The sequence below is a fragment of the Sus scrofa genome, chromosome 3 (assembly GCF_054392235.1).
Source record: "Sus scrofa isolate SSC_HxYL_T2T_F1_AM1 chromosome 3, Sscrofa_HxYL_maternal_Yorkshire_Landrace_v2.0, whole genome shotgun sequence".
Taxonomy (NCBI): Eukaryota; Metazoa; Chordata; class Mammalia; order Artiodactyla; family Suidae; genus Sus; species Sus scrofa.
This window is the reverse complement of record NC_139385.1, coordinates 15,316,157-16,390,409: the sequence shown is the minus strand read 5'-3', so window position 1 is coordinate 16,390,409 and position 1,074,253 is coordinate 15,316,157. Positions and strand designations below refer to the sequence as shown.

General features: G+C 44.6%; 8 protein-coding genes, 1 long non-coding RNA gene and 1 other non-coding gene across 41 annotated transcripts; 6 read left to right on the top strand and 4 right to left on the bottom strand.

Moving 5' to 3' along the window:
• Window positions 1-4,192: 4,192 nt before the first annotated feature.
• TPST1 (tyrosylprotein sulfotransferase 1) lies at window positions 4,193-114,731 on the top strand. 3 transcript variants are annotated; one of them, XM_005662003.4, is made up of 6 exons: window positions 4,193-4,391; window positions 35,080-36,025; window positions 68,646-68,844; window positions 109,145-109,195; window positions 111,975-112,022; window positions 114,173-114,731. In XM_005662003.4, the coding sequence occupies exons 2-5, from the start codon at window positions 35,181-35,183 to the stop codon at window positions 111,990-111,992; spliced, it is 1,113 nt and encodes a 370-aa protein (XP_005662060.1). In that variant the 5' UTR covers window positions 4,193-4,391; window positions 35,080-35,180; the 3' UTR covers window positions 111,993-112,022; window positions 114,173-114,731.
• On the bottom strand, window positions 90,080-90,208 carry LOC146404426 (small nucleolar RNA SNORA19). Its single transcript, XR_014842647.1, has one exon. It is a non-coding gene; the product is annotated as a small nucleolar RNA SNORA19 (small nucleolar RNA).
• A 14,048-nt stretch (window positions 114,732-128,779) lies between the features above and the next one.
• KCTD7 (potassium channel tetramerization domain containing 7) lies at window positions 128,780-140,309 on the top strand. Of its 3 annotated transcripts, none has more exons than XM_085016967.1 (4): window positions 128,780-129,159; window positions 131,598-131,767; window positions 135,309-135,487; window positions 136,263-140,309. In XM_085016967.1, exons 1-4 carry the CDS (start codon window positions 129,016-129,018, stop codon window positions 136,397-136,399), a joined length of 630 nt encoding a protein of 209 aa, XP_084873093.1. In that variant the 5' UTR covers window positions 128,780-129,015; the 3' UTR covers window positions 136,400-140,309. The 3 variants fall into 3 exon arrangements, with proteins under 3 accessions (XP_084873093.1, XP_003354565.2, XP_084873092.1); XM_003354517.5 differs by having other exon boundaries at window positions 136,174-140,309; XM_085016966.1 differs by having other exon boundaries at window positions 131,565-131,767; window positions 136,174-140,309.
• Window positions 140,310-146,093: 5,784 nt separating this feature from the next.
• RABGEF1 (RAB guanine nucleotide exchange factor 1) lies at window positions 146,094-213,230 on the top strand. Of its 9 annotated transcripts, none has more exons than XM_085016919.1 (9): window positions 146,094-146,166; window positions 177,460-177,645; window positions 180,489-180,655; window positions 193,697-193,863; window positions 199,906-199,987; window positions 201,182-201,314; window positions 202,752-202,843; window positions 207,336-207,592; window positions 210,761-213,230. In XM_085016919.1, the coding sequence occupies exons 2-9, from the start codon at window positions 177,467-177,469 to the stop codon at window positions 211,157-211,159; spliced, it is 1,476 nt and encodes a 491-aa protein (XP_084873045.1). In that variant the 5' UTR covers window positions 146,094-146,166; window positions 177,460-177,466; the 3' UTR covers window positions 211,160-213,230. The 9 variants fall into 9 exon arrangements, 6 of the variants coding, with proteins under 6 accessions (XP_084873045.1, XP_005662069.1, XP_003124486.2 ...); XM_005662012.4 differs by having other exon boundaries at window positions 193,694-193,863; XM_003124438.7 differs by having other exon boundaries at window positions 177,457-177,645.
• LOC146404425 (uncharacterized) lies at window positions 153,656-336,507 on the bottom strand. Its single transcript, XR_014840373.1, has 3 exons — window positions 336,454-336,507; window positions 155,707-158,638; window positions 153,656-155,431 (listed from the first exon to the last, which is right to left on the bottom strand). It is a non-coding gene; the product is annotated as an uncharacterized LOC146404425 (long non-coding RNA).
• TMEM248 (transmembrane protein 248) lies at window positions 224,913-268,682 on the top strand. 8 transcript variants are annotated; one of them, XM_085016949.1, is made up of 8 exons: window positions 224,913-224,999; window positions 226,096-226,192; window positions 257,499-257,675; window positions 260,745-261,030; window positions 262,824-262,974; window positions 264,006-264,189; window positions 265,315-265,458; window positions 265,955-268,682. In XM_085016949.1, the coding sequence occupies exons 3-8, from the start codon at window positions 257,508-257,510 to the stop codon at window positions 265,973-265,975; spliced, it is 954 nt and encodes a 317-aa protein (XP_084873075.1). In that variant the 5' UTR covers window positions 224,913-224,999; window positions 226,096-226,192; window positions 257,499-257,507; the 3' UTR covers window positions 265,976-268,682. The 8 variants fall into 8 exon arrangements, with proteins under 8 accessions (XP_084873075.1, XP_084873074.1, XP_084873071.1 ...); XM_085016948.1 differs by having other exon boundaries at window positions 226,086-226,192; XM_085016945.1 differs by having other exon boundaries at window positions 224,913-225,141; window positions 226,086-226,192.
• LOC146404424 (uncharacterized) lies at window positions 260,719-339,892 on the bottom strand. 2 transcript variants are annotated; one of them, XM_085016975.1, is made up of 6 exons: window positions 339,735-339,892; window positions 270,777-270,903; window positions 270,435-270,618; window positions 265,646-270,139; window positions 263,025-263,146; window positions 260,719-261,077 (listed from the first exon to the last, which is right to left on the bottom strand). In XM_085016975.1, exons 4-6 carry the CDS (start codon window positions 265,741-265,743, stop codon window positions 260,983-260,985), a joined length of 315 nt encoding a protein of 104 aa, XP_084873101.1. In that variant the 5' UTR covers window positions 265,744-270,139; window positions 270,435-270,618; window positions 270,777-270,903; window positions 339,735-339,892; the 3' UTR covers window positions 260,719-260,982. The 2 variants fall into 2 exon arrangements, with proteins under 2 accessions (XP_084873101.1, XP_084873103.1); XM_085016977.1 differs by lacking the exon at window positions 270,777-270,903.
• A 12,286-nt stretch (window positions 339,893-352,178) lies between these two features.
• Window positions 352,179-360,110, bottom strand: SBDS (SBDS ribosome maturation factor). 3 transcript variants are annotated; one of them, XM_085015619.1, is made up of 5 exons: window positions 359,755-360,049; window positions 358,562-359,113; window positions 357,456-357,902; window positions 354,985-355,149; window positions 352,179-354,030 (listed from the first exon to the last, which is right to left on the bottom strand). In XM_085015619.1, the coding sequence occupies exons 3-5, from the start codon at window positions 357,594-357,596 to the stop codon at window positions 353,902-353,904; spliced, it is 435 nt and encodes a 144-aa protein (XP_084871745.1). In that variant the 5' UTR covers window positions 357,597-357,902; window positions 358,562-359,113; window positions 359,755-360,049; the 3' UTR covers window positions 352,179-353,901. The 3 variants fall into 3 exon arrangements, with proteins under 3 accessions (XP_084871745.1, XP_084871747.1, NP_001231322.1); NM_001244393.1 differs by having other exon boundaries at window positions 353,016-354,030; window positions 357,456-357,656; window positions 358,984-359,113; window positions 359,755-360,110; XM_085015621.1 differs by lacking the exon at window positions 359,755-360,049 and having other exon boundaries at window positions 357,456-357,831; window positions 358,617-359,113.
• Window positions 360,111-360,999: 889 nt separating this feature from the next.
• TYW1 (tRNA-yW synthesizing protein 1 homolog (S. cerevisiae)) lies at window positions 361,000-615,779 on the top strand. 6 transcript variants are annotated; one of them, XR_014840300.1, is made up of 17 exons: window positions 361,000-361,182; window positions 362,263-362,390; window positions 363,445-363,582; window positions 367,967-368,068; window positions 369,018-369,212; window positions 371,833-372,120; window positions 375,860-375,982; window positions 386,532-386,649; window positions 391,845-391,897; window positions 407,629-407,747; window positions 415,592-415,701; window positions 433,582-433,759; window positions 442,979-443,114; window positions 474,200-474,310; window positions 482,596-482,763; window positions 518,129-518,300; window positions 613,111-615,779. XR_014840300.1 is itself a non-coding variant. In XM_003481010.5 (16 exons), the coding sequence occupies exons 1-16, from the start codon at window positions 361,179-361,181 to the stop codon at window positions 500,558-500,560; spliced, it is 2,193 nt and encodes a 730-aa protein (XP_003481058.2). In that variant the 5' UTR covers window positions 361,000-361,178; the 3' UTR covers window positions 500,561-501,532. The 6 variants fall into 6 exon arrangements, 2 of the variants coding, with proteins under 2 accessions (XP_003481058.2, XP_084873030.1); XR_014840299.1 differs by lacking the exon at window positions 613,111-615,779 and adding an exon at window positions 562,540-562,616; XR_014840298.1 differs by lacking the exon at window positions 613,111-615,779 and adding an exon at window positions 552,380-554,928.
• CALN1 (calneuron 1) lies at window positions 562,540-1,038,948 on the top strand. 5 transcript variants are annotated; one of them, XM_085016961.1, is made up of 7 exons: window positions 568,227-568,419; window positions 613,111-613,303; window positions 703,564-703,688; window positions 830,209-830,352; window positions 881,243-881,355; window positions 1,023,640-1,023,796; window positions 1,037,580-1,038,948. In XM_085016961.1, exons 2-7 carry the CDS (start codon window positions 613,185-613,187, stop codon window positions 1,037,705-1,037,707), a joined length of 786 nt encoding a protein of 261 aa, XP_084873087.1. In that variant the 5' UTR covers window positions 568,227-568,419; window positions 613,111-613,184; the 3' UTR covers window positions 1,037,708-1,038,948. The 5 variants fall into 5 exon arrangements, with proteins under 5 accessions (XP_084873089.1, XP_084873087.1, XP_084873088.1 ...); XM_085016962.1 differs by lacking the exon at window positions 568,227-568,419 and adding an exon at window positions 579,350-579,472; XM_021086352.2 differs by lacking the exons at window positions 568,227-568,419; window positions 613,111-613,303 and adding an exon at window positions 579,350-579,472.
• The last annotated feature ends 35,305 nt before the right edge of the window (window positions 1,038,949-1,074,253 follow it).

Here is a 1,074,253-nt window from a genome sequence, read left to right as displayed (position 1 = left end):
CATGCAGGAAATGGAATGGGATACACTTCTTACTTAATGCTAAAAGACTGGTTAAGGGGTTCCTGCTGAGGTGCAGTGGGTTAAGGATCCAGCTTTGCCGAAGCTGTGTAGGTGGCTGCTGTGGCTTGGATGCAGTCCTTGGCCTGAGAACTTCCACATGCCGCAGGTGCAGCCAAAAAAACAAAAACAAAACCAAAAACAAACCAGTTAAATGACTGCGTGCAGCCCTCTGGTGCTAGAATCAGCCAGTGGAATGCTGTCTCCTTTCCCTTTCCTCTTGCTTTCTCCCTCCTGATGTTGCTCATTTTTTTTTCTTTTTTAAAATGATTTTTATTTTTTCCATTATACTTGGTTTACAGTGTTCTGTGGATTTTCTACTGTACAGCAAGGTGACCCAGTCACACATACATATATACATTCGTTTTCTCACATTATCAGGCTCCATCATAAGTGACTAGAGATAGGTCCCAGTGCTATACAGCAGGATCTTATTGCTTATCCATTCCAAAGGCAATAGTTTGCATCTATTTACCCCAAGCTCCCTCTCCCTCCCCCTCCCCCTCGGCAACCACAAGTCTGTTCTCCATGTCCATGATTTTCTTTTCTATGGAAAGGTTCACTTGTGCCGTCTATTAGATGCCAGATATAAGTGATATCATATAGTATTTGTCTTTCTCTTTCTGACTTACTTCACTTAGTATGAGAATCTCTAGTTCCATCCATGTTGCTGCAAATGGCATTATTTTGTTCTTTTTTATGCCTGAGTAGTATTCCATTGTGTATATATACCACATCTTCTTAATCCATTCATCTGTTGATGGACATTTAGGTTGTTTCCATGTCTTGGCGATTGTGAATAGTGCTACAATGAACATACGGGTGATGTGTCTTTTTCAAGGAAAGTTTTGTCTGGATATATGCCCAAGAGTGGGATTGCTGGGTCATATGGTAGTTCTATATTTAGTTTTCTAAGTTACCTCCATACTGATCTCCATAGTGGTTGTACCAGCTTACATTCCCAGCAACAGTGCAGGAGGGTTCCCTTTTCACCACACCCCCTCTAGCATTTGTTATTGTGGACTTATAATGATGTGTGAGGTGTGAGGTGGTATCTCATGGTAGTTTTGATTTGCATTTCTCTAATAATCAGTGATGTTGAGCATTTTTTCATGTGCTTTTTGGCCATCTGAATGTCTTCCTTGGAGAAATATGTCTATTCAGGTCTTTTGCCCATTTTTCCCTCAGGTTGTTGGCTTTTTTGCTGTTGAGTTGTAGAAGTCGTTTGTATATTTTAGAGATTAAGCCCTTGTCAGTTGCATCATTTGAAACTATTTTCTCCCATTCTGTAAATTGTCTTTTTGTTTTCCTTTGCTGTGCAAAAGTTTGTCAGTTTGATTAGGTCCCATTGGTCTCTTTTTGCTTTTATTTCTGTTGCTCTGGGAGACTGACCTGAGAAAGCATTTTTAAGGTTGATGTCAGAGATGTTTTGCCCATGGTCTCTTCTAGAAGTTTGATGGCGTCTTGTCTTACGTTTAAGTCTTTAAGCCACTTTGAATTTATTTTTGTGCATGGTGTGGGGGTGTGTTACAGTTTCGTTGATTTGCATGGGGCTGTCAGGTTTACCCAGCACCACTTCCTGATGTTGCTCATTTTCTTTTGATGAGGTTTATAATCCTAGTGGTCCATTTCTGTTGCTCCCGAGCAGCTTGGGTCAAATCAGATCATCTTCTTCATTTGATTTAAATGTTCCAAAGGAAAATCTCATGGTGGATATTTCTTTAAATTTCCTCAGATCAAATTGCTTTTAAGGTTTTGCCAAACCAATAAAGAGAAAACGGATATACTGAGTCTATGTCCTTAGAGCAGCACCATAGCCCAGGGCTTTCAGAGTTTTGTTAACTTATTTGCTCTTTTTTTTAAAATAGCAGCTTTATTAAGATAAAATTTACATGCCATACAATTCACCTGCTTTTTTTTTTTTTTTTTCAATGCTGTACCTGCAGCATGTGGAAGCTCCCAGGCTAGGGGTCAAATCGCAGCTACAGCTGCTGGCTTGTGTCACAGCCACAGCAATACCAGATCTGAGCTGCATCTGTGACCTACGCTGCAGCTTGCGGCAAGGTCGGATCTTTAACCCACTAAGGCCAGGGATCAAACCCGCATCCTCATGGATACTAGTTGGGTTCTAACCCACTGAGCCACGAGGGGAACTTCTGCAATTCACCTACTTTAAGCACAGACGTCAATGATTTTTTTTTTTTTTTCCTTCTGGATATTCACAGAATGTGCAACTACCACCAGTCAATTTTAGAATATTTTCATCAATCGCTCCCCCTCAAAAAAAAAAAAAATCCCACAGCCATTAGCAATCACTTTGCATTTCCCCCCAACCCTCTCAGCACAAGGCATCCACTAATGTACTTGCTTTTTCTATGGATTTGCCTACTTTGGGCATTTCAAACAAATGTACTCATATCATATGTAGTCTTTTGTGACTGACTTCTTTCACTTAGCATGATATTTTCAAGACACATTCCCATTATAGCATATATCAGAACTTCATTCCTTTTTATGGCCGAAGAGTATTCCACTGAATGGATATGCCATATGTACTTATCCTTTAATCAATTGTTGGACACCTGGGTTGTTTTTACTTTATTGGCTACTATGAATTACTATGCACCACAGCTCAGGGCAATGCTGGATCCTTAACCCACTGAACAAGGTCAGGGATCGAACCCACAACCTCATGGTTCCTAGTCGGATTTGTTAACCACTGAGCCATGACGGGAGCTTCGACCTCACTTGCTCTTTATAGCAACTCTCCGAGATACGTATTCTACCGAACTTATCCTATAGAATACAAAACTCATTTTAAGATGGTGGACAGGAATTTTGAACATAGCTGTTACATTCCTGAGCCCATGCTTTTTCAAATCTACATTCATAGAGCTGAATTAATAGCTGAGAGATCCCAGTGTGGATATACCTGTAGGAATGAATTGTGAACATGAACAGTGGGTTTTTTTGTTTTTTGCTTTTTTAGAGCTGCATGGGGCATAAGGAGGTTCCCAGGCTAGGGATCTAATTAAAGCTACAGCTGCCAGCCACAGTCACAGCAACAGCCAGATCCCAGCCAGGTCTGCCACCTACACCACAGCTCACTGCAAAGCTGGATCCTTAACCCACTGAGCCAGACCAGGGATCTAACCGGCAACCTCATGCTTCCTAGTCAGATTCCTTTCCACTGAGCCAAGATGGGAACTCCAACAGTTATTTTTAATTGTAATTTTATTTTTTTTGATCTTTTTTGTCTTTTTAGGGCTTCATCTGCGGCATATGGAGGTTATCTAATATGGAGGGGTCTAATCGGAGCTGCAGCCACCGGCCTATGCCAGAGCCACAGCAATGTGGGATCTGAGCCGCATCTGCGACCTACACCACAGTTCACCGAAACACGGGATCCTTAACTCACTGAGCGAGACTAGGGAGAGAACCAGCAACCTCATGGTTCCTAGTCAGGATTCGTTAACCACTGCGCCACAACGGGGAACTCCCTAACAGTTATTTTTCAGTTGTGAAATTTCAGCCCTCTCCCAATTCCCTGCTCTTTGCCCTTTTCTCCTTTACTAGTTTTCACTTTTTTCAAGTATCAGTTTCTCGCTCCTGTGATGGAGACAGAATCTACAATCACTCATTTACACTTTGGTGTGGAATGTAATGTGCGAATTTGATTCGAATCAGGGACAAACAATGGGGGTGGTTCTTGGAAAAACCCGTTCTCTTGTCTGGTTTCAGGGTTTCAAGAATGAGGGCCACCCACGTTGGGGGGGGTGGGGATGCGTGGATCGCCACCTGTCCGCTGCTCCCCTCCGTCTAGGTCGCGCGCACCGTTGCTCGGTAACAACCGGCTCAGGCAGGTGGCGGCCCCGGAACCCCACGGGGAGCGCGCACACGCAGGGACGCACGGCCGCTCCAGCCGCCCCCACGTCAGACCCACCCTGCCCTTCAGCGCCTGCTGGACCTGGCGCAAGGCCGAGCCCCGCCCCCCTCGAAGGGCAGCCGGAGGAACCCACGAATCAGAGAGGCCGACACATCGCCGGGGCCGGGCGCCCGTCAGCCAATCGCCGCACGCGTGTGATCCCGCGCCCGCCTGGGGGGCTGGAGGCAGGCACTGAAGCGGCGATAGCGGGAGTCGCTGCTGAGGCGGCCGCGGGCGCGGGTCGCGTCGGCGCTGCTCCGCGGGGCCGGGCCGGGCTGGCAGCCGCTGGCTCCTGGCGGTGAGGGCAGGCTCCCGAGGTGGGCGGAATGGCCCCCACCTAGGCCGGTGGGAGAAGCGGCTGAGCCCAGGATGCTGGGGAGGCGGCGTGGCGGCTCCTCACTCATCCCAGGTAAGGGGGACGCCGCGCTCGCTGCGGCTCCGCTCGGAGCGCCGTCCCGGCCCCGCTGTCCTCCCGCCGCCGTCACCCACCTGGCTCCTTGTCCCGGTCGCTTCTGTCCTGGCGTCCCTCGGCCCTCGTCGTTCCGGCCCGCACATCTCCCCTCCGCTCCCGGGCAGTTGTCCAGCCCCCCCGCCCCCAACCTCCCAACGCGGAGTCCCGCGTCCCAGCCGGGCCGGGCGCCTGCTCCCGCACGCCTGCCCCCTACGCCGGCCTTTTCGGGTCTTGGGCTTCCCCGTCGCCTAGCTTGCCCCCGCCGTGGTCGGCCTCGCGCCCTCTCCCGCCCCCTCCCTGCTTCTCCTCCCTTTCCCAGGGCCGGCAGGGGTTCCCAGCCCCCGCAGTCCGTCGGGGCGCCTTCCGAGGATGAGATGCCCAGGCCCCTCCGGATCGACCTCTGCCCTCACCTCTGCCCGGGCTTCCCTTGCTCAGACTCACCCTGTCCTTGCCCCCTACACCGCGTCCTCTCTACATTTCACTCGCGCCCTCCCACCCCCACCAGCACGCCGTGTGTCCCTGGGTTTTGCCCTTTTGCTCCCAGATGCCTTCCTTTCCCAACTCGCCTCTTCTCCCTTCACTTTCTCGTTAACCACCGTCGCTAACATTTCTTTTTCCTTTACATTTAAACCTTCAGATGCTCCTACTCTCCTTAATGCCGATCTGTGGCTGTTAACATCTTAATTCGTCTTTAAAATGAACTGCACCCCTAGGATGTAAAGTGTCTTGCCCAGAGTCTGGCACACAGTAGGGCTGGTACATGGTAGGTGCTCACGCGGGTTACCCTCGTCCTCTTTCCAGGCCTTGGTACTCTCCAGATGGTGGTTCAGTATTCAAATGGGATTGATGCATCTACCTACCTTAAGAGTGGTGCAGGAGATGGCAGGACGAATTAGTGAACTCCAAGTGTGATGAAGAGATTAAATTATCAGTTATTTACACACTGCATTCATCCCGAAGAACTGAATTCTATATTTGTGTCATGTATAATATTAACTGGCTTTGTAAAAGATTCTTAACGGGTTTTGCAGTGTAACTGCTCTCTTAATCCCCGCTCCCCATCTACAGTGTTTCCTGAACTTTTACTTTTAGGGAAGAAAGAGCCCCTGCCTCCTAATTGAAGCAGTATTGGTTGTAAGCAGTGTTTCAGGTCTTTATTTCCAGCTGGAAAGTTAAGGGCTGCAGTGAATTTTCATCCTTTAAGAGCCTGGGGGAATCAGGCTTAGATTTCTTGGAATCAACTGTTGAAGGGATCTAGAATGTTTAGGCATGGATGTTCTGACAGGTTCTTTAAGAGGGAAAAAGGAATTGGCCACACACCCTCCTCCTCCTTTTTGGCTATTAGAGGAAATAGCTATAGCCAGTTTTTAAAAAGAGTAAAATAAGTTTGACTTTTTAAATTTATAAAAGCACTATTACCGGTTTCAAGCCACTCTTGCCACATTTGCTCTGATGGTTTCCAAGCCTGGATGAATCAAACAGTTTGGCTTTTTCTGCTCCTGGAATCTCCATGGCAGGCTGGAGGAAGTCATGTAACTGAGCTTCTGGTGCTGCTCTAAAGTTCCGATCCTGACTTTACTCGCACTGCCTGGAGATGCTTTGACTTACCCTCTGGGTTCCTTTTATGTACCCAAACCTAAATGGCTGTCTGTGGATTTTGACCATTCTCCTTCCTCTCTCTGTCCTACTCCTGACTTCTCTGCATGGCTTATTTTGCCTCCTACTTCACAGAAGAAATTGCTGGGCATCAGTCCTGATTTCTTAAGAGTCTGTCATTTTCCTGTGTACTTATACCTATTTGATTTCTGAGCTGCTTTCATCAGAGAAGGAGGGTCCTTCTTTCTAAGGCTAACATCTTTCATATTCTATATTCTCATGTTTGTCGCAGCCAGCACACATGCTCAGTTTGCAGCATCCAAAACAAATAAAAAACGTTCCCTTGATGTGCTTCCCCTCAGATTAATGTGGTCTTCCTTAGGGTTTCGATTTCTGTTCTTTTTCTCTGTCTTCTGATTTCCTTGTGTGTTTACACTTCTCTTCATCACTTCAGGTAGCACCTGTGTTTTTATGGTTTTCAAAGATGTATATTCAGTCCCCATTTTTCTTGAACTTCAGGTGTTTCTAGTTTTTGTCTCTCTGTAGGATAACTCTACTTGGGTGCTCAGTACTTCACACTTGGTTATTTTTTCTTTTCTCTTCCCTCTGCTTGCTCATAGCTGCCTCAAACACATCCATAAACACTCTTCCTATTTTAAGGTCTTCACCCTAGAAACCTTAGAATCCTCTTCTTCTCTCCTAGCGTTACGTCTATCATGGATCCTTTTGTTCCTATTGAAATCGTTTTCTTTCTCCCCTCATTGCCAAAAGATTGGTTGAGGCCTGGGTTATGTTTTTCTTGAACAGAGTCAGTCATTTTTAACCCAGGTACTACTTTAAAACCACTTGGGGAACTTTTATTAAAGTTTAGGATGGAGGGGATCAGGACCTAGCAGAGATTCTAATTCTGTTGGTCTGGTGTGGGGCCAGACGTTTTCATTTAAAAAGTGCTTCTCATATGGCAGTAATATACAGCTGGGGCTGAGAACTGGGCTGAGAGCTTCAAGAGGGAATGAGAGCCCCGAGGAACTGTAAATGGCATTTAGCTCATCCTTTAAAAATCAGCATAAATGTCACTTTCATTGGCATGGTTAGTGGCTTACTTTCCTGAAATTTTGTACATGTACCTACCAAAGTACTTATCACATTTTATCTAAGTTATTTCTCATGAGCCCATTTTTCTCATGACTAGGACTTCCTTGAGATTTCGGGATTATGTCTAAAGGTAAACTGCTGTTTCTTACGCTACTCACATTTCTGCTGACGCCAAATATATAGTGTTTCCCCTTACGTTAAGCAGTTCTTCAACTCTCTGGACCATTCAACTTTATTATTACTACCCGGACTTGCTACAGACCCTCCAGATTAAGGGCTCAGTCTCGCAAGACTCCCCCCAACTTCAGACACCAGGCACTAGTCCCAGGTTGTAACCAGCACTTCTGACCAACCGACTATAAGTTGAGGCCTCCACAGCTCCTTCCTCAGGCCAGTAATTTGGTAGAATAGTTCTCCAAAGCTCTTTGTTTACCATTACCCATTTATTATAAAGGCTCCAACTCAGGAACAGCCAAAGGAAAAAGATGCATAGGGCAAGGGGTGTGGGACGGGTATGGAGCATCCATGCCTTCTCTGGGCTCACTATCCTCCCAGCACCTCAGTGTATTCACCACCCTGAAAGCCCTCTCAACCCGTTTATTTAGAGTTTTTATGGGGGCTTCATTAAATCCTTAGCCACTGGTGATGAGCTCAATCTGTAGCTTGATTAAATCCTTAGCCACTGGTGATGAGCTCAGTCTAGCTTTTTTCCCCTTTCCAGAGGTCGGGCATTGGTTCCTCTGGCAGCCAGCCCCCATCTTCCCAGATATGGTTGAAAGGGCCTTATTATGGGTAACAAAAGATACTCTTCTCACCCCATCAAGAAATTCCAAGGGTTTTAGGGATTCTATGTTGGGAACCAAGGATGAAGACCTAGTATATGCTACTCTATAATACTTCTAATATTATCATAATGCCTTATTTATCTTTTCATCACTGCCTTGCATAGTACATGGTATATTTTAGAAACTTGATAAAAATTGATGGAATAGGGAGTTCCCCTGTGGTGCAGTAGATTAAGGATCTGGCATTGTCACTGCCATGGTTCTGGTTATTGCAGTGGTGCATGTTTGATGCCTGGCTGGGGAATTTCCACATGCCGCTGGTGCAGTCAAGAAAAAGAATTGGTTGAATGAATCCGTTGGTAAATAATATAAAACATCTCTTGAATTCACAGTTTTGCAGGCTGACCAGCTATTTCCTTTTTGGGTGTTTAACAGGTCACTAGTCATACTTGCACAGTCATTCTTGTTTTAAACGCACACACACTTGGAGTTCCTGCTGTGGTGCAGTGGAAACGAATCCGACTAGGAACCACGAGGTTTCAGGTTCGATCCCTGGCCTCGCTCAGTGGGTTAAGGAGCCAGCGTTGCCCTAAGCTGTGGTGTAGGTCGCAGATGTGGCTTGGATCCCACATTACTGTGACTGTGGAATAGGCTGGCAGCTGTAGCTCTGATTAGACCCCTAGCCTGGGAACCTCTCTATGCTGTGGGTGCGGCCCTAAAAGGACAAAAGACAAAATAAAATAAAATCACACACACTCTTTATAAATCAGATTGGATTCAGAGAAATCCATTTGCTCTTATGCTTTGGCTTTTAAGATGGTTAAGCTATGACGGTATTATAGAAGTGCATTTAGCCTTCCTCTTTAGCAGATATTGTTTAAAATAGGTTTTATTTCATATGGTTGAGGCATGTTATCAAATGAATCAGGTCCTGCTGCTCACTACTTACAAAATCAGTACTCAGATTGATCAGTGCTCTAGATGATGATAGAAAAGTTGCCTTTAATTAGAATACCAGCAATCTGGGGAGATGGTGGACTCAACATCCCCCACAGACTCACCTCTGAAGATTCTGCTTGGCCATGAAAGGTTTTAAAGGGAAACAGGGAATTGAGCTCACTTAATCATTGAGATGGGGGCCATTTGTGTGCAGACTTGTGTGCAGGCTTGTCAACCCCTTGGCAACTTCCTTTAGATGTTGTCTTGTTCACACAGTTTAGTTGTACAGTTTGGGAGATACTGAAGGGGAAGCCGAGAAGAGATCTGATCATCTGTTAATTACTTATTCTTCGTTTCTATTTCTTTGATCTATGGAAAGAACTGACAAGTTAGGCAAGGTATTATGTGATTAAAAGATTTGAAAGTTGGGAGTTCCTGCTGTGGTACAACAGAATCAGTGGCACCTTGTGGGCACAGGGATTCAGATTCTATCCCCAGCACAGCACAGTGGGTTGGGGATTCAGTGTTGCTGCAGCTGTGGCTTAGACTAAGGTCGCAACTACGGCTCTGATCTGATCTCTAGACCAGGAGGAACTCCATATGCTGCTGGGTGGCCAAAAATGAAAAAAAAAAAAAAAAAAAAAAATTTGAAAGTTGTGCCTGGGTGGTAGATGTGTAGAGCATGGGGTGCCTGGTTTAAAAGTTACAATTCAGGAGTTCCTGTCGTGGCACAGTGGTTAACGAATCTGACTAGGAACCATGAGGTTGCGGGTTCGATCCCTGGCTTTGCTCAGTGGGTTGAGGATCCGGCGTTGCCGTGAGCTATGGTGTAGGTTGCAGATGCGGCTTGGATCCCAGCATTGCTGTGGCTCTGGCGTAGGCCGCCGGCTACAGCTCCGATTCGACCTCTAGCCTGGGAATCTCCATGTGCCGAGGGAGCGGCCCTAGAAAAGGCAAAAAAAAAAAAAATAAATAAATAAATAAAGTAAAATAAAATAAATAAAAGTTACAGTACAGCTTTGCTAAAGTGACAAGAAGAGGGACTTCCTGCTGAGGGTGATTTCCTGCAAAGAGCTGCTTACAAATCCCTACTTGTCAGGACATCATCCTATTTCTATGGACTTGAGGGCAAAGGTGTGACTTCTGTAACTTCTTCATGCTGACATAGGGTGCCCTATTCTCAGGGTGGGAGATATCAACATGGGTCTGTAGCATCTCTTTGCTGACTATTTTAGTTGCCAGCTTACATATAAGGGCAAAGCAAGCTACAATTCTTTTGAATCCCACAAAGATATACATTATTTTGAGCAGTAATGTTAATCCTATTCTCTTGAGGCCGGTTCTTAGAATCGTAGTAGCCATAGATTTAGTAGTGCTCAGGTTGGAACAGCTTATGTCATGGCAATAGACTGGTCATCATGCAGTTAGCTTTTCCCCTCCGGTGGCAGTTATGGTATCTGTAAAACAACTCAGGATTGTGCATCAGACACCAAATTGGTGACTTCATTGCCCTAATCATTAGCTGCTCCGTTTTGTACTTGGCAGTGGTGGTGGTGGGGGTAGTGGCTGCAGGGTTCTGTTCTAGGTGCATGTATCTTTTTTAAACAAATAGCTCTCATTTTAACTAGAATTTTGGAATTTTTAACTAGAACAAAAAGTGTCAAATTGATAAACGATCTGGAACAGTGGCAGAACTATTACTTTTTTTTTTTTAATGGCCTCACCCGAGGCATATGGAACGTCCTGGGCTAGGGCCAGGGATTGAATCTGAGCTGCAGCTGCCACCTTTGCTACAACTGTGGCAGCATTGGATCCTTTCACCCACCTGGCCAGTATGGGGATCAAACCTGCACCTCTGCAGAGACCTGAGCTACTTCAGTTGGATTCTTAACCCACTGCCCCACAGCAGGAACTCTAGAACTATTGCTTTTTAATTTAGAGAAGTAAAGGAAGTAGGGAATATGCAATAAAGTTATCTACCTTTGTGAATTATATTGGTGAGGGCGAGGGGAAAATTTTGTAATAGGAAAAACTTGTAGTTGCTCATATATTGATGTCATGTTTTATAATTCCTCAGAACTAAGACATAAAATGTAGAGTTATTTGCTTTTTTCTCTCTCCCTCCCTCTCCTTCTTTCTTTCTTTTCTTTCTTCTTTTATTTTTGGGGATGGCGGCGGGCTGCCCTGCCACATATGGATTCCTGGGCCAGGGATCCGAGTGGTAGTTGTGATCTACACCAGAGCTGTGGCAACACCAGATCCTTTAGCCCACTGTGCTGGGCCAGGGATCGAATCTGTGTCCTAATGCTACAGAGACGCTGCTGATCCTGTTGTACCACAGTGGGAATTCCTGTTTGGTTTTTTTGTTTGTTTTTTTAGTTTTCTTAGGATTTTGTCAGCTCTTAGTAGAATTTGTGGGTGACTGGTCTTTACTTTCAGCATTTGAAAAATATGATTTCAGATGAGAAATCTTCTGTTATTGGGTTCGTGTTCCCCTATAGCAAATGTATCCTTTCTCTCTTGCTGCATTAAAGGCTTCTTCTTTGCTTTCAGTTTTCAGTTTAATTATGGTGCCTCAGCATGAATTTCTTTGGGTGTATCCTTCTCTTGCTTCCTAAAACATAGGTTAATGTCATTTGCCAAATTTGGGATGTTTTCAGCTATTTCTTAGAGTAATTTTTTAGCCCCACTCTTTCTTTCTGTGACTGATGATACAAATGGTAGATCTTTTGGAGTTCCCATTGTGGTCCATTGGGTTAAGGACCTGACATCTCTGTGAGGATATGGGTTTGATCTCTAGCCTTGATCAGTGGTTTAAGGATCTATTGTGGCTGTGACTGTGAGGTAGGCCCCAGCTCCAGCTCTGATTTGACCCCTGGCCCAGGAACTACCATATGTTGTAGCTGCGGCCTTAAAAAAAGAGAAAACCGGGAGTTCCCATTGTGGCTCAGTGGTTAACCAATCTGACTAGGAACCATGAGGTTGTGGGTTCGATCCCTGGCCTTGCTCAGTGGGTTAAGGATCCGGCGTTGCTGTGAGCTATGGTGTAGGTTGTAGATGCAGCTTGGATCTGGCGTCGCTGTGGCTATGGTGTAGGCCAGCGGCTATAGCTCTGATTAGACCCCTAGCCTGGGAACCTCCATATGCCGAGGGAGCAGCCCTAGAGAAGGCAAAAAGACAAAAAAAAGAAAACAAAACAAAAAAAATACCAAACAAAAAGGCAGGTCCTTTGTTATTGTCCTCCATGGCAGGAGGCCTTCTTCCTCTTCTTCTCATTTCTCTTCCTTCTCCTTTTTTTTTTGCTTTTTAGGGCTGTACTCTTGGTGTATGGAGGGTCACAGTCTAGGGGTCGAATCAGAGCTGCAGCTGACTTGCACCACAGCCACAGCAACGCAAGATCCAAGCCGCATCTGTGACCTACAGCACAGCTCATGACAATGCCAGATCCTTAACCCACTGAGCAAGGCCAAGGATCAAACCCAAGTCCTTATGGATAGTTAGTTGGGTTGGTTACTGCTGAGCCCCGACGGGAACTCCATTCCTCCTCTTCTTCCTTTTTTCTTTTGAACTATTTTTTTCTCTGTTGTTCAGGTTGGGCAATTCCTATTGCAATTCAAGTTGCAATAGGAAGAATATGAATTCTGTCATATTCTTTTTATTTTCCTTTTTTAAAATTATGGTTGATTTACAGTGTTTCTTCAATTTCTGTCATTCTGCTGTTGAGCCCATCCAGTGAGCTTTTGTTTTTCTATTGTATTTTTCAGTTCTCTAACTTCTATCTTTTTTTTCCTGTATCTTCTTTTTCTTTGGTAAGGTTTGCTATTTTGTCATTTGTTTCAGGAGTATATCTTACTGCTCATTAAAGCATGATGGCTGCTTTAAAATTCTTGTCAGATAATTCCAACATCTGATTCATCTTGGTGTTAATCGTCTTTATTTATTCAAGTTGTGATTTTCCTGGTTCTTGGTATGGTGAATGACTTTTGATTGTATCCTGCACATTTTTGATGCTTTGTTAGGAGATCCTGGATCCTATTTAGGTCTTTTATTTTGTAGGGGGAGATGAGGAGTTACAAACTTCCAGTTATAAAATCAATCATGTAGGTATAATGTACAGCATAGGAAATAATAGTATTTTAATAACTTTGTATGGTGATAGCTGATAACTTATGGTAGTGATCATTTTGTAATGTATAAAAATATTAAATCACTGCGTTGTACACCTAAAATTAATATCACGTTGTAGGGAGTTCCCGTTGTGGCGCAGTGAGTGGTTAACGAATCCAACTAGGAACCATGGGGTTGCGGGTTCGGTCCCTGCCCTTGCTCAGTGGGTTAACGATCCGGTGTTGCCGAGAGCTGTGGTGTAGGTTGCAGACGCGGCTCGGATCCCGAGTTGCTGTGGCTCTGGCGTAGGCAGGCAGCTACAGCTCCGATTTGACCCCTAGCCTGGGAACCTCCATATGCCGCGGGAGCGGCCCAAAGGAACAGCAAAAAGACAAAAAAAAAAAAAAAAAAAATCACGTTGTAAGTCAAGTACACTTCAACTTAAAAAAGCCTTCTATTTTAGTAGGCAATTGCCCTAAAAAGTTTAGTGTGTAGGTCCCAGACTACATTTTTTTTCTTTCTTTTTTTTTTTTTTTTGGTAGCAGCTTTATTAAGCTGTAATTCACATACTATATATTTATTCATTTAACATGTAAAATTTTTTTAGCATATTTAGAGTTGTGCAACCCTTATTACTATAATCAGTTTAAGAACATTTTCAAGAACCTGCACACTCCTTACCCATCACTCCCAACTTTCCCACTTGTCCTTTTCTCCAATCCTAGGCAACTGCTAATCTGTTTTTCCTCTCTATATAGATTTCTCTCTTGGACATTTCATGTAAACATAATCAGATACTATGTAGTTCTTTGTTATTGGTTTCTTTCAGTTAGCATGTTTTTTAAATTTATTTTATTTTTTAGGGTTGCACCTATGGCATATGGAAGTTCCCAGGATAGGGGCTGAGTCAGCTGCAGCTGCCAGCCTACACCACAGCCACAGCAATGCCAGATTGGAGCTGCTTCTGTGACATACACCACAGCTCACAGCAACACCAGATCCTTAACCCACTGAGCGAGGCCAGGGATCTAACCCACGTCCTCATGGATACTAGTTGGGTTCATTTCTGCTGAGCCATAATGGGAACTCCTAATTGAATTCTTTATGTTAGTCTTGTATCTTAAAGCCATATGGAACTCTTTTAATAGTTCTGATAGTTTTTTAGTGATTTATTAGGGTATTATTTATACGTGATATGTCATCTCTGAAGAGAGATAATCTTACTTCTTCCTTCTAATTGTGATGCTTTTTTCATTTTTCTTGCCTAATTGCCCTGAGTAGAATCTCCTGTATGATACTGAGTAGGAATGGCGAGAGCGGATGGTTTGTCTTTTTCCTGATCTTAGAGGGAATTGTTAAATGTGACGCTAGTTGTGGGTTTTCTTAGATGTCCTTTTTCAGGTTGAGAATGTTCTCTTCTATTTTTAGTTTATTCATAGTATTTATCATGAAAGAGTGTTGGATTTTGTCAGATGCTTTTTCAGTGCCTATTGAGATTATTATGTGGTTTTTGGCCTTTTGTTCTATTAATATGGTTTTTGACATTAATCGATTTTCATATGTTGAAATCACTTTGCATGCCTGGGATACATCTCACTTGGTCATGGTGTGTGATCCTTTGTATATGTTGTTGGATTTGGCTTGTTGGTATTTTGTTGAAGATTTTTGCTCTTAGGTAGTAAACATTTGTTTGTAGTTTTATTGTATTGTCTTTGTCTGGTTTTAGAATCAGGGAAAACTGGCTTCCTAGAATGAGTTGGGAAGTGTTCCAATCTCCTGTGTATTTTGGAAGATTTTGTTAAGGGTTGGTATTCATTCTTAATGTTTTGTAGAATTCAGTAGTGAAGCCATCTGGTCCTGGGCCTTTTTTTGTTGGAAGTTTTTGACTACTAATTCAGTTTCTTTACTTGTTATAGCTCTATGCAAATTACTTCTTCTTCCTTTTTTGCTTTTTAAGGCCGAACAGGTGGCTTATGGAAGTTTCCATGTTGGGGTCAAATTGCTGCTGCAGCTGCCAACCTGCATCACAGCTCACGGCAACGCCAGATCCTTAGCCCAGTGAGTGAGGCCAGGGATTGAACCTGCATCCTCATGGGTATTAGTCAGGTTCATTACCACTGAGTCATGATGGGGACTCTTGCAAATTACTTCTTTGTGAGTTGATTTTGGTACTTTGTGTATCCCAGGAATTTGTCCATTTCATTTAGGTTTTGTAATTTTTTAGGTGATAATTGTTAATAGTATTCCCTATAATCCTTTATATTCATTTTTATTTATGTAAAGTTGGTTGTAATTATTGATTTTAGTAACTTGAGTGTTTTCTCTTTCATTCTTGTTCAGTCTAGTTAAATGACTGTCAATTCTGTTGGTCTTTTCAAAGAATCAACTTTTTGTTTTGTTGATTTTCTCTATTATTTTCTATTGTATTTATTTAACTATAGTCTAATTATTTCCTTCTGCCTGCAGGCTTTGGGTTCAGTTTGTTTTTCTAGTTTCTTAAAGTGGACAGTTAAGTTGTTGATTTTGTTCATAAAAATTCAGATACAGTTGATGTATAACCTGATGTGTGTATAACATGTTGAGATTTTTTTTTAAATTTCTTTTTAAATTTTATTTATTTATTTATTTTTAGAGCTGCATTCGAGGCCTCTGGAAGATCCAGCTAGGGGTCAAATTGGAGTTGCAGCTGCCACAGCCACAGCAACGCTTGAATCTAAGCTGCATTTGTAACCTACACTGCAGTTTGCAGCGCCAGATCCTTAACCCACTGAGTGAGGCCAGGGATCAAACCAAGACCTCATGGATACTAGTTGGGTTCTTTACCACTGAGCCACAATGGGAACTCTGTTTAATTTCTTTTTTGGCCATTCCTTGATATATTAAGTTCCCAGACCAGGGGTCAGATCTGAACTGCAGTTATGGCCTACACTGCACCTGTGGCAACACTGGATCTTTTAACTCACTCTGCCAGGATGAACCTGTGTCCTGGCACTGAGGAAATGCTGCTGATCCTGTCATGTCACAGTGGGAATTACAAGAGATTTTTTTTTTTTTTTTTTTTTTTGCTTTTTAGGGCCACACCCGTGGCATATGGAAGGAAGTTCCCAGGCTAGGGGTCAAATCAGAGCCAAAGCTGCCCGTTTACGCCACAGACACAGGAACCTGGGATCTGAGTCATATCTGCGATCTACACCACAGCTCATGGCAACACTGGATTTTTAATCCACTGAGTGAGGCCAGGGATTGAACCTGTATCCTCAAGGATCCTAGTTGGGTTTGTTACCTCTGAGCCATGATGGGAACTAGGAAATTAAAAAAAAACAAAAAAAACAAAAAACAGATGTTTACAGCTGTAAATTTTCCACATAGCATGGCTTTTGCTGCTTTTGTTGCATCCCATAAGTTTTGTGTTTTTAATCTCAAAAGTATTTTCTAACTTTCCTTATGATTTTTTTCTTTGACTCATTGGTTATTTAGAGGAATGGTGTTTATTTTCATATCTTTGTGAATTTCCCAAGCTTTTTTTTTTTTTCCTGTCATTGTTTTCTAATTTCATTCCATTGTTGTTGGAGAATATACTTTGTATGACTTTGATCCTTTAAATTTTCTGAGACTTCTCCTTCTTTTCTTTTTAATTATAATGGCTGAACCTGTGGCATATAGAAGTTCCCAGGCCAGGGATTGAATCCGAGCTGTAGCTGTAACCTACACCACAGCTGCATCAATTCTGGATCCTTTTAACCCATCGCTCTGGGCTGGGGATCAAACCTGCACCACCACAGAGACAACACCGGATCCTTAACCTGCTATGCCACAAAGGAGACTCTTTATCCAGACTTCTTTTACTACCTATTTTAGAGAATGTTACATGTGCACTTGAAAACAATATAGGGGTTCCTGTCATGGCTCGACTAGCACCCATGAGGACGTCTCTGGCTCAGTGGGTTAAGGATCCGGTGTTGCTGTGAGCTGCGGTGTAGGCCAGCGGCTATAGCTCCAATTCAACCCCTAGCCTGGGAACCTCCATATGCTGTGGGTGGGGCCCTAAAAAGACAGAAAATGAAAAAGTAAACAATATGTATTCTACTATTGTTGCTTAGACTGTTTTATAGATGATTCCCAGATCTAGTTTTAGCATTATTCAAGCCTTCTGTTTCCTTGCTCATCTTTTGAATGGTTGTTTTAGATAAAAACAACTTATTAATTAAAAGTAGAGTACTGAAGTCTCCAACTATTATTGTTCAGTTGTCTATTTTTCCTTTCAGTTCTGTCAGTTGTTCCTTGTTATGTTTGGGGGACCTGTTATTAGGGGGATGTGTTTATAATTGTTAAATCTTCTTGACAGATTTTCCCTCTTGAAATTATAAAATGTTCCTTGTCTCTAGTAGCGGTTTTTATTTTATATCACATAGTATCTGAGTCTTTTGGTTACTGTTTGTGTGGGATAGATTTTTTTCCTCCTTTTGCTTTCCCTTTAGTCTTTGAATCTAAAGTATGTTTTGTAGAAAGCATATTTTGGTTGATGTTTGTTTTTTATTTTTGTTTTGGTCCATCCCGTTAGTTCTCACCTCTTGAGTGTTTAATCCATTTATATTTACTGTGATTACTGGTATATTAGGTTTTGTGTTGAAGATTGAAAAATTTCACTATTTGTTTACTTTTTTCTTTTTAGAGACATATTTGCGGCATATGGAAGTTCCTGGACTAGGGGTTGAATTGGAGCTGCAGCTGCCAACACGCCACAGCCACAGCAAGGTCAGATCCAAGCTGCATCTGCAACCTATACCACAGCTTGCAGCAACACCTGATCCTTAACCCACTGAGCAAGGCCAAGGATGGAACCTGCACCCTGATGGATACTAGTCTGGTTCTTAACCCGCTGAGCCACAATGGGAACTCCTGCTATTTGTTTTCTCTATGTCTTTTGTCTTTTTGGTTTCTCTGTTCCTCCATTACTGCCTTCTTTTGTATTAAATATTTTCCAGTATGTATTTTGTTTTTAATTTTGTTGTTGTTATTATTATTCGCCCACACCCACCGCATGTAGAAGTTCCCAGACCAGGGACTGAACTCATGCCACAGAGGCAACCCAAACCACAGCAGTGACAGTGCTGGATCCTTAACCCACTGAGCCAGCAGGGAACTCATTCTTATTTTATAGTGAAGCATAGTTGATTTACAATGTTGTGTTAGTTTCAGGTATACAACAAAGTGATTCGGTTGTGTGTGTGTGTGTGTGTATCCATTCTTTTTCAGATTCTTATCCCAAATAGGTTATTACAGAATATGGAGTTCTCTGTGCTCTGCAGTAGGTCCTTGTCCAGTGTGTATTGTAATTAGCTTGTTATTTCTTTTATTATAACTTTCTTTATTTTCCTGGTGATTACTGTTAATATCTTAGTGCAGTCTACTTTGGACTAATAGACCAACTTAATTTCAATACTATGAAAAACCTTTGTTTTAATAGAGTTCTTTTCATTTCTCCCTTCTTTGTGTTCTTACTGTCATTCAAACTGAATATTTTACATTAAAATCCCATCAACAGTTTTATAATTACTGCTTTCTGCAGTTTTCTTTTAATTCAGACAGGAGAAGAGTTAGAAACAAAAATATGTTTCTACTCCCTTTTGTATTTATCTGTATAGTTATCGTTATTGGTACCGTTTATTTCTTCAGATGGATTTGGGTTACTGTCTAATGTCTTTTCATTTCAGCATTAAGGACTCCTTTTATTCCTTGTACAGCAGCCCTTCCAGTGGTAGATTCTTTCGGTTTTATTTACTAGGGCTGTCTTAATCTCTCCTTCATTTTTTGAAGAATAGTTTTATTGGATATGGAATTCCTGGTTGATTGTCTTTTTCCTTTAGCACTGTGACTATGTCATCTGCCTGTCTCTGGGCTCTGTGCTTTTGATGAAAAGCCAGCTCTTTATCTTACTGAGGGTTTTGTATGTGATGAGTTTCTTTTTTCTTGGTGCCCTCAAGATTCTCTGTCCGTGGTTTCTGACAGCTTGAGTATAATGTGGCCAGCTGTAACTCACTTTGATTTTATCCTACTTGGTGTTTATCTAGTTCCTTGGTTGTTTAGATTAGTGTCTTTCATTTAATTTAGGGTGTTTCCAGGCATTTATTTATATTAATCTGATTTTTTCCTCTTTCTCGCCATCTGGGATTGCTATACTGCATATTTTGGTGTGCTTGATGATATCCCACATATCCGAGGCTGGATTCATTTTTGTTCATTCTTTTTCCTTTCTCTTCTTCAGACTGGAAAATCAGTTTACCCTTAAGTTTACAGATACTTCTGCTAGCTTAAGTCTACTGCTGAGCTCCTCTAGTGAACTTTTCATTTGAATCATTGTACTTTTCAACTCTATAATTTCTATATAGATTTTTTTTTCACGCTTTTTAGGGTCACACCCATGGCATGTGTAAGTTCCCATTGAATTGGAGCTACAGCTGCTGGCCTATGCAACAGCCCCAGCAACTCAGCATCTGAGCCATGTCTGTGACCTGCACCATAGCTTATAGCCAGATCAAATCATACTTTCTTGTTTCTTTGTGTGTCTCTTAGTTTTTGCTAAAAAGCAGACATTTTAAATGATATAATGTAGCTACTCTGGAAATCACCATATCTCCAGGGTTTGTTGTTGCTGTTTGTTTTGTTCTTTCTTTGGAATAATTCTGTAGTCTGTACTCTTTGTCCTGTGTAACCACTGAAATCTCAGCATAATTTGCTTCTTGGTTAGCTAATGATTAGATGGATTTCCTTAAATGTCTTGAACCCATAAGTCTCCCAGCCTTGTTGAGGGGCTCTGTGTGTGTGTGTGTGTGTGTGTGTGTGTTTATATGTGTTGTGGCTCCCTTCATGCACCAGCAGTTTACACCGTGGCTTCACCTTTACTTCTTTGTATAGAACTTTAAGGTAAGCCAGAGATGATAGAATAGAGCCTTCCTAGGTCTTCCCTGGGCATTTGCATGGATTCCTAAAAATATGTTGGAGCTCTTCTAAACCCTCTATGTACATCTTATTCCTTAGTTTTCCTTTTAAGACCTTGGATCAATTTATTGCTTGCTCTAGTTGTTATTGCCACTGTGGACGGCTGTGGTATTAAAAAGTTGCCTCATTATTTTGACAAACACCCTGGGTATAAGAACTGATCACACTGAGCGTGCTCAGATTCAGGCCCAATAAAGATAAGCCTTGAGAATGGAGCTTTTCTAGTGAGCTGCTAGATGGGTTAAATAGTGACAATTCTTTGGAAAACTGGTGATTTTGGAAGGAGCTCCTAACCTCTTTTGCTCCCTTAAGTGGCTACTGGGATGCTGTTATTCACAGCTGTCATGTTTGCAGATCGTTGGGAAGAGGGAAATAGGGCAAGAAGAAATGCCATAAGCTTGCTGTGCTTACTGAAAGTTGGCTGTTTTTCATGAATAAATGGTTCTTGGATTGTTGCAAGCTTTTTTAAATTTTCACATTTCTGATTTTGACCATTTTTGCCAGTGTATTTGTTAATTTCATGGAAGATCAGACTTTTAGAGGCTCTACTCTGTCTTGGTAGATGTGTTTCCTCCAGCCTTTTCTTATATTTATGTAGCAGAAGAGTTTCATGCGTTAGATTTTAGCACATCTTTTTTAGGTTACTTACGTTTTGAGATTATTCATTTCTGTTTTTCTGGTTTCCTTTACTGTTGTTCCCCTGCGTTTTGGTTAAGCTGATTGCTTAATATTCTCTGAATACATGCTGTCCTTTTCCCCTTTGAGACTTCTTCTTATTTTCTCTGCTCAAAACATTCTTTCTTGGAGTTCCCGTTGTGGCTCAGCGGTTCATGAACTCGACTAGCACCCATGAGGACGTCTCTGGCTCAGTGGGTTAAGGATCCGACATTGCTGTGAGCTGCAGTGTAGGTCACAGATGAGGCTCGGATCCTGTGTTGCTGTGGCTCTGGTGTAGGCCAGTGGCTACAGCTCCGATTCTACCCCTAGCCTGGGAATCTCCATATGCTGTGGGAGCGGCCCTCAAAAGGTAAAAAGACCAAAAAAAAAAAACCACCACTCTTTCTTTCCTCAGTCTCACAATAGGAGTCCTACTTATATTCTAAGATTCTTTATAGTATTATTTTCTGCATATATCCTGTTATAAGCCCATGAATGCAATCCTTTCTAGAAAAACTTGTATTCTTTTTCATACCTTTTTATGATCTTCTTTTAATTTCATCACGTAGTACATGTAATTTCTTGTCTTTCCCCCCCCCTAAGTTGCTAGTTCTTTGACAGCAAATGATAAATCATACTCATTTATATGCTCAGTAAACATCTATTTAATTAAAATGTTAGAATAAGATTTGATAGCAAGAATGCTCCACATTTTAGGTATTGTTACTGGGAACTACATTTTATTAATTTATTATTGGACTGGAAGGAAAATGTCTTCTCTGGAAAAATAGCAGTACAGTTCTCTACATATAGTATAGTGGCTGTACACACTATGCTATATAGTCCTTGGTAAGTACAGGAAAATGAGACTTTAAAGGCAAAATTCAATTTTTTCCATAGAGATTGTTATAATAGTAATTTTTGTTTTTGTTTTTTTATTTTATTATTATTATTTTTTGTCTTTTGTCCTTTTAGGGCCGCACCCACGGTATATGGAGGTTCCCAGGCTAGGGGTTGAATCAGGGCTGTAGCTGCTGGACTACGCCACAGCACACATTGGGATCCGAGCGGTGTCTGTGACCTACACCACAGCTCACAGCAGTGCCAGATCCTTAACCCACTGAATGAGGTCAGGGATCGAACCTGCGTCCTCATGGATGCTAGTCAGATTTGTTTCCACTGAACCATGATGGGAACTCCAATAGTAGTTTCTGATCAAAGGTTTGATACTCATCTTTTTATAGAGAAGATCACAAAATTTCAGCTCTGAGTAACTTTGAGCCAGGTATAATTTCTCTTGACAGAAGTGGGAACTTATTTACATGTGAGAGTGACTGTGCTAAAGCAAAACTAAACCAGCAAAAAACAGAGGAAAGGGAGTTCCTATCATGGCTCAGCAGTAATGAACCTGACTAGTATCTGTGAGGACCCTGGACATGCTCAGTGGGTTAAGGATCCAGTGTTGCTGTGAGCTGTGGTGTAGGTCACAGACGTGGCTTAGATCTCATGTGCTGTGGCTGTGATGTAGGCTGGCAGCTGTACTGATTCAGCCCCTAGCCTGGAAACTTCCACATGCCACGGGTGTGGCCCTAAAAAGACAAACAAACAAACAAACAAACATAGGAGAAGTAGAGCTGCTTGATATGCTAGTTTTCAGCTTCCAGGTATGTCTATAATCTCTTAGGACCAGATCTAGCTCTCCATTCATTTTCTTTTTTCTTGCCACATGAGCCACCAGGGAACTCCTAGCTTTCCATTTTAAATCCCATCTAGATGAAATCATCAGGAGCTTGCAGAAAGTGCAAAAATGCATGCTGTTCATTTATGCAAATAAAGCAAAATATATGCATAGATTTAGAGTTTTATCATTTTTTTTTTTTTTGTCATTTTTTTGGGGCTGCACCTGCGGGACATGGAGGTTCCCAGGCTAGGGGTCTAATCAGAGCTGTAGCCGTCGGCCTGTGCCACAGCCACAGCCACACCAGATCTGAGCCGCGTCTGCGATCCCCACCTCAGCTCACAGCAACGCTGGATCCTCGACCCACTGAGTGAGGCCAGGGATGGAACCTGCAACCTCATGGTTCCTAGTTGGGTTCATTAACTACTGAGCCACAACGGGAGCTCCCTCTTTGATCATTCTAATTAGGTCTGAGATGATAGAAATATTTTAATTCAAAAGTTGTGTACTTTTTTTTTCTTTTTGCTTGGCAGCCCCACAACATATGGAGTTCCCAGGCCAGGGATCAGATCTGAGCCGCACTTGCAACCTATGCTGCAGCTGTGGCACTGCTGGATCCTTAACCCACTGAGGCAGGCCAGGGATCAAACCTGTGACCCAATGACCCAACGCTTCACAGACACCGCTCATCCTATTGTGCCACAGTGGGAAATCCTAGGTACATTTTTAAAACCATATCCTAATAAAAGTCTTATAATAATATCAGATAGTCTTAAAGTCACTTCATTTGTGCCATACTTATTGTATACATAGCTTTATGTTTATGCCAAGTCCAGTATCTGGGAAGCTCCATGGAATAGCCATCATAATTTTAGAGTCAGGAGTTCCCATCGTGGCTCAGGTTAACGAATCCAACTAGGAAGCATGAGGTTTCGGGTTCGATCCCTGGCCTCGTTCAGTGGGTTAAGGATCCGGCATTGCCGTGAGCTGTGGTGTAGGTTGCAGACGTGGCTCAGATCCTGAGTTGCTGTGGCTGTGGTATAGGCCAGCGGCTACAGCTCCAATTAGACCCCTAGCCTGGGAACCTCCATATGCCACAAGAGTGGCCCTAGAAAAGGAAAAAGACAAAAAAAAAAAAAAAATTTAGAGTCAGACCTAGGTTCCAACTTGGTCAACAACTTGCCAAGAATTGATGCCTTAAGTGAGTTGTTTATTTTTTCTGAGCATCAGTTTCCTCATAAGTGAAATATTTCTGGGACAGAAATGTTACTTTACCTTTTGATTTGTTGCAGTGAGTCTAAGGTAGTACAAAAAAATATGATTCAGATTTATTCATCAGTGAGTGTGAAATGATAGAGGCAGATGAAATAGACTGATCAATGAAGAAGGTGGATTCGAAGGGCAAGGATTAGATGAGGGAAAAACAAGAGGTGAACTTTGTGCTTCAGTCTTTCTGAATATAGTCAAATCATATTTTAACAGAAACCATACTTTCATCAAGAGGAAAGATCAGTATTCTAATTATTGTAATATGTCAGCTGTCTGGGGTTTTAGTGAGAAAGTTTAATGGGGCCACTTAGTGCTTACTTAGGTATGGAGAAGTTAAGGAAGATACTACATAAAGGCTCCCAGATTTTTAGCTTGTGCATTGGCAGGAGGTGGTTCATTTACCAGTAGAAGAAACTGAAGAATTTTGATTTAAAAAAAATTTTTTTTTAACTGTGATTTTATGGCTACCCCACAGCATATGCAGTTGCAGCAACTCTGGATCCACTGTGTCAGGCCAGCAATCGAACCTGCACCTCTGCAGCAACCCGAGCTGCTGCAGTCAGATTTTTAACCCACTGTGCCACAGCAAGAGCTCCTGAAGAGGATTAATTTACTAGGGAAGATATATCTCATTTGGTATTATTTGAACTTGACATGCCCAATGGAACTTGGCTTTTGAATAGTCAGGTCTTGAGATTTGGCATAGAAGTTTTGGTTGCAAGTAGAGTTGTAGGGCATCTGAATATAAATAGGCCATAGAGGAAGCAGGGTGAGTGCAGGAATGTGGATGAAGGAACCCAGTACCATAAATTAAATAATATTGCATGACTGTTCTGTGATGTTTGGTTTTGTTTTTGAAACATACTGTATTTGTATGCATAGTTGAGGCTATTTGGGGGGGGGGGCTTTCTGTTTTGTTCCATTGATTACTTTTAGTATCATAACAGTTAAATATTTTTGGTTAATATCTTAGTGTCTGTATGACTCTTTTCAGAGACTTGGAAAAGTTATCTTTCCCATCTGCTATGAATTTTGTAGATTCAATTTTAAAAATCCTGTTGGAATAATGGTTGTTATTGCAAAATTTTTTCATGGCCTCAAGATTACATTGTTTTTGTTTTTGAAGTTCCTTGTTTCATTTTTGACATGATCTGTTGATCATTTGCTTTGTTTCAGATAATTCTGTGAATATTTTAAGGTGATTTGAGAGAGCATATTTCATTAGCTGCTTATTTATATGTAAATTCCTGGCTTTTTATTTTATCTGATAACAATGCACCCCACTGCATGGATGGTGAATGGGTTTGAGTTTGTGCTTTAAAGGAGCTTATAGTTTAGTGGGGTAAATTAACCACAATATAGTGCATGAGCATGAAGACCGATGTGCTTTTACAAATGCTTGAGGTTGCAGAGGGGAGAATTGATTTTGGGGGTGAGGGAGCTGGGAAAAGAGCACTGAAGAGACATGTATAAAAGAGAAAGGGATGCAGGAGGCAGCAGCAGGGGCAGAGGCCAGGTGTGCGGGTGCCTGGTGTGGATGCGGGTGGTCCTAAAGGGGCAGGCTTCACGGGAGGAATGCTAAGGGGTGAACCGGAGGTGGGGCAGAAGCCAGTGTATGCAGGGCTCCGCAAGCCTATGTTCTTTAGAAGTCCTTTCCCAAATTATCCACTTGATGGTCACAACAGCACTGTGAAAGAGAAGAGAACGTGCAGGTGTTCCTCTATCTTTGCCATTTTTTCTCCAGTCTTACTTCTGGTAACTTCTACTCCAATTACAAGTGGGAAAGAAACAACAACAACAACAAAGCATGGCTGTGACTGGTGTAGGCTGGCAGCTGTAGCTCCAATTCAACCCCCAGCCTGGGAATTTCCATGTGCCGCAAGTGTGGCCCTAAAAAAGCAAAAAAAAAAAAACAAGAAAAAACAACCAGATTTCACACTAAAGCCACGGTCTTCTGACTAATACTAGGCTGCCTTTGCATTATCTCAATGCCATCTTTTCTTCTCCCTTTCCTATTCTGGTAACTGTTAATTCTGAAAGTTAAGGGGTTAGTGGAAAAATTGCATAATTGAATTTCTTAATGAGAGTATATAATTTGAGCAGATTTGTTTTTTCTTTTTCTTTCTGTGTTTGTCTTTTTAGGACCACACCTGTGGCGTATGGAGGTTCCCAGGCTAGGGGTTGAATCAGAGCTGTAGCCACCGGCCTTCGCCACAGCCACAGCAACACAGGATTTGAGCCATGTCTTCAACCTACACCACAGCAGCTCATAGCAATGCTGGATCCTTAACCCTCTGAGTGAGGCCGGGGATCAAACCTACATTCTTATGGATATTAGTTGGGTTTGTTATCACTGAGCCACCACAGGAACTCCCAGATTTTTTTTCCTTTGTGTTCCCTCTCATGGATGATTTAAACAGACAAGTGAAGAATCTAGAGTACAACAGCCCTCTGATTTATAGATCTAAGAAGGTTAGAACTTGGTAATTTAAACTTTTTATTTTATTTTATTTTATTCTTTATTATGAAGATTTTCAAACATATGCGGAAATAGAAAATTATATTGAGCCTTCAGGTAACTATCGTTTAGCTTCAGCAGTTATTAACTCATAGTCATCTAATTTCATATCTAATCCCTCTCCCTGCCCACACCTGTCTAAAGATATTTTTAAAGCACTTCCCAGACATCATTTCATTTAATTTGAACTTTTAAAAATGTTATGCTTGAGTTGAACTTGTGTTCTTGTCTCTATTTGTGTCTGAGGCATTAAGTCCAGTTCTTAGTATTTGACCAGCTCTTTTCCCCCCTGACCGTGGGGTTTATGGAAAACAAAATTCTTGTACCCTGCCCTTTTATGAAGATGAGTCCCAGCAGACTCCCAGAGGTCATTGTATGTACCATAGTCTTCTTACCATTTATCGTCAGCAGTTTTAGCACCAGCCCCCAGTGTGTGGCTAGAAAAAAATGTTTCCATGTTGGTACTCTGACCATGAGCTGAAATAAAGGATTGATTTCACAACAGTGGGTTTATTTGAAATTTCTGTTGAATGGCAAAGCTGTCATTCAAACTAAACCCTGGGCACTTATTAATTGGCAGGTTCAAGCACATGATACAATTATTTTTTTCTTATGTTAAAAAGCTCAAAGTGAGGAGTTCCCGTCATGGCTGAGCAGAAACAAATCTGACTAGTATTCATAAGGACACAGGTTCGATCCCTGGCCTTGCTCAGTGGGTTAAGGATCTGGCGTTGCCATGAGCTGTGGTGTAGGTCATAGATGTGGCTCGGATCCCTTGTTACTGGGGGCTGTGGCATAGGCTGGCAGTTATAGCTCCAATTCAACCCCTAGCCTGGGAACCTCCTTATGCCTCCGGTGCAGCCCCAAAAAGACAAAGAAAAAATAAAAAATTGAAGGCTAAAAGTGAACAAAGAAGCCAGCTATAGATTGGACTTTAGACAGAAGGTAAATTGGCTTTGGCTATAGCTCTTTGCTGCACTGGTTGACCTGAATAAGCATGGGAAGCAAAGAGCTAATGATTAATAAAGGAAAGAAAGTTTTTAGGGGCTTATTGAAATTATTCCTATAATTTTGCTGGGAAATTTATCCTGCATCTCTGTGGACGTAGAAAATGGCTCCTTTCCTGGTTGTAAAAGAAGTGCTCATGAGTGCATGTGCCTGGGACTGTGTGTGTACAAGTAGACTTGGGCACAGCCTGCTGACTATCAACCTCTGTACCCATACTTTTGTTGACTGGCACTGGTTTTGATTAGAAACCTTTATAAAATTTGTGAAGATCTAGGTATGAAAGTATAATGTCAGAATGCTCTTCTTTTCTAGAGCCTTATTTCTGGGAGTCTTTCATTTGGCTTGCTGGGGAAAAACAGTCATTAATAGTAATTTTTCAGTTATGTTTGTTGCAGTGTTTTCAATACTTTTCCTTTCTCCTGGAGATAAAAATGAGACTGAACTTTCTAGAGTTCCTTTCTAGCTCAGCCTCAGCCCTGTAAATGCCCCAGTTGATAAAATATTGATACTACTTGTCTGAAAATACCGTGATTTGGACTTTAAGGTAGTGGAGAGAGAGGCCTGTGTGTGTGCACATGCATGTGCACAGTGGTCAGATATATATAAGGGCAGTGGTTAGAGAAGCTTTTGCTGTTCTTTCTTCTTAAATTACAGGGCTACTTTTCAAGAATTGGAGAAAAATCAATTTCGAGGTACGAGTAGGGACCTCAAGCTCTACAGCATCTTTCTTCTGTAGACATATTCTTTCCAGTTTGGTTAGTTTAACTGATGCTTTTCGAAGGGTCAGTATATATTGTGACCTGGTGTTTTGTTCAGCATGCCGTGGTGGGGGACAGGACAGAGACAAGGTCTTTGAGCTTCAGGAGCTTAAAATCTTTTGGAGCAAGTAAAACATACGCAATAAAATGAAGAGTGACCTTTGAAGAAGAGGTACAAATTAGAGAGGTAGTGAGGAGAGTGTGCTCCCTGGGCCTCAGTTTCTACGTCTGTACAGTGAGAGCCTTGGACCAGTGACCTGAAGGCCCCTTTAGCACTCATACCCGATGGTTCTGTGGCTCTCCACGTTAGGAAACATCGAAAGATGTAAAACGAGGCTTCGCAAATTTAGTGAAAAGTAATGAGAATGTTGCCGGGGAAGCCAAATCCTCTTCTTTTCCTTGTTAGTATTCCTCACAAGTCTTTGACCACTCTCACTTGCTTTCAGACGTCTTGAAGGGGAGATAGAACATACTGTTTACCCTAAGAGTCTTGGGGTAAAACACAGTGTAATTGAAAATACAACAGAAATATGTGCTTGAAATAAACTGTGTAAATTGACACAACTGTCAAGTGTGCTGGGATACATGGCAGGGTTTTCTTTTCTCCTGAACTGTCCCTTAATAAAGAGGCAGTTGCTTTCATTTGAGTCCTTATTAAACCTCTAATGTGAGGTGGTACAATTTCAGTTATTTCACTTTGAACAACAAGCTGCTATTTTGGGATGATGATATATTATTAGTTTGGCCTCAGTCAGTGCCACTTCTGGTGCCTATAGAGATTTCTTGACAGAATCAGGAGAAAAAGAGAAATTTAACACGAGCTTTAGTGTTGGATGTCTTAAAATAAAGCTTTTCAAGCCCATTTTGAAAAATAATACCAGGCTTTGAGCAGAGGAATGACATGTTCTGACTTTAGGTTTTAAAAAGATCCCTTTGGCTGTTGAGTTGAGAATAGACTCTAGGGGGCAGGAGAAAAGGTAGATACCTTTCAGTAAACCTGGGGAGAGCATCCAGCAGTGGGGGTGTTGAGAAGTGGTTGGATTCTGACTATATTTTGAAGGTAGAGCTGATAGAATTTTTTTCAGATTTGGAGGTAGGGCACAAGAAAGAGAGAAATCAAATATGTGTTAAATGCTTTAAAATCAAGTACATCCCACACCCTTTGACCTAGCAATTCTTACTTTAAAAATTCAGTGTAAGAAAGTAATTATGTGTGCCAAAATATTTGTACATACAGGAATACTTATCACTGTTGTTTATAGTCATGAAATATTTGAAACAAGTAAGTAATAATACAGAATTGGCCAAATAAACATGTAGATCCTTTCAGTAAAGTATTATGCAGTCATTAAATGGTTTACAAGTATGTTTCTGCACAAAGAAATACACTTAGTAATTTATTTCTGGTTTTTGTCTTTTATGTATTTCACTGGGAATTTGAAGTATTTCAATGGAAAGTTAATAGATATTGTTGGTTGCTGCTATAGTAACTTAAAGGTCTGTTGGTGAATTCTGTTGGCTTTTTTTGCTTGTTTTTTTTGTCTTTTCTAGGGCTGCACCCTGCAGCATGTGGAGGTTCCCAGGCTAGGGGTCAAATTGGAGCTATAGCTGCCAGCCTAGGCCACAGCCACAGCAACGCCAGATCCGAGCCACGTCTGTGACAGCTCACGCAATGCCTGATCCTTAACCCACGCACAAGGCCAGGGATCGAACCAGCATCCTCATGGATATTAGTCAGGTTCGTTACTGCTGAGCCACAGCAGGCACTCCATGAATTCTGTTTTGTATCTGATACATGCTTAGGGAGGTTTTCAGAGAAGTAATTATCTTGTTTTTGTACAATTGAATTCTGAATTGTTGCACAAGTAATTTTTGAAAGAAGTTGAGTCACTTGTCATCTCTTGGATTCTGACATATATCACAAGTTAAATGTAAAGTATAGAGTTCCCTGGTGGCCTAGCTGTTAAGGATCCAGCATGGTCACTGCTGTGGCATGAGTTTGATCCCTGGCTTGGGAAATCTGTGTGCTATGGGCACAGCCAAAAAAATAAATAAAATAAATGTAAAGTATATACAGTACTAAATTTTATTAAAAAGCTTCGCAATTTCATGGTGATTTCTTAGTGGTCACTGCTCTTCTCATGCAGTATGCATTATGCAGCCACCTGAACAAATGAATGTACTAGAGGAATCATTCCTCTATAACTATCTAAAATGAAACCAGCCATTACTGAAGTTAATTATGTCCCTAAGAGCACTCTTTGCTTCACTAGGTGAATTTGCTTTGCTTTGTTTATATTTAAATGTTCATAAAATGCAAAATATGGGAGATCATTTTTCTAAGATCATTTCTCTATTTTTTTTGGTAAAACCCATTATTTACCTAATGTATTCCTATCACCACTGAATCTGTCACCACTAAATAATGTTAACCAGGAACATTAATGGGGGGGGGTTCCAATTGTGGCTCAGTGGTAATGAACCCGACTAGTATCCATGAGAATGTGGGTTTGCTCTCTGACCTCACTCAGTGGGTTAAGGATCTGGTGTTGTTGTGTAGGTCACAAACATGGCTTGGATCCTGCGTTGCTGTGGCTGTGGCATGGGCTGGCAGCTGCAGCTCTGATTCAACCCCTGGCCTTGTAACTTCCATATGCTGCAGGTTCGGCCCTAGAAGTTAAAAAAAAAAAAAAAAAAAAAAAAGAATAATAAAAAAAGAATCTACCAAACTCTTTTCCAGAGTGGATGTACCATTGTGCATCCCCAACAATGTGTGAGAGCCAGCTATCCTCATCCTTGGATAGGATGTTTTCTGTTAGCATTTTTCATTGTAGCCATCCTAATAAGTGTGTAGTAGTTTTTTTAAAAACTGGTGTTATTGAGGAGTTCGCTTGTGACATAGCAGATTAGGGGTCCAGCATTGTCACTGCAGCAGCTCAGATCACTGCTGTGGCGAGGGTTCAATCCCTTGCCTGGGAACTTGCACATGCCATGGGTGTGACAAAAAAACAGAAAACAAAACAGTATTGTTGGGATGTAATCCACAAACCATAAAATTTCCCACAACCTGAGTTTAGAACATTTTGATCACGGAGTTCCTGTCGTGGCACAGCGGAAATGAATCCCACTAGGAACCATGAGGTTGCGGGTTTGATCCCTGGCCTTGCTCAGTGGGTTAAGAATCTGGCGTTGCCATGAGCTGTGGTGTAGGTCACAGACGTGGCTTGAATCTGGTGTTGCTGTGGCTGTGGCACAGGCTGACAGCTACAGTTCCAATTAGACCCCTAGCCTGGGAACCTCCATATGCCACATGTGTGGCCAAAAAAAACCCAAAAAAAGACAAAAAAAAAATTTTTTTTCATCACAAATAGAAATACATGGTTGTTGCTTCCATCTTCCTTTTCCCCTTAGCCCTAGCCAACTGCTAATTTTTCTTTCTCTACAGATTTGCCTTTTCCATTTATTGTAAATGGAAATGTACAATATGTAATCTGAGTTGCATATTTCAGCATAATTAGCATAAATTTTTCAAGGTTCAGCCCAATTGCAACATGTATCAGTACTCCTCTCTCTTTTTTTTTTTTTTTTCTTTTTTTTTCCTTTTTGCTGCTGCCTCTGTGGAGAAGTTCCCGGACTAGTAGGTTGAATCTGAGCTGCAGCTGCTGGCCTATACCACTGTCACAGTGCTGGATCCAAGCCATATCTGTGACCTATGCTGCAGCTTGCAGCAATGCTGGATTGTTAACCCACAGCATTACTGTGGCTGTGTTGTAGGCTGGCTGCTGCACCTCCTCTTCGACCCCTAGCCTGGGAACTCCCATGTGCTCAGGTGCAACCCTAAAAAGACCAAAAACATAAAAAATTAAAAAAAACCCCAAACTCCTCAGGGCAGCAGGCTGGAAACTCAGGCAGGGCTTCAGTGTTGCAGTCTCAAGGAGAATCCCTTTTTCTTCAAGAAACCTGTCTTTTCTGTTAATGACTTCAGTTGTTGCATGAGGCTCATCTATGTTTTGGAGGATAATCTGCTTTACTCAAAGTGTGTTGATTTAATTGTTTTTTTTTTTTTTTTTTTTTTGTCTTTTGTCTTTTGTTGTTGTTGCTATTTCTTGGGCCGCTCCCGCGGCATATGGAGGTTCCCAGGCTAGGGGTTGAATCGGATCTGCAGCCACCGGCCTACGCCAGGGCCACAGCAACGCGGGATCCAAGCCGCGTCTGCAACCTACACCACAGCTCACGGCAACGCCAGATTGTTAACCCACTGAGCAAGGGCAGGGACCGAACCCGCAACCTCATGGTTCCTAGTCGGATTCGTTAACCACTGCGCCACGACGGGAACTCCTGTTGATTTAATTGTTAATCACTTCTTAAAAAATACCTTCACAGCAACATTTAGACTGGTGTTTGACCAAACAAGGCACCATAGCCTTGCCAGGTTGACAGAAAAAATTCAGCATCACACTTGCCCTCTGAAGATTCAGGGTAAATTTACGTATACATAGTATGTATGTTTTATATATGTGCCCCTGCCCCTGCTTTTATACGTCTGTGTCTCTGGTCATAGTGTACCTTCAGTTTAGAATGCTCTGTTCAAATTTTTTTTTTTTTTTTAGTAAAGCAAAAAAGATTTATTAAGGCATCAGAGGGGGATGGGCTGAGCTCAGTGGTGCCAGCTCTGACTGTGAGGAGGCGCTAGGCTTATAAAGGATCTGTGGCAGGAATCTGTGGCTGGATGGAGTTCATGGCGGGAACTTGTGGCAGGAACGATGAAGGAAGGGAAAGAAAGGGTAGGTAGGGGGGCGAGTCCTGCGACAGAGGGCCTTAACCCTTGTAGGAGCTTAATCTATCCTGGCGGTTGTTTTCTGCACGCCGTTGTTACTCGCTGCCGGACTTGAGCATCCACATTTTGGGAGAGGTTGTCAACAGCAGGTCTTCAGGGTGAACAGCCACGTTTGGGGGTTGGGGGTCTGTCTCCATCCTCCTGGGAACCTATCATTCCAGCTTTTTGTTTTATGGGATGGGGCGACCGTCTGCTCTTTTGTAGCTACTTCCTGCTGGCTAAGGACGACGACGATGACGAGTACTGGGTGGCTGGGCATGGTAGGTTCCTACTATAGAAAACAGGAAGAAAAGAACAGTAGTATTAAACAGAGGTTTGGGATTATAGGTTGATACTGGTACTGTTGAAGGAGGAGTGTAGTTTATCTAAGTAGGTTTTAACATTTGATGTGGTATTAACACATAATTAACATGAGCTGTTGGTCATTATACATGTTGTGTCCTTTGTGTTGTTATAAGAGGAAACCTTGGAAACCTTGGGTTGAGTTGCCAGCTGATGCTCTTTTGTTTGTTTGTTTGTTTGTTTGTTGCTCTTTAGGGCCGTACCCACGGCATATGGAGGTTCCAGGCTAGGGATCTAATCAGAGTCACAGCTGCCGGCCACAGCCACTGAAATGCAGGATCTCAGCCACATCTGCAGCCTACACCACAGCCACAGCAACGCCAGATCCTTAACCCACTGAGTGAGGCCAGGGATTGAACTTGCAACCTCATGGATTCATTTCTGCTGTGCCACAAGGGGAACTCCCAGCTGATGCTTCTTTGAGGACAGCTGGTGGCATCAAGTCTGACAGGGTGCATAAACCTTAAGTTCTTAGCAATAGGAAGACTTGTTTAAAATTACTACCATAATATTTCCTAGTATTACCTTGGATGTCTGACCCGCAGGTACTCCATTCTGCCTTGTCTCTCTAATGGCCAGTGCAGATGCCACTGCTAATGATTTTTGTTTTTCTAGATGTGAGAAGATGTAATAATTTGGGCCCATAGAAATCCTTACATGAAATCTTAACTATCTGAAGGCCTGTTCTGTCAGTTTTCCTATAGCACAGAGTGCCTCACTGCTGGCTTCCACCCTGAATCTGTTCCTATGAAGGCTAGATCATAGAGACAGTTTTCTTTGTACCCTATACAACTGCTCTCCTGAACTACTTCTTGTCACCTAATTATGCTGTGTTCTGCCATGCCATTGTGCTTTTGCACACCAGTTTCTGTTGCTTAGAATACTCCTCCTTATCTTCTGTAAGGCTTTTATAGCTTCCTAAGATAGACTCTGTGCCTTTTCATTATACTCCCATTGTCTCCTTTGCTTATTTCTGCAAAGGCACAAAGCACCTTTTATTGTTTATATAACTTTCTGCCCATGAGACTTTGTTTCCTGAGAGCAGGGGTCACTGTATTGCTGTCCTTTTCAAAGTTTATCCTTAGCCAAGCCCAAGTATCTGGACTGTAGTACCTAAATAAATAATTTACTGGATAAATAAACTGAATCTGTGTTAAACATTTGGAGGTTGTATATTTCTTCTGTAACTTCTCTTTATAGGAGAATGTGGAGATAGTAACTTTTTGAAGATAGAAAACTCTGAATACTAGGGACGAATCTTTGGTTAGGTTCCAAACATTCTTGAGCATATTAAATATTTGCTTGACTCACTATAGAAATAATTTTGTTTTTCCATTCTGTGCAAGATATATAGCTTCAGAATTGTTACATTAAGAAAAGCTGTCTCTGGAGTTCCTTTAGAGGCTCAGCGGTAACGACCCCAAGTAGTATCCATGAGGATGTGGTTTTAATAACCCTGGCCTCGCTCAGTGGGTTAAGGATCCTGCGTTGCTGTGGCTGTGGTGTAGGCTGGCAGCTGTAGCGCCGATTTAGCCCCTAGCCTGGGAACGTCCATATGCCATGGGTATGACCCTAAAAAAACAAAACAAAACAAAAACAAAAAAAACTGTTTCTTTTTTTTTTTTTTTTTTGTCTTTTGTTGTTGTTGCTATTTCTTGGGCCGCTCCCACGGCATATGGAAGTTCCCAGGCTAGGGGTTGAATCAGAGCTGCAGCCACCGGCCTACGCCAGAGCCACAGCAACGCGGGATCTGAGCCGCGTCTGCAACCTACACCACAGCTCACGGCAATGCCGGATCGTTAACCCACTGAGCAAGGGCAGGGACCGAACCCACAACCTCATGGTTCCTAGTCGGATTCGTTAACCACTGCACCACGACGGGAACTCCCTGTTTCTGATTAGAAATGTTGGTTTATTTTTGCTTGCATTTATGTACACTTATATTCTAAGCATATCAGTGCATCTAAGACTGCTTCAGCTTCTTTCCAGCTAAAATGTAAATTAATTTGTAAATAATCTTAACGTGATGATACAATAACTTTTTCCTTTTCCTGTCAGATGTTGATCGTCTTTATGAAGTAGAATCTCCATGGCCTGAACATTTTCTGAAAATCCTTTGGAGCAAAATATCTGTTTAGTAGCAAGATTACCAAATCAAGATGGTTGGAAAACTGAAGCAGAACTTACTATTGGCATGTCTGGTGATTAGTTCTGTGACTGTATTTTACTTGGGCCAACACGCCATGGAATGTCATCACCGAATAGAGGAACGCAGCCAGCCCCTCAGATTGGAGAGCGCAAAGACCACTGTGCCAACTGTCCTGGACATAAAAGCCAATAAAACCTTTGCCTATCACAAAGATATGCCTTTAATATTTATTGGAGGTGTGCCTCGGAGTGGAACCACACTCATGAGGGCCATGCTAGATGCACACCCTGATATTCGCTGCGGAGAGGAAACCAGGGTCATTCCTCGAATCCTGGCTCTGAAGCAGATGTGGTCACGGTCGAGTAAAGAGAAAATACGCTTGGATGAGGCTGGTGTCACCGATGAAGTGCTGGATTCTGCCATGCAGGCCTTCTTACTCGAAATCATTGTTAAGCATGGGGAGCCAGCCCCTTATTTATGTAATAAAGATCCCTTTGCCCTGAAATCCTTAACTTACCTTGCTAGGTTGTTCCCCAATGCCAAATTTCTCCTCATGGTCCGAGATGGCCGGGCGTCAGTACATTCAATGATTTCTCGAAAAGTTACTATAGCTGGGTTTGACCTGAACAGCTATAGGGACTGTTTGACCAAGTGGAATCGTGCCATAGAGACCATGTATAACCAGTGTATGGAGGTTGGCTATAAAAAATGCATGTTAGTTCACTATGAACAACTTGTCTTACATCCTGAACGGTGGATGAGAACACTCTTAAAGTTCCTCCAGATTCCTTGGAACCACTCAGTATTACACCATGAAGAGATGATTGGGAAAGCTGGGGGAGTATCTCTGTCAAAGTGAGTAGATATTTTGTTTTTCACTTGACCCTGTATTCAGCTGATAAAGATGTGTGTGGAGTTCCCTGGTGGCTCAGTGGGTTAAGGATCCAGTGTTCTCACTGCTGTGGCTCAAGTCACTGCTGTGGTGCGGGTTTGATGCCTGGCCCAGGAACTTCTGCATGCTGCAGGCACAGAATGTATGTGTGTGTGTGTGTGTGTGTATAGGTATTGTATATAAGCATATGAAAACTGTATATCTTTTCTGCAATAGATGTAGCTTCATCAGTGAGGTGTGTTGTTTTTTTTTTTTTTTTTTTTTTTTAATTCTCTAGCCAGTTCATTACAGACCCTTTCATTTATTTAATTCATTTTAAACTTTATGAATTGTCCTTTTTTTTTGTTTTTGTTTTTTGTCTTTTTTTGTTTGTTTGTTTTTTGTTTTTTTTCTTCTATTTCTTGGGCCGCTCCCACGGCATATGGAAGTTCCCAGGCTAGGGGTTGAATCAGAGCTGCAGCCACCGGCCTACGCCAGAGCCACAGCAACGCTGGATCCGAGCCGCGTCTGCAACCTACACCACAGCTCACGGCAATGCCGGATCGTTAACCCACTGAGCAAGGGCAGGGACCGAACCCGCAACCTCATGGTTCCCAGGCAGATTCGTTAACCACTGCGCCACGACGGGAACTCCTGAATTGTCCTTTTTATTTGATTGAGGCAAACCCAGTTTAGAGCAGTGAAGGGCCTTTTTCATGGACCTCAGGCTTTCATGTTCATCATTAAATTTTAGTGACTTCTAATATCTAATTCTGTATATTTTTGTTAATAAGAGTAGTTGGCTTTTGTGATTAAGGTCAGTATGAGGAAAAGCATCTACTGTATTGGTGAGTATGTAGTGAATTCCAAGCATTTAGGAGATTTTATTGAAGGAGAAAAGTAAAGGTTAAATTTATCTAACTCAATCCCTTCATTTTGCAAGTAGGAAGACTGAGGCAGAAAGATCAAAATTATTTACTCAGATTTAGATGGCAAGGCCATCCGTGCTTTGGCCTAAATGAGCTAGGCTTTTTTCCATGGCATTTTATTACATGTGGTGCTTCTTTTGTCATCTGATTGATACATTTTCTCTTGATTTTTGTAAAAGGTTAGAAAATCTCCAGAATTTGAAAGCTTAATCCATGTGAGTACTATGGATTCAAATACTTATAAAACCATTGCATTTTTCTTCCTTTCTCATGAAGTGATGGCTAGGGTGGCCTATTTGATCTAACAACCTGACTTGATGATTTATATCTAGAATAAGGATATAAAAATGGAAACTACTGTGAAATTCAGGTAGCATCTCCTCACGAAGAAAAGTTGGCTATGACTTTATTTTCTATCTTTTCATTTATAAAAATAATATATATCCTCTGTAAAAAAGGAAAATACAATGTATTTTGTATGTATGCTCTGTTTGCCCCATCAACAAATGTTTTCTTGATTTTTTTCAAAGTATAGAACTTAAACAGTAAATATTGATTCCTTGCATAAATAATTGAAAGGAACAGCTGTTTTTCTGCAGCTAGGTTTCAGTTATTATAAATTATCAGATATTATCACTTCTATCTCTCTGGCTGATTTTTATTGATTCAAAGAGAATTACAGCTTTAGCTCCTGTCATCACAGTTTATTGTTCTTTCCAAGTAATAGACCATAAGTAGTTTCTAGTCACCTGTATTCCTAGGTAAGCATTTTACCCTATATGATTGTATGTTGGCCCAGAAGTGCTGATGCTCGTTCCATCTATTAAGATAACTAAGCCTATTAGCATCCCCCCGCCCCTGATTTCTCCAAGTAAGGATTAGAGATATGCTTAAGTATATTTCTGTGGAAATTGGGAAAAGGTAATTTTGCAAACATGAAGACCAAGGAAATTCCTAGAAATTTCAAATCAGTGAATTTTAGAAGAGAAAGAGACCTTACTTAGCATGTAGTATACGGAATGGAGACCCATTGAGGTTCTGTGCTTTGTCAAGAATCACATATGGCATAACTACAACTAGAAGTTCCAATGCTTATTCCAAGACTCTTGCCACTATATGAGTTGTAAAAAATTAAGGTATAACACATATAGTAAATGCTCAAATATTCAGTGCACAATTTGATGAATGTTTACATCTCCTTACATTTATGTACTCAGCATCTATATAAAGATATAAAAAATTACCAGCACTCAGGAGGTTCCTTTATGTTCTTTCTCAGTCAATAGCCTCCTTAACCCAAAAGTAACCAGCAGATATGAAGTTGCATATGAAGTTCAAAAACATTGTCTTGGGAGTTCCCATTGTGGCTTAGCAGGTTAGGGACCTGATGTTCTCTCTGTGAGGATGCGGGTTTGATCCCTGGCTTTGTTCAGTGGGTTAAGGATCTCTTGTTGCCACAGGTGTGCAGGTTGTAGATGCGACTTGGATCTGTTATTGCTGTGGTCTTGGCTTAGGCCGCAGCTGCAGCTCCAGTTCGACCTCTGGCCCACGGATGTCCATATGCTGCAGGTGTGGCTGTAAAAAGAAAAAAACAAACAAAAACAATGGCTTGCTTGTTTTTGAGCTTCATATAAATGCAATCATGTATGTTTACTATCTTGTGCCTGGATTTTTTTCATTTAACATTTAGATTCACCCATAACATTATATATAACAATAGTTCATTCTTTTAAATTACTATGTAATATCCTAACATGTAACTATAACACTATTGATCCGTTCTTTCATTGATTGACATTTGGTGTTTCCAGCTTTGGGGTATTATGGGTAAAGCTGCTAAGAGCATTCTCATACATTACCTTTGGTGGACATAAGCTTTCATTTCTCTTGAGTATATATCAGTGAGTAGAACTTATGAATTATAAGGTGTCTCTTTATGTATTTCTAAATATTTTTAGCAAATACGTCCAGCTTTCCAGGATGTTTATACCATTCATGTATGGCTGTACCTCTCACATATGACTGCTCTATAAATGAATTGTTCCAGTTGCTTCACATCTTTGTCAGCACTTCATATTGTCAGTTCTTTTAATTTTAATGGGGCACAAGTATTTTTTAAATTTAAAAACAAAATAATATTTAAACTCCTTTTTGAAACAAAGTCATACCTAGAATTCCAGTGGAGGAGTGGCACCGTGGTAACGAAACCCAACTAGTGTCCATGGGGACATGGGTTCAGTCCCTGGCCTCACTCAGTGGGTTGGGGATCTGGCATTGCTGTGACCTGATATAGGTCGCAGACGTGGCTTGAATCTGCTGTGGCTGTGGCTGTGGCTGTGGTGGGCAGCTACAGCTCCAATTTGACCCCTAGCCTGGAAACTTACATATGCCATGAGTCCACCCCCTCCCCCCAAAAAAACCCAGAATTCCAGTACAAAATGAATAAGAGCAGAGCTACTTTGGTTGAGGCAAGTCTAATCTAGACTATACTGCTTTTTTTAGGACTGAGTTCTGCTCTTAAAAAGAGCTAATTGGGGAGGGGGGGGGGCGGTTCCTGCTGTGGCCCAGTGGGATCAGCGGCATCCCTGCAGCACCAGGATGCAGGTTTGATCCCTGGCCTGGCACAGTGGGTTAAAGGATCCAGTGTTGCTTTAGCTGTGGCATAGGTCACAACTGTGGTTTGGATCTGATCCCTGGCCCAGAAACTTCCATATGTTGCAGGACGGCCTGAAAAGAAAAAAAAAAAATGTAATTGGGGGATAAGGTAGAAACGTGCAAACTTATTCCATTACTAAGTACCAAGCTGTAAATATTACATGTTGGTTAACAATCATTACCACAGGAATTCGTAGCCCAATCATCCCGTGTGCTTTTGCCTTCCTATAAACATTTTTATTTGGGGAAAATTGTTTAAAATAGGTACTTTAGTACTTATTTTAGTATTATTTAGTACAAAAATACTGAAAATGTTTAGGTAGCCTCGAAGGCTTGAAGCTATCATCAGATGGCTTGGGATGCAGAAGTTGTTGACAGTAGCACTAAGAAAGGCCCTCACAGTTCTGCCTGCCTTATCATTTTAACTTTGACGGTTAAGCTTTCCTTTGCTTTGCTTAGCTTAGGAATTTCCACTTATTTTCAGTTCAACTCTTGCTTCCCTGGTCAGTTCCAGTTACAGAAGAGTAGGAGGTGCAGGGTAACCACCTGCTAACCTATGTAAGGGTTCTTCTATCAAAGAATTTGTTAGAAGAAAGCATACTTTCATTCTGGGATAGTCCAGGGAGTCTTCATTGGAGACTAGTATTTATAAGCTAAACCTAAAAGATAATTGAAAATAAAAACACAATATTTAATGAGTAGAGAAGGGATGAAAACAGATTGCTCTGATTGGCTGATAGTTTAGCTTTAGTTCTGCATTTAGGTACAGCTATAGGCTTTTAGGTATAATAGTCATCCTTGACATTTTTAGGTAGTCATTCAAGTCCAGTAATGTGCCAGTTTCCCCAGTGACTGACATTATAATGTTTATGTTTTGAGTGCTTAGGTTCAGTTTTAGTAATTCAACCATATTACTCAACTCCGTACTAAGCCAAATCATAGTCTTGAATATGATGGCTCCAAAAAAGAATATGGGGGTTCCTGTCGTGGTTTAGCAGAAATGAATCTGACTAGCATTCATGAGGACACGGGTTCGATCCCTGGCCTTGCTCAGTGGGTTAAGGATCCGGCATTGCCCTGAGCTGTGGTGTAGGTCGCAGACGCGGCTCGGATCTAGCATTGCTGTGGCTCTGGCGTAGGCTGGCAGCTACAGCTCCAATTAGACCCCTAGCCTGGGAGACTTCATATGCCACGGGAGCGGCTCAAGAAATGGCAAAAAGACAAAAAAAAAAAAAAAAAAGATAACCCTGGATTAATAATTAAGTTTAGTGGTCAAAAGAACAAAACCAAATAACCAAAACAGTTATATAATAGTAACCCTTAAACAGAACAAGTGCAAGGTAACAATTATAAATCAGATAAAAATTATCTACTCCTTGAGCAGAAAAAGGATATACAACTATTATACACAAATAGGCTAGAATTAAAAATATAGTAGCAGTGGTTAAGTATAAGAGGACAAATTAGAACATGGTAGATGACACTCTGAATATTCTAGTAAGTGTAAATCAGAGGAAAAAACCTAGAAGTCAGATCCAGAGCAAACAAAGATTTAAGAAAATTGGTGAAAATAATGCAAAAAAATTTTTGGAGATGGAGTTTTTTCTTTTTTCTTTTTTTTTTTTTTTTTAGGGCCTCACCCGAGGCATATGGAAGTTCCCAGACTAGGAGTCCTATTGGAGATGTAGCTGCTAGCCTATACCACAGCCATAGCAACATGGGATCCGAGGCACGTCTCTGACCTTCACCACAGCTCATGGCAATGCCGGATCCCCGACCCGCTGAGCGAAGCCAGCATCAAACCTGCATCCTCATGGATAATAGTTGGATTCATTTCCACTGTGCCCACACAGGAACTCCAGAGATGGAGATACTTTTGAGGGAGTAGAATAGTTATTTATTAAATTTAGAATTTTTTTTTCAGTTTCCAAAGTGGAATTTAGTTTGGAAATTTAAAAATTTTATACCTTACGGGATTACCAGAGAAAGATAACAAAATGTCTACGTGAAAGATTTTTGAAATGAAAGGATAACAAGAATATGATGAGCAAGTTAAAAGAAAGACAGGCTATATTTATGCAAATTTGGATCACTTCTACAGTTTGTAAAATTAATAGCATGCAAATTTCACAGAGCTCAGGTTAAAATATCCCAAAAGGTTTTTATAAATATTACGTTTTTCTACCTAAAATTATCATAGAGCAATTGGATTACTGATCTTTTATGAAAACAGTAAATGTATCTGTATATTTAGTTATTAATCAGATATTATCTAAGAGAAATGCTTTTGAATTTATTGAAATTGCTATGCAGCTTTAACAAGTAAAATGGAAAAGATAAATAGCTGAGAACCCTTAGCTGGAGAAGGGTAATTGAATAAACAAGGGATACAACTGACAGCAAATTAGGTTGTAAAAGTAAAACAGTAGAGGAAAATTGTATTTCAGAGTGTTTCAGTGAAAAATAAGAAGCGGAACAAGAATATAAATTAATATAAAGTACAGCTCGCACTTTTCTTGAAGAACATAGCAATTGATGGCAAAAAGAAGTTGAGTATTAGCTCATTTATTGATTTAGATTACGTGTCTTTGCAAAAGATAGAGATCCAAGGTAACAGTGCTTTTAAACAAAATAGTGGCTGTTACATAAAAGAAGGCAGACCAAGGCACATCATCCCCCTGGGCCAAGCTAGAGTTCCAGATATATCATTTGTGTCCTGAGCAGCCGGGTAGGCATATAAGCAAGGGCATTTAGTGTTTTTTTAAGGACATTTGCTAGAAGTTTCCAGGTAGCCCTTCTTGTGTTGCACTGGCTGTAATTTAGTCTTAGGGCCATAAATAAAAGGCTGAGGGATGTAGTGACCGTGTGTCCACCTGAGAGTTAATGTTTGTTTTAGGGAAAGGAACAGATATTAGGATAGGCAGATAGCAGCCTCTGCTACTTTACTGAGCACCTACTATGTGCCAGGCAAAGTCCAAAAGTCTCTCCCCTAAAGGTATCCATGATCTAACAAAGACATAAATTGCTATATGATACAGTGCTAACTAAGTACTATGGGAAGCTAAGAAGAGGTGCCTAACCCAGTCTGGGCTGTTCAGGAAGGCCTTCCTGGATACTGTAGTGTCGAACTGAGAAATAAAGCGACATTCTCAACTTTGGCAGTATTGACATTCTGGGCGAGGTAATTCTTTGTTGGACGGGGGTGGGGGGGATGGTGCCCTGTTCATTGTGGGATGTTTAGCAGCATCCCTGGCCTCTACTCAGTAGATACCAGTAGCAACCATATGCTCTCCTACCAAGTAGTGGCAACCAAAAATGTTTCCAGGCATTGCTAAATCCTGCCTGTGGACCATGCTCCCAGATAAAAGGAAGAGCATTCTATTTTGACTCATAGGATATTGTGCTCCTTGGAGGACTCATAGTTGGAGTGTTGTGGTTCTTCCATGACTATCTAGAATGTCTTTTCCTTCCTTAGCCAAATGAGCCATTAAGAGATAATACTAGGAGTAACTGTAGCAGAGTAATGTCTAACTCCACTCCTACAGTGTCCAAAGAGAAGTGGAATAGAAATGAGAGCTTCTTGTGGTGTGACTTCTGGCCCAACCTAGGGGCACAGAAGGACCTAGGGAACTGCTGGGACCTAATATGCCTGAATTGAAAGGCCTTCCCTCCTGCTATATAATGGAAGTCATCCAAGCTCAGTCCCACCTGAGCCCAAAATGTAGCCTTTGTTTCATAGCTAATATCTTTTTCCCCCCCTCTTTTAGGGCTGCACCCGTGGCATATGGAAGTTCCCAGGCTAGGCGTCAGATTGGAGCTGCAGCTGCCAGCCTACATGACAGCCACAGCAATGCCAGATCCGAGCCGTGTCTGCAATCTACACCACAGCTTATGGCAATGCTAGATCCTCAACCCACTGAACAGGGCCAGGGTTCAAGTGCGCATCCTCACGGATGCTAGTTGGATTCATTACCACTGAGCCACAACAGGAACTCCCTAATAGCACTTTTTAAACATGAAGTAAAATAAAACCAGGCAGGGAGTTCCCATTGTGGCTCAGTGGAAACGAATTCGGTCAGTGGGTTAAGGATCTGGTGTTGCCATGAGCTGTGGTGTAGGTCGTAGATGTGGCTTGGATCCTGTGTGGCTGTGGGAAAATGCTGAATCCTTAACCACTAGGCCACCAAGGAACTCCTAGAAATGATACATTTTTAAGAGGTTAGCCCTATAATAGTTCCAAAGATACTTAGTTTTAGTAGGTATAAGTTTGACCTTTCAGGGTATAAAAGTTAGAAGATTCTTCTGATGCAAAAAAAATTTTTTAAGATTTCAAATGTAAGCCTGTTTGCGAATGTTCTTCTAAGATGAAGCATAGGGCAGATTTGATCTGTAAGTAGGATAACCTGTAAAATTAACTGCTATTGAAGAAAAGTTAAGCACATTGTAGGTATTATAGCTAGTTCCTATCCAGGTATTATGGTCCTCTCCCTTTTCTGAATTACCTGACTGATGAAGGATGATTTCATTATTTTTGAAAAACACCATTGTGTTCCATCATTGCTCAAAATCATCTTCTCAAACATCAGTCATACATTAGAGTCACCTAAAGGACTTTTTAAAAGACCCAGAGTTTCTGATTCAGATCTGGTGTAGGCCCAATAATTTGCATTTGTGGCAGCTTCCTAGGTGGTGCTATGTTCCTTGTCTGGAGATTTGACTTTAGGAACCACTGTTCAAAATCATGCTGCTTATGTTTGCTTCACTTGCAGACTCTAAATTTTTGTTTCTCACTCTCTGGGATGTGTTGCGTATTGCTCCCCCTGTCTGCAGTGTTTTCCTCACTTTTTTTTTTTTTTTTTTTTTTTTTTTTGGCTGTACCTGTAGCATTTGGAAGTTCCTAGGCCGCAGCCCCAACGCAAGCCACTGCAGTGAAATCACTTTATCTTTAAACCACTGTGCCACAAGAGAACTCCATTTTTCACTTCTTCATCTGATCAGCTCACGCTGTATTTCAGCATTCAGCTTGAGTCTCCCTTCCGTAAGGAAGATCTCCCTCTGTCCAGGTTGTGCTTCCTGCACCTTTTTAAGATGTCTTCGCAAATGGAAAAGAGTTCAGACATTAAAGCTGGTTAGACCTGTGTTTAAAATTCTTTCACTGACACTAACTGGTTTTGTAATAGTGGATAAACTACTGTCCCCCTCTTTGTCTCCATTTTTTTCAATCAGTAAAATGGAGAAGATGGTGATAATGACTATGGTAATATCATCCAGTATTTAATCAGTATTTGTTGTGTGCCAGGCACTGTGTTAAGTTCTTTGCATGCCTTATCTCATTTAATTTTCATAGCCACCCTTTCACACTTACCCATAGGTACTTTGAGAAAAACTCCATTTTAGGGGTTCCCATTGTGGCCCGGTGGGTTAAAAACCCAACTGAGTATCCATGAGGATGCAGGTTCAATCCCTGGCCTCACTTACTGGGTTAAGGGTCTGGCGTTACTGCAAGCCGCGGTGTAGGTTGCAGATATGGCTTGGATCTGGTGTTGCCGTGGCTGTGGCATAGGCCAGCAGTTTCAGCTCTGATTCGGACCCCTGGTCTGGAACTTCCATGTGCCACAGGTGCAGCCATAAAACAAAACAAAAAAAAGCCTCTGTTTTATATTACAGAGGAGCTTATACTCATTTCACAATTGAAACATAATAGAGCGAGGTTATGGGTTCACATCTTTCAGAATCTGTGCTCTTAACTCCTATATTATATTTTCTTTACAGGGCTTATGAATGTTAAATAAAATGAGTATGAAAGTGGCTTAATACAGGCAGACAGACAAGAGTCAGACAAAGATTCACATCCTAACTCTATCCTTTATTATTATTACTTATTATGACCTTGAGTTACTAGATTTTGCTTCTTGTTATTTACCTCATCCTCCCCCTTAGTTTTCTTATCCTGGAATTGGCAATGGAAATACTATCCATGAGGGATGATACCTACTTTATGGGTTTGTCCTGAGGATTGAAATAGATTGATTATAAAGCTTTAGCCTGGTGTCTGACATTAGTAAGGGGTCAAAAATGTTACCTCCTAGCTTTATTGTTATTAGCAGGGTGATAATATTAGTACCCATTGGGATGGTAGTAATAGTATTTACTTCAAAATTGCAAGGATTAAATTCACATTACTCTAAAGCCTTTAGCACAGCACCTGGCATAAATGGTACTTACAGTATGTTATTATTTTTAATTATTAAATGCTTATGCTCTGTCTAAAAGGAAAAACATGCAGTGAGTGTAAAACACCTAGCACAGTACCAAGTGCTTCATAGGCTTTTATCACACATTCATTCTCCATAAGCTTGTTTAGGGTAGAGATAGTCATGAATTTTTGCTTAATTAGTGAAGCAAAATGGGCACCTGCTTTGAACAACTCTGATGGGGAAACAGACACGGCAAGTTGGGAATTTTAGACCTACAATAGCAATATTTGAAACTATTTGATAGTGATTCCTGATCTTTTGTGATTGTCATGTTTTTTGTTTGTTTAGTTTACCTGTTTGTGACCTTTACATAAATGGGATCATAGTCTGTATCTTCTGTCCATTTTTGGGTTTTTGTTTGTTTTTGTTTTGCTTAATGTTATCTTGAGATTTATCTGAGTTGTATACCTGTTTTCAATTTGCTTTTATTGCCACAGTGCTATTCTGTGATATAATAATAATACATATAATTATTTATACATTTATAATATTGATGAACATTTGGGTTTTTTGTACTTTTTTTTTTTTTTTTTTTGCCTTTTCTAGGGCCGCTTCCTCGGCATATGGAGGTTCCCAGGCTAGGGGTCGAATCGGAGCTGTAGCCCCCGGCCTACGCCACAGCCACAGCAACACGGGATCCGAGCCGCGTCTGCAACCTATACCACAGCTCACGGCAACGCCGGATCGTTAACCCACTGAGCAAGGGCAGTGACCGAACCCGCAACCTCATGGTTCCTAATCGGATTCCTTAACCACTGAGCAAGGGCAGTAACCAAACCCGCAACCTCATGGTTCCTAGTTGGATTCGTTAACCACTGCGCCACGACGGGAACTCCGGTTTTTTTGTACATTTTAAGGTGTCTTCTTTTTTTAAGACTTTTATTTTTTCGGAGTTCCTGTTGTGGCTCAGTGGTTAACCAATCCAACTAGGAACCGTGAGGTTGGGGGTTCCGTCCCTGGCCTCGCTCAGTGGGTTAAGGATCCGGCATTGCCGTGAGCTGTGGTGTAGGTCGCGGATGTGGCTTGGATCCCGCGTTGCTGTGGCTGTGGCGTAGGCCAGCAGCTGTAGCTCCGATTGGACCCCTAGCCTGGGAATCTTCATGTGCCATGCGGGTGCGGCCCTAGAAAAGGCAAAAAGACAGAAAAAAAAAAAAGATTTTTATTTTTTCTGTTATAGTTGATTTATAATGTCCTATCAATTTCTGTTGTATAGCAAAGTGACCCAGTCATACATATATATATATACATTTTTTCTCTCATTATCCCCCATCATGTTCCAGCGCAAGTGACTAGATCTAGTTCTCTGCCATGTACAGCAGGATCTCATTTCTTATCCACTCAAAATGCAATAGTTTGTAACTACTAACCCCAAACTCCCAGTTTAAGGTGTCTTCTTGAAGAGTTTCTCTAAGATATACCCTTAGGCATAGGATTGCTGGGTCATGGTATTCATCTTCACTAGGTTATAACAAATTGTTTTCCAAAGAGTAGTTTACACTGCTACTGTCAGTGTAAAAATCCTCAGGAATCCATATCCTCAGCAGCCTGGCTTTTTTTTTTTTTTTCCTGTTAATATTTTATGTTTATTTTCATTCATGTTTGTGTGTATGCATTTTTAAGCCTACATGTACATCAAAATATCTAGATAATAAAATTGGGATCATTTAGTGTGTAGCACTGCAGTGCATTTTACACCTTCTTATTTAACTATATAATGCAGCCTGACTTTTTAATTTTTCCACTTGGGTAAGAGTAAGTGGTACCTCATTGCAATTTCAATTTATAATTTTCTGATTAATGAATTTGAGCACCTTATATTTTCATTGGTCGTTTGTAGTTCTCTTCTGTGAAATGTCTGTTCATGACTTTTGCCCTTTTTTCTGAGGGGTAAGGTTTGTCTTTTTCCTTTATATCCTTCATTTTATTTTTTTATTTTTTTATTTATTTTTTTATTTTCCCACTGTACAGCAAGGGGGTCAGGTTATCCTTACATGTATACATTACAATTACAGTTTTTCCCCCACCCTTTCTTCTGTTGCAACATGAGTATCTAGACATAGTTCTCAATGCTATTCAGCAGGATCTCCTTGTAAATCTATTCTAAGTTGTGTCTGATAAGCCCAAGCTCCGATCCCTCCCACTCTTAAAACAAAATAAAATTAAAAAGAAAAAAATAAAAAAGAGTCATCAAAACCATAAAATGTGGGCAAGGGATGTTAGGAAGTAAATAACCCTTTTTGTTTGTTTGTACGTCTCTCTTCTTAATTTTAATATATCCTTCATTTTAATATATGTGTTACAAATTACTTTTTCAGTAGCTTGTCCTTTAACTTGCTTTGTCATCTTTTGATGACTGTAGATTTTAAAGTTACTGCATTTATCAATTTTTCCTTTATGGTTTGAACTTTTTGTATTTTGTAAAGAAATTCTTCTTTACCGTAACTCAGGTCATAAAAATAGTCTCCCATATTTTTTTTTCTAAAACTTAAAATTTTTCTTTTCATGGTAATTAATATGGAATTTATTGATCAACATGGAATTTGTTTGTTTGTTTGTTTGTTTTTTGTCTTTTTGCCATTCCTTGGGCTGCTCCCATGGCATATGGAGGTTTCCAGACTGGGGGTCTAATCGGAGCTATAGCCGCTGGTCTACACCACAGCCTCAGCAACGCGGGATCCGAGCTGCGTCTGTGACCTATACCACAGCTCACGGCAACGCCAGATCCTTAACCCACTGAGCGAGGCCAGGGATGGAACCTGCAACCTCATGGTTCCTAGTTGGATTCGTTAACCACTGAGCCATGACGGGAACTCCCTGAATTTGTTTTTTGTGTGAGGGTGAGGTACAGATCCATCTTTAATTTTTTCCATGTAGATGACCTGTTCCCTAAAGCCATTTATGGAGTGATCTCTTTCCCTAGCATGTGCAATACAACCTAGGTTGAATATTAAGTTTCCATATATGCATTATTGTTAGTGAGATCTCTGTCTTCAGTTCTACTCTATTTTAATTACTGTAGTTTTACAAAACATCTTAGTTATCTAGTAGGGCAAAGCCCCTTGCTTAATTCTTTACTAGGACTGTCTTAGCTATTTTTGGCTCTTTATTCCTCCCTATAAATCATGCTTAAATTTACATTGAATTTGTAGATAATTTTGATTTTTTGTTTTGTTTTTTGTCTTTTTAGGGCCGCACCTGCGGCACATGGAGTTTCCCAGGCTAGGGGTCGAATCAGAGCTGTCTGCGACCTACCCCACAGCTCACAGCAATATCAGACCCTTAACCCACTGAGCGAGGCCAGGATTAGAACCCGAGTCCTTGTGGATACTCGTTGGGGTTGTTAACCACTGAGCCACGATGGGAACTCCCTGTAGATAATTTTGAGAAGGATAGCTATCATTATATTAAGCCTTCCTACCCATAACACAGTATGCTTCACAATTTATTTAGGCCTTGAATGCCTTTTGATTGTATTTTATACTGTTCTTCATAAAAGTCTTATACTTTTTTTAAGTGTTAAGTTCCTTTTCGTAATGTAAATAATATGTGTGATGTTTTAAAATTTTCTGTTAGTTGTTCTTGTATAGAAATGCAAATGACTTTTGTATATTTATTCCCTGAAGCTTTCCTGATGTCTTGTTGTTTTGTCTAGACTAGGAATTCTAATAGTAACAAGTAACCTTGTTTTCAAGCAGTGGCCAATTTGCTCTCCTGGGGGACGTTTGGCAATGTCTGGAGATAGTACTTTAGTTGTCACAGTGGTGGGGTGGTGGCACTACTGACATTTAGTGGGTATTGACCAGGGTTGTTGCTCTATATCCTGCAGTGCATTGGTCAACCCTGCACAACAAGGAATTTATCCAGCTAAAAATGTAAGTAGTGCCAAGGCTGAGAAACCTTAAGATAAGCTTTTTGTTTATTATGAAAATGTTCACATACAAAAACAGGATGGTTTACAGAAGTCTCATGTATGACTACCAACAGTTATCAGTACAGGCCAACAGTTAACTCTCTTCCTTCCCCCACTTCTGAATTATAATAAAGCAAATCCAAGCTATCATATCATTCCTTTTTTTTTTTTCTTCTCCTTTTTAGGGATGCACCTGCGACATCTGGAAGTTCCCAGGCTAGGGATCAAATTGCAGCTATAGCTGCCAGCCTGCGCCACAGCCATAGCAACACGGGAGCCAAGCTGTGTCTACACCCTACACCACAGCTCGTGGCAACACCAGGTCTTTAACCCACTGAGTGAAGCAAGGGATCGAACCTGAATCCTCACAGATACCAGTTGGGTTCATAACCTGCTGGGCCACAATGGGAACTCCCATCTTTTGAAAAAATGGTTAAATGAATCATTTATTTCATTAAAAGTAGACATTAACAGTTTTCAATGAGGCATTTACTAAAAAACCAGTCTGATTGGGATCTGCATTAAATTTTTTCTCTAATACTTACTTGATGTTATTAGCTCCTGCTCATAATGAAGATACTTTCATTGAGTAAAATGGTTAAGATTGTGGTTTCTTAGTGAGGTAGTTCTGGGTTCGAATCCCAGCACTGCCACATATAAGCAGTATGAGTCTAGATAAATCATCTTATTGCTTTGTGTCTTGACTTATTTAAAAGGTTGCACTTAAGAAAATCTGGAGCCATTCTTAGAAAGGCTGTAGATTAAAAAAGTACATAGGTTGAGATCTGGAAGGGTCCCAAGGACAGGAGCTTCTGGCCCCATGAAACAGGGGTGCTTCATCCTCCCACCATGTGGATGCTTCTCAAAATGTAGACTTTAGAGTTTGCTTAAAACAACAAACATGTTTTTGTTTTTGTCTTTTTGCCTTTTCTAGGGCCGCTCCCGCGGCATATGGAGGTTCCCAGGCTAGGGGTCCAATCAGAGCTGTAGCCGCCGGCCTATGCCAGAGCCACAGCAATGTGGGATCCGAGCTGCATCTGCGACCTACACCACAGCTCACGGCAATGCCGGATCCTTAACCCACTGAGCAAGGCCAGGGATTGAACCCACAACCTCATGGTTCCTAGTTGGATTTGTTAACAACTTAGCTACGACGGGAACTCCGCAAACACGTATTCTATCATAGTTTCTATGGATCAGAAATATGAGCATGTCTTAGAGTCTCCTAGCCCAGAATCTCTTACAGAATCTCTTCAATCAAGGCTTAACTGCTAAGAGATTGTTTCCCAGCTAATGTGGTTTTGGGCAGAATTCAGTCGCTTGTGGGTGTTGAATGGAGGACTTCACTTCCCTGCCATGAAGCTTTCTCTGTACGGCTATTCACAACATGGCAGCTGACCTTGTCAGAACAAGCACATGAGAAGAGCCAGAGAAAGTGAGCAAGAAAGAATTCACATCTTATTTAACCTAATCTTGCAAGTGACATCCTGTCACTTTTGCCACTTTTTCATTAGGAGTTTTTTGAGTCCACAGGTCCAGTCACAGTCAAGCAGAAGGGTTACAGAAAGGAATACCAGGAGTTGGGAATCATTTGGTACCATTTTAGAAGCAACTGACCAGTCTGCCCTCTGGCTGCCAATGAGTCATTTCCCTTGCATATGTAAAATACATTTTCCTCCTCCCCAGGTCTCCAAAGTTTCATCCCATTATAAGCTCAAAGTCTAGCATCTTGGTCTCTAAATCAAGTCTAGTTGTCGATGGGGCTCCTGGGTGTCATTCCTTAAATATAGGTCCTTGAATACAATTGCTCTCAATCTGAAGATCTCTAACACTAAAAATATAAGTTATGTCTCCACCCCAACCCCAACGCCAGTATATGGTGGAACAGCCATAGGATAACAGACATTCTTATTTAAAATGAGGGAAAATAGGAAGCACAAAAGTGTCACTGGTTCATTTCAATTCTGAAATCCATCTGGAAGAATGTTACATTCTTTGATTCAGTCTCAGTCAAATATAAATAATTCTAGGAGTTTTTTTCCAAGTCTCTCAGTCTGCCCTCTGGGCTCTTGAGTGATCCTTCCTTTTCCATTGAAGATGGCACATATTTTTGTAGCTATGTGGTTTTATCAGTCTATTTCCTGCCCCCCAGATTTTGAGTATCCAGTGTGTCTTTTCATTTTGTACTGTTTCTGTCTCTTTCAGTCCAAGTTGGCAATGTTCCTGCCCATAAACTTTTCAGAAACCCTGTGAGTCCTCTGTAAATATCACTGGAGTTCATTCCATTCGGATAATAGTTATACCCATACGTCTCCGAGATAAAGTCTTTCTTGGGCTCCCACTGAGACGGCTAAGGGACGAGTGCTTAAGCTTCCTAGAGGCCTTATTGTTAAATTGATAGGACCCGTGAGGCACACCCTTAATTTGTTGAAAGGACTCTGTGTGACTGAATCATTGGGAGCCATTTAGAAGCAGCCCACCACAGAGGTTAATTTATCTAATCAAAGTTAATATAATATGACTTTTTTTCTTCCTCCTTTACACTAATGTAAGTTACGTGAATAGATTTTGTAATGTTGATTTAACCTTGAATTTCTCAAAAAACTCCAATTTAGTGCTGGATTTGACATGCTAACTTTTGGTTTAAGATTTTTGTATCTATTTCATGAGTGATACTGACCTGTAATTCTTATTTTTCTTACACTCTGTGTCTGGTTTTGTTATATAGTTATGGTAGCCTTACAGATTACTTAGAGAGTATTCTCTCCTATTCTGTGCATCTTTTGATTGTCTTTTCCCTTAATAGTAGATCACATTTTCTTGATTCTCTGTATCTGAATAATTTGTGCATTTGTGTTTTGAGTTTCTGAGTCCTGTTAGAATCCTCTGGAGAAGATGGGTTTTTGTTTTGGTAGATGATTGAGCTGGTTAGGTTCTGAACCACAAATTTGCCTCCCCTTCTGTGATCAGTATTCCAATTTAGTTTTCAGACTTTGTTATGCTGCTTTGGATTTTTCTCATTCACATATCATTTATGAGTTTGGAGCCTTGAGGACAGATTATTTCATAATTTAATTTTCAAAGCCTTTGCTGTACTTCTCCCAGGCTCTCCCAGGGATGAATTGTAAGTGGTGCTGATTTATACGTAAAATTCTGGGAAACTTTCTTTGGCTCTCTCTTTCCCTTGATTTACTCCCCTCCCCAACACGCCCTGGCACCCAGAGACCACTTTTCTTGTTATTTTGGTCAGAAGTATGGCTTTCTCTCAGAGCTTTAGCTGCCTGCACCATCACTATGCATTTCTGCAAGCTGGGTGCCACCGTTAGAGCAAAGGGGTGAGAGAATGGTTGTCAAAAATAATGATGTTTCCTATAGTCTTTAGTAGTCCCTTTTCCCAGTTATTTTTTGTCTGAAAGATGGGGTTTTGTTCAGATTTTGCTGCTTACATTTGTATATAGTATGGACTTAAAAGATTTTTATCTTATTCTAAAGATTTTAATGTTTCTAAGTTTCACTTGAAAAAGTAATTTTTGGAAGATTATTTTTTGTTCCGCTCAGTCTGAGTTGGCAGTAATTTTCTTAGTGCTATGAAGATATTTCACTGTTCACTAATTGCAGTTGTTGCTCTTGAGAAATCTGCTGTCAGTGTAATTGTAAGTTGTTGTTGGTTTTTTTTTTTTGTTTTTTTTTTTTTAGGTCTGCATCTGTGGTATATGGAAATTCTCAAGCTAGGGGTCGAGCCACTGAGCCACAATGGGAACTCCTGGCCAGTCCTTTCTTTATATGCCATTTTCCTGACCATTTTGAGATTTCTTCATCTTTTGTATTGTGTGTTTTACTAATATATTTTGTGAATAGGTGTGGATTTCAATTTTTCTAAAACATAAAAGGCTATTTAAATTATTTTTTCTTGAGTGTGCTTTGTGTCTTCAAGGAATTTGTCCATTTGTTCTACTGTTAAATCTATAGGCATAAAATTATTTATAATGGTCCCTTACTGACATTTTCATATCTGTAGAATCTAGTGATCTGTAGAACCTTGTTATTCCTGAAATTGCTAATTTCTACTTGGAATCTGTTGAGCTTTTTGAATTTGTGGGGGTTTTTTTTTGCTTTTTTTAGAGCCGCATCTGTAGCATATGGAAGTTCCCAGGCTAGGGGTCAAATCAGAGCTACAGCTGCTGGCCTATGCCACAGCCACAGCAACAGCAGTGCAGGATCCGAGTTGCGTCTGTGATCTACACCACAGCTCAGGGCAACGCTGCATCCTTAACCCACTGAGCAGGGCCAGGGTTTGAACCCGTATCCTCATGGTTATTAGTCAGATTCATTTCCATTGAGCCACAACGGGAACTTCTGGATCTGTGGTTTTTATTGTTTCTATAAAAGGTGGAAAAACTTGTTCAAATGTATTTTTTTCTAATTTGGAGACTCCAATGACAAATACATGAGACCATTTGCAATTGTTGCAGAGCTCACTGATGCTCTTTTTATTTTAAAAAATAGTCTTTTTTAGAGCAGTTTGAGGTTCACAGTAAAGTACTTTGAGCAGGAAGTACAGGGATTTCCTTTGTCTTCTTAGCCCCTACACATGCACAGGCTCTTCCACTATCAAAATCCCAAACCAGACTGGTGCATTTGCTACAGTTGATAAACCAGCACTGATACATCACTATCACCCAAAGTCCACATTTTACATTAGGGTTCACTCTTGGTATTGTTCATTCTCCAGGTGCCCTAAACATCCTCTGCGCTTTGCCTCTTTGTCCCTCCCCTCCCCCTGGTGGCTGGCAACCACTGATATTTTTACTGTCTCCGTAGTTTTGCCTTTTCCAGAATGTCATTTTGTTGGAGTCATACAGCATGTAGCCTTTTCATACTACTTCTTTCATTAATACGCTTTTAAAATTTCTCCCTGTCTTTGATTGATAGCTCATTTCTTTTTTGTACTAAATAGAACATTTTATTGATTTTTCCAAAAAAGCAGCCTTTGACTTTGTTGATTTTTTATATTGATTTCCAGTTTTCAATTTTATTGAATTCTGTTCTAATTGTTATTTCTTTTCTTCTGCTACTTTTCTTATATATATAGTCAATGATGTAAATTTTCTTTCTAAGCACTGCTTTCACTGCATTCCACATAATTTTGATAAGTTGTATTTTCATTTGCATTTATTTTAAAATATTTTAAGTTTTTTCTTGAGATTTCATTTTTGAGCCATGTATTATTTAGAGATATGTTTAATCTCCAAGTATTTTGAGATTTTTTTCCAGGTGTGTTTTTTTTTTTTTTATTGATTTCCAGTTTAATTCCATTGTGGTCTATGAGACTACCTTGTATGACTTTTATTCTTTGTTAAGTTGTTTTTTATGGCCCTGATGTGATCTATCTTGTTCTGTGTTTCATTTGAGTTTAAGATGTGTGTGTATTCTGCTGTTGAGTGAAGTAGTTTATAAACATTAATTATATACAGTTGAGTGAAGTAGTTTATAAACGTTAATTATATACAGTTGATTGATGATGCTGTTCAGTTATATCCTTGCTGATTTTCTTCCTGTAGGCTCTGTCCATTTTGGATAGAGATATGTTAAAGTCTCTAACTATAAAAGAGGATTCATCTTGGAGTTCCTGCTGTGGTGCAATGGGTTAAAGATCCAGTGTTGCTGAAGCTGTGGTATAGGTTGCAGCTAAGGTTCAGATTTGATCCTCAGACTGGGAGCTTCCATATGCCTTGGGTGAAAAACAAAACAAAACAAAAAAGTGGATTTAGCTGTTTCTCCCTGCATTTCTATTCTTTTTTTTTTTTTTTTTTTTTTTTTTGCCTCGTATCTTTTCACCCTTTGTTTTTAGGCACCTACACTTTAAGAATTGCTATGTCTTCTTGAAGAATTGAACCTTTTATCATGAATGTGGCTTCTCTAGCTTTTTTTTTTTTTTTTTTTTTTTTTTTGATCAGTGTTTACATGGTGTATCTGTCTCCCTCTGTTTACTTTTTTTTTTTTTTTGTCTTTTTGCCATTTCTTGGCCCGCTCCCGTGGCATATGGAGGTTCCCAGGCCAGGGGTCGAGTTGGAGTTGTAGCCACCAGCCTACGCCAGAGCCACAGCAACGCGGGATCCCAGCTGCCTCCATGACCTACACCACAGCTCACTGCAACGCCAGATCCTTAACCCACTGAGCAAGGCCAGGGATTGAACCCGCAACCTCATGGTTCCTAGTCAGATTCATTAACCACTGAGCCATGACGGGAACTCCCCTCTGTTTACTTTTAATATATATGTGTTTGTGTTTAAAGTGGGTTTCTTGCAGAGAACATATAGTTGGGTCTTGTTTTTTGATCTACTCTCACAATCATTTTCTTTTTTCTTTTTTATAACAATCATTTTCTTTTAATTGGTAAGTTTAGGCCTTTAAAAGATCACTTGCTTCTCAGAAGCCACACTTCTCTCTACTTTTCAGGAGTCCTGCCCCACCTTCCTTCATTTTGTATGTAATTGTTGAATAGATAATTGAGGTGAGATCTTTTCAGTGTTCTAAATCTATTTGAATAAATAAATAAGGGAGTAGGGTATTATTAGTTGGCTAATATTATTAGCCAATAGGAATTACAAATTAAAACCATAGTGAGAGGAGTTCCCATTGTGGCTTAGTGGTTACAAACCCGACTCCTATCCATAAGGACTCGGGTTTAATCCCTGGCCCCTTCTCAGTAGGTTAAAGATCTGCCTTTGCCGTGAGCTGTGGTGTAGGTCACAGATGCAGCTTGGACCTGGCTTTGCTGTGGCTGTGGGGTAGGCCAGTAGCTGCAGCTCCGATTCGACCCCTAGCCTGGGAACCTTTTATGTGCTGTGGGTGTGGCCCTAAAAAATAAAAGAGCCAATAAAATAAAATAAAACCATGGTGAGATACCCTTACCTTTCCACCAGAATAATTCTTATTAAATGGATGGACAATACAATGGTGGCAAGGATATGAAGCAGCTGGAACTCTTAATGTTGATGAGAGTGTAAGCAAGTATAGTCACTTGGGAAAACTGTTTGTTGCAGCTACTTAGAAAAATATATGCCTGCCTTATGACCCATCACATCCACACCTGGGGGTATATATATGCAACAGAAAGAAGTTATATACTTAAGAAAATCACACCAGAAGACTGTGAAAATGTTTGTAGTAGCACTGTTTGTAATAATAACCCAAAGGTGGAAATAAATCCAAATGCTCATCAACTGGGGAACAGAGAGATAATCAAAAGGAACAGACTGCAGAAACAGCGTGGTTGAATCTCACAAATATTGGGTCTGGTGTAAAAAATCCAGACACAAATGAGTCTGTGATGTGAGTTTCCATTTACATGAAGTTCAAAAATAGGTAAAATTGATTTATGTAGTAGTTAGAATAGTGGTTATCTTAGGAGATTATCTATCTGCCTATGATGTGCAGTACAAAGGGGCCAGTTTGGAGCCTGGGAACGTTCTTTATCTTGTTCTGGGTGCTGGTTATATGGGTGTATACATAAAAATTTGAGTTACCCACTTCAGAAAAGTTGCTGTTCTTGAAGTTCTGTTTGTACTATGAAAGATGTTTAAGATCTTGAAGAAATACGTATCTTTATTGTTCTGTCAGTGTTACTTAAATAAGGGAAAAATAATCCTATGCAATTCAGTCATTGTGGAAGAAAATTTAACTACAGTTTCATTACTTCTAACTGCTAAAAGTCTTATTATTAAAGTATAACATGTTGAAGCAATTTCCCATTAGGAGATAAAAACATAAGCCTAATTCTAATGATGAATCCACCTATTACCCTATTTGATTTTAGGTGATAGCTAAATATTTGTTCAAGTATTTTATTCTTGAAGTCCAGAGTGGGCTACAGGAAGTTAGGTGCAGCATTTAACCAGCTTGGGTCTGTTACTTTATGCTGAAGGAGCAAGTGAAGGAACTTTTGAGAAATGAAGTGCCAGTGTTTTTACAACGACTTGTTCGCCATTAAAAAAGAAAGAAAGAAAAGAAAAGAAACCTATTCCTTTTAAAGAATGCAAGTCTGGCCAAACATCAGGATGTTGCTACATTGAGAAAACAATCAGAGACAAAGCCACAACAAAGTTTCTTTGATCCCAGAATGTCAAGGAACTGAATGAGAATAAGGCCTGAGACATGACCAGGCACAGGGGAGAGGAAGCATCATCAGAGAAGAAGAAAGTTTTTTGTTTTTCGTTTTTTTTTTTTTTAATTTCTTGAGCTTGTGCTAATAAGCTATACCTAGAAATGCTGATTTTATCAGAAGGTTTGGAAACAAATTTATTCAGTGAATGTTTATTGAGCCCTTATTATGTACCCAGTTCAATTGTAGGCATTTGAGATAACAGCACCAAACAGAAGAGACAAAACGTATTGCCCTTATAGAACATATATTCTGAAGGGAGGGTTGTGAACAGGAATTCATACACATGTTATCATGTTGCAGGTTGCTATGTTTCTTATTTGGCCATGTATTAACTAAATATATGTTCTGGAACTTCTGGGTTAATGCTACTGCCAAAGCCCCATTTCCCTCTAATGAGATCCTCCTCAGTACTTTAATAATAAAGTCTTATGTATGAATCAAGTTTGATCTGTCTTGATAAGAGGTAGAGAATAGAATAAGAAATAGATCCAAGTCATATGGGTACTTAGGACAGTGGTATATCTTACAGAAAGGAGTAATGGTATTGGATCCTAAAGTCAGTGTAGATGAGAGATGAAATTAGTAAGTAGAGAAAAATAGTAGAAAGAATAAAAACCAGAGTTCCCGTTGTGGCTCAGTGGTAATGAACCTGACTAATATCCATGACGATGTGGGTTCGATCCCTGGCCTCACTCAGTGGGGTTAAGGATCTGGCGTTGCCATGAGCTGTGGTGTAGGTTGCAGACATGGCTCAGATCCAGCATTGCTGTGGCTTTGGTTGCAGAGCTGTGGTTGCAGCTCTAAGTTGACCCTTTGCCTGGGAACTTCCATATGCCTCATGTAAGGCCCTAAAAAGACAACAAAAAAAGAAAGGAAGGAATAAGGAAGGAAGGATAAAAACCAAAATTGGTATTTGAGATAATATAAAGGTTAAAGTAAACCCTTTGCAATATTGATGAAGATATAAGAGCAAATAAATATCACGTAAAGGATGAGAAAGAAAAAATAATCACAGGTATAAAAGATTTAAAAAATTGTGAGAAACTATATGAAAGTATGTTTGTAATAAATTTAAAACCTAGAGATAATAGCTGATTTTCCAAGATAGATGGAGAATTTAAATAGGTCGATTAGCCTCAAAGAGATTAAAAATGTCTCTAAGAGATACCATTTAAAAAGTCGTGGATAATTTAGAACTGAATTATTTCTAACCTTTAGACAACAGATGAGTCCAAGACTGCTTAAACTAGTTTAGGTCATAGAGAAAAAATGAAAAACTCACCAGTTCATTTTATGAAACTGTGATATAGTGACGGAACCCAATAGAAATTACAGAGAATAAAACCTCACATCAATTTTCTTATGCACATAGAGGCCAAAATCATAAATAAAATATTAGTAAGCAGAATTCAGCAATGTATCAAAGATGGATAAGCTGTTATGACCAAACAGTTCTCATTTCAAAAATGAAAGAATCTGGTACCAAAATAGACACACAGAAGTTCCCATCGTGGCGCAGCAGAAACAAATCCAACTAGGAACCATGAGATTGTGGGTTTGATCCCCAGCCTTGCTCAGTGGGTTAAAGATCCGGCGTTGCCCTGAGCTGTGGTGTAGGTTGCAGACGTGGCTCTGATCTGGCGTTGCTGTGGCTGTGGTGTAGGCTGGCAGCAGCAGCTCTGATTAGACCTGGGAATCTCCGTCTGCCACAGGTGTGGCCCTAAAAAGACAAAAACAAAACAAAACAAAACAAAAAACCCCAAAACAAACAAAACAGACATGCAGACCAGTGGAACAGAATAGAGAACCCAGAAGTAAACCCAGACACCTATGGTCAATTAATCTTTGACAAAGGAGGCAAGAACATAAAATGGGAAAAAGACAGTACTTTCAGCAAGTATTGCTGGGAAACCTGGACAGCTGCACGCAAATCAATGAAACTAAAACACCCCCTCACACCATGCACAAAAATAAACTCAAAATGGCTTAAAGACTTAAATATAAGACAAGATACCATCAAACTCCTGGAAGAGACCATAGGCAACACATTCTCTGACATCAACGTTACAAATGTTTTTCTCAGGTCATTCTCCCAGAGCAACAGAAATAAAAGCAAAAAGAAACCAATGGGACCTAATCAAACTGACAAGCTTTTACACAGCAAAGGAAACCAAAAAGAAAACAAAAGACATCTTACAGAATGGGAGAAAATAGTTTCAAATGATGCAGCTGACAAGGGCTTAATATCTAAAATATACAAACAACTTCTACAACTCAACAGCAAAAAAGCCAACAACCCAATGGAAAAATGGACAAAAGTCCTGAATAGACATATTTCTTCAAGGAAGATATACAGATGGCCAACAAGCACATGAAAAAATGCTCAACATCACTGATTATTAGAGAAATGCAAATCAAACCTACCACAAGATACCACCTCACACCAGTTAGAATGGCCATCATTAAGAAGTCCATAAATAACAAGTGCTGGAGTGGGTGTGGAGAAAAGGGAACCCTCCTGCACTGTTGGTGGGAATGTAAGCTGGTACAACCATTATGGAGATCAGTATGGAGATACCTTAGAAAACTATACTTAGAAGTACTGATGACCCAGCAATCCCACTCTTGGGCATATATCCAGACAAAACTTTCCTTGAAAAAGACACATGCACCTGCATGTTCATTGCAGCACTATTCACAATAGCCAAGACATGGAAACAACCCAAGTGTCCATCGACAGATGATTGGATTCGGAAGATGTGGTGTGTATACACAATGGAATACTACTTAGCCATAAAAACAACAAATTATCGCCATTTGCAGCAATATGGATGGAACTAGAGAGTCTCATGCTGAGTGAAGTAAGTCAGAAAGAGAAAGACAAATACCATATGATATCACTTATATTTGGAATCTAATATACGGCACAAATGAACCTTTCCCCAGAAAAGAAAATCATGGACTTGGAGAAGAGACTTGTGGTTGTCAAGGGGGAGGGGGAGGGAGTGGGATGGATTGGGAGTTTGGGGTTAACATGCAGACTATTGCTTTTGGAATGGATTAGCAGTGAGATCCTGCTGTGTGGCACTGAAAACTATGTCTAGTCACTTATGATGGATCAGGATAATGTGAGAAAAAAGAATGTATACATGTATGTATAATTGGGTCACCATGCTGTGTAGTAGAAAATTGACAGAACACTGTAAACCAGCTATTATGGAAAAAAAATAAGAATCACTATATTAAAAAAAATGAAAGAATGGTTTGTGTCAGAAAATCTATTAACATAACTCACTACAAGTTAAAGAGAACAGTGGAATTCCCATTGTGGCTCAGTGGAAGTGAACCCAGCTAGTGTCCACGAGGATGCAGATGGAATCCCTGGCCCCACTCAGTGGGTTAAAGATCCGGCGTTGCCGTGAACTGTGGTATAGCGATCATATCACTCTCATTGTTAACATTCTGCTGTGACTCTGTGCATTTATATAACATTTATATAACATTTTCCACAGCATTGTGTTTGTTGTGTATATATTTTAAAATCCACCTTCACAAGACATAACCTGAACATTTCCTAAGAGTAAAATATAGTCTTTGAAAACATGACTTTTAATAGTATTTCATCTTCTGTTTTACTATAATTAGTGTAGCCACATGGATTATGTACTCTTTTACCCATTCCTTTTTGCATGTCCGTACCAGCCCTGATACTTAAGTCCAGAGGATTTGGTTTCCTGTAGCAGTTGCTGTATATAATAATTCAGACCTGTGGTTTGGCAGCCGCCTGGCTATAGTGTTTAACTAAGGCTCGTGAAAGATCCATGCTTTTAGAATGAGTGTCTTGGAGGATTATATTCACTTCAGTCATTCAGAACTGTGGCATTGTCCCCATTCCCAGAGGAGAGGTGCCTTCCACTACGAATGCTACAGAGGGAAGGAAGCCTGGACGCTTACGACTCGGGGAGAGCCTGCAGATTCACAGATACCTTGTCTTGCAGTGTTGTGCCTGGGCTGTGGCTGTGGAACTATCCCAGTCTGCCAGACACTGTTTTATGGTCCCAGTGAGACTAGAGGGTACTGGAATGGTAACTAGCTTGTACTCTAGCACACTGCAGGCCTAAGTGTTGGTTGATTTCTGGAAGGACTGAATGAGTAAAGGAGATGAGGTGAGCCCCATCCAGTCTGCGGGTTGCTGTCTAGAGAAGAAAATCAGGCTCTCTGGACAAGGCTTGTTTCTCTCTAATAATCTGTATCCTTTTGAACAGAGGATATATGTATGTATTTGGCTTTATAAGCCTTGTAATTTCTGTTGCAACTGTTCGGCTCTGACATCAAGCAAAAGCAGCCATGGACAGAATAGAAACAGTGGATATGATTATGTTCCAGTAAACTTCTTATTTACAGAACAGGGGACAGGCCAGATCTGGGCCATAGTTTGCTAGTATCTTGCCTTTTTTTTTTTTTTTCTTTTGGTCTTTTTAGGACTGCATCCACGACATATGGAGATTCCCAGGCTAGGGGGTGAATTGGAGCTGCAGCTGTCAACCTGTGCCAGGGCCACAGCAACATGGGATCCGAGCTGCATCTGCGACCTATGCTACAGCTCATGGCAACACTGCATCCTTAACCCACTGAGCGAGGCCAGGGATTGAACCCAAGTCCTCATGGATGTTAGCTGGAGTCTCTAACCACTGAGCCATGACGGAAACTCCTGCTAGTCTCTTGCTTTTGAATAGTGTTTTGGAAACCTGTGTCTCTGTTGGTGGTCATTATTTGTGAGGATCTGAGTTTTCTTAGATCACAGAGCTAGATGACACAGGTCCAGTTTCCAGGTCTGCATTCCTACCTCTGCACCTTGTTGTCTCTTTGAAAAAGGCAGACTAAGTACTAGAACTTCCTTCTCTTGGGAAGAGAGGAGAGACCAGCCCATAGAGCTGATTTAGAATGAAGAAGCAACTCTTAAGAGTTTAAGTAGGAAAGGTTCGTGTGGCTTACCAACCAGACTGACCTCCTAGAGGACTGAGACCATACCTCTTCTTGGTTTTTTGTTTTTTTTTTTTACTTATTTTCTATTTTATCTTATCCTATCCATCATGTAACAAATGTCTTTCTTGAATCTAAGTGCAAGGTAAATACTATGTTTCTTTTACCCCCCTCACCCTCTCCACCCAAGCAGCTCCAAATACATCCTTAGCTGTCCTCATGCGCTGGTCTCTAAATGTACCAAGTTCTCCCTCTCTCCCCCTTCCCCTTCTTCTTCTTCTTCTTCTTTTTGCCATTTTTTGGGCCGCTCCTGCGGCATATGGAGGTTCCCAGGCTAGGGGTAGAATCGGAGCTGTAGCCGCTGGCCTACGCCACACCCACAGCCACGCAGGATCTGAGCCGCATCTGCAGCCTACACCACAGCTCACGGCAACGCCGGATCCTCAACTCACTGATCAAGGCCAGGGATCGAACCCTCAACCTCACGGTTCCTAGTCGGATTCAGATTCATTCGTTAACCACTGAGCCACTCCTCCCCCTTCCCCTTCTTTCTCTCCCACTCCCTCTCCCCCTCCCTACCTCCCTGTCTCTCCCTCTGTGTGTGTGTGTGTCTCTCTCTCTCTATCATATATACTCTCTCTCGTTTGTATAGGCTGATGTGGTCCTTCCGTGAGGAAGGTTATCACCTGAGACACACCCCGACTCCCCCCCACCACAGACCCTGCATGCCCTTAGATTTTAGATTGGCGTTGACAAATTTTTTTCTGTAAAGGTTCTGGGAACCGTATGGTCTTTATCTCAGCAACTCAACTCCCTGCCATTACAGCGCAAGAACAGCCACAGACAGTATGTAAACAATGAGGGTGTCTGTGTTCTGATAAAACTTCACGACACTGAAATTTGAATTTCCTATGATTTTCATGTGTTATAAAATATTATTCTTTTGACTAATAAAAACATTTAAAAATATAAAAGTCGTTCTTAGCTTGAAGCCCAGACAAAAGCAGGCAGTAGGACTGGATTTGACCTGTGATCCAAACACAGTTAGATTACTAACTTTAGCTGCTTGGTAATTTATGCCAGCTCATGTCCCACCGCAGAAGAATGGGAATCATCTGCATTCCCATAATGTGGTTTCTAACCTCTGTGGTCATGTTTATCTTGCTGCGCATTAATCATGTGTATGTTTCTCTTTTACTGGACTCTGAACTTCTTGAGAGGAGGACCATGACCTAGTCATGTCATCTTTGCATCCTTAGTATGTAACACTACCTGACACATAGTGGGTATTCAAAAATATTTAATTTGAATTTTATGCTCAATCAATATAAAATGCCATTACTACTATCTTTTTAATGTTTTAAAGTTTATTTAAAGATTTTTTTCTTGGCTGTGCCTGTTGTATGTGGTAGTTCCTAGGCCAGGAATCAAACCTGAGCTACTGCAGTGACAGTGCCGGATCCTTAACCTGCTGCACCACAAGGAAACTCCACTCCTGTCTTAAAGAGAAACGCTGATCAATATGCAGTAGGCCTTCCCCAGTTCTTCCCTGGGAAGAGTCCATAGCAACTGCGTTTGCTGCTAGTGGATCTTGTGACTCGGTGGTTACATAGCAAAAGCCTTTTCATTTTAGAATTCTGTCTCTTTCAGACAAGAGATGGTTGGACTTTAAATCATTTATTTGATCATAATGATAAATAATGGCTTTCCTTTTCTTCTGAACCAGTGCTGTAATCTGGATGCAAAAATAATAGTAGCTGTTGTTTACTGAACACATACTGCATTTCAGTCTCCTGGTCAATTCTAATTTTCCTTTGGACCTTTGGTAACTTACTGATCCCAGTCAATTTACCTCTTTTTCTTTGTTCCCTACACCTGAAACAAAACTAAACAACAACACATATGCTTTTCCTCCATGCTGTCTATTTCAATGAACAATAGCACTGCCCATTCAGTCCTTCAAGTCAAATCTAAATTCACCTAGACACCTTTTTTTCTTTCTCCCCATGTCTAACTGGACATTAAGTCTTAGCAATTAAAACATAACCATAGATTTTTTTTTGAAGACAATTTTAATTGCTGCATTTTATTTTTTTATTTATTTTTTATTTTTTTATTACTCAAATGAATTTATCACATCTGTAGTTGTATAATGATCATAACAATCTGATTTCATAGGATTTCCATCCCACAGCCCCGGCACATCCCCCCACCCCGCAAACTGTCTCCTCCGGAGACCATAAGTTTTTCAGTGTCTGTGAGTCAGCATCTGTTCTGCAAAGAAGTTCAGTCTGTCCTGTTTTCAGATTCCACATGTCAGGGAAAGCATTTGATGTTGGTGTCTCATTGTATAACTGACTTCACTGGAATTTTTTTTTCTTTTCAGCTCTATGTCATTTGCTCTAGTTGAAGCTTTAATCATTTCTTAGTTCCTTCAGAATATTGTTGAACATCTTTACTGGTTTTTCTGACCCCCATTATCCCATCCTTCAATTTACTCTTCCCATAGTTATCAGCATGGAATGCAGATAAGAATAATCTGGTCTTGTCAGTCCTGTGATTAAAACTCTTCTGTCATTCTGTCATTTTCAAGATAAAGCCAACTTCCCCGACACAAAGAGACCCTATGTGTGACTTCAGTGTTTAATACCAATGTGTTTCAGAATGCAGACGTTTCTGGATTCTAGAAAGTTCATATAGTGTGCATAATACTTATAACATTCTGCTTGAATGTGCTTCTGGGTCAGCACTCTGTAATCAAATCAGTATTTCTGCATCGAAGAGTATGATTGTTTATGCCAAATAGAATAAAGACTATAAATGGTCTATCAGTTCAGGTTGTGTTTTGCTGCTAGACGAGTTATGGGAAAAGGTTTGGGGGAGGTTTTTGTATTTCAGCATTTGGGAGAAGCGATTGTAGTCCTATAGATAACCAGCTGGTCTGCCGGAGCTGGATTGCCACAGCTCTAGAGGGTCCATTTTTGTGCATCTCTTCTCAACTCTGCAGCTGATGATGTCATGTTGGTAGCTTGAAATCAGCCATGGTGGGAGTATTTACAGCATTGGTCATCAGGAAATGCCACAAATCATGGCCTTTCCCTTCTTGGAGATCAGGTTTAAACATCACCAGCACAGCACAGTGTATACCTATTACATGTACAATGTGTTTTATCATTGTGGCAAAACAACCTTGTCTTTGCAGTGTAGAACAAGAGACCAAAACGTTCAGGGAAGCATAGAATGTAAAAATTAAGATGATCAATAGAACAGCAGTAAGAGAAACTGGTTTTAAAATAGGAGCTTTGGAGTCAGACAGAGGTTCAAATCCTAACTCCATTATTTCCAGACTGTGGGATGCTGGATTAATCACTTATGGGTCTCAATGGACACATTTGAAAAATGGGGACTGATAATTTTTTCTTAGAGTTGTTTCAGGGTTTAAATTACATATCATATGCAAAGCACCTGACATGGAATGAACAGAAATAGTTATTTTTTCTTTACTGTAAGCATTTTTTTTCTCAAGACATTTATCTCTGAAGAATAACTCCCATTCTTTCACACTCCTAGTGCACTTGCAGTCTTGCAGTTTAGCACCTAGATGCTCTCTAGTTACTTCATCTGTGTCAGTTGATTTCCTTATAAAGATATGATCCTTGACTTCTCTTGACCATGTTTGTAAAACTAAATTTGTAGGGGTTTCCCACCCACGAAGAGTTTTTACTCTCTATATTTACTGAACATCTATTGTATGTTAATGTGTGCTGGATGTTGGTGGTTATGAAGTTAATAAAACATAGACCCTCCTTATAGTCTGGTGGAATGATATAGTTGGTCAAGGAAGCCAAATATTTAAATGCAGGGAAATTAAGAGACTTTTGTGGGTGGAAAATGACGGTGACATGAACAAAGGTCAGTGGCAGTAGGAATGGAGGTGATATTATCCTGCTCAAAGATAGAGCCTCTGGAGCTAGATAACTTGGGCATGAAGTTGCTTTCTCCCTGTCCTGTCTGAGATCTCTGATTTTGCCTTGTGGGTAGGAAGTGGTGCTATTTATCAAGACAAGATGTACATGAAGAGGAGTAGATTTTGAGCAGAAGATGATGGGTCCAGGTTTGGACAATTTTAGTTTTGGGGTGTGTAGGATAAATGGGTAGAGTAACCATACAAATCTGAATATATATGGATGTGAGTGAGATGTGCTATTCATAATTAAGCTGGGGGCAATAAGTATAAACTGGACCTGTCCTGAACCAAGCAGGACGTTCTTTACACAGGTAGGAAGTGTCAAGATCATTAGAGATGAGACCATACATAGTAAACGTAATAACGTGAAGAGAGCAGTGGGTTAAGTGGAGTCCTGGAGAAATTCTTAAGGGGGGAACGAAGAATGTGGCCATCAAGGCAGGGGGGAAACCTGGAGCTGGTGGCTTCACAGAATCCTGGGGAAGAATCATTTTCTTTTGTGTATTTTGTAAGGAGTGCCTTTGAGGGATTCTTCATCAGATAATGATCATCTGCAGTGAGAGGTTGTATACTTAAAAGTGGTGAGGTTTTTTTTGTCTTTTTGCCTTTTCTAGGGCCGCTGCTGAGGCATATGGACGTCCCCAGGCTAGGGGTCTAATTGGAAATGTAGCCGCCAGCCTACGTCACAGCCACAGCAACTCGGGATCCAAGCCGCGTCTGCAACCTACACCACAGCCCACGGCAACACCGGATCCTTAACTCACTGAGCAAGGCCAGGGACCGAACCCACAACCTCATGGTTCCTAGTCAATTTGTTAACCAATGAGCCACAATGGGAACTCCTTAAAAGTGTTTTACCTTTTATTAGAATACTATGTGTGAATGACTTTGAATGTGTTATGATGTAAAACTCTCTTAGGCACTTTTGGTTTATAGTCATTTGACCAAAATCTGCTGATTCAGACCCAATTTAAGTCTAGATGTCTTTTTAATATTACATTTTACCTTAAGATTATGAGTTATGTAGTCAAATATAGTATCACTTATAAGCTTAAAGCAAATTTCTGCGTCAGAGGTAGGACACTTTTATTTTTTAATATTGAAAGTCATAATCAGCACTTTTTCTTCCCTAGGAAGTAGGGTTCTTTAGGAAATCAACAGAAAAATAGGACAAATGAATATTTTGCATTCTTAGTGGATTGTGGTTAGCTGTTTCCCCCCCAGTATTTTATTATGAAAAATCTCAAACGTACAAAGAACTGAAAGAGTTATACCCACTAGCTACTATTAGCATTTTGCCATATTTACTTTATCACATAATCTGTCCATCTCTCTGTCCCTTTAGGTCATCATTCATCAGTCCATCTTATTCATTTATGTTTTTTGAGGCACATCAAGTAAATTGACTGGCTGTTTTTCTAAACAGTCTTATCTTTGTTATTTTTTCCTCAATGTTGTCATTAAAGTGTCAACACATTTTGTGCAGATGTTTTCAACTAATCCTTTTTCCTGTTTCTAGAAATCTGAGGTCAATAATTGCTGTCAAATGGAGAACATTTTTTTTTAAAGTCTGGTAAATAGTGCTAAGCCTGAATAATGCCCTCTTTCTCAAAGGGAATTATTATAATACAGAGACTTAATGATTTTTGAAGTTGTCAAAATTAATTTCCAATAATCTTTTAACACTGTTTTTAGGTATTCTGAGTAAATATTTATTCATATTATATTGTTTTCAGAGTGGAGAGATCTACAGATCAAGTCATCAAGCCGGTCAATGTGGGAGCTCTATCAAAATGGGTTGGGAAGATACCTCCAGATGTTTTACAAGACATGGCAGTGATTGCACCTATGCTTGCCAAGCTTGGATATGACCCATATGCCAACCCACCTAACTATGGAAAACCTGATCCCAAAATCCTTGAAAACACTAGAAGGGTAAGTGAGATTTTGAAAGTGAATTGAGAAAACTGGATATGGAATTCGGGTCCTAAAAAGTTTTTTCTTATTTTTGTTTCTTGCTTTTTTATAATCAGAAAATTGTTTTAAATGAGGAAAAATCCTTTCTGTAGAATGCTTTGTCATCAGAAATTTTCCACTGCATTTTAAAGGTAACCGTGGCTCTTCCCAGGAACTGGGGACAAGTTTATGATCTGTTTTTCTCAATTTCTAGGAATGGTGCTTACTCTTTGATTAATTCTAATAGCAGATCTATCACAAATATGTGTGAGTGCCAGAATTATTAGTGACCTCACTTCTAGTTTCTTTTTATTTTGAATCTAATGGCTACTTTACTTTTTAACCTTTGTTGAGATGAGGCATGATTTCTTGATACTTGAAAATTAAACATTGGGTATATGAGAAGAGTTATTAAACAGGTACAATAAACTACCCTCTGATTGAGAGAAAGTTTCTATTGAAGTGTAATTAACCTATTCTTCTTCTTCTTCTTCTTTTTTTTTTTTTTGGTCTTTTTAGGGCCGCATGCACAATATATGGAGGTTCCCAGGCTAGGGGTCCAATCAGGCTGTAGCCACCAGCCTACGCCACAGCCACAGCAACTCGAAATGCAAGCCGCCTCTGCGACCTACGCCACAGCTCACGACAATACTGGATCCTTAACCCACTGAGCAAGGCCAGGGATCAAACCTTCGTCCTCATGGCCCTGAAAAGACAAAAAGATAAAAAAAAAAAAAAAGATTGAAAATCTGTGCCTTTCACTGGTACTCTCCTGTTTTTTCAGTGTCCTCCCCTCCCCACAACCTTATAATGTATCATCTCTTTGTTCTGTCCTTCTATTGATACCTTTAATTGAAAATCAAACTTATATTTCATGAGACTAATTTCCATGTGGATTTTTTATTTTTTGGTATTACTCTCATTTTCCTTTTTCAATTCATTAATGGGTACGTAGGAAGAGCTATTTTCTTATAATCCATCATATATAGAGGCAAGTGTTTATTGGGGGGTTTTTTTGTTTGTTTTTTTTTTTGCTCTTTGGGGCTGCACCTGCAGCATATGGAAGTTTCCAGGCTAGCAGTCCAATCTGAGCTGCAGCTGGCAGCCTTTGCCACAGCTCACAGCAACATGGGATCCTTAACCTACTGAGTGAGGCCAGGGGTTGAACCTGCATCCTCATGGATACTAGTCAGATTTGTAGCCTGATGGATCTGCATGGAGGCAGATTATTTATTTTTGTATTTATGTATTTATTTATTTATTTTATACATGACTTTTACTTTTTGAAATTTTATTATTATGAAAGTATAGTCGATTTACAATGTTTCATCAAGTTCTATTGTACAACAAAGTGACCCAATCACACAGTTCCCTGCGCTGTACAGTAGGATCCCATTGCCCATACATTCCAAATATAACAGTTTGCATCCCCCAAACTCCCCAAATGCCCACCCCTCCCACTCCCTCCTCTCCCCCACCCCTGAACCCCAAGTCTGCTCTTCTTGGCCATGATCTGTTTCTGTTTTTTGTTTTGTTTGTTATTTTTAGATAGGATCATCTGTTCCATATTTTAGATTCTACAAATAAGATGTGGAATGTGGTATTTGTCTTTTTCTTTCTGGCTTACTTCACTTAGTTTGAGAGTCTCTAGATCCATCCATGTTTCTGCAAATGGCATTAATTTGTCTTTTTTATGGCTGAGTAATTTTGCATTGTACATATGTACACATCTTTTGTGTGTGTGTGTGTGTGTGTGTGTGTGTGTGTGTGTGTGTGTGTGTTTTGTCCTTTTAGGGCTGCACCCATGGCATATGGAGGTTCCCAGGCTAGGGGTCTAATTGGAGCTGTTGCTGCTGGCCTACACCACAGCCACAGCAACACCAGATCTGAGCCACGTCTGCAACCTACCCCACAGCCCACGGCAACACTGGATCCTTAACCCACTGAGCAAGGCCAGGGATCAAACCCACAACCTCATGGTTCCTAGTTGGATTCATTCCTGCTGCACCACGACGGGAACTCCTATACACATCTTAATCCATTCTTCTGTCAATGGGCATTTGATTGTTTCCATGTCTTGGCTATTGTAAATAGTGCTGCTATAATCATAGGGGTGCATGTGTCTTTTTTCAATGAAAGGTTTGTCTGGATATAGCTCCATATTTAGTTTCCTGAGGTACCTCCATACTGTTTTCCACAGTGGTTGTACCAGTTTACATTCCCACCAACAGTGGAGGAGAGTACCTTTTTCTCCACATCCTCTCCAGCATTTGTTATTTGTTGACTTGTTAATGATGGCCGTTCTAACTGGTGTGAGGTGGTACATCATTGTAGTTTTGATTTGCATTTCTCTAATAATTAGTTGTATTAAGCATTTTTTTCATATGCCTGTTGGCCATCCATATGTCTTCTTTGGAGAAATGTCTGTGTAGGTCTTCTGCCCATTTTTCAGTTGGGTTGTTTGTTTTTTGTTGTTGAGTTGCATGAGTTGTTTGCAGTTCTGTCTGTTGCATCGTTGGCAAAGATTTTCTCCCATTCTCTGGGTTATCTTTTCATATTTTTAATGGTTTCCTTTGCTGTGCAAAAGCTTTTGAGTTTGATTAGGTCCCATTGGTTTATTTGTGTCTTTATTGTCATTATTCTAGGAGGTGGATCAAACAATATATTGCTGTGATTTATGTCAAAGAGCGTTCTATGTTTTCCTCTAGGAGTTTTGTAGTGTCTGGTCTTATTTGTAGGTTTTTAATCCATTTTGAGTTTATTTTTGTGTATGGTGTTAGATAGTGTTCTACTTTCATTATTTTGCATGTAACTTTGCAGTTTTCCCAGCACCATTTATTGAAGAGGCTATCTTTCTTCCACAGTGTGTTCTGTCCTCCTTTGTCATAGATTAGTTGCCCATAGGTACTTGGATTTATATCTGGGCTTTCTGTCCTGTTCCATTGATCTGTATTTCTGTTTTTGTGCCAGTACCATGTTGTTTTGATGATTATAGCTTTGTAGTATTGTCTAAAGTCAGGAAGCTTGATTCCTCCATTTTCATTTTTCTTTTTCAATATTGCTTTGGCTATTTGGGGTCTCTTGTGTTTCCGTACAAATTTTAAAATATTCTGTTCTAGTTCTCTGAAGAATGTCTTGGGTAATTTGATGGGGATTGCATTGAGTCTGTAGAGTGCTTGGGTAGCATCGTCATTTTGACAGTATTGATTCTTCCGATCCAAGAGCATGATATATCTTTCCATCTGTTGTATCATCTTTGATTTCTTTCATCAACATTTTATAGTTTTCAGAGTATAGGTCTTTTGTCTGTTTAGGTAGGTTTATTCCTAGGTATTTTATTTGTTTTGATGTGATTGTAAATGGGATGGTTTCTCTGATTTCTCTTTCTTATCTTTCATTATTAGTATAAAGAAATGCAATTGATTTCTGTGTAATTAATTTTGTAGCCTGAAACTTTGCCAAATTCACTGATGAGTTCTAACAGTTTTCTGGTGCTGTCTTTAGGATTTTCTAAGTATTGTATCATGTCATCTGCAAACAGTGATAGTTTTACTTCTTCTTTTCCAATTTAGATTACTTTTATTTCTTTTCCTTCTCTGATTGATGTGGCTAGAACTTCCAAAACTATGTTGAATAATAGTGATGAAAATGGACATCCTTGTCTTGTTCCTGATCTTAGTGGGAATGTTTTCAGTTTTTCACCATTGAGAATGACATTAGCTGTGTGTTTTTCATATATTTTTTAATTACGTTGAGGTATGTTCCCTGTATCCCCACTATCTGGAGAGTTTTTATCAGAAACGGGTGTTGAATTTTGTCAAAAGCCTTTTCTGAATCTATTAAGATGATCATATGGTTCTTATTAGATTTTTTAAAAAATATTTTATATTTTATTATCTTTTACACATACACATATATGCTTATTTCCTCTTAATATTCATGATCATTTTCCCATTGTACACATGCTTTTTAAACATAATTTTTTGTAGTTGTATAAATAAATCATCATATAAACCACCTTAAATCCTTTCTGAAACATAGTAGTAAGTGAGTGAATGAACAAATAAACTATATTTCCCTACTGTATGTTCTATAATTCATTTTGCCATTTTTCTTTTGTTGTTTATAATGTTCTCTTTGACAAACAGCGCTACAATGAAAATCCTTGCAATGCTACATTTCAGCGAGTTTGTGTTTTTTTTTTTTTTTTTAGATTAGTCTAATTAAAGTGGAATTAAATCAGGTCAGAGTACTGAAATTTCTTAAGGTACATGATATATGTTGATAAATTTTTTTAATCTTTTGATCTACCAGCTTAATATAGGTAATTTTATTTTAGATTTTGGCTAATTTTAATAGGTTTTATTGATTAATATAATTGAATAGTTACCAGTTATTAGTATATATATATATTATGAAACATTTCTTAAGTTTTAAAAATGTTTTATATGTGTTAAAGTTTTATGAATTACATTCTGCTAATGACGAAGTATGCATCAGTCTAGCATCTATTATCATAGTCCTTTTTAACTCTTGGTAATTGGTAATTCATGGCTTTCTTCTTTGTACAATACTGAAATGGTTTATGTAAACCAGGGTACATGTCTAAGTGATACTTAGAGGTTTCCCAAGCAGTAGACATTATAGTTTCCCTACGTGCGAGTTGGCTGGCTAGATTCTTCTTGGCCTGAAGAAGAAGTGGTTCAGTTGGGAAGAATGCTGTGGTTTGAATCCTTGTGACTAGAGAATTTGTTTCATACACATTTGTGGTTTTTGAAAGGGTTTCAAAATGCATACTGGAAGAAACCTCCCCCTTGCCAAGTCTGTCTGTCTCTAAAGTGACAAGTAATTTTGAGGGAAAAAAGATAAAGTGTGAATTATAATTTCATTTTTGAAGACTTAGTGATAAGCCATACAAGCTGACATTTTTGTTTTGTGGGATTCAGTTTCATAGATCCTCTTGTAATCCACAGACTAAGTATGTTCAAAGCTTTTTGCCTGTAAAAACTCAGATGCTAATATATGCAACATTGGTGATCATGAAGTTTCATAAAGTAATGCTTAAAAGCTGATCCCTGATTGTCAGCTATGACATGAGATGGGCTCCAGAGAAAGGAGGTGGCTGGAAAGATTATTCCTTTTATTTGCGAGATGGGAATGGGGAAAAATTCACATTTTTGACTGGAAATATAGATAGAATCCAAAGCTCCAAGCCTAAAAGCTCTGGTTTTCATACAATTTCAGGCAGTCTAGAAATATTGGTGTCTGAGTCAGCATATTTTGGGGACATGTTGCCCAATTTTGAATAGAAAATCATGTGCTTCATGGTTGCTGTGACTCAGATGGTGAATTGGAAATGAAATGCTAACATATTCCAAGCCCTTTCCCACCGTGGTCTCTAATCCCAAAATTGTAGTGCATTTCAGTACATGGTGCCCTTTAGGTTACAATCTAGCTTTCCCCCTCCCCCACAGTTTTTCATCTTTAGATTTACAAACCTATTTGATAATCTGATGAAATGTATGGCTCCCTATCTGAAAAATACAGACACATACAGAGATTTACCCACAATTTCAGTGGATTGATAGATGCTTCTGAAGCCCATCGGATTAAGACCTTCTGTTTTATAATCTTGGTCAAGCTCATCCACTCATGTGACTTTGATTGAAACCATCATAAATCTGTGTCTCCCAGTGAGTCTCTTTCCTGAACCCCAGGCTCATTTTTTCCACCTGCTTTCTGTATCTCTCCACCTGGATGTTCACAGGGACCTCTCAAACTCCATGTCCAAAATAAATTTATTGTCCCAACTGTTCCTTGATAGAAGCGCAGATGGATTATTCATTAAACTGAGTAATAATTTAGAATAGAGGTGGTAGGAGACTGTATTTATCTATATTTGCAGTGTCTGTGAGCTGGTGAACACATATGAGGAACAGAGCACATATGGTTCTCAGAGTCCAGAGAGCACAGGATACATGGATCAAGTCAAAAAACAGTGTAACAACCTGGTTACTAAGCCCAAGAGTAAATTGAAAAGCACATCCAAGTACGGATGGGATATCCAGTTGAAAACTAGACTAGACAGGACTAAGGAAGAGCAAATAGTCAAATGGAAAAGCATGTGGCGGTGCGTGGAATCCACAGAGCAAACAAGAAGGAACTTGCGTATTAATTGGGTTGGGTGAGGGAGTTGGATTATATCCCTGAACCAAACTGTAAGGAGCTGCCACAGTTGGAATTGATGTTTGGGCACTTCGAGCCTGTAATGCACCTTATTTTCTAGTTCTTATACCCAGCAGAAACTGTTTCTCCCTTTTTTTCCCCCATCTCCATACATAGCATTTCTATTTTTTTTTATTTTTGAAAGTTTTTATTAAAGTATAGTAGATTTACAATGTTCTGTTAATTTTTGCTGTACAACAAAGTGACCCAGTCATACATATATATATATATACATTCTTTTTCTCATACTTCCTTCCATCATGTTCTATCACAAGTGATTGGATGTAGTTCCCTGTGCCAGACAGCAGGCCCTCATTGCTTACCCATTCTAAATGTAATAGTTTGCATCTACTAATTTCAGACTCCCAGTCCATCCTACTCCCTCCCCTCCCCCTGGGTGACCACAGGTCTGTTCTCCCTGTCTGTGAGTCTGTTTCTGTTCTGTAGATAGGTTCATCTGTGCCAAATTATAGATTCCACATATAAATGATGTCATATGGTATTTGTCGTTCTCTTTCTGACTTCTTTTGATAGGAGACTCTCTAGATGCATCCATGTTGCTGCAAATGGCATTCTTTTGTTCTTTTTTATGGCTGCATAGCTTTCATTGTGTATATGTACTACATCCTAATCCATTCATCTGTCGATGGACATTTAGGTTGTTTCCATGTCTTGGCTATTGTGAATAGTGCTGCTATGAACATAAGGGTGCATGTATTTTTCTGAATTGCAGTTTCGTCCAGATATATGCCCACGAGTAGGATTGCTGGATCACATGGTAGTTCTATATTTAGTTTTCTGAAGAACCTCCATACTGTTTTCCATAGTGATTGTACCAATTTACATTCCCACTATTAGTTTGGGAGGGTTCCCTTTCTCCATACCCTCTCCAGCATTTGTTATTTGTTGACTTATTAATGATGGCCATTCAGACCAGGTACCTCAATGTAGTTTTGATTTGCATTTCTCACCATTTCTATTTATCTAGTCATCAGAGTTAGTTAGGATTACCTGACTTCGCACATCACTTGTAATTAATTAGTCACCAAGTCCCCTTGACTCTACTTTTGAAAATACTTGATTCAGTCCTGTTTTTCACATGAATTGTGGTAATTCTTCTCCTTGTCTATGCAACTGTGTTCAATCATTCTTCTGTTACATTTTAAAATATTCAATGAAAGTTATTTATTTATTTATTTATTTTTGGACTGTACCTGTAGCATGTGGAGGTTCCCAGGCTAGGAGTCTAATCGGAACTCAGCTGCCAGCCTATGCCACAGCCACAGCAACGCGGGATCCGAGCCATGTCTGCGACCTACACCACAGCTCACGGCAACGCTGGATCCTTAACCCACTGCGAGAGGCCAGGGATCGAACCTGCAGCCTCATGATTCCTAGTCAGATTCGTTAACCACTGAGCCACAACGGAAACTCCAAAAGTTATTTTTTAAAAGCTCAAGTCTGAATGCATCATTCCCTTACACAAACCTTGAATAGCTCCACTGTTCCTACAGGAAAAAGCTCAAACTTCTTAGAATGGCATTTACTTTTCAAATATTTGGTTTGGAGATTTTCTGGTGATCTTTTTATTGTTGGTTTCTAAGTTAATTACATTATGGTTAGAGAACACACTCAGTGTGGTTTCAGTCCTTTGAAATATAATGAAACTTGCTTTATGGCCAGCATATGTTCTCACATGTCACTTGAAGGAATGTGTATTCTGCAGCTGTTGCAGAATTCTACAAATATCAATTAGGTCCTGTTGTTTTACAGTGTTGCTCAAGTCTTAATTTTCATTGATGGGGGAGGAATCTAATTTTATTAATTTCAGAGAAAGGTAAATTTGTCTATTTCTTCTTTTGTTTCTTTCAATTTTGCTTCATAATTTTTGAATCTCTTGTAAGGATCGTACCCTTTTACATCTTCTTGAGGAATTAACTTTTATCATTATGAAATGTCTCCCATCATCTTGGATGTTTCTGTCTAGAAGTTTGCTTTGTCTGATATAAACATAGCCACTTCATTGTTCTTAATCATCCCATGAACATGGTATATTTTTTTCTATCCTGTTATTTTTTGGGTTTTTTTTTTTCTTCAAATGCTTTTTAGGGCTACACCCACGACATGTGGAAGTTCCTGGGCTAGGAGTCAAATCAGAGCCTTGTCTGTGACCTATACCACAGCTCACAGGAACGGTTGATTCTTTTTTTTTTTTTTTCTTTTTTTTTAATAATTTCACATGACATTTAAATGGAATCATTTTCATTTCACTCGTTTTATTTATTTATTTATTTATTTATTTTCCACTGTACAGCATGGGGACCAGGTTATGCATACATGTGTACAGCCACTATGGAGAACAGTATAGAAGTACCTTAGAAATCTATACATAGAACTACTATGTGACCCAGCAATCCCACTCTTGGGCATATATCCGGACAAAACTTTCTTTAAAAAAGACACGTGCACCTGCATGTTCATTGCAGCACTATTCACAATAGCCAAGAGCTGGAAACAACCCACATGTCCATTGATAGATGATTGGATTAGGAAGATGTGGTATATATACACAATGGACTACTACTCAGCCATAAAAAGAATGACATAATGGCATTTGCAGCAACATGGATGGAACTAGAGACTCTCATACTGAGTGAAGTAAGTCAGAAAGAGAAAGATAAGTACCATATGATATCACTTATAACTGGAATCTAATATACAGCACAAATGAACCTCTCCACAGAAAAGGAACACTTGATTCTTAACCCACTGAGCGAGGCCAAGCATCAGACCCGAGTCCTCATGGATACTAGTTAGGTTTGTAACGTGCTGAGCCACAATGGGGAATTCCTCTGTCTTATTAATCTTAATCTATGTCTATATTTAAAATATATTGTTTAGGAATTCGCGCTGTGGCGCAACATGATCAGTGGCGTCTCTGGAGTGCTAGAGCGCAGGTTCAATCCCCGGCCCAGCACAGTGAGTTCAGGATCTGATGTTACCTTAGCTGCAGAATAGGTTGCAACTGTGGCTCACATCTGATCCTTATCCCAGGAACTCCATATGCCATGGGCTGGCAAAAACAAACAAATAAAAAAAAAATTAAAAGCTTCAGGGGAATTTATCCACTCTCATGGGATAGACCATGATGGAAGACAATATAAGGGAATATGTATATATGACTGGGTCACTCTGCTATACAGCAGAAATTGGCACAACATTGTAAATTAACTACACTTTAATAAAAACTGAAGAAAAATTAAAAATTAAAGTATGTTCTTATTAGCAGATATAACTGGGCTTTTTTGTTAATCTTATTTTATAATCTTTGGTTTTAAATGGACTATTTAATCTACTTACATTTAATGGATTAAACTCACCTGGTTGGGTTTAAATCTGCCATCTTGGTGTTTGTTTTCTGTTTGGAAACCTGTCTTTATCCTTTTTTTTTTTCCTTTTTCCTGCCTTCTTTTACGTCCACATAGTATGGTTTCGTATTTCATTTTATATCTTTTATTGGCTTTTACCTCCCCTTGTTGGCTATACCTCTTTTTTATTTGTTTGTTTGTAGTAGTTGTCCTCTGACAAGAGCTGCGAACTTTTTCTTTAAAAAGCCAGATAGTATTATATGTTTTGTGGGCCACAGATGGTCTCTTTCATCTTTTCTGAAGAAGCAGATTTTCTGGCATCATTTCTCTTCATCCTGATGAATACGTATTTTTTTGTATTCCTCGTAGTAAGGGTATGCTGGGAAGTTCCCAGGTGGTGCAGTGGGTTAAGGATCCAGCATTTCCACAGCTGTTGCACAGGTTGCATCTGTGGTGCATGTTCAATCCCTGGCCTGGGAACTTCCATGTGCCACGAGTACAGTCAGAAAAGAAGGGTATGATGCTGACACTAATTCTCTCAGCTTTTCTTTATCTGAAAAAAGTCATTTTTTTTTCTCCATTATATAAGAATATTTCACTGGATATAGTTCTTGGTTGACAGGGTTTATTTAGGGTTTTGTTTTACTTAAAAGATGTTGTTTTATTAGCTTTCATTATTTTATGGAAAGTCAGCTAAAATTCTTGTGTTATAGTTTGTTTGTTTGATTGATTGCTATAAGATTTTCTCTTTATATTTTTTTTCAGCAGTTTAACTAAAATGTGCCAGATTCACTCACACTCTCTTTTACCACGTCCAGTCTGGGCCTCAGCTTTGATTTGTTTTTAATTAACCTCTTTGAACATATTCATCCTTTATTCTTCTGTGTCCAGTCTGCCATTAATTCCATTCGATGAATTCTTCATTTCAGAGTATTTATTTCTCAGTTCTAGAATTTCTATTTCTCTGCTAAAATCCTCCATCTCTTCACCTGTTCTGTTCATCATTTCCTCTGAATTCATTTTTTTTTTGCAGCCAAATCTGCAGTATATGGAAATTCCCAGGCCAAGGGCTGAATCGGAGCTGCATCTGCAACCTATGCTGCAGCTTGCAGCAGTGCCAGATCCTTAATCTACTAAGCGAGGCCAGGGATTGAACCCACATCCTCAGAGACAACATCTGGTTCTTAGCCTGCTGAGCCACAATGGGAACTCCTCCTCTAAATTCTTTCAAAGTATTTGTTATAGTTATTTTGAACTTCTTATCCACAGATCTCTCTTGGGCTTTTTTCTTAATTATGAGTTATACTGATTTGTTTCTTCACATGTTTTAAAAGTGTTGGTTTCATACTGAACCTTCTGAGGAAAAGAATAGAGAATATACTGGATAATGTTTTTGTTTTATTTTTCTCAGAGAGGGTATATTCTTTCCTCTGTTAGGCAGCTAGGGTAACTGCCTAATTATTCAGATTTCAGTGAGTCAGGCTGAGCTGGAACTGAACAGCAGTTTAAATTAGTTTACTTTTAACTTTAGGTGAGATTATGGAGATTTAGCCTTTAGCCCAACCCACAGTTTCCTGTGTGCTGTAGATACAGGGTTGATTTCTTTGACTTTTTTCAAGTTAGCAGCTGGCAGGCAGTTGGATCACAACATAAATTAATTTATTTCACCTCTGGCTTGGAGCTGCAGTAGCACCTTGGCACTTAATTCCCAAACAAGATTGAGAGAACCCTCTCTCTGCTCTCTAGCTCTGCTCCCACTGTTACTTACTCAGCAGAATTCCCCTGGGGTACAATTGTCAGACCTGAGAGATTTGTTTTTATACTTAGGGCTCTTCTGCATTCAAATCCATCATACCAGTCTACACTGTCAGTAAAAGTTCAGCTTCTTTTGTCTCATCAGCAAAATCTTTTCACCTCCAATAGGCCTGCTTTCCTGTCCACCTATACCCAGACTCGGCAGTTGATTTAATATGGAAAGAGGCTTTTTACTCACCTCTGAAGAACTCATCCTTTTCTGAAATTTGATTCATTTAGACTTCTTTGCATCCACTGGTCTTCTTTGGCTCTAGAGAAAAGTATGAAGTTTAGTTTATCTGGTGTTTTCTTGTTGTTTTGATGGGACCAGTGGTCTTTTGAGACCTTCTGCTTTCTAACCATAAAGGGACTTCTTAGAATAGTGTTAAGATTCTTTGCCTTCTGCTTTCAACCTTCCTTTGTGATTTTATCTTTTTTTTACACTTCTAGCCACAGCACCCTACCTGCCTTTCGTTCTCTCTCTCTCTTTCTCTCTCTCTTTTTTTTTTTTTTTTTTTTGTCTTTTTGTCTTTTTAGGGCCACACCCACAGCATATTGTGGTTCCGAGTCTAGGGGTCTAATTGGAGCTGTAGCCTCTGGCCTACGCAAGAGCCACAGCAATGCCAGATCCGAGCCAAGTCTGCAAACCTACACCACAGCTCATGGCAATGCTGGATCCTCAACCCACTGAGCGAGGCCAGGGATTGAACCCGCATCCTCATGGTTCCTAGTCGGATTAGTTAACTACTGAGCCACGATGGAAACTCCTTTCATTCTCTAAGCATATTTTTTATACCCCATTCCTTTGCAATTGCTTTTCCTTCTGGCTTGATTATCCTGCCTCTCTTCTTTCTTTAAGACTTTTAAATGAACCTTTTCTTTTTTATTTTATTTTATTTATTTATTTTTTTGGAAACGGAAGGTACATTTTTTATTTGAAGATCACCAGTATTTACACATCTGCCTGACTATAGTGAGGCCAATCAACAGAGAAGAGTCTTTTATCAAGTGGTCTTAATTATAATTAGTTGTTATTTCCCCAGTACCTTTTTTTTTCCTACTGTGCAGCATGGTGACCCAGTTATACATACATGCATACATTCTTTTTTTCTTACATTATCATGATCCATCATAAGTGACTTGACAAAGTTCCCAGTGCTACACAGCAGGATCTCATTGCTCATCCATTCCAGAGGCAATAGCCTGCATCTATTAACCCCAAGCTCCCCATCCATCCCACTCCCTCCCCCTCCTCCTTGACAAACGCAAGCCTGTTCTCCAAGTCCATGATTTTCTTTTCTGTGGAAAGGTCCATTTGTGCTGTATATTAGATTCCAGATGTAAATGGTACCATATTAAGAAGAGGGGTGTGTGTGTGTGTGTGTGTGTATGTGTATGTATGTGTGTGTATATATATATATATATATATATATATATATATATATATATGATGGAATACTACTCATCCATAAGAAAGAACAAAATAATGCCATTTGCAGCAACATGGATGGAACTAGAGACTCTCATACTGAGTGAATTCAGTCAGAAAGAGAAATGACACCTTTTCTGTGTCACAGGTCCTTCTACTATACTTTTTTTTTTTTTTTTTTTTTGTCTTTTTGCTATTTCTTGGGCCGCTCCTGCGGCATATGGAGGTTCCCAGGCTAGGGGTTGAATCGGAGCCATAGCCACCGGCCTATGCCAGAGCCACAGCAACTCGGGATCCGAGCCGCGTCTGCAACCTACACCACAGCTCACGGCAACGCCGGATCGTTAACCCACTGAGCAAGGCCAGGGATCGAACCCGCAACCTTATGGTTCCTAGTCGGATTCGTTAACCACTTCGCCACGACGGGAACTCCTCCTTCTACTATACTTTATTCTTGCCTTTATTCTTGCAGTTGCCACACTATATTATGGTTGTTTATATTATGTGCTACTGCTTTTACACTTAGCACTTTTCAAGTGTAAGAACCACATATGCATTTTTTAAAAATTATAGTTGATTTGAAATGCTCTGTCAATTTCTGCTCTGCTACATATGCATTTTGTATCCTGGGCATCAAACTTAATACTTGAGAATTAGTAGGTCTTCAATAAAATGATTATTATTGGCAAAATAGACATTAGACATAAGAAGAATATTTCTTAGAAGGAGATACTAGATGTAGCAACTTGTTCTTGGGAAAGATATCTCAATAAATCCTTGATTGCCGGATCCCTAGAAATATTACTGAAATGACAGGCCAATGACTTTTTTCAGGGTCTGTTTTTCACCGTCTGATACATGTTCTCTCTTTCCTCTTTAACTAGGTCCAACCAACATGTCATCAGTGTATTGGACCATTATTGTATCTTGTGCAATGATAAGATGGTCAAGGTCCCTGTGCATTATGACAGAGTGCTGAAGCATTGATACAGCCCTTGATAAGAGAGTACCACTGTGATCTTTACTAACAAATACAGAGAAAGTAGTCTTTGCTCAGTCAATAGCTACATTCTAGATCCTAGGATCTGTGTTGATAGCTCCAGTAAAGTTGACACATTTGAAATAGCAAGTGTGATGGGAGTCACTGCTTCATCAAGGATCACCCTGTATCTTTCAAGGTTCGTTGGTGGCATTAATCTCTGCATTTACTCTAGGAATGCAGTGTTGTTTTTGGCTTAATATTTTGACAGGGCAAGGCAGCTCTAGTGTAACCTTTAAAGTATGGCTTCAGCAGGCTAATCACCTATTTTAGTCCTAAAGACACCATAATCAGCTACCTCTAGGATCTCTACAGGTCACACCCTTCTGTTTTTGTGCTCTACCTCTGCACACGATTATAAGGTATATCTTAAAAGCTACTTGTATCTATGATTATGTGCCACTCCTTGGCCCCTGCCACTCTGAGATCTTTTTTCCCTGCTGAATTCAGGGAATCTATTTCATTGGTACCTTTTTTCACTGTTATTTCTAGCCTGCAGAAATGAAGTACTAACGTGCTTTTTCAGGGAGGCTGTTGCACCCTTTGCTGATGTATTTCTCAAAGGCTTTGTGAAAGAGCCAAGCCTTTGAAAGTATAGTTGGAGCCTCTGGGAAGTATAGTTAGAGGGTAAGAGAGCAGGTTAATCAGACGTATTAATTGCACCCAGTGTACCTTATTTTCTATGTTTTTGGACAGCTTTTCTTTACAGTATATCAAGGAAGTTCTGGCATCTGAACTTCATTTAATGTAGACCATTGTTGGCTCCAGGATTTAGTCAACCGACTGAAGAGATCGTTAGTCATTCCCAGGTACTCAAGCTTAACACATTGCATCCAAAATCTTGTTAATGTACCCGTAGTGATAAATCTGGATTGATCCAACATTACATTCCTTCTGCTCTAGTCTCCCCCTCCCCCCCCTTTTTTTGTCTTTTTAGGGCCACACCTGCGGCATGTGAAAGTTCCAAAACTAGGGGTTGAATGGGAGCTGCAGCTGCTGGACCATGCCACAGCCGCAGCAATGTGGGATCTGAGCCACATCTGTGACCTACACCACAGCTTATGGCAATGCTGTAACCTTAACCCACTGAGTGAGGCCAGGGATTGAACCTGCGTCCTCATGGACACTAGTCGGGTTCATTACCGCTGAGCCACAGTGGGCACTCCTTGTGCTCTGGTCTAACAGTCTTAGGATTCCTACACTTTACCTAGGTTTTGCAGATGCAAAAGGGTGAATTCTTGCAATCCTTGTGGTATGTACAGAACCTCTTCTTGGGTTCGACTTTGTGTTTCATCTCTCTGGGGCCTCCTGGGATTTAGGTCTAGTTCTAAGTTTAGAAGCAGTGAGAGGTGGTGGGAGGGTCAGTATTCTCCTGCCAGGTGGCCACCTCAGGAGAGATCATGAACGGTTCTTTTGGCAAGAGAATGCCACCTTTTTCAGACGGAGAGAAAAGACTGCCTCCATTGGCAAGGAAGGTGGGATGACCAACTATCTTGGTTTTCCCAGGACTGAGGGGTTTCTGGGATGTGGGACTTTCAGTGTTAAAACTGGGATGGTCTTGGGAAAACTGGGAAGGTTAGTAGTCACCTAGTAGGTATGTTGGATTGTTTTGTTGTCAACTTGGTTAACTCTGGGAACTACCCTTCCCAGAATTCTCTTCCTTGTGTGGTTCTAGGAGAGAATTGGTCCACAGAAGCAATTGTGTGATATTTGGGAGGTAGAAGTAAAACAATGACCATTTCTTCCTAGAGGTTTTGCAGGCAGATGCAGTGATAGAGAGGGTGCCTGGTGTTGCCATGCTTGTCCTTGCCCTTCTTCGTCCCACACCCAACTCTTCCACACGAGTGCTGGCCCTGCCAACCAACAGGGGCTCCAGGCCCCCACCACACCCTTGGCAGCTGACCCACAGAGGTGGTAGCGACACAGAGGCAGCTCCCTATGGACGTAACTACAAGCTCTCTTAATAATCATAGTGGCTTTGATTCCATGACTATATCCTAACCTACATAAGGCTCAGTAAAATTTGAGAATTCGAGATTTTCACCAACATCTTCCCAACTATCTTCATCTTAATTTTCAGGGTTGGTGCCTTAACGTTAATATGTACAATACTTTACATGGCTGTGAACTCATTGTTGTTATCCCAAAAGATGACACTTTGGGCTTGGTTCTCAGAACTATTAATCCAGGGGCTGTAAATGATAAGGGCATTCAGGGCATCCATAGAAGCTTTCTGGTTTTAGGATTTGAGACAGGAATTTAAATACTTCAGTTTATCACTTCTTTTTTCCAAGTTCCCCAGCACTCTAGAAGTAACTCCACAGTCTTGTATTCTTTTATATTCTTTTTCCACTGATACCTTCTTTTTTAAAAAAATTTCTTTCTGGTGATACCTTCTCTTGTAGCAATTATTTGTTTGCCCAAAGCTTTGTATTTTATGGGCATATGACTAAGGTGATTAAGTAACTTTTGCCTCATTTACTATGGGCTGCTGTTGTCCCATTGACCACCTTTGAATCTAATCAAATCAGAGAACCCCTTTTAGCTAAAGATGCCACTATGTTTGCCCTAACCTGCCAAGAATAATGATTTAATTTCTTTCAAGTTTCATATGAATTCCTCTCGTTAGCAATCTCTATCCTGGAACCATGTAGGGAAGGGGATTCTGGGAAACATAATTCCTAGCCTTTGACAGGAGTGGTGATGGTATTGAGCTGACAACAGTCTAGCACGATAACCCCTCTGAAGGTCATAGCACTTTGGTTCAGGAGTGGGAACCTGACTCAACCCATGCAAATAGGATCTTTCCTTGGAATTTTTGAATTGGTACTGAGGAAAGCTGAGTGGTCCCTCTCTGGAGGTGAGGGCCATAGGATATGAGGCATAGAAACTGTTGGTGGAACTGTTAGACACGGTTGATTGCCTGTTCCATCCTCCCTGTTGCTAGGAACCTCTCTTTAAAAATAAGCTAAAAATTCCTGATGCTGAATTTACAAGGCTCCCTTATAAGTAGGATAGCTATGTGGCTAGTTTTTTCTAGACTGTGCTAGGTAAGGAGATGTCTGCTGGGGGTTTTCTGGGAGATATTTAACTTTCTGAGAAAATAAAGAATTGTATGAAGAGAGCTTACCCCTTCCTTCGTGCTTTCGAACATTGCTATGGACGCACATTAGGCTTGGCTCTGCTGTAGCCTCCTCGAGACCATAGAAGTTATCACTGACACTCTGAGGATGACAGAAGACAAGAAAGAAAGAGGCTGAGACCCCCTAATTTCTGAGCTACTAAGTCTAGCTCAGGACTCACCATCCGCCTCATCTATGGAATTCATATGTGTTTGAGCTGCTTTGACCAGTTATTCTGTTACTCGTGTCTTAACTACTAATGGGGCTCCATTCCTCAGTGTGTGGAAAGAATGAAGCCAACCCATTGAGGGAAGCAGGGCCAAGAGGCCACGAGAGTGACATCATCGAAGTCCTGGTTCTAGTTGTCCGTGAAGATCGTCTGCAGCTCTGCCCTTGCCACAGCCATGGGAGACATCCTAGTTCACTTTCAGGACAAACTCCGCTTTTTGATGACGTTACTGGGCCTCTAGCTATAGGAGGAATATTCCAACTAATACTATCCTGGGTGAATTTGAAGTATGATGCATCTTTAGCTGTTCCTTATTGCCTTAATTTCTTGTACTCAAATTTTAGCTATTTTAGTTAAAGGAATACTTAGCCCATTTGCCTAAGATTTTCACAGGCCCTCAAAGCAACACAGTAGAATTAAATTCAGTTCCTTACCTTGGTGTTTTTTTTAACTATCTTGCCTTGATCTTATATGTAGACAGAATTGTTTCCTTCAGGCATTCTATAAAAAACACATAAGGAGGTTCAGAGTAGTGCATTTTACCATCACTCAGAATAACTCAGTCTGTGTTTGGAGGTATCCTTTAAAGGCTTTGATTATTAAACAAGTAATTACTAAATAATTCATCTGGGGTAACACCTTCTGGTCGCTTCAAGAGTTGCAAAGACCTAGTTTTTATCCAGAGGGAAGATACAGGTGGTTGGAGAGAAAAGATGACATAGAAAAAAACGAGGTAATGATAAGATGACAGAAATTTTCCTACTGCGTTTTAAAGGGATAAAAACTGATTTTAGAAACAAAAGAGTTTGTCTACAGGAAGGGTGAAGTGTCTGAGAGTGCCCCAAGGGAATAATCACAGTAAGATTGTGTCCTTTGACTCATCCTTTAGAATCAAATCTTTCTCATCTTCTCTGTCACCACTTTGGCACTGTCATTCAAAAGTGTATCCCAGTAATTTGTGTTTTCTGCCAGAAATCCTTTTGAGAGCAAGGGGTTTTATGCACTCATATTTGCTTTATAAAACAGGCCTTCTTTTGTCTTCTGTTTACCTAGATCAATGTCAGAGGAGCCCCTTTGTGCTGAGTTCCCTGGTGGCTCAGCAAGCTAAGTACCAGGTATTGTCACTGCTGTGGCTTGGGTCACTACTGTGGTGTGGGTTTGATGCCTGGCCTGGTAACTTCTGCATGCTGCCAGCTCAGCCAAAAGAAAAAGAAAAGAAAAACAAGGAGCCCCTTTGTTATGTGTTCAAGCACATGTTCTGTACTGTGCTGTTCATGATTTAATACATTTTAACTGTCTTCTTTAGCAACTGTGTAATCCCCTCTGAAGGCCTGTGGGGAATCCACTCTCTTAAAGTAGCAGGTTGCAGGGGTCCTCTCATCTGCCTTCATTAGTTAGACTGCCTTTTGAAAGAGAGAAGATACTTGCAGCTTAGAGTTTGGGTTGGGAAGCTATTGACAGTTTCCTTTGGAATTTTAAAGAAAGAATCACTTCTCTTTATGTCAGTAAATACCTAGTCCGAACATTCATAAATAGTTGTACTAAACAGTAGTACCTAACTCCTAGAAAACCCAGTAGCTATCAGTGGGAATATAGTAAATCAGAATAATTTGAAGTAATGTTTTACCCTATGCTGTTATTCATGGAAAATAAGGGAAAAGACACTTAGGTTAATTTGGTGTCAGATTACCAGTGCCTGAAATAGCTTCTTCCAATTGCCTTCCCAAAAAATTCCATAAAGATACCCCGATAAAAAGGAACCTCGCTGTAAAATAAAGATATGAAAAAAAACTATGGGAAAATTTCCCAGTAAGTTCATCATTGATTGTACTGAAGACCACATGTATATCAGTTCCTTAAACCCCAGATTACTGATGGCCACAGAGAAGCCAGAATAGGGCTTTGACCCACCTTTGCTTCTCATTCCTAATTCCAAATTGGAGGGTCTCCCTGACTAGAAAATCAGGAAGTAAGAGTTGTTAGCGGATCTGCTAAAAATGCTAGCCCTGTCATCGTCCCTCTTTGATATCCTCTCATAAGCCATAGCTCCAAGTAAACAAGGTGTCTGGGGTGGAAGAAGCACGTGATAAGAGGGCAGAATTGGCGCTACCGAGGGAGTCGAATGACACAGAGAACGTGCTTGAGATGCACGTCGAGAGTGCACTGTGAGAGGTCAGAGGTGAGAATGATAGTTAAGAGAAAAGAGCACATTGAAGAAAGAAAATTGAGGTTTCACCAATGAATAATAGAAATCTCCAAAGGAGAAACCAGAAGAAAGGGAACAGAAGCATTAATCAAATGTGTCATTGTAGAAAGTGTCCAAGGCTGAAAATGACCTGAAGAATAAAAGGGTTCATTGTATTTTAAAATTAAAGAACATTGTGAAAAAATGTCTATACCAGTTCCCGTCGTGGCGCAGTGGTTAACGAATCCGACTAGGAACCATGAGGTTGCGGGTTCAGTCCCTGCCCCTGCTCAGTGGGTTAACGATCCGGCGTTGCCGTGAGCTGTGGTGTAGGTCGCAGACGCGGCTCGGATCCCGCGTTGCTGTGGCTCTGGCGTAGGCCAGTGGCTACAGCTCCGATTCGACCCCTAGCCTGGGAACCTCCATATGCCTCGGAAGCGGCCCAAAGAAATAGCAAAAAGAAAAATGTCTATACCTACACATATTTTGGTGCTATTTTTAAACCTCAAGGACCCTGAAAAAAAGCCTGCATATGTTGAGGTAGAAAAAAATAGGTTACCTACAAAGGAACAAAACCTATACTGGCTGGCGGCGGAATTCTCTTTTGTAGTTCTAAATGTTGGAACATTATGGAGCAGTGATTCTTAACCTGCATGTACTCCTTGGTGTCTTCGAACCCCCTGCAGTAATATGCAAACTTATATGTGTTGATGATGCAAGTTGATATTCCTGGAAATAGAATCCATATCTTTCATCATATTTTCAAGCGAAGGAAAGAATGGTAATGGAGCAATATCCATAGTGCTTTTTTCTTTTGAAATAATTTAATACTGACAGAAAAGTTGGAAGAGTAATGCAGATTCACTAATTTTTAACATTTGCCCATAATTCTGTCCTCCCTGTATCCTACCTTCCTCCTCCTCTCTTCCTCTCTCTTTCCCTCTCTCTCTGTATATATGTGTATGTGATATATTTACCAGATAAAGTTTTATGTTATCATTTTTTAAACTTACAAACACACACACTATATTGTATTTTATTTATGTATAATTTGAGTATTGCTTGCGTTTATCATGCCCCTTTGCTTTTAATATTTCCTAAGAATAAGAATATTTTCTTACATGACTGTAATACAGTTATCAAGTCACAAAGTGTTCATGTTGACACAATGCTTTTATGTACTTTATCTAATTTATAGCCTATATTTCATTGCCCAATAACGTATTTCCTAACTTTTCTCACTTACCAGTGTACATTTTATTTTATTTTATTTTTATTTTTATTTTTTTTGGTCTTTTTGCTATTTCTTTGGGCCGCTCCCGCGGCATATGGAGGTTCCCAGGCTAGGGGTCGAATCCGAGCTGTAGCCACTGGCCTACGCCAGAGCCACAGCAACGTGGGATCCAAGCCGCGTCTGCAACCTACACCACAGCTCACAGCAATCCTGGATCGTTAACCCACTGAGCGAGGCCAGGGATCGAACCTGCAACCTCATGGTTCCTAGTCGGATTCGTTAACCACTGCGCCACGACGGGAACTCCACCAGTGTACATTTTATTCTAAGGTTACATATTGTATTTAATTTCTTGTTGTTTTAGTTTCCTTGAATCTGTAACAGTTCCTCATAGATTCTCAGTTTTTCACAACACAGTTTTTGAAGAACTTGGGCAGCAGAGTTTGAGAGGATTGACCCCCAGTTTTGAAGTTCTGTGACAAAATGCTTTCAAACAATATTGCATGCTATAGACAAACCATTCATGAAAGGGAGAGTCAGTCATTGCAGCAGACTTCATCATTGTTTTATTCTGGTGTGTGTTTGTTTTTCTTGTTTGAAGGTGACTGATAGCAATGGCTGAGTTAGTCATGCTGCTAATTGACCTCCAAAGGTTTATTTAGCATATCAGAAATATCTTTTCTCTTGACATAAAGAAAAAAGACAATAAAATGTGCACCATTGTCTTATTCTTAAAAATGGCTGCAGTCACCCCAGCCTTCCGAAACCACCACCCTGATCAGTCAGCAGCCATTAATATCAAGACAAGACCTTCTACCAGCAAAAAGATTATGAGTCACTGAAGGCTCAGATAATGGTTAGTATCTTTTAGCAATAAAGCATTTTAAAATTAAGGCATGTACATTATCTTTAGACATAATACCATTGCACACTTAATTGACCACAGTATAGTGTAACCATAACTTTTATATGCATTGGGAAAGCAAAAAACTGGTGAGACTTTCTTTATTGTGCTATTTGCTTTATTGCGGTGGTCTAGAACAAACCCGCAGCACCTCCAAGGTATGCTTGTATTCTTTTATTGTTGTTGTTGAAGCAAAATAGAAGACGTTGATAGCAGTTCAGCATTGCTTTGTTCAAATATTCATTTGGGAGTTGAAATCTTAAGTAAGCATCAGTGGACTTCATGTGAGTTCTTCATACATTTTTCACTTAATATATTTTACTTTTCAACAAGCTGCACATTCTCCTACATAATGATTTGACAGGCAGGAGAGCGTACAAAGACCTCATCTTAGAGTGAAAGTCTATTGGTCATGTTTTATAATGAATGAAAAGTGTACAGACTTTGCCAGTTCCTTTCTATTTTTCCACCATTTTTCAACCCGGAGATACTTCTTCTTCTTTCCAAGGAAGTGGTAACTACCACTAGAAGTCCCTTGCCTACCCTTCTAGATTATTTCCTCCTCCAATTTCCTTCTTTCCACAGATAACTTCTGTCCTGAATTCTCCAATCATAGATTTAATTTTGCTTGTTTTTAAACTTCATAGAGATGGAATCGTGCAATATATTTTGAGGAAAGAAAAAAAAGCAATCTCTGACATCTAGGAACTAATCGGATGTAACCTCTAGGCCATGGTTTATTAGAAACTGGCTTGATACTCATTACTAAGCCATGTTGGTCTCCTATTGGAGGCACAGAACACCAACACAAGAAAGACTACTCTTTAACCATGATGAACCGAGAAAAGACAAGACCGTTTCATAATGTTGTTTGAGCACAAAGAAAATCCAGGTCACTGTGCAAACCACAAAATACCAAATACTCACTTGCCTAATACGAGTGAACAAAAAATAGCTTTCGTTTCCCTTCTGGTCTGCCTTCCTTCTAGATAAAATGTATTAAGATGTGCAGTCATAGAATTATCCCTGCTTGCTGCCAGCATCCAGTCCAGAGCAAACCCCTGCTTCCTTGGACTCTTCCCAAAATCACCAAACCAAAACCTGGATCATGAAAGTCCTTTCTAACTCTTGAGTGAGACACCCCACATTCCCCATGATTGTGTCTCGCTTTGTCTAAATGAGTAATGAACTCAGTGTGTTCAGCTACAGCTATATTCCTGCTAGTCTTTAGGTGGAAGGTATTCTTTTAATGTCTTGTTTCTTTAACATTTGTGAGATTCAGTTTGTTGCATTTCACAGTAACTCATTTTTGTTATTTAATGTTCTAGTATAATTACACAACTATTGGGATATTTGAGTTGTTTATAGTTTTAGAGATGTTTTAACTTTGATATACACCATCCTCATACATGTCTTTTGATGAAAATAAGTATGCATTTTTGTTGAGAATATGCCTAAGAGTTACGTTAAGAGTTCCCAAGACCACTCACAGTTCTTCAACATTCACAATTGCAGTTAATGACAGCAGGAGGATATAAAGTAAAATCTTCAAAGGGAAAAAGTGCATGGGGGAAACTCTGGGTGTAGTCTTTTATATGTCCCTTACAGTGCAGTCATACAGGATTTGCTTCATTCACCCAGTGACATGTGACAACCCATGTGTGTTGTTGCCAGCCAGGGAGCTCACCAGAGCTTTTGAATCCAGGGGTTTTTTGGGGGCGGTCAATCATGGAGGCATGTAGTGAGTGCCTGCATGACTGACCTCAGTTACATTCCAGACACCCCCCCCCCAGAGGAAAAACAGATGTTCACTATAAATTAATTACTAAAATAAACTATCTACTCAAACTGGTACAGCCTGGCCCAAGGCCTCAGACATGCAAATATATTCTTATAGATAGAACATTCCAAGCTCAGATAGTGGGAGCCAGCCAAGAGCCAGTCCTGAAAATAGGCCTTTCTCGGGAATGTGCAACATTTGAGCAAGCTAGGCCTCCTGAGTTAAATCCTTCCCTTCACAGAATGAAGTGTGGGTCAGAGAGCACTCGCACATGAAAATTTAGGAGATGATGTTAAGGTGTTTCCCAACTCTTTGGGAAACAGAGATTACACTCTGTCACTAGCAGGTGTGTGAGAATTTCAGTTGTTCTACTGTTTGTTAGTCTCCTAAAATTTTAGTCTTTCTCATAAGAGCGTTTCATTTTGATTAAAATTTCTATTTCTTCATATCCCATAAGAGGAAACACTTTTTTATGTTATTTGCCACTAGAATATATTATAAAATTCTTTTACCTAATTTTCTACTGAATCATTTGCAGAAATTCTCTATATATTTTGATGTGTGGAGTCCATTTGTATTTCACTTAATCTTCTCCCACTTATCTATTTGCCTTTTCTCTCTGTTAACGGTGCCTTTCAGAAATAGAAGTTCCTAATTTTAATGCCTAATTTAGTACCTTTTCCTTTATGTTTAGTGTTTTTGTTATACCATTTAATAAACCTTTTTAATACTCAAGGCCACGAAGATATTCTCCTGTTAATCTGTAAAGGTTGATTGCTTTACTTTTCTCATTTAGATCTTCAGCCTACATGGAATTGATTTTTTTTATTGTGGTAAAAAATGCATAATGTAAAGTGTACAGTCTTAAACATTTTTAACTGTTCACTTCAGTAATATTACAGTTACACCATTGTGAAACAGTTATCCAAAACTTTTTCATCTTGCAAAACATACTCTCTACCCATTAAACAATTCCCCATTCCTCCCATCCTTCTAGCCCCTGAGAGCCACCATGCCACTTTCTATCTCTGAATTTGACTCTAGGTACCTAATAGAAGTTGGAATCTTACAGTATTTGCCTCTCTATGACTGGTTTATTTCATTTAGCATATTGTCCTCAAGGTTCCTTCATATTGTCGCAGATAATAGGATTTTCTATCTTTTTAAAACTGAATGATGCTCCCTTAGATTTATATACCTCACATGGTTTATTCATTCATCCATTGATGGGCATCCTGGTTGCTTCCACCTTGTGAATAGTGTTGCTGTGAACATAGGTGTGCAAGCGTTTCTTCAAGACCCTGCTTTCACTTCTTTAGGAAACATACCCAGAAGTGAGATTGCTGGGTTATTTGGTAATCTTATTTTTATTTTTTATTTAATTAATTTATTTATTTGCTTTTTAGGGCTGCCCCTGCCGCAAATGGAAGTTCCCAGGCTAGGAGTCGAATTGGAGCTGCAGCTGCTGGCCTACGCCACAGCTCATGGCAACACCAGATCCTTAACCCACTGAGTGAGGCCAGGAATCAAACCTGCAACCTCATGGATACTAGTTAGGTTCATAACCCACTGAGCCGCAACGGGAACTCCCTAATTTTTTGACAAACTACCATACTGTTTTCCAAAGCAGTTGTACCATTTTACAGCTGTAACAACAGTGCAGTTTTTTTTAAACTCAATAAATTTTATTATAATTGTGCAGCAATCATCAAAAGGGATTCCAGTTTTTGTACATCCTTGCCAACACTCATTTTCTGTTTTTGTTTTTTTTAAATAGTCCTAATGGGATTACTAGTGGGTATGAGTAACATCTCATTGTGATTTTGATTTGTGTTTCTCTGATCATTAGTGATGTTGAGCATCTTTCCAGATGTTTGTTGGCCATTGACTTGTCTTTGGAGAAATGTCTGTTAAGTCCTTTGCCTATTTTTTAGTCAAGTTACTTGATTTTTTTATTATTGAGTTCTAGAATTTAATTATATATTCTGCATATTAACTCCTTTTCAGATATATGATTTGCACATATCTGCATTTCTTTAGAGTTGGTTTCTGGTTTCTGGAGTGTTTTGGTGGGGGGAGGCGTATATCTCCTTTCTTTGTATGCCCTGTGGTTTTTTTGGTGAGTTTTGGGTATGTGACACAATAGTCACTTCTCCCATTCTTTAGGGACTGGCTTCACGCATGGGAAAGATTTTCACCATCAGATGAGCTATGTAGGCTCTGACTTCTCAGACCTTTTCTGAATTGCCAAGTCACAATGCAAGTGGCCTGGATACAGGGAAAGGAAAACTAAGGCTTCTTTTATGGTCTACAGCAGGGATGATTTCAAATTATAGATGATTTTTTCTGTAATAAATAAGTAATATCTGTGTTTCCCCTTATGTCAGTTTTTTGTGTCCAAGAGCTTGTCCATTTCTTATATTTCAAATTCATTGGCAAAAAAATTTATAGCAAGCCCCTAAACTTTTAAAATACTGGGCAATTCACATAACAGTTAATATTTTTGAAGTGTACAGTTGTACAGATCTGGCATTCAGTTCACTCACAATGTTAAGCAATAACCAACTCTTTCTAGTTTCACTACTTGTGTATCACCTCAGAGAATAACCTTTGAGTAATCATTCCCATTCCTCCTTCCCCTCACCCTGTGGGAACCACTTATCTGCCTTCTGTCTCTATGGACTTACCTAGTCTAGATATTTCACAGAAAAGGAACTGTGCAATATACGTCTTTTGCGTCTGACTTATCTCATTTGGAGTGTTTTGTGTTTCATGGATTTTTTTTTTTTTTCCCCCTGTACCTGTGGCATACGGAAGTTCCTGGGCTAGGTATCGAATCCAAGCCATAGCTTCAGCCTACAACACTGCTGTGGCAACGCCGGATCCTTAACCTACTGCACCACATTGGGAACTGCTCGTGTATCATTTTTCAGGCTTAGTAATATTCCATTGTATGCATGTGCCATATTGTGCTTATTCATTTGCCCATTGGTGGACATTTGATTGTTTCCTCCTTTTGGCTGTTATGATCAGTCATGTACATGTTTTCATTTCTCTTGAATGAATACCTAGGGTGGAATTGCTGGGTCATGTGATAATTTTATGTTTAACTTCTTGAGAAACTGCCAAACTGTTTTCCACAGTGATTGTGCCATTTCCTACTCTCTTTAAATTCATTCCTGGGTGTTTATTCTTCTTTTAGATGCTATTGTAAATGAAATTGGTTTCTTTTTTCTTTTCTTTTCTTTTTTTTTTTTCTTTTTAGGGCTACACCTTGGCATATGGAGTTTCCCAGGCTAGGGGTCGAATTGGAGCTATAGCTGCTGGCCTACGCCACAGCCACAGTAATGTGGGATCTGAGCTGTGTCTGTGACCTACACCACAGCTCACGACAATGCCAGATCCTTAAGCCACTGAGCAAGGCCAGAGATTGAACCTATGCCCTCGTGGATGCTAGTCATCGTTTCCACTGAGCCACGAGGAGAACTCCGGAAATGGTTTCTTAATTTCCTTCTTGATTATTCACTGCTGGTGCATTTAAACATGGCTCATTTTTTGTAGGTTGCTTTTTTATCTTGCAACTTTGCTGAATTCATTTACTAGTTTAGTTACTCTTTTATGTATGTGTAGATTCTTTGGGGTTTTCTACATATAGAATCATGTCATTTGCAAATAGAGGTATTTTTACTTTTTCCTTTGCAAATTGGATGCCTTTTATTTCTTTTTCTTACACAGTTGCTCTAGCTAAGACTTAACAGGTGGTGCACAGTTCCAGTTTGTCCCAATGCTAATGATAATCAATTTGATTATTTATGGTAATTTGATTGCCAGACTTATTCACTGTGGTTACTCTTTTTTTTTTTTTTTCATTAATCAATTAGTATTTTTTTGAGGAGATTCTTTGAGACTATGTAAATATCCTTTTCTTCAACAAACTTTCAATTTATTCATTTATATGACTATGAACTCATGGTGTCCTATTTTAGGCAAAGAGTTAATATCATTATTCATTTTGATGCTCAAGTTGTCCAAAATCTGTTTGGTGGGAGCCCTTTCACATTGGCCTTTGGGCCCTTTAGACATGACTCCATCTGTCTTTAAACACTTTCTTACTTTCTGGCACCACCAGATGTTCTGAGCTTATTTTGTAGTTTTCTTTTAGCCCTGGTTCTGTTGACTGGAGAATGGTATTATGAAACCAAGATCAGGGTGTTAGCTGTGCTCATTGCAAGTGGGGTATTGCCAATCCTAGACTCTCTTGCTGGGCAGAGCTGGAGAGTACAGACATACACCCCTATTTTACATCCGTATTTGTTTTTAGATGTCAATTCTAACCAATTGATTGATGATATCATTGAGTTCAGCTATGTCCTTACTAAATTTCTACCTGCTGGATCTGTCCATTTCAAACAGAGGGATGTGAAGTCTCCAACCCTGATAGCGGATTCATTTGCTTCTCCTTGCATTTCTATCAGTTTTTGCCCCATGTAGTTGAATGTTCTGTTGTTAGGCACATGCAGATTAAGGATTGCTATGTCTTCTTAGAGAATGAACTCCATTTTCATTAAGTATTACTATTTTTTTATCGCTAATAACTTCATTTGCTTTGAAGGCTATCTGTCTTAAATTGATATAGCTACTCTAGCTTTCTTTTGATTAGTATTAGCATAATATATTTTTCTCCATCCATTACTTTCATCTATATGTGCCTTTACTGGGGAAGAGAGATACTTTATGACTAGGCGGAGGCACAAGGGAAGCTGCTGGGTCTGTCTCTCAATCTGTGTTCATTCCATAAAACTTCATTGAACAGCTCAGCCATAATTTGCACATTTTCCTTTATATATTATACTTTATTTCTACTCAAAATCAGGAGGGGAAAAGACATCTGAATTTCAGTTTTTAAACGCTGGAGTAAAGACAGCTGTTTTCTTCTCATCTTGGAAATCATGTAAAACTATAACCATGGCAAGAAATAAAAACATAAATTCTGTGTTTGACACTTGGAGAAATCCACAGCCCCAGCAACAAGACAGAAGCAGACAAATGCAGTGATGATAAAACAAAATATAAGAGGAACCCGTTGAGAGAAGACATTAAGGAATGATCAACAAGTGCAGGGAAGGTCATTGAAAGGTGAAAGGGACACCCAGTGTAGACACTTTTAGATAAGAACATAGGTTTCTAGAATCAGCAAACACCAAGGGCAGTTGTAGAGAAGTAAACGTAAAAATCCCAATTCTCACATGTAATCTGTGTCATAAAGAGAATACTCACTAACCCAGAATGTAGTCCTGGCCCGTGCCCAACATGAAAGTCTTGTAAATATTTGACATGTGAACAGCTCTTCTCTTTCAGAAATGAATAATAAAGCAAAATGGAATCAGCACCAGGTGAAAATTTGACCAAGCGTATAGCCCTGGAGTTTTCAGAAAATTAATGAAAAATAATCACTTTGTAAACATTATTGTTATTATTAATTATGTAGAAGGAGATTCAAAGCAAAGCCATGTATGTTATCTTATCTTCGGCCTTGATACAGGAGGCAAGGTTTGTCTCCCATCAAGACTCATGGGACGAGGCATTTCCCAAATGTAGGAAGGGGATTCAAATCTTAGCCAGTCAAAAAGAGTAAAAATACCACCACGTGGAGCTGTATGGGGGGAAATGCATGTACACACATAGGACTTGGTGTCCTTTCCACTGAACTCAACAGTTATCCGTCTCTGTTTCAGTAAATCAGGCTTTATTTTCTGCTTTATGGAAACTTGGAACATTATCTTTCTGCCCCATTACTGATTTTGAATTCTTCAACCTAGTTTAACTGAACATCTTAACAGAAGAGAAGCTGTGGCATACTTCCTTGTTCTTAGCCTCCCCTTTTCTTTATTGGCCTTCTTCTTTTCTACATGAAATATGAATGTCCTAGCCCTGCTTTCCTTTTCATTGCGCCCACTTTTAAGAAGAAAAAAAAGGAAAAATAAGGCAAAGTACTTGTATCTGTAGCATGATTTTTCTAGAATGGTCTTCCAGGCAAGAGAAAAGGATCATGATTAGAGCTCTCTGAAAGTGAGCTATATTCTTTCTCTTATTGAAGGTTTACTAATGTTAGGGCCAGGGAGGATTTATTAGATGGTCCACCTTTTGGCGGGGAGGGGCTACCTGGCACCAGTTATCATGAACATTTCAAGGTGCAGTTAAGCAGAAGGGATCCCTTTATTTAAGATATATAATTTATTACCAAAAAATAATTTAAAAGTTCCTGGTGTGGATACCCAACTAGTATCCATGAGGACATGGGTTTGATCCCTGGCCTCACTCAGTGGGTTAAGGATCTGGCATTGCCATGAGCTGTGGTGTAGGTCGCAGATGCGGCTCGGATCCTATGTTGCTGTGGCAGTGGTGTAGACTGGCAGGTACAGCTCCGATTTGATCCCTAGCCTGGAACTTCCATATGCTGCAGGTTTGGCCCTAAAAAGACAAAAACAAACAAAAAAAATCATTTAAAAGTCTTGAATTCTTTTATTCCCAAGAATAGGATTGAACCGAATGAATAACAATATTCTATAAAGTAATGCCATTTGTAGCCCTGAAGGTTCAGCAGATTCAAATTAGGAAGGTCCCAGTGGAGTTGCTTCTTCTGCTTCTCTGTGCTTAGTCTATATTATAAATTGGCCTCAGAAACTATTCTCAGTCCATAATTTGTAAAAAATGGAGACCACTATGAGAGGGTCTCTGCGTTTCTTTCTTTCTTTTTTTTTTTTTTTAAATCGAACTAACCGTTCATCCCTGAATCCAGGACATAAGGGTGATTAAGAGTCTACTCCTCTCCTTCAAAAGTATAATGAAGATAGATTTGTAATTAACTGTCATTCAGCATGATAAGTGCCATAAAAGTAAGGGCATTCAGGATGCCACAAGGACACAGAAATGGCGCTACTGGATTCTCATGTTTAAACGATAAGTACAAGTTCCCCAATTGGAGAAAAGAAAGAAAAAGCACCTCAGTGAAAGGAAATTGTTAAAATTATTATTGAATGTACTTGTATGTATTAGCTATCTTTCGGTGTTTGTGAAAACTCAGTGAAGTACATTTACCTGTGAATAGAAATGACCTAGCATTCTTGCCTGATAAGTATCTTGAAGTAAAATGATATGATTTCTTAATCATTCTACATGATTTTATCTTCAAGAAATCAAAGTCCTAATGATAAATTTGCTGTATTTATACTGATTCCTTTTTTTTTTTTTGTCTTTCCTAGGGCCAAACCTGCGGCATGTGGAGGTTCCCAGGCTAGGGGTCTAATTGGAGCTGTAGCCACCGGCCTACACCACAGCCACAGCAATGCTGGGATCCGAGCCACATCTGCGACCTACACCACAGCTCTTGGCAACGCCAGATCCTTAACCCACTGAGCGAGGCCGGGATCGAACCCGCGACCTCATGGTTCCTAGTCGGATTCGTTAACCACTGAGCCATGACGGGAGCTCCAGTATACTGATTTCTATAATAGAAAGAGGTTCCTATTTCACAGTTACTAAATATTCCCAATTCAATTCACATTACAATCTGTCTTGTCCAATTTCACCCAAAAGTCAGTACAATGAAACATTTCTTTTTCTTAAAAACAGCATTGGAAGGAGCAAATCATGCTTCTGAGCTGATTAATATTTTTTCTTCTGATATAGGAAATATAATTAGTAACATTTTTCAGTTGTTTCTAGCACAAGACTATTGAACTCTCCAGGAACCCAGTCTGAGATTTGCAAAGCTGCCAAAATATTTTAAGACAAATGAAAATATGTAAACATACATGTTATCAGCTGTTCCATATTTGTGTTGTAGAGATAATGAATCTCTGTTGGGCCACAAGAGCCCAGTGGGATTAAAGACATAAATTTCAAAATCTAGATTCCTTCCTGTATTATCATATCTGGCTGCAGTTGTGTTTTCTTTGCTTGTGAAACTATCAAATCATTGTTTCTCAAGGGGGAATGCTTTTTATATTATTAAAAATAGTGAATTGTATAACAAAATAAATAACAGCAGGCCAAGCATGGACCAATGATGAAATTTTGTCATGAACCTAAGGATTATGATGAATCCAATTCTGTGCACTTGAGCATACTTGGAAAGAGGATGGAAAGGAGGAAGGGAGGGAGGAAGGAAGGATTAATTATAGAGTTTACAGTGTGTGCACAGGAAGGAGGAATAAATTCGATTTGAGCTTAGAGTGAAATTTGAATTCACAACCAGGGATTATAAGGTTGTAAGACTAATCTTTTAACCCTTGGAATGCATGTGTATGTGTACACATATGTATATGTATATGTTTACACTTTAAACAAAACAATATATACATATACACATAGATTTTGAAGAAAACAGTGAGCAAAAGCAAAACCTTAAAGTCTTCAGTGCTCATGACATGGTATTAGTACATGTACTATTTCCAGAGATTGTTTAAAATTCTCTCATTTTGAAAGAATGTTTTGAGTTAAATCAGCAATTGGCACTTGACAGCCTACAGGCCAAATCTGACCTACCAGTTGTTTTGGTAATAAAGTTTTATTAGAATACCCTACACTCATTTTTTTTTTTTTTTTTTTTTGTCTTTTCTAGGGCCGCTCCCGCGGCATATGGAGATTCCCAGGCTAGGGGTCCAATCGGAGCTGTAGCCACCGGCCTACGCCAGAGCCACAGCAACACAGGATCCGAGCTGCGTCTGCAACCTACACCACAGCTCACGGCAACGCCGGATCCTCAACCCACTGAGCAAGGCCAGGGATCGAACCCACAACCTCATGGTTCCTAGTCGGATTCGCTAACCACTGCGCCACGACGGGAACTCCTCATTTGTTTACATGTTGTCTATGTCTGCTTTCACACTACAACAGCAGAGTAGAATAGTCAGGAAAGTGTGTACATGTGAATAGTATGTGCAACTTTCAAATAATTGAACTTCTTAATTGTCATTTCTATAGCATTGTGTTCAAATGTGCGTCCTCATTTATAAATGATAATTCCGAGTATAGTAATTCTAAGTATAATGGTTATACTTGTCTATTGCATATAGCCTGAATAACACCCACCCCCCAAAAGGTTCCCATGTCCTCATCCCCCGAAGTTGTAAATACATTACCTCAGGTGGCAAAAGGGACTTTGTAGATGTAATTAAGGGATTTTTAAATGAGGAGATTATCCTGATTATCTGGGTGGGCCCCTTGTAACCACAAGGGTCCTTGTAAGAGGGGAGCAAGATAAAGACAGAGACAGTGATGTGACATTGGAAGCAGAACCAGCGATTCTGCTATGCTGCTAGCACTGAAGATGGAGAAGCTAAGAATTTTCAAACCCGCTTGCAAAACCAGTAACTCCTGGCTCCTTTTTGTAAAAAACAGTTTTCCCCTGCATTTCTCTCTTCGCTTGCATTTTACTGTAATCATCAAGAGGAAACCTGGTGATACTTTCAAAGCTTTGCTGGAAAATTTCCTTAGCTGGACCATCCAGTTCATTTGGTGTATTTTCTACTTTCTGTATAACTGTAAGCGACAGTATTGTTAAGCTCTCTGTTACAATTTTATTTATTTATTTATTTATTTGTCTTTTTGCCATTTCTTGGGCCGCTCCTGCGGCATATGGAGGTTCCCAGGCTAGGGGTCAAATCGGAGCTGTAGTCGCTGGCCTACACCAGAGCCACAGCAACGCAGGATCCAAGCCGTGTCTGCGACCTACACCACAGCTCATGGCAACGCCAGATCATTAACCCACTGAGCAAGGCCAGGGACAGAACCCGCAACATCATGGTTCCTAGTCGGATTCGTTAACCACTGCGCCATGACGGAAACTCCTCTGTTACAATTTTATAATGATCCTCCTGCTTCTAGCTTCTAATCGTTTTCTAAAACCTGCATGGGTAGTCTCCTCAAAGTCCAGAATCTATTCTCAGTTCATGTCGATTTAGACTTTTACTGCCTTCTCCTTAAAGTTTCTCCAACTACCTCCTACTGCCCAGTTCCAATCCTCCTGCCACATTTTACATATTTGTTACAATATAACCCCATCGTGACACCAAAATCTGTATTAGTTATCTACTTAGCCTTAACACATTACCCTAAAATTTAGGGTAGTTAGCTTAAAATGGCAAACGTATTATCTCAGTTTCTGTTGATTAGGAATCCAGGTACAGTTTTATCTAGAATGAGCCAAGTCTTTCATGAGATTGTGGTCAAACCATGAGCCAGGACTACAGTCATCTCAGGGCTCAAGTGGGAGAAGATCCCTTCCCAGACTCACTCCTGTGAGTGCTGGCAGACACTTGCTGACCATTGGCTGGAGGTATTTGTTCTTTTGCGGCAAGTCTCTCTGTGAGGCAGTTCATGACCTACAGCTGGCTGCCCTCTAATGGAATAGGCAAGAAAGAGTACCCAAGACAGAAGAGACTCTTTGTGACCCAGTCTCAGAAGTAACATCCCACCACTTTTGTCATATTCTAGTTATTAGATGCAAGTCACTAGATCCAGCTCACACTTAAAGGAAGGGGATTACACAAAGTTGTGAATACCTGAGGCAGGGATCATGGGGGCCCAATTGCAGGGGATGTGGCCACAAACACTTTTAGCATGGAAATAATTTAGAAAAAGTTTAATTTTCTCCATAAGATAAGCCAGATTCAGAATTTGGCCTCTTAGCATGTCTCACACTTTCTCCTATAACTTAACAGAAGCTTGACTATATGAAACCGTTAGGAAACTTGTCTTTCTAGAGAGTCAGGTTTCTGGACAGATTTGCTCCACTTAGAACCAAATCTTAATGTTTTGGTATAAAATTCTTCTGCATTTGACGACACATTTCTTTACCTTCTTAAATGACTTATTGATCATACTTTGAAATTTAATTCCAAAGAAAATTATTGTATGTGTTATAAAGAGAAAATGCCTATCTTCTCTTAATTAAAAACTATAGAACTATCGGTCCCTTTCTTAAAGAACTCCAGGCTTCCTGTCTGCCTTCTATAATGTCTCTGTCACCTTGTGCTTCACTTGTCACAGTTATCAGTACTTGTCCATTGCTTGTCTGTTTGCTGTATCTATAATTGCTACAGGCTGAAACCAAATAACTGATGATGGTTAAACCTGTGTGTCAAGGAGAAGGAACCTTTAGAGGATGGATGTTAACGACATCCATTTTAGCTGCTTGGAGACTTTTCTTTACATCCTTATTGTAAATTGTTACTATGGGTGAGGCTGTGGTAGCAGTGAAGCAGTATTGGGCGTAGTTGGTCAGTTTCTAATTAGTCTTATAAGAAACCCTAAAGGAGCCTGAAGACAAATAACAAGAATGATGCATTGCTTGCTTCCGCCAACCTTTAGAAGCTCTTCTCTCTTGGATGTGTGAAACTTCACAGGCAGCTTAGACAAACTCTCCTCCCTTCTCTAGCTCTGTATTCTAGGTAGCGCCATAACTGAAGGCTTTGCTTATAATGGAGTTAATTAACCTTATTCCAGACATTTGAATCTGAGTTTCATCTACAAACCCAAAGCAGCAGATACAGTTTCCTTTTCTATTTGAATTACTTCTTTAGAAATGGTATCGGTTACCAGACAAAGCCCCTGAAATGGAAGCATACCGTCACTACCACAAGTAAAAACTATAAAGCAGTGTTAAATATGTGGAGCTCACATTTTCACATGCATTTCTTTTAGATCTTATTTAGTGCTTTGCTTTGTGAGAGGCTCAAGAGCAGTGCAGCAACCTTTATAAACTGTTAGACACAGACCAGGAGGCCTGCTAGAGAAGGCAAAGGTGGAGCTGAGAAAGTAATCCTTGTGGTATTCGGGCTTTGAGAAACTTCCTTCAAAATCACAAAACATTAGAGCTTGGAGGGGAGTGGTTGAAAAACCCCTCAGTCCTTTCCCCTCAGCTCCAGTCTTTTGCAAATAATGAACAGTACAGCTAAAGACAGTGGAAAGTACACGTCTCTCCTGCTTATCCTGCTCCTCTGCATGATGTAGAATTTCTTTTTCAGTAGTAATGCGTTCCTCTATTTAGCGGTCTCATAAATAGTAGTTCCCAGCCTCTGTAAAGCTTCCAGGTTATTCACATGGACTTCAGACAATATGCATGCCGAGTTACACCCGCACCACATGTTACCTTAAAACTAAGTATCATTGGGTCCCTTAGTTTTAGCATCCCTTCTCCTTTTCTATCTCCAGCCTTGTAGAGACCACCCGACTAGAGCCCCCAAACCCATTTGTCACCACTGAAACCTAATATATGAAGATGGAAACCTGTGGTAGGAATAGTAGATGACTCAGCAGAGTGGAAGATAGCTGAGTTCATATACCTGGAAGAAAAAAAAAAAAGCAGGGGGAAACACAAGCAAGCAAAGGGAAAAGAAACAAGCCAGCTCACCCTGAACCCCACAAAAGTTCAGGAATTGTGGTCATACCATGTATTACGAATAGGGGAGCACTGAGGTCTGATACTAAAAACAGGGATATTGAAAGCGACGTAGAGCGGTTAGACTTCCAGATCCCCACCCTTCCCCACACCGTGCTGTGCCGAGTGGCTTCCTCTCAGTCTTTGTGCTGGTCCTTCCTCTCCTCCCTGACTTCTTAATGTTAGGATGTCCCCATAGCTCAGTCTTCCGTCCTCTGCTCTTCTCTCTCTACCTGAGCATCTGGTTTAATCTCATCCGGTATCATGTTTTAAATACCATCTATAAGTTGATGATTCTCAAATTTCTGTATTTGAGAATACAGACCTCTTCCATGAAGTCTAGGGTTGTATATTTAACTGGCTACTTGACACTTTCACTTACTGTCTAATAGACATCTCGAGCTTGACATTTCTAAAATTAAACTACTGCACTTCCCCTGAAAATCTGCTGTATCCAGAACCTTTCCCCACAGAGTTGATGGCATCTTCATCTTTCCAATTGGACATATCCTTGGAGTCATCCTTGACTCCCTTCTGCTCTCTCACAGCCCGCCTCCAGTCTGTTAGTAATTAGGAAATAATCCACAAGCCTCCCACTTCTCACCGCCTCCACTGCTACCTCCTCCTCTCTTGCCTGGATCACTGCTGTTGCCACCACACCTCTGTCCTTGGCCCTCTACAGTCCAAACAGAGCAGTTAGGATGACCCTTTTAAAATGGAAGTTCGATCACGGTACAGCTAAAATTATGGGAAGTACAAATTGGTAGCTTCCCATCTCACTGCACTGGATGGATTACTTAATTTCTCTGTGCCTCAGTTGCTTCATCTGTAAAAAGAGAAGACCTTCCTCAGGGGATGGTGGGACTTCATAAGTACGCATATGAAACCCGCACTCAGCACTAACCTGAGGCATAGAAAATGATTACGTACAGCGGCTGCTCTTATGGTTTTGATTTCCAGTGCACCCTCCAAATCGGAAGCCTACTTTTGTTTCCTTCTTGTTCCTTCAGTGCTTGAGTTGGGAGGGTTCCGTAGGACGTTTGTGAATACCTCGCCCATTTCTGTCAAGCAAAATCCTCAGTTCATTAGAACCAGAGACTAGTATGTCCAGAAATACTGTTCCTTTAACCAGAGGAAATTCCATTCCTAAGTTTGCTGTTTTTATAAGTGAGGCCATCCTTGGTTTCCTGCACTAAGTAGAAATTGTTTTGTCAGTAGAATTTTTGTCAGTACCATAGTTTCTAACTTTTGAAGCATTTGTTCCCTAAAGGATAATGAAAGGAAACAGCTTCCCACTTATTTTTTGAATGTGCCTTTTGTCTCATGTCTTATCCTGACCCCTTTTTGTTTTTTTATTAAATTTGTGACATTACACATTTAAGGTTTTTTTTCCCCCTTCATATAAGCCTTACCTTTCTGGAACTGTCAATACCTCAAAGACACTTAAAATAGTTAATCTTCCCACTTAGAGTTTCTTTATGCCTTGTTGGTTTTTACAACAAGCCAAAAAGAGATCGGAAAATTTAGCCATAAGATTTGCTAACAGTAATGAAGTGCAAAGAGCATGGTATAACGGGAGAGCCTGAGCCCCACTCTGCCACTAAGTGACTGTGTGACCCCCTGGGCTTACGTTGAACCTTCTGCTTGAATTCCAGCAGAAGAGGCTAGCTAAGAGAGAGGAGGTGCAGTTTCTGAGAGGAAGTGAGGAATGTAAGAAAAACTGCTCAGGGACCAAACCCACCAACAAGGGAAGAGGTACTGGGGCAAACAAACTCGTACTGGTTCAGTGGAAAAGCCAGGGCCCAGGACCCGAGGCCTGAGCATCTTATGCCCCAGGGGCTTGAAGGGTGGGAATTGGGACTCAGCTCTCAGAATAGAGGAAGGAAGAAGACAGTTGAGAATAAGGTTAAAAAGAAAAAAAGATGTTCCACTGGCCTGAGCTCTTGCTTGGGATAAAGTGTCTTCTGGCTTCACACATAGTACAGACAGGAAGTGAGGGTTAACATGGTATCCAGACACTTCATACGTCCCCAAGCCGGACCCATAATACAACGTTACGTGTCAATTATATTTCAGTAGAAATTGGGGAAGCTGGAATGATTTCTAGACTGTGGTGGTGGTAAAACAAACAGGAGTCTTACATGCAGTTTCTTCAGGGGACAGCAAGGCCAGCCCTACAGTGACCTGGGACTATTTGAGGGTAGGAAGGAGATGGTGGCAGCTTTGGAGACACTCTTAGCAGCTGCATTGTTGTTACCCTGCACCCACTTCAGCTTCCAGTGTGATGCATCTCTAAAGAACTATCCTATCCTCAAGTCTGCTATCTCTGCTTTAATTCAGGCTACAATCTTAGCACAGACCCCAGAAAATAGACCAGGTTAAAAGAAATGGCAGAGAAAGAAACAGGAAAAAAGGACATTCATTCTCTGAATCTCAGAAGGAATATTGCTATCTTTAGAAGTGGATCAGTCATCTTATAACCAAGTAAAACTCTTTTAGGTTTGTAGGTTTAGTGTTCACAAGATAGAACATTTCTTTGGGCTCTGAGGGGCTACCCAGTGACTCTCTTCCCAATAACAATCCATAGTTTCTTACTGCAGTTCCTTTTTTTCCGCCTTTTTTAGGGTCACACCCTCGGCACATGGAAGTTCCCAGGCTAGGGGTCAAATCAGAGCTGCAGCTGCCAGCCTACACCACAGCCACAGCAACTTGGGATCCGAGCCACGTCTGCCACCTACACCACAGCTCATGGCAACACCAGGCCCTTAACCCACGGAACGAGGCCGGGGATTGAACCCTCATGGATACTAGTTACCCCTGAGCCGCAATGGGAACTTCCTTAACGCAGTTTCTGAGCCCAGCAGTTATCAAACTGTTACTGATGGAGGCTTTCTTTGCTCTTGATTGACACGAATATTCCCAGCTTTTTTTTTACTGTTGTAGACAGCGTTGAAACAAACATCTTTGTACTTAAAGTGTGTGTGTGTGAGTGAAAGAGAGAGTGAGAGCAAGAGAGAGTAAGCCCAGTAAATTCTTAAGCTACTGGCTTCATTTGTTCAATTTTGTTATTGAAGTATAACATACATACAGAAAAGCATACAAATCATAGCTCAATAAATAATTACAAATGAACACACCTTTGACACCCATATCAAGACAGAAAATTACCAGCATCCTGGAAGCTTCTCTCATCCCCTTTCCCAATCACTGCCACCCCTTCCTCCCCAGAATGAACAGTGTCCTGATTTCTAACATCGTAGAGTTGTTTTGCCTATTTTTGAGCTTTGTAATCTTTAAATGGAGACATGTTATACATTGCTATTGGAGATCTTGCTTTCCCCCCCATGTCATTGTGTGTTGGGATTCACCTTTGTTGTTGGTATAGTAGTAGTTCACTTTTTAAATTACAGTATGGTATATCATTATAAACATAAACCACACTCACGTACTCTGATGGCACTGCCCTGTGTGCCACTGTCATCATAAAACTATCATCTGTGAATGAGGGTCTGTTTCTGGACTCCTCATTTTGTTTCATTGTCATGTTTGTCTATCCTTGCACCAAAACCTTACTGTCTTGATTATAGCTGCATTTTTATATGTATAGCTATATAATGTAACTTAATTATAGCTGAATAATATTAAGTCAATATCTGATAGAATAAGTCTTTCTAATTTCTCTGTCTTTTTAAGATTACATTGATTATTCTTGGCCCGAAGCATTTCCGTATAACTTTTGCGGTCAATTTGAAAATACCCCTCCCCTTTCCCCAAAAAAGCATGCTAGAATTTTTATGGAAACCCTTTGAGGAGATGGACATCTTTACTATATTGGATGTTACAGTCCTTGACAGTGGTATATCTCTCTATTTAATTGGTCTTTAATTTCTCTCAATAATATTTTATAGTTTTCTATATAAAAATCTTACACATCTTTTTAAAAACTATTTCCTAATTATTGCTGCTATTAGAAACGTAATTTTATGTATTGAAAAGAGTAATAAGTTTTTAATCACAGGATTTTGAGGCTAAAAGTATATATCATTTGAGGACCATCTGATATTCAAATTATTAGGGGAACATTGGGTACATGAGGAAACGTAAAGCTGGATTAAACCCAGAGTTGTAAGGTTGGAGGTTTCAGGAGGAAATCAGGAGGAGCCTGTTCCTTAACTGGATACATTCTGTGTTAGTTGCTTCGGAGGGATGGCCTAGGGCTTACTTTCTCTCTCAGCTAAAATGACTGGAACTTAGACCCTTAGGATGCTTTTCTTCTTCAGATAGGCTAAGCCCTCTCCCAGCCAGCCCACATTTGGGAGCACCCAGGCAAGCGTAGAGCAGGCGGGATCAGAGTCAGGAGGGGGTTCACTCAGTCCTTACACTCTGGTTGCTGTTTCACTACAGGCTTCCCTCCCATTCTCAGACTCACCAAGAATGCAGTGAACTGTCCACCGTCAGGCGTGACGGGCGCCCGAAGTGATGATAACAATACGTTTCCTTACACTCACACTTGGCTTTGTTTTTCCAGGTCTATAAAGGAGAATTTCAGCTACCTGAATTTCTTAAAGAAAAACCTCAGGTACTGTATCTGCTTCCTCCTCTTGATTTATAATAGTAGAGGGGCTCTTCCACTGAAGTAATCTTTTTGAAAGAGTTAATGATATGTGCTGGTGGTAGAAAGATTGGCTTCTGGTAAATATTGGTTTTAACAATCATTTAATGCAGTCTTAATTTCAGAGGGCTCAGTGTCTTCCAAAACTAGGGAAATATTTTACTGATAACTAAACTCTGATTGCTCGAGGTCACTCACAAGCCACACAGTATTCCCCATATAAGGAGCCTCCCTTGGTGAATCTCCTCCAGCCTTCTGATATCTAACTTGAAATAAAAATGTACAGCCACTCTTTGTTCTTATTACATGTATATCCATGGCCTTATAAGTTTTCTGACTTGGAGCCTAGCAGACTTGTGAATGCATTATATACACAGCCATTGGCCCTCTGCTGCTAAGCCTCCCAAGCTGGGAATGGATGGTATGAGTTTGAAGCTTATTACTTTTACTTTGAAAAAAATTAATTAAATCAGATACAGAGTTATCCTTGTACTGTCACTTACTTGGCTTCCAGTATTGTTTCTTGAACTGAAGAGAAATAGGTGGCGTGGGAGTTCCTGTCGTGGCTCAGTGGAAACGAATCCAACTAGTATCCATGAGGATGCAGATTTGATCCCTGGCCTCGCTCAGTGGGTTAAGGATCCAGCGTTGCCATGAGCTGTGGTGTAGGTCACAGACATGGCTCGGATCCCATGTTGCTGTGGTTTTGGTGTAGGCCAGCGGCTACGGCTCCTAATCAACCCCTAGCCTGGGAACCTCCATATGCCACAGGTGTGGCCCAAAAAGACAAAAAAAAAAAAAAAAAAAAAAAAAAAGGTGGTATAGCCGACATGCCTAGAGTAGCCCAGGATGTCCTGCGTGAGCACCACCTGCCATTCCTTTGCAGTAGCGGGGAGAAAATCAGCGACTACTGCTGGAGCCCAGCATACTTCCTGTCCAGCATGGTGACAAGACACGTTGCCTCCAGGCTGCTGCTATCAATGATTAGGTTCTTAACAGGAAACAAAGACTCAGCACTGAACTCAGGTTCTGAAAATGTTCCAGATGTGGATTTTAAGGGAACCTCACAGACTCCCTGTGAAGTCATCGTAACAGGCTTCTAAGAGCAGCCGTGTCTCACACTTGGGTTGAAGGTTCTGTCTTCTCAGATCCTTGTCTGATAATAGCCATCAATAACTGATACATATTTTAAACTACTTTCATGGTATATGCTTAATAACATATATTTAATTTTTGTCTATCCATTCATTTCATTTATTCAACACATGTCTACTGAATTTCTTTTATGTATGAGAAATTGGGAAGTCCTTAAGAGTCAGAGGAAAAAAAATAAAAGATCTTCTCAAGGGACTGCTGATCTATCCAAAAGACTCTGATCACCTTTTGCAGACAAGAGGGCACAGGAGCTCTGAGCCTTGCTGGGGTGTGCCAGATGTGCCAGAAACCTGGACGGATTCATGAACAGGTTGTCACTCATAGGCCAGGGCAGCTGGAGCCAGAGAAAAATCCAAAAGACAGGGTCTTGAAGAAATGTCAAATCCAAAAGCTTTTTTCCATAGTAAGTCTGAAGGAGTCAACAGGGGAATTTGAGACTAAAACCAAAGGGACCCCACTGCTTCACAGCATACATAAAAATCATTTCCAGGTAGATTATAGACCTAAATGTGAAAGGCAAAATAATATAGTTTTAGGAGACAATAGAGAATATCTTCCTGACTTTAAGAGGGAAGGATTTCTTCAACAAGTTGTAAAAAATACTAATCATTATTTTTAAAATGGCTAAGTTGGATTACATTAAAATCGAGACTGTTAACTTACTAGAAGGCATCGTAAAGACAGTAAAAAAGTACACCTCAAGTGGGGCAAAATTTCAAAACAAAGGATTCATTGGCATAATATAGAGAATTCCTACAAATAAAATAATATAACATGAGCAAAAGGTTTATTAATAGGCATTTAAACCCCTTGTTCTCATTAATTTCATTTAATGCATCACACACATGGAAAGGGCCTGTAACGACTTTTCTTTAACTTGTAATAAGTGAGAAAACCAAAGCCCACAGAACCCTCAGGATTGATATTTAACTGGAATTGCTCACAGGACTCAAGAAAAATGCTGTGCTTAAGAGTATAGCTCTGTCATAAAGGATACAATTCAAGACCAACTAAATGTCCACATAGGACAAGGTCTGGGAGGGTCTCAGACACAGAGCTTCTGTGCCCCTTCCCCATGGAACGAGGGGAATCCTTCCCCACGGCATATCAGAGTTCACCAATCGGGATGCTGCACTGAACTTTGGCATCTAGTTTTTATTGAAGTTTAATGACATGGGCATGATTGATTGACTTGTTGGCCACATGATTGAACTCAGTCCCCAGTCACCGCCTCCTGTGCAGAAGCTGGGCTGGCTCCGAACCTCTGCCCTCTAATCCCAGGGTTGGTCTTTCTGGTGACCAGCCCCCATCCCAAGTTGTCTCATCTTTTAGCATAAACTCAGGTATGATCTAAGGGGCTCATGAGTAAGAGAGATGCTTCTCTTCCCTGGGAAATTCCAAAGACTTAGAGTCTCCGTTTCAGAAACCAGAGCCCAAAGCCAATCGTCTTCCCTGTTATACAGCGAGCAGTAGCAGACTGAATTCTTCAGAAAGTCTCTGATCAGAGCCTCAAGCTACACCTGATATTCCGACGAGAGAGTAGTCACGTCATGTTGACCCACTTTAACACATCTTTTGCTTCCTTCCACAGACTGAGCAAGTGGAGTAGCAGAGCCAGGAACCTCTTCACATACGTGAGGTGAGGTTGGGGGACATAGCTGAGTCTTGGGGTTTCCCTGTTTAGGCTCTTGTAAGAGTGGGGTGCAGAGCACAGCTCTAGAGTCAGTTTGCCTGGGTTGGAATCTTGGCTATGTGTGGCATTGAGCCGATTATTTAACTTCTCTGTGTCTTGGTTTCCTCGTCTGTAAGATGAGGACTGTATGAGGAAGAGAGAGGGAGTGAGAGTTCACCGTAGTAACGTCTGCCAGGAGCTTGGCTCTCCGTAGGAAGCCCTTAGACAGTGTTGTGATTTTCAATATGAGGAGGGGCCTAAAATGTGCAATATTTTACCTCTTCTTTCACTGCCCTGTGCTGTTTCCTCTGTATGCTGGATGTGCAAATGTCTTTGCTCTAATATCTTCAAGGGTTGGTTGGTTGGTTTTTCACATCTACCCTTGCTAATATTAATGTGTTACAATGTCTTATGTTTGTAACCTATGGTGTCTCCTTGTACTTAAGGGCTACAGTGTGAGACAGGCCTTACAAGCTCCTTCTATATCTGAGTAATTAATCATCAGGTGCATGTTCAGGGGTACCAGCCAATTAATGGCAAAGCTGGTTTCTGAACCTCGACCTCCTCATATGGCTGCTCAGACCTCACACCCCCCTCCCATACTTTCTTAAGACTCTGTTTTGCTCTGAATGATGAAGTTATGCCTTAGGTCATTTAAAACTTGAAAAACTTGCTTGCTTGCTTGCTTTTTTTTTTTTCTTTTTTCTGGCTGCACCTGAGGCATATGTAAGTTCCCAGACCATGGGTTGAATTGTAGCTACAGCTGCTGGCCTGCACCACAGCCACAGCAACACCAGATCTGAGCTGCATCTGCTACCTACTCTGCAGCTTATGGCAATGCCCTATCCTTAACCCGCTGAGCAAGGTTAGGGATCACACCCATATCCTCACAGACACTATGTCAAGTTCTTAACCCACTAAGCTACAGTGGGAACTCCCATTTTTAAAATCTAATTTTTCTCTTATGGTTTTGTTTGCTGTTTTATTTTTATTTTATATAATAACCATGTATTGAGTGCGTACTCTATAACAGGCATGATATATGTATAATATATAAATGATACATGATATCTACAATAACACCTATAATAAGTGTATATTGGTCATATATATACATGTATGAATTATTTCATTCAAGTTTCAAACCATTGTGGCAAGTAATTGGTATTATTCCTATTCTACTGATGAGAAAACTGAGATTAGATAATTTGATTTGAATAAGAGATGTTGATGACTTACTGTGCATTGGTGGATTATAGATAGAAAAAGCACATGAACACTGCTATACCTTGTCAAAATCATGGCTGGCAGTGAGCTCATAATATTCAGAGGTTTCAAGATTTATGATTGCCTTTTTGCTAAGGAGCAAAAGCTAAGTGTAAACTTATACTCTGTGGGCACACATGTATGCAGCAGTTATCAGGCCTGGGATAGTTTTGTTTATCCAGAATACTTTCCAAACAATAGATAATTCCCTCCTCAAAACGTTTATAGAGGGATTCATCCCTGAGCAGCTGTTGTACAAGACGCACTGCAGTTGTCAGCTGACTCCAGCCTTGAGGTCCCTGCACAGCAGCATTTCATCCTTGTTTGCTTGTCAAGTCCTATAGGTGCCCACTTGCAATGAGAAAAGAGTCAGAAGAAGCAAGGAAGACATCAGAGAATCTCAAGACAAATACTAGTCTTTCTTTTTGTCTTATGGATCCCTTTGACCTAGGGACGACAGTCCCTGTATTTTCTAAAGCTTCCTTTAAAGAACCTTACTATCCACTTTTTCATATTGAGAGTCAGCGTGTTGGACCCCTGGGCCTTTGATGTCCAGTCAGAGCCCCTGCGGTAGCTTCAATTGCAGAGACGGCTGCAGTCATCCCTAAACGGGCAGGAGCAGCCCTTGCTTTGGCTGCCGTCCTTTTGTTTTGCCTACTGAAGCCACGGCAGGTGCCTAAAAGCACCCGAGTCTGAGGAAGGGTGTGCCTCTCCAGTTCCTTCTGAGGCGGCTCGACTCATACCTGTCCGTCCCCCTGGCTGTGCCGGGGCCACAGCCTGGAAGGAGGCACGTGCAGGGCAGAGCCCGCTGTGACCACACACCTGTAACACACTCTGTTTGTTTGCCCCAGGGAAGGCTGCTGCCTTTTCAACGGCAGAGAAATTTCTAGGGCTGGCTGCCCCTGCTGAGGTCAGCGGAGCAGAGGTCTGTGCCGTGACCCGCATCTCCTGTTCATTCTCCAGTCTCCTCCCGCTCAGCCGGCGGGAGGTCAGCACACCTCTGGACCATCCCAAGTGACCTGCTTCCCGAGTGCAGCGCTCTTGATCCTGACCCATGCCCAGCCCCGAGGGTCAGAAGCCCAGGGCGACGTGTGCTTTCTGTTAACACTGCTCTGGTTCTCATCGTTTCTTCCCAGATTCCAAGCTTCGTTTTCAAGGGGAGGGTTTTAAAATGGGTTTCTGTAAGCAAAATTGGGCAGTTTCGTCTTGGAATAGGTTGTCTGTACATGTTCTAATGTTTTGTAGAACACTTGTACCTGTTTAAATGTATTGATGTGGGTAATATTAAATCTTAATTATTTAAATAATTCATTGTATTATTTCCGAGAAGTTGAGGGATTATCTCATACATTTACAACTTGATGACTTTTGTATTTTATTTTTCAAAATAAAAGCTTTAAATGTGAAGCACTCTGGTAGTTTGCCTTGTTGTTTTTTGTTGTTGTTGTTGTTGTTTTTTTTTGAAGATAACGTTTTTTTATTTTTCAAGACCAAATATTTGCCTTTCTACTGGAGTCCGAAGTCTGAGTGTTCTTAAGCTGAATTAAGTCTCGCTTCCCAAGTAATTTGTTTCAGACAAAACTTCCTCATTCCAAAAAAGATCTGTTTTTTAATCAATACTTACAAGTGTCATATTACGGATGTGATTCTTTTGTAAGGAATTATGAATATGGAAATAGCAAATATTTTTGGAAACTAAAGGGAACACAAAGGAGAAAACATAGCTGACGACAAATAATTAGTGGAACACCAACCATGGCCAGACAATAAAATGAGAGTGAAGGATACAAGCAAGTAGAACACAGTCCCTGCCCTCGTGAAGCTTATGATCAATTTGGCTACATTATTCTTCTCACATCGAAAGAGCTGTCCATATCGCCGTCAAACCACCAATGCAAGACACACAAGTTTGCATGTTTTCATTCCTGTGATTTCAGAGAAGTAATAAAACCTTGTCAGATGATGATCTAATAAGCCAAAGTTTCTTCAGTTGCTGTATTTAAATATTCCTGTCCATACATCAAAACTGCTTAGTGAGGTTTTTGCTGTGATTTGTTTCAGAGAAACCTGCTACCATCCTTTTGTCTCAGAATCCCGCTCTTCTGTTTCATGCTTTCGTACTATATTCAAAGACAAAGAAGTGACTGTTTTCTGGAAGCCATTGTTACAGAATACAAAATGACCAGATAATAATAGTAATTTCCTTTTACTGAGTGTCTTCTACGTACCAGGCTCTGAATGAGATATTTTATGTGTTGTCACATCCCTGGCTCGAAAACCGCACCTCCTCCCATCTCATCCATCTCAGTAATTATAATATTTTCTACCCTGTCTCTCAGGCCAGAAACATACAAATCATTCTTGATTTCTCTCTTTTTCTCCCTCTTTTCATTTATAAGATACTTGATTTTACCTTCAAAATATTTCTTGAACCCATCCCCTTCCCCTCAGCTCCATGGCCTCCACCCTAATCAAAAACATCACTGTCTGTCACCTAGACTGTCGCATTTCCTGGACCACGCCAGGCTTTTCCTGCCTCTGCACGTATTATTTCTCTCCTTGGAATGTTTTTCCTTTGCGCTTTGTCTGACAGCCTCCTTCTCAGTGCTCTTGTCTCAATAAATTCTACTTCCTCAGAGAGACTTTCCCTGACCCCTTGAACTAAAAAAGTGGATGCCCCTCCTGCCTAGCTTTATTTCCAAATGTCATTTTATCACACTTTGCCCTTTTTAATGTTTCTTGACCTTTCTATTGTCTGTCTCTTATACTAGACGGTAATTTTCTGGAAGATAGAGACTGTGTCCTTACTTGTCCACTTTTGTACCCCTGACAGCTAGCAGAGTGTCTGGCACATTGTGGGAACCTAATAAAATATTCAGTAAATGATCACTCCTCCCAGAAACCTCGAACATAGCACTTTCAGATGAGGAGGCAGAGGCTCAGCCAGGTCAAGTCCCTTACCCAAGGCCCCTCAATGAGCGCCACAGTGGTGACCTGGTATTGGACCCCAAAATTATTCATTCCTCCCTTCTCCCCTAAGCACTGCTGAAACTGCATACTGCTGCCAGATCAGTCACTGCATCTTAAGTCACTCCTTTGTTCAAAAATCTTCTTTGAGGGAGTTCCCGTTGTGGCACAGTGGAAACGAATCTGACTATATCCATGAAGACTTGGTACAGTTCCTGGCAGTGGGTTAAGGATCTGGCATTGCTGTGAGCAGTGGTGTAGGTTAGAGACACGGCTCAGGTCCTGCGTTGCTTTGGCTGTGGTGTAGGCAGCAGCTACACCTCCAATTCGACCCCTAGCCTGGGAACATCCATGTGCCATGGGTGTAGCCCTAAAAAGAAAAAAAAAATCTTTGATTCTTTAATGCATCGCGTCTAAACTCTTCTGCCTCCACAACCTGGCCCCACCTCTCCCTGTGAACAGCACATTCCCCCCCCCCCCGCCCCCCCGTCTCCTCACACCCTCCTTACTTTCTGCTTCTTCCAAAGGCCCTAAAACCCAGCCAGTCCCTCTCCCCTCTACCTGGGAAATCCCAGCCCCACAAAGGGCCCAGCTCTCATAAGTCCCATTTCTTGTTACTGCCCCAACGTCCAGGTAGCAATAAAATCACATCACAATTTTGTTTTTGTTTGCTTATTTCTGTGTTAGTCTTATGTTACCAACACTGAACAGAGCAGTTCACGTGCCCCACATAAAACCTATCCGAACGGGAGGGGAGGACATTTTTTAACACTAACCGAACCTGGCTCCAGTACTTGGCCCTAGGTGACCATAAGGATTTGTATTCTCTTCATCTGCCCACCCCTGGCGACCCCACTGTCGGGAGTGGGAGGGCACTGGAATAGGAAAGGGCGGAGAGCCACCGCACAGAACGGCCGACTCGGGGGTGAAGCACCGCACAGCTGGCCTGGAGAAGCAGATGCAGTGGTTGGCGTTCCTTCTTTCAGAGCCTTATTTCTTCTGGTCTGAGCATATTTCTGTGGAGCCCTGTGAAGCAAAGCATTTCTGGTCCATATGACATCTTAGAACACCTCAAGAAGATGACTTTGAAAAAAAGAGGGGGGGGGGAGTTCCCATCGTGGCTCAGTGGTTATGAATCCGACTAGGAACCATGAGGTTGCGGGTTCGATCCCAGGCCTCGCTCAGTGGGTTGGGGATCCGGCGTTGCCGTGAGCTGTGGTGCAGGTCGCAATTGCAGCTCAGATCTGGCGTTGCTGTGGCTGTGGCGTAGGCTGTAGCTCTGATTCGACCCCTAGCCTGGGAACCTCCATATGCCGCAGATACGGCTCCAGAGAAGACCAAAAAAATAAATAAATTTTAAAAAGAAGATGATTATATCTGTGAAATGTTGTGACTTAATGGAATGAAATGGAACTCCTTTGGAACAAATGAAAGATGGCTGGGGTAAAATTTCTGAAGAATTAGCTGGATAAGGGACCAGGGAAACATGTTGCCTGTGACTGTCAGAGAACGGCGGGGGCAGCATAGCCAAGGCTACAGCCAGTGGGTGAATCTGTGGAGCCAGGGAGAGGCTGGGCATCCTCAGTGGCTACAGGAGGAGCTTGGAGAAAGCGTCATCCATGGAGAATCGTAGCACTTAAAAATGAGAGGAAGTTCCATCGTCGCTCAGTTCAGTAGTAATGAACCTGACTCGTATTCATGAGGACGTGGGTTCAACCCCTGGCCACGCTCAGTGGGTTAAGGATCTGGCATTGCCGTGAGCTGTGGTGTAGGGTGCAGTTGCAGCTCGGATCCAGTGTGGCTGTGGCTGTGGTGTAGGCTGGCAGCTGTAGCTCCAATTAGACCCCTAACCCGGGAACCTCCATATGCTGCGGGTGCGGCCCTAAAAAGACAAATAAATAAATAAATAAAATTTTTTAAAAATGAGAGAAGAAAATCTTAGTAATCACCTAGTCCACTAATCATTCTAGTAACATTTATCAAGAGCTTCTCATGGACCAGATCCTGTGCCTGAGCCTCCACGTTTAAACTCATTTAAGTCTCAAAATCACCATCCGGCATAGGTATTATTACTACCTCCTTTTGTGGACCTTGGCTTGGGTCCAAGACCAGCTAGTAAGTGACGGAGTCGTGATGCAAACACAGGCAACGTGGCTCCAGTGTCTGCACCGTTAACCCCCACTCTCTTCTACCTCATCATCTTTATACTGGACTAGAAACTTGTCATTAGCATTGAGTGACAACTGTCTAAATACCTCCCTTATCCTTAGTAATCTGCTGGGTATAATTGTCGTTCCAAGAAGTACAGGCAGATCACTGCCCTTTGGAATGTATAGTTTTTGTGAAAATCAAGAAAAACATACGTAAGACAATTATTTCAAGCTCCATCTAACAAAACCTGTAGTCTTACCTACCGCAGCCTGGCTGGTAGATGATGGGTAAGTGACAGTCTAGGCAAGACCCCCTTCAGTGGTCCCCCCACATTTTTTTTTCTAGGGACCTCCAGATCCTGAAGGCCGGCCTGGGCTTTTCTCTGGCAAGGTCAGTATTTTCAGCTTTGCATTCCCTTTCCTGCTTGTTTGTCACTACCCAAGACTGTCTCCTGTAGGGACTTTAGGTCTTTGTGTAAAACAGATTCCTCCTTTAGTTGTTCTGAATTGAGCGAAAGAGATAATTTTGATTCATTTGGGCTTTGAGTCCTAACAAAGCAGTTCATTGTTGGAGGGGGAGCAGGGGGGAGGTATGGTTCTGGTTAGACATAAAAATAAGCGACTTTGATTCTCCCTTTGGAGTTTATTCATTATTCCTGAAGATCTAAGTTTGAAGCACTTTCACAATAAGACCACTGTTTTTGTTGTTATATACCACAGCAGTGGCTTTACAGCCTTGCCCTGAGGAGGCAAGCCTAAAATGCCCTCTGTTGGTCATCCATGGAATCACTGCTGAATGTATGAAAAAGTTTTAACGTTGAAATATGGAAATATATCACAAATGTGTGCAAAGTTTTCTCTACTAAGATGTTCATTGCAGTGAAATTTATAGAAATAAAAATAAAAAACACAGAGAAAACCCTAACAAATCTGGTGTTGCTGTGAGCTGTGCTGTGGGTCGCAGGCATGGCTCGGATCTGGCGTTGCTGTGGCTGTGGTGTAGGCTGGCAGCTGCAACTCGGATTAGACCCCTAGCCTGGGAACCTCCATATGCTGCAGGTGCAGCCCTTAAAAAAAAAAAAACAAAACCTAACAAAAGGAGTTAGTTAAATAAATGATGGTACATTCATGTTAATAGAATACTCTTCAGCTAACATGATATTGCAGAGAAACGTTTCATAACACAAAAAAATGTTCATGTTATGTTAAGTGAAAATTTGTAATCGCAGAGCTATTTAGTGTGCTCCCACTTTTATCATTTAAAAGAGAGACAGAGGAGTTCCTTAGTGGGCTCAGTAGAACAAGTAAGATTGTTTGTTACTACCGTGACTCTGGTTATTTCTGCAGCGCAGTTTCCATCCCTGATCCAGGAACTTCTGCATATGGCAGGTGTGGCCAAAAAAAAGGGAGAGCTAGAAAACTAAATAGACTTGCTAAATTGATAGACAACAGAAAGGGCATATACTAAGATGTCAGCAGTATTATCTCTTCGTGGTTGAGTTTGATGTTTTCTTGTTTTCTTTGTGCTTAACTATGTTTTCTTTCTTTTTTTTTTTTTTTTTTTTGGTCTTTTTGCTATTTCTTGGGCCGCTCCTGCGGCATATGGAGGTTCCCAGGCTAGGGGTTGAATCGGAGCTGTAGCCACCGGCCTACACCAGAGCCACAGCAACGGGATCCGAGCCGCGTCTGCAACCTACACCACAGCTCATGGCAACGCCGGGTCCTTAACCCACTGAGCAAGCGCAGGGACCGAACCCGAAACCTCATGGTTCCTAGTCGGATTCGTTAACCACTGCGCCACGACGGGAACTCCAACTATGTTTTCTAAATGTGCTAAATCAATGTGGATTACTTTCTGTAAAATAGTCTTTTTAAAAAATGAAGTTTTTTTTTTAAGAAAGAAATTAAGAGATTGAATTCCCTAATCCTAGAGATAAAATCTGGAATCTAGGAGTTCGAGTCATGGCTCAATGGTTAACGAACCCAACTAGTATCCATGAGGACTCGGGTTCGATCCCTGGCCTCGCTCAGTGGGTTACGGATCCAGTGTTGCCATGAGCTGTGGTGTAGTTCACAGATGTGCCTTGAATCTGGAGTTGCTGAGGCTGTGGTGTAGGCCGGTAGCTACAGCTCTGATTGGACCCCTAGCCTGGGAACCTCCACGTGCAGTGGGTGTGGCCCTAAAAAGACCAAAAAAAAAAAAAAAGAAAGAAAGAAAAATCTCGGATCTAGAGTAGTGCTGTGATTTACCCAAATTGGGGGGCAACACTGAAAGTCTATCCGTCTAGTTAGACTTAACATTGACTTTCTGTTCATTTTTTTTTCCTTTTTTTCCTGAGGTATAGTTGATTTGCAGTGTTGTACCAATTTCTGCCATACAGCAAAGTCACTCATTCATACATAAATATATTCTTTTTTGATGTATCATTTTCTATCATGGTCTATCCCAGGAGATTGGATATAGTTCCTGTGCTATACAGTAGGATCTTATTGTCTATCCATGATGGTACATTCATGTAATAGAATACTCTCCAGCTAATATGATATCATAAAAATATAATACATTGCATTTGCTAACCCCAAATGCCCAGTCCGACCCACTTTCTCCCCCCACCCAGTTCATTTATTATAAGTCTCATTATCTAGACAAGTCTTTTGAAAGAAAATTAATAATATTAATAATCTGAAAACTTGGCTATTGGTTGTTCTTCACAAATCAGTGGCTGAGACTTGAACTAGAAGTGAAGCCAGGTAAGAGCTAATAGGCCATTGATTGATTGATTGATTGATTTTCTTTTTATGGCCACACCTGCAGCATATGGAATTTTCTGGGCTAGGGGGTTCAATCAGAGCTGCAGCTGCCACCCTACACCACAGCCAAGGCAATGCAGGATCCTTTAGCAAGGCCAGGGATCAGACCCGCATTGTCACGGACGCTATGTTGGGCTTTCAACCCACTGAGACACAACAGGAACTCCCTAATAACGCCTTTAGATGGAGCGTGTTTGAAAAGATCACAATGCAGTTACGATTGATCTATTTCTCTCATGCAAGAGTTGGTAAGCTACATCCATTGACTAAATCTGGCCACACTGTGTCTTATGATGTAATTTATGACCTAACCTACGGCATCACTGACGATCTGTGCATGGCTGCTTTCCCTCCACAGCCGCACAGTTGAGTAGACATAAACTGTGTAGCCTGCTAAGCTGAAAATATTTACTCTTTGGCCCTTCACAGAAAAAGTTTTCAGGCCCCTACTCTTATCGATTATTTTAATCCTGTATTGTCTCAGGATATTTTCGCGTTTCACCGAAGGACTCTTAGCTGGCAGTTCCAGACAAGTGTCAGAACAAATATCAGAGCTAGAAAGCTTCCAAATGGCAAGTTCTTTTTTGCTGATACCCTTTTATTGCCTCAGAGAAACAGGCCACCCTCAGCCTCAAATCCAAGGCAGTTTCTGAATGGGCGGGGACGCCTCGGGGGAGAAAGACTGTGAAATGGTGGAGAAGCCCCAAGAGATGGGGGACACTCGGAGACTGGGGCATTTTATCAGGGATCAGGGGATTTTATTTCCAGCTAAATGTTTCAACTTGATGGAATCATATAGAATAATAGATTATCTTTTTCTTTTTAGGGCCATACCCGTGGCATATGGAAGTTCCCAAGCTAGACGTTGAATTGGAGCTGCAGCTGTCAGCCTACACCACAGCCACAGTAACGCCTGATCTTTAACCCACTGAGTGAGGCCAGGTTTCGAACCCACATCCTCAAGGATACTGGTAGGATTCTTTACTTGCTGAGCCACAACAGGAATGACCAAATAATAAATATTTAAACTGTGACGTGCTTAAACCTAAACTGATAGGCCAGTGGAAATGCCACCCAAACAGGGCACAGGGTGAGAGGGAGAACTGGGGATGTGGCTTCAAGATGCTCACCCACCCACCAGCGGGATTGGACCATGATGCTTCCAGAGGCGACTAGAACCAGAGCTCACTCAGAGACATAGGGGATGAGGAAGCGCTACGCAGTAGTCGAAAGGACAGCTGTAGACTTGCAAGCCATGTTAATCAGGCACTCTCTTCGGTGAATTCTGGATGTGGTTTATTTTTGTATCTATATTTTGTGTTCCTTCTGCTTTATTATAATTAATCAATGAAAATAGAAAACAACATCTGTCTAAGCAATGAGGTCCTGCTGTACAGCATAGGGAATTATATCCAGGCTCTTGGGATAGACTGTGATGGAAGATAATATAAGAAAGGGAGAGGATATATATGCATGACTAGGTGACTTTGCTGTACAGCAGAAATTGGCGCATCACTCTAAATCAAGTATACTCTAATATAAAATTTTTTTAAAATCCATCCAAAGCCTACCTGTAAAGAGCTCAGATTAAAAGCACTTCAGGACCCATGTCTTTTTTTTTTTCTTTTCTTTTTTGGCCCCCCCTCAGCATGTGGAGTTCCCAGGCCAGGGATCAGATCTGAGCCGCAGCAGCAATCCACACACAGCTACAGCAATGGCAACCCTGGATCCTTAACCCACTGTGCCGGGCCAGGCATTGAACCCGCATCCCAGCGCTCCAGAGATGCCACTGATCCCATTGCACCACAGCAGGAACTCCAGGACTCATGTCATCTTGCACAGTGAAGATATCTCTTCAGTTTGTGTGCACCCCAAACCAAAGAGCACCCCTCCCTTGATGTTCTGCTCTGGATAAGCACCCCTAGGACCTCTCACAATTTGAAAGGAGTCCCTCCTCATCAGCCCAGTAGGATGCCATCCTGGATTTCACCTTCCTCTATGATTTTTACTATGCGTGGCCTTATCTACCAATAAGACTAATAAAATACAATGTGAAAAATACCTATGGAGAGAGGTAATTATTTGACTGTGATCACAGCACAAATTTCCTTCATGTATTCATCTCCTGGGTTCCTGCTCTATGCCAGGCACTGTACAGGACCTTGGAGGTTGATTACAAGAGAGCAACAAGACAGCCAAATGGACCCTGCACCCTGCTTTTTACCATCCAGGAAGGTAAAGACCTCTGCTGCAGCCACAGCAGAGGGAAAGGTTTCAGCACTTCCACGTCCAAGTTTGTCTGCCAAAAGAGCAAGAGGCATGGCCTCCAACTCAGTGTTCACTTCCCCCTCTGAATCTCCAGTGCAGGGATCTGTTTGGTGAAAGTTAGGTCACCTGTGGAACCCAGGATACAAGGTACTATGGGAAAAGTAGCTTTTAGATTTCAGGCGTCTAGCATTCGGTGAGGCAAATTTAAGGGAGAGAAGTCAGAAAAGAGGTGAGGGAGTTCCCGTGTGGCTCAGCAGTAACGAACCCAACTAGGATCCATGAGGATGCAGGTTTGATCCCTGGCCCTGCTCAGTGGGTTAAGGATCACATTGTTGCCCTGAGCTGTGGTGTAGGTTGCAAACTCGTTGCTATGGCTGGGGTGTGGGCCAACAGCTTCAGCTCTGATATGACCCCTAGCCCGGGAACCTCCATATGCTGCGGGTGCACCCTAAAAATGACCCCCCCCAAAAAAAAAAGAGGTGAGAGAGCCCATCTGAGCACTGGCATCTTTTACCAAGTGAGCAGTGGGAAGAGACGTCCAGGCTAAGGAAGAGCAGTGGCTAGTGAATGCGGGTACATCAAAGGATGGGGGAGTTGAGCTGGGTTGAGAGCCAAGTGGGTTCTTAGCCAAGCTTTTGTGCCTTGGGAAGCTGCTGGCAAGCAACTTCTTCCTCAAGCCTGGGAGGTCAAGGGAAAGTCATTCCTCCACCTCCACCCTCTCAATCGTATTTCCCACATCCCGCCCCATAGATGAGAAACAAAGAATTGAGGGCATTGGGGGAAATAAAAGATGATGAAAACATTTGATGGGAAGACAGTGAGATAGGTTTAGGACATGTTAAGTTTGAGGTGTCCTTGGGGACATCTTGATAGAGATGTCAAGTACTCAGTTTTATTAGGATAAGGATTTGAAGTTCAGGCAAAAAGGCAAATTGAAAATTTTAAATTTGGGAGTTCCCATCATGGCTCAGTAGAAACAAATCTGACTAGCATCCATGAGGACGCAGGTTCAATCCCTGGCCTCGCTCAGTGGGTTAAGGATCTGGCGTTGCTGTGGCTGTGGCGTAGGCCAGCGGCTACAGCTCTGATTTGACCCCTAGTCTGGGAACTTCCATGTGCTGTGGGTGCCACCCTAAAAAAAAAAAATTAAATTTAGCAGTCTTTGATATGTGGATAGTGATTGAAGCCATGAGCGTAGATGGAATCACTGCAAGCATATGTAGACTAGAACAAAAGCAAACCAAGGACTAATTCTGGGATCCAATACCATTGAAGAAATGAGAGGAGCCGTGGGGCCTGCAAAGGAGATGAAAAAGAGATGGAGAGAAGAGGAGTCAGAAGATGATCAGGGAATTCAAAGGAGCAAGGGATTTTAAGGGAGCGCCACTGGTCAACAGCAGCATGCTTCAAAGAGTTCTAGAGGGACACATCGCTGGATTTGGCAATTAAGGGGCCACTCTGACTTGAAAGAACAGTTTTAGCAAAGTGCTGGGTCAGAAGGCCAACTTGCAATGGGGATCAGCAAGAAAAGTCCACACTTGCCTAGAAGAGTAGACTTTTCTTATGAAGATATTGACAACAAAGGATCAGAGAGAAGTTGGGGAAAAAATGGCACATAAAATGAGCCGCAGCAAAGAAAACAATGTAGAGGAAGAGACGGAAAATTCAGGGGAGAAAGGTTCATGGATGGGGGATGTCCAGTCCTGCAAAAGCAAGAGCTGTGTTGGAAGAAAAACCCTCCAATCCCGAGAAGAGTATTTCTCCTCCAAAGCAGGAGCGAAGGAGAGATTTCGCAGACAGAATTAACTTGTTGGTGGTAGGAAGTTGAAGGAGTTCTCCACACCTGAGAGCCTCCTTTTCTCTGTGCAATAGCCAAACTGCCATTTGCTGGAAGGAGTGGGGGTTTCCTGGAATGAGGAGGGGGTCTTGAAAGGACTGGTAAGATTGGAAATAGGAAAGAGAGCTGACTTGGAAGTTGACTAGATTTCTTGTGGTGATAATTTGGCAGTGTAAGAAAATATCAAATCATGTTATACACTTGAAACTAAGGTTATCCATCAATTGTATCTCAGGATCTTTAAAAGGAAAAAAAAGGAAGAGAGCTAACTTGAAGAAACATAAAGATGGATGCCCCCATGGCACTGTGAGTTAAGGATGTGTTTATAGGAATTTCCGTCGTGGCTCAGTGGAGGCAGGTTCAATCCCTCGCTTCGCTCAGAGGGTTAAGGTTCTGGCATTGCCATGAGCTGTGGTGTAGGTTGCAGACGAGGCTCAGATCTGGCATTGCTGTGGCTGTGGCCTAGGCCAGCACTGCAGCTCTGATTGGACAGAGCGTCACAAGATATAGAGTTCATAGCAGCACCGTTTGTCATCGTACAACATTGGGACATAATTAAATACTCATCAGCAGTGACATGGAAAAGATTCCATTCGCTTTAAGTCCAAAACCCAGCTAACATTAAACTGCACAGCTTAGAGTTAGTTATATTCATGGGTGGGTAGCTGGGCAAACAAAGAAATGATGGTCAGAAAAGTGAGGACAGGAATTCCCATCGTGGCGCAGTGGTTAACGAATCTGACTAGGAACCATGAGGTTGCAGGTTTGGTCCCTGCCCTTGCTCAGTGGGTTAACGATCCGGCGTTGCTGTGAGCTGTGGTATAGGTCACAGATGCGGCTCGGATCCTGTGTTGCTGTGGCTCTGGCGTAGGCTGAGCTACAGCTCGGATTAGACCCCTAGCCTGGGAACCTCCATATGCCTCGGGAGCGGCCCAAGAAATGGCAAAAAGACAAAAAGACAAAAAAAAAAAAAAAAAAGAAAGAAAGAAAAGTGAGGACAGAGGTGACCTTTGGAGGAATGGAGTTTGTCATGGAGGAGCCTTTGGAGAGAATGGGAGCTGGCAGCGTTCTGTTTTTTGACTGAGTGGTGGTTACAGGGCTCTCTTTCTCTTTTATAATTATTCTTCAAGCTGTACAGATATGATTTTGCATTTTTCTGTACCATATATCCCAACTAAAAAGAAAACATGAATGAAATGATACATATATTTTGGAGGGAGGGGAATGAGATTAGGGAGGTATGTGCAGGTACAACTGTGTTTGTCATATTGTATTTCATGAGCTGGGAAGTGAGTACATGGGTTGTAATTGTTATGGTCTATAACTGTTTATATGTCTAAAGGTTCAAATCAAAATTAAAACCGAAAGAAGGTAATGGGGAAAAGAAGATGGAAGCTTTCGTTCCTGTTTTTCATTTCTTTTATTGTTTTAAATTATTCAATCCACATGCTGAATCAGCACTTTGGAAATCTGTTGCCATTCCGAAGTTCTCTTTTTTGGTGAGATGTGGAGAATAGAATCCATTTGGCTAATCTCAGGACTCAGTGCCTGTAGGAGTATTTTGTTGACTCGTGGAGGAAGAGTAATCCCAGCTGTAAGTACCAGTGTTCTGAGAGCAGCCCCCACCTCTGCATGGGCACGAGCTACCCATTCCTCTCTCCAAGGTTCACTGACCCTGCTCTGCAGCCCTCCTGTGAACTGGCCTGGAAGTCAGTTCACTGCGGGGTGGGAATCGCTGCTGCCAGCCAAATGCCCTGCTTTCCCAGAAAGCCTGCTGCAACCCCTTCCTGCTCTCTCAGCAAGTCTTCATTGCAGGCTGCTGCCCTTGGACTTCCCGCCCCCTTAATACACACCATATAAACAGAACCAACTGGGCAACTATATTCCTGAAGGAAATCCTCAGCCAAAATGGAAGATGAAAACTCCAACACATTCAGTAATGTAACACTGATTGTACCTGATTTCCCTACCTCTTGAGCCTCTGGGGCTCCCGTTCCATTCTCTTTGGACAGCCTCGATTTAAACTGTCATCCTGATAAGCCTTTAGTTCTCTAGTTTCCTCATATGAATTTTTAAAGGAGGAGAGTCCCCCTGGCAGAGTGGACAAATGGAAGAGAACTGGTCCAGGTAACTCCTTATTGCATTACTTAATGGACCAATCCAGGAGCTGTTCAGACTTCCTGTTATAGAAGATAATCAAATTTTCCTATGATATAATCCACCTTTGATTGCAGTTTCTATTACAGCTGGAATCCTAATGATTCTAAGGATGGAAAGAAGAAACTTTGTTATGGATGTTGAGAAAGGCTGGAGCAGGTAGTTACAGATAAGAGATGGCCTCAGGCAGCCTTCTTTAGAGCAGCCCTGCTCAAAACGTGGTTCAAGGACCTGCAGCACCCAGGGTTACCTGGGGAGTTCGTTAGGAATGCAAGTTCAAGGGCTTCACCCCAGATGGACCAAGTCAGATTCTCTGGAGTCGGACTGGGAATCTGCATTTTAGCAAGTTCCCCCACCAGTGATTTTGATGCAACCAAGTTTGGAGAAAACACTCATGGAGGACACTCCTACAGTGGTTTTAATCCTCTAGGTCTCAGCTTCCTTTTCTGTCACAATGTGAGATGCAAATGAAGAACTGGGTGTAAAAATGGTTTGAAAGGGCTCAAACCTTGATTCCTAGGAGAGTCCCTGAGCTGATCCAACTATACCAGGGGTCACAGCATCCAAGGCTGTTGATAGACGTTGGATCAGGCTGGACTCTGCCTCAGCAGCCTGGGAGCGTCTCAAGAGAGGGCCTGTTTCCGTCTGTGTCTCCAGGTGCCAGTGGAAGAACTGACACATTGAGGGTGAGAGTCACTGTCATTCTCAATTGCCTCTAACTTGAGTTTTCTTTTTGGGTCAATCAGGAAAGACTGGAAACTCAGGTTTTGCCCTTGTGGCTAGAGAAGGGCCAGTCCCTGTTGCAGCGCTACCCTTCCTCTCCTACAACCTCAGTGACCTAAGTCGTGCCTCCTCCGTATCCTCCGGGAAAGGATGCCTACGCTCTCCATTGCGGCGACCTGGTCCTCCCGGATTTGCCTGGCCTTTGACGCCCAAGGATGCACATCACGCGCTGCCCTGGAGACGTAGGAACGACTAAGTCGTGAGCCCTCTCTCCTCGCAAGTTTCTAGGTGTCGACCCCGATGCAGGAGCCACCCTCGGACCCAAGAAGGCCCGGCTTAGAGACGGTGGCCGCGTGCGCGCGCCCCACGCGCCGAGCGAGTGTTCGCGGGTGGGGAGGGCGCGCCCACTGTCCAGAGGGCCAATCAGAACGGGGCAGGCCAGCCAGCCCGGCTCCCAGTGGCCATTCAGGCACGGAGCGAAAGCTCTACTTGCTCTGAGATTGGGCGAGCTTCACGCCAATCAGGGGCGGAACTAGCGGCAGCTCGGCCAATAGCGGGAGGCGGCCGGGTCAGGCCGGTGGCCCTGCGGTCCGCCGGGTGGTCAGCGAGCCCGTTGGCGCTGAGGGAGCGGCCGCCCTCCAGCCCCACCGCGCTGAGCTCTCAGCCCCTCCGGCCCCGCCCACCGGCGCGCCGCGTCATGCCAGGCGCTGCTGGGTGCTAGTGCCCGGGCCACCACCCTCCCGCCCGCCCGAAGCCGCGCCCACTGCCCAGAGCCAGAGGGATGGTGGTAGTCACGGGGCGGGAGCCAGACAACCGTCGTCCGGACGGTGCCATGTCCAGCTCCGACGCCGAAGACGACTTTCTGGAGCCGGCCACCCCTACGGCCACGCAGGCTGGGCACGCACTGCCCCTGCTCCCGCAGGAGGTACCTGGAGGGGGTGGGGGCGCGAGAAGGGGTGCAGAGACAGGAGCCGGTGCCAGACAGAGCTGACCTTGGGATGTGAACAGCGCTGAGGCTGGGGAGGGGGTCAGGCCGAGGGCGGTGCCAGAAGCTGTGCTCCCCTGCCCATCCCACTCCCACCACCCACCGATCCCCCCCTCCCCACGCACCCTCTGTAAAACACGCCAGGTGTGTCTTCCTTGCTCTAGGCAGCACCTGGCCCTCCCATCTCCCTCCTTCCAGGATTCACTCCTTGCAAGCTTGGTACTCCCATCCCTATGGCCCACCCTTACCAACTGGAGGAGGGAAGGAAGGCCATGGGAAGGAGCCCTTGGAACCCCAAGGGATGATAGTGTCTTCCAGAGAATCCAAGAAGAGGCCTTAGTCATTGCCCAAAGCCAGTCTCCAGCTGCCCAGAGAGTGGGCTAAGGGGCAGTGTGCAGATAAGAAGCAGGCCAGTTCATAGCTGTGGCCACACTCACCTGACAACTCCATGGCTTCCCCTCCTAGCTGCTGTGCTGTGATGCATGGTGGCTTCCACTGGTCTTAATGCATGTGACATGATCATATGAACACCTGAAATGACCCTCAAGAGACGAGAAAAGAGGAGGGAAGGTGGGGCCCTGCTGGGCACTGAAGACAGAGACTGGGAGGTAGGGGTTAAGGTAGTGCCAGACATGGGAGCATGTGACGTGGGGAGTCCTGGGCAGATGGCCTGAGCCCCAGAGGGGCTGGGTGGGGCTGGGTGAGGCTCTTGGAAAACTGTAGTGTCCTCTTGGGGTTAGATACTCAAAGCATCATGGGACACTTGTGAAAATGGGCAAAACTCCAGAAGGACTGTTTGTAATTGAAAAAAAAAAAAAAAAGCCATTGGGGACACAGGGTCCAATGTTTCTGTGCATTGTCATTGGTGAAACAGTGTGATTTAAGGGAAGAAAGCTCAGGACCCAGAGACTATAGGCCACACTCCAGTGCTCGCTCTTTTACAGAGTTCATTGCTCCATGTGAGTAATAGAAGTATTATTACCCCCCCAATAATATTTGAGTCCTTGGTATGCACACAGAATAGTCTTAGAGGAGCTAGCTATAGAATAAGCAGAAGGCATTTCCAGTCCTCTGGGTGTGGAAGAGTAACGGTACCTACATTCAGAGAACTGTAAACGCCTGTCTGTTTCATTCATTCATTCACTGATCTAGTGCAAACTGGGGGGTTTTACTGTGAGCCAGGCACTGATCGAGGCCCCGGGGTAACTTTGATGTAGCGTTATTTTTATCCTTCTTTATTTCACAAAGGATTTGAAAGTTAGGAAGAAGGACTGTCTAGACAAATACACAGAGACTTTCATAGAGCCTGGGAGTTGTTGTACTATTGAAAAGTATGCACTGGGATAACATTGTAGTTAATGTGGAGGAGTTTTGGGGGGAAAATTAGAGAGAACCGGCCTCATTTCTTTCAAAACCACAAGCAGTGAAAGAAATTTTAAAAACTAAAAAAAAGTCCTGAGCCTTTTAGGGAGAACGGAGAGCTTCTCCGGGCAAATGCATACCATCGCTCCCTGCCCTTCACCCTCCCCTTGCCTCCTGACCCTTGGCTGGGCTGGGGACAGTTCTCACTCCGCAGATGAAGGAGGGAAGTGGAGAGGGGCAGAGGGCGAGGAGTGGATGGCTGGACTTATTCAGCAAACATCTATGAGCCCTGCTGCGGGTGGCTTCAGGGTCGGCGAACAAGATGCTACCCCTGCCCTTGGGGAGCTTGGGCAGTAATAACCGCCTGGAGCACAAAGTGCCTGTTGTTCTAGGCACTGTTAGGAAGGAGAATGTGGAGACAGGGAAGGCACAATGGCGGGAGTGTTTACTCTGTCTTGGGGCCAGCGAGGGACAATAGAGCAGACATGCTCACAGTGAAGGGGACCTTGAACAGAAGCTCTTAGAACGACCTGTATGGTGCCTTGGTGTGAATTAGCAGAAGGGCACCCAGCTGCGTAGCAGATCCCTCTCATCCACGTGCCCTTGTGCAGTGAACACCACACACCACCGTATGGGGCGATTGCATTTGCTCAATGGACAGAGGGACAGTGGCAAGAGCGTTTGGGACAGAGAAGACGGAGTGAGCAAGGGCACAGCAATGGTAGGTTCAGGAAGTGGAAGGAGGACCAGGAAAGCTTTGAACGCGAGAGCAGAGATAGTAGGATTGGGGTGGAGAGACCTGACTGAAGAGCTGTGGGGAGGGGAGGGGGAGGACTTGGTCACTGATGAGTGTGGAGAAAGGGAGGAGAGAGAAGCGTCCAGAAAGACCCCTGGGTTGTGGCTTGGGGGGCCAAGTGAACAGCATGGCCCCGCTCAGACCCAAGAAGGCCATGGCCAGAGCAGCGCAGGCTCTCCTCCCCCAGGCCTGACCGACTCTGCCGGTGGCTCCTTCCCAGTTCCCCGAGGTCGTCCCCCTCAACATCGGAGGGGCGCACTTCACCACACGCCTGTCCACCCTGCGGCGCTACGAGGACACCATGCTGGCGGCGATGTTCAGCGGGCGGCACTACATCCCCACCGACGCCGAGGGCCGCTACTTCATCGACCGGGACGGCGCACACTTCGGGTATGTGTCTCCCTCTGCCACCCTGCTGCCTCGTCTTAGTGAGGGAGCGGCCGGGCTTGGCTGTGAGGCTTTGATAGCTTCCCCAACAGCTGGAGGAGGAGATAACCTGCTGGAGGGATGAATACATGTGCATATTGATAAGAGTTCCCTGGTGGCTCAGTGGCTTTGGGGCCTGGCATTGTCGTTGCTGTGGCTTGTGTTGCATCCTTGGCTGGGGAGCTGCTGCGTGCTGCAGGTGCAACCAAAAAAAATATGCATATTGAATTGCATCAGAACTTAGTTTCTTTCCCCGAGGAGACAAGAATAGCCAGAGATACCCCAGGCCTGGCACATTGGCTGGATGGGATGAAACTGCTTCTCTCCTAGGGCAAATCAGACTGGGAAATCGTCATCCCTGTGGAATAGGTGTGACCCCGCCTAGAGGCAGGGAAGCTCCAACACAGCTTCTGGGAGAAGACCCCCAAAGCCAGATCTGGGGCTTGGCATCAGGGTTAGCCAGGAACATGGTGTGTGGCAGTGGTTCCTAGACTTCTTTCTGTAGTTCAAAACAGAACAAAAAAGGTGAGGGAAGGGCCAACATAGGGTTGCCATCCCGAAGTCATGCCAAGAAGAGTCTTAAAAAAAAAAAAATTCCATCTTCTGTTGTTACTGTCATTTTTAGCAGTAAAACATGGAAAGACACAATCTCAAAAAAAAGATCGCTCTTCCCACAAAAGGACTTCAGACAAGCTTACACGTGGACAACTTAAAGCCTTTGTATTTCGGTTTCCTTGTTTGTGAAGTGAGAAATAATTACAGCTGCCTGTCGTGTGGATTAAATAAAGAGCCTTGGTGAGAGCCCTGCCGGGTCCTTTCAGAGTTTGTGGCTGAAGCTCTTGGCCCCATCCGTCTAACTTTGGAGATGACTGGAGAACTCACATGGTCCTTGACCTTGAACGGAGGGAAGCTCTCCAACCACTGCGCCTCCGTGCCGGCCTCCACGTAGGACTGGCCACATGGGGAGAAGGGTCATTTTCATCCTCAGAAAGGAGCCTCTGGTCAAATCGTTTGCTTTGAAGCATCTGGGTTTCCCCATTGGGCTGTCAGCTGCCTCCAATGCTGAGAAAACAAAGTGTCACATCGCTCTGCAGAGCTATAAAAAGATTTTTGTTTGCAGGCTGTTTGGGGGAGGAAAGTGCTGGTCCCAGCTGGCAGCTCCCGCAGCCCTCTTAGCTGGGCCTTGCCCCGGGGTTATGTTTTTCAGAGCTCACCAAGGTTTGCTTATGATCCTAGAGGACTAATTTTGGAAGGGGTGATGAGGAGGGGGAACAAGGTTTGGCTCTAAGCTGATGTGCCCATGCCCAGGTGGCCACAGCTAGAGCATGGCAGAGCCAGGCACAGGCGTGGCAGAAAGCAGGATGTTGTGGCATTTATCCTCAGACTACTGGACTCCAGTGGCCTATGATTCATCAGCAGCATATGAAGTTGTTGGAAGATTCAGATAACATAAACTAGAGGTTTGGGGCATTTCTCAGTGGGGGAGCTCGCATACCCCCAGTGCCCACCATGGAGGCGGCCTGGGCCTCTACCTTGGGTGGCTTCCTGTTGTGATCGGTGCACAGTGCTTTGGACTGAAGCCTGGACCACTGCAGGTGTGGGCTTGGATCTGTCTGCAACTGGCCTCTGGCTAGCTGTTGGCTCCTTTAGCAAGGGTGTTCCTTAAGCTCTCTGAGCCCCACTTTTGCCTCGTTTATAAACGAGATGTAAGAGAGCATTTACGTCGTCATTGACAGGATTAAACGGGAAGCAGGGAATAGTGGCTGACACAGATTAACACTTAGCGAATGTTAGCTGGTGTTGCATCGTGGTCGTAGACTCTTGGGCTAACAGCTTGATCTTGGGGTTTGCTCAGATGTCCTCACAGACGCCCTTCCCACACCTGCTGGTGATGGGTCTGATTACTCGTGGCCCTAAAGAATCTGAAGAGAGAACTGAAAGACCTGAATTGTGATTTGGAGATGTAATATGTGATATTATTCACTCCTGAAGCCAGCCTGTCCGGGTATCAGGGTTAGGCAGGTGTCTTCTCCGTAAGCTACAGAATAATCCTGATGAGATAAGGATTTGTGGGGAGGTGCACAGCTCTTCCACATCGCTGGCGGGGACGGAAAATGCTGCAGCCACTTTGTCAAACATGCACTGACCCATGCACTGACTGAAACATTCTACTCCTGCTCTTTACCCAAGAGAAATTGGTGCCCAAATCCACAAGAAGTTTACAGGGACTGTTTATCACAGAGTTCCCCCCATGAGAGCCCCAAGCTGGAAACAGCTCAAGTGTGTATCAGCCGGAGAATGGGTAAGTCACTGATAGGGTTTTCCTATGGTGGTATTATACTTGGCAATAAAAGGGAAGAAACTGCCACCGCACATGATGTAGAGACTCAGTCTCAAAAACTCTAGGTGGAGGGAAAGAAGCCAGGCACGAAAGAAACCATGCCGTGTGATTCCACATGTACGAATATCCAGAGAGGCAGAACCCATCTTTGTTGAGAGGCGTAGAAGTCCGAGCAGTTGCCTCTGTAGCGAGGGATGGAGAAGAAGCACAAGGCGATGGGAATGTTCTAATCCTGACATAGGCGGTGGCTGTAGGGCTGTGTTCATACCTGAAGTAACTGAGGCTGCAGCTGGAGATCACCATCCAGAGTCTTACAGGGTCTTGCTGTTACAGCACACGGAACAGTAGCCACTCTCCTGGGAGAGACCATGATGGGAAAGAATGTCAAAAAAGAATGTATATGCATGTGTGACTGAGTTACTTTGCTGTATAGCAGAAATTGGCACAACATTGTAAATCAACTATACTTTAATTAAAAAAATCCTGTGATAAACCATAAAAAAGTAGTGGAACTCTACAGTTAAAACTTGTGGAGTTCCCCTTGTGGCTCAGCTGGTTAAGAACCTGACTAGTGTCCGTGAGGATGCAGTTTTGATCCCTGGCCTCGCTCAGTTGGTTAAGGATCCGGTGTTGCAAGCTGTGGCATAGGTTGCACTTGTGGCTCAGATCCTGGGTTGCTGTGGCTGTGGTGGAGGCCGGCGGCTACAGCTCCGATTTGACCCCTAGCCTGGGAACTTCCATATGCCACAGGTGTGGCCCATAAAAAAAAAAAAAAAAGAAAAAAATCGTATATTTATTGAATGTTAACTATACTTCAATTTAAACATATACACATATATATATTTCCTATATATACTTAATGATCATTATAGCAGTAATGATGTTGATAGTAACTACTAACACTTATTGAGGCCTTGTTCTGTGCCAGGTATTTTCTAAGCACTTTTTGTATTAACTTATAATCCTCTCATCACATTACAGGGTGGTTTTCTGGTTTTCCCCCATGTTACAGATGAGAAAATCAAGGCACAGGGAGGTTAAGTTCGTTTACCCAGGGTTACCCAGCTGTGGCCGCCTGGTTCCAGACGCTGTGCTCTAACCACTATGAGCCTGTGTCCGGGTCCATCAGCTCCTTCTCACCAACCCTCTTTCCTTCCTGCTCAGAGATGTGCTGAATTTCCTGCGCTCGGGGGACCTGCCGCCCCGGGAGCGCGTGCGGGCCGTGTACAAGGAGGCCCAGTACTATGCCATCGGGCCCCTCCTGGAGCAGCTGGAGAACATGCAGCCGCTGAAGGGGGAGAAGGTGCGCCAGGCGTTTCTGGGGCTCATGCCCTATTACAAAGGTGAGGGCTTAACTGCCTGGCACAGCTGGGGTGTGAGGAAGGAGGGCTGCCAGGCATCCATCAGCGCCGAGGTCTCCCCCAGAAGAGGTGTGCCTGGGGTTCATCTAGATACCTGCCACCCTCCCACTCACACGGGGAGATTTGGTGATCCGGGGCCCACCTTGCCTGCAGTGTCATCAAATCGCATTTCAAAAGGGCGTACTCAGGAGTTCCCATCATGGTTCAGTGGTTAACAAACCTGACTAGCATCCATGAGGTTGCGGGTTTGATCCCTGGCCTCGCTCAGTGAGTTAAGGATCTGGTGTTGCCATGAGCTGTGGTGTAGGTCTCAGACGCAGCTCGGATCCTGCGTTGTGGCTGTGGTGTAGGTTGGTGGCTACAGCTCCGATTGGACCCCTATCCTGAGAACCTCCATATGCCACGGGTGTGGCCCTAAAAACCAAAAAAAAAAGGGGGGGTGTGTGGAGTACTCATCCCATCCCCTTGGTTTCCTTTTGCCGGGTAGAACCACGATCGCTGTTTCAGTGTGTGTCCTTCATAAGCCCACAGAGTCTCTTCCCCAGGGCTCTCTCTTCCCTCTTGGACCCCTGCCCCCATGTCACTGGGCTGTCTGTTCCCCCCAGCTGCCTCGCCCCCTACCACTGCCCCCCCCCGTCCCAGCAATGAGTGCTGTGTTCACCCCACAGACCATTTGGAGCGGATCGTGGAGATTGCCCGGCTGCGCGCCGTCCAGCGCAAGGCCCGCTTTGCCAAGCTCAAGGTCTGTGTCTTCAAGGAGGAGATGCCCATCACCCCCTACGAGTGTCCGCTCCTCAACTCCCTGCGCTTCGAGCGGAGCGAGAGCGACGGGCAGCTCTTCGAGCACCACTGCGAAGTGGATGTGTCCTTCGGGCCCTGGGAGGCGGTGGCTGACGTTTATGACCTGCTGCACTGCCTGGTCACGGACCTTTCGGCCCAGGGCCTCACCGTGGACCACCAGTGCATCGGGGTGTGCGACAAGCACCTCATCAACCACTACTACTGCAAGCGCCCCATCTATGAGTTCAAGATCACGTGGTGGTGAGTAGCCCCGGGAGGGAACAGAGTCCCGTCAGGGAGGGTGTCCGTTCCCCTTGGGGGCTCTGGGAGCGAGGCCCCTGGAAGGGCGGCTGGCTCCCCAGAACCTGCTGAGCTGCGGACCAGGCCCTGAGCTCTGAGCACAAGCACATGGAGCTGCGGCCCCAGTCCCCCCGGCTGTACCTCGGGGCCAGGCTCAGGGCTGGTGGCCCGTGGGGACCCGGGGCCTGCACTCACCTGGCCTCTCCTCGAGGCACGGCAGTCTCTGCCTGAGGCCGATGGGGTCCGGCCTGCTGGGGCTGGACCGAGAAGCCCGGAGAGGTTTTGTCACTTTCTTGACCTTGCAGGAGAGTTTCTGCCCTGTTTAGAGCCACGTTCCCGGACTGACATAGACATCATCCCTCGCCCTCCGCACCCCCTCCCCGGTCCAGGTGTCCCCCTTGTGCTCGGTATAGGCGTGTGAACTAGAAATGATGGGGGACCGACGCAAGGAGCCCCCGCAGCCCCTGGCCGAGGAAGGAGCGCCTTCTCTCCCTCTTCCCCCAGTGAGAACCCCACGCTTTGTCTCAGGATGTGCGGAGACTCTTTTCCTCCCCAGACGTTGTCTTCACCACCGTTTGGAGATGTAACCATAGTTGCCAAAGCCACGCACCACGTTGGCCTTAGAAAAGCACAATGTTTACAGCCCTGCCTCGGGGCCTGGGCTTCTCCTACCTTCCACCAACCTTCCTTGCGTGAAGGGTTATCTTCTCATGGGGCTGGAATACACATTTCAGGGGCTCTTTTCAAAGATTTCCCCAAAGTCAAGCAGGCAGGATGCCTGGATCTTCTGTTACCTTTGGGATGTAGCATCCTTTCTCGAGGCTCAGAATACCTTTGTGGCGGCCCTTCCATGTGTTCGGATCCAGTTTCTGGTGAACCTTCTTGGATAGAAACCCCTGTTGTTTTTCCTGCTAGTCTCCTTCTAGGAGATGATCTATTTGGGGAAAGGAGAGTCAGGGCTTGGAGTGCGGGGCGGAGGGGTTGCAGCTGTCCCAGGGGCTGGAGGGAGACAGCTGCAAACCACCATTTCGTTTTGCCTCCCCACACTTCAGAGGCAAAGGGCCACTAGGTTCTGCTCCCGCTGCATTTCCTTCTTGCGCTGTCTGCAGCCTGGTCAGCCGGTCAGGGCGCGGGCCTGCATCCTCTCAAGGAAGTGCTGTGCAGCGCCAGTCATCAGACCGGGACCCTCCTGTGTGGTGTTCAGGGCTTCTCCGCATAATCGTGATGGAACTTGACTGCTCCTGGGTGTTGTTGTAGGGAGATTTCTTTTTTAGAGGAGCCTCACTGCTCTCAGTCTTACAAGACCAGACAGGTGAGGAGGGCAAGGCGGAGCTGCAGATGTGTGCCTCCTTCCGAGGAAGAGAAGGCCAAGCCCTGGGACCCTGGCTGAATTCCTTCCCAGGGCAGTGACCTCTGGGCCCCAGGATGGGAAGATTCCAAGGCATGGCCTTGGGCTCTTCTAACATTGTATCTTGTATGCGTGGAGCAGGCGCCAGGATAAGGGGACCATGCAGTCGGCGGTTCAGGTTCCGAGATACCGTGTTCTCTCATTGCTCTCATCCACAAGTGGATTGTCACTTTGCTGGAGCTGATGTCCCCACGTGGACCTTACCCCAGCGGCACAGCTCTTGCCTCCTTCTAACAGAAGAGTCTTTCATTGAAGTTGCTCTGATTGGTGTTACTGCCTTCCAAGTTCGTGTTTGCCCGACGCCAAGGCAGGCTGTGCAGCGGGGAGCCGGTGCCAGGAGAGAGCAGATAATTAAGCCCCGAGCTTTCGGGAATCTGATCCCCGCCCCTTCTCTTTCCCTCCTCAACCCAGAGCATCCAGGCACTTGGTTATTTAGAGTCCTTACGCATAAGCCAGGGCAGGCCTGGGTCACTCAAATGCAGGTTTCCTTAAAATTGTGCCCCGAAGATTTGCTTGGGGCTCCAGGGACGCTGGGTAAGGATGCTAATGGTCCTTGCACCTCTTGCTGGAGACACCCCTGTTTCTCTGTCCCCCGTGTGCTCACGGTGACGTGCTCTGTGCCATGGCGGGGAGACAAGGCTCTTAAGCCAGTAGACCAAGCAGAGCAGGGACACTGGCAGTCAGTTAGAGCTCTTCCTAAATGGAGGAAAGGAATTCGGTGGCCCGGTTTGGCCGTCCTCTGATGAGAAGCCAAGGCCGGGCTGAAAGGTGCTCATGAATGAGGTGGTTTGTAGTGATGGCCCCCAAACACAGGTCGTCTCAGAGGAAGTGCCCTCTCCCAGTTATCCCTTTTCAACTGTAAATGGCCAGGCCCTGAGCATGAGAAGCGTTGGGTCAAGAAGGAGGGCTCTGAAGATGGATGCTTCTTCTGGGTTGAAAGGAAGTCTGTTTTCTTTCTTTTTTTTCAGTATTTTTAGGGCCACACCCACGGCATATGGAAGTTCCCAGGCTAGGATTCGAATCAGAGCTATAGCTGCCAGCCTACACCACAGCCACAGCAATGCAGAGTCCAAGCCACGCCTGCAGCCTATACTACAGCTCATGCAACGCTAGATCCTTAACCCACTGAGTGAGGCCAGGGATCGAACCCGCATCCTCATGGATACTAGTCGTCTTCGTTACCGCTGAGCCATGATGGGAACCCCGGAAGCTTGTTTTCATTGGATGCTTGGGCGCATTGTCAGTGAGTCACACCAGAGCGCCTGCCTCTGGAGCTTCCCTTATGTTTGACTGCGGGTACCTTTTCTCCCAGGCGCTCTGCTCACTGGTTGGGAAGGTGAAAGTTTAGGCCATAGGACCACATGGTGCGATGCTAGCCGATATTCAGTAAGCATGAAAAACACAACGGCAGCAAAAAAGACGGAAACAAAACCAAAGTGAAACACATCACACCATCCCAGGTGGGGGATTTCTTGGGGTAATACTCTAAACTGAAGAAATAGAGGAACTGTCACCATCCTTATTCTACCTGTGGTGAATTCACCAGGCTGTCCAGTGCTTACCACGTGGAGAGCAGTCAACCGTGCTCTGAAAGTTTCTGTTCTTTCTCCCCGGGGTCGGGGATGTTCTGGCAGCTGTGGGAGCCCTGTGCCTCAGGCTGGTCAGGTGATACAGTCTTCCTGTTCTGGGTCGCTCATTGGAGGACTAGGAAATTGATATCTGCAGGCCTCAAAGTGGGGTGAGCCTGAGTGTGTGATCTTGGTCTGAGCTGGGTCCTGAAATGGCTGAGACAACTAACGCCAGCAGCAAAACAAAAACGACTCACACAGCGCGTCTTGATCCCAGCTGGAATTTCAGATGTCATCCTTCCGCGTACCTCTGTCCATATTTGATTCTGCTATGAGTGATGAAGCTTCCTTGGGTACCATTTTGCTGGGGCTCTTTCACAAAGGTGGCGCCTGCCTTGTGACCCTTGAAAGAGGGAAGCTTTATTTATCAAAAGCCAGAGTGTTGGGAACCAGGGCGGGAAAGGCACTTTTTGGAATTCTGGAAAAAACATACACGTATACACATGTTCACGGGGGGTGGGGTGGGGAGGGGGCTGGCAGAGGGTTGGAGGAGGGGGGCCAGAGCCGGGTGGAGGAGCAGGCAGTTGCCTCTGGAGTGGGCGGTCACGGGGTCCATGGTCTTCCTTCTGTACAGCGTGGGATGTGTGTACACAGATTAGTGCTGCCTGTGTTAGTTCACTTCCTGTCTGTGAGCTTTGGTGCATGGAGCCTCGGTACCCTCACGTGGCATTAAAGTCAAGAATTAGAAGCTGGCTGACGTGCCTTTCTTGTTGAGAGACTTACTCTTGTCCCTCCTCTGCCCTCCGTGCTGCCCGCAAGTATGAGTCGATTTCTGCTTAAAACGTGGGATGGTTGGGGCTGCCATACTAAGTAAAACAGACTCTTCCCTGAGTCCAGCAGCTGAACTTCCACCCTAACTGAAGTTAAAGGGGGACAGGCCCCTGGCGGTCCTTCTGCAGTTACCCTCACCTGGTCTCTGTTTCTGGTAGGCAGGTGCCCACCCAACCCAGGCAGACAGCTCTGCCCTCTCCAGCTAAGATGCCTCTGGGGGAAGGAGGCTCACAGCCATGTCAGGTGGTTCTGAAAGAAATCCTTCCTGTCGGAGTTCCCGGTATGGCTTAGTGGTAATGAACTTGACTAGTATCCATCAGGATGTGGGTTCAATTCCTGGCCCTGCTCAGCGGGTTAAGGATCTGGCATCGCTGTGGCTGCGGCGTAGGCTGGCAGCAGCAACTCCAATTTGACCCCTAGCCTGGGAACTTCCATATACCGTGGGTGTGGCCCTGAAAAGACAAAAGGGAAAAAGAAAAAAAAAAAACGAATCCCTCCTGTCCTGATACCACCTCTTTCTAAGGGCGGGTAAGTGACTCTAAGCTTACATGAGCCTCAGTGGTTAAGACCCTCCCTTGAGGAAAATGGCCATAAGTTGCCCTTTCCTCTGGAAGCAGAGTTTGACACCATCCTGGCTGAGTGTCCTCATCAGGGTGCCTCTTGGGGTCAGTCACTTCATGGGGGAAAAGCCAGAAAGGGGAGCTCTGAAGTGCTGGGGAGCTACACCACCCACCCACTGCTTCCCTCTCACCCCCCGATTATTCTGACTTTTAGGCAAAAGCACTGCAGTATCTGTGCCACGTCTTCCCTGCCCTGCTTACTGGGCACACAATCCCATAACACTATGCCAATGATACCTCACTAGTTGGAAACTGCAGCTCGTAGGGAGGTAACCTCCCCTAGGGCACATGGCTGCCAAGTGGCAGAGCCAGGATTCCCACCCAGAGCCCTCTCCCGGAATCCTCAGAGGTGGGCGGACCACAGCAGAGCCCGCCCTCCTCTGAGGCTCGGGGCTTCACGCTGCCTAACTGAAGACTCTAGGAGGAATACTCGAGGAAGAGTGTTACAAAGACTTCTTTAGACGTGTACATCTTCAGTAGCCCCTGAGCATTAAGGAGGCACAATGGGGTCCCCAGTTGACGGCCCTTCTTAGTGAGGGACCCAAGTCTACTAGGTGCAGAGGGGCCCTGCTTGGGGGACAGTGAGTGGAAGATGACATAGCAGGTGGCTCCCTGGCTGGGCCCAGGCTGTGGCGGGTGGGATGATCCAGGACAGCTCTGTCAATCAGACTCCTGCAGCCTACGGTCTAACCACACGGAGGCGCTGTGCAGCCCGGCCACAGGGGGTATGTGCCTAGGTCTGCAGCCCTCCTCCTGGGGCCCCTAGTAACAAGAGGCTAATCAAATAGGAGGCTTTTTTTTTTTTTTTTTTCCAGCTCAAGGGACATTGTGTGCCTGGCTTGGGGCTCATGGCCCTTGGGTTTCTACCCTGCCTGCATGTCCCTTTGCCATCATTTTGAAAATGACCTCTTAGCTGGCTTCACTCACTTTCCATTTCATTTGGTTAACTTACAGCATGTTCCTTTAGCTTGTATTTGCACACTTTCAATTCTCTATCCTTTGATGCCTTACCATTCTGGTTTTCCTATCATGTACTTTAGCTTTCTCTATTTTTTGAACTGATTTAGAGAGGTTTTAGAGATTTAGAGTGATTTTGAACTGACTTAGAGAGATTTTAAACTCTATTTCTAACAACTTTTGAAAAATAAAGCACATGCATGAAGAGAAAGCCAATGAAGGTATTTTTTGTTCTGAGCAAGGATAATGATGTGCTTTTTCCTTCTTCTCCAGTCATTTCTACAGTGATCTTATTAGCTGTGAACATTATGATTTAGATTCTAAAATCTAACTACAAGGAAAAACTGACAGGGTCATTATAAATCAGAGATCTGGGTTATCTGCTAGACCCAATGGCCAAACCTTTATCTCCTCCTCCAAATGCACCCCCACCCCCGCCACGTACACAAAATCACTTTAGGAACAAAGCATTTCCACTTCCTCACACACCCATTCTTCCTGAGGAGTGACATGGTCTAGCGATCCTGGGGTGCCACCTGTTCAGCCACCTGACATCAAGTGAAAACAGGACTATTGTGCACCAGGGGAAAAAAAAAATCCAGCAAAACTCCGGGAAAGGTTACGAATCGCACCACCTCTTGAACCATCCCGAAGCACTCCATAGAAGGGGGCCGTCATCAGATTATGACGGACCTTTTCCAGCCTCCTGTGAGCTCAGCAGCACTCCGAGTCATTCTTCCCCAAACCATGACTTTCAGAGGCTTCCCTAATGCATTAGAGACCCTGATTCCCCCCTATATCAGGCGATCTCGGCAGATGGCCCAGCTCCAGTAGATCTTGGGTTAGATGTATTCATGCTTCTCTCAGTTATTATCAAAATCAAGAAACAGAGCCCCAGGAAGTTCCCGTGTAGCACAGTGGGTTAAAGATCTGGCATTGCTGCAGCCGCAGCTAGGGTTCAGTCCCTGGCCCAGGAACTTCTACATGCCATGGCTGTTGCCAACCCCCCCCCCCAAAAAAAAAAACCACACACACACAACCCCAAAGCACCACAAAACTTGAAGCCTGACCTCCATGAAAAGAAACTTGCAAGTAGAGAGTCGAGTCGAAGAGGTGGTTATACCTTTGTTATCTTTGAAAAGGGAGTGGGATGGTATCACAGTAGGCTTCAGCGCACGCTGCCGCCCCCCCCGCCCCCCCGCCTTTTTGGCTGAACTTGCTTCCCAGGTCGGGGACTGAACCCACACCACTACAGTGACCCAAACTGCTGGAGTGACAATGATGGATCCTTAACCCACACAAGAACTCCGTCTTTGGTCCATTTGAGTTAATTTTTGTACATGGTATTAGGTAAGGGTCCAATTTCATTCTTCTGCATTTAAATTTTATGTATACTTTACAATAAAAAATAAAATTAAGTTTAAAAATTTGATGATAAGAACATAGTAAACTAGGAATAGCAAGGACTTTCCGCAACATGATAAAGGCCATTTTTGAAAAGCCCACTGGTAACATCAGAACATAGTGACAGACGGAAAGTTTTTTCACTAAGATTGGGAACAAGACAAGGATGTCTGCTTTCAGCACTTCTATTAACATGTTTTCACTTCTTTTGGAGAACCATCTGACCTCACCTTTCTGCAGAATTGGACTCTTCTGATCAATCCCTTGGCTTTCTCTCTCTCCTCTTTGCCTCCGTATTACTCCTTTTTTCTAGTTTTCCTCTTCTTCCCCCCGCCCCCCTTCTTTGCTAGCTCTTTTGACTCACTCCCTGATCTATTCTTAACCCGCTTTTATCTTCACTTTTTCCAATGGGACTGCTTTTTCTTTTAAATTTTTTCTTTTCAGGGCTGCACCTGCGACATGGAAGTTCCCAGGCCAGGGGTCGAATCAGAGCTGCAGCTGCCCGCCTACGCCACAGCCACAGCCACACCAGATCCGAGCCAAGTCTGGGACCCACTCCGAAGCTTGTGGCAGCACCAGCTCCTTAGCCCGCTGGGTGAGGCCAGGGATCGAACCTGCATCCTCATGGATACCAGTCGGGGTCTTACCCCCCTGAGCCACAATGGGAATTCCCAGTGGGACTGCTTTTTATAAGTTGGTTCACATAAAAAAAAAAAAAAAAAAAAAAAAAACCACATAAATTGAACTAAAGAATAATACAGTGAATATCCACATATCTATCATCCATCTCAAGAAAACATGGCCTCCTCAGTTAACTATACCTTTGGTGCCCCTTCTCAGTACCCTACCACCACCACCCCTTCTCTCAGAGGCAAGTGTGGTAGTTTTGTGGTAGTTTGTTCCCTTAATGGCCCCAGTGAGTCAGACCTTCCTATGTCCTCACTTTGGCTAGTCCCTTCCCCATGGCCCATTACCTTTTGACCTCCTCTCCTACCTCCCCTCCATTCACTGCTACACAGGCTGGTGATGTCCAGAGGGCCTCTGCACTTGCTGTTCCCTGCACCTAGAACACTTTTGCCCAAATAGTTGCATAGTCACCTCCTTAGCCAGGGCTTTGCTGTCCACCCAAAAACCTCAGTCTTCCTGGTTGACTGGCTGGCCTTCCTTGCATGATTTTTCTTCAAAGCAATCACTGCTGTCTCATGTACTATTGTACATAATGTATTTATTATTTACTTATTCCCCCCCCCCACCACCTCTTCCCTAGAATGTAAGCTTCTCAGCATAGGTACTCCCCCACCCCCCCACCACTTTTTAACAGTCTGGTATCCTTGGCCTAGCACACACATTAGGTGCTGTAGGGGAGGGGAAATCATTTTCCCTCTGCTCTTCTAAGTTATAATAAAAGAGTAATAAGCAAAAAAACAAACTGAAAATTATTACCATGTATACCTCACACATACAAAGGAGATACCCTGAGAAAAGGCTTAGAATGCCCACTTAAATACCATTTTCCAATAAAGAAAAAACAGGAAAGGTGTTTGTGTGTGTGTGTGTGTGTGTGTGTAGGGGAGACCAGTTATGGGAGGTGACCAGGGGAATAAAAATAAGCTTAAGGTTTGTCATGCAGCTCTAAGTCAGTGTCTTATCCATAGTTGAGCTTCTAGTGACCTAAGAGTCATCCTTCTCTCCCAGGTACAGAGGGAGACCCCTTACTAACGTGATCTCCTTCATTAGCTTCATTTCCTGTACAAAAGGTTAACTTCTGGTTTGTTTTCAGGGCTTCTCTGCTTTCTCAGAGGCATATTTTTGGGTGGCATATTCTGCTTCCCTACAGAATTTAGGAATAATCTGAGGAATGAATCAATCTCCATTTGGCAAATAATGAGCAAAGACTGAGAAATTAGACAACCTGTCCAAGATCAGAGGCAGCATTTAGCAAACCTGGTATTCCAACTTAGGTCTCCCTCCAGACACTGTACTCTAGTATTTTCTTTTCTTTTTTCTTTTTTTTTCTCCCAGTCGTGGCTGCACTTTGTGCCATAGATACCATCCAGAATACAGAGGCAGCCGCTGTCTCCAACATTCCTGAAATGGGAATCACGGAGAACTGGATTCCATTTATGACTCGATCATTAATACTGTGTGACACTGGGTAACTTATTAACCTCTGGAATTCAGTTATGCTCAGCTATAAAACCTGCTTCTAGGTCAGTCACTCTCTTTAAGGTCCTTTAAACTCAAACCACGTTCAAAATCCTAAGATCCGTGTGAAGCTATGAGATTCATTACTTTCTCAGGCAGCCTCATTCCCCACAGACTGGAACTGTCCACTGGCCCAAAGACTTCTCTCCCGCAGCCTTTCCAGTGCCTCCCATTTCGAGCTAAGGATGAGCAGCGTCTCTCTCAGTGGGATTCCCAAATACAGTGGGTGAGGAAAAGACAGGGAAACGCCGGCTTCTCCGTCGGCTTCTGAACGCTCCAGGTCAGGGACCCAGCACTAGGGCTGAGGGCGCCTCCTTCCTCATGCCCGACGGCTTTGTCGCCACTGTCATCCACGCCAGCCTCGCCCTCGCGCCACCCAGGGCAGATGCCGATGGGCACCTACACCCTCCCTGCGAGCGCCGAGCCCCGGAAGTGACGTCATGCGTGCGTGGCGTGCGCTCGCGGCGCCGGGGGCGGGGCGTGCGAGAGGGAGGGCCGGCGTGAGGGCGGGTTGTGGACTGGCGCCGGGACCTACTCGAGCGACGCGGAGAGAGCTGCGGTCCCGACGCGGGTGGAGCAGCCGGCGAGGTACGGGGCGGACGGACGGGACCCGAGCGGGGCGCGGTTCGCGACTCGCGGTGGCGGTGCCGTCCCGACAGGGGCTGCTGGGTCATTGGTCTAGGCTGTCCACCCGGCCGGGGCCATCTCGCTCCGGTCCCTCTTGCCGTCCTTCGTCCCAGCCCAGGGCCCGGTGGCGGGGCCCTGGCCGGTCCCAGGCCGTCGCCGGCCCCCTTCATCCTCTGCGCGTTCGGCCTGCCGTTTTAGGGCGCTTGTCGCCAAGTTGTCCGCGGCCCGGCCCAACTCCGACGGACAGACGCGTCTCGTTTCCTGGCCGCCTCCTGCCGCCTGTCCAGCTCTCGCGGGATGGCTTCCCTCCGACTGGCTCACTCAGTCCAGTCGGCAGAGTACCAAGGGACACCTGTGGTGGTGACCGGCCGGGTCGTGCCTTGGGCTCCTTGGGGACCCGTCGCAGCCCGGCCTGGGCAGGGCCGCCGGGACCTCGGGAACCCGCGTCGGTCTCAGAGAGGGAAGGGTCCGGGAGCTGGGAGGATGCTGTCTTTCGCGGCGTGGGAGCTGGAAGACTGGTCCTAACTTTCGCCCTATGATTGAGGACAAAGTTGTGGGCCTGAGGTTAGGAGCACAAGTCCCTGCTTCCGAACCGTCTTGGAGGAGAGCAGAGGTGATGCTCATCACGGAAGTTTAGTCGACAGGGAGGAGGGACCCAGCCGCTTCAGGGAGTAGATCAGAGTCTGCTGGTGGTGTCTCAACGCTGATAGCCAAGCCCTGTGATTGGGAAATGTGTCCGTGGGCTATGGGGGCTCGCTTTGCTCATGAGCTTAGATGTGAAAATTGGTCAGGATGAGTTTACAGCATCACCTGGGGAGTCGTTTTTTGGATCTGAAGAGTTGTGGCTTTTGTTTTGTTTTTGAGATTAACTCATTGTTGTACCTTTTTCTGTAAACCTAAGGCTGCAAAAGTACACTTACCCCCCCCCCCCCAAGTCTATTAAGGTTACTAATAAGTAACTTAAGCAGTACCAAGGAAGCTTCCCAGAGGTGCAAGATTTGATTTTTATTTGATCCATTTCATGACAGATAACGTTAGTTTTAAGAGTTACTGATTCTCAGGTGGAAAATTAAGAAGTGTTGAAGGATTTGAATTTTGGGGACCTTCCAAGCCATCATTTTCTTCTCCAGAAAGTAGGCACTTTAAGGGAGAAGGACAGCAGAGATCCTTGCCATAAATGTGAGCAGTGTGAGCTAAGAGAGGTCACTGAGGGGGGACACCCCAAGTGTCTGGAGGGACCGCAGGGAGTGAAATGTATCTGAAAGTGTCCTGAAGAATGAGTAACATTCAGACTAGCAAGATGGGGTGGGAATTTTAGGGGTAGTGGGAATGTGGGCGTGGGGCAACTAAAGGAGAAGAGGGCAGTAACTCCCGGGAGGTGGTTTTTGAAAAGTGAAAAAGTGCAGGGCAGAGCTGTGGTGGCTGATAGGGGAAAAGATGCAGGAGATTCTTGGGGGGCTTTTATCTGGTGATGGCAGGACCAGGGAAGGGTTTTAAGGAGGGTTATTTGCCTGGTTAAAATGGAATTTTATATAAGGCTTACACATAGGCTGCTGTGTGTTGACTGATGAGGGTTGTTCCCAGCATAGTGCTTGATTATGTGCTATTTGTATTTTAATCTTTTCTGCTCCTTAAATGAATTGAATTCTCTTCTCATTTAGTCATTGTGGGAGAGTGTCTGACCCTGCTTACTTGTAAGCTTCTATAAACAGGAATTCTGCCTGTATCTCTTTGCTTCTTAATCCAAGTTGGGCTTTCAGAAATGTTCCATGAGGACTTGAGAAATCATTGATTTCCTTTTCTTTCTTTTTTCTTTTTTTTTCTTTTTGTCTTTTGTCATTTTGTCTTTTGAGGGCCAAACCCAGGGCATATGGAGGTTCCCAGGCTAGAGGTACAATTGGAGCTGTGGCTGCCAGCCTGCACCACAGCACCAGATCCGAGCAGCATCTGTGACCTACACCACAGCTCACAGCAACACCGGACCCTTAACCCACTGAGCAAGGCCAGGGATCGAACTCACAACCTCATTGTTCCTAGTCGGATTCATTTCTGCTGCACCACGACGGGAACTCCTCTTTTTCTTTTTTTTCTCTCTCTCTCTCTTTTTTCTGTTTTTGAGCCGCTCTTGTGACACAAGGAAGTTCCCAGGCTAGGGGTTGAATTGGAGCTATAGCTGCTAAAGGACTATGCCACAGCATAGTAGGTCCTAAACCTACTCAGCGAGGCCAGGGATCAGACCTGCATCCTCATGGATGCCAGCTGGGGTGGTTACCACTGAGCCACAATGGGAACTCCAAGGAATCATTGATTTCTGATTTTCAGTGGTTGGTTTTCAGAAAAAACATTTTTAATCAGTACTTATTATCTACATATAGAAGAACTAAGATATTGTTTCATTTACTCTTGTCAGTGTTTGACTAGAGAAGTAGAATTTTTGTGTTGACCATGTGAGTTTAATTGTTGGCACATGTGTTTCTATTGGCTGCAAAGTAAACATCTCTAGCAGGTTGACCCATCCCTAAAATGTAGGTGATACCTGTGTAGCATAACATACCTGTCTGCTCTGTGACTCAGAATGGAAATGCTATTAAGTGGCTTCTTAACCCAGCAATAAACTTGTCACCCTAAAAAAAAAAAAAAAAGGAGTTTTACAATAGAGGCCAAACATTTTGAAAGGCTTATTAAATGTTCAGTTCTGTCATAAAGCATTGTAGAAACATTATATGTGTTATTTCATATGACTAAAATGCCTTGAAATAATCTAGACTATTGTTGAGTCAACACTTGGAGAAACAACAACAGTCGACATATCTTTTTATCCCATGCACTATTGTGTAGCTCTTATTTTATCTGTTTGTTTGGATAAAGCTCCAAAAATTCTTTAGGAAAAGGCTGTACTTTGTGGTGCTGCTTTCAAGTGAGATTCCTGTTGCTGATGAAATTGCCGTCGGTGGGGTAGGAAGTGTAATTTTTATTGTGTAGTAGAACATCTTTGCATGTCTCTGGTAGCATAGCTCACTTGCTTATGGTCACTAGGAGGGTGAAGGATTGTAATTACAATCAGTTCATTAGATAAAAATGTACTTAAAAGTTAGTTATGATCAGAACGTTAAGTGTGAGTTCATAGTAGGGCAAAATTTTCCCCACTGAGAGAGTCTTAAGCTTTTTATTTTCCTCAAATGTTAGCAAGAAGATTAGTGAAATCCCCAAAGCAGGATTGTAGCAAGAGCTTTGGGGGCTCTAACTTCTGTGCTGTCTTAGGTTAAGGCAGCATCCCTGGTGCTAGGCACAGGGCAGTTCAGAAGAAGCTGTACAAAAACTGTTTAAGTTTCTTTGATGCTGGTTCATTCAGTTCTTGTTCAGAATTAATACCCAGATGCAACTGCACTTGTGGTGATTTCGTTTGTATTTTAAAAATAAAAATGACTTTAGGGGGATTTTTACATATTTACAATTTTCTTTATGCTCCAGAGTTAAATATATGTAATGAAAGTGTCTAATTTTGGTAGTTCCTCTGTTGTTAACGTTTCCTAATTTTAAACATATTATTTGCTACCACGCTTTTTTTCTTGGGCACACAGGAAAGATAATGCCTCTAGAAACTGAACTCATAAAACGCTTATTAATGGAAGAAAATATCTTCTTATTGTGCTATGCTGTTTGTTTGTTTTTGTCTTTTCTAGGGCCACACCCATGGAATATGGACGTTCCCAGGCTAGGGGTCGAATCGGAGCTGTAGCCACAGGCCTACGCCAGAGCCACAGCAACGCTGGGATCCAAGCCGCATCTGCAACCTACACCACAGCTCTTGGCAACGTTGGATCCTCAACCTACTGAGCAAGGCCAGGGATCGAACCTGCAACCTCATGGTTCCTAGTCAGATTCGTTAAGCACTGAGCCACAATGGGAACTCCCTATGCTGTTTTTGTTTGTTTGTTTTTGTTCTTTTATCACATCTTGCTCCCTAAAAGAATCATAATGACTTAACAAAGATATATGCAATATAATATGACTATTCTTGGTAATAGACAGAAATAAAGGGGAGAGGAATTCAGAACTGTCGGAGAAAAATGAGACGGAAAGAGGAATGAGATCTGTTTACAAAGTACTTGGATGAGGTCTTAAGTATTTGTTCGAGGGCCACAAATTCAACTCAGCTTTTTGGTAGCCAGTTCGGAGAGAAATTTAATCAGTTCCATGGTTCAGTGACCATAAAATAAAAGGCCAGTTTCTCCTTTGGATTCCTTGTATTGAGAAACTCCTCAACTACATCCTTAAGTAAATACAGCATGCATTTCAGAGGGCCGGGTTGTGTTTTACTTTGTTTTTTAGTAAAAATTCCTCATTGCCTCATTGTGTAGGTTGATGACACAAGATCAAAACATAATTCAATAAAAACAGTTCTGGTGCTGGCAAAATAATGTGGTCAAAACACTTAGATCTGGGACTGATTTAATTTAAGGATCTGTTTTACATTATCAAGTTAAATAGAGGGGATTGCACGTTTTTCAGGTTCGCTTTCATTTTGTTTCTCAGTGAACTGTTGTTACAAATTTATCAGCACTGGAGTCTGAATTTGTGCTTCCTGACAAGTTCCTTGAGTACATCTATTTTTTATGTTGTTGGTTAATCACGGAGCCTTATTTTTAGCAGGCGTACTTTATTGTGGGGGCTCTAACATGAAAATGGAGCAGACAGACAAGGACAAGTATTTCTTCACATGCAGATGAGCTGAGGGAACACCAGTGAATACCAAGATTCATTTCTGGAAGTGGGTTTGAGGTGTTAGCTCCAGCACAGAGAGCAGTGGCTTGAAAAGTCCAGGCATATAATTTATTTTTATGCCTTTTTTTTTTTTTTTTTTTTTTTTTTGTGGCTGCATTCATGGCCTAGGAAAGTTCCCCTGCCGGGAATTGAATCTGAGCTGCAGCTACAACCTACACCACAGCTGCAGTAACACCAGATCCTTTAACCCACTGTGCTCAGCCAGGGATCGAACCTGCACCCTTTCCACAGCGACCTGAGCCACTGCAGTCAGATTCTTAACCCACTGTACCACAGCAGGAACTCCTAATTTATTTTTAAGAAGGAAACAGATCCACTCATCTTAGATGTAATGTCTGGGAAATTGATATAGGTTGGCTCAAGCCAAAAAGCTAACCTTTTAAGTAATAGTAGTTTAAACTTATCGAGGGCTGGCATGGGCCAGGTGTGTGCTGATAATAAACTCTGTATATTCACTCTGTATATTCATTGCCTCAATATTGTCTTCTCCCCTTATTTCTTTCCTTAAAAGAAAAATGTGGTTCAGAGCAGTAACTTGTCCCAGGTCGTACAAGAGGTGATGGAGATTGGAGCTCAGGTAGTCTGGCAGACTCAGTGGCCTGCACCTGAGACGTTTTACTGCTTGAGGTTGACTAGCCTGGGCCCACAAGACAGGGCTGGACCTATACAGATAACAGACCTAAACACATTGTTATCTCTTATACAGATAACAGACTAAACACTTAAACACTTGAGAACCTGCCCCTGCCAAAGGACCTTGAAACAGTTCTCTATCTTCCCATCCAGAAATGAGCTAAGAGCTACAAGTTTAGGGCCTTTGGTCATAGTTTCCACAGCTGGAGAAAAATACATCTTCTAGGCATCCGTCAGGTTAGAGAAGTGAGAGAATATTGTTTTATGTGTGTGTCTGTGTCTGAAATGCGTATTTTTTTCTTTCTGTTTTGTATTAATTTGTCTCAGGAGATCAGGAAAACCACAATTATAGTTATCAAGATAGTGTAAAAAAAATATAAAAGGGTTCCCATCGTGGCACAGCGGAAACGAATCTGACTAGGAGCCATGAGGTTGCGAGTTCGATCCCTGGCCTCACTCAGTGGGTTAGGGATCCTGCGTTGCTGTGGCAGTGGCGTAGGCCCGGCAGATACAGCTCGATTAGACCCCTAGCCTGGGAAGCTCCATATGCCGAGGGTGTGGCCCTAAAAAGACAAAAAAGAAAAGATAGTGTGGCTTTCTGGAACTAGAGGTCTATATTTATATTTTAGAGTAAAACTTTAGGTGGTGATCTCACTGCTATGATTTAGGAAGAATTTAGGTTATACTTTTGTAGTAACTCTGCTAGGTGTATGTGTTGTTAATCTCATTCTGTGTTTATTAGAAATCGTATTGCATTAGAGCTGTACACATAAGTAAACCATTATTTATTGTGAGTGTTCATAGGAAGCTATTCCAAATAATTCCTCAGATCCTTTTATTTAAAAGTATTGTAACATAGCTCCTACAATATATTGTAAATTGTGACCTAGCCTCCGGCACTAAAGAGAAGAGAACATCCTTTTCATCCTTAAGGAGTAGTAAACAATGGGGGGAACCGTCCTTGCCTAAATATAGTAATGCAACACACTGGTTCCTTAATTGCATTTCCATAAAGCTTTTGTCATTGTTAAACAGGTTCCTAAAAAAGTGGGTTGGGCTAGTAACCTAAGTTTTGAATAGGCTATTATAAGAAGATTACAAATTAAATCAAATTAAATGTGAAAACAAAGAAGACTGATGAAACAGAATGTCTCTGTCTCAGGAAGTAATACGCTTGGCTTTTGGATCTATTAGCAAATAGGCTTATATTTTTATTTGTATGAATTAATTAGCCTTTGCAGTTAGGATTGTAGTGTGATAAGTGTGTAGATTTCACTGGTCTAAGTTTTCAGATGTTGTGTAATTATGCATGGACATAGCTTAAACATCATCTATAAGAAATAATAGATGGCACAGTATTTTCATACCCATATGTTAGCTCTACTGATGCCCTTACAAAATAGTGTATGATGTTACCTGCCCCAGGAAATAGAATGTCTGGTAAAAGATAATATTGAAATTAAGTATTTATTTATTTATTTATTTATTTATTTATTTTTTGTCTTTTTGCCATTTCTTGGGCCGCTCCCGAGGCATATGGAGGTTCCCAGGCTAGGGGTCGAATCGGAGCCATAGCCACTGGCCTACGCCAGAGCCACAGCAACTCAGGATCCGAGCCATATCTATCTGCAACCTACACCACAGCTCACGGCAACGCCGAATCCTTAACCCACTGAGCAAGGGCAGGGACCGAACCCACAACCTCATGGTTCCTAGTCGGATTCGTTAACCACTGCGCCACGACAGGAACTCCTGAAGTTAAGTATTTAAATCCTTTAAATATTCACTGTATGCAGTAGACACCACTTTCTCCCAAGAGCCTCCTTTTATCCTTGTGTGTATTTGAGAACAAATTGCAGGCAGGTTTTTTTTAAACCCATAAGAAGTTGTAGGCTGTTTCCTTAAGGGAGAATTTTTGTCTTTTCAGTACTTTGGTCTAGTAACTGAACACACACACATGCACAACTATTTGTATATAATCTCAACTTTTATTTATATATAAATCAAATAGTACTTGAGAAATAAGTTGAGCTTTTTTTTTTTTTTTTTAATGTTTAAAGTGCTTAGATTCTGACAAAACTGATCAGTAGGTTGGACTTTAGCCCAAGCAGTTACAGCTCCAGACACAACCAATAATGGTTATATTGGTCAGTCTGCCATTTAGGCAAGTGTAATGCAAAGATTTCAGTTTCATCCTTCAGTGAACACTTTAACTGTGTTTGGAGAGGAACAATCTGAGTACTAAAAAGTACTGTAAAATGTTTCTTTTTCTGAGGGTTAATTTCAGGAAGTGTAGTTTATGTAACTATGAATTTTGGTGGCTTTATCAAAAGTACCCAGTGTAGTAAACACTCCATCACCCCAGAATATCTTCTGATCTTTATTAAAGAATATGTCTTTGTTGTCTAAATCTGTTATTTTGTGATTTTTAAGTTTTAATATTATGTGTAAGTTTTTCTTTTTCTTTCTTTTTTTTTTTTTTTTTTTTTTTTTTTTTTTGTCTTTTGTCTTTCTAGGGCCGTACCCACAGCATATGGAGGTTCCCAGGCTAGAGGTCTAATCAGAGCTGTAGCCTCTGGCCTATGCCACAGCCACAGCAATGCCAGATAATGAGCCATGTCTTCGACCTACACCGCAGCTCATGGCAACGCCAGGTCCTTAACCCACTGAGTAAGGCCAGGGATCGAACCCGCAACCTCATGGTTCCCGCTGCACCACAATGGAAGTCCGTGTGTGAGCTTTTCAAAACTCATTGTAAGGTGCATGTGTTTGAGTTTTATTGTATGAAGAGAAGTCTGGTATTTCAGCTGTCTGTTACTGTGTAGATGACCATTCTTTGAGCTGCCCTAGATTTCCTAAACAGAACTGGTTACAGCCACTCTATTCTTCTTAGCGTCCAATGATGACTAACTTCTAACCACTTGACTCACATTAGAATTTTCTTGGTGGGTTAACACTGTTATCCTTAAATCTCTAGTAGTGCTTTTTGCCTCACAGTCTACTTTGTGTAATATTGCTATAGCTTTACTTGCTTTCTTTTGGTAAATGTTGCATGCTGTTTTCTTTTTTCCATTCTTATACATTCAAACTTTCTTTGTCCTAGAAAGCATCATGAAGTTAGATTTAGTTTTTTTCTTTAGTTCTGACAATTTTAGTCTTTAAATTAGAATCATTAGTCCATTTCCATTTAATTGTTATTATATTTGCTATTATATCTATTTATTCCATTTAATAGTTATATATATTTGCTATAATTTTCATTTTGACTATAATTTTCATTTTGACTCACCTGTTTTGTTCCTTTTTTCTTTTCTTAACCTTTTTTTTTTGGTTATTTGTTATCCAGTTATTATTTAATATTTCTTCACTGATAACTTATACATTCTTTTCTTCTTCTGTGATTACGCTAGAGATTATAGCATATACCCTTGATTTATTATGGTCTAATATGGATTATAACTTTATCTAAAGTTCTTCAGTAATGCTAGAACTTGAGATTCTAACTCCATTTGTCTTGTTCCTGCCTTGATGCGTTACTATTTTAGGTAAAAAAATTTTTTTTTTTTCTTTTTAGGGTCACATCCGTGGCATATGGGAGTTCCCAGGCCAGGGATTGACTCAGAGCTGCAGCCACCAGCCTCCGTCACAGCTACAGCAACACAAGATCTGAGCCACATCTATGACCTACACCACAGCTCACAGAAACACTGGATTCGTAACCCCCTGAGTGAAGCTAGGGATCAAACCTGCATCCTCATGGTTACTAGGCAAGTTCATTACCACTGAGCCACGATGGGAACTACTTTACCTGTTTTTGTTGTTGTTGTTGTTGTTGCTATTTCTTGGGCCGCTCCCGCGGCATATGGAGGTTCCCAGGCTAGGGGTTGAGTCGGAGCTATAGCCACCGGCCTACGCCAGAGCCACAGCAACGCAGGATCCGAGCCGAGTTTGCAACCTACACCACAGCTCACGGCAATGCCGGATCGTTAACCCACTGAGCAAGGGCAGGGACCGAACCCGCAACCTCATGGTTCCTAGTCGGATTCATTAACCACCGCGCCACGACGGGAACTCCTACTTTACCTGTTTTAATTCTACATGTATTTTAAGACAGAAGAAATTGCTGTTTTTTCTATCAGTATTCATGTATGTTTAGTTACGTATTTACTCTTTCCATTGCTCTTCATCCCTTCCTGTGTTTTGTTTCTATTTGGGGTAGGATAATTTTCCTTTCCATCTGAAGGGTTCCCTCTGATATTTCTTCTAATGCAAGTCTGCCCATAATGAATCCTTTCATTTTTTTCTTTGTCTTGAAAAATATCTCTATTTTCCCTTCATTTTTAAAGGAAATAATCACTGAGCACCCCATTCTAGGCAGGAATTTATTTTCTTTCAGTGCTTTCAAGGTGTCATACCATTGTCTTTTATCTTTTCCTAAATTTCTTTCGAGAATTTAGCAGTTAGTTTTATTGTTGCTCCGAAGAAAGTAGTATCTCCTTTTTTCCACTGGTTACTTGTAAGAGTTTCTCTTTTGTTTTGATGATTGACAGTTTAATTATGTTATGTCTTTGTGTGGTTTTCTTTGTCTTTATTTTTTTTCTACTTGGGATTCATGGAGTTTCTTAAATTCGTGGGTTGTCTTTAAATTGGAAATTTTCATTCTTTCCCCTTAATACTTCTGCTGTATTTACTCCCTCTTCTTCTTTGGGGACTCCAGCTACACACCCGGTAGATGTTTTACAGTGTCTCTCATTCCCTTTACATCCCTCGCCCTGTATTTTCTCTTTGCTTCAGTATGGGTGCTTTTTATTGACTTGGGTTCTAGTTACTAATCCTCTCTTCTGCTGTGTTTTGTCTGCTGATAAATCTCCCCTTCGTTTTTTTTTTTTTTTTTTTTTTTGGCCACGTCCATGGCATGTGGAAGTTCCCAGGCCAGGGATCAAACCTGTGCCATGACCTGGGCCGCTGCAGTGACGCCACCTTAACCTGCTGCGCCTCAAGGAAACTGCAGAATTCTTATGTTCACAAGTCTTTCTGTTAACTTCAGTGTCTGGATTATCCGAACATCTGCTTCTGTTGTTTGTGTTTTCCTTTTGGCTTTCAGTTGTATGAATGCTAAGCCTTATGAGTAAAATGAAACTCCAGATGATGCTGTTCTACTTCAGAAGGAAATCCCCGCTCCCTTTCGCCCGCCAGCCAGAGTAGGGGCTCATCACCTCATCGTATTAGGAACTGAGGTGACGGTCGAGATTGTGTTGCCAGTTTGGTCGGAGAGTGTTTCCCTCTAGTTTGCCTTTAGTGCTGGCAAGTAGCCATCCATGCTGGGCTTCCAACTCATAGGCCACTGAGTTAACAGGGGTCCCTTCCCCGTAGCTTCTTTGTCTCCTGAGAAGAGTGAGATTGTTGAAATTTCTACTCCTGATTTTCAGAGACTTCTAGTTTTGTTTTGTGCATCTGTAGAATTTGTGCATCTGTAGAATTTAGTAAATGCCTTCAGGGGAAAACCAGCTTTTTCTTAGGCCTCGTTATTTGACTCTCCTCTTTCACTGGGATCTTGACTCCTTGAGTCTTGCTTTTCATCTCTTCCAAGGGCTCTCTTGGTTCTTCTGCTGAAGCAAAGTCTGGATTCTCAGGTTTTTGCCTCAGAATCCGCAAATGTAGGAAAGGAAAAACTGACTGCAAAATGTCATTTTATTTCTCTTTTTCCAGAATCTAGACCCTTCTGGTCTTGGTTGCTTCAGCTGCTTTCTGATGCCTTTGAACATTGGTTTTTGAAAATGTTTCTGGCTTTCTAATTTTCAGCAGGAGTATTGGTTTGCCACAAGTACTCCTTCATATTCAAAAAAGAGAGTTTCCCACTAGAGATGAAGTTAGGCGAAGAAGTTAATTATGGTGCTTACTTTATAGCAGTGGTTCTCAAAGAGTAGCTGCTAGCCCCATCACCTGGGAGCTTGTTAGAAATGCAAATTCTCAGGCTCTACCTACCACAGACCTGAGTCAGAAACTCTGGGTTGGGGCCCAGTAATATGTGTTTTAACAAGTCCTTCGAGTCATACGTATGCATGCTAAAATTTGAGAACCACTGCTTTATAAGTCAGTTATTTTGCTGTTTAAACTCTGTCCACCTACCTGCATTGGGCCCTGGACAGTGTTTAAGAGTGTAAAAAACCAAAATTTAACAGAGTAAACTTGAAGCTCTAATTGGCTTTATTAAATGATTCCATGAATCGGGCGGCATCTTATCTGGCAAACAGAGCTACTCTGAGGGGTTACGCAACACCGAGGGCTTTTGTATGTCAGGCAAGGGGCCAAGGAAAGGAAGTCGTCAGCAAGGAAAACATGACGGTTCTCGGGAGGAAAGTAAAAGTTCAGAGCTTGTTGCTGGGAGAGAAGGAAGTCTTTCTCTTGCTGAGGTAGTGAGGTAGTTGCACTTCCTGTTTGGGGGTGCAAGGTGCGTCTCTTCCTGTTAGTCAGTAACTGATGTCTTGCTGTTGTCGTAAGAGATGTCTTCCTGTTTGGGATAATTGAGGAGGAGGGGGGTGAGTGTGGTGGGAGGGTGCGAGGGCTCCCTTTTCAGGCCTTCCTGCCACCAATCCTAGGTGAGGTTTTCTTTTTCTTAATTTTCGCAGGGGACAGAAGTGAAGGAAAACTGTCTGTGCAGGTACTTTCTTAGTCTTCTGAATACATCACTTAATAAATTTAGAAAATACTGTTGATACTCTTTCTGTTCCTGGCACTCTGCTGTCTGTGACCATGGAGTGGACAAGAAAGCAAATAATTGTATTAGAACGTGAATATTATACTAACTGTATTAATACAATGCTATAGAAACCAGAGAGATAGAATTATTCTGTCAGTGGGCAAATGGGAGTCAGACATTATTTGAAAAGAGTGGGGTTTGAAGGCAAACAAATAGAAGGGTCTTATAGGCTTATTCATAAATAAGATGACCATTTATTGTCAAAAACAGGTCACTTTTGGGGTTCTCATTGTGGCTCAGCAATAACGAACTTGGCTAGTATCCATGAGGATGCAGGTTCGATCCCTGGCCTCACTCAGTGGGATAAGGATCCGACGTTGCTATGAGCTGTGGTGTAGGTCAAAGAAGCGGCTCAAATCTGGCATTGTTGTGGTTGTGGTGTGGGCCAGTGGCTACAGCTCCAATTCAACCCCCTAGCCTGGGACCTTCCTTGTGCTGTGGGTGTGGCCCTCAAAAGACAAAAAAAAAAAAAAAAAAGGTCATTTTTAAGAACCAAAGCAATGCTTTTATGCCAAGACAACAGGTGTATACCAGGACTGTTCTTATGAACTAGGACATGTGATTCCCCCTGTTTGTAAAGAGCAAGTGATGCTGTGAATCCACAGTTCTGTGTTGACTGGTGGAAAACTCTTTTCTTTCATTTATTTATAGAATTTACAGCAATTCTTATTGGATGGTTTATTGGTTTCCTAGAACTGCTGTAACAAATTACCATAAACGAGGAGGCTTAAAACGGCAGAAATGAATTATTTCGGAGTTCTGGAGGCTAGAAGTCTGAAATCAAGGTGGGAGCAGAGCCATGCTCGCTGTGAAGGCTGTAGGAAGGATGAGTGCAGGCGGTCCTCGGAGTTCCTTGGTTCGTAGCCGCGTCCTTCCAATCTCTGGCTCTGTGGCCACATGGCCTCTGCGTGTCTCTGTGTCTTTCAGGGCCTTCTTATGAGGACACTAGTCATTGGATTTAGGGCCCACCTTAATCCAGGATGGCTTCATTTTAACAAATTATATATGCAAAGACCTTATTTCCTTATCAGGTCACATTCACAGTATTGGGGTCCAGCCTCTCTTTTGGAGGGATGCAATTCAACCCACAACAGGTGGGATGGTTAATTTAGCAGCTTTTGAAAGTTCCTGCAGTTTGATTTTTTGTTGTACACAAGGCACTTCTCAAAAGCTTAAAATGTAGTACAGATATATGTTTTGAGTCTTCTAACAAGTCTGAATAAATACATTTCAATCCAGGCTTGCTGTTTGTACTTTTTGTCTTGTAGATATGTGTATGTCTATCTCTTGGCCCAGCTATAGCAACTGGCTAAGGATGAAATGGCTGCAGCAAAGCTAAAACCAAGGTATAACTTTGAAAGAACAAACCCCAAAAACCTCTGATCCTTCAAGCCACCTTATATATTGCATTTTACTGTTTAAGTTTAGACATAACTTTTGGTCCATTATTGTTGACTAAATGACCAGTTGAGGAATTGGCTGCTTCTGTGAAGGAGCGGATAGAGGATGGTGGAAGTAGACTCCAGCCGCCAGGTGGTTTTGCGTGTAATTTTGAGTTCTTTCTTTGCCTGGGGAATGGCATGCTCAGATTGGAGTCGTAACTTCACTTCACTGAAGAGGGTGTGTGACATATTACAATAGAAGATTGTTGTCTAGAACTCATTCCTTAAGATTGCTGCTCTGGTGAGTCTGCTCGTTCTAGCAACATAAACTCTGCATTATATTCCCTGGGTTTGATTATCATTCGGAGTTATTCGGGCAGGCTGGTGTTTGGATATTTTGGTATATTTAACATTGGAACTCTGCCACTGAATCTCTGTGTGACACTCAGATTCATTTTGGAGGTAACATATTTAATGATAAGATGAAACTTGGATTTGGATTTTAAACACTGTCTTTGATGAAAGCTATTGTATCTTCATAAAATATAAAAAGATCAACTTTAAAAAGAAAGATGTCATAGAAAAATGAGCAAAGAACAGGAACTGTTTAATTCTTCAAAGACAACATGCTGATGATCAATAAATACCTATAAAGATGGTAAGGAAATACATTATTAAAACAAGAAATGCTTCTCTTTGCCCTAAAGATTGGCAAAATTAAAGATTAATGATGCAGTTTTTATGAGTTTGTGGGAAAGTAGATTCACTGTAGGCTGGGATGTAAATGGGTACAACCTTTTTTTGTGAGGCCAGCTTGGTGGTGTAAATCAGTTTACAACACACACACACCCTTTGACATTCCGTGTCTGTTCCTAGGAAGCTCTTTCCATTTTGCCAATGGTCTGCTCTTAGCCTGCATATCAGAGGTTTACAAATCTTATTAGTATATTTCTAAATGTGATAAAATGCTCCCTTCTCCTGTTTACTTAAAATAGTCATCCTAGTCTTTTATTTGCCTTTCCATTTTGATTCTAAGTGGGACCTTTTTTGTTTTTGGGGGGGTTTTGTTTGTTTTTGTGTGCTTTTTAGGGCCACACCTGCAGCATATGGAGATTCCCAGGCTAGGGGTCGAATCAGAGCTGTAGTTGTCAGCCTACACCACAGCCACAGCCACAGCAAATCGGGATCCCAGCTGCGTCTGTGACCTACACCATAGCTCAAGGCAACGCCGGATCCCCAATCCGCTGAGTGAGGCCAGAGACCCAACCCGAGTCCTCATGGATCCTAATTGGGTTTGCCAACCACTGAGCCACGATGGGAACTCCCTAAGTGGGACCTCTTAAAAAATAGGTATAATTTTCAATTTACATATTCAAATGTTTCCTTTCTAATTTCTCCTGCAGCTTATAAGCTTAGATAGCTCTCACTTCTTTAGAAGTTTTATAAATACTTAATTTTAGTTCTTTCTGTTTTGTCATTTGTATTTAAAAAACTTTAAGTCTTTAAGATACCTGTAATTAGGAGTTCCTGTTGTGGCTCAGTGGTTAACGGATCTGACTAGGAACCATGAGATTGTGGGTTTGATCCCTGGCCTCTCTTAGTGGGTTAGGGATCCGGCGTTGCGGTGAGCTATGGTGTAGGTTGCAGATGCAGCTGGGATCCCTCGTTGCTGTGGCTGTGGTGTAGGCCGGCGGCTACAGCTCTGATTGGACCCCTAGCCTGGGAACCTCCGTATGCCACGGTTGCAGCCCTAGGAGAAAAAAAGGATACCTGTAATTAATTTGGGGAGTACCAGATTGCTGACCAGTTATTCCAGCATTGTTTGTTAAAAATTCTTCCCTTCTCCTCCTTCCTGTAATAATATATTATTTTATGTATTAGCATTCATTTTTGAGTTAGTCTAGTCTGCGGTGATTTGCCAGTTCTGTTGCTAAGTTCACACTATTTTGACTAGTTTGCAGAAAATTAAAGTTCAGTAAATTAAATTAATTTAGAATATTAAAAAAATTCTTGCCTGTTTATTATTGCTGATGAAATATGGACTAATTTTATCAAGTTCAAAAAAGTCTTTCGGAATTCTCTTGTCATTTATAGTAAACCTAAAAATTTGGAAACATTTGCCACTTATAGAACATTTAATTTTTTCATACTGTACCCTGGTATGTCTTGCCAACTATTTAAGCCTTCTTTATATCTCAGTATTTCATGTAGATGACATAAATTTCTTATTAAAATAGTTCCTAGATGTTTTTAGATTTTGATATTATTGGGAATGAGATCTCCTGTGTTTCCTCACTTTTTGCTGGGCTGTTGTTATAACAGACTTGCATAGATTTCACATGCACATATTTAGCTTGTTTCATACAAACGAATTTTTTAATGAAATTTAGTGATTTTTAAATGCCTCAGTGTACATAGTGTTTTAATTTCTTTTTTCAGGCCTTCTAGATATAAAAGTTATATCTTCCTTACTAGACAGTAAGTGCTTTGAGGACTGAAACTTTATTTTAACTTACATTTGTGTCATAAGTGCCTGTCATATAGTGTGAATCAGCATATAAATATTTGTTGAGTAAATGAAATGAGATCATGATGAGTAGGAAAAGTACTACAGGGATATAGTGGCTGTTTCTGGGTGATGTTTTCTTTATTTTCTACTTTCTATATCTCAGGTTTTTTATAGTAACCATCTTATACTTCTTAAACTGGCAGGAAAGCAAATTTAAGGCGAAAAGCTTAACTTTGAATTCTATTTCTTAACTGAGGTTCAAGGATAGTTTATCATTTTAATCGAGTTGATTGGATGTTTTCTATAAATCCCAGGTGAGTTGCCCAGAGGACTGATCTAGGAGGACATGACATTGAACCTAAAAATAGAAAGCAGGACTTGCACAAGGAAGATAGTGGAAAGCTACTTAAATCTACAAAGAATTTTTTTGTTTTGATCTTAGGAAATGAACCTGATTTTCAGGCAGAACCTTAAGGAAGAACATGCGCAACTCTGGGCTTTGGGCTCCTCTGGCCCTTTTTTTAGCCCTCAACCCAAATTAAATCCTATCTCTGGGGCAGAATTCCAGGAATTTCAACTGTCTCAGCAGTGGAGATCGTTTTTACTCTGTCCTCTCTACTGTGAATGGGCCAATTGAATTATGCATTCTTTCTGCCCACTTATTGGAGCACAGAGTGCAAAAGGGAGCTGTGTAACCCCTCTGAGCTCCCTTCCTGGGTGCAGTGGTAATGGTAGCTTGCCTCTGGATTGTGGCCTGTCTGTCTAGAGATGGGTCTTTCTGCCCGGGGGAGACAGAATTGATCCTCCGTGTTTGTCCCTAATGGCAGCTCTGATGGCTAACCTAGGCATGCTGACTGGACCTGCTTTGCCCCAACTGCAACAGCTGTTATCACCCCTACAACGCCTCTCAAATCATGGCAGGCACTTTTATTTCGGTGGCTCATTTGCTTGCTTCATTTTTCGGACTTAGGAACAGCAGCAATCCGAGTGGTTATGTTCAGCTCTCTGATGTCCAATTGGTCCAATTGGGTGTTTTTATTTAATAAGTTTTTTTAGGGCCGCACCTGCGGCATATGGAAGTTCCCAGGCTAGGGGTTGAATCAGAGCTACAGCTGCCGGCCTACACCACAGCAACACAGGATCTGAGCCTTGTCTGCGATCTACACCACAGCTCATGGCAACACAGGATTCCCAACCGGTGAGCAAGGCCAGGATCAAACATGTATCCTCACGGATCCTAATCGGGTTCCTTAACCGCTGAACCACAAAAGGAACTCCCTTAATAAGTTTTAAGTGGAATTTTTTTTAAAAAGCTTTTTTTTTTTTTTTTTAATGGCCGCACCTACAGCATGTGGCAGTTCCTGAGCTAGGGGTCAAATCGGAGCTGCAGCTGCCGGTCTCTGCCACGGCCTCGGCAATGCCAGATCCGAGCTGCATCTGTGACCTGCACTGCAGCTCATGGCAACCCAGGATGCTTTAACCCACTGAGTGAGGCCAGGGATCGAACCCGCATCCTCATGGATACTAGTTGGGTTCTTAACCCGCTGAGCCACAATGGGAACTCCCTTTAGAAAAACTTTTAATTTGAAATTACAGATTATCAGGAAGTTGCAAAGGTAATACAGAGAGGTCCTGTGTACTCTTCACCCAATTTTCCCCAATGGTTATGTATTGCATGATGTCGAAACCAATAAATGGACATCTCTACAATGTGTATATATAGTTCTGTACCATTTTATCACATATGTAGATTCCCGTAACCACCACCGTAGTCAAGATACAGAACCTAAGATAGGTCTCCCTTTTGCCACCCCTTTATAATCACACCCTGTACCGGTAGTCCCCAGGACTCTCCAGGGTTTAGTAATTCATTAGAAGGACTTGCAGGACTCATGTACTCCTGGCTGTTTTATTACAGTGAAAGGATGCTAATCAGGGATCAATAAAGGAGAATGGTACATTGAGCAGAATTTGGAGGATTCCAGGCATCAACTTCTCAGACTCTTCTCCCAGTGGAGTTGACAGGGTGCATTTAGTCCCTCAGCAACAAACTGTAGCACTGTGTGTGTGACAGGCTTTCTGTTGGGGAAGTTCACTTAAGCCTAAGGGTCCAGGGTTTTTATTGGAGGCTGCTCACATAGGCATAAGCACCTTCATGGTTGACCCTCAGAAGGAAAGCAGTATTCACTATATATACATCACACAGTTGGCACAGACTGTCTAAGGTAAGTTGGTACAGTGTGGATCAAGACTCCAAGCATACAAAACACTCTTATCGGTTAGTACAGGAGGCACCCTCCAAGACCTCAGTTCCCAGGAGCTGGCAAAAGAGTCTGCCACACAAGCGGGCCCTTCCAGGAATGAGAATGTGCATGATTTGAGCAACTCAGGCCTGCTTAGTTAACTCTTCCTGCATACACTTCCTTACCCTCACTAGTTAGAAGAGGATAGGAGATGGAGAAACAGTTCTGGGCCCCGGGTGGAGGTGAGGGTTGGGAAGGTTGGGGTGGGTAGATAGAGTGGCTAGGGAAGGCCTTTCTGAAAGTGTGACATGAAAGCTGAGACCTAAATGATGAGAGAGAAATCCCCACATGAACAGCAAGGGTCACAGCATCTAGACATTGGAACACATGTTCAAAGGCTCCCAGAAAGAGAGAAATTGAAAGGAGGCCTGTATTCGTTTTCTGTTGTTGCCATAACAAGTTATCACAAACTTAGCACCTTAAAATAACACCCCTTGATTATCTCATAGCTTTGTATGTCAGAACTCCTGGCCTCCTCAGCTGGGTACTCTGTTAAGTCAAAATTAAGATGTCATCTGCTCTGGGCTCCAGTCTAGAGGCTGTGGGGAGAATCTGCTACCAGACTCACGCAAATGCGCAGCATAATTGAGTTCAGTGAAGCTGAATGCCTGAAGCCTTCATTTCTTTGCTGGCTGTTAGCCAGGGTCATTGCTTCTAGAAGCCACCCGGATTCCTTACATTTCTCCACCTTCAAAGCCAACAGGGTTCTTTGACTCTCTCTGACTTCCCACTCTGCCCTCTTCTGTTTTATATTTTAAAAGCAATTTTATTGAGATAGGATTCTCCCATTTAAAGGGCACAGTACCAAGCAACCATCATCATAGCCAACTTTAGAACATTTTCATCCCCTCAAAAAAACCCCATAGCCTTTAGCTACCCCCTCATTTTGTCCTGTCTCCCTTTGTCCTAAGCAATCACTCCTCTACTTTCTGTCTCTCTAGATTTCCTTGTTCTGGACATTCATGTGAATGGGGTCATGTAGAGTGTGGTCTTGTTATGGTTGGCTTCTTTGACTTAGCGTCATGTTTTCAAGGTTGGTCCACGTGTGTTGTGACATGTGTCCGTACTTAATTCCTCTTTATGACTGAATAATATTTCATTGTATGAATGTATTGCATTTTGTTTGCCTGTTTATTGGTTGGTGGACATTTGGGTTGATTCCCACCTTTTGACCATTATGGATAATGCTGATATAAACATTCATGTGCAAGTTTGTATGTGGATATATGTTTTCATTTCTCTTGGGCATATACCCTGGAGTGGGATTGCTAGGCAAAATCATTTCGGGAACTGTCAGATGGTTTCCAAAAGCAGCTGTACTATTTTACCTTCCTGCCAGCAGCGTATGAGGTTTCAGTGTCTTCACATCTTTGTCAACACTTACTATTATCTGAATTTTTAATCCCAGACGTCCCAACTGAGTGTGAAGTGGTGTCTCCTTAGGGTTTTGATTTTTATTTCCCTAATGATTAGTGATGTAAAAATTGTTTACTATGCTTATTGACCATTTGTATATCTTCCTTGGAGAAATATCTGTTCAGATTTTTTACCCATTAAAAAATTGGGCTATTTATCTTTTAAAATAATTGCATTGTAATAGTTCCTTATACATTCTAGATTCAAGTTTTTTTTTTATCAGATATATGATTTAAAAATATTATCCCCCTTTCTGTGGGTTGTCTTTTTCTTGATGGGGTCCTTAGCAGCACAGAAGTTTTTAATTCTGATGAAGTACAATTTATCTATCTTTTCTTTTGTTGTTTATGCTTTTGGTGCCATATCTAAGAAGCCTTTGCCAAATCCAAGATTATGGAATTCTACCTGTGGTTGTTTATTTTTTTTATTTTATGGTTTTAGCTTTTGCATTTAGGTCTTTAACCCATTTTTAGTTAATTTTTGTATATGATGAGAGGCAGGGATCTGACCTCATTCTTTGGCATGTGGCTATCCAATTGTCCCAGCACAATTTGTTGAAAAGACTTCCATTTGATAGTTGTGACCGTAGATGTGTGGGTTTATTTCTGGATTCACAGTTCTATTCCATTGATCCACATCTGTCCTTGTGCCAGTTTCACATTTATTTTGATTATCATGGTTTTGTAGTAAGTCTTGAAATTGGGAACCATAAGCCTTCCTACATTCTTTTTCAAGATTGTTTTGGCTCTTCTGGGTTCCTGTTCTCTTCTGCACATAGGGCTTATGTATTTTACTTCCACCTGGAAAATCAGGATAATCGCTCTATTTTAAGGTCAGCTGATTAGTAATCTTAATTATCTGGAAAGTCCTTTTTTGGCCATGTAAGATAACAAACAATTACAGGTGTAAAAGCAGAGTGAAGGTCATGGAGGCCTGTGAGGCTTAGATTTGTGAAAAGGTAGAGAATGATAAGAGCAGAAGGTAGATAGGGGGGTACTGAATGGAAACTTCGGAAGTATTCATTTGTCCAAAGTCACATTGCAGAGCTGAGATTTGAATACAGACTTGACCGACCTCCATATCTTCATTTCTACGTCAAATTGGTCTTCATGGACTCCTAGCTCTTATTTTGCTCTCATCTTTACCTGTATAACTCCTACTACATGCTTAGTGGTCCTCACAGCAATTCTGTTAGGTTTTTCTAGCTCTAGCATAGAACCTGAAAAATCCTTGAGTGCAGGTAATAGGCTCTCCTGGAGCTGGCATAAAAAAAAAAAAAAATCAGTCAAGCATCAAGGGGTGCGTTTCAGAATCTGAGGGTAGGCAGGCAGCTACACCTTAGCAAAGGATTGGAATTGAGAAATGGAAGCCCCTCAGGACCTAGAGAGTATTTTTCTTCTGCCGCTTTTCTCTGCCTCTTGGTACGTGTCTGTTTCACTCTGCGGATTGGTTATCCTGTTTCAGGCCACTTGCTGGAAGATGGTCATGCCACAGCCTCTCCATCATTCAAAGAGAACAGCCCAGTCCCATTTTAAAACTTCATTTTGGGTCAGGTATCTACCTCTGGTTCAATTACCTGTGGCCCTGAAATGGTGGGGGAGAGGGCATTGCACCTTATATGAAGATGGATTAGGGAATAGTTCCCTGGGAAAGGGAAAGTTGCTGGCACATGTGCTAGGTAGGCTCCCTAAAATGTATTTATTTTATTTCTTTATTTCTTGCTTTTTAGGGCTGAACCTGTGGCATATGGAAGTTCCCAGGCTAGGGGGTCGAATCGGAGCTACAGCTGCTGGCCTACACCACAGCCACAGCAGTGCTGGATCTGAGCCACATCTGCGACTATGCCACAGCTTGAAGCCACACCAGATCCTTAACCCACTGAGTGAAACCAAGGATCAAACTCCTCTCCTTATGGATATTAGTCGGGTTCATTATGGCTGAGCCACAATGGGAACTCCCAAAATGTGTTTCTTTTAGTAACATACCTGTGCTATAGTATTTGTGGTATAAATTTTTTTATCTTACTAAACTGATATAAGGAAAAAAAATTGGGTATTTCTTTTTGCCCACTCCTCTTGGAATTGAACAAAGGGACCACTGGGTGATAATGGTGAGATTATTTCAGACTCTCAAAATAGTTTGATAGATCTTAGGATCTAGTACAAGTGTCGGCTCTTGTGATGTCCCTGCCACTTACTAAATTTTTGATGAAACAAATCATAACTTCTCAGTCTCAGCATCTTTATTGTAATAGGAGAAAGTAGATAGTCTTTACAATTTATCAATTTAGCATTCCAGACTCTGGCTAGGTTCCGTTACTCTTCCTTTCTACTTCAGCCTCCTTTACTAAAGGACACGGGTAATGGATCTAAGTCCTGTCCTTGGAGGGCTTTCATCTTCCATTACAGAGGAGGTGAAGACGAGTGTTTGTAAACATGCAAGTCTCCCTGCCGTCTCATTAGTTGACTCTTACAGATCCTGCTGCCAAGGTGTATTACCACCCCTCCTCTTTCCATTCCCACTGTATTACCTCTATTGTTATTAACCTCTTATTGTAATTGTCTCTTGATCATTATCCCTGTCTCCTATTCTGCACTTTCCCCCAGTCCACACTGGAAATTGCCTTCTCAAAGTTTCGGGGCTTTTTTTTGACTGTACCTGTTGCATGCAAAAGTTCCCAGGCCAGGGATCAAACCCACACCACAGCAGTGACAACACCGGATCCCTTACCACTAGGCCATCAAGGAACTCTAGCCTCTCAAGGAACTCTAGCCTCTCTTTATCATACAGTAAAGTTGAATTTGGAGGCGTGTACAGTTTATGAATTTTAAAACATGTATAAGATTTATGTAAACACCTCCATAAGCAGGATACAGAACAGTTCTGTCACCTCTGGAAAACTTTCTTTTGTAGACACCCTCCCTCCAACCCTAATTCCTAACAAATACTGGTTTTATAGTATGTAGACTTTCAAAACTGGCTTCATTCACTCAGTGTAAGTGAGAATTCATCCAAGTTATTGGGTATATCAGCCCTTTTTTCTTTTTGCTAAGTAGCATTCCATTGCGCTGATGTACCACAGTTTGTTTATTCATTCATCTATTGAAGGATATTTTGGTTGTTTCCGTTTTTTACTGATCATCAATAATGTTACTAGAAACATTTTTAAGTAGATTTTTGAGTAAACATCAGCTTCATTTCTCTGGAGGAAATAACCAGGAATAGGATTGCTGGGTGGTATAGTAAGTGTATTTAACTTTTTACGAAACCACTGAATTGTTTTACGTGGTGGTTGTACTACTTGCGTTCCACTAGAAGGGTTCCAGTTGCTGTGCATCCTTGCTACCACTTGATAGTCTTAATTTTAGCTATTCTAGTAGATGTGTAGTGACACCTCATGGTGATTTTAATTTGTATTTCTCTGATGGATGCTGCTGCTGAACAACCTTCCATGTATTTAATTACCACTATGTAGTCAAGAACTGTGACTGACGTGAGTTTTTACCCTCTTACAAGTAACAAGTTAGCCTGCCAGTTTCATGAATGTTGGCAGAAGTTGTGAGATTCTGGAGTTAAAGACAAAGGACTTTATTAGTCAACAGAACAAGTTTCATCTCACATGGGCTACCCTTGCCCCCAGGTCCCTTAGGGCTGATGGCAGATGAGGAGCCCAAGCTTAAGGAGCAGCAAACAAACCCACCTGACTTTTGAACCAGAGGAAAATATTACATCTCTTTTACTTGACAGTAAATAACCTTGCCTTCTGCCCTAGAGGGAGATAGTGATGTGTTCCTTCTGAGAATGTTAGATATGCAAACACCCTTGAAGAGATGGTCTGTTGTAAAGGCCTTGTGTACAGAAATGTGAGACTCCTGTGGAGAATTGTCTCCCAGTGTGTATGTCTTCTTTGGATAAGTCCGTTCACGTCTTTTGCTCATTTTTAATATTGAGTGGTTTTCCTTTCTATTGAGTTATGAGAATTCTTTCTATATTCTAGATGCAAGTCTTTGTCACATCAATGATTTGCAAGTATTTTCTCCCAGTCGTAATTTGTCTTTTCATTTTCCTGGCGATGTCATTCGCAGAGCAAGAGTTTTTAGTTTTGCTGCCAAGTTCAGGTTGCAGGTTTCAACCCATCTTCTGTGGGCCGTAGTTCTGATGCCAGTTTATTTTTATTTATTTATTTTTTCATTACTCAAATGAATTTATCACATCTGTAGTTGTATAATGATCATAACAATCCAGTTTCACAGGATTTCTATCCCACAGCCCAAGGACATCCCCCCACCCCCCAAACTGTCTCCTCCAGAGACCATAAGTTTTTCAGTGTCTGTGAGTCGGCATCTGTTCTGCAAAGTTCAATCTGTCCGTTTTTCAGATTCCACATGTCAGTGAAAGCATTTGATGTTGGTGTCTCTCACTGTATGGCTGACTTCACTTAGCATGATAATTTCTAGGTCCATCCATGTTGCTAAAAATGCTGGTATTTCCTTCCTTTTAATAGCTGAGTCATATTCCATTGTGTAGATGTACCACATTTTCTTGATCCACTCCTCTGTCGATGGGCATTTAGGTTGTTTCCATGTCTTGGCTATTGCAAATAGTGCTGCAATGAACACTGGGAGTCCATGTGTCTTTGCGAGTCGTGGTTTTCTCTGGATAGATGCCCAGGAGCGGGATTGCTGGATCAAATGGTAGTTCTATGTTTAGTTTTCTGAGGAATCTCCATATTGTTTTCCACAGTGGTTGCACCAATTTACAATCCCACCGACAGTGCACTAGGGTTCCTTTTTCTCCACACCCTCTCCAGCACTTCTTGTTTGTAGACTTTTGGATGATGGCCATTCTGGCTGGTGTAAGGTGGTACCTCATGGTGGTTTTGATTTGCATTTCTCTAATAATGAGTGATGTTGAACATCTTTTCATGTGTTTTTTGGCCAACTGTATGTCTTCTTTGGAGAACTGTCTGTTTAGATCTTCTGCCCATTTTTGGATGGGGTTGTTTGTTTTTTTTTGTATGGAACTGCAGAAGGTGTTTATAAATTTTGGAGATGAATCCCTGTCCATTGATTCACTTGCAAAGATTTTCTCCCATTGTGTGGGTTGTCTTTTCATTTTGTTTAGGGTTTCCTTTGCTGTGCAGAAGCTTTTAAGTTTGATTAGGTCCCATTTGTTTATTTTTGTTTTTATTGTCAGTACTCTAAGAGGTGGCTCTGAGAAGATGTTGCTGTGGTTTATGTCAGAGAGTGTTTGGCCTATGTTTTCCTCTAAGAGTTTGATAGTGCCTGGTCTTCTATCTAGGTCTTTAATCCATTTGGAGTTTATTTTTGTGTATGGTGTTAGGGAGTGTTCTCATTTCATTCTTTTCCATGTGGCTGTCCAGTTATCTCAGCACCACTTATTGAACAAGCTGTCCCTTCTCCATTGTATATTCTTGCCTCCTTTGTCATAGATGAGTTGGCTGTAGGTGCGTGGGCTTAATACTGGGCTTTCTATCCTGTCCCACTGATCAATATTTCTGTCTTTGTGCCAGTACCATGCAGTTTTGACGACTGTTGCTTTGTAGTATAGTCTGAAGTCCAGGAGCCTGATTCCTCCAGCTCCATTTTTCTTTTTCAGGATGTCTTTGGCTAGTCTGGGTCTTTTGTGCTTCCAAACAAACTTTAAAATATTTTGTTCGAGTTCTGTGAAAAATGTCCTTGGTAATTGGGTAGGGATTGCATTGAATCTGTAGACTGCCTTAGGTAGTATAGTCATTTTGATAATATTAACTCTTCCAGTCCACGAGCATGGTATATCTTTCCATCTATTTGTGTCCTCTTTGATTTCTTTCATCAGTGGCTTATAGTTTTCAGAGTAGAGGTCTTTTGTCTCTTTAGGTAGGTTTACTCCTAGGTATTTTATTCTTTTGGATGCGATGGTAAACAGGATTGCTTCCCTAATTTCTTTTTCTGCTCTTTCATTGTTAGTGTATAGAAATGCCGTTGATTTCTGTGTATTAGTTTTGTATCCTGCGACTTTGCCAAATTCATGGATGAGCTCTACCAGTTTTCTGGTAGAGTCTTTAGGATTGTCTAGGTATAGTATCATGTCATCTGCAAACAGTGATAGTTTTACTTCTTCCTTTCCAATTTGGATTCCTTTCACTTCTTTTACTTCTCTGATTGCTGTGGCTAGGACTTCCAAACCTGTGTTGAAGAGTAGTGGCAAGAGCGGACATCCTTCTCTTGTTCCTGATCTCAGTGGGAATTCTTTCAGCTTTTCACCATTGAGAATAATATTCACTGTGGGTTTGTCATATATGGGCTTTATTATGTTGAGGTAGGTTCCCGCTATGCCCACTTCCTGAAGGGTTTTTATCAGAAATGGGTGTTGGATTTTGTCAAAGGCTTTTTCCGCATCTATTGAGAGGATCATATGGTTTTTATTCTTCACTTCGTTGATGCCAGTTAATCTTTCAGAGCCTTTGCAGTGCTGTTTTGATCTGTTTCCTGCTTGTTCCAGCCTGACACCTGTGCAGTGGTCTCTGTTAGAATGCATTTTAGTCTTTGGTCCTGAATAGCATCAAATTCACGCATGCACAGCCTACAGGTGAGTCCGCACGTTCACAGACAGCCTTTTCAGCTTGCTTTCTTGAGTTCTCAGTGATGTCTCCTGTACTTTTTAACCTCCCCAGGGGCTCCTCTTCTCTCCTCTGGGTGGAAAACTGTGGAGTTAATTACCCTGCTCTGTGCTGTACTTCCATCAATACTGCTCACTTGAGGCCAAGAAATAGGCACCTAGAAAGTGAGAAAGATGGATATTTACCCCCTGCTCAGAGTTGAGCTCCTGCTGTCTATCATTCTAGCTGTTTCTGTGGACACTGTGTGATTGCTTTTGACTTAGGAGGAGGAGGAGGAAAAGATAAGAAAATGAAGGGATTTTCATATTTCTTAGTGTTAAGAGTGCCCGTTTTCATTCTTTGAGCCAGAACTAGAGGAGCTCTCTCTGTGCCCTGGTGTCCATTTCTAGGTTGGCTTCGTGACACTGGAGGGGGGAAATGGTAAACTCCCTGAGAGTTCGGTGATGCATGGAATTCTGGTCTCCTTCCCCGGTTCTCCTCCTCTAAAGTGGTGCTTAGCACATGCCATCTAGGTTTTATAGCTGGACTGCCCCTGTGAAGTCTCTCCCACACTGGGTGGGCCGCTCATGTCTGTCCTCATTTCTTTTCTTGTTTTAATTTTTACCCTGAACTTCCTTCTAGGGGTCGCCTGTGTGCCTGCATACTTCAATGTTCAGACACAGAGGGGATTTGTGCACAGCTGTCTCCCGCCAGTGTCCGGCCCCCGGAGCCTATGCACACGCACAGGAGACCTGAGAGAGCCCAGCCGGGGGAGCTGGTGGCTGGATATTCAGATGCATTCCTGGGCTCCCTCTCTGACCCAGGAGCAGAGAGGAAGTTGTGTCTTCCTGTACATTTTTGTGGATTTTAGGGCAGAGGATTTATTATCTTCCTCACTTCATCTTACTAGAAGACAGAACTCCACCTCTCAAGTTTTACGGCTCCAAATAGATGTCACTGTTTCCCCTTTTCATTGAAAGGGAATACTCTTATTTAGACTTTGTAGCCTGGAGTTTAAAAAAAGCCCTCATAGGGAGTTCCCATTGTGGCTCAGCAGGTTAAGAACCCAACTAGTATCCACGAGGACGCGGGTTTGACCCCTGGCCTGGATCAGTGGGTTAAGGATCCGGCATTGCCGTGAACGGTGGTGTAGGCTGAAGATGTGGCTTGGATCCTGTGTTGCTGTGGCCCTGGCGTAGGCCGGCAGCTGTAGCTCTGATTTGATCCCTAGCCCGGAAGCTTCCATATGCCTAGGATGTGGCCCTAAAAGAGCCCCACGCCCCAAAAGCCCTCAAAATTGAACTTTATACCTACCTTCTTCCTTTCACCGCCTCTGTTTACTGCATCCTTCATGTTCTACACCTGCTGTCCTATCTCTGAGCTTTTTGTGGAAGGTGTTCTTCTGTCTGGAATATCTTCCCTCTTTTGTGTTGTCTCTCCAAGACCCTCTAAGCTTCAGCTCAAGGCTCCTGAAGGTCTGCAGCCTCACCCCCACCCCCTGGCCTTAGTGGTCTCCCCACACCCTCTAAGTCAGAATTGCCTCCTTCTCCTCCCCCACTATTTCATAGCACCTTTCTCTCTCTCTGCATTGTTCAGTCAGCCTGTGATCTTGGTGATGAGTTTTCCTATCTAATAAAATGGAGATAGTATCTGCCTTGGTTTTTGTGAGAAATAATTACGTTAAGTAATTGTCAATATGTTAGGCATATAGGGAGTGGCAGCAAATGGTAGACTCATGTAAATTTTTCCAGTTTTGCTGAGGGCCTTGAATGCTTTTTCATGGAGTTAGGTTCTGTTCTGATGCCTTAATTACATTCATTTTCTTGGTGAATATTTAAATTATTTCATTTGAGACAAAGAATTCTTTTTTGTTTTTTTCTTTGTATGGCTTTGCACATGGAAGTCCCAGGCTAGGGATTGAATTGGAGCTGCAGCTGCTGGCCTACACCACAGCACCACCAGGTCCAAGCCATGTCTGTGACTTAACACCACAACTTGCTGCAATGGCAGATCATTAACTCACTGAGTAAGGCCAGGGATCAAACCTGCATCTTTACAGATACTGTGTTGATTCTTAACCCAATGAGCCGAAATGGGAACTTGATTTTTGGTTTGTTTGTTTTGTTTTTTGCTTTTTAGGGCCGTACCTGTGGTATATGGAAGTTGAATTGGAGCTGCAGCTGCTAGCCTACACCACAGCAATGCAGGATCCGAGCTGAGTCTGTGACCTGTACCACAGCTCGCGGCAACTTCAGATCCTTAACCCACTGAGCAAGACCAGGGATTGAACCCTCATCCTCATGGATACTAGTCACATTCATTTCCACTGAACCACAGTGGGAACTCCCTCCATTATTTTTTATATCATCGAAATGAAATTGTCTTTTTGAGCCAAGTAACATAATGTACTAAGAACACAGAGTATTTCAAGAGGATTGTATTTGTCTCTAAAGTTCAAAATGTAGAACTTAAGAGACTTCACCATCTTAACCATTTTTAGAGTGTACATTATAGTACAGTAGTGCCAACTGTAGGCAACTTGTACAGTAGATCTCTAGAACTTTTTTGTCTGGCAAAACTGAAATTCTAGACCCATCGAATAGCAACTGGTCTTTGCCTCTCTCCTCCCAGCCCCTGGCAACCGTCATTGTACTTTCTGGTTCTGAGAGTTTGACTACTTCAGGTACCTCATGTAGGTGGAATCATACAGTTATTTGTCTTTTTGTGACTGGCTCATTCTTCTTGATGTCATGTCCTCGAAGTTCATCCATATGGTAGCATGTAATAGGATTTCCTTCTTGTCTAAAAGACTGAAAAATATTCCGTTGTATGTACCACATTTTCTTTATCCATGCATCCTATATTTATCCATTCATCCTTTGTTAGGTACTTAGGTTGCTTCCAACTCTTGGTTATTGTGATTAATGCTCAGTGAACATGAGTGTGCAAATTTTTCTTCAAGATCCTGTTTTCAGTTCTTTTGAGTATATACTCAGAAGTGGGATTGCCGGATCATATGATGATTCTGTTTTTAATTTTTTGAGGAACTGCCATTCTGTTTTCTAGAGTGGCTGTGCCATTTTGCATTCCCACAAACTATGCACAAGGGTTCCAATTTCTTCACATCTTCACCAACACTTGTTATTTCTTGTCTTTTCGATGATAACCATTCTGACAGTTATGTGGTGCTATCTCATTGTGGTTTTGATTTGCATTTCCTTGATGATTAGTGACATTGAGCATTTTTCACACATTAGTTGGCATTTGTACAGCCTCTTTGGAGCATTGTCTATTAATTAGATTATTTGTTTTTGTTGTTGAGTTGTAGGAGTTCTTTACATGTTCTGGATATTAACCTTTTATCAGATATATGGTTTGCATATATTTTCTTCCATTCAATAGGTTGCCTTCTCACTCTCTTGATTCCTTTTCTATGCAGAAGTTTTTAAGTTTGACATAGTCTTGTTTGTTTGTTGTTCCTCTTGTTGCTCATGCTTTTGGTGTCATGTCCAAGAAGTTATCACCAAATCCAATCTCATGAAGTTTTACCTCTGTCTACTTTTAGGAGTTTTATAGGTTTATATCTTATGTTTAGGTCTTTAACCCACAGTTAAGGAGTTCCTGTTGTGGTGCGGCGGAGATGAACCCCACCAGTATCCATGGGGTTGAGGGTTTGAACCCTGGCCCCACTCAGTGGGTTAAGGATCCAGTGTTGCCATGAGCATTGGTGTAGGTTGTAGATGCAGCTCGGATCTGGCGTTGCTGTGGCTGTGGTGTGGGCCGGCAGCTGTAGCTCCGATTTGACCCGTAGCCTTGGAACTTCCTTGTGCCATGGGTGTGACCCTAAAAGAAAAGGAAAAAAAAAATCCACAGTTGATACTTCCTTTAAAAATATAAAGTGTTTTGTTTTGTTTTTTTTTTTAGGGCCGCACCCACGACATATGGAGGTTCCCAGGCTAGGGGTCCAGTCAGAGCTGCAGCTGCAGGCCTACACCACAGCCACAGCAACACCAGATCCTTTAACCCACTGAGTAAGGAGGCCAGGGATCAAACCCACATCCTCATGGATACTAGTTGGCTTTGTTACCGATGAGCCACAATGGGAACTCCCTAAAGTGTTCTTTATATTTTGGGGCAGGAATAAAAAGTTTGTTCTTTAGTATGACAGGAATTTTGCCATATTTAAACTTTGTTTTTCCTTTCCTCCTTCCTTCCTCCTTCTCTTCCTTTGCTTATAGCTAGAAGATGATAGACTCATTCTTTTTTTTTTGGTCTTTTCTAGGGCCATCCCACGGCGTATGGAGTTTCCCAGGCTAGGGTTCGAATTGGAGCTGTAGCCACCAGCCTATGGCAGAGCCATAGCAACGTGGGATCCAATCCGCGTCTGCAACCCACACCACAGCTCACAGCAACGCTGGATCCTTAACCCAGTGAGTGAGACCAGGGATCGAACCTGAAACCTCATGGTTCCTAGTCGGATTCGTTAACCACTGCGCCACGACGGGAACTCCTTTTTTGTTTGTTTTTAATTCCTTCACTGTAAGTAGAATGATAGTGAATTCATTTTCTTTTTTTTTCCTTTTTTACGGTCACACCTATGGCGTATGGAAGTTCTTAGGCTAGGGGTTGAATTGGAGCTGCAGCACCATAGCTGAAGCAACATCGAATCTGCGACCCACAGCGCCAGTGGTGGTGGCACCCGGCTTCTTAACCTACTGATCAAGGCCAGGGATCAAACCTGCATCCTCATGGAGCTACACTGGGTTCTTAACCTGCCAGGCCACAATAAGAACTCCTTTTCTTTTCTTCTGTTTTAGCGAAATTCATTTTCAACAACACTTTCTTGTTTCTTTTTTGATTAGCAGGGAGAAGATGAGCCTTAAGTCTGAACGCCGAGGAATTCATGTGGATCAGTCAGAGCTCCTATGCAAGAAAGGATGTGGTTACTACGGCAACCCTGCTTGGCAGGGTTTCTGCTCCAAGTGCTGGAGGGAGGAGTACCACAAAGCCAGGCAGAAGCAGATTCAGGAGGATTGGGAACTGGCAGAGCGGTAAAAGGATTTAACTAGGGGTGGTTTGACAGTGATGTAAGTGGATGCGTAGCTCTGTCATGGTCAGAATACGTTTTTCTCCTCTGTTTGAGTCTCCGCCAGTCAGTCTAATACCAGGATAAATGAAGTTTTTCCCCCCTCAGTCTGCATTTAATGAAGGTTTTCAGTGATTGCTTCAGTTTGTCTTAACTTTTGCTTATTTTGTGTTTGGGATGCATTCGTGTCAACACTCTAATGGAGACAGTAAGCTCCTTGGAGTAGAATGGAAATAAACGTACTTCATGGTGCAGATTAAATGAGGTGATCAGATAGAATGTACAGAGCGCAGGGCTTGGCCCGTGACTCCCGTTACGCAGTGTTTTCCCCCTTCTTTTAATCTGTCCAGCAGGGCAGCCGACACAGTGGTGAACACATAGTTGTAGCGACCTGTTGATGTGTATACATAGTTGTCACATTGTGGAAATTTTTTTTTAAACATTTAATAAGATCTTTTATTCGTAAATCCATAAATAATGTCTTCTATACCTAAAAATTTAGACAATGAGGAGCATGTTAGTAGATGAAGGTAATATTTATGGCCTGAATATACACTGTCACATTATGGAAATTTAATTTTTCCTTTAAAAATGGGGTTTGTTATTCAAAAGTAGTTTGTATTATCCAGAAGTGTGGCTATGATAAAAATTAAAGCATAGACTGTCTGGTGAGCATGGGAACTAATAAGAGGCCACGAGTAATGTTCATCCTTTGCTAGAGCATCCTAGGAACTGTAAAGGGAAGTCAGACTGAACTCTGACAGCGTTGGCTGGTTCGTTTTTTTATATCTAATCAGGTATTTGTTGAGTGATCACTTTGCCACCATCTGTGATGAACTCAGTATTAGAAAGGCCGCTCACCGCCGTCAGTGACTCCACAATCGATCAAAGAGAGAAAATACAGGCATAGAACAGGAACTGCTTCCTCAGGTTTCCCATTGCACTCCTGGTGTTCTCAGTAGCTGACCCTATTCAGAAAGAAAGCAGAGGCCACTAGGCAGGAATTCCCTTAGCTTTCTCCCCTCTTCACATCAACGTGTACTAATAGTATCTTTATTTTTCCTTCTGTTTCGTCTCAGAGAAAGATATGTCCCTCTCTCCTTCTCGAACACCTCTACCCGTATTCTGTTGCTGTCTCTTACTGCTTCCAGTTGCGACCCTGCTCGAGATTCCCTATAGCACTGCTTTTCAAATTTGAACGGGCCTGAGAATCTCCTGGAAGCCTGTGAAATGATGGTCGCTGATCCTCACCCTCAGCGTCTCCCAACTTTTGCAACAAGGGAGCAAGGCCTGAGAATTTGCATTTTTAGCACGTTCCCAGATGACGCTGATGCTGCTGTCTGGGGAGTCGCACTTTGAGAGCCATTGTTCTATAGATAGCCTTTGAGATTGGTTATGACCACTTCACGTTCAGCTGGTCCAAGGCCAGATTTATTGCTTTGTATTTCTTTTAATTCTTACTCCCATTATGTCCTCCTCATCCTCCTCGCATATCTGTTAATGACCTCACTGTTTATTCAGTTGGCTAAAAACCATTAAACATTAGTCATTCTTTATTTCTCCTTCACCTCCCAAACTCTTTATCACTAATTAAGCAAGTTGTGCTCAGAGAAGTCTTTTGAATTTCATCGTCTCCTATTGCCTAGTTTCTTATTTCTCTCACTTAAATCTTTTATTTATTTATTTATTTTCCTTTTTTGGCCATTCCCAGGGCATGCAGAAGTTTCTGGGCCAGGAATTGAACCTGAGCCCTGCAGTGGCCAAATCCTTAACTGCTAGGCCACCAGGGAACTCCCATATAATCTTAATTGTTGTTTCTACCCCTAACCTCTCTGCCCCTTAAGTTGTCACACAGCTGCCTGCGTTGTCTTTCTAAAGCCCAGATCAGATAAGGATAACTTACTGGGTTATAGTCTTTCTTGGTTCCCCAGCACATGATGAAATGCAGGATTAGAGCAGGCTTGGTTGTCAAGGTTTCTTACCACCTGGTGCCTCCCCGTACATCCAGCAGCGCAGTCCGTCGCACCGTCAGTGGTCTGACCTCACGAACTTGGTCCACAACAGAAACCGCATCCTTCCCGTGTGTAGTACCTTCTTCCTGGAATGCCTGTTTCCCTTGGTGGAATCCTCTTCATCCTTTTAAGGATGGCCTAAATGTTACTATAAAACCTTCTTGGACTCCTCCAGCATTTAGTTTCTCTTTCTTGTGTTCTCCTAGCACTTGGGTTTTGTTTACTTATCTCTCTCTCCCATGCTTGAGGTTGTCAGGAAAAAAAAGAACTAGACTTTATTTCTTTTTTTGTCTTTTTGCCATTTCTTGGGCCACTCCTGCGGCACATGGAGGTTCCCAGGCTAGGGGTCAAATAATCGGAGCTGTAGCCGCAGGCCTACGCCAGAGCCACAGCAACGCGGGATCCGCGGGATCTGAGCCACGTCTGCAACCTACACCACAGCTCATGGCAACGCCGGATCCTTAACCCACTGAGCAGGGCCAGGGATCAAACCCGCAACCCCATGGTTCCTAGTCAGATTCATTAACCACTGCGCCACGACGGGAATTCCTAGACTTTATTACTTTTATATAACCTGAATACAGTGACTTAATGAACATGGTCCATGGAGAAGGCCCTTTTGAAGTTGGTAGTAGCCTGTAGGATAGTTTCCTATCAGAGACCTCAGACCTATTTGGTGTATTTAGCCTCTAGTTTTAAAATTTCCAGGTCCTCAGTTTTTTGAGTTACCACCTTTAGATAACAAGGAATATTTGGAGACTATCAGGCTTATTCTTAATCCTTTCTTGAATTACAGACTACAGCGGGAGGAGGAAGAGGCCTTTGCCAGCAGTCAGAGCAGCCAAGGAGCCCAGTCCCTCACATTTTCCAAGTTTGAGGAAAAGAAGACCAATGAGAAGACCCGCAAAGTTACCACAGTGAAGAAATTCTTCAGCGCTTCTTCCAGGGTTGGATCAAAGAAGGGTAATTTTGAGATTCTGTTTTTCCCTTCTGTGCCCTGTGAGATACAGAGTAGATGCACAGTGCACATGGGCTCAGCCTTTTCCTTCCTGTAAGCGTGCAGAAGATAGTGCAGATTTGAGACACCGTGTTTGAGGCTCAAATGATCCACAAAATATCTTTGGCTGGAGGACATTTGTGCTTTAGGGAACTTGTCTCTTTTGGAGGAATAAAGGTAATTGAAATATGCAGTTTTGTGTATAAAATTCATTCCCATCCCATTTGTTTGGATGGGGTTTTTTGTGTGCCTTTAATTTTGGGGTCTTTATTTATTCTCCTTTGTTTAACATCCTCAATGTCCATACCTTATCAGAAATGACCGTTTCTAGCTTTAAAAAGTTGCCTTAAAAAAGAAGTTTTCTGAGAGCTTATTTGAGAGACAGCTATGTCTTGAGGAAATACTAGACAGAGGACATGTAGGAAAAGACTCACTTTGTATGTACTTGACCTTGTTCGTCTTTCTTTTAAAAATTCCGTTTTCACAAGGATTCTCATCACAGTCCCTGTGTTCTACCAGTGAGCAGAGAAGGTGGCGGAAGTGGCCTGGCAGGAAGCAACAAAGAATGTCTGTTGTTAGGGCTCCGTCTCTTAGCCTCTTTATGTTAGTAACCAGAGCTAGGCAGGAAATTTGAAATGACAAGGGGTACCGGCACCCAACACTGATGCTGTCGGAAGAGCTGTTCTCTTGGATGCTCCCTCCTGCCTCCCCACCTGCCAGCCTGGGGTAATTGGCATGAGGTTTTTGGTCTGCCTAAAAGGAGAGGAAATGAATAGTAATAGCATACCTGAAGATCTTCGCTGATGTTTTGGATTTAATGACTTTTTTTTGTTTTATTAAAAGGAGTGGTTGCTTATAACCCCAAACACAGCACTTTAATAAGCCTTTAAATTGTCTTTTTATTCATATGATTGATTTGGCGTTGTTCATGGTTGGCTATTAGTCGGCAGTTTCCCCTGTAGCAGTAAGAAGGGGCATGATCAGTACCTGCTAGAGAGTAAATGTATTTGATAAGAACATATCTGCCTCATGATTTATCTATTAGGAGATAGTATAGAAGGGTGGTTAAAAGCATAAGCCTTGGAGTCACCGGTTTTTTGGGGGAGCGGGGGTTGGCTGCACCCATGGCATGTGGTAGTTTCCAGGCCAGGGATCAAACCCGAGCCATGGCAGCGACCTGGGTTGCTGCAGTGACAACACCAGATCCTTAACCTACTGCACCACAAGGGAACTCCCAGGTCACCCCAGTTTGAGTCTCAGCTTTGCAGTTTGCTAGCTATGTGATCTTAGGCAAGATAATCTCATTAAGCCTTGTCTGTTCTAAGGGACAGTAATATCTGTCCTAGGCATGTCTTGAGGATTAAATGAACTGCTTGTGTGTACAGAGTTTAGCACAGTACCTGACACACATAGTCTCCAGTAAGCGTTAGCTATTTTCAAACGCGTATTGTTTTTCTGATAGAATAATCTCTGCTGATGAGGCGCTCAAAGGCCTTGATCAAAACCATTCATTCCTGTCTAGCTTAAATTCTGTTTCCTACTTTCGGAAAGACTCATCAACCTTATGAATTTATAGATATACGGTGAAATAATATATATGACAACAGGTGGAACAGTAAAGAATTTATAGAACCATCAGGTCTGACTGCCACATTTTACAGATGACAGCATGAAAGTCCATCAAGGTTAATTAATTTACAAGGTCACATGAGTTGATGTGTTAGACCTCAGCTCTCTTAACTCCTTGTTAAGCTTTTTTTTACCATTATATCCCTTGACCTCAAATATGTCTGTGTGTTTATCTGTATCTATGTCTCTGTCTATGTAGACAGATATATGGTGAAGTTTCCATCACTGAAGTGCATGATAGTCACACACATTCATTGACTGTACCTGGCTGGCAGTTTTAAAAAATCGTGTCCTTAGAGTTTCTATATAGTATGCATTATATTATGGAAGAAGATTTGTACTTTAAAAGAGACAATTCCAGGTAATTTTTATCTTAAAAATTCTTATGTGAAATAGCTCTTACCTCTTTTCTTTTGAATGATATATTTTTACTTGTTTTTTGGCTGCGGCATATAGCAGCTTGATGCGGGGTCTCAGTTCCCAGACCAGGGATTAAACCCAGGCCACGACAGCGAAAGCGCCGAGTACTAAGCACTAGACCACCAGGGAACTGTCTTTATTTTAGTTTTTTGATCTTTAGTTGTTTTATGTCTGTAGAAAGCATGTGGGGATAAAGACCTCAAAAGTGTTGGGAAATTGGTGTGAGTGTGTTAGAAAAGAGGATGCCATTGGATCTGTGGCTCCCAGACCGCTTCTGTAACTTGGCCAGGGGAACTTTGCACTTCAGGCTGACTATTTGTTTGGCCTTTGCATGTGGATAAAGTTAGCCTGTACTAAATGCAGTTCTAATTTATTGGGTCTAGACTACAATAGACCTTTTGCGTTCTGTGTTCTTTGTTTCACTTTGTTAATACAAGATGTCCTTGCTCTTGATATTGTACTTGCTTCTGTTGTAAGCTAGGGCAGCTTGATAGTAAATAGAACACAAATAATCTTCTAAGGGAATTGGAAAACAAATTTTTTTTTTGATCTTTTTAGGGCCGCGCCTGTGGCGTATGGAGGTTCCCAGGCTAGGGGTCGAATCAGAGCTACAGCTGCCAGCCTACGCCACAGCCACGGCAACGCCAGATCTGAGCCTTGTCTGCAACCTACACCACAGCTCATGGCAATGCCAGATTCTTAACCCACTGAGTGAGGCCAGGGATTGAACCCATATCCTCATGGATAATAGTCGGGGTTGTTAACTCTGAGCCACGATGGGAACTCCTGAAAAATATTTTTAACTTCCTGTTAGAGTTGAGTCTTCCTTCAGAGAAGGTAAATGGAACAGATTGACTGTAAAGACCCACAGAATTTACTTATAGTTTTTTGTGGGGGGGTTTTGCTTTTTTTTTTTTTTTTTTAGGGCCACACCCGTGGCATATGGTAGTTCCCAGGCTACGGGTCTAATCGGAGCTACAGCTGCTGGCCTACCCCACAGCCACAGCCACGCCAGATCCCAACCATGTCTGCAACCTACATCACAGCTCACGGCAACCCAGATCCTTAACCCACTGAGCGAGGCCAGGGATCGAACCCACAACCTAAGGGTTCCTGGTTGGATTTGTTTCTACTGCTCCACGACAGGAACTCCCAACAGTTTTTTTGTGTGTGTGTGTGTGTGTGTGTGTGTGTGTGTGTGTGTGTGTGTGTGTGTGTGTGTGTGTGTGTGTTTGAGGAAATTAATACACTTTATTTTTTCTTTTTTTTTTTTTTTTTTTTAATTTTATTTTCCCACTGTACAGCAAGGGGGTCAGGTTATCCTTACATGTATACATTACAATTACAGTTTTTCCCCCACCATTTCTTCTGTTGCAACATGAGTATCTAGACATAGTTCTCAATGCTATTCAGCGGGATCTCCTTGTAAATCTATTCTAGGTTGTGACTGATAAGCCCAAGCTCCCGATCCCTCCCACTCCCTCCCCCTCCCATCAGGCAACCACAAGTCTCTTCTCCAAGTCCATGCTTTTCTTTTCTGAGGAGATGTTCATTTGTGCTGGATATTAGATTCCAGTTATAAGTGATATCATATGGTATTTGTCTTTGTCTTTCTGGCTCATTTCACTCAGTATGAGATTCTCTAGTTCCATCCATGTTGCTGCAAATGGCATGATGTCATCCTTTTTTTATGGCTGAGTAGTATTCCATCGTGTATATATACCACATCTTCCGAATCCAATCCTCTGTCGATGGACATTTGGATTGTTTCCATGTCCTGGCTATTGTGAATAGTGCTGCAATGAACATGCGGGTGCATGTGTCTCTTTTAAGTAGAGCTTTGTCCGGATAGATGCCCAAGAGTGGGATTGCAGGGTCATATGGAAGGTCTATGTATAGATTTCTAAGGTATCTCCAAACTGTTCTCCATAGTGGCTGTACCAGTTTACATTCCCACCAACAGTGCAGGAGGGTTCCCTTTTCTCCACATCCCCTCCAGCACTTGTTATTTGTGGATTTATTAATGATGGCCATTCTGACTGGTGTGAGGTGGTATCTCATGGTAGTTTTGATTTGCATTTCTCTTATAATCAGCGATGTTGAGCATTTTTTCATGTGTTTGTTGGCCATCTGTATATCTTCTTTGGAGAAATGTCTATTCAGGTCTTTTGCCCATTTTTCCATTGATTGATTGGTTTTTTTGCTGTTGAGTTGTATAAGTTGCTTATATATTCTAGAGATTAAGCCCTTGTCGGTTGCATCAGCAAAGGAAACCAAAAAGAAAACAAAAAAAAAAAAGAAAACAAAAAGACAACTTACAGAATGGGAGAAAATAGTTTCAAATGATGCAACCAACAGTTTTTTAATCTCCAAATTTGAGTGAACTATGGAGTAAATCACAGTGGGTTACCCAACTTAAAGTACTTGCTCATACATTCCAAAAGCCCCTTTTTTTGCGAGTTCAAATAGATATTGTCACTCTGAGTAGAATCTTGTGTACATCTTTTACAAATTAACCTAAAAGCAGTGCTCCTAGGAGGAATATCTTTTCTTTTTTTTTTTTTTTTTAGAATTAAAATACCAGTGTTTCTTCTCAGATCTTAGCTTCTAAATACTATTCTTCACTGAAGCGAACTAGGCTTCCTTGAAGAGATGACTGGTTCTAGACTGGAGCTGGGAAAGAAGGGCCTCTCCAAAGTATCGCTTGATATGTCAGACCCAGAAGTCAGTTTCAGTGGGTTCCCACTGGCCAGATTTAGGTATCCAAATAAATAAGGACAGTAAATGGAATATAACTGATTGAATCAAACAATAATCCATTAGTTCATCCAACTGCTAAAATCAATAAATAATTTAAAAAGAAGGGAAAACTCTTCCTTATCGTAGAATGTTGGCTGATAAGTACGGGAGTGATGGAGATAGAAGTCACCGTTTTATCATCATCATAGTAAGAATTGATTCAGGCAGGTTTCTTCAGTGGATGCTAAATCTAGGGTGAGAGGAGGGAGTTTCCTGAGAAGCAAGTTATGAACATGATCTCGACTTACCTCCCACAACTTATTGATTTCAAATAAAGAAATGATAGGTGTTCCTATCCTGGCGCAGCAGAAACGAATCCGACTAGGAACCTGAGATTAGGGATTCAATCCCTGGTCTTCAGTGGGTTAAGGATCCAGCGTTGCCATGAGCCATGGTGTAGGTTGCAGACGCGGCTCGGATCCCGCATTGCTGTGGCTCTGGCCTAGGCCTGCAGCTATAGCTCCGATTCGACCCCTAGCCTGGGAACCTCCATGTGCCTTGGGTGTGGCCCTCAAAAGAAAAAAAAAAATTAAAAAATTAAAAAAAAAGAAATGATAGATATAGAATGATGGGGGAAATGGACAGTATGTGCTTCTAGATATGAAACTTTGGGAAGGACACAACATGAATTGTGTAATATTTAAGCTGAAAATTTATAACCTGAATCCAGTCATGAGAAAATAGTAGAGAAACCCAAATTGAGGAACATTCAATAAAATAACTGGCCTGTAGTCTTCAGAACTACCAGTGTCATGAAAAACAAAGGAAACACTGGGGAATAATTTCCAGATAAGAGGAGACTACGGATACATGACGCACCGAATGAACATGTGACCCTCAGCTGGAAAAAAAAAAAAGAAAAAAAAAACTTTTCAATAACTATAGTACTGAAGTTATTTAAAAGAATATCTTTGTTACTAAGACGTATACTAAGGGGTAAAGAGCATAATCTATACAACCGATTCTGAAAAACTTAGGAAAAAAAAATATACACAGACATGTAGCAAAATGTTAACATTTTGTGAATCTGGATAAAGGGTATAAAGGAATTCTTTGTTAACAGTCTTACAGCTTATCTGTAAATTTGAAGTTATTTCAAAATAAGATTTAAAAAACAAAACCGTAATCCTCTTGCGTTTTTATGTTGTCCCAAGACCTGAGTTTCAGATGTTAAGTAGGAGCATGGTGTTAATTACATCACTGGAAGGATAACTGATGCATTGCCGCTTTAATCGCTTGGGCCTCTTTGGTATGTAGATGACACTGAGGTAACTTTCCCAAGCTGAATTTGGAACCGAGTTCACAATCACGCCTGTTTCACAGTCACTGCTCGGGTACACTCTGCTTCGTTGCCTTTTCTTGTTTACCCCAAGACCTTGTTATCTTGTAACATCATCTTTTATAATGTTTTGAATTTAGTATATCTGGAACATGATCAGTTTCTTGACTTCATGGATAAGGACAATGAGAAATTTTTTTCTCCCGAACTAAATACATGGTTTCCTTTATTCTCCAACGCCAACTGGATGTCCAACAGGTCAGTCCTGTTCTGACAGTACCCAGAGTCAGCACAGAGCCCATAGGTGAAGGGTGCAGTCCCACAAGACTGCCCCACCTCAGATGCCAGTTGCAGTGAGAACACCCATACCTCTGATCAACCAGCTATAGATCACAGGTTCCCACAGCCCTCTCTTTGGGTTTGAAAATTTGTCCAAACAACTCATAGGACTCAAGAAAACAGTTTATCGATTTATTGAAGACCTAACTCAGGAACAGCCAAGTGGAAGAGATACGTAGGGCAAGGTAGGGGAGGGAGCACCAGGCTTGCATGCCTGCTCTGGGCGTGTGCTCCCAGCATCCTGATAGACTCATCACTCTGGAGGCTCCCCAAACCTCATTACAAGGTTTTTCTGGGAGTTTTGTTGTGTAGGCATAACTGATTGATTCAGTCATTGGTCACTGATGATCAAAAATAGCCATTCCTAGGGCAAAGACCAAATATGTATTTTTATACTACAGTCTTTCTGCTCTTTAGTCTGTGTTACATAACTGTAGTCAAAACCGCTGAAAAGTTCAGAAGAACCATAATATTCTGCTCAACTGACCTTATTTTAGTTGGATAATCTGAGAAACACGGGATTTTCAGTAAATTTTTAAACATCAAGATAGAGAATGTGTTTTTAGTACTAGAATGATGTTAATCATCTTTATTACATGATCTTGTTCTTTTTTTTTTTTTTTTGGTCTTTTTAAGGCCCCTCCTGCGGCATGTGGAGGTTCCCAGGCTAGGGGTCCAATCGGAGCTGTAGCCACCGGCCTACACCACAGCCACAGCAACGCCAAATCCGAGCCTCGTCTGTGACCTACACCACAGCTCATGGCAACGCCAGATCCTTAACCTACTGAGCAAGGCCAGCGATCGAACCCGCCACGTCATGGATGCTAGTCAGGTTTGTTAACCACTGAGCCACGACAGGAACTCCGTCTTGTTCTGTTTTGACATTGACATGTTCAGGTTGTCTTTACTCTTTCACAGCTGTTCTTCAAATAGACTTTTTGGTGAAGATTTTGCTTTTGTTGGTTGGAGATTTAATTTGATGTAATATGTCATCTGGCTTGCAGACAGCCTTACATAGTAAGTGCTTAACTCATACTCATTGACTTATTTAAACAAGAATAAATCTGCTGTAATCGTAGGAGGGACATTGTGGTATGACTTTGAAGAACCTAGTCTTCAGAACCAAAGAGATCTGGATTCAAATCCCAGCTTTCCCTCAATCTCCTCTGTAACTTGTGGCACATAAATGACTTAACCTCTAACCTCCGTGTATTCATGTATGAGGCAATACTACTACCTGCCTAGCAAAAAAGATTTGATTTGTGTGAATGTTTATTGTTCTCTATGGTTTTAGAAATCTAACAAAATTTTTAAGGATTAATGAGAATGTGTAGTAAAGCAGCACAGGGTCTGCCGTGTAGAAAATTGTCGTTGAATGATGGCTGTAAATACCGTCATAAAAATTCAAGAGTATATTTTGTTCCACTGACAGGACTTTTATTTATTTATTTATTTATTTTGTCTTTTTGCCATTTCTTGGGCCACTCCCGCGGCATATGGAGGTTCCCAGGCTAGGGGTCGAATCGGAGCTGTAGCTGCCAGCCTACGCCAGAGCCACAGCAACTCGGGATCCGTGCCACGTCTGCAACCTACACCACAGCTCACGGCAACACCAGATCGTTAACCCACTGAGCAAGGGCAGGGACCGAACCCGCAACCTCATGGTTCCTAGTCGGATCCGTTAACTACTGCGCCACGACGGGACCTCCCTGACAGGACCGAGTGTTTAGATTGGGGAATGGAAAGCTTGATAATCATAACAGACCAGCTATATTTAAAATACAAGCTTTGTTTCTGTATTAAAAACTCAAGATTTTGAGTTGAAGAGCAATCCATTGTCCTTTTTTTAGGTCCCAGCCAAAATGTAACACAAGTGAAATTGTTCTTTTCCAGCTCCCCTTCGGAACTGTTTTGAACTAGCTGTTCAAAACCACCTCACTGTCTTCCTGAGTGCCAAACCCTGCATTTCTGTGGCTTTCCACTCTCTAAACCAAACTTAAGCTCTCTTACTAGGGATTGATTTTTCAGGGAGGTCAGAAAGAAACAACCAAGTGTTGATTTTAGTAGTTTGTACTAATCCATAGTTGGTGTATCAATCCATCTCAATTTCCTTTTTTTTTAATCTGACACTTGATCACTTTTTTCTTTGTTTTTGTTTGTTTGTTTTTTAGGGCTGTACCCACAGCACATGGAGTTTCCCAGGCTAGGGGTCTAATCGGAACTGCAGCCGCCCGCCTGCCCCACAGCCACAGCCATGCAGGAGTTTAGGGAGTTCCCGTCGTGGCGCAGTGGTTAACGGATCTGACTAGGAACCATGAGGTTGCGGGTTCGGTCCCTGCCCTTGCTCAGTGGGTTAACGATCCGGCGTTGCCGTGAGCTGTGGTGTAGGTGGCAGACGCGGCTCGGATCCCGAGTTGCTGTGGCTCTGGCGTAGGCCGGTGGCTGCAGCTCCGATTGGACCCCTAGCCTGGGAACCTCCATATGCCGCAGGAGCGTCCCAAGAAATAGCAAAAAAAAAAGCCAGTCTGTAGTTTAGGCTAGGGTTCGTTCTTGGTGGTGTACATTTGGTGGATTGGGACAAATGCGTAATGACGTGTATCTTCCATCATAGTATCCTACGAATGATCTTCACTTTCATTTTATTGTCATTTACATTTTGGAAGAGGATTTTTTTCAAAATCAAAATCATGTGTCTTTGGAGAAAAGTATTTCTTGAGGGGAGAGAGTGTAAAGCACTAAAGGAGATGCTTAGCGTCTCCCTACCCTTGACTGGCTTACGATCTGCAGAGTCGCAGGGATTGGGGTTCCTTTGAAGAGAGCTCAGTCCTCTCTGACAAGTGAGGCAGCTGCTGCAGAGTAAAGAGCTCAGGCTGCAGAGGTAAGGGACACAGACCTGGGGTCAAATTCCAGCCTTTACCGCCTAAATAACTGCAGCACCATACAAGTCACTTAATTGTCTTTAAGCCTTAACATTGTCATTTGTTTTTTGTTGGGGTTTTTTTGTCTTTTGTCTTTTTAGGCCACACCTGCGGCATATGGAAGTTCCCAGGCTAGGGGTCTGACTGGAGCTACAGCTGCCAGCCTACACCACAGCCACAGCCACAGCCACGCCAGATCCAAGCCGCGTCTGTGACCTACACCACAGCTCACAGCTACGCTGAATCCTTAACCCACCGAGCGAGGCCAGGGATCGAACCTGCAACCTCATGGTTCCTAGTCAGATTTGTTTCCACTGCGCCACAACAGGAACTTACTTTTTTTTTTTTTCCCCCTGATCTTAGTCATTTGTTAATATCATAAACTTACTACCACAGAGTAGTGAGGATTATATAAGAGAGCAGTGTGTAAGTACTTAGCATATAATAAACACTTGCCGTATGTAAAATGTTACCATTATTGTGTATTCTGTTTTTGTTGGGTGAAGTGTTCTGTAAATATCACTTCAAGTTCTTTGTTGGCGTTAAGTATTCTGTCCTTACTGCCTTTTTTATTATCCATAGTATCAGTTGCCAAGAAAGGAACATTAAAAATCTCTGACTAAAAGTATAAATTTTTTATCTCTCCTCTTCCATTTATGCTTCGTGTGTTTTAAAGCTGTGTTATTAGGTGCACACACATTTAGGATTCCTATATCTTCTTAAAGAATTAATCCCTTTTTCATTATTGATCGAAACAGAATATTTTGTGTTCTGATATTTACTTTGATGTTGGTGTAGTCACTTCAGCTCTTTTTTTTTTTTTGCCGTACCTGTGGCATATGGAACTTTTCAGGCCAGGGATCAGACCTGTGCCACAGCAGTGACCCAAACTGCTGCAGTGACAACACTGGATCCTTAACCCACTGCACCACAAGGGAACTCCACTTCAGCTCTTTTTGATTGTTTAGGTGATATATATTTCCATCTATCTAGTTTTTAACATATCTGTAGCTTTATATTTAAAGTGGATTTCTAGAGGGAATTTGTTTTTAATCTGTTCTGATGATCTCTGATTTTTAATTGGGCTATTTAGACTACTTGTATTTAATGAAATTTTTTATAAAATGGGGCTTTAAACCTACTATTCTGCTCTGTTTTCTCTTTATGCCATCTGGATTTAATTCTTTTTCTCCTCTTTTCTTGTCTTCTTTGATTATTTTTTATGATTATAACCTATGCTGCAGATACGGCAATGCTGGATCCTTTAACCCACCTCACTGGGCTGGGGATAGAACTGGAGCCTCTGCAGTGACCTGAGCCATTGCAGTTGGATTCTTAACCCACTGTGCCACAATGAGAACTCCTATACCTCTTTTTTTGTTACATTTTAATTATGATTTATTTTGGGGGGTGGTTTGGGGGTGTTCAGGCTATGTTTTTAACTGCTTTACCTTCGCAGGGTATTATTATACCACTTTACATGTAAGAACCTTGCCAACAGTTTTACGTGTCTGCCTCCTACCTTTTCTGCTGTTCTGGACCTACGTTTTCCTTCCACGTGTGACGTAAATCTCACAGTCCATTATTACGACCTTAGCTGTAAACAGTTAATTATCTTTTAGGGAAATTTTATCATGGGAAAGTGTCTTTCACCTCCTTGGTCAGGTTTATTCCTAAGAGGGTGGTTTTTTGTTTTTGTTTTTGTTTTTTGTATGTGATTTGTTCTTTTACCTTTCCTTTATGATATTTCATTGTTAGCGTAAAGAAATGCAATGGATTTCTGTATGTTATTCTTGTGTCCTGCTACCTCACTGAATTTGTTTATCAGTTCTAGTAGTTTTTGTATAGGTTTCCTATATCTAGTAAAATATCATCTGCATATAATGACAGTGTTACCTCTTCTCTTCCAATTTGGGTACCTTTTATTTGTTTTTTTGGTCTGAGTCCTATGGCTAGGATTTCCAGTATTGTGTTGAATAGAAGCCCTGAGAGTGGACATCCTTGTCTTGTTCCACATTTTAGCAGGGAGGCTTTCAGCTTTTCACCATTGATAATTATATTGACTGTGAGTTTGTCATAAATGGCTTTATTATGTTGAGAAACGTTCCCTCTATACTCACTTTGCTAAGAGTTTTTATCATGAAAATAAATGTTGAATTTTATCAGATGCCTTTTCTGCATCTATTGAGATGATCGTGGGATTTTTATCTTTCGTTGATATGGTTTATCACTTTGATTTGCATATATTGGGAAAAGGGTTTTTTAAAATAAGAGGTGGAATCATTAGTTTGCCATATGTAGTTAATGGTATATTGTTAGGTAATCTTATGTGTTTGTCTCACTTGAATAAACCAGTCACTCTAATAGGAATAATGCTTTTACCATCTTAAAACTTTATTGCAACTTCATCACTAAAATGTAAATCAGGTACTAAAGTTAAAAAAATAATGTTATAAGAAATTATTCTGAAACAGACTCACAGACATAGAAGACAAATTTATGGTTACCAAAGGGGAAAGGGGATGGGGAATAAATTAAGAGTTTGGGGTTAGCAGATACAAACTACTATGTATAAGAAAGATAAACAACATGATCCTACCGTATAGCCCAGGGAGCTGTATTCAGTATCCTTTAATAAATCGTGGTGAAAATAATTTGAAAAATAAATATATGTATAACCGAATCACTTTGCTATATACCAGCAACTAACACAACATTGTCCATCAACTATACTTCAGTTTAAAAAAAAGAAATTACTCCGAGGAAGCATGTAATAAGTTGATTTTCTTCTTAATTACCTTTCTTTTTGTGTATGGAAGGGAATCCTGGGCATATGAGATACTTAATTCCGTATACGTATTGAATTAGAGGCTTAGAATGGGGTCAGAGGCCACATGATAGTTCTTGTTTTCCGAGAGCACTTACTCCTTTCCAACACCCTTATCTCTGTTCCGTAAAGGTCCTGTTTTCCTTTCAGTGCATTTATTTGAAGAGGGGAAAGAGTTGTGTGGCCAACTAACCGCACAGTGTTTTATGTGCTGCTTTTGCCTCTTTGCTTTGTCATGGTCATTGTGCTACTTTGGAAGCATGCTTTTGCTTTGAACAGTGTGGCTTGGAAATTGAATGGTGCTTCAATAAGAGTCTCCATATAAATAGATTAGCCTTTGCCTTTTTAGCAGATAGAATGGATTTGGAAAGGTTGTTTCTGACATAAGTCATCTAATATTTTTGTGCTTCTACAGATTATTAGTTTACTTGTTGACTGGTTTTATAAACTCATGCAATCTTTGAGAAAGTCGTTCAAGATAGAAGTGCCGTTTCAGTATTAATGATTAAATATACAGATCAAAGCAGGATATATTTTGGCTAAGAAGTGACCAATAGAGCTCCTTTTATTTGAATAGAAATATTGTTTAGATATGTAGTTTTTATCTGATTGTACTGCCTACTCATAAAATAGATTTAAGCTTACTTTAAGGACAGTCCAATATTGAAACAGAAAATAATTTCAAGTTTAACTTTGATTGAGCATCATTTACATAATCTTAAGTTAGATACTTAAAGTAATCCCATGCATGGATCTTCTATGTAATGAAACTTACTATGTTTAATTTTCCCAGCAGAAATTCAGGAAGCAAAAGCTCCCAGTCCTTCCATAAACCGGCAAACCAGCATTGAAACGGACAGAGTGTCTAAAGAATTCATAGAGTTTCTCAAGACCTTCCACAAGACAGGCCAAGAAATCTATAAGCAGACCAAGATGTTTTTGGAATCAATGCATTACAAAAGGGTAGGTTGAGAACCACTTAGAGTTTTGGTTTTAGGAAAGGTCTTAGAGATAATCTAGTGCAACGTTGTCATTTTACAACTGAAAAAAAAATAAAGACCCAGAAATGTGAAGTTACTTACTGAAAAATGTCACCAAATCAAATTAAAAACTACTTCCAGGCTAGTACTTTTCCACCGCAACTCACTGATGTCTGGATCATCCTCACGTGGAAAGTTTGGCATCGAAGCCACTAGTGTTGTATACTTTTGTCATCAGCCTTCCTAACTTGTCACCTTGTAAACGGTATGAACTGCCAAGGAGACTGTGAGCTTTAATCATTAGACCCATAACAGTCATTTCAGGGTTTGGGCGGGGTGCCGGTTTTGTACTGTGGTTTTTTAACTTTTCCTCTCCTTGCTCTGATAGAGAAGGGAAAGCTAAAATGTACACATTGACAGGGACCTTAGCAACTCTGGGGCTTAAGTCCCTTTATTTTACGGATGGGAAAGTTGAGAGCCAGAGAGGGAAGTGACTTGACTGGGGTCACGTGGACAACAGCTTGTGTCTTCAACACACGTGTCTTTAACATGTCATTTCTAACCCATAACTTCAGCAACGAACCGCTCTTGCCCACATCTTTTCCCCTTTTATTCCTATTTCTCCAATCCGTGTAGGCCAGTGGTGAGCAACTTTTTTCTACATATGGGTCAAATCTAGAAAATTAAATATTTTTGGAATTGATTAAAAATTTTTTATCCATTTTATCTTTATCAGGAAACACTTTATATCTGCACTGAGACTTTTTAATTTTTTAATTTTCATTTCCCAAGAGGGTATCTCTTTTGGCTAAATCATTCAGTACCTACATAATGCACACATACTGTAGTGTTGTAGTGTAATGCTTGACTATTCAGTAGATGTTTGCTGAGACTCTGGTGAAGCCGAAGAGTTTATTTTACCCTCTTTTCTTTTTGATTAATTTTATGAGCTACTGGAGTTCCCGTTGTTGCTCAATGGGTTAAGAACCCGGCTAGCCACTGTGAAGATGCGGGTTCAGTCCCTGGTCTGGCTCAGTGGGTTATGGGTCCAGCATTGCCATGAGCTGTGGTGTAGGTTGCAGACGCAGCTCAGATCCTGTGTTGCTGTGACTGTGGTGTAGGCTGGCAGGTGCAGCTCCAATTAGACACCTAGCCTGGGAGCTTCCGTTTGCCACAGGAGGGCCCTAAAAAGCAAAAAAAAAAAAAAAAAAAAAAAAAAAGGCTTTACACAAACATTATAGAAGAGATGATACAGAATACTTAAAGAAAAGGTTCATTAACATTGCTAAACTGGTTTTTTTTTTTTTCTTAGAAAACTGTGAAATAAGCTTTTAGAAATTTGTAGAACCTGGAGTTCCCGTTGTGGCGCAGTGGTTGACGAATCCGACTAGGAACCATGGGGTTGCGGGTTCGGTCCCTGCCCTTGCTCAGTGGGTTGACGATCCAGCGTTGCCGTGAGCTGTGGTGTAGGTTGCAGACGCGGCTCGGATCCCGCGTTGCTGTGGCTCTGGCGTAGGCCGGTGGCTGCAGCTCCGATTCAACCCCTAGCCTGGGAACCTCCATATGCCGGGGGAGCGGCCCAAGAAATAGCAAAAAAAAAAAAAAAAAGAAATTTGTAGAACCTAAAAAACATTTTCCAACACAAACCTCAAACCTATCATCCTATCACTTAGCTCCTTTGGTAAGAACTTGGAAGGACCTGAGATTTACTCTACTATATATTAACAGTTAGCTTGCCATAGTTTCATGGCTCCTGGCAGAAAACACAAGCCTCCTGGGTCAAGAAAAAAAAAAAGCCAGCTTATCATAGCAGTAGCCATAGTGCATCAGCATCTGCATGGTTCTCTTGCATATCAGTTCCCACTGCGGCTGCACAGACTGACCAGGTAATGCCTGCCTGTGCAGCAAGTTCTATTAGAAAAGGGGGTATTTTTAGGGCTGGTGAGCTTGCCCGACCTTTGCCCCCATGGAAAACATTATTGTACTAGATGGTAAACAATCTGTCTTTTTCACTTGAGGGAGGTTTTCTCTCTGTCTTCCAGGCCTGTCCAGTGTACACCTGTCCTTGAAAAGTGTGCAGAACAAAGGCAGTCATTGTCTCTCCTCACAAGATATGTAGAAATAAGAGAGAGCTTTGCAATATTAGAAAAAGTGGAACAATAGTAAATGGCCACTTTCATTCCTTTTTTTTTTTTTTGCTTTTTTGGGCCACCCCCGAAGCATATGGAGGTTCTCAGGCTAGGGATCAAATAGGAGCTACAGCTGCCGGCCTACACCCCAGCCACGGCAATGCGGGATCTGAGCCGCATCTATGACCTACTCCACAGCACACGGCAACGCCGGATCCTTGACCCGCTGAATAAGGCCAGGGATCGATCCCACATCCTCAGGGATACTAGTCAGGTTCGTTTCCACTGCGCCACAGGAACTCCTCTTTCTTCCTTTGAATCAGCCAGTGTTGAGCACTAGCCCTATGCCTGGTCCGAGAGAGGCACTAAGGATGTAGTGGTGAGCAGTGCCCTCATGGAGCTGACCTGTTAGCGGAGGAGATAGACAGTAAACTAGTTTATAGTAGATAACAGTGGTAAGTCCTGCAAAGAATCTAAAGCAGGATAAGAGGACAGAGGGTCAGGGTAGTTAGTTCCCATTACAAAATAAATACTGTACTGAGGTGTAAATCTGCAATAGAAATATTAAAAGGAGAGTTCCTGTTGTGTCTCAGCGTGTGAAGGACATGCTCTTGTCTCTGTGAGGATGCGGGTTCGATCCCTGGCCTCGCTCAGTGGATTCAAGAGCTAACATTGCCTCAAGCTGTGCTGTAGGTTGCAGATGTGGCTCAGATCTGGCGTGGCTGTGGCTGGGGCATAGGCCTCAGCTGCAGCTCTCATTTGGCCCCTGGCTCAGGAACTTAGATATGTGGCCGTAAAAAGAAAAAAAAAATATTAAGAGGAATTTTCTCAGTTGTAACAACATTACAGTGATTGTGTGGAGCTAGAGGAAGAATCGGTGATCCATTGCCAACGCATAAAATAGGCTATTTAGGTCTTTAAAAAGAGGTCACATTTTGTGGTTAGAAGTGAGTACTAGTAATCATAAGAAGGAAGTATGTTCTTACTGTTTAGATTTGGTACAAATGGAAGGTAGCCGTGGCGAAGCTGCCTAAGTAGATTAAAAGAACATTTTCTCAGGAGCAGATTTACAAGAATTGGTTTATAATGATTTATTTGCGTTCAGTCTTCCTGTTTAAGCTGAATGCCCTCTGAGCACTTTATTATTTTTTTTACATTATCATCTAGTACAGTATTACATTCTATTAACCATGTAATAAATATTTTTGGAATGGATAGAAATATAATTTTCAGGAAATTTGGGGGAAATAATCTTATCGGAAAAATCTGAGGGAAACAGAATACTAATAGAGGTATAAATTTAGCAACATGGTGAGGTAAATCCACAAAATTCAGTTACAGTACAAGATGCCAGAGATTCAAAAACTAAAGACCTTAGCGCATTTTTTTTTCAAAATAGAAACTTATAAAGACACCAGCAGTCAAAGAGTAACTATTAAATAACTTCATCTAATAGAGAAAGAGGTTCATTCCAAGAATTTCAAGACTTTCTGGATATCGTCTTGGATCTGGCTGAGGAAAACAAACAGATATATGAACACTTAGAATAGTAAATTACAGTGTTACCTTGTTTATTCTAGAAAAAGAAGGAAACGGGGGTTTGGGAGGGGAGGTCTCCAAATGTAAGTGGCTTCAAAATATACTAAAAGGAACATTACCACAACTCGATATGTATGGTTTTTATAGAGGGAGAGATAGAAAAGAGAACAGTGGAGTTCCCGCTGTGGCGCAGTGGTTAACGAATCCGACTAGGAACCATGAGGTTGCGGGTTCGATCCCTGGCCTTGCTCAGTGGGTTAATGATCCGACGTTGCCGTGAGCTGTGGTGTAGGTTGCAGACTCGGCTTGGATCTTGTGTTGCTGTGGCTCTGGCGTAGGCCGGCAGCTACAGCTCCGATTAGAACCCTAGCCTGGGAACCTCCATATGCCGTGGGATCGGCCCAAAGAAATAGCCAAAAAAGAAAAGAAAAGAGAACAGTGCAATAAACCAGCGATTCCAGAAATAAATGCATTTCCTCAGGAGCAAATTATACAAGAATTGGGAAACAAAGGGGAACAGGATTGCTTTTTACTAATTGCTGCTGAAAAAGACAGGGAAGGTGGTATGCAGATTATTTAAGGCCTCTGTTTCATACCACGAGCCTTACATATCCGTCAAATAAAAGAGCTCAGCATGAAAAACTGAGAAAAAAACAGATTAAGATACTTATTTCACCCATAGAGAAGGGCTGTTGAACTGCCGAAGACGGGGAAGGTTTAGTGGTATTCAGCATTCAGATGGCGACAGTGCTGCAGGCAGGGTGGTCCCCGAGCGCTGAGTGCTGTGAGGCCTGCAGGGTGTTTGACCAAGGATGGAGGAGGACACCTTCCTAGAGGAGGCAGGTTGGGGACTGAGCCTTCAAGGACACTGGCGGGACTTCCTTGGACACCTGTTGGAGGACCGGAGATGGGTAAAGGAAATCTGGATGGAGAATTTCGCAGGGTTAGAGAGGCGGGAAAGCTAACTGCAGATTCTCCACAGTAGATAACCTGGCAGGGTTTGTGGGCAGCAGATCACAATCTAAGACCACCAGCTGAAAAGAGAAAGATGAAATGGGGGGAGAGGGGCTGCACTCCAGGCGAGAGGTAATGAAGACCTGAACCAGGGAAGGACGGACGGAAGCGACCTCGGGAGGCAGCTGATCGCTGTCCCTCCCTCAGCCCAAGCCCCCTCTCTGAACTGGCCAGAGCGTCGTGGTCTGGGTGCTTCACCAGGGCTTCATCAGGTCCTCGCGCTGTGTGGAGGTAGCCTGGGAGAAGCGGGCCTGTGGAGTTTGTCTCGGGCCGTATTCATGCCCTTTCTAGGTAACATTTTTATGAGAACCCATCAGAGAAATGCCTCATGTTAGCATCACCGTTTCACCTGAAGAATTTAGGTTTTTACATCTTGGACACGAAGTTATGTGACTTTTTTTTTTTTTTTTTTTTTTTTTTTTATCTTTGTAGGATTTTTTTAATAGTTATTTCTCCAATGTAATTTTTTTTCCTACTGTACAGCATGGTGACCCAGTTACACATACATGTAAGACTTTTTTATTTTAGTGATGATTGCTAGAAAGTTTAGAGACAAATTTATGAGCTGCCTTTTTACTTCTCTTCTGTACATTTTGGTATTATCTTTCCTGGCGCTGCTTTCCGTTTTTGTTTCTCTCCTGTTTTATTTATCATTTTCTATTTTATTGTGATGAACTGTGTTTATCTTTTATATAGACTTCAAATAGTCTTTCGAAGAAGGCAGGGAATAATTATATGTGTTGCATCTATAAAATCAGTAAAACCAAATAAAAATTATAAAGCCCAGTGTTGGAGGGGCTGTGGAGAAATAAGCATACATACGTGGCTTATAACGATGCCTTGGAGTTTCGGAGGGCTGAATCTAGCAGCAGATACTTAGAGCTGTAAAGTTGTTCATACTTAACGCATCGCAAAGAAAGAACCCCAGAGAAGCAGTCTTCACACAGTCGTTGATAGCTGCAGTCCATAACTAGTGAAAAAAGGGGAAGGAACTCAAATACACAGTTGGAGAAGATGGTGAAATAAATTGGTTAATATAACAGAACATTATAAAGCCATCAGGTGCTTAAGTAGATTAATCGAAATGTATATAAACATGTAAATGATCAAAATATGCATTAAATCCATGTAAGAATATCTATCTATAGCAAAAATAAATGAGAGGTCGTGGGATCTTGCAAATGATTTTAATGGAGAGGCTTTTCTCCCCTGCAGCATTAACAGAATTTGTAAGTACTTTTGAGATTAGTTCGAGGAGGGGGTTTTAGAAACTTTGTAAAGTTTAGATCTTTCCTCATGATATTTCTTTAGCTGCTAACAGCCTCTTTGTCCCTTTGTTTCAGGATTTAAGCATTGAGGAACAGTCAGAGTGTACTCAGGATTTTTACCAGACTGTGGCTGAGAGGATGCAGACCCGTGGGAAAGGTGACGCTTTGTTAGCCCGCCATTGGGGGATTGCCGGTGGTTGGCTGCACAGGGCCTACTGCGGAGTCTCTAGCAGATTCTCGCTTTCTCTAAAGGCGTGGTTGGTTTGCCCCCTCGGTCCTATAAACTCCACTGACATTCTGGTAGTTGGTTTGAGACTTAGCAGTGTCTTCGACACCACCATGTACATCATTCCAAGAGAATCAAGCAACTAGATAATTTCTTGAGCAGTGTTTAGTAACTTCATTAGCGGTAGGGACAGAGCCGAATAAAACCTCTTGGGAGGCTTCTAAAGGAAACCCCCGTCCTGGAATTGCCACGGCGGTGCGTCATTATCCGTGATTATGTGTTCCTCATGTGAGGTGGGACAGGAGAGAAGCTGAGAGCTACTGGCAGTGCTTCAGGTTCTTAGGGATTCTTCTTGAGTTTGACTTTCAGTGCTGTGGATTTTAGGGTGTACGTAACATATGTTTCTCTCTGGGAAATCTGCCCCATGTGTTTACCTCAGAGCCATCTCTAAGGAGTTTTGTTTTGCGTTTTTTTGTTTTTGTTTTTGTTTTGTTTTGTTTTTCCTGTCTTTTTAGGGCCTTACCTGTGGCATATGGAGGTTTCCAGGCTAGGGGTCAAATCAGAGCTACAGTGCTGGCCTACACCACAGCCACAGCAACGCCAGATCCAAGCTCACACATCACAGCCACAGCCACATCAGACCGAGCTTACACCACAGCCACAGCAATGCTGCACCCCTGAGCATGGCCAGGGATCAAATCTGCATCCTAGTGGATACCAGTCGGGTTCATTACCGCTACGGGTACGCCCAATCTCTAAGGTTTTATGGGAAACCTCAGAAAAATGAGAAGGTGAACCTTGCCGGCATTCATCCGTCTTTGGGAGTTCAGTGCTTTTCTAATGGAACAGGAAAGCATGACCCATGCTGAGATCTTACCACTTGGCAGGGTATATACACCTTTAGGTCCAGCCAAACAGCTTAAGTTAGAAATGGGGATTCTATACAAGACAGCCCCAGAAATTGAGGTAATTTTTTTAAAGGATATTTTCTAATGTAATATCTTAGTTTTGTTTCTGGGTGTGTTTTATGTATTTCTAGTAAATTATTTTTCTGCTATGTTGAAAGTACTGTGGAAACTCTAATCTTAAATGTCCATCTTTCAACGGTCCATTTGGATATTTCAGTGCCTCCAGAAAGAGTTGAGAAGATAATGGACCAGATCGAAAAGTACATCATGACTCGGCTTTATAAATATGTGTTCTGTCCAGAAACTACTGATGATGAGAAGAAAGATCTCGCCATTCAGAAGAGGATCAGGTAGTTGATGGTTTTGCTTTGTCTCGTTGTGTTTAGTCCCTCCTATTGGAAGAACACATTGTGGGAAAACAGGGCACTTGAGGGTCAAACCGTCAGAGCAGGTCACAGCGAGGGTACCTGCCGTCACGAGCATGTCAGCTTCTTTGTGGTGTCAGGAAGAAAAAGGACTACGGTGAAGTGACAGGAGGGAAGGGCTCAAGTCACCGTCTTGCTTTCCCTCTGAACCGGGGAGCTTTCGATGAGAACTGTGTTCAAGGAGTCCCCTGGTGGCTCAGCAGGTTAAGGATCAGCATTGTCCCTGCCGTGGCTCTGGTGATAGCTGTGGCGTGGGTTTGATCCCTGGCCCCAGAACTTCTTCATGCCACAGCCAGAGATAAAGAACCTTGTTTGATAGTTGAAACTGCACATCTCCAGAATTTCCGGAGAACAGGAGGGAATTTCTTGGTTTCCTCATTTCGTTGTACTGACTGTCTTGGCAGGCAGGACGCTGTGAAAACCCATATCAAGGCACCGTGCGTCGTTTTTCCTCATCTCGGGGTGGGTCAGGGGGCGGAGAGCGCTCATGATTCAGCCGTTCCTCCAGTCGCATCTTCCCACTGGCACTCGGCTGGTAACATCTCACAAAGGGCCCTTTGGCCTTGGCCAGTGGAGGGAGCCCAGGTGCCCTGCGTTCCGGTGGCAGCGGACCACTGAGGCAGGAGAGCGTCTGCCCGTGGGAGCGGGGCCAGGCCTGAGCGCAGTGCGGTGTTTCTGGAGGAGAGGGGCTAGGAAGTGCGGGTGGGGGGCCCAGACGGTGGGCTGGGGCTTGGTACATCTGGACTCGACGACGGGGGCTCAGCAGTAGTGAGGGCTCGATATCGGGGATGGGGCGGCGGGGGGTGCAGAAGCCGCTCCGTGGACTTTGGGCCGGGGTGCAGGGTGAGAGCATCAGGCAGGCAAGTGGTGAGGGGCAGCAGCAGGGTCCCGAGAGAGACGTTCCCTTCCCGTGTGGCCGGGAACCTCAAGGACTCAAGCTGAGCTGACTCGTGCCCGGACCTCTTCCCAGGCTCTGGTGTGCCTCAGAGGACGAGGGCAGAGCCTGCGGGGACATCGAGGCTGGTGGGCAGAGAGGACAGGGAGCAGCAGATTCCTCTCTAATCTTCTTTCTCCAGCATCAGGGGCTTTCAGTCATATAACCGCATTTTGACCCGTAAGTTGTCATCTGCTTTCTTGTGATAAATGCGGCAGAGAAGGCTCATTTTAGGATTCTGGCTACTTTGACACCTCAGCTGAGCTCCCAGTCGTGCAAGGGCGACGCGCATGGGCCTCAGGTTGCCTGAGCAGTCGGTGGTGCCCTGTCTTCTCCCTGGACTGAGGAAGTGACAGGAGAAATGATTACAGTCCATCCTTGGAGCTCTTTTTCACTGTCTCTCTCTGTCTGTGTCTCTCTCTCTGTAGAGCCCTGCACTGGGTTACACCTCAGATGCTTTGTGTCCCTGTTAATGAAGAAATTCCAGAGGTGTCTGATATGGTGGTGAAAGCAATTACAGGTCAGTGAAACTGAGCGCTTGTATATTTGGATGTTTTTTACTTGAAGTTGATAGCATTTTGCTTTAGAAATCTCTACTTCAGTGAGCAAAAAGACAGTATTTCTCAAGTATTTCTAAAATGCAGACTGCCAAACCATACTGGAATGTGGTGAAAGGGATTAAGGGTGTTGGTTTTATGAATTTGAAGCATTCAGATTAGCAGGTAAACCACTTTCCCCTTCATTTCCCATGACCCAACTCTCCTATTTCTTGACCATCAAACTAAACTGAAGTCAAATACAGCTAGGGTAAATTTCTTGAAATTCGGTTGCATTTATAAATTCAAAATAATTTTGAAGGGAGAGGAAATTGGTGAGCCAGGGTCATCCCCAAGCTAGAATTAATGTATTAAAACGGTGCCTCTAATCGGTTGTTGGTCAGAGATGCGCTTTGAATTACTTTTCTGGTTTGTTCAGGAGCTAAATGAAGTGCCCTCCACTGATGTGGCTCTGACATTCTGGACAGGTCCAAGTACCTCATAAGGCTTCTGTTGCTTATTCGTAGGACTAACCCACAGAAGCATGGCACAAACGTTTAAAAAACCTCCTACTGGAGAAGACATCCAGCTTGCCCAGCTTCTCCTTAATTAGGGAGAGGAGTTGGAAAGACTTGCTGATGTAGCGACTGCTAATGAAATTCTGCTAGGAAGGAAAGTGGGTCAGCCGATGTCAGCGGTGTTGGAGGCGTGCCATTAGCAGGCTGCTTTGCAGACAAGAACCAGAGACTCACTCAAGTTACAGGAAGAAATGGGGGTTCACATACGATACCATAGGGGTTGAAAGCTGTCACAGAAACTTAGCTCCAGGGCCCCTCTAGGGACTGAATGATCGCCGGTTAACACGATTCTTCTACTTTCTCAGGTTCTGCTCTTCTTTGTACATCTTTGCATTTCAGCTCTCCTTATGAAATGAATTATTTTCTGTAATTCCGGGTATAGAGTCTGACTGGCCTCACTAAATACTGTCATCTTGGTTGTTCAAAGCTTTTCTGCGAAGCTACTCATAGCGCCCAGGAACTGACGCCTTTGGGTCAAGGCCCACCCCCATCCCTGCTTTTTTGCTCAGGGAACATCCACAAGAGATTGAAGGCGAAGCCTGGCTGTGGACTTTGTATCTCAGTTTTCCCCAAAGACTCTTACTAGAAAGTTCGAGACCAACTGGTTTATGTTTAAAATACCCCATAGGAATTAAGGGCTCTTCTATTGAGGACTCTTTTCTGGGAAGCCATAGGACAGACCTTGTAAAACCAGAAGCTACAAGGGCCAGATCGTTGTTTGCTTACAAATGGAAAGAAGATTTCAGTACATCCACGGTTTAATTTGAGAGTTGGAACTTTCCTCTCCAGGCATCTAAGATGGAGTTTCAAGAGATCCTTTGATAGTGAAACCACAGCCACATGATTTTAAAAGCCTTCTTACTCTCTCATCTTAGCCAATCCAAGTGCGGACCCGTCCTGCCTCTGAGGCCCAGAGTTTACAGGATCACCTCCTTCCCGATCTTGCCTTGTCAGCCTCCGTGCAGGAGCAGTGGGAAAGGACAGTCTAGAACAAGAGTCTCAGACACAGAGGTGATCACTGAAATTTCTCCAAAACGTCCTGTGTGCTTCTGATCAGCACTCTCAGTTTTGTTTTATAACTGCCCTGAATTGAGGCATTTTCCATGTCGGTTGACATCTGTCTTGTGGTGGGTAGAGTCCACGGGTGCTACTCAGACATCCTGCAGTGCCCAGGACAGTCCCCTGCAACCAAGAATTACCCAACCCCAAAGGCAGTAGTGCCCAGGTTGACTGAGCTAGAAGTACAGCCTACTTCCTTTTCAAAACCCCATGAAAGTCTGGATATCTGCTGAGATAGGAGTACCCACACTCAAGCCTTTCTTTCCTACTGATTACCAGTAGAAGCCCTGGACAGAATCAACAGAGACAGACAGATGTCTGAGGACTCTGCAGGGTAACCAACAGCAGGCAGACTGGGAAGGGGAGTCATTCTAGAGGAACAGCTAACACAGTGGCACGTGGCCTGTTTTGTGTGCTTCTCCTTCCGTGTCTCCTCGTGTAGACTTGGGGGCGGTATAAATCACGGGTGATCAAAAACAAAAGGAACTTCTCTCAGACAAAAGGATAGTTCAGAAAGGGGGGGTTGGTGTTCCCGTTGTGGCTCAGTGGGTTAAAATTTGACATAGTGTCTATGAGGATGTGGGTTTGATCCCTGGCCTCACTCACTCAGTCGGTTAAGGATCTGGCGTTATGGTGTAGGTTGCAGATGCGACTCAGATCTGGGGTGGCTTTGGCTGTGGTGTAGGCCAGCAGCCGCAGCTCCGACTTGACCCCTAGCCTGGGAACCTCCATGTGCCGCGGGTATGGCCCTAGAAAGAAATAAGGAGAGGGGGTTCACTGCAAAACGAAGAGTATGGGGGAAATCCCTTGGGTTTAGTTTTTCCCTACTTCCTTTTCCTTCTCTTCTCTTCCTTTTTACACCACTGGCCCTGCCCTTTGGCCGTAGCAGCTGCACATGTGTCTAGATAAAAGGTACACGCATGCCTCAGAGGGGCTGTGGGTTTGGCTCCAGACCACCGCAATGGAGCACGTATCAAGATAGAGCAAGTCACGTGAATTTTTGGGTTTCCCAGTGCATATAGAAGTTACAAAAGTTACATTTACACTATACTGTCGTCTATTCACTGTGCAGTAGCGTTATGTCTAAAAATATATACACATAGCTTAATTTTAAAGTACTTTATTGCTAAAAATGCCAAAGCAATTTCTATGGTAACTTCCAAGTTCATTGATCACGATAACTATAAAAATAATGAAAAGGTTTGAAGCATTGCAGGAATTACCAAAATGTGACAAAGAGATATAAAGTAAACAATTGCTGTTGGAAAAATGGTGCTGAAAGACATGCTGGATGCCAGGCGGCCACAGACCTTCGGTTTGTAAAACTGCAGTATCTGTGAAGCCCAGCAAAATGATGTATGCCTGTAATTCACTTTTAATTCACTTTAAAACTTAAAGAATAAAGATTAATGAGAAAATGGTTAAGTGTTGGAAATAGAGAGTGAAAACCAACAATAAAAGGTAGAAGGCGAAATAGGGTGAAAATGGTTTAAAAAATATATATTATATGTGTTTGTGTGTATATTCCCTAGATCTTTTTGGTCATAAGTTCTATTTAAATAGAAAAGAAAAATAACTAGACTGAGATGTAGTAACAGTAATTACAACCCATAATTAAAAGATTAAAGGAACTAAAGGATAAAAAAAAGTTTTATGATTCATACAGTAGACAGGCACGTCGTGGCGTGGGGGCGGGGGGATAAAGGTATCAGTAAATTAAAGTAGGGCCTCTGCCCTGTGCAGTGTTCCTGTCCCCCGCACGTTAGTCTTCCATGGCCGGGGCGGTCCTGCGACGGTTTCCCCCAGTAGCTGGCCGCACGGCTGAGAGTTGAGAGCAGGAAAAACACTTCGGCGTGGACCACCGTCCCGCCTCACTCTGAAACCATTCTTCCTGCTGGTGGCAAGAAGTCGCTGTCAGGTGCAGCGGCCGCAGCTCCTTTCCTTCCTGGTGACCTAGACGGCTGCAGGCAGAGGCGCAGCCACAGGCAGACGCCTGCCTCCTCCTGGGTTGGTCTGACAGTGCTGAGTCTGCACCTAACTCTTCCTTGTGACCAAGAATGTGCATTCCTGAGAGCCCACTGGTTGGGCGTGGTGGTGGCGAAGGGCAGTGAAAGAATTTTTTTCTGAGAGAAGGAAAATACAGTGCATGAGATGAGATGTACTCGCCTGCCCATCCCCCGTGCTAGCCAGCAGGTTGGGCGTGTTAGCAAGGTCTGCCAGATGGTCGCAGCTGGGGGACATGGACACGCCGGGAGGATGGGCCTCTGTGGACCGCCATGCGATGGCTCTCAGCAGCTGGCGTTTTGATAGCCAACACGAAGATGCCTTGTATAATAACCACGTTTCTAAAAATCGCTGTGCACAGTGGGGCCTTCTAAACTGAGTTACAATGTAGTAAAAGGAACAAAGACAGTAAAAAGACTGCGTATTTCTCCATGGAGCTCACAGCCATTTACCATCACAATGAAAAGAATGGGCTTTCGAGTCAGACTTGGTTTCAAATCCCCACCCCCCAGCACTTGCTGTTGTACAGTCTTGGGCAAATCACTGAGCTGTTCTGCACCTAGTTCCCTTGATAATGAGAGTTGACCTGCGTAATCTGGGGGCGGGAAGAAGTGAGCCTGCAGGGCACACTCTGTGGGACTTCCTCACGGTCCCGTGTTCTCTGAGAGTGAGCTGGTGTGTGCTGTTCTTGCCGTCTGAGTTTCACACGCTAGGTTAACTGGGGGAGACGGGGTGGCAAGGGGACCTCTGTAACTTAAGGTAAAGAAGTATTGTCCTGAGGCCTCTTTCCTGCAGTGATCTTCTCATTGGAAGCAGCGTCTTTTCTCCTTTATAGACATCATTGAAATGGATTCAAAGCGTGTGCCCCGGGATAAGCTGGCCTGTATCACCAAGTGCAGCAAGCACATCTTCAATGCCATCAAGGTCACCAAGAACGAGCCCGCTTCAGCCGACGACTTCTTACCCACTCTCATCTACATTGTTTTGAAGGGCAACCCCCCGCGCCTTCAGTCCAATATCCAGTATATCACCCGCTTCTGCAACCCAAGCCGGTTGATGACTGGAGAGGATGGCTACTATTTCACCAACCTGGTAGGTATTTGATTTCTTGGTCGCAGAGAAGAACCAGGAAGGTATTCAGTTTAAGGACCTGACAGGTCCCTCACGTGCCTGTGATACATTAGCACTTCGGACCTGAGGGGTCAGCCTAGCTGAGGGCACTCGCTTGGTGTCTGTCACAGAGCACATGTGACCAGGCCACGCACACAGCCCACATCCCAGGTCTTGACCACCTGTGGCTCCCCTGTAAGAAGCATGGCCGAGTTGAGGAGCCTCGGCTGCTGTTGGCCGTCCCCCCCCGGGGTCCTGGCTCTAAGAGCCACTGGAGTAGTTGGTTGTTTCAGCCGTGAATAATTAGACTGATTCCTTTATTGAAAGACTTCAGATGGATCTTTTGTTTTATTGCTGCAAGTTACCTCTTAAAACTGAATACTGAAGTAGTTTAAGAAAGCATCAGTTTAGAGGATGTGGAATGATTTTCTGCTGCTGTTTTGTTACAGTGCTGATTGACTCTAGGCACTACAGGAGTTAAGCATTTATATCTAAGTTATAGGCTGAATACTTCCTGTTACAGACCGCTGGACTTTTGCTTACAGCTTGAGAATAATTGCTCATCAAGCCAGTGAATTTGAGCTTTGAGACACCCTCTGTGCTTTGCTTCCTGCGCTGAAAGTTGTACGGGGACATTGATAGGAGGGGAGGCCAGGTGACATGTGGAAGCATTTCTGGTAAATTGTCTAAAAAGATAGGCTCTTGAATCTCCAACACTCCAGAAATTTCTTGTGATTTATTTTTATATCCTTAATGTGTATTCACTCTTTTTAAATTACAGTTGATTTACAGTATTGTATCAGTTTCTGCTGTACAACAGAGTGACCTGGTCGTACATATATATACATTCTTTTTCTCATACTATCTTCTGTCATGTTCTGCCCCACGTGATTGGATATGGTTCCCTGTGCTCCACAGCAGGACCTCATCACTTATCCACTCTAAATGGAATAGTTTGCATCTACTAACCCCAAACTCCCAGTCCATCCCATTCCCTCCCTCTCCCCTGTGGCAGCTGCAAGTCTGCTCTCCATGTCTGTGTGTCTGTTTCTGTTTTGAAGATAGATTCATTTGTGCCATATTTTAGATTCCACATATAAGTGATGTCATATGGTATTTGTCTTTCTCTTTCTGACCTCATTTAATATGAGAGTCTCTAGCTGCATCCATGTTGCTGCAGATGGCATTATTTTGCCCTTTTTCTGGCAGCGTAGTATTCCATTGTATATTTTGTACCTAATTTTGTCATTGTTTTTTCTTTCCCTTTAAGTGGGTTCCCCAAAGTGTATGAGCTCTAGGCCCCTGAAACCCTGGCCCTGCCCCTTTACTGGTCACCCTCTGCCGTTATGTTCAGCTGGTCCTTATGTCACTCGCAGCCTCTGAGGAGTGTGGTTTTCAGGTGGAGGGACTGGGGAACACTCTCTGTCATGATGACTTTTGCTTCATTGTTGACAGTGATTTTATCCTTCCAGACACATGGTTGTCTAAACCATAGTTTGAAAAAAATGTTTAAGTGGCTGAAATACTCCTATTTCTTTCTTTCTTTCTTTTTTTTTTTTTTTTTTTTTTTTTTGTCTTTTTGTCTTTTTGCCTTTTCTAGGGCCTCTCCAGCAGCATCTGTAAGTTCCCAGGCTAGGGTTCCAATTGGAGCTGTAGCCGCCGGCCTACACCACAGCCACAGCACGTTGGGATCCTAGCCGCGTCTGCGACCTATACCACAGCTCACGGCAATGCTGGATCCTTAACCCACTGAGCAAGGCCAGGGATCAAACCCACAACCTCAAGGTTCCTAGTCAGATTAGTTAACCACTGAGCCACGACAGGAACTCCTCTTACTTCTTAACATAAGTGAAACATGCACTTAACTGCTGGTGAGGGGCCTTTCTGATTCAGTTTTTTACCCAGGGAGTGTCAGACAGTCCACAGTCCCCAAGAAGTGTGGCGACGAGGGGCATGGCTGGTGGTAGGAGTGATGGAGCAGGACCAGGCCCATGCGGGAGGCCCTCATCACCGCCGCTGAGGGCTGCCATCACGTACGCTTGGCAGCTTCCCAGCCCTGACTTGCGGCCTTAACTGTGTTTGCCCCGTCTGTCTTCATCCTTTTCTTACCTGCCTCAGAGTCTGGCTTCTGCTCCCACTGCTCCAATGAAAAGTAAAAAAGCCACCAGTGGCCAAGTCCCATGGAAACTCAGTCTCCTTCTGTAACAGGCGTGTGACTCTTTTCCCTGGAGCATCTCTCGTGCTTGGCTTCTGTGCTTGGCTTCCACCCTGTCTTCGCTGGCTCCTCGTAGGCCTCGTGTCTTCTGCCTCCTCGCACATGTGTTCCTCGCTGGGGTTCTGTCCTCTCCACAGCAACATGGCAGGGAGGCAGAGAGCCTCTGACTTCAAGGAATCCCATAGGGAGCTGTGTGGTAACCAGTGAAGGTGCCTCTTCAAACACTTCACTCTGTGTAAGACCCTAGGACCTTCGAACAACCCGAGGAGAGGATGACTCTCGGAGGGTCGGGCAGTTAGATTTAATGTTTTTTAAGGGAGAAGTGTTGTACTGCAGTTGGGAGTATAAAGGGAACATGAGTAGCTGGGAGCTGGTAACCTTTGAAGCTCAAGTCCAAGGAAGTTCATGAGATTGTTTTTTCCCCCTTTTTCAGCTGCACCCACTGCATCTGGAAGTTCCTGGGGTCAGGATCGAATAGGAGCCACAGCCGTGGCAACACTGGATCCTTAACCCACTGAACCAGGCTGGAGATCAAACCAGCGACTCCACAGAGACAAGCCAGGTCATTAACACTGCACCACAGCAGGAACTCCTGTTTGGTCTACTTTTGATATTTTTGGAGGGCGGGTATTAGGCACCTGAGACCTGTGGAAGCTCTCGGGCCAGGGGATGAATCTGAGCCAGAGCCGCAGCTCAAGCCAGAGCTGCGGCAATGCCAGGGTCCTTATTAAGGCTCTGCTCCGGGCCGAGGATTGAACCCAAGCCTCAGCAGCAATCTGAGCATCTGCAGAGACAACACCGTGATCCTTACTCACCTGCTGCACCACGATGGGAACTCCTTGATTCTGATTGAAATTCTCTTTTAACCATCTACTTGAATATTTGCAGCTTTCCTCGTATGACTCTAATAAATAACACTCTCTTCTTTTTTATAGTGCTGTGCTGTGGCTTTCATTGAGAAATTAGATGCTCAGTCTTTGAATTTAAGTCAGGAAGATTTCGATCGATACATGTCTGGCCAGACTTCTCCCAGGAAGCAAGAATCGGAGAACTGGTCTCCTGATGCTTGCTTGGGTGTTAAGCAGATGTATAAGAATTTGGATCTCCTGTCTCAATTGAATGAACGGCAGGAAAGGATTATGAACGAAGCCAAGAAGCTTGAGAAAGACCTAATAGATTGGACAGATGGAATCGCAAAAGAGGTTCAAGACATTGTTGAGAAATATCCACTTGAAATTAAGCCCCCAAATCAGTCGTTAGCAGCTATTGACTCTGAAAATGTTGAAAATGATAAACTTCCTCCACCGCTGCAACCTCAAGTTTATGCAGGATGATAAAAAATTGACGTAGATAGTATTTATTTGAGCCTAAATTGTAGCCAGCCCTTATTGCCACAGTCCACCAATTGGGATCTAGAGTATAACTTAATTGCTTATAAATATCAGAGCATTTTTAAAGGTACAGTTTATGGGGATTGTTTTGTTCATTTTGTTTTTGTTTTTCCTGTCAGGGGAGGCTTAGGAAATAATAAAGTACTATTTATTTGGGTTACTGAAATAGATTCATTTAAGGCTTGTGTGAAAATTTTGTCTATAAATCTATTTTTTCTCCATGATTTTCCTATGTGCTTCCTCTGTGGCATTCACTGTGTTTTGGATTTGGTTAAATAATTGCCTTTTGAAGGATAAAACAAATGAATGCTACAAAAATGTATGTTTAAGGAAATTCAATGGTACCACTGTTCTACAGTTTGAAATAATTTTATAATTGTAAAGATAGAAGATATATTAATAAGTAAATATGTAAAATTGTAAATATGTAAAAAAAAAAAAAAGGAATGGTGTCTGCTGTGCATGGCATTTCATGTGTTAATTTTTTTAGTTTAAAATGAAGTATATAGAGGGAGTTCCCTGGTGGTCTAGTGGTTAGGATTCGATGCTTTCACCACTGCAGCCCAGGTTCAATCCCTGGTCTGGGAACTGAGATTCCACATCAAGTTACTTCACGCTGCAGCCAAAAACAAGAAGTATATTGAATGTTTGCCTTTAACACCATTTTACTTGGTTTGCCCCAGAAAATGAATCTGGCAGTGTTTAGACATGTTCCCCCTAAAATGCTGCGTCTGTCTCTAATGTGTGATAACCCTACCTTTGAGACCCGTCCTGTGTAGTCAGAGAGCGTGACACTATTGAGGTTCAGGATACCTTTTATAAATGACTGAACCTTGCTTCTGGCACTGCTCCCCTCCTTTGATTCAGCGGGTCCTCACTGGGCCCTTTGTAAGGGAGCCGGCCCAGGGTCTGGGTCCGAGGATGAGCAATGGACGGGTCTCTGCTGGTGGGAGCTGATGGGGGATCCCTTAGAGCTTTGAAGTGCAGGCAATGCCTTTCCGCCTCCATGGGGTACCTCTGACTTTATGAACAACCGGACACCCTTCATGTCAACCTCTTTCAGGGTTTCTCAGCCTCAGTACTGTTGACCTTTGGGGCCCGAGGACGTTTTCGTGGCAGGCGCTGCCCTGTGCATTGTAGGGTGTTTAGTAATGTCCCTGGCCCTCCACCCACTAGATGCTAATAGCAACCTCCCAGTTGCCAAAAAAGTCATCTACAGGCATTGCGGGCTGGGGACAGAATTGCCCCCAGTTAGGAACTCCTGATCTGTTTTGCAAGCAAGGGAGCTTTCGTCCTGGTGGGTCATGCAGTGTAACCAGCCTACTGCAGTGAGTGCACAGGGTAATGGGAACTGAGAGGCTTCCGTGAGGCTTTCCCGCCACCGGCCATGTGGAACCTTTTCTCGTCCTGATGGAACCCTTTGCATCCTAAATACACCACTATGATCCTCCTCCTCCTCCTCCTCGCAGCCGCCACCGTTTCTACGGATTATCAGTGTGCCTGTGACATTGAAATTCCCAGGGCACCCTTCTTGAACAAGGTCACCTCACACAAGCAGTCAAGAAAGCTTCCTTTGCTTTTCAAGGGTGTTCCTAATAGTGTACCACACATTTTTGTTTGTTCACTGCAAGCTGTAGTCATTTTGGAGTGATGGTAGGGTGAGTATAAAACTTTTTACCGGTCCCTTATAAATTTATGTGTGAAACCCATCAGGGTGACACGTCTCTTGTCCTAAAGCACCGAAGATGTTCTGAAACAGTTCACTGAGTCAGCTGATCGCCCAGCTACTTGGAATGTGAGGAGTTACCATGACATTTCTGGAGAATCTGCTCGTAGAATTGTGGGCGCAAATGGTCTCTGTAGAAGGTGTTCCCCGTTTTTCTTTTCCATGTACTTTCTAGGTGCTACTCCAGGTATACACACTCTTAATTCTCCTGGGAATCTTCCATTCTTTTCCTCATTGTACATTATGTTTGTTAAATAAAATATGCATATCAGCCTCCCCCCAAAAAAAGCTGTCTTCTTCATGACTTATACTCGCGTAAATTGTTGAATTGGTTTTTTTTGTAAATGTCTCATTTGGTTGAATTCAGCATCTTTGGACTCTTGCCTTATCTTTCTCTTAAGTCAGCATCAATAATATGGCCAGAGGGTCTGTCTTCTCAACAAGAAAGTCTTGATATTTTATGTGCCGCAGGTGTGATTGGAATAAGCCTTTGGGACAGAAGTCCTTATCAATGAAGTTTTATGACCCATCCCTCTTCCAAATAGGTTGGATTTTTGGCTCTTCATCTTAAGAAAATATATATTATTAATATTCTTATGTTACATAGGTTTCCCTTTTCAGCCACAGACTTCATTGTTACACTTAAAAACGAAACAGACATTAAGTTAAAATTAAGAACAAGAGAAGGATGTTTGCTGTCACTACCATTAGCCTGTTCTGACAGTTTTACCCAGAGCACTGTCTTCAGACAGAACGAAAGAGAAGGGATTCCTCTCATCAATAGAGAATTATTACAGCCTGGTGCTTGAGGACATGGGCTTAAGCTGGAAGGCCTGGATCTGGATTTCATCTGGAATTTAGACCCTACCACTTACTTGTTAGCTCTGGCCTTGGGCAAGTCTCTCATGTTTCACCTTCCTCATCTGTGAAATGGGGGTAATTATAGTACCTGCTTCCAAGGGTTATGAGGATTAAATGACTTAGAACAGTACCTAGCAATGCTAAGTGCTCAAGTGACAGCTGTCGTGCATGACTTCTATGTAGAAAACCTAAGAGAACTGACAAAACTCGATTAAATTTTACTCAGTGATGATATAAGAAATGCTAAAATAGCCATCAAAATGAACTGTACAAAATGACTTTTCTCTATTCTCATTACTAGCCAATTAGCAAATATAGTGGGGAAAATTTATTCACAATAGAAACAAATATAAGTCACTTCTAAGTCACAAGAGCTTTTGGCATCTATCTAGGAAAAAATTGCAAAGTTAAGTGAGAACCAAAAGACTGGCATACACAGCGTTTGTGCTCAGCAAGTCCCTGCTCTTGGACTTCAACGCTCTGGCTTTGCCATCTTGGAGTTCTTAACTTTATCTTTGAATGTGTGTTTGCACGTGAAGCCTTGAGGGGATAATGGAGCCTGATAGAGACTTGGAACTCGGCTCGTGCACAATCCTGCCTCTCACCTCCTCTGGCTCGATTCTTGGTCTCCCTTCTCCCACCCTGTGACCTCTCCAGCCTGGGCCTGGGCATGAAGGTACATCCCGTTGTTAGCTAGCTGGGAGCTGTGTTTTGGCCATTGGGTTGGGGTGGGGGATGCAGGACAAACCTCTTACCCACCCCTGATTCATCATGCTCCCTGGAGAGAAGGCTGAATCCAGGGCTGGGAAAGGAAAGAAACGAGTGAAATATCTTTTTGGTCTAAAAGTAAGAAAATAAGAAACTACTTGAAGACTAATGGGCATATCTCAATAGGAACAGGAATCAGCTTGAAGGGATTCCCACTGTCCTAAATTTGGGACAGTTTGAATTTAAAAACAATAGAGTATTGTAAATCAACTATAATTTTTTAAAAATTTTAAAAAATACTCCCCCCCCCAAAAAAAAACTACAAAGTATGTGGAAAAAAATTGTTTCTTAAAAATGTTTTTGGCACTCCCACTGTGGCACAGTGAGTTAAGAATCTGACTGCAGCAGCTTGGGTCACTGTGGAGGCATGGATGAGACCCCCCAGCCCAGCACAGTGGGTTAAAAAATCTAGCATTGCTACAGCAGTGGTATAGGTCACAGCTGCAGCCCAGATTCACTCCCTGGCCGAGAAAATTCCACGTGCCACAGGTGGAAAGTTAAAGCCCAAAACTACTGAAATTAAAAACAAAACCTCACTGATGGGCTCCGTATTAGGATGGAGATGACAGAGAAATGAATTTGTGAATTGAGGATAGATCAACAGAAATTACCCAATTTGATCAACACAAAATAGACTGAAATGTAAAAATGAATATAGCCTCAGGAGCCTCTGGGACAATAATGAAAGATCTAACATTCTTATCACCGGAGTTCCAGAAGGAGAGAAGAAAAAGTCTACAGCTAAAAAGATATTAAGATACGTAGTGTCTGAAAGTTTACCAAATTTGGCCAAAGGCATAAACCTGGGGATTCAAGAAGCTGAGTGAATCCCAAACAAGAGAACCCAAAGAGGAGTTCCCATTGTGGCACAGCGGAAACAATCCCACTAGGATCCATGAGGATGTGGGTTCGATCCCTGGCCTTGCTCAGTGGGTTGGAGATCCAGCATTGCTGTGCCTGTGGTGTAGGCTGGCAGCTGTAGCTCAAATTCAACTCCTAGCCTGGGAACTTCCGTATGCCACGGGTGCCTAAAAATACAAAAAAAAAAAAAAAAAAAAAAAAAAAAGGCAACCTGAAGAAATCCATGCAGACATGCCACAAACTTCTCAAAATTAAAGGCAAACAAATTTTAAAAGTCTCAGCAAGGACACATCACCTAGAGTGGCACAACGACTTGAATGAAACTGAATTTCCTCATCAGCAACTGTGTGATCCAAAGGGAAGTGCTGACAAGTGTGTGGAGAAAGTGAATCACTCTTATGGTCCTGATGGAAATCTAATAGGGCACAGCCACTCTGGAAAACAGCCAACTTCCTATAAAGCGAAACATAAAACATACAGCCCACCAATGGCATTGCTGGACTTTTGTCCCAGAGACATGAAAACGTATCTTCCTGCAAAAACATGTACACAAATGCTCATAGCACTTATCGATGATTGTTCCAAACTGGAAACGATCTGTATATCCTTCCACACAAAGTATGGTTCATCAAAGGATGGTATATCCATTCAGTGGAACACTACTCGATAATAAAAAGGAATGAACTACTGATATGTCTGCTTGGGTTGATCTCAAGGGATATAGACTGAGTGGGAAAAAAAAAGCCAGCCTCAGATTATATATTATATGATTTCATTATACGTATAAAATTTTTTTGTTTAGGGCTGCACTTGTGGCATATGGAAGTTCCCAGGCGAGGGTCCAATTGGCGCTTCCTCTGCTGGCCCTATGCCACAGCCACAACAACACCAATCTGAGTCACATCTGTGACCTACACCTCAGCTTGCAGCAGTGCAGGATCCTTAGCCTGCTGAGCAAGGCCAGGGATCGAACCCGCACCCTCACAGAGACTACGTCAGGTTCTTAATGCACTGATCCACAGCGGGAACTCCCAATTGTACACTTTAAAAGGATGAATCTTATGGTGAGTTATATTTCAACGAAGCTTTAAAATATCAGACTTGGGGGGTGGGGGGATACACTGAGGGTTTGGGATGGAAATGCTGTAAAATTTGGTTGTGATGATTGTTGTACACCTATACATGTAATAAAATTCATTAAGTAAAAAAATAAAAACATCAGACTAGCGGTTCTAGAACTCTGCGTTAGCATCTAAAATTTTTTTCAGACAAATCTTGCAGGTTGAATTGTGGCATTTACTTTAAGGTTTTTTTCGTTTGTTTGCTCTTTTGTCTTTTCAGGGCTGCAACAAGGCATATGGAGGTTCCCAGGCCAGGGGTCATTACAGAGCTACAGCTGCCAGCCTACACCACAACCACAGAAACGTGGGATCCATATGTCTGCGACCTACACCACTGCTCACAGCATCACTGGATCCTTAACCCACTGAGTGAGGCCAGGGATTGAACCCAGATCCTCGTGGAGGCTAGTCGGGTTCATTAACCACTGAGCCACGACAGGACTGTGCTTTAAGGAAAATGTACTGCACATAATTTTAGCAATGTTCCTTTTGTTTTCTTAAAGTTCCCTCGATGACTTTGCTAAGATATTTATAGGAATAAATATTTGCAAAAAAAAAAAGAAATATGTTAGTAAAGAATACAAACATAAATGGAAAGTAAATAAGGCACTTTGTAGTGAGGTGATGCTAAACATTGATCTTTCGCTTAAAGTTCTGTAGATACAAGAAATATATGTATATATATGCACCTGTAGAATCACCTGTTTATTGTATAGAAATCTATGCCATTAACAAATGTTCAAAAAACAATTTATTAAGGTATAAATGTGACAATACATGTTCTAGACATCTGTGCTGCAATACTGCAAAATGCTGATGAGGAAAACAAAAAAGAGCTAAATAAAATGGAGAGACATACTGGAGAGTCATAGATTGGAATACTCAACAGAGCAAGGATAGCAATTCTTCCCAAACTTCTACAGGTTTCACACAATGCCTCTCAGATCCTAGCAAGATTTTTTTATAAATATAGATGAGCTTATTCTAAAATTCACATAAAAATGGCAAAGGATGCAGAACGGCTAAAACAAGTGGGAAAAATAAGAATAAACTGGGAGGAATCATTCCATCCAGCTTTAAGTTTTGCTACATATTTACAGTACTCAAGACAGTGCAGGAGTTCCTGTCATGGTGCAGCAGAAACGGCTGCCCGGGGGCCCCTTTCAGCTCAGGCCGGGTGGGCGCCTCTGACTGGGAATCATGAGGTTGCGGGGTTTGATCGCTGACCTTACTCAGTGGGTTAAGGATCTGGTGTTGCCATGAGCTGTGGTGTAGGTCACAGACACGGCTCAGATCTGGCATTGCTGAGGCTGTGGTGTAGGCTGGCAGCTGTGGCTCCGTTTAGACCCCTAGCCTGGGAACCTCCATATGCCGCAGGTGCAGCCTTGAAAAGACAAAAAAAAAAAAAAAAAAAAGACAGTGCAACATTTGGGTAGGGATAGAACATAGATCAATTTCCTCCACCTCCTCATCAATACTTGCTATTTTCTGCTTTTCTGACATTGCCCATTCTGATTGGTAAACCTCCCTAAGGTTTTGATTTGCAATTTTCTGTTGACTAGTGATGCTGAGCATTTTTTTCATGTGTTTTTTGGCCATCTGTCTGTCTTCTTTGGAGAAATGGTTGTTTGAATCCTCTACCCATTTTTTTTATTGTAGTGTTTGTCTTTTTGATATAAAGCTGCATGAGATGTTTATTTGTTTTGGAAATTAATCCCTGTCGGTTGCTTCATTTGCAAAGATTTTCTCCCATTCGTGGGTTATCTTTTCATTTTGTTTATGGTATTCTTTGATGTGTAAAAGCTTTTAAGTTTAGGTATTTTATTTGTTTATATGTTCATTACTGTAGTGCTGTAGGAGGTGGATCCAAAAAGATATTGCCATGATTTATGTCAGAGTGTTCTGTCTGTGTTTTCCTCTGGGAGTTTTTAGCCTTACATTTTAGGTCTTTAATCCATTTTGAGTTTATTTTTGTGTATAGTCAGAGAATGTCTTAATTTCATTCCTTTGCATGTAGCTGTCCAGTCTTCCCACCATCACTTATTGAAGAGACTGTCTTTCTTCCATTGTATGTTCTTGTCCCCTTTGTCATAGATTAGTTGACCATAAGAGTGTGGGTTTATCTCTGGGCTTTCTATCCTGCTCCACTGATCTATATTTCTGCTTTTGTGCCAGTACCATACTGTTTTTTTGACTGTGGTTTTGTAGCATAGTCTGAAGTCAGGGAGCCTGATTCCACCAGTTCCATTTTTCTTTCTCAAGACTGCTTTGGCTATTTGGGTTCTTTTGTGTTTTCATACATTTTTTTTTCTTTTTAGGGCCGCACCTGCAGCATACGGAAGTTCCCAGGCTAGGGGTTGAATCTGAGCTACAGCTGCCGGCCTATGCCACAGCCACAGCAATGCGGGATCTGAGCCACATCTGCAGTCTACACACAGCTCATGGCAATGCCAGATCCTTAACCCACTGGGCAAGGCCAGGAATTGAACCTGAGTCCTCATGGATATTATGAGGGTTCACTACCACTGAGCCAAAACGGGAACTCCTATACAAATTTTAAAAAATTTTTTGTTCTAGTTCTGTGAAAAATGCCATTGGTAATTTGATAGTGATTGCACTGAGTCTATAGATTGCCTTGGGTAGTATAGTCATTTTGACAATACTTATTCTTCCAACCCAGGAGCATGGTAAATCTTTCCATCTGTTTATATTGTCTTTGATTACTTTCACCAGTGTCTTATAGTTTTCAGAGCACAGGTCTTTTGTCTCTTTAGGTAGGTTTATTCCTATGTATTTTATTCTTTTTGATGTGGTGGTAAATGGGATTGTTTCCTTAATTTTGTTGCTGAACTACACTTTAGAACAAATTGACCCAATAAACATATTTAGAGCTTTCCATCCAACAGCAGGAGAATGCACATTCTTTTCAAGTCTACATGGAACATCGTCCAGAATAGATCATATGCTAGGCTACAAAACATGTCTTAGCAAACTTAAGATTAAAGTCATAACAAGTATCTTTTCTGACAATAATAATATGAAACTTGAAATCAGTAACAGAAGGAAAGTTGGAAAATTCACAAAAATGAACACATTTATGAACAACCAATGAGTCAAAGAAGAAACAAAAATATTTTTTAAAACATGTGAAAATGGAAATACAACATACCAAAACTTGTGAGATGCAACAAAAGCACTTCTAAGAGGGACGTTTATAATGATAAATATTTACATTAAGGAAAAAAAAAAAAAGATCTTGGAGTTCCCTGGTGGCTCAGTGGGTTAAGCATCAGGCATTGTCATTGCTGTGGTTCAGCTTGCTACTGTGGCACAGGTTTGATCTCTGGCTTGGGAATTTCCTCATGCTTCAGGTGCAGTCAAAAGAAAAAAGAGAAAAAGAAAAGATATCTCAAATAAGCAACTTAATTTTCAACCTCAAGGAACTAGAAAAAGAATTAACTAAGCCCAAAGTTAACAGAAGGAAAGAATAACAAAGATCAGAGCAGAAACAAACAAAATACAGACCAGAAAAACAATAGTAAAGATCAACGAAAATAAGAGCTGATTTAAAAAAATAAATAAACAGGAGTTCCCATTGTGGCGCAGTGGTTAACGAATCCAACTAGGAACCATGAGGTTGCAGGTCCGATTCCTGGCCTTGCTCGGTAGGTTAAGGATCTGGCCTTGCTGTGAGCTGTGGTGTAGGTCACAGACGCGGCTCGGATCCCACGTTGCTGTGGCTCTGCGTAGGCTGGCGACTACAGTTCTGGTTAGACCCCTAGCCTGGGAACCTCCATATGCCGTGGGAAGCGGCCCTAGAAAAGGCAAAAAGACAAAAATAAAATAAAATAAACAAAATTGACAAATTTTTAGACTATAAGGGAAATGAAAGAATATTTAGACTATAAATGAAAGCATATTTAGACTATAAATGAAAGAATATTTAGAGTATAAATGAAAAATGAGAGAAACATTAAATTAATACCAGCAATACAAAGGATTATGAAAGACTACTAAGAACAATTATATGTTCAAGAAACCAGACACCTAAAGGAAACAGTCAAAAGAAAACAGATATATTCCTTGAAATAAACAACCAGGAATTCCTGCTGTGGTGCAATGGGTTAAGAATCCAACTGCAGTAGCTCAGATCACTGTGGAAGTGCAGGTTCAATCCCTGGCCCAGCACAGTGGGTTAAGTATCCAGCATTGCTTCAGTTGTGATGTAGGTTGCAGCTTTGCTCAGATTCAACCCCTGGCCCAAGAATTTCCATATGCTATGGGGGTGGCAAAAATAAAAAAGGAAGAAAGGAAGGTAGGAAGCAAGGAAGGAGGGAAGGAAGGAAAGAACCTACCAAGACTGAATAATGAAGAAATGGAAAATCTGAGCAGACCAATATGAGTAAGAAATTGAATCAGTAATCAGAAAACTCCCAACAAACAGAAGTCCAGGACCAGATGGTTTCACTAGTGAATTGTCTCAAACATTTAAAGAAGGATTAGTGCCAATGCTTCTCCAACTCTTCCAGAAAATTGAAGAGGAGGGAATACTCCCAAACTCATTTTATGAGGCCATCACTGCCCTGATACCAAAAGCCTAAAAAGGATTCTACAAGAAAGGAAAACTATAAGCCAATATCCCTGATGAATACAGATGGAAAAATTCTTAACGAAATACTAGTAAACTGAGTTCAGCTGCATATTAGAATGACCATACAGAATGATCAAGTGGGATTAATCCCTAGGATGCAAGGATGTTTCAACATGTGAAATCAATCAATGTAATATACCACATTAACAAAATGAATGATAAAAATCATATTATCATCAGAGTTCCTATTGTGGCTCAGCAGGTTATGAATTCGACAAATATCCATGAGGATGGGAGTTCAATCCCTGGCCTCACTCAGTGGGTTAAGGAGCCTGTGTTACTGCAAGCTGCAGATAGGTCACAGATGCAATTCGGATCCTGTGTTGCTGTGCCAGGGGCATAGGTGGCAGCTGCAACTCCAATTCAGTCCTTAGCCTGGGAACTTCCATATGCCACAGATGCAGCCTAAAAAAAAGATCGTATTGTCTCAATAGATGCAGAAAAAAAATTGACAAAATTCAACATTTATTCATAATAAAAACTCTCCACAAAGTGAGTGTAATGGAACATTCCTAAGCATAATAAAGGCATGCTTACAGTTAACATGTTACTCTCTGGAGGAAAACTGAAAGCTTTTCCTCTAAGATTAGGTATACGACAAGGGGAGGCCACTCTCACAACTCCTATTGAAACAGTCCTTGACATTCTAGCCAGAGCAATTAGGTAGGAAATAGAAATAAAAGGCACTCAAATTAGGAAGAAATAAAACTGTCTGTATTTGCAGATGACATGATCTTATACGTAAAAAACCGTAATGATTACACACACACACACACACACACACACACACACACAGACAAACTATTAGAACTGGTAAACAAGATCAGCAACATGGCAGGAGATAAAATCAATACACAAAAATTACGTGGGTTGTTATTATACTAATAACTATCAGAAAGAAATTAAGAAAGCAATCCCATTTACAATGGCAGTAAAAACAATAAAATACTTAGGAATAAATTTAGCCAAGTGAATTTATAGTGAAAGACCTATACACTGAAATGTTTTAAGAGATTGATGGAAGAAACAGAAGAAAACATAAATAAATGGAAAGATATTCCACACTCATGGACTGGAAGAATGAATATTGTTAAAATGTCTATACTACCCAAAACAATCTACAGATCTGAACCAATTCCTATCAAAATTCCAATGGCGGAGTTCCCGTCGTGGCGCAGTGGTTAACGAATCCGACTAGGAACCATGAGGTTGCGGGTTCGATCCCTGCCCTTGCTCAGTGGGTTAACGATCCGGCGTTGCCGTGAGCTGTGGTGTAGGTTGCAGACGCGGCTCGGATCCCACGTTGCTGTGGCTCTGGTGTAGGCCAGTGGCTACAGCTCCGATTCGACCCCTAGCCTGGGAACCTCCATATGCCGCGGGAGCGGCCCAAGAAATAGGAACAACAACAACAACAACAACAACAACAAAAGAAAAAAAAAAAAAAAGACGTTGAATTAGAAAGGTCTGTTGCATTCAAGAAATAATAAAAAGGGACCAAAAAACCCCCCCCCAAAAAAAATTCCAATGGCATTTTTCACAAAATTAGAACAAACAACTTTAAATTTGTATGGAATCAAAAAAGATCCAGAATAGCCTAAGTGATCTTAAGAAAAAAGAACAATGCTGGGGGCATTGTACTTCCTGATTTCAAACTATATTACAAAGCTACGGTTATCAAAGCAATATGGTATTGACAGAAAAACACACATAGGTCAATGGAAAAGGACTGAGAGCCCAGACCCACACACATATGGCCAATTAATTTACAACAAAGTAACCAAGGATATAAAACAGAGAAAAGATAGTCTCTTTGATTAATGGTGCTGGGAAAACTGGACAACCACATGCAGAAGAATGAAACTGAGCCCCTATCATATACCATATATAAAAATCAACTCAAAAAAGGGATTAAAGGAGTTCTCTTGTGGCTCGGGGGAGTTAATGATCCAGCAGCTCAAGTCACTGCTGTTGTGCAGGTTCAATCCATGGCCAGGAACTGCATGTCTCAGCTGCAGCCAAAAAATGTAAAAAATGGATTAAAGACTTGAAAATAAGATCGGAAACCATAAAACTCCTAGGAGAAAACATAGTGGTAAGCTTTTTTTTTTTTTTTTTTTTTTTTTTTGCACATGTGGCATGTTCCCAGGCCAGGTATTGAAACTTTACCAGAGCCACTGCAGTGACAATGCTGGATCTTTAATGGCGTTCTAGGGGTAAGCTTTTTGACATGGGTCTTGGCGATGATTTTTTAAATTTGATACCAGAAGAGAGACTATATCAGATGAAAAAGCTGTACACAGCAAAGAAAACCATCAAGGAAATTAAAAGCGACCTACAGAATGGGAGAAAAATATTTGCAAATCATATACCTGATAAGGAGTTAATATCCAAAATTTACAAAAAAAAAAACTTCACACAATCCAATAGCAAAAACATCAAACAATCCAACAATAGCAACAAAAATGGGCAGAGAACCAGATTAGACATTTTTCAAAAGAAGACATGCAAATGGCTAAAAGACACATGAAAATGTATTTGACATCACTAATCATCAGGGCAATACAAAATAAAAACACAATGAGATGTGACCTCACACCTGTCGGAATGGCCATAATCAGAAAGACAAGACGGAGTTCCCGTCGTGGCGCAGTGGTTAACGAATCCGACTAGGAACCATGAGGTTGCGGGTTCGGTCCCTGCCCTTGCTCAGTGGGTTAAGGATCCGGTGTTGCCGTGACCTGTGGTGTAGGTTGCAGACGTGGCCCGGATCCCGCGTTGCTGTGGCTCTGGCGTAGGCCGGTGGCTACAGCTCTGATTGGACCCCTAGCCTGGGAACCTCCATATGCCGCAGAAGCGGCCCAAGAAATAGCAAAAAGAAAAAAAAAAAAAGAAAAAAAAAAAAAAAGACAAGAGGAGTTTCCTTGTGGCACATCAGGTTAACATTTCCAGAGAGCAAATCAATGTTATGTGCCAAGAGCCTTAAAAACCTTTCTACTTTTTGGCATAGTAATCCTATTTCTAGAAAGCCATGCTGAGAAAATAATCAAAAACACAGTAAAATGTACATAAAAATAAAGAAGTTTAAAAGTTCAAAATTTTTAAATTGCAAGGAGGGGGAACGTTTTAATTAAAGAATAATTATGCAGAAAGCTCCTAGCTTAATACTAAGCATAGTTCCAAACCTTGTTTTCTTTTTACAGCTGCACCTGTGGCATATGGAAGTTTCCAGGCTAGGGGTCGAATCGGAGCAGCATCTGCCAGCCTACACCACAGCCACAGCAACATAGGATCCTTAACCCACTAGCCAGGCCAGGGATCGAACCCACGTCTTTACAGAGACAATGTCCGGTCCTTAACCTGCTGAGCCAAAGCAGGAACTCCCCAAATTTGTTTTAATAGCCCAAGCAATGCCAGAGAAAAAGAAAGAAAGAAATACAGCAAAATCTCAATCAGTAGTTACCACTGGGATTGAGGATTACAGATGGTTTTAATTCTCCAAAGGTTTCCTAACTTTATACAATATCATGGTTGTTTTATCATCGAAAAATCAGAAAAAAAATATTCACAGAGTATAAAAACAAAAGCTCCAAACCACTGCACAACACAGAATTGTAATAGTTCATATTAGCTCTTACAGGGAGAAGTTTGTTTTAAAAGTGACACAGCTGTCGCCAGTTTCCCAGGCAACCTGTCTGTGGTTGCCAATACAGAATGCTACCTCTAGGGGTGGAATCACCCTCTTACAAGATTCTGAGGCCGGCCCCTCTTTAAAAGAATAATGAGTTTCTGCAGACGGTAAGTGTCTGGTTTAAATTTCCTCCATAGAAGTACACACCTGCTGAATGGTTTCAAGAAGATTGCTTGCTCCCTTTGTAAAAAGTCAATGAAGCTGAACGAAATCTAGTTCCTCGGATTTGGAGTGGCAGCCAGAAAACTGGTAAGCATTCTTGACTACGGAGAACGCTTCCTCCAAGCACCGAGAGAGTCTGTCATCAGAATTAACCTGAAATTCTGGCGGCACCTGCTCCGGGAGGTGGACAGACGGGGTGCGGGAGGCGGCTGGTCATTTTCTCCTGATTTGCAAAGTGAGAGGGGGGTGTATGGACGTGATCTCTATTTCAAGTGGAAACTTGCTCGTATCACTTTGTAAATAAGAGCCACTCAGTCCGGAAGGAGCCCTGTCTCTGTGCGTGTTTAGGTGAACCCGTCAGTCGGGGGCTGGACCAGGTGGGCCGCGGAAGGTTCTGCCTTTAAACCGCGGGAATTCCGCGCTCTAACTGGATGTAGAGCCGAGCCTCCATCTAGAGAACGGTGCTGCAGGGACTGCGAAAAGGCACATGTCTTGGACTTTGCCTTCAGCTCCGTTTCCAATCCCGTAGGAATGGGAAGCTATAAAAATATGAACAGTTAAACGGCTCAAGACATAGTGGAGGAGGAGTTCCCATCGTGGCTCAGTGGTTAACGAACCCAACTAGTATCCCTGAGGCTGTGGGTTTGAATCCCTGGCCTCGCTCAGTGGGTGAAGGATCTGGTGTTGCCCTGAGCTGTGGTGTAGGCTGGTGGCTACAGCTCAGATTTGACCCCTGGCCTGGGAACTTCCATATGCCACGGTTGTGACCCTAAAAAGAAAAAAAAAAAATCATCTGCCCAGTGGAATAATTGTAGTCTCTCACATGTGTTCAGCCCTTAGATACAAGGTGCCAGGCTAGGCAAGCATTTCAAATGCATTACCTCCTTAATAAACCTCGTCTAGCAGAAGTAATGATAGGTAGCCTTCATTAGCGCTTGATCCATGCTAGTTACTGTGCTAAGCGCTTCGTGGAAAACAAGACCTTTAACCTTCTCAAGGGCCCTGCAGGCAAGTATTATTATTACCCCGAGGCACCGAAAGGAGACAAGCAGAGAGATGCGTGTCTTGTCCAAGGCCCCAGCACTGAAGTGGGAGCCAGGATTCAAACCAACGCAGGCTGACAAGCTCCGGAGCCCAGGTCTGTTTCTTTGTCTTCTTTTTTGTATCGGGGTAACAACACTTGATGTGAGACCTATCCTCTTAGCAATTGCTGAAGTGTGCATTATTTTTAAGTGTGCATTTATTTTATTTGGTTCAATGCTGTAAGCAGATCTCTGGAGCTTATAGAGCTTCTGCTTAACTGAAACTTGCCTGTTGATGAATAACTTCCCATTTCCTGCATCCCCAGCTCCTGGCAACCATGATTCCAAGTTTTGATTTTATGACTCGGGCGCTGTTAGATACCTCGTGGAAGGGAAATCCGGCAGGACAGGTCTTTCTGTGTCTCGCTTATCTCACTCAACACAATGTCCTTAAGGTCCATCCATGTCCTGTATCGTAGGATTTCCTTATTTGTTTAAGGCTGAGTGGGATTGCATTGCGCGCTTCCACATTTTCTTTATCCATTCATGCGTTTCCTTGTCTTAGGCATCGTGGATAGTGCTGCTGTGACCATGGGAGTGGAGTTTTCTCTCCAACATCCTGATTCTGTTCTGGATGGATATATACCCAGAAGCACTGGATCATATAATTTCTTTTTTTTTGTTTTGTTTTGGTTTTGCTTTTTTAGGGCTGCATCCGCAGCACATGGAAATTCCCAGGCTAGGGATCCAGTCGGAGCTACAGCTGCCAGCCTGCACCACAGCCACAGCAAGGCAGGATCCCAGGAGTGTCTGTGACCTACACCACAGCTCACAGCAACACCGGATCCTTAACCCACTAGGCGAGGCCAGGGATCGAACCCACATCTTCATGGATGACTATTTGGGTTTGTTATAGCTGAGCCACGACGGGAACTCCAGCAGTTCTTTTTTTTTGCATCATTTGGACCTGCCATATGGTTTTCATAGCAGTGGCATCGATTTACATCCCCACAAAGGCCCCCATTTCAAAGCATCGTTTTATCCAACTCTGCCCAAGACCTCAGAGAACTGAGACAAGAGGGGATGATAGACACCCATGCTTTGGACCTTGGGCTTCAGGAAGAAAAGGAAATCTAAAGAGTTGTGTTTTGTTTTGGGTTTTTTTTGTTCTTGGCCATGTCCACAGCATGCAGAAGTTTCCAGGCCAGGGATCAAACCCGTGCCACAGCAGTAACCAGAGCCACAGCAATGACAATGCCAGATCCTTAACCCCTTGAGACATGAGGAGACTCCTGAAGAGTTTTTATTAAAGAAAAGATGAGAAAGAGGAGAGGATTTTTCAAGGGGGAGGTGGCTGTGAAGTTGTTAGTTATTTGGTGATTCGGATTATAGCATTTCAAGCTACAATGTATGATGCATACTTTGCTTTGGGCTTTTTTGGCTACACCTGAAGCATGTGGAAGTTCTCAGGCCAGGGATCAAACCCGCACCACAGTAGTGACCAGGGCTGCTCCAGTAACAATGCTTAATACTTAACCCACTGTGCCCCAAGGGAACTCCTCATGTTTTTTGGGTTTTTTTAACATCTTTAGTAGTAAGAGTCTTTTTCTTTTTCTTTTTATATTACTCAAATGAATTTATCACATCTGTAGTTGTATAATGATCATAACAATCTGATGTCACAGGATTTCCATCCCACAGCCCAAGGACATCCCACTCCCCATGTTTGAAGAGAAGTTGTTAATTCTAGCCATGAATTTCCAGTCGACTGTGGGATGTCGCAGCATTGCCCTGAGTTTCTCACAGCCTAAAGCAAAAGGGTCAGAAAATACGGCAGGAGACACACCTGGTCCAACACCACCTGCTTTTGTACATAAAATTTTACTAGAATACAGCCACTCTGGGAGTTCCCATTGCGCCTCAGCAGTGACAAACCCAACTAGTATCCATGAGGACGCGGGTTCAATCCCTGGCCTCACTCAGTGGGTTAAGGATCCAGTGTTGCTGCTCAGATCTGGTGTTGCTTTGGCTGTGGCATAGGGAGCTGTACCTCTGATTTGACCCCTAGCAGGGGAACTTCCATATGCCAAGAGTGCGGCCCTAAAAAGCAAAAAAAAAAAAAAAAAAAAATCTAGATTTAAAAAACCCTAGGTTCTATGCAGGAGTAACTATTGCATTTAGCTGTCCTGTTCCTTTGTCTCCTTTAATCTAGAACAATGGCCCAGGCTTATTTGCTTTATTCGGTTTTATTGAGTTATAACTGACAAATAAAATTGTAAGATATTTAACATCAGGATGACTTGCCATATATGTATGCTATGAAAGGATTTTTTGTTTGTTTTTCATGACATTGATACATTTGAAGACTGTGGGCTAAATTTTGTGTGTGTCTTTTTTGGGGGGCCGCACCCAGGGCATATGGAGGTTCTCAGGCCAGGGGTCAAATCAGAGCCCTAGCCGCCAGCCTACACCACAGCCACAGCAACCCGGGATCCGAGCCGTGTCTGCAACCAACACCACAGCTCACAGCAAAGCCGAATCCTTAACCCACTAAGTGAGGTGCCAAGCCTGTGTCCTCATGAATCCTAGGCAGATTCATTTCCACTGAGCCGGGACGGGAACTCCTAACTTTTTTTTAGTTAATTAATTTTTTGGATTGAAGTGTAGTTGATTTGCAATGTTGTATTAGGTTCAGATGCACAGCAAAGTGATTCAATTATATGTGTGTGTGTGTGTGTGTGTAATGTTTTAGATTCTTTTCCATTATAGATTATTGCAAGATATTGAGTACAGCCCCCTGTGCTGTACCGTGGGTCCTTCTTGATTATTTTATTTATAGTGGAGTGCATGTATTAATCTCAACTTCCTGATTTATCCCTCCCCCTCCTCTCCCCTTTGGTAACCATAATTTTGTCTGCTCTGTCCGTGAGTCTGTTTCTGTTTTGTAAATATGTTCATTTGCATCATTTTTGTAGAGTCCACATATAAGTGATATCATACCGTATTTATCTTTCTCTGACTGACTTCACTTCGTATGAGAGTCTCTAGTTCCATCCATGTTGCTGCAAATGGCATGATTTCAGTCTCTGTTATTGCTGAGGACGGGCTGGCTGTTTTCCCGGCCCGACCCTCAGCCTGGATTTGTTTGCTCATTTGCTCGTGTTTAGATTTCAGGTTTTAGCAAGGGGTGGGGGGGTGTCCTTGTCAGCGCACCCCATCAGGGGACTCAGATTGTTAATGAAGCAAGACTGCACCAACAGGGTAAAGAGGTTTTTTTGTTTGTTTTGTTTTGTTTAGGGTCGCACCTGCAACATATGGAGGTTCCCAGGCTAGGGCTTGAATCATAGCTGTAGCCGCCAGCCTCACCACAGCTCACGGCAACGTGGGATCCTTAACCCACTGAGCGAGGCCAGGGATCAAACCCGCATCCTCATGGATGCTAGTCGGGTTCGTGAACCACCAAGTCATGACGGGAGCTCCGAGGTTTGAATTGCTTAAAGACCCAAAATGACAGGATGCAGAAAGGCAATGTTTACAAATCTAGAGTTTATCTCAGGAAAAGGGTACCAGATAGCAACAGCTTAATGTAAGGAAATGCATTTGTCACCCTACGTGCACAGAACACCTGGGAAGAGGGACCCTCTTCATGTAGAGAATCCAAACATGCTTACAGACTCCAAGTGTTTGCAGTCATTTGACGGGTTGGTATTCATTTGAACAGTGACTCCACCCAGCGATAGCAGCACAAACTTCTCTATACTTGACAATTCTTTTCTTCTCCAGTCCATGGTGATCTGTACCTTATGGCATATTTCCGGTGACTGATTGAACCATAATTAATTCATCTACCCCTGGTGAATTCGCCCCTCCCAACAAAATCTGCATTTTCTCATGTACCATTTTTAGTTCTCATTGGAGTACAGTTTGGAGGCTTCGTCTTTGTTCTTTCTGGGTCCAAACATCACATGGTTTGATGGATATTCATTCCCAATGAGAGGAATCCCTTGACAGGGCCCAGTGTCCCCCATGGGGAGCACTGTGGTCTGTTTTTTGTTTGTTTGTTTGTTTGTTTTTGCCTTTTGAAGGTTGCACCTGCGGTATATAGAAGTTCCCAGGCTAGGGGTCGAATCAGAGCTACAGCTGCCAGCCTACACCACAGCCACAGCAACGCCAGATCCGAGCCGTGTCTACAACCTACACCACGGCTCATAGCAATGCTGGATCTTTGACTCGCTGAGCGAGGCCAGGGATGGAACCTGCAACCTCATGGTTCCTAGTTGTATTCATTTCCACTGCGCCACGATGGGAACTTCTTTTTTTTTCTTTTCTTTTCTTTTCTTTCTTTCTTTCTTTTATTTATTTATTTTTTGTAGGTACCTATCTTTTTTTTTTTCTTTTTTCTTTTTTTTGTCTTTTTGCCATTTCTTGGGCCGCTCCCACGGCGTATGGAATTTCCCAAGCTAGGGGTCGAATCAGAGCTACAGCTGGCAGCCTACCCCAGAGCCACAGAACCACAGGATCTGAGCTGCGTCTGCGACCTACGCCACAGCTCATGGCAATGCCAGATCCTTAACCCACTAAGCAAGGCCAGGGATCGAACCCGAAACCTCATGGTTCCTAGTTGGATTCATTAACCACTGTGCCGCGACGGGAACTCCTGTAGGTACCTTTCTTAAACCTTCAACACAATTAATACCCATGACATCTTTTAAATAAACTTTTTTTTTTTAAAAGAACAGTTCTAGAGGAATTCCCTGGTGGCTCAGTGGGTTAAGAATCTTGGTGGTGTCACTGTAGCCACACAGGTCACTGCTGGGGTTTGGGTTTGATCCCTGTCCCGGGACGTTCTGCATGCTGTGGGCATGGCCAAAAAATAACAAAAGATCCTTTATGTTCACATATATAGAGGAAATGGGAAACCAAAGGCATAGCCACATTTATCCTGTTCCAAATGGTCACACGGTCACACCTCCCACCTGTTCATCCTTTGTGAGGACATGGCCCACACCCAGAAATTCACAGGTGCCACGCTGTCAGCTCCCTTGTTTTTATCTGGTGGAATAGACATGACATAAAATTGACCGTTTTCAAGGGGACAATTCAGTGGCCTTAAGTACACGCACAGTGTTGCGCAACCCTTCCCACCATCTGTTTGCACAACTTTTGCATCATCCCAAGCAGAAACTCTGTCCCCATTAAATAGTAACCCCTCATTCCCCACCTCCCCACAACCCCTAGCAACCCCGATTCTGCTTTCTGTCTTAATGGACTTGCCTCTTCTACTGCTTCATAGAAGTGAAGTCATACACTGTCTGTGCTGTGTCTGATTTATTTCATTTATCATAATGTTCTCAAGTTCATCCGTGTTGTAGCCTGTATCAGAATTTCATTCATTTTTAAGATTATATTCAGGCATTCGCATCGTGGCTCAGCAGTTAACAAACCTGACTGGCATCCATAAGAACCCAGGTTTGATCCCTGGCTTCGCTCAGAGGGTTCCGGATCCAATGTTGCCGTGAACTCTGATGTAGGTTGCATTCCCGGCTCGGATCCGGTTTTGCTGTGGCTGTGGCATAGGTCAGAGGCTACAGCTCCAATTCGACCCCTAGCCTGGGACCCTCCATATGCCGTGGCTTCAGCCCTAAAAAGAAAGACAAAACAAAACAAAAAACAGATTATATTCCATTGTGTGTGCATATCGTGTTGTTGACTCATCTGTTGGTAGACATTTAGCTTGGTGGCCCTTGCGAATAACACTGTGATGCACACTGGGACGTAAGTATCTGTTGGGTTCCTGCTTTTCTTTTGGGTGTGTACCTAGGAATAAAATTGCTGGGTCACACGGTAATTCTATGTTTAATTTTCTGTGGCCAAACTGTTTTCCATGGTGGTCAGATCACTTGCTGGCTCTTTAAAAGAGGGGGAGGCTTTGGCAAACAGGTACTTTGCCCCAAGGATCTTCTGCATCAGAACTGAGAGACCACGTTTCTGCTCTTGCTCTAAGCGTCTCACAAGGCATCGAGATCAAAAGGTCAGAAATTCCCTTTAAAAAATTTAATCTCTCCGTCCCCTCATAGCCATCTCATCTTCTTCCACATAGCATTCATTTTAATCTGTTTTTTTTCCTTCTGAAGCAGGATGCTCTGGTTCTCCACTGGGCAAGTCTTACGGGTGGTAGCAACACGAGACACCGAGGGGCCCCCGATTCGGTTCATCTTGAGGTTCTAACTGAACAAGGGCAGAGAGATACTGTTATCCCATCCACGAGGCAATGAAACATTTTCAACAGCAGCTCCAACGTGGCAGGGTGGGGGGGCTACAGACCACCAGTCCCACCAATCCCTTTGGAATTCCTGCAGTTAGGTCCAAATTAATGGACATGGGATCTTTTTTAAAAATTATTTTATTGAATTATAAATTTATTGAAGTATTTACAATGGGTTAATTTCTGCTGTAGAGCAAAGTGATACATATATATATATATATTCATATTTTTTACATTCTTTTCCATTATGGTTTATCACAGGGTGTCGAATATCATTCCCTGTGCTCTACAGTAGGACCTCGTTGCTTATCCATTCTATATACAATAGTTTGCACCTGCTCACCCCAAACTACCAATCCCTCCCTCCCCCTGGGCCACCACAAGTCTGTTCTCTATGTCTGCAACTTTGTTTCTGTTTTGTAGATAAACTCATTTGTATCATATCTTAGAGTCCACATCTAAGTGATATCACACCGTATTTGTCTTTCTCGGATTTTCTTTGCTTAGCATGATCATCCATGTTGCGGCACATGGCGTTGTTTCTTTTTATGGCTGAGTAGTACTCCACTGTGTATATGTACCACATCTTCCTCTGTTGTGCAAGGACATTGAAGTTGTTTCCCTATCTTGGCTATTGTAACCAGGGCTGCAATGAACATTGATGTACATGCATCTTTTTTGAATTATACTTTTGTCCAGATATATGCCCAGGAGGGGGACTGCTGGATGCTATGGCAACTCTATTTTTAGTTTTTTGAGGAACCTCCATACTGTTTTCCCTAGTGGCTGCACCAATTGACATTCCCACCAACTGGGTAGGAGGGTTTTCTTTTCTCCACACCCTCTCCAGCATTTGTTATACGTGCATTTTTTTAAATGATGGCCATTCTGACTGGTGTGCGGTGGTACCTCACTGTAGTTTGATTTGCATTTCTCTAATAATTAGCAATGTTGAGCATCTTTTCATGTGCCTGTTGGCCCTCTGGATTGGATATGGTATCTTGTCATGGAGTGTTTCCAGCCTCTGGAGCCCTTAAGTGTAGTTCCACGCACAGACAAGAAAAACTGGGCTACAGAAGAGAAGACTTCTCTGTAAGTTTCTCTATCATCACCCCTCCCCTCTGTCCCAGTTCCACCATAAGAACATAGCAGGTAAAGCTGACAGCACTACAGTGCATATTTTTAAAAATCACACATTCTAGAGTTCCTGTTGTGGCTCAGTGTTAATGCACCTGACTGGGATCCATGAGGATGCAGGTTTGATCCACGGCCATGCTCAGTGGGTTAAAGATTCTGAGTTGCCCCGACCCTAGCCTGGGAACCTCCATATGCTGACATTCCCACCAACTGGGTAGGAGGGTTTTATTAGAGCTCCATATGCAGCTCTAATAATAATAATAATAATAAAATAAAAATCACCATATTCCAATTTTTTTTTCTGTCTTTTTAGGGCCACACCCACAGCATATGGAGGTTCCCAGGCTAGGGGTCAAATCGGAGCTGTAGTCTCTGGCCTACGCCACAGGCACAGCAATGCCAGATCTGAGCCACGTCTTCAACCACCACAGCTCACAGCAACATTGGATCCTTAACCCACTGAGTGAGGCCAGGGGTCAAACCCGAAACCTCATGGATCCTAGTCAGATTTGTTTCCACTGAGCCACAATGGGAACTCCATATATTCCAACTTTTAACCAGACTTTAATTTTGATCCCTCTCAGTAGCATCCCCAGAGCCCCCTGGGTTAATTCGGTTGCCCTAAGGTGCTTATTACCAGGTCTAGGCCATCCTGGAACATCTCCTATACCCAATAGAACTAGGAGTTCCTGTCGTGGCGCAGTGGTTAACGAATCCGACTAGGAACCATGAGGTTGCGGGTTCGGTCCCTGCCCTTGCTCAGTGGGTTAACGATCCGGCGTTGCTGTGAGCTGTGGTGTAGGTTGCAGATGCTGCTCGGATCCCGAGTTGCTGTGGCTCTGGCGTAGGCCAGTGGCTATGGCTCCAATTCGACCCCTAGCCTGGGAACCTCCATGTGCCGCGGGAGCGGCCCAAAGAAATAGCAAAAAGACAAAAACAAACAAACAAACAAACAAAAAAAGAACTAGAGGAGCTACGGAGTTCTTGTCATGGCACAGCGGAAACGAATCCGACTAGAAACCACCATGTTGCAGGTTCGATCTCTGGCCTCGCTCAGTGGGTTAAGGATCTGGCGTTGCCGTGACCTGTGGTATAGGTCACAGACACGGCTCAGATCTGGCATTGCTGTGGCTGTGGCATAGAGCAGATGCTACAGCTCCGATTAGACCCCTAGCCTGGGAACTTCCATATGCTGAGGGAGCAGCCCAAGGAATAGCAAAAAAAAAAAAAAAAAAATCTGCTGTTGCCATGACCTGTGGTATAGGTTGCGGATGCAGCTTGGATCCCGAGTTGCTGTGGCTGTGGTGTAGGCCGGCAGCTGTAGCTCCAATTGGACCCCTAGCCTGGGAACTTTCGTATGTTGCAGCTGTGGCCCTAAAAGGCAAAAGCGAAAGAAAGAAAGAAAGAAAGAAAGAAAGAAAGAAAGAAAGAAAGAGGGAAGGAAGGAAGGAAGGAAGGAAGGAAGGAAGGAAGGAAAGAAGGAAGGAAGGAAGGAAGGAAGGGCGAGCAATAATGATAATAAAATAAAAAATAAATATTAACTATCTAAAGATTTCCATGTGATTAGAACTTGAGAAGTTACTCTCTTCTTTTGATTTTCTTTCTTTCGTAAAAAATTTAAGTTGTTAAAAAAAGCTTTATTGAAATATAATTGATATACCATACAATTCACCCAATTACAGGGCACTATTCAATGGTTTTTAGTAAATTCACAGAGTTGGGCCAGCATGACCACAATGGATTTTTGAACTTTTCATTGTCCTTCAAAGAAACTCCCCTTGAGTTGTCACCCTCCAATCAACTCTCACCTTAGGCAAACTTTAATCTAGTTTCTGTCCCCATAGATTTGCTTGTTCTGGACTTTCCATGTCAATGGAATCATATAATAGACGGTCTTTTGTTACTGGCTTCTTTCATTAGTATGTTTCCAAGGTTCATCCACGTTAAGGCAGGTAGCAGTCCTTCCTTCTGCTTTATGGGTGACTAATGGTCCATTGAGGAGTTTCCATCGTGGCTCAGCAGAAATGAATCTGACTAGCATCCATGAGGATGTGGGTTTGATCCCTGGCCTCGCTCAGTGGGTTGAGGATCTGGCTTTGCTGTGAGCTGTGGTGCTGGTCACAGACACAGCTTGGATCTTGCATTGCTGTGGCTGTGGTGTAGGCTGGTGGCTGTGGCTCTGATCAGACCCCTAGCCTGGGAACCTTCATATGCTGCAACTGCGGCCCTAAAAAGCAAAAAAAAAAAAAAAAAAAAAAAAGTCCATTGCATGGCTATAGCTCATTTTGTTTACTCATCAGTTGGTGAATATTTGAGCTGTTTCTACTTTGGCTATTATGATGCTGTTATGAGCATTTGTGTACACATTTTTTTCATGTATATGTTTTTATGGAATATGCTGTTATTCCATATGTAATGCATGTGGAATAATTTGGTTGCAATAACTAGGATGAAAAGGAAAGAAACATGTTTGCTAATCAGGGCTTATTTTTCTATCATGCTTTAAAAAGTGGTCCAAAAATGCTTCACTGACAATCTATGGCAGCATTCATGTAAAAAAAAAAAAAGAAAAAAAAAGAAAAGCAAATACTGCTAAGTACACATTTTTTGGGTTGACATGTTTTCAATTCTCTTGAGTCTCTAGGAGTGGAATGGTGGGGGCACATATTAATTCTGTTTAACTTGTTTGAGGAAATGCCAATCTGTTTTCCAAAGTGGCTCTACCATCTTTTTTTAGGGCAGCCTCCGTGGCATATGAAGATTCCCAGGCTAGGGGTTGATTCAGAGCTACACCTGCCAGTCTGCACCACAGCCACAGCAACACCAGATCCAAGCCATGCCTGCGACCTACACCACAGCTCATGGCAACACCAGATCCTTACTCCACTGATCGAGGCCAGGGATCGAACCTGTGTCCTCATGGTTCCCAGTCGGATTCATTTCCACTGCGCCACGAAGGGAACTCCCTCTACCATCTAACTTTTTAAAAACATTTTTTTTGAAATTCCCTATGTGGCTGTTGAGATACAGGGGTTGAGGCTGCCTCTTTGATATTCTCTCATGATGGCAAGAGCAAAGTCATAGGTGGTGTCGATGCTGGCAGGATTCCTTTATTACAGTTTGGGTGGTAGCCTGGTTGAGGGGCCCCCAGTCATTGGTTGGTTCCGTAATTATGTAGATACGCCAGTCCTGCAGCGTTTCTGCAGCATCAGTGGGTTGACAGAGGGAGGGGCATAAAATAGCCCTTCTCCGCGTATGTATAATGGACCCTTCTCTTTATCCATTCGGTTCATCTGGGGGCTTCCCCTAAATGATTCCCCATGAACCATCCTCACACAGGTATGAGCCAACAGAGGATGGGGTTGGGGGGCACATATCCCCCGCTCTGGTCCACAGCGTTCAGAGCAGACACATTACCCCTTGGTCTCCGTGTCTCAGGAGTCATTTTAACAAAGGCTGATCAGGATCACGCCTGGAATGGTCTACAAAGCGACTCCATTCCTTCCCCGAATAATCCTTCATTTCCACGGTTTCTTGCCCTCCATTGTCACCTTAACCCACTTGAATTATCTTCTTAGTTGTCATGGGTGTCACAGCCTTCGCTGATGCCTCAGGAATGAGAGTGCCAGCCAGAGAGGGCATGCCTCAGCCCATGGAGAGTCTGAACTGGCTTTCATTTTTCTGACACTCATAGCAGCAACCACGGAATTAAATTTTGAGCTGACCTGGCATGGGTTTGCACTTCCCTTCTGATCCATTTTTTCTGGCTCCTGAAGTTCAGATTGTTTTCCTTTCCAGATTGTGCTGGAAATATTTTTTTTTTAATTTCATTATTATGATTGCTAACTATCTCATTGCAAAGTCTGTGCTATTTCAAACAAGTTACAAGGGTAACGTGTTCATTTTCATCCGCTGGGTCAGACTCGTCCATTTTCTTTTTAAATAATGCCTCAGCCAAATTTCGAGTTGAGAATGAGTCAGGGGGGAGTTCCCATCTTGGCGCAGCAGAAATGAATCGGACTAGGAACCATGAGGTTTCGGGTTTGATCCCTGGCCTCGATCAGTGGGTTAAGGATCTGGCGTTGCCGTGAGCTGTGGTGTAGCTCGCAGACGCAGCTCGGATCCTGCATTGCTGTGGCTGTGGTGTAGACTGGCAGCTGCAGCGCCAATTGGACCCCTAGCCTGGGAACCTCCATATGCTGTGGGTGCGGCCCTAAAAAGCAAAAAAAAAAAAAAAAAAAAAAAAAAAAAAAGGAGTCAGAGAGGGTTTTCAGTAAATCCTGACATCAGCTGCATGGATGGTAGCAATGAAGAAGAAGCTTTTAACAGGGTTTGGTTGCTCAAGAAGACTCACAGGACCCTAAGTGACTTTGCTATACTTTATTACAGGAAAAAAAAACAAAAAACAAACCAACACTATAGCAACAGCATGAAAGTAAAGATGTACATCACAGCCAAAGTCTGTCTCATAGCAGGAGGTCTGGAAAGGCCAGTATTGAGGTTCTGTTATCCTTTTTTTGGTAAAAGCAAAGACAGAATGCATTTTCTCTTTGGGGCTAGGAACCACCAACCTGTGCATGCAACACCTTGGAAGAGAAAGCCTCCAAAATGGAGTCGTTCCCCCCCCTTTTTTTTCCTTTTCAGAGCTGTACCTGAGGCTTCTGGAAGTTCCCAGGCTAGGGGTCGAATCAGATCAGCAGCTGCTGGCCTACACCACAGCCACAGCAATACGGGACCCAAGCCACATCTTCGACCTACACTGCAGCTTGGGGCAACGCCAGATCCTTAACCCACCGAGCCAAGTCAGAGATCATGGAGACTAGTCAGGCTCTTAACCTGCTGAGCCACAGCAGGAACTCTATTTTTTTGTTCTTTAGTATCCTGCTGGCCACATAAGCATAGCCCTGCTGTATTTCTCAGGGCCAGAGCCTCTTACGGGGCTGCACTGAGACCCAGGTATAAACCATCTGTCTGATTATCATCAATCATTAATAGTGAGACGCTGACATAAACTACTCTGAAGCTCCTTGAACCCATGGGTTACAAAGCAGCACTGTTGATCAGTACATTGACCAGGGGTTGAAATGCTGCAAAAACGTTCACAAAACAGCCTAAGGTCAGTTCTGATCCTACCACGGCCAACTCTCACAGCACTCAACCTATCTTTGGAGAGCGCTTTGCAGTTGACAAAGTGTTTGAAGGATTTTTACCAACTCGAAGAAGCTGATATTGTCATCTCCAGCTTAGGGATAAAGGACAAGAGGTTCAGACAGTTTGGGACCTGCTCAAGGGGATAAAGATCATGAGCAGCAGAGTCAGGACCAGACCCCAAATCCCACCTCCATCCGGGGCCTGCGGCTCTCCTTTCTGCTGCTGAAAATTCCCCCTTCCCAGCAAACTATCTGCTCACCCTCAGCGTATCTTTCATCATTACCAGTGACATCTTTTTCTATCTGTTGGAAATCATATTTCTTCTTTTATGACATGTTTACTGTTCTTTCACTTAATAAGTTTTTTTTTTCTTTTTCTTTTTACAGCTACACTTGCAGCATATGGAAGTTCTCAGGCCAGGGGTCGAATAGGAGCTGCAGATGCCAGCCTATGCCACAGCTTGAGGCAATGCCAGATTCTTAACCCACATCCTCACAAAGACATCAGGTCTTTAACCCGTTGAGCCACAACGGGCACTCCATCAACGAGTATTTATTGATTCTAATATTTTATTGAGTGCAAGACAGTCATTGACTCAATAATCGCTTTTCTGAAAAAAATTACATGTGTCTGAAAATATTTTTTTCCCTTCTTTGGACTTTGATGTACAGAATTGACACTTTAAATTTATGACAGCATATATTTATCCTGACACAGTGACCCATTGCATTGCTCTGCACCCTTGCAATCCAAGTTCAAGTTTAATCCACAGTCACCAAACCTTTAAAATTACCCTTGGCCGAGTGTAGTTGTTCATTTCTTGCATTGGCATGCTTGTCAAAGCCTCCACTTTTTTTTTTTTTTTTTTCTGGCCACTCCTGTGACATCTGCAAGTTCCTAGGCCAGGGATCACACCTGTGCCACCGCAGTGACCGGAGCTGCTGCAGTAACAACACCAGATCCTTAACCCACTGTACCACAAGGGAACTCCAGAGCTGCCACTTGTAATTTGGATTGTTTTAACAACTTCAAGGCTGAGGGCATAATCTTGAGGCTAGAAATGTTTGGTTTAATTACTTCCTACTAAAAGTTAAGCAGCTGCTTTTGAAAGCCCACTGAAAACTATTAATACTTTTGTCAACAGATATGTGTTTGGGGTCTACAGTAGCTCTCATGGCTCTAGAATGACTTCAGGCAACATCTCCTAAGTGTGACCTATTTTAGGATACTTAGCAACTTCTGCTGCTTTTGTCATTGATAGGGCATCTTCTGCATGCTCAACAGCAGAAGCCTAGTGTGTTTTTCCTTTTTATTATCTAGCAGATACAAAATTAAAAGTTTAATTTATGCATAAAATATAAACAATAACAATTCATTAAATAGCTGCATATTCATGACCCTTTTTAAGATAGGGAATATCTCTATTACCTTGAAGTACCCTATGTGACATAAAGTTCGTGCATCCTTTTCTCATGCCTTTTTTTTTTTTTTTTTTTTTTGTCATTTTGCCATTTCTTGGGCTGCTCTCGCAGCATATGGAGGGTCCCAGGCTAGGGCTCTAATCGGAGCCCTAGCTGCCAGCCTACGCCAGAGCCACAGCAACGCGGGATCCGAGCTGCGTCTGCAACCTACACCACAGCTCACGGCAACGCTGGATCCTTAACCCACTGAGCAAGGGCAGGGACCGAACCCGCAACCTCATGGTTCCTAGTCAGGTTCATTTCCGCTGCAACACAACAGAAACTCCTTTTTCTCAAACTTTTTGTCAGTTCTACCCATTATGTATGCATTCCTAAACAATATGTGGATTAGATTAGCATTTAAAATTTTTTATAGTAGTATTATGCTACAATGCATCCTTTCATGATTTGATCCCCTAGTACAGTATACCCTGGGGTTGATCCCTGCTGTGTTAGCCGTTTTCAATTATTTTCACTGCTCTTTGGTATTTGATTACACATGAATATATGACTATATGCGCATTGTTTTTTTCCTCAATTCTTAGTGATTATAAACAGTGATGCTAGAAACATCATTAGATCTACTTATGCAGATATGCAGGTGTTTCTCTGGGGTAACATTCTCCAGAGATAATGTGTATCTTCAAGTTTACTGGACAAGGCCAAATTTATTTTACGAAATCATTTTGTAATTTTGATTGTACAAAATGATACTTTCATCAGGAGTGATTAATAGAGGAGCACAGAGAGACACCGACACACACGCACACTCACACACTTAGGTCTGCACACACCCTGCACTCACCCATCACACACTAAAGATTCACGCACAGATCCGCTTTTTTGCACAGCCTACAGCTTTGTACATAATGCACACCGACACACACAGATCCACAAACGTGCACCACACACGCACACTCACCGCAGTCACTCACAACATCCCCACTCACACCCTGACACGCCAACATACTTCCCGCACGCCACGCCCGCAGGCACGCAGCTCACGTACTCACGCTAAAGCCCTCACGTGACCCAGCCCAGAGGCGTCGTCTCTGCCGCCGGCGACCCAGGAGTCTTGTCCCGGCTGGGCCGCCGTCGGACGGCAGGTGTCGGAGGTCAAGGCGGCGTTGGCGGTGGCTTCTTTTTTTTTTCTACCCGGAAACCGCGGCTGCGGGACCTGCGGACTAGCTTGTGTCGCGGCAGCGGGAGCCCGGGTGGTCTCTGGTCCTCGCGTCGGCCCCCCGGAGCCGGACGCTGCCCCCGGCGCGGCGGGGAGGATGGTGCCGAGCGGCCCCGGGCCCGCCGCGCGCCGCCGTGAGTGAGCTCCGAGCGGCCGCGGGCGTCCGCCTAGCAGCTGGCCCGGCCGGGCCCGGGGCGCGCCGCTGCCCACCGGGGCGAGGTGAGCCGGGGCTGGCGGGCGGGGGTCGACGCTCGGCCGGAGCTGACTGCCGGGCCGGGTGGGCCGAGCCGGCCGGGTTTCTCCCTTTCCTTTCCGGGCCGAAGCCCCCGCCCCGGTGCCGGTGGGGGGTCGCCCCGCGTTGGCTCGGGTCTGGCCTGCGCTCGTAGCCTCGGCCTGGTCGCCTGCCATCGGGGCCCTTGCGTCTCCGGAGCCAGGGTTTCCAGGCCGCCCTCGAGATGGTAGGACTTCCTACGTCTGGAGCTGAGGCCTGGATCGTTTGGATTTGGCTCGGGGAACATATTGGTAGTTTTCCCATTTTTGACGTTGGATTGTGTTTGCGTTGCTCCTCCTTTTGCAAATGGTACACATCTCAGAAAGAAGATGGGAGGGAGAGACACTTAAATGAAATAGTGGTATTTTTTGTGTGTGTCAGGCTTGGTAAATATCCAGAGATGGGGTGGATTCTTATCCTCACTTCTATTTTAATAAGATAAATTAGCGACTGGCTTCAAGGCATGTAGTTCTGCTCCCCTTGATAGGCACCATCAGGAATAAGACCAGGCCTGTTGTGCTGTTTTGAATTGTGGAGACACCATAACCGGTGGACAGCTGGTGAGGGGGCCTTTTTTGAAGAATCCGATGTCTGTAGTTTAGCAGATGACAGCCTTCGCTGAGTGTTGAACGATGAGCTTCTTTGCGGTCAGCTTGAAAGCAGGAAAGCTTGCGGCTCCTAGCCTGCCTCAGAGGTGAGCCGGGTCTGGGAGGTATCGGTAGGAAAAACTCCAAGGTTGATGATGCTCCTTCAGTAAATTGGCTTGCTCGTTTTTGATCAGCTTGAGGTCTGAGCATTTGTAGCTTAGCTGTAGATGAGTGGTCCATCAGTGCTTGAATGATGAGAGCACCGTCCTGCTCCCTCTTTTCACCTGAGGATTCTCCAAGGAAGTAGACCTGTTGTGCTGCTAAGATATACTTCATGACTCCAAGGCTGTTTACACTCTGCCGGGAGGCAGGCGGTGAGTTTTCCTAGTAAAGGAGCAGCAAGGATTTCTTTGACCTAATTGAAGTGGCCTGGAAACAGGGCTGCCACTGACATCTGGGTCCTGGGATCACCGAATGCTCATTGAGCGCATCGTCTCTGCCGGGGCTGCAGCTGCAGCTGCTGTACGGCAGAGAGACAGACCTGAGTGCGAATGGAGTTTCTCCCCACCAGAACCATACTTGGAGAAAAAGCAATAGGCTCTCAAATGTGGCAAGACTCTGTTGCCATATGGAGATACCAGCCGTGAGGGAGGACTTACTTCAGGTTGGGACCAGAAAAGGCTTCATAGAGGAAGTGACTTTTGAGGTGGGCCACAAAGGCTCAGGAAGATTTGGATCATTCAGAATTAGCTGGGGAATGAAAGAGCAAAGGACCATTTGGCGGAAGGGCATCCAGTCTTGGTAGCTGGGCAGTAGGTACCTGGAAGTATTGACAGAGGCAGCTGGCTAAGGGTTAAATGCTTTCCTAAGACAGGAGAACACAGGTTGCCCAGTCTGGCTTTTGGTAGATGACTGGGCTCTAGAGAATTGTTTTCATTTGATGAGTTTATCTTGTTCTATTAAACAGCCAGTGATATCAAGTGGTGCTTATTTTAAGGACAGTGAAGAAGATGCCGGTGGTAATTCCTGTCTGGCATTAACAATGAGGATATTAAATTTGGTGTCTGCTTGAGTTGTTTCACCGCCTGTATTTAGTTTGCAGGAGCACAGCTCTAGCACCATCTCTGCCACTCTGGCTGCAGCCAAGTGATAAATGGCAGCTCTTAGCCGCTCTCCCAAGTGTTTATAATGACATCAAGTCCACTTGACAGAGGTGCTGTTTGTTTCTTTTACCCAGTTGTTGAAGAACCTTTGAAGCTGTTCAGAAAGGACAGCCTGTAATTGCCCTGGAGCCTGATGACTGGGGCCTCCCCTCACTGGTCTTAACCTTAGCTTTTCTTTAAACATGCTCAGGGCTGTCTTAACTTGTTCATACTTCTCTTTGACTCTTCTTCCCTCTCTGCCCACTGCTTTCTCTCCTTCTTGTTATAGCCAAGTGTCTGAAAGAGGGTGATCGAAGGGGGCTGGCCAATCTGTGGGATGTTTCTGTCCATATTAACATGCCACAGAATAGCACTGTCATGTAAGAGGGCTTTAGAAGTAGAAGAAAAATGTTTTTACTATGACATTCCATTTTTTTTTTTCTACTATGACATTCCAATTAAAATGAAAAAAGGAAATAAAGGAAAGACAGGCTTTTTAGCAAATTGAATTTCCATTTAGGATTTGTTTTGATAAACATCAAAACCCTTCACTTATCTTTTCATACACCAAATACATTTCACCAGAGGTCTGCCACTCTCTGTGTACAAGGATGTACGTAAGTGTGGTCCTGGGGACTGTAGGACAACTTTGGGTGGTGATAGTTTGCAAAGTACTGTCATTTGCCGGTTGGACTTCTGTGCTGTTTGTTTTTCAGAACATCTCCCAGTCATTATGCTGACGTTGGATGTTATCATTTCACATTGAGCTTTTGGTGTTTATTTAATCTTGTCATCATTAAGTTTTAATATGGGCATACTTTTAATATGGTTTTTAAGTAGTCAGCAATTAAAAGGAACCAAGAACAAAGGGATAAGTTATCTTTAGGACTAATAAATTCCAGGACTGAGATGAGTTTGTTTGTTAAAAAGAGAAGGGAGCATGTTGGAAGTTCCCATGATTTTATATCATGACTTTGAAAATGGAGCAGTGCACTGTTTAGTTATAAGCGAGTAGAAATACAGCCAAAGTCTGTATTTGGGAAATAAAGTCGTGAAACTATATCAGCCCACATCATTCTTTTTACTTTTGTCTTTATTTGAGTACTGGTGTTGCCTGAAATGCATGTTTTGCCACTAAAATTTTATGCTTTCTGTGGTCATTTCTCTTTTGATCATTTAAAACCTGTAGAGTTGTTGTGAAAGTCTCTTTTGCACTATGAATTATATTAGATTAAGAAACGAGAAGCCCTTGGGCAGGAGATTCCACTCGTCTTTGCTTTATACCCTGATGAGGGTACTGAGGTAGGAGATGCCTTGCTAGAGAGATAGGAATAAGGTCGCCATTGATCTTAATTATGCTTTTTATTGACTAAAGTACATTTTATCTGTTGCACGTGAAATTTTTTTTTTTTTTCCAACTTGGCATTGGACTTAAAACTTATCAACCCTGGTATTGTGATTGATGGCACAGCTTTTGGGGTCCGATGAATTAAGTCATAGTCTTAATTACTTACTGCCACTTATTTGTGGTATAACCTCCTACAAGTTACTCAACCTCTTTTGCCTCAGTTTCCTCTTTGGTAAAACGGAGATAGTAATATCTGCTTAGCAGTATTGCGAGGATTAAAAGATAGGACATTCGTAAAGCTCTCGGCATGGTGCCTGGCACAGGGCACACTTTCAGTGGTGGCTGTTGGAAACGGTGCTCTCTCTCTCTCTCCTTAGCCCCTAACGTGGGAGGCTTCTGCTTACGTCACTATTGAAATCTTCCTTGCAAAAATTGTCTGGATACTTTTCAGTGTTCATCTCATCGGATGGGGTTGATTCTTTATTTAAACCCACGGCATTTACTGGGAGGCAGAAGGGCACTTCGTGGTTAATGCCTGGGCTCTGGAGGCTGATGGATTTGAATCCAGGTCCACTCAATGACCTTGGGCAGGGTAGCTAACGTCCTTGTGCCTGAATTTCCTCGTCTGTCCAACACAGATGTTGTGAGCATTGTATAAAATATGTGCCGAACTCTTAGACTCCTGTGCCTCGCTCACAAAGAGCGGGTGGGCGTGTGAGATGTTGCCCTGCCCGGGGTGGGAGGCGTGCGGAAACGGCATCAGGGAAGTGACAGCTCGCAGGAGCCGTCGCGCTTGGCGTTCAGTTTGGCTGAAGAGGAGGCAGTGTTGGTGGAGCTGGAGTGAGAGCTGCTGTTGAGAGACGTTGAAGAGGTGGGGTCGACAGGGCTGGTGATGGTTGTAGAGAGAGCCCAGGATGGCTGGCAGGGGTCCTTGGCAGAGAGACCTGGGTCTTCCTCTACAGGGAGGGGTTGATTTGGAGTCTTTGGATAGGTTTTGGCCTCGGTGGTTCCAGGTGCCAGTGGGTTATTTACACAGAGTTCCAGCAGGTAGATGTTTCCATCTGAAGTGGGGAGGCAGGTGGAGTGGACAGGAAGCCAGGAGGGAGGGTGTCCACCCTGAGCGGGCCCAGCCAGGGCTCAGAGGAGCCCCAGCTTTCGAAGAAGAGTGGGAAGGCAGGGTGGCCGGACACGGGAGAGGAAAGCCAGGAGAGTGCGGTCCTGGAAGCCCGAGGCGGGTGTGGCCCCCGGTGCCCGATGCCTCTGGGAGAGGCGGTGAGGACAGGACCCGCACTGTGGCTTTAGCTTTGAGACCTGGACCTTTCGCCTCAGACATCCTTGCCCTGCATTTGGCTCCCTGAGGGTCTTTTCCGTCTGTCCTCGCTGCTGCAGTGCTGAGGTAGCGGGGCGTTGAGGGTCGCGGGGTCTCTCTGATACCAGCCCGTGGCCTCCTCTCTGCGGAGGCCTGGGTACTTGGCCGTCTCATCCGTTAACCTCTTTAGTAGGCTCAGGGCTTACAGGCCCGTGAGGGTCTCGGTATTTGGGACGTGCTGCTTTAATCTTCACATTCAAAGCGGGCCTCCGTCCCACATCAGGGTGGGTTCCCTCCGTCCGAGGCCAGGGTGCTTCCTGCAGCAGGGTTGGAGCAAGCTGGCCTCCCTCGTCCTCCCCTCTCAGCGCCCCCGTGGCGTCTTCCACCGCGGCCCTGACTCCTGGTCGCTTCGGAACTTTGCAGAGGGCCCGACTTGAAAGGGGCGCTCTAAGGAATTTCTCCCTGAGCCTCAGGGTGGAAATGCAGTTTACTAAGCTGAGTGGTGGTTTTCTTCTTCAGGGGAAGTCAGCTCTTTGATCTGGGTCGCAGGTAGTGGTGTAGCCTGTCTTAACATAAGGTAGGAACTGTGTAGGAAATATCATCTGGGAGTGTGGAATCCCCACGCTGTCCAAAGAGGCTAGCTTTAAACTTGGACGAGTCGCCACGTGGCGTACTTCACAGTATGTGGGCTCCCGAGAGAGGGAGAGCGACACTGGAAGGACTCGTGTATCTGGTTAATGTACGTCTTTTTAAGTAAGATATTATCAAGTTGCAAAATTATGCATTTTGGCCTTCACTCGTGCTAAGGGAGGCCTTCCTCTTTTATTAGCTCCTGGGCTCACAGCTGTTGACCCCACCGGCTCCCCTCCCTTGCCCTTGAACTGATGGTGCTGACCTGCTGCCTCGGTTTCCCCCTCCCTGCCGTTTTCTCCTCACCAGCTGATTTCTCCCCTGCCAGAGGATGGCTTCAGAGCTCACCTGTGGTCTTGCCAGGTGGAGGAGTGTGACTGGGCAAGCGCAAGGTCCCCTGAGTATTTTTGAAACACAGAGGGGCCCCAAGACCCTTTCTTTTCTTACTCCCAATGCTTGGTCACGTCTCAGGAATATTTGGCTGATACCCCTTCCTTCTTGAAACTCTTCTCTATCCTGGGCACCCTCTGGGCTCATGGTCACTCCCTCCATCCATGCCTTCCCAACCTCTGCCCCGATGGAGGAGCCCCCGCTTGTCTGGAGAAGCTCTGCACCACCTCCTAGGAGCACACAGTCCTGGACTGTCTGGGGTCTAGTCTGAACGTTCTGTCTCATTTCATTTTTGGTTTCTCAGAGATCCCTTCAAGTCCAAATCACTGCAAGTTAAGCTTGCCTTTCTTTAGCACCAGGAGGTTTCCTGTCTAGTTATATATTTTTAGGTGCGTTTAAGAAGTCATTCTTAAGTTCTCTTTTTCTCTTTTATTTATTGTCTTTTTTAATGAAGAGAATGCATACAGTTAAGCGTTAATAAGGTTTTGGGAGTTCCCCTTGTGGCCCAGTCGTAATGAACCTGAATGTAGTATCCATGAGGACTGGAATTCGATCCCTGGCCCCGCTCAGTGGGGTGAGCGTCCAGCATTGCCATGAGCTGTGATGAAGGTCTTAGATGCGCCTTGGATCTGGCTTTGCTGTGGCTGTGGTGTTGGCCGGCAGCTTCAGCTCGGATTCAACCCCTAGCCTGAGACCTCCGTGTGCTGCCCAAGTGCGGCCCTAAAAAGCAAAACCAAAAAAAAAAAAAAAAGAGTCAGTGACGTTTTATTTTGGCCACCAGCCCAGCAGGATCAATGGAAGATTATTTATAAATTTTATTGTTAGAAATTATGACAAAGGAAATACATATTCATGATGGAAATGTTAAAAAAGAAAAAGAAGAAAGACATAGGTAATCTCACGAGCTAGCGATAACCACCTCTATTTACATTTGCGGGTATCCTAGGCCTTTTTTTTCCCATGTGAGTGCTTTCATGGGTATACATGCTCTTTTACCTGCCAACTCTGAAGTAGCCTCGTTTTGTGTATTTTAGAGCCTGTGTTTTTAGCAGCTACATAGTTTTCCTACTGAGAATACATTACTTGCTATTGTTGGGTATCTCGTTTTCCAGTTTTAACTGTTTTCACCACTTGAGAGAACCCTCTTAGCAGCTAAAGTCTTTGTTTCTGGCGGTGGATGTTTCCTCAGGTGAGGTCCTTCGAATCACAGAGGTAAGAGTGTGCTTAGGCTCTAATGCTGTTGGTGTGTGTGGGCAGGTTGGTCTCTCTAGAAAGTTTGTATCAGCCATGCCTCCCCTTTTTAGGATCTCCCAGCTGATGGGTTGCTTGTGGTAACTCTAGGATAATCTTAGTATTGCCTTTTGCCCACTTAGATTGCAACTTGATGTTTAGTGGTGTCTCTTAACTAGTCTCAGAGCTCTAAGTCCTGAGTGTATGAACTCTGTGTGCTCTCACACACTTGTGAAATTGCCTTTTGGCCGTGTTCTGTGTACCTTCAATCCCTAGACCTTCCATAGAGGCAGCTTCACTGCCCTGGTGAAGTCTTATCTTTATTCTGATGAAAGCTGAATTGGAGTTGGGATGAATGAATATAGGGGAGGGAAGTCGAATAGTGTGCTTTTTCTCTTTTCATTTTCCTCTCCCCATAGAGCTTAATGTATTTTTAAATTAAAGGTGACATTTACTGTTGAGAAGATTTCAGAAATTTTCTTGTAATTTGCACGGGAAATAAATTTGTTTAGCCCTTGTTAATTTCATATTTGAAAACACTTGTGAACGGTGGAAGGGAATTTTAAGTTTATGAATTATTTGGATGCTTAATACCTTTATTCAAAAACCAAAAATACTTTCACTTTTTAAGTGAATGCAATTGGCCTCTTCTGGAACTTTCTCTAATTAAATTGGCTTTCGGGAGTTCCCGTCGTGGCACAGTGGTTAACGAATCCGACTAGGAGCTGCGAGGTTGCGGGTTCGACCCCTGCCCTTGCTCAGTGGGTTAACGATCCGGCGTTGCCGTGAGCTGTGGTGTAGGTCGCAGACGCGGGCTCGGATCCCGCGTTGCTGTGGCTCTGGCGTAGGCCAGTGGCTACAGCTCTGATTCGACCCCTAGCCTGGGAACCTCCATATGCTGTGGGAGCGGCCCAAGAAAAGGCAAAAAGACAAAAAAAAAAAAAAAAAAAAAAAAAAAAAAAAAAAAAATTGGCTTTCGTTGACATTGCTTGTTAATTGGTGGGTATTTATGTTGAGATGTGTTGACAGTGACATGGTTTAAATTACTGTTAGTTTTCCCTAGAAGTGAACTCAATTCAGATTTTTCTGTTTTTCTAAATGTTTCACAATTGTGGTTCTAAGTGGTGACTAGTTTCCAATTTATTGCATATACAGTTCAGATTTTGTTGTCTTTGTTAATAGAGCTCTACCGTTGATGTTTTTCTGAATCCTATTAATCTTTTTAATATTGTTTCTCAATTGACATATAGTTGATTTACAATATTTTATTAGTTTGGGGTGTACAACGTAGTGACTCAATACTTTTATAGATTATACTCCATTTAAAGTTTTCATAATTGGCTGTATTTTCTGTGCTGTACATTACATCTTTGTGGCTTATTTACACATAATAGTTTGTATCTCTTAACTCGCAAGCCCCATCTTGGCCCTCCCCCACTGGGTAACCACTAGTTTGTTCTCTATATCTGTGAGTCTTGTTGCTGTTTTGTTATATTCATTCGTGAGTTGTTTTTTTTTTTTCCCTCCCCTTTTTTGGCTCCACCTGTGACACATGGAAGTTCCTGGGTTAGGGATCGAATCTGAGCCCCATCTGCGCAATGCCAGATCCTTGACCCACTGCACCAGGCCTAGGAATCAAACCGGCAGTGCCACAGAGACAAGCCAGGTCATTAACCGTCTGTGCTACAGTGGGAACTCCTGCTTTTTAGATTCCACATTTAAGTGATAATATACAGTATTTGTGTCTGTCTTATTTCACTAAACATAATGCCCTCCAAGTCCATCCATGTTGCTGCAAAAGGCAAAATTCATTCTCTTTTTTATGGCTAAGTAATATTCCATTGTAGGTATGTACCACATGTGTATTCATTCATCTGTTGGTGGACACTTAGTTGCCCCTGTCCTGACTGTTGTAAATAATGCTGCTGTGAACATTGAAGTGCATGTATCTTTTTGAATTAATGTTTTTATTTTCTTCAGATATGTACCCATTTCTGGATCATATGGTAGCTCTAATTTTTATTTTCTTGAGGAACCTCCATAGTGTTTCCCACAGTGATTGCACCATTTACACCTCCAGCAACAGTGTGCTAGAATTCCCTTTCCCCACATCCTTGCCCATGTTTGTTATTTGAATCCTATTAATGAGAGTTCCCGTTGCTCAACATCCTTGCCAGTAATTGGTATTGTCAGTGTCCTGGGTTTTGGCCATTCTAATAAGTGTGTTGTGGTAGCTCATTGTTGTTTTTTAATTTGCATTTCCTGATGACAGTAATGTGCAAGCATCTTTTCTTATGCTTTTTTTGCCATCTAAAAAGCTCTTTGGCTAATTTTTGCATTGTTTGTCTTCTGATTGTTGAGTTTTAATGGTTCTTTGTCTGTTTTGGATAACAATCCTTTATCAGATGTCTCTTGCGAATATTTTCTCCCAGTCCGTGCTTGTCCTCTCATTCTCGTAACAGTGTCTTTGTAGAGCAGAAACTCTTAATTTTAATGAAGTCTAGCTTATCAATTGCTTCTTTCATGGATGGTGCCTTCGGTGTCCCATCTGAAAAGTCATCATCACACTCAAGGTCATCTAGGTTTTCTTCAGTGTGATCTTCTAGGAGTTTTAAAGTTTCGCTTTTGTCACAGTCAGGTCTGTGATCCATTTTGAGTTTGCTTTTGTTAAGAGTGTAAAGGTCTGTGTCTCGTTTCATTTTTTCATGGGAATGTCCAGTTGTCCCAGCACCATGTATTGAAAGCCTTGTCTCTGCTTCCTTGTCTTGACTTTGCTCCTTTGTCAAAGATCAAACATATTTATGTTGCTCTGTTTCTGGGCTCTCTATTCTGTCTCATTGATCTCTTTGTCTATTCATTTGCCAATAGCACATTGTCCTGATTACTGTAGCTTTATAGTAAGTCCTGAAGTCAAAGAGTTCTCTTTGTTCTTCTCCTTTAATATTGACCATTTTGGTCCTTTTACCTCTTCGTATAAACTTTAGAATAAGTTTGTTTATATCTACAAAATAACTTGCTGGGATTTTGATTGGGATTGTGTTGAGTCTGTAGGTCAAGTTGGGAGGAACAGACATCTTTTTATCTATGAACAGGAAATATCTCCGTTTATTCAGTTTTTTGATTTTGTTCATGAGAGTTTTGTAGTTTTCCTCATATAGATCTTGTACATATTTGTTAGATTTATACTTAAGTCTTTATTTTCCTTTGGGGGGGTGCTAATATAAATGATACTGTGTTTTCAATTTCAAACTCAACTTTTTCCTTGCTGGTATATAGGAAAGCAGTTGGCTTTTGTATATGAGCCTTGTATCCTGCAGTCTTGCTGTAATCCTGTAGCTTTGCTAGATTATTTTTTAGCTTATGTTTTAAGTCTGGATTCATTTGATTCATTCATTTAATGAACTTGCATTTTAAAGTCACTTATTTTGTGTCTGGATATTAATAATACAGAGACAGTAAGGCACATCAGCCTTCGAGGCTGACGGCTTGGTTGGGAAGATAGACATGTACACAGGCAACAATTTCATTCTGTGTGAGAAATTTGCAGAGAATAGTGGGGACATAAAAGTAAAAAGGAAAGGTGGTCACTTCTCCCTGAGGGGTTGATGTGGGCAGGAAAAGTTTCAGAGAGTGGGTAACCCTTGAGCCCACTTTTGAAAGGGCAGAGTTGAAATAGTGAGATAGGGTTCCTGGTAGGAGGACCAGTGGACACAAAGGCCTGAAACTGTAATCTTGTCTAATATGTTCTGGGAATTGCAAGCTGTTGTCAAACCACTGAGAAGTAGACAAGACGTAGTTTTTAGTTTGGATTGCCGCAAGAAGGAGCTTGGACTTGAACCCTTGGACCCTTGGACTCTGAGATAACTAAGCGGTAACATGATTAGCTTTGCATTTGGAAAAGTCACTCTGACAGCTCGTGGAGGGTGGAGTATTTGATAACAGGAAGATGCAATTGAGACTCTTAGCATATAGCTGCAAAAGAAGATGATGGCATGAAGTTAGCGTGGGAGCAGAGGAGTGTGGAAGGGAAGGGTCAGAAGTACTAGTGTTAAGGAAGCACACTTAGGAGGTGTGGGGAGTAAGGCAGAAGTGTCTAGGATGTTTCCAGAGTTCTTGCTGAGATGGGGAATGCAGGAGGCCCCGTCAGATTGGGCAGGAAAGCTGATTAGCTCTGTGTTGTACTTATAGAATATAGAAGGGTTTCCAGTGAGCACATGGTATACAGGTCTTAGGGCTTTAGAGATATGTAGAGGGCTGATGATCAGTCTCTCATCTTAACAAGAAGATGGGGGAGTTCTCTGGTGGCTCAGCGAGTTAAGGATCCAATGTTTTCCCTTCTGTGGTTGCTGCTGAGCCCTGGCCTGGGAACCTCCTCACACCGCAGGAGTGGCCAAAACAAAAACAAAAACCAACCCAAGAGGATGGGGCAGAGTGGGTAAGTCAGAGATACATTTTGGAAACAAAATCTGTAAGATTTGCTGGTGGATTTGATGGATGACAGTGGCAAGGGAAAGTAATGCAGCTAAATCTGTAAAACCAAATACTGTTCTTTGAAAACACAAATACAATACAGCCAGCTCTGGTGAGATTGATTAAAAGGAGAGAGGAGAGGACAAACACACAAAAACATCTGTAAGGAAAAGAACATGACTACAAGTAAAAATTAAACAAATCACAAGATAATACTGTGCCCCAAATCTTAAAAACCAATAGAAAATAGGCAGTTTCCTAAATAACATCTTATCAAGATTGACTCAGTAGAAGTAGAAAACATAGACTTGTTAAAAAAATAAGTAGTTAAGACAACCCGCCAAAATACCAAACCAAACAAAAATTTGAGGAGTCCAGATGGTTTTTTGGTGAAGGCCTATCAGGCTTCTTAGAAATAGAAGCAAATATCTCATACACGTTGTTCTAAAAAACAACGATGAGTGAGCATCGTCAATTACTCTTAACTAGAATGACTTAGTCATACCAGTCAAGGAGAGAATAACAGCCTATAATTTTTTAATCTCACTTATAAATAGATGTGGAAATCAGAATAAAATTTAGCAAATAGAAGTCAGCAATCGTTTTTAAAAATCATGGTTATATTATTTATCCAAGGAATGCGAATGAGTCAGCATGAAAAAATCAGCGAACGTAAAAATCATTAACATAGTTCATGTTAACAGGATGAAAGGAGAAACATGAGTTGTTCAGAGGTTGCAGATAAAGCAACTTCTGAACACTTATGTGTAATGAAATCTTCTTTGCAAACTTGGAATAGAGGGTACTTTTTTTTTTCTTTATGGCCACTCCTGCGGCAAATGGAAGTTCCTGGGCCAGGGATTGAATAGGAGCTGCAGCTGTGACCTGCGCCACAGCTTATGGCAACACTGGATTCTTAACCCACTGAGCGAGGTCAGGGATTGAGTCTGCACCCTCACAGAGACGACGTTGGGTCCTTAACTGGCTGAGCCACAACGGGAACTCCTGGAGGGTACTTTCTCGACTCAGGAGGGATTTCTTTCAGAAACCTTTAACAGATACTGTATTTAATCAAAAGCATTTCCTTTAGAGCCAGGAGTGAGGCAGGGATTCCTGTAGTTGCCACATCTATTCATCATTTCACTGAAGGTTCTAGTCAAAGTAGTAAGAAAAAGAAAAACAAAAAATGGCCACAAGCTGCGGTGTAGGTCAAAGATATGGCTTGGATCTGGCGTTGGTGGCTGTGGCTGTGGTGTAGGCCGGCAGCTGCAGCTCTCATTTGACCTCTAGCCTGGGAACCTCCATATGCTGCAGGAGTGGCCCTAAAAAGAAAAAAAAAAAATGAAATGAGGGTTGGAATGAAACACTGTTATTGCTTGCAATATGACTGTCAAGAGAAGCACAAAGAGGCTAAGTAGAATTTAAAAGATTGTAGCAAAGTATCTGGAATCAGGGTCAGTATACAAAAGTTTATTGCTGTTATATAAACTAATAACAATGGAAAATGTTATTTGTAGAAGATGCTATCAATGGTAACAGCATAAATTAGTATGTCTTTGAATCAAACCAATAAGATGTGGAAAAGAAAATTTTAAAAAACTATTTAAAAAGAGAGTTCCAGAGTTCTCATAGTGGCACAGCAGAAACAAATCCAACTAGGAGCCATTAGGTTGCAGATCCCTGGTCTCTGCTCAGCCGATTAAGGGTTGTGAGTTGCTGTGGCTGTGATATAGGCCGGCAGCTATAGCTCTGATTAGACCCATAGCTTGGGAACCTCCATATGCTGCGAGTGCAGCCCTAAAAAGCCAAAAAAAAAAAAAAAAAAAAAAAAAGAGTTTGCTAGTAACCTAGCAGTTAAGGGTTTGGTGTTGTCACTGCTATCTATGGTTCAGGTTCCATCCCCGGCCTGGGAACGTGTGCATACCATGGGCATGGCCAAAAAAAATGATCGAAAAAGTGGTCCCAAATAAGTGGGTGCTGCTAAAGGATATGGGATTTCTGTAGGAGATGATGAAAATGTTTTAAAGTTGGTTATAGTGGAGTTACTGCTGTGGCACAGTGGCTTAAGAATCTGACTGCAGTGGCATAGGTCCTGCAGAAGGTGCGGGTTCCATCCCTGGCCCAGTACAGTGGGTCAGAGGATCTGGTGTTTCCACAGTTGCAGCTTGGATTCAGTCCACGGCCTGGGAACTTCCATATGCTTTGGGTGCCACCTTTCAAATAAATAAATGATAGAATTGGTTATAGTGATGGTTGCCCAGTTCTCTGAATTGAATTGTATACATTGAATGAACCTAGGTATGTGAAATATACCTTAATAAAGCTGTTCAAAAAAAAAAACAAAACACATATGGCAAGAGAGACCATAAACCATAATAAAGAAAACCCAAAGACTTGGAGTAGTTATATATAACATAAAAAAATTTGGAAAAGGTTCCGTGTCGAGAATACCAAAAAGAACTTTTAAGCATTAGTAAGATATAGACAAACACCCTACTGGTAAATAGACAAAGATTCAGGCAGTTCACCTAGGAAGAAACTAAATGGCTGATAAAGAAGTACAAAGGTACTCTGTTTCAGGGAGATGTAATTCAAAATAATGGCAAGGAGTTCCTGTCATGGCTCAGTGGTTAACGAATCCAACTAGGAACCATGAGGTTGTGGGTTCGATCCCTCGCCTTGCTCAGTGGGTTAAGGATCCAGCGTTGCCATGAGCTGTGGTGCCGCGAACGTTGCTGCAGCTTTGGGGCTCTGGCGTAGGCCAGCGGCTACAGCTCCGATTCAAGCCCCAGCCTGGGAACCTCCATATGCCGCAGGAGTGGCCCAATAAATGGCAAAAAAAAAAAGACAAAAAACAAATAATAAAAATAAAATAAATAAAATAAGATAATGGCAAGATACAATTTCACATCAATCTTTTTGGTCTGAATCAGTAAGATTGCCTTAGCATATCGTGTTGGCACGAATTTTGGGGAACAGAGTGAGCTTGAGCCCTTTCCTTGCTGGCGGATGTGTCAACTAGTACACGTTATAGGGAATCTGACAGTACAAAGTCAAGTTGCAGATGGGCCTACCCTGTGACCTCCTAGTGTTAGAACCACGCTTGCACCTGCTGTGGTGCCCTTTGTGAGCGAAACAGTGGAGAGAACCCAGCTGGGCTCCACAGCCCGCAATAACTGTGATGCAGTCGCATCCTGTACAGCAGGTAAACCCAGTAGACTGGGTCCACAGAGAGAAATCCCAGAAACAGAACTTCAGGTCAGAGACTCTTGAGAAAACAGACAAGCCCCCAGCTGGACTTATTGCATATGGTTGCTCTTTGTTCTCGGGGGCTGTTGAGGCGTCTTTTTCGCTCCAAAAGTTAAAAGCTTTTGGAGGTTTTTTTAAAATTGCTCTTTTAGTGTTGTAGTCTGAGCATATATATACATATAAGAGCTTATTATGTGCCAGCTCCTGTTCGAGGGGCCAGGAGCTGGGGTTCTAGCAGTGAACAAGACAGGCAGAAATCTCTGCCCTCATGGCGCTCACAAGTGAAGGATGAGAGACTCTAAACAAGTAGCAATTGAACTGTACCCTTGGCTGGCACTGAACAGAGTGAAGGGAGTAGCAGGTCCTGGGAGGCCAGGGGCTGAGGGTGGGCAGGGAAGGCCTGTCTGAGGAGCCGACTCCTGAGCAGAGACCTGCATTTTAAGAAGCACAGGCAAATGTGTGGAAATTTGGGGGGAAAGCATTCCAGGCAGAAGTGAAAACCTTCAGATAGGACATGTTCACAAATTCCAAGAACAGCAAGATACTTGGGAAGAAGTTTAGCAAAAAAAGTGCAAACGTACACTTTGATAACTACGAAATACTTGTTGAAATAAAGAGAACATAAGTGAATGGAAAGGCATCCCAGGCGCACGGACTGGAAGAAAGTCCTGCTAAGGTGGCAGCGCTCCCCAGACCGATCTACGGATTCCGGGTGATCTTTATCAGAGCCCCAGCTGCCTTCCTTGCAGAAACTGACAACTTAGGAAAAAGAGCAAGGCCAGAGCGCAGTGAGCAGGGAGGGCACGCCGGTGATGCAGTCAGGGAGGTCGGCGGGACGACTGGACCCTGACACCTTGTGGGCCTTTGCAGGAATCTCATCCCAGGTCGGGTGGGAAGCCTGAGGAGGGCTGCCAGAGGGGAGCGAGGCAATCCAGTACGGACTGCCGCCTCTCTGCCAGGTGCCAGGAGGGTCAGGATTGTGGCGGTGAACAGGACGGAATATTGGATAAACAGGATTCAGCTCCAGTGGTAGAAAACAAGAGCAGCCTCAGTTTATTTTTGTACATGTTGGCATGTATTTGGGTCGTATTACTGACCTTTCTACTGACCTTGAAAGAATGCCTGTCTTTCAAGATCTTACTGCTTGGAAATAATGGGAACTAATGAGTTAAGTGTTTTTCCTTCTAGTCTTTTAAATTTTTTTTTTTTTTTTTTTGCTTTTTAGGGCTGCACCCGTGACCTATGGAAATTCCCGGGCTAGGGGTCGAATTGGAGCCACCGCTGCCAGCCTACACCACAGCCACAGCCCTGCTAAATCCAAGCCTCGTCTGTGACCTACAGTCGAGCTCACAGCAACGCCAGATCCTTAACCCACTGAGCAAGGCCAGGGATCAAACCCAAGTTCTCATAGATACTAGTTGTGTTTGTTACTGCTGAGCCACAAAGGGAGCTCCCCTTCTAGTCTTTGAAATGGATTTATGATGAAACAGTTCGCAAGTTCTGTAATGAGTGACCTGCTCACCCCGCAACATCGTTGAAGAGAAGTGAGAATCATAGGCTTTCTTCTGGCAAGTCAGTGAGTCTTCTGGTTAATTCCTTGCAGGTGCAGCTGATGAGAATAATGTTCAGCATCAACCCCCTGGAGAACCTGAAGCTGTACATCAGCAGCCGGCCCCCCTTGGTGGTCTTTATGATCAGCGTAAGCGCCATGGCCATAGCGTTCCTGACCTTGGGCTATTTCTTCAAAATCAAGGAGATCAAGTCACCGGAAATGGCAGAGGTACGGTGTGTTCTAAGTTCTCCTCTCTGACCGGCTGGACTTTGTAAAGTGGGAAAACCTTTGGCTCCCCACACACCTTTCTTTGGTTGTGACCTTCAATCCCGGTGAGAGAGAGTACTATTTACTCCAGGATTTCTGTCTTGCATCTTGCTGTGACTCACTTTGTTAGGAGATAGCCTAGCCAGAGAGTTAACTGATTTAAGTAATGCTACCAGTTTCAGTTAGACGGTTTCAGCAATGAAACATGTATTTTGGAAAGTATAATTGTAAAAGGTTTGTGTCAAGAACCATAACTGCTTTGCCATTCGTATTAAATTAGCTAATTGTAATTTTTAAGAACAACAAACATTTGTTATTTTAAAACCACATAGCATCATGGAGTTTTATCAGCTGTACTGATAGCTTTTTCACTGGATAAGGAAGGATTACTAAAAAAATTAGTAAGCAGGTACTTATTTTGTTTTCTAAATCAAGGAAAACTTCAGTTATCTACAAACCTGCTGTCTAGATTTTATTTTTTTGGTCAGTTTAAATGAATTATTCAAGCTTTGCTCTTCAGTCCTTAGTCTAGGCATACATAGTTTGGACAGTCATAATACAGATTTTAAAAGATGTGTTTTTGCATATCAGAAAATAGTTAATAATCTTGTTTAATAGAAGTGAATGACAGTATATCTGTTAATTTATTTTACGTGTAGAAATTATGCTGAATCAAGATACGGTGAATTTACTGGTGGATAAGTTTCTTTTAGGACAAATTAGTTCCCATCTTAGTAGATTCCGTGAGTGCCTTTTCATAAACCTTTTTTTCCTTGGGTGTGTTTGTTGGTGGGGGTGGGAATGGGGGTGTGGATAGAGATGGCGTTGTAGTCACACGGTGTGTGTGCCTTGTGATGGAGAGTTCTCTGGGTGTGATGGTGGCTTCTCTTGTGTTCTGTGGCCTTCCAGGTCAGAGCTGACTTTGGCAAGGGGAACCACCTTCCCGCACGAACACGCTAAGACAAAGTAACAAGCTTTAGCTTTTTCTCCCATAAAACCCTTCCAAAGAGTGTATCAGGAGACCTGCTGGCTGCCTTAACTTGCCCTCTTTTCTGACCCTGCCTGACTCTTTAAAGGTTGTGCAAACGGGCTATGTCTGCCTTTGGGCTACAGTGAATATTCTCATCACAACGGAAGGTCACAGGCTCCTGGTACTCCTTTCCTTGGACACTCAGCCAAGGCCACTGGCTAAGATGTCGCCTGGATAATCATCCCTTAATGATCAAAATGCGGCTCGACATTGGCCTCGGCCACTTGTTCAGAATGGTCTCAGACTCTGCAGAAAAGCTAGGGCTGCACAAGGCTGCAGAACTTAGAGTATGATTTAGTGATTTTTATTTTCAAATGAGGATCCTTGGTGTATGGGTAAAGTTTGGGTCTGTGAATCAGAAAACTTAATGCTGAGCCTGCCTTCAACTCAAATGGAATTGGGGAGTTGCTAATTTGCTCCGGGCCTCAGTTTCCTCATGTGTGGACTCGAAAGGATGAGTCTAGAACGTTCATTTTCAGCCCTAATATTCTTGGACAGTCTGCCGAGATGGTAGGTGTTAAGGAAAATGTGATTTGAAGCATCTGGTTGTCCTCTTACTAAATGCCAAATAGGGGTAAACTGAGGCTATAAAGTTAGACTTGACTGCCTAAGGATTACTCAGATGGCATTAAGAGTTTTTGGAAGTACAACTTGGTTTGTCTTCACATTTGGCACCTTTTTTTGTAGATCATGTTGCTTGGGAGAAAGAAGTTGTATGTAACATCCTAGGTTGATTTGTTGGGGGCTGTTTTAGCCTCAGTTCACCTTTGGGTGTCTGCTAAAATTCAGACCGACCCTGGTGGGGAGTTCCTGCAGGTTAAGGATCCAGTGTTGCTGCAGCTGTGGCTTGGGTTTGATCCCTGGCCTGGGTACTTCCATATACTGCAGGTTCAGCCAAAACCAAACCAAAACAACACAAAACCACCCCAGACCCTCGTGGGTACTTTTTTTTTGTCTTTTTGCCATTTCTTGGGCTGCTCCCGCGGCATATGGAGGTTCCCAGGCTAGGGGTCGAATCAGAGCTGTAGCCACCAGCCTACACCAGAGCCACAGCAACGCGGGATCCGAGCCGTGTCTGCAACCTACACCACAGCTCACGGCAACGCCGGATCGTTAACCCACTGAGCAAGGGCAGGGACCGAACCCGCAACCTCATGGTTCCTAGTCGGATTCGTTAACCACTGCGCCACGATGGGAACTCCCCTTGTGGGTACTTTAGTATGTTGGTATCAGTTTTAAAACTGCTTGTGTTTTAAATCACCATTGCAGAAATTAAGAGAAGCCTGAAGACATCTTTTTTCCTCCCTTTTGAAGTTGTTTCCATTCTAAAGTGGCACCCAAAGTCCATGGCGAGGGGGAAAGAGTACCATGAGTACTGGTATTTACTGAAGTCTTGCATGCTCAAGAGAGAAAGGGGGGTATAAAACGGACCTTTTGAGAAACTATTTTAAGGCAGCCTTCATTTTTAAGTAATTGTAACTGCTAAATGAGTTTGGGTTAGTGCTTTTCATGTTTTACTACTTTACATGTTTTCTTGAATGACTTGATTTAATCTGTTTGTTTAATATCTTATGCCAATGACAAGTTCATATTTTATTCTTTTTCGGCCACACCCAGGGCATATGGAAATTTCTGGGCCAGGGGTCAAATTTGAGCCACAGCTGCAACTGGGGCAACTCTGGATCCTTAACCCACTTCCCCCAGCCAGGGATTTGAACCCATGCTGCCATAGAGGCAGCGCTGGATCCTTCATCTGCTATGCTGCAGCAGGAACTCCAAGAGTTCATATCTTAGATTACAAGTGTGAGGGCAGTTTGGAAAAACCACACTGTTATGGCAGCACAGGAGGCCCAAGGCTGTGTTGTCGTTGTTTTAAAGGACTGACCCTGAGGTGCAGTTTCCTGTTGGGTGACTCCACACCTGGGTCGTGACGAGATCCTGGCGCTGGAAGCATTTTCAGACAACTGACACCCATTTCTCTTTCTTTCGTTTTACTGAAGGATTGGAATACTTTTCTGCTGCGGTTTAATGATTTGGACTTGTGCGTATCAGAGAATGAAACATTAAAGCATCTCACAAATGACACCACAACCCCGGAAAGCACAATGACCAGCGGCCAGGCCAGAACGTCCACCCAGTCCCCGCAGTCCCTGGAGGACTCAGGCCCAGTGAACATCTCAGTGGCAATCACCCTAACCCTGGACCCACTCAAACCCTTCGGCGGGTACTCTCGCAATGTCACCCATCTGTACTCGACCATCCTAGGGCATCAGATTGGACTTTCAGGTATGTGAGTCTTAGACGGTTCCCTTGCAGGCTTTCTTGGGCCACACCTAGGCAAGACAGAGAGCATTCACCACGTATGGTTTTACGCATTAGACTGTTTTCTTTCTGGCTTTTTAGGGCCGCACCTGCGGGATATGGAGGTTCCCCAACCCACTGAGTGAGGTCAGGGGTCGAAACCACATCCTCATGGATACTGGTCAGATTCGTTTCCACTGTGCCACTCCGAGACTGTTTTTTTTTGTTTTTTTTTTGGGGGGATGTGTCTTCCCTTTTGTTGTGTTTGAACTAAATGAAGTCCAAAAGGTACCATTTCTATTACATTGTCACTTATTAAAGTGCTTGATACACAGTAGGCTCTCAAAAGCCTATAGAAATGAGGAGGCCCATTTTTTGGTTTCCCCCCAGCCCTTGGCACTTGTCACATATGGAAGTTCCCAGGCCAGGGATCTAACCTGAGCTGCAGCAACTGCAGCCATGCCAGATCCTTTAACCCACTGCGCTGGACCAGGGATCAAATCCTAGCCTCCGCAGTGACCCAAGCTGCTGCTGTCAGATTCTTAACCCACTGGGCCACAGTGGGAACTCCAGCCTATTTCTGGTCTTGATACTTAAAAACAAATTTTTTTTATTCTGCTTTATCATATTGGAATTTTCAATACATACAACAAAGACTGCTATTAGGCTTAACATTTTTTGAATGCCAACTGGGTTATGGGTTAAGTGCTAAGAAATGGAAAAAGTCTAAGATCTCTTCTTTTTGGGATTTGGGGATTAAGGCAGAGACAAGCATAACATGAGTTAATGTTTATCAAGCACTCAGAATGGTTCCTGGCACAAAGGAAATAGTATAAAAATGCTTGTTAAATAATATTAAAAATAAGCACCTATAAAACACTGAGCCACTGCCCTTTGACTAGCACTGAGTCCGTGACAGACTGGAAGGGACTGGGGAGAAGGTGGGGAAAGTGGTGGAAGCTGGACTAATCAGGAAAGGCTTCATGCCAGGGGCCTGGCCTTGGAAGAGTCATCTTGGGTTTTTTGCTTCCCAAGAGCCCTTTAAAGTCCCTGCAGGAACTTGGGAGTGCCTGGCAGCCTCCCATTGGTTGTTCTAGCTGAGAGCTGGTCCTGTGTTAGGAAGGTAAGGGCAATGGCTGGGTTTGCCACATCGGGAGTGGACCTTTTTCCTCTCCTGTGGCCTTAGGATACCTTGGGATTCATTTACGCTTCATCTCTCACCGGCCCCCTGACCTTTCTTAAGGCTGCTTGTCTGTAAAAGGGGAACAGTAACCTCTTGGGTCATGCGTGGGGGAGAGAGGGGTGCACTTGCAGTAAAACACACAAGAGCAGCTTGAAATGGACGAGTGCTGTGCACATGCTCTAACAAATAGTCATGACTTAGGAGTTCCCTGCTGGCCTCCTGGCGCCTAGTGCTTAAGGGTTTGGCGTTGTCATTGCTGGGTCGTGAGTTCCATCCCTGGCCTAGAAACCTTCGCGTGCTGTGGGTGTGGCCAAAAGGAACCAGAAAACAGTGGTGGTCTCTTACCCAGCCCCCAGCCTCCTACCTCAGGCACACCCTCCTTTTGCCACCGTGGGGCTCAGCCAGGGGAGCCGGCCTCCGAGTCTGGCTGGAAAGTGCTCTTATTCCTGAAACCCCACAAAGGCAGGCGTCCCACTTCAGCGGGCTCATGGGTGATTCCACGGGGGGTTTTGGTTTCAGGATTCATTCAAACCAAGGGAGAATACATACATGAATTCTTACTTCCTTTACCAACAGTCGGATGTCTCTTTCACAGGCAGGGAGGCCCACGAGGAGATAAACATTACCTTCACCCTGCCCACAGCCTGGAGCTCGGACGACTGTGCCCTTCACGCTCACTGTGAGCAGGTGGTGTTCACGGCCTGCATGACCCTCACCGCCAACCCCGGCGTGTTCCCGGTCACCGTGTAAGTGCTTTCCTGCGCCCAGCGGGCGTGCGCGAGGGGCTCCCACTTACCGGGAGCCCGGCTGGGATGCTTCAGCACATTCCCAGGCCAGCTAGCCTTGTGTGACGCTGCGGAAGTGTCCTCACTGGGGCCTGCGTGTAGGATTGGTTCACTGGGTACACAGAAGGGGGAGCTGGGGGCAAGGAGCAGAGGGTTAGTGTTCCGACAGGGCCTGGTTGGGGGGGGCGGGTTTCAGGCTGCCTTTCCTGTTGGTGGAAGCAGCCGCAGCAAAGAGGCACAGGAGGCTCCGGAAGGACAAAGGATTCTGTTCCTCTCCAGTACCCAGGAAGGGTTCTTTTTAATTTGAGGGTATAAGTTGGACCTTATTTTCCAGGTAACAGTGACTTTCCGTGAAGGAACTTGACTTCATGCTCTTTGAGCCTCTGTCCCCATTTACCTGCCGCTTGGCCCTGAAGGCTTTTCTTGCCTCTCCTTTCTCTGTGAGGGAGGCAGGGATCTATAAATACATGAAAAACACAAGGTGTAGCCTATTTAAAAGAGTTCTATGGTGAATCCTTTTTAAATAATTATCCTGGGATTTATCTCTGTTAGACATTTGGAGGTTTGTAGGACAAGATCAGGCAAGTTAAACATTATTTGCTGTTGGTTATAGTATCTGATGGAGGAGTTGGTCTGTAAAACTTCCGTTTGTGACCTGAGTGTAGAAAATTTGAGCAAATGGGCTTAAAAGGAGCAGGTCCATCTCTGACCACATCATATGCGGGAGGTTGAGTTCTGAAGGCAGCAGTCAAACACCCTGAGTGTTTGGGAACCTCCATGTGCCGCAGGTGCAGCCCTAAAAAGACAAAAGACAAAAAAAGAAAAATCACTGATCTAAAAACGTAATGGTGTTTATCTCAGAGAACCAGGTATGTGTCTGACTTCGCCCGTCCACACACGTGGCTCTGCTCAGTGCTGCGCCAGTGCCTGTGGGGGAGGCCCAGGCTGTGTCCCAGCTGCTGAGCATGCGTCTCGCCCCTCTGCCCCTGCAGACAGCCGCCGCACTGCGTTCCCGACACGTACAGCAACGCCACGCTCTGGTACAAGATCTTCACAACTGCCAGAGATGCCAACACAAAATACGCTCAAGACTACAACCCTTTCTGGTGTTACAAGGGGGCCATCGGAAAAGTCTATCATGCTTTAAATCCCAAGCTTACGGTTATTGTTCCAGATGTAAGTGAGAAAAATCCTGGGTGTGTGTGTGTCCAGGAATGGTCAGAGCAGGCCCTGTTCACCTCCTGGGGGTTAGCTTAGGCCCAGGTGCCCACCTGGGTCGAGAGACAGGGGGGCAGTGGTGGAGACTTGGAAAAACACGCCACCCCTCTGGGTGAGAAAACTCTGCTTCTGTTGTTCCTTTCCTGCTTTGTTCAGTGGGAGTGATTCACTGAGCACTGCCGTGTGTCCGACCCACAGAGGGGACAGCAGAGGCTGGTTCAGTGTTACTGAAGAGTGTTTGGTTAGTGTCAGTCTGAGATAAATAGTTTGGAATTCAGCAAAGGCAGAAGTAAGTGGGAGATGACTCTGGCTACAGAATGATGCCTGGGTAGGATTTTACCCAATGCAGAGGGGGCGGCAGAAGGCGCTCTATTCTGGCCTAGTGGGTTGGCGGCTCAGACTTGAGCCCTCTTTGAATAGACCGCACTGAACTTTTGCAAATGCTCTAGTCTTGTCGGTAGGTGCTAGGTGGATTTCTTTGCGTTTTGCCTGGTCCTTCTCCTCTGTCTCATTTTATCAGGTTGTAGAAGTTAGTGGCCGGGGCCTGTGGGAGCGAAACGTTTGGACCTTCTCAGACCAGGCAGTCAGGGCAAGCGGTGTGTCAGGAGAGCTGGCCTGCTCGCCTGCTGTGTGCACGAGGGATGGAACCGGGGGCCTGGAGCTGTGAGAAGGGACCAGAGTGGAGGCCTGGCTGGGCCTGGTGACCGGGTCCCCAGGGAGATCAAAGAGGTGGTGTCAAGGCTGACCTCCGGTTTCCAGCCAGGGGCCAGTCCTCGTGGGGAAAAGGCCGCGGGGAGGAGGGGAGAGGCGTAGCCAGGAGTTGGGAAGGCAGGCTCGGGCTGTCTGAGCACGAGGGCGGGACTCAGAGACGCTTCGGGGAAGGTGTGGGTGGTGTCGGGGACACCACGTCCTCTCTTACTGAGATCACGCTTTAACAGTTCAGAGGACCGAGCACCGCCTGTGCCCGTACGAGGCCTGACGTTGAGGCCAGCCTGGAGGGTGGGGACCCTGGTTCCGGGGACCCGGCCTTAAAGCCTCCCCGTGACTCAGGGCGGCTGTTGGCGGTCCCTTCTCTCCATCTAGGATGACCGTTCATTAATAAACCTGCACCTCATGCACACCAGTTACTTCCTCTTCGTGATGGTGATAACGATGTTTTGCTACGCGGTTATCAAAGGCAGACCCAGCAAGCTGCGTCAGAGCAATCCCGAATTCTGTCCTGAGAAGGTGAGCGGAGGGTGGGGTCCCGCCTGGCGTGTCGCAGGAGGTCTCCGTGTACAGAAGGGCCCCGTCGGTTCTTGGGCCCCGGCTCTGGGCAATGCCTTTCCTCCAGAGAAAGGAAAGGCGATCCTGACCTTCTCAGAGGTCGTCGCCCCTCAGCCCCAGTTACGGTGTCGCAGTTTCAAACACATACCCTGGTCTTGGCCGGAACCAGGTCCGGGCTGGGGGACACGTCCTCAGATCCCTGCTGGACAGCAGCCGACCCTGGAGGTGCCTCCCCTCCGCTTCCATCTGCTTGAGAAAGCGCCTCCCTGATGCTCTTCGGGTTTCCAGACCCTGCTTTCAGCCCGCCGGTGTCACAAGGCTGGCTGGGGCTGGCGGGAGACGTGGCGCTGTCTGTCCCTCGCCTGCTGGGAGAGCTTCCCGGCCTGGGGGTGCGTGCCGGGTGGCTCCTGGGGCTGCGCGGCTGCGTGACGGCCTCGCCCCTCTTGCTGTCTTCTAGGTGGCTTTGGCTGACGCCTAATCTCACAACTGCCGTTTTCGGAGAGAGACAGAGCGAACCATCTTCATTGCCTGCTGAACCCAGCCTGGGCCTGGACACTCTGTGAATACATTATCTTGCAATGTTGGGTCACTCCAGCCAAAGACATTTCAAGTGCCTGTAACTGATTTGTACATATTTATAAAAATCTATTCAGAAGTTGGTCCCGTGATGCACGTGCTTCGCACCGGGTGCAGCCAGAACTCTGCAGCCTCACCCGTGAATGTGGCGGGACGATTCCGCGTGGCGCTGGAGAAGTCCCAGCAGCTGCACGGTCTTCCCAAGGTCACAGGGGCGTTTCACTGCGGGTGGGGTTGAGGTTTGCTTTGGTTCTTGTTTCAGCCCGACATGTACAGAATGTTCAAGACAGTCTGCACCTCTGATATGATATTGCATTTCTAAAGCCACCAATCCATTTTGTGGATTTTATGTGTCTGTGGCTTAATAATCCTAGGAACACCACCAATACCTTTTTCTCCGTTTTGCTTGCAAGGAAACACACCTATCTTCCTCAGTTGTTGGGTTTTTTTTTTTCCCCCCCTTTGAAGAAAAAATAGTCACATTTTAATACTACTCTAGTTAGGACAGACTTGTGCTTTTCTCTTGAGTAAGAAGTTAAATACTTCAAAGTCACCTACATGGTAAAGACCCAAGTTTCATTTACCGCCTGGACAGTGAGGAGCGTGGTCCTGTTTCTTTTGGCACAGACTGTTCCGATGTCGTGGTCTTCTCTGTTGTCCCTTCCCTCCATCGTAAAAGTTAAAACCGCTTCCTCACTCAAAAGGGCTTAAAAAGGAAGTGCGAATGGCTCTGGGGTAGAAGGTGGCGCTTCTGTTTTCTGGAAGGCAGATGACGGGATGGAAAGAGGACGATGACGACTTGGTCTAACAGTCGTGAAAGGGTTTCCTGTTTTCTTCCAAGAGGGAATGGATTTTCTTCTCCGGGTGTTTTTGTCTGTTTAGGGGTTGGGTTTCTTTTTTTCCACATTTATTTTTATGCAGTTAACATATTCTCAGAAGGAAATGTTAACCAGTAGATGAGTAACCTTAGAAAAACAGTGTCCCTGAAATTTGAAGGAAAGTGATTCTGATTTGCCATTTATCAGGAAAACCAAAAGCATTTTGCTTTTCTATCGCATTTTGATGATTTAAGTTCTCTCTCCCTTTTTTCCTTCCAAGCCATCTTCTTTTTAGAACAATTATGCATCTTTTCCAGCCCTTTTTGTTACTTGCATTCTTACTGCTGGGTTTGTTTGTTTGTTTTCCCCCAAAGAGCTTTTGGCCTCAATAACTCATCATCATTAATGATTTCCATGTCGTGCCAAGCGGTGTTCTCATAGAAGGGCAGTTAACGTCTTGGGCATGACTGTCCGCATTGCTTTCCCTCGACTCCAGGTCTGTAGTCTCTTCTGAGTTAGGAGCAGTCCTGCAGTCTGAACTGCATTGGTCCAGACCATCTGATCCCCGGCATTCTTGAATGAACGACAACGGGGGGCTTTTAGTAAAGGTTATTAAGATAATCATCGTTGTAATTTGATATGTTAATATTCTTTTTAGTACATTTCAAGCACAATGATCCTACTTGTCCATCCAGTTTTGTTTTTTATAAGTTGCTTACATGATGCATGGCTAACTGGTTAATTTTCTCTCTAGAGACTTTGAGATTCCTTTGAGACAAGATTGAGAAAGAGCCGTTTGGCGTGGCCTTTAGAAACATCAATATCATCACGACCAACAGACTTTTAGATTAAGCTGCTACTGAATTAATAAAATCCCCGTGAAGTAGAGTTACAGGACTAGATGTACAACTGGCCGAGTACTACAGAAGGAAGACAGGTGAAAAAAGTCAGTTGCACAGGTCTCTTCAAGCCAGCTTGTTGCTAAGGTTAAGGACCCTTGTTTTCGTCACTGAGGATGGCTGGAACCCAGGGCCAGGGAGGAGGGACTCTGTTAGGCGTGAGGAGGGGACGTGCCAAAATTGCCCAGACAGTGTGACTTGTCACGAGGCAGGACACACACTTTCAAATCCAGCATCTCCCTGGCAGGTGAGTCTCAAAGATCCCACAGAGACCCAGAGTCGGTCGAGGGTACAGAGGAAGGCTGGGGGGCCTGGGCGAAGAGCTCTGGTGCCCGAGGGGGCGTCCGCTGACCCTCAGCAAGTCCGGGGGACCTGATGCTACCTGGGCACTTAGAGGCCAGGCCTGGTCTTCCACTCTCTTGCTGGGGGACCTCAGGATGAGAAGAGTGTCCCAGACGGGGCCTGTCTGCCACTTGGAGGTGACCCCGCGCAGGCGCGCTGGCTTGTCCTCAGGCGTCTTGGACTGGAGTCCAATGGAAAGGTCAGCAACTTACTATTAAAATGGTTGTTTCGGATCATATTGATCTCTTTCCTTTCTCCTTTTGTCCTTTCACTGTATGACTTGAATCAGTTTTGATTCTATTTGTAAGTTTCTCGTCGCTAGGAGCCTGCCACTTCCGTTGCATTTTCTTTGGCAGTATGTAGGGATTCAGCGTCCTGGTTTTTCACCCTCCTGCAGGCACTGTGGGGTTTCGAGGGCCAGCGGATCCATTTCACGTCCCTTGCTGCATGATGGTCAGTAGCTGATCTGTTCCGGCATTCACTCCCGGATTGAGTTTCTGTGTTTGAAGTATGTGCATATGTGCTTTCCAGAATAAAACATCGGAGTTTATTTGCTGTGTCTCCACTTCCTCCTTTCTGACGGGTGTTTTCTGAGGGAAGAACCTAAGTGATAAGTCACTGGGAGGGTCTGCAAGCTGTTCTTTGCAGGTGTCACCTGTCATCAGGAGGAGGGCTGGGCGGTGTCCCCTCCCACGCTGGCCTCCAAGCACACGGCCTTCTCTCCACGTGTACAGACTCTCTTTTACTCTGTTGGACCAGCAGGTGCTCCCAGACCTGAGCCAGCTCCTGCCTGGAAGGAGTAAGACAGACCAGCAGGAGCATGTGAATAGGGATGGGAGTGTTGTTTCATCATCTTTTTTGGCCACACCGGTGACATGCAGCAGCTCCCTGCCTAGGGATCAAACCCGTGCCACAGCAGTGGCAATATCGGCTGCTTTTGCTTGTTTTTCGGCCGCATTCGCTGCATGCGGCAGTTCTTGGATCAGGCAACTTGCCATGCCACCAGGGAACTCCAGGATGGGGGTTCAGAGCTGCTGCCTCCTCAGCTGCACAAGCCCTTCATGTGCCCTCAGCCTGAGTCCCTGGAAGCCGGCTCTGACTGAACCCCGTTACCTAGCTCCCGCGTGGGCCAGGCCTCCTTTGCCAGAAAATGCATGCTCCGCAGTTATTTGGTAAAGGGCAGCATGTTGGCTCACCTGAAATCTTCCCTCTTCCAGCGGGCAGGGGCCCTGTGGGTCTCCCCTCCCTCCCCAGCAGGTGCCAGGCAGTCAGGGTCAGTCTCCAGGCTCCGCGGGACAGGACACCTCAACCGGCTTCCGTTTCCACTTCCTGCCCATCTCCCTCTCCCCGACTCCCCCGGGGCTTGAACACTGGGCTCAGCACACGTGGTGCCCCTGGTGCCTGGAGATGCGCGCGTGCTGCTTCCTCCCCGTTGCAGGCCAGGAGCCCTTGGAGCACAAGAGCTCCCGTCTTCCTCCGCCGCCGCTGTTGACGGCTGACACGGCCGGTCTCCAGGCCACGTTGGAGACGGCGCTCTCCAGGAGTGTCACTGTCCCCGCGGGCGCACTGGGCCTGCAGGTCCTCAGATGCGTAGACCCGCCTTGGGGGTTTCAGACGAGGCAGGGGCCGTGGAGTCCAGTCTGGCGCGTCGTGAGCAGCCTCTTCTCTGCCCATGCGTGGGGCCCACGCACCTCACACCTCTCAGGCTGTTGAGGGAGGGACTGGACGTTGCAGGAACCGACGGCACGTCAGTCGTGCTTTCTCCACGGCACCGGGCTGAGTCTGCTTTTGCTCTTGCTCACTGTCTCTACTCCAAACTTTGCTCATTCAATGACATTTTTCTGGGGTTCTTCTGAAGGGCCGTCGCCCATCTGGGAACCAGAGGGCCAGCAGCACATGGACAAAATGCTCGCCTTCTGGGTGCTTCCTTCTGGTGCTTCCTTCTGACAGCCCATAAACAAATGTGTTTCTAACCCAGCGGCAGATGGCGATGAGACGGAAGCGTACCTGGATAGAGGATGACGGCTGTGATACCTCAGCTGGGGTGGGAGTTCTGTGGGTTAAGGAGCCAGCCAGCGTGGTCACTGCTGTGGCGTGGGTTCGATCCCTGGACGGGGAACGTCCACACGCCTCGGGTGCTGGCAGGGACGGGGGTGGGGTGAAAGGCATCTTCCAAGAAGCACGCTCTGAAGGCACACAGGAGCCCCCGGCGTCCCATGCCCAGGGCGGGAGACTGTACTCCAGGGGCCCTGGCTTACTAAGAGGTGGAGAATAGGGGTCCCGCAGGGATTTGTCTTCCCACCTGAGGACAAGACTCCCAGGCTGCTGCCAGAGCGGCCCCGCAGGGGCAGCAGGACAGAAGCTCTGCAGGGAGATGCCGCACCCAGCGTCTGGTCCAGGAAGGTCATCTCCGGGCTGGGGCACATCGTGGCTGGTCCAGCTCTGATGGGCCACATGGCTTAAGCTCTCTGTGCCCGTCTCCCTGTCTGTAAGGGAAGGATAACAGGACCCACTTGAACGCAGTGAGGATTGAGCCGGTTAACACAATGCTCAGAAGCGTGTCTGGCACTCGGAACATGGCTACTGTAACCAGGTGGTAAGGGGAGGTGTCGGAGACTGAGGCTAGCAGGTCACGCCTGGTTACCTTTGGTAGATGAGAGCTGGCAAAGCAGAGATCGCCTCCAGGCTTTAGTCTTCCACCCGCTGCCTCTGCAGCAGTTCCTATTGTTTGCTGTGTTTGAGAACTGATGCCGGAAAGGATGTGTATGTAACTGAAAAAAAATTTTCTTCACGAAATAAAAATCACTCACCATATACAACACACATTGACATTTTAAGTTTCTTCTATTTAAGGGAAAAACCAGGCTTAATCACTAAATTGACTGCATGGCCAGCCAATGAAAGTAAGGTAGCCTGAAATTTCAAAAACACTATTCGTTTACTTTTTATTTTTAGCTTTTTAGGGCCGCACCAGCGACATATGGAAATTCCCAGGCTAGGGGTCTAATCGGAGCTACAGCCGCCGGCCTACACCACAGCCACAGCAACGCAGGGATTGGAGCCACGTCTGCGACCTACACCACAGCTCATGGCAACGCCAGATCCTTAACCCCCTGAGCGAGGCTAGAGATCGAACCCGCATCTTTGTGAATACTAGTTGGATTCATTTCCGCTGAGCCACGACGGGAACTCCTCAAAAACACTGTGCTAGTGCCAGCAAATAAGAGCGACCAGGTCGTGGGCAGAGAGTGGCGTGTGGGGAGGCAAGTGGACCTAGTGTTTTGGAGCTTGGGATGAGGATTAGAATCCGGCTTGTCTGGGTTCATGTTCTGGCACTGCCCGCTTTGCTCTTGGGTAGCCTTGGGCAAATTGCGTTTCTACTCTCTGTCTCCATTTTTCACCTCAAAATCAGGGTTCATGATGGCACTTCCGTCCTAGGGTTCTTGTGAGGATTCAGTGAAGTAAAAATAAGTGGAGCCCAGAAATGATCACTGTTGGCTGTAACTGTGGAGGCCAGACTCAGCCTGCTTACCCAGATCCCCTCCGTGCAGAGGACGCGGCAGGGGTCGGGGGGGCGGCAGCTGGCAGAGGCAGGACCAGAGCTGAGCCCACACACCCTGTCTCCTGCCCTAGGCACACCCTCCCCCTCTCTGGTCCCTGGAAGAGTTCAAGGTTAATGGTGCAGTTCGACCAGTTATCTGGTCCACTGTATAGACAGAACTATGTGGAAGATGACATTTCTTCTGCCCTCAGATGGAAGATGTAGAGGCGAGGCGGTAGCCCACCTGCAGTCGTGAGCCCCCATCGATAAAGTGGGTGCTGCGGGTTGAAGCAGGGGAGGGATGCCTGAGGCTCCAGGGATCAGTCTGCTGGTTAGGTGTTGAGATCTGGTCCCTCAGGTTCAGCCCCAGAGCTGCTGGACACTGAGCCTTCCTTCCCTCCGCAGCAGAGGGAAGTCTGCGTGTGAATGGAGAGCATTTAAAGAAGGCTGATTCTTGAGGATGGCCTTTGTCCATAAGGCCACAAACAGGAAGTGCTGGAGAGGGTGTGGAGCAAAAGGAACCCTGGTACACTGTTGGTGGGATTGTAAACTGGTGCAACCACGGTGGAAAGCAGTATGGAGATTCCTCAGAAAACTAAACATAGAACTACCATTTGATCTAGCAATCCCGCTCCTGGGCATCTATCCAGAGAAAACCACAACTCGCAAAGACACATGTACTCCCAGTGTTCATTGCAGCACTATTTGCAACAGCCAAGACATGGAAACAACCTAAATGCCCATCGACAGAGGAGTGGATCCAGAAGATGGGGTACATCTACACAATGGAATATGACTCAGCTATTAAAAGGAACGAAATACTGGCACTTTTGGCAACATGGGTGGACCTAGAAACTATCATGCTAAGTGAAGTCAGCCATACAATGAGACACCAACATCAAATGCTCTCATTGACATGGGGAATCTGAAAAACGGACAGACTGAACTTTGCAGAACAGATGCTGACTCACAGACACTGAAAAACTTATGGTCTCTGGAGGAGACAGTTTGGGGGGTGGGGGGATGTCCTTGGGCTGTGGGATAGAAATCCTGTGAAACTGGATTGTTATGATCATTATACAACTACAGATGTGATAAATTCATTTGAATAATTTTAAAAAAGTTAAAAATAAAATAAAGAAGGCTGATTGACCCACTGGGGCTCTAGCTGGGAGGGTCGAGGCTGGATGCCAAGCTGTGGCCAGGGCTGAAAGCTTCGGTCACGTCCGGGTGTTTCTGGCAAAGGGCTGGACAACCACAAAACAGGGCGAAGGTGTCAAAAACCAACTGTTTCAGGGCTCTGGAGGTTGACCAAAGGCAAGTAAACAAAAAAAATTGAGCAGCATCTATTTGTGGAAAAACTGCTCAACCTTAAGAAGGAACACTGAGTATTTTGCCTGGAGCTGCTTCCCCGCCCTTCCCCATCCCCAGCATGTAGTGCCTCCGGCGGGGGTGGGGGTGGGGGGTCTTTGGGAACAAGTGGCTTCACTGTGGGGCTTGACCCGGAGGGCAGGGTTAAAACCCCACATTGAGGAACAGCATTGTCAGTAAAAATAGCAAACTTGGTAGGAAATGAAAGGGGAAAACCCACAGCTCTGTTGGCCTGAGTCTGCAGTCCCACTTGGGGGCGGTGGCAGACGAAACCAAAATTTACCCAGAAAATCCTGCAAAAGAGAGAATCAGACAGGGTCCACACACCCGGCTCGAATGTACCCACACGGGAGACCCGAGAAAGCGCAGCTCCGTGGTGGAAATTAAAAGCTGGAAGGAGAGGCTTGCAAACAAACTGAACTTTGAATAGGCTTCCCCGCCTGCCCCAGACCTACTGGCTCGAGGTGTCCAAGCTGAAATCTGACCAGGCATTGCCCGACTTCTGTGCTATACAGACCCTGGGGCAGTCTCTTCAGCAATTTTTATTTTACGAAAAATCAAAATATAAATTAACCTGAACAGAGACATCATGGGCTGCATGCCCCAGAGAAGATCGTTTCCAGATTGAATACATGCAACTTGCTAAAAACAGAAAAGTAACAGCTGCCTCCGGGGGGAAATATCAGAATCCACAGTTGCTACATTATCTGAAATGTTCAGTTTTCAACCAAAAATAGAAACCCTTCACAACCAGGTCAAAATAGGTATGGGAGGTCCCCCTGTGGCTCAGCGGGACCGAAACCCAGCTAGAATCCATGAGGATGTGGGTTCCATCCCTGGCCCTGCTCAGTGGGTTAAGGATCCAGTGTTGCTGGGAGCAGATGTGACTCAGATCCTGCATGGCTGTGGCTGTGGTGTAGGCCAGCAGCTACCGCTTGGATTCAACCCCTTCTCACCTGGGAACTTCCACGTGCTGAGCGTGAGGCCCTAAAAAGAACCCCTCCAAAAAAAAAAAAAAAAAAAAAAAAAAGTCTGACTCTAACAAAGCATATACAGAGCATTCATGCTGAAAACGGTAACATGCTATATATATGACACACTGGACACATAAATCAAAGGCGGCCTAAATAAATGGAAGGATCTATCGTGGTCATGATTGGAAGACGTAACAGATGTCCAGTGCTTTGCCAAACTGATTTAAATGTAAAATGCAATTCCTATCAAAATTCCAGCAAGGCTTTGTTTTTGGTAGACAACCTTATTCCATGTAATTTATAAACTAATGTATAACTTAAAATTCATGAGGAAAATCATAGGCCCTAGATATTTAAAATAATCTCAGATTAAAGAATGAATCGACATCACTCTCCCCACCGTCAAGCCTTCCTGGGTAGCTCGTAGTAACGCCGATGATAAAGTATCGGGGGAAGGACACGTTTCACAGATGAATGAAATAGCCTAGACGTAGACCCACACACGTGCGCCCGTCAGATGTCCGACAAAGGTGCAAAGGCCATTCAGTGAAGAAAGAAGAGTCCTTTCGATAAATAACGCTGAAGCAATGGGACAAAGAAGAAAAACTGAACCTTGACCTAAGGCCATACATGATGCAAAACCTAATTCGAAATGGCATATGTAACATGCAAAAGTATAAAACAAGGAAAAAACCAGAATCTAGGGTGCAGAGCTAGGCAAAAGCTCCCTGGACATGACACCACGGGGCATAAAAGGAGAAACCAGACCTCATCAAAATGTAAAACACTTCCTCTCTGGATGACACTGACGAGGAAGAAAAGATAGGCGAAAATATTTGCAAACTTGGAGAAAATATTTGCAAACCATGGATGATTTCACAACTCTTGAAACTCAGTAGTAAAAATAACAACAGAACCCCTCAATGATCCAATTAGAAAACGGGCAAAAGAAGAGGATTTACAGATTTCAAATGCGCACAGGGAAAGATGTTCACCAGCTTTAGCCGTTAGGAAAACCACAATGAGGAGTTCCCGTTATGGCACAGCAGAAACAAGTCCAACTAGGAACCATGAGGTTGCAGGTTCGATCCCTGGCCTCGCTCAGTGGGTTAAGGATCCAGCGTTGCCATGAGCTGTGGTGTAGGTCGTAGACACAGCTCAGATCCTGCATTGCTGTGGCTCTGGCGTAGGCCGGTGGCTGTGGCTCCGATTGGACCCCTAGCCTGGGAACCTCCATGTGCCGCAGGTGCGGCCCTAGAAAAAACCAAAAAAAAAAAAAAAAAAAAAAAATAGTGACATCAAATGCTAGTGAGAACACAAACTGAGTTACCCACACATTGCTGGGGAGGAATGCAAAATGGTACACCTACTCTGGAAAAGTGTGGAATTCCTGCCTGCCATCCTTTCAGCTGCACCCACGGCATACAGAGGTTCCCAGGCCAGGGGTCCTCTGTACATTTATCCCAGAGAAGTGAAAATATATGTTCACACCAAAACTTGTACATGAATGTTCATTGCAGCTTCGTTCATAATAACCTATTCAGTTAAAAATGAATGATTTTTAATTAAAAAAATTTTTTTTCTGGCCACACCTGTGGTGTGTGAAAGTTCCTGGGCCAGGGATTGAACCCATGCTACAGCAGTGACAAGGCTGGATCCTTAACCTGCCAATCCACCAGGGAACTCCTAACTTAAACAATTTTTATTTTCTTTTTATGGCCACACCTGAGGCATATGGAAGTTCCCGGGATAGGAATCAAATTGGAGCTATAGCTGCAGGTCTATGCCATAGCCACACCGGATCCGAGCTGCATCTATGACCTACAGTGCAGCTTGTGGCAACACTGGATACATAACCCACTGAGCGAGGCCAGGGATCAAACCTGCATCCTCACAGACACTATATTGGGTTCTTAACCCACTGAGCCACAGCAGGAACTCCTAAAATTTTTTTTAAATTGATGTATAGTTGATTTACAGTGCTTTCATTTCTGGTGTACAGCAAAGTGATTCAGTTTATGTATATATAATACATATACACTTTTCCATATTCTTTTTCACTATATTTTATTACGGGACATTGAATATAGTTCCCTGTGCTATATAGTAGGACTTTGTTATTTATCTGTTTTAAATATAGTAGTTTGTATCTGTTAATTCCAAACTCCTAATTTATCTCTCCCCTACCCACCTTTCCCCTTTGGTAACCATATACTTGTTTTCTATGTCTATGAGTTTATTTCTGTTTTGTAAATAAGTTCATTTATATCATATTTTAGATTCCACATATAAGTGATATTGTGTGGTATTTGTCTTTCTCTTTCTGACTTCACTTAGTATCATACTAAGTCATAATCTCTAGGTCCATCCATGATGCAGCAAATGGGTTTTTTTTTTTAATCTTTTTTGTGGCTGAGTACTATTCCATTTTGTGTGTATACCATATCTTTTTTTTTTTTTTTTTTTTTTTGGCCACACTCATGGCATATGGAAGTTCCCAGGCTAGAGGTTGAATCTGAGCTATAGCCTCCAACCTACATCACAGCCACAGCAATGTGGGATCTGAGCTGTGTCTGCGACCCACACCACAGCTCATGGCAATGCTGGATCCCTAACCTACTTAACAAGGCCAGGAATCGAACCCTCACCCCTCATGGATACTAGTCAGGTTCATTAACTACTGAGCCATGAGAGGAACTCATATATACCACATCCTCTTAATCCATTCATCGGTCAATGGACATTTAGGTTGCTTCCATGTCTTGGCTATTATAACTAGTGCTGCTGTGAACATAGGGAGTGCCTATCTTTTTGAATCATGGTTTTCTCCAGGTGTATGCCCGAAAGTGGGGTTGCTGCATCATTGAGCAACTCCCTTTTTAGTTTTTAAGGAATCTCTATACCATTTTCCATCCTGGCAGCATCCGTTTACACTCCCACCACCAATGTAGGTGGGCTCCAAAGGAATAAACTCTTGATACATACAAAACTGGAATGACTCTCAAAGGCACTGCGCTGAGTAAAAGCAGCCAGTCCTAAGTGGTCACAGAGAATCTCATTTCTCGTACATAACTTTCTTAAAATGACAGTTATAGAGACGGAGAACATTTCTTAATAGTTTTCAGGAGTTAGGGGTGTGGGATCTGGTACTATAGTTTTACAAGATGTTACCACTGGAGAAAACTAAAGGGTTTATTGCATCTCTTAACACTGTATGTGAATCCCCAACTACCTAAAAATAAAAATATCAATGCAAAACGACTGAGCAGAGAAATCCATGTTCCTTCCACAATGGAAGGAGAAACATTCCACAGATTAAGTTCACGCAAGTTACTAAATACAGTATCAACTCTTGGGGGGGGGGGATCAGAACCTACAGTTGCAATAATATATTATCTAAAACTGTCCCGTTTTCAACAACAAAAAAGTATGAGATGTGTATACAAACAAGATAGTATAATCCATCGCCAGGGAAAAAAACAGTCAACAGAAGCTGTCTCTAAGTGGATCCAGATGTTGGATTTAGCAGACAAAGTCTTCAAAGCAGCTATTAAAAATATGCTCAAAGAATTAAAGGACATCAGGATCAAAGAATTTAAGCAAAATGTAACCACAACTAAAAAGCAGGGAAGCACAACAAAAACAATGAAAGCTATAACAAAGAATTAAATGAAAATTCTAGCGCTGAAAAGCACAATAATTGTAATTCAATATTTACTGGATGATCTTAATAGATTTGAGGTGGTAGGAGAAAGAAATCAGTCACCTTGAATGTCGATCATAAAAATTACCCAATCCTGAAGAGTAGAGAGAAGAACAATGGAAGAAAAATGAACAGAGCCTCAGGAACTGTGGGCACCATCAAGCATACCAACCCAGGGAAACGGCAGTCACGGAAAAAGAGGAGCTAAACAAATGGGACAGAAGAAACATTTGAAGAAATGATGGCCCCAAACTTTCAAGTTTGATAAAGATCCAAAAATAGCAATGAATCCCAAGTTAAATAAATACAAAGAGATATTCTACCTAAATACACCATAGTCAAACTTGAAAGACAAAAAAAAAAAAAAAAAAAAAAAAATCTCAGAGTTCCCCTGTGGTGCAGCAGGTTAGGGCATCTGGTGTTGCCACTTCAGCAGCTTGGGTCACTGCTATGGTGCAGGTTTAATCCCTGGCCCGGGAATTTCTACGTGGTTGAGTGCAGCAAAAAAGATAACAAAAAAACAAAAAACCCTCAAAGCAGTAAGAAAAATGACTCAGGGAAACAATGCAATTTTTTTTTTTTTTTGTCCCTTTGCTTTTCTAGGGCTGCTCCCGCAGCATGTGGAGGTTCCCAGGCTAGGGGTCTAATTGGAGCTGTAGCCACTGGCCTATGCCGCAGCCACAGCAAGGCGGGATCCGAGCTGCGTCTGCAACCTACACCACAGGTCGTGGCAACGCCAGATCCTCAACCTACTGAGCAAGGCCAGGGATCGAACCCTCAACCTCATGGTTCCCAGTTGGAGTCGTTAACCACTGTACCACAACGGGAACTCCTAAACAATGCAATTAATGACTTCTCAGAAGCAGCCATGGAAGAAGGCAATGGAGTGGCATAGTCCAAGCGCTAAAAGAAAAACTGCCAATGTAATGAAATTCATTAATTAAAAAAAATTCTATATGCAGAAAGACTATCCTTCAAAAATGAAGTGGGAGGAGATTAAGATGGTGGCGTAGGAGAACCAAAGCTCAACCAACTACCGCTGGAAACCCAACAAAAGCACATCTACAGATGAAGCAATTCTCACTGAAGACAAACCCAAGACTGGCAGAAAGACTCATGCAACAAAGGCTGAGAAAGATCCACACAGAACTGGGAAGGAAGCAAAGAAAAGCGATCAGCTTGGGAGCTGCATCCTGGGAGTGGACACAGAAGAGGAGGGGGATGACATGGGCTTGGAAGTATCTCCTGGGGGGGCGAGAGGTTTGAAACAGATTGGGCATCCTAGGCTTCAGGTCTGACACTGGGAAAATGAGTCCCCTTAGCTGGCTTGCAAACTAACAGAACCGAGAGTGGGGCTGTGAGAAATCTATACTCTGCTGCTGCAGTGTATGCACACACTTGCTAATTCCCAAAACAAGGTAGAGGAAGCGGACTGAAATTGCATGGGACTCTAGCCAGTTTCCTTTGACTGCCCCAGGGTGCCCTAGCCTGAGCTGAGTGCCCACTCTGCCCCCACCTCTTGCTCCGTGGTGCAGCTCCGTACCAGGGCAGAGCCAGCTCAGACCCAACACAGCTTCTGAACAGTTGGGAGCAGCCATTCCTGGAGCTCAGGGAAGCAACAGAGAGGGAGTGACTGGTGCAGGACTGGCCCGGCCCATGCCCCAAGTCATGCTGAGCAACCACTCCAGCCCCTCTTTCTCCAACACTGCTCCACTTTGGGGCAAATGTGCCAATGCTGGGAGGGGGAGAGCATACTCCTAGAGGAAGCAGAGCCAGTGTGGACCTGACCCTGAGGACTTCTGCTCCAGCAACTTGGGAACTGACCCCACCCCCTCAAAAGGGAGGTGTTGGTAGCTGAGTAGAGGAGAAGCCCCAGCTCACATCAGGATCCAGCCCTACCCACCCCCCATCTCCTGCTCCACTTCCTTTCAAGGTGATAGATGCCAGAACACCCTGGGGGATATGGCGTGTGTTCATGCCAAATCTAGCTCTCCCACAAAAGCCACTGGACATAGGCACGTTGCATATGGGATGCTCTCACACAAGGACACAACTTTAAGACCAGGACAAGTGACTGTTTCACCAAGTAACTGTTTCACCCAATTTCACAGAGACATTTAATCAGGGAGACAGAAGAGTTCCCACTGTAGGTTAAGAATCTGACTGCAGTGACAGGTCACCGCAGAGGCATTGCTTCGATCCCTGGCCTGGAGCAGTGGGTTATGGGATCTGACAGTGCCACAGCTGTGATACATGTTGCAGCTGGGGCTCAGATTCAATCCCTAGTCCAGGAATTTCGATATGCCATGGGTGTGGCCATAAAGAAAACCCAAACCAAAAAGGAGACAGAGGAATTTTTTCTCAAGTGAAAGAACAAGAAAAAAAAACAACTAATGATTTTTGTGTGTGTGTCTTTTGTCTTTTTAGGGCCACACCTGTGGCATATGGAGGTTCCCAGGCTAGGGGTTGAATCAGAGCACTAGCTGCGGGCCACAGCCGCAGCCACATCCATGCAAGATCTGAGCTGCATCTGCAACCTACACTACAGGTCATGGCAACCCCAGATCTTTAACCCACTGAGCAAGGCCAGGGATCAAACCCGTGTCCTCATGGATGCTAGTTGGGTTCGTTAACCACTGAGCCATGAAGGGAATTCCCCCCAAACAACTAATGAAACAGAGATAATTTACCAGATAAAGAGCCCAAAACATGAGTAATAAGAATACCAATTGACTTCGGGAAAAGAATAGATGAACACAGTGATCATTTTAATAAGGAGCCAGAAAATATAAAAAGAACCAGTCAAATCTGAAGAATAAAATAACTAAAATGAAAAACACACTAGGAGGAATACTAGCAGACTAGGTGATACAGAAGAACGAAAACAGGAGTTCCCGTCGTGGCGCAGTAGTTAACAAATCCGACTAGGAGCCATGAGGTTGCAGGTTCGATCCCTGCCCTTGCTCAGTGGGTTAACGATCCAGCGTTGCTGTGAGCTGTGGTGTAGGTTGCAGACGCGGCTCAGATCCCGTGTTGCTGTGGCTCCGGCGTAGGCGATTTGACCCCTAGCCTGGGAACCTCCATATGCCGAAGGAGTGGCCCAAAGAAATAGCAAAAAGACAAAAAAAAAAAAAAAAAAAAGAAGAACGAAAACATGATCTGAAAGATAGAATTATGGAAATTACCCAATCAGAAAATGAAAGAATAACAAAATTTTAAAATGAGAATAGGAGTTCCCGTCCTGGTGCAGCAGCAACGAATCTGACTAGGAACCATGAGGTTGTGGGTTCAATCCCTGGCCTTGCTCAGTGGCTTAAGGATCTGGGGTTGCTGTGTGCTGTGGTGTAGGTCACAGACGCAACTTGGATCTACTGTGGCCGTGGCAGAGGCCAGCAGCTGTAGCTCTGATTAGACCCCTAGCCTGGGAACCTCCATGTACAGCCCTAAAAAGTCAAAAAAAAAAAAAAAAAAAAAAAGAGAGAGAGAGAACAGTTGAAGAGATCTTTGGGACAACATCAAGTACCAACATTTACATTATAGGGGTCTCAAACAAAGAAGAAGAGAGAAAGGGATCAAAATTTGATGAAACTATAGCTGAAAATATTCTCAAACCTGGAGAAGGAAACAGATATCCAGGTACAGGAAGTACAGAGTCCCAGAAAAGATGAATCCAAAGAGATCCCAACTAAGACATACCACAATAAAGATAGCCAAAGTTGAAGAGCTATCAGCTGATTTCTCTTCAGAAAGTTTGCAGGCCAGTAGGGTGTAGCATGATACATTTAAAGTGCTAAAAGGGAAGAACTTATACCCTAAGGTGCTCTATCCAGCAAGATAAGCATCTAGAGTTAAAGGACATGGAGCTCCCGTCATGGCTCAGCGGAAACCAATCTGGCTAGCATCCATGAGGACGCAGGTTTGATCCCCGGCCTCACCAGGATGGCTGACTGGATTAAAAAAACACATCCCATCTACATGTTACCCATAAAAGACTCACATCAGAGCTACAGACACAAGCCTTAAAATGAGGGGATGAAAAAAAAGATATTTCATGCAAATGGAAACAAGAAACATGGAACAGCAATACTCATATCGAACTCACAGAATAAGAGAAATATAAGTAAAATGAAGAAGCAGAGGAACCACTCCCAGTTAAAAAACCAAGAGAATTCCCCTGGAAGAACACACAATGAAACAGGCCTCTTCAGTCTAAGAGACACTGAGTTCAAAAAATAGACAATGAGAACACTGAAGGAACCAAGAAAGGCTACTGACAGGCAGAATACTGTAAAAAGGAAACTATAAAGAGGAACCAAGAAAAATTATCATTTGGTTAAGGATCCAGTGTTGTCACTGCTGTGGTGTAAGTTCGATCCCTGGACTAGGAACTTCTCTGCATGTTTCAGGCAAAGCCAAACAACAACAACAAAGAGAATTTCACACTTGTCAACATACATGTACCTAATATAGGAGCACCCAAATATATACAACAAATACTAACAGACATAAAAGGAAAAACTGAGGAGTTCCCGTGGTGGTGCAGCAGAAAGGAATCTGACTAGGACCCATGAGTACTCAGGTTTGATCCCTGGCCTTGCTCAGTGGGTTAAGGATCCAGCATTGCCCTGGGCTGTGGTGTAGCTTACAGATGTGGCTTGGATCCTGAGTTGCTGTGGCTGTGGTGTAGGCTGGCAGCTACAGCTCTGATTCGATCACTAGCCTGGGAACTTCCAGAAAAAAAATATATAGTTGGGAGTTCCTGCTCTGCCACAGTGGGTTAAAAATCCAACTGCGGTGGCTTGGAAGGTTCAGATTCAATCCTCAGCTCTGCACACTGGGTTAAAGGATCCAGCTTTGCCACAGCTGTGGTGTAGGTCGCAGCTGTGGCTCAGATTCTCCCTGGCCCAGGAATTTCCATGTGCCACAGGTGCAGCCATAAAATTTTTTTAAAATTGTTGGAAATTTCCATTACCACACTCTCAAAATTTTCCAACATTCCAAAAATTGTTGGAAATCTCCATACCACACTCTTGTTATTAGGATAACAAGACAGAAAATAAAGGAGATAGGAGTTCCCATTGTGGCTCAGCAGTTAACGAACAAGACTAGCATCCATAAGGACATGGGTTCAATCCCTGGCCTTCCTCAGTGGGTTAAAGATCCAGCACTGCTGTGAGCTGTGGTGTAGGTTGCAGATGCAGCTCCAATTAGCCACTAGCATGGGAACCTCCATATGCTGCAGGTGCAGCCCTAAGGAGACAAAAAAAAAAAAAAAAAAAAAAAAAAAAAGAAAATAAAGGAGATAGAAGAGTTCAAAAACGCTACCAAACAATTAATTGAACCTGATGTTTAGTTAACTCCACTAGATTATACTTTTTTCAGGGCCACACCTATGGCATATGGACGTTCTCAGGCTAGGGGTCAGTCTAAGCCACAGCCACAGATCTGAGCCATGTCTGTGACCTACCCTGGAGCTCACAGCAATGTCAGATCCTTAACCCACTGAATTGGGCCAGGGATTGAACCCACATCCCCATAGATACTAGCTGGGTTTGTTACCACCAAGCCACAATGGGAACTCCCAGATTATACATTCTTTTCAAGTGCACTTGGGGCACCATCAGGATGTTATACTAGAAGGCTGAAACTGAAGATGACACACACAGATGGAAAGGTATCCTGTGTTCAACAGACTGGAAGAATCAATACTGTTAAAATGACCACACTACCCAAGGCAATCTACAGCTTCAACGCAATTCCTATCAAAATAGCATTTTTCATAGAACTAGAACATATAATTCTAAAATGTGTATGGAAATACAAAAGACCCCCAAATAGCCAAAGAAATCTTGATAAAAGAAGAACAAAGCTGGAGTTATCATGCTCCCTTACTTCAGACTATACTACAAAGCCACAGTCATCAAAACAGAATGATACTGGCACAAAACCAGAAACAAAGATCAATGGAACAGAATAGAGATCCCAGAAATAAACCCACACACTTATAGTCAGCTGTTTACAACAAACAAGGCAAGAATAGACAATGGGGAAAAGACAGTCTCTTCAGTAAGTGGTGCCAGAAAGACTGGACAGCCATATGTCAATCAATGAAATTAGAACATTTATAGACGCCAAATGGATTAAAGACCTAAATGTAAGACTGGAAACCATAAAACTCCTAGAAGAAAACATAGGCACAACATACTTTGACATAAAGCATGGCAGTATTTTTTTGGATCTGCCTCCTAAGGCAAAGGAAACAAAAGCAAAAAAACCAAATGGACCCAATTAAACGTAAACGCTTTTGCCCAACAAAGGAAACAAAACAAAAAGACAACATCCTGGGGAGAAAATATTTGCAAATGATAGGGCTGATAAAGGGTTAATAGTAAAATATATAAACAGTTCATACAACTCAATATCAAGCCAATGACCTGACTTTTAAAAATGGGCAGAAGACCTGAAGAGACATTTTTCCAAAGACGACACACCAGATGGTCAACAGGCACATGAAAAGCTGCTCAACATCTCTAAACACCAGAGAAATGCAAATCAAACCCACACTGAGCGGTCCCCTCACACCTGTCAGAACAGCCATCATCAAAAAGACCACAAAAAACAAATGTTGGGAAAAGGAAAACGTCATACATGGTTGGTAAGCATGTATACTGGTACAGCCACTACTGAAAAGAATATAGAGGTTCTTCCAAAAACTAATAACCTCCATTATGATTCAGCAATTGCACTGGTGGCTATACATCTGAAGAAAACAAACACTAATTTGAAAAGATACAGGCACCACAATTTTTTTTTTTTTTTGGTCTTTTTAAGGCCACACCCACACATGGAGGTTCCCAGGCCAGGGGTCACATCAGAGCTACAGCTGCCGGCCTACGCCACAGCCACACCAGATCTGAGCTGTGTCCTTCGGCCTACACCACAGCTCCTGGCAACGCCGGATCCTTAACCCACAGAGCGAGGCCAGGGATCAAGCCCACAACCTCATGGTTCCTCGTGGGATTCGTTTCCGCTGTGTCACGATGGGAACTCCAAAGCACCACAATTTTCATAGCAGCATTATTTACAATCACCAAGAAATGGAACGAACATAAGTATCTCCTAACAGATGAATAAAGATAATGTGATATATACATGCAGTGGAATATTATTCAGTCATAAACAGAATGAAAAGTTGCCATTTACAACATCATGGATGGATCTGGAGGGCATTACTCCAAAGCAAAAAAGAAAAAGTTAACAATGAAAAAGAGAATGATGTCTATGGAATGACATGGAGAAAACTCCAGGATATAAATGAAAAAAAAAAATCAAGGTGTAGAATGATAGGTATTTGCTATTGTTTGATTATAAATGCTGAGACTGCTTCTGGAAAGACACCCCACCCCCCAAAACTGGTAAGAGAGTTGGCTCAAGGGGAGAGGAATTATGTGGGTTGGGGAACAGGGATGGGAGGGAGACTTTTTGCTGGAGGAACTTTTATACCTTTGGAATTTTACACCATGTGCAAAAAGGGAAATTAAAAAGTGGGTAAGATATGGAAACACCCTAAATGTCCACTGACAGATGAATGGATTAAGAAGATGTGGTATATCTACACAATGGAATACTGCTCAGCCATAAAAGAAGAACAAAATAATACCATTTGCAGCAACATGGATGGAACTGGAGACTTTCATACGAAGTGAAGTAAGTCAGAAAGAGAAAGACAAATACCATATGATATCACTTATATCTGGAATCTAATATACAGCACAAATAAACCTTTCCACAGAAAAGAAACTCATGGACTTGGAGAACAGACTTGTGGTTGCGAAGTGGGGGGGGGGGGAGTGGGATGGACTGGGAATCTGGGGTTAATAGATGCAAACTACAGCCTTTGGAATGAATAAGCCATGAGATCCTGCTGTATAGCACTGGGACCTCTATCTAGTCACTTGTGATGGAACATGAAGGAGGATAATATATGTGTATGTGTGACTGGGTCACTGCTGTACAGCAGAAAACTGACAGAACACTGTAAACCAACTGCAATGGAAAAAATAGAAATCACTTAAAAAAAAAAAAAAAAGAAAAGTGGAGGCAAGTGACTGTGCTGGGTAGGAAGCAAGCAAAGGCAGAAGATGGCTCCAGTGTGGTATGGTGTCGTCTTGGCTGAGCCAGTGTCCTTCCTCCAGAAGCAGTGCTGACAGCAGACGAGCTGCAGCCACGTGCAGGGAACTTGGGGTGGAGAGCAGGAGCTACGGGCGAGGCTCCGCCAGTGACTGCCTTCAAAGTAGGCACCTTGTCATAATAGGAGAAAAAGGGATTCCATGGCGTGTCTTCTCCATGTCATTCCTGTGGCAGCCGAAGTGAAGTCATGTCTTAAAATTTCCCCCAATTCTGCTTGGGCAGTTGTAACAGTTGCCTTTTTTTTTTTTTCCTTATTCTTGCCTGCCTGGGGCATGTGAAAGTCCTGGGGGGCAGGGTGCAGGCAGAAATCCAACCAGTGTCATGGCTGTAACCAGAGCCACAGCAGTGACAAGACTAGATCCTTAAGCTGCTAGGCCACCAGGGAACTCCAACACTTGCCATTTTTAGCCAAACAGTTGAAACGTGTGAAATTGACCATGCGAAATTAAAACTCTGTAAACTCAGTGTGAAAAAAATTTAAATACACTCCCAAAATGATGCCAAAAAAAATGCTTAAGAAAATTGCCTTTGGTCAAAAGCACCCATAGAGATACCTTCAACTACCCAGGACTAGAAAAAAAAAAAAAAATCAATTAAAAAATTTTGCTGGAGACCCCTGAAGCAGCAGCCAGCTTGAATTTAAGAGCCACTATGTGTGGTTCTCTGCGCTCAGGCCATCAGGAAATAGCAACCCAGGGAGCTATGAGCCCTAGGTAAGCAGTGCGGGGTGGGTTTACCTCCTTGTGGATGCTGCCAGGCATAGGTCTCAGTTCTTTTTCTGCCCCTCACTCTAACTCACATTTTTCTTAACAAGTTTGAAAGAAACCTGATGACGTCACTTCATCTGCTACCCTTCTGATCAGCATGTCCCCTGCCTGCTTTTAACACTGATGTTGTGTAATTCTAATTAAACATTATATGTTCATCTTGGATGTATATTTTGCGTGACAAACCATCCCAGACCTAGTGAGGCAATAACCATTTTAGAGCACTCATGAATTCTCTGGGTCCGAATTTGGACACGGCCCAGCAAGGACGAACCGGCTCTGTTCCACTACATTGGGGGTGATCTCCACGGCTGGGGGCTGGAATCATGTGCCCCGGCACTTGCAGGGTGATGATTGGAAGCCGGTGCTCGGCGGGGCTGAGATACAGCGCCACCGTGTGGCCGTTCTCACCTGGTTTCTGCTTCTGAGAACATCTACAGGTGCCATCCCAGACTCTCCCAACTGGCATGGCCCTTTATGAGCTAGGCTTGGTGTCGCTCACGCCATTCTCCACTGGCTGAAGCAGTCCCAGGCCTGTGCAGGTTCAGAGCGTCAATGCTCTCTCTGCCTGGGAGGAGCTCCAGAGAATGTGGGGACACCACACTTGCTTATTTTCTGTCTCCCTTCTATGAGGGCAAGGACTCTCTCAGTTATCTTCCACTGTATCCCTTGTAGGCACACAAAAAACTGTTATTTTCAGTGTCCATCGACAGAATTGCAAAAAGATGTGGTGTGCATACACACACACACACAGCCAACAGAGTATTACTCAGCCATTGAAAAATGAAATACTGCCATTTGCCGCAACATGGATGGACTGAGAGATTATCATACTAAACCAGAGAAAAATAAAACCATATAACTGGCAATGATATGTGCAATCTAAAAAATGATATAAATAAACTCATTTACAAAACAGAAACAGGCTTCAAAAAAACTGTGGTTACCCAAGGAGAAAGGTGGTGGGAGGGAGAGGTTGGGGGTCTGGGACTGGCATGAACACATGATTGTATACTGAATATCAGATGGTCAACAGGGACCTGCTGTGGAGCACAGGGAACTCCCCTCAATATTCCGTGATAACCTAAATGGGAAAAGAATCTGAAAAAGAAGAGATACCATACATGTATAAATGAATCACTTTGTTGTTCAGCAGAAATTATTGCAACATTGTAAATCAACTACACTTCAATAAAACTTTAAAAAAATGTTGCCGATGCATGCTGTATCACGCTCATGTGTACAGTGTCATTTTATTCCTAGTTTTTTTGTTTGTTTGTTTTTTAAGAAAGCTTCTCAAATGGCAAGAGCATCTTCTCAGGTGTCTGTGGGGATCGCCAGATGGCCCAGCCACCTCACGTTTTCTGAATTCACACACTGTCCTCAGAGCCCCCAGCCCTTCCATCCTTGCTACTTCCCAACACCGTGGTCCTGCCAGAACCTACAAGCTGTTGAAGATGCCCTCAGATGTGACAAGGAATGGGTGTGACTTACGAGTTCCCAGGACCAAGTGGCATTTGCAGGTGCAACAGTGTCAAGAAGAGGAGGGGCCCCTGGGTTTGCAAGGCAGGTGTGCCCACACCGGAGGGTGAGTTCCCTGGACCCCGAAAGGTAACAGATGGAGCTCAGAGACCTTCTGGGTTGAGAATTCCCCCTACTACGATGCCACCTCGATTCTCACTGAATCCTTATCCTTTTGGCCAAGATCCTGAACTTCTCCATACACCCTGGCACTTTGCTCTCAGCAGAACAAGAACTTGACATTGGGAGACCAGCCAGGCCTTGGGGGAGGACCACACAGTACTTCCCTTTGGGGATGCCTCTCAGCCACCGTATGCCATCTTGCTGGGATGACAAACCCAAGTCACCTGCTCTGCTCTAGCAACTGGACAACCCATGGTGGCCCCTCCACTGGACACATCCTCTCTCCTAAGCCAAGAGCCTGGCTTGTGCCCTACATGTAACTGATCAGTGTATCTGTCATGGGATCATGCACCTCAAGGGCAGAGACACGGGGCAGAAAAATGGCTAAAGCCACTCCGGCAGCAACTCTGAGGTAGGACAGCTGAGCAGTTTCTACTACTGATGCCCTCTCCCCAGCACAGGTGCCAGATTCCTGTCTGCTCCAAAGCCATGGCTCCATCTTCCCTTGAACCCTGTAGCATGTCCCACATTTTTTTTTTAGGGCCACACCCACGGCATATGGAAGTTCCCAGGCTTGAGGTCCAATCGGAGCTACAGCTGCCGATCTACACCACAGCCACAGCAAGGCAGGATCCGAGCCAAGTCTGTGACCTACACCACAACTCACAGCAATGCTGGATCCTTAAGCCAATGAGCAAGGCCAGGATCAAACCCGAATCCTTGTGTATACTAGTCAGGTTCATTACCGCTGAGCCATGACAGGAACTCCTCCCAGACTCTTCTCATGACCTTCCTATTGCTAGAGAGGTGAGCTGGGTTCAGTGACCCCACAGGGTAACAGAAAAGCTAAGCATGGGGGGTGGTGAGGAAGGTGCAGAAGTCACGGAGGGAAGGGAAAGCGAGAGGGACACGGGGACCCTTGTCATTCTTTTCCAGCACTGGAACATCCTGTATTTGTGGAAGCCTTTGTCTGATGAGGCTGAATAACCCCTGGGTGTAGACATGAAGAACAATCAGGGCCCTGATGGAGGTGTGTCCCCCACTCCCACATCCGCATGTTGAAGCCCTAACGTGACTGTATTTGGAGACAGAGCCTGTACCGGGTAGTAGTTAAGGTTAGATAAGGTCATAAGGGTGGGGCCCTGATATGACAGGATTAGTGACTTTATAAGAGACACCTCTCTCCACTTCCCCGCCACCCCCTCCAAGCACGCACAAAAATGAGGTCCTGTGATGACACAGCCAGAGGGAAGCCACCTACAAGCCACAAAGGGAGGCCTCACTAGCAATTGACCGTGCTGGCACCTTGACCTGGGACTTCTAGCTTCCTATGAGAACATCAGTGTCTACTGTTTCAGCCACTCACTCGGTCTAGAGTATTTTGTTAGGACATTCCTAGCTGAGGATAGGAGCACATGACCCAAGCTCCAGCAGTCAGGGGCAGCCATCCATGTCCCATCAACCAGAAGCATGTAACAAGGAGTGGGTGGATCTGGCAAATCCCTTTGGTGAAGAGGTGAGCTGAAACATCCAGCCCCAATGGCAGCTTCCAGGATCGGGGTGGGTGGTGCCAGCCCTATTGGCGATCTTGTGTGTCTCCAAAATGGTCTCCACCGAGCTAGTGCTGTGGGTGTTCTTACTGTCTGTACAGCCTACAAGCCTCTTTCCTTGGTCCTTTTGGTGACTCTGTGAGCCAACCAATATCAGCCCTTTTAAAAAATTAAACCAGGAGGAGTTGCCTGGTAGCCTAGAGATTAAGGACTTGGTGTTGGTACTACTGTGGCATGGGTTTGATCGCTGGCCAGGGAATCAACTAGGAACCATGGAGGCTGTGGGTTCAATCCCTGGCCTCACTCAGTGGGTTAACTTTTTTTGCTGCACCCATTAGTGAGGTAGAACATACATACCACAAGCATACAGTTGGCTGAAGTTTTACAAAATGACTACCCTCATGTAATGAGCATTCAGACCATGAAAGAGAACAGTAATGCCCCACCCCAGAGGTGTTCCTCAAGCCTCTTTCCAGGCACTACCACCTTCCTAAAGGTAACTACAGTCCTGACTTTTTTTTTTTTTTGGTCACACCCATGGTGTATGAATGTTTTCCGGTCAGGGAGTCCTGATTTCTAAAAGCACAGTTTAGTGGATCACAGAGAGTAGATTCCTTTGTGTCTTGCTTTTATTGCTCCATGTTATTTTTGTGAGATTCATGGATGAGGTTGCATGTAGCAGTAGATCCTTCATTGTCAATGCTGTAGAGTACTCCTTACCATGAATCTACCACATGGTAGCTGTTCGTCTCTTACTGGGTGTTTAGGAGTTTTTCACCTGGGATCTATTATAAACAGTGATGCTATGGATATTGCTGTCTGGCATACTGTTGAACACAAATAAGCATGTCTTTGCATCTGGGAGTGCACCTCTTGGGCCCTTCAGGTACCGCCCGTGGCAGATGATACCGAATGGTGTTTCAAGGTAGTTTTACTAACGTATACTCCCATATAGTAAAACGTATAGTTTTACTAACGTATATACTCCCACCAACAGTGTATTGAAGTTCCCTTTGCTCTGCATCTTTTCTAACATTTAGAATGGTATTTTTATATTTTAACCACTCTGATAGCTGGGTTTATTGGCCATTTGCATATTTCTTATTTTGAAGAGCCTGTTTTATTTCTTTAATTTGTGTGTGTGCGTGTGTGTGTCTTTTTAGGGCCGCACCTGCAGCATATGGCGGTTCCCAGGCTAGGGGTTGAATTGGAGCTGTAGCTGTTAGCCTACACCACAGCCATAGCAATGGACAGATCTGAGCCACAGCTGTGACCTACAGCACAGCTCATGGCAACACCGGATCCTTAACCCACTAAGCAAGGCCACGGATCGAACCTGCGTCTACATGGATGCTAGTCAGATTCGTTTCTGCTGGGCCACGACAGGAACTCCTGAAGAGCCTGTTTTAATATTTTGCCCATTTAAAAATTTGGTGATCAACATTTACCTGATTTTTTTTTAAACCACACTCACAGCATGCAGAAGTTCCTAGGCCAGGGATCAAACCTGCCAGCGACAATGCTGGATCCTTAACCTGCTAAGATCTAATTTTTTACTTAACGAGCTAAGTCATTTTTCGAATAATGTATTGCAAGACTCTCCTCTCATTTTGTGACTTGCCTTTTCAATCTCTTAATGATACAGTCTGATAAGCACTTAGGTTGTTTCCATATTTTGGCTATTGTAAATGACACTGTGATGAACATAGGGGAGCATCTATCTTTTCAAATTAGTGTTTTACAATTCTTTGGATAAATACTCAAAGTGGGATAGCTGGATCATATGGTAGATATAATCTTTACAGACTGTAAATGGGGATTTTAAAGTAAGCGATTTACAGCAATCCCACTCCTGGGCATTATCTTCAAAGAAAACCATAATTCAAAAAGATGCATGTGACAAGGGGGGCAGACACCAGAAGTAAGAGAGGCTACAACTTTATTATCCATAAAAAGGTCGCCGCACCAAAATCCTATAAAAATGACAAGACAGAGAACTATAACTCAGATGAGGGAGAAAGGAAAAACCCCAGAAAATCAGCTAAGTGATGAGGAGATTCTCAGCCTCCAGGAAAAAGATTTTAGATTGTTGATGCTGAAAATGATGCAAGACATTGGAAATAAACTGGAAGCAAAGATGGATAACTTACAGGAAACACTGAGCAAAGAGATACAAGATGTAAAACAAACAAGAAGAGATGCAAAATACAATAACTGAAATAAAAAATTCACTAGAAGCAGCTAACAGCAGAATACAGGAGGCAGAAGAACGAATAAGCGAGGTGGAGGACAGATTAGTAGAAATTATGGATGCAGAAAAGAAAACAGAAAAAAGATTGAAAACAAATGAAGAGAGTCTCAGAGAACTCTGGGACAACGTTAAACACACCAAGATCCGTATTACAGGGGTGCCAGAAGAAGAGAGAGAGAAGAGGACAGAAAAAATATTCCAAGAGATAATAGCCAAAAACTTCCCTAACATGGGAAAGGAACCACTCACTCAAATCCAGGAAGCACAAGTACCATATAAAATAAACCCAAGGAGGAATACACCAAGACACATATTAATCAGACTGACCAAAATTAAAGACAAAGAGAAAATCTTGAAAGCAGCTAGGGAAAAGAAACAAATCACATACAAGGGAACCCCAATAAGGTTATTGGCAGATATTTCAGCAGAAACTCCGCAGGCAAGAAGGGAGTGGCATGATATACTTAATGTGATGAAAGGAAAAGACCTCCAACCTAGATTACTTTATCCAGCAAGGCTCTCATTCAGATTTGAAGGAGAAATCTGTAAAGGTTTTGATAAGCAAAAGCTGAGAGAATTCAGCAACACTAAACCAGCCTTACAATAAATACTAAAGGAACTTCTCTAGGCAGAAAAGAAAAGATAGCAACAGGAAACAAAAATACCACAAATGACAAGGCTCACCAGTAAAGGTATATATATAGCAAAGATATGAAATCATCCATGTGCAATTATGCCACCAAAATCAGAAATCATGAGAAGAGGTGGGTATAAATGCTGGACACCGGAGATGAACTTGCAATTAAGAGAACAACTTAAAACAATCTCATATACATATAGACTCTTATATCAAAACTTCAGAATAACTGCAAATCAAGAATCTGCAATTGATACGCAAGAAGAAGATATAACAACTCAAATACAACGCTAAAGATAGTCATCAAACCAGAAGAGGAGAAAACAAGAGAAGAAGGAAAGAAAAAAGAGCAACAAAAATCCAAAGCAATTAATAAAATGGCAATAAGAACGTACATGTCAATAACTACCTTAAATGTTAATGGACTAAACACCCCAACCAAAAGACAAAGACTAGCTGAATGGATACAAAAACAAGACCCATATATATGCTGTCTTCAAGAGATCCACTTCACTTCTAGGAACACATACAAATTGAAAGTGAGAGGATGGAAGAAAATATTTCATGCAAATGGGAATCAAAAGAAAGCTGGAGTAGCAATACTCGTATCAGACAAAATAGACTTTAAAATGAATACTTTAAGGGACAAAGAAGGTCATTACATAATGATCAAAGGATCAATCCACGAAGAAGATATAACAATTTTAAATATCTACGCACCCAACACAGGTTCACCACCATATATAAGGCAACTGCTAACAACCTTAAAAGGAGAGATCAACAATAACACAATCATAGTGGGTGACTTTAACACCCCACTTACAGCAATGGACAGATCAACCAGACAGAAAATCAATAAAGAAACACAGGCCCTGAATGATGCATTAAACCAGATGGACTTAATAGATATTTATAGGACGTTCCATCCAAAAGCAGCAGAATACACATTCTTCTCAAGTGCACATGGAACATTCTCTAAGATTGATCACATCCTGGGCTACAAATCCAACCTTGGTAACTTTAAGAAAATTGAGGTCATATCAAGCATCTTTTCCAACCACAACGCTATACGACTAGAAATCAACAAGAAAAAAACTGCAAAAAACACAAATACATGGAGACTAAACAACATGCTATTAAACAACCAATGGCTCACTGAAGAAATCAAAGAGGATATTAAAAAATACCTAGCAGCAAATGCCAACAAAGGTACGACACTCCAAAACATATGGGATGCAGCAAAAGCTGTTTTAAGAGGAACGTTTATAGCAATACAAGCCCACCTCAGGAAACAAGAAAAATCTCAAATAAACAAGCTAACTTTACATCTAAAGCAGCTCGAGAGAGAAGAACAGACAAGACCTAAAGTTAGTAGAAGGAAAGAAATCATAAAGAACAGAGCAGAAATCAATGAAATAGAAACAAAGAAAACCATAGAAAAGATCAATGAAAAAAAAAGCTGGTTCTTTGAAAAGATCAACAAAATTGATAAACCTCTAGCCAGACTTATCAAGCAAAAAAGAGAGAGGACTCAAATCAATAAAATTAGAAATGAAAAAGGAGAAGTAACAATGGACATCACAGAAATACAAAGGATCATAAGAGACTATTATATGCAACTATACGCCAGTAAAATGGAAAACCTAGAAGAAATGGACAAATTCTTAGAAAAGTACAATCTTTCAAGACTAAACCAAGATGAAATAGAAAAGATGAATGGACCCATCACAAGAACTGAAATTGAAATTGTGATTTAAAAACTTCCAACGAACAAAAAGTCCAGGACCAGATGGCTATACAGGTGAATTCTATCAAACATTTAGAGAAGAGCTAACACTTAACCTTCTGAAACTATTTCAAAAAACTGCAGAGGGAGGGATACTCCCAAACTCATTCTATGAGGCCACCATTACCCTGATACCAAAACCAGACAAAGATCCCACAAAAAAAGAAAACTATAGGTCAATTTCACTGATGAACATTGATGCAAAAATTCTCAACAAAATACCAGCAAATCACATCCAACAATACAGTAAAAGGATTGTACTTCATGAGCAAGTGGGCTTTATCCCAGGGATGCAAGGGTTCTTCAACATCTGCAAATCCATCAGTGTGATACACCACTTTAACAAGCTGAAGAATAAAAACCATATGATCCTCTCAATAGATGCGGAAAAAGCCTTTGACAAAATGCGACACCCATTTCTGATAAAAACCCTTTAGGAAGTGGGCATAGCGGGAACTTACCTCAACATAATAAAGCCCATATATGACAAACCCACAGCGAACATCATTCTCAATGGTAAAAAGCTGAAAGAATTCCCGCTGAGATCAAGCATGTCCACTCTCGCCACTACTCTTCAACACAGGTTTGAAAGTCCTAGCCACAGCAATCCGAGAAGTAAAAGAAGTAAAAGGAATCCAAATTGGAAAGGAAGAAGTAAAACTATCACTGTTTGCAGATGACATGATACTATACCTAGACAATCCTAAAGACTCTACCAGAAAACTGTTGGAGCTTATCCACGAATTTGGCAAAGTTGCAGGATACAAAACTAATACACAGAAATCAACGGCATTTCTATACACTAACAATGAAAGAGCAGAAAGAGAAATTAGGGAAGCAATCCTGTTTACCATCGCATCCAAAAGAATAAAATACCTAGGAGTAAACCTACCTAAAGAGACAAAAGACCTCTACTCTGAAAACTACAAGCCACTGATGAAAGAAATCAAAGAGGACACAAATAGATGGAAAGATATACCATGCTTGTGGACTGGAAGAGTTAATATTATCAAAATGACTATACTACCTAAGGCAATCTACAGATTCAATGCAATCCCTATCCAATTACCAAGGACATTTTTCACAGAACTCGAACAAAATATTTTGAAGTTTGTTTGGAAGCACAAAAGACCCAGACTAGCCAAAGACATCCTGAAAAAGAAAAATGGAGCTGGAGGAATCAGGCTCCTGGACTTCAGACTATACTACAAAGCAACACTTATCAAAACCATATGGTACTGGCACAAAGGCAGAAATATTGATCAGTGGGACAGGATAGAAAGCCCAGCATTAAGCCCACGCACCTACAGCCAACTCATCTATGACAAAGGAGGCAAGAATATACAATGGAGAAGGGACAGCTTGTTCAATAAGTGGTGCTGGGAAAACTGGACAGCCACATGGAAAAGAATGAAATGAGAACACTCCCTAACACCATGTACAAAAATAAACTCAGAATGGGTTAAAGACCTAGATATAAGACCAGACACTATCAAACTCTTAGAGGGAAACATAGGCCAAACACTCTCTGACATAAACCACAGCAACATCTTCTCAGAGCCACCTCTTAGAGTACTGACAATAAAAACAAAAATAAACAAATGGGACCTAATCAAACTTAAAAGCTTCTGCACAGCAAAGGAAACCCTAAACAAAATGAAAAGACAACCCACACAATGGGAGAAAATCTTTGCAAGTGAATCAATGGACAGGGATTCATCTCCAAAATTTATAAACACCTTCTGCAGTTCCATACCAAAAAAACAAACAACCCCATCCAAAAATGGGCAGAAGATCTAAACAGACAGTTCTCTAAAGAAGACATACAGTTGGCCAAAAAACACATGAAAAGATGTTCAACATCACTCATTATTAGAGAAATGCAAATCAAAACCACCATGAGGTACCACCTTACACCAGCCAGAACGGCCATCATCCAAAAGTCTACAAACAATAAGTGCTGGAGAGGGTGTGGAGAAAAAGGAACCCTAGTACACTGTCGGTGGGATTGTAAATTGGTGCAACCACTGTGGAAAACAGTATGGAGATTCCTCAGAAAACTAAACATAGAACTACCATTTGATCCAGTAATCCCACTCCTGGGCATCTATCCAGAGAAAACCACGACTCGCAAAGACACATGTACTCCCGATGTTCACTGCAGCACTTTTTGCAATAGCCAAAACATGGAAACAACCTAAATGCCTGTCGACAGAGGAGTGGATCAAGAAGATGGTGTAAATATACACAAGGGAATATTACTCAGCCATTAAAAGGAATGAAATACTGGCATTTTTAGCAACATGGATGGACCTAGAAATTATCAAGCTAAGTGAAGTCAGCCATACAATGAGACACCAACATCAAATGCTTTCACTGACATGTGGAATCTGAAAAATGGACAGATTGAACTTCTTTGCAGAACAGATGCTGACTCACAGACATTGAAATACTTATGGTCTCTGGAGGAGACAGTTTTGGGAGTGGGGGAATGTGCTTGGGTTAAGGGATGGAAATCCTGTGAAACTGGATTGTTATGATCATTACACAACTACAGATGTGATAAATTCATTTGAGTAACAAAAAAAAATTTTTAAAAAGTTACATGCACCCTGATGTTCAGATCATCATTATTTACAGTAGCCAAGACATGGAAGCAACTCAAATGTCCACTGACCGAAGAATGGATAAAGAGGATGTGGTACATACATACAATGGAATATTACTCAGCCATAGAAAAGAATGAAACAATGCCATTTGCAGCACCATGGAGTGACCTAGAGATTTTCATGTTAAATGAAATAAGTCAGAGAAAGACAAACATCATATGATATGTGGAATCTAAAAAAAAAGGATACCAATGAACTCATTTGCAGAACAGAAACAGATGCGAGCTTACAGTTACCAAAGGGGAGAGCTGGAGGGAGGGATTGCTTGGGAATCTGAGATTGGCACATGCGCACTGTGGTTTATGGAATGACTGGCCAGTGGGGACCTGCTGTACAACATAGACAACTCTACCCAACATTCTGTGATAATCTATATGGGAAAAGAATCTGAAAAAAAAATGAGTATGTGTAGATGTATCACAGAATCGCTTCGTTGTACAGCAGAAATTATTGCAACATTGTAAATCAACTATATTTCAATTAATATAAAAAATTAAAATTATACCCCCCTAAAACATAAAAGTGAAGATGTGGAAAAAAAAGGGATGTAACAGTTACAACACTAGAAGCATCGGGTGTGCCAAGAACTCTGGAAGGAGAGGAAGAAAGTTAGGGATTGCACTTAAAGTCAGAGGAGTCAGCAAGTGTCCAAGGAGAGAGATGGGGTCTAGCAAATAGTGGGTGCGTGGAACCTGGGGTGTGTTCAGAGGAATGGTGGGAGAGGGACCCAGGGACCAGGGCAGCTGACCACGCCTGTCCTTAGGGGCCACTCTGAGGAGGGTAGCCTTGATTTTTAGACAAGATGGGCAGTCATTGAATTTGGACACTGACAGATAAACTGGAGACTGAGAGTAAATCCAGAAAATAATTTGTCTTTTTTTTTTTTTTCTTTTGTCTTCTTTTTTAGGGCTGCACCTGCAGCATATGGAGGTTCCCAGGCTAGGGGTCGAAACAGAGCTGTAGCCACCAGCCTATGCCACAGCCACAGCAACACCAGATCCAAGCCACATCTGCGACCTACACCACAGCTCAGGGCAATGCTGGATCCTTAACCCACTGAGCGGGGCCAGGGATTGAACCTGAGTCCTCATGGATCCTAGTTGGGTTTACTGCTGAGCCACAACAAGAACTCCAGAATTTCTGTTTCTGATACAGTACAGGCTGACAAGGGAGAACCATTCAAAAAAAAAAAAAATGCGAACTAAACTTCAGGGAAGCTGATAATCGACAATGTTATATGTCAATTATATAACCATTTTAAAAAAGTTTAATTAAACTTATTTATAGTTGACAATGTTATATGTTAATTACATCTCAGTTTAAAAAAAAAAAAGAAGTTGGATCCTGACCTTATACCATGTATAAAAGTTAACTCAAAGTGGATCAAAACCCGAAATTTAAAACAAAAACTTAAGACTGTTACAAAAGAACTTAGGGGACAATATTAATGCTATGAGATTTGACCATGATTTCCTGGATATCACATGAAAGCACAAGAAAAAATAAGTTGGACTTCATCAAAGTAATTTTTGTGTACTAAAAAACACTACCAAAAGAGTAAAAAGACAAACTACAGAATGGAAGAAAATATTTGCAAATCATTTATCTAATCATTTATTCATCCCCAGAATGGGTAAAGAATTCCTACAACTTAACAACAATGAAACCCCAAACAGCCCAATTCAAAAATGAACAAAAAGAATGTATATATGTATGTGTGACTGGGTCAACTTGCTGTACAGTAGAAAATTTACAGAACACCATATAACAGCTATACTGGAAAAAAAATCATTTTAAAAAATTGGACTGGAGTTCCTGTCGTGGTGCAATGGAAATGAATTCGACTAGGAACCATGAGGTTTCGGGTTCTACCTCTGAGCTCGCTTAAGTGGGTTGAGGATCCGGCTTTGCTGTGAGCTGTGGTGTAGGTTGCAGATGCAGCTTGGATCTGGCGTTGCTGTGGCTCTAGTGTAGACTGGTGGCTACAGCTCTGATTAGACCCCTAGCCTGGAAACCTCCATATGATGTGGGTGCAGCCCCAAAAAGACAAAAGACAAAAAATAAAAATTAAAAAATTTAAAAATGGACAAAGAACATACATAGACATTTCTCAAAAAAAGATGTACAAATTGCCACAAACCACATGAAAAGATGCTCAATGTATTAGTCATCAAGGAAATGCAAATTAAAACAACAGTAAGATAACAACATTATACTTAGGGTGGCTGTAATTTTTTTGAAAAGGAAATAAAATTGTTGAGATGTGAATAAATTGGAACACTCATACCGATATGAACATGAGATGGTGCAGACACTGAGGAAAACAATTTTGTGGTTCCTGAAAAAGTCAGATATAGAACTACCAAATAATTTAGCAATTTCACTCCTAGGTGTTTCACCAAAAAGAACTGAAAGCAGGGACTCAAAGAGATGCTGTAAACCAGTGCTCATAGTAGCATCATTCATGATGCCAAAAGGTATCAACTACCCAAGTGTTTATCAACAAATGATAAACAAAATGTAGAAGATACATGTAATGGAATATTACTCAACCATCAAAAGGGAAGAAATTTCGATGTATGCTACAACATGGATGGACACTGAAAACAGCATGCCCGAATTAAATCAGACAGACACAGACAGATAAATATTCTATGATTCCACCTATACGAGGTGTCTAGAGTAGGTAAATTCATAAAGACAGAAACTAGCATACAAGTTACCCAGAGGCTGAAGTAGGGAATAATGGAGAGCAATTAATTAGTTAATGGTGACAGAGTTCACATCGGGCATGAAATTTTTCAAAAAGGTTTTGTTACACAACATTTTTTCTGGCCACACCCACGGCATGTGGAAGTTCCTGGACCAGGGATCAAACCTGTGCCACAGCAGCAACAACGCCAAATACTTCACCACTACACCACCAGGGAACTCCTAAGATATTTTTGATGCCACTGTACACATAAAAATAGTTCATATAATTATGATAAATATGCTGTGTATATTTTACCATAATAAAAATATTCAATGGGCAATATGGCACAGTATAAATGAGTAAAGAAATGGCTAGAATGGTTTTGGATTTTTATCACCTGCTATGTAAAGTTATCTTGATCTGAGCACATATTTTACAATGTGATTTATTATCTCATAAGATTTTTTTTTTTAAAGAATGGATATATTTATTTTTTTGTCTTTTGTTTACGGGGGCGTACCCATGGCATATGGAGGTTCCCAGGCTAGGGGTCTAATTGGAGCTGTAGTTGCCAGCCTACACCACAGCCACAGCAACACAGGATCCGAGCTGCATCTATGACCTACACCACAGCTCACAGCAATGCCGGATCCTTAACCCACTGAGCAAGGCCAGGGATCGAACCGTGTCCTCATGGATGCCAGTTAGACTTGTTTCCGCTGCGCCATAACAGGAACTCCTCATAAGATGTTAATATAAAGTGAAGTAATGTGGAGAGGGAGTTCTCCTTAGTCCTAACTTCCAGTCCTTCTGTTTTGTTAGCCAGAGGCAAGGACTACTAACATTTTTAGGGAATCCTTTTTAGTTAATATTCAAGGCATTTAACTGTGCATTTTTCACTAATTACAGTTATATTTATTGTCCCATGCCTTACTTTGTTCACTTATCCATATATCTTAGAGATCTTCGCATATCAGTGCATATACAGCATCTTATTCTTTTTAACGACTTGCATGCTCATCAACTGGTAAATCATCAAAACCTCCCCTCCAATGGACACACAACCATGTGTCAAAAATATGTACTCGAAATTTTGTATATACTTCCAAACTTTCCACTGAAGAAATGATGACCTCTTTTTAGAATCCCATAAGTAACATATGAGAATACCTATTTCCCACATGAAAAATATTGAGCATCTCACCCAATATTTAAGAGTCGTTTATATTTCTCTCAATGTGATCTGCCTGATCATATTCGTTCCCACTTTTCCTACAGGCAGGTGGTCTTTTTTTTTGGCTGTGCCTGTGGCATATGAAAGTTTTGGGACCAGGGATTGAATCCATGGCGCAGCAGCAATCTGAGCCACTGCAGTGACAAAACTGGATCCACGGTGCCAGCAAAGAACTCCCAGTCTTTTTACTGACTTCCACAAATTTTGGTAATCTAGAGAATTTTTACCATCTAGGGAATTTACCTATTTTTTTATAACAGGGGTTATCTTAATTGGATTAACTCCCAAACAGAGTCCAAAGTAAGAACGTTAGTTTCCCTGGGAGCACAAGAGAGGGAATGAAGATATGACACAGGAGAGAAAAATCAAGAAAATGAGTATTGGTGAATGGTTTACCACTGTGGACACCGAGAGCTGAATCCTGCTTAGGACTCTCCAAAAAGCCATATACAAGGTACTTTAGAAATTTCCTGCCAAGGGATGAGGAAGTTGACGTCTTTATCCAACAATTCACCACCTCAATAGCTGATGCTGCCCTTATGGATGTAAAATCCCTACCTTTCTGGGCTGCACCGTACACAGGCTGAGCCAGCCCTGCAGGCAGAGAAAATCCTTGGGTCATGAGACAAAGGACACAGGCGCCGGGGTGAAAAGCTGTCAGCATGATTGGCACCTGTCGATGGCAGAAGACCTTGGAAGGGGGTCAGAGGATGGACGGGAATGAAATATTAGTAGCATCTGCTAGAGTCAGAATTCTACACCCACATCCCATCTGTTTGTCTTTCAACTTTTTCACAAGTTTTTTTTTTTTCTTTTTTGGCACAGAGAAAATTTTCATTTTGATACTGTTGAATTTAAAATATTTTCTTCTGGGACTTAAAGGTTTTATATCACACTCAAGTCCTTCGCTGCTCCAATTAAAAAAAAAATCCTCCCATGGTTTATTCTAGAGGGTTTTTAAAAAAAAATTTTTTTTCTTTTTAGGGCTGCCCCTGAAGCAAATGGAAGTTCTCAGACTAGGGGTCAAATCAGAGCTGTAGCCGCCGGCCTACGCCACAGCCACACCCCATCTGAGCCGCATCTGCAACCTACGCCGCAGCTTATGGTGGTGCTGGATCTGTAACCCACTGAGCGAGGCTGGGGATAGAACCCACAGCCCTGTGGATACTCTTAGAACCAGAACCAACAGCTCAAACAGCCAGCTCCCGTAGACAACCAAGAACCAACCAGTCCAGAATGCGAATGCCCAACATTTTGACTTTGTTCATCTACAACCCACACTCTTACCTTGGAACATTCACACCCTTTCCTCCCACCCTTCCCAGGACCTGATCTTGGAACTTTCTCATCTTCTCCTCCTACCCTCAACCACAAGCCCCTCTAAGACCTACCACCCCCCATAACATTGGGGAGCCTGAGCTGGCTCTCAGTTCTCCTGGCCATTTGCCATCAAACCTACTTGAAGCCTCAACCCTCCAGACTCCCTGCCTCTATTTACTTCAGCCCCAAACCCATAGCCCTTTCCCACTCTAATAGATACTGGTCAGGGTCTTAACCCACTGAGCCACAACAGGAACTCCCTATTCTAGAGTTTTTAATTTCATCCTTTTAAACATTGACACATTCTGGAATTTATTTTGACATAAGGTGTGAGGTAGGGATTTATATCCGTCAAGGTTCCTTCCTAGCTCCAGGTGACTGAATCTATTCTAGCTAATTTAAACAGTAAGGGAGTTTAATAATGAAGGTAAAAATAGCCCACAGAGCCCTAGGAGGTCCAAAAATTCCTATCGTTGGCTGAGCTTTCAGAGCCTTCTCTCAAAATCACAGTTTGATCTAGGCCACCAAGGAGCTCATACCTTTGTCATAATAGAAAGCCACCTGCTGGATGAGAACCTACTGCCAGAGGGGCTAGCCCTAGAACCATCTGACATGATCACAATCCATGACAGCAGGATAAAAAACCCACTCCCAGCCCCAATCCCCACATGTCTCAATTCTGAACCCAAATTCTTGCAGGAATGTATCTGAAGCAATACCTGGGTGTTGAAGGTACCACTTTTCCACCCTCTGTGTATAAGAAAGCACATTAGAGAGAGAGTTCTGTGAAGCAGCCCATGGCAAAACCCAGTTTACCCTTTTCTTCTCAAGGGCCAGCTGTCCCCAGTTCATTTTCTTGCATTATTTCAAATTCCACTTTTGTCCGCTATGAATTTCTGTACCTATGTGAGCCTGAGTTTTCTACTGCATTTTATTCTCACATGCCTACTTGTGCAAGTTATTCCTGTATTCATCTTACCATGTCTTACTGTCTGGTCATGCTCATCCCTCCACATGCCTGTGATGCTTATTTTCAGGAAATTTCATAGCTCTTTGTGCGAGCTTACTAGTCACATGAATTCTGGAATTGGTTTAAATAGCTCAAAATTAGTATTTGTATAGGAATTGCATTAAATGAATTATTAAATATTTTGAGAAGTGAATCTTTATAACACCAATTCTTTGGAGCCAAGAACATGGTATTTCTTATCATTTTTCAAAGTCTTCTTTTGAGTCCTTTTCAGTAGTACTGTAAAGAGAACATTTACATGTGGTTCTTGAGCAAGTGTTTTAACATCTCCCACTGTTGCAGACTCTGCTCCGGATAAAAGTCAGCCCTGAGATTTAATGAGACTTCAGTGGCAAAAAGCCAGAATAATCATTGTGTTTTGAAAAGCGAAAACAATTTTTCTGTTTTAAGTGAATAATGGAACCTCTAAGTCATTGCTCTCTTGGCAAAATAAACTCTTTAATGGCTTTTTTTTTTTTTTTTTTTTTTTTTTGCCTTTTTAGGGCTGCACCCACGGCATATGGAGCTTCCCAGGCTAGGGGTGGAATCAGAGTTATAGCTGCCAGCCCACGCCATAGCTACCGCCAGGCGGGATTTGAGCTTTGTCTCCAACCTACACTACAGCTCACAGCAACGTCGGATCCTTAACCCACTGAGCAAGGCCAGGGATAGAACCCCTGTCCTCCTGGATACTAATTGGGTTTGGTAACTGCTGAGCCACAATAGAAACAGCTTAATGGCCTTTTAAACTAAACAAATGGGTCCATTTGGGGGAAGCACACCTGTGGCAGGTGGAAGTTCCTGGATCAGGGACCAAACCCACACCATGGCAGTGACCCAAGCTGCTGCAATGACAATGCCAGATCCTCAACCCACTGTACCACAAGAAAACTCCCAAATGGGTCCATTAAAAAAAATTACACTGTCTTAGTTTTCTAGGGTTGCTGTGAAAAAGTGCCACAAACTGAGTGACTTAAAACAATAGTAATACAGGGAGTTCCCATCGTGACTCAGTGGAAATGAATCTGACTAGTATCCATGAGGACACGGGTTCGATCCCTGGCCTCACTCAGTGGGTTGAGGAACCGGCATGGCTGTGAGCTGTGGCATGGGTCACAGACGTGGCTTGGATCTGATGTTGCTGTGGCTGTGGCATAGGCCGGCGGCTACAGCTCTGATTTGACCCCTAGCCTGGGAACCTCCATATGCTGTGGGTGTGGCCCTGAAACAAACCCACAATAGTAATTCACCCTCTCACAGTTCTGGAAGCTAGAAGTCTGGAGTCAAGGTGTCAGCAGCACTATGCCCTCTGAAGGCTCTAGGGAAGACTCCTCTCCTGCCTCCGTTTGCTTGGGGAGGTTGCTTCCAAGCCTTGGCGTGACCTGGCTTGTGGCAGCATAAACCCACCTCTGGCTCCAGCTGCAAAGGGCCTTTTCCTGAGTCTCCTCTGTATCTGTAGATCTTTCTCTGTGTCCTTCTAAGAACAGCAGCCACTCAACTTGGGGTCGGCCCTAATCCAGTAGGGCTTCCTTTTACCTTGATTATATCTACAAAGATTCTCCTTCCAAGTCAGGTCCCAGTCACAGGTCCCAGGGGTTAGAACTGCACTGTACCTTTTTTGGGGGCTTGGTTGAGCCATAGTCTTGAAATTATTTTGCTTTCATTGAGAGGTTTGGGGTGGTGATAAATGGTTCTTTTCTGCGGACCGAACCCTATGCGGTGTTCCCATCAACTCTTCTAGCAATTACAAGATAAACTATTAGGAAGGAACAGCTGTCCTAGCAGCTCTAAACAGCTCATTTAGAAATAGAACAGATTTTTAAATAAAGTCTACTGGGTTTTTTTTTAAACAAGTAATTTCTGTGTTTGAGTGTAGCTGTTTCCTTGGCGAATGGGAACCTGTGATTTGGTTTCTGTTTTTGCTTTTTTAGGGTCGCACATGTGGCATACGAAATTTCTCAGGCTAGGGGTTAAATCAGAACTGCAACAATAACAACAAAAAAAGAATCTAACTAGGAACCATGAGGTTTCAGGTTTGACCCCTGGCCTTGCTCAGTGGGTTAAGGATCCGGCATTGCCATGAGCTGCGGTGTAGGTCGCAGACACAGCTCAGATCCTGTGTTGCTGTGGCTGTGGTGTAGGCCTGGGAACCTCCATACGCTGCAAGTACAGCCCTAAAGAGACAAGATAAAATTTAAGAAAAAAAAGAAAAGAAAAGAAGCAGTCACTGGCCTAAGCCACAGCCACATCCATGCCAGGATCTGAGCTGCATCTGTGACCTACACCACAGCTCACAGCAATGCTGGGATCCTTAACCCACTGAGCGAGGCTGGGGATGGAACCTGCATCCTCACGGATACTAGTCGGGTAACACTGAGCCACAAGGGGAACTCCCAGAACCTGCAATATGGATTACATGTCCTGTCAATAGAAAGGAAAAAGTGGTGGAAATAAGTGTTATAACTGGAAATTTTAATCAATAAGAAATTTAAATGCCAAGGAGGTTTTCATATCATTTAAATTGGATATGCTCTTTAGTCTCAAGTTTTTCTTATACAATGAACCTAATTTGGACAGAAGAGGATTTTTATTAATACAGATGGTTATTTTTATAAAAGTTCAGATCTGTCAACACGACCATGTAGGTCCATCTGCTCTCCATGTGACATGTGATGGGTGGTGTCAGTCCCAGGGAAGTTTTTTTTTTGCTTTTTTAGGGTCGAACCCGAGGCATATGAAGGTTCCCAGTATAGGGGTCGAATAGGAGTTATAGCCGCTGGCCTACACCACAGCCACAGCGACACTGGATCCAAGCCACATCTTCAACCCACACCACAGCTCACGGCAATGCCAGATCCTCAACCCACTGAGCGAGGCCAGGGATCGAACCCACATGCTGATGGACACTAGTCGGGTTCATGACCGCTGAGCCACGACGGGAACTCCAGTCCCAGGGAACCTAAGCCTCGGCTTTAGAGTGTGTGGGATCAATCCATGAAGCATTCAGCTATGTGCAGTCCAACTGAAACGGAATTTACAAAAGTGAGGAAACACTGTTTACTTAAGGAGAGGGACTCGAGCAAGACTAAAGGAGAAACCACAGCAAGGGGCTGAGTCTGGCTTGAATTTGGTGCATCCCAACCTGCTCCAGTCTGCTGGTATCCTCCTCTTGGTGTTACTTGCAATTGAAGAGACCAGGATAGACTGGGTCTCTTTCCTTCTAATATAATTGGGTTTTGAAGGGTGAAGCAGCAGGTCCCTTTCCTGGAGCCCTCCCAAGGGATTTCTCTTGAGCCGAAGGGATAGTTACGCTAAGAAATGAGGCTGGATAAGCTTCCTCTCTTTGGACCTGAGGTGACTGGGCCTGATCTCTAACGAGGGAAGATGTTTCAAGGCTTGTCCCCCAGGAAGAAGGGACTGGTTCCTGTCACGGCAGGCAACCTTGTAACGGAGCGGGAAGGCACACCTGGAAGTCTGGGCGTGTAGGCTGTGCAGCCACATCTAGTAACAGGAGTAAGTTACTCTCCTCTTTGGAGTGGGTTTCCCTTCGGCTGCCTCTAAACCTGCAGAGAAGTTTTATCAAAATACAACTTCTAAGATTTCAGCAAGATAGCAGAATAGGAAGAAGTCACAGCCTCGTTCCCCCACAGAAATACTGAATAAAAATACACACAGGAGTTCCCATTGTGGCGCAGTGGAAAAAAATGCTACCAGTGAGCATGAGGTTGCAGGTTTGATCCCTGGCCTCGCTCAATGGGTTAAGGATCCAGCATTGCCGTGAGTTGTGGTGTAGGTCGCAGACTCGGCTCGGATCCCGTGTTGCTGTGGCTCTGGCGTAGGCCCATGGCTACAGCTCTGATTCTACCCCTAGCCTGGGAACCTCCAAATGCCGCAGGTGTGGCCCTAGAAAAGACAAAACAAAACAAAACAAAAACCTCAACCTAAATTTACACCTCAAGGAGCTAGAAAAATAAGAATGAACTGAGACCAAAGTTAGCAGACAGTAATAGTAGTTAGAGCAGAAATAAATGAAGTTAAAACTAGGAAAACAATCTTAAAAATGATGAAAGCAAGAGTTTGTTTTTCAAAAAGATACAAAATTGACAAATCTGACCTTAGACTAAGAATAATCAAACTAATAAAATCATAAATGAAAGAGGAAACATTACAACAGATGCTACATAAACTTAAAAAGAGACTACTATGAAAAATTATATGCCAACAATTAGGATAAATCGAGAAGAAAGGGCTAAATTCCTAGATACAGCAAATCAAAAGTCTGAATCATGATGAAATAGAAAATCTGAACTGACCAAGAATGAACAATGCACTGGAACAAATAATCAAAACTCCAGGACCAGATGGCTTCGCCAGTGAATTCTACCCAACATTTAAGAAAAATCAATGCCCATCCTTCTCAAATTCTTCCAAAGAATTCAAGAGAGAGAATGCTTCCAAACTTCATGAGGTCACCCTGATATTAAAGCCAAACAAACACACTAACAGAAAATTATAAGCCAATATCTCTTATGAATATAGATGCAAAAATTCCCAACAATACTAGGAAGATGGAATTTAAAAGCATATTAAAAGGATAATACACCACCATGTTTATGTTGGATTTATCCCTGGATTGAATGGATGATTCAACATAGAAAAAAAAAATGATACACCACATTAACAAAATAAAGGATAAAAAAAAAAATCACATGATCACCTCAAGAGATGCAGCAAAAAAGTATTTGACAAAATTCAGCACCTTTCCATGACAAAAATGCTCCACAAACTAGGCACAGAAGGCATGCATCTCAACATAATAAAACCAAATGTGGCAATCCCCTAGCTCACATCCTACTCAAACAGGATAATGTTGAAAGCGGTCCCTCTAAGATCAGGAACAGATCAAGGATGCTCCCTCTGGCCACTTCCATTTAACATAATACTGGAAGTCCTAGCCAGAGCAATTAGGTAAGAAACAAAACTGGAAAGGAAAAAGCAAAATTATCTTTGCTTATATAATCTTATAATGTGGAAAACCTAAAGATTATACACACACACACTTAGAATAAATGAATTCAGTAAAGTTGCAAGACACAACATACTAAAAAGTCACTTGTGTTTAGTTTCTTTCACAGCCAAGGACTAGACCTTTTTTTTTCCTGGTCTTTTTAGGGCCACACCCACGGCATACGGAGATTTCCAGGCTAGGGGTCGAATTGGAGCTGTAGCTGCCAGCCTATACCACAGCCACAGCAACGCCAGATCTGAGTTGCATCTGCGACCTACCCCACAACAGCTCACGGCAACACTGGATCCTGAACCCAATGAGCAAGGCCAGGGATCAAACCTGCAACCTCATGGATACTAGTCAGGTTTGTTAACCACTGAGCCACCATGGGAACTCCCTAGACCTCTTTCTTTTTGAACGCAGCATAATATCCCATTGGATATTGGATATTGTGTACATACCACAATGTCTTTATCCATTCATCCACCTACAAACACTTGTATTTCTTCCATTATTGTAGCTATTGTGAATAATGCTGCAATGAACATGAAGTGCAAACCTCTCTTGGAGGTACTAATTTCAATTCCTTTGGGTATATACAGGAGAGGAATTGCTGGATACTATGGTAGTTCTATGTTTTGTTTTTTTAAAGAAACACTGCATTATGTTCCATAATGACTGCACCAATTTTTAATTTTTTGTCTTTTTAGGGCCACACCTGTGGCACACAAAAGTTCCCAGGCTAGGGATCAAATCAGCATTGTAGCCACTGGCCTATACCAGAGCCATAGCAGCTCAGCATCAGAGCCGTGTTTGTGACCTACAGCACAGCTCAAGGCAATGCTGGATCCTTAACCCACTGAGCAAGGGCAGGGATTGAACCTGAGTCCTCGAGGATACTAGTCAGGTTCACTACTGCTGAGCCACAACGGGAACTCCACGGCAGCACCAATTTACATTCCCACCAACAGTGTGCAGCCTTGCAAACACTCATTGCCTTTATTTTTTTTTAATGATCGCCATCCTAACAAGGCTGAGGTGATCATTGTATTTTGATTTGCAGTTCCCTGATGATGAAAGTTGAGCATTTATTCGTGGCACATGGAGGTTTCCAGGCTAGGGGTCGAATCAGAGCTACAGCTGCTGGCCTACATCACAGCCACAGCAACACGAGATCCCAGCCATGTCTGCAACCTACACCACAGCTCACGGCAACACCGGATCCTTAACCCACTGAGCAAGGCCAGGGATTGAACCGGCAACCTCATGGTTCCTAGTCGGATTCATTTCTGCTGCACTGTGACAGGAACTCCCTGTTGGCTATTTTTATTTATTCTTTTGAAAACTGTCTGGGCGGGGGGGGGGGGTCTGTTGTCCATTTTAAAATTGTTTTTTGTTGTTATTTGGTTTGTTTTTTGTTTTTTTCTGTTTTGCTAGTGAGTTGCCTGAGGTGCTTATATATGTGAGATATCATCCCCTTTTAGGTACAGGGTGTGCAAATAGTTTCTCCCAATCCATTGGTTGCTGTTTCATGTTGTTAATTGTTCCATTTGCTGTGTAGCAGTTTTTGGATTTGGTATAATCCCACTTCTTGACTTCTGTTTGAGCTTTCAGACACAACAAGAGAAAAAAAACTCAGGCTATCACCAATATGTGGAAACCAAGAAAGGCGAATACACAGACACAGAGTATAAGAGTGGTTACTAGAGGCGCAGAGTTAGAATAAATGGGGAGACGTGGGTCAAAGAGCACAAAGTTGCAGTCATGCGGGATAAACACATCTAGAGACCTAACGTACAGCGTGATTAGAACAGCTGATCTGTAGTGAATACTGGAAATTAGCTCAAGTAGATTTCAGTGCTTTTATCACACACACAAAAGATAACTCTGAGGAGATGATATGTTAATTAGCTTACCATGTCTCTGTATCTATCATGTCTATATACCAATCAGGTTGTATACCTTAAATATATAATTTTTTAAAATTTCGTTCCTATATATTAACAATGAATCATTCAAGGAAGATTACGATAACAATCCTGTTTGCAACAGCATCAAAAAACAATTCAAGACTTAGGAATAAACTTATCCAAGGGGGGTGAAAGACTTGTACACTAAAAATTACAAAACCTTATAAAAAAAATTGGAAGATACACAAATAAATGAAAAAACACCCCATGTTCATGGATTAGAAGATTTTATATTGTATTTGTTTTTTGCTTTTTCGGGCCACACATGTGTTCCCAGGCTAAGGGTCAAACTGGAGCTGCAGCTGCCAACCTATACCCACAGCCATAGCAACACCAGATCTGAGCCACGTCTGTGACCCACACCACAGCTCATGGCAACACCAGATCCTTAACCAGGGAGGCCAGGGATTGAACCTGCATCCTCATGGATACCTATTGTGTTAGTTACCACTGAGCCACAACAGCGACTCCAAGAAGACTTTATATTGTTGAAAAATCCATACGACCCAAAGTGATCTATGGATTTGATGTTATTCCCATCAAAAATTCCAATGGCATTTTAAAAAACAGAAATAGAAAAAGTCATCATAAAATTCATATGGACATGGATAGGACCTAAAATTGCCAAAGCAGTCTTGAGAAAAAAGAACAAAGCTGGAGGCATCACATTTCATGAGTTCAAAATATATTACAGAGCTATAGTAATAAAAACATCATTATAGTATTGGTATAAAGACAGACATGTAGACCAAGAGAGCAGAATAGAGAGCCCAGATATAAATCCACCCACATATGGTCAATTCATCTTTGATAAGGGTACCAAAAACACACACGAGGGGGTAGAATAGTTCTTCAACAAATGGTGTTGGAAGACTGGATTCATATTCAGATAAATGAAACACAACATCTGTCTAACAAAATCAGCTCAAAGTGGATTAAGGACCTACGGACTTGAAACCATAAAACTCTTAAAAGTAAAACCTAAGGAGAAAATCTTCCTAACACTGTTCTTGGCAATGACTGGGGATCATACCAAAAACACAGATAGCAAAAGCAAAAATGGACGAATCAGACTACACCAAAGTAAAACACTTCTTCACGGCAAAGAAAATAAGTCAAAAGAATGAGAAAGCAACTGATAGAATGGGAAAATATATGTAAATCGTATATCTTAAGTTCCCAGGCTAAGGGGTGAATCAGAGCAGCAGCTGCTGGCCTACACCACAGCAATGCCAGATCCTTAACCCACTGAGCGAGGCCAGGGATCGAACCCAAACCCTCGTGGATACTTGTCAGGTTTGTTACCACTAAGCCACAATGGGAACTCCATAAATCATATATCTGATAAGGGGTTAATATCCAAAATATATAAAGAATTCATACAACTCAATAGCAAAAACATAAAACCTAAACAACCCAAGTAAACAATGGACAAAGGACTTGAACAAACATTTCTCCCAAGAACATACACAAATGGCCAACAGACACAGGAAAAGATGTTTAACGTCACTAATCATCAGGGAAATGCAAATCAAAACCACCAGGAGACAGCACCTCAATCCTGTTAGAATGGCTATTATTAAATTAAAAAAAAAAAAAAAACATAAAAGAACAAGTGTTGGCGAAGTTGTAGTGAAATCAGAACCCCTGCACGCTGTTGGCGGGGGGGATGTAAAATAGCACAGCAACTAAGAAAACAGTGTAGACTCCTCAATAAAAAACAAATAAAAATAAATAAAAATAGGAGTTCCCATCATGGCTCAGCAGAAACAAACGTGACTAGTATCCATGAGGAGGCAGGTCTGATCCCTGGTCTCACTCAGGGGGCTGAGGATCTGGCATTGCCATGAGCTGTGGTGTAGGTTAAAGATGTGGCTCAGATCTGGCATGGCTGTGGCTGTGGTGTAGGCTGGCAGAGCTACAGCTGCGATTCGACCCCTGGCCTGGGAACCTCCCTATGCTGTGGGTGTGCCCCTAGAAAGACAAAAATAAAGAAAGAAATAATAAAAATAGAATTACCATATGAACAGTAGTCCCACTTCGGGGTACTTTTCCAAAAAGCGAAAGCAGGGCCTCAAGGAGGTATGTGCACTCCCATGCCCACTGTGGCGCTATTCACAAGAGCCAAGATATGGAAACAACTCAAGGATCCGTCAACAGCTTCATCAACAGGGAAATCATAGTACATACAGAAAATGGACTTTCTTCCTTAAGATAAGGAAATCCTGTCACATGCTCCAGCATGGGTGGACCTTGAGGACATTATGCTAAATGAAACAAGCCAATCACAAAAAGACAATTACTCCAGGATCCCAGGTATGTGAGGTATCTAAAGCCATCAGACTCACAGAACAGAAAAAGTGGTCACCAGGGGGTCAGGTGTTGGGAGACATGTTTTTATAATATTTTCTTAGCCTCTTTGCTGAAAACTCCATCTGGTCCTTCCTTACGTTGTCCCGTCTTCCTGCTTGAGAAACAGTTCCAGTGATGGTAAGTGACTTAAGCTTAAGAACAAAGACCTAAAGGCATGGGTAATTCGCGGGGTCAGCTGAATGAGGACATAATACATTGGTCTAGGCACGCCGGACCTGTGCAGGTTGTCACACCATTTGCACAAGCATGATGTGTCCTCTAAAGAATAAGAGAAAGAGGAAGCTCATGGTCAAGTGGTTTATGAGTGGTCGTCAGCAGAATGTGCATTAGCAAAGAGAACCAAGGTGCAAACCTAGGCACACAGGGTTGCCGCAAATAGGCATGCCCTTTGCAGAAGCACAGTGAGGATTCTCTGGAATGCTATGCATAGAGAGCTAACTCAAATGCTAATGGTTCTTAAACGCCTAAAGTTTAAAGTAAAAGTTTAACCATCTACCAGCTAAGTGACTTAAAATAATAAAAGAACTTATAAAATAATAATAATAATAAAAACCCTGTATACTGCACTTACAACCCCCTTTTCACTTGACATAATCCTCAATAAAAGCAGTGTAGTTTCTTGAGGCAGGGCTCTTGGTCCCTGAGACCTTGAGTCCCCCGGTTCACACCTTAAGATAAATGTCTCTGTGTCTTGTTTGATGTTAACTTTTTTTCCTTAAGTTCCACAGCACCCGTTCTTCAGCCCTATCCTGCGGAGCTGGTCTTGGCAGTCAGGGAGGTGAAAACAGGAATTATTCAACAGAGTTTCAGTTACACAAGATGAAAAAAAGTCTTGCAATCCATTGCATAACCGTGTGCATATATTTAACAATACTGTACTACACACTTAAAATCATTAAGAGGGTAAACTTATGTGTTTTTTAACCCCCCACACATACTCACAAAAGAGCAGGGTAGGGCAGTGTTTTAAGGAAGTATCTGGAGGAATCAGGCTCCCTGACCTCAGACTATATTACAAAGCTATGGTTAACTGAAACAGTATGGTACTGGCACAAGACAGAAATAAAGATCAGTGGAACAGGATAGAAAGCCTAGAAGTAAATCCATGAACATAGGTTAGATAATCTATGACAAAAGAGGCAAGAACATACAATGGAGAAAAAAGACAGTCTCTTCAATAATTGGTTGTGTTGGGAAAACTAGGCAACTACATGTAAAAAAAAAAATGAAATTAGAACATTCTTTTATACCATATGCAAAAATAAACTCAAAATGGCAGAACGACCTAAATACAAGGCCAGAGACTATAAAATTCTTAGAGGAAAACATAGGCAGCGCACTCTGATATAAGTCACAGCAACATCTTTTTGGATTCACCTTCTACAATAATGAAAATAAAACCAAAAATTAACAAATAGGACCTAATTAAACTTAAAAGCTTTTGCACTGCAAGGGAAACCATATACAAAATGAAAAGACAACCCACAGAATGGGAGAAAAATCTTTGCAAACCAATCAACTGACAAGGGAGTAATCTTCAAAGTATACAAACATCACATGCAGCTGTATAATCAGAAAGAAAAAAACAATACAATCAAAAAATGAACAGAAGATTTAAATCTTTTTCCCAAGAAGACAGATGGCCAAAAAGCACATGAAACGATGTTCCCCATAACTATTAGAAAAATACAAATCAAAACTACAATCAGGTATCACTTTACACCAGTCAGAATGGCTATCATCAAAGTCTATGAACAGGTGTTCCCACTGCGGCTCAGTGGTAATGAACCCAACTGATACTCCTGAGGACAAAGGTTCGACCCTTGGGCCCATTCAATGGGTTAAGGATTCTGTGTTGCCGTGGCTTAGGCTGACGGCTGCGAGCTCTGATTCAACCCCTAGCTTGGGAACTTCCATATGCCACGAGTGTGCCTCCCCCCAAAAGTCTACAAACAATAAATGCTGGAGAGGGTATGGAGAAAAGGGGACCCTCCTACTCTGTTAGTGGGAATGTAAACTGGTGCAACCACTATGGAGAAACTATGGAGGCTCCTTAAACTAAAAATAGAACTACCATATCATATAATCCAGCAATTCCACTCCTTAGTATATGTCTAGAGAGAAACCATGAATGGAAATATATGTACCCCAATGTTCTGTGCAGCACTATTTGCAATAGCCAAGAACCAGAAGCAACCTAAATGTCCACAGACAGAGGAATGGATAAAGAAGATGTGGCCCACATACCCAACGGAATATCACTGAGCCATAGGAAAGGCGGAAAAAATGCCATTTGCAGCAGCGTGGAGGGATCTGGAGATTATCATGCTAAGTGAAGTCAATCAGACAGAGAAAGACCAGTATCACATGAGATCACTGATATGTGGAATCTTAAAAAAAAAAAAAGATACAAAAAGAACTTATTCACAGAACAGAAACAGACTCACAGATCTCAAAACCAAACTCCTTTTTTGGGGGGGGGGGGTCACACCCGTGGCACATGAGGTTCCCAGGCAAGAGGTCGAATCGGAGCTTGCAGCTGATGGCCTTCACCACAGCCACAGCAATGTGGGATCTAAGCCACACCTGTGACCTACACCACAGCTCACAGCTGGATCTTGAACCCACTGAGCGGGGCCAGGGATCAAACCCACATCCTCATGGGTACTAGTCAGGTTTGTTTCTGCTGTGCCCCAATGGGAACGCCTCAAACCCAAACTGACGGTTACCCAAAGGGGAAACGTGGGGGCAGGGGAGGGATAAATGAGGAATTTGGGGATCAACACAGACACACTACCATATATAAAATAGACAACTAACAGGGACCTACTGTACAGCACAGGGAAATCTACGCAAGACTGTGTAATCACCTATCTGGGGAAAAATCTGAAAAGCAATCGATGTATGTATAACTGATTGACTTTGCCAGGCACCTGAAGCGAACACAACATTGTACATCAACCAAACTCCAATATGCTTTAAATGAATAAATGGAAAGAACAGTCAAAACCATGGAGACAAGAACGACAAGGGTGGCAGAGAGACGTCAGCAGCACGGCTGATCGAAATGCTCCCTTTCTCTCTCCCCTTCACTCTGCAACCAGTAGAACACCCACAACTCCAAGATGCTCCTATCCAGCACACAAGATTCTGGAGCATTCCGCCCATCTGCACATCATCTAAAGAGGGGTGGACTGGAGCAGAAACAGGAGGTGGAACCAGGGAAACTGGGGAGATGGTGCCTGCACTCCTGGCCTTCTGGCGAGGATGGCAGAGCCCGCAGCACCAGAGAACCTGGTGGCAGCAGGGAAGGTGGTGCACGTGACTCCAGCCTCAGGCAGCAATGGCACCTGCAGCCACAGGTAACAAGGAGTGACAATGGAGCCTGGGACTCATTCCTCCAGCTGCTGAAGTGCCCCCAACTCTGGCCCCTGCCCCTCCCCGTCCCACAGTGGTGGAACCCAGGAACTTTACAACACTGAACACAGCAGAGGCGCCCTCACTACCCCAGCTACCTCCTCACCGTTACACATCCCTGTGAATCAAGGGATCCCAGACATACACAAAGAGCCCACCATCCAAGTGCCCCAGGTGGTGATGCCAGAGACATTGGTAACAGCTAGACACCAAGGACCCCAGAGGCACAAGAAACAACAACCAGAGCACAAAGCAACACCTCTGACAGAGGCTGTGGACAGTGGGCAGGGCAGACTCTCTTACAGAACCAGAGGCAGCTCAGGGAAGAGAAACCAAACACGTGTGCTCTAGCGCCACCTACTGGAAAGCAAAAGAAAGGCCTCTAAGTTCTAACCTGATGAATCTTTATTTAGACTCAAATAAAAAGGTTTTTGTCATATCAAATGTGCCAGCAAAGGAACAACTCATCTAGCACTATGAAGAACGACAGTAACCCTGTGCTACAAAAATTAAAATTACAATTCTCCAAAACACAATCTTAAAGTCATGGAATATTGCAATCTACCATAGAGAATTCAAAATAACCGTTAGGAAGAAACTTAGTGAAAAGAAACTCAGAAAGGCAGTTCGATGAGCTAAGGAAGAAGAGCAATGAACAGAAAGAATTTTTTATCAAAGAGATTGAAATTATAACATGAACCAAAAAGGAGTTTCCCACTGTGGCTCAGAGGAATGAGCCCAACTAGTACGTGGGTTCGATCCCCAGCCTCACTCAGTGGGTTAAGGATCTGGCGTTGCTGTGATCTGTGATGTAGGTCACAGATGCAGCTCGGATCCTGCATTGCTGTGGCTGTGGCATAGGATTGCAGCTGTTGCTATGATTTGATCCCTAACCTGGGAACTTCCATATGTCATGGGTGCAGCCCTAAAAAAACAAAACAAAACAGAAATGGAGCTGAAGAACTCAATAAATGAGATGAAGAATGCATTAGAAAGAATTAGAAGGGGAGTGTCTGTTGTGGCTCAGTGGTTAACAAATCTGACTAGGAACCGTGAGGTTGCGGATTTGATCCCTGGCCTCTGCGCAGTGGGTTGGGGATCTGGTGTTGCTGTGGGCTGTAGTGTAGGCCAAAGATGCGGCTCAGATCCCATGTTGCTGTGGCTGTGGTGTAGGCCGGCAGTTGTAGCTCTGATTAGACCCCTAGTCTGGGAACCTCCATATGCCATGGGTGCGGCCCTAGAAAAGACAAAAAGACGAAAGGAAGGAAGGAAGGAAGGAAGGAAGGAAGGAAGGAAGGAAGGAAGGAAAGAATTAGAAGGATGTCCCTGGTGGCTCAGTGGGTTAATGACCCAACACCCTCCATGAGGATGTAGGTTCAATCTCTGGCCTCACTTAGTGGGTTAAGGATCTAGCATTGCCCCAAGCTGTGCCACAGGTCACAGATGCGGCTCAGATACAGTGTTGCTGTGGCATAGGCCGGCAGGTGCAGCTCCAGTTCAACCCCTAGCCTGGCAACTTCCATATGCCACAGTTGTGGCCATAAAAAAATAAAAAAGCACTGGAAATACAGCAGACCAAATGGAAGAGAGAATTAGTGACCTCAAAGATAGAAATCTAGACATGGTAAGTAGAAGGGGAAAAACAAGTAAGATATCAATAGATAGGGAAATTCTCTGAGAACAAATTGACTCTTCTAGGAAGGGCAACATTAGGGTAATGGGTATCCCAGAGGGAGAAGGGAGCAGAGAGTTTATTTAAAGAAATAATAGCTAAGAACTTCCCAGACTTGGGGAAGGAACTGGATATATAAGTTCATGAAGCCAAGAGAACCTCTAATTATCTCAATGCAAAAAGGCCCTTTTAAAGACACATTACAGGGCGTTCCCATCATGGCTCAGTGGAAACCAATCTGACTAGCATCCAGGAGGATGCAGGGTCAATCCCTGGCCTTGCTCAGTGGGTTAAGGATCTGGCATTGCCGTGAGCTGTGTCGTTGGTTGTGGGTATAGCTTGCATCTGACCGTTGCTGTGGCGCGGGCCAGTGGCTACAGCTCTGATTTGACCCCTAGCCTGAGAACCTCCATGTGCCACAGGTGCGGCCCAAAAAAGACAAAAATAAAATAAAGACATTAAAATTGCGAAAAGTCGATGACAAAGAATTTCCAAAGGCAGCTAAGGAAAAAAGGATGGCAACCTACAAAGGAGCCCTTATTAGGGTATGAGCATATTTCTCAGCAGAAACCCTATAGGCCAGGAAGGAGCAGAATGACATTCTCAAAATACTGCAAGACGACAACTGTCATCAAGAATTCTCTATCACAAAAAGTATCCTTCAGATGTGGAAGAGAAATAAAGACCTCCCCAGGCAAACAAAAGCTTTGAGAATTCAACAACACTAGAGCTGCCTTAGAAAAAAATGTTGAACTCTTCTACCAGCAACAAAAAGGCCAAAAGTATGCAAAATGTTGAGTAAGGTTATAGACAATCAGAAAACTGCAACTCTTTATTAGAACTGGTTTTTAAACACTTTATTATAGCATAAAGATGGAGAGCAGAAAAATAACTATAGCTACTTCAACTTGGCAACAAATTCACAGAATAAAAAGGGATAATTTGAGACAAGAAAAGCACAAAAACCAAAGAGGAAAGGACAGAACCTATAGAAGTAAACGAAGATAAAACGCGTTCAGCAGAAAAAGAACGATTTTATCTATGAGACATTTTCTATAAATCCCATGTAGCCACAAAATGGAAATCTAGAGCAGAGACACAAAACATAAAAACTGATAAAACTTAAAAAAAAAAAAAAACTAAACCAAAATGGCAGAGAGAAACACATAGGAAAAAAAAATCAACAGTGAAGGTATGTAGCAACCAGAAAAGATAAAATGGCAGTACTAAGTTCTCATCTATGAATAAATCACTCTACATGTAAATGGATTGAATTCACCCATTTTAATGACACAAAATGGCTGGATGAATTAAAAAACAAGACCCAGCTATATGCTGCCTCCAGGAGACTCACCTCAGCTCTAAGCACAAACATAGGATAAAAGGATGAAAGCTGATACCCAAGTAAATGGAAGCCCAAAAAAAGTGGGTGTGGTCATACTCAGACATAATAGACTTAAAGCTGAGAAAGGTAATAAGAGACAAATATAGACAATATATAATGATAAAGGGGGCAACTCATCAAGATATAACATTCATTTATATATATGCATCTCACATAGGGACACTAAAACATATTAAGAAGTAATTAATTGTCCTAAAGGGAGAAATCAAAAGCAACACAAAATAGTAGGGAACTTTAATACCACATCTATGGATAGATCATCCAGACAGAAAGTCAACAAAAACAGTTTCCTTAAATGACACATTACAACAGATGGATTTCATAGATTAGTACAGAACATTCCATCCAAACACGAGAGACTACATAGTTTTCTCAAATGGATGTGGAATTTTCTCAAGGACAGACCATATGTCTGGATACTAAACAAGTCTCAGTAAGTTTCAGAAGACTGAAATCATATCAAGTATCTTTTCCAATCATAATGGTATGAAACTAGAACTCAACTACAAGAAGAAAAGTGGAAAAATTACAATTACGTGGAGGCTGAACAACATGCTACTGAACAACTATTGGGCCAGGGAAGAAATCAAAGGAGAAATAAAACATTAACCAAAGACAAATGAAAATGAAAATACACCACAGCAAAATCTAACAGTACTAAGTTCTCATCTACAAATAAATCACTCTACATGTGAATGGACTGACTTCACCAATTTTTAAGTATTGCAACAAAAGCTGCACTCAGAGGGAAATTTATAGCAATATAGGTTTACCTCAAGAAACTAGAAAAATTAAAAAAAAAAACCAATCTAACCTTATACCTAAAGGAACTAGAGAAAGAACAACTGAAGTGCAAAGTCAGTAGAAGGAAGGAAATAAAGATCAAGAGCAGAAATAAATGAAATAGAAACTAAAGGGACAATAGACAAGATCAATGAAACTAAGAGCTGTTTTTTAAGAAAGATCAACAAAATTAAACAAACTTTTAGCTAGCCTAAGGAAAAAAGAGAACTGTGATAAATCACAACCAAAAGTGGAGAAATAACAATGAAGAGCACAGGATTATAAGAGACTATCATGAACAGCTATATGCCAAACAAACTGCACAACCTAGAAGACATGGACATATTCTCAGAATCATAAAACCTTCAAAGACTCAGTTGTGGAGAAATAGAAAATCTGAATAGACTGATCACTAGCACAAAGATGAAAATGGTAAACCAAAAAGGTCCCCCAAACAAAAGTCCAAGACCAGAGAGCTTCACAGGGGAATTCTACCAAACATTCAAAGAAGATTTAATACCTATCATTTTCAAACTCTTCCAAAAAATTAAAGGGGAAGAAACACATCCTAACTTATTTCATGAGGCCAACATCACCCTGATACTAAAACCAGACAAGGACAAAATACACAACAAAGGAAAATTACAGGCCAGTTATCTCTGATGAGATAGATGCAAAAATCCTCAATAAAATATGAGCAAACCAAATACAGTAATACATTAAAAGGACCACATACCATAATCAAGTGGGATTTAGTCTAAGGATGCAAGGATGGTTCAACATCTTTAATAAATATTTTGAGCACAGCAACAAAATGAAGGATAAAGACCATACGATCATCTCAACAGACGCAGAAAAAGCATTTTATAAGATTCAATGCGCATTTATAGTTAAAAACTCTCAATAAAGTGGGTACAGGAGTTCCCATTTTGGCTCAGCAGAAACCAATCTGAGTAGCCTCCATGAGGATGCAGGTTTGATCTCTGGCCCTGCTCAGTGGGTTAAGGATCTGGTGCTGCCATGAGCTGTGGTGTAGGTCGCAGACGTGGCTCAGATCTGCTGTTGCTACGGCTGTGGCTTAGGCGGGCAGCGGCAGCTCTGATTGGACCCCTGGCCCGGGGAACTTCCATATGCCGCAAGTGCGGCCCTAAAAATAAAAAAAGTGGGTCTAGAAGGAATGTATGTCAACATAATAAAGGGCACATGTGACAAACCCTCAGCTAACACCAAACTCGGTGGTGAGCTATCCCTCTACAATCAGGAACAAGAAAGGGATGCACACTCTTGCCACTCTTATTCAACATAAAATTTGAAGTCCTACCAAGAGCAACTAGTAAAAAAAAAAAAAAAAAAAAAAAAAAAAAAAGTCAAACTGTCACTGTTTGAGCATGACATGATTTTACATATAGAAAACCTTAGGAGTTCCCGTGATGGTGCAGCAGAAACGAATCTGACTAGGAAACATGAGGTTACAAGTTTGATCCCTGACCTTCCTCAGTGAGTTAAGGATCCGGTGTTGCCGTGAGCTGTGGTGTAGGTTGCAGACGCAGCTTGGATCTGGTGTGGCTGTGACTGTGGTGTAGGCTGGTGGCTATAGCTCCAGTTGGACCCCTAACCTGGGAACCTCCATGTGCCGGGGGTGTGGTCTTAAAAGGACAAAAAGACCAAAAAAAAAAAAAAAAAAAAAAAAAAGAAAGAAAGAAAGAAAATCCTAAAGACTCCGCCAAAAATCTATTAGAAATTATAGGCAAAAAAAATATGGACATTTTTATTATTTTTTGCTTTTAGTGCCTTACCTGTGGCATATGGAGGTTCCCAGGCTAGGGGTCTAATCAGAGCTGTTGCTACCAGCCTACACCACAGCCACAGCCATGCCAGAGCCACAGCCACGCCAGATCTGAGCCGTGTCTGTGACCTACACCGCAGCTCACAGCAACGCTGGATCCTTAACCCACTGAGCTAGGCCAGGGATCGAACCCACAACCTCATGGTTCCTAGTCGGATCTGTTTCCACTGTGCCACAATGGGAACTCCTGGACATTTAAATTTTTATTATTTTTTGCTTTTTAGGGCCACAGCTGCGGCATATGAAAATTCCCGGGCTGGGGGTTGAATCAGAGCTACAGCTGCCGGCTTACACCACAGCCACAGGCATGTGGGATACCAGCCACATCGGCAACCTACAGCACAGCTCACGGCAACACTGGATCTTTAACCCACTGAGCAAGGCCAGGGATCAAACCCACATTCTCATGAGATACTACCTGGGTTCATTACCACTGAGCCACAATGGACCTCCATAATATGGACATTTTTATAATCTAGAGATTCAATGCATTCCCTTTCAATATCCCAAGGACATTTTTCACAGAAGTGGAACAAAAAAAATTCTCAAATGTATATGGACCCCTAGCCTGGGAGCCTCCATGTGCCACAGGTGTGGCCCTAAAAAAAGACAAAAATAAATAAATAAAAATCAAATGTATATGGAACTGCAAAAAACTGAATAGCCAAAACAGAGAAAGAAAGAAAAAGGAACAAGGCTGGATGTACCACACTCCCTGATTTCAACTTAGATTTCATTACTACCAAGAAATAGTCATCAAAACAGTGTTTTTCTGGTATTGTCAGAAAAATAGATATATAGATTAATGGAACAGAACTGAGAACCCAGAAATAAAACCACATATATGGCCACAAATACTTAACAAAAGATCAAAGATCGTACAACGGAGAAAGGATAGTCTTTGATAAACGGTGTTGGGAAAACCAGACAGCCACACACAAAACATTAAACTAGAGCATCATCTCACACCATCCAGGAATATCAACTCAAAAAGGATTAAAGAATGTAATTCCTGAAACCATCAAAGTCCTAGAAGAAAACATAGGCATCATACTCCTTTCCATCAGTCTTAGCAATATCTTTTTAGATAGGTCTCCTCGTGGAGTTCCCGTTGTGGCGCAGTGGTTAACGAATTCGACTAGGAACCATGAGGTTGCGGGTTCGATCCCTGCCCTTGCTCAGTGGGTTAACGATCAGGCGTTGCCGTGAGCTGTGGTGTAGGTCGCAGACGCGGCTCGGATCCCACGTAGCCGTGGCTCTGGCATAGGCTGGCAGCTACAGCTCCGATTCAACCCCTAGCCTGGGAATCTCCATATGCTGCGGGAGCGGCCGAAGAAATGGCAAAAAGACCAAAAAAAAAAAAAAAAAAAAAAAAGATAGGTCTCCTCGGGCCAGGGAATAGAGCAGAAATAAACAAATACAACTACATGAAATTAAAAAGTTTCCACACAGCAAATTGGTGCCCATCCTCCTTAAACTCTTTCAAAAGGTTGAAGAAGAAGGAATACTCCCAAAGACATTCTATGATGCCACCATCACCCTCATTCCAAAACCAGACAGAGATACCACCAAAAAAGAAAACCATCGCCCAATATCATTGATGAATATAGATGCAAAAATTCTCAACAAAATCTTAGCCAACCGAATCCAACAACATATCAAAAAAATTATACACCATGACCAGGTTGGGTTCATCCCACGTTCACAAGGATGGTTCAACATACGCAAATCAATCAGCATCATACACCACATTAACAAAAAAAAAAAAGTCAAAAATCATATGATCATCTCAATAGACGCAGAAAAAGCATTTGACAAAGTCCAACATCCATTCATGATCAAGACCCTCGCCAAAGTGGGTATAGAGGGAACATTCCTGAATATCATCAAAGCCATTTATGATAAACCCACAGCAAATATAATCCTCAATGGGGAAAAACTGAAAGCCTTCTCACTCAAATCTGGAACAAGACAGGGATGCCCACTCTCACCACTGCTCTTCAACATCGTTTTGGAAGTCCTAGCCACAGCAATTAGACAAACAAAAGAAATAAAAGGCATCCATATAAGAAGAGAAGAGATAAAACTGTCACTGTATGCAGATGACATGATACTATACATAGAAAACCCTAAGGACTCAACCCAAAAACTCCTTGAACTGATTAATAAATTCAGCAAAGTAGCAGGATATAAGATTAACATTCAGAAGTCAGTTGCATTTCTGTATACCAGCAATGAAATATTAGAAAAGGAATACAAAAATACGATACCCTTTAAAATTGCACCTCACAAAATCAAATACCTCGGAATACACCTGACCAAGGAGGTAAAGGACCTATATGCCGAGAACTATAAAACCTTAATCAAAGACATCAAAGAAGATGTAAAGAAATGGAAAGATATTCCATGTTCCTGGATTGGAAAAATCAATATTGTGAAAATGGCCATCCTACCCAAAGCAATCTACAGATTCAATGCAATCCCTATCAAATGACCCAGGACATTTTTCACAGAACTAGAACAAACAATCCAAACATTTATATGGAACAGCAAAAGACCCAGAATCGCCAAAGCAATCCTGAGAAACAAAAACCAAGCAGGAGGAATAACTCTCCCACACTTCAAGAAATACTACAAAGCCACAGTCATCAAAACAGACAGACAGACGAATGGAACAGAATAGAGAACCCGGAAATAAACCCTGACACCTATGGTCAATTAATCTTTGACAAGGGAGGCAAGAACATAAAATGGGAAAAGGAAAGTCTATTCAGCAAGCATTGCTGGGAAACCTGGACAGCTGCATGCAAAGCAATGAAACTAGAACACACCCTCACACCATTGCACAAAAATAAACTCCAAATGGCTGAAAGACTTAAATATACGACAGGACACCATCAAACTCCTAGAAGAGAACATAGGCAGAACACTCTCTGACATCAACATCATGAATATTTTCTCAGGTCAGTCTCCCAAAACAATAGAAATTAGAGCAAAAATAAACCCATGGGACCTCATCAAACTGAAAAGCTTTTGCACAGCAAAGGAAACCAAAAAGAAAACAAAAAGACAACTTACAGAATGGGAGAAAATAGTTTCGAATGATGCAACCGACAAGGGCTTAATCTCTAGAATATATAAGCAACTTATACAACCCAACAGCAAAAAAGCCAATCAGTCAATGGAAAAATAGGCAAAAGACCTGAATAGACATTTCTCCAAAGAAGATATACAGATGGCCAACAAACTCATGAAAAAATGCTCAACATCGCTGATTATAAGAGAAATGCAAATCAAAACTACCATGAGATACCACCTCACACCAGTCAGAATGGCCATCATTCATAAATCCACAAATAGCAAGTGCTGGAGGGGCTGTGGAGAAAAGGGAACCCTCCTGCACTGTTGGTGGGAATGTACAGCCACTATGGACAACAGTTTGGAGATACCTTAGATATCTATACATAGAACTTCCATATGACCCCGCAATCCCACTCTTGGGCATCTATCCGGACAAAACTCTACTTAAAAGAGACACGTGCACCCGCATGTTCATTGCAGCACTATTCACAATAGCCAGGACATGGAAACAACCCAAATGTCCATCGACAGATGATTGGATTCGGAAGAGGTGGTATATATACACAATGGAATACTACTCAGCCATAAAAAAGAACAAAATAATGCCATTTGCAGCAACATGGATGGAACTAGAGACTCTCATCCTGAGTGAAATGAGCCAGAAAGACAAAGACAAATACCATATGATAGCACTTATAACTGGAATCTAATATCCAGCACAAATGAACATCTCCTCAGAAAAGAAAATCATGGACTTGGAGAAGAGACTTGTGGCTGCCTGGTGGGAGGGGGAGGGAGTGGGAGGGATCGGGAGCTTGGGCTTATCAGACACAACCTAGAATAGATTTACAAGGAGATCCTGCTGAATAGCATTGAGAACTTTGTCTAGATACTCATGTTGCAACAGAACAAAGGGTGGGGGAAAATCTGTAATTGTAATGTATATATGTAAGGATAACCTGACCCCTTTGCTGTACAGTGGGAAAATAAAAAAATTATAAAAAAAAAAAGTTTCCACACAGCAAAGGAAACCACCAACAAAATGAAAGATAACCTGTGGAATTAAGGAAGACGTTTGCAAATGACGTATCTGTTAAGGGGTTAATATAAAAAAATATAAAAAGAACTCAAATAACAACAAAAACAACCTGATGAACAAATGAGCATAGGAGCTGAATAGATATCTTTTTTCCAAAGACATACCGATGGCCAACAGGCATGAAGCAATGCTCAACATCACTAATTATTAGGGAAATGCACCTCAAAACCTTAATGAGATAACACCTCACGCCTGCTAGAATGGCTATTCCCAAAAAGTTAAGAAGTAAGTATTGGTGGGGATGTGGAGAAAGGGAATCCTGGTACAGTGTTGGTGGGAATGTAAATTGGTGCAGCCACTATGTCAAACAGCATGGAGATTCCTCAAAAAATTAAGAATTGAACAACCAAATGATCCAGGGGTCACACCTCTGGAGTTATTAGCCAAAGAACACAAACACTGGAGTTCCCATCATGACTCAGCAGAAACGAATTTGACTAGTGTCCATGACGACGCAGGTTCAATCCCTAGCCTCACTCAGTGGGTTAAGGATCTGGTGTTGCCATGAGTTGTGCTGTAGGTCACAGATGCGGCTCAGATTCTGCATCGCTGTGGCTATGGTGCACGCTGGCAGCTGCAGGTCTGATTCAACCCCTAGCCTGGGAATCTCATATGCCTCGGGTACAGCCCTAAAAGGAAAAAAAAATACATAAACACCAATTTGAAAAGATACAGGAACCTCTATGGTGACATTTACTCCAGCCAAGATGTGGAAACAATCTAAGCGGCTTACACACACATACACACACGTATACTGATATCCTCATGGACATTTAATCAGGTTCTTAACCCACTGAGCCACAACAGGAACTCCTAAAATGCACTTCTTACTGGAACTGTGGTTCAAGAGGCTGGAAGGTGCTTGCTCTGGTCGCTGCTCAAGGCGATGGTGCCGAGTTGGCTTCGGAAGCAGAGAACAGCGCTGAGAGACCAGGTTGGGTTGCCTTGGTCTGGTTCCAAGCCCAACTCCGATTTCCGGCCTCAGAGCAAGCCCACCTCCAGGGTAAAGGATGCACCCTCAGACCCAGTGCCTGTCAGTAGAAGCCCCGGGGGGCACAAGCATCTCCTGCAGCTTTCCTTCCTTTGCTCAATGGCAACACTGGTGCTAGGCTTCCTGAACTTTCTCACCCAGGTGGAGCCGCTGCCTCAGAGGGTAAGTATTTTCAGGACCGCAGGGTGGTGGGTGGGTCTCCTGGGCCTTGTGAAACCCAAGGACAGAGGCTCAAGGGGCCATTTGGGATGGTGACCTAGGGGTCCAGGGCGGCAGCTAAGCACCTTCCTCACCTCGGTCCTAATTCTACCTGTTCTGCAGTACTTGCTTCTTAACCACCATCTATCTCCTCCTAAAAGCCTTCGTTTTCTCTCATTTTTTGCACTCTATTTTTGGTTGAGATTCTTTCTGGTTTCATACTTTTAAATATATCCTGGGATGCCCTCTCTTTGCCAGGCATTGTTTTCCTGTGGCATAAATCTTGTCTTCTCCCAAGCATGAGATGCTTGGGAGAAAGGCCTTATGTGCCTTTAAATTTTTTTTAAATTAAAGTACAGGTGATTTGCAATGTTCTATCACTTTCTGCTGTACAGCAAAGTGACCCAGCCATGCATGCATGTACGTGCTGCTTTTCAAACCATCTTCCAGCACATTGTCCCCCAAGAGACTGGACAGAGTTCCCCCTGCTGTACAGTAAGACCCCACTGCTTATCCATTCTAAATGTAAAGGCCCTTTAAAAGATGCCTCGCAACGACTCATTGGACTGAATCAAATTACAGGCTGAGATTGGTCAAATAAGGACCACGTCTATTTAGATTACGAGGATGAGGGCTTATTTCTCAAATTCAGGCTGAAAACAAATTACGATAATGAGTACGAGTCATAATAATCACCACTCAATGTTTTTGTGTGTGGGTGTCATCTTAAGTTAAACTGATTTGTTCTTTTTGTTTGGCTCATTGTTTTCTATGCCAGAACTGGGCAGGTGCGTTATGTGGATCATTTACTCTTTGATCCTAACAGCCCTAGATGTTACAAATTATAACCACTGGTACCATTTTGTCAATGGCTACACCAAGATTAAAGAGGCCAGGACTTGTCCAGTGTCATGTTGCTGGTGGGCAGGAGAGTGGAGACCCAAATCCAGGCTTGAGCCCTAAAGCTAGGGGCTCCGTCATCACTTAGAAAAAAGCAAAGCAACGCACTCAGCTCTGACGGTCATCACAATCATGGCCCAGTATTCATGGACCACAAAGTGGCTTCACCATTTGATCCTGGAATCTAGGACTTTATCCTTTGGTCCCATCCTTGGCAGGTTCTGAGACACTGTCAGGTGACGGCAGACATTGGGAAGCGATGATAGGTGTAACTGTTGGTTCTCCAAGCACAGGGGCGCTGCCCAGGTCAGGTGGGGAGAGCCGAGCCAGCAAGTGTCATGGGCACAGGTGGATGCACCGTGGGGGGGCGCTGGACAACAGTGTGGGTTTTGCCCCTTTAGGATGCGTGTGATACATCAATGAGGCGCTGCTTCATAAGGTGTGCCCCCTTGGGCACCTAAAGTCTTAAACCTCATGACATGGGTCATGATGAAGGGCTCAAGTTTGCAATCAAGAAGACTGGGGTTTGAATTCCAAGAATGAACCACACGGCTGCTTCCTGAAGAAATGACTTAGCCTCACACTAACTTAAATCCCGTGTCTGCAGCGTGGGGATAATGATAAAAGAGATATAGTGTGCTCAGTACTCCCCTCTGCGCCTTGTCATGGGGGATGCTGAGAAAATGGCCCCAGGTACCCACCTCCTGGTTATTACAGGATGGCCCAACCCATCCTGAACCCGATTCCATGATCTGCATATGGTCCCTTAATTACAATAACATCGAGGTAAAAATGACTATGAAAGGGCCTTCAGGAGAGACTTTTGTCCAGAGATGAGAACTCCATCTTGTTTAAAATGATGAAACCATGCCTTAGGTGAGGTTAAGGACCCTTCTGGAGGCTTCATGCTATTACGTGATAGAACCAGGTCTGTTTGATCTGTTCTTAATGTCACAAAAATTAACACGAAATTCATGTGGCTACATGGAAACTCCTTGGGACACACCAGAAAGTCATTATTCTTTAAAAAGTTATGCAAAAACAGACATAGAACAGAGGTGTAGTTGCCAAGGGGGCTGGGGGAGGGAGTGGGATAGACCGGGAGCTTGGGGTTAGTAGGTGCAAACTATTACATTTAGAATGGATAAGCAGGAGTTCCCGTCATGGCTCAGTGGTTAACGAATCCGACTAGGAACCATGAGGTTGTGGGTTCGATCCCTGCCCTTGCTCTGTGAGTTAAGGATCTGGCGTTGCTGTGGCTGTGGTGTAGGCCTGTGGCTATAGCTCCGATTAGACCCCTAGCCTGGGACCTCCATGTGCAGCGGATGCAGCCCTAGAAAAGACAAAAAGACAAAAAATAAAAATAGAATGGATAAGCAATGGAGTTCTACTGTACAGCACAGGGAACTATATCTAGTCTTTGGGGATAGAACATGATGGAAGATGGTATGAGAAAAAGATGTGTGTTTGCATATTTATATATATAATGTATATGTATTCCTGAGTCACCATCTCTATGGCAGAAACTGACAACACTGTAGTAAATCAACCATAATAAAAATCAGTTAATAAAAAAATTTATGCCTATCTAGTATGCAGTACAGACATTAAAAAAACCTTCCTGAAACTCTTGGTGGGTGGGTTTTATTTCAATACTGATCAATACTTGGGTATTTAATCATCATTAAGCACTATAAAATAGACAATTACGGGGCATGACTGCAGCCATAGCAACACTACTGCTCCCCACTCTTCTTTTCTCCCCGTAAATATGAGAGACCTGTTATTTATGTGAAGTACAAAAATGGCTCATGGACACAGAAATACCAGACCTATGAGACAAACACAAAATCCAAAATGTGGCACCACCAAAGTTCAGATCATTTCAGGAATATTATCAAGGGCAAAATAATAGCTTTAAAGGAAAATCATGGACATTAGATCCTAGACATTTTGGGATAGCAAGTACGATCACGGATTGTTCTATGGGGACAAAGCCAAGATGAGTTACCTGAAAATTGCACGAGATTTGGAAATGTCCGGTAGCCCTCACTTCCCATCACCATGAGGGCGTTTCACAGAAATTCAGCCTCACTTCTGGCTGGAGGAGTCACGCATTTTCCGCACGTGCCTGAGTTTCTCTTTTCAGGGCGGTTGGAAGGGCTGCCTATGAAATGTGTTCATGGATCATTTCACAGGAAAAGGATGGGGCTGTCTGCACGGAGTTCTAGGAATGACCTGCTTTCTGAGACTATGAAGCTCTGCAAAGGTCAAGGGGCAGGGAGCTTCCTTGCAAAAACTGAGGTCCTGGAATTCCTGTCGTGGCGCAGTGAAAACGAATCTGACTAGGAACCATGAGGTTGTGTGTTCCATCCCTGGCCTCACTCAGTGGGTTCAAGATCTGGCGTTGCCATGAGCTGTGGTGTAGGTCGCAGATGCAGCTCGGATCTGGTGTTGCTGTGGCTGTGGTGTAGCCCAGCGGCTGTAGCTCCGATTAGACCCCTAGCCTGGGAACCTCCAAGTGCCTCTGGTGCGGCCCTAAGACGACCAAAAAAAAAAAAGAAAAAAAAAAAAGAAAAAAAATTGAGGTCCTTTTCTCTTCCGTGCCTGCCTGAGTGGGACTTTCTGATGACCTCGGGTGTCTGGGGTCACAGACGTGTTCTCTGCCCTGGGAAGAGTCAGTTCCCTCTGGACATCACGGGTTTTCTTCCGGGTCCCTTTTTATCTTTTCTTCCAGCTAAGCCTGTGATATCCGTGACCTCACGTAATACTGTTTCCTGTCCCTGGCCATCCCAGGACTTCCTGAAGGCTGGGGCTTAGAAGGAAGACTGATCACGAAAAATTGTGTTCTGCCTTCAAGGTGGCCTTGCCGGTGGCCCGCAGGACCACAGGGGCGTTCTCCAAGGACACAAAGCGTTCACTAGCTCAGTGCATTCCTGTGGGGCTGGGGATGGAAGGTCCATCTCAGTGCCGTGTATTTGCCAGGTGTTTTGTGGGGACAAGTTGGGGCAGAGGCTAAATAGGCTCATAAATTACTACCGACATATACCAAGTTCAAAATGGTTTTTACCTAACATTGCTTCTCATGAAAGGTATTCTGGAGAGTCTAATCGCCATCCACCTGGGGGGCAACTGAGACTTTGCCAAGGGAAGTGAGAGGTTGCCAAGGCTGGTGGTTGGCAGAAGCAGTGCTAGAATCCTTTTCTTTTTAGGGCCAAACCTGAGGCATATGGAGGTTCCCAGGCTAGGGGTCGAATTGGAGCCGCAGCTGCCAGTCTACACCACAGCCACAGCAATACCAGATCAGAGCTGCATCTTCTACCTATACTATAGCTCACAGCAACAGTGGATTCCCTGACTTACTGGGCAAGGCCAGGGATCGAACCCGCATCCTCACGGACACAACATCAGGTACTTACCCAGCTGAGCCACAGCAGGAACTCCTGCAATCTGATTTCTGACCCCAGGAGCCCCTTCACCCCAGAGGCCCGTCTCCCTCCTGGTGAGGTTGCAGGAAGGAGGGGGCCCCAACACCAGTTGCTACTCCCCTGTAGCGGAGTGGCTGTCTCAGGGATGGGCATTCACCACTAGTCCAGCAGGGCCCAGAGTTTGATAGACAGTGAGGGTCTGAGTCAGGGCTTAAGAAAACCAAAAAGCTTTAATCACTAATAAAGGCACATTTCAGTCAACCTGAAATTTGACAACAGTTCCCACTGGGTCGTTCCCCCACCCCCACCCCCCCCGCCTTTTCTAGGGCTGCTCCCTCGGCATATGGAGGTTCCCAGGCTGGGGGTTGAATCGGAGCTGTAGCCACTAGGCTACGCCACAGCCATAGCAACGTGGGATCCGAGCCGCGTCTGCAACCTACACCACAGCCCATGGCAACGCTGGATCCTTAACCTACTGAGCAAGGCCAGGGATCAAACCCTCAACTCTTGGTTCCTAGTCGGATCCGTTAACCACTGAGCCATGACGGGAACTCTGGTAGTTTTGTTTTTCTTTGAAACTATTCAGGTTTGGGATGTTTGGCCTCAATTAGAGGCAATCTGGTAACCAAGTCTGCAGCGTAAGAACGCTGCAAAAGGCCCTGGCCGCCCCTCCCTCTACAAGGTGGGCCAGGGCCGCCCCAGGGAACACACAGCCATCCGCAGGCTCTGTGCCCCAGACCCCGTTTTGTTCTGGTTACACGGCTCCTGAGAGATGCTGGAGAGGATCAGGGCACAGATGATCTAGAAACCCCAGCCTCTGCTCCAAGAACACGTCTCACTTGCTTTCCCATTCGGACACTCTATTGCCGCAATATATGAACAAATTCCATCTCTGTTACTTGCCTAGAAGTAAAAATCAGAAAGCTCTCTACCTATTTTTCTTCTCTGCCTCCATCTTTTAGTAGAAATCCTACTTTTAACATTTGCCATCAATTACTGTGCAACAAAATAAAAACTATGTAGATTTTTTACTTGATGTGGATGCCGAAAGAATTCACCTTCACAGCATCAGTAAGTGTTTTCCAGGGTTCCCATCGTGGCGCAGTGGAAACGAATCTGATTAGTATTCATGAGGACACAGGTTCGATCCCTGGCCTCATTCAGTAGGTTCAGGATCCAGCATGGCTGTGAGCTCTGGTGTAGGTCGCAGACGCAGCTTGGATCTGGCGTAGCTGTGGCTGTGGCATAGGCCGGCGGCGACAGCTCTAAATGGACCCCAAGCCTGGGAACTCTGATGTGCCTCGGGTGCAACCCTAAAAAGACAAAAAACAAAAAAAAAGGTGTTTTTTTCTCCAAATACATCTTTTGAACAGAAAAATAACATGAGATATTCCCCACAGAGAAAAAAGTAAGCACATCTGATTTCTTAGTGGGTTCTGAGAGTATAATTGCCTTGAGCATCAGGAAGTATAATCTGTATCTCTCCCAACACAATGGGATGTGGTGCAGTGATGTATCTGCAGATGCAGTGATGTATCTGCAGGTGCAGTGATGTATCTGCAGGTGCAGTGATGTATCTGCAGATACACAGTAGCCTCCCCTTAAATTCTAAGACCCCCCAATGGATGCCTGAAGCCTCAGAGAGTACCAAGCCCAATATATACACTGTGATGAAGTTTAACTTATAAATTAGGTACAGTAAGAAATTAATAATAAAATAGAACAATTATAAAAATACACTGTAATCAGACACAGAGAACAGACTTGTGATTGCCGAGGGGGAGGGAATGGGATGGGCTGGGAGTTTGGGGTTAGCAGATGCAAACTATGACATTTAGAATGGGTCACAAGATCCCACTGAACAGCACTGGGAACTCTATCCAATCTTCTGAGAGAGACTATGATGGAAAAAGAATATAAGTATGTATATATATAAAAAATACGTATATGTCACTTTGCTGTACAGCAGAAATTGGCACAACATTGTAAATCACCTATACTTTAAGAAATGATTTTTTCCATTATAGTTGGTTTACAGCGTTCTATCCATTTTCTACTGTACAGCAAAGTGACCCAGTCGCACATATACATATACTGCCTTTTTTGCACATTACCCTCCATCATGCTCCATCTTAAGTGACTAGATATAGTTCCCAGGGCTACACAGCAGTAAATCAACTATACTTTGATAAAAATATATGACAACCAAAATTATATAAATATGGTCTTCCCAAATATCTTGTACAGATTGAATGCTCCCCCCTGCCTTTTTTTTTTTTTTTTTTTTTTTTTTTGCCTTTTTTATCTTCACTAAGCACTTATGTACCGGAGCTGTAATTTGCAGTTTCAGGTGGAACAGTAAGCCTAGCACAATTTTTTTTTGCTTCTTCACAATTTCTCGGACAGGTTTGTTCTTACCCTAGATCTTAGCAATCTCAGTATATGATTTTTTTTTTTTCGTTTTCTTTATTAAGTTGAGAACTTTCACATTTTCACTTAAAAGCAGCAGTTTACAGCTTCTCTTTGGCACATGCAAATTGCCAGCATCACTCCTCTGGCACTCTGGGGCCATTTGTTAAGTAAAATAGGGTTAAATGAACACAATCCATCTGGGAACAGAGCTGGCTACTAAGTAACTAGCGGGTGGATATGTGGGACAAAGGCATGATTCACTTCCTGGGTGGGACGGAGCTGACAACGTGAGATTTCATCACACAACTCAGCATGGCGAGCAGTTTAAAACTTAAGAATTATTTCTGGAATTTTCCATTTAATATTTTTGGATTGCGGTTGACTGCAGATACCTGAAATCACAGCATGAGAAACCACGGATAAAAGACAACTTCTGTATCTCCTTTATTACCTATGGGTTCCTTGAGGGCAAAGGGCGTGTCTTTCTTGCCACTGTGTTCTCAGCACCTGGCATCGTCTACCTGGTTTGTTTTAAATAGATCAAGAAAAAGCTCTCTTGTTTATTTTAAAGGTTGGTTCTAAAAGCCCCGGGAAGTCTAATCTTAGAAAGGGAAAGAAGTTTTTTGAAAACACATCATCTTCAGACAGTGAACTCACTCACTGAAAGGCACCCGATTTCCTTGCCAGTTGGAACAAGTTACTATAGATGCCCAGGTTGCTGGACGGAGACAGGGTAATAGTCATGGAAGCCCCCTAGTCCTCTGTCCTGGAGCGAGAGAGAGTACAGAGCACTCCCCCTCCAACAAGATTCAAAGGAGCTGCTTTCCCAAGCCCGTTGTGTGCTAGACATTGTTCCAAGTATTTTATGTGCATTATTCCATTTAGATCATCAGCAATGGATGAAGCAGCTATTCTGAGCCTTCTTTCAGAAATTCAGATAGTGAGGCTTAGTGAGATCAGGTGAATTTGCTTGCATGTCTTAGCTGACTTTAACGAGCCACAGAAACCACCTAGAGCTTGATTTTGGGGGGAAAAAAAAAAGGTAAAGCGGGGCTAGGAGGGTTCATTTAAGGATCCCAAGATATTTTGCTGAACCCAAGGGCAGACTTGCCACTTGATTTAGGAAGGTGCTGAACTTGAATCAGGAAAAGAGCTGGGAATCCAGGAAACCCACCTGTGGTTCATATCTCTCTCCTCCTGCAGAATTGGTGTTTTTTTTGACTCTTGGCTTGGTGAGGATAATGACTGACTCAGAGATCAATCATGTACTACAGGTCCAGCCACTTGCAAAAACCTGATCCTCTGTCCTGATTCTAAACTCCTTAGAGAGACCATTGTGGCTTCTTAGAAATGCCTGGAGCCAGGCACACATATACGGTAGCAAGAGTCTCTCCATGCATAGCAAGACTGAGAGACAGATTACAGGCAAACCACGGGAAGGACTGTGGAATGAGTAGACACTAAAGACCTGCCTGCTGACTGTACCAACTTCACACAACTAGTTAGAATTAAATTCCTGTTTTTCCCAACTCTGTTTCAAACAGATTCTGGGCTTTTTTTCTACTCCTATGACACTTAAAAAAAAAAAATCTGTTTGAATTTAGTGTTGTCACTGTTGTGGCTCGGGTTTGATCCCTGGTCAGGGAACTGCCATGTGCCATGTGCGTGGCTAAATAAATTTTAAAAACCTGCTTGATGATTTCTTTTTGGTCCCTTTTAGCCTCCCAAGACGGCATCACTTTAAAAACCACCTTATCTCAATAGATACAGAAAAACATCTGACAGAATTCAACATCCATTCATGACAAAAACTCTCAAAGCTGGTATAAAAGCAACACATCTCAACCTAAAAAAGGCCATTTATGACAAATTCACAGCTAACAATCATACTCAATGGTGAAAAGCTGAAAACCTGCCCTCTTAAAAAATCAGGAGCAAGACACAGATGCCCACTCTTGACAATTCTGTTTAACGTACTATTGGAAGTCCTAGCCACAGTAATCAGACAGAGAAAAGAAAAGGCATCCAAATTGGAAGGAAAGAAGTCAAAATATCACTATTTGCAGAAGACATGATATTGTATATAGATGACATGGTATTATCTATAGAAAACCCTAAAGTTTTCACCAAAATACTAGAGTTCATCAATGCATTTGGCAAAGTTGTAATAGATTTCATTATATTAATTTTATCCTACATTTTTTTTCTTTGTCTTTTTAGGACCGCACTCCATAGCGTATGGAGATTCCCAGGCTAGGGGTCTAATTGGAGCTGTAGCCACCGGCCTACATCACAGCCACAGCAATGTCAGATCTGAGATGCATCTGCGACCTACGCCACAGCTCACGGCAGCACCAGATCCTTAACCCACTGAGCAAGTCCAGAGATCGAATCCACATCCTCATGGATGCCAGCTGGATTCTTAACCTGCTGAGCCACAATGAGAACTCCCTACTGTGTTTCTATACATAGATCTAATGAACTATCAGAGAGAGGAAGCAAGGGAGTTCCTGTTGTGAAGTGGCAGGTTAAGTATCTTGTATTGCTGCAGCTGTGGCTTGGATTTGATCCCTGGTCCAGCTGGGAACTTCCATATGCTATGGGTATGACCAAAAAAGAAAAAAAAAAAAAAAAAGAGAGAGAGAAAGCAAGAAGAAAATCCCATTTTCCATCACATCATAAAGAATAAAAATACCCACCTAGGACTAAATCTAAGAATGTAAAAGACCTACACTCAGAAAAGTCTAAGGTGCTATTGAAAGAAACTGAAGATGACACAAACAGAAAGATATACTGTGTTCACAGATTGGAAGGATTAACACTGTTAAAAAGACCATACTACCCAACAAGATCTACAGATTCAGTGCAATCCCCACTGAAATAGCAATGGCATTTTTCACAGAAGTAGGACAAATATTTCTGAAATTTGTATGGAAACATCAAAGACCCCAAGTAGCCAAAGCAATCTTGCAAAGGAAGAGCAGAGCTGGAGCAATCGTGCTAACTTCAAGCTATACCACAAAGCTACAGTCATCAAAACAGCATGGTACTGGCATAAAACCAGGCACATATTTCAATGGAACAGAACACAGAGCCCAGAAATAAACCCGCACCCTATGGTCAATTAGCCTATGACAAAGGAGGCAAGGACGTACAATGCCTCTTCAATAAGTGGTGCTGGGAAAATGACAGCTACACATAAAAGAACGGAATTAGAGTATTTCCTCACACCACATGCAAAAATAACTCAAAATGGAGTTCTCTTGTGGTGCAGCAGGTTAAGCACCGGGCATCATCACTGTAGTGGCTTGGTCACTGCTGTGCCGCAGGTTTGGTCCCCGGCCCAGGAACTTCCACATGCCGTGATGTGGCCAAAACAACAACAAAAAAAGCCAAACGTACAAACCCAAAACCCAAACAAAAAAACCTTCAAGTGGACTAAAGATCTAAATGTAAGACCTGAAACTACACAACCCCTAAAAGAGGAAGAACACTCTTTGACAAGCTTGAGCAGTATTTTTTTTTTTTTTTGCATCTGTCTCCTAAGGCAAAGAAAACAAAAACAAAGATAAACAAATAGGACCTAATTAAACGTAATAGCCTTTGCACAGCAAAAGAAACCATCAACAAAACAAAAACACAACCTACTGAATGAGAGAAAATACTTGCAAAGTATATGACCAATACGGGGTTAACATCCCAAGTATATAAACAGCTCATACAACTCAATGTCTAAAAAACAAAAACCCAATTAGAAAATAAGACAATCTGAACAGACATTTTTCCAAACACGACCTACAGATGGCCCACAGGCACGTGAAAAGCTCAACACTGCTAGTCTTCAAAAAAATGCAAAAAACCCCCAGTATCATCTGACACCTGTCAGAATTGCTATGACCAAAAAGACTTCAAATAGGGAGTTCAGGGGGTTAAGAACCTGACTGCAGCAGCCTGGCTTGCCTGCAGAGGGGTGGGTTAAAGGACCCTGCATTGCCACAGCTGCAGGGTAGATTGCAGCTGTGGCCTGGATTCAACCTCTGGTCCGGGAACTTCCATATACCTTGGGTACGGCCATAAAATAAAAAATAAAATTAAAATAAAGAAGACCACAAAGAAACAAATGTTGGCGAGCATGTCGAGAAAAGGGAACTCTCACATGATATTTGTCTTCCTCTGTTTGACTTCACCCAGCATGATCATCTCTAGGTCCATGCAAATAGGAGGCTCTTATTTTAAGGTCATATTACACGATGAGCAAAGCGGGATCCAAAGGAGACAGACCCCCGAGAAAGGAACAACCCGGGAACCACGTGAGGTACCCACTGGGCCTTTCTGCCCTCTCCTGAGTGAGGTCTTCCCTCCTCCGTAAATCTCCTCTCAGACAGGAGCCCCTTCCTTCAGGTGAGCTGACTTTACTCAGGATGTGCTCCAAGGACTTGTCCTTTCTAGTGTCCTGTTTTGTTTTGTTTTGTTTTGTTTTTTTTTGAACTTCTGGTCTTGAGTAAAGGAATCCCAGTCTGCTAGGTTTTTCTCAAAAAAACCTACAGGAGTTCCCACTGGGGCACAGTGGGTTAAGAATCCAACTGTAGTGGCTTGGGTTGCTCCCGAGATAGAGGTTCTATCCGTGGCTTGGCTCAGTGGGTTAAAAGATCCAGCACTGCAGAAGCTGTAGCAAATGCAGCTGGGATTCAGTCCCTGGCCCCGGAACCTCCATATGCCATGGTGTGGCCCTAAAAAAATATATACATATACATTATATATATTATACATAATATATACACACACACTTTTTGATACAATATATGTGGTATCAAATGATGCAAATGATTTACGAAACAGACTAACAGACATAGAAAAGGATAATTACCAAAGGGGAAGCGGAGGGAGGGGTATTATCAGGAGTTTGGGATTAATAGATACACACAAGTTTATATAAAATAAATCAACAACAAGGACGGATAGCACAGGGAACTATATTCAGTATCTTGTAACAACTTCTACTGAAAAAGAATCTGGAAAAGGGTATGGAACTGAATCACTTTGCTGCACACCTGAAACTAACACAACATTGTCAATCAACTCTTCTATAAAAGAAAAAAACCAAAAACCAAAACCAAATGAACAGGAAAAAAAAACTTGTTACCACTTTAAATGAATTGGACCAACTTAACCCAAAACAATTTAGAACTCCAATGGCCATTACTGGGACCTTTTGATCTCCCCAGACTTGCTTTTCTTAGACCCAAACTAGAGGACCAAGACTCTAAAGTTAAAACAAACTGAACGGGACGCCTATTTCGACTGGTGTCTTGAAAGCATACTCGGGACTCTACAACTGTCCTTTTTGCCAAATACCGTTTCCAGATCAATCAACGCTAACAAACAACTGAAAGAAGACAAAACAGCTTCTGAAGCCTCCATCCTCCCCCCACACCCTCCTCCTTCTCTAATTCTCTCGCTGAATTTTTTTTCTCCACACCGCTCCCTACCTCTTCCTTATCTGATCCCACTGGGACCCGTGCCTTTATAAAATCGGACCCTCTGAAGATCTAACGCGAAGCTTCTCAATTCCGACGTCCCCTGGAAGAAGGAAAACTGCAAGCTACCGTCCAAGACTTTGCTAAAGTAAAGATCCCCAGACATTTGCGGAGAAATTTAACGTAAGGGTCCAGACTTACCGACCAGATTTCTCAGACTTACACCCCGGAGCTCATGCGTCTCGGTGAGAGCCAAGCCCAAGACTGGCTGAAAACAGCACACGGGGAGACGCACAGAAATCTCGAGATCCGCAAATGAGAGCCCCTTCCCCTGCCTTGATAGACCTTCAGGCTCAGGCACTCTTCAAAGGGCTTCACCCGGCCTTATTCCAATCAATGATTGATTGGAATAAGATTCAGGCTTGCGCCCCCACGCCTCGTGAGCCTCCGCGTGATTATGACAGGCAGCTCCAATCATCTTCAGGGAAAACTCGGGCTTTCCTATGGATGTGGATTCCACTTGGGTAGCCTTCAACCCTGTTTGTTAAAGGGCTGAACGGGAATCATTCCCTTCCAGTGAACAGGGCCAGGGCGGACTGAGATATGGCGTTGCCTCCTAATTCCCGGGATCGGGACTCTGAGGACCCCAGGGGCTTTTGCAAGCCTTCGTCCTAACCAACGTGGAGTGGGAGGTCTGTCTTTGTCCTTATTGACACCGTAGCTGCTACACTCTCAGGGTTCAGCCACACTGGACCGGGGGCTGGACCCCAGGGGACTGAAAGAGTTAAATTGTGGGTGGGTCTCTAAGAAATCTTAACCTGTTCCTCCCTCTGACCCCATCCCTTTTGGTAGGGTCCTCCAAGAGACACTCAGCCTTTCTCCTTAGTTCCTCTGCCCCTACCCATGTATTAGGTGGCGATTGTTTTTGTTGTTGTTGTTGTTGTTTTGATATTTATCAAATGTCTTACTCAAGGCATCTTTTTAAAAAATGATTTTTATTTTCTCCATTATAGTTGGTTTACACTGTTTGGTCAATTTCTACTGTCCAGCGAAGTGACCCAGTCATGCATATATATGTACATATTCTTTTTCTCACATTATCCTCCACCACGCTCCATCCCAAGACTAGATACAGTTCCCTGTGCTGTACAGCAGGATCTCATTGCTTCTCCATTCCAAAGGCAATAGTCTGCATCCATTAACCCCAGACTCCCAGGCCCTCCCAGGCCCTCCCCCTTGGCAACCACATAGGTGGAGATTTCTTCAAGAAGTATTGTCTACATTTTCTTGCAAAAAAGGGGAGATCATTTTATTTATTTTCTTTCTTTTTTTTTTTTTTTTTGTCTTTTTGTTGTTGTTGTTGTTGCTATTTCTTGGGCCGCTCCCGCGGCATATGGAGGTTCCCAGGCTAGGGGTCGAATCGGAGCTGTAGCCACCGGCCTACGCCAGAGCTACAGCAACGCGGGATCCGAGCCACGTCTGCAACCTACACCACAGCTCACGGCAACGCCGGATCCTTAACCCACTGAGCAAGGGCAGGGATCGAACCCGCAACCTCATGGTTCCTAGTCGGATTCGTTAACCACTGCGCCACGACGGGAACTCCCTATTTTCATTTTTTTAAATTGAAGTGTCGTTGATTTACAATGTTGTGGTAGCTTCAGGTGTACAGCACATGGGTCCCGTGATCCATATCCATTCTTTTTCAGATTCTTTCTCCTTATAGGTTATTACAAAATATTCAGTATAGTTTCCTGTGCTCTGTCCTAGGCCCTTGTTGGTTGGTTCTCTGTGTTATATATATAATAGTGTGTCTATGTTAAGCCAACCTCCTGATTTAATCCTCCCCCTCCCGCAACTGGGAGATAATTCTGGAATTTGACAGTAGGGTTGTTAAGGAAGGGCTCACTGCCCGACATGCGTAGAAGCCAATACTATGGCACTGGTTTTGGGAAAATAAAGCACTTTATTGTGAGGTCAACTGGCAAGGAGATAGAAGCAGGGCTCAAATCTGTCTCCTTGATCAGAGTTTGGGGCAAAATCTCAAGGGTTGGGGGTCAGGGGAAATTCACTCTTGGAAGAAATTGATTGGTTAGCTTCAAATCAGTGCATATATGGTAATCAAGCTACTGGGCCTCTGGAAGCCTGATTTTCCTTCTTGTAGGATTCTCCCTTCCTAAAGGGCCCCCATGGCCACCTTTCTATCAGTTCTGTAGATGGAAGCTGTGTGGTTCTGGGGTCACCCTGGAGACACAGGTTCCGGTCTTGCACACATGCAGTGCTGTCTGTGAAACAACTCCAGATTTGATGCATCACCAATCTGTTTTAAAGGTGCAAATCCAGTTTAAGCTGGTCAGTGTTTTTTGTGCTCTTTCAGTAGCAACCAAAATAGCCTTTCAAGGTGGAGCCCATGGAGACTGAAAGAGCCCATCCTTACCTGGGATCCTTTAGTTTATCAGGTAAACAATTTGCATCTCTGCTTCCCTCTTTGCAGGAAGACAGCACTGACAGCATTTACACGTTAAAACGTTTAGCCTTAATGGGACACAAAGTCTCCAAAGAAAAATTGGAGTTTATTCAAACTCAGATTTCATGGTTGGGGCACCTGCTCTCAAAACAAGGACTACATTGAGATCCAAATCGGTTTCATGGCTTTCTGAGCTTCCCCAAGGGCAAAGCTAAACTTGGGTCAGCTGGCTACTGTTGCAATTGGAAAAGCTTGTTAATTCCCCTGCCTTTGGCCTATGAAAGCCTTTTGCTAACAGCCTTTTCTTTCTGTGATCACCTGAAACCTGTTTCTCTTCCTTCCTTTATGGACAATATTCCTCATGACTGTTTTGACTCATCACCTCCTGACCTTCAAAAGGACATGTAGGACCCGCCTTTTGGATAACACTGACTTTTTGTGGCTTATCGATGATTTTTCTATAGAACAGTGAAACGGCAAATCTTATGCTGGGTATGCGCCTGCAAGTCCCCTTGACGTCATCGAGGCAGCACATTTGCCCTTGGCTGGCTCAGGCCAACAGGCTCTGACTTGAGCCTGCATTTTGGCCGAGGGCAAAAGAGGAAATATCAATGCAGAGAGTAGCTATGCCTTTGGAGGAGCTTATGACTTAGGAGTGCTCTGGAAACAGTGAGGCTGCCTCACGTCCAGTGGGGACAGAATTTAAAATGGCCCTTATGGCCAGGAATTATTAGATGCCATACTCTTACCAGCCATTCTGACCAATTATCAAGGTCCTTGGGCATTCTGACCTTGAGTCCCTGGAGGTCAAAGGAAACCACCTCTGTGATATTTTTGTAAAGAATGCTGCTCTCAGGGAAGCCAACGACTAAACCTCCGCCGTGGTGTGTGGTCAGGCCACTCCAAATGGTTGTCCTTTTCCTCTTTGCACATTTCCTCCTTGCCCAGTCCCTGCTTCACCTACACTCTACCTGTGTGAGCCTACTTGCCAACCCCCCGCCTCAGCTAGTGATCGCTAATCCTTAATCCACAATGGCTCCACCTGCTAGTTTATTAAAAGGGAACATCTGGTCTGTGATGGTTGTTAACCTGAGGGGCTACCAGGGATGAGCCCTAGCTGCCGGTTTCCCTGGCAACTAATGAGCCAACCTGAAGTCAACTGCCCCTGTAAACAGTAGCCTTCTTCTCCCCAGAGTAGCAAGAATGTTGTCATGCCCTGCCTATTGTCTGTCATACCTGATGGAGTGTCACTCCGGGACATTTATTGTGGACGTGCAAGATCCCCTGTGCCATAAACCGTGGTTCCTTGTAGAATGTCTGTTCCTCATATCCTACAGAATAATTTTTAAGCTTTATATGTGTTGACTGTCAAACTTTTGTAGAATCAACATGCCTAATAGGGTGATGCTGGCTCAGTGTTGCAAGGTGATCTTTAGTACTTTTGATTTTTTTTTTTTTTTGGTCTTTTTGCCTTTTCTAGGGCTCTTCCTGAGGCATATGGAAGTTCCCAGGCTAGGGGTCAAATCGGAGCTGTAGCCGCCGGCCTACAACACAGAAACAGCAACTCCGGATCCAAGCCTCATCTGTGACCTACACCACAGCTCATGGCAATGCCAGATCCTTAACCCACTGAGCGAGGCCAGGGATCGAACCCGCAACCTCATGGTTCCTAGTCGGATTCGTTAACCACTGAGCCACGACGGGAACTCCAAGTGCTTTTGATCTTGATAAGATCTCTTTTTATTGAAGTATAGTTGTGTTAGTTTCTGGTGTAGAGCAAAGTGATTGAGTTACGTGTAACACACGCATTCTTTTTCATAGCTTTTCCATTATGGTTTATTATAGCATATTGAGCATAGTTCCCTGTGCTACACAGTAGGACCTTGTTGTTCATCTGTTTTATTTTTTTGTCTTTTCAAGACCGCACCTGAGGCATATGGAGGTTCCCAGGCTAGGGGTCAATTCCGAGCTGTAGCCGCCGGCCTACACCACAGCCACAGCAAATAGGGATCCAAGCCTCATCTGTGACTTACACCACAGCTCACGGCAACGCTGGATCCTTAACCCACTGAGCAAGGCCAGGGATTGAACCCGCAATCTCATGGATACTGGTTGGGTTCGTTAACCACTGAGCCATGAAGGGAACTCCCCCTTCCCACTCTTTCCTCTTCGGTAACTAAATTTCTTTTGTCTTTGATTCTGTTTCTGTTTTGTATAAGTTCATTTATATCATATTTTAGATTCCACATGTAAGTGATAACGACATTTGCCTTTTTCTGACTTACTTCCCTTGGTATGATAATCTCAAGGTCCATCCATGTTGCTGCAAATGGCATTATTTCATTCTTTTTTAATGGCTGAGTAGTTTTCCTCTGTGTGTGTGTGTGTGTGTGTACATCTTCTTTATCTGTTAATGGACATGTCTCGGCTAGTGTGAATATCCCTGCTATGAACATCGGGGTATATGTTTCTTTCTGAATTAGAGGTTTCTACAGATGTATGCCCAGGAGTGGGGTTGCTGGACATAGGGCGATTCTATTTTTAGTTTTTAAAGGAGACTCCATACTGTTTTGCACAGTGGCTGCACCAATTTACGTTGCCACCAATAATAATGGAGGGTTCCTTTTTCGAGGCAAGGATATTTTAAAGGTGAGAAAGCCTGTGTTAGAGCATGGGCGCTGGTGCTCTGTCCTGCCCCTGAAGAAAGCAATGTCTTCTCACTCAGCCAACAGCTTGTTCTGTGGCCGTGGACATTTATCACCAAACTTCTCTGAAATAATATTAACTACAATTTACTCTGCCTGTACTGTGGGAGAGGTTTAGGCTTTGCATACATTATCAGCTCCATTTTAGTCATGAGGCAATAAAGGCTCAGAGAGGTTAAGTGATTTGCCCAAGGACACACAGCTGTTCAACAGCAGAGCTGGGGTTAAAGTCAGTGTTTCCTGATTGTAGATGCCATATCCTTTCCTCCATCATTTAGAGAACAACTGAATTTATAAAGCTCCCCAAAAATGCTCAGGGGGAAAGAAAGAAGAAAGAAAATAGGCAAAGTTCTGCTGTTTGCTAAACTTGAATTTTGTGTGTGTGTGTGCTACTGTTCGTTATCTTTTTCAGTCCTAGGACAGTAAAACTCAACAGCTTTCAGCTCCAAATGATGGCGAAGACTTTGTATTTAAAAAGGGATCTGTGGTGTTGGAGTTGGGACATACACACCTGAAGAGACACTCTTTTGAGACTGAAAGAGAAGTGGAGCTTTGCACGGCCACTGGTCATCAGTAGAGCTTTGCACAGGACACTGGTCATCAGTGGACCCAACAGGAGTTGTCCTCTGAGGTCTTAGGACTCAAGGCAGGAACGGTTATGAACACCAACCAGGTGGCTTGACTCTTGAGTAGGTCTGGGGCAAAAGTGCCTGGATCTGAGTCTCTGAGTCCAGCTGGAGTGTACAGGTGTCTGCTGAGGATGCCGGGTCTCCCTCTGTGTCCGTCAGATGAGGGGCGGGAAGGATCCCGGGCTTCTCAAGAAAAAGGACAGTGGAAAAGCCATAACCCTTCCCCCAAAGACTTGACTTGTGATCTGGGATGATGTGACATAGAGCAATGCTTTTGAAACTGCAGATCATGGCTGGCATGAAGAACAATAAAAAAAGAAAAAAGAAAAGCAGTGAAACAGAAAATAATAGACACAAGAGAGTGCATGAAATAAGGGAATTTTTTTCTTGGCAAAACCTGTGTTGATATATGATGTACACACAGGCTGAGTCATGATGGAAAATGGAAAATGATAGAAAATGGGTTGCTCCAAAAATGTCCATGTAGGATGCCCTGCTTGTTTGCCCTTCTGTGGTTTACAATAGGCTAGACTATTTGGAGAAAGGCAGAACATTCAAAGACTGATTAAAGGAGATTCGGGAGTTCCCTGTTGGCTCAGTGGGTTAAGGATCTGGTGTGGTCACTGCTATGGCCTGGCTTCGATCCCTGGCCTGGGAACATTCACATGCTGTGGGTGAGGCCCAAATAAATAAATAAATAAAGACGTAGATCTAAGATCCATGTCATGAGACTCAAGGACAAGAAAATGTGGCAGTTGTTTCACTGGCACCGAATGCCTGGGCTGAACTCAGCCTTGGAGGAGAGCTACAGGAAGCAAGGTCAGGGCTAGCTCACACTGTCTGCCCCTGGCGAGGTGAACTGTGGCGAGAAGCAGGTGTTCTACTCCAAACCCTCCTCTCCTCCCCTTTCACTGGGAACCTTCTACCACCTCCTGTCTCTGCGTGATTTGTGTTATAAATGCTCCCCGGCTTCCCCGGCGGCTGTCCTAAGTAGCCTCACAGCATCCGGACCTCCTAGTGCCCCAGCGAGGTGCAGGACCTCGATATGAAACAACTCACATTCCTTCTTGGGCTTTTTGCTCTTGCAACTTGCTCTCTAGGGCCAGGGTCATCTGTTAAGGTCCTGGTCACACAAGGGACAGAGTTTAAGACCTCAAGTTCCCAGAACCAGGGAAGTTTCCCAGGGTTTTCAAAGGGCAGGGCGGAAGAGATCCTTGAAAGGGAACATGGATGAGAATAAAGATTGGATGTCTTTCTAAATTTACCAAAAAGCTTATTTAAAAAAAACAAACTTCTGGAGTTCCCATCATGGCTCAGTGGTTAGTGAACCTGACTAGCATCCATGAGGTTGCAGGTTCGATCCCTGGTCTCACTCAGTGGGTTAAGGATCCGGCATTGCCATGAGCTGTGGCGGGGGCTGCAGACGTGGCTCAGATCTGGTGTTGCTGTGCCTGTGGCATGGGCCAGCAGCTGTAGCTCCGATTCAACCTCTATCCTGGGAACCTCCATATGCCTTGGGCGTAGCCCTAAAAAGACAAAAAAAAAAAAAAAAAGGAGTCACTGCAAGGAAGACACCTTGACCTCCTTTGTCCTCCTGAAAGCAGTAGTCTCCCACATGAACCGTGACCCCTCTGGACCAGGAGGGTAGAAGGTATATTATAATCAGAGACAGGATTTAGGGACCACAGGGCTGTAGAAACACTGTTTCTTCATTAATTTGCTACCCCAAGCCCCAACCCCTTCGTCTTGTTGCTTCATGAATTTATTGCTTAAAAGCTGCCTGCTTTGGTCACTTTGAGCCTCATGTTTGTGTGGGTTCCTTTATGTTTGCAATTCAATTTGCTTTTCTTCTGCTCATCCGTCTTGTGTCAATTAAACTATGCAAACCGCTAAAGAACCCAGCTGGAAAAGTCTTCGTCCCTACACCTCCGAAAAAGGGACAAGAACGGGATGAAACCATAATGCACTGCTCCGTGATGGGCTTCTCTGCCCACCCCACCACATCTGCCTCTTTCTTTCTTTTTTTTTTTTTTTTTTTTGTCTTTTTCAGGTTGCACCTGCAGTATATGGAAGATCCCAGGCTAGGGGTCAAATTGGAGCTACAGCTGCTGGCCTACACCACAGCCACAGCAACTCTGGATCAGTGCCTTGTCTGCAACTTACACTACAGCTCAAGGCAACACCGGATCCTTTACCCACTGAGTGAGGCCAGGGATCAAACCCTCATCCTTATGGATACCAGTCGGGTTTGTTAACCCCTGAGCCATGACAGGAACTCCTCTACTTTCTATTATCACGGACATTATGGAATATTAGGTCTCTATAGAACCCGGAGATATGTCTCATTTATAAAAACTACTTAATACTTTACAATAAGGAGGGATCTCAACTTATTTAACTATGTGCTATTGATAGTTATTTTTAAGTCTTCTCCATAGAAAACATCCGTGTATACATACCCTTAAAATTTAGATAATTTTATTTCTGGAGGATAGATACCTAAAGGTAAGATACACATACTTAAAAATTTAAACATACCACCAGGTTGCTTTCCTGAAAGGTGTAACAACTTACACTTCCATCAGTAAACGTGTGAAAATGCCTGTTCCCTTGGTCCCTCCCCCACACTGATACCCCCTCACCAGTATCAGAATTAATCTTTTACGTTTTGCTCAATACGATGGCTAGAAAAAGACTTTTCATTATTTTGCATTTCTCTGAGAGAAGCTGACCGTCTTATTTTGCATTTATCTCTAGTGCCTGGGGTTGAGCCTAAGGACTTTTTTTATTGGTTTGTCCTGATTTGTTGGCATCCCACCTGTCTTAAATGTTTATTTTACTTTCAATCATATTTTCTCTAAACTCTCTTGAGCTATCTTTTGTCATTGAGACATTCTGCTTTTTTATGTGGTTAAATCTCTTATTGTTTTCCTTTATAATTTTGTAGGTTCTGTTTTCCTTAAGAATGCCTCGTTCAGGCAGCTCCTGTTGTGGCTCAGTGGAAATACATCTGACCAGCATCCATGAGGACGCAGGTTCGATCCACTCTCGCTCAGTGGGTTAAGGATTCGGCTGTGAGCTGTGGTGTAGGTCGCAGAGAGGGCTCGGATCCAGCATTGCTGTGGCTGTGGCTACAGCTCTGATTCTACCCCTAGCCTGGGAACTTCCATATAACTCCTGTGCGAAAGACAAAAAAAAAAAAAAAAAAAGCCTCTTTCAGGTATTTTCCTGTATTTTCTAACATGTTCCTGATTTTATTTTTACACTTAGTCCTATAATTCATGCAAAATTAATTTTCTCCATGTTATGATGTAGGAGTCCAACTCAGATATACAATCAATAACACAGGGGTCATTGAGCAAATCACCCATTATTTTGTTCACCATATCGAAATATCCAGAACATTTTGTTTCTACTTCTTTCGTAACACATTTGCTCCAACTTAGCAGTTTAAAATGCATAAACTTGTTACCTCACAGTTCTGTATGGCAGAAAGCCTGTTGTGGTGCAGGGGGTTAAGAATCTGACTGCGGCAGCTGGGATTGCTGCTGAGCTGTGGGTGCAATTTCCAGCCTGGCACAGTGAGTTGAAGGATCTGGTGGTGTAGCTGGGGCTCAGATTCAGTCCCTGGTCCGGGAACCTCCATGTGCTGAGGGTGTGGCCATAACAAATTTTCTAAACAATTCACACACACACACACATACACACAAATCTTATGCTAAACATGTAATAAAAATGTTTATGCTATTGCTCTCATAAACTTTGGGACTCGTTGACAGTAAGGATCTTGGAGTTTGGGGACATTTTATTAAGGACTAACGCTTCTGCGGGTTGCTTGGGAAAATGAACTACTGTGGGTGAATGTCTGACTTTTCTGACGCAAGAATACACTGTGTAAAGTTGCCTCTGTGAACATCAGCTTTGGGGTGAACTGACACCTGAGAATGAGGGCCCTTGACTCTGGTTTGGGGGGGTTCATAGTTGCAAGAAGTTTATCTTCTGTATTCACACCCACTTAATACCGGAGGCTCACTCAGCTTTCCTGAATGAAGTCAGAATGGCCTCTTTGTACCTGGTACTCACTGCTCTGGAGGATGTCTGTCTTTCTTAGACGAGCCTCCAAGGGAAGTTTCATGAATATTTCAAGTTATACCTTCTGTATCTCGAGAAGATCCATCAAGCTCTTTTTGCTTGATTTGGTAACACAAATGTTCCTACTTTACACGGTTGTAGTGTTCTTTAACTGGTTTTTACTCAAAAGCAAATCCCAACTGCAGTGATAACAAGCCTCCTTTTTTTTTTTCTTTTTGGCTGCACCTGCAGCATGCAGAACTTCCCTGTCCAGGGACTGAACCCAAGCCACAGCAGTGATAACATCAGATCCTTAACCTGCTAGGCCACCTGGGAACTCTGACAAACCCTGTTTTGTTTTTTTTGTTTTTTGTTTTGTCTTAATGCCCCACCCACGGCATATGGAAGTTGTCTGTGACCTACACCATTTCTCACCGCAACGCCAGATCCTTAACCTGCTGAGCAAGGCCAGGGATCGAACCTGAGTCTTCATGGATACTAGTCAGGTTTGTTACTGCTGAGCCACGATGGCATCTCCTTTGATAAGCCCTTTTAAAAATAATATTCTATACTAATATGAAATCTTACTTAGGGCAGCCTGTTTAACAAAATTATTGAACTCCTGAACAATCACCACATCTGAGAAAGCCAGGCAGTAGCTCATTCAAACTTTACAGAATTATCTCTTTATACCCATTTCATTAAGAAATGCTTCCCTCTTCCCCTTTGTCACACCAATGTATGCCCCAAACCTTTCTGTAATCTGCAGTTTTAGCTTTCTTTTATTTTTTATTTTTATTTTTTGTCTTTTTGCTATTTCTTGGGCCGCTCCCAAGGCATATGGAGGTTCCCAGGCTAGGGGTTGAATCAGAGCTGTAGCTGCCAGCCCACGCCAGAGCCACAGCAACGCGGGATCCGAGCCGCATCTGCAACCTACACCACAGCTCACGGCAACGCCGGATCGTTAACCCACTGAGCAAGGGCAGAGATCGAACCCGCAACCTCACGGTTCCTAGTCGGATTCGTTAACCTCTGCGCCACGACGGGAACTCCTGCAGTTTTAACTTTAAACCCCAAACTATTTTACTTTGATTTACCTGCAAGATTCCCAGTCTTGATCGTTTCTATCTCTGCACAACAGTGACAAATGAATGAACTTGTGGCCCCTTTCCTTCAAAAGCACGACAACCATGCTTGTCTGCCCCAGTGAGAGTGCCACTCAAGACTCTTTTGGCATTAAAGTGGCCAGCTCTCCGGGCAGAAAAATCTCAGATACGAGTGGTATTGAGTACAGAGGACAGGTCCGCTCCTCTCTGCAGTAGAAAGGACTCTGTTCTTTTCGACTCCATTCACCATTTATCTCCATTCTTTCCCAACCAAAAATATGTAGGAATTTGGTGAAGCTGATGACTCTTCGTGGGGTGTTTGGAAGGGGCTCTGGGCCACTCAAGCATGTTTGCTCACAGTGCTGTGAAACTGTTTTTGGAATATCCAAGCTGAGAAAGAATTTGGTCAGGATTAGACTCTTAGCTCAGGAGAACAGGTGCCGCTCTAAAATTACATTTAGATGCATTCGTTTTGTAGGTACCACTAATAGTCACGTGGAGATGAAAAGCAATGGCTCTCATCATCTCAGCCGTTAATACTATTAGTGGCCAACTATGTATTCACAACCACCTCTAGTGTATGTGCAGCAGCAGAAAATTATTTTCAAAGAGTCAATACCTTAAATTTCAATAATCTAAGAGCAGGTACACAAAAAACTATAAATAAGGAAACTGGCTGCTACCAAAATCATAGGGACCTTATGATGGGGGCCTGGAGGAAGCAGGTAGGTTGCAATGGGATGTGGGGCTGATGCCTCCCCCCATCACAGCCCATGGAACACGTGTGCATGACACCCTGTGGTAAATGAGAGGGGCTGTTTGCAGGCAGAGACAAAGCCCTGAGGGCTGAGGGCATCTGCACAGACAGAAACCACCCGTGGCACACCAGCGTGCATGGCTGTGAACAGTGGGAAGCTCTAGCTGAGCTGACAAAAACTCAATCGAGCTTTAATGGTGGATTTGAAAAAGTCATTTGGAGTTCCCGTTGTAGCTCAGCGGGTTAAGACCCTGACTAGTATCGTGAGGATGTGGGTTTGATTCCTGGCCTCGCTCAGTGGGTTAAGGATCCGACATTGCTGTGAGCTGTGGCGTAGGCCGCAGATGTGGCTTGGATCTGGCCTTGTTGTGGTGTGGGCTAGCAGCGGCAGCTCCAATTCCACCCCTAGCCTGGGAACTTCCATATGCTACAGGTGCGGCCCTAAAAAAAAAAAAGTCATTAGCAGCCAAATTTGTCATTACTCGTCCTCACTGCTGATGGCAGGGGACCCTCCCCACCCCCGCCCCGCCGGAGAGCATGCTTCTCAGTCCTCAGATATTTACTCCACAACCACTAGATCCAAACCATGGGGGGCACACACACAACTGGCTCATCTCCTGCCCCCAATCGGGTGTGTCAGGCGGGCGTTTCAGCAGCTCTCTGGAATACGAGGTAGGGCCAAATGAGGGCAGTTCAGAGTGGTATGAGGTTATGGAGGCTGGGAGCAAGTAACTGTGTGGGACCAGGGAAGCTGCCCAGAAAAAAGCTGAGCCAACAGAAGCAGCTTAATCTGCAACCTCACTCTGACCAAATGTGCACAAAAAAGCTTGCATGGAAAATGCCAAACAAAGAGATAAGCCCTGAGGCAATCCATTTCAGCAGTGGGAAGATGATTACGAACGACAATTAGTAGAAGGTAAATTTTTTTATTTTTTATAGGTTCAGGAACATGACTCAGATGGATCTACATTTGACACTCCTTGAGGTTCCGGCTTTAGAAGACATGAGTATGAGGATGGGAGAAACTTAAGGCAATGCTGGCGAAACCTTCTCCTTTTCTGCTGGAGATGCAGCCCTTGAACATTTTTTAGCAATTACCACTTTCAACCTGAAACACTGCTCTCACTGTTGTGGCTAGAAATAAAGTATAAACCTCACCGGTTAAAATTATTTCCCGGGACTTCAAATTTAGATTACTTTGTCAAACAATAAACTGTCTAAGTAAAATGGAACCAGTGAGGGGGTTACTTAGAGATTGTTATCAAAACAGTTCAATTTCGGCATTCACACCAGTGCGTATTCCCAAATTATCAAACCAGAACGCTTCGAACATGAAGAGAAAAAATTCTGACTTCATAATATCTATTGAAATTATTGTAAAAGGGGCATTTCTGGGAACTTGAATTAGCAGCAAATTCTATGTGCTTAGAAAACCAATCAGAACCTGTTCAAGGGAAGAACTCTTTTTTCATTTGAAAACTGCTGTCCACGAAATACATCTGCATGGTCATTTTGAGTGAAGCCCTACTCTGTATTCTACACTATCTCTTTTGAAGACAAATAGATTTTTTTTCTTTTTTGGCTGCCCCATGGCACATGGACTTCTCGGGTCTGAGGTTTCAACCTACGCTGCAACCGTGGCAACGCTGGATCCTGAACTTACTGTGCCGGGCTGGGAACTGAACCTGAGTCCCAGTGCTCCAGAGATGCTCGCTGCTCATCCCGCTGCACCACAGCAGGAACTCCAAAGAAAAGGAGATTTTGAAAAACTTGCACACTGTCTATTTAAGTGTTCAAATACTAAAATACTTAAGTTCAACTATATCTCAGATAATAGTAGCTAAGATTTACCAGGTATTTAACAGAACAGGCCCTGTTCTGAGCATTCCTCATACTGAATTAAGTCCTGCTAAGAACTCTCCAATCCTACCAAACAAGAAGCAGAGAAAAGAAAGGGAGTTAGGAAGCTGTCTAGAAATACAAGCCATAGTTTAACAAAAATAAAAAGTGGTTTTATTGATTGCATATAATTTCAGCTCTAGTAATATATATTATAAACTTTGAGAATTAAAAATGACTATAATCTAGGTTATGGCAGCATGTCTGATGAATATTATTTAAGTCCTGCTCACTCATCATACATCTATTTTTCAGATAATCAGGAAGTTACCATCCAGGCTTTCTATTAGGTCACGATGTCACGACAGAGTTCCCCCATACACGAGTTTCTTTTAGGTAGGAATTAGACACTCTGTATTTTCTTTTCTGGCAAATACTTCCTTTCTGTCATACAGATACATCCTCCCAGTGTACAATGTACTTTTTATCCACAAGGGTTGTCTGGAATGACTTTCACCCTGGAAAGCTACAAAGGCCTACGGCAGCAACGAGATGCTACTCCGGGCTTTATCTTAGATTTTTCACTTTTGCCTAAAACCCCGTTTTATAATTAAAACTACATCAATCCCACATTATAACACTTACTTAGGAAAGTCTTTTTGAATACATGTTTGCCACAAAGATGGAAAAACATCAAACCTTCCGAGCAAGTTTTTGGCAGATCACAGAAAGAAAACAGGATTGTGGGAAACGAAAACGCTTTAGTGTTGGCCAGCTGAAGACACTGGAGACTGTCACTCGAATTTCTCATCTCCTTCTTCGACATCTTTCAGGTTGAGCACCTCCAAAGAACCTTTGCCTTTCGTCTCCTTTTTTATCAGCTCATCGATTTCTCTGAAGCAGCCGGGGTCGATGAGACACACCTGAAACATTTACCACAGCTGTTGACCACACGAGGAAGAGCAATCCAACAGAAGGGACACCGTTTAACTTCCTCTGAGATGAACACACCACACTTTCCAGATCTCTCTACAACCGCAGTTCTAGGCGCATCAGACAAGACAATGCACAGGACAATGGGCCCAGCCTCTGCACAGCTTCTGGCCCAGCCTCTGCCCCTAAGTACACATGCAGGCCCTGGGACAGGCATTAACCTCCTGGCTTTTCTAGACGCCTAGGACTGTTCTAGATTCCTTAGCTGTAAAATGTAGCGGCTGCATTAGAGGACTCTGGTCCTTTTCACTCTACAATTCAGCATGAAGGTACGGTGCAATGAAATCACCTCTTTGTAAACACATTTGAAGCAATAAAACCAAGAAGCCAGAAGGCCTATTCAAAAACTAGGAGCAAAGTTTTGCAGATTTTAGAACTTCAGAGAGTGTCAGAGTGTTGCTCACGGCTAGAGTGGAAAGCTCAACAACCAATGCTCTGGAGCTCACTCATCTGTCAGGAAGCTGTCTAGCTCTGAGACAGGTATTTGCAGACAGCTGAAGGTGCTCTAAGTCTGGGGGGTCCGGTGAAGACCCAAAGAAATGAGGCTTTTTGCTGCTTCTTTAAATTGCTGTGTGGTAAATGAAATGGACAAACTTTTAGGCTTAGTTCCAATTTCCTCCTAATAGCAAACTCACTGTAAAAGATCTTTCCTCACCGAAAATGAAGACGACCCACGTCGTGTCATCATGATTAATTTAACCAACAAACCAAAGTTGTAAGTGGTCTGGTTTGATGTGGACCTTGACCTTTCCCCGAATTCTAGCTAAGGCTGTTTCTGCAAATGTCTTACTAGTCACACCTTCTAACTGTTTGTGAAATTTACGACTAGAAGATCGACGTTTCAGTAACACGGAAGTAAAGAAACAGCAGTGTGTTAATCTTACAATTTCCAGCTGTTGACCGTAGTCTTCACTTTCAATAACCTTGATCAGAGGCTTGAGCTTTTCTTTCAGCTTCTTCCCTTCGTTCACTGGAAGAATGAACCGCAGTCTCATGTGAGCACGTTCTATCTTCATGTTCTCCTTCAACTGCTTTATCACTTCCAAAGCCTAGCAACACAAAAATGACAACATCTGCACTGTCTTTGTTTCTTCTGCTGCGTTATCGTGGAAGGTATTCAAAATAAAGCAGTTCCCAGAAGCTCCCAAGTGGCACAGCAGGTTAAGGACCCAGCATTACAGCAACTGCGGCTCGAATTCCATGCCTGGCCTGGGAACTCCACATGCTGTGAGTGTGGCCAAAATACAAAACAAAACAAAGCAGTTTCCATCTAGCTGGACTGGATGAAGTTTCTGAGATGACAAGAAGAATGTAAGCAACCAAAGGGGAAAAAAAAAAAAACCAGATAAACTGGACTTTAAGATGAAAAACATTAGTGCTTCAAAAAACTGCCATTGAGTTCCTGCTGTGGGGCAGCGGGATGGATGGTGTCTCTGCAGTGCCAGGATGGGGGTTCGCTCCCCAGCCTGGTGCAGTGGGTTAAGGATCTGGTGTTGCCACAACTGTGGCATAGGTCACACCTCTGGCTCAGATTCAAGCCTTGGCACGGGAACTCCATGTGACCTCCACACACACACACACACACACACACACACGAAAAAAAACAAAACACTACTGACTGAGAAAGTGAAAAGATAACCCATAGAATATGAGAAAACACTGGCAAATCATACATTTGATAAGGTACTAGCATAAAATATATAAAGATCTCTTGCAACTCAATAATGAAAAGGCAATCAACTGAAAAATGGTCAAAGGATCTGAAGAGTGATTTCTTCAAAGAAGACAGAGGGTCAATATATCAATAAACACATGAAAATATGCTCAAACCATCCATCATTAGGGAAATGCAAGTCAAGACCAGAATGATACTCCCAGGATGGCTATAATCAAAAAGGTGGACAATAACAAACATCATTGAAGATGTGGAAAAACTGGAGCCCTTGTGCACTGACTGGGGAAATGTAAAAAGACCCAGCTCTTTTGGAAAATGGTTGGGCAATTCCTCAAAAGGTTAAATGCAGGTACCACATGCCCTATCGATTCCACTCCCGGGTAGAGAGACAGGGAAATATAGGTCCCCACTAAAATTTGTAATGAATTTCATAGCAGCATTATCAATAGTCGCTAAAAAGTGGCAACAACCCAACTGACCATTGACTGATGAATGAACAAAAAGCGTTTCCATACAATTCAGTCCTAAAAAGGAATAAAGTACTGCCTTGTGCTACAGCACGGATAAATCTTGAAAGGGCCACATATTGTATGATTCCATTTATATGAAAGGTACAGACTCGACAAGTCCATAGAAACAGAAATAAAATTTGTAGTTGACAGGTAAGGATTTCACTGTGGGGAGATGAAAACATTCTCAAATTAGGTAGTAGGGAGGGTTGCAGAAACTTGTGAATAACACGATTGAATTCTATGCTTTTTTTTTTTTTTTTTTTTGCTTTTTAGGGTCACGCATGCAGCATGTGGAGGTTCCCAGGCTAGGAGGTGAATAGGAGCTACAGCTACCGGCTTATACCACAGCCACAGCATCGCCAGATCTGAGCCGCTTCTGCTATCTACATTCTAGCTCACAGCAACGCTGGATCTTTAACCCACTGAGCAAAGCCAGGGATTGAACCCACAACCTCATGGTTCCTAGCCAGATTAGTTTCCACTGCACCATGATGGGAACTTCCGTTTGATTTTTTTTTTTTTTTTTTGATTGAATTGTATGCTTTTTTTTTTTTTTTTTTTTTTTGTCTTTTCTAGGACTGCACCCGTGGCATATGGAGGTTCCCAGGCTAGGGGTCCAATGGGAGCTACAGCTGCCAGCCTACACCACAGCAACTTGGGATCTGAGCAGCCTACGCCAGAGCCACAGCAACGCAGGATCCGAGCCGCGTCTGCAACCTACACCACAGCTCACGGCAACGCCGGATCCTTAACCCACTGAGCAAGGCCAGGGATTGAACCTGAAACCTAGTCAGATTTGTTAACCACTGCGCCACGAAGGGAACTCCTGAATTGTATGCTTTAAAACAGTGACATTCATCGTGTGTGTCATCTAAAAATAATAAAAATTCTAACAGGTGGAGTTAAAAATGATTCTTTAAAAATCCAAGTTTTATCTTTCAAGGTCTGACTTCAATAGGAAAATGAATCCTCGTACATTTGAGTTTGGTTAAAAAAAATCCCACCACTCCTCTCTAAACCTCCTGTCCTTTCCTTCCTCTCTCCCCAAACCTCCTACCCTCTTGCTTCCAAGTAGCACCATCTTGTTATTACGGACTGATTACTTTATTTTCCTCAGGGAACACTGATTTTCACGGAGGGTTTTTGATGACAGTAAAAACCCACTCACCTGCTGTTTTGTACTCTTGTTGGGTTTGACTGAATAGTGGATGTCCTTCATGGCTCTCTCGATAAGGATGACAGTGTACGGTCTCTTTGTTTCAGGGTTCACACATTTGTCAGCCACAATAGTTGCAATGTCCCTAAACATCTGCTCCAGCTGTGTATGTCGTTCTTTATCAGACACCTGAACCTCTCCTTTAGTCAAAATCTAAAAAAAAAACCAAAAAAACAAAAAAACAAAACCAAAACCCCAACGAGTTTAAGAAAGCAATGTCTTCATTTTTTTAATATCTTTTTTTTTTTTTTTTGTCTTTTGGTTGTTGCTATTTCTTGGGCCGCTCCCACGGCATATGGAGGTTCCCAGGCTAGGGGTCGAATCGGAGCTGTAGCCACCAGCCTACGCCAGAGCCACAGCAACGCGGGATCCAAGCCGCGTCTGCAACCTACACCACAGCTCACAGCAACGCCAGATCCTTAGCACACTGAGCAAGGCCAGGGATCGAACCCACAACTTCATGGTTCCTAGTCGGATTTGTTTCCACTGCGCTGAGACAGGAACTCCAAGAAAGCAATGTCTTTATTTCACATTATTGGCTAACTGACCATGGAATTAATAACTGGGGAGAAAATTAAAACTAAAATTAGAATTAAATTTCATTCTCTGATACTGATACTTGGCAGTAATTTGAGCTTTGCTTAAAGGATGCACCAGATTATCTTGTTCTAAAATCATACTCATTTAGGTGAGGGGAGGGGTAAAAGTAATCTTAGTGAAGGGTGTAAATGATGAAATACTTAAAATTTTATTTTCAGTTATGTTACAATAAAAATACATAAATGGATGAAATAAGGCAGTTTAGTAGGAAATCTAATTTGGGGCAGCTTTGACAAAAATATCCATGTCTTGAATTACTAAAAATGATGCTGTAAACACCAAATTACTTCATGGTAACTGTTCATTCCAAAAAATAATACTTATTTTAGAGTTCCCATTGTGGCTCAGTGGTTAACGAGCCTGACTAGTAACCATGAGGTTGCGGTTTGATCCCTGGCCTCACTCAGTGGGTTGAGGATACGGTGTTTGTCGTGAGCTGTGGTGTAGGTCGAAGACACAGCTCAGATCCCAAGTTGCTGTGGTGTAGGCTGGCAGCTGCAGCTCCGATTGGACCCCTAGCCTGAGAACCTCCATATGGTGTGGATGGGGCCCTCAAAAGACAAAAAAACAAAAAAAAGTAACCAACCCCAAAATAATACTTATTTTTATTAATTATTTTTATTTTTTTCCATTATAGCTGGTTTAGAGTGTTCTGTTAATTTCCTACTGTACAGCAAGGTGACCCAGTCACACATACACATATACATTCTTTTTTCTCACATTATCATGCTCTATCATAAGTGACTAGAAATAGTTTCCACTGCTATACAGCAGGAGAAAATAATTGCTAAAAATAATACTTTAAAGTTTAACCTATCTCTAAGTACTTACACCACAAATGGATATTAGGGTCGATTATGCTGCAGTGGTTAGAACGCACCTGCTTACAGATTTCAGTCTGGTCATCTGTTCCAAATGCACTGATGAGATCTTCCTTCTTTGCAACTTGACCTTTAGAAACATTTACAAACACTGAGTGGGTCTGTAGAACTTCATCAAGATCTTTTTCCCTTGTGAGAACAGGAGAGAAAGTCCTAAATAAATACTTTTGCAACTTGGAAGTTCGTTCACATATAAATCCAAGACGGCAACGATACAAATAGTAAGAAACAACTACTTCTAAACGACCCTTGGTGCCCGGGGAACGTTTTCCAAATTGAGAACTCCATTTGTATTCACATTTACTCACTGGGGAAAAACATCGTGGGAATATGCGTGAATCACTGAGGGGTGGGGTCAGGCTGCCGCCAAGGAATTCCGTTCTCTAGATGGCAGCAGTGAATATGCTACGCACTCTAGTTAAATTACTGGGCTTAGATCTGTGACATGCACAAACTATAGAAGTACCTGGAAGACTACGACCTTTGCCTTGATCATCATTCCGAGAAAAGAACCACAATTAGAAGGGTTTCTTGGCCGTAGCTTTTATGACATTACAGCAAAAGCAAAAACCAAACCCCAAACCACACCAACAAAACAAAAAAGAGAACGTTCGCTTTAGACGCTAAGCGCGAGCAGCAGGAGTAAACTTCCCACTTCCTTCCCTGACAAGACCCCAGCATGGCAAACTCATTAGACAACCAGAGGGAGGTGGGCTCCAAGGCTATCAGCTCCAGCTCCCGCCAGGGATCGGAGGGAGAGGGTCACTCACACGCCGCTCCGCCAGCCGACGACCTTATTTTTGTAGCAGGCGATTTCAAAGCGCTTCCCGGCTCGCTTCATCCGTACCACAGCCACATTGGTCAGGCGTATCTGGTTGGTGGGGGTGAAAATCGACATCGCGGCCACTCAGCGACCTTGGGACCGGCGAACCAAGGTAAACCCGCGCCGCCGGCCTGAGGCCACCTGCGCCTCGATGTAACCACCCGGCGAGCGGCACAGTCACGCCCGCAGACTGGGCGACGCAGTGACTAACACCCTCGCGGGCCACCCCAATACACCCAGCTGACTTATTGCGCAGGCGTCAGGTGTTGCGGGAACCGCGCGAGGAAGAGGGGGCAAAAACGCCTGCGCATTGTGGCTTTTACGACATCATTCGGCGCCGGAAAGAGTAGCGCTCTTCCTTGACGTAATTTACTTTCGCGAAAGAACCAAAGAGCTCTGATTGGCTGGTGGAGATGTTTGGGGACCGGGTGGAAACTCTGACGCCGGTGCCTCATAGTTCCGGGAGTTCAGGGCCACGCCCCCCTTAACTTTACCTTATATAAAAATTGTAACACAAAATACTTAGAGAAAAGTGTAATGAGCCCCCATGTACCCATCATTCTTTCCAACAATTATCAATATTTTGCTTTTCTTGTTTCATTCTCCCTCTTTTTTTTTTGGTTGGAGCATTTTAAAGCAAATCATCTTGTGGTTTTAGCTTTAAATAGTGAAACTTCCAACAGATACACCTAACAAGATTAACCATAATCCCCTAATAACACCTCCTAGCCAACTCACAATCAAATTTACCCTAAATAATGCCTTTTTTACAGTTGGTGTGTTTCAACTGAGATTCAAATGGGATCACAAATTGCATTCGGTTGATTATGCCCTTAGTCTCTTTTAACGCTCCTCACCCCCCATTTTTTCCCCTAAATCACTCCTGTCTAATTCGGCTTTTCTCAAAGTCCGTTCCCTCCTCTATGCGGATTCCTGAGTGTGCAGGAGCTTTCCAGTTTCCATTCTCGGAGCCCTGGGCAGGGCTTTTCTCTGGGCCCATTCCTTCCCTTTCTGAGCCAATCCGACGGGGCCGGGAGTGCTCTGGATTACACTCACCAAGTTCTGGGCGGTGTTTTTTCTGGGCCCGCCCCCTTTTCCCTCTGAGCCAATCCGAGCGGGGCCGGGAGCTCTCCGGTTTCTTTTCACCAAGCTCTGAGCGGAGCTCGCCTCTGGGCCCGCCCCTTCCCCCTCTGAGCCAATCCAGACAGGCCTGCGAATGGCATGGCTGCCCCCAGTTTCTCAGGCTCTGGGCACACGGCTAATGCTACAAGGAGGTTCTGGCGGTTTCCCAGTATTCGCGCCGGACGCTAGGTTTGTTAGGTCCGCTGTCCTGGGCTCCAGTCGCGCCGCAGGACTTGGGCTCTAAGAAGAATGGGTAAGGGCCCCCAGCGGGCAAGATTCCTGGGGCGGGAAGGGAGAGAGCCGTTTTTCTGAGACCCTCGGGCCCCTTCCCCCGGAATACGTTGACCTTCTCACCCTGGGACCAGTGTTGCTGAGGACAAGGGAGGACTGATCCCTGCTTGTGACCTGGCTTTGGCCTTTTGAGGCTAGGAGATGAGTATAGACCTATGCCCCTAAACTCATGTAAAGGGCAGAAAAAACCGCCTCTCCCCCTCACCCACGGGTGTTGAGGACTTTTGGTCCTTTCTAGGATGGAGTAGCACCTGTAAACCCCCAATTTTAGATTTCGGCTTTTAAAATTGCCCCCAAGTTCAGCATTTAAGGCCAGGTCCATCCATAGCTCCCTTTAAAAAGTGGGACTTGAGGTCAGTTACTTGTGCAAGTAGCTCTTGGTCTCTAAAAATAAAATTAAAAAAAGAATACTTTCGGTTTTATTTTAGGGTTTTCTTATGGAGCAGCATAACAAAACAAAATTAACTTGGTTAATTAGTATAATTCCACATAAAGTGTTTTGACTTTATGTTCATTCTTTTCCGAATGCTATAACCAAATGAAATAAAATTTTATATATTTTTTGAATTAGCATTACAGTCAGAATTATATCACGTTACCACATAATGTGTTGTTTTTTGTTTGTTTTTTTTTTTTTTTTTCTTTTTTGCCTTTTTTTTTAGGGCTTCACCCGTGGCATATGGAGGTTCCCAGGCTAGGGGTTGAATCAGAGTTGTAGCTGCCGGCCTATGCCACAGCCACGGCAAAGCCAGATCGGAGCCACGTCTGCGACCCATACCACAGCTCACAGTAACGCCGGATCCCTAACCCATTGAGCAAGGCCAGGGATGGAACCCTCATGGTTTAGTCAGATTCGTTTCCTGTGCCAGGACGGGAACTCCTATAATGTGTTGTTTTTATTAGAGTTGCTTTTTATATATTTCTTAGCTGATTTGTTGAATATGAAGGTTGCTTTGTTTTTTTCCCCCTTTAAAATAAGGATGGGTATCTTTGTTTATGTAGCTTTAAATAAAATTACATTAATGTATCATTTTAAATTTAGATCCTTTGGATACGTGGGACTTCTCCTCGCCTTTGATATCATTATGGATAAACAGGTTTTACATATATTTGGGCTTAGCCTTTGGCTTTAGCCTTTGGATATGTTTCCAGATTGTTATCAGGAAGCAGGTAAGTGGACTTATTTTTTTTCACAGGGAAGTATTTGGTGTCGGTTTTTACAGACAATTCAAAATGCAGATTTTTTTCTAAGGCTTCCAGAAAAGTACAGAAAAGCTAAGGAATTTTTATTTTTTGGCTGCGTCTGCAGCATGAGGAAGTTCTGGGGCCAGGGATGAACCAAAGCTGGATCCTTTAACCCAGGGCACCGGGCTGGGGATGGAACCTACACCCCTGCTGTGACCAGAGCTGCTGCAGTCGGATTCTTAACCCCCGTGCCACAGCTGTAACTCCTCAAAGGAACTTTTATGTTTGGTCTCTAGACATATTTTTTTTTTTTGTCTTTTTTTTTTTTTAGCTATTTCTTGGGCCGCTCCCGCGGCATATGGAGGTTCCCAGGCTAGGGGTCGAATCGGAGCTGCAGCCACCGGCCTACACCAGAGCCACAGCAACGCAGGATCCGGGCTGCATCTGCGACCTACACCACAGCTCACGGCAACGCCGGATTGTTAACCCACTGAGCAAGGCCAGGAATCGAACCCGCAACCTCATGGTTCCTAGTTGGATTCGTTAACCGCTGCGGCACGATGGGAACGCCCTCTAGATGTATTTTTTAATGCAGAAATATTTTTTTGGTCGGTTTTTATAGACTAAGTTGTTTACCTTGTCTTGAATGGGCAGTGTAAGTCTTCTTAAGATATAGGAAGACTTTGGAATGAAAAATTAAACTTTTGCAAAAGCAACAAACCTGTTCAGCACCTTTAAGGGGTAATAGTCTTCTCTTTTCTTTCCACTAATTAAGAATCAGAAAATAAGTTCCTATTAATGATCCACTACAACGTATTATGAATGAAAGTATGCGTAGTTTGATCCTGGAGGGAGCAGCAGTCGTTATAGTCTTAAGAAATGTGCGCCCTCCCTTTAAAGAACCTGATTATATGAAGGGGTTAATACACAAGGAGTACAGTCGAGAGATTAAGAGAATAATAATAAAATCAAGGTCAGTATCTGTCCTAATGAAGTTGGGAAAAGAGTCACATTTAATGGATTTTGTGTTTATTTCAAGGACAAGAACTCACAGGAAAAGACTGTTCAAAATGCATCACGGAATTTGATGACCAATGGCTCTCTCTCTCTTGAAAGGAAGGAAGTCTTTGTGTCTGGAGTGAAGATTTTCTATGGTTCCCAGACTGGCACAGCAAAGGTGAGAACTTTGTATCCTACTTTTCCTTGGGTTGCCTGATCTTTTAAGCAAATCTTTGAAAAGCCCCCTGTACCAGTGACCCAAAGTGGTCGTCTAACCTCTTTTCATCTTCTTTTTTCCTTTTGCTAGCCTACATTTTTCCTTTGTGGGGCAGTAGGTGGGTTTTATGTCTTGTGCCCAATGTCACTGATGAGGGGGTGTCTAGTGGGCATTATCCTGAGAGGTCTTTGTCCTGAAGCTTGCTTCTGCTCAGTGGAATGGAGACTTGGAGTTCCATTATTGGCGCCTGTGGGTCTAAACATAGGGGATAGTGAAAAATGGCAGCAGTAGTGTCCAAGATGGGCCCTTACTTTCACAACTTCACACATCTATTTAATGAAATGTGTTTTGACTTCTGATAGTGTTAAAAGTGTTAACGACACGTTATCTAATACAGGTGAAATACAGGCTGCAGATACATAGCTGAAAGATGCCTTAACTAGAGCTGGATGCTGCCTGCTTCTTTGTTATGAAGGTTGCAGCTATTGCTTTCTAGGAAAAGGTTCTAAGGCTAACACTGAAAATGAATTTTAAAAATGCTCAATATCGATATTTCGGTAGCCTATTAGAAAGGGATCTGCTGCCCTCTTGTGGATGTTTTGCAGAATACGCCCTTTTAAAAGATTTTCAGTTCTCAGTGCTGGTGCTTTGCTCCACATCCTAATTGAAGGTACTTGGAATTAACTTCAGTCTTAAGCAGCAGAGGCAGGAGGAAATGTCAGAAAAGAATCTGAGCCGCCAAAACCAAGTCCTTTTATGTTACTCGTAAAAGATCTCATTCCCAGCCTCTTTTATGTGTGCTTTTACATTTTTAAAAAATATCAAATTAATACTTGCAGATGGTAACAAATCCAGGTGTACAGAGAGTTCCTAAGAAAAATACTCTTTGGAGGATCTATTTTAACCATTTCTGTTTTTCGTTCCCCTGGGGCTTATTTCTTTAACCTCTTTGTTCTGAGTTTCTAGATTATCTAACAAGTTAGATAAAAGTTAATGACTTCTATGAGTCTGTTCTTCGGATCTCAGCAGCTTAATATTGTTGCTCACATCTTGGTTGATAAAAGGTAAATGGCCCTCCTTAAAGGGGTGCCGCCCGAATTTCTCCTTGGCTTTCATGTCTGATTGAATCATGTCTAGCTGGGTATGGAACACTTGGTCAAAGTTTTTCCGCACAACTTTGAAGATATTACTTCCTTGTCTTCAGCAGACAAGGTCAATCCCCTCATCCCTTTGTAGGTGGCTTTTTTGCTGTTGTTTTCCTTGGAAGCTTTTATTTTTTATTTTACTTTTATTTTTTGTCTTTTTTTGCCTTTTCTAGGGCTACTCCCAAAGCATATGGAGGTTCCCAGGCTAGGTGTCTAATGGGAGCTGTACCGCCAGCCTACGCCACAGCCACAGCAATACAGGATCCGAGCCACATCTGCGACCTACACCACAGCTCACAGCAACACCGGATCCTTGACCCACTGAGCTAGGTCAGGGATCGAACCCGCAACCTCATGGTTCCTAGTCGGATTCATTAACCACTGAGCCATGATGGGCACTCTCTTCTTGGAAGCTTTTAGAATCATTCCTTTATCCTTGATGTTTGGAGCTTCTGTGAGAAGGTGTCTAGGTTGGGTCTGTTTCAGCTATTGTATTGGATACTTGGGCTCTTTTGAAGATTTGTGTTCATCAATTCTGCTAATATTTCTCTTGTAAACTTTTTTCCCTTCCATTTTCTCTGTTCTTTATTTCTGGGACTCTTGTTAGCAGACGTTGGACCTTTTAGATGGTCTTCATTTTATTTTATTATTATTTTTTAGGGCTGCACCCACGGCATATGGAGGTTCCCAGGCTAGGGTCGAATAGGAGCTGTAACTGTGGGTCACAGCCACAGCAACACCAGATTCGAGCCACATCTTCGACCTACACTGCAGCTCATGGCAACCCCAGAACCTTAACCCACTGAGCAAGGCCAGGGATCGAACCTGTGTCCTCTTGGATACTAGTTGGATTCGTTTTTGCTGAGCCATGGCGTGATGGTCTTTATGTCTCACATTCTTTCTCTCACAGTTTTGTTGATTTTTTCTTTACACTCTGGGTTCTTGGATTTCAATTCCAAACCTTTTTATGAATGATTTAGTTTGCCCATGTTTTAACTGCAAAAATGCCATTCTTTTCCATTTTCGTAGCATCCTTTGCATGTAAGAGTGTATTTCAGTGAGTTCCATTCTCTCCCTGATCTTCATAGGATGTGTAGGAGGCGACTCAAAATTAGCATGCTCCCGACTCAGCTCCCAGTTCCCTGCCCAGGCCTCTTCCCCCTCTAGTCTCTGCCATTTCGATAAATGGCAACGTCATCCTTCCAGTTGCCCAGTTCAGAAAGAACCTTGGACTTTTCTCTTTTTCTGACTGCCCGCACCCAGTCTGTCAGCAAGTCCCGTGTGTTCTACTTTTAGAATAGGCGCAGCTTCCGGCCACCTCTTGCCACCTTCACGGCTGCTGCCCTGGTCCCGGCTGCCCTCCCCCCTGTTTTGTCTGGGCTACTGCGGTCCTTTCAGCCTCGGGCTCCTCCGTTCAGCACCTCCCTGACCTCAGCGTCCGCTCAACTGAGCAACCACAGGACCTGTGAGAACTGAGCTGAAATCGCGTTAGTCACCTTGGTTCAAACCCTGCGATGACCCCCTCGTGCACTTATTGTAAATGGCAGCACCGTCCCGGTGCCCGGAGGCCCTCCCGTCTGGGTCCCGTTACCTCCTCCCCACGTCCTTTGTCCCCGCTTTTATCAGCCTCTGTTCCACGTGTGCTCCTGCCTTGGCCCTTTTCACTCATGTGTCCCTTTGCTGGGGGTGGCCTCATTGCTTGCTCTCTCATTTCCTCCAGGTTTGGCTCAAATCTTTTTTTTTTTTTTTTTTTTTTCTTCCTTTTTTAGGTCCTAACCCGCAGGATATGGAGGTTCCCAGGCTAGGGGTCTAATTGGAGCTGTTGCCACCAGTCTATACCACAGCCATAGCAACACTGGATCCAAGCTGCCTCTGTGAGCTACACCACAGCTCATGGCGATGTTGGATCCTTAACCCACTGAGCAAGGCCAGGGATTGAACCCAATCCTCATAGCTCCTAGTCGGGTTCATTAACTGCTGAGCCACAAAGGGAGCTCCTGGCTCAAATCTTTACCTCTGAGGCTCGTGGCAGTGTTTTTTGACACCAGATACTTGTTTTTCCCCAGCAACAAGCTGACGCTGGTAGTGACTACCCAGGTTATTGTCACACCTCCCTGAGACACCTGCCCCAGGTCCCAGGGGCCACCTGTACTTCTGACCGCCCAGCCGTAAATTCCCACAATCTCCCCTAAGGCTCGCCGATTCCCTAGAACGACGCACAGAAGGCTGGGAATTGCTGCACGAGCGCTTTCCTGGTTTATTCTGATGGATGCAGCTTGGAAAGACAAATGGAAGAGACGCAGAGGGCAGGTCTCAGGGGAGGGGTGGTGGCCCTTCCAGTCCTATCTGGGCCATCTACCTCCGGCCTATTGGTGTGTCCCCACCCCTGTCATTTAAGTAGGACTGATTGAATTAAGTCATTGGCCTTGGCCCTCTTTGATTGAACTTCACCTCCTGCCCCTCCTCTGCTCACTGGGTGAGAAGGCGAGAAAGGTCTAAGCCTCTACCCCCAGGGTTGGTTTTCCCATGACCGGCCCCCATCCTGAAGCAACTCAATTTCAGGGCGGGGGGCGGGGGGGGGGGTGGGTGGAGCGGGCATCTATTTGTTTACTCTGAAGTCCAGTTTCTATTGGAAAAGGATAAATTTTGGGTTTTTGGCCGTGCCTGAGGCATGCGGACGTTCCAGGGCCAGCGATCGAACCTGCATCACAGCAGCGACCAAGCCATAGCAGTGACAGCGCCAGATCCTTGTCCTTCACCTGTTGCGCCACCTGGGAACTCCTGAATTTTTTTCCTGGGTTACCAAGTTTTCCCTTTTTCTTTGAGTATCATTATGTATTTTCATCACGTCAGTCTGTCAGCTCTTTTCTTTTTTGATCGTCAGATTTTCACACTTTGGCTTCTGGGCTTTTTAGCTGACTCCTGCATCCTCACCCTTTCCTCCTTTCTATAAATTTTTTCGGCTTTCCTGACGTATAATTGAAGCATGTGAGAAATTGTGTGGTAGAGGTGAGAACAGTATTTGTGTGAATGATGAGACCTGTCAGTGCCAGGGTAAGTTTTCCATGACAGGTGCCTCATCTCCTCGCCATCGGAAGGAAATGAAGACTGTATTTTTCACTTATTTAGCTTATTGAAGGCTTCACTGGGTTTTTTTTTTTTTTTTTTTTTTTTTTTTTTTTTTTTTTTTTTCCTGTTAGGGGTTTGCAGCAATTCTGGCAGAAGCAGTGACCTCCCTTGACCTGCCTGTGGCAGTGGTGGATCTGAAGGCATATGATCCGGACGATTATCTGCTAGAAGAGGTTGGTAATTGTCTTTTTTTTTTTTTTTTTCCCCCTTCAATCACAACTTTCCAATTGTATTGACCTCCTGTGTTCTGGGAGAAGTAGACTCTTCAGAGTAAATTCAGTGTTCACGCTAAGAGACGGCAGCTGGCTGCGTTTTCAGGGTCCATCAGATCAGTGTGGTCCGGGCGTGGATCTGAAGTGATGTGGCCGAGGGTGGCGTGGGGCCCCCGGGTGTGCTGTGTCACTTTCCTGGGGCTGAGATTAGGGTGGAAAGCTTGGGCGGTCTGAAGTTCCTTCCTGCTTTGACTCCGAGACGATTTGTGTGGCTGTGTGCTGTGCACGTGAACCGCGCGTCAGCCTCTGGCATCCTTGGGTGCCAAAGAGTGAGCTTGAATCTGCTCTAAATTATTTGTTAAAAATTCTTAGCAAACTCGGAATTCTTACTCATAAGAGATGACTTAGAACTTCCCTCCTACTTGGAGCTGTTAAGGTAACACAGCAGGTGAAATGCTGGCTCACAGCACTTAGATGTGTTTTGTGTCCCATGGAGATGATGGTGCCAAGTGAGTGTTAAGTCATTTTAAAGTTTGATTGCTTTAATTTTTCAAGTAGTTTATTTTTTAATTTTTTTGTCTTTTTGCCTTTTCTAGGGCTGCTCCCACGGCATATGGTGGTTCCCAGGCTAGGGGTCTAACTGGAGCTGTAGCTGCCGGCCTACACCACAGCCACAGCAACGCGGGATCCGAGCCACGTCTGCAACCTACACCACAGCTCACGACAGTGCTGGACCCTCAGCCCCCCGGGCGAGGCCAGGGGTTGAACCCGCAACGTCATGGTTCCTAGTCGGATTCGTTAACCACTGCGCCACGACGGGAACTCTGAATGTCGGCGTTTTAAAAAGGATTTTCTTCGTTGTGATAACAAGTCTTGGCAACTCTTCTGAAACAGTTACTTTCTTGGTTAGGTCACTAGTAAGAGTGTCTGTGCCTTCCTGGTTGCCACCTACACGGATGGTCGCCCGACGGAGAGCGCAGAGTGGTTCTGCAAGTGGCTGGAGGAGGCAGCCAGTGACTTTCGATTTGGCAAAACCTACCTGAAGGGTATGCGATATGCCGTGTTTGGCCTGGGAAACTCCGCCTATGCCAGCCACTTCAACAAGGTAGGTACGAGGTAGGCACGTGCTGAGGCATAGGGATGAGTTCTCTTTTAGTTAAAAAGTCACCCACACGCATCCATATATAAGTGGGCATATTTTTTTTTTTTTTTTTTTTTTTGTCTTTTTAGGGCCACACCCGCGGCATATGGAGGTTCCCAGGCCAGGGGCTGAATTGGAGCTACAGCCGCCAGCCTACAGCACAGCCACAGTCACACCAGATCTGGGCTGCGTCTGCGACCTACACCACAGCTCAGGGCAACGCCAGATCCTTAACCCACTGAGTAAGGCCAAGGATTGAACTCTCGTCCTCAGGGATATAATTGGATTGGATACTAGTTGGGTTCATTAACCACTGAGCCACTACAGGAACTCCAGGATGGGCATATATGAGGTGGTCCGCAAACTTTGGTGGTACTTAATAATAAACTTTTTTAAACTTTTTGTGTTATTCTTTATTGCTGGGAATTGCTACCGAAGAGTAGGCGCTCGGTACATTTTTATAGAACAGAAGGAAAGAAAGTGCCTCCTGTTGTCTAGCAACTTAGTGCCCTGGCTTCATGGCATAGCCTTCAGCCTTCTGTCCCCAGGCAGGACCTTGTGGATGGAAGGTCTCTTATTCTTTGGACTTTCTCTGTTGTGGAACAACCTTTACCGCCCAAGCAAACTGTTCAGTAGAGTTGAACTCATTGTCTTGTTTGTTGTTTTTGTTTTTTTGGCTGAGCCTGTGGCATGCAGAAGTTCACGGGCCAGGGATCAGACCTGAGCCATGGCAGCGACCTGAGCCACTGCAGTGACAAGGCCAGATCTATAACCTGCTGAGCCACATGGGAACTCCAAACTCATTGTCTTTTTTTTTTTTTTGTCTTTTTAGGGTAGCACTCATAGTATATGGAGGGTCCCAGGCTAGGGGTCGAATCAGAGCTGTAGCCACCAGCCTACACCACAGCCACACAACGCCAGATCTAAGCCTTGTCTGAGACCTACACCACAGCTCATGGCAATGCCGCATCCTTAACCCACTTCGCAAGGCCAGGGATTGAACCTCTGTCCTCATGGATGCTAGTCAGCTTTGTTTCCGCTGAGCTATGACGGGAACTCCAAAAACTCATTGTCTTTTAATCATTACTTTTTAAAGGGAAATAGAAGAAAAACATTCACTGCCCTTTATGTAATAAAAATCCATTGTTTTCCTGGATTTTTCTTTCTAAGTGAAATTAAGTTGGCTTCTTTTCTTTTGCATTCTGTTTGAGGTGCTTTAGTTAGTTAGTTAGTTATTTGGAAGTTCCTGGGCCAGGGATTGAACCTGTGCCACAGCAGTGGCATCACAGGATCCTTGAAATACTAGGCCACCAGGGAGCTCCAGGGAAAAACGTGGAGGCTCTCCGTTTCTTAGTGGTTCTGAAAAGTGACCAGAATTTTTTCTGTGTACCCTCTCCAGATAGGGGCCCAGCCCGGCTCACCTGTCTTTGGTAGAATGTGAGTAGAGAGGAGGGTGGAGATCCTTCTTTCTTCTTTTTTTGGTCTTTTTAGGGCCGCACCTGCGGCACATGGAGGTTCCCAGGCTAGGGGTCCAATTGGAGCTGTAGCCACTGGCCTACGTCAGAGCCACAGCAACATGGGATCTGAGCTGAGTCTTTGACCTACATCACAGCTCACAGCAATGCCAGATCTTTAACCCACTGAGCGAGGCCAGGGCTCGAACCCTCATCCTCATGAATGCTAGTCAGGTTTGTTAACCACTGAGCCCCGATGGGAACTCCTTTTTTTTTTTTTTTTTTGTCTGCCATATCGTCAAAGGAATTAGAAGGTAAAGTTCAGATATGCAAATGCTCTGTTTGCTGCCTTGCCACGCAGGAAGGCTGTTGCGTTTTTTGAACTCTTAACTCTGCTTCTTGATAACCCCGTGCCTCACCCCAAGTGATTCATATTGCAATAAAGTGCATTTCTGGCTTATGACATCATGAGTCTTGCCAAATGGGCTCCATCTATACTGTGTTGTTTAATTGTCTTTGGCCCCGTTGGTTTTAGTATTACATTTTGGAACCCATTGATTTTGCTACTGAGTTATTTCATTCTGACCATAATTTGGATTCAGAATTTTCAGATCCTTTAGGTACTGACTCTTTGTTGAAGAAAAAGATTTGGGGAGTTCCCATTGTGGCTCGGTGGTTAACGAATCCGACCATTATCCATGAGGACACGGTTCGATCCCTGGCCTTGCTCAGTAGGTTAAGGATCCAGTGTTGCCATGAGCTGTGGTGTAGGTCACAGAGGTGGCTCGGATCCCGAGTTGCCGTGGCTGTGGCATAGGCTGGCCGCTGCAGCTTTGATTCGACCCTTAGCCTGGGAATTTCCATTTGCCACAAATGTGGCCTTAAAAAAGCCAAAACAAAAACAAAAACAAAAAACAAAGATTTGTCTGCTCTTTTGGGAAAATAAAATCTTCAGCATCTTATCAGAAAGTATCTGCAGCCTTTGAGCCCTGGGGCTGGAGGGCTTGAAGCCCTGTGGCTGAGTGGTTCCTTCTTCCCAACGGAACCCCAGGCTGTGGCAGAGCAGATCTGCGGGCCTCTGACCTGGAGGGCTGGCTGTGTGTTAGCTCACTTGTCTGTTTGTCCCGCAGGTGGGGAAGAACGTGGACAAGTGGCTGTGGATGCTGGGAGCTCATCGCGTGATGGCCCGTGGGGAGGGTGACTGCGATGTGGTTAAAAGCAAACATGGCAGCATCGAGGCCGACTTCACAGCTTGGAAGGCCAAGTTCATCTCCCGACTACAGGCACTCCGTCAGGGAGAGAGGAAGCCCTGCAGTGGTAACTGCAGGAAAGGCAAGTGCGAGTCTCATCAGCGCGGCACAGGGCAAGCGGAGCCAGGGCCCCAGGCTCAGGAGGGATTTCGTCGGAGAGATGCCGAGGTATGTAGCCCACATGTCTGGCTCTCGCTGTTCTCCTCTTGTGTTTGGAGATGTGTCACCTTTCCCTTTGCTTGGCTCCTGGTTAGAAGGATGATCTGAAATTCACGGGGGGTTTAGAGAGAGTATGGCTTGAGGTTGAGCCACGTTGTGCTGGGTGCCTTCTTGTGTCTCTTCTGTTTTTTTTTTTTTTTTTTTTTTGGTGGTCTTTTTTGTCTTTTCTAGGGCTGCAGCCACAGCATATGGAAATTCCCAGGCTAGGGGTCGAATCGGAGCTGCAGCCAGCAGCCTACGCCAGAGCCACAGTAATGCGGGATCCGAGCCACATCTGCGACCTACACCACAGCTCATGGCAACGCCGGATCCTTAACCCACTGAGCAAGGCCAGGGATCGAACCCAAAACCTCATGGTTCCTAGTCAGATTCGTTAACCACTGAGCCATGATGGGAACCCCATGTGTCTCTTTTGTAATCCTTGCATTGCTGGAGTCCAGTAGGTTTCTTTTTTCTTTTTTGTTTTTATGGCTGTACCCGCGGCATATGGAGGTTCCTAGGCTAGGGGTCCAATCAGAGCTGTGGCTGCCAGCCTATGTCATCGGAATGCCAGATCCGAGCCACGTCTTTGACCTGCATCGTAGCTCATGGCAACGCTGGATCCTTAACCCACTGAGCAAGGCCAGGGATCGAGCCTGAGTCCTCATGGATATTAGTCGGGTCCGTTAACCACTGAGCCGCGACGGGAACTCCCTGGAGTCCAGTAGGTTTCTACCACAGTTGGCAGGTCAGGGAACAGGCCTGGAGAAATCGAATATATCCTCTGCTAAGCTTGTAGCTTTTTCACCCCCAAGCTGCGGGTTCCTCCTGACCTCTCTCTCTGTCTCTTCTTTGGCTTTTTAGGGCCGAACCCGCAGCGTATGGAAGTTCCCAGGCTAGGGGCACATCGGAGCTACAGCCAGGGATCGAACCTGAGTCCTCGTGGAAAACGAACCAGTCAGGTTCGTTACCGCTGAACCGCAGTGGGAACGCCCCCACCTCTCTTATTCACTGACTCCAGTCACTCAAACTTGAAGGCCACAAGGCATCCCCGCTGCCTCTCTTCCATCCCTCACATTCTAAACATTTCTCTTTCCTCCTCCTTTAGATGCTCCCCATTCCTTTGAAGCGCCTCTTTTTTTTGTTGTTATTGTTGCTCTTTAGGGCCGCACCCTCAGCATATGGAGGTTCCCAGGCTAAGGGCTGAATCAGAGACACAGCTGCCGGCCTACACCACAGCCACAGCACCGCCAGATCCGAGCCACGTCTGAGACTGCACCACAGCTCACGGCAACGCTAGACCCTTAACCCCCTGAGCGAGGCCAGGGATCGAACCCCAAAACCTCATAGTTCCTCGTCGGATTCATTTCCGCTGCACCACGATGGGAACTCCTGAAGCTCCTCTTATCAGGCTGTATCCCTGCTGTTGTCGTTGGGCCACCTGGTCACCCGCATCATTCAGAAACAACTTTGCGTCTGACTCCCTGTCTTTCTCCACCCTGGCTCCTGGCGTTCCTCCTTGTGGCCAAGGATCCACATGGCTGATTTATCCAGCACCCTGGCCCACCACTTTCCTGCCCTTCACACCCTCAGGAACTGTTTTCTCCACTGACCTTGGCCTCCCATTCCATGCTCACCTCTGACAGGTCACGTTCCTGTGACCTGAACTCTGACCTCTCTCTGGTGCTCCTCCTTGAAAGTTCTTTGACCCCATATTTTTTCCACTGGGTGATGCTGACTGCTTGCTTACTTTCCTTCTGTCCTTATTCAGTTTAACTTTTATACTCATCCTCCTATAAACATCATAAATTGCTTTGCCTTCCACAATTCCACTTCTTCCTTTTTTTTTTTTTTTTTTTTTTCTTTTCCCCGGCTGCACCGGTGGCATGTGGGATTTCTGGTGCCAGGGATTAAACCAGCGCCACAGCAGTGACAATGCCAGAACTTTAACCCATTGGGCCACCAGGGAGCTCCTTCCACCCCTTCCTCTGACTCAGTTTGCTCAACCCCAGGCCAGGTTGAAACCCGTCTGCCTCCTCATTGACCACTGATTTGTGACCACGGGCTCAGGCGTGCACTCAGAACTGCCCCCAAATCTCTGACCTCCTTTCCCAGATGGCCCTTCTCACTCTTCAGGACAACTGTTCAGGGCTCTTTCTCCCTACCCCTTCCCCCAGCTCTCAGATGAAGGCGCCAGAGAATTCCCTTACAGCCTCGTCACTCTGTCTACAAACCCTACCGTCTTCTCTGCCAGTGAGACCAAGGATCCGGTTCCTGTTAAAGCCTGCCCTCTGCAATCTCTGAAATCAAGGACTTGGTTGCTTCATATGCTGTGTGTCTCTCTCCTGTGTTGTTCATCTCTCCCGCTCCACTGGAGGGTCTCCAGAAAAACATACACATGCTTTGCAATCACCTGTGTTTACTTAGACCCAAAAAGCAAATAAACAAGTCTTTCCTTTGCTCTCTGTCTTTCAGCTGCTCTTTCCTTTTTCTGCTCTTTTTCTAGGTGGTCTTTTCGCTTATATTTGTTTATTTTCCCTCCAGCTGGCCCTTAACATTTTAAAAAAAATTTAAAAAAAATTTAGAGACGTTCCCCTTGTGGCTCATTGGGTTAAGAACCTGACACAGTGTCTGTGAAGATGCGGCTTTGGTTCCTGGCCTTGCTCAGTTGGGTTAAGGATCTGGCACTGCCACAAGCTGTGGCATAGGTGGCAGAGGTGGCTCAGATCCATTGTGGCTGTGGTGTCGGCTGTGGCGTCGGCTGGCAGCTGCAGCTCCGATTTGACCCCTCGCCCAGGAACGTCCATACGCCACACGTGTGGCTCTAAATTGGAAAAAAAAAAAAAAAAAAGGTAAAATATGCATAATATTGAATTAACCATTTTAAGATACATGCAGTCCAGTGGTATTTAGTACATTCCCAGTTTTGTGCAACTATCTACACTGAAGTCCAGTACCTTCTCATCAGCTCCAAAGAAACCCCCTTAACCATCACGCAGTGACTTTTCACTCCCTTTCCTGCAGCCCTGACAACTTCCACTTGGCTTTCTGTCTCTATGGATTTCCTTATTCCAGATGTTTTATACAAGTGGAATCCTTCATACGTGACAGACTTTTTTTCATTTAGCATAGTATTTTGGAGGGTCATCCTTGTTGTAGCGTGGAGCTTGGGTATTTAAAAAAGAAACCCAAGGCGTTCCCTGGTGGCTCAGTGGGTTAAGGATCCAGCGTAGTCACTGCAGTGGTCGGGGTTGCTGCTATGGTGCAGCACTGATCCCTGGTCTCAGAACTTCCAAATGCCGCAGGCGTGAGCCAAAAAGAAAAAAAAAAAAAAGGCAAAGAAAATGAAACCTGAGAGCCCTGCTTGATTCCTCCCTTTTCCTTATTCCCCCATGTAATTCCTCTCTTAAGTCTGGTTGGTTCTTCGTTTAGAACAGGGGTCAGGGCACATTTTGTGTGATGGGCCAGCTTGTAAGTAGTTTTAGCTTCGTGGGGCACATGGTCTCTGCTGCAGCTGTCGCTTCCACCCTCGTATAAAGAACGTAGCCATGGGTAATGTGTAAATGATGGGCACCCTTGGATTTGGCCTGAGGCTGGCCCACCTCCAGCCTAAAGTATCTCACGTCCATCCAGTGAGCTCTCAGTCGGGGAGGGTTTGGTGGACGGTTCGCTGTGTTGCCCACGTGTTGCTGAAGCCTTGATGTTGCAGGAGGAGGAGCTCCTTGGGAGCACCAGTGAGGAGGAGTCTGGCTCAGAGGACCAGCAGAGTGGCAGTTCTGTCATTGACGTCGAAGACCTCGGCCAAGTGATGGATCGTGTGAAGAAAGAAAAGGTAACTGTGACTTGGGAAGCAGTGAGCTGGGGGCCGGAGGTTGGTTACCGTCTCGTGTCTGTACTGGTGCGTCGTCCCCCTGAGATCATCCCTGGACAGTGTTCTTTCTTTGCCTCCTGTCTTGAGATCTCATTTGAGACCCGTTGGGTCTCTTGACATGAGCTTGGTGAAGATCTACTTCAGCCCTGGGGAAATGAGCTCGGCGTAGGATGGGCAGCAACTGAGAAAAGGGCGCATGGTTGGAGGTCTGTTACCCAGTGTCGTGGCTGAAGGTGACAGGGTGGGCAGCGTGACGCGATGGGCTTGTGTTGCGATTCCAGGGAACTCCCATGTGCAGGTGCCTCCCTGTGGTGAACTGAGTGGTGCTGGGCTGAGAGACGGCAGCGTGGTCTGTGAGTGCTGCGATCAGCCGCGGTGCAGGCCTAGGCCTCTAAGAGAGGTCAGTCTAGCTTGTCATTGTCTTGGTGACTCAGTAGGTGCAAGAATGTCCAGTGCAGTAAGATTTTATGAAGATTCCAGTGATCTAAAATTGAAATCAGAATTCTGGCTTCATGGGATTTGTGGCATCTCTTTGGCACCAGGACACAGGTTCAATCCCCAGCCCAGCACAGTGGGTTCAAGGATCCTTGCTGTCACAGCTGCGGTTCAGATCCAACCCCTGGCCTGGGAACTCTGTATGCTATGGGATGGCCAAAAAAGAAAAAAAAAAAAAAATTGAGATGATATATGTAATAATACAAAAATATAGGATTAACATATACACACTACTATGTATAAAATATGTAATCAACAAGGACCTACTGTGTGGCATACAGAACTCTCCTCAGTATTCTGTAATAACCTATAGGGGAAAAGAATCTGAAAAGGAATGGGTAGATGTATACATGTAAGTGAGTCACTTTGCTCTACACCTGAAACTAACATAGCATCATAAATCAACTCTACTCCAGTTTAAAATAAAAATTGAATTAAAAAATATAATACTCGCAATTTCTGTTTGCGCTTTGGGAAATGAGAATATTCTCAACTAAAAACTTATCCAATGCGTAAGTCTTAGAAGCAAAAGAAGGAAAACTTTGGGAACCTCTAAGAAAATCAGTGATAAAGTTAACACAGACTCAAAGAATTCAGTAAGGTGGTAGGAGGTAATAAGGTAAAAAGTCAAAAGTCTTTGTGTTTCCAGATAATAATTGGTAAGACGCTATAGTGGAAGAGGAGACCTCCATTTTCAGCAGCCGCAGAAGACAAATAAGTATGTAGGACTACTTTTAAGAAGTACTCTTAAGTCTTTTGTAAGGCCTATAACCCAAAAGTACCCTGAGTGTAAAACTCTGTGCTGTCGAAAATGAATTTAAAATTACGATCTTTCTGGAGTTCCCGTCGTGGCGCAGCAGAAACGAATCCGTCTAGGAACCATGAGGTTGCGGGTTCGATCCCTGCCCTTGCTCAGTGGGTTGGGGACCCGGCATTGCCGTGAGCTGTGGTGTAGGTCGCAGACTCGGCTTGGATCCCACGTTGCTGTGGCTGTGGTGTAGGCCTGCAGCTACAGCTCTGATTAGACCCCTAGCCTGGGAACCTCCATATGCTGCAGGAGTGGCTCTAGAAAAGACAAAAAATAAAAAAATAAAATAAAATAAAATTGTGATCTTTCTTATTGCAGAACTTTGTTACTTATTTCCCAATACTTTGACGTTTCTGTGTTGTCTCTGTCATTTTTAGAAGCTTTTGTATTTTGGAAGCCCTGGCGGAGGAGCTGTGAAGAATGACGAGTGAGGGGATGTAGGTTCAGAGCCTGGCCCAGCCAGTTCGTAACCTGGCCGTCTCAGGGCCCGGCTTAACCTTCTCTGGTCTTAGTGCCTTTGTCTGAGACACATGGATCGTAATCTCTGCCTTTGTCATACTGTTGTGAGTTAGAGGAGAACGTGTACATGAAAGTGCATTGTAGCGACTTGGAGTTCCCGTCGTGGCTCAGCAGTAACGGACCCAACTAGGATCCATGAGGTTTCGGGTTCGATCCCTGGCCTTGCTCAGTGGTTTAAAGGATCTGGTGTTGCCGTGAGCTGTGGTTTAGGTCACAGATGTGGTTTGGATCCTGCCTCGCTGTGGCTATGGCATAGGTTGGCAGTTGTAGCTCTGATTCGACCCCCAGCCTGGGAACTTCCATAGGCTGTGGATGTGGCCCTAAAAGAGCCAAAAAGAAAAAAATGCATACAGCCTCTAAAAGCCTAACAGACTGAAATGGGAAGTAAATTTGCTTGGATATTTTAAATTTGCTTATGTATTCTGCTATAGGTGGTCATTTAGTCTGTTTCAGGTTTTCTCTTCTTGTCATTAGCACTAGTCTGAGACCTTTTTTTCTTTAAAAAATGTATTAATTTTTGCTTGTTTTGTGTTTTCCCCAAGTGGATATACTGGGTCAAAGCAAATGTATAGTCTTATGGCTCTTGATTAAAAATCTGAGTAATTTTCCAAGGTGAAACTGTCTTAGAATAGATTTCAGTATATGAGAGCCTTGATTTAGATTGATTTCTGTATCTACTAGGTTGAGAGAAGATATTTATTTATTTATTTGTTTTTTGTCTTCTTAGGGCCGTACCCGTGGCACATGGAGGTTCCCAGGCTAGGGGTCGAATCGGAGCTGTTGCTGCTGGCCTACACCACAGCCACAGCAACTCCAGATCTGAGCTGTGTCTGTGACCCACACCACAGGCCACACGGCAATGCTGGATCCTTAACCCGCTGAGCAAGGCCAGGGATCGAACCCGCGTCCTCATGGTTCCTAGTCGAATTAGTTTCTGCTGTGCCACAATGGAAACTCCTAAAAGAAGATATTTAACGCTTTATTTGCAGTGCATAAAGAATTTGGAATAACTTTTGTTCCAACTTTAAGATATGATTGACAAATTAAATTGTGTATACTTAGGTTGTACAGTATGTTTTTTTTTTTTTTTTTTTTTTTTTTTGTCTTTTTGTCTTTTTGCCATTTCTTGGGCTGCTCCCGCAGCATATGGAGGTTCCCAGGCTAGCGGTCGAATCAGAGCTGTAGCCGCCAGCCTACACCAGAGCCACAGCAACGTGGGATCCAAGCCGTGTCTGCAACCTACACCACAGCTCACGGCAACGCCAGATCGTTAACCCACTGAGCAAGGCCAGGGACCGAACCCGCAACCTTATGGTTCCTAGTCGGATTTGTTAACCACTGCGCCACGATGGGAACTCCATGTACTGTATGATTTTTTTAAGGTTACGATGTGATGATTTGATATATATATATACACATATATATATATGTATACACAGTCAAGTTAACACATCCATCACTTCATCTAGTTAACATTGTGTGTGTGTGTGTTGAAAACACTTAAGATCTACTTTCAGCAAATTTCAGGTGTATTGTAAGAGTTTGGAATAGTTTGTGGTGCATTATTTTCTCTGCTTTGTCATCTAATGTCCATTAGAGGGCACTGGAGAAAAAGCACTGGGGAAAAATTTGGTCATCCATGTAAATTATTTTTCAAAGTGAAATGATTTTGGATTTTATGAACTTTAAGCAGATGGCTTATGATATTTCAGGTTTCTCACAGACATTGCTCATAAAAATCATCAGATCTAGGGGGAAACATATACCTGTATCTCCAAGTTCAGTGCAACATGAAAATAAGCTACCCGTTTCTGTCATTATTATTATTATGTTATTTATTTATTTGGGCTGCAGGTGAGGCATATTCCAGGCTAGGTTGGGGTCAAATGAGAGCTACAGCTGCCGGCTTACGCCACAGCCACAGCCACACCAGATCTGAGCTGCATCTGTGTCGTATGCCACCGTTCATGGCCACGCCAGATCCTTAACCCCACGGAGCAGGGCCAGGGACCAAACCTGCGGATACTAGTCGGGTTGGTTTCCAATGAGCTACAACGGGAACTCTTGTTTATCATTATTATTAGGTTAAAGCCGAGTTTCCAAGTGGGTCTTGCGTGTTCATTTTGTTTTGGACACAGTATACTCAAGTCAGTGATGCATGTGTGCTGGGTTCTTGTTTTTCACATATTTATTCTATTTCATTAGTCATTTTCTTTGGGGTCCTTTCGCACATGTTCCTGAGCTGCTTTCTGCTTGGTCAGCATTATCGTCACACCAGATTACCTTCACTGTTCCTGTGGAGGAGGCAGAACGCTCTAGTACCTAAGAGCGTCAGCCGTCGAGTTGGGCCAGAGCCCTTCTCTTGCAAGGGTTCTTTTTGAATAACACTCACTAATGTCCATGGCATCACACTCTCTCAGCGTGTGTGTCTGGGCAAGTTGTTTCACCCTCTGTGCTTCAGTGGGAGATAGTAACAGTAACTGCTTTATAAAGTTGTTATAAAGATTCAATAAGTTAATCCATTTAAAGCCTTTATTTTACTGCCTTCCACATATTAGGTCCTTGATAACGAATAATTATTAGTGTCTAAGAAGATGTCCTCGGAGTTCCCTGGTAGCCTAGTGGTAGAGTACTCGGTGTTGTCAACTGCTGTGGCTCGGGTCACTGTGGTGGCACAGGTTCGATCCCTGGACTGGGAGCGTTTATATGCTGTGGGGGTGGCCCGAAAAAAAAAAAGATGTCTTCAAATGGGATGTATTTGGTGTGAGTAGAATACAGCCGTGGTTTTCTACCTCCCGCCCTCTGTAGCAGGTGCAAGATAGGAGTGGTAATTCTAGGGCCGGAGAGAATTGGGAGGGTGGGAGGGGTATTTAAGAACAAGAGAACTAGAACTTGAAACTCTGCAGAAGGAGAGGGGATGGGGTGCTAGAGGGACATGGCACTTCTGGGGAGCTCTGTAAGGAGTTTGGTTGAGAGTCAAGGAGGGTGTTCGTGGAGAGGTGATGGGTTGAGTGTCGAGAAGGATGTGCATGGAGAGGTGGCGGGGAGGAGGCAGGCAGGGCCAGCGTCCTGGAGGCCTTCTCACCCTCTCTGGGAGGGCAGGGAGCCCTGAGCTTTGTCCTAAAGGCAATGGGAGCCACGTGGTTTGATTGAATAGGCTGAGGGGGTTGAAGGTGTGGGGGGAGAGCGCCAGGGTAGCTTCGGAGGATTAAGAGAAGTCAGACTACATCTTGCATGAGCTCATTCGGTCCCCACAGGCGTCCCGCCGCCTGTGCTGTTAGCACCTCCACTTGCCCTGTTTACAGGATGGGCCACAAGCTCCGAGAAGGAAGCCAGTTTGTCCAGAGGCACGTGGCTGCCAAGTGGTGGGGCCAAGCCTAGGCTCCATCTCTTTGGTTCACTCTGCTGTGCTGCCTCCCTGGGGAGAAGTGGTTTCCAGAAGGGAAGCTGCAGAGTCTAAGTGGAGAACAAGGAGTATGGAAGCGGCTGGCCGTGCCGAAGCTGTTTGTTTTCTGTCTCTCATGTTGTGATTTGTCAGTGTAGAGCAGATTGCTACTTATCTTCTTCTCCTTCTTTTCTGCAGTAAATAAATGTTGCTAAAATACTCCCCACAGCGTGTTCTGGTTAAGCAGACAAACAGTGATATCAGTGTCATTAGTTGGGGAAATAGATGGCGATGCTTGGTAATTCCTCACCAGAGCAACGCTGCACTTTTCGGGAAGGAGCTCAGCGTGTCCAGTTCTGATTACAAGGTTGGATGGTACCGCAGCAGAAGAACATGAGGCTGGTTCTCCTTTCCTAAGTATTTTTAAGGCTTTAAGGGTTTAGTTCACCCACAAGCATATGGTAACATCTCTTCAACCCCAAGACCCTGCCTTTTAACCAGCCTGATTGAGCCATAGCCTGGACAGCCAGGAGCACTTAATAGTAAGGTCTGAAATTATTTCCCTGAGTTAGGTTATCCGAAGTAGAATCACTGGGCCAGAGGGAAACACTTTAAAGCTCTTGGCATACCTGGTCAAAGTGCTTTCCAAAAAGTTCGGAAAGCATTCTTAAAACCTAGTGTACACAAAAGCTTTGAGCCCCGTCGAAAATTGGTCACTTTAAAACTGAGCTATGACAGTGAGGGACATATGGGGATTCTGTTATTAAAGAAATAGGAAGCTCTAGAAGGGGAGTTCAAGTGCAGAAGGTGGAGTTTCAGATACACCCGAGGAGGGGTTTGCACTATTGAATGTTGCCAGATCTAGAATCTGCTTTCCAGAGCTAGAAATAGCTAACTAGTAGCTTTGAGGCATTTACTCTTTTTTTTTTTTTTTTTTTTTTTTTTCCCGCTGACAACATGCCCCGGATATCAATACTGATGATGTCAGCCTGGCTCCAGGCCCTCAGGCTGACTGTGTGGGAAAATGACCTCTAGGAGTTCCCTGGTGGCCTAAGGGTTAAGGACTTGGTGTTGTCACTGCTGTGGCTCTTCTGCATGCCTGGGTGTGGCCCCCCCCCCAAAAAAAAGTGACCTCTAGAGAACTAGAGAGTCCAAATCTGTGTGAACTGATAATGAAGGGAATCGCTGGATGGTAAACAAGCATCAGTGAAATAACCAGATAGACAGATTTGAACAATCAGTCAAAAAGACTTTTTCCTAGAAGCAAAAGTGGTAAAGAAAAGCCTGTTTGTTGCAGCACACCTGTTTGGCACTTAACTATCCAGGTGGAATTTTTATCTTCAAATCTTTCACGCCTCCCATTTTTGTCTTGTTTTTATCCTAAGCAGTGTTGGGGGAGGGGAAGGGCGAGGTAACTGATTTCTGGGATGAAGGTTTGAAAAAGAAATTAGGTGATGTTGTCTCATAGCTTTTTTTTTTCCTTTTAAAGAAAATTAGGACCACTTTTTGGTTCCCAGGATTACAGCAGATTCATATACGTCTGTCTGTCTGTAAAGAACTTTTCCCTTATTTATAGTCATTTTCCTTGGTGCCCAGGAAGCGAGCTGATGATCGGCTGTCCCTTTTGCATGTCAGGAAATAGCAGCTTGGAGAGGGCATTTGTTTTCTTTCAAGACAAGAGCGATGGGTGTGGGAGTTGGGAAGGGGTGGAAGTAGAGGTTGGAGACCAGGGAGACTGTTGAGTTTGGCTATTGTAGTTGTCCCTTAGGTGACACCAAGGCTGGGGGCTAAAGCAGGGGCCTTGTGGACGGACTGAATCCGTACCTTGGGAATTAAACGTTTAGAACTTGGTCACTCTTTGTCCAGTGAGTGTTTAGGAGGGGGAGGAATCAAGGTTGACCAGTTCTGGGTTCTTCATTTATCTCTGCCGTTATAGCCATTATTAAAAAAAATAAATGAAAAGTAAATAAAAAATTAAAATATACAGGTCCTCTGTCAGTTGTTACGTTGCTATATTCTAGGCAAACGGAAGAAATGCCTGCACATTGGAGATTAGAATTCGAATAAGAATGGGGCTTTGCACTTCCTTGGGGAGTGTTGTGAGCCGTTGCATTTCTTTTTCAGAAATGAAGTTACTGCTGCGTATGCAAGATAGGACTAAATTGCCATAGAGGGAAAGAATGCTAAATGTTTGCCTTGAATGCTCAGGACCTTTAATCATAGCCTCCCATCTCTTTCCCTGTAAACTCTGTGTCCAGATGATTGGATCTGGAGTAGCTGCACTCACATTTTATCAGAGATAATTTCTCTAGTGATGGGCCATGGACGGTGGTCCATGGCCATCCTTGAAGAGACTGTTCATTTCTTAGGGGTCAGAAGTTTGCGTTGAAAACCATAAGGAGGTGTCTGAAGCTCTGACCATGGGTGGTCCGAGGCCAGGGTCATGGGCTGGATCCAGTTTTGGATTTATGTGGTCTGTGGGGTCAGCAGATAAGCTGGCGATGTTTTGTGGTGACAGGTTTTTGAGGGCAGATATTGCCACCTACTGTTAATTCTTGCATGATTAGTAGGGAATTACAGCAACTTACTGTAGAATTACTTCAGAGACATCTAAATGCTCTCAAGGTCAAGGTTAGTTCATTTTGCTCTACCGCAAGCCTTCTCAAGTTCCCATCTTTGCTTTTAGGTCTGAAATAGACCTAAAAAAAAAAAAGAAGAAGCCAAACGATTCTCTTATTTTTAAATATTTTAACAAAATAATAACTGTAGCTTTTAAATTTTTAAAATGAAATGCCCAGCATTAAACTGATTACTTTCATAATGGATAAGAACAAATGATCGATGTTTGTTTATACATTTTTTTTTTCGTTCCATCTGGAAATGTGTAGTGGAGAACTCTTTTAACAGAAGCAAAATCGTTCATTAACTTTGCACTTTGATTATATTTAGTAATTTGGAAGGCCGACTTTGACAATGCATAGGGACCTGCTGTGGTTGGAGGTTTCTCATTAAGTACATTAGCTCCTCTATTTTTTTTTTTTGTCTTTTGTGTTTTGTCCTTTCAGGGCCACTCCTGTGGCATATGGAGGTTCCCAGGCTAGGGGGCTAATTGGAGCTGTAGTCGCCCGCCTTCGCCAGAGCCACAGCAACGCCAGGTCCGAGCCAAATCTGCAACCTACACTGCAGCTCCTGGCAGTGCTGGATCCTTAACCCACTGAGTGAGGCCGGGAATCGAACCCGAAACCTCATGGTTCCTAGTCGGATTCATTTCCACTGCACCATGATGGGAACTCCTCATTAGCTCCTCTAAAGTGCTTTTTCACTGACTTCCTATTTACGAGGAGTCCCTGGAGTAACAGATGAAGTACAGAAATTAACTCTGAATTTCACTGGTGTACTTTCTCTGCTTTTAAATGTTTTTTTAAAATGCTTAGTCTTGTTTTACATGTTATGCACATAGAGAACTTTGAGCAGACAGAGCAGTACAGCCGATCCCTAGTCCCTACTGCCCAGCTTCAAACATGGACCATCCTCTGTTCAGACACAGATCGGAGACATCCTGTCATCTTGTGAGGTGTTTCCATTTTTAGGCAGCAGGGGCATCACTGGGAGCCCGCCTCCTGATTCACCAGGGGCTGGACGTTGACAATGGATAGGCCTGAGGGTGGCTGGGGGCTTGGTGGTAAGGGCTCCTACCAAAGTGAGTTGCTTTGGATTTCTGCAGGTCTTAGCAAGGACTGATGAGTGTCTCCTCTGAAATGTTACTTTGCGTGTTGTCTTGACCTTGGAACTTCCCAGCTAGGGGTTGAATAGAAGCCGCAGCTGCTGGCCTATGTCACAGCCATGACAACACCAGATCCGAGCCATGTCTGTGACCTCCGCCTCCGTTTGTGGCAATGCTGGATCCTTAACCCACTGGGTGAGGCCAGAGAGTGAACCTGCGTCCTCGTGGATACAAGTTCTGAACCCACTGAGCCACATTGGGAACTCTGTTGAATTTGTTAATTAGCACTTTAGCCAAATGCCAAAAAGACATTGCGATACTTCCTTTTTTTTTGGCTACGACCATGGCATGTGGAAGTTCCCTGGCCAGGGATCAAAGTCACACCACAGCCATAACCAGAGCCACAGCAGTGACAACACTGGATCCTTAACCTGCTTAGCCACCAGGGAAGTCCAAGGTAACTTTAAAATATATATACAGAATTCCCCTTGTGGCTCAGTGGAAAATGAATCTGACTAGTATCCATGAGGACGCAGGTTCAATCTAAAAAGACCAAACACACACACACACACACACACACACACACACACACACACACACACAAATATGTATACATTTAATGAGATTTAAAAAGAGAGGAGGGAGTTCCTGTTGTGGCACAGTGGAAACTAATCTGACTAACAACCATGAGGTCGTGGGTTTGATCCCTGACCTTGCTCAGTGGGTTAAGGATCCGGCGTTGCTGTGAGCTGTGGTGTAGGTCACTGGCAGCTGTAAATCCGATTCGACCCCTAGCCTGGGAACCTCCATTTGCCTCGGGTGCGGCCCTAAAAAGGACAACAACAACAAAAAACCCCAGCATGATGCAGGGCCTGGTACAGGGATCAGAGTCGTGCTGTGAATTTTCTAGTGGCCGAAGTCAAAAGGAAACACAATCCCTCTTAGGTTATGCTTCAGATTTCTTTCTGTCACTGAAGGCAAATTTTCACCATGGGATTTTCTAACAGAAGCCTTTGGGGCTGCAGGTGGAGGTGGTAGCGTAACTTGGTTTCCGAGCAGATGGCTCTCTGGGCATTTTTGACTTGTTTTGGGGCTTTGCAGATGTTATAACCAGCAATGGCTATAATTTAGTGAAGTCCTGTTACATATCAGGCATTGTGCCCGGTTATTTGATCTCATTTAGTCTTCAATACAGTTCTGCTCCACAGATACTACCTCCCCCGGCCCCTTTCAGGTGAGACAATGAAATGCAGAGAAATAACTTGCTGAAGTTGGGTAGCTGCCTGTGCTCAGATGGCGAAAACTATTTGACATCTAGAGAAGTGGATTTTCAATTTATGTTGTGTGGGTGTATGTGTTCGAGTATGTGGTCACTTTTTCTGAGAGCAAAACCACAAAGACTCGGGCATAGCTTCAGCTCATCTCTTGGCTGGACATGGGGTCCCTTCAGATGGAACAGGGGTGTGGGCTGAGGGTCGTGACGAGCCTTTTTACCTGTGCTGCAGGTGGATGGTGGTTGCGCTGTCTTTTTCCCTGCATGGTACCAATTCTGGCTTTCCTTCTTTTCATTTTAATACAGAGAGAAAAGGCGCAGCAGGAAGGGGAAACTGGCGTGTTGAGGAGTGCAGTGAAGAACGAAGCCAATGAACCAAGAGCTATGATAACTCCCGCTCTCCGAGAAGCCCTTACTAAACAAGGTGAAAGTCCTTAGGAATTGTTACAGTCCGATACCCTTAAGTGTTCCAACTTATCGCTTCAAAGAGGAAGCCAAAAACTAGGGATTGCCCAGAGGGAAAAAGATGAAGTCTCTCTCTCTGTAGTTGGCTCAGCCACGGTGTGGTGGTGGCAGCTGTAGCTAAGTCACAGTCTTGTTTCTGTGGCTCACTTAAACGCTGGCTGCCTGGACCAAGTCTCCTCTCTGCTTGGTTTATTGGGATGGAACTTGACTGTCAGTGAGGCTCAGGTATGCAGATGGAAGATGCACCCATTGGCTTCTTTGCACATCACAGATTCTTCTTCTTTTTTTATTTAACAGCTGCACCTGCGGTAGGTGGAAGTTCCTGGGTGAGGGGTTCCCAGACCTCCATCACAGCCACAGCAACACTGGATCTGAGCTGCAGCTTCGCCCTACACCACAGCTTGTGGCATCGCCGAATCCATAACCCAGTGATCGGGTCCAGGGATTGAACTTGCATCCTTAGGAACACTGTGTTGGATTCTTGACACGCTGAACTATAACGGGAACTCCTACATTGTTTTATTTTTATTTTTTAAAGTATTCTGTTTTATAGTCTTTGTCGGCTTATTAGCTGTAGCACTGTTTTGTTATTTAGTGGTTGCTCGAGATTCTATACTATAGGTGTCACAGTATATCCGAGTGGAGGTTATACCACTTCATGTGGCAGAGAAGAGCCTTCAGTACGTCTGTTTTTCCCCCTTAACTTCTATGCAATTGTTATCATTCATTTTGCTTTTACGTATGTTTTAAGCCATGTACCACACTGTTATTTTTTGGTTTAAGTAATCAATTATCTCTTCACAATTTAAATAATTTTAAATGATTAGAAAAAATCTTATACGTTGACTCACGTAGTTGCCAATTTTGATACTTTTCATTCCTTTGTGTAGATCTGTATTCTGTGTGCTGGCCTTTTCCTTCTGTCTGGACTCCTTTTAGCATCACTTGTATGTGGGTTTGATGGCGATGAATTATTTCAGCTTTTGTTTCTCTGCGATAGGCTTTATTTTACCTTCATTTTGAAAGGGTTTTTTTTTTTTGTTATTTATTCATTTCTGCTTTTTTGATGGATAGTTTTTGATGGGTGATAGATTTGTAGGTTGGCAGCTTTTTTCCTTTTATATTGTCCCACTGTCTCATTGCTTCTCACAAGGGCTCTGCAGCCATCTTTTCTTTGTTTCTTTGTTCCTTTGTTCCTTTTTGGCTGCCCCAGGGATATGGAATTCCCGGACCAGGGTTCAGATCCAAGCCGCACTGCCACAAGCTAAGCTACAGCTGTGTCCCAGCGCGCCCAAGATGCTGCTGATCCCTTTGTGCCACAGCGGGAACTCTCCCCTCCCACACCCCCCGACCCTGGCTTTTTTTTTTTTTTTTTTTGGTTAAAAAACAGTGTAATTATATAAATATGTCCTCACAATTTGTTACATCTTATTGATTCTTCAATATAGGCATTACACCATTCTAGGTGATGTGATAAACAAGACATTATAGACCTTACATCGTACCATGGAAAGAAATGGTTATTAATAATACAATTGTAGAACTGTATTATTTAATTGTGCAGTTGCATTCTTTAATTATAATTATCATAAATTCTTTGATGGAGAGGAAGTCAGAATCAGATCCAAGAAGACTTCAGCATTCCAAGAATGATGTCAAATGACCCCTTTCATGGTGGATTATGCATTTATTTACTATGAGATATATTTCTTCTCCAGAGATTCCTTGTTTGTGTTTCGATTGTAGATTTTTGGTTTGCAGTTATTCTGAAGTTTTGATATAAGAGTTTATATGTATATGAGAGTGTTTTAAGTTGTTGTTAATTGCAAGTTTTACGTTGTTCTTAGTTGCAAGTTCATCTCCAGTGTCCTGCATTTTTACCCACCTCTTCTCATGATTTCTGATTTTGGTGGTGTGACCCTGGCTATTTTTAAGATTTTCTTCTAATTACTGATCTTGAGCAGTTTTAATTATAATATATCTAGTATAGTTTTCTTCAAGTTTCTTTTGCATGGGATTTGTTGAGTTTCTTAGTTCTGATTTTGGCCATTAATTCTTCAGATATTTCACTGCTACTCCCTTTCTCTCTTCCTTGGGGACTCCAATTATATGTATAATAGGCCACTTGAATTTGACCCACAGCCTGCTCTTTTCATTTTTTAAAATTCTTTTTTCTGTCGTGCTGTACATTTTTTGATAGTTTCCACTGCCGACTTCAGGTTTAACTCAGTTATCTTTATCTTCCGTTAGTTATATTCAGTGTAATTTCCAGCTTAGATGTAGTTTTCATCTCTAGAAGCTCAGTTTAGGGCTTTTTATATCTTTCATGTCTCCTCTTAACTTTTGGAGCCTATGGAGTACTTAACTGTTTTAAGGTCCATATCTGCTAACATCTGTGTCATTTCTGGGTCAGTTTGGTTGCTGGATTATTTTCCTCATTACTGGTTATGTTTTCCTGTCCTTTTGCATGCCTGGTAATCTTTGATTGGATTTTGCATCTAATTTTACCTTTTTGGGTGCTCAATATTTTTATATTCCTATAAACTTTTTTTTTTTTTTTTTTTTTTTTTTTTTGCTTTTTAGGGCTACACTCAAGGCACATGGAAGTTCCCAGGCCAGGGGTCAGACCGGAGCCATACCTGTCAGCCTACGCCACTGTCACAGCAACATCAGATCTGAGCAGCGTCTGCCACCCACACCAGAGCTCATGGCAACGCCAGATACCCAACCCACTGAGCGAGGCCAGGAATCGAACCTGCGATCCCATGGTTCCTAGTCAATTTGTCTCCACTGCAGCACAACAGGAACTTCCCTATAAATATTCTTGAGCTTTGTTCTGGGATGAAGATAAGTCACTTGGAAATGGCTTGAGCCTTTTAATCTTGCCTTTATGATTTTTGGGTGAGACCAGATCTGAGTCTCTCTGCTGTACAGCTAAGTTTTTCCCCACTAATGAGGCAGAACACTCCTATGTACTCTTGCTTTGCAAATCTTGAAGTTTTTGTTTTCTTCTGTGGCTGTGCCTGTGACATGCAGAACTTGTGTCACATTAGTGACCTGATCCACAGCAGTGCCAACACCAGATCCTTAACCCACTGAGCCACCAGGGAACTCCTGTTGAGGTTTTTTTTGTCTGACTGGCAGGAATGGACGTAGTTCCCAGCTGACTGTGAGCACCAGGTGTATCTCTGATCCCTTCAGATGGTTCTTTCCCATTACTGGGTGGTTTTTCTCTCACCTATACACTAAGCAGTGCTCAAGGAAAGACTTATAGGAATCCCTTGCAGACTCTTTTTTTTTTTAAATGGCCACATCCACAGCGTATGGAAATTCCTGGGCCAGGGATTGAATCTAAGCCACAGCTGTGGCAGTGCCAGATCTTTTAACCTATTGCATGGGGCTGGGGATTGACCCTGTGCCTCTGTAGCAACCTAAGCTGCTGCAGCCGTATTCTTAACCCACTGCACCACAGTGGAAACTCCTCTCTGTAGACTCTTTTAGTTCCGTCTCTCTGTAGCTTTTGTCCCTCCAGTACTTGATCCTGCAAACTTTAGCCACCAGGGCTCCCCAGACTCTACTTCTGTGTCCTCAACTCGGGGAAAGTAGCGAGCTCTGCCTGGGTTGCCTCTCCCTGCTGCACGGCCTGGAAGCTTTCAAGGCAGGAAGCTCAGGTAATGGTAGGGCTCGACCTTGTCTGTTTCCCATCTCTCTTGGATCATTGTCCTTTGTTGCCTGATGTTTTGTGTCTTAAAAACTGTTCTTTCATATATTTTGTCCAGTTTTCGGTATTTCAGATGGGAGAGTAAACCCTGTTACTCCTTCTTGGTTAGAGACAAAATCCTGCACTGTGATTCTTAGTAACTGCAGTGTGCTTTGTGGTCGGCTGTGGGTCTCTGCACCCTGTACGGTGCGGGGTTTTCATACCTACCTAAATGCAGAATTTTATAGAACCCTTTGTTTCTTGGGAGAGAAAGATATAAAGAACTTACAGGGTCTGATTTCTACAGGCGTGGTATAAGCAACATATAATGTAGGAATCCGAAAGGAGAACTAGAATTTTTCTCTGGGAATCTGTTAAATGCTTATTATTCTGTATCTGAGATTAGCTATTCCTTTGGACTTGTTTCGTCTTCAAGTAGAGATGCAGGGCTTTATTTACATGCAAGATGTTTACCTACATGTGGAAGAGGATAAAAGATGAAGCCCTGTAATGTTGCCACTAGAGACTTCTAATCCAAATTGACATTATTCCATTAATCATCGCACTGTGAATATGCATGTTTAACCAGCCACCGATCCACTTACGCCGTCATCCAGACTGTATTTCTCCATTTAGCTCATTTGTCTGCAAGTCAAGAGTCTTTTTGTGCCAGAGACTCATGGTAATTGTGGCTTATTACTTGAAGCCCTCCTGAGGAACTTTATTACTGAATGCTTTCTGAAATCAGAACGTTCTCCTTGTTTGCTCTGCTAGTTTGTTAAAATGGGGAAATGTGATTGCTTTGGCCTGGCCCTTCCATGCTTTTCCTACCTTATGCAGCTCAAAAGATTTAAATGGTAGGTCGTGGAACCGTACTGAGAATGCATGTCGGATTCTTAGAATTTGATTTTTCCACTTTTGGGGGCGGTATTTCTTTATTTTATTCTCCTGGTACCCATCTGATTCTTTATCTCTTCTTGAAGATTATTGATGAGAGTTCCCCAGTTGTTCATTTGAAGTGTATTGTGACTTGCTTTTGCTGGATGGCTCAGCATATGGTTTATTTTTTATAAATGTTCCTTGGGTCCTTGAAAAGCCTCCTATGGTTGTTGAGCGCAGTGCTCTGTGTTATTGATCAGGTTTACTGTGTTGCTTCAGATCTTGGAGCTCTATTAAGTTTTTGGTCTCTGAGATCTGTTAGATACTGAGAGGTCTTAGACTCTCTCCCTGTGATTTTTGGATTTGCCTGTGTATTTTGAGTCTGTGTTATTAGGTGCATACGTATTTGAAATTGTTTTTATCATTCTGGTGAATTAAACCTTTCGTGTTTTCTGCCATTGGGTTGCTTGTCATTATTTAAACAAAGAAAAATGATTTTGCTATAGTTTTAAAATTACTTTTTGATATGAGGCTTTGAATCAATTCAGTATTATGTTCCCTGTTTTTTCATTCAGGTTATCAGCTGATTGGGAGCCACTCTGGGGTGAAGCTTTGCAGGTGGACAAAGGTATCTGTTTCTGTTCGAATGCTGTTTCTGTTTTATGCAACTTTTTTGTTGTTGTTGTTGTTTTATGCAACTTTCATGTGGCTATTACATGCCATGAGTGTTACCATTTTATTTATTTATTTATTTAGGGCCGCATCCACGGCATATGGAGATTCCCAGGCTAGGGGCCCAACTGGAGCTGCAGCTGCCAGCCTACGCCACAGACACAGCAACATGGGATCCAAGCCGAGTCTGCAGCCTACACCACAGCTCACGGCAATGCCGGCTCCTTCACCCACTGAGTGAGGCCAGGGATTGAGCCCTCATCCTCATGGATACTAGCCAGGTTCGTTAACGCCGAGCCACAATGAGAACTCTGAGTTTTACCATTTTAAAGGTATAGTTTACATTTAATAAAATGTAATGATTTTGAATGGATTAGTTAAATGAGTTCAGCTGGAACTCCCAGCATATTTTGATGGGTGTAAAAAACCCTTATCCACCATCTGAATTACGATATAGACTATTTTCCTCACCCTGATAAGTACGTTCATTAATGCCCGTTTCTAGTCAACACCTCCTCCCCCACAGCCAGGCCGCAGATGTTCTCATTGCTGTCGTTGTCTTTTGCTTTTGCCTGTTCTAGAATTTCACATGAATAGGATCATATAATGTGTAGTCTTTTGCAGATGGCGCCTTAAACTCAAGCTGATGTTGCTGAGATTCACCCAGGGTGTCATGTGTATCAGTAGTTCACCCTTCTTATTGCTGTAGTATGAACTTTCCATGGTTTTTAATCTGTTGATAGACTTTTGGGTTGTTTTCAGTTTTTGGCTACTGGCAATGAAACGGCTGTGGACATTTTTGTACACTGCTTTTTTTTCGCGTGTGACCATGCATTTCAATTTCACTTGGGTACCTACTTGGGTGTGAAATTGCGAGGGTCGTGGGGTTGGTATATGTTGAACTTGATAGGAAACTCCCAGTCTGTTTTCAGTGTGGTGGTGCTATATGTTACACTTGCATCAGCAATTTATGAACGTTGCTACATGGTCTCTCCGTTGTGTGGTATTACAAATATTTTAAATGTCAACCATTCTGGTGAGTGGGAAATAGTACCATTTTGATTTTAATGTATATTTTGCTGATGTTCCTGATGATAAGGAGCACCTTTTCGTGTGCATATTGGCCTTTCACAGTTTGTGAAGTGTCTATTCAGATATTTTACCCAAGTTGAATTGTTTGACTTTGTATTATTGATTTGTAGGAGTTTTTTATTTATTGTGGATATGAGTGTTTTTGTCTAATGTGCACTGTGAATATTTTCTCCTAGTCCGTGGCTTCCTTTTTCATTTCCCTAATGGCATCTTTTGAAATTTTTAATTTGAATCAAGTCCAGTCTATCGTTTTTTTCTCTTTTGTGGGTAGTGCTTTTTGTATATTAAGAAACTTTTGCCGACTTTTAGGTCACAAAGATGTTCTGTGTTTTCTTCTGGAAGTTTCATATATAGTTTTAACTTTTATGTTTAGGCCTGTGAATTAATTTTTATGGGTAGTGTGAGGTAAAGTCAAGATTGTTCCTTCTGGAGTTCCCATCTTGGCTCAGTGATTAACGAACCTGACTAGTATCCATGAGGATGCAGGTTCAATCCCTGCCCCTTGCTCAGTGGGTTAAGGATCTGGCGTTGTCCTGAGCTGTGGTGCAGGTTGCAGATGCAGCTCGTATCCTGCATTGCTGTGGCTGTGGCCTAGGCTGGCAGCTACAGCTCCGATTCGACCCTTAGCCTGGAAACCTGCATATGCTGTGTGCGCGGCCCTGAAAAGACAAAAAGACAAACCTGCCCTTTGTATGGATTTTCAGGTGTTTTAGCGCCATTTGTTGAAAAAGACTTTCCTTTTACCATTGAATTACTTTTAAGCCTTTGTAGAAACTTCAGTTAGCTGTATATGGGTAGTCCTCTTCCTGAGCTATGTTTATTCTGTTGCATTGATGTGTTTGTCTGTCCTTAAGCCAACACTGCATTATTTTGATTACTGTGGTTTTGAAATCATGCATCAGAAGTTCTCTGCCTTGTTTTTGTTTTTGCTTTTTTTGCTTTTTTTGTTTTTTTTTGGCTGTGCCCACAGAATGTGAAAGTTCTTGGGCTAGGGGTTGAACTCTCACCACAGCAGCGACCTGAGTTGCTACAGTGACAACACTAGATCCTTAATCTGCTGTGCCATAAGGAAACTCCCTCTGGCTTTTTTTTTTTTTTTTTTTTTAATTTTTAAGATTCTTTCCCTTTTTTAGGGTCCTTTGCATTTCCATATACATGTTAGTATCACAGCCTGTGAATTTCTCTTGAATCTATTTGTTTTGTCTTCTTAGATTTTGTATTTGTCTATTTGTCATCTCTTCAGCACAAGGCCAATTATATGAACTGTAATTTCTTTCTTTCTTTTTTGGCGGTACCTGTGGCATGCTGAAGTTCCCAGGCCAGGGATTGAACCGGAGCCACAGCAGTGACAATGCCAGATCTTTTTTTGTTTGTTTGTTTGGCTGCATCCACAGCATATGGAAGTTCCTGCGCCAGGGATCGAATCTGAGCTGCAGCTGTGACTTGTGCCAAAGCTGTGGCAAAGCCAGATCCATAACCCACTGTGCTGGCCTGGGGATTGAACCTTTGCTGCCGCAGAGACAATGCAGGATCTTAACCTGCTGTTTCATAGCGGAAACTCCTTATTTTGTATATTCTTGATGCTCTGGCACTTGCTTGGCTGCACCCACAGCATGTGGAAGTTCCCAGGCTGTGGATTGAACCCCCGTTGTAGTTGCGACCTGCATCACAGCTATGGCAACACCAGGTCCTTAACCCATTGTGAACTTCCTTTTATTTTATTTTTTAATGAAAATACAGTGACATACAATATTATGTTAGTTTCAGGGATATGACATTATGATTTGACATTTGCATGCATTATGAAGGGATCACCGTGCCAAGTCTAGTACCCATCTGTCCCCATACAAAGTTATTACAATATTCTCGACCATATTCCTTCTGTTGTATATTGTAGCTCCGTGATTTATTTATTATATCATTGGAGTTTTGAACCTCTTAATCCCCTTCCTCTATTTTGTTCACCCCCTCTCTGCATTCTGGCAGTGACCCATTCTCTGTATCTGTGAGTCTGTTTCCGTTTTCGTGTGTTCGTTTTGTTTTGTAGATTCCGCATGCGAGGGAGAGCATGTGCCATTTGTCTTTCTCTGACTTATTTTACTTACCATAGTGCTCTTCAGGTCTCTCCACGTTGTTGCAGATGCCAAGGTTGCCGTCTTCTCATGGCTGAGCGATGTGTACCTCAGTTTCTGTATCCGTTTCTCTATCCGTGAGCACTGAGTTGCTTCCATATCTTGGCTGTCGTAAAAAAAATGCTGCCTTGAACATTGGGGTTCATGTATCTTTTACAGTTAAAATTTTTGGTTTTGGGGGTAAATAGCCAGAAGTGAAATTGCTGGATCGCATAGCAGCTCTATTTTCAGTTTTTTGAGGAACCTCCATACTGTTTTCCAGAGTGGCTGCAACAGTGCACAGCCATAGCAGGAGCGCTTGAGGGTTCCCTTTTCTCTGCATCCTTGCCCAGCACTTGTTATTTGCTGTCTTTTTGATGAGGGTGATTCTGAAAGATGTGAGGTTGGATTTGCACTTGTGGTTTGCTTTGCCCTTCCCTGATGTGATGGGTAGGTAGCGATATTCAGCATCTTTTCCTGTGTCTCTTGGCCATCTGTATGTCTTCTTTGGAAAAATGTCCATTCAGGTCTCCAGCCCATTTTGTAATTGGGTTGTTTGTTTTTGCTGTTGAATTGTATGTGTTCGTGTACATTTTGGTTATTAACCCCTTATTGGATATATTGTTTGCAAATATCTTCTCACATTCAGTAGACTGCCTTTTTGTTGTTTTTGATAATTTTCTTCATTGTGCAAAACCTTTTTTGACTTGATGTAGTTCTATTTGTTTATTAAAAAAAAAATTTTTTTTTTTTTTTGTCTTTTTAGGGCCACACCCATGGCATGTGAAGGTTCCCAGGCTAAGGGTCGAATTGGAGCTGTAGCTGCCAGCCTACGCCAGAGCCACAGCAATGCTGGATCCGAGCCACATCTGCAACCTATACCACAGCTCACGGCAATGCCGGATCCTTAACCCACTGAGCGAGGCCAGGGATCAAACCCATGTCCTCATGGATACTAGTCGGGTTCGTTAACCACTGAGTCATAGAGGGAATTCCTGTTTGTTTATTTTTGCTTTTGTTTCCCTTGCTTTAGGAGACATATCTGAAAAATATTGCAAAGAGTGATGTTAAAAAGTATGCTGCATATGTTTTTTTTTTCTTGAACTTTTTTGAGTTTAGATCTTACAGTTAAGTCTTTGGTCCATTTTGAGTTTATTTTTGTAAGAAAGTAGTTCATTTTGACTCTTTGGCATATAGCTGTCCACTATTCCCAGCATCATGTATGTATGTTTGTATGTGTGTATTTATTTTTCTTAGGGCCACAGGTGCAGCATGTGGAAGTTTCCAGGCTAGGGGTTGAATTGGAGCTGCAGCTGCTGGCCTACACCACAGTCACAGCAACACCCGATCTGAGCTGCATCTGTGACCTACACCACAGCTCATGGCAGCTCTGGATCCTTAACCCACTGAGTGAGGCCAGGGATCAAACCTGCATCCTCATGGATACTAGTCAGATTTGTTTCCACTGAGCCACAACAGGAACTCGCGTCTTTTCTGCTTTAACCTTCATACATCGTGTGCTGCTTCCGTTCCCCGCCCCCCTCATCCTGTCCACCTGACTGGATCCTACCCATCTGTACCAGTCGGGCAGACAGAAACCACCCTGAGTATTTTAGCAAAAACAGACTTCATAAAATAAATGAACTGAGGGTGTACAAAGCCATCGCAAAGCCTGGGGCGGTGAAGGTCAGAGAGAACTGCTTCTTGCTTTGAGAAAATCCGAAAGCGCTGGACTCACAGGACACCGAGTGACGTGACCTGAGACGCTGGAAACATTAAAGCCAATGTTTCCCAGGTGCTCCCTTGGCAGCTGCTGCAGACTCAGTGTTGGTTGCGTGCCCTGGTGTCTGCCAGCTGCTGCCAGCGAGGAATGATGGTTTCTCCTTGCTTGTCACCTCAGTCTTACATAAGCACCTCTCACTGGTGGCGTCTGAAGGAGAACCCTTCGGTCCAGGGACTCTGAGAAATCCCGCGTTAGGGCTGCTTCTTCGCCTTGCTTGGAAGGGCAGACACGGGTCTGAGAATTACCAACACAATCTTCCTCTTTGGATTCTTAGCATCTGTACGCACCCTTCTACCTGTATTTACATTTTCAGATGATCCTAGAGACAGACATTTGCTTCTGCCGAACCCGTTGCCACTGTTAGTCGTAAAAGTGAAGATGCATCATTCCCTCTGTCCCTTCCCTCTCTTTTGAGATCCTCTACCTAAGATGACATCGTAAGGTTAACCACCACTGACCTGGCCTGTGTAGGATAGTCGGAGAAGAGGAGAAATGATTAAACACATCAAAGCAAGGAAGATGCCATGTATATTTACAACCGTGCTCCTATTTGCAGCTGGTCGTGGTTGGCATTTATACCTTCCTTCTCCCGCTAGCCAGGCCACGTTTCCTTTGTGCTCCTAGCAGTCCCTCTGTCTGATGCTTCCTTACCTGGCAGGTGATTCTGTCAATGAAGAGTTCGAGCCAGTAGGGACCCTTCTGCCGTCTATCTTCTCTTACCTTCCGCTATAAAGGAGAATACTAAAGAGGCACTCCAGAGAGCCCCCTGGTTCCTGACAAAGCTTTTGTTTCTATGGCACGGGGAGCTCAAAGGAGCCAGGTGCCAGTGTTCACTGTCAAGAACTGTGGAGGGTCTGCTCTTGCAGCCTCCTCACAAGCCACCAAGTTTGCCTGGCAGAGGACCCAGGACTCCTGGGTCAAAGACAAAAAGCACAGCCCGCCGGCTGAGATCCATGTCCAGGTGGGGAGACAAATTTCTGGTGCTTCCTGCTGCTCTGTCTTCCCTAAATCCTCTTCCTGTTTGTATTTTTTTTTTTTTCTTTTTAACAGCTTTTTGAATCAGTTTAGAATGTGTTTTGCTCTGTAGTATGCAATAGATATTTAAATCAGGGGTTTGCAAACTTAAAGGGCCAAATGGTGACTTTTTTAAGGTTTGCGGGTCATATGACTTTGTGGCAGCTTTACAGCTCTGCCATTGTAGCCCCAGAGCAGCCATAGACATTAGTAAACAAACATGGATGATACGATGCTGACAGAACTTGATCCACAGAAATGGATGCTAGTCTGGATGTGGCCTGCTGGCTGCAGTTCACTGACCTCAGCATCGAGCTCTCCATCCCCTGTTAAAAATGGAAGAGGCTGAAATGTTACCCTCCTTGCAGGCTAGCGGGTTAGACCCGCTACAGTTTCATGGATGCTGGCAGAAGGCAAGTAGTTTATTACTCGTAATAATAGCAAAAGCCAGAATATCATCATTTGCTCTGGTTCCGGAGCCCCAGGTCCCATCAAGCAGCCCTAGGAAGGCCAGGTGTAGCACCTGCACATAGGCTATAGGAGAGGAGCCACAGGCTTTGGGAACACGAATCTTTTATAATTGGCAGTCCTCCTGCCTGACCGTTGCCCTAGAGGAGCACATCTTCATTATACTCTGGAGTAAACATACCTGTCCTTTACTCCAGAGGGAGACCCTCTATCTTCCAAGGCTATTATTCATTTTATAAAGCTTTTTGAAAAGACAGTCTAGAATCAGGGCAGTCAGGGCCTCTGCTTGGAAGACATTCACAGAGAGAGAGAGAGAGAGACCCAAGGAGAATCATCTTCCAACCCCCCTCCCCCATTCCTCCACCCCCGCCCCCCAGTCTGCTGCTCACAGAGCCTGTCTAGCAGTGGTGTCTTGCAGTCATTCAATGTGCATCTGCTGGGCTACGGTTGTATTTTCTCAGGCTCCTGTTTGCCTTGAGGATAAGAATTCATGAATTCATGCGTCTCAGGCTATCTATCATTTTTTCCCCCTAAGTTCATAACATGAACACTTTTAATTCGAAGCATGTATTGCTCTCAGGTGTTTTCCTTTTCCATCCTGCTTATCTACTAATTTTCAGATGTGGGAGCACTTCCTTTTAAAATACAATGTCTGGGAGTCCCTGCCGTGGCGCAGCAGAAACTGAATCCGACGAGGAACCATGAGGTTGCGGGTTCGATCCCTGGCCTTGCTCAGTGGGTTAAGGATCCAGCGTTGCCGTGAGCTGTGGTGTAGTTTGCAGACGTGCTCGGATCTGTCATTGCTGTGGCTGTGGGGTAAGCCAGCAGCTACAACTCCGATTCTACCCCTAGCCTGGGACCCTCCTTATGCTGCGGGTGCGGCCCTGAAAAGACACACACACCCAAAAAAAAAAGCAATGTCTGAAGACTTCCAGTCTGGACAAGGTGGCACAAACCCATCCTTTTTCTCCCTGATCCTGCTGGGCACAATTGTAAACCCTGGGAAACACAAGAGACAACCACGCAAGAACTCTGGAGTGGTTTGGGACCCCAGGCCTGGAGGAGCAACAGCAGTAGGATGCTGACATCCCCCCACCTAAAGAAGAAGGCAGCCCAGACCCTGTGCTTACTGAGCCTTAGTCTAGCAACAGAAGGCCACTCATTTAGGCTCATTCCTGCCTGGCCTGGCATGGGAGTCCCACTGACAGATTCAAGTGAGCCTGGAACCACTGGCAAAGGGGATCAGTTGGGAGCCCCACCAACAATAAGCAAGTGGGACAAGTGCTGGCCTTCTCTGCTGGACCCAAAATTCCCATCTCCTGCTGAGAGATACCATGTGGTCAAGTGAAAGGGGAAGGAGAGAGACCCTTTCTTACTCCTGCAGCGATTAACCTGCCTGTGAAATGTTCTCCATGCCTGCTGGACCTGAGACCACCCTCCCTCCACCGAGAGATACTACGGGTGACTGTGGTGGCCAGAGGGATTCTGCCACACAAGCAGCCTGCCCTGAGACTCCCCTCCTCTATCGCGAGACCCTAGTAGGTCACCCTGGAGAAACCCCTACCACCCCCTGTAATGGTACCAGCCGAGATCAGTGGGAGCCCAAGCAAAATGACATTGCAGAGCCTTTGAAAATTAAACTGCCGTTGGAGTCACAGCATATGAAAATACTCCAGGGCCTGTAAGTTCAACCTATACAAAATGCCTGCTGCTAAAATGAAAGAATGAAATAGGATTTAGAGCCTTCTAGCACAGTAGACAAAAAACCTAGGATACAGTAAAAATAAATAAATAAATAAATAAATAAAAATTACCTGTCATTCCAAGAACCATGAAAATCACAACTTGTACAAAAAAAGATAATGAACTGACACCAACACTAGATGAATCAGATGGTGGAATCATCTGACAAGGATTTTAAAGCAGCTGTCATAAAAATGCTTCAGCAATCAGTTGCAAAGTCTCTGGAAACAAATGAAAAAATAAAAAAATCTCAGCAAAGAAATGGAAGTTATAAAAAGAACCAAGAGGGAATTATAAAATTGAAGAAATACAGTAACAGGGGAAAAAAAAAAACAAAAAACAACCCTCACTGAACGGGTGCAGGTACAGAGTGGAGATGACGGAGTGTGGAGTCAGTGACCTTGGGAATCAATAGAATTCCTCATGACTAGGACTAGTCCATAGAATTTACCCAATCGGAACAGCAGAGAGCAAACGCCAACCAGGATAGAACCAAAGAAATCCACAGGAAGACACCTTAAAATTAATGATCTGAAGACTAAAGAACATAAAAGTCTTCAAAGATGGTAGAGATAAACAATATATTAACATCCAATGTCTTAACCTGAAATCATGGAGGCCCAAGGGAAGTGGCTCACGTTTTTTCTAGTGTGGAAAGAAAATAACTGTCAATCATGAACTCTGTGTCTGTTAGAACATCATCTTCGTGAATGAAGATTAAACACAGACATTACTGGGTGAAAGAAACTGCAAAGAATTTGTTTCTAGCAAATCCGTCATTACAGATGAGCTAAAGGAAGTTCTTCAACCCTAAGGAAGTAATAAAAGAAAAATTCTTGGAGTACCAGAAAGGAAGGCAGAATGATGGAAAGAGCAGAAATACAGATACATGCAGCAGATGACCATTTTCCTCATGAGCTTTATAAATCATATTTGGTGACTGAAACAAATTATAATACCGTGTGATACTCACGACAATGATATTTAATTTAAAAGAGGGAAGACTTAAGGGATCTGAAAAGAAGTGATATTTCCACACTTCACTTGGAGTGTGATAAAATGTTTTTACCAGTAGACTATGGTAAGTCACGTGTGTGTGTTTTTTTACTTGGAACAACCACTACAAAAACTATACAAAGAGATAACAGTCAAAAACACAAGAGAGGGAGTTCCCGTTATGGCTCAGTGGAAACAAATCTGATAGTATTCATGAGGACCCAGGTTCAATCCTTGGTCTTGCTCAGTGGGTTAAGGATCCTGCATTGCCGTGAGCTGTGGTGTAGGTCACAGATGCAGCTCAGATCCCGTGTTGCTGTGGCTGTGGTGTAGGCTGGCAGCTACAGCTTCGATTGGACCCCTAGCCTAGGAACCTCCATATGCCTTGGATGTGGCCCTAAAAAGACCAAAACAAACAAACAAACAAAAAAAACAAAAAAACCTCCAAAAATCAAAAAGCCCCACAAGATAAATTACGATGGAATCCTAAACATATTCAACCCACAGGAAATCAAGTAAAGAATAACAGAAATGAGGATCAGAGGAAATAAGTAGGAAACAAATAATAAAATATTGCCTATTTAAAAAAATAATAAAATAAAATAAAAAAATTAAAAAAAAAGACCCAATAAAATTGATTAGTCATCAGATACCAAAAAAAAAAAAAATAGTGCTTATTTTAGGGCTAATTATCAGTACTTCAAATGTAAATATTCTAAATATATCAATCAAATGAATAAGATTGGCAGAGTGGATTTAAAAAAATGACCTGAGGAGTTCCCTGGTGGCCTAGTGGTTAAGTATTTGGCGTTGTCACTACTGTGGTTTGGGTTTGATCTCTGGCTCCGGAACTTCCACATGCTGTGGGTATGGCCAAAAAAAAAAGACCCAAATATAAGATGTTTACAAGTAACTCATTTTAAATTCAGTGACATAGGTAGGTTGAGTAAAATTGTAGAAAAATATATACCAGGCCAACAGGTAATCTACTATGTAGAGTTGCCTCTATCAATACCAGGTTAAGTAGACTTCAGAGCAAAGAAAATTAATACAGATGGAGAGTGACTTTTTGTAATGATAAAAGATCTATCTGCATTATATGAATATGCCCAGACATCAGAGGCACAAAATAAATCATGCAGAAACTTATATAATTGAAGAAATTAAAAAAAATCCATAATTACAGTTGGTGACTTTGAATTCCCCTCTTAGCAATTGCAGAACTACTAGACTGAAAATCACAGGGCTATTGAAAATCCCAACAACAGAATTAGTAAGATCTAGTTGACATACAGAGAATATACCACCCAGCAATAGCAGAGTATGCTTTTCTTCCAAGTGCTTTATGGAACATTCACCAAGATAGACCATGTGCTAGGACATAGAACAAACCTTAGCAAGTTTATTTATTTATTTAAAACAATTTTTTATTACAATTGATTTACAGTGTTCTGTCAATTTCTGCTATATCGCAAAATGACTCAGTCATACATACATATATTATTATCTTCTATCATGTTCTATCACAGGTGATTGGATATAGGTCCTGCTGTGGTGACAGTAGGACCTCATTGCTTATCCATTCTAAATGTAATAGTTTGCATCTACCAACCCCAAACTCTTTGTCCATCCCACTCCCTCCCCCTTGTCTTTGGCAACCACAAGTCTGTGCTCCATGTCTGTGAGACTGTTTCTGCTCTGTAGATAGGTTCGTCTGTGCCATATTTTAGATTCTGCATGTAAGTGATATCGAATGGTATCTGTCTTTCTCTTTCTGGCTTACTTCACTTAGTATGAGACTCTCTGGTTGTATTCATGTTGCTGCAAATGGCATTATTTTGTCCTTTTTATGGCTGAATAGTATTCCATTGTGTATATATACCAGATATTCTTAATCCATTCATCTGTCAATGGACATTTAGGTTGTTTCCATGTCTTGGCTATAGTGCTGCAGTGAACATAGGGGTGCCTCTATCTTTTTGAATGAAAGTTTTATCCGAATAGATGCCCAAAACTGGGATTGCTGAAACATATGGTAGTTCTATATTTAGTTTTCTGAGGTACCTCCATACTGTTTTCCATAGTGGTTGTACCAATTTACGTTCCCACCAACAGTGCAGGAGGGTTCCCTTTTCTCCACACCCTCTCCAGCATTTGTTATTTGTATACTTATTAATGATGGCCATTCTGACCAGTGTGAAATGGTAACTCATTGTAGTTTTGATCTGCATTTCTCTAATAATTGATGATGTTGAGCATTTTTTCATGTGCTTGTTGACCATCTGTATGTCTTCTTTGGAGAAATAGCTATTTAGGTCTTCTGCCCATTTTTCGGGTTGTTTTTTTTGTTGAGTTGTATGACTTGTTTGTATATTTTGGAGATTAAGCCCTTGTCGGTTGCATTGTTTGAAGCTGTTTTCTCTCATTCGGGAGGTTGTCTTTGTATTTTATGGCTTCTTTTGCTGTGCAGAAGCTTGTAAGTTTGATTAGGTCCCATTGCAAACTGGACCTTATTTATTTATTTAGTCTTTTGTCTTTTTAGGGCCACACCCACGGCATATAGAGGTTCCCAGGCTAGGGGTCTAATCAGAGCTATAGCTGCCAGCCTACACCACAGCCACAGCAATGCCAGATCTGAGCCTTGTCTGTGACCTACACCACAGCTCACAGCAATGCTGGATCCTTATCCCACTGAGTGAGGCCAGGGATCAAACCCGCAACCTCATGGTTCCTAGTTGGATTTGTTTCTGCTGCACCACAGCGGGAACTCCCGGAGCAGATTTATAAGAATTGAAATTACACAGGAGTTCCTGTGTGGCTCAGCAGGTTAAGGATCCAGTGTTGTCACTACTGCAGCTCAGGTCGCTGCTCTGACCTGGGTTCAATCCCTGGCCTGGGAACTTCCACATGCCACGTGCCTGACCAAAAGGGAAAAAAAAAAAAGAAATCACACACAGTGTATTCTCTGACCACGGTCAAAGCAAACGAGAAAATAACAGGAGCAAAAAAAATCCCTAAATATGTGGAAAAATAAATGATACCTTTCTAAATAAGCCGTGGGCCAAAGAAGAAGTCTCAAATGAAGAGAAAAAAACATAGAGCTGAATGATAGTAAATATGAAACATTATATATCGGATGTAGTTCAGGCAGTGCTCAGAGGGAAATTTATAGCAATGTATACTTATGTTAGAAATGAGGAAAGATCTCAAATCAGTGAAAAATCAGTGAAAACCTAAGTAAATGTAAATAAGAATCTGAATGTAAATCTAAATAAATGTTTATAAATTGGAGGATTCAATATAGTAGAACATCAATTTTGCCCAATTGATCTGTGGGTTTGATTCAGTTCCTGTGAAAATCCCAGGAGGGTTTTTGTAGGGATAGACAGGCTTAGTATAAAATTTGTAAGGAAAGGCATAGGAACCTAAAATAGCTGAAACAGTGTCAAAGAAGAATAAAATGGGAAGAATCAGACATCCTGATATCATAGTTTCCTGTATTACACCCGTAATCAAAGTGGTATGGTGTTGGCAGAGGAATGGACACAGAACAGAATGGAGATCCCAGAAATAAACCCACAAATATGCTTAACTGATGTTTTACAGAAGTGCAAAAGCAGTTCCTTGGAGGAAGGGTAACTTTTCCAACTACTGGTGCTGAGGCAATTAGATATGCATAGGCAGAAAACCCCAACACCCTCCACCCCCCCGCCACCAAACACAGACAACAAAAGTATACACAGACACACAAACACAGGTTGTCTTAAATGTCACACCTTATATAGAAATTAATTCTAAATGGATTAGGGCCTTAAATCTACAGTGTGAAACCATACAACTTAGAGAAAACAGTTATTTATTTATTTAGTTAGTTAGTCTTTTGTCTTTTTAGGGCTCCACCTGCGGCACATGGAGGTTCTCAGGCTAGGGGTCGAATCGGAGCTGTTCCACCCGCCTACGCCACAGCCACAGCAACACCAGATGGGATCTGAGCCCCATCTGCGACCTACAGCACAGCTCACGGCAACACCAGCAGATCCTGAACCTACTGAGCGAGGCCAGGGATCGAACCCACAACCTCATGGTTCCTAGTGGGATTCGTTTCCACTGCGCCACGGTGGGAACTCCCAGAAAAGTTTTTTTCAAGAAAAATATGCCGTCATTCTTCTGTCCCTTTATCCTTCTGGCCTGTCTGTATTTAGTTTGGACATCTCACCTTTGGGGGCTTCTCATTGGTCCCGAGGGCTGACTGGGTTGGTCCTCTCTCCCACGGGCTCCAGTCATGCCACGATGGACGTTTGTCTTTTCTCTGCTTGCCCAGCATCTGAGTCTTTACATGTTTGGGGAATTTCTGTTGCATGGGCTTTGTTTGGTGTGAGGGCCCACTGCCTGCCTACAGAAACTAGGAAGGACAGATTCTATCTCTGGGTACCATGTCCTGGCAACTTGAGTATAACGGTGTCATTTAAAATAGTCTTTCTTTTTAGCCAGACACTTTGAGCATGGAGTGAGTGATGCAAAGGGACTCAGACGTAGAGAACTCAGCTGTGCTGGTGGCAGCAGCATTTGCCTTTCAGGGGGGCACTAGCGATGCGATCCAGGGACGAGTGGTGTTAGGTACAGCACATGGCTTGTGGGGCATTGAGTGGTGGTCCTGCGACCAGCCTTCTTCATTCCTGCCTTTCTAATAATTCAATGAGGTATGAGATCCTTTCTATAAATTCCTTTTCCATTTAGTCAGTTTCTGTTGTTTGCAAAAGAGTCTTGATTGATTCAATCCCTCATCTTAATAATGGTGTACATTTTTCTTGCTTACTTGTCATTTCCTCCAACCAGATCACGGGCAGGGGCTCAGTCTTATTAGTCCTTGCACATTCACCACACAGCATGTTTGAGGTATATTGGCTTCTCTGTAAATAATAAATGAAACATGCAGGTCTTCAACTTTGTTTCTCCACTGGCATGACATTTAGTGGTAATTACTTTGTGTCTTTGGCATTCGGTGGACTTTTAGTGTTCTGTGCTTTGTAAGATTTGAATATTTTATTTACCTTCTTGAGTACTTTGCTGGGAACTTGCAAAAGAGTTTGTAGGCACAGTTATCCTGAACTGTGTTTTTCCTTCAGTCCTTTTTTTTTTTTTTTTTTTTCCTTAGTGGATATACTAAGTGAGCTAGACAGGGGAACGCCTTTTATCAGGACAAAGAATAAGACTTCATGATCAACTGACACAGGAACAAGCTGGTAGATTTTATGTGGACAGCACGGTAGTATCAGTACACTGATGTGTATTTTTCTTGAGATATATGTGTGTGCATAAAGGCTATCTCTCTGTATGTCCTGTTTGTTCCTGTGGTTAATTCCGAAGTATTTCAGTCACTTGGGCTCAAGTTCTCAGTTATTTTGGAGGATTTCCTCTGCTTTGTCCCTCTCATCAGGACTGGCATTGATTGTACCTCTTTGGTACCTTCCCTTGTCCTCTGCTCATGTTTTGAGCCAAGTCACCATGACCTTTCCTGCATAACCGCCTCACAGGCTCACTTTTACTGAAATCAAGCCCATCTTTCACAGAGCTCCTGGCTGGATCTTTCTGATGACACTTCAAGGCGCTCCATAGTATCCTGTGATTCCAACCCAAAGTTGGTCTGGGTATTTGTTCCGATTGCCCTTCTTACTACACTTAACCATGGTTCGGAGTTCCCGTCATGGCGCAGTGGTTAACGAATCCGACTAGGAACCATGAGGTTGCGGGTTCGGTCCCTGCCCTTGCTGTGAGCTGTGGTGTAGGTTGCAGACGCAGCTTGGATCCCGTGTTGCTGTGGCTCTGACGTAGACTGGTGGCTACAGCTCCGATTCGACCCCTAGCCTAGGAACCTCCATATGCTTCAGGAGTGGCCCAAGAAATAGCAAAAAAGACAAAAAACAAACAAACAAACAAAAAAAAACATGGTTTTACCAATCCCATATTAAATAGTGTTTGGAATAATCTGTTTCTTCTGTACCTGCTGCTTGCCCCCTCCGCAGCCCAGTATGTTCAAATTCTGCCATTCCTTTGACAGAGAACATGCTCGGGGATGCCTTCCCTTACCCACGCTCCTTTATTCGATGCAGAGATACTCTTTCAGATAAGCACCACCGCTTGTCTTCTGGGAGCCAATCTCATCTTTCCTTTGGCTTTAGCTACTATGGTCCTCGTATTTGAGGCAGTTGAATGGATTTGAAAATGAAAGCATCCATGGTCCTCCCTGTAGCGGTGTCCAAGGTAATGGATCGTAGGTTTATCTCATTAGGTTTTAGAAAACCCAAAGCGCTATCGAAAGCCGAACACCTTCAAAACACTATAATCTGCCTCATGCAGATACCGGTAGGGATATTTATGGTTATGAAACACATGGTTTCTTCTTTAAAATGGTGCCTTGGTGTTTCCTTTCCTTGCTTGGAGACTTTTATTCAAATTATCATTTGTTTCGTGCTTTCACAGTCCATGCTCCGAGGGAGAGGAGGTTGCTATAAACATACATTCTATGGCATTGAAAGCCATCGCTGCATGGAAACTACCCCAAGCTTGGCATGTGCGAATAAATGTGTCTTCTGTTGGCGGTAAGTAAAAACGAATGGCCATGGCGACCAAATATGTAATGATCTGTAATAATCAGTTTCAGCCCAACCCTGCACTCAAATGTACCCAAAGCCCCGTGTTTTTACAATTAATCCCCTTTTCCATTCCTATTATATTTTTGAATTGGGTTGCTTTTTTTTTCCTGGACTAGTTTTATCAGGGGGTTGCCAATTTTTAGTTTCTTTTTTTTTGTCTTTTTGCCATTTCTTGGGCCACTCCTGCCGCATATGGAGGTTCCCAGGCTGGGGGCCGAATCGGAGCTGTAGCCACTGGCCTACACCAGAGCCACAGCAACACAGGATCCGAGCCGTGTCTGCGATCTACACCACAGCTCACGGCAACACCGGGTCCCCGACCCACTGAGCAAGGGCAGGGACCGAACCCGCAACCTCATGGTTCCTAGTCGGATTCGTTAACCGCTGCGCCATGACGGGAACTCCCAAACTTTTAGTTTCTTCAGCCCTTGCTTAAGCTTTATGGATCTTCTCCATTGTGTCTTTGTTTTCTTGTTTAATACTCTACTACTCTTTCTTTTCTCTCTGTTCTTTTTCGAACTTAAATTGGACTATTAATATTCAGTCTCCTGTAAGTTTTTACGTAGAAATTTTCCTCCAGCTACTTCTTTAGCTGTATTCCGTAGAGTTTGATTAGTTGAGCATTATTCAGTTGGAAATATTTTCTAATTTCCATCATGACTTCTTTGTAACTCATGGATCAAAGAAGTCTTTTTTAAAAACGAGATTTTGGTGATTATATTTTCGTTATTAAACTTTAGCCGAATTTTATTATTGTTGTAATACATGGGTTCTAATACAAAATACATAAAATTCATGAAGTGCTACATGCCTAGTATATATAGTCAAGTTTAAAAAAAAAAAAATCTATCACATGGAGTTCCCTTGTGCAGTGGGTTACAGATCTGGCATTGTCACTGCTGTGGTGTAGGTTTGATCCCTGGCTGGGAACGTCCACATGTCACGGTCCTGGGGGGAAAAAAAAATCTATCATATACTCATGGAAAGAGTGTACTTTTTAATTATTGGGTAATAAAACAGCAACAAAATTATTCTGTGTTGCTTATTTTTTGTTTTCTCATTGTTGAGTAGTCCTTTTCATCTGTAATAATACTTTTTTGCCTTAAAGTCTGAGTTTTCTACTATTAACGTAACTCTATTAGATGTCTTTTTTGGGGGGGTCTTTCTTTTTTCCTTTCTTTATGTAACTTCAACTTTTATGTGTCCTTATATTTTAGTGGGTTGCTTAGAAACAAGTGTTTGGCTGGATCAGTTTTTAAAAGTCATCTTTATTGAAGTTTTATTTATATATATTCGAACGTACCTGCCTAAAATGTACAATTCAGTGAGTTTCGGTAAACGTGTGCCCTGGGCGACTATGCCCATGGTCAAGATGAAGTACTTTTTGTTGTCCGTGGAGGTTCCCCTGTGCCCCCTCCCAGTCAGTTTCTCTCATCTCCTGCCAGCCCCAGGCAAAGTGATTTGCTTCCTGACATGATATGTTACTTTTTCTATAGACTTGCATAAAAATGGAATCATTCAGTATGCATTTTTGTATCTGGTTTCTTCTGCTCAATAAAATGTTTTTGAGATTTTGATTCACCCAGGTTGTTATATCTCAGTAGTTTGTCCCTTTTTATTACTGAAGAATAGTCTGTTATATGGTTGTACCACAGTCAATTTATTCAACTCTTTTGAATATTTGAGTTGTTTCAAGTTTGTTTTTTTTTTTAGGGCCGTACCCACAGCATATGGAGGTTCCCAGGCTAGGGATTGAACTGGAGCTGCAGCTGCTGGTCTTTGCCACAGCGACAGCAACGCAGGATCCGAGCCGTGTCTGTGACCTACACTGCCGCTCAGGGCAACGCCGGATCCTCGACCCATTGAGTGAGGCCAGGGGTATAACCTGCGTCCTCATGGTTACTAGTCGGGTTCATTACTGCTCAGCCACAATGGGAACTCCCAAATTGTTTCCAGGTTTTGACTTGATAATGAATGAAGCTTTATGAATATTAATGTACAAGACTTTTGTAGACAAATGTTTTCACCTGGGTGTGGAATTGCTAGATTTTTAAATAGCCACTTGGACAATCTCTCTTTTAACTGGTGAGTTTAGTTGATCTCTTTATAGTCATCTTTTTCTTTATAGAAAAATTCTGACAGGTATATACATTCTTCATAATTTTTTTTTTTTTTTTTGTCTTTTTGCCGTTTCTTGAGCCGCTCCGGCTGCATATGGAGGTTCCCAGGCTAGGGGTCGAATTGGAGCTGTAGCCGCCGGCCTACGCCAGAGCCACAGCCACAGGGGATCCGAGCCACATCTGCAAGCTACACCACAGCTCACGGCAATGCCGGATCCTTAACCCACTGAGCAAGGCCAGGGATCGAACCCGCAACCTCATGGTTCCTAGTCGGATTCGTTAACCACTGAGCCACGATGGGAACTTTTCTACATTCTTCATAATTTAAAAAAAAATTTCTTTTTATGGCCACACCTGCAGCATATGGAAGTTCCCAGGCTAGGGTTTGAATTAGAGCTGTAGCTGCCAGCCTACACCACAGCCACAGCAACACCAGATCTGAGCTGTGTCTGCACCCTGTGCTATATCTTGCAGCAACGCTGGATCCTTAACCCACTGAGCAAGGCCAGAGATCAAACCTGCATCCTCAGGGAACTTAAAACCTGCTGAGAACTCCAAGGAATATCTATTTTTATTCTCTTATTTTGTGCTTTTTTGTTTGCCTTTGTACATTTTTTTTTCTTCTATTTTTCTTTCTTTCTTTTTTTCTATTCAAGATTGGTTTTATAGTAAGGCATCAGTTTTTGTGTTTTGTTGTAGGAGACTTTTCAGATTATCTTACTGGAAATTGAAGCCCTGAGTGTTGTGTAAGCTGGCTGCATACAGTGTATCCTATGTAGAATTGAATCTTTCATGTAAAATGGGAAATCACCTAAATTGTAGACATCTTTTCCTTAGGGCCTGCCCCTCGTTCATTTTTCTCCTTCATGACAGCTCCGGGTTCTCTAGCTCCTTAGTCCTTGTGTCTTCATGTCAGCTCATCTTGTCGTGATCACCCATGACTTCCTTACCATCAGCTCTAACGGGGGTGACTCCATTCTGTTGTAGTCGAACTCTAGCGAAGCACGCTCGACAAAAAGGACTTCTGCAATCTCTTCTGGTTTTTCCCCCAACCTTTTGGCAGTTTTTCCGTTTCCCCTTGTTGGCGCTTTTTTGGCTCCTTCTTTGCCTGAGGAGGTCTGTCTGCTTCTGTCCTTGGCGTTCTTGAATCGCTCTGCCTTGTGATGGGAGGCATCGCAGGCCATCTCCATGGCTTCCCTGCACACTTGGGGTTCCACACCTTTCTATTCTTGATCTCCAAGCCTAGTCTTCCTCCTGAGTCTTCCTCTTCTGTTTGTGATTGCCTGTTTTGGATATATTCTTTCAGATGATCCACAGGCGCGTCAAGCCCAGTTTGTCCCCAGGAGTTTATTATGCTCTCTGTTAACCGTTCTTTCCTGTCTTGGTAGTGGCAGCCTTGGCAATCCAGCGCTGAGACCGAAAAGCTCTCTTTCTCTAACTCACTGTGTCCATTTGTGTATTTAATTCTGTTGATCGTACTTTAGGTCCTCATTATTTTATCCTTTAACAGCCAAAATGATTTAATAGTCTGTGTCATTAATGTATCTTTCATATTGGAGCTATACCTCTTAAAATTTTTCTTTTAATTTAAGTGAACATAAAAGTAGTCCAGGCTTAACATAGAAAATTTTAGAAAATACCAAAAACTATGAAGAAAAACAACTATCTGTGATTCAAGCATCCAGGGAAAACATTGCTAATGCTTTATGCTATTTGCTTTCTGTTTTTCCCCCTAAGTCTTTCCTCTTATTTTAAAAAAATATGAGATCATCCTCTACTTTGTTTTATGTCCTCTTTTTATTTTTTTAAATATAAGACTCTTGCTCTATCATTAAAGGCTTATATGCATAAACTTTTTGTTTTGAAATAATTTTAGTTTACGGAAGATTTCCAAAGGTGGCATGGAAATGATGTGTCTTTCACCCATCTTTCCCTACTGTTCAGACCTTCTTTTGCCGTGGAACAAGTATCAAGACCAAGACATGAGCGTTGATTCAATACTGTTAATTAAACTAGAAACTGTGTGAGTTTTTTTTCCGTTTTCCTGTTGGATCCAGTTCAGGATCCTACATCCAATTTAGGTGTCACATCTCTAGTTTCCTCCAGTTCTTTAGGCTTTCCTTGTCTTTCACTACCATGACAACTTTTGAAGAATATTAGGTATTTTTGGATTTTTGGAAAATGTGACTTTCTCAGCTTATCATATTGGGGGGTACATATCATATCTAACTGTTATTACTGAGGTTTTTTGGTTTTTTTTTTTTTTTGCTGCACCTGTGGCATGTGGAAGTTCCTAGCCCAGGGATATAACCCGTGCCTTAGGTACAACCTCTGCCACAGTTGTGGCAACACAGGATCCTTAACCCACTGTGCCACACAGGAACTTCCTATTACTGTTTTTTGAACATAGAAAGAGTAGTATAGTGAATTTCTGTGTACCTACTCATATATCTAATCACACTCCATTTACCTACCATAGTCCTCACTATTTTGATGCAAATCCCAGCCATTACTGTTTTATCTGTACATATTTTGATTGACATATAATATAAAAATTAAGGCCTTTAAACAAAGGATATAATACTGTCATCCTGTCTTAATTTCTTTTATATGTTTTCCCTTTAGTTATCCAGAGATATAGTGAAAAACTGGAAAGTATCTTTTTGGACATTCTGTTAAATCAGTGGTTCTCAACTGGGGCAAAATTTGTTTTTTCACCCCATGTGGAAACTTAGGACACTTGACCGTGTCTAGAAACCTTTTTTTTTTTTTTTTTTTTGTCTTTTTTTTGTCTTTTTTGCCTTTTTCTTGGGCCACTCCCACAGCATGTGGAGGTTCCCAGGCTAGGGGTTGAATCAGAGCTGTAGCCGCTGGGCTACACCAGAATCACAGCAACGCAGGATCCAAACCACGTCTGTAACCTACACCACAGCTCACAGCAGTGCTGGATCCTTAACCTGCTGAGCAAGGCCAGGGATCGAACCTGCAACCTCATGGTTCCTAGTCTGATTCGTTAACCACTAAGCCACAACGGGAACTCCTAGAGACCTTTTTTTTTTTTTTTTTTTTTGTCTTTTGTCTTTTTGTTGTTGTTGCTGTTGCTATTTCTTGGGCCGCTCCCGAGGCATATGGAGGTTCCCAGGCTAGGGGTCCAATCGGAGCTGTAGCCACCGGCCTACGCCAGAGCCACAGCAACGCGGGATCCGAGCCGCGTCTGCAACCTACACCACAGCTCACGGCAACGCTGGATCGTTAACCCACTAAGCAAGGGCAGGGACCGAACCTGCAACCTGATGGTTCCTAGTCGGATTCGTTAACCACTGCGCCACGACGGGAACTCCCCTAGAGACCTTTTTGATCATTGTAACCGAGGAAGGTGCTACTGGCATCTCCCTAGTAAAGGACAGGGTTGCTCTTATATATCACATAACATAAAGGACAACCCTCCACAACAAAGCATATTCAGTCCAAAACGTCATTTGTGCCGAGGTTGAGAAATCTTGTGTACAGTGGTCCAGAGGTGTAGAGTAAGAACTTCGCAAGAGTGTATTTGCTGTTTTTACTATCCTTTGGCTACTGTTGGCATAAGTTTAACTTTTATATAAGCTGTAGACACACAGTACATCCGTACTCTCTTTTGGTTATACTGTCAGTTGTTTTTAGAGCTATTAAAAGTAAAAAAGTGAATTTAATTTTTCCTCATTGTTTTCCTTTTCGGCACTCATCATTTCTTTCTACAATCCAAGTTGCTACCTGGTATCTGTTTCTTTTGCCTGAACAACTCCCTTTATCATATCCTGCAATGTAGGTTTGCTGACAAAGAAATTTCTTAAATTTTGTCTGCCGAAGTATTTATTACTTCATTTTTTGAAAGATATTTGCACTGGGTATAGAATTCTGAGTTAACAAGTTTTTGTTGTTGTTGTTGTTTTTTTGCTTTTTAGGACTGTGTCTGTGGCATATGGAGATTCCTATGCTAGGGGTCGAATTGGAGCTGCAGCTGCCGGCCTACACCACAGCCACATCTTCAACCTACACCACAACTCACATCAACACTGGATCCTTAACCCACTGAGTGAGGCCAGGGATCAAATCCGCAACTTCATGGTTCCTGGTCAGATTCATTTCCACTGTGCCACGATGGGAACTCCAAGTTTCCTTTAAGCTTGTTGGAGTTCCTGTTGTGGCATAGTGGAAATTCCTAAGCATTCTTTTAGGTGTCATTATAGTTTTATCTGGCTTATTTGTGTTGTCAGAAGTAATTTTTAATCTTTGTTCTTATGTAATGTGTCCTTTTTCTCTAACTTAAAGAGTTTCTCATTTGCTTTGTTTTTATTAGTTTGGATATGGTATTTTTAGGCTGTTAAAAAATATCTTGGTTGTTCTATGAGCTTCTTGGATATGTGGTTGTTTATCGTTAACTTTGAAAAATTGTTGGCCATTTTTTTTCTGCTTTGTTCTCTCTGTTTCCTTTCTGGGATGTCAATCATTTGTATTTTGGTTCTGGGATTCAAATTTTGTGTGTTTTGGACCTTTTGATGTTGTCCCATAGTTCTTGGATGATCTGTCCTTTTCTTCACTTAAAGTTGTGTGTGTGTGTTGGTTTATTTATTTTTTATTTATTTTTTGGTCTTTTTGTCTTTTTTAGGGCCGCACCCGCGGCATGTGGCAGTTCCCAGGCTTGGGGTCCAATCGGAGCTGTAGCCGCTGGCCTTCACCATGGCCACAGCAACACCAGATCTGAGCCACGTCTGCAACCTACACCACAGCTCACGGCAATGCCGGATCCTCAACCCACTGAGCAAGGCCAGGGATCAAACCCACATCCTCATGGATACTAGTTGGGTTCACTAACCACTGAGCAACAACAGGAACTCTGTCAGTTGGTTTATTTAGATTGGCCTCTCTGAATTTTTTTCATTTTTTTCCTCAGGAATTTATAGTGAACCATTGATCTGTTGAAGGCCTTTTTTTTTTTCAGATTTATTTTTCCTATTTGATTGTGTTTAATTTTCATGTTGGTGCTGAATTTACCCACCTGGTCTTGCATGTTGTTCACCCTTTTCTGTCAGGGCTTTTAACATATCAAAGCATCGTTTTAAAAATATTTCCTGTCAGATAGTTTCAACACTTGTGTCAAAAGAGTTTGGTTCTGTTGATTGCTTTGTCTACTGGAAACGTGTTGTTGTTGGCTTGCTTTTTGGTATGACTCATTTTTCTGTTTAAAGTCAGAAATCTTTTTTCAAATATTAGAAACTGAGGTAAATGTTTTTGTGGGTCTGGAAACTGGCACACTTTTCCTTTCTGGTGTCCTTTATAGAAGTGTTTTCCTCTGTGTCTGATTCCTCCTGCACTGCCTCTAGGTAGGGTCTTGCAATAATATTCAGCTGGTGGTCGTTACTGGTTGCTTGTTAGCCTCGTGGTGTGTGGCTGGGAGGGGGGGGGGGCCCTGATTGAGTCTCATTCTTAACCAGGCCCTTCTCTTCTCCACCTACCCTTCTCTGCTTGGTGTCAGGACGGAAAATTAGTAAAATACAGCTGTAAATAGCTAAGCTTTTATGAGGCAACCAACTCTGATTTTGTAATTATATGGATTTCTTCATCGGAAGAGACAAGCTGAAATCTTAATGCAGGGGGACCTTTAGAACTTTGGCCTCTTTTTTTTTTAAGGCACCACACCAATCCAGTGGGTACTGAATGGCGGTGGAAGATGGACCAGCCTGATATCATCTTAAAGGAAGCCATCGAAAACCATCAGAACATGATCAAGCAGTTTAAAGGTACTTATGTTCCCTCTACAAAGGAATTGCTAATAGCCTGAATTAAATCGGCAGAGGAATTGCCTCTTTGGCAGGATTTTGTCCCTGCTGGCAACCTCTCATTGAGGGAAGTGAAAACTTTGTAGAAATATTATGTCCATTTTGGCCTTTTTAGTTTTTACTGATAACATTATGTCCCCTACGGGGGAAGAACTAAAAAATTTAGTTCAAAGCATAGCTACTGTAATACGGCGCACTCCGGCTGTTAAGTTTCGCCTGGGAATGTATCACCATCTTTCCCCCAAAACCTTTGCTATTGTTCCATCTTGGTGGGCACAGAGCAGCCTTAAAAGGGACTGAAAATTCTAGATCATTGGAAAAGTCTTAAGTAATATCTATCTGTTAGAGAGTGATGGGAAAGCATTTTCGTACAGATGCCTTATAAAGAAGGAGGGTTAGTGTGAATGGAGTTTCCTCCCCATAATCCACAGTGATGTGCAGAATTCTGCCTCTCAGTTTTTAGAATTTCCTGATTGAGTTCTGCATCACAGTTAAAGGTATGCGACTTTACTGGAGATTGCTGGTTCTCAAGCCGTAGGGTGCCTCCTCCAAATCCCTTGTTCAAGTAGAGATTCCTGGTCGTCTTCCCTAGCAGATAATTCAGTGAAGTCTGAGGTGGGGACCAAGAATGTGCCTTTCCAACGGATTTCCGGGAGGTATGGATGTTGTTGAACTGGGACCCATGTTTCGAGACCCACTGCTCTAGGTAGATGTGGTGCGCTGGTGAAGTGACGGCTTTAGACAGACAGCTGCAGAGGGTCCACCGAAATTTGTTTGGCTCCCTGTTAAATGTGTGTGCTTCCGTCCTCCCCCTGCCTCTAGTTAGTTCTCCCTCCTTTCGTCTGCCTTCCTTTCTGATGCAACAGCCACAAAAAATGAATTCCAGCCAAGGTTGTCTTGATACAGTTACTCTTGTGGTGCGAACATCCTAAGTGAGCGTCTTTGTAAACCCTGGTAATTAGCATTTTGAAGATCAGGTGACCCTTTCATGCAGAGCAGTGTATTCTTTCAGGTCACTGCTTCTTGAGATCATAGCGCTTCTGATAGTGTTTTTCTTTTTTTCTTTTTGTCTTTTTAGGGCTGCACTCGCAGCATATGGAGATTCCCAGGCTAGGGGGGTCCAGTCAAAGCCATAGCCACCAGCCTACGCCAGAGCCACAGCAACTTGGGATCTGAGCCGAGTCTGTGACCTGCGCCACAGCTCATGGCAACACCGGATCCTTAACCCACTGAGCAAGGCCAGAGATTGAACCTCTGTCCTCATGGATGCTAGTTGGGTTCGATGACTGCTGAGCCACTATGGGAACTCCTGATGTTATTTTTCTAACACCACCAAGCTTCTCCAGGTCTCAGCAGACATGGCCTGGGTGTCCAACAAATTTAATTCAATCCTGACACTGTCTGGAGACAGCATCAGACCTCACAGGTTAAGGGCTCAGTCCTACAAGACTGCCCCCACCTCAGATGCCTGTCCCAAGTGTAGGGTGTTATCTATGCTCCAGACTGACTGGTAATAAATCGGAAGTTCCTGCAACCTCCTCCTTGGATTCCGTTAGTTCGCTAGAGCGGCTCATAAAACACAGAGGAACATTGACTTATGTTTACCAGTTTATTAGAAAGGGTATCACAGAGGTTGCAGCTGGAGAGAACATACGGCCAGGTCTGGAAAGGTCCTGAGGGCAGGAGCTCCCGTCCTCGTGGAGTGGGGGTGCACCATCCTCCTGGCGCATGGATACAGCCACCAATCCAGAGCTCATCAAGTCTTGTTTAAGAGTTTTTAGAGAACTCAATTTGTAGCCCCACTTCCCTTTCTCACCAGTCCTGGGGCGTAGTTGACAATCCTAACCCTAAACCCTTGGTCCTTCTGGTGACCAGCCATCCTGAGGCTATTTATGGTTCTACCCTGTGTCACCTCATTTGGACGCACTCAGGTGTGCTCAAAAGGGGCTCCTTATTTTTTAGCACCATAAAAAACAGTATCACCGTTCTGAGTTCTTAGGAGAAATTGGAAAAGTAATACACATAGTGATTCAAGATCAATAGGAATTTATAGACTATAATTATCCCTTTATTTATTTATTTATTTTTTTGTCTTTTGTCTTTGTTGTTGTTGTTGTTGTTATTGTTGCTATTTCTTGGGCCGCTCCCGCGGCATATGGAGGTTCCCAGGCTAGGGGTTGAATCGGAGCTGCAGCCACCGGCCTACGCCAGAGCCACAGCAACGCGGGATCCGAGCCGCGTCTGCAACCTACACCACAGCTCACGGCAACGCCGGATCGTTAACCCACTGAGCAAGGGCAGGGATCAAACCCGCAACCTCATGGTTCCTAGTCGGATTCGTTAACCACTGCGCCACGACGGGAACTCCTATCCCTTTATTTTATTCTTTATGAATTTTCTAGGCAAAGTTGACCTGTGCATCTTTGTGTATGTCGGTATGTATGTGCTGACTTGATGCTATACATCTGCAAAGATGCTAATAAATATTTAAATATTCCATCTTGGCTTTTAGTCTCGAGCTTTTTTTTGTCTTATTGGGGCCACATCCACGGCATATGGAGGTTCCCAGGCTAGGGGTCTAATTGGAGCTGTAGCTGCCAGCCTCCACTACAGCCACAGCAATGCTGGATCTTTAACCCATTGAGCGAGGCCAGGGATCAAACCTGCATCGTCATGAATACTAGTCAGATTCATTTCTGCTGAGCCATGGTGGGAACTCTTCAAGTTTTGTTTTGTTTTGTTTTTTAAACAAATGATTTTCTGTAACTTGGATAAAGCAGTGTCTCATCAGTTTTTTGGAAAATTAAACGAAACTCTAGTGAAAAAGCAGTAGGTCTCTACATCAGGAATTTACTACATTTTCTTAGATTCTTTGTTGATTTAGTTAATATTATTGATTGTTGATCTTCCAGTGAACCATATTCGAAATTTGCCTTTTAAATAAATTTCAAGGCGAAGTCTTATTTTCTTTTGGATGGTTATTAGTCTGAGTTCTCCAGAGGAATAGTCAACAGGATGCTGTGTGAGTGTGTGTGAAAAGAGTGGGAGAGATTGATAGAGCAAGAGACGGACTTAAGGAATTGGATAATGTAATTATGCAGACTTGGCCAGTCAAAAGGATGAATGAAAATAATCCGATGGGGTAGACCAGCAGGCTGGAGATGAAGACGGAACTGCAGTTCTAGGAGTTCCTGTCGTGGCTCAGTGGTTAATGAATCCGACTGGGAACCATGAGGTTGCCAGTTCAATCCCTGGCCTTGCTCAGTGGGTTAAGGATCCGGCATTGTCATGAGCTGTGGTGTAGGTTGCAGACACGGCTTGGATCCTTCGTTGCTGTGGCTGTGGCGTAGGCTGGCGGCTACAGCTCTGATTCGACTCCTAGCCTGGGAACCTCCATATGCCACGGAAGCGCCCCAAGAGATGGGAAAAAAAAAAAAAAGAACTGCAGTTCCAATCCCAAGGCCTTCTGCTGGCAGAATTCCTTCTTGCTTAGGGGAAGTGAGCCTTTGTTCTTTGAAGGCCTTCAGCTGATTGGCTGTGATTCATCCCCATTCTGGAGGGCAGTCTGCTTTCCTTGAAGTCCTCTGACTAAATGTTAATCTCATCCAAAGGACACCTTCCCGGGAACATCCAGAGTAATGTTTGACCGGATATCCCGCCCGGTGGCCCAGCCAAGTTGCCACATAAAATTAACCATCCCGGATAGTAATATGAGAAGCAGGCAAATGCTACTAATTTTATCTTTATAGTCTAATCAGTTTGTTTGGGTTTAGTAACTAAAGAACCAGTTGAACCCTTAAGTAATGGGATGATGACCAGGGATGTGTGTTTCCTGGACATCTGGGAATCCTTCTGAATAAATTGGGGTCCCAGGCGGTTTGCAAGGGAGGAAGCAGCCCTGGGGAGCTGACATTCATTTCCTCCATTCCGAGATGTCCTTGATGCAGAATGACAGTCTCAGTTTTGATAGTAATTTTTCTGACAGGAGCATTTTTGCAGATGCACTTTAAATGGAAATAAGTGATGAATAAATCATGAGGCCGCCTTTCTTCACGTTAATAACATGTGTTGGGTGAGCGCGGTGAGCACACAGGCTTTGTTGTTGGCCTGGCTTGTTGGAGCGTTTGTTCTGTGCAGAAAGGTGTAGCTGGTTAGTAACCTTGTGCTTTTTGCTATAATCAGTAGGCACCTCAAACAGTTTGTCTTCAGGTGCCCGTGGTGTAAGAGACGAGAGTTTTAAGATACATCTTGTCTTGGCTGGGGGACGACAGACACAGGATTGCAGGGAGCAAGAATAGAGCATGTCTGTGGACAAGTGAATCCTGAGTAGGGGTGAGAATGCCTAAGGGGGAGGGGATGACCCCCAGGAATTCCACAACTGCCATTCATTTCATTTAAAAAATTTTTTTTTAGTTTTTTTTTGTCTTTTTAGGGCCACCTCTGTGGCATATGAAGGTTCCCAGGCAAGAGGTCGAATCAGAACTGTAGCTGCTGGCCTACACTCCAGCCACAGTAACACCAGATCCAAGCTGCATCTGCAACCTACGTACACCACAGCTCATGGCAACACTGGATCGTTAACCCACTGAGCGAGGCCAGAGATCAAACTTGTGTCCTCATGGATGCTAGTCAGATTCGTTTCTGCAGAGCCACGACGGGAACTCATTTCATTCTTAAAAACAGCTTTTGGAGTTTCCTGATGGCCTAGCGGATTAAGGATCCAGGGTTGTCACTGCTCTTGTTCAGGTCACTGCTGTGCACAGGTTTGATCCTGGGCCTAGGAACTTCTGTGTGCCTTGAGTGCTGCAAAAAAAAAGAAAAAAAATGAGTCTCTACTTTGCTCTTGCAGTTCTCACAAAGGATTTTTTTTTTAATGCCTTAATGAATTGGCAAAATGTTACCATGTCAGCAAAGCACCTATTTGATCAACAGTAAATTTCCTAGAAAGATTTTCAGATTGCAACTGGTTGATGTGTGTTCACCGACTCTCTTCTGGGTACTTGAGCAGTCTTTTTTTTCCAGTAATAGTAGAAAACAGGTGTGTATTTGAAGGTGTGGTAGGCCATAGCTTGACCGGCATGTGGGTATAAAGAGGCTCTCATTCCTTATATTTTCACAAAGAGAACTCCCTTACTTTCCAGTCTTTGGATGCTGGTGACTATTTGTTAATGCTTTTTTACTTCATGCTGTGCTTAATCAAAACATTGCTTTTGTGAAAATCTGTCTCATTGCTGTAATAACCATGCCAAATCTTGCTGTGAAACCATAATATTAGAAAAGGGGGGAAAAAAAAGGCAAAAAACTTGATTTTTAAAGGATGAAATACATCATTTGTAAAAATCCAGAGTTCTTCTGGAAAACTGGTGGTCTGCAATACAAAAATGTTATTTTCTTTTTATTATAACTTTGGCAAAGTGATAGAAGTTTCAGAGTATTGGTTGTGTTTTTCATCTTCTTGGCTCGAAGCAGAAAGTAATCTTAAGAGTTCGGTTGATGGTTGTTGACCATGGCCATTCAGCTAGGCAGTGAGATCTTGTACCTTCACTCAGTCTTTATCAATGCTTATACTCTAAAATTTTCTTGTCTTTTTCTTTTCTTTTCTTTTTTCTTTGGAGGGGAGCCTGCCTGCAGCTTGTGGAAGTACCGTAGCTGCAGCAACACCAGATCCTTAACCCACTGTGCCAGGCCGGGGATCGAACCCACACTGCCACAGGGATGACACCAGATCCTTAATCTGCTCTGCCACAAGGGAATTCCCTAAAGTTTTCTTTCTTTCTTTTTTTTTTTTTTTTTTGTCTTTTTGCTATTTCTTGGGCCGCTCCCGCGGCATGTGGAGGTCCCCAGGCTAGGGGTCTAATCGGAGCTGCAGCCGCCAGCCTACGCCAGAGCCACAGCAACGCGGGATCCGAGCCGCGTCTGCAACCTACACCACAGCTCACAGCAACACCGGATCCTTAACCCACTGAGCGAGGCCAGGGATCAAACCCGCAACCTCATGGTTCCTAGTCGGATTCGTTAACCACTGCGCCACGACAGGAACTCCAAGTTTTCTTTTTTAATGAACCTAAATTCCTCCTGCAGTCGGTGAAATCCCTATGTTCTATCTTTTATTCATCTTTTATGATCTGTAAATAAAAGCGATCCTCCTCCTTTCTGGGTGGTCAGCTTCAGAGTGAGGACGGTGAGGCTAGTGCAAGTCACTCTGCCTCTTCTGAACCAAGTCCCTCACCTGAGTGCAGCTCTAACACTCATCTTACTTTTGTTTTGTTTTTGTTTTTATTTTTGTCTTTTTGCCTTTTCTAGGGCCGCTCCCTGGGCATATGGAGGTTCCCAGGCTAGGGGTCGAGTCGGAGATGTAGCCGCTGGCCTATGCCAGAGCCACAGCAACGTGGGATCCGAGCCGTGTCTGCAACCTACACCACACAGCTCACGGCAACGCCGGATCCTTAACCCAATGAGCGAGGCCAGGGATCAAACCTGCAATCTCATGGTTCCTAGTTGGATTCGTTAACCACTATGCCATGACGGGAACTCCTCCTCTTACTTTTGATGCTAAATATTCAGGAATGGGAGTTCCCTTCCGTGGCTCAGTGGTTGATGGACCCAACTAGGATCCATGAGGATGCGGGTTCGATCCCTGGCCTTGCCCAGTAAGTCAGGGAATCCACTGTTGCTGTGAGCTATAGTGTAGGTAGCAGATGCAGCTCTGATCTGGTATTGCTGTGGCTGTGGTGTAGGTTGGCAGGTATAGCTCCAATTCGACCCCTAGCCTGGGAACTTCTGTATGCTGTGGGTGCAGCCCTAAAAAAAAAAAAAAAAGATTGAAGAATGTAACGCTAGTTTTCATTGCAGCCCCTAGAAGAGAGTATCCTCCCCAAATCAGAGCTCCTTAGCAGAGATTGGTCTGGAGAAGTGGTTAATCTCCGATGTAGAATTACTCACAGATGCCCTTCAGGAAACTGGTTCCCCTTTTTCTTCCGTTTCTATATTAGCGCTCTGATACTATTCCTCTTTGCCCCCTTGTGGCTTAAAAAAAGCAAAACAAAATAAAAAACCAAAAGGAAAAATATATTCCTGGTTTCCTTTGTTGGAACTAAGGACGCATTTTCCTACGGGGGGGGAAAATTTGAATTTGATTAGGTGATATTGAAATAGACTTGTTAGTACCATAGTTTAGGTGTCTTACAGATTAATTTGATATTGGGAGGTTTGAATGGTAACTTAATCTCCATTTAATAATTACCGTATGTGGGGGAGAATACGAATTTCAGGTTTGATCAGAAACTCAGGAACAGGACTCCCATACAGGCGGTTTTCAAAGGCATTTCCATCTTAGTTTGTTATGATGTGGGTGTCTCCACTTAAGCCTCTCTTTAGAGGTCACTCTTTTAACTCTTTAATAATCGCCCTCACTCTGGCTTGGAGTCCTTTGTTTTTAAAGGGTGCTTTCTCACCCCAGGATGAGCACGTGCTCTTTCTCCCATGGGTCCGGTTCCATCATTTGATGATCTTATTTTTGCGTCTGATGAGACTTGTTGTGACATTGTTGTTTCTGCCTCTGAATTTCCAGCTTTAGCTGAGGGGTCAGCCTTGAGCACATTTGGAAGATATTCTGATCTTTCAGATGCTTCCTTTTTGTGCTTCTGTTCTCAATTCCGAGGGCAATCATTGTCTTTTCAGTTATTTCATTGATCATTAAACCCGCTTTCTTCCCATGACCTTTATTAGCTTTGCCTTTGTATGCACGCAAAATTAACTTTATATTGATTACAAGTGGGTCAGCGTCTCAGCGCAACTCAGCATCTTTTCAAAATACTCACTGTCTCCCTCTACATGCCACCATGGCAGGGAGAGATGGTTTTCGGAGGATGGGGTGCAGGTTTCTTTAGCTCATTTCCCCATCAGTTCAGCTGACATCCCGTGCGTGAACAGGATTTGCGAGGAACGTCCTTGGTGCTGAAGGTGCAAAGGTCAAAAAGACTTGGTTTGTGGCCAGATGCGTTTATTCAGAGTTTAAGTATGTGAGTATAGGGTCTCCAGCAGATGGTCCTCAGGATGAGGTAGGGTCAAGGACACATCCAAAACCAGCGTGGGGGAGGCGGAGAGGAGAACACCGCCTGCTAATTATTTTCTGAAGCTTATTTATTTATTTATTTATTTTGGTCTTTTTAGGGCCACACCCACGGCATATGGAGGTTCCCAGGCTAGGGGTCGAGTTGGAGCTGTAGCTGCCGGCCTACACCACAGCCACAGCCACGCCAGATCTGAGCCATGTCTGCAACCTATACCACAGCTCACAGCAATGCCGGATCCTTAACCCACTGAGCAAGGCCAGGGATCGAACCCTCAACCTCATGGTTGCTAGTTGGATTTGTTTCCGTTGCGCCAGGATGGGAATTCCCGAAGCTTATTTATTAAAAAAAAAAAAAACCCAAAAAACCAAAAAAACAAAAAACCCAAACCAAAAAGCAAAACCCCTCACGGTGGAAGTGAATTTATCAAATGTACCTTATATATGACTTTCAGCTGGGATGGGTAATTCGGAAGATCCTTGACCAGGACCTGCCTTGTTACAGAGAAGAAAGAAGAAAATGTTCTATTTCTGATTGGTCCAGTCTTTAGAGATAGGAGTATTCACTCATATTGTTCAATGATTCAGTAAAAAAAAAAAAAGAAAAAAAGGACCAAGTATTCCAAACAAAGATCCGTTATTAACCAGTTCCCCTGCCCTCCCCCCAGAAAACAAATGGGCAAACTCTAGGTTGAACCCTGTGTCATTTTTATCGTCAGGGTCATTCAGCTTGTTGCCGTGACATTATGGTAAAAATTCTGGATTCTCCAGTTTCTGCTTCGGCATCTCTCAGTGCCATCAGGTATGCCTCCTGGGTAGTATGAGGACTCATGGTTGTCCGGGATCAGGAAGCTGTTCAGGTTAAGAGGAATGTCACAAAACGTGCCTAAGGGAAAAAAACCCAAAGCAAAACAAGAAAAAAAACAAAAGCGGAGTTTACTTGTGAAACGGAGAAGGTTTAGAGAAACGCCAAGTGCACAGGCTGTGTGTGTGTGTATGAGAGGCAGACAGACGCACCTACAGGAAACTGTCCCCGTAGCTTGGCTGCTGAAGTGTAGCTCTGCTGATCCCCGGGCTGCCCTGCTGCTCCACGACTGCCTTCCATCCGAAATTTGGCGGATGTCTTATTTCCTGACATGCTTCTCTGAGGACAGCAAAGGAAAGCGTGAGCTTGATTCCCTGAGGGCCTTGTTTTGGGGAGGAGCCCTTGACACGCCTCTGACAGTGCGTGTGAAATTGAAATGTTCTTTCCAAGGAGAAAACCCCCAGGGTTTTCCATATTCTCAGTGCCTTTCTTTTGAAAAAATTAGGATAATTAAAAAAAAAAATTCCGGAATTTTTCTTTTAAAAGGTTGACCCACAGGGCTTTCTTTCCTCTTGGTGTGTGTTTGTTTGTATAGTTGTCTACATTAGCAGGTCTGATATTCGTAGTTGTAATTCTAAGAGAAGATGGCTGTTCATCTTTTTGCTTTTAAGCTTCCCTTCTCCTTCTCTGGCTGCTCCCCGATAGTTTCCTTTGCTCCCCTCCCTCCCCCGTCCCCTTTCCTCAGTCTTGGGTTCTCTGCTCCAGCTACCCTGCTGCCTTGGTAAATCTGCCTTGGCCCTGGCTGGAAATACCATCCATTTCACAAAATGTTTATTCCCGCCCAGGCCTTGCTCCCAGAATCCAAACTTGAATGATGGCCACACATTCAGCCAACAGACATGTTGAACTTGACGTCGAAAATCCAACACATGATGTCTACTTCCATCCCTCTACTCCCTCAAAACCTGCAACCCCCCCTGCGTCCCCCTAAGGCTGTCTTTGACTCACCTGTTGGTGACTCTGTTGGTTAGGTCAGAACCTTTGTAGAAATCATTGCCACCTCTCTTCTCGCATAATTTATAGCCAATCCACGAGAAAATCCTCCAAATATACCTTCAGAATAGAGCCTTGGACTATACTGTCAAGATCGATCCAGCCAATGAGCCCTTCATTCCACCCCAGCTGCCACCACCTTGGTCCAAGCCGCCATCCTTTGTTGCTAGGGTTATGGAATAGCTGTGTGGCAGATTAGCCTCTCCGCTCGCCCCTCCGTTCTCAACGTAGCACCCAACCTGGTCCATTGAAAATGAAAATTAGAGAGTTCCCATCGTGGCTCAGTGGTGAACGAACCCGGTGGGTGTCCATGAGGATGAGGGTTCAGTCCCGGGCCCCACCCAGTGGGTTGGGGATCTCCAGCGTTGCCGTGAGCTGTGGTGTAGGTCGCAGACGCGGTTCAGATCTGATGTTGCTGTGGCTGTGGTGTAGACTGGCAGCTACAGCTCTGATTTGACCCTTAGCCTGGGAACCTCCATATGCCATGGGTGCGGCCTAAAAAGACAAAAGGCAAAAAAATTAGATGAGGCTACCCCTCTCAAAACCCTGCCAAGGCCACTCAGATTCCTTGGACATGCTCCCACCTTAGGGCCTTTGCTCTGGAGTCTCCTGCCTGGACTGCTCTTTCCCTCTCTAGCCTCAGCCCCGTCCCTCATCTCCTTCAAGTCAGATCTTACCTGTCCAGTGAGCTTATCCTGACCACACTCAGTCACAGGGCGGGAGCCTCTTTTTCTCTCTACCCTGTTCTACCTTTTCTTTCCACATGCTTATCACCTTCTCATATACTAAAGAGAAGGATTCCTGCATGGTACTTGCCAGCCCCATGGAGCCCTTTACCCTTTTTTATTTTTGCTTTTTAGGGCCACAACCAGAGCATATGGAGGTTCCCAGGCTAGGGGTCCAATCGGAGCTGTAGCTGCCCGTCTACACCACAGCTACAGCAATGCGGGATCTGAGCCACATCTGTGCGCTACACTACAGCTCACAGCAATGCCAGATCCTTAACCCACTGAGCAAGGCCAGGGGGCAAACCTGCATCCTCATGGATGCTAGTCAGAGTCGCCTTAGCCACTGAGCCACGCCGGGAACTCCTCCATTTTAATTAATGAAAATTAAGTCCACAAATTCAGTCCCTCAGTCACACGAGCTGCATTTCAAGTGCTCAAGAGTCACATGTGGCTGGCGACTACTGTATTAGGGCAGACAGAGAGCATTTCCATCATCTCAGGAAATTTTGTTATGAGGGGTAGGCAAGATGGGCAGAAGGGTGTCAAAAGATACAGACTTCTCCTTTTAAAATCCATCAGTCCTGGGACGTACGGTACAGCATGGTGACTCTAGTTAATAATATTGTGTTGCGTATTTGAAAGTTGCTAAGGGGATCCATCTTAAACCTTCTTACAAGGAAAAAAATGTATAACTATGGGTGGTGACGGATGTTAATTAGACTTCTCATGGTGGTCATCTCACCATATATACAAATAATGAATCATTGTGTTGGGCACCTGAAACTAATATAATTGTATCGTCAAGTATATCTAAATAGAAAAATTTATTGGACTGCTCTGCTATAGAATTTACTCATTTATTATGTTTAGTGTTTATTCTGTCTCACATGCAAGAACATAAACTTCACAAGGCATGGGTTTTTCTCTTTTTCTTTCTTTCTTTTTTTTGGGGGGGCCACACCCATGGCACATGGAGGCTCCCAGACTAGGGGTCGAATCGGAGCTATAGCTGCCAGCCACAGCCACAGCCACAGCAATGCGGGATCCAAGCCACGTCTGCGACCTACACCACAGCTCACGGCAACGCTGGATCTTTTACCCACTGAGCAAGGCCAGGGATCAAACCCGCGTCCTCATGGATACTAGTTGGGTTTGTTAACCACTGAGCCGCTCTGGGGACTCCCATCTAATTCTAAGACTAATCATCTGTCAGTACCTACATCAGTATTGTCTTATAAAACACGGTAGTTGTTATATATGTTTCTAACACTAGACATCAAAAATGAAAAGATAATGTGAAAAAGAAATTCATATTGATTTACAGGAATAAGGATTCATACCTTGATAGTGAAGAAGCAGCAATATGATTACTTGATGGTAGCCTAGTGTAACTGATAACAGCACTGCGTCACAGTAACCCAGCTCCTAACTAACATGAATTGTAATACACTTCTTATGGCGTATAATGTTATGGTCCTATTTATAATACAGCACTGGAAACGTTGTTATATTTAAAAAAAAAAAAACTACCTGCCTGTGATGATAGGCAGTTTCATCAGGAGAGAGAGAGGCATCTTGTAAAGTAGTGTGATTCTTCGAAAGCAAAGTTATAAAACAGTAAGAAAACTAACACGCTGTTAATTTTACGTTTACTATCACTCACTTTATGCCCGTGAAAGGATATGCTGTCCCTTTGAATACGGTTGCCCACGATGTATAATGAATGCTTAGGTGATGGTGACACGGAAACGTCTCACAGAGGTCTTGCTGTACGGTTATTAGATTTTCACATGAACACACACACGTACACAAACAGATTCGTGTGTTCATTGTACGGCGTGGTGCGTATTTACTGTGCAGTAGATGGAAGTGGATCCTCATCTTCACGCTGAGCAGGAGGAGGGGGAGGGGAGGGGTTGGTCTTGTGGTCTCAGGGGTGGCAGAGCTGGGAGAGGCTGGTAGAAGAGGCAGGCATTCTCGGGCGTTCTGTAAATACAGCCTCACTTCTGCCTGATGTTGTTGCCTGTTCATTTCTCTTTAAGTATTGCTGTACGACGCCACGCCTTCTTCCACCATCTGCTTTCGTCTCCGTGCCCTTATCTAAGAAAGGGTCCCTGTCGTAAAAGAAGGCCACAGCAGTCTTGCATAACCAGAACCCTTCTGCCGCCTGGTCTGGGGTCCATTTGTTCTCTGGCCCTGCTGCCTCTCTGTCTTCTTCCTCATCATCTTGGCCCTGGGGTGGAAGCACTCGTCTCCGTCAAGTCATCTTCTGTTCCTTCCTCCAGTGCGGTGTCTGTTAGCTCTTGAATTTCTCCAAGATCCACATCTGGAAGCCCTCCTTCCCCGTCCCCACCCCCACCCCCTTCTTAAAACCATATCCAATGTCTCTTTCTTGCTTTCTGTGATGGGCTCTTTCATAAATCCTGGGAAGTCCTGCCCAACAACTGGACACAGTTCTCTGCAGCAGGAATTTATGGTTTGTGGCTTGATAGTTTTCATGCGTTTTTCTCTGCCAATGATGGCATCTGCAGTGGTGTGATCCTTCCACGCTTTTGTAATGTTCTGTCAGGGATCTGACCGTCCTGACCGTAGAGTACCATGCATATCTGTCCTTCTGACTCCCTGACCTCAAGGCTTGACTAGAGACATTGTGCTTGGGGGCAGGTAGAACTCCTGAGGTCTGGATGGCCAGGGCATGGTCCAGTATCACAGAACTTTAAAAGACAGCCCCTCACCAGCAAGGTGCTTCCTGACATCAGGGACAAAGCATTGATGGACCCAGTCTAGAAAAATATTCTCATTGTCCAGGCCTTCTTGGACAACCGAAAGATCGGCAGCTGGTGCTTCTCGTTTCTCTTCCAGGCACAGGGGTCAGTGGCTTTATAGTGAAGGGTGCTCCTGATCATACAGGAAGGGACAGGCTTCTGTCCAGAACGGTAAAGTTAGCCTTTCCATTCCTGCTTTAAATCCTAGTGCTGGCTTCTCTTCCTTACTCATAAATATCCTTTGCAGCTTCCCCCCCCTCCCTGCCCTAGACTAGGACACTTTCAATGACATTAAAAACCTGATCAGGCAGTTGTCCTTTCTCCGTTGTGGTTTTCTTTGCTGGGAATTCCTTTGCTGCCTCTTGGTTGGCAAACGCCGTTTCTTCTGTTATCTTGACATGTTAAAACCAAACCTCTCTCTAAAATCATCAAACCATCTTTTGCTGGCACACATTCTCCAGCTTTAGATCCTCCACCTTCTTTTTGCTTTATTGGCTTTTTGAATCACATTCGCCTATAGGTGATGCCTTTCTGTAGCAGTCTCGTACTCACATAAAAGCTGCATTTTCGGTATGAGATAAAAAGACATTTCACAAAAAGGGTTTCCATGTCTGCTGGCGGAGCTGCCTCGACGGCTTCATGAATTCCTTTTTTCTTTTTTTGCAATGGCCCTCATGCTGGATTCATTTCTCTTGAAGTGGCCGGCACCTGCCGCTGCAGACCTCAATTTACGGTGCATATAAAGCGTTCACCTTTCTCTCGTCATGTCCTGACTTTTTTCTCTGCTGCTTGTAAGCCCTTCCAGCATCACTAGCCGCATGTTGTATGGGTCCTGTGGTGTTATTCAAGGGTCATGGTGTTGCACTAACCCCAGTGAAAACTACAAGAACCACGAGAGTTTGCTCTTTACGGCAATTCTCAATTTACTGGAGAGACGAACCGCTCATGTGGAGGTGATGAGCCTCACGCGGCAATACTTGCAACACTTGTGCTCAGTAGCAACAGGAGGTGGCTATGAAATGATGCAATAGGTACTACTTTATGCAGTTATGATGTAATACTGTCTCTTTACATTTGTTTACGTTTTTTCCTCGACTGCGAATGGTGTCGTGTATGGTCCATCAGTGAAGTTTTGATATGTATATTTTATGGTAGTAAATGATGAGACTGGTATCTACATTTATTTTATGCATTCTCAACAAACCTAACTTTTTCTTAATTTAGGATATTTCTAGGCCCTGGGGTACATCTGTGAGCTTTTTCAAATTGTCACAAATCTCCAAAAACTTCATATGTGTGTGTGTGTGTGTGTGTGTGTGTGTGTGTGTGTGTGTATCTCCACGTATAAAGTTCCCACCTTTGTTGCTCAGGGGGCCATTGCATGTTGAACTGAATGGAATTATCATTTTATTTAAAAATTACTTTATTGAATTTCTATTTCAGTTCATGAAATAATTATTTTAATAAAAAATATTTGCAGCTAACAGTTTTGGATTGCTTTTGTGCTGAGCCTGGCACCAGACTAGTTATTTCATGGGGCTTGTTTAATTGCATTCTTAGAACTGTGTGCAAGTGTGTGTGAAGTCCCCACCATAGAGGCCAAGGAATAGGAGTAGAGAGGGTAATTGGCTTGACCCAGGACACACACCAGCCTGTGGTAGAGCCGGACTTGGGACCTGGTGCATCTGACTTCCAGTGGTTAGGGCCTAGCCAGTGCTCAGTTATTCTGCTTCCTGAGCTTTGGGTTAATTTTGCAGTTCAGATTAAATCTGCCCTTTTACCCATCTTTTCATAGGGAAATTAAAATGAATGCCTTTTTTTTTTTAAACAAAAGGAAATATTATACTTAATGCTGAGTTGTCTTGGCAACACAGAGTGAGTTCAGGATCAAGTTTTATTTAAAACCTCGATTCACTTGAGTGAAGAGCTTAGGTTTCAATACCTTAAAAAATGATTCATCCCCAAATACTGACATGAAATACATTCTTAGAATTGCAGTTAGAGAAGAGATAAAACCTGCCACTTTTCGATTGTCCAGATTTTAGCCTGAATTTTGTTGATTTGATATCTTGGGTATTCTTGCAACCTGCTTATTTCCAAGTAGATGGTGCTCGTGTATGTGTGAAATGAAGTCAACCTCCTGGAAACAAAGGCACAAGCCAGCAGTGAAAACTAGCTTCATTTTCGCCAGATTTGTTGTTGTTGTTGTTCCGGGGGTGATGGTGACTGGGATTGAAGCAGTTTGGGAAACCAGGATAAAGGTGATGATAAAAACAAATCCTTGATGGGTGCTCTTAGGGTGTGCGCGCCTGGCGCTCTCCTAAAGCTTTTCCATCTCTTAGTCCCATTCTCTCCTTTAATTCCCATTTCTCATTTCCATTACTTCATTTAATTCTCACAAGCATCCTTTGAGCTAAGTCCTGCTTGTAGTTAAGTAAATGACATTTCAGAGATGGCCGTTACATGACTGAGAGGTCATGTGAAGAATCCGGATCCTTTAGGGAGAATATAGTTTTCAAAAAGAACCTGAAGATGATGGATGGAAATATATACAGCAAAAGGAGATACATTTTTATTTGCGTTTTCACGCTCTTTCCAGGTCTTTCCAGCTCTGTGTTAGATTGAGGGGCTTTCACGCGTGCTTTCAGCCTCGAGGCAAGAGCGGTGCTTCTCGACCCCCGCCGACACTCGAGTCACTTGGGGAGCGGTTCAAAAATAGGGGTGTTTTGGGAGTTCCCATTGTGGCTCAGTGGTTAACGAACCCGACCAGTATCCATGAGGATATGGGTTTGATCCCTGGCCTTGCTCAGTGGGTTAAGGATCTGGCATTGCCATAAGCTGTGATGTGGGTCGCAGATTCGGCTTAGATCCCAAGTTGCTGTGGCTGTGGTGCAGTCCGGCAACTGCAGCTTCGATTCAACCCCTAGCCTGGCAACCACCATATGCCTTGGATGAGGCTCTAAAAAGACCAAAAAAAAAAAAAAAAAAAAAAAAAAAGACCCAAAATATGCGTTCTCAGTTTCATCCCCAGAGATTGCAGTTTAATTGGCTTGGGATGCTGCCTGGACCCTGGGTTTTTTTTTAAAGATCTTCAGAAATTCCAGCATCACTAGGGTGGAGAGCCAGTGGTGTGTGCCCATAGTTTCCCAGACTTGTCTGCATATCGGAAGCGCCTGGTGAGCTTCAGAACCTGATGCTCTTATGCCAGTTCCCCAGAGATGGTGATTTCCTTGGCGCGTGCTGGGGCCTGGAGCTCGGAACTTTGAAGATTCCCGGGGCGGTTCCTGTGTACCTACAAGCTTGGGGACGCCTGGTTCAGGCAGTGGGATTTGACCCTGGCTGCACCTTAGAATCACCTGAGGAACTTTTAAAGCTCCCAGGACCCCGGCTTGCACCCACTCCAGTTAAAGTCAGTCTTTGGCGGTAGACTTGCCAGCAGTAGTCGATACCCTCCAGGTGATTCCAATATGAAGCCAAGGGCGAGAACCACAGGTTTCTTTTTTGGAGGGTGGGGTGGGGAGGGGGTGCTGTGTGCAGCAGATTGGTATGCCATCTCAGGTCCCCAACCAAGGCTGCAGCAGTGAAACGCCGAGTCCTAACCGCCAGACCACCAGGGAGCTCCCTTGTAGTTTTCTCCTTTTTCTCTCCTCTGTTCTTCTGGACCAGAGCTACGTTCAGTTTATCAATTCAAAATACCTGAGGCATGAGGGGGCAATGATTGGTATAGAAGAGGCTTTTCCTATGTAGCTGTACTGAGTTCATTTTCTTCAGCCAGCGTGAAAGAATGCAGAGCTAAGCAACTTATGGAAAGTAATACGTTCCATGTTCCAAGTAATTAGCTAATAACAAAGTTAGTTTTGCCTGCTTGTATTGATGTAGTTTAATTAGTACTAAAACCACTGATGAGACTGCTGATTTAATCTAGGGGTTTTTCTTCCCCTCTGATTTAATAATTTTGGGTCTCCCCCACTGCCCCACCTCTGCCGCTGTTTTATATTGTTTGGCTGGTATCAAAAATGACTTTGCCCTCTAGTATCAAGGAGCCATTAAGAAAAATTTTAAACATTGTAATTAAGGGGAGTTCCCGTCGTGGCTCAGTGGTTAACAAATCTGACTAGGAACCATGAGGTTGTGGGTTCGATCCCAGGCCTTGCTCAGTGGGTTAACGATCCAGCGTTGCTGTGAGCTGTGGTGTAAGTTGCAGACTCGGCTCAGATCCCGAGTTGCTGTGGCTCTGGCGTAGGCCGGCGGCTACAGCTCCGATTAGATCCCTAGCCTGGGAACCTCCATATGCCGCAGGAGCGGCCCTAGAAAAGGCAAAAAGACCAAAAAAGAAAAAAAAATTGTAATTAAGAAAGATAAAAGCGATGCCTTCTATGTGTGCCTTTTTGACTTGCTCCTTTTTGCCGAATTCTGCAGGAGTACCAGGTGTCAAGGAAGAACGCTTTGAGGAAGGAATGACAGTCAAACACTGCGCCTTGTCCCTTGTGGGAGAACCCATCATGTACCCAGAAATCAACAGGTTTGTGAAGCTGCTGCACGAGTGTAAAATCTCCAGCTTCCTGGTCACAAACGCACAGTTCCCTGCGGAAATCAGGTGAGCGGTCCAGCTTGTTACGGTGCTGCTGCTTAAATCTGTGTTTGACTGAAAAGTCAAACTAACAGGCGTTAATAAATTCAAAAAAGGATTTATTGATTCCCAGCTACACACAGATGTTGGCCTTGGGGGGGCAGTGATGGTCCTGCTCTTAAAAATCTCTTCTGTTGGGAAAGATAACACTAGTTTTTCAAAAACAGAGGCACAAATAAATTGCTGGAGGAATTCAAAAGAGAAGCCTTTTTTTTTTTTTTTAAGATAGGAGAAGCAGAACAAAACATCTCAGAGAAGACATCGTTACATTGGGGTCTTAAACCATGGCTAGGATTGGTACTTGGGGAGATAGGAAACTGTTGATTTTTAATAAGAACTGTCTGAGGAGTTCCCGCTGTGGCGCAATGGCTTAAGACTCCCGACTGCAGTGGCTTGGGTCGCTGTTGAGGAGCAGGTTCGATCCCCAGCCCAGTGCACTGGGTTAAAGGGTCTGGCATTGCCACAGCTCAGATTCAGTCCCAGGTCGGGGTGTGGTGTATGCCATGGGTGTGGCCATTGAAAGAAAAAAAAAAAAAGAACTATGCAAGAAAGATATGGAGTTAGGGTGTTTACATACCATTATGTAAATATCGTGGATTGACCCACAGAGTGTGTGAAAGATTCTGGCAGCTGGAAAGCAAGTTGGAGAGGGTGAGATTGGATTGTAGAGGACTTGGAATGCTCTTCTGCAGAGTGATCTTGCTTTCTGCAGAGTCATCCGTTGGCATGGTGTAAAGGGGGTGAGCCAAGAGGCGGGAAACTGGATGGGAGATTTTATGTGTGTTTAGGTAAGAGTTAGAAGGATGAAAGCAAGACAGAATGAAGAGTCTTAAAAAGGCAGCCTTGAGGCCTGATAGATAAGTTTGTTTGGCTCTGTGGGCCCTGCTTAGAAGAGGTCATACATGATGATTCTGAAAGTTCCAGCAGTGTTGACTGCTGTGACAGTCTAGGGCTCTTGTAAGGAAGGAGCAGGTTTCGGAGGTAAGACGACGGGGTTGGTCTGGCTGACTGGGAGGGAGGGCGTGGAGACGACCATCTCCTGGGGCTTTGTGTTATGCTTGTACTGTGCACAAATTACAGCAGCAAACCCCTTAACTTTCCCTGAGTTGTCATTTACTTGTACCTTCTTCATTAGACTTGAGTTCCTGGGCCAATGGCCCCTGCTTCTTTATCTTTATGTCACTAAGTATTATGCGGGCACACTGTAGGTGCTCACAGACGGTGGGTGGAATATTGGGGAGATTCCCCCCTAGGAAGACATTTAATAATTTAAAATTCAAGTGTGTTTTGTAAAAATCGGCCAGTAAGATGTAGCAAGAATGATCTTACATGCAAACACATGCACAAAGTCAGTTTAAAATTTAACATCACAGGAGGGCACAGTCTTTAGGGCATTAGCCTGCTGTGGCCTCCTTTGCCTGGGAAAGCAATACAGCTACATTTTTCTCCTTCACTCCCCTACCTCACCCCCAAAAATTAACATCGTAGGAAAACAGAGAGTTGATTAAAATTATTAGCTCCCAGGCAGTAATATGGAGATCAGTAATATTATCACAAAGATAGCTAAGGTAGTACTTTCTGAAGTCGTATAAAAAGATAGAAGTTAAAAGTTTGTAAAAAGTCAGTGTGTAAATTTTGCATAGGGTCACCATTCTTTTTTTTTTTTTTTTTTTGTCTTTTTGTCTTTTGTCTTTTGTTGTTGTTGCTATTTCTTGGGCCGCTCCCGCGGCATATGGAGCTTCCCAGGCTAGGGGTCGAATCGGAGCTGTAGCCACCGGCCTACACCAGAGCCACAGCAATGCAGGATCCGAGCCATGTCTGCAACCTGCACCACAGCTCACGGCAACGCCCGATCCTTAACCCACGGAGCAAGGCCAGGGATTGAACCTACAACCTCATGGTTCCTAGATAGATTCGTTAACCACTGCGCCATGACAGGAATTCCACCATTCCTATTTTTATTCGTTTTTATTTTTATTTATTTTTTGTCTTTTTAGGGCCGTGGCATATGGAGGCTCCCAGGCTAGGGTTGAATCAGAGTTACAGCTTCTGGCCTACACCATAGCCACAGCAATGCCAGATCTCATCGGTGTCTGTGACCTACACTGCAGCTTACCACAGCACCAGATCCTTAACCCACTGGGCGAGGCCAGGGATCAAACCTCGTCCTCATGTATACGAGTCAGATTGGTTTCTGCTGAGCCATGACAGAAACTCCACCATTCCTATTTTTAAAGTTTTATGTTTAAAATCTTTGACTTTTTGGATGGCTCATGAGGGTGAATCGGATAGAGTGGTGTGGGGACACACACGCATACTTGCATACATAGAAAAAAACGAGTCTGTCCCAAATTTAAGACATGCTGTTGTCCCTGGTATCTGAGCAGAATTAGTTCCAGGACCCCCTGTAAATACCAAAATCCATAAATGCTCAAGTCCCTTTTATAAAATGCTATATAGTATTCACATATAACCCATGCAATCCTCTCCTGTACTTTAACTCGAGATTACTTATAATGCCTGATACAGTGTAAATGCTGTGTAACTCGCTGCTGGCAGGTGGCAAACTCAAGGTTTGCTCTTCGGAACTTTCTGGAAACCACCCCCCCCCTTTGTCTTTTTAGGGCTGCACTTGTGGCATATGGAAGTGGTCAAATCAGAGCTCCAGGTGCCAGCCTACACCACAGCCACAGAAATCAGTGCCAGATCCCAGCTGCATCTATGACCTACACCACAGCTTGCAGCAATGCCAGATCCTTAACCCACTGAGCGAGGCCAGGGATCGAACCTGCATCCTCATGGACACTAGTTGGGTTCTTAACTTGCTGAGCCACAATGAGACATCCTTGAATATGTTTGATTCACGGTTGGTTGAGTCTGTGGAGCCTCCTGAAATGCTTAAAGGAATTGAACTTCTAGGAGTGGCATGTAGAATGATGACCAGAGAGAGTGATCCATCGTCTGATAATACACAGTATTCTTGTGAATGCCATCAGGGATTGAGGAGAGATGATAGAGAATTAAATAAGACGTGTATGTGAACGCCGTCCAAGAGAAAACGGAAAGGAAATACTTCTCTCGGTGCAGATAATGCCGTTTTATTTCTGTGAATCAGGAGGAATCTAAATACTAATTGTCTCTGGCGTCCTAGTTTCCTTCAGGAAGAACAAGGCTATGGCACAGAGGTCATGCATTTTGGAAATTAGCCCTAATGTTTCTCGCGCTAATTCTATACTTTGTTCATTTGACTCAGCTGTTAGGTGAACTTCCTGCAACCATTTCATCTTCCAGCACATGCTAAGAAGTAACAATGGTCTCCGGCTAATTGCGTGGGGACTACTTTTTTTGCTGTTAATGAAATATTTCTTTTCCAAATGACTGCAGGACCTGACCCATCTTCTGGTCATCTTTGGAAGACAATCTTGACTTTGTCAGCTGATCTTCCCTGGACCCACCTGCAGGCATTACATTCAGGCTAGGGGCCTTTTCAGGACACTTCACTTTTCTTGAGGAGGCTCTTAGTCTCCCCTCCAGCTCCAAAGCATATGGCTCTTTGCCGACAGTCCTCCCACCAAAGGGAGTTGTCACAGCGAGTGGTCCCCGAGGGTTTGTGGAAGAGAGAAGCCAATACTGTTGCAAGTGAGAAAGCTGGTACACGCTAGGTAGCTTTATGTTTTTGTTTGTCATCACACAGGCTAATTAATAAAAACGACAAAAATGTGTAAGACACCTAATGATAGAGCTGGTGGTGATTGAACGATAAAAGGCCTTTCTCTGGAGGAAAAGCCCACTTGGTTCCACAAAAACAAGTGCCTTTATGATGGGTTTTTTTGTTTTGTTTTTTGTTTTTTTGCTTTTCAGGGCCACACCTGCAGCACGTGGAGGTTCCCAGGCTAGGGGCCCATTTGGAACTAAGCTGCCGGCCTAAACCACAGCTCACGGCAATGCCAGATCCTTAACCCACTGAGCGAGGCCAGGGATCGAACCTGCAACCTCATGGTTCCTAGTCAGATTCACTTCCTCTGCGCCATGACGGGAACTCCTATAATGGTATTTTTGATGTGCATGTAACTGGTAACTCATAGCTTGTATCAGTTATCTGTAACCACTTGCCCTAAAACGAAGTCACTCACACTAGCAACCATGTATTTAGCTCATGAATCTGTGGATCGGCTGGGCGGTCTTTTCATCTTGGCTGACTGTGCTGGTCTCAGTGGTGTGCATGTGTCTAGTAAGTTGATGGATCCACAGGGCGGCTGGTTTATGATGGCCTTGCCTGGGACAACTGGGGCCTCCATGTAGCCTTTTATCCTCAGCAAGCCTGAAATTGATCACATGGTGGCAGGGTTTCAAAGAGCAGCCAGAAAGGACAAACCCCAATGCACAGGCATCATTCAAGCCTCTCTTGTGCCACATTTGCTCACTCGTCCTTGGCCAAAGCAAGTCACATGGCCGAGCAGGGAGGCAATGAAGGGACCTTCAAAGCTACAGGTCAACAGGACACAGGCATAGAGGAATTATGGCCATGTTTGTAGGCTACCGTATAGCACAGCAGACCGTATCTTGTACTTGGCAAGGAGGGTAACCTTGAACCTACTGGGACTCAGTCTTTTTTGGAACTCAGCTTTTAAACACTTTTAGGTATGCGGGAAGGCTTGGAGGTTTCTTAAGAGCAGAAGCCTCAGACTGACAGTTGATAAGGAGTAGGTTTTATTTGTCCTGCACTGTTGTTGGTTTTTTTTGTTTGTTTGTTTGTTTGTTTTTGTTTTTTTGTTTTGTTTTGTTTTGTTTTGGTAAGCCAACATTTAAGATCCAGAGATTTTGCATAAGAGAGATTTCTGACCTTGGAAAAAAAGACATCTAGCAAAAATTGTCAAGAGCCAAGTATGAAGCTCTGTTTTCACAACACCAGAACACTTCACTCCTAGCTGTTTTTTTTTTTGTCTTTTTGTCTTTTTGTCTTTTTGTTGTTGTTGTTGCTATTTCTTGGGCATATGGAGGTTCCCAGGCTAGGGGTTGAATCGGAGCTCTAGCCATCGGCCTACGCCAGAGCCATAGCAACGCAGGATCCGAGCCGCGTCTGCAACCTACACCACAGCTCACGGCAACGCCGGATCATTAACCCACTGAGCAAGGGCAGGGACCGAACCCACAACCTCATGGTTCCTAGTCGGATTCGTTAACCACTGCGCCACAGCGGGAACTCCTCACAACACTTCTGACACCAGATGTGTGGTTTTCCCCACATCCAGCAGTTCTCCAGTTTTCTGCAGAGGTGTGTGTGGGTATGGGGATGGCCCTTCTAGTTCAAGCTGTGTACAGGGAAGAGGAGGCAAAAAACAACTAAGTTAAATTTTAAAAAGGTTTGTTGGAGTTCCTGTTGTGGCTCAGTGGGTTAAGAACCCAACCAGTATCCATGAGGATGCAGGTCTATCCCTGGCCTTGGCTCATTGGGTTAAGGATCCGGCAGTGCTGTGAGCTGCGGCATAGGTCACGGATGCAGCTCCGATCTGGTGTTGCTGTGGCTGTAGTGTAGTTTGGCAGCTGCATCTCCACTTTGACCCCTAGCCTGGGAACTTCCATATGCCACAGGTGTGGCCGTAAAAAGGAAATGCATAAAAAATTTAAAAGCTCTGTTTTTTAAGGCTCAGGGTTGAAACTTGGCTTAGAAATGGGTGAACATCCATGGTTCCTCAGAAAAATGGCTGAGTCTTAATAAGAGCAGTAACCTTTGTCATGTGTTACCATGTCCTCTTCCATTCCCACTTCTCTGGCTCTGCAAACTAATAGTTTACTACAGTCATGGTAAAAACCAATAGCCTTGCAGCCAGAGGAAGGGACACAGCAGAGCTGGAAACCTTTCAAAGTCCCATTCCCAGAGAATTGTCCTTATATGGCTTGCATGGCAGTTCCCTGGAAACTCACTCACAGGGGTTGTGTTCACTCAAAGTGATTCAGAGTTTGTCCAGTCCAAAAAGCCTTTTGCTCGGGTGTTTCTCATGAATAATTATCGGCAATTGTTTAGCTTCCCAGCTGCCTGAGGCAGCAATAACAGTTGGTGCAAACAGGAAGCTAACCACATACTTTAAAGGAAAAGCTGGGGAATGAGATGTCCATAGGGGACTTTGAGAAGCTCCAGCATGTTCCCAGAAATCTGGAAGACCACATACATGGGCAGGGCTGTGAGTATGCCCGGGAAGACTTGAAAGGCCCTGTGCTCTCACCTCTACTTGATATTGATGCCAGTAGACAGTGAAAACTAAGACAGAGTTGTCAGCTGCCTACTTGGGCATTGAAGGCTTACCCTAAGACACACACAGAGCCCCTCAACAAAGACTAGGGGACTTATTGATTGAAGGCATTTAAGGATATCTTTGAACATTACCTGACAACTAAGCTAACCAAACAGATATTTAAGTGCCTAAGCACAACCAAGAATACAGAAATTACCAAACTGGTTCAGTAACAGCAAAAACAGCAAACTGAAAACAGAAAAGATCAAAAGCCTTGGTTGGGAGATACCAGATTTAGAATTGCCACATAGTGTTATTTGAAATGCCCAGCTTTCCTAAAAAAAGTCATGAAGTAGAAGAGAAACAAGAGATCATGACCCATTACACAGGGAAGAAAAGAGTTAATAGAAACTGTCCTTTTTTAAGATAGATTCCGAATGTAAGTTTTGGCTATTTGGGTCACTTCAGTTATTTTTTTTGTCCAGTAGGAACATCAGAGTCACTACTGAAACTGCTTGATTTCTTACAAACATAAATCTCTCCTCCTTTTTTTTCCTTTTTCTGGAGATGAGTAGGTTTCATTCTAGGTAGAGTCTTGATAGGATCATGATCATTGATTATCCTGGGGAGAATGAGGCCTCATCGCTGCAGAAAGGAAAAAGGGGAGAGGGGTTTTTATGTTGAGTTACAGTGCATGTCTATAAACGATCGTTCGTAACTCAGATTTCAAATCAGCAGGACGAAGGGTCATCACGGTCGTCATATCAAGATTCATTGGGCATTTCCACCAGGGACCAGGCTCAGGGTTGTATATCCCTTTTATTGCAGAGTCCTTTTTAATTGTTCTCAACAGCAATGTGAGATTCTGAGACCCGGGAATTGTTATGATGGTTTTAAGGATATAACTGAAAGGATTCTAACTGCGTAGAGAGGAGACAGACAAATGACTCAGCCTGGAGCCTCATGGCCCGTTGTGGGGAATAGAGGCCATCAGCTGGCAGACACAATATCCCTGGGGCCCAGAAAGTTTCTCCAAGGTCCTTTTACTGCTTTGGGGCCCCTTAGGAATGAGCTCTCTTTTTCTCTTCTCCGTTCTTCTCTGCTCCCTAGTAAAATTCCTGGATTACAGCACCTTAGACTTTTAGTACTGGCAAAAAATTCCTTATTGCTAGTGTCAGTGGCCAGGGCTCCCTTGTTTTGGCAAAATGATGGAAGTTTGTAAAACAGCTATGGCCTTTGAAATTTGCTATTCATAATCTTAAGTAGTGAAGGAGACATAGTGAAAAGGTCAGGCCATTTCCATTTTGCATCAGGCAGCGTCATGACAAAGTCCTGTAAGCATCTGATGATGATAGCCAACAGTAACCATTAAGACCGTCTTTTTTTATTTTTGTAAAACATGAAGTCCATTTAAAGTAGCTCGTCTGTTATTAAAGAGGCCTCCAGCAAAAGGGGCATCGAGGCAAAAGGCTGCCATGACCACATGCTGTAGTTTTGCATTTTCAGTAACCGAAGTCTCTGCTCTCAGGATGACACATTATTGAACTTTTAAGGATTCCCTTTATCAGTATTGGAGAGAGATGAAAGCCATGAGAGTCTGCTAGTGTTTTTAATCATTCCTTCCTAACTTTGATCAGAACTTCTGCACTTTAACAACTTAGAGTTTCGACCTTTCTGACTTTTCCATATGTCACTAAGCCAGATCATTACAAGCATTTGTCGGGCTTGAATTTCCTTAAGAGTTCTGTCGGCGGAAGTCAACGATATCTCCTAAAAAGTCGCGTTGAGTGTCTGTTTGTATGGCCAGATGCAAAGAAAAATGAGGTTCCCGACCTTCAAGTCTTCCACCCCCAGATTGATAAGGCCGGTACTGATGGCTATAAAAAGCACACAAACCACTTTGATGGTGAATTTTATGGCACGTGAATTATGTGTCAGTTTTAAAATGTGCATAGACTTTGAAACAAAAAATTTTAAACAATATTCTAGGGGTAAGTACAAATTCTAGAATATTTATAGAAAATGGGAGCATTTGGTCAGGATTATTAAGGGGGAATTTCTTTTTTTCTTTGGAAATTCATTGAAGAGAGTGAATTATGAGACCCATTTGAAGGGAGAACGGAGAGACTTTGGAAAAAGAACAATCTGGGCTTAAAACATGCCCGGCAAGAAAACTGGTAGATGAGGACATTGTGAAATGAGAGAGTCGATACGTTTGAGAGACGTGGAAAATGAATGGTATGCAAGGATATAGATGAAGAAGGCAAAGAAAAACAAGAGCCTGCAACATACATTTTTCTTCTAGGTTATGCTCTCTTATAAGAGCTTGGCTGGTGGTGTTCCAGCTCTGCATGACTTAAGGCTCCCCGAAAAGGTTATTGCTGGCCCACACAAGGCTTGAACCCCACCCCGGCTCTCAGAGGCATCAGCGTGGTTCTGTGCCTTTGAAAGGAGACTGGAGCTCTCTACGTTCTTCCTGTTTCTTCAAAAACTTGCATCAGGGAATCGATGATGAGAGGTGGCCCATCTGTGCAGACCCCTGTAAAAGTCTGAAGTGGTGGAGTTTATGGGGAAACTGGTCCGAGAGCCCCCTTTAATTGTGCTGAGCTGATGGAGTCAGACCTTAAAGCTCAGTCAGTCTTGTTTATTTTCCACCGAAACCTAGTGCTTGAAGAGAGACCAGTTTTAAGTAATTGAATGTTTTCAATTTATTAGGGATCGTCTCGTCATTTTTAAAAAATAACCAGCTGACATCCCATTCTGCCACACTGAAATCATTGCTTCAGTCTTCTGGGAGATGTTGAAGCCTCTAGACCCAGTGAAATGTTTAATCACCACATCTGTTACAGAGTTGAAATTTAACATCGTGTAAAGGCTGACGTACATGTAATTTTCTTTTTCTGTTGTGTGTATGTGTATGTGTTTTTTTTTTTTTTAATTTTAAATTACCAAGGAACCTCAAACCAGTTACCCAACTATATGTCAGTGTGGACGCTAGCACCAAAGAGAGCCTGAAGAAAATTGACCGCCCGCTCTTCAAGGATTTCTGGCAAAGATTCCTTGACAGTTTAAAAGCCTTGGCTGAAAAGGTAAGACTTATGCATCTTAAAAAATATATGGAGAGTTCTTTTTCTTTTCTTTCTTTTTTTAAGACTAAAATCTCCTTTTTTTAGGCTTCCACTTTTATTATTCAATAAATATTTATTGAGTTCCTCTTAAGTTTCTTTTTTTTATTACTCAAATGAATTTATCACATCTGTAGTTATATAATGATCATAACAATCCAATTTCACAGGATTTCCATCCCACAGCCCAAGCACATCCCCCCACCCCCTGAACTGTTTCCTCCAGAGACCATAAGTTTTTCAATGTCTGTGAGTCAATATCTGTTCTGCAAAGAAGTTCAGTCTGTCCTCTTTTCAGATTCCACATGTCAGTGGAAGCATTTGATGTTGGTGTTTCTCACTGTATGGCTGACTTCACTTAGCATGATAATTTCTAGGTCCATCCATGTTGCTAAAAATGCCGGTATTTCATTCCTTTTAATGGCTGAGTAATATTCCCTTGTGTATATATACCACATCTTCTTGATCCATTCCTCTGTCGACAGGCATTTAGGTTGTTTCCATGTCTTGGCTATTGTAAATGGTGCTGCAATGAACATCAGAGTCCATGTGTCTTTGCGAGTCATGGTTTTCTCTGGCTAGATGCCCAGGAATGGGATTGCTGGATAGAGTTCCTCTTAAGTTTCTAGCACTCTGCCTGTGTATATCATATGTTCTTCATGTATTTAGGGGGAGGGATACGACTCTCAAGCTAATTAATAAAACGTAGTACACAGTGCACAGCAACCCTACAAGAGGAGTCAGCAAATAGTGTATGTTTAAATAGGAAGTTAATTTTCCAGGACTGCTAGGACCACATTTCCTACTCATTAAGGAACTCAACCCCAGAAGGTCCAAATTTAATGTTTTCTTGCAAACATTTGCCTCTTCTTCCACCTACCTATTCTTTTCGTCCTAAAGTAACCTCTGGTTCTTCTTTTCCATTGACCCTCCCTCCCTTCGCCAACAGTGGGTATTTTCTGTTCATTCCTCTTCTCTTCTTCTCTTGCAGCCATTTCTCTCCTCCATTCTCTTTGCTTCCACCCTGCAGTTGCTCACGCTCTGCCCACATCTAACTCATACCGAGAGCCACTACAGGAGCTTAAAAAATTGTAGTTTCCTATTCCTAGTGGGATTTGAGCATCTGCCTTTTAAACATCTCAGGTGAAGTTCGATGTGCAGTCAGATGTGGGGAGGGGGGTCACTGTCCCAGGAGACCCCGTGGCGGCCTGGCTGCAGGGGACATTGCTGGGCTCAGGGTTCACCATACTCCCAGGAATGCTGTGCCTCCCTGCTTATCTTGCCATTGCTGCAGCTGTGCCCAGTACTTTTGCCACGTCTTGAGCGACCTCCTCAGAGCCTCGACTGTCCTTTCTTTCGATTCCTTTGACTTGTAGAAAAATTCCCTGCAGCCTTCAAGCCTCACTTTCGCTACTACCTCTACGGCGAAGCCTTTTCCAGTCACAAATAGCTGCCCCTCTCGCTCCCTTCCTAAGTTTTTTTTTTAAATCTGTAAATCCACTTCATTTACTCTGTTTCATCCTAGCTTCTCTCTCCCCAACCGGCTTCCTTCCTCATGTCTGAATTCCACCCAGTGTCTAACTCAGCACCTTTTACGGCGTTTGCTAAGTGTTTGTTAAAGGGATGAGGGAGTGGAGACTCTCTAGAGCTCTGTAGTGCTAAGACGTACTGTACACACTTTCAGGACCTTTCAGCTCGTCGCCACTTCCTTCCCCCTGTCCCCCTTTTGTGCTTGAGAAGTTAAATCAGTGCCTTTTTTGGTGGTTAACACTGACATTATTTAAGATACGCAAAGAGGCACTGGTTTCTGATCTGCCTTGGATTATTCATAAAGAGAGCAAGTCAGATGCTTCTTAGGTCCTCCATTCTCTGGATCTCTGGACCTCACCGTCAGCTGTATCATCTTCACTTGTTGTAAGACAGGAGATGCATAGCCTAGACATCAGAACGGATTTAGATGGCAGTAAATGGCAGGAGCTGGCAATAGCGAACACACGTAAGATCGTTATCTCGGCCGTATTCTGAGTCACGGTGTGGAAGATGAGCAGTAGGCATTCGCAGAATGGCTTAATAGCTTCCTTTTTTGGTTTGGGCCACAGTTTTCCAAAAAATGAATTCTTATCTTGGAGTTTCAAGCCTTTGGATGTCAAATTCATTTGTAAGTACTCTGGGTTGAATCACTGATAGCAATGCAGTAACTTAAAGTTCTACACTATCTTCTCACCCATGCGCTTCTTACATAGAGTATCATTATTGTGTCCATGTGACTCTAGTTGAAAAAGTTTCCTTGGGCTATTTAAACTATCTGCCTGCACTTGAGGGCAGTTGCTTTCTAAGCATTTTGTATGATTAGTTTATGTTTCTCCTTCTTGTGTTGTTTATGTCATTCAAGCTATGTGATTTCTTTATGAATATCTGATATTACTGGCACATTAGATACCATCAAGAAAGGTCTGCTTTACTGCTATTTCATACTTGAAAATAAGACCATGACTGAACTTATTAGCTAGGGTCAAATATATGATTCCTGTAATCTCATATCATTTGAGTTTTTATTTTTTTATTTTAATTTTTTCATCTTTTTAGGGCTGCATCCGTGGCATATGGAGGTTCCCAGGCTAGGGGTCGAATCAGAGCTGTAGCTGCCGGCCTCCACCACAGCCACAGCAACACAGGATCCGAGCCACATCTGTGACCTACGTCACAGCTCACAGCAACACCGGATCCTTAGCCCACCAAGTGAGGCCAGGGATCGAGCCTGTGTCCTCATGGATACTAGTCAGATTCGTTTCCGCTGAGCCCCAATGGGAACTCCCTCATTTGAGTTTTTAAATGAAAACTTTGAAATAAAAGTGATACTTGAGATATTTTAATTAGAACATCCATGCTGTTATCTACTGTTACTTGTTTAAGCTTCTAGGATACTTGAATGAGGAAAGACAGGTGAAGGGAAACAATTTCTTAAACTTTATAAACAAAGAAACCTGATTTCCCCCAAGCTTTCAGCCTACATATCAGCTAGTGCAAACCAAAGTAGAAGAGGGTAGCATCTTTTGTTGTTCACTCCTGGCAAGTGTAATGTTTACATTTCAAGATTTTCATGCTTTGTCAAAATGTTCCTTTTCAAATATGAAGGGAGAAATATATTGGTACTTGAGTATGTGGGGCTCAAAAGCAATTCCAAGATAACACAACATAAAATGTGTTAGCATTAATTTCCGTACACAATAGCTGCTTGTCAAACAGTCCTTTTTTTTTTTAAAGAAAGAGAAATCCATCTCGTGCAAGACAACACTGCCTACCTTTGGCAGCAGGCTTTTATCAACAGTGTGACCAGATGTGTTTCTGCTGGCACATTATTATGCCATGTTGAGAATCCAGTAGGAAGTTGAACTAATTAATCCCTTTCCATGTTTGAGCAATAATATTGATATTTCTGAAACCTTATGTTTGTCTTTTTTTTTTTTTTTTTTTGCCATTTCTTGGGCCGCTCCTGCAGCATATGGAGGTTCCCAGGCTAGGGGTCCAGTTGGAGCTGTAGCCACCGGCCTACGCCAGAGCCGCAGCAGCGCAGGATCCGAGCTGCGTCTGCAACCTACACCCACAGCTCACGGCAACGCCAGATCCTTAACCCACTGAGCAAGGCCAGGGATCAAACCCTCAACCTCATGGTTCCTAGTCGGATTCGTTAACCACTGCGCCACGACGGGAACTCCTGAAACCTTATGTTTGAAAGACAAAAATAAATGCCTGCATTACACATTCTTGGATATCAGAAATGAACATCAGTCCCTTCTCTGTGGACATGAGCAGTCAGTGACTGATGTTATCCGAGTTATGTTATTTTGATGTTGAGAAGGGCTTCTTGTGCATTAATGAGGTGGCTGCACCTGCGGTATATGGAGGTTCCCAGGCCAGGGGTCCCATTGGAGCTGCAGCTGCCAGCCTAGGCCACAGCCAAAGCAACACCAGATCCAAGCCGCTTCTGTGACCTACACCGCGGCTCACAGCAATGCCGGATCCTTAACCCACTGAGCGAGGCCAGGGATCAAACCGGAGTCCTCAAGGATACTAGTCCGGTTCGTTTCTGCTGTGCCACGACCGACCTCCCCTTTTGCTCCTCACTTATTTGGATTATTGTTATTTTTTTTATTGATTTGTAGGTGTCCTAACATATAGTCTAGGTGAAAGTGTTTCTGTCAGATACATCTGCTCAAGGTATCTTCTGGTTTGTCTTTGCCTTTTTACTTTTAATGATATCTTGCAATGAACAGACAAAGCCCAAGGTATCAATTGGTTTAAATTTTATGGTTAGTGCTTTTCATGTCCTGTCTATGAAGTCGTTGCCTCCCCCAAGGTCATGAAGATATTCTTCTTTTTTTTTTCTTTTTTTTTTTTTGGTAAAAGCTTTATTAGTTTTTCTTTCATATTTGGGTCTGTGAATCATCTCATATTAATTTTTCAAGGATAACTCGAGGAGGGTTTATTTACTAAGGGCTTAATTAGAAAAGTGTGTGGGAGGAAGAGGGGAACCACCGGAATCGTGCCAAGGATCGCGGGGCTGGCAGCACCAGAACTGTTGCCACCCCGGCCCCAGGGACAAGGGGAAGGGGAGGTTCCTGGAAGCTGGACGGGGAGGGACTGCTGTAGAGCAGGCTCTCTGGAGAGGAGGAGGGATGCTCCGTCCACGAGGAAAGACGCCTTTTTCTCTTCCCTTCTCCACTGGCTGCTCCCACTGGCCAAACCCCAAAGGAAGCCCGAGGGCACGGGAGCCTCGTCAAGGCAGTAACAGTTGCAGTTTCCATTTCAGTGTTAAGACACCAAGGTGTTCAGACAGTTTATGCGATGCTTTCAAGGTCACACACACACACGATTGGTGGAACGGGAAATTCAATCCAGGTACATGGGACTCCGGACGCTCACCGCTGTTACTGTGGATACCACTATACTGGACTCTTTGTCTATATGATAACTTCTTGCTTTCATCTTCAAATCTGATATTTTAACTCTTTGCCCACCTGCCTCTTTACAGAGTCCAGTTTGCACAGAACCTCAGAACCTTCTCCATCTTGGTACTACTTCCTGTCATCTGGACCCTGCCCCCTGATATTACCTTGGTTCTCCCTGTCTTAGCAGCTAGATGTCTATTCACTGTTTTTTTTTTTTTTTTTTGCTTTTCTGGGTTTTTGTTGTTGTTGTTTTGGGCGATGCCCGAGGCATGCGGACGTTCCTAGGCCAGGGATCAAACCCGTGCCATAGCAATGACTCAAGCCACTGCAGTAGCAACACCAGGTCCTTAATCACTGAGCCACCAGGGAACTCCTCTGTTCACCATTGAACAGCTCTTGTAGTGCTAACATTTCTTGTGGCAATGGGATAGTTCTTCTCTTTGGAACTAAGGGTGTGGTACACACAAGTCAGAGTGTTCCCAGGTATCCAACCAAACGCCACATTATACAAGTCTCCTGCCAGATGCTAGGTGTATGCTGGCTCAAACCAACAGAGTGGAAATTTGATGGAAGTCAGATCATAGTGGGTTATAGAAAGTGGATATGTTAATTGTCTCACATTCAAACACTTTTGTCTTGAGCTCTTATTTTATCAATCTGACATGTATTTGTTTTTCCTAAATGTTTGCACCAACGCATCATATAATTTCCCAGGGCTTACACTAGTAATTAGTCATCTTAAATGTGTTATTTGATCACCATGTGATCCAACGTTTACTGAAAAACATTGACGTCTCTTTCATACTCCATCTTCAGTTGTTTTTGTTCTTCTCCCTTTAGAGGCTTTCAGGCAGTGATTGTTTTTTTGTCATTAGTATGTAGTCAAAGTATTTGACTGGAACCTACTGGGGGATCTTTCCAGTCATTGGCCAGGGAGCGTAGTGCAGGGAGGTGACTCCACCTGGTCCCCCATCAGCCCCATGACCTTGGCTGAACTACTGAGCCTCTGGAAGCCTTTGCTTCCTCACCACTTCCTCGGGATGAAAGTAGTTCCTGATTCACCGGATTGTATTGAGGGGCTAAATGATATAACACAAGTAAAACTTAGAGTACACTGCTGGGCACGTGAGCGCCATAATGTTAGTGCTGTTATTAATAAAATTAGTTCTGACTTGAAGTTGTAATCATTCGCCTCTTCCGACTCATTTTTGGTCACAAATAATTCTCAACCCTTTGGAGACTTCTTTTTACTGCATTCCTTTTAGCCAACTCTTACATTGAGCATATGGTGCTTCAAGTCTTGTGCTGCATCCCAGATACAATTACAACTAGGATGTGGTCCAAGCCCCAGGGGAATTGCAGTCTTCTGGGGACAAATATAGGCAGACCTCATTTTGTGGTGCTCTGCAGATACTGCAGTTTTGACAGACTGAAGGTTGTAGCAACCCTGTGTCTATCAAGTCTGTCAGTGCCATTTTCCTGGCAGCATTTGTTCACTTTGTGGTTTTGTGTCCCATTTTGGTAATTCTCACAATGGGTCAGACTTTATCATCATTATTATATTTGTTTCGGTGACCTGGGATCAGCCATCTTTGACGTCACTACTACGGCCCATGGAAGGCTTAGATGAGAGCATTTTTTTAGCAATGCTAAAGTGTTTTTTAATGAAAGTATGTACATTTTTTAAAGATATGCTGGTTATCACACAATAGCCTGTGGCGTAGTGTAAACATTTGCAGGCACTGGGAAACCCAAAAATTCATGTGATTTGCTTTATTGTGCTGCTTGATTTATTTCGTTTTTGGTCTGGAGCGGAGCCTGCAAGATCTGTGAGGTTTGCCTTTGGACAACTAAGCAGCCAGTTTTAGCACATGGTGATGGGACCTAGGATAGTGGTGTGCACAAAGCTACACAAGATAAGAGGAGACCTGGGATCAGAGCTGGGAAGGATCCCTCAGCTGTGGTTAAAAATCAGCAAAACAGATCTATTCCACTCAAAAACTGAGACATGACCTTAAAGATCTAGCCCTCCTCTGGTTAATAGGGTCTGGCACACAATCAGGGTTTTTTAAAAAAATCTGTTAAAATACTTGTGTAGTCCTAAAAACACTCCCCTTTGACTGAAGCTGAAAAAAGCATCTTTTAATGTATATACTAATTAGGTACTTTTTTTGACTTAAAAACTGTATTGAACAAAAACATGAGTAATAGTTGTATAACTATGAGGTCATGGGTGCTCTCGTAACATGTTTTCCAGATTTCATTAAAAATAAACAAAATCTATGACAACATTAGGGAGGAACAATTTATATTTTGTCTTTAAAATCTGCTAGAATTTTCTATAGGTCATTACTGTAGGAGTGGATAATTTATCTAGTAGAAAATTTCTAGATCTTGACGGCTTCAACAGCCAAGTCCACAGAGTAGTAGCCATTTTGGGCGGGTGACTTTCAAATCTTTTTTTTTTTTTTTTTTTTTTTTTTCCATCTGAGAAAGTATCTTTTACATGAAGCTCACTGTGTATTAAGGTCAGCCCTGAAAAGATTGTGGCTTGAATGGTAGTGAATAATACTGACACACTGCAGCTCCGAAAAGAAGAAATGGTTTTTAAAATCTAGTTATCCCCAAGTTAATAGGGTTTTATCCACCCTTTGACCTGCTATTCATATTATCAGGTCGGCTGAAGGGTATAGGAAGAGACATCCCTTCCAAATACAGGCACAACCTGCAGGCCATCTCCCTGTCAACTGTTGGTTTCCACCTTTTTGCTTTTAATACCCAAACATATACAGCATAGAAGTCTTTCAGTACAATGTTTTTCTAAGGGCACAGTTCATATTTATTTTCCAAAACTTAATACAGCGTTTATTTATTTTATTTTATTTTATTTTCTTGCTTTTTATGGCCACACCCATGGCACATGGAGGATCCCAGGCTAGGGGTCTAATCGGAGCTGCAGCTGCCGCCTACACCACAACCACAGCAACACAGGATCCAAGCCCGGTCTGCGACCCACACCACAGCCCACGGCAACGCCAGATCCTTAACCCACTGAGCAAGGCCAGGGATTGAACCCACAACCTTGTGGTTCCTAGTCGGATTCGTTTCTGTTGCACCATGATGGGAACTCCTTAATATGGCATTTATAGCAGCATAACCTGCCAGAAAAGTCTCGAGTGGCTTTCTAAATACAGTTGGTAGATCGTCAAAGTCCACGGCAGATGATTTGAAAAGTCAGCGCAGCAGCCAGGGGAAGTTTGCTTCTTGATGGTGCTGGCACGGAGGGAGGCCACTTTACTGATGAGTTAAAGTTAACCTTGTTTGTTTTCACTTGTTAAACCAGAAAGTAGTGTTTTACATACTTTACAGACTAGTGCAATAGTTGGTACACTTGTGGGCATTTTACCCTGTTTTAGCTTCATTTTAAGAAAATCTCTGGAGGCTTTGAAGTTCGTGTGTAACATATTTTTAACTTTTCCCATTTAAAATAATGGGAAATATGCTTCACTCAGCATTTTTATACATGCTATTAGATTTCAGGAACAGGTTACTGGTCTTAGCGGGGAGATGCTTGTGTTACTGTAGTTTCATAATTAATTAACTAGTGGTTATGATGGTTCTTGAAATGTATTGGTTGTGTGTTTCCTGTGGTCATTTTTTCTGGATGTCTTTCTGCTGCCCACTCTATTTTAAATTGCATTTTTCAGGTTTATAGTATTCAAGGAAGTATGACCTATATCCTATTTCACTATCATTGTAGTTCCTATTTAGGCCAAAATTTGAGTTTTAGGTAAATAGTTGTAATCACACTCACTTTATCTCCTTTGCAACGTAAATGTTTTCTGTCTGTTGATGTCATCTTGCTCTGTTATTTACTGATAATGATGGATTGCCTTCTTCTAATATTTATCAGTTTTCCTTTGTATTTTTACTTTTTATGATTTTCTCTTATGTATGCATAAAATTTAATATATAGATCATAAACAAATGTTTAAAGGATCTAAACTACAGTCATTCATTCAGCAAATATATATTTTGCTACTGGGAATAAGTGAGTAAGACACGTAAGGCCCCTATTCTCTGGTAGGAGAGACAGAAAACAAATAAATAAAGATGAATATACCATTTATAGACCACCGAGCACAATGTGGTAAGACAAACAAACTTTCAGTAAACAAAGCCCAATCATGTGGTAATTCAGAAGAGTCACCTTTAATTTTAATTAGATAAAAAGAAATCAAAACTGCAGTTACAGATATTGGTAAAATAGTGGAAGTCAGAATAATGTATGACAATATCCAGAATTGAACCAAAGGTAAATTGTATCACTTGGGATTCAGATTAATGACATATAACAGAGACTCTTCCCCCTGCCCCTGCCGCCCCTGCGATAGTGAGTAGGATAATCAAGTTAGAAAGGCTTTTCCTTCTAATGTCACAGAAGCCCAAATCCAGGTGAACCAAGGACTTGATCCAGTGGCTAGGAGATAATACAAAATATATGTATTGGTTTCTGTCCCCAGTTCTGGCACAGATCTCCTAAAACTCTTATAATATCCTAAGCAATAAAAGCATCTTACGTTCTAATGCTGGTTTTGGACTCCCATTGCTGACACAGAGTTCCTAAATCCCTTGAGATTTTCTGAGAGTCTTTTGTTCTAATGAGGTGATTCTTGGTGGGCTTGTGGATGGGTACTGGTCAGCAGAAAGACCAAGCTGTGATGAAACACTTGGAACCTTCAGCCCCATCCCATATCCTACAGAAAGGGGAGAGGGGCTGGAAATGGAGTTAATAATCCCTCACGCCTGCAATGATGAAGTCTCCATGAAAAGCCCATAGGCACAGGGTTCAGGGAGCTTCCAAGTAACTGAAAACTGGGAGATTGGTGCCTGGAGAGAACATGGAGGCTCCTCACCCTTCCCACGGCTCTTGTGTCTGGATGCTCATCCGTATCTTTATCATATCCTTTTATAATAAACCGGTGTATATTAAGTAAACTGTTTTCCTCAGTTATGTCAGCTATTTCAGAGAATTAATTGAACCCCAAGAGATCATGGGAATCTCTGATTTATAGCGGATCTGTCAGAAGCACAGGTAACAAGCTGAACTTGGAATTAGCATCTGAAGTGAAGGTTGTCTGTCTTGTAGGACTAAGCTCTTAACCTTTCGGATCTGGTGCTACCTCCAGGTAATAATCTCAATTAGAATTTCGTTGTATCGAAGGATACGTAGTTGCTGTCACATGCCTACTTGGTGTGTGTGGGGGGAACCCACACCTCTGGTGTCAGAAGTGTGAATATGGAGCAAGTGTAGAGGTAAAGGAGAATCACGGGAGAGAGAGTGAGTTTTTCCTTTTCGGTGGCTTCTCAGTATCATCAAGAGGCCCAGGTTCCTATCTGACAGTCAACATATGACTTCCATTCTGACGTTTACTTCATGGTCCAAAATGCTTGCTAGAGCCCCAGCCATCATGCTGGCATTCCAGCCTTTATTTTGAGCAGACGGTACAAGGATAGGTCTAAGAGGGGCACATCTTCTTCCTTTTAAGATAATTTGTATAATGCTTCCCTTTTGGGCAGGATTTAGTCGCTTGGCCACATCTTGCTGAGGGAGGCTGGGAAATAGAATCTTTTAGCCGAGTATGCCGTTGTCCCCAAGTTGTTCAGATATTCTGCTTATAGGAAGAAGGGGTGAATAGGTATTGATAGGCGACTAGCAATCTACATCAGGGAACTAAGCATTAAGTTCAAATGTTAAACAAATAACAACAAAATAGGTCTATTAGGAAGAAGGAAGTAATTAAGATAAAAGAAGACGTCGTTACTTTTGGGGGAATCTCCCAGTGTTGGACTAGAGAAGGTTATCGTTGCCTGTCTTCAGAGGAATCTCAGTAGTTTGGGGCAGATGGAAGGCAGATTGGATAGCATTTTTAAGGACAGAAAAAGCAATCTTGAAAGGTAGACGGGAGACAGCCCGGCGGTTTGTTTGGAGATGTCGTTTATTGTTTGGCTTGAAGTGGAGGAGGCCTGCACATGAACAGTGGAGGGAGTGAGGACGATGTAAGAGATTTATCTTTCTATCGTGTCTTGGGCAGAGGTGTGTCTTGTTTCTGAATTCCAGAATAATAATAATGGTTGTATTATCAGTGTCCAGGATTCCCGAGTTCCTGTGATGTAGGTGTTATACTCGGTACCGTGCGTTTCATAAGATTTAAAAAAAAAAAATCAGTCCTGGCCAACAAGTTGGCTTTTTTGAGAGGTTAGGTATGTTTGTCCCAATGTTGCAGAGACCATGGATTTTCATCTGGCCAAGGGCTGGGGAGGGACACCCTGGTGGTTTGAACAGACATTTTAAAAAAAAAATGACCATCATTTTCAATTTGTTTTCGGTGCTACTTGCTTGGACATTTCAAAAAGCATGAAAGGAAAATTTTCATGTTTATCAAAAGTGGTTTGCGGTTTCAAGTGATTGAGATCCATTGTCACAAACCAAGGAAGTCATCAGCCCCCATCCCTCAGAGCCAGTGGGCCTTCCCCCCCCCCCCCCGCCACCCCATAGATTTCATCCTCTCTAATTTCTTCCAAATGGAGTCATTCAAGACCATTCATTTCAAGGGCGATTTAAAAACCTTGAGATGTGGTATTGCTGCTTGGGAGATGAGAATTGAACCTTTTTGTGAGAATCATTGTGCTCGATTTATGAAAAGAGTGTGGCAAAAAGGGCTGTTCAAAAGAATGATCAGAAGCTAATTTCTTTTGCTTCCTGAAACCAGAAAGAAGGAAGCACTTTCTGAAATTGACATTTGAAGACCCCCATTAGTGCCTTTGGGAAGTGGAGACAGAGGAAACCGTATGTTTTGTTTGGCCACGTGAAGATCACTTGCTCCTTTGACGTGGCCCATAAGAAGCTAGCGTGGGGCAGAAACTCGTCTGCCACTTTATAAGAATCAAAACATTATGCCATTAGTTCCTTCAGAGTCTGAGACATTGGATTGAAATCAATACCATTGATATGTAGCCATGTGCACCTTCACTTCAGCCGCACAGTGGGGAAAAAGGATATTTTGCCTGTGACAAGCTAAAACTGTGAAAAATCACGTAAATAGAATTTGAGCAACCCTGGGAGTTGTTTTATTTCCACCACTTTTAGAGTCTTTCTGATGAGATATCTTCTAGCTTTGGAGTTTGTAAAGCAAACAAACAAACAAAAAAATGTTCCGAGAATTCCTGTCGTGACTCAGCGGAAACGGATCTGACTGTTATCCATGCGGACACAGGTTCAATCCCTGGCCTCGCTCAGTGGGTTAAGGATCTGGCGTTGCCGTGAGTTGTGGTGTTGGTCACAGCATCAGCTCGGATCTGGCATGGCTGTGGCTGTGGTGTAGGCCAGCAACTGTAGCTCCGATTAGACCCCTAGCCTGGGAACCTCCATATGCTGGGGGTGCGGCCCTAAAAAGACAAAAAAAAAAAAGTCCCAAATCAAACAAAAACAAAAATCCCTCTCTGCCTGTATTAAAACCCCGAAGGGAATTTTGGTAATTGTCTTCCAGTCACTCACGAGCTGCCTGCCTCTCAAGGTGTCAGGAGGCCCGATCCAGGGGTGGGCGGAAGCTTCCATTTGAGGTTACCCTCAGGAGCACTTCTGGTTTTTCCTCTTCCAGTTCATGATGGAGAATGGTCCTCCTTTGACTTGATGTACTTTGAAAATAGCTGGAAGACCGTGAAGACACTGGAAAACCCCTGAGTGGTAGGGCTGTTTGTGCTTTTATAACCCATTACAAATTCAAGTGCATCTTCCCCGGGGGAAAGGCAGCGATTACTTTTTGGACTCCTGGTGGCCAGTTTCTGGGGGAGGTTGGATGTAGGGCCTGAGAAAGGCTGGAGCCGGTCTTATTTTCCAGAACTTACTCATCATGATCTCGAAGAGGAAAACACCACAAAACCACCTCCTTCCTGTCCATCTTTCTAGATGGTCCTATTGAGTGGAGCTGAGTTGTTGAACAGTCGTTTCTTTACCAAAAGTAAAGATGACCTTTAAAAAATCCACATAGGAGGAGAAGTCACGTTTGAAGAGTTTAATTTAGCACAGGAAAATTTAGACCGAAATTAGGAATTACAGCAAATCAGTGGAATCCCTTCTAAATAATATGTTCATTAAATAAAAGGACAAAGGAAATCACACTGAATACACACTTAATAACATTTTATAAATCTTTAATTAGTAATGGGTACTACTCAGTTAATTTCCACTTCTCTGATCCTTGCTTGCAGTAATGTTTTAGCAGCCACGTGATAATTGCAGGTTTGTTTTATTCTATGTCTGTGCATAGTAAATAAAGCATTTGTTTTTTTCTTTCCTGTCTGATCCATCACTAAATTGTTGACTTTTAAGTTCCATCCATTGTAGTTACAGAAACCAGAGAATTTGATGCTTAAAATTAAAAGCCCAGGGATAAATTTTATTTCATCTAGTTTGGCATATTTTTATTTTATTTATTTATTTATTTATTTATTTATTTGCTTTTTAGGGCTACACCTGTGGCATATGGAAGTTCCCAGGGTGGGGTTGAATCAGAACTGCAGCAGCTGGCCTGTGCCACAGCCACAGCCATGCAGGATCCGAGCCACATCTGCGACCTACACCACAGCTTACGACGTCACTGGGTCCTTAACCCACTGAGCAAGGCCAGGGATAGAACCCGTGTCCTCATGGATGCTAGTCAGATTTGTTTCTGCTGAGCCACGATGGGAACTCCTGCTAGTTTGTCGCATTTTTAAATGTGCTCAACTCAGAATTAGCCACCTGTAATGCCACCCAGGGCAACTTTATACCTGACCTCACCAGAATTAGCAAAATTAGAATTTCCTGTCTCCTGATAGGTTCTAAAGTGAATTTTTATGGCCTGTGTTTTGTCTTTTTTTTTTTTAATTAAAATTTTTTTTTTTTTTTTGTCTTTTTAGGGCTACGCACATGGCATATGGAGGTTCCCAGGCTAGGGGTCAAATCGGAGCGATAGCCGCCGGCCTACACTGCAGCCACAGCAACTCGGGATCCGAGCCATGTCTGCGACCTACACCACAGCTCACGACAGTGCTGGATCCTTAACCCACTGATCTAGGCCAGGGATCGAATCCGCAACCTCATGGTTCCTAGTCGTATTCGTTTCCACTGCTCCGTGTCGGGAACTCCTGTTTTGTCTTTTAAATTATTGCTCATGAAATCCTAAAGTGTCCACTGTTCCACCTTTTATTTTCTATTCTTTTTGGCTGTCACTAATACCTACATCTCTTTTTTTATCTAGCATTCCCAGTGGTGATTCAAAAATCCCTGTACATTCTCATTTAAATGTTCACAGCTAAGAAAAACATATACCGGCATAAACCTACAAGTGATAAAAATTTTACAAACAAGGCACTGGTGATGACTTAAATACGTCCTAAAATAATTACCATCCATCAGTGCATATATATATAAAAATTAAAGAAATAGAAGAAAAAATACTTTTTCCTTGAGATGAAAACTGTTAGGATTTTCACTTAACGACTTCCTAGTGCAATGTACAGCAGTATTCATTATATTTATCATGCTGTACATTTCAATACTATCCATAGTATTTATTTATGACCAGAAATTTGTACTGGTTTGGTTCTTCTTTTTTTCTTTTGTGGCGTCTTTGATTTTCATTGACTTCCCAAGGCTTTTTATTAAGGACTTAAGATAGCTTTTATATGTATTACACACGTAAGTATATATATGTATAATATATATGTATGTGTATATCTATATTTATTTTTCTAAGTATGGTATGAGAGAGGAATTCTTTTTCTCCTGTATGGATAATTGATTGAGCCAGCATCCGTTGTTGAATAATTCATTCTCTACCCTCTGATTTGCAATGGCTTCCTGATGTAATCAACTTTTCATGCATTCATGGATGTTTCTGAACTTTCTACAGTGTTATATTGATTAATTTTTCTGTTTTTCCCATTGCCACACTAAGTTATTCTAGTTCTGTAATAAGACAACATTAAGTGCCAGAAAACCCGGTCTTCTTCAAAATTGTCGTGTTTATTCTTAGCCCCATACTGCATTTTCATATTTATTTCAGAATCAGTTTGTCAGTTTTCACACACATATACACCACACACACACACACACACACACACACACACACACGCACATAAATTTGAGATACTGATTGGAATGGCATTGAATTTGTAGTTTAATTTGGGAACGTTGCCGTGTTTACGAAGTCATATCTTTGGTTTAAAGTTGCTTGTTCCATCATTTTAATTTTCTTTGACTGAGATGTATCTTCCACTTGTAGATGCCGTCGTCTGTCTTTGTGAAATATTACATTCCCACACATCGTTTGGAACTGCTTGCAGGCTCCTTTTGAGTAGGTGGTTGTTGTTGCTCGCGTGTGTGCTCTAACAGGCAGCTGGGTCCAGTTCCTGGTCACAAGGCTGTTGCATTACGTATTTTTAGCCAGCTTTATCTATTTGGTTTTCATTTTTCACTTTATCTGTGTGTCACTGCAGTGGGGATGGCACATCAGAGGACCTTTGGGTACCCCTTTGACGGTACTGTGTTCATCAATGCATTTTTTGGGTCAATTATGTAAATTAGATGGATGAGGATTTTGGATGAAAAGCGTATTAATTTTTGGCATTTATATAGCAAGTACGAAATACCCTTCTTCAGGCTCTTCTTGCTGTTCTTCCAGATTCACTTTCTTATGAGTCAGATGTGAGGTAGAGTGTTCCACACTCAGGCACATCTTCTCACTAACAAGCTTTCCAGGGAGGAAACTTTATAGGCTTCAGGGACTGAGTCACCATCTAATGAGTCTGGGTTTATTCGTGTGGGGGGCGGTGGCAGGGGGTTCTTCTTTTTCCCGGAGCCAAGCTTAGGCACAGGGAGTTTAACGGGTAGGCTAAGGGCAGTCTGAACACCCCTTGACTACAAAGTATGTGCACTCGCACAGTTAATTTCCCAGGAAGGGAGCCTTTAGTCTTTAATATTTGAGACTTGAACTTGTGAATTGTTAAAAGTAATACTTCTGGAGAAACAGATCTATAGGACTTATTGATTTTAGAGTTGTTTGGTTTCTAACTGCCCTGTTATTCTTTTTAGATTTACTCTGTCACTGGTTCTGTGCGACGTGTTTGGGGTATATTGAAATGTCCTTCTCATGCCCCCTTCTGTGCACTTGGGGTCCAGGTGTTTCTGTTCATGTCTGCTGCACGATGATGGAGTGATTGTGCCTGAAGGAGCCAGAAATTTTACTTTTTTGTCAATATCCTCGGACATCCAACTCAGTGTGCTGCTTAGGTGACGTGTGTGTATGCACCCTGGTATAGGCTGTAACAGGGTCTTCTGCTTATTGACTTGTGTGGCATTATTTCTCTGACTTCTCCTTACTCTTATGTAGATAGGCTGCCTGCCACATTCACCTTGTGGCGGTGGCCGTAGATGTCTCGATATAGATCTCCTGCATGGAGAGCAGAGAGAGCGGCCCTATGATTTTGTAGCCGGTCCGTTCTTCCTCTAGAAATCTTGCTTTTTATTTTTCCTTTTATGGCCATACCTGCGGCATATGGAAGCTCCCAGGCCAGAGGTCGAATTGGAGCCGCACCTGAGGGGCTTCGCTGCAGCTTGTGACAACACTGGCTCCTTAACCCACGGAGTGAGGCCAGGGATTGAACCTACATCCTCACAGAGATGATGTCAAGGTCCTTAACCCACTGAACCACAATGGGAACCCCTTGCCAAATATTTATTCTCTTTTATTTATTTTGGTTTTGCCTTAAGCTCTTTACATTCTGTCTCTCTTATTAATCAACTTTTTCGGGTTCCCTGTTGTTCTTATTTTCTTTGCTTTTCCTTGCATGGCCCTGTTGTAAATTTCTGTATTTGTGGTTTTCAGGGCACCGGTCATTTTCACACCGTGAAAACTGTTCTGTTCCAAATGCCAGTACAACTTTACCTCTTTTTTTCTTTCCCATCCTCCAAAAGGTAGAGGAACACTGCTCTGTATCACTCCTTTGCTTTTTTGATGTGTAAATAGTGCTGCTTTTTGTTTTTTTTTTTAATCCTCTAGTGCGGATTTTGTCCCCTCCTACTGAGTATTTACTTAAAGTTTTTCTTTGTCTCATCCAGCTGCTGGTGCACCTAGCCTCTTTTGTGTTTGAATTTTGCACTTCTTAGCCTTCTCTTTTTGTGCTTTTCAAAAGATAAACTTGCAGTACCCCTTTGACTCTATGTCCATTATGCGGTGGGCCCTCCAGGTTCACGTTGGCAGGTTCAACCAACCACAGACAATGTTTGGGAAAAAAAAAAAATTCTGGAGTTTCAGAAAGGAAAACTTAAATTTGCCTCACAGAACAACCGTTTCCATAGCATTTCCATTGTCTTTACCACTGTTTGCAAAGTGTTCAGTATTATAAATAATCTAGAGGTGATTTAAACTATAACTAGAAATGATTTAAAATGTACAGGAGGACATGCATAGGTGATAGGCAAATGCCATGGCATTTTGCATAGCCTTGAACATCTTGAAGATTTTTTTGTATCTGCAGGTGTCCTAGAACCAGTCCTTTTAGGATGTGGAGTGCTGACCGAATGCATTATAACATGGGTGTGTGTGTGTGTGTGTGTGTGTGTGTACGCGCATGTGGGTGCATGTACACACATCCACGTGTATATATATGAAATTTTTTAAAAAATGTGTGATTTCACCCTCCTACTCCTTCACGCGTGGAACATTTTCCTGCATATTAACCATGTTACCAGGAAGATGCCAAGCTCTTTTCTTTTTGCTGTTGTTCAGTAACGTAGAAGTACATGACACCGCAAACCCTGGCTGTGCTTCATCTCGTTTTCAAGTTGATTGGCGTGGTGTGCTGAAGTTCTGCAGAACCGAAGGCCGATCTTTTTCTACTTCCTTTAACAGATTTCTGGTCCTTGAGCAGGAGAATTTTGTTTAAGGCATCTGTTTTAGGATGGTTGCAGTCAGGCATATCAAGAAACTGTTAAACTGATCCTGTCTCATCTGAAGGGTCAGTCCTATTAAACTATGTGTGTCTCTGTGTGTCTATACATCTTTTCTGACCCCACAACTTTAATTGTGTTTCTTTCCCAGCCTTTTTTGTTCCCCCTGCATATATGTACTTATGCCATTAATACTCTGGTACATAAAAATGACTCCTCATTATTAAGCCTTCTTCAAAAATAATTATTCTCAATGGGAGCAAGAGTATGGAACAAAACAGGTCCCACATCCTCTTCCTCCCCCTCTCACAGAATCACGTCTCTTGAGCTCTCTTCCTGTTAGGAGTGTGTTTCTCTGCCATGCTGGGATTCACATGTTCTGAAGTAATCATCTTTAGTATTACATAGATGTGCCATAAATCGTCTAGCTATTTCTTGGGACTGAACATCTTGAGAGTTTATAATATCTCATTAGTATAAATAAAGCTGGAAGGAACATTCTTATTCATCAGTATTTGTCCACAAATTTTATCATTTCGAAAGGCATAAATTTTTAGAAATGCAATTATTGGATCAACAGATTTGACTATTTCTCAGATTCTTTAATCATGTTGCCTTGTTGCTTTTCAAAATGTTTGTCCTGAATTGCTTTTACCATCAGTGAATGAGAATGTCTGTCTTGGTATACTTGAGGCAGCATTGATGCTATTAAAAAAAAAAAAAATCTTTGCCAATTTGATAAGCCAAAATGGTACCTCATTACTGCTTCAATTTGCATTTCTTTGATTACTAGTATCTCAGTACCATATTTTAGGAGACCATTTTATCTTGTTTTGACACAGCCTCAACTTGAGTCTGTCTTGGATTGCAACTGTCAAAATAAATTGTTGAAATTAAGAGCTATAGTCCTGGGATATAATAACCTCATCCAGAATATGTAGCATTGAAAGCAACAGAATTAGAACTAGAAGCTGAATTAGAAGCAACAGAATTCTTTTTTTTTTTTTTTTTTTTCTTTTTACCATTTCTAGGGCCGCTCTCACGGCATATGGAGGTTCCCAGGCTAGGGGGTCCAATCTGAGCCGTAGCCGCTGGCCTACTCCACAGCCACAGCAATGTGGGATTTGAGCCGCGTCTGCGACCTACACCACAGCTCACGGCAACGCCAGATCCTTCACCCACTGAAGGAAGGCCAGGGATCGAACCCGCAACCTCATGGTTCCTAGTTGGATTTGTTAACCACTAAGTCACGACGGGAACTCCACGCAACAGAATTCTAACTCATAACTGTATATTTAAACATTTTTTTATTACAGATTTTTAAAACATTCAAAAGAAGAGGGAATAATACAAGGAGTTTCTTTGTAAACATGATCTTAGCTTGAAGGCTATCAGCATTCAACATTTCCTGTTTCATTTATCTCCCCACTTTCTTGGGGGTGAAGGAACATTGGAATATTTCAAATCAAATCACAAATAGTATCATTTTATCTATGAATACCTGTGTATAACATATAGACATTTTAAAAATTGAATGCTTCCTTCCAGCACTTTGCATATTCATTTTTTATTTTCAAGAGAAGTTTTAAATTGAAGTATAGTTGATGTACAGAGAATTTTTGGGGGGGGGTCTTTTTTTTTTTGTCTTTTTGCTATTTCTTTGGGCCGCTCCCGCGGCATATGGAGGTTCCCAGGCTAGGGGTCTAATCGGAGCTGTGGCCGGCAGCCTACGCCAGAGCCACAGCAACACGGGATCCGAGCCGCGTCTGCAACCTACACCACAGCTCACGGCAACACCGGATCGTTAACCCACTGAGCAAGGCCAGGGATCAAACCCGCAACCTCATGGTTCCTAGTCGGATTCGTTAACCACTGCGCCACGACGGGAACTCCGATGTACAGAGAATTTTTCTTGAGCTTTACAGCAAAGTGATTCAGTATTTTTGTAGAGTATATTCCGTATTTTGAAAACAAACGTTTTTAATTGTGATGAATTCCATCTTTTCTAGTTTGTCATTTGTTTGTTATTCTTTTGGTATCATATCTAGGGGCCTAATCAAGATCACAGAGGTTGTCCCTACGTTTTCTCCCAAGAGTGTTATCATTTGAGTTTTTCATATGGCTCTTTGATCAACTTTGGGTTAATTTTTGTGTATCGGGTGAAGTTGGCGGTCCTGCTTCAGTCATTTGCACATAAATATCCAGGTTGTCTTTGGACTGTTTGTTGAAGAGATTGTTCTTTTCCCGTTAAATGGCCTTTGCACTCTTGTGAAAAATCAGTTGTCCATATAGGTGTGGGTTTATTTCTTGACTTTCCACTCTCTGCCATTGATCTGTATGTCTGTCCTTAGGCCAGTGCCACACAATCTCTATCAGCATAGTTTTGAGTAAGTTTTGGAATCAGAAAGTGTGAATCCTACAAACCTCTTCTTTTTCAAAATTATTTGGGGTCCATATGCATTTCTTTTCTTTTTTTCTTTTTTTTTTTTGTTTTTTTTGCCATTTCTTGGGCCGCTCCTGCGGCATATGGAGGTTCCCAGGCTAGGGGTCTAATTGAGCTTGTAGCCACCGGCCTACACCAGAGCCACAGCAACGTGGGATCTGAGCCGCGTCTGCAACCTACACCACAGCTCACGGCAACGCCGGATCGTTAACCCACTGAGCAAGGCCAGGGACCGAACCCGCAGCCTCATGGTTCCTAGTCAGAGTCGTTAACCACTGCGCCACGACGGGAACTCCTCCATATGCATTTCTGTAGGTAGGTGTCTTGAGAATCAGCTTGTTTTTCTGCAACATGAACAGTTGGAATTGTGACAGGGATTTAAAATTCTTTTTTGTTGAGGTGCAATTCAGATGACATAAGGTTAATAACTATTTTAGAGTGAGCAATTCAGTGGCATTTTAGTGCATTCAGAGTGTTGTTCAGTTACCACCTCTACTACTACCTAGACATTTTCACCACATCGGAATAAAACCTTGTGTCTGTTACATAAATAGTTACTCCCCGCTCTCCCTACCCCTGGTCCCTGTTACCCGAAAATCCACTTTCTATTTGTGTGTATGTATAAACCTATTATAGATATTTTTCTTTTTTTTCTTTTTTGTCTTTTTAGGACTGCACCTGAGGTATATGGAGGTTCCCAGGCTAGGGGTCAAATCAGTCTATAGCTGCTGGCCTGCACCACAGCTCACCATGACGTGAGATCCTCAAGCCACTGAGCGAGGCCAGGGATCGAACCTGTATCCTCATGGATACTAGTCAGATTCATTTCCGCTGAGCCACAACGGAAACTCCTTTTTTTGCTTTTTTAGGGCGGAGCCCACGGCATATTGATGTTGCCGGGTTAGGGGTCTAATCGTAGCTGTAGCTGCCAGCCTGCACCACAGCAACGCCGTATCTGAGCCACGTCTGCAACCTACACTGCAGCTCAGGGCAACTCCAGATCCTTAACCCACTGAGCGAGGCCAGGGTTCGAACCTGCATCCTCATGGATACTAGTTAGGTTCATTACCACAACGGGAACTCCCTAAAGTTGTTTTCTTCATGGTTTTCATGGGAGTTACAACTAAGATCTTTAATATATAGCAGTCTAGTCTGTGTCGATCCCATGTTAACTTAGTAGTATATGAAAACTCATTTTCTCTGCGACTCCATCTCTCTCCTTTATGTTGTAAATTTCAGAGACTACGCTTTATACATTGCACTGCCCGTTAACATAGATTTAGAATTATTGTGTATGTTTTTAAAATCACATTGAAGCAAAACGAGAAGTTATAAACCGAAATTAGAATAGAACTGAATTTTTTATTTACCTATTTCGTTTCCTTTATCACAGTTCTTTATTCTTACATTTCACGTTGCTCTCTGGTGTCCCTTCTTGTCATCCTGAAGGGCTCCCTTTGGAATTTCTTCTATGTCAGGTTCACTGCTGGCGGTGAACTGGCCAAGCTTTGGTTTATCTGGAAATGGCTTAGTTTCTTTTCTGTTTTTGAAGTGTAGTTTTACCAGATGTAGAATTCATGGTTGATAATTTTTTTTTTTTTCCCTCTCGGCAATTTTAATGTGCTATCCACTGCCTCCTGACTATTAATGGTTGGTGATGAGAAATTGGCTCTAATCTTATTGAGGATCCTTGTCCATGACAAGTCATTTCTGTCTTGCTGCTTTCAAGATTCTCTGTCTTTTGACAGTATGACGGTAATCTGTCTCCGTGTGCCGCTCTTTGAGTGTGTCCTACTTGAAGTTTGTTGAGCTTCTTGAGATATTTGTGTTTTTTTAAACTCATTTTGGAAGTCATTGGCCATTGTATTTTCAAATGGCATTTGTGCCGTTTTCTCTCTCCTTCTGAGAGTTTCATACTGCGTATGTCAGTACACGTTACGACATTCCATAAGGCTTTAAAAAGAAATACGAATAATGAACTTAGAACCCTTTTCTTCTGATCCTTGGAAGTAAGGACAGTGTCTTGATGTGGTTCCTTTTATGATTTCTCTTCCTATTGGATCAGATTTTCTTCACCGCATCTTATGACATTGTCTTCGCCCTCTTTCCTTGACCTATAGTTTCAGTTATCATGAAGGATTAAATTGGTTGGTTACTTCATTTATTTAGGGAGTAATTCTGTAATGGCTTTTCCTGCTTGTCTTCTTCGAATATGAAGAATACTTCATTTGGCGGCCTCACGAGTTACTCTTTGAATCTGTTTTCTCATTCTTTGCTTATTTCCCCTATCAGACTGGCACATTTTGTTTTGTCTACCGCAAATAGTGTAAAACTTAGTTAATTAAAGCCATTTGAAGAACAGATGTGTTTTCTAAGGACTTTAAAAATTCATTGCCCAATTTCTCATAGAGGTAATAAATGTTCCTTTTAGAACCAATGATCATCCCTGACAGATTGTTTCTGTTTTAAGTTGGTTTTTGTTTTAAGAGGTTTAGATGTACCATTTTGACAAGCATATGATTTGGTCCGTGTTTCATTTGGCTTTTATAGATTGAGGAGACGGGCAGGAGCAGTGGCATCTTACCTCGCTGGTTTCCTGGCTCCCTCTCCTCTTTTGGGATACCCATTGTTGCTAATTTTTTTTTTGTCTTTTGTCTTTTTTTTTGTTGTTGTTGTTATTGTTGCTATTTCTTGGGCCGCTCCCGCGGCATATGGAGGTTCCCAGGCTAAGGGTTGAATCGGAGCTGTAGCCACCAGCCTACGCCAGAGCCACAGCAACCCGGGATCCGAGCCGCGTCTGAAGCCTACACCACAGCTCACGGCAACACCGGATCGTTAACCCACTGAGCAAGGGCAGGGATCGAACCCGCAACCTCATGGCTCCTAGTCGGATTCGTTAACCACTGCGCCACGACGGGAACTCCATTGTTGCTAATTTCTTTTCTGACTCTAGCTTTGTTCATTTACTGGACCGCAATGTAAACGAGACAACCTTTGGCCCTTTGGTTGCCTTGCTCACTGCTGTGTCTCTGGCACCTAACTTCATGCCCTGTGTCTAGAGGGACGTGGTCATTGTTGGTTGAGTTGGTTGAGTTGATGCCCATGTGCATGAATGAATCTGTGGAGCTGCTGCTGGTGGTATTGCTGATGGCAGCCAAAATGTACTCATACTTTTGCATCTTCCAGGCTGTGTTCTACCTTCCTTATTTGTTTTAGTTCTTTTAATGTTACAACAATATTATGATCTATCGATACTGTTACTCTTCCTGTTTTGCAGAGGCACAGAGAGCATGCCTAAACTCACACAGTCAAGTCCAGAGCGCAGGAACTTAATCGCCACTCTTTTCATCATCTTATACTTTTTCCTCTTTTCCTTCATAACTATTCAGGCCCTTTTCTACGTTGCAGTTAATCCTCCCCCCTCCTCCCCCCTCCCAGTTCCCCCTGGTAAGCATTTAACATTTACCTTTGGAATTTGGATCTCTGTTTTCACTCCATGTCTTTTCAGTCCATGAATTGCTTCCCTCTAAGAAACATACGTTAAAACCCAGATTTAAAATCTGTCGCCAGAAAAGAACAGGTCTAAGTTTTAAAGGTTACCGTCTAGGTCTCTTGGCACACGGCCCAGCTGCATATTCGCTGTGATGTTATGTTCAGATCCACAGCCTCTCCCCTCACTATTATTGTCTCTGTGTCTACCACTGGGCGGGGAGAATCTTTGACTCTCAAATTAAACCGAAAAGACATGAAATTATAAGATGCCAACTCTTGACATTTTTTATTTTCATTACAAATCCCATTGTAGCCTGAGCAGCAAGTAGCCAAACTGTTTGCCTGAACTGGATACCTTCATCCTCACTGGTATATTCCATGACATTGAACCACCCCTGTCCCTACCTAATATGCCACATTCAGAAACTCCTGCAGTGATAACCAATCTAGAACCCATGCAAATTAAAATTACTAACTAAATCCCCATATTGGGGGGGAGGTTAAACAAAGTCAGTTACTACAATCTAGTTTGTACTCCACTTTTTTCCTTTTTTTTTTTTTTTAATCTAAAAGGATAAAATAAAATGTTAATGTCTGCTGCAAAGGAAATTCTAGCTGTCACTTCCCAAGCAATGTCTGCACTCAGTTTTTCATGTACTCTACTGGAGTGTAACACTGCTTTCCTCTACAGATATTCGGAATTCCTTTAACTAATGTTAAACAGACTTTAAAAGTCTCCAAAACCATCCCATCGAGCAGGCTCCCACAGACACGGTGAAACCCAGAATGTGGAGTTGATCATTTGAAATAAAATCTAATCAAATAAAATCTAATAACATTCCTTTTTTTTTTAGTAAGCCCATAGTGCTTCTCTCTGTCTCTGACAATCTGAATATCTGTATGCTACCGATAGAAAGGTAAATATATTAAAATTATTTGTTAATCAGGAGATAGGAAGAAAATAAAAGGGAAAGCCATAAAATGGATAAAAATATTTCTTTCTTTTTTTTTTAATGGCTGTAGGTGCGGCGTATGGAAGTTCCCAGGCTACGGGTCACATCAGAGCCACAGCTCCTGGCCGACACCACAGCCACAGCAATGCCAGATCCAAGCCACCTCTGCAACCTACACCACAGCTCACGGCAACGCTGGATCTTTAACCCGCTGAGCGAGGCCAGGGATCGAACCCTCATCCTCGTGGATACTAGTCGGTTTTGTTTCTGCTGAGCCACCATGGGAACTCCTGAAAATATTTCTAATACAGTTATAACAGAGTTCTTACAGCCAGAATACATGAAGAATTTGAAAAATCAAAACAAAACCCAGTAGTGAAAAGACAGCTATCCTAATAGAGAAACATTCAAAAACTCAAAACAAGTGCCTCACAAAAGAAGAGATCGACATGACCAGGACACACTCAACTTCATTAGTAATCGAAGTGCTAATGAAAAATAAACGAGGCAGGAGTTCCCTTAGTGGCTCAGCGGTTAACAGACCCCACTAGGATCCCTGAAGACACAGGTTCTATCCCTGGCCTTGCTCAGTGGGTTAAGGATCTGGCGTTGCTGTGAGCTGTGGTGTCGGTCACAGAATCGGCTCAGATGTGGTGTTGCTGTGGCTGTGGCGCAGGCCACGGGCTACAGCTCGGATTCGACCCCTAGCCTGGGAACCTCCATATGCTGCGGGTACAGCCCTAAGAAGACCAAAAAAAAAAAAAAAAAAAAAAGAAGAAGGAGAAAGAAAAATCCACAGTGCAGGAGTGGGTAAAGTTGAAAGGACTAACAGCAAATGTCATTGGGAAGAGGCAGCTGGAGCTCTGATTCGCTGCAGATAGAAGGGCGGTATGATGACTTGGGAAGCCGGTTTGGCGTATCTGTGACCCAGCATTTCCACTCTAGGAACATTCAAGAAGCACGTGTGCGCTTATGCATCAGGACTCAAGTACAGTAACATACGTAGTAACGTTATTTTATAACAGACCCGAACTGGAGTAAAAACCAACCAACCAACCACTTTGACTGGTAGTGTATTCCTGTATTGGAGTACTGAACAGCAGTGGAAATGTGTCTACAGCTACAAACAGCAGCATGGATAATCTCACAACCTCAAATTCAGTCAGGGAAGCCAGACAAAAGAGTGTACGCCGTAATAGCATTTCATAAAATTTCCCAAAGCAGGACAACTAGTGGTATAAGAGATAACAGCATTATTTTATAATGGCTAAAAAAGTGGAAATAATCCAGATGTCTGGAAATGGAATGGTTGAATAAATTCCTGTATATTCATGTAATGGTATACAAAGGAAACGGACAAATTTCAACATGCAGCGACAGGGGTGAATTTTATAAACACAGTGTTGTATGACAGAAGCAAGGCCCAAAAGAATATAATTCCACTTATACAAATTTCTTTCTTTCTTTTTTTTTTTTTTTTTTTGCCATTTTCTTGGCCCGCTCTCGTGGCATATGGAGTTCCCAGGCTAGGGGTCCAATTTGAGCCGTAGCCACTGGCCTATACCACAGCCACAGCAACATGGGATCCGAGCCATGTCTGCAACCTACACCAGAGCTCACGGCAATGCCGGATCATTAACCCACTACTGAGCAAGGGCAGGGATTGTCCCGCAACCTCATGGTTCCTAGTCGGATTTGTTAAACACTGCACCACACTTATATAAATTTTTAACATAGGCAAACGTCTGAGCGTGGATGTTGAAGTCAGGGCTTTAGATATCTTGGGGTCAAAGGGAAAATGGCTGTGACTTGGTGGCAAGTGTTTTCTTTGTGTTCATCCCTGGAGCTATACATTCATGTTTTATGTACATTGCTCTGGGTATGGATTTTTTTTTTTTTTCTTCACAGTTTGCAAAGGTTTAGCAATGTGAGATAGTCTGCCCTGGATTCACCCTGTGTGGGTTCACATCCCAGCTTGGCCTCTTTCCACCTGTGTAACTTGGGAAAATTTATTTAACAGCACTAGGGCTCAATTTTATATCTATAATGTGACGATAATAAACCTGTTTTGTAAGATTTGTTGCAAAGACGAGGCAAATATTGGAATCTTTGCTGAGCTATTGAACACTTAGAACAACAGCTGGCGCATAGTAAGGGCTGACTCACTGCTCACTTTTCTATTGTTATTGTCGATCTCATTGCCCACTAATTTGTTGAAAGGAATTTTAAACCCCCTTTAGAATGCCATTGTATTTAGAAATCCATCCAGGCTCTCTGTGTAGGCTCGTTTTTTTGTTAGGGTCTCAGAAAAGTTTGCGTCTTTCACTGTCCATGTTATTTCATAAATAATCTTTGGGTGTTTTGTAGCTGTATTTTACCATCCAAGTAGGATTTCCTTTGCCTTCTATTTTGTAACTGTACAGCTAGTATATATGTAGTGTGTATATGGCTTGAAATAGCTAATACTTGGTATGACTTAATTGCTGCTGGCTCACTTCTAAGACTTATGAATATGAACATTTTAAATTCTGTGTAAACCCCCCATGCTGCACAGATGGAAACTGAGACAGAGAGGTTAAGATGGCTAGTGTGTGGTCTGGGATTGGGTCTGACTTCAGCATCCACATTGACCCCACTAATCTGCTAGGAAGGCTGCTCATTTTTATATTTTTATTTGGTAACTGTCCAGTTTTACTTAATCTGACTTTTTAGTTGATTTTCTTAGGTTTCCTTCCAAGAAGTCAGCTCTGTCATTTGCAAGTAATTGTTTTTTGTACACTATTCTTACCTTATTGCTTTGATTTTAACTTTCAGAGAAGTGTTTATAAAAATAATAGAGTTGGGAGTTCCCATCATGGCGCAGCAGAAACGAATCCGACTAGGAACCATGAGGTCGTGGGTTCGATCCCTGGCCTCACTCAGTGGGTTAAGGATCTGGTGTTGCTGTGAGCTGTGGTGTAGGTTGAAGACGCGGCTCGGATCTGGCCTTGCTGTGGCTCTGGCATAGGCCAGCAGCAACAGCTCCGATTAGACCCCTACCCTGGGAACCTCCATATGCTGAGGGTGCAGCCCTAAAAAGACCAAAAAAAAAAAAAAAAAATAGAGTGGACATTCTGTTGTTAGTCTGACTAAATGGAAATGCCTCTATTTCTTAAACCTGTCATCACTTTTTTTTGGTCTTTTTTTAGGCCTATATATATCTTTGGCGTATGGAAGTTCCCAGGCTAGGGGTTGAATTGGAGCTATAGCCACTTGCTTACCCCACAGCCACAGTGATGCGGGATCTGAGCCGCATCTGCGACCTACACCACAGCTGATGGCAACTCCGGATCCTTAACCTACTGAGAGAGGCCAGGGGTCGAACCTGTGTTCTCACAGCTACTGGTCAGATTCATTTCCGCTGAGCCACAACGGGAACTCCTCTTAAACCTCCCAGAATGACGTGAACTACTGACTGGAGAGTGTTTTTTTTGTATTAAGGATGCGTTTTTGTTGTTGTTGTCTTTTCGGCACCTCACCTGTGGCATGTGGAAGTTCCCAGGCTAGGGGCTGAGTCTGAGCTGCAGTTGCTGGCCTACAGCACAGCCACAGCAACACAGGATCCATGCTGCGTCTGCAACCTGCACCACAGCTCACAGCAATTCGGGATCCTTAACCCACTGAGTGAGGTCAGGGATCAAACCCGCAACCTCATGGATCCTAGTTGGGTTCATTAAACACTGAGCCATGTCAGGAACTCTAAGGATGTGTTTTTTATTTTTCGAGTTTACAATCTGGTTTTTCAGTTGTTTATTCTGGTTTGTTTTAGAATCAGGGATGGGTTTTAAGCTATAGCAAATGTCTTTGTGTATCTAAAAGATGACTGTATGATTTTTCTGTGTTGAGCTACTAATGCGATGAATTGTTTTAATATACAGCTTAATATTGAATTATCTTTGCATTCCTGGAATTTTTAATAGAGTGCTGAATGTTGTTTGCTAAAATTTCTATAAGATTTTTGCATATATAAGTACAAGTGAGTTTGACCTGTAGTTCTCTACAATTTTTGGTAGGTTTTGGCATTGGGTGAAGTCTAGCTATGTAAATGGAATCTGGACTATTTCTGTCTTTTCATGCATGATACTGCACTTTTTTTTTTTTTTTTTTTGGTCTTTTTAGAGCCACACCCGTGGCATACGGAGGTTCCCAGGCTAGGGGCTGAATTGGAGCTGTAGCTGCCAGTGTACACCACAGCCATAGCAACACCAGATCCAAGCCATGTCTGAAACCTAAACCACAGTTCACGGCAATGCTGGATCCTTAACCCACTGAGCAAGGCCAGGGATCGAACCTCTGCCTCATGGATGTCAGTCAGATTCGTTTCCACCGAGCCATGATGGGAACTCTGATACTGCGTTTTTAAAATAATTTTTTTAGTATATATTTTCTCGTATGGCTCCCTAATACTTTTCATTAAAGATCTTTTGGTTATCCGCAAACATAAGTAAAGGTAGAGAAGTTGGTAATTTTTTAAAGTATAATTGATATACAATATTTTATAAGTTATCAGTGTATAATATAGTGATTCACAACTTTTAACGATTGTGCTCCATTTTTATTTATTTATTTATTTATAATTATATTTATTTATTTATAATTTTATTTATTTATTTATTTATTTTGTCTTTTTTGCCATTTCTTGGGCCGTTCCCGCGGCATATGGAGGTTCCCAGGCTAGGGGTCGAATCGGAGCTGTAGCCGCCGGCCTACGCCAGAGCCACAGCAACGCGGGATCTGAGCCTCATCTGCAACCTACACCACAGCTCACGGCAACGCTGGATCCTTAACCTACTGAGTGAGGCTAGGGATCGAACCTGCAACCTCATGGTTCCTAGTCGGATTCTTTAACCACTGCACCACGACGGGAACTCCTCCATTTTTAATTATTTTGAAAAACTGGCTATAGTCTCTGTGTTGCACAGTATATCCTTGTAGCTTATTTTGTACGTGATGGTTTATACGTCTTAAATCCCTACCCCCCTCCCCTCGCCCCACTGATAACCACTTGAGGCCGTTTCTTTTTTTTTTATGTTCTCCAGTTTGTTACAGTTGTTAGATTCCACATACAAGTGATATTATGCAGTATCCTATGTCTGACTTATTTCACTTGGCACAGTGCCCTCCCAGTCCATCCATGTTGTGGCAAAAGGCAAAATTTCATTCTTTTTTTGGCGGTGTAGTATTGCATGGTGCATGTATACCACCTCTTCTCTATCCGTTCATCTGTTGATGGACGCTTAGGTTGCTTCCATAGCTTGACAATAGTAAATAATGCTGCTGTGAACAGTGGGGTGTGTGCAAAGATTGGTATTTTGTTCATCACTCCCCTCACTTAGTTTTTCTCTTGAGTATTTTGAGCCTTGCTCCTTAAAGCATGGTTGGAGGTTTAGCAGCACGGGGACTACCCAGGACCTTGCTCCCGAGGGATGCAGTCGTGTACACATAACCACAGGCATCGCATCTCCTTTGCTGTGTTCTGTTGGTTATAGGCAAGTCACAGGTCATGCCCCCGACTCTTGTTATAGATTTTAAACTGTCGTTAATCATGTTGTTTTGAGGTGTTTGCGTATGTCTTTGAACTTTTAATAATTTTCTAGGGTCCTGAAAGGAGGCTATAAAGTCAAAGCATGTAAAGTTTTGAAAGTCTGGATGCCTGTGGTCTAATGGCTTTTCAGAAAACCAGTGCCTGTTTTGGTTACATGGTAAACAAATGGCCATATTGACAGTTCATCAGTGTGCCTTGTCTGCCAGCTAGAGATCATTTCAATAAAGAGAAAGCAGGAAGGAGGACAAGAGTAGTTAGAAATGCTTATCCTAAGTAACTTGAGCAATTGATACCTGAAAGCATAAAGGGAATATGAATTTATTTTCAACAGTCAAACTATTAGGTCAATTTACGATTTCTAACTAAACAAAATTCAGTGTATTTGTTAAAGAATCTGGGTGTTTTATCTAGTGTTGGATTCTAGAGAAAAGAAATATGCCAGTATCTGCCCCTTTATAAGGCTCCTGGGAATCTTAATGACATAGTTTACATTTTTTTCACCTTTCTACAAAACATAACTTTAATTCATAGAAGTTCATGTCAGATTTCACTTTACCTGGGCTCTCTATGGGTTGAAGAAATTTGAAAATCTTCGTCGGTAGTAAAAATGAGGTTGGCTTTTCCTCTGTTTCAGCAACAACGTACTGTATACAGACTGACACTGGTGAAAGCGTGGAACGTGGATGAGCTCCAGGCCTATGCCCAGCTGGTGTCCCTGGGGAGCCCCGACTTCATCGAGGTGAAGGTAAGCCCCTGGCGGCCGGTGCTGGGCACGTTTCCCACGGTGCTTTGTTGGCCACGGTGGAGTCACAGTCTTCTGAAACGCTACGGGAGGTCCTGGATGTTTTATGTATTCATTCAGAAATATTCATCAAGATCCTGGCACTGTTCTAGGCTTAAAGCAATAAGGACTAAGCACAAAACTTCTGTTTTAGGGAGAGGCAGACCATCAACAGAAAACGAACGTGCTGCCCACTACATAGTAACTTTATCATGCTGAGAAGCAGCATACTATTATAGTGACGAATTGGCTGGCTTTTCAATGAACTTTTACTATGGAAAACTTCAACTATATACAGAGGTAGCGGGACTAGTCTGATGAACTCCCATCCGTCCATTACGCAGCTTCAGAAATTACCAACTCGTGTTTCAACTGTATTCCTATCCATTTTCTCTGCTCTCGTTGTTTTGAAGCAAATCCTCATGTTATACCATTCCTCCGGAACTGTTTTCGTATCTATTTATAAAGGATATGCACTTATAAAGGGTATGCACTCATTTTAAAAGCTTATTCTGAATTCTGGTCCCGCAACTAAAACAGTTTCAACAGTCATCTCTCAAGTGTTGAAACTTTTAAAGTTTCAGACTTGACCAGTTATATTAATAGTATTTTTAAAAATTGAAATAGAGTTGATTTGCAATATAGTGTTACTTACTTGTATATAGCAAAGCGATTCGGTTTTATATATATATAGTTTTTAGGTTATTTTCCTTTATAGGTTTTGTAAGATATTGAATATAATTCCCTGTGCTATGCAGTGAATCCTTGTTGCTCATCTATTTTATGTATAGTAATGTTTATCTGTTAATCCCAAACTAATTTAACCTTCCTCCCCTCTCTTTCCTCTTCGGTAACTAGAAGTCTGTGAGTCTGTTTCTATTTTGTATGTAGATTCATTTGTATTCTTTTTTAGATCCTTTGCATAAATGATATCGTAATATTAGTCTTTGACTTATTTCATTTAGTATGATAATCTCTAGGTCCATCCATGTTGCTACAAATATCATTATTTCCATTCTTTTTTATGGCTGAGTAATATTCTATTGTGCATATGTGCTACATCTTCTTAAACCAGCTGTTGAAAGTATTTTTTAATCTGGAACCAAATAGGGTCATAATTGGATTATTTCTCTCTTAAATTTCTTTTATTCTATTAGTTCCTCTTCCATGTGTTTTTTCCCCCCTCTTGTGATTTTTTTGTTCTTATTGAAGAAAATGAATCATTTATTCCTGTTAGTTTCCCATAGCTATATTTTAAATTTTTTCTGACTGCATGTTCTTCTGCCCCTTAATATTTCCTGTGGATTGGTAGTTAGATGAAAGAGGATTTATTAGATGTGTGTGTGTGTGTGTGTGTGTGAGTTTGGATTTCAAGATTATTTCATTGGTGCTAGTGTGTACTTCCTGCAGGTGGCATGTGATGTCTGGTTGTCTCTGCCATATTTTTGCCAATGTTTCTTTGGGCTAGATCCCTGTAAGTGGATTGGAGTGTAAAGGGTAAATTCATGTGATGTTTTTGCTCAGTACGGTGGTTGGCTGTTTCAGATTTCATAAGCAGGAAAGCTCTTCTGAGGAGATGACCCTTAAAAAAAACTGATAGCTAAAGAGTAAGAAGCAACACAATATGCAGAGGCCTGGGGTCAGCGCATTCTGGGCAGATGGCACAGCTAGTCTGCAGAGGTCCCCCGTGATCTCTGTGGGGTGGTTAGAGTTGGCTCTGATACAAGATGAATCAGAGGTGGGCTGGGGCCAGATTTTGTTAAGCCTTTCATGCAAGGATTAGACGTTATACACAGTTTTATGATAAGGTTTTTTTGTTTTTTGGGTTTTTTTGTTTGTTTGTTTGTTTTGCTTTTTAGGGCCGCACCTGCGGCATATCCAAGTTCCCAGGCTAGGGGTTGAATTGGAGCTGCAGTGGCCGGCCTACGCCAGAGCCACAGCAACGCCAGATCTGAGCCACGTCTGCAACCTACACCACAGCCCACTGCAACGCTGGATCCTTAACCCACTGAGCGAAGCCAGGGGTCGACCTGCATCCTTATGGGTACCAGTTAGATTCATTTCCGCTGCACCACAATGGGAATTCTGATAAGGTGTTGTTGTTGTTGTTGTTGTTGTTGTTGTACTGGGAAAGAGTTTTAAGTGGGACAACCTGATTTATGATTTAAATGATTGCTTTGCTGTTGTCATGAGTGGATTCAAGGAGGCAGGGGTAGACAATAGGTATAGACCAGTAACTAAACTATTGCTTAATCCAAGCCAGAGGTGTACTGGCTTGGGCAAGGTCATTTGTGATATATTTGGAGAGCATAGGTGCCTTTGGGATAAAATATGGGAGTAGACCCAACAGAACTTGTGGCTGGATGACATGTGGGGAGTAAAAGAACACAAGGAATCAGTAATAGTGCCTGGGTTTTTGGCTTAAGCCGTCATGTGAATGTGCAAACAGATTGCTAAGATGGAAAAGACCCGTGGAGGAGGGAGGCAAATTTGGGGAGTCATTTCATGGGTTCTGTGTCGGCCTAAATAGTTAGAGATATCTTTTAAATACCCGTGTGTAGGCTCAAATAGGCCATAGATTACATAAGCCTGGGGTGCTGGGGATAAGACGGAGCTGGCGGTAATGATTTGGAAATCATCAGCATGAGCCAAGAGTTCAAACTCTAGAGTATTTTTTATTTTCTTATTTTTATTTTATTTTATTTTTTCGTCTTTTTAGGACCATGCCCACGGGCACATGGAAGTTCCCAGGCTTGGAGTCGAATTGGAGCTGTAACCACTGGCCTTATGCCACAGTCACAGCCACACCAGATCTAAGCCACGTCTGTGACTTATACCGCAGCTCATGGCAATGCCGGATCCTTAACCCACTGAGCAAGGCCGGGGATCGAACCTGTGTCCTCATGGATGCTAGTCAGATTCATTTCCACTGAGCCACCACGGGAACGTCCAAATTCTAGCGTATCAAGAGGCAGAGAACTTTCTTGGACAACTAAGAATATGCAAAATGAAAGAAAGTGACCAGAAAATTCACCTCGTCTCTTAAAGCTCCACTTTTCAGTTTATGTTCCTGAAGCTGGATGCACTGGCCTATCAGAGCCTAATCCCAGCTGTCTTTTTAGTAAGTTCAGTGCTCAGTATTACTGTCTGCTGGTGGGGTGAGGAGGTGGGAGCACTTGAAATACTGCTCTCTCAGTGTGTAGCAATCTCCAGTGAGGTCAAAGCCATTCTTTTCTTTTGAAATTGCCCTTAATTTCAAAAGGCTGCCCTTGGCAAGAGCTCTAATGATGCAGAGATACAAACTACATCTTAAATATATGCATTGGGCTTAAGAAAACCTTGCCAACATCAGGGATTAGTGGTGTTTTAATTCATGATTTAGCTATTAAAGAATGCTGCCTCAAATTATGTTGCCGTAAAACCTCTATTATAAAACAGCTTGGCTGGATCACACAGTCACGTTTTTTCTCCTTCCTTCTTTGCAGTCATGTTTTCTCTAATGAACAAGGGATTTTACAGTCTGAAAATATTCAGTCAAAATTATTTTTTGAAGAAAGATGGCTACTTTGTAAACAGTGTAATTCTCTGATGGGTTTTTTCATTTCTGTTTGTTTTTGTTTTTTTTTTTTTTCCTTTGGCTGTGCCTGGGCCAAGGGGTCAAACCCATGCCACAGCAGTGACCTGAGCCCCAACAGTGTCAATGCCAGATCCTAAAACCCGCTGAGCCACAGAGAATTCCTGTAGTTGGATAAACTATTAACATAACTAAGAAATAGACGAAGCCTTCTGCCTACAGCTGAGATGTTACAATGACACAATTTCTTTCTTTCTTTTTTTTGATGGCCGCACCTGCAGCATATGGAAGTTCCCAGGCTAGAGTTAAAACAGAGCTGCAGCTGCCAGCCTGCGCCACAGCCACAGCCACAGCCACAGCCACAGCAATAGCAATGTGGGATCTGAACCACGTCTGCAACCTACACCACAGCTCACGGCAACGCCGGATCCTTAACCCACCGAGTGAGGCCAGGGATCAAACCCTCATCCTCGTGGATACTAGTGGGGTTCTTAACCCGCTAAGCCACGATGGGAGCTCCATGACGTAGCTTCTTTCAAACAATTTCCATTTTACTCTTTTATCTCTGCATTTAACAAATATCGTTGGGCTCTCTCCTTGTGCCAGGCCTCGTCAAAGTGCCATAGGTACAAATTTTGTGTGCAAATTTGGATATTCTGTTTGGGAAGTGGGTGTCTTATTGAACAAGGCAGAGTCGACAAAAGTCAAGTGAGCTACTTTGAGAGATATTTTTTTCATTGAAAAATTCTTGGAGGGATGTGTAATCTAATCACAGTTTTCAAATGCATGCCCTATTCACATGATAAAATACAGTGTAACAGACAACAATTTGTGTTGTACCCAGGTAAAGCGTGGTGATGATCCCTTGTCTCTGGTAAGAGACCTGTATTATCAAGTGCCCAGGTCTTTGGCTTGTGATCTAATCCGCTCTCATTTGTCCAGTAAGTTTGTCCAGTAATGAAGTATCTTTCTCTTAAACTGAAATAGGAAAAGGATGTTGACAGAACGTAGTGTGCTATTAAGAAACAAAACAGCTCAAAAAATAATATTTTTTATTTGATTAAATTTTATCATTACGTATTTGGATATATTTAGTATGGAAGGATACATTTCAGGTTGTGAACAGTGTTTTATCTGGGAGAAGGGGAAGGAAAGCCTTATTGTACTTTTCATATTTCCGTGTTGTGAATTCTTGCAGGGAGCCTGCATTCCTTTTATAATTCAGATGATTGAAATGGAATCAGTAAATGGAGAAGGCCTGCTTTCCCATTCCGTAGGGTTAAAGAGGCACCTTTTGGTTGTTGGCTTATTAAAGTTCCATTTTTCCATAGTGGAGAATTTTTAAAAAATACTAAGAAACTGAAAAGTATTTGGGAAGAGCTCGCACTATGGCACCCGAAGATAACCCCACGTTCCTCCAGAATCAGGCACTTAGAAGGAAATAAGTAAGAGTATGATGGACCAGCTTTTGAGGGACTAGTCAATCCGTGAGGCCCGTAGGGCATTTCGGGGCAGAGGAACGGGCCGTGCCCGTGGTCCTCTGCAGCTCCAGCCGAGACGGGACGTGGATGTAAAGGCGGAAGACCAGGCCCTTTCCCCTTGAGGGAGAGGGCCGATTAGGAGAAGTTTCACCCACGGACACACCTCGGCACTTGGGGGCTTTTCCCTTGCTTACGCTCTTGGTTAAAAGGAAAAGTCTCCCAGGGCCTCACCCTCCAAGAGAGTGGGTATTAAAATTTAATAGTCCCTCCAGGTCACGTAAATGCCCCGAAGGTGTGGACCTGCTAAGACAGGCTGACCCCGGGCTGGTGCTGTGCCGGGCTCCGCACACAAGACCAGTCCTATCCTTCGCCTGGGTTTCCTGGACGTGTGTGTGGAGGGAGAGTAGGGAGGAGTCTCTCGCGTCCACGTGGGGAAGGCTTGTAAGCCTGGATTTATGCCTAACACGTAGGACAGCTTTCTTATCCTCCTCCTTGAGCCTACATTTCCTCGGTGTTACAATTAGAAGAAGAAGAATATCAGTCAATAGATTTGTTTTGCGAATTCGGTGGGGGGGTGGGTACTGTGTGCCTGGATTCAGGAAACGTTTAGATCGCCTTCCATCAAGTACATTTATTTAAAATAAATCAATAGACACTATTTGTTTTTCTATTGATTTTTCTCTTCGCTTTCGCTGCTAGTCTTGTAAAGTATTTCTCTGTTCCATTTGCTGTAAATTAACATGCATTTTAGTTTCATTAGGCTTCAATAGGCCTATATTTGCTAGCCTGGGACTCTTAACCATCATTATTTGCTTGTTTATGAAAATGCGTTTCGTGTTGTAAACACCTGCCTTACCGAAGAACTTTCATAACACAATCTATTTTTAAGTGAAATACTGTCTTTGTATTCTCTGCCTAGCGCCGCACCTTGAGAAGAGTAAGTGCTCAGTAATTATTTGTTGTCAAATGATTTAAAACCCTCTTCTCCTGAGCTCCGTGACAGTCGAAAGAGCTCCATCCTTGCAGAATGCATCTTGCAAAATAAATGTCTTAGCTTAGCCTCACTCTTTCTGCACTCGCTAGGAAGGAATATTACCCAGTGCTCACGTATGCAGCAATCCTTACATGCATGGGTGTTTATCAGTTGGCTGATAATCATTAAAGAGTAGAAAAATCCCGAAAAAGATGAATGAGATTTTATATTAGATTGGAAAAGGGTTCTGGAGTTTCATGTCCTAGAAGATTATGTGACTTGATCGTTAGGTGGTTCAGAGTAGATTGGTTGGTACAGAGAAGAGCAGGGCACAGCTCCTGCCCTCTAAGAGATCAGGATCTAGACACGCCACTATGCCAGTTATCTGACGAGGGATATGCACAGGGATTGGGATTAGATGGGATGGGGGTTCCTGACTCAAGATTGAAGCAGTGGTGGGGAGTTGAGCCATGTAAAGCCCAGGTGCTGAGCGGGGCAGTCCAGCAATATTAAAAACAAATTCATGGAGTTCCCTTGGGGTGCAATGGGGTAAAGATCTGGCATTGTCACTGCAGGTGGCTCAAGTCACTGCTGTGGCCTAGGTCCTAGGTCCAGCCCTGGCCTGGAAACTTCAACCTGCCACAGGCAAAACATTTAAAAAAAAAAAAATTCCTTTGAAGTATCTACTATCTACATGGTTGTTCCTAAAATTCATCCATCATAAACAGTATTTAAAGTGAAATAAAGTTCATTTTTATGACTAATTTGACCTAAAAATCATTTTCATGTTTTCTTATACACGTGGGTAAGTTTAGTACCATGTTTTAGACACGCTTTCTTAAAGATTTTTTAAACTATGGCATTATTTGCTTTTTTATTCAGCTAAAACGCAAATTCAATTTAATGAACTCTATAAATTATTGGGCTAATAAAGGAGATTCTCTTGTTGATTGTAATTAAGCTGGCTCGCCTGTCGTTTATCTTCAGCAAAGTCATCTCAGTGTAATAGACCAGAAGTCTTTTTTGCAGAGCCACCTGGAATAGAGGGTTTTGCAGAAGTCATGTGAGTTTTCGGCCCCCTCCCAGCTCTCCCATGTGTAGGGTCAGGGTCACTCTGCAGTGCTCATCTGTCGGCTTTTCATTTAATGTCATCCTGTCACCTCCAGTCTTTGCATCTGTGTCTGTGTGTGCACACATGTGTGTGTCTGTGTGTGTGAGAGAGTGGGCGAGGGTACATCTTCTTATTTTCCTTCTTCCCGACTTAGTCGCAGTATTATCTAAAATATTCAAATCTCTTGCCGAGAGTTTGGTCTCTTGGGTATTTAGAGAGTCTTCAAAGTTAAGGTATCCCTTGTTATTGAAAATTAATCATTAGTCACTTATGACTATGTAACTTACCAAGTAGAGAACTTAATTGAAACTTTTGGGTCTTATTTGTCTGGGCTGATAAGTAGAATTCAAAAGGGTTGGAAACCAATTTATCTTACTGCCTTTGTCCTGCGTGGAAATTTCTATGGGGTAGGATACGTGTATATACACGTAGGTGTGTATAACGATAGATATATATGTATTTCTACAAATGTATAATTGTCTTGGCATGATTCTTTGTTTACACATATCCACATACAAAATGCATGCCAAAGGGATCTCCTTCAAGAATAATTTTTAAGGGATCCCTCTCTGGCCCTTTGCCGAAAGTTTACCGACCTCAGATCTAAACTATGCAAGAAAGGGGAGCTTATCACACTTTCCCAGTGGATACATTTTTCATTGAATTTTTATGGGTGTCACCTATGCCTCCACTATTGTATGAGGATGTTATAATCTCATGAGAATTCATCTATTTTAGTGACAAATGAATCTGAATGGAAAGATACGTTATTGGTTCAGATATGTTGTTGTGACTAGTCGGTATGGATGGTGACAGAGCACAGGCACCCAGGCACCAGCATTGTCAAAGAGTGCAAGGAGCCCCGGTGCTGTCATTGTCACCCACTACTCGTATGAGCGCCTAAGCAAATTTTATCATCTTTGTACTGCCTTCCTCCCTTTAAAATATGGATTGGATTGGATTGGATTGGATCGGATTGGATCGGATTGGATCAGATCGGATCAGATCGGATCGGATGACCTCTAGAAGGCTTCCTGACCCTGAAGCTCTCACCGTGTGACACTGAAGCAGGTCTGGACGCTGCCTCTAACTGTTGTCGTGTTTCCACAGGGCGTTACCTACTGTGGAGAGAGTTCAGCGAGCAGTCTTACCATGGCCAACGTGCCCTGGCACGAGGAAGTGGTGCGTTTTGTCTCGGAGTTGGTGGGTCTGATCCCCGACTACGAAATTGCTTGCGAACACGAACATTCCAACTGCCTCCTGATAGCTCACAAGAAGGTAAGAACAACCCAGCTACGCACTCTGCCGTCGCCCTGGGCCTTCCTGCTCCTTTGCCCCCTTTTCTCTTCATTTTCCCTCACCTTGTTGTCGTGGGTATCTACCTGGTTGCTGCCTTTCCTAAACCAGATATTAAGAAAGCCCTGAATTCTGTCTGTTGGGCTCATGACCTCTCTTTCCTGTGTGAGACCGCATTGTTTTCAGCCCTCACCCGGGCACTTGAAGTGCTTTCTGGCTTGTAATTGGTGCATCCTGAGAACCAAAACAAAACACCCTTGTAATAACCTCTAGTCCTCTCCCGGAATGACAAGGGAAAGCGAAACTAGTAAACAACCCCCCTGTGAGTGTTTCTGACTGTCAGAAGACATATTGAGGTATTTATCAAATGTTAAATCAGTTTGAATCTTGGCTTCCGCAGAAATGTTTATGGGATTTTGGTTTTTCCATTTTTCCCCTTTAGAATTTTTGTTGCCAGAATTTGGCGTCTGTCTCCTGGTGCCAAATTGAAATGCAGAGACAGAGTTTTGGGTAAAGGAGAAAAAAGTATTGCATTGCCAGGCAAACGAGGGTCACAGCAGGCTAATGCCTTAACGACTGTGCCCTTCCTTAGAAAGAATTGCAAGGAGTTTTATAGTTAAAAGGAGAAAAATAGGTTTTTAGATAGGAATCAAGAGGGGGACAAACACGCATTCTTCTTTCTTTGGGGGAATCCTGATCCTCAAAGCTGGAGTCAGGAGATCTCGGTATGATCCTGATGGTGGTCTACTGGGTTATTGCCTAGAATAACAGTACTTGCCAGAAGGACATCTTTTATTTTTTTTTTTTATTTATTTACTTATTTATTTTTTGTCTTTTTGCTATTTCTTGGGCCGCTCTCGTGGCATATGGAGATTCCCAGGCTAGGGGTCTAATCGGAGCCGTAGCCACCGGCCTACACCACAGCCACAGCAACGTGATCCGAGCCATGTCTGCTACCTGCAGCACAGCTCACGGCAACGCCCGATCCTTAACCCACGGAGCAAGGCCAGGGATTGAACCTACAACCTCATGGTTCCTAGTCGGATTTGTTAACCACTGCGCCACGACGGGAACTCCTTTTTATTTTATTTATTTATTTATTTATTTATTAAAATTTTTTTTTTCAAAAGGACATCTTGATCAGAGATTAGAACAAACTAGGAAAATTCTTGAAAAACATCATGTGCTAATAATCTTTCACCCACAGGCGCTTATGCTCAAGGTGCCTCATCTTTGGCTTACTGATGATTGTGTTTAGGGTGCAGTTAAGTCAGGGAGAAGGACAGGAAGGACTCTAAGCTGTTCAATTTTAAAGTATTCTTTTCTAAAAGAAGCATAAGGATTGCAACTTTTCTCTTAGGGGTATAAGATGCCTATATTATTATGTGTATCCCTTGAGAGGGAACCAGGACCCTGCCCCAAGGCTGGACTGTTGTTTCTTGACTGTCCGTCCCTGGTCTCTGCGTCCCCTTCCTTCCCTGATCAGCAGCTGTCTGACCCTGTCCCTGGGAACTCAGGGACGGTCATGCCAGTTGAGTGAGGCCCGCTTCCTAAGAACAAGAAATGGGGGACCCAGAAAGGCTTTTGCGCCCAGGAGCCCCACAGGACCGTGCTCGGTTTCATTTTTTATTAAACGGACCAAGTACCCGAATTTAATGTATTTTTTAAGTAAATGATGCCTAACAAAGGAAAAACTCAGTTTTGGGTAGAGGTAGGCCATGGAAGGGAAAAAACTAATCAGAAGGCCAGTGTTAGAATAGCAGTCATAATGATGTGTCCTTATGAAATCTTTACACAGAAATAATGTAGTGTCTGGGATTTGATTCAGAATCATATAAGGTAAGAAGCACATGGCTGTGTGGATGGATTGAGGGTTGTCGAGACTGGATGATGAATACATAGAGGTTCGTTTTACTCCTCTGCCTGGTTTCCGGTTCCGATTCTGCGTTAAAAATGCTTTTTAAAAAAGTAGACATAGATGAACCTTGAAAAGATTCTTCTAGATGAAAATTTGACACAAAAGACCACATTTTGTATGATTCTATTTGTATGAAATGTCCAGAATAGGTAAAACCTTAGAGACAGAAAGTAGTTTGGTGGCCGATGGTGGTTGGGGGAAGAGCTGATTGGGAGGTGATGCTAATAGGTTTGGGATTTCTCTTTGGGGTGATGAAAACGCTCTGAAATTATATAATGGTGTTGATTGAACAACCTCGTGACTGTACTAAAAACCACAATTCATATACTTTATGAGGTTAAAGTTGATGGTATGCGAATTATATCACAATAAAGATAAATTAATACCAAAGAGGTAATAAAGGGTAGGCTAGCTTTTTTTTTTTTTTTTTTTAATAAAAATACTTTTTTTATGCAAGTAGAGTCAGGCTTAATTTGAACATGAAAGACTCACTTTTTTCCCTCCCCCCCAAACCTTAGTGGCTTTCTGAATAGCCTCTCAGATTAATGGCATTTAATAATATTAGAATCACTCAATTAAAATTTCACACGGTCTAGTCTCAAACAAACATGAGGTGAAAAGGCCCTTATGCTTTGGGTGCAATTAGATTTTATATAGCCGACCTAGAGATCTGTCAGACCTAAATATTTAGACAAGAATATGTTCTGGGAGCATCAAGGAACAAAGAAATAAAAGCTACCTAATATTTGAAATGTTGATTAAAGTAGCTGTGAAGACAAAGTAAATCTTAAAAATTAAAGCCAAATCTCTTGACCTTTGTTTTCTAGCTTTTTATTTGTCGTTACTTTTTTTTTTTTTTTAAGAACTGATACACTTTTATTTTGAATTTTAAAATATAGGGCTTAATTCCATTATTTGTCGTTACTTTTTAAGGTAAGATATTACCTTTACAAAAAATAAGTTGCTTGAAGGGACAGTGCTCTGAAAAATCCTGCTGTTGGTGGTGAAGTTCTCTTTTCCTCTGTCAGTCTGTTCTTTACACCATGGACAAAGAAGTCTTTATAGAATGGAGGTCTCTGTTGCTTAGTTGCCTTCAGGGACCTCCCCTGCTTTTATCATGAAAATCAACATCCTTGCTGTGACCTGGAGGCTCCCACCTCTCCAGCTCTTCCCAAACCCCTTTTCCTTCTCTTTCTGCACTTTTATCAGCCACAGTAGGTCTTATTTTTCCTCCAGTTAGTCTGGGAATTATATACTTTTTCTGTTCTTTTAGTGATTGCACTAGAAATTACTACATGGATCCTTGACTGGTTGAAGTCCAATGTTAAAAGATACTTTTACCCTCTAACTGCAAAACAAGGACTTTAGAACACTTAATCTCCATTCATCCCTTCCCAACTCCCGCTCTGTGATTGTCGTGTGTGTGAATTATAAATACGTGCAAGGACAGTATTGCTATCACTTCATGTAGGCAGTGTGTACTTTGATTTACCTCCCTTTTATTTTTTTTCTTTTTTCTTTTTCTTTTGTCTTTTTGCCATTTCTTGGGCCGCTCCTGCATCATATGGAGGTTCCCAGGCTAGGGGTCCAATCGGAGCTGTAGCCACTGGCCTATGCCACAGCCACAGCAGCGTGGGATCCGAGCCACATCTGTGACCTACACCACAGCTCACGGCAACGCCGGATCGTTAACCCACTGAGCAAGGCCAGGGATCCAACCTGCAACCTCAAGGTTCCTAGTCGGATTCGTTAACCACTAAGCCAGACGGGAACTCTTGTAGGCTGCTCTTTTTCTAATCTTTGGCTCAGGAGAGCAGGCTTTACTGGGACTTCAAAAAAGGTTTGCGCCCGTTGGTATTTCTGGATTGTGGGCTTTTAACCAGGCCTCTGGGTTCTTGCACTCAGTTTAGGATTTATGAGCCCAAAGTGAACCCCAGGGAACACACCACTGTGTTTCTCAGGTCCCAAGGTCCCCAGTCAGTGTACCCTCTTAGCTCCACGTTTCAGGCTTGTGTTTGTTTTCTGTATAATATCTAGGGGTTTTAGCTGTAGAAATACAGTAATGGTCCAGAACCAGAAGTCGCCCCCCCCATTTTTGCTTAATGTCCTTTCCATTTTTTAAAAATTAAAAAAATATATATTTTATATTGTTCTATAGTTAATTCAGAACCAGAAGTCTATGACTACACAGTTTTAACATTTACAGTTTTTAGTTTACTATCTCCCCAGTGAGCAGTAATACTGGCCCACTTGGCGCTGTTTGTTATTAATAGACTGTTTCTGTGTAAACTCATTTTCTTTATTTATGTTAAAAGTGTCACCCAGTACAGTTGCGTGGCTGCCTCTGTAGTATTACTGGAAAGATTTTTATGAAACTTACGTGAAAAAGATCTTTTCCTCATCCTAACCAGATCCCATCAAGGCCCATGTAATAATAACTAGGCTCGTCATTTATAGATGAATGCCTTTTTAAGGGTAGTAAAAGCAGAGTCGTAACCAAAAGGCAAACAAAGGAAAGAAACAGAAAAAGACAAAAAACAAAATCCGCCAAACAGATCATTCAGCCTGCACATAACTGAGAGTGGGTATTGACTGTTCAGCATTCTCATTGTTTATGCTGCCAGTTCCATGCTTATTGTTCCTCTGCTGTATTTTTGAAACACACAACCTCTCAGAGTATGCAAGAGAAAACCCTGAGCGTTTTGTGTGGTTTTAATGGCTTTCACAATCAGGCCCTTTCAGCTTCATTTCATACGCACTCCCCAGGCCTTCTCTAGGCACCGTCATGTTGCTTCCTCCCTCTGCGTATTTGCCCAAGCTGTCTCTCCTGCTAGAAATGCCCTCGTTATCCCACCTCACCTCACCTGGTGAATTTCCGCCCTTTAAAACTGTAAACAATACCTCCTCCCCCCCCCCCTTTCAAGAGCTATAAGGCTATTTTCTCTAAGAAGCTACAGGTTCCTGGAACACAAGGACTGTCATTCCCAGCACTTTCTAGAGTATCTGGTACATGTTAGATTCGCAGGGTTTGCTTAGTGAACTAACAGGCTCTGCCCTTTCATTGTCTTACCTTTTGAAATGAAAGACATTGTTCCGTCTTCCTTACTAATTTTAGTACCTGCTTATCTTCTTCCTTATCGTTTATTCACCCTTCATTTATTCAATGAGCATTTATTCTACTGAGTTTGCTACTTAATAGGTCCTCAGGAACCTCCTAGTGGTTTAATCCAGTTGTTTTCCCAGTCACCCTTCCTGTCTTTTTCTGTAGCAGGAAACTGAAGCATGCTTGTCAAAAGTCTCACCTGTGTACTGCACGGTACTTTTCTGGTTCTAGTTAAAAGCTGGCCAGCAGAAATAAGAACACTGCCAGAAAGTGTAGCATTAAAAAGCTCCCAACTGTGGCATTTCTTTCTTCGCCCATTTCAAAAATTTGAAATTCTCTCTAAGCCAGGATAGCTCAAAATATAAGGTGAATCTTTAAAAAAAAAAATTCTAGAGCTATCCCAAGCATTGGTTGGCTGTTTATATTTAGATAACCTTGAAAGATCTTGTATTAAATTCGTAAGGTTTTGGAGTTTTTGTCGTGGCTCAGCAGTTAATGAACCCAACTAGTATGCTTGAGGATGCAGGTTTGATACCTGGCCTCGATCAGTGGGTTAAGGATACGGCGTTGCCATGAGCTGTGGTGCAGGTCACAGATGTGGCTCGGATCCTGTGTTGCAGACCAGCAGCTACAGCTCTGATTCAACCCCTAGCCTGGAAACCTCCATAAGCTGTGAGTGTGGCCCTAAAAAAAAAAAAAAAAGAAAAGAAAAGAAAAGAAAAATTTGTGAGGTTTTCATAGTACGAAATAGACTCTGGAGAATCCTTATAATTTGTGTTATCCTATCCATCCCCAGAATGTTCTGTGGTCGTTTGCAGTGCAGTGATCTTGGTATTGTCATACTCTACATGACACGCAAAGCATTTCTCAATTCTAACAGTGGGATAGTCTTTTAAAAGGATGGTTATTTTTAAATATCTCTATAGAACAGTTTTGTCATGTAGAAGCGACTTTTAGACTCTACCTAAAGGAGTTTCTGCTGTTGATAAGACGTAGGTTAAGTGGGGGAGGAGAGAAGACGGGAGTAGAAAGTTCAGTGAGCATCTCTGACTTTGAACAAAGAAAAGACAAAAAGGACTCACGTTACGATACATACGTCAGCATATTCTAGTTCCAAGGTTGAGCTGGAGGGACAGAGAGATGACGACGGTTTTCCCGCAGGAAGTAGTTGGCAAGAGGAGGGTTGACCTGTCTGTGTGCTTTGGAAAGGCCAGCTGGGATGAGGAGGTACAGCCAGCCTTCTGCTTCTGGGCTCCCAGCCTAGCAGCTTCAGTGTAACCACGGTCCTGTCTGCAGACTAGTAAGACCATGATGATCCAATACACTTTGATGATTTTAGCTCAGACACAGCGAAGTCCACTCCACATATTTGTAGTTTCTAATTTTAGTGGATCACTGCTACTGGAAACTAAGTAGTAGCTTAAATGCATGGCTTGCCAAACCCACATAGCAGTTTTAAAACTAAATTCTTTTTTTTTTTTTTTTTTTTGTCTTTTTGTCTTTTAGGGCCACGCCGGTGGTATATGGAGGTTCCCAGGTGAGGGGTCCAATCAGAGCTGTAGCTTCCGGCCTACACTGGAGCCACAACAATGCAGATCCGAGCTGTGTTTGCAACCTACACCATAGCTCACAGCAACGCCAAGTCCTTAACCCACTGAGCGAGGCCAGGGATCAAACCCATGTCCTCATGGCTGCTAGTCACGTTCCTTAATCACTGAGCAACGATGGGAACTTCAAAGCTAAATTCTTAGTTTTAAAAAAATAGACTTAATGTTGTAGTATAGTTTGAGATTTACAGAAAAAATGAGAATGTCGTGTAGGTCCTGAATACCCTGGATTTTCCAAATATTGTCATCTTACAACGATAGAATACTTGGGTTACAATTAATGCGCTAATACTGATACTTTATTATTAGCTAAAGTCCCTAATTTGTTTAGATTTCCTTAGGGTCTACCTAATGTCCATTTTCTGTTCTAGGATCCCATCCAGGGTAACGCATTACCTTAGTTGTCATGTCTCTTTAGGCTCTGTTTGGCAAGGGCGTTTTCTCATACTTCCTCAATTTGATGACCTTGACAACTTTGAGGCGTATGCATTAGGTATTTTGTAGGATGCACCACTACTGAAATTCGTCCCTTGTTTTTCTCATAAGACATGGGTTATGGATTTTTAGGAGGAAGGTCACAGAGGTAAAGGGCCATTTTCATTATATCGTATCAAGGATGCACACTCTCTGTATGATTTATGACTGTTGATTTGGACCTTGATCAGCAGGCTGCTGTCCTGTTTGTCAGGTTTCTCCACCGTAAAATTATTCTTCCCCTCTCCCTTTCTGTAGGAAAATTATTGATTTCTCCTTTCTCCTTTGGACGTCTGTCTCTGGATGCAGCCCAGATCTGGGGCATGAGAGTTAGACTCCACATCCCTAAGGGTGAAATAGCTGCATAAATTATTTTGCATTCTCTTCCATAGGTTTACCTCTGCTGCCCATTTATTAACTTATTCAATCCTTTTTACATCAATATGGACTCATGGATATTTATTTTATAGCTTTGGGTTACAGTCCAATTCAACTGTATGACTTTTATGCAAATTGTTCCAGTGTTGGGCATGAGGGGCTCTTTGAGTTGGCTCCTGTGTTCCTTTGACGTACCCCCATTCATGTGTGTGGGGGGGGATTGTTTTTGCTTATTTTGAGCACTTCTTTCCTTTCTGGCACTCTAGGCTCCTCTTTTATATTTCCTGCCTCAGTCCTAGAATCAGCCGTTTTTCTCAAGAGCTGCAATTGGAGAATGGGGTTAGAAATCAAGATCTGGGGAGTTCCCGTCGTGGCGCAGTGGTTGACGAATCCGACTAGGAACCATGAGGTTGCGGGTTCGGTCCCTGCCCTTGCTCAGTGGGTTAAGGATCCGGCGTTGCCGTGAGCTGTGGTGTAGGTTGCAGACGCGGCTCGGATCCCACATTGCTGTGGCTCTGGCGTAGGCTGGTGGCTACAGCTCCGATACAACCCCTGGCCAGGGAACCTCCATATGCCGCGGGAGTGGTCCAAGAAATAGCAACAACAACAACAAGACAAAAAAAAAAAAAAGAAATAAAGATCTGGGTGAAGACATGCTCGTTGCTACTGGGGTGGCATTAGTTTTAGGCCCTCTCAGATGACAAAGCAAAGAAATCATATGTATGTACACATGTAGGTAAATGTTTCTATATGTACCATTTGTATTTATGTTAAGCTAAACACACTGAAGTCTCAAACTCAATCCGTTACCACAGGACTTTTTGTAGTCTCTATTTGCTTATCTGTAAACTCACACTCCAAAAGGGAGAAACCTAGCTTCCTTATCAGTCATCTATTGAATTGATTGTTCAACTCCAGAATGTGCATATAGAATTTTTCACCCTAGAATACAATGCTTATGTGTAGTTCCTTTTGCCTTTAATCTTGCAGGCGCCACGCATTTCCATGATTACTTTAGGTGAGTGCCCTTTCCAATCCATCCCCTTCATTGAAGTTATTTCACACATTTGTAATTTAGTGAGATTCTCTTGTCACAATCTGTATCTCTTCCCAGGTTCCCCTGACCTCTTAAATGATTTTTTATTAAAAATTTTTTTTTCCTTTTTGGCTATACCCACATCATGCAGAAGTTCTTGGGCCAAGGATCAAACCCACACCACAGCTGTGACCTAAGCCACTGCAGTGACTATGCCAGATCCTTAACCTACTGAGCCACAAGGAAACTCCCTAAATGATTTTTTTTTAAACTTGTATAAAGTTCAGAATTTGTGCTATAAAGTTACATAGGTTTTGAAAAGTGCACAATGCCATGGAAATATGAATGAGCTTATTTGCCATCTGTACATCTTTGGTCAGATCTTTTGCTCATTTTTTAATTGGGCTGGTTATCTTCTTCTTCTTCTTTGGTCTTTTTGCCATTTCTTGGGCCACTCCCATGGCATATGGAGATTCCCAGGCTAGGGGTCAGATCGGAGCTGTAGTCACTGGCCTACGCCAGAGCCACAGCAATGTGGGATCCGGGCCACGTCTGCAACCTACACCGCAGCTCACGGTAACGCCAGATCCTTAATCCACTGAACAAGGCCAGGGATCAAACCCGCAAACTCATGGTTCTTAGTCGGAGTCTTTAACCACTGCGCCACGATGGGAACTCCTGGTTATCTTCTTATTGTTGAGTTTTAAAAATATGTTTTGAATATAAGTCATTTAACCGATATTTTTTGCAAATACTTTCTCTCAGTCTGTATGACTTTGTTCTCTTAACTGTACTTTTTCCAGAGCAAATGTTTCTCATTTTAACAAAGTCCAGCTTATCAATTTTCCTTTCATGGTTCATGTCACCAGCAAATAGAGACAATAGAGACAATTTTACTTCTTCCTTTTCAATTCTGATACCTTTTATTTTTTTCTTGCCTCATTGCTCTACCTAGAACTTCTGGCACTATGTTGAGTAGGAGTTGTAAGAATAAGCCTCCTTGTTTTATTTCTGATCTTAGAAGAAAAAGCTTTCAGCCTTTCGCCATAGAGGATAGGCTTGTCTTATGGTCTTTATTGTCTTGAGATAATCAGTGTACTAAAGGCCATAAGACAAGCCTATCCTCTTTTCTTCTGTGCCTAATTTGTTAGGAGTTTTTATCTTGAATAGATGTTGAACTTTATCAAATCCTTACTCTGTGTCTTTTGAGATGATCTTAAAAACTTTCAAAATGTACATTAGACCAAAACATAAGATATGAGATATGTATATATGTGTATATGTATATACGACTATTGATGTAGCTGATGTATTTTGTTGTTGTATATATACGTCTGTTGATCTAGTTGATGTATTCCGTTGTTCGAGTCTTTTGTTTCCTTAGTTATCTCCTGTCTGGTTGTTCTATTCACTATGGGGTATGAAGCATTAAAATCTCCCACTATTATTGCACAACTGTCTATTCCTCCCTTCAGTTCTGTCAATATCTGCTTCATATATTTTGATAATCTGTGATTAGGTGCATGAATGTTTACCATTGTTATGTTGTCTTGCCGAATTGAGTCTTTTACTGATAGACAATGTCCTTCTTTGTCTATTGTAACCTTTTTTGATTTGACATCTATTTTGTGTGATATTAGTATAGCCACTTCTGCTTCTTTAGGTTACTGTTTTCGTGGAATAGCTTTTTTTCATCCTTTCACTTTCAACCTGTTTGTGTCCTTGGATATAAGGTAGAGCTTTTGTAGACAGCGTATAGTTCAAATATGGAATGTTTTATCCATTTTTCCAATCTCTGTTTTGGTTGAAGAGTGTAACCCAGCTACACCTCTGTGGTCAGAGGCAGCAGTCAATGACCAGAAGACAGATTCCCAGTGTTCGGAGGACAGGATCCTTGGTGCCCAGCCTGTCTCCCATGGCCTGCATGCAGGCTGCTCCCGGAACATGTTCCCAGTGGCCCACCATGGGCGTGGGCAGTGGGGAATGGGTAGCTACTGCCTGTCTGAGCTCAAATTGACTGACATCAGCTGCAGTTGATAGGCCAGACCTTCCCCTCAAAGTTGCAAGCCTTCAGTAGACTTCAGAGTTCCAAAATAATTACATCGGATAAGATTCTGCCCGTGTAATTTTTGTCCGGGTGGGAAGGAGTATTCCTAATGCTTCCTACTCCACTGTCTTCCTAGAATCCTGTACTCTTAGATTTTACAAGTTGATTCTTAAGTTTAGTTCTTATGTCAACCGGCATTGCTGTCCTCTTTGACCACAATGCAGGGAGTTCTCAGTCCTCTTTCCCACAGTGAATGGATGTTTGGATGTGCAGTCGTATAAATCCCACTTGCATCCTAATTGTTCCTGCTGGGTGCAGTTTCCCTCTGGATCACGTACGTGGTGGAGTTAGTCTTCTCCCCCACTGGAGCATCTTTAGTCCCCTCTTGCTCCTGAATGATAAGTTATCAGAGTGAAAAACTCTGAGTTGAGGTATTTCCTTCCAGCACTTTGCAGAGGATATTTTGTTGTCATCCAGCGTAATCTTTACATTATCTCCTCGAATCTTTCATCATCAGTAAGATGTCTAGTGGTATCATTCCTTAGTTTGTGTGTCTGCCGATAAAGTCAACGGGCAGTACCATTTATTAACGTCGCTTTGATAACACTCTGCCTGCATGAAGTCATTTGATCCTTACACGAGTCTTAGGAATAATAAATACCGTCTTCCCTCCTATTCCCAAGGAGAGTCTCAGACTGAGAGAGGACAAAGCTTGTCCAAGGACAAATAGGGCACAATTAGAATTCAGTCCCATAGCTTGCAAAAGACAAAGCCGTCTCTGGACCCCTGCGTTATACTACCTCTCAAGTGCGTCAGGGCGCGCAGACAAGGGTCGGGAGGGGCCGTGTCCGTGGGAAGCCAGGTGCAGGGTCCTCTGGGCCGGCTCCCCAGGCAGCATCTCTTCCTCTCCCTCAAGGTCATCGTCACCAAGAAAGTTTCTTGCCGAATTTGAGGTCCTGTAGGTCCTTAAGCACTGATCACAGAGGCCTCCCTCTTGGCTGTAGAAACGCACAAGCTATAAAGGGAGGAGATGAAGAGCTGTCACCTCCCACACCCTCCCCCGCTGGAATAAGAAGGGAACTGTGTGTCTCCATTAGGGTTCAGTGCAGTGTTTTCCTAACAAAACCTACCGGCCGAATGTGTTCCCCTCCGTGTTACATGTGGAACTCATTCTTATCGGAGGCCTGATTGTTCCCGGTAATTACTTTCAGAAAAATGTCAGAGAAGATTGCCAATTCGGGGACATTCCTGAGAGGACTTAGCTCCACTCCAACAAAACGGGGGATTAAGATGGAAACTCCAGAAACCGAGCTTCCAGATGATCATTTTTTAATTGCACTTGGCTGTATCTCGAATTCCATCACATGGTCATGGTTTTACCCCTTGAATTGGCTCCCGAGGCAGCTGAGCCATGGGAATACGACTTAGGGAATGAACTGCAGAGTGGCAGCTCTGCTCGGCGTCTCACTCTGGCAGGCAATCCGATGCACTTGGAGGGCCGTCTTTGGGATCTTTGCCTCCTCGTACCCAATGAACAAGCAGTGCACTTGCAGCTGCCTCAGGCAAAAACAAAATTCATGAATCTGGGAAATTCAGAAGGTATTACTGCAGCACCCTTTTCTTGTATTCCAAAATCACTTCACCCTGTAACTGCCCTGGGACCCTCTCCACTCCTTCCCAGTTATCATGTACTTCTGAGTTCAGAGAAGGTCTGGCAGGGCCCCCTCTTCCACCCTTTAACCAGTGCCAGGTGTTTGGTTCCGAAGTTACTGTATGTTTGGAAGAGCTAACTAGAAAATAATTGATACGTGGACCGCATAAAAGCCCTTCTTAAGAGTGTGAAAATGAAAATGGTATGTGTGGGAGTTCCTGTTGTGGCGCAGTGGTTAAGGAATCCGACTAGGAACCATGAGGTTGCGGGTTCGGTCCTTGCCCTTGCTCAGTGGGTTAAGGATCCGGCGTTGCCGTGGGCTGTGGTGTAGGTTGCAGACGCGGCTCGGATCCTGCGTTGCTGTGGCTCTGGCGTAGGCCGGTGGCTACAGCTCCGATTGGACCCCTAGCCTGGGAACCTCCATATGCCGCGGGAGCGACCCAAGAAATAGCAAAAAGACAAAAAAAAAAAAAAAGAAAAAAAAAGAAAATGGTATGTGTGATTCTTATTTTGGTATTATTCTGTTTTGTTCACTGTAATGTGGACTTTGAAGTCTGGTCATAACAGTAAAGGATTGATTTTACCCAAAGAAAGAGCTGACCTTTGTCTTCAGCTTCCAGAGGTGATTTCTAAGCTCGTGGAATGTCCTGCTGGGTACGACTGTCTTTGCTCAGCTGGAGGCACCTTGGGCCAAACTAGATCATCTACACTGAGCATGTAATTTGGAGTCAGGGCTTTGGGCTCCACTGTAGCTGCTCCGCTTCCAGAGAGGCTGGAAACAGGTCAGCCCCTTAACGAGCAACTAAGGCTAGGTGACCAAACCCCATTAAAAGCCCTTCACTGAAGCTCAGGCGAGCCCCGCAGGTTGGCAGCACTCCATGCCTGTTGTCAGACATCCTGGGTGAAGGTAGCATGTTCCGAGACTCCAGCAGGAGAGGACCGCTGGAAGCTCCGTGCATGGAACTCTCCTAGACGATGCCCAAGTGTCTCTCCCCGTGGCTGACTTTAATCCCTATCCCTATAATGCTATAATAAGCCATACTATAACAGCTTTCAGCAGATTCTGCGGGTCCTTCTAGTGAACTGTCAGAACTGAAGATGGGCTTGGGAACCCCTAAATTTGCCATTGGTGGCAGAAGTAGGGGGGGTAGTCGGGGCAGCGGGGGCTCCTGAACTTTGTATTGGGGGGTATATCCATTTTCTAATCCTAGCCTCACCGTTTTTCATTGTTCTTATCTGCAAAATAGGGGTAACTTCTGTTTACAGGGTTATGGTGATGGCTAAATAAAACTGCATGTGTCTGTACATCTAGAACAGTGCCTTGCCTATGGCAAGCTCTTCATAAAAGATCTTCCCTAAAGGTGCCGATGATTTGATTCAGATAAAATCCCTACAGTGAGGACTTGCTTGTCTTCATCTGTTTGCTGACTCTCTCTTTACTTTGTATCAGGGAAGATGAGGATGAAATTGTCTTCTGCCTTTTCTCATCACCCACTTTCCTATTCTCCTGCCTTCCCCGCGTATGTCTGCCGTACAGGCCTTTATAGTCATTGCAGTGAGAGTTTTAGGAAGAGGTGAAATAAATGCCTGCTTCATAGGATCCTCTTAAACATTTGCAATAATAATGAACCTATTCTCCATTATTCTGTTTCATGAAATTTTCCAAGTGTGAAAGATGAGCAAATTAGGAGAACAAGGCCCCGGGGACAGCAGTGGATTGTTCTAGGTGATAGGAGGCCGTGGAATGGGCCCATCTGGCAACAGGACCACACACACATCCTCAGCAGCCCGGCATTGTCTAGTCAGGCCATCCCATGTTGCACTTGTGATGTATTTTTGAGATCCTCCGTGACCTTTTGAGTTTATTTGTAGTTCTGCATAGGTTTGCCTCTTCCCTTAACTGTTGAATTTGAGGAATTCAGTCGGATTCGTTAACCACTGCGCCACGACGGGAACTCCCAGCTTCATCTTTCAGTGTTATTTTTATGCCAGCCATACTAAAATTTGCCCTTTTAGCTTCTCCCTTTTGCATGGAACACTCTGACTTTTTCTGAGCTGTTATTCAATATGATTATTCTCAGATTGTCTTGAAAGGGGGTTTGTGTAAATGCAGATTTATCTTAGGGCTCTTATGGTTCAGCATTAACTGAGGAGTAACCTACGGTGGTAGACTGAAGGTTTATGTCTCTTCAAAATTCCTATGTTGAAATCCTACTCACCTCCCCCACCCCCACTGCTGAATGGCCATATTTTAGATTCAGTCTCTAAAGAAGCAGTTAAGGAGTTCCCGTCGTGGCTCAGTGGTTAACCAATCCGACTAGGAACCATGAGGTTGCAGATTTGATCCCTGGCCTTGCTCAGTAGGTTAGGGATCCAGCATTGCCATGAGCTGTGGTATAGGTTGCAGACGCGGTTCGGATCCATCCCACATTGCTGTGGCTGTGGTGTAGGCTGGAGGCTACAGCTCCGATTTGACCCCTAGCCTGGGAACCTCCATATGCCACCAGAGCGGCCCTAGAAAAGGCAAAAAGACAAAAAAAAAAAAAAAAAAAAAAAGAAAGAAAGAAAAAAAGAAGCAGTTAAGGTTAAATGAGGTCATAAGGATGGGGCCCTGATCTGATGGGTTCGGTGTCCTTACAAGGAGAGACATGAGAGCACCCCCGCCCCCAGCCCCTGCCTGTGCACTCGGAGAAGATGCCACGTGAAGCAGTGGTGAGCAGGGGGCTGTCTTCTGGAACCTGCATCTTAAACTTCTAGCATCCAGAACTGTGAGAACATTAATTTTTGTTGTTTAAAACACGCTGGCTACGTTTTTTTTTTGCCATGCAGCCAGGCAAACGAATACACCAGCCTTCGGTTATATGCACTTAGTCTTCTAGCTTGTTTTCTTAGACATTGGCGGTCAGAGTTGACAGTTGTCAGATATAAGCTTATAGTTGTCATATTCGTGCAACTAATTTCTTGCATTTTAAGCCAGAGTAAAATTCTATAGTTAAAAGAGACTGGAGCTTCAGATTGCACTGGGAGTTGGGAAATCAGTTTAATTGGTTGCAGCCAGCAGTTTTTAAAATGAAACACATTGCCTATAATTTTGTGAAAGTTTGTGTGTCAGAGCATATATGTGTGAATGTGTCTACTAGATCGAGATATAAAATTATTTCTCGAGAGTTCTTTTTGTGGCTCAGTGGTAATGAACCTGACTAGTATCCATGAGGATTTGGGCTCAATCCCTGGCCTCACTCAGTGGGTTAAAGGATCCAGTGTTGCTGAGAGCTGTGGTATAGGTCACAGATGCGGCTTGGATCCTGCATTGCTGTGGCTGTGGTGTAGACTGGCAGCTGCAGCTCTGATTCAACCCTTGGCCTGGGAATTTCCAAATGCTGCACATGGGACCCTAAAAAAATAAAAATAAAAAATAAATAAAGATTTAAAATCCATTGCTTTAGTCCAAACTTACCTTTTAGTTCCTCCTAGAATATCCGGGACCAGTGATTCTCTTTAGAGTTTGAGGGGAAAGGAAAGCCAGAATTGTGGACCCTGAGGGTCCTGAGTTCAGACCTAGAGATCCGAACCCAAAAAGGGAAGGAGAGAGGGGAGAGGAGGAGTCCAAAAACCAGCATCCTCAGCAGGGTAGGTGGGGGGGGGGGCGGGCGGGACTACAGAAGCAGGTACAATGTGCTCTCGTTGGGCAGGTTCAGGTACAGCCAAGTCCTGCGGCAGGGGAACTGTCACAGTTGTCCAGAGGGAGGTGGGAAGACTTTCCACAGAAAAGGACATTTATGAAGAGATTTGAGGCTTAAGTGGGTGTTAATCAGACAGAGGGAACAGAACGGGCATCAGGGGGGGTGGGTGGCTCCTGAGGAGCCTCCTGTTGGAGGTGTGAGTTTGAGACTGTGTTCTAGGTAACAGACCTCTGTTCTGCTGTAAGCGTAGCCATCCCAGGCGGTCTGCAGACGTTGGAAGCAGCAGAACTGCCCTCAGTCAATCAGGCAGCCGGTAGACTCTTGCCAAATCCTAGAAGGGAGCGCCTGCCTTAGGGCGGTCCTGGGGCCTGGCCATGGAAACGCAGCCAAGGGAGAAGTGACGGGGCCTGACCATGTTCTGGGAGAGAGAGGCACCTTCGACACTAATTTTGAGGTTCAGCACCCGGGATGACGGTGATTGCTTTCACCGGCGTGGAGAGCATTCGAGAGCAGTCAGTCATGGGAGGGAAAATGATGGGGCGAGGTGGATTTTACACCTCGAGTTGTAGAGGTGATGGAGCTCTTAGGGCAGCTTTGCAAGGAATGATCTTAGTAGAAGAAAATTTCTCATGAGTCATAGGTAGACTAAATGTTTCCATTGATTTGGCATTTTTTTCCCTTAGAAAGCTCCTAGCTGTTGGGTTAAAAAAAAAAAATAGATGTCACTTAAATTCAGCATATTTTAAAATTCTAAATCCAGGAACCTGTATATTTTCTATATTCTTCTCAGCTAGAAGTGAAATTGTTACTTAACTTGGTTCATAATCAGGTTTTTTTTTAAAGAGATGTTGGCATCGCAAAGATTTGTCTGTCAATAAATCAAGTATCAACGTATTATATACTTACATGACTGAATGCCAAGTGGATGCTTGGAATTAAAAGCCTTCACACTTCAATCCATAGTTCCTTCAAAGCCTCCTCAACTTTCTGTTTCCTCATGCCTGGTCATTTTTTTTTTTTTTTTTTAACAATGACTTGTGAGCAGCAATTTTCTTGAAAGAGTACAAACTGGATTATTCCCCTTTATTGAATTCAGATTCTTAACATGGCTTTCCACTAATGAGATACTGTATCCATGCTCAACTGAAAAGGCAAACTTGAGTCATTGAGTTAGTGTTTCAGAATGAGAAGTCACCGGTTAAAACTTCTCTAATAACAAGCAAAATTTAGTAATGAAAAGATTCCACTAGGCGCTACTAACACAACCACGAAGATTCATACCAGAGAAAAAGTGGCAACAAGAGGAGTGGGAATTAGCTTGAGTACTAACACAGGGCAATGCCCTAAACTTCATCAGCCCTTTTTCAGTGATTCTGCTGGAGGAGAGAGACTTGACTTTCATTTCCAGGATGTATTCTTTATTCAGCAGCGGGGTCTTCCAGGGCCATCTCGGCGGTGGTCCCAAGGGCAAAGAAGCTGTCTTTTGACTGTATATAGAACATTCTGCTTTGATATGGAACCATGTCTGGAGCATGAAAGGATTTTCTTTAACATGATAGGGAGAAAAGATCAGGCTGGCTTTTGATTCTTTTTGATACTTATTTGACATTTTTTTAATGGATGTTTTCACTTCTGACCTGACTCCTTTTTTTCTTGCCAGTTTAAGATTGGCAGAGAATGGTGGACGTGGATCGATTATAACCGCTTCCAGGAGCTCATCCAGGAATACGAAGACAGTGGTGGATCAAAAACGTTCAGCGCAAAGGATTACATGGCCAGAACGCCTCACTGGGCACTATTTGGTGCCAGTGAAAGAGGCTTTGATCCCAAGGACACAAGATATCAGAGAAAGAACAAAGCAAAGGATATTTCCGGATGTTGAGATTATCTGAATGTAGGATCCTGAAGGACACAAACCGATGGCCTCAGAAGGTTCTCGGATTCCACTGTGATTTTCCTAAGGACAAATGACCCAAATGATATCTCACACGGAGAAGAATAAGGAAGAACACGGGGACACCACTCACACCGCAGGGCTCAGGAGACGGCACCCAACACTTTGAGTGGCGGGGGCTCAGCCTCACCATTTCTTTACAGAACTCAGTCCTTTTTCTGAGTTTACTTTTGAAAGAAAATGATTTTGAGGAGGGTGTACACAGTCATTATTAGAATTTAACTGAGTTTGGGACTAGAATTTGGAAGACGCCCTCGGATGCCATTCCTGGGCATGTCATGCAGAATGAACACCTGTTCCTCTTCCTCCGTCGTGGGCTGCTGGCCTTTGCTGATCGTGTTACCCTGAGGCCGGCATATCTGCTCCCTCCCTTTCCTACACCTTCAGATAACATCTCCTGAAAGTAATTTAAGTGGTCATAATTATCAATTATTTTAAGTACTGCATGGATTTCTTTAAATTTTTGCTTCATACCAACCCTTCGGAGATTGAGTTGGATCTAAAACTGTCCCAAGTCTCATTTCTTTCCCATCCAGATTGCTTGTAGAAGGTAATATGTGGGCTGGATTCGAGTAGAACCTCCAGCCGAAGGAATTGTCCCATGATGTCACTGAATAATTAGTCTCTAAACTTTGAAATAATGAGCACAATTTGCTTTCAGTTTAAAAAGTCAGTGTTGAAGGCCCTCGGCACTGCACATCTGGCGGGTTTCCCTCTTCTTTCATTCTTGGAGCCTTCGCTCCTTTTTAGCAATCTGTTCTGTAAGGTTCCAGTTTTCTTTCTAATTGAAAATGTCATTAAATACTTCATAGTTTTTGAAAGGTGTTACAGGTGTTTTAAAAATTCCTTTATCCTAAAAATTTAATTAATAAAATGTCTTTTGTGAAGACTTGGACCACACATTGTCTTCTGAGCACTTTCTGGTCCTGTGGTTCTCAGCCCTTTCAGACCCACCTCCTCCTCATAGATCAGCTGTTTTGTAACATGCTCTATTCTCTGCTGAAGTAAAATTCAATGAGGTAGAATCTGCCTAACTCAGTTGAAAACTGGGCACTGTATTTATTGCTAAAGGATAGAGTCGAAACACATCTCTCTTGTGCCACAGGATGAGACAGGGACAAAGGATCACAGGATTCAGATGTTCTTGTTGAACCCAGCACACCTGCAAGCGTGTTCATTCTCCCATTCTGCTGACCACTGAGACAAACTAGAGGCAGCAGTGGTCTAGGCCAGTGAGGCAGGGCCTCGCTGGATAGAGATGGATAAACACCTCCAAGTAGGATGAAGTGTTACAAAGCAAGAACTCATGCTAAGCAGCACACAGATGGGCTCCTGTTTGTGACAGTTAACTGAGCAGACAGCTGTTAGTAAACGCTTTGGGGGCTGCCCTGAGGAGCAGGGCAGGAAGCAGAGCATGCTGGGCTTTGGATCATCCCTCAGCCTCTTTTTCAACCAGGCAACTCTGCTTTTATTTTTTATGTATTGAGGTTCTGCTTAAGATGTGATTTGAACGAAGATAATTCTGTTGCTTCAAAGAAAAAAAAAACAGCAAACCTCTCACCTCCAGAATGAGCCTTTCTGGCTCCATTACCTTCAGGTACATAAATGAGTAATTCTTCTTGCCTTCCACCCTGGAAATGTTTGCTTTATATTCAAGCAAACATTCAAAAAGAAACCCAAGACAAAAACATGGCGTATCCATCCCAGTCACAACAAAAAAATTTTTTAATGCCCAGGGGGAAAGAATGTAATGGGATCTCTGTGAAAAAAATTTCAGTGTTTCCTGAGCAGTATTAACGCACAAGAGATTGGGAAGCTTGAATATTCTAAGAAGGTGAGCTGTTTGAAAAATAGCATTCTAGATGTCCAGTGGAAGTTATTGTTGGAGGCTGGGCAAATGATTGCAACATTCTGCTGAAAACTTAGCCAGGTAAGAATAGTTACAAAGTTCTAGAAAGGAAAATTGCCTTATAAGATATAAAACACATTATCTAAAATAATTAAAACCACTTAAAACAAGAGATCAACATCCAAAATGACAAGAGTAAGAATCTCTGCTTAGGAGTTCCCGTCATGGCACAGTGGTTAACGAATCCAACTAGGAACCATGAGGTTGCGGGTTTGATCCCTGGCCTTGCTCATTGGGTTAAGGATCCGGCATTGCCGTGAGCTGTGGTGTAGGTTGCAGATGCAGCTCGGATCCCACGTTGCTGTGGCTCTGGCGTAGGCCAGTGGCTATAGCTCCAATTCAACCCCTGGCCTGGGAATCTCCATATGCCGCAGGAACGGCCCAAGAAATGGCAAAAAGACAAAAAAAAAAAAAAAAAAAGAATCTCTGCTTACTCTCCTTCTAAAATAGTGAAAATATTGGCAAAACAACTAAAATCAATTAATTTTAGAACTCTAACAATTTAACCAAAGGTTTGTATTGAGCTGAAAATCATCTATTAAGAGAAACTACTGAACCTTAATAAAATGAACAGCTTACATCCATCAGAAAGCATGGGGGCTGGAAGATGGGTTGATATCTTAAAAGAACTAGAAGAAAAGACTTTGAACCAAAAATTCTATATCTAGCTAAATCGTCCTTTACAAGTAGAGAAAAAATTGAGGAATTTTCCAGATAAAAAGTAAGAGAATTTATCACCAGCAGACCTGCCTACAAGGAGGAGTCCGCAGGCCCTGATGAAAATGTGTTAGACACTAACTTGAAACCAGACGAAGAAATAAAGAGCACCGGTAAACATCACTATGTGAATTTTATAAAAGACAATATAGATGTATTTTTGTTTGTGACCCTCCTATCTGCTTTAAAAGATAGCTGCCTAAAGTCAATAATTATAAACTGTTGATGGACTTAGATGCAATTTGTATAATAACAGTAACAGCACAAAATTAAGTGGGTCTGATTCCAAAGCAGATTGTTTTAAGATGCTAATTTTAATCTCAAGAGCAGCCTCTAAGAATAAATTTAGAAATTATAGGTAAATATATATGTGTAAAATATATATATTTTTATATAATACATATTTTACATATTTTATATGTAAAATAAATATATAATATATAACTTTACTCCCAGTTTCAGTGTGTGGATTTTTCCCTCACACCAGACAATTCTCCAATACCAGCTGGGTAACCTACAATTCATCTTAATTCTTGACACTGTCTATGTGGAGATAGCATCAGATCCCACAGTTAAATGCTCTGCCTTCCTAACTTCAGATGCCAGTTACAAGTCCAGGTTGTCACCTGTGCCTCTGACCAACCAGCTAGAGATTGGAGGTCCCAATGACCCCTTCCTTGGGTTTGGTTCATTTGCTGGAGTGGCTCACAGAACTCAGAGAAACATTTTACCTACTAGATTGCTGGTTTAGTATAAAAGGATATAACTCAGGAATAGCCAGATAGGAGAGACGCATAGGGCAGGGTACCTGGGGAGGAAGCCAGGGCTCCCATGCCCTCTCTGAGCACACCACTCTCCCCGAATCACCACATGGTCACTAACTGAGATGCTCTCCAGACCCGATCCTTTTGGGTTTTTATAGAGGCTACGCTACATAGGCATGGTTGATTACATCATTGGCCATTGGTGATCGAACTCAGTCTCCAGCCCTTCTCCCCTCTCTGGAGAAGGTTTCAACCCTCTCATCGCATGGTTGGTTCTCCTGGCAACCAGCTCCTTTCCATGAGTGCCTTCAGAAGTCACCTCATTAACATAACAAGACACCGTTTTTTGTTTGTTTGTTTGTTTTTTTCTCTCATCACTTACGAAATTCCAAGGGTTTTAGGAGCTCTATGCCAGGAACTGGGATAAAGACCAAATATACATATGTATAGATATCTCTATACATATATATAGTATAAATTACGATGTCACAAAGAAGCGAGATCAAAAAGGTACACTAGAAAATATCTATTTAACATGAAAGAAGACAATAATAGGAACAAAACAATGAAGACATAAGACATTGAAAAAACAAATAGCAAAAAAGGCAGAAATCTTTCCCTAGGTAAGTAAATTAAATATATTAAATGTATATTATGTAAGTAAATTAAATACCCCAATCAAAAGAGGCAGATAAATTCTAATTATCATAATTATTTGTAATTACCTGTTATTAGAAAGATGTAATGATTATGAATATACATGCAGCTAACAACAGAGCCCTAAAATAAGTGAAGCAAAACCTGGCAGAACTGAAGGGAGACAAGTCAATAGTAACTGGAGACTTACATAACCCATTTACAACAAAGGATAGAACAACTAGGCAAAGATCAACAGGGAAATAAAAGATTCCAGCAACATTATAAGCCAACTACCCTAACAGACCTGTCTAGAATACTCAACCAACAACACATTATTCTCAAGTGCCCATGGAACATTCTCCAGTATAGACCATATGTTAGATCACAAAACAAGTCTCAATAAATTTAAAAGGATTGAAATTATAAAAAGTATATTCTCTGACCAATGGTATGAAATTAAACATCAACAGCAGAGGAAAATTCAGGAACTTCATAAATATTAAGAGAAATTAACCAACAGCATAAGTAAACAGTGAGTCAAAGAAGAAATCCTATGGAAATTAGAAAAGCCTTAGAGATGCATGAAAGTAAAACACAACATAACAGAACCTATGGGATGCTGCTGATGTAGTGCTTAGAAGGAAATTTGTTGGTGTAAATGCCTACATTAAAAAGAAGATACCGGGAGTTCCCATAGTGGCACAGTGGTTAATGAATCCGACTAAGAATGATGAGATTGCGGGTTCGATCCCTGGCCTTACTCAGTGGGTTAAGGATCCGGTGTTGCTGTGAGCTGTGGTGTAGGTTGCAGACACAGCTCGGATCCTGCGTTGCTGTGGCTCTGGTGTAGGCCAGAGGCTACAACTCCGATTAGACCCCTAGCCTGGGAACCTCCATATGCCACAGAAGCGGCTCAAGAAAAGGCAAAAAGACAAAAATAAATAAATAAATAAATAAAAAGAAGATACCTCTCTGGAGTCCCTCTGTGGCCCAGTGGGTTAAGGATCTGGCATTGTCACTGCAGTGGCCCAAGTTGCTTCTGTGGCATGGGTTTGATCCCTGGTCCAGGAACTTCCCCATGCCACAGCCAAAAAAATAATCCCCCAAACCAGAAGGTACATCTCAAATTAATAACCTAAACTTCCATCTTAAAGAACTAGATAAAGAACAACTAAACCCAAAGAAAGCTAAAGGAAAAAAATAATAAATGCTAGGGCAGAAATAAATGAAAGAAAGAAAAGCAGTAGAAACAATTAGTGAGACCAAAGTTGTTTCTTTGAAAAAGCAACAAAATTGACAGACCTTTAGCCAGACGCACCAAGAACACAAGATGTAAATACTAAAATCAGCTATGAATGCACAACTTTGTGAATATACTAAAAATTATACTGGACACTTTAAATGGGTGAATTTTAAAGTGTATGAAATATATCTCTATAATAAACTTTAAAAAAAAAAAAGCACAGAGGCAAACCTGAATGTTTATGAAAACCAATATAGGATAAAGGAGGCATCATAAATCAGTGGGGATTTGGGAGAAAAAAGCTATGTCGTTCCGTTCTTTATACCAAATACAGAAAAGTCAAATGGAACGAAAAGCTCAGAAGAAAGCTTGGATGAGGAAGGCCTTCCTTGACCACCGGCTCCCAACTTGCTCATGCCTCAGAATTACCCAGAGGGCTTGTTAAAACAGCTTTGTGGACCCTGCTCCAGAGTTTTCTGTTTATTATAGGTGTGCAGTGCAGGAGAATTTACTTTTCTAACTGGTTCCTGGGTTATGCAAATGCTGCTAAGAGGCCACACTTTCAGAACCCTGTGTAGATAGAAAACCAGTGTAAGAGGCAGGGGGCCAGGGGAGGAAGGTAGAGGCAGGCAGAAGCCCGAGCACTCTCCAGGGCTGCGTAGGGGAGGGTCCGGGTGCATCTGAGTAGCTGTGGGAAGGCCACAGCGGTGGCAGGATGCTGCAGAAGAGGTAGGAGAGGGCCGGGAACCAGGAGCACGTAATGGTGATGACTCAGGGAGAGGTAGGCCAGGCCAAGCCCTAGGAGCAATTATGCAAAGGCACTTCGTGATTAGATTTGCATCTTAATAAAACCCCTCTGGCTTCGGCCTGGAAAATGGCCTGGAGAGAGCAGAAGGGAAGGAGAGGAGCTGGTAGGGATCCTGGAACTAGCCAGAGGTAAGGCCTGCGGGGTAGCATTTGTGTAGTGCACACCGCTGCCTGCTGAGCTGGGTGGCTGGAATAGGGGGCAGTGGGTAGATCTGAAAGAGACCTTAGGCGGACACACTGACAGATTTGGCCACAAACTACCTAGATGGGGGGCGGGGGGCGGGGGCAGAGGTGGGGAGGGGCAGGGAGGCAGGACAGGTGAGTTGTCAAGGATGATGCCTGGGTTTTCTGGCTTGGGAATGGGAAAAATGCCAGTGTCGGGCTCCAAGCTGGCTAAACTGGAAGAGGGCCAAGCCCCGGGGGAGATCCTGAGTTGACGTGTGGCTTTGAATCACGCCAAGACGTCCAAGGGGAAGGTCAAGCCAGCGGCCAGGCATGGAGGTCTAGGGTGGAAGAAACTGTAGCTCATCCTGGTGTAGGTTCTGCCCTAGAGCCGAGGTCACCTGCAGAGCCCATGTAGAGGGAGGAGGAGAGGCCACACCTCCAGGAACTCTCGCAGGTCGTGGTGGATGGGAAAGAAACCCCCAGACATCGTCAACAGGGGAGGCAGGAGAGTAACCAGGCCCATGGAGTCCCAGAAACCCGAGGTCAGGGGCGGAGATGGGTGAGAGCAGGTGAAGAACAGACAGCACAGTGTCAGAGGCCAGTGAGAGGCGAGCCACAGAGGAGGACAGAAAAACGTCCCTTCCTGGGGTGGGAGGGGTCCTGATGAACGCTTGAAGGCTTTTTAATGACAGCTGTGGATGATACGATGCTAATGTTAAAACCCCAGAATTCCAAACTTACAATTCTCGCTTGAACTATGGAAGACTCACATGTGGGAAGAAACCTAGAAATGAATATTATTTGAATGAGACTAGCACAATAAGAGGTATGGGAAAGGTGTTTTCTACCTGGTGGAGTCAGCCACTGAAGCTTTTTCCTTAAATAAGATCCCAAAGTTGGAATTCAGCCTATAGTTGGAATCCCACATATTCACAACAGCACAGCTCATCCGCTGAAGGATTATTTAACCTTTCGCTGTTGTTGTTTTTCTTTCAGTGTGCTGGGTTGCTCTTCTCCCTTTCTGTTTAAATAGAGATTGATGAACTCTTCCCGGGGCACCACGGATTGAAGGCAAGCTGGCAGTGACGAATCCTGTTGGCTGTTGGCCTGTGCGGTGTTTTTGTCCTTTTCTGATTCCCTTGCATTCAGTGTAACACAGTGCGATACGCTCAGGACCAGGTTTTGACGCTCCTGGGTACCGTGTTGTAAATTCATTGCCTTTTCTGGGGAAAAAGACCCAGTTGTTGGGAAGGAACTCTGGTGCGTTGCGATTTCTCCTCGGTGATTTCAGGAATTCCAGCCTAGGTGTTAGAGAATTTATAGTGGCCACTGACCTCAGTCCAAAGCCAGGATGTCTGCAACAGGCTGGGAGGGAAAGTGCCCACCTCTGGGTGAGAGAGGAGCTTGGAAAGGGAGCTCTTGTTTTATCAGCCACCTGCCTCCTCCTTCCCCACTGCTCGGAAGGAGTCCCCGCTTCCTCAGGGCTGTTCTGAGAGCTGCGTGTTCCTTCCACTCCAGCTTCTTCATTCGGAGGGAAATGAAGTCTTTCAGACCTGCAGTGGGTGGTAAGGGCTGCTGTGGGGGGGATTTGTTCTTTGTTCTGTCCCGTGACACCCCCACTTTAGGGGGATGCACTGGCCTCACGCACTGTATCAGGAGGTGACTGGTGGAGGCTGAGCTCTTAGTCTCCCCTCCCCGCTATGGGCCTTGACATTGGCCTTGTGACCTTGAACCAGGCAGCTGCTATGACCGCCCTCCCGGGGTATGGGGACAGGTCCAGATGGGAGTGGGACCAGCTGAAGGCCTTCCCTGGATCTTCAAGTCAGGCTAGCAGGGGCTGATCTGAGAGACGGAGCCCGCGTCCTGCCGGGGCTCGATGCCGATGTCCCATCTTCACAGCTTCCCTGAACGCCCCAGTTGCAGGAGCCTCACATCACCTTTCACTTGGGTTCATCGGAGCTGCTTTTATCCCTTGCAGTGTAGTCTGGCTAATGTCATAGCACATCATCAGCGCAAGTCCACTGTCTGCTGCCCACCTGCCACCACCCCCCGGAATGTCCCTGTCCCCAGCGATGCCCCCTCTTCTGTTCTGCCGCATCTGGATGGAGGAAGGGAAGTCTCGTGCGCCTGGCCCAGTGTCTCTTGGCCTGTTTCTCCAGGACCTTCCATCTGTGGCTCCTTTCACTCCAAGCCAGCCAGTGGCTCCTGTGACCCCAGTAGCCTTGCTGCAGGCCCGTGTCAGGCCCACAGCAACGTGGGGATCCAGGCTGCCCAGGAAATCCCACCCCCGCCAGGCTCAGCTGGAGCCTGTACATGTGATAAAACTCCCTCCAGGTTCCACTCCCTTGGGCCGTTCACACCTTCCCCCCTGGCCCAGGGTCCACTCTCCCAGGGAGCCCATTGCCTTGCTGACACGTGGACTGACACGTGCACAGAGACCCAGTCACTAGAGTGGGCCTGGGAGCTCCTTTCCCCGGGGCAGCCCACCCGAGCTGGACTTTCTCCCAGTTTCAACATGATCCTCTCATCACATAAGTGACTTCTCAACTCCACAGTTTCTTTTCTTTTCTTGGTTGTGGCATGCAGCGGCTGAACGTTGCATCTCAGTTCCCAGACAAGGGATTGAACCTGGGCTGCAGCGGTGAAAGTGTCAAGTCCTAACCACTAGACCACCAGGGAACTCCCCACATTTTCTCCTCCTGATCACAGTACCCTCCTGAGCACACCTATCCCAGGCCCCACGAGCCACATCCAGCCTGAGAAATATTTTTGTACAACCATGAGGCAAGAATGGGTTTTACATTTTAATTGGATGGAAAATGTCGGGAGTTCCCACTGTGGCTCAGCAGGTTAAGAACCTGACATGGTGTCCTGCGGGGATGCGGGTTTGATCCCTGGCCTCACTAAGTGGATTAAGGATCCATTGCTGCCACAAGCTGTGGCGTAGGTTGCAGATGTGGCTCGGGTCTGGTGTTGCCGTGGCTGTGGTATAGGCCAGCAGCTGCAGCTCCAATTCGACCTCTAGCCCGGGAACTTCCATATGCAAAAATGTAAAAAGAAAAAAAAAATCACAAGAATAATATTTCATGGCATGTGAAAATCACATGAAATTCACATGTCCGTGTCCTTAAGAAAAGGTTTATCACAACACAACCACACCCATGGATTTGCAATTCTTGCTTCTGCCCAGCTGTGAGGATTCAGGAAGCTAACAGAGACCTTGGGCTAGCTTGTCTTTGGGCCAGCATGGCAACCTCCTCTCTTTAGAACCCCAGGCTCTCAGGTTGCCACCAACTCAGCTAGCCTTGGCCATGAGCCAGGGTTACCCCAGATTCCATGCTGAGTCCTGAGATTTGTCACCACCAGCTCTTACGGCTGGCTGACCCCCAGGCTGGGTACCTGGGGAGCATCTGAACTAGAGGTGGGCAAGTGTCAGCGTCGCTGATGGGCTGACATTGAAAGAGACAACCCCAGGGGTCCAACAGGGCGCATTTGGCTGCAAGTAACTGTCCTATGTCAGTAGTGGTGGAAGCACGAGGGGCATGTAATCATCTCACGTGACCAGGCATCTGGAGGTGAGGCTCCTGCATTTGCTTTGGTGGCTCCACCAGATCAGCAAGACTCAGATTCTTTCTTTCCACTTTACTGCATGGTCACCATGTTCAAAGGCTGTTCAGGGCAACAAAAGACTTTATCTTTGCTTGGCTCTTGTCCTTCTTCAGGGAATGTTTGCCTTTCCCAGAAGCCTCCAGGCAGACCTCCCCATACACCTCCTTGGCCAGAACCAGATTTTTTTTAAAAAATTTTTTTGTATTACTCAATGAATTTATTACATTTATCGTTGTACAACAATCATTACAACCCAGTTTTATAGTATTTCCACCCCACACCCCCAGCGCATCTCTCCCACCCCCCAAACTGTCTCCTTTGGAAACCATAAGTTTTCCAAAGTCTGTGTGTCAGTATCTCAGAACCAGATTTCATATGCCCCCTGTTGGGCCAGGGTCCGGGACTGCCTTGGACCCAGGAATTCCACCTGCTACCTGAGCAAAGTCAGGGTTGGATCAGCAGGACGGGGAGGTGTAGCCTTGGCAGCGACCGCCCTCGATGGCCAGTGGGGAGGGATGCCAAGGACGTTTTGGACCAGTGAGAAGACAGCCCCGTCTGTTCTTGCCCTGGTGAGTCATGCCTTATGAGGTGCGTTGGAGGAGTGAGAGGCACCGAGGGGGGATGAGCAGGGGTGCAGCTCAGTGTTGGGGCTCAAGGCCCTGCGAGAGGAGGGGTGTCACCGAGCTGGGAACCCAGCTTAACGCCTTCAAATGCCTTCATCTGCTGGGGCTATAAAAATATGGGGGTTGTTGGCTGGGCGCTTCAAAGGCAGGAAGGTTTGGCATCCCCACCCCAGCTTTCCCTTCCAACCCTTCTCCAGTTGCCCAGGTCTGAAGTGATGGTTGGTGGTGAGCAGGGCCAGGCCAGGGTCTTGCCGAGGGAGAATGCCAGTGTTGCTGGATTGTCACCATGTCCGCTTGTCTGGTCTCCAGATCAGGCGGTTTCCCTTCCCCCAGCCAGTCTCCCCTCTTCTCAGTCCTCCCTCACCCCCACCAGTAGGGACCTGTGTGGGTGTCCTTTTTTCTTTTTTTTGTCTTTATAGGGCTGCACCTGCGGCATATGGAGGTTCCCAGGCTAGGGGTCCAATCGGAGCTACAGCTGCCAGCCAACACCAGAGCCACAGCAACACCAGATCTGAGCTGTGTCTGTGACTTACACCACAGCTCATGGCAACGCCGGATCCTTAACCCACTGAGCAAGGTCAGGGATTAAACCTGCAACCTCATGGTTCCTAGTCAGATTCGTTTCCACTGTGCCACGATGGGAACTCCTTTTTTTTCTGTTTTTTAGCAGCCGCAGCCTCGACATATGGAAGTTCCTGGTTCAGGGATTAAATCTGAGCTGCAGCTGTGACCTATACCACAGCTGCAGCTGTGCTGGCTCCTTTAACCCACTGAGCTGGGCTAGAGATCAAACCTACATCCCCACAGTGACTGAGACCTCTATAGTCAGATTCTTTTATCATTATCATTATTATTATTATTACGCTTTTTAGGGCTGCACCTGCAGCCTATGGAAGTTCCCAGGCTAGGGACTGAGTCGGAGCTACAGCTGCCGGCCTGCACCACAGCCACAGTAACACAGCATTCGAGCCACATCCGTGACCTATACCTCAGCTCATGGCAACGCCGGACCCTTAACTGACTGAGTGAGGCCAGGGATGGCACCTGGATCCTCCTGGATCCTAGCTGGGTTCTCAAAACCCACTGTACCCCCGCAGAAACTCCTGGGTGTTTGTCCTTGCGTGCCTGGGGTTGTAATGGCAGTCCTCGTTCCCCAGTAAGTCATCCTATTCCCCAGCCCTTGCTGGCAGGGTTCCTGGGACTCCTTCCTGGCCTGAGTCACGGGGGCCCTCTCTTCCTGGGCTCTGTCTGGCTCCTTTGCCTTGGGGGCCAGGGGGTGTTCCCGGAGGTGACAGTTCCATCTGTTTTCTGCAGGACCTGTCAGCCACAGGTCCGTGTGCGGCCGCCTGCTGCCAGTGCTCAGTGCGCAGGCCATTAGGTAGAGCCCTACCCGGCTTTTGTTTTAAAAGCCCATTATTTTAATTCCCAGAGCTTTCACAGGGAACAGGCAGCAAAGGCAGCACCAGCAGCGCACTCTGTCTGCCTTCTAATTATGATCATTCATGACTCAGAATCTCAAATCGGTCATTGCTTTGGCCACCGCATCCTGTCCCACTCTTCCCCGTGTCCCCTCCGAAAGAGTCAGCCCATCGCTTCCGGGGAGGCGGGGCGGGGGATGCTGATGTAATTTGGAAGATTAGAGAGACTGCCGGGCAGGGCGGGAAAGCGATGCCCTCTGCAGCAGGGCGAGGGGTAGAGGGAGGACCAAGTCTTCCTTCATTCAAACCAGGAGAAATCACATCAACCCCTCATCCCGCCAGCACGGCTCATCTTCCTGTGCTCTGTTTACACAATAACATGTGTGTGCTCACGTGTGTTTATTTAATTTTATTGGAAAATAAGAAAAATAGCCCCCCAAAACACTGTCTCACACAAACATGCCTAGAAATAAAGTGTGTTTATAAAGCTTTTAGATTTTATCTCATTAACGGACCACACTCCGCTGACCTGATGGGACTCCTACAACTAATTCCTGGGCACGGGGGTGTGGGGGGGAGGCAGGCATCGGGGTACTTCTGCACGTGCAGGGTGGGCCCCTTCCCATGGGGGTGCCGAGGCCCCTCGCCACCTTCCCGCTATGGTTAAAAAGCTTTCAATTTCCCTATTTCAGGAGCCTTGACTCCAGCCCTCATCCTTTCAGGTATCCTCCAAATAACAGCTGGAAATTTGTCTCCAAACGCAAGCTTCGTTTTTCTGCATTCTGATGCCTGAAAAGTCAGGCTAGGTGGAGTTCCCTGGTGGCCTAGCAGGTTAAGGATTTGGCTTTATCACTGCTGTGGTGCGGGATCGATCCCTCGCCTGGGAACTTCTCTATCCATGGGAGAGGCAAAAAAAAAAAAAAAAAAAAAAAAAGAAAGAAAGAAAGAAAAAAAAGTCAAAGTGAAGAAACCCCCTTTCTCACCTCCGGTAGTTTGCTGCGGAATCTGCTCCTGGCCACACCGCTGACTCCTCTTGGGCAAAGTCCAAAGTGATGCCCCTGCCCCAGATCCAACAGGTGCCCCTTTCATCCCACCCAACTCTCTAGCTTTTGGTCCCAGGGCCACTTGGCTCTCCCTTTCCCCTCCCTGGCAGCTCTGACCTCCTCCACCTGCACCTCCTGCCCGCTGAAGTGATTCTTGCCCCAGCTTTCCATCTCCCCCTCCCCCCACCCCACACACTGTGATGTCATCCTGCCCCCCGCCCCCCCTCCCTTCCCCTGAGCCTTGATCCCCGCCCCCAACGTGGATGGCCCCAACCCTGGGGACTCCTCTGCACCACAAGCCTGTTGTTTTTTTGTTTGTTGGGTTTTTTCGTTGTTTCTTAGGGCCACATCCATGGCATATGGAGGTTCCCAGGCTAGGGGTCCAATCGGAGCTATAGCTGTGGCCTACACCACAGGCACAGAAACGCAGGATCTGAGCCACATCTGCGACCTACACCACAGCTCACGGCAATGCCAGATCCTTAACCCACTGAGCAAGGCCAGGGATGGAACCTGCAACCTCATGGTTCCTAGTCAGATTCGTTAACCACTGCGCCACAACGGGAACTCCACCACAAGCTTGTTTCTCCAGCTGCCTTGGGCACCTGAGGGCCTTCCCAGCTCCGCCTTCTGCCTGCCTGTTCACCCTTCAGCACACGGCCAGGATATTACGGCCCCTGGGAGACCCCCACGCCCCCACCTGAGGGAGCGGCCCTTTTCCTTTGCACACTTGTAATAGTGTCCATTGCACACGGGGTTGCCTTGCACTGGCCTAAGTGTTTGCCTCCCCTCCCCCGACCTCCCCCGCCCTCCCCCACCCAGACGGGAGCCCCCAGCAGGAGGTTGTGTCCCCAGCGCCTTCCTCTGCCTGTGCAGGCCCCTTGCAAAGCCATTACCTCCTGCCCAGGAGCGATCATGGGAATCGTCTCCTTTGGCAAATTCAAAAAATAACAGATCGCTCACTGCCCTCATTACCTTCCCTTCCCTCCTCGTCAGCCACTCCTCAGGGCCCCAATATCTCCTGAACACTTTCTAATGGATTCATTTATAAAACCGGTCTCTTTTTTTAATAAGTCGGGGGGAACGTGCCACGTCTGTTACTAATGGCCTCTTTCAAACCTCCTGGGCACCTCTTTTGGTTTGAAAAGGCCCTAAATGGTTCTCTGAGTTTGGGCAGGACCAGGCTGTCCTTTTAAGGTATAAAAACAATCTGCAGGCATCTCTGAAAGACTCATCATAGCTATATCACAGTTTTCTTCCAGTGGATTACAAATCTTTTGTACTTTTGGCTTTTTTTTTTTTTTTTTGCCCTGATATATGGTGTCAGCAGAACCAGGGCCCGCATTCAAGGGACCGTGGCTCCCTGGGGGCCGCAGTAGTTTATAGGTTGTGTCCACGTGTTTGCTGACCCTGGACCCAGCCCTTCAGCAACCCCCCCCCCCCGCCCCCGCCGTGCTTCTTCTCTGGGAGAGATTGTCACCTCTCCTGTCCCACTAGCTTCAGCCTTGGCTGTCTGCCTCCCTGGCTGTCACAAGGTCCTTGCAGGTTGTCTGGGAGGGAGCCTGAAGCCCCCCAGCCCCTCCACCCAGAGAGCCCGCTCATTCTTCTCTCCTGTCCTGGCAACAGCATCTGACAGTTTCACCCTCTCGGGCCATTGAGATGTTCATTTCCTCTCAGGTACAAATGGAAATGAGATGAAATAAAATGGTCCGGAATTATTTGATGTTTTTCTAATTTGATTCCCAGCAGCCCTATGAACCCGATCATCTATCTCATCAGTGCCACAGAACCAAACACAAGCACAACCCGGGGGTGGGGGGGTATGTGGTCCCTGCTCTCCCCTGAGACCACGAAAACCAAGTGCCCCCTTGAGAGAGAACCTTTCCTATGTTGTCACAAAGAGATGGATTCCCCAAAGGGACTGAAAGGCACGGAGTAACTTCTGAAGGAGTTCTGAGAGAACTTTGTTCTGGTTTATGATCAGTTTACTCTCCGTTTCCCCCTGCCTGTTTTCCTCCCGTGAGGCTTCTGCAGGAAGCTTTCATTCAACAGTCACAGCCGTCACGGTAGCTTTGAGCATCCCGAGATGGGCCGTGTGGTTCCACCTTAGGAGTCCCTGTGAATGTTCCTTTTCCTGCCGTGTGGAGCGAGGGGCAGGCCGGACGTCGGAATGCAGCTTTCCTTGGCTCCATCGCAGCTTTGGAAGGCTCCCCTGTGTACTTCTTCCTGGTGCAGGTGCAAGCAGCTCTTGTCATCTGCTCCTCAGGCTCCCCAATCTGGTTTAGAGGCAGGTATGTGGCTTCCAGAATAACTTTCCAGTCTTCTGATGGCAGGCAGCGTGATGAGGGTTAATGATGTCCCAGTTGTCCAAAATGGGGTGGAAATGAGGTATTCAGAAGATGGAGTCTTTGAGGTTGAGGCTTTTTAATGTGCCCGTGCGTGTGTGTGTTTCAAGTCCTTCCCTGTGGAAATCTTCCAGTGTAATTGAAATATTAGCCAGTCTCGTAACCACTGCACACACAGCACCCAATGGGATTTTAGATAGAAAATCAGGAGTTCCCATTGTGGTGCAGAGGAAATGAACCTGACTAGGAACCATGAGGTTGCAGGTTCGATCCCTGGCCTCGCTCAGTGGGTTAAGAATCTGGCGTTGCCATGAGCTGTGGTGTAGGTCGAAGATATGGCTCAGATCCTGCATTGCTGTGGCTCTGGCGTAGGCTAGCAGCTGTAGCTCCGATTCGACCCCTCGCCTGGGAACTTCCATATGCCTCGGGTGTGGCCCTAAAAAGCAAGCAAGCAAGAAAATCAAATCCTTAAGGGCTGGAAGGGATCCTCACAGTCCGGGAACCCGATTTCCTGCCAGTGTTTCCATTGTTTCTACAGAACCCTAACCCGGTGTTGTCCAGTCCACAATGGGCTGCCCCTGGTGATGAGACCTTGCCCTTGGAGGGAAGGGGATCACTAGGGAGCACTAAGGAGAGACTACTTTGGTTGAGTTGAAATAGCTTTCCCAGTAGGTCTCATGCTCAGTCCGGGTTCTCACCGTTGGGAAGTTCAGAGCCAGGTAAAATCACTCCCTAGCTTCTCTTCTCTGGACCAACAAGCAGTCGCTTCCACCATTGCTCCTGTGACAAGGCCTCAACTCCCCATGGATTTTTGGCACATTCTGCTCATCCGTTTCTATCTTAGGAAAACCGGAAGCCCGGGTTTCCTGAGCAGAGCGGCCACTCTCTCCACTCGGAGATCCTGAGGGGTAGCCTGCCCGGAAACCACAGCATCCTGCATCCTGTCAGGCCACAGCCTCCTCTTGCTCTCAATACAGATGTGCAAACAGGGACTCAGGACCATGCTACACACACACACACAGGACCCGCTGAGACTTCAGATTCCAGCAGTAGGACTCGGGTCCTTAACCTGAGAGCTTTTTAAAACTTGTTAATGAGTTTATTATTAAGGTATAACTGACCTATAATAAATGGCATATATTTGAAGTATACAATTGGGTCAATATAACCTCTGTATCTAGGCATCCGCAGAACTGTCATCTCAAAACAGTAGATATTGTCCATGACCCCCCAAAATCTCCTCGTATCCCTTTATAGGTAATTTTTTTAAAAAAATTACAGTTCATTTACAATGTTTTGCCAATTTCTGCTATACAGCAAAGTGACCCAGTCAAATATACATTCCCTTTCTTATATTATCTTCCATCATTGTCTATCCCAAGAGACTGGATGTAGTTCCTGTGCTGTACAGTAGGACCTCATTGCTTATCCATTCTTTTTTTTAAACTTAATACATTTTATATATTTATAGTTGAATAATGAGCATCATAACCCAGTTTGACAGCCTTTCCATCCCAAACCCCCAGTCCACCCCTCCCCCCAACCTGTCTCCTTTGGTGACCATAAGTTTTTCAAAGTCTGTGAATCAGTATCTGTTCTGCAAAGAAGTTCGCTGTATCCCTTTTTTAGATTCCACATATAAGTGATAGCATATGACGTTTGTGTCTCACTGTCTGACTTCACTTAGCATGATCATTTCTAGGTCCTTCCGTGTTGCTGCAAATGCCATTAAGTCTTTCCTTTTTACAGCTGAGTAATATTCCATTGTGTATATGTACCGCATCTTCTTTAGCCACTCCTCCGTCAATGGTCATTTAGGTTGCTTCCACGTCTTGGCTATTGTATATCACGCTGCAGTGAACATTGGAGTACGTGTATTTTCTCAAGTCATGGTTTTCTCTGGATAGTTGCCCAGGAGTGGGATTGCTGGATTGCTCATCTATTCTAAATGTAATAGTTTGCATCTACTAACCCCCAGTCCCTCCTGCTCCCTCCCCTCTCCCCCTTGGCAACTCCTTGTATCCCTTTATAAACTCTCCTCTCCTCCTCCCCAGGCAGTATTTTTAAGTATTTTTAAAGATATGTTCATTGTTTTTTTTAAGACGTAATGCACAATTCATAGACTACAGTATAGTGTAAGCATGACTTTTATAGGCACTGAGAAACCAAAGCATTCCCGTGACTCATTTTATTGGGATATTTGCTTCATTGCAGTGGCCTGGAATAGAACCTGCAGTATCTCCGAGGTCTGCCTGTACATGTTAACCTTCGAGGAAAACGCCAGACTCCTTTACAAAGCGCTTGTACCATTTTGCATTTCTACCATTGGCGTATGAGAGTTCCACTTCCTCTCGTGTACCCATACATGCTTCAGCCGTTTTTATAGGTAGGTAATGGTCTCTCCCTGTAGTTTTAATAGGTATGTACTGTGGTTTTATAGCTATGTAATGGTATCTCGCTGTAGTTTTAATCTGCATTTCTATAATGCCTAATGATGTTGAGCATCTTTTCGTCTGCTTTTTTCCCCCTAGAGATATCTTCTTTAATGAAGTTAAAATCTTTCACTCATTTTTGAAAATTGCGTTGTTTGCTTATTGTTGAATTTTGAGAGTTCCTTATATATTCTGATTACAAGTCCTTTATAAGATATATATTCTGAATATTTTCTTCCAGTCCATAGAGTATTTTTTCTTTTTCTTTTTCTTTTTTTAATACTTGAAAGAAGTTTCAAATTTTGATCGTGTAATTTATCGCTTTGTTCTCTTATGGCTCACGCTTTGGTACTGAATTTAAGAAAAGGTCTTGAGATTTTTCTCTGATGTTTTCTTTTGGAAGTTTCATAGTTTCAGTTTTACATTTGGGTCTCTGATCCCTGTTGAATTAATTTTTTGCATATAAGGCAAAGTATGCATCAAAGGTCTTTTTCTCTTCCCTTCTCTCTTTTTCTCTTTCTGCATATAGATAACCAGCACCGTTTGTTGAATGAGTCTTTTCTTTTCTGAATTGCCTTTGTAGCTTTTTTTTTTTTTTTTTTTTTTTTTTTTGTCTTTTTAGGGCTGCACTTGAGGCATATGGAAGTTGCCAGGCTAGGAGCAGAATGAGAGCTACAGCTGCTGGCCTATGCCACAGCCACAGCAATGCCAGATCCAAGCCACGTCTGTGACCTACATCCAGCTCACGGCAACACCCAGTCTTTAACCCACTGAGCAAGGCCAGGGATCAGACTTGCACTCTCATGGATGCTGGTCAGATTCATTTCCGCAGAACCGCAACGGGAACTCCCCATGCCTTTGTATCTTTATCAAAAATCAGTTGTCCATGTATGATCTTCTGACCTACAAACAAGATATATCATTCCAGTTATTATGTCTTCTTTAATTTCTTTCAACAATATTTTGTAGTTTTCAGTGGATAGAAAATTTCAGGTGTGCAATATAATGATTTGATATTTGTATATCGTGTGAAATGATCACCACAATAAGGCTAGTTACCATCTTTCACCATACAGTTACACAGAGTTTTTTCTTGTGATGAGAACTTAGAAGATCTACTCTTTGATAACTGGATGCTTGCACCTTTTGACCCTCTTCACTCATGTTGCCCCCACCCCCCACCCCCAGGCGGCCACCAATCTCTTCTCCGTATCCAGGACATCCGTTGTTTGTTTGTTTGATTTTTAGATTCATGTCCAAATGAGATCGTAAGGTTATTTTTCTTCCTCTGTCCTAGTTCATTTAGCAGAATGCCCTCAGCGTTCATCCATGTTGTTGTAAATGGCAGGATCAACCTTTTTTTCCTTACGGCTGAAGAGTGTTCCATTGTATGTATGTACCACATGTTCTTATCCGTGCATCCACTGACGGACACTCAGGTCGTCTCCATGTCTTGGCTATTGTGAATACTGCTGTAATGAACATGGGGGTTCAGATAGTTCATGAAGATAATGATTTCATTTCCTTTGGGTTTATACCTAGAAGTCAGATTGTATTCGTTCTACTAAGCTCTTCTGCCGATTCCACTAATCATGTCGTCTGTGAATGAAGACATTTTCTGTTATTCCTTTATAATCAGGGTGACTTTTGTTTTCTTTTTCTTGTTTCATTCCACTGGTTTGAACCTCTAGTTCAATGTTGAATAGAAGGGCTAAAAGCAGAAATGACTGTCATCTTCCGAATCCTAATGGGGAGACGAGTTGATTGTGATTAAGTGTGATGTTAGCTGTAGCTATTTTGTTTTGTTTTGTTTTTGTCTTTTGTCTTTATAGGGCCGCACCCGAGGCATATGGAGGTTCCCAGGCTAGGGGTCTAATCAGAGCTGTAGCTGCTGGCCTACTCCAGAGCCGAAGCAACGCCAGAACTGAGCCGCGTCTGCGACCTACACCACAGCTCACGGCAACACAGGATCCTTAACCCGCTGATCGAGGCCAGGGATCGAACCCGCAACCTCGTGGTTCCTGGTTGGATTCATTTCTGCTGCGCCACAGTGGGAACTCCAGCTGTAGGTATTTTGTAGATGCCCCTTTTCAGGACTGAGGAAGTTTTCTTCTGTTCCTAGTTTAACGTGAGTTTTTATTAGGAATGGGTGTTAGATTTGGTCAAATGCTTTTATGTATCTCTTGGGCTATGTGTACAGTTTCCCTTTTTTATTTAGTCTTATTATGGTGAATGACACTGATTGGTTTTTGAATGTTAAACCAACCATAGGTTCCTAGGTTAAATCTTTTTATCCATCATGAATTTCCTAAAGTTTTGCTAAAATTCTTTACTTCTATATTTACAATGGATATGGGCTATAAGTTTCATTCTCCTGTAATGTTCTTGTTTAGTTTTTGTATTAGAATAATGTTGGACTCATAGATTGAGTTGAGAAGCATTTCCTCTCATTGTTTTCTGGTACAGATTGAGCAGAATTGGTCTTATTTTTTTGTTAGATGATAGACTTCAACAGTGAACCCATCTGGGCCTAAGAAATTTCTTTGTGTGACGTTTCAAACCTGCAAATTCCTTTTCTTTGATATAAACTTTTCAGGTTATCCCATTTCTTCATCAGTGAGCTTCGTGGCTTTCAAAAAATTGGTGCATTTCATCTAAGTGATTGGATTTATAAGCATAAAGTTGTTTATAGTATTTTCTATAATCCTTGTGATATCTGTTGAATTTGTGGTGACATTATCTTTCTTCTTCTGAATGTCTTCTCTGCTATGTATCACTTGCTTCCTTCTAAATTTATTGTGATATGCTTTATGGCCTAGAATATGGTCTACTTCAATAAATAGTCTCTGGGCAGCTGAAAATAATATGTAGTCTGCCATTGCTGGGTAAAGTGCTCTCAAATGTTACTCTGATCAGGTTAATATTGTTCAAGTCTACTTTATCTTTGCTGATTTATTTATTCTAACAGTTATTGAGAAAATGCATATTGAAACATCTGCCTGTAATACTGGATTTTTCTATTTCTTCTTGCAGTCTCAGAGTTTTTGCTTCATTTATTTTAAAACACTGTTATTATTCACATTTAGAGTTATCATGCCCTCTTGATTAATTGACCCCTTCATCATTAGGAAATGACCTTGATAATATTCTTTGCTCTGAAATCTACTTTGCCTGATATTAATATACCTGCTCCAGCTTTCTTTTGTCTACTGTTGTATAGTATAATCTCTTTTTGTTTGTTTATTTACTTTTTTGTTTGTTTAGATTTGCTTATTTGTTCATATGTACATGTAGTTTAAAGGCAGCATGTAATTAGGTCTTGCTTTTTTACCCAGTCTATCTGTGCCCTTTATGTGGGATGTTTCAAGTAATGTAGATTGAATGTGGTCATTAATTCTGTTAGGCTTAAATCTGTCAACTTAGTATTTATTGTCTATGTGTCCTGGCTATTCTTGGTTTCTTTTTCTTCTTTTTCTCCCTTCTTTGGGTTTAATGAGTATTTTTTATGATCTCATTTTGTCTCCTTTGTTGGCTCATTAAGTCTTAACACTTTTAAAAAATTTTATGTGGCTGCTTCAGGGTTTATTGCATATATTAAGCGCTATTATTCAACTTCACATGGAGGATGAGAACCTTTCCTGAGTAGACTTCCATTTCTCCCCCAAAACTTTTATGCTGCTGCTACCCTGTGTTTTACTTTTGCATATACTATGAACTCCACAATACTTTGTTTTGATTTTTGTATATGCTGTCCGTTATCTTTTAAACATATCTATACAACAATAACGTATATTTACCATCTCTGGGGTTCCTCCTTCCTTGGTGGAGATTTGTGCTTTCACTTGGTATCTACTTCCTACTGCCTGAGCTATTCCTTTTACAACATTTTCATATTTGGACTCTGCTAATAATGAATTCTTTTAGATTTTCTATATCTGAAAACGTTTTTATTTCATCTTCACTTTTTTTTTTTTTTTTTTGGTCTTTTTAGGGCCTTGCCTGTGGCATGTGGGAGTTGCCAGATTAGGGGTCGAATTGGAGCTGCAGCTTCCAGCTGACACCACAGCAACATTAGATCCAAGCTGCATCTATGACCTACACCACAGCTCATGACAACTCCAGATCCTTTAACCCACTGAACGAGGCCAGGGATTGAACCCAAGGCCTCGCGGGTACTAGTTGGGTCCATTACCGCTTTGCCACAGCAGAAACTCCCCATCTTTACCTTTTTGAAAAACATTTTTGCAGGGTATAGAAGTCTAGGTTCTCAGCCTTTTTTTTTTTCCTCATTGCTGTAAAGATGTTGCTCTGTTGTAGTCTCATTAATTTCTCTTTGTTTGTTTGTTTTTGTTTATTTTTAGGGCTGCACTTATGGCATATGGAGGTTCCCAGGCTAGGGGTCCAATCAGAGTTACAGCTGCCAGCCTACATCACAGCCACAGCAACGCAGGATCTGAGCTGTGTCTGCGACCTACACCACAGCTCACGGCAACGCCAGATCCTTAACCCACTGAGTGAGGCCAGGGATCAAACCCACAACCTTATGGTTCCTGGATGGATTTGTTTCCACTAGCTTTGTTTTTTTTTTTTCCATCTGACTGATGGGAACTGGCATTATCCCTGTGCCTGTGTGTGAGCACCGGGCATTGTCTGCCCTAATCCTTTTGGATGTTTCTTTCCCCAGCTGTAGGTAGTTTTCCTTGTACTAATGTACTGATCAATTTGGTTGAATCCTCCAGGGGAACTTTCTATGGATCTCTGAAGTTCTCCTTTTGTGTCCCTCTGTCCTTTGCTGTACTTGGTTCTGCAAACTTGAATGACTTGCATCTCCCCACACTGTCAAGCTGAGGGATTTTTAACTACACAATTAGGAAAGCAATAGGCAAAACACACACTTCACATAGTAAGAGACTAGGATAAAACAACCATATAACATGACAGAATCTTGGGTTTAGCTTCATCCTTCCATCTCAAGATGTGTGTTTGGGGGAACAGGCATTAGCGTCTATTCTGGAATGATCTGGTGGCTAGGGATTATTCTTAGTGCTTGCCCGTGGCAGGGTTTATCACAGAAGAGCTCACTATTGAGGCAGCACCTCCTTCTTTGATGCATGATCGGGAAGTTGAAGTCAAGCCTTGTGGTTGAACGGGATTGACTGCCTTAAGCACTGCACTGTACTTAGCTTCTGTGCAGCTTTGCAGGAGGGCGACTTCTTATCCACAAGGCTTTCCTGCAGGGGATCAGTCTTGGAAAGGTTAATTTTTACATTTTAGATGAAATTTTAAATTTTAAATTAAAAACTCTCAGCAAAATAAAACCAAATATGTGCACAAAATACATGTCGGAATGAGTTAAAAAAAAAAAAAAAAAGCTAATGTGACCTCAAGCTAAATTAAAAGAAATATTTCATTGAAAGCAAGGGAGGTGATATTTAATGAACTCTGGCATCCTGCTGAGGGGGCAAGAACTGTGATGAGACGGTTGACCTCCTCGCCAACTCCACAATCCTTTCCCCCCGTATCTGTTTCATTAAATAATTAAATATCTGTCATTTAAAACTGCTTTCAGCTCAATAGTCTATAACTTGCAGCTAAATATTCTTCACTAATGTAAACTTTCCCAAGGAAAATTAATTGTTCCCCACTGTGAGCAGATATGTGATCCGATGGGACTAGACTCATTGCCTGACACACTGTAAGGAATATAAATACGTATTGGATGATGCCTGCAAAAATGAAATTCTCCTCACATCTGCCTAGCCTCGCCCCTTTTCCTCCATTGATGGATAAAGAATATGGAGCCATGATTCTCAGGGTCTGATGTGTCAGACTCCTTGGTGGGTGTTAAAACCCAGATTCCCAGGCTCTGCTGCCCAGGGATTCACCTTTGGTAGATCTGGGATGTGACCCTGGAGACAGCCTTTGGAACCAGCACCTAAGAAGATTCTAATGTTTAGAGTCTTCAGGCTACTTTGAGAAACACTGATGCAGAAACTCAAGGACAGCTCAACTATATACATGGAGATTTCCCCAAATTTGGAGGGTATGTTTTTGCAGTCACTGCTCAAATTATCTTTAAAGGCTCTTCCTGTGTCTCTAAGGCTCTTTATGTGTCTTTAAGTGATGTGGAGAAAAATCTCTCTTGCAGGATATTTATCCAAAATTGTTTTCCTGGGACACATGAGAGGCGGGCGGGGGGGGGGGGGGGTGTAGGAGAAGGACCGTCAAATACAGGTGGTGCATTAAATCCCCTTTTTCTTTGGAGAATGTATTCAGTTGTTCTAGATAGGCCTCCTAAGAACTTTTGAACACATTTCCTTTTTGTTCAAAAGAAAATCTGTGCATTTAATCACTCGCAGAGCAGGAAGGCTCTTAACAGATAGGAACATTGGGACCAAAAACGTGATATTGGAATCAGAAAAACATATTTCAGTCCCATGAAATAAAATTTTATAAAGGAAGTAGTCACTGTGGTTTTTTTATCATATTTATTGAGGAGTATTTAGATAATATGGAAAAAACACACAGAAGACAATAAATATCATTATTTATAGTTTAATAACCCAAATATAACTATGATTAGAGTTCCTTTGTTTACACGAAAGTATAATTTTTCACTCTTAAAAAATGAGAATGATGATATTCAGCATATATTTTCCACTCAAAGGTTTTATGACCATTTTCCTCCATGCTATCAAATATTCTTTAAAAACCTATTTTTCATGATTGCAACACACATATATTTTTTCTAACACCTGCCTATTGCTGGATATCTAGCTTATTCTTCTCGTTCTGCTATTAAATGTGAAAGCTCTCCTTCATTTCTCCTTGTCTCTTTCTTTCTCGTATTCTCTTTCCTTCCTCTGTTTCTTTCCCTCCTCTTTCCCATCTCGTATAAGGATGTCCTTACCCAGCATCCAGGGAAACAGGCTGGTGAGGGAAAGAGGGGCCACGTGGAGGCCCTAGTGGGGTGTCCCCAGTGGCTGTGGAAGCAGGCAGGGGAGTTGGGGTGCCACATGGAGGACTTGGCGGCAGCATACCCAATGGGTTTTGGCCACATTTCTGATTAATTCCCAGGTATGAACTTAGTGGGTTCAAGGGGCTTCATTTTTTTTTTTTTTAAGGCTTTCAGATTCTCATCATCAGTGCATGGGAGACCCATCCAATGATATCTGACTAGTGTTAGTCCATAAATCCTTGTCAGTATGGTCAGTTTTAAAAAAATCTTTAGTGGAGTTCCCTGGTGGTGCAGTGGGTTAAGGACCTGGCATTGTCACTGCTGTGACTTTGCTCACTGCTGTGACTTTGCTCACTGCTGTGGTGTGGGTTTGCTCTCTGGCCCCAGAACACCCGCCTGCTGCGGGCACAGCCAAAACCAAACGAATTTTAGTTACCAGCAAAGTTCAAAGTTCTTGATGTTCATGAGCCCATAAACAGTATTTCTTCTTTTTTGAACTGTCTATCTATGTGCTTTGACTGTTTTTTTATTGGCGGGTGAGTATTTTACATCCTGATGAGAAGCTAATTGATCTTGAAGGTAGTTCATCTTTTGTTTCCTTAGAAATCTTTTTCTCATCTGGTCCGTTTCTCAGTTTTTGTGTTTTTGCATTTTGAAGTAAGTAAAGATTTGATTGATTTTTACATAGTCAAAATAGAAGTCTTCTATAAGGACCGTCTTGAAGCGGATATATCGAACTCTGAACAGGAAGAAAAGACATTAGAGGAAAAAACTGGTGAAATCGGAATAAAGTCTAGAGTTTAGTTAATACAAATGTCCCAGTGTTGGCTTCTCAGTTGGACGAAAGCACCATGATAATGTAGGACGAGGATTGTGGGGGAAGATGAGTGAAGAGCGTATGGAAACTGTGCTATCTTTAAAATTTTTCTGCACATCTAAAATTTATTCTAAAATAAAAGTTTTTTTTTAAAAAAAACAAGCAAAAAATCAATATTTAAATTATTTTTATCCACTTTTTATTTTTATTTTATTTTTTATTTTTTTTATTTTATTTTCCCACTGTACAGCAAGGGGGTCAGGTTATCCTTAGATGTATACATTGCAATTACAGTTTTTTCCCCATCCTTTCTTCTGTTGCAACATGAGTGTCTAGACATAGTTCTCAATGCTATTCAGCAGGATCTCCTTGTAAATCTATTCTAGGTTGTGTCTGATAAGCCCAAGCTCCCGATCCCTCCCACTCCCTCCTAATCCACTTTTTAATTGTTTTAGACTCAGAAAGTTTTTGCCCATATCATGCATATAGTCATATTTTTTCCCTAAATGTTTTCATGTCTTTTCTAAAATTTATTTGTAATTTTTTTAATGTTTTCATGTATTAAGGCTTAGATTTTTATTTTACTCTTTTGTCTCTTTATTTTAGTATTTGCAATGAAATCCAAGATCTAACTTGATATTTGCTCATATATTCAATTATGTTCTCTAAAACCATTCATGCCGTAAGTTACCCTTTATCACTGATTTGATGTGCATCCTTTATCATACACATGTAAAATTTGTGTACCTCTGACTTTTTTGTTACTGGTCAAGAGGGAGTAACAGGGATTAGCTTTTCCCATGTGCCTCAAACAACCAAAAATTGGGCAAAATATCCAAAATTTATTTTTATATTAAAAAATAAAAACAGACAGTTCCCACTGTGGCACAGTGGAAATGAATCTGACTAGTATCTATGAAGATCCCCGGCCCTGCTCAGTGGGTTAAGGATCCCGTGTTGCCGTGAGCTATGGTGTAGGTCGCAGATGTGGCTCAGATCCTGCGTAGCTGTGGCTGTGGTGCAGGCTGGCAGCTGTAGCTCCGATTGGACCCCTAGCCTGGGAACTTCCATATGCCATGGGTGCAGCCCTAAAAAGCCAAAACTTAAGAAAATAAAAAATAAAATAAAATAAAAACAGACAAAATATGTGAAGAATGGTAAAGCCTGGAAGCAGGAAACAGTGAGCCCCATGTTTGCCCCAGTTTGTAGCCTAAGGAGAGCTTCCAGGCTGTGGTGCAGAGAGGGGAGACCAGGCAGAGCCCACCAGGCTTGAGGATGCAGGGCTGGGGCTGCAGGGAGACGAAGATGTGTCGAGTTTTCAGGGCAGGGTGCTGGAGAGAAGAGGGCTGCCGAGAGAGGACGTCAGACATCTACAGAGGGTACTTCGTCTTTAGCTGAGTTCCAATCAGAGGAACTGCTTGGCATTGGGAAAGCATCCTTTAGTTATTTGTGTTTTAAATGATTTTTATTTTTTTCCATCAGAGCTGGTTTACAGGGTTCTGTCAGTTTTCTACTGTTCAGCAAGGTGACCCCGTCATACATACATATATACATTCTTTTTTCTCACATTATCCTCCATCCTGCTCCATTGTGACTAGATAGAGTGCCCAGTGCCCCACAGCAGGACCGCCTTGCTTCTTCATTCCAAAGGCAATAGGGGAAAGCATCCTTTAAAAGATTAGCAGGAACAATCCTCAGAGTTCAGATTGGAGCAGAAAGAGTTCCCGTTTCCCCCAGCCATAATCGCATCAGATAGAGTACTAAAAATGTGAGGGAAATGGAACAAAAACCATATGTGATAAATAGAAAACAAATAGCAAAATGGTAGAATTAAATTTTACCATATCAGGGAGTTCCCGTCATGGCTCAGTGGTTAACAAACCTGACTAGTAACCATGAGGTTGCAAGTTTGATCCCTGGCCTCGCTCAGTGGGTTAAGGATCTGGCATTGCCACAAGCTGCAGCGTAGGTCACAGATGCTTCTCCCATCTGGTGTTGCTGCAGCTGCAGCTCCAGTTCAACCCCTAGCCGGGGAGTTTCCATATGCCATGGGTGTAGCTGTAAAAAGAAAAAAAATTTTACTATATCATTAATCACATTAAATGTAAATAATATAAACACCCCCCCCCTTTTTTTTTTTGCTTTTTAGGGCCGTACCTGCAGAATATGGGAAGTTCCCACGCTAGGGATTGAATCAGAGCTGCAGCTGCTGGCCTATGCCACAGCCACAGCAATCCGGGATCCTAGCTGTGTCTGCGACCTACACCACAGTTCATGACAACACCAGATCCTTAATCCACTGAGCGAGGCCATGGATCAAACCTACATCCTCATGGATACTAGTCAGGTTTGTTACTACTGAGCCATGACGGGAACCCCGAAACATCTTTTTAATCAAAGGCCATATATAGACATCTTTTCAGTTAAAAGGCAGAGATGTCAGATTGGATGAAAAATCATGTCCTATCCTCAAGAAACCCACTTTAAACATGAAGACACACAAATCAGTAACAAGTACAAAGAAGGAGGGAGTTCCCATCATGGCTCAGCAGTTAACGAACCTGACTAGTATCCATGAAGATACAGGTTCGATCCCTGGCCCTGCTCAGTGGGTTAGGGATCCTGCGTTGCCATGAGCTGTGGTAGGTCACCGACATGGCTCAGATCCTGAGTAACTATGGCCATGGCATAGGCCAGCAGCTACAGCTCTGATTCAACTCCTAGCCTGGGAACATCCTTATGCCATGGGAGTGGCTCTAAAAAGACCAAAAAAAAGGACAAAGAAGGAAATAAATATACCATGCCATCTCCAATTTTTTAAAAAGCTGAGTAGCTATATTATTATCAAGCAGGTAGATTTGAGAGCATAGAATGTGATCTGAAATAAAAAGGCCATTGCATAAGGATTAAGAGCTCAGTAAACTGGAGTTCCCGTCGTGGCGCAGTGGTTAACGAATCCGACTAGGAACCATGAGGTTGCGGGTTCGGTCCCTGCCCTTGCTCAGTGGGTTAACGATCCGGCGTTGCCGTGAGCTGTGGTGTAGGTTGCAGACGCGGCTCAGATCCCTCGTTGCTGTGGCTCTGGCGTAGGCCAGTGGCTACAGCTCCGATTCAACCCCTAGCCTGGGAACCTCCATATGCCGTGGGAGCGGCCCAAGAAATAGCAACAACAACAACAACAACAACAAAAAAGACAAAAGACAAAAAAAAAGAGCTCAGTAAACTAGGAGGACACAATGATCCTAAAACACTTAAGCATCTAAAAAGAGAGCTTTGAAATATATGAAGCAAAAACAAAACAAAACAAAACAAAACAATAGATTATAGCAGAAATAGCTGTAACCACCATTATAGTTGGATATTTCAGCAGTCTTCTCAATAACTGATAAAACACAAAGACAGAAAATCAGTAAGGATGTGGAAGAACTTAAACAACACTATCCATCAGCTTGACTTAATTGATATTTATGAAGTACTCCATCCATCAGCAGTATCGGGAGGAACAGCTCCCTCTGACCCTCTTAGGGTCTGTGTCTGGCCCAAGAGTTTCAACTAATGTAAGGAAGATTAACTGGACAAAAGCTAACAGATTTATTTAACATTTTTACACGTAGGTGGGAGACTTCAAAAGGGAATGGAAGCCCTAAAGAAGCTGTTAGGCCCTTAAGCTTATATACCTTTTTCACAAAGCAGGATGTGACAAGGCAGAGGGGCTTGGGCCAGGGGCAGTGAATTGTAGAACAGGGACCAGAGAATATATGAGGAGGCTAATGCAAGATAAGGGTTATTTTAGTGAATTTGTTTGTACAGGTGCATTTTGGCATCAACTCCCAGGCTTTGGTGATAAGAATAGTCATCTGTTCCTGGGGTAGGAAGGGTACCTTTCGCTTAAGAAGTTTTATGCCCGCTTTTATGTAAAAAGGGGGAAAGCCAGGAGTTGTGTGGTGGCTCAGCAGGTTAAGGATCCCATGTTGTCACTGCTGTGGCTGAGGTTAGTTTCCTGACCTGGGAATGTCCACATGTTGTGAACACATTCAAAAAAATAATGAGGGGAGGGTGGGGTGGCGGGGGGGGGTGAGGGGGAGTCAGTGAGCCCTTCTCATCTGCTGTGTCTCAAGTGCCTTCACCTCAAAAGAATTAATATGCCAAAGCAGCATATTTTGGGTTGGCAATTCTGAACCCTTCCAATAGCAAAATACATATTCTTTTCAGAATAAAACCATATCCTAGGCCAGAAATTTGATACATTTATAAAGATGTGACATAAAAAGTATAGTCTCTGATTACAGTGGAATTAATTTAGAAATTTATTAGAGAGAGATATCTGGAAAACCCCAGATATTTGGAAACTAAATAATACATTCTGAATAATCCATGGGTCAAAGAAGAAATGAGAAGAGAAATAGAAAATATTTTTGAGATGAATAAGGTGAAAATAAAACATCTCAACATTTGACATTCTAGGTAGAGCATAGAAGGCTATTTATAGTAATAAATAAATGCTGATAATCAGCAAGAGAAGAAATACCTTAAACCAATAATTGAAAGTTCCCCATCAAGAAATCAGAGAAAGATCAAAATAAAACCAAGTCAAGCAGAGGGAAGGAAACAGTAGGGAAAATCGATGAAACTAAAAGTTCAGTCTCTGAAAAGATGATTAAAATTAACAAACTTCTTTCAAGGTTGGCAAAGACAAAAAGAGAAAATACAAATGACTAATATTAGTAATGAAAGAGGGGATGTCACTACACAACGCCCACAAATTTAAGAAATAAAAACGTGATGGAAGATAGTATGAGGAAAAGAATGTATACATATGTATGACTGGGTTACTATATGCTGTATAGCAGAAATTGACAGAAGACTAAATCAACTATACTGCAATAAAAAATAAATAAATACATGGAATTCAGATTAAAAAAAAGAAATACCATAAAAATCTTTACACCTGTAAATTTGATAACCTAGATGATGGGACCAATTCCTTCAAAGAGTACAAACTACTAAAATTGAATCAAGACAAAATAGACACTCTTAATATTCCTATAACTATTAAAGACATTGCATTTGTAGTTCAAAACCTCCCCTCAAATAAATTCTAAGGGTATTAGTTTGCTAGGCTGACATAACAAAAATACTATAGACTGGGTGGCTTAAGCAACAGAAACCTGTTTTCTCGTAATTCTGGAGGCTTGAAGTCTGAGATCAAGAGGTCAGCAGAGCTGGTTTCTTCTGAGGCTTATCTCCTTGGCGTGCAGGTGGCTATTGTAGACAGCCATTTGCCCCCTGTGTCTTCACATGGTCTTCCTTCTATATGTGTCTATATCCTTATCTCTTTTTGTAAAGATACTAGTCGTATAGGATTAGAGCCCACTCTGATGACCTCATTTTAAGTACCTTGTTAAAAATCCTGTGTCTGAAAAGAAAATCATGGACTTGGAAAGTAGACTTGTGGCTGCCTGATGGGAGAGGGAGGGAGTGGGAGGGATCAGGAGCTTGGGGTTATCAGACACAACTTAGAATAGATTTACAGGAGTTCCTGTCGTGGCGCAGTGGTTAATGAATCCGACTAGGAACCATGAGGTTGCGGGTTCAATCCCTGCCCTTGCTCAGTGGGTTAATGATCCGGCGTTGCCATGGACTGTGGTGTAGGTTGCAGACGAGGCTCAGATCCCACGTTGCTGTGGCTCTGGCATAGGCCGGTGGGTACGGCTCCGATTCGACCCCTAGCCTGGGAAACTCCATATGCCGCAGGAGCGGCCCAAGAAATAGTAAAAGGACCAAAAAAAAAAAAAAAAAAAAAAGAATAGATTTACAAGGAGATCCTGCTGAGTAGCATTGAGAACTAAGTCTAGATACTCATATTGCAGCAGAACAAAGGGTGGGGGGAAAAATGTATACATGTAAGGATAACTTGATCCCCTTGCTCTACAGTGGGAAAAATAAATAAATAAATAAATAAAAAGGATACTGCAGCAGACAAAAAAAAAAAAAAAATCCTGTGTCTAAATAAAGTCACATTATGAGGTATGAGGTATCACCTATCACCAGACTAGAAGATTTCAATTGTGAATTCTACCAAACATTTAAAGAAGAAATAACTTCAATTTTTCATAATCTCTTCCAGGAAATAAACACTTCCCAAATAAGTATAAGGCCAGCATTATCCTAGTATCAAAACCAAATAAAGACAATGCCAAAAAAACCCTACAAAACAATACCCTTCATAAACACGGACATAAAAATATTAAAAGATTAGTGCATCAATTTCAGCGATATATAAGAAGAATACTGCACCACCCCCAAGTGGGTTTTATTCCAAAAATGGAAGGGTGGTTTGGCATTCAAAAATCAATCAAGGTAATCCTTGATTACTGTTAACAGTCTGTGGAGCAAAAACCACACCATCATATCCATTGGTATCAAAGAAGCATTTAACTTGATTCAGCATCCATTTGTGATTCAGCAAGATACAAGTAGGAAGAAGCTAACTTGCTCAACTTGATGAAGGGCATCTATTAAATACCTATAAGTAATATCATATTTTAATTTTGAAAGATTGAATGTTTTCCTCCTAAAATTGAGTATAAGGGAAGACTATCCACTCTTACCACTCCTATTCAATATAGTATTAAAAATCTTAGCCAGTGCAATAAGGCAAGAAAAAGATTTTAAAACATATATATGAGAAAGGAAGAAATAAAACTGTCCACATAATTATCTGTGCAGGAATCCCATGAAATTAACAACAAAACTGCTGGAATTAATGAATAAGGTTAGCAAAATCACAAAATACACAATGAATATGTAATGGTGTTCTCCTGTGGTGCAGCAGGTTAAGGATCCAGTGTTGTCACCGCAGTGGCTCAGGTCACTGCTGTTGCATGAGTTTTGATCCCTGGCCCAGGAACTTCTGCATGCTGCAGGCACGGCTAGGAAGAAAGGTTATATGTCTATATATTAACAAAGAATGTTGTAAAAGAAAAAATTGAAATCATGATACCATACACAATAGCTCGTCCAAAAGAAAAATTTTAGGTGTAAATCTAATAAAACATGCACAGGATTTGGATGCTAAAAAGCACAAGACAGTGATGAAAGAAATCAAAGAGGACCTAAATAAATGGAGCAACATACCATGTTCATGGCTTGGAAGACTCAACATAGTAAAGATTACTCCCAAATTCATCTAGTATGTATAATAAAGAATTTTTTGTCTCTCAAAGAGAGGTATGGCCATTATCCCTGGCTTACCTCTAAACCTTTGGCACTTCCCCTATGTCTTTATTATTTATGATGGTCCCTTCAGACCACGCCTGATAGTGTATACTATTGAAGTTATTTGTGGCAGGCTCCTTGGACCATGTGATAGGAGTCCAGTATCCAAGGAGCAGCCAGGTGGCGGGGAGTGCTGGAGATTGAGTTCAGTTGCATGGACCATGAATCAATCATTCATGCCTACATAATGAAACTTCCATAAAATCTCTGGATTCTAGAGCTTGAGTGGACTTACCCACTTGACATTTGTGTATGTGTGCTGTCGCACATCATGGCTCAGAGAACATAACATTATCCGTGACTCCATAGGGAAAGGATGGCCCACCTCAGACTCTGCCCTTTGTGTTTCTTCCTTTGGCTGGTTCTATTATGATGAGCATAATAGCTTTCCTTGAATTCTGGGAGTCTTCCTAGCTAATTCTTGAACCTGAGGGTGGTTTGGGAAAACCTGCAAACTTGCAGTTGGTTTCAGAAGTCTTAAGCAAACTTGAAAGTCTGAAGGACAATGTGCCCAAACCTTACAGTTTAACTAACTCCAGGTAAGTATTAATGCAGTTCTTAACAAAATTCCAGGAAGAAATGTTTGTATGGATAAGTCGATTCTAAAACTTAAATGGAAAGCCGAAAGGAACTAGAATAGCTAAAACAATTTTGAAAAAGGAAGAATAAAATTGGAGGACTCACACTATCTATTTGTAAGAATTACTGGATAACTATGACAATCAAGAAAATATGGTATTTAAAAAAGCCAAATAAGGTCTATAGTTTAGTTGATAGCATTGTTGTTAGTGTCAGTATCCCGGCTTTGGTCATTGTACTGTCTTTCCACGGGGGGATGCTGAGTGAAACATACATAAGAACTCTCTACACTATTTTAGCAGCTTTGATGTAAGTCTAAAAGTATTTCAAAGCGGAAAGAAAAAGCAAAAAGCAATTAGATCTTTGATCCCCACTTCCTCCCTGCTACACAGCCCATGACTTCCTTCCTCCACCTGCTAAAGACCAGAGGTGTGTTATCTGATAAGTGGTTAATGGGGGCCACTAAGCTACATAGTGAACTCTACTGAAATTAAATGATCATTTATATTCTGAAGCCACCCCTAGCCCTCTTCCCTTACTAAGCCCCCATATTCTGGCCACCTTCTGCTGAAAATCCTGACCAGCCCAGGGAGAGACTTAAAGATCCCACCACCAGGAGTTCCCATTGTGGTGCAGCAGAAACAAATCCAACTAGCATCCATGATGATGCAGGTTCGATCCCTGGCCTCGCTCAGTGGGTTAGGGATCTGGTGTTGCGATGAACTGTGGTGTAGGTCACAGATGTGGCTCGGATCCTGAGTTGCTATGGCTGTGGTGTAGGCCAGCAGCTGTAGCTCTGATTTGACCTGGGAACTTCCATATGTCACAGGTGTGGCCCTAAAAGGCAAAAAACAAAACCCAACCAAACAAAAGACCCTGACACCTGGGTATTTTCAACGAAATGGCCCAGTCAGACCATCTTCCATGCAGGGCCATAGTCTGAGGATTTACATGTTCCAATCAGCTTCTTAGACCTCAATTTCTAAGCAAGAATAGAGCACCAAGAATATCAGGCTGAGGCAATGCTCTAATGTGAAAAATTATTATGCAAACCAGCAACTAGCAAGTATCCAGGAAGAAACAGACAATTCAGGAAAAAGGAAACTTTAAAAAGAACATATCATTAATAATCTCAGGGAAGTAAGAGAGCATAATATGTTCATTAAGCAAGAGCATAACAGGATGCTACCTAAAAAAAAAAAAAAGACACTCAGCACAAAAAGGAACACCTGGAAAGTAAAAGCATGATGCAAGACATGACAAACTCAATAGAATATTTGAAATATAAGACACCTCCATAAAGTAGAGCAAAAGGAGATGGAAAAGATAAAATTCAAGGACCGCTTGAGGTAGTCCAACATCTTAATCATGGACATTCTAAAGACAGAGCACAGTGAAAAAGAAGCATGCATATAAGGAGAGAAACAGAGCCAGAAATTTTCCCAGAACGGAAGCTACGAATGAAAATAGACCCACGCCATGGCCATTCATTCATCCATCCATCCATCCATCCATCCGTCAATAAATACTGTGTCCTCACCTGCCTTTCCTTCTCTTGTATAGGAAAGAGAGCTCTCTGGTCCTTCTTCCTCTTCTTCTAAGAACATCAGTCCTATCAGATCAGGGCCCCGACTCTTACATGACTTTGTTTAATCCTCCCTCCTTCCTTCAAGTCTCCATCTCCAGTGCAGTGACTTTGCAGCAAGGGGCTACTGTGAGGGCTTTAGCCCATGAGTTTTGGGGAAGCGCAATTCAGTCCATAATAACTCCTAACACTGAATGAATGTCGTAGCAAGATTTATTTTTGACACTTAGGCACTTTTTAAATATATAATAATATGGGTAACTAGATATTATTTCCTTTACTGTTACACATCTTGGGTCCGTGTCAAGTCTTTTTGCATCAGTCAGAACATCCACAACACTGTAAAAGAGTAATTGTGCTTGGAGTTCCCCTTGTGACTCAGTGGGTTAAGGACCCCATGCTGTCTCTCTGAGGATGCAGGTTCAAGCCTTGGCTTCACTCCGTGAGTTAAGGGTCTGGTGTAGGTTGCAGATGGAGCTCAGATCTGGGGTTGCCATGGCTGTGGCGTAGGCTGCAGCTGCCAGCTCTGTTTCCACGCCTGACCTGTGAACGTCCATGCACTACAGGTGCGGCCACAAAAAGTAAAAAAAAAAAAAAAAAGTAATTGTGCTTTTCACAGTTTCACAAGTACTCAATTAGAGTGAAGGGAAAATAAAGATATTTTCAGACATGCAGATTTCTCCAAGTATGACCCCCTGCCCTTGTGCTGTCTTCCTTTGTGCTATCAGAGAGTGCACTCCAGCAAAATGAGGGGGAAAAACAAGAAGTAGGAAAAACTGGGACCCAGGAAACAGGGATCTGACACAGGAGAGAGGTGAAGGGACTTCTCAGAATGGTGGTGCGGGGGATCCCACACGGACACTGGCACCACGGCCAGAGGGCAGCAGGGTCTCAGGGGAGCCGGCCAGGCGTCACCGAGAGAAAGTGTTTCAAGAATCCGACATTGACAAATATCCGTTGCACTGGCATATGGGGAGTGGAATTGTGGACAACTGAGGGAGTGGTTTTGAAATACTGCTGGGTACATGGCAAAATGCAGTGAGACGATAGATCAATCAGTGGCTGCCGGGGGATCCAGGGGAGCGAGGGAGGAATGAATGAGGGGAGCACAGGGGATTTTTAGGGCCAGGGAACTGTTCCATAAGACGCCGTAATGATGGCTACATGTCATAATAGAGTTGGCAAAACCCAGAGAATATGTAACACAACAAATGAACTCTGATGTAAACCGTGGACTTGAGTTGGTACTGATGTATCAGTATTGACTCCTCCATTGTGACAAATGAATGTATCTCGGGTAATGCCCCATGTTAAAAATAGGGGGAACCCTGTGTGTAGAGGGAGAGGGGATATATGGGAAGTGTATACTTTCTTTTTTCTTTTCTTTTTGTGGTCTTTTTAGGGCTGCACCTGCAGCATATAGAGGTTCCCAGGCTAGGGTTCAAATCCGAGCTGTATCTGCCGGCCTACACCACAGCCACAGCCACGCGGGATCTGAGCTGCCTCTGTGACCCACACCACCGCTCATGGCAACACCGGATCCTTAACCCACTAAGCGAGGTCAAGGATCGAACCCGCATCCTCATGGATGATAGTCAGCTTTACTTCTGCTGAGCCATGACGGGAACTCTGGGAAGTGTATGTTTTCCATTCAATTTTTCTACAAGCCCAAAATTCCCCGAAGAAGTGAAGTCTATTTAAAAAAAAAAATGCTATGAGAAAACCAACACATTTATTAACTCCAGGGGAGACAGAAGATGTTTTTCAAAGGAAAAGGACTCATAAGCTATGACAGGGACTATCTGTGTGAACGGGTCGAGAGTGATTTACCTCCAAGTACGTTCGCGTTGTAGACACGGCGGATGGGCTGGGATTAGAGGCTGGGGCCTGAAAGAGGCCAAGTCCTCCTCTTCCAGAGGAAGAGCTCCGTAAAAATGCCTAAAACCGAAAAGCCATGTGTCAGGGAATTGGGGGTGGGGTTAGCCTCGTAGGCTCGTACTTGACTTTTTAAAGAGTCTGACTAACACAATTTCCAGTAAAAACGAAACCTTGAAATACAATTCCACATCAAAAAATATATTCAATCTCAATGCTGTTAAACAGCTCTTAAAAATTCTTGTGGGGTTTGTTTTAGAAGTTTTCCTGTTGTTTTGAATAGCTTCTCTCCCCATGCTCTATTTGTTTGAAGTGGAAAAACTGTTGATTTTTAAAGCCCCTCCCCCTTTATTGAAGTTTCTTATTTATTTCAGAGTGTTTTTGGACACAACTGGATTTTTATTATAACTTAATATTTAATTTCTTGTTGTTATTACTTATGGTATTACATTTAATATTCAATTTTTATAATTTAATGTTCCCATTGATAATATATGATGATTTTCACTAAGGTTAAACATTTTGTATCTGTTTCGGATCTTTCTACATCAGTCAGAACTTGCATGAAACTGCAGAGTAGTGGTCATACTTGATGGCATCCTTATGTTCTTAATTTTATAGGGCTGTCACAGTCAAAATTTCTTATACTGTATATTATACTGTTGGCTGTTGAATTAAGAGGCAAACTCTTTGTCCTGCTAAAGAAGAATCCTTTTAGTTCTCATTATGGTATTTTATCAAGAACAGGTATTAAATAGCATAGGTCTTTGAAATTCTGATTTTTATTATTGGACCTAATTTTTATATAATTTCCTAATATTATACATCTTAGTATTCAACTGTCCTTTTTACATTTTTTTTTCTTTTTTGCTTTTTAGGGCCACACCTGCAGCATATGGAAGTTCCCAGGGTAGGAGTCGAATTGGAGCTACAGCTGCTGGCCTACACCACAGCCACAGCAATGCCAGATCCGAGCCACATCTGCAACCTACACCACAGCTCACAGCAGCACCGGATCCTTAACCCATTGCATGAGGCCACAGATTGAACCCTCATCCTCGTGGATCCTAGTAGGGTTTGTTAACTGCTGAGCCACAAAGGGAACTCCAGTATTCAACTGTCTTAAAGTCCTAGGATAACCTCTGATTGGCCATGACTCTTTAATTTATGGTTAGATTTGGTTTGCTGTTATTTCTACTTTATATTCATCAGTGAGGTTTGGGTAGCGTTTTCCTTTCTTCTGTTGTTTGTTTTTGCAGATTTTGATATCAGGGTTCTAGTGTTTTATTTTCCACTTTTCTATGTTTAGCATCAAAACCATGTATCCTTTGAAAAGTATCAGGTGTTCTTGTTTACGAAATCAGACTGAACCCACATTTCCCTTTTTTGTCTCCTGACTCCCTCTGCAATGAGAGTAAGGAAATACGAGAGAATGTGTGGGTTGGGTGGGAATTTAAAAGCAGAGATGGGGGGAGTTCTTCTGCCAGGGTCCCCAGAGAAGTCTCAAAGCCAGAGTGAAGGACAGCGGGCAAAGGGGAAGGAGGCACAGATCCAGCTACAATCTCAAGGTTGGTCTGCGGAGTAGCTGCTCCGTGGTGGCTGGTCCGCTGCTCTGCCCTGTCCCTCGTGTGTGCCAACAGCAATATCCTGCCTGTGAATTTCATCCACCCAAGACTTCTTTGATGGTCAGAGCCACCATCTATTCAGGTAGCATTAATGAAATGATGACATGATGCTTTTTTTTTTTTTTTTTTTTTTTTTGGCCACACCTATGCCATGTGGAAGTTCCTGGGCAAGAATCCAGGCCACAGAAGCCACCCAAGCCCCTGCAGTGATTCCAGATCCTTAGCCCCTGCACCACATGAGAACTGCTACATGATGCTTTCTTAAGACTTAGAAGTCTTAAAAAAAAAAAGCAAACTATTGCATTTGGAGTGGATAAGCAATGAGATCCTGCTATATAGCACAGGAAACTGTGTCTAGTCACTTGTGATGGAACATGATGGAGGATAATGTAAGAAAAAGAATATGTATATATATGTGTGTGTGTGTGTGTGTGTGTGAGTGACTGGGTCGCTTTGCTGTACAGTAGCAAATTGACAGAACACTGCAAACCAACTATAATGGAAAAAATAAAAATCATTAAAAAATAAAGACAGAATTCTTAAGAAAATTTTTAAATTACTTTTTACTTTGCCCATGATTTTTTTTAGGTTTTTTTTTTCTTCAGGTTTTATTGAAATATAATTGATTTACCATGTCATGTTAGTTTCAGGTGTAAAACAGTGATTTAGTTTTATATGTATGGGTTATTTTCCATTTGAGGTTATGACAGGATACTGAGTGCAGTTCCCTGTGCTACACAGTAGGTCCTTGTTGGCTTCTGTTTTATTTATTGTATGTATATTCTAATCCCAAACTCCTAATTTCTCTCCCTCTCTCCCCCCTTTCCCCTGTGGCAACCATAAGTTTGTTTTCTATGTCTGTGATACTTAGAATTCTTATTGTTATACCTACACAAAGATTTTTTTTTAGAATTTTTAAAAATAGATTTTATAGGAGTTCCCATCATGGCACGGCGGAAACGAATCCGACTAGGAACCATGAGGTTGCAGGTTCGATCCCTGGTCTTGCTTAAGTGGGTTAAGGATCTGGTGTTGCCGTGAGCTGTAGTTGTAGGTCGCAGACAGTGGCTCGGATCTGGCATAGGCTGGTGGCTATAGCTCCGATTAGACTCCTAGCCTGGGAGCCTCCATATGCCTTGGGGCGGCCCTAAAAAGACAAAAAGACAAAAAAAAAAAAAAAGATTTTATATTTTATAAGTGAAAGAATTGAGTAAGGCATTGAAACTTGAGCAGGTATCAGGATCACCCCCCACCCCCACCCCCCAAGTTTCTGATTTGACGGTGGGACCCCCACATTTGCATTGTTACAGGTAAGCTGATGCTGCTGGTCCCTGAGCCACATTTTAAGCGGCACCGAATTCATGACTAATGCATCTCCATATTCAGAGTTCACTCTTCTGAATCACCTTCTTTTCTTGCTGTTGTTACTGCTCTTCAGGGCTGCATTCACGGCATATGGAGGTTCCCATGCTAGGGACTGAATCGGAGCTACAGCCACCGGTCTACACCACAGCCACAGCAACTCGGGATCTGAGCTGCCTCTATGACCTACACCCCTGTTCATGGCAATGCTGGATCCCCAACCCACTGAGCGAGGCCAGGGATGGAACCCACATACTCATGGATACAAGTCAGATTTGTTTCTGCTGGGCCACAGCGGGAACTCCCTGAATCACTTTTTAACTCCAAGTTGTTAATGTGCATGATTTCCCCACAATTTTGTGACCCATTAAGAACATAGATGATGCATTATTTTTAACAAGAATCTATTAAAGAATAAGGGCTACTGGTGCTGGGCCCTTTAGCTTGTTTTGTAGGTTTTTTTGTGTGTGGGGGGGAGGCATGCCTGTAGCATTTGGAAGTTCCTGGGCCAGGGATCGAACTTGTGCCTTAACAGCGACCCAAGCTGCTGCAGTGATCATGCCGGATCTTTAACCCTCTGTGCCACAAGGGACTGCCTGCTTTTGCAGTCTTAAAAGCCTGCCCACTTTTTAAAAATAACTTTATTGAAAAGTAATTGGCATAACATAAAATCCACCTGTTTAAAATGTACCATTAAATGATTGTTAGCGTATTCACAGAGTAGTGAGAACGTTGTCACGATCTAATTTGAGACCATTCTCATCACGTCCAAGGAAGCCTCCTGCCTGTTTACACTCACGCCGCGTTCTCACTGTCATAGGCTCCCACCCATTTACTTTCCGTCTCTAGGGTCTTGCCCTTTCTGCACAGTCCGTGTACCTGGAACTATACAATATGTGTTCTTTATGCGTTTGGCTTCTTTTCACTGAGCAGGTTTTTGAGGGTTTTTTTTTTTGTGTGTGTGTGTGTTGTAGCAGGTGTATCAGTGCTTGATTCTCTTTTATTACCAAACAGTTCTTCCACTCCACAGATATGCCGTGTTGTGTTTGTCCATTCACCAGTTGAGAGACATGTGGGTTTCTTCCACTTTTTGACTATTAAGAATCATGCTGCTGTGAACATTCAAGTACAAGTCTACGTGGATGTTGAAAACGAAAGACAGACATCATATGATGTTTCTTTTTTTTTCTTTGTCTTTTTGTCTTTTTAGGGCCGCACCCACGGCATATGGAGGTTCCCAGGCTAGGGGGCTAATCAGAGCTACAGCTGCTGGCCTACACCACCACAGCCACAGCAACGCCAGACCCGAGCCATGTCTGCAACCTACACCACAGCTCACAGCTCCTTAATCCACTGAGCGAGGCCAGGCATTGAACCCACATCTTCATGGATCCTAATCAGGTTTGTTTCTGCTGAGCCACAATGGCAACTCCTATAATGAGTTTTGAAGTCAAGAGTTTAACTCCTCCAGTGCCTGGGTCCTTTTGAATTTTCATGAGAGTTTTAAGATCAGCTCCTCAATTTCTGCAAAAAAGCCAGCCGAGCCAGCCCATTTTTTATTCTTACTTGGGAATGTTGTTAAATATCTCTTTCATCTCATCCACTCTCCTAGTCCTCTGCCTTTTGCTTTCTAGAGTTTATGTTGTTGTGTTTTTCTTATAAGATGCTGACACTTGTTTTGGAAGTATTGATGCAGGCATTTATAATATCTGGGTGTGTGAGGGGCAGGACAGTTTGCTTCTGCATAAAAAAGACTCAAGAAAAATTCCCACTTTGCCCTAGTGATTTGAGGTGTCACCTTTATCATGCATTAAAATTCCACGTGGGAGTTCTCACTTTGGCACAACAGAATCGGCAGCGTCTCTGCAGTCTAGCATGCACGTTTGATCCTTGGCCCTGCACAGGGGGTTAAAGAATCTGGCATTACCTCAGCTGTGGCATATTTCACAACTTCGGCTCTGATCTGATCCCTGGTCTGGGAATTCCATATGCTGTGTGGTGGCCTAAAGTGAAAAAAAAAAAAAATTCTTCATGTACTTGTATTTATTTTTTGATATTCTATTCTTTTCCACTGGTCTATTTATCTGTCCATGTCCGAACACTCCACTATTTTATTTATCAAAGCTTTCTAGTATTTTTTTTTTTTTTTTTTGGCCGTGCCCGTGGCAAGTGGACTGAGCTGGGACAGTGCCAGTGGGGGATGGAGAGGATAAAACAGACATTAGGGATAGGCCAGGGGTTGAACCTTTGCCACAGCAGTGATCTGAGCCACTGCAGCCACATTGCTGGATCCTTAACCTCTAGGCCACCAGGGAACTTCTTTCTACTCTATTTTAATATCCGATAGGATTAAGGTGCCTTTCCGTTTTCATTTTGTGGTGGCTTTCTGGTTATTATTGAATGCTTGTTTTTCCATGTGAAGTTTATTGTTATTTAGTGACATTTTCTTTGTTACCTAATATGTGACCGTTTCAGGTAGATATACCACATGTGCTTGAGAAGATGGATTTTCTGTTATCAAAGGTGAAGTATGGAGTTCCCATTGTGGCGCAGTGGAAATGAATCTGACTAGGAACCATGAGGTTGCGGGTTCGATTCCTGGCCTTGCTCAGTGGGTTAAGGATCCGGCATTGCCATAAGCTGTGGGTGTAGGCTGGCAGCTACAGCTCCGATTTGGCCCCTAGCCTGGGAACCTCCATATGCCATGGATGTGCCCCTAAAAAGCAAAAAAAAAAAAAAAGTGAGGTTTGATACATATCCATAACGTCTCTGGGTTTTTTAAAATTTATTTCAGATTCTTACTTATTTTTGGTCCACTTCTCTAGTGCCATTGAGCAGGTAAGACTGAGCAAGTGATATTTGAATTCTACTGACTTTAGGATTTAGCCTTTTGTTCCATCAGTGAGAGATTTTCATTGGTTCCTGGTGTTTTGTAGAATCTCACCTCCATACCCTTGTCATGCAGCCGCCTGCTGTCCTTGTGGTTTTTCTTAGATTAATGGTATGAAGCTTGGCTTCTTTTTCCTTCCACATTCCCATCGATTAGTCATAAACTTATTTTTCTCGCAAAAAAGAATTCATGGTGGAGTTCCTGCTGTGGCGCTGTGGGTTCAGACTCTGACTGCAGCAACTTGGATTGCTGCAGAGGTGCGGGTTCAATTCTCAGACCAGCACAGTGGGCTAAAGGATCCGGCCTTGCTGCAGCTGCTGTGCAGGTCACAACTATGGCTCAGATTCAGTCCCTGGCCTGGGAACTCCATATGCCTCGTGTGTGGTCTTAAGTCAAAAAAAAAAAAAAAATTTATGGTGATCCTGGGTAATGATTTACTATCACTTTTGTCATTTCCTGGTATGTCCTTGGATCTGGGGACCATGGTATATCTTGGGGTGTGGGACCGAGGCGCTGTCTGGGACAGAGTTGCCCTGAGAATTCTGGATCTAGTCATGGGAGGAGAATAGGGTATAAGGGGAGCCTGGAAAACTTTTGGACAAGCACTTGCCTAAAGTGAGGTGAAGGAGGGGGTGCAGAACCCCTTCCGTTTTTCCACATTTGCCGTTGTCACACCTGCTTCCCAGGAAAACCTCTAGAAGGCATGCTGGGAGCAGGATGAGCCCCAGCATGGTTATTTTTGCTGATTTTCACCCCTGGGAACCTTCTAGGGTCTCTCTACTCAGCAGTCAGCAAAGGCTGGCACCTGGTGATTAAAGAAGGCTGGGGAGTTAACAAACCTGACCAGTATCCATGAGAACATGGGTTCGATCCCTGGCCTCCCTCCATGGGTTAAGGATCCGGTGTTGCCGTGAGCTGTGGTGTAGGTCGCAGATGCAGCTCGGATCCTGCGTGGCTGTGGCTGTGGTGTAGGCTGGCAACTACAGCTCCAATTCGACCCCTAGCCTGGGAACCTCCACCTGCCATGGGTGCAGCCCTAAAAAGGCTGGCATTTCTTAACGTCCCGGAGGGACCAAAGCTCAGTGGACACTGGCCCTTCTTATTCTCAGCCCCCACCCCCTTTATAACCCATTTTCTCCTGCCAGGTACCTTTTGTGAACCCTTCACCTGAATTTCCATACAGGGGTGGCCTGGAGTGACTGGTGTCACCCCGGCTTTCAGAGCTATGGGCCGAGACCCCGCATGCTCCACGTGTGTGTGGGAAGAGGTGGAGGGAAAGGGGAGCGTCGGGTGCTGTCCGGGGAGGAAGCAAGAAATTCGTTTGCGGACAGAGCCAAAGGAATCCCTGGTACCCAGGGAGGACCGATGTTACAAAAGAAAATCATGCTGCCAACCTTGAAACCTTGAAACAGCGACAACATCCATTTTTACAAAGCCTGTGTTTGGAGCCACTTCAAAGGACTCACTGGCGTCAGTCTTGTGAGTTTCCTCATCCATCTGCCAGCTGGGCTTGTGGAGTAATATTTCATCATGAGAATGGACTTATCCGGGAGCGGGTAAGAAGATCGGAGACACGGCAGAGTTATGACCCATCGAGTCCAGCAGAGCCATCCGATTGCCGTCATAACCTTAACCTTTGGCGCTCCTGCTGTGGCTCCATGGGTTAAGAAGCCAATTGCAGAGGCTTGTGTCCCTGCGGAGGCCTGGGCTCAATCCCTGGCCCGATGCAGTGGGTTAAAGGATCTGGCGTTGCCGTAGCTGTGGTATAGGTCACAGCAGCAGCTCAGGGATTCAGTCCCTGGCCTGGGAACTTCCATATGCCACAGGTAGGGGCCATTAAAAAAAATTGTAATAAATAAATAAATAAATAAAAACAGGAGTTCCCATCATTGCACAGTGAAAACGAATCTGACTAGGAACCATGAGGTTGCGGGTTTGATCCCCGGCCTTGCTCAGTGGGTTAAGGAGCCAATGTTGCCGTGAGCTGTGGTGTAGGTCCCAGATGCGGCTCGGATCTGGTATTGCTGTGGCTGTGGTGTAGACTGGCAGCTGTAGCTCCGATTGGACCCCTAGCCCGGGAACCTACATATGCCTCAGATTCGGCCCTAAAAATAAATAAATAAATAAATAAATAAATAAATAAATAAAAATAAAACATCTTTAGCTTTATGTGGCTGAAGGTCTCAGCCCAGGCCTCAATCGTGGCCTCCCAAGGGGTTCACCCCAGCACGGGGGTCTCCCCACTGGGCACACAGTCATGTGCGTGAGGGGTAGGGAGCTCCCTAATGGAGAGTCAGGACACAGTGGGACAACAGCCCCTCTGCCTACTGTCCCCTGTTCTCCCTCCTTCATCCGCTCTGTGGGTGATTAGATATGTTTCTAGAACTCTTGGAAATAGGAGGAGTGACACAAAGGATGAAAAATAGGTTTTGGTGCCATACTGCAGGAGCCATTAATAAACCAACAAACACATGGCCACCTCGAGGGACAGCTCGGGTCAAGCACCAGTAGTTCCAGCACATCCTCGGCTCCGGCCATCGGCCCTCCGAGACCCTCCCAGCAAGGCAGGGGGCTGAGACGGGGCCTGGGGATTCGCAGCCGGGTGCCGCGGAGAAGACCGTGACTGCTTCCTATCATCGATTGGGACGCAGACTTGGAGAAGGTTACTGGTCCTCGATGCATGGGTTTTCCAGGGACGTCGTGATAGAAACCAAGTACGGGAAGCTGAAAATAAGGAGAGCAAATGGAAGAGAACTTAGCAAACTGAAGAAAACAGAAACTCAGAGGGGAAAGGCTGCATGTGGCAGGGAGTTGCCTGTCTGAACTCCAGGAGACCGCAGGTATCTCTGAAAGTGGGGATACAGCTCCGGTTCAAATGAGGAGGGTTAGGAAGTTCCCTGGTGACCTAGTGGTTAAGGACCCAGCGTTGTCATTGCCATGTTGTGGGTTTGATCCCTGGCCCAGGAACTTCTGCACCCCACAGGCACGGCCAAAAAGAAAAAAAAAAAAACAGAAATAGGAGGTTGGTGGAAAGTCTATGAGAAGTTGATGTGCATGTCTTTCCTCCAGCTTGGAGCTGTGGATGGAATCTATGGGAAGAGAATCTGAAGGGAGATGGATGCGTGTCCATCCATGAATAACGGAGTCACTTTGGTGCCAGCAGAAATTCTCACAACATCGTAAATCAACTAGACTTTAAATAAATAAATAAATAAATAAAACTTTAAAAATAAAACAAAATCATACTTATCAAAAAAAAAAAAAAAAAAAAAACGGAGTTCACGTTGTGAACCCGAAATGAACCTGACTAGCATCCATGAGGATGCAGGTTCGGTCTCTGGCTTCACTCAGTGGGTTAAGGATCCTGCGTGGCTGTGGCTGTGGCGTAGGCCGGCAGCTACAGCTTGGAGACCTCCATATGCCACGGGTGTGCTCCTAAAACGACATAAATAAATAAATACCCCCAAACAAAACCTTGTAGCCACGGTGACTCTGTCCACCTTAGCAGAAGCTTGCAGGGCTCCTCTTTGAGAAGCTTGATCTAAGTGGAATCTGGACTCGGGGGCCCTGGGCCAGGGTACTGCAGTGAAAATAGGGGGTTCAGTACAAAGGAACACAGTGAATGGTATAGCATCCCTGTCTTTGGCTTCCACCTGCTACTGGGAATATCTCACCGCCAGAGTTATACGTTTGTGTACCATTACCAATAGGTGGAGAAAAGCAGAGGAAATAATGAGACAATCGTGATTAATCCAAGGTGATGCTGTGTAAGAGAAACTGCTTCCAGAGTAAACCACTCAGCCCCGAATAACACTTATAGAAGTCCTGAATATCGATCAAATTATAACAAAACGAGGGAAGGTTTATAAGGAAGTTAAATCCCCAACTTCAAAATTAAGTTAATATTTAAAACAATTAAGAGGAGTTCCTGTTGTGGCACAGCAGAAATGAATCTGACTAGGAACCATGAGGTTGCAGGTTCAATCCCTGACTGCGCTTGGTGGGTTAAGGATCTGGCGTTGCCGTGAGCTGTGGTGTAGGTCGAAGGGGTGGCTCGGATCCCGTGTGGCTGTGGCTGTGGCTGTGTTGTAGGCCGGCAGCTGCAGCTCCAATTAGACCCCTAGCCTGGGAATATCTATATGCCATGGGTGCAGCCCTAAAAAGACAAAACAACAACAACAAAAAAACCTGACAAAACCCTAAAACAATCAAGAGATAGTAGGATAAATATGCATCATGTGAAAATGCTGAAAGTATTTGCTTTGTGGAGTGAGAATGGGGGAATATATTTTAAAGTTTCGAGTGTGTCTAATAGTTAATAAGACGATAATGTGTCTGAATTATAACTATGTATAACAGGTATTACATAATTTATGTGCGCACACGCACACATATACGTAATAGGTGGGGAGGATGTCACAGTTTGGAAAATACGTCAAAGGGCTCAGATATTTAAAAAATTATACCTTTATTTTCAGATTTTTTTTTTGTCTTTTTTTTTTTTTTTTTTTTTTGCTATTTCTTGGGCCGCTCCCACGGCATATGGAGGTTCCCAGGCTAGGGGTCGAATCGAAGCTGTAGCCACAGGCCTATGCCAGAGCCACAGCAACGCGGAATCCGAGCCGCGTCTGGAACCTACACCACAGCTCATGGCAACGCCAGATCGTTAACCCACTGAGCAAGGGCAGGGACCGAACCCGCAACCTCATGGTTCCTAGTCGGATTCGTTAACCGCTGCGCCACGACGGGAACTCCTATTTTCAGATTTTATTCACAAAATATTCTGAAGCTTTCAAAGCCGAGCATCTCCCGTCACTGTATTTAAGTGCAATTCAGCAAGGAGAGTGTAGTATTCTGACACCCCCCCCCCCCCGCCCCGGTTATAAGGTTTTTCCTTCTACAGCAGGAAAATACATGTCAGTCACTGATAAACATATAACTCAAATGAATCTTGAGGCCCTAAGTACGATGAAGAAACAAACAATAGTCAGGGGAGTTCCTGTTGTGGCTGAGTGGGTTAAGGACCCGATGTCGTCTCTGTGAGGATGTAGGTTTGATCCCTGTTCTCACTCAGTGGGTTAAAGATCCAGCGTTGCCACAAGCTGTGGATTAGGTTGCAGATGTGGCTCAGATCTGGTGTTGCTGTGGCTGGTTCAACCCCTAGCCTGGGAACTTGCATATGCCGCAGGTGCAACCCTAAAAAGACAAAAAGGAAACAGAGAGAGAGGAGAGAGGCCCAGACCCAGAACCAGACCAACCCACTGAGTTGCTCCTGACATGGCAACTTTGAGATAATAAATTACTAATATTGTTTTAAGCCATATAGGGTTTTTTTGTTTGTTTGTTTTGTCTTTTTGCCATTTCTTGGCCTGCTCCCATGGCATATGGAGGTTCCCAGGCTAGGGATCTCATCAGAGCTGTAGCCGCCAGTCTATGCCAGAGCCACAGCAACGTGGGATCCGAGCTGCGTCTGCAAACTACATCACAGCTCACAACAATGCCGGATCCTTAACCCACTGAGCAAGGGCAGGGACCGAACCTGCAACCTCATGGTTCCTAGTCGGATTCGTTAACCACTGAGCCATATAGGGTTTTTTTGTTTTGTTTTGTTTTGTTTTTGGTGATTTGTTACACATAGTTTGAGATGTGGGACTGTGGACTCTGGGGTTCTCTTGGCTCTAAGGATCCATATGCTGCTTTCACATTTTACCCTCTCCCTGTGGGTTGCCCTTGACACGGCACCAGAGCAGGTGTTCTGGGCAGTGTCCAGGTCCAGTGAATCCCTGAGGTTGGGGAGTTTCTGTTGAGCAGGAGTCCCAGCATGTGATTGAAAAAAACCTTCTCCTCTGGTCAAGGATGTTCTGGGGGACAAGGATCACTGTCCCATGTTGATGTTATTACCAGCTCAGTGCCTTACCCAGTGTAGGGGGCCTTTAGGTGGTTTTTGAATAATGAACAAGGAAAGGTGCGTCTGTCAGGAACAGGTCCCTTGGCCCTCTGTCGTCTCTTCATAGGCTTGTGATGTTCAGTCTTCCGGACACACGGCTCAGCAGAGGGCAGTGTGGTGCATCCCTGAGATGCATGGAAATTCATCTGTTGAAGCCACAGACTCACGACTTTGAAAAACTTACGGTTACCAAAGGGGACAGGTTGAGGGGGAGGGATGGACTGGGGCTTTGGGACAGAGATATTCTAAGATTACGTTGTGACGCTGGTCATACAACTCTCAATATAATAAAATTCACTGAATTTTTAAAAAAGGGAACATTTGGAGTTCCCATTGTGGCTCAGTGGTTAATGAATCCGACTAGGAACCATGAGGTTGCAGGTTTGATCCCTGGCCTCACTCAGGGGGTTAAGGATCCAGCGTTGCCGTGAGCTGTGGTGTAGATCACAGACACGGCTCTGCTCCTGCGTGGCTTTGGCTGTGGTGTAGGCCGGCAGCTACAGCTCTAATTGGACCCCAGCCTGGGAATCTCCATATGCCCTAGAAAAGGCAAAAAAAAAAAAAAAAAAAAAAAAAAAGAAAGGAACATTCCTCTGTTGAGATGGGGAGTTTTCCCAAATTCCATGGCTCTGTGATTTGGAGGATAATTATTTCCTGCAATAAGCCCTAGATTTATATAGGACCAGAAAATGACACCCGCAAAACACAGTTAAGCATGTCTGAAGCCAGAATATCTAGTGGCTGTTGGTCTAGATATACAAATTGATTCACCTCATCCTAGAAATTATGCAATGCCACCTCCATCAGCACACAACGAGTTTGGATATATAGACTTTCTTTTCATTCCGATTTCCAACAGTAATCAAAATGTTTGAGGCTTTTGGCCCAGAAAGCCCTGCAGGATCTAGAGAAGAGGCTGTAAGAACCATGAGAAGAAGAATTAATCCAGAGCATAAGCGAACCTTGAAAACATTTCTGCTAAGTGAAAGAGGCCAGTTACAACGGACCACATATTGTGAGTCCATTTCTTTTCTTTTCTTTTCTTTTTTTTTTTTTTTTTTTTTTTTTTTTTTTGGCTTTTTTAGGGCCACACCCATGGTATATGGAGGTTCTTAGGCTAGAGGTCAAATCAGAGCTGTAGTTGCCGCCCTACCCCACAGCCACAGCAACAAAGGATCCAAGCTGCATCTGTGACCTACACCACAGCTCACAGCAACACCGGATCCTTAACCCACTGAGCAAGGCCAGGAATCGAACCCACGTCCTCATGGATGCCAGGCAGATTCGTTTCCGCTGAGCCATGACGGGAACTCTTGTGAGTCCATTTCTATGAAATGTCCAAGGTGGGCAATCAATGGAGACAGAAGATTAGCGCCTGCCTAGGGCAGGAGACGACAGCTAAGGGACAAGGAATTTCTTTTGGGGGGGTTGATAAAAATGCTCTAAAGTTAGGTTGTGGTGAGGACTGTAAAATTATGCGAATCTATTAAACACCATTGAGTTGGACACTTTTCCTGGGTGAATAGTGTGGTATGTGAATTGTATCGCAAAGCTTTAAAAGATAATGAATAACGTTTGGCTAAATTTTTATGCTCCTCTTATTTAACCCCCTGGTGTGGGCTCTGAAAATGTGTTAGGTCATCCGTGACGGACTTTCCAAGGACGGACCATACCATGGTCCAGGCACCTGGATAGCACCTGCCAGCAAGGACCTATGTAGAGACATGGTTGTTCCAGAGCCTGGCAGTCAGGCTGTTTTCTGATCATTGCCATGGTATTGTGAGGGGCTCATCTGTTGTCCCCATTCACAGATAATGACCAGGCTAGGGAGAGAGTCAGTGTTCTCATGCTAATCACCAGTTCTACTACTGGAGCCGCGGGACCAGTGAGTGGATGTTGGCTCCGTGTCCTCTAAGCCCTGCTGGCATTTGCTGGGGGTCTGCAAGTGCAGCCCCAGGACGAGACAGGTGGCGAGGCTTTGCTTCTAATTCCGACCCAACTTGCATCCAAGATCTGCCTTCTTCCAGTTTGCACCTCGGCCCTTGGGAGTCAGCACCTCCAGGAAGCTGACCCTCTCCGGAGCCAGTACAGCAATTTGAGGCAAAACAAAATCCGTCTTTAGAGAAAGCACCCCTGGCAGGGAATTAGGAGCTTTGGCATCTCGTCCTGGCTCTGCTGTTTGAGTTAACCAAGATCACTCCCTGCGTTCTCGCCGACCTTGCGTATGTCAGTCAATGGAAGTTCACATGAGAATCAAGGCTTAGGTCATTGTCAGTTCTAAACTCCATGAGCTATTGGTTTACACTCTTGGGAACAAACGTAGTCCACCTATTGAAGAGCCAACCGAAAAGGTGGTCCATCTGCACTTGCCTCTTTCCTGTTTGAAGTCGCTGTAGTTTTAAAGGCTTTGGCTCCTTTGCCTCCTGCCCAGCTTAGGTGCCTGAGCCTCTGTGCTCACCAGGAGCGGGGAGGCTGGGAGCATGACAGGACTCCAGAGAAGCTGCCTTCGACGGCTCGAGCCTCTTGTCTGGCCTCCATGGTTTGTCCCATGTCTTAGACAAGAGGAACATTCTGCCCCTCATGTGACATTTGCAGGAAAGGAATATAACTTAGAGCATCATCAAGCCGATTGCTTGAAAGAGCATCTCAGTGTTTTCTGGCTCCTTGCACCTAATGATGCTCGGTGTTCTTTCAGGGTCTTTGGTCGCTTAACGAGAGGGCGACAAGGCAGGTGACTGCAGTAATCTTCCTGTCTGGTCCTCTGGTTCCTGTTATCCCGCTGGTCCCATTGCAGAGGTTCCTCCAGCAGAAGCATGGTTTGCACTCGGCTGGTCTGGAGACCCCTGTGAGGAGCCTCATTGAATCAGCCGAGATGTCGCAGGGTTGAGCTGTGATTCAGCCTATGTAATGCACGTTCATTGTACAAAGCGAGCCTGATGCAAGAAAATAAGAGGAATAAGTTACCCATCGTCTCACCACTTAGAAACCACAACAGTCAATGGTTTCCAATTTTTGCGCATTATTTTAAGTACGAGGCACTCTGCTGTGTAATTGCCCATATTACGTAATGTCGTTTTCACAACAGCTCTCTGAAGGATGCGCTCTTTCCTTCTGCAGAGATGAAAACTGAGGTTTGGAGACGTTTGACAACCTGCCCGAGGCAGCGCAGCCGGTCAGTGGCAGAGCTGAGATTGAAATCCAAGTCTGGCCGACTCCAGGGGCCTTGTCGTGTGTAATCTCATTCCCTAACATTTGGGGATCTTCTCTGCCAGTCTTTTTGTCTGCACAGTTTCAGTTTTGTTTCAGCCTTGCGTAAGTGCGGTGCCCGCTGTGGGGTTTCTGGAGGTCTTCTACCTGCCGGACCCCCTCCACCCCCCGCCAAGCCCTCAGGTGTTCTTGGCTGTCAGATCTCTGCAGAATGTCACGCTGTAGAGATTCCGTTTTTGGAGAACTCTAAGACACTCTATCAATGTGGCAGGTCTCCTTCTGCTTGGCAGGGAGAAGTCTCTTTTTCAATCTTTCTTCAGTCCCTAATCTCTCAAAGCTTTACCAGAAATTCCTTTGTCTAAAAAGCAAAGACCCAGGGAGTTCCCATGGTGGCTCAGCCGTAAGGAACCCGACTAGCATCCTTGAGGATGTGGGTTCAATCCCTGGCCCCATTCAGTGAATTAAGGATCTGGCATTGCCATGAGCTGTGGTGTAGGCTGGCAGCTGTAGCTCCGATTCAACCCCTAGCCTGGGAACTTCCATATGCTGGAACTTCCACGTGGCCCTATAAAGACAAACAAAAAAATGCAAATACCCAAGCAAGTTGACTGTATCTGAGATGATCCCATGGGGCTATCCAGAGAGCCGGGGCTAGGAACCAAGAGGTTGGGACAGTGGGGGCTCAGGCTTGGGTGGGCTGCCTGCTACCTGCAGTGTACAGTAAGGACATTGGGGTGTGCATCTCAGCAGCCCTGGAGTTGGGGGGGGCGGTGCTGAGGAAGGGGCTTTGTGGCGCCCCCGCAGGGAATGAAGCCAGACTCTACCACGAAGTAGCCAGGTAGCCCTCCCTCCCCAGGTTGGAGCTGCAGCCTGAGGTTGTAACCTGGACCAGCCCCCACCACACACAGGGCGCCTCCCCCCCACATCCCCTCCCCCCTTCACTGCCCCCTGGGGCGCACTCTAGCGCCACCCCCCACCCCCTGTCTTTTTGTTCCTTCCAGTTTTCAGGAACATCAAATAAAGTCTCTTTCAAGAGGCTCCCCTGAGGCAAACAGCCCAGAAGTGGTTCCAGCAGGTGAGCCAGCTCGATGGGATTCAGCCTCTTTAATAGAGAGAGGCGCTTCCCTGAGATTAGACTGTCCTGGGCCTGATCCCTCAACTTCACAGGACATCAGGTTTAAGCTGTGAGGAAACTATTATAAGGAAAATGAGAGTTACAAAACAAAAAAGCTCCCAACTCTGCTTTTCTGACTTCTGCTAAGAGTATTTACAGACAAGATTGTGGCAGAAATCCAAGCCCCGGAGGGCCGGGACCACAGGTACTCAGCAAATGTGTCTTGAATGGGAGTTGGAGACGCTATCATGATTCTTTCTGGGAAAGGGGGAGTCGTGTGTCCTTTCTCCCCCCGTATGTTTCCAAAGGGGAGATGCCCTCTGGTCTGTGTCCCGGAGGAGGAGTGTTGGGGTGAAAACCTCCGCACCTTTCCCGCCGTGCCCTTGGTGAGTCACCTGTGCAGGGGTGGCCGATGTGCCCTCAGAACCCAGCAGGCTTTGAGCCACATCACCAGGGCTGAGTCACTGTGCTTCCGAAGCAAAAAATACCCTACCACGTCTCTCCAGCCCGGCTCCCTTGTGGGTGGGTGGGAAAGACCATGGGCTCCCATGAGGAAATACACCTGAGTCAGGACAGGGGCCCATTTTTGAGGGGGTAACTGAGTGTGGGAGGCCAGCCCGTGATCCTCCATGAAGCTGGCAGGGTAAGAGGAGACCCAGCAGGAATCTGGCCCCAGACACATGTGCCAACAGAGTTCCGCAGGAAGGCCTGTTCTTTGGAATCATGGGTACTATCTGGCCCATTAATAAGGATGATCCTCTCATGCCCACTTGCCACGCCTCACCCCACCTCACAATTGTGTGTGTCCTCTTATCAGCTGGAGTCTTGGAGAAAGAGGGGAGTGACACTTGGGTCCTCGAACCTCCAGCAACTTCCAGAGTACTTGACCTTGAACTCATGCTCCAGCTGCCCTCCATGGTGGTCTTACTTTCTCATTCACCTGCCTTGGGGTTGAGTGGGTGGGGGTTCTTTCCCAGTGTCAACGTCCAAAGAAGCTTCTCCTGCCTTTGTCTTGTGCGTCAAAGCTTTAAGACCTCCTCTTTTGATCCTTCTCCTGTGCCTGCTCATCTTTTCTTATGACATTCTTCCGAGCTTATCTGTCCCTGCAGGTCTTTAGCCATCCCTGACCCACATCAAGAAGCAAACAGAGATACAGCCAGGTCGATGATGATTATGCACGATGCTTACACGTGATGCATGCATGCTGTGCACCTGTGCACCTCACTCCCATGCATATCCCTGGATTTTAAAGCCGGAATTTTTTTTTTTAGAAGCAAAAAAAAAAAAAAAAAAGTTGCCCCAGATGCATTTGATAACTTTGTAATTAAAGTAGCCATTAAAATAATTAAATTTGGTGTTTTATAAGGAAGTCTACTTAGCATAGTACAGTCGTAGTCAATCAATGAATATTTATTGAATGAAGGAAGGCTATGAAGTAAAAAATAGCTGGTGGTAATAAAAAGATAAAAACATTAAATTTTATTTTAGACTTACTCTACATAGTGAAGAGGCAGCATAAATGAATCTTATTGTATTGTAAAAAAGGATATGAGTTACAGATTTACATATGTTTTTCCCATAGTGCCTTTGTGGAGAGTTTCATTTGCATCATGATTGTATTTGGTCTAGTAACAGTTCACGTTCACGTTACGCTAAATGATCACAGATCAATGTAGCGTATACACAACGTCTTTGTAGACAGCACTTCTTAAACTTTCTTCAGTTCTTTATTTTTAATGTGGCTGAATGCATAGATTTTAAAAATGTTTTAATTAGTGTAGTGAAAAATTTCAAAATCTGTGATGATTCATGATCAAAATTATTAATGATAGTTAACAATGGTGACATCACTGCCATTAATGTAAACAATGGTGACATAGGTAAGAGAAGCTGTAGGTATTTGCCTATTTTGCAGGCCACGTATAAGATCACCCCTTTCTCTCTCACTCATGAAAGTATAGGACTTTCACTTCTGGTCAAGGTGGACTAACAGAAATCAGATTTGCTATCCCGCCTTAAATAACCAACCAACCCTCTCTCTTTCTCTTTATGTATATATATGTCTCTGCATATATATTATTATATATTATGTAATATACATAATATATATTATATATAAAATATTCATATATAGGCTATATTATTAATTATATCATCAGTATATTATATTATGTAATTATATTATTAACAATATATTTATATGGAATTACATATAATATATATAATTTTCAAAACACTGGAGATGTTTTGAAAAATGACAGATCCCTTAAAAATAAAAAAAAAAATGAGTTGGGCCCTCTAACTGCCTGGATACTCCTTTGAGAGAGTATCCAGGCATTGTCACAGGGAAGGGAAAGCCAGGCAGAGCCTGGTAGACTCCCTGAGCTGAGGAGAGATAACTGACAGTTTGAGGTGGGGGTGGTGAAAGTGGCTAAAATTCAGAGGATTGGGCACCAGAGTGGTGAAAGCCACACAGAGGATTTGAGATCTGCAGAGGGAAAAGCCCCTCAGTATTCAGCTGAGTATTGACTGGTGCCTGGATTGAGGAAACTACTCAAGACTGGTAAAAGAACTATCTGAAAAGAATAGAGATAATAATGCTTGACCTTCACAGAGGCTGGGACTAAAGCTTGCACCTACCACTCAGAATAGAAAACCTCATGAGGAATTCCTGCTGTGGTCCAGTGGGTTAAGAATCCGACTGTGATGGCTTGGGTCACTGCAGAGGTGCAGGTTCGATCTCTGGCTTGGCAAAGTGGGTTGAAGGATCCAACCTTGCTGTAGCTTCAGCATAGTTTGCTGTGGCTCAGATTCAATCCCTGAATTTCCTATGTTGTGGGTGTGACCATTAAAAAAAAAGAAAGAAAAGAATGAAAGAAAAGAAAACCTCATAATTCCTGGGACATTTAGTAGATACTCAAAGTGTCTTTCCTCAGTAGAATAATTAACTCTAATTACTGCTCTGGGCCACCTAAGAAATATTAATATCAAGATCCAAATGGGAGTTCCCGTCGTGGCGCAGTGGTTAACGAATCCGACTAGGAACCATGAGGTTGCGGGTTCAGTCCCTGCCCTTGCTCAGTGGGTTAATGATCCGGCGTTGCCGTGAGCTGTGGTGTGGGTTGCAGACGCGGCTCGGATCCCGCGTTGCTGTGGCTCTGGCGTAGGCCGGTGGCTACAGCTCCGATTCGACCCCTAGCCTGGGAATCTCCATATGCCGCGGGAGCGGCCCAAGAAATAGCAACAACAACAACAAAAAGACAAAAGACAGAAAAAAAAAAAATTAAAAAAAAAAAAAGATCCAAATGGATAAAACTATTACCATATAGCTGTGTCTCAGAACAAAATAAACAAACCCTCAAGAATATTTATAAGAATTTAAAAATAGGCATCACCCAACAAGGAAAATTCAGCGTCTGGTACCCAGTAAAAAACTACCAGGCATGCAAAGAAGCAGGAAAATATAACCCACAATAAGAAGAAAAATCAATAATCAAAAGGAATGCAGAACTGACAAAGATGTTAGAATTAGCAGATAGGACATTGAAGCAATTATTGTGATGGTATGTTTAAAAGGTTAAGTAGAGACATAGGTGATATAGTAAAAATGCAATCAAACTTCTAGAAATAAAACTCACAATATTTTAAGATGGGGAATACACTGGGTGAGATTAATAAGTTATTCATTTCAGAATAAAAGTGAATTTTTAGTGATTTGAAGATGTATCAATAAAAGTTACCCAAAATGAACCACAGAGAAAAGAGAGAAAAATAAGAGAGACTTTAAGCCATCTAATAAATGTATAAGGGGAGGTCATAGAGGAGAGACTCCTTCATAAAGCAGAAAAATATTTGAAGGGATAATGGCTGAAATTTTCTCAATAAAAATTATAAATTTGTAGATACACCCAAAGCAAAAGAAACTCTGGAAATATATATATACCAAAGTATATCATAATCAAACTACTTAAAACCAGTGATAAAGAGAAAATCTTAAAGTCAGCCAGTGTAAAAAGGCATGTGATATATAAAAGAACAAGATAAAGATGACAGTGGGTTTCTGGTTAGGAACAAAAGAGTTGAGAGGACAGTGGAACAACATCTTTAGAATACCCAAAAGAGTAAAAAACAAACAAACAAAAAATACCTTTCACACTAGAAGTGAAATATCTTTCAGAAATGAAGGTGAAAGGAAGAGTTCTTTGGATATGGAAAATTGAAACAATTAATTACCAGCAGACTCCCAAAATGTGAAATGTTTAAGGAATTCCTTCAGGCAGAAGGAAAATGATACATGAAGGAAATATGGCTCTACACAAAGAAATGAAAGAACACTGGAAATGGTAACTACTTACATATGTAATACTTTTCCTTATTACTTAAATTTATTTAAAATATACTGACAGTTTAAACAAAAAAAATAATGGAATATTAGGTTTATAACATATGGAAAAGTGAAATACAAGACAACAACAGTGCATAGGTTGGGAATGGGGAAATAGAAAAATACTACTATAATATTTGTACATGTGAGGTAATATAATTTCACTTAAAGATAAACTGTTGTAAGTTACAGATATATCCTATAAACCCTGAAGTAACCACTAAAATGACAAAACAAAGCCAACAAAGCAGAGAAAATGGAATAATTTTTAAAAATTCACTTAGTCCACAAGAAGATAGGAAAAGACAAAAAGGTAATTAAGGAATAAATGGAACAAATAGAAAGCAAATACAAGGATGATAGGCTCAAACCTAATCATATTAGTGATCACACTAAATGTAAATGATCTAAACATCCCAATAAAAAGGCAGAGATTTTCAGTTTGGGTGATAAAGCAAGGTCCACATATATGCTGTCTACAAGAACCACACTTAAATATAAAAATACAAATAGGTTAAATATAGATAATATGAACACTAATCAAAATAAAGCTGGAGTGGCTATAGCAATATCAGAAAAAGTAGGATTTAGAGCAAAGAGTATTCCCAGGAGTTCCCGTCGTGGCGCAGTGGTTAACGTATCCGACTAGGAACCATGAGGTTGCGGGTTCAGTCCCTGTGCTTGCTCAGTGGGTTAATGATCTGGCGTTGCTGTGAGCTGTGGTGTAGGTTGCAGACGCGGCTCAGATCCTGCGTTGCTGTGGCTCTGGCGTAGGCTGGTGGCTACAGCTCCGATGCGACCCCTAGCCTGGGAACCTCCATATGCCGTGGGAGCGGCCCAAAGAAATAGCAAAAAGACAAAAAAAAAAGAGTATTCCCAGCAATTTTTTAGAAGTTGATTTCATATAGTAAAGAGATTGATTCATCAAGACATTATGATTCTAAATGTTTATGCTGCTAATAGCAAAGCTTCAAAATATCTGAAGCAAAAACAGATGAAACTGTAAAGAATAATAGACAAATCCATAATTATAATCAAAGATTTCAAAAATCTATATTAATATTTGAAAAAAGGGATAAACAGAAAATCAGCATAGATATAGAAGACTTAACACCAAGTTTTTATATATGACATTTATAGAATATATGTCTCAATAAATTTCAGAGAATCTAAGTAATAGAAATATGTTCTAAAACCACAATGGAATTGAATTAGAAATCAAATTAAATTCTAAATCAATAATAGAAAGATTTTTGAAAATTTCTTAACTCTTTGGAGACCAAATAACATGCTTTAAAATAAACCATAGGAGTTCCCGTCGTGGCTCAGTGGTTAATGAGTCCGACTAGGAACCATGAGGTTGCGGGTTTGATCCCTGCCCTTGCCCAGTGGGTTAACGATCTGGCATTGCTGTGAGCTGTGGTGTAGGTTGCAGATGCTGCTCGGATCCTGCGTTGCCGTGGCTGTGGTGTAGGCCGGTGGCTACAGCTCTGATTCGACCCCTAGCCTGGGAACCTCCATATGCCATGGGAGCAGCCCAAGAAATAGCAAAAAAAAAAAAAAAAAAAAAAAAAAAAAGACAAAAAATAAAATAAAATAAACCATAGGTCAAAGAAGAAATTAAAAAATGAAGTTATAAAATATTTTAAATGGAATGAAGATCAAAATTCAACATGTCAAAATTTATGGGATGCTACTTAAGCAGAACTTAGAGGAGTATATACAACATGTATATTAGAGAAGAAGAAAATAATAATAATAATAAATAATCACAGCTTCCAACTTAAGACCAAAGAAAACGAAGAGCAAAATAAATCCAAGGCAAGTTAAAAGAAAAGGAAATGATAATCAGAATGAAAAACAAGTACAGTGGAAAACAGAAAACAATGAGAATATCAATGAAATCAAAAGTTGGTTTTTTAATAAGATCAATAAATTGGACAGACTTCTAGCCAAACCAGTCAGGAGAAAGAGAAGATACACATAATTATCACTATCCAGAATGAGAGCAGTAACATCATTAGAGATTCTATAGACAGTGAATGGGTAACAGAAAATATTCTGAATTACTTTTTTGCCAACATATTTGACAGTATAAATGAAACACATTCCTTGAAATATAAACTATCAAAGCTTACTTAAGAAGACATAGATAACCTGAAAAAAAAACCTACTTCTAGTGAAGAAAATGAACTTGTAGAGTAAAACATTTCTACAAAATAATTTCCAGACCCAAACATTCATTGGTGAATGTACTAAACGTCAATATACTTGACTAATTGTATGAAACAGTTAATGAAGAAATAACATCAATCCATTCAAATTCTTCTGGACAATTGCAAGGGAGGGAATATGTGCCAATTGATCACCCTTATACCAAAATAAGACAAAGACACTATTAAGAAAAATAAGCAAAGGGCAGCCCAGTATCCCTCATGAATATAAATGTAAAAATTTTTAATTTTTGGCAAATCAAGTCTAATGACATATAAAGAGGATAAACCAATGGAGTTCATCCCAAGAATGATGGATTGGTTTAACATTCAAAAATCAACCAGTGAAACTTATAACAAAATCCAACATCCATTCCTGAAAAATAATTTCAGAAAACCAGGAACAGTTACAAATACAAGATAAAGAGCATCTGCATTCCCCCCTAAGATTAGGAACAAGATTAAGATGTCCACTCTCCCTCTTCTATTCAGCCTTGTGCTGGAAGTTATTATGACTACAATAAGGTGATAAAAAGAAATAAAAGACATCCTTATTGAAAAGGAAAAAAAAAAAGTTGGGAAACACTGTCTGATGCCGAAGCTTATTATAAAACTACGAAAATTAAGACAGTGTGTCCCTGGCATAAAATTAGACAAAACTGCAATGGAATAGAATAAAAAATCCAGAAGTATACCTGCACTTATATGGACAATTAATCGTCAATAAGCATGCTTAAAAAAAAAAAACATTGAGAACTATGTCTAGATACTCATGTTGCAACAGAAGAAAGGGTGGGGGAAAAACTGTAATTGTAATGTATACATGTAAGGATAACCTGACCCCCTTGCTGTACAGTGGGAAAATAAAAAAAAATAAAAAAAATAAAAATAAGCATGCAAAAGCAATTCCATGGACAAAGGCTAGTATAGTCTCTTCAATGACATCATGCTGTAACAATTGAATATCCATATGCAAAAAAGGAACTTACATCCATGCCTTGTATCATATGCAAAATTAACTCAAAACGAATCAAAGACCCCAATGTAAAGCCTGAAATTTATAACGTTTCTAGAAGAAAACATACGAGAAAACCTTTGTAACCTGTTTTTTCCCCAGTGTTAATGAGATAAAATTTATATACAAAACCCCACACATATTTAATATATAATTTGATGAGTTTCAACATATGTTGACCATCCCCACAACTAAGGTGATACGCATACATATCCATGACTTCTAGTTTCTTGTGTCCCTTTGTTCTTTTTTGGTGTGTGTATGGTAAGAACACTTAACATGAGATCTGCACCCTTAAAAAAATGTTCAAGTCACAGCACTGCCTTTTACTCTAGGGACTGTGTGGTACAGAAGGTCTCTAGTACTTATCTTGTGTAATTGTAAATTTTTATGCATTAAACAGCAATTCCCACTTCTACCCTTCACCCTCTAACAACTGCCAGTCAGTTTCTTGCTTCTATAATTGTGACTATTTTAGATCTTTCCTATGAGGGGCATCAAATGTCCATCAACAGACAAATAAATAAAGAAAATGTGGTATATACATACTGGAATATTATTCAGCCTGAAAAAAAGAAGGAACTTTGCAATAACATGATGGACCTGGAAGACATTATGCTGAATAAGTCAGAACCAAATGGAAATTTTTATTCAATACCAAAGGCATGATCCCTATAAGTACAAATTGATAAATTAGAGTTCATCAAAAAATTTTAAAATTCACTTGCTTTAAGATACTGTTAAGAGAATCAAAAGGCAAGGTACAGAAATATATTTGTGGGAGAAAATATTTTCAAAGCATGTATGTTAAAAAAAGTGTCACATCCAGAATACACAAAGAACTTTCAAAACCTAATAATAGGGAAACAAACAACCCATTAAAATGTGTAAAATATATGAACACACATTCACTAAGAACTCAGACGCATGGCAAATAAGTTTGTGAATAAAAGACCAGCACATTCATCTTCTGGGACATACAAATTCAAACTATAATACACCCCCTGTAATTTATTATTTTAATTAGATTCTTTACAAATGTTGATTTCATTTTTGGTACACAATTATTTATGATATAGTCACAGTTCATATCTACGTAGCAGAGTGTCAGGACACTATCCTGATTCAGGGGGCAGTCATTTGAAGACAGGTTCAGGCACATTCGCTAGGCTCTGAGGTGTCAAGCCCCTCCTGTGGGCTTGCTGCTGCTGAATCTTGCATTGAGATGAATCTGCCCAGAATGGCTGGGCTGCCCATATGTCCTGGTTACAGATGTTCTGGAGTTGTATTCTTATCATGCATTCATTCAATTCACTCATTCATTTCCTTCCTATTCTGTTCTAGGCAGGGAGACACTGAGGATATAAATGTGAATACCAGATGATCCCTGTCTTAATGGAGCTTAGAAATGAATGTGTAAGGTAAGGATGTAAGAGAGAGTACCTATTGTGGCTCAGTGGATTAAGAACCTGATGCTGTCTCTTTGAGGATGTGGGTTCGATCCCTGGCCTCACTCGGTGGATTAAGGATCTGGCATTGCTGCAAGCTATAGTGTAGGTAGCAGAAGCAATTCAGATCCGGCATTGCTGTGGCTGCATCATAGGCTGGCAGCCACAGCTCTGATTTACCTTCCAGCCCGAGAATTTCCCTCTGCTGCAGGTGCTGCCATAAAAAGGAAAAAAAAAAAAAAAAAAAAAAAAAAAAGGCTGAGGATGTAAGAAAAGCGTTACGTGAATTGAACTGCAATGGGGAGATGGCAATGAGAATTTGGAGAGGAGAGGCAATTTGTCCTAGGAGTTGTTGAGGATGGATTTCTGGAATAAGTATCCCTTGAGGCATGTTGTAAAATCTGCACAGGAAAAATTCCAATGAACAAGTGGGGGAAGGGGGTTTCAGGTTCAAGGTATAATGAGACTTAGGCAAAGTCAAGGATGGAAGGGGCCATTGTGTGCAGGGGTCTTCGTGGGCCAGAATGCTGGGTACCTGTACAGAAGTGGCAAGAGATGGGCTGGTGAAAGGCTCAGGGCATGCAGGGCTGTGGGTGTCTTGCTTAAGGGCTGGCCTTTATCCTTAAAGGGAACAATGAGGTGTCACTGTGAGGTTCTAAACTCTATAAATCCATGTTTTAAGACATTTTCCTGAGAGCCTAGTTTTCCCAGGTCCTCGAGAGACCTTCACAGTCCATCCACGAAATTTAAAAAAAAGATCTAAATCTTGGAAATGAGTCAAAGATAGGACATCATCTTTCAACAGCACACAGGGGCATCGTTGTACCATTCCTTAAGCGTTGTTTAATTATAGGGGAATATTCCTTTGTGTGACTCACTATTTCATCAGTGGTCGAAAGCCCGGATACTGTGGAATTATGCGTAAACTCGATGTTTTGTTTTGTTTTTTCCTAGTGGAGATGCAATTGATTTTTGCATGGTTGGAAAGATAAATCTTAAGTGTAGAGGTCTTATTGAACTACCAGGACATCCACCAGTTTTATATCTAACCTAACAACTTTATTCGTTTTTCAAAAACCTATAAATACCCAGTTCCCCAAATGCTTTTTCAATCAGCTTTGCCACTGCTCTGACCTTCTCATTAATAAGTTAAATAAATCTTAGATGTGTTTTCATTCTATATCTGCATGAGAACCACGTTCACTTTTTGAAAGTCGTACTTTGTCACCAATGTTTTAGCCAAAAATCCCCATGAAAGAGTGAATGATGGAATTGGAACGCCTGGAGCCAAAGTCTGAGTCTTAGCCTTGAGATGTCCTGTACCTGAGACCGTTGGCAAGGTCACTCCGGGGATCAGCAGGGAGTATTGTGACTCAGCTGGGTATCCCGGAACCTCAGCAGCTTTGGCTGATGGTGAGGAGTTGTAAACCCAGGCACAGGGGAGCCTACTCAGCTCAGCACCGGGTACATGGGCTTTGGTTGGGGCCATGATGGACTCTGGTCCAGCAGATAGGATGGACAGGAGGATTCCTGGCAGCAGGTCATATCCAGATCAGGCCCGTAGCACCACTCCTCCCCACATGTGGCTAGATGGAAATCCATGGAAGGCAAGACTTGAGCCAACAGCTGGCCAGCATCCAGGGATATAGGCTGCAGGTCCAGCCTCTTGTGGGAGGGTCAGCAAAGGGTGTTCAGGCTGCAGGGACCCACAGCCCAGTGGAGAACTGAAAAGAGGCAAAAGCTCTAACTTTCAGATCTGGCCAGTAGGTTAGGGGGGCAGGTGAGAGTGGGAAGACCCCAGCTTAGGACTGTAGCTCCTAGGGCTTCATCTCAGTCAGTCCAGATACCATGCCTGAGGCAAATGAGATCTGCCTCCCCTCTCTCTTCTGTCCACTCATTCATTCATTTGCTCACAGAGGCCACATTGCCTAGCAAATGCCAGACTCAGGAGACCCTGTAGGTAGGAAAGTTCCCATGACCATGGTTGATGGGGATGGGGAAGGTGGCCCTGTTGTGTCCCATGTTTCTATTGGCCCATTTCTCCTGCCTTCAGTGCTGTTGTGTCCTATCTTTCTATTGGCCCATTTCTCATGCCTTCACTGCAGTGTGATTGGAAGCAGAAGAGCAGTCTTCTATTTACCAAGATTAAATAGGACCTCATTAAGACAACCCCTAGTGGTGAACAACTGTCATTCTTCTTAACATTCATCTCCCGTGACCACCCAACCTGGGTGCGTGCCCAACGCAAAGCTTAGGAATAAGCTTCTCCAGCCACCCTCCCCGCTGGAGGCAGGTATGTGACGGGGCCTTTACCGGTCACATGCACCTTGGACAAACTTCACTTTGGAAGTAGGTGACCCACGGAGGCAGGGACCACAGGGGCTCCACACGGGCAGAGGTGGTGCAGAGACACCCAGCCTCCAGAAGCAGCAGAGATCCAGCCTGTGTCCAGTGGCAGGGTGGGTGTGTTTCCCAGGGAGGCTCAGGGGTAAACGCCACTGATTGTTGGCAGTCTCTCCGCAGTCCTTGGCTCAGGCCAGCTGCCCTGAAGCCCCGAAGGTTTCCAGGCCCATAACACACTCCCTCTCCAAAGGAGAGTCCAGTTCAGTGCATCCATCTCCATTTAGGGCTTTACCTGAAACTTTAAGGATGTTTCACACAGAATAAATTCTGGGAAGCAGTTGGATAACCCTACGATCTCTGTCTTGCCTCTTTACTAGAAATGCAGGGTGATTAGTTACATTGGATTCCTTCCACCAGGGAGGGAACAGGGGTTGGTGATCACTGAAAGAGACCCTCAGCCTGTATTTGCCTTCCCTGCTCGCCAAGCTTCTGACAACATTATTGGTGGACTTACAGAAAGCCGGACTTAGCAGGCTGGTATCCCCCAGAAGACTTTTAACTAGTTAATTCATTAATTAGTAAAGGAGCTCATTTCAAGCAAAGGAAGTAAGGACATGTTAGTAAAGACCAGTGTCGTCTCTTGAACTCCCTGGCCTGGCTCAGGGGGTGCCTGTGACTGATTAAAAGCCGTCAAGAGATCCATGCTCAATGCACACCACTTCCAGAGTAGTTCTATCAGATCTTGGAGGAATCGGGATCTGCCATGTTTCCCAGTTCCATTGTGTGCTATTTAGTGAGCAGATGCTCTGGGCCAGAAGCTCTTTGCACCTTGTTTTGCACACACGCAGTTCTCACAGCAGCCCATTTCCCACATGATAAGACCAAGGGCCAGAGAGGATAAGATGCCCAAGACGACAAGCCTAGTAGCTTCAGATTTGGGCTTGAACCCCACCCATGTCCACATTCTTTCTGCTTCCTGATGCCTCCTCCTTTTATGGAGCACTCAAGGGAGCACTTCCTGCACGGCCTCTCACAGCTCTCCCCCTTCCCCTTCTCTGCTCTTCCTCTGACTTCAGAATTAGAGCCAGAACCCACAGTTCCAAAGGACAGTTGAGTGTCCGGTGTTACTTGTGAGGTATCCAGTTAGGAAAAGGAGCACTGATTTAGGTCACCTCCCCCTGAGTGGGTGTAGGCATTATTAAGGAAAGAGATTTCACAACTTATTGTAAAGCTGTAGTAATCAAAAGAGTGTGGAACTGGCACAGGATAGACAGATGAACCAACGAAATAGAATCGAGGATCCAGAACTAAACCCATGTGTCCATGGCCAGTGAATTTTTGGCAGGAACGTCAAACCATTCAGTGGGGAAAGAACATTCTCTTCAATGAATGGGTTGGGACAACTGGAAATTCACACGAAAAAGAATGAGGTCAGGAAAGGTGGCCACAGGATGGTGGAACAGGAAACCCTGGACTCAGACAGAGAAAAATAAATACCATACGATCTCATATGTGGAATCTAGAAGAATAGAATGAATGAATATAACCAAACAGTAACAGACTCAGTGAACAAAGGCTTTGAATAAATATTTCTTCAAAGAAGATGTGCAAATGGCCAACAAGCACCAGGAAAAGTTGCTCAACATCATTAGTCATTCAAGAAATGCACATCAAAACCCCAGTGCAATCGCACTTCACAGCCACCATGACGACTATTGAGAAAAAAAGAAGATAGGAGTTCCCGTTGTGGCTCAGCAGAAATGAATCTGGCTAGTAACCATGAGGACGCAGGTTCGATCCCTGGCTGTCTTCAGTGGGTTAACGATCTGGTGTTGCTGTGAGCAGTGGTGTAGGTCGAAGACGCTGCTCAGATCTAGTATTGCTGTGGCTGTGGCTGGGGTGTAGGCAGGCAACTACAGCTCCCATTCAACCCCTAGCCTGAGAACCTCCATATGCTGCAGGTGCAGCCCTTAAAAAAAAAAGACAAAAAGAAAAAAGAAGATAAATGTTGGTGAGAATGTGGAGAATTGGAACTCATCTACATTGCTGGTGGGAATATAAAATGGTTCAGCTGCTTTGGAAAACACTGGAAATTCCTCAAAAAAATAAACATAGGATTACTGTATTGACCCAGCAACTCCACGCGTGATAATGGAATTGCCAAAAGGTAAAAACAAATGAATGTCCATCAATGGATGAACGGGTAAGCAAATTGTAGTGTTTGCATACAATGAAATATGATTTGGTTAGAAAAAGAGATGAAAAGGAGTTCCCACTGTGGCTCAGCGGGTTACGAAGCCAGCTAGTATTCATGAGGATGTGGGTTCCATCCCTGGTCTCACTTAGTGGGTTAAAGGCCAATCTCAGGGGATGAATGGCCAAGCTCAGGGCCGTGAGGCGTGTTGTAGGTCGCAGACAAGGCTCAGATCCCATGTGGCTGCTGTGGCCGTGGTTGGCAGCTTCAGCTCGGACTCAAGCCCTAGCCTGGGAGCTTCATATGCTGCAGGCGCGGCCCTAAAAAAAAAAGAAGGAAAAAAAAAAAAGGAACGAAGGACTGATTCGTCGTACAACAATGTCAGTGGACCTTGAAAATATGCTAAGTGAAAGAGACCAGATACAGAAGGTCATATATTATAAGATTACACGTGTATGAAATATCCAGCATAGGCAAATCCGCAAAGACGAAACGCTTATTGTGGTTGTCAGGGGCTAGGGGTGGGAAGGAGTGGGAAGTAACTGCTTAATCCATGTAGGGTTTCCATTTGTGGTCCTGAGACTATTTTGCAACTAGATAGAGGCTGTGGTTGCATAACATGGGAGATGTATTGAATGCTACTGAACTCTTCCTCTTTAAAAAGGTTAATTTTAAGTTGGGTGAATTTGACCTCAATAAAATTATACTGGAAAAAAAAAAAAAAAAGATTAGAGTGAGACAACAGCCAGCCCCACAGCAGAAGACTCTACCCAGGCTGTGTTGTTGCTGGGGATGGGGCAGGAAGTCCAGCTCAGATTTAAGTAGCAAGTTAAATCCGGAGGAAGGTGTGCCCCCGCCCCCACCACCAGCCTGGGTGGGGCTCTGCAGTGGGCTCCTTGGGTCAGCCCACTGATCCTGGCTCCTCATGAGTTAATCTGATCCTCTGGAGGTTGTATGAGGCTCTCCCCGGCTCCTCCTCCACCTGCCTGGCGGGCCAGAGAGCCCTGGCCAGGCTCCAGGGAGCTCTCGGCTCCCTTCTTCCTCTTGCAGGCAGAGCATCCGGCCCAGCCAGGGTCTGGCAGCCTTCAGTGGGCTCCAAGGCGCCAGGCTGGGGCCAGCCCCGGAGTGGGCTTCTGGCTCTGTAGACACTGCAAATCTACCTTCTTAGTGCAACTAGCAGGATCCAGACCACTTTCGCAGTTCTGGAAAAAGGGCTTGGGACCGCCTGTAGGAACACAGGTAAGTGAGAGGGTCTGCCAGCTCTGGGGGCCTCATCAAAGGAATGGACTGGCTCTAACACACCTGACGTGTGTGTGACTCACGCCGATCTTCTTATCTCAGACCCTTGAAAGGGCGTGAATCTGTTCTCTGGGGGTTAGAGCGGGGGCTATTTCATGGCGTGCTTCTGGCTAACTTCTACTTGATCTTCAGACTCAGAAGACATCGCCTTCTCCAGGAAGCCTTCCCAAGCCCTTAGGACAAAGCACCCTCTCTGTGTCCTCAAAGCACCCTGCACTTCCTACATAGCATTTCCTCTACTAGATTATAAATGTCATACACTAGACCATGGACTTTCTTGTGGTTGGGTGTCCTCCCCCCAGGGTTCCTCTTACCTTCATGTCAGTGGCCCTGTAGGTGTCTGGGGTGCCTGCTGTTGACCTGGGAAAGGAGAGCTAGTCCTTTCTTTTACTCTGCCAACCAAGTGCCTGTTCACATTTGTGTGCATACTTACACACACACAACCTCAAGGACAGTTCGGTCTGTTCTTCAGTCCAGGTCCCTGTGATAGAATGTAACCTATACAGAACCAAGGGGGCAGTGAGCCAAGGAGTGAGCATGACAGCCTCAAACTAATTCATTCAAACCCATGCATCATACCAAGCGTGGGTCTCCCTGCCTGGACCTTTAGGGCATTGGCCTCCAAGTGGCTATCCTCTTGGTTGACCAGATCTCCCACTTGGACCTGTTTCTCATCCTCATTCTTTTTTATTTTGCTTTTTCCTCCTTTCCTGGGTCAGGGGCTACTCCGTTGGTTGGGGTGTCCCAACTCGTCATCAGTATAGAGTCCCCATTCATTTTATTGCTGCTCAGAGCGAGGGGAGGTTTGGAGCCTGGAAGTCAGACAAGAGAAGGGAGGGGACCCTGCCCTCTGGGTGGAAGCTTGCTTTTTCTTTCCATTCCTCTCTGATCATTCCAAACTCTTTGAAACAACAAATCACTTATATATTGCAAGTGTTATTCTCTTGCCCACAGACTTCAATGATCTACGTACAAGATTCATGTCTTCTTGCTGGCATAATTTTTGACTTTATTATGCTGGAAGAGTGTTTGTCTCTTTCCCAACCTTGACTGTGACATTACAAAGCCCTCTTCTATTGGTTTGGCCTCGGAGAGCTCTGTTTTCAATTCCCACTTCTCTTTTCCCCTGGTTGTAGTAATTAGGGGTGGAGGTGAGTGGAAAGCTGTTAATCTTGGTGCAGAAAGACATCAGCCAGGGCTTCAAACTCAAGTTTTGGGTGGGGAGCATTCAGGCGGTGGGTATAAGAGGTGGATAGAGGAGGTCGCTGCTATAGTCTCCCATGTGAGATACAGCCCCTCAGCTCCAAAGCACACCGTCTAGCCTGTGTCGGGGAGCAGAGAGGCCATTGGGAATTTAAGATGCGGTGTAATGAGTCTAAGAGGGAAGCACACGATGTTTTGAGAGCATGGAGAACGGAGGTCTAACCTTGTGCCCGAAGGAAGACTTCTTGGATGAGGTGATGTCTGAGTTGAGCCACGGAGAGCAAATGAAAGTTACCCAGGAGCGCATCCATCTACACCCTGACCCCCAACTTCTCTCCTCTCTCACGTTCCGGAGGCGGGAGAGAGGAATCTGAGATGCTCTCCCATGCCGTGTCCTAGACAATTTGGTTTCATAACCTTCTGGAGCATTAGCTGGACTAAGGTGCTTGTGGCTATTCCTCTTGGACCCCAGACAGGGATGGGGAACCTCAAGAGGGACTGGAGGGTCTTGAAAAGCCGTGGGATTGCCTTATTTGGTACCACTCCTGATTTCTGTCCAGGAGAGTCTCAGATACAGGATGCATCCCAGTTTGGGATGCAGGACATTGGTGGTTTCCACCCTTCGCACCTTTGCCATGTGGTGACATCCATCCCAAGGACTAGAATTTAGGAATCCATGTGGGGAGCCATAAGCCATCCTCGCCTTGACTGTTGCTCCTGTGGCTGAGGAAGGGTGCTGGGAATATTGAGCGAACTTGCCTTGCGTGGTGAGCTTCCCAAAGCTGGAGTCACTCAGGCTATTACCTGGAACAGCTGCAATTGGAGACTCTAGAGATTATTCAATGAATAATCTCAGGTGGGCTAAACTAAGGAAAAGGGAAAGCTAAGGAAGATTTAGTGTCAAGGCTTCCCGGATCTTGGCTGCGTGAAACAGAGGGCAAGATGAAAAAGCCAGGCATCTGTGGGATTAGCATAAGGGATGGGATGGCAGTGCGATGCCCTTGGGGCCGGGGTGTGCCCAGGGTGGCTACTTAGCCCCTGTTATAATATGAATTCAAGAGAGGGACTCTTTTCTTCTTCTTATCACTGTTGAGGGGTCTTGTGGGACCGGTGGGCTGGGGGTTGATAGTATACAAAATAGGGATGGTATTTTTTTTTTTATTTTGCAAAGTCATATTAGTCCTGCTTTACCGTAGCTTTTAGCTGTGCCCCTGACTCTATTTGCAAATAAAGGGAAAGAGATGGGCATCTCTATTCATGGCTATACACATACCTTTCATATATAGTGACATTACTGGTTTTCTGTACTTTGGGCCAAATCACATTTCCAGTGTCCCACGACCTCTTTCTCCAGGTGGAAGGGGGAACCCTATGTTTCACCCCTTCTGCACAGCTACCCCAGGGGAGTGGGGGGGTGGGGGCAGTTTGCTGTAACCCCCAATGATGTAGAGACTCAGTAAGGGACAGATCTGTCCCATTCCCAGCCAGCTCGGATTTGGGAATCTCAGGCCCTTCTGTATTTTTCCTTTTAAGCTTGTAGCGACCTTCCACTCTAATGCCACAGTGATCTTTGCCCCCCTTCTGAGCTGTCCTTGGATTCTCGGAGTTCTCTGAGTTCCTGCAAGAAATGGCAGTTGGCTGGGGGATGGTCTTTTACCTTCTGAAAATATGCTAGTTCTTGAAGCTGAGAAAGCAGTTGAGGCGGTCCAGTCTTGGCCTCCAAGGACAGCCTGACTAAGCAGGTGTGGAGCCCCCGTGGCCCAGCCTTGGCTCCAACTGGCTCAGCCAGTGGGGTGCAAGCAGGCTGGGTCTGCCAGGAGAGGCTCAGAGCCCAGTACCCTTAGTACCTAGTCATGGTTTATAAAGAAGCGGGAGGTGGGGAAGAAAGCTTGTGCCAGCTCTCATTGGCAACAGATGGAAATAAGTTTTCATCATGGTGACCCTTGCATGTCAGCATTTGGAAGATTCCCTCTCTATGCTTTCTAACTTTCAGCAATGAGTATGCTTTAGTTGTGAAGACAGTGCATGGAAATTAACAAGGACTCTGGCCAGGGAAACCTCAGCGTGGACTCTGATGGGCGGATGGACCACAGTGAACCACCTGGGGGGTCTTTCGGCTTGGGGAGGAGAGTGGGCACCTTGGGCATCTTGGTAGTTCCCATCCCATGCTCCACTCAAGCTTCCTTGAACGTGGATTCTCTTCGTGGCTCAGTGGTTAAGGAACTCGACTAGTATCTATGGGGATGCGGGTTCGATCCCTGGCCTCGATCAGGGGGTTTGGGGATCTGGTGTTGCCGTGAGCTGTGGTGTAGGTTGCAGACGCGGCTCATATCTGGCGTGGCTGTGGCTGTGGCGTAGGCCAGCAACTGCAGCTCCAGTTCGACCCCTAGCCTGGGAACTTCCATATGCCAAGGGTATGGCCCTAAAATGACCAAAAAAAAAAAAAAAACCCCAAAAAAACCTTCCTTGAATGGCTCCCATCTCTCGGCTGGAAAAGCCCCTGGTTGCAGGGTTAGCTGGTGGCCATTTGTACCCCCCGACGGGGCGGCCCTTTGCCTGGAATCTCATGGCTTGACTGTAGCCCTCTCCTCTCCATGGTGGGTTTTCTGTGTTTGGAGCCAGGATACTGGGACTGTGGACACCGCTCTGCCTCACTGCTTTAGCCCTCAGCTTGCGTCTGCACACACAGGCTTGTCGGACTGGTTTGTTTTCTTAGAAGCCAGTGGGTTCATTGTTGGGTTTGGCATCTCATCCGGCTAGGAGATAAGAAGAGCAAGTTGGGCCTTTGAACATCCGTAGGTGACCTTGCCAAGAGACAGCAGTGTGATTTAGGGAAGTGATGCTGACGTTCCCATATGCGTTTGCCAGCGTCCCCCCGGGGCTGCTGTCCTCCTGGAGGTTCAGCCAAAACGGCCAGCTGTGCTGATGCCCAAGGTCAGGTGGATGGAGCAAGGCCATCCATCAGGCTGTGAGCCACTCATCACCTCCAGGAAGTCCACCTGGGGGTGGCTCCCTGCCCCTCTACCCCCCAGGCTGCTGCATTAGCCAGTGAGCAGCTTGGGAACTTTACAGGTCTGAGTTTTACAAAGTTTGCATTTCACACCAGGGAGCTGAGCTCACTTAGTGTGGAAATATATCCTCTAGTTCATTTTCACCAGAATTTGTTATGGGACCACCCAGGACCAGGCACCAAGAATGGGGGGGGAAGGAGTTCCTGTCGTGGCGCAGTGGTTAACGAATCCGACTAGGAACCATGAGGTTGCGGGTTCGGTCCCTGCGCTTGCTCAGTGGGTTAATGATCCGGTGTTGCCGTGAGCTGTGGTGTGGGTTGCAGACGTGGCTCGGATCCCGCGTTGCTGTGGCTCTGGCGTAGGCCGGTGGCTACAGCTCCGATTCACCCCCTAGCCTGGGAACCTCCATATGCCGCAGGAGCGGCCCAAGAAATAGCAACAACAACAACAACAACAAAAGACAAAAAAAAAAAAAAAAAAAAGAATGGGGGGGAAGGACCCTATTGCTGCTGCCATAGAGGGGGAGATGGTCACGTGGGAGGAAAAATGGCTGTTCAGTGTGGTGGTTGCCCCAAGGGAGGTGGGTACCCCTCGCAGCCAGGCGGAAGGTGGGAGGAAAGGTGGTCCTTGGCAGAAGGTTTCCCAGAGAAGGTGACATCAGAATAGGGCCCTGATGGATAAGTAGGAGTGCACTAGGGCAGCAAGGAAGGACATTCCAGGCTGGAGGAACAGCAGTGCTAAGGCAATGTGTGAGGCTGACCTCTTCTGGGAGTTGAAAGTGGTTTCACATGGTTTCTGCAAGGTGCAAGTTGTTTCTGAAGGATGTGCGGTAGGCGGACACCTGGGAGATGGGCGGGGCTGTAAATTAGTTGGCATCAGCAGCTCACCAAGGAGTTTGATTATATCCCAAACACTATGGCCAACAAATGTTATGATTTTATTTTACTTTTTAAATTTTTAAGAATTTATTTATTTTTTGGCCACGCCCAAGGCATGTGGAAGTTCCCAAGGCCAGAAATCAAACCCATGCCCCAGCAGTAACCCAAGGCACAGCGTAGCGACAATGCTGGATCCTTAACCCACTAGGCCACCAGGGAACTCCAGTGATTCTGCATTTCAGACCCTTCGATCCAGCTGTGCTCCGAGTGTGAACCTTGTTCACGTTCTCTTCATTGCTCACTTGGATTTGCCACAGATTCCTTAAAGCGACGAAGGATGTTCATAAAGACATCAGCTGGCACCTCACGAGCCAGCATAGCCCCATAGCCCCCTCTCCCTTACCATGAAGCCCGCAGGCCTCATGGGAGCCCTCTGCTTATCTTTCCCTCTGACCACGAACCCACCTCTGCACTTGGTCAGTGTCGGCATCGACCTTGCTTCGTGCCTTAGAGCCTGTTCTGTCTGCGGGGAGCAATGCCCGCCCCATCGCGTCATCGACACCGCTTACCCATCTGCCCTTCAGGAGTCTTTCCGATTCCTAGTCGGTCGGTTGCCCTGTGTGTTTCCTGCTCTCCGCCCTGGTCGCCTTCGCAGTCCTTTGATTCTTGTCTTTCTCGTGCTCCTGAGCTCCCCAAAGGCTGGTCTGCTTCTCCTCTGTCTGCCACTGTGGTGCCCAGCAGGACACCAGGCACTGTTTGTGAGGGGAGGGAGGGAGGCAGATTCCTTTAGAAAGTGCCCTTAGGTGACCAGCCGTGAGAGAAAAGGGTTTGAGCGAAGCCAGCGGCAGTGGGAGCGGAGAGGAGGGGCTGCCTAGGGCCCTGTCTCTAGGGTAGCGCACGCCGACCACGCTGGATGTGGCGGCCTGGAAGACTGGGCAGAGGTCAAGATGATATCATGGGAGTTGCACTTGTGGCTCGACAGGTTAAGAACTCAACTAGGATCCATGAGGATGCGGGTTTGATCCCTGGCCGCGCTCAGTCGGTTAAGGATCCGGCATTGCTGTGAGCTGTGGTGTAGGTCACAGGTGCAGCTTGGATCCGCATTGCTGTGGCTGCGGTGTAGACTGGCAGCTGCAGCTCCGATTCAACCCCTAGCCTGGGAACTTCCATAGGCTGCGGGCACGGCCCTAAAAAAGAGGGGAAAAAAAAAAAAGATGAGGTCATGAGCAGCGCACACATTTTGCCCCCCTCTCCTTGCGTTCTTATCCCTGGATCAGGTTTGTCTTGCTCTCTGTTCTCAGATCAGACCCCCAAAGGGATGAAATGAAGGATGAATTAAGGCTCTCCAGTTCCCTAATAGCCTGCACTGTCCAGGTTCCAAACTATTGGTGAAACATACTAAGGTTTACTCACCGCAGCTATCGTAGCTGAACTTACATCATGTGTAAGTTCCCCAGAGTCCTTCCCCTGGCGGCTGGCGTTCGGTTCAGTTGTGAGGTCAGCTTCCTAAGTTGTGTCTTAAGAACCTTTTGTTTTGAACTCAGTAGATCTAAAATCAGACGGGCGATATTTTTTTCTTCTTGATATCTGCAGATTTGGTGTAATAAGTGACAAATGTGACCCACAAGGATGTACCAGGGGGCTCCCACGTGAGGAATGATCTTAAAACAGTCCCTTCCCTCTCGGAATTTCTTTTAACCTGCACATGCTAACATTTATTTCCAAAGCGTGGGACAGGGGCCAGAACGTTCAGATTCTGACTTGTTCAGAACACTCCCGTTTGGGATCTCCAAAGAAAATTCCTGTCCACTCAGGAAAACAAAACCACACTAGATATTTCCAACAGATGGTATTGAACACAGAGGATTCGTTACACAGGAACTGGAAAGCTGAACTAATCCAAGAATTAATCACTGCGAGAACAGCTCCCATCGCTAGCGCTGGGGGACACAGAGAAGAGGTGGTCTCACCTGGGCCCTGGTGGAGGCACCAAGCCAGCAGGACTGCTGCAGGGGAGGGAGCCGGGGGTGGGGGTGGAATGTGGATGGCTGGTGGTCAGGCTGCGGGGGGACCCGGCCCAGCTGCTGCTGGCACCTCTGCAAGGTGGGCAAAGCTGGTGCTGGATCACGGAAGGGGTGCCCTGAAGCTGATTATCGGTGCCGGCTAAGGAAGCCAGGAGGCGGGAGCCATCCTTCCGTGCCCTCTCCCTCCTGTGCACCCCACCGCCACCCTGTCCTCCTGAACCGACCGGAAGCCAGCGGGCAGGGGTACCTGAGAGGAGTGGTCTGGAGAGCCCAGGCCCAGCGTGGCAGAGCGGGTGCTCAGCAGCCTGGGTAAATAACCCGATTCACAAGCAGATTCGGGAACAGGCCAATTTCGAGGCTCTGCGGCTTCGCTCCCACCTTCCACAGAGGGAGGCCTCCTGGGCTGTAGTCCGATAAGCTTATCTCTCGGAAGTCAGATAAAGCTAAGCTCCTGCCACTGGGGAAGAGGCAGGCCATCCTTTGGGCCAAAGGGGTACACGGAGCAGACCTCAGGCCAGTGGGGAGGGACCGCCCTTCTTTCTAGGTCATGGTCTCTTCAGTTTGGACTTGGAGGGGTCAAGATCATCATGAGGGCACGTTCCAGTGGTGGTGGGCACCTCGGATGACCGCCCCTCCCAAGGGCCCGCAGGCGCCTGGGGCAGAGCTGAGGAAGCCACCATCTCTGCCCGGGGGTCCAGCTTCCTGTCACTCTCAGAGCCCTTTGATCTGAGGAAAGACGTGAGCTGGGGCATCATGGGACACCGGGGGCCACGAGGCCATCGCGGTGGTAGCTGCGGTCCCACGAGGGGAGCCCTGCAGGGGTCCCCAAGCCAGGGGGATCCAGGCCACTGTTCCCCCACCCCCGCTTCAGGGGAGCCCTGTCACCAGTCTTCAAAATGTGAGGCCTGATTTTATGCATGAAAACTGGGAAAGAGACTCCAAGGATCTGGGGGGTGGGCTGTAGCAAGAGAGCTTGAATTCCCTGGTCCTCTCCAGATGCTTCCTTATCATGTGGCTTTTCTTGGGCGTGTCTCTGCAGTGCCAGCTCCCCAGAGTCTCCCTTCCTCAGAGATGTCTCGAGGTGCCAGAGGGCTCTGGGGCTGGGAGTCTGGGGGACTCTTTCATGCCTGGCACACATCTCTCTCCTCACCACCCCCAGTGGCCATCTCCCTGTTTCCCTCACTCTCTTTCAAGGCGAGAGAAGATGCCATATGCAAGTGTCCCCAGAGGATGGAGACGGGAAGTTACATAGAACTGATGTCTGCATAGCAGGTTCTTTCAAGGCCCGTGGGCGGAGTTCCCGTTGTGGCACAGGGGAAACGAACCCGACTAGGATCCATGAGGATGTGGGTTCAATTCCTGGCCTCACTCGGTGGGTTAAGGATCCAGCATTGCCATGAGCTGTGGTGTAGGTCACAGATGTGGCTTGGATCTTGAGTTGCTGTGGCTGTGGTGTAGGCCAATAGCTGAAGCTCCAATGTAACCCCTAGCCCGGGAACCTCCCTATGCTGCAGGTGCTGCCCTAAAAAAAGGCAAAAAAAATTATTTTTAATGCCCTTGGGCTTGAGGGTGAGAGTAGGGTGCCAGGCAGGGGAAGAGTGGGCATCGAGAGAGATTTGCAGGAAAGGTGGGCAGAGCCCGTAGCTGCCAGTGATTTTACCTGTGCCGCAGCTGGAATCTCAAGTGCTCTCTTTGTGACCTTTGCCAGGCTGGCTGCGTGCAGGATCCACGGCTTGGAGGAGAGGCTGAGAACAGGGAGAGTGTCCTCCCTACCCCGCCCCTCATTGACGTGGAGGCCCTTGCAGATAATCCCACACCGCGTTGCCCTAGAGTGTTCTTAGCGGATGCCCTCTGCAGTGTGCCATCCCTGTCAGCCGGGAAGTTTCAGTCCAGCCCGGTGTTTGGATAAGGGAACCTGCTTTCTGAGAGTTCACATGTCTTTGCTTCCCCTTGGGGTTAAGGGAGCTGCTGGCTCATTTCAATGCTGTCATCTTACAAATGAGAAAACCCAGGCTGGACATAGGGAGAGGGTGACACATGTACTGGTAGCAGAGCCAGGCAGGGTCCATGGTGCACCCCCAGCCCACAGCTCAGCTCCCCCGCCTCCTGTCCCCAACACCCCTCAGCACTCCTGCAAGCCTGGGCTCTGAGTCTTCTGAGCCCCGCCTGGCTGGATTTCTTTTGAGTGCTTACTAGGGGACAAGGGTATTAAAAATATTGCACAAGGTGCTACTATATTGGCTGAAGTGTTGCAGAGAAAATCAGCTCTTGTAAGGATGCCAAGCCCAGGATAGGCTAGTGCGAGGATGAGACAGTGAGGTCTGACCCAAGCGAGGCTTCACAAGTAGACAGCACGAGGCGGTGGGCAGAGGTGGGGGACAGGTTTGGTATCTCTTAGGGTCATGGCCTTGAATTGCAACTCTCCCTCATGCAGAGCCCTGTACCCGGAAAGGCAGCCAGAGAAGCAGGGACCCCCTCCACTCCCCCGTCCCCAAACACACACTGTGGTTCCACTCCCTTACCCCAGGCTCCCTTCTGGCCACGCCGTATCACAGTTCTCTCTTTTGTTGGTCTACTTATAAAATATAGGTGTATGGACAGGTCGCCTGGCTGACTGCAGGCCTCTGTATCTGGATGCATGGAAGATAGGCATGCGTGTGTCCCTGGGCAGGGGTGTGTGTGTGTGTGTGTATGTACACATGGGCGGGCACGTGTATACATGGACAGATGTGTGTGTACCTGAGTAAGCATGTACATGTGCACAGGCAGGTGTGTGTGTACACAGACACACGTTGTGTACAGGGACAGGTGTGTGTGTACAAGAGCAGTCATGTATGTACAGGGACCTGTGTGTGTTCATGCACAGATGTGTGTGCACTTGGGCAGGCATACGTGTGTATGTGAGTAGGCATGTGTGTACATGGACAGATACGTACATACACTGGTGAGCACGCACAGGGACATGGACAGACGTGTGTGTCCATGCACATATATGTGTGTGCATGGACCGGTATATGTATATATGTGGGCAGATGTGTGGGTACATGGACAGACGTGTGTACACTGATAAGCATGCACACATACATGAACAGATGTGTGTGTCCACGGATGGGCATGTGGGCACATGGACAGATGTGTGTGAACACAGGCAGGCATGTGGGTACACGGACATATATGTGTGCGTCCACGGGCGGGCATGTGGGTACATGGACAGACGTGTGTACACTAATAAGCATGCACGTATACGTGGACAGATGTGTGTGTCCACAGGCAGGTGTGCATGTGCAGTATACAGGGTGGCTGTCACCAAGCTGTCTTCTCAGGAGGGAAGCACACAGCTGAGCCCATGCCACCCACTTTTCCCGGGCACCATCCATGCAGCCCCACACCTGGGGAGGGTGTTCTGAGGCCACCTGCACAGCAGGAGCCCCGCCCTCCTCCCAGGTCTGGGTGACCTCGAGCAAGACATTGCACTCACTCGGACGGGTAGCGCCTGGACCCCCGGCCCCGCAGCTCTGATTCACACCATGGAGCCCAAGACCCCCGGGGCGACTGGCTGCCCTTTTCCACCTTCACCGCGCCACGTCCTTGCTGAAGAGAGACATCTGCAGAAAGCCTTCCAGCAGCCGGAGCAGTGGCCAGAGCAGCAGCAAAGGCAGCAGCCGGAGCAGCACCAGCACCCTCCAAATTGGGACTCTAGCCCTTTAAATCTGCTCAGTTACCAAAAAAGAAGAGGCATCAGACCCTGTTAATTAAAGCTCGCCCTGGTCCATCATTCTGAGGAGCTGCAGTGGCTCTGCTCCTTCCTGATGGCTTAGAGACTCTCCTTAACTCCCAGCCATGGATCTTGGAGAATTTCCCCTGAGATCAGCAGGAGGTATGATCCTTGTCGATGGCACTCTGGGGCTGGTTGGCGCTAAATCAATAACACAACTGACTGCATGGACGCTGCCTGGTCCCCCTTTCCTTCCCGCTCCCCCTCTGCCTCCTCTCCAATTTCCCAGCTTGTGTTTCATTGAGACAAATCAAGTTTTCATGGGTTTCAGAGGAAGGGGAGGGCTCGGGCGCCGGGGGTAGGGGGGTCTGGAGGGAGCCCCCAACGTGTTTGTTTTGGCCCTGGCTTCACCTAGCTGCCCAAGTGGCTTGGAGGAGCCAGGAAACATATTTGCTCAAGCTTGTGCTCCTGCAAAACCATTTCCTCCTGGCCGGGGTCCCCTCCCTCAGGTTAGCCCGAGAAAGGCTTAATAACCCTGACCGGACTTGCTTCTTAAATCAGTGACCCGCCACTCGGTCCGTCACCATGGCTGTGTGGCCGTTCCCCCAGGTCTGTTATTGGAAAACTCATTCCATAGAACTTTCTGTCTGTAAATTGTCCCGGCCGGAGCACCGGGCCGGCACCTCCCCTCCCCTCGACTCTGAAGGCTGCTGGATTCAGATGCTTGCTGTAGGATTTCAGGAATTCCTAACCATTCCCCCCGTGCCTTTTGAGGAAACTCACTTCCGAGCTGAGCCTAAGGTTCTGTGGGCAAAGAGTTGTTTTTCTTCAGGAATCTGCTGGAGCCTGGCAGAGCTGGGGGAGGCGGTTTCTCTTCTTTTACACGGCATTTGGTAAATTGTACTCCGGCCCAAAGAACATCTATCTGCAAATCCTTCATTGATTTGTTTTCAGCCCCACAGTTTCCTTCTGGGTGAAACGCTCTTCTCGAGTTGCACCCGAAGGAAAGGTTTCCTCCTAATCGGCTTGTGACACCGCTTCACAGATGTCCCCAGAAGCCAGGCCCTGGCAGAGAGGAGCCATTTTCATCGTCCTAAGTGACAGTCCCCGGGAGCCCAAAAATGTTGGGTCCATGCGTGTTGAGAGGAGGCGTCCGAGGGCTTCCGACACCCGCCACCCCCTCCGCCCTGGGAAAGTAGCTCAGAAGGCGAAGCGCTGTTCTGAGGTTTCCAGGGGCTTTAAAACACTCTGGGTGGTTAACATGGCTTTCCGTCTGGAGAGGGATCTGAGCCAAAGCCCAGCTCCCGGGAGTGGGGACTTACCCCCAACGTCATTGCCTGCGGAGTCCCGAGTGTTTACACCAACAGTCGTTTCGGAGCGTGTGGCTCAGTCCTTTCTCATCTCTCGGCAAAGGAGGGGAACTTTCTCTGGGCAAGTGGCGTGGAAGCCAGCATCTCTGCCTCCCAGAGACCAGGGCTGCCCCAGGTTGCCCTTCTCAACAAAATGAAACTCTCAGCCACTCAGGTTAGGGGAGGCTGTGCAAAGCCTACCCACGAAGCACTTGATGGAATTCCAATCGCTGTGCCCGTCCATGAACTCAGGTAGTAATTTGGCCCTTCCGAGGGCGACATCCAGGGAGAGCGATCTCCTGCCAACCGAAAGCCACACAGGAAGCAGGCACAGGATGGAGAGGGGCGGGCTCTGTGGGTTCAGTACCCTCTTCTCGGCTCTGCTTTTGGCTGTGAGTGGCATCATTGAGGGTTAGGCTCTCACCTGGCATTAGGGCGCTGGGTGGGGCCACCGAGGCTCAGAGACAGAGGATCCAACCTGGGCGATGGCCACACAGCGATGCGCCCCTCTTCCTGCCCCTCCCTCTCCACCCCCTTGAGACCTAGGGGTCCTGGGCCCTCTGCCTCTCCAGGCCCTATTGCTCGAGAGTCAATAGGAACCCCTTCTTCCTCCACTTTCTAGAGGGAGCCAGAAGAACCTGCGTGTCCCCAGATCCCCCCGAAGGCCAGGGATGCATGTCACTACCTGTGATGGCGGTAACTGTGTCACTAAGGTGACAAGGGCCTATTCACCATAGGTAGATAAGACTGTTCCTTTGAGTCAGTTTTTCTTTTCAACTTATGATGTGTGTGTGCGTGTTTTAAAATTTGTTGGCTGGTTGCTGGCTTTCAAGGAACTATAAATAGATCCCGATGGAGTGTGTTTAGACTTGGCACCGTCGGAGAGTCCTGTGGTCCACGGGTATGCATTTAATGGCCTGGGCAGGCTCACCCACCACCAGGATGGTGAAGTGGAAAGGACGGGGCCTTCGGGGAAGGACAGGCCTTTGTTGGGATCTCGGCCCCGCCGCTCGCCAGCACGTGGCCTGCACTGGTTACCTAATCTCAGTGCGCCTCGGCTTCGTCGTCTGTGATACGGTAGCATTGGCAGGACTAATTGGAATTATTTAGCTAAAGCCTGGGAACACAGCAGGTACCAAAGAAAGCGTTCTTTCCTTCCAGAAAAGGCAGCTGCCTGCAGTTAAGTGAACCTTATCACCGAGCGTGAAACTGTTTGAATAACTCCAGTGTCTCCTTCACTGACCACTGGCCCGAGCCTTCTCGAAGGGCAGGGGCGACCTCGTTCGTGTCATCACACCCCTCCTGATGGCCGGCACGGGGCCTGGCGTAGCGCTGAAATGACATAAAAGTTTACCGAATGGATACGTTGATGGGCTGTGGACGCGTCACCTTCAACACAGGTGATATTTAATGACTAAACCAAACCCCTGCTCACGCAGTTTACTTACAAGATGCAGCTGAGCCTGACACATCAAAGAGCCCCATGATTGTAATAAATTGGCACTAAAACATGTCCTTTGGTGGGGAAATCTGAATTGCAGCTTAAAAAAACAAAAAAACAAACAAACAAAAAAAAACAACTCCCGCTCTAGGACCCGTAGCAGGAGCCTGTGGACCTCAGGCATGTCCTGGAAACCATCCTGCTTGCTGAGTGTCGAGGTCGCCTCTGCCCTCCCTCATCATGGGCCACCCCCTCTTTGTCATGCTTGGAAGACGAAAAGGGGCTCCAGAAAGGGAAAACCCCTCTGTCACTCTGCTGGGTAAGGACAAGTCAATTGGTAGATCAATCAGGGAGTTCCCGCTGTGGTACAACAGGATCGGCAGCATCTCTGGAGCACTGGGCTACGGGTTTGATCCCCAGCCTGGCACAGTGGGCTATGGATCCAGCATTGCCATGGCTGCAGCATAGGTCACAACAGTGGCTCGGAGCTGATCCCTGGCCCGGGAACTTCCATATGCTGCGAGGCGGCAAAAAAAAAAAAATAGATCAGTTAATCACTGTGTTGATGTGTGTGTAGACAACCCCTACGGGGGAGAGTCACTGATTTAATAAATATCAAAGATAATAGTAATAATAATGATAATAATACCACCAGAACCGAACATTCACTCAGGGGAATCAACCCCAGAATGACAGCACCTCTGCTTTCAAATGAGGGGCAGAGACATGAGCAAAGTGCATCCATGCAGATGGGGCAGCCGAGGAGAGGCGGGAGTCCTGGGACCACAGCCTGCCCCAACTCGGGATTAGGTCGCTTGTTTATGTGGCTCCCAAAGAGGCAGCTTTGGAAAGAGCATCCTTGGCAGAGGAGGCGACACAGGCAAAGGCCAGAGGTGGGAGAGACACTTGGGGGGTAGGGGGCTGGCTCCACTTGGCTGTGTTCCAGGGATAGGGGGGCAGGTGGTGAGAGATGCGAGCAGTGGCCAGATCCCAGAAGGCCATGGGTGGAGTTCCTATTATGGTACAGCGGAAACAAATCTGACTAGTAACCACGAAGTTGTGGGTTGGATCCCTGGCCTCACTGAGTGGGTGAAGGATCTGGTGTTGCCGTGAGCTGTGGTGACGTTGCAGACGCAGCTTGGATCCCGCATTGCTGTGGCTGTGGCATAGGCTGGCGGTTACAGCTCGGATTGGACCCCTAGCTTGGGAACCTCCATGTGCCATGGGTGCAGCCCTAAAAAGTGAAACAAACAAACAAACAAAAAACAAAAAAAACTCCCACAAAACTCCAAAAGCAAAATGCGAAAAACCAAAAGGCCATGGGAGCCCCCAAAGAGGGGACTTTATTCGAAGGGAGATAAGAAACCACTTGGGAAAATGGAATCTAACCAGTATATATTGAGCACCAGACGTATACTGGGCTGCATTCGAGGCACTGAGGCTGTAGCCGCGAACAAATCAGACAGAAAGCCCCATGTAGGGAAACTTGCATCCAGCGGGGAGAGCAAAAAAACAAACAACAGAAGGTAGATTGTAAATAGCATGTTACGGCGAGAAACAGAGCAGAGAAGGAGGTGCGAGTGCAGGGGTAGAGATGGGTCCAGGTGTCCTCCAGGACGCAGGGGGAAGATGGCATCGGAATGATGCTCTTGGGGGTGTCGTCAGAACTTGGGCTTTTGCTTTGAGTGAGCTGGAAGCTTGCGCTGGGTTCTGAGCAGAACAGAGACATTTAAAAAAGATTCTTCAGGAGCTCCCATTGTGGCTCTGTGGGTTACGAACCCGACTAGTATCCATGAAGATGCGGGTTCGATCCCTGGCCTCCCTCAGTGGGTTAAGGATCTGGCATTGCCATGAGCTGTGGCATCGGTCGCAGACGCAGCTCAGATACCACATTGCTGTGGCTGTGGCTTGGGCCGGCAAGGCCGGTAGCTACAGCGCCAATTCAGCCCCTAGCTTGGGAACTTCCATATGCCGCAGACTCGGCCCTAAAAAGCAAAAATAATAATACAATAAAAAATAAAAAAGTCTTCAAACTATTGTGTTGGGAAACCATTGTGGGGGGAGGGGGGAGCAGGAAGACCAGCTGGGAGGTGATGACAAAGTCCCGGCGAGAAGGGCTGGTGGCTGGACGGGGGTAACAGTGGACATGTGCAAAGCGCTAGACTTCAGGACTTTTTTTTTTTTTTTTTAAGGATGGAGGCGATGAGATTTGCTGATGGAATGGGTAGTTGTGTGAAATGAAGAGATGAGTCAAGGCTGACTCAAGCTTCTTTGGCCTCCGATGGGGACAACTGTGGGTGGAGCAGGTTTGGGAGAAGATCAGGAGTTGGTATTTCTCCTGCTAACTTCAAGACGTCTGTTGAGCATCCCGGCGGAGATGTTGAGTGGGCTGCCCTGAGTTCACAGGAGAGATCTGGCTGGATACAGCCTTGAGAGCCATGAGTCCAGATGGTATTTAAAGCTCTATCAGATGAGATCATCAGGAGACGGAGTATGGATGGAGAGGACTAAGGGCTGAATTCTGAGGCTATTTACAGGTTAAAGAGAAGGGATGGAAGCAGAGGTGTCTTTCCTGTTTAAGACAGTTTATTTCCTTCCTTTAGTCTATCTTTTCTCTTTTCCTGGGAGCCAGATTCATAGATCCACCCTTTCCCGTTTTCAAATTGTCCTTTTCTCTTGGCTTCTTTCCAACATGCTTAGAGACGTGCTTGGGTCTCTTTCATCTTGAAAAGAACCTTTTTTCTTTTTTTCCTTTTTTCGAGCTCTGTCTTATTTTTAAAGTGTAGTCGATTGACAATGTTGTGTTCGTTTCAGGTTACAGCAAAGTGATTCAATTATCTATGCATATATATACATCCATATATGTATACATATCTAAAATACTGAGTTATAAAATATCAAATATAGTTCCCTGTGCTATACAGTAGGTCCTTGTTGGCTATCTATTTTATATGTAGTAGTGTGAATCTGTTAATCCCAAACTCCTAATTTATCCCTCCCCCCCTTCCCCTTTGGTAACCACAAGTTTATTCTCTATGTCTGTGGGTATATTTCTATTCTGTAAATAAGTTCATTTGTATCATTTTTTTTAGAGTCCACATATAAGCTATATCAGTTGATATCTGTCTTTGACTTACTTCAGTTACTATGATCATCTCTAGGTCCAACCATGTTGCTGCAAGTGCCATTATTTCATTCTTTTTTATGGCTGAGTAATATTCCACACTTCTGAGTAAATATACCACATCTTCTTTACCTTTTTATCTGTTGACATTTCGGTTGGGCTTTCATGCCTTGGCTATTGTAAATAATGCCACAGTGAACCAGAGAAAACTATAAAAAGAACCCTTTCTTGACTCCTGAGATCTCCATTTGCTTTGGCTGTATTTTTCTCTTTTCCTTTCCTTTTTTCTTTCAGTGTTAATTGAATAAATATTGTATGTCAGGCATGAAGGATACAGAAACAAAAAAATTAGACTTTGTCCACTTGAAAGAATATCTGTTTATTTCTATCTTGTCTACTTCCATAAAGCATTTTGGATAGCATAGTGGTTTGTGGATATACAATGAAATATGAAATATATAAATCATAAACTAAGGAGCAAATTTTTGTGCCCAGGAAAATACAATTTAGGAGAACAAGATTATAAAAAATAAAATGCACCAATAAAGATCAAAGGGTTGCATAAGAATGTAATTGAGCCACCAATCTGATCAGAATTTCTGGTTAGAAATGGGAAAATGGGAATTCCTTAAATATTTGCTAAAGTACAGTATACATCATCTCCAAAGTTCTCGGAGTTCCAGTGGTGGCTCAGTAGAAGTAAATCTGACTAGCATCCATGAGGATGCAGGTTCGATCCCTGGCCTCACTCAGTGAGTTAAGGATCCGGGAGTTGCCATGAGCTGTGGTGTAGAAGCGGCTTAGATCCTGAGTTGTAGTCTGGCAGCTATAGCTCCCATTCGACCCCTAGCCTGGGAACCTCCATATGCCCTGGATGCCCTAAAAAGACAACAAACAAACAAGCAAACAAACAACTCCAAAGTTCTCAATTGTTAATAATTACATGGCTCTGGACGTTTTTACAAACTGAACACCCTCTCTAACCAGCACCCAGATCAAAAACTGGACATTATTCACATCCCAGGTCCCCCCCTCCACAGGGCTGACCTTATCCATTTGCCTGTTTCAAACTGGGAATTGCTTCTTGAGTTTCATTGTCCCTGAGATGATATGCTCATTCCTCAAGGAAAACAAAATGTTTCTGGCATTTAGTTCTGAAACAGTGTTTTCTTCCGGAGTTTCTCTCAAGGGACACCGAAAACCTGGGTAGACTGTACCTTGTCTATTTCCGTAGCCTGTTTTGGATGGTATGGCCTCTATGTGCATAAGCGATGAAACATCAAATATAAGAATTTTAACCAAGGAGGTACAGAGTCAAAGAGTGGTAGTTATTTAGCCTTGTTGCGGTCTGTGCATGCGGGCTAGAAGATTTTTTGGCGTGGCGAGGGGAAGAGAAAGAAGAGTTTATTGAGATAAGAGACGTTGCAGCAGGACGACTTCCTGATAATCAGGGCGAGCGACCCTGGGCGCATGGTCACGTCTGTTTTTATAGCCCAGGGAGAGGAGAGGCCTTGCAATACACCTGCTGATCCGCTGCTTGGTTGCGGAAAGAGGGGGCTTTAGATACACTTGAAGGTGGGTTGGGGGCATATATAGCCCCTATAGGGTCCAGGTGAGGAATGGGCCACATACCCGTCCTAGCGGGGGGCCAGGAGGGAGGGGGGGCATGACAATGAGATGGGAGGGGCAGTGGTAAGGGTCTGGGGATGCTTGCCTAGGCCAGAGGCTTTGAATTCTATCTCCTGGAAGGGGCCGTGAAGTCCAACAAGCATCAGAAAGCAGAACCTGGAGAGGATAGGATGCCACAGAGAACGAGGCTTAGGAGTGACCCTCCGATTTGGAAGGTAGGAGGCGCCCAGCACAGTTTCCTGGAGCGGGGGAGGCAGAAGCCAGGTCTGGGGGTGGGGGGGTGCATCAAGGAAGGGGCCAGAGCTACGAATCGATGCCTCTGAGTGGAGACCACTCTTCCAAGGAGGTCCATTCTCACGGGACGGAAGAGAGGGAGGCAGGCAGAGAGAGTAGCAGGAAGGGTTTTGTTTCCTTGTCGATAGAACGGGAGAGACTTAATCATGTTCCTGGGGCAGTAGATGGTCAAGAGATAGAGGAAAGAGATAGAGGGAGAGAAAAGAAAATGAAAGAAGCAGGGGCCTGGCTCAGTTCTACACACACACACACACACACACACACACACACACACACACACACTCTCACTCACTCACTCACTCACTCACTCACACTCAACCTAACTTGCTTCTCATTTGTTTTGAGGCTAAGATGACTTTAGTGGCCGCACGCCCCTGTGGGGGGTCTAGGATGTGTCCACTGGGGCCTGTCCCTAAAGAGAGGGGCACTGTGGGCTACCTCCTGGGCTCCCTTTCTGCCCTCTGTCCCAGGATGTCAGGGCTGCACGGGCCTTAGCGAGGGTCCAGCCTGTGTCCTTACATTCCCAATGAGGAGACTGAGCCCTAGGTTTTCCCGGCACAGTAGAGACAGCAGAGTTCACCCCCAGGCCCCTGGACTGCTTGATCGCAGAGCTTCAGCGGGCATTTCCAGAATGCCCCTTCTTGGTCTTTCAAACTGGAGTATTTCTCCAATTCCAGTGTGCATCAAAATCACCTGGAGAAGGGAGTTCCCGCTATGGCTCAGTGGGTTAAGAACCCGACTAGGATCCATGAGGATGCAGGTTCTATCCCTGGCCTTGCTCCATGGGTTAAGGATCCAACATCGCCGTGAGCTGTGGAGTAGGTTGCAGATGCGGCTCTGATCTGGCATTGCTGTGGCTGTGGCTGTGGCCAGTAGCTGCAGCTCCGATTTGTCCCCTAGCCCAGGAACTTCCATATGCCATAGATGCAGCCCTAAAAGGACAAAAAAAAAAAAAAATAACCTGGAGAAACTATTGAGACACAAAATTATTAAGACACAGATTCCCTGGGTTCCACCTGGAATGCCAGACTCAGCAGGACCGAATTGGGGCCGAGAGAATTTGTATGTTTAACAGCTTCCCAGGTGAGGCAGAGGCTGAGGGTCTGGGGGCCACACTTTTGAGATGACCCCTGGGGAGGTCCTGTGGGCCGTGGAGGTGGGGGAGGTGGGCAAGGCGGGCTGGAGCTGGACCTGGCTCCTCGGAGGTTTTCCTTTGGGCTGGTCGCACGGCCCTCGGGGTCAGGCCTGAATGAGGTGGGGGTGGCCAGCTGCCAGGCTGCAGAAGCTGAGCCATCCACCCTCGAGCCACCAAAGGATCTAAGGATTGCAGTGGGGCAGGCTGTGTGCTCCGAGACTAATCCTGGCAGAGTCAGACCATCCTTCAACACAGCCCCGTCCTGGCTGTTACATCCCCCCCACCCTTCCCTGGGGGACCGAGTCACAGGGAAACCCGCCAGCTTGGACCCAGCTGGGGCTCTCTGATCACTGCCGTCTATTCCGGGGGCTGCTTCTCTTCCCGAGTCCCCAGGGGAAGGCGGCACGACTCGCTGGGTGTGACCCCAGGTTTGCCCTCCGCATATTCCATTATCTTGGCTCTCAGAGCATATGTCAAGTGACTGGTGTGTCTCTGGCAGGTTATTACCCACTGAATTAGTGTGGCGAAATAAAAACTATAATAAAGCTGTACCAGACTCTTAAATTGTTAAAATTTATTAGAAAACGTGCATAGTTATTAACCGATCTTCGCCGGGTACGTTTGCTGGAGCCCAAAGCCAAAGGAGATGAAAAGTGACTCTGTCAAAGAGAGGCTGTGAGCTGGCTCCTGGAATTCTCCAGAGAGTCCCAGCGGGGCCGCAAATTCTATGAATTCACAGGGAGCACGGCGGGCCTCTCACTGAGGGCTGATGCTCCCCCCTGGTGCTGCTGGGGTTCTCCGGGGCTGCAGGTCTGTCTCCTGGGAGAGCAGCCTGGTCCATCGGCCATCAGGGAGGTGCCAGGGAGGGTACACCAGCCTTAAATCTCAACCGTGTTTATATTCTGGAGGCCTGGGTTCTCCCCGTGTCTAATGCTGGGACCAAATGTTCGAGCTTGGAAGGTGGCTGCCTGCTGGCTTCTGTGGCATTCTCTGCTGCCATATCCTCCGGCTTATCTTCCACTCTGCCTTTTGAGAACCAAATGGAGGTGCCAACTTTTCTCTGCTCAGCAAAGGCTCTTTCCTGATGGTTCCATCAGCAGGGAGCTGCTCCCTGGGCTTTCGGTCCCCCAACCATTCTTCAGACATGAGGTGAGGGTGTTTTCTCTGCTCCTCAGCTCTGTGGGGAGAAAGAGGATGACGGGGCCTCTGTTGCAAAGAGAGGTGCTCTTAGGATGGGGTGGGGGCCCCTGACCCCCCAGGTGCATTTTGAACCAAGTGCCAGGTTACTGTCCTTTTTTTTTTTTTTTTTTTAAGGCCATACCTGCAGCATGTGGAGGTTCCCAGGCTAGCAGTTGAATCGGAACTGCAGCTGTCAGCCTACACCACAGCCACAGCAATGTGGGATCTGAGCCACGGCTGTGACCTACACCATAGCTTGCAGCAATGCTAGCTCCTTAACCCAGTGAGCAAGGCCAGGGATTGAACCCACATCCTTGTGGATACTAGTCAGGTTCTTAACCCACTGAACCACAGCAGGAACTCCCAGGTTCCTGGCTCCAATCCCCAATGACTCTGGCTTCAACCCCCAACGAGGTGCTTTTGCACCAATGGCGGCAGCCTCATTGGGTTTTTAGCCCAGGGTTCTTATTGCCACCTCGAGACTAGCTAGACAGTAAATTCACCGAACCCAGAGATACCTCCACCTGAGAAAAAGTGGGAAAGGAAAGTTCAGAATGTTTCCCAAATGCCAAGGCTGAGAGTTTTCCTGCATCCCTGCCAGTGTGCCCTGGGCAGTTGTCCTCAGGGTCTCATCAACCCACTGGTACCCTGTGGATTTCCACCCATAACATCCCAGGAACCACAGGCACCATCATGGGGTCCTGGGGGAACTGAGCCCTGAGCCTGGGGGCCCCCAGCCTCACTATGATCTGTGTGGTCCATGGTGAACTGAAAAACCCAGGGCCTGGATGAGAGATCTCCTTGTTTTAACAGTCCCTCTGGGAGAGTTTTTCCTCCAGCCTCTTTCTTTTTAGTCCCTGTGTATATAGCATAGCCTAAGCCTCAGCTTCACCATCACACTAAGAGGTAGGGAGACCCAGTGTCTGAGTTCCTGCTGTCTTACGGATCGACTGCTCCTGTTGGGACACTGGTTGGTGCATTTTTTCTGACCCTGGGTCACTAAGACTGCCACTTGAATGGGAAGTTGCTGGAAGGGTGACCTATATTTTAAAGACTCCTGGATGGAACAGATGGCTTTCTCCCTTCTAGGCACTGATTTGGAGGAAAATGAAATTATACCTGCAGGAATGTAAGACAGTCCAAACCCTCCCTTTCCTTTCTTCTGCTCCATCAAAGCCTAAGGATAGTCCATGGGACACATAGAGAGCATAACAAATGTTTGGATTCCAACAGAGTGATGGGTTTATTTCTTTCCCACCTCCTCTTGGCATGGTTGTGCCGTGCACACAGACGATAACAAGATTACATGAATATGTAATAAAGTGAAATCTAGTTAGTTCATCAGCATCGTCTCTTTGGCCAGGCAGAGCGATTTCCTGGTTTTGAAAGACAGTGAAATTGTTGGTGTGTGAGCTGGTGCCTGCTGAAGTCAGTCATAAAGTGGCCAACTTAAGAGAAGCAGAATGCACTGCAGAAACCCCTCGGTTAGAATCCACTTATATCTTCTCTACCTTGTTCTAGAAAGGATGCAAGGCGGTTTGCAGAGATGTATATCCAACCGCAAGACATAATTAAAAAAAAAATGGACCAAGAAAAAAATAAGACAAAGGGAAAACAAGACAGGGAAAGCAAGAGTGGAGCCAGGAATGAGGTTAGGACACAAAATTCATGACATCAGATCCTGTGCATTTGCTAGAGGTGGAACACTGGGGCAGCCCCAAGCTTCCTCTCAGCCAAAACAGAGAAGGAAGCAGTCCCTTATTAAAGACCCGGCGTCTCAGAAAAGGCACAGCTATTCCTGTTACTGGAGGCAGAGAGAAATATTCTCCGCGGGTCCTCAGAGAGAGGACACGGTGTAATGTAACACGCCGTGTCCCAAACGGCCTTACTGTCCATATGGCGGGGAGTTTGATAGGGCTGCCTCTTGGAACATTCCTCAAGGTAGGGGGGATGGTTAGGGAGATGGAGCTGCTCCCCAAACATTCTCTGAAGCTCTGACTCAATCTTAATCAGAATTGAGATGATCTGTGATAAGCTGCCTTCCCTTCAAGCCTTTCTCCATGATGATTTCAAGGTGTGGCATCAGAGGCTCCTGCAGTGTTTAGGGTGTGTGTGGGTGTTGGGAGAACGGCGAAAGATGAAAGGATGCTGAGGGTTTATCTACCCTAAACCCTCAGTTTTGTCATTTTTTTAAAATATTGGGGTTCCTCATAACATTTACTTGAAGAAAGAGGTCCCTCACTGGTAACAACAGCTTGAAAATCATGGTCTAGGAAAATCGCTCAAATTAATTCAGTGAGCCTTATTCTCCCAACGGCATGAGCACTGGGCAGTGAATTTCGAGGTAATTCTCCTTGACAAATAGTTGGAGGGCAGCTGCCCTGGGCTGCTGGTTGGGTATAATCCCATATGCTTTAACAGTTGGTGGAGCTGGAGGTGGCACTGAAATCCTCTTAGGAGGTGACCAGGACACCTTCCTGAACAGAACGCTGCTCAGGATGCCTCTAAGGCCAGCCCGGCCCTTTAGAACTGACCTCTCTTCTGATTGGTTGACGCTAATCAGCGTCCATTTTGATTGGTCAGTGCCGGTGCCCCGCTGGTGGTACCCGTTTTGAACATCGCCCTGCCTACAGCGGGGGCTGAGAAACTCAAGGAGAATTCAGATCCCATGGAGAGTCCAGACCAAGGGTTTAACAACGCCCCCAACTCTGACTATGACCAAAAACAAAACAAAACAAAACAAAACACCCCTTTTAATCCAGAAAAAAATGTAAACATCTGCCTCAGTGATTAACCTCCCCATAAAAAAACCATTATATTTAACTCGAGACATCGTCATTTCCTCTGAAATAAACTGGCCACAAATTAAACATGTAGGTCCTGGAATGAGCTAATTTTATATCCATACTTTTGACTCAAGGCAGTTAAATGATGAAGAATGTTTTCTGAAAAATGATGACATTGGGTTTCAGAGTGGCTGATCTACATGCTTGCTTTCTGGCAGTAATTAGAGATCAAAGCCACTTGTCTATAACAGCCACTACTAATTCACGACCATAAAACCATGCCCTCTGTTCAAAAGAGAATAATGACCATTCTGTTCTCTGTCGTGTTCAGTTCATCTAAGAGGGGCCTCAAGTTATAAAGACATAAAATAAGGAGGAAGAAATACCATCCAGCTTTTCACGTTCATAATGTAGGGTGCTTTCTATGTGCCGTTTGCTGTTCTGGGTGCTCGGTTAGAGCAAGAAACAGACCAATAAGGCCCCTGCACTTACAGAGCTCACAGTCTAGTGGGAAAAGACAATAAAAATTGGGCAAAGATGTTCTTTTCTGTCTTTGAGCTCATTCTAATAACTGAATCAACTTGAACTTGGTGACCTTCAGTGGTCTTTTCTAATGAGCGTGGGTCACCTTTGCCTGTTTGTACATGGAGTAATTTTGAATTGAATTCTGGACTTTGTGAACGACATGCGACAGAGGCCCTGGGTACTGTCACATGTGTCCGAAGAGCATCGGCTTGTGGTTTGTTTGTTTTGTCAGGAAGTTAACTTGGCTGCACAGCAGCTGAAAGATCTATTCAGTTCTCTGAGGCTTAGCCAGGCTGCCTGAGTCTGCCCTGGGTGTGTGGTTCTGGGGTCGACCAGAAGTTTGGCAGAGTTACTTAGGATATTTGGGTCTCCTGACTGTGACTCTCTTCTTTCTGGTACATCTCTCATATTTTCTCGATGCTGCTGATTCCCTGAACTCTGTTTTCTGATTCCTCAGCAGTAAGACTTCAGTGTCCAGCCTCACAAGGCACGGATGTGGGGTGGGGGTGGGGCTGCCTACAGGTGAAAACTGTAAAGATGGGAACTCAGTTTCCCTCCTCCCACCATCCATTCTGCTCCAGCCTCTTCCTGGTTTGGACCACTCTCGGTGCCCTTTGAACGTTGTCTTTTAGATGGTCCCCAGAATTTATGATTGTTATTCATAGGAGAGTTAGTCTTATAGGAGCTGCTCTGCAATTATTACAAGTAGAACTCCCCAGTTTAGCAAGTAAATAGATAAGCTCATTTCAGATAGTGATAAAGGCAGTGATGGAAAGAAATGGGACAGAGCATGTCTGGAGTGTGTGTGTGGAAGGGACACTTCACCTGAGTGGCCGGGTGGTCTTAGGAGGTGACATTGAGCTAAGTCCTGAATGATAAGGAGAAGCCAGACGTTCACAGATTGGGGCATGAGCCCTCCACAGGGAGCGTGGGCTATATGACTACCCAGGCAAGAGTGAGAGGCAGGGATTAGGCAAAGGGAATGAGCGAGCAGGTGGTCAGAGGCTTGATCACATAGCACCTTGCAGCGCATGGCAAGGCGTTGCGTTGGCATTTTATTCTACCTATGATTGGAAGTCACAGAGGATTTTATTTTTTTATTATTTATTTATTTTTTGCCTTTTTTTTTTTTTTAAGGGCCCTACCCGCAGCATATGAAGGGTCCCAGGCTAGGGGTCTAATCGAGCTACAGCTGCCTACCTACACCACAGCCACAGCAATGCCAGATCCAAGCCATATCTGTGACCTACACCACAGCTCATGGCAACGCTGGATCCCTGACCCACTGAGTGAGGCCAGGGATAGAACCTGCATCCTCATGGACACTAGTCGGATTTGTTTCCACTTCGCCACAATGGGAATTCTGGAAATCATGGAGATTTTTAAATAAGACATGATGTGTTCTGTTTTATGTTTTCCCCAAAATCACTCTGACTCTTCGGAGGACAGGCAGGAGTGGAAGCAGTCTGCTGTGGTCCATGGGGAGGTGGGAAGCTTGGTCAAGAGTGGTGACCTATGCCAGGCCTCGCTCACTGTGGGTGATGGGCCCTTGGCAGTGGGGGGGTATGGATGAGCAGCAGACACCGGGGGTTCAGTGCCAACCAGAGCTGGTCGCATCCCCAGAACAAAGACCTAGGTGAGGTTGAGAGAAGCGATTCCTAGTGGGGAACAGCAGATCAGCCCTACCCATCTGTCTCTCTGGAAAGTTGGGGCTCACATTTTCTCAAGCAGAGAACTGGCGATTGTAAATGGACCAACAGCCTCATCGGACTGGGCTGGGCCAGGCCCGCACCTGCTTCTGCTCCCTCCACCCAGGAGGCTCTTCCATTCAGTCCAAGGGTAAGTGGGCTGAAGTCTGGACCTCATATCCCGCCACGTCATTTTCCATTTTTCGAAGGCAATGGCACAAAATCCTTCCTGGTTTCCCAGCCTCAGCAGGGCTGCTGACACGGCCCAACAGAGAAGCTGTTCACCTGCAGTCTGGGGCATTTTTTTCCCTCTCTGCTTGGCTCCTCCATGTCTTTGGCTCCCTCTAAGGGCACCCAGGAAGGAGGAAGACAACCAGTTTGTATGACTGGAACTTCTTTCCTAAACCCAACAGATAGCATCCTAGGCTGAGAGGGGCCGTGGCTTTGGACTCTGTGTGCAGACAGGCCTGGCGTCAAGTCTGAGCATCCCTCAGCAGCCACATTCTGGACCCTTCCTCATCCCCGTTTCTCATCCGTCCGTGGGAAGAGGAACACCTCCCGCTTCATGGGGTGGCTTCGAGGATCAGAGGAGATATTGAGTGACATGATGTCTGCCACGCGCCAGATGGGACATGGTGACGGGAAACGCTCAGCCCGCACCAGCGGCATTGAGAAGGGTGATGCATATTCGTTTTCATGATTCAGGATGGCCGATCCACTTGAGCTAGGATGTCTTCACACTTGAAAAACACAAAAGCCCTGCATGTTATTGCTGCCTTGCGGCCAGGCTTGTGTTTCAAGAACCCGCTGGAGATACTAGGCTGGCCTCCATCCACATGCACGCAGAGGAGAGGAAGCCTGGAGGTGCTGCCTAGTGGAAGTATTTTTTTTTTCTTCTTTTTTTTTGATGCCCCACGGCATATGGCGTTCCCAGGCCAGGGATCAGATCTGAGCCGCAATTTCAACTTAGGCCGAAGTTGCAGCAACCCTGGATCCTCAACCCACCCTGCTGGGGATCAACAGGGTGAATGCATAGCTATCGTGCCAAGTGTCAGGGACACCCTGAGAACGTGGGGACTGCCATCCTCCAGAGTGCCATGGTGGAGATGGGGCATGAGGAGAGTCCTACCAAAGATGGGGGTGTGAAGAGCAGACAGGGAAAGGGGGCTCCGGGAAGAACTTGGAGACCCGGTGATCACTGCGATGGAGCCTAAGGTCCCCGTGTCCCCGGGCAGCCAGGGTGACCCGAGACCCATTGACGAGGCTCCCACAGCCGTGACTAATGGACACGAAGCGCTAACGGGCTCCACTCCATTCTCAAAGCCTCTGGCAGCACCACCACCAAGAATAACAAGCATTTAGAAACTAATTATACATCTGGACAAATCTGTTTCAGTCTACTGGATTGAACATAATCATATTAAAATATAATGAATACATTCAAACACACAGTGGAACCAGCGCTGGCAGGGGAGGCTGGCGGCTCACAGAGGGGCTGGCGGAGCCCCCGCCACGGGCCTGTGACTTCTTTCCTTGTCACTTTTAGTTTAGGTCCCCATCTACTGCCTCTGCCCTGACACGGGCTCATCCATACACACTAGCGGTCGTTCTGGCCCTGACTTTCCTGTCTGCTGTTTAATCTTGGACTCCTTTGGGTTGGAGAGGCTGAGGCGGGTTGCAGGACGTTTTCGGTGTGCTGGTGACCGCAGCCCTCTGGCATCTGGAGTTCGCTGAGCTGGGGGCCTTGCTGATCCCAGGGCAGGGAGGCCTCGTCCGGGTCCTCCCTGGAAAGAGGGGCGGCGGGCACCAAACTGCACTGGTACTTCCCAGACACCAGCTGCCAGATCCCAGCCTGCACATCTGTGCCTGTCCTTAGGGAGCATGGCTCCTGGGTCTCCAGCTTGAGCTGCGGGCCTCCCCCAAGAGGCTGAGCCCCCTCCGGCAGCTAAGCCGGCACATGAAGCCTGGGTTGGCCACACACACCCTGGGCCAAGGCCCTGGCCTCGGCTCCCATGGCTTCTTACTACTGCCCTGCATGGCTCTGCCTCCTACTCCAGCCTCACCCCACCCAGCACGGGGCTGCGCTGGGTGTGATGGTCCGGGAGGGGAAGGTATCAAGGGTGGGGTGAAGGGGCCCGTGTAGGCATCCACGGTCAGTTTCTGGAAGAGCGAATTGAGTCTGTTTCTGAGCTGCTTCTAGATGGAGGGTCCCGGACCTTGGGGAGTGCCTCCGAGACAGGCGTCTGGGTGACCACGGCTGAAGGAAGCCACACGTGAGAGCTTGATCGCACCTCCCATCAGGTCCCCATGGTGAGACCCAAGCGGCCTGATCTGTGCCCCGCAGCCACACCTGCTCTGATAGGCCTCTTCCCACTGCCTGGGGTCCCACCCTCCTAGTCACTGCTCTGGCTTCCAGAACCGTCCCAGGAGGTTCTCCTGAAATGAGACTCTGGGAGTTCCCACCATGGCGCAATGGGTTAAGAATACGACCCCAGTGGTTCAGGTCAAAGTGGAGGTGAGGACTGGATCCCCAGACCAGTCCAGTGGGTTAAGGATCTGTCATTGCTCGGATTCAGTGGCTCGGATTCAATCCCTGGCCCGGGAACTTCCGTATGCTGCAGGGCAGCCATAAAATAAAAAAAATATAAATAAAATAAAATGGACTGTGAACTGGTGGCTCCCGGGCCAGAGCCAGCCCCCAAAGACATTTGCCATTCTCGCAGTTTGGTTTTGTGTTGCTGTCGTGTGTTTTAATTTTGTTGTTTTCTCGCAAAGCGTTTTGAAGGAATTGCCGGCACTTAAAAATCAGCTGATTTATTATTTTAACCGGCTGGGTTTCCAGCTTCTCTTTAAACATTCCAGCTGGCTATGCTGGGCCAGATTCCCTCACAGCAGCAGTCAGCTGGGGATGAGCTGGGGTTCCCCCTTTGGACAGGGTGAGCTATTCCCCATGGTCACCCCCTTGCTTGATGCTGGGCTGCTTTGTCTCTTTCCATTGCTGCCCAGTCACTGCAGGCATTGGAGTTGCCTTGTTTTATAAAAAGAAGGAAAGAATTCTAATGCATCAGCCGTGGATCACACTCTAGTGTGAATTAGACTAGTGCCCTAGCAGAGAGAAGGATGCTGACCTTGTATTAGTCAGCTTAGGCTGCATAACAAGGTACCATTGCCTGGGTGGGCGAAACGACGTTTATTTTCTCATAGTTGTAGAGGCTGAAAGTCTGAGATCAGGGTGTCAGCACAGTCAGGTTCTGGTGAGGGCTCTCTTCCTGGCTTGAAGATGACTAGCTGCTCACTGTGTCTTCACACAGCAGAAAGAGACAGAGAGAGAGAGACAGAGGGGAGAAAGAGGGAGAGAGGGATAGGGAGAGACAGGGAGAGAGAGATTACTTCCTGTCCCTTTTTTTTTTTTTTTGGTCTTTTTAGAGCCACACCTGCGGCATATGGAAGTTCCCAGGTTAGGGGTTGACTCGAGCTACAGCTGCCACAGCTACAGCAGTGCCAAATCCTTAACCCACTGAGCGAGGCCAGAGATCAAACCCGAATCCTCATGGATACTAGTGGGGTTCATTACCACTGCACCACCATAAGGACTCCAATTTCCTATCCTTTTAAAGCCATGCTGCTTTCAGATTATGTCCTTACCCTTCCAACCTCATTTAACCTTGATTGCTTCTTCCTTCCTTCTTTTCTTTCTCTCTTTCCTTTTTAGGGCTGCATCTGTGGTATATGGAGGTTCCCAGGCTAACGGTTGAATCAGCCTACACCAGAGCCACAGCAATGTGGGATCCAAGCCATGTCTTCGACCTATGCCACAGCTCAACAGCAACACTTAATCCTTAACCCACTGAGCGAGGCCAGGGATCGAACCCGTGTCCTCATGGATGCTAGTCGAGTTGGCTAACTGCTGAGCCACGTCAGGAACTCCTTGATTGCTTCTTTAAAAGCCCTGTGTATGGTCGGGGGCTAGAGGTGCAGTATATGAATTTGGGGGAAGACAGCTCAGTTTGTGGCACACATGGAATTCAGGATGTAAATTTGCAGGCAAGAGGACTGCCATAGGGAAAGGAAATTAAATGCCAACTGGGTTTCAGGCCTCCAGGCATGTCACAAAACTGGAAAGAGATGCTTGTGAAAGCTTTGGACTTGACACCCTAGAAGGCTGAGGGCACAGAGCACATGTCCCCTGGTCCATGCGTGGGCAGTTTACACTGGACATTTCTATCTTATCTCTGGAAAGTTCTGTGCTCCTATGCTGGGACAAGGGTGATAGCAGTAGGGTTTGGGTGTAGTGAGAGCCTCCTTCCACCACCCATCGTAAGAGCCCCAGGTCTTGCATCAGGATGGCCTCTGGCTGGAGAGAGAAGCTGTGTGACCTTTGGAAGTGGATTAACCTCTCTGAGTTTCAGCCTCCCCAGTTGTGAACTGGGGAATGGCTGGGTGGGTTTCTTTCCCTGGTTGCATCTTTGATTTTAGCACATAATTGTCAGCCCTGGTTAAGGATCCAGCCCTGAGTGGACATGCACACGAAATGAATGACCTGGCTCCAGTCCCACCACGGGCTGTCCAGGGCCTCCTGCTGAACTCCCTGATCTCAGATCCTCCCACAGTCTGACTCCAGCCCATGAATCAGCTCCCTACCCCATGGCTCCCCACCTGGTGAGGGCGATGAAAAGATACGGTATTAGCTGGTAATTAAGCTATTAGCTGCCAAAGCTTAATTGCTCTCTAGAGTATTCTAAATTTTAACAGGGGACTTTTAAAAACAGAAAGCCTGAGAGATGGCTGAGATGTCTTGGAAGCAGAAGGAAGGGGGAGTATGTGTTTGTGTGTGTGTGTGTGTGGCTGAAGCTACCTTTGTAACCTCTGCCAGGATGCCCAGCAGTGAAGAAGCAGATGCTAACTTCCGCCCATGAAAGGGACAGCCCCCAGGTCTGAAGGTGGAGCTGATCTGCTCTGGCTGGGGTCTGGGTGCCAGCCTGCGTACCTTGAGCGCGCATTCTTAAGAAGCTGGCAGGAGCAGGACCAACTGTGGGCAGAAGGCGGAAGATGCTTATTGTCCTGCAGGGAAAGCCAGGCCTGGGCTGTGGCGCCGTGATTTGGGGGCTTCCTTTGGAGGTGGGGTGGGGAGGGGGATCCGCCAGGGAGGGCTGGGGGTACCAGAAATTCCTCTGTCCTGTTGTTGACTGGTTCTGGAAACTTCTCTTGGGGCTGGGGACAAGGGACTTTGACCAAGGCCCGGGGTTTGATTGGGAAGGTGGAGTATTTTTGGTGTTCCAGTTTGTTTTTTCCAGAGCAGGTTCAGTGGGGCAGGGTGGGGGGACAGGGGCTGGGGGTCCACTCACTGAGTGGCTGGTCCTGGTGGAGGGGCCCAGAAACTAGAGGGCATGGCAGGCTCAGCTGTGCCACGGATGTCAGATGGCAGCCAGGGTGGGGTCCAGGAGGCCGGCAGCATTCTGCGTCTGTATCTGAGTACCTTTCGTTGTCCCCAGACGGTGAAGCTCCAGTGTGGCCCAACTCCAGCCGGGGTGGAGGAGGCAGGGGACCAGAACCCACTCCAGAGTTCATGGCAGAATGCTGAGCACCCGAAACCAAAGATAGCGCCCCTAGCCCCTCACGTCCCTGGCATGCTAGAGAGGCAGTGTGTGCTCTGTTTGCCAACCATGCCCAGGCCACAGCAAATGTGGGAACTGACAACATCTGTACAGACTCGGCTCGCATCCCACGTGGCTGTGGCTGTGGCCAGCGGCTGCGGCTCCAATTCGACCCCTAGCCTGGGAACCTCCATATGCCTCAAGTGCGGGCTTAGAAAAAACAAAACAAAACAAAAAGATGCCTTTTATTTAATACAACTAAAATACTGTGGTCACTCCCAACAGAATTAAGAGTAATTCTTCAATGTCTTCTCCATGTCCTAATTTCCCTGTTACCTCAATTATGTGGTTTATTCAGATCAGGATCCAAATAAGGTTTACATATCGCAATTGGTTGAGAGTTCTTTTAAGTCCCCCCCCGTTTTTTTCCCCTTTCATCTTTTTGCCTTTTCTAGAGCCACTCCTGCGGTATATGGAGGTTCCCAGGCTAGGGATCTAATAGGAGCTATAGCCACCGGCCTATGCCAGAGCCACAGCAACACCAGATCCGAACCACATCTGCGACCTACACCACAGCTCACGGCAATGCTGGATCCTTAACCCACTGAGCAAGGCCAGGGATCGAACCCGCAACCTCATGGTTCCTAGTCGGATTCGTTAACCACTGAGCCACGACGGGAACTCCTTAAGTCCCTTTTAATCCATGAGACTGCCCTCCTTTTCTTTCCATGCCATTTGTTTGTTACCGAAATGGTGTCATTTTTCTGTAGACTTCTCACGGTCTGGTTTGGGCTTCCTCTCTTGCATTAAACGTTTTACATGTTTCTCGATGCTCTGGGGTCCTTACATGTATATCTGTGGGCTTGATTAGATTTGTATTCTAGTCTTCGTAGAAAGAACGCTTTTAGGTCATCTCACCTGCTTCCTGTTGCCTCAGAGCAGAAGGCATCTCATACCTGGTTGTCCCACTTCGTTGATGTTTGTTAATTAAGGTTGAGAGTTCAGTCTGATTCATCCATCAGCTGAATCTTACATCTAATGATCCGTCTTACCTCTAAGGATTTTCGTACCCATCAATGATCACTACCTAGATCTATTATGTCACTAGAGGTGGTAACATGGTATGTTCTAATCCTATCGTTCCTTCTTAGTGTATTAGTTGTGATTCCTTACTAAGAACTCTGTCTCCTCAAATGTTTGGTTACCTTACAAGACAGTCTGTATAGAAAAGGCAGAGTAATTGCTTGTTGCGTTCCTTTAAGCAATAACTGATTGTTGCCTTAGCAATTTCATTCGTATCGATTTCCAGAAGAATAAATTGCCCCACATCTGAACTCTGGATATTTCTTCACATTTGTTCCTTTGTCACTTGACATTGCTGGGAGGGTACCTGCATTCGGGCCTGATGAGAAGTCCCAGGCTGACTTTGACACTTCCTTCCCTGGAGCTGATTCCTTACAGTTAGAAATGGTATTTAGAGACCACAGTTTGAATGCTTGTGGTGCTCATTACGACTAAGTTTGATTATATTGAAGCCTTTACAGAGGTAAAACTGGGACATGCATTGTCTTGAAAGAGGAAAGTAAATCCTGAACTCATAATAATATTCTTATTTAAGTTAGATATCAGGGATTTTGTTTCACTTTAAAATTTTGTATCTGTATTTCCTTTTTCTAACGCAGAAAATCTTGATTCCTTGTGACCTTCACTAGTGTTTTCTCTGGTTTTTTTGTTTGTTTGTTTTTGTCTTTAGGATCTGTCTCAGATGGAATTTAGAATGAAAATCTTGTGTTTTAATGTAAATTGAAAAAAATTCTCTGTAGTGAAGCCAAATCTGAAATACAGTTGTTTTAGTTTGCTTTTTCTTTTGAGAAATTGCTTTACTTTTCCTTTTGATATAATTTTAAAATATGTAAAAATTCTAATGTATTTAATTATTTTGTCATTATGAATAGGTTCTGCTCATATATTGTTTTTTTCTTCTATATGGGAAGTCTACTAAGTTCTGTATGTTAATTTTACATTCCACGAGTTTACTAAATTTTCTTATTGTTTGTGATAGGTTTTTCTTTTTCTTTAAATTTTTTTTCTTCCAGTTTTATCCAGGTATAGTTGATATACAGCACTGTGTAAGTATAGGCCATACAGTTTAATGATTTTTACGTACATAGTGTCACTAAGTTTAGTAAACATCCATCGTCTCATACAGATACAAAATTAAAGAAATAGAAAACCATTTTTCCCTGTGATGAGAACTCTTAGGATTTACTCTCTTAATAACTTTCATATATAACATACAGCAGTGTCAATTATATTCTCATGTTGTACATTATAACCCTAGTACTTACTTATCTTGCAACTGGAAGTTTGTATCTTTTTGTTGTTGTTGTTGTTGTTTTCCTTTTAGGGCTACACCTACGGTATATGGAAGTTCCCAGGCTAGGGGTCAAATCAGAGCTATAGCTGCTGGCCTACACCACAGCCACAGCAACATGGGATTCTGGCCACGTCTGTGACCTACACCACAGCTCACGGCAGTGCTGGATCCTTAACCCACTGAGCGAGGCCAAGGATCAAACCCATATCCTCATGGATGCTAGTTAGGTTCATTGCCACTGAGTCACAACAGGAACAAATTTGTATCTTTTGACTGCTTTTGTCGAATTCTCACTCCCCCCCCAATCCCTGCCTCTGTAATCAAAAATCTGATATCTGTTTCTATAAGGTTTTTTTTCTGAAGTATAATTGATCTACAACAGTATATTAGTTCCTGTAATCCAAAATAGTGCTTTGATGTTTCTGTACATATTAAAATGATCACCATGATAACTCTAGATGCCATCTGTCACCACACAAAGATGGTATATAGTTACTGACTATATTCCCCACAATGTACATTTCATACCTGTAACTCATGTCTTTTGCAGCTGGAAGTGTATACCTCTTAACCTCCCTCACTTATTTCTTTCCTTCTCTTACCCCTCTCTTCTCTACCAGCCACCTGTTTGCTCTCTGTATCTGTAACTCCATTTCTATTTTGTTATATTTGTTCATTTGTTTTGTTTTTTAGAATCCACATATAAGTGAAATCATGCATATTTGTCTGACTTACTTCACTTAGCCTAATACCTTCTCGGTCCATCCATGTTATCATAAATGGCAAGATTTTGTGGTATTTTTTTAAGGGCTCAGTAACATTCCATTTTATATATATATACTGCATTTTCTTTATCCATTCATTTATGGGTGGGCATTTAAGTTGCATCCATATCTTGGCTATTGTAAATAATGCTGCAGTGAACATAGAGGTGTATGTATCTTTTCATTTTTGCATTTTTTTTTTGTATTTTTGTTTTCTTTGGATAAATACCTAGGAGTGGAATTGCTGGATCATGTGGCAATGCTCTTTTTTATTTTTTGAGGCATTCCCGTGCTGTTTTACATAGTGGCTACACCAATTCACACTCCCACCAACAGTGCACACGCGTTCCCTTTTCTCCACATTTTTGCCAGCAATTGTTAATTTCTTGCCTTTTTGATAATAACCATTCTGACAGGTGTGAGATGATATCCCGTTGTGATTTTGTTTTGCCTCTCCCTGATGATTAGTGAGGTTGAGCATCTTTTCATGTGTCTGTTGGCTCTCAATATGTCTTCTTTGGAAAAATGTCATTCAGATCTTTTGCCCATTTTTAATTGCGTGGTTTGGGGTTTTTCGATATTGAACTGTGTGGGTTCTTTCTATATTTTTTATATCAATTCCTTATCAGATGTATCATTTGCAAATATCTTCTCTTATTCAGTAGGTGGCATTTTTGGTTTGTTGATGGTTTCCTTCACTGTGCAAAACCTTTTAATTTGATGTAGTCTCATTTGTTTATTTTTGCTTTTGATTAGCTTGCCTGAAGAGACATGTCCAAAAAAAATTTACTGAGATCAATGTCAAAGGGCTTACTAAGTTTTCTTCTAGAAGTTTTACGGTTTCTGGGCTTACATTTAAGTCTTTAATCCATTTTGAATTTATTTTTGTTCATAATGTGAATAAGTAGTCCAGTATGATTTTTTGGCATGTAGCTATTCAGTTTTCCTAATGCCACTTTTTTTTCTTTTTTTGGGGGGGGTCTCTTTTGCCTTTTCTAGGGCCACTTCCTGCGGCATATGGAGGTTCCCAGGCTAGGGGTTGAATCGGAGGTGTAGCCGCTGGCCTACACCGCAGCCACAACCACGCGGGATCCGAGCTGTGTCTGCAAGCTACACCACAGCCCACGGCAATGCCGGATCCTTAACCCACTGAGCAAGGCCAGGGATCGAGCCCACAACCTCATGGTTCCTAGTTGGACTCATTAACCACTAAGCCATGACAGGAACTCCTCCTAATGCCACTTATTGAAGAGGCTCTCTTTTCCCCACTGTATATTCTTGCCTCTTTTTTTGTAGATTAATTCGCCCTTATAAATGTGGGTTCATTTCAGGGCTGTCTATTCTGTTCCATTGATCTATGTGTCTATTTTGGTGCCAGTAATTTATTTGTAATAGGTTTTCTCATGAATTCTTTGGGGGTTTTCCAGATACATAATCACGTCATCTTCAAGGAGAGATTAGTGTTATTTTGTTTCTTCCTCTCCAATCTTATGCCTCTAATTGCTTGTCTAATCATGTTGGTTAATGCCTGCAATACAGTGTTTAGAGTAGAGGAGACAGTGAGCATACAGTTGTGGTGACAATGGCTTTTTCCTGATTTTAGCAATTAAGTCTGTAGTGTTTCTTCAAAAGTCAGAGACTGGATGTTGGCTTTTGAATTGCTGGGGATGTGTATAGATTTATGTTAAGGAAATAGTCACTGTTTCCTATTGCGTTGTGGTTTCAGCTTTATTTTAGTTGCTCTGATCTCGTTCCAGTTCTTGGTTTCCACTTTGAGGAGCTACGGTTTAGGATGTTTGGCTTATGTGAATCTGAGCCAGCTCATGCAGGGACCTTGGGGCTCCTGTGACACAGCACTTGTGGGAGAATTGTGTCCCAGGTGCTTTTGAGGAACTGGTTCTAGTTTTCAGACGTAGGCTTAGGATCTTGGCTTCACCTGGGCATATATTTTATTTTCATGATTCCAGTTGGTTTGGGACAAAACAGGGAGAAAATGAACTTCTATTTTTATGTCATGCGGAAGGGAGCAGTTACTTTTGCATTTATCAGGAACTCCGTGGACGTTTCCTATGTGCTGGACCAGCGGGTTATTTTTTTATCTTTTATTTGTGCTTTTGAACAATCTTTAATGTTAAAATATTTAAGGGGATGGTGAACCATTACCTCCCAGGATGACAGCATCTGAAAGTCAGTGGATACCAGCCCAGTGGTCAGACTCCTTTGCTCATCAGTGCTTAAGCAGAGTGTGTACTTCCGTGACCATCTCACCTCTATAGAAGGAGCTCCAGAGCTCGTGCATTCCCATGAAGGCAGGACATAGCTTGGGGGCTGGTTGGATCTTACGCTATGCCTCTGACTTCTTGCTGCCAGCAAGCTGTTCCTCACTAAGCACCATGTGGCATGACTCGCCCCTCTGAACACTGTATCCAGAAGGTCCCTCCAAAAACAGAATTATATTAATGGAAACCCTTGTGCCCTGCTGGTGAGAGTGTAAATTGGTACAACCACTGTGGAAGAGTATGGAGGTTTCTCAAAAAATTAAAACAGAAGGACCATGAGAACCAGCAGTCCCACGTCTGGGTATATATCCAAAGGAAATAAAATCGCTATCTCATGGAGTTCCCATCGTGGTTAGGTGGTAACGAACCTGACTAGTATCTATGAGGATGCGGTTTTGATCCCTGGCCTCGCTCACTGGGTTAAGGATCGGGCGTTGCCATGAGCTGTGGTGTAGGTCACAGACGCGGCTTGGATCCCATGTTGCTGTGGCTGTGGCTGGTGGCTACAGCTCCAATATAACCCCTAGCCTGGGAACTTCCATGTGCTGTGAGTGTGGCCCTAAAAAGACCAAAATCAAATCAAATCACTATCTTGAAGAGATATCTTCACTCTCATGTTCATTGCTGCATTATACACAATAACCAAGATATGGAAACAACCTAAGTGTCTGTCAACAGATGAATAAAGAAAACACGGTATGTACGTACAATGGAGGATTAATAGGCCATAAAAAGAAGGCAATCATTTTTTAATGATTTTTATTTTTGCTGTTACAGTTGGTTTACAGTGTTCTGTCAGTTTTCTACTGTACAGCAAAGTGACCCAGTCACATACACACACACATATATATTCCTTTTCTCACATTATCCTCCATCTTGCTCCATCACAAGTGGGTAGATACAGTTCCCAGTGTTGTATAGTGCCCGGGATCTCATTGCTTCTCCATTCCAAATGCAATATTTTGCATCTATTAACCCCAGATTCTCAGTCCATCCCACTCCCTCCCTCTCCCCCTTGGCAACCACAAGCCTGTTTTCTAAGTCCATGAGTTTCTTTTCTGTGGAAAGGTTCATTTGTGCCATATATTAGATTCCAGATATAAGTGATAACATATGGTATTTGTCTTTCTCTCTCTGACTTTCTTCACGTAGTATGAGAGTCTCTAGTTCCACCCATGTTGCTGCAGATGGCCTTATGTCATTCTTTTTATGGCTGAGTAGTATTCCATTGTGTAGATATACCACATCTTTTTAATCCATTCATCTGTTGATGGACATAGGTTGTTTCCATGTCTTGGCGATTGTGAATAGTGTGCAATGAACATACGAGTGCATGTGTCTTTTACAAGGAAAGTTTTGTCCGGATATATGCCCAAGAGTGGGACTTCTGGATCATATGGTAGTTCTATATTTAGTTTACTGCATTACCTCCATACTTTTTCCCATAGTGGTTGTACCAATTTACATTCCCACCAACAGTGCAGGAGGGTTCCCTTTTCTCCACACCCCCTCTAGCATTTGTTATTTGTGGACTTATTAATGATGGCCCTTCTGACTGATGTGAGGTAGTACCTCAGAGTAGTTTTGATTTGCATTTCTCTAATAATCAGTGATGCTGAGCATTTTTCCATGTGCTTCTTGGCCATCTGTATATCTAAAAGAAAGCCATCTTTTCATTATCAATAACATGGATGAGTCTGGAAGCCATTACTCTAAGTCACATAAAGCAGACATAGAGTAAGAAATACTGCATGATCTTACTTCTTTGCGGAATCTAAAAAAAGTCGAACTCATGGTAGCAAAGTAGAATGGTAGTTACCAGGGGGCTGAGGGATGCGGGCAAAGGGGAGATGTTGACCAGAGTGTATAAACTTTCCATTATAAGGTGATAAGTTCTAGAGTCTTAATGTAGACCATGATGACTAGAGTTAATACTAATGTATTGTATATTTGAAATGTGCTTAAAACCAATAACAAGCTTTTCTTTATTATTTCTTTTTTGTCTTTTCTAGGGCCACACCCATGGTACATGGAGGTTCCCAGCCTAGGGGTCTAATCGGAGCTGTAGCCACCAGCCTACGCCAGAGCCACAGCAACTCAGGATCCGAGCTGCATCTGTGACCTACACCACAGCTCACGGCAACATGGGATCCTTAACCCACTGAGCAAGGCCAGGGATTGAACCCACAACCTCACGGTTCCTAGTCGGATTCCTTAACCACTGAGCCGCGACGGGAACTCCAATAACAAGCTTTTAAAAAGTGATGAATAGGAGTTCCTGTCGTGGCGCAGTGGTCAATGAATCTGACTAGGAACCATGAGGTTGCGGGTTCAATCCCTGGCCTTGCTTGGTGGGTTAAGGATCCGATGTTGCCGTGAGCTGCAGAGTAGGTCGCAGATGCGGTTTAGATCCTGAGTTGCTGTGGCTGTGGCGTAGGCCGGCAGCTACAGCTCCGATTAGACCTCTAGCCTGGGAACCTCCATATACTGCAGGAGCGGCCCTAGAAAAGGCAAAAAGACGAAATAAATAAGTAAATAAAAAGTGATGAGCAGCAACAGCAAAAAAGCCCCTCAGGATCATATTCAGTTGGAGCAAAAATAAATTTTACTTGTCAATCAAATCTGATGACGCAAGCGTGGAGGGTTTTAAGAGAGAAGGCCATGTGCAAAACCCTTGCCGGGCATGAACAGAGGATGCAGTTGTAACTATAACATGGCCATCAATAACTGTCGGATGCAGCAGGGGACACAAGGCATGAAAGATTCTCATCTGATACCCAGTGCGATCAGAACGGAGGGGGCATTTCTTGCTGAACGTTTGAGCTGGATCATAGAGTATCAGGTCTAGGAAGCACTGTTTTCTTGGGTTTTCTAGAAAGTACACAGAACTGTCTACCCCATATTTATGAATTATTCATGCCAATAAACAATGCAGGCTCATGCGCTCTGTTCATAACCATTAGGTTTTCATCCTCCCCCCCACCCCACCCCCGCTCCCATGGCGATTGTAATTTTAGATACTCCAAAAGGGACCAAAATCTGTGAAGAACTGAGTTTGCCCGTGACCTGTGCACCCAAGTGGATGCTCAGAGCCTCAGATGCTGGAATGATGAGGTTGACCAGTTCCCCCAGATTGTATGCGTATGTCCCCCTTCCTCAGGGGCAGGTGCCAGATCCATTTAAGAATATAACTTGGTGGTACCAAAGAGGGGAATCAAAGTCTCCCCTCCCAGATACCCTCAGGGATAAACTGGCTCTTTAAACTGAAAGAGCAGGAGCGGCCTCTTTCTCTGGTCCGTGTGTTTCGTCTGTGTCCTCAGCTTGATTCTGAGCTTCGTGGGTCTGTATCTATGATGAATTCACTTCTGCCCCTCCCCGCATTTCACCCTGGGGTCAGCCCAGCATCGTCTGAGCAGAGTGGGTGCTCAGCCACTGCCTGCTGGGGGCCAAAGGAAGGAATGAAGAAGGGTAGTTAGTGCATGTGGGACTTCCTCTGCGCCATACACTTCACACACATCCTACAGAGTAGGTGATATTATTATCGGGCCCATTTTGCAGGTGAAGGAACTGAAGCACAGAGAGATTAAGTAACTTGGCTAAGATCACAGAGCCCGGAAGGGGCAGAATCAGGATTTGAACTGCACTGTCTGACTCACCTAGCCATGATCTTAACTACGTGACATGTCCCCCCCTCCCAACGCATCTCAGCATATTATGGGTTGGTAAAAGTGATGGGGTCAGGGGAGTACCTTTTGAGGATAGACCCACGGTGGCATCACATTTTGGGTCACCCAGAGTACCTCACATGGGGAGATCCGTGCTCAGGGAACACTTTCATGCTGATGGAGATGGATGGGTCGTTTGCTGAAATTAAAAGCTGAAGAGGACACTTGTTTTTTTAGTTCATTTTGTTTTGTTTTTTATTTTTCTACTGTACAGCAAAGGGACTCAGTCACACATGCATATATACATTCTTTTTCTCACATTATCTGAAGAGGACACTTGTATGGGTCCAGGAACTAGCCCAAAACTCTAACTTCAAGACTTGGAGTTCCATGGTGGCCTAGTGGTTCTGAATCTGGTGTTGTCACTGCTGTGATGCAGCTTTGATCCCTGGCCCACAGCAAAAAAAAAAAAAAAAAGACTTGGGCTCAAAAACCAGCTCCTGGCCTTCTTTCAGATGACGATAACAGCTGGCAAATGGACTCAGAGCAGAAATTCTGCAAATTAATTGTCCTTAGGAAACTTATCTGGAAGTGAGGCAACCAGTTAATTTGGAGACAAAGAGTAATCTCTGTAGGTATTTACTGTGGGTTCCAAGGCGTATAAGGCCACGGGCGACTTGGGAGTTGCACGTATGCTGGCTCCGTCCTTGAGAAGCTCCTAGTGAAACGGGGAGATGCAGGCCCATCTTCTATCCAGATGCCAACTTAGGGTGGCTCATTCACTGGCTATGGGGCGGGGGGGGTGGTAGCCAGTCCCGGCTTGTAGAAGGCAGGTTGGCTTCCCCTGTGGGGTGTCAGACCAGCCGCAGCTGGAAGGGAAGCATCCCGGTGAGATGCCTTCTGGCTGGAGGAGCCAACTCCCTTTCTGGCTGAGGGCCCAGCCCCTGGCCTTGTGTTTCCATGGCACACCTCGAAGGGCACCAGCGGCCAGCTGAGCAGCAGGAGCACTTGTTCCTGATGGGGAACTGCCCCTGAAGCGCCATGCTCCCCTGGAGCTACCAGCTGGTTCCCAGGAATTGTGTGCATTGGGTTCTGAAGCCACTGTGACCATCAGCTTGGACTCCCTGGCTCCTGGCAGGTGCCATCACCTGCCATCTTGGCATCCAGACTGGCTTTGGGGGCTGCCCCTGCCCTGGCATCCACTCTGCCTGGAGGGAAGTGATGAGGGCGGGCACTCAACGTACTTGAAGTTCTTGTGTATGATAAGTCCCTTTGGAAACCTGCCTTTGCCGCCAATCACAGCTTCCGTGGTGCTGGGACTGTCATGGCAACTAAAAGCCCATCTGAAAAGAAAATGTCACTTCTCTTTTGCATTCTGGGTGGAATGGCACGGGAAACTTGTTTCTCCTTTTTAACTTAACCCGATAACTAGAGACTAAAAGAGTGTAGGTGAGTGTGCGGCATGTGTGGGTCAGCGGGCGCTGTAGTGTGTGTGAACAGGTGAGTTTGTGTGTGTGCGCGCGAGAGGGTGTGTATGGGTGCTTGTGTGGTCGGGGAAGATGTGTACAGCTGTGTGGTTGTGGGGTGAGTCCTCCCTGTGTATATGTCCAAGGTCAGGGGCTGACTTCGGGGTTGAGATCACAAGGCAGGCTGTGAGTGTTTGAAGACTGGTCTGTGAGCATGGGTGTGACAGCGCTGGTGTGTGTGTGTGTGTGTGTGAAGACAAGTAGTGTGGGGGGAGGTGAGTCTGCAGGCAAGTTCTGCAGCATGCGTTATACACTGCATGGATGTGTTACACTCTTATTTGGTGAGACGAGGCTTCTGGCTTCGGGAAGCTTTCTCTCCATAGGGTAACCATGTGGTCCCAGTCTTTGGGAGGTTCCAGCCCAGTTCAGGAGATGGAGCCCCCATGGTGTGGCAGGGCCCAACTCCATCCCCAAACTCAGAGAGCCAGAGAGTCTGTAGATCCGACACCATTTGGCCCAGCCCTGACCTTGACTGTGGGGACTTCTGCTCCAGGTGCAAGTCACAAAGCACACAGACAGTCTGAGTGCCCCTCAGTCATTCATTCTAGTAACTTTCGTGTACAGATTTACAACAATCACCTGCGCGCACACCTCTCTATGACTTCCTGTCTCCTCAGACCCTTTAGGGAGCCTCATCTCCGACGGGCTGGCTTCTCTAGGAAGATACTTTCCTGCCACGGTCAGAATCAGGAGGCTGGACAAAGCATAGGGAGACTTCCCAGGATGCGATATGCAGGGGCCAAGCTGGAAGCAATGGAGACGCCTGCCTGCTGCTTGGAGAGTCCGCTGACCACTGCTGTGTGTGGACACTCCCAGGGGCCAGCTTTCCCAGGCAAGGGCTCCATCCAGGGGACCAGGGCTTGGTCATTCTGTCACTGAGATTCTTCCGTTTGGCCGCTCTGTACTTCGCCTCTCTGGCGACTCTCTGTGTTATTCTTTTTTTTTTTTTTTGTCTTTTTGCTATTTCTTTGGGCCGCTCCCACGGTATATGGAGGTACCCAGGCTAGGGGTCGCATTGGAGCTGTAGCCACTGGCCTATGCCAGAGCCACAGCAACGCGGGATCCGAGCCACGTCTGCAACCTATACCACAGCTCACGGCAACGCCAGATCCTCAACCCACTGAGCAAGGGCAGGAACTGAACCCGCAACCTCCTGGTTCCTAGTCGGATTCGTTAACCACTGCACCACGACGGGAACTCATCTCTGTGTTATTCTTAATTCTTTAAACTTCAACATGGAACCAAAGAGAACCAATATTGATTATAGGTTGATTAAATAAGTGTTTTCTCTTTTCTTTTTTGCTTTTTAGGACTGTACCTGCAGCACATGGAAGTTCCTAAGCAAGGGGTTGAATCAGAGCTGCAGCTGCCAGCCTACACCACAGCCACTGCAATGCTCTGTCCGAGCTACGTCTGTGACCTACATCACAGCTCACGGCAAGGCCGGATCCTTAACCCACTGAGCGAGGCCAGAGATTGAACCCGCATCCTCGTGGATATGATTTGGGTTCATTTCTGCTGCACCACAGTGGGAACTCCCAGTAAGTGTGTTCTTGATCACCAGTAATTTTCAGGTTGTCCCTGCCTGGGCCCGGGTGACACAACCTGCATCTGAATTCTTCCCCAGCTGGAGCTTTTCTCAATGCAGTGTTGGTGGGGAATGGGGGTGGGGGACGGAGGCCGCGGATGACAGTGGATGCAGGCACGTATGAGGGGGGCCCCAATCCAGCCAGATCCCTTAAGCTGAGCCGACTCATAAAGGACAGGGAGGGGTTAACCAGATGTTGGGGGTGTGGGGGTGTGGGGGTATGGGGGTGTGGGGAGCACAAGTCACTGCTTGGTGACATCAAGCCAACCAAGAGGCTCCCCATGCGTGGGAAGCGAGTCTAGACCAGAGGTGGTCAAGGGACACTTCACCTGGGATGCCCTGGGAATTAGGATGAGGTTTCCCTGGGATGCCGAGCAGCATTACAAGCTTAAGAGCTTTGGCAAGAGTCCCCTCCATTAGACTGTGTAACTCTGCCTCGCCCCCCGCACTTTGTTCCTCTGGCTCTGTTGATGTCAACGACAAGGAAACAAATTATGCTGGCAAGGTGCTGGGCTTTCTTGCAAGTGGCAGTTGCGTTGGCTGTTGTCGCTCCCTCCAACACAGCTAACGCCACAGCAAAGCCCCCGGGAGCGTGAGTGGAAAAGTACCTGTAAATATGAAAGTCGCTTAAAGGCACATGATTGGTTTGTTGTGTAATACCCCGTGGTGACATTGAGGCCTTATTAATAACTAAACATCTGTCACAACTGTAATTATATTTCTTGTGCCAGGATTGTGTTTCTACCATTGTCCTGCTTAACCACGGAAGGGAGGGTGTGAATTATTTAGGCGACTGACTGTGAGTAAATAATCCACCAGCCCTGTGCAGGCAGTAAGTTTCTGTCAACTCCTTGCAGAGTCTCAGTGTCTCCGCTGACGTTCCCTTGATGGGCTCACAAATCTTTCTGAGAACATCGCCCTGGACCCCCCGATGCGGCTGCCCGAGCAACCCGGAGCAGGGAAGCCTGAGAATGAGGAAAAGGGGGGCAGAGGAGCCCCTGGAGGGGGAGAGGAGCCGCCGAGGAGCCGGGCCCCCGACTTCCCCACTTGGCAAGTCTTCTCCCCCAAACCCCTCCCGGAGAAACAAGCTTTCTCGAATGTTTACTCGGGACTTGATTGTTTTCGGCCCGCAGGTAGGGGGTGGTGTGGGGGCCGGGAGCCTTTGTGCCAAATGTCTGGGCGGTGGGGGGAGGGAGAGGAGACCCCCTGGACCAGACGACCGGGGAGGGGTCCCCCGGGGATGCACATCCCACTGGGACAGAGATTTGGCGATTTGTCTTGAGCTTTGAGCCTTAGCAGGTTTCCATGGATCCTATACCTGAGATGTGAGGGCAGGTGAGGGGAGGGGTTTGAAAGCTGGCTCTGTCAGGGTCTGACTAGGTGGGAAGGCGTGCTCGGTAGGAAAAAAGCAACAGATACCATGTAGAGACTCGGTACTACGTGGCAGCCTGGAAGCAGGGGCTTTGCATAGAGAGTTGCAATTAATCTTCCCTATAACCCCGTACAGGTGTTATTAACCCCATTTTCATAGGAGAAACGGAAGACAACCAATAAGCAACATCTCATAAGCCAGATCACGCAGGCACAGGTAAAGCCAGGACTCCTACCCGGGTGACTGAATCCCAAACGTGTTCCCCACCAGGAGATTACCCAGCCTCTCCCCAGGGATAGGCGAGGAGGTCGGTTCAGAGCGAAGGGTTTTATGGGTTCCAAGCCGCAGGCTCCCCGACGTTGATCCCACTTTCTTTCCCCTGGAGACACTCATGGCTGTAAAAACTCAAGGGGAATTTCAACTCTGGGTGGTTTTGTAGAGAAGGAAATTTTGCTCTCTGTGATGCTGGCATCGAGGAGTGGGTCTGTGGTGAGTCCTTTAAACGGGTGCGTTCTGCGGTGGTCTCCCCAAGGCTGTTTGCAGTGGGCTCTCCAGCCCTCTCTGTCACCAGCTCCTCATGGGGCCGTGAGTATTTAAGGTCGGGGCCCGTGAGTTTAGAGTTAGGCTTATGCGAGAATCAAGGAAGTGGCCTGATGACTCGAGTTCCTGATTTTCGGCAATTTCTCTCGGGAGCTGGTGGGCTGGACTGCAGGGACCAGTGCAGGATGCTATGAGACTCTCCAGAACCGTCTTCAACACAATTCATTGTTTGGGAGATCCAAGGTGGGAGCTGATGGGCTCCCTGGCCAAGGGCGTGCTGACCCGGAGGAGTGAACTCTCACTAGTGGGACAAAAGCAGTGGGGTAGATGAAGCTGGCCGGGGGCTTTATCCACTGGAGCGGAGTATGGAGAGAGACGACATGCAGAGGCAGGGACGGAAGGGGTAGGACCCACTGTGCCTCCTCCCAGCCTGTCCTCCTGCTTGTCAGGGTTGCAGAGTTCCCCAGACTGTCTATTCCTGTCTTTGCCAAGGTGTGGCCAGGTTTTCTCTCGATGGATCTGGAGGAGATGACCTGTGGCTGGGGACCTTCCTTCTATTCAGTTCCCTCAAGGGTCTCACAAGGGCCCACAGCAATGGATCTTTGCTTGTCTGGAGCCCATCAAGATGCTGCCTCCTTGGGCTCGAAGCCTGAAGGGATGCTCTTCCCCTTTTGTCCATGCTCTGAGATCTGGAGCTCTTTGGGCCAGGTCTGGAGCTGACTCATGAATGGTCAAGAGACCCAGGAGACCAGGCATCAGAGAGGCACTCAGGTAGCTTCAACAAACCAGGGCTAAGTAAACAACCCATCACCATTGTGCTTGCTGCTCCAACCCAATCCAAAGGAAGCTTTTCTAATATGGGGAGAAATGGATGTGCACTATTGATATAGGAACTAAAAATAGCCCATGTTCCAAACAAAGTGTTTTTTAGTATTTTGAAATGAAAACGTGTAGACAAAGCAAGGATTTAGAATGCATGACTCATTAAATTGCTGACTCTGAAAGCAATGGAAATTCAAAGGGAAATTTTCTCTCCCCATTTTTCCCTCCCACCCCTGTTCTGAATAGCTTATTAAAAGAGGCTCTTCATAAACAGGACCCATAAACTCCTCCATGATTTAAGGTCCTGCACAGTGAGAGGCAGAAGGAACTCAAGTTTTATTGCCTGGTTACTAAGCTGGCTTCCCTTGTTAGACTGGAATCATCCACCAGAGCTCCCCTGGCCCGCCCATCCACATATCTCCTCCTTATCTTCCTAGCAGGTGTCCAGGTAGTTCTGTGTCCTCACCATGGTCACTGCTCCTCCCTCCCCAATGCCCCCCTCTGGTGGACCCCCGCAGCACTCCCCTCAACATCCCTAATGAGGATGTTTTGTCAACAAGCATTAGGTCTGGGGGCTACACTAGGGGAGTGTGCACACTGTATGGTTCCGTAGAAGGATGCAGCAGTGGGCACCTCCATCAATTCCCCGGGAGTCTCAGGCTCATTCTTGGGTTGAATGGAAGGGCTTGGTCTCATCCGTGGTGTTCTGTTTTTTTTTTTTTGTTTTGGTCGCAAAAACCTTTCTAAAATAAATCTTCTGGGGAATCCCGGTACATAAAACAAACAAGAAAAGACCCATTCTGTTTGGAGCAAGGTTTGTGTGTGCTTGGAATGGTGGGGAGACCCTTTAGAACCCCTGAGATGAACACTGAGATGGTTCACTTGGAGGGACAACTGGTCGACCTACATAGCCCAGTTCCTTGAAAGCTATGTAAAAACCTCAACACCGACCTGTCCTTATTGTTATCACCTACTTTTTTTCCAATCACCCCCATGCTCCTTGAATATCTTAGTGCTTGTTCCGTCTTAACATCTGCTTAGAGTCCTGATGTCATAAGAGGAAGCCAAAACCATGTGAATCCGTGTGGATGATGAGGCAACATTTCCGCTTCCTGTTGCTTTCACTTCATTTGCACAGAGCTCACACTGGAATAGCCCCCTCTTTGACAGCCCCCGTGGTCGTGTTTACCACTGCTATTCACATTTTAGGATGTGGACCACACAGAGGGAACATCTTACATGGAAACGGGACATGGCTCGGTGACCCTACATACTCATAGCCTTCAATTCCCATGGGTCCCCAGTGGGACTCAGGTTCTTCTAGGGGACAGGCGTCCTCCCCCTTCTCCGCCATGACTGTTTCAGCCCCTACCCACTCATGTAAGAATGATGCCACGTCCTCATTCCCACCAAACAAAAGCCCCAGGAAGAAATTTCCCCAACTTCCTGAGCCCCTCTCTGTCATCTTTTCTGCATTCCAGTTGATCTTCCCTCCTCCCTGCCCATCATAGTCGGGGAGGAAGCCTTTCACCAGTTCAAGGGCCACCCGCCTCCATCTGCTTAGACATCTGTTTCCTGCCATTGTCTCTTCAGGGACCTTATTCCATCAACTCTACCTCCTCGGTTATTCTTCAACCTCTTTCTTCTTCCCCTAAGCATAAACATTTGTTCTGATGTCACGTACCTTTTTTTAAAAAAAAGCTGATAGTGAAATTTTTTTTTAAGGGCCACATGCATCCACAACATATGGAAGTTCCCAGGCTAGGGGTCTCATCAGAGCTGCAGCTGCCAGCCTACACCATAGCTATAGCCACGCCAGATCTGAGCCCCGTCTGCCACCTACACCACAGCTCCTGGCAACGCCAGATCCTTTACCCACTGAGCGAGGCCAGGGATCAAACCCACATCCTCATGGATGCTCGTCGGCTTCAGTAACCACGGAGCCACCACAGGAACTCCCCAGCTATCCAATTTGAGGGTCAGATAATCTTAGCTGAGAAACTTTTAATCATTCTTTCACTCTCCTGGAGATTGTCAGACCCTCATCTCTTGGAAATCTTCCTTTCACGCAGGGCCTATTTACTGCCTTCGTGATTCTTCTAACAGAACCTATTCCAAAATGATGACAGAACATCAATGTTAATAAATAAGCAGTCCTCCAAAAGTGCTTCCTGATCGGTAAAAATCAGATGATTCTCCATACTCTCTCTGCCTCTTAGAGAATGTCAATGCATATGAAAATTTTAGCAATGCCCTACAGCAAAGAAAATGGTTTATCTTTGCATAACTCAGCTTTTTCAAGCATAATGTGAGCCTGGAACCCTGGGGGTGAGTAAATATACGTGTGTGTGTGTGTGTGTGTGTGTGTGTGTGTGTGTGTGTCAAAGCCAAGAAATCATCTACTAAGTGTTTATTTCCTCTTCCTAGAACACGCCTATTTTTATGCAAATGATATGTAACTGGCATACCCTGCGCATGGGGAATGTTCCATCCATATGCATGGAAACATTGCTAATCCGTGCGCCCAGCTTTGTGCTGGGTGTTGGGAATGGAGATGAATAATCTCTTTTATTTTACAGTTTTTAGGCTCATGGAAAAGCTGGGTTAACAGCCACCACAGTGTTGATGTGTTAGGATAAATTCACACACAGAGCATGCCTAGGAGCATATCAAGGAACACACACACACCCTGGAGTTCCCATCGTGGCTTGGAGGAAAACAAATCTGACTAGCAGCCATGAGGACGCAGGTTCGATCCCTGGCCTTGCTTAGTGGGTTAAGGATCCAGCATTGGCATGAGCTGTGGTGTAGATCGCAGATGTGGCTCAGATCTGGCATTGCTGTGGCTGTGGTGTAGGCTAGCAGCTATAGCTTCGATTGGATCCCTAGCCTGGGAATCTCCGTATGCTGTGGGTGTAGCCCTAAAAAAGACAAAAAAAAAAAAAGGAACACACACACACACACAGAGGCAGTTGTATAGTTCCTGAGTACACCATTCACTTATAAAACAAGAATACAATGTGAATATCACCCCCTGAAATTGTTCAGTATAGCTTGAATAAATAAACGTGTGTCTATGCCAAATAGGAATAGTTTGTTCTCAATCATGTGGTCACCTTGCCCTGCACGATTTTTTTCACTTTTTTTTTTTTTAACCCACATCCTTTTCTCTTGTACTTTGATTGATTTCACCAGGCCCCTCTTGATGGCTGTTTAGGCTGCTCTGTGTTTGCCTTACAAGCAGTGTCGCAATGAGCATCTTTGTCTCTTTATCCCTAGGAACTTGTGCACGTGTATCTAAATATAAATTTTCTAGAAGTGAAATTTCTGGGTCAGAACGTATACACTTTTTTCTTTTGCGAGATTTGCCAAATTGCTCTCCAGAATTAGGTAGCAATTTACCCAAGGGAAGGGCTTCTGAGGACAGGGGACACCGGAGTGGAGGGGAAGGAGGCAAGAGAGGAGAAGAGCTTGAAGGTGATAATGAAGGGAGTGGTGTCTCTTAAGAAGTGACGGGACATGGGATCAAGAACACAGTCTTCCGGAAAAAAATTCCATATGCACAGCCGAGGTGTAAATTCTGGACTCCACAGAAAATATTATAAATGACCTTACCTGAGAAATTTCGATCACTCTTGCACTCTCCTGGAGATTCTTTGACCTCATCTCTTGGAAATCCTCTTTCCACGCGGGATCTGTTACTTTGTACATGATTCTTCTAATAAAACATCACACAGCTTGATGATTAACATTGATATTAATCAGAATTCCTCTAGGCGTTCCCCTCATGGCTCAGCAGAAACGAATCTGACTAGGATCCATGAGGATGCAGGTTCGATCCCTGGCCTCGCTCAGTGGGTTAAGGATCTGGCATTGCCGTGAGCTGTGGTGTAGGTTGCAGATGCAGCTCAGATCTGGCGTTGCTGTAGCTCTGGCGTAGGCTGGCAGCTATAGCTCGGATTTGACCCCTAGCCTGGCAACCTCTATACACCGTGGGTACAGCTCTAAAATAGACAAAACAGGAAAAAAAAAATTTCATCTAAAAGTGCTCCCTAATCAGTAAACCAGTTGGCCGCTAGGAACCCGATTTCTTTGGAAGAGCTTTGAGTAACAGGATTCTAGATACTTGTTCTGCTGACATTTGCCTGCCGGATGCAGCACTGGACCAGAGCATATCTGACATCATAGGATAAACGGGGTACATATTCCTGCAACTCCATTTTGCCTTGTGGCAGGTAATCTAAGACAGCTTAATATCAAAACGGTAGTTCCCGTTGTGGCGCAGAGGTTAACAAATCTGACTAGGAACCATGAGGTTGTGGGTTCGGTCCCTGGCCTTGCTCAGTGGGTGAAGGATCCAGTGTTGCCGTGAGCTGTGGTGTAGGTTGCAGATTCGGCTCTGATCTGGTGTTGCTGTGGCTGTACTGTAGGCCAGTGGCTACAGCTCCTATTAGACCCCTAGCCTGGGAACCTCCATGTGCCGCAGGAAGCGGCCCTAGAAAAGACAAAAAGACAAAAAAAAAAAAAATCAAAACAAAGCTCGATATATTCTGGTGCAAATACTGGTTTTTAAGACGATGATCTTGAACTTCAACAGCAGGTTCTTGGCTGGAGCTGGAGGTGTTTTGGGCTATGACCCCATCATTCTCTAACATCAGAAGCCCTTTTATGGAAAAATGTAGAATCTCTGGGACAGACCAGATTCATCTAGCACACTCCCTGTGTTTGTATCAGATTTTAATTTGAGCATTTTGCTTCTCTTCGGAAAGTGGGGCAGTGGCTTCCATCCCCTGAGAAGCTGGCCGCCAACAGAAAACAGCACTTTCCCTCAGGGTTAAGTCAGTCCTGCCCATCGCAGAGTTCAAAGGGGACTGGAGGGACATAGAGGCTACTCAGGCCTGTCCCACCGGGTGCCCTGTCCCCACAGGAGCCAAGTCCAGCTCTCCCTCCACGGTCCATTTGGCGACCTTTGTAAGACCCTTTTCCTCCCGAACCTCTTGTTTCTTCTTAGTTCGGCTACTACTGCTTTGCAGCAAACTGCCCCAAACTCAGTGGCATAAACCAACAAGCATCTTCTGCTCATGGAGTCTCTGGGTCAGGAATTCCGTGGGGATGGCTAGTCTCTGCTCTGTGATGTCCAGTGCCTCTGTTGGAAAGACTCAGACCGCCAGGGGCTGGGATCATTTGGTCACACGTGTGTTTGGCTCCTGGGCTTCCATGGCTGAAGGAGCAGCTCAGCTGGGGGCATCTACATATGACTTCTCCACACGGCCTCTGCTTGTCCCAGCATGGCATCTGGCTTCTAAGACAAGCATCTAGCGACAAGCCTTCCAAGAGCACCAGCTGGGCCCCAGTTGGCCTTTTATGACTTGGCTTTTTAAGCATCACTTGAGGCATATTTCGGCAGTCAAAGCAGTCGAAATGCTAGATTCAGGGAGCAGAGGCATAGAAAGTGTGGGCGTCCTCGCTATATCAGGGGCGAGGAGAGTCAGAGACTTTGGGGACCCCTTTATAAAACTCCCACACTTTCCCTTCACGGATCCTGGATCCTTCTGCCACCTGCTTCCAGGGATGCAGCTCATTCAGCATCTGCTGGATTCCTGCTGGGGGGCCCAGAAGAATAGGATGCTGGTGGGGGGGGCAGTCAAGATAATGGACTTTCCTAGTGATTTGAGAATCGTGTGGGTACCTCGGAACACTATGATGTTAGACAAGTGTTTGTTTCTCTTTAAATTATCTTAGTATGTGTGTGCCAGGCTCCAGGAGGAGAAAGGACGGGGAGGAAAGACCCACTTTGGCAAATACAGGAAGGTCAGTCACCTGGGCAGAGACAAGGACCAAGACAGGACTTCAGGAAAATTGATAAAGTATGTTCCAGGAGGGAGAGTGGGCTAGGCCACCCATTCGTTATGCAGGCGGTCTGCTCCACAACTCTAGGGGGCGCTTAGGGTAAGATCAAGCCCTGGTCACACAGAGCTTTGGTGGGACTAATGTAAAGGCAGTCAGTGGCTGGTACCCCTCTGCTACCGTTGGTCGAATGTCTGTCCCATTCCTTTGCCAGGGCGAGCTTCCCACACTGTATATGAGGGAAACAGGTGGGTCTCAGGTCTGTATGTGAGTCCATCCACCTGCAGCCCCTTCCGCCCCCATCTAAGAGCTTAGCACCCTCTCAGCCCCACGCGGCTTCACTTCTGGTCCACACCTGGGACTCGGGGACCACCGTAGCCTCTCAATAAGCAGCAGCTACCAAGTCGCCAGCCCCTGGAGGGGTGGTGCTGATGCAAAGGCATGACTTCCTTTGCCTTCTCTCGAGTCCACACCCCATCGTATCACACAGCAGATGGATCTAAATCGCAGGCTTTACTGAAGGCTTGGGAACAACCAGGGGATTTCAGTGTAGGGGAAAATTACCACCTACTAAGAAATCTTAGAGTCAGAAAAAATAAAAATATTTTTGGAGGGACTTTTCATGTGTGCATCCCTCCGGCAGTCTGGTAAAGCCTGTGAGTTATGTTTTTAAATGCATGAAATAGAATCATCAAGGGAACAATAAAGGAAATCAATTATTTTTAAGTACAGTGTCAAAACATTAAACAAAACAAATGGGTGAGGTAATAATACATATGCTTTCTTGTTGATGCATTAAATAATAAGATCTAGCAGCAACTGTAATAAGTATCATAATTTTGAAATACTGTTGTTGTAAGCATAAACAGCATTGGGAGGTAATTCTGATGTCTGGAACCTGGTAGGAAAATATTGGTGCCAGAGTCACAGTACTGCTAATTCTACTGCATCATGTGGCTTCTGTTCATAACTGAAGGAAATGCCGGATTCCTTTTGAGATTGATGAAAATAAAGGTATTTTCTTTCCCATCCGAATTCATGGGCCCCTTGATGTCTATCCTCAGGCTGCCAAAGGGTGAAAATCCCCCAAGACCTCTGTTTGATGCATTTCTTTTTCTTTTTTTAATTCCTTTTTAGGGCTGCACCTGCAGCATATGGAAGTTCCCAGGCTAGGGGTCTAATTGGAGCTGCAGCTGCCCGTCTGCACTACAGCCACAGCAACGCCAGATCTGAACCGTGTGCTGCAGCTTGCGGCAACCCCAGATCCTTAACCCACTGAGCAAGGCCAGGGATTGAATCCGCATCCTCATGGATCCTAGGTGGGTTCTTAACCTGCTGAGCCACAGTAGAAACTCCTGTCTGATGCATTTCTTCATCCTGTTCCCTGGGTTCTTTTTTCAGCCCTTTCCCGGGCAAATCCCTAGTTCTTTTTAGGAGGCCTCCTCCCTGGCTATGGGACCCAGATCCCTCTGACTTCTTCCCCCAAGGAGACAACCCATAGTACTCAGTGCTTCCTAACAGTAGGTAATGGGAAGAACACTTTGGCAAGTATTACATGGGGTGCATGTTAATATGAAGACTGAACCCAAGTCAAGGGACTTCTTCTTACCCCCGGGCAGGACAACAGGTGTTTGGCTTCTTGGGGAGACACTTGGTTTCCAAGCCAGGCTTCGTGGGCAGAGAAAACTTGCAAGATTAAAGGTTCACAGGGGAGGCTCCGTCCTTTGGAATCTTCTCCTCGTGTGAAGAAGGCACTCCTGACCACCTTTCAGGCTTAATGGTGAAGCTGCAGCTGGGAAGGAGGAGTGAACGGCCCAGGAGAAGGAAAGGAAACTTCTCTCCATTTTCGGATCAAGGGTTGGGTTGAGGAGGAGAAATGGGAAGGAGGCAAGAGCGCTGTGGGATGTGCTGCTTCCATCTCTTTCTGGGCACTCAGGGGCTGCACAAGGTCAGCACTAAGGACAGAGGCTCTGGTCTCACCCCTCCACGGGGATGCTGGGAGTCCACCAGACACAGCATCTGCCCCCAAGATGTGGCCTCTGGTCTGGTTCAGGGTGTGCAGAGTGGAACACGGTAGTTGCCCCGAGTTTCCATGGGTCGCTGTGGGGCAGAGACACTGAATGAAGAGGTGGCTGGTCTGCCACAGGGGCAATGTCAAGTTGCCCTCAGAAGAGAGGATGGGTGTAGACTCTTGGGCCAGACCTGGATGGAAGGTAAAGCAGAGACCCAGGGATGTCAGCCACATAGAAGAGGCCAGACAGGAAGGGCAGGTATCAGGACCCCTGAGAGCATGGCACCAGCTGTAAGAAGGACCCTCAATCTGCCAGTTCTACACTTCAGGTTTGGAGGCCAGCAGGATCCCTGTGACCGTGTGAAAGACACGTCACCTAGGGGAGACAATATGAGAAAGTAAACATTTTAAAAAAGAATTTTAAAAAATTATTTTGGAGATCATTTGTATTAATTAATTAATTAATTAATTAATTTATGGCTGCTTCTGCTGCACGTGGAATGTCCCCAGCCAGGGACTGAATCTGAGCCGCAGCTGTGACCTATGCCACAGCTGCAGCAACACCAGATCCTTCACCCACTGCACCGGTCCAGGGATCAAACCCACAGGCTGTAGCAACCTGAGTTGGATTCATTAACCAGTTGCACCATGGCAGGAACTGCTGGAGACCATTTTTGGATAAACAGAAAAATTAAGGTAATTCAGAGAGTTCCCATATTCCTAACTCTGTTTCCTCTACTGGGCATTTCCCATGAGTGTATCCCTGTGTTACAATTAACGAATTGATATTGATGCAGTATCATTAACTAAGGTCCATACTTGGTTCATATTTCCTTAGGTTTTTGGATTTTTTTGTTTGTTTGTTTGTTTTTGTTTTTTGCTTTTTAGGGCCACACGTGCAGCATATGGAGGTTCCCAGGCTAGGGGTCCAATCAGAGCTACAGCTGTCAGCCTATGCCACAGCCACAGCCACGTGGGATCCAAGCCGTGTCTGTGACCTACAGCACAGGTCAGGGCAACACCGGATCCTGAACCCACTGAGCGAGGCCAGGGATGGAACCTGAAACCTCCTAGTTCCTAGTTGGATTCATTTCCCCTGAGCCACAATGGGAACTCCTCCTCAGATTATATCTCATGTCCTTTTTTCTTTTCGGGAGCCTCACCCAGGATGGGACATTACATTTAGGCATTGTATCTCTTTAGGCTCCTCTTGGCTTTGACAGTGTCTCAGACTTTTCTGGGTTTTATGACTTTATTAGTTTTGAGTGTTGCTCAGGTGTTTTGTAGAATGTCCCTCGACTGGGATTTGTCTGCTCTTTCTCTCGTGGTTAGCCTGGGGTTATGGATTTTGGAGGAGGAAGGCCACAGAAGTCCGGTACTATTTTCATCACATCATACCAAGGATACGTATTATCAACATGTCTAATCTGACATTGCCGTGAGCTGGGGTGAAGTCACAGATGCGGCGTGGCTGTGGCTGTGGCTGTGGTGTTGGCTGGCAGCTGCAGTTCCGATTTGACCCCTAGCTGGGATCCTCCATGGGCTGCAGGTGCGGCCCTAAAAGGACAAAACCAATGTCTAATCCCTGTTGGTGCTGACCTTGATTGCCTGGTTGAGGTGTGTTTGCTAGGAGGTTCCACTGCATAGTGACTAGTTTTTCCCTTTTTCTGGACTGTGCTCTTTGGGAGGAAGTTGCTATGCACAAATGACTTGAGAAATGAGGCGTTCTGCTCCATCTCCATAAGGGCAGAGAATCTACATAAATTTATTTGGAATTCTTCTGTACAGAAGATTTTTGGCTTTCCCCCTCCTTATTAATTTGTGCCATTTTGTATTGGCGTAGTGTGGACTTGTGGATATGTATTTTATATTTTAGGTCACAATGCGGGACAAGTTTGCTTTTGCTCCAATGGCTGCAGCCTTGGTCATTGGGAGCTCTTGGCTCCTGGGTTTTAAACACTTTCTTACTTCCTGGCACCACAAGATGCTCCAGGCTCATCTTGGGTGCTTCCTGACCCAGTTTCCTGGCCTGGTTTCTTTTATTAGAGGATGGCGTTAGAAACCAACATCTGAGCCCTAGGCGTGCTCGTTGCTACCGAAGCATTGTTGCTTCTAGGCCCTCTCAGCGGACGGAGCGAGAAAATACATATGGACATATTCGCCTGTGCATAGACACATATCTATGTATTTCTATATGCAACCATCTGTAGTGATATCAAGCCAAACAGGGCTTTATGCTGATGTCTGCAACTCTGCTCCATTACCGCGTGGATCCTTCCAGCATCCTCCCCTTTCTTCTCTGTAAACTCTCACTCCAACAGAAAGAGACCTAGCGGCTACCATCCACCATCCGTTTACTGAACTGTGCAGTGGCAGCACACCTGTACAGCAGTACCCGAATCGGTAGCGCATTCACCTGCGGGAAACGATTCGATCTGTTAAACGCCTTCTAGCACCTTGGCCTGTAGTTTTCCAGATTCCACTCGTTTCCAAAGCTGCTTATGTCAGCACCGTGCCCACTCCCTTCATGAGGTTATTTCATACGTTGGCAATACAAATCGATTTGTCACATTCTGCTTTCCGTCCTGGCAGTCTACTGACCTCCTCAATGATTTTTTTTTTCCTTTGCATAGATTAAGTTTCCCTCTCTGTGCTGAAGTTCAGTGGATTTTGACAAATGCATCTTGGCATGTAACCACAATTACAGTACGACGTGGAAGAGTTTCGCTGCCCTCAAAATACCCCGAGCTTTACCGATTCAACCTTCCCCCTTGGTTTCTGAGCTTCTGGCAACCACGGGTCTGTAAGATCTCTATAGGGTTGCCTTTTCCAGGATGTCAAATAATTGGAACCATACGTATGTCGCCTTTTTAGATGGGCTCCTTTCACTTATGTGTATCCATTTAAGATCCATCGATGTCTTTTTGTGGCTTGGTATCTCCTCTCTCTCTTTTTTTTTTTTTTTTTGTCTTTTTTGCCATTTCTCAGGCCGCTCCCACTGCATATGGAGATTCTCAGGCTAGGGGTTGAATTGGAGCTGTAGCCGCTGGCCTACGCCAGAGCCACAGCAACGCGGGATCCGAGCCGCGTCTGCAACCTACACCACAGCTCACGGCAACGCCAGATCCTTAACCCACTGAGCAAGGCCAGGGACCGAACCCACAACCTCATGGTTCCTAGTCAGATTCGTTAACCACTGTGCCACGAAGGGAACTCCTCTCCTTTCTTTTTATTGCTGAACAGCATCCCGTTTGACAGAGGCATCACTGTCCATTTATTCAGATACTGAAGGGCATCTTGGTTGTATCCATGATTTTGGTGATTATGAATAAAGCTGCTAAAATCTGTATATTTTATAGATAGAAATATATGTATAAATAAATATGATGCTCTAAGTCCGCATGCAGTTTTTTTTTTTTTTTTTCAGACATAAGGTTTCAAATGAGTTGGGTAAATACCAAGGAGCATGATAAGACTCTGTTTTGCTTTGTAAGAACCTTCCCAGCCATCTTCCAAGGTGGCTGTACCATATTTGTGTAACCACTATCAAGGAAGAAATTCCTTTTTCTTCCTATTTTTGGTGAAAGTTGGTATTGTCATTTTTGTTTTTGCTTTTAGCCATTCCGATAGATGTATAGTGGTATCTCATTGATTTTCTTTCTTTCTTTTTTTTTTTTTTTTTGTCTTTTTGCCTTTTCTAGGGCCGCATCTGTGGCATATGGAGGTTCCCAGGCTAGGGGTCCAATCGGAGCTGTAGCCGCCAGCCTTTGCCAGAGCCACAGCCATGCTAGATCTGAGCTATACCACAGCTCATGGCAATGCTGGATCCTTAACCCACTGAGCGAGGCCAGGGATCAAACCTGCAACCGACCTGGTTCCTAGTCGGATTCGTTTCTGCTGCGCCACGACGGGAACTCCTCACTGTTGTTTTAATTTGCGTTTCCTGATGACACGTGATGTGGAGCATGTTTTCCTATGCTTGTTTGCCATCAGTGTATTTCCTTTGATGAGATGTCTGTTCAGATCTGTGAAGCCCCTGTGTTTTTCACTGGGTTGTTTTCCTATTGTTGAATTTCAAGATTTCTTCGTATATTTTGGCTGTACGTCCTTTATCGGATATGTGTTTTTCAGATACTTTCTCCCAATCTGTTCTTTGTCTTTTCCTTCTCTTATGATTTTTGCATAAAAGCGTCTTTTGCAGAGGAGTCGATTTGGATCTTCCTAAAGTCCACCTTAGCAAGTTTTTCTTTCATGGATCACACTTTTGGTGTTTTATCTGAAAGCTCATGACCAACCATAAGATTATCTAGATTTTCTCCTACATTTGCTTCTAGAAACTTGATAGTCTTGCCTTTTACATTTAGGTCCATGATCCATTTTGAATTAATTTTTATGAAAGGTGTAATCCTTGTGTGTGTGTAGTTTCTTTTTTTGCATATGGATGGATGTCAGTTGTTCCAGTTCTGTTTGCTGAAATCAGCATATGCTTTCATTCTCCCTGTGGTCTTCTGGTCTCCTAGGAGGGACTATTGGAGAGTATGAAGGCAAGCCCACCTTCGCAAATACTCACTCACTGCCTAAGGACAAACTGCAGTTCCCAGAGATATTTCAGATTAAGTCCATATAAAAGAAGAAAACTATATTATTAAGGGTAACGTGATTGGCAAAATGTCCCCCGCCCACAATGGAGGAAGCCTTTTGTCTCCTTCTTTCTCTAAGTCATTCTCCAGGATGCCCTTGTGCACAAGAAATGAGGCTTGATGTGACAATCATGTTACAACTGCTTCATGTCCCCTCCCTTCGCTACACTGTGGATTGGAAATGAGCAACGAAATCACCACTGTTTCTCTAGACTGGGCAGGACTCAGTGTTTACACAGGGCTTTTCTCCTCTTCAATATAAAGATTACTCCCACCCCATCTTAGAACAACCCCCAGGAGGTGTTTCAATCTATAAACTATATAGATTTTAGCGGCTTTATTCATAATCACGAAAACATTGGTGACACCAAGGTGCCCTTCAGTAGATGACTGGATAGACAGGGATGGCTCTGTCAAATGGGATATCATTCAGCAATAGAGTCGTGCCTTTGCAGCTGTGCAAAGTGCTTCTATGCCAGCTCCTGGGGACAAAAGTGAGATCTCCCATGCAGATCTTGCTCTCGAGGGCTCACATTCTCATGGAAAATAGACCTGAGTTTAAAATGCAGTGATGAGAACAGTCACCACGCAGCATTTTTCTGATCGCCTCCTGCCACGCTTGGAGACCCGAAGCTCCCTAAAGTCTCCAGAGGTGTTTCTCACGTGTCTGTCTGTGCACATGGTTTCTCTGGACGGTCACTTGATGGTTGACATATTTCTTTTTTCATCATCAAGGTGATACTTCCTCTCCCGTCCCTGATAGGGAATTTTCTCTTGTTGCCCCTCAAGGATGTGGCCAGGGCTGGGATGTGGCTGGACCACGTCCATGGCCTCCAATCAGACTTTAATGCATCTTAGAGTCCTTCCGAGAGGCTTGAGAGTTTTTTGGTTTCGTCTTGTTTTGTGTTGTGTGTTGTCTATATATTCCAGTAATTTCCCACCTCATCCTTGAATTTCAGAAATTTTAAGAGCACATATGTATGGGTGAGTCTCTTATTAATTTTTCCGGGAACATGTGATCCACTTTAATCTTCACCCTTATTCTTTAATCAGTTCAATTTTTTTTTCTTTTCTTTTTTTTTTTTGTCTTTTTGCTATTTCTTGGGCCACTCCCGTGGCATATGGAGATTCCCAGGTAGGGGTCGAATCGGAGCTGTAGCCACTGGCCTACGCCAGAGCCACAGCAACGCGGGATCCAAGCCGCGTCTGCAACCTACACCACAGCTCACGGCAACGCCAGATCGTTAACCCACTTAACAAGGGCAGGGACCGAACCCGCAACCTCATGGTTCCTAGTTGGATTTGTTAACCACTGCGCCACGACGGGAACTCCAAGTTCAAATTTTTTAAATTTATTTTTTATTGTGACTGACTGCCTTTCTGTAGGTTTTGTTTATTTCTTGGGAACACCTCTAATTCTCAGGTTGCATCTCTGTTTCTGTGCCCTGCGTACATAATCCATTTTTCTTTTAACATATGTATGTCTTTGTCCTTTCCTTCTGCATTCTGAGAGGGCTCTTCTAATTTTTCTCCCATACCAAAGCTTTGATTTATTTTCCAATGAAACGTCTATTCTTTATTGCCTCTGATGAGGATTTTCATTCTGCCAGATGTTTCTTTCTTTTTTCCTCGCTTCCCTGTTTGCATTTCCGCCTTCACCTTTGTCCTCTCTGCGTCCCCATCTCACACAGTGCGTGCCTTCTTTAGCCTTATCATGACCCTGAGGACAGGTTTCTCAATTTACTTCTTTGTCTTCAAATGGCATCTTCAAGGAAGGAGTTCCCTGGCGGCTCAGCAGGTTAAGGATCTGGCATTGTTACTGCTGTGGCTAGGGTTGCGCCTGTGGCACAGGTTTGATCCCTAGCTTAGAACTTCCATGTGCCATGGGCATAGCCAAAAAAAAAGGCGTCTTCAAGAATGTGCTCTTTCTGGCAGTTCCCATTGTGACTCTGGTAATGAGCCCAACTAGTATCCATGAGGTTGTGGGTTCGATCCCAGGCCTCACTCGGTGGGTTAAGGATCCGGCGTTGCCATGAGCTGTGGTGTAGGTCACAGATGTGGCTCAGATCCCGTGTTGATATATGGCTGTGGTGTAGGCTGGCTGTAGCTCTGATCCGATCCTAGCCTGGGAACTCCCATATACTCTGGTGCAGCCCTAAAAAAAAATGCCAAAAAAAAAAAAAAAGAATAGGCTCTTTCCTTGAGCATTTAGGACAACCTTTCCCTTCCTACATGTTACAATGCCATCTGATAGGCTCCACCTGAAACAATAACAACAGAAACTGGAAAAGTGTATGATACAATGGTTTTCAAGGTATTATAATAGGGCTATAAAGGATAGGGAAACTGGAGTTCCCATTGTGGCTCAGTGGGTTAAGAACCTGACATAGTGTCTGTGAGGATGTGGGTTCAATCCCTAGCCTCCCTCGGTGGGTTAAGGATCTGGTGTTGCTGAGCTGTGGTGTAGACTGGCACCTGTAGTTCTGATTCAGCCCCTAGCCAGGGAACTTCCTTCCATGTGCCGCAGGTGCGGCCCTAAAAGTGAAAAAGAAGAAGAATAGGGACACCTGAGAAACAGGAAACAAAGTGAGTGCTCTGATTGCCTCATGACTGCCTGAAGAGTTTCCAGAACTCAGCGCAGGGAGGAGGAACTCAGACATAGCAGAGCTTTAAAATACATGCAGTAAAAACTGACAGGACTTGAAGGAGAAACAGACGTGTCTACGATAACAGTTGGGGATCTTAACACTGTCACAGACTTGAGCTGAATAACGCTATCATTCAGCCTGACATAATTAGAATTTAGAGGATGCTCTTCCCAACAGCAGCAGAATACGCATTCTTTTTATATAAACACGGAACATTTACCAAGATGTATCATATTGTGGCCTATAAATAAATAACGTAAAAGAATTCAAGTCACACAAGATATGCCCGCAGATCATCATGAAATCAAATTAGAAATCAACAGCAGGCAGATACTAGAAAACCTCCAGCGTATTTGGGAAATAAATAACGTCCTTCTACAAACATAACCTATAAGTCAAAAAACTCAAAGCATTAGTTCGAAAGGATGTTGAACTGAATGAAAAGAGGTGGCGTATAGCTAAACCAGTACTTAAAGGAAAATTTATAGCACTGCATATCCATACTAGAAAAGAAGGAAGGTCTTTTTTTTTTTTTTTTTTTTTTTTTTTGGTCTTTTCTAGATCCACTCCCGCGGCAAATGGAGGTTCCCAGGCCAGGGGTCTAATCGGAGCTGTAGCCACTGGCCTACGCCACAGCCACAGCAACGCAGGATCCGAGCCATGTATGCGACCTACACCACAGCTCACAGCAACACCGGATCCTTAACCCACTGAACAAGGCCAGGGATCAAACCCGCAACCTCATGGTTCCTAGTTAGGTTTGTTTCCATGACAGGATCTCCAGAAGGAAGGTCTTAAACTAGTAATCTAAGCTTCTACTTTTTTGCAATAGTGATTTTTTTTTTTTGCTCACATGCCTACTTGGTCTGATATTAATATAGCAACTTTAGCTCTCTCTTCATTAGTGTTTGCATTGTATATGTTTTTTTCCATTCTTTTACTTGTAACCTACCTATACCATCATATTTGAAATTAGTTTCTTATAGACAGCATATAGTCAGTCAAAATCTTTATCCATTCTGGCAGTCTCTGTCTTTTAATTATGCTTAGGCTCTTTACATTTAACGTGATGATTAATTATTTGGATTTATCACCATAATTTTGTTGTTTCTTATGTCTTTATATACCCTGTTTTCTTTTTCTATTCCCTATGCCTTCTTTCTTTTGGGTTATTTGAATACTTTGTAGTATTCCATTTTAATTTATCCATTTTTTCCCCCTATCTCTTTGTGTAATATTTCTAGTTTTGCTCCAAGAGTCACAGTATTAGATTAATTTTCACAATCTAATTGGAATCCATATTTTAAAATTTGTTTATTAAAATTGCTTTATTGAAATAAATATCACAGAGGAGCATAATCATCAACATTTTAAAGTATTTAACTTGGAGTTCCCGTTGTGGCTCAGTGGGTTAAGAACCTTACGTTGTCTCTATGAGGAGACATAGAGATTGTGGGTTCAATCCCTGGCTTTGCTTAGTGGCTTAAGGATCTGGTGCTGCCATAAGCTGTGGTGTAGATCGCAGATGCAGCTCAGATCCAGTGTGGCCATGGCCGTGGCATAGGCTGGCAGCTGCAGCTTTGATTTGACCCCAAGCCCAGGAACTTCTGTATGCTGCAGACACGGCCATAAAAAATAAAAATAAAGTATATAACTCAGTGGCTGAGAGTATATCCATAATGATGTGCTACCACCACAACTATCTAATTCTAGAACATTTTCATCACCCCAAACAGAAATCCCTTATGTCCCATTTCCCCATCCCAGGGCAACTACTGATCTACATTTTGTCTCTATGGATTTGTCTGTTTTGGACACTTCTTATAAATGGAATTATACCATAAGTGGCCATTTGTGTCTGATTTTTTTTTTCACTTGGCACAGTGTGTTCTGGTTAAGCCATGCTGTAGCACGTATCAGTTCTTCATTCTTTTATTTGGCTGAATAATATTCCATCGTATGGATATACTATGTTTTGTTTACCTATTTATCATTCGATGGACATTTGGGTTGTTTCCAATTTTTAGCTGTTATGACTCATGCTGCGAAGAACATTCATGTACAAGTTTTTGTGTGAACATATGTTTTCAATTCCTTCTGTGTATCCTAGGAGTGGAATTGCTAGGTTGAATAGTAACTATGTTTAACTTTCTGAAGAGCTGCCAAACTATTTTCCAAAGTAACTATATCATTTTACATTCCTACTAGCAAGGCCCAAGAGTTACCGTGTCCCCACATCCTTGCCAACATTTATCAATGTAATTATTACTACTTAAAAATTTTTATTATTGCCATCCTAGTGTATTTTGATTTCATTTTGGTTTTGATTTACATTGCTCTAATGACTAGTGATTTTGAGCATCTTTTCATATACTTTCTGACCATCTGTATATCTTCTTTGAAGAAATAGCTATTTAAATCCTTTGTCCATTTTAAATGTATTATTTGTCTTTTTGTTATTGAGTTGGAAGCGTTATTTATATTCTAGATATTATACCATTATCAGATATACGACTTGCAAATATATTCCCCCATTCTGTGGGCTTTCTTTGCATTCTTTTTTTCTTTTTATCTTCTTAGGGCCACAGCTGGAGCATATGGATGTTCCCAGGCTAGGGGTTGAATCCGAGCTGTAGCTGCGGGCCTGCACCACAGCCACAGCAACGCCAGATCTGAGCCACACCTTCAACCTACACCATAGCTCACAGCAACGCTGGATCCTTAACCCACTGAGTGAGGCCAGGGATTGAACCTGAGACCTCACGGATGCTAGTCAGATTCGCTTCCGCTGAGCCACAGTGGGAACTCTGTCTTTCCACTTTCTTGAAAGTGTCCTTTGAGTTACAGAAGTTTCTAATTTTAATGAAGTCCAAATTATCTATTTATTCTTTTGTTACTTGTGATCTCAGTATCGTATTTAGGAAGCTGTTGCTTAACCCAAGGTCATGAAGATTTACACCTGTGTTTCCTTCTAAGCGTTTTATAGTTTTACCCCTTATATTCATGTCTTGGTACACTTTGGGTTTATTTTTACATGGTGTGAAGTCTTTTTGCATTATGGCTATCCAGTTATTCCAGCACCTCTGGTTGAAAAGATTGTTCTTTCTCCAATGAATCGTGGCATCCTTGTCAAAAATCAGTTAACCATAAACATATGGATTTTATTTGTGTCCTGTCAATCCATTGATATATAATTTTATTCTTATGCCAGTATCTATAGCTTATGCCATTGATATATAGCTTATATCCTTATGCCAATAACTATAGCTTTGTGATAAGTGAGTCCTCAAAGTTTGCTCTCTTTTTCAGGATTGTTTGGCTATTCAGGGTCCCTTGAAATTCCATGAATCTTTGGATAAGCTTGTCCATTTTCATAAAAAGCCAGGTGAAATTTTGATATAGACTTCTTTAAGTGTGTAGGTCAATCCGGGTAGTACTGTTCTTTAGATAATTTTCCTTTAGCTCTGAACAATTTAAAAATAGCTAATTTAAAGTCTTTGTCTAGGAGTTCCCGTCGTGGCGCAGTGGAAATGAATCTGACTAGGAACCATGAGGTTGCGGGTTCGATCCCTGGCCTCGCTTGGTGGGTTAAGGATCCAGCATTGCCACGAGCTGTGGTGTATAGGTTGCAGATGCGGCTCGGATCTGGCATTGCTGTGGCTGTGGTGTAGGCCAGCGGCTACAGCTCGGATTCAACCCCTAGCCTAGGAATCTCCATATGCCGTGGGTGCGGCCCCCAAAAGACAAAAAGACAAAATAAATAAGTAATGAAAGTCTTTGTCTAGTGAGTCCAACATTTGGGCTCCCTCAAGTATCGTTTCTGTTGTCATTTTCTCTGTAGATTATATGAGTCATAATTTCTTGTTTCTTTGCATGTCTTATATTTTTTCTTAAATACTGGACATTTTGGCTGTTATGCTGGGATAATTTTGGAATTTAGATCCCCTTCCCCTCCTTGGAATTTGTGGTTGCTCCTTGTTTTAACTGTTAGTTTTTGTTTGTTTAGTGACTTCTCTGAACTGATTTTATAAAGACTATATTCTTTGTTATGTGTGGCCACTGAAGTCTCTGTTCTGTTAACTTAGTAGTTACCTAATGGTTGGATAGAGACTCTTAAATTCTTGGAACCAACAAATCTCCCAGTCTTCAGATTGAGTGAAACTATTTGGAAATTACAGATCTTATAGAAGACTTGTATCCAAAACACATAAAGAATTCTCCAATTTCAGTAGGAAAACAACCCAATATAAAATTGGGTAAAAGAGGAATTCTCTGGTGGCCTAGTGGTTAAAAATTCGACTTTGTCACTGCTGAGGCTCGTTGTCACTTCTGCAGCTCTGGTTCAATCCCTGGACTGGTGAATTTCCATATGTTGTGGGCACAGCACCCCCCCCCCCAAATGGGTAAAAGATATAAACAGATAATTTGCCAAAGAAGATATGCAGATGGCAAATAAACACCTGAAAAGATATCCAACATCATCAATCATCAGGGAAATGCAAATCAAAAATACAATGAGATGCCGTTACACACCTAGTAGAATATCTCAAATTACAATGACTGCTTATACCAGGCGATGGTGAAGAGGCAGAACCACTGGAATGCTCGTACACTGCTGGTGGGAATATAAAATGATACAGCCACTTGCATAACCATTTGTCAGTTTTTTAAATAGCAGTTAACCATACATCTTAATACATTAAGTTTTTTGCATTCTTTTTACATTCATCATAGGGTCTGCCATTCCACTCCTAGATATTTAATCAATATAAATGAAAGCATATGTTCGCACAAAGACTTAAACGTGGCGGCTCATTGCAAGTTTATTTGTAATAGTCAAAACTGGACAGAAGCTAAAAGTCCATCAATAGGTTAGTGGATTAACAAATCATGATGTATTCATACAGTATAATACGACTCAGTAAACTATTGTTACATACAAAATTGTGGATGATTTTAAAAATAATTATGCTGCAATAAAGACGCCAGCAACAAAAATGCAGATAGTCCAATTCTATTTCCATCAAACTCTAGGAAATAAAAACTGTAATGATTCCTGGGGGTGAGGGGAGAAGATGAAGAAAGAGGAAGGAAGGGATTACAAAGAGCTATGAGGAACCTGGGGGGCAATGGATATAATTGCCATCTTGATTATGGTAGTTGCTTCACAGTTGCATACATGCATTAAAAACATAAAAAATTGTGCATTTTATGTGCAGTTTACTGTATGTCAATTGTACCTCCATAAGCCTGTTTTTAAAATGAATTTTCAAATCCTTCCCTGTGATGGTGAAATCAGAAGTCCCCCTAGTTCTTTGGGTTTATGGTTAAAATGCTGTTTGCCACTTGGTCTTTTTGTGTGAGTTCTTAAGTTCATTCATGGTCATTTGGAAGCAAGTGTGTCAGGCACTTCCAGGCTCCCTCCATGCTATCTGCCTGTTTTCTAGCTCTTACCTTGATTACTTCATTCAACCTGTTTTCCCACTTTGGTTGTTTATTCTCATACTTTTTTCTTTTTTTTTCTTTTTTAGGGCCACACCCGCAGAATGTGGAGGTTCCCAGGCTAGGAGTCGAATCGGAGCTGCAGCTGCCGGGCTACACCACAGCCACAGCAACGCAGGATCCAAGCCACATCTGTGACCTACACCACTGCTCATGGCAACACTGTATCCTTAACCCACTGAGTGAGGCCAGGGATCGAACCTGAATCCTCATGGATACTTGTTGGGTTCGTTACCGCTGAACCACGACGGGAACTCCTAAAATCCAAGATATGTATAAAAAAATTACATTCTCCTTGTAGCACATCACCAGCAAGGCACAAGTAAATAGAATAAGGAATGTTATCAAATTCCACCCTTTTCTAACCTCCCACCCCCACCGCCGCGGTGACTGACAACCAATGCTGCCAGTTCGGTTTTTATTAAAACCGTGTTTTTTCCTATGCATGTTATTTGCATTCTTTCATTTTTTATTTAAAAAATTTAAACCTAGAGAAAAATGGCAAAAATAGTTAAAAAAAATCTTTATACTCCTTCACATCACCCTGTCTCATTCTTTTTTTTCTTTCATTCTCTCTGCCCTGAACTTTTTGAAAATTAGATGAGAGTAAATTGGGGACATCATGACAGACTTCAGCCTTAAATATGCAGCATGTATTTCTTAAGAAGATTTGCATTCCTATACATGACCGCAATATAATTATCATCCCCAAGAAATGTAACATGGAGATAGTGAAGACAGACCAACATAGCATTTCCCTGATTGTTGCCATAATTGTCATCATGTCCTTTGGAGATGTTTGTTTAAATCCAAAACGCAGTCGTAATTACACATTACATGTAGTTGTCAGGTCTTTAATCCTAAGCAGTTGCCTACTCTCGTTTTATGTATTTTATGGCAATGACATTTTTGCAGAGTTGAGGTCGGTTGTTTTGCTGAGACGGTCCCTTGGTTTGAGGTTGTACGATGTTTCCTTGTGTTTGGGATCAGGTTATGCATTTTTGGCAGGACGTTATTCCATCAGTGTTTCGTGTTAGAAGGTACATGGTGCCAGGGTGCCAAACTATTTGTTTTGCCAGATTTCATTATTGGTTTAAGTCGTGCCTGCCAGATGTCTCCATTTTTTCTTCTCCAGCCATCTCTCATCAAGTGCAGAGGTAGGCAGACTTTCTGTAAAGAGCAAGAGAGCATGTATTTTAGGTTTTGCAGACTGTGTAAGGGCTCCGTTCCATTTTCTTTTTTTGCCCAACCATTTAAAATTGTGAAGGGTTTTTGCCCAACCTGTCTTAGCTGGAGCGCTGTACATAAACAGATAGGTTGATAATTCGCACCTACATCAATCATTACGGTAGCGGTCGTGAAGGGGAACTTACATTTCTATTATTCCTTTTATGCTTCTTGGTTGGCATTCCTCTGCAAGAAGCGTCCCTCCTCCCCTCCCTTTTAGAAAATGTTTTTGGAATCAATACAAAGTTATGGATCTGTTTCCATTTTTTTAACGATGGCAAAAGAATGCTGAATTTTTATTTTTCAGTTAGAATTTCCAGTATGCCCGCTGTCTGAGTTATTGGGCATGTCATGCGAAACAGAAATAGACATAGTCCCTGTCCCCATGGAACTTACCTTCGAGTGGGGGAAAGAGACATTAATCAAATGATCGCATAAATTAATGTAAACTTTCAGCTGCAATTAGTTCTGTCTAGGGGAGCATTGAACAGAGGGATATGAGCTTGTCAGGGTAGTCAGCAGGAAACAAAGGCTCCCCCAGAGAGGTGATGACTGAGCTGAGATTTGGAGGATAAGTATCATTACTTCCGTGAAGAAGAGGTGGTAGAAGCAGCATCCTGAAGACGAAAGAGAGAGGAACATCTGAGAAATGGGTGGGAGCTGGACATGCAGGTAAAGCTAAATGATGGCCAGCAGTGGGAACAGGCAGAATGAATTCATGGTTAAAAATAGTATCAGACGAGCACAGAGAGAACATGGAACCAGACCCTCAGGGGTCATTGTCCTTGGAAGAATTTGGAGCTTCATCCAAGGAGCACAAGAAAGTCACAAAAGTGTACTTTGTAGATGGGGTGGTACCCAGATCAGAGGAGCCTTGGAGTAAGCCAGTCTCCTAGAGGTGATGCTGGGAGCCTCATCACTGGCCACCAGATAAGGTGGTAGAGAGGTTGGCAACTCGTATAGAGTGTTCTATTGGCTAAAAGAAGTGACAAACCAAGGAATGTGTGCGGTAGGAAACTGATGCGACTCCAGGTGATGGAAATACTTGAATCTTGACTTTGAGGTGGTTGCTGAAGTGTCTCAAAGTCATCACATTGGCACACCTGAAATCCAGGCACCTCACTGTGCGTAAATTTCACCTGAAATCAGTATCCTGCCAAGTGAAAAAGAAAGGCACAAAACACTCTGTATGGTGTGGTACCATGTGTATAAGGGTGCAACTTACACCTGTACAATATCTCTGGCAGGACACACAAGATGGTCATAATAGTGCTTGCTTGATGGGAGCAGAGCGAAGTATCTGGACGTATGGTAGAAGGCGGCTGTTTTCCTGAATATTGTTCTTTACTTTGGAATTTTGAGCCATGTGAGGGGACCTAGAGATGGATTGGATACACCTAATAACATATGCTGAAAATACATAAAGCAAAATGGGTAGCACTAGACACATAGCCTGACTGCTACAGCAAATAATCAAACATCTAAAGACAACCATAAAGCAAAATATAAAAGAATCAAAATATACAAAATCCGTAAGGTAAGGAAAAAATCTGAGCATATTATTTAGTCTGTATGTGTTGCAACAGATCAGTTTAAATGTCATTGCTTCAGGGCGGGTGAACAAGCCTGGAGCAAGAATTTATTGCTTTTCAGTGTGAACACTGGAGCTTATTTTATTTTATTTTTTTTAATTCAGGGGAGGAAGGAGGGACTTCCAGGAAATATGGCAGTGTACGTAGACATTTTTAAAGCCTCTTCCTTGAAACTTACAAAACCAACAAAGGCATTACCAGCTAAAGTGAAAACTCAGCTGACACTTTGGGACAACCTTAGCCTTTTCCTACAAATGCTGAAGAGTAGTTGCCAGACACAGCACGACTGGAACCAAAATGAAATAGGATGCTGGGGATTGACCAAGTTTCCTTAGCTGGAAAATCAGCATGGTGCTGGGGGCCAAAGAGCCTCCCTGATTGTGTCCCCCTCCCCAAGCTAGAGCAGAGAGCTCTGGAGAGGTGGGTGGGCCCAGAAGGAGCTACAGCAGAGAGGCTGGGGGGGCTTGTGTGTCCTGACACTGCCAATTTTCATGTATCCCAGCTTTCTGATGGGGAAAGGGAGGAATTCGATTGGAAATAAAGCAAATTTCTAATCAAAGCAGTACATCAAAGGTGGAAAAAAAATTTGCTGACACCACCTCATCCACCCCCACCTCCCGCCCCATCAAATGTCAGAGCTTTCTCAGTCTTAGCTGGATAACGTGATTAGCAGGAATGCGATTTTTGAATGTTTTAAAATATTTTAAATGTGTCATGCCAAACCAGCCGAATCGGAATCCTACAAAAATGAGGCCCAGGCAACGACCATAGTTGAAACATTTCTCCATAACAAGCTAACATGTTTAGCCCATTTCAATAGGCAGAATTTTAAAGTATTAACGTACACTCAATATTGGCAGAAGTGTAGAGAAATAAACACGTTGATAAGAATACCGAGGGAAAAGTGAGTGGCAGGAAATCTTTTTCTCGGATTTCATGTTTCCACATGAAATGAAATCAGTTAGGGGTAGCCCTGCTTCCTCTCTCACATCTCTAATTAGTACTTTTGGGGGGCTCTCTCTTTTGGGCTCTTCCTGCCTGCAAAGAGCACTGCTGGCCTTGAGCTTGCCTTTGCCCATCGCCTCCTGTGACCGGCCAGGTGGTAAATTACCTAATTCTGCGTGCAGCATACGGAAGCTGACATGTTGATCCCTGTCTGCCTGACCCCGGCATTTAAACAAAAATTTCAACCAGAGAGAGAAGAAATGAGCAGTTTATTGATTCCTCTCCATCTGCCATCAGTGGCAAAGTCGACAGAGATTTATGTAAAAATAACATTTCCTGCTACCCACCAAACACACCTGCCACCTTGCTGGCACGCATCCTGCATCTCGGCTTCCTTCTTACCCACAGAAAGGCCCTCTGTCTCTTCCTGCCTTAACATTCGTGTTGCTTGATAGGAGGGCAGCTGTCCCAGCTTGCTTTCAGAGTGGGTTTGCATTTTCCTGTTTGAAAATCCCGGGGCCTCCTAATTGATGTGTGTTTCTTATGAGCAAATCCGCATTTTTATATTTGTATCTAATCTAACAATGTTTGGCGGTTAGGATATATTTAGTCTGGTGGTATGGACTGTGAGTGTTGATTTATGTGGATTTCAATCAACAATCTGTTTACTTTCATCTCGTATGTTCTGTGTTCCTCTTTCACTTCTTTCTTCCCTTTTGCGGAATGACGTGCTTTTATTATTCCTTTTCCTTCGTATTAATTACACAGTCTTTTAGCCATTACCCCAGAGGTTGCAACGTGTATCCTTGACCCGATGGTATATATCCTGGAAGAGTCCTTTTCTCGTTTCCATAGGATGCAAAGACCTGAGAAAACCTTTAACTCCATTCACCCCAATCCCACCTTTTGTACGATTGTTGTCAATGGATTTTATTTCTTCATATATTTAAGAACCTACCAAACATTACTATTGAGATGTGTTGTTATAAGATGAAAATATAGTAATTGCTATTTTTTCCCCTATGTTCTGGGGCAACTGGGGATCTTTTGGACATGACCGACTTTTCGTGGTTCCAGAAACAACGGCGCTGAATGTCCTTGTACTAATAATTGCTATTTAGATTTACCACCTATTTGCCATTTCCAATGCTCTTTATTCTTCTGCCTCCATTCTCTTAGCTGGGCCCATATTTCTTCTGCCTGACTCACTGTAACATTTCTTTTCGGATGGGTGAGTTGAAAACCTATCTGTATGTCTAGAAATATATTTACTTCACAAATTTTTTTCAATCATAATATTTTCAAGCCTTCGTTTTTTTGTTGTTTTTTTTTTTTTTTTTCCTTTAGTTTTTCTTTTAAAATTTGTTGGCATTCCCTTGTGGCCTAGGGGGTTAAGGACCCAGCATTGTCACTTCCATGGGGCAGGATTGATCCCTGGCCTGGGAGTTTCCGCATGCCCCAGGCATGGCCTAAATAAATAAATGTTGTTGAGGGCAATTTATATACAATAATGTACATTTTAAGTGTATGGTCTGATGAGTTTTGACAAATGTATGAACATTTGTAGCCATCAGTCAAGACAAGCATTTCTTTCTTTTTTTGTCTTTTTTTTTTTTTGCCTTTTCCCGCGGCATATGGAGGTTCCCAGGCTAGGGGTCTAATCAGAGCTGTAGCCACCGACCTACACCACAGCTCACAGCAACACTGGATCCTTAACCCACTGAGTGAAGCCAGGGATCAAACCCGAATCCTCATGGATCCTAGTGGGGTTCCTTAACCACTGCGCCACAACGGGAACTCCAAAACAAGCATTTCCATCAGTCCCCCCAGTTTCCTTGGTGCCCCTTTGCCGTCAGCCCCCCTCCTAGTCTCTACCCCAGGCATCCACTGATTTAGTTTCTGTCACTATCAATTTATTTTGCCTGTCCTAGAATTTCATGAGAATGACATAATGAAGGAATTACCCTTTTGTGTCTGGATTCTTTCACTCAGAATAACATTTTTGAGATTCGGCCATGAGGTCGGAAGTATCTAGTTTAATTAAGCCTTTTGATTGCTGAGCAGTATCTCATCATATGCACACGCCATACTGGGTCTCTCCATTCACCTGTGGATGCCTCTTTGGATTGTTTCCAGTTTGGGGCTGTTATGAATCAAGCTGTTATGAACATTCATGTAAAAGTCATAGTGTGGACTTTATTTCTCTAAGAACATTGCCTACAGCGGAAATTGCTGAATCATCGTAAAACCGTGTTTAACTTCAAGAGGAGCTGACAGTTTTTCAACAACAGTGCATGAGAGTTCCAGTTGCTCTACATTTTTGTCAACACTTGGAACTGTCAGGTGTTTAAATTTTATCCATTCTACTGCTTGTGTGGTAGTAGTCCACTGTGGTTTTAATTTGCATTCCCTAATGACTAATGACATTGAGCCTTTTTTTTTTTTTTTGGTCTTTTTTTTTTGCCATTTCTTGGGTGGCTCCTGCGGCATATGGAGGTTCCCAGGCTAGGGGTCAAATCAGTGGTCTATGCCACAGCCACAGAAACGCAGGATCTGAGCCATGTCTGCCACCTACACCACAGCTCACGGCAACGCCAGATCCTTAACCCACTGAGCAAGGCCAGGGATCGAACCCGCAACCTCATGGTTCCTAGTCGGATTCGTTAACCACTGTGCCATGACGGAAACCCCGACATTGAGGCTTTTTACACGTGCGATTGGCCATTCATGTATCTCGTGTGGTGTCATTCTATCATTTGCCCATTCACAAAATGAGTTGTTTATCTTCACTTCATTGAGTTGTAAGATTTCTTGATATAGTTTTACAGTTCTTTGCCAGATATCTAGCATGTTATATGCATATATCATATATAAATATAACTTATACATACATAATTATCCCCTATCTGTGGTTTTTTCGTGTTTCAAAGGTGTCTTCTGAAGAGTAAAAGACTTAATTTTGATGAAGCAAAACTATCAATATTTTCCTTTTGAAATATGTGCCTTTGTGTCCTATTTAAGACATTTCTGCTTATGCAAAGTGGCAAAGATTTTCTCCTGTTTTTATTTATTTTTGCTCTTCTAGGGCCGCACCCGTGGCATATGGAGGATCCCAGGCTAGGGGTCGAAATGGAGCTGTAGCTGCCTGGCCTACACCACAGCCACAGCGACATGGGATTCGAGCCGCCCCCGACCCACTGGACCCACTGAAGGAGGCCAGGGATCGAACCCTTATCCTCATGGGTACTAGTCGGATTCATTTCCGCTGCGCCACGACAGGAACTTCTTTTTTTAATTCCTTTATTTTTTAAAGTTTTGTGGCTTCAGCTTTTATTTAGGTCCAGTTTTGAGTTATTTCTTTGTGTATGGGATAAGGTAATTATCAGCGTTCATTTATTTCTTCATGAATATCGAATATCCAGTGGTCCAGAATAATTTGACGAGACGACTGTCATTTCTCCCATGGAATTAACTTGGCACTTTTGTCAAAAGTCACTTGACCATATATGTGTAGATTGATGCTGGATCTAGCATCCCCTTGGATCTATACATCTATTCTTGTGCCAAAACCACACTCTCTTAATTAGCTTTACAGCAAATCTTAAAATCAGGTTGTCCTATCCAAGTTTCTTCTTTATAAAAATTGCTTTAGCTATTTGATGTTCTTTGCATTTATATATAAATATCCTGCCTTCCTTCCTTCTGCCCTCCCTCCCTCCCCCCATCCTTCCTTTCCATGGCATATGGAAGTTTCCGGGCTAGGGCTGTGACCTTTGCCACAGCTGTGACGCCACATCCTTAACACACGGCCCCAGGCCATTGCAGAGACACCATCAACCCACTTGTGCCACAGCAGGAACTCCTATATATTAATTTTAGAACCAGCTTGTCACATTTTGAGGAAGTGTTTTTTTTTTTGCTTTGGATTATGTTGAACCCGTGGATCAATTTGGGGGAGAATTCACATCATAATAATAAGAGTTCCCATTGTGGCTCAGTGGAAACGAATCTGACTAGCATCCGTGAGGACACAGGTTTGATCCCTGGCCTGGCTCAGTGGGTTCAGGATCCGGCGTTGCTGTGGCTGTGGCGTAGGCCGGCCGCTACAGCTCCAGTTGGACCCCTAGCCTGGGAACCTCCGTATGCTATGGGTGCAGCCCTAAAAAGACCAAAAAAGAAAATCATAAAAATATCAAAACTCCAAACCACAAACGTGTTATATATTTCCATTTATTTTTGATCTTTTAAAATTCCTCTCAGCAGCGTTTTACAGTTTTTAGTATGCAGATCTTGGACTTATTTTGTTAAACTTATCCCTAATATTCATGTCTTTGATGCTGCTGTGAATGATGCCGTTTTTCAAATTTTGTTTTCCAGTCGCTTATTTGTGGAATTTATTGATCTTGTAATCTTCGACCTTGCTAAAGCCGCTAATTAGTTCTAAAAGCTTTTTGGGTCAATTCCTTAAGACTGTCTACATACACAATCATGCTGAATTTGAATGAAAAAGAGTTTTACTTTTTTATTACCAAGTAGTAGGCACTTTATTTATTTTAATTGATGTACTTCACTGGCCGAAGCCCTCAAAAGATGTTCAGTAGAAGCCTTGTTCCTGGTTTTACAGGGACAGCATTCAGTCTTTGACCATTTGGTATGATGGTGGCTGTCATTTTTTGTAAGACCCTTGGTTAAGTTGAGCAAGTTCCCTTCTGTTCCTGCTTTTCTGAAATTTCTTAAAATCGTGAATGGGTGTTGAATTATGTCAAATGCTCTTTATGTGTGCATTAAGATGTTGCTTATATCTGGAATCTAATATATGGCACAAATGAACCTTTCCACAGAAAAGAAACCCATGGACTTAGAGAAAAGACTTGTGGTTGCCAAGGAGGAGGGGAGAGGGAGTGGGATGGAGAGGGAAATTAGGGTTAATACATGCAAACTATTGCCTCTGGAGTGGATAACCATGAGCAGGGAACTGTATCTAGTCACTTATGATGGAACACGATGGAGGATAATGTGAGAAAAAGAAGGTATATATATGTATATATGTGTGACTGGGTCAGTTTGCTGGACAGTAGAAATTGACAGAACACCATAAACCAACTATAATGGAAAAAAAAATCATTAAAAATAAAAAAAATTTTTAAAAAGGTAATCATGATTTTTCTTCTCTGAATATGATAAATTACACTGATTAATTTTTAAAAATTTAAACCGACTTTGTAGGCCTGGGAAAAACTCCACTTTGCCAAGATGTAGTGTTCTTTTTGTACATTGCTGGGTTCTGTTTCTTGAAATATTGTTAAAATTTTTGCATTTGTATTTGTTTTATTTTCTTCTAAAGCCTTTATCTGATTTTGGTAATGGGGTAACATTGGCCTTGTAAAATGACTTGAGTTATTTTATGAAAGTTTTTTTTATAAGATTAGCATTTGTTCTTTATTAAATATGTGTTAGTATTCAAAAGAGAAGTCATCTGGGCATGAAGGGATTTGTTTTTGTTTTGGGAAGGAGGAGATTATTATGAATTAAATTTCTTTAAAAAAACTATTCATATTTTCTATTCATACTTCTATCATAGGAAACTATTCAAATTTTCTATCTCTTCTTGGATCTATTTCGTTAATTTTTATTTTAACAAGAAATTTTTCTATTTTGTCATTTTTTTCGACTGAAGTTATTTATAATATTCCTTTATTTTTAGTATCTTTAGGATCTATAGTGAAGTCCCTTCTGTTATGCCTGACCTTGGTAATTTACATTTTTTTCCAGATTTTAAAACCAGTTTAGAGATTTACCAATTTTATGGTTAGTTTCATCGATTTTCTCTTTTATTTGTACATTTTCTATTTCACCGCGTTCTGCTCTTATCTTTATTATTTCCTTCCTTCTATTTTCTCTAGGTTTAATTTGCTTTTTTTTTTTAGCTTCCTAGAGTGGAATCTTAGAATATTGGTTTTAAACCTTTCTTCTTTTTTCTCAAATAGACACGTTAAGCTATTTTAAGCTATAATTTTTCCTCTAAGCACTGTACTAGCTGCATTCCATAAATTTTAACACATGTATTTTCATTTCATTGGGTTTAAAATATTTTTAAACTTCCTTTGTTTTTTATTCATTGACTCGTGCATTATGTAAAACTGCGTTTTGCTTATGAAATATTTGAGAATGTTCTAAATATCGTATTGTTACTGCTTTCTAATTTATTTCCATCGTGGTCAGAAAATGTTTTCTGTGTTTTTTAATTTACTGAGGATCCTTCTGAGGCCCAATATATGGTCTGTTTTTTTTAGGAACATTCCATGTGGCCTTGAAAAGATTGTGTATCCCACAGTTGTTAATGCAATGCTTTCTAAATTCAATTTAGTCAGCTTAATTGCTAGTGTTTGAACCGTCTTCTCTATCTTTACATGTTTTATCCATATTGAGGGGTGTGTGCTAAAGTCTGCCACTGTGTTTGTAGATTTGTTGTTTTCCTCATGTGCTTCATGTATTTTAAAGCTTTGTTATGGGTACGTTTGGGATTATTATACGTTCTTAAGAAATTGACTCTTTATCATTATGAATTAACCCTGTTGATCTCTGTCAGTACCTCTTGCCCAATATTAATATAGCTGTTCCAGATTTCTTCTGACGAATATTTTCATGATATGTGTTTTTCTGTCTTTGTACTTTTAACCTATCTCTGTTTGTATATTTAAAGAGTGTATCTTATAAACAGTCTATAGTTGGGTCTTGTATTTTTACCCAGCCTGATGGTTCCTGCCCTTTAATTCTAACATCAGACTTTTAACATTAAGTGTAATTCACAGTATATTTAGGTTTCAATCTACTGTCTTGCTGTTTATTTTCTATTTGTCCCATCTGTTCTTTACGTTTTCCTCTTTTCATGCCTTCTTTAGCATTAATTGCTTTTCAAATATCCCACTTAATCTTCTCTCTTGAAGATTGTTTGCTATATCTTTTTGGGCTCTAGGGTTTACTATGTGCACCTTCAACATATAGCAGCATACCGTCAAATACTTGATGGACAAAATCTTGAAACAGTAGACTTCCATTTCTTCCCTCCCATCCTTCATGTTGCTATTGTCACATATAGTTTATTTATCCATTTATTATAAATTCCATAGTATATTGGTATTATTTTTGCTTTCAACAGTGAGTTATCTTTTATAGCAACTTAAAAATGAGAAACATGGGGAGTTCCCGTCGTGGCGAAGCGGAAACAAATCCAACTAGGAACCAAGAGGTTGCGGGTTCGGGTTCGATCTCTGGCCTCGCTTAGTGGGTCAAGGATCCAGCATTGCAGTGAGCTGTGGTGTAGGTCGCAGACACAGCTTGGATCTGGTGTGGCTGTGGCTCTGGTGTAGGCCAGTGGCTATAGCTCCGATTAGACCCCTAGCCTGGGAACCTCCATATGCCGTGGGTGTGGCCTTAAAAGGACAAAAGACAAAAAAAAAAAAAAAAAAGAAGAAAAAGAAAAAGAGGGAGTTCCCGTTGTGGCGCAGTGGTTAACGAATCCGACTAGGAACCACGAGGTTGCGGGTTCGCTCCCTGCCCTTGCTCCCAGTGGGTCAAGGATCCGGCGTTGCCGTGAGCTGTGGTGTAGATTGCAGACGCGGCTCGGATTACGCGTTGCTGTGGCTCTGGCGTAGGCCGGAGGCTACAGCTCCGATCGGACCCCTAGCCTGGGAACCTCCCTACGCTGAGGGAGCAGCCCAAGAAATAGCTTAAAAAAAAAAAAGACAAAAAAAAAAAAAAAAGACGAAAAAATAATAATATGTAGAAGCTAAATACCAAAATAATCATTTCTCCTAGGACCAAGAATTGGTACAATTATTGGGTTTCAAAAAAAAAAAAAAAGAAAAAGAGAAACATGGAGTTCCCTGGTGGCCTAGTGGTTGAAGATTTGGCATTATCACTGCTGTGGCTCAGGTTCATTCCCTGCCCTCGGAACTTTTGCATGCAGCAGTTGTGGCCAAAAAAAAAAAAAAAAAAAAAAAAGAGAGAGAGAGAGAGAAAACAAAATTGTTTATGTTTCCTTAGATACATACCATTGCAGCTCTCCTCATTTTTGAGTTTCTCCTGGTTATCATTTTACTTCAGTCTGATGGCTATAAATTCTTTTACTTTTTGTTTATCTGAAAAACTATTTCATCTTCAAATATGGAGACTATTTTTGCTGGATAGAGAATCTAGATTTTTCTTTTTTTTTTCCCTGTCAGCACTTTAACATTCTGCTCCATGGTCTCCTGGCTTGCATTATTTCTGAAAAGAAGTTAGTTGGTTCTTAACCTTTGTTCTCCTGATATAATGTGCCCTTTTCTTCTGGATGCTTTAAGATTTTCTCTTTGCCGTTAGTTTTCAGGAACTTAATTATAACATATGTTGGTGTGGCTTTCCTTGTATTCTTCCTGTTTGGGGTGCATTGAGCCACTTGGGTCTGTATATTTATAGCTTTGATCAAATTTGAAAAATTTTGGACCTTAGTTATTTAAAAATTTTTTTTCTTCCTAACTTCCTTGCCCCCTCCCCCCACTTCAGGTACTAAAAGTGAACATGTTAGATTGCTTGCTATTTTTCACAGTTCACTGTGCTCTATTTTTCAGCCATTCTTTTTTCTGTGTGCTTCTGTTTCTGTTACTGTGTCCTGTGTTTTTTCTACAGCATCTAATATTAAGTCCATCAAGCAACTTTTTAATACTAAATACTATATTTTTAGCTCCAGAATTTTATTTGCTCTCAAAATAATTTCTACCCCTTTATTTCTAGTGTTTATAGTTTCCTTTAAATCCTTGAGCATATTCATAATAGCTATATGAAACCTCTCATTGGCTAATTCAACTATTCCTCTTATTTCTTCTTCTCTTTCTATGGATGCTGTGAATGTTATGGATTGTGTTGTTGTCCTTAAAGAATTTTAAGCTTTGTTTGTTAGGCAGATAAGTTACTTGAGAATTAGTTTGATCCATTCAATGATTTTTTTTTTTTTTTTTTTTTTTTTTAGGGCCGCACCTGCAGCATTTAAAATTAAATGCCACCAGGCTAGGGGTCCAATCAGAGCTACAGCTGCCAGCCTATACCATAGCCACAACAACATCAGATCTGAGCCGTGTCTGTGACATACACCAAAGCTCATGGCAACCAGATCCTTAACTCACTGAGCGAGGCCAGGGATTGAACCTGCAACTTCAGTGGCTGAGGCGCTGCATAGGCACAGCTTTGATTCCTGGCTTGGTGTAGTGGGTTAAAGGATCCAGGATTGCCACAGCTGCAGGGTAGGTTGTAGCTGTGGCTCGGATTCCGTGCCGGGCCTGGGAACTTCCATGTGCTATGAGTGTGGTCCTTAAAAAATTTAAAAAATAAATTCTAGTTCTTTCCTGGTACATTTCTTTGTCTTATCATTCATTTTTTGGAGTATTTATCACAATTGTTTTAATGTTTGTTTTATGTAACTCTAATATCTGGATCACCTTTGTTTTTTCTCTTGATTTAAAAAAATTTGGCCTTATCACCTGGTATGTTTGGCAATTTTTCAAAATTAAAAGCCACCTATTATATCTGAAACATGTGGTGGCTCTCCCTACATGTTCTCCTCTCCCCTCAGAGAGATTTCAGTTTTCATCTGGCAGGCAATTAAGATAGATGTAGAAGTTCCCATCGTGGCACAGTGGTTAACGAATCCGACTAGGAATCATGAGGTTGCAGGTTCGATCCCTGGCCTCACTCAGTGGGTTAAGGATCCGGCGTTGCCGTGAGCTGTGGTGTAGGTCACAGATGCAGCTCAGATCCTGCATTGCTGTGGCTCTGGCGTAGGCTGGCGGCTACAGCTCTGATTCGACCCCTAGCCTGGGAACCTCCATATGCCATGGGAGCGGCCCAAGAAATGGCAAAAAGACAAAAAAAAAAAAAAAAAAAAAAAAGACAAAAAAAAAAAAGATAGATGTAGATCACCTTTTTTAATGAATAATTGAGGTAATCTGAAGATGGATGTGATTCTCTGAGAGCGTCTGGTTGGCCCTTCCCCTTAATGCATATAGTCTTCTAAGAGCTTCAGCTGAAACCCTGGGGGTGTCTGTCCCCTTCCTTCGTGGCAGGATCTAAACTCTGATTTTTGTTCTGCTGGCACTGTGATCCCTGAGTACTCTCTTCCACTCTGTATCCTCTTAGCTGCCACGTGAGTTCTTTTCTTTGCCTTTCACTCTGTGCAGCTTCAAACGGGGCAAATGTCTTTAGGAGGAAAAGGGAGCAGAATGATACTTTTGCTTTTCTGAGGTTTTCTTTCCTTGGGTTTTAGTCCCTCAGGTCCCGACTGTCTTGGTAGCATTGCAACCTGGGTATTTTCCCTCTAAACCTGTGATATTCTCAAAATCTCTGCACTCTAACTTTCTATTTGGCCTTTTGGTCTAAGGCTATTTGGAAATCAGCTACTGTTTCAAAATCAAAGGCAGCAGAGAAGGTCAGGTTCAGCCCAATGCCTTTTCCTTCTCGGTGGGTTGTTGGTCCCATTCTTGAGTTCTTCACTTTGATTTCTTATTGGCTAATACAAGTCTTTGAGTATTTTTTCCGGAGCATGTAAGGAGCCATTTTTTTCTGACCTGTTTCATTTGGAAAATATTTTTCTAGTACTTTCATACATGATAATAACCTAAATTAAAGTATAAGCCCTGGGAGTTCCATTGTGGCTCAGCAGTAAGGAGCCTGACTAGTATCCATGAAGATTCAGGTTCGATCCCTGGCCCTGCTATAGTGGGCTAAGGATCCAGCATTGCTGCAGCTGTGGCGTAGGGTGCTGACACAGCTCGGATCTGGTGTTGCTGTGGCTGTGGTATAGGCCAGCAGCTGCAGCTCAGATTTGACCACTAGCCTGGGAACTTCCATATGCCTTCTGGGCGGCCCTAAAAAGAAAAAAAAGCCCTGGATCAGACTAATTACCCTTGGTTTATTGGTTTATTTTTCTTCTGTGACCTAGTGTTACATACACTCATGAAGTAAATCTTTTTTTTCCCCTTTTTTTCATAACTTGTTTTTTCTTTGTTGATAGCTTCAATTTTCTTTATTCTAGAAATTAAAAGATTATCAGCATATGTGTCAATATAATCTCTTTTCATTAATAATCCTGTAACAGAGTTAACCCTTTGTTTTTTAAAGGCAGAGAGCGTGTTATTTTCTTCATAGGTATGTACTACATGTTTTTTGCTTTGAAATGAAACAAATACAGGATAGTTTTCTCATTTAAAAAAATTAAGCCAGGAGTTCCCGTCGTGGCCCAGTGGAAACGAATCTGACCAGGAACCATGAGGTCGTGGGTTCAATCCCTGGCCTCACTCAGTGGGTTATGGATCTGGCGTTGCTGTGAGCTGTGGTGTAGGTTGCAGACGAGGCTCGGATCCGTCATTGCTGTGACTGTGGTGTAGGTCAGCAGCTACAGCTCTGACTAGACCCCTAGCCTGGGAACTCCATATGCCACAGGTGCGGCCCTAAAAAGACAAAAGACCAAAAAAAAAAAAAAATTAAGCCAACATTAAAAATATTAGTTTGTAGGCGTTCCCGTCATGGCTCAGTGGTTAATGAATCTGACTAGGAACCATGAGGTTGCAGGTTCAATCCCTGGCCTCACTCAGTGGGTTAAGGATCTGGCATTTGCCGTGAGCTGAGGTGTAGGTGGCAGACACGGCTCAGATCTGGCATTGCTGTGACTCTGGCGTAGACCAGAGGCTACAGGTCTGATTAGACCCCTAGCCTGGGAACATCCATGTGCTACGGGTTTGGCCCCAGAAAAAGACAAAAAAAAAAAAAAAATTTGTTGTATAACATTCATATGTATGAGCTAAAAAGTAGAAGTCCTCTCTAATACTGATTCTCCAGAGTTAGTTGGGTAACAGATAGCATTCCAGTGATATTCTCTACAACTTATATATATATATACAGATACTACATGGTTTTCTTTTTCGAAACCTATTTTGCAGTTTGCTTTTTTTACTTTATTTTTTTTTATTTGTCTTTTTTGTAGGGCCACACCCGAGGCACATGGAGGTTCCCAGGCTAGGGCTCTAATTGGAGCTGTTGCCGCCGGCCTTCTCCACAGCCACAGCAATACCCGATCCTTAACCCACTGAGTGAGGCCAGGGATCAAACCCGCAACCTCATGGTTCCTAGTCGGATTCATTTGCACTGTGCCATGACAGGAACTCCCTTTTTTAATTTTATAATATAGTTTGAAAGTCTTTCGAAATGAGCAAATTTTTCTGGTTATCTGTTGCTGCATCACGAATCACCCCCAAACTACGTGGCTTCAAATACCAAAGTATTATCACCTCTTTTAGAATGTGGGTCAGGAATTCAGACAGGGCACAGTGGAGACGGCTTATCTCTGCGCTATAGTCTCTGGGTCTTCAGCTGGGCAGACTCTTCCAGCAGGGGCTAGAATAGCTGGGCACTGGCCAGATAGCTGTCTCTCCCATTCCGTTTCTCTCTCCATCTCGCTCCTTCTCCACTTCTCCTTCCTTTACCCCTCCCCCTACCTCTTTTTGTCACACAGCCGCCCCATGCAGGTAGGTAGCTCGGGCTGCCTTGCAGCGCGGCCAACTCAGGGTAATCAGATGGCTTACATGGTGACTTATGACTCTACGACAGTGTTCCAAGAAACTGGAAATAAAAACTTCCAGTTTAGGTCCTAAGCCTGGAAACTGGCACGAAATAACTCCATTATTCCTATTAAAGAAGTAACACATCCAGATTTCAGGGAAGAATGATCTAGATCCCCATTCGATGGCAGGAATAATAAAGAACTTCTGGCTCTATTTACTCCAACAGAGTCAAAAATTCATCTTCCTTCAAACATTATTTACATTCTTGTAGCATGAAACATGTCCAGACACATCCCAAAGCTCAAAAAGGCTTGCTTCTTTGTGGCACCGGGCTCCGGCTTGGGGTCCTGGATCTGTTCATCAAAAGCAGGATCAGGAGAGGTTCTTCTTGATTTGGAGACGTGTGAACTCCTCCCTCTTCTCCCCTAAACACCCCACATACACCAGTGAGACAGAGAAAGTAACTGCAATAGACAACCCGTTCTGTAAGGAAGGACCAGGGTGGTGTTTCCTGTAGCAGCCCCTGGTTCACAGCAGTTCTGAAATCCAGTTTGGAATATGCCATCAGTTCCTTGATTAGAATCCCGTCTTGCTTCTTGGGGATGATTCTTCATGGCCCTTGGTGTCACCTTTTGGGCTCTTGGTTCCCCTCTGAGTCATTCTCCCTCTCTCATAAGAAATGGCCTGTATTTGCAGCCTGTTTATTCCCCAGAGAGGGTTTGGGATCCCAAGGCCTCTTTTCCTTCTGTATGGTCTCTGTCCCTTTTCTTTCTTTCTTTCTTTTTTGTTTTGTCTTTTTGCCTTTTATAGGGCTGCTTCCACGGTACATGGAGTTTCCAGGCTAGGGGTCTAATCAGAGCTGTAGCCACTGGCCTACACCACAGCCACAGCAACGCGGGATCCGAGCTGCATCTATGACCTACACCACAGCTCACGGCAACACCAGATCGTCAACCCACTGAGCGAGGCCAGGGATCGAACCCGCAACCTCATGGTTCCTAGTCAGATTTGTTAGCCACTGCGCCACAATGGAAACTCCTCTGTCCCTTTTCTTTAAAAGCCTTGAGAGTCCTGTGATTCAAATCATCACCCATGCATTAGGCAAAAGCCACACTTACAAATCTCTTAAGGAATAGACCCATCTTGGAGTTCCTGTTGTGGCTCAGTGGGTTAAGAACCTGACATAGTGTCCATGAGGATGTGGGTTCAATCCCTGACCTCGCTCTGTGGGTTAAGGATCTGGCATTGTCGCAAGCTGTAGAGCAGGTGGCAGATGCACTTGGATCTGGTGTGGCTGTGGCTGTGGCGTAGGTCTACAGCTGCGGCTCTGATTTGACCTCTAGCCCGGGGAAACTCCATATGCCGCAGGTATGGCTGTATAGAAAGGAAGGAAGGAAGGAAGCAAGGAAGAAAAAGAAAGGAAGGAAGGAAGAAAGAAAGAAAGAAAAAGAAAGAAAGAAAGGGAGGGAGGGAAGGAAGGAAGAAAGGAAAGAAAGAAAGGAAGAAAGAAAGGAAAGAAAGAAAGAAGGAAAGAAAGAAAGAAAGAAAGAAAGAAAGAAAGAAAGAAAGGAAGAAAGAAAGAAAAGAAAAGGAAAGGAAGGAAGAAAAGGAAAGGAAAGGAAGGAAGAAAGAAAAGAAAGGAATAGGCCTGTCTCTATTTTCAGCCCCTGGTGAGGCTGCTGAGGGACCATGTCTCCAAGATTCTTGAGAGCTCTTTTAGGCCTGCCCTTAAATATGTGCAGGGTCTTAACAAAGGATCTGACTGCCCAGCCCTGACTTAATCCAGAGACCACATTTTACTGCCCTGGATTTGAATGGTTTTGCCTGGAGATGTCAGAATAAGAAACAGTTAGCCTTTCTCATCCAGCAAGTCCCGGATCTTTTCATTTCCTCTAAAGTCTCCTAAAAAATGGACTAATTTCTGCTTTGGTTCATCTCTGTTTGTCTTTTATTATAGGCATCTGGAAAAACCCAGGTGGCTTTTTCTGTGTTCTACTTGGAACTCTTCGAGTCAGATCCATAGGTTCATAAGGCAGCCTTCCCATCTGTCACGTTACTACAGGCAACCGTTTTGCTAACCGACCCACCCAGACATGGCTCAGGTGCTGCCTTTTCCAGCCTCCAGGAACGGTTCTCTTGGTGTCTTTCAAGCCCTCCCCGGGAGTCCTCCTGAGGCCCTTGCAGCTTTTACTGACAGTCTTACAAGGCACTTCTGGCTTCCGCTCATTGTCCAATCCCAAAGCCAATGTTTTAAGTTTCTGTTGCAGCAGCATTCTGCTTCCAGGTACTGCACTTTGTTCTGGTTATCTGTGGCTGCCTAACAAACCTCTCGAAAACCCCTGGGCAGAAAGTAGAGAATGTGTATTGTCAAGAGGTCAATGCATTTCATTGTCTGCATTTCGATGGGATCCACGACAACCTTACACATGAAGCACATACCCAGATGCTGTTTTCATTGTCTGCCCATTTCTCTTCAGAATGCAACAGACCCCTTCGTCACCCTCTACCCTTGACCGCTGTGCCCACTGGAAGTGGATGTAGTTCTTGAAGGTAAAGCAGAAGAAGGAAAGACAAGGGAAGGGCTGAGGAGAGGTGGCAATGATAGGTCCATGTTAAAAATGATTATCATTTGGTAAATTGTCCAGGTGTTTGATTTGTCTAACTTTGAGTCCCAAAGCTAAAGGTAAAAGTTAATGTTTACCCTCAGCTGTTTCTGGGAGGAGCTGTATTATCCTGGGTTGGAGAGAGGACTTCAGGTAAATCAAGCTACAAATGCATGGGACCCATGTCGTTCCATGTTGATTTCAGCTTCCATTCTGATATTTGGTACAAGATTTTCTTTGCCAGCTTAACAGGAAAGAGCTGACACATTTTAACCCTTTTTAAAATTAAAAAAAAAAATTTTTTTTTTTTTTTTTGTCTTTTGACCTTTTAGGGCCGAACCAGCAGCATATGGAGGTTCCCAGGCTAGGGGTCTAATCAGAGCTGTAGCCGCCAGCCTACGCCAGAGCCACAGCAATGCCAGATCTGAGCCACATCTGCGACCTACACCACAGCTCACAGCAGTGCCAGATCCTTAACCCACTGAGCGAGGCCAGTGTGGATCAAACCCGCATCCTCACGGATACTGGTCAGGTTCATTCCCACAGTGGGAACTCCCCTGAAATTCTCTTAACCTGGAAGCGTCAAAATGGTCCTAGTTGGTGAGGATCAGGAAACTGTATTTGGCGTGCTTACCAAAGTCTGCCACGGGGTTTCCTCGTTCTTGATGTATGTTGAGATGTATGTTGAGATCCTTTGTTGAGATCTTGATGTATGTTGTCTTTTTCCCCCAAGGAATGCCTTTGATATGTGTTAAGTACTCACAAATACTGACAACAGCTAACATTTGTTGAAAGCTTCCGATTCCTAGAGCTGAGTTGTACTGCGTGAACTGCTATTTCAGGTTTTCACATTTAATCTTTACAAGAAACCTTACAGAACAGACACGGTGACTGTCCCCATTTTGCAGATGAAGACAGTGAGACTGAGAGAACAACCAACTTCCCCAAATCACACAGGCAGTGAGGGCAGAGACCTTCCAATGGATATGTCCTGCTCGGGTGAAACGGTGACTCCTACCTTCTACCCGGAACTCCACGGCAGAAAGGATGTTGGTGACCTGGTTGCCATCCAGAAAATGACAAGACAACTGCTTACAGAGGCAGCAGATTGCTAGAAGATGCAGCGTTCATCCAAACTAAGAGATCAGAGGGAAAGGTTATTCTGAGATTTCACCAGCTCTGTTAGTTCTTCTGTCCTTGACCCTTTAGGGAACCCCCAGAAATGCCTTCTGTGCACCTCTCTGAACTAGGTACACAGGATTCAACGGGTGACTTAAGAAGATAATTGGGGAAGTAGGGCTGGTACAAGATAGAAAGAATACAGGGTAGCAAATGCTAAATGCCAAAGGTCTGAGACCAGCAGTGAGTGCGGCAAGGGCTCAAAGGAACCACGCCCAGGCTGCAAACCAGGAGGTGCAGGCAAGGGGGGGACCCTAATTAACTTGTGCCACTGGCTGAAAGCAGCAATGCCCACATTCTCTTGGCAGCTGCCCCAGCCAGAAGAGGGGTGATTGCTGAGCTGTTTGGACCAGAGGCTTATGGCAGTATTGGCTGCTTTGTTCCTGATTGGCGTGAGGATTTGTAATATATATTTTTCCTTTGATTCTGGGCATTGGCAGAATCTGAGCTGGTTGGAGCAGTCTTTCTGCCACCTAGAGGGGGCAGGAAACTGGGAACTCTGGAAAGGAGGGCGCTGCAAGCCTGCTCCAGCCAGGTGGGTTGTTGCTTCGTGGGCACACTTTGGGGAGGGGCAGAAAGGTAGGTGTCTGATTCTGTCTCTGGGACAGTTGAGATGCATCTTGGTGTTTTGATTGTTTTCTTTTTTCTTTCTTTCTTTCTTTCTTTTTTTTTTTTTTTTTGATAACACAGACCTTAGTAGTATTCTGTCAGCTTCTGGGCACATGAGAGGTAGACAGGTGGGGACCAGGAAAGGTAACCAGAGACTCTAAGGTAATGGATTGCCCTTGAGACATGGGGCAGAGGAAAGGGTATGGGTATGGACTTGGCAGAGGGCAGTGCCAGGGCGGGTAGCAGACAATCTTTGCGAGGTCTAGCTCACACCTGTGTCCAGGTACCCTCTCCCTCTCATCAAATCCATTCTGTGACCTTGGAAAGGGAAGCAGGGGGCCAAACACGTGTTCCCCGGGGCAGGGGGAAAGCTGGCTCAGAGGTTGGCGGGCGATCGCCGCAGAAGTGCCTCCCTAGATGGTGTTGGGGTGGGCACCCCAATCCTTCCCCCTGGTTTTGGCCGCCGGCCCCTCAACTCCGCGCCCGCCCTGGGCGCAGATGCAGGTGTGGTCGTGGCACCGGGGATGAAGTAGTTAAGGTGGGGGGCGCTTGGGTGAGTTGTCCAATACCGAGGGACAGCAGTTTGCCGGAGTTAACGTGGGCAGCTTCTTTGGGGAGGAAGGAAGGAGGACCGTCTGCCAAGCTCCACTTCGCCCCCCGCGCGTGTGCCTCTGTGTGCAGTGCGTGTGTGTGTGTGTGTGTGTGTGTGCGCGAGTGTGAGTGCGCGCGCGCCGAGGCGTTCCTCAGGTTGCGCTGCCTGGAAACCAAGGGAGCCATTGGCGAGGCGGAGGGTGGGGGTGGGGGCTCCCCGACCCTTCGAGGCGAGGCGTGCCCCAAAGCCCGGCTTCTGACGCGGGCGAAGGCAGGGCGGGGACGGCGCTGTGGGCGGCCTCGAGGCCCCGGGGGGCCCGCCGGGGAGGAGCCGGGGAGGAGGCCGGAGCTGCATGGAGTTTCTAGGGCGCGCAACTCCGGCGGGGCCTCGGCCACTGGGCTCCGGGGCGCAGCTCGGCAGCCGCGCACATGGGCTGAGCCCGCGCGCCGGGGCTCTGCACGGCCAGCGGGAGCGGGAGGGGTAGAGGAGCGCGCCGAGCCGGGGGTGCGGGGCAGCGTCCCCAGACGGGAGCCGAGGACAAGGACAGGAGGAGCGCGCCCAGATCGCGCTCCGAGCCGAAGAGGGGCTCGCGCCGGCCCCGGCGCGCGCTTGGGGAGCGGCCCGGGGCGCCGTGGGAGCCGGCGGCCGCGAGAATGCCGACGCGGGGCCGCGGCGCCCCGCGGCGGGTGTGAGCGTGAGGCTGAGCGCTGCCCGCCGGCGCCTCCCCGCGCGCCGCCCCCTCCCTGCGGGCCTCGGAGGAAGCCCCCCGCGCGCGCCTCGGCGCCTCGGAATCCCGGCTTCGGGGCGGCGGGCCCGCGCGGCCGGCCCCGGCCCAGCCAGAGGTGAGTACCGCCGCCCGCTCGCTCCCGCCCTCGCCGCTTCCCTCGGTCCTCGCCCCTCTGCGCGGTGCCTAGAGCCCGAGGCTGCCGCGGGCCCCCAGCGACAACGCCCCCATACCTGTTGGCGCTGGCGGAGGGCACCGGGCGGGCTGGGGGTTGCCCGAGCCACCTTGCCCTACCTGGGGGTGGCTGCTGGCCGCCCGCCCGGGGGCGTGGGGCCCGGGTAGGGCCGCCGGTGTCCCACCCAGGTGTCCCGGAACTGTGCGGGCTGCAGGCTGGGCGCCGCTGGCCGAGTCCCCGGCGCTGGTGGCTGCTAGTCTGCGTGCCCCCGGTCGCCGGCGCCGGGGCGGTGGAAGGGAGGGGAGCCGTACCGCAGCCCAGGTGGGAGAGCCGGGCGGCTTCCAGGTATTCGGGAAGCCGGGAGTCATGGCGATCGGGGGAGGATCCCCTCCTCCTCCAGCCCCAGCGCGGGCTGCTCGTCCTCCGGGGTGCCCGCTCCTCGCAGCCACCCGCCCGGCATCCGCGGGCCCCGGCGAGCGCGGGATCACCCCCAGGCCTCCGGCAGCCCAGCCTAGGACCTGGCTGCCACTCAGCTGGCCACTGGGCCCCCAGCAGCTCCCAGTCCCGCGCCTGGGCAGGAGCGGTCGCCGACTCTCCCGGGCAGTCTGGGTTTACCGGGTGTCCCAGCCTCCCCGGATGGGCGCGACGGGGAGTGAACTTCCTCGGACTTGGCCTGAGGGCGCCTGGGCAGCAGCAGGTAGTTCTGGGGCCGGTCTCGGGCCCAGGGAGAGCCGAGGACGCTTAACCCCGACGGGATGGGGCTGCTGAGCCTGAACCGAGGGCTACTTTTTGGCAGCCACGTGCGCCCTCTGCCCCGACCCCCAGCATCATTTCCCTCTGCTTTCTTTTTCTTTGAGGACCAGTGTGCGTGGGGACAGCGCCTTACTTGCCATCAATGTTGAAGCCCTTTGCCCAGGTGAAACAGTGCCTGCAGTTCCTGCGGTGCCAAGACTGGGGCGCCATCCCCAGGTCCCAAGCTTGATTTTTTCTTTTCTTTTTTTTTTTTTTTGCAGAAAAGCACACTTTCCTGGGCTCGGAGAATAGCAGCTCAGTGCAGCTAGCTCAGTGCCGGCTGTGTGTGTGGCTGTATTGGGTCGTGTCCACCGAAGTCTGATTAATGCCTAATAATAACTCCATTCCACAGTGAGCAAGAGCAGCTTCAGGGATAAGGTTGAGGTGACCTTCTGTAGAAAGAATGGGTACATTTCTGCCCTCCGTGTGCCCAGACACGCACGGCATTTGTGCAGATGTGAAAACTTCTAAGTCTTAGGACTTTCACGTTCTGCTTCTTTAACTGCTGACTTTTCAGTCAAAATGATCAACTCTCTTTCGATTCAGGCATCAGAGCTTCGGAAAGGGTTTTAAAGCCATTTGGTGTGAAATTGTCTCCGGGCTAGAGCAGGACACGGTTTTTATGGAAGTCTGACTCCAGCTCTTCTCCGTGGCCTGCTGATGGTTTTTATTTCATCTTCGTGGGGTGGAAGGAAGTGGGGGGTGGGGGGAGAAGAAGTCAGTGTTGGTGGGGTCCCCATTTTATGTGCTACTTGTTTATACGAGGTGCAGAGGTCTGCGTGGCAACTCATGGCAAGACCTCTCTGGGGCTTGCAGCTCTGTTGGGACGCCTCAGCTTAGGAGTCATTCCTGGGCTCCAGGAGCTGCATAATCCTGCCAGCTCCTGGGGCATTTGACCCCTACGAATGCCCCTGGGCTTCCTGTGCCCCCCGTGCCCTGCTCTGATGGAGGCCCAGGCTCTGAGCTCCCTGCAGACATGTGGGTTTTTCATGGCAGTAGCTGCCTGAAGAGCAGCTCTGTTTACTGAGAAGCTGGTCGGCAACACGGATGTTGGTTACTGGCTGTATCCAAGCCGAGTAATGAAAACAAAACTCTCTGGAAACCCAATCCCTGGGATATTTTATTGGAGGAGTGCTAAATCCTCTTAGAATTGTTCATCAAGATCACCTTTCTCTGAACTCGGGATGGAACTATTGCCAGTAATCAGGCCTTCAGCGAGGGCGCAGCATCGGGGCTTTTAGAAAGAAAATAATTTCATTCCGCTGGTTCCGCGGAGAACATGATGGGTCAGGCTTGCTGGAGACCCACGACGCCCTTTCCTGGCTAAGGGGTGGTGGGGACCGGGCTGGGGCGAGGGTGCATGTGTGGCAGCTGCTTGGTCGAGTTTAACATTGACCTGGGAGGCCTCTGATCAGTGCCCAAGTACCGGGCAGGGTGAGGCTCCAATCTAGAAATTTCTTTTTCATACCAAGTGGCTTCGGGAAGCGACAGTGTAGCCCTGGGTTGACGTCCGGGAGAAGGTGTCAGAGCTGGTACTCAGTGCTGGCCCTGTATCTGCAGTCTTGCTGGCTCTGCCAGCCCAGTCTAGCGCTGACAGCCCATGCAGTGTTCCGTGGGTAGCAGAAGGGGGCGCTAGTTCTTATATTGCGAGGAATTCTGGTGGCTCACACAGAACTTTGGGCATTTAAGGTCTTTGCAGACCCTTTTCGCTCAGACTTCTGGGACCCTGTGTAGTGGCAGACATATCTACACATGGGAGCTCATGCAACCCTCATTTTTCATACTTGGAAACTGATGCTGAGCGAGGTTAACTTTTTTCCTGAGAGGCAGGGCTGTGGTTTGATTCTAAGAGGTCGGGGTTCCTGATTCTAAGTCCAGGGCTCTTCCTACACTGCTCCAAAGAGTGTCTTAGTAACCTTTGACCTTCAGCCCCCGGTCTGGGGCAGAGCTGTGGTGGGTGTCTCGTCTGTGTTTGCTGAGTGACTCTAGGACAGCCTCTCATGCCTGATGAGGAACTCAGGCACAGGAGGAATTACGCCTTGTGCAGCAGGTCAGGAGGAGGCCCTGTTCTCCAAGGGCGCCCACCCCGGAGCCTCCTGAGGGTCGAGCCCAGATTGGCTTGATGAGAGGCAGCCACATCTTTTGCATGTTTGCATGTGCCCTCTCTGTGCCCACATTGGTACGGGGTGGGTGGCGTCTTTGCTTTTCCCATGAGGCTTAACCCGATGTCATCAGAGCATCCGAAACGTCCTTTCCTGATGGAGAACCATTAGGCGGCGCAACCAGCAACAGCCTCCGATGCTTGTTAAAGCAGCGTGCGTCCTGACGTTCAAGCCATGAAACCCTCCTCCAAGACAGGCAGGGCACTGGCGGATCCCTCGGTCACTGCACTGGGGGGTAATTCGGCGTGAGCTTGGAAAGGAGGGAAATGAAAGCACAGTGGTTGCCTCCAACTTGAGACCTTCCAAGTGAATTATGTTTTTAATCATTTAACCTCTAGCAAAAATGTATTCAGGGCCCGTCGTGTGGTGTGACCACAGAGAGGCATATGACACAGTGGCTGCCATCAAAAAATTCACAGATGAGCAGCGAAGGCAAAGCGTGTGTGAGGGACCCACATTAGCGAGCTGGTTGGGAAGGCAGCCAGCCCGGGATGTCGGTGATGACTGGGCTGAGCTTCGGGATGGTTATGAAGCCTCCCTGAGGACCCCGATGCAGGTGGGGTGCGCACCAGGGGAGGGGAGAGGAATCAAGGGAAAATATGAGGGCGTGGCTGGTGGTTTGGAGCTCCTGGAGCTTCATGGGTGAGGCAGGAATGCCAAGAGGCTGAAATGATAGAAGGAGGCCTTTGGTCAGGACCCGGAGGCAGGTGGCGCCACGGTCAGCTTTGAGTTTTCGGTAAGTCTGGTTGGGGACCTCGTGGAGAATGGGTTTGGCAGTGAGAAGACCAGAGGCATGGATGCCCATGAGGCAGCTGGTGCTGTGGTTATCGTGGGGCGTGTGGCTGCACAGAGATGGATTCAGCAAACATTTAAGAGAATTCTCTTCTCGGTGAGGGCTCCTGGGGGGCAAGCAACCGAACCCAGCTCTGCCTAACAACTAAAACAGAGAGGATGGGTGGGAAGTACTGATGAGAATTCACAGGGCTGTGGGCTGAGGGCAAGCCAGGCTTGGAGCAGCTGGAAATGAGGCAGCCAAGGGGATCTTGGAGGCTGGAGTTGTCTTCTGGTTTCTCACGGGCGATGCTAGGGAAGTACATGACTTCCAGCTTTTTAATTCGTCTTCCTCGTGTATTATGATTACTGTTGTTATTAGGGTTATTCTGCTACATGCAGAATGCTTAGAGGAAAGCAAACAGCCAGTTGGCATAGCTTTGGGTGTTCATATCAGGCGTTGTTTTCCGAGAGGTCATCGCAATGGGGAAGGAGGTGGTTTTTCCTGGAAGGAAACCAGAAATGATCCTAGGCAAAGACGTGGGCGTGTCCTCCGCGGGAGGGATGGTTGGTGGGACTTCCTGACTGACTGACATAGGACTAGGAGAAGGGAAGGGTGTCTTGGGACCACAGGGTTTCTGGTTTAGGTAACGAGGTGGATAAACAAAATGAAAACCTGGCCCAGACTAAGTACCTTGCTTGTGTCCCCCCCAGCAGGGCTGTGGGCCACTCTCTGTGACCAGGCCACCGGAGAAGGCGACGGCCTATTTTAAAGAGTCTCATGAAGGGGCTGTGCTGCTGCGAAATAAGACCTGTTTAAGTAGGTTACTTTAGCTCATGCCCCACAAATCTGGGTCCTTGGAAGACATTTTCATTCATTTAACTGATATTTATTGAGCATCTCTGGTTTGGGTACTTGAAGAGGGTACAGAGGAAGATGGTGAATTAGACAGAGACGTGGTGGGGGGAGTACTTTCATAGCCTTGGTGTAAGACACCATAAAAAATACAAGTAGAAAATAAAATTAGGAGCTCCTGTTGTGGTGCAGCAGAAACGAATCCGACTAGTATCCATGAGGATGCGGGTTCGATCCCTGGCCTTGCTCAGTGGGTCGGGGATCCGGTGTTGCCATGAGCTGTGGTGTAGGTTGCAGATGCAGCTCAGAGCCTGTGTTGCTGTGGCTGTGGTGCAGGCTGGCAGCCGTAGCTCCAATTTGACCCCTATCCTGGAAAATTCCATATGCTAAAGGTATGGCCCTCAAAAGCAAAAAAAAAAAAAAAAAAAAAAAAAAAAAAGCAAAGAAAAGCAAAGAAAAGAAAATTAGGTGATATCATTGAGATGATTGCAGGGGCTGTTTCCAATTGGGTGGTCAGGAAAGTTCTCACTGAGGAGCCATATTTAAGCTGGGTGAGTTGGGGGAAGATCTGGGGAAGAACTTCCAGGCAGTGGCAGCAGCCAGTGCAAAGGTCCTGAGGTAGGAACAGTGGAGTGCTATAGAGGAACTGGAAGGGGGCTCGTGTGTTGGGAGACGGGTACAGAGAAGCAGGGGCTGGTTCATGGCGAGGGGCCTCAGGGGTCACCTTGCCAAGTGTGGGTTTGAAACTGAGTTCGATGGCAGCCCCTGGAGGGTTTTAAATGGTGAAGTGACATGCTTTAATTTATATTTTCAAAAGAGCACCCTGGCAGCTGTGTGTTCTGTGTGTACTACCTCAGTATGATAAAGTGGGTCTTTATTCATTAGAGTATAAAATGAAATGTAGTGTTTAAGAGTAACAGATGGGGAGAAAATGCTTTGGTGACCTTAATTTAGAGGTTTCTAATGTACCAATTAAAAGTGGGTATGGGCAAAACCACATTTCTAGGATGATTTCGGTTTTGTTTAAAAACATGGTACAGAAGAATAATAGAAAGAAGTGGACTAAAAATGTTAACACTGCTGGTCCAAAGGAGTTGGCATTATGAGTGATTTTTTTTTTTGTTTTGGGGTTTGTTTGTTTTTTTTTTTTTATTGGAAAATGTGCTCAAATTTCTTTTATAATCAGAACCAAACTGTTTTAAAATGTAGACACTGCTGACCACCAATGTCTTGAATGGGGTTTTGAGAGACTACATTGACTAATCACTTTTTTCCGACCACTTCATTCCTGGAAATTTTATTTTATTTTTATTTTTTGCTTTTTAGGGCTGCCCCCGCGGCATGTGGAAGTTTCCCAGGCTAGGGGTCCAATCGGAGCTACAGCTGCCGGCCTGCACCACAGCCACAACAACTCAGGGTCTGAGCCATGTCTGCGACCCACACCCCAGCTCACGGCAACGCCGGATCCTTAACCCACGGAGCGAGGCCAGGGATCGAATCCGCACCCTCATGGTTCCTAGTCGGATTTGTTGCTGCTCCGCCACGACGGGAAGTCTGATTTCTGGAAATTTTAATGTCGAGAATCCGTGGTCCTGGTTGGGGCAGAAATGAAGATGCTTATTTTGTACCAACTGTCCAATGGGCAGCTCTTTGTTTTATGCTTAGAATATATTTTTAGTTATGAAAACATTCATTTCTTTTAAGGAAATTAAAGCCATATAGAAACAGGACATTAAAAAAAGAAGCACCGTTCCGTACTCTCATTCCCCAGACCATCCGTACTTCCGTACATATATCGTTATATTTTCTTCCTACGCATTGCAAATGCCTACATCTGGAGTTCCCGCTGTGGCACACCAGGATAGACAGCGTCTTGGGAGTGCTGGGACCCAGGTTCCATCCCCCGTCCCCTATGCTGGGTTAAGGATTCTGTGTTGCTGCAGCTGTGGCTCGGTGGCAGCTGCACCTCGGATCTGATCCCTGGCCTGGGAACTCCGTATACCTTGGGGTGGCCAAAAAAAAAAAAAAAAAAAAAAAAAAACCCAACAACAAAGCAAAACAAAAACCTACATCTATATTTTGTTGAAGGATTTTGGCATATTGCTGTAACAAGTCACCCCAGCTCCAGTTTACCCATCCGGTCCTTTCCTCTGGAGCTTGGAACCTGGATGACGTTTTCCCCCTTGAAATAAAATCATTAGGAAACTTGAACACCTAACTTCGGAGAAAGGGAATCCTGCCCTTTTTACTATTCAGAGTGTTCACTGAAGGCATACTTTATCCTTATAAAGAATAGAGCAGTTAAATAGTCACGCAAAGTTCCTCTTCGAGCATTTAAACAATATTGCTCTAGTCTTGGAGCCCCAAAGTTGGTTTCATGATTACAAATCATTTCTACTTTTTCATGAACACAAATTGGCTCAGGTGAAAACGTAGAAGTGCAAGTCAGGGAGCTTGGTTAATGAATTTTCTGACATATTTATTACAAGAGAATATTAGCCTTTGAAAACAGGAAAAGAGACGCAGTCCATGAAGCATTGCTCAGAGCCATGGCTGGGTTTGGGGCGCCGCATGCCTCTGCGGGGGTTCCCCACGTGGACTGGCTTTGGGGACCGCAGTGTCAGAAATGAAGAGCCACTAACTCAGCGGTAGTGGGTTGGAAGGAGACTCAGAGGATTCTTCAGAATTACCACCTTGCCCATCAGTACTTTCATTAAACACATCCTTTCTTAATTAAAAGGGCAAATGCTTTAAAGCCGTAGGTCCATGGAGTTTGAGACCAGGAACCTTAGTTATCTCATTTGACAGACGGGGGAAAAAGAAGGCCCAGACAGAGCAAATGATAGGTGCTCCGTCAAACAGAGTTGCTTTCCCCACCCCAGGGCCTCTTCCCTATACTCAGCGCCGGCTCCGTGTTGTTAGAAAAAGGTATTTATTCTGGTAAACCCGAGAATTAGGAAAGCACGCCGAACCTGATGAGAAATGGGAGGGTTTGGGGAGCTGTTCATTCATTCCGTAAACTGTAGTCTGTTTGTGTGCTGATAACAGGCCTAATTACTGTGTAAACATTTTTGTAGCCTGGTAAGAAAACCTCAAACATCTGTACTGCACATTGATGGAGCATTCCAGCCTCCAGCATCCTACTGCTCGTTCCTTAAACCAGTTGCTCTGTTATTTCCTCTGGTCCACGGTGGATGATTCACTTTACGCACAGACACATCAACACACATTCTGGATCCAGCGGCAGGTGACGAGTAATGACAGCAAACTTGTCTCGTTCTTACTCCGTGTCATCCACACGCTGATGATGCCTTCCCCCAGTTTTACAGGTGAGGAATTGAAGGTGCAGCTCAGGGGTCCAGGTGAGCCCGTGGTGGATGGGAACGACCGCCACAGTCTCCCCTCCAGAGGCTTGTGACTCCTTAGGTAAAATCTCCACCTTCCCTTGCCTCCCAGAGACAGGCAGGCTTTCCGCGCTAAAGAGCAGATGTGGCTTGGAGTTTCCATCGTGGCGCAGTGGTTAACGAATCCAACTAGGAACCATGAGATTGCAGGTTGGATCCCTGGCCTTGCTCATGGGTTAAGGGTCCGGCATTGCCGTGACCTGTGGTGTAGGTCACAGACGTGGCTCGTATCTGGCGTTACTGTGGCTCTGGTGTAGGCTTGTAGCTGTAGCTCCAATGAGACCTCTAGCCTGGGAACCTCCATGTGCCATGGGTGCAGCCCTAAAAAAGCAAAAAAAAAAAAAAAAGAAAAAAGATCAGGTGTGACTTGGCAAAATCACGTTAGGAAAATCGCTTTTCATTTGGGCAAACTCTTGAATGTCGAGCTGCAAAGAGTTCTCTGCGGGAATGGCATTTTCAAGTCTGTTTTGGGAATGACCCCAATCCCTTCCCTTCCTGAGTCACTTGGTGGTGGTAGGTTGAGGACAGATCATCTGCCATCAGCTGAAGGTGGTGGCTTCTCTTTTCATTCCAAGGCTCAACCCTCAAGTTAGTTGCAGCAACACAAACCGGGCTTAGGAGCTCTGGTAGATTCAAGAACCACTGATTTCCGGCTTGGCTCCTCTGCTGGCTTTACATAAATACCAAAGTGATCAACTTCTCATACCCAAGGAGATACATGCTTTTTTCCAAAACCCAGAAGCACAGAATCCACGGAGCCCTCAAAGGACAGCAGGCAACAGGAAGGGATCACAGTTAAAAATGCTGGTAGATGCTGTCAGTGGTCCTCACTCAGAGAGCTTAGGATGCTGTCAATGGATCCTCACTCAGAGAGCTTAGGATGCTGTCAATGGATCCTCACTCAGAGAGCTTAGGATGCTGTCAATGGATCCTCACTCAGAGAGCTTAGGATGCTGTCAGTGGTCCTCACTCAGAGAGCTTAGGATGCTGTCAGTGGATCCTCACTCAGAGAGCTTAGGATGCTGTCAGTGGTCCTCACTCAGAGAGCTTAGCCCGAAGTCATTGGCTCTGATGCAGGCTGGCTCCCAGTCTCCCACGCCAGAAGGGACTGAAGCCAAAGAACATTTGCTCTGGACTCTTCTGGCTCCCTGAGTTCAAGCCTCTGGCCATGGGGGTCCATATGTTGGAGACCCCTGTATGAAAGGTGTTACTGAAGAAGCAGGTTCTGTCCTCTGAGTGAGAGCACTGTGGTTGCCCTGAGAGACAGAGATGGTGAGAGAGAGAAAACCAGTGCTGACAGGTAGCTTTTCCTGGGAGTGACCCAGTCATCCTGCAAGAGCTTGGATGTCACCTCAGACATGAAGGAAAGTGCAAGAGGCAGGGACTTGGGATGGTGACCCATCATCATTAGTTCCAGTGAGCGGGCGACCCTGCTGTGGTCTTGGGCAAAGTGTTATTTACAGATCTTTCTAGAGGGAGGTTGGCTGGCTTTGGATTTGAGTTTTAGAACCGGAAGCTGAGAATTTAATACTGTGCTTCTCAAACTTTGCTGCACATTGGAATTCCCTGGGATGCCTTTAAAAAGGCTCAGTGCCTCATCACATCCCAGACCAGAGAAATGCCAATCACTGTGGGGAGGGTTAAGGGAGGGGGAGGGGTGGGGGTGGGGGATGGGACTGAGGCCCCCAAGTAATTCCGCTGTGCAGCCACCTCTGAGGACCAGGCTCTCTGAAGACGGCTTTTCTCAAAGGTGCCTGCACATCGCCTGGAGATCTTGTGCAAATGCATATTCTGAGGGCCGGGTCTGGAGCAGGCTGAGAGCCTGCATTTCTAACCAGCTCCAGGTGCTGTTGGAGTTCACGGTCTAGTTAGAAGAATCACATTCTCGTCTTCGCTTCACACGGAGGGCTTCTGGAACCATCCCCTTTCCATGCGATGACGACCTCTTGTTTCATTCAAGGTAGGACTGGAGAACAGGGGCGCCCGGATCCTGCCTCCCCCACTTCGTGTTCTTGTAAAGAATAATAGAGCAATTAAATACTCATGAAAAGTTCACGTCTGAACATTTAAACATTCTTGTTCTTGTCTTAGAGCCCCAAGTGGGTGTCAGGATTACGAATCACCTGCATTCTTTGTCTTTCGGGATCCAGCTCATTGTCCCGTCCCTGGGCAGCAATCGGAGGGTCAGAGACTCAGAATGCGGGAAGGCCCCGTAGGAATTATCTAGTCCAAACCACTCAGTTTTGGAGAGGAGGAAGCCAAGACCCAGAGTCACAGATGATCAGGTGGGGGCTGCTGTGGACTTGAGACCAGGAGGAGGGACCTGGGAGGATGAATCCTGGGGTGACAACACCCCCTACTGCTCCCGGGGCAGGGGAGTCGCGAGACGGAGACCTCCAGAAAGTGTTCGGATATAGTCACGTTAAAACACTGGTGAATCCAGAGATGTTTACTGCCACTGATACCCGAGATTCTGTCCCCTCCCTGCAGCCATCCCACCAACTTTCGGTAACGTTGCAGACGTGTGGCCAAGTTCATTGCGCCTCCTGATGGGTGGTGTTGACATCTTGACCCATGTTCAAGTCTCAGCCCAGTCCCGGGGGGGACAGTGACTGACACAGGCTGCCCTGCTTTGTGCACAGTAAATGCTTGTACCGTCTTCTCCCCCGATATTTTCCTCCGGTCGTCCAGACAACTAAAGAACAATCTCGACATAGGGGTTTCTGGATGTCGTGGTGGATTATGTTAATCCTGCTGTAAGAATAGTTCCTAATTGATGTTCTTGGCATTTATCACCCAGCCGTGACGTGTTCAGCAGGTGATGACTAATAGATTATATTTTGTTGGAGCCTTTTTCTCTGCTTTTTCAACTCGAAGCACCTGTTTCAGCCTGTCACTGTCGCCAGGGACATTTTCCTGTCCATCCCTTTATGCTTTACAAACTAACTTGAGGGAAGGACAATGAGAATGAAACCCAGGGGCTGACATGGACACTGCTTTCTCAGGGTGCATGTATCTTTGCCCCAGAAGGTTGTCTTTAAACAGAGTGGGAGAAGACTTAGGGGCACAGGAAATTAGTATAAAGATTGAGGCAGTATAATTATAGCTGATGATTATGTAAGTCTTCCCTCTTGGAGTACTTCCCGTGTGGTAACTCGTGAAATCCATTCCACGACCCCATAAAGTAGTTGCCCTTATTGTCTCCATTTGTGTGGATGAGGACACCAAACCACAGAGAAGTTAAGTGCCTGACTGAAGGTCACACAGCACATGAGTAGTGAAGCGTGACTCCTGACCTTGGAAACCATGCCCTTAAGCCCCCAGGCGGTACTGCCTCTGGTATTCTGAGTGCCCAGGTTGTGCAGAGAGCTTCCCAGGAGAGCGTCATCCCCATCCTCCCCTCCCCTCCTGGAGCATCCTTTGACTTTGGAGTGGAGGCCTCCTGTCTCACCCCACTGGTCCTGATGACACTGGCCCTGTCCTGTTTCCCTAGTCTTTGCTTTTCCCGCTCTCTGTAGGTGTAGCCATTGACCGGTCCACCTCTGGGCAAACCTTCGTTCTTGAACAAGGGGGGGCATCCAGTTGGTAGTGTTGGAAAGTCCTTGGGGGCGGCCGTGTCTCTGGTGGCCCCGGATGCCTGTATCCCATTTGACTTTCAGCCTTTGCCACCTCCCCCTGTTGGCTGTTGACTCCGTTCTCACCTTCATCTTCCCATCAATTCCCAGGGGTGAGGGCTCTGCCCTGAGTCTTTGCCTCACTCTTGCCGGATTGTTCATATTGGTTGAGCTTATTTCCCCATCATGAGCCTTGTGTGTGGGTTCTGTACCTGGCGGCCAGGTGGAACCCCCTGAGCGCTCCCTCACCTCCGGCCTGCTCTCTTGCCCATTTCCTGGGTCCAGTCCTTACCTGAATCGTGCCACAAGTGCTCTGCCCTGGCCGTGGGCTGGAGCCATCTGATGGTTCATTGTCCCCAGTCCATGTCCACTGCTCTGGTCATCAGCTTGGCCGGCTCTTGCTCTCCGTCCCTTCCTCCTTGTCTGGTGTTGCTGCCTGATTCTCATGTCTGTTCCTTAAGGGTTGGCAAACTTTTTCTGTAATAGGGCAGGTCGTGAATATTTTAGGTTTGGCAGGTCAGACGGACCCTGTTGCAGTGACTCAGTTCTGCTGTTGAAGCCGGGAAGTAACCGTGGATAAAGTATAAATGACCGTGTGTAGTTGTGTTGCAATAAAACTTTATTTGCAAAAGCAGAGGATGGGCTGGATTTCAGCCAGCGATTGTAGTTTGCTGACCTTCAAGATGTCACTTCACTGCCCCTGTGTGACTTCCAGCCTGCAATGATTCTGTCTCTGCAGAGGTCATTGGCACGCCTAGCCTAGAACCCTGGACCGTGACTTCTCTCTGAATTCCCTACAACCCTGTACCCATGGGCCTTCCTGACCTATTGCTCTATTCACTTTGCAACCCTTGACCTTGAATAACAGCAGCCATTCATTTTTCCAAGTTCTCAGTGGACTAAATCGATTCCATTAGAAATGTATGTTATTCACCCACAGCTGGGTCTCAAACTTTTTGCCAATCCTTCGGTTGAATTCCAGCTGGTTTCTTGACCAGAAGTACCACGGCCACATTCCCGAGTCTCTTCTCCTCTTGATGTCCTGCTCCCTGCCCCCACTGTCATTCTCCGCACCTGACCTTGCATCTTGCTTTGCGTGATTGAGGGCGTGAACCCCAGTCACGTCTTCCCTGGACCTCAACCTGATCCATCCTTTCTGCTTTGAAATTCCTCCTTTCTCCCTGTTTCAGAGGAAGAGGTATCCTTACTCTTTTCCAAGGAAGACTGGACCGTGCCATGAATCTAATCAGTTTCCATTTCTCTTGGGCTCAAATGCAGATTTTCTTTCCTTTAGCTCATAAACATAAGTCTCTCTAAAACTTTGACCTCATTGCCTCCCCAGGTTGCCATCCTATTTCACTCCCTCTCTCCTTTTTTTTTCTTTTTCTTTTTCTTTTTTTTGGCCGCCCTGTGGCATATGGAGCTCCCAGGCCAGAGATCAGATCCCAGCCACAGCTGCGACCTATGCCACTGCTGCAGCAACGCAGGATTCTTTAACACACTGTGCCCGGCACAGATCCAGATCCAGATTGAACCTGCATCCTGGCACTGCAGAGACACCGCCAATCCTGTGGCACTACAGCAGAAACTCCTTCACTCCCTCTCTTTAGGGCAAAGCTGCTGAAAAGAAGGCTCTGTCCCTGCCCTCTCATTTTTTGACCTTATTCTTGTCCATTAATCTTTTGCTACTGGCCATCCCTACTGGTGGGCTCCTACTGCGTTAGGTCTTATACAGTTAATATATCGGAAACTTACTTTTTGAAATGTCACTGATAGGAGTTCCCTGCTCGCTCCGTGAGTTAAGGATCCATTGCCATGCTGTGGCATGGGTTTGATCCCTGACCTAGGAACTTTTGCAAGCCGCCTTGCTGCCCCAAAAAAGGGAAGGTCACTGACATCCTCATTTTAAAAATCTACTGATGTGGACTTCACTTCTCATGCTTAGCAGCATTTGGCACATGGATCACCCTTTCCTCCGGGACTCCCCGCCGAATGAACTCACCTGGCTTCATTCTCGCCTCTGCTGGGGCTGCTGTAACAAAGCACCACAGATTGGGTGGCGTAAACCATAGAACTTTATCTTTTCACAGTTCTGGAGGCTGACGTCCAGGATCGGGGTGTCAGCAGAGTTGGCTTCAGAGGCCGAGAGGAGGTTCAGTTCCAGGTCTCTCTCCTTGGCTTGTAGACGGCCGCCTTCTGTCTTCACGTGGTCTTCTTTGTCTGTGTCCAGTTTCGTCTTTCTTACAGGGACACCAGTCATGTTGGGCTAGGACCCACCCTGATGACCTCATTTTAACCGAACTACCTCTTTAAAGCCTCTCCCCAAATACAGTCCCCTTCTGAGGTACATTCTGAGCTTTGACTTTAACACATGAATTTTTGGAGAATTCAGCCCATAACACCTTTTTTTTTTAAGCAGCGATTGTCAATGTGTCTTTATTTACCCCTTCAACGAATAGATCCTTATGCTTGGCATTTGTGAGATTATTGTAATTATTTTATTGTACTGCATTTTCTTTTTTTTAGAGTTGATTTGCAGTGTTGCACCAATTTCTGCTGTACAGCGTAGTGACCTGGTCATACATATGTCTACGTTCTTTTTCTCATATGATCTAGCCTAACAATCTTTGCTCTCTCTGTGTTTCACTTTACTTCCTCTCATATGTAGCTGTTCCCAAGGTCCATGCCTTGGCTCCCTGCTTTTTGTGTTCTCTGTAGTTTCTCTTTGAACCATCTTCTTTGCCTCCATGCTCTAACCAGCTCTTGCAACATCAGATCTAACCAGGCGTGAGATATAAATTGTCCCACGGGCACCCTGACCTCAACGGAGCCCAAATAGAATGGACTGTTTCCTCCGCAATACACAGCGCACTCTGCTGCCTGGCCTCAGGCCCCCAGCCCCTCAAATGCTCGGAATAGGTTGCTTGTTGTCATCTCGGGGCCCCCTGTCCCCACTCACTGTGCTTGATCGATGTGTCACTTCTGTTATTTGGCACCAAGATTCTGACCCCACTGGCACGGCTGTTGTCATTTCCTGGACTTGAGTCAGCTCCTACAAGTCCATCCTCTAGAAACACATGATGACTGATGCTGCTCTGGACTTCCAGAACCTTCCAGGTGCATAGCCCTGAGGTTGAAATGCTGACTCCTTGGTGACTTTCGTCTGGCCACCTTGATCGCTCACCCCTGCCTCCTTCAAGTTCCACCAGACGGCAGACCCCTGTGTCTTTGCTCCTGATGCTTCTGCAGCCCTGAAGCCCCCTGGCTTTCAGAGGCAGAGCTGATCTGACTTTTCTGGTGGAGTGTTGCTTGATTTCCGAGATGGATTTCATTTTGCTTCCTCCGTGTTTGTGTAATTTTATTATCCAAGCGTCTTGTTGCCTCAACATTTACTCTAATGCTTATTGGCTTGGGCTAGGTATCGCATTTAGAATTTCAAGATCCTGGAAAGGTAGAAATAAAGGGAATTTAGAGGGTGACACAGGCTCAAATGCAAATTAACCTGCAATTACATCTCTTGAGGGGAGGGGCTTGGTGGCGTGTCTGCATACATGGTTGCGTGCACGTGTGTGTGTGTGTGTGTGTGTGTGTGTGTGTGTGTGTTTTCTCCGTGGTCTTGGCATAGTGCTTCACCCATAAGGCGTGTTTGGAGCTGTTTCTTAAGTGGAACTGGAGGGCAGTGCTGTGGGGATCTGGCTGTGCATTTGGCCCTCTGCAGTCTTAAGACGTGGACATCAGCATTGGAAGAACCAACCTGGGTCGGTTTGCAGGGTGGTTCTCACTGCACGTAACCTTTGTCTCCGTCACTTGCTCTGTGATTATTTGCTGAGGATGAGATGGAGATAATAGTTCAGCCACTTCGCGCACTGGGGCGGGGGCTGGTGGAGGAGGAACGGAAATGAATGACAAGAACCGCATCTTTCAGGTCCTTGGATTCCTCAGAGGAGAAGCAGGAGGGGCAACAAAGGGAAATTAAGGGTTTTTTTTTTAAGTTTTTTTTTTTTTAATTGTAGTTGATTTACAATGTTCTGTCAATTTCTGCTGTACAGCAGAGTGACCCAGTTATACATGTACACACATTCTTTTTTGCACATGATCCTCCATCATGTTCCATCACAAGTGATCAGATATAATTGCTTGGGCTATACAGCAGAAGGTCATTGTAAGGTGCTTCTTAAAGGGACCTTTGAAGTAAATCTGAACAGATGAAGAGGGAGCAATTATTTGCATTGAAATCAAATAATCCACTGTAGGGTCCTCTTATAAAAGAACTCCCCTCCTGCATTTGAGGGAGGTTTCCAGATTCTTAGGTAGCTGACGGAGGGAGGTGAGGGCTGAGAAAACCACCTGCATGAATAGCCGGGGGAAGGCCAATCAGAACTAAAGGCCAGCAGGTCAGGTATTATAATGCAAATCACCGGGAGCTCGGGTTTGGTCTGTTGCCCTAGGAGCGAAATTCTTCTCTGAAAGGGTGTGAAGGTTTGACATTCTTCCACCCCATTTTTTTTTTTTAGTGTTCAGATTGTTTATCAATCAGATTTTTTTTATATTATTCAATGAATTGATTGCATGTATAGTTGTACAATGATCATCACAACCCAATTTTATAGCGTTTCCATCCCAAACCCCCAGCGCATCCTTTGAATAATGGCTTTTATTTTTTCCATTATAGCTGGTTTACAGTGTTCTGTCCATTTTCTTCTGTACAGCAAGGTGACCCAGTGACACACACATGTATACGTTCTTTTTTCTCATTATCAGGCTCCATCATAAGGGACTAGACATAGTTCCCAGGGCTACACAGCAGGAGCTCATGGCTCTTTTCTCCCTTTTCGACACATGCATGAGGCTCCACGTTTCTCTGCTGTCAAGAAGGTGCTCGGGTCCCTCCTTCCCCTGGACTGGTGGACGGTGGTGCCTCTCGAGGCTGCCAGAGTCCTTTGTCCTGGAACAAATGCCTCCCACACATCCTTCACCCCTTCCTTTCTTCTGGCCCAGACTCCTGGCTGTGTCTGGGAGGCCCTTGCGAGGTCAGGGCTGTCTGGGGGCCACAAAGGCTCACCTGTGGTCCCAGCTCTGTCCCCATCCGTTGCTGCATGGCCCTCCCATCATCCCCAGTCCTCTGGTGGAGCCGCCCAGGCAGAGCCAGCAGCGTTGTGGGAACAGTTGTAGCGCCGAATGGCCCAGTTTAGATCCATCCAGCCTTCCTTTAGAAACGTTCGGGAATGAACTCCCCGGGCCGGGCCGATGGGCGCTCAGACTCACCACCCCCATGGGGCTGCCTGCGGGAGAAAGCGGCCACCATCTGCTATTGCAAGGCCGCTTTAAAGCACAAACGTCAAAAGATGCGCGGCCAGACTTCGGAGAATAAGTCAATAGAAGGCAATAAAATTTTCTCGTAATCCCATGACCCCAGGGGTAACTCAGGGATCGCAGCTGGAGGAGAAAATCTGCCAGAGCTGGTGTTGGTGTCTGTACCCGCGGGCACTTGGTATGCGTTTATGAAGTCTTCCTCTATTTATTTTGGTTTTAAAAATAATTTTTTTTATTATAGTTGATCTACAATCTTCTGTCAATTTCTGCTGTGCAGCAAAGTGAGTCAGTCACACACATGTGTGTGTGTGTGTGTGTATACACACACATTCTTTTTCTCATATTATCTTCCATTATGCAAACTATTCCATTTAGAATGGATAAGCAATGAAGTCCTGCTGTACAGCACAGGGAACTGCATCCAGTCTCTTGGGATAGACCGTGATGGAAGATAAGCTGCTTTTGATTTTTACTTATTTGTTTATTTTTGTCTTTTTGTCGTTTTAGGGCCACACCCGCGGCCTATGGAGGTTCCCAGGCTAGGGGTCGACTCTGAGCTCTAGCTGCCGGCCTACACCACAGCCACAGCAGTGTCAGATCCGAGCCGCATCTGTGACCTACACCACAACCCACGGCAACTCTGGATCCTTAAGCCACTGAGCGAGGCCAGGGATCGAACCCACGTCCTCATGGATCCTAGTTGGGTTCGTTCACCACTGAGCCACGATGAGAACTCCTAAGCTGCTTTTTAACTGGATTTATGGTGGATGTCCCTCCAGGTTGTTCTCTGTGCTCCCACCTTATCATGTTCAATGAATGCCTCCTCTTCCACACGTGGTTGTGCCATGTGTTATCTTTGACATGTGTTATCTTTCTGAGATAAAGTCTTAGAAGTGGAATGATCAGGGCAAGGACTTGGGTACCTCCTCTGAAGATTTTTCCCATTCCCACTTGGGACCATGTGGGATGGCTCATTCCAATGCCTTTTTTTCCCATCCATCCTCACCACCTGCTGTGGCATTAGCTCTTTTTTGAAATTCGGTCGCCATGTGGTTTGGCACAGTTGTTTTATCCTAGATTTCTGGGACCCTAAGGAAACACATTTTTTAAAAAAGCATTTGTTGGCTGTTTGATTTTTCCTTTTGTGAGTTGTGTATTGATGTTTTATATCTGTTTCTCTTTCTTTCTTTCTTTCCTTCCTTCTTTCTTTCTTTCTTTTACAGCCGCACCTGCGGCATATGGAAGTTCTCAGGCTAGGGGTTGAATTGGAGCCGCAGCTGCTGGGTTACTCCACAGCCAGGGCAACACCGGATCCTTAACCCACTGAGCGAGGCCAGGGATCAAACCCGCATCTTCATGGATACTGTGTCGGGTACTTAACCACACAGTATCCATGAATGGATGGGAACACAATGGGAACTCCTTACGTCTATTTCTGTTGAGTTCTTTTCTAAAAAATGATTCGTAAGAAATCTAGCAGAAAGAATAGTACCCTTGGTTTATTCTATGTTGCAAACATTTCCAAGTTTGCTGTTTATCTCTTTATTTCTTTTATATTATTTTTAACTTACTGTTTTTGAAAAAAGTGTTTTAATCTAAGTTTTGGAGTCATGCTTAGGAAATGCTTTCTCACCCCCAAGATCACGTAAATTATTACTTCTAAAGTTAACATTTCTTTCTAACTTAGAAAAAAAAATCATTAATGTAGAGTATTGCATAGAGCTCAGACGTTAAGTGGTATGCAGCGGCTTCTAACACCAAGTGGCATGGCACTCTCTTGCCATCCTGGAGAGGTGCTCTATAGAGTGGGGGTCCTGGGAGCTTGGGTGCAGCCACCAGGTTGGGGCTCCTGTGCACAGAGTGGTCCCTATGTCCTTGGCAGTGGGCATCTCATCCCAGCCCTGCGAGGGGCCTGGTGTGCCCTCAGATTCATTTTGCCAGGGCTGACCTGCTGGCTCCTGGGGCACGGGGCACAGGGCACAGGAACAGTGTGCTGGCTGCAGGCTGGGGACGGGGCTTGCTGTGTGCCCATGACCTGGGCCTCCAAGGTCACTGTCAATGTGCGCCTTTCGGGGTTCTGAGGCTGACTGGCTGGTTCCTTTCTGGCGTGGATCCATGAGAGGCACAGAATCTGTGCCACCCTTCACTCTGCAAAGGTGACGGCTCCTTCTGCCCTCCACATCTCCTCTGAGACCTCTGCGGCCACCTCCCTTTGTCCTTGTGGCTTACAGGGGAATAGCTCCCTGCTTCCCGTTCTTCATTCTTATGTGAGCAGCATTTTGGGAAGGAAAGGTGATAAATGAATGAAATCAATTTGCCGGGTTTTACCAGAAATCTTACATTTTTATCATTAACTCTTTGAATCCATCTGGTACTTAATTTTGGCTGTGATATGGCATAGGGATCTAACGGTATTATTCTTTTTCCAAATTGTCATCAACTTTTCCAGTACCGCATCACAGAACTTAGTGAATTCTAAATTGAATAATTTGGAAATGCTGGTTTTGTTATGTACCAAATTATCCTACTCATTTGGGCTAATGTCTCATCTGTTGGTTCTGCTCCAGTGTTGCAGCTACTATTCTTTTTCTTGGTTTAATTAGAGCATCTTTAAAAATCTGTGAGAGGACACATTTCCCCTTATTCTTTCTTATATTTTTAAATTGCCAATTTTATTCAATGGGAAAATAATGATGATTTTTTTTTTATAGTCACTATTTATCCAGAAGTCCCAGAGCTTTCAACGTGTCAAAACCACTTTTTTTGAAAAGGATGCAGTTGTCATTTTTTTTTTCTTTAACTTACTTGTCCTTCCTGAATTTTCTAAACCTGAGGCATCTCTTCTAAAGTTATATTTCAGAAACGTTCTGTTGGGAGTTCCCGTTGTGGCTCAGTGGTAAAGAACCCAACTAGTATTCATGAGGACACAGGTTCGATCCCTGGCCTTGCTCAGTGGGTTAAGGATCTGGCACTGCCTTGAACTGTGGTGTAGGTCGCAGACGCGGCTTGGGGTCTGGTGGTGTTGTGGCTGTGGTATAGGTTGGCAGCTACAGCTCCAATTCAGCCTCTAGCTTGGGAACCTCCATATGCCACGGGTGTGGCCCTAAAAAGCAAAAAAAAAAAAAAAAAAAAAAAAAGCAAAAAAAAAAAAAGAAAAAAGAAAAGAAAAAGGAAATCCCCTGGAATGAGGGTTTCTCGGTGTGGTTGGCTCACTTGTAACCCGGTCTTATCAAGTTCAAGGTGGCACAGTGACGTCTTTCACGGGGAACACAGCTTGGGGTTACAACCAGGTTAAAAGGCAAAAACGACAACCGCCTAGAGGAATGACTCATTGGAACCAGACGTCTCCTTGTAGTCTGGGCAGGTGGCCCTCGGCCATGCTGAGAAGTCAGCCGAATGTTCCAGGTGTGAGTGGATCTCATGTGGCTAGAAATGACCCCCTGGTGGCAGGTGCCTTCTGTCGTCGTTGCTTTGCTCCTTCCCTGTCTTCCCACCCCTGCCCTGGGCCTCTTTCCGATTCCTTTGGATCATCCCTAATTTTCTTTAAAGCCTGGTCCTGGCTGCGGCATCCAAACCTGTACAGGTCACCCTCCTCCTCTTAAAAGAAACGTATTCTATGTCTTTAAATCCTTCATTTTCCTTGTTGGCCACTCCTGAAATTTCACACTCTTGTTGCTGTGTTTCAATGCCAATGTCATCAGAGGCGTCAGAGTCCCCCACCGCCATCCCGGTTGCTGATGGGGGACTAGAACTACCCAGGGTCTTGTCGCAGGTGGCAGCGGGGCATCAACAGCATCACCACCCCCTAACGTTCGTGAGCACTGCCAGGTGGAGCCGTTGTTGTAACAGGATCCTGCGTGCCAGGAGCTAGACGCATTGCTTTCCATGTGCCAGGCTCTGCCCTAAAGTGTTTTCTGCAGCATCCCAGTCAATCCTCACGACGGCTCCGTGAGGTCGATACCTTATGACTCCCCTTCTGTGGCTGGGGAAACTAAGGCTCAGCAGAGTTGGGTGGTCTAGGGTTTTGCAGCTGGAATGTGGCAGAGCCAGGGCTGGGTCAGGGGTCTGCTCTGCTGCTGCTGGGTGAGTGTGTAGGGGCGTGACGGACCTCTTCCTTGACCAAGACCTTGAGTTGGACATTCAGTAGGGCCCCCAACAGCAGTCAGAGTCTGATGACCTGAAGGGGCGAGAGGTGGGCCATGGTGGGAGATGCTGGCAGGGCACTCAGGTGGGAGAGGGCTGGCAGGTGCCCCTTGGAGAGCCTCGGCACCTGGACCAGACTCTGCTTCTTTCCTCATCCTCTGGGCGGAAGCCCCCTGTACCCCCCCGGGCAGCCGTGAAGCTGGAAGCACAAGCGAAGCCCATCCTCGTTCACACTGGGAACGTCTCCCTGGCCCTGGTGAGTAAGGTCATTTCAGGAGAGAGAGAGGAGAAGATGACTGAGTTAGGTTGGCGTTTGTACCTCCCTGGCCGGGAGCGCGGTGTGGGACGCGATCCAGCGTTGCTTTTCCTGGCCGGCTGGGGGACAGAAGAAGACAGCAAACAGTGGGGGACCTCGCGCTCGGGTCTGTGCTGCCTCTCGGTGCCCTTCCCTCCTGCCACTCCTGATCCATCAGCTTCCCTCTGATGCCCTCAGCCAAGGGCTCTCGAAGGTGGCTTCTCCTCCTCCGTCAAGGCCACCCCTCCTGAGCCCCTCGAGTCCCCAGGTGTGTAACCGCTGTGCGTGCTTCCCTCCCCCGTGTCTTCTGTCCTGCCTTTTACACCTGATAGGGCGGTGTGTCTACTCTTCGTTACCTGGCCTGGGACCCTTTGTCAGAGGAGAGGGTTCCAGCCCTGCATTTCTTGGACCCTTTGAGCTCACCCTGGCCTCCAGCGTATTCACTCGTAGATGGACCTGTGTGTGTGTGTGTGTGTGTTTGTGTGTGTGTGTGTGTGTTCCAAAGGGCAGAGGCCCTCTCTTTGTCGGAGAGCTTCAGAAAGATGAACACCCATCTCTAGATAAATGAATGGCTCGCTTGCTGCTTTCTGCCCACCCCCGGGTGAGTTCTGACCATCCTCTGACTCAGAGCCTCTTTCGTCCTAGGAGGCAGCTGGAGAGGTTGTCTTAGGTGTTGCCTCTGGCACCAAGCCACTTGGGTTCGAGTCCCTGCTCTCCCACGGACTCACTCTGCAGGTCTGGAGCAGGCTTTGAATGTGCCTGCGCTTGCCTGTCCTCCTCGGCAAACTGGGGAGCCTGCTAATCCCGCCTCACCAGGTACAATTGAGACGTTGCTTACCATTGCTTCGAAATGCCGACCACACAGTTAGCCCTCTGCCAGTAGTCAGTCTGTTCATGCCTGACCTGTTTTCAGAAATTGTCCTTTGGTAGTTGCACGCCAGATGGGCCTGGTCCCCAGAGAACCTTCTAGCATCGTCATGGCTCCATGAGCGTTCTTGCTCCTGGGTTGTCCTTTTCTGGCCCCTGTAGCCCCAGGGTTGTGCTGTGTTGCAGGTTGGCTGTGGAGGGATAACTGCAGGGAATGGGTTGTCTTATTGCCTCTCTATCATGGTGGTTCCCCAGAGGAGCTTCTTCATATCATTCATTCATTCATTCATTCATTGGTTCATTGCATGCTGCAAACATTAGGACTTAATTCCTTGTATGCCCGACCCCGGGCTCGATGCTGGGAGAACACGGTGTCTGAAGAGCCCGTAGGCTGGTTGTACTTTGTGGATTTTTGTTGTCATTGAGGATACTGTTTAGTTTTTCATGTTTCTCGAGCATAGAAAAGCTTCTCATTTCTTGTAGCTGATTCGTCTCCACCACAGTGTCTTTGGGAAGGTTAGACTGTGACTGAGAGGCATCGCGGGAAGGATGTCCCCCGGGCGACCTCAGCATCTTCGGTCGTGTTCATTTCTGGTCTCTGCATTCCGCTTCTCCTGTCAGCTGGGACCCTCCTCTTGCCAGCAGCTGTCCTTGAGGTGACAGCCATCCTGTACTCGCCGTCCTCTGCCTGGCTGCCGGGATGACCTTGTGTCCTGTCTGCGGCATTCCCGGGGCCACTCACTGCCTTGGGCGCAGCTGCCCGCAGGGCCCCGGGGTCTAGCCTGCAGGTGAGAAGCCTGTGCCCGGTGTCATCTTCCCGACCCCACCTGGACCACAGGCGCAGCCAGGATGCTTGCTTCTGAGCTTTACTCTTTGCTAAGTGCATCGTTCTCGAGCCCGTGCATGGCCCGGGTAGCCCTGAATCTGGAGGACATGGGCTGTGCCTGCTGCTCTGACACCGTCCTGGGTCACAGCAGTCCAGTGATTTAAGTCCATGCTTCCGGAACAGCCGAATGGACGAACTGACCTCCCTTGTGGCTGCATCTGTTTCACACCCCCTGCCCTTCCTCGCATCCTCAGTTTTATGGCAGAATGAGAAAAAATCTCAGGGAAGAAATGAAATCCTTGTCCTCAGCACTGTAGCTTTATTTCCAAATATTCTTACGTTCTCAACTCTAAAATAATAAGTAAATTTCAAACCACTTTCCAGTCGAATGATGGATTGCATGAATCAAATTTGCATATTTTTCATGTAAATTGGCCCCAATGAGGATAAATCTCCTGGGGTTCTGTACTTCTCTCTATCCATTTCTTATGGCTTCTTCCAGGAAAGATAGGGCTAATTCAAGTTTAAAAAATAATGAAGGCGTTCCTGCTGCGGCGCAACGGGATTGATGGTGTCTCTGCAGCAGCAGGGACGTGGGTTCGATCTCTGGCCTGGCACAGTGGGTTAAGGATCTGGTGTGGACGCACCTGTGGTCATAGTTCTGCTTGGATTTGATTCCTGGCCAGGGAACTCCATATACCATGGGGCGGCCAAAAAGGGGGAAAAAAAAGCAGCAGACTTTGAGATTTTTGCTTCATCTTGGCCATCTTTAACCTTATTTGTTTGCAACTTGGCTAGTGCTGTAGCACTATGTGGAGTTCCCATTGTGGCTCAGTGGGTTAAGAACCTGGCTAGTATCCTTGAGGATGTGGGTTTGATCTCCAACCTCTCTCAATGGGTTAAGGATCCGGCATTGCTGCAAGCTCAGGTGTAGGTCACAGATGCGGCTCAGGTCTGGTATGGCTGTGGCTGTGGCCTCGGCCGGCAGCTGCAGCCCTGATTCAGCCCCTTGCCTGGAACATCCATATCCTGCAGGTGCTGCTGTAAAAAGAAAAAATATTCTTACATGGAAGCCCTAACCCCCCAGTGGGGTGGTAATTGGAGGTGGGTCCTATGGAAGATAATTAAGTTTAGATGAGGTCATGCGGATGGGGCCTTTGGAGTGAGATTGGTGCCCTTATGAGAAGAGACCCCGCACTTGGCTGACTCTCTCTCTTTCTGGCCATGTGCCGTGTACACAGCGAGAAAGTAGCCGTCTATAAATCAGGAGGAGAGCTCTCACCAGAAATCAGTGCTGGCCCCTTGACTTCACGCCTCTGTAACTGTGAGAAAACAAATTTCTGTTATCTAAACCATCCAGTCTATGATATTTTGTTATGGCGGCTGGTAAAGAATTGGAACGGCCACTCTGGAGAACTCTCTGCCATCAGTACTGGGGACTGTGTCCACTTTTTCCTGCTGGTTCAACAGTCTCTTGCTCCCCACTGTCTTGAGTGGAGGGGTCCCGACTCAGCCAGCATGAGCCTTCACCTTTGCAGGAAGGTAGCCAGGGCTCTGGGTTGACACGGACCCCTGAGCAGCCCGAAATGTCTGGAAGACAGGACAACTTTACACAAGGATCTCGGAAGAAGAGACATAAAAATGTCTTAAAGTTAAATCCTCTTATTGTCAACTTATTAACTGAAAAAGATTGTAATAGCCTTAAAAAGCAGCTGAACTTTTTGTGCAATCACTTTCAGAAAGAACAACTCAGAATCATCTGCCAGAAGCATCCCTGTTGGCAGGCGAGCTTCTGCATTCCCGTGACACAGGTACAGTTCCTCATGGCAGTTCCTCTGCAGGCTCTCGGTCCTTGGAAATTCCTGGGGAGACAGTGCTGCCCCCGAATCAAATTTTTTGAGGTGAGGCACATGGGTTCCAGTCGACATGGCCAGTTGGTTGTTAACTCTGGCCTTTGATGTTCTCTGGCCTAGACTCCCCTCTTCCCAGGCCTGTGCTGCAGCCACATCATGTGCGGTGGGTCTTTTGAGGTCTGCCCTTGATGCAGCCTTGGTCCTGCCTCCAGGCTCCCCCAGGGGCCCTTACCCCCACGTGGAGGATATTCCAGGCAGGCTCTTTAGTTTGTAAAATCCCGTTTCTTTCTAGCTATAAAAATGAAATAGACCCATGGTACAAAGCGTGGAAAGTTCAAACAAATAGGAATACAATTTCAGTGAATCTCTTACTCAGCAATGGCTGGTATTTGCATTTTGGATAATTTCCTTCCAATAACTTTTCCCTTGAATGCGTCTGTCTACCTCTTTGCGTGTGTGTGTGTGTGTGTGTGTGTGTGTGTGTGTCTAGGTAATTATATTTGTGTAGTTGTGATTATGCCCTCCGTATAATTTTATGGCCTGACCTTATAAAAGTTATACAAGAATAGGATAATAAAAAAGCAGTGGAAGGGGGACAAATGAAAAGAAAGAGCCCCCCCAGCGGAAGTTTACATGCCAGGGCCAACTATATTTAATCATTCGTAATTGGTAGTGCCTGTGCTGGATGCAATCACACCAAATGAAGTGCTTCTGCATTTTTCATTGTCCACTCGAAGTGGACTCCCTGGCCTGCATCCTCTCTTATGAAAGCTAGGTCCCTGTTGCCTTGCAGCACTCCCTGGAAGTCACCTGTTGTTTTCATCTTTAAATTAAATACCTTCATTGCTTTAGCTCGTCGACATAAATCTTTGTTTCATTCGCTTTAAACAGTACCGTTTTGGGAGTTGGCTCAGTGGTGGATGAATCCGTCGGGGAACCGTGAGGACATGGGTTCGATTCCCCCGGCCTCGCTCAGTGCGGGAAGGATCTGGCGTTGCCGTGAGCTGTGGTGTAGGTCACAGATGCGGCTCAGATCCTGTGTGGCTGTGGCTGTGGTGCAGGCCAGCAGCTGCAGCTCTGATTTGACCCCTCGCCTGGGACCCTCCCTGTGCCGTGGGGGCGGCCCTAAAAAAAAACAAAAATAAATAAATAAATAAATAGACAAGACCGTTTGACCTCCTGTCAGGAAAGATGAAGCACTTCCCACCCGATAATACTTTTTTTTTTCCTTTTCCTCAAACACTTTTATCCCTAGACCATCGTGGGGTCAAACACTCAACACTCTCTCCTCTACCGAGAATTGAAATTTCTGTGATTTTTGCCGATCCGTTTCAGATTCCAAAACCGAAAGTGTTTCTAATGCTACGATTATGTAAACATGAATCCCCGCAGAAACAACCCTGTGTTGTTTCACTAACCCTGTGTCATTTGCAGGAGAAATGTGTTTTCAAAAAACCCGAACAAATCATAACTTGGGAGGAAGAGTGAAGGAGGGAGGGGGAGCCTACTCTACTTGTATTTGACATTTTTTGACAAGTGATTTAGAAGCTCTGCTTAGCGTTTTTAATTGAAGTGTATGGTTGATTTACAATATCATATTAGCTTCAGGTGTACAACATAGTGATTCAATATTTTTATAGATTATACGCCATTCAGAGTTATTACAAAACAATGGCTAAACTTCTGTAGGCTGTGTAATATACCCTTGTTGCTGATTTCTTGTGTACACAGCAGTTTGAATCGCTTCATCTCGTATTCCTCTTGCCCCTCCCCCTCCCCTCTTCCCACTGGTTTGTTCTCTATATGTCTGAGTCTGTTTCTGTTTTATTTTATACATTTGTTTGGGGTTCTTTTTTTTTTAGATTCACATATAAGCAATAACATACAGTATTTGTCTTTCTCTCTCTGACTTCTTTCACTCTGCAGGCCCATCCACATTGTTGCAAATGGCAGAATTTCATCCTTTTTTTATGGCTGAGTATTATATACTGTATATATTATATACTGTGTATAGAAGTACCCTGTCTTTATGCATTCACCTGTTGATGGACCTTTAGGTTGCTTCCGTATCTTGGCTAGTGTGAAGAGTGCTGCTGTGAGTATTGGCGTGCATGTATCTTTTTTGGAGGTTTAAGTTCTTCTGCCAGCATTCAGTAGATGTTCTGTGGGCGTCATTTTACACGTCGATGTGTTTTTTTGAGGTGTTTGTGCGAGAAGGTGAGCGCGATGTCTTACTCCTCTGCCATCTTGATCCGCCTCCTCTTTTTTGGATTTCGTATTTGTTACGGACCTGTAGCCTCTCCTTCTTCTTGAGCAGATGATCCAGCTTTGGTGCACTGTTGGCTGCTGCGAGTCCCTTCTCACTCTGTATCCGATTTGCTTCCACAGTGGTCCTCTGGGGTTGCACCTCATCCTTAGATTGCACGGATCCCAATTTCTTAATTTCTTGGATTCCTTCTGCGTCATGCTGAAATCATTTATTGAGTGATTCTGTTAGGAAATGTCTATGGATGGGAAACTTCCCAAGTCCCTCTCTTGATTGGATTTTGAATGGGTGTCAATTAATTTTTCCTGTGAGGCTCAAGGTCTTATTCCATTGTCACCTCGTATCTGATGCTGCTGCTATGCACCCAATGCTGGTATGATTGTCATGCAGTAGAAAGTTGCGTATTCTCGGAGTGACTCAGCAAGGTAAGGATCTGGCATTGTCACTTTAGTGGCTCTGGTTATAATTGTGGCTCGGGTTCAGTCCCTGGCCAGGAACTTTTGCATGCCACAGGCATGCGCCACCCCTCCCCCCAAAAAAAAGAAAGAAAAGAAAAAGTTGGCTATTCTCTCTGCTGGAAGCTTTAGAGTGCTTCTTTATGCCTGTGTTCTGAAATGTTTTAGGTTTTGGGGCTCTTAATGAGGTTTTGGCTGTTTGACAGGACCTTTTAGTCTGAAGGTTCATGTCATCGGCTCTGGAAATTTTTTCTTCTATTACTTCTTTCCTCCACATCTCTGTTCTCTTATTCTGAATCGCTTCTTAGGTGGATGGGGCCCTTCTGTGTTCATCCTTACTGTTTATTAGTTAGAATTTCTGTTTCTGGTTTTGTATATTCTCTGTTTGCCATGACTTTTCCCTTTAGTTCTTCTGATTTTTCTTCCTAGTTAAAATTTTTACTTCTCTAAATTTTTGATTAGACTGCAGATTTTCTGTACCGGCCTCTCAGATCTCTCTGAAATGTTATGTGAACATTTGTTCAAGTTGTCTCCTCTTTCCAGAATCATCCTTGTTGTTTCTAGGGTTGCCTTTTTTTTTTTTTTGTTCTGCTCTTTAGTGATGCTGATTGTTTTGAAGCATCTGGCAGTTCTTGTACGGCCATTGGCATTTCTGATGTATCTAAGTGAAATGTGCCACCAGGAGTCAGGTTTCTTCTGAGCACTAGCTTCTCCCCCCAAAGAAGAGAACGAATGACAACAAACTTTTAGAGGTCGGGGCATTTTGATGAACACGATTCATTTTAGGGTTCAAGACTGGGAGGGAAGGGGTGAGCAGCTTGTCTCCCATGCAAATACCACAGAAGTTGGTCCTCACTCTGGGGCACCCCCACCAACCTTCGGGCACATCACTCTCTTCAAAAGACCTTGTCCTCTGAGTGGGAGATCCAGCTCACTGTTCCAAGCAAAGGGTTTTCGTCAGTCTCCCCAAGTCCACCCCATCTTTATCCAGCTCTTGGTATCTGTCAGCTTGGGGTGCTTTGAGGCATCCCACCACTTCTTCCACTATAGCCTTCTGTTGTCTCGCTTTCAGCGCTTCCTTGCCCAGGTCAACCTCTGTCCATCAGGAGGAGCAAAATAATTTTGTCTTCCAGAAATTTGCCGATTCTTCTGAACTGATGATGTTCCCCTCGCCTGCTCTTCCATGTTCTAAGTTTTTATGTTTTTACTCCATTTTGTTTCTCTATGCCATGCTTTTAAGTGGGTTTTAGGAGAGAGGCGTGTGTTCAGTTTTCCTCCTCAAAATACTTTGTAGAGTTAACAGCATGTTTTAAAGATTCCTGACATCATAAAAATTTTAGGGAACATCACTGACACACAGCCCACTCTGATGTGACTGTACTTTGCTTATTGATTTCTATATTTTTAGATTGCGTCTTGCTTTTTCCTTTCTTCCTTTCTTTTCTTGTCTTTGTTTTTTCATTTTAAATACAATGCAACACAATTTTGGGGGTGCACAAATTTTTGACCATATCTCAGGATAGAGTAATGTCTTTTAATTATAAAAGATAATTATATTTCATTCTAGGGTTTTGGTTATTCGATTTTTTTCTTGGTCGCCTCCTTTTGAACAGTCTTGTCTTTTTGTTTATGTCTTAACTGCATTAAGTAGACTTTATAGGATAGAATTACCTAACAGTAGAAGTAATGGACATCTTGTCTTTTTTGTTCTTTTGCAAAAAATTGAAATGCAGTTGATTTACCATGCTGTGTTTGTTTTTGGTGTATGTCTTGTCTTTTTTTTGGATTTTAATGGCGGTATCTCTGCAGTGATTTTTTTGAAGTGGGGTGTGTAAGGTGTTGTTTTAGGGTGCAGGAACAAAAAAGAAGGAAGAAATTACACTTTACGAATATCCACTGTAGGGAGTGACACTAATGCCCTCAATTGACCATATGTGTGCCGCTCTGGTGAGGCAGGTGTGACGTGTTTAGGAAGATGGGCATCCCATAAGTGGGGACACTGCCAGTAGGACCTTCCTCATGCACTTGTTATAGTTATTTGTGACGCAAGTGCCTGGCTAGGCGGATCTACACATTGTATTAATCAATTTTAATTGGACTTATACTCAGAAAATAAGCAAGATGTCTGCCAAGGAGCCCCAGCTTTTGCATCATACCGATCAGGCAGGCCCAAGTGGACCACAAGACAATGGCTGAGCTGGCATTTCCCATGCTTCCCAATGGACACCTTCCTCAGCCACTTTATGAGTTAAAACACTGACAAGCCCTCTGATGGGGCAAAAGTCGGCTAAAACAATTGAACAGCCTCTAAAGGACTATTTAAAATATTCGCTTTCATAATAATGAAACCTAGCCTCATCTTTGAAATGGGATGGAAGATGACTCGAGGTGGCTTTTGTACCTTAGTAAAGTGTGCAGCTCCAGACCAGGGCAGAGTTCTTCAGAGCTGTCACACACAAAGCAGAGTCCCACGCTTTCTGTCATCAACGAGCTCACGGTCCACATTTGTGATCTTTCTCGGAGATGGCAAGACGTGGTCTCCTGCACCCGCTCCAGGAGGGCATTTGAACAACGATTGAGAAAATAACTGCTTTTTAAAAGGAAACTCGTGCTAGGGCGAGGACACTTTTGAAAATGGATGTTTCTGGCAGTGTTACTACCAGTATGTGATTTTGTTGCTGAAAAAAATGATATGAGTGTGCTCTCTCCGAACTCAAATCTGTGAAAAAGTTCGAAAATCTCGGACAACTGCTTAAGTATCTTCCAAATAGAGAGATCAAGGGTTTTTTTAGCCCCATTTGTTAAAAATTTGAAAATGCAACTGCTTTCAATTAGTTTGCAAAATCATCTGTTGACGTTAAAGAAGATGAACCTTTACCAGCCAAATATCAGCAGAAATTTTGGCGTGCTTCTGGGATGGATTGAAGAAGGAATATTGTGATTTAGTAAATACTTCCAATGACCTTTTTCTTCCATTTGGATCTGTAAATTTTTTTCTGAGGTGTATTTCGGTTATGGCAGATGTTAAAATCAAGAAGGGAGATACACCCAACCTACAACCACATCTTCAAATCACTGTATAACAAAACGTTATGTCAAGATTTTCAGGAAGCATGAACAGTATTAAATCATGCTGCTTTCAGTAAAAATCCAATTTCTGTATTTTGAGAGAAAACGCATTCATTTAAGCAGTGTTTTAAATTTATTAGTCTAGAGTTGTGCATAGAATTCTCATATTTCAGAATGTCGTCGTATTGGTGCTTTTGCCATGTGTTTTAATAAACTTGTCAGAGATTTCTTTGGTTTATTGCTTTTGTTTCAAAGAATCAGCTCTTTTAATTTATCTGTTTTCAAATGCATTTCTCTCCGTATTCCTTTTTCTGTTTTATTTTGTTGTTCTTTTTTTTCTTTCTTAAACCATTTTTAAAATGGAAGTCTAGTTAATTTACAGTGTTTGTTAGTTTCAGGTGTACAGCAAAGTCATTGGGTTATATATGTGTATACGTCTGTGTGTGTGTGTGTGTGTATTCTTTTTCAAATTCTTTTCCATTATAGATTGTTCTTTTTTCTTTTTTTTCTTTTTCTTTTTTTTTTTTTTTGTCTTTTTAGCTATTTCTTGGGCCGCTCCCGCGGCATATGGAGGTTCCCAGGCTAGGGGTCGAATTGGAGCTGGAGCCCCTGGCCTACGCCAGAGCCACAGCAACGCGGGATCCGAGCCGTGTCTGCAACCTACACCACAGCTCACGGCAACGCCGGATCCTTAACCCACTGAGCAAGGGCAGGGACCGAACCCGCAACCTCATGGTTCCTAGTCGGATTCGTTAACCACTGCGCCACGACGGGAACTCCTGTTCTTTTTTTTTTCATGGCGAAGACATTACATTTTTCTCTTAAAAACAGTAAGAGCATTTAAATATGTCCCAGCTTGTCTGAAGACTACTTTGCCACACCTCCTTTGCTTTTTAATAAGAATTATTTCTCTTTTTGATTCACCTAGAGCCCATCCTTTACGTTTTAATTTAAACTCTGACCTAGGAGCATAGTCAACATTTTCCATTTTAATGACTACGTTCTGTAGATGGCATATACAGCACAGTGACGATCGCTAAGAAGATTGATTATGTACTCGATCCTTCTTCAGACAGTAGGTCTTGAACGCGCTCACCGCCAAATGAGAAAAGGGTAATTATGGGACCCGATGGAGGTGTTCGCTAAAGCTAGGAGGGTAATCATTTTGCAACCTGTGAGGGTATCAACAGTCGTACAGCTCGAACTTACACGACGGTGTGTGTCCGTTCTGTCTCCGGATCGCTAGAAAAGAACGTCAATTTGAGCTTCGAACGCACTGGTACTATTGTTTCTATTTCTGTTCCGCGGCGCCAGACCTGCTTTTGAATACCTTTGCTGACGTTTGCTTCACTGGGACTGGTAAAATAACTCAGTTGAAAGAGAGAAAGAGGAAACTCAGAGCCCCGAGAGGAGAGCGTAGGGGGCAGACGGCACTGCAGGGTAGGTGGGTCACCCAAGCCTTTGGCAGGTGGCAGTCTTCCTGTCCGTGCAGGGAGGAAAGGTGTGGGCTTGGATCCACAGCGGTCAGGAAGCAGGAGCTGAGACCCCGGTTTGGCTGCCCCCTCCTGTAAGTGGGGCCTAGACTCAGTGCTTAGAGGCAGAGCGGCTTAGCTCTACCAGGAGCGATGGTTGTCGCATAAAAAGCCCCCTCCCCGTGACAAATCAGAACCCCAAACCCGTGCCTCAGGGATGTGCACGCCACATCGAAACTACCCACGCGTTGCAGGGAGTCCAGGCCAGGAGGTCCTCAGCTGGGGAAGCCCACACGTGTCGTGGGCATGGATCTCGGCGCAGGTGCAGCCCCAAAGGGAACAGCAACGCCTGCTGCTCCTGCCCGCAAAGAGGAAAACCACGCCTGTGGATGGCTGTGTATGGCTGGGGACATCAGGGAGGTACCAAAAAGATGGGCGCCTGAAGAATTTGAGACAACAGAATGACATTCTGAAAGAAGGTATGAGAAGGTGAAAGAACACAGCTATAATGAAACACGTATCCTCAGGGGTCAGTAAAAGGTGGGTTTATGAAAGAACCACATGGCTAGAACGGGAAAACATTAGCATGTAGAGGAACCATTGAGCTGACAGGTTAAACCATAAGTTCATTTACAGCTGAGAAAAGAATTGGTGAGTTCAGACATCCTTTGGAGGTAATTGCTTCTAAGACACATGGATAAAGCTATGAAATTAAAAAAAAAAATGTTTAGGAAACTTGGCAGATACAATAATATATCAGGTGAGTTTTAAGGACCAGTGACCACACTTCTTATTTGAAGAAGGAAGGGGTGTCATACAGGGAATTGGAGGCTTCCAGAAGCGTGGAAGGGCTGAAGGAGTGGATTTTGGACAGGTCTCTAGAATGACGCCCAGAATACTTCAGAATCAGCCCTTCTGGAGGTTTGCCACCACTGAGTCTGCCACTGGAATATGCTCCTGGTTCGTGAAACTTCCTCCTGGAGTTCCTGTCATGTCTCAGTGGTTAATGAATCCGACTAAGAACCATGAGGTTGCGAGAGTTCGATCCCTGGCCTTGCTCAGTGGGTTAAGGATCCGGCGTTGCCGTGAGCTGTGGTGTAGGTTGCAGACGTGGCTCAGATCCCGAGTTGCTGTGGCTGTGGTGTAGGTCGGCAACTATAGCTCCGATTAGACCCCAGCCTGGGAACCTCCATATGCCATAGGTGTGGCCCTAGAAATGGCAAAAAGACAAAACAAAAAAACAAAACAATAAAAAGCTTCCTCCTGACCCCCCAAAAGCTGGAGAAGGGACTTGAGATTCCCTTGCTGTTCTGCTCGCACCTTGACCGCTTCTTCAACAGCCAGGAAACTGGAGCGTGGACAGTGGAACATAGCTGCAGGAAAGTGTGATGTTTCCCCGACTTTTCTTTCCTATAGAAACAGCCAGAGCGGTCAGGAAAAAGACCCGTATCACGTGGCATGCTGGCGCCCACTCATGCCAGCCTGTGAAAGCCACTGAATAACTCTTTAGGAATTGTCTAGGTATTATGAAACATAGGCATTCTGAAATGAATGGTAAATGAAATGTAAATTTATATTCTCGGATGAAGTATCAGCTAATAGTGAAATAAATTACATTACAGCACAAAGGTAAAGATACCAGAAACTCTTCCCTTCCTAATTATTTGACTATACTTGATTGTTATCTGTGATTTGGAGGTTAATTTAGTCTGTGACATCTGTGTGGTGGCAGTGCTATAGAAGCCTGTGCTGGTATTACTACTTCATGTCAATTCCCAGTTCCATGTTCACTGATAGCACAGTGGCGGCTTGGAATTGGCCATTTCGGGAGTGTTTACACCATAGGGGTACATGCTCTGGATCAAGTTTTTTTTTTTTTTTTTTTGTTTTTCGGAGACCCAGCATACCACTGTTTTCGTCTCACGTCTGCATTCCAAACTTGTGCAAGGGCTTTCTAATATTGAAACTAATTCTCATACAGAGCTCTGGAAAACAAAGTTATTAACTTTTGTAACTCTTTTAATCAGACAGGGTATGCATCAGTGTGGGATGAGCCAATTGAGGGTATTGAGCTTGAAGGAAGAGGTCCAACAGGAGTTCCCAGGGTGGCTCAGCAGTATCGAACCCGACTGGCATCCATGAGGACTCAGGTTCAATCCCTGGCCTCACCCAGTGGGTTAAGGATCCAGCGTTGCCATGAGCTGTGGTGTAGGTTGTAGAAGCAGCTTGGATCCCGTGTTGCTGTGGCTGTGGTGTAGGCTGGCAGCTATAGCTCCCATTCAACCCCTAATCTGGAAACTTTCATATACTGCAGGTGCAGCTGTAAAAAGAAAAAAATTTAAAAAAGAAGTGCAACATACATCTAATACCTCTCTTTCTGAAAGAGAGAATATCCAAATGGAGAAAGCCTATATCTGAAATTATAGACTTAGAATTGTCTAGAATGAGTATTAACAGGTGAACTGTAGACTTCTCATCGGCACTTAAATATCCTGAGTACTAAGTGAAAAAATGTATAACTGCTTACCAAGTTGAACTATAATTTGTATACGATTGAAATAAAGGCTTTTTCTTTTAAAAGACAGAGACTTAAAAGCTTTCCATTTCCTGTTTTTAAATGAAAGAATTACTATAGTCATTTCATTTAGAAGGGAATGGAACCCAGAAGAATGCCCTGCAAGAGGCAACAATGAGCACAGAAATTCATAAACTTGTGGAAATGTCTAGATAAGCTTTGGTTATAAGATGCAACTGTAGCAACCACAACAATAACAGTGGCGCACAGTGGTGGTGGTGGGGGTGGGGGTTAAAAGTAAGGTTGAACTGAAATATGGGAATATTGGATGACAATATCATGAAGAGGAAATTAGGATGGCCAAAAAGCTTATGAAAAGATGCCTAAATTAGCAATCAAGGAAATCCAGTTAAGAAAAATGCAGCAGCCTGATAACACTCAGTATTGGCAAAGCGGTGCAGGAAATTGACATGCTATTAGGTTAAGGGTGGGTCTGTAAATTGCCACAACCACGATGACAGTTTTAAAATGCCCACAACTTCTATGATACTCCATCTTTCAAAAGATCGAGCCTCATTTCCCTCCCCTGAGTGTCGGCTTTCCTTACCATCTCTGGTCTAGTGAATAGAACATTTTGAAAGGGAGGCTGTGATTTCCGAGACTAAGTCATAAATGCTTCCTCCTCCTGTGGTTTGGATCGCTTGCTGGGGGAAGCTGGCTGTCAGGTCGTAAGAATACTTGAGCAGCCCTCTGGAGGGTCCCCCAAGGGTGTCGTGAACCACCCTGTGGGTGAACCACTTTGGAAGTGGAGCCTCCAGCCCCAGTCACACCTTCTGATAGTGGTAGTGGCCCTGGTCAAAATCCTGACTGCAGCCTCATGAGACCTCCTGAGCTAGAACCACCCAGCCAAGCAACTCCTGATTCTGGACCCACAGAACTGTGACATAAATATTTGTGGGTTTCATTTTATTTTATTTTTATTAAAGTATAGTTGATTGACAGTGTTGTGTCAATTTCTGCTGTACAGCAGAGTGGCCCAGTCATATACATATATATATGTATATATACACACACATACATTCTTTTTCTCATACTATCTTTCATCGCATTCTGTCCCAAGAGATTGTATATTGTACCCTGTGCTGTACACTAGGACCTCGTTGCTTATCCATTCTCAATGTAATAGTTTGCATCGACCAACCCCAAACACCCAGTCCATCCCATTTCTTCCACCTTCCCCTGACAACCTCAAGAAGGTTCTCTCTGTCTGGGAGTCTGTGTTTTGTAGATAGGTTCATTGGTGCCATATTTTAGATGTCACATAGAAGTGATATCGTATGGTATTTGTCTTTCTCTTTCTGACTTCTCTTAGCATGAGAATCTCTAGTTGCATCCATGTTGCACAAGTGGCATTATTTCTTTCATGTTTATGGCTGAGTAATATTCCACTGCATACATGTTCCACATCTTCTTAATCCATTCATCTGTCAATGGACATTTAGGATGCTTCTTGGCTATTCTGAATAGTGCTGCAGTAGTTGCTGTTTTAAGTCATTAAGTTCAAGGGTAATTTGTTATGTAGTAATAGACAACTAACCCAACCTCTTTGGAGACCATTTTAGCAAAATCCTGTAATATTTTATCTAGGTATGTAGCCTAAGGCTAGAGAAATTCCCCCAAATATATACAAAGAGACACACATGAGGATTTTAATTGCAGAATGCTTTTCTTTCAATTGGAGAATGGATACATAAATTACAATATGTTTATACAATGGAAAACTATGGCGCAGTTCAAAATAAATTAACTAGGTGTATGTGTATGGATTTGCCTAAGTCCCTCAACTCTAATAGAGATTGAAATGTGCAAGTTGCACAAACATACATATGGTGTGATATTATTTGTGTAAATTGAAGAACATATACAGCAATACTATATTCTGTATAGTCACATTCAAATGTAGGAAAGTTTTTTTTTTTTTTTTTTTTTTTTTTTTTTTTTGTCTTTTTAGGGCCGCACCGATGGCACATGGAGGTTCCCAGGCTAGGGGCTTAATCAGAGCTGTAGCCGCCAGCCTACACCACAGCCACAGCAACGCGGGATCCGAGCTGCATCTGCGACCTACACCACAGCTCATGGCAACCCCGGATCCTTAACCTATTGAGCAAGGCCAGGGATCGAACATGCATCCCTATGGATGCTAGTCAGATTCATTTCCACTGAGCTATGACTGGAACTCCAGATGTAGGAAAATTTAAAGCCATGGACCAGAAGGATACATTTCACCTCCAGAGGAGAGTTGTCACAGCGGTGGGAAGGAATTAGAGGAATAGGTGGGGAGGAATTGGAGGTGGCGCGGCTTCAATGTAAGATAGTATTTCTTTTCGAAAATCTAAAGCAAATAAGGAAAAGTATTAGCCCATGTTCAATCCGGGTGGTGGGTCCATGGGTGCCTTTTATTATTGGGTGTATTTTCTGTTTGTTTGAAATACTCTTTATTGTCATTAATGTAGATTTGCACTCTGCTGCTATTTTTGGCTGTCTCCTTTGCTTTGCAAAAAACCCGCACCTTTTCCAAATCAGCTTGCCTCTCAGCAAGCTGTCTTTTCTTTTTGATTTGATATCTCCTCCCTGTACTCTGAGATTTCCTTATGCATTTGCATTCTTATTTCATAGATACCCTGCTTTCTTACTTATCTTGAAGAACGTAGCCAGAACCTTTGTAAAACTGCCTTCTTTCTGGTACCGTATTATTGTTGACAATCTGCTTTTTGTTCTGCATCTCAAAGGTGCTTCCTCCTCTACTGATGCAGAACTTTTACACAGACCCTTACGGTGGTGTTTTCTGCTTACTCATCCCTGTCTGATTTGAACTCTATCCAAACCCTCCTTGCCAGTTGGCCTGCCTCTGCGGGATTTTTACAAGGGAACACAATTGTTTTATAAGTGCTTAGCCAAGCGCTGAGCTGGCATCCATCTACTGCATCTTTGCTGGAGTAAGATGGGATCTTGTTGTCCCCACAACTTAACTCTTGGACTCTGAGGAGGAGACATACATTTCTGGGGTACCTGAGGTCTTCTGCGGTTCTTTCTTAACCAGAAGCAATACACCCAAACCCCATAATCCTGTAGATCACTGTGCTCCCCAACACTGTGCGTAGAGCAAGTTTCACATCTTCTGTGAAGGGCCCTTGCCTCAGACCCTTCCATTGCTAGCCGTGCTGCAGACAGGGAGGGGTGATCCCTAAGGAGCTGGAGGAGGGGGACTCTTGCTTCTTAGTGGTGCTAAGGACAGTGGAGGATTTGACTCTGGCTGTTTTGAAAAAGCAATTCCAACATAGGCAGAAGGATGGCTCTCTGATGCCATGGTTGGTCATCCATCCTTGAGACCCAGACATAGAGAAGAATTGGGGCAGATAGAAATCTTTTCTTGTTCCTTTACTCTCTGACTCTATTCTTTTTTTTTTGTCTTTTGTCTTTTTGTGGCATGTGGAGGTTCCCAGGCTGGGGTCCAATCAGAGCTGTAGCCACCAGCCTACACCAGAGCCACAGCAATGCCAGATCCAAGCCATGTCTGCAACCTACACCACAGCTCACGGCAATGCCAGATCCTTAACCCACTGAGTGAGGCCAGGGACCGAACCTGCAAAGTGATGGTTCCTAGTCAAATTCGTTAACCACTGAGGCATGATGGGAACTCCATCTGACTCTATTCTTTAGTCCGAAGTCAAAGTATGGCCATATTGCATATTATTTTCCACTTTAATCCTAACTGCCAACTTAATGGAAGCTTCTTCCACAGCCTGGCATTGGTGCTGTTGGGAATATTATTTTTGTGTGCCTGCATGGATATTTTTAGGGGAATTCAGCAAAAGCTCTATCAGGGTAGGGTAGGCTCTTTAACTTCTAGAATGTAGGATCAACATTGCTCCTTGTATGGCTGGTAGTTAGAGGACAGAAACTCCTGCAGTAGGCTCCTTGCACACTCAAGACACTCACACACACTCAGCAGAGAGCCCAGACTTCAGCTGACATCTTGCACCTACTTTCTTTTTTTTTGTTTGTTTTTCAGTGTGAAACAAAGGATATTACAAGTTTTATTTCCATGTATATTTGAAATTTTTTTTTTTTTTTGTCTTTCGTCTTTTGAGGGCTACACCTGCGGCATATGGAGGTTCCCAGGCTAGGGGTCCAGTCGGAGCTGTAGCCACCGGCCTACAGCACAGCCACCGCAATGCGCGGTCCTTAACCCACTGAGCAAGGCCAGGGATCGAACCTGCAACCTCATGGTTCCTGGTCGGATTCGTTTCCCCTGCACCATGATGGGAACTCCTATATTTGAAATATTTATGACATTTAAATGCTTCCAATATCACTTTTTAGCACTAAACTTTTCAATGTGGTGTAATAATTGTTTGAATAATGCATTGTATATAGAGTATTTTTTTTTTAACTATTTAACTATGGTTGTTTACAGTAAGCCGTTAATTTCAGGTATACAGTTTCAACTTCTTTTCCATGATAGGTTATTGTAAGATATAGAATATAGTTCCATATGCGCTACAGTGGGCCCTCATTGTTTATCTCTTTTATATATAGCAGTATGTATGTTAATCCCACACTGCTCATTTATCTCCCCTCCCTTTTCCCCCTCCTTGGAACCCTAAGTTTGTTTTCTATGTCTGTCGTACCTCCTATCCAAAATCCAACTAAGACTTTTAAAAATCTTACGGTCTTTGAAAAATTGTCAGAGGCACGTCAAATGCATTTCTCTAGATGTCTTTCTTCCTCTCTCTCTGTAGTCCACTGCCAGAAATCAAGGCAACTCAAAGGACTTTCGAGAGAAGTGCTTCTTACACTAAACTATTTGTGGGGAAGGACCACTTTTTTTGTTTGGTTTGGTTTTTTTTTTGTGGTTTTTTTATTTGTTTGTTTGTTTCGTTTAAAGCTTCAGTCGTTGGCAGGCTGATTTCTGTAAAATTAGAAAGAATGAATTACTGGAAAAGGAAACCAAAAAAGCAGAGATACCCAAAAATCAGCTGGTCCCATGCTTAGGTGCTGGAACAATGCTACAGACTGCCGTAAGAATGTCCGTGCTTTCTTTCAATGCCTGTCCTTATCTTGTCGCACACCAGCAGCACACGGCATTCTACTGGCGCCAGTGTACACCCTACACTTCACAGTTGTGCTGCCTAAGGGACCCTGCAGAATTATCTTTTGGGGTACTCTTTACCTGGAATAATAATATCAGCCTATAGCAGTGCGCCTGGATCTTTGGTACTGCAGCGAAAAAAATACAATGTATAGTCGTCTGGGTTCTCCAGAGAAACATAACTTACAGGAGAGAGAGATATATATAGAACGAGATTTATAAGGAATTGGCTCACGTAGTTTTGGAGGCTGAGAATTCCCACAGTCTGGCAAGCTGGAGACCCAGGAGAGCTGTTGGTGCAAGTTCCAGCCTGAGTCCAAGTCCAAAGGCAGGAGAAGACCCATGTCCCAGCTCAGTCAGGCAGAAAGAACAGATGTTCGCTCCCTGACTTGCCTTTTTGTTCTCGAAGGCCTCTAGCAGATCGGATGCGGCCCACAGACCTCAGGGAGGGCCCTCTTTACTCAGACAACTGATTTAAATGTTCATCTCACCCCCAGACACCCTCCCAGACACACCCAGCATAGTGATTAAACCCCCAGACACCCTCCCAGACACACCCAGCATAGTGATTAACCCGATATCTGGGCACCCTGCCACCCGGTCAAGCTGACACAAAATGCAGTGTCTCTGAAGGGCATCCTTTCAGGTCAAGGTGAGGGGGGCCTGTTTGGTCTATTACTCAGCCGAGAAGTGTACCTGTTCCTCCACCCTGAAAACAGCAGGCCACCCCTTTTGTCTTTACCCTCCTGACACCTTATCCGTGATGCGACCATGGAGCCGGCCTTCCTGGTACCCAGGAAATTGACTCTTTTCCAGCTCTGGCACTTTTCATTCCAGTAGCCCCCTCCTCCTGATACAGTCAGCGGCTTACTGATACCGCTCACGGCCCCGGCCCCCTGGTGCTCCGTTGCTTACACTCTGGATCCCTGGGCATCGTGGTGTATGATGCCAGCCAGCTCCTCTCTGAAACTCACCATCTGCCAGGTCCTTCCTGACCCTCCCTCAAAACCCAGTGTGTTTTGTATTCCACCTAACCCATTGTGACCTTCTTTGGCCCTGTATCCTGCTTCCTGTAACCCTTCAAAGATAATGACTGATGAGATTTATTGAGAACATGCCTGATGCTAAGCCTGGTATTTTCCATACCTTATCTTATTTCATATCCACAAAAATACTATTCAGTTTGTATCAAAACCTCAGTTTTCCATAGGAGAAGACTGAGACTTACAGGGGTCAATTTACCTATATGGCTAATCAGGGCAGAGCTAGAATTTATTTGTTTTGTTTTGTCTTTTCTAGGGCCACACCCACGGCATATGGAGGTTCCTGGGCTAGGGGTCTAATCAGAGCTGTAGCCACCAGTCTATGCCAGAGCCACAGCAACGTGGGAACCAAGCCGCCTCTGAGACCTACACCACAGCTCACAGCAACACCTGATCCTTAACCCACTGAGTGAGGCCAGGGATCGAACCTGCAACCTCATGGTTCCTAGTCGGATTCATTAACCACTGCGCCGTGATGGGAACTCCCCAGAGCTAGAATTTAAATCTAACATGGCTTTTGACCAGAAAGCCCTGATTCTTAGCCAGGAAACCCTACCACCTTACAGAAAATACAGAAGACTTGTTCACGTGCTAAACAGTCACTTAAATGATATTTCACAATGAGTAAAACTGCCATTGGAAAAAATATATATATATTTATTTATTCATTGCCCTTCCTGTAAGGATCCAGCTCTTCAATTTGAGTTCAGGACCATGTCTGTCCTTGCCCATGAACTTGCACGCTTCCCTTCCTTAGCCAAAGAGAGAGAGTCTTAAAGCTTGGGGTTCCCCAGGTGGCTTGGAGTGAAATTGAGTTCTTTCATTGCAGCAGCTGTTTTTAGCTTACTTGCGATCATGCGCTTCCCTTTCTCGAGCGTGACTTTATTTATGTAGACGGATGGTTCCATTGCACGTGCTTTCCCCCCCCACCACTAGACTTTGAGCATTTCGGGTGAATGAACTGAATGTGCACCTCATTTCGTAAGCTGCTTTTTCCAGAAGCAAATTACGTTGATCTATCACGTGGGACTCGGTTGTGACCAGTTGGCTCTGCCGTGTACTCAGCACCTCTGCGGCTGAACGGGAGAGTGGCTTGGCCGTGTGTGTTTGAGTATGACCTTGTTGCTGCGGCTGTCAAAACACACGTGATGGGTCCGAAGCTTTAAACAACCAGGCAAAAGAAGGTAATGAGACGGTATTTAGCAAACACTGAGAAGCTAGAGAGATGAGTGGTAAAATGCAAAGAAGTGCTTCCCGCATCTGTACCGACTGAGCGAAGCACCCTTCCTCCAGGTGGCAGATCGAGAGAAGATCAGGGTGGGTGTTTTCTGATGTTTATGAAGGATTTTTTTTTATTTTCGGCTGCTCCCACAGGCTATGGAGGTTCCCTGGGCTAGGGGTTGAATCGGAGGTACAGCTGCCGGCCTACACCACAGCCACAGCAACGCCAGATCCGAGTCACATCTGCAACCTACACCACAGCTCATGGCAATGCCAGATTCTTAACCCACTGAGCGAGGCCAGGGGTGGAACCTGCAATCTCATGGTTCCTAGTCCGGTTCATTTCCGCTGCGCCACAATGGGAACTCCATGAAGGATTTAAAGGATGGTTAAAACAACAGCCAGTGAGACTGACTGGGTCCTGGGGCCACTGATGAGGGGGAAGCAGGAACCACAAAGGAAGCATTAGCCAGTGATGACTTTTCATCCCCTGGACCATGGGAATTGGTCCAAGCGGAGATGAATGTGGCAGTGGCCTATGGCGCCCGAAAACCAGCACTGGCCTCAGGCAAGGTCCTGGCTCTGCATCTGCTTTTCGCCTTTAAACCTGTTTGGTCAGAAATTTAACCTTGAGGAATGAGGAGATGGTAACTGAAGCCCTCTTCCAGAGAAAGATGCCTGCCTTCTCTCTGTGTGTAAGGACAGGTTGGCTGGGAGGGGGAGAGGCTCACTTCTAATTAGCTGAAGCCGTACCCCTTAGAACCAGCAAATGCACATGTACTTTCTAACTGTCTCCTGTCCGTTGCGATGGGCCTGTGGATGTGTGTGTGTGTGTGTGTGTGTGTGTGTTTTGTGAGCCGGGGCAAGAGTGATGGGTAGCTTGGAGGCTGGCAGCTGGCTCTTGCCTCTGCCATGTGTCTGTTTTACTTTGGAGGGGGGCCGGTGCCCAGCACATTTGTGAGAGTCTTCCCAGTTGTTAGGATGAGAGACGTACCTTCGATAGAAATCGAGAAATCAGGAAGTGTGGCCTCTTTTAGGGGGGAGATAATGAATTCATTTTTTGACGTCTTGAGTGTGAAACGAGAGTTTGACATCCGGTGGAAATGTCTGGTGCGGAGCTGAGGCTGCTGTGTCGAAAGAGCACTTAGGAGGCTCGTGTTCTCAAATAGATTCTCTCGTTAACCAGCTTCCTGCTCACAGTCAAGCTCTGAAATGTTTAGGAGTCTCATGGGTTGATCTCTAAAGTCAGTGCCTCCCAGCCCAAACAGGGGCCTGCTGGGGTGGGCTCTGGACCGGAGGGAGAGAGAGGAGGGGGTGTCCTGTTGGGGGCACCCCCGCTGTCACTCAAGGGGGTCACAGGGAAAAGAAGACCTGATGCCTGCCAGCTCCAGCAGGTGTCATCAGGGACAGTTGCTGTCATCAGTGTGGTTTGAGGGACAGCAACGTTTGGGAGCCCTGAATCCCTGAACAGCCATCCCCAGAGACTGGCCTCCTGTTGGCTGTCTCTTCCTGTTGTTTACACCTTGTTAGTCAGCAGCGCCCAGAGGGGACGCTCAGACCACTCCAGCCTCACTCACAGATGCAAACTCTAGGGCCCGCAAGGAATGTACAAGTGATTCCCACGGAGACTGTGACTCCCATGGAGAAGGTGTGTGGGGAGAGCCCACAGGGCCATTTCTCTCCCACAGAACTCCTCTCCTTGAATGCCCCCAGGGGCGGGGAGATCACCCCTTCTAGTGCCGCCGAGCTTTCCTTCCCGGAGCTATGTTCAAAAGGTGTTCTCTGCCCATGCCCTAGAAGTGACTCCCCCTCCTTCCTGCCAGTTCCCTAATTCTGCTCAGAGGTTTATCAGTCCTCTTGGCCCCCTTTACAGATGGAGGGGCGGAACCTGACATGCCCCATGGCTCACTCATTAGAACTGAGCTTGCTCTTTCCACTACAGAGAGATTTCTTTTTCTTTTCCTTTTTTTTTTTTTAATTTCTCTTCCATTATAGTTTATCACAGGGTATGGAATGTAGTTCCCTGGGATATGCAGTAGGACCTTGTTTGTCCATTTTACATACAATGGTTGGCATCTTCTAATCCCAGACTCCCAATCCGTCTTTCCCCCACCGTCCCTCCCCTTGGCAACAAGTCCGTTCTTTATATCTGTGAGTCTGTTTCTCTTTTGTAGTTCATTTGAGTCATATTATAGACTCCACATATAAGTGGTATTTGTCTTTCTCTTACTTTGGTTAGTATGATAATCTCTAGGTCCATCCATGTGACTGCAGAAGGCATTATTTCATTCTTTTTTATGGCTGAGTAATATTCCATCGTACATATACCACATCTTCTTTATCCATTCATCTGTCCATGGACATTTAGGTTGTTTCCATGTCTTGGCTGTTGCGAATAGTGCTACTGTGAACATAGGGGTGCATGTATCTTTAAGAGTCTTGTCCGGATATATGCCCAGGAGTGAAATCACTGGATCATATGGCAACTCTATTTTTAATGTTTTGATGAACCTCTATGCTGTGAGAGACCCATTTTTCTGACTCTCTCTCTTACTCCCTCTCTTCCCTCCATCTTACCTTAGTCTGGGGCCCCTGGCCTGCCTGGCACTGGTGGAACTTCAGATCCCCGGGGTTGGTGCCTTGGAGGGTGCGCTAGTCTGGTTTAAGGGGATGCTTTCATTTCTCGTGAGAGTGCTGGGGTCTGCTTTGTTCTGGGACATCTTGAGATGACGCCCACCTTTCCCATGGGACAGCAGGACTGGCAATCAGAGGGCAGTGCTCACAAAGCCACGTGAGCAAGCAGGCATGGGGCTGCTTCTCAGAGGTGCAGACTGTCGTCTGTGCATACTCAGAGCCTGGCACTCCGACCGGCTTTGAATGCAGTAGAAGTGGCACACCTGCTTTATCTGGGAAAAGGGAAACACCGGGGTTTTCTCATGGTCACGGCAAAGACATCCAGGGTCTGGGCAGCCTCACGTTTCTGCGGGGTGGGGGGGTGCGTAATCCTTCCTTATGAGGGTGGGGAGAGGCTAGGAAAGGGGGTAGAGAGCATCCTTGTTTGCCTGCAGAGGCAGCTGGAGGATGCCTGGTACCCCACAGTCTGCCGAACAGCATGGTTCCACTTCGTAATTCAGTGGGGGGAGATGGACACTGAAGGAAGGGGTAGAAACTCGAGGTCACTCGGGAGTTGCTCTGGCCACGGGCACCAGAAAAATGCTCCACCTTTTCCTCTAGAAACGTTAACATTTTAAAAAATTCTTTTATTTTCTTATTTTTTTTATTTTTATTTTTTATTTTATGGCCACACCTGCCGCATATGGACGTTCCCAGGCCAGGGACTGAATCCAAGCCACAGCTATGGCCATGCTGGATCCTCTGACCCCTGTGCGCTGGCCTGGAGTTTGAACCCAAACCTCTGCAGCTGCCAAGAGTCCTCTGCAGTCGGATTCTTAACCTGCTGCGCCACAGCGGGAACCCCTAGAAATGTTCAAGTTTTTTTCTAAATAACCCTGGCCATCTGAGCACCAGGGCGGTCCTTGCAGGAAGGAAAGGAGGAAGGGATGATGATGGTTTTCTCTCCCCGCCCCCATGTCTCGTGAGCAGGGAGAAGATGCCTTTCCACCATGTGACCGCTGGCCTGTTGTACAAAGGGAATTACCTCAACCGATCTCTCTCTGCTGGCAGCGACAGCGAGCAGCTGGCCAACATCTCTGTGGAGGAGCTTGACGGTAAGGAGCCCGCCCGGCATGGGATGGGAGGGCAGTCAGCACCCCAGGGAGGCGTCCGTGGCTATGATGGCATCTAGGACCTGCCACCAGTGGTGGCCAAGTCTAACCATGACGCATCCGGAATGAGTGCAGAGACCAATTCTGTCTCAATGGCTTCTTGGCGTGGGAGGGACCTTGTCGCCTGAAAAAAAATCCACGGTGCATATATTTTGGTTCCCTTGGATGCTGATGGGGGCGATAGCCTTCAGCTGCGCACATGTGTTTTCCAGTTGTTGGACTCTTTATCGCCAATGGTGTTGCCCTGATTCCAGAGCATCATTTACGATGGGGCCCAGCTGCGGGGGAGGTTGAAGCCCTGTTCGTGGCTGTCTCTTGACTCGTGGCCACGGTGTTTTGAATCCCACCCAGATCAGAATCATCTGGAAGCTGTGTCTAGGTGGGAGTGGCCAGCAATTACTTTGATTGCCTCTGGACCCTTGTAATACAGTGCATCCCTGGCTTAGGGACGGGAACAAACCTGCGGACATGACTGCCTTCCTCCTGGGTTCGTGCCTCTTTGGGTCCTGGGAAAAATCAACCCTTTGATTTAAAAAAAAAAAAAAAAATTAAAACAAGAAAGAAGGAATTTTTTTTTTTTTTTTTTTTTTTTTTTTTTAGATGAGAGAATTAGATTGATTCAGCCAGATGTTTGCCTAGGTCCTGCATCTGCTGAGGCTAAGCCGGAATTGGTCTCCCTTCTTGTTTTGGAATGCTATGTTCCTGGTAACACTGTTTTGAAACAAGAAGTTTAAATTTACTTCCTAAAATAGGGATGGCAAAATTACCCCAGATGGCCCACATCTTTGCTTTGAAGTGTCATGGTCGGAACCAGTGAGCTCGCTCTGTGTGCATTTCTCACAAGGGGAACACAGGGAGAGGCAGCTCTGGGCCAAGGAAGCCAAACTTGCTTCCTGATCAGCAGGCGCTGGGTCACGTGAAGGCCATCGGGCAGGCTTTCTCACGCCTGCCCATGCTCGGCCTGCTTCTCCACCGGCCGACTGCATTTTATTACATTTCGTTGCACCTCACAGATACCACATGTTTTACAACTGGAAGTCTTGTGGCAACCCTGCCTTGTCAGAGGCTGGTTAGCATCTTGTAGCAATTATTTTAAAATGAAGGTAGGTACAGTGTTCTTCTGGACGTAAGGCTATTGCACACTTCCTAGACTACAGCGTAGGATAAACGTAACTTTTACAGGCACCGGGAAACTGAAAGAGTCCTGTGGTTTGCTTTATTGTGATATTTGCTTTATTGCGGTGGTCTGGTACCCAACCCTCAGTGTCTTGGAGGCCTGCCTGTAGAGGCTTGGTTATTTCTCTGATGCAGCAGTGAGGCTCCGGGGCCTCTGGGCTGGATCTGGAGGAGAGACTAGAGGATGTGAGGGGAAAGGGAGTGACAGGGTCAAGCCAGGCTCCTTAGGGCCTGCAGCAGCTCACTAGGGTCTGGACAGACGGGGGGCCAGCTGGAGACAAGAGGGATACTTTGGATCTCCTGGCCTTTGATTGGCTAGGGGACATTCCGACGAGGACACAGAGGTGGAAAACAAAGCTCTGACTGCCTCCAAAATGAGCCGGTCCTGGTGGCCACAGAGAAGGCCGAGGCTAGGCTGGGTGTGTTTGGCAGGTGAGGCGAGGCCCAGGCTTTCCTGCATCCTGGACGCAGGGGGTGGTGGTTGCTGGTGTTTGAGTAAGTCCTCAGTTAGCAGGAGGGGCTGGGAGCCTCTGTGTGGAGCCACACAGAGCGTAGGCCATGTGACGTGGGTAGAAAATCTGCATATTTGGGGCACATCTCTCTTTTTCCTCCCAAGAGCTTTTATCTCCTTAATTACCTCTGAGTCCCCAGTGCCTAGGAAACAGTGTGTGGCGTGCAGTGGATGTTCAGTAAATGTATGATGAATGAATAAATGTAAGACATAGATGCTTAGATATCCCTCAAAAAAGATCCAGAATGGCAGTTCTCTGTTATAATCCACACCCCCACTGCAACGGAAATTCCTATTCTGTTGGGTGACTCTGGAAGAGGCTACCATCACTAAATCACTAACCCAGTGAAGTTTGGGAGTCATCTGTGGCTTTCGTGTACCCTGGCTTTCCATTTTTCTTCCTTTTCCTCCTTCCCAACTTTGCCATGACTAATCAGATGATTTTTCCAAGACTACTCAGAGCAATGGCTTTTTTTTCCCCCTCCTGTGATATCTGGGCCACCACCAGGGCACATAGCTTTTCAAGAGACCCGGTGGCTGGATTTCAGCCCTTCTCCCCTCAGGCACTGGCCAAACCATCATCCTTCGTGTTCTTGGTCAAGCAGCAGAGCCCGGGGTCCTGTTGTTTCACCCAGGTCCCAGCAGCTGCCAAGGGGCTGAACGGCACCTTCTCAGCAGGTGAGACCAGCAGGGAGTGGGTGTCACAGCCCTGGGGACCCAGGTGGGCAGCCTGAACCATGGAATCGCTGGATGGGGGGTGAGGAGAGGTCCCTGGTGGAGTAAAGCTGGACTTTATGGCCTGAGACTGTCTGCTGAAGATGCTGTGTTTGCCCTTCAGGAGGGCAATCCCAGCTCTCAGCCTGGAGAAATGCCATTTATTTTCTGATGGAAGATTCCTTCTATTTATTTGTCTTTTTTGTGCCAAGGTGAACCCTGAGTTATGATGCCTCGTGCTTCTTTATGAGCATCTTGGGGCTCCGGGCAGGGCTGTGCAGATGTGTTCTGTGTGTAGAACAGGTGGGCGGGGTCTGAAAACCAAGCCAGCTTAAGTCAGTTTGGAGGACTGCAGGCCGGTTCTTGGGGAAGTCCAAGGTCCCGAGACTGGGCCTGCTTGCTGTTCTCTTGGAGCTGCCTCGTGTCAGCTGAGCCCTAATGTCCTACTGTTTGGGGCCACTCATTTATCCGCAGAGGACACGTGGTGTCGCACAGGGAGTTGATGCGTTGGATGCTGGTGGATACGGAAGCATCCTTTGTGGTCTGGCCACACTAGGGATGCAGATGTTAGTTGGGTACCATTTCCGCCCTGCGGCAGCTGCAGCCTCTTGCATGTGGATCACCACAGGGCAGGCACCCCTACCTGGTCAGTTTATACCACCGGGGATGGAATGCCCCTTTCCTTCAGGGTAAGGGTCAAGGGCATCTGGTGCATGAGCACTTACCCTTTGAGAGCAGAGCCACTCGCCGTGCTGTCCCTTCCCAATTGCCATTCACTCTGGGAAGTTTCTGTTTCTTCTCTTTAAACCAAGCTCAGGAGGAAACAATGCAAAACTCCCATCACACTGGGCACACTGGCGTTGGAAATCACCCAACAGACAAATTCAGCGGTAATGAATTGGTTGCGATCTTCATTCATTCGTTCATGTTCATTCGTGTATTCATTCATTCATTCACTCCGGGAACATGTGCCCAAATGCTTTCTGGGTGGAGGAGGAATTCAAAGAAGTATAATATTCGTTGCCTGTCCCCGGGTGTCTGCAATCTACCAGGGAGTGAATGCACATACAAAATGTATTAGCAGTACCTTGCACTTTGAGAGTGGGTCATGTGGAATTTTATTAGATACATGAATTGTAATTTTATAAAACCGGTTGTCTCAGTGCCATTTATTGAATAATCTTGTGAGGCTGTCTTAATCAACCAAACTTGCCTCTGTCTGAAGTTCACTCATTTTCATTAATGTATGGTGTTCCATTGTGTATAAATCTATCTCAATTTCTGCATCCATTCTATTCGGGATGGATATTGGGTTGTTTCCAGTTTGGGGCTATTAGGATGTCATCCAGCCTTCCCTATCCTGTTGCAGCTGTGATGCTGGGGTCTGCTGTCCTCACGGCTCCTCATGGCCCTTGTAAAATGTCTGAGTATGTGTGTGTTTCATGTTGTTTTTGCCAGCAACAGTGTCAGCCCTTTAGATTTGGGTCTTGGCTCTTCCTTTTAGCCTAGGTTAGTTTTCTCTTCCATCTTGGATGGTGGTTATTTCTGTGTTCTTTTTTTTTTTTTTTTCCTTCAGGAGTGCCTCCCATCCTGATGCCAGATCTTCCTTCTGTGTTTTCCATAAAATGTGTCTCTTCACATCCCTTTTTCCCTTCTTTGCACTTCTACACTCATTCTTGAGTCTGTCTACCACATCGCCGACTTAGTTGTTTGCAGTCATTTGAAAAAACACTTATTATTGCCTTTGGAGCATATTTCCATTATGGATGAAAGCCTCCATTTCTTTGTAGCTTGACTTTATTTCAGTAGCTCCCCCTTAACTATTTTGATCAAAGTTTTGGGGTTTTTTTGGGTGTATTTATAGTATTTTTATTTTTTCTATTATAGCTGGTTTACAGGGGTCTGTCAATTTTCTATTGTACAGCAAGATGACCCAGCCACACATACATGTATACATTCTTTTTTTCTCACATTATCATGCTCCATCACAAGTGGCTAGATATAATTCCTAGTGCTGCAGGGCAGGAGCTCAGTGCTTATCCATTCCAAAGATAAGAGCTTGCATCTATTAAGCCCAAATTCCCAGTCCATTCCACTCCCTCCCTCTCCCGCTTGGCAACCACAAGTCTGTTCTCCAAGTCCATGAGTTTCTTTTCTGTGGCAAGGTTCATTTGTGCCATATATTAGATTCCAGATATAAGTGATATCATACGGTATTTGTCTTCCTCTTTCTGTAGTTTGGTCAAAGTATGATACAGAAAAGGATTAGTGTACCGTTCAAATGTTACCAAATGTCAACACTCATGCAACAACCACCCAGCTTCAGGAATAAGCCAAGAGCAGCCCCCTTCCGTGTGCATGAGGTCCTTCCCAACACTTCTTTCTCACAACCACTGCCCTGACTCAACTGTCATCACTTAACTGTGTTTCTGTTTTCCCTTCCTCTCAATGGGGTCATATTATATTTGTCCTTTCATGTCTAGCCCCCTTTCTTCACCATGACGTTTGCAAGACTCAACCAGGTTTCCAAGGGTAGTTGAAGTTCATTCATTTTCATCAGGCGATCGTGTTGCTTCATATATCCGTACCTAAGTTTATTTATCCTTTCTCTTCTCCATGGGTATTTGCGTTGTTTCCAGTCTGGAGCTGTTGGGACATAGTCGTTGCTGTTGCTGCCGTGGTCTTAGGATACGCCCCTCATGGCAGCCTCTTCCTCTTTGACTGGGGCCGTATCCCTTCATTCTCTCCCAACCCTTTGTCTTGTTGAGAATGACTTGTACACAGCTTATGACAATCTCTTCTGTTCTTTGCCATAAATTATTTAGAGAGACCTCTTTCTCATGAAAATCTGTTTCTCCAAGTGTTCCAGCTGATGCTACTGTTGTTGTGCATTAGAAGAATGCAAAAGGAAAAAAAAAAAAAAAAGCATAGTCCTCTTGGCTTTTCTCTGTTCTGTTTTGTGACTCAACAGGGACAGTGCTTTGTAGCCTCAGGATCTGTCAGCAAGTTTCAGGAAGCGTCTGTCGTCTTTCCTCATTCTCACGTCACATTATTCCAGACCTGGGATCATGTACTCCTTTTCACCTGGAGAGTCCAGTTTCTTCTATCCATTTCTAGAAGACCTTCATTTAGTCTGTGGCTGCTGAGCGGAGGTGGGATCTTGATGGCCCCGCGTATCGGATTTGCTCCTTATGCCGCAGTTATATTAACTCCTTTATTCTTCCCTTCTTTGGGTCTCCTTCCGGGTCCCAAGCTGGTACCCAGCATTCTGGAACATTCTGGTCCTCATCCCCGCTTTCCCCTGCCCCCAATAATCCAGTCACACCCGCTCACAGCTCTTGTGACTCTCAGAGAGTTGTGTTCCCTGAGGGGGCTTGGAAAGGAGGTGCCACTAAGGTGCTTTTGGGTTCAGGAATAGATCTCCGTGGAGAACCGGTGCCCTGCGATAGGGACGGACTGCTCGGTTCTCTGGGCAGCGTCGCCTCTGGATCCCTGATGGGTGAACGGTGCTGCTGAGCCTGTGTCTTCTGTGGCTCCCGGGCGGGGCAGGGGCACAGGGTGCAGGGAAGTTGTGTTACTTCTCCTCAGCCGCTGACACGTGCATACATCTCCAAATTAACATTTCTGGTGAAGTGCATGCCTCAGCCGACATACAGTTTTCGAGCATATTTTGCATTTGGGAATGGACGTATCGATCTGCCAACTTTCTCCCACAAAGCACCCCTTTGGTGGTCGGCCACCTTCATGTGGACTGTTCTAGAGTCCCTGCGTCGGCACAGCCCAGTTTCCCCAGTGGCCTCTTGTTGGCCTGAGCCAGCAGGCTCTCAGTGTTTATTCCAAATTCTCTGTGGCATCTGGCCGTGTTGCTCATGCTCTTAGTTTTGGTTTGTCACTGCCTTGGCATCCATGTCACCGGCTAGCTCTCCTCCTTCCCCTTCTCCGCCTCTTTGTCGTCTCCGCTGTTTACGGTGTGCACATCCTCTTCTGCCCACTCCTTGTGTTTGTTGTCTCCCGGGGCTGGTTTGGGTTGTCATCCCCCTGGGCAACGACGTCCTCATGGCCCCGGGGTAGATATTGTCCATCCCTGCTGCCCCCCGGAATTGCAGACCTGCTCCTTGTAGTCCCAGGAAGGTGTCCCTGGAGTCCCTGGCTCCGTGGACCCAAAGCTGAACAGATTTTTTTCCTCTAAAACTGCCCCTCCTCTGGAATGTTTCTCGGGGAACTCGAAGCGCAGTGCATGCAGTCAGCCACTATTGTACTTTGGAGGGCATCCTTGATTCCTCTTTTTACCTTACTCCACGCGTGTAGTTGGCAGAGCCCTGCAGATCAACTCCCTCTCCGACCTCATCGCCATTTCCTTGGGCCAGGTCCCTGCCCCAGACACCTGCAGTCCCCAGGGAGCGATCACCTTGTGAATCAGCTGTGACATCAGCCCTGCATCAGTTCAGTTCCTTTTCACTGGAGGGATGCTCCTCAAATACACACTGGATTAGCCTATCACTTTTGGTCTTCTTATCCTACAATTACACACACACAGCTATAACAACAGTGTATTCAATTTATTTCATGTAATATTTCTTTCATCCTTTAAAAATGTCAAATCTACAGAGATTTTGGAAAGTACAGTGAAATACCTGTATACCCTTCATCTGATCGCTGATATTTCAGTGTTTGCTTCTCTTTTCCTTTCTCTCAACACACACACACACACACACACACACACACACACACACACACACACTTTTTTCAGCTCTAGAATTTTTAATTTGGTTCTTTTCTTATAGTTTCCATTTCTCTGCTGAAATACTGTTTACTCATGTAAATAATATTTTTCTTTCATTTTTTGCACCTATTTTCCCAAATTTATAATAGCCATTTAAAGTCTTTCTGTACTACATCCAACATCTAGGCTCTAGCTCATCTTAGGGTTGATTTCTATTGTCTTTTTTTTTTTTTCTTTTAGATTCTGGAAAGAGTTTCCCCTTTCTTTGTATACTGAACACTGTGAATGCTACATTGTAGCGACCGCGTGTCCTGATAGTTTTCTCTGAAGAGGGCTGATTTTTATTCTCACAGTTCAATTACTAGCTGACCACCTGAGACTTCTGCAGGTTTGATTTTATGTTTTATTTTCTGTTAGGCTAGATCTGTGGAAATCCCAAGGGGATCCCAAGCCCCTCTAACTTGGCAGGGACTCAGCCTTCAAAGTCTGTCTTCCTTACGGATCTTGTCAGGGCTTGGTTTTAGGTTTGGTTCAGGTGGGTCTAAAGCAGGCTTTCCTAAGATTGTGATCCTTACCTGTAAGATGTGGTCTTTCTCAGATGAATGGATTAAGAAGATGTGGTATATCTACACAATGGAATACTACTCAGCCATAAAAAAGGACAAAACAATGCCATTTGCAGCAACATGGATGGAACTAGAGACTCTCATCCTGAGTGAAGTAAGTCAGAAAGAGAAAGACAAATACCATATGATATCATTTATATTTAGAGTCTAATATGTGGCATAAATGACCTTTCCACAGAAAAGAATCTCATGGACTTGGAGAACAGACTTGTGGTTGCCAAGGGGGCAGGGGAGGGAGTGGGGTGGACCAGGAATCTAGGGTTAATAGATGCAAACTGTTGCCTTTGGAATGGAGAAGCAAAGAGATGCTCCTATGTAGCACTGGGAACCTTATCTAGTTACTTGTGATGGAGCAGGATGGAGGATAATGTGAGAAAAAGACTGTGTATGTATATGTGTGACTGGGTCACTTTGCCGAACAGTAGAAAATTGACAGAACCCTGTAAACCAGCTATGATGGAAAAAAAAATAATTTTAAAAAATAAAAATTCAAAAGGATTTATTGAGCTTCTTAAGAAAAAAAAAAAAAAAAAGATGTGGTCTTTCTAGTGCCTCAGATGGATGCTTGGGATATTAATGACATTTCTCAGACATCCTCTAGGGATGCTTAAATTCCAGAATCTGTCTTGCTTTCTCGACCTCATAGCAGCTGCTTCCTGATAAGCCTGGTTTAATCTCAACTTGCACTTGGGTTGCCCAGCCTTTGGCCAGGCTTTCCTAGGAAACCCACACGCAGGCTTCTGAGTCCCCCCCGTCCCTGCATAGTTTTCTTCTCTCTGCTGCCTGGCCCCACAGATCCTAGCCCTTTAAGCTACCCCAAATGAGAGCTGTGGTTGGGAAATTGCCCCCGGGCAGAGAGCCAGGGTGAACGTGGGGTTCACCACGTGAATTTCCTCTCGCCCTGCAATTGCAGTCTTGTGCTGCCTGCTGTTTATTGCCTGAAAACAGTTGCTTTATAGATTCGGTGCAGGTTTAGGGTTGTACGTGGTGGGAGGGTTTTTCTTGGACCCGTTACTTTGTCATAGCAAAAGCTTATTATTGGTCATTTTTTCAAAACCTGAATCAGTTAAAAGTCATTTTCAACCATCATAGCAGTTCACCCTTCAACACTTCACTTCTGCTTATAATTCTGAAATGGCTCTCCACAGCCTACAGCTGTGTTGGCTGGAACACAGCCTCTTGGTGACAAAGCACATGAAGCCCCATGTGGCCTGGACCCTTCCTTTTTGTCTGCTTCGGCTGCTTACTTGCCTTCCAGGGGGCTTCTTGCTGCCTCCCCATCTCTCCTGCTTCTCTGCATTTGTTTTAGTGGCTTCTTTCAGGAATGTTCTGTCTACCTGGGAAACAGCTCTCCCTCTTGTAAGTTTCAACATGACCCAGGGCGCGCATCCTCTTTATCGCAGCTGGAGTTCATTGAGTGCTTGCTATGTGCTAGGAATTGTTCAAAGCACATAAGATGGGAGTTCCCATTGCAGCTCAGTGGTAATGAACCTGACTAGTATCCGTGAGGATGCGGGTTCGATCCCTGGCCTCCCTCAGTGGGTCCGGGATCCAGCGCTGCGGAGAGCTGTGGTGTAGGTTTCAGACATGGCTCGGATGCTGCGTGGCTGGGGCTGTGGTGGAGGCCGGCAGCTGCCACTCCGATTCAACCCCTAGCCTTGGCCCTTCCATATGCTGCAAGTGCAGCCCTAAAAACCCCAAAAACAATAACAAAAAACCCCAAAGTACGTGAGGTGAATGAACTCATTTCATCCTCTCAATAACGCTATGATGCAGGTACTATTATTAACTCCATTTTTTGCAAAGATGGAAAAGGGAGATGTTAACTAACCTTGTCCGAGGTCATGTGACTAGCACGTGTCGGGATTGGGATGAAGACTGGCTTCTGAGCTCATGCTTTTTAAATTCTATCCTCTGCATCCTCCTCCCTGCAAAGAAGTAAGCCCCTTTGTGCCTTCCCCGCACCCTCACCTCACTATCATACCTATCACTGCCACCACGGTGACACCTGGGTGAGAACTTGGCTGATTCATCAAACTTTCAGTGGGAGGAGAGATATTTTTAAAGCTCTGTGTGAGCCCAGTGTGTTTCTCACGGGGAGCAGAGGTGCACTGCCGCCCAGGAAGGGCTGGGGATGGGTTCGCGTTCATGCTAGAAGGGGGCCGGCTCTGTGCCACAAGCTCCTTCCACCCATTTCACTCTTTCTTGTCTGGTCCATCATATATTTTCTTTAAAAAAAAAAAAAAAAAAAGACTTTTCTGGAGTTCCCTGGTGGCTCAGTGGGTTAAGGACCTGGTATTATCACTGCTGTGACTTGGGTTTGATCCCTGGCCTGGGAACTTCTGCATGCTGCAGGTGTGGCCAGAAAAAAAAGAGAAAACTTCCCTCCTTCCCACCCCTCTTTTCATTCTCCTCTACGTTTGCTGGTTGAGTTAAAAATCCCAGAGGCACACCCTACTTTTGCCTTTTTTGAGATGCTTCCCTAACAGGCTTTTCCAGTGGGGTTTTAAGAAAGCAGACGTTACTGTCACAGGAAGAGAAGCTCTCAACTCTTATCTGAGAAGGCTGATGGCTCAAAGTTCTCTCCTCCAGAGGAGGCAATAAAACCTACACAATGAGCCACATCATCGAACAGGAGTGGGAGTGCCAGATAGACAGCTCTGTTCTCGAGCTGGGAATTAGCCTCACAACCTGGGCCTTTTATCCACCTGGGTACGTCCCTTCCGGAGGCTTGACCTGCCTTTGAGCTTGAGAGAGAAAGTGGATTGTGGAGAGTTGTGAAGCTTTGTGAGCAGAGCCGAGGAGGGATTTCTTTGATGGTGGCTGCTTCCAAAGACTCACTCCTTAAAGGGACATTTGCCTAAGTCTTCTTGTAGTTTCCCGCATTGTGTTCTGAAAACACATTTTGATAGCTGTGGCCAAGAAGGAAGCCCGGGTACCATGCCTGCCACTTCCGTTTGCTTCATTGGTGATTTATATGCTGCCTGCTCCCCAAAGTGATCAAGACATCATGTGATAAGAGAAGAAGCCCATGCTGCCAAGGCTGTCCGAAAAGAAATAGAAAATAAAAATTCATACACAAAGAGGAAGAAAAAAAAATATGACGGCCCCTACAATGAATACATTTACTGTGAATGAGCATTAAATGTGGCTCTATGCTTCCAGCCGATTGGAACATAACAGGATTTACCTGATTCCAATGACAGCCTTCACAGGCCCTCCTGGAAATATGGTCTTCTCATCTGTATTTTATTTTTATTATTATTATTATTTTTTTTTACAGCTACACCTGCAGCATATGGAAGTTCCTGGGCCAGGGGTTGAACTGGAGCTGCATCTAAAGGCCTGTGCCACAGCCATAACACCACCAGATCTGAGCCACAACCATGACCTATGCTGCAGCTTGCGTCAGCGCTGGATCCTTAATCCACTGAGCGAGGCCAGGGATCAAACCGGCATCCTCACAGAGACATCACTGGGTCCTTAACCCACTGAGGCACAATGGGAACACCTCATCTGTGTTGTAAATAGGAGCCCTCTGGCTCGTAATGAAAGTACCCAATATATCTGCATTTTGTATTGTTGGCTTTCAACTTTTCCTCCACCTCTTTATTTCTGAAAGCTTTTTTAAACCTATTTTTCCTACTAAGGGTGGCTTTTGATGGTGGCGAGTCTCAGTGAAGGCCTAGGTGCTAATCTTAGACTCCAGATGAGATGAGGACAGATGGTAGTTTGAAAAACCTTCCCAGAACCAGATGATTCTAAGTACTTCCTATAGGACATATTTCTCTGGTTCCCCCTCCTAAGGACCCCTGCCTGAGATAGGAGGCAGAAGGGATAGCTCAGTAGGAACGTTCAAGGACCTGCATCATAAAGCATGACCTTTGGCTTGAGATATTTGCAGAACAGGAGTTACCAACAATTCATCTCCGTCATAAAATAACCTTGATATTCTTCCCGTGGACCCATCTACTTTCAACAGAAATGCATCCTAATAGATCTGCTAAGGTAATTAAGCCCCACATTGCTTCCCCAGATAACTGAATAAGTTAACCTGTTGAGTTGAATTGTTCTGTGTTATCCATCTGGACACTGAAGGGAGTTTGCCAAAAGTCATCATTTTGACGTTGGCTTCATTGATACTGAGCTGTTTCTCCTGGTGGTAATTGGCCAACAGCAGGTTCAGCTGTTCCCTGGGACCACTCAGGGATGTGAGATCAGCAATATGTTCTAGCAGGGATGGCTCACCAGTCTTTCCCCTGCACCACTGCATCCAGGGCATCATATCCAAACACCACTCCAAACCATTTAAAAGCAGGTGATGAGCTAGGACACAGCCATTTAAAATACGCATCTTCCATCATAGCTGTAAAAATCATTTTAAAAAATAAAAAAATGAAATACACATTTTCACAAATATCATATGAGATTTCTCACATGTGGAATCTAATGAAAATGATACAAAAGAAATAAAATACAAATTTTCTCTGTCAGGATGGGCATTTCTACATTCCCTAATTCTCAAGCCAGAAGAGCACTGAATTTACATTGAGACTTATATTGCTATATTGCTGGGTGACAAATTACTCCCCAACTTACCCAGTTTAGAACAAAAGATATTTTTATCCTCCAGTTTCTGCGGATCAGGAATTCAGGAGTGGTGTAGATGGCTGGTCTAGCCCAAAGTCTTTCCCAGGCTTGCAGTCAAGACATTTACTGGGACTTGCAGTCATCTGAAGGCTTGACCATGGCTGGGGAATCATCCACACGCATTCACAGGGCTGTTGGCTGGAGGCCTCAGTTCCTTCTGTGAGGGCCTCTCCGTAGGACTGCTCGAGTGACTTTATAACATGGGATTTGGCTTTTCCTCAAATGAGTGATCGTTTTGTGAGCTTGTCTCAGATGTCACATTCCGTCACTTCTGCCACATATGCTCATTACAAATGAGCCACTAAATATAGCCCTTCCTTAAGGTAAGTGGAATTAGGCTCCATCTTTTGATGGGGTGAATATTAAAGCATTAGCAGGTGTATTTTAAAACCACTAAAGATCATACCAATTAGCTTGGAGATGGTTTCTAGCGATTAAATTGAAAGCTGGTGAAATGTTATAGAAAGTTCTAAAGTCATGCTTAGCAATTTCTTTATGCAGTGAAGAAGAAAGGACCAATGCTTTCTTTGCTATAGAAATAAGAATTAAAGCCTACTAGCAGAGTAGAATCTCTGAAGTCCCACATATCTGAGACTAACCCAATTGTATTAATTAGCTGCTGCAAGAGAGCTGGTTAGCTAGTCCCCAGTATTAGTTCCTTCTAAAATTTTCTAAGGGAAATGTTTGCTGGACAAATGGATGCTCCAGTCTCCTTAAGAGCTAGGTGTGGCCATGTTAGTAAGTTCTGGCCATTGGGATGTAAGCAGAAGTGACATCAGGCAACTTTGGTGCATTTTTCCTCTTCTTTATCCTTCCCTCCTTTTTATTACTGGAGTGGGAATGTCACCATCTGACACCATGAAGACAAAGATGGCAGAGTGGTGAGCTGGAAGGACCCTGGGTGCCTGAGGATAGTGGAACAGAGAGAAACCAACTTCTGTCTTGTTTTTTTTTTTGGTCACTCACAGCTGAACTAAAACCTACCAAATCAGCAGCCGTGTGACCACAGATACGTAATCCGACCTCTGACCCTATTTTCCCATGTTTTAAGTTAGTGTCTTTTGTATAATGTCACTTTCAAGCATCTCCCATTTACTCTTTTTGAGGAGGAAGTACTGTAGAAGATTGAGTGATGGATCTGTAATGTCGAGGCATCATCAGAAGTTTGTTCTTTTGCTATTATGTATATGTGGCTATATTTCAACTTTGTCTGTTGACATGTGAAAGAAAGTGGTTCCCCAGGGCAGAAAGGAGGGCCAGATGGAAGAGCCCCAAGAGGCCTCCAGGAGAACATTAGTGTGGGCCGGGTTTGTCTCGTTCGGGGGGCAGGGCCCAAATACACCATGTTTATCCCTGTGCGCAAACACAGGGAGTGTTACAGACACAGCGTGACTGCTCAGACACACCTGTTGAATAAATGAATGCCAGGCCCTCTGCTAAGAGACATTTGTCCCAAAGGGAGCTAATTGTTCCCAACTGTCCATTCTCTAAGGAGAGTGGAATTGGGAAAATGTATATGGCCGTGAACCGTAGTTGATGGTGTATGGCATTTAGAGTCAGATGACCTACTTCAATGGTGAGTTTCTGTGTCCTCACCTGTACTATGTGGATAAGAGTATATACTTTGAAGGGATGCTAGAGGGTAATGTATGCAGAGTGGGTTACTGTTGTGTATTTGCATGTAGCAAATGCCCAAGAAATAGTGACAGTAGTAGAGTAAAATCATTGCTGTTATTGTGACGATGACAATGATGATGATCACACAGAAATGACAAGACACATCCAGACGGAGGACTGGTACTTCCACCTTGGGGCAGATTGGCTTTTGAGAGGAAAAAGACCACTAGCCAGTGTCTCTGCAGGTGTCTTGTCAGGAGGTGCCTGTCCCTAATTGGAAAGACTTGTCAGTGTGGAAGACTCTGGATGCCCCAGCATGATTCTCTGTGTCTAAGCCCTTCAGGACGCCTTTCCTCCTGCCCCGACCTCAGCCTCAACACTTTACCGTTCACAGACCCTGTCCTCATGGGAACGGAGGTGAGAATCTAACTTGTCAAATGGGATGATCGGGACCCCATGACACCAGCTTCCAAACATTGCGTTGTCGTGAGAGATAGAACCAGATGTGGGAAACTTCTGTAGATTCCTAACAATTCAGGCCGTCCAGGTCCTTGTTGTAAGACTTGCGAGGAGCAGGAATGAACATGCCTACAGATTTCCTCATACTTGGAGTTCCCGTCATGGTTCAGCAGGTTAAGAACCCAGCTAGTATCCATGAGGATGAGGCTTCGATCCCTGGCCTCGTTCAGTGGGTTAAGGATCCGATGTTGCCGCAAGCTTTGGCGTAGGTCATAGATGTGGCTCAGATCCCGCATTGCTGTGGCTGTGGTGTAGCCTGGTGGATGCAGCTCCAATTCAACCCCTAGCCTAGGAAATTCCACATGCCACAGGTGCAGCTCTTAGGGAAAAAAAAAAGTATCTCATAGTTATTCCCTAGGTTGGAGCAGAGGGGATGCTGGGGGATGGGGAGGCTGAAATTGAAATCAGGTGACCAGAACCCACTCCCTTTTGGAAGAGTACATGGTCAGCTCTGTGCATTCAATACCTGGGAAAGAAGTCTTCCATTTCTTTGTTTCGGAATTGGACATGCTGGACGAGTGATGGTTTCTGGAAATGGAAGTGCCCAACCATCAGTTCTGTGGAGTGTAACTTCCGTTCCAGTTACTCATTGTGTTCTCTCTGCTGGCTTTTTCTCACTCTCTCCCCTAACCTTATCTGGTTAAAATTCAAGGCTTTTTTTGGTTTGAATGTTTCTTCTAAACTATAAACATCACTTCAGTATTAATGGTTTGTTTGTAACATGGAAGTTTTATGGCAATAGTGAGAAAAGTAGTTTTTTTCCCCGCTGGAAAGCTCTTAAAACCAATGGCCCCAGGACCTAAAGTAATGCTGGCAGAGGGAGTGTGCTCCTGTCTTCATCCTCAGGCGTAGGGACAGTTCTTTGACTGGTGCCAGTTGGCTGTGCTGGTTATTACGCTGCTGGTATCCAGTGAAATGAGCCTCAGGACACCAAGTTCACCTCAGCCATCTGGGTGGCAATTTAACATCTCTACCTAGAAGCATCGTAGAGAGGATGCATCCTAAAATTCTTGGTCTGATGCCCCGGAGCAATTTGTAGGAGACTTTACAGACCTTCATTCCTCTGCCATCTGATGCTCAGGTCAGGGGAGGCGGGGAAGGGGAGTCACGGGAACATACCGAGAACGCAGTCTTGCCTACGCTTTCACGGTGCCTCTGCTCAGCCCACCAAGTGCAGGTTCTCAGCCAGCACCCCTGGGGCTGAAAAAAACCTTCTGAGCATTTCACGTGCGTGATTGATCATGATTTTATGTTGCTTTAAGAACCCTTTGGAGGTGCCATCTCTTTCTGGGAAAAGTGCCTTGAGCTGCCTACTAAATTCTCTTGCCAGGTTTTGGGGCCCCTGAATATGCAAATGAAAAAATGTGCTCTTTCAGATTTTGAAATCTCAGTAACTGAGGTTAACCCGTCTGGAGGACAGGCTTACGAAGAGCAATGACGTTGTTGAAGGCCAGGCTGAAGAACGTTCTAAGTCAGTGGGTTTGAACCTGGGGTCTACGTATCTCCTGGACGTTCTTTTTTTGTGTGTTGATGAGTAGTGCTCTTTTTTTTTTTTTTTAAATTTGGGGAGAAGGTCTATGGCTTGTGTCATATTCTTAAATGCACTCAACAAAGGTGACAGTAGGTACTAGTCTACTCCTCATGACCTGGATCCCTAAAACCAGTTGCTCCAGAAAGGATTTTGTTTTGTGTTGCTCTTCTTAGAAAAACTGGACAAGGCATATCCATGCGTGCTGGTGCATCTTTACAAAGATGGCTCGGGTAGTGGTGTGGAGAGTGGGTTTGAGGGGAGTGGATCTAGAGGCTGGGGTGCCACCAGGAGCCCATTCTCATAGTCAGGGGAGAAATGATGAAGGCCTGAGCTTAGCAAGTGGCGATGAGTTGAGGAGAAGTGCGCTCCGGATGTTAAAAATACAGACACTCAGCTGTGCTCATGTTATGGGGTGGAGCGTTGACCGTCACTCTTGGAGGCATTGTCGTCCTCGTTATAGTGATGAGGGAAATGAGTGTGAGAGTGATTATGTCACTTGCCCAAGGTTACACAAGTAGTCGTTGGTGGACTAGGATTTGTATTTAACTTTCTCTGATGCCAAAGCCCAAGCCCTGCCTTAACCACCATGTTATCGTGTCTCCACCATCGCAGGTCTCCATGGCGGATGTGTGTGTGGTGGGTGATGAGGGAGAGGAGTCAGGTGCACAGCTCCCTAACTAGGTAACTAGGTGCAGGTGATGCCAGTCACAGACACCAAGGTCACAGGAGCTTGAGCAGGGTTGGAAGAAGATAAGAACAGAAAGTTATCTCATTGGAGATGGTCACTGGGCCCTTGAATACTGATTTCTGGGACTCATTAGCCTGGAGTTCAAGATTTTGGAATCTTCATTGTATTGAAATGATGGCTAAGGGAGAGAGGGCTGAAGAGTAAACCCTAAGGTCCACCAGCCATTCATCCCATTGACCATAGGGGGCCCCTGGTGATTAGGGGATTGGGAGGGACTTTTGCAGCAAAGCTTCTTCATGTCCTTTGGTTAGTTCCCTGGGACTCCAAAGCCAAAATCTGCTATCAGAAGGAAGTACTCTTTGCATTAAAAAAATAGTTCACCTGGAGTTCCTATTGTGGCTCAGCGATAATGAACCCGACTAATATCCATGAGGATGTGGGTTGAATCCCTGGCCTCACTCAATGGGTTTATGATCCGGTGTTGCCATGAGCTGTGGTGTAGGTCACAGATGTGACTTGGATCCTGCGTAGCTCCAATTCAACTCCTAGCCTGGGAACTTCCATATGCCGTGGGTGCAGGCCTAAAAAAATGCAAAAACTAAATAGGTCACACATTTGTGCTCCATTAATCTGCTTTATTGGTTGATGGCGCCCCTCTCTTTCAAACTCTTTAAGTGAGAAACTCGCCTAAAATCCATTAGCTGTCTTAGATTTTCAAAGAAGTTCATGCTGGCACCTGGCCACACAAATCTCCTTTTCAGGGCCTCGTAGAAATACAATGCAGTTTTCTCTGCTAACTAGACTTACAAATAGACTGCATTGCCCCAAAGCTCACCTGCTATAATGAGACGGCCCTGGGCAACATCAGGCCAGGGATAAAGAGCTTGACTTCTCGCCTGCAGTGTGACTTCCCAGGGGTTCTGATGTTAGCCCAAAGTCGGTTCAAATCCTGGACCTGTTATTTATTATCTCTGTGCCCTTGGGTAAGGTTTAAACCCAGATCTCCGTGTCCTTATCTATAAAATGGGGTTGTAGATCGCCCCCCTCGTGAGAAAAGCATGCAGCGTGCTCCGCAGGGGCTGGGAGGGTCATGGCTTGGCAAGCTTTGAGGGAAGGAAGAAGATGAGAGGGGACATTCCTAATTTCTTTCCTCTTCCTTCTTGCCGGCCAGTTCACAAGTGGATTGAACCAAATTAGAAAGTGTGAAGGCTGTTTTAAAGGAAAGAACAACACTCAGACTTATCACTGAAGCTGAAATTTGGTCACCATTACATCTTTTTCAGGAGTGTGTGTGTGTGTGTGTGTGTGTGTGTGTGCGCGCGCGCGCGTGCGCGCACGCGTGCGCATGCGTGCTCCCGCCCCCGTGTGCATGTGTCAGGAGCAGGGGTCCTGGGAGCCCAGATTCTGAGCTTGACGGTGAGCCTGCTCCATAGAACCCCTGGAACTCCTCAGACCGCAGGGGCCCTTCCACCCTCTGACAGGTGGAATCACAGTTGAACATTTTGCTGATGTTCTTGGGCGGGGCTTGCAGACGAGAGGGATCCACGTTTCCTGAGTACTTATCTCATTCATAGCCTCAGCCAGTCCTCTGCCACTCATCATCACCACTGTCATCAGTGTCATCACTCTGTGGAGTCCCTCCCCCTGCCCCTTTACCCAGATCTCATTGTCTCCTTCCCTTTCTTTGAACCTCAGAAACACACTGGTTCTGCTGCAGGAGGGAGGTTGCCCAGGTGAGGGTCCTGGGGATGTGATGCCCAGGTGAAAGGGCTGAGGCTGTATTTCCTCCTCTTTTGAAGTGTGACCAGGGTCAGTTTGCCCACGAAAAGGCAAGAGCTCTTCAAGACAGAGTGTCTTTCTTGCCGCGTGGAGGCGAGAAAGCCTGCCATCGACTACAACAGTCATGAGGTCCCCACAAGTTGTTAAATCTTGAAATGCATCCGTCAGTTCAGTAGATCGCTCCCTAAAGAATATTTATTTGAGATACGACGTCGAGGTAGGTGTTAATGGCTTCAGGGTGACTTGTGGCCCTGTCACCGCCATGAGCACAGAAACAGGCTGTCCCCTCCACCAAAAAAAGAACAAATAATTACAGACGGATTGTGTTTTCTTCCAAGCCTCTGATGATAGTTTTTGGGGGGATCAAAAGCATTGCCTCCTCAGGCCAAAATGCATTTGTCTTCATAGAGAAAGGGCCTCTGTGTGTGTCATCAGGGTGGTTACAAGTCACTTGGGAGGCTGATGAGTGGGGACAGCAGATGATCTGCCTGGGGCCGGGCACTCCTGCGCCCCGTGTACCTTCACGGCCGTAACCAACGGCCAGCCGGGGACACACCAGCTCCACTCTCCTAACCTCATTCTTTGAGTTCTTCCCAAATTTGTTCCCGCCCTGAGCAAATTCTAGCGATAACAACAACCCCCTCCCCCAACCACCACCCCTTGCCCTCAAACCCCAGAGGTTGGTAGAGAAGGCAGCTATAAAATTATCCATTGCCAGGCTAAGAAAACTCCATGGGAAAAACCTCATAGCAAGATTCTGCAGTGCACCAGGGCAAGAAAGCTAGCACGTCGGTGAGAAAGCCCAGAAGCTTCTTGTGTGTTCAGGGCCCGGATGTGTCTAGTTTGCTGGCAGGTGGTGTAGTAGAGTGGGCGGAGCCTGCAAGAAGAACAGAAATGGGCGCTCAGTTTGTCTGCCAGTAAAACGGGGACCATTTTCTCAGAATCCCATCCTGCCTCCAAGAGGAACGTTATGGGAACTAAGGTACTGGTTAGGTAGCGCTGATACCTACCTGAGAAATCAGAACCTAAAGTTGTGAATTCGATGCATTGAGTGGTTAAGAGTGTGATTTCAGGGACCCACTGCAAGTCCTGCATCCTTTTTGTTTCCTTTTTAAAAAATCATCATTGATTTATGGTGTCGTAACCAATTTCAGCTGTACAGCAAAGTGACCCAGTCAAACACACACACACACACACACACACATTCTTTTTCTCATATTATCTTTCATCATATTCTCTCCCCAGAGACTGGATATAGTTCCCTGTTATGGACCCCATTGCTTATCCATTCTAAATGGAATAGTTTGCATCTATGAATCCCAAACTCCCAGTCCATTCCACTCTTCCCCCCAACCCCTAAAGAAACTAGCCGCTTTTTTTTTTTTTTTCTTTTTTGCCTATCCCACAGCATCCTCAGCCAGCGGTCAGATCAGATCAGATCAGATCTGAGCTGTAGTTGTGACCTACGCTCCGCTGCTGTGGCAACCTGCGTTCCTTAACCCACTGTGCTGAGCCGGAGATTGAACCTGTATCCCAGCACTGCAGAGATGCCACTGATCCCGTTGTGCCACAGCATCCCTTTCGTTCAGCTCTCACGACTGCTCTGCCAGGCCCTTGCCGTTATGATTCTTATTTCCAGATATGGACCCTGAGGCACAGAGAGGTTAAGTCACTGCCTCAAGGTCACAGCTAGTGAGGACAAGCCAGGCTGAACCTGTCTGATTCCCAACCCCCCAGTGTTAGCCTCTCATACTCATCTTATTCAGAGGATAAGCTCATTTTTAAAGGGGAGGAGTCAGTGGATACAGAAGAAAAAAGGTGAGTGCCTTTGGATAGAATTTTTTAGTTAAATTTGAGGAGGGCATATTGGAGAGAGAGGGATAGGAAAGATTTGGAATGAGGGCAGTAGGCAATGGTGGAGAAGCATCTGTTTGAGTTAAAGGATGGATATTTGTAGGACCTGGAAGGTTCAGTGAAGGTTTATTCATTGTGGAAGATTCTACAGGTGGATTGATGGCTACTGGGGGGAAAGGCGTACAGTCTGGGCTGGTCCTGCTTCTACCCGTCATGAAGTGGGTGACCTTGGGGAAGGCTTGTGACCTCTTGACCTGACAGGTGAGATGGCTGTGCTTGGGGGGCATCTCTGCAGGGTTGGGGTGATGGTTTCATGGCATGTACACTGGCTTGTGTCTGGTGCTTTGTAGGAAGATGGCACCTCTGTGGCTGGCAGCTGGTGACACTGAGCCCGGGAGTGGTGGCCTGCGTTCATCCCCACTCAGGAGGAAGCACTGGGCAGAGCGATGACTCTGCATGACAGTGTCTAATCAGGTCCCTGGGAACTCTAGAATTTCTAGTTGCTTTTCAGCATCAGCCATGTGGTTTTCCAGTATTTCTTCAATGAAGCAATCTGTGATCTACTACTGCTTATGTGATTGCTTATTATTTTCCCCAGCTCTTCTTTCATCTTCTTCATGAAAAAAATGTATCTTTTTCCCTTTCTCTGATATCATGGAACACCCTCAAACTTAAAACATCCTTTTGGAAATGCTTCTCACAGCAACACAAATGCAGTCTCTTACAGGCTAATCCTGATTTTCAAAACGTTATTGAGATTGTACTTTGGGGAAAAAAATCAGATTGAAATGTACTTGATCTTGTGCGACGTGGAATAACACCCCTCAAAAATAGGCTCATGTCCTGATTCTTGGTTTGTGTGAATTACGTGGTGAAAGGTGCATTGCAGATGTAATTGAATTAGGGACCTTGGATGAGGCCGTTACCCTGGGTTATCTGGGCGGGAGTAATGTAATCATAAGAGTAGAAGAGGGAGGGAGGCAGGAGAGTCAGAGTCAGAAAGGGTGTGAGGATGGAAGCACAGAGCGAGGAAGACTGGAGGATGCCGTGCTGTTTTCTTTGAAGATGGAGGAAGGGGCCACAAGCCAAGGAATGTGGGAAAGTCAGGGCTAGGTTTCCCCCCACAGCCTCTGGGAGGAATGCAGCCCTCCGTGCAACCTTGACTTTAGGGCTGCTGGCCTCTCTTCCGCATGATAAGAGAGTAAATTTGCTTATGATAGTTTGTTCCAGCTGCAGTAGGAAACGGATACCGATGTCTCTCGGGGAGTTAAGCTGTCGCATCTGTAAAGGGGGCATGATGATCCATTATTTGTCTCTCATTACGAAATGTTCTACTGAAACCCCTACCAACCCCAGGACTCATGCTTCATGCTCATATTCATAAAACAGTATGTGGCCTCAGCCCTGACGATGTTGGGGTGAAGAAGTGGAGGAAGATGGCCTCAGACTGTCTCCTGGGCTGTCTAGGATAGTGTCGAATTTTGGGGGTAGGCATGAGGGCATTCGGCATGACAGTGGAGAGAGGGAATCGGATGGTCCTGGACTGAACATATGGTGATCACAGGGCCACATCCCTGTTCCATGTCTTTCAGGCATTGACTATCCTTCTTTTTTCATTACTGTATCAAAGCTCACTCTCGGGAGAGAATTTGGAAAGAGTAAAGTACACCTCGTTGGAATTCGTGAAGCCCTTGGCCATGGACTTGCAAATTCACTGAATGGTAGCCTGGGAGGTGACACTGGGAGCTCTGGGGGCCAACTCCTGCCTCTGTCCAGCGGGCACAGCACTGGCCAGGGAATGTGACTTGCCCACACCATGCAGCTGGTTAGTTACCCACAGAGCCTGTGTCTTCCCACGTGGAGTCAGCCCAGAGTGGTCTCCAGGAGACCTCACCCCTCTCTATGGGGTCCACATTTTCAGGCCACATCTTAAGGTGGAAATGAGACTTTTTGTCCTCTGCTGAAGATAGGAACCTGAGGGATATCCGAGGGAGGGAGGAGGAGTGGCATTTAGGAGGTAGGGCTTCCTATGGTCCAGAGGTCCGATTGTATAAGGAGTTGCTCACGTCATCCCAAGACCCAATAGGAGTGGCCTCAGGAAGACCTCACATAAGATATACCTGCAGTCACATTTGTCAGATAATGGGAAACTGTGGCATTGGGGGTGGGAGAGGGGACTCGGCAAGGAGGAAAGACATAAGGAGAGTCTAGGTACATCTCACGTCTGAGTTGTGTCTTATAGTGAGATTTTTTTTTTTTCAATTAAGACAATGTGGAGGAGGCATAATGATATAAGCGTTGCTCCAAGGACTGGGAGACTTTGTGGGCAGCTACATTTCTTGGCAGTTTGTCACTAGTGGAACAACAACAAAAAAAACCTGTAGAGGCAGTGATGAGCAGAAGGCTTGGGCACACTTCCTGCGGAGAGCAGAATGGAGCTTTTGCATTTTATGAGGCTCCAGTGCAGCAGAGACCCAGGTTTGGGATCCCATTAGACCTGGATGAGCATCCCAGCTTTGCTTCTAGCTGATGGAGCTGCATCTGGCAAGTCACTCGGGCTCTCTGATCTTGGTTTATTCCATTTTAAAACAGGCCACACCCCAGCGTACCCCGCAGGATTGTGGGGCAAAGCCTGACTGAGAGCTGATGCCCAGGAATTGGCAGCTAGGATGATGCTGGTTCTTTCTGCGACTGGACCAGGCTGCCTGATGCTGGGAACACAGGACAATGCAAACAGACTGGAGGGATTAGGAGAATAGCCAGCCTCCTGGCACCCCTGGAGGGAGGTGGCTTGTCTGCCTCACCTCATTCGAGCACCTGCCTCCCAGAGGACTTGTCACAGGGGACGTTTTGGGATGGGGCAAGGCGATGACGATGCTGAAATAACATCACGTTTGAGTTCCCTTCTGTAAGAAGCAGGAGGCTGGTGAAGTGTATTTCCCATTGCCCGACCCCGCAACAGGGATAGAGCCACGGGGAGCTGGGGGGAAAGGCAGAGAGCCGGGTGGTTTGGCATAATTTAATTACATGGCATTTGAGTTTCTCTCTCTTCAGGGTAGGTGCTAGGTTACTTAAGTTATTACTAGTCACCGAGTGGAGAAAGGCCACGATCCCTCCCTTTGTCGAGGGGTGGAACACAGAAACTCGATTTTTCGATCGCCGAGCTGCTCATAAATGTGTTTCCTGGAGCTGGGTGGCCCCCTGTGCCCCATTCTTTATCTGCTGGGCTCCTCCCAGACCCTCCCTTTCAGTTGCCGCTTCTTCTATGAAATCTCCAAAACCTGGCCCCGGTTAGGCAGCATTCATTTTCTGTGCTCTCACTTGGTTTGTCTTTCACTTACATCATAGTAACAAATATTCCAGTTTGTTTATGTCTTTAGTTTCTCTCGAATACACACGAGATTCTAACCTGGAGGGCAGGACCACACTTGGTTTTGAATCCCTTGTAGTGTTTACAGCACAGCCTCTCATGTGATAAGGACTCACTACATATTTGTGGACTCACTGCATCACTTTGTGGGTTTTTTGTTGTTGTTGTCGTCGTCGTCTTTTGGGGGCCACACCCACGGCATATGGAGGTTCCCAGACTGGGGACAAATCGGAGCTGTAGCCGCCGGCCTACACCACAGCCACAGCGATGTGGGATCCGACCCACATCTGTGATCTACACCACAGCTCATGGCAACATGGGATCCCCAACCCACTGAGCGGGGCCAGGGATCGAACCTGCATCCTCATGGATACTAGTCAGGTTCGTTAACCTCTGAGCCATGACAGGAACTCCCCTGAATCACTTGGAATTGAAATAATTTGGAAGCGATTCCCAGCATTCTGATATAATCAGACTTGAGGGGGTCTTTATTCTACCATTTTATTAGGCTATCTACTGCCTGCTAGGAGCTGAGACTGCCGTGATGAAAAGTCAAAGTCTCTGTGACTAAAATCAGAGATTTCTTTGAAAAACTAACCTTTGGTTCTCTTCTGGCATTCCAGAAAGGTTCAACCCATGTCTTGCGCTTTCTGTGTTAGCAGTCCTGAGCGAGGAGATTTAACCTTTAGAATGACCTCGTTCAATTCGGTGAGACGCAATTCAAGACACAGACTCCTGCGAGTGTCACATACAGCACATGCAGTACGGAGACAAGACAGTGGTCATGCATAGTGATCTTGGGTCAGTAAATAAAGACTAGAGGGAAGGAATAGAAGGATGTAGTATATTCTAGAAATATTTCCATTTCCATTGGGAACATTTTTGGATTGCAAATGTCCTTGCTAACCTTGGTATCAATTTTTTGGGCAATAATTGAGAGCAAGTTAGGTTTTTTTTTTTTTTAAATTTCAAATGCATGTATCCAGTACTTTTGGAAGTCTCTGAACGCATGATCATTTAATGTCTTTGAAATTTTTACGAATAAGTGAACGCGGATGTTTCCACATGTCACCAGGGCAAATTTTATTCTCTCAACAATGTGTAACCAATGAGGAATGTGCTCCTTTTACTCCTTTTAAACCCAAACACAGAGTCACCATATGATCCATCTTTTCCGTTCTGAGTATATGTCCAAGACAATTGAAATCAGGGACTTCAGCCGATGTTGGTACAGCCGTGCTCATGGTAGCATTATTCATCAAAAGGTGGAAACCACGCAGGTATCCATCAGCAGGTGGCTGGGTAAACAAAATGTATATATCCACACAATGGAATATTAGTCAGCCTTCAAAAGGAAGGAAATTCTGATATATGCTACAATGTAGATGGACTGGGAGGGCATTATGCTAAGTGAAACATATGGGATACAGAGAGACAAATACTTTATAATTCCGTGAGGCACCTGGAGCAGTCAGGTTCCTCTATAGGACAAGGAGAAGGACGGTTGCCAGGGGCCGAGGGGTTGGGGAGTGAATGCGTAGTGGGTGTAGAGTTTCAGGTTTGTAAGATGAGAAAGCACTAGAGATGGAGGATGCTGATGGCTGAGAACAGTGTGAGTGTATTCTCACCACTGAACCCTGTGCTTAAAAATGGTCCAGAAAGGGAGTTCCCTGGCGGCCTCGTGAGTTAAGGATCTGGCAGTGTCACTGTTGCAGTTCAGGTCCCCGCGACCCTCAGGCAAACCTACTTGAATTAAAATATTCAACTTCACCAGATCTTAACCATGAACCTGCCATGTGTTAGAGTGTAGAGTTAAGGTCTGAGTTGAAGGTGTTGAAAGATAGTATAGTTCCATTTGTGTCCATTGAGAGGGGCAACCGTGGACACTGATGACAAAACAGGGCAACAATTCTAGAGCGTGGGCCACGTGGCGGTAGACCAGTGATGAGCAGAGGAAGGAGAGCAGATTCTTTCAGAGGGGCTGGTGGGGGCTTTCAGGGCAGTTTTTCTGGAGGAGCTGATGACTGAGCTGGTTTTGAAGGACCAGGTGTTTGTTCAGTGCAGACAGGCAGGGGAAGGGCATCCCCAGCACAGGGAACAGCAGCAGCAAAGACTTGGAGACGTGATGCTGAGACAGTCTGGGACCTGGGACCAGAGACCCTTGGCTGCAGTGCTTGAATCTAGACAGACATCTTCCTGAGAATACAAGGAAATGACAGTGGACTGAACATAACTGCATGTGCGTGCAGTTGGGGCACATTTTGAACAAGATACCAAAAGGCTAAAAACCCAGCTGCTGCTTTTGAGGTGTCGGGAGCAAAAAGCAGGGTATTGCTCATGATCCTTGCATGCAGCGCCACCAAGCGGGTGGGCAGACCACCCAAGCCACCCTTCGGCCCCGACCCCTGGACCTGCCCGTACCCTCACCTCATTGAAGGGACTAGCTCCACACCCCTGCCACGTCCCCCACCAAGGAGTGAGCAAGGGCACCTGTTCCTGTTCTCACTCTCTCCTGCTGCAGCTTGAGTCTCCCATTAAAGCTTTGCCCGAATTCCTCATCTGGCTGCTTAGCAATTTCTACTGATGAAAGAATCCTAGAACCCTGGTCGGGAACAATGCCCGCTGATGTGCTCAGGTTGCTCTGAAGCATCCTTCAGTCCAGGGGGAATGAAGGACCCTACAAATTAGTCATTCTTTCTCCGGGAAAGCAACCTGTATCCCAAAGGACTAGATCTCTCTCTCTCTCTTTTTTTTTGGGGGGGGGGTGTGTGGACTGCAAGCCCTTGAGACATCCTCAGGGAATATGCTCACCAGTGAGAATCTCTCTCTTTTCAGAGATTTTAGTTTTAGCATCAGCTGATGCCTGTTTTGACCAGGTGACTGACCAGGCTGGCTATACTGCTTGTGTGTTGGTGCCGTAACCAGGTTGACTCGGTGCCGTAACCAGTTTGACTCGTCTTCCTTGGGCACTGGCTTTAAAGGACGTTCAGAAAAAGGTTCCCCAAGTCTGTCTGTCTTTCTTTCTTTCCTTCTTTCTTTCTTTCTTTCTTTCTTTCTTTTTTTTTTTTTAGGGCTGCCCTCACAGCATATGGAAGTTCCCAGACTAGGGGTCAAATCAGAGCTATAGCTGCTGGCCCACAGCCACAGCAACATGGGATCCAAGCCGCATCTGCGACCTACACCATAGCTCATGGCAACGCCGGATCCTTAACCCACTGAGCAAGGCCAGGGATTGAACCTGCGTCCTCATGTTACTAGTCAGATTCGTTAACTACGCAACCTATGCCATGGCTGTGGCAACACTGGATCCTTAACCCGCTGCACTGCAGCGGGAACTCCCATGGTGTGCTAAATTTTTATTGTATATTGATATTGCTTCATGCAGATTACAGCCGAAGTGAGAAACGTGAGCCCTCTACTCGAAGGGTGCTCGGGACCAGAGATGGCAGAACCTCATAGAACATTTGAATCTGAGGCACCAGAAGATGCTGTGGAAATCATGGCGGGCCCCATCTTACGTGAAGCATGAAGTGGTGAAGGCACAGATTGCTGTAGACGCACCCATGAGTGTTAACCCTCACTGGGGCTCAAGGGACTGAGGCCTCTCACTTTTTTTTGCCTTTTTAGGGCTGCACCCGCAGCATATGGAGGTTCCCAGGCTAGGGGTCCAGTCAGAGCTACAGCTGCCCGCCTACACCCCAGCCATAGCAACTCCGGAATCCGAGCCACGTATGCGACCTACACCACAGCTCACAGCACGCCAGATCCTTAACCCACTGAGCGAGGCCAGGGATCGAACCTGCATCCTCATGGATGCTAGCTGGGTTCGTTAACCTCTGAGCCTCGACGGGAACTCCGAGGCCGCTCACTCTTGCTCCTTTGCCTTGTGTGTTTCAGTGGAGGGGTATCTGACGGAGCTGCGTTGCTATCTTTTTTTCCTGTTATACCCCCTATACTGCATGAATTCCTGTGAGATCAGTGCTAGCAGCTCAGGCCTCTTGCTACCTGTCCTCCCAGCAATTTCTCTCTCTGAGCGGAGCGGACTCTGAAAAGGCCAGGGAATAAAGTTACAATATTGAGACTCCATTTCAGCGTGCCCTTAGAACCGGTATTAATTATTCCTGAGTTCAATTTCAGTGCTGCCCCAAGCCAAACTACTCAGCCGCAAACAGCCAGCCCTCTCCAGAAGCTTGGGGAGCCCACCTGTCTTTCGGAGGCCTTCCTTTCTTTGGGGTCATGTCCCCCTACAAGCTTCTGAAGCCTGGATAACGCATGCGCATCATCGAGCATCAGGATGCTCGATGATGCGCATGCGTTATCCAGGCAGACCCCTCTTCCCTCACGTGTTCGTGGCCGATAGCACCAGGCTTCGACGTTGCAGGCTCTTCCATTCTTTGTGCTGACACTCCTTGGGGAACGATTCCACTCCCCTGGTGCCTGCAGTCTCCCCTTTCACATAGATGTCCACTCAGACGGCCAAAGGATCGCGGGGTCATGGAGAGTCTAGAGGAAGACGCCTTTCCTTTTGGCCTTTGCGTCAGGTATCTTGGTGAACTCTTAGGAGATGGAGGTTCCAGCTAAGGGCCTGACGGCTCTCGAGTGAAGCCACGCCACCCACACATCAGCCCCAAGCACCTGAAAAAGCCCACCTCAAATGCCTGGCTGCCGACAGGCCCTCCCCTTATTCCACTGCTCAGGCCTGGTCTGGGGTCTCCTCCTGGTCCACTGCCCTCTCTGGCCCTCTTCTCAGGCCCGTGCTCTCCCCCTCGTCTCCCGCATCCAGAATGAGGACCCCTTCCTGCAGCTCGCAGCCAGCGGTGGAGGATTCAGCCAGATGTTTGCAAGATCATTTTGTCTTAGCACAGGAATTCTTCCCCCCAGGAGACGTGATCTCCTCTGCACATCGACTCAGTTGCGCAGAACCCCAGTCACTGAGGAGTGTGGTTGGACCTAAACCTGCCCCTTCAATGCAGACCATTAACACTGCATATGGAAGAACAGAAACTGGAGTGACCGCTGTGGCTCAGCCGAAACGAATCTGACTAGTATCCGTGAGGACACAGGTTCCATCCCTGGCCTCGCTCAGTGGGTTAAGGATCCGGCATTGCAGTAGCTGTGGTGTAGGTTGCAGATGCGGTTCAGATCCTGCATTGCTGTGACTGTGGCGTAGGCCAGTGGCTACAACTCCCATTTTGACCCCTAGCCTAGGAATTTCCTTATGCCACGGGTGCAGCCCCAAAAAGATTAAAAAAAAAAAAAGAAAGAAAGAAATAATAGTAACTAACAGTTACACAGCCTTTTCTGCGGAAGTGATACTCACAAGTACCTCTCGTGTGTGTGTGTGTGTGTGTGTGTGTGTGTGTGTGTGTGTGTGTGTGTGACTTTTTAGGGCCTCACCCACAGCTATGGAAGTTCCTGGACTAGGCATTGAATCAGAGCTGTAGCTGCTGGCTTATACCACAGCCACAGCAACTGGGGATCCAAGCTGCTTCTGTGACCTACAACCACAGCCCACGGCAACGCCAGATCCTTAACCCACTGAGTGAGGCTAGGGATTGAACCTGCATCCTCATGCATAATAGTCAGGTTCATTACCACTGAGCCACAATGGGAACTCCACAGTTACCTGTCTTATATTGTTCAGGTTGAAAACCAGTGACACCCACCTTCACCTCCCCCCTTAGCACAATTATTCTGGGATGTTTGGTTCAGATCACCTGCTCACAGGGATAATCTGATTTGGGGGCGCGCTTAGTGTTATCCACCATCATACAAAAGAAAAAAAAAATCTGCACCCCTGAACTTCCATGGCCTACAAATGATAACACGAACTGGGTTTCTCAGTGTGTCTTTACGGGCAGGTTTTCTTAGTGCTTTCCTGGTCTATTCAGATATTTGAGCCTCTGTATTCTGTGTCCTCAGCTGAACTTCCTTGGGGAGAGACTGCCTCATTTTGCTGGTTTCTTCTCTAGTGGATCTGGATGGTGGATTGAGCCCGATGAGTAAATCTAATACAATTTGAATATTTTCATTCTGGGCATTTTGTGCATTTGCTTTCAATCCCATAAGCCAACCGGATATTCATTAAACCCTTAATAGTAATACTGAACCTTAGTGAGCCCTTACTGTATGTGACAGGCATCGTGACCACACCAGCCCTTAGAGCTGTTTGACCACTATCCCTTTTTGTTTTGTTTTTTTTGGTCGCACCTGCAGCATGTGGAGGTTCCCAAGCTAGGGGTCTAATCAGAGCTGTAGCTGCCGGCCTACACCAGAGCCACAGCCACATCAGATCCTAGCTGCGTCTGCAGCCTAGGCAACGCCATATCCCTAACCCACTGAGCGAGGCCAGGGATCAGGGGTACTAGTCAGATTCATTGCCTCTGAGCCACGATGGGAACTCTCATTATCCCTTTTTAAAGACTTTGCACCTAGAAAGGGGTGGGTTCAGGAAATGAAATCAGGCCTTTTAGACTCCAGGACTTCGTCTTTTTTTTTTTTTTTTTTTTTTTTTTTTTTTTTGAGCCATGCCTGCAGCATGCAGAAGTTCCCAGGGACTGAACTCTTGCCACAGCAGTGACAATGCCAGATCCTTAACTGCTACGCCACCAGGAAACTCCCAAGGACACCATTCTTCCGTGGTGCTTGCTATTCATCTTACATGTGGTGCTAGTCCAGGGATGTGAAAATGGGACGGGATCGGGAAAGGCTTAAAGGGAGAGCCGATCCTGACTTGACCTTCCAGAATTGTATAGCCAAATTGAGGGACACGAGGCTGAGATGTGATGGGCAGGTTTAATCACAACCTAAGACAATAGCGCAAAAGACATCATGGCAGCGTCCAGGGTCAGGGAGAACTGGAGAGCTTTCTCACGCTATTAGAACTGTGCCAGGACCCCCGAGGGGAGTCCTACAGTGGCGTCAGTGAGGACAACTCTCGTATCCTTCTCTGCTGCACCGCATGGGCTGTGGAACAGTGAAGGGTTTCATTTGCAAGCCTGTCCTGGTGTTAAATAGTTTTTAGACCATGGAGGTATGTCTTTAGGCGCTGCCTCCAAAATGCATTTCTATAAAGCAGGTTCTTTGAAACATACATTAGAGGAGGCGTTCCCTCGTGGCACAGCGGGTTAAGGATCCAGCATTGTCACTGCAGTGGCTTGGGTTGCTGCTGTGGCGCAGGTTCCATCCCTGGCCTGGGAACTTCCACACGCCGCTGGCAGGGCCCAAAAATGCACAAGGGGAGCTTAGGATTTCAAGACCTTCTGTAAGGCAGGGTCACACTCTGATTTGTCTGCTTTCTAAGTTTATCTCTTGTATTTCTTTACACCAATATGTTTAACCAAAATGTTGGGAAACCCCGACGTATGGCTTCTCCTCCATCCCTCTCCACCCATCACCGAGTCCTGCGTGATCGGCTGCTGAGACCGGCATCTGGGGCGCCTGGGAGCTTAAGTCAGAGATGATCTCTGTCCTCGAGTTGGGAAGGTCAGACCAGCCGACTGTGCATGACATTGGAGACAACAGCATTGTCGGGATTTGTGACGAGGCCACCCTGAGGGATTGGCCTCAGGTGTGTTAGACTTTTGGCAGGAAGCACCTGGCTGGCTGGAGGTGGCACCTAGGTAGGGTCTCATCATGGCTGGACTCCCCAGGGTTGTTTCTTTTCTTCAAGGCTGAGTTCTCAGCTTTTCTCTGCTCTCTTACAGAAGGCTCCGATGACCCCTCTCTATTTTCCCTATTTGCCATGAAATATGGAGGCTATCCAAGGCAAGCTCTTTTTTTTTTTTTTTTTTTTTTTGGTATGTCTTTTTGGGCCACACCCAGGCTAGGGCTTAAATTGGAGCTACATCTGCCAGCCTAGACCACAGCCACAGCCACGTGGGATCCGAATCGCTTCTACAACCTACACCCCAGCTTCTGGCAACACTGGATCCTTCACCCACTGAGCGAGGCCGGGGATCGAACCTGCATCTTCATGGATCCTATTTGGGTTCATTAGCTGCTGAGCCGCGAAGGGAACTCCCAAGGCATGCTCTTTTTGACTTAACTTTTTATCTCTGTAAATAGCACCTTCTCCCTTTTTACTGCCCTGTTGCTCCCTTTTCACTTACATCTCTGGAAACGAAACACCTCTTCGTTTCCATCACCTCCTTCTCTTCCCTCAAACCCTTAACTCCCATCCCCACCCCCAGTTCTAATCTACCATCCACCCCGTCGCCCTTCCCCAGGGAGGCCCGTGTGTTCAGGAGCCCAGGATGGTAAGAAATGCGTTTCTTCCACGTGGGCCCCCGACCAAACTACCATTTAATCTCGCTCCTTCTCTCCATCTCACTTCTTAAGACTATATCTCGGCGTTTTCTGTTGTGGCTCAGAAGGTTAAGAAACCAGCTAGTACCCACAAGGATGCAGATTCGATCCTTGTCCTTCCTCAGTGGGTTAAGGATCCAGCATTGCTGTGAGCTGCGGTGTAGGTCGCAGACGCAGCTCAGATCTGGCATTGCTGTGGCTGGGGTGTAGGCTGGCAGCTGTAGCTCCAATTCCATTCAACCCTTAGCCTGGGAACTTGTGTATGCTGTGGGTGCGGCCCTCAACAGAAGAAAAAATTTTTAAAAAAGGCTGTATCTCTTCTTCCTTCGCTCTCTCACTCTAGCTCTCCCTTTGCAGTCTGATTCCTGCCACTATCGGGGTGTTGAATTGGCCCCGGGAGAGAAACCCTCTTCTCCGGCCCATGCTCAGCCGTCTGGCTTGCTCTTTCTCTTTCTTCCAAGACCCAGATGTGCCCGTCATCAGCTTGTCTCCTCCGCGCTCTGCCCTGCTCTGCTGGTGCTCGCTTCCCTCACCTCCGTCACTTCTGGACTTCCCCCTCTGCGCTTTTGGCCCCACATGCTGCCCTCAGCCCCGACTGCCTGCCGGGGCTCCTGACCCAAGTTTTATTATTATTTATTTATTTATTTATTTATTTATTTCATGTGCAGTTTTTTTTTTTCATTTATAATTTTTTTATTTTCCCACTGTACAGCAAGGGGGTCAGGTTATCCTTACATGTATACATTACAATTACATTTTTCCCCCAGCCTTTCTTCTGTTGCAACATGAGTATCTAGACAAAGTTCTCAATGCTATTCAGCAGGATCTCCTTGTAAATCTATTCTAAGTTGTGTCTGATAAGCCCAAGCTCCCGATCCCTCCCACTCCCTCCCCTTCCCATCAGGCAGCCACAAGTCTCTTCTCCAAGTCCATGATTTTCTTTTCTGAGGAGATGTTCATTTGTGCTGGATATTAGATTCCAGTTATAAGTGATATCATATGGTATTTGTCTTTGTCTTTCTGGCTCATTTCACTCAGTATGAGATTCTCTAGTTCCATCCATGTTGCTGCAAATGGCATGATGTCATCCTTTTTTATGACTGAGTAGTATTCCATCGTGTATATATACCACATCTTCCGAATCCAATCCTCTGTCGATGGACATTTGGGTTGTTTCCATGTCTTGGCTATTGTGGATAGTGCTGCAATGAACATGCGGGTGCACGTGTCTCTTTTAAGTAGAGTTTTGTACAGATAGATGCCCAAGAGTCTGACCCAAGTTTTAAACGCCTCGCTTGATGTCTCCACTGCGTCTGTCCATGTCCTGCCTTCCTCCTGGCACCTCTGCTCCTCCAGCGGCAGCCAGCGCTCCTGACTCCGAGTCTAGCATCACTGTGTTTCCCCGAGCCAGCCTTGTTGACCTCTTTGAATCTCTGCTCCCAGCATTCAGGCAATTGCGGATCACGCGTGGTTTACCCGCCCCATCTCCCAAGTCTGAAGGCCTCCCCCCCAGCCCCGCTCCTCATCAGCTCATTGCCCCGTTCCTCAGAACAGCATCCTGCCCGGCCACCCTGCTCCCCCCCGCCCCCGTTATTCCAGTGCATCTGACACGCAGCCAAAAATCAACCCCACAAAAGCATATCTCGTTTATCACTTCTCCCCTTAGATCAGCTCTCACCCTGGAGGTCAAGGCTTTCTGCACCATGGGCCCTGTATCAGTCTCGTATGGCTCCTGTAGCCTGTGCCCACAAACTTGATGCCTTAAAATAATACAAAGGTATCATCACACAGTTCTGGAAATCTGAAGTTCGGAATGGGTTTTACTAGGCTCAAGTCAAGGAATCGATAGGGCTGTGTTCCTTTGGGGGATGCTGGCAAGGAATCCAATTGCTGGCCTTTTCCAGCTTCTAGAGGCTCCTGCGTTCCTTGGCTTGTGGCTCCTCCCTCCACCTTCAAGGCCAACAGTGTAACATCTTCCAGTCTCTCCTCTGACTCTCCTCCCTCCCTTTTCCATCTTTTTTTTTTTTTTTTTTTTTAGGGCCACACCTGTGGCATATGGAGGTTCCCAGGCTAGGGGTCACATCAGAGTGACAGCTGCCGGCTTACACCACAGCCACAGCAACGCAGGTCCGAGCTGCATCTGTGATCTGCACCACAGCTCATGGCCATCCCGGATCCTTAACCCACCGAGTAGGGCCAGGGATCGAACCCGAGTCCTCATGGATACTAGTTGGGTTCATTATCGCTGAGCCACGACAGGAAATCCCTCCCTTTTCCATCTTTTAAGAACCCTGAGTGATTACATTGCTGCCCACTAAGCTAATCCAGGATAACATCGCCATTGCAACGCCCTAGTTTAATCCCACCTGCAGAAGTCCCTTTGCTGTGTCAGAGGACATATTCACAGCTCCTGGGGGTTGACATGAACACCTTTGGTGGGGGGGGGGCGTCATTTTCTGCCTACGACAGCACCCAAACTTTCGTCCATGTTATTTTTTTTCCTTTTCCCCAGTTGTATCTTTCATGCTGGACAAGTAACAACAACAAGAAATAATAGGAAAAATAACAGCCAACACTGGTGGAGTGCTTGCACTCTGCGAAGTGCCTTCCATGCTCATTTAAACCTCCAACTATTGTAGGACATCAGTTATTGTTATCTCAGGTTACAGATGAGGAAACTGTGGCCCAGGCAGGTAATTTGCCCAAGACCAGGCACTGCTGGATGGTAGTTGTTAAAAAATAGCTTGATTAAGGTATAATGTGCATACTGTAAAGTTTCGTGTTTTCGGTTAATGTATCGGCGACTGTTCATACAGTTACAGAGTTGGGCATACGTCACCAGAGTCGAGTTTTAGAGCATAGCTATCGCCCCTAAAATTTCCTTAGAGGAGATCACGGTCCAGAAAGGAAGCAGGACGTTTAAACTAATTATTTGATGATTCCCTAAGCTTGGGAATAGTGACCACTGTGTGTTATAGGAGCACAGAGGGCAGGGGCGCTGGGGGGAAAGAAAGCTTTCAAGCTCTTTGCTTCTCTGGCTGATCTAATTAGATGGGAAAAATAGACACAGGGACCAGAGAGGTCACCCTGACATGAGCCCAACCCTGATTAGGCCGCTGCATCGATGGGAGTTCCCACCACAAGGACGGGCGAGGCTGCGCCGATGGGCGCCCCCTGCAGGTGTTCAGTATTCCAGAGCCTGTTCTGAGCTGCTCCGATTTGCTCTGAACCCACATCATGGCATCAGAAGGGCTCCACAGAAATGAGACTGGAGTCACGGAGAGCAGAGGTCTTTTAGGAAAGGACATGGTGGGTCCTGGGACAGAGACTTGCCAGGACAGCCAAAGATGGTAGCCTGGTGCCCACGGCATAACCCAGGGGACAGCCAAAGATGGTACCGGCACCCTAAAATTTCCTTAGAGGAGATCACGGTCCAGAAAGGAAGCACGACATTTAAACTAATTATTTGATGATTCACTCAGCGTGGCAACAGTGACCACTGTGTATTATAGGAGCACAGAGGGCAGGGGCGCTGGGGGGACAGAAAGCTTTCAAGTTCTTAGTGCTGGTGCCTTGCTGGTGCCGGCTTGTTTCATCTTCATGGTGGCACAGAGACTTCCCGCCCTCCCTCTCGTCTCCAAGGAGGATGCAGCTGATAACTTTCATCCTGTGCGTGTAAGCACGGAGTCGGACCTTGGATGGCACGTCGGAGGGAGAATCCTAAGAACGTAGGGGGTTGAAGTTGGGTCACCTACCATAGCTGTCTCCCTTCTCGACCCTTCTTAACAATATAGGTGGGGAAGCTGAGGCCCCAAGGGGAAGGAACAGGACCTGCTCATGTGCTGGACTCTGTCCCACGTGTTTCTGTGCAATACGCTCGTGAAGTCACTCCGAGAGGGAGGCGGAATCATCCTCCTTTTGCAGATGGAGAAATCGTGGCTCAGGGAAGCATCGGTTTCGGGGCCGATACTCCCTCTGCTGTTTCTCTGCCCGCACCCTTTCCCCTCAGAGAGAATATGTGTGACTTAAACGGCACGCCTTAGACATGTGGGTGCTCGCCACAAGTTCCCAAGCAGCCGAGTTTGATTTTTCATGCAAAGAGCACATGGAAGTGGGGGAACACACAAGATGGTGTGACATTTTCTGCCCTTTCAGTGTAAATTCTACACCATCGTCAAGGTAGCACAGAGGGCTTGGCTTGAAAATAGACTACACGCTGAGTTAGCTGCCTTCAGAGACTGAGCTGTCTGGTCTTCCTTGTCAAGCCCCAGAGTCTTGGGCAGAAAACTGAAAATGACCTCCTCCAGCTGTCTCTGTGCCCCTTTGGAAGCACCGCAGGCATGTCTGGGAGTCCCCTGCTCACTCTTTGAAAATTCCCCTTTGGGGATGTCATTTCCCACCCCATCCGATGGCTGGTAGTGGGCACGTAGCATGGTCAGTTGGAGGCGGAACGAGGCGGGGGGGTGGCTGGAGGAAGCTGGGTGGCACCGGAGGATGGCTGTGCCCCAGGTGTGCCCTGCTGGCCCAGAGAGCACGGTAATGGGATCTTGCTGCGATGAGAAGGAGACTTCGGGGTCTGTCTGAGCCCCTTCTGCGGGGGGCCTATTTGGAACCGCAGGGGGTCCCTGAACAACCAAGTTCAGGGAGAGCCCTGGGACTCTCCCGTTCTTTCTAAGCAACTAGGTCTTCCTTCTTTCTAAGAACTAGGTCTTCCTTCAGTTCACTAGGTTTTATTCCTAGGATTCGTAGCAGCAGGGAGAGAAAACAATTGTTTCCCCATAATGTCTATCTGAAAATCCATCACCAGAAGTTCCTGCTGTGGCACAGGGGCTTAAGAATCCAACTGCAGGAGTTCTCGTCGTGGCTCAGCGGTGAACGAATCTGACTAGTATCTGGGAGGACTTGGGTTTGATCCTTGGCTTCGCTCAGTGGGTGAAGGATCTGGCGTTGCCGTGAGCTATGGTGTAGGTCGAGGACGCGGCTTGGATCCTGGATCCTGCGTCGCTGTGGCTGTGGTGTCGGCCAGCAGCTACAGCTCTGATTCAGCCCCTAGCCTGGGAACTTCCATATGCCACAGGTGTCGCTCTAAAACGACCCAAAAAAGGAAAATAGGCAAACACCAAGGACATGCTATATAGCCCAGGGTGCTATATTCAATAGCTTCTAATAACCTATAATGGAAAAGAATCTAGAAAGAATCTATATATATGATGTATAACGGTATCAGTTTGCTGTACACCTGAAACAAACACAACATTGTAAATCAATTAAAAAAAAAAACCCAAAACAAAAAAAAAACAACTATCACCTTCCATCCCACTTGTGAGCACAGGGAGCTGTTTCTTTGTGTGGGCTTATTTCCAGCTATTGGTGTAAAGGTGATGTTTCCTTTGTGTTTTCTCTCCTCCGGGACTTTGGAAGTCTTTCCTCGGGATTGTAGTTCTTCTCGTAATTGAACGTTGTGCCCAGCTCCAGCCTGTTTCCGATCAAGTTCAAGTTCTCTGCGGCCCCTGAGAAGGGGATCTCCTCTTCTCCCCTCTGCCTGATGACAGCCCACCGAGCACAGGGTGTCAAGGAAACCAGCCATGCTCGTCTGTCTGGCTGCTTCTGTCCTGGTGCTGATGGCTTTCCTGGGAGCCCATGGCTCACCCTGGGCAGTGGGCAGCCCGTTCACTTGCTCACGATGTGATGTAGGAAAGGTCCCCGGGGGGTCTGGGTGGGAAATCAGCCCCAGCTCCTCCAGGCCAGGAGCCCGGGGGCTGGTGCTGAGGTTCTTAAGTGGGGGAGCCCTGGGTAGCCCTGAAATACCTGGGGAGCAGTTCTTCACACGTGGGCCTGGTGGCCTCCCCCAGATTCTGACACAGAGAGTCTCTGGGGGAGCATGGACGTGGGATTTGGCATTAAAGCCCAGGCACAGGCAACCGGTCAACCAAAAGTCCTTCCGTGATAGTTCCCTCCCACACCTTGGTAGGGAAGCCTCGTGTTTCAGAAAGGCTTGCTGCTATTTGCAATAGCCAAAACCTGGAAACAGCCTAAATGTCCATCAATAGAGGAGTGGATAGAGAAGCTGCAGTACATCTACACAATGGAACATTACTCAGCTGTTAAAAAGAACGAAATAACAGCATTTGTAGCAACATGGATGGACCTAGAAATTATCATGCTAAGTAGAGTCAGTCAGAAAATGAGACACCAACATCAAATGCTTTCACTGACTTGTGGAATCTAAAAAAAGGACACAATGAACTTCTTTGCAGAGCAGATACTGACTCACAGACTTTGCAAAACTAATGGTTTCCAAAAGAGACAGGTTGAGGGGGTGGGGGGATGCGCTGAGGGTTTGGGATGGACATGCTGTAAAATTTGGTTGTGATGACTGTTGTACACCTATACATGTAATAAAACTCATTAAGTATTACAAAAAAAAGAACAAAGAAAGGCTTGCTGGCCCTTGCCTGGTGGCAGGCACTGTCATTGTTCTTCTGTGGTGTGGCGGGGCTGGGGACCGGGGGTGGGGGCTGGGGCTGGGGCTGGGGTGGGGCATTAGGGAGACGTGGGGGGGGTGCATGTCAACCTTCGCGGGGGCTGCATTTTTCTTGGCCGGCATGCCTGTGCCACCAGCTCTGCTCGGCAATGTATCCATCTGACATGCAGGTTATAGAAATGCCTCAGTGTTAGATTTTGGGTTTTTTTTTTTCCCTTTGCTTTTTCTTTGACATCTAGTGGCATGTAGAGATGCCGTCTCAGAGGCAGCACCCAGCTGCCTTCTTAACCTGGAACCAACTTTTATTGGTTGAGGGCTCAGTGCGTGTCCAGCAGCCCTGCCTCAGCTGTACGTCTAGGAGGGAGGCTTAGGGTGCAAAGGAGAAGGTGCGAGCCTAGGAGGGAGCTCGACCCTTCCTGCCCTCCGAGCCTTATGGACTAGTGGAGGAGAGAGATGGAGGACCACTGAGAAGGTGAGAAGGAGGGAGAGCACGTGTCTAAAGAAGCTGAAGGGAGCTCTGCCCTGCGTTCTCAGCCTCGCTTATGTAAAGCCACATGCGAAGGAAGCACGATAATTGCCATCCCATTTCAGCACGTGGTAAGAATGAATCTCTCCAACAGAACCATTCTGTCTTTTTTTTTTTTTTTTTAATCAGACAATAAAAACTCTATTCCCACAGTGTTCCCTGATCTGCTGAAGCTGTCAGGAGCCACAGCGTTACAGTCAGGATCCGATTGTAATAATTAATCACTTCCCGGTGTCTGGTGGCAACTAGTTTTCTGCCCTTTTTATCCCCTTTCCCTGCTTCCATTCTTGTTTTTAATGGTTCTCCTTTTTGTGTGGGGGGTTTAATTTCACAGGCAAGTCGAGTTTTTTCAGCCTCTGGGAAGAGCACAAGGGGAGGAATCCTAAGTAGATCAGATCAATTTGGCCAGTTCAATATCCTACATCCTTGCGACCCTCCCTCTGTCTGTGCCTCCTGTAGGTATTTTGCTCCAGGTTACATCATTCATCTGGCTTCAGAAAATCAACTCCCGATCTTGCAGAGACTCACTGCAGCCCCGAGCAGGAGGCGTGAAGTTGATTCAGGTCGGGTTCTGCCTAGAGGGGCGGATTCGGGTTAATGGCAGGTCTGAAAAGGCTCTCTCTCGTTGTCAGCCATTCAGCTGTATTTTTGATTTTCCCTCATCCTAGGCAATGCTGTGATGAGCTACTGGAGGAGGCATCTTTGCCTGTATTTGGGATCATTTTCTTGGCCACACCTGAAGTTCTTGGGCCAGGGATCGAATCCGCACCATAGCCACAACCTGAGCCACAGCGGTGGCAAAGCCAGATCCTTAACCCACTGAAACACCAGGGAACTTTGTGTGTGTGTGTGTGTGTGTGTGTGTGTGTGTGTGTGATGTTTTTTAAAATCCGGACTTGGACCAGCAACTTGGTCTGAGTCAAGGCTGCGTAAAAAATGTTGCTTAGGGCTCTTGTTGTGCGTGGCCAGGTCGCTTCCCTAAAAAATCAGCTCGATTTCCACTCCCACCACCTGTGAATGAAAAAGCCTCATTTCACCACTGTCTCCCCAAGGTTGTGTTCACAGTTTTCAGAATTGGTGCCGTGTTGGTAGTTTTCAATAATGTGGTATTCTGTTTTACTTTGATTGCTAGTGAGGTTGAATTTATTTATCTTTTTCTACGTGGGGGGAGTCTGAATATTTTCCTCTCTCCTTTGCTATCGATGCTGTTTTGGTTTAGAAGGTAGCTCTTGCCTCTGTCAGGATTTTGTTTCTCACATTGTTCTTACTGACAATTTTAAGCCGTGGAAATGTCTTCCGCTTACATAGGACATTCTCTTATAGATGTATTTTCGGTTGGCTGTGTGTGTGTGTAACATGTCTGTGTGTGTGTATGTGTGCCTATGTACGTGTGTAAGTATGCATTCATGTAAGTGTTCGTTGCACGTGTGTGTGTGTGTGTGTGTGCGTGTGTCTTGGTGGATTTTAATGAAAAGTTGGGTAAGGGTGTGTGTGCATCTCTGCTTTCCACGTTGACTCAGAAGTTTAGTTGACTCTTCGCTGTTGGGCATTTGACACAATTAAGAATGGCTGTGTGGCTGCCACTACAGAGGGATTTTTTTACGTTCTCTGCTCGTGGTCAGATCTCAGAGTGGCTAAAAGTAATTAAGGAATAGAATGGCTGAGAGCTTATTTACATAATGTGCATAAAGGGCGTGTCCATAGACCCAGACTCTGGGTGGGAACCTCGGGGCCAGGGCTGGGGCAGGGGATGCTTTTCCATTTCAGTTGTGTGCCGCCAGTGGCATCTGCAGCCCCCTGCATCCAGATGCTCTTGGAACCTCGGAATCTGCCTCTCCTCTCTCCCCCTTGACTTTTTGGGCTGGACTAGAAGAGGTGAATTAATTGATTGCAAGTCCTATTGAATGAATCACAGGCAGTCACCCCCTGCAGAGGAGAATCAAATGATAGACACAAAATCTGTTACATTGTATCAGCTCAGAATTCACATAGGGCAGCTCTTCACCCCCAATGTGATGGTTTTAGGAGGCAGGGTCTTTCCGGGGGTGATTAGGTTGAGATGAGGTCATGAGGACGGGGTCCCCGTGATGGGATTAGTGCCCTTAAGAGAAGAAACCCCAGAACTTCCTCTCTCCACCATGGGAAGACTTAGCAAGAAGGCAGCCACGGCCAGCCGAGCCTGTCACTTTGACCTGAGCCTCTCATGCTCCAGAACCTTGAGGAGCAGATACCTGTTGTTTAAACCATCCAGTCTGTGGTATTTTGTTAAGGCAGCCTGAGCAGGCAGAGATGGAGGCCTGCCATGATTGTCTGTCAGGTCACATCCACGAATGTCCCTAAGAAGGACTCAACGACCACGCTGTGCACCTACACTTCCCCGTGTCGCCTCGAGTGGCCTCGTGTTCTTGGAAGGACAATTAACGTTCATTTAGACCTTGCGTACTGAAGCACAGTGATGTTTATTTTTCGGGAAACTTCTTCACTGAACGTGCTGTTCTCTGCGTGGCCAGAGTAGAGATACCCGCTCCGGTCCCCGCCCCCCCCGCAGCACAGAAGAACCGGCAATGGCAACCACAGGCCACTTCATCGCTGCTTCAGGACACTCTGGTTTGGACCTGACGATGCCTGTGACATCTCTCCTTCTTCCCTCAGACCTTCCTTGAGGACAACCTCTGAACTTGTAAATGGCTTTCTGGCCAGTTCACTCATTTGGCACAACTTGGTGCCTTCAATTTCAGATTCTGTTTTTCAGTCTCCCACATTTTGCTCTTTGAAGTGCACTGGTTGCCATAGAAGCGGTGATGTCAGGGCCCGGCAGAGAGCTTTATTGGCATCGACAAGTGCTTTATAGAGTTGTTTTCTTGAACGCCCTTTGGGGCTGGTGTTAGTCATATTACAAGCAGCAGGATGCGCTGCCCCAGACCTGCCGCCACTCCAAGGCTCCTGGCTTCTGCTACTCACCGGGGTGGGAGGGGCTCTGCTCTCGTACCCCAGGAGGCTGGCAGTGCCACGCTTGCCTTCTGGAAACCCTCTGGTCTGTTTAGCCAGGTCCTCCAGTGGAGTTAGATGCAGCCTTAGAGGGAGCCTAGAGTTGGGACAGGCCAGCATCTTCATCAGCGGGGGGAGGCAAAGGCTCCACAAAGGCATTTACTGCCACTTCTCTGAGTCCTTTCTGGCATTCTCACTATTTCCTTTAACATCTTGTCACATTCACACATTGCTTTTAAAATGCTGAAAATGTGCCTCTTTTGGAGAAGGAGCTCAGGGGGGTGGGGGAGGAATCACACAGCTACACTGTCCCCTGTTTTATCCTGGCATCTGAGGGACACCTGGCCTGACCCTAACATCCAGTACCCACCGGAGGATAACCCCAGCCCTGGTTTATGGAGGACCTCAGGAGCGAGAAGACAGGGGAGGGGGGAAGAAAAGACACACGCCCAGCCTTCCCTTCTGCACACTGATGCTTCCTCACCTCCAGGGGTCCAGGCACCGTCCACTTGGAAGGTGCTCTGTGATGGGCAGAGTAATGGTGCCTCCAAAGATGCCCACATCCTGATCCCCAGCACCTGTGGGTATATTATACATGGTAAGGGGGAATTAAGGTCAGAGATGGGGAGTTCCCGTTGTAGCTCAGTGGGTGAAGAACCTGACAGAGTGTCCATGAGGATGAGGTTTCACTCCCTGGCCTTGCTCAGAGGGTTGAGGATCTGGCGTTGCCTCGAGCTGCGATGTAGGTCACAACACTTGGATCCCGTGTTGCTGTGGCTGTGGTGTAGGCCGGCAGCTGCAGCTCTAGTTTGACCCCTGGTCTGGGAACTTCCAAGTGTCCCGGGTGCGGCCATGAAAAGAATAAAAAAAAAGAAGAGATCAGAGATGGAATTAAGGTGCTAGTCTACTGACCCCAAGATAAGGAGACTGTCCTGGATTATCTGAGGGAGCCCAGCATAATCAAAGCGTCTTTAGAAATGGAAGGAGAAGGCAGGAAAATCAGGATCAATGTGATACAGAAGGAGAAAGACTCAACCAGCTCTTGTTGGTCTTGAAGATTAAAGGGGCCAAGGGCCCTGGGCGGCTTCTTGCAGTTGGAACAGTCAAGGAAACAGGCTCTCTTCTAGAGTCTCTAGAAGGAAATTGGTCCTGCCAACACCTTGATTTAGCTCACTGACACCCATGTCAGGCTTTTGACCTCCAGAACGATAAGATTGTAATTTTTTTTTTCCTCTTGTTTTAAGCCACCAAGTTTATAGCAATTTGTTACAGCAACCATAGAGAACTGATACATACCTCTAGGCTGCCTCCAAAGATTGGCCCTCCATCAAAAGACTCAGGATCTTAGGCTGTTTCCCCCTTGACTGTATCTCCCTGGGATTCATGAACTCCAGGACGAGAACCCTTTGCCTTGGAAGTGAGAGTGTGACCGCTTACAGGTCTGCGATGTGCCTAGAAAAGGGGCATCATTGTGACTTTGAAGGTCACCAAGGATACCAGTTAGTCTTCCTAGAAGCAGATGCTGCAATGGAGCATGCAGGGTGTGTTTAGAGAGAGAGGAGATGATACTTGCTGCTGAACATAAGGGGCCAGAAGCAGGAGCAGGCGTGGGAAGCCCCAGACCGTAATGAAGATCTGACCAAGCCTTGGCCAGACCAGCGGGTGACTCTGCAGCCGAGATTGCCCGTTAAGGAGTCTCATCTTGGGCGGGAATGGCCAGGTCCACGTCCCCTTGGCTGGGGCTGCCCTGGGGAGAGTGTGGCCATAGTTCCAGGGCGGAGGCAGATCCTTCCCTGAAGGGAGATCCTGGCAGTGCCCGCACGGCTGCCCTGGGAGGCAGTAGCTACTTTGGGAATTGTCTCTTGGTTTTAAGTCTTCGAGGGTCTTCTGGGAGCACAGTGAGTCCCGCTGGGGCTTCCCTGCCTTTTCTCTCCCCTGACTTGAATGTTTGAAAGAGGAGCTGAACAGAGTTTGCCATTTTTTTTTTTCTTTTTTAGGGCCGCACCCGTGGCATATGGAAGGAAATGCCCAGACTTGGGGGTCCAATCTGAGCTATAGCTGCCCTCCTACACCACGGCCACAGCCACAGCCACGCCAGATCCGAGCCACATCTGCGACCTACACCACAGCTCACGGCAATGCCAGATCCTTAACCCACGGAGCGAGGCCAGGGATGGAACTCTCATCCTCATGGCTACTAGCCAGGTTCTTAACCTGCTGAGCCACATCAGGAACTCCTGGGTTTGCCATTTCTGTTTGGGCCAGGCTCCTGTGAATGTGACATCATCTGGCAGGGGAGGCTTTGCAGAGTGGATGAGATCCAGCGGCTGCACCGCCTAGGTCCTTGCCTGTGAGGTCGGGCTGCCCTCGAGGTCCCCTTGCTTTTCTTCTGCTTGTAACAGCATCACTTCCTCAGCCCCTTCTGCCCCAGGGCATGGGCCTCCTGTGGGGGTTGCTCCTAGACCCTCAGCTGGCTCCACACATGCCCCAGCGGTGCCTTTTCCTGACACCCCTGGTCCCTCCCCTCAGCCTCTGTCACCCCTCAGGTGCTAGAAGCTGTTGGACCCTCTTTGGGCTCCTGTACAACCCAATAGTGTGGATGTGGCGGGGAGGGGGGTGCTGGGGGTGCATTCCTCCCCCCCGATCCTGCCCACTCAGGACCACAGGTGACCTCCACAAAGGTGTCAGCAGGGAGATGTAGACATGCCATGCCATCTTCCCGAGCTCCTGTACCCCGTCCCCCACCTTATTTCCCCCATTCCTTCTCTCTTGCTTCCCTGGAATCCCATCCCCCAGGAAAATGTTGGCCCCGAAGCTTTTTTTTTTTTTTAAATAGCTTTACTGAAGTATAATTTCTATACCATAGCATTCACAGCACTGCCCAGTCATCACCAAAATCTAATTTTAAAACCTTTCCGGAGTTCCCGTCATGGTGCAGTAGAAACGAATCCGACTAGGATCCATGAAGTTGCAGGTTTGATCCCTGGCCTCGCTCAGTGGGTTAAGGATCTGGCGTTGCCCTGAGCGATGGTGTAGGTCATAGACGCGGCTCGGATCCCACGTGGTTGTGGCTGTGGCTGTGGCGTAGGCCAGCAACTGTAGCTTCGATTCACCCCCTGGCCTGGAAACCTCCATATGCTGTGGGTGTGGCCCTAAAAAGCGAAAAAATAAAAAAATAAAGAAAACCTTTCCGTCACCCCCCCCCAACATCCCTGGGGCCATTTACACTCTCCCTGGTTCCCCCTCCCTGTCCCGGGCAACCCGTAATCTGCCTTCTGCTTCTCTAGATTTGCCTTTTCGGCCCCGTAAGCTTTTGCCTCGGGCTTTGTTGGATCAGGAACCCAGGTTAAGACACCAAGCAAATGATCCAGAAAATTCCTTCCTCTTGAAGGATTGCCCCTTGGCCTCCTCCGACTCTGAGGCAGGAGCAAGCATCCTGGGCAACATGCTAGGAGTGGAGGAAGGGGACGTGTCAACAGATTTTAGTTATTTTTAATTAGGACACGAGATGCATTAATGATGATCACAGGAGGCATGCTAGAACGTGCCTTAGTGCTCGAATGGTTTCCGCTGAAACAGCCCTGTTTCCTGAGAATGACTTTCATTCTCATGAGAAATTGCTCATCTGATCTCATGCTCTGCGCCACGAGGGTCCAGCAGCCAGGAGGGCCCCGATGGTGGGGCTTTTTCTGGTGTTCCTTTTGGTCTCTTTTCTATTTGGGGGGCTCCCCAGTCAAAAATTCACCTCCACAAAAGGGATTTTGCACTGTCCTTGTGTACGGGGCCACAGACTGCCCTCTAGAAATGTGTTCATACTACGTTAGGGCTTGGACAGCTTAACCCCAAAGCCTCATCGCAGTTGAGAAAGATGTTTTGGTACAGCTTTGGGGGGGGGGGAATGGTGGGGAGGTGGGGGGACCTGGGCCGTCTTCCATCACAGCCTTTAGTTTCCTCTGTCACTTTCTTATTGGGCAGGTGGAGCCCCGCTATGGTGTTGACATAAAACAAAAACAGAAACAAATGGTTCTGAAGTATAAAACAATCCGAGGTCTGGGAACCAGAACAAAGGCTGCTTGTCAAGCATCCATGACGAGTCAGGTCTTAAGTTATATGTAAAGCAATTTATTGTGCCTCGAATGCAGGCTCCAGCGTGTGCCCAGTGTGTGTCATCCTCGTCTCCTCTAATCCTGCAAACAGGGCCATCATCCGGCCGTTTTGGAGAGGGGGAAACTGGCCCAGCAAAGGGTGGCGGGATGTAAATTCAAACCCAGGTCTGACATCATCCCAGGACGTGTCGTCACCAGCGGCGGCAACTTTGATCAGTGAGGCCAAGCTCGGGGGCCGGGTTGGGGGGGCTCCCATTTTAGAAGCATGGACTAGAAACACGATCATGCACATCCAACAGAAGCTTTGTAAAAACAGCCAGCGTTCTCTGAACATTTACGACGTGCCAGGCACCGTTTGCCATGCTTTGGGTGTGTTACCTAATCTGATTCTCGAAAGGACCGATGGGGTTGTTTTCTATCATTATTATTTTACGAATGGACTCACGGAGGTGGGTCAGGGGGATTGAGGCGACCCGACCCAAGTCAGGAGACAAGAGACCTGCTATTGCACACGGCCTCTTGGAGGTGATGAAATAGGCAAAAGGGAGCTTTGCTGATGAGCTGGTCAGCATTGCTTTAGGGAGTCAGGAGGAGGTGTTTCAGCCAAGCCCTACAAAATTGGCAGGTGTTTGTTTACCAGGCAAACAGGGAAGGGAATAGCAGAGAAGGATGTTTTAGGCAAAAGGAACAGCTTCAGCCAAAGCAGGCGTGTGTGAAATAGCATAATGATTTTGGGGAGCCATACAAGGCTCCCCTCATCTGAAGAATAGATTTGGGGAGCAAGGGTCCCCTTGTTGGGGCAGAAAAAGAGGTGCAAAGACTGGGGTCTGAGAAGATGGGAAAGGGGCAGGTCAGGGACAGCCCGATGCATTAGGCTGCAGGGGGCCTGAGTTAATTCCCTTGGCAATGGAGAGCCTTTGGAAAGATGGACTTAGAGGTGTACCCATCGAATTTTCATTTTAGAATGATTACCCTGACAGCACGAAATACCTTAACAGAAAATAATTTATTCTCCACATGCAGCAAGACTCTGGGGGATAGAATACACACAGGAGGAGTCTTCTTGGGGTTGGGGTAGGGGAGACCAGGGAACTACCAGCAGGTGACAAACCCGACTAGTATCTGTGAGGATGCAGGTTCGATGCCTGGCTCTGCTCAGTGGGTTAAGGATCTGCCATTGCTGTGGCTGTGCTGTAGGCCGGCAGCTGCAGCTCGGATTCAACCCCTAGCCTGGGAACTTCCATATGCCACAGGTGCAGCCCTAAAAAGAAAAAAAACATCTGAGCTACCAGCTACCAGCTTGAGCAGAGGGCCTTCTCCGAGAACCTCTGACCTTGGCATGGCTGGGGGGGGCTGCAGGCCAAAGGGGAAGGGGATGGTGTGGGTGTGATCAAACCTCACCACCTGCCATGGTCCTTCTCAGTCGGTCAAAAGGGCATGGACTGGTGAGGGGGCTGGGAAGACCCCGCCCCATCCCCAGGGTCAGGAAGGGCAAGCACCTCCAAAGATGAGAGCCTCAGGTGGACACTCCTGGCACACTCCTTTTGAACGTTGTGGTTAATTTTTATCTTTTGGAATTTGTTGTTCCGTATGCACAGAAAAGTAGGCATAAGCTGCGTGTACAGCTCAGAGAATTTTCACCACGTGGGGTGAGCAGCACCTTGTTTAAGAAACAGAGCCCGAGCCTGGAAAACTCTCAGCGAGAGAATCCAGATGCAAAAGGCCCCGTATTGTAGGATTCCATTTATACAAAATGTTCAGAATAGACACGCGTATAGAGATAGAAGGTAGTAAACACGTGGTTGCTGAGGGCTGGGGTGGGGCTGTGATACCTAAAGTCTATTTATTGCTTTTCGAGGTGATGGAAGGGTTCTAAGTTGTCAGTGACGATGGCTGGATAGCATATACCTGTGAATAGACTAAAGAAAATTGATGTATAGGCAGAAGGAGGGAGGGAAGACGGAGGGGGAAGGATGGAAGGGATGAGGGAGGGAGGGTAGGCAAGAAAGAAGGAGGGGGAAGGAGGGAAGCGGGGATGGGTGGGGGGAGATGGGAGGATCGGTAGGTAGATGACCAGGTGACGATTTCAGAGCCCAGCTCTCCAGCCACAGCCCTCACTTTTTTTTTTTTTTTGTCTTCTTTGTCTTTTTAGGGCTGCACCTGCGGCACATGGAGGTTCCCAGGCCAGGGGTCTAATCAGAGCTGTAGCCACTGGCCTACGCCACAGCCACAGCCACGCCAGATCTGAGCCGTGTCTGTGACCTACACCACAGCTCACGGCAATGCCGGATCCTTAACCCACTGAGCAAGGCCAGGGATCGAACCTGCAACCTTATGGTTCCTAGTTGGATTCGTTTCCGCTGCGCCACGCCGGGAACTCCCACAGCCCTCGCTTCTAATGCAGTGTCCTTGCTTCCTGTTTTTGCATTCTATGTAAAAGGAACCAAATGGCCGACTATGTTGGCTTCTTGAGCTCAACATTTTGTGGGTGAGATTCATCCATGTGGCTCCTTGCCCTTTGCTTTTTTAAGAATTGTTTTTCCTGTTACAAGTTAATACATGTACATCTCCAAATCCCTGGGAAAGACAGAGAAGCAAAAAGAAGGAATAAATATCTCCAAGCGTTTCCCCACCCAGCTAGAACCACTGTTGACATATTGATGGATTTTTGTCAAGGATTTTGACTCTGCATATTAGCTTTTCCACAATTGCCTGTAGGAGGTAGTCCCCCATAGTTTAAAAAACATTGTCCATGAAACTACCATCTTCCGTGGACATGGTTCATCAGTTTGTGTAGCTATTATATTCACATTTAGTATCTTAAATATATTCCAGTCTTTTAGAACTGTTAACAAACATACCTCACAATCAAGTGCATTATAAACCAAATTTATCAGAAACTCTCCGTGTGAAAATTTGTGTAGCTTGGTGAATATGTGATTGTACAAGCTTGAGAATAACTCAAGATACCCTTTTCCATTTAAAAATATCATAAGAACAAGTGACTTACTAAAAACTGTTGTGTTGTAACTACCCGTCTATGTGAATTGGGATTTTTTTTCTCAATACTAAACAGCGAAGTTAAAATAAGTGAATATCATCTCAGACGGTCATTAAAAAGAAATTTTCATCCATACTCTTCAGTTTAAAATATAAGTTTTCATTAAAACAGCCTCATTGTTTTATTGGTTAATTTTTTTAATGATTTTTATTTTTTCCATTATAGCTGATTTACAGTGTTCTGTCCATTTTCTACTGTACAGCAAAGAGACCCAGTCACATGCATGGATACATTCTTTTTCTCACATTATCAGGCTCCACCACAAGTGACTAGATGTAGGTCCCAGTGCTACACAGCAGGATCTCCTTGCTTATCCATCCAATGCAATAGTTTGCATCTTTTCACCCGGGATTGCCAGTCCATCCCACTCTCTCCCCCTTGGCAACCACAAGTCTCTCCTCCCTGTTACTGGTTGATTTTATAAGAAGCGAGAGTTATAATGTGAACTTTAAAATGTTGGTAATAAAAATGCCGCTTTTATCTCTTTTATATATTGGAAAAATCCACAACGATTTTGTAAAGAGATTTGCTGCTAAAAATTTGAAAACCAACTGTACGTTTAAAAATTGGAGACTCTTTTCTTTATCTTTTAAATTCAAGTGTATCTGATTTAGAGTGTTGTGCCAATTTCTGCTGTACAGCGAAGCGACCCAGTCTCTCTCTCTCTCTCTCTCACACACACACACACACACACACACACACACAAAACACACTCCCTTTCTTATATTTTCTTCCATCATGGTCTATTCCAAGTGACTGGATATAGTTCCCTGTGCTGTACAGTAGGACCTCATTGCCTGTCCATTCTAAATGTAATGGTTTTTATCTGCTAACCTCAAACTCTCAGTCCATCTCACTCCCTCCCCCTTCCCCTTGGCAACCACAAGTATGTTTACAGATATTCTTTTGTTTTAGAGGATGCTTTTTAAACTACAAAAGTAACATACAAGTAATTCATTGTAAAATATGAAAAATAAAAAAAAAGAAAAAATAAACTCAGAATCCCACCATTATTCACTCAACGGGCATTTATTACATGTCTACTAATTACCTAAAACTGTTCTACAGTGATGAAAAGGCAAAGAAAATCCCTGCTTTTACATATATATATGTATTTATATACACACATATATGGAGAGATTTTATATATATACATGTGGGGGGTTATAATTTATATGTTTTAATCCTCCTTTTTCCCTGATCCCTGTATTACCCCTCTCCCAACTGATAACCACTGCTTTGTTTGCTGTATTTGTGAGTCTGCTTCTTTTTTGTTTTATTCACTAATTTTTGTATTTTTCATTGTCCACATATAAGTGACATCATACAGTACTGGTCTTTCTCTCTCCGACGTACTTAGCATAGTGCCCTCCAAGTCCATCCATGTTGCTGCATATGGCAAAATTTCATTCTTTTTTATGGCTGAGTAGTATTCCATTGTATAGATATACCACATTATCTTTATCCATTCATTTGGTTGATGGACACTTAGGTTGCTTCCATACCTTGGCAATTGTAAATAATGCTGCTCTGAACCAAGCTTATTTTTTTTTTTTTTGACAGGTGATATAAGATCCATATAATATACCCCATAAGCCAGAGAATTTTAGCTACTGGCAAATGCTATCAAGAAAATAAGACAGACTGGTGAGATAGGAATGACATGGCAAGGAGGCAGTTACGATGGTTGGGGAGGGACCTTTGAAGGAAGATCTGAAAAGCAAGAAGTTGTCTTCCATGGGCATATCCACGAGCAAAGTATTCTTTTCAACTCAGAACTCAAAGTGGGGAATACGTTTGTGCCTGACTGAAAGACAGAAGGCCAGGGTGGCAGGAATAAAGGGAAAGAGTGAAGGAGGAGAAACTGGAGATGGCCAGGTCATTGGCTCAGTAGGTCACTGCAGTGGCTCAGTCACTGCAGAGGAGCAGGTTCAATCCCCGAACAGGCACAGTGGGTTAAAGGACCGGGCATTGTTGCAGCTGCAAGCGTAGGTCAGCAGCTGTGGCTCTGATTCAGTCCCTGGCCCGAGACCTTCCATATGCCAGGTATGTGGCCATTAAAAAACAAAATCCAAAGTTCGGGCCTTACCAGTATTTTGATCGTTCCTTCCAGTCTTCTTGTTTTTGTAATGTTTTGATATTTGTATCTTTTCATACATATTGATAGAGAGGTGATACAGCCACTCTTTCAAAAACTTTCCAATAGGCAATGATAGAAAGAGGGGTTAATAACTGACCATGTCTGCATTTGGGAAGATGATTAGTCTTTATTGCTTATAAAAATGTAGGGACCTCGGTCGTTCAACAGGATTTCCAGCTTCCACGTGGCCAGATGAGAAAAAGATCTATTCTCAGTGAAGGCTAAACAAGCAGGAATAACAACTCTCAATATGGGACATGTAAACAAATCTGCAGCAGGAATAGAGGCAAATGTCTCCTACACAAAATGAAGAAAGGGCATCTTTTAAAAAAGCATTTTCTTCAAAAGCAAAATTTGGTCAGCATCTGTCTTAATCCTAAGGAAATTTAGGAAACCATAGACGCTCAAACAAGAGACAGACTATAAGAAAGATAAGCTTGGGTGATAAGGCAACAGACTAAGATGAAAATGAATGTCACAAAGCTTAGGAGAGACTACAAGAGGCAGGTCATTTGGTGGCAAAGCTGTACACTGAGTTAGGATCAGCGAGGAGCAGAATTAATACTACAGTGAACCTATTTGATGATAAGGAAGATGGGTTTGAGAAAGACCCTCGAACGCAGAGGACAACGACAAGGAACTAAAAGTTATTCGAGGAGTTCCCGTCGTGGCGCAGTGGTTAACGAATCCTACTAGGAACCATGAGGTTGCGGGTTCGGTCCTTGCCCTTGCTCAGTGGGTTAACGATCTGGCGTTGCCGTGAGCTGTGGTGTAGGTTGCAGACGAGGCTCGGATCCCGCGTTGCTGTGGCTCTGGCGTAGGCCAGTGGCTATAGCTCTGATTCAACCCCTAGCCTGGGAACCTCCATATGCCGCGGGAGCGGCCCAAGAAATAACAACAACAACAAAGACAAAAGACAAAAAAATAAAATAAAATAAAATAAAAGTTATTCGAGAGGTTGTGGACACAGAGGCAGACAGTGAAGATCCAACACATGGATAATGTGTACTTCCGAAGAAGCCTCCAAAACAAATAGAAGGACAGCTGTTGTGTTTCAACTATCATAACAGCCGCAGAAGTCCTAACAGGGCTTTTTTTGGGGGGGGCGGGCGGGGGGAGATGTGACAGAATTGTTCCGAAGTTCTTCTGGAGAATAAATTGCTGAGAAGAGCCAATTAAGCCCTTTAAAAAACAAAAACAAAATGGTCTGTGAGCACCACTCTTCCAGACATGAGAATTCACTTAAAAACGATAATAATGAAGAGTGGGCTACGGTCCAGGTAGGGAGAAGACTAAGACGGGAAGAAGCCAGTGGGGTATTTGACTGGACATACTTAGTTTATGGCGAAGATCTGAAATCAGGGAGAAAAGGATGCCGTGAATGCGGTTGGGAAAATTCGTTCATATTTGGAAAGAAAATTGTTAGTGTCTTTCCCTATGCTAATGAATACAATCAACTGGATTTGGATAAAGAATTAAATATGAAATAGGCAATCACAGAGGCGACAGTGAAGTGAAATACATGTCAATTTGGATTTGGGGATGCCTTTCCAACGACCATCCCAACGTCTTAATTATTAAGGAAAAATTTGGTAGACTTTGATGTTGTAAAATTTAAAGCATTACAAAATCAAAACATTAGGAACAAATCTTTGTAGCCGCTAATGCTAATGACAAACCGAGGTAAAACATTTCCAATAGCGAATGTAAATGTTTATTCCTAATACAGAACATGTTTTGGCACTCAGTGGAAAAACACTCCCAACAGAAAGTCAGCAGAGGACATGAACAGGTTGTATATAAAAGGAAAAACATCAACATGATGTATAAGCCTTCAGAAAAAATGGTGGGCTTTCTTGGAAATGCAAAATAAGGCAACTCAATGCCAGTTTCTTTCGCGATCTTGGCAGAGTTGGGAGAGAAAAAGTAACTACCCAGTGTGGGCGAGGCTATGTGAATACAGGTGTTTTGTGGGGTTATAAACTGTGTCGTGAAATGTAAAAAAATATCACACATTTCGATGTGAAATTAGATCACATGTACACACGTTTAAAAGTGAATTGCCCCTGCAGCCAGCAATTCCATTTCTAAGAATTTTATCCAAAAGACTAATTGCATAGGTTTTTGTTTTGTTTTGTTTTGTTTTGTTTTGTTTTTAAGAGAGAGAAGGATGCACTTCCACACTGTAGCAAAGACCTGGAAAAAGAAAAACCTGCACACACACTGTTGACCATGTTGCGGGGAGTGTTCTAAAGCCTTTACATGTATTCATTCATTTCATCCACGTGACGCTGAGTTATTAGAACAGTTATAATCTCTGTTGTGCTTATGAGGGAACAAGCACAGACTGTTGAACTAATTTACCTAACGTTGCGTGGCTAATAAATGGTAGGACAGGGCTTTGCTTTCGGGAAAGCTTCCTTCTGAATCCAAATTTTAGTTATTTCATTGCACCGTGCAGTGTATAATGTGTGGTATAATTCCTATAATGCCCAATGATCAGGGATTGATTTTATTAATATTATTATTATTATTTTGTCTTTTTAGGGCCACACCCACAGCATGTGGAGGTTCCCAGGCTAGGGGTCGAATCGGAGCTGTAGTTGCCGGCCTTCACCACAGCCACCAGCAGTTTGGAATCCAAGCCGCGTCTGCGACCCAAACCACGGCTCATGGCAACGCCAGATCCTTAACCCACTGAGCAAGACCAGGGATCGAACCCGCATCCTCATGGATGCTAGTTTCCGCTGAGCCATGATGGGAACTCCCTTAAATTGATTGTTTAAAAAATGGTAGTTGGCAGTGTATATTCTCAAAGCAGAAATAGCCAAGGATGCTGTCTTCACAGATGTCAGGCTGCACAAATGACCTGGGTCGCTCCTTGGACCTCCAGTCCTTTCCCTCAACTGTGAATGTTTCTGTGTTTTCTAGAACTTTTGATGGTTGAGAAGCTAGGATCTCTCTGATCTTTATTCCTGTCTGAGTATTTTTCCCTTTAGCTCTTTGGAGGGTTTTAATTCTTCCGGTATTTTAATACACATTTTGCCAAGCTATGTCCACGTGAGCATCTCTCTTCTTAGAATATGATTTTTCTAAAGGTCAAGAAAAAGATGTTTTCTAGTCCCTTTTTCATTCGTTTGTTGTTGTTGTTCTGTTCTATTCTTCTGAGAAATCAATTATCTTTATGTTGGACTTTGAAAATTAGTTTTCCCGTATCTATCATGCTCATTACTTGAATTTCTTTATCCTTTTCCTCTGCATTCTTGGAGAATACACGTCTCAAGTGTATTCGTAACACCCCTGATTTGATTCTTTCTCAGTCTGCATCTTGCCTCCCTTCTGTGTGGATATTTAAATGCATTTGTGAGGATATTTAAATGCATTTTGACTTATTAACAGTGCTTGTCTTACAGTCCTTTTCATCGCCGCCTCTTTTCTTTTTCTCTCTAGCTGTTCGCTCGCTGTAGATTTTTGCTCCTGTTTCATGAAGTTCACGTGTCCTTGAATTCTTTTAAGGCGTGCTTTCCCCCAGGACTCTAGGATGCAGTTCTGAAATAGTTTTAGGGACCTTCCTGTCAGTTATTGCTGTTTATTTATTTAGGGCTGCACCTGCAGCATATGGAGGTTCCCAGGCTAGGGGTCAAATCGGAGCTGCAGCTGCCGGCCTACACCGCAGTCACAGCCATACCGGATCCTTAACCCATTGAGGGGGGCTAGGGAATCAAACCCACATCCTCATGGATACTAGCTGGGTTCTTAACCTTATGAGCCATAATGGGAACTCCAGTTTTCATTCTTTCTTTTTTTTTAATGTTTTCGTGTCCCACTACCTTTCACTGTTTATTTCAAAGCAAGTTCTGTCCAGATGTGGTTCTTGCCAACCGACAGCATAGTGGGTTGTTCAGGGCTGCACCTCCCGTCTTCTTGGGTGAGGGGCACTCAGCTGTCCCACAGCTACAGTTAAGTGTGATGTATGAGATTCCAAACCTAGGTCTTGTGTCTAATCTTCTGTCACCTAATACAGCTACTGCTTTGATGTGGTGGCATCTTGTTGTTTCCCCACTGCCTGGTTCCGTTTATTTTAAAAACCCAGAGCATTTGCAAAAAAACCTTCCTCACCATACACTGCTGCCCAGCTTGGTGTTTCCTTTGTCCCCGAGTGTTGAATTTGGCCGTGGAGGGAGGTAGCCTGGTAGGTTGATCAAGAGCCCTTAGGGTTTGATGCCAGCTCTCAAAGTCCCAGCTCTTCCCTTTCTAGCTCCATGGCCTTGGGCTAATCTAGATAATGGGATGCATGCATTTTTTTGTGATGCCTAGATGAGTTAATAGGAGAGACTCTTTGTCAAGTTCTGGGTACCTGAGTGCTTACAATGGCCAGGCGCTATTCTGAGTACTTTACATGTTTTAAAATTGGAGGTAGGCACTCCAGATTCCCAGTTCTCAGACAGCAGGGAGGCCCCGAGGGGTTAAGGTCCTTGCGTGCAGTGGCACAGCTGATCACTAATGGTGCCAGGACTCGCCCCAGGCGGTCGGCTCCAGAACCTGGGCCCTTCACCATTGTGCCACCATGCTTCTTACCGCATGTCCCTGTCACTCCGTCATTGCCATTCCCTCCACTCCCCACACTTCATATTCATTTGGCTCTTTTTTGAGTTGATTTATCTGAACATCAGAATGCATGAGGAAAGATGTTGGGGTGTGGGGGGATTTCTTTCTTGGCAGCGCAGTTTTCTGTTCCGTGATGACTGAGGTGGGTGCGAGGAAGCGGTCAGCTGAAGCATCGTGCTCACTCTCCCAGCCGGCTGTCTTTGTTTCACGAGCAGAGCCAGAGCTCCCATGAAGCCAGACCTGGGTGTTTATTATGTCAAACCACCCATCTCGTTAGGGATGGGGTGCGGGCATTGCATCCAGACCTGAACTGTAGTTTGACCGTGAGCTTAGTTTTTGAGGGTGAGCTGAGCTCCCTTCTTTTGGGGTTTTGCTTTTTCCTGGGAAGTTGAGCGAATGGGCATCCGAGGCTACCATTTAAGCTCTTGCTCCTTATTCTTCAGATGGTTCTAGAAAGAACCTTCTTCCGTGGGGTGCCTTTGAGAGCACAAAGATCACCATAGGGATTGAGGCCCCGGACATCCTTCTCTGGTCCTCACATCTCTTCGAATGTCCCCAGTGATAAAAATCGGCCCATCATGGATCAAAGGAAGCGTGAGGTCCTAGGGTGCCTGTCTGCCTTTTGGTATTGATGCTACAGTGTGTGGAGTGACACATTTGGTGCCTGAGGACTCTTGTGCTCCTCTCTGGATGATGAATTTTTTGGGGTGCTTCCTTGTTCTTTTTCAGGCTGATGCCGTACTATAAACGTGCAAGGCAGAATTGGTGGGCGTGGGTTATTTTAAGGGGAGGGACATGTCGCAGGCAGGGGAGAGAGGCGGGGGTAGGAGGGGTGGGGAGAGGATGGTTTCTGGGTATAATAAACTTGGAAATCCTGTTCTCTAGACTTTGATGGCAGGACAGAGTGATCCTTGCTTGAAAAATTGCGCCTTATTTTAGGAAAAAGCCTGGTTGGGTTTGATAACAGTGATGTTTTTATCTAATCTCAGGTAATAAATAAAGCAAGGTACCTGCAATCCTCTGCCAGAACTCAAATGTCAAATCGATTATGTAAAAAGCAGAGGAAGCCAAGTCTTTTACAAGAAGGTTGATATCTTTTTAGGGCCATTCATCCAGCCGAAGTTAAAAGCCTTGCAAGTATTGAAATATCTGATTACAAATGGCTGAGGTCTTCCTGGCTATTTGAATTACTCAGACGTATTCCTTTTTTACTTCTAAGTGTGTTGCCTGCGTTAAGACATATCAAGGAGGCCATTGCTATTTTGAACATCATTTAAGATGATACTGGAATTTTCTTTGTTGAAGGTCTTTAAATGATAGAATGTATTTACCATATTGGGGGGGACATTTGTCACCCCCTCTGTAAAGAGGTGAATGAACTTTCTTTCCTAGAATCCTGAAGTTTTTACAGAACTTGATAATACACTAGATCACAAAGACAATGTATTAAATGCCTCAGTGCAGAAACTGGGCTGGCCACATTCTCCGGGAATAAGGTAACACAGTCTAAGGAAAGAAGCCTACCACTGGATAATGAAAAGAACAACAGAATTAAATCAAATAGAGAAAAAAAAAAAAAAAGCAAGAAAAAAATGAGGTCAGCACAAGATGACATATGGCCAAAGTTCACTGAAAAATGACACGGAGGGGATTTCAGAGATTGAAGCACTTTATTAAAGAAAGCAAACAATTCATTCAACTCAAGAACTTTTAAAGATTATCCTCTCTTGCAAAAAAAAAAAAAAAAAAAAAAAAAGGGAAAAACTCCAACACACCCACCAACTCCATAAACAAAGCAAAGCAGTCAACGCATGGATTTTGGAGATGTCTGCTTGAATTTAAATCCTTAGGAGTTCCCGTCGTGGCGCAGTGGTTAACGAATCCGACTAGGAACCATGAGGTTTCCGATTCCATCCCTGCCCTTGCTCAGTGGGTTGAGGATCTGGCGTTGCCGTGAGCTGTGGTGTAGGTTGCAGACATGGCTTGGATCCTGCGTTGCTGTGGCTCTGGCGTAGGCTGGCGGCTACAGCTCCGATTAGACTCCTGGCCTGGGAACCTCCATGGACTTGGTGATGGACCACGATGAGGAAGCTGATGACATTAGTGGCCCTAAAAAGGACAAAAAAAAAAAAAAAAAAAAAAAATCCTGGCTTTTGTCCTCTGCTGACAGGCTGCTGTTGGGTAAATGACTGGTATTGTCTTTGCCCCAATTTCCTCATCGCTAAACAGGAATAAACATCTCTAATTCATCAAGGGCATTAAAGGAGAAAGTGCAGCTAAGGTGCGGGCATGATGAACGGCACACAGTAGGGGTTTAATACGTGTGAACTCCTGGTCACATCCCTGTTTCTCACCGCCTGCCTGGATGGATAACCACCGTCAGTTGGATGGGTCTCCCAGTGCCTCTGGTCCTTTCTTTTTTTCTCATTAATGAATCATATTTGGTTTGGAATTAGACGTCTTTTTTTTTTTTTTGGTAACAGCTTTATTGAGCTATAAGTCACCTATCACACAGCTAACCCACTGAAAGGGTACAGTTCAGTGGCTTTTAGTATATTGACCTAGTTGTGCGTCCATCAGCATGATCAGTTTTACAATGTTGTATCACCCTCTTAAAGAAACCCTGGACCCCTTTAGCTTTCACTCCCGCCAAGCTCCTCATGGCCTCTGCCCCCAGCCCTCAGCAACTAATCTACCTTCCATCACTATGAATTTCCCTGTTATGGACATTTCACATGAATGGAATCATACAATATGTGGAATCTATGCCTGGCGTCTTTCACTCGGTCCAACATTTTTTGAGATTCTTCCCTATCGTAACATGTATCAGTGCTCCATTCTTTTTGATAGTTAAATAAATTCTTCTGTATGGATAACCCATCGTATGGTTATCGCTTCATCAGCTGATGGACCAAATATGACCTCTTACAACTTATCATGACTTTGGAATCGTTCGTCTTTCTTCATTGATTGATTGTGTCGCCAAACATTGATTTAGAGGCTATAAAAGAAGATACTGTTCTTGATTTCAGAATGCTAATTTATCAGCAGCCCAAGACTTAGGGATCTAAGCATGTGCCGGTGTTTAAGTTAAGAGAGGCCCATACCTAGTTCCCTGATGGGGTAGAGCAGTGGTCATTCTACCTGGGAGGGCCATAAAGGAATGCAGAAGCTCAGTGGATGAGTGTGTCTGCACAGTCATAGCCAGACAGTCAAGGCCATGGTGGCAGGATGAGCGGACGTGTGAAGACGGCCACCAGTGAGCCATATTGGACCACAGGAACCAGGGAGTGATTTGACTTGGCTGATATTGAAGGTTGGAGCAGGAGGAGTGGTGAGAAGTACCGCTGGAGACCTGAGTAGAGGCTGGACCGTGAGGTGTCTTGTATGTCAGGCTGAGAAATTGATTTTAATGCAAACCATGTGGGGCCACAGAAGAGTGGGCGAGACTGGTGGAGGATAGACTTGGGAGAGAGAGAGGAACAGAGGAAAGGGAGCAGGTAGGAAGAATCCCTTTGCTCCAACCTGCTCTCTTGGGAGAGTCTCGATCTTGGGTAATGGCATCAGCGTCCTCATTGTGGTCCATCACCAAGTCCTGTCAGTTGTACTTGTCTCAGTAATTAGAAACCATTGACTATCCCCCTGTTATTGCTTTGCTTTAGTAGTAAATCTCAGCAGGTCTCTGTACCTTCAGTCTGTGCCTCCTCCAGGCTGTCTTCTTTTTAAAGTATTTTATTTTGTTTCATCTTTTAATTCACTAGGGAGATTTAATATTTTAAAGGTGCATGCACATAAGAAAATAGCTTCAACATATACAAAACAAAATTGATAGGACTAAATGGAAGAACTGACAAATGTATCAGCATGATGAGATTTCAACACCAAAATTAACTATTTTAAAGTGTAGGATTGAGGGGCAACTTAGTATATTTACATGCTGTGCGACCGTCACCTCTCTCTGTTTCCAAATAATTTTCATCATCTTAAAAGGAAATTAGGACCTGCCGTTATGACTCCGTTGTTACAAATCCAAGTAGTATCCATGAGGATGTGGGTTTGATCCCTGGCCTTGCTTAATGGGTTGAGGATCTGGTGTTGCCTTGAGCTGTGGTGTAGGTCGAAGCCGCGGCTCAGATCTGACATTGCTATGGCTGTGGTGTAGGCTGGCAGCTGCAGCTCTGATTCAACCCATAGCCTGGGAACTTCCATATGCCACAGGTATGGCTCTAAAAAGAAAAACAAAGAAAGGAAATTGTATACCCATTAAATAGTCAGTTCCCATTACCCCACCCTCCTCCCAGGCCCGGGCTATCCATTCATCTGCTTCCTATCTCTGTGGACTTAGTCTATTCTGGATATTTCATACAAGTGAAATTATGCAACATGTGTGATCTTTTGTGTCAGGTTTTTTGTATTGCCACCAGGGTTCTTTATCATGACCTCATCGTGTCACTTTCCTGCTTGAGAATCTCCCATGGCCCCTTCCCTGCCACTCCTTTTTTTTTGGCCTGTGGCATGTGGAAATTGCCAGGCCAGGGATCCAGCCCTCGCCACAGCAGTGACAATGCTTGATCCTTGACCATTGGGCCCCCAGGGAACTCCTTCCGTGGCCCCTTCTTGTCCGCAGTGTCAAACCCAGACTCTAGGCAAGGCTTACAAGGGCCTTGTGTTTGAGACCATCATGCCCTCCCCCTACCCCAAAGATATCCACGTCCTAATCCCCAGAATCTGGGAATACGTTTACCTCACAGTGCAGTCCCAGGGCTCCTTGCATGGGAGGCAGGGTCACAGTGAGGGAAGAAAATGTGATGGAAGAAGCAGAGCGTCCGAGAGGAAAGCAAATGCTACCCTGCTCACTTTAGAAATGGACGATGAGGTCACAAGCCAGGGCGTGCAGGTGGACTCCAGAAGCTGGAGAAGGCAAGGAAACGGGCTCCTTTAGAAGCTCTGGAGGGAACACAGCCCCACAACACCTTGATTGCAGCCTACCGAAACGCATTTCAGATTTCTGACCTCCAGAACTGTAAGGCAATACATTTGTGTTGTGTGAAGCCACCGATTTTATGGGATTTGTTACAGCAGCAGTAGGAAACTAATACGGGCTGAAACTTGTGGCTCAAACTCACTCTACCAGCCTCACCTCCTTCACCCTGTGTTCTCCAGACACCATTCCTTTCTTGATTCACATGCCATTTTTCTCTCTTCTCTTGCCCCGACCTGTAGCCTCTTCCTAAATTTCCATGTGGCTCTATGGGTCTTTTGGGACATGAAGTCTTTGAAGATGGCATCAGTTTCTCCGAGCTGTCGTCATGATAGCATTGTCTTCACAGCCCGCTTGCCTGCCTTTGTTGTACCCCTTATTACAAGGCATCCTAATTATTTGAATTATTTGTGTATGAGTCTGTCTCTCATCTTAGACCACGAGGTTCCCCCAAACAATACCTTAGCCATTTTTCATGCCTGGCTCCTGCTCTGCAGTTGTCACTTCAAGCTCTTTGTTCAATGAACAAATGCAAAAGATTGAACCAAATTAGACATGAAAATGTGTGTAAGACAATAGCAAGGAAGCATATTTAAATGTGAGACCATACAGTTGAATGCTAATCAGATTTTAATCTTTAAACAAAGGAACCCAGTTTTTAACTGAAAAAAATTACACAGGTAAAAGTCGGGTCGGGTAAGGAAGGGCTGAGTAAGAGCTTATGAAACTTATCAAAACGCTGTCCTTTCCTCTGAGATAGCTGAGGGACTTATAGTGAATTCTTTCAAAATTTCAAGGTATAGGTGATTCCGCTATTTTAAAAACCCTTCTGAAACATGGACTAATTTACTAAGTTTATCCTAGTAGGCAAACACCTACCTGAATCCAAACCTCGGTGAAGGTATTTCAGAAACAAACAAAATAAACACGTCTTGCTCTTTAATTCACCAGCAGTTTGAACACAGGTGTTCTGCAGAGGGCCATTCTGGGAAAGGAAATAAATGTGCTGGGAAAAAAAGTTCCACAGACAAATATGTTTGGGAAAATGCAGTACGATCGCTCCTTCTTTTTGAGATTCACGATGCACGCCGACCCGCGAGAGCCTCTGAGCATGCATGCAGTAGCGACCTGCGGATGTTTTAACCTACCGTCTTGCAAGCCAGAGAATAAGATCTTTTTTAAAAAAAAAAAAAAATTACTGCCCATTTAATAATATCCTGCTGAATAGCTTAGAAAGTGCTGATATTGGCCCCAAAGTCCAAAAGAATTTACTAGTGGGTAGACAGAATTTGACCACATGCATTCAAAGTATGGCATCCCCAGATAGGAAGGCTTGTTTTCGGAATGCAGGACTATTTAGCATGAGCTAATGCAGTAACACAGTGCATCTTATGAATAGTGTAAGAAGGAGAAGACAAATCAACTGACTACCCAGTGAGAGGATTGAATAAAGGGCAATGCTTATTCCCAACCAGAGCCTTTTCATTCTAATATGATAAGGTCCTATTTGAACCCAGGAGTCACATTTTAGCTGATAGAGAAACTCAATCATTTTTCCATGAAGCCCGGAGAAAGCAAAAATGGCCATTTTGGGGAGTTCCCTGGTGGTCTAGTAGTTAGGACTTGGCTCGGTGCTTTCACCACTACAGCTCAGGTTCAATCCCTGGTCTGGGAACCGAAATCCCACATCAAGCTGCTGCAGTCTGTGGCCAAAAAACCCCCCGAAAACAACCACAAAAAAGTGTGTGTTTTAAAAACCAAAGAAAAAAGAAAGAAAGAAAACTGTCCATTTTCCCCATAATATTATTTTGGAAATTCAAGCACAGAAGAAATAATACTTGATTCCTTGCCATCACCTGCCAATGCTGGGATATTGATAAGCATGCTAATTTCCTGTAATGCTGATCCATGAGGATTCTCATCCAGGGCTATGTTCATACCGTTTCTGAAGCTAATTTATATTTTAACCTGAATGGTTTGGAGGGGCACTTGAAAATTTTTTTTCTCGTAGCTCTCATCATATGTAACAGCATCTAAGGACCATGCATTTGTTCTTTCTGCTTCTTTTCTTAGTCTGTTCGGTTTTCCCACTCCTGGACCCACCGTCCTGAAGGCAGGGAGAGTCCTGGTGGGAGGAGTTCTTGGTTGTCTCTCCTGGACCAGAATGGGGAACCTTGCCTGTGTGTAGTGGGGGTGAAGATGAGTGGGGTTTGGGGAGTGATGCTTCCTGGACCAGGATGGAGAACTTTGCCTGTGTGTAGTGGGGGTGAAGATGAGTGGGATTTGGGGAGTGATGCTTCTTACTGGGGGCCTCACTGCTTACCTACCCAGTTCCTGTATCAAGCCTTTGCTCAGTTACAGTCCAGAGGCAGCAATTATCCTGCTGTACCAAGTCCCCTGTCTGGGGGGAGCCCCTTCTCAACCTTGTCCTTTGCCAAAGTACCATGGTTTTGGCCCCTGTGGTGCCTGGCCCTGTGTCACTGCTGTTTGGTATCATGAAGTCAGCTCCTGGGACCTGGAAGGGAGATAAGACATACATACAGTTCTAAGCCTAATGACATATTACAAGTTACACTTTTGAAAATGTGAACTCATGACTCTCATGCAGATATCAAAATGAACATGTGTCAAAGATTTTATTGAAGTCATCAATTGAGGGTGCCAGGAAGGTGATACGGCTTGTTCCAAGGAACTAGTCTAAGGACCACACATATACAGGCAAATAAGGAATGCTGATGCAGATTTACCAATGGATGCAAGTTGGCCCATCCACCAGGCAAGGATTGCATTCCACTCAGCTCTACTAATCTGCATCTCTATGGGCAAGAATCAGTTGCATTATTTTTATTTTTATTTTTGCTTTTTAGGGCCACACCCTCGGCATATGGAGGTTCCCAGGCTAGGGGTCCAATCGGAGCTACAGCTGCCAGCCTACACCACAGCCATAGCAACACAGGATCTGAGCCGTGTCTGCAACCTACACCACCGCTCCTAGCAACGCTGGATCCTCAACCCCTGAGTAAGGCCAGGGATCGAACCCACATCCTCATGGATCCTAGTCAGGTTTGTTAACCACTGAGCTATGAAGGGAACTCCCTCAGCTGCATTATTATTAGTTTTCCCCAACTCGAAAGTTTAGAATGGATAAGCAGTGAGGTCCTATGTACAGCACAGGGAGCTATATCCAGTCTGTTGGAAGACTGATGGAAGATGATATGAGAAAAAGAATGTGTGTGTATGTATGATTGGGTCACTCTGCTGTATAGCAGTCATTGGCACAACACTGTAAATCAACCATACTCTTAAAAAGCAAAAAAAACCCACAAAGTTGATGAAAAGCTGAGAGAACCTGGCAAAGCGTGAAAGGCTGAGAGAACCTGGAAAATTGCGTTAGACGAAACATGCAGGTATTCTTTGCATGCATTTCAGAGTTCCACAATTGAACCCCACAAAAAGCAGAATCCTCCTCGTCCTCCTTCTCTTCTTCCTCTCTTGCAACTGCTAGTTGGCTAAAGCAGTCGCACCCTTTGGCCACATTCCATCAGGCTCAAATCGGTTCCACTTTCTTCTAAACGCCCTTCCCGCCCTGTCACTTTGTAGCCAGGGGCACTCTCACTGCTCGGCTCTGCCACCTCTCTTTTGCTGACGTCTGTCTTCTTGCACATTCATGGAGCGCAGGTGGGCTTTGCCTCTAGCCCCCTCCCCTTTTTCACCTGTGTATTTATGTCCTATCGCAGCAGTGGCAGTGATGACACACTTGGTGGTTTACAACAACACAGAGTGGTCACCCTCTGGTTCTGGAATCAGAAGTCTAACCCAGGTCACCGGGGCTGCCGTTTCTTCAGGAGGCTCCATGGAGAATCTATTTTTCTGCCTTTCCCAGCTTCTCGAGACTGCCTGCAGTCCTTGGCTCGTGGCCCCGCATCCTCTGGCTCTGCTTCCCTGCCCACCTCTCCCTCTCTGACCCTCCTGCCATCCTCTTGGCAAGGATCCTTGTGATTGCTGAACCCACCCAGATAATCCGGGAGCATCTCCCTACCTCACATCTGCAAAGTCCTTTTGGCCACATGGGTGACGCATTCAGAAGCTGTGGACATCCTTGGAGGGCCCCCGTTCTGCCTACCACCGCCTGGTTCACTGGCCTCGAGAGGCGGGGGGTGGAATTCTCTGCCCTTCTCTGCTCATCTTCCTTCCCAGGAAAGCTCCTTCAACAATTGGGAACCATCTCTAATGTCCTCCCGCCTACCTGTTTCTTGTAGGCTCATCCTCTCCCCCCCGCCTCTCCTTTTCTTCTTTAAGTCAATCTTTAGCATTTCCAGAAAATGTGCCCCCTCCGTTTGGGTGCTGGTGTACGTTGTCCCAGAGAGGACACGCTATGCTTGGACTCTGGCCGAGCTGAATGACCCAAGAAGAAAGGCCTGGGGACTGATTGTCCATGGGCTGCAAATCCCTCCCCTGCCTGAAGAGGTGCCTCGGCTGGTTCCTCCTGATGGCTTTGTCCCCTACACACCTGCAGAATCCTCAGCACACGTCCCCAGGTATCCTTGGAGCTGAGGCACATGGGCAGGTTTTATTCCAACATGGGATAAAGCGGTTGCAAGCAATAGCAGAAGGACTGGCAAGTCTTCTTTTATCTGTATGACAAATGCTATGTGTTCCTCTCTCCAGGTAATGGTGGAGGCCCCATGCAATCAGCCACACCAGTCATAGCCAAGGGTCATTGAAGGCTTACCGGGTGCCAGAACCGCGTCAAGCACTTTTAACTCTTTAAACGTCTTTAATGCTCATGACTCTGTGGGGAAGGTCCTATTTTACTACCTCCATTTTACAGAGGGGGAAACTGAGGCACGCAGGCATTTGAGAATTGCTCGCGGCCATGCGGGTAGTTAGGGCCAGAGCCAGAATGCAAAGCCAGCCTGTGTCTTCCCCAAGAACCTAACACCGAACACATCACGGCCTCCGAGTTGACAGTTGGTTTGGGAAGGCAACTGACAAGCTAAACCGCTGTGCGGGGCCGGGCCTCCCGGGTTATACCAGTGAGAAGAGAAGATCACTCGGGGTGATGAGTCAGGGATGGGAAGTGGCCCCTAACATGATGGAGGATTTTATTAGAAAGGTTCTTGGAGGAGGTCGGATGCCCCCTGCTGGTTGAGCAAAAATTCCGTCTTCTTGAGCTGCGCCCAAGTCATAAGGTCAATTTTTTTAATGATCATTTCCTCCTGCGCCTGTTTTAGATCTCTGAAAGACTCTATTGGGGGGAAAAATTGGCAGTGTTTCTCTGCTCCAGGGGACTCTGGTTGCTAAGCAACCTGTCCCTCAAATTTGGGACTCTTCTTCGACTCTAGGGATGGCATCCTGGCATCGTGGCCATTCATAATTTACGACCCAGAGAACATTAAATTTTTAACACGGAGAGAGGCTCTGCGTGTGAGTGGCCCTGCCTTTATTTTCAAAATGGAATCCTGATGAGTTTATGTCTCCGAGATGCTCTTTGCAACCTGCCTCTTTGCAAATACGCTCGCTATGAATTCTTAATCACTTTGCACTTTCGATCTGGCTAGTTAGCAAAGGGAATTGCATTTCACCTTCGTCCTGTTGACACTCCAGTGACCTCAGAGCCATCCTTCAGTCTCTTTCTCCCTGATGCCTCAGGTGTCCGCAGTCACCAGGTCCTTTAAGGTTCACCTTGGAAAAGCTTCTTGATTCCATTTCTGCCCCCTTTATCCGACCTGGCAAGTTCAGCGGTACTTCTGGGCCTCACACTTTTTCATCTGGACTCCAGAGCAAGGTTCTACCTCATCTTTTTTTCTTTGCTTTTTCTCCCTTATTATTCATCTACCCTCTTCCCCTCCTTGCTTTTAAAATGGACCTGCTGTAGAGCACAAGGAGCTTTACCCAATAGTCTGTGATGGTCTATGTGGGCAAAGGATCCGAAAGAGAATGGATGTGTGTGCAGGCACAGCTGCCTCACTTTGTGGTACAGCAGAAATGATCACAGTGTTGTAAATCCTAGATTTCAATAAAACTTTGAAAATTGGGGGAAAAATGTACATCTGAATTATCTTTTTAAAATGTAGAATTGGGCAGTTTCCATTGTGGCTTAGCGGTTATGAACTTGACTGGTGTCCATGAGGATGCGGGTTCAATCCCTAGCCTCACTCAGTGGGTTAAGGATCTGGCGTTGCCGTGAGCTGTGGGTGTAGGTGGCAGATGCAGCTCGGATCCTGCATGGCCGTGCCTGGGGTGTAGGCTGGCAGCTTCAGCTCTGATTCGACCCCTAGCCTGAGAACTTTCATATGCCGTGGTTCGGCCCTTAAAAGATTAAAAAAAAAAAAAAAATAGGCCGGGGGAGTTCCCATTGTCACTCAGTGGGTTAAGAACCTGACCAGTATCCATGAGAGTGCAGGTTTGATTCCCGGCCTTGCTCAGTGGGTTAAGGATCCGGTGTTGCTGTGACCTGTGGTGTAGGTTGCAGATGCAGCTTGGATCTGGCATTGCCGTGGCTGTGGCATAGGCCAGCAGCTGCAGCTCCACTTCAACCCCTAGCCTGGGAAGTTCCATATGCTGCAGATGCGGCCATAAATAGAAAAAAAAAAAAAAAAGTAGATCTGACCGTATTACTCTTGCTTAACAACCTTGCCGGTTCCCTACAGCCTAATGATAACATCCAGGCTCCTTGTCCACTCAGACTCATCCAACCTTTCTCTGCAGCTTTGTAAGCAACTTCCTGTCTCTGGCCAGGCAAAACCTAGAGCTGTGTGCACACAGCTGTCACATCTCTATGCCTTTGCAGAGGCTGCTCTCCCCGCTAGAAATGCCCTGTCCGTCTTTTCACCAACACCTGTTTTCAATCCTTGTTCAAAGCCCAACTCCTGTTTCTCTTCTCCGCAAGACTTTCTGAATCACACGCTCATCCGTATTCCTGCAGCCCTGCGAGAACATATCACACTGTATTATATTTATCTGATGACACATTTCTCTTACGAGACCAGCCGTTTTTTTAGACCGTGACACACTTGATCAGTGATGCAGCTGTCTGGGACACATGGCCATGTGCACGGTGCCGTGCTTCAGCCTTGGCTGCCCCCTGGTCCCCTGCCTATGAAGATGCACTGCGACTGGCAGGGGTGCAGTGCTGACACTGAACCTGTTCTCCTTTATTTATTTACTTATTTTTAAGGCATTTTTCAGGCAAGCAGATGTTTTGCAAACATCCCCGCTCTTGTTCTTATCTATGGCAAGCAGTAAATGGACTGCAACAGACTTCCCACCTGATCCTAAAGGGCCGATATGCGGCTGGCTGTGTTTACCAACAGCAGCTCCAATCCATAAGCTCTTCAGAGCATAGAATGTTCTTTATCTGTCTCTGTAATCCAGCCGCCTTACACGCTGCCTGGTACGGAGCGGGAAGCCAATACATCCTCCTGATAGAGATGTAGTGAATACGCTAAAGAGTTGAATTTTTTTTTTTTTTTTTTTGCTTTTTTTTGCTTTTAGGGCAGCATATGGAGGTTCCCAGGCTACGGGTCACATCGGAGCTACAGCTGCTGGCCACAGCCACAGCCACAGCCATGCAGGATCCAAGCCACATTCTGTGACCTACACCACAGCTCACGGCAACGCCGGATCCCTGACCCACTGAGCAAGACCAGGGCTGGAACCTGCCACCTCATGGTTCCCAGTCGGATCCATTTCCTCTGCGCCACAAGGGGAACACCTAGTTGAATTCTTATTGACTATTTTTGTAGGTGGAAGTAAGTTTAGCTTTTATGTGATCCTAGATGAAAGTTAGAGAACTTATTACTGTGAGCTGGGTGGAATGTTAAGTCCAAAGACTAACGGGTCATCACAAGAATTAGGAGCCAGGAGTTCCCGTCGTGGTGCAGTGGTTAACGAATCCGACTAGGAACCATGAGGTTGCGGGTTCGGTCCCTGCCCTTGCTCAGTGGGTTAAGGATACGGCGTTGCCGTGAGCTGTGGTGTAGGTCGCAGATGCTGCTCGGATCCTGCGTTGCTGTGGCTCTGGCGTAGGCCAGTGGCTACAGCTCCGATTCAACCCCTAGCCTGGGAACCTCCATATGCCGCCAGTGCGGCCCAAAGAAATAGCAAAAAGACAAAAAAAAAAAAAAAAAGAATTAGGAGCTACACAAGGGATTTCTGCTGCCCTAAGTTGGGTCATGTAAGTAAGCATGAAAAGGAATAATAAATGCACTTGGTAGAAACACATGGGGAAAAATGGAAGTACTGATTTTCTTTATATATACTGGTGATATATTGATATATAGCAAATAAATATGTAGATATGTATTTCAATATTTCTATCTATATGTATTTATATAAATATATAAAAATACGTACACATACACCTATGTATATGAACTGCTTGCCCATGGAAGGAACCATGAGATGAGAAGTTGATGGGGGCCTGGGCTGTCCTTCAGGTTAAAACAAAGAATCACAGCTGTCTGTGAATGCAGTCACCTCCAAGGGTGAGAGCCAGTGAGCCCTGAGGGCTGTGAAAACCCAGCATCCTGGCCCTGATAGCTGAGGTGCATATCAAAGGAATGATTTCAGTGAGCCCAGACTTCTTTTGTTCCTGCTGCCTGCTCTTTGTTGCAAAAACTTCTCTATATCCTGGCTCCCTGCCTCACCTCCTCAGAGAGCTTTCTCAGGGCTACCCGAGATGCTGCCTCCCAGCCTTAAATCCTAATTGTCCTCCAGTAAAACTTCACGCTCCACTTTAGGTTGTGCATTTTTTAACTCAACAACGGAAGCAGACTCACAGGCTTTGATAACAGACTTGTGGTTTCTGAAGGGGAGGGGTGGACTGGGGGTTCGGGCTTGGCATATGCATGCTGTTATATATGGAGTCAATGGTCAAGGGTGACCTGCTTACAGCACAGGGAACTCTACTCAATATTCTGTGATCCCCAGATGGGAGACTCTTAAAAAAAGAATGAATATGTGTACATACACAGCTGCATCACTTTGCTGTGCAGCAGAAATTATCACAACACTGTAAGTCAGCTATATGCAATAAAACTTTAAAAATGAAAAATAAATGAAGGAAAAAAAAAAAAAACTCTGAAAAACAAAACCAAACCAAAAGAGAAGTGGATGGGGAGAGTTACAGTACAAGCTACAGGTCTTCACCACCTGAACCTGCTGATTATCACTTTATTTTTTTTTAATTTTTTTATTTTTTTCTGTTTTGTTGCTATTTCTTGGGCTGCTCCCGCGGCATATGGAGGTTCCCAGGCTAGGGGTCTAATCGGAGCTGTAGCTCCCGGCCTACGCCAGAGCCACAGCAACGTGGGATCCGAGTCACATCTGCAACCTACACCACAGCTCACGGCAACGCCAGATCCTTAACCCACTGAGGAAGGGCAGGGACCGAACCCGCAACCTCATGGCTCCTAGTCAGATTTGTTAACCACTGCGCCACGGTGGGAACTCCTGATTATCACTTTAATTGGGAATCCCAATCGTGTGGGATCTGGATAGGCAGGATCCTGAAGCTCACAGCACCCGTTGTTCTTTTAAAAAAAAATACCAAACACCTGACTGTTAATCTAACCAAGTCTCTAGAGCTAACTTCCATGTGCAGGGAACCTGGGAGGCAGAGGAAAGAGCTCAGTGACACCAAGGAGGCTTTCAGAATGTGAGTGTCTAGAAAAGACGGTTTTTGTATTCTTTAAAATTTTTTTTTAACCCTTACACTCTTACCACACTCAGAACTCTTCTGACTTGAGGTGTGTGGGTTTATTCCCGCAGTCACCAATTCTCTGACGACACCTGGGAGTCCTACCATGCAGTTCAGTTCTGAGACTACCTGGAATTAGCATCAGATGCCACAAGTTAAGGGCTCAGTCCCTTAAGATTCTTCCCACTTCATACTTCAGGAGCAGGTCCAGGTGGTCCCTGGGACTTCTGACCGACCTGCTGTCAGGAGTAGGTTTCCCATGACTGCTTCCTTGGGTTTAATTCTTTGCTAGGAGTGCTCACAGAACTCAGGGAAACACTTATCTTCCTTTCCCAGGTTATCGTGTGTTAGAGGGTGTGATGAGGTTATCGGAAAACCGCCAGATGACAAGATGCCTAAGGTGTGGTCCAGAAGGGTTTTGAATTTCAGAGCATCTGTCTCTGTGGAGTTGGGGTGTGCACCCTCCTGGCTGGTGTTTGCCTTCCAGGAAGCTTTCCAGACTCTGTAGTTTGGGATTTTTGTGGAGGCTTCCTCATGTAGGCTTGATCAGTTTCCGCCCCTCTCCGGTGAATTGGGTGGGGTGGGTAGAACAGAAAGTTCCAGGCTTCTCATCATGGCTTGGTCTTTCTGGTGGCCGGCCCCCAGCCAAAAGCCCACCAGGAGTTGCTTCATTAGAGCAAAAGATGCTCCTATCACCCAGGACATTCTGAGGGATTTGGGAGCTCTGTGTCAGGAACAGGGTCAAAGACTAAATAGATGTATGTATGCACACGCGCACACACGCACGCACGCTAATTCCTGGAAAGAGGGTCATTGGTTTTCGATGAAGACAGATTATATGTGAGCCTTTAGTTTGTGTTCTGATGTGATTATGTACATGACCTTGTGGGACAGTCAGGGAGATGGGATTGGAGAGGATACTGAGGAATTATTATTTATTTTGTTAATGTGATAACAGTATATGGTCATGAACGAAAAAGGGTTTTTTAAAATTTTTATGTATTTGTTTATTTTTATAGATGGGCCCTGAAGTATGTAGGGGTCCAAAGACATTTTGTCTGAGATGCGCTTGAAAGTATCTCAGGAGTAAAGGAGGGAAAATGAGATAAAGGTGCATATCAAGATTTTCACATCTTGAAAATGGTTGAATCGGGATTACAGTTATTTGGAATTTCATTGAATCACATCTGTAGTTTTGAGCATGTTTGAAAACTGTGTGTACATATACAATTATACATTCATGTACCCACGTGCCTATGCACATCTATACATATGATGTTTATTTTCTGCTTTGGTTTTCATTTCCATGGCGGTGAGTTAAATTATCCACACGTGTACAATAAGACAACTCGGAGTTCCCGTCGTGGCGCAGTGGTTAACGAATCCGACTAGGAACCATGAAGTTGCCGGTTCGGTCCCTGCCCTTGCTCAGTGGGTTAAGGATCCGGCGTTGCCATGAGCTGTGGTGTAGGTTGCAGACGCGGCTCGGATCCCGCGTTGCTGTGGCTCTGGCGTAGGCCGGTGGCTACAGCTCCGATTCAACCCCTAGCCTGGGAACCTCCATATGCCGCGGGAGCAGCCCAAAGAAATAGCAAAAAGACAAAAAAAAAAAAAAAATTAAGACAACTCTTTTCACTAGAGAAACCTTGCCAGTTTGGGTTGATGGAACCTTGGGTCTGCCTTAGAGTGTTTAATGACGCTCACCTTCACCTGTTTGGTTTTCTGGGCAGAGTGTTCATCAGGACCAGCCATCACTCTGAGTCAGAGTAGAGACATTCAAGAAAATTCTGTCCTTTACAAAAGAACTTTAAATCGCAGGCATATTAGTCTTCATGCAAATGATTTTAATTACCCGTGAAATTTAGTTAGTCTTCAGAGCTGTCCTGAAGACAGATATATAAATAGAATATTTTTATATTCTAGGTATATAAATAGAATATTTTTCTTACCTACTTCCTTTTGTTCTTGAATGCCCTCGAAAGTCGTAATGAGGAGTTTATTTTCAAGAATCTCTAATTCAGATCAACTTTTTAGCCTAATAATCCAACTGAAGTCTGAGGCCAACTGAGAACTTACTTGCACTTGATAAGATATCTGAATTTTACTCTCTGTTAATTTGGGTCCCCCAAAACTTAACATCTTTATTGTTTCAAAGGAAACCAATCTTGGAGTTCCCCTCATAGCACAGCGGAAACGAATACGACTAGGAACTATGAGGTTTCAGGTTCCATCCCTGGCCTCGATCTGTGGGTTAAGGATCTGGCATTGCCGTGAGCTGTGGTGTAGGTTGCAGATGTGGCTCAGATCTAGCACTGCTGTGGCTGTGGTGTAGACTGGCAGCTGTAGCTCTGATTCAACCCCTAGCCTGGGAACTTCCATATAGTGTGGGTGTGGTCCTAAAAAGCAAAAAAAAAAAAAAAAAAAAAAGGAAACCAATCTTGTTTGTTTTAAAAGAAGCCAGTGTTGTTTCCAAGTCAGTCTTTAAGCCATGACGCCTAAAGACAAAAAATAAACCATTAAAACATGAAAACACTTTAGACTTCAAATCTTACCAAACAAGTTTTATGTAAGATACAGCATAAAAGCATTTCAGAATTCACTGTTTTTATTTTAATGAACTGTGAACTTGACAAAATGAATTTGCAGTCCCAAATTGAGGCAGGCATCTATGATATGCTTAAAAAGTACTAACCATGTGAAAAATATAATGAGACTATGACAAAGAACCCATTTTTAATGTTTACTAGTATATGAGTTTCTTAATGTTCTAAAGATGCTTTAGGTAATTTGTCATCTGCCTCAATTTAAAAAAAAGAACCATCTTCAAATTAGTCATGACAGTGATTATGTGTTAGATCTTAGTTACTTACTCTGCTCTCTTGCACGAAAGATTAAGTGCAACCTTTTATTGAGCTCACGCTTCCATTGCCTTTAAAGTGGAGCTAAAGGAGTTCCCTTTGTGGCGCAGTGGTTAACGAATCCGACTAGGAACCATGAGGTTGCGGGTTCAGTCCCTGCCCTTGCTCAGTGGGTTAAGGATCCGGCGTTGCCGTGAGCTGTGGTGTAGGTTGCAGACGCGGCTCGGATCCCTCGTTGCTGTGGCTCTGGCGTAGGCGGGTGGCTACAGCTCCGATTAGACCCCTAGCCTGGGAACCTCCATATGCCGCCAGTGCGGCCCAAAGAAATAGCAAAAAGACAAAAAAAAAAAAAAAAAAAAAAAAAGTGGAGCTAAAAAGAGTTCCCATTGTTCCTTAGCAGGTGAAGAACCTGACTTGTCTCTGTGGGGATGTGGGTTTGATCCCTGGCCTTGCTCAGTGGGTTAAGGATCCGTGTTACCACCAGCTGCAGCCGTAGGTGGCAGATGTGGCTCAGATCCAGTGTTCCCGTGGCTGTGGCATAGGCCTACGGCTGCAGCTCCAATGTGATTCCTCGCCCAGGAACTTCCGTATGCCACAGGTATGGCCGTTTAAAAAAAAAAAAAATTTGAAAATTAATAAATAAGCAAAATCGAGCTAAAATAATTCTCAGTGCTGATGGGGACCTGATCTGGATTTTCTGGAAAGGGGTCTTTTCTCCTATGCCTGAGTCTATCTTTGTTGCCGATGCTTCATTTATTCTTCCTGGCTTCCAGGTTCCTTCACCCAATACTCACTGGACCTTACTCCCTCTCTGAATAGCCTGTGGATTTTTCCATCGCACTTTCAAGATGTTATTTGGAAGAGCTAAATGCAAACACACCTCCCTGTTATCCTTTCAAGGTGGGGCCAGTGAGATCAATGCAATTAAAAATCCTCAGATGGAGCTACTGACCACGTGAGCTGCTGCCTTCGCTCTCTGAGTGAGAGCGGTTTGGCTGAAAGACAAGTAGTTGCGTCTGAGTGGGTTCCTTTCTCCACCCTGGCTCAGCCGCTAGTGAAGATGCGAATGAAAACTGACCCGGTCACAGAAGAGGAGTCTAGAGCAGGGACAAGACAGAGCCTCAGCTGCCTCCGTGGCTGGAGTCCTGGGCCGTCACTCTTCATGCTACAACAGGGTCAGGTCTCCAGAAGATGCCCTGTTTTAATATAAAATTTGGCTTAGAGGCTATGAACCCCGAACCTCTCGAGCATAATCCGAAAATAACAACAGAAATCCTGAGCTGTTTATCAGTCTTACACCGACCCTCTGGCCAGGCCTGCGTGAAAGTCACCGGCCGTCCAGGAGGTCTTATTTCTCTATCCCCTCCTTAAACGTGTCTCCTCCTGTGAGAGTCCTCCTCCCTAAGTCAGATTTATCACTTGAAATAACCGTGAGAGAGTCCCCGTCGTGGCGCAGTGGTTAATGAATCCGACTAGGAACCATGAGGTTGCGGGTTCCGTCCCTGCCCTTGCTCAGTGGGTTAAGGATCCAGCGTTGCCGTGAGCTGTGGTGTAGGTTGCAGACGCAGCTCGGATCCCGAGTTGCTGTGGCTCTGGCGGAGGCCGGGGGCTACAGCTCCGATCTGACCCCTAGCCTGGGAACCTCCGTATGCCTCGGGAGCGGCCCAAAGAAATAGCAAAAAGACAAAAAAAAAAAAAAAAAAAAAAAAAAAAAGAAAAGAAATAACCGTGAGAAGAGCTCACAGTCCAAGTGGTAAGGAGAGGAGTTCCCTGGTGGCCTAGCAGTTAAGGATCTGGTGTTGTCACTGCTGTGGCTCAGGTCCCTGCTATGGCTCAGGTTTGATCACTGGCCCAGGAACTTTTGCATGCCATGGGCATGTCCCCCCATGCCTCCTAAAAAAAAAAAAAAAAGGCAGGGAGGAGTGTGTCATGGTACATGAGAGTGCCCACATGTTCATTGACTGATTGACCGACTGACTGAAAAATGAGGTCTTGCAGCTTTTGTAGTTTGTCAAAATGCCCATGCATCCCTCCAACACAGTGTGTCAAGAGGAGAGGAAGATGTGAGTTAGATGTCCCATGAGGATGACATTGAGAATCGGCTCCCACAAATTACACGACTGTGTGTGCCAGCTTCAGCCAAGTCATTTATGATACTAGGAGCATTTGGAAAGGAGCAGAACCAAAAGTCATCTATCTTCAGTGCAAGTCTTCCTGGACCAAAAGAAAGGAGATCAGACACCAACTAGAGAGAGCAGAAAATTCCTCTTCAGTTCCATCCTGACTTTTTAGTTGTTTTTGAGGAAAATCACCCAAGATGATGTAACTTTGGGCTCTTCTGTGCAAACAACAAACAATAGGGAATGTCTAGTCTTGCAGAATTCTAGCAGGCTCAGCTTGGAAGAGGCCTGAAAGGTTGTCTCTGCCTTTCCAAAAACGTTTCTACGAACCCTGAGAAGTCAGCCCTGCTTTGCCGCGCGGAGCCCAGGACCGAGAGACTCCCTCGCCAGCATGGCAGCCCGTTTGATGGTTAGATGATTCTTTTTGGTTAGGAAGTAGTTCTTTGTTTGCAGGCGAAGTTTCTTGTCTTCAGATTCTCCCAGGTTACCTTGGTCTTTACAGTGAGGCTGTGCAGAGCCAGACGCTTGAATTCAGTAGCCCACCAGGCACCCAACGGCAGTGATTATGTTTCCCTAGAGTCTTGGCTTGTTTCTTAGATGGAAGGTTTTCTTGCTCCCTTGCCCTATTCCGAAATCACTCTGGTTTTTTCTCTTCCTTCCCTCTCTCTCTCTTTTTCTCTCTCTCGCTCTTTCTTTCTTCCTTTCTTAGTATTGAGATGTAGTTTACATAGGATAAACCGCACCTGTTTAATGTGTGGAATTTGATGAGTTTTGATCACGTATACACCTCTGAAACTACCAACCTGATCAGGACATCAAAGATTTCTGGAGTTCCCGTTGTGGCTCAGTGGGTTGAAGACCTGATGTTGTGTCTGTGAGGAGGCGGGTTCAATCCTTGCCCTTGCTCAGTGCGTTAAGGATCTGGCGTTGCTGCAAGCTGTGGCCTAGGTCGCAGATGAAGCTCTATTCAGGCGTTGCTGTGTCTGTGGTATAGGCGGCACCTGCAGCAGCTCCGGTTTGACCCCTGGCCTGGGAACTTCCATATGCTGGGGGTGCAGCTGTTAAAAAAAAAAAAAAAGGTTTCTACCACACCCCACAACGTCCTTATTCCCCTGGTGACCCATCCCTTCCTCCATGCTCCTTCCTCCCTGTCCCTAACTGATCCCAGTTCTGTCACTGCAGACTAGTTTTCACTTTATCTAGTGTTTTACATAAGTGGCATCACACCCTCTTGTATTGGGGGTTCCTCCTCATTCCTAGTGCTTACTGTTCTCTGCAGGAATGACAAGGACAATGCCACTGGGCCTAACATTCACCCCGACATTCCTGAGACTATGATTGAGTTACTTGGCAATGGCCATGACCTTTAAACAAATCCTTTGAAAAAAATTGTCTTGCAGGGGGATGCAGCTGCGGCTCATCCAGTTGGCTTCGAGTGGAGCTCATGGCGATCGAAGCTTGGGTGATGAGGATGGCGAAGAGAATATGAGGAGGTTTCTTAATTAACTTCAGAGCCATCGAGGCCGTAAATAGACAAGCGAGTGGAACTAAATGGCAGCAAAAGAATATGTTAGAGGGAGGGAGTTCCCGTTGTGACTCAGCTGTTACAAACCTAACTAGTATTCACGAGGATGCGGCTTTGATCCCTGGCCTCACTCAGTGGGTTAAGGATCCGACTTTGCTGTGAGCTGTGGTGTAGGTTGCAGACATGGTTCAGATCCCGAGTTGCTGTGGCTGTAGGATAGGCCGGCAGCTGCAGCTCCAATTCAGCCCCTAGCCTGGGAACTTCCATATGTCACGGGTGCAGCCCTAAAAAGCTAGGAAAAAAAAAAAAAAAATCAGAAGGAGAGGGTATAAATGAGAGGCCGGTAGGGGGGCCATAAAGGGTGAAATTCACTTTTGGGGGGAGCATTTTTCTCCTTCTAGTCCTTTTCCTAAGACAGAGATGCAGTGTCATTAGAGTTCTGGTCGTTCATTCAATAATTATTTTTCTCCCACTACATCCAGTATGTGGAAATGAAGAGGAAGGGGTAATAAATCAGCTGTAGGCATCCCTGAAGAATTTAGCATTAAAAAGACACAAAACCTACTACTCCGAAACTGGCAAATAAAGGGTACTGTGGTAAATCGTACTGGCAAGTTTATAGCAAAGAAAAAATATGATAACAGACTGAATTACACTGGGAGGGAGTCAGAACACTCTCCCTTTTTACATTTTTAGTTATAGTCCATAAATCTGGTTTTGAAAATATATTGGAAGAGACAGATGGGCACAGTGTCTAGCTTCATGCAAACATTATAAATAAAACATTTCTTGTAATCCTTGGAATTCAGCTTTGTGCCTTTTAAAAGATCTATACTTTCAGGCTCTGAGCTGTAGATTCACTAGAAAATGCAATTTTACTACTGATGCTAAACATAAATACAAATCCATGTAATTTTCTACAGCTCGAATAACTTTTTTGCTCCCAATTTATTCTCAGTCTGCTTCACAAATAATCAACTTTTGCTTTTCCGCCCGGAAGATTATTGACTTTGTGGATTGTTTATGTGACTTTTTCATCTCAGGCCTTCTTCCCAGTTCATAGTCCCGAGTCATTCTTTTTTTTCTTTCTTTCTTTCTTTTTTTTTTTTTAAGGTGCGCACTGAGAAAATCTCAATTAGCTTAAGGCTGAATTCAGGGGAGAAATATTTTGCTATCTAAAAAACAGCCATTATCATATCCCCAAATCAAATAAAAATGGCTTCTGGCTATTAATATAAATGGTATAGCTATGACAACAAAACCACATCTTACCTGGACAGTTGATTCCCCGTCAAGTTCATGGCTGCTGTATGGACATGTTTGAGAGCTTAGGAAGTTACTCTCTTTTATTGACAGAATTCTGTCTTCTATATCCTGCCCGGCCTATTATGGGAGAATCAATTGCTGTCGTTCCCTTGACATGACCATGCTGTTTCATAAGTATTTTATGAATTCTTACAAATCTAGCCAAATTACTTGAGCCAGATGAAATAGGTCAGAAATTAGAATAGTATACATTTTTTTTTTTTTTTTTGCCTTTTTGCTATTTCTTTGGGCCGCTCCCGCGGCATATGGAGGTTCCCAGGCTAGGGGTCCAATCGGAGCTGTAGCCACCAGCCTACGCCAGAGCCACAGCAACGCGGGATCCAAGCCGCGTCTGCAACCTACACCACAGCTCACGGCAACGCCGGATCCTTAACCCACTGAGCAGGGACAGGGACCGAACCGCAACCTCATGGTTCCTAGTCGGATTCGTTAACCACTGTGCCACAACGGGAACTCCAGAATGGTATACATCTGAAGTTGACCCTGTGGCTAATTGCCTTAAAGGAAAGCAGATATGCCAAGTAATTCTCCAAATTCACGGAGCACCTAAGTGATGGTGTCGAAACTAGAATGCTCATCTAGTAATTCTCAGTCTAGTGCTGTCTTCTCTAGTGCACGATTTTGGTAGCAGCCCCCAGTACTTGGTTGGCTATAGCATCCTAACTGGTACTCTTTCTTAACATCATGGTACAAGAGTTCCTATCTGAAATGATAGTGCAGTATATGCTTAGAACCTAGTGAGCCATCAAGAAATGTTAACAATTCTCATTTTTCTTCTCTTCTCTCTTTTTTTATTTTAACTGCTTTACTTTTTTTTTTTTTTTGTCTTTTTTTCAGGGCTGTACCTGCGGCATATGGAAGTTCCCAGGCTAGGGGTCCAATCCGAGCTACAGCTGCCAGTCTACACCACAGCCACAGCAACGTCAGATCCTTAACCCACTGAATGAGGCCGGGGATCAAACCCACATCCTCATGGATGCTAGTTAGCTTCATTAACCGCTGAGCCAGGACAGGAACTCCTACTTTTACTTTTGATATATTCTTTCTAGAGGATGCTAATAGGTAGACTTAGCCTTTGAAGAATACTTGGCATATTTGTAATTCATTTGCCACTCCTATTTCCTATCTTTCTCTCTTATTTGCTAGAACTCTTAGGTAGGAGAAATAGAATTGTTAATTTTATCAGTTAGGAATGTATTTGACAGCAAGTAACAGAAATCTTGATGAACAGTGGCTTCCATCACAAAGACAGTTATCATTTACTTAAATCTGGGAGCTCCTGTTGGGGCTCTCCGGGTTAAGAACCCGAAGTTGTCTCTATGAGGATGTGGGTTTGATCCCTGACCTTGCTGAGTGGGTTAAGGATCCAGCATTGCCTCAAGCTGAAGCGTAGGTTGCACATGTGGCTCAGATCTGGTGTTGCGGTGACTGTGGCATAGGCTGCAGCTGCAGCTCTGATTCAGCACCTAGCCTGGGAACTTCCATATACCAGAGGTGAGGCTGTAAGAAGAAAATAAATAAATAAAAATGAAGAAAAAAAAGTCATCACCATAACAAAAAAAATCTGAAGGTGAATAGGCTATCACAGATGCATCAACAGACTCGTGGCCTTAAGTCTTCAGGCTCTTTTCAGGTTTCTACCCTGTCACAAGTAACTCTTGGCTTTTTGTTCTAACGGTTGGTGCTTCATGGTCTCAAGATGGCTGCCTAGGTCTAGTCATCGCACACACATCTGGATCATCAAGGAAGAGACGGGCAAAGCACCTTCACTTCCTGAGACTCTCTTTGAGAATAGGAGCTTTCTCCTAAGGTTTTTACTGGCTAGAACTGAAACGCATGGTCGACCTTAACTGCGAATGAAGCTGAGAAAGTGAACATTTAGCTTTTTAGCCTCTTTAGTAAAGGATGGGAAAGGAGAAGGAGGTTGGGAATTCCTACAGGTCAGTCAACTAAAAGGTCTGTCATGGACCATGAAGATGGCTCCCTTGGCACAGTGCACCATGCCATTCTTGCCTGATTTTATTTAGCATACACTCAACCTTCTGCAAGGAGGCAACTCCCATGGCTGGAGTTTTCTTTATTTCCAGGCAGCAAAACAATAGCTAAAGAACTTACTTAGATATCATTTTTAAAATCAGATGACTCTTTTCTGTTCCTATAACTTTCTGCCTGCTTAGACCTGAGTTTCTAGGCAGTTGCCTTGAAGACAGTTGAGACAGTAGGTTCTGGTGGGTAGAGAACAGGCTGAGTGTGTTCCTTGCTACCACGGTCTCCAGTCTTACATCTTGGTAAAGCATTTACTTCCTTGCTGATACTGTTTTTTTTTTTTTTTTTTTAAAGACATGTTTTCCTTTTACTACCAATTTAGAAACAGTGACATGCACAGGTCTTTAGGGCACAATTTGATGGGCAAATGTGTATGTTCATGTAACCTGGTAAATACAGACAGCCGTATGACCATGCGTATGAGTTTCCTCTGGCTGCTGTAACAAAGTACCACAAATGAGTGGCTTGAAACGACAGACGTGGATTGTCTCACAGTTCTGAAGGCTGGAAATCTGAAGCCTGAGGGCAAGAATCCCTCATGCTTATTCCTAGCTTCTGGTGGTTTCCAGCCATCCTTGGCACTCGTTGGCCCGCAGCCGCATGACTCCAGTCTCTGTCGTGACCATCCTGTGGTCTTCCTTTCTCTGTCTTCAGGTGACTGTCTTCTCACAAGGACACTAGGCATATCGGCAGTGACCATACTGCCAAACAAGGTCACCTTCTGAGGTTCTAGGCATTAAGACTTCAAGATATATTTTGGGAGGGACATAATTCAACCCATAACTTCATGTTCATGTATACACACATGTAATGGTGTTAACCTTTTTTTTTTTTTTCTTTTTTCTTTTCCCTCCTGTAAAGGGCTAGATGTAAATATTTCATAATATGTGGGCCATCCTCTCTGGTTCATCTACTCTGCTCTGCCTGTGTAGTGCAAAAGCAACCACAGACCGCCTACACCAGGGAGCATGACTCTGTGACAATAAAACTTTATTTACACAAATAGGGTGGGATAGATTTGGTGGATGAGCCGTAGTTTGCTGACCCTTGTATTAAATGTTCCACACTCCAGAGAATTTCATCTGTCCTTCTTGTTCTGTCTTCATCTGCCATAGGCAAACGCTCTGTGGCTTTGTATCATTGTAGATTAGTTTTGCCTGTGTTTGGAATGCATATAAATGGAACCTTATATCTTTCGTGTCTGTCTTCATTCATACAACATAAGGTCTGTGAGATACAATCAGGATTATATTCTTTCTTCCACCAGCTTTAAAAAATTTTTTTCATTATAGTTGATTTGTAGCATTCTGTCACTTTCTGCTGTACAGCAAAGTAACCCAGGCATACGTATATATACATTCTTTTTCTCACATTATCCTCCATCCTGTTCCTTCACAAGTGGTTAGATGTAGTTCTGTGCTCTACAGCAGGATCTCATTGTTTCCCCAGTTTTATTGAGGCATCATTGACAAGTAACATTGTAACATATTTGAAGTGCACAACAGGATGATTTGATAGACAGACACATTGTGAAATGAGGACCATAATCAAGGCATTAACACATCCATCACCTTGCCTAGTTACCTTTTAAGAAAATGTTGAGAATGCTTTAGATCTAGTCTCTTAGCACAGTTCAGGAACACAACGCAGTGTTATTAACTGTTGTCACCATGCTGTACGTTAGGTCTTCAGAACTGAATCATCTCATAACTGACAGTTTGTACCCTTTGATTAACACCTCCCCTTCCCCTGTAACCAGCTCTGGGCAACCACTGTTCTAGTCTCTGTTGGTACCAGTTCAACCTGTTTTTAGATTTCACGTAAAAGTGATACAGTCTATTACTCTTTCTCTTTTTGGCTTATTTCACTTAGCATAATGCCTTCTAGTTTCATTTGTGTTGTCCCAAATGGCAGCACATCATTTTTATGACTGAATAATACTCAGTTGTACGATGCATATCACGACGTCTTTATTCATTCTATTCTTTGTCCATCCTGTGTGTTGATGGACACATAGGTTGTTTCTATATCTTGACTATTGTGAATGTAGGAGCGCCTGTAGCTTTTTGAGATAATGATTTCATCTCCTTCTGATACATGCCTAGAAGGGAGATTGCTGATTGTATGGCGTTCAATTTTTAATTTGTTGAGGAACTTGCGTACTGTGTCCCATAATGACTGCACCAATTTACATTCTCACAAAAAAATGTGCAAGAGTTCTCTTTTCCCTGCATCCTCGCCAACATTTGTTATCCCTTGTCTTTTTGTTAATAACCATTTTAACAGATGTAGGGTGATACCTCGTTGTGGTTTGGAATTCCATTTCCCGGATAATGAAGCATGTTGAGCATCTTGTTAGATAGCTGTCAGCCATGAGTATGTCTGCTTAGGAAAAATGTCTGTTCAGGTCCTTTGCCCATTTTAGATTGGGTTGTTTGTTTTTTGTTTTGGCCACTAAGTTGTAAGTGTTCATTCTGTATTTCGGATATTAATCTCTTATCAGATGTATGGTTTGCAAATATTTTCTTCCATTCCTAGGTTACCTTTTCATTTTGTTGATTGTTCCCTTCAGTGTGCAGAGGCTTTTCCATTGATGTTTATTTTATTTTTATTAAAGTATAGCTAATTTATAAGGCTGTGATAATTTCTACTGCACAACAAAGTGACCCAACTATACATATACATATATCCATTCTCTCTCAGATTCTTTTCCCATATAGATTATCACAGAATTCTGGGTAGAGTTCTTTGTGCTATACAGTGAGTTCAGTTGTTTACTTTTATTTTTGTTATCCGTGCTTTTGGTGCTAAATCCAAAGAATTATTGCAAGACCAGTGTCAAGGAGGTTTTTGCCTCTGTTTTCTAGAATCTTTTTATGGTTTCAGGTCTTACATTTAAATCTTTAATCCATTTTGAGTTGCTTTTTGTGTATGGTTTAAGATAAGGGTCCCACTTCATTTTTTTTGCATGTGCATATACAGTTTTCTCAATACCATTTATTGAAGAGACTGTCCTTTCTCCATTATGTATTCTGGGCACCTTTGTCAAATATGAGGTGACTATCTATGTGTGGGTTTATTTCTGGGCTCTTTGTTCTGTTCCATTAACCTATGTATGTTTTTATGCCAATACCATCCTTTTTTTTTTTTTTTTTTTTTTGACCATGCCCACAGCATGTGGAAGATCCTAGACCAGGGACTGAACCAGCACCACAGCAGTGACCCAAGCTGCTGCAGTGACAATGCCAGATCCTTAACCTGCTGCACCACAAGAAAAGTCCAATACAATACTATTTTGATAATTATAGCTTTGTAATATAGTTTGAAACCAAGAAGTGTGATTTCCAGTGTTGCTCTAGATTTGCCCTTCTTGTTGGAGATAACTTTAGCTGTTTTGGAGTCTTTTGTGATTCCATATGAATATTAGGATTGTATTTTCTATTTCTTTGAAAAATGCCATGGAATTTTTTATAGGGATTGCATTGAATCTGTAGATTGCTTTTGGCAGTCTGAACCTTTTAATGTTAATTATTCCAATCCATAAACATGGGATATTTTCCATTTATATATGTCATCTTCAATTTCTATCATCAGTGTTTTATAATACTCACTGTAAAGATTTTTCACCTCCTTCATTAAATTTATTCCTAATATTTTATTTTTTTTAAGCTATCGTAAATGGGATTGTTTTCTTAATTTATTTTTCTTTGCTCCACTGGATGTAATGGTATAATGTGTCTTATTCTCTGGCTCTCATGTGTCTAGATTTTTCCACTTTCTCTGTTTTTACTTCATTTCTATTATTTATTTGTGTTTTTTCTTTGCATTTTCCAGCTTAGGTTATTCTTTTCCTTTTTTTTTTTTTGTGATTTCTTGGCCTGCACCCACAGCATGTGGAGGTTCCCACGCTAGGGGTCAAATCAGAGCTGTAGCCACTGGCCTACACTAGAGCCACAGCAACACGGGATCTGAGCCGCGTCTGCAACCTACACCACATCTCTGGCAACACCGGATCCTTAACCTACTGAGCAAGGCCAGGGATCTAACCTGCAGCCTCATGGTTCCTAGTCAGATTCGTTAACCACTGAGCCACAATGGGAACTCCAGCTTAGCGTATTCTGATCTTGGATCTGTAGGTTGATTTTTTTTTTTTTCCCTTAAATAAGCTTGGGAAGTTTTAACTCACTATATGTTCAAGTATTTCTTCTTTCCTATTATCTCCATCATTTCCCTTTTAGGTTTCTATCACATTTATGTAAATATCTCCAACTCTCACATGACACTGAGGTTCTATTAATATTTTTCTGTATCTTTCTCTTTTTGTTGAGATTCAATAATTTCTACTGATCTGTCTTCAGTTTAATTATTCTTCTGCCATGTCTAATCTTTTGTTAAGGCCATCCAGTGAATTTTTTATTACTGATATTGTACTCTTGAGTTCTAGAATTTTTATTTGGTTCATTAATAAATTTTGTCTCTCTGCTGGACTTTCCCATCTGTTCCCTTATTAAGACACATTTTTCTTTGAGGTTTTGAAATTATTTATAATTGCTGTTCTAAAGTCTTTGTCAATTCCAATATCTGGGTAATCTTTGGATCTGTTTCTGTTGACTGCTTTTTCCATTGACTGTGGGACACCTTTTTTTTGTTACTCTGCGTCTCTAATAAATTTTTATTGTATACTGTACCTTTTGGATAATGTGTCATAGACTCGTAATTAAAAATTTTTATTATATGTTTTTATTTTAGCTGGTAGCTAAATTACTGGCTGACCACCTTGAGCTTAAAAGCTTACTTTTATGCACTTCTATGGCATTTTAATTCAAATTTTTCCCTTGTTCTTAGTATGAATCTAGTAGTCCTGATATTTAGTCTTTACTTAAGAGGAATAGCTATTCTGGAATTTCCATGGAAATTCCAAGCTTGTTACCAATCCCTTTAACTAGACGGGACTTGGACTCAACTCTGCCCCTGCTGTGGAGGGCACATCTCAATTCTTTGCTCAGCTTTTTCAGCCTCTGGCAGTTGTGTTTTGTTGGTGTCATAGAATCTCCCTTATGCCTGAGCAGTTCAGAGGGCAGCCATAGATTTGATATGCTTTGACTTTTGTAGTTTCTTTTTTTTTTTTCTGGAATAATCTCCTACTATTTTCAACTCTTCTGGTAACCCCAAACTTTGTCTCGGGTATCTTAAGCCATCAAGACTTTGGTTTCTCCTCAAGTTTTAGCCACCTCATGATTCTTACAGACTCAGGAGTGGCCTGAAAAGAACAACAATATAAACATGAATTTCTTCTCATGTCCCTTTTCCCTCTTAAGAGTCTCAGCCCCTTTAGTTTTTGTCTGCTTTTGGTTGTGAATATTTATTCGAATATTTATCCTCTATATTTTATTTAGAACTTATCATCATTACCTGTGGGAGGTTTAGTTTGATAAAAGCTGCTCTGCCACTACTGGATAAAAGCTCCCTGCCACTATTTTATATGTTTAGCTTGGGGTACAAAAATTGGCTTTTAAAAGCCAAGGCAATGGATTGTGTGACTCTTAGTGAATTTCAATTCCAATCTGAAGGTAGAGAGAGTAATAGGAAAGCTGTATTTTATTCTGTCTCTGCTTTAAGATTGGCTACCTCTGTGCAGGTTTGTCCCTTTCTTATAGAACTTTGATGAAAACGTCAAGAAGGAACTAACACATACCAACATATGGAATTTTTTTCTACCATTTCCACATAGACATACACACATATGTATGTTATACATATATAGGTATAGCATACAATCCTTGTAATGTGGTGGCTTTAAATCTTGGAGCTATACCTGTGTTGACTGGCATTAGTCAACACAGGTTCTGTTCCTACATTTGTGTCTGTATATATAGTGTATATACACATATATAATTACTACATATAATATATATGTTAGTTATATAGATACAATATGTAGCATAGTTAGTATGTGCTATATATTATATATGATATAGTATTACATAGGATAGTATTATAGTATATTATGATATTGTAGTAAATTAGTATATATGTACTATTATAGCACTGTAATACTATATACTTATGATATACTATATAACATGCTATACGAAGTATAATAATATACTATATAATACTATACATACTATACTATATAATATAAAATATACTATATATAACACATAAAAATACAGTACTATACTATATGTGCTATACTGTAATACTATGCTTTATAATACTATATATAGTTTTTATACTATATCATACATTATATATTATATGTTATATGTTACATATATGTATATACACATATATGCAAATGTAGGAGCTGAGCCTGTGTTGGCTGATATATGTCTCTGTCTCCATGGATCTGTATGTCAATCATGGATCGATATAGATACAGAGATAGATCAGTGAGCACAGCTCAGCTCCTACAGTTGTCTCCACCACATGACAAGAATCACCACCTTTTAAACCCAACAGAGTTAAGTCGTCTTCTGCTTAGCCCTCTACCTCTTCATTCAACTAATTCCATGATTTAGGGTCTGTTACTTGCAGCCACCCTTTCGAGTACCACAGTCTAGATAATTTAGGATGTGTTTAGCTGTATGTAACCCCAAGCCAGTGCCTTGAACAGACAGGATGGCTTTTTTCTTGTATGGGAAATCCGGGCTCAGAAACTTGGGTTCAGCTCATCCGTGAGATCATTCGGGTCTCTCTCATCCTTCTCCTCCGCCCCCTTTATGTCCATCTTTCGTTTTTTTCTGCTTATCTTCTTCTGGTCACAAAAGGAGCTGTTGAAGCTCCAGGTGGGGTGACCTGACTTTGTGTGGGCGGGGAGAAGGATAATGGACAGTTTGTCCTTTCCATGTGTCCTTTTTGTGAGAAAAGCCAGAGCTCTTTCAGAAGCCCCTTGCCAGCACCTCCTCAAGTTGCATTGAGCACAACTGGGTTCCATAGTTAGCACTAAATGGAGCGGAGGCCCGGAACGTGAACAGCCTGCTTCTCCTGGCTGTGTGGTGCAGGGCACAGAAGGAGGCATGGGTATGGGGTGGGCTCAGCCCTGGTGCTGCCCCAGCGGAGATGCCACTTCCTTTCTCCAATCAGAGATTTGCCATTGGCATCGCGCCCCTGCTAGTCCCTGGGTCTCGGGCTATAGACAAGTGAGACAAATCCCCTTGTGATAACACTGCTTTGGATCCTTGGCTTTACTCAGTTATTCATCAGGGTTGGAATGGATCCAGAAATGTTCGTCCTGGGCAGTGACTAAGCATTAGAGGCTGCCTGTAGCATTCCATTAAAATAAAGTGCTCCTGGAGTTCCTGTGTGGCGCAGTGGTTAACGAATCCGACTAGGAACCATGAGGTTGCGGGTTCGGTCCCTGCCCTTGCTCAGTGGGTTAACAATCCGGCGTTGCCCTGAGCTGTGGTGTAGGTTGCAGACGCGGCTCGGATCCCTCGTTGCTGTGGCTCTGGCGTAGGCTGGGGGCTACAGCTCCGATTCAACCCCTAGCCTGGGAACCTCCATATGCCACAAGAGTGGCCCAAGAAATAGCAAAAAGACCAAAAAAAAAAGTGCTCCTTAAGGCTGATGATTTTGACTTATGCCTTCTTTTCCTGTGTCCATCATGGGATCTCAGAGGAGAGCTCGTAACTTGATGGTGGCCTCATCTTGCGCAATAGAAGAACCACGTTTGGTTCTGTTGTTACTGTGTAATTTATAGGGCAGGTGCTGGATGGGGAAGTGTCTGTTGGATCTGTTTGGGTTGGCTGTCCAGGCCTCTCTGTCCATTGTCATTCAGGCTGCACTCGGACATCTCAAGGGATCGTCCACGTTGTCCACGTCTGTGCGTCTTCCTGGGTTCCCTGACACAGCCAATGACGGGCTGCTTGTCGAGCTGTCGAAGTCACCAAAATCAGAGACATCTGTTTCTCCACTGATAATTAATCACCAAGCCCTGTTGTTTCTCCCTCCTAAGTATTTTTTGCGCCTGCCCACGTCTTTACACTTCCAACTGCCAGCATCCTGGTGTTGCACTGTTTGGGGTTGCAGTAAACAAAATACCCAACAAAAAGCAGCTTAGTCTCTGTGAGGCTGTTTGTTTCTCTGTAAATCTCACCTAGTAAGAAGTAGGAGTTAGGACAGATCCAGGACTAATTTAGTGCCTTATAAATCGTGAGGAGACGTGAGCACTTGCAAACTTTGCTCTCCACTACGCTTAATAATGTATTAGCGATGTTACCCCCTTGGGGTCCCAAGTTGGCTGTGACAGTTCTCAACGTCCCTTGTAGACACAACCACATCCAGCAAAGAGGAGGGACATGTCCTGCTTGTGTGACACTTTTTAGTGCATGAGGAAGACTTTTTGAAGATGTCCCTCGGTAGACTTGTCTCAGGTCCCTGGGGGCACAGATGGGTCCCTTGTCCATGGTCTAGCACAGAAGGCTGGGGAAGTGAGTGTCTGGTAGAACGAAAGGCAATTTTTGCTGGCCGGGAGGAAGATTGGGGTGGGGGTGTAGAGAGGGGGAATGTTATTTTGGGAACCATCCAACAGAGTCTAACACACACACACACTCATCTCGCCTAGACCAGGGCCAGAGCCTCCTGCTCTTTCTGTTTCTGGTCTAACTCCCCTTCAATCCACCCTCTCCCATTCCTGCTACAAGAGGGGTCTTTCCAAGTGTACAGTTATCTGCTTAGTTTCTTTGCTCGCTTGTTTATTGTCAGCATTTCTCCTGATTATGTAAACTTCATGAGGGAAGAGACCTTGTTTGTTCTTTTTCTAACCTTATCCCCCTACATCAGGGCCTGGCCCATCAAAGGTACCATCATCAGATATTTATTGATCGGCTGGATGAGGAAAATGCACATCTGGTTCCATCCGTCCCCTCTTAAAACCTTCAGATGGTTTCCTTTGCCTCTGAGATGAGGTCCCATCCTTTGGAAATTGTTGGTAAGGCTTTTCAGGAAAGAGTCTGTGCCTTCGTTTCACCTCTCCCCTCTTCTCCCCACAACTCCCCTCTTCTCCAGCTTTCTGGAACTCGGCAGAGGAACTTTCTTTGGTTTTGCAAATACACCATGTGCTTTCTCCCTTCTTCATGCATCCCTTTGTCTGCTTAGAACTGTTTTAGCTTCTCACTTTGGCTGACTAAGCCCTTCTCTAGAAATGAATTTCAGTTTCGATGTCACCTTTTCTGGGACATCTTCCCGATGTCTCTCTCACTAAGCATTGTGGGAAGCCCGTAAGTCTCCCATGGCGCCCTAGAAGTCATCGCTGCTGCTGTTGCTGTGTTAATGGTGTTCCTCTACCACCTTCATTAAAAAAAATCAGCTTTATTGGAGTTCCCTCTGTGGTACAGTGGGATCAACAGCATCTCTAGATGCTGGGACACAGGTTCAATCCCTGGTCTGGCACAGTGGGTTAAGGATCCAGTGTTGGTGCAGCTTCGGTGTAGGTTGCAACTATGACTCAGATCTGATTCCCTGGCCTGGAAACTCCATAAGCCATGGGGCGGCCAAAAAAGAAAAAAAATATATATCAACTTTATTGAGAGAGTATTCACATTCAAACTCTATTGGGAGTTCCCTGGTGGATTAGTGGTTAGGACTCAGTGCTTTCACTGCTGGGGTCAGGAGTTCAATCCCAGGTCTGGGAACTGAGATCCCACATCAAGCTACTGCACACTGTGGCCAAAAAAAAAAAAAAAAAAAAATCACCTATTTAAAATGTATAGTTTGTTTCTAATACATTCATAGAGTTGTGCAGCCATCATTATAATTATTTTAGAGCATTTTTATCATCTTTCTCCCAAATGCATATACGTGTTAGCAGCTACGCCCCCTTTTTTCCCCCCAATTCCTCCAGCTTAGGTAATGGCCAGTCTACTTTCTGTCACTGTGTATGTGCCATTTCTAGGTCTTTCATAGAATGGAGCATAACTTCCATGTGATCAGGGCTTGGATTGGTCGGTTGGTCCTGTCACCGCTGTATCCTCCAGTGCTCAGCAGAGAACCTGGTATGTGGTTGGCACTCAAGACACATTTGCTGTATGACTGGCTGATTGAATAACTGAAAATACAAACACTCCCAAAGCCAATGACTCCCTTTTCTGTGTATCTGTTACATTCTTGCATGGACTTATTGCTGTTTTTATCACCCCGCCTTGACTTTTTTTTATGTGGTTGTTTATCTCCCTAGATCAGGAGTTTCTTGAGGACAAGAGCTATGCCTGATTCATCTGCGTATGTCTTTGTTGAGCGCATCCCTTGGCACGCCATGTGTGCAACAAATATTTGCCGAATGGGTAAATGGACAAATGAACTCACTCTGACCCCTTGTCCCTGTGTCATCCGTCAAGCTCTCCCACTGGGACAGGTGGGCTCAGTACATTTGCTTGCTCATCCCTCCAGTGTTTATTAGCAAATTAGGATGTTATTTTTACCCTTCCCATCAGCGTTCTGTGAATATCCCTCTCAGCCCTTGTGGTCACCCCCTCTGTGGGCAGGGGCTGTGTCTCAGGAAGCCCCGCGGTTCCCTCAAGCCCTGAATGCTCCCTGGTACAGACTTAAGGGCTGTGTGGTTTAAAGTCCTTTCATTGGAGGGTGACGCTCTGGACGTCAGGGACAGGGTCAGTGTGCCAGACGAGGTTGTGATATTTCATTCCCTCATCCTGAGATGCTTTAGTAGGAACTCCTGCCCAGAGGACCCCCACCAGGCATGGTCAGCGTGAAGGTCATATCGCAGAGGACACACTCTGCTGGGCAGGGCAGCTGTGTCTGTGTGGTGGTGGTCGTGTCTCTGGGTGTTGGGATACCTGGCTTCAGCTGTACCCTTTTGCAAAAGCTCACCACTATGGCCAAAAGGGGAGCAGCTGGGCCTGTTCCTACAGGCTGGCTCTCTGCTAGCTCCCTGTTACAGAACTGGTGCCTCCAGGCCAATCAGTCTGGGCCTTTAGCCAAGCTTTGTGGCCTAGGTCTTGGTACCATGGGTCCAATTGCCCATGAGGCTGCTGAAAGTGTCTCCTGCAGTAGAGTCTAAGAATACAGGGGGCTCTTCCTGGCATCCTGCATATTGGTTGGGGGGGGGGTCCTCTCTGGAGGAGCAGCCGGTCCTGTCCTATCCATACCGTTTTTGCATACTTGCCCCTGGGACATGCTCTGTCATTGGCTGGTAAACCCATACTCTGCTCTGCACATTAACACAGAGCCACTGATGGATCCTGGTGGCCTCGCAGGCCTCCCCTGGGATTTAGCTTCTTCTGAAGAATCCCAGAAAATGCTTATATTCAACCTATAGTAGACTGAATAATGACCCCCCCCCCACACAAAGTGTTTGCATCTTGACCCTGGAACCCATAATTGTGTTTGTTACCTTACATGGCAAAAGGGGCTTTGCAGTTGTGATTAAGAGGTTCTCCTGGATTATCTGGGTGGGTCCAGTGTGACCACAAGGGCCCTTAGAAGAGGAGGCAGGACCTCAGAGAAAAAAGAGGATGCTACACAGCTGGCTTTGAAGGTTGAAGGAAGTGGCCACATGTATCCTCTAGCATCTGGAAAAGGAAAAGATTCACCCGTGGCATCTCCAAAAGGAGCCAGACACACACACCCCCGCGCCCCCCCAAACCTTGATTTTAGCCCTGCAAGACTCATTGCAAACCTCTGATCTTCGAGACTGTAAGAGAATAAATTTGTGTTGCTTGAAGCCACTTAGTGTGTGGTCCTTTGTAGCAGAAATGGGAAAGGGCTATATTGTTTCTCCCTTGGTGTTGTTGCAGCGTCCCTAGTGCAAAGGGTTCGTATCTGGTCAAATGGGGGTATTCACTTCTTGAACCCAAAGTGAGGCTGTATGAGTCAGCTTGGGCTGTTATAACAAAGTATCACAGACCAAGTGGCTTAAAGAACCAGAAATTTATTTTCTCACAGTTCTGGGGGATGGGAGCCCAAGATTAAGGTGCCAGGAGGGTAGGTTTCTGGGGAGGGCTCTCTTTTACCTTGCCGACGGCCACCTTCTTGCTGTGTCCTCATGTGGCCTTTCCTTGACGTGTGCACAGAAAGAGAGAGTGTTGGTGAGTGCTGGTGTCTCTTCGTCGTCATCTTCTTTTTGGCCATTCCTTGGCATATGGAGTTCCTGGGCCAGGGATCAGATCCAAGCTGCAGTCTTGATCTAAGCCACAGCTCTGGCAGCGCTGGATCCTTAAGCCTTTGTGCTGGGCCAGGGATCGAACCTGCATCCAGCACTCCCAAGGTGCCACCAGTCCCATTGTGCCACAGCAGGAACTCTTCTTCTTCTTATAAGGACATCAGTCCTATTGGATTAGGGCCCCACCCTTATGACCTCATTAACCCTAATTACTTCCTGAAAGGCTCTGTCTCTCAATACAGTCATATGGGTGCTGGGGCTTTAACATATGAATTTGGGGAGAATGTGGTTCAGTCTGTAACTCAGGCCCTCTGCAATTACTTATGTCCATGCAGAGGGAGTAAAGGTTCCTCAGGCCATTCATATCCTAGGAGCTCAGTGTCCTCTGCAAATAAAAGTGTGCATTATGGGTGCAGCATGACAGGGTCCTCAAGCCAATTCCCCTGTGAGCTTAGCTCATGCTTCTGTCATCCAGGGCTTCACAGACTAGCTTGGGGTGCTTGAGGGGTTTTGACCAGGCTTGTTGGGGGCAGTCCCGCTGATGGCAAGTGTTTCTGGGCAGGTCATCAGAAGAGTGTACTGAGAGTGTTGGGAGTTAGGGTACAAAGTTCTTGAGTGATGTTCTCTTTGGTCAAGGCCATCTGGTAGCCTGCCTTCCGCCTCCCCCCTCCTCCCCGCCCCCACACTGCTCTCCTTAGTGAAGAAAGCAGTCTGTCTGGTCCCTAGCCATGATTTCATCATTCTAGGAGTTAAAAGCATTCAGGAAAAAAAAATTTTCAAGTTAAAGTATAGTTGATTTACAGTGTTTCTTCAGTTTCCATTGTAGAGCAAAGTGACCCAATCACACACAGTTCCCCATGCTGTGCGGTAGGACCCCATTGCCCATCCCCAAATGTAGCATTTGCATCCACCCACCCCAAACTCCCCGTCCTGAATATCCTATGTAGCTTCCTACCCCAGCCTCTTCTGCTTCAGCCTGGTGCTCTGCTCTTCAAAGGCTGCTTCTTACACCCTTCGAGGGGCACCTCATCGTGGGGCCCAGTCCTAGTGACCTCCATCCTCTTGTGTGATTCATGAAAAAGTTATTCTTGGCCAAGTCCCCTCTACTGTGCTGGATTGGGATTTGTTACTGGTTGAAGCTCCCTGAGAAGCATGAAAGCCTCATCTCAAGATACAGTGAAAGGAGATTCTGGACACCAAAGCCTGGGTTAGCCAGAACCAGCTCCCAGATTGTCCCCAGGCAGAGTGCTCTAAAAATGATGTCCCTTGATGGGAGCCACAGGCCCAGGGGACCTCAGATCTCCTTACCCCGGGAGAGCCTCTTGTCTGACCACTTTCTAGAAACCTAGCCCTGGCAGCAGGCAGACAATTTCTGACCAAGATCCAGCCACCCCTGCCCTCTACCCCAGAGGTTCCCAAAGGGCAGGGTGCAGACAGGGCCTCTCCTGTTGGCACAGTGGGCATAGTTCCTGGTGGAGAAGCCCACACACCGGCAGATGGGACCACTGCAACCCAGAGGCGTTAGAGGCAGATCCCTGAATACACTTCTTGGAAGCAGCAAGTGTCAGTCTTTCTGGTCACCATGTGAGACTGATTTGTAGGGAAAGCCACTCACTTCTGCTCCCCTGGGAAGCCCAATGTAAGCCTGAGTTTTTATCCTACTCTGGTAGGAGTCTTGATTTATACTCAGCTATGAAGGGATGTCTCTTCGGGCACTGAGAAAACAGCTGTGTATTTGGGTTTATTTGCCCAAGTGGCCAGGGACAGTTTGGGGACAAACAATGCCTTATTTGGAGTTGTTTATTCTTACCATACCTCTCTCTCACGGGGTGACCTTGGATAACCTCCCCCAGCTTGAAAAGACCTGAATCATCGGATGCACAGCCTCCAGGAACTTGTCCATAGCCTGGGGAAAGCTTCCATCCCATCAGAACCCTAAGAAAAACTTGCAGAGTCTCCAGTCCTGTCTGGGTCCCTCTCCTTTAAGCTGGTGGTGGCAGGCAGTTGAGTCTGAGGACCTGAATTTTCCCGAGGACTCAGCTTCCTTCAGGGAATCCTGTGCTTCCTGTGGCAGTAGCTCAGATTTATGCTTCCAGGAACGTAACCATGGATGTCTCCAGGTTGTCCCTGCGGCTGGGCTCCTGAACTCCTGCAGCTGTGGTGTCCGAGTGTTTCCTATCAGGTAGATAAGTTGTGACAAACCCTTTCACTACATCAGATGTTGATGGGGCATTGGACGGATTGAAGTGCCCCTGGAAGGTTGCCTTCCATTTGTTTACTCCCTTGGACCACGCAAGGTCCAGCTTCCTAAAGACCTTGGCTCGGTGCGACTCCTGTCTTCAAAGATGGGTGGCAAATGTGACAGTGACTGCTTTGAAGTCACAGTCCCCCAGTAGAAGCAGAACATCCTTTTTTCTTTGCACGGAACACCCAGTCTCCCACAGGGGAGGCAGGGAGGCTGATGAGCCCCCCTCACAGCTTTGGGTTTAGAAAGAATGTATTATTATTATTATTATTATTATTTTTATTCTTTTTTTTTTGTCTTTTTACCTTTTCTAGGGCCGCTTCCCGCAGCATATGGAGGTACCCAGGCTAGGGGTCTAATCGGAGCTGTAGCTGCTGGCCTATGCCAGAGCCAACAGCAACTCGGGATCCGAGCCACATCTGCAACCTACACCACAGCTCACGGCAATGCCGGATCCTTAACCCACAGATCAAGGCCAGGGATCAAACCCGCAACCTCATGGTTCCTAGTCGGATTCGTTAACCACTGCCCCACGATGGGAACTCCTAGAAAGAATGTATATCTTCTGGGCAGCAACGTGGAGCCAGTACCTGGTTGCTCTTTAGGTCCTACTTAGAATGTTCTCTGGCTGGTCTAAAATGTGTGTCTGAGAATTGGATGTGGGAGTGGGGATAGCATTGGACAGGAGACCTGCACATTTGAGGCAGTGCTGATGGCAGAATCCCACATGTGAGGTGTGGGTCTCTTTTGGGTCAAATCTTTTTTCGGGTCAACTTTTTTTTGGGTCCCCTCCAAAAAAAAATGTGTTGATGAGACTTCATCACCATCAGTATCATCATCGTCTTCCCCATCATTGAAATCAACATCATCTTCCCCATCTTTGTCATCATCATCATTTTCATCATCAGTATCATCTTCTCCATCATTTATCATCATCATCATCATCTTCACCATCATTGTCATCATCATGTTCTTCTTCCCCGTCATCATCCCCATCATCATCTTCCCCACCATCAGGATTCTCATTGTCATCTTGCCCATCTTTGTCGTCATCATCATTGTCATCATCATGTTCTTCCCCGTCATCATCCCCATCATCATCTTCCCAACCATCAGGATTCTCATTGTCATCTTGCCCATCATTGTCATCATCATCATTTTCATCATGGGCATCATCTTCTCCATCATTTATTATCATCATCATCATCATCATCATCATCATCATCATCATCATCTTCACCATCATTGTCATCATCATGTTCTTCTTCCCCATCATCATCCCCATCATCATCTTCCCCACCATCAGGATTCTCATTGTCATCTTCCCCATCATTGTCGTCATCATCATTTTCATCATCGGCATCATCTTTGCCGTCCTTGTCATCATCATCATGTCATCATCGTCACCTTCCTCCCATCATCATCATCATCATCATATCATCATCTTCCTCATAATCCTCATCTTCTCTATTATCATTATCAGCATCATGGCTGATTTTATTGAGTATCTACTATGTGCCTGATACTTTACATGTCTTATATTATTGAATCCTTAACAGTCTACAAGGTTGATGTTATTCTCATAACTGTAAGAAACCGAGGCACAGAGAAGGAAGTGCTCAAGAGCCCACAGCTGATTGGTGGAGAGGTCTGAATCCAGCCATGCTCAGCCCTGCTCCCTGTGCTCCCGTCCACACATGGTCCCTCTGTTCTCTCAGTGTCAAGTTCATCCTCAGGATCTTTGCGTGGGCCACTCCCCTGCCTGGATTGCTTTCCCACTGGCTTTCCGCATGGCCGGCTCCCTTTTCTATTTGGGTCTCAGCCCTGATGCCTTGTCTTCTGGGAGGGCTTCTCACCCTCCCAGTCATCTCCACACACTGCATGTTTTATTTTATTTTTGTATAGCCCTTGCCACTCTCTGAAACATCCTTCTTGCTTACTTGTGAGTCATCTATCTTAACCCACAAGAACATAAGTTTAATGAGAACAGAGACCTTGTTTGCTTTCTTCAATCCTATCCCAGCATCTGGATCTGTGCCTAAAGCAGAAAAAGTGTTTGATACCTCTGTTCGCTTTACTTAATTATTCAAATCACTGGGGCCTCCCCAACCTGATTGGGACTTGGGCTCCATGTTGCAGAGGTAACCCATTTGGGAAGATCTTCTGCTAAACACAGGGTTCCTGTTCTGTGTCCTTGTAGACTTTTCCCGGTGCCTCAGGGCTGGAGGAACCTTTTCCACGGGGCCTTCCTTTCCATGGCTTGTAAGTGGCAGGGAAACTGACTTTCCCATGATGATGGCTTTCACCCTCCCAGGAGGGTGGAGCCAGTGACTGTGGCCTTGGGTCAGTCCATGGGGCTGCTGTAGCTCATCTGCCTTGGTCCCTGCTGGGAGGTGGGTGTCCTTTCCCCCTACACCACCCGCTGTAGGGAGTCTCAATGGTGCTCCCTGCCATGGTGCCGTGGGATGGGCAGTAGCGCTCAGCCCTGGCACACCCTCCCCTTCCTCTCCCAGGAGTCAGGAGAGCGGCAGAGCCATATTCCAGCCCATAGTCTAAGTCTATGAACTCCAGCAGCCTGCCACTTGGGACTCCCCCCACCCCATGCAGCTGCCAGGGCCCTACTGAGGCCACCCTGCGATCTGTGTGCAGGGCCAGCTCACACCATGCGCAATCTCCCCAGCGCTGCCCCGGTTCGCTCATTCATTCTGCCATTTGACAGACAGTTCCTGAGCTTCTCCGGGGTGGGGCAAACAGATGGTAGCCCAGCAGCTACAGGAGCAGTTGTTAGAGACAGTATTTCACTGGGACGCGTGGCATGAAGGGCCGTCTGGCAGGTGGTTGGCCCTCTGTGCCCTGAGCTCCTTCTCTAGGCAGAGCCGGCCCGGCCCGTCCCCAGCTGACCCCTTCAAACCTGCAAGGCTGGGGTGTCAGCCTGGAGGGGGCTTCTCGCTTTGTCTGCCCTCCTCTGACAAATGGCAGGGGGACGTGGTCCCCCCAAGATTTCCTCTGAGCCGGCCTCCCAGTCTCGCCAACTGGGCAGAAGCGTGTGGGCAGTTCCTGTGGGGTGAGGCGGGACTGTGCCCCGGGGCACTGCCGGGCACACTTCTAGCTGCTCTGGTCAGATGTTCCACAGGATTCCAGAGACAGCGAGAGCTCTTTTCCTCTTCACCTACCAAGGAGAGGTTGGTAGGAAACCTGACTTTGGCTATAAATCTGAACAATTAAATAAGTGTTGGTCATTTACAGAGAGTGAAGGGAAGCTCAGAGTCTTGGAAGAACCTGTACCTGGTGTCCCATGTGTGGGGGCCGGGGGTGGGGCCCTGAAACGTGGGAAGAAGGCAGGCGAGGCTCCCTCTTGGCAAGACAGGGGAGGGGTCTGCCCTTTCGCATTGAAGTGGGCTCTGGCCTGGCCTTGGACGGCAGCCCCATAAATGATTGCTGAGTGGATGTGTGGGTGGGAGGCAGCGAGGAACCTGATGCCAGGTGACCTGTGGCTTGAGGTGCTGTTTTAAGCCCACAACTCTGGACGGTGTTAGGCTCAGTCACGAAGCAGGGGAGGGGCTGAGATTTTTTTGTTTGTTTGTTTCTTTGGTTTTGTCTTTTTAGGGCCGTATCCATGGCATATGGAAGTTCCCAGGCTAGGGATTCAGCTACACCACAGCCACAGCAGCTTGGGATCCAAGCCACATCCGTAATCTACCGCAGCTCACGGCAATGCCAGATCCTTAACCCTCTGAGCCATGCCAGGGATTGAACCTGCATCCCCATGGATAATAGTTGGGTTCTTAAAACTCTGAGCCACAGCGGGAACTCCCCGAGTGGGTATTTTTGAGGTTGAACTGTAGATAATGACATTGAAACCTTTAGAATGTGTTCGGGGGAAAGAGCAAAATCACGAAATGTTCGTATTTTTTTTTTTTTTTTTCATAGAATATGTGAACAGTCCTGGTTCACTGCTCCAGAGTTAAAAGATGTCCCAACTTGTTTGTGCACAGAGAAGACCTCATTTCCATTCGAGATGACACGAGGGACAGGGTCATGCACAGAGGGAGATGCTGTTGGGGAGATGGGGCTGCCAACAGTTCTGTTAAGCGCCGTTGTTGGTTTTCTCTTTTTTTTTCTTTTCTTTTTTTTTATCAGGCATATTGTCGTGAACCAATTTTCATGTGGAAATGGCTTTTCTCCCCCCAGACAAATTGCTTTTCATGTCGTTGAATGGGATGACAGGTGCCTTCTTTGAAGGTTGGCTAACTCAGATGCCAGCCTCTGCTAAATTATGCACCTCCGACGCCCATCTCAGGGCAGATCCAGGGCTGGTTTGCTGGACTGATGACTGTGAGCTGAGGGGCGGTGGGGGGAAGAGTTTCCGGAGGAATCAGGTCTAAGGACAGAGACAGATGGCTTTGAGTTTTGTACTTTCCACTTGGAGATATCAGATCGTCCCAGAAAAACGGACTCCAGCCTGGAGAGACTTTGTCCTCAAACCCTCGGTTCCTTCGTGGCTTTGGTTTTGTTTTTAAAGACTACATTCAGTCGTTTTTATAAAAATGAGACACCCGGACACATGTGTAAAGAAAGAAAAGTGTAAGCACCACTCGCACTGCCTGCGGTCCACCGGGACATCAGCGTTTCGTGGTCACTCACCTTCACGTTCAGCTTGATTTCCTTCCTGTCTGTTTTTCCCTCAAGCAGGCTTTACAGTTCACATCATGTTGCTGATGTAAGTTTTTATTTGGACTTTTTACAGCAGAAAATAGGCGTTCTCGTGTCGCTTAGAAAAGGTGGTGTTTGGTTGTGTGTCCGTGCTCTCATATGGTTGTAATTAAATTGACACCACGTCGTCTTTTTTTTTTTTTGTTTTGTTTTTTACTGTTTTAGGTAACTTCAAATAGGAACATTTCAAGGCGAGGGTGATGAGCTCCTGTAGGTCCTTCACCCGGATGTCCTCGATTGGTGATGTTCGAATAGGTTTACTCGATTATTCTCGCTCTGTCCCAAAACGGTACAGGTTTTCGAGGAAGCTGCAGCTAGGATGTCCCGGGGAGTCTTGACTACTCTGTGTGGGTTTCCCACAATTTCCTGCCTCATCACGATATCATCACCTGAATCGGGACATGTAGCATAATACCGTCACCCCATCCGTAGTCTCCATTCAAATGTCCCCAGTTCTCCCGGTCCTGCTCTTTATAGCTAATCATGCAATCCAGGATCGGCTTTAGCATTTTTCCTGTGGTGCCTGTTCAGTTTTCTCCAACCTCGAAAGGTCCCTGAGGCTTTGCATTTGGATTTGTTAGGTTCCTTTCACCACCTGGACATTTTTGAAGGTTAAAAAAAAAAAAAAAAATAGGGCCGTTTTTTTGGGACATGCCTGTCGTGTTGAATTTGCCTCAGATTTCCTTGTCGTTAGATTTAAGTGATGCAGCTTTGGCAGGAATGTCCCGGAGGTAATGATGATGTGTCCCTCTCATGGCATCAGATCAGGTGACGTGTAATGAGAATGTGTGCCATTACTGGTGGTATTCACTTTGATCGCTAAATTAGCATAGAGTCCACCAGGCTGCTCACGGTCAAGTAACTCTTTCTCCCCTCATAGTTAATAAGTATTTTGTGGGGCGGTCACTCTGAAGCTATATAAACATCTGATCCTCATTAAGCTTTTCCCGACTGATTTTTAATATCCATGAGTGATTCTTGCCCAAATCAATTATTATTGTGCTGGGTACCAAATGATGGGGTTTTTTTCTAAGTCCGTCATTGCTTCTAGATTTATTGGCATTATGCTATAAGCAAGAGCCTTTTCTGATCCACATTTATTCATTCATTCATTTATATCAGAATTAACTCATCAATTCCTGTTTTATTTAATAGATCATCATCTTTCTGTCGGTGTTTATTTTGATGTCACCAATAGCCCCTTCAGGATGATGCCTGGATCTTTTTGGTATAATCTCATCATTCAGTATGATGATCACTTCTTGCCATAGACCATGATGAAAGATCATATGAGAAAGGGGATATGTGCATGACGGGCTCACTTTGCTGTACAGCAGAAGTTGGCACAACATTGTAAATCAACTGTACTTTAATATGTATACATATATATATATATGTTTTTTTTTTTTTTCTTTTTAGGCCCACGTGTGCAGCATATGGAGGTTCCCAGGCTAGGGGTCAAGTCAGAGCTACAGCTGCCGGCCTGCACCACAGCCACAGCTATGCAGGATCCAAGCCACAGTTGCAACCTGCACCATAGCTCACATGAACGCCAGAACCTTAACCCACTGAGCGAGGCCAGGGATCGAACCCAAGATCTCATGGTTTCTAGTCGGGTTCATTACTGCTGAGCCACGATGGGAACTCCTCAAAATTTTAAAAATTTTTAAAAAAAAGAGAGGAAAAAGAAAAAAAAATGTGATGATCATGTCACACATGTGTTTAGAAATTTTTCCACTTGCCAATCGATTATGAACATTTTTGATGTCACGAAGAATCTACATTATTTTTAGTAATTGCACAGTGTCCATCGAATGTACTTAATGGCTCAGCCTTCCCTGTGGCCGGCACATCCTAAAGCCCTCATTTGACTGGGCAGAAACACAGAATGTTATCGGAAACAGAATTGGGACACAAAGCAGAAGCAAGGCCAGCGTATTTGGGCATAGTTATTTCCTGGCCCACAGCCTGTATCTCGCTGTGCAGCTGCTAAGAGAGAGGCACTGTCTATACATCATGCAAGAACATTCGTCGTAGGGCTACCTTTCAAATAAAAAAAAAAAACAATTTCAGCCACCTATATTCCAGTCAACTAGAGATGGAGTACTAGGTGGTAGTTAAAATAAACTAGAGTTATGTGGATCAGTATGTATGTGTGTGTATGTCTGTGTATACGTGTGTATCCACTGTATTTTATGTGCATCCCCTCCCCCCCCACAAAAGCACATATATTCAAAATGAAGACGAAATAGTTCAAGGCTACAGTAATGATAGCGGTTGCTATTGGGCTGGAAGGAGAGGACGAAAACACGGAGGTGGTCTAGAGGGAGGGGTTTTAAACTATTGTATGTAAATTATACTTCCATGAAGCCTTTTTTTTTTTTCTTTTTACAGCCATATCTGCAGCATATGGGAGTTCTCAGGCTAGAGGTCAAATTGGAGGTGCAGCACAGCCACAGCAACACCAGATCTGAGCCACATCTGCAGCCTACACTGCAGCTTGCAGCCCTCTAAATCCTTAACCTGCTGAGCGTGGCCAGGGATCAAACTCACATCCGTATAGGGACTATGTTGCGTTCTTAAGCTGCTGAGCCACAATGGAAACTCCCCATAAAACCATTTTTTTTTTTTTTTTTTAAAAAGAAAGCTCTGAAGTCAACATGGTATAATGTGTAGACCTGATAAGGCTGGTGACATAAACACGTGTTTATTATATTCTCTCTTTTGGACCCTTATGCTTGAAATATTTTAAAAGAAATAAAGATCTTTTATAAAGACGATTAAGAATGATAAATACCAAAATCAAGACAGTGATTGTATCTGGGGTGTGAGAGACATGAGAAAAGGGAGCGAGAAAGCAGAGAACTTCATTTGTATGTATGATGTCTAATTTTGTTTTCTTTTCCTAAAAAATTTAAACCCAAATGGCAGAGTGTTAAGATTTGATACAGTTTGGCTGTGGAATGATAAGGGTTTGCTTCTATCATTCCCTAGGCTTTTCTTTATTTACAAAAAGTTATGCTGTAGAGATGAGCAGATGATCAAGGTTTGACGTCTCCAGACAGGAAGAAAGTGATGGAACGCAGTGCCTGTGTGGCCGGTTAGCTTTGGAAGGCAGAGCCTGAGGCAAGGGTTACGTGCTAATGTCTTTGGGGGGGGGGAAGCCGTGACCAAGGGGTGCTTTGCTAGCTTGACCACCGTTTCACGAGCTCCCAGCTATGCAGGATGTCTCTAGGGAGGCTGTAGAGAAACACAGCTTGGGGATGGTCTCTTCTCGTCCAGGAGAGAGGAGTGGAGAGGGAATTTATTTCCTAGTTCTTGCCTTTTTTCTCTAAATGGTCAAAATTGGATTTTCAGGTCGTGAATACCCTTGACTTCTGGAGCATGTCATCAAACCCATTCAGCCACCACTCGGAGGCCAACCTGCATACACTGGGTGGTGCTTCATTCAAATGTAGAAACCAGAGGAGAGTGAGAGACCCTGGCAATGGCCTTGGGGTCATGTGGCACTAAAGGAGTCTGACCTAGGTCCCTATGCTGGTAACATCCATGGCAAAGGAAGTGTCCAAGAGTTTGGGAGAGGGACAAGGTCAAAAGAGGCTGACGAAGATGGAAAGGAATACAGCAGGGGAGGGGAGAATGTATTTTGTAGTAGATAAGTTTATAGGGGAAAAGGGATGAAAAACTAAAACCATTCTGTGCCTTAAGAAGATGTGGTACATATATACAATGGACTACTACTCAGCCATAAAAAGAACAAAATCATACCATTTGCAGTGACATGGATGCAACTAGAGATGCTCATACTAAGTGAAATAAATCAGAAAGAGAAAGACAAATACTCTATGATATCACTTCTATGTGGAATCTAGAATATGGCCCCAAGGAACCTATCAACAGAACAGAAACAGACTCACAGACATGGAGAACAGACTTGTGGTTGTCAAGGGGGAGGGGGAGGGAGTGGGATAGACGGGGAGTTTGGGGTTAGCAGATGCAAAGTATTCCATTTAGAATGGATAAGCAATGAGGTCCTGCCATAGAGTACAGGGAACTGTATCCAGTCTCTTGGGATGGACCATGATGGAAGATAATATAATGAAAGGAATGCATATATATATATATGACTGGGTCACTTTGCTGTACAGCAGAAACTGGCACAACACCGTAAATCAACTGTACTTGAATTAAAAAAATTAAAGCCATTCTGGACGGCTAACCTCTTTCTTTCCTGAAGAGCAGTTGGAGGACCTCATTATTCGCTGAGAGTTTGGGGATGGTTTTAGGAAGTAGGCTTGGGAGTTGGAGAGAATCATGACGATCTTGAATAAGAGCACAAGGAAAGGATTGTGTCTGCCCCTGGCCGTGGAGATGCTGCTTGGGATGCACAGAATAGGCCTCACGGGAGCTTAGGAGGTGATGGTAAGAGTATTGGGAAGAGGGTGGTTGAATTGCATTGGGCTTTAGGTAACTCGTCTAATTGGGTTGAATAGGAAAGAAAGATGATGGCAGACCCACAGTCTAGAGAAATTCTGGGGACTTCGGGTCTTAAAAGGTAAAAGAGCAGCCTCGTGGGAGTCACCACTGGAAAAATATGAAGTTGAGACATGAGAGTGACATATGCGAGCTTGAGAATTCCGAGTTGGAAGACGTTGCCTGAGGACAAGAACCAGCGTCTGGTGGTGGGTTGGGTTTCTGGAGTGGAGTGGAAGCAAAGAACATTTGGGGTAGCGGTGAAGGAGGGTGAATTCCTTGGAAGAGCAGGAGTCTGGGAATGGAGCGAGATTGTGTTCTGCTACATGGTCCGAGTGAAAGCAGGAAGAGGAATGATGCGTAAATTTAGCTCCGCTCTGCGCTGGAGGACCAAGGCACATGATTAGGAACTGTTTTCGGGCTGAGTCACCAAGGGAGGCCAATTAACAAATGGGGTCAGCCGTTTCATCGCTGACCCTCACTGAATCATCTCCGTATAATCTTGAATCCAATTACCATCCATCTTTAAAGGTCTTCTGCATTTTCCCACTGAAGAATCAATTTCCTCCCAGGACAGCCATTCCCCGCCCATCCCCACCGCCCAGCTTTCTTAAGTTGTGCGTATCCCAGCACTTATCATCCAGTGCTATGATGTTTGCCTGTGTGCATGTCTGCCTCTCCCCACCTGCCCCATGCTGAGTGCTTTAAGGACAGAGCTGGCTCTCGCTCAGCATCAAGTCCTCATCCAGCCTGGTCCCTGATGGTTGGTGGATGCTCAGTGCACTGAACAGAGTGGCGGGGAAGGAAGAGGCTGCGGCAGCATCAGGCATCAGGGGGTCTGTGGGTCCCCTTCTGTTGGATGGTTGAGACAAGCTTTGATGAGGTCGTCTCCTGGTTGTGCCGTTTCAGACATAACCTCAGTCTCTTCCCCAGGTTACTTAAGAGATACGTGTTCCTCGTAGACTATTTGGAAAAGAATTACCACCCACAACCCTAACCTTCAGCATCAACGACTCATGATTTAGTGCACACGTTAACAACCATACATTTTATTTATTTGCATATATGATACATGAATACTACAAATTTCAAAAGGTAGAAGAGTGTGTATAGTAAACGTGTCCCTCTTTCCTGTCCTTCCCACCTAGTTCCGTTCCCCGAATCCCTGTGTTTATCCAGAGAGATTCTGGACTTTAACAAGCAAGCTCGTGTCCTCTTTTTGCCTTCTTTTTACACAGATGGTAGTATTTGATGCACACTGTTGTATGTCTTGCTTTTTTCATTTAACAATACATCCTGTGGAGTTTCTGTTGTGGTTCAGTGGGTTAAGAACTCGACTAGTCTCCATGAGGTTGCGGGTTCGATCCCTGGCCTCGCTCAGTGGGTTAAGGATCTGGCATTGCCGTGAGCTGTGGTGTAGGTCACCGACGTGGCTTGGCTCCTGCTTTGCTGTGGCTCTGGCGCTGGCTGGCAGCTACAGCTCTGATTCAACCCCTAGCTTAGGAACTTCCACATGCCACACCTGCAGCCCTAAAAAGAAAAAAGAAAAAAAGAAAAAAAAAAAAACCCAAAAAACAATACATTCTGCTATTCCACATGAGGATATAAAAAACATTCTTACTCTTTTTATTGCTTGGGGATACTCTGATTTAGTTAACATGTTTTCTGTTAATGGGCATTTGGGTTGATTTTGTTCTTTTAAATTTTTGATGTTTTATTATGGAAAATTCAAGTGTAATGAACACCCGTGGGCCCACTACCCAGCTTTCATTTGGGACCAAGCTTGTTTTATCTGTACCCCATCTGCCAACTCTCCTCTGCCTTATGGTATTTTAAAGCAAATCCCAGACATTTTATCATTTCACCTATAATTATTTTAGTATAGTTGGGTTTTTTTGCCTTTTGTCTTTTTAGGGCCGCACCCTTGGCAGGTGGAGGTTCCCAGGCCAGGGAATTGGAGCTACAGCTGCCGGCCTATGTCACAGCCACAGCCACACCAGATCCAAGCTGCATCTGCCACCTACACTACAGCTCACAGCAACGCTGGATCCCTGACCCACTGAGCGAGGCCGGGGATTGAACCCGAATCCTCATGGATCCTAGTCGGATTCGTTTCCACTGCACCATGACGGGAACTCCTATATTAGCATAGATTTTTAAAAATGATTTTTAAAAACACCAATATCGCAGTCAACACAATTAACGATAATTCCTTAATGTCGTTAAGTCTGGTCTTTTAAAAAATATATAATCAATGCTACAGCCGATAGGCTGGTTCATCTTTCATCCCACTTGTGTGGGAGTCTAGCTGTAGGATACATTTCTCAAGGTAGAATCGTTGAGTTGAAGTGTGCATTTTTAGTAGAACAGAGGTTGCCATTTTGCACTTCAAAAAGATTATACTAATTTACACTTCTGCCACCAAAGTTGGAGAGGGCCTGTGTCTTCACAGGCTTATCCACACAGTGTATTATCAATTCCTTGATCTTTACTTTCCTCACAGGTGAAAATATATAAATATCATTTGAATTTGCATTTCTCTTATTCTGAGTTGGGCTGAACATTGTTTTCTGCGTTTAAGAGCCACTGGTGATTCTTTGCCTGGGAACTGCCTGTGCCCATATTCTTTGAACATTTTTCTTTGGGTTTGCTGGCCTTTTTCTTACGGATACATAGAAGCTTCTTAAATATGAGGGATGTTGGCTCCTCCTTTGTAATGTAAGTTGCAAATATTTTTACTGTTTCTGATTTTTGACTTAGGTTACAGGGCTTTTTGCCATGAGCAAGTTTTAAATGTTCACTTAGAATTTATCGAAGTCATTTATTGAATAGCTTTTGGTGTTTGTTTCCTACTAAGTATAGCCTTATCCAGTCAGATTATTTTTAAAAATTTCTTTTTTTTTCTGTTAGTTATGACTGCATCTTACTTTTTTTTTTTTTTTTTTGTCTTTTTGTCTTTTTGCCATTTCTTGGGCCGCTCCCACGGCATATGGAGGTTCCCAGATTAGGGGTTGAATCGGAGCTGTAGCCCCCGGCCTACGCCAGGGCCACAGCAATGCAGGATCCGAGCTGCGTCTGCAGCCTACACCACAGTTCGCGGCAATGCTGGATCCTTAACCCACTGAGCAAGGGCAGGGATCGAACCCGCAACCTCATGGTTCCTAGTCGGATTCGTTAACCACTGTGCCACGACGGGAACTCCTGCATCTTACATATTTAATCTTTGGTTCTCTTGGAGTATGCTTTGGTGTAAAGTGTGGAGTGTAGTTTCCGTTTTAATTTTTCCCCTATATCTATTTAGTTGTCTGACATTATATTATGGACTTCACCTTTCCCCATGATTTGAAATGTCACTCTTGTCATATACTAAACCTCTGTATATATTCAGACCCATCTCTGATCTTTCTGACATTTTCAACTGAATGGCTTATCATTCATTTAACTAATCTATTATTGTGGCTTCCCGATTTTCTTATTAAGGATAAGCATCATTGCCAACAAACCTTTGTACACACAAATGTCCTAAAATACTTTTTAGAATAAATTTCCACAAGTCGAATTGCTGGGTGTAAAGGTAGGCACACCTTTAAAATAGTTCTATTAAGGAGATTGTCGATCTTACTGAAAAACAGAGAGGTGGCTGTAAGCCCTTGAGTTTATACCCCTTGGCTTCAGTGATTTTTCAACATTTTACCAATCGTATTTCTTCTTTCACTTCTGCCCCAGCATCTTTTCCTGGAGTATTTTTAAAAAATAATTTATTTATTTATTTTGTCTTTTTAGGGCTGTCCCTAAGGCATATGGAGGTTCCCAGGCTAGGGGTCCAATCGGAGCTGTAGCCACCAACCTACACCACAGCTCACAGCCACACCGGATCCTTAACCCACTGAGCAAGGCCAGGGATCGAACCCACATCCTCATGGATACTAGTCTCATTCGTTAACCCCTGAGCCACGACGGGAACTCCATTCCTAGAGAATTTTAAAGCAAGGTGCAGACATCATAGCAGTTCATCCATAAAGACATCAGTATAGCTCTCTAACTTAAATCAGCTTATTTCTCTGTTATGGTTACCTCAGAAGCGTCCATTTAAGATTCGCTCTAATTAAGATCCAGACAAGGTCTGTATTTTTAAGGCTTTTGGTACTTGTCGCCTGATGGCTCTGCAGATACACAGTGCCAGTTTGCACTGCCGCCAGCCATGTGCCAAGTTGCTTTTCCCCTCTAGTTTGGTCATTGTGGGCACATCATCAGACAGGTCTTGCTGACTTCCCAGCTGCTGCACTCAGAAACCTCGGAGCCTCCTGCTCCCCTCCTTTCCCATCCTGTACCCTGTCTTTCAGGACATCCTACCGGCTCGACCTTCATATCCCTCCAGAACCACTCCTCCCTCCTGTGTGCCGTCATCCTCTCTCACCTGGACCACTGCAGCATCCTCACTCTGCTCTGATGCTATCCCCACAGCCTGTTATCACCCAGCAGCCAGAGGCATTCTTTTTTTTTTTTTTTTTAAATTGAGGTGTAATTGGCATATCACATTATATTAGTTTCAGATGTAGAGCGTGGTGATTTGATATCTGCATTTATGGCAAAAGGATCCTGATAAGTCTAGATAGTATCTGTCACCATACATGGTTACAACATTTGTCTTCTTAAAATGAGCACTTTTAAGATCTATTTTCTCAGCAACCTTCAAATACACGATCAATGTTATTAACTATAGTCACCACGCTGTATGTTACATCCCTGTGAGTTATGTTTTTATAACTGGAAGTTGGTGCCCTTTGACCTCCTTTACCCATTTCACTCGCCCCCTCGCACTTGACCCGGGCCGTCACCAATTTGTCCTCTGTATCTCTGGGCTCAGCTTGGTGGTTTTGAGATTTCACATCTCAGGGAGATCATACAATATTTGTCTTTCTCTGTCTGCCTGATTTCACTCATGTATGATGCCCTCGGGGTACACCTGTGTCGTAGCAGGTGTTAAGACATCCTTTTTTTTTTTTTTTTTTTTTTTTTTGTGGCCGAATGTCAGTCTCTCGTGTATCTATGCCACGTTTTCTTTGTCCATTCCACCACTGATGGATACTGAGGTTATTTCCATGTCTTGGCTCTTGTGACGTATGCTGCCATGAACGTGGGGTTGCATGATTTTGTTTCCTTTGGATGTATAACCTGGAAGCGGAATTGCTAGATAATATAGTAGTTCTCTTTTTAAGTTTTGGAGGGACCTCCATACTGTCATCTGCAGTAACTGCACCAATTTATATTTCCGCCATCAGTGCCTAAGGGTTCCCTTTCTTCAGATCCTCACTGACACTTGTTATCTCCTGTCTTTTTTTTTTTTTTTTTTGCTTTTTTTTTTGGGTTGGGGGCTGCACCTGCGGCATATGGAGGTTCCTAGGCTGGGGGTCGAATTGGAGCTACGGCTGCTGGCCTACATCACAGCCACAGCAACATGGGATCCGAGCCGCTTCTGTGACCTACACCACAGCTCACGGCAATGCCTGATCCCTGACCCACTGAGTGAGGCCAGGGATCGAACCTGCGTTCTCATGGATACTAGTCAGATTCGTTTCCGCTGAGCCACAGCAGGAGCTCCTCTCTTGGCTTTTTGATAACAGACATTCTAACAGGTGTGAGGTGATATCTCACTGTGCTTTCGATTTGCTTTTTGCTGATGGTCAGGCTGTTGAGCCCCCTTTTATGTGCCTCTCGGCCATTCATGTGTCTTCTTTATTTATGGCCTCACCCATAGCATGTGGACATTCCCCAGGGCCAGGGGTCCAGTCCACACCACAGTAGTGACAACACCAGATCTTTTTAACGACTAGGCTTCTGGGGAACTCCTGTAATTGGTTGTTTTTTTTTTTTTTTTTTAATGATTTTTATTTTTTCCATTAGAGTTGGTTTACAGTGTTCTGTCCCTTTTCTGCTGTACAGCAAAGTGACCCCATTTAATTGTTTTTTTTTTTTTTTAAATGTATCAAGCTGCCTTCATCAGTTCTTTAGAAAGAGCTTCTTTTGTGGTCTGTTATTTTCTTTCTTTCTTTCTTTTTTCTTTTTCTGGCCGGCTGCACGTGGGGCACATGGAAGTTCCTGGGCTAGGGGTGGAATTGGAGCTGCAGCTGCTGGCCTGCACCACAGCCACCCCGATCCGAGCCACATCTGCGACTGGTTGTTTCCTGGGCCGAGGGTCTCTCCACTCCAAAAGGCCTCATGTCAAGCAGAAGGCACAGGTGTCCCTTCAGCAATCCGAGGCGGATTGGCAGCCCAGATGGGTGGCAGTGTGTTTAGAATGCTTGCAGCCTTCACTGGGTTTCGGCACGCCTTTGTTCCCCTAGATGCAGGGGCCTCGGCCCACACAGTATCTGTGCTGTATCATGAGCTGGCCATTGACAACCCCTGTCCATCGGGGGTTTAGGTAGGTGGGTGATTCATGTGTGAATGTGTGCACTTGTGTGTTCTGGAATAGTCGGCTTATTCTCTTGTGGCTCCCTTGGGATTAAGTTTCTGGGTGGATTTCCTAAAGCAATCGCCCCCCCCCCCCGCCCTTGCTGAGCTGCCCTTGTAATATTGGAGGGTTGGCTTGGGGTCAGTCTGCCTCAGCTGATTTCAGTTTTATTTCTCAAGCTGAAGCCAGTGCCAGGCTTCGAAAATAGCCTTTTCAGAGGTGCAGATTTATGTCGATAGAGAACCAGCATGTTAAAACAAAATGAGAGAGTTGGCAATTTTAAGCAAATAAATTGCTTCCTATTGATAAGGAGATAGTTATGTCGCCTGCAGTGGAGAACAGTCTTCTTTCATATCCAGGCCCTTTTTCAATGACCAGGAAGGCAGAATGGAGCAGGAAGCAATGGGGCAGGGAGCAGATGGGGGGGGGCTGCGCTTGGGTGCAGGAATTCAGGGAGCTAAGCGAAGGGGTCGCTCAGTGGGCTTTCCTGAGCAGCTGTGAATCAGTCTAAACCTGTGCCTTTTCCTCCACATGCTTCAGTGCGGAGCTTGGGCTCACATTTGTCTTTTTTATTATTATTAAACTATAGCTGATTTACGGTGTTGTGCCAGTTTCATCTGTACAGCACAGTGACCCAGTCATACATACATGTACATTCTTTTTTCGTATTATCTTCCATCATGTTCTAGCCCAAGAGATTGGATATTGTTCCCTGTGCAATACTGCAGGACCTCATTGCTTATCCATTCTAAATGGAATAGTTTGCATCTACTAACTCCAAACTCCCCGTCCAGCCCCCTCCCTCCCGCGCCCCCTCGGCAACCACTAGTCTGTTCTCTGTGTTTCACGCTGTCTTGAATTCCATCTGGCTCCTTCTCTCCAGGCACCAAGTCCAGGCCAGTTCTATTTGCCAGAAAAAAAGACTTGGGCCATACTTACGTGTGCCCTTGCATGTGTGCAAATGGATGAGTTAAAATTGAAAAATTATGCAGCTGAAGGGGAATTCTTTTCTGGATTAGAGCCAATTCCTGCAACTCCCATCATGTGTCATTTTGCCCTGAGTCTCCGTGCCATGGATTATTTGGAAGAGACTCAGTGTGGATTTTTATTTCATGGGCTGAGTGTGTCGTTGGGGCCCTACTTGAGGCTCAGCTTCCTCATCTCAGCCATGGGCACCTCCTTCGAGCCAGTCCCTGTGCTGAGTGTGGGAACCATGAGGAACTCACGATGACTCTGCAGGTCTTTCAGACAATATTTGAATTGTCTGGAGCTGCTTTGGTCAAAGACACTGCGACTTAGAAGAACGAGGAGCAGACAAGCCGAGCCACCCACGTGACCATCACTGCCCTTTTGTTCTATGGGGCTCAGTTGATAAAACTGGGAAATCCCTGTGTCTGGGAGAACCTGCCTGCTTCCGCCCCCTCTCTAATCTGTGGCTGAGGTTATTACTGATGGAGCAGCGGGCAAAGGCAGGCAGCGGCTTTGGGGTGGAGGATCCACTGGGGGGTTTTAGACCTTTAAGGACTAAAGCTGTCACTCAGCAGGTGTTATGTCTTAAGGTTGGTAGGCCTGTGGGGGTTACAGAGGCAGAGGCTTTCCTCTAGGCTTCCAGAATGTACCATCCATCTTGGACCTAAGAAAGATGGTTGTTAAGCAGACAGTGGTACAGAGGTGGGTACCATGTGCTGCTTTGTGGCAGTGAATGAGAGCTAACTGCTCAGTGTGCAGGTAGGAGATGAGACGGTCCGGTTACAGCAGCCGTGATGGAGGATGGCATGGCTTCAGGGGACACCGAGAGATGCATGGGGCATCCTAGGACAAGCTTAGAGGGTGCTGGCCAGACTCTGAAGTGGTAACAAGAAGGGTGTAATAGTGAGAGTAATAGTGAGATAGAGGCTGCCCTGGGGGAGTTCCCATTGTGGCTAAGCAGGTGAAGAACCCAGGTAGCATCCATGAGAATGTGAGTTCAATCCCTGGCGTCACTCAGTGAGTTATGGATCTGGCACTGCTGTGAGCTGCGACCTAGGTCACAGATGTGGCTTGGATCCTGCATAGCTGTGGCTGTGGCTGTGGCGTAGGCTGGTGGCTGCGGCTCAGATTAGACCTCTAGCCTGGTCACTTCCATATGCCGCAGGTACAGCTGTAAAAAGAAAAAGAAAAGGAAAGGAAAAGAGAGAAAGAAACTGCCCCGGGGAAGCCAAGGTCAGAGCTTCTCAAAGTGTGGGGCCTGAGCCATTTATGAGTAGTGAGCTTAAATTAGCTGATGGGGGTGTCCATGAAAAAAAGAAAAAAATAAGATGAAAGAAAAGAGAAAACAGTGTGTTGCAGGCGGAAAGGGTGTGTCCTGGCCAGGAAGTGTGTGTGTCTGAAGAGGTAGAGTATGAAGTTTAGGAGCGCAGACGCCGAGGCCAGAAAGTCTGGCTTCACCTCTCTGCCCTGACACTTAGAACCGCGTGGCCCCAGATCAAGGGCAGCGCCGAGGGGTGTTTCCAGGAATAAATGAGCTAATATGCAAAGCACGCTCAGAGTGGTGCCTGGTGCCTCGTTAAGCACACAGTAGATTGAACTCTTACATAGTCATTAAAGCCAGAAGAGATTGCTGCTGTTTGACCATTTTTTTACCTATACAAAAGCAATTTTTTTTTTTTTTTTTTTTTTTTTGGTTGCACCTGTGGCCTATGGAAATTCTCAGGCCAGGGGTTGAATCTGAGCTGCAGTTGCAACCTACGCCACAGCTGCAGCAACACCGGATCCTTAACCCATTGCCCCCGGCTGGGGATCAGGCCTGTGCCACTGTAGAAACAATGCCCGACCCTTAACCTACGGAGCCACAGTGGGAACTCCTAAAAAGCAGTTTTGTATGGTTCAACCTAATATCCTCATACGCCTCCCCCATATATATTATAACGATATTATGCATCTGTCATGATGTACAATGCATTTCTTACGGTGAATTGGAATAAAAAAAAGGCTGTGTGCTCTGCTGGCTTTCCCTGGCCAGGGAGTGGCCACGAGGCATTGAGGTGAATAACCAAGTGTGATATTTCTGTGGGGTTTTTACTCTGAAGGGGCCCATGACATGCTCTTTCGCTGTCTGTGTCTAGCTGTCTTCCTTGTATCTTGGAAGGGTGGGCTGGATGCCAGGCTTCCTAGAGGTCACCTTTACCTCGTGGGGAACAGAACCATCTGGGTCACACAGTAGAGCCTGAGCCCACCTCCTGACCAACCCCAGGCCCCCTTCTTGGCTCCTCTTGAGTCTCATGCACTGGCTGCCCTGTGTCTTCTCACTAGAAGGGGTTGGTAGATGCAAACTGTTACATTTAGGGTAGATAAGCAGTGGGGTCCTACTGTACAGCAAGGCAACTATATCCAGTCTCTTGTGGTAGACCATGATGGAAGATAATATAAGAAATGGAATATATATATATATACACACACACACACACACACACATATATGTATACACACACACACGACTGGGTCACTTTGTTGTACCACAGAAATTGGCATTACATTCCAAATCAATTCTACTCTAATAAAAAAAAATTTAAAAATTAACTAATTTACTGTACAGGGAACTATAGCCAATCTCTTGGGGACAGAACGTGATGGGAGATGGTACGAGAAAAAAAAAGGTATATAAATGTGTGACTCGGTCACTATGCCGTACAACAGAAATTGATACAACCCTGCAAATCAGTTATACTCGAATAAAAAAAAGTGCCTTTAAAAATAATTCTTGCTCATGAAAAAACAAACCCCAAAAGAGCCCCTCATGTTTTCTTGGACTTATTTGTTCGTTTTCTGTTGGAAACTTCTTTTGTGTATTCAGCCTAGGAAAGATTCCAGAGGTCGGGGAAAAGACTTGGTTTCTCGAATCATACTCTGCGAGTTCCAGCCACCAAGCCATCCTCCATAGATCCTTCCTGCTGGGGGCTCGGTGTGGGCCCCATCTCTTCCCTACCAGCATCCTATCTGCTACGGCCCCTTGGTGTCCTGGGACCCAGCCTCCAGCATCACCTGGAAGGGTGCCTGACACAGTTGGTACCCAAGCAGTATTTGTTGGGCTGAGCTGAATTGAACTAGACAGAGATAAACTTAGCTTGTCTTAGACCCCGGGGAGGGGCGGGGGTGTGAGCCATGCCTGAGACACCCTCTTCTCTCCCTTCAATTAGCCTCCGGTTTATTTCTAGAACTTGGGTCTTGCTCTTCTTTAGCATATTGGTGCTGAATCCACAAAAGGATCTTGTTTTCTCAGATGCCAATTATTCGCTGATCTTAAGATTTTCAGCTTAGGAACAGGGTGACTTAAGGGAAAATTAATTGTATTGATTATCACCATGTCACTCACAGATAAACCCCACTCCCTTTGCTGCTTGTAAATCCCTGCGCTATTGCCTTATGTGCCAAATGGTACAATGCCTATTTTCTGCCTTGGGCTCTTTTTTCCCCGAGAAAGCGCCTGTTGCCAAGTGAGAAATGGCTCCTTCTGGGGAGAAGCACAGGGCTCGTCCCCAGGCTGCCGTCCAGTCTGCTGGTCCGTGGGTGACAGTCCATCTCGTCTTAGGACAAACCCCCCAGTGTCCTGCCCTGGAGGCAGTCCTGACCTGGAGTTGCGAGGGAGGCCCTCTCCCCTCCTCCTCCTCCCATGTTAGGGGAGCCCCCGTCCCATCTCTGAGCTTCAGCTTCCTCATCTCAACCAGGGGTGTGGGTGTTTCCTGGGCACCTCCTTTGGGCCAGTCCCCTACTGAGTGTGGGCACCATCAGGAACCCGTGATGACTCTGCAGGTCTTTTTTGAACAATATCTGGATTGCCTCCCTCTCTTGGAATCCTCCCTTTAGAATCATCTGGATCTTGAACTTCAGGGTACCTGGATGAAAGGTGCGTCTCCTAGGAGACTGGGTGTCTGGGCAGAAAGATGGTGTGCATGGAGGACAGTAATAATGGTACCGCCTTCTTGGAGAGTGTGATATTGTGATATAATAAATATGTATTTGGTCTTCTTCCTTGGTTCCTGGCCCTAAACTCTTGAAACCTTGGAACCTCTGAGTGTTAAGAGTGTCTCTTGTATGCAAATGAGATGATTGGTGGCTGGAGTCCCTAGATAGCTTTAGGATCGGGGCTGGTGGCCAGAAAGACCAAGGCATAATTAGAAAGTTGGAACTTTTAGCCCCATCCATTGACCTCCAGGGAGAGGAGAGAGGCTGGAGAGTGAGTTCAATTACCAGTGACCAATGATGTAATCAACCATGCTTACATGCAGTTTTTGCCTTTTTTTTTTTTTTTTTTTTTTTGCTTTTTAAGGTTTTTTTTTTTTTCCCATGGCATATGGAAATTCCCAGGCTAGGGGTCGAATCGCAGCTACAGCCACTAGCCTATCCCACAGCCACAGCAACGCAGGATCAGAGCCACGTCTGTGACCTACACCACAGCTCATGGCAATGCTGGATCCTTAACCCACTGATCGAAGCCAAGGATTGAACCCACATCCTCATGGATGCTAGTTGGGCTCCTTACCGCTGAGCCACTAGAGTAATGTCCTCTTTTTGTAAAATTAAAGTAGAGTTGATCTACAATGCTGTGCCAATTTCTCTGTACAGCAAAGTGACCCAGTCATACGTTACATTATTTATCTTCATCATGTTCTGTCCTAAGAGATGATACGGTTCCCTGTGCTGTACAGCAGGACCCCATTGTTTATCCATTGTAAATGTAGTAATTTGCATCTACCAACCCCAAATTCCCAGTCCATCCCTCTCCCTCCGCTCCCCCCTCCTCCTTGGCAACCACAAGTCTGTTCTTCCTGTCTGTGGGTCTGTTTCTGTTTTGTTGATAGGTTCATTTGTGCCATATTTTAGATTCCACATGTAAGTGTACATGCATGGTTTTACTCTCCATTAAAAACCCTAAATGATGAGGTTTGGAGAGCTTCCAGATTGGCAAATACATTGAGGTACTGGGAGGGTGGTGTGGCTCAGAGAGCTGGCACCCCACCAGCACCAGGTGTGCACACAGCTCCCTGCCCGCCACTCCCCCACCCCCCAATATCTGGCCCTATGCACCTCTTCCATTTGGTTGTTCCTGAGTTCTACCCTTTACGATACACCAGTCGATTGTAAGTAAAGTGCCTTGCTGAATTCTGTGAGCCATTCTAGCAAATGATCAAATCCAAAGAGGGCTTGTGGGTACCCTCGCCTTTACAGCTGGTCGGGCACAAGTCCAGGTGGCCTAGACCAGTGACTGGTGTCTAGTGAGGACAGTTTTGTGGGACTTAAATTTGGGGTCTGCAATGACTCTGAGTAGTGAGTGTCAGAACTGGGTTAAATCACTGGATGCCAGATGGGTATCCAGAGAATCAGAGAATTGGTTGGTGTGGGGAAAAAAACCTCGCATATTTGCATCGGAAGTGGTGCGAGAGGAAATGGATCATAGACGGCAACTTGGCAATATGTATATTAAGCACCTTAAAAAAGTTCCTGCCTTTTGACCTGATATTCTTTTCCTAAAGCATCATCTTATGAAGACAGTTGTCGAAACACATGAAAGTTTATGCACAAAGATTTCCACGGCGGCCTTATTTAAAATCAGAAATGATCTAAATGTCCCATCGTAGGAGTTTGGTGACAACAATCTGGCTATCACAACTTAATGAAATGCTATGTAGCCATCAAAAATGATGTTTAAAAGCTGGTTAACAACCTAAATGTCCGTGGATTAAAAAGATGTGGTACAATGGAATAGCACTCAGTTATAAAATGAAGGAAATAATGCCATTTGCAGCAACATGGTTGCAGCTAGAGATTCTCATACTAAGAGGAGTAAGTCTGAAAGAGAAAGACACATACCATATGATATCACTTATATGTGGAATCTTAAAAATGGCACAAAGATCCTATCTCCAAAACAGAAACAGACTCACGAACATGGAGAAAACACTTGTGGTTGCCAAGGGGGAGGAGGGAAGGAGTGGGATGGACTGGGAGTTAGGGATTAGTAGATACAAATTATTACATTTAGAATGGCTAAGCAACACGGGCACAGGGAACTGTATCCAGTCTCTTGGGAAAGACCAGATGGAAGAAAGTAAGAGTGAAAGAGTGTGTGTATATGTATGACTGGGTCATTATGTTGTACAGCACACATGGACTCAACACTGCAAGTCAGCTATACCCTAATAAAAAAAAAATAAATTAAAAAACTAGTTAACTAAATGGAAGATTGGAATGATAGTGTGTTAAATGAAAAAAAAAAAAAAGATATAAAGCTACAGAGAGAACATGATTTCTTTTCTTTTCTTTTCTTTTTTTTTTTTTTTTTGTCTTTTTAGGGCCGCACCAGTGGCATATAGAGGTTCCCAGGCTATGGGTCCAATCAGAGCTGTAGCCACCGGCCTACACCACAGCCACAGCAACGCCAGATCTGAGCCGCATCTGTGACCTACACCACAGCTCACGGCAATGCCAGATCCTTAACCCACTGAGTGAGACCAGGGATTGAACCCGCATCCTCATGGTTCCTAATCAGATTCGTTTCCGCTGCGCCACGGTGGGAACTCCGTGATTTCAATTTAATTAAGAATATTTGTACATAAAAAAAGGTTGGCGTCAAGTGTCCTAATATGTTAACAATGGTTATTTGCTGACCAGTGAATTATGGATTTTTTTTTTCCCTTGTACATTCTGAGGGTATTTTTCATAAGAAGCATAAATTAATGTGTAAACGGAATGTGTGTTGAGTGTGCAGGTGTAGCTCTGACCTTCTGAGGGGGCTGTCTCCATCCCAGAGGTCAAGTCCAAAACCCCTCGAGACGAAGCTGCAGTCTTGCTAGATGTCCTCGTGGCTCATCCCTCTGGTTTTTGGTATAGAGGATGCGTCTCCCCCGCCCCCCCCCACCTGCCCAGCGATGCTCACTCTCATCCATATTCACGTCGGCTTCTCAGTCCTTTCAGCCCAGTGGAGGGGTGCATCCATCCCAGGGTGCCCACAGGCCTAGTTGGGCTTTCACTGTTAGTTTCAGTTCTCATTTGCTTTGCTCTTTTGCTGTTGGGGAATTTTCCATTAGCTTTGAGAGACCTGCCGTGGGAAAATCCATTCAGCATCGTCGGTGGAGGTGTAAACTTTAGGAACAGATAAACTCTGATCCAGCGTCTCAACCTTCAGAAATGCCCCTGGCTTTCTGACGATCTCATGCCACCCTGTGTTAGGGAAAAATGATTACTTTTCGTGACCTGGGCCACTTTGTGTCATTTCACTGCCTGATAAGTTACGGACATGCTTTTCTTTCCAAATGCTGGCTAGAGAAGGAGATGGCTTTGTTTTTGAATTCAAGGTAAGAAAAAAGACCAGGATACCAGAGATGCACAGTAAGAACCTTGAATCACTGTCCCGCCAGCCTTCAGCACTGTGCCTTTGAACTGCTTTCCAGCACTGGCTCCTGCCTTCACCGTGGGCTTCACAGTGATTCCCGGTGAGCCTGGGGTCAGGGACCCTGCAGGAGCCCTGCTCAACCCTGGGACCTAACCATTGATCGCACATGCTCTTTTGCTCTCACAAAGGGACAATTTGTGGGCATTTATTGAAATGGACGTAGTCACACCCCAAATAACAAATAACCCATGAGTGAGGATGTTTTAACCTGTGAAAAAGTACACCAAAGAAAACAAAAGGCCGGTTTAAAAAATGAATCACCCAGGAGTTCCCCTTGGGTTCCGTAGGTTAAGAACATGACATAGTGTCCATGAGAACCCAGGTTCGATCCCTGGGGCTCGTTCAATGGGTTAAGGAGCCAGTGTTGCTGCAAGTTGTGGGCATAGGCCACAGATGCAGCTTGGATCCTGGGCTGCTGTGGCTGTGGTGCAGGCTGGCAGCGGCAACTCCAGTTGGACCCCTAGCCTGGGAACTTGCATATGCCACCGGTGTGTCCCTAACAAGGAAACATAAAATAAGTGAATTAACCCAGAGGAGCATCATAACCCCAGTCCCGCCCCCGTCTGTGTGGCCTGTCCCAGGTCAGCACTGTTAAATGCAGGCCGCTTCTGGGTTTCCTGGGGCATCGCTGCCTCCTCCCAGCACAGTTCCCTCCTCCTCTCAGCCCTGCACCCCCTGCCGTCTGAGCTCTCACCTCTGTGTTCCCCAGTTACAGAGCCCAATCAGTTGTATTTGCGGACTGAGGGATTATAATTATATTGGAACTCATTCATCCTAAAACCCGGGATCGAACCGGGATCAGACCAGCATTTTATAATGCAGTTATGGTCATTCTCTTTCCATTTTCCACCCTCGTCATATTTTCAGTATCATTGTCTCCAAAGGTTTAGTCATGTGGGTCCATGTATGCAGCAGACCTGACTGCCTGGGTAGTTCTAAGTCCTGGACTCCCTCCCTGATATCCTGTGCTTCCTCCTGAATTCCCTCTTGGTTATATCATCGCTGCTCACCGCAGCAGACAGACCAGAATCCTCAGCATCACCCGTAAATCATCCTGCTCTGAAACACGGGACACCTGAGCCTCCCCGAGCCCTGACCACCCCAAAGACCCTCGACCCCCATCCCAGCATCTCCAGGTATAGCTGCAGGCTCTGCATCTTCCCCTAGTCTTGGTGACAGCCTCCGGGTCAGGGTTCTCCTTCTCATCCATCCTTTGTCACCACTCTAATGCCAGAGCCTTCAATTTAAAAACCAATCCAATTCTTTCTCTCATTTATAAAAAAGATTAAACCTCTGAGGGCTCCCTGTGGCCTCCAGCAGGGGTTCAGTCAACTTTAAAACGTTACAACGTGAAAACATTTCAGGCTTTGCCAGCCAAACTGTCCCCGTCACGGTGACTCCATTCTGTCTGGGCAGAGGCAGTCGGCCACGGATCGCAGTAGGTCAAGGAAGGGGGCGTGGCTGTGTGCCAATAAAGCTTTATTGACACACCAAGTGATGGGCCGATTTCACCACGGGCCATCTTTTGCCAACCTTTAGCCTCCAGGGTAAAGCCCAGGCTTCGAAGGCTCTTTGCAAGCTTGCCCTAGCCCCACTTCTCCACCCTTGTCTCTCGTTCGACATGCCCATCTTGGCACGTTTGCCCCACTTCAGCCTCCTGTCCCTTCTCTCTGTGGCCTTAAGATTCAAAAGACTCAAGTGTGACCCCCTTCGCAGAGCTGTCTCTCTGTCCTGTGGAAGGTCTTCCAGGAGATTCGTGTCGACTTGTATTCTCTGTTATGAATATCTTATTCATAACAGAATGAGCTTATTCTCCGTTACGAATATCTGGTCACCACCCACCCCCCCGCCTCTCTAACTGGAATAGAAGCTTCTCAGAGCCTGAAAAGTTTCTTTAGCTACCTTTCTATCTTATCTCGGCATCTGGCATATAATAAATAAGCAGCAGCTCTTTAATGAATGAAGGGCCATTTCAATCAGCTCTACGTGTTCATTTGTCATTTTGCAGAGAGGGAAACTTTTCTAAGTCTCTTTTGGAATTGGCTCAGCCCCTCTTCTATTAATTTCTCCCGGATAAAGACCTCTAGGTTTGTGTCTTGTATTTTCCAATGCATTTGTGTTGCCGTTTAAAAATTGCCTCGCCTAGTCTTGCCAAACTGCGTTTAGCTCCAGTTTTGCAATTTCTGAATGGCCTGTATCAACAAAAGACACCTTGTTCGTGTGTAAAGTCCTCCCTTTTTGTGGTGAGAACCCCACGTTCTTCCTAAACATACCTTTCTGCGGAGGATAAACAGATTTCCCACGGAATGGTGATTGAAATAGGAAAAATCCTTCTTCGATACTCATCAGAGTTTGCGCGAGAGCCCAGTGATTTTCAGCGGGTTCTTCAAAGCTAGACGGTGAGCCGACGAATACTAACTCTAGGTGGTGTCTGGATTTCATCTGATACACACTCTCTTTGGGCACCATGATTGATGCGTCTGTTCCATCGGATGGCCAGGCCTCTGCCATTGTTCCTGCCTGAGCTGGCTCTGTCCCTAGGGAGCATCTCGGAACCAAGACATGATTCTCAGAGCGCACTGGGTCATGGTGCAGGGGGTTCCAGTGGTGGCTGCTGATATTTGGTCAGAAAACAGACTTGCTGGCCTGATGAGCAGTAAATCTCTTGGGCTCTAGAGCAGGATCACTTTAGCCCAGGCCTTGCTTGGCTCCAAAACCTCAGCTTCACTCCAGGGAGGAGTGGCCCCCCATCCCCCTTGGGAACGCGGACCTGGACGATTCCGCAGGCAGAGAACAGATTCCTCTTTCCAGATGTGTCTTACCTTCTTTCCTTCCATACTTCCCACAATGACAGCTGGACAGGCTCCTATCGCTATGGCAGACGCCCCTTCTGTGGCCCACAGAGGCATCTTGAGGGGGGACCATTGTTTGAGCTCGTGCCTGGGGTGCATGTGTTGCATGAGATTGAAATGGGATCAGACGGCCAGGACAGCACACGTATGTAACTCTGAAGCCCTGGGACTTTAGCCCAAAGTGGGGGTGCATTCTAGGGGAACGTGCTCCGCATTGCTGGGCTGTTCCTGAAAGCCTGATCTGCGGTCTCCGCTTCCCTGGGATGTGGAACGCGGCCAGCGCGCCTTTGTGCTGCGCGCCGCCTGCCTGGGGCCAGAGGCAGTGGGATCCGGCCTGCTCCCATGTCTCCACGGTTTTATGGGCATATTTCTCACACCCTGTTCTGCTATTAAAAATAAAATAAGGCACACATTACATGTCTCAGACTGCGAGAGCCATTTCCTTCTAATAAGCTTCTCGTTTCCTGGGCTGTTCCCTACCCTGGAAAGATGAAATCTCCAGAGGTTGCCATGACGGATTTCTAAGTCTCGTACTACCCACCCCACTCTCCTAGCAATTTTGAAAGTAAACGAGATGGCCTTTCAGTATTTCTTTTAGAATGGGTTTGGTATGGCTGTACTCTTTTAGCTTTTGTTTGTCGGAGAAATTCTTTATTTGGAGTGGCTGAGCAATGAGATCCTGCTGTATAGCACAGGGAACTCTGTCTAGCCACTTATGATGGATAATGTGAGAAAAAGAATGTATATATGTGTGTGTCTGACTGGGTCACTTTGCTGTACAGTAGAAATTGACAGAACACTGTAAACCAACTGTAATGGAGAAAATAAAAATCATTTAAAAAAAGAAAGTCAGTGAAGTTAGTGAGCTTTGTCTGCCTCTGCAGACACACACACACACACACACACACACACACACACACACACGCAGTTATTCAGTGCAAGCAGAGAAGGATGGCTTTGTCTCACTTAACCCGGGACCCCAGAAAACAGAACTCTGAGCTGAGATGCACCTGTCCCATCCTGTCCTGGGCTGGTGCAGAGCCAGCCTGGATACATACTGCAGACAGGTAAACCATGGGAGTTTGAGGCCTCCAGGGAGCATGTCCCTTTAAGCATGGCAGTTCCGGGGATGCCCACCCCCCCCCCGCGCCATGTGAGGTCTGATTTGCCAAATCTAGTAGCCCAGGGGTGAGGCAGCTCTGGGTAGCCGGGTGGGGTTCAGGAGGCATACCCGCTCAAGTTCTCAAACACCCCAACGATGCCCTTCTGGGATGGCCAGTGTGAGGATACAGGCTCTTTGGCTGGTGAGATCTAGGGCCACGCAAGGGGACCACAGGAATGAGGCCTGGCTCTGTTGGCAGAAGGGGACCATCTTTTTCAAGTGATGCTGTCAGTGCAGAGAAGTCAGGATTGAGTCAGAGGGATGAGAAGAGGACATGTTGCCTGGAGCAAAAAGTGGTCCAGAGAAGGGGCAGGGCCCAGCCTGCAGCCCCTGCATCAGGCTGGCCCACCCGGGACCCCGACCTCTTCTGGGACCCCAGGCAAGGCCCCCGTCATCATCTGACACCTCCTACTGTTACATGGTCTGTGTCAGCCCTGATATAAAACCCTAAAGCAGAGGCTAGAAGGAGATCCAACCCAACCCGTTTTTCAGATGGGAACATTGAGGCCGAGGCAGAGGTCTGCCCTTCCTTGTGGGCTGATTCCCATCTCAGGAAACTCTTTCTGTATCCTCCTGCCCTTGACAACTGGGCTACTTGGGCCAAACGAGGTCGTGGTCTTTGCCCTGGTGTCCTTGAGAGCTGTATGCCATGACCTCAAGCCGAGCAGTTTATCAAAGCTCTTTTCGGGCCCCCTGGCTTGGTAGGAAAACACATGGCTGCTTTCAGTGATCTCGAGCATGTTTCATTGATGAGAAAAGCCTCAAAGTGCGGACAGACCTCTTAATTCAGAATTTGGACCAGACTAAAATGTTTTCTGTAGCTTCTATGGAAAAAAGAGGGGGTGTTTGAACAGCAGATTAATAGGGTATGAAAGAGAACGCAGGCTTCCCAGTTTTGTTTTGTTTTGTTTTTTTCTTAAACGCTTTAACGATGTCCGCGGATCCTCAGAAAGGAGCTCAAAGGACTTTAAGGACTCTCTTGGCCAACCCAGCTCATTTTACACATGAACAAATGGAGGCCTGAGGGTTTGGCTGCAGACCTAATTAGCTAATATGCCTGGCAGGGAGCCTAAGGTCCTGACTCCCAGACTGGTCTTCCCTCTGCCGGAGCGCACGTTGATTCATGGAAAGCATTCAGCATGCTGGATTAGTATCGATCATGCATTTGCTGCTAATATCTGATGCTTATTTATTCAGACCCAGCATCCACTGAACGGCTGTCTGCCTAGCACCTCCTTCAGAGCGTAGGTGGGAACATGCAGCCATGAATGAAATGTGCCAGGAGCTTGCGGCGCAGAGGAGAAGCCACGATGTCTGGCCCAGCCATCGTCTTTCTAGATGGCACATGCTAGGTGTCACGTGAAAGGAGGAAATGACCTGCTGAACCATCGGCAGTAAAGAGAGAGACCTTGGCTTTGGTGAGCAAAGGCGTGGCTGTGAAATACACAGCCCCCGACTTGGCCTTGAAGGACCCATGTGAACTTAGGCAGGTAAAGAGGATGACAGAGTGTTTCAGGTGGAAGCCCTGGATGGGAGGTGTGCAAAACAACCCCCAGAGCTATCATATCCTCATCCCTGGAGCCTGTGAATGTTACCTTGGGAAAGGGTCTTTGCAGATGTCGTTAAATTAAGGCTCTTGAGATGCGGAGGTTAGCCTGGATTCTGCGGTGGTCCCTACATGCAACTGCAAAGCAGCCTGTAGGCAGAGGGAGATCACCAACAGGGAAAGGGAAGGTGCCGTGAGCACAGAGCAGAGATTTGAGCGATGCGGCTCCAGCCAAGCAAGGAGGAAGGAGCAGGAAAAGAATCTTCCCTGGAGCCTCTGGGGGAGCCAGGTCTGCCCATACTTGATTTTCATCCCATGATACTGATTTCAGATTTCTGGCCTCCAGACCGCGAGAGAATAAATTCCTGTTATTTTAAGCCACTAAGTTTATGTGATTGGCTGCAGCAGCCAGAGGAAATTAATACACATAGGAAGGGAAAGCCTGCTCGGGGAAGGGTTCAGTGTGTTTGCTGGCAATGTAGTCAGATATTTAGAGACGTGGTAAATGCCGTTGGCCCTTTGTATCTGTGGATGTGGAACCCATGGATACGCGAGCCAGCTCTTCTGTGCCATTTTAGTCATTTTATATTAAAAGATTTGAGCATCCATGGAGTTCAGTATCTGTGGGGGTCCTGGAACTAATCCCCCCCCAGATAGCAAAGGACACTGTAGATGAGCCCTGGGTATAGGCAGTCAGTACTTGTTGAATGGCGTGATGCATGCTGGCAGCGGCCCTAGCTGAGCTCGCACCGGGTCTATTGATGAAAAATCAAACCTGTCCACATCCGGTGCTCAGATACGATGGATGCGCCGAGCATCTCCAGACTGTGATCTCGAATCGAATTCCCATGGCGTGCCTCGCAGGGATGTGATGTGTTAGGAAATGCTCAGCCAACCCAAGGCGAGCAGGCGAGCAGGCGGTGGGGTCTCTGGCGGGAGGGACTCTGGGCCGAAGGCAAGGCAGCGTTGGTGAGGGTAAGAGAATGGGAGTTGCCCTGCTGGGTGAAATGACCTTATTGATGGCAGAGGCAGATCTCTGCCAGCCCCAGAGAAGGTGATTAAAGATGCCGTTGGGGCTTTTATGACACTCTTATTGATCCGAGGTTGTTTATAGCCATAAAAGAGCTGTAAATTAGAGGAATGAAATAAAAACAGCAGGATACTTAACTCCTGTCCTCCTAGGAGATGAAAAAAGCTCTCTGCACAGCCCCTGCAGCAGCAGGGAGCTAAAAGGTGTGCAAAGGGAAATCTCATTCTCCTTTCCTCCTAATGGCCTGAGCTCAGAGGTAGCTGTCTTCTCACTGCTGCAGCCTCATCCCCATCCTTCTTGGGAAAGTGTCCTTGGTTAACACGATCAGTAGGGACTACGTCTTCTTCTTCTTTTTTTTTTTTTTAGGGCTGCACCTGCGGCATATGGAAGTTCCCAGGCGAAGGGTCAAATCGGAGCCACGGCTGCCAGCCTACACCACAGCCACAGCACCACCAGATCCAAGCCTCATCTGTGCTCTACACTGCAGCTCACGGCAATGCCAGGTTCTTAACCCACTGAGTGGGGCCAGGGATGGAACCCTCGTCCTCCTGGATACTGGTCAGGTTCATTACCGCTGAGCCACAAGGGGAGTCCCAAGGACCACTTCTCATTGTGAACCTGCTACAGTGTTTCCAGATGCTGAGGGCCAGTTTATCTCCTCCTTCCAAAGTGGTTTTTCTGGCTTGTCTCCCTCTTCCTCTGCCTTTCCTTTTCTCACATTCCCTTTTCTCTCTCTTTTGTTCTGCCTTTCTTTCGTTCCTCTTTTGGCCACCCTTTTATTGGATTCAAGGGTTGGGACATGTCCCTGTTTGTAAAGCCCTGGCGAGTTTTCAGCCATCACCAGTCATCTCAAGGCAGTAGACCACATCTTGACCTGGTGCCTTTCTGCTTTCCCCTTGCAGAAATCCGAGAGGCCTTTCGGGTTCTGGACCGAGACGGCAATGGCTTCATCTCCAAGCAGGAGCTGGGAATGGCCATGCGATCTTTGGGGTACATGCCGAGTGAGGTGGAGCTGGCCATCATCATGCAGCGTCTGGACATGGACGGTGAGACCTGGGCGGGCAGCATCTCCCGGGGGGGCTGGGGGGGTGGGCAGGAGATGCAGAACGAGCCTGGACTCATCAGCGCGCTCTTGGGTTTCAGGGGCCTTGCACTCGGAGTCGAAAGACTTGGGGTTCGCGTCTTGACGAGTGGAAACCTGAACTAGATCAGGATTTTTCAGGCAACCTTCCCTAGACCTCTGGGGGCTGGCAGAGGTGGCTCCGGAGCCACCAGGGTGAGCAGGGTGAGGAGGGTGGCCTGACTGGTGGAGCAGTGAGAGGAGTTTGGTTTGGTTTTCAAACCAGCGTTATCGAGATAGAGTTCGTACACCATAAAATTCACCCATGCAACCTCTACTGTTCCGGGGCTTTGAGTGCACTCGCAATCTGTGCAGCCTCTGGTTTAATCAATTTTCCAGCGTTTTCTCCTGCTGGAAAGCAAGCCTGAGCCTCTTCGTCATCACTCCCCGATCCCTCTATCCCCCACCAAGTCCTAGGCATCCTTGAAACAACTTTCTCTCTTGATGGACTCACCTCTTCTAGGTGTTTCATACACAGGAAATCGTATCATATGCCATCCTCTGTCACTGGCTTCCCTCACTCAGCACAATGTTTGAAAGGGTTCATGCATCGTGTAGCCTGGATTCCCTACTTGGTTGCTTTCTATGGCAAAATCGCACCCCATTGTTTGGCTCTGGCAGCCTCTTTTTCTCTCTATTTGACACGCTGGGCTTCTCCATTCAGCCTCATTGGGAAAAGGGTTTCACTGTATTTAGAGAGTTCTGAAAAAGTGACTGCGTCAGAGCATCCTTAAGATTCTTTCCTGTTGGAGTTCCCGTCGTGGCGCGGTGGTTAACGAATCCGACTAGGAACCATGAGGTTGCGGGTTCGGTCCCTGCCCTTGCTCAGTGGGTTAAGGATCCGGCGTTGCCATGAGCTGTCGTGTAGGTTGCAGACACGGCTCGGATCCCACGTTGCTGTGGCTGTGGTGTAGGCTGGCGGCTACAGCTCCGATTCGACCCCTAGCCTGGGAACCTCCATATGCCGCGGGAGCGGCCCAAAGAAATAGCAAAAAAAGACAAAAAAAAAAAAAAAAAAAAAAGATTCTTTCCTGCTGATCCCAAACTGGTCATGATGGTCTTGACATTTAGATCCTGACTTGGCTGAAGGTCCAGGAAGGAGCCTTCTTTAAAAGAAAAAAAAAAAAAAAAAAAACCGCAAACATACGCTCTCCCCTTCTGAGAAGCAGCTTGATTCCAGGGATTAGGGGTCCAGCGTGGTGGGCTTTGGAGACTCATGGGTAGGACATGAAGTATGGAGCAAGTAAAAGGAAACAGAAGGTGAGCAGGATGTCTTTTGGCGAGACCGGTGAAGACCAGGGTAGGGAGATGTCTGCTTGGCCCTCAGACTAATTTCTCGAACACGGCTGCATCCTGTTATCTTGCCAGACTTACTGGAAGGATGATAATAAGGGTGAATGTGTGGTGGATGGACCCCAGCGCCAACCACCAAGTGTAGCCGTGGGCATCTGTTTTCTGGCCCAGGAAAGAGATGTTTTATCAGGGATGTTCAGTTGTACGTGCCGTGCCAGCCCTGTCCTTACAGCTCAGATGGATTGTGACTCACCGAGTCTTTGCAGACCCGATTCGACCTTGCTTTGTGTTTAGAGGCATTTCTGAAAAGCTGGAGCACAGCACCGGTTGTGGAGCACAATCGCATCCGTGGATTCCCGTCATTATTTCAGAGATAACGTTTCCAGAAAAAAAAAAAAAAAGAGTCCCTTCCTTAAAGTTATAAAAATCTTAGCTGTGCCTCTGTGTATGGAATGAAGAAGGCTCTTGTGTTTTGGATTCGCGTCTTACAATAAAACACAGTCGAATGGACCGAAAGCAAATGGAATTAGCCACGTTCCAAAAGAGCCGGGGCTGTCGTGGGAGAGTTGCTTCTAAGAGATTTAAGCATCCTCATCAGAGTTCATCCTTATTTGTTCATCAGACCCTGGCTCCCGGGAAATCTTTACATTATTGCAAACCTCCCCTGATTCCACGAGGGTTTGGATTCCCCGGGGGATCTGTAGTTCAAGGAGCCCATCAGGACTCAAGCATCCAGAGACCTCAGGTTTCACCAGCTCATTTGCAACCTCATGCTTAGCTCCCAGTGCCGAGAGGGGGGCCTTCCAAGCAGAGCGTGTAGAGAATTTCTAATTAGCTCCTTTAACAGAAGCCCAAGTGATCAGCTTTTTCAGGGGGACCCGATCTGGTAACACACAGTTACTTACTTTTGAAGCATGGCTTCCTCCAACTTTGGTTTTCTTGTCTATGGAAGACTCGATACAGAACATAGGAACATAATGCAGCCGTGTAGGCAAAAAGAATCACCTTTTGCAACAAACTAAATGCTTAAGTGTGGAAAGAGCTAAGGGAAACACGCTCAGGCAGAGACAAATGTGAGTCTTTATGTGTTTTGTAAACGATGCTCATAAGTGGAATTTCCGGGGTCCCGGGTTCTGGATGTGGAGGGGTTGGCTGTTTTTCAATGTCCTTCTCTTAATGGGGCCTTTCGATCTGTTCTGTTTACCATCCACGACAAGAGAGTCAGGTTCTAATTATAGCCTTTCTCTCCAGCTTCTGTAACTGGGATTCTCCACAGAGACTTGGCCCTACCTCATGACGCCTCTCTTTGGTGTGAAACTTGTAGAATGGCCGAGATTTTTCCAGGGGATAATGCCACCCACACACCTAAAAAGTGTTTGGGCCGGAACTTAGGATTCTCTGCTGATGATGCCCAGGCCTCCTGACCTGCAGACCCTGGTCCTGGTACCCAGGGGAGGTGGGAGAGGTGTCACCCCAGCCAGCTGTAATTGGAAGCAGGTCTGGCCCACACACCGATCTTTTCTTTCTGGGGTCCCCGCCGGTTTGCCCGACGGTGAGGTCATACCTTCGGCACGAGGCCCAGATGGGATTAGCCTCGGGTCTGTGCAAGCCGAGTCTGTCCATGAGGCTTTCATTAGGTGGCTCCTTGGGAGTGAGTGCCCTGCCGCCTCTGCATGTAACAGTAACCTCCCTGGATTACGGAGCTCGGCGGGGTTTCCTGGACACAGAGCCTGCAGGAGCCAGATGGTTCCAGAGTGTGTGTGTGTGTGTAAAGGAAGACAGGCAGTAGGCTCTGGAATGGCTCGCCTGGCTGTGGTGCCTTCAATGCTGGAATTGACCGGGTGTGTATATGAGCAGCATAGGCTGAACTACTCCGAGTTAAATAAACAGAAAATCCAAACTTCTGCCCAACGTCCGTGGCTTCCTCTTTGGCTGGTCCCTGCAAAGATTCTTCAGCCTCTGCAGAAGAATCTTTCATTCTGACACCAGTTGGAGACAAGGATTCACCTTTCCTGGAGGCTTTTGCCAGGATCTCTCCTTCAGCCCAGATTCTGGAATCCTTCAGCCTTCTCACCCCGGCTCCCGGGGGCATTTAGGCTCCCCCTGAGGCACACCTTGCATTGGGAAATGAACTCTCAATGCATCACAGTACCAGCTATGTACCATCTTTGGAAGAAATGATAAAATAGTCAGCCGCTGCGCCTCCCTCCCCCACCCCAGCCCCAGTATTTCCGAAGCGTAAGACTTTTAGGAAGTTTCTGTATGGAACAGTGGGTGTTAGGGATCCAGGGTTGCTGCAGCCGTGGTGCAGACTGCAGTTGCGGCTTGGGTTTGATCCCTGGTCTGGGAACTCCACATGCTGCAATGCGGTTTAAAAAAAAAAAAAGTATATCAGGTCAAGAAAGTGACTGTGGGCTTGGCTCCCCATCAGCACCCTTCAGCTCTGGATTCCAACAGCAGCTCCTAGGGCCTCTCAGAGCTTCCTGCATCATTCACTCACTCAAGGGGGAGTAAGGGCTTGGTGTCTTCAAGACCAAAGAGGTATTTTTGACTGCTTGCTACATTTTAATGGTTTCATCAACCACACTGCTGTGGCTGTCTGGAGTGAGTCCAGAGAACTTTGCGAGTAGTTTCCTGAAACCATCAGACCAGGAGATGTTTTCAGCAGCCCAAGGCCCCCGCATGGGCCCCGCTCCCACTGCCCTAACGCAGTCCTCTCCTGTTCCAGGCTGCCCTCGCCTCCGCTGCAGGTAAGGAGCAAAGCAAATGCAGACTTTGCCCCCCGCATCCTGGATTTTCCTTCTGCTCCCCAAAGATGCAGAATCTCACGAAATTCCAACAAATTTGGCTTTTTTGAAATGGATTCTTATCTCTCAACAGGAGGTTTGTAGGGTTTTTTGGTTTTTTGTTTTTTGTTTTTTTGGTTTATTTCATTTTTACTTTTTAGGTTCACTGCTGTCGGGCTGGTCACTCGGATTCAGCTTGGTTCTGTTTAAAAAGGATGTATCTGGCGTCCATTGTATGTGAATTTGCTTATTGTTGGGGTTGGCAGGATTCACTTTTGGTTTGCTTTGTGGCAAACCACTGAGCTGCAGAGAACGAAATTATAGCCAGAGTCATAGGAAACCTTCGCGGGCGTCCCCACTGTTGGCCTGTGTGTTGACACCATCCCTCTCTCCCTAGTCATTCGTAATGGACGTGCATCCTTCGCTGCTTAGTCACATGTTGATAACTTTCCTGTTTTCATTTGCCATCTTCTTAAAGACAGAAGAGTATATGCTTCATTCAGAGGACAGCCTGCTGCCACTGCACATGGAGACAGGGCAGTGCCTCGATTTGGATACTCTGCAACTAGCATAGGTCTGTGTTGTGCGATCAAAGACACACTCCTTTAATTTACTTATTGATTTTTCATTTATCTATTATTATTGAAGTATAATTGATTTACAGTGTTGCATTAGTTTCAGGTATACAGCAGTGATTCAGTTATACACACACACACACGTGTGCACATGTGCGTATGCATGTGCGTGTGTATTCTTTTTAGGATTCTTTTCCATTATAGGTTATAGCAGGATATCGAGTATAGTTCCCTGTGCTCTACAGTAGGTCCTTGTCGTCTGTCTATTTTATATATACTAGTTTGTATCTTGTAATCCCCAACTACTAATTTATCCCTATCCTTTCCTCTTTGATAACCACAAGTTTGCTTTCTATGTCTGTGAGTCTATTTCTGTTTCATAAATAAGTTTATTTGTATCCTGTTATTAGATTCCACTGGTAAGTGATATCATATGATATTCTTTTTTTAGCTGACATGTCAGTTAGGATGACAATCTCTAAGTCCATCCATGTTGTTACAAATGACAGCTTCTTTTTTATGGCTGAATAGTATTCCATTGTCTATATACACACTTCTTTCTGTAGGGAGGAAAGAGCCCCACCCACAGACTCTGTGACGTCTGGTGTGACGTAGAAGCAGTTTAGGGCTTTTTAGCATTAAGCAGAGGTTCCTGAACTTTAGTGCACATCAGAAACACATGAGACGCCGTCTAAACCAACAGACCTAGAGAGTCAGAGTCCCCAGGATGGGACGCAGGAGCCTGCCTCCTTTAACAGTCTGGCCGGGTTATGGACAGCAATGTGTCTGTCAGCATCCCTGGGGGACTTTTGGTTCAAAGAAAAACCTTTGGCTAAAGAAAAACCTTCCAGCCTGGGAATTTGTGTGAGCAAGAAGTCTAGGAGGAGTAAATGCCTTCAAAAGCCAATAAGGGAGGATGTTTTCCTCGGGGGAAATGATGAAGGAAGGACCGTCTGTGGTCCGTGGGTCCTGCCTGAAAGCAGGAACCCCTCCCAGTGCTTGTACGAGCTGGAGCCTCGGCTTCCTCACACCTCTGGCTGTGGTCCAGGGTCCTGCAGAGTCAGCATCACCTGGGAGCTTGTTCACCCGCTTGACTCCCAGCCCAGCCCGGACCTGCTGATGCGGAGCCTGCCTGTTAACAAGGCTCACTATGCAGTCGGGTTTGAGAAGGGGGCTGGTCTCGGGCGCAGGATCAGAAACAGGAGGCAACCCCGCCTCTTGAGGATAACCTCTCTGGGGGAGGGCAGCCCTTCCCTCCCCTCTGGCCAGGAGCTCAAGGCGAAGATTTGGAACTTTAAAAGCTGGAAATAATTCACCAAGCCAAAGTCCTGGTGAAGATCAGGCACAGGAAAAGCTTTCTGCGTTTGTGTGCGTTTGGGAATCGGCATGATTGGCATCAAGCTGTTTCCTTTTTCGTTCTGTTAGGGAATTATTGCTGACTGTATTTTGACCTTACTGGGGTGAGTCTTAGCTGGGGAATGACAATGACAGCTAACTCACGATACGTAAGGCTCGCCAAGCCCCCAGTGAGAGCATTGAGTCGTGATGATCCTAGCTCACACATCAGAGCCTTCACCACGGGCCACTGTCCCAGCCCTTATTTAATGATTTATTTAGTCCTTCTAACAGCCATCGGTACTAATATGATCCTTACTTTATAGATTCGAAAAATAGAGCACAGAGGTTTCAAATTACTCGCCCAGGTCATGTTAGTAGGAAGAGCCCTGTGAATCTAAGACCTTACCCACATATCTTGCCCATATGTTGTTATTCATTTTATGTTTTAGTCAATATAGGTCATTTAGCTGACAACGGGCCGTTGAAGCAGTGACTTATCAGGACACAAACACATGCATACGCGCGCACGCACGCACACACACACACAAACACACTAGCGTCATGACGTCAGGTAGGTATTTCAAATCTATATAGAGTGTTTTGGTTACCAGTTACTGTTCCAAATAGTTTTCCTGCCATCGGCGTTGGCTGGATGATAAACTCTAGCCTCTCCCCAGGTTACCCTTTTATTTTTTCCAGAATCATTTCCTTTTTTTTTAATGCAATGAATTTTATTATATTTATGGTTGTACAACCATCATCACAACCCAATTTTAGAACATTTCCATCCCAAACTCCCAGTCTACCCCTCCCTCCCTGCCATTTTTCACTCTGCGAGTCTGTTTCCGATCTGCAAATCAGTTCATTTGTATCCTTTTTTAAGATTCCACATATAAGTGATATCATATGATGTTTGTCTTTCCCTGTCTAACTTCACTTAGTGTGATAACTTCTAGGTCTATCCATGTTGCTGCAAATGTTATTTTTTCGTTACTTTTTATGGCTGAGTAATATTCCTCTGTGTGTGTGTGTGTGTGTGTGTGTGTGTGTGTGTGTGTGTGTGTATACCATGTCTTCTTTATTCACTCCTTTGTCCTTTCGGTGTTTTTTTGTTTGTTTGTTTTTTGCTTTTTAGGGCCGCACCTCTGGCGTATGGAAGTTCTCCGGATATGGGTGGAATCAGAGCTATAGCTGCCAGCCTAGATCACAGCCACAGCCGCATGGGATCCAAGCCACATCTTCAACTTACACCACAGCTCACAGCAATGCTGGATGCCCAACCCACTGAGTGAGGCCAGGGACCAAACCCTCATCCTCATGGATACTAGTCAGATTCATTTCTGCTGAGGCACGATGGGAACTCCCTATTCACTCCTTTGTCTGTGGACATTTAGGTTGCTTCCATATCTTGGTTGTTGTATATAGTGCTGCAGTGAACATTGGGGTACGTGTATCTTTTTGAGTCATGGTTTTCTCTGGATAGATGCCGAGGAGAGGGATTGCTGGATCATATGGTAGTTCTATTTTTAGTTTTTTGGGGAACCTCCATACTGTTTTCCACAGTGACTGCACCAGTTGACATTCCCACCAACAATATAAGAGGGTTCCCTTTTCTCCACACCGTCTCCAGCATTTATTATAGACTTTTTGATGATGGCCATTTGGCTGGGATAAGGGGGTACCTCATAGTAGTTTTGCTTTGCATTACTCTAATAATTAGTGACATTGAGCATCTTTTCATGTGTTTTTTGGTCACCTCTATGTTTTCTTTGGAATGATGTCTGTTTGGATCTTCTGCCCTTTTTTTGATGGGTTGTTCGTTTTTTTGATGTTGAGGTGCAGAAGGTGTTTGTATATTTTGGAGATTTATCCCCTGTCAATCACGTCATTTGAAACCCAGGTTATCCTTTTATGATGAGTCAAGCCTGACTCCAAAGCAGAGTTTGTGAAATGAAGATGGTGTCTGGCTTTCCTGTTGCTTTATTGAGGGGTGTCCTTTAGGGCCTCTTGGGACGTGTAGAGATGGTGGCTGCTCATGACAGATCCACTCCAGCGTTCCTATCTCTCTAAGCAGTTCCTCCCTCTCATTATGTCAGCAAAGTTCTGCCATCTCAATTGTATTGACAGTTGGCCACGTTGAACCCCTTTCTGCTAAAGACCAAACTATTCAAGCCACTTCTTGCTACTCAGTCCAACATAATAAAAACAGAATGTCCAGTCCGTGCACCCATTTCAATAACAGCATATTCAGCCGGCGTTGTGTCCTCTCTCCCTTGTTTTAACATCTTGGAATCCGTTGCTACACCTGTCCCCCTGGTTTACAATGCTATAAACTAGCAGCATCTCACAACTCCATGTTCTTCTCCCATGTCAGACTTGAAACTTCCCCTGGGATGGGCAGATCTGATTCCAGGGGGTTTAGAGGTAGTGAAACTTGGTGAGAGTAGATCTTGGAAAAATAGACATCCCCGCTCAGGGCAGCTGCCTTAGCTGTGTTTATTTCTGGTCATATCATAGTCCCCGAGTTCTCCATGCTGATCTTGTCCGACCTGAGGGAGGTATCAGAGAGGACACCAGAGGGACTCGGTCATTCAGTTTTCTGAATCCACGCAGAGGCCCCCATGTGACATCTCAGGTCCTACTTCTTTCCAACCAGGGCCCTAAAGTTCACATAAGAGACTTGACGTGTCTGTGATTTCAACTTATAATTCTCTCAGCCACTCAGCTATATTTGAGGTCTTCCCTGCAGTTGTCAGAAATAAGTGATTATTTGAGGGCTCCCCTAGAAGCCCTCTAGCTCTCTGTCTGTAACCTGAGCCGAGAGTTTCAAGGTCTGTGCTTGTTAGAAGCTGCCGTCCCCACCCCACAGCCCTTGTAGTCATCATTGCTACTGTCAAGGTCAGACACAGTAGTTCCATGGGTCTTTGAAAGCCTTGCTTTCAATAATTGTTTCATCCCAAGAAACCACGGATGACACTTAATTACTTCTGATGCCAGTCATGTCATAGATACCTGTATCCCAGTTTTCATTAGCAAGAAGGTTGGCACTTCATCGGAGATCACAGATAAACAAACCACTCTCAGAATCCCACTTGGACACACTCTTTCCTCCTGGTACTATATACTGTCTCACATGAAAAGAGAAACCGTGCTGGATTCCTAGGAGAGAGAATATTGTATAAAAGATGAGAACCTGCTGAAATTCTTCATACATATATGCTCTTTCTCTTAGGCAGGGTTTACAAAAAGGAGGCTAGGAGAATGCCCATTTCAGATACCCTGACCAGTGTTGAGTATTATTTGACAAGTCATTGACATGGGGTTGGTGAAAAATGGGGACTTTGCTTTCACTCATAAGTGAGACGATGTATTTTTCATATGTTGATCGGTTATCTATTTTTTTTTTCTTTTGCAGATTGTCTTTTTTTTTTTTTTTTTTTTTTTGTCTATTTCAGTAAGGACAGGCTAAGCTATTCTGCGGTAATAAACATTTTCCCCCAAATGTCAGTAGTTGACTAGCACATGTAAAACATATCACTCATGCTGTATGTCCATTGTGGGTTGATAAGGTGTTTTCTCTTCGGCATCCTGGCACAGGGAGGCTTCCGTCTATCCTTCCTTGATAACTGTGTCAAGGGAAAGAGACTGAATCACATAATGATTCTTGAAGTTTTTGTCACTTCTCCTCACCTTGCATTGGCTAAAGCAAGTCATGTGACTGCACCTAATATCAAGGGCTGATGGGAAGTTAAATCTGACTCCATGACCAGAAGGGAATGAGCTGGAAATATTTTGTGAGCAACACAGATGATGATTTAAGGATTTTAGGCTTCTTCTTTTTTCTATTAGAATGTCACATTCATTACAAAAATTATCATGTCAGGAAAAAAAGGGTTACTTTTTTTTTTTTTTTTGGTCTTTTTAGGGCCACACCTGTGGCATGTGGAAGTTTCCAGGCTAGGGGTCAAATCAGAGCTGCCGCTGCCAGCCTACCCCACAGCCACAGCAACACAGGACCCGAGCTGAGTTGCAATCGACACTACAGCAATGCCCGATCCTTAACCCACTGAACAAGGCCAGGGATTGATCCTACATCCTCATGGATGCTAGTCAGGTTTGTTATTGCTGAGCTACGATGGGAACTCCCTCAGGAAAAATTTTTAGAAATACTGTGAATGGGTCAAAAATGACTATTATGGCAGATTTTACACGTTCTTTTCAACTTGAAGTGGGTAAAAATAAGCACCAGAATTTGAATGACATGGAATGTGTATGTGAGTGTTTGTGCGTGTGTCTGTGTAATATAAATTTTGTCCCTTGAAAAGAGAACACTCCTCTTTTGAAGCAAGCCTGGACTGTTAACAAACATGACTATGTATTAGGCCACAACGACAACCGAGTTAAATTCCAAAGGACAAATAATATAGGAGGCACATTCTTTGAGCACAATGCAATAAACCCGAAACTCACCAAAAAAAAGTTTGAATAAGAATCCCACCCACTTGGAAGTCTAAAAGTAAAAAAAACAAACATCTTTCAATTTAATGAACAGATCTAAGAGATGATTCTTTGAAAAAAATGCAGTAGATTGATAAATAAAGCACATCTAGTGAAGAATGAAAGAGAATTATCACTAAACTAGAAATGAAAAAATATAGGAGATTTTTAAAAAGAATACTTGATAACAGCTTTGTGAAAATGCATTTGAACATCTACGAGAAATGAAGATTTGAGGGAAAATGTAAGTGTTTGAAACCGATTCAAACTGAAATAAGTAGTCTCAATCGGAAGTTGCATACTTGCAGCCTACCAGCCAACTTCCACCCTTAGCCATGTTTTATTTGGCTCACAAAGCATTTTATAAAGCAGAAAAATCTCATGTTAAAAAACCTCATTTATCCCTCTTAAAATCTCAGAGCGTTTGGCAGGTCTAGACCTGCGTTCCTTCCCTGTAGTAATCTGGTAGAGTTGAGGAGCTGTCCTCTCTAGGCAGGGCAGATGTCACAGTCTCCACCAATCCTTATTGTCTTACACCTGCCTGCTCTTTTTTAATGCATTAGCTTAATCCCTCCGGATTTGGGAGTTGGTGATTCTGCCGAAATGGGACCTATGAATAATGAGGGCATCTTTCACTGCCATGGCAATCAGTTCTTCATTTCCTTTAGTTTTAATTGTAAGGTATTTTTGTTTTATTTTCCTGTTGGTGTTTCTGTGTTGCTTATTTGTTGTCATTTTTTTTTTTTTGCATTTCTTTCTTTTTTTTAATTTTTAAAAATTTTTAAATTTTTTATGTTGTCATTTCTAACAACTTCAGTAGATTACGTACTTTAATTCCTCATTATTTAATAATTGAGGCAACTAGGACAATACATTTGCCACTGTGAAGATTTTAATAATACCTCCAGAATGTTGATAGATGGCTTTAATTGTTTCATTGTCTTCTTTGTAATATTTTATCGTGTTTTTAATTCCCTCTGCTACTCTATAAATTTTTTAGGAAAGTCTTTTATAATTTCTACGTCGCTGGGATTTTAAAACTTCTGGTTTACATTTCAACGTTCTATTTTCATTGCACATTGGAAAATAGATATGACCTGCTATTTGCTAGGATTTTCTTTGTAAACAAGAATAGGATGAACTTTTGCGAAGGCATTGCCTCTGTGGTATAAGGCTTGTATATATGCATAGAGGCTGTCATCACATTAGCTATATTCCCTCCACCTGTATTTTCGGTGATTTTATCCAAGATAAATTACTCGAAATCTCCCACTGCCGTTACCTTGCTTCCTCGGTTTACTTCCAACAGTTTTTATTTTAATTTTCACTGCTCTGTCTGTCCTCACATTGGAGTTTGCCTTTTATCCATGTAAATGTTCCGGAAATACTTTTGAGTTATGCTTTTGCTTTCTGTTGATTTTTGCCACATAACCTTTCTGCCTGTGTTTGCTTAACATTTATTGTTATGTGTGGTCACTGGAGAACATTGAAAATTATTCAGCTTCTTCCAAGAACACAGTGCACTGCACTCCTGCCCTTTTTGTGTGACTTTGTTCAGTGTATAAAGCAATAGGTGCCATTATGTTTTAATTATTAATTGTTCTGAGAGCCTTTTTATGGGCAAGCTTGACGTGTTTTTTATCTCAGAACTTTTCAGTTGGGTCTTAATTCTGTCAGCTTGCTTAATGCTCGTTTCCATGTGTATGTAATATATTTAATTTGTCTTTTTTTATTAGAGTGGGCTTTTTAAATTGAAATATAGTTGACACAGAGCTTTATATGAGTTTCAGGTTTATAATATGACAATTTGATATTTATTTATATTGCAAAATAATCACCACTATAAATCTAGTTAACATCTGTCACCATACATAATGGTATATGGTGAATTTTTTTTCTCTTGATGAAAAGTTTGCAGATCTCTGCTCTTAGAAGCTTAGCAACTTTTAATTATGCAATACAGCATTACTGTTAATTATCATTGCTGTACATTACATTCCCATGAATTATTTATTTTATAATTGAAAGTTTGTAACTTTTAACTGTCATCACCCATTTCCCCTACCCCCTTTACCCCCTGCCTGTTCTTTATATTTACGAAGCTTGGATTTTTTTTTTTAAAGATTCCATAAAGAATCTTTGGGTACTTTGAACATATTTTATTATCTTCCATTGTTTCTGATGAGACCGCTGCAATTTTTGTTTTTATTTTTATTTTTTTGTTTATTTTGCTGTACCCATGGCATGCAGAAGTTCCTGGATTGGGAATCAAACCTATGCCACAGCAGTAACCAGAGCTATAGAAGTGACAATATGGAAGCTTTAACCCACCAAGCCACCAGGGGACTCCACAATTATTTTTAATGTAACAATTTTTTATTATCTAGTGTGTCATTCATTGGATGTTTTTAAGATTTTTTCCCCCAAGTTTTTGGCAATCTGTGCTATGCCTATGTATGGTTTTCACTGCACTCATGAGGCTTGATGTGTGTCCAGATTCTTGCATCTGTAGATTGATTTCTTTCATTAATTTTGGTGAGTCCACAGCCATCATCTCTTGGAATACTTCTTCTTCCTTCCTCCTTATCCTTTCTTCTTTCGGTACTCCAATTTCACACTCATTAGGCCGTTTGACATTGTTCCCCGGGACTTCACTGCCATGCTCTGATTTTTTTCATTCCCTTTTTCTTTTTTATATTTCAATAGATACTTATATTGACTGATCCTTTTATTTGCCGTGTCCAGGCTACTTTTAAGTCCATCTAATGAATTCTTCATTTCCATATCTTATTTTAAAATTTCTAAATTTTTTTTATTATTTCCACGTCTCTGCTGAAATCTCCCAGATGTTCACTTATTTTCTGTACTCTATTTATCATAGTTATTTTAAATCTGATCCTTAAAACACCTGGGCCGTGTCTTAGGTCTCCTTCTGTTGAATTTCCCTCTCTGGACTGTCAGTCACGCATTCTTACATTTTCTCATAATTTTTATTGGATGCTAGATATCGTGTGTAGAAAATAAATCTATAAGATTGAAATAAACAAAATGTACCGCCAGAGAATGGCAGGACCCTCTTCTGCCAGGGACCTGTGTCAGGGTCGTGGTGAGTCTTACCTAGTTAAGCTGGACAGGGGCTGAGTTACCACTTTAGTGAATAGATTTGGTTCACAGTGACTTCAAAGGTTTCGAGGGAGATGTCAGGACTTTCTGGCCCTGGGGACTTGTGCTCTGAGCACTGATGAGATCCTGCAGGTCCCTTTATGCTTCGGAGCTGGGCTGCCATGTTTCTACAGTACGTCAGGGATTTGGTCATTAGGGGGTTATCTTCAGAAAGCTCTGCCTTTATCTCTTACCTGTTCCTGGCTCTTGGAGGGCAGGTGCAGACACTCCAAGAAGCCTGGGGGCCTCAGAAGGATTTCTCTCTGCTCTCCTGCCCCACCCCAGCTTCCCCTTACTTGCTGTGGTCCGTCCGTGGAGCAGAGTAGTGGTGGGGACAGAGTGCCCTGTAGCCGGGCTCCTCAGGATTCTGTCTCAGCAGCCCCCAGGCAGCTCCTGCAAGTTTGTTAAAGGTTAGGCTGACCCCTCCTTAACCCCACGTTGACCATGAATGAGAGCAGCCAGAGACGCCTCTCTCCTCGGAAGGGCACATCACTTCCGGGATTTTAGTTCATTTCAGTTTCTTTGATTTCCCACCTCTCTGATGGATTGAAGGAGAAAGAAAGAAATGATTTTTGGATTTCCCATTGTGGCTCAGTGGGGTTAGGGACCTACAGTCTCTGTGGGGATGTGGGTTTGAACCCTGGTCTCGCTCCATGGGTTAAGGATCCAGTGTTGCCAAAAGCTATGGTGTAGGTCACAGTTGCAGCTCGGATCCAGGGTGACCGTGGCTGTGGTGTAGGCATCAGCCGCAGCATCAGTACCCCTGGCCTGGGAACTTCCATATGCCACAGGTGCGGCCCTAAAATGAAAAAAAAAAAAAAAAGCAGAAACAAAAACACGAAAGCAACACCACCAACAACAGAAAGGATGATTTTGTGATTCACGCTGCTTGTTGTCCTTACAAATGAGGAGGGTCGTCCACATCCCAACCCTAAGTGCAGTCCTGCTAGTTTCCTTTGCCTTGTCTTGCACGACCCGTGTTTTCCAGGAGCTCCTGAGAACCCGTAGAATCTTTAACATTTCGTGTGGTTTCTGCAGTAATTTTTTTTTTTTTTTTCCTGACGTGAACTCTTTTCGGACACCCTGCAGATAGAACACTATGGCGCCACACACTGGCCCTCGATTGAGAAATGAATGAGGAGGCCCGACCTGCACACCTGCCAAAAGAGAGGGCACATGACTGGCCTTGGCCACAGGGGTGGCGTCTCAGGTCCACGGGCACGGCCATCCTCCCATCCCCGGGCTATAGCCAGGCCTCATCCAGAGTGTCCTGCTGGATGGAGTGGGCATCTGTCCCGTTCAGGGTGCCCCTGCTCTGTTCTTTGTCCAAGTCTGTAAGCATCTCCCTGCTCCCTGGTACTGCCAGCCAAGGTGCCCTGTTCTGTGGGCACTTCCTCACCCCTGGCGGAGACACCTCTTCACCTGTGCCAAAGGCCCCATGGCACAGTACACAGGGACCCCTCTGGTCCTCTCCTCAAACCCTCCCCGTGCCCCCCCACCAACTCTGGCATTCAGAGTTAATCATCAACTCATTCATTCCCTAGACACTTGTTAAGCCCCTATTGACTTAAGAAAATGCACAAGCTGAAAGGCAAGGATTATGCTTTATTTAGAGGACTTCCTGAGGTCTTAAGCCTGGGAGGCAGCCTCTCAGGTAGCTCTGAGGTACCGTTCTGAAGAGGTAAGGGAGGAACCAGGTGATATAGGCACTTTTGCCAAAAACAAACAGGAAAAACAAAACAAAACAAAACCCAAAGAAACTAAAACCAGGTAGGCAAAATATCAAAAGATTGCTGTTAAACCAAACATCTCAAGTTAGGAGAATTTAGCACCTTGTGATACATGGGAAGATGGGAGTCTGGGCTCTTTGATATGCACCTCGGCTATCTAGGAGACAGCTGGGGGGCTGCAGTGACCCGTGGCTCTGTGGCCGCAGCATCCTCTGTTTCCTGATGCGCCAAGCTGCATTCTTTGTCTACACCCCCTCTGTGTGCCACACACTGTTCTAGGCACTGGGCACTAATCTGTAGGTGACACAAACAAGCTGGATCCCCCCACAAGTACCACGTGGCACTTCCATCCAGTGGAGATGTATTCAGTTTACCCTTCTGAATTCATCTCATCCTCACAACAAGCTGTCAAGTAGGTTCTTTTTATTTTTTAGTTTATTTATTTATTTTTCTGACCATGCCCACAGCAGGTGGATGTTCCCTGGGCCAGGAATCAGAACCACACCCCAGCAGCGAGCCAAGCCGCTGCAGTGACAATGCCAGATCCTTCACCCGCCACGGGGGAAACTCCGAGGAGGTTCTTTTATTGATCTCATTTTCCAGATGAGAAAAGAGAAACAGAGAGAAATGAAGCAAATTGCGCAGGGTCTCCCGGAATTATATAGACAACGATTCCTGCAGGAATAGGATTTATTTGCAGGGTGGGAGGGGCTGCTTCCTTCCTAGTCCTTGCGGGGATTGAAGTGTCCTCACTCCGCGGATCCACCTGCGGGCAGCCTGGTTCCTTGCCAGTCTGCGAATCTGGGCCCTGGATTTCACTTGTCTAAGCTGCTGTTGCCAGTTTGTGGTCTGCTTGTGGCTTCTCAGGGCATTTTAATTGGGAACCAGGGGAGGCAAAGGCAGGAGCTACTAGTCAGCTGCCCGGACAGCTTGGGAGTCACTTGTGACATAAATTACCCACGTAGACCAACATTTGGGCTGAATTTGGGACCAAGCATTGAAATGTTTGCTGCGATTTCCGCTGAGGAGCACATAGTACAGGTGGCCAATTCGATGTGTTGTTTAATCCCAGTTCCCAGCTCAGAGCAGGTAGCTGCAGATAAATCACACAGCGAAGGTATCACCCTAAATAATCATTTCTTAGGGCAAGCTCCGAACACAAACACCTCACCCCAATTTTAGGAAAGAGATGCTATTCTAACATCCCACCCCGAACTCCCCCAAGCCTCAGAAAGGGCAAGCACTTAGCACCACTGGCAAATGATGAATAAATTCTCCCCTCATTTACATACCTATTCATTAAGCTAAGGTTGCCATGGCAACGGTGCCTTCCAGCCACAGACCTGTGGGCCCATCACAACTTCATCTTGGAAAGTGTCTGGAAGCCTGGACTAGCCTCTTAGCGCTTGACGGGTGAGGATGATTTTAGGCAGGCAGGGGCCTAGGGCTTTCCAGTCGTCTGTAAGGGGCAGTTACCAGGTAGTAGACCCAGGAAGTGCAGAATTTTGCTAGAAAACAGCCTGCAATACTATAGCCATGCCCTGCCTGCCTGTCCCTGGGGGTAAAGGCAAGCACAGTGGGTGAGCTCTCTTTCACCCATGTCACTTGTCCCCTTGGACACATGCCTGTCTTTGGGAGATCTTGGGGTACACACACACAAACACACACCTATAGGTTCTTTTTCCAGGGAAGGCAAGACCACTTTGGGGGGGAAGAGGGTTGGGAAGAGGGAACATGTGAGGGGGGTGAGGCTGGAGACTTTTCAAGGTGGGTTCTGAACTTTTCCCAGCCTCTAACTGGTCCAGGATCTGATCATGGTCCAGTCCGATGGCCTCGAAGCCTCTTGCACTCAATTTGGAAGCGGTTCCAGCTTTGCAAATGAGACCTTTCCAAGGAAGAGCAAACAGCCTCCAAAGGGCAGCTGTCTGATGCCGCCTTCCTGGTGTTCCTGGATAGGCAGGTGACAGATGGACATCTTTGTTTAGGTGGGAGCCAGTGCTGCTGCAGCTTTGCATTGAGAAGGGAGGTCATCAGCCACCTTAAGCTTCCCATCCCCCAAGATTTTCACAGAGCTCGATTACCTATTAATTAGCTTAGAAGAACCTGGCATCTTCTCAGTGCTGAAGAAGTATTTATGGGGTCAATGAATTGGCCTCATCCACCCCAGGCTTCTGTTTCCTCCTCTTGATACTCCAGTCTCTTTTGTGCCTTGTGCTCTGGAGAGACCTCTACCCTCTGATCCTTGAGTGCTGCCACCTTCTAATGGTTCGCGTTTATTTTCTCTGCTGAGCTTAGCTTCCCCTGCACTCAGATTTCTCTGTCGAAATCTTACGACCCCGGCTTAAAGCAGTAGTGCAGGCTCAGGGGCTTTCAGGGACATGACAGGTGCGTTCAGGATGTAGGGCTGGATGAAACTGATTGGGGAGCAACCTTGACAATGAGACTCTACCAGTGTCCCGGGGAATCTGAATGAATTAGTGCAGAGGTAGAGCTGGCCTGGGTCCCCCAGAAGAGGCAAGGGTGATGCTGTTGGGGGGAAGGGGAGGTACACTAATTTGCTATCCAGTGTTCACTAAGGTCTTTCTCTGTCGCTGTCCACTTTTAAGGTGGATGATAGATTGGTAATACCACAGGCTAAACGGGTAGACTAAAAACTATAATAAAATAATACATCTCCAAAATTCTCTAAAGATAAGGAAACTGCTTTAACTGAGCCCAAGCATGGAGTGTGTGAAGGGATATTTGTCACCTTCCAGCCTGCTTGCCTTGTATTCCCACTTCTGATGGTTAATTTTATGTGTCAACTTGGCTGGGCCAATGGCACCCCGATCTTTGGTCAAACATTATTGGGTGTGAGGGTGTTTGGGGATGAGATTAGCATTTGAATCAAGAAGCTGTGGTATGCATATGGCCCTTCCCAGTGTGGGTGGGCCTTATCCAATCAGTTGAAGGTCTGAATAGCACAGAGAGGCTGACCCTCTCACTAGTAAAGGGGGAACATCTCCTGCCTGACTGTTTGAGCTGGAACATCAGTCCTTTCCTGCCTTCAGACTTGAGCTGAAATAGCTCCTCTTGATCTGAAACCACTGGTTCTCCCAGTTCTCAGGCTTTTGAACTCAAACAGGAGTTACACCATGAGTTCTCTTGAGTCTCCAGTTGGTCAACTATAGATCCTGGGGCTTCCCAGCCTCCTTAATCTCATGAGCCATTTCCTTATAATAATCTCATATATTAGCCTATTATTATTATTCTTTCTATTATTATCTTGTTATTATCCTATTATTTCTCTTCCTCTGGAGAACCCTGACTATACAGGCAATGACAGTGGTTCTAGAGAAACAGAATTTTAAGGATAAGTTTTCTGACTTGGTTCTGGGGTTTCTGGGCTCTCTAATCTGATTAGATTTAAAGACATTCATGATCTAATGCCAGGGATAAAGAGGGCACTGAGAGTCCACGGTGTGGTCTGACAGAATTATGCAAAATACCACAACTGGAAACTCCTAATCAATCACGTCTATGAAGTAAGGATCTGGGTGACTGCATACAAGAAACTTTTGAACATTTCTGGAAAGCTCATAAACATCATGAGATGGGCTGGTTGCCCCTAAAATTACTGGACAAAGTGGAGAAAGAAAAGGATGAGCTCAGGGATTCCAAATCTCAGCTCAGGTACTGCATCCCTGATCTGGAAGCTTCTGTGGTGCCCTGCAGGAGACCCTTATCTCTAGTAGCTGCAGAACTGAGATTGCTGAAAATCCAATCCAGAATCTTAACCCAATGGGGTGAATTACCATGCAAGTCAAACTTCTAGTTTTAGAAGGTGTTTACTGTTGAGGTAAAGGTATATCCTGAAAGTGGGAGTGCGGATGTGTAGGAAGACCTTGATGAAGCTGGTGACAGTGGACCACCCCCCCGCCCCCACCCCCACCCCCCAAAGTTCTGATGAGTCTTCTTTGCCAGTGGGGGCAGCCTCTTCTCCACGGACGAGATGAACCCTGCTTCATCTGAAGAAACTGTTATGGCCTCCCCTAGGGCAGCCGTCTTGTAAGACGGTGCTGAGACTCCTCGGGAACCACCCCCACCAGCCCTCTTTGCTTCTAGGCCTGTAATGAGACTGGGGTCCCAGTAGGCCTCTAAGGGAGAGGCCCAGAGTGTAGCCCAGGGGGAGCTGTGCTCTCCTGGCCTGGAGGTCTTAGCTACAAAGTGAGGATGCCTCCCCCAGGAGACACCACAGGGAGGGATTCTATTGAACTGGAAGTTGAGATGGCCACCTGGCCCCTTGGGCTCCTCATGCTTCTGAAGCAACAGGCAAAGAAGAGTGTTACTGTGCTGGCTGGGTGTTGAAACCAAACTGCCCGAGGGAAAGTTGAACTTGAACTTCACCGTGGAGGTAAGGACGAGGAGGTCTGGGAGACCCCTGAGGGTCTTTCAGTGTTACTGTGCCCTGTGGTTAAAGTCAATGGCAAGCCTACACCAACCCAATCCAAATCCAACCCATTCCAATACCAGACCAAGCCAATCCGAATCCTTCAGGAATGAAGGTTTGGGTCACCCTGCCATGTGAAGAACCATTCCAGCTGAAGGATTTGCTGGAGGCAAAGAGAATACAGAAAGGGCAGTAGAAGAAGGTTACCAGCTGTGGAACACGTGACCAGTTAGAGAAATGAGGACTGTTCACGGTCACAAGGATTCCCCCTTATACTGTTGTGACTCTGTGTGTGTGTGTGTAAAATATATGGACCTTTCTTTCGTTCTCTTTCTTCTCTTATTCCCTTACACCTGACATGTGTTGATTTTATATCATAGTATTCAAGGATTGTTAATTTTCTAGTATAGTCTTCAGTTATTGGGTATCAAGAAGAAGAGTAAACATCATTCGAGGACTTACCTCCTCTTCTAGAGAAGGGGTTCCTGCATTTGTGTCTGTGGGCTGGAGAGTTGGATCATGTTAGATGGAATTAGAACCTTATTGTTGTCTTTACTGGGGAATTAAGTATGATTTAGGGAGAGGAGTACAGATGCCAAATTGACAAGGGGTCGATTGTGATGTCTGCTTGAGTGTGTCGACTTGAGTGGGCTGCAAGGTGCCCAGATATTTGGTCAAACATAATTCTTGATGTGTCTGTGAGTGTATTTGGGAATGATCTACTTGAATTTACGTGTGGCTTCCCTGGCTCCTAGCATATTTACCCTACACACGGTAAATATTCTGTAAATATTTGTTGATTAGTAGAATAAATGAATGTCTGTAAACTCGGCAAGCAGGTTGTCGGGGGACCACAGCTGATGCCAGGTTTCCCATGAAATGAGCAGCTGTGCTAATTCATTTTGGGGTGGGGAACCGGCCACCCAGGGTCATGGAGGTCATCAGAGCCCCGAGAGGTCCTACCCGTGTGATGATGGCACTGCCTGGCTTCTGAGACCCCGCTTGGACGGTGTCCTTTCTCTGGAAATGGTTTTCGTCATGAGTCCAAATGGTTTTTGTCACCTCCTCCGAACTCAGCGTGATTTCTGATGAGAACTCTCTGGTTTACCTTCTCAATCGATGGACCAAAGGCTGATCTTGCCTGTCTCATCAAGAAAGACTGATATGGTAGTTGGACTCATACTTTATGCCCCCTGTGGGATGGTCAGCTTCATTTTTTATATATTGATGTTTGATTGAGCTGTAACTGATATATAACATTTATTAGTTCTCGGTGTACAACGTAATGATTTGATGTATGTTTGCACAGTGATATGATCACCACAGTAAGTTTAGTTAACATCCATCACCATACATAGTGACATCCATTTTCTTGGGATGAGAATTTTTTTTTTTTTGGTCTTTTCCAGGCCGCACCTGCAGCACATGGAGGTTCCCAGGTTAGGGGTCGAATTAGAGCGACAGCTGCCTGTCTACACCACAGCCACAGCAACTCAGGATCCGAGTGGCATCTGTGACCTACACCACAGCTCACGGCAACGCCAGATCCTTCACCCCACTGATGAGACTTTTTCAGATCCACTCTCTCTGCAACTTTCCCATGTGTGATACAGAATTGTTAACTATAGGTACCGAGCTGTGCCGTGTATCTCTCAGACCTATTTAGCTTAAAAATGTTTGTAGCTTTTGAGCACCTTCACCCATTTTGCCTTCCTCCCTCCCATCCCCAAACCCGTCTCTTATAACCACCAGTCTCTTCTCTGTATCTGTGAGCTGGGTTGTTTTTAGATTCTACATGTAAATGAGATTATACAGTATTTGACATTCTCTGTCTGACATATCACTTAGCATAATACCATCTCTATTGTCACAGATGGCAAAACTTCCCTTTATGGCTGAATCATATATCTGTCTTTATGTGTATTATTTTCTCTATCCATTTAGTAGAGCTTCTTAAGGGCCGGGTGTTGCCATGGTGACCGTTGATTCTCCCCTTTACCTGACCCCTCATACAGAGTAGCTGCTCAATAAAAAGCTTTGGAAGAGAGACTAAATGCAGCCCTAATCCCACCTCTTATGCTCCCAGGGAAATAATTTTATGAGACCAACCCCCTAGGTGAAGGTTTAACATCCACCCTAGTAGTCTGGAATTGCAGTGTAGTTAGTTTGTTTGTTTTGTCTTTTTAGGGCTGTACCCGCGGCATACGGAGGTTCCCAGGCTAGGGGTCCAATCAGAGCTGCAGTGGCCGACCTACACCACAGCCACAGCAACGCAGGATCCGAGCCACATCTGTGACCTACAGCCACAGCTCGTGGCAACACCAGAGCCTTAATCCACTGAACGAGGCCGGGGATCAAACCTGCATTCTCATGGACACTATGTTGGGTTCTTAACCCCCTGAGCCACAATAGGAACTCCTCTACCTGCTTCTGTTTTGACCTTCTAGGTGAGATTGGAAGTACCTGGGCTTTATTTCACCATAGCGCTCACTGAACCAAACTGTCCATAGGACTTAAGAAACAGTCATCGGGGTGGGGTGAGGGTGTATTTAACAAAAATGCCTAACCAAGTCTGGTCCCTCAAGATGAAGATGCAAAGGCTGAAAGCAGACTCGATTAAAGCCTATGATATTGTCATTGTAGACAGTTAACCCAGGATTAGACATCAGATTTTGAAATGGGTGCTTTGGGGGTCTCCGATCTTGAATGAGAGGGTTTTTTTTTTTTTTTTTTTTTTTTTTGTCTTTTTAGGGCTGCACTTGCGGCATATGGAGGTTCCCAGGCTGGGGGTCTAATCAGAGCTGTAGCCACCGGCCTACACCACAGCCACAGCAACATGGGATCCAAGCTGCCTCTGCGACCTACACCACAGCTCATGGCAACACGGAATCCTTAACCCAGTGAGTGAGGCCAGGGATCGAACCTGCAACCTCATGGTTCCTTGTAGGATTTGTCTCCGCTGTGCCACGACAGGAACTCCTTGAATGAGAGGTTTTGAAGACAAAAAAGTAAGTCCTACTTCATAGGCTCGTAACATGTTCAGGAAACGCTTCCTTTTTTTTTTTTTTCTTTCAGGGCTGTACCTGTGGTATGTGGGGGTTCCCAGGCTAGGGGTCACATCAGAGCTGTAGCTGCCGGCCTACACCACAGCCTCAGCCATGCGGGATTTGAACCGCATCTGCAACCTACACCACAGCTCACAGCAACGCTAGATCCTTAACCCACTGAGCGAGGCCAGGGATCGAACCCGAATCCTCATGGGGTTCGCTAACAGCTGAGCCACGAAGGGAACTCCAAGGACACTCTTCCTTTTTGAAGAGGAAGGAGACGGGGGGTAAACGTGAATTCTGAAGTGATGAGGGAGAGCCATGGTTCACAGCTATCTTCCAGAACGGGTGGGAGATCTTCAGTGTTTGAAGGTGCCATGGAGAGGATCCTGGTTGGGTCCTGGGGCCTCCACCAACAGCAGAATACTGAGCCAGGGAGGGACTCGTGGGCCTGAGACTGTTGAGCACGTTTTCTGGCCCAGAACAGACCTCTTCTGGCCTGGTGTCCTGAAGAAGCAGTGGAAAAATGATGACCGAGGCAAGTTTTCTTCTAACTTTTTTTGGGAAAAAAAAAAAAATGAACAAGAACGTCCCAGCCGTTCTGCATTCCTGACAGCCTTTCACCTTCCTCTCCCCTCTCCCTTCGTAGGCGTCCTTGTGGTTGGCTGACCCAGCTGGTCTTGACAGAGAGGTTCTTTGTTTTGTAGTGACAAGAGTTTTTCCTACGGCGACTGGAAAACATCAGGTGGGAGTTCCTGTCGTGGCTCAGCGGTTAATGAACCTGACTAGCGTCCATGAGGATGCAGGTTCGATCCCTGGCCTCACTCAGTTGGTTAAGGATCTGGTGTTGTTGTGGCTCCGGTGTAGGCCGGTGGCTGCAGCTCTGAATGGACCCCTAGCCTGGGAACCTCCATATGCCCCGGGTGCAGCCCTAAAAAGACAAGGAAGGAAGGGAGGGAGGAAAGAAAGAAAGAGAGAGAGAGAAAGAGAAAGACAGAAAGAGAAAGAAAGAAAGAAAGAAAGGAAGGAAGGAAGGAAGGGAGGAAGAAAGAAAAAGAAAGAAAGGTGGAAGGGAGAAGGCGTTAGGACAGAGTAGGGCCAGGGGGAGTTGCCTGGGGACTGCCAGGCATGGGGCTCCCCTCAGTGCCCCACGGGGTTTGGGGACAGATGCTGTGTTTGTGGGGAGGACTCTCCCTATGGGGACCGTTGTCCATGCCCAGGAGGCCGTGGTTGGGCTCTGCCTCCACTCTGACTGCTTCTGCACTCATTATGCCATTTATGTAACACCTTACTTGATTTGTACTGTTTTGTTGCACGTCTTAACCGTAGGTTATAAGATCTCAGGGTAAGGGGAACTGGAGAGGCCTATGGCAGGCTGAAAAGAGGTCCCCCAAAGATACCAGGGTCTAAGCCTTGGAACTTACCATGTTACTTTATTGAAGCACAAAGGGTCTTTGCAAATGTGATTAAGAATCTGGAGCTGGGACTTCCCATTGTGGCTCAGTGGATTAAGGACCAGACGTTATCTCCACAAGGATGCAGGTTCCATCCCTGGCCTCCCTCAGTGGATTAAGGAACTGGCATTTCTGCCAGCTGTGGTGAAGGTTGCAGGTGCGTCTCGGATCCGGTGCGGCTGGGGCTGTGGCGTAGGCCCTAGCTATGGCTCTAATTCGAGTCCTTGCCCGGGGACTTCCATATGCTGCAGGGGCAGCCTTAAAAAGAAAAAAAAGAAAAAGAAAAAAAAAAAAAAAAAGAATCTTGAGCTGAGGAGATTATCCTGTATTATCAGGATGGACCCCAAATGCCATCACATATATTCTCAGGAAAGGAACACAGAGGACAGACTTGGCAGGCACAGAGGGGAAGGCCACGTGCAGACAGAAGCAGGGATGGGGGGTGATGTGGCCACAAGCCCAGGAATACAGGTGGACCGCAGAAGCTGAGAGAAGCAAGGAAAGAATTCTCCCCTCAGGCTTCTGCCGGAAGTGATCTTGATTTTTGACCCCCTGATGCTGATTTCAGGGTTCTGGCCTCCAGAAGCGTGAGAGCACAAGCTTTTGTTGTCCTGCACCACCAAGTGTGTGATGACGTGTTGCAGCAGCCACAGGAAGCTTATCCAAGCTGCCATTTCCTGGAGGCAGATGTCCCACCCATCCTCAAAGGAGGTCCACCCTGCTTGAACCCAGTACCTTCAGCGGCCGCCCACTCCACCATCAGAGAGTTCTGAGGGTCAGGGCAGTTTTCCCGGCGTCTGTAATTCAACCCCTGGGTCCTCAGCCTCTCCTCAGTGTCCCCTGTGCGCCCCGCGTGCTTTGACAGCTGCTATTCTGGTGGACTAGCCACCTTGTCCTTGATGAGGAAAGTGACACTCTCTGTTCCTCACCGATGGGTCTGAACTCGGCTGCAGTTTGGAATCAGTCTCCCGCGACCTCTGAGCGTTGTCTGTGGTCTTTCCCCTCCAGTTTCCCCACCATCATCAACAGGAAAATCACGATAATGAAAATAGCATCGTTCTGCATCCGCACGACCGTTTCACTTTTTCCTCCAAAAACCATCTCGATAAGGTAGCAAGGTGCGTGTTCGTCCAGGAGAAAAACCTGGAAAATGATGTGCAACGAGGAGGAATGACTTCGCCCAGGTCGAAAAGTAATTCATGTGAAGCCATGGTTATTATCCAGGATCCCTTCAAGTTCGCCGTGGTCGGTGCCATGGGGATCCAGAGCAGTAGGAACACAGTCTAGGGGTCGTGGAAAAAAAAATCTACTGTCCACTGAGGTGTAGGGAGAAAGTACTAGAATTTCCTCACATCTATGTTTAACATTCAGAGAATTGAACTTTGCTAGTATGTGGCAAGTCAGTAGCATATGCATCTAATTTAGGAATAAATGAATGTCATGTCTATTTTCAAATCTTTTACTGATGGAAGTGTATACTTTTTAAAAAGTAGGGAAATGCTTGTTCTCCCCCCGGACTGTCCTTTTTAGCCCAAATGGCTGATTGGAGGTTTGATTGAGGATATTTATGCGTGAACATGTGGACACACGTTGGGAGGTGATAATGAGATTACTGAATTCGTCCGGTCGAGCTCATCCTCTCGTAGGGGAGCCAGACATGTACACAGTGACTCATGTGCAGCACACATAGATGCAGAGAGGGGTGGAGGGATGAAGTTTTGAAAAACTGAGTGAGGTGGGATGGAACGCGCTGGTTCCCTTGCCCTTGCCCTTTGCTTCTTATCAGCCACTTTATGCAGCTGAGGGAGGCAGCAGAGGTGGCCTGAGGTCGGCCCTTGCTGGACTGGGACCCACCTGGGGAATGTGCTGCATGGGCATGTGACAGAGGCAGGCCATTCAGTATGTCACTGGCCAGCCTGGGCTGACTCTTCCCTAACAAAACCAATTTATATAGGAATATATATATATATAGGAATAATAGCTCTTATATAAATTTACATAAATTTACATATTTATATACATTTTCATACATTATTATCATTATTATAAATAGTTTATATATGTATTTGGGAGAGAGACCCGATACAGTTTTAAATTTTTTCCAGTAAAACATTGTTGTCCAGCATGTTCTGGAGGCTCAGGAAAGCCATGGAAAAGGTGTGAAGGGCCCATTTTGGGTCTGTAGATGTCAGACTCAGCTTGAGTGTCTGCCTCTATTTCCTCATCTTCCCATCCCTGGACCGAAACATAGAAGTAGCCTCTTCTTCCATTTCAGTCCTGCTTGGGGGAGTAAGTATTTAAATTGTTCCTTCTTCAGGGGCTTTGAACTGCTCTGTGCCTCCCTTTTTTATTTGTAAAAGGGAGATAAAAATAGTACCTACTTCAATGGGTTGTTGTGAGGATTAAGTGAATTGGATGTTTAAATTTCTTAGAATAGTGCCTGCCACATAATAGGCGGTCGAAGGGGTAAGCTAATATTATCAGTGCTGTTGTCAAAGTGACCAATAAAAGTGTGGATCTAGTGCTGACAATGCTTTCTAACTCTTTCTGGCCAAGAGCCCTCTTCTGGAAAAGGTGCCTGGATCACATTGAACCTGATCTCCTCAGGCACTGAGAACTCTTATCCCTTTCTATTACTGGTGTGCAATATCCATAATGACCTTCAGGAGTCCTTACAAAGTTTCAATGTGAGAAAAAAAAAAAAGGAGTTCCCATTGTGGCTCAGCAGTTATGAACCTGACTAATATCCATGATGATGTGCATTCTATCCCTGGCCCGCTCAGTGGGTTAAGAATCTGGCATTGCCATGAACTGTGGTATAGGTTGCAGATGCAGCTAGGATCCCACATTGCTGTGGCTGTGGTAGAGACCAGCAGCTGCAGCTCCGACTTGACTCCCAGCCTAGGAACTTCCATATGCAGCAGGTGTGGCCCTAAAAAGCAAAAAAAAAAAAAAAAAAAGTTTCAATGTGTCATCAGACCCCCGGGACAAACAAGTGTCCTAGAGCATGGATGTCTCAAAGGTTTGTTCTTACTGACTTCTGGCACTTCTACTGGCCTTTGCAGAAGCCAAATCACACAGAAGCCTGTCAAGTTTAGTATTCTCCCTGTTGAAGGTTTGAATCCTTTTAAAAATTCATGGAGTGATTGTCACCAAAGGCAGATCAGTTCAGGTATGGTTGAATTTGATCCTACAGCAATAAGCAGGAGAGGGTGCTTGGTCCTGGAAGCATTTGCTTTTCCTGAAGAAAAAAAAATGTCCTGAAAAAGTATAGGAAATGGCCCTAGAGAGAGTGTGTCTGGGTTTCACCAAGACATTTGTCCAGTTAACTTTGATACGGAAAAGTACTGATGGACAAGCTGGAAAATGATGGGCTGGATGCTTCTCCAATTAGGTAGATTTGTAACTGGATGAATAACGATGCTCAAGAAAAGGTTCCCAGCAACAAGCTTTGCCACCAACTTTATTTTGTTCAAAAGTTTTAGCACTGCCTGATGGAATTAGGATCCAAAAAGGTCTTGACAGGCTGGGATAATTAGGCTGAATCCAACAAGCTGAGATTGAGCAGAAACAATTGCAAGGTCTTGCCCTGGCCCGCAAACAACCAGCGAGAGAAGAACAGGGAGCCAAAAAGCAGGGCAAGACAGGAACAGATTTCAGCACAGGTGCAGATGCTTGGCACTGGGTTGGACGCGGCTCCACAGTCCGGTGGAATTGTGCTTCTGGGCTGTGTAGTCAGTATGGCAGCAAGAGAAGTCATTCTCCATCCCTCCTCGGACTGTTTCGATCACAGATGAAGGGTGGAATTCGGTTCCGGTTCTCCTGACCCTGAGATCCTGTAGAGCACATGTGGAGGGGAGAACCAGGATTCCAGCTGGACTCCAGGTCACGTTTTCTGATGAATCAGATGGAACTGGGAACATGCCTGCTTTGTAGAGAAGATTCCAGGAAGTCATGAGCCTTGTCTCCAAATATTTTCAGTTGCCACTTGAAGGGCTGTCATGGTGAAGAATGAAACGGTTTCTGGGGAGCCCTCTGGACTGGAACAAAGGTTAATGGGTGAAAGCCCCTGCTGTGAAGACACAGCTTGATACAGAAGGAGTGTTATTATCATGAATGCTTCCTGCAGTCCCCAGAGGATTAGATTGTCGTGGGAGCATGCCCTAGAGCTAGGAGTTAAGAGTTGAGGTTGCTGGCCAAGAATCTAAAGACAGATTGTGTTATTGATTTAACACATAGTTTTTTAGATTCCAAAGGTATAGATGACAAAGGTCATTAACATATGATAGCCTGACGTCTGTTCATTGCCCACCTGTGGTGGCCTCAGAACTACATAAAAGCAAGGTCAGGACTTTTTTTTTTTTTTTTTTCAAAGATGAGTTTGGAATCAGCTAAATGCCTAGGTACCCACTGGACAGCTAAGAGTGCTGTGTCCTGGAGCGTGAAGGAAGTGACCTTGAGTCAGAAGATTTGATGCCAGGATTTACAAACACCCTTCTCTACATTAAAATAATATCATTGGAGTTCCCGTCGTGGCGCAGTGGTTAATGAATCCGACTAGGAACCATGAGGTTGCGGGTTTGCTCCCTGCCCTTTACTCAGGGGGTTAAGGATCTGGTGTTGCTGTGGCTGTGGTGCAGGTTGCAGACGTGGCTCGGATCCTGCGTTGCTGTGGCTCTGGCGTAGGCCGGTGGCTATAGCTCCGATTCGACCCCTAGCCTGGGAACCTCCATATGCTGTGGCAGCACCCCAAGAAATAGCAAAAAGACAAAATAATAATAATAATAATAACATCATTATGGCAAAATACAGTTTTCGGTGGGATTACACCATCTTAGCTTGTCCAAATGAGCAGGCTCCCAACCTCTTCCCCACCTAACGAGTTACCCAATCTAATGGGGTAATCTAATTGTCCACCTGGCCAACAAACACGTCTGCCAAAAATGATGCATTTTATGTCCCTTAGTTGGCTTTGAATAGTTTTCTCAGTAAAAGGTTCATTTGTACCTTGACGGTTTGTAGAATCTTTAGAGAGAAAAAACTATTTTCCCTTTGATTTTGTATTAACAAGACGGCATGTATCCAATTCATCTATAAGAGCTGAGCAAAAGTAGCTCAACTATGCATTCAGGTTTACTAGACAAGTTAAGACATTTGCACCTGCCAGAATGTGAAATGATAAGGCTTTATTACCCCCCCCTGCCACCACGGTAAGTCTAGAGGTAGGATGAGTTTCTGGCGAGTTAATTCAGCCCCTCAAGGTGTCAGAGTTTGAAGTCTGGCAACTCTGCCGTTTTCTTGGCTTCCCCTCACGGATGCAAGACGGCTGTCACATAACATACCCTTACAGGAGACTATCCAAAGCTAGGTGTGTCCCCTTTTAAAAGAAAAAAAAAAACCTTCCCAAGAGGCCACTAACTCCCTTTCCTTACATTGCATCGCATGTCATATCATCTTGAGAAATTATTACATGGTGTTGCAGATGATAAAGCCTGCCAAATCATGCAGTCGGAGACTTACAGCCTTAGAAGATTTCACCTTTTAAATTTTGATTTTTAGCCGTGAGCTGTGGTGTAGGTCGCAGATGCGGCTTGGATCTGGCATTGCTGTAGCTGTGATCATAGGCGGGCAGCAACAGCTCTGATTGGACCGCTAGCCTGGGACCCTCCATATGCTGCAGGTGTGGCTCTAAAAAAAGACAAAACAATTCTTTTGATTTTTAAATTAACATACAGTACAATTGACTCCTTTTGGGCATACTGTTCTATGAATTTTGACATGTGTATAGATTCAGTGTACAGAACAGCTTCATCATGCCCCCAAATCCTTTTGTGTCTAAGTTCATGAGAGATTTTGGGCTGTAGCCTTTTAAATTTGTTTTTCGCTTTTTTCCTTGTCATGTCTTTGTCTGGTTTTGGTATCAGGGTGATGTTAACCTCATAAAATTAGCTGAGAACTGTTCCTTCCTCTTTTATTTTCTGGAAGAGATTTGTAGAATTGATATTATTTCTCTTTAAATGTTTGGTAGAATTTGCCAATGCAGCCATCTGGGCTCCAAGATTTCTTTTTCAGAAAAAGTTTTAAATTATGAATGCAATTGCCTCAATAAAACTATTCAGGGTACGTCATTATATTCATCTTTGGTGCGTTTTGTAATGTCTGAGGAATCAATCCATTTCCCTTGGTCTTTTTTGCTCGAAACATATATCTACCTATATTGAAAACTCCATCAGACATGTTGCAATTTTTGTTTTCAATCCTCAAACATTTTTTAAAGAACAAAATGGGGTGATGGATGGTCTCTCAGATTTACCCAGAGATTTACCATTCCTTCTTTCCTGATGTTCTTAATTCCTCTCAGATAGCATTTTCTTTCTCTCTGAGGAAGCTCCTTTATTGGTGACAATGAATTTCTCTGCTTTTCTTCATCCAAATTTTTTTTTTGTTTTACCTCCATCCAAGGATATTTTTACTTGATAGAGAACACTGGGTTGATGGTTCCTTTTCTTGTAGCATTTTAAGTATCATATTCCACTTCCATTGGGTCTCCATGTTTCATGATGAAAATTCGGCAGCCATTCAGATCATTGCTTCGTGGTTGTCATGCATCCTTTTTCTCTGACTTCTCTCCAGCTTTTTTTTTTTTTTTTTTTTGGTCTTTACTTATTGGCAATTTGATTATGATGTATCTGGGCATGTATTTCTCTAGGTTTACCCTGTTTGAGATTCACTGAGTTTCTTGAAGCTGATGGTTTATTTTCATTAACAGATTTGGAAAGTTCTCAGGCATTATTTCCTTAAGTATTTTTTCTTCTCTGTAGCTTTTCTCATCTCCTTTTATGCCTCTGATAGGATGGACATTAATCACAGGAAAGGAGAAGGACCCATAATATTTACTGATCTATCTTCAGGTTCAGTAACTCATTCTTCTGTCATTTCCATTTTGTAATTGAGCTTATATAGAGAGGTGTTGTCATCAGGTTTTTTCAGTTCTAAAATATCCTTTAGGTTCTTATTTATATCATCTATTTCTTTGTCAGATATTTCTATCTTTCCATTTCTCTCAAGAATATTTGCTGTCACGTGTTGTAGTATTTCTTTAGTAGTTTTGTCCAGGGTTTTTTCAGATAATTCCAATACATGTGTCACTGGTAATCTGTTGATTGTATTTTCTTATGTAGTAGGAACTTTCCTGGTTCTTGTTATGCTGAGTAATTTTGTATTATACTCTAGACGTTTTGAAAATTATCTTATGAGACTCTGGGCCTTCTTTAAACTCTTATGGAGAATGTTGATATTTCTGTTTAAGCAGATAATTGATTTGGTTGGGTTTAGGCCACTAATTCTGACCAGCTTTCTTTGGGCCGTGGCTCCAATGTCTGTTCAGTCTTCGAAGTCTTTGCAGAGCTATTCAGATCTCTTCTGCTTGTGCACCATCCACTGGCCATTCTGGGATCTGAGTAGTGGTCAGTCTATTTTCCAGTTCAGTGTCTGTGGAAAGCTATGTAGAGCCTGCTGCATGAGCAGTGTGTGGGCGAGCCCAGGATCTCATAAACAATATTATGGATAACTTTGCCAAGCTCTTCACTCTCCCAGATCTCCCTGACACTTTCCAATTCTTTTCTTTTTCAATTCCTACGGCCAGAAATCTGGGTCTTTATTTATCCCATTCTGTTGTGCACTTTCCATGGCTATGCCAGCCTCTTGGTCCAAATGGCAAGAGCAGAGAAAGAGAAAACAAAATCATCAGGGATTTTCCCCTCCTTGACACAATGGCTCCTTTGATCAGAAGGGAAGTTTCTCTTCCCTCAGAGCCTTTAGTCACCTACAGGTTATCATGAGTCGGGGCATGGGGGGATGGGAAAATGGAAAAAATATTTAAGTATTTCCCCCACCCTTTCTGATCATCACAGACCCCTTTCTCACCCCTGAGCCCAACACTAGGGGGCTTCCTTGGGCTCTTGCTGTCCACACCAAAGTCCGCTTCCGACCTTCACACTGTAGTACCTCTAGCCTGGGGATATCACAGGAAAAATACCATGAACTCTTTGCTGGCTTGGTGGTACTTCAAAATTCAGATCTGCATCCCCACTTCTCCTGCTACTGTTTACTTCACAGAGTCTTCAAATAGCTGTCCCATCCATTCTGTCCAGGTGCCAGTTGCATTCACTGCAAGAAGCAGAGTGGAATGTCATTCTGTCTACCCATGACCAGAAACCCTGGGAAAATTTTTACAGAATTTTTTCAGCCTATGCAGTTAATTGACTGTTCTGTCAGAAATGAAGTCACTTTATCTGAGGCATGGAGAGTCAGGGGTCTGTAAAATACTGCGTGAATGCCACAGAACTCACCAGAAATAAGGGTATCAGCTCTTATGGATCTTTCACTGTTGTTACACTATGAACATATGTGTGATTGACAGCCATTCTCCGAAATCTATTATAATTCAATTTCTTTTTTTTATTTTTTTTGAAATACTGTGCTTATAATAGATTTCAAAGCACACTAATTTCCAAATACAGAGTTTCCATTAAATCTAGCCTAAAGTGATGACTTATTGGATTTTTGTTTCAGGAAGCTTCTGTCAGGGCAAGAATACTTAAAGAGCTCCCTAAGTTTGGGGAATGTCAGGTTTTGGGGTTCGATCTGTCCATCTTTCTTTGGCATGTGTTATTAAGGAAACTCTCATCTCTGATATTCTCACTTGAGTGTTGCTCTGCCACTCCTGCAGTAGGGTTGCTAAGGAAGAGACAGGGCTAGTGTTGGGAGGAAGTAATCCCTACTGGCCTAGGTTAGGAGGTCATGTCTTAGAAATACATAAATGGAGAAAGATTCTGAAATCCATAGACTGGGTGACATTCCTAAGAGTGGTTTGTTCACTTTCCTTGATAAATATTTTTTTGAGAGATAATTTAAAAGAAAGAAATTCTGCCTGTCTCTTGCATGTCCTGGAATTTTCTGAACTATTTCATACACTTCTAAAGTTTCAGTTTAAAAATATACATATGAAATTGGATATTCACAATCCAGGAAGCATAACATCTAAATTTAAGTCCAAATTTAAAACCTTGAATCTTCAATGAAATGGAAACATGTCAAAATGATTCTGCTTCCCCCTGTTGACAGCCATGTCTTAAAGCCAGACAGTTCCAGGAGTTATTTTCAACTCTTGTTTGTTTAATGCAAAATGCCTTGATTCTTTTGCAAATTACTGTCCCTTTGGATGGTATCATTTCTCAGTGGGACCAATGCCTGTGATCTGCATGGGGCAATGGCGTAGTTGTCATAGGGAATTGGGTGAAGTTATTTTGCTCAACTATTTCAGTTTAGAAGTCACCGTCTTCCAAAGCCGTGGACCCTTGGGCTTCTGCTCAGTGTGTAGATACACTGTTATGAAGACACCCATGGGTGTGCTCCAAAGAGTCCAGGAAGTGTCGAGCCTTCATCCGCTCCAGCAGCCACCCTGCAGTATTTATTCCTACTGTGTACTCAATCAAGCTAATAATTTCTGGAAATGAAACAGTTGAACGTATTATCATCCAGGGACTCATTGGGATGAGATGTGTAGCATGTATAGACATTTAAAGTGCTGTGATTTTTTATACGTCGTGTAGCAATGGAGCCCCCGAAGAGCAATTTTCTATACAGTTCTAATTTTGCATGAAATGATCTGGGTGGTGATTGTATAACATTCTATGGACGATGGGTTAGTGCTAGGCGACGTCTTATGTCTCTACAACTTGGAAAGCTGTGGTATGTATTCCATAGCTGGATGCTTGGTCCAGCAGAACCATTAACCCTTTAAGAACTCTTTCATATGGACACGTAAAAGCCTTAGACAAGGAGGATAACTTCCTGTTTTATTACAACCACATTACATGCTCTTATGGAAACATTCAGACATTCTAAAAGTAGGGGGCTGATTGAGGCAACCATGGCTCTCTGTAAAGGGTTATATGATCAATTATGTTTTAAGGAGTTTTCGTGATGTGGGAAACATTCATAATAGGATGTTAAATAGAAAGGACAGAAACCTGGTATTTCGATTATTTTATTTATTTGCTTAGAAGAAAAAACTCATATGTAATTTCTGGGTGATATGTTGATTTTTTTTTATCTTTTTGGGGGTGCACCCGTGGCATATGGAAATTCCCAGACCAGGGGTCTAATCAAGCTACAGCTGCCAGCCTACACCACAGCCACAGCAACATGGGATCCGAGACCCATCTGCAACCTACACCACAGCTCATGGCAACGCCCAACCCTTAACCCACTGAGTGAGGCCAGGGGGCGAACCTGCTTGCTCGTGGATAACTGCTGAGCCACAAGGGGAACTTCTGAATTTTTAAAACATTTTTAATTTGTTTTCTTTTTATGGCTGCTCCCGTGTCCTCTGGAAGTTTCTGGCTCAGGGATTGAAACCGACCCATAGCTGCGACCTACACCACAGCTGCGGCAATGCTGGATCCTTAACCTACTGCACCGCAGTGGCACCTCTACTGATTTTTAATTCTCTGGTTATATCTTTATTCCTTTCCATTTTTCATTATTAGAACTAGTGCCACAATAAACAATGTGGTGCAGAGATATTTATCCAAATTTCTGATTAATTCCTTAGGACAGATTCCAGAAAAGAAATTACAGAATCAAAGGAAAAGAACATTGAAGAGGAACTTTTTATCTAAATGGCATTACCAAATTAATACCCAGAAAGCCTGTGCCAAGGCCTGTTCCCATCAGCGGGGATGAGGAGTCTGAGCAAACTGCACACTGAGTCTTTTCACTTAAAAATAAAATCTTCGCGTACTGAGGATGTAGGAAACGCTATCTTATTATTGCTTTAATTTGCATTTATTTTCATACTATTGAAGTTGAACATTTTCCACCCGTTTAACAATCGCATTTTTCCTTTGTGAATTATCTATTCACATCCTGTAGCATTTGTCTTTTAATGAATTCCTTTGTATTTGAACAGTATTATCTCTTTGTCATGTTCATTGCATACAATTTTCCTAGTTTATTGCTAAATATTTAATTTCGTCTCTGATGTTTTCAACAGGCGGAGTATGTTATCAAGTCTGTGAATCTTTACTTTTCTGCTTTTCTTGTATTGATTTTAAGTTAGAAAAGTTTTTCCTCATTTCACCTGTATATTTCCTCTCTATACCTTTAGTGTTTTAGAGTAAAATATGAAATGAGGAGCAAAATTGATGTTTCTTTCCAAATTCTTAACCTGTCTTCCCAACATCAAGTAAACCTATTTTCTATTCAATTATTTCTCTTTATCATCTATAGCTTACTTGGGAATAGTCCTATTTTATTTATCTCCTACCCATTCTTACGTCAGTTCTGTTTTCGATATTGCGGTTTTATAATACATTTTATTATTTGGTATAGCAGTACTGTTCTTAATTATTTTTAAAGCTTTTCTTGCCTGCTCATTCTTCCAAATGACCTTAGGAGTCACTGGGAAAGCTTCGGAAAATTCCCATAGGGATTTTTTTTTTAATTGGAATTGCCTTAAACATAAATTAATTTGGGAAGAATGAACATCTCTACAGTTATCTTTCCATCAAGAAGCGCATGGTATTATTTGCCATTTTCTTCAAAGGCGTGAAAAATATTTCACAAAAGTTGTGTGTGGGGGGTGGGTATGTGTGTATACATTGTTTCTTCACATGGGCTAATACCATTTCAAGTTTACTCCTGGTTATTTTGTCTCTTCCTTACAGTTATAAATTAGCTACTGTCCTCTTTAGATGGGGGTTATTTGCTCTAGTATTTGTTTCATCACTATGTACTGACTCATCCTTGCTGGCTTTGTGGCTAAAGTCCTGGGCTCTGGATTCAGACCCCACTCAGCCAGGCCCGACCAGTGCAAATCAGGCATAACCTCCCCTGGTTTCTGCTTGCTGGTTTGGGACGTGAAATCCTAGTAAGACCTATCTCTTAAGTGTGCTGTGAACGAGTTAATTCATGAGGCTCTGCTCCAGTGCCTGGCAGATAGAAAATGCTCATGAAGAGCACTTCTCCCCCCTCTGCTCTTTTGTTCCTGCTCTCGAATCCCTGTCCTTCTCACCTGAAGTCTCAGGGATCTAGGCGGCAGGTGCAGCAGCCTTTATCTCCTGCCAGGCTGCTGCCTCAGCTTCCACACTTACCACCCACTATGTCTATGAATTTGCATGTTTGGAAATCACATGTTTTAGTTCCTGAGACTCTTTGGTGTCTAATTGCACTGCAAGCTCATATGTCTTTCCTCTCTGTTTTCTTTTTCGTCTAAGTCCTGGTCAGGTTCTTGCTCTTCCAGCAGTAAATCAGTGGGAGTCAAGTGCTCTAAAGGCTCCATTTGGTTGCCGCCTCTTGTCACCGCATCCCCTTTTGCCTGCCTAGGCTTTTCTGTCCTCCTTCCATGCCAGGTCAGGGCAAAAGCTCCAGGGAGAGGGACGACCCCACTTCCCACCTCTTGCGGCTGAGCAGGGAGCAAATGCCTGTCCTCCTCTGAGGCTGCAGGAGGAAGCCCTCTCTGCTGAGGGGCTATAAAGCCGATTTTTCTCCAGGTGCCCGGAGTCAGAGTCAGGAATCACCCTGCTCCCCCACCGGCTCCTGCGCACAGGTGAGGTCCTTTCCCCTGGAGCCTCCCAGGGGAGGCACGCCCCCTTTCTGCTGGCTTCTGGAAATGCAGACCCTCTCCTCCTATGGTCCCTCCCCGCTCCCTCCATCACCTCTGGGAGCCCCGCCTGTCTGGCCCTGTGCCCACAGCAGAGGGGACTTGCCAGGAGGCTGAGTGGAAGAGCCAGTTCAGATCCTGCCGCTGCACGCTCAGAAGTCCCTTGGCTTTTCTGTGAAACTTTCTAAATGGTTATTGCCGTCACAGAAGAAAACTATTGACTTTTAAACGAGTGTCTGGTGCCTAGCCACTGTTACTAAATTCCCCAGAATTGCTCTTGTTCTTTCCAGATAGACAATCGCACTGCCCTCTGAATGGTGATAATCTTGTCTTCTCCATTTCTGACGTCATGTATTTCTCATGTCTATTTCGTATCATAGTATTGGCCAGCATACTGAGAATAATATTGAATAAAAATGATGGCAAAAAGTTCCCATTGTGGCTCAGCGGGGTTAGGGACCCAGCATTGTCTCCATGAGGATGCGGGTTTGATCCCTGGCCTCACTCGGTGGGTAAGGATCTGGAGTTGCCACAGGTTGCGGTGTGGCTTGCAGATGCTGTTCAGGTCCAGTGTGGCTGTGGCTGTGGTGTAGGCCGGCAGCTGCGGCTCCAATTCAACCCCTAGCCTGGGATCGTCCATGTGTCACAGGTGTGGCCCAAAAAAGCAAAAAAAAAAAAAAAAAAAAGGATCACTCTTAAAGAAGGATTATTCTTTTTCCAATTTAAAAAACGTCCTGAAGGGGATATTACATTTAATCCTGCTTCTTTGCAATTCCCATAGGGATCACCCCTTTTTAAATTTTCTTTTAGGGCTGCCCTGTGGCATATGGAGTTCCCAGGCCAGGGATCAGATCAGATCCTCAGTTGCCACCTATGCCACAGGTGTGGCAATGCCAGATCTTTAACCCACTGTGTCAAGCCTGGGATCAAACCTGTGTCCCAGCGCTCCAGAGATGACGCTGATGCTGTTGTGCCACAGTGGGAACTCCGAGATCACCACATTTTAATTCTATCTGTTGATTTGATTTATCATATTAATTGATTCCCCTAATATTAAATTTTATTCAAGTCCTGGAATAATCTGTGCCTAGCTATGGTATGCTGTGGTTTTAGTGTATTTTATTTTATTTTTGCTTTTTTTTTAGGGCTGTACCTGCAGCATTTGGAGGTTTCCAGGCTAAGGGTCTAATTGGAGCTACAGCTGCCAGCCACAGCCACAGCCACGGCAGATCCAAGCCACATCTGAGACCTACATCACAGTTCGTGGCAATGCCAGATCCTTAACCCACTAGTATCCATGAGGATGTGGGTTGAATCCCTGGCCTTGCTCAGTGGGTTAAGGATCTGGCGTTGCTGTGGCTGTGGTGTAGGCTGGAAGGTACAGCTCCAATTCGAGCCCTAGCCTGGGAACCTCCACATGCTAGCCCCCCAAAAGAGACAAAAGACAAGACAAAACAAAACAAAAACTGCTGTATAGCACTGAGAACTGTATCTAGTCACTTATGATGGAGGATAATGCGAGAAAAAAGAATGTACACCTGTATGTGTAACTGGGTCACCTTGCTGTATAGTAGAAAATTGACAGAACACTGTAAACCAACTATAATGGAAAACATAAAAATTATTATAAAAAATAAATTGGAAAAAATAATGTAGCAGACAGGGAAGTATACCAAGTAGAAGTGTGTGAGTAGAACGTTCATAATGTGCAGACTTCCCGATACACGAGGACGTCTCTTTCCTGCCCTGCTCAACTCGTGCACCCTGTCCCTCTCTGCTTATTGATCGTATCATATACAGGCCCCACTCCAGTGCTACATTTCGGATCTTCTAACACATACCACAGATTAAAAAGGATGCATAAAAATAGATGAGGATGGGTGACATTTTTCTCTGGCACCACAGTTGAGTGTTCTTGACACCCCCTGCCTTGCTCCCACCTTAGAGACCACCGTCCCAGCCCAGGTCAAATCTCTCCACTGCTTGTCTCTACAGCACTTCCCTTTTTATAGTGGACCTGCGCTTGTGATGGAATATTTGCCTCTCCTCCCAGCTGAGCCCTAATTTCCTAGAGGGCAGTGCTGGTGTTCATTCAGCATCACCAGGCCCAGCACAGTGGCTCTCACAGGCTGGGTTTGGCACCTCTGTGTTGGCTTGAGTTAGAAGTTACGGTTCTCAGCTGGTAGATGCCACGTAGACCTTGACTTTGCTAGAACCTTGTTAGTCTCCTCACATTTTCTCACTGAAGCCAGGTCCCTCCTCCTTCCACTCATGTCTCAGCCCTGTATCTTTGCAGCTCATCCTCATATGTCTGTACAACCTCTTGCTTGCATAGGGCTGTTTTCATTTATCATACTGGGAATTCAGACAGGTGTTCCTCGAGCTTTTTTGTTTTTTTTGGTTTTTTTTTCTGATCATGAATGACTTTCGAAAGTAAATTTTTTCTTTTGGACTAATCCCTATTGTGTTCTTTAGTTTTCAACTCTTCACATGGAGACCTTGGTCCCAGCCTTGACCAACCATCAGCCTCTGTGGGTTTTCCCACTTGAGTTTCAAATATCTAGTTATGGGAGAGAAATATGCAGTATCTAGTACAGCTTCCTATGTCTAGTTAAGTATTCAGTAAAAGAATACTGGACAGAGTGTTTTCTTGCTTCTACTTGCCAATCATCTAAGTCAGAGAAGAACTTATGATGAAAGATTAATGATCAAGAAGCAGTATATCAGGAGTTCCCATTGTGGCACAGCAGAAATGAATCTGACTAGTATCCATGAGGATGCAGGTTTGATCCCTGGCCCTGCTCAGTGGATCGGAGGTCCAGCATTGCCATGAGCTGTGGTGTAGGTTGCAGATGTGGTTCACATTCCGTGTTGCTGTGGCTCTGGCATAGGCCGGCGGCTATATAGCTCCAATTTGATCCCTAGCCTGGGAACTTCGGCTATATAGCTCCAATTTGATCCCTAGCCTGGGAACTTCCTTATGCCATGAGTGTGACCCTACAAAGCAAAAAAAGGAAGCAGTATATTAAAAAGTGGTAACACCCCCCAACACTTATTCCACTCTGGGTTTCTACGGTCTCTGCCCTGCTTAGGGCATGGAGACTGGAGCCTGCAGTGTGATGCTGGCGGCCAGTGCTGGAGCTGCTGCCTTTGCAATAGCTGGGGTTGTGCCTGCAAATGGAGACTGAAAGGGAGGTACCAGAGAAGGAGAGAAAAGGGATGACAGAGTCAAGGACAAGATGCCAGACTTCCTAGAAACTTGAGCACAGGCACGGGGAGCTGGTTGCTTGGGTTTCTAGATTTTGCCGAGTCTGGGTCTCTGGGTATGGAGGGAGGACCGTGTATGATGCTCACGTCTCTTCCTACCACTTCTTGGCAGGTGCTGCAGCCCTCTTTCCAAGAGTGCAGCCTGCACAGGCCACCAGTTTTATTTCTCCATCTGCTTTACTGGGGTTGCGGTTGGTAAACATTTCCCCAGATTTTTTTCAAGCGATTGATGGATATCACAGCTTTTAGAACTTCTGGGATGATTTTGGTCTTTTTCTAGTTTCATGGACTCTTCAGTGGGAAGTTGAGTGAAGGCACATGAGAAATTATCTTCATTCTCTGTTTCTTTGTCCAGCCACACCCATGGCGTGCAGAAGTTTTGGGTCAAGAACTGAACCCGTGCCACAGCAGCAACCCAAACCACTATGGTAACAATGCTGGATCCTTAACTTGCTGTGCCATTTTCATTCTTTTTCTTCTTTTTTTTAAAAAATTTGATACATTTATACTTCAAAATGATTACCAGTGTAGCATTAGCTAACAGCTCCATCATGTCACATAATCATTTTTTCTAGTGTTGGGAACAATTAAGATCTGGTCTCATGGGAATTCCTATCGTGGCTCAATGGTTAATGAATCTGACTAGGAACCATGAGGTTGTGGGTTCAATCCCTGGCCTTGCTCAGTGGGTTAAGGATCTGGTGTTGCCGTGAGCTGCGGTGTAGGTCACAGACACGGCTCAGATCTGGCGTTGCTGTGGCTCTGGTGTAGGCCGGCAGCTACAGCTCTGATTCGACCCCTAGCCCAGGAACCTCCATATGCCATGGGTGCAGCCCTAAAAAGACAAAAAAAAAAAATATCTGGTCTCTTAGCAAGTTTAATGTGTATAATTCAGTTTTAGTGGCTACAATCACTTTAGTGTCTAGATCTCCAGGACTTATTTCTCAGCTGATCGTTAAGTCTGTACCCTTCAGCAGCAGCATCCAGCTCAATAACAAAACAAACAAACAAACAAACAATCTGATTAGAACATGAGCAGAGGAACTAAATAGACATTTTTCCAAAGAAGACATCCAGATGGACCCCAGTTGTGTGAAAAGGTACCCAATAACTTCCTTCTTCTTAATCCTGAAGTCAAGATTATTCCACAGTCATTGCATTGATTTTCTCCTAACTTACTCCCTCCCAACCATATTTCAGATCAGAATTTTTAAGTCAAAACAGTTCTCTGAAGGTTAGAAATGACCTTGCAGCTGTTGGAGTAGAAGGCGAGTTTGGTGCTAGGAAGACACATGGTCTGTCTTGTCTTGACAGATTCTTTTCTGCATGGATCCCTGAGGGAGACTTGTGCACAAGAGCGCTAGGCATAAGAAATAAATGCCCCTTTATATGCAGCCTTGTTCATGGCCTGTATCCCTATGCAGAAAATAAGACAAGAGGTAGGCTGGCGGGACTTACTCCGACCAGACCAAGCTCGGAGGAACCTACGGTGTGGAGGAGAAACACTACCGGGGAAAGGGTCCCAGCCCTGAGCATGGACTATGCACATCTCCAAAGGGCCAGCCCTGTTGATTTGCCCCTGCTCCTATTCGGAGGAGAAATAAGAGTGGGCAGGGAGTTCCCGTCGTGGCGCAGTGGTTAACGAATCTGACTAGGAACCATGAGGTTGAGGGTTCAGTCCCTGCCCTTGCTCAGTGGGTTAAGGATCCGGCGTTGCCGTGAGCTGTGGTGTAGGTTGCAGACGCGGCTCGGATCCCGCGTTGCTGTGGCTCTGGCGTAGGCTAGTGGCTACAGCTCCGATTGGACCCCTAGCCTGGGAACCTCCATATGCCGCGGGAGCGGCCCAAAGAAATAGCAAAAAGACAAAAAAAAAAAAAAAGAGTGGGCAGTGACAGTGCTAGGAGGTGCTACCAGCCTCTAACAACCCCACCCTCACCCCCATGCTGCCTTGGCTTTCTGGGTCTCCTGGGGCCAACTGATATTTCCCATTTGAATGTAAAGTGGACATAAAAGCATCTTTTCTATATCCGTTATTCTGGGGTTTAGAATAAATGTAAAAACTCTGCTTAATGTTCAGCTTCCCTGAGAAACAGGCTCCCTGGGATGCTGAGTGGCTGGAGGCAGATGCATGGCCTGGGTTGTCTGGGTCTCCATTCTGCTTTGACCAACAGAGTGAGGACAGGGCAGTTCAGAAACTGGGAACTAGGGACACTTGATGTATGTATAGTTCTGTGAGCAGAAGCAGGGGATGAAGAGACTGTGCTGGGCCTTTCAGAATAATGGCTGAGCCGTGGCACGGCACAGTTTAGCCTCTCAGGTCCAGGCAGACTCTCCCTTGTGTCCCCAGCAGCTGTGAGATCTGTATTAGGGACTCAACCATGGGAAGCTGTGCATCTCTTCCTGTTCTAGGTATCTGTGTTGATCTCTATAGATTTCTGTGGCCTTGGCCCAATGACTCCAGAATTCCAATGAAGTTAGAAATGGGTGCAGAAAAGAGTTAATGCAACAGGCATTAACTCTTAGAAAGTCCTGCTTGCAAGGTTAGCCCAGGCCTTGGCGGCGGGGAGGTCCCCATCATTCCTAAAAGCTAAGAGTGACTTACTGTGCCAAAGTTGTTCATGCAATACGGTTTATGTTAAGGACCTGCTTTCCTTCTGGGAGTCTTGAATTTTAGTCCATGCCAGGTACGGAGTGCCTATGTGACCAACCACCGATAAATACCTTAGACAATGGGACTCTACTGAGTTCTTCTGATGGACAGGAGTTCACGTATGTTGCCACTACTCATTGCTGGCAGAGGTACACAAGTCCTGTTGACTCCTCTGGGAGAGAATTCTGGACACTTGTGCCTGCTTTCCTCCAGACTTCACCCCAGGCACCTTTTCCCTTTGACAACTGTGCTTTCTAATCTTTCACAGCAGTAAACCATAGCCATGAGTAGGACCATAGGCTGAGTCCTGGGCATCTCATAGTGAACCATTGAACTTGAAGGTGGGTCTTGAGATCCATCCAGTAGAGAGCTCAGAGATCAGGGTGTGATCCCTCTATTGTGTATCCTACTTGGGAAGAGCTGTAGACCCCTTCCAACCAAGGTGCTATTCCTGAGCCCTTCTTATGCCCCAATTCAGGTGCTGCTGTTGGGGCAAGGGTGTGGTTTGGGCCACCACTACTCCCAGGTGTAGTCATCATTCATACAACGCCTTTTCTCCTACTTGGTCCTCAACGTTCCTGGAGACTGACCACCAGCCCCTTATTGCATCTTGGTCTCCCTTGTTATCTAGGGCAGCCCTCTCTTTCTTGGTTCTCCTCTTAGACTCTTTCTTTCAGGTACTCTTCTCCTGCCTCTTATATAGACTAACAGCTTATCAGAATGGCACTCTTAAATCTCAATTTTAGGCTCTAAAGAGTGCAAAGAGGAGTCCAGTTTCCCAGGAGCTCATCATTCTTCTCTACCTTGATGTGTTAGGCAGCTTGGGCTGCTGTAGTAAAACACCACAGCTGATGTGGCTTACACCATGGAATACTACTCAGCCATAAAAAAGGACGAAACAATGCCTTTTGCAGCAACATGGATGGAACTAGAGACTCTCATACTGAGTGAAGTAAGAAAGAGAAAGGCAAATACCATTTGATATCACATATCGGGAATCTAATATACGGCACAAATGAACCTTTCCACAGAAAAGAAACTCATGGACTTGGAGAACAGACTTGTGGTTGCCCAGGGGGAGGGGGAGGGAGTGGGAGGGATTGGGAGCTTGGGGTTAACAGATGCAAACTATTGCTTTTGGAATGGATTAACAATGAGATCCTGCTGTGTAGCACTGACAACTGTGTCTGGGTACTTATAACACAACACGATAATGGGAGAAAAAAATTGTGTATACATGTATGTGTAACTGGGTTCCCATGCTGTACAGTGGGGGGAATAAAAGTGTGCTGGCAGAAATAACAATAAAATATAAATTTAAAAAATAAATTGAATTATAAATGTAAAAACATCAACTACCACAACAAAAACCAGAACTCTATTTCTCTCACTTCCAGGGACTGGAAATCCAAGACCAAGGTCATGTCAGGGTTGGTTTCTGATAGGAGCTTCTTCCTCGGCTTGCAGATGGCTGCTTTCCCGCTGTGCCCTTCCGCTGTGCTTGCACTCCTGGCGTCTCTTCCTCTCCTTACAAGGACACCAGCCCTATTGGATTAGGGCCCCACCCCTGTGACCTCATTTAACCTTAATTACTTCTTTCAGACCTCAGTCTCCAAATCCAGGCACATTGGGGGTTAGGGCTTCAATGGATGAATTTTTCAGGGACCCAGTTCGGTCCCTCACACTTGATTAGAGCTTGAAGTTGAAGCATTAGGCAGAGGAGTTTCATCGGATGACGCTTAGTGGTGGGTGATGCTCTTAACTGCCTGCATCAGGGACACGCAGGGCTGATTGCCTCCTGCTCTCTTCCCGCAGGAACCCTCGATCCAGAGGGAAGGAAGGGTGGTTGCTGCTCCCGGCCATCCTCCATCCTTCCTGGTGTCCCCGCATTGTCCAGGCTGCTCACCTCACCTCCCCTTTCAGCTTGATCAAACCTTCCTTCCCTTAAGGGCTCACTGCCCATCCATGGAGAGTTTCCAAACTGGAGCCTTTACTCCGCCCTAGCTCAGTGCTTTTAGGTCAGCCGTAGCCCCCGCTTGATTCTGTCCTGGGTGATGGATTGCATCCTCCCAGAAGGTAAGCCTGTGTCTCTTTACCTCTCCTGCCTACTCATCTGCTCCTTTGCGGGTGTGCTTTTGGAATTGAGTCAATTAATTCAAACGGAGTCCTAGGCGGACATTTCTGTTTTCTCCTCATCTGTCTCCTTGTGATCTTTCCCAGCCCATCATCCCCCCCACCCCCGCCGCCCCCGTATAGGCCTTTCCTTCCTTTTATTTTGTAGGGATTTTTATTTTTATTTTACCTCTTGTGAAAGTTTCAGCTGGTTGGTCTTAACGAATGCTGTGCCGTCCTGGCCCTCCCGTGGCTCCCTGCCCTCGTTCAAGTTCATTACTCAGACTTACTAGCAGTGGGAAGCAATCAGATGCAATCCTGGGCAGGTTAGCTTCCTGCACGTCTTGCTAAGTGGATCATGATATTTGGAAGCTTGTGGAGGGGGAATGAGGCCTCGTAGGAATAAATTTCCTTCTTTCGCTCTGTGTGTACTTGCTTGCTCAAGATTTGTGACTCAACTTAACCAAATGAAGTTTTTGCATTCAGAAAATTCTGTGCAAGGCGGCAGGCCTGGAAAGATGTCCACTTTGTCTTTAGGGGATGTGTGAACGCAGAATGCCAGCCTGATGCCACCCTGCCAGGCGCAGGCCTCATTCATCAGACCCATTCTTTTTTTGGCGGGGGAAGGGAAGAGGTTTCAGATGCCTGGAAGGTTATATGCAAGAGACCTGGAGCCTCTGAGAACTGACCGTCCAAAGAGAACTTCTGCCCTCACTGCAGGCAGAAGGGCCATTTGGAGAACAAATAGCTTTCATTTGCAGTAATGGTCATTTGCATTAATGCCCCCAAAAGCCATCCTCCCGAATCCCCACTGAATTCCTTCCTGAATAGCCACAGAGGGAAATGTACTATACTGTCAGACTTTGAAGAGAGGTATGAACCTGGGCCAGGAATTAGGCTGGGGCCTCTGACACAGATGGAGGCTTTGCAGCACGGAGCTTAACCTCAGGGGTTCCAAGCTGATCCCTGTTGCTGGCGCATCCTAGCTGCCTGGCCTTGACCTCCTTACGTCTAACTTCTTCTTGCTGAAGTCTTCTCATGATGAAAATGTGGACAGGCAGAAGCGATTCATCGTGTTGGGGAGAATCAAACAAGGCAATAAATGTAAGGCCTTGAGTTCAAGGTCTGGCACATAGGACGTGTGAAATCGATATTTCCCATTACTTACTGTCACTCTTTTAAATGCTTAAGAAAGACCTCTAGCAGCTGACCTGAGGCCCAACAGCGAGGCAAAAGAGCAGCCTGGATTTCTGCGGGCCGCTGTGTGCCGGGCAGCCATAGCACTCCCCGGCCGGGGAATGCTGGGGTCAGGGGAGGAGAGTTCCCGATGGAGCCAGATATCACCTGGCCTACTGAGGCAGCCACAGCACAAGCAGACTGCTGGGCTTGCCATCCCAGCTCTGCACCCCTGTGTGAGCTTATGCAAGTTACTCAGTTTTCTCATCTGTGAAATGGACCACTGGCAGGCTTAAATGAACGAGGGTGCAGTGATTTCCTGACCTCTTTATTTATTTATTTTTATTTTGGCTGTGCCCACAGCATGCAGAAGTTCCCTGGCCAGGGACTGGACCTGTGCCACAGCAGTGACCTGGGCTACGCCAGTGACAATGCCGGCTCCTTAACCACTAGACCACCAGGGAGCTCCAAGTGTGGCAATTTCTTTAAATGATGCCTCTGCCTTGTGAATGCTCAGTTTTAAGAGCATCATCAGACTTCCCAGACCTTGCTTTGGCCTGGGGGTGGCTTTAGTGAAAGGGACTAAGTGAAAAGCCTCTCTCAGAGTGTGTGTGTCTGAGTTCTCCTGGAATGGATGGAGTGAGGGGGTGGGGATGTGGGGGCTAGACTTCTGGAAGCAGCATGGTTAGCTGGTGGGGTGTTCCCAGGGCTGTTTTTCCTTTACTCCAGGATCTGCCATAGGAGCTCTTCCTCAGTCTAAATCTGAATAGAACCCTGGCTGGCTGGCAGGACTCGTGTCAAACTGTGTGTCAGAGGGAGGAGTGTATGTTTTACCAAAAGGCTGCAGAACATGTATAGTCTACACAGCTACTCAGGAGCCAGGACCCAGATGGTCCTAAGAGAGAGAGAGAGATGGTGAGGGGCCCCGCCCTAAAAATAATTAGAAATAACTCCAGCTATGAGCTTGAAGGACTCTCCCTTTACTCAATGATAGTAAAAAAAGGGGGGGGGGCGGTGAAGAATCACATTTGACCAATAAAAGTCTGAAGTCCAAATGTCCGCTGCTAAATAACTAGAAGCAAGTCCTCCAGTGAACCAGACCTCTCCTCTGAGCAGCAGAAGGTCTCTGCCAAGCCACCTGTGTCACAGCTGGCATGGCCCATGGGGTCCTGAGCTTCCCCTCTGGCCAAGGATTTGAGTCAGGCAGAAGCTGCTGCCTTCACTGAGGCCAGGATGTCATTTGCAGCATTGTTTCTGCTCATCCGCTTTGGGCTTGGTGTTCTCAGCGAAGCACACCTCTGAGCACTGCCTGATGACTCTACCCAGAATTCCATGTGGGCCCTTGAAACATACCAGTTCCGGGTGCTGCTCTCCCGTCACCCGGGGAGTGGGGGGAGGTTTGGGGGAGGTAGAGATGCTCTCCCTCCTCCTGACCAGAAGGTAGATTGTTTAAAGACAGTCTGGTTCTGGAGTTCCCTTGCGGTGCAGCCGGTGAAGGATCTGGTGTTGTCTCTGCAGCAGTTTGGGTTGCTGCTGTGGCTCAGGTTCAGTCTCTGGTCCGGGAACTTCCACATGCTGTGGGTGCAGCCAAAAAAGAAAAAAAAAAAAAATGACAGCTTGGTTCTCCAGGCTGAGAAGCAGGTGTTCTGCTATGTCCCTATGGACCAGCTCCCAAGCAAGAGCTTGCAGTGCCCACTGCACCATGGCCAGGGGCTTGTGTGACTCAGCCTGGTGGACGTATTTTAGTTAAGGTCTTGTGAGGGCTTCATAAAAAAAATGATCCATGGGGAGTTCCCGTTGTGGCTCATTGGTAATGAACCCAACTAGTATCCATGAGGATGTGGGTTCAATCCCTGGCCTCGCTCAATGGGTTATAGATCCGGCATTGCCTTGAGCAGTAGTGGTGTAGGTCATAGACCCAGCTTGGATCCCGTGTTGCTGTGGCTCTGGCGTAGGCCAGTAGCTACAGTCTTGATTTGACCCCTCGCCTGGGAACTTCCATATGCTTCAGGTGCGGCCCTAAAACAAAAGCCAAAAAAACAAAAAAATGATCCACGCCCTTGGGCTTCGACACCTTGATGAACTGTTGGACCTCACTATGGGTGACAGATGGTTGGGATCATGCCCACTGCTCAGGGACCAGCCCCAGAGGGAGGGCACAGGGAAGGAGAACCGTGGAACTTGGGGCATCATGTAGGCCGGTGTTCCTCAAACAGCTTCCTTTTCCTCCATCTCCTCCTGCCACTCCCCACTCAGGTGCCTTTTAAGACACGTGTTTCCCTAGTTGCCCCAACCCTGTGGCATTGCAATAGCACAGATACACTGTATGCATATCTGTTTATGTACTGTGGCCCTAGGAGGACCACAGGCCATTATAACATCTCAGATTTTTTTTTTTTTGGTCCCCTAAGAATCACTTTTCATCTCAGTGAAGGTGACACTTCCTCTCTTGAGAAAGCATGTTCCACTCTGAGACTTCTTGGCATCCAGAGCCAGCTGTGACTGGTGGGGGCTGCTTGGGGTGAGCAGTGGGTTCGTGTGTGTGTATCTAACAGGTGTGGCTGTCTGAGGCTGGGAGCCACGTGGTGCTGGCTCAGTGTGAATGCCAGCAAGACTCGGCTACTCTCATCTTCCTCCAGCTTCCAACGTTCCACTTTCACAAATACAGGATGACTTATCTTTGGGCAGAATCTTGGTCTGCAGTTAGGATAATTTTCTTGCTTTGTCTTTTCCTTCAAAGGTGAAGTTATTAGGTGAAAAGGAACCAGCATGATACAGCATCTGGAATACTACTTGCCAAAATCCAGGATGAGCATACGAGGGGTGCTTAGGAGAGCCCATCTCTTCTTCATACTCCTGCCAGCACTGAGCAGTATTCTTTTAGTTGTGTTGACTGATTTGAAAGGCAAGATGGTAACTCATTGTCACCTGAATTAGCCTCCTTCTGAGGACCAGCCAGAGGGAAATTTTAGATCCTTTCTCCTTGTTGAATGAGAAGTCCATCAATTTCCTTTCAGTAGTCTGTTGACTGCCCCACCCTATTTGGTGGGTCAGTCTTAGGTTTCCCACTGACTTCTCATGCCTCCACTATCCTCTGGGAAGTTTATCTAAAACTATTCTGGCATCTGTTCCTGGACTGACTTTTCCAAAGTATTGATATCTTGACGGTGGTATCTACTTGGCTTTTGGCAATAGGTTTTCAGTGAAGGTTCTGAAAGGCAGCTGCACTCTGGGAGTGGATCAGTGGATCTGCACTTCAGCAAACTTGTGTGCAGACACCCGGGCTGTCTTCACAGGCTGGGTCCAAGATGAGGTGAACTCATGGTGGAAACATCCTCTTGAGCAGTCCTAAGGGTGCAGAATGGCACACTGATGAGTCACTGAGTCTCAGACAAAGCGAAGGTCTGCTTTTGCCCATGGTGGCTCAAGGTCACCTTTTGGTCAGTGTCAGCTCTAGCATAAAAGATTTCAACGTATGCTGACCTGAGCAAAGAGAAAAAACAGCAAGAGACATCATTCATTCTATAAGTGGATCTTAGGTACCTACCATGCCGTTGAATATAAAGAAGTTTCAAACTGGGTCCCTGACCTTGCAGAGCTCACAGTTCGGGTGGGAGACAGGTGTGTAAATTTGTGGCTGAGATAAAGGGTGACAAGTTCTAAAATAGATGGGCATGAAATGAATAGGAGAGACAGAAAAAAGTTTGCCAACTCTATCTAGTGAGATGAGGAAGATTCAAGAAGGAAACAATAAGAGAACATCGATTTAAGCTTCATCTTAGAGGATGTGTTGGTGTTTACCAGATAGACAAATGGGAAAGGCATCCTGGATGGAGGGAAGGGCATGGGCAGAGGCGTGGAGCTCTGGAGCACAGGGCATTTTGTGCAGAAGTGGGGAGCCAGAGGTGTGGAAAGGAACAATGGGACTTGAATACTATCCTGAGGTGATTTCCTTATTTTTGGTCAAAGACACCATTAAAGTTGATAAAGCACGATCAGATATTTTTGGGGGAGAGTAAATGCAACAGTATGGAAGAGAGTATGGAGGTGAAAATGTGAAGGTAAGAGCCATTTTGCTAGTACATTATACACTGTATTACATTTTACTGGTAACATTGTATTTATAATGAGGAATATTCATTCTTGGAAGGGTTTTCCCACCAAGGTCTTTTTGGAAAGGAACTATCAATTGCATTAGCAAAGAAGGTATAGCAGCCACAGGTATTTAAGAAGTGAAGTCGGTAAGACTGAATGACTGAATTTATGTGTGCTTGACAAAGGTGAAGGAAGAGAAGGATGAAGCTGTAATTTCTGTCCTGTACAGCTAAGAAATTTAAGGTCCAGGAGGTACAGCAGGTGTGTGATTGTGGCCATTTCAGCAGGAGGTGCTGGTTAGGCATTTAGATAGGAATGCTGACAAGTGATTAGGAATATGTGGTGTTGGAGGTACTATGAGTTGCCAATTTCTTATATATACATTGGTGTTTTGAGAACGTTGCACAGTTTTCAATAATGGTTCTAGCTCTTCATTGATTGAGGTCATGCCAAGGAGAAAAGCATGGAGATGTTTATTTCATTGGGTGCAGGAGGTCAATTTCAATTACTTTCAACTCATATTTATATCTTCTTTCAGGGGATGGCCAGGTGGATTTTGATGAATTCATGACAATTCTTGGCCCCAAACTGGTGTCTTCAGAAGGTCGCGATGGTTTTCTTGGAAACACAATAGACAGCATATTCTGGCAGGTGAGTAAGAATTTTTTGAAAGACTACCTTGACAGTAAACATGCTTCTGGAACTAATGTTTGACTCTGAATTCTTGAGCTTCTGTTCAGCCTGCGAAGATCTCTTCCGGGCTCAGGTGACATACGTTGCTTGAACTGGGAGTCTAAGTTAAGCTCCATGCTAGGTCCTCTGGACAAAGAATCAAAACTATAATCTTTTAATGTTTGGAGGAGTCAACTATATCCCTATTTGTTCACATATAAAAAATAGCTTTACATTTTGGGAAAATGAGATTCCTCCATCTCAGATTCACAAAAATCTTTTTCCTGGGGACACTTAGAAAGGACTTGTTGGTCCTACCTGAGCCCAGTTCTGTTCCTGGCTCTAGGAGATCCTTGCCTGGAGGATGGCATGTTTGCCTTGTATGTTTGCATCTTGTCAGACCTCTTAATAGAACAGAATGGTTTCATCTAAATATGTGTATTTGATGCTTCTCAATTTGCTTCTGTTTCTAGCTTGTAAAAATCTCTTAGAAAGTTCCAGATATCTACTTTTGAATTATTAAGGAGCTATAAATCATTTTTATATTAACGCTTTAATCTGAAAATGTGACCATTATTTTGTGATTATGGAATTGGGGGAATGGCTCATCAATAATTTTTTAAAAATGAGTTAAATAATTCATTAAGTTAAATTGAATTATTGTCTAGACATGTAAAACATCATTCAAACACAGTGTGCTTTCTTTCATTTGTATTTTTTTCCTTAACCAAGGATACTTCTCCAGTCTAGATAAGGACTGCACTTGGCATGTATCTCTCTCCTTATGCTGCTACCCCTCTTGCCTATAACCAACAAGTCCTTACTTAGTAAGAACCTGTTCCTTGCCCCGTAGTCTTAACAGTCACTGTGGGTTTTTCAAAAGACATTGAAGACACAGTCCTGGATTTTTAAGAATTTGGTTGGGGAAACACAGTGAAAAGAGAGAAAACAAAGAAGTGATTAATTGGTGAGATGGCTACTCGATTGTAATCTCCTTGCAGCCGGACTTCCTTGTTGTGGCGCCCTCAGCACCTAGCCCATTGTACTGCATAGACTTGTGGCTGTGACTTTCTGGCTCCTTCTCGCCCAGCTCAGAGTGTGAGGACTAGCAAAGGAGAAAGACCAGCCATCCACTCTTGATAGTCAGCCTCCTTTGCTACCCACCCCCCATCTACCCATTCAGTGACAGTGTGAGAAAACTGTCCTCAGAACATCCAGAGCATCTGGTCCTTCTTGGAAAAAAAAAAAAAAAAGCTTATATTCCCAGCGCCTGAGTGATTTTTCAGGCGTAGAAGAAAGCGCCTGTATGTACACAAGGGGACTTGCATGTGTACATGTGCGTGTGCATCTGGGTACGTGTGCGTTGACTTTGCCGCAGCGGTCGAAGATGATATAGAGGAAGAGCAGCAGAAAGGCAGCTTTCTGCCTCTGGGTCTCCAGGCAGGGGATATTGATGGCAGGAGGTACTGATATTCCAGAAAGGAAAAGACCATCCATTTGAGACACTGGCATGACTTCCTATGAGGGACAAAATCACTTTCCTATGGAAACAGACATGAAGGTACACTTGGAAGGCTGTACTAGTGATCTATTGTGGCATAATAGGTTATACCAAAAGCTAGTGACATAAAGCAGTAACTGTCAACTATCTCATAGTTTCTGCAGGTCAGGAATGTCATAGCAGCTTAGCTGGGTGGCTCTGGCTTTTTAGGATCTTCAAGAGGTTACAGTCAGAATGCTGATGGGGGCTGTGATCATCTGAAGGCTTGACTGGGGCTGGAGGCTGTGCTTTTCCAGGTGGCTCGCTCATGTGGCCAGCAAGGTGATGCTGGCTGTTGGCCGGAGGCCTCAGGTCCTTGCCACATGGACCTCTCTATGGTGCTGCTTGAGTGTCCTCATGACATGGCAGCTGGCTTCCAGAAAAACAAATGATCCAAGAGAGTCCCAAGCAGAGGCTGTGATGTCTTTTATGACCGGGCCCTGGAAGTCACGCTCCATCATTTCTGCAATGTCCTCTTGGTTATTCAGGCCATCCCCACTGAACGAGGAGAGGACAACCTCCTGGTGAATACCTGGAGGCAGAGGTCATGGGGGGTGACCTTGGAGACGGGCTGCCATACAGGGGGATGAGTCTGTCCCTGGGCTTCAACTTGTGACCCGGCATTGCTGCCACAGCCTTTCATTTTCTGCAGGCTTTGATTGCTTCCTACCGTGGAGGAAAGCTGTGACCAGGGTGGTTCTCTGTGTTCTGAGAAGTGATTTCCCCCCAGGCCCTAGGCTCATCTTGCTAACTCAGTCTGTTTTCCAGTGCTCGCGCCTCACTGGCATGCTAGCCTGGCGTGCCAAGGGTGGAATCAAATCAAGCGGGATTCTGCAAAAACAGCTATTTATCAGCTGATGCTCATCCCCAAAGTCACAAGCCCCCGGCTCTTGGCAGAAAATCTGTATCAGCCTGTGAAGATCTCTTCCGGGCTCAGGTGACGTGTCAGTGAAGGTGGGGGGTGCAATTGGCTACAAACACAGCCTCCTTCCCAAGGAGGCTGGTCTGGGGGCCACGCCCCAGACTCTCCATCCTCCCAGGGGTACTCCTCCCTCTGAGAGTGAGGCTTACAGATTTCCTGGCAGCCAGTTCAGAACCTCTCTCGTATGTAGCAAGTAATAATGGGGGCGAAATTCTTATTGTCTTCGTACCCCTCATTCATCAAAGTCCTGTGCATTTGCTGTTACTGCAGGGATATATTTGAGCAGGACTTGTGCAATTGTGTTGGAAATCAGCCTTAGGACTTGCTCTATGTTAATGGCGAAGAGGAAGGGAGGGAGGGGCTGAGGGGGCCAGACTCCACATGGGGGGGCTTTCACACTCAATGCTTCAGGTCCATTGTGACTGCAGAGAAGTGGGGTCCTCCATGTCACTTTGCCCCGCCAGTCACTCGAACCACATACCATGAGGCCACTTGTGGCCAAGAATGTGCCTTTAAGGCAGCAGATGCTCCTGAATGCCGAAGCACCTGCATCTCAGGTTCACCTGAGTCCCCAGGGCAGAGCCCCTCATCTTTTCTCCCCCTTGACCTCCAGTGCTGTGTGTGAGCTTGCAGACAGCACCACGGCAAAAATAATATTGAGCATCATGGGCCGTCATACAGCTCTGCCGATCTAGCCCAGGGTCCAGGCACACTGCTGTAAAACGCTTGCTCTTCTGGAGAGAGAGGGATGAGTCCTGCCTTAGCTAGGAGAGGGGCCATTGGTATCTTACAATCGGGACTGGTAGGTGTAAGTAAAACACCTCTGCTCCTTGGCTCACATTTTACCTTATTCACAAACTTCATTCATTAAGATCCCACTGATTTTTCTGGTTTAAGAACTGAAACATGAAGATTGAAGTAAACAGGAGTTCCTGTCATGGCCCAGCAGGTTAAGAACCCGACATAGTGTCTGTGAGGATGCAGGTTCTATCCCTGGCCTCGCTCAGTGAGTTAAGGATCCAGCATCGTCGTAAGTTGAGGCGTAGATCCCAGATGCAGCTTGGATCCGGTATTGATGTGGCTGTGGCGTGGGCTGGCAGCTGCAGCTCCTATTTGAACCCTTGCCTAGGAATGTCCATATGCCATGGGTGCAGCCCTAAAAAGAAAAAAAAATGAACTGCATGGATCTGTTCATTGGATGGCATTGGATGTGTGGGCATGGGTCTGGGACTGGAGGTGGAGAAGTAAGACACTCACCAGGCTCCCTGGTCTTTGTGCTTCAGGGTAAGCCTTCACTAGTGCATCTACAAGCCGGTCTCGTTATCCTAGCTAGTTTGTCTCTCAACTCTGCGCCACGTCCAAGACACAGTAAGGGATCCTAACATAAATGCTGCTAGGCCACCCATCCCCAGATTGGGTGCAGATCAAGGTCTGCTTGTCACTCTGACTTCGCCACCCACAGGCCCGCTCAGCCTCCTTTCCAGCCGTCCACGCCTCCCCAGCTGGTGGAATAACACACAGCAAATGAAATCAAACACCTGCAGCTGCTCCCCAGGAGCCTCTCCAGGCTTGGCTTCTGTCCCTCCATCATTCCCACATTCTTACTCTGGCCTCATGTCTGCTCTGGTTTCCATTTCTGCTTTGGTCCTAGACTCTTTTTTTTTTTTTTCCCCCTTTCTTTTTTTCATTTGCTTTTTAGGGCAGGGCCCCACCCGAGGTATATGGAGGCTCCCAGGTTAGGGGTCAAATTGGAGCTACAGTGGCTGGCCTACGCCACAGGTATAGCAACACGGGATCCTTAACCCGCGGAGCAAGGCCGGGGATAGAACATGTGTCCTTATGAATGCTAGTCAGATTCGTTATGGGACCTCCTGGGCCTAGACTCTTGATCTCTGTTCCCTGCTCTGATCAAGAGGCCAATCTTCCCAGTCGCAGGTCCCAGGCGTTTGCTTAGGACATTTTATGTGCCCGTCCCAGGGCCAGGGCTGAGATGGCCAGGGAGCAGGTTTAAAATTCTCGATGCAAGGGCCGTGGAGAGTACCTGCCAGACCATGTTCACCACACAGGAAAGAAGCACTGCACAAAGCCACAGGCCCAGTATGATCCCAAATCTGTCATGCGTAAGAGAACTGGGAAGAAATATATCAAAACGTAGACAGGGATGTTTCATATGTGATAAGATGATGCGTGATCATATCTTTCTGCATTTTTCAAAAGCTCAACCACAGGCACGCATTACTTTTATAATTGGGAAAGGACAATTAAAGGAAAGAAAACAGAGTCCCAGCTAGTGAGTTATCTATTAAAGAGCTACAATTTTTTTCATCTCTAAAACGGTAGATTACCAGTCCCTTGAGGTGGACGGTTGAAAACTTGCAAGGAAAACAAGTGAAACAGAAGAAGTTCTATTCATTCCTACGAGGTATTGGGTCCAGGGGGCCAAGACCTAGAAAATTCCAGGACTTTGACGTCTGTCCTTTTAAGGATAACTTGCATCCCAGCAGGCAGCGCCTCTTCTCACATCCAATCTGGCACCAACAGGATTGTTCTCCCCCCAATATTTTGTCAATGTGCCACTCTATCAGCGTCTCAGATCCCAAGCTGCTGTTCTGAATCATCTAGCGGAATCTAAATAGCTCTCAGCAGCCGTGCCCGTCACAAGGCCCATAGATTGACAGCGAGCATTTGAATCCCCAAAGCGATGTTACTGTCTGTGAAATAGGGAGCTTGGAAAGCATGAGGGTCAGGAGCGGGTCTCAAAGTGGGGTCCCTGAACCCGGAGCATCAGCATCACCTCAGACTCGTGTCTGGACCCCACCCCCGAAACACTGAATCAGAAACTCCAGGGAGGGGCCGGCATCTGGGTTTCAGTCCAGGGGGCTCTGATGCTCACTCAAGTCTGAGAGCCGCTAAGATTTCCATGATGCTGGCATGCGGGGCGGGCATCTGGTCAGGCTTACCGGTCTGACTCCAGCTTCGGTATCTTGGGTTTTCTTTCGTTTATCATGTTCATAAGTGCAATGGATCTTTATATAACAGTATAAGGTTTAACTGTTTTTAAAAGATGGAGAAGGTACATGTCAATATATAACTAATTGACTAAGTAGGAAATGCCTTTCTTAAGCATTAAAGCAGTGCAAGACATAAATAAAAACTAGGAACTTAAAACGGTTAAGTTGAAAGAATATTTCAAAAAGTAATAGGAAAAATATGGCAATGGATACACTAAAGTGTATGTGAAGGGCATTTCTAAAACAACATGAGGAGTTCCTGTCGTGGCTCAGTGGTTAACGAATCTGACTAGGATCCATGAGGATGCAGGTTTGATCCCAGGCTTTGCTCAGTGGGTTAAGGATCCAGTGTTGCTGTGAGCTGTGGTGTAGGTCACAGATGCTGTTTGGATCCCTCGTTGCTGTGGCTATGGTGTAGGCTGGCAGCTGTAGCTCTGATTCGATCCCTAGCCTGGGAACTTCCATATGCCTCGGGTGCGGCCCTAAAAAGCAAAAAAAACCAAAAAACAAAAACAAACCAAAAACAAAACACCAATATGAAAACCTCCAGATATGACAACAGATAAATGGGATAAGGAATAACACACAACTGATAGATACTTTCAGCAAACATTTTAAACCTGTTTGACCTCAGTAGAAATCTAAGAAATGTAAACTGAAAGAGTAATTCGCTAACAGTTTTCACCTATCAGATTGGAAAAGAACAAAACATAGGATAATACTCAGTGCTCTCAAGAGTGAGGAAAAAATGGGCAAACTCATATACTACTAGTAGAAATGTAAATTGTAAAACTTTTCTGAAAACTGTTTGGTTGACACTTAGCCATGACTGTTCCAACGTTAAACCCTATAATTAAAAATAATTCCAACATTAAAGACTCTGTCCTGTGAAATTATTCAGAATGTAGAAAAGTCCACTTACAAAGATGGAATAGTGTATACTTATTTAAAATAATATCTTCACTTTACCGTCTAGAGATTTAATTTACAGTACTCTTACGTTGCTGTTCTAATCTATTATACATCCATATATACTTGTACCGAGACAAAAACTGGGGACCATGTAATAATTCTGACAATATTAATTATTATGCATTTCCTACTTAGAATGTAACATTTCTTTTTTTTTTTTTTTTTGTCTTTGTGCCTTTTCTAGGGCCGCTCCCGCGGCATATGGAGGTTCCCAGGCTAGGGGTCTAATCGGAGCTGTAGCCACCGGCCTACACCACAGCCACAGCAATGTGGGATCCGAGCTGAGTCTGCGACCTACACCACAGCTCACGGCAACGCCGGATCCTTAACGCACTGAGCGAGGCCAGGGATCGAACCGCAACCTCATGGTTCCTAATCGGATTCTTTAACCACTGAGCCACAACAGGAACTCCCAGAATGTAACATTTCTTTATCCAAAATGGAGTTTCCGAAGTTTCTGCAACGAGGATCTATTCTGGTATTACGCAGGGAAGTTCACAGAATCTCCAATTAACAAATTCGCGTTGTGAAATAACTGTTTTCAGTGGCAAGAAAAGCGATTGGCGTTTTCTCATACACATGCCCATTGTTATGGTAAGTAAAGCACACACATTTTATGAGAGGAGAAAAGCATAAAATCAGAATGGAAGCCACCAGCCGCCAAGAGGAAAGCCGCCTATGCCAGGCCTGTGAGGGGCAGCCTTCACCCAAAGCTGCTGCGTGGCCCCCTTGCTTCAGAAGCCACAGGAGGCTCTGGGCCAGCTGCAGCCCCCAAACCATCTCGCTCACCTCAGAGCCCCCTTAGCTCCTGGCAGGCTGAAAACTCACACCAGAGAATGTCTGATTGTCTGGTTGATTTCACAACCAGAGGGGGGAAAAAAAACCCTGAAGGTAATTTTAAGTATCTCTTCTAAATAAATGCCGGATGGGTTCTTGAGTCTGTCGCTGGGCTGGGCTCACAAATTTCCTCAGCTGAAAAAGAAGAGAAAGGCACTGTGCATGTCATCAGGAAAGTCCTAGGACCAGTAACTTAATTCTTAGGTCCAGTGGAATCTTATCAAGTTTTATTTTATTATTATTATTATTTTGCTCTTTAGGGCCTCACCCACCGCATATGGAGGTTCCCAAGCTAGGGGTCCAACCAGAGCTACAGCTGCTGTCCTGCACCACAGCCACAGCAACACCGGATCCGAGCCGCATCTGCGACCTACACCACAGCTTATGGCAACGCCAGATCCTTAACCCACTGAGCAAGGCCAGGGATCGAACCTGCAACCTCATGGTTCCTAGTCGGATTTGTTTCCACTGCACCACGACGGGAACTCCCTCATCAAGTTTTAAAGTTACTTTCTTTTATTCTATCTACTTACCCTTAAGGATCTAACACACAGGGTTTGTATGTCATATGTATACACTGTAGACCCTGAGAAAGGTTTAGAATCTTCATTCAACATTACCTAAACGAGGACCGGTTCTGTCAAGGGTAGAATCTTGCATTCAAGTTTGGAAGGAGCAGAGAAAGGTTCAAGCCAGGTGTGAAAGCTGGTGGAGCCCTCTCGGGGTCAGGCAGATGAAGCCTCTAAAACCCACAACAAGTGGTACCCAAAGAGAGCCTTCTGAAGGGGACATGGGCGTCCCGTGCTTCAGGGGTGGAGACACTTCTCTTTGAACCATTTTATTGACTTAGGATTGATGTGTACAAAGCTGTACGTATTTTTTAACGTATGCAACCGAAAGAGTTTGGGGATAAGATTGCGCCCATGAACACATCACCACTGTCAAGGCCAAAAACATATCCATTTCCTCTGGAAGACTCCTCTCACCTTATTATTATTATTGCTGTTGTTATTATTTGTATGTGTTAAGAACACTTAATAAGATCTAGCCCTCCCCCCCCGCCTCCGAGCAAATTTTAAGTATACAATATTATTAGCTATAGGCACTAGGCTGTATCCATGGATCTCCAGGATTTTTTTTTTTTTTGTACTAAAAATTTTATAAAATTAAATTGTAGTGAAGGTTGAACAACTGTGAATATACTTAACATCATTAATCATATATATACTTTAAATGGTTGAAGTGTATCATATGAAAATTATATTTCAATACTTCCATTAAAATTTTAAGTCATGACATGAAAAGACAAATTTCTTATATTTAATGTGTGGGAAGTATGTGAAATGAGGTATAAAACCTGTTAACATTTACATACCCACAAAAATAAGGTAAGACACCAGAGAAAATAATTACATGAGTAAATATTTTTTAAAGTTTTATATTTAAACATATTTCCAAGATAATTAACTGTTTAAAGCTAAAAAAATTAGCAATGTCTTATGAATGTTATACATTGAAGTAAAAGGTATAGTGACGATAGCAAAAGGCCAGAAGAAAAAAAATGGGAGTGTTAATTGTTAAGATTCTTATAATATACATGGTATATTATTATAGCACTTGAAAGAAGACTGTAGTAAGTCAGAGAGGTATACTATTTTTTTTTTGTCTTTTTGTTTTTTTAGGGCTGCACCTGCAGCTTTTGGAGGTTCCCAGGCTAGGGGTCTAATCGGAGCTGTAGCCACTGGCCTAAGCCACAGCCACAGCAAAACCAGATCCAAGCTGCATCTGCGACCTCCACCACAGCTCATGGCAACGCCAGATCCTTAACCCACCGAAAAGGCCAGGAAATGAACCTGCCTTCCAGGATTTTTTTTTGCATAACTGTATTGGCCTGAAAGAAATAGACAGCCAGCTATGTTCTCCAGCAAAGAGGGGTTTATGTGGGATCTGCAGAGAACTGTAATCCTGCTCTGCAACCCTGGTGAGCCATATGCAAACCTTCTCATGGCGAGGGAGGGAGACACTTTTTTAGAGAGGAAAAGGAAGTTGGGAGGGCTGTAGGAAAGAGAGTTCAGGCTTTTCTTACCTGGGAAGTAGTCTTTTGGGGGCACCGCTCTTATTACAGGGCGTGAGAGCTCCCCCTTCTGGTCTCCAGGCTCTACTTCGTTGAGATTTCTGTTTATTCGGGTTTTTTGTTTGTTTTTAGCAACTGAAACCTTGTGTCCTTTGACCATCACCTCTCTGCTTTCCTCTCCTCCCAGCTGCTGGCGACCCCCATACTAGTCTCTGCTTCTATGAGTTTGACTATTTTAGATTCTGCACGTAGGTGGTATCATACAGTATTTGCTAGACACACCTTCCAACCAAGGCTCCAATAATCTTGATGCCTCAAGACTGAGTTTCTGAGATTCACGGATGCAGCCAGGGAAGCAGAGAGTAACTCTTCCATCTGGTCCACAGACCCTGCTTGCCGAGCTCCTGGTCCTCCCTCGGCCAGACACTGAGCTGTAGACGCCGTACCTCCTTGTTGGGGCACCGCTATCTGTGTTTTTCTTTTTTACCAGTAGGATTTTAATTTTTTTCATTGCATCTTTCTAATCACTTCTGCCAATATAGCGTGAAGCCGTGGGGCAGGGGAATTGGGGCTTTAATTTTGCTTCCTTACTGAATTCACTCAGTAGCGAATGAGCAAATCCTCACTGGAGAATTAGATATTTTCTTACTGTTCTCTCTGTCTGTTGTGACGTTGTCCGCAAATTGCAGTGATTTTGTTTCCTCCTTTCTGGCAGTATCTTTCTTAGTTCCATTTGTATTGACTGAAACCTGCTTATTAGTAATACACAAGAAGGGTGAAATGTGGTATTAGGAAATTGACACCTTACCAATCTTTTTTTGTGTGTGTGTGTGAATGTATAATAGCTTTTACCAAATGCCCTTTGATTCTCTAATAATAGAATCACCATGATTATTCTTGTTTTGACTTATTGATTTGATGAAATGATGAATAAATTCCCTAATGTTAAATAATTTTTACATTCCTAGGATATACATTTGTTGTCATGGCAGGTCATTTTTTTTTATTATAGTTTAAATTTGTAGTGTAATTTAAAATTTTGATTTGCCATCAATTTTTATTTTTTTCATCTGTATTCACAAATAAGAGGACCCTGAAGCTCATATGAAACTATATCTGTCATTGTCAGATTTTGAAACTTAGTTATTCTAGCGTGATAAAATTAATTTGTCAACTTTCTTTGCTTTTTTTTTTTTTTTGGTGATCTATAACATATCCCAGAGTATAGAATTTATTTATGACCTTAAATTTGAGCTGGCTAGCTCATAAAACTGCCTTGATCTAGTGGGTTTTCGTTTTGGTTTTTTTTTTTTTTTGAGGTATTTATTTGATTATAAGTTTTAATTGTTCATTAATCTATTTCGAAATTTTACGTTACCTTTAGGAAGTTTCCAGTTTCTCAAAATTACCCAATTTATTAACATTTACTTGTACATAGTGCTGCTTAAAATTTTTTTTGCAAGTACTCTTGTACTGTTGTAGCCTCTCTTAGTTGTAATTTTTGGTTTTTATTAATTTTTAATTAATTCATTTTATTATTATTATTAATATATATATATATATTTTGCTTTTTGTCTTTTCAGGGCCACACCCACAACATATGGAGGTTCCCAGACTAGGGGTCAAATCGAAGCTGTAGCCGCCGGCCTATACCACAGCCACAGCAACACGGGATCCAAGCCATGTCTGCGACCTACACCACAGCTCAGGATCCTTAACCCACTGAGCAAGACCAGGGATTGAGCCTGCCACCTCATGATTCCTAGTCAGATTCGTTTCCGCTGTGCCACGACGGGAACTCCTCATTTTATTAATTTTTAATTAATTTTTATGCCAGAAAATTGCCTATTTCATTGATTGTTTTGGGGAAAAAAAATCTATTCTTCAATGTAATTAACAATTCTTTTTTTCCCCTGTTTCCTATTCTGATATTTTCAACCCTTACCTTCATTTCCTTTTTCCTACTTTCTCTCTTTGTTATTATCTATAACCTTCCGTGTTAAATGATTATTTCATCCAGTTTTTTTTTAATTAATGGAAGAAGTTAGATATGTATTTTCCTCTCGATATAGCTTTATCACCATCCTAAGATTTTGATATGTGGTATTTACCATTTACTATGTGGTATAATTATAGTTAATATCTTTCTTCCCTGGGTATTATCTTTGGGATAATATTTATTTAAATATTTGTTATTGGAGTTCCCGTTGTGGCTCAATGGTTAATGAATCCGACTAGGAACCATGAGGTTGCGGGTTCCATCCCTGGCCTCGCTCAGTGGGTTAAGGATCCGGTGTTGCCGTGAGCTGTGGTGTAGGTCGCAGACGAGGCTCGGATCCCATGTTGCTGTGGCTCTGGCGTAGGCAGGTGGCTACAGCTCCGATTCGACCCCCAGCCTGGGAATCTCCATATGCTGCGGGAGTGGCTCTAGAAAAGGCAGAAAGACAAAAAATAAATAAATGAATAAATAAATAAATGTTTGTTATTAATTTCTCATTTTACTGCGTTGTAGTCATAGAACGTCACTTAATCATCCCTTCTTCATACTATTTATTGTGTTCATTTTCTGTGTCTCAGTATGCGTTCAGCTTCTACAAATGAAATACAACTGAATAGCCTGCCTTCCCAGTTTGTAGGAAATAGAACTGTTGATAAATGCCCCCTTTCCACTCATAATTAAAATCTTGAATGTCCTGCTTTATTTTGTATCTACTCCGTCTGTCTTAGATCGATAGTATTAAGGTCTCAGTTCTCTTTCTGTCACTGTGTGTGTGTGTGTGTGTGTGTGTGTGTGTGTGTGAGTGTGTGTGAGTGTGTCTGTCTTAGATCGATAGTATTAAGGTCTCAGTTCTCTTTCTGTCACTGTGTGTGTGTGTGTGTGTGTGTGTGTGTGATTGAAGGCCTCTTGTGGGCCAGTGCGGATATAGTGGTGAACAAGAGACCAGTCTCTGGTTCTAATGGAATTTATATTCTGGTATAGAGTGCGCAGGAGAGATTGACTTTGAATCAATAGAATAAGATAGACATTGAGTCAATTGATAATAAATAAGATAAATTCAGATAATATTCAGTTCTATGAAGTTCTGAAAATAGGATAATGTAATCGAGGCCGGTGAGGGTCGCTAGTACACGCCTTTAAATAGAGTGTGAAGAGAAGCTTTCTCTGCGACGTTTGAACTTACTCCTAAATCATGAGGAAGTGCCAGCTGTGCCAGCTCTGGGCGAAGGGCTCACCAAGGAGAGGCAACAGCAAATTCTAAGGCCGGAGGTTGGATGAGCTTGAGGAGAGCTGGGTGGGCAGGGGAAGAGTGGTAGGAGATGAGGTCGGACATGGTCAGCCCTTGTGGGACATGCTGTAGGCCCTGAGCTGGGATGTAAGTTCAGCAGAATGTGACTGAGACCAATCTAACAAGGGTACAAACAGAACAGGAGTAAATGTAAATCCCCCCACCAAAGTCTCCGCTGCCACGCAGCTCTGTTTCACTTAAGTCCTCGTGTCTGACGGGGTGCTCCTCGGGCTCCAGCTTCGTTGCTCTGAACTCCTGGTGTGTTGCCCTATCCCTGTGGCCTGCGTCCACACCTGCAATCCAGCCATCAGAAAGGGGAGAAAGGGAAAGGGGAGCTCGCCTCTGAAAAAGTTACACACATTGCTTCTACTTATTTATGTCCAGTTGGCCAGAAGTTGGTCCCATGGTTAGCCAGAAGTTGGTCCTGTTGCCCCACCCAGCAGCAAGGCATGTTGGGAAATGTAGTCTTTCTTTGGACAGCCATGTTCCCAGATTTTTTTATTTGAGGTTTTTGCTATTAAGAAAGAGTGAATTGACATTTAGGGGAGAACTCTGTCTCAGGTCCCATCGTGACAAGACATTTGGATATGATCTTATTTAGAAGCAGTACTCCTTGGAGTATTTTAAGCAATGAACTGGTATATTTCAATTTACTGCTGTGTGGAAGAAATACAGGGGCAAGAATGGGGATGAGGACTCAGGAAGTTATTTCAAACAGAAGAAAAGAGGAGTTCCCACTGTGGCTCAGTGGTTAGGAAGCCAACTAGTATCTGTGAGGATGTGGGTTCAGTCCCTGGCCTCGAGGCTGGGATCCCCCATTGCTGTAGCTGTGTCGGCAGCTATAGCTCCTTTTGACCCTTAGCCTGGAAACTTCCATATTCTGCAGGTGCTGCCCTAAAAAAAAAAAAAAAAAAAGAGAGAGAGAGAGAGGCTTGCAATGGGGTGGAAGCAGCAGAGGTAGTGAGAAGGGGACAGGTACAGGAATTATTTTGGAGGCAGAGATATTTATTAAATAAAATTGTGGCCTTATCGTTATGTATTTATTATTGTCGTTTATACGTAAAGTTAGCCTTCTTGACCCATCCACTATTTTTGTTTTGAATGTTCATCTTCTGATATTAATACTAGCTTCAACCTACTTTCTTTTAATTGTTTTCCCTGGGCATATCCTTATCCATCCTTTTTCCTTTAAAATTTTTTACCTCTCTTTATAAAATTGTTCCTCTCTTTATACAAATCGTATGTCAGATTTGTCTTTATGAGCCTATATGAGAGAGTCTGTCTTTTGAGAGAGTGGTTTAATCCACTGGCAATTCTTTTATAACTGGTATTTCTTCACAGCTCAGGCGTCCTATATTATTCTTTTTGTTTTGAATCTATGTTCTTTTGTTTTCTGTCTTTTGCTATACTAATAGTTTTGTATGCTTTATCTTCTAAATTAAATATGAAGATAGCTCTTCTTGTTATATTGCTTTTCTTGATTTTTTTACCTTCATGAAATATGTATTTTAAATTATATTTTCTGAATATTAAAGTCAAAGGAATAAATAATTTCTGACATTTCCTTAAAGAAACATTGGCTTGTATTTATTCTCTCATTTCATTTCCCAATTTCTGTTAATATAATTTGGCATTATCTATTCTGGTTCTGTAACATTTTTATTGAAATGGTTGCAGATTCACGTGCAGGTTTTTTGGTTTTTTTTTTTTTTTTTTTTGCCACACTTACAGTAAGCAGAAGCTATTGGGCCAGAGATGGAACTTGCACCTACTAAGCAGTAACAATGCCAGATCCTTAGCCCACTAAGCCACCAGGGAATTCCTCATGTGTAGTTTTAAAAAGCAATTCAAAAAGATCCCATGAGAGTTCCCTTCGTGGCTCAGTGGTTAATGAACTGGACTAGGATCCATAAGGATGCAGGTTCAATCCCTGGCCTCACTCCTTGGGTTAAGGATCCAGTGTTGCCGTGAGCTGTGGTGTAGGTTGCAAATGTGGCTGAGATCCCGCATTGCTGTGGCTGTGGCAGGGGCCAGCAGCTGTAGCTCCGATTCGACCCCTAGCCTGGGAACTTCCATATGCCGCAAAGTGAGGCCCTAAAAAGCAAAAAATAATAATAATAAGAAGAAGAACGATCCCATGTACACTCCACCCAATTTCTCCAAAGGCAACATTTTGCAAAGTCATAGTACAGTATGATAAATAGGATTTTTTTTTTGGTCCTTTTAGGTCTGCACCCACACTGTATGGAGGTTCTCAGGCTAGGCATCAAATCAGAGCCTTAGCCGCTGGCCTGTGCCACAGCCACAGAAACTTGGGATCCAAGCCGTGTCTATGACCTACACCAGAGCTCACTGCAATGCTGGATCCTTAAGCCACTGATCGAGGCCAGGGATCAAACCCACATCCTTATGGATACTAACTAGTCAGATTCATTTCTGCCAAGCCCCAATGGGGACTCTGTATAGGATTTTGGCCTTGATAAAATTCACCAATACACTTCAGATTTCCTTCTTTTTACTTGTACTCATGTTTGTGTGTATGCAGGTTTATTACACCAGTTTTTTCATATGTGGAGGGTTTTGTGTATCCACCACCACAATCTGGATAGTGAGCAGTTTCATCACACCCCATATCCCTATCCCCATCCCTCACTGCTGCCTACTGCTGATTTTTTTTCATTTCTAAAAATTTGTCCTTTAAAAATATTTTTTATAAGTAGAATCAAGCAGTATGTAACTTTTTGGTGTGACTTTTTGTCACTCAGCATAATAATCTTGTGATTCAGTCACGTCATTGTGTGTACCAATGGTTCGTTTCTGTGCTGTGTAATAATATACCATGGTAGTGATGGACCACATTTAAATTAACCATTCATCTGTGAGGGACAGCTGGGCTGTTGCAAGTTTTTGATTATTATGAATGAATAAATCTGCCGATATTAACATTTGTGTGCAGGTTTTTATGCAAACAGAAGTTTTCATTTCTCTAGGATAAATGCCCTGGGGTGCAATTGCTGGGTCATAAGATAATTGCATATTTAGTTTTATAAAAAACTGCTACATTGTTTTCCAGCAGTACAGGTGATCCAGTTCCTTCGTATCCTTAACCAGCTTTTGTATTGTCACTGTTCTTCTTTTAGACATTCTGTTAGACATGTAGTGATAGCTCATTGTTCAGTTTGTATTTCCCTGATGGCTAATCTTTTCCAGTGCTTATTTACCACCTATATATCGTCTTCTGTTCATGTCTGTTCATGTCTTTTGCCCATATTCTAATTAGATGGTTGTTTTTGTTTCCCTTTGTTTTGCTGTTGCTGTATGAGAATTGTTTGTATATTCCAGGTACTCCCCCTTTGTTAGACCTATTGTTTGCAAATATCTTCCTCCAGTACAAGGTTTTTCTTTTCATCCTCTTGACATGGGCTTTGGCAGAGCAAAAGTTTTACATTTCAATAAGATCCAGTTTATCGGTTTTCCCCATTATGAATTGTGCTATTGGTGTCAAGTCTAAGAACTCTTTGCCTAACCCTAGATAACAAAGATTTTCTCCTGTTTTCTTTTCTAAATGTTTTACAGTTTTGCATTGAAGTCCTTGATTTATATTGAGTACATTTTTGTATAACGTGTGAGGTTTAGGTTGTCATTTATTTATGTATTTTGCCTGTGAGTGTTCACTTGCTCCAGCATCATTTTTGAAAAGGCTGTCCTTTTTCCATTGAATTGCTTTGACGACATTGTCAAAAATCTGTTGAGCATATTTATGAGCCTATTTCTGGTCATCTTTTCTGTTCCATTGGTCTATATGTCTATCCCTCTGCCAATACAACACTATTTTAATTACCGTAACTATATAGTAAGCCTTAATATCGGGCAATTGATTCCTTCTACTTCAGTCTTTCCTATTAAGCTTGTTTTTAGCTCTTCTATAGGTCTGTGTTTTTCTATATAAATCTAGAATAAGCTTGTATATGTCTGCTAAACTTGGCCAAGATTTTAATAGAATTATGATAAACCTAGAGATGAAAAAAAGATGAGGAAAGAATAGTCTATTGTATGGACCCATATTTTTATTCTTTCTGTTATTCCATCCTTCTTCTTGATTATCCAGATTCATTTTTCATCATTTCTTTTTTTGTCTGAAGAACTTCCTTTAGGCAGTCTTTAAGGGTAAATTTGATATTGACAAATTCTTTCAGCTTTTCTTCATCTGAGAATGTCTTCATTTCCCCTTGTTCCTAGAGGATAATTTTGTCAGTTACATACCACAAATGATAGTTGGTAGGTATTGTTTTTTTTTTTTTCCCCCAGAATTTAAAAAATGTTGTGCCACTTCCTTCTGGTTGCCGTGATTTCACAGGAGCCGTCTGTTGTCCTTCAAATTGTTTTCCCACTGTCATTTCTCTCTGCCTGTGTTCCAGAATTTTTGAGTTGTTAATTTTTCAAAATTTAATTATGAAATGTCTTGGAATGGATTGATTGGGTTCATTCAGTCTGAAGTATGATCAGCTTCTTGAATTTGTAGATTTGTTTTTCACCAGATTTGGAAAATTTTAGCCACTTCTTTGAACACTCTGCCTAGCACTCTGTGAGTCCTCTCCTGGGACTCAGATGAGTGTTGGAAGCTTTTTTTTGTCTCAGAGTTCTGTTGTTTTTTCACTTAGTCTGTTTCCTTTCTATTGTTCATGTGAGTGAAGTCTATTGATCTGTCCTCAAGTTCACTGATTTTAACCTCTGTTGTCTCTACTGTCTTGTCCAGCAACCTTTTTATTTCTGCAGTTATATTTCCAGTTCTATAATTTTCTTCTGGTTCTTTTTTTTATAATTTTTATTTCCTTATTGAGATTTTTCTCAGTTTTCATTTGTTTCAAGAGAGCTTGTGGAAGAGGAAGCCCAGCCCTAGATTAACTAGTAGATATGGATCTAATTTAGTAAGAAAGTGGAAGTGGGCTACTGGGACAAGAGCAGAGGCTCAGTAATGTCACCTGGAGCCCTCGAACATCAGTCTTTCAGTCTTTTCCATCCTCAGCCTGTGGGAAGCTCACCTTCATCCATGTTGCCTTCTGGTTGCAAGGCAGCTGCTACAGCTTTGGATATCAGAACTGTATTTGGAATGGGGTGGAGCTGGCAGCCAAAGGTCTTGTTCTCTGAGAATGGTTCTCTTTCCTACAATCAAAGGAAAGACTTTCTCAGAAGGCTCCCAGCAGGTTTTCCCCTTAAATCTCATCAGCCAAAATGGAATCGCCTATGCCTACTGCTAGCTGCAAGGGCGACTGAGAAGATGGGTACCTGGTGGAAAAAGAATGAGATAGCTTAGATCTACTATGATCCACCCGTGGGGCTAGACTCATTGTTTCTCCCAAATCAAATCAGATGTCTTTAAGGACCGAAGATGGGGGAGGTCAGTGGCTGTGGGATACACCACATATGGTGCCTGCCACAACCTTCCTCTCAGTAAAGTGGTGCACAGAATGCATCACTGGAAATACTTTTAGGCATCTGTCCATTGTGTTTTGTACTTTGTAGGGAAGAATTTGGAGGATGGCTTGATTATATCTCCTTATAGATATTTGTTTTGTTTTGCCTGATACTTAAAATTTTCCTTATGTATTTGTTTAAAATCCTATATTGGGCAGAATGAGTCTTTTTTTATTACTTTGCCTGGATCTCAGAGAGCTCTTCTAATATGTGGACTTAAGCCTTTCTTCCACCCAGTACAGTTTTCTATTACTATATTTTTAAGTATTGATGCTTCTTATATTGTTTCATTTTTCTCCTGTGCAACAGATAATATTCTTAAGTTGATCTTCTGTTCCCTTCCTTCTTCCTTGTCAGTTTCTTTCTCCCTGTTTCATTCCTTCTCCATCCTAATTCTGAAAAAGTCTAACGTTGGTCCTCTGCATATTAATCGTGCATGGCCTTCAATGTAACGTAATTTGTGCTCTTGGCTATTGAGTTTCTTAACATTCTTTTTTTTTTTCTTATTTAAATCCTTTTCTGTTTCTTTCTTTCAATATTTTCCTCCTCCTGTAGCTTCCTGTTTCTGTTCCATAGTGACCATATCCGCTTGGATATTTTGGAGACTGTAAGATATTTTAAAGTATCATTTTTTTGAAAACAGTGATTATTTTTTTTCAGAGTTGTTTTTCCCCCTCGAATTGGGGTGTGTTTATTTTCTCTTGTTCTTCATTATCTTTTCAAAAGTCGTATGTTAACTTTTTTTCCTCCTAATCCACATTGCCCCCGTGTTTGGGATTTGTTGCCGAGCACAGAGGCTGTTCAGCATGGTTTCCCAGCTTCCCTGGCTGGTGTTTTTCCTCTTGTGGCTCAGAGGGTATAGTTGGGTTCTTTGCACATTCATCCCCAGGAACATGGCCATTAGTCAAAATTCCTCCCAGATTTTGGCCTGGGGTCTTCTCTTATCTTCGGTTCACTGTTGGTACTGACTGTCTCTCCTTTTTCTTTACTTCTGCCTGTAGTCTTTGGGAAGATCATCAAGGAAATATAGTTTGACTCAGGGCCAGCACTCAGATCCAGTTGGTGGAGACTTGGGAAATTCCCCACGAGGCAGTTTGCGGCAATAGGAAAAAGCCCAGGGCTTTTGAGGCCGTCTTCCTCCCAGATCTGCCTCTTGCTTGCTGTGTGACTGTACATCCCTTACTGTACCCCTCAGAGCCTCTGCTCCCTTAGTGGTAATAGGAATATCCAGGGGATAGGCATCTTGAGGATGACATGGGGGCCACATCTGAGGAGCTTGTAAATTCATTCCCCTCCCTTCTGCTCCCAATGCTCCACAGTGAAACAGCAAATATCCAGGCAGACTTCTTGCCATCAGCTCTGCTGTCATGGTCAAGAGCCTGGCCTGTGCCTGGACCCCATTCTCCTAGCAGGGACGTCTTCATCTTGAAAGACCCATCCATTCCACATGGCTAGTGGGCTTGGGTTCATGAATCTCCTTCCTGGGATACCCCTGCTAACTTTTCTCTGCCTGGAAGCACTAATCCCTTTTTGAGAGGCAACGTGGTGTAATGGTTAGGATCACTGGCTGCTTGTGAATTCTGGATCTGCCTCTGAGGAGCTGTGGGATCCCAGTCGGACACCGTGTCCTCCTCTCTGCTTCGGTGTCCTCCTCTTTAAAATGAGGATAGTGATCTACCTGCCTCAGGGTTGACGGAACTGAGCGAAGCCCTCAGACCACTTCCTGACACAATCAAGCCTGAGACCAGCTTTTGCTGCCCTGGTGATGATGATGACAATGATGCTGGTGGCAGGTGCCACCACTGCTGTCATTTAGACCCTCCAGCTGCAGACAGCCACATGTGGGCTGCATTCTGTGCATCGTGTCTGAGGCAGCCTCCCACTGCTGCGTCATCTCTCCCCTCCCGCTTCTACCCACCTCAGGCCCACTGGCCCCCTGAGATGTGCCTGGTTCCTCTCCCATCTGCCTTGCCCTAAACATCACCTTCTCCACTCCCGACTATATGTGCCCCAACCCTGTGAAAGATGAAGGATGGAGACTGCAGACTCTCTGTCCTTGGAGACATTGCAAAAGAGACAAGCCTGCCATCCGGAAAGACTTAGACATTTATCTGCCTAAAGGCAAGAAACTGAGCAGATGAGCCTTCAAGGTCATGCCTCAGCTCGAAATCTTCCAAAGGCTCCACTTCTCCCTCAGGACAGAGTCCAGATTCCAAAGCTCGTTCCCATCTGCCCTGCCCGCCCCCCCTCCGCTGCAGTGCCCTCACAAGCCTACCCAGAAAACGCCAAAACCACTCAGAGCCCTGACCACACCCCAGCTCCTTATGTCTCCACACCTTCCCCCCAGTGCTCACCTTTGCCCGGAAAGCCCCTCTCTTCCCATCTGCATCCCTAAACCTGGGGAAACCCAATGGCTCCCCACCTGGGGGGTGTAGCCTGCAAAACGTCTCCTTCAGCCTCCACTGGGGAAACAGACTGCCCATCCTGGCCCTGGGGCCCTGCTCCCCAGGTCCCCCAGCCTCCTGCCTCCGCTTATGTAACAGCACGTGGGCCCTTGGCCTGAAACCAGTGGTTTCCGGTGGTGACAGCGTGCTGAATAAGCACCACTGCTGACATCACCAGAGCACAACGTTTTGTCCTCCGCTGACCCTTTGCCACATATCTCACCCCAATCACTTGTCCCCTCAATGAAAACCCAGGCAGTCTGCGTCTTTGGTTCATGAGGCTCTTAAGAATTAAATATTCAGCTCGTACAGAAAAGCACCAAGCAAACACAACAAACACGGTGTTACATAACACATCACCCATATTGAACAAACATACGGGATGCAATGCGTGCTTCAGAATGTAAGACATTTCAATCTTATAGAGTTGAGCTCGTGTTCCTTCCTTTCTCCCATCACGTCAAAGTTGGTTTTCTTCTTTTCGCCTCGTATTTTTAGACTTTGACTATGTATGTACGTTCTGTAAACAATCACTTATTTGGCAGCCTTACCCAAACGTATCAACTGGAGGTGGTACCTGCAAAGATCAAGATTCCTCTCTGCTCAGCCAGATTCCCACACCCTCTGTGTCTAGAACAAGATCTCATCTTAACTTTGCATCTACATGGTGGAACATGGTAACGAGCTGGGGTTTTTGTTCTTATGCACGATGCTTTTTAAGATTTTCACATGACAATGTGTATAGATCTGGATTATTTTATTTTTTTAAATATTTAGGAGTTCCCGTCGTGGTGCAGTGGTTAACAAATCTGACTAAGAACTATGAGGTTGCAGGTTCGATCCCTGGCCTTGCTCAGTAGGTTAAGGATCTGGCGTTGCCATGAACTGTGGTGTAGGTTGCAGACATGGCTCGGATCCTGCGTTGCTGTGGCTCTGGCGTAGGCCGGCGGCTACAGCTCCGATTCAACCCCTAGCCTGGGAACTCCATATGCTGTGGGCGCGGCCCTGGAAAAAGCAAAAAGACAAAATATATATATATATATATATATATTTATTTATTTCCATCTTTTGTCTTTTTAGAGCCGCACCTGTGGCGTATGGAGGTTCCCAGGCTAGGGGTCGAATCAGAGCTGTAGCCGCTGGCCTACACCACAGCCACAACAATTTGAGATCCGAGCCGCATCTGTGACCAACACCACAGCTCACGGCAGTGACGGATCCTTAACCCACTGAGCGAGGCTAGGGATCAAACCCACATCCTCATGGATACTAGTCGGGTTCGTTAACCACTGAGCCACGATGGGCACTCCAATCTAGATTATTTTAAATGCTTCAAAGTTGCCCGTTGTACCATCAGTGATAGAGTCAATCTCATACCAATGGTCATTTAGATTGTTTCCAGATTTTTGCTCTTATAAAGTAGTGCTGCTCTTAGAATCTCCTTAAATACCCGTGCATAAGTTTCTCTAGGACATATGCCTGAAAGTAGAATCGCTGTGTTGCAGGAATGCACGTCTTGCTCCATTAAGAACTGTCCAATCGATTCCTAAGAGCTTGTTTCAATGGACAACCCCACCAGGACATCATGCGGCGTCCACTTACCCGCATCCTTGGCAGCTTAATCTTTGCCAAGATGCGGAATGTGAAATGGCAATTCCATAGTTGTTTTAGTTTGTTCTGCCTGTAACATGGGAGAGGGCGAGTATTTCCCCCCCATGTGTATCGGCCATTTAGGTTTTCTCTGTTCATATTCTTTGTCAAATTTTCAGTTTGGTGGTGTATCTTTTTCTTATTGATTTGCTTGACTCATTCTTCTGCCTCTGGGTGACTCAGTTCTCCCGGGTACTAGCAAAAGTAGAGAGAAAAATTTAAGCCTAGATTGTTAGAGAGTCAAGCCAAATCACCAACTTCCCCCAGAGAGAGAGAGAACTTCCGTTTTTCCCCAGTAGAAGAATCTAGATGAAATGAGTAAAACACTCAAGGCAGAGTGGCTGGGTAACTGCAGGCTCTGTAACTCCCTGGTTTATTTCTTACACTGGGTTAGCCAGCAGCACTGTACGCTAGAACTGGTCAGCATGACCCAGATACCCTTCTGAGTTCTTGGGGGCAAGTTAACCCTTCTTTGTATAATGCAAAGGGTTCCCCTTTATCACACCTCCTCCCCCCACCCCCGTTTTTGCTATTGTGATTCTTTTTTTTTTTTTTTTTTTGTCTTTTTTTGCTATTTCTTGGGCCACTCCCGCGGCATATGGAGGTTCCCAGGCTAGGGGTCGAATTGGAGCTGTAGCAACCAGCCTACGCCAGAGCCACAGCAACGCAGGATCCGAGCCACGTCTGCAAGCTCCACCACAGCTCACGGCAACGCCGGATCATTAACCCACTGAGCAAGGGCAGGGATGGAACCCGCAACCTCATGGTTCCTAGTTGGATTCATTAACCACTGCGCCACGATGGGAACTCCGCTATTGTGATTCTTAAGGGAGATTCACTAAACCTCTCTTCAAATTAGTGTTTGTTTCCTGGGGTGAGTGTTCCCTATGCCAGGGCAAGCCCAGCCTGGACCACGCATCTGGATGCCTTCAGCAAGCATTTAACCTATTGCTTGGTAAATGCCGGCCTCCGATGTGTATGGTTGAAAGAATCCCAACCATTTCACACTTCTGCCTGTTCTTTCTTGCACCCTCCAGTGAGTTCTGACTCTTTCTGTAAGGCCTAGAGGAGCTGTTCTGTTTCACCTGAATCTAGTAACGCCATGGGCTGGATGGCCATACGTTTTTCTTGACCTCATGGAAAGAGATTTTTCCTTTAATTTTTGATACTTACTTTGTAGACATCTTTTGAGAAGAGGAGCTACTCTGATCTTTTGATTTGGTTTATTATCTCCCTTTTTAGATTTGAATATAGGCATGTCTAGTCTTTTAACATAGCTCCAGTCTGTGTATTTTCAACATTTCTGTGTACTTTGCTTGAGTTTGTCTTTGTAAGTAGTATGTAGCTGGATTAAAAAAAAAAAAACCCAAGCAGTTAGTCTTTAAGTAGATAGGTTTAGCCCACTTCCTGTGTGTGTGCGTATGTGTGTATTTGAGACTGTAAACAGTTTTGGTTTCATTTGTACCATCTTTATTTTGTGTTTTCTGTTTATAGTTGAGTAGGTGACATTGTTGTCTATTTGAGTAGATTACTCCCCCCTTTTTTCTTGCCTGATTTGGAAGTTCTACATTGAATGCTGGTATAAATTATATTTGTGTTATTTTACATTTAAAATACATGCTCAAGCACTTATAACAAAGTTCAACATTATGAGATACCACCTCTTCTTTATCCACCCATCCCCTGAAGGATACCTAGATTGCTTCCATGTCTTAGCAGCTATAATGTATGCTGCAGTGAACAAGGGAGTGCAAGGATCATTTCAAATCAGTAATTAAACTTCATTCTTTTATTTTTTTATTTTTATTTATTTATTTTTTTGTCTTTTTGCCTTTTCTAGGGCCGCTTCCACGGCATATGGAGAGTCCCAGGCTAGGGGTTGGATCGGAGCCGTAGCCACCAGCCTACGCCAGAGCCACAGCAACGCGGGATCCGAGCCACGTCTGCAACCTACACCACAGCTCACGGCAACGCCAGATCCTTAACCCACTGAGCAAGGCCAGGGATCGAACCCGCAACCTCATGGTTCCTAGTCTGGATTCATTAACCACTGCGCCACAACGGGAACTCCGTTAAACTTCATTCTTTTAAATGACTGAGAACGGAGATGTTACTGACCAGAGGCACCCATGTCCGATGGGTACCGCACATGGGAAAGAGGCCAGAACATGCTCAAATTCCCTCCTACTCTGGTACCCTGGCCGCAGCACCTGTCTCTGGGCGCATTTGTCTGGGGTGGGTCTGCCCAGAGAAGCACATCTGTGTACACACAGTACCCTCCCTTCCAATGAGAAGAAATTGAGCTGGGACTGGTTGGATGTGATGGAGGGCCCCGTGGGTGTGAAACCCTATTGTGGACTCCTGGCTGGAGGACAGGACCTGCTTTTCCCAGACAGAAGGTTCATGAGAACACAGAGCGAAATATCTCAGGAGCCTTTGTCCCACCTCCAGAATGACTGCCCAGTTGGAGCCTGTGCTGGCTTCCAACCGAACTGCTACTCTGGACAGCACTGCCTGGTCCGGGGGGGGCTGCAGGGTCGTGAGCAGAGCCAGGGCCAGATTGTGACCAGCTCTTGACCCGGTGCTGGAAAGGTTCCTTCCAACTGACAGCAGGGCCGGGGAAGGAACATCTGCTCCTACATTTGCCGAGTCACAGCTGTCTCTGCGGATGGCTCATCCTTTGGAACTTGCTGGAATCTGCCCACTTATTCTTGCCAGCTCATCCAGGTCGCAGAGCATCACAGCTGTCACGATTGTCCACGGAGTCCATCCCAGAGCCTGTAGGGATGGAATGATCAATTAATCCAGTAGCAGAAGAAAACACCCAAGTTTCTTTTCTCCAAACATGCAACAATATGCAAATGCTCACTCTTGAAACATCCTATGAGGAGTTCAGGACAAGCTGAATGTGAGATCGGTAGAGCGAGGGCCCAAATGCTGGGAGAACCTGGCCTTCCCAGGAGACATGGTTAGCTCTCCCCTAACCCTAACCCTAACTGCAAGAATCATCCAAATTTATACAAACGGTCATGTTCTTGGCTACATACTTGGTTGAACTGCACCATTTCTGACTACTTAGGGAAGGTCACTCTGAATGCGTTAGAGCTGTCTCATTACTTCAGCATTTTCAAGGAATGGGGTTTTGTCACAGTATTTCCCTTCATTTTTGTATATCGAAAGTAATTGGAATTAACTGCTCCTTTTAAAACGTGTTCTGAAATGGAAGCTCTGAGACACACCGATAATTAGCATCCTCTTCTACCCTCAATTAATCTGCCACAGTCCCTAGCAGTTTCCTTTTTTTCTCAAGTTACTTAAACATAGCTCTGTAATTTTGTTTACCCGATTTGTTTGCCCAGGCAGCTCTTTTTCTCAGTGATAATGAAGAGGAAGACATGGGTCCTACTTGCAGCAAATTATCATACATTCTAAATTTGCCAAGTCCAAAATTCTTAATGAAGGCGTACAGCTTATGAGTGCATCATTGGTTTGAAAGCCTACATCTTAAGCAAAGAGAAGATACACTTCTGTTCTCATGACTCAGTGAGTCTGCTGTCTGTTGGTTCACAGACCCTTGTCTCTCCCCCCCCCCCCCCCGCCGTGGTTCGAACATCAGAAATGGAGAATTCAATTTTCAGAAACTGGGTCTGTTAAGCAGCACAGGATTCTTTTTTCAGAAATGTCTTGAGAACCTACCTAGGTCCTATGAAACCACCCACCATGTTAGCATCTGCCCTCAAGGAACCTACCACCCAGTTTGGGGATGACATGAGGGGTTCCAGCCTTAAGTGTGGTTATGACCTGCTGGGCACCTGGCCTTTTCATGACTGAGCATCAGATGATTATTCTGAGCTGCAGAATCTGGGGAGGAGGAAATTGCACGCTGGCCACGTGCTCTGCAGGGCTCCAAACCAGCGTCTCCCGATGGCAGCTGGGACAGCAGACGCTTGATTGCTTTGCAGGAGTCAAATTAGCGATGTTAAAACGCCTATCAGTCACTGCCAAGCACATGTGTCAGTGAAGCTTGAAGTCAAAGGCTGTGTGGTTATCAACGCAAGTCACTCATCCAAACCCCCAGGTTCCTTCAGTTGGAAATTGATTGCTCCCACCCTGCACGCCCGTCTAAATCTCCTCCGGCAGCTTTGTCTGACACCATTTATCGCTTGTGACAAAATGTAAACAGGGAAGTGGACACGCCTTTGGCCTAATTATCACACTTTGGCTGTTTTTTTTCTGCGAGGGTGGAGGTGACTGAACTCTCTCCTAGCAGACAAAAATAGAAGAAGAGATTTAAAAAGTTCTCCTTTCAGATATAATCTAAAACAACTCCTAAAAACTGGCTGAGGCATTCCCATCATGGCTCAGCGGAAATGAACCTAACTAGTGTCCATGAGGACGAGGGTTCAAATCCCTGGCTTTGCTCAGTGGGTTAAGGATCCAGCGTTGCTGTGAGCTTCGGGTGTAGGTCTCAGACGCGGCTCAGATCTGGTGTTGCTGTGGCTGTGGTGTAGACCGGCACCTGCAGCTCCAGTTGGACCCCCTAGCCTGGGAACTTTCATATGCCACAACTTCAGGCCTAAAAAGACTTAAAAAAACAAAAAAAAAAAGGATTTGATTTCTGTATCATGATTCCCCAGAAAGGCCCTTGATGTCTTCAGGGCAAAGCAGCTTTGAGATCAGATACACACTAAGTTTCTTTTCTCTAAACGTGCAGCAAAATGCAAATGCTCACTATTAAAACATCCTGCAAGGAGTTCAGAACTAGTTGAATATCATCAGGAGCTTTGAGCCTGGGTAGCCCTGTAAGGCTGAAGGTTTCAAAGGAATATGGAAATTCCAATTTACCGGAAATTCCATATATTGAGCTAGATGTCTGGAGGCCAGTGTGTGTCCATTTGTTGGATTCATTTATGGCTATTAAACCTGTAATTCAGCTCGTTGTAGTTGGGTTGAATTTGGACAGATAGATGACACACTCTGACTCTCACATGTACAATGGGGAGACTAGTATCACATCGTTTTTTGCAGTCATTGTAAGGATCTAAATGAATAAGGTACAAAAAATATCATAGCACAGAGTAGGTGCTCAATAAATATTTGTTTAGGAGTTCCCAACGTGGCTCAGTGGAAATGAATCTGACTAGTATCCATAAGGTTGCAGGTTTGATCCCCGGCCTTGCTCAGTGGGTTAAGGATCCAGCATTGCCATGAGTTGTGGTGTAGGTCACAGATGCAGATTGGATTCCGTATTGCTGTAGCTGTGGCATAGGCCAGCGGCTACAACTCTGATTCGACCCCTAGCCTGGGAACCTCCATATGCTGCAGGTGCGGCCATAAAAAGACTAAATAAATAAATGTTTATAGTTTTGAGTACTAATAGTGCAGTGGAACTTTCTAACTTAGGGTCTGTGAAAGAACTGATGTAACATTTCTTTGCTCTGGAAGATTTTCTTTGGGGCTTGGGAAGGATGTTAATACCTGCGGTGGGTAGCCAGGTACATTTTGACATCATTAATTGTCTCCTCTTTGGGGCCTCCATTCCCCCCCGCTCCCGCCCCAGCTTTATTGAGATGGAATGGACATATAATATTGTGTAATTTTAAGGTAACACTGTGATGATGTGACTCATGAATAGATTGCAAAATGATCACCACCATAAGCTTAGTTAAGACCTTCATCACCTCACCAAGATACCTTTTTTTGAATTTTGCAATGATTTTTATTTTTTCCATTATAGCCGGTTTATAGTGTTCTGTCAGTTTTTTACTGTACAGCACAGTGACCCAATTACACATACATGTATACATTCTCTCTCATATTATCATGCTCCATCATAAGTGACTAGATAACAGTTCCCGGTGCTATACAGCAGGATCTCATTGCCTATTCCAAAGGCAATAGTTTGCATCTGTTAACCCTAATTTCCCTCTCCATCCCACCCTCTCTCCCTCCCCCTTGGCAACCACAAGTCTGTTCTCCATGTCCATGATTTTCTTTTCTATGGAAAGGTTCATTTGTGTCATATATTAGATTCCAGATATAAATGATATCATATGGTATTTGTCTTTCTCTCTCTGACTTCATTTGGTATGAGAGTCTCTAGTTCCATCCATGTTGCTGCAAATGGCATTATTTTGTTCTTTTTTATGACTGAGTAGTATTCCACTGTGTATGTATACCACATCTTCTTAATCCAGTCATCAGTCAATGGACATTTAGGTTGTTTCCATGTCTTGGTGATTGTGAATAGTGCTGCAGTGAACATACGGATACATGTGTATTTTTCAAGGAAAGTTTTGTCTGGATATATGCCCAAGAGTGGGATTGCTGGGTCATATGATAGTTCTATGTATAGTTTTCTAAGGTACCTCCATACTGTTTTCCATAGTGGTTGTACCAATTTACATTCCCACCAAGAGTGCAGGAGGGTTCCCTTTTCTCCACACCCCCTCCAGCATTTGTTATTTGTGGACTTATTAATGATGGCCATTCTGACTGGTGTGAGGTGGCACCTCATAGTAGTTTTGATTTGCATTTCTCTAATAATTAGTGATGTTGAGCATTTTTTCATGTGCTTGTTTGCCATCTGTATATCTTCTTTGGGGAAATGTTTATTCAGGTCTTTTGCTCATTTTTCCATTGAGTTGTTGGAAAAACGTTTTTTGCTGTTAAGTTGTTTGTATACTTTAGAGATTAAGCCCTTGTCAGTTGCATCGTTTGAAACTATTTTATCCCGTTCTGTAAGTTGTCTTTTTGTGTTTTTTTTTTTTTTTTTATGGTTTTCTCTGCTGTGCAAAAGCTTGTCAGTTTGATTAGGTCCCATTGATTTATTTTTGCTTTTATTTCTGTTGCTTTGGGAGACTGACCTGAGAAAACATTGGTAAGGTGGATGTCAGAGAATGTTTTGTCTATGTTCTCTTCTAGGAGTTTGTTGGTGTCCTGTCTCACATTTAAGTCTTTCAGCCATTTTGAGTTTATTTGGATGCATGGTATGAGGGTGTGTTCCACTTTCATTGGTTTACATGCAGCTGTCCAGGTTTCCCAGAAACACTTGCTGAAAAGACTGTCTTTCCCATTTTATATTCTTGCCTCCTTTGTTGAAGATTAATTGACCACAGGTGTCTGAGTTTAACTTTTTTTTTTTTTACATTGTTGTTGTGATAACATTTAAGATCTACTCTCTTAGCAACTTTTAAGTATACAATGCAGTCTTGTTAACCTTAGTCACCATCCTATACATTAGAGCCCCAGCATTCATTCATCTTACCAGGGGAAGTTTGTTCCCTTTGACATTTCCCCATTTTCCCCTCCCACTGACATCCACAAAGCTACTCTCTGTTTCTAGGAGTTCGGCCTTTAAGGTTCCACATGCCAGGTCATACTACCTTTGTCTTTCTCTGTCCGACTTATCTCTAGCTGACTTACCCTCAAGGTCCATCCGTGTTGTCCCAAATGGTAGGGTTTCCTTCCTTTATATGGCCGAGTAACATTCCACTGTGTGTGTATCTCTGAGATCTCTACTGCCAAGGGGGATTGATATTTTTAATGATGGTTCTATTTTTTATTTTCAGAGGAAGCCCTATTTTTAAGTTTTTGAGGAACCTGCCCACCGTCTTCCACAGTGGCTGCACCAGTTTACAGTCGCATCGACAGGGCACAAGGGTTTCCCTTTTCTTCACATCCTCTCCAACACTTCTTACCTCTTGTCTTTTGGATAATAGCCACACTAACAGGTGTGAGGTGACCCCTCGTTGTAGTTTTGATTGGCATTTCCCTGGTGATTAATGATATTGATCACCTTTTCGTATACCCATTGGTCATCTGTACATCTTCTTTCCAAAAAAAAAAAAATATATATATCTGTCCAGGTCATTTGTTTGGGGCCTCTCTTATACTGTGCCTTCCAGTAAAACACCTCACTCTCCTCCCACTTATGGGTCTTCTTTTGTAGCTCTGCCTGTCCTTCCCACTCATACTACAGAATTGCTTTTGCACTTTCCTTTGCTCAGTTCCTCGTTTGGTTATCAGACCTAAAATGCCTTCAGGATGTTTCCCACCAGTTACTCATGTCTGTTGGGGATGCGGAGGGAAAGCCATGCTGCCTTGGAACCTAGGCACTCCAGCCAGCCTGAAACTGGCTTTCAATTTTGCAGAACCAGTCACCCACAGTACCCCTGTGCTGATGGACGTGAGTTTTAAATCATAGGTCTGACTGCTTGGCCAAGACTGCGCTTCGTCAAATGGGAAAATGCCAGGGTAATGCTGGCCTGGGCTCTCCCGTGAATAAGTAGTACTTCTCTTTCTGGGCTTTTTATTGAAAATGTCATGAGCTTTATTGCCTAAGTGTTAAAGCACAAGGACAGAGTGGGAAATCACTTTAACTTCCATTCAGAGAGCGCTGTATTGCCTGCCTGTTTCCAGAGGGCAGAAGAGGGCAGCTGGCTATGTAAGAAAAGGGTGTATTTTGCAAATGTGAGTCATAAAAGTCTAGTTACAGTTTTGCATTTTATTTTTTGAAGGGCCGGATCCTAGAATAGTTGTAAGCATGTCTGCGTGCTACGATCTTTTTCCTTGTCCTGACATACTGGGATTATGATCCAATTGAATAAACAAAGCAAATTGATGGGGAAGAGAACAACGTGTCTGCTTTGTTTCATATGGAAAGGGTCCTGTTTTCTCATAGGATTAAACAACTACTGAATTTTGGGGTTAGAAGGGAGCAACCATGTATCTAAATGTATCTTTATGTGAGATCCTAGCACAGTGATTATCCAACATGTTTGGTTATATCTACTGCCAGAAACTCTCTTTCCTCAGCCAATATATTGCATCTTGGCTGTGCTGTATTAGAAATATATTCCTTACATTGAGCCCCAATTGGTCCTAGAATAGCCTGTACCCACTGGCTCCACTCCTAATCCACTAGGACAAGACAGAATTAACTCACCCCTCTTCTACCTGACAACCTTGAAATATTTGAAGGCAGCTTTCATCTTTGCCCTGTCTTTTCTCTTCAAGAAAAACGTTCCTGGACCCCAGCTTCCTATGTACCCTTCTACTTACTTTTTCCACATAATGCTATCTTTGATTCTCATTCCTTGCAAAGAGAAGCATCCAGAAATGAATAAAACATGTTTCCTCATTCTTCATAAAGGGAAACATCCAGAAATGAATAAAACATGTTAGGTCTTGCGTGGTAGTATGGAATCAGGATTTGACGGCATGTATTTTTATAAATTTATCAGGAGGAGATACTTGTATGATTTATTACACATCCCTTGATGTATTTTGGTATGGGTACTGTACCTTTGATTAAAAAATACTTCATTTCTGAGAAGAACATAGACCCCATTTATCAGGGAGAACTCAGGTCCAAAGACAAATGAAAATGGGAAAAATAAGATGATGGCCAAGGGTACGATTAATACCCTCAAATCCAGGTCAGACATCTAGCTCTCTTGCTTTCACAGTACAAGCAAAGGCATCATTCTAATCAGTTATATGATTCACGGTCTCCAAAAGATAAAAACAATCTCAGGGCTCGAAAGATGATTTGTAACCATCTCTAATACTGAGACATTTCTTCCAAGGCACCATGTGGAAAGGACACTTGGATGGAGTACTTTGAGATATAATTTCCAAAATGATCTGTGAACTTGAGCAAACATGCACTCACATAACCACCACCCCAATAAAGGTACAAAATGCTCTATCGCCCCCAAATTTTCATGCCCCTTTGGAGTCATTCCCCCAAGCCCCTTACAACTCCTGATCTGACCTCACTGCCTGTAGTTTTGCCTTTCCTATTATGTCGTTTAAATAGAATCATACCATCTGGACCTTTTCATCTGAGTCTTGGCAGTCAGCATAATGCGTCTGCCATTCTTTAGTGTTGTGGTGATCCATTTCTTTATTGTGTGGCAGGTCCCCAGTGTCCTACCATCACTTGCACTCAGTTTGTTTATCCCTTCACCAGTTAGTGGGCATTGGGGTTGTTTCCAGTTTGGAGTATGACTTAGTCCATTCAGGCTGCTGTAACAAAAATACCGTAGACCTAGAGTTCCTTGGTGGCTTTGCAGCTGAGAACTCGGCATTGTCCCTGCTGTGGCTCAGGTCACTGCTGTGGCTCGGGTTTGATCCCTGGCCTGGGAACTTCCATGTGCATTGGGCATGGCCAAAAAAACATCGCAGACCAAGTGGCCATAAACAAGAAGAACTGACTGCTCTCAACTCTAGAGGCTGGAAAGTCCAAGATCGAGGCACCTGCAATTTGGTGTCAGCTGAGGACTTGCTTCCTGGTTCCTAGATGGTCATCTTTTCAATGTGTCCTCACGTGGCAGAAAGAACAAGGGAACTCTCTGGGGTGTCTTTTCTAAGGGTCTCTTTTATAATCCCATTTATGAGGACTCCATTCTCATGACCTAATCACCTCCCAAAGCCCTCACCTCCTCATATCAGCACCTTGGGGGTTAGGTTTCAACCTACAGATTTTGTGGGGGACTCAGATATTTATTCCCTTGCAGAGTGATTATAGATAAAGCTTCTATAAAAATCCATGTGCAAGTCTTTATGTGGATATGTGTTTTCATTTCCGTTGAGTAAATACCTTGGCGTAGGAATGCTGGATCATATATTAAGTGTATACTTAACTTTATAAAAAATACCAGAATATTTTCCAAAGTGACTGTACCATTTTAATTTCCCATCAGCAATGTATGAGCATTTCAGTTGCTTTACATCCTTTCCAGCACTTGATATCTCAGCTCTTATTCTTCTTTTACATTTTAACCACTAGAATAGATTTATAGTGGAATCTCATCATGATTTTCATTTGCTTCATCTCCTTAATGATATGCATGTTCAAATCTTTTGCCCATTTTTTATTGTATTGACTATTTTCTTATGATTGAGTGTGAGTTTCCTACGATTTATGATTGGGAAGTTCTTTATATATTCTGCACACTTTTTTTTTTAATCTATTTATTTTGCAAGTATTTTATGCCAGAGTATGGCTTTGTATTTTCACTGTCTTAACAGGGTCTCTTAAAAAAGAAGTCTTCAGAGTTCCCATCATGGCTCAGTGGTTAACGAATCCAGCTAGGAACCATGAGGTTATGGGTTCGATCCCTGGCCTTGCTCGGTGTGTTAGGGATCCAGCATTGCCATGGGCTGTGGTGTAGGTTGCAGACGCGGCTTGGATCTGGCATTGCTGTGGCTCTGGCTGTGGTGTAGGCAGGTGGCTACAGCTCCAATTAGACTCCTAGCCTGGGAAGCTCTATATGCCACAGGGGCAGCCCTAGAAAAGGCAAAAAGACCAAAAAGAAAAAGAAGAAGAAGTCTTCAATTTTAGTGAAGTCCAATTTGGCATTTATTTTCATTTATGATTTATGTTTTATGTGTCCTATCTAAGAACTCTAAGAAGCTCAAGACCTCCTATATTTTCTTCTATATATTATTTTAGGTTTAGTATTTGGGTTGTCAGGAGTTCCCATTGTGGTTCAGTGGAAACGAATCTGACTAGCATCCATGAGGACGCAGGTTCTATCCCTGGCCTCATTCAGTGGGTTAAGGATCTGGCATTGCCCTGAGCTGTGGTGGAGGTCACAGATGCCTTTTGGATCTGGCATGGCTGTGGCAGTGGCTGTGGTGGAGGCCAGCAGCTGTAGCTCCGATTGGACCCCTAGCCTGGGGACCTACATATGCCATGGGAGTGGCCCTAAAAAGACCCCCAAAAAATTGGGGTTGTCAATTTTAATACTTTGTTCATTACATTATTGCAGTAAACATGCGAACGAGATATTTTTTCTAAACAGTTCTTAGTGAAAACCAATGACATCCTGTTAAAAAAAAGTCCCAGAAATAATTTCTGTTGGGGAGGCTGAACCAAGGACATATCTCTCTGCTGTTCTGTTGTTCTGACATAATTCAGTGATGGATTAGAGTGTCTAGAGACAGGTTCTTGGGGGTTTTGAAACTTATGAAGTTGCACATAGAATTACTCCAGTTGAATCATTGTGAAGAGAGGAACTATAATTTTCAAACAGACGTTCCCTTCCTGGCTCAGCGGAGACGAATCTGACTAGCATCCATGAGGATGCAGGTTCAATCCCTGGCCTCGCTTAGTGGGTCAGGGATCCGCCGTTGCCATGAGCTGTGGTGTAGGTCACAGACACGGCTCAGATCTGACGTTGCTGTAGCTGTGGTGTAGGCCGGCGGCTACAGCTCCAATTCGACCCCTGGCCTGGGAACCACCATATGCCGCAGGTGCGGCCTTAAAAAGACAAAAGACAAAAAAAAAATTTTTTTTTTTCAAACAGACTTTCAAAGAAGGCAATGAGCACTTACCCCCACCCCTGCCAGCCCAAATATTAAGAACCATTGACTAAAGCAGGAGTCCACAAACTTATAGCCCCCAGGCCACATCCAGCCTGCTACCTGTTTTGTTAATTTTGTTTTAGTGGACAACGTAGTCACACTCCTTTGATTGTCTATGGATGTGTTCTCATTATAACAGTAGAGTTAAGTAATTAGGACAGACACGCTACAGACCACAAAACGTAAATACCTACCATCCGACTCTTCACAGGGGAAGGAATAGATTGCAGATCTTCAGGATAACCTGAAAAAAATAGAAATTGTCTCAACTAAGTATCTATTGAGCATTGCGTATATTGAATTTAAGGTTATGCTCCCTGATGAATGAGCAGATGTATTATGTTGATGGTTATATGCAGAATTCCGTATCTTTTTTTTTTTTTTTAAGGGCTGCACCCATGGCATGTGGAGTTTCCCAGGCTAGGGGTGGAATCGGAGCTACAGCTGGCAGCCTAAGCCACATCCATAGCAACACGAGATCCTAGCCATGTCTGTGACCTACAGCTTACAGCAATGCCAGATCCTTAACTCACTGAATGAGGCCGGGGATCAAACCTGCATCCTCATGGATACTAGTCAGATTTATTTCCACTGAGCCACAACAGGAACGCCATAGAACTCCGTATCTTAACAGTTGGAAGATCGAAGAAGCCCACAACCTTGATAGAAAGCTACCCTCCTTTCCTCGAAGAGCAGAGATCTTCTAGGCTTGTAGATCTCAAGTTATCTAATTGCAAAATTATTTAGAGGTCAGTGGAGTGATCCGGGTATTCCATTTTTTTGGCCATGTCCACGGCATGCAGACGTTCCTAAGCCAGGGATCTAACCCGTGCCATAGCAGCTATCTGAGCCTCTGCAGTGGGTGCACCACAAGGGAACCCCCTGGTGCTCCATTTTATGTCTCAGAACGTAGCTGCAATAATTTTAAGTCGGGAAATACTACAAGTGGTCATTACTGTATACCTGGCTTTGAACTTTGAGCAATGTGGCTTTTGGCTGCGGTGCTGTTTGAAAAATGGGTCTCTAGGAAATGAGTGAGGTGATTTGCTACATAGGAAATTAGCTTGAAGCCATTTAAATGCATTTCATGTTTGTTTGTTGTTGTAGTTTTGTAATTGCAGATCTGAAGCTCTTCTTTTTAAAATGAATTCCGTGTCTCTTAAAGCTACTGCTGAGTCATGGTGGTAAAATCATGCTGCCTGCAAATGGGAGGAGGTTTTTCGTTTTCCTTTCTAGAAGGTTAGAGGAAAGGACACACACAAAGGATTGAGCTTTTCCAAAAGTAGTATCTAAGCAATTAACAGCACATTTTTAGAAAAATGTGAGCCAGAAGACATTTCTCTATTTCCCTGAATCCTCAAAAACTATTTCTGCCATCTCAGACTCTAGTAGCATTTTTAGGGTGCTGATTCAGAGTTCAACCCAAGTGGGTAAAACCATAGTATTCCTTACAGGTGTTTCCTTCGGGTGATAAAATACTGTGATGGTCAGTGTTGAAAGAACCATCCCTAAAGTCTGCCTCATTCAGAATATTGTCTGAGAAGCCCAGCCTTGTGATTTAGAGGAAAAGTACATTAATGGAAGATTCAATAAGTTGAATACACCTATACTTTGGGAAGGAATAAAGAGTTATACCTTTGCAGACATACAGAAACAGACTTGTGGTGGCCAAGGAGGAGGGGAGGGAATGGGATGGACTGGGAGTTAGGGATTAGTAGATATAAGCTATTACGTTTGGGATGCATGAGCAATGAGGTCCTGTGTGTAGCACAGGGGAACTCTTTCTAATCTCTCGGGGTAGACCATGATGAAAGATAATATAAGAAAAGGTATGTATATGTATGACTGAGTCACTTTGCTGTACAGCAGAAATTGGCACAACATTGTAAATCGACTATAGAAAAAGAAAAAAAGACTATAAACTCAGAGTTGTGCGTTTGGCAGTGGTATTAATGATGGCAATGTAGAACTAGATAGGACCACCCCAGAAGCTGATGGAAACACTTTTTTTTTTTTGGTACCTTCTGCTGTCTTCACCCATTTCACCCTCCTTTCCTTGCCTCTGGCCACCACCAAATCTGTTCTGTATATCTGTGAGTTTCAGTTTTCTTTCTTAGAGTCAGCATAGTGAAATCACATGATATTTGTCCTTATTTGATGGAAACACTTTTAAGTTGTCAAGGACTAGACCCTAAGCTCATCCACCTCTTTCTTGTTTACATCCTCAGTTCCTAGCTCAGTGCCTCTTGCACTGTAGGTAATGAACGAAGCAACAGGCTTCCTAGGGACCTTCTCACACAGGCCATGTAGGAGGATGCTAATCACAGTCTGTTTGAGATACTATGAGTTGGAAGTAGCGTGGGTATCCATCCCTCATGGAATGGTTAAGTCCACATGTATATAACATGAAATACTTGCAACAATCCAGATGCACTTATATAGCCATGTGGATGAGTTGCAAAAATGGAGTCTTTAGTCAACAGGTATGAAACCCAGTAAGATTTGTAGCCTGATGCATTTCTGTAGTGTTAAGTTCCTGAGCACTCAAAACATAAGTTGAGACAATGTATCAGAGGGGATATAAGATCATGGATTCTGGAGCCATACTTTTTGGGTCCAAATCCCAGCTCTGCTACTTACTGCTTATGTTAGGTGAGTTATCTAATTTCTTTGTGCCTCAGTTTTCTCCTTTGCTGAATGATGATATGTAGTTGTGTTGTTATCCAGATTAGATGAGTGAAGGTATGTGAAGCATTTAGAACATATACTGTGTCCCTTAGGTGTTATCTCTTGTAACTGTTATTACAAAGGAATATGAATAAAGACATGTACCAAATACATGAGCGTGTGTGACCAAGGGATGTGGAAAGGGAATAGGATTTGGAGATGAAGACGAGAGGAGGGAAAATAAAAAAGGGAAAAAGAAAGTTACTTAGAGCTTATTGTGACCTTAATTTGCAACACTGGGAAGAGTCAACTTTCCAGGTTTCCCTGGTACCCGATATTCCAAAACTTAATATCAGTTTCAAATCTTGGATCCCTGTGTGTAGATCTGCCCTCATTATAGCATTCGAAAGCCAAACTTACATCCTCATGCAAGAATTTATTGCACCTGAATCTTTCAAGGTTACTAGGAATTTGAGTAGGTGTTGAATTGATGCGATCTCTGCTGATGGCTGCTTGATGTCACTTTTCCTTGTCACTTTGTTAACCTCATCAGGGTTGGCCTTTTTTTTCCCCTCTCCCTTGGCAATCCCTGACGGATCAGGCTTTGGAAGGGAGAGACTCACATCGGCTGTGGTAGAGATAAAACTGGTTTTAAATTTTCAGCCATTTATAGATAAGATGTAGAAGAGAAACCTTTCCTCCAGGCAACCAAGATGGAATTTGTGAAAAGTCATTGGATAATGAAAGGTTTCCAGTGGAATTTGAGAACTTTCTAGTCAATCGCACTCTTCTGAGTGTCTAATCAGACCAACAAAACAGGTTAAAATGAGGGGAAATTTCACTGTATAGTGCAAAATGTCCTTCCAAGGAGAACAAATAAAGAGAAAAAGAAAGAGCACAGAGGGACTGAATATGACTGGGGCTTGGTCAGCCATTCCTCAGCATGGAGCCATTATTGATAGTAAAGTTTGTTGCAAGTAATTTGCTCCTACTACATCAATTTTTTGTGCATATGTGAGTGGATTCAGCCTATTCCTGTAATAGTTTCCCCTCCGTCACTTGCATCTTGAATCCGAATTTCATGAGGAACAGAATGCACCCAGATACAAATGAGAAGGTGTTATTAGAGACTGTTTACACAGTGTAGGCAGATTAGTGGCAGAAACAAGAGGTTATGAGCCTCATACAGCTGGGAGATATTCCCATCCCACCAAGCGCTGAAGGGAAAGGATTACTAGAACCCGGTTGGAGCTGGAAAATGTACCACCCGGTGGGAACCGGGGTACCCGAGGAACATAGCCACTGCCAGGGTAGCACAGTCATCTTAGAAGCAAGCAGAGGAGAAATACCCCAACTTACCCTTGTCTGCCATTGGCCTCACCCAACCGGAAGCTAAGTATCAAGGTCATGTAGGAGATGCAACCTACAACCCACAAGGATCAGGTTCCCAGGGTTCAGGAAAGGGAGATGCAGAAAACGGACTGAGGGAATGGCAGATGGAGAATTTCCAGCATACATTTTCATATTCCTTTTTTTTTTTTTTAACAATGAGAGAGAGGGAAGTTTGAGAATTTCATCTAACAGTACCCATGGGGATGGGGTACAAATGTGAACATAATCTACTAAGCGTTTTATGGCAGAAAAGAGATTGGGAATTACTGGTCTATGAGGCTGACTCCCAAGGTAGAAATATAGGTAGCATGTTCCTTAGATAAATCGCTTGTGCTCTCATTGAGCACAGCTAGATGCTATTTATAAATGCATTTGGAAGGCAAATTTCTATGAAGATTTCAATTTCTGTCTTTAGAAGAGAGGCCCCTAGGGGAGGTAAGCTCCATTTCTAATTTCTGGTCTGTCTTCTTTGCCACTGTACACCCAGAATCTAGCACAGTGCCTGGCACTGTGAATGAATTAATGGGAAGTTATCTTTGTGCACTTTAAATATTCTAGGCATGCATTCATTGGACCCACGTCCCACTCAGAGGTAATGACAATGACTTTGCCGATTATGTAAAATCCAGTTAAAATAAATGACCTTGATATCATGATCAGATAGTGATATAGGCGTTGACACCTTGATGGTAAAGTGGAGGGATATAACTGTTAAGACACATCATGTACAGTTTGCCAAGGAATGAAAAGAAATGAGAACTGGAAGTAGAATCTTGTTTTATGAGCCATGCAGTTTGACCATGGCTCTCTGTGCTAATAGAGAAAGAGATGGGTGAGTTCCCATTGTGGTGCAGCGGAAATGAATCCCACTAGCATCCACGAGGATGTGGGTTTGATCCCTGGCCTCACACAGTGGGTCGGGTATCTGGCACTGCCATGAGCTGCAGTGTAGGTCGCATACGCGGCTCGGATCTCACCTTGCTGTGGCTGTGGTATAGGCCGACAGCTGTAGCTCTGATTCGAACCCTAGCCTGGGAACCTCCATATGCTTCAGGTGCAGCCCTAGAAAGCAAAAAAAAAAAAAAAAAAAAAAAAAGAGAGAGATGGAGTGGGGTGGCAAGCCTATCTTTTCTTCGCTGAAAATATTCACCACACGTATCCATCCCTCCTCAAAAGTTGGAAGTGTAAAAAGTCAAAAGCTTGAAATATATAAAGAGGTCCTTAATTCCAAGTGTCTTCTACATGTATAGTATTAAACCTCATTGGGAAAACTGGTATGCCTCTGACCTCCATGTGCTGGGAAAAGATTCTTAGTCACGTTGGTCATTTTAAGGATGCTACTAAAACCTGATTTAAATGGAGGAGGTGATAAATCATTCAGGTTTCTACTCTTCCTGACTTCTGATAATGCCACAGTTTCCAGTGGAGCACTTTGCTGTAGGTCAAAGAGTCTGTGCTCATCTATTATGACCAACAAGTACCCCAAAGCAGAGGCATCTTGACCCTGCAGGTCACCCATCATGGGGAAAGCCGATCAGAGAGGACGGACAATGTGTAGGAGAGTGACCTGAGGGTCTAATCTTTGGGTTAGGGAAACGCTATGGGCAATGTCTGTTGCGAGGTTGGGTGGGAGATGCAGCCTGTCAAGGTGGGCAGTGATGGGGCAGGTGCTGTGGTGGGGGAGGAGCCACCCTTCTGCTGGGGCTTACAGATGAGCCAACACCAAATCTGACAGAAGGAGCTGTGGGATGCAGCTGCCTCCCTTGTGATCAATTCTAAAGTGTGAGCAAATGGGCCAGAGTGTGTCCTGCCCTTTCTTGGGGACCACAGACATGGGATTAGAGCATCCAGACTCTTGTTTTCCTGTAATTCAGAGAACTTTCCTGAGATGGATGGGAGGGTCAAGTCCCTCTGAGAAGAAGTCTTCTCTTCTCCCCAAAATGTATTACTCTGGGTGTCTCTGGGCCAAACAGTGAGGCCCCTGCCCAATGAGAAGACTAGCCACAGGGCCCCCCTGAGTTGTTTGTTGTGTCTCTATAGTGAGAAAAAGGAAGTGCAGGAAGCCAAGAGCCAAGCTCCTCCTGAGAGGGGAGCAGAGCAAGCCAACAAGAAGCTCATTTCAGATGGTCCAGGATGAGAGGAGGACAAGAAACCCACCTCCCAGACCACCAGTGTCCTCTTGGTGGACTGTCCTGTGTGCCACCATCCTCTGCTGGCCAGTGGCCCCCAGAACCAGTTGTGGATAGTATAAAGCAGAGGCGGAGCAAAGCTCCACCGTTTAGCCAGAGGGCAGGAAGCGGGGCCCTGAGCACACACCGAGGGGACCTTGGCAAAGCAACCTAATGGACTTGTATGAACTTTTGGGCTCACCCTCACGTGGCACAGGCATGGAGCCAACCCTGAACCAAAGTCTTTGAGAACAGATTCCCAGTGTAGACCATCACCCAAGCTCCAGACTGGGCAGTGGATGGCACACACAGGACAGATTTAAGTAGCACTACAGAAGCTTTGCCAACTGAACCGATGTTGAAACCACAGAGGGTGGGTCAGAACCTGTGGCCTTGGTGTTAGGCAAAGACCTTCAGGACCTTGGATGAGGCAGAGAGTTCTTAGACATGACAACAAAGGCACAACCTATCAAGGAAAGAAAGAAGAACGATCAGTTAGACCTCATCGAAAATAAAAGCTCTTGCTCTATTAAAAGAATGAAAGGACAAACTGCAGAGTGAGAGACAATATCTACACCACACACCCAGCGAAGACTTGTATCATAATATAAAAAGGACCCATAACTCAGAAGTAAGTAAACAAGCAGCCCAATGCAAAAATTAGACAAAAGATTTGACCAGATGCTTCACCAAAGATAATATTTGGACGGCAGCTAAGCACATGAAAATATATCCAATTTCATTAGTCCTTAGGAATATTCGATGTGAAACTACAGGAGATGCACCTGTTAGATTGACTAAACAAAACAAACAAAAAAAAACGTAATAAACGAAGTGTTTGTGAGGATGCAGAGCAGCTGTACACAACTCTTACACATCGATGATGGAAAGGCAAATTGGTGCAGCTGCTCTAGAAAACAGTTTGGCAGTTTCTTGCAAAGTTGAACATATGATCATCATAGGACCCAACCACCCCACTGAGCTGAATTAAATACCTATGTGCTCACAGAAGGTGTGACTTTGTACATGAATGTTTATAGATGCTTTTTTTTAATTGCCTAAAACTGGGAATTACCTCCACATCTGTTAACTGGTAAACAGATAAACTATGGCACTTCCATATCATGGAATACAACTCAACAATAAAACGATGAATGAATTGTTGCAGGTGGCCAAGAAGCACGTGAAAGGATGTTCAACATCATTAATTATTAGAGAAATGCAAAACAAAACTAGAACGAGGTATCGCTTCACACCAGACTGGCCATCATCAAAAAGTCTACAAATAATACATGCTGAAGAGGGTGTGGAGAACAGGGAACGCTCCTGCACTGTTGGTGAGAATTTAAATTGGCACAGCCACTATGGAGAACAGTATGGAGGTTCCTTAAAAAACTAAAAACAGGAATCCCCTTGTGGCCTAGCAGTTAAGGATTTGGCCTTGTCATGCTGGGGAACTTTCATATGTCATAGGTGCATCCAAAAAGAAAGAAAGAAAGAAAATTGGAGTTCCTGTCCTGGCTCAGTGGTTTACAAATCTGACTAGGAACCATGAGGTTGTGGGTTCGATCCCTGGCCTCGCTCAGTGGGTTAAGGATCCGGTGTTGCCGTGAGCTGTGGTGTAGGTCGCAGACATGGCTTGGATCCCGCGTTGCTGTGGTTGTGATGTAGGCCGGCAGCTATAGCTCCAATTGGACCCCTAGCCTGGGAACCTCTATATGCCTCGAGTGTGGCCCTAAAGACAAAAAAGACAAAAAAAAAAAAAAAGACAGAAAATTAAAATAGAATCCAGCAATCCTACTCCTGGGGATACATCTGGAGAAATCCAAAATTCAAAAAGATCCATGCACTCCAGTGTTTACTGCAGCACTATTTACAGTAGCCAAGTCGTGCAAGCAACTTAAATGTCTATCAACAGAGAAATGGATAAAGCTGATGTGGTACATGTATACAACGGAATATTACTCAACCATATCAACACAGAACACAGATTGGGTGTTGCCGCAGCCGTGGCATAGGTGACAGCTCCAGCTCAGATTCAGTCCCTGGCCTGGGAACTTCCCTATTCTGGGGGGCAGCCAAAAAAAAAAAAAAAAAAAGAGAGAGAGAGAGTGAAGAAGCAAATTGTAGTCATTCCCTGGAGTATTATATAGCAATGCAAGAAGACAGATACTGCAGGTTGTGCAAGGGGACAGTGATAGAACAACAGTCAGTGCCACCTCAGCAACCTTCCTGAACACCAAAGGTACCAGATTGTATTCAAAGAAAAATTCCCCAGTTTGAAAATGAAAACACTCCAGTTTTTTGTTTGTTTGTTTGTTTGTTTTTTCCCCCTTGTTCAAAAACCCACAACCACCAAAATCCCAGAATATCACCTAGCTCATTTCTGTCTAACTCACCTCCTGGACATTGCCTTCCCGTGTCTGAGGACTCAAGCCACTTAATCCAAGACCCGCGATTAGCAAAGCTGAGGAAGGCATCTCAGGTTGGCCATGGTCAGTACAGTGACAGTAGGCTCAGGGCTTTGCAAGGCAGAGAGAAGGACTGTCAAGTTTGGGGAGTCGTGCCTTTTGGGGTTTGTGTTTTTGAAGGGTGAACTCTTTCATTGCTGAGTTTTCTGCAGCAAGAGACTGTCTTCATTTTATTTTTTAGGCCTTTTTTTTTTAACTTTTTTTATGCCTTTATATCAGATCTCTTTATGTTTTCCTCTTGCCAGCATCCATAATGATAAATGCCACGCAGTCAAGAAAAATATTAGGTTTAACCATGAATCAAAGAGTCCCAGTCCCACCCACCTCCTATCAACCTTCCCCCAAAAGAGTAAATCAAAATTCTTTCACAAAAAAAATGGAAGAAGATTGTCAGTCTAAGCGGAGTGGCTGTTAGATTGCTCGCCCGGGTGTCCGAACCATGACTTTGGCTGAGATGAAAACAAGATGATTAATTTCAGAGTCTCTCTTGGTGTCTCATTTGACTTTCCCTGCTCTCCACCAATTCATAAAAGCTCCCGTGAAAGGAGATGAAAGGGGCCGACTCTTAAAAAATAAAATGTAAATGCTTCTGGCTTACTGTGTCTGCATTATAAGTTCCATCAAGACTTTGAATTGAAATAACACAGACACGTAAAATTTTCAGACACCCGGTGTCTGCAGTCTGTGCCTTACGTGCTCCTCCCCCCGCAGTCACCCTGGCCGTCACAAAAGGGCTTCTTTTCCACTACTAACATGCCAGAGATACAGACTGATTGAGCCACACTCTCTAGGTTGCAGGCTTTCAGCAAACCGCTGGCTCTGGGCATCACCAGGGACCACCAGGCTGCCAGACTGCATGGTTAACTTCGGTCTCCAGCCCCCAGGCCCTCCTGAAATATGTTATATTTTGACCTTCCTCCTAAGGACAGTCATCCACCCACTTGGGATTAAGTAGATCATAGTCAGGTCATGCTCGAATCTGTCTGCAGCCTGCCTGGCTCCCCTGAGTTCCAGAGCATCACAAGACCCTTGAGCCTGAATCCCCCAAACCCTTAGACCTGATAGATTCATGGTCTAATCATAAAGCGGGATAGATTTCCATAACCATCACCATAATCAGGATACAGGACAGTTCTCTCATTCCCCCAAATATTGATCCTCTCAGAGAGGGGTCCCTTCTATAGAAACATATACCTTGGCCATCAGAACACTTACCATGTGATAGGGAAATTGCCCCTGTATTTATCAGGCTCTGTCATTAGCCTGCAGGCCCTGCTAACCATTGGACCCCCAATACCAAGCACAATGCCGAGCACACAAACAACACTCGGCATATAGTAATTTCTCGGGAGATTTGATTTACAATTGTTCAAGACTCTTTTGCACCTATCTGGGAAGAATTATGTGAATAAAATGTTCCGACAGCAAGGAAAACCCCTTAGAAAGCTAAAAGCACCATGAAAAAGAATATGTATTAAAAATAAAATAGACCAGAGTTCCCGTCATGACTCAGTGGTTAGTGAACCTGACTAGTATCCGTGAGGACGCGGGTTCGATCCCTGGCCTTGCTCAGTGGCTTAAGGATCCGGTGTTGCCGTGAGCTGTGGTGTAGGTCAAAGATGCGGCTTGCATCCCAAGTTCCTGTGGCTCTGGTGCAGGCCGGCAGCTACAGCTCCTAGCCTGGGAACCTCCATGTGCCATGGGTGTGGCCCTAAAAAAAGACAAAAAGACCAAAAAAAGAAAAAAAGAAATAGACCTTTCAGGAAAGCCTTGGTAATGTGTAAAGGAGAAAAAGAGGTAATTGCTGCTTTCCCCTGTCAATGAGAGAGCCATTTTATTGGTCTAAAGTGATTGTTTAACCCTTTCAAAATAACACATGCATTTTCTTAACACACATGTGTGTTGATGGCATCTACTTAAACGGTGCAAGGTGCACAGCTGCATGGAGAACACAGAGAAGAACAGAGCTGGGGGGATAATCCGTGGACACTGACAGGTCAAGGTAGAAAGTGTGGAGGACTGAGACACAGAAGAATTACAGAGGACATGCCACTAGAGGAATCAAAGACACTTTACGGAGGTGACCTGAGGGATGAGTAGAAGTTGGACGGGTCCTGATGGACTTTGAATATGAAAATGAGAAGGATGCAGAGGACACCGCCCCGCCCCCTGTCACTGCCACCACCAGTGCTGAGCTGACAAGAGCATATTGAGAACTTAGTTTCAGAAAGAAAAAACTAAGACTGTACAAGGAGGACCAGTCCAGAGCCTGGGGCAGCAGCAAGGATGCTCCTGCAACAGTCCAGAGAAGGACTGAGTGGGTCTCTTGTAAATAGAGGGCAGGGGGTGATAGGCACAGATGTTGTAGAGGAAGAAGTGATTTCAGTTATCCGTGAGAGGCCACTGGGAGGGTGTTGAGGCATCAGGGGTGGAGCCAGGAATGTGAGGGCATGAGCAGGAGGGTGTCGTGGCTCAGGAGAGTGCTGCCAAGTTGCCTCTGATTTCTTCAACTTAGCAGTCACAGTCAGTGCATCTAATTCAACAGATCAGTGACTTGATTGAGACACAAGGAGGAAGCTGTTGGAGAGGGGAGGCTGTTCATTTTTTCATGCTTCGGCAAGCAATTGTTTCCCTTCACCATGCCCTAGAAAGCAGACTCCGGTTCTGGGGTGGTCCTGCCCTGGTTCTCACTTTGCAATCAGCAGCTGCATCTGTTGGTTTGGGCAAGTGATTGATGGCTGAGTCGGCCGCCTGGGGCGGGGTTGGGGAGAGAAAGCCTGTGCCGCCGTTTGACAGACTAGAGCACAGAAAAAGCCTAAGGAGGGAGAAGATCCAGTTGTTGAGGTCACTTGACTGCATTTCAAAGTCAAGTGCTTTGATTTCAAATGCTGGGTGAACCCAGCAGAAGAAGCCAGTGAGCCAAAGCGTCTGGCTCTTCTAGTTATTATCTGTGTGGTCTTAGTATGGAATGTGACACCTTCAAGTCCAAAGATCCTATTTTGAGATGCTGTAACAAGCCAAACCCGTCACTGAGTTCTTACTCTCGGAAGCTGGAAAGCCTTGTTTCTGTTATTTACCTTTTCACTGAAGTAAAGTGTTTTCCCGAAACTACCTGGTGCTAGAGCCCTTTGATCACCTTCCAGGATGCCATCCGGAAAAGTGTGTTGTGTCCGAGGGGCAGCCACAGCAGTCACAATTCAACAGAATCATTAAACCCTCAGCTATTACAGCCAACTATGTGCCAGGCAGGTTTCAGGCACAAGCAGTAAATGAACCAGAGAGCGAGACAGTTAATAAACAAAGAAATGCCATTTCCTGGAAAGTGCTTCTCCAAGGAGATGGAATGGCTGGGAACGGGTTGTGAGGTGGAGCCGGCTTTCTTAAGAACAGCAAGAATGGCATTTGGTGCAGAAGGAACAGCAAGTACGAAGCCCGAAGATGGGAACAACTTGGCATGTGCCCAGAACAAGACAGCTGGTCTGGCTAGAGCACAGGGAGGTAGGCAGGTGGGCAGGGCCGATCGGAGGCCACCACATGGAGTTTGGATTTTATTCTTCCTGTGGTGGGAAGCTGCTGAGACACTAAACAGGTGTGTCCTAACTGGAGCCACAATTTCAAAGGCTGACGCTGGTGGCTTGTGAACCAGGGTGCGAGGGACACAGGGAAAGAGCAGGGAGTCGATTCTTTGAGCAAGAAATAGTCTAGTTCCCGCCGTGGCCCAGTGGGTTAAGAACCCAACTGCATTGGTTTGGGTCACAGTGGAGGCACAGGTTAGATCCCGGACCTGGTGCAATGAATTAAAGGACCCATTGTTTCTGCAGCTATGGTGGCGGTCACAGCTTAGGCTTGGATTCAGTCCCTGGTCCAGGAACTTCCATATGCGGCATGTAGGGCAAGAAGGAAAGAAAGAAAGAAGGAGGAGGGAGGAATAGAGGAAGGATTAGCCTGGAATAGCAAAAAGCATGGTAGCAGGGGCCAGAGACAAAGATGCTATTCTCAACCCTTGTACATATCCATGTATCCATGTGTGACCTTGGACTAGACCACCCCACCTTCTGGCTCAGTTTCCTCATTCATAAAGTGATGGCTTTAGAGCAGGTCACATCCAAAATATCTTGCCACTCGCCCAGGATGACCTGCGGGATGAAGCAAGTGTGAACAAATACCCCTAAGGAGCTCCCTGTCCTGACAGTCAGGGAACAGGCTCCTTCCTCTGAATGGCCATCATATGAGTGGCCACTCTTTCAGTGGAAGTCACACTGTAACAGTGACAAACTGGTCGCAGAGGAAACAAATTCCAAAGAGTCCAGAGGAGCCTGGGTTTGCTATGCCCTCGTGGATAGTCATGGCTCCCTTGTGTCATATGAGTGACTGAGCATCTTGAAGACGCATCAAGTCAGCTCTCATCTGTCATGTGCCCCACAGAGGAGCATCTGCTACCTGGCCAGGAGAGCAGGTTACCAGGAATCCCTCCTCCCACCCAGAGCAGAGTCCATGCAGGAAAACAACCCCTTCTCTGCAGACACTCACACCTCCCCTAGACCCACAGCCGAGCCACCATAATTCCTCCCATTCCCCTTAGGTGCTCACTCAACGTGCCCCTTCCCGCCATGCTTTAGCACCTCATCCTTTGTGAGACTGGAGGGCGTATTATCCTCTGAACAAAGTCTGCGAGTCAGTTCCCCAGTGAATGTGTGAGAGCCTCATCCTTTCCTCCTTGGAAAGGAAAAGAGAAAAAGCACATCCCATGCTTTTCTGAGAGATGGGTGTTTCATGAAGCTTCTTCATCTCTGCAGTTCACGATGCCCTTGGCCTTCCTCCCATCAGTACAGGTGCCTTGCTTGGGGACCAGAGATCTGAAACTCATCCGCACATCTCCTCTTTCCTGCCTTCCTTCTAAACCTGGCCTAAATGGAGAGGAACCAAGAATCCCATGGTTGGCCTAGAAGTTTCCTTGGAAGTGGGGTTACTTGAGCCCAAACCTGAGGATGGGCAGACTCAGAGGAATAGAGGACACAGAGGGCATTAGGTGCTTATGGCTACTGCAGTGGGTTCTAGAAACTGCATTGGGAAATACCAGCTTTAGTCTCTCTAAATATTGGAATCATTGGGAAATACCAGCTTTAGTCTCTCTAAATATTGGTCCTTAGAACAAGCAATATTTCAACTGCAAGAGGTTGGTCATGTCCAAGTCACCAAAAGAGGGGAATCTGAATAGACAGGAGCCAGGTACACCTGCTGATTGTTCTGATCATAGCTGGTTTGTGGGAATAGTATTATAATGCAGCCTGATTTGGATGGAGATTTTTTTTGGAAAAAAAAAATGGCTATAGTACATTTTTTTAATGACTTTTTTTTTTTAAATGAACATTTTAAAAACCTTCAGAAATTCCAAAACAGGCTCAGGAAGATGGTATGGCAAGAGAGTGTTTGGGATTAAATTCCTAGTCTAGTTCTTATGGTAAAGTGGTGTAACTATATTGTAAATTGTAACTTCAAGCGAATTGCTTAACCCAATTTCTCAATACAATTGCCTTGGTTCCTGGTGTGGTCCCATCCCCTGAGATCATGAACATAAAACCCCCCAGCATGGAGCTGCTGCATAACAGACACTCAGCAACCGGCAGGTATCATTTGTAACTGCCGCCACTCGCCTTCAGGTTTCAGATTATTGCAAAGAAGTTTCCTTGTCAGCACACACCTCATGGGATGCAAAACCAGGAGGCCTGGTTCTAGTGTGTTCAGATATTACCCCCAGGCCTCAAAGCCTATTTTCCATCGCAGGGAGAGGACATAGAAAAAGCCTTGCAGCGCTTGTCTCACTCAGACAGGTGTGGAAAATCATGTGTTTGTATAAAAAGTTCTTGGAGCCCTCAAGATGCAAGATAATATATACATTCGAGCTACCTTTATCATCATGGCTATTTTTATGTGCATTGTTTTGTGTCGCTCAAGGTCTTTGGAAACAGGCGAAAATAGAAATGTGTGAAGATACCCTGATTTCCCTCCTTTGGAGGGACTTTTTTCTTGGGATGTATTCAGCTAATTAAAAGAAAATGAGCCCAGAGTTTACCATTTCCCCGGAGTCTGCTGTTTCCAGAGAGGCTTTTGGAAGCTGAGCTGCCAAAAGGATCTGCAAAGCTGGTGCTCAGGCTTCTGCCACGGGCTGTCCCCAGAGCAGCCTGCCCTGTGCCTTTCTCCCCAGCAGAAGTCCGATGTGTGGAAACATCCTTTAGAAACCTGCCCCGGGCATCAGTCCACCCCGCTCTGGGAGCTCTTGGAGCCCAGTCGGTCCGTGCCACCGGCCTTTCCATTCAGTGTGTCCTGCCTTGTCTCAGGTTCCCCTTGCTGGATTTCCACATGGTCGCCTCTAAGGGAAACCATTAGTGTTTTTCTCCCCGCTTTTTTCCAAGAACCCTGGGCGACAGGTACCAGATTGGTACCCAGTTTCTTCATGAACATGGTTCAGAGATCAGAGGGAGGGTAGCTAGTGTTTGTAAACGCGACAGACCCTCGACGTGGGACTTAGGAAGGAACGGATTTATTCATCATTCATTGTTAACCAGTTAAACAGGAAGTCGCTTTTAAAAGAAGCAGACCCCGGGAGTTCCCGTCGTGGCGCAGTGGTTAACGAATCCGACTAGGAACCATGAGGTTGCGGATTCGGTCCCTGCCCTTGCTCAGTGGGTTAACGATCCGGCGTTGCCGTGAGCTGTGGTGTAGGTTGCAGACTCAGCTCGGATCCCTCGTTGCTGTGGCTCTGGCGTAGGCCGGTGGCTACAGCTCTGATTGGACCCCTAGCCCAGGAACCTCCGTATGCCGCAGGAGCAGCCCAAGAAATAGCAAAAATAAATAAATAAATAAATAAATAAATAAATAAAAGAAGCAGACCCAACAGAAAAATTATTCATGAATGTGCTCAGCAGCCTTGTTCCACTCCATGGACATGCCACGTAAGTAAGACTTCAGTTTAGACCACTGAGCATCTCTGCAGGTGGTACTCCTTGGTGACTCAGGAACGGGGCTTGAACTCTTTCAGGGTTTGGGGGCTCTTAGGCTCAGAGCATTGAGTTAATTATTCTTACTCTTCAGTTAGGGCACATCATTACCATCGGCGCATGAAAGACCCTCCCCCTCCCTTGATGAATTTCATCATTTTTTCATCTGCATTTTCACTCTTTCATTTTATTCTACCTGCCTTAAAACTCTAAAAGTTTTCATCATTGACTTTGAAAATGATCCTTATTGATAACGTCAAGCGAATTTATCAAAGCCCTGTTCTAAGCACTTTTACATACTCTATCTTTTCTATTTGATTTTTTAAAAGAATAGCTTTAATTTGCATGTGTACATCCTCAATGATAACAAATTAAGCAATATGGAAAAAACAAAGAACATTAAAATGATGCCATATCCTACTACTTCAGATAGAGCTACTGTTAACATATTGGTGTCTTTCTTCCAAACACATTCCTCTGTGCCTGTTCATATACACATATAAATACGTATGGATAATTTTATGAAATTTTGAATCATATTATACTTGATGTCTTGTGATTGCTGTTTTCTAAGATAGATACTATCGGTATCTTTCTAGGTGAATACATTTAGATCTGTACCATTATTTTTAATAACTGCATCATGTTCCTTAATATTTGTTGCATGTCTGTACATATGCATATGTACGTAAGCTATAATTTATTAACCAATCACCACTGAAGGACATTTAGCACTCTATCTTTTTTTTTTTTTTGCTATTTCTTGGGCCGATCTGGCGGCATATAGAGGTTCCCAGGCTAGGGGTCCAATCGGAGCTGTAGCCACAGGCCTACGCCAGAGCCACAGCAACGCAGGATCCGAGCCGCGTCTGCAACCTACACCACAGCTCACAGCAACGCCGGATCCTTAACCTACTGAGCAAGGGCAGGGACCAAACCCGCAACCTCATGGTTCCTAGTTGGATTCATTAACCACTGCGCCACGACAGGAACTCCTAGCGCTCTATCTTTTTTAATCCTCCCAACAACTCTATAAGTTCTTTTGCTGTTTCCTCTTAACAGATGAAGAAACTGAGGCCCAGAAATATCAAGTCACTTTCCAGTTTAGCGCATGGCAAGATTGAGAATTCACTCAGGCAACTTATGTAGGGAGCCTGAGTGCTAAGCACCTGCAGAAGTCTATCTACTATATATATATTTATATATATATATTTTTTTTACATTTATCTATTTATTTTAAATGATTTTTATTTTTTCCATTACTGTTGGTTTACAGTGTTCTGTCCATTTTCTACTGCACAACAAAGTGACCCAGTCACACAAACATGTATACCTTCTTTTTCTCACATTACCCTCCATCACGCTCCATCACAAGTGACTAGATATAGTTCCCATCTATTGCTCATCTGTTCCAAACACAATAGTTTGCATCTATTAACCCCAATTCCCAGTCCATCTACTCCCTACTATATATTTTAAATATAGTGTGTTGTGTAGTGTATTTCTGCTTTAAAAATATATGACTATTATACTGCCGTCAATCTACTATGTCAATTTTTTTTCTTTCCACACTTTGTTTTGAAGGTCTAAACAGTTGCTAAATGTACAGGTTCACTGGCTGCCATAAAGCATTCCATCATACACATCCGTCTGGGTTTACTCTTTAATTTTCTTTAGTGGTGGACACTCTAATCCCTAGACTTCGCTGACCATAAATTGTCCTCATACACGTCCCCTTATAGGTCTGGAATATCATGTGAACAGGAGTGCTGGGCTGTAAAGTACATCCTGCCTGTCAGATTGATTTCCGAAGCAGTGATGCCAACCTTCCCATCAGCCATGTAAAAGGTTCTCTCATCCCTAAATTCTCACCGACATTTATCTGACTGATTTTTATCCATTTGAGGATTGTCAAGTGGTGTACTGCGGTCGTGGTTGTTTGCATTTCTCTAATCACTCATGAAATCAAACATCCCTTCATGAGCTTGTGATTGTTTTACCTTCATGTGAAAGGTTTATTCATAATTCTTGCCAGTAGACTGGGTCTCCTGTCTTGCTCTGTTCTAGGTACTACCTATTTGTTGGTTTTAGAGATTTCAAATATGGCCCCTCAGTCTTTCCCCCTGTAAGTTATCTTTGTGGTGTCCTTTGTATTGTAAATTTCCCATATTGATGTAATTATGTCTACGGATCCTTCTTTTCCTGTTATATGAACTTTGGAGTTTTGTTTTAAAAATAATTCCTCTAGGAGTTCCCATCAGGGCACAGAGGAAATGAATCCAACTAGGAACCGTGAGGTTGCAGGTTTGATCCCTGGCCTCGCTCAGTGGATTAAGGATCTGGTGTTGCCGTGGCTGTGGTGTAGGCCGGCAGCTACAGCTCCGATTCAACCCCTAGCCTGGGAATCTCCATATGCTGCGGGTGCAGCCCTAAAAAGCAAGAATAAAATAAAATAAAATAAAAATAATTCCTCTAGACCTCTGCTTCTGAGTATAACAGAGAAACTAAAATACATAGTAGGGTTTTTTAAATGCATAATTAAAAGCATGACAACAATAGTACAAAAAGGAAAGGAAGTAGATTGGGTTGAAGTGTTGTGAGGTCTTTGCATTTCCTCAGAAGTTCTGAGTACACTAATTCAAGATCATCTTTACAACTCAAGGATTTGTATTTAAGCCCAACGATGTCCATAATGACATTAGCTTTAAATGGACTAAATATTCTCATGAAAGATGGAGATTTTCAGAGTTAAAAATAATCAAAACCCAACAGTATGCAACTTACAAAGGGTACACGTTAGATATAAAGCTGCAGAGACATTGTAAATATAAAGGCATAAAAATATGCACCAAGCAAAGATGAACCAAAAGAAAAATGGTGTCGTTGGTTCTATCAGTATCGAAGTAGACTTTAAGGCAAGCACCAGAGACAAAAGGATCAATGCAAGAAGGAGAGTGGTGGTTCTAAATTTATATGCATCCTAATAGCATGGCTTCACAATTCAGAAAATAAAGCTAACTGAGCTAAAAAAGAAATAGACAAATCCAATTATATTTCTAAACTTTAACATACTTTTCAATAAGTGGTAGAACAAATAAGCAATTAATCAATGAGGGTATAGAAGCTTTGAACCTCATGAATAACAAATTAATGACTTAATTGATGTATAAAAATACTTCATCCAACAACTGCAGATTGTACATTAAGTACATATGGAACATTTACCAGTATAGACCAGATGATGGAATTTAAGGCAAGTTTCAAGAAATTTTCAAAAATGAGGAGTTCCCTTCGTGGCACAGTGGTTAACGATTCCAACTAGGAACCATGAGGTTGCGGGTTCCATCCCTGGCCTTGCTCAGTGGGTTAAGGATCCGGCGTTGCCGTGAGCTGTGGTGTAGGTTGCAGACATGGCTCGGATCCCGCGTTGCTGTGGCTCTGGCGTAGGCCGGTGGCTACAGCTCCGATTCAACCCCTAGCCTGGGAACCTCCATATGCCGCGGGAGCGGCCCAAGAAATAGCAACAACAACAACAACAACAACAAAAGACAAAAAGACAAAAGACAAAAAAAAAAAAAAAAAGAAATTTTCAAAAATGAAATAGTAAAGTATGTTCTCTAATCACAGTGGAATTAAACTAGAAAACAATAAATAAAAAGAGGAATTTAAAATCCCCAATATACTCCTAAATAAGCCACGAGTCAAAAAGAAACCACTATAGAATGTTAAGATATTTTGAACTGAATGAAAGTGAAAATATGGTATATCAAAATGTGTGAAATGCAGATATTTAAATGTCAGTTATTTCTTTTTCTGTGAACTGATACTTTGTATCTCCTCTATTGAAAATATATAAATCCGTCTTCTACCTGAAAATAGGATCTTATGAGTCTATAGGAGCTTTTTAAATTAGTGCTTTTAGTGTGATTTAAGCTATAACCTTTGTTTCTGGCATGACAGTGGCTTTTGATTTTTTAAAGACAGAGCAAAAGTTTTTGTTAAAACATTTTGCATAATCAAATTTATAAATCTTTCCTTCATGACTTCTGGATTTTGTGTCATAGTTACGAAATCCATTCCCCTCCATATTTTTCACACACACACACACACACACACTTTTTTTTTTTTTTTTTGTCTTTTGTCCTTTTAGGGCCACACCTGAGGCATGTGGAGGTTCCCAGCCTAGGGGTCATATCAGAGCTACAGCCGCTGGCCTACTCCAGAGCCACAGCAACACAAGATCTGAGCCACGTCTGCCACGACAGCACAGTTCACGGCAATGCCAGATCCTTAACCCACTGAGTGAGGCCAGGGATCGAACCCACAACCTCATGGTTCCTAGTCGGATTCATTTCTGCTGCGCCACAACAGGAACTCCTATATATACATTTAAATATACATCCAGTTGGACCTTATGCTAACATATGGCGTGAGATGTGGATTCCGTATTTTCCCTCTAGACGACAACGCTTTTACCCCCATTATTAATCTTCAACTGATGGACAAAAGTTTCTAGGATTTTGCCATCACAAGTTCTTTACAACAATTAACATCGTACCTTTGTCATTTATATATGTATAAGTGCAACTGAGGGGTACTCTGTAGAGGTGGATTTGCTGGGTCCAAGGATATGTACCTTCATCATTTACACCCAGTGTTGCTGATAAGAGGTATGACACCAGCACAGCCCTTGCTCCTGGGAAATCTCCAGGATAGGTTGAAGAAGGAAGCCAGCAGTCTCTTTTGGATTTCCAGCAGCCAGAAGCCCATCCTTGGATCTCAGGGGTTTTTTTCCTAGAGGTGTGCAGGGCGCTGGGTGAGGTGACAGACTGTGGAGCCAGACCCCTGGATGTGCATCCCAGTCCCATCTCCATCTCTTCTTTTTTTAAAAATTGTAACAGATATTTATTTAAAGTAATATATTTGTAGCCAGATCGGTCTGTTGCAGTGTACATTTTGGGTTTAACCAAGTTCGTGAAAATACTTTGACCACGGCTGTATCCGCAGATTTAGACAATACGATTATTTCTTTGCCCATGCTGCTCTCCCTTTTCTTTCCCAAATAACCTCTCTTGGATGTGGTTCAAGGTGGAATTTCTCCTCCTCGTAGTTTGTCCGCTGCTCTTTAGGCAAGATCTGCAGTCTCATAGTCAGGTCCGATGCTCTCTTAATGCAAAACACCCTGTGATTATAAAGGTTCTCAGAAAGTCTTCTTATGGCTTCTTTTATATCATCATCCTCATACACTTTTTAAAATTTTATTATTATAGCTGATTTACAGTGTTCTGTCGATTTCTGCTGTACAACAAAGTGACCCAACCATATATAGTCATACACACACACACACACACACACACACACACACACACATATATACCTTCTTTTTCTCACATTTTCCTCCATCATGCTCCATCATAAGTGGCTAGGTACCCCTGTGTTATAAGCGAGATCTCATTGCTTATCCACTCCAAATGCAATAGTTTGCATCTATTAACCCCAAATTCCCAGTCCATCCCACTCCCTCCTCCCCCTTCTCGGCAATGACAAGTCTGTTCTCCAAGTCCATGACTTTGTTTCTTTTCTGTAGATAAGTTCATTTGTGCCATATTTTGAAATCCACATGTAAGTGATATCATATGGTATTTGTCTTTCTCTTTCTGCCTTACTTCACATAGTATGAGAATCTCTAGTTCTATCCATGTTGCTGCAAATGGCATTATTTTGTTCTTTTTTGTGGCTGAGTAGTATTTCATTGTATTTATGTACCACATCTTCTTAATCCATTCATCTATCAATGGATATTTAGGTTGTTTCCATGTCTTGACTCTTGTGAATAGTGCTGAAATCAGCATCGGGGTGCAAGTATCTTTTTCATCCTCATATATTGTTATCATCATGCATTAAGCTCAGTTTATTGAACCTGGTACCATTTTTGTATCTCCTCTAGCCACTTGCTTGATGCTACAACCGTAGACCTGCTCTCCATTCTAACCCAAGACAGACTCAATCACGTCTGGGTAGTGTGACATGGGTAACTTACTGCCCTCTTCTGCCTCAGTGCCCTTATCTATAAAATAGGAGGAATTATCATAACTGCTGTAACTACCATCTATAAAACACCAAGTGTATTAATCCTGTGGTCACTGCTGTATCCCTAGCACCACCTCTGGCACATGGCAGGCTCAGAATAAATCCTATCTATTACCTAATGCTGTTACTTCCTGACCTGCCTTGCCCTTGTCTATCAGCTGTGTAGCAAGAAGCTTCACATTTATACCTGCCTTTTACTCTGTCCTCTGATTCTTTGATTAGTACTTGGCTGAAAATCCTTTTTTTTTTCTTTTGTACCATTTTGCCTCCTTCCAACATTCCACTTGAGATTCATTTATTCACTTGTCCTGAAAACATTCAGTGCAAGTGTCTGACTGTCTCTTGCTCCTGTGAGCCTTGTGTCACCTCCTGCCATCCTGCCATGCCTCTCTCGACTCTCCGTGAATCTGTGCTCTGACTCCATCCTTAGAGTGCTCCTCCCCGATCCCTCACAGCCTCATCCATCCACCTGCCCCCCCCAACACACACACACACATTGTGGCTGTCGTGCCCTGATAGGAAGTCCTTGGGAGCCCGATAAGAGACCCTGCTCTGATTCCTTCCCTTCTAATCAATGACCTCACTTCATTCGTTCTTTCATTTCTTTACCAAACATTGATTGAGCATCTTCTGTATTCCAGGCACTGTTCCAAGCATTGAGAATATAGCACCGAAAAAGTGATAAACACTCTTTTTCTGGCCAGGGTAGGGACAGCTCCTTATCTCTATCCAGGAATTGTCCGTACAGAATGAAGGTCCAGCATGCTTGGTGGAGGGGTAACAAGAAAGCCTGTTTGGCCCTTTGGCACCAGAAAATAATGCAACCCCCATCCCTCTGATATTTCCTGATTTTATCTCTGGGGAACACTGCCCACTCATTGGCTACTGTACTTTTTCTCACTCTCTAAGCCTCAACTCAGATGTTGTCTAAAATGTCAGACCTTCCCCGACTCCCCAGGGGGAACCTCTCTGAGTGCTGCTTGCATCTGTGTTGAACAAATATGGACATGGATAAAAATAAGTGTGGTTCTGAAAAAGGGCTTCCATGGGTAGAAGCATGGTCTCTATTTCACTGGTGTAGTGGTTGGTGGGACCTGTTTTGTTTCTTTGTTTGTTTGTTTGTTTTTGAAGAATAGCACAGAGGAAGTGTTACCAGAATCCGGGTTCTTGTTCACAGAGCTGAAGAATGAACTTCACGAATACACAGGCAGCCAGCAAGCCAAAGTCTTTATTATAGGAAAGCAAATAGCTCCCAGCATAGACTCTGGGAGTGGGAGGAAGAGCCCCCCTCTCTATCATCCTATAGCGGTTTCTATCCTTTAAAGATGGGGTACCAACGTGGGGTCCAGAAAGAAGTGGTTTTCTCCCATTGGCCTTGCCCAGTTACCTATAATCAGTCCTTGTCCAATAGGGGACTTAGAGGTGGAAATGCCCCATAAGTTTTATGGTTTCTTTGCTCTTCTTTTCTTTAGACTGAGAGTTGCCATTCCTCTCATTCCTTTTCTATCAGCTGAGGAGTGGGTTAGAGATTAATGTCCATCTGGATGTAAAACAGATATAATCTCTGTAGTGAACAAAGGCAGTGGGGATGGAACCCTTAAGTCATGGGCGTTAATCAAGGACCATATCAAAGAATATATTGAAGCCCATGTTCCTACACTAACTACCTGAATTATTTTTCTGCCTCAGAAGAAGACACAGACACAGCTCTTCAAATATTTTAAAACTTAAAATATTTGAAGAGCTGCCTAGTAGAGTTTGGGGCCGGGGAACAAAGTTGGGAAAGCTTTCAGGAAGGTAGACGACAGGGGGAGAATACCCTGGAAACAAGAGCAGTTCAGCAGACAAGACCCAAAGGTCCACTTTGAGCCTTTGTGGCAGCCCCACATCTGATACGGAGGGTTCTGTGTCCCAGAGCCCAGAAGAGATGCTGGCGTCCCACGGGAAGTTCTCAAAGATCCAGAAGATGGTCAGGTAGTCTCAGTGACACTGCTGGCTCGGTGTTCCATGCCAGGGGAGTGGAGCAAAGCTCTGGGCACATCTATCTTTAAGCAGTCAGATTTATGCAGCCATGCTGAAGAGGCCCTGGAAATGGTTTCTTGCTATATTAAAACTGTGGCTTCTGGAAGCCTTTCTCAAACGCAGCAGGCAATGCCATTAGAGGCCTGCCATGCTTTTGAGTCATGCAGAGAAGAGTTTCCAGGGTGTTATTTTAAGAACCTCCCGACCCTTTGCACGACGTCGCCCAGCACACCTGAGTCAGTACTATGCTGCCAAGTCCACACGCCCCCTTACCTGCCTTGTCAACATGAGGTTATAGGAACAGGTTCAGAGGAGAGTGGAAACTGTGGGTGCATGTTTCACCTGTAAATTGCATGCTGTGGCCGAGGGTCCTCTGTTAGATGAGTATCTTCCCTCCACTCATGGCCAAAGGAAGGAGAAGGGAAAACAGTGCCCCGGTGGCAACAGGAGGGGGTCTGATGCTTCATTCCTTCCTCTCTAGCTGCTGATGCAGTGACCAGACAGCCTTGCTCCTGGCAGACAGGCTTCTCCATTCCTCACGGGGGCCATGACTACCTTGTGTTTCTCTCACTCTTATAAATCATGTCTGTTCTTCTCCCTGCTCTCTTCACGGCAACCCTCTCTGGTCTTCAAATAGCTGAAACAACTCCTTTGCTAGATGGAAACACATGCTAGCAGACCACTGTCTAGTTTTTCTCCAGTCAAGACCCACCACTGCCTTGTCTTGGACCTCCCGAGAGTTTGCCTCTAGCCCCAATCCGGAGGTAACAACAGATCCCATGAGTACAAACAACATCCCCTGGGGTGTCCGTCAATTTCAGTCACTAGAATGTTTTAAGATATTAGATAGAAGAACGAACAGTTCTCATCAAAGAGAATCTTTCTTTGGTTATTCAAGTTCTTTGGGGTGTCATGAAAACTGCTTGAGACAGAGGTTGCAAACTGCTGGCCCATGAGCCACATCTGGGCTGCAGCCCTACTTTGCTTGGCGCATACAAGTTAAACAAATTTTTAATTGGTCGCCAACCCTTTAAAATGGGGCAATTTCTTTTTTATGTTTTTAATCAGAGGATCGTTGATACGTTATATTAGTTGCAGGTGTAGAGCACAGTGATTCAATATTTTTATAAATTATTCTCCATTTAAAGTTATTGTAAAATATTGGCTACATTCCCTGTTCTGTACACTATATCCTTGTATCCTACTTACTTTGTACATAGTAGTTTGTATATCTTAATCCTCTACCTCTATCTCGCCCCTCTCCCCCTTCCCTCTTCCCACTGGTAACCACTAGTTTGTTCTCTACCTCTGCGGGAGTCTGCTTCTGTTTTGTTATTTTATCCAGCTGTTTTGTAAAATGGGACAATTTCATATAAAAACTCAGATAAACTGTTCTGGAAACGGCAGGCCTGCATGCCCTTATGACAACCTCAGCAAAGCTGAGCATAGCTGCTACCTTTGGGCTGGGCTGCCTTTCTAGTTTCCTTCATCCTTGCCTCCTGGACCATTCTGCGACTCACCCCGTTTCACCCACTTTTGGTACCCATCTGGCCCTCGAGTTGACAGCCGTTGACTCCTCCAAGGCCCGCGTAAGTATCAGTACCACTAAGAATCTAGCACTGTGACTTAGAATGCTTACTTTAAAACGTCTCTCAGCCTAAAGGAATTTGCATTCATTACCAGCAAAATTGTACCATTAGAAATGCAGAGGACATTCTTAAAGCAGAACCAGTAAGATAATGAGAGCAGCTCGGATCTACATATTAAAACGAAGGTTTCTAGGAATCATTGAAATGAGGGCAATATAAATTTAATTTTTATTCTACAAAAAGTAGTGACCTTTTAAAGCAGAAGTAGTTGTAAGGTTTTGCCTATTTGTAGCACTCATAAAGTTACATATGTGACAACAGTAGAATAAAAGATGGGAAGGAAAAATTGGGAAAGTGCTATTTTTAAGTGGTTATACTCTGTGTGAGGTAGCACTGAATTATTTGCTTTTGGATACATATAGTCAAAGTGCTGAAATTCCAAAGCAAAGAAAAATCATGAAGGAAACAGAAAGAAGGAAGTCCTGTATAGAACAAAACAAAAATAAGGCACAGCCATTTAAAAGCAAGGAATTAGAAATACCACCTTTAAATCTTGTCACACACACACACACCCACCCCTGCCACTTGCAGGTGATTTTTTAAAAATTAAATTATAGTTGGTTTACAATGTGGTGTTAGTTTCTGGTGTATAGCAAAGTGATTCATATATATATATTTATTTACTTTTTCAGATTCTTTTCCATTATAGGTTATTGCTTGATGTTGAATATAGCTTCCTGTGCTATACAGTAGGATCTTGTTGTTTATTGGGTTTTATATATATTAGTTTGTATCTGCTAATTCCAAATGCCTAATTTATCCCTCCCCACTTTCCCCTTTGGTAACCATAAATTTGTTCTCTATGTCTGTGAGTCTGTTTGTGTTTTGTAAATAAATTCATCTGCATCATATTTTTTAGATTCCGCATATAAGAGATATCATATTTGTCTTTCTCTGACTTACTTCACTTAGTATGATGATCTCTAGGTCCATCCATCCATGTTACTGCAAAGGGAATAATCTTTCATTCTTTTTAATGGCTGAGTAATATTCCATTGTATATATGTACCACAGCATCTTTTTATCCATTTCTCTGTTGATGGACATTTAAGTTGCTTCCGTGTCTTGGCTATTGTAAATAGTGCTGCAGTGAACATTGGGATGCATGTGTCTTTTTGAATTGCGGATTTCTCTCGAGGTACACCCAGGAGTGGAATTGCTGGATCACATGGTAGTTCAATTTTTAGTTTTTAAAGGAGCCTTCATCGCTTCTCGGCCTTTTGGCTAAGATCAAGTGTAAAGGAGCCTTCATACTGTTTTCCATAGTGGCTGTGAAATTGACAGTATTAACAGCCTGAACCTAGCCAGAATCCAAAGTGGGGCTTGAACCCATGTACCAGGACTCAAACCTGGCCAAAACCCAGACTGGGACTTGAACCCACATGCTGGGACTTGAACCCAGCCTAAACCCAGATTGGGACTTAAACCCCAGGTTTTAAATTAGAATCACTCACCCTGTGTCTGGACTCAGTGAGGTTCAGGTTCTTCATGTCTCCGCACAGAAGGAATTCAGCAAGAGACAAAGTGATGGGCAAGAAAGAGATTTATTAAGATAGGAGGCTTGTGAGAATTCAAGCAGGCAGGCATGGAAGCTCTGCCCCAGGGATCCAGTGGGCTACAGTTTTTTGTGGTTTTTTTTGTCTTTTTTCTATTTCTTGGGCCACTCCCGCGGCATATGGAGGTTCCCAGGCTAGGGGTCTAATCGGAGCTGTAGCTGCCAGCCTACGCCAGAGCCACAGCAACGCGGGATCTGAGCCGCGTCTGCAACCTACACCACAGCTCACGGCAACGCCAGATCATTAACCCACTGAGCAAGGGCAGGGATGGAACCCGCAACCTCATGGTTCCTAGTAGGATTCCTTAACCACTGCGCCACAACGGGAACTCCCTGGGCTACAGTTTTATCATTCAAGAGGAGTGGGGATTGGAAAAGCCCACCTTTTCCTTTCTGGGAGTAGTAGCTCCTCCCTGGTATCCTGTAAACTGTGTATTCAAATCCGCGGAAGAGAGGTCCTCAAACTTTTGCCCTTGGTCTGAATCTGAATGCAGGCCTCATCCCATCCCTCACCCAATGACCTGAGGCAATTCTCAAGGCTCCACTAATGATGGGTTTTTTGAGCAATTTATTTACTTACAGCGATCTCCCAGTGTCCCCTGTTTCCCTCGTTATCTGTGGTCCTTTATTGAGACTTCTAAAAATACCTGTGTCTGCTCCATCCCTATCAGCTGCACCAATTGACATTAACCCACCAACGGTGTAGGAGGGTTCTCTTTTCTCCACACCCTCTCAGGCATTCAGATATTGTTTTATCTGAGTTAGCATACAGAAAGTATGGGATGAAGAAGTCCACATAGATAAATTCAAGAGGATTGTTCTGGTTCTTAAGATGGACAATGGCCTCATAGGTGTTGGGTCTATTATGTTTCATAGCTTCATAAGTAATATACATATATGCATTCTTTTGTAGGCATTAAATATTACATTAAAATTTGGAAGTTATTTAATTTCGTATCTCCCACCAAGACAATGTAATCTGTATCTGGAAAAGCAGTCCTGAGGTGGGGGGGGGGGGACTTACTTCTACCAGCCACTGCAAAAACAAACCAAAAAAAAAAAAAAACCCAAACCAAAAAACTGTGAAATCCCAGGTTTAGGCTGAGGGCCTCTGGTTACAGATTCATCAGAGATTGTGCTGACATTCATGGCTTTTAAACTAAGTGGACTTGGGGGAGTGAGCGGTGTTGTCTTTTGTGACACTTTAAAAATGTATGTGTATCTGTCCTCTTCTCTCCAGGAGGATTATGAATATCCTTCTCTACACTTTCTAATTTTTCATAGAATCTGAAAATTATATGAGGATATTATCTCTCAGCCAGGTCATTGCTCTAAATCTTCTTGACACCCAGAAAAAGCAATGAGCTGGCTCCTTATTTAAATTAGGTAATCACACTGTCTGCCCCTCAGAAGTGCAAGGAAGACAGGAAGGTGTGGGTTCTTGATGGAATTGACTTAATGAAGGATTTTGGAATAATGGAGTGAGTCCCTTCTGTCTGGACCTTACTTTGGGCACACCTTTGAGATTAATTGGATGAATCACACACATTTGCTTCCTCTCTTAATCACAAGTACAGAGGGAGCCACCTCGTCCCAAATAAAATGCTGTCTTCCTTGGAGCCAGCTCTAGTGTGAAGCCATTGAGTATATTTGCATGTTTATAGGGCCCGAGAGAACCAAACAGTCAAATAAAACCAGGTATCAACAGAACACGTAAGTAATTGTTCTGAGGTCGCTGGTAGGCTTACAAGTAGTCTCCCACATTAAACAAAAGCTAATTCCGGAAATTGTCACTAATGAGTTGCTCCCTTCGGCAAACCCTATGTTTTACCTCGTTGAGTTCAGCCGTCATTCATTCATTCAGGAGGTAATACATGTTCGATATGTGTGAGCACAGGACTGTGCCAGGCTACACAGCTGTAAACCAGCTATTACAGTCAAATACGTCACAGCCAGCAGGATGGCAAGGTTAAGTTCTTAGAACAGAATCATTGGAGTCTTATCTCTTTTATTCCCTCGTAGGACTGTCTCAATCTGTAATACTTTACTGTTTACTGTCCGTGTCCCTGTTTGGTGTCTGCTGTCCCATCATGGTCTAAGCTCCAGGAAGGCAGGGCCACCTCCGTTTGACCTTCAATGGCATCTTTAGATCCCTGGCCCTCATAGCCACTTGGAAAGAAAGCATCAAACATTGTCTAAAGGGCATGTTCAGAGGATGCTATAGGAACCAAGGGGTGTGACCTAACTCAGCCTGGGAAGTCAAAGATGACTTTTTACAAAAGGAAATGCTACTTGGGCTGAGTCTTCAAGGATGCGTGAGAGTTTCCCAAGGTGGGGATGGGGGTGGGTCAAAGTGAGAAAGAATTTTCAAGGCCAAGGATAGAGCCTGTGTTCCAGGCCATCTATGGAAAAGAAAGCTTCCTCACTAGTTTTTAAAAACCTGCAAGCTAAGATTCCTTTCAGCTCTAACATACCATAATCTTAATCCTAACATGGTAAATATTTCTCTTTCCAAGATTATATTTACATAGCTCATTTTTCAATCACTATGCAGTTATCCTGAACATGACAATACTTTACATAAGAAAATCAGACCGTTCCCAGTAATGCATAATAGGTGTATTAAAGTTACTTTTTCTTCTTTATATTGCCATTTTTATATTGTAATTTTTATAACTGCAATATTTCAGAGAATCCTTTTAGACTGAAGTTTGAATATCAGTACACAAGACCCGTTTGAGAACCACTATAAAGAAACAGCACGAGAATCCTGAGGGAGGAAGAACTAAGCTATATAACTCAGAAGTTTCTTACAACTATTTCAGCTAATATATTCGATTCCTAACTTTTAGCCCATGATACCGAAAGGAACTTCTTTAAGTATGTATATGTGGCAGGCAGATGCGCTCCATGAAAACACCCTATTGAGAAAGTATATTTTATGCCCATTTTACAGATGAGGAAACTGTCCATCAAAGATGTTAAGTAGCTTGTCCAACGTCAAACAGTAAGGAAGTGATGGAAACAACATTTAAAACTAAGTGTGCTTGTCCCTGTGATCAATCAGGATTAAAGGCATAAACTAGTATTTCCACACTGTCGGCTATCCTTGGATCCTGTTCTGCAGGAAATACGTAGTGGTGTTATTTTCTTTGGGTAAATAACTTTGGAATACAAACAGCTTGTTTTACTGCCAAACTTAGCAGAACCTTTAATATGCTCATTTGCGTTCCCATTGTGGCTCAGCGATTAACGAACCTGACTAGTATCCATGAGGGTGTGGGTTCCATCCCTGGCCCTGCTCAATGGGTTAAGGATCTGGCGTTGACGTGAGCTGTGGTGTAGGTTGCAGATGTGGCTCAGATCCCGAGTTGCTGTATTTGTGGTGTAGGCCAGCAGCTACAGCTCTAATTCAACCTCTACCCTAGCTAGGAACCTCCATATGCCACAGGTTCGGCCCTAAATAGACAAAAAAAAAAAAATATATATATATATATATATATTTATAAATATATATATTTATATATATATAAATATATATATATGCTTATGAACATTGTAACTTTCCAAGGTGGAAGAGTCCATGTATTTACTTTGCAAAAATTTGGGACCACAGAACACTTGACAAAATCTTTGTCCTCAGGGCCATCTTCTTGATGCTTCTCAGAACTGGGTTCAGGAACTCAAGTGGAGAAATACTGTCATAGATAATCAATAGCACTTCCCACACCTCAAGGATCCCTTTTAGTCTGAGTTCAACTCCTAGTAGGTCTTCCTGAACCACTTGTAAGTTTATACCATGTTCTCAGCATGTCTTTGGTTTTCCTGAATATTTGTTCCTCTCTGAATCCAATGCCTTCTCTTTACCCCACTTCACTGGGTCTTTATGGAAAACCACTCTGTCTTGGTTCTTTTCCTGCTAAGCTTGTCCTGACCCCCTCAGGCCAATCTGGGCACTGGCCCTTCTGCACTGCCAGCACCTCTTATCACTTGGAATTGTAATAGTCTCTTTACTTCCTGGCAATCCACTGGATGGTACTGCATTTTTGCCTACAGATCTCTAGCATCTAATACAGTGACTGGCATAGAGCAGGCACTTAACCCATGTTGGATGGATGGATGGATGGATGGGGAATGAGCAAGTGAATGAGGCAACCAGTCTCACTGGTTTGGGGTTGTGTGGGTTAAAGGAACCTAACTAGCTGGTCTGGAGTCAGCTGGAAGAAAGTCTTACCCCAAGGCTTTGAAGTTTTTGCCTTTTCATGTAGGCTGAAAGAAGCCTTTAAAAGACTTTGAGTGGGAAATTTGAATAAGATATTAAAATGGCATTCAAAGGAGATAAATCAGGGCGGCCAGTCTGGAGACAAGAGGTCTGTTAAGAAGTGTCTCAGCATCCCAGACAATGGGCCATGATGGGAACCGTAGCCCTCATTGCTTATGTATAGGATTGGCTTTAGATGGATGATGAGGTGAGAGTTTGAAATATATTTCACTCAAAAGGCAGAAATTATTATGGAGCACTGTAGGGGACACAGAGATGAAAAATACATACTCCTTGCTCTTCAGAACCCCAGAGGGAAAATCAATCCACGATGCACACAAATGATAAACTATTGCAAACTATAAGGACGCTATCTGTCTAGTGGAACCCAAAAAGGTGGAGGAATTAGAGAAACCTTGGCAATTTCAAATGAGGAAGTCTGGGAATATCTAACAAAGGAAAGAGGATTTGAGAATGGCCTTAAGAGATGAATGGAATTCCTTGGGGCTGGGGGCTGGATTGAGCACTTGGTAGTCATCCCAGAGGGCCCCTGCCTGTTGACTCTCAGCCAGTGTCCTTGGTCTGGGCTTGTTCAGGTTGGCCCTTACCCCTCTGGGGACATGCATTTTCTGCCTGGGGAGGTGAGGTGAGGGGTCTTTGTTCCCCACACCTTTTTTAAGAATTTTAGGTGTAGGGCCAACCATTTCCCATTCTGGTGCCTATAAACAAAACAAACAAAAAAACCTTGCCATGCCTCAATTCCCCTGGTGAGAAAGCAGCCTTTCATCATCAGAAGCCCTAAAGGGCTGGGCTACTGTTCCCATTTTACAGATGGAGAAATTAAGGTTCATAGATATGAATGTATTTGTTCAATTTCAGTCTTGGATCAGCTTAATATTGAGAAGCCCTGACTCACATCCTTGATTCATACAGCTATATCATTTCTTTTTTTCTTTTTTTCTTTTTGGTCTTTTTTTGTCTTTTGATGACCTCACCCATAGCATATGGATATTCCCAGGCTAGGGGTCAAATCGGAGCTACAGCTGCCAGCCACAGCAACTCCAGATCCGAGCTGCATCTGTGACCTACACCACAGCTCACAGCAATGCTGGATCCTTAACCCAATGAGCGAGGCCGGGGATCAAACCCGCAACCTCATGGTTCCTACTCGGATTCGTTTCTGCTGTACCACAATGGGAACTCCCAGATATGTCATTTCAAAGGGAGCAATTTCATAAGCAGCCTGCCTGACACACTTTGGGAGTCTTTAGCTGGACAAAGATTGCAGGAGACTTTTTTTTTTTTTTTCTCAGACCTTCTTGAAAACAACTCACCCAAGCAGCACACACAACCGTCTCAGGTGTTTAACTGTTGGGGAGGATGGTGGTAGGAGCACATGTCTGTAGACGTTGCAGAGCAGTTGTCTTATTCAATGTGATTCTTACCTTCTCCCTGTTTTCTAGATAAGTCAGAGATTTTTTTTTTTTTAATTTTATGGCTACACCGGCAGCATATGGAGGTTCCCTAGGCCAGGGATCAAATCAAAGCCACAGCTGCAACCTATGCCACAGCTGTGGCAATGCCGGATCCTTTAACCAACTGTGCAAGGCTGGGGATTGAACCCACTCCTCTGCAGCAACCCGACCACTGCAGTCAGATTCCTAACCTGCTGCACCACAGTGGGAACTCTAGTCAGAGATTCACATTTTACATGTAAGGAACCTGGAGCCAAATGAGGAATCAAAGAGAATCCTCTTGCAACATGTGCCGTCAACCCAAAATGCGTTTGCTCCTAAGTCTGGATTTTTCAGATCCTGGGGTTTCATAAAGGTCCCCAGCTCTCCATCCTGGTCCCAGCCACGCCGTGGGTCATGAGATCACTTCAGAGAAAGCCCCTGGAAAGATGAAACACTGTGCTTCTGCTGCTCTGAGTTCAAGGTCTCTGAATCTCAGGGGGGGACCTTCTAAGTGAGCCCTGTTCTCTCCCTTAGGCTGTGACGTCCCTTATTGCTAGAGGAAGTGTGTTGGATTTTGCCATATTTGCTGGGAATGAGGTGGCAGATGGGAGAGGCCCTCACTGTCTGATAAGGACCCTGGCTGTCCTCACTGCAGGAGGCTGTCCTGGGAAGAAACCTCAGCAGTTCTGAGGTTCCTCTGACTGCTGCGTGTCTGATACCTCTCTTGATTCTGAAACATCCAGAGCATTCTTAAACATCCCCATTTTGCTTCACCTTTTCCTCTGTTTGGCCCCAGGGGACCCAGGGCTCTCTTCTGGAAGAGTGCATTTTACCTGCCAGGTCCTGTCTCCTTTCCTGGCCTGAGAATGCTTGGCTGGCTGCCAGATATGTTTGGCCCTCGTGGAGAGACTCCAGACTCTTAGGCTGTCTTCTGCTGCTGTCCTAGGTAACTTTCAGGAGCACAACCCCCTGGGCTGAAACCCACCTGTGACCTTGGCTCAGGTGTCACATCCCTTGTTAAGAAACCAACCCTCTCTTGGCATTGATTTCCATGCAAATTCACCATGGATCCAACCTTGAGATCCGCTGGGCTGGGCGTGGGGGTGGACGGACAGGTGAGGAGGAAAAATGCTGTCTCCCTATGGCTTTAATTCTTCCCCAGAACAGGTGGTGTCTATTAGCTGCGAGGCATGTATCGCTGCAGGTGTGCAGTGACCATGGTGGCCCCTATTTCTGGCGGTTGGGAGGCTGGGTCTGCAAAGGGCTTTGTCCCTGGAAATCCCAAGCACGGTCTCCTAAAGGGAGTGACGTGGCTTCAGTGCTCTGCTCCACTCCTTGGTAGGATTGGTGTTTCTTTCTCCTTTCCTTCCTTTTTAAAAATGTTTATTGAAGTCTAGCTGATTTACAAGATGGTGATAATTTCTGTTGCACAACAAAGTGAAGCAGTTATACGTGGACACACATCCATTCTCTTGCAGGCGCTTTGCCCGCACGGATGATCACAGAAGATAGGGAAGGGTTCCCTGTGCTGCACATCAGATCCCCACTGGCCGGTCATTCCATGTACCTCAGTGGTGGTTCTTATTTGTATCTATATCTATATATTTTTAGGGCCAAACCCGCAGCATATGGAGGTTCCCAGGCTAGGGGTCGAATCAGAGCTGCAGCTACCAGCCTACACCACAGCCACAGCGACACAGGGTCCAAACCGCATCCTCGACCTGCAGCACAGCTCATGGCAACGCCAGATCAGACCCGTAACCCACTGAGCGAGGCCAGGGATCGAACCTGCATCCTCATGGATACTAGTCAGGCGCATTAACAGCTGAGCCATGATGGGAACTCCTCTTCTATACTTTTTTGGTAGCTACTTGACATCTGCCAGGCTTTGTCTGTCTTTCTCGACATAGGGTCTCAGAGCCTTGTGTGATGATTTTGAGAGGAAGACGTGAAAAGGAAGATAGAGACTTCAGAAGCCTAATTGGTTCACCTCTCTTCCAAAGGACGTGCCATCGTGATGGCCTCATTTATTTTCTCCTTTCTAAGGGAGGAAGTATAAGTGTCGCTTCGGGTTAATCCTTGCTGACTCTCTCCTTGCTCTGAGGCGCTTGATCCTCGAAGCGGGTGAGATTTAGTCCTGTAATGGAGTCAAGGCGACAAAGGGAAAACCCAGGTCTTCTTGAAAGCTGTCCTGCAGAGACCCCGGGTCACAGAAACTCTCATCCTATTAGGATTTGGCCTCAAACAGCACACAGGAGTGGTCTTGTACCAGAGTCTTGTGACCAAGGCGCTCTACGTGTACAGAAAAAAATATATATGCTTCTGTAGGAGTTGGAGGCATTTTACACACTTTCCTTTTGGAGCCAGTGAGGCACATTAAAGAATTGCAGGATCGGAGTTCCCGTCGTGGTGCAGTAGTTAACGAATCCGACTAGGAACCATGAGGTTGCAGGTTCGATCCCTGCCCTTGCTCAGCGGGGGTTAAAGATTGGGCGTTGCTGTGAGCTGTGGTGTAGGTTGCAGACACGGCTCGGATCCCACGTTGCTGTGGCCCTGGCGTAGGCTGGCAGCTCAGCTCCGATTAGACCCCTAGCCTGGGAACCTCCATATGCCGCGGGAGTGGCTCAAGAAATGTCAAAAAGACAAAAAAAAAAAAAAAAAAGAATTCCAGGATCCTCGCCTGTTGTCCGCATAGGCGTGTCTCGGCACTTGCTGTCAACCATCTGTAAACCAGACAAGTTGATTCCTGGACCCACCCCCTCCGAGGCCCGTGAGGAGGATCTGATGGGCAGTGAGCGCTGAAAACCTTTTGTTGATGCTGCCCACTGTCCTGCTCTCTCATGAAAAAGGGAAGCCACCCTCTGAATGGGTAACCAGGACCATGCGATGGGATGGGCACTGCTCATCTCTGCCGCTGAAACATTGGTCCCAGGGTGCTCCTCATCCTCGGATCTTTATTTTTATTATTATTAAAGTGCAGTTGATTTACAATGTTGTGCCAATTTCTGCTGTATAGCAGAATGACCCAGTCATATATATATATATATACTATATATATACATTATTTATATTATATATATAATGTACATTCTTTTTCTCATATTATTTTCCATCATGATCTATCCCAAGAGACCGGATACAGTTTCCTGTGCTATACAGCAGGACCTCATTGCTTATGCATTCTAAATGGAATTTGCATCTACCGACCCCAAACTCCCCGTCCATCCCCCTCCCTACCCAGTCCCCCTTAGCAATCACAAGTCCCGAGCCTTGGTTCTTTTGAGCATGCCCACTAGAGGTGCTTTCAGAAGCTGGAAGGCAGGATCCCGAGAGTCTCTGTAGGGCTTAGCCTCGCAAGGCGCAGAGAATTCCCCTAGGTGACGTACTGGAAATGGGAACTGAGAGACACCAGCCATCATGCCCCTCCTGGCAAGCCCTCCATTGCTCCTTCCCCTTCATCCCTTCTCCTCTCCTTCCTCTGGGTGGGAAGCAGCAACCACCAGGGGAGGGGAGCCCTGGGGGGTGGTGCACATCTGGTCGCAGCATCAGCCTTTAATGGGAAATCCGCCTTTGCGCATCGTCTGCAAATGTTTGTGCTGGACGGGGCTCCCAGCCTCCACTTTATAGGTGCTGGATCACCCCAAGCCTTTGCTCCAAGGACTTCTGGCTCAGTTGCACTGTCGGCTCAGCCCATCCAGCCCGTCTGAGCAGAAACTGCTGAGTCTGTGAGACTCCACGTGCGGATTATTTTTACAAGGTGGCGTCCTGGAACCCACCCTGCAAAACGCAACAGGGAGCTGCCAGACCCAGAGTGAAGACCATAACGGAGTTACTGGACACCAGATTCCCGGATCCAGAAGATAATCCCCACCCCCAGTCCACCATGTCCCAAGTCAGGCTCCAAGCTTCTCGGATTGCACCCGCACGGCTTCTGTTCTGCCAAATTCTTGGGCTCGCTCTCTCCTGCCAGGGTCAGCAGGAACTCAGTTAATCTGCTGGGCGAGACCTAGCTGAGAAATAGCCAAGACTGGGGAGAAGCAAATCATTTTTAAAAAATCCCCTATCCTGCGTTATAGATGGAAACCTCTCAAGCCACATTTCCGACGTCCAACACACACAGGCACCTACTTTGCGTGGGTGCTTTCTCTATTTTTAAGTCGCCGCAGGTATAACAGTTGCAAGTGCGTTAAAAAGAAAAACAGCTTTTTTGAAACGCTGGAGAACCTGGGCTGCTAGAGCCGCCAGCCCCTCTGATTGTTAAACGGAGAGTGTTTGCCGGGCAAATTCCATCAGGACTTTGCGCCCAGCGGAAAGCCTCCGATTTCACATGAGGGGCCCTGGCTTGGCAGGACCTTCTGGAATCTTGGGCAATGGATGTCTCTGCTGCTCAACTGCTCAAGGCTTTAGACTGGCCCCTTTCAACTCAGGTCGCCTTGCCGAGACGGATAGGAGGCTCACACCCAGAGCTTGCCTCTGACCATAGACTGTGGGGCCAGCACCCCTGAGGTTTCTCTGACCAGGGTCTTCTGTGATCTGGTGAAGCCCCTTCATAATAAGTGTGTGCAAGACAGAACATCACCACGGTAGCGCCTGGACTTCTTTCTTACTTCACTAGGGCTGAATATCTTGAAAAAAATTCCTTTTTTATAAATATGAGAGCAAGCGAGAGAGAGAGAGAGTAAGAAAGCAAGAGAGGGGGTCTACTTTGGCTAAAGGCAGCAAGAAGAATGTGTACAGAGAGCCCGTTCTGATTTAGTGACTCATTCACATCTCCGTACATCATCCTTTTCTTCCAGGCAGAATGTTAATCAGAGGTGAAACTTACTCACAGGGAGAGTCATCTCATTTTTCATCTGTGCACCCACCTGCTGAGAAACACAGGATTTTCTTTCTGCCCAGCACCTAGGGTTCTTCTAATCAGAGCCAGAGAGCTGAGGGCTTTGGTAATCATTATTTTTATTGCTATTAGTATATCACAGTATTCTGGAAATGTCAGGTGCTCCTGCCTCTTGGGGATGGGTGCTCTGCTGAGGGCCCCCAACTCATTGCACAAAGCTAAAGGACGTAGCCCACAACGAGTAGGGATCAGCTGTGTGCTGGGCGTGACCACTTTCGTTGAGGCGAAGGTGAATTCCCAGGGTGAATGGCGTGTCCTCAGATCCATGCCAAGGCTCCCTGGGCCTTTTGAACTGTAAGATACAAGCCAGCCATGATTTCCTGGGCTGCTGTGATTCCGGGCAAATGTGTGGAGTTGACAAGTTTTTTTTATCAAAGCCCAGGGCCTGGTTTTGGTTTCAGCTGAAGACCAAAAATACAGGGTCTGTGCTTCTTTCAGCAATCCCGGGTGACAGAGTCATGGTCCGCTGGACCCAGGAAGCACTTTGCAGATCGGCTTGGCCCAGACCCTCATCTTATTGATGGGTTTTGAGGTTCGCTCAAGGTCCCCCAGCAAGACGAATGACCAAGCTGTGACCAGGACCCGATTTTCCTGGCTCCAAGTCTGGTGTTCTTCCCCACGTTGCCCCCCACACCCCACCCCGGCTGGTACCTACCCATCCGTGTATGAGATGGCTCTCAGGTCACATCAGCTAGGTGTTTGGTTTCCAGTTAGGGAAAACTGGGGGGCCCAGGTAACAAAAACCCCATCTTTCTAAGCAGGAAAGGAATATATTGGGAAAGTCTTGGTAGCCTTCCAAATTCATAAGGAAGCTGAAGAAACAGGCCGAGCGAAAAAGGGCAGAAAGCACGGGGAGCTTCAGGGGCCTGGATTACAGAAAATAATTGATGGTATTAGCAGAGGAAGGCAGCCAGAATGAATGAGGCCATTTTTTTTTTCTTCCTATTGTTTTGTTAACTCCACTCAAGAACAAAGGTCCCTGGACAGGGAAATCTACTCAATACTCTGTGATGGCCTCTATGGGCAAGGAATCCGAAAAAGCATGGATATATGTATGTGTATAACTGACTCACTTTGCTGTATACCTGAAGCTAACACAACATTGTAAGTCAACTATATTCTAGTATAACTTAAAAAAAAAAAAAAAGGTCCCCGGAGACTTTGATCTTCAGACCCAGCTCGTTCATTCGTATTTCAGGCTAAATAAACACTATTTGGGATTGTCTAGCTTAAGCATTTGGTGGATTGGATAGCTGGGAGGGAGGGCACAGTTGGTGGTCCAGCTCGAATTACCCGCCTGACCGGTGTGGATGCTGAACAGCCCAAACCAGCAAATGTCCTACATGTAGACATTACTCGTGTTCATCAGTATTTCCTGATGTTGCATTTCAGCAGATAAGGTACCTTTCCCATCCCCTGGGAGTTAGGCATGGCCACGCGACTTGATTTATTAGCTAATGAAACTTGAGCAGAAGCAGTATGAGTTACTTCTGGGATGGAAGCTTCTTTTTTCTTTTCTTTTTTTTTTTTTTTTTTTGGGTCTTTTGTCTTTTGAGGCCCACACCCCCGGCATATGGAGGTTCCCAGGCTAGGGGTCCAATCGGAGCTACACCACAGCCACAGCAACACCAGATCCGAGCCACGTCTGCGACCTACACCACAGCTCACAGCAACGCAGGATCCTTAACCCACTGAGCAAGGCCAGGGATTGAACCCAAAACCTCATGGTTCCAAGTCGGATTCGTTTCCACTGCGCCATGATGGAAACTTGGGATGGAAGCATTTAAGAGCTGGTGTGTGACTTTGCACATTTCCCTCCAACTGAGGCAAACCCCTGGGCCCTCCTGTCCACACGGCAGCTTCATAAGCTAATGGAACCTCTGTCACCCGGAACTCTGAGGGACAGTCATTGACAGTCTTTGGGTTTGTTACAACAGCAGAACCCAGACTCTCCAAACCGTGCTTTCACTTACACAGTGTCCTACAGAGCATCCATATAGAGGGAACTCCACGATATTCAAATGTCCACCATGTAACTTGGGGAAGAAATCTGGCTTGTGACTTGAAGTACCGTAAGTATGATGAAAAGATGGGGTAGCCTGTATTTCTGCTTAATTTCATCCTGTCAATCTGAGGTGCCCAGACCTAGAGGACTGTTATTGCATAGGAAACTAATGTGCCTAGGATGTCAGGCACAAGATGCCTCCATTAGCAACCATCACTTTTTTTTTTTTAAACTAGCGAGTGTTTATATAAAGGAGGGATCAGTAATGTGTTTGTGTAAGAAACATGTGCCTATCCCTACATACATGATTTCATCTCAAGAAACTCAGGTCTGAAAATAAAGTTGGTTGAACACAGTGGGAAACTAAAAATTAAATATCGTCTAGAAAGTGAGGTTACGATTATATAATTCTTAGGTTATATGTCCAGAAATGAAACAGGGAGAGGCATAAAAATACTCAACTAGAAGTTGTTGGCTCCTGGAACAGGCATCCCTAGGGATATATTGGTATAAATATAGATTTGCCCCGAGTCAAAAACCCAGATAATTCATGGCTTCCGGAACTGGTCATGGACACCTGTGACTTGGCATCTTCAGCTCAAGCAGCCTGGGTTGCCCACTTGCAAAAGCCCCTGTCTTTTTTTTTTTTTTTTTTTTTTTTTTGTCTTTTTGCCATTTCTAGGGCCGCTGCCATGGCATGTGTAGGTTCCCAGGCTAGGGGTCAAACTGGAGCTGTAACCGCCGGCCTATGCCAGAGCCACAGCAATGCGGGATCCAAGCCGCGTCTGTGACCTACACCACAGCTCACAGCAATGCTGGATCCTTAACCCACTGAGCAAGGCCAGAGATCGAGCCTGCAACCTCATGGTTCCCAATTGGATTCGTTAACCACTGAGCCATGACGGGAACTCCAGAAGCCCCTGTCTTGATTTCCTTTTAGAGTGCTGAATGGGGAAGGTATTTCTGTGTTTGCCTTATCCTGCTTCTTAAGGGTGAGGTCAAGGTGCCAAGAGCACAGGAGAGAGAGTTTTCAATAAAAGCAGCCTAGTGATGTGTTGTTCAGTGCGTTTCACTGTGTCCTGTAAACTCTATCTGCTCTTCTCCTCAATCTGGGAACTGTGAAACTTAAAGCAAAGTAATTTTTTGTCTTCCATCCTCAGACGAACTTCCCAGGTCACCTTTAGGTTTGGTCTTTCTCCAGGATCCTTTCGATGTTAACTTTTTTGATTTATGTTCTATCTCCTTTTGTCATTGAAAGGAGCTATTCCTGACCCAACTCTATGTTCTGTGATTGCGTCTACATTGGAAGAAAGATAATTCCAAAATAAAGTAACCTGAATTTAAAAAAAGAAAAAGATTATAGGGTGCAAGTGTGGGAGAAGCATCCCAGTTTGCAACATCTGATGCTTAAATGTGTGAGAGAGGGGGGCTAAACATGGGATCATTTGTGCCAGAGGTGGGGGGGCAACGGGAGCCAGTGAGTGAGAGAGTGAAAACAGGGGGATGCAATCTGAGTTCATTGCAGATGTGAAACAAGAAGTCAAGAAAAATCTTGTGTCTGCGGGGGTAACAGAACCAAGTAAAAGTGATTAAGACAATAATTCAAAGCCTAGATCTAAACCCTGCAATAATCCGCCATAGGAAACATTTCTGATTTGAAAGAGTAATTTTTCACTCCATCTTCACGCACATACGCACTCTCACATACACACTTTTTGTGCATCTTTTCTCTCTGGGACAAGATATCATCAGATCTAACACTTCTGAATACAAAATATGGGAGTCAGTCACCTTACAGACTGATAGGAAACAAGCCATGTGTGCTCTGTGCATTACGTGTACACGTTCTCAAGGGGGAATTGAATTGTTTTTACCTTTCAGGGATAGTTACATCTGAAAATTCAGAGTGTTGAATTTTGTGCCTGGCACGTAGTAAAGTGCTTAATATAGGTTGGCAACTCTTGTTATTCATCTCTTGAATTCATCTAATTCTCAGCAAGATCTGGTAAAGTCAGTGTAATTGCTCTTTAGACATGGGGAAACTGAGGCCCAGAATGCCCCAAAATCACACAGTGGAAGAACTGAAATTAGAGTTCGGGTCTTTTTTTCTGACTCCAGACGAGCTCCTTACCGAGCACATTATTCTGCTGATGCTGAAGCCCTGCACGGTGTTCTTCATGGTTGATGCGCAGAGAATCACTGACCTTTACAAGCGAGAAAAAGATTGTGGTCATTCAGACGCCCCCCTCAATTTGTCATTTTGGTTGGCCATGCAAGAGTGTGTGAGTGTGGCTTTACAGAGAGGAAAGTGCGTTGCACTGGGGACCCTGCCAGGAAACACATCAAGACTTCATTTAGCTTTTTTTTTTTTTTTTTTTTTTACACTCATTTCTGTTTAGAAACAAATTGATTAAGCAGTTTGCACAGGGCCTCCCTGGACCATACCTTATGAAGTGGAACAGTCACTTAAATGTTCAATTATCCTAAGCAGTGAAGGTCAGAGGAAGCACACACACAAACCACACCCAGAGCATCACCGCCCCTGCCACAGCCAGCTGGCTGCGTCTGGCCCAGGGTGGAAGCATCAGGCCCTGCCCTCCGGCTCTACCACTGGAACCAGGCCTGACACCTCCTCATCCAGATGCACAAAGGCAGTAAGTAGAGCAGAGCTACGGGCCTCAAAAGTGTGTGTAGCCATTTCTTTCCCCCAAAAGAGCTACTGTGCACCTGTTTGCCACCTGAACAACTCAGCCGTTGTCTGGGCTGCTACCAGGCTCACCTCCTTCCTTTCTGTTTTACTCTGTAAATTAGGGCCCTCACCCTATCTCTGTCTCATTTCCTTCATCATGCTCATGAAAACTTGCATTATTTTGTCTGTTTGCCTGTTTTTTATTTCAGGGTATTTTTAGCTTGTTTCCAGTCTCCCCCGCTCCATTGTCAGCTCTTTGATGCTACATTGCCTCACTCTTGTCACTACTGGGTTCCTAGCACTTAACTCAGTGCGGGGTCTGTAGGTTCTGTTCCATATTGTTTGCTGAATCAAAGTGCTTCAATCCAGCTTTGACTGTCATCCTTATGAGCTGTCTTCTTGACTTCTCACCAAGGTTATTATTATTATTATTATTATTATTTTGGTTTTAATTTTATTGTAGTAAGAAGACTTAACATGAGATCTGCCTGCTTCGCAAATTACAAGCGTACAATACATTAGTGTTGACTCTAGAGCCGCTGTTATACAGAAGATCTCTAGAACTTATTCATTTTGCATAACTGGAACTTTATGCCTATTGATGTTAACCCGACCTTTGCCTGTGCCTGCTGCCCTGGGCTTTGGAACTCCCATGACCTCCTGTATCCCTCCCTGAATTCTGACTCCCATAAACAGTGCCCCACAAAATTCCATGACTCTGGGTCAGTATCTTAGCTCCTTCCAACTGCCTGCTGGCTCCAGGCCCCAGAAATACATTGTTTACATACAAACTGCACTTTCCAAAGCCTGGAAAATGGAAAGTTATGCTTAACTACTGCCAAACTCCACAGCCTAAAGTATTTATATTAATGATGGAGCGAACATGCTGGAGAGACTACACCAAGGACACTGCCCCCAGAAGGGCCATTGAGAGTGTCCATTTCACAGCCTTAATCACCATATATATACATGTATATATGCATGTGTGTGTGTGTGTGTATGTATATATGTGCATATATGTATGTATTTTAAGTCTTGCCAATTTGATACATTTTTTTTGTTTCTTATTTAAATATGCCATTTAACCAGAGCTATTTGTATTTTCTTTTCTGTGACCTGAACTGTTTTGCTTGTTAATCTATAAGAGCAGTGGTTTTACTTATTAATCTATAAAAGCTCCAAGACTCAGGATGTTAAATGTTTGCCGTCACGGTCACGGAGAATATTTTTCAAGTTGCCCTTTGTGTTTTCTCATGTTTTTGACATGGTAGAGTTTTAAACATTTAAAATTGACAAGTCCAGAAGTTTTTAATTTTGTTATTTACTTCATCACTTTTATGATTAAAAATTCTTTCCCCATTTAGGGATATCTGTCCTTTGAGTTAGTTCCCTATCCTTTTAATATGTATGGCTTATAGTTTGAGTAACAGTAAATTCTTCTTTTTAATGATTTTTTTCCACTATAGTTGGTTTACTATGTCGTGTCAATTTCTACTGTACAGCAAAGCGACACAGTCCCTCATATATATACATTCTTTTTCTCATATTATCCTCCATCCTGTTCCATCATAAGTGACTAGACAGAGTTCTTAAATCTTTCTAGAATCTACTTTCCTTTACACAATGAGGATTTCACTTGATTTTTTTCCCAGAAAATCAAATATCCTACTGTGCTTTATATATGTCTAGACATATTCTGGGCCATGGACACATATGTTGATTATTTTGCCATTCGTGTCAATTATTCTGAACTCTGCTCTATGCTTTACTATCTGAAGATTCAGTCCTTTCGCATTTTTCTTCTGTGTTTATTTTTCATATCAGCTTTAGAATCTTTTTCTTATCCCCCAATAAATATCATTGGCATGTTGATTAAATTACTTTAAGAACTGGCACCTTTAAAAATATAGGCTCTTGCCATTCAAGAACATGAAGCGACTCTTTAAATATTTATTTTTCTTTTATAAATTTCAGTAGAGGTTTCCACTGTTTTCAAAGAAGTTCTATCCATTTCTTGTGTTATTTCTTGACATTTTATAAAGGGTGCGTGTGAGGCGGGGGGGATCTGGAGAGAGAATAGAAGAGGGAAGCTTTGTGCAGGTGTGATGAGGGGAATTTTTTTCTCTGTCGTGTTGGCTGTAGAGAAGCTACTGGGTTTTACTAAATTTCATTAATCCTATTGAATCTGAGTCTTAGGTTTTATAGATGTATGTGATGAGCTCAGCATAATTATAATTTGGCCTTCTAATTCTTGGTAACTACACCCTTTATTCCTGGGGTAAATTTCTAGCAAATAGCTCCTCCCCCATCCTCAATGTTTCAGTATTATTCCATCTTCTTGCTTCTATTGTTGATGAAAATCTAATGACTATTATTTTCTTTTTTTCTTTTTTCTTTTTTTAGGGCCACTCCTGCAGCACATGGACGTTCCCAGGCTAGGGGTTGAATTGGAGCTGCAGCTGCAGGCCTATGCCCCAGCCACGGCAAGACCAGATCTGAGCCGCCTCTGTGACCTATGCTGCAGTTTGTGGCAACGCCGGATCCCTAACCCACTGAGCAAGGCCAGGGGTGGAACCTGCATCCTCATGGAGACTAGTCGGGTTCTTAACCCACTGAGCCACAACAAGATGCTTTGAGGGTCATCTGTCACCTGTCCATCTGTTGGTCACTTTGAGGACTATCTCGTTATTTTCTCTGGCTGTCTTGGGGGATTCTGCTCTGTCTTTGCATTTTGCAGTTTTACTACAACATGTCTCATTGTGAATTTCTTTTTCTGTGCCCTTTTTGGACTTTGCTAGGCTTCTTCTAACCATGGGTTGCACAGCTTAGGCTTTAAGTCATCATGTACTGTCTCTGCCACGCTGTGTTCTCTCCTCTCCTTCTGCAGCTCTGGAATTATCTTCTGTCAGCTCTTCTCCCTGTTTCCTTTATGTCTCTTACACTTCCTTCCTCTACCTGTTTTATTCTGGAGTATTTCATCTGACCTATATTTCAATTCATAAGTCCTTTCATCAGGCGTTCTCGCTGTGGCTCAGTGGCTTAAAAACCTGACGTTGTCTCTATGAGGATGTAGCTTTAATACCTGGCCTCACTCATTGGGTTAAGGGTCCAGCATGGCCATGGCTCTGGCGACATAGGCCAGCAGCTGCAGCTCTGATTTGACCCCTAGCCCAAGAACTTCCATATGCCACAGATGTGGCCATAAAAAGAAAGGAAAAAAAAAAATCCTTTCATTAGCTGTGTTGAATCTGGTCTTAAGCCCATCCACTGACTTTTTAAATATTTGGTTATTATATATTTTTTAATTGTATTCTTTTATTTCCTTTTTAAATTTTCTATGTCTGTGTTCTTTTTTGATAGTTTCTGATTCATTGCCAGTAATGTCCAGTTGGGTTTATTTCATCGTGGCCATTGTAAGCCTCATTGTCTCACAATCCACATCGAAAACCTCAATATTGAAGTCTCTTGTTTCTGCTGGTTCTGGCTCGTGGTATGTTGTCTTTATTTGTCACAGGATTTTTGATGGTTTGCTGGACATTGGATTTGAACACTATGTATAGAAATATGTAGAGGCCCGGAATGATGTTATCTTCCTCCAGCTGTTCTTATGTCTCAGAGCAGAGTCTCCTGTTGATATAGAATAAATGCTCAGTTTCCTGCCTTCTATGTCCTTAAGAAATGAATTTCAAAGATACGTACTTTGCGTACTCATGATAACATTTCGGTTACCTTGGGTTAGAGTAGTTTTGCACAGGTTCCATGTATGCTTTTTTTAAACCTTGTTTAAATCTTTGAACAGGAAGAAATATGTGCAGAGCTGGTGTTTCCCAACACACAGCCCATGTAGCAATTCCTTCGTTCTGCTCGCTGTCCCTTTGGGGGCTGGGAGAAGAACCTCAATTTATCCATGTCTGGAGGATTCCTTTACATCCAGAGCTGCTTGCAAATTTTCTGGGGTTTGTGTTTTGCTTGCTTTTAGCCAGCGTTCATCCCGTATGGTTCTGTTGGACTGAGATAGAGTCTTCTCATGGCCTTATTTCCTGGCTCCCTGAAACAGAGATAAAGTAAAGAATAGGAAAACCTCTGCCCAGCACATTCCGATCACCGCACTGGCCCACATGCAGCGCTTTGAAAGTGAGAACCCCACTCCCTAGAAGCTCGAGAGGCCTCCTGTAATTGGGAGCAGAATGTTATCTGAATGTTGCAGACTCCGCATGGACAGAAAAAGAGATTAAGGCGGCAGTGAAGGTGTCGAGGGGCTAACAGCCCTCCCCCATGTCCCCCCCACCCTCACTAGCTTTGTGGTTGGTTCACTCTATGGCCTTCAGGTCCTGAGGTAGATGCTGATGGTTTTGCAAAGCCTTTCCCACCTTCTATTCATATTCTAGAAGAGGAAGCTTCACGGACCTACACAAGGCCTCCTTTTGTGTTTGTTAATCCAGCACCACTGGCTTTTATCTGTGAATTCCTTCAAGAGTCTGGTCTCATTTCAGCATTTATGGTTTTGGGTTTTTGTTTGTTTGTTTGTTTGTTTTTGTTCTTTCGCAAGTATTTTAGTGAGAATTTGGGAACTGTTGCATCCAGAACTGGTAAGCTGATTCCATTTTAACCAGCTCAGCTCTTTCTTGGAAACCTAATCTTTTATTAAACATTAGGAAGTGCTGAGCTTGCAAGAGAGAACCCAATTCTCTAGGGACATGCTGACTTATTAAAGAGAGATGATAGTTTGTGACAGATCAGCCCTCAGCTGTTGAATTTATATTGTCCCAGATTTTTAAGTATTCATGTGGTCTCTGAGGCTTGGTGTCCTGCAAAAGAAATGTGACATTGCCAATCCAGTCACATCCTTTCTCATGTCTGGGTGATGACTCCAAATGAACAGACTGTTAGAAAAAAATTTAAGCCTATATTATTGAAACCAAAAGACATTGTATGTGTCATTTTCATAATAATCAGCACCCTTTGTAGAATTCAATTGACTTCTGAGACACAGCAGGCCTTGCATAGGCATTCTGTTCCTATTTTAGAGAGCTTCCTGAGATCATTATTTTCAGGAAATAAGCATATCAAGATACTTTTATGGCCACCATGGTTCCAAGCTTAGGAACAACTGAAATTTGTAGCATCCTTCCAACTAGTTCAGCATCTAAGATAACAACGTTGCACAACTGTTGCGTATTGCTTTGTGCTCAGCTGGGGTCTCACCTGAGCTCTGGCTGGCTGGATGTAACCAGTGGGTGCATTTCTGGAAGGCCTAATTCTTCCTCTTAGGTTCCTACTTTTCAAGGTAATTTTGCTCCCCTTTGTATTATTTTGTTATTCTACCCAGCTCTTAGGGTCAGCTCTGGAGGCCACACGGCAGGAGTGCAATATTGACATCAGAATTCAGTCCCCAGAGTTTCTGCTGTGGCACAGTGGGTTAAGAATCCAGCTGCAGGAGTTCCCGTCGTGGTGCAGTGGTTAACGAATCCGACTAGGAACCATGAGGTTGCGGGTTCGGTCCCTGCCCTTGCTCGGTGGGTTAAGGATCCGGCATTGCCGTGAGCTGTGGTGTAGGTTGTAGACGCGGCTCGGATCCTGCGTTGCTGTGGCTCTGGCGTAGGCCAGGGGCTACAGCTCTGATTGGACCCCTAGCCTGGGAACCTCCATATGCCGTGGGAGCGGCCCAACGAAATAGCAAAAAGACAAAAAAAAAAAAAAAAAAGAATCCAGCTGCAGCAGCTCTGGTCACTGTGGAGGTGAAAGTTGGATTGCTGGCCTGACACAATGGGCTAAAGGATCTGGCAGTCACAGCTGCAGTTCAGATTCAGTCCCTAGCCCAGAAACTTCCATATGCTGCAGGTGCAGCCATTAAAAAAAATCAGCCCTTATGAGAGCAAATCATAAATTTCACCTACCAGAGGAGGGGGGGGGAAGATTAACTCAGCCAAAGATGATGCACGGGAAGCATTCCTCCTGAAACTAGAAACAAAATAAGTCATGAGACTACTGAGTGAAAAATCAGGAGCATCATAATTACTTGACATTCATCTGAAAGTTCTAGGCAATTCGAGTGAAATAAAAACAAGAAGGACAATTAAAATGTGATACAGCTGTCAAGAGAATCCCTAGAAATGATGCTAGAATTAAAATTCGAATTCATCATGGTAGCCCAATACAACATAAATATTTTAAAGTTAGTTTTTCTCATATAGCAAAAGCCAGTCAGAAATACGGAAAAGAACTTCATTCATTGCTAAGAACAACAAAAATACAAAGCCCAGAGAAATAACCTTAAGGAGAAATAAACAGCCATGATATAGACTAAACTACTGAGAATGAAAATGAGTTGATTAAATAAAGAAGCCTACCCTGCTTTCAGAGGGCAAAATAAATATAGTAAAGATATGGGCTTTTAAAAATTCAAGTCAAGGCACAGGTGAATGCAATCTGAATCAAAATCCTAGTGGAACTTTTAGTGGAAATGACAGATACAGTCAAATTCTTCTAGAAGAATACAAACTTGAGAACATGAAGAAGAAATGTTTGGTTGAGCGATGCCGGAAAGAATAATTAATGTTTTCGACGGGGTGTCACAATATATTACAAAGCTACTATATTGAAATCAGTGAAATGAGCAGAATAAGGAGGTTAGTCCAGGAAGAAACCAGAGGATAAATAAGATCAGAGGGTATGACTGAGGCCACACCATAAGTCAGTGAGGGGAACTCCACAAGCAGAATTTCAGAATCTGGTTAGGGTATCGGGTACTGGGACCCACTTTTAGTAGCTATGGGATTTTGAATCCTGGACAACTTGCCAGAATAGAACAGACCACATTTTCCAAGCTTGATAAATCTCGGGAGGTTTTATCGACCTCATAATATCTAGCTGGGCAGCACCATGGGCAGCAACCCAAAGCCTAATGGGCAGAGGAAACAAAATCCCTCGAAGAGGACATTTGTCCTGGTATTATTTCCTCAGCCCCTTCTCAAGTCTGTCCGTCCATTTCTACAAAGGCTCAAATCTCGAAATAAGAACCATGAAAGAGGCTCAAAGGAACCCTAAGGCTCCATCTCACAGTATTGTCTTTAAAATTCCAAGCATAGCCTCAGAGGTCCCAGAAACATCTTATTTTAACTAGATTGTAGTTGTCAGGTTAAAACAAGGTTGCTCAGCCTCAACATTATGACATCTGGGGGCCAGATAATTCTTTGTAGTAGAGGGGATGTCCTATGCATTGACGGATGTTGGACCTTCAAGCCCACTCACCTCTGCCACCATCAGAGATGCTCTTCCCCCAAGGCAATGCATTTCACGCATACTTTACTCGTAGCATCCTTCATCCTGTCACTCAAGATAAGGCATGCCATCCTCTGCTTCTTCTCCTTCATCCTTCATCTCCAGCCTGTTACTAAGTTCTGATGATCCTAAATTCTTAAGCATGTCTTATCTGCACCTCTCTACCTGGACTGCTGCCATCCTAGTTCACACAAGCATCACCTCTTGCTTTGACGCTTGCATATTAAAGACTCCCTGTCTGGTCTCCCTGCCTCCACATTTGCTGGGGACTCTTTTCATAAACTATGGACATAATCACAGACTCACTGGCCAGAGGGTCATCAGTAGTGTGTGTCCAATGCACTTTCCTTAGTGCACCAAGCTCACACAATCCAGGAGAGTTTCAAGGTCCTGCCCAAACAGAACTGTACCCGCCTCTCCAACCTCACACAGCCTCTCCTCCAACACACCCACTCCACCACACAGACTCCCCAATGTCCCCCATACACCCCATTCATGTTACATCTTCCTATTTGAAACTGTTTAAAATTTCCTGTTAGGAATTTCCCCTTTGCAGAAATCCTGTAAGATGCGACACCATCACCTCAGAATGAGGTAGGCATCCTCCTCTAAGTTCCCACAGCACCTCATACCTGACCCCATCTTGACATCTCCACATTGCCATGGTTTTGTGACATGTCCCTGTCCCCAGCAGAAGATGAGTTCTTCAAGACCAAGTGCCTTTCTTAGTCCTCTTGGCTCCTCAGTGCCTAATACCATACCCACAAGAGAGAAGACATGTAAGAACTGTGGAATGAATGAATGAGCAGATGAATTTATGTCTTGATCTGTTTTCAACACAAGGACTCGGGACTATTAAGGGGAAGCAGAAGGGGTGAAAATGTTGGACATTAAAAGGAAGAGCTGGCTCTGAAATCCCTCCTGGGACACTTTGGGCCAGCAGAATCCACTTGGGCTGCCATGACTTGGAGCAGTCTTGTGGACCCAGCTGGATTTAATAATGAAGCTTTCAAAAGGGACGTTTGCCTCAGGGGGCGAGGGCTTTGTGGGTCACAGTGAGATGATGAATCACTCCCTTCAAAGCAAAGAAAACTTGCTACTTCCTTTTACATTTGTGTTAGAATTGGGTTGGGTCGTCTGTTGGGACTTGGAACCCACCCTGAATTTCTGAGCAAGCTCTTTCTCTGGACCCTCGGGTTGACTCCTTTATACCATTCTTGCGGATCTGTTTGCTGGCACGAATCAAATCGGCTCATGCCACTGGCAGCCAAGATGGTTCTCAGCCTGTTACTATGGAAATGAATTTGTTACTTCTGTGATTCCTTCCTGATTTTCAGGCTGTGTGGCAACATTTGCAATGCTCTTGTGGATTTCTCCCCAAAGACGGGTAAGGATGAAAATAGAATCTTAGAGATAGAGAGCCAAGGATCTGTACCAGTCAGAAACATTTGGCAAATCCCTTTGCTCCAGGCCAGTGCATCTCACGCTTGTTTATTTGTTTTGTTTATAGTTTGTGTGCTAAGCTCAGCACTTCCCTGAGTTGGCCCCCCTCTGCCCAGACAGGACTCACTTTCTAAGAGGAAAACAGTATTATGTTTAAAAATATCTATCCCCAACATACAATTTGGGAATATGATGATTTTCATGGCCCCAGTGCCCACCTTCCCCAACCCCAAAATCTGTGGCCTTTATCCAGTTTCCCATTCCATTGCTCTTTACTGAATTTATGGCCTGGTAGGGTACAGCTTCAGCCCTGTCCAGTGCTTTGATGGAGGGAAGGGAAGCAAGGACCTCATACCTCTTGAAATATGGAAACTGCTCTGGTTACCTCTTGCTCATTGTATTCCTAAGAAGAAATAGGAGGAAGGGAAAAAGAGAAATTTGCAACTTAAGGACCTAAAATGCTGCTGAGTTTCTGAGACCTCTTGAAGGTGGCCTCTCATTCCTCTTGTCATTCTACATTGTTGGATAAACAGGTTCACTCATTTGTCCATTCAGCCTCAGATACTTTAGAGTCCTTATTTGGTACCACACCCTTTTCCAAACACTGGAACAGTGAACAAGCAAAGTGTGATGTGTGCGTGCATGGGTGTATTCCACTATTCGCATAAGACTTAGTATGTTGGAGGGAAAAGAACATGATCAAATAAATATATCCCAGGTCAGTGATGAGTACTGTGAAAAACAGAGTAGGATAAGGGGATAAAATGTTGAGGGAGTATTTTCCAAATCAGGTGGGGAGGGAAGACCACTCTGGAGGTGAAGAGCAATCTAGAACATGCCTACTGTATCTGCGATTGGCAGGAGGACCAGTACGGCCAGAGCCAAAGTGTTGAGGTGGGAGTCAGGAGACGAAGCTGGAGTTAAGTGGGCATAAGAGGCTGAATAACAGCCCCTCAAAGATGTCCGTGTCCTCATCTTTGGAACCTGCTGTATACACACACACACACACACATTCTATTTTACAGTGGCCCTCTGGACAGCCCCATCAAACTCTGTCTCGTGTGGCCCATCTGGTCCATGAGACACTCATCCTGCGCCTACAGGGACCATACATCCACGTTGCCCTGGACCATCCTATTGATACTTATTTTCTGAGCATGATGCTTTCAAAGGGTCCCACTCTGGATGAAAAAAGTATCTGACCACTGTACCTATTTATATAACTTCTGGGTGCTGAGAATACCCAGCAGAGCCACCTTCCCCTCTGCTATCCTCTACCACATAGCACGCCTTTGGATTTCCCAGGCAGACGCCAGACCCCGGTCCACTCTGCCCTTGAGCTGCAGCAATCCCACTGGAGACCCTCCTCTAGGCTTGAACAGCGGGGCAGGAATCCCCCCACCCCCCATCCAGTGGCGAGAACTTTCTCTGACCATCTTCTCCTCAGCATAGCCGACCCTGTGTTGTGGGCCCGGTAGTCAGTTGCCCTCGACTTCTTTTAAATAAAGTCTTCATGGCACAGATCCGCTGGAATGTGAGCCACATGAGAGAGGACTTTATTTTGTTTGCTCTCTCAGAACCTCGTATGTGGTGACCAGTTAATATTTATTTGCAGGGGGCAGGGGGAGTGAATGATACATGGGAGTGCCCGGCATCTCACTTTGAAATGTAGTTTCTGTTTTCTTCCGATGATGGCTCAGACTCCATAATCATAAACATACCATTAATCATGGCCATGTGTAATATTACATACATGCATCAATGTGATAAAACACATATGTTGATCACTGAAAAAAAATTTAATCACAATTGATTTACAATGTTCTATCAATTTCTGCTATACAGCAAAGTGACCCAGTTATACATATATGTATATTCTTTTTCTCATATTATCTTCCATCACGTTCCATCACAAGGGATTGGATACAGTTCCTTGTGCTATTGGACTTCACAAGTCCTGTTCAGGAGTTCCCTTCGTGGCACAGTGGTTAACGAATCCGACTAGGAACCATGAGGTTGTGGGTTCGGTCCCTGGCCTTGCTCAGTGGGTTAATGATCCAGCGTTGCCTCGAGCTGTGGTGTAGGTTGCAGACATGGCTTGGATCCCATGTTGCTGTGGCTCTGGCGTAGGCTGGTGGCTACAGCTCCGATTAGACCCCTAGCCTGGGAACCTCCATATGCCGAGGGAGCGGCCCAAGAAAAGGCAAAAAGACAAACAAATAAAATAAAATAAAATAAAAATAAAAAAGTCCTGTGCGGTAGGACCTCATTGCTTATCCACTCTAAATGTAATAATTTTCATCTACTAACTCCAAAATCCCAGTCCATCCCACTCCCTTCCCCTCCTCCTCGGCAACCACAAGTCTGTTCTCTATGTCCATGAGTCTGTTTCTTTTCTGTAGAAAGGTTCATTTGTGCCATATTTTAGATTCCACATGTAAGTGATATCATATGGTATTTGTCTTTCTCTTTCTGACTTACTTCACTTAGTATGGGAATCTCTAGTTGCCTCCATGTTATTGCAAATGGCATTATTTGTTCTTTTTTGTGGCTGAGTAGTATTCCACTGTGTACATGTACCACTTTTTCTTTTCCTTTTGGCTGGACCCCACTCCTCCTCCTCTCCTCTTCTATCTTCATTTCCCTCAACCCATATTAACCATGTATATACATAATATATATGTTTACACACACACACACACACACAGAGTATTGTGTTTTCTTTGAAACCACACCAAACAAACCTTCATGCCTCATACTTTTCTTACTCAGACACCTCATGGATATCCTTTGTCATTTATTAAATACTCATATATATTATGCTAGTTTCTGGCTTCTCTAGTCTATTCTACTAGTTTGTTTGTTTTTTCTTTATTGCCAATATTATGTTGTTTCATTACAGTAATGGTTCTCAAAGAATGTTCCCTAGCGTAGCATTAGCAGCAGCACCTGGGAACTTGCTGCAAATACCAATTATTGGGCCCCAACCCAGACCTACTGGACCAGAAACTCTGGATGGGGTCCAGCAATGTGTTTTTTAACAAATGGATTCTCATGCAGGCTGATGTTAAAATGGTATTCTCAGATGTGCTTGTATGTTGCCCTATCTCTTAAAGCGAATCCTCTCCAATGCAGTCTTTTTTCCCCACTTTTTTTGACACTTTTTAAGTGTTTGTTCTTTCCAATGAACGTTAAAATAACATCGTCCATTTTTTCGAAACCTTGTGGTTCCAATGGGAGATTGCAGTCAATTGTATATTAATGTTGGGATAATTGGGATTTTTGTGACAGTGTTTATATTTGAGAAAATAAACTGTCTTTTCCTTTGCCATCAATTAGATTTTATTGTTTTTTTCTCATAATGTTCCCTTGACTTTCTTGTCAGATTTATTCATAAATAATTATAGTTTGAAATCACTATGCTGGGTTAAATACTGTCCCCGTTTCCATTGCTAAGTTAGAAAGAAAATGGTAACTCAATATTTATCGTGCGCATAATCACTTTATTAAAAATCTCTTGTTAATTCCAGTAGCTGATAATTTCCAGCAATGACATTTTCAACAAAAAGACGATTGCATGTCTTTTTTCCCTGTGTATATACTCTTCGTACTGCATTCCCTACAAAGCAGTGTTGAAAAAATAAGAGCAAAAGCATTTGTACCTCTCTAGGACCTGATTTAATTTGAAATGGCTTTACTGTTTCCACACTTAGAATAACATTTACTACTGGACTCTGGTGGTCATTAATACATTTAAATGGTTTCTAGTCCTATTTTAATCAGGATTTTTATTAGAAATCACTGTTGATTTGTATCAAATGTCTTTTCAGCATCTTAGGTCTTTGGTTTTGTTTTGTTTTGTTTTGTTTTTTTAATCCTTTAATGTGTTGTTCTTATTCTTGTGAGTGTCCTTCTGAAATACAAATTACTGTCTCAATCAATTTTCATGTCTCATTAGTTTTTCTTTCTTTCTTTCTTTCTTTTTTCTTTTTTAAGGATTCTAATTGCTTCCTTGGGTAAATTATCTGAAACTAACAGGCTGGGGGAAAACAACAGGAGTCTGATAAGCTGAAACACAAAGGCAGGTACACCTCATTGGAGCTATTTCCTCTTTGGCAAACTCAACTAAGCAAAACTGCAGATAAAAAAAAAATACTTGGGGACAGTAACTATATAAAGAGTCAGAGCCTGACAGATTTGGGTCCAAACCTTGGTTCTACCACTTACAAGCTGGACAACTTTGGGCAATAAAAATGGCCAAGCTTGATGGAATTTTTACTGTGTTTTTCTAAACACTGTATATGGATTCATTTTGGTTCCTTACTTCTCTCTAAACCACACACTTCCACTTACTAAGCACAGGATGGTGTATCTACTCCACAGGGTTATTGGCAGATGAATTACAAGGAATTCCAAGAAGTTCGCTCCATACTCTCAGCTGTGGGTTTTTTCATTAAAGGACTTTTCCTTTTCCTCTATAACTGCCAAAAATTAACCTACCATGAAGCCCCGGGAGTCACTTGTGTGGTTTCTTGGCCAAACAGCCCCAACCTCTCATCTGATAAATAGGTTCCCATGGGGTAGAGGTGGAGATTTCCTTGTGACTGTTGGCCTTGAGCCTGTGCTCACGGTCAAGTATACCTTTCCTGCTGACCATGATCCATGAGCAGGACCTTTTGTCCCCACCGCAGTGGACTGAGCAGGAAATGATGAAAGTGCTAACAGACCGTGTCTCCCCATGAAGCCTCCTAGGGGAAACTTATGGGGCTCTTGGAATTTGAGCCTTTCTTGTGTGGTGAGAACTTACATGGGCTCCCTTAGCCCACCCCTTTCTCTCCTTCCAAAGCAAGACAGGCAGCGTCTTACTGACCCGTTCTCCAGATCACTCCCAGGGTCCTGGGAATGGCAGTTGCTCACTCAGTGGCTGCTTGGGATTTGGGGCAAGTTCTTCCCCCTCCCTTCCCTGTATCCATGTCCCAGTGCTTGGCTTCCCACCGCGACCTCCTCCTGTTGGCTTATAACTGAGGACTGTACCCTGTGACCCATACCCTCAATAGCTGGCTTCATTTTACCTCAATTCAGCACACCCTCAGCTGGCTTTCTACCACGCTTCCTCCGTTCTCCAAATGATTTCCCTCTCTGCCCTGGGAGCGTTCATTGACTGCACTTCCTGCCTGGGAATCCAGGATTCCCTGTAAACTGATTCCTGAGACCCGGTGGCCGACTTGGACTTGGTCCACCCTTTGGACGGGTTGGTCCCAGCCCCAGTACAACTCCAGACCCTTGCATTGCTCCTGGCATTTGCACATCTGCTAACACAGCTGGTGCTGCCAGCCTTCCAGGACCTTGTATTATCAATTCCCCCATCCCACCCCACCCCCACAAACACCCAGCTCTCCTGCCTGTGCCCTCTCCCCTGCTGAACTTGGCTCCGGGGTCCCCTTTCTGAGTCGCCATCTACTTGGACTCCCTGTTGAGCCCCAGTCTCCTTGAGACTTGTCTTTCAGCACTGAGAGTCTCAGAAATCATGGTAAAAGACCAAAAGCATTGCCAGGAACTTTTCTTGCTAGGAGCAGTCCAGAGGAATCGCAGAAAAAGAGAGTTGTTCTCTTGTCCTCCAGCCCTGGTGGCTGCAGGGACTGGTGACAGTACACAGACAACAACAAACTCAGGGCACACATCCCAGGTCACACATCCACTGAGGCTTTCAGTCGCAAAGTCATCACATGCTCTAGAAACCAAGTCGAAGCTTGTGAACTCAGCTGCGATGCACTTCCGCCTGCTTCTGCTACAAATGACCTTGTTTATCTCAAGGAATCATCACCTTTCAAATTCCTATTATTAGTCTGGACGGCAATGATATCCTCTTAGGTCTTCATACTTGACAAGTGGATCTCTCTGTTCCCAAGGAGGCACTGAAAGAAACTAGAATTAGGTCCTGACCTATAATCTGTCATTGAAACATGTTTTCTGTTGATCACCTCTTTGCTGACGGTACAGGACAGGCAGGGAGGTTAGTTGAAATCTTCATTTGGTTGGTCATAGGGTAATTTTTACAAGTTTATCCGTAGGGAGCTCATAAAAATAGTATCATTTTTTCAGCTATAGAATAAAAACTCAAGGTAGCTGACGCTTCTAGTCAGAAAGTAGACAGCACAGAGAATCTCAAAGTCTATGATGCTTCAAATCTATAGACTTCTGGGCCCACCCCCAAGATCGGATCCAGTAGGTTTAGTGGAGGACGCAGGGCAAGTAAATTTTAGGACATTCTGAACTGCTCTTTTGAGAAGAACTGAAGTCGTTGAGTGAATTTTGGACTCAGAGGGAACTCTTGGGTCTTATTTCCAGCTCAATGGCCTTAGGTTTCAATCCTTTGATTTTCATTTTCTAATCTATCAAAGCAGACCAGTGCTAACCGCCCTCTTTGTTACTGCAGATATTATTTTCTTGAGGGTTGTTTTTGCTGGTAACCAGCCTCTCCGAACAGGCTAGGAATGTATCCACAGCAAAAGCCACAAATCTTAACGCATTTAACTTGTGGAAGAATAGAAGCACCCTCAAGCCTTTTCCAGCTCTTTCTGTTGAAAAATAAATAAGGCACATATTAGAGACAGCAGCAAGAAAAACTTCCTGATAAACAGTCAGTGAGTGTGAAGACTATAAAAACCCAGCAATGCGGTGCAGTTAATGAAAGGATGACGTTAATGGTCTCTGGGGACACAATTTATTGCCACATCACAAGTTATGTACAGCAAAGTGACACTGAAATTGCAAGGAACTCATATATTCTGATACTAAATTAAGAAAAGGACACATTAGGAGTTCCCATTGTGGATCAGTAAGTTAAGAACCTGACAGTGTCTGTGAGGCTGTGGGTTCGATCCCTGGCCTCGCTTGGGGGGTTAAGGATCCAGCATTGCCGAAAGCTGCAATGTAGGTTGCAGATGCGGCTTGGATCCTGCATTGCTGTGGCTGTGGTGTAGGCTGGTGGCTGCAGCCCGGATTCGACTCCTAGTCCAGAAACTTCCATATGCCACAGGTGCAGCCCTAAAAAGATAAATAAGTAAATGTATACATACAAACAAACAAACTTTGGCACCTAAAACAACAAATGAGGTAAAAGTCGTTTATCAATCTTGCATTCGGGAAATATTTACTGAGCACCCATTCTGTGTTGAGCACAGAAGAAATCTGCCCTCATTGAGCTTGCGTTCTAGTGGAAGGGATAAGCAAATTATAGATATTATTGTCATGAAGATTATATTTACAGGCAACCAAGCTTTGGACAAACTAGTGAGGGGCTAAGAAAGCTACAGTATACTATAGACTTACTCTGTCCAGTACAGTAGCCACAAGCCACATGTGGCTGCCAAAACTTTAAGTTAATTAAATGCCATTAAATGTTCAGTTCTTCAGTGCACACTAGCCACTTTCAACTGCCCAATAACCACATGTAACTGATGGTTCCCATATTGGACGATGAAAACTGTCCAGCTGTGGAAAATTCCGTTGGACAGTGCTGATCTAGACCGTGGTATCTGATGAAACATATTATGGTGGACAGTAAAAGCAGGACAGGATGACAGGCCATGCTGGGAACAAGGCCATTGTCATTTAACTAGATCTGAGAATGCCTATAAGAAGGTGACATTGGAGGGAAGACAGAGAGAGAGGAGAGTAAATCATAGGAAATTAGAGGGAAGAGAATTGTGAGAGAGGGAACGGAAAGTGCAAGTGCCCTGAGAAGTAGCCAAGCCTAGGGTGGTCCAGAAACAAGAAGGGAGTCCCACGTGGAGTGCTGTGGGTGGCCGAGATGAAGTCAGGGATGTAAGGTGGGGAGTGTCACCTTACTGCTATGGGGAGGACATCCCTTCTTGTTTGGAGAGGGATGTTGTGTGGTGCTCAGACTGAAAGAGGGCAAGGACTAAAGCAGGGACCAGTTAGGAGATTAACAGTCATCTAAATAAGAGATGATGCTGCCTTGGGCCGGCATGGTAGCAATGAGGTGGGATGATGGTTAGATTCTGGATGCACTTTGAAAGCTGAGACAAGATGATTTTCTGGATGTTATGATATAAGGGGGCCCAGTCAGGGCTGAGTGAACTGGGTCTGAGCTGTCGGCAGGATGGACTTGCCATGGATTGAGATGGGCCAGACCGTGAAACCAGCAGATTGGTGAGAACAATCACAGGTCCAACATTGGGCATGTTGAGATGGGAATACCTGTTAGACATCACAGTGGAGGAGACAATAGGATACATGGATCTGGAATTTAGAGGGAAGGTCCAGACCACAAGGACGTCTCTGTGTACTTATGATATCCTATGTCTTGGCCTTGAGACTGGATGAGGTCACTCAGCAAGTAACAGTAGGTTGAGAAGAGTTCCAGTCACCCACGTGGGCAATTGAACATGATGAAGTCTGAACAATAGGGAGGGACCAGCAAAGGAGGTAGGAAGGAGGGAGGCCAGGAGTGTGGTATCCTGGAAAACAAAAGAAGAAAGGACTTAAAGGTGTCAAAATCCTTGGCAGGGCAGATAATTATACCTCCTTCCTGATTTGCCCAATAGTCCTGGGTCCACCTGTTATCCTGTCACAATTCTTAATAGCATCCCTCTTCATTCTAAGCATTCACATTACATTACATTAAAATACATCGTGACCTTAATGATAGATCAAGTAGAAAATGAACCATTGGCTTAGGAACGTGGAGGTCACCGGTGACCTTGACAAGGGTATCAAGTTGGCGTGATGGGATGGGTTCCCGAGAGAACAGGGGGCCGTTAGCATCGTCAGCTCTTTGGAGGAGTTTTGCTGAGCCAAGAAAGAGGGTGGTAGCTGGAAGGAAAAATGGGTCAAAACAGGTTTGGGTTTTAGTTTTCGTTCTTATCATAATAGCTCATTTGTATGCTGATGGGAGAGATCCCAGAGAGAGGAAAATTGATAGTGCGGGACAGGGAGGAGATCTCTGGGGAAAAGAACAGGGCTGAGCCATGGTGCTCAAGTGAGGGGACCTCACGGAGGAGATGTCAGGTGTACTGGCTCAGGGCAGGGGCAGGGGCATGGGAGGGGGTGGTCGGATCCAGCGGATGTTCTCTTCTGCAGAGAGAATACTTTTGAGTAAAGTAGAAAGTGCAAGGCTTCCATAGAGACGACGGAGGGAGGAATGGGTGTGAGGGAGGGGTGTGAAGGCAGAGGAGGAGAAGGTGTGATCCGTTGTCTAGAGAAGTAGGAGAGGACGGACTGGGAGACGTGGTTGGGCTACAGCAAAGACTTTCTTGCTGATGGGGCTGGCGAATTTCCAGTGAGACCAGGCAACCTGGTGGGTGTTTTTCTCCAGCCCCATTCAGCTGGGTATGTGCAGACCTACCTGGAGGAGGGGGCGAGTTGGATGTGCCCCATTTTTGTTTGAGAAAGTCCTACAGGCCACTGACACCAGGGAAATGAGGCTTTATGACAATTCACGATGATAAAAAAAAAAGTCAGTATTAGCAACTACATCGTTTTCTACAGAGCTCTTTTATTCATTAAAAATTCATTTCATAATTGAAGTTCCACTGGCTCCTGCTAAAACGAATAAATAAACTGTATTTAATTAGCCACAATATTTACATTTCAACACTTAGTAAGCTAACAGCTATCAAAAGAGTTTGTTCTCTTAAGTAGATTGAGAATTTCCCTGCAATTTTGCTCACTTTTTTTTTTGCTGAGTCATTCCTTTGTGTGTGTGGGTTGTCAGCCAGTCAGGGACCCAGAAATTCCTGGAATGGAAAGAGAAACCAGATGTGTAGGAAACATGTCCCCTGCCTGGAGGAAATGTGAGCTGGACTAGGATATAATAGAATCAAAGTAGAATCCTGCCTGGTACTAATAAGCTGTCTTTCTTCACCAGACGTATGAGGGTCCAACCCAATTGTCCACTCATTAATTTGGAATAGAGTACGAATAAATGAGATTTAGCCACATTTTATGCTTCATCATCTCCTTTTTCATTTGTTGTTTTATCAGCATTATCCTTGATCTCTTTTCCTTCTCAGTATATTCCTGTTTATTTCAGTTGATTAGTTACACGACTTAAGTTTTTCCTAAGCATAGAAGTAATTTTTTGGAACTTATTTTTTCCTGATTATAAAAGTAACAAAGATGCAATATAAAAGTTTTAAAAAATAGAGAAAATTGGGGAAGTGATTAAAATACAATCCTACTTTTTTCTTTTTTTTTTTTGGTCTTTTCTTCTAGGGCTGCTTTTGCGGCATATGGAGGTTCCCAGGCTACAGGTCTAATCGGAGCTAAAGCTGCCGGCCTATGCCACAGCCACAGCAACACCAGATCGTTAACCCACTGAGCAAGGCCAGGTATCGAACCCGCAACCTCATGGTTCCTAGTCGTATTTGTTAACCACTGAGCCATGACAGGAACTCTCCAATCCTACTTTTCAAAGACAGCCACGAATAATATTTTCTCTTTCTTCGTAGCCTTTTTTTATTAAAAAGTAATCTTTACGTATAAATCATTTCAGGCATACAGACAGGTACAAAAAATCATTAGCAAACAACTCAGATGAACAAATGTTAACATGTTGCTATTTTGCTTTAGAGCACTATTTTATTTTTAAGAAATAAAATATCCTAGATCCAGGTAAAGCCAGCCTATGTCCATTCTGCCTCTGTCCTTCCCCCTCCCCCGAGAGGCAATTACTGCCCTTGGCTATTGCCTACAGTGCATTAATCAGTGGCCATCTGGGTTTGGTGACCTGGTTTTGGCAATATGAAGAAACCTCGGAGGTGTAGTCAACAAAGGTGAAGTCCAGCCCACAGAACTGGTGACATCCCCTCCCCCCAGCATCCCCAAGACACTGGGAGGGCAGCCATCAGCCTCACTCACTTTTCTATGACATTTTCCAGCTGCATGAGAAGATTCCATTTTCTTCTCCAAACAGCTCATAATGACCCAAAGTGTGGGGTGCAAAATGGACTACTCATATTAATATTAAAATATGCAATATGCATGCAATATATGCCATACATTATGAATGAAATTATTCCCAGGTTAAAATGGTGTCAGAGTAACTCGAATTGCTCTCTCTTGACTTCACGTTCACACTCAAAAACTACTGAGTGCCTGTTACGTTTTATAGAAAGAAATCCTGAAGGACAAGGACAACAGCATTAGAATCCAGGGCTAGAGGTCGACCATATATTACTATTTAAAGAGCAAGCACTACATTGCTGTGCAGTAGAAAACTGACAGAACACTGTAAACCAACTATAATAGAAAAAAAGTCATTATAAAGGCAAAAAATAAAAATAAAATAAAGAGGAAGCACTAGATGGCGCTATAGATGGGGCTGGAATCCCTCCAAAGGAAAAGGAGATTGTACCACCACCACCCCTTCCCCACTTCCAGGGGTGAGGAACCTCCAGGAAAAAAAATTCCAGTTTTAATCAACAAATTTAAAGGCTTTCTTCTATGCCTCGATGTATATATTCCTTAGGTATTCTCAAATTAAGACTAATTCTAATTGCTGGGTTTCTAGGGATTTGTGCATTCCATCTAAGTTAATCAAATTTTTGGTGGACAGTTGTTCACAGACCTCTTTTATAATGCTCTTTATTTCTATAGAGTTGGTAGTAGTGCCCCTAATTTCATTTCTGATTTGAGTAATTCGAGTCTTCTTTCTTTTTTCTTAGTCCGTTCAGCTAAAGGTTTGTCATGCATGTTGGTCTTTTCAAAGAACCAACTTTTGATATCATTGACTTTATTGCTTTTCTACTCTCGATTTCATTTATTGCGCCTCTAATCTTTATTATTTCCTTCCTTCTGGTAGCTTTGGATTGATTTACTCTTCTTTTTCTAGTTCCCTAAGTTGTAAAGTTAGGTTGTTGATTTAGGACCTTTCTTATTTTATTTTATTTGTCTTTTTGTCTCTTTGTCTTTTCTAGGGCCGCTCCTGCGGAATATGGAGGTTCCCAGGCTAGGGGTCCAGTCGGAGCTATAGCTGCCGGCCTACACCACAGCCACAGCAATGCTGGATCCTTAACCCACCAAGCAAGGCCAGGGATCAAACCCGAAACCCCATCGTTCCTAGTTGGATTCGTTAACCACTGAGCCACAATGGGAACACCAACACCTTTCTTATTTTTTAATGTAAGCATTTATACTCTGTAAGTAACCCACTTAGCACGACTTTTGCTGTGTCCTGTAGGTTTTGGCATGTTGCAGTTTTGTTTTCATTTATCTCTAAGTATTTTCTAATTTCCCTTATAATTTTTTCTTCTATTGTTTTATTTTTTTAAAGGATGTTGCTTAATTTCTACACTTTTGTGAATTTTCCAGGTTTTTTCCTGTTAATTGTTTTCTAACTTCATCCTGTTGTGGCCAGAGAAAATACTTGGGTATGATATCTATCTTTTAAATTTTAAAGGATATTGATACTTAATTTGTGGCCTAGTATATAGCTTATTCTGGAAAATGTTCCATATGCACTTGAGAAGAATGTGAATGCAGCTGTTTTGGGGTAGACTGTTCTGTATGTATTTGTTGGATTCAGTTGGTTTACTGTGTTAAGTCTACTATTTTCTTACTTACCTTCTGTATGGTTCTTTTATCCATTATTGTGAGTGGGGTATGGAAGTCTCCAATGATTATTGTAGAATTGTCTCTTTTTCCTTTCAATTCTGTACATTTTCGTTTCATATATTTTGATAGTCTAGCATTAGTCATTAGATGTTAATAATTGTTATAACTTCTTACTCTATCAAAACTTTTATTAATATATACTATCCTTCTAAGTCTCTTGTAAATTTTAAAAATTTAAAGTCTATTTTTATGATATTAATGTAGCTACTTCTGCTCTCTTTTGATTGCTATTTCAATGTATTGTCTTTTCCATCCTTTCACTTTCAATCTATTTGTGTCTTTGTATCTAAAGTGAGTCTCTTGTGTAGACTACATAATTGAATTATGTTTTTAATCCATCCTGTCAATCTCTGTCTGCTGCTTTGGCAGTTTAATTCTTTTACATTTAATGTAGTTACTGATAAGGAAGGATTCCTTCTGTCATTTTCCTATTTATTTTCCATACAGTTGTAGCTTTTTCCTCCATCATTTCCTGATTACTTCTGTGTTTAGTTGATTTTTTTATAGTGAAAGTTAACATTCCTTTCTCATTTCCTTTTTGTACATATTCTAGAGCTGTTTTCTTTGTGCTTAGCATGGGGATTACATTTCCCATCCTGAAGTTATAACACTCTAAGTTGAGTTTACACCAGCATATCTTCAATAACATGCAAAACTCTGCTCCTTTACAGCTCTGTCCCCATCCCTTTCAGGTGGTGATGTCACAAAACTACATCTTTATACATTGAGTGTACAAAAACATAAACTAAAAGTTATTTCAAAGTTATTCGTATCTTAAATTATGTAGAAAACAGATTTGGAGTTAGGAGCTCAAGCTACAGTAATACTACCTTTTAGGCTAATAATTGTGATTTTTTGTCTTTAAATATATTTGTCCCTTAAGTCATGTAGAAATTTTAAAAGTACAGTTACAAACCAGTAACCGTAATACCAGCCTTTATAATTGCTCATGCACTTTCCTTTATTGCAGTCTTTATTTCTCCATACATCTTTAAGTTACTGTCTAGTATCTTTTCATTTTACTGTGTAAGACTCCCTTGAGCATTTCTTGCAGGGCAGGTCTCATAGTAACAAACACTCTCAGCTTTTCTGTATCTGATAGTGTCTTAATTTGTCCTTCATTGCTGAAGGAGAGCTTTGCTGGATATAAGATTTTTGGTTGACAGTTTTTTTTCTTTTGGTATTTTGAACATATCAGCCCACCACCTTATGGTCTCCAAAGTTTCTGATGGGAAATCTGATGAAAATATTATTGAGGAACGCTTGTATTTGATGATTTGCTTCTACTTTTCTGCTTTCAAGGTTCTCTGTCTTTGTCTTTCAGAAGTTTGATTATAATGCGTCTTGGTGTGGGCCTCTTGGAAATTGTTTTACCTGGAGTCTGTTGAGCTTCATGGATATTTCTATTCTTGTCTTTCATCAAATTTGTGGGGTTTTCAGCCATAATTTCTTTAAATATTCTTTGTGTTCTCTTTTCTCTGTCTTCTCCTTCTGGGTCTCCCACCATGTGTATATTGGTCCATTTGATGTGTCCCTCAGGTCCCTTAAGTTCTGTTTACTTTTTTTCAATCTTTTTTCTTCCTGTTCCTCAGACTTGATAATTTCCATTGTCCCTCTTTAAGGTCACTGTCTTTCTTCTTCCTGGTCTAGTCTGCCCTTCGAATCCCTCTAGTAAATTCTTCATTTCAGTTATTGTACTTTCAGCATTAGAATTTCTTCTGGGGTTTCCTTTTAGGTTTTCTATCTCTTTATTGATATTTTTCATTTTGTTCATGCATAATTTTCTTGACTTTATCCACATCTTTTTTTTTTTAGTTCTTTGAGTACCTTTAAGATGACTGCTCTAAAGTATTTGTCTATTAGAGCTGCCACCAAGTCTTTTCCAGGGACAATTTTAGTTGGCTTTTTTTCCTTTGAATGGCCTATACTTTCCTGTTTCTCTGTATATCTTTTGATTTTTGTCGTTGTTGAACATATGCCATTTGAATATAATAATGTGGCAACTCTGGAAATCAGTTCTCCTCATTCCCCAAAGTTTGCAGATTTGGGAATTTGTTATAGGCTCTCTGTGTCAAGTGTAGCCTGAAGTATAAACTTAAAGTTTTCTTGAGTCTTTTCTGAGTCTGTGCTTTTCTCTGGGCATGAATAGTCACTTTCCAATTTTCCCTGTAAATGCAGTTTTTTAAAATATCCTATCTCTTTAATATCTGCCTTGCAGTTGAGAAAAAGAGAAAAATAAAGGTAGGAAGAAGGAAGAGCACTGACTCTTTAAGTCCTCTGGAAGTTACTTCAGTCAGAGGAAGAGAAACAACAACAATAGCTGCTTGCCTCTTTGCTCCTCTGCGATGAGACAAACTATCAGTGATCAGATACAGATCCTCAATATTTGGAGGACAAGATCTTTTCTTCCCACCCTGGCTCCAGCAAGCTATGTTTAAGCTTTTCCAAGAATTTGTGCATAGCTGCCTGTCTTCAGACTGGGGTGGGGGATGGGTAGCTGCTGCTGTACCAAGAGCTGAAATTTACTGAAATTAACTATAATTTATCATTAAAATTGAGCTCCCACATGGTTACCTCAAGCAGATTCTGTCATTGCAATTGCTTTCTAGATGGGAAGACAGATTCCTTGTGCCTACTACTCTGCCATATTCCCAGAATCCTCCCAGCATAAATATTTGGAAGAGTTCCCATTGTGACTCAGTAGATTAAGAACCAAACACAGTGTCTGTAAGGATGTAGGTTCGATCCCTGGCCTTGCTCTGTAAGTTAAGGATCTGGCACTGCCGCAAGCTGTGGCATAGGTCACAGATGTGGCCTGGATCCAGTGTTGCTGTGGCATAGGTTACAGATGCAGCCTGGATCCAGTGTTGCTATGACTGTGGTGAAGGCTGGCAGCTGCAGTTCCAATTTGACCCCTAGCCCAGGAACTTCCATATGCTGTGGGTGTGGCCATTAGAAAAGAAAAGAAAAGAAAAAAAAATTATTTTGAAAGCATAAATAAACAGAGAATTGGTAGTATATTTTAAAACAAAAATTAAAACTTTCATAAATAAAAATACCATAGATTAATATAAATAGCAAAAAGGGGACTGTCTATCATATATTATAAAAACAAAAGTTTATTACTTTAATATGTAAATAGTTCTCATAAATCAATAAGAGATGAGTCGGATAATAGTTCAGCTACCTATGAGCCAGCCTTTGACATGGCTGTATTTGCTCTCACAGCTCTGACATAGCTCTCCAAACACTGTAGATCTTTGATGGCTAAAGGAAGGAAGGGAGGGAAGAATGAAGGAAGGAAGGGAGATAAGGAGAAAAGGAGAAAGGATAAGAGAGGGAAGGAGAAAGGGGAAAAGGAAAGGACAAAGAACACTAGGCAAAGTGGTCCTCAACTTTCCTACAACCCACCATCAAACAAAATCAAATGTGGTCTAATTCTTTGGGGCTAAAAACAACTTTCATACATCTAAGGATATTTTGATATATTTTGTAGTTTTTATGTAATTGTAAATGAGATCTTTTCCCCTTGTATTTTCTAATAGACTTCTTCCAGTGTGTAAGATAGCTATTGATTTTGTGTATTTATTTTAGGTTCAAATCATACTCTACTAGTTGAAGTAGTGTTACTATAAGTACACTTAGATTTTCTAGTAGACAAATTATCTGCCAGTAATGTAACTCTTTCTCTTTATTTCAATAGAAAATCTTTTTTTTTCTCCTTTATGCTTACTTTATTTTGGTTTGAAATTCTTGAGTGATGTTACGTTATTTTGAAGTTGAAAGGTATCCTGTTTAATCCCTGATTTTAAGTGAATCATCTCTAGATTTCCACATCCAGTAGCATGTTAACTGCAGATTTCATTTAGATAGCCCAATCATGTTAAAGATTCTATTCATTTTATTATTCGGTTGCTATATGGTTTAAAAATCGAACTGGGATTTTTGTGCTCAGCAGGTTAAGAACTTGATGCTATCTCTCTGAAAATGGGGGTTTGATCCCTGGCTTCACTCAGTGGGTTAAGGATCTGGCATTGCTTGAAGCTGTGGTGTAGGTCACAGATGTGGCTTGAATCTGGTGTTGCCATGGCTGTGGCATAGGCCTATAGCTGCAGCTCTGATTTGACCCCTAGCCTGGGAACTTCCATATGTTACAGGTGCAGCCATAAAAGAAATAAATAAGTGAAATAAATAAAATCAGAACTGAGGGAGTTCCCATTGTGACTCAGCAGGTTAAGAACCCAACTAGGGAGTTCCCATCGTGGCTCAGTGGTTAATGAACCCAAATAGTATCCATGAGGACGTGGGTTCGATCCCTGACCTCACTCAGTAGATTAAGGATCTGGCGTTGTTGTGGCTGTGGCATAGGCCAGCATCTACAGCTCCAGTTCGACCCCTAGCCTGGGACCCTCCATATGCCATGGGTGCGGCCCCCCCAAAAAAGAACCCAGCTGGTATCCATGAGGATGTGTGTTTGATCCCTGGCCTCTCAGTGGGTTAAAGATCCAGCATTGCTGCAAGCTGTGGTATAGGTCGCAGACGTGGCTCAAATCTGGTGTTGCCATGGCTGTGGCATAGGCCTGCAGCTGCAGCTCTGATTCACTCCCTAGCCTGGGAACTTCTTCCATATGCTATGGGTGTGGTCCTAAAAAGACAAAAAAAAAAAATCTGAACTGAATGTTGCATTTTTTTAAATCTCTTTCCAGAATCTATCAGTTATTTACATTTTTAAACCTATGGTGTGTTTATGTTAATTAACACAAAATAAATAGCAAAAGTGGGGGGACATGCCTGTAATATGTATTACTTCATGTAGTACATGTATTGTATATAATACATATGTAATCTGTGCATTGCATACTACATAAATAACATATGTAATAAATAATTTAAAATCCTAATATTTTTGCATTCCTCATAAAACTAGTATTAATATACTTTTAAGTTCTATTTGCTATTCTTAACAAAATTGGTACTTTTTATTTGGATTTTTTTCACTTACATGTTAAAAATGAATCTCCAAAAGTAATTTTAAGTAAGCTTTATATTGAATGATACATAAATAAAACTGCACAAATCTTAATGGATAGCTGAATGAATATTCATAAACTAAACACTTAACCGAATAGCAGCAGATCAACACTCCAAAAGCCCTCTAAGTGTCCCTTCCAATCATTCACCCCCTCCAAGGTTAATCATGTGATGAAATTATGTTTTAATAGCTGCATGATGAGTGAGGAGGACAAGCAATAGCAGACAAAGCCAGAGAGGCAGGGAAGAAACAGATGAATTAGGGTTTTGAGAACTGCAGTATATTCGTTCTCTTTCTTTTTTTTTTTTTAAGTGGCCACACCCATGGCACCTAGAAGTTCCCAGGCCAGGGACTGAATTCAAGCCACAGCTGTGCCAACACCAAATCCTTGAACACAAGGCTAGGAATTGAACCTGCACCTCTGAAGTGACCTGAGCTGCCGCAGACAGATTCTTAACCCGATGTGCCACAGTGGGAACTCCTCTTCACTTTCTATTGCTGCGTAATAGATGGCTACAGACTCAGTGGCTTAAAACAATACAAACTTATTCTCTCCCAGTTCCCATTGTTCAAGAGTCTGGGCAGGGCTCAGCTGGATCTTCTGCCCAGGGCTCGCCAAGGTGTCAGCTGCAATGTGATGCTCACTTTGAATTCAAGCTCAGACAGGCTCATTCTTGTTTGTTGTCAGTATCCTGTTCCTTGTGGCTCCAGAACGATGTCCCTGTTTTGTCACTAGCTGTGGGCCCAGGACCAGTCTCAGCTTCCAGAGGCTGCCCACAGTTCCCTGCCATGTGGACCACAGAGTCACTTCACAGCTTGAATGTTTGTTTTCTGCCAGGCCAGCAGGAGCATGTCTCAATGAGTTCATCTTCTTTTAAAGGCTCTTCTGATTTGGTCAGGTCCTCCCAGTGTAATTGGCTTTGATTAAGTCAAAGTCTGCTGATTAGTAACCTAATCACAGGAGCCACATCCCGCACTAAAGGGGAGGGAATTATAAAAGGGTAGGGGTCATTGGGGGTTATCTTAGAATTCTTCCTACCACAAATGAAAAGAAATGTATTTTCTTTTTCTGTTTGCAATGAGAAGCTATTTGAAGGATCGTAATCATGGGGTGGGAGATCTGATTTAGATGCTAAATGAAACTAACATCAATAGAGGATCTCAAAAGGACAAAGCTAATCAGGTGCTACGGTGGCGAATGGAATAGAATTTGGGGCTTCAGTAATTGGGAGGAGGATGGTACCATTTTCTGAGACCCAAGAACAGAGAGGTGGAAATGAAGAGCTCAACTTGGGACATGCTAAATTTTAGATTCCTGTTCTGTTTAGACTTTGGACAGAGTTCACAGCTAGATAGATGTAGATGGAGCTCAAGGGAGGAATCAGAGCTGGAAATGTAGATTGGGAAACCATCATGTAGAGTGGAATGTGAACTCCAGAGACTTGATGAAAACACTTGTGGGGAGATCTCGATGCAGATGGCTGCAGATGCCATGATTTCTAAAATTATAATTCTTCATCTTTGTCGCACAGACAGACTTGCCTGGAATCTTCCCAGAAGTGACCTCCTTGTTTTGCAGTGTATTTTCTATGACATCAAGTTGGTATTTCTTTTTTTTTTTTTTTTTTTTTTTTTAAATACATCCTCTATTAAGGCAAGTTCTGTCACATTGCCGTCTTGTCATTGGAGGGGGCTTGTTCTTCTCTGTCCATTTGATCCAACTGCAGGGCACCCTATCTCCAGCCTGAATTTCTCCTCTTTAGCAGGTTCTCATCTTGGGCAGCCCTGATGCACTCACCATGGCCAGGTTCTTTGATAGGCTGGACCAATGGAATCATAGGTAACCACAGTGCCTTACTTAGAAGAGACACTGAACAAAATCTAAGAGTTTGGATCCTGGTCAAGATAATGTATCCAAAGATGTGAGCTTGTCAAAATTGCTAGAATCTTTCTGGCAATCACAGGTCTAGAATCTGGAATAGATTTATCTGTCTATCCTAGCTCAAGGTGCTTGGGCTCTAGCAGTATGATAGAGTGCCCAGCATGTGCTAATCTTATTCCAATCCCACCCTTGATGGTTCAAGGGGGAGTAATTCTCAGATCCCAAAGTGCCCACAGGAGGCTCCTTTACTAATTATGAGCAGCTAATTTCTCCTGAGAATTTGGCACAGGATCTCTGTCTAGCCCTAGAAATCAGGAAAGGGTCAGGTGACCATGTCTTAGAGAAACTGCTAGCCTTTGAGGAACCAGGCACATCTCATACACCAGCAGCTTCAAGGTGAAGTTCCCCCATTTCTTGCTTCTGCCTGTTAGGATCTCTTGGATGATCAAGGATTTCCATCTCATAGCCCACCAGCCCTGGAAGCCACTAAGGACCATTAGGGACCTGGAAAGGTCCGTATCACATGAAAGTCTCTGGTGCCCCAAACCCAATCAACATTCTTGGGCATTACTCTTGAACACAGATTAGAGAACCTACAGAGTCTGTCCAGAGAGTGGGACCCAAGTCTGAATTTCATCTGACACTGTTAAGTAATACCTGAAGGGATTCAGAAAGAGATTTTTATAAAGGCAAGAAAATTGTGTGAAAGGAGCTGATTCCAAATCATGGGCCCCTTGAAGGCAAAGGAAAGTGTCCCTCTTCTTTATATACTGAGTTGAGTGCCCACCACAAGTAGAAACACAATTGACATATATTGTGATGACTGTGCAAGCATGGCATGCATGCACACATACCCCCCCCGCCACACACACACACATGCACACGCAGTCCTCACATTGCTTCATACATACAAAGCTGTGTTCCAGATCAAGTGTTAACTGTGCATCTCCATGCGTCAGGAACAAGAGAAGCCCTCTTGGGGCTACAGGTCGGGAGTGTCCATTCTGACTGCTCTTCTTTCTTTGTTCTGTCTTTGTGTAGCTGATCCAAAGAGCCTCTTTGGAGGGATCCACATGTCATCGCTTGGTAATCTAACAACGTGAGGTTCCTTGAACTAAACGTTTTCCTTTCTCGCTGTTGGTATATCCCTGGCATGGAGTTTTCTGGGGAATCTTCCTCTGCCTAGAAATGTCCCTCAGCAAATGCTCCCCGTGGCTTGAGTGAGGGAAGCACTGCAGACAGATCAGGCAGAGGGCTCCCGGGAAGTTTCCTTTTGCACACACCCCTGGCCTTGAAGACGTCCTCACTGCCCTGTTCTATGCCTTTTCACTTTGCACTGCTTTTCCCGGCAGTGGTAGGTGGTGGCCTTGAACGTGTGTAGCATCAGGTTGACCTGGAGCTCAATCTATGTCTGTGTCAGCACAGGCTCAATTAGGATGAATTAGCAACCATGGTCATTTCATCCTATGCTCATCCAAATGCACTGATGGGGCAATGCCAGGTAGCCAGGACTGGCGACTTTTTATTTTGTTTCTCATTTCCTGTTCTTCACTGATGTGGAAACTTTCGAATATGGACTGAGAGGAAGAACCAGATCAAATGACTTTGGAGTACACTTGATACTCCAGAGTACAGAGGAGTCAATGCTTTGTCCTAAATTCATAAAATCAACACTTAGTCTTAAATTCATATAGCCAAGGATCATGATGTAAATTGGGAGTTAGAAGTTGAAGGAGGAGTTCCCTTGTGGCACAGTAGATTAAGGATCTGGCATTGACACCGTAGTGGCTTGGGTTGCTGCTGTGGCGTGGGTTCGATTCCTGGCCTGGGAGCTTCCACATACCACAGTTGTGTACAAAAAGAAAAAAAGAAATAGAGGGGGGAGTTCCTGTCATGGCTCAGCGGAAACGAATCCTACTAGGAGCCATGAGGTTGGGGGTTCGATCCCTGGCCTTGCTCAGTGGGTTAAGGATCCAGTGTTGCCGTGAGCTGTGGTATAGGTCGAAGACACGGCTCGGATTCCGAGTTGCTGTGGCTGTGGCTGTGGCGTAGGCCAGCAGCTCCTATTCAACCCCTAGCCTGGGAACCTCCATATCCCGTGGGTGCGGCCATAACAGGTCTTCCTTTCAAAGACAGCATCAAGTGACAGGGACATAGCCACACAGATTGTAGGCTGAGACTGATTGAGTGTCACGAGGTAAATAGACAAAGGAGAAAACTGTTCCCAAGGAGAGGGACTCTGGCATGCTGGGCTCAGGTATGCTCGTTCAGTTTAAATCCTCTGTCACATTTTTATCACTGCCGGATCTCTTATGTGCCGGATCCCACAGCTCTTTGGCTTCCTTCCTTGACAATAGAAATACAGAATGAGCAATGGTCCCATGACCACCCTGTGCCCTTTGGAGCTTCTGTACCATGGGGAACTCAGCTATTACTTATTATACCTTTTCCATTTCTAATTATTGGTTAATGCTACCTCGGTCCTTGACCCTTCTCCGGTGGAAGGAGTAAATTAAACAATTTACGTTTCAGTAGAATTAATGAGGGCTTGCAGAGCCCTCGCCTGCGATGATCAGCCACTGACAACTCAGCGGCCTCGGCTGCTGGTCTGATTCAGTGAATGTGGGTAACCTGCCAGCCAAGAGAGCAGGACAGGGCAGGGGAAATGAGGCGGGGAGACGTCCAGGCGGCTGGAGATGAGAGTGAAGGAAGGGATGGGTACAAGCTGCCTCTGCTGATTTCCAAGGGGGTCCATTCTTTGAAATGCCCCAGGCAGCAGCTCTCAGCCAGAATGGACGCGACGTGGTCCCAGCCAATGTTTTCAGACCCCTTCATTTAACTTTCTTTGATTCACAGACTGAATTCCCATTTCACAAATGTCATAGGAGTCCCTTATATTGAATTCTTAACTTAGCATTATGGCATTTGCTTTGATGGTGCCAGAGGCAGGAAGACGCATAATGAACATTTTTTCAAAATTCTAATATTTCGTAGCCATATAAGCTTCCAGATATGGATACATCAAAATTTATTTAGTGATTGCCCATGTGTGAGTTTGTTGAACTCCCTTCCTCTGTGCTCATTACAAATAACTGCACTTTATATTTTTGACATTAGTCATTGTGTGGTTTTCTGATTTTTTAAAGATGGAAGCCTGGTCTATTTGAATAACATGATTTTACTACTTAAGCCTTGCAGTTCATATAACACACAAACACACATATACCATGATCCTATCCAAAAGTAAGAACTTTTTGTAATTTTTTATTTAGACACTAATATATTTTCCTAGGAAAATAATATTAAAATCTGAAAAATATAAAATAAAACAAAGTAAACAGTTTGATTTTTCCATATTTTTTTACTTCCATATACAGATGTATGTATCTTCACATATATATGACTTTAAAAATGCCTTGGACTCTAAAATATACCATCAGTGTAAAAAGCCTTGAGAGGAAAAGAAGCAAAACAGATAAGCACAGCATTAAATGCACATGTTGTTAGGATGCTGAATGCCTGCCACAGAAATCGACTCTGGCTAATTTATGTAAAATAATTTTATTTTAGTGATGCTGGGTAGGTCATAGAATTGAGAGGGAGGCTGGTGAGCCAGGCGTGGGGAAGGTAGAGGAAATGAATGAGGGCATATAGCATCAGAGTCCAAATCCCACTGCAGAACTGCCCCAATGAGGGTTCTGCTGGCAGCCCTGGACTCAGACTGTCGCTCAGTGCCACAGCAGTGCTGCCCCAGGTCAGACGGAACCTCCAGAGGGCCCCCCTGCTGCCCTAGCTCCAGATCGAAAGTCTGGTGTGGTACATCCGATTGGTTAAGTCTGGGTCACCTGCCTGACTTCCAGTTGCATAGGAAGCTGACGACATTGATGGTCTTTAGGGCTTCTGGGTGATGTGAGTGACACTTCTCTTGGCTCATAGGATGGAGGATCCTCCAAACACAGAAAGGAAGTTTAGGTGCTGCATCCGTCAGAGTTTTCCAGAGAAGCAGAACCAATAAGAGATATCTATCCTATAATATAACAAATCTCCCCTTATGTATGTATGTATGCACACACAAACACACACAAATCTAAGAGGAGACTTACTCTCTACATGGAAGCTGAGCAGTCCTACAGTCTACCACCTGCAAGCTGGAGACCCAGGAAAGGGGTGGTATAATTCCTTCTGAGTCCAGAATTCCAAGAACCAGGAGCCCTGATGTCTATAGACAGGAAGAGATGGATGGCCCACCTCCCACGGAGAGCAATGCCCTCTTCCTCCACCTTGTTCTATTCAGATGCCCAGCGGGCTGGATGATGCCCACATTGGTGAGGGTGCCCTCCTTTACTCAGTCTCCCAATGCAGATGCTCATCTCTTCCAAAAACACCATCACACACACACACACACACACACACACACACACACACACACACACACACACACACACCCAGGAATAAACTTTGACCTGCAATCCAGGCGTCCCTAAGCCCAGTCAAGTTGATACAGAAACTGAACCATCACAGGTGCTATGTTCACAGGAATTTTCCATCAGAAAAGAGTTCCCAGGAGAATTTCCTAAAACATGGATTCCTGGGCTCCTCCTGTTGACACTGTGTGCGTCTGGAGGGAGGCTTTTACGTATGAATCCCTAGTGAGTGCTCAGGTGATGCTGCAGCTGCTGTTCCAAAGACCTCGCTTTGAACACTGCACTAGAGCACATATTAATTTTGTATCATTTTAAAATCGAAGTATAGTTTGTTTACAATGTCGTGTTAGTTTCAGGTGCACAGCAGTGATTCAGTCATATATACATATATATGTATACACACATATATATATATATATATATATATATATATATATACACATATTCAGATTCTTTTCCCTTATAGGTTATTACAAAGTTTTGAGTATATCCCTGTGCTATACAGTAGATCTTTATTGGTTGTCTATCCTCTATACAGTAGTGTGTATGCGTTAATCCCAACCTCCTAATTTGTCCCTCCCTCCCCTTTCCCCTTTTGTAAACTATAAGTTTGTTCTCTCTGTCTGTGAGTCCTTTATTTTGTAAATAAGTTCATGTGTATCTTTTTTTTTAGATTCCACATACGTGGTATCATAAGATATTTGATATTAAAGAAAGCTCTGTCTGGTTTACATCACTTTGTATGATAGGCACCCCAATTTAGGGTGATTCATAGACCCAGAAGGCCAGAACTGTATCTTTGCAACCTGGAAATGGGCAAAAATTTTCTGGTAGGAACACAAAAATCACCAACCATGCAAAAAAACAAAATCATTCACCTTCATTAAAATTTAAAACTTCTGTTCTTTAACAAGAACCACTAAGGGTATGAGAAGGTAAGTCGCAGATAAGGAAAAAAATATTTTTAATACATGTATCTGAGAAACTACCTAAACAGAACATATATAGGTGTATATACAAAGTCTTACCACTCAATAGTACAAACGACTCCATGAATGTGCAAGGCATTGATCCCTTCGCAAAAGAAAACATACAGATGACCAACAAGCACAATAAATATAAAGATGGGCAGCATCGTCTGTCTCCGAGAAATCACAAGCTAAAACAGCCATAAGTTGCCCACTTTTTGCCCACAGAAGAGGCTGAACTTTGAAAGACTGACTGTACCCAACGTTGGCAAGGAGGTGGCATGGATGGGACTCTTACCCATTACTGGTAGCAACGCAAAATGATACCATCACCTTAAGGAAACAGTTTGGCCATTTCTTATAAAGTTAGAGACACACTTACCCTGTGTCCCAAGCCGTCCTCTCCCAGAAACTTCCCAAGAGGAGTGAAAACATAAGTCCATGAAATAATGTGCATGAGATTGTTTAGAACACCCCTCATCATCCCAGCTGCAAACTAGAAACCACCAAAGGTCCATCAAGAGATTGGATTTACAAAATTGTGGCAAAGGCATAGACTCTCTCTCTCCTACTCGGTTCTCTTTCTCTGGGAACCCTCACTAATGCACCTTCCCAAGGAGCAGTGGTTGGCACCTTCCACATTGAGCCGACAACTGAAAGGCCCTTCTTTCATCACACAGGAATTATGTTGTTACTTTCATAACCATGGACAGAGCCTTGTTCTACCCTTGACCTCAACCTGGCATCTCCCCAAGGTCCTCTCATCTCTGTAAAATAGGAGAATCAGAACTGCAAACATTACACCCCTGGAGGGGGCTCAACCTCCACAGCCCTTAACCTAAACATCCACCCAGTGTAAAGTGTGTCTAACCTCACAGGGCGATTCTCTGTTGGCATATCTGAAATGCCCCTCTCAGTGCTGGAGATCCAGCCCTGCTCACATGTGGTCAGAAGCAGGGGCCATGGAGGAAGAATGGGCCCATCAACCCAGCAGGAAAACCCAGGCTGGCACCAGAAGCGATGTGTCAGAATCACCAGGATTCTGTGTGCTGGACCCCACCCCTTGAGTCTCTGGGGCCCGAGAACGTTCATTTCTAAAAAGGTCCCCAGCAACACTGATGGACCTCTGCAGTGGGGTTCAGGGCTGGGGAAAAGGGCGGGAAGTCAGGCAGCAGAGGGCAAGGGAGAGAAAGCCCAGGATGGGGCCACGGACACCACCAAGGGGCCAAAAGCTTTTTTACATTGGATGCCAACCTCTAAAGGTGGAGGTCGGGTGGGTCGTTGAAACGCACCAAGCCAGGTCACACCTAAACAAAATCACAGGTGTGAATTCACCAGGGCCTTCCTCTCAGCCCCTCCTTTTGGGCAGGTGGCATGTGTGCCATGTTGGAAAGAGCAATGCATTCTGTCACATGGATGTCCAGTATAAAATGCTCAGTTGGGAGTTCCTGTTGTGGCTCAGCAGGTTAAGAACCCAACTAGCATCCATGAGGATGCAGATTCGATCCCTGGCCCTGCTCAGTGGGTTAAGGATCCAGCATTGCTGTGAGCTGTGGTGTGGGTCACAGAAGGTGTTTGGATCTGGCGTGGCTGTGGCTGTGTGCAGGCCAGCAGCTCTAGCTCCAATTGGACCCCTAGCCTGGGAACTTCCATATGCCATGGGTGCAGCCCTGCAAAGACAATAAAAGAAAAGAAAAGAACTTCCTTGCCTGCCCGCTTGTATCTCTCACAAGCATCCTATCCTAATAAATTTGCCTATCAAAAAATAGAAGAGAATAGATTAAAATAAAAAAATAGCTTAGTTGACGCTGATCTTCAGACTTAGCTTGTTTGATCAGGAGGCGGGAGCCGTGTGAAGCTAAATTAACAAGACACAATTACAGAGCACAAACGGGGGAGTATGTTCTCTCCTGTTTGTCATATGTAACGTTTCCAATAAGTCATAGATCCAGAGGTTAAGGCAGAATTTCCTATATGATGCTGTTTCCTTCTTCCAATGATTTTTTTTTTTTTTTTTTTTTTTTTTTTTTTTTTAGCAATGATTCCCTTTCACAGTCCTTTCTTTTCTCTCCAGCCCTTCCCATCAAGGATCTTCGTTCCCTCTGTCCCTCCAGCCCATTCACTTAGTCATCCCTTTCCATCATCTTGAAAACTTTAATTAGCTATTTTGATAGATTCCCTAAGAACTCTGGAGTCTGATTCATCAAAGTGGTAACAAGAAGTTATTTGGGGAATTGGTTCCAATTGAAATGACTGAATGATGTCCCCATTTGTTATCTGCCTGTGGATATTCTAAGGCTCGATGCCAAGTTTACACTTGAGAAGCTGGCTCTCCACGAGCCAGCTTCTCCCAGGGTGAGTGGAACACAGACTGAGAACCTGAGTTGTATTCTGCAGCAAACATGCTTTTGAGTCGGGATAAAGGAGTCAGGTTGGACAGAATCAGAAGAAACTGGGCCTTGCTTGAAAATATTCCCCTGGGAAGGGCAAGTCTCCAGGGTGTTGATGGCAGGGACATCTGACAAGGAGGGACATGGATCCCATCATAAGAAGAATTCAAAGAAAATCATGGACTTGGAGAATAGACTTGGGGTTGCCCAGGGGGAGAGGGAGGGAGTGGGATGGATGGGGTGCTTGAGGTTAACGGATGCAAACTCTTGCTTCTGGAATGGATTACCAATGAGATCCTGCTGTGTAGCATTGAGAACTATATCTAGATACTTACAACGGAGCACAACAATGGGAGAAAAAAATGTGTATACATGTATGTGTAACTGGGTTCCCATGCTGAACAGTGGGGGAAAAAAAATCGTGTTGGGGGAATAACAACTAAAAAAAAATTTCTCTCAATACAAATCAGAAGAAAAAAAAAAAAAGAATTCTCTCCAAGTGTGGAGCTTCTGAACTACAGCTTATCCACCCTGGAGAGTCAAGCGTCCTTTTTGGGAACCCACCCTACAAAGAAAGAAAAGACATGTCACGTTGTGCTCCGTGTAGGCACGTGAATGACTCACCCAGCTTCAGGGCCCATCTCTACAGAGGCCAGAAGACCCAGCACATCCCTACGAAGCTACTGAGATCAATTCCCGTGGCACCTGCATTTCAGTGCCTTGTCTGCCTCCCTTGCTCCACTTCTTCCTCTTCGATTCAAGTCCAGAAAATGAAGCACACTGTGCAAAGCTACTCAGGCCATCTGGTGTGCAGGCTTCAGTCTCCACACAAGAAGGGGAGACGGGGAAGAAATGAACATTTATCAAGGGCCCGCTGGTACGAGCCTAGGCATTGAGCATCCCTCATGTCTAGCAGCCTGTGAGGGGACTGTGATGGATTAGCCCCATCTCAGCCCCATTTGACAAATGAGGAACCCAGGGCTTTGCTTCTCCACAGAGAACCTAGTTTCATTCTCTATCATAAAGAAAAACCATACAGAACATGTATTACTTATTATAACTGCTGTCAGCGCCTGTTTACTTAGTCCTCAAAACAGAATACAGCTTTATCGTTGTTATGCCCATTTTACACCTGAGAACACTGAGGACCAGGGAGCTTAAGTGACTCACCCAAGTCACAGGGCTAGTCAGAGTAGAGGTGAGATTTGAATCCAGGAATTCTGACTCCAAAGTCCTTTTTTTTTGGGGGGGGGGGGCCTTCACCTGCCAAAAAAAGTTTGGAAGTTCCTGAGCCAGGGATCAAACCCACGCCACAACAGCAACCCGAGCTCCTGCAGTAACCACACTGGGTCCTTCACCCTCTCTGCCACAAGGGACCTCCCAAGGGTGCATTTTTTAACAACTTAGTACCATGATGCTTCTAGTCACAAAACCGTGCTGTTAGCTGGAATGAATGTTCACAAAATATAAGTGCTAGAGCTAGAAGTTTATCTCATTGTGTCTCATGACTGCATTAAATAATGAGGAGCCGGGAAAGGTGAATGTTCAGGGTGGCCCAGTCACTCTAGCAGTGGTAGCATGGTTTGGCTCTTCCAAAACCATGACGAGTTACCAGACTCATCATCAGAGTTTCATGATAATCGCCCTCTCCAGTTTTCCCTGAATCTTTACAGAGTCAGTTAATAAAGACTCTTTGGATTTGGAGATGCCAGAATCCCTAGTGATTCCAAAAGTGAGATTGTTCTTGGCTTACCCCAGTGGGGCTTATCAGGATCCCTTCGATGTTTTCTTTCCTTTCCCTCCCAAGTTTTTCTGGAGCTGGAACTGTCATCACCACTCACTAACCAAAACAAAACAACAAACCAACCAACCAGATTGAGAGTCCCCTGGTAGCCAAGTGCTTAAGGATCCAGCATTGTCACTGCTGTGGCTCGAATTTGATCCCTGGCCCAGGAACTTCTGCATGCTGCAGGTGTGGCCCAAAGAAAAAAAAAAAAAATCCAGATAACCTTTGGGAACATGATTTTTACTCCAAAACCATGGTTGTACCCAAAAGCCCACTCAGTCCTGGGCAAGGAATTGGCAACCAGGGTCAGTCTCATCCAGTACTATTTTTTTCTCCTCTTATGAGAATGAACACAGATTATGTATGGAATGGAAACTGCATTTGACTTCCTGTAAAGAGGACTAACTCTGAAGACATAGACTTCTAAGTATGTTTTTCTCACCTGAGATGACCAGAGGAGGCAGTTTTTGCTGTTGGGTTCAGCAGCTCAAGATTGTCAGGGCCGAGGTCTCTGGGATTCCCTTGTTCTTTCCTTCATGGTCTCAAGATGGCTGCTGAAGCGCCAGCCATCAAGGCCAGGAGGGAAGGAAGAGAAAGGAGGGAGGAAAAAGGGTGCCCCACTGACTGAGTAACCTCCTATTCAAGAGCTTCCCCCAAGCTCTGCTCACTACTTTTGCCTGTTCTGTAAGCGAGGCTGGGCACCTAGTCACCACAGTGATTGATACATGACAAGAGGGAGAGTAGGTATTGATTAGGCAACAAGCAATCTCTGCAACACAGTCCTGTTAGCCCAGGACTAGGTTGTCATCACCTCCAGCTTCAGTCTCCAGGCTTCTGCTGCCCAATAGAGAAGCCTTAGAAAGCATGGGCTGCTTAGCCCTCCAGCATCTTGAACCCAGAGTCTTAGGACTTAGAGAGCCGAGTGTGTTTCACACTGTGAAAGACCAAAATGAAGACAATCTGTGTTTCTAAAATGTTCATTTTGAAATGGAGAAAGAACTAAAAAAAAAAAAAAATTGTTTTTACTCTTACTCGTGGTCGGTGTGCTGGTGTGGCTGGCTGCCACTTCGTGTTCTCGAGTTAGGATAGTGATCCAGTGTATGTAGAAGCTGCCTCAGCTTCAAAGTGGTCTTCAGGAACCATAGAAAAGAAATATTTAAAGAGGGGAAGGTGAGTGTCCCCTTGTAATCAAGGCTGCAGGAGTTCCCGTTGTGGCTCATGCGTAACAAAACTGACTTGTATCGTGAGGATGCGAGTGCAATCCCTGGCCCTGCCCAGTGAGTTAAGGATCTGACCTTGCAGTGAGCTGTGGTGTAGGACTCAGAGGCAGCTCGGATCCTGCATGGCTGTGGCTGTGGTGTAGGCTGGCAGCTGCAGCTTCATCTCCCTGGGAACTTCTATATACCACAGGTGCAGACCTAAAAAAAAAAAAAATGTAGAAATCATGGTGGATCAGATTACTATAAATTGTGTTTTTACCCACATTTCTTACCTTGAGGATGTCCAGTGCTCATCCTCCTAGCTCTATCTTTATTCACTAAAGCCTAACAGAGAACAAATTAACCACCTGTTGCCACCCTAGAATTCTGGGTGCCCAGTACTTTTTTTCACCGATTTTCCAAGAAACATTGTAAAGCAGATAAATTCTAAATGGACGGTAGTTGGGATAAAATGCAGTGTGACATTCGATTCTATTCCAATCAAACTGTAATTCTAAGGCGGTATGACTCCAAAGTTAGGAGATCCCAGGGTAGGAGGAAGGACTGTAGGCTCCGCAGGATAATTACTTACAGATGTACTCATCATTATGGGATTCAAACCCAGGAAAGCTGCAAGAGGCCCTGTTATTTCTTTTTACCTCGCTAAGCGCATTAGCCTGTTATCAAAGTGCCCTGTAACCAGCGCAGCTTGCAGGCATCCGTAAAGGCTGCAAATGGAAACAGGGAAGCTGAGGTCCCCGTGCATTTCTCTGGCTGGATTCCAAGCTGCACGGAGGTTTGCTTAATTTAGGATGGACTGTAAACTTGGATGTCTTGCTTTTTGTGCCACCAACCATGCTGCCGGCATCCTGGGAAGTAATCAGCTGAGCCACAGGGGCAAAATACCAAGAGCTCTGACTCATCCTCTGATTTTCTGAAACAAGTGTTGAGTCCCCTGAGGCTGGATTCTGAGTCTCTGGGAACCCACACAACGTGGCAGCTGTCAACATCGGAGGAGAAGTTTGGGAGGGACGCCCAAGTGAACTGGAGTCATCTGGAGAACAGGCCAGAACCCCCTCCCCTCCTGTGCCCTCCCCCAGACGAGCCACCGGTAGCCCCAGCAAGGCAGTGTGGCGTTTCTTTCTTGAATCATCCCAGTTCCCATGCTCAAGCTGTGATTCTCCAAATGTCACACCCCGTGACTCCTGTCCTGCTGCGGCAGACACGTGATGCCACAGACCCGCCTACCCCTGTCTCTCCAGGTGAGGGCTAAGCCCTGCCTCTCCCCCTCCTGTCACAGGCAGAACCCCAGGGGACCTTTGCCCAGGATGGGCTGGGAGATGTCTGCCTTGGTGCAGTTGACCTTTGGGGATTGTATTCAGTCTTCCTCGGCATGAACGGAAGGGTCGTGCGGGGCCCCTTCCTGCCGTGGACACAGAAGCAGGAAGAGTCGAGGGTCTTATTGTCCGGCAGGGAGGGGCAGGGAGCAGCAGCCACCTTCTTGGGGGGCCCTGTTCTGCTTTCAGATATCCTATGGAACCCGGGTGCCCTGTTGCCCTTGACTCCTAAGAACTGTATCCTTCACTTCCTCTCCTATGACTCTCCCCCCACCCCCACCACCACCTCTGATCCTTCCAAAATAGCCCCTGTTTGTTGCTTAACTCAGTCTGGATGGATTTCTGGTTTTTTGCCAGATTTCTCTACTGAGATGTTGACGATCCCTCAGCTATCATCTTGTGACAGATGCGGCCGTGATTTTTTTTTTTTTTTACTTTCAAGGGCGCCTTCTTTCATTTATTTTTTTAATGATTTTTATTTTTTCCGTTATAGCTGGTTTACAGTGTTCTGTCAATTTTCTACTGTACAGCAAAGTGATCCCATCACACACACACACACACACACACACACATTCTTTTTCTCACATTATCCTCCATCATGTCCCATCACAGGTGACTAGATATAGGTCCCTGTCCTCTACAGCAGGATCTCACTACTTATCCACTCCAATTGCTATAGTTTGCGTCTCTTAACTCCAGATTCCCAGTCCATCCCACTCCCTCCCCCTCCCCCTTGGCAACCACAAGTCTCTTCTCCAAGTCCATGAGTTTCTTTTCTGGGGAAAGGTTCCTTTGTGCCGTCTATTAGATTCCAGATATAAGTGATAACATATGACATTTGTCTTTCTCTTTCTGACTTACTTCACTCAGCATGAGAGTCTCTAGTTCCATCCATGTTGCTGCAAATGGCATTATTTTGTTCTTTTTTATGGCTGAGTCAAAAGAGCCTTCTTTTAGAGGGGAATGAAGACTACATCAATAAATACCTAGATCACACCCATGCCCTAGTAATATAGAGAAAGGTTACATCCTAAATGTGTTTTTTTCCCCCAAATGCCATATATTTCATGGTAAAACAGTGCTGGCAAAGGCTATCACTTACTGTTTTCTCTGTGCCAGGCACAGCAAGAAACAATTTACAAATACTGGTTCATTTCATCCTCACAACGACTCTCTTAGTATTACCATTCCCATTTTACAGATAAGGACACTAAGGCTCAGGAGTTCCCTTTGTGGCTCAGCCAGTTAAAGACCCAGCAGTGTCTCCGTGAGGATGTAGGTTCGATCCCTGGCCTCACTCAGTGGCTTAAGGATCCAGTGTTGCTGCAAGCTGTGTTACAGTTCTGCTGTAGCTTGGATCTACTGTTGCTGTGGCTGTGGTGTAGGCCAGCGGCTGCAGCTCTGATTCAGCCCCTGGCCTGGAAACTTCCATATGCCATGGGTGCAACTGTTAAAAAAAAAAAAAAAAAGAGGTCTGTCTTATTCAAATGTCTGTGTTTCTTACCAGCACACAATTTTCTCCACACACTTGGCTCTGTGGGATATTAATAGCTGTTTGTTTCTGTTAGGATGCTTTTGCTGCAAGTAGCAAAAACAGCGCTTCTTATTGGCTTAAAGGGTAATTTGCAGGAAACAAGCCCAGAGTTGAACATGCTTCAGGGTGAATTGAGTCAGAGGCTTTACTCCTCTCCCTCCTCCTTCATGTATAGTCTCCAGATATGGCCCTGTTTTCTCTGTGATGTGACCATGGAAGACTGCCCATAAATAGAGAGGTCCACCTTCCCACCCTTTGAATCTGGGTAGGTTTGTGATTTGTTTTGACCCATCGAAAGCTGTGGTGGTGATGCAGCAGGCCCACTGATGAAGCTCAGCAGCAAAGGCCTGCCGCATCTGCCTTTCATGCTGGGACCCTTGCCCTTGGAGCCCCCTCGATGTAAGGAGTCCAACCACTTTGCAGCCACCAGGATGCGAGGAAGCTAAGCCACACCAGGATGCGGTGGGGAGGCTCTATCGTTGACAATCCTAGGCTGGCATCCTCCTGGTGCTGGCGTCAGACTTGTGAATGTATGAGTCTTTAGAGGATTCAGCTCCAAATGTCTAGTCACCGCAGCGTTTGAGTCTTTCCAAACGAGGTCTTGGGCGTTGGAGAAGTCAGCCAAACTGTGAAGCCAGACAAGCTCATTTTCACGCTGGTAACAAGATGACATCACATATAGACACAAGTACGCGGACCTTAAAGAGGAGCCATGTCTGTCTATGGCTGTCCCTCTCAACAAGGACAAAAGGCTTCCCCAAAGACCCTTCGCGGGCATCGTCGCATGTGTCTTTGGTCAAAAATGAGTCACATGCCCACCTGGGACAGGATGGATGATAATGGACAACCTCAATGCCAGCTGCAGTATTACCCAAGGAAAGGTGTCCCTGGTTAATTATTGGCAAACACCACACTCAGAAAAGTTTAAACTGATCTCTTCAACTGCAGGATAGCTCAGCAGCATTTGTGCTAATTATACTTTTCAGTTCCAGTAGAGGAAGTCACATGCCACATTTTTCATTCATATTAGCATGAAAGTCATTTTTTAAGGGAGGGGGGAGTGATTGAAGAGCACTTCACTTCCTGGAACTATTTTCTTCAGAACACATTTGGAAAAGACAATATAATTATACACAGCATCTAAAGGTTATTTCTATTAAAATCAGAAACACAATAAAGATGCCCGTTACCAAAAGTATCATTTAACATTTATCTAGTTATCAGTGCTATTAAATAAGAGCTCTTCCTCTCTTTAAATAAAGAAATTACATAGTGCTTCCCTCCGCCCCTTCTTATTCCTCCTGTTTCTACTTTTTAAAATCTTTGTTTACACAGTATGGGAATTAGATGCAATGGATGATGGTTAAATTCTTGGCTTTTCATGTTATGTCTTCCCTTTTAAGAGGTAACTTCCTCATTTGCATTTTGTTCTGTATTCATGTTTATCCATTCTTTTTTTTTTTTTTTTGTCTTTTTGTCTTTTTAGGGCTGCACCCGCGGCATATGGAGGTTCCCAGGCTGGGGATCTAATCGGAGCTATAGCCGGCACCTACACCAGAGCCATAGCAACACGGGATCCAAGCCTGTATGCAACCTACACCACAGCTCACGGCAACGCTGGATCCTTAACCCACTGAGCGAGGCCAGGGATCGAACCGGCAACCTCATAGTTCCTAGTCGGATTCGTTAGCCACTGCACCACAATGGGAACTCCCATTCATTCTGTTAAATGTTAGATTTGGATGGTTTCAGTCCTCAGAAGAGGTTCCTTTATACCATGATCTCTACCTTCTTGAACACCTTGATTTTGATTCCTTTCTCAGTGGACTGAGGTGCATCTTAAATAATTTATTTAGAAAGGGTGTTGTTGGACTTTTTGCTTTCTGCGCTCTCGCATAGCTGATGTATGTTTTCTTGCCTTTGTAGATCAATCATAACCCTATCAGGTATCAAATTAAGTAAAGGCCTTTCCGCTAAAGTCTCCGTGGTGTCTCTCCATTGTCTTCAGTGTTTAAAGTTGCACAGAATGTGGTTCTCTTTCATACTGAGGTTAACCCACTTTTATGCCACCGTCTTTGCAGAATTTTGTTCTTTATTCTTGCATTACAAACACATCATCAAGATATATCTAAGTGTTGACAGTTTTCAACTGATATTTTCTGGTTAACAATAATCCCTAAAGATCCAGAGACCTAAAATTTTAGGAAGTGTGTGTTTTTTTTGTTTTGTTTTTGCATTCTAGGTTGTTTGTTTGTGATTCTTGCTTATGTTCTATTTCTTGGCTCTTCTTTAGAAATGATGTTTTTCTATATATCTCTCTATTTTATGTTCTTCATACTTATCATCTCTCCTCTCATGTTTTTCATCCCTTCATCCTTCTTGTTACTGGTTGGAGCTAATGGTATTTATTTTGCCATCTGAATCACTGAGTCCTTTTTCTCTTCCATAAATCTTGCTCTCTTTTGCTTCTGTGATGGCATTATTAGATTCTTAAAACATTACTTCTTATATATTAACCAGTTTTCTTCTCATCAACAAGTATGTGTATACATAAATACTATAGGGGAATTCCCGTCGTGGCGCAGTGGTTAACGAATCCGACTAGGAACCATGAGGTTGAGGGTTCGATCCCTGCCCTTGCTCAGTGGGTTAACGATCCGGCGTTGCAGTGAGCTGTGGTGTGGGTTGCAGACGCGGCTTGGATCCAGGGTTGCTGTGGCTCTGGCGTAGGCTGGCAGCTGCAGCTCCGATTGGACCCCTAGCCTGGGAACTTCCATATGCTGTGGGAGCGGCCCAAGAAATAGCAAAAAGACCAAAAAAAAAAAAAATACCATAGGGAGCGCAAAGCAATTGCTAGGTGAAGTTTGCTTTTATTTCCTGTCAGTGTTTTTCAAAAGTATGTCTTCTTTGAAGTCTCCAAAATGCTTGGTTCTCCTGCAGTTTTTATGTCTTGAATCCCTTTCACAGGTTGCAAATTTTGTCTGTTCATTTCCTCCAGTCCAACTTGCCTTTGCACAAAAAATGATACATAATGCAAGAGAATGTGCCATGAAATAGTGTAAGTCTCCGTAAAGCAGCAACATCTCTTGAGTGAGCCAAGAGTATGGGCAGACCATTGAAGGAAGTTCATCTCTGAGGGGCTGCCTCTCCAGAAGGGAAAAGCTAGTGGACCTGGCTCAGCTTTCCTTCTCTGCCTCTGTTAGACTTGACCTCCATTCCAGGGCCACGTCTAGCTGTGCTACTTCCTGTTCCGGTTGTGTGGTGTCTCTCGCCCTTGGAAAAATCCCAAGCATGTCAACGAGTGTTTCACAATGATGCTGCATAGCAAACCACCCCAAAACTCAGTGACATAGGAAGAAGCACCAATATAGATGTTCATGGGTTTGCAAGGCAGCTGAGGCTCAGCTGGGAGACTCTGTTTCTAGTTCAAATTGGGGTCAGGTCTGCTCCATGTGTGTTCAGTCTGGGTCCAGGCAGCAGAAACTCAGGGGAAGGAGGGTTTTCTCATGGTGATGTGACTGTACAAGAGGGCAGAGCCAACCACCTCTGCTCATGCCACGCCCACTACCCTGTCATTGCCCAAAGCAAGTCACGTGACCAAGTCTAACATCAGTGAAGCGGGAATATTCTTCAGTGTGGGTAGAAATAGGGGGGAGTAAATATTTGCTTTGCAGTATTTCCAGTTATAACATCCATCTCCTCTCCAATGTGCTGATCCCCAGTTGCAAAAGAGCTTGACCTGGAATGTCGTTAGTCTATCCTGTGGCTGCTCTGACGCTTTCACCTTGTCCAGTCTGGTGGGATTGGTGTGTTTCTTGCAGAATCCTTCATCTCACTCCCTAACTTCCTCAGCACCATCTCAACCTGTCTTTTTAAAGGCTTTTACAGAGCTGGTTGATGTTATGGCCTCAGTTAACTCGTTTCTATAATGTGTTGGTTTTGCTTTAGCTAATTAAAGTTTCATAGGCAACAAATAAAATTTTTAAAAAATGAGACTGGGACATATAATTGAATCCAGTAAAGGCAGCGTCGCACAGCTTAGCCCTGTGCTCAGTTTGTGCTCTGAGAGGCAGGGCCACCTGACATCCGCGTGATCTGTTTATCCAGGGGGAGAGGCCTCAGCTTAGCCACAGACTGAGGCTGTCATCTGGTTCCTAAGTTGAATGAAAAGCCCTGCCACTTACCCACATGCCATGGTTGTGATCTGGTTACTAAAACAGATAGCGTTGGAATGCCTAACCATGTGCCATATTTGTGATTTGGGGAGGCAAACAGAAGGAAGCCTGACTTAGCCAAGGGCCACGTTGGCGATCTGGTTACTGACCAGATAACCGAACAGCTGGACCACATGTTGCTTTTGTGATCTCTTCCTAAAACAGAAGCCCGGGAGCTTGACCAAGTGCCATGTTTGTGCTCTGGTTCCAAAAACAGAGTGCTGCCCTGCATTCCCATACGCCATACCCATAGTTGGGCTCCAGTTATGAAAACAAAGAGGCGAAGGTCTTAACAGTCAGCCTCCTGTGTTCATCTCGTTGATGAAAAGAGAACCGTGGCCCCAACCAGCCTTGGCCTCCCGTCTGGTTGTTTCCTGGAGGAGAAGGAGGCCTTTGAACTTCATGGGGCTTCCTCTGGGAAACAAAATTGGGTCAAGGATATTCTAACTAATTTGGGATTCAAAGGAAAAATAAACACCTGAGCTTCCCTTCTCAATCTCAGAACAAAGTGTGTTAGTTCTCTTAACAGTTGATGCTAATATTTCTATAGCATAGAAGGGACACGCAAGCCTACACTACTGTTCTTGTCTCTCACTTCTACGCACTCATTTTTTTCCTAAGCTCCGCTCAACCTAGATCCATTTGATTTGGATCTTCTAATTTTTTCTTTTTTTCCTTTTTGGGGCCACACCTGAGGCATATGGAAATTCCCAGGCTAGGGATCGAATGGGAGCTGCAGCTGCCAGCCTGCACCACAGCCATAGCCATTCAGGATCCGAGCTGCATCTTCAACTGCAGTTTGCAACAACACTGGATCCTTAACCCAGTGAGCATGGCGAGGGATCGAGCCCACATCCTCATGGACACTATGTTGGATTCTTAACCCACTGAGCCACACTAGGAACTCCAGGATCTTCTAATTCTTTATCTTCTCTTTGGTCACCTTGTCTTATCTTCATCCACTTTACATTTCATATTTTCCATTCTTTAGGTCTCTTCATGGTCACTAGATTTTATTCAGTTCCTCTTCTTGCTTTAATGCTCATGTGTATTCACTGCCCCCTTTGTTGAGTATTTCCATTTGCCATGCATTTCTCTTCATGCACGGCAATTTGCCTCATTGCATTGGTTTTCAAGACAGTAGGCATTCATTCTCTCATTCAGCAAATATTGATCCAGGGCTAACTTCTGCTCGGGACAGTGGAGATAAAACTGCCAACAGGACAGGTCTATTCTAAAGGATCTTACAGTCTAGTGGACAAAATAGAAATGTCAGCCGGTGATTGCCATGCACTGTTGTAGGTGCTGTGGTCAAGTTAGGTACGGAATAGCATGGACTGCATGGGAGGGAAGAGCATTCAATTTCACAGAACTTGAGAAGGCTGACCAGAACAATGTCAGAGAAAGGGTGGTCAAAGGGGGAGTTGGTTTGGAGGAGGACAGGGGGCAGAGAGTGTGATCTGGCAGAGGAAATGGGCAAAAGCCCAGGGTTGAAAGAAAAGCTGATGCATATGGCAGCCTCTGAGGAGGTTAGGATGGTCGGCAGGTGGGGGATTCAGGTGTAGGGGGTAGGGTGAGTGAGGCAGCCGGATGGCAAGGCAAGATGAGCACAGGGGAAGCAGTGCTGAAGACCTTGGACTTGGAGTTTCCTGATGGCTCAGAGGGTTAAGGATCTGCCATTGTCATGTCCGTGGCTTGGGTCACTGCTGTGATCTCCAGCCCTAGGAACTTCCACATGCTGCAGGTGCAGCCAAAAAAAAAAAGGAACTTGAACTCCGTGATGAAAGCACTAGGTCCCTTGGCTTTGGGAACCTTGTTTCAGAGCAAGTACCTGTGTCTAGAAAGGTCACAGTTCATGCCGACAGAAACAAGGTAAATCCAAACCTTATTCACGTGATCAGAAAAATCTACATTTTCTCACCTGCTTTAACAGTGGGTTGCTGTTTGCTTCCCGCACCCATCGGAGATGGCTTCCCTCTCTCTGAAGATAGCCATGAAGAATTACTTGTCTAGGGTCATGGGCGGGGTAAAAGGAAAGCGCCAGAGTGTGCCAAGTGATGGGATGAGGTCTCGTCCTGATGATTTTCTGAAAGTCAGGTGGAGGCTGTTAGGAGAGTCGTGAAAACCTAAATGACAGTCTCTTTTTTTTTAACTTTTTTTTTATTAGAGTATAATTGATTTACTCTGTGTCACGTGTCTGCTCCATAGGGCCGGCAGGGAGCGGAAAATTCCCTCCCAACAGTGGCAGTGAATAGGTGCTCGATCTCAGTTTAGGTGCGATTGGGGGTTTTCATCTTCTTCCGAGTCGCCACTGCATGCCAGGGAGACTGGGCAGACCCACGTGTTCCCACCCAGTCCCAGCTGACCTGAGCCGATCCCTGGTAGGACCATAGAATGCAGTGCTTCCCTTCTTTCTGTGTCCTTGAGTCCCCTGTACCAAGTGCAGGCACACCTGCAGGAGCCCAGATGGAGCCACCCTGGCCTGGCACCTACTGTTGTTTTCTCAGTGCCTTTACCAACCTCCTGTTCCCATGCCCAAGCCGCACACATCTAGTCCAAGGCTCCAGATGTGTCTGCCTCTTTGTTCATGGTGGGGAGAGGGACTCATAACACCTTGCATTCCAATCTGCCTTCTTAATTCTCCACGAGGAGAAAATCTTGGCGCCAGAAAGGACTCTAGAAATCTCTCTCTGGTTCCATTGGTGTTTCTCCCACTTCTACCACTGGTGGGCTGAGGGCAAGATACACCCTAGGGGGAGGTCCTCTCCGTATTAGGCAGGGGAAGCTGTGCTGCCCATGATGTGGGGCCAACCAGGAAAGCGAAGGTGCAGTCAGGAAGTTCTGTTGCTCTGTTGACCTTGTGTGACCTTGCCACACTGATGCTCAAGGCACACTTAGAAAATGGCTGTGTTTCCAAGTTGCACTGAGACAAACGGATGGGCCATGTTGGGGGAATTCTGGCCAAGATCCTGTCCAGATGTCCCAGAGGGCAGCAGTCATGGCTGTGGCAGATGTAACCAGTTCCACCCCCTGGTTGGGAAGCTCTGAGGCCCTGATCTTCCACCCCTCCCGCAGCTCTGTCTCTCCAGCCTGATGCCTTTTGCAGATGGGTGGAGAAAAGAAGAGACACGGCCTCTGTCTTGCAGCTGATTCAGCTCATCCTTCTCTCCAGAGGAGAACGGGCTGTGTCATCAAATGAATTTCACACCTTCTGCGAAAGTTGAAATGAGTTTGGATCCACCTGAAAGCTGGCCAGGGAAGATGTGGCCCCCCCCAGCTGTGCAGGTCTCGGCAGGAGGCAGGACAGGGCGCCAGAGGCAAAGGCCTCAGAGAGCAGAGCGAGGAGCGGAGAGCCTGAGCCCTGGCCTTCTGGGCATTTCATCTGATCGGGAATTCAGGACTTGCCCGGAGACAACGTCTTCTCTGAGCTTCCTCTCTCAGCGGGAAAATGCGTTCAATTTCTCTGCTCTCTTCCACCTTGACTCGGTGGGGGATCTGATCATGAGATGCTCTTCCTGGCCTTCCTACAGATTTGGAAGGTCTTGGAAACAAATGGAGGAGCCACGTTTCTTCATTCAGCCAGTGTTATATCCCACATCCAGCTGGGGCCAGGCTCTGGGAGAGGACCCGATGGAAACACTGTCATGTCAGTGCATGACAGACACCAGTAACTCCCAGTGGCAAGAGCAGCAGGAAGGAGGAGTTCTGGGACACCCAGGGCACCAGTGCCACCCCCGCTCACACCCCCTGGACCGGTGGAGGGTCCAGCCTGCAGCCAACATTGCATGCTTCTTCCTCGGACTCACACTAGGAGAGCGGACCCCCAAGAGGCCAGGGGGATCTTTTGTCTTGCCCCACCACGAAGTACATCTAACTCCTGGACATGGTGGCTGCCTGGAGGAGGAAAACAGGGGATCCTGAGAGAATGAGCTTGTGTGTCTGTTGAAGCCACGGTGCCACCTGTTTTCCACATCCCATCAACTCCTCTGTTTGTGCACCTTTTTAGAGACTGGGATTCCCAGCAGATGATGGGGTGGAGAGCAGAGCGGGAAGGGCTGGCTCTTTTACACCATGGTCGGCAGCCACGTGCTGGGAGAAGGATCTCCTTTCTGGACTAGAATGTTAGGTACCTTAGTACAAACTCCAGTGAACTTCAGAATGTTCTGGAGAGCTTGTCAAGGATGGGTTTCTTGGATGCAGGCCCAGAGCCTGTGATTCAGCAGGTCAGGATGGGACTGGAAAATGTGCATTTCCAGCCAGTTTCTGGGTGCTGCTGGTGCCGAGAACACATTTTTGGGGTGTCTGGGCTACACGAATGGAGGATGAATAGCCATCTTCCCAGTTGAAGAGGACCTGGCTTCCTGAGGGAGAGACCATCTGTATCCACAAGAGCTTTGGTTGCAGGAACTGGCAGCGGAGCTCACGGACACACACCTGATGCTTGGCAAAAATCCCCGTGACCAACCAGGCCACAGGAACCACGACTGGCCCATCCACCCTCTTCTTTAGCAAGTCCGGCCCTTCAGCCCCCTGTTCCCCATTTATGTATTCAGAAACAGAAACAATAACACCTATAACATTGGATTCCGTTCCAGCCATGCAAGCCTAACCAACAGAACTCAGAGGAGGAGCTTACCTCTGAAAGTGGAATCAGAAGAGCCGTGTCTCGTGTCCTTTAATATTTTAATCTTTAAAAGTGATGCAAGGAGTTCCCCTATGGCACAGCAGGTTAAGGATCCAGTGTTAGTGCAGCGGCTTGGGTTGCTGCTGTGGCCGTGGCTTGGGTTAGATCCCTGGCTTGGGAACTTCCACATGCCGTGGGCATGGCCAAAACAAAGAAAAAAAAAGTGATGTAAGAGATTCATAGATCTTTTTGAAAAAAGCAGCAGTCATAACTGTCTGGCACAAAAAAAGGAATGGGTAGGTAAAATAATAATATAGTATAATAAATAATATAAAATAATAAGATTGTGGAAGGCAACAAAATAACACTGCAGAATGAAAATCTTCACTGGAGACAGGAGCAGAATTAACAGTGCAAAAAAAAGAGTGATGTGAAAATACAAAACAAAGTGATGAAAATGATTAGAGAAAAGATGAGCAATTTGGAAACAAAAAAATAGAAGTATAAGAAGAATTTGTGTTCTAGAGAAAGGAACATGGTAGAACAGGAGGAAGACAGGAACCAGCGTGGTTCAGGAAACAGGAGGCAGAAAATGACATTGGTGTGAAAAATTAAAAACCCTTAAGGATCCGGCATTGCCGTGAGCTGTGGTGCAGGTGGCAGATGCGGCTTGGATCCTGCATTGCTATGGTTGTGGTGTAGGCAGGCAGCTGTGGCTCCAATTAGACCCCTAGCCTGGGAACCTCCATTTGCTGCAGGTGCGGCCCTAAAAAGACAAAAAGACGAATAGAATAGAATAGAATAGAATAGAATAGAATAGAATAGAATAGAATAGAATAGAATAGAATAGAATAGAATAGAATAGAATAGAATATTAAAAAGCCCCCTCGAAGAACTCCAGCCAAGAAGAATGCAAAAACATGTAGTTTAGCATAGTGTGGGAAACGTTTTTTAGTTTCATGGATAATGAAATATTTCTACTAGTGTCCAGGAAGGAAAAAAAATCTCTTCAAAGTAAAAACTTAGGGGAGTTCTCTTAATGGCACAGGGGTTAAGGATCCAGCTTTGTCACTGCAGTGATTCAGATTGCTGTTGTGGTGCGGGTTCAATCCCTGGCGGGGGAATGTGGACATACTATGGGCTTGGCCAAAAAAAAAAAAAAAAGAAAACCCAAAACAAAGTGAAAACTTGGGCAACCATCCAGACCCTTTGTCTTTGCCCCTCCCCCACATTCAACACCAGCAGAAACTGAGGAAGTTCCAGTGGCACTTTGAGGGGACGTTTTGTGCAATTCTAGAATTTCATACCAAACTCAGTTGTCTGTTAGGGCATGTGGTGGGGGGGGAGGAAGGGGCAGGAGGGAGTATTATCAGATTATGAGAACTCAAAAAAGGTCGTGTTCACAAATGCTTCACTGTCCAACTGTGTTTTAAAGTTCCATAGCAGATATTTGGGTGGAAATCAGGTACTCGGGGTTGGGAAAGTCATCAAAAAATGGAACCAAGCATTGAAGTCAATTAAATATAATGACGTAGCAGTAGCTGTTATAAACGCTGTTAGAAAATTAAATGCGGAAGCCAAATGCTGTTCTAGAACAAGATGCAAATCATAGAAAATGTGTTGTAATAAATCTCAAACTTGCAAAGACTATAAAGTGTAGGGTGAGAGGAACATGAAGGTCTACAGAGCTTCATTTCAGGAGTTCCCGTCATGGCCCAGTGGTTAACGAATCCGACTAGGAACCATGAGGTTGCGGGTTCGATCCCTGGCCTCGCTCAGTGGGTTAAGGATCCCGCATTGCCCTGAGCTGTGGTGTAGGTTGCAGACGCAGCTCGGATCCAGCGTTGCTGTGACTGGCATAGGCTGGTGGCTACAGCTCCAATTCGACCCCTAGCCTGGGAACCTCCATATGCCGCAGGAGCAGCCCTAGAAAAGGCAAAAAGACAAAAAAAAAAAAAAAAAAAAAAAACCCAAAAAACAAAACCCACAAAGTTTCGTATCATTAGGTAAAGAAAGATGAGAAAATGCAATTTAATTTCTTCAATTTGATAATAGAAGAAATTATTGCTGAAGTAATGCGTTTGATAAACAGAAAGATATCCACCACATAATCAAAACTAGGACAACTGGAGGGTTGCTTTTTTCAAAAGAAAAAAGGCAAGGAAAACAAGGAAAATCTGGAGGCCAGACACCAGGAGAGGATATAACAAAAGTACAGCCAAACGTGTTTATAACAAGATATGAAAATGTAACTAGATTCTACCATTGGGAGCCAAAGAATCTCACATTAGATTTTTTAAAAATCTGACTCTATTCTCTTTATATGAAATGTGCATTGTCTTTAAGAGACATATCTTTTCTTTGTAAGTTTCATAACATTTTGATTGAAATACAGTTGATTTATAATGTGTTATTTTCAGGTGTACAGCAAAGTGATTCGGTTTATCTATCTATATGTGTATAGATACATATAGATACATAGATTCTATTTTAGATTCTTTTCCATTATAGGTCATTACTAGGTATTAGGTATAGTTCCCTGTGCTATTCAGTGGCTTAGCTCTTTTATATATAGTAGCATGTATATTTTAATTCCAAACTCCTAATGTACCCCTCCCAAGAGATATACCTTTTTAAAGAGGCATACGTTTAATATAACACAGAAAGTTTAAAAACCAAAGAGGAGACATTTGATAGAAAATCCACACAGAATGAAAGCACGCATAGTCATATTGATGTAAAAATGGATTTTTTTTTTTAACAGAAGAAACTTTATAGGTTTTTCAATGACAGATTGCGTGCGTTGATAACAGAGAACCCTGCAATTCTGTACCCATTTCCAGTGTATGGGTTTTTTCCCCACATCACCAAGTTATTCTCCATCACCCGCTGGATGTCCTGGAATCCACCTCAATTCTGACACTGTCGACTCAGAGACAATGATCAGATTCCAGAAGTGAAGGGCTCAGTCTCACAAGATGCCCGCCCCACCCCACCACGTCAGTTGCCAGTCACAAGTCCAGGTTGTCACCTGTGCTTCGGAGGGAGGTTCCCACGCCCCACTCCTTGCATTCTGTCCGTTTGCTAGAACAGCTCACAGAACTCAGGACACCGTTTTCCTCCCAAGATTACCAGGTTATTACAAAGCGGTTAAAGGTCACACATCAATGGCTAGAAACATATGGTGAGATCCTGCACAAAGAGGCATCTGTCTCATGGCATTTGGGGGTACATTAGCATGTGGAAGTGTTCTGGTTCACCAACCCAGAAGCTCCCTGAACCCCCTCCTCTTGGGCTTCATGGAGACTTCATCACATGGGCATGGTTGGTTAAATCATTGCCCATGGGTGATTGATTCAACTTCCAGCCCTTCTTCCCTCCCTGGATATCAGGGGATAAGACTGAAACTTCCAACCCTCTACTCATGACTGATTGCTCTAGCGACCAGCTCCTCCATCTTTAAATGATTTCCAAAAAGCCGCCTCAACATAAACTCAGTTGTGGATGAAAAGGGCTTCTTATGAAGAACGAGACACCCATTGACAGCTCTGAAGTGATTCCGGGAACTGAGGACAAGAGACCAAATATTATAACAAAGATGCTCCCTTAAAGCCAACAACCCAATTGAAAAATAGGCAAGAGACCTGGATAGACATTTCTCCAAGGAAGATATACAGGTGGCCAACAAGCACATGAAGAAATGCTCAACATCCCTGATGATTAGAGAAATGCAAATCAAAACTAATATGAGGTACCACCTCACACCAGTCAGAATGGCCATCATTAATAAGTCCACAAATAACAAATGCTGGAGAGGGTGTGGAGAAAAGGGAACTCTCCTGCACTCTTGGTGGGAATGTAAATTGATACAAACTATGGAAAACAGTATGGAGGTACCTCAGAAAACTCTACGTAGAACTACCATATGACCCATCAATCCCACTCTTGGGCATATATCTGGACAAAACTTTCCTGGAAAAAGACACATGCAATGAACCCACACGTTCATTGCAGCACACGTTCATTGCAGCACTGTTCACAATCGCCAAGACATGGAAACAACCTAAATGTCCATCGACAGATAATTGGATTAGGAAGATGTGGTATGTATACAATGGAATACTATTCAGCCATAAAAAGAACAAAATAATGCCATTTGCAGCAATATGGATGGAACTAGAGACTCTCATACTAAGTGAAGTAAGCCAGAAAGAGCAAGACAAATACCTTATGATATCACTTATATCTGGAATCTGGAATCTAATATATGACACAAATAAACCTTGCCACAGAAAAGAAACTCATGGACATGAAGAACAGACTTGTGGCTGCCAAGAGGGAGGGGGAGGGACTGGGAGGGACTGGGAATTTGGGGTTAATAGATGCAAACTATTGTCTTTGGAATGGATTAGCAATGAGATCCTGCTGTATAGCACTGGGAACTATATCTAATCACTTACGATGGAGCATGATGGAGGATAATGTGAGAAAAAAGACGTATATATGTATGTGTGACTGGGTCACCTTGCTGTACAATACACAATTGACAGAACCCTGTAAACCAGCCATAATGGAAAAAAATCAAAATCATTAAAAAAAAAAAAAATATGGGAGTTCCCATCGTGGCGCAGTGGTTAACGAATCCGACTAGGAACCATGAGGTTGCGGGTTCGGTCCCTGCCCTTACTCAGTGGGTGAAGGATCCGGCGTTGCCGTGAGCTCTGGTGTAGGTTGCAGACGCGGCTCGGATCCCGCGTTGCTGTGGGTCTGGCGTAGGCCGGTGGCTACAGCTCCGATTCAACCCCTAGCCTGGGAACCTCCATATGCCGTGGGAGCGGCCCAAGAAATAGCAACAACAACAACAACAACAACAACAACAAAAAAGACAAAAAAAAAAAATATGCTCCATTGCTCTTAAGAAATTCCAAGAGTTCGGGGACCTGTGAGCCAGGAGCCAGAAATAATGAACAGAAGGCCCACACGTATCCTTATTACAAATCATAATATCACACGCACCTGGCCCATTCTGTAATGGATGCTGCCCATCTGTTTATCTTGATAGCCTCCTAGTGCTTTTGCTGGGCATTTTCATACTCAATACACTCTGCCCAGGTGTTGCCATCCTTTCTGATGACTGTTATTGTCACCTGTATGCAAATGACTTCCAGGTCAGTCGTGCATATCTATGCATCCTACTGCCTCCCGGGCTATTCCCATGAGCTTGTCCCTTAGGAACCTCCAGTGCACATCTCCAGAATTTCACATGTCACCTTCCTCTCCAAGCCTGTTCTTCCTCTGTTCCCATTTGGCTGAGCACAAAGCCAGGTGTCCTCCTGATTGGTTCGTTCAGACTCACATAATGAATCATCAGGTCTTATCAACTTACCTCTTACATGACTCTTGGATTCTCTCTGTCACCATAGCCCATGGTTATGAAATGATTAAAGAAGACAATTTTTAGGTGACATAACACAATTATTTAACACTTTCTGAAGCAGACCGTGTCCATTCCAAGAACTTCAAAATGGGGCAGAAAGCAGGAAGCTTTTATAGGGTGAAGGATAAAGAACAAAGAAGAGAAAAATAGCAAATCTGATTAGGAGTTCCCATCATGGCTCAGCAGTAATGAACCCGACTAGTATCCACGAGGACTCTGGTTCGATCCCCAACCTCGCCCAGTGGGTCAAGGATCCCACATTGCTGCTACTCCAATTCAACCCCTAGCCTGGGAACTTCCATATGCCACTGGTGCAGCCCTAAAAAGATGAAGGAAGGAAGGAAGGAAAGAAAGAGGGAAAGAAGGAAAAGATCTGATTGGCTGGGGCCACAAGGTCTGCCTTGTTTGGTGTGAGAGCCCAGGGTTGAGTTGACATTTGGCAGTGGCTGACTGAAAATACTGTATTTCTGGTCAAGAGGAGAATTTGCAGAGACATGAAGTTACCCGGGTTTTGGTTTGCTGACATGGCACCCCAGGCAGAAGTGGCTTCATCTTGAACCTGGAAGCTCATTTCAACATTGCCATAATTTCTAAACCTCTTATTTCTGTAGTCTCGGATCTGGACATCTTGCACCCGTGCCAGCCAAGGATAATTTTTCTCAGGCTCAAACATGATGAAGTAGGTTCTCTGATGAAAAACCTTTAGTGGTGCCCCATTTCACCCAAAAACGAAAACAGAGCTCTTCCCCTCAAACAAATTAAACAGAATTATTATATGATTCAGCACTTCCAATTCTGGGTGTATACCCCACCAAAACTGAAAGCAGGAACATAAATAAGCAGATGACACCTCCATTCCTAGCAGCATTATTTACAACAGCCACAAGGTGGCAGCAACACAAGTATTCAGAGACTAAGCAAGAAAACAATATGGGTGTATAAGTACAATGGAATATTGTTCAGACCTAAAGAGGGAGAAACACCACAGCATGGATGATCCTTGCAGACAGGACCCAAGTAAAATTAGCCACTCACAAGAGGACAGATACTCTATGGTTCTGCTTACATAACGTACCTAGAAATAGTCAAATTCATGTTTGACTATTTACAGAACAGTGGTGGCGGGGCAGGGGGCATCGGGGCAGGGGGCATCGGGGAGGGGAGGAAGGGATGGGGAGATAGGGTTAAATGAGTAAGGAGTTTCAGTTTGGAAGGATAAAAAAATGTTCTGGGATTTCCCTGATGGCGCAGTGGGTTAAGGATCTATAGTCACTGCTGTGGCTCGGGTAGCAGCTATGTGGGTTCAGTCCCAGGCCCTGGAACTTCTACATGCCTTGGGTGCAGCCGCCGCCCCCAGACCCGAAAAAAATTCTGGTAATGGATGGTAGTGATGGTTTCCCAACAGTGTGAACATACTTAATGCCACTGAACTGTACACTTAAAAATGGATAAAATAGTAAATGTACATTAAATAGATTTTACCACCGTAAAAAAGTAAAAGCAAAAAAACCAACCAAGTTATATCACACTAAGGTTATCATATTAAGTGAAGGTTAACATACTAAGTGAGCTAAGTCAGATAAAAATAAATATCATGTTATCAATTATATGTGGAATCTTTAAAAATGATGCAAATGAACTTATTTACAGAACAGAAACAGACTCGCAGGCATAGAAAACAAACTTATGATTACCTAAGGGGAAAGGGGAGAGGGGTAATTAGGAGTTTGGGATCAATAGATACACGCTACTATATATAAAATAATCAGGGAGTTTCCATCGTGGCTCAGCAATTAACAAACCCGACTAGGATCCATGAGGATACTGGTTCAATCCCTGGCCTTGCTCAGTGGGTTAAGGATCTGGCATTGCTGTGAGCTGTGGTGTAGGCTGCAGACGCTGCTCGGATCTGGCATTACTGTGGCTCTGGCATAGGCCCACGGCTGCAGCTCAGATTCAACCCCTAGCCTGGGAACCTCCATATGTCGTGGGTGCGGCCCTAAAAAGACAAGAGACCAAAAAAATAAAGTAAAATAAAATAACCCACAAGGAGCATAGGGTATTTAATATCTTGTAAAACCTATAGAGACAATCTAAAAAGAACATATATATATAATGTATATGTATTAATATATGTATGTTAAATGGAATAACTTTGCTATACATCTGAACCTAACACAACATTGTGAATCAGCTCTACTTCAATAACAGCAGCAATCAAGCTCTTCAGCCACAGATACATGGTTTATTGAGTAGCACCCCACCCACAGCTCTCCCCCATCCCCTACCATCACCACCCCCGCCCCCCCCCCCGGCTCCAAGTCCTTGGAAGAACTCAACATACGGCCCTTTGATGGACCTGTGAGCTTTTCCATCTCTCAGAGGTTTCCAAGCCATCCTGTGCTGTCCTTGTCACAGTGATTTATCACACTGAATTACAGTCACTCATTTGCTTGTCTTTGGATCCACGTCTCACTCGCTTTCTTTTTTTTTGTCTTTTTGCCTTTTCCAGGGCCACTCCCGCGGCATATGGAGGTTCCCAGGCGAGGGGTCCCATCGGACCTTTAGCTACCGGCCTACACCACAGCCACAGCAACGCAGGATCCGAGCCACGTCTGCGACCTACACCACAGCTCACGGCAACAACGCCGGATCCTCAACCCACTGAACAAGGCCAGGGATTGAACCCGCAACCTCATGGTTCCCAGTCGGATTCATTAACCACTGACCCACAACGGGAACGCCATCACTCACTTTCGTATCTCCATCAGGGTCTGGTATGGAGTCGGCCTCAATAACCATTTGCTGAATTAGGAAATCAATCTTTTTGCTCTAAAGATGAGCCTCATTTAAAAAATATTAGGACAAAAAGAACAAGATCTGGAGCTGTAAGTCTTTTCCACAGACTATAATGCGTTACTCATGGCCTTTGACAAATCAAGTGGTCCCCAGAAAATACGGTTATCCAAGATACAGGTTGTAATTATACGTCTACATAGGATAATTGATAAGGATAACTAGAGTTGTGTTCTTGACCCTACAGAGATTTCACCATGACGAAAAACTCCTTGGGTTCCTAAAAATAGCAGATGTACAGGCTACATTCTTTAATGAAGATCCACTGAAAACAGAATAAGGTTTTGTGCTGACAAAAAAAATCAAAGAAAGACAAATAGGGTTAAAAATATAAAATGGGATATAAGAAGTGTTGAGAGACATTTTAAATCTAATACTGTTGTGCACAGTTACCTGCTAACAATAAGGAAAATCTTTTGGCTGGTTTTCCGGACAAAGACATCATTTCAGAATTGACTCAAGAAAAATGAAAACATTCAATGAATGGATTATCATGGAAAAAATACTTGTCAGCATTGTGTCCATATTGTTGTATAGTGATTTCTTCCAAACTGGTAAACGAGCTATTCTGTCAATACAGAAAACATGAAATTCTACTCAACGGATTTTGCTTAACCATAAATATCCCATTATTAAAACAGGACCCAGAGAGCCAAATAAAAGGAGAAGGATAGATTTCTGGAATCTCCATTGTTACTTCTCTTCTTACAGCCCCTGGCCAATTCTTTTTGCCTAATTTCTGAATTGCAGCAAATTCTTAGCTGGTGAGAGTTTTTCCAGGCACTCTGGTCCTTCGTTTGGTCTTCCAGGAAATGGTCACACGTTTTCTCAGAGTCTCTTTGATGTGTCACCCTTCCTCTCTGACCATGGCAGAATGGTCCCAATTTTCCATCTGTGAGGTCCATCGCCCCTCACCATGCATTTTTACAGGCTTCTCTTGACCCCCTGGCTAATCTCCGCATGCTCTGCTATCAAATCTAGAGGGAGCTTATGTCATGGGTGTCAACCCTACTTGTATCTCAGAATTCACTTTCATAGGCAACGAAACTCTAATGCCAAAAAAAAAAAAATCCACTTTACAACTCCCCACCTCCACTTGTTCTTACTCAGGTAAATGGCTTTGAGCTCGAGTCATTTAAGTTCCCAGCAAGTTCCAGTAACCTGATGTAATTTGTCAGAACAAGGGGCATTTTGAAAGCAAGGTAAGAATTGCTTTACAAAGAAAGCGAGGAGAGGGGGAAAAAAAACTTCCTTCCAACTGGAGTTCCCGTCGTGGTGCAGCAGAAACGAATCCGACTAGGAACCGTGAGGTTGCAGTTCGATTGCTAGCCTCTCTCAGTGGGTTAAGGATCCAGCGTTGCCGTGAACTGTGGTGTAGGTCGCAGATGGGGCTCGGATCTGGCGTGGCTGTGGCTGTGGCGTAGGCCGGCAGCTGTGGCTCCGATTAGACCCCTAGCCTGGGAACCTCCATATGCGGTGGGTATGGCCCTAAAAAGAAAAAAAAAAATTTCCTTCCATCATGATCCAGACTATAACTAAAAACTTTGAATTCTGTGTTTAGTCTTGGGTGAGTTACACTGCAGAAATCCCAGCGTCTTAGTGGCTAACAACCAGAATTTAGTTCTCACTCAGTGTACATACCCTTCATGGATTAGCTCCAGGTTGCATTCATTCTGAGACCCTGGATGAAGGAAAACAGCCCCTAGTTGGTGTGTTTTTGTGGCAGAAGAAAAAGAGAAATGGAAGAAGACACAGTAATTTTGAGACTTCTCCTTGGAATGCCATCATTTTCATATATATCACTTTCACTCTCATTTAATTGGCCAAAGTCTTGTGCCAAAAGGAAAAAAGATAATCCTCTCACACGAAGGGGAAAGAAATCATTGGAAATAATATAACCTGTTAGAGTCCTCACTTTTGCTCATAAATATTTATTTCCCTCCCTTTAGCCACAAAATATACTCATCCCCTCCCTCAGGGAGACACCCAACAGTCCCATCCAGTGATAGCATCCGACTCCAGATCTAGAATCTCAAGCTAGACGTCAGATCTCGGAGTGACTTCTCTTGAGAATCTCAAGCTAGACCTCAGATCTCGGAGTGACTTCTCTTGATCTGGAGACATAGGAACTAAAAAGAGAAACAAACCCCCCACCTCGCCCCCACAACACACACTCAATACATAGTAATGGGACAGGGTCAGGCTGATCACTAAAAAGTTCCATCCAGAAAGCGAGCAGTGGAAGATGCATAGTTGTCAAAGGCTCAGAGCGTTTCTGGAATCCTGTTGAACAGACCTTGGGGTGAGGAATGGTCCTTGAGGAGACCCAGCAAAGTGCTCTTGATTTCGTTGCAGGATTTCATCACCATGTGGGAAATCCGTCCTTTTTTTAAAAATTTCATTTTGGGAGTTCCCGTTGTGACTCAGTAGGTTACCAAGCCAATTAGTATTCCTGAGGACATGGCTTCAGTCCCCGGCCTCGATCAGTGGGTTAAGGATCCAGCGTTGCTGTGAGCTGTGGTGTAGCTCGCAGACGCAGCTCGGATCCCACATTGCTGCAGCTTCAATTCGACCCCTAGCTTGGGAACTTCCATAGGCTGCAGATGCAGGCCTAAAAAGCAAAATAAAGAAACAAACTAACAAATCAATCAATCGTTTATTTTATTGACGTATAGTTGATATACAGTGTTGTGTTAATTTCTCCTGTACAGCGAAGTGATTCAGTTATAAATCAATCAATATACATATATTCTTTTTCATATTCTTTTCCATTATGAGTTATTGCAGGATATTGAATACGGTGCTTTTCAGTAGGACCTTGCTGTCTGTCCATCTCTGTATGATAGTTTGTGTCCGCTAATCCCAAACTCCCCACCCGCCCCTTCTCCCCCTTGGCAACCACAAGTCTGTTCTCTGTGTCTGTGAGGCTGTTTGAGAGATCCATCCTTTCCCACCATTCTCTTTGTACTCATCTGATGAGGGGATTGGAAAAGGTACCTTTCTTGGGGCCCTCTGTAGCTTATCCTCAAAATGGCTTGTGCCCATAGAAGGCTGGGAACACAAAGAACATTTTAAGTTTTGGGGTGTTTTTTTTTTGTCTTTTCTAAGGCTGCACCTGCGGCATATGGAGATTCCCAGGCTAGCGGTCCAATCGGAGCCACAGCCGCCAGCCTACGCCAGGGCCACAGCATCGAAGGATCTGAGCCGAATCTGCAACCCACACCACAGCTCACAGCTGGATCCTTAACCCACGGCGCAAGGCCAGGGATCAAACCCAAGACCTCATGGTTCCTGGTCAGATTCGTTAACCACTGAGCCATGACGGGAACTCCAGAACATTTGCATTTTGAACAGTCATAGAGTCTCTTAGTCTCAAGTTGTTGGCTCTTGGGCAATACAGGTCTCTCAAAAACAGCCTTTTTTTTTTTTTTTTTTTTTTTTTTTACATCTATGTGAGTCCAATTGGTTTTTTCCTAATCACTATATCCATGATTATTTTTGGCACCTCCCTCTCTCCAAATTTAATGACTAGCTTCCTGGGGGAGTTACCTAACACATTCAGAGGTTTTAACAAGGGACACGTTGATTTCATAGGCTCGGGTTGTTATTTATAGAATTTCTCAATTTTATCTCTTCCTCGTCAGAGATGGGCAACAATTGATTCTGTCAACTCTGCAAGACCAGGGAATTTGGGGGTTGTCTCTATTCCTGGCTTGCAAACCAACGACATTTCTCCTGAGTTCATTTCTTTTTTTTTTCTTTCTTTTTTTTTCCACATTGAGATGTAATTAACACAGAACATTGTGTCAGTTTCCTGTGTATAGGATAATGATGTGATATTTGTATAACTGTGAAATGCTCATCACAAGACGTCTAGTTAGCATCCATCACCATACCTAATTATGTATCTTCTCGCATGGCAAGAACTTGTAAGATCTAGTCTCTTAGCAACTTTTGAATATACAATACAATACTATTTTTTAATTTTTATTTTTTTAAAGTATGGTCGATGTACAATGCTGTCCAGCAAAGTGACCCGATCACACAGAGTTCCCTGTGCTGTACAGTAGGAGCCCATTGCCCATCCCTTCCACATGTTACCGTTTGTATCCACTAACTCCAAACTCCCTGCTCATCCCACTATCTCTCCCCTTGCCCCTTGCTCCCACAACCACAAGTCCCTTCTCCAAGTCCATGCGTTTCTTTTCTGTGGAAAGGTTCATTTGTGCCGTATATTAGATTCCAGATATAAGTAATACCATATGGTATTTGTCTTGCTCTTTCTGACTTACTTCACTTAGTATGAGAGTCTCTAGTTCCATCCATGCTTCCACAAATGACATTATTTTGTTCTTTTTTATGGCTGCATAGTATTCCATTGTGTATATGTACCACAACTTCTTGATCCATTCATCTGTTGATGGACATTTAGGTTGTTTCCATGTCTTGGTTATTGTGAATAGCACTGTGCTATAGGGGGTGCATGTGCCATTTTGAATGAATGTTTCGTCCAGATATATGCCCAGGAGCGAGATTGCTGGATCGTATGGTAGTTTGATATTTAGTTTTCTGAGGTACCTCCATACTGTTTTCTATAGTGGTTGCACCAATTTACATTCCCACCAACAGTAAAGAAGGGTACCCTTTTCTCCACACCCTCTCCAGCATTTGTTATTTGTTGACTTGTTACCCTTTCTGACCATAATGGCCATTCTGACCAGGGTGAGGGGGTACCTTGTTATAGTTTTGACTTGCATTTCTCTAATCATCAGTGATGCTGAGCACTTTTTCATGTGCCTGTTGGCCATCCATATTATTAGCTATAGTTACCATGCTGAATATTCCATCTGCAGTACTTTTATTTTATAGCTGGAAGTTTGTTCCTTTTGACTTCCTGACCTCGTTCCACTCACTCCCCACCCCCTGGCTCTGGCAACCACCAATCTATTCTCTGGGTCTGTGAGTTTGGCGTTTGTTGACCGGTTGCCTTGTTTGTAGATTACATACCTACCTGGTATTTGTATGATTTATAAATCTGTCTGATTTATTTCACTCTGAGCTCATCTTTCTTGCAGCTCCTATCAGATGCCACTGGTTGCAACCAGAGCCTGCTGTGTCCCAAACCTTTTACCTAAAGCCACACACTCAGGCAATGTGTATCTGCCCTCTGAGTGATCACAGGCAATAATTTTAGCAAATGCATCTATTGCATCACATAGGTGGCCCTCTTTCCAGCCTCCAGGAACAGTTTTCCTATTGCCCGCTGCCCTGGAGTCCATTCATCATATTTTAGAATTTTGGGTATGGTAGCTCCTCACTTCTGTGTACTAATTTCCCTATTACTGACTTAAACCAAGTTCTGCTATGGAAGCCCCGAAGCCCCAGATCTCCATGACAATAAAGGGCATTTCTGACTTCCATTCCTTTTCCTTTCTGGGTATCTTCTCCACTTGATCCTCCTTCGGGGACCCAGACAGAAGGAACAGACTCTTTCATAGGGCCTGCTGTGCTCATGGCAGAAGGAAAAGGACACAGGCCAGAACCACACAATGACTCTTAAAGTTCTTAAACAATGTGGCCTAAGTGACTTCTACTCCTATCTCATTGGCCAAGTGATACAACCAAATCTGATAGAAATGGGGCAGAAGCGTAAATCCTCTCCCTGCAGGGGCTAGACCATAACTAAAAACGCTACCCTGTTTTTTTTCAGCTGCTCTTCCTGATAAACAAGGCTTTGAAGGTGCATTATCTTGTTAGAACAAGATACGCACTTAGCAGATGTAAGCTATTATACCCAGAGGGGACCACAACATTGCAAATCACCTAAACTTCAGTAAAAGAAAAAATTGGTAAAAGAAAAAAAAAAAGACAGAGAGAGAGACATGCTCACAGCAAGATGAGAATCACTGGCTTCTTGGAAGACTTAAAACTTTCTAGCGCCATATGCATTGTCTGAAGTGTGACACACTCCAAAGTACATGAGGTGTGGAGGGGTGACAGCAGATGGCTGGATGAGTAAGAAGCCCAACTAGCAGGTGGCATTTTTTTTTTCTCTCCATGAGTCTCCACCGAGGGGGAAAAGTTGCACTCCCTGAATTCCCAAGAAGTCCCCGCAAGTTCTCAAGTGTGCTTGGAGCTGAGCGTGGTGGAAAACTGCTCATCTGATGTCTTGAAAAGCTGGGATGAGTTTCCGTAGCAGAGGCTCAGGGCTTGCTCGCCGTGCCCCACGCTGCGTTCTCACCACCACCCACCCCCCCCCACCCCCCGCCGTGTGCCCCAGACCCCCTCAACTCCTCTTTATCTCCACAGTTTGACATGCAGAGGATAACTCTGGAAGAGCTGAAGCACATCCTCTATCACGCCTTCCGGGACCACTTAACCATGAAAGACATTGAGAATATCATTATCAATGAGGAGGAGAGCCTGAACGAGACCTCGGGGAACTGCCAGACAGAGTTCGAGGGCGGTAGGTACCCCTGCTTCCTCTCTCTCCGGGTCTGGGACAGGTCCCCACCTCCACATCCTCCGTGTGAAAAATGTGTTTACAGCCTCCTGGGCTGAAGTGGCCTGGGACGGAAGCTACAAATCCACGATTGAGGTTAAAAGATGCTTTGTGCAAAGATGCCGTGGGCATCTTTTTTCTGTTTTCCCCCCAAAACTGCATGTTTGCAAGCCCTCTCTTGACCCTTCTTTCCTTTGGTGACTCTGAGGTCCGTGACTTGAAGCGTGGCTTCGTGATGTTGGCCTTTATTTTGTGGGGGCCGCGTGGGGTGGTGCAGAGAGACTGTTTGAGCTGTCAGCAGACCTGGATCAAGTCCAGTGGCTAATTGTGACCTTGGGCAAGGCAGGTGGCTTCTCTGAGTGTTTCCTCATCTAGAAACACCGGGATAATTATACCTATTTCACAGGATCCTTAGGAATGAATTACGTCTATGCCATGCTCTTTGAATGCACTGGCCCAAAAAACCCTGCCCATGAAGGAAAAAAAAAAAAAAGAAAAAAGAAAAAACGCTCATGAACTTCACCAAGTAGGTGCAGAAGAAATAAGGTTGTCTTGGAGCCAAAAAAGAGCCCCATGAGAGGTCATTTTTCTTGGACTCAGGAAAGAAAACTTAAAAAAAAAAAATCCTACCTCATTTTCTAATCGGTAGAGAGTTCCAGGGATGTTAAATAATTTAATCCCTTTTTCCAGCTTTGAAAGGAAGAGCTGCTTTAACAGCTCTGATGTACAGAAATTTTTTAAAAAATTACGTTAAAACAGTGCAGCAGGCTTCTGGCCATTTATTTATTTATTTATTTATTTTTAATATTTTTTTTCCCCACTGTACAGCAAGGGGGTCAGGTTATCCTTACATGTATACATTACAATTACATTTTTTCCCCCACCCTTTCTTCTGTTGCAACATGGCCATTTTTAACTTATTCAAGATTGAGACTTTTTTAAAAGGTCTACTATTTTTTTTTCTATTCTTTTTTTCTGAGCATGTGCAGATGGAAAGCTGTCCCATAGGCACCAGAATGGAGTTGGGTTCCCAGATCTTGGGGCTGTTGCATTGGAACCAGCCGAGCCCCAAGACAGGGAGAGGACATGGACTGAGTTAGCCCAAGTGGCCACAGCCGTGCCTCCAGGCTGAACTGCGACAGGAAACAGGAGATGGCTTGTACTCCAAGGGAACAAAATTAACTCAAGTCAGAGAAATAGGAAGCAGTGGGGTTTGGGGTAAACTTGGCAGCAATGCCTCCTTGTAAAGGCATTCACAATTAAAATGTTCAAAAGTGTTGTGTATGGGAGTTCCCACTGTGGCTCAGCGGATTAAGAACCTGACTAGTATGCATGAGGATGTGGGTTCGGTCCCTGGCCTCACTCAGTGGGTTAAGGATCCAGCGTTGCTGCAAGCCGCAGTGTAGGTCACAGATGCGGCTCTAATCTGATGTGGCTATGGCTGTGGTGTAGGCCAGCAGGTGCCGCTCCGATGTGACCCCTAGTGTGGGAACTTCCATATGCCACAGGTGGGGCTGTAAAAAAAAAAAAAAGTGCTGTGTATGGCAAACAAAACCCAGTTGTGGTCCAGAAAGTACCTGGGTCTCCCTGCTTGGGACCTGGGCCATAGCATCAATGATTGCATTTGGAGTTGGAATCACAGGGACCACACAAGGGCAGGAAGGTCATGGCCAATGCCATTGACAGCCAGGCAGGCAGGGGAATAGGGAAGATGAGTGGGGGTGAGGAGGGCAGGGGCCGGACTGAACCTTGGGGAAACAGCAGGCCTGGCCCCCTCTTTCCATCTTGTTCTTAACTGACAGACTCTGTGCTCAAACAATGGAAGGATTTGGGGCTCTGTCCCCACTGCTGTCAACCACACTTAAGATGGGTCGGGAGCGTGTTTCTGGGCCCTGCATTTTCTGCAGACGCCTTTGTTTATGGATTGGTGTTTCATTCAGAGAAATATTGCAAGTCTCAGTCATTTGAGAAAGGTCAGACTGCCCTGGGGAATAACCTGAACTCTAAGCACTGTCTTTTTATTACGCAAAAGCTCCTATATTCATAAAATAAAGAGCTGACCTGGGGGTTTCCAGATAGAAGTCTTTCTGGGTTTGCTTTAATGATTGATTAGTGCATAGAGCGCTAGCAACAGCTGCCACTTGCGGGTAATTGATGAGGGCCAGGCCCTGTGCTCCATGCCATAAAATTCCTGATCTTATTTAATAAAAGGAATATATTTGTAATTAGCACCTTGCTTTCTGGAATGACCTCCATGATTTCGATCATAATACCTTTTATGTATTTTCACATCAGACACGGTTGTAAAAATGTGTCCATGCTTTCCGGCCCTAGCATAAGCTCACTGGGTTTGTGTTGAGGGGTAAGATGTTTCCAATCTCAGAGATATAATTTGTTTATATTTAATGTATATTTATATATAATTGTGATATATATATTTATGTGTATATATATACAGATACATATATAAATATGCAAATACATATATATATACACACATATGTATAGTATATAACTGGCGCCTATATATATATATATATTTTTTTTTTGTCTTTTTGCTATTTCTTTGGCCCGCTCCCCACAGCATATGGAGGTTCCCAGGCTAGGGGTCCAATCGGAGCTGTAGTCACTGGCCTACGCCAGAGCCACAGCAACGCGGAATCCAAGCCGCGTCTGCAACCTACACCACAGCTCACGGCAACGCCGGATCGTTAACCCACTGAGCAAGGCCAGGGACCGAACCCGCAACCTCATGGTTCCCAGTCGGATTTGTTAACCACTGCGCCACGACAGGAACTCCTGGCGCCTATAATTTAATGCCCACCACTCTCTCCAGATTCAGAAAGGGGTCCCCCACCCCCACCCCACTTGTACTTTGGGCAAAGGTGGCTGGGAAGAGATGGACACACAGAGACAGAATTCATCCTGTTACCCTAGGACTGAGAGAGTCCATTTGAGACCTTGGGGTGACCTTGAGCCCCTGCCTCCCATCTCTCCCCCATGCCCCATGCCTGCTGTGGGCAGTTGGAGCCTCTCCCTGCTTCTCTCAAAGTCTGACGGCAGAGTTGCATGGCTTGCGCTTCCTAAGTTCTCAACCTCCAGCTCTTTGGGCCGCCCCAGCCCCCACGCTGTCCCTCCTTCCTGTCTGCCCTCGCCCTTGGCCCAGGCTGCACACTCATCCAGACTCTTCAGCCAGACCCTGACTGACATCTCGGAATCCCCCTCCCGCCTGGCCGCCACCGCTATCCCCCGTCTTGATAAATCTAGCATCTAACTCTGAAGGGACAAGATGCTTTCATTTTTTTTCTTGCAGCGATGAAACTCTTTTCTCTTCAAACCTAACCTTCTCCACAACCCTGAATGACTCCAGAGAGGGAAGGGGGCTGAGACATTTCCCCCAGATCCCAGAGCCCCGCCCAGGCCACCCCGATTCTTGCTGCTCCCTGCTCAGGAAGCTCTTTCCTGCGGCTCTTTTCCCATGCTCATCTGCTTACCTATAACGCTGGTGATCCCTGGTGCTTGGAAATCCTGCCTGCTATGTGGAAGGAATCAACTAGGAATAAAAACCTAAAGATACAGGAAGTCTTTGCCTTAAAAGGTGAAAGGGCGCACCTGTCTCTGCGAAAAGACTGAGAAGGCAGTCAGTGAAACGCATTATGTCGCAGTCAGAATTCAAAGAAGCCCACGTCCAATGGCTTCAAACCCAGCCAAGTAGGGGCTTCTGGACTGAGACTCTGGAGTGTGGAAGAGGTTTGAAAATGCCACAGCGAGTCCGTCAGAGTCGGTTAGAAAGTAACAGGCATCATTTCACGTCAATGATTGTATTTTTCGCTTTTATAAGTCTTGGGTCTGATACTGTCACAGAGGTGTTCGGTTTTTGCCCATTAAATCAGGAAGTATTGATCATTCCTTCCACATGAATAGAAGAATCAAAAACAGAGAAATAGGCCAGGAGCCTCTGATTGGGATGGGGGGGGAGTTAGGGTTTTTTTTTTGTTTTTTTTGTTTTTTTTTTTTTGGTCCTCCTGTTAGTTTGTTTGGCTTTTTGTGGGGGTTTTTGTCTTTTTTTGGGGGGGTGCACCCATGGCATATGGACGTTCCCAGGTGAGGGGTCAAATCAGAGCTGTAGCCTCTGGCCTACCCCACAGCCACAGCAATGCCAGATCTGAGCCACATCGCGACCTACGCCACAGCTCATAGCAACGCTGGATCCTTAACCCACTGAGTGATGCCAGGGATCAAACCTGCGTCCTCATGGATCCTACTTGGATTCGTTTCTGCTGAGCCACGACAGGAACTCCTCTCTTCTTAGTTTTCATTTTGCCTTGATTTTGTTTTATTTGTTGCACTTTTAGGTCAACACAAACACACACATGTGCAGAGAGACCCTCACACAATCCCACCTGCCTTATCTTGGTGGTACGGTAGGGCTCTGGGATCACAGGTCAGCGTTACTTTTTCCTTGTCTCCCAAGAAAAGGACAAAAGGGAATAGTGTGAAATTCCAAGTTACATATAAGGAAAGTTCCTGACCTCTTCTTCTCTCCTGAATTCAGTCTGGAATTGGGCTCTCACACCATGAGTAGAACTCACTTCCCTAGGGCACCATGGAGAAGCCATCCCCAGAAACCCCCGGGAAGGCAGAGAAGAGACCAGAAGAATCAAACTCAAGAATTCAGAAGTTGGGAGTTCCCATCATGGCTCGGTGGCAATGAACCTGACTAGTATCCATGAGGATGTGGGTTCGGTCCCTGACCTCGCTCAGTGGACTAAGGATCTGGTGTTGCCGTGAGGTTGCAGATGTGGCTCAGATCCTGCGTTGCCGTGGCTGTGATGTAGGCTGGCAGCTGTAGCTCTGATTTGTAGTTCCTAGCCTGGGAACTTCCATATGCCTCAGGTGTGGCCCTAAAAAGACCAAAAAAAAAAAAAAAGAGGGAAATCTGAAGTCACCTTCTCCTTCAGTCACACCAATTTCCAGGTGCATGATCCTCAACTTGAGTCAGACACTTGACCAAGTGTCACCCATGGGCTGGGTGCTTCAGGCAAGAGGTCACTTAACCCCACTAAACGCAGGGGCTCTCTGGTAATACCCACTGGGTGGCAACCTGTATGTCCCCAATTCAATGATATTTTGCTAAAAGTTGGTCTTCTGGACCCTCCCAATCTCTCAGACATGTTTTAATTCCTTTACTAAGATAAATTATGCTTGATGTAGCAATGTGTTGTCAGTATTTGTGTTCTAATTATTTAGGGATACGGACAGGTCAGTAGCCACCAAAAATGGGTTCGATGTAAGATTATGTGATTACCCACAAGGTCCACTCACCATTCAGGCTGAATAAGAGAGTTTTAAGATGCTTTGCTTTAGCTTGACCCCTTGTAATCACCAGATATTTAAATTTTGGAGAACACAAGCTTGGTGACAGTGAGAGGCAGAGTTCCCATTTAATTATTTGGTTCCAGTCGCTGGCATAGATGGATTTAAGTGGTCTTGTAGTGGAACCATCCAGTTGCCTATCACTGGATCCTTTTTAAGTGTTCTTATGATAAAGTATGTATGTGTAAAGTTCAGTGGTACTTGCTTCCAGTATGTTTACTGGTTTCTCCACATGGTTCAGTCCAGGAGGAACGGGATGGAGGAAAATGGCCCCCCGTACCTGCCACGTGCCAGGCATTTGTTAACACGTGGGACTGACCTGTCATCGTGGCCTGAGGGATCAGTTCTGTGGCCCCTGTGGGACAGATGAGACAATGGAGGCTCAGCAAGGTGGGGTCATTTGTCACAGTCAAACAGCAAGTGGGGATTCGATCCTGGGTGTATGTGACCAAACCCTGCCCTGGCTCTTTATTTGTGGTCTTGGGTCGTTTCCCCCAAGCTCAGGCGGTCCAAAGACTCCTTACAGAAAGGAGCTTCATGCTCCTTACTCCTCTTCCATTCCCTCGCCAATGAGATCAGATGAGATTTGGAAGTTGAGTAGCAGTGCAGTAAGATCTGTGTGTGAGCCCTTTCAAGACACATCCCCCAAGTGTTGTCCCTAAATGGAAAACCAGCTGTCAGGATTTTGTAGACATTCTGACAACACGCACGGGAGGGGGACGTCAAGCCAAAATCATCAACTGGGGAATAAATAGGTTCTGCGAAAGACAGCAGAGCCGCTCTGTACCATTCAGCACCTCAGTGTGATGGACCAGAGAAACAAATGTCAGGGAAGCGACCCAACCAGGTAGCTTCCCATGCATTCTGCTGCCTTTGTATGGGTTCTGTTCCCTGCCCCCCCCCCCTGCAAACTAGCTCTTTGACCCTGGGAAACTTATTTTAAAACTCTGAGCCTTTGTTCATCCATCCCATGCAAAGACTGGACGATGGTGGTCCTATCTAGATGCAAAAATTGCTGGGCTCCTTGGAAGGCCAGAAAGAATTTTGCAGCCGTGTCCAAGGTCTCTGGCTCAGCCATCCCTGCTGAAGTCACAGTGTCTCTGTCGGGATGTCCAATGCACATCTGGACAGGGAGACCTGGCCCATCACCTGGTTGTGGCACCTTGGGCATTTCATGCCCATCCAACTGAAAAGGGCATAATGTGTCATCTATACCATCTGCTCCCAACTCTCGTGGTGCTGTGACTTTCCTGAAATAAACCCTGTTCTCTTGGGGTAGATCTAGAGAGGTTAAGGTGTAGGTGAAGTCTGTGGTGGGTGGTGAGACAGGAGACAGTTTTCAAAGGAATTTAGGGCTTCAGTCAAAAAAGAATTTTTTTCTTCTACTGTTTGGGGACTTTTACAGTAAACCAATGGGAAATTTTTCTGGAGTCTTAGGAGGAATGAGGAGATTCTCAGATACAAGATAGAGGCCTGGGGAGCTGGTTTTTGGTAAAATAGGCACAATGGTTGAGAATACCAGTTCAGCACTCTGGACAGAGCTGGCTGAAAATCCTGCCTCAGCATGTATATAGGTCACGTGACTACGGGCACTTACATATCAAGAGCCTCATTTTCTTCATCTGTGAAGTGGGAACCATAGCATGACCTAACGTCTATGCTTGTTATGAGGATTAAATGAGGTAACACATAGGAATATTTAGTATGATACTTAACAATGAGTAAGTACACAAAACAAATACAACTAGCCGATTCCTGACCCTGGTTCCCTTCTTGTTATTTTTTTACCTGGAGACAGTGCAGAGTATGTACTGCTGGAACTCCACATCTTTGAAAGGTGGTGTAGGGATCCACTTTTTAGGGTTTGCAGCATCCTCTTGACACATTCATCCCTAAAGTCAAGTCCTTGCCAACACTGGAGTTACCAAGAGTGTTGGTCAAGAGTCCCTTCGTTTCTTTTTTTCTTTTTTTTTTTTTTAATTTTTCATGATAGTTGATTTCCTTGAAAGAGAGAATCCTATCAACCTCGGAGAGAGAGAATCTGCCCAAGAATGTCAGTCTCTGCTGTACAGCAAAGTGACCCAGTCATACATAAATATGACATTCTTTTTCTCACATTATCCTCCATCATGTTTCATCACAAGTGACTGGATATAGTTCCCTGTGCTATACAGCAGGGTCTCATTGCTTATCCACTCCAAAGGCAATAGTTTGCACCTACTAACCCCAAACTCCCAGTCCATCCCACTCCCTCGCCTTCCCCCTTGGCAACCGCAAGTCTGCTCTCCATGTCCATGAGTTTGTTTCTTTTCTGTAAATAGGTTTATGTGTGCCATGTATTAGATGCCGGATATAGGTGATATCCTAAGAGTTCCTTGGTTTCAAGGAACAGAAATTCAACCCCCTTAAACTAAAAAGCAAATTATAGGAGAAGCCAAAGGAATGATCTTTGGCTGACCTGGACCCAAAGAGCTCAAGCAACATTCTGTCGCTGCCCTGGCTTTGCCCTCAGCCTCTCTGTCGGCATCATTCTTGGGCCACATCCTCTAATGTTAGGTCTTGGGAGGGGTGCGTGGACATTTCTGTTATCACTGATTGGTATAAAATCTCTTTCACAAGCTCTTAATTGGCTCCCCTTTAGGCTATGGAAAGATCCAATTTCATACAATCGTAAAGTGTTAGACCTGGAAGGATCACAGAACTCTAATGGCTCCCAGACCTGGTAGAATCTGGCTGATTGTGAGAATCACCTGAGCTGGGTTTTATTTTGTTCTATCATTTCCTGAGCCCCAAGCTCCCTGCCAGAAATATCACTTACGTAGGCCTACATTGGGGCAATTAATCAGAATTGCTACCATTCTGATTGCCTTATTTTGGAGCCAGGGCCTCTGAAGATTGAAGCCAGAAGTGTTTTGAACCCATTCTCTCCAGGGACATCCAGCTGGTCAGTGGCAAAATCCATGTAGATTCCTGACTCCGAGAGAAACCTCAAGAGCCTGACATTTGCCGAGAGGATCAGGGTGAATCTCTGTTAAAATAAGAAGAGGAAGGAACAGCCTGTCACTGGAGTCCTGTCACAGCAGCCAGGAGTCTGGTGATGCACCGACCTCCTAATGAGCTTTCAAGAGAGCAGGAAATCTCACTTCTGTGTCCTCTTATGTCAGCCTCCTCTAATTCACATTTCAAACCTATGGACATTCTGGACTCCCAGTGTGTCAAGTACTATGCAGAAAGAGGTCCAGATCTAATGGTAGGAAGGACACGGAAAAGATCCCCAGAAGCATGATGTGCTCTTGCAATTTTCAGTGTTCATTAAGATCCAGAAAGAAACAGGGCTCCTCGAAAAGTTAGAGAGTTACCCTGTGACCCAGCAGTTTGGCTCCTAGTTTTGTACCCAAGAGAACAGAAAACATGTCCATGCAAAAGACTGTGTATGAATATGCATAGCAGAATTATTCATTAACCCCCCCCCAAAATATATAGGAACAACCCAGATGCCCACCAACTGGTGAATGGATAAACAGAAAGTGGTACTTCCATTCAGTGGAATATTATTCAGCCATGAAAAGGAGTAAAGTACCAATACATGCTACAGCATGGATAAACCTGAGAAAGGTTGTGCTCAGTGAAAGAAGCCAGATACGAAAGGTCACATAGCATATGATTCCAGGCATGTGAAATATCCAGAATAGGCAAATCCACAGAGACAGAAAGTAGATTAATGATTCCCAGGGTCTGGGGAGAGAGGAGAATGAGGAACGGCTTCTGATGGGTGTGGGGTTTCTTTTTAGAGTGATGAAAACATTCTGGAATCAGGTGGTGGTGATATTTTCACAGCCCTTATGATTGTACTAACAGCCATCAAATGGTACACTCTAAAAGGGTCAATTTTATGGTACATGGAGTCTATCTCAGTTAAAAGTAAATACATATTAAGAGCTAGTTTATTTATTTATTTGTTGGTCTTTTTAGGGCCACACCCACAGCATATGGAGGTTTCCAGGCTAGGGGTCAGATCAGAGCTGTAGCCACCAGCCTACACCACAGCCATAGCAACGCCAGATCTCAGCCACGTCTGCGACCTATACCACCGCTCACAGCAACGCTGGATCCTTAATCCATTGAGTGAGGCCAAGGATCAAACCTGCGTCCTCATGGATGCTAGTTAGATTCGCTTCTGCTGAGCCACGGGAACTCCATAGCTAGGGTATTTTTTTATTTTTTCAATTTTATTGGAGTATAGTTGGTTTACAATGTTGTTTGTTGAAGTGTACAGCAAAGTGAATTAGTTATACACATATCCACCCCTTCTGAGTTACAAGGACCTACTGTCTAGCACAGGGAACTCTACTCAGTACTGTGTAATAACCTACATGGGAAAAGAATTGACAAAATAAATAAACAGACAGAAATAGAGTACAAGACAAGTATATGATAGCCAAATACAGGCATGAAATTATTATCAGCATGTTGATTAGTGCCGGGTTATACTCTGTCGTCTACAACCAAGTGTCTAAAGTACACTTCCTTTGGATCTTCCTCTGGCTGAGCTTTGCCTTGCTCAGCAGAAGATCAAGGAAGGCGAGTCTGGGCAGAACTTTCAAACCTGGATCTTAGAATCAGACCTGGGCTCAAAACTTACCTCCGCTACTTGCCAAATGACCTTGGACTCCACTTCTTGGAGCTTCAGACCTCTCACCTTCCAGATGAGGCTCACACACCCAACTCACGAAGGTCCATCACTCTCAATTCTTCAAGGACATCCTTAAAGCACATGGCATGTCCTTTGCCCACTGAGGTGGGGGCTTGCTCAGGAAGAAAAGGGGAGTTTTTTCCAAGGTTTATGAATGGGAATTAGCACACGTGGGACACAGGCAACATTCCAGTACCTTCCTGGACTCTTAGTCCTCACCACAAAGTCACGTCTTATTTCCTCCCATTTTATAGACGAGGAGAGTGAGGCCCTGGGGGGGAACTTGGCTTGCCCAAGGTCACGCAGCCCCGGTGTGGAGTAACGTAATCTGGCTCCAGAAGGTGTTACTTTTTCCCGCTGCCACACAACCTACAGTGACATCAGGACAGGATGTGTGAGGACTCTCATCCCTGCATAGAGTCTGAATTACAGACTCCAGTGATGATGGGTTTCAGAGCTCCCCAGGAAAGAGCTGGAAGCTCCACTCTTCCCAGGACTCCAGACCTGCACGACCTCATGCACACAGGATCAGGTCTCCAGCCTCTCCTCCCTGGTTATCTCTCCCCTCCTACTGCTTTGAAGGATTTTTAGATCAAAGGTGCGGCCACTCTCTGGGAGCAGCGGGGGGCGGGTGCTAATCCTGTTGCCTGTAACCTCTTTGCCGAGTGTCCTTCATAACAAAAGGCTTCAGCAAAAAATTTCTCCCTCGGCCCAATCACACGATTTTTCTTTTCCTTAAGCCGTCGCCAGCCCTCAGGATAGGAAGGTAGACGTCTGTCTCCAGAAGCATTTCTCTGCCGAGGAGCTGCCCAGAATAAATTAGCTGGTCCCCAGAAAGTGTTAGGTATGCCACTTCCACATCCTCATCTTATTTTCTGCTTTCTGATGCTTTCCTGCCCCACCGCCACCTCTTTTCCTTCCCGAGAGCTGCTATCTTTTTGCTTTTGCCCACTTCTCACATTTGCCCATTCCACACCAAGGAAACGTTCTTCCTCCAGGTAAGAATTTGTAAGACCCAGACGTGATGAGCAAGTGGAGAACTGAGCCAAAAATACTTTCAATCAGCCGAGGGAAGCAGAGGCCCAGTGCACCCAGAAGGGATTAAAGCTAATGAGACAAGGCCTAAGAGCCTAAAGCAGAAATAACCAAGGATTGGAGAGGGAGCCGCGAGCTGTGCCTGGGGCCCTGGGTCTCTGTGAAGTGGGACTTCCTGGAGGATGTAATTTTTAGAGGCCCCTTGAAGCCTTGTCTCAGGGGATGCTCATTTGCCTTTGGAAGCATCTCCAGCTTCCTGCGTCTTCTCTGCTGTTTCCAGGGCTTTAGAGGCACTGCTGAGTGTCAAGGGGGAGAGGAACTTGAACTTGTTTTAGTTTTTCTTAAAGGCATGTAGCCCCTACCTTGACCTTTTTCTTTTGCCAGTCTTCCTGCTTGCAGAGAGTAATTTTAAGGGAAATTATCTTCTTTCTCTGTTTCTTCCACTTAATTTGGCCTACAGAAAAACGACTTTCCCCCAGCTGGTGGTTGTTGGCAAAGGTTGTTAGCATGTCTAGCAAAAGGACCCCTTTTCAAAAGGGGAGGTAATCTGGAGTTCCCATCATGGCACAGCCGAAACGAATCCAACTAGCACCCATGAGGACACAGGCTCAATCCCTGGCCTCGCTCAGTGGGTTAAGGATCCGGCGCTGCTGTGAGCTGTAGTGTAGGTCGCAGACTGGGCTCAGATCTGGCATTGCTGTGGCTGTGGCATAGGCTATTAGGTAGCTATTGGGCCCCTAGCTGGGGAAGCTCCAAATGCTGCAGGTATGGCCTAAAAAGACAAAAAAGAAAAAAAAAAGGGAAGGTCATCTGAAAATGTTCTACTGTCCTGGCATTGCTTTCCCCCAGGAACTGCCAACCAACATCTCTCTCACACACACACGCACAGCCCTCCTGTTCCCAGCAACTCAATCTCCATCAGATTCTTTGGCCCTACCCAGACCTACAGAATCAAAAACTTGGGCAGGGGTGGAGAGCTTATTAAAATACACACTCCTGGGCTCCACCCTGCAGATAATGATTCAGTGATTCTGTGATGGGGCTGGAGCATCTGCATTGAGGTCCACCTCCCAGATCTTGCTGATGCTGCTGGGCCCATGAGTAGCTCTGGTGTAGGCAGCTTCCCACTGGCCTCCCAGGGATAGATTTCTTCCAGAAGCCAAGTGGTAAACTGTGTGTACAGATCCCTGCAGGACCAGGATGGGCAGGGGAGGAGGTGTAGACAAAAAGAAGAAAGAGAAGGAAAAGAAATCCTGGCAGGAGAAAGTGAGCTGTTTTTCTTTTCTGAAAGCTTTTCTTATTATTTCCCTGTTTCTAGCCCATATTCATAACCCACTAATTAATGCCTTCCCACTGAGACCAACTAAGGGTTTCTCATGGGCCTTAGAAAAATGGTGACACATGACCTGGCCCAACCAAAGTATTAAAAGAGCATCACAGAGCTCCTGTGGTAGCTCAGTGGTAACAAATCCAAATAGTATCTGTGAGGATGCAGGTTTGATCCCTGGCCTCGATCGGTGGGTTAAGGATCTGGCATTCTGTGAGCCGTGGTGTAGGTTGCAGACTCAGCTCAGATCTGGCATGGCTGTGGCTGTGGTGTAAGCTGGCAGCTGTAGCTCCAATTCAATCCCTAGCCTGGGAACTTCTGTGTGCCACAGGTGCATCCCTAAAAAACAAAACAAAACAAAAAGAAACAAACACACCAGATTAGCTGCCTTTGCTCAGATGTCCCCATTCTCCACATTCTCTCTCTCCTCTCTGTCTCTCCTCTCCCTCTTCTTTCTCTCTCTCCTCTCTCTCTTGGGTGTGGCCCTACAAAAGAAAAAAAGAGAGAGAGAGCATCACCCCAGGACCCAAGGTCAAAGACACCCTGCTTCCCTCCTTCACGATGGTCCTGTCCACAGTACGTGTGGTCCCCACATCTCAGATTTCAGCAGGTACCAGGATCACCCACTTAAACATGGAAGGTCACTGGCCCTACTACCAGAGTCTCTGATGCAGTAGATCAGCAGGGAGCAGGGGCTGGCCTGAGGGTCTGCATTTTTAATAAGCTCCCTGTGAGGCCATGCTGCTTTTCCCAGGGATCCCCCTCTGGAACTGCTGCTCTGCATATCTGCTGTAACACTAGACCTCACTTTAGGGTCATTTCAACCAGCAGCCACCCAAGAGCAATCCTGGGAAGGGTAAATGAATATGTAGGGAAGCATCCGAACTTGGCCCTGTCTGTAGCAGCTGCCTCGGAAATGGAAGCCAGGCATTCTGCAGAGACAAACAAGGCCATACGTGGACAATGCCTCTGGTGAGACTCACTCGGAATGTTACGTATTTTCTCCCTCAGAAATCACTGTAGCTCTGTGACATCTGGAAGCCTGTATACCTCACTCTGAGCATCACATCTGTCATGATTTTTGTTATAGAAGTTTGGCCATTTCATACTGTTGCCAAGAGACGAGATGCCCAGTCTCCTCAGAGAGCTGAATCAGAAAGGCTTTACCTGATGAGACCAGTCTTCATCCCGTGGACCGGTCCCTGGACTCTTTGAGGAAAATGTACAACCCACTTTATCGTGTTCTTTCTCTCTTCCTTCCCCACCTGCCCACCTCGCCTCCTTGCCCTCTACTCTTCTACCCCCACCCACCCCAGTGCATTCCCAGAAGCAGAACCGGCAGACCTGCGTCCGGAAGAGCCTCATCTGCGCCTTCGCCATGGCCTTCATCATAAGCGTCATGCTGATCGCGGCCAACCAGATCCTCCGGAGCGGCATGGAGTAGCAGCCTCCCCAGCAGCTGCCTTCCCGGCTCCCGCATGTGCTTGCCCTGCGGGCAGACCCCTCCTCCGCAAAAGCAGAGACGGGACCGTGCAGATGCGAGCACAGTCCAGCGAAGAACCCAAGGTTGCAGTGCAACCCGTGTTGTTGCAAACCCACTTCATCCCCTTGGCAGGTACACAAAAGGGCTGTCTTCAATGCTTTAATGGTCTTGTTTCCTAATGCAATAAATAAGCCAGGAGTTCCAGATGACGGCTTCGACCACCTGTAGGAACTCTCCAGAGAAACTGCATTTTCATCTCGGAATTCCAACGGCCATCCAGGTTGGTGGCGTAAGAGAACAAGAGAGAGGTTGGACACACAGTCACCTCCGTGCCCCATTCTTTCAACCCAGGGGTCGAATGGAGACTCCTCGCCCCCACCGCCTCCCCAGGGCAACCCTCAGTCCCTAGAGGCTGACTTCCAGGTTGTTGCAGGATTGGGGGCTTCTCATCCCACCGCCCTGGCTTCTTTCCTCCACCCAGTGGAGCTTCACCCCCACCCCAAGGCATGAGGGGAAAGCCATTGAAGCGGGTGCAGCGCCCAGCCGTCTGCAGGTTGCACTCCCTTCGCTTCCGTTCTACTGCCTTTTTCTACGGGACTCTTTGTGGGCAGAGCTGGAGAGCTCTCGGTGGTTTCCGTAGGCACTTGGCTTTCTGTTCCTAGAGCCCATCGCGCACCAGCATTTTGGAATCTGCAGAGAGCCTTTCTCCCAGCTTTGCCGCCTGTGCTGCCATTTAGACAAAAAAAAAAAAAAAAAAAAAAAAAAAAAGCATAACCATGGGCGTCTCTATAACATAGACACTCAGACAGACGTATATCTTGGGCTTCTGCACGCGTGACGTCAGTCTTTCCTCGTCGCTTTACTGCTGCTAGAAGCTTGTCCCCCCACACGCAGCCCTGCTCCTTGGGGACGGGTTTGGGGGATGGTGCTGAGGAGACAGTGCAAGCCACACCCCAGGGCTCCAGAGTGATACAGAGTGATGGAGTCCAAACACGTCTCCTCCAAGTTCAGGTCCTTGTGCATCTTCCTCTCATCTTCAGATTTGCTTTGTTGGTCTGTCTTCCCCAGACAGAAAAAGAAACACAGTCCCAATCGGAGAGATGGAGAGATCAAACCCCTGTGTTTTACAGAACATGTTCTGGCAGTCAGATTCTGCAGCTGACTCATTTTCACAACGAAACAAAGAGATGTTAATAAGCTCAGCCCACTCGACAGGTCAATTGCTTCTGTGCGGGAAGGGAAGCCAACCCCATTTCAAGTCTGTGGTTTCCTGACTTATCCTAGAGGCTGTGTCCACCACCGCTATTCATTCAAGATAGTGGAGTCTGATTCGCCAGTGATCTTCCGCTGTAATGCTTCTCTCTGTACGTTTCCAAGCTCAGGTCTTTATTTCTAGGATGGAATCTTCTCGCTCCTCTTTCATTCTGTCGCATCCCAAAGCTGCGTGCTTTGCCCTGCTCCCTCTTCCCTTTACATTCAGGATTGAGGCCCAGAATCTTTCCTCTCGCTGCAACTGGGTGGTTTTGGGGTGCGGTGTGTGTTTCGAAGCCCCTCTCCAAGCCTCCCCTCGCTCTCCGTGCCCTCCCACCCCGCCCCCCATCTGCTCAGACTTGGAGCATCTGAGGGCTCAGCTTAGGGTCTTCTTCCAAATCACTTCTGCAAGCACTTTGGGCAACAGCCTGGGAGCAGCTCTAGAAACTTCCCCACCGCAAATATTCACAATGAGCACAAGTAAAACTAGGGTTTGAGCCATAGTACAGAGGAGGGAACAGGTGCGAGCTCCCAGGAGCCTGGGGGTTTGCAAGTCCCTCTGTGCAAATGCCTGAGAGCCCACACATCCAGGTCAAGTACGGCAGCGGCCAGCCTGTCCCTCTTGCCCGCCCTGCCCGGCCAGTCCCCGCATGTCCGCCTGCCCCTCTTCTCCCTCCCCTCCCACCCGACTCACCGTGGTCCCTCAGAACCAGGCTTCTGAACAAGAACAGGTCCAAACGCAGAACACGGATACACAGAAGAAGTGCATCTTTAGTTTCTGCCCAAAGCAGTGTGCTCTCTCTCTTTCAGCAGGACTTGGGTGGGTGGGACACTGTGAATGACTTGGCCGTGTCCTCCAGGGCAGGGGGGAGAGATCCCACCCAAGTAGATTGCCTAGAGATCCCAGGGGTGATTCTTAAAGGACCCTGCCCTGTGAGGGGGCAGTGCTTCGGGGGATGCTGGACTTCAGGGCCAAAAAGAAGGAGTCCTTTAAAGGCTGCAAGTTCTTCTGCCTCCGGCTGCAGAACAGGGACCTCAAAGGATGTGATTCACTGGAAGAGAAATCAGTGATTGTGCAAGGGTGGGAATTAAAAGGCATTCAGGAGAGGCACCAAAAGCCTGTTCCCCATCAGGGGCTCAGCATCCCATCCTAAAGAGGACCCATTTCTTCTCTCCCAGTGACTAGGAAATGAGTCCATCCTACCCAGGAGAAAATCTAAGAGATTTCCCCTGTGGGTGTTGCTAGAGAGAAAGGGTGAGAAGGAGGCCATGTAATTCTCTTTGATGGGCTCAAAGTTGATCTCCTACCAGGGTGACCGCAGACATGGCACCAGGAGCTTGCACCCTGGCAGCTTTGCTGGATGGTCTGTCAGCGGTGTTGGGCTTCTCTGACTTAGGTAGGAGGGTTAGCATGCTGACTTCCCACTGCCCCACCCAAGTCTCATCCACACCAGTGCTACTCCAGGGGGCCCATGCTAGCCAGTCCCTCCCCCACATGAGTTAATATGCTCATGGATGAATATTCTAGAAGGTCCTGGTCCCCTATGTTCAAGGTGAGCCACGTGACCCTGGTTGGAGGCGACCTCTGCAGGAGCTGAGAAGGAGGAACCCAACTCTCACTCTCTCCCCCCAGCAAATAGATGTAGGAGTCTATTCGAGGGTGGCTGAGCGCCTGGCAAACCCAGCTTTGTTCCTTCCTGCCCCCTTCAACCCCAACCACACGAGTGATGACATTTTGCTTGAGAGACAAGGGGTGCAGACCCTGACGCCTTTGGCCCCCCAAAGAGTCTGTTTTCCATCACTCCCAGAGCCCCCAATGAGGACCTAGCTTGGGAACTCTTAACTGTGGCTTCCAGAATGTGCTGGGTCCCACATGACCAATCTGTGTAAAGGGAAAAAAAAAAAAAAAAAAGATGTTGCCATGGCAACCCTTGCATTCCACCCCGAGTTTGCCAAGGCGCACAAAAATAGGAAACATTTCCTTAAAGAACAAACACTCGGGTTGTGCCTGCGTGCATTCTGACTCCCTGAATCCGTACCCCGCTGGTGAGAGAAATTATCCTCAAGAATCTGGTGGTTTCTCTGCCTTTTCCTCTTCCACTTGGACCTGTCCTTCCATTTGCTCAGCAGAATGGGAGCTACCTGTGAGCCAGGTGGCCCCCGCCCCACCTCCCAGGACCCAGAGCGAAGACCCTTTTCTCTGGGCCAAAAGGCAGAAATACCATCTGGAAGGCAAAAAGATATATATATCTTTGGAGCCTCGGTCTTTAAAAGCATCTGTTTGCCTGTTGAGAAGCTCTCCCACAAGCCAGAAACGTGAACTAAAGTGAACTGAGGTTTCCTCGTGGTCTTTGGCAAGCCCAGGGGTTCCAGAAGCGTCTACCTGTTTTATTTGCAGAGAACAAGATGTGTATGATGAGGCTGCTTTCTTGGTACCTGCTTCCTGTCTCAATTTTCAGCTGACAAATGGTCTTCTCTCTGCGCTTAGCCTAAAGAGCCTAATGAAAGATGCTGAGCCCCGTTTTGACCATGATGCTTCATCCCCACCTCCCAGCCATAGAGTCCTGAAGTGATGGATCTCAGGACTGGGAGAGAGAGATTTATCTTTTATTCCAAATGCCTTCTCTCAGTGTAAGTCCAGACTCAGGTCATAAATCAAAGAGAGTTTGGCTCTCAACCCATAGCGAGGAGCCTCCCTGGGACTGAATGAGGGCGTGACCTGAAAAGTAAGGTGTGACCCCCCCCCCCCCCCCGAGCACAGCTCTGCGGCTTGGTGCGTGGCCACACGCTGGGAAGTCTTGTTCCACTGGACCCTCGCCTCCCATCCCCATGGGAGCTGCTGGGTTCTGCTGGTCCAGCTGGAGATCTCAAACCATATTGGGTCATTTCACTGCACTGACTATGCCTCTAAAAGCCCCTGGTGATGATATTATTTGCCGTGTTCCACTGAGATCTACAGAAGGTCTAAAACCCCACTGCAGAAAGAAGGGGCCCCTTCTCCCATGATGCCCTGATGACACAGATGGACTCGAGCTTCTAGACTTTGGCAGGTACTTCTTATGTTACCAGGAGGACTTCAGAGCCGCCTTCCCTGGAGAACATCTGTCTGGAATGACCTCAGTCTGATCAGAGATTTCTCATTGGCCTCTTCCATGATCCTTACGGGGCTAAGGGTCCTGTTAAGTCCTTAAAATCCTAAAGACCTCGCCATACCACCCTCCCTCACCACCTCGACTCCCCCCAGAGGGGGAAAACAAAACAGAAAAGAAGCCTCGTTCCGCAGCCAGGGTTTTCCATTTGAATCATTTAAAGCAATGGCGAAAAAGAGGAGACCTCGGGCTGCCTCTTATGGATGGACTCTGTCTCCGTGACAATTTAAATGTCAGAACTGTGCAGCTTCGCTTCCGGCTTCCTTTGACCAAGTCACTCAGGGGACTGTCCTTGGTTTGGGGGCCTTGTCGTAGACACTTGGCTGGGAGGGGAAAGGTCAGGTACACAAACCAGCCAAGGCTTTCTCTGGGTAGCCTATGCGCTGTGCTATGTCTGTGATCATTTTAACAGCTGTGGTGGGCTTGGGACCCTCTTTATAAGGTCTCAAGAGACATGCTAACAGTGCTCCGAAAGTCTTGAAGGCAAAATTAATTCGATTCAGTTGGCTTGAAATATAATCCCAAGAACCAGGTTTTGCCAGTCCTGCAAAGGCAGTCCTGTGAAACCGGGAAAGACTTGCTTGGCATCCTGTCCCCTGCCGCTGCCTCGGGTAACTTATCCACGGACCACATTCCCCCACACCTACCCCCGATCCCATGCTGGGCGCAGCCCTCACCCACCCCTCTGCCTTGAGCGTGATGGGTTGGCTTTCAAACCTGTGCTTCTCGAGTTGTTAGACGTTATCGTCCAAGTAAAACGGATGCAGAGGCTGGAGTTTTCCAGGGGAGGAGAGCAGCAGGATAATTAGGAAGGAATGTTCCAGAGAATGTGAAATTCAAGTGTGAGGTCGTTGCTCCATCCCTGGACCAGAGAGTCAAAGAAAATTTTCAAAGGGCTGCAGAGGCTGACTGCCGAACATTTCCCCGGGATATCTGGTCTACCCTGGGAACATGCAGGGGCTTGAGTGCCATGGGGCTGCTGGCTGCCCACCAACCAACCTGATCCCAATGCCATGCGCTGGGAACGTCAAGAGGAGGCTGGTAGCTTGCCTTTCCTGACAGCCGCCAAGCCCAAGAGGCCTTTCCCAGGCATCTGGGCACAGACCTGTGGAACTGAAGATGGGAGAGAAAAGCTTAGCACTGACTGTGTAAGCAGCACTATCAGCCAGGAAGGGCACAGGAGGCGGGACCCCAGGTGCCTCTGCCACCCACCAGCCAGATAATTTAGAGTGACTTCCCTTCCTGGTCTCAGGTTGCTCATCTCTAAAGCAAACAGAAGGGTTAACCAGAGGTCTCGGAAGGGCCCTCCTATCTGAAACAAATCAAAGTAAATGAGAGAGTTCCTAGCTCCCCCATGAATTGCATTAGGGGCTGATAGTTCCTTTTTTTTTTTTTTTTTTTAACCCAAGTCCCAAGAGGCAGTTGTAATAAAGTGTCCCTTTTGGAGTCCATTGTCTGTTGATAAAATGATGCACGTCAGCTTCTGTTGAGTGTGTCTTGTAGGCAAGAGCTTTTGTATACTCCCTAAGGACTTGCTGATTCAAGGGAGCATCCAAGATGGGCTTTGTGTCCTGTCTGAGCCAGGGTCAACATGAAGGGGGAGAGATCCCCTTCCCACAGGTCACGTGAGTCAGAATTCCTGCCTAAGGAGGGTAAAATAAAGCCAGATTCCGGGAAGAGATGCTATTTCCCCATCTGACAAAGCCTAACTGGAAGCTACTGACTAAACAGCACAACTTCTGATCATGTCTTTTCTTTTCTTTTTTCTTCTGGACCCTGGAACAGCAGTTCTGGTATATGGGATAGTGGTTTGTACTTATTGGCAACGCTGCAGAAGGAAAAGTGTCATGATCCCTGGGTGATGGTTAGGAATTCGATCCACAGCCTAGGGAGACCAGACACCTGCAGGGGTCCTTTGATGGGTGATGAGCGATGCTGAGCCCAGGTGCCTACTTTAGATGGGATCCAACCATGTTGAGGGATAAAGGTCAGGGAGGAGCTGCAGGAGCCACAAAAGTCTCGTTTTTCTTGCCAGCAACAACCTCAAATCCTAGGTGTCTCTCCTTCCTCCCCCTCCTGTGGAAGTAAATGAAGGTCCTTGTCGTTGTTTTCGCAAGCTCTGCTGCTTTTCCTTCGAAAGACCTAGATTGGCCAGGGAGGGGCTCTCTCAGCTCCTGATGGAAATTTACACTGTCTCGCAGCGTTCTCCAAGGAAAGTCCAAGAATGTTCTTTCTTTCTGACGTGGAAATCAGGCTTCAGGGGTCCTTGAATGGCTTCTCAGTGGGGTTTGCGTTTCTCCCCCAGTTCTGAATCCAAGAAGAAGCAGCTCTTTCTCCTCCAAGGACAAAGCAAGGACAGGGCCCTTGGAAGGAAATCAGCCCCCAGAAACCTGGCCAGGGCGTGGCTTGGCAAGTTGTCATCTGCTGGAGGTGGGGGCTATTGCGATCCTAGCATCATTAGGATCCTTAGGTCAGAGGTCAATGGCTGGATGCAAACTGGAGCACAGCTGAGGAGCTTTACAACCGGGATGACCGGAGCTGGGCAGATCTCACATCCAGAAGAAGCCACGAAGACTGAAGTCCCGGGTCACAACCTCCCCAGTTACCTCATTCACGTCCCTTTTTCTTTGTCGTTCAGGTTGGGTTGGTGATTTCCACTAGTAAACGATGAGCGAGTCAGCAGATTAGTCAAAAGAAAATCTTTATATCAAATGTAAATACTAATATAAATTAACCTGGCATGCCACTTCACGGAGTCCATGAAGTACGTATATATAAAGGAAAACCAACTGCCATATTTACCAGATGTTTTCTCTAACCAAACTTGTCTGTAAATATATAATCTGTATAAAAAAAGAGTCTAATTTACCATTATTTATGCAATAGAAAAAAAAATAAACGTTTTCTGTTTTCTTTTGATGAGAGATGCAGCTCATTTTCTGGGGGGTGATTGGCACAAGGGTCATGAGGTTCATTTCCGGGACCCCAAAGGGCAAAACCAGATCTGTGTGATGACTGTCCAGCATCCTCACCCCCTTCCAAGAAGCAGTCGGCGAGAAAGCAGCCAGGGATCTGGTCTTTGGAGGGGAGTGATTGACAGCAGGGGAAGGAAGCTGACTTTGGAGCATATGGTGAGACGTGTGAGCCATCGTTCGGCTGGGGAGCAGACAGCATAATTAGGAAAATTCTGCAGACACCCCAGCTAATGGTGTCATCCTTTGGAGATTCCATTTGCCAAACTCTTTCCCAGCATTAGCATTCAGGCACTGCATAGCTTTCGCTTAAGCTTTTGGAATTTTTAATGTTATTTAAGCTTGTTGGGCATAGGAGGGAAAAAAAAAAAAGCCCTATTCCTATATAGATAAATACATGGAAACAAAGGGCACCAAAAATTAAGGAACTTGCTTAAAGGTGCTACTTGGGATGCTGCTCAGATCTGGACCATAGCATTGGCCTCCTGTCTCCTCCTAAGGGCATCTATTTTCTTCTCTTTCCAAAAAATACTAGCACACGTTCCCCCCACATGTCTTGTCTGTAAGTCAAAATCTGAGTTCCAGAGTTCCCGTGGTGGCTCAGCCAAAATGAATCTGACTAGTATCTGTGAGGATGCAGGTTCGATCCCTGGCCTCGCTCAGTGGGTTGAAGATCTGGCGTTGCCATGAGCTATGATGTAGGTTGCAGACGCAGCTCAGATCCTGCGTGGCTGTGGCTGTGGCTGTGTCTGTGGGGTGGGCCTGCAGCCACAACTCTGATGCGACCCCCAGCCTGGGAACCTCCTTTCGAAAAAAAAAAATCCGAGTTTCCCGTGGGTGGATTTTTCTAGAGTCTCTCAAGGTCCTCAGTCCTAAGTGTTGCCTGTTATACACCTTCTCAGGGGAAACTTGGGAGGTAAAAAATCACAAAGCTTTTGTTTTTGTTTAAAAAAATTCTAAAAATAGAGTGTTCTAGGCATAAGGCACACGTTGGTTGCCCCCCACCCCCACCCCCCCTCAATGAAAGGGGGCCTCTGGCAAATTCCAGTGAGATAATGACATGGATGCTATCCTCTCTAATCTGAGTTTTAAGAATTTTGTTGTTGTTGTTGTTGTTGTTGTTGTTTTTTGTTGTTGTTGTTGTTGCTATTTCTTGGGCCGCTCCCATGGCATATGGAGGTTCCCAGGCTAGGGGTTGAATCGGAGCTGTAGCCGCCAGCCTACGCCAGAGCCACAGCAACGTGGGATCCGAGCCGCGTCTGCAACCTACACCACAGCTCACGGCAACGCCGGATCGTCAACCCACTGAGCAAGGGCAGGGACCGAACCCACAACCTCATGGTTCCTAGTCGGATTCGTTAACCACTGCGCCACGACGGGAACTCCAGAATTTATTTTTTATTAGAAGGGAATATTTCATCATGAATATTCATTCTGCTGGGTACTTACCCCAGCAGGGAGGGTCCTGCAGGACACAACACCCACCAGGGGACCGTGAACAGAACTGAAATCTGACTCCTGATCCCAGAGATAATGAAGCCTGAAGATTGAAACATGACATCCAAGGTAAAACAAAGCCCCTCCTTAAGATCTGGGCTTATCTTTGAATTCCACTGGGATTGCCCCATAATTTTGGTGCTAAGTGAATTGCAAAGGCTTTTCGTGCAGGTAACCGTGTGGCTGTGGTCCGGCCATGTGCATGTTTAGAAAACCGGGCCCATTGCCTCTTCTGCCAATTCTGGAAGGTCCACCTATAGCAGGTGGCCTGGCCTTGAGCAGCAAAGGATGGGTGACCAGGCTGACGGAGGACCTGAGGCCATGTCTCTAGTCCTGTCTTATATTCCCTGGGTTTTCTTTCTTTCTTTTTGCTTTTTGTCTTTTTAGGGCTGTACCCGCGGCATAAGGAGGTTCCCAGGCTAGGGGTCCAATTGGAGATGCACCTGCCAGCCTACGCCACAGCCACAGCCACACAGGACCCGAGCCACACCTGCGACCTACCCCACAGCTCACAACAATGCCGGACCCTTAACCCACTGAGCAGGGCCAGGGATCAAACCCAAATCCTCGTGCATACGAGTCATGGTCTCAACCCTCAGAGCCGCAAGGGGAACTCCTTCCTGGTTTTCTTTCAACCACCTGAGCTTCGGTCACGGGGCGATGGGCCAAGGAAGGAAGTGGCTTTTCCAGGCTACCCTGCTAATTGCCCCGGGTCCTAGAGCACCGTGTGTGGGCCTGTGCTCCATGCCCCAAGCAGCGGTCGATGTGCAGCCAGAAGGCTCCTCTGACTCAGGATGTCTTCAGCAGTCAGCCCTGCAGCGCTGCTCAGAGCTGGCCAGACCCCTGCTGTCCCTTCAGAATTTCTTAGGACGAGGAAGAGAGGTGTGGGTGCCTCCTTGCAAGACGCTTCAGGGCTGTGCTAAGGTGACGTGCTGGCTAGACCCTTTGGGGCTCATCGCCCACCCTGCTCTCATAACCATAGTCCCCCACCCTCTCCCCGTCTTTCTTCTGTGCTCTCCAGATGGTTTGAAGTTAAACAGGACAGTGGTTCTTAACTCTGCTGGCATTATGGGAATTGCCAGGGGGTGGGGGGGCTTAAAAAACAAAGTCTTGTGCCTGCCCCAGACTCCCGATTCCATTGCCTTGGGCCACAGCCTGGGCATCAAGGGGCACTCAGTTTCCAGGTAATTGTAATCAGGTGAAGGACTGGGTCCGGGAGTCCCCACTTTTTTAGATGTGGGTGCTTTTTGCAGAGAAGTGGGCCAGTCCTCTCTGCACAATGGTTCTCGAAGCGGAGGCCCTCAGTGAGAACCTGGGGACTTGTTAGAAATGCAGAGTCTCAGGCTACGCCCCAGCTTATGGCATCTGAGCTTCTGGAGATGAAACAGACAACTAGCCCAGCAGGTGATTCGGCGGGGGGGGGGAGGGGGGGAGGCTTCCAGTTTGAGAGCCTCTGTCTTCGTGACACTGGCTTCCACGACAACAAAAGGCCTTGGAATCAATACAGAATCATAGTTATGATCAGAATCCCTGGGTGCTTGCCACCCATCAAGAGACCTGGGCTTCTCACTTCAGACCCGAGGGATCAGAACCTCAGGGGAAAGGGGTCATTGGAGAGAGCCTCCCGGGCTGTTTGGAAGGAAGGTCTGCCCTTGAGCCAGCTCGGCAACCAGAGGCAGCAAGCCGGGATCCAGAGGCAGCTCCTGGGCATGCTCCCCAGGTGGTCACCTGCCCCCGACACCCCCACAGAGCAGCGGAGACCCCGGTGGGCTGCAGAGTGCTTTGCTCTCCCTCCCAGGGAGGTGGCTCAGGCACGTAAACCAGAGGCTCTCCGCGGCCTTCCCTCCTGCCTTTCCAATGTCAAAGCCATGGCTGGCAGGCCTAGGAAGCCAGGGGGCGGCAGTGGCGTATGCCGAATGAGTGACACCTCCCACTTTCCCCGAAGATTCATCTGGATGAAAGCAGAACAAAACTGAGCACAAAGAAGGAGTGAACTGTCGGGGGTGTGAATTACATCTCAATAAAGCTGTTATAAAAATGAGCACCCATGTCGCTCCGAGAGGAAAAGGAGGAGGAGGCCGGGGGATGGCGCTGAGCCTCCCGGGTGTCTGTCAGCCTCAGGTGGTGCCGGGGCTGCTGGTGTGGTCCTGGCTTCTCCTGCCTCAGGCGGGACGTCCTGCATCCCCAGAGCAATGCAGGCCAGGCGTGGGCATTGCCATCAGCAATGTGTAGGTCGCAGATATGGCCTGGATCCATTGGTGCTGTGGCTGTCGTGTAGGCTGGCAGCTGCAGCTCTGATTTGACCCCTAGCCTGGGAACCTCCATATGCCGTGAGTGTGGCCCTAAAAAGAAAAAAAAAAAATTTTAGAAGAAGGAAGGAAGGAAGGAAAGAGAAAGAAAAAGAAAGGAAGGAAGGAGAGAAAGAAAGGAAGGAAGGAAGAAAAGAGAAAGAAAGAAAGAGAAGAAGGAAGAAAGAGAGAGAGAAAGGAAGGAAGGAAGGAAAGAAAGAGAAAGAAAGAAAGAAAGAAAGAAAGAAAGAAAGAAAAGAAAGAAAGAAAGAAAGAAAAAGGAGTTTCCACTGTGGCTCAGTGGTAATGAACCCAACTAGTATCCATGAGGACACAGGTTCAATCCCTGACCTCGCTCAGTGGGTTGATAATCCAGCATTGCTGTCAGCTGTGGTGTAGGTCACAGACATGGCTCGGATCCCGTGTTGTTGTGGCTGTGCTATAGACCAGTAGCTTTAGCTCTGATTTGACCCCTAGCCTGGGAACTTCCATATGCATCAGGTGCGGCCCTGAAAGCAAAAAAAAAAAAAAAGGGGGCGGGGGGGGAGATAAACCAGCATACCGGATTAGCTGGCCTTGCTTAAATGCCCACAACTCTCCAGAATCAGCTCCTGGGCCCCTCTCTCTCTAGCACTTTCCTCCATCTCTGGCCCCTGGCTCCCATGCCTTTGTCAAAATCAGGTGTGCCCTGTGTTGACAGGTTTACTTGTTTTGTTTTAGTTCCTCAGGTCTAGGAATTCTTTATCCTCTCTGAAGAATCAAGTTGGGCCCCTTCAGTTTCTCCTCTAGGGATGCCCCCAGCTGGTGCCCCAGCGTCAGTCCCCTTGGTTTGGTTTTTTTGTTTGTTTGTTTGTTTGTTTTTGTACTTTTTTTTTTTCCACTGTACAGCAAGGGGATCAAGTTATCCTTACATGTATACATTACAATTACATTTTTTCCCCACCCTTTGTTCTGCTGCAACATGAGTATCTAGACAAAGTTCTCAATGCTATTCAGCAGGATCTCCTTGTAAATCTATTCTAAGTTGTGTCTGATAAGCCCAAGCTCCCAATCCCTCCCACTCCCTCCCCCTCCCATCAGGCAGCCACAAGTCTCTTCTCCAAGTCCATGATTTTCTTTTCTGAGGAGATGTTCATTTGTGCTGGATATTAGATTCCAGTTATAAGTGATATCATATGGTATTTGTCTTTGTCTTTCTGGCTCATTTCACTCAGTATGAGAGTCTCTAGCTCCATCCATGTTGCTGCAAATGGCATTATGTCATTCTTTTTTATGGCTGAGTAGTATTCCATTGTGTATATATACCACCTCTTCCGAATCCAATCATCTGTCGATGGACATTTGGGTTGTTTCCATGTCCTGGCTATTGTGAATAGTGCTGCAATGAGCATGCAGGTGCATGTGTCTCTTTTAAGTAGAGTTTTGTCCGGATAGATGCCCAAGAGTGGGATTGCGGGGTCATATGGAAGTTCTATGTATAGATTTCTGAGGTATCTCCAAACTGTTCTCCATAGTGGCTGTACCAGTTTACATTCCCACCAACAGTGCAGGAGGGTTCCCTTTTCTCCACAGCCCCTCCAGCACTTGCTATTTGTGGATTTATTAATGATGGCCATTCTGACTGGTGTGAGGTGGTATCTCATGGTAGTTTTGATTTGCATTTCTCTTATAATCAGCGATGTTGAGCATTTTTTCATGTGTTTGCTGGCCATCTGTATATCTTCCTTGGAGAACAGTCTATTCAGGTCTCTTGCCCATTTTTCCATTGATCGATTGGCTTTTTTGCTGTTGGGTTGTATAAGTTGCTTATATATTCTAGAGATTAAGCCCTTGTCAGTTGCATCATTTGAAACTATTTTCTCCCATTCTGAAAGTTGTCTTTTTGTTTTCTTTTTGGTTTCCTTTGCTGTGCAAAAGCTTGTCAGTTTGATTAGGTCCCATGGGTTTATTTTTGCTCTTATTTCTATTGCTTTGGGAGACCGACCTGAGAAAATATTCATGATGTTGATGTCAGAGAGTGTTCTGCCTATGTTTTCTTCTAGGAGTTTGATGGTGTCCTGTCGTATATTTAAGTCTTTCAGCCATTTTGAGTTTATTTTTGTGCATGGTGTGAGGGTGTGTTCTAGTTTCCTTGCTTTGCATGCAGCTGTCCAGGTTTCCCAGCAATGCTTGCTGAATAGACTTTCTTTTTCCCATTTTATGTTCTTGCCTCCCTTGTCAAAGATTAATTGACCATAGGTGTCAGGGTTTATTTCCGGGTTCTCTATTCTGTTCCATTGGTCTGTCTGTCTGTTTTGATACCAGTACCACACTGTTTTGATGACTGTGGCTTTGTAGTATTTCTTGAAGTGTGGGAGAGTTACGCCTCCTGCTTGGTTTTTGTTTCTCAGGATTGTTTTGGTGATTCTGGGTCTCCCCTTGGTTTGGTTTGATGCTGGGACCTTAAGATCTTCAAGCCTCCACACTTGCCCCTCCTGGGCTGGGCTGGATGCGCCACAGCAGGCCTGCATCCCACCTGCCAACTGCCAATCCCGCTGTGGAGCCGCAGCCTTCACCGTGTGGGGCGAAGTTGCTTCACCGACTCACTGAGAAACTAGCAAATGTTCACCAGGTATCAATAGGATGCAAAGAGAAACATAAACACAACACCTGCCCTAGCAGAAAGGAGAGATGAGTAAGCCTGCATCACAGGCCTCGGTCAGGATTCACTCCCTGTGGAAGAATTCACTTCAGAAGGTCATAGTGATGCAAAAGACGGAGCATAGCTCATTTTAAAACTTAAAAAAAAAAAAAAAATTTTTTTTTTTTTTTTGGAGTTCCCATCATAGCTCAGCAGAAATGAATCTGACTAGGAGCCATGAGGTTGCAGGTTCGATCCCTGGCCTCGCTCCGTGGGTTAAGGATCTGGCGTTGCCATGAGCCGTGGTGTAGGTTGCAGATGTGGCTCGGATCTGGGGTGGCTGTGGTGTAAGCTGGCAGCTGCAGCTCCGATTCGACCCCTAGCCTGGGAACCTCCATATGCCATGGGTGCAACCCTAAAAAGCAAAAAAAAATAAAATTTAAGTATGAAATATTTCACATACATGTTAACCAACAACAATATGCTCATCTCCCCCACTTAACAGATGTGGATTTTATTTGATTCAGCTGCACCCACAGCGCATGGAGGTTCCTGGGCCAGGGATGGAACCAGTGCCTCATCTGTGACCTGAACTGCTACGGAGACAGTGCTGGATCCTTAACCTGCTGTGCCACAGAGGGAACTCCTAGCTGGGAATGTTTTGACTGAGATTTCTCCTTGTCTTTGAAGAAATGAAACCTTAGAGATATGACTAATGTTGTAGCCCGGTCCCTTCCCCTGCCACCCCGTCCTATGGGACCACCTTCCTGCCCATGTGTTTTGTAGGGGGATTCTTGGAGGGCTAAGAAAAAGAAGTCAGCCCAACAGAGGAGGAAAGGCATTACGGGCAGGGGGATCAGCATGTGCAAAGGCCCAGAGGCATGGCACACGTGGCTGAGAGACCAGGTATGAAGATTTTGTATTAATCCAGAGGAGACAGGCTGGCGACCTAAACTCGGAAGGGGCAAGTTGGGGTGGCGAACAGAGGGGTGGGGCCTAGAGAGCCTCAGGAAAGAGCGTCAGCAGGACCTGGTGCTTGAATTGGCATGTGGCTTGATGGAGAAGAAGGGCCTAAGGATAATGTGGGTTTCTGGTTTGAGAAGGGGGGGGACTTTGAATTAAGTTGTCATGATTAATTGGAGGTATCTTTAGAATATCCCAGTGACATCGTATAGAGAGGTATGGGCTATAATGCTTTTGCTGCAAAACAAAAGAAACCAACCAACCAAACAAAAGCAAGTGGCTGTTAGGTCTAACTACCTCCATAAACAAGAAAAAAAGGCACCCAGGAGAAAAGTTTTGCAAACCTTTTCCATGTGTTTCCGGCCTTCTTTCGCCACCTTGTGGCGAGAGAGAAGACTGCAGTCTGTCTGGGGCGGTTACCAAGGTTCAAGCTTTGGGATGTACTCCTCCCCCAGGGTTTAAGTAAAATGCTCCCTTTCCTTCCAGTTCTTTGGTATCATATAGACCCAGCATCAGCCTGGCTCTTCAGGAACTTGGGAAATGAAGGCACTCCATGTCAGAGGCAGGATGGAAGGTAGGAATAAAATCAAAGCCATCTCTGAGGGGATGCAACAGGCCGGCGTCAGTGCGTGGATGCCTCATTTGCACGAGTTGCAAGACATCCCACTGCTGACCTTGTCGTCATTGTCTTTGCAGGTACCGCCTTCCCAAAATATTGGGGAAGAAGGTCTCTAGGGATGTCCTAGGGTCTAAAGAGGCAGAGATGGTGGTTATGGAGTCAAAACGCCCTCCTCAGAGCTTTGCTCTGCTCAGCTCCAAAAAACAGCCAGTACAGACCCCCGTGAGCCCTCTTACAGAGCGTACACCTACGCGGCTGGTCCATCCAACGCAGCCCCTGCCCCACTGTCCCGCCACACACACGGCTCATCCTGACCTCAGCTCTGTTACTGAACAGATTCCTTGCCAAACCTGGGTTTTCATAAATGACTTCCAGGAAATGTGAAGCTTGAAGTCAAGTTGAACTCCTGTGGTTTTGCTCATTCCCTTGAGTTTTCCCTGTGATTGCTGGAAGATCTTGGAGCTCTGCCTTCGGCAACCACTGCTGGTTGCTTGTTTTGACTCCAGGAAGCTCAGAGGTAATCTATCCTATTAAACCCAAATAGACTGTTGGCAAGTAGGAGTCTTCGAGTCAGCCCACACAGAGGAATGGTTTATCTTGCCTGAGAAATATAAAATCAAATATCCATATCGTGGGAGCAAATTCTCCTTACTTGGCTTTCAGAGTAAAATATGCTTTGAACTCCCTTCCCAGAGGTAAAAATTAAAACGTGAACGTTCTTTGGTTGAGCTATTCGGGCCAGACCTCTGCCCTTGCCTTCTTCTCTCAGCAAGTTTGGAGACTTCAGAATTTTTACAAGTGTCCGAGCCCTGAGCTCTTTCCCAAGCATCCTCACTACCAACTGCCTGTGGGAAGCCCTGAGACTCACTTGTCAGGACAGAAACCTTCAGTAAGAGCTGATGATAAAATACGGGCTCTCACAAACACAGCTCTTTTTTCAGCCATGGGGGCAGCATGCAGAAGTTCCCGGGACCAGGGTTTGAACCTGTGCCATAGCAGTGACAAGGCAGAATCCGCAGCCTGCTGGGCCTCCAGGAAACTCCATAACACAGCTTGATGATGAGAGTGTCTCCTGGCTTTACGTGGCTGCTGCTTAATTTCCAAATACATTTGAACTCGACTATGGGATGTATATGGCCAGAAAGCTTCCTGACAAACCCCCTGCCTGCTGCCCCACAAAGCAAAGAAAGGCAGCTACTTACAAGGAGCTATCTTCTGGTTTCTTTTCTTTCTTTTTTTTGTTTTTTTGTTTTTTTGTTTTTTGCATTTTAGGGCCACACCTGCAGCATATGGAGATTCTCAGGCTAGGGGTCGAATCAGAGCTGCAGCTGTGAGCCTACACCACAGCCACAGCAACGCCAGATCTGAGCCGCGTCTGCGACCTACACCACAGCTCGTGGCAACGCCGGATCCTTAACCCACCACGAGAGGCCAGGTATGGAACCCACATCCTCATGGGTCCTAGCTGATTTGTTTCCATTGTGCCACAGTGGGAACTCCCTCTAGCTTCTTAGCGTGGTCATTTTCTCCATGCTTCTCCTTCCTTCATTTCTTTTTTTTTTTTTTTTTTTTTTTGTCTTTCTGCTATTTCTTTGGGCCGCTCCCTCGGCATATGGAGGTTCCCAGGCTAGGGGTCGAATCAGAGCTGTAGACTGGCCTACACCAGACCCAGAGCAACTCGGGATCCGAGCCGCGTCTGCAACCTACACCACAGCTCACAGCAACGCCGGATCGTTAACCCACTGAGCAAGGGCAGGGACCGAACCCGCAACCTCATGGTTCCTAGTTGGATTCGTTAACCACTGCGCCACCACGGGAACTCCCCTTCATTTCTTCTCTGTGGTGTAAAAGCCATTCGAGAAGCTAGAAGTGTTATTAAAAGAAAATGCTTCATCTTCCTTCTCCCAGTTTCCATGCAAATAGCCAGGGAGATGGGAAAGGGGGAAATACCACACTGGCAACCAAAGATAAGAGATTAGAGGGAAGTTTCCAATAACCACAGAACCAGGAAGGTTGAAGGAAGAAATACACTGGATGAGATGGACTCACATTCTACCTTCTGGGCCATGATAACTCTGCCCAGAGTTGCGAGCGGCCAGCGGCAGGGGCTTCACAACCCGCGTAAAGCAGAGCAAGCTGTGCTTCGCCTTTCTGACATAACAAGGGTCCCCTGCTCACCATTACTCCCTCTGGCTGTGTTCAGGGAGCCAAAATTCTCCATCCCAAGGACATTGGCTATTCTCTTTTTTTTTTTTTTTTGTCTTTTTAGGGCCGCACCTGTGGCCTATGGAAGTTCCCAGGCTAAGGGTTGAACTGGAGCTGCAGCTGCCAGTCTACACTAGAGCCACAGCCACGCGGGATCCAAGCCGCGTCTTCGACCTCCACCACGGCTCACAGCAACGCCAGATCCTTCACCCACTGAGCGAAGCCAGGGATGGAACCCACAGCCTCATGGATACTAGTCGGGTTTGTTACCACTGGGCCATAATGGGAAGTCTCGATCGTCCCTCATTTTACAGTTAAAAAACCCCTGAAGTCCAGAGAGAGGTTCTGGGCTGAAGGTTATGTGTCCAGTGGTAACGGCAGAGCTGGGACAGGACCTGGGTCCCCCCGAAGGCCTAGCACTGCCCCCTCCCTCACAGTTATCAGCATCCTAACAGCAGCAGAATCTCACTTCCCAGAAGGGTCCAAGGTGTTGCTGAGGCTGTGGTGTAAGGCCGACAGCTGCAGCTCTGGTTCGACCCCTAGTCTGGGAACTTCCATAGGCTGCAGGTGCTGCCCTAAAGAGACAACAAAAGAAAAATATAATATGGAGGAAGTTCCCTTGTGGCACAGCGGGTTAAGGAGCTGGTGTTGCCACAGCTGTGGTGCAGATCACAACTGCTGCGTGGGTTCAGTCCCTGGCCTGGGAACTTCCACATGCTGCGGGTGGGGCCAGCACACACAGGGAAGCTGGGAGAAAGGCAGAAGCAGGAAAGCCATTCCAGATGCCATCAGATGGGGGATGGGCCAAGAGGGGCGGGGCAACCAGACAGGAGCTGGTGGCCGAAGGGCACAGAGGGCAGGAGAGAGAGAATGGAGCCCTCTGCCGGTCCTGCCCGTTATCCACCTGAAGCCTTTGGAGGATCAACCTACTCACAAGCCTTTGAGGGGGGCTGCCCCCCCATCCCATGCCCTGTGGTCCCCATGCCTATTATTTCACCCCTCGAGGTAAGTTGAGAGGGGACTTTTCAGGTTCCAGGGGGCTCCTGTGAGAATGCAAATATTTCTTAGGAATTAGACGCCAGAGGCCCCCAGTCTTGGTGGCACGTTCAGAGCATCTGGGGAACTCTTCCACCGCAGACCGGTTATATGGGAATACGACGGGGAGGGGCCGTGCCCAGGCCATGATATTTTAAAGCTCCCCGGGGCCGTTTTCATCTGAAAGGGGGGAAGTTGAGAACCTGGACTATTTGATGACTTGAAATGTCAGCAGACAGGGATTCTAGAAACCAGCAGAGCCTTTTTGGCAGGTGGGGAAACGGAGGCCCAGAGAGAGCGCAGGGGGGCTGTGGCCGAGACCAGGCTGGCAGGGCGCCCAGGGTCACCCTGCCTCTTCCACCAGAATTGTCTCTGGAAGTTCTGAGAAGGGAAAGGAGAGCCGTCGGGTGGACAAGGCTCTCCTGGGTGAGCACCGAGGCCAACTGGCAGGTTCCCTGTTTGGTCCCCAAGGTCCTGGCAAGAGGGTCTAACGGAGGACTGGGTTTTTGGCACAAGCCTCTCTCCCTCTCTCCCTTGCTTCTTTCTCCCCCCCCCCCCCTGGTTTCTTTCTTTCTTTCTTTCTTTCTTTCTTTCTTTCTTTCTTTCTTTCTTTCTTTCTCTTCCTTCCTTCCTTTTCTTTCTTTCTTTCTTTCTTTCTTTCTTTCTTTCTTTCTTTCTTTCTTTCTTTCTTTCTTTCAAGTTTGCCCTCACGTATTTTTTTCTTAGCGACCTAGAAAATCATATCCTAAAACTAGGACTTTACAGATGGGGTCCGAAGTGCAGAAAGTTGGGGTGACAGTGCGTGGCGGCGCCTCTCAGGGATGGCGAGGTCCAGACGGTCCCACCCCAGAAACGGCCCCCCACCAGCATCCCTGCTTCCCCCCTAAGCTGGGAGCTAAGGACGCTGGTCCGACGAGGCTGCGCCTTCCTGGTGACGTTGTGCAGCTGGAGGGTGGAAGGCAGACGGCGGCTGGCAGTGGCCCTCGGTGTGCACTGACACACACTCCTGCCCACATCAGCAGCCTGGGCGCAAGCCAGGAGAATGCAATTCTCTGAGCCGTCTTGCGAGTCACGTGTCCCCATTTTTCCCAGGTGTCATCCCTAAAGGTATAAACCCACGAGTGGGCAGGGAATTAGACAGATGGCCCTACCGCCCCAGCAGGGAGCCCCTGGGACCAACCCCATAAGAAATCCTCGGAGGGCTGCATGGAGGAGGTGCGCGAGCTGAGCCAGAGCGGGCCGGGGACCACCGACCACCTACGGTGGTCACAGAAGGGGCCAAGGCGGGTTGGCCGGAGTGACCCTGAGCACGAGGGCCGGCGGGAGACCAGAGCAGGGCCGTGGGCAGTGAGGACCCGGCTGCAGGGTTCAAGGCGCGCTCCGCAGCCGGCCCTGATTCCGCGGGGCCCCACCGCTGGCCCCGAGCAGCCTCCCGCGGCGGCCGTCGGGCGCCCTCTAGCGGTAAACAGTGCTCCCTGCAGCCCCCCGCTTGGGCAGTCCACCCCTGGGCACTGCTCCTATTCGCTGCTGTTGTTGGCTTGCACACCCTTGGACCCTGCGCTGTGCAAGATTTTATCTTTACTAAACAATGCTTAACACATTTTCTTTTAAAAATCCGAAAATTTAAGAAACAATCAAGATAGGCTGAGGCAGCAGGTGTGACCACAGAGAGCAGCTCTAACAATTTTGCAGCCAGAAGCAAAGGTGACCTTTGGCCAGCCCCTGCTGCCGCCAGCGTCGCAACCACCCCATGCCCTCATTCCTGTGCGTGCTGGGGTCGGGGCACCCACACAGCACCTGGCATCAGACTGGGAGCATACTTGAGCCCTGGGACGTGCTCTGCGGGGCTGCCATTCAGCTGCGACAGTCCTGGATCTACTACCGCCTCCCCCGCCCCCCGCTGCCCCCCATGTTTGCTTCAGGCCAGCCTCCCCGCCCAGGATCAGCCTGCACTGGCCTGGTTTCTCCTGGACTCTGCCCTCTGTGCCTTTTTTTTTTTTTTTTTCTGTTGCTGATTTCCATCTGTATCTTTTCATTAAACAAACAAAAAATCTAATTTTGTGGAGAACAGTCTTTCTGGATCCTGAGAGCCTATCTCGTGAATTATCAAACAAGAGGGTGATCTGGGGACCCTGGACAAAGCGCCTTATGGGGTGAAGATGTCGGCGATCGTATTACTCCATCCAGGTCTGACAGCTTTAAGAGAGAAGAGCTCGCCGGGGAAATATGGGACAGGCTATGAGGAAAGCACTTGGGGACACTTGGCCTCCGATAAGTTCTACTTGCTCTAAGTAGAGAAATCCACACCTGATCAGAGAGGTGCGCCCCGGGCATCCAGGACACACCCTCTTATGCCCATACAGTAGCTTTAAGAGAAAAGACACCCTCTTATCCATACAGGTCTGAAGGTCCGGTAGCTTTAAGAGAAAAGACACCTCTTATCCATACAGGTCCGAAGGTCCGGTAGCTTTAAGAGAAAAGACACCTCTTATCTATACAGGTCCGAAGGTCCGGTAGCTTTAAGAGAAAAGACACCTGTTATCCATACAGGTCCGAAGGTCCAGTAGCTTTAAGAGAAAAGACACCCTCTTATGCCCATACAGTAGCTTTAAGAGAAAAGACACCCTCTTATGCCCATACAGTAGCTTTAAGAGAAAAGACACTCTCTTATTCATACAGGTCTGAAGGTCCGGTAGCTTTAAGAGAAAAGACACCTCTTATCCATACAGGTCCAAAGGTCCGGTAGCTTTAAGAGAAAAGACACCCTCTTATGCCCATACAGTAGCTTTAAGAGAAAAGACACCCTCTTATGCCCATACAGTAGCTTTAAGAGAAAAGACACCCTCTTATCCATACAGGTCCGAAGGTCCGGTAGCTTTAAGAGAAAAGACACCCTCTTATGCCCATACAGTAGCTTTAAGAGAAAAGACACCCTCTTCTCCATACAGTAGCTTTAAAGAGAAAAGACACCCACCATACAGTGCTTTAAGGGAGATTTGCCGCATAAGTCATGGGACAGGCGGCTAAGTAAAGCTCTAAATTCACACCTGATCAGAGAGGCTGGTCAGACCCAAACCACCCTGTGATCATGGCTGGGCGAGGGGAACCCCTTGATAGGTGCCTACTCCTATCACACAGCAACCCACGTGCTCTCATTCCCCAGGTGGGTGGGCCACCTGATGGGCCCTGGTGTGTCTTCCTACCAGTCAAATTAATTCCCCCCCCCTATGGAAACATGAAGGTTCATCACAGGTTCACACACGGAGGTTCCCAGGCTAAGGGGTCTAATTGGAGCTGTAACCACAGGGGCCGCTTGCGGCCTACTACACACAGCTCCATTAACCCACCGAGCGGGAGCACGGATCGAACCCGTAACCTCATGGTTCCTAGTCGGAGAGGCTAACCACTGAGCCACTACAGTAACTCGGAAGCCCTAGTGGTCTTAAAACCCTCTAGGCAACTCGGCTTAGTCCCAGTGAGCATAAGCGTTCACGAGAGTCTGCGCGCCACCTTGTGGAGCTTGTTGGAATGACATGGTGTCCGCACAAAGAAGCTTTTATGTGGCTGGCGGGTTTTTTTTTTTTGGCCTTTTGCCTTTTTCTAGGGCCGCTTCCCGCGGCATATGGAGGTTCCAGGCTAGAGGTTGAATCGGAGCTGTAGCCGCCGGCCTACACCAGAGCCACAGCAACGCGGGGATCCGAGCCGCATGTGCGACCTACACCACAGCTCATGACAACGCCGGATCTTTAACCTAAGGAGCGAGGCCAGGGATCGAACCCAAAACCTCATGGTTCCCAGTCGGATTCGTTAACCACTGCGCCACGACGGGAACTCCTGGCAGCTCTTGATTCTTGGTGACGTGAACCCACTCGTTGCAGTCATTTATGGAAGACCACACGTGGGTTCACAACCCTGAGCGGTGCCCTGTAGGAGAAAAGGAAAAAGGAAAGGAGGGGGAGGAGGAGGGAGGGAGGAGGGGATGGGCTGCTACAAATGAAAAGAAAGAAAGATTTAAAAAAAATTGTCCTGCTTTATATAAAACTTGTAGGAAAATTTGCCTTAGCAGAAAGCCATGCTGATGGCATTTACTGAACAATTAAAAGTCATAATTCAGGAAGAGGATTTCAAGCCAAGGAATGTGACTTATTTTGACAAGAATTTCCTTATACAGTTTTCGTTAGCTATGTGGTGTGTGTTTTTTAAAGTGTTTAATGTTATTTCAAATCCTCCCTGCTCCCCCATTTTCAGTTTTCTATCAAACCTCGATCTCGCCAGTTATGCTTGGTGTCAACATTTCCAGGTTCTGAAACGTCTGTTTCCGGGACAGGGGAGCTTCTGTTGCTCTGAGCTCCATCTCCAGGACTGATCCCCTGACAAGGCCGCCAGTCCATCTGGTCACTGACGCGGACAGGGTAGCAGGAGACAAGTCCCTTGCTCTTACGGAACTTCATCTCCTCCCCTGAAAACAACACGAAGGGCCAAGAATGCCCCAAGGTCCTTCTCGGTCTGATGTTTAGGTTCTGCTGCCCTTTGAACAGGTGGCGGATGGCACTAGCTGCTGGATCAAATGAGTACTTTGGCGTTCTCACCTGTAAAATCTGCGTGCTAATACTGTCTTGAGCTCCACAGAGAGAGGCCGGGAGATTCCAATGAGCAAGATGATAATTATAATGCACTTTTATAAATCGAAACGATAAGGTGCTTTACAAACACGTGAGAGCAAATTACACCTCCCAGACTCACCACCTAAGTGCCTTGAAGCAGCAGCTCTTAACTTTTAGGCAATTTGATGTTTTGAGAATTTAATGAAACCCCCCCAAATGGACAGGCAAGCAAAATTTTAACAAGGGTTTGCATTTTCTTAGCGAATAAGTGACTGTATTTTCATTCCTAATATCCCCTAATTCTTGTTTGTGCCCATCTCTCCATCTATTAAATAAGAGGGGTCCTTGCTTCAAAGACAGATTAGTACAGCCTGGGGCGAACATCCCCCTGTCCAGCTCTCTATTTCAAATTACACTCTTCTGGGTCAATAAGAAGCACTGAGACTTTGTTGGTAGAGAAAAGGATTTCCAGGATCCAACAGCCTCCCTTTACAGAGTAGGAGCAAAGCTGGGTGGTCTGAATTTAGACTTTCATGTGGCTTCCAGTGCAGGGGTGTCCCGCACCCCAGGTCCTGCAAGGGGCAGCCCCCTTCCCCTTGCAGTGAAGGAGTTATGCAGGGGGATTTAGAGATGGGAGGAAAAAACGGAAAGAAGCCAAAGAAGACAGGGCTTTGGGATTTTTGTGGGGGAACAGGTCTCCCAAAGGTTGTCCTGGACCTACACATGGCCAGAGCACGGTGGAAATAGCGTCCAGCCCAGCCAGGAAGGTGGGGCTTCTTCTCCACCGCCTGGGCGGGGCCCAGAGGAAGTCCAGAAGTCTCTGCAGGTGCCACTGTAAGGACTTGGGGTCAGTGAAGGGACCACTGACCACGGGTCATGGCACATTTTTATCCTGAAGGTGTCAGAGATGAATTTCTCGCTGAGACCATCCATGAGGTCAGCAGGGTCCCGAGGTCCGCACAAGAAAAGGGAGGCCAGGAATCTAGAGTCAGCAAGAAACTCGTCTGAGATTTAGGGGAGCCGAGGGCACCTGGAAGGCGGCCTAGGTCAGCCTTTTCCAGCCCTTTGAAGCAAGAGGTTCAGCTCTCAATGAGAGGGCGAGAATTGGGACACTTCCTCTCTCGTCCACTAGATGGCGCTGCCGCAGAGTCTGCTCCACCACCTTCGGGAAGAAGGTTCTCATTCAGGCAGGGCCTTAGGGGGCAGGAAGGGTTTGAAGGGTTTTCCAAACGTTTCATCTACGTGACCCCCTGGGGTTTACTCTGTGGTGTCCCTGGTGTCTCAAAATCTAAATCTTAAGAACTTTTCTCCAGTTCATTCATCCTACCAGGATGGGGGTTTTCCTGTCTGCCCCTGCGATGAGGGCACAGTAACTGGCCACCAGCTGATGCCAGGGGGCCTCCTGACTTCAGTGGGCAGAATGCAGCCTAACTGGCCACGAGCTGATGCCAAAGGCTCTCCTGACTTCAGTGGGCAGGATGCAGCTGCTATTTTTTACGGTGCGACCCATATCTCCATCTGTTGTGTCTGAGGAAGAAGAAGGATAGGTGGGAGGATTATTTGAAAGAGAACAGGAATTTTAATTCCAGTCTTACTCCTAGAAAAAAAAAAAAAGGGGGCAGTCTTTTAAAGTGCAAGAAACACCCTTTTCTTTTCTTCTTTCCCCCAGAAGTTCCACACAAGAGAGAGCAACCACACTTCTAACTACCACCCTCACCGCAGGTGTAACAAGGATGGATCTTTAAACTATTGAGCCCAGCCAGGGATCCACCCATCCTCATGGATACTAGTTGGGTTATGTTGGAAATTACGATAACTCTGGCTCAGGTCGTCAGTGTCAGAAAGTGAGATATGCGGGCAAGGAGAAATCTCGACAAGGCTCTTTACTTCTGCAGAAGGGCGCGGGCACCCCAAAAAGTGTCCGCGAGGAACAAAGGACCCGCCCCTATTTAATCCCTAAGGCAGGTGATTTACCTGTCCCCTTCCCATTGGTCGGGTCAGGGCGCACACTCTTCCCGGTTGGCTAATTTGAAACACATTGTTACTGGGAGAAGAGGGAAAGGGGAGGGGTGGGGGTGGGGGTCGCAGGAAGGCGAAACCCAGCAAAATGGAGCCACCAAGATTTCCTTTGATAGGAAAGACATTTTGTTACTTTCCATACTTACTTACAGCTGAGCCGCAGTAGGAACTCCTGTTTTATCCTGTGTAAAATCCTAAACTCTTGGACCGGTCCTCCCTGGTGATCCTGCAGGGAGAGCCGAGCCGGAGAGTATCTTGGAGGGCTTGGAAGAGGAGAGATGCTTTTCCCTAGACTTGGAGAAGGTTCAAGTATCGGGGACCCTCGTCCTGACCCATAGATGCCTCCCCAGTGTCCTTGGCTGAGGAGCCCCTACATGGAAGCTTTAGAAAGACTCGACCAAAGAGCTCCGCCCCCTCGTGAAGCACCTACAGAGGGCATTTAGGGCCGGGTCTGGGGTCCATTGCTGGGGTTCTCCTCAAACACGCAAGGACTCTGCTGCAGTCCTGCCCCCAGACCACCGTTTCTTTCTGCAGAGATAAGCCCTGCAGTTGGGGCTGGAGCCCTGGGGCTAAATTTGGTTGCCCCTAGAAACAGATGCTGAGACAAAGATTCAAGGGCAGGTAGTTTGGGGGGACCTGCAGGAAAACCACAGGGAAGTGATAAAGAGGCAGGAAAGCAGCCAATTAAAGCCAGTCCCACTGTGGGTGCTGAGATGAAGCCCGGGGGTGGGGCTGGGGGGGGGCAGTCAGGGAAAAGACCTGGAGGGCTTCCCCCACTCTCAGAATTTGCCTTCTAGAAAGGTGAGGAAGCTGCGTATTTACACACAATTGGAGCTGGCACTCAGCTCCGTGGAAGTCAGCCCTGGCACTGGCAGAGGAAGGCCTGGGCTACAGGTGGACCTGAGGGCTACTGGTGGACAGTTAGCCGCATCTTTAACCTCCTAACCTTCTCCGCCAGCAGGGAGGCTTGGTGGGAAAGGCTCCACCTCCCTTGGGTCCAAGAGGAGGACCAGTGTGTTTCCATGTATAGCTGAAAAGGGCCGTGGGACCCCAGCTCTCCTCTGAGCCGGAACTGGGGAAACGTGCTGAACCTCCGTCATCATGAAACTGACAGCACGAATGGCCTGAATCGCGGGACTTGAACCCACGGTTTTAAATTAAAATCATTTACCCTGTGTCTGGACTCACTGAGGTTCAGGGTCTTCCTGTCTCCACGCAGAAGGAATCCAGCCAGAGACAAAGTGATAGGCAAGAAATAGGTTTATTAAGATGGGTGCTTGTGAGAGATGCACTCGGGCAGGCACGGAGGCTCCGCCCCCGGATCCAGGGGGCTACAGTTTTAACATCCAAGGGGAGTCAGGGTGGGAAAAAATCGCCTCTTCCCTTCTGGGAGTAGCAGCTCCTCCTTAGTATCCAGTATTCAAATCAGCAGAAGGGTGGTTCTTAAACTCCCACCCCAGGTCTGAACCTGAATGCACGCCTCACCCCATCCACCACATTGCTGGGTGCTGGTCTCTGACCCCGCCTCCTCTCCAGCCCCTGGGGAGTCGCTCAAGGATCCCAACACTCTGGTTTTCTTTTAACTCGTTTCAGAGGAAAGGAATATGGAAATCAATGTCAGGCGCCGGCAGGGGGGCGCAGCAGCATCGCTCTGAGGGGCCTCCAGGAGGCAGGGCATCCACAAGCCCCGACCTCTTCACACATCCAACCACCAGCTCCCCGCCTCCACACCGCGCCGCCGTCCTTGGCAACCATGGCAACCACTCCGCACACCCGGCCAGACTATGCCACGGGCAACCCGGGGTCGGCTTACAATTCGCTGTCCTTTCAGACCCCACTATTCACTGTCCTTTCAACAGGTATGAGGGACCTGGGGTCCCTGCCACTGAGGAACGTAACTCGAATTTCCACCAGGGGGCGCTGGGTATGCAGGAGCGAGGAGCGCCCACCTGCATGCCTCCCTCCCTGAAAAGAAGTGCCCTGAAAAGAGCTGGGTGACCAGCCTGCTCTCTTCTCCCTGTGCTTTTTTTAAAATTTATTTCCTGTCCAGGTGGCCATCCCACTCTCTGCTTACCTCGCTCTTCCTCGTCTCTTTTTTTCTTCCTCTGTCGCCTTTCTGTCTCTCTCATTGCAATTTCAGATACTCGGTTTGTCTCCCTATCTGTGCTCATTTCTTTCCCTTTTCTTCTTTCTTTGTATATGTCCCCTTCTGTGACTCTCCTTCCATCTCCCTCTCTCTCTCTCTCTCACACACACACCCTCATGATCCCTTCTTAAGACTACAGGCCGCTCTTCGGGGCTGGCAGCCAGCGCTGCCAATGATGAAAGCAGGGGCTGTGCACAGGGACAGGGGCGGGTGAGCAGCCTCACTGCTGGGTACCATCCACCTGCAGCCCGGATGGAGTCGTGAGAAGACAGACACAGGGGCTGGCCCCGTGCAGCTGGTTCTCTGTACCCCTGATGACCCGTGTAACCGGGGCTGAACCATAGAATCTCTCGCTTTCCTTGTTTCAGTGGGTCTCACCGAGTCCGAGTAAATGCTGGAGTTCTGTAGGATTCTCAGAAGCCCTAAGTATGTATGGTGGGCAGTTTGGGAATGGCTGCCAGTGACTGATGCCTCTCAGTACCCAGGCTATACTCTTAGGATGGATCTGGATGGTATGGACCCAGCCTAAATCCTCCGGATATACGGACCAGAGAGAGCCTGCCTCTTCTTCTCCAGGTCATATTTCCTGCCACTGAAATTGCCAGGGACTTATCTCCTGAGAATTTCTTGCTTTTCTCATCTCATTTTGGTCCTCATGGCCTAATGCTTTCCACCCGAGACCTAGGATCTCTTCCCTCTTACAGCCTGCTGCTACTCACCACTCTACAGAGGCTTTGGCCTGCCTCAGGGAGAGGTCTTTGTATGCTGCAGTGATTTTTTGATTTTTGATTTTTTTCCTAACTCAACTGAAAAGTATGAGCTCCGGAAGGTCTCCACACCACACTACCTTTTCACCTTCAGCCTTGAACTATTGCCCCAGACTTTTAGATCATCCTGGATCAGGTTTCCTTAATCAGCAGAAATTTTGTTTCTGAATCAGTAAAGACTAGGTTCAATGGCACATATCAAGAAACAGGGAGTTCATATCGTGGCTCAGTGGTTAACGAATCCGACTAGGAACCATGAGGTTGTGGGTTCGATCCCCGGCCTCAAAGAGTGGGTTAATGATCCGGCGTGGCCGTGAACTGTGGTGTAGGTCGCAGACGCAGTGCAGCTCGGATCCCGAGTTGCCGTGGCTCTGGTGTAGGCCAGTGGCTTCAGCTCTGATTAGGCCCCTAGCCTGGGAACCTCCATATGCCATGGGAGTGGCTCTAGAAAAAAAGACAAAAAAAAAAAAAAAAAAAGAAAGAAAAGAAAGAGACACAAATAACTGTGGATTAAATGAAGGGGTTATATTTCCCACTTCATTTCTCTCTCAAGTATAGAAACCTTTCACTAGGCAATTCCCAGTTCGTATGATAGCTTCATCAGGAGCCTGAAGTACCATTGTTTTTTGTTGCACTGTTCTCAAAGTTGCTGCAGCTCCAGCCATCACACCCACGTTCCAGGCAGCAGGGAAAGGAAAGAGGTAAGGGCCAAAGGGTACCTCTCCAAGCTGAGTGGGCCTCTGAAAAAAACATGCTCTGTCTGCAAGGGAGGCTGGGAAATGTGGTTTCCTAGCTGGGCATCTTGCTGCCTTCAGCGATACTGAGGTTCCCATATTGAAGAAGAACAGGCGATCACTAGGGAGCTGGCAGTCTCTGATATATCCTCTTACTCCCTACAGGAGCAGAAAGATAGATTCCCACAGACCCAACTCCCAATTGGCTTTTCCATAATAGCCATTAACGGTATTGACTAAACTGTCTGTATCACTGCACTTTTATGGCTCTGCTGAAGAATGTCCCCAGGCCACAGTGGCTGAGTGGAAGAGAGTGGCGGTGCTGTCTCCTGGGCAAATGGACAGTCTCTTCCCAGACCTGGCATCTTGCACCTGACATGACCGGATAAGGCAATGCTTATGGGACAGTTTTTTTTTTTTTTTTTTAAGTAGGAGTAGATGTATTTTAGAACAATTTTAGATTTACAGGAAAATGAAGCAGAGAGTACAGAGTTCTCACAATACAGCCCCCGAACACACAATTTCCCCTACTATTAACACCTAACATTAATATATTTGTTATAATCAATCAATAGACGACATGATTAACTATAGTCCATGATTTCTTCATATTTCCTTAATTGTTTCTTACCCAGTGTCTTTAAATTGTTCCAGGATCCCATCCAGGATAAGATATTACATTTACCCCTCATGTCTCCTTGGCACATCTTTTTTTTTTTTTTTTTTTTTTTTTTTGGTCTTTTGTTTTTTTAGGGCCGCACCCACGGCATATGGAGGTTCCCAGGCTAGGAGTTGAATGGGAGCTACAGCTGCCAGCCTCCACCACAGCCACAGCAACACGGGATCCGAGCCGTGTCTGCAACCTACACCACAGCTCATGGCAATGCCGGATCCTTAACCCACTGAGTGAGGCCAGGGATCAAACCTGCCACCTCATGGTTCCTAGTCGAGTTCGTTTTTGCTGTACCACGATGGGAACTCCTCCTTAGCACATCCTGCCTGTGGCATTTTCTCAGAGCATCCTTGAAGTTTCTGATGATGCTGACAGCGTTGGGGAGGACACTGGGCTGGTATTTTGCAGACGCTCCTTTAGTGGAATTAGTCTGGTTTTCCTTTTTCCTTCTTTTTTCCCCTCTTTTTTCTTCTTCTTTTCTTTCTATGGCCATACCTGTGGCATATGAAGTTCCCAAGCTAGGAGCTGCAGTGGAGGCCCACGCCACAGCCACAGCCATACCAGATCTGAGCTGCATCTGTGCCCTACACCACAGCTTGTGGCAACGCTGGATCCTTATCCTTAACCCACTGAGCAAGGCCAGGGATCAAACCCATATCCTCAGAGAGACAATGTTGGGTCCTTAACCCTCTGAGCCACAATAGGAACTCCCGAAGTTTTCCTAATTATTTGATGTGGTATTCTATGTGGTTATGCTTTTTTTTTTTTTTTTTCCTTTCCTTTTCAGGCCTGCACTGGTGGGATATAGAAGTTCCCAGGCTAGGGGTGGGAGCTGCAGCAGTGCCGGATTCGTAATCCATTGAGCAAGGCCAGGGATCGAACTCACATCCTCATGGACACTAGTGGAGTTTGTTACCCCTCAGCCATGATGGGACCTCCCACAGAGACTTTTATTTATTTATTTACTTATTTCTGTCTTTTTGTCTTTTCTAGGGCCGCTTCCTGCAGCATATGAAGGTTCCCAGGCTAGGGGTCCAATCGGAGCTGTAGCCTCTGGCATACGCCACAGCCGCAGCAACGCCAGATCCGAGCTGCGTCTGCAACCCACACCACAGCTCAGGGCAACACCAGATCCTTAACTCACTGAGCGAGGCCGGCGATCGAACCCACAACCTCATGGTTCCTAGTTGGATTCATTAACCACTGCGCCATGACGGGAATTCCTTTTTTATTTATTTACTTATTTTGTCTCCACAAAGGCTTTTAAAGAGCCATTGTCATCCAGCAACATGATCTGTGGCTGTTCGTGTTGCCCTTAGTCACGCTGGCTAAAGCCGTGTTTGTCAGTTTCCTCCGCTGTAAAATTACTCTCCCCCCACCTTCCAAACTATGTTGTTCGGAAGGAAGTCCCAGGTAAGGAGTGGGAGCTATGCCCCTCCCTCTTTCGCCTGAGGGGGTCTCCGTCACTTACTGGGAATTCGTCTGTATATGAGGGGTGCCCCTTCCCACGGAGAAATGTCAAAACCACAAGAGTCTGTGGTCATGTCTTCTTCTCTCCCTGCTAGACCTAAAATAAGCCTGTTGCATTTTTTTTTTGAACATTTCGGGATGCACATTTTGGCTTTACCGTGATTAAATATGAAATGACATCTTTTTTTAAAAAATTGCTTTATTTTCCTCTTTGTGAGTCATCCAGTTAAATAAACTGAACCGTCAAGACGTCCTCCCCTTCAAAGGTGACATGTGACAAGCATAGCTTTCATCCCCCAGCTGTCACGCACATCTTGATGAGAAGAGGCTCTTCTGCCACCCACTTCTGTCACCCAGCACACAGCTCACACTCTTACCAGTGCTGGAAGCTGGGACAGGGAGCTGTCAGAGGGTTCCCCAGCCGAGTCATAAAAGCACAGGACTGGCAGTAAATTAAAGGCCATCTCTTCTGCTTGCAGCTCTCTGGGAACAGAACTTACTCCCTCCTGAGGCCAGATCCCAGCTTTCAGTGGACAGCTCGATTAGAAAGCAGACTCTTGGAGTTCCCATTGTGGCTTAGTGATAACGAATCTGACTAGTATCCATGAGGATCCAGGTTCGATCCCTGGCCTTGCTCAGTGGGTTAAGGATCCAGTGTTGCCGTGAGCTGTGGTGTAGGTTGCAGACGAGGCTCGGATCCCACGTTGCTGTGGCTCCGGCATAGGCCAGGGGCTACAGCTCCGACTGATTAGACCTCTAGCCTGGGAACATCCATATGCTGTGGGAGTGGCCCCAGAAAAAAGGCAAAAAGACAAAAAAAAAAAAAAAAAAAAAAGAGAGAGAGAGAGAGAGAGGGAAGATTTTCCTTTAAATGCGTGTGCCCTCCCGGAAAGCCGCGGGAATATCAGTTCCTGAAGAGCAGGGTTTCTATCTGCTTGGCTCACTGCTGTCTCCTAAGCCGGGTTCCAGACAGATAGTAGGCGCTCCACAAATATGTGTTGAGTGAACGAGTGGCAAATAAATATTTCAAAAATACCTGGAATATGGGAAGTGGGGGGATAATCTAGGTATCACACAGCACAGGGGATTCTGGGGCCATCAGCATCTCTCAAGATGCAGCAATTTAATTTCAACAGGCAAAGCTGCCACCAGGTTGAATGCATGCTGTTAACTGGTTTTAAAGCCTTTGTAAGTTTGTGTTGACTTGTATATTTATTTGTTTATTTTTGGCTGCACCCACAGCATATGGAAGTTCCCTGGGCCAGGGATTGAATCTGAGCTGCAGCTGCAGCAATGCTGGATCCTTAATCCACCGGGCCACAGAAGGAACTCCTGTAAATCTATTTTTATCTTATAGTTATAATGGACCTACGTATTTACGTATTTGAGAAACATTATAATAAAAAAAATAAATTAGGTCAATTTTCATGTCACTTATATGTGGAACCTTTAAAAAATGATACACATGAATTTATTTACAAAACAGAAATAGATTCACAGACTTCAAAAACAAACTTATGGTTACCAAAGGGGACAGGTGGCTGGGGTGCAGGGGGGAAGATGGATTGGGGGTTTGGGACTGGCATATGCACACGATTGTATATGAAATGAATGGCCAAAGGGCACCTGCTGTATAGCACAGGGAACTAAGGCTCCTCAGTACTCTGTGGTAACCTATGTGGGAAAAGAAGCTGAAAAAGAATGGCTATGTGTATGTGTATGCCTGAGTCACTCTGCTGTACAGCAGAAATTACTGCCCTCTTGTAAATCAATTATATTTCAATATAGCTTTACGAGATGAAAAAAAAATTAGGTCAACCCTGAGAGTCTATGAGAATTTTTTTTTCCACCTGTTATTTCATTTAAGGAACACGAGGTGAACATTTTGACCATGCAAAGTAGTCTCTGCTTATTCATGGTCTCGCTCTCCAAAGTTTCAATCGACCACAGTCAACCAAGGTCTGAAATACTCACTGGAAAATTCTGGAAATATGTGGTTAAGTTTTAAATCGCTCTTTCCTCTCAGTAGCGGGATGAAATGTTGCGCCATCCTGCTCTGCCTTGCCTTTGCCCAGTGGATCCACGCTGGACAGTTGTCACAGAGTAGCCACATGTGTCATTAGAGTGACTGTCCCAGTGTCCCAATGCTTGTGTTTAGCTGATCCTTAATTGACTTAACGATGGCCCCAAAGCACAAGAGTGACGCTAGCAGTTCGGATGTCCCAAAGACAAGCTGTAAAGTGGCTCCTTTTAAGTGAAAGGGTGGAAGTTACTGTCTTTTTTTTTTTTTTTTTTTTTTTTTTGTCTTTTCTTTAGGGCCAGGGGCCAATCAGAGCTGTAGCCACTGGCCTACACCACATTCACAGCAATGAAGGATCCGAGCCACGTCTGTGACCTACACCACAGCTCCAAGCAACGCCAGATCCTTAACCCACTGAGCGAAGCCAGGGATCCAACCCGCATCCTCATGGATGCTAGTGCGGTTTGCTAACCACTGAGCCATGATATGGGAACTCCGAAAGTTCTCGTCTTAATGTGGGAAGAAAAAAAAAAATCCTATGCTGAGGTTAAGATCTTCGGTAAGAAGGAATCTTCTCTCTGTGAAACAGTGAAGAAGGAAAAAGAAGGTTTTGCTAGTTTTGCTCTCACACCTCAGACTGCGAAAGATAACAGCCACGGTGCCTGGTACATGCTCATTTAAGACAGAAAAGGCATTAACTTGGTACAATAAGGTATGTTGAGATGAGAGAGAGACCGCATTCACATAGCTTTATTACAGTATATTGTTATAACTGCTTGATTTCATTGTTCATTATTGTTGATCTCTTACTAGACTTAATTTATACACTAAACTTTATCATAAGTATGTACATATATATATATATATATAAACAGTATATATAGGATTCAGCACTATCACGGCTTGAGGCATCCACTAAGGGTCTTTAAACACACCCCCTGCTGTTAAGAGGGGACCACACTTCTGTGGCAAATAAGAAGTGGTTTCCCAGCCAGGAAAGTTAACCATTTCACCAGGTGAAGAAATTATTTCGGTCCATAATAAAGTTGCTGCCAAGGGAATACAGGTTGCTTCTCTCCGTTACAACCAACAGTGCTAAAGCTTCACGGAGGGCCCTGACCTGTGCGGTAGATTTTAACAGGCGGTTGATCTTGTTTTCAGAGCTCCAGAGGCCTGGACAGCCGGAAGAAGTTGCTTGGCTCACTGTCAGAAAGAGTTTTCTGCCCTAGAATGAGGTGTCTCTAGAGTTTATCAAGCAGATACTGAGTGATTACCTGGACAGGCGGGCGGGCGGGCATCCAATGGGAGAGTGGATTAGATGAGGTTTTGAGCCTGGAGTCACAAGAACTCCTGACCACGTACTAAGGAGGATGCTGACTGGCTCGCCTGCCAGTCTCCCGTGTCCGGAACCAGCCGCAGCCTCAAGGATGCCTGTCTGGCTTTCTCTCTTCCTCGTCTTGGCTCTTTGGGTTTGGACAGTGTTGGGGGCCCCACATCAATAGGCAGCAGAGGAAGTTACGCTGGGAGCCACACTTGGGAGATGGATCCATCAGCTGAAGCCTCTTTGGGGGAAGAAGACTGGCATCTGATAATATGCCAAGAATCCTATTTATGTCAGTAGGCATAGACTCCACCTTATGGATGCCCTGGCTCCAGGGGTGGGGAGGCCCAATTTATTGTGACTCTTTTCTTCTTTTAAATATAAGCTTTCAAGTTTTAAAAGGTAGGGACCATGACATTTTCATCATTCATCACGGTGCCTTGCCCTCGCTCACTGTATTTTTAGCTCCTTCTTTTGCTCCCTCCCCCTCCTCCTCCCCTCCTCTCCACCCGCCCTTCCTTCCTTCTAAGAAGTCTTAAGAAGCAAACCACAGGATAGGTGTTCACATGTATTTGTTGCACGGAACTGAAATACACATCTGGAGTTGGGGACCCACCACTGGTCTCCATCTGTTGGTCTCAGAAACTTGTCTAAGTGAGAAAGTGGAGTCGCTGAGAGACTCAGGGCTTTGTGCTTTGGCCGAGAGGGAGGGCTGGCTACTTAGGAGCCGGTGGATTGGCAGCCCAGTTGTTCATCTGGAGCTCAAATCAAAATAAGAGGCTGACACACCGGCAGTGAGTGGGGATGGAGGCTGGAGTCTGGCCACCTGGCAGGGCCCAGACTTCCTGGACCACCTGGTTCCCTGTGCAGGCGCCGGGCTCCTCCCTGGCCCATCCCTGGGTGACTCTCGGACTTTCTCAGAGCAGCACTTGAAAGAGAAGTGGAAGGAGGAAAAATCACAGCCAAAGCAGGGACCATGGATCCCGGGCCCCCCCCGGGGGAGGTCACCTGCTCCGTCTGGGGCTTGACTTCTGCCCTTTGTGAAATGGGGACACTTGTGGGAATAGTGGGAAAAAGGTAAAAAACAAAAACAAAAACAAAAACAAAAAACGTGGTTTCAGAAACCCAAAGACAAGGGCTTCCTGTGGCTTAAGCTGATGGCTTCTGGCCCCAACTGTGCGTTCTCTGTCCTGTTTCTCCTCCTCCTCCAGCCGCCAGCCGGCATTCAATATAAAGAACACATTTGAAAAATAACACATTCAAAGATGTCAGCTTTGATGGCTTGGACATGGAGCAGGAATACCATCTGTGATTTTTTTTTTTTCCATGTAAGTGAGGGGGAAACCATGAAAGAGAAAGAAATGTCCACCAGACAGTGGGGAGCGCCAGTGTGAGGGGACCATAGGGACGGAGGGAGATGCACAAAGGTTATCAGAAGTCACAGCCGATGCTCGGAGCCGATGCTCGGATCAGGCAGAGATGCGGGTCCCTAAAACATCCAAATTCCCCCAAACCACTGAGACCCAAGGCTCCCCAGGGCCCTGCTTCTCTTTTCCCTCCCCTTCTTTGGTGACAGTTAATTCCTCCTTTCTGCCTTGGCCGCTGGCCTGCCACCCCCATGCGTTCAGGTCCACCAGGACGCTGCGGGACACAGAGGATGTGGGCCTGGGGTGCTGGCCTCCTGCTCCGGCCTTTGGGAGGAGGCTCCTGCTGGTACGAAGGACAGCCCAGGCCTCCTGGACGCTGGAACCAGGGACCAGAGCCAGGATGTGGCGCACACATACTGGTACCTGGAGTCTGGGAGCCTCCCACCGCCCCAAACCAGCACCCTCGTCCCCAGCACGTAAACCAGCAAACCAAACATCCTGCCTGCTGCTTCAAGGCTCTTTCCACTTCTCTTGGGAATGTTCTAGGACACTTCCTGTTGTCCTTCCACTAGGGGTGCAACCTTGGGAGCACGAATGAGCCCCAAAGGCAGTGAGCAAGTCAGAGGGTGGAGGCTCTAGTTCCATCAGAGGGGATGTGAGTTTGGACGTTGGGAGAAAACAGAGCAAATCTTCTGGCTTCCCTGGTCTGAGGCCACTTTGGTCCACTCCTCAGGGGATGACAGTTTCCACGGTGGCCTCACTAGGATTGGGGCTCAAAGCCTAAAGT

Excerpts from the sequence above, each read along its gene's own strand:
- TPST1 (XM_005662003.4), top strand. The coding sequence starts at position 35,181 with ATGGTTGGAAAACTGAAGCAGAACTTACTATTGGCATGTCTGGTGATT. Across the intron at positions 36,026-68,645 it reads GGGGGAGTATCTCTGTCAAA|AGTGGAGAGATCTACAGATC; the intron begins GTGAGTAGATAT and ends TATTGTTTTCAG. Across the intron at positions 68,845-109,144 it reads TCCTTGAAAACACTAGAAGG|GTCTATAAAGGAGAATTTCA; the intron begins GTAAGTGAGATT and ends TTGTTTTTCCAG.
- KCTD7 (XM_003354517.5), top strand. The coding sequence starts at position 129,016 with ATGGTGGTAGTCACGGGGCGGGAGCCAGACAACCGTCGTCCGGACGGT. Across the intron at positions 129,160-131,597 it reads TGCCCCTGCTCCCGCAGGAG|TTCCCCGAGGTCGTCCCCCT; the intron begins GTACCTGGAGGG and ends GCTCCTTCCCAG. Across the intron at positions 131,768-135,308 it reads CGGGACGGCGCACACTTCGG|AGATGTGCTGAATTTCCTGC; the intron begins GTATGTGTCTCC and ends CTTCCTGCTCAG.
- RABGEF1 (XM_005662008.3), top strand. The coding sequence starts at position 159,704 with ATGGCTGCAGCAAAGCTAAAACCAAG. Across the intron at positions 177,646-180,488 it reads GATTGGGAACTGGCAGAGCG|ACTACAGCGGGAGGAGGAAG; the intron begins GTAAAAGGATTT and ends CTTGAATTACAG. Across the intron at positions 180,656-193,693 it reads CAGGGTTGGATCAAAGAAGG|CAGAAATTCAGGAAGCAAAA; the intron begins GTAATTTTGAGA and ends TAATTTTCCCAG.
- TMEM248 (XM_085016946.1), top strand. The coding sequence starts at position 257,508 with ATGAGAATAATGTTCAGCATCAACCCCCTGGAGAACCTGAAGCTGTAC. Across the intron at positions 262,975-264,005 it reads GGCGTGTTCCCGGTCACCGT|ACAGCCGCCGCACTGCGTTC; the intron begins GTAAGTGCTTTC and ends CTGCCCCTGCAG. Across the intron at positions 264,190-265,314 it reads TTACGGTTATTGTTCCAGAT|GATGACCGTTCATTAATAAA; the intron begins GTAAGTGAGAAA and ends CTCTCCATCTAG.
- LOC146404424 (XM_085016975.1), bottom strand. The coding sequence starts at position 265,743 with ATGGAAGCGGAGGGGAGGCACCTCCAGGGTCGGCTGCTGTCCAGCAGG. Across the intron at positions 263,147-265,645 it reads TGGTTCCGGCCAAGACCAGG|CTCCCCCTTCTGTGTACCCA; the intron begins GTATGTGTTTGA and ends CCTTGCCCCCAG. Across the intron at positions 261,078-263,024 it reads GCATCCCAGCCGGGCTCCCG|GTGTGGCCCAAGAAAGCCTG; the intron begins GTAAGTGGGAGC and ends TGTCTTGCCTAG.
- SBDS (NM_001244393.1), bottom strand. The coding sequence starts at position 359,882 with ATGTCGATTTTCACCCCCACCAACCAGATACGCCTGACCAATGTGGCT. Across the intron at positions 359,114-359,754 it reads GTCGGCTGGCGGAGCGGCGT|GGAAAAAGATCTTGATGAAG; the intron begins GTGAGTGACCCT and ends TGTTCTCACAAG. Across the intron at positions 354,031-354,984 it reads ACGGTCAACAGCTGGAAATT|GTGTGTCTCATCGACCCCGG; the intron begins GTAAGATTAACA and ends TAAATGTTTCAG.
- TYW1 (XM_003481010.5), top strand. Across the intron at positions 372,121-375,859 it reads TTCGTCGGAGAGATGCCGAG|GAGGAGGAGCTCCTTGGGAG; the intron begins GTATGTAGCCCA and ends TTGATGTTGCAG. Across the intron at positions 433,760-442,978 it reads CAGTTCCCTGCGGAAATCAG|GAACCTCAAACCAGTTACCC; the intron begins GTGAGCGGTCCA and ends TAAATTACCAAG.
- CALN1 (XM_085016961.1), top strand. The coding sequence starts at position 613,185 with ATGCGGCTGCCCGAGCAACCCGGAGCAGGGAAGCCTGAGAATGAGGAA. Across the intron at positions 613,304-703,563 it reads GCCCCCGACTTCCCCACTTG|GGAGAAGATGCCTTTCCACC; the intron begins GCAAGTCTTCTC and ends TCTCGTGAGCAG. Across the intron at positions 703,689-830,208 it reads CTCTGTGGAGGAGCTTGACG|AAATCCGAGAGGCCTTTCGG; the intron begins GTAAGGAGCCCG and ends TTCCCCTTGCAG.